Consider the following 1,153,433-nt stretch of genomic DNA (forward strand, 5'->3'; position numbering starts at 1 on the left):
TAATTTTCTATGCAGCCTGGTTGAAGAGAAGGGAGATTCATAACTTACCCCCAGAAGCTTAGGTGAGAAGCCTGGTTGAAGAGAACAGAGCTTTAAAACCAGTGGCTAAAAATTCTGGCTGAGGAGAGCTATAGTGATCTCTGCCTATGAGAGGTTTACTAAGAATAGCCCTTTCCCCCACTCCACCCTCCCCCACCCCCCAATGGAGGAGGACTGCAGGTAGCTTTGTAGATAGCATCTTAGCTGAGGCACAGAAGAAAGCTGTGAGGCAGACTGATAGAACCAACAGAGAATTGTGGTCTTTCCTCTTCCAGGGAAATGCTTACTAATTGAAGGATCTTCAACTAGGTGGTAGAGGTAGCTAAAACAGTTGTTAAAATAGCTATAATCATAACATCATTAGTGAATATTGTATAAGATATTAGGTGACTGAATAAAATTGGAGTTGACAAATGATCAGCTAAAGCTGAGAGCAGTGCCTAGCAAAGAGCAGCTAAGAGGAATGCCTGGCATGGAATAACGGACAGTAATGCTTGGCAGGGAGTAGGTCTGGCGGAGAAGAACTCAGTGACATCAGTAGAAGACTTTAGTAGCTTCACATTATTGAAGGCATGAGTTACTCTTAGGCTTACCTGACTGCTGACAGTTAGTGAATTTGTAGTCCCCTCAGACTAATAGCCCTAACTTCAAAGACTAATCTCATTGTATTTACTTCTGCACTGTTTAGAGACCTGAAATCTGAGGCCCCATTTCATGGCTTGTTGTCAAATGATCCTTGGGATAACCTGGCTTTGATTTGTGATACCATCTGCTCTTTACCCTCTAGTTTATTTGGTTGACATCTCTGTGTGATATTAGTACTCCTTGTTGACCTCAAAATAAAACTAAATTGAGAAAGGGGCAGCTAGGTGGCACAGTGGATAAAGCACCAGGCCTGGATTCAGGAGGACCTGAATTCAAATCTGGCCTCAGACACTTGACACATTAGCTGTGTGACCCTGGACAAGTCACTTAACCCTCATTGCCCCAAGGGGGCGGAGAAGAATGACTAGAATTTGTTTGTTGCACTTAAAACCAAAACCAAAACCAAACTGATTGATAACGACTCTTAGCTATCATCTCTAACAGATGTTTTTAGATAGGTCCTTGATAAAGACGTTGAAAAGAACAGAACTCAATCATGTTATACTAAAGCCACACATCAAATTTTATGTCAGTCCATCAGTATGGATTTTTTAGGTCCAATCAGTCAATTAGTTCCAAATCTACCACACTGTTCTCCTATTTTTGTTGTTCAGACATTTCATACAACTTTTCATGACCCCATTGGGGATTTTCCTTGAAAAGATACTGGAGTGATTTGCCATTTCCTTCTCCAGTTCATTTTACAGATGAGGAAACTGAGGCAAGCAGAGCTAAGTGACTTGCCCAGGGTCACAAAGCTAGTAAGTGTCTGAGGCCAGATTTGAACTCATGAAGATGAGACTTCTTAAGTTCAGGTTCAATGTTCTATCCACTGTGCCACCTAGCTGCCATATCATCTACATTAATCTGTTTTGTCTACAAAAATAACTTGGGAAATTTTATTAAATACCTTGCTGAAATCCATATATAACATACCTGTAGAATTAATTTGATCTACCAGTTTAGTCATTCCTATATCAGCTAAGTACAGTCAGACCACTCACCAGTTACAGAAAAGATCGAAATTAAAATAAAGTTAGGACAAATAATAATGAGAAAAGAGATGTTATGTAATAGAAACAGCTCCATCTTGAACTTTTTGAAGAAGTTTTTTTTTTTTTTTGCTGGCCATTGAGGGTTAAGTGAATTGTCCAGGGTCACACAACTAGTAAGTGTCAAGTGTCTGAGGCCAGATTTGAATTCAGGTCCTCCTGAATGCAGGGCTGGTGCTTTATCCACTGTGCTACCTAGCTGCCCTGAACAAGTTATTAATAATGAAAAATAGGTAATGGGTGGTAGGCTACTACCAGTGATTATAATAATTTCATAAGATGTACGTGTAGCATACAATTAATTGGGAAGTAGTTCTCCATTGCCAGACTTTTCATGAGGAGGAGGAGGGGGAGGCATGGTGCCCTTTCCCCTATGCTGGCAATATGGCAGCTGCAGACAGATGGCAATAATAGCAGGGGCTCAGCTAGGTGAGCTGATCCTGATCCTTGGCTGCCTTCTGTCTCTTATGTTTCTTACCTGAAAATAGCTGATTCAATGGTTAGCCTGATATGACCATTACCGGCCTTGGAAGCAATGTTGTGAGTTCAAGAGGTTGGAGTTTCTGGGATTTTTCTAGTCAGAGCTGACTGGCAGAAGGAGGTTTCAATATGAAAGAGGATGACCACCAACATGAGGAAGTACCCAAATCCTGTGCTGGCTCATCAGAAGCTATGAATGTGGAAAGAACTATCTGGATAATGAAGACTTGAGGTGAAATAAGGAATGCTAATTTAGCAGTGCTACAGATTGTATACTCAAATGGTGTGTAAATCTTTTGTGTCAATGTGTGGTTTTAAATTAGCATTTATGTTGTGCGTAGAGAAAATAAATAACTGTCCTATACCTGATTTTGATTTTACATTGACTACTTTCTACTTAGATTGGTGAAAGTGCATTTATTAAATGCTTACTATGTGCCAAGCACTATGCTAAGCACTGGGTTTACAAAGAAAGATAAAATCAGTCTCTGCCCTCAAGGAGGCTACATTCTAATGAGGAATAGAAACAGGGAAAGAACTAGGCACATAAAAGATATAAACAGAGTAAGATGAAAGGTAATCACATGTGAACACACTAACAGCTAGGGGTCCTAGGAAAAGTCTTCTTTAGAAGCTCAGATTTGAACTGAATCTGGAAGGAAGCCAGGAAAATTAAAAGGTAGAGGTGAGTAGGTAGAGCATTCTATGTATGGGGGAAAGTCAATATGAAAGCAGAAAGAAGGGAAGTGGAGTGACGTGTGAAGAACAGCAAGTAGGCTACTGTGGCTGGATTGTAGTGTTCTTTTTTGAGGGGAACCTAGATATGAGCCAAATCTACACTTTAAGTCATTCTTTCCAGGACTCTGGGGTGAGAGTAGAAAGAACAAGCAAGTGCAAGCAGGAGCATAACCTCTTATATTAGAGGCCAGGATGACCCCAGACCTGAACTTGGTCCACATGGACCTAGAACTGGGAAGGAAACCTTAGAGGAGAGATCCTTGGGCCCAGCAGCAGCAGCAGTTGTTTTTTGCTACACACAAGTATCATTCAAAGGAAAAAGGTAAGAGCCCAAATGCTTCATGGTATCTTTACAATATCAAGATAATATAAGGAAGACCTCAGACACATTAGGTCAATCCCCTTTGGAAAACTCATGGGAATATATGGATAAGAGGCATACAATACGGGCAGGCACAAATGGGCTGCAATCTGCATTGTTGTAGGGATTACACAAATTGATGAGATCACAGATCTGCTTGAGCACTTGAGAATATCATTCTAGTGAATATCTCAAAAAAAAGAAAATGTGGTTTGCCATGGCTTTTCTTAATGAACACATAGTCCATAAAAGTAGAGTTTAAAATGACAATTTCTAGTGATAACCACTTCCCTTTCCTCATAAACCATCTGTCCAATAACCCATTCTAGAGTTTTGCCTGGCATTGACATCAACCTAATGGTAGTGGTAGTGTGAAGATACTCTATCTCCCTCTTGTCTCTCTCCAACCTGCCCTTCCCCTGCCACAGCTGCTGTTGGGCTCAGAGGCAACTTATAACACACTTCAGACATGAGTCTCTAGACTGAAGTCAGTCTCATCTGTGACTGCCAACCCTGACAATTTGACTAACAGGGTATGCCTCTGGATCCATCTAAACCTCTCTCAATGTACACATAAAAACAAAGCCCTGAAGTGAAGTTCTGCTCTCATAGAATTACAGAATATCAGAGGTAAAGGGGACCTTAAAGACAGTGTAATTCCTTAATTTTGCAGATGAGGAAATTGAGGCCTCATGATATAAAATGACTTACCCAGGGTCACCCAGCTGAGCCAGAACTGGAATCCAAGTCTTCTGAGTTTTGTGCTTTATTCCTCTACCTCTTGGAATCAGACTTAGAGCTGAAGGGAATTTCATAAGTCATTTATACACATCACTAGAAATCATGAATACTGTCCAAAATCCTCAGCAAGTGTTACTCCACTAGGAGACCTCCAGCATTTGGAACTCAGTGATTCTTGGAACAACCTACTTTATTTTGGGGATAGCTCTAATTGGTTTTTCCTTATGTCAAGTCAACATCTGCCTCTTTGTAATTTCTACCCACCAGACCTAGTACTCTACTCTAGAACCAAGCAGAACAAAGCTAATTCTTCTTTCAAATGATGAAAAACTTACAAATGTTTGGAGAAAGATTTGGTATTTCCAGTAAGTCTCTTCTCCAAGTTCCTTCTATTGATATGTTGTAGGTTTTAGTCCTTTTATCTTCTTGGTCATAACCTCATGAATGTACTTTCTAATATGCAGCACCCCAAATTGTACATAGTACTAAAGATATGGTCTGACCATGGCAGAGCAGTGAGACTAATGATCTCTTTCATTTTGAACAACATATTTTTTTATCAATAATACTATATAAAATAACATCAGCTTTCTTGGCTGCCACATTGTATATTAAGCTTTCCATGCACTAGAACCCTTTGAAGACTTTTTTTAGCTACATGTCCCACTATACATGCTTATATAGTTGGTTTTTTTAACACCAAGAAAAAAACTTTATATTTCCTCTCTATTAAATTTTATTTTATCTTCTACTTATTCTAACAATTTTCAAGATGTTTTATTTATCTTAATATAAAAATATCTTCACTTTTGTGATATATACAAATTTAACAAACCATCTATGACTTTATAAAAATATTTTTATTGATAACTTTTGTTTTTACAGTGCCCAGATTTGCCTCTGCATCTCTTTCTTCTCTCTCCCAGATAGCCAAGCCCTATAACAAAGAATTTTTAATAGAAAAAAGAAAAAGGAGAAGAGAAAAAACCCAACAAAACAAACCAATACATCCAGAAAATCTGAAATTCTATGACATATTCCATACCTGTGAATACTCCCATCTCTGCAAAGGAGGGGCAAGAGAGGTGTCTTTCCAAAGCTCTTCTTTGGGGGAAAGCTTGTTCTTTAAATAATATATGCCTGCTGATAAATCATTGATGCTCATAAGAGAGAGTAGGACTGGGTATATAGATCTATGTAGAGATCATAATTGAGCCCATGGGAACTGATTAGATCACCCAGAAAGAGAATAGAGAAAAGAAAAGAGGGTCGAAGGCAGAGTCTGGCACTACACCAATGGTTGACAGCTCTAAGTCACTATCATATAGTTTGTAGACTTTATCTTTCCCTCATTTTTTGAAAACTTGGATACAATTTCCTGACCCCCACTCTTCAAGACAGTTTTAGACACTTTTTTATTCTAGCATCAAGTCCAGGCTCTGGACTTCACATACCTCCTATAGATCCAGAGCAGCTCTCTCATCAATTTCTCAAGTTCCTCCAATTCAGTTCATCATGGGAGTGGGCAGAGAGAGTGTGACTAGATTCTTTTCAACACCTTGTCCCCTTCTAAGAATATGCAACTCTTTTCAGGTTTATAGTTTTAAAAGGTTTGCACCTACATCAAATTCTCATGACATGAATGGTCCAAGGATATTTTGAAGAATTTCCTAACTTCTCTTAGCTCAAAGGCCCCAAATAGAAAACTTTATTCAAGAATCCCCTGAGTACTGGTAATCAAATGAGGTAAAGAAGAGAGAGAGAGAGAGAGAGAGAGAGAGAGAGAGAGAGAGAGAGAGAGAGAGAGAGAGAGAGAGAGAGAGAGAGAGAGAAAGACAGGGCAACATGCTCATGAGTGATTCACCAGAATCATGAAAGCTTTAAAAAAATGGAAAGAAGTTGAAACAAATTACAAATGACTTTAACTAAATCAAACCCTAGTACACTGGGGACAAACCTACTAAGTGAAATACATAGGGGAAAGAATACACTGGGGAAAAAGGTAGTTGGAAAATATAGATTATCCATATCATACAGCTGGATAGACAGCCCATCAGTTTACAACTGGGTTCCAATTTGTACAAATACTAAATCCTATAAAGTGGTCACATTTATTTGAATTTATACTATTCTAAGCAATAATTATATAAATAGAAATTGGTTTCAGCCCAATGGAAATATGCATTGTGAATTGGAATAATGAAACCACTTCATTAGATTCATTATTTGTATTAATCAAGACTTAATTTTTGCACAAACAAAACCAATGCAACCAAGATTAATAGGAAAGCAGAAGACTGGGAAACAAATTTTACAGTGTTTCTGATAAAGGCTTTATTTCTCAAATACATAGAGAATTTAATCAAATTTATAAGAATACAAGCCATTCCCCAATTGAGAAATGGTCAAAGGATATGAATAGGTACTTTCCAGATGAAGAAATGAAAGCTATCTTTAGTTGTATGAAAAAATATTCTAAATCACTATTGATTAGAGAAATGCAAATTAAACAACTCTGAGGTACCATCTCATACCTATAAGATTGGCTAATATGACAAAAAAGGAAAATGATAAATGTTGGAGAAGATGTGGGAAAATTGGAACGCTAATGATTGGAACAACTAATGTTGGTGGAGTTGTGAACAGATCCATTCTGAAGGTCAATTTGGAACTATGCTCTAAGGGCTAAAAAACTGCATACCTTTTGACCCAAAGGACCCACATGCACAAAAATATTTATAGCAGCTCTTTTTGTGGTGGCATAGAATTGGAAATTGAGGGGATGCCCATCAATTGAGGGATGGCTGAATAAGTTGTAGTATATGAATGTAATGGAATACTATTGAGCTATCTATAAGAAATGATGAGCAGGCAGATTTCAGAAAAACCTGGAAAGACTTAAATGAACTGATGCTGAGTGAAGTGTGCAGAACCAAAAGAATATTGTACACAGTAACAGCAGCATTGTGTGATGATCAACTGTTATAGACTTAGCTCTTCTCAGCAATACAATGATCCAAGACAATTCCAAAAGACTCATGATAGAAAATGCTTTCCACATCCAGAAAAAGAACAATGGAGACCCCCGCCCCCCCCCCAAAAGAACCATGGAGTCTGAATGCAGATCAAAGCATACTATTTTCATTTTATTTGTTTGTTGGGGTTTTTTGTTTCTTGTGTTTTCTTCCCTTTTGTTCTGATTCTTCTTTCACAACATTACTAATATGGAAATATATTTTAAAAAAATCAAGACTTGGGGCAGCTAGGTGGTGCAGTGGGACCTGAGTTCAAATCCGGCTTCAGACACTTAACACTTACTAGTTGTGTGACCCTAGGTAAGTCACTTAACCCCAACTGCCTCACCAAAAAAAAAAATCAAGACTTAAGTTGTAGTCTTGTGAGCAGCTGGATGGTGAAGTGGATAGAGTGCCAGGCCTGGAGTCAGGAAGACCCATCTTCTTGAGTTCAAATCTGGCATGAGATATTTACTAGCTCCTCAGGCAAGTCATTTAACCCTGTTAGCCTCAGTTCCTCATCTGTAAAATGAGCTGTAGGAGGAAATGGTAAACCACTCCAGTACCTTTGCCAAGAAAACCCCAAAAAGGGTCATGAAGAGTTGGACACTACTGAAACAACTAAGCAACAACAACAAGAAGTTGTACTTCATCAATAGGTAGATATGGAACACATGCTATAACTAATATAGAAAATAAGATAGACCCAACTCCAGACACCATTCCAAATTCCTTTAGCTAGAGAACAGAAAAAAAAAAAAAAAGGCTACCACTCATCATCACCTGACCAAAGCACACTTCCTTGGTCATCAGTCTCCTACATGTGACATATTCCCTTATCAGAATATAAATTCCTTGAGGGCAGGCAGGGACTGTTAAGCTTTTTGTTTTTGATCCCTAGCACTTAATGTACCTGACAGGTAAAATCTTACCATCCAGGTAAGAACTGGATGATGCCTCAGGGGGCATCTAATCCAACCCATTCATTTATATTTGAGGAAACTGAGGCCCATAAAGGTTGAATGACTTGTCCAAAATCATATAGGTGGTTAGTGGCAGATCCAAGATTTAAATTCAGGTCCTCTGACTCCAAATGAAGAGCCCTTTTTTTTTTTCTTTTGTGCTGTACTTTGCTGATTCCCCATGGTGCACATGCTTAATCCAAATATGAAATTAGATTATAAAACAAGGGAAAGACCTAGAGTAGGCACAACTAGGCTTCAGCATTTTACCTACTAGCATAATATACATTATTATGGCATAGTAGAAAGGATATTGGACTTGGAGTCAGACTATGTGGGTTCAAATGCCAGCTCAGCTACTTACTACTGGTGTGCCACTGGGCAAGGAAAGAGCACCTGGAGTCAGGAAGACCTGAGTTCAAATCCAGCCCCAGATACTAGTTGCCACTTATTTGCCTTAGTTTCTTCATCTATAAAATGGGGATAGTAATAGCATCTACCTGCCAGGGTTGTTGTGAAAAAATCAAATAAAATAACTATAAAGCACTTAGCATAGGTGCCTGGCTCTTAGTAAGTGTTATATAAACGTTATCTTTATTATTATTATTATTTCAACTCTCTGGACCTCAGTTTCTTCATCTCTAAAATGAGGGCTTATACTAGATAACTTCTACTATCCAGCTATAAATTTAAGTATAAGATGTGTCTGGAAGAAGTTGTGAGAGCAATATAATAAACTAGAGGGGCAATAGAGGAATAGGCCACCTATTACATGACTATATCCAAGAGATTTTAAAAAGCCAGAGGAAAGCCTCCAGCAGGTTGGGTATTCCTGAAAAAGAGAGAGACAAGAATTGCTTGGGATGAGAAGTCATGAAAGCTTTGGGATCTGTATAAGTGAGAGTGAAGACCCATACTGACAAAATCATGTATTTCCCGAAATACCAAAATGTTATGTATTACACAGGTATGGCAGGGGAAAATAAAACAGCTACTGCAACACTTAATCTCATCAGCATGATTATTCTTTCCAACAAAATAGAAGACAACCTGGCTATGCCTTCTCTTCCTCTGATGCTCTTGTTCATGTCCTTTTATAAAGCCTCCACAGGGATTCCGCAGAGTATCCTGGCCATCATCCTGTATATTTCTTGACATTTTGTGGATGCCATAAGTACCTGTGGGCTGTGCATGGGTTGTTATCTCTGCCTCTTACTACATGATCTGTTCATCTTCCTTTCCAGTCACACATCAGTGCTGTTTCTCTTGAACTTTTTCACTGGGTTTTCCTTGATAATGAGTTGTACCTATTCACCATGCACTTCTCTATTGTCCTTTGGGGAAGTCTCCACTTTAATTCCTTGGCAACTTTGAAATTCCATGAAATGCAGTCATAAAGCAACAGAGGAAGAACAGTACTGTTTTTAAAAGATGCATTTGCGGGGCAGCTAGATGGCGCAGTGGATAGAGCACCAGCCCTGGAGTCAGGAGTACCTGAGTTCAAATCCGGCCTCAGACATTTAACACTTACTAGCTGTGTGACCCTGGGCAAGTCACTTAACCCCAACTGCCTCACCAAAAAAACCCCACCAAAAAACAACAACAACAAAAGATGCATTTGTATTGAAGAGCTTGGGGGTGGAGTGGGGGGGTCATTAAAAGCAGTTTCCTAAATGTGATCAAGCATACTCACCTCTTTTCATTTAGTTCTGGGCCCAGTTCATCCTCCAGCCATATAATGTCTATCTAAGACATATGTACTGATAATATAGCTTTATGGTTACCCATACAACTGTATACCAGAGTCTGGATAATAAGCATTCCCCAGCCACTTGGTCTTTCCTGTGTAGAGAGTGAGGCTGAATTCTCTGGATTACAGACCTTACATATGAGGCTCAGCAAAGTGCTGGGGCTTGATGCTTATCAGTACAGTGTTGTTCTATATTGTTGTTTGTGCAAGGCCACCAACCTTGCTCTCTCCTCCAGAGTCATCTGAGTTCAGTGGCAAGACATGTATCAGGAGCCCTGGAGATGGCCTGGGATGTTTTAAGACAATTGGGGTTAAGTGACTTCCCCAGGGTCACACAGCTAGTAAGTATCTGAGGTGAGATTTGAACTCAGGTCCTCCCAACTTCAGGGCCAGTGCTCTATCCACTGGGCCACTTAGCTGCCTACAGTATCATTCACAAAAAAGAGAATATAAGGGGCTTAATCATCCATGAGGAATCCATCCACTATTTGGATTATACATTGGGTATATGCCATGAGAGGGGCAAACACATTTACTAAGTATATGTCTCCTTATTTTATGTCTTGCTGCATATTAATAATCAGAGGGTTTAGAAACAGGGTTATCTCTTTGGTTACATTTTTCAAGGAATCCTATGTGATTTTGACAGATATAGGGGATATAGACCCTATTGGAGGAAAGCCTTCAAGAGAACATTTTATTTCACCGAATCATGCTTTTTTTTTTTTTTTTAAACAGTCAAGAAACAATAAACCCAGTAGGATCTTGACTGAAAGTAGGACCTTTCGATTGATTGTGCAATTGTAAAAACATGGTCTGCCTGTTTACTTCTCATAACTTCTTCAAGGATACCCTTGAGGTGTGTGCAGATTATGTTCAGGAAGATTTTGTAGAGGTAGAAAAGTAGGCATCTAGGTCAGCAGTTATTAATGCTTTTCTTAGTTGCCTATTTTTGGTAATAATCTCTCCCCCTCCCTTCCCTCCCCCCCCCCAATTTGGTATTTTCCCCTCTGTCAGATATCTTGAGCATCAATCCCTCAGTTTTCTCAAAATTGTGTTACCTCCAATTTGAACCTCTTCCATTAATTCTTTTTTTTTTTTTTTTTGCAGGGCAATGGGGGTTATAAGTGACTTGCCCAGAGTCACACAGCTAGTAAGTGTCAAGTGTGTGAGGTCGGATTTGAATTCAGGTCCTCCTGAATCCAAGGTGGATGCTTTATCCACTGCACCACCTAGCTGCCCCCTCCATGAATTCTTGAACTACTGGGTGCCATGCTCTTCCTAACTTTGTTTTCCTTAGTACTGTTTCCACTTTTCATCTGGCTCTAGTAATTGATAGAAACAAAAGAAAACATGTTAAAGAAATCATAGAATCTCAGACTTGGCAGAGACCTCAGAAGTGATCTAGTCTAAAAGCATACATGAACAGGAATCCCCTGTGCAGCATACCTGACAAGTTATCCAGTTTTTGCTTCCAGGAGAGCCAGAAACAAGAATGATCAAACCATGAATTTAGAAGGAACTGATAGCACTTATACTCCCTTAGCTGCATCCTGCTGCTCTTCACTCCCACCCTCATCCCCAACCCTGCAGCCTCCAAGGTGGAGTTTTCAGTGTTCTAGGATGTCTACCATCACAGAGTCTTTTGTCCTGGAGTTTTTCTCCATCTCCTAACAGAATTTGTTTTAAAAAGCTAATTTGGATATCTTTAAAAAAATGAAATAAAGAGATGAGAGAGGAAAGCACTGGGAGAAAGGGAAAGGGAGAGGTGGAATCAGGTAAAGTATCTCACATAAAAGAAGCAAGAGGAAGCTTATGGAGGAGGGGAAGATAGGGGAGGTTTGGGGGAGTAAGTGAGCCTTACTCTCATCAAAATTAACTTAGGGAATAGCATATACACTCAATTGGGTAATCTATCTAGCCCTGCAGGAAAGTGGGAGGGGAGGGAGATAAGGGGGGGGAGGGGTGAAACAAGGGAGGATGGATTGGGGGAGGGGTTAGTCAGCAGGGCATTTTTGAGGAGGGATAGGGTGAAAGAGGATAGAAAATGGAGTAAATATCATGGGGAGGGAATGCGATGGAGGGAAACAAGTTGGCAATAGTAACTATGAAAATAATTTTGAAGTAGAGGCAAGAGCAATGTAAGATGGTGATGATTGATTGATTGATGACTGAATATGATTGGATGAAGATGAGGATTGATTGATGAGGATTGATGATGATGATAAAACATATGGTACTTACCTTGCTGGGCTACTGTGAAAAAAATTCTTTGTCAGGTATAAGGTACTACATAAATGTTATCTATTATTGTTGTTACAATAATCACCCTCATGGGTTTATCATAAGGAAATCTCTCTTTAAAGTACTATACAAATGTATTTTACTATTAAAAAAATGATGAGCAGGATGCTATCAGAAAAACCTGGAAAGACCTACATGAAATATACTGCATACAAAATAACAACAATATTGTAAGATGATCTGCTGTAAATGATTTGGTTATTTTCAGTAATGCAATGATCCAAGACAACTATGGACTCATGAAAAATACAATCCATTTACAGAGAAAGAACTGATGGTATCTGAAAACAGATTGAAGCATAATTTTTTTTGATAGTTCCTTAATCTGAAGTTTTGTTTTTGTCTGTTTTCTTTCACAACCTGGCTAATGTGGAAATGTTTTGCATGACTACTCATGTATAACTTGTATTGAATTGCTTGAGTTCTTCGGGGGGGAGAGTGGGGAGGGAGGGAGGAGGAGAATTTGGAACATGACGTTTTAAAAAATTGATGTCAAAATGTGTTTTTACATGTAATTTGGGAAACTAAAAATTCTAAATAAAGAATTCCTACACGCACACACAAATCCTTACCTAAGTAATTCCTGAAAAAAAGAATGAAGTGAGAATAAATATACACACAGATGTGTATATATACATATGTATGTATGCATATATAAGAATGCATACACATATTCCAGTATTAAGAACAACTGCCCTCGAAGACAAATTGAGATAACTTAAGAGTCATTGGATTTCCTGAAAACCAAGATCAAACAAACAAAAAACCTACATATCACATTTCAATAAATTATAAAGAAAACTTTTTTTTTAAAGCTAATTTGAGGGTACATTTTATGAAGCTTGCTTTGGTCCCCCAGATTGCTAGTATAAGGGGCTTGCCCTAGTCATACGCAGATCACCTAACATAGAAGCACCCTGCACCCTGTATTTTCCTACTATGTGAATGGATGTAGCCCCCTTTACTGGCCATGTAACCAGAAAAAATACATCTTTTAAACTGGCCAGACTTGGAACTGGATTGTGCTTTATAGGAACTGAGTGAGCCAAATTATGACTCTAATTCCCTTCCCCAGCCCAGAATATGAGGTGGTGAAAAGAGGGTTGGGGAATTATTTTTCACCTGTTGAAGGGTATGCTTATATATTTGCTATTATACTTTTGAAGTAAATATCCCCTTACAAAGGCAAATCTGACTGATATGTAGCTAAATGAGACTGGGATGTAGGGGACCATCCCCTACACTTTCAGAAATACCACTGGTTGGGGATGGAGCCATTAGCCAAGAGTCTAAATACCCTCCACCCTTTAAGGGTATTGTACAACTCTAGGGGAGGGATGAGATGTAACATACTTGACCTTCAGGTGAGGGTACTCAGTATCACACTAGTAATATACTTTCTAAAACATTTTAGAGTAAAAAGAGTGGGAGCAAACATTCAGTGTATATCTACCATGCTAGATAACATAGATAGGAACTATAATGTAGGAAGAATAGAAGTAGATATACCTGGTAATTCATTTGAGATAGAATTGAAGAAAAGAGAACAACCAGCATGGCTTCCTCAAGAGCAGGTCATGCCAGACTAACTTCATTTCCTTTTTAAACAGGATTACTAGACTGACAGATCAGGAAAATACTTATATAATTTAGATTTCTGTAAAGCATTTTACAGAGTCTCTCATACAATTCTTATGGATGAGCAACATGAAAGTGCTCTTTTCCACTTTATTTTGATGTTCTTCAGAGCAGAGAATAGTTCAAATCTGGGACCAATCTGATGGGACACATTGGGGTTATCATAGTCTTTCTTCTAAACTTTTGTTCAAAAACAATCTTGAGGAATAAAACTGGTTTACTGTCCTAAGTTTTCTCTTTTTTTCTTTTAAAGTTCATAATGGCTTTGTTTGTACTGTGCTTTTAAGTTTTAGGAATGATTTCTGATTTTACACCTTATTTCCTGATCCAAAGCTGCACTCCAACAACTCTGCCCCTTTAAAATGAGATTTACTTTTTACAAATTATCTTTTTTTACATCACCTTCATTTCTAAATATATCCCTCTCTCCTCTCCTACTCAGAGTCATCTTTTGTTATAAAGGTAAAAAGAGAGAGAGAGGAAAAAAAAAAACCAGTTCTCCAAAACTAACACATTAAATGTGTCTGATAGTATATGGAACGTATTTGGAATATAATCTTGTGTAATTTAAATTTCTAAATGTAGATTCTAATCTGTCCCCCCAGTTTTTGGGGAAACTGGACTAAAATCACTGATAAACGAGTTTAAGTTTTTTAAGGGTTTATCGAAAGATAGTAAAAGAAAGAGAAAGATTGAGAACAGAATTCCTACAACCTGGCAATCCTATCTTTCCTCAACTCCCTTGTGAAGTCCTCTGAAGTCTCATCTCCACTATGGCGAGGTCAGGAACCAAAAGAGAGCCAGCTTCCTTCACAGCCTCTGCTTCCTCCTTCTTGTCCCCTCCCAACAATGGGAGGTTCTTCAAGCTGATTGGCTGACTGGGCCAGAAGGTAGTCAAAATTCAAAATTGTTAGCTTCTGAGAACCATGCTTTCTTAAGTACTCTTAAGCACCAGCCAGATGTGCTTAGAATCTAGTTAACTAGAAGTCAGCCATTAATCCAGTCAAGTCAGTCGCTTTATCCAATTCAATCAGTTTAAATTAATTTCCAGGTGGGCTCCTGAGTATCGGCTAAATCTCATCTATCACATTCCATTATCTCGACACAATCTCCTTGAGATAAGGACTGTTTTTTTGGTTTTTCTTTGCATTCCTGGCACTGACCACAGTGCTTTGAACATATTAAGCACTTAACAAAGGCTTAATTGATCAAATAATTAATATTTGATACCTATGGTCTACCAATGAAGGGAAGTGCATTTTCTTATCTCCTCTTTGGGAGTCAAGCTTGGTCATTATACTTACATGGCATTCGTTTTCAATTTTTTTTCTATTGTTCTTTCCATTTATATTGCTACGATAATAATAAAAGCTATATACAAAATATAAATTCAAAGTTTTTGCAAAAAAATTACATTTGTTACCTCATTTGGTCCTCACAACTATGTGGGATGTTTATTGTTATTATCTCCATTTTATAGTTGAGAAAAGTTGGGCTGAGAGAGGTTAAGTGACTTGCCTAGGGTCACACAGCTAATAAGTATCAAGTATTTAGGTTTTCCTGATTCTCTGTCCTCTAGACCACCTAGCTATTTCAATTTGTGCATATTATTTTCTTGGTTCTGCATACTTCTTTCTCCATCAGTTTATTTAAAAGCTTCCAATGTTTCTGTATTCTTTTTTGTTTGTTTGTTTCTCTGTATTCTTCATATCAACTGTTTCTTACAGCCAAGCAAGATTCCACTGTATTCAGGAACCACCATTTATTTCCCAACCAGCAGACACCTACTTTGCTTCTAATTTTGTTTTCTGTAGTTATAAATGCAGACACAAACATTTTTTGCATATAGGGAGACCTTCTATCTTTGACCCCTTGGTAACATTTCTTAGCTATTAACCCTGGGATCTGTGGGTCAAAGCATTTGGACACTCTCAAAATTCCTCTCCAGAATGGTTGGCCCCATTCATAGGCTACCCACTATGTATTAGTATGCCCATTTTTCCACCATATCTTCAACATTAACTATTTCTACCTTTTGTCAACTTTAAACATTTTCTGGGTGTGAAGTTGACTCTCATTTATGAATAGCGATTGGAGCACTTGTAATCGCACTTTTTCCTTTTGGGAAGTTTGTTCATATCTTTTTTTTTTTTTCCGGTGAGGCAATTGGGGTTAAGTAACTTGTCCAGGGTCACACAGCTAGTAAATGTTGTGTTTGATGCTGGATTTGAACTCATGTCCTCCTGAATCCAGGGCCTGGGCTCTATTCACTTCACCACCTAGCTGCCCTTTGTTCATATCCTTTTACTAAAAATGGAAATGGGTTGCCCCTGGAGGTAATGAGCTCCCCCTCACTAGAAGTCTCATAGTGACCAGATGGCTGCTTTTTGTTTAGGGAGGAGCTGCTCCATTGCCCGTTACACAGACGGCCGCTAATAACTGCTTGTTATTGACTAGACGGCGTTCAAGGTCCTTTCCAAGTCGGAGGTTCCGTGATGGTTCAATCTCTAATGGGGGAAATTCAGGCACCGAGGGAAGGTCCTTTCCCCCGCCCCGGCTGGCAACAATGTGGCACGTGAGCCTGGGAAGGAGCCTCCACCTTTTTTGTGCCCGGTCAGCCCGATCCTTTCATTCATCCCAACTTTCCAGAACACGTGGGGCTCCCCCCCGCCCCACTTCTCCAAGATTTTCCTTCACAGAGGCAGAGGGGGTAGGTGACGCCGAGGTAATCTTCCCGGCAGTCTCCTCGCGTTACGTGCACCATCACGACAAGCCCGGAGGGCGGGCGATTTCTCGCCCCTCCCCCTCCTCGCTTCTTCCTAGCAAAAGGCGGGAGGGGTTGTACGGCGGGCTTATGGACGAATGAGCGAGAGAGAAACGGCGAGGAGCGGCGCGGCGCGCGCGCGCACCAAGGCACGCACGCACGCGACGGAGGCGCGCGCGCAGGCCCGGTCCTTGCCGCCGCCGCCATTTTACCTTCTGGTCCTGGCCGCACGGCGGAGGCTGTTGTAGGTGGGGGGGGGCCCCCCTAGCGAAGGATCGCCCTTGTCCCCCGTTGCCGCCGGCAGCCCCTCAGCTGGTTCACTCTCTCGCCTTTTTAAATTCTTTCCTCCATCGCCGCCGTGTCAGCGCGACCATGTCCAAGCGGCACCGGTTGGACCTAGGGGAGGATTATCCCTCCGGCAAGAAACGTGCGGGGACCGATGGGTAAGCGAGGCCGTCCCGAGGCGGGAGGGAGCGCGGGGCTTTGTTGATGTCGGGACGGGCGGAGGCGAGGCCTCGGCTGGGCCAGGCCGGGCCGGGGATCGCCGGTATTTTCTTTCGGATCTCTGGCCGGAGGCCCGGGGAAGGCTTTCCTCTCCATGGACCCTGTCGGGCGGCGGCGCTAACGCCAGGCCCAGCCCCAGCCTGGGAGGCCGGAGGGCCCGGCACGAGTTTCCTTCTTGCCCTCCTCCCCAGGCCTTTCGGAGCTGCTGTGGGGGCAAGGCCTGCCGGGCGGGGGGGGATCGAGGAACCTCGTGGCCGGATCCTTGCGGCCACCCCGGGCTGGAGCGATTCTCTCAAGCCCGGGAATCCCCCCTCCTAATCCCCCCTCAGCCGGGCACCTCTCCGGAGGACAGAGGGTTGGGCCTGCCCGGGCCAACCGAGGCCGAGTCCGGGAAAGGGAGAGCAGGGTGTGGGCCAGCGAGGGTGTGATCCTCGGCTGGGCCGGCGCGACGGGGAGAGGTCGTGGGGGAAGGGCGCGCGCGCGCGTGGTGCGAGTGTGAGCTTGTGTGTGTGTGTCCGTGTCCACACACGCTCACACTCGCCCAGGCCGACCTGAAGGCGCGGGGTTCGGGGAGCTTGCCTGTTGATCTCGCTGGCGGGAGCTGGGCTGGGCCGCATCCATTCAAAGTCTTGGAGAGTGGATGCTTAGAGAGGACAACTTCCGCTCCCCGAGACACGCGCCTGCAGCCTCCGGGGCCGGCCTGCGCTGGTTTGAAGCTTGGTTCTGGTCCTCCTCGGGTAGCGGTGGGAGCACCGCCCGCGGCATCCCCTCGCCTTGGGGCATAAGCTTAATTGCGTTTGAAGCTTGGCTGGGTTTTTTTTGTTTGTTTTTGGGGGTTTTTTTGGTCCCCTTTTTCTGGTAACTTTGGGTAAATTAAAGTCACCCATTTGGAAGGCAGATTTTTTTCTAGGTCACATTTCTATTGACTCGTTTGCTCAAATTGTTTTCTCTTCCGTGTCATCTTGGAGAAGAGATGATACGGATTTTCTTAAAACTCATTCAAGTGGTCTTGCACGTAATAGGTAAATAAAAATGCTCGTGGAATGAATTATATTCTGCATCCCATGTCTAAGGTTATTAAAGTCGTTTCTCAGTTGCTTTTTTTTCTGACCCCCCCCCCCCCCACACACACACACTCTCACTCTGCTACTCATCTATGATTTTGGACAAATCACTTGAGTAGATTAACTCAGCATTAAAATAAGGGTTTTATAAAAGGCCTCTTCCAGGTTTTAATTCAATGATCCTGTAAATGCCAACGCTAATTGCCTCCATTTAACCATTTCACTGAATTTATACCACAGTTTAAGGTAAATTATACCTCCCCCCCTTTGAACATTTCATTTTGAGCTTACTTCAGGCTGATACTAAGTGGATTGTGATTTCTCTGGGGAAGTGTAGAATAAAGCAGGAGGGGGATTTCCTGTTAAAAAGTTTTTGTTACCTAGCTTTTGAATATTAAGAACATTATGTCACATTTCAGAATTTTTCAAGAAGTTTCACAACTTTAGTCTAAATTGGCATGTATGGCTATTTTTTTCCATTTCTGAAAAGTTTTTTCTTGAAGGCCTATATTCTCTAGTTCTTAAAGTTATCTACACTAGCCTAGTGAAGGAAAAAACATTTGCCATCCTTAGGGGTGGAAGTGACTTTGTCTCCTATAGGGAGAAAGCCAAATATTTTGTAAAGTATTTAGAGAAACTGAAACTAAGATTTATTAAGGCTGGGTTTATGTTAGAGGAGATGTTAAATTCACTTTTTCTTTATCTTTTAAATTCTTTCCTTAAGTGTGGTGATTAGTGCATCTGTGCAGTAATGTCTGATGTCCACGAGGTTAAGATAGTCCCTGGAGACAGTGAATTTTCAGAATTCAGCCTTAAAATTACTAGACACTGTTAGTTTGACCTATTTGTTTTGAGTTAAGTTGTATATGTGTAAAAGTTTTCAGCTCTTGGCATCAACTATACAGTAAGTCTGTTGATCTTTGGAAGTTAGATAGCTATATGATAATACAACAGAAAGGCCTCTACAATCTTACATTCACTTTGAAGGGTCAGTGTAATTAGTCAGGGAACATTGGACTTCAAAGCAGAAGACCTGGGTTTGATTCCTGGATCTCCTAATTTAACTTGAGTAATGTTGGACAATCAGTAAGTGTGAAAGCACCTACTCTGGACTAGCCACAATAGATAAAATACAAAATCGAAATCACTCCTTCCCTCAAGGTGTTTATATCCTATCAAAGGAAATATCAAGCACACATAAGCAAATATGCAATATAGATATAGTAGACACATTAATTTTGGGAGTTAGGGTTGTCAGGAAACTTCTCTTATAGGAGCCAGCACTTGAGCTTTGAAGAGAGCTAGGGATTTTTCAGAGGTGGAACATAAAAGGAAGTGCATTCCAGGCATGGGGGAGGTGGTGGGAGGGGGGAACGACCTTTTTGAAGGCACTGAAATAGGAGATGGGGTGAAGGCTCAGACTGGAAAGAGTTCTGGCTCTGAAATCAGAAGCCCAGGGTTCAAATCTTCCCCCTCACAGTTACTGTGACCTTTAGCAAGACATTTAGCCTTCTGAGATCTCACATTTCTCACCTGTAAAATGAGGGGGTTGGACTAGGTAGCCTCTGCTCTATATCTCTAATCCCAACATTTATGTATGTGGAACATCGAGGAACCCAGTTTGACTGGAAGGTAAGAGAGCATGAACAGGAGTCATTTATAATATACTCATTAGACAGATAGAATGAAAGCAGATTTTGAAAGGTTACAAATAGGAGTTTGTGTTGTATCCTAGAAGCAATAGGGAAACCCCACTGGAACTTTATAAATAGGAATGTAGTATGATGAAACCAGTGCTTATCAAATAGCACTTGGACCAATATGTGAACAATGGAATAATGTGAACAATGGCAAGTGGAGACTGGAGGTGAGGAGACAAATGAGATTCTTGTAATAGTCCAGGTGATGTGAAGAGGGTTTAAACAAGAGTGGTGGCCAGGTTAATTGAGAAAGAGATGCTAGAGATGTTATAGAGGTAGAATTGACTGGCAACTAATTAGATGTGAGGAGTAAGGCAGAATGAAGAGTTGAAGATGACTCCAGGGTTGCCAACCTGGATGACAGGAACGATGGTGTCTTTGACAGAGAAGTTTGGAAGAACAATGTTTAGGGAGAAAAGACAGTTCTGTTTTGGACATGTTGCTTTTTGATGAGTTACATCTTATGGGAAATATCCAGTAGGCAGCAGATGATATGGGATTGAAACTGAGGAAAGATGTTATTAGGGCTGAGTATATAGATCTGCATCATCTGCATAGAGATCATAATTGAGCCCTAGAGAGTTGATGAGATCACTGGGAAAGAGGCTGCAGAAAAAAAAGAGGACCTTGGGCATTGCTGCTTTGGCCTGTTCCCAAATTTAGGAGGGTGGACATGGGAGCGGGTGTTATCCAGCAAAGGAGACTTAAAGAAGGAATCATCTACTAGGTATAATATGTTGTGTTTGGCACTAGAGAACATAAAAATTTAGTGCTCTTAGCCACCCCTCACTCCCTCAATGCATTTTTTATTCTTATCTCTCCCATGACAAGTAACTAAAGCAGTTGAATTATTTTTCTATTGTTGATCTAACTAGTTGTCCAAAACATTTGATCTGGATTTTGTAATTTAAGATATTATTTCTTAAGTATCATGTAGGAATTTTCTGAGGTATTTTGAGACTGTTTACATTCATATTTAAAATGTGGAGTTGGATTAGATGATTCCTAAGGTCCCTAAATTCCATCTGTTTTCTTGGATCTTTCTAAAGGAGTGGCAGCTTTTGTACATTGTCATCTCACAGCATTGTGATAGTACTCAGGAATTTTTTATACTTGCTAATTGACTTAAATGCAAGTCTTCAGGTTTGTTTTTAAAATCCTGGCTGTTGGAGAGTGTACTTTTCATTTCAATGGTTCACACTTGGCAGCCTTGTGAGTGCCACTTCCAGAAGTCTCTGTCTTAATAGAAACAGGTAATATATTTTTTTTCTTTCTGTGCCTCTATCATAAGAGTTATTAGTAGAGTAGTTAACACCTATTACATCCCCTTTCCCCCCTCCCCCTCTTTTTTTGCTCCCATCTGTTTAGAAGTCCTATGACTATAGATTTAGAATTAGGTAGAAAGATTAGACTTTTGGAACAATGTGCTGCTGCAAACCAAAAAAAATCATGCTTGAAACCAGGGCATGTTAAGGAAATGTTGTTTTGTCACTTAGTGCATTCAATACTAAAAGCTTAGGTTTAAGACATGAGCTGAGTTTTGTAGCATTTATCTTTAAATCAAACTTAAATTATTTTTTGAAGATTTTAAATATCGTCAATTCCATTTGTATAAACTCATAAGCCACATGAATTGTTCCTATTTTCAGTCCTATAGTTCTCATCATGATACATGGGGTGGAAAGTTTTTATAATTCTCAATATAAAAGATGGTAAGGTGATTTCAAAGGTTTCATCATATTTTATACTTGAAATATGCGGTTTGTAATTGCATAATAAGCGGGACAAAATCCAAACTGCACCATCAGTTTGGATTAACTGTCAGAACAGATGCCCTTCACATATACAATGTTATATATACAGTATTGGTCCTCTTTGACCAACTTGACTGAGACCTAAAATCTAAATTTATATGTTAGATAGTCATTGATATCCCCTGTATTTTAGCATAAACTAGGTTTCAGACAAGCCATTTCCTTACTCCAACCCTTGAAACTTTTCTAGACTAATTAATACCCTGAAAACTCTGCCCCTTCCAAATTTTTTTTTTAAAGGAAAGGGGAATTTTTATTGGACAGAAGGTTTAAGGCATTATCATTACTGGATATTCAGGGTCTCAAATGAAACTTTAATTTGGAAATTAAATTAGTGTGCTGCCATGAGCAAGTCACAACTTCTTTTAGCTGCCTTTCCCCGTCAGTAAGTTGAGTGTAGTAAGCTATGTAGTACCTACCTCACAGTATTGTGAGCTAGCATATGTAAATAATCTTGTAAACTTTAAAAACACTGTGGAAGTGTCAATTATGTTAACAGTTTAAAAATTTGGGCAATTAATGATTACCCTAAATTTTCTCCCTATCTTAAAAGATAATACAGATTTCATTAAATTCACATTTGTTAACTTAGCTAAAGTGCTCTCTAGATACTCTAATTTATTAACCAATTCTTTTGCACCCCAGAGCTAAGACTCTTTATTTGTAAAAAGTAAGCAGCCAAAATAGCCTAGTGCTGCAGCGGAATGGTAGTCTGAATCTTTCAAATTAGTTCTGTTTTTTTGTTTCTGTTTTTACACTTTTGCTATTGTATAACCTTAGACAAATTGCTTAGTCTTTCTGGGCCTCAGTTTTCTAATTTTTTTTTTTTAAGTGAGGCAATTGGGATTAAGTGACTTGCCTAGGGTCACACAGCTAGTGTTAAGTGTCTGAGGCCGGATTTGAACTCAGGTCCTTCTGAATCCAGGGCCGGTGCTCTATCCACTGCGCCACCTAGCTGCCCCCAGTTTTCTCATTTGTAAAATGAAGGGATTGGACTAAGGTCCTTCCAACTGCAAATTCTGTTACATCACATGTAGATGCCTATTTGTACTTTTATAGAGAAGTGATAGTGAAAGAGAAAGTGAAAAGAGCCTTCACTGGATTTGACGATAGAGGCCCCAGGTTTAAACCAACCTTGGTGTCTTACTTGTTTCCCCTGTGACCTAGGATGCAACTTTAAGTTTATTCATTTCTAAATTGAAAGGGTAGCTAAGAATTGGAAATTGAGGGTATGCTCCTCAATTGGGGAATGGCTGAACAAGTTGTGGCATATAATTCTTTTTTTATTTTATTTTTTTGTTTTTGTTTTGTGTTTTTTGGCGGGGCAGTACAGTTAAGTGACTTGCCCAGGGTCACACAAACTAGTAAGTGTCAAGTGTCTGAGGCCGGATTTGAACTCAGGTCCTCCTGAATCCTGGGCTGATGCTTTATCCATTGTGCCACCTAGCTGCTCCCATGGCATATAATTATGATGGAATATTATTGTGCCATAAGAAATGACAAGCAGGATGATTTCCAAAATCTGGAAAGACTTAGATGAACTGATTCAGAGTAAAATGAGCAGAACCAGGAGCTCCTTGTATACAGTAACAGCAATATTGTAGAGTGAAGAAGTGTGACTTTGCTATTCTCAGTAATACAATGATCCAAGATAGACCCAAAGGACTCATGATGAAGTATGCTGTCACCAGAGAAAGAACTGATATTGTCTGAATACAAACCGAAGCATCTTCTCCCTCTCCTCTCCTCTCCTCTCCCTTCCTTCTTCTTTCTTTCCATCCAGTCTTGTACAAAATAAACACTATGGAAATGGTTTACATGATTGCATGTGTATAACCTGTATTGGATTGCTTACCACAATATGGAGGGATAGAATTTGGATCTCAGAACTTTAAACAAAAGTTAAAAAAAAAATTTTAACGTAATCAGAGGGGAGGATAAAGCTTTGTTTAAAAATTATTGCTATTAAAATAAATATGAGAACATAGGACTATTTGATCTTGGTGGTTTCTTGCTACCGTAATTCCCATTCTCTTGTGAATTTGTTCCTTTTAGATTTGGTTTGAAAATGAACATCTTTATGCTTGAAGTTACTAATGAGTAGAGGTGTTCTTTGAAGAAAAGGAAGTGGGTTTTATCATCTGTCAGTGTTTTTAATTTTTCTAAACTTTTTCATTTGTATAAATTATTTTTATGTTTGAATAATGTCATACCTCATTTAACTCTTGAGAACAAAGGGCCTCTATAACAAAGTTAGTTGTTTTGTTTTGTTTGTAGTACAAAAATCTTTACTTTGGGGAGAGGTGTTGCAGCTTCTCTTTGTTACTGCTTCTCTTTGTCCTTGTCTTTTCAAAGGTAAATGGGTAGAATCTAGGTAAAATTGCTGGGAAATCTAAATTTGTCTTGGCCTTTACTACTTTCTGGACACTGTTTTGCTTCTATTCTTTTGTCTATCACAATAGGTAAGGATCCAATGTCATTTATACTGATTCATTATCCTTTGTCATAGTCCAAGTTGTGGGGATCATAATAGTTGGTAGCTGTTGTTTATTATTTGATCCACTTTCATTCAAACCCAGAAAGTTTTTACATGGCTGCAAAACTTAAGTTCAGAAATCTAGAATTGGAGGGCCCCTCAGAGCCCATTTAATCCAAACATCTCATTTTCCTGGTGAGAAAACTGGCACCCACAAAGATTAAGTTGCTTGCCTAATTTCACCCAGGTGGTAAGGGTCAGCCAGAATTTTATTCTACCCAAGTCCTCTAAAACCTTCAGAGCCATTGTTCTTTCCACAGTGGCATATTGCCTCTCCAGTTCTGTGTTTGATTGATGATTCTGCTACTTAATGTGAAATCAAACTTAAATCTCAACCTCTTTCTTTGAGCATCAGTTTCTTCACTTGGAAAATGAAACATCATGAACTGGATATCACTGGTTCCTAACCTAAGAGTGTGGAATTATTGTAAGAGGTCTTTCTCATTAAGTGACTCAGTATAATAAAAAAAGAAATCACATGTTCTGTGGAGAAAGTAATATCTTGTACCTCTTAATATAGCAAATAACTATAGGTGCTTTCTGGTTAGTTAAATATATTCATTTGAAAGTATTCTGAGCTCGTAATTTTTTGTCATTATGTAGTTTACTTAATCATTGTATAGTAATAGAACAACCATTAGTATCATGTTGAGGTCCTAACAAAAAGTTACTAGACTAAATGACCTTTAAGTCCCCATCAGCTCTATGAGCCATATTTTTTTAAGAAACAAAACAACAAAAAAACTTACTTGTCCTTATGCCCTGTCTTCTATTTTCCTTGATCCCTACTTTTAACTTCATCATTCAATTGAAACAGCCATTTCCAAGTTATGAAGTGAATTTTTTATTTTACATTTTTCCTGATAAAAGTATTTTATTATTTTCCATTTACATGTAGAGATAGTTTTCAACATTTGTTTATATAAGATTTCCAATTTCAAATTTTTTTCCCTCCCTCCCCTAGATGGCAGGTAATCTGATATAGGTTATATATATAAAATAACATTAAACATATTTCTGCATTAGTCATGTTATAGAAGAATCAGAGCAAAAAAGGAAAAACCTTAAAAAAGAAAAATAACAGCACCCAAAACAAAAGAAATAGTATGGTTCAATCAGCATCCGTATTGCACAGTTCTTTTTTTTTCCCCTCCTGGATTTGGAGAGCCTTTTCTATCATGAGTCCTTTGGAACTTTCTTGTACCCTTGGATTGGTGAGAAGAATCTAATCTATCACAGTTGATCAACACATAATGTTGATGATATTGTGTATAATGTTCTTCTGGTTCTTCTCATCTCATTCATCATCAGTTCATGCAAGTCCTTCCAGGTTTCTCTGAACTCTTCCTGCTCATCGTTTCTTACAGCACAATGGTATTCCATTCCATTCACATATCACAACTTGTTCAGCCATTCCCCAGTGGATGGGCAACTCCTCAATTTCCAATTCCTTGCCACCACAAAAAGAGTAGCTATAAATATATTTGTACATGTGGGTCCTTTTCTGTTTTTTATGATCTCTTTGGGGAAAAAAGACCCAAAAGTGGTATTGCTGGGTCAAAGGGTATGCACAGCTTATGAAGTGAGTTTTTACTTGCCAAATCTAATGATCTTTTTTCAATCTTCATCCTTCTTGACCTCTTTGTAATCTGATAGAGAGACTTTGACACTGTTAATCACCCTCTTCTCCATTTTGTTTTTGTTTTTGTTTTACTGGGCAGTGAGGGTTGAGTGACTTGCCCAGGGTCATACAGCTAGTGTCAAGTGTCTGAGGCTGGATTTGAACTCAGGTCCTCCTGAATCCAAGACCAGTGCTTTATCTACTGCGCCACCTTGCTGCCCCTTTTGTTGGATCTTTATGCAACCTTTATCTGCCTCTGTCCTGGGCCCTGTTTTCTTCTCTATACTATTTCATTTAGTGATCTCTTTGGTTTCCATGGTTTTAATGATCTCTGTGCAGATGACTCTCAAATCTACTTGTTTAGCCGTAACTTCTGTGCTGGCCTTCAGTCTCACATCTCCAGCTCCCTATTGGCTTTCCCTGTAGATATTTTAAATTCAACTTGTCCACAACTGAACTCATTGTCTTTCCCTCCAATCCTTCCCTACTTATTCACTCTTTCTGATATCCCTCCTCTAATTATCTCTTCTTTCCCACTTCCCTATTAGTGGCAAGGGTGCAGCTGTCTCAGTCACCCAGGCTCACAACCTAGGTGTTGTCATTCTCCATGCCTTGTTCCCTAATCCCCCATCCAATTAGTTGTCAAATCCTGTTGTATCTAAGTTCCATAACATTTCTTATATATGCCTTATCTCCTCTGACACTGTCACCTCCTTGTTTCAGGCCTTTATCACCTCACATGTGGACTGACAGCTTGTATATAGCCTTCTGGTTGGCCTCCTTGCGTCAGGTCTCTCTTCCCACTCCGGTCACTTCACTCAGCCTTCGGATTGGTCCTCCCAAAGCACCTCTCTGTCTGTCTGTCTTTCTCACTTCTAGGATCAAATATATCCCTGGTTCATCTTGTAAATCTCTTCATAGCTTACCCCTTCCAAACTTTCTGGTTTTCTTCCACTTTTCTTCCTTCCATGTATTCTGCAATCCAGTGTCACTGTCCTCACTATTCATCCCAGAACACTTCACCTCTGGTTGCTGGGTGTTTTCACTAACTCCCCATGCCCAGAATTTCTTGCCTTTTCATCTCTGCCTCCTAGTTTTACGTCTCAGCTAAAGTCCTATTTTGTTTGCATATTGTCTCCTCCATAAGCAGTTTGAGAGAAGGGACTTGTTTGCCTTTCTTTTTATCCGTAGCACTTAGTACAATTCTTAGGAGATAGTAGGCACTTAATAAATGCTCAGTGATTGATTTCTTAGTTCATTTTACCTAGACTCTCCTAAGGAAGACTCATCAAAGGTAGAGACTTAAATTATTTTGTCAGTCTTTACTGTAGTTGGAATTAGGAAACAATGTCCTAGGTTAAGTGATAACGCAAGAGTACATACATTTAAACTTACTTTTAGATTTTAAGCCTTTCTGCCTTTATTTGCAGAATGAAATATTTAATCTCTTAAAAAGGAATCATAAGCATAGACATGTCTGTTCAGAGAGACCAGATAGCATCCTGAGATCACACTTGTACTGTGTAGTAGCTAAATTTGATGGGGATGAAGGGAAGCGAGGAACAATATCTGAATATGACTTCTGAAGGTCTCTATCCCCTTATCCCATTGTTGGATGCTGCCATATCTGGCTGCTGTGGTTTATTTCCAGTAGTCTCACATTTATTCCTTAAGCTTCTTTCAGTACTCTGCCCTAGAACAGGTTGGACTTTTACCACTTTCCTCTAGCCCTGGTACATTTCATGTAGTTTCAATATTTAATTCAGTATTTTCTCTACTGAAACTTGCCTTGTTTTGAAATATAGTCCTGTGCCATCTATATGATTTCATTTTCACATAATGAGCTTTGATATTGTGGGGACCAATTTTTAATTGGGGAGTGCTAGCTAAACGGCTTGCCCCGCAATATTGGGGCAAGGAAGGAGACCTGCAGCCTCCCTCAAAACAGAACAAGATAGACTTACTAACTTACTTACTTACTTACTTATTTATTTTGTGGGGCAATGGGGGTTAAGTGACTTGCCCACAGTCATGCAGCTAGTAAGTGTCAAGTATCTGAGGCCAGATTTGAACTCAGGAACTCCTGAATCCAAGGCCGGTGCCTTATCCACTGGGCCACCTAGCTGCCCTGAACAAGATTTATTTTAACAAGAACGAACTTAAAAAAAAAAAACCCACAAACAGGATCAGTAGGATCAAGGGAAAGGAAATAAAATGGGGAAAGGGAAATTATAATACCTGAAAAAATACCACCGCCCAGGAATCAGTTGAAAATACGCAGCAGAACGCCTGTCGCTTTCCAGCTTCCACCTAGAATGCCCAATTCTCCTCCCCCCAACACCTAGAAACACCCCCACACCGCCCCAGCCAATGGGATGGCCACTCTGACAATCACATGACTGCCCTCACAAGGCTTCCAATCATAATTTTGCCTGGCCCATGTAGGCCTCGGAGAGTGGTGTTGATGTGAAGTACCAGAGTCCTGGCAATGGCTACAACCAGTGGGTGGAGCCCCAGGGCCGAGGCATAAAAACCTCAAATAACAATTAATTCTTTACATTATAAAAGCATGTTGCTAGAATTCTTCCAGAACTATGTATATATCTTATTCCCCCAAGCATATTGTAACCTCAGTGGAGAACAGGGACTTTATCATATAATTTCTACTTTGTGAATTAATGACCTTAGACTATATACATAGTAGGAACTTATTAGTAAATACTTTATGAATGTGGAATGAGCACTGGACTAGGAGTCCAGAGATCAGGACCCTGTTAATGGCTTTTCAGTAACTTGCTATGTGACCTTGGGGAGTCAGGCTCAAAGATGTTTATGGTCCCTTTCTGCTAGAATCTGATAGATTTGTAAACCTTAAAGTGCTATGTACATGTGGATTGTTATTATCTACTTTTGCAATCTGCTAGAACTCAAAAGTCTGCATTTGGCTATTTAGACTTTAGTAACAAATGCATCTTAGTTCTTAGGCTTGCTAGTAAAATTTAGTTTTAAAGTATTTCTAATTTGCATTTTAAAGGATCACAAAAACACTTTCCTCATGTTAATCTGCTTGATTCCGAGTTGGATATCAGGCTAGTCAGGCATAGTAAGGGAAGAGCAACTTGAAAATGGTAGGACATGAATGACATAGATGACCAGGGTCTTCCTTTTGGCAGTCTTGTGTAAATTATGGGATGTGATTTTATGTTCACCTTATATTACTACTCTGGTGTTATACCACTTTGTAGACTGAGTACTGGTATAGATAATTCATTTTGCTTTCAAAAATGACTGTCTTTTAGTGGTGTGTCGAGGGGGGTGGTATCTCCCCCATGTAGAATTTTTGAACACCTTAGTTATGGCAGAAGAAAAAAAAAACACTCTTACTTTCTGATAATATATACAACTAAACTCATTTCAGCCTCTGTACTAGGATTGTCTAGCTGGTTCAAAGCCAGGGACCCACAAAAAGTTATTTACTGCCAATTGACAAGAATGTAATCTCATCCTCAGCCCAGCTAGCAATGCATAAAGGCGAATTCTGTGTGCCTTTCCATTCATTCCAGCTGTGTACGGCTGCTTGTTCATTTGACCTTCCACATCTAACCCTCCTCCCTCAAACTGCCTGGTAGTTCAGCTAATTCAGGCCTGAGACCCCCATATCTTATTACAGGTTTGCCTACCATAGGGAAATAGAGCTGAGGCCTCATTTAGATGGGTTAGATTTTGATTTTCCTTGCGAGTAATTAACCTTCATTAATGTGGGTGAGAATTGAGTTTCCGGAAAGCTTATTAATTGGAGCCTATTTAATTTTATAGTTGACCACTATACATAGGTCTTTAAGTAGTTCAAATTTACCCTGTTAGAAAAGCAGTACAAATATTATCCCCATTTTACAGATGAAGAAACTAAGCTTGAGGGATGTTAAATGACTTCACTTAAATTCACATCTAGTAAATGGTAGGTGTAGGGCAAGCTTTAAACTGGGGCCTTCTTCTAATTGATCACTCTATCGTATGGCCTTTATCAGATTCTACTCGTGGCCCATTACAAAGACTTATTAAGACTAATATAAGTATATGATATGCTTCAAAGTTACTTGACCAGTATCATTTTGGAGTAATATAGTCTAAGTCTACCCAGTATCAATTTAACACATTGTTCCCTATAACATTGTTTGGCATAACATCCTTGCTTTCCAGGAGCTAATTAATGACAATGCTATCAAATAGTCAAGGAACATTTATAATTGGAAAAAGTGTTTATGGAAATGTGTGGACAGGAATTTCACAAGATTTGTAGTGAGGGGTTTTGATCTGTATCATTGGTCATACATATAGCCTACACTAAAATAGGGCCTGTGCCTATAAAATGAGGAGTGAAAAGGGAATAATAAGGCAATTTAGTAGAATAATGATGGGAAGGAGCAAAAGACTAGTGAGATGATGGTAAAATGATACTTTGTTTTAAAAGGGCTTCACTGGCAGAAGAGTTACCAAAATTAGCTGCTGGCTTCTCAGAAACAGACCATGAAGGCAGTGCTAACTCACTGTACTGGTCCAGAGGCTTTTATAAACATAATAGCATTAATGATACTTAATATTTCTGTCATACTTTAAAGTTTGCAAATACTTTCTCTGTCATCTCATTTGAGCCTCACAACAGTCTCATCAAGTAGGATAGCTATCCCTTTTTTTACAAATGAGAAAATGGAGCAGGTGCAGGATTTGATCCCAGGTCTACCTGATCACCAAGTTCAGTGCTCTACACCTTGGGTTTTGTAGCTTTTATTTTATGTTGTGGAATTAAAGGCTCTCACTCCCATTGAATGAATTTCACGAATTAGTAGCAGGGAGATCTGGGGGTGAACTGAAGCAGGAAACTGAATTATGATTCTAGTTCTTTTAGGTTGGTTGGTGTAAATGAAAATCCAAAGGGACAGTTTAAGGTTCCACAGGTCATCTCTGCCAGTGAGAACTTAACTTACTTTTGGAGAACTATTTCCAGTTCATAAAGAAGCATTTTGACTATAAGAAGCCATCTGAATGTGTTAATAATAATACCATGCTTATCTAAATATTGCTGTTTATTATACATAGAGATCACAACCACCTGGTGCAATACAGCTAGTATTCATTATCTCCATCCCCCCCCCCCCAAAATGTTCATGGATTTTAAGGTGCCCAAAGTTGCATATGGGTGGCTAGGTGGTGCAGTGGATAGAGCATGGGGGCCTGGAGTGCAGAATACCTGGTGCTCAAATCCAGCCTCAAACACTTCCTAGCTGTGGTAACCCAGGGCAAGTCACTTAACCTGTTTGCTTCAGTTCTTCATCTGTAAAATGAGCTGAAGAAGGCAATGGCAAATCACTCAAGTATCATTGACAAGAACAACCTAAATATGAGGTCAGGAAGAGTCAGACAAGACTGAAATGACTAAACAAAAACAGCAAAAGTTGCATATTGCTCAAGAGCTGGAATTCCAACGTAGACTTCACTGAAGTCTAATTCTTTTGCCTCCTTGTGTTTGGAAGTTATTTCAGGGTTTTTGAAGGCCATACTAGCTGACCATGAGTTTTGGGAACTTTTGCCAACCTATCTTTGTTGCTTAAGGACCACCATAACTCAGCTAGGAGAAGTTCTCAAAGACTTTCTGTGTCTACATTTTATGTGGCATGATCCTTAAACTTCAAGCTGTATTGGTTGAATTTTAGAATCTTCATATTTTGTCTAGTGTAGGACAGTTGTTAAACTGTATATATGCCTCCTCGTCCCGTTTTCCTGTTTATCAGTGAACATTTGTTGAGCACCTCCTATGTGCCAGGCACTATGCTGGTTGCTGAAGACAAAAGTCCTCTTTAAGCAAAGAGGTTACATTCAATTAAGAGACAGCATTTATTCCTGTAAGTGTATTTAGAATATATACAAAATAAATACTAGGTAATTGGGGGGAGGAAGAGGACCAGCAGCTGGAGAGATCAGGAAAACCCTCCTGTAAGAGGTGACATTTCAGCCAAGCTTTGAAGGAAAGCCAAGAGGCAGGAGTACATTCCAGGCATGGAAGACAACCTGTGACTAGACTTTAAACTATGTAAAGTAATGTATACAGGCTAGAAAGTAGATTGGAGGCAATTTGTTAAGGGCTTTCAGTGCCAAACAGAAGTTGTATTTTATCCTAGTATTATTAGGTGGAAGCTTGATATGCTCAGACCTATTCAACTTTTGTTTAAAAATTATATTTTTCACTTCATGATTTTTCCATATTTGTGTATTTGAAATGTCAGTCAGTCACTGGACGTGTATTTTTATGTGCCAGGCATTTGTGCTAATTGCTGGACATAAAAAGAAAGGCAACTGTTACAGTTAACTGTTTACAGTCTAATGATGGAAGATAACTCAAGCTTTGTGGAAGCTGAAAGAAGGGTAGAAGGAGGTTGAGCATAATGAAATTAGAGAAGAAAGTTCCCATTTTTGAGTAGAAAATGAAGAGGTGGTTGGCCTGGGCACTACCTCCTCAAATGGAGAATCTGGAAAGAGTTCTATGCCATATCCTTCCACTATAGCTTCCATAAGAGCAAGGACCATATCTTAAAAATCCAAGGTGTAGAGCACTGAACTTGGTGATCAGGTAGATCTGGGATCAAATCCTGCACCTGCTCCATTTTCTCATTTGTAAAAAAGGGATAGCTATCCTACTTGATGAGACTGTTGTGAGGCTCAAATGAGATGATAAAGTATTTTGCCTATCATATAATGCTCCATCTCTTTCCTTTTGTACCAGTAGCACCCCCGCCCCGTCCCCTGAATGTACCCACTTTTGCCTCATAGAATCTCTTCAAGACGTAGTTCAATGGCTGCCTTCTTCCTGAAACCTTTTCTGATCCCCTTAATCTCTAGTGCCTCCCTCTCAAATAACTTTGGGTTCAACTACTTTGTATTTATTTGTATTCTCTTTAATATTTATTCTGTATCTACCTATATATGTATGTCCTTATCTTGCTAATGTTTCATGTATTTGTATCTGCAGCATCTAGCATAGAATGTAAACTCTTCACAAACAGGGAATGTTTCATTTGTTGTTTTTGTAGCATAGTGCCTGGCATACAGTTGGCAACTTAATCCTGATTGATAGTCTAAGAAATAGTAGCCCATTCCATAGCACTGGGGAACATAGTTCCATTATTCTGGGTTTGAATCCTAGCTCTGCCACTTAATACACTGTGACCTTAAATATGTCACCTCTCATCTTAATTTTCTCATATGTACAATATCACTCACCAAATTGGAATAGACTTCTTGGTTATTGATTTTTTTGAGGGATTCTTAACTGAAATTTCTTAACCTGCTTTCAACAACTAGGCACTTTATATTCTTGGGGATCCATGGAACTCACTTTGAAGAAGTACTATATTGAAGGCTTCCTTCCCTTTTTTTTTTTTTTTTGCTGAATGGAAATGTTTAAATATATTACCTTAATTTAGCAAAATCTGATTTCTTAATTTTATTTTTAGGAAGGATCGAGATCGGGACCGGGATCGTGAAGATCGTTCCAAAGATCGTGACAGAGAACGTGACAGGGGAGATAGAGAGCGAGAAAGAGAAAAAGAGAAGGAAAAGGAATTGCGTGCCTCTACTAATGCTATGCTCATTAGTGCTGGATTACCACCTTTAAAAGCATCGCATTCAGCACACTCAACACACTCAACACACTCGACACATTCAACACATTCTGCTCATTCAACACACACAGGACATGCAGGGCACACATCACTACCACAGTGTATTAATCCATTCACTAATCTACCCCACACCCCTCGTTACTATGACATTCTAAAGAAGCGGCTTCAACTCCCTGTTTGGGAATATAAGGATAGGTTTACAGATATTCTGGTTAGGCATCAGTCCTTTGTACTAGTTGGTGAGACCGGTTCTGGTAAAACAACACAGGTGAGTTTTCACATTGTGATGATTCATTGTGTGTGTGTGTGTGTGTGTGTGTGTGAGAGAGAGAGAGAGAGAGAGAGAGAGAGAGAGAGAGAGAGAGAGAGAGAGAGAGATTAAATTTTAGATATCTCTTCAATCTTCCCTTGTAACAGTTAAACAAAACCAGCCAACACTGTGACTAAGTTGATAGTGTATGCAGCATAATGACCAATGGTCTCTTCCCATCTCTACCAAAAAGCACAGGAGGTACTTACTCATCTCTTTTCTAGGGCCAGGACTGGTCATCACTATCAACATTTGGCTTTTTTTAGTTGTTGGGGTGTTTCATACCTCCCACCCTGTTCATAATCATGTAGTGTTTTTTGTTTGTTTGTTTTTAGTGAGGCAATTGGGGTTAAGTGACTTGCCCAGGGTCACACAGCTAGTAAGTGTTAAGCATCTGAGGCCAGATTTGAACTCAGGTACTCCTCACTCCAGGGCCAGTGCTCTATCCACTGCGACACCTAGCTGCCCCAATCATGTAGTTTTAATAGCTATTTTTCTCCTGTTTCTGCTTACTTCAATTTGTAAGTCTTTTCATATTCTGAATTCTTTATTTGTTATTTTTGTGACACAGTAAAATTCCATTATGTTCACATACCATATTTTGTTTAACCATTCTCCCAGTTGATGTGTACTTACTTGTTTCCAGTTTTTTGATACCACTAAAGTCGTTATGCATGCTTTTATTTATACAGGACCTTTCTGTCTTTGTTCGTGGGGCATCCATTTCTGTTCATGATGTCCATGTTTTTTTGATTCATTAATGTTTAAAACACTTATATACCCTAATCCCTCCCTTTGTTCATTTGTTGTAGAATTCCTTGGGGAGTGCTTATAGAGCAGTTTGTGGAGACAGGTTGGTTATTACACTCTAGTGGCAGGAAAACTGCCCTCAGTTATATTTGCATGGAGTAAGGAGTGTCGTGGGGCACACTTAATGTCCATGAGCCTATAGGGGAAGAATACAACTTTGTTGGGAAGAACCTTAGTGAGAGACATTGTAATGAAATAGAAAAAGCATTGGTTTGGAGGCAAATGACCTGGGGTTTGAATCCTAGCTCTGCCACTTAATACACTGTGACCTTAAATATGTCACCTCTCGTCTTAATTTTCTCATATGTACAATATCACTCACCAAATTGGAATAGACTTCTTGGTTATTGATTTTTTTGAGGGATACATTTGCAAATAGTGATTGAAAGTTAGGGACTGCTTCAGGTTTACAGTGTTAATATGCTAGAATTTTCATCAGCTTTAATAAGTTTATTTGGGAGTGTGCATATTGTCTGGTCTACCTGCTCTTATCCCTCATATTAATTGATGCTCATTAAGAAATTTGTTTGAATAGTTATTAACTACTCGAGGAAAAGAAAGAAGAAAAAGTAAACTAGACATTGCATTTAGCTTTGTATTTTCTCTGTAAATTTGTAGTTTTAGTTAAGGATGTAAGAGAGGAGCTCAAATGAGAAGTTATGTAGTCAAAGGTTTAGGTCAAAAGTGACTCAGCCAATGGGTCTGTTTTGGCAGTCTTTCAAACTTGCTTTCTCTTTATGTATGTGCTCTGTCAGTCGGCCATCTTTACCATTTCATTTCAGACACTACCTACCATCTTCCTCCAGTACCCCAAAGTGAACTCCAGAGGGGCTAAGCTTGAGAAAAATCTTAGAATGGTTTTATAATCTAGATGTAAACTCATTTAGTCTCACCCCTATTTAGAATAGTAGTGGTTGTTCTGTGTGCCCAATATGGTATATAAGTGGGCATTATCTAGTTCATCTGTTTTTCTTTTGGTAGTGTTCTACATGATTATATTTTTGTATTGTTTTCTCCTAGGGAATCTCCACCATCCCCCACCCCACCCCTAAGCCCCTCACCTTTTTCTTAATAGGAGAGGCTACATACATTCACGGCACATTTGTTTCTTTCATTAGGTTTCTCTTGAGTCTTTTAAAATACATTGTTCTCCTGCATCCTACCTATCTCTTGAAAAGGAAGTTCTTGGCACTAAAACAGTCCCCATGGCTTACTGAGAAGAGAGAAGCTAGCGATGTCAGGATGGTTTTTGTTTTTGGCTGCCACCACCATCTCTAGTTTTCCTTCCACACTTTACCTTTCGCCAAAATGATGCACATTGGATAGACTCAAGGTATTTAGGGAAAGGGAGGTTTTTTTGTCTTTTTTTCAGATATGGGCAAGGAACTGCTACTGTTTATGCCATAACAGTAACAAAGCTTAGGTTTACTTAGTATTTAAAAGTAGTGTGGTGAGCAGAGAGGTAAGGTATTTTGGTGGAAAGATGATTGAACTAGAAGCTTAAGTTCTAGTTCTAGCTTGGTACGAAGTAGCCAGTAACTTTGAGGAATCATTTCCTCGGTTTCCTAATTGTCTTTCAGTTGAGGGAACTGAACTATGTGATTTCAAGGTCCCTTCCTGGAGTCAGACTGAAGGCAAGTCACAAGTGTGGCAGACGAGCTTGACATGGACCCAAAGGAGAGAGGATTTTGTTTGAAGAATGCTGAGATAGTGGTTCCCAACAGGTGGATGAACAAGACATTGAACTACAAGACAGAACCAAGATTTTTATTTTAGGAATTGCACACGAGGAAATTTAGCCTTATCTGCATTATCTTTTTCTTCTCTTCTACCCTTTCCCTTCCTCTCCTGCCTCACATAGAACTTTTCTGGTTTTGTTTCTAAATGGTTTTTTATTTTTGTAGAATGCATAGAAGAGTTGGAAAACCATCTAAAAGGAAGATTCAGTCTATAGTTTGGGGAGTCTTTTGAGGAAGTGACTATTAGCTGTGTTACCAAAGGATTGCTTTGAGAGCATAAAGATTTTTAAATAGTTTCTGCATGCGGCACTTAGTAATTCTGGATTGTCTACATTAATTTCTTACAGTGTTATGTATGGAATTCTGTAAAATTGGGGTGTTAGGAAGTGTAGATTCTTACAAGCTTTAATAGAGATTTAGCCATTAGTTCCTGTGGTTATCCATCATTATGTTACTTTTCTAATCAAGCCACTTAACTTTGTGGCTCCCTCTTATTGTTAGTAGAGTCTGCTCACTGTCATTCTCTTGTATTTTTATCACCTTAATTGTATTCTTCTGTAGCTCCAATTCTAGACCCTGTCTGAAGCAGGTATAACACTTAAAGTGCTCTTGACTAGATGTAGAGCACAAGTTGTGTTTCTTGAAGCAGTCCTCTTCCCTGCTGGCGGCAGCAGGGTTATTCTGGAGAAAAAGCAGGCTATGCTGGCTGGGTGGAAGGGTGTTCTGTTGCATAATTTTGGGTTTAAATCTTCAGGGACATAATTTCCATTATGTTGTAAGCTGAATGAGAATAACAAGAAGCTGTAGACCAGATGTACATTGGTAACTTTTGTGCCTTTCGCACATTAGACACAAAATAATGGTTCATTGAATTAAGTTATTAAATTGAAAGAGGATTGATACCCCCATGTTATCTTTCATCTTTATTTAAAACCATACTCTTGTGACATGATTAAGTGCTGTTTTAAAATGTTAAAGTAAAATACTTTTATTAAATTTCATTTACTGTTTGTGTGAAATGAACCAGTATTTTGATGCAAACCTGAAATGTTTTTGATAGATTCCTCAGTGGTGTGTTGAGTACATGCGCTCCTTACCAGGACCCAAGAGAGGAGTGGCCTGCACACAGCCCAGAAGAGTTGCTGCAATGAGTGTGGCTCAGAGAGTTGCTGATGAAATGGATGTGATGTTGGGCCAAGAAGTTGGGTACTCCATTCGATTTGAAGACTGCAGTAGTGCAAAAACTATTCTCAAGTAAGTGCTGTCACTCTTATTTTCAATGGTAAACTTCCATTACAGGGATCTTCTCCCACTTAGGAGCCTACCAAGAAAAAGTTATTTATTTCTAGAAATTAAAATGTAAAATAGATGACTAGTGGAGGCATCCGATTTCTTGAATGGAACTTTCTTTTATCTGCTAATAATGCTAATTGCCCTCCTTGACCAGGTAGATTTCATCAGCCCATAGGCATTTATGTACTGGGCTCTCTGCTCACTATGGAAACTTTCAATGTAATATATAGTTAGGAATTTGTCTACATTGAATTTCAGCTATTGTGCAAGATTATGTTTTTACTCTACATTCTAATCACTAATACACAGTGTGGTGAAAAGATATTGCAGTACCATCAAAGTCCCTTGTCATATTCCACTATTTCATTTAATCTACTGAGTGCTAGGATGAAAAACTAAAATGTACTTGGAAATTAGATGAATAGCATATTCTGCTTCAAATGTATAGTTTAATGGTATGTAACTTTGCTGTTATCCTAATGGACAGAATTATTTATTCTTAAATGATCTCTAGAAATCTAAATTTAATGAGCTACTTCTTAAAGCTTAATTTTTTCTATTAAAATAAGTTGGGTTTTCAGTATAAAAGTATTTGTCACATTTGCTTCAGCAATTTCGTTGCAAACTATCCAAAATGACTAATCTTAAAGTGTAAGTATTCATATCTCTTTGCTCTTTCCCATTCCCTACAATTTTTGACATATGATCTCTTCTGGTAAATATATTCTTTATTATAAAATTTCAATACCACTCTATTAAAACAGAAACCCAGAGGTGAGATTTTAGTGTCCCGTGGTTGTGTCTTATAGACAAAATATTGTTAAGGATGTGTCTATTATAGTATGAAACAGAAAGCAAATGTAAGGTAGCCTTTTAAACAAACTTGTTGAGGAGTTGCCAAGTGAGTAGTTGATGCTGACTTGATTTCTTTTATCTGTGAATCATGTTGAGGAAAGGAGAATTTTTTTTTAACTTTTGTCTCTTTCAGTACTATAAGGCTAGCTATTCACACAGACTATCTGACTGTGGACAAGCCACTTAAACTTTCTCTGCTAAATGGGATTGATAATAATGTTACTTATCTCACAGATGGTAATGATCCAATGAGATAAGATGTGTGAAGTGCTTTGCAAGCCTTGAAAGTGCCAGATAGATGTCATTTGTTAATAGTGATTTGTTGGGGGGGGAGCCTTTTTTCCCCCCTTTACTTATATGTACTTTCTCATAGTCCTTATTTCTCTTTACTACAGCAGGAAACACATTTGACTTATTTACAAATTTGGTCTAGTTTTTCTTCTTTAAAACTAAGTTTCTCTTATCTGCTCCATTCAGTATCTCTACCCTTGCTAATGTCACATGTAATGATCTTCAGAAAAGTCTACCAGTCTCTTTGTAGTTCCTACTTATTCTACACCTGTACCATTTCTTTCTGTTTGTCAGTTAGTAATCCCATCGTCACATGGAGATAAATGTCTTGCTTGAGATTTTCAAAGACAGTTTCATCACGTTGCCTCAGGATCGGTAATAATGCCTACTCTCAGATACTAGAGTAGAAATTGAATTTTCCATTGTTAAACATGTTGAAATGAGGAGCATTTACTTTTATTTCATTCATCATTTGTTTAATTTTAATATGTTATTTCAAAATAATAAACTTAGTGCCACATTAAGAAAAATTGGAATCACTGAATATTTTAATCTCACAGTGTCATAATTCTGTCTTAAATACAGCTTGAGTTAGGTAATTCAGTACAATTCTTTAGTTCTGTGATGTCACCTAAATTTATCACTTGTAATTATAATGTACTCCAGCAAATAATTCTGCTAACAAGGTTTGTTATTTTTAAACAATTATGTGTTTTTATATAGTGCAGTGGTATTTAGTGCCATAGAAAGATGCTATAAGCTTTTATATTAACAGTTAACTTCAGGGATTTTGAGACAACAGAATATTTAACCTGATCAGAACTCAGTTGATTTTGTAGAAATAGAACTATCCATTCATGTTGGCACTTCTAAACTATGTCCCCAACCTCTACACATTTTTCTTACTGTATTCATGATTTTGTGAAATGCAATTCTCAGAACATATTTTGGAGGTTGGGATGGTTTATGAATAATTTCTGAAAGGATAAACTCTTGATCAAGATTTTGGCTTTATGAAACATAAATGATTCACTTGATTTTGATTATCCAGGCTCATGCTTTTTGACAGCTTGTCTGGTTCTCCCCACCCCTCAAGGTGTCACTCTTGCTGCAGAATGCTTTCTTCACTGTGGAACCCTGGCAAATTATTGTTGTCCCAAGAGCAACTTTTGTGGATCTCCTTATAGTAATGGCTCAAACTTAGGAGAGAGTAGACTGTTTCTTCAAATATTATAAAGGAGGCTATTTGAGTTGCTAAACATTCATTAACATTAAACCTTCAATAGATTTAAAACAAAAGTTAAATTTTGGACCCTGGAGAACTATTTTTTTTGTTAACTATAAGATGAAGTCTCTGGGATTTAGTAGTCATCCAGTTGGGGCAGCAAAAAGGCACAAACTGGGCCTAGAGTCCGAAAGACTGGAGTTCAGATGTGATCCCAGACACTTACTAGTTGTGTTACATTGGGCAAGTCACTTAACCCCTGCCTGCATAAAAATGGAGAAGGAAATGGCAAGCCATTTCAGTATCTTTGCCAAGAAATCCTCATGGACAGGTGGTCCATAGGGTCATGAAGAGTTGGACTTAACTGAAGAACAGCAACCATCCAGTTACCTCTTTTAAGTATTTTATTGATATCTTGTATCACTAATATTCCTCCTGTTTTCCCCCTTCCAGTTAGTCATCCCATATAACCAGTGTTTTTAAAGAAGGAAAAAGGGGGAGGAGGAGTCAGTCAAACTGGTTGGTATATCAAAAAAGTCTGAAAATAGATGCAGTGTACCATGCCTGCAAATAGTAGAGCTGGTTGTTTTTCATATTCTTCTTTGGAGCCACGTTTCTTTGTATTTTTTGTAACATTTACTTCTGATCGTCTTTCTATTTTCTTATTGACTGTTTTGGGTCTTTCCATACATAACTCCCTACTTCTCTCTATTCATCTTTAGAGAACAGTAATATATATATATCTCAGATATCAAACCCTAATCTGAAAGGTTTGATTTAATAAAATTCTCCATTTTACTGCTTTCCTTATGTTAGATGAATGAATTTTGTTTCTGCAAAAGTTTTTCAGTTTTATATAATCAAAATTCATCATTTTATTTTTTGTTGTTTGCCTCTTTCCCTTTATTATCAGTGACCTCCTTGGGACAAAAACCATAAGCTCAATTCCCTCAGAGTCAAAAGATATAAACTTTTTAGTTTCTTATTTGAATAATACCAAATTGCTTTCCAGAATGGTTGTACTAATTCACAACTGCACCAACAATGTATAGTAGGCTTATTTTCCTGCATCCCCTCTAAAGGACTATTCCCATCTTTCATCATCTTTGGTATAAGGTGGAATCCCAGGCTTGTTTTGAATAGTGTATTATTCCCTTGAGAAATGTTTGTTTATATCCTTTAACCACTTACCTATTAGGAAATAGCTTTTGGTCTTTTTATTTCCATATGAATAAATAATATTCATTTTATACACATACCTGTTGTTTATATATGTTGGATACCAAACCCTAATATGAAGTTTTATTTAATTTTTTAAAAAATTCCCTGTTTTGCTGCTTTCCTTCTTTTGTTAGGTGCATGAATTTTGTTTGTGCAAAAGCTTTTCAGTTTCATATAATCAAAGTTCAGCATTTTATTTTTTGGTGTTTGCCTCTGTCCCTTGTTTGATTAAGAATATATCTCCTTGTTAGCAGAAAATTCAGGGGTTGATACCACCTGGATGGGATGGATGGAATCCTGGTTTAGGAAATGGAAAGATTTATCCCCTTCCTTCCAGGGCTAATTCAGAGGCAGAGGTTGTATTCAATAAATGGAAGGAGAGGAGCCCAATAGTCGAAAATAAAAGAGAAGGGATTGTGAGGAAATGGGGATTGGTCTCTTCTCAAGAAGTCACCATTCAAATTACAGTCCTCCAGACCTGTTTGAGGAAAAAGGTCTCCTCTCCCCCCACACCCCTCTTCTGCAAACAAAATCACATGATTCAGGGCAACCCTGGGCTGGTTTCAATTAGATCTGCTCCTGAGCTGTGCCCATATAAAGGAGGAATGGAAGAATTGGCCCTGTATCACCTCCCCCATTGGCTAAGAAATACTGAGTTCCCAATTAGCTAGTTTTGGGTGCATAGATTGTAACCCTTGAGTAATAGAAATAATGGTGAAAAGGGGGAGGGGCCATTTTGCATTAGGGATGAGAGGAGATAAAAACCATCCTGTGAGCCTCCATTTTTTTTGTCATCCACCAGATGGACAAGGAGTGGCCCATTCTCACCAGAATGACAATAAATGAGCCTTTGACACATATCCTACCCATAGTTAGGAAAGGTGTGATCTGCTTCTCTTCTAATTGTTTTAGTAGTATAGTTTTATTTTCAATTTTTTCCTACTTAAAATTTTTTTTTACATTAAAAAAAAATTGTGAGTTCCAAATTTTCTCCCCCCTTCCTCCCCTTACCTCACTCATTGAGAAGGAAAGCAATATGATATTGATTGTACATTTGAGTTCATGCAGTAAACATCCACACCAGCCATGCTCCCCCCAAAAAAGGGCAGAAGAAGTCTATATTTGGAGTGCATCAGTTCTCTCTGGAGGTAGATAGCATCTCTCATCATGGGTCCTTTGGAATTGTCTTGATCAGAGGAGCTGAGGCTTTCACAGTTGATCATCCTTAGAATAAATTGCCGTTACTGTGGACAATGTTCTTCTGGTTCTGTTCACTTCACTTTACATCAGTTAATGTGTTGGAATATCTTTGATCACCTTTAAAAAGGTTTAATTTGTGGAGGGACAAATTCACCAAGGTAACTTCTGGGGTGTCCTGGTGAGATTAATATGTTTGATCACTTTGGTTAGGAACAAAAAAATGGGAATTGAGGCATCATTAACAAAGTAGTATAATCAGTGAAAGCAGATTAACACATTGGACATGTCTGAAAAATGTGCCTCACTCTACAAATATAGAAGTATGCTTCAGTCTTAGTCCTCTAAAGTCATAAGTTGTAATTGCAGTGATCAAGCTCTATATTAGATATCAAGTTGTGTTATTAGATGCTAAATTGTGTTATTATTTACTTCACAAGATTGAATCTTGGGTATGTGAGGTTATTTAGTATGGGCAGCCACCATATCCAGAAATAAGCTAATTTTAATATAATATAATGATATTAATAATGAATAAATTAACAAAGCTTCCATTGCTATTTGTATATTTTATGTTTTTCCAAAGTGTGTCTCTAGAGAGTTACCAGAGCATGGGGCTCCTAGAGCTGAAATGATGGCGGTTATTTACATTCTGGGTTGTTGTCTTTTTTTTTTTTTAAATAGTGGGAGAGAGAGAATTGACAAAATGAATAGTTTATTAGGTCATCACTGTCTATATAGTTTTTAACTTAGGGAGGAAAGTAATAGGATATTAGAACCGTTTTCAAAGTTTTTCAAGAAGGATTGGTCACCTTTAGCACTTAGGGAGTCTAGTGCCTTTGTACTGTCTGCCTTCATTCCTCTTCGCCTCTAACCTAGTGTCCTGAGTTTCCTTCAAGACCAAAATTAAATTCTGCCTTCTTCAGCTGCTCTTGTAGGTTATGTGATTTCTCTTCCATTCCCTGGCTGCTTTTCCCACTCAGGTAGCTTTCTATCTTCTCTCTCATTCTTTCATTAGATAGACAGACACAATTCTTGTATATACCTGGTTATTTACATGTTGTCCCATTCCCATCCCTGCACTCCCATTAGAATATAAGCTCTCACCTTTTATGCTATAATTAGCACAATTCCTGGCACATAAAAGTGCTAAATAAATGCTTGCTTACTTGTTGCTCATGCTCCTTATTCAAATGCTCTCAACCTTGTTTATTTCCCTCAAATTGTTGGCCTTTCTCACATGCATAGATTCTAATAGGCAGTGCTGTTCTATACAGACCACCATCTTTGTTTATTTTTCTTTTGAATAAAAACATCTAGTCATGAGTGCTATTGCCTGAGTCTCTGTAATGCTTATATAGCCAAATTGACCTCTCTATTTTAAGACTGTTAGCCCAACCAGTTGCTGTATTGTACCTGCCACTCTTAACAGTACCAAGCCCAAGAGATCTAAGTGAACAAATCTGTCGTGATCAAATTCAGAAAACTAAGTATAGATTTTTTTTTTTTTACTGGCCCTTTTTATGTTTACTTTACTTCTTGACAAAAATTGAATCATTAAATGCTGCATAGGACGAATGAAATAAGATTACTTGGGTTTGTGATGATCTGAAAAGGCATTTTTGAGTTGATAGGATTGAGCTGGGCCTTGAAATGTGGGCAGACTTTAGACGGATGATCAGCAAGGGGAGGGGGGAAGCAAGAGCAAATGACAGAAAGTGTAAAGAGTAAGTTATTCATGGATTCTTATACTGGAGCTAGAGCCCTGAGTTTATGTGCTAAGGGATAGCTAGGGTAGCTGGAAAGGTAGACAGTTTTCAGATTGTGTGGAATACCACACACTAGACAGAAGCCTTTTTTAACTAATAATTTCTAGGAACAAGACTAAAGATGCCATGGAAGGAAGGCAATAGCTTTTATTCATTTATGACTTATAGTCATTTAAGTGGATTAAAATGTACATTCATTCTTCACTATAAGTAGAAGATCATTTGGCATGTCGAAAGAACAATTTGCTTAATATTTAATGTACTTCCTAAAATACCATATTAACCACCAAAAAATAGCTTGCTCACCTCATGGGACTAGCTTCTCTACAAAGTTGAATTTATAAGTGAATCCAAAGTTGAGATGTTTCTTGGCTTCCATTTTCTAAGATCTTATTTTTGAATGAAAAGATAAACTTCATTTATTAATCGTATATATACCAGGCACTGAGCACAAAAAGACAAAAACAAAATAGTTCCTGTGCTCAGAAAACTACAGCAACATGTGTATAGATTATTTTTGCTTTTTCGGGAGTATGCTTTACCTGTAGATGTTTTCTAGCCGGACAGTAGCATTTTTGAAGTTTATTTCTGTTGTCAAGAATGATAGGGAAAACTTTGCAATACTTTTTCCTCTTGAACAGTATAGTATTCATCTCCAGGGGAATTAACCTATTCAGTGAACAGTTGTCTCCTCTTTTGTCTAGTTTTATTAGGTGTCTCAGATAGTGTTTATTATTAAAGAGACTAGAATAAGGCAATGATTGTAATAAAGTACAGTATCTTTTTAATATGGCTTATTTCAGGGACCCTAATCTTTTATAAATTGTTCCAAAAGTCTTAGTGTCATTTAAAGCTGTTAAACCTTAAAATTGCATGAAGACTTTTGGAACACCCTGTATAATGAAGATGATTTTTTGAAAACGATGGAATTTTGTTGCTTCCATTTGTATTCACAAGCAGGGAATTCAGAGAACTTTTTTTTTGCTCTCTCTCCGTACATGCTCATGAATTCTTTTAGCTTTCAATTTAATTACTTTTCAGTCTGGTTTTGGTTTTCCTTCTACCCATTTCATACTAACATTTCTTTTCAGTAGGCATGTCAGACATGTTATATTAAGTTTAAGGAAATAGAGCTAAGATCTCATTTCAGTGAGTACTTTTCAAAGAGGTTAAATAAGTGGCTATGGTTTTTTTTGTGGTTTTTTTGTTTTTTGGTTTTTTTGGTGAAGCAGTTGGGGTTAAGTGACTTGCCCAGGGTCACACAGCTAGTAAGTGTCAAGTGTCTGAGGCCAGATTTGAATTCAGGTCCTCCTTACTCCAGGGCGGGTGCTTTATCCACTGCGCCACCTAGCTGTCCCTCGTGGCTATGTTTTGTTGGTTGACCCATAACTACTAGCACTTTGTTGATCTGGTAATCATTCCTCAAAGTGATTAGTCATTTATCACATTCTTCTCTGTTCTTTTATACTGGCTCTTCAAAGCCAAGAAGAACTGAGTTTAAAACTGCATTAAGACTTTTGGTACACATTGTCTGTAAAACAGTAAAACCATATACTATTAACCCATCTCTATACTTGGAATATTGGTGTTTCCTGTTGCTACAGTTTGTTTTAAGTTGCAGATAAGTAAGAGCTTCAAGAAAGGGTGATTAAAATAATTGGTAGCATTAAGGAGATACAGTATCAAGATTCTAGACTCATGTAGCATTTAACTGTTTACTTTTAGTCTGATTGTTGAAGCCATCACCGATAACTGCCTTCTTCCAGATAGCAGCCAATGAAACAAATACAAAATGGCTTCAGTGTTATGCCTCCTCCCTCATAATTGTGTGGTAATAGTGACAGAAAAGAACATTGAGGTTTAAACAGTTTTTAGAAAGTCTTTGGGTATGAATCTAGGTTTTGGTGTTCTTAAGTGAGAAATTTATAGCCAGTAACCAATAAGGTCATACACTGCTAGAGGAATCGAATCATATCAATGTTGACATTTGCTGTGAAACAAATGAAGCTAAATAGATGATTCAAAGATTCTCTTTGGGAGAAGTCGATAATGTTGGCAAAGTTGGTTTTATCATGGGTCCAAAGACAATATAATAAGCAGTGTAATTTCATTGGACATTAGGTTATCTTATGATAACTTAAACATTTGCAAGAGGACCAGCATGAAGATAGTTAAGAGTTTACATCAACTTCTGAGGATGAAGAGTTAGTTAATTCTCAGAATTAATCACTTTTGACTTTGCAAAAAATAAGTACATTTTAATATGTAGTTATTTCAATGCAGAGGTATGCATAAGTGAAAGTAGCAAAAAAGTATTGGAAAGCACAATTCAGGAATAAGTAATAAGATGCCCCCCAAATTGTATACTACAAATAGCGGTCTTATTCCTAGATAGTCTAAAAACTTTCAAGAATACAGTTAATGATGGAGTTATGAACTAGTCTATATCTTAAAGAAGAATAAAAAGGACCTATTTGTACAAAAATATTTGTAACAGTTCTTTTTGTGGTGGCAAAGCATTGAAAATTAAGGGAATGCCCATCAGTTGGGAAATGGCTAAACAAGTTGTGTGTGATTGTGATAGAATACGATTTTGCTATAAGAAATGATGAGCAGGATGGTTTAAGAAAAATTGGGGAAGACACATGAATTGATGCAAAGTGAAGTGAACAGAACCAGGAGGACATTGTCCACAGTAACAGCAGTATACTCTAAGGATAATCAGTTGTAAAGGCCTCAGCTGCTCTGATCACGACAATGAGACTGATCCAAGACAATTCCAAAGGACCCATGATGAGAGATACCATTAGAGAACTGATACACTCTAAGATCGAAGCATACTTTTAAAACTTTATTTTTCTCCCTTTTTTGGTCTATATTTTCTTTTGTAACATGGCTAACATGGAAAAATATTTTTCATTATTTCACATGTATAGCTGATACCAAGTTGCCTTGTTGAGGAGGGGGGAGAGAGAATTTAGAACTCAAAATTTTTAAATACGAATGTTAAATTTTTTTACGTTACAGAAAAATATTAAATGAAATAAAAATATACTTAAAATAATAGTCAATGTTAGACATGAGTACTGAAGCAGATAAAACCAAAATGTTATTTTGATACAAAATTCAGTTTACCAAATATGTACTAATTGTGTAGTTTCTACTGAGAGTGTGAGGAGTTATACCATGTATATATGCAAGATTAATTTGTGGAGAAGAGCACTAGCAACTGGGGAAATCAGAATAGGTTTTATATAGTATGTGGCTCCTAAACTGATGGCCCTAGGGATTTTAAAAGAGGTAAAAGTAAGGAGGAAGAGCATTCTAGACATGGGGGACAGACAGTTTGTGCAAAGACATGGTGGCAGTATATCACAAGAAAAATTTTTTTAAATGGGGAAAAACCTCTGGATGTACAGAAATATAGTAGCTCTTTTGGTTAAAGGAAAGAACTAAAAACTACTATGTAGTTTCTCCAAATAAATAAAGTGCCAGCCCTGGAGTCGGAAAGACTCCTCTTCTTGAGTTCAAATTTGGCCTCATACACTTAATAGCAGTGTGACTCTGGGCAAGTCTCTTAACCCTGTTTGCCTCAGTTTCCTCATCTGTAAAATGAGCTGGAGAAGGAAATGGCAAGCCATTCCAGTATCTTTGCCAAGAGCACTCCAAAGGAGGTCAAGAAGAGTTGGACTTAACTGAAAATAAAAGAACAACATTAATGGAATATTGTGCTGTAAGAAATATTGAAAGAGGTAGTTTTGAGGAAGCCTGGAAGGACTTGTATGAACTGATGCAAAGTGAATTGAATGGAACAATTGATACAATAACAACATTGTAAAGAGAAACAAGTTTTAAAGTCTTGAAGAATTCTGATCAACACCATGACCACCAACCACAATTCCAAGGACTTGTGACAGAACATGCTACCTACTTCCTTCTTGACAGAGGTGATTAAGATATGTAAGTAGCATTGAGACATAGCCATTGAAGGAATTTGTTTTTCCTGACTGTGTATTTGTTAGAAGGTTTTGTTTTATTTTCTAATTGGTAGGGAGATGTGAGGAAAAGGAGGGCTGGAATAGGGTAGCCAGGAAGAAAGGACGGTCATTGAAGTCTTTAAAAGAAAATGGACAAGAGAATGGCAGAAAGAAACCCAGACACACAGGACAGCTATGACTTAATTTACTCATTTATTTTATTTGTGCATGTGCCCACACTCTTTCAAGTACTGAGTTTGTGATAATTTCCAATTGGGATACCCAGGTAGAAATGATGGCAAATTGGCCCTCAGGAAAAAGATGAGGGCTATTTATTATATCTGGGTTTCGTCTGCATAGAGATGATTTTTTTTAATCCATGGGAATGGATGATATCACTTAGAAAGAACAGGCCTAGTTTGGGTATATAGTTAAGGGACAAGATCAGAAAGGTAAGCCAACAAAAGAGAATGAACAATTAAACAGGATGGACAATCAGAAGGTTTTGGAGAAATGAGTGGGAAGTGAGGAAATGGAGACAATGATTCTAGGAGTTTTTGCAATGAAGTGGTCATTATTCGATTGCTTGTTCCTCATCTGTTTCATAGAATCCCTCACTTTCAGTTGCAACTCCATCACTGACTTTCTTGATCCCCTTAATTTAGGAGTTCTTAACCTTTTTAAAATGTCATAGGTAGGGCAACTAGGTAACGCAGTGGATAAAGCACTGGTCCTGGATTCAGGAGTACTTGAGTTCAAATGTGGCCTCAGACACTTGACATTTACTAGCTGTGTGACCCTAGGCAAGGCACTTAACCCTCCTTGCTCTGCCCTGCCCCGCCCCCCCCCCCCCCCCAATGTCATGGGTAGTCTAGTGAAGCCTATGGGATACCTTTTCAGAATGTTTTTAAATGCTAAAATAAAACCAATTATATTAAAATACAGTTATCAAAATACCTTTTAAAAACAAGTTTATGGACCCCAGCTTAAGAAACTCTGCTTTAACTGCTAATGTACTTCCTTTCAAACTGCCTTGTATTCAACTAATTTTTTTTTTATTCTTTTTATGTTTATTAGTATATACAGGCGGTTCTTGTTTTATATAAGTAGACTATTCCTTAGACCCCTATGTAAAGCATAATGCAGATTTGCCTTAGGATGTGGGGAAGTGAGGTAGAAAGGCAGAAAGGGGACTTGTGGACCTGTGTAGAGAGGGACCTGGCACACAGTTCAAGGACATTTTGGGGCCAGGTACAAAGAAGCAAGAGCAGGAGGAGCAACAACACACATGGGCTGGGGACGGGGACAGACATGTAGTACCTGAGTGAGGACAAGGACATACAGGGACCAACCACTGGCTTGGTAGGTGGGTGGAACAGGGCAGATGTCTTATCTTCCGGTGCCAGAGGTCTCAAGCCAAGCCGCTGATCTAGTGGTAGCAGTCTTTCTTTGTGTCTCTTCTTTTGCTTTCCCTTGGAGGAAGATTTTTGGGAAGAGACAGTGCAAGAACAGTACTGTACAGTAAAATATTGGATTTTTTTTGTAATATGGATTTTAAAGTCAAATTAATCTGAATTTATAAGCTAGAACTATATTATTTATTGTCTTTTTATGCTAGAATGTAATCTACTTCCCAATAAAGATTTATAGAGTTGGTATCCCCCATATCTTCACACAGTGTTTGGTACATAGGTATCTGATGAAGAGGGTTCTTGTTTAGATATGGATTGGATTGCCTATGAGGTTCCTCACAACTCAGTTTCTTTTTCTGTTTAAAAAAAATTTTGTTATTGTTTTTAAATGTTTACATAATGTTACATACAGTGAAATTTAAATGCAAAATGACCAGATTAATTGGTGCTTATTTTCAAATTCAGGTATATGACAGATGGAATGTTACTTCGAGAAGCTATGAATGATCCCCTTCTAGAGCGTTATGGTGTTATAATCCTTGATGAAGCTCATGAAAGAACTTTGGCCACAGATATTCTCATGGGAGTTCTGAAGGAAGTTGTGAGGCAAAGATCAGATTTAAAGGTATAAAATGTTGACATCACACAGTTCCCTTTTGATACAGATTTGGGTTTTTTGTCTGTTTTTGAGGATAAAATCGGTCTCTGTGGCATAGTGGATAGACAGTTGACCTTAGAATCATTGAGAAACTGTCTATAAGTGTCTCTGCCATATTGGCTGGATGGTCCTGAACAAGTCACTGGTGAACTCTCGTAAGACTAAATTTCACAACAGTGGCTAATCTTCAGTGGGTTTGTTAGTGGAATTTGCCATCACCAGTGAAATCACAACTTGATTCTCCACCCCCTCTTCTCTACCTCATCCTACCCCAGGTGAATTTTTTTAACCTGGTGACACCAAGGAGAAAAATGAATGTATGTACTTCCCAACTTTAGGGAAATCCTTTAAAGATATATTAAAGATAGTATGGAACAATAGGAATATTTTTCTTGTACATCTTTGCCTACAGTATATTTAGCATTATTTTTAGGTGCTCTGGAGGATATAAAACAGGTAGTCAAGGAGCTCATAGAAATAATTGGGAGGAATCATCCCTTATTTATGAAATCGCTAAATAACAGAGAGGGAAAGACTTCGTGGAGAACTTGGGCCTTGAACTAGACTTTGAACAGTGGGTAGAAGTTGAATAAGCATTTTTTAAGTGTGACCATCACAAGCATCAGAGCCTTTTTGAGAAGGTTCCAACATAGAACTCAAGTGTGGTGGTAACAAATTTGTTCTAGACATTGAGGTTAGAATGATCAGAGTATTAGTTGATATTTCTGCAGAAAAAGTTAAAAACAGCATTCTAAATTAACAGTACATTGTCACAGTAACAATGTAGTATTTAGAAAAAGTTTAAGAAATAAAATGTTGAGAGATAACATTTTAACTCCTTAAATAATGAAATCCCGAAGCTGCAGAAAACCTTATCTAATTTTGGCAACTAGGACAAGAAGTAAGCTGAAGGGTACTTTATATGATAGAACTTTAAAATTCTTAACTGTTCCACAAGTGTTAGAAGTATTAGACATTGATATGCTTGTCTTGTTTTATATTCTCACCACCTTACTATGGTCCTAGTCCCAGATCTGGAGAGTGAGAAATCTTTTGTCATTCTGGCATCTCTAAAGTGGAAAGAGGCAAGGAATAGACAAAAGTCTAAATCTGCCAGGGGCAGAAATAGAGCCAAGGTAGCAGGAGCAAGAACTACAGCTGACGTCTAGACCACAAGTCCATCTCCCTCCCCCCAAATTTAGAAAATGCACTACACTAATCCTTATTGAGAAATTGGGGAAAGTGCACCAGGGCAAGAAGAGATCCCATTGGAGCATACAGGCCTAAACTTGTATGTTTTGTAGGAACAGGTGCCAACTGGCAACTCTGTAGCTCACTACCCAATTTTTAGGCACTGATACAGAATAGACTGAGGAAATGACCTGCATTTAGCGTTACAATTTTAGGGTGAGGAGCAGTTGTGGGTGTACTAAACAAGGCTCAGGTTTAGAAGCAAGAAGTAGCTTTGTAACTAACCTTTGGAGTAAAGCAGGGCCTCACTTTTTGGTTTCTAGCCTGTTTTGAAGCCATCAGCAGAATAACCGGAACAAAAATCCCAGGCAAAAGAGAACCCTTTGGTTACTATCACTGTGAACAAGCAGAGCTTTCTAGCTGGCTGTTAGTGGTGGAATCCAGCATCAGTCTACTGCATCTTTTAAACAGGGTTAGGCCTGAATCCAGGTCAGAAAGTTATGAGTTTAGCCAGGGAGGCAACAATAAGACTTTGCCCTATATCATACCATTTTGGGGAGCAGATTCTCAGTCAGTGGTCCCTGAGGTCCTGAAATAATAGTACTCAATACCCCAAGAAAGCAGTAAATAGGAAAAACCTAGATGTTCCCACCAGAAGTGTGGAGAGCCCAACCATAACACAACTTCTGAGGTCACTAAGGAAGCTGGAAGAAATAGCAAATAAGAGAATCCTACCATAAAAGGTTATTGTAGTGGCACAAGACACAAACTCGAAAGAAGAGGGTGTCTCCAAAACATCTGCAAGGAAAGCCTCAAAGGAAAACACATACTGGTTGCAAGACCTACTAGAATTCCAGGAAGAAATTGTTTTAAGAGTTGTAAGATAGGGGTAGCTAGGTGACACAGTGGATAGAGCACTGGCCTTGGATTCAGGAGGACCTGAGTTCAAATCCGGCCTCAGACACATAACACTAGAGTTGTAAAATGTTATGAATGAAACAAGAATGCTAAAGGAAAAATAATTAGAATAGTGCAAGAAAGGATTGGAAAGAGAATTTAAGAGATACAAAACCTTGACTAAAGAACAAAGTGACTATGAAACATAATGAAGTCAAAAGAAAAGGCAAAAATAACTGACCTGGAAAACAGTGGTAAAGATTGGGCTCCCTGTAAAACCCATGACCCCAAAAAAGGGCTGGACAAATAAGGAAGGGATTAGATCTAAACCAAATAAATTACAAGCATATAAAAAAAATTTCTAATGGTTCTTTTTGTAGTGTCAAAGAATTAGAAATACAGGGAGTACCCACCAATTAGAGAAAAGCTAAACAAGTTAGAGTATATAAATGTGATGGCATACTATTGTTCTGTAAAAAATGAGGTCAGCAAAAGTGGGAGAACAATTTATACAACGGAAACTGTTAATATTGAAGGGCTTGGGAATTCTCATTAGTACAATACCAACTCGATTTCCAGAGTACTCATAATAGAACATACTACTCACCTCTTCATAGAAAGGTAAAGCAGTTAGAGTGCAGAATGAATCATTTTATTGGACATTGCCAGTGCAATGTTTTATTTTACTTGGTTGTGTGTTTAGTTCTTTTTTCAGTAGAGATGAAAGGGAGTTGGAAAGGAGAGAGATGCTGAGGAGGGAAGGAAAGCAGATTTTTGCTGATTGAAAAAAATGAATCACTAAACATAGATGGGCTATTGAAAAAGAAGAAACCGGGATCAGTATCAAGATTATTCAGGTTTGTGGGAGATGGTAGGTAGGGTAGGTAGGACTGAGCCAAGCTTTATGAACGTTTGACTAAGATGAATATTACTACTGAAGTGCCTTGGAGAAAAAATAGGTACCCAGTATAAATTGATTTTTTTTGTTAAGTATATAAATATATTTTTTTTAACATTAAAGAGCACAGTTTAAGAAGGTTTTTAAATATGCAAGAACATTAATCCAAAATTTCCAACTTGAATTCATTGTTTTAAGTATCAACTAAATAGTTTATATTTGTTTAGTATTATTATGAACTTTCTCAACCAAAATAAAGGGTAGTATATAGAGTTATACTTTAAAAATATTAAAGTTACATTAATATATTACACATCAATAAATTTTAATATTTCTTTTTCCTTTCAGGTTATCGTTATGAGTGCTACTTTAGATGCGGGGAAATTTCAGATTTACTTTGATAATTGTCCCCTTTTAACTATCCCTGGCCGTACACACCCTGTTGAGATTTTTTATACTCCAGAACCAGAGAGAGATTACCTTGAAGCTGCAATTCGAACTGTGATACAAATTCACATGTGTGAGGAGGAGGAAGGAGATCTTCTTCTTTTCCTTACTGGACAAGAGGTATTTTTATTCTCTTCGTTTTATGAAACTGTAATTTGTTATTAGAATACATATATATATATATACACACACTTATCAGAACTTGTTTTTATCATTTTCCAGTTGTTGCTGTTCACAATGGTATATATAACCCCTTTTGTAGATGACCTTAGTAGATACTGAACAGAAATTTCCTTGCATAATAATAAATATATTCAGGTTAATATACATAGGCACTCTTCAGACTTTAACTTAGGACTCTGTCCTTTCATCATGTGATGCTAAGATCCTAGGATCAGAGACCTTGAACTTTAAAGAATCTCAGAGAGCTTCTAGTTTAAAGATTTTTTTTCCTTTAAGTTCCTGGAGCGCTTAAGTGACTTGCCCAAGGTTACATAGAAATGTGGGAAGTGTCAAGAACAGGAGGAGAATGCAAGCATTCTGACTGAGCCAGTGGGCTTTCCACTTTTGTCTTCTCATTCATGTTGCTTGGTCTTGTTCTTTTAAATTTGGAGGTAAAGAACTACAATAAGTAATGAACACTCAATTCATCTAGCTCTACTCGAATCTGAGTTAACAAACTATTCTCCTAAAATGAAAGCATTTTTTGGAGGGAAATTTCCAGTTTTCAGTGCCCTCTATGCTGAACAGCTATTTTCTTAACCATACCTCCTAATCTCTAAGTACACTATTTCTTTTAAAAAGATATAACTGTATTTGATTCATAAGTTTCATTCCACCAAGGCTCAGTGCTACCCCTTGTTGAACCTTGTTTCCTTTCAGTTATTGCTTAACTGTTGGACTTTGTATAAAAGACATTTTATGAGTTTTATCACTGGGTCTTTTTTATTCTCCTGAATTTCTGGACATCTTTACTGCTAATCTTTCTCCACAATAACTATCTTCTCTGTAGCTTGCTTGGTGGATATACAAAAGTATATGTGCTCTTCCTGCATGCATGATTTCTTCCTTCCTTCCTTCCTTCCTTCCTTCCTTCCTTCCTTCCTTCCTTCCTTCCTTCCTTCCGGGCAGTAAGGGTTAAGTGACTTGCCCAAGGTCACACAGCTGGTCAACTGTCTGAGGTCGGATTTGAACTCAGGTCCTACTGAATCCAGGGCTGGTGCTTTATCCATTGTGACACCTAGCTGCTCCCACATGCATCCTTTTAAAGTCCTTTTAATTCAAAGAAATACTTAAAAAATTTTTAATCATTAAAAGTGTATTATTATTTTCCAGTTACATGTAAAGATAGTTTTCAACATTTGTTTACATTAGATTTTTAGTTCCAAATTTTTCTTACTCCCTCTCTTCCCTCCCCCCTCTCCAAGACAGAAAGCAATCTGATACAGGTTATATATGAACAGTCACATTAAACATATTCCTGCATTAGTCATATTGTGAAAGAAGAATCAGACCACAAGGGAAAAACTTCAAAAAAGGGAAAAAAAAACAGCCAAAAAATAGAAACAGTATGGTTCAATCTGCATTCAGAATCTACGGTTCTTTTTTCTGGATTTGGAGAACGTTTTCTATCATGAGTTCTTTGGAATTGTCTTGGATCATTGAACTGCTGAGAAGAGCCAAGTCTATCACAGTTGATCTTCACACAATGTTGCTGTTACTGTATACAATATTCTCCTGGTTCTGCTCACTTCACTCAGCATCAGTCCACTTAAGTCTTTCCAAGTTTTTCTGAAGTCTACTTGCTCATCATTTCTTATAACACAATAGTATTCCATTACATTCATATACCAAAACATGTTCAGCCATTTTGGAGCATTCCCTCAATTTCCAATTCTTTGCCACCACAAAGAGAGTTGCTATAAATATCTTTGTAGATGTGGGTCCAAAGAAATACATTCTTAACATTTTTTTGTTAGGTGCCTTCTCTCCCTTCATAAGAATATGTTGTCCTTAACTTTGAGCTTATTTGCAAAAATATAAATCACATGGTAAGGCAGAATTTCTTTGCCTTCAATTGGTCGATAATTGACGTTTTTCTTCTACACCCCTTGCCAAAAGGCAGAATTTAGGGAAATTCATCCTGTGCCCCTGTGAATCTTCATTTTCCTTCTCAAGATTTTGTGATTTTTGCCAATACTTTCTGAATCATTGTTGCTCATGTGAATCATTAGAAATGGTTAGTAGTCATTTATTTTGACCTGTCTTGGGTCTTTGGTATTTCTTGAAATTGTGTCCAGGGAATATTTGGGAAAAAAATGATTAATAAAAACTTTGCTAGTCCCCTTAAACATTTTTCATCTTATAGTTTCTAGATTCACCATTGTTTTTAGATGTTTTTATTAATACATTTTAATTGGTTTCCTTTATAATCCTATTCATTTTATGCATTTAAGAACATTTGGAAAAGGGGTTTTGGTTTCCAAAGAGGGTTATGGCACAAATAAAGGTTAAGAACCCCTATCCTAGCTTTTAAAATCTAGAATTTAAAGCATAGAATTGGTTTAAAGCTTAAAGGGACTTTAGGGGATGATCTTGTTCCATGGATTCTTAACCTAGGGGCTGTGAATTTCGTTTTTAAAAACCTTTTCATGACTGCATATGTAATATAATTGGTTATCCATTGTAATACTCAATATTTAATCATATACATTTTAAAACATTCTGAAAAGGTATCCATAGACTTTACTGGACTACCAAAGGTATCTAAAATATAAAACAAAGTTAAGAACAACTGGTTTTGATTATCAGTCATGCTATTCTTTAAAAAATGGGATGCTTATGACTACGTATATAATCTATATTGAATTGCTTGCCTTCTCAAAGGTCGGGGAGAGGAAGAGACAATTTGGAACTCAAAATTTTTAAAATAAATGTTATTGGTTTTTGCAAGTAATTGGAAAAATAAAATAATGAAATAATGGTATGCTTACAACCTAACCATATTTCAGATATTCTGTGCTTAACATTTTCCACCTTCCCCCAGCATGGCTTGTTTGTCTAATGCTTTTTTTTAAAAAAATTTTATTTATTTATTGGCGAGGCAAATGGGGTTAAGTGACTTGCCAGGGTCACATAGCTAGTAAGTGTCAAGTGTCTAAGGGTGGATTTGAACTCAGGTCCTGGGCTGGTGCTTTATCCACTGTGCCACCTACCTGCCCCCTAATACCTTTTTTAAAAAAAAAAATTTATTTATTTATTTATTTATTTATTTATTTATTTATTTGCGGGGCAATGGGGGTTAAGTGACTTGCCCAGGGTCACACAGCTAGTAAGTGTCTGAGGCCGGATTTGAACTCAGGTCCTCCTGAATCCAGGGCCGGTGCTCTATCCACTGCGCCACCTAGCGCCCCCCCAATACATTTTTAATAACCATGTCACGTTATTGTCTTATATCGATAACTGTGATATTTCACTTGTCTTGCATGGTGGAAAAGCGCTTTACTTCACATTAGGTGCTTCTCCAGGCTGTACAAATAACTTGCATTCTGTAAACCATGGGAAACTAATTTATTCTCTCAGTTGCTTTCTATGTAAAATTTGTGATTTGGATTTGATATCTCAGTTTTTTAAAACCTAAAATTATGATTATAAGCAGGTTTATCTTTTTTTTGTACATACTATTTTATTTTTTCCAATTACATGTAAAGATAGTTTACAACATTCATTTTTCAAAAGATTTTGAATTCCAGATTTTTTTCTCCATTTTCTTTCCCCTGCCCAAGATGGCAAGCAATCTGATGTAGTCTCTCATAGTTGATCACTACATAATATTTCTCTTACTGTGTACAATGTTTTTGTTGTTCTCACTTCACTCAGCATCAGTTTATGTAAGTCTTTCTAGGTTTTTTCTGAAAACATCCTGCTCATCGTTGGAAATGATGGGGATTCCCATCAATTGAGGAACAGCTGAACAAGTTGTGGTATATGAATGTAATGGAATGCTGTTTTGCTATAAGAAATGATGAGCAGGCAGATTTTGGTAAAACCTGGAGAACATTGTACACAGTAACAGCAACATTGTGTGATGATCAGCTGTGAAATTTGCTCTTCTCAGCAATACAGTGACCAGGGCAATTCCCTAAGACTTATGATGGAAAACAGTCTCTACATCCAGAAAAAGAACTGTGGAGTCTGAGTGCAGATCAGAGTATACTGTTTTCACTTTATTTGTTCTTGTTATTTTTTCCTTGTTTTTTCCCTTTTGTTCTGATTCTTCTTTTACAACATGACTAATAGGGGAATATCTATAACATGATTGTGTATATATAAAACATATATGATTGCTTTGTTGTCTTGGGGATGGGGAGGGAGGGAAAAACTTTGGATCCTAAAATTTTTCCAAAAATAATGATTCTGTTACTAAAGTACTCATAGTGGAACTAGGCTGAAGTTTTACATGATGAAAACCCTGTGAAGAACTTTAGATAATAATTATAATTAACATAATGGTGTTAGTGCATTTTTAAAGTTCTTGGAGGTATTGGAACACTTTTAATCCACCTTGGATGGCATTCATTTTGGTTAGAAAATTATCTAATTTTTCATCTGGTGTTGTTCAATTGTTTTCAGTTGTACCTGACTTTTTGTGACCCCATTTTGGGTTTTCTTGGCAAAAATACTGGAGTGGTTTGCTATTTTCTTCTCCAGCTCATTTTCCAGGTGAAGAAACTGAGTCAAATAGGGTTAAGGGACTTTCCCAGGGTCACCCAGCTAGTAAGTGTCTGAGGCTATATTTGAAGTCAGGAAGATGAGTCTTCCTGATTCCAAGCCCAAGGCTCCGGCCACTGTGCCACTCCAACTACCTGAAGGACTATATCTACTAAGTCATAAATTGATTCTCATATTGATATTTGTGGCAGAAGTTATGGAATATTTGCATATTACTAAATCAGTGGGGTCAATCAACTTGAAGATGCCCTTTTTTAAAAGTAAGTTTACTGTTGAGAGTTGCCCATTTGTGTAGAGCATTTTAGCAGAAATAAATGAACTACTTAATTAATCTGTAGCTGTAATTAGTGTGCCATCAGAGACATTTCTTCAAATTTATTGATAAATTTTTGAGGGGTGAGCTGGCATTTCTAAATTCTCTCATCTATTTTAAAAAAAAAAAGCTGCAGCAGCAAAATCGACAAAATCACCTTCTATTTCGACAAAGACATGCAAGGAAGCAAAACAGATGGATGATATTAATGATGACTAATAATATGTGCTTCATTCTATACCCATAATCTCTTATATATCCTCTTTAATGTGAGGAGGGATGTATATATTATCTTGGAGTCAAGGTTGGTCGTTATATTTATATGAATTTTGGTGTCATTTAGTATTGTTTTCTTTTAGATTGTTGTGGTTTTTTCCTCGGTTCTGCTGAATTCATTCTTCCTCAATTCAAATGTTTTCATAACTTTCTTTGACTATTCATATTCTTCGTTTCCCACAATGCAGTAATCATAGTTTCAAAAATTGAAACCTCAATTCAGTTCAGTAAAAATTAAGTGCCTACAGATACAAATAAAAGAAAGTCCTTGCCCTCAAGGAGTTTAGAGTCTAATGGAGGATGTCTGTACAAAAAAGGACTGGATAGCTTTGGGTAGGAATGGTGGAGTATCGTTTGTTGAGCTTGCTAAGGTTCAGTTGTCCCTGTAGTTAAAACCAATCAGAGCAGCTGATGGAAAGGAAGTTAAATGTAAGTTTCTGCACCCTCTGTAAATGTAGGCTTTGGAGTTTATTGTTCCTCCATCCTTCCAGTCAGAGGAAAAAGTCAACTGAGATTGTTGAGGTGTTGGGTATCAGAGCTGAATCAGTGATGTTTTAGTTGATGAACTTATTGGGGGGGGGGCATTAAAACCAAGCAGAGCAACTGATGGAAAAGGAAGCTCAAAGAGTTTCTAAGAAACTTTCATTTTATAGATGAGGAAACTAAAGTGTGATCTGGCTACAGTCACATGAATATTAAACACCAGAAGCAGGATTTAAGCATAGATACTCTAGGTTTTGTTTTTGTTATACCATTTTCTCTTCTATTTTACTTCCTTTAAGGTATGTTCTAAGTTGTGGTGTTTGAGTCAGAGTATAAACAAATGGTGAAACATTAAAAGCTCCACCCCTTGTGTGGTAGTGCACCTTCCTATCTTCAGTAGCTCTTAGATTCGAACCTTGTGAAGGCCAAGATCCATGGCTATTCATGAGCATACATCTCCTGTTTTTAGGCCTTGATTGTTGCTGATAACTAGAGGGACCATTGACAAATTATCTTGAGTTGAAAAATTCTATTCAAGTTATTTCTGATTTTATTTAGCAGCTACTTTTACACAGTTTTAATAATTTGCATGAGAAATTCTTTTCTGGAGGGAAAGCGTTTAAGGCTATTATTTTGTTCCATTGAGTCAAATAGCTTTTTGCAATCAGTAAACACAGTAGGGTTTTTTATCCCGGAATCTTTTAGTCAGCTGATGGAATATGAGGTGTGTTGTAATTAATCATTTTCAGAAATCCTGCCCTATTTGCTCTAATTTTCATTAAAGATTTTCTTGATGTGTATATATCATTGTCATATAGATTCTTTAAATTTGAGAAAGGCACAAAAGTTAGTAATTATTGATGTTCTCTCAGTCACCATGTTTAGGTTATATAGCTGAATCTACCCCCTTCCCATTTTTACATTCAGAGATATCTTATAATCTGTCGAGGTTTTTAAGGTTATATTGCCTACAGCCTGCATTATTACCTCAGTGTTTTTGGCCTGGTTTACTTGTTCTTCCTATAATCTTATGTTATTGAATAAGAAGTGAAGTTGACTTCAGTTATTTTCTTAATCACTGGATTATGTATTATTTAATGTTTTAGTAAAATTTAAATGGACATTTCTTAAATTTTAAAGTACTTGATAAAAATATTCTAGGAAATTTTGTTACCAGCATTAATTTTAACAACAAATTTGATTATTTGTTGACCTACTTTGGTATTTGAATATTTCTTTCCACATTAAAAAAAATAGTATAAAGTATTCCCTAATTGAATCTGTACACATCAGTTGAATTATATCAGCTTATAATGGTGGGTTTTTTTCTTGGGTTTTTTGTGGGGGAGGGGTTGATAAAATTTTAGCAAAATTTTTTGTGATATTTTTAGACAGTGTGTTTAGCCTCATTCTTGACTATCCATGTTTATACTGTAAAGGTGTTTGTTCTCATTAGGTACAATAAAGCAAATCTTCCATATAATTGCATTAGTGATACGTGACATTAAAGCTTAATTGGTTTATTTAAAATATCTTGCCCATCAATTTCTTTTAGATTGTGAAAATTGAAAAGGTCATGAGTACAGTTTAATATTCCTGGGTGAGAGATTTCAATTTTAGCACAATTTGTTGAGAATTAATTAGGAAATCTGACTTGAAGAAAAAGGGGTGTTGAATGCAAATAAGGCCATTTATGTGTTCATTAGAATATAGAAACCTCAGCTTCTTGGGACTGTTGTGGGAAGCTATTGGTGTTCACTAGATTAGTTTAAGTTGCTAAATTGAAAATACAGTATCCATGAAGATAAAAATGTGCTGGCATACACAAAATAAACTTTGCATAGGACTTGATTATGATAAATACTTGAAAAATATTCAAATTCATGTTGGTTTTGTTTATTTTAAACTTTTTTTGGTAGGAAATTGATGAAGCCTGTAAGAGAATAAAGCGTGAAGTCGATGATTTAGGTCCAGAAGTTGGTGACATTAAAATCATTCCTCTGTATTCCACACTTCCACCTCAACAACAACAGAGAATTTTTGAGCCTCCTCCTCCAAAAAAGCAAAATGGAGCAATAGGACGAAAGGTAAGAATTTAAGATTTCTTGTATTTCATATTCTATAGCAGCGAGACTACTGTGACATAACAGTCATCGCAATTACATTTTTTACTGTTTCAAGGTTCACAAAATGTTTTCTTCACAATAACTTTGGAGAATAGGAAGTACAGATGTTATTATCTCCAGAATTGAGGTGCAGAGAAGTCCAAGGGCAGCTACTAAATGTCAGGGCTGGAATAGAGATACAGCTGGAGATGGATAGTTCAAGTACTTAGTCATTACTAGATAAGTCACATAAGAAATAATTCTAAGTACAATACTCAGTTTGTTGAATGAATTCCTAAATTCTTTGGGGGATAGTAAACCAAGTGATTTGGGAAGTGTAGTATTATGGATAATTATGAATTTGAGTTCATTTAAAAAGTTCTTATCATTTTCCATATACTACTTTTGGCTATAATTATGACTTGAATCTCTTTTAGCACAGTTAACACGAATGAGAACACTACTATAACTTTTTGCTTTTGTGATATACTGCCTTTCCTCCCCCACCCAAACTTTGTTTTATCTTATAACTGGCTTAGTCATCACTCATCCTGGGAGTTTGTTAATTGATTCAGCTAGAATTGCACACTGCTCAATAAGGAGGGGAAATGGGCCCTGTGGAAATGCTTCTGTAGTTTTAAAGAGAGTCTTAATGATCCAAGAACAATACAATAACTTAGTGCCTGCTTGGAAGTTGAGGAAACCAGCAAGTTTACATCCTTCCTGAATTGTTGGGCATAACATCTTGGCAACTAGTCCCATCACTTCCTGGCAAATAGAGGGAGAAAAAATGGAAGCAGTATCAGATTTTATATTCTTGGGCTCAAAGGTCACTGCAGATGACAAGTGTAGCCATGAAATTAAAAGCTGCTTGCTCCTTGGAAGAAAAGCAATGGCAAATCTGGGCAGCATATTAAAAAGCAGTGACATCACTGCCAACAAAGGTCCATCTAGTCAAACCGATGGTTTTTCCAGTAGCAGAGTAGGGCTGTGAGAGTTGGACTATGAGGAAAGCTGAGTGCCACGGAACCAGCACTTGAATTGTGGTGCTGAAGAAGACTTTTGAAAATGCCTTGGACAGCAAGGAGATAAAATCAGTCAATATTAAAGAAATTAATTCAGGCTATTTGTTGGAAGGTCAAATACTGAAGCTTAAATACTTTTGGCCATGTAATGAGAAGACAGCACTCATTGGAAAAGATTCAAGGAAAAGGGGAATGGCAGAGGAGGAGATAGATAGGATCATGGAAACAATGACCATGAGCTTGGAGAGACTTGAGGGGAGGTAGTGGACAATAGAAGGGCCTGATGTGCTATGGGTCATGGTTCATGGGGTGGTAAAGAGTCAGCCAGCATAGCTGAACAACAACACACAGCAGAACCTTGAGAACTGAGAAAGTAAACTAGTTTATGTTAAGTGCATTTTATTATTTTGAGACAGCACACAGAGGAACTAATTGAAATATGAATGAGCTAATTCTACTGCAAAGTGAATTACTAAACTATATCCCTAAATGGTTTATTCCCTGAACTCAGCATTCTATTTTCCCTCTTCCTTTGCATAGGATAGTCCCCATACCTTTTGAACATTTCCATCTTAACTTTTCCTCGAGGAATCTCAGAATCAGAACTGGAAGACACCTGACAGAGCATTTATCTCAGTACCTTCATTTGGCAGGTTTCCCAGGCTTGAGTTGGTATTTGTTGGTAAAGCCTCCAGATGTAGTCAAGATGGAGTCCCTTGACTCCATATCTAGCCCTTTTCACTGTCCCATTCTCTCATCCTTCACATATTTCATGATTCAGCTTAGGGAGGTGCTTTCTTAACCTCCTAGTAGTGTTTTTTCCCTACTCATTTATCCTTTTTTACATGCATATTCCTAGTAAGATGTCAATTTCTTGAGGGCAGGGACCATTTTTCATTTGATCTTTGTATTCTTCAGTACCTAGCAGTGTTTTTCTTGTACATAGTAGGTACCTAATAAGCACTTGCATCAAGCCATCTTTGTAATGTATATGTTAACTATTCCTTAAGTTATTTAATCTGAATTATGACTGCCTCTCTTATTCCCTACTTAATAACCATTTATCTCAGCCTTGGCTTTTGCCCCTTAAATCTTCCCTGATCCTGTCTTAAACTGTTCTGAAATAGGTTTTCAGAATTCATACCCCACCCACCTCTAAACTTGGAAACAACCGTGATTCATGAAGATACTAATTGAATAGAAAAGACCTGTTAGTTTTTCTCCACTGTTGGTCATCCTCACTTCCAAAAGTTGGTGCCACAATGAATTTTTTCTTGTTCACCTCTATGGGATGTTTCTAATCCCTGATTTCATGCACCTGTCGAGCTCTACTGCTCAGCAGTTCTGTAATTACTCAGACCACCTCCTCCTCATGACAATCAATAAATGAGATTCCTGTGGAGATGTAGCCTGGCACCTACTCTTGCAGGTGCTATAGGGAACCCAGAAAAAAACAGTCCTTGGCACTGTCAGATGTTTTCATGTCAGAAACAGATAATCATTTTATTGGTGGAAATGACATTCAGGAGGGATTAACATTGACTTTATCACTGCACCCTAAGAACCATGAGAATTTTCCACCTAGTTTGGAGCTCAGAACTTCTGTGTGTTGTTTCCATTATAATTTGCTCTACTTAAACAAGGACTGTCTTTATTTTTATCTCCAGTGTGCTTTGCACATAGTAAACACTCACTAAATGCTTTATTCCTGCAGTTGTATCACTGTGTCTCATCTTCCAAGACTTCTGGGAAAGAGGCACTAAACTAAACTACTCTTGAGTTCTTCATTTAATTCTTTTAAAAACTTACTTGTTTTATGGGATCTGATTGCCTGGACCTCTGTGATAACATCTCTCTCTCTCTCTCACACACACACACACACACACACACACACACACTCTCTCTCTCTCTCTCATATATATATCATTATTCTGGTTGTAGTGGTATCATGTCATTGGTGGCAATGGCAGCATACAAAAGGAATTTAAAATTACATTTCATCTTGCTCACACTCTTGCAATTCTGTTCTCCTTCCCATCCCCATCCCCCAAATCAGTAGACCTACTCAGTATAAAACCTGCCACCTGTACTACCACAAAGTATGTATTGTTTTCCCTTATTTGTGGAAATCAGGGATCAGCAAGTGGCTGAAACCCCCTTTGTATAAGTTCTCTTTTGGAAGTCTGTTATACTAATGACATCACAGTCCTGTTGAGTACCTTCTTCTTTAATCTGTTCTATGGGATGAGATCACATTCTTAGAGATAGATCATAGCCTACTTCACAGACATATTGTGAAGAAATCACTTTTTGTACACAGATATGCTACATAAATGTTATTTATCATTAAATTAGAAGTGATTTTTTTTCCCAGGTCCATGTCACAAAACTGGCAGAACAAAAACTAGAGCTTATACTTCCTGACCACCTAGGCCTGTATTTTTCTAGACCAGTTCCCATTGACCCTTAATTATACTACTACTCCAGCAACATGAGTGCTATTGTTTATATTACTCATTGGACACTTATGCTGTGACCCAAACAATGCAACGACCACCACCTGTAATTTGTTTCTGTTTACCAACCTCTTAAAATACCTGTAGTGAGGAAGGAAATTAAATTATTCTCTGTAATATTGGTGCTTCCATTAGGTTTCTTTCAACCTTTGACCTTATAATAAAGATTCATTATCATCAAATATCTGTAATGGTTTCCATAGCTGAAAACACGGAGTAGTTTAGTATCGTAGCCAAGTAGCCATGTGTGATCCACTTCCAAGAGAATAGTGATTGCACCAGTAGGTGCATTGAAAAATCAAATGATCCTTTTTTCCTTATTCCTCTTCTCAACGTGAATTGCACCTACATTCACAAATAAGATTGGAGCTAGTTTCCTAAACTAGCAATGAAAGCTTGTGTTTTTCTATTATTTACTAGATAAGGCAGCTCCATTTTGGGGAAGAGACTGATGGACCTTCTTCAGGGCTATTGGCCACAGCTGCTGCCTTCCTGCACCACTGTGATTCAACTAGACTGTTTTCCCTATTATTATAATGGGGACAGTTAAAATTTTTAAGGAATTCTGGCCCAATATAAGTTCATTCTATTATGGCCCATATAATTCAGCTCTTGTCTGTTAATTCTCCAGCTCTCCATCATGGTTCCAAGGTTGGGAATAACTTGAGAAGAATTCTGTAATTACTAAGAGCCAACAAAGTTCTGGGTAGCAGCTAAGAAGAAACAAATATGCAGCATCCATTATAGCTATTGTTCTCACTTCTGGACCTGATGTTTTCTGTGCCTCGTGTGGTTCACAGGCATCACTCTTTCTTTATATCTCCCCAAACAACACTCAAAGAGCCAAGATATCTGCCTAAGAGTTGTATGGAAGTCTCCTCTGTGTCATGGTCTTACTGTGCTTACATATTAAGTGCCTCATCACCATGAGATGATGGGTCCTTGTATTTTTTGGCCGGGTATTTTTAGAACTCTAGATACTTCAAGCTTCAAGAGTTAAATTCTAAAATGTTAGCTGCTGACCAGACTGTAGCGCCTCTCCCTTTCCTTACTGCTGGCTTATGACCATTCTCTGAAAGTTAATCCCTCTGTTACCTTTACATTATAGGAGAGGCAGTGTGGTATAGTGGATAATAAACTGTCTGTGGAATCTGGAAGATGCAGGTTCATATCCTGCCTCTGATCCATATTGGCTGGGTGACCCAGAGCAAGTTGCTTAACTTCTTTGTGCTCTAAGATTATCATTTGTAGCGAGTGTTCCCACCTGCATTGGTAGAGGAATTGCCTCACTAGGAACAAATGAGAAGTTATTCATTATAATATAATTTGGTTTTCATCATGGTGATCACATGTTATTAGTGAATCTTAAATGGTCCTCCCAAGTCCTCTGCTTTCTTAAAAAAAATAAAAAGAAAGAAAGAAAGGGGGATCCTGTTCTACCCACTGGAAATATTTTTATTCTTGCTGACTTCTTGCCATTCAAAATGACCTGATTCTTTAGAAGTGTTGTGTATAACTAAATATTGTATACTTAAAACATTTATTTTTTATTAAAAGCAAACTACCAGGGGGCAGCTAGGTGACGCAGTGGATAAAGCACCGGCCCTGGATTCAGGAGGACCTGAGTTCAAATCAAATCTGGCCTCAGACGCTTGACACTTACCAGCTGTGTGACCCTGGGCTGGGCAAGTCACTTAACCCCCATCGCCCTGCAAAAAAAAAAAAAAAAAGGCAAACTACCAGGGGGCAGCTAGGTGGCGCAGTGGATAAATACTAGCCCTGGATTCAGGAGGACCTGAGTTCAAATGCGGCTTCAGGCACTTGACACTTACTAGCTGTATGACCCTGGACAAGTCACTTAGCCCTCATTTCCCTGTGCCAGGAAAAAAAAAGAGCAAACTATTTATTTTATTATACCTATTGGCATATCATATTATTCTGCTGAGTCAAGCATCTTAAACTTTTGTCTTGCTGTAGTTTCATTTCTAATTGCTGAGCATTCTAACGGTTTTTCATTGATTAGTTAAATTGGAACACAATTCAGCCCATTTCATTAAGCATCAAGCTCTTGATACTTACTATATACAGAGCTCTGTGGTAGGTGTTAGGGAAGTTTCCCAGTTTAGAAAACACAGCTTTCTGGGCTCCTGCCCTTCCTTCCCCCCCCCCCCCCCCCTCCCAATAGCTTTTAAAATTTTTTTCAAAAAATACTTCCCAATTACATGTAAAAAAAATTATTGGCAACCATTTTTTAAAATTGAGTTCCAAATTCTTTCCACCCCCTCATGTCTTGAGAAGGCAAGCAATTTGATATTGATTATACCCAGCACAGTCCTTTTTTGTGGAAATTACTATGTATAATGAAACATCAAAAATTTCAATGTAATATTAAAATTTTAAAACTTTAACACAGTTGTTACAACAAGGACTACAACTAGTTATTTACCTCAGATTATTAACCCTTTGAATTATTGGTGCCACTGATGGTCTGGTGCCAGTGAGAATAATTTATCCTCAAAGTGTAAGTTGTTTAACTGTAAGAATCTTTGTTTAGTGAGCAAAGAACAGTAAAAGCCTCATTAGAATCATCTAATTTTTCATACTGCCCTGTAGATGCAATCTGGTTCAATGAAAAAAGTAATGATTTGTCCCAATTCCTTCCCATTTGTGTGACTTTGAACAAAGTCACTTATCTTCTTCAAGCTCTTCATTCCTCTCTAGTTCTTAGGAGGGCAGGGTTCCAAATATTTGTTAAATGAATTAACTGGCAACTGTTGATTTTGTGGAGTGGTTTGTGTTTTTTGGGGTTTTTTTTTAGGTTTTGTTGTTACTTATCCTCAACATAGACTCAGAACTTGATTATATTTTTAAGCATTTGAATTTTGTAGGAGAAACCTACAATTAAGATTTAAGTAGGCCAGGTTTTATTCAGTTTGATTAAGAAGACAGTTGGATTAGATAAGCAAAGAGAAGAAATTGTTTAACCTCTATAATTGTTAGAAAATATTTTATATTTATTGTAATTTATTGTGCTTTTTGACTTCATTTCCATCATACTGCATGGTCATTTAATTTTGTATTACATATGGTATTTATCTTATTCAATAGGTAGTTGTGTCTACCAATATTGCTGAGACATCACTAACAATAGATGGTGTTGTGTTTGTCATTGACCCTGGATTTGCAAAACAAAAGGTAACTAAACTTCACAACCTAATATAAGTGATAATAATATAAATAGTCTACAAATGGTCTTTTTGCATATTCGTTTAACATTCAAATTTAGTTCAGAAAATGGAATTATTTTTAGTACCATACTTGAATAATAAGAACAAAAATGGACAAAAGGAATTTTGTTACCCAAGTCAGTGAGCATCTGTAATCATTTTCTCAAATTGGGGAGACCTTTGCAACTAGTTTATATTTTCTTTTTTTTTTTTCTTTAAGGAGAGTTGGATAGTAGTAAACATTCAAAAGAGTACAGCTTTACTCCAAAGATTAACTCATTGAGTCTTTTCACTAAAATCTGTCCTTCTTCCCCTTCCCCTTGCCCCTCCCCCCAAACCCCCTCATAATTATTATTCTAACTAGATTATGTTGACTATGTAGAATGTTTTCCTGGCCAGAATGGCTGCTTCACTATATGGGTATTGAATGATCCCTGATATTTTAATAGCTCTTTTTCTAATGTTTTAATAAATCCTTAGAAGACCCTTTAGATCAGTGTCCATTTAGATTAACTTTAGGGATAGAATATAATACACACACTCTATAATCTTGAAGGAAGCCTTACTCCCTGGAGTGAGTATTAGCAGCATTCACTGGGCTATTTTTCATACTGGGGACCAGATTTTTTATTTGTAAACTCATTCTCTTTTTATTGAGTGATTCAAGAACCTTTCTAATAAATAAAGTGAGCTCCTATGGTAGTAGAATTCGAGTTTAAGTCCTTAGCTTCCATACAGTAAAGACTCCTGAAAGTGTTGAAGTTAGTGTTAGTCTTTAGAAATTTAGGGAGCTAGATTAAGCAGCCTCTGTAAACAAGTCAAGGCATGTGTGTGTGTATGCACCAACTCTCCTGCTGCTGCTTCCACCTCTTTTACACTGGGCAAGTGTTGGGAATATACTGGAATTTCAGTATTTACATTTTATGGGCTAGTGTGAGTCATCTGTACTCTTTATCAGGGAATACATATTTAAGTGGAAGAAATAACTGTTGTTTGACTTGATATTTCCATTAGGTATATAATCCTCGAATCAGGGTGGAGTCTCTTTTGGTGACAGCTATCAGCAAAGCTTCTGCTCAGCAAAGAGCTGGTCGAGCTGGTCGTACCAGGCCTGGAAAATGTTTCAGACTTTATACAGAGAAAGCCTATAAAACTGAAATGCAGGTAAGAGGTTCATTTCATTTAATGTATGACCTTTCTGGACACTGATGATTTGCGCAATTTTGTTTTTAAGCTGTCATAAGGCAACACTAACAATTTAAAGACTCCTTTCCTATAAGTAAAGATCTGTGATGTAGACAAAGTCAGATTCCTAATATATAGCACCCATTAGATGTTTTTCTTTTTTTTTTTCTTTTAATTTTTCTTTCTTTCTTTCTTTTTTTTTTGGTGGGGCAGTAAAGTCTAAGTGACTCGCCCAGGGTCACACAGCTAGTAAGTGTCAAGTGGCTGAGGCTGGATTTGAACTGAGGTCCTCCTGAATCCAGGGCCAGTGCTTTATCCACTGTACCACCTAGCTGCCCCCTCCATTAGATGTTTGGGTTTTTTTGTTTTTTGTTTTTTTTAGCGAGGCATTTGGGGTTAAGTGACTTACCCAGGGTCATACAGCTAGTACGTGTGTCTGAGGCCGGATTTGAACTCAGGTACTCCTGACTCTAGGGCCGGTGCGCTATCCACTGCGCCACCTAGATGCTGCCCCCATTAGATGTTAAAACTACAATTTTCGTATAAGAAGAAACAAGGTTTCCTTATTCTTTAGTCAGTATTCGGCTTAATTACTTTTGTGTTCTTCTGATGGGATAGGCAGAGGTAAGAATATGCTATTTCCTGGAGGAATGGGGTAAGAATAAATATAAAACAAGCAAAGCTAATATCTTAATACAGCACTGTGCTTTTCTTCTAGGACAATACTTACCCTGAAATTTTGAGGTCTAATTTGGGTTCAGTGGTGTTACAGTTGAAGAAACTTGGTATAGATGACTTGGTACACTTTGATTTTATGGATCCACCAGGTAAGAATGTTTAAAATAATACTGTTCTTTAATAATGTGTTGCCAATACTGCTTAAAACAATTTTTAGTTTTATCTTGGTGAAATTCTCCATGTTAATTTTCTCTTTTATGTGATGAAACTCAAAGATATTAATTCTGCTTCTCCCTAAATGAGTTTTATGAATGAGTTCAATATTTTTATGAATGACCTTCTGTATTTTTTATATATCCCATTTGGGGAATATAGAGCTTTTAAAATGTGGCTATTACACATGTATATTTGTAGTTTAGTAAATTAATTTAAGCATTTTTTTTTTCAAAAACATTTTACTTTGTTCATTTCAGTCAACAGAGACAACAACTTTGTAACCTAATTAGGCCACTTCAGGTGTTCCAGAATGTTTCCTACTAGTAAAGTTTATGATTAGGACTCCTTAGGAGTGATGTCGAGTTATTGTGACCAGAATACATATATAAAATTGTTATAGTGATTATTGACAACTCTTTGTTTTCTAACACAAGTGTCTCTAACTTGTTAGCTTGTGTCCCAGAAGTTTCTAAGCCAGTCGTGTAATTTTTCTAAAGGGAGGAAATATTGTAAATATTGGTAAGGTTCGAGATCATTTACTTGGCTGGACAGGTTACATGGGCTGAGTGTTAAGAGTTGGAGTATTAATAGCTTGATTTCTACATCCTAGGAGCAAGTGCCCAAGTCATATAGGAAAGAGAAGGAAGGTGAATAAGGATATTTCTTGAGCTTTACCTTTGTGCAACTTTGATCCTCTACAAAATTCTGAAATGGTTAAAGTTTGTATTTCATGTTAACACAGCTTTCAACTTCTGTTAGTCATTTATTTGGAGTTAAGCACATTTCTCATGAGTAAGGACAATATTTTTGTCTTTCTTTGTATCTCCATCCCTTAGCATAGTATAGAGCCTGGCACATAGTGAGCACTTAATAAATGCTTATTAATTTAAACAGGTAAACTAACCCCTTTTCCCCACAAACCTGATGGTTATTATAGTAGGATATATTTAGAGCTGGAGAGGACGTTAGAAACACCATCAAGCCCAAACCACTCATTTTGCAAATAAGAAAACTGAAGCCTAGAAAGGTTAAAAGGCCCAGGGTCCCAGCTTGTATCTGAGATAGGATCTCATGCCACTGAATCACCTTTATCTTCCTAAGTTTTCCCAGTCATAAGCCTTATCCATTCTTTCTATATCTAGGTAGAAAATGTCCTCTATTGCCCATTATTCCAGATGAAAACTTCTATTTCCTTGATAGATGATCTTAGTATTAGATAATTGGAATTAATCATATTAAGGATTAAGAATCCTAATCCTTTAAAAGAGGTTTTGCATTTTTTAAAGGATGATTATCACCTCCAAACAAATGACAGAAAACTTACAGGTACAACAATGAAATAAAAATAGTGAAGCTTTGTGTGGGAGTCTGTCTTGTCATTCCTTGTCATCCCCTTTTCCCATGTAAGGAATTAATTGTGATTTGGACTTTTTATAACTCCATCTTTGCTTTATCATGACTGAATTTGGCCTTTTCTGTAGTTTGAACTCACATAACTTGCATTTTCTCCCTGGTTCATATTAACAGACTTACCTTATGAAGATTTCCAGAGTCATTTGCCAACACACAAAAAGTTCCAACATTTCATATTCAAATCACATGTTCCTAGGAATGCATTTTCCCATACAAACAATGTTTGTTTCTTCGTAGAAATCACAACTCAAGAAATCAGCTTCTAGTCTGAGTTCTATCACAAAATAGCTGTGTGACCAAGGGACAGTCATTTTGCTTCTTTAGGCCCCAGTTTTCAGCACTATAAAAAAGGAAGTTGAGCTAGATGTTTTCTAAGGGTTAGGGATAGCAGTCTCTGAGCTAGGGGTGCGCATATATGTGTGTGTGTGTGTGTGTGTGTGTGTGTGTGTGTGTGTGTGTGTGTGTGTGTGTGTGTGTAAGTGTGTGTGTGTAAATGTGTTGTGGCCACATTTAGTCACTGCCATTGATATTTTTAGGAATTAAGCTGCTTATCTTTGGTGGGAAATAAATATTTAATGTAAAGTACATAACTTGATATGAATTGGTTAACAAATTATTTAACCCTTTTAGAAGAAAGACTGGCTTTTAAACTCTTCAGCAAACTTTGAGATTTTGGATGATTCATTGGTGGCTAGATTCCTATAATTGAATTTGATGACAGCTTGAATTCTGGATTTGGTCCACTGTAGAATGAAAAATGAGTTTGCTTATAATAGTTTGTACTTTGTCACATTTTTGCTTACTAAAGGCAGCTTGACTAATAGAGTATTTTTTCTTCCAGCTCCTGAAACTCTGATGAGAGCCCTAGAGCTTTTGAATTATCTAGCTGCTTTAAATGATGATGGAGACTTGACTGAATTGGGATCCATGATGGCAGAATTTCCACTGGATCCACAGCTCGCTAAAATGGTTATTGCAAGTTGTGACTACAACTGTTCTAATGAGGTCCTATCTATTACTGCTATGTTGTCAGGTAATGGAGGGAAAAAGCCATCCCCATCCTTTCCCCCTCTCCCTTGGACCCCGCCATTTCTTGCCTTCCCCCAAAAAAGCCCAGTTTGGGTGGACATCACTTAGTTTTTTCTAACATACGATAGTTTCATGTATATTCTTAAAAAAAAAATACCTTGTATATGAAAACATTTACTTAAATTGAAGAATAAAATCTTCACAAAATTTAATCTACTATGAAATACTGGTAAAACTTAGATTGCCAAACTGTAAAGAAAAGAATACTGGTGCCTCACTATAACAGTAACTGTTATAATCCCATAATTCAGAATTTTGAACAAGGTGGGTCATTTATAGATTTAACCTCCCTAGATTTGTCATTAGTACCAGAAGGACCTTGTTTTGAACACTGTTATAGTGATCCTCTTGATTGTGTACAAATACGCCAGTGAAAAGAACATCAATTAAAAACTGTCACGGTGAAAGAATAAAAATAGTAACGATAACAAAAGTCTCAGATCTAACTCACTCTGTTTAAATGCCTGTATTACATGATGGAAGAAACATTTATAAGGCATGTATGGTATATAAAAGTCTAAATTTGAAACCCAGACATTGATTCAAGAAAGAAACTTCCATTTGAGTAAAGCTCATTCTTTGAAATGATCCAACTTGGATATAAATATTCCAAAAGCAAGAAAGGAAATATCAGTAAAGAAGTTAATACTGAGCTTTACAACTCTAAATTACTGATGCGGTAGTTGAGTGAAATTTCCAGTAGAAAAATCACTCAATGGGATAAGATATTATTGTACAGAATATAACTGACCTATAACTAAGGTGCTTATGTATTTAGATTCAGATACTGGGGAGAATGGACTTTATGCCAAAAAACACCTGCTCACTGTGGTAATCAGGATATTTATGATGGTTTTAAATATTTAAAAGCCTTTTGCAGTGTAAACCCTCTCCTGATTACTTCTAAATTTGTTAAAAAGAGAAACTAAAAAATGTTTTATAAAGTTATGGCCTAGTTCAGTCTTTTGGCATATAATGGTATGAATTTTTTTTTAATTTATGAACTAGCTAAAATGTTTTTTTTTTGCAGAGTTATAATTGATCAGACTCAGAGCAGATGGGCAGGGCAGAATCTAATCATTTTAACTAAATTGTAGTCTTAATTGCGGAGGTGGTGGTAGGTTGTTGTCTGCCTTTCTTATATGTTGTTTTTATTAGTTTCTCCAGTCAGTTCCATCTTTACCCAGATTTAAGAGAATTTGTGGTTGCAAAAAGCAACAGGTTATTTTTATGCTTCACCTGCCTTCCCCCTGTCATTTCCAACCTTTACTGCTTGTTTTGTTTTCTGAGGTTTTCCCCTTTTTGAAAACTAGTTTCAAGAGTTGATAAGAAAGTTAGCTCTTTAAGGAAATTATTATTTGGATTCAGTTGAAATCTTCCAACTTGTTTTAAATTTCCTTCTTCTCATGATCCTGGTCAGTAATAGATGTTCTGTATGAAATGATGCTTTAGTGATGTTACATAGTTCACTGTAGAAATCACAAAGTTTGAGCTTACTTGCAGCAAATACATGGACAGGCCATTTGGGGGAGAAATTAGTGAACTGACACAGAGGGACCATTGAACATGAACAACTTGCCAAGCTTCTTGTGCTTTATTTTCCATCTTAAAGTTTCAGAAATTTTGAGGTCCTGACAAACTGTGCAAAAACAATGGCCTTCTCTTTATATAATGCTATTTCTTCCCATTATTCCTTAATTATGGTGACCCATTTTCCACACTAACTTTCTGATATATAGTCACAGCAATGTGATTTTTTTTTTTTTTTGGGTGCTTCAATGACTTGACTCGCTCCTATTATTTTAAGTCAGACCTCTGATATTTACCATGAATGTGTCTTTATTTTCTGTTGGCTATTTGACATCCTTTTAAGGGGAAAAGGTTATGGGAAAATTCATTTGACTCTGTATTTGGTCTACAAGCCTGCTAGTTCCATTTCCATCTGAATTGATGATCATTTATGATATTTCCATTGATAAGAGTTGAAAAGCTTTGCTTTTAAAATGTGTTGAAAAAGGTCCCAATTTGTTAATTTTTTATATTCTCATGAATATGGAATTGCTAATTGTTTAAGGAAAGTTGTATTTTTTTTTAATGCAGTGTACAAAACACCTTGTATTGACTATAGCCTTATTTGAATTAAGATTGGGGCTTCATACAACTACATACTGGGCTTACCTTTCTGGCAATCTTGATGACCCTTGAAATAATGAATATCATGGGCTCACAGTGTCCGCTTTTCTATTATTGAGTGTTGGTTTTATTTGGGGGTATTGATTCAAAATACCATTTTTTAAAATCTTCATTTAGTATTCTTTATTTATTGGTCCTTTAAGATATTGAAAGAGAATAAGCTGAATTCCCCCAGCCTTTTGGATGAATTTCCTTAATTTAAATAATAGTAAAGGGCGGTTTAACCTTCCACCACTACTGCTACCATAAAATCCCAAGTTTTCCTGATATTTTGTTGTTCATATATGCTTCTGCACACCGGTGCTTATAGTAATACCCACCAGTGGTGACGGCCACAACACTTTTTAGACCTTTTTCATTTAATTGTGGTAAATAGGGCTAGTTGTAAAAATTGTTTATAACCACAGCAGTCGTGAAGTATAGTTTCTTAATTACTTGTATTATTTAGTGAACTTCTTATTTGAAGAGATATACTTAGCTAAAAGGCCATTGTCACCGTAATTCTGGTTATTGGTAGAGCTATCAGCACTGGTTTTTGAAATAAGTTCTATTGAGCCCTCCTTTGTATACTTTTAGCAATCTTGATGGCCTTCAGAATAGCTGTTTTGATGCCTACTTTTTAGTTCTAGTCAAAATAATCAGGTACTCTGTAGCTTTGAAACCCTCTTGTCTTACAGATGTGGTTAGGTGTTGATGTACCAAATCAAGGTAGTAAACAGTCCAAGATGCAGTTGGAGGCCATCCTGCCCTGCCCTATGCTCTGTGAACTGACCTAGCTAGGCCTTGTTCCTCTGTCTGTGAATGCGTGACTCATCGATATGGGCGTTTGTGTTGGGCCCATACCAACCTTGTTTAGTCCCACAGTGTTTTGTTCGCCCCACGGAGGCCAAGAAAGCAGCAGATGAAGCCAAGATGAGGTTTGCCCACATAGATGGAGATCATCTGACACTGCTGAACGTTTACCACGCTTTTAAACAAAGTAAGTTTTAATTATATTCAATTTCCACTTTTACCTAAATGTCAGATGATAACATTGATTTCTATTTCTCATTTTACTTTCATTTCTGTGTTTGTATATTTATTGACATTAATGAGACCTTTTGATTAGAAACACATCCATAGTTATTTTAAATTCTTGCCTGGGATAAAAAAATGGAGATCTTATTCTGGCTACATTTATTTTAGTAGCTGCTATTCCAACAATAAAGGTACATCTTAAATATTTATTGAATAATAATAAATTTTGTTCTAATTATTTTTAAAATTACCATGTATTGCTAGTCCATGTGACTGATATTGTAAGAAATGGTTTTCTATTTTTGCCTTTACAAAGCACTTCATCCAAGGGATAATCATTATTTAGGTCCTGAGAATTCATATAATATTAGGATAGCAAATACGTCAAAGTAGTAAAATAATCCAAATCTAAAACGTGAGTTTGTTGGTACTTGTGTAATACTAGATTATGATGATCATGTTGGATATTGATCAGTGAACTGGAAACTTGATTTTCCCTAAGATGATACAAATTTGTTGCTTTATAGGTTTCTGATCGTATAAAAATAAAAGGTAGTTTTCATTCAGAGGCCCCTGAGATTTTTGCTTCTGGTTCTAATTGTTTTGGAAATGATAAAACATTAGCTTTCATGAACCATATTGTCCCAGTGATATTTATGTAATTTGTCCATTATTGCTCAGGAAAGGAGTCAGGTCAATAATTAACTTCTTCTTTGACTCCTTTTTATATTTCTTTTTCCTACATAGCTCTCCCTTCCCATTAACTCTGGGAATTACCTACCTATTCTGAATTGGGCGTGCAAATTTTCAATTTCTCACATCAATGAGGGACTGCAGTTAATTAGGCAGAAAAAGACACTCTGCTAGGTTCATCTTTCCCTCTCATCTTTAAAGTTATATGCTTAGGATTTATTTTTTATTTTATTTTATTTATGTCAAGGCCTTTATACATATTAGTTTAAGATTGTTCTATCTCTTGGCAGAGAAAGGGGGTCTGACCCTGTAATTCCAGGCATAGAAAACTCCCATAGCTATGGATCAGCAACTGCCCTGCAATTTATTCTCTTACAAAGTTGCTTGGGAGGTTAATTGACTTGCCCTTGGTCTCACAGCTGGTTGTGTCAGAAACAGGACTTGAACCCAGTTTGGCCTGACTCCAAGGCTAGACCTTTATCTTTTATACTCTGCCATTTCTCATAGCAAAGAATATTCCATTGGAAATAGTGTGAGAAACAGTGAAACTGGTAAGCTTTCTAGCTTTTTGTACTTTGAATTATCAAGCGCTTCCAGCCACTTAGATAAATCAATATGAGGACTTGTGAAGTTGTTAGTCACTTTCTTAGTTGCTGCTTGTTTTTCACAGGGATATAATCATCTATAAAGTGCTACCTTTGGCAGAGTTTCTTTGTTAAAGTTAGTCTGTGATCTGCTTTACCTCTTGACTGGGTCTTTGGAAGTTTAAAGGAAAATTTTGTTTTTAAAGGAAACTTTAGACTTATAATTCAGAGGGTTTTTTTCCTTTATGTTGTTCTTTTGTTTCATTTTTGGCTAATGTTAATGTGCGCAAATTAATGACCTAAACAAGATTGCCACAGATAAATTGTTAAGAGTAATAAAGAATCGATTCAGTTTGGATTTTCAAGCTCCATTCTCTCCATTTCAGCACAGCCAATTTTCTTAAATATAGTACAAGCAGATACCAGTGTAAAGGTGGGACGTCAGGCAAATAATTCAGACTTTCTTTTGTTTTTGAGAAATATGGTTGTAGCTCTGTATTCCTTATAATATGCCCAAGATAATTTTCTTGTATTACATTTTGTGAAGAATGATCTTTAAAGTAGAAGCTTAAATTAGCACAAATGGTATTTTAGAAACCGAGTTCTTAGAACTATAAAATAACACAAGAAGTTACTATTCAAGTTGCTTTGGAGTAGAGACTATTCTTGGAATGATGCTATGTAAAACGATGCTTGTAGCAAAAAGCTTAGATTTTTTGCCATCTTGATCCACATGGGACACTAGCGAAAATGTGGTGTCCCCCCCCAGGTAATAGCGGTATCTAAGTATAGGGGCAAGGGAGGACATCAAGACACAGTGCTAGTTTTTGTACTTGCACAAATATTGCCTAGGTAGGGGCTAAGGCAGTAAGGGTAGTAGAATGATTTTAGGACTAGGAATTCTTAGAAGTAATTCCTGAACATCAAGTCAGGAGAGACCTGGGGTTGAATCTCTCCTGACACTCAGTAGTTGCTTGACTGAGTCAGTCACTCAGCCTTCCTAGTCTTTAGTGTCCTTATTTCTAAAATGAGAGAAAACTAGATGGTTTCTGAATTCTCTTGCAGTGCTATTTCTGTGATCTTTTGATCCTATGACTGAAGTGAATTATTAGAAACTCTAATTTTAAATCTAAAGTTAGTATTTATATATGGCTTTAATTCCATTGGAGCTAATTAAATCCCAATTTAAAACTGAAAATAAATTTTCTGTCATTTAGGCTAAACCCCTCATTTTACAGATGAGGAAAGTGAGTCTTGCAAACATAAAGTTCTTGGCCTGAGGTCACATAGGGAGTAGCAGAGACAGAATTTGAACTCAGATCCTCCCTGCCCTTGGTCATTTTTATTAGTAATGAAAATGACTCCCTGAAAGGTCATGGAAGAAATAATCAAATCAGTTGGTTTTGGAATTGTTTTTTCAACTCTATTTTGACTAAGGATTTGGAAAGAGTTTCATTATCTTTAGAGACATGAGTCTACAGTGGCTTTTCACATATTCTAGAAAGGTACATAAAATACCATTTTTGTTTGGTTTGTTTGACCATTTAGTTACTTTTTTTCTTAATTAGGTAAATTGTTTGATATATATCCTCTCTTTTTTTTTCCCCCTTTTTTAAAAAATGTTGCAGATCATGAGTCGGTTCAGTGGTGTTATGACAACTTCATTAACTACAGGTCCCTGATGTCTGCAGACAATGTACGCCAGCAGCTGTCGCGAATCATGGACAGATTTAATTTACCTCGTAGAAGTACAGATTTCACAAGCAGAGACTATTACATTAATATAAGAAAAGCTTTGGTTACTGGGTATTTTATGCAGGTATGTGAAGAAAAGAGGGTAAAAAAACGTCCACTATTCACTTGGTAATTCTTTGCTTTCCTCTAATTGGCCTTTAATTCTTCAAATATAAAATGAATTTAAGAAAGCCAGCGAAAATTGCTCTTAAAAGGTTGTTTAGTCAGGATGTCTCAGAGGAGCTTTTATTAAGAAATTTTATGTGTCTAAGAATGTGTAACCAATTAACCCAGTAAATGGCAAAGTTGGCATTGCAAATCATGCATGCTTAAATTTTAGTTTTATTAATGTAATCTAAATTGTATCAAATGGCCAATCTGGTCATTATGAAGCTATATAACTGACATTTATTACTTAAAGTATGAAAAGAAGGCATTAATACTTGATGAATTATTTTTTCCAATTAAATTTTCTTAATCTGAACAACCAGAAAACTCAAATAAGCAGACTATTGACTCTAGTACTATGACATAATTATCAATATTCATGTAATCATGACCCTGAGATGCAGAAGTGGGCTTTGAATTCATTCTTTTTCAGCCTTAAGCTAGTTTAATTTTATAACTAAATGCAAAGTTTGAAGTTTTCAGCAACTGTTGAACACAGAAAGTCCAGGTTTAATGAGTGTGCCACTTCAAGATGCACATAATTCCTAGAACTGCCTCCCTGACCATTGTTTACAATTAGACTAGTGAAAAATTTCAAGCTGATCTTCATTCTGTTTTCCCTTTAGATAGGGATATTTGTACCCATGTGGAAAATGTCAGTATTCCACAAGGTCGAAAGGAAATTTCCTAATGTTAGCTTTTAAATGCTTTCTCCGTTCTTTAGGCAATTTCACCTACTCTTATAATCTCAGTTATCATTCTTACTCACAACCAGTTAGTTGTCAGGTCCCATTTATTCTACCTTCAAAGTATTTTTACATTGATGCTCTCTTCTTCAAAGTACTATAACATTTGTTGATTTAAATTTGCTGACTCCATACATAAATTGTTAACTCACAGTGGGCTAGCTGATAACTAGAAAGTATCAGGAAATAAACTTTCCTCTCATTCCTCAAGTGGCTCTAATTCCCAAATCCCTATAACTGGTTCTTCTCTTTCACTTTTCCATCCCACCCATCCTATGCCTTTCCCTTTCAGAGGTTATAATATTGTATGTTGCTTCTATGGACGTTGTTATTTACATGTTGTTTTCCCCCACTAGAATGTCCTTGACAGCAGGGACTGTGCTTGTCTTTGTTATCCCCTGCATTTAACTTAAAAAAGGGCACATAGTAAGGGCTAAATAAATGTTTACCCACTAGTCTCCTGACTTAAGGCTTTCCTTTCTTCAACCCATCCTTCAGAGAACTGACTTTTTAGAGATACCTCCCGTGCTTGAAGTTATTGTCTGGATAAATCAAAAATCTTAGCCTTGCATTAAGTTTGTCTCCATTAAATACCTCATTTACATATTCCATTTCAGCTAAACTTGGGCTAATAGCATTTCTCAATCTCATTATGCCCTCTCCTGGCCATCCCCCATGGCTAGAATGTACTTATTCCACATTTCTACCTATTAAAATATATTTCCTCAAGTCCCAACTACTTTTCTAGGTGCTTTAAATGATCTTCTGCTTTCCTAAGTATCCTTAAGAGCATTTTAGGTATCTCCCTATATCAAAGTATCCTCTGTGACATATATGCCTTATCCTTTCTGTCCCTGGCTTTCAGAATTAAAGAGGCTTTTCTGTATGTGTATCAATTGACACATATCTACAACTGTTTTTCTGTGTCTGTTCTTTATATAAGCTGTATTGTCAAAGAATCATTCCATGGGACAAATTATGTCCATTGATAATAGCGGAGATATTAAGAAAGACGAGCCTTTTGATTTTGTGAGGATGAACTGAATAGAGAAACCGGGGTGAGAACAATTTCTGTCATAGAGTAGAATTATAGAAAATAGTTGATTGCATAAGGTCCTTGCATTTTTGTTACTAGAGTTATCTGGAACTGTACCTATACTTTAGTTCTCACTGCTTTTTCTGTGATTTTACTCATTATACTAAATGTGAATAATAAAATCAGTTAAACATTGTGTGTTGAGCCATTGCATTGCAATACAAAGACAAGAACCACATTTAATCCTCTAGGACCTTGGAAGATAGTTGATTTTCCTTGTATTTTCAGGAAACAAATCCCATAAGTGCTCATTGTCCCATTCCTTTACTTCACCAGCCCTTAAGAAATTCTTTTAAATTTTAAGTATTTTCTGCTATAATTTCTTCTGGTATTATCTAGAAGAGGAAATTTTTTTGTTACCATTTTCTATATAATAGCTCTATAAGTGGATGGTGTTTTTGGTATGTCTTTACTTAGCTTTCCTTTCTCCAGGCTAAAAATAATCCTTTAAAAAAAATCCTTTAAAAATATTAAATAGACCCTATTAACCACAATAGAGGACTTGTACAGATGGCTATGGCTATTTTTTTAATCCATTGATGAGAAAAGAAATTACTGAGTATAGTCGGAGCTCATCCATTTGCTTTTATATCTAGTTGAGTCTCTGTTTAAACACAGCTTGTCCAAAGATGGAGTGCTGGCAGGGAAGGAATGGAGATAATCTACCTTCATCCTCACCTCGCTTAATTTTTAACTTTATCTTGATAACCTTTTGATATTTAACACACCACTGATCTTTTTTTCAAAGTAGCATTTTTAAGAAAATGAGAAGATAAAATAATTGTGAGAAAAACTTTATCATATTTTAAACCATCTCTTTTTCCTTAAAGATTTAAAATTCTCCAGTTTGCTTTTTTCCCTCAAGGTATTTTTAAATTATGTAATATTAACATAGCACTCACTAGGGTTATAAAACTGCATCTATATACTTTATCAAACAAGTAAGTAATCTGTTCATTTGGAATCTAATCATAGAATTCTAGGATTTCAGAGCTGGAAGAAATCTTAGAATTCATCTATTTCCCCCCTTTTAGAGCAAAGACCTAAGAGACTTCTGTCCTATGTGTTGTCATAATTTTCCCACTATTATGTGACCTGGGTCAACTCATTCAACTTATGTGATTTTTTTTTTTTTAGTGAAGCACTTGATTTGATAATAAAGTATTTTGTTTAGCCATTCCTTTATTTCAAACCCAGTCTGAAATTGGAAGTTAATTCTCCATCACTTTGATTTACTTAAGTTGTGTAGTAGCTGTTTTGCACCATCACTTTATCAGTGAGAACTAGAGCATTAACTTTGTAGGTGATAAAAGCTTTTGCGGTTCTTCATCAAAGATTATGGAATGGATTGAGAGGGCAGTATTAGATATAGTGGGAAAAGCCCTGGATTTGGAGTCCAGAGACTTGAGAAGAAAATTAGACATATATCATTTATTAGCTTTGTGGCAGTGAGCCTTGGTTATATTATCTGTGAAATGGGGTACTCATATTACCATCTCGCAGGATCAAGGCCTTGTGATTAATGTTACAGAGATTTATATGCTTGGTGAGAAGAGCACTATCAGCACTAGGGCAAAGTGTTGGTGCTGTTGAGTATGTCATGATATGTAATGAGCCACACTCAGATTTCCATTCCTCAGAGAAGCAGGAAGAGGGGTCCTTCTCATCCAAGAATGATCACTTTGCAGTACTTGGTTATAATTGTTTTGTTGGGGGTTTTTTCCCTATGTATATTTTTATAGTCATTTTATATTGTTTTTCTGTTTCTGTGCACTTGTTTTGCATCACTTCATCTAAGTCTTGTCAGTTTGTTTAGCCAGTCGATAGACATTTATTTATCTCCAGTATTTTGCCAATGTAAAAAGTGTTAATATAACCTGTATGCATGGGGTTTTGTTTAATTGATTTTATATCTAGGGTAATTAGATCTAATAGCCAGAACCTACCATAATGACACCTCATATATATAGTATTATATGTATATGTACGTATGTGTGTGTGTATGAATATACATACACATGTAATTGTTGGGAGAAGAGGTCTTAATTTTTGCATATTTTGCAAAGAGAGCTTTACCATTTTGATCACTAATTTTAAAAAATAACTATTTTGTTAGAAAGTGTTGATTAAATATATTTAATGCTTCCCTAAAAGTGAAGTCTTTCCTCCTTCCTCATCCTTCTTGGCCTATCTGTTGAACAGCCCTCTTTCTAGATACTTTTCCCTGAGTTGACATAAGATTGTTCTCTGCTCATTTTTCTTACTGCTCCTTAGTCTCCTTTGCTAGATCATTATCTGTGTCTCACCTCCATTTGAGGGATTTTCCATAGCTGTCCTGTGCCTTCCTCTGCCTACCCTCAAACACTTTTTTGGTAATCTATTTAATTCTCTAAAATTCAGTTATTTTCTGTGTCAGTGACTCCCAGATCTTCGTATCCAACTCTTAACTTTCTCTTGAACCCCCACGTCTTGTATCCCACTGCTTGGTGGATATTTCCTTCTGGTTATTCCATAGACATCTCACACTTTTGACTTATTTTAGGCATCATTGGGTTTTTTTGCTTTTTTTTTTTTGTTTGTTTCTGGTTTTTTTTGTTTGTTTGTTTGGTTGGTTTTTTTTGTTTTTTTGCGGGGCAATGGGGGTTAAGTGACTTGCCCAGGGTCATAGCTGGTAAGTGTCAAGTGTCTGAGGCCGGATTTGAATTCAGGTACTCCTGAATCCAGGGCCAATGCTTTTATCCACTGTGCCACCTAGCCGCCCCCAGGCATCATTGTTAATTGCTATGGTATATTCATGGTCCCATATGCTATCTTCAGTCTGCCATTAAGCCAGAAATCAAGTTTGTTAGGTGTGGATCTATTCAGTTCAATAATTTGAATAAGCATCCATAAAATACTGGCCCTATCTCCTCTTTGGTGAGAATTGCTTATACTGCTACTTTCTATAAACTTTATAATCAAAGATCATGGAGACCTAAGATTTACTGCAAGGAGGGACCTTAGAGAGATCACTTTGTCTCATAACTGAAGCTTAGAGGTGTGAGGTCTAAAGCCAACCTGAGGTAGTACTGGGTTTGAATATCTTCTGACTCCATATTCAGTGATCTGTGAGATGTATTTCAGGAAATTGCATGTAAAGGTGGATCACACAAAACCTGACTTTGCATGTGCAGTTATCTTCATCTGTTCTAACACTAGAAGTAGGCAAAAGAGAGGTCAAAAGAGAAAGAATAAAATATCCTTTTTTAGTTATTTTAATAAAATACCTTTATTAAGTAATTTACATGACAGGAGCAGTGAAATCTAAAGCAACAAAAATTGGAAGTGATATCTATATTTGATGAAATAAGTATCTCTTAACCTACTCACTTTTCAATTGGTCTGTTACAGCATTGTATTAATTTATTTTGGTTTTGATTTTAGGTGGCACATTTGGAACGAACAGGGCATTACTTAACTGTAAAGGACAACCAAGTAGTGCAGTTACATCCTTCAACTGTTCTGGACCACAAGCCAGAATGGGTGCTTTACAATGAGTTTGTTCTTACAACAAAGAATTATATCCGGACATGTACAGATATCAAACCAGAATGGTAAGCAGATGTTTTTATCTATGATGTTACATTTTTCCTTAGAATCATGTGGTAGAAAAAGTTTAAACTGTGATATGCCGAGTGAATGTGCTGATTGAAGATGTCTAGAACATGAATCAGTTCATGAATTAGCAAGTTCAAAGTGAATAAAGGAATTACGTTTGTAGCATTCTGTTGTGTAGGGTCTTCTCAATTGTTTTTGTTTTTTTCACAACAAAAGAAATTATTTGTGGTGACTGCAAATATGAACTCTTCACAGTCACTATGTGGTGAACATTTCACATACAGGGAGTAAGACAAACATAGTATGAGTCAATTTTCCAGGCATATCAAGTCAAATATCAAGTGTGCAAAAAGAAAAAAATAAACAAAAGCAATAAATTTGTGAGGTAGATAATAAAATATGGGTGTTATTATTCCCACTTTACAGTATAAGTAAGAGGCAGCTAGGTGCTACAATGGATATATCACTGGGCATCTGAGTTTAAATCAGGACTCAGACACTTACTAACTGTGTTACCCTGCACAAGTTAATTAATGTCTGTTTGCCTCAGTTCCTCACATTAGAGAAATAAATGGTAAACCATTCTAGTATCTTTGCTGAGAAAACCCCATGGACAAAACCACAGAGAGTCAGACACAACTGAAAAACAACAGTACGAAAAAATAAAAGAGAGGGTGAAGTGATTTTTTTTTTTCACAGGGTGGGCCAAGTAGCTTGTCAAACCTGGATTCATACTTAGGTCTTTTTATTTCCAGGGTACTTTCTTCAGTACCTTAGTTGCTCCATAACCTAGCAAGGGATGCCATGGAGCTTTCCACAGGACACAGTGGTGCTCTTTGAGCTAGACAGATAATTTGTCTTTTTAATTTTAATGGGGGAGGCGGGGGAGAGGCAATGAGGGTTAAGTGATTTGCCCAGGGTCACAAAGCTAGTCAGTGTTAAGTGTCTGAGACCTGATTTGAACTCAGGTCCTCCTGAATCCAGGGCTGGTGCTTTATCCATTGCACCACCTAGCTGCCCCCTTTTAAAGTTTTTAATGGACAAAATAGAAGATCTTTAGCAATATCTCTCCTAGTGCTTATATTCTACTCAAAACCTCTTGGGTTCATTAGGTCACTTACTTCCTCATGTCTAAAATCTTCAGTGTGAGTGGCTTGTTTTCACTCTTTCCACTCAAGTATCAGGAACTCCTGAGAAAAGCAGCCTGAAAAATCAGTTGAATAGTTCAGGGGAGAGTGGAAGCTGAAAGCCAAAAAGTGAAGAAAGCTTGTTCGAGCAGGGTATACCTTATATGTATTATATGGCTGAAGTAACACCAACAGGTTCATCGCTATGCTAATTGTGTTGCTACCAACTAAAACTCTGCATTGTTTCCTGTCTTGCTTGTGGCTGAAACTTCCAACTCCAGGGACAAGTAGATGTCTCTTTTTGTTTTTCACTTATATTTTCTTTCTTCCTTTCCCCATACCCTTTTCCTTTTGTTTTCATTGTTAGATTTATCTGAGAGGGGTAAATTGAAGTCCCCCACTAGTATAGTTTTACTGCTCACTTCCTCCTTTAACTCATTTAGTGTTTTCTGTAAAGAATTTGGATGCTGTGCCGTTTGGTGCATTCCTTTTACTTTAAACCATACCTATGATTTCATTGGTATAGGGAACTCCCAGTGCAAATTGGCATCTATATTAATGAGTAAAGACTTCTTCCTTAGTGGAATATAAATTTTGAGACAATTTATTATATCCCATATTTATTTTCTCCCTCCCATGTTGGTAACTAACCAGTTTAAGTTATTTTTGTGGAGGTGAGATTCAGTTGATGTCTGTGAAAATTCAAGCAGAAACCTGATTAACATAATTGGTAGTAGTGTTGATAAATGTTATTTCTGCTTTACAAATGCAACTGATACTGATTGTTTTTAGTGTAGAGTTAACTCACTGGTTATTTGTTACCAAAATCCAATCTTTGATGGGAGACACCAATTTTGCCCAACATGGTTGGTTTCAATACACAAAGAACCTTGTTAAGTAGTGTCACTTATTATTTCTTTGCTTCTTCTATTGTGGGATTTCTTTCTCTCCATGATAAAGGGGTTTTTTTTGTTTGTTTGTTTTGATACTTGAACACGTAGAACATTTCTGTCTTAATACAAGTAATTAATAAATTTTGCAGTAAATGATCCCTAATACTTAAAAGTAATTGGTTTCCTAGGACATAGTACAATATCTACAGTTATTTAAAAAAAGAAAGAATTGAAGTTGAGTGGAAGTAATAATCTGAAAAGAGCTGGTAGTGTATAAGTCTCCTTAAGATACTGAGGGATTGGGGCAGCTAGGTGGTGCAGTGGATAAAGCACTGGCCCTGGATTCAGGAGTACCTGAGTTCAAATCTGGCCTCAGACACTTGATACTTACTAGCTGTGTGACCTTGGGCAAGTCACTTAACTCTCATTGCCCTGGGGGGGGGGGAAAGATACTGAGGGATTCTCTATACCTAGAGCTTTTTTCATAATTTGAAAGTCATGTAGAAATGTCATTTAGGGCTGCAGATTTGAGAGGGAAAAAGTTAAACTTGTTAGACCTTCTAAAATTTATTTTGAGATTATTATTTAATATTGGAATACTTGGAATATTTTGCATGTGTTTTATTAATGAATTGGGGTTACAGGTTTTATTGTTTTCATCAGTATAATAATTAAACTATTTTTCAGGCCACAGCTTTTGCCTAAGTGTTTTAATCACATGTTAATATAATAACTTCTAAATTTTTATTGACAGGTTGGTGAAAATTGCCCCTCAATATTATGATATGAGCAATTTCCCACAGTGTGAAGCAAAGAGACAATTGGACCGCATCATTGCCAAACTTCAGTCCAAGGAATATTCGCAGTACTGAATTGAGTGCTTTGAACTGAAGTTATTCAGAGGACAGCTTTAAAAGATGAATGAACTTAAAGTTCAAGTTGTGCTCTTCACGTTGGTTCAATAATGGCCTTTATTTGAAAGCTTTTTAATTTTTCTTTACAGTAAATATTCCATTCTGATTTCATAAATTAAACATTTATGCCTCCCTTTTGTGTTGACACTGTAGCTCATACTGGAAAAGTCGATCAATGTTTTGCAGTTTATTGAAAGTAGTTCTATATATATAACAATGTTATAAGCATTTCTTTAGAAATGGTTGAAAATGCTTCTAAAATGTGATTATCGACCATGGTATGCATGATCGTTGTAATTGTTGACATTCCTTTTAGAAGTTGTGAAATGTTACAACTTGTGCTTATGTAGACACAATCTTTGGTCTCAGTACAGAGGCAATGACTTCAATAAAAGTCTATTTATACTAATTTTGGCCAGAGTACTTCAGTATCTTTGTTCTGGTCTCAGAATGGATAGATTCCTTTTCCCCTCTTCCTCCCTCCCCTCCCACCCCCCCAAATGCTAAAGTAATGATAAATGTAACATCTGTGAGATGAGCAAAAGGTTTACATGTTATATATCTCTCATATAAACTCAGGTCTATTCACTTTTCTCTACAATGACTTCTTCATAGAAATTAATCAAATTTATCATTCAAAGAGCCTATCCTGGAGTCTTGGTATGTTAAATAAGATGTGATATAATTGGACAAAATGAGAATGTTAGTACATGGTTTTCATCCAACATAAAAATTCCAGAAGGCAGTATAGTGATAATTACCACCACCCCCCCCAATATATATCTTTTGGGTGAGGGGTGGGGCAGGGGGAATGACTGATATTTAATGAGTTTCAGTCCTGTCTCTGACACATTCTAGCTATATAATCCGGGACCCTGGACAGGTCACTTACCCTCTGCCATGTCACAGGCAACTTAATTTAGTTAGACCATTAAGTTGTAGGAAAGTTGCTGACCTATATCAGTAGATGCAATTTTCACAGAGAATTTCCTATGCTGATGAAATCATAGACTTTGATTCCTATCTATCACCACACTACATTGACCCACCTCCAAAAAGTTGTATTACTCAGTATTTTTAGAGATCATTCTTTTCCTGGATAATTTAAAAGACAGTATCTTTATGTTCTTGGTTTGTGAAACTGATCAAGTGGGAAAGGGTCACGATAGATCCTGAATGTTGAATGTCCTGGGCCAGGGAGCATCATTCATTTTAAAGGTAAAGCATTTTCAGATCATGAATTTGAAGTTTTTACTTGGCAATTAGGCTAATAAAACTGTCATCACAAATCAAAAAAAAAAATCCATTTTTGTCTCCAGGAGAAGAGTTTGTATTTGTTTTCTGGATCTCACATAAAACAATTTTTCTCAGCTGTAAGTTTAAGCTATTAAAATGAATGTGCTATTAAATAATAATTCATTTTATCAATTTTTAAAGGTAAATTTGTAGGTATATATTGTGATTCAAAGGTATATTTAGTAGTTGGTTTTTAGAATATATAGGATTTGGTCCTACTTTGTAACTGACATTAACTCTTTAAAGCCACTAAGGCCTTACATAATGGTAGCTGTCATTTACTAAATAAATAGTGCCCTAGTGACCTTGATGGAACTAATGTACCTAATTTGTTTCCAAAGAATAATTTCTACTCTAGGAGAATATGTCATTATATTTGGAATGCATTTATAGATCAATTTAAAAACTCACTGCACTTGAGTCCTTTGGCTACGTTACCTGCTAGGGGCCAATGTGTTTCTTTTTCTTTCTTTTTTTCCTTTTTAAAGGCTAGGCTTAATAAAATTGACCTACTGGCACTAGGCTCAAAATGTGTTTTCATGTGAAAGTATTGTCAAAGGAATACACTTTATAAAAATGACCTGTTTAAAAATCTATGCTACAAATGTACAGTTTCTGGGTCATTGTGAATGTCAATTGGAGCCTTTTACAGTCTGTAAAAATCTATAGATTCCAATGTGGCTTACTTAAAATGGAATAATCTTGAACTTTAAATTTAATGCTTGAAAGCTATGCATTTCAGTTGGTGTTGAGCAAAGATTTTCGTTTTCAGAGCAGAGTTTAGCAAAGTTTCTAGGAAAAGTAGCACCAGCCTAATAGGTAGGCTGCTTGATACTGGGAATTACTATTAGCAGATAGTAGCTCACTAAGCAACTTCCCTGCCTTCATCATGTTTAATGGTCTATTAACCTGAGGGTGCCTGATCGAAGCTTAGGCTTTCTAATAATTGAAAAAATGTGTGTAAGTGATATTATGTGCCATGTTTGTTATAAAGATTGCCAATTCCTACTTTAGGATTAAATTTTGCTTAATATGTTCAGTTGTTTTGCATTTTATTTTCCCAACAAGGAATTTGGGGTTAATTTTTTAGTGAAAAAAGAAACTGTTAATTTAATGTTTGCTGTACCCTTTAAATTACTTAATTTCGAGATTAAGCAGTCATAGAATTTTAGATGAGAAGATTGAGTTCCAGAAAGGATAAGCCCATAATCACATGGCCAATTACTTATTGTTAATATTAAAAATAAACCAGGGGGCAGCTAGGTGGTGCAGTAGAAAGAGCACTGGCTCTGGAATCAGGAGGACCTGAGTTCAAATATGACCTCAAACACTTGACACTTACTAGCTGTGTGACCCTGGGCAAGTCACTTAAGCCTCATTGCCCCACAATAAATAAATAAAATAAAATAAACCAGACCTTTATATTAAAAGACGAGGTTGTTTATTTTTTATTTTCTTGAGCTAAGAAAATTTTAATCCTATAAGTCAACTGCTATGATAATAGCAGTAAGAGGATTTTAAGAGAGAAAAATGGCTAAGAAGTTGATACCTAGAATGCAGCCACAGAGTTATAGGACTTTAGTATTGGATGGTACCTTACACTAACAGCTTACCACTGAAAAATACTTCTGAAGCATCATTATAACCATTCAGCCCTTCCTTAAATGCATCTAATGAAAAGTAGTAGCTGGTCTCTTTTTAAAAAGTTTTTCCTTATGTGGATTTGAAACAGATTTTTTGGTAATATCCTTCTATTAGTTCTTGTCTGACCTTCAGCAGTGAGATAGAACACGTTTGTTCCTTTTTCTGCACGATATATGATATTTTACATGATTTTCAGACATTTGACTCTTCTGATTGTGTTTTCTTGTTTTGGTCCAATTTGTCAGAATCTTTCAAGGTTGCACATGCAACTGAATATCATGTTCTAGATGTGATCTGTAGGACCACTTGTCAGATATGTTGATAGATTCGACTAGATTGCAGCTGAAGTTCCTTCCAGCTCTCAGATTCTGTGCTTATTCAATTCATTTGTCAAAAGTATGGATTAGACTGGAAGACAAGTTTGATTCCAGCTCTAAAATTCTATGAATCTAACGTAGACTTAAGCTAAAAGAATTTGGGATTGTGGGTTTTTCTTTTTTCTTTTTGTGAGTTGTTTTGTTAACAATGTTACAAGGGATTTTATCATGTTTGACAAGGTCAGTTCCTTAAAACTTTTTCACATTGAGTGCTGCCAAGCCAGCCATTCTCAATACCGTAGTTGACTTTTTGAACATCTAACAGCACAGCTTAAGATGGTTAAAAAAAAAAAAATGTTTTCTGGAAACCTCAGTATAGTTAATTTTCTTAGCCCCTTCCTGGTGTTATAAGGATGCTTCTAAAGAATGATATCTTGGTTTGTAGGTTGTATAACAGTCTTTCTAGTGTACTGTTAATGCTTGCTGCTAGTAATAAGCTGAGAATTCAGTTAGTCATGTTAGTCTTGTTCCGTTGGAATCAGGAAAGGTCTATTTGAGTGTCTATTGTGTTCAAAATTATGTCCTAGAATTGAGGTAGTTAGAAAAATACGAGAGGCCTCCTGGGCCCCCTCCTTTCAGGAACTTATAGTCTAAATAAAAGAAATCTGATGGACATCACTTCAAACCTCTATATGATAAGTATAATAAGAAAAGATAGAAAGTATTTTGGAAGTTTGAAGGTGAGACAGCTGATATCCATAAGGAAAATCATTGAGGAAGAGATGGATTTCTATAGTATTTTAGCCCACCATGTGTTCCTAGGAGATAACAACATGCCAGACTTGTAGGAGAGTTCAGGGACAGGAAGTTTGTCCAGAGAGGTGAGAAGGAGTATGCAGTATCATAGGAGTCAAGAGAAACAAGTTTCAAGACTACAAAGAAATGGAAGAGGAACTCATCATAGGAATGTGGTGACTTATTTAAAACTAAGAGGAGTACTTTTAATGGCTTTAGGGGAGTTTAATTCTTATTAGCAGTAATGTAAACTTTTGTAGGTGGTTCAGTAGAATGGTTAGATTAAACTAATTTGCAAGGGATCAAATTAAATAAGGGTAAAGGAAATTAAAGCAGGATTTGTAATACCCTCTCCAAGAAATTTGGTGGAAGGAAATAGAAGAGAAGAGTCTTAAAAAAAGTTTAGTTTTTTTAACATTAGAGTTGAACATATTTTTAGGCAGAAGGAAAGGAACCACTAGAGAGGGAAAGCACCGAAGATCTATAAGGGAGATGGAATTAAACACAAGTGAAAAGGCTAGCTTTGGAGGAGGAGAAGGAATGAATTATATTAGATATTTTGGGAAATTTGAGAGAACTCATTTGCTTAAAATGGAATAGAGCTAGTTTGGGGACATTATGGAATATGAAAAAGACTTAAGGCAGCTGCTATGTGGAATAAAATAATATTGTATTATTTTAGGGCCAAAAGTTTGCTAAGTAGCTTGCTAGCCAAGGTTAAATACTGTCAGTTTAGCATTTGATGTGTAGAAAATGGTTGGTGGAGAATTGCCCAGTGTTGGGGATTTGAAAGGCCAGCCCTTTGGAATTTGGTGGTTGGGGGAAGCGATGTGGATTGGTGTGAGGTATTCAAGAACCCTTATGGTTTAATAAAAGAATCTTTTGGAAATTATAAAATGCTGTTTATTGTCTTTATAAATAGGGGTTACATTTTCCCCGTGTTTTAAGCATTTGTTTTGAAGTAATAGTGACAATTCTTTTACAGAGTTCAGTAGGGGATTTGATGTTTATACAGAGTGAACTGCCTTCATTTCAAACCATAAATTCTCTACACTATTCAAAAGGTGTTCACAAGTCATTTGAAATGGAATTTTAGCTCATTTTTATATGTTATACATGCCTAATACCTGAGGAATGATCAGAAGAAAATTAAGATGGCTGCTCTTACTGAGAGCAATTTGTTGCATGGAAGCTCTTTAAAACAATGATTTGGGGAGAAATATTTCTTAATGGTTATAAGAGCGTTTTGTTCATAGTGTTGTGAATTGTACAGTGGAAAAACAACACTAGACACTTTCTGGCACTAGTGCATACTTAATACCTCATCAAAGAGCCTAGATGGTACAGAGATAGATGCTTTACACAGGTAGAATCTACCAGTGCTTTTCTTGTTTTCAAGGAAGGAAAGACTTTAATTTTAAAAGATCAATGAAAGTAACTTGAGCTATTAGTAGACAGCATGAATAGGATTTCATCTATGTATTGTGATGATGGGTGTTCCAGGTTGCCTTTAGTATATTTGCTTTTTATGTGTGCAATCTTAGTTATCCTTATCGGCAGTAAAAGATAAAACAAGTTACTGGAAATATTATATATTGTAAAAATTACTGAAAAATTCTTAAAAGCTTTATTTTGGCAGTTTTGTCTGATATGTACTTCTTAAGATTAAATATGTTACCAAAATGTATTTGTTTCTTAGATTGAAATATGGTTTATATTACACCTGCATTACTGTATTTTACATTTTCTTGCTTTTTTTTTTTACCAAACCTTCCAATTTCGTGTATTCTGATGTACTAAATTTTCCTAAAGTATATTCATTTTTCCCTTGTAGATGCAAAATAAATGTATTGTTGATGATGAACTTTCAATAAAGTGCTGCTCTGGTGCCTCATGGAGGTAACCCTGAATTCTCAAAAGCTACGCCAATAAATCCTAAGCTCTTGACAGGTCCTGCAAAGTTAGAGAAAACTAGAGCAGTCCTAGAAGCAGTGGATAGGGTAAGCAAAGAGGCAGATTTCATATATAAAGAAAAAACTTAATAGTAATTTGAGCGATCCCAACGTTGAACATAGTGCAACTGTAATTTATGATAGAAGATTTTTATTTCAGGACAGTTTATAAGGAAAGGTTTCGGTTACTTAGATTCATAGAGGTTGATCACTGCAGCATGTTGGCCTCTAGGTGATGAGTCTTTTGGCCCACGACATCTTGAAAATTACCTTTAAGCTTTTGGAAGAATTGGAGTTTGTGTTAGTGTTAGGCATTCTCGCACTGAAATGGATCCTCAGTGCTGAAGTAAGTTGATACTGAAACTAATCCTGATAAGGGGAACCGGCTCTGCTAACTAATTTTTTGCACCTTTTTTGGAGGTAAGCATCATACTTCCTATTTAGAATGAATGTCTTCATTCTCTGGATATATAAAAATGCCTACACAAGGTTTTGAGTGTGTAATAAATATGATCTTAATCTCGTAGGCATTGAAAGAGTCTGAGAAAGTCTTGGGTGACCATTTTACATGTGACCAGCAATATCCCGGTTAATTTATTATTAATTTCCCCAACAGCCACTTTGTTTCTTATCTGCCAAAAATGTAGAAGGGCAGTCTTACTGTGGTGACTTTCCTATAAAGATTTCCAGGTTTATAGAAGGTTAGCATTAGAAAGAAATATAATGCAATGCTCTATACTGTCCAAAACATTTAAGTACTATTAACTGATCTGATTTTCATTTCCTTGTAGAGCAAGGAGGGCAAACCATATTCTGGCTTTTGTACAAGTAACAAAACTGGTCTAGAGACCGATTTGCAGAGCTAGGACTCAAATGCAGGTTTTCTGACTCCTGACTCAGAGCTACTTCCACTGCAAGATGCTATCTCCCCTTTTAAATTATGAGTGCTGCAAGGAATAAAGCAGAGAGAAGTAGTCAGGCCATATTTCTGGAGTCTCCCACCCAGCCATCCCATACTCTTTAAAACATTTATCCCCCTGCCATTCAGGAGACCTCAGGCTGATTGCAGCCTTTCCTGGGTTTATTTGCAGGAAAGCACTGAGATGATGAATTTTCAATGGAGAACCTTTCCTCAGAAAGACTCTACTAGGACTTCCTAAGAGGTATTGCTTACTTGGTGATTAGGGGATCCTGAGGCTGCTCTTTTCTGCTTTCAATCATATCATTCCATGAGAATTTCCTTTGTGTTCTGCTCTTGATCTATACTAATGGAGTGAAGCAATGATGTGGATAATGTGAAATAGATGATTATGTTTTAAAATTTATATTTGGTTTTATAATAGTAGCACCTCTTCCACAAAAGTGAATTTTCCAGATTATTGATGCTTACCCTTGTCAGTACTAGATTTTTTATTATTGTTTTTAACTGTTTTAGATGGAAATCTTTTTTAAAATGCATTACCCACAATTATCTTTTATTAAGCAGGGGATGTGGAATATACTTTAGCTTTTTCTTGATGACAGCTTCATTATGAACGCTAATTCTAGTACTCCATAATAATCCAGTGCTGGCCTCGTGAGCTGGTGCAGAATGGAAGTAGCACTGGGTGCTCATAATTGAATGGCCCCAGATGACTCTGTTTTTATAGTTCTTCTGTCTGCCTTGTGTTTTTATTTGCCTTCTTTTTTGCTTCAGCCAGTGTTGCCTACCTCCAATGCTCAACATATCTGATATGTTGTTTCAGTTGTAGTGGTTTAGAAATAGTTAACTAAATTTTCATGTAAATTGAGAGTAATTTGGATCAGAGGAGACTTGTGAACCAAGTACATGACTTTTTATCCTACACTTTTTTTGGCCTCAATTTTTGGCTGCTCAGGCTTCTTTTGTCCTTAGCTCTTGGTTCTCATCAATATTCCTTAAGGTCATCAGATATATGGCCTTTGACTTAGTGAGGAATATGTATGGATTGTACCCCTGACAGTTTCTTAGTTACTTTCCTTTGTTTAACATTAGGGCCAGGTAGCATAGAGGATAAAGAAATGACCTTGGAGTTCAGAAGACCTGGGTTGTTGACTTCTGCCTCTGCCAGATACTGACTGGGCAAACTACTTAATCTTTCCATGCAACTCAAGACTGTAAGTTCCAGAACAATTAAGGGTTGTATATATGGGTAAAGATAGTTTCTTCCCTGGGAATTCCCTAAACTGTAGTCACGGGGCAATACCAAAAGTAAATAGACAATATTTGGTACTAAACTAATAGCTGAACACTTCTTGGTTCACCAGAAATGTGTTGAATCCATTCAGCCTTCATTTTAAATTGACCATGGGTGATCCAATTGGTAATCCTTTTTTAACGATACGGATTGCAATCTAACATGTCTCTTAATTATGTTTTTTCATAAATAAAAACCACTTAAGAGATCATTCAGTGTGCTGGGAGCTTTCCTTGAGTTCTCATGACATCTTGATAGTAACAGCATGCAGGCTGACCATTAGTTATCTCTAACCATGTGACCCAACCCATCTTTTTCAATTTTAAGTTGCTTCGACATCCTTTTTATTTCTTTTCCTGCATAATTCCTTATTTGTAATATACTGTAGAATGCTCATATACACTCTTACCCTTCCGGTGATCCTTAATTTCATATCCCTTAGAGAATTTGGAAGCAATCTTTACACTTCATAAAAAATAATGTTAAGTTGATTACAAATTAATTTATGACCTTATTTTTGGGTAAAGTACCTAAGGCCCAGAGACCTTGTTTTGCCTTCCCAATCTCTGATTCATTCAGCCATGGAGGTCTGTAGCAAGAAGGAAGGCAAACCATGGACCTTGGTTGGATTACTAGGTGCCAAGGAACCATGACTGATTCCACCTTTCATGTGTCTATATGTGAATAAATATTTTGGCTTAATTTTATTCAATCAATTTCCATTACAGTTGACATTTTCTTCCATTTTGCCTATTTCTACCCTCCCACCCCCATATTATATATGTGTGAGGAGAGTGAGAGAGAAGTAATTATCTTCATAGTTCTCATATTAAAGAGTCATGCTTTTATTCTCATAGGAAATATTGGAAAAGATTATAGTGGAATAGGTTCACATTAGAGCCTTTCTCAAACATTTCCTTTTGGGGGAGTTTTAGCTTTGTTTCTCAAGTAATAAAAATTTGTCAACAATAATAAAGCTTGACAAGGTTTATCTTCACAGATTATTGCAGTGTCTACTTTGTGCCTATCTATGTAAATAGCAGATGCAAGTTCATCACAAGTAGAAACACTAGGGGTTAACTACTGCAGTTAGAAATTATGGTACTTAAATTCTATAAAGAAATTAAAATACTGGGAATCATTGGCCATTGTGTTTCATATCAGAATTTCCAGACCTGCCAGATTTATTTTCCTTCCATTTGTATAATATATAAAGTTTTATGGCGTGTTTTTTTAATCTTTTATTGAAAATTGGAAACTTTTAAGAACAGATATGTGGCAGTTCATCACTTTTCTTCCCTTTATTTCCAAATCATCTTTCCATTTCTGTATATGGCAGTAGCAGCCTAGATTTTTCTGTACTAATGCATTGGAGATAAGTCCATAGTGTTGAGGAAATCCTGACTCCTAGTGCCAGGGGGTTAAAAGAAATGCAGTGACAGGCAGAGAAATAGTGTTGTCATAACTTATCAGTGGCCTGTAAATAGGTAGTTTTATCCTGACACCATTCTGAGTGAAGGTGGTTTAATTGTGTTGCCTGCGTTTAGATAAGCTTCTGGGACCCACAGTAAGAGCAATTGAATGCTGTGGTTAAAGTGTTTCCATTCTATCAAATATGATTTTTGAAATGATTTTTTTAAATGGTCCACTTGACATCCAAAGTTATACAGAAAAGTGTTTCACTGCATATGTATAATATACAGACATCTGCTACCAAGGCACATATGTGTACAGTGAATACAACCAGAATTTGATGCCACATAATCGACTGTTGATCATTTTAAACCTATTAATTAAATACTCATGTGACTAATTTGTCATTTTTAGTTGTCATTTCTTTTTGAAAAGCATTTACCATTTGATTTTCTAGGCATAACACATCAAAACTCTTTAACTTTACTTTGCTACCAACCGCATAAACAACGAACAGCTAACACAGGCACCAGTTACATGGCTACACATAATGGAAGACTATAACTTTGCAAGCTATTCTTTGGCATGTTTTTGTCAATTCAAATTTTCTATTGAATTGAAAAATCCACCTTGGTTTGCAGTAGTGGTTCTTTCATCCTCCAATGAGTCAACCATTTTCTATTTTTGAAGGTATTGTTTTAACCTCTGAAGTCACGTACCATTTCAGAATGCAAAGTAAAAATTGGATTCCTTGGCTCTTGAAATGATAGTGTGTCTTGTGATTATGGAATGAATGAGTGGGGCCAATCTGAACCATCTGAAAGAACAGCCATGGACTGTTAAGAACTGAGGACCTTAGAGATCATCTGGTCTAAATAGAGTGCTGAACATAAAGTCAGAAATACCTGAGTTCACACCCACTCTGACCAGATATGTGACTTAGGCTCACCTAAGGATCAGTTCACCACCACCACCTTGTAAAATGGGAATGGTAGTAAGTCACAGGCTCAATTAAAGTGCGCAAAATGGGAATAATACACATAGTATCTCAGAGGGTTGTAAGTCCCAAATGAGACAATTTATGCAAAGCACTTTGCAGACTTTAAAACTTTTATAAATGTCATTTTTATTGTTGAAGAAACAGGTTTGGAGAAGTTTAATGAGTTGTTACTAGGACCCTGGGTCTCTCCTACTCTTTATTACAGTCCTCTTTCTAATTTAATAAGCTGCCTGTTGTTTGCAGGTTTAAAAAAGATAGTCCAAAAGTCGTTGTCATTTTTCTGAACTGATTTTTCTAACAATGATAGGAATTTATGACAAGAATTTTCAAAGCGGGTAATAATTGTCAATAGAACATTAACATTTAGGCTATTTAAGTGATCCATTAGGTCAGGGAGGAAACTAAATCATTGCCAATGATGACATCCTTTCAAATCTAAGGATAAAGATCAAACACGAGACTTTGGAAATGTGAAACTCCTTCATAGAAATAATAAATTTGCAGTTCTTTTCATTAAACATGGGTATGGTTTGTTCTTGTTAAAGTTAGTAAGAAAACTTCTTGAGCTATAACAGAGGGAAATAGAAAATGCTCATTTCTTTACATCTTAATCTCTAAAACCACAGCATTTTACACATAGGATAATAATTCTTTCATATCCCCTCTATGAGGTCAGCTGGGTAAGGGCTGAGTCTCAGATGTCTAAGCTCCAAGCCAGTTTACCGGCTCCATTGCCCTTACGCTCTCCACCAGGAGGCTCAGAGTTGTATCTTTTCCTTGTGATGCATTATCTGCATACATAGAGATATATACATTGGTGCAGTCAGAGGAATACAGTCTTTAGGTAGGCTAGCCTTGACATTACAGTCAGCTCTGATTCCAAGTTCCTTAGCAAACCTTGCTTTCAACACAATTAAGCAGAGTTGACACCATTAACTATGTCTTGTTTATTTTACTTCCCCATGGAGCCTGGCACCCAGCAGGAGGTCTTTTAAACCAAAGCACTCAATTACCTCCCCTAAGTAAGGGAAGGTGTGAAAAACACATTCAGACATCCAGGGCATATCCATTGCAGCCCAATCCTCTCTTGCTTGCCATAGCCTGAACTCTTCCTTTGTAGTGTCTCCCTCCTAAGTCACCGAAGCTGCTACCTTGGAGTCTCTTCTCTAAGAATTCCTCTCCTTTCGCCACCCCTAACAGTCCCTCCTGTCAGATGTTACAACTCTAAGGGGACTCCCTTTATTCCCTCTCTCCTCTCCCCAAAATTTGCTTCTCACTTTTCTGCTGAGCTGGCTGGCCATGGGGCTCCTGTACTGTTTCACCTTCTTCTGAACTGCTATCAAAAATCAATCATTTGTATGCTGTTTTGAACATTTGAAAGTTCCTTAGCGCTATTGCATTTGAGTCTCATAACCATAGGTACCCCCATTTTAACATGAGCAAACCATGTCTGAGAGGTGACTTTCCCAAGATTATATAGCTTATGTCTTGAGGTCTGCCTAAGGCCAAGCACAGCATTATATGTTTAAATCCACCTTGTAACCCTGCTGTCTCTTTACTTCCATGGGGTCTGAATATGAGACTTGTTTTTGATGCCGACATGGATGACTCTACGATCTCGTACTTAATCCCTCCAGCGGTGCAGATCTCGTCCACGCTCTCATAAGATCTTCCCACCTCTCGGATCCCAAGATACCCTCATTTGTTTCTTTTTACATCCACAGAGACTGGTACAGTTCTCAGGTTGTTCCCCTTCACTCATGCTACCTGACTGGTCTACTTCATTTTCTGAACGTGATTAAAACAACTGAACAAGAAGAATAACTGGAAGAATATTTTGTCTAAACTGGGATCATTGGCGTTTTGTTTTTCTTTTCAGAAAGCAGCTGATGACTACTGGATGAACTACACACTTCTCCCACGTACAATCCAACCTATTCTTTTAGACCCATTGGCCATTTACATATAAAACATTCAACTGCGTGACATCATCTTCCTGACCTCTCTAGGTTATTGACCATCTCCACCTGGCTATTCCTCTTTGGATTTTTATACTACTCACTCTTAGTTCTTCCTGTCTGCCTGATTCTTCTCAGTCTCCTTTTCTGAAAGGGAGGATGCTGTGGAATTAGAAATGACAGGATTTGGCAACCAATCTGATATATGGGACAAGATAATATTCACCTCCCTTCCTCACTGTCTTGTATGGATAAAATTGGTTGCCAAATCTCGTCTTTTCTAATTCCATAACATCCTCCCATTCTGTTCTCTCCATTCAGATGGCCAGAGGACCCTAAGTCCTCATCACTTCTAACCTATTGCAATACCCTCTGATTGGTCTCAGTCACTACATTTCTCCCTATTCTAAACCATTCTTGATAGCAACCAAAGTGATATTCTTAAAAGCATAGATATAGCCCTATCTTCCCTCCTCCCCAACCCCATTCAATTAGCTCCCTCTTCTAGGGTCAAATAGAAACTTCTGTTTGTCATGGATAGCTTTTCACAACTTGTATCACTTTTCCAGTCAACTTAAACAACATTCACCCACATAAGCTCTGTGGTCCAGCCGTACTGACCCTGCTCCTCACCTGTAACCTTTTGTCTCCTAACTCTGTGTTTGTAGTAGTCATCCCATTACAAGATTCCTCTCCCTCTTTTCCTCCACCTCATAGAATAACTGGTATCCTTCAAGACATGAGATCTTTCTGGGGTCCCCCTCATTGCTAATGCCTTCCCTATTGGCTGGTATGTTTTGCATCAATTTACATATGTAGGCATTTTCTCCCCCAACAAAACAGAAGCTGTTTGAGGTCAGATACTGTCCAGCTTTCATCTTTGTATCCAAGATGTCTAGCACAGAGCCTGGCACATTTTGAAAGTGCAGAATAAATTCTGGGTTTATCGACTGATGATGGTCTGAATATGGGCGCTTTTTTTTTTTTTCTCACATGGATTTTTGGTTCAAACTCCTTTGATAAGACATAGATGTCTTATAGTATTCTACAGTTTGATTCTATCAACACTAGCAGTCCCAACAAGAAGCATCTGGAGTTCTGAACACCTCCCTTTAAAATGATCCTTTGAAATAATAATAACTGAAGAATAATAGATCTGATGCTTATTATCTTTCTTAAACTGACACATTCAAAATCTCCATGCTACAATACAACCCTCAGAATATTCTCAAGAGCTCAACCAATAAACTACTGAAACCAAATCATTATTACTAACAAAAAGAACAAAATACCAAGACCTAGTTAAAAAAAAAAAATGTGAGTACTTGACAACAAACAGAAGTGGTACTGAAATACTCAAAATGCTAAATGCGGTTTTTGAATCTCTTGGTTTACCCTGGAGCAACTGTTTTGACATTTGTACTGATGGTCCAAAAGCAATGTAGGGTAAAACTGATGATGACTTAGCAGGAATCAAGGCAGTGGCACCAGACTGTACCAGTGATCATTGTATTCTTCACTGCCACACACACACTAAATAAAATATCAGTTTCACTTGAGAATATTCTTGATGAAGCAATAAAAGTTATTAATTTTATTAAATCTTGACCTTTGAGTACACATCTTTTTTTTTTTTTAATATCCCAATTGATTAAATGGAAAATGTGTATAAAGTTTGCCTGCTGCATACCAAAGCACCACAGTTGTCTTGAGGGAAGGCACTTGTGTGATTGTTTGGGTTATGAGCTGAACTAGCTGCTTGTCTCATGGAACACCAATGTTACTTGAAAGAACAACTGAGAGATAAACTATGCTTCAGATTTGGGCATTTGGCAGGCACTTTCTCGAAAATGAATGAAGTCAGCCTGTCACTTAAAGGAAAACAATTGACAGTGTTCATTGGCAATGATAAAATTTGAGCTTTCAGTGAAAATTAGAATTTTGGAAAACTTGTATCTGTCACCGTGAACTTGACAGCTTCCCAATACTTTATGGCTTTTCTGACGAGATGGGGTTGGAGAAAGGAGTTGATACTAACAAATGTGATTTTTGAATATTACATAATGACATGTCACCATTTGGAAGATCTGTATAACTCAGTGAAACTATATGTTCCAAATGAACAATGTATGATATCACAATATCATGAATGCATGTATATGCCATACATGTATGCGTGCATGTGTGTGGATATAATCCTTTCAGGGGCTTACTAATTTTTTGCCTTTGCATCCCTAGTTCCTTGCCCATAATACGTACTTTTTATGTTTGTTGAATTTAATTCAGTTATTTAGTCTCCTTATTGAATATATACTTGCAGGAAGCACATATGCCTTGCTGAAGATCAGCTTGTTCAACAGATTAAACAAACTTTTATGAAGCACTTATGTGTGGTACACACTATATTCACTGGTCAGTATAGGGAAAATGCACAAAATGATAAGAGTCAACCAAAATCCACAAAGGATACAGCTTTACCAGCAGCGTGGTTTTCCTTTTCTCGTCAGCAGCATCATTGCTTAAATGGTCTTCATTTTGTCAGGTACCTGTGGACTAATTCTTTGCAGTTAACAAACAACATGAAGTTTCTTTAAAAAACAACAAAACAAGAAAACTTATTTTTTTAATTTTATTTTAGTGAGGCAATTGGGATTAAGTGACTTGCCCAGGGTCACACAGCTAGTAAGTGTTAAGTGTATGAGGCCGGATTTGAACTCAGGTACTCCTGACTCCACGGCCGGTGCTCTATCCACTGCACCACCTAGCTGCCCCGATATCTTTTTTTAAAATAAATTTTTTATTGATGTCTTCTGTTTCTTTTTACATCATGATTATTGCCCCCCAGCCTTCTTTTCCCTCCCCCCTACAGAAAGCTATCCCACATAATAAGTACTTTTAAAGACAAAAAAAGGGGAAAGAAAATCAGCAAAAGAGTCTGAAAACATGTGCCACGCTTGTAGATATATCAGTTGTTGGTGTTGTGTAGTTGTTTCAGTTATGTCCAACTCTTCTTCATGACCCTATTTAGGGTTTCCTTGGCAAAGATAACCAGAATGGTTTGCCATTTTCTTCTCCAGCTCATTTTACAGGTGAGGAAACTGAGGCAAACAGGGTTAAGTGCCTTGCCCAGGGTCACACAGCTGGTAAGTGTCAGAGGCCAGATTTGAACTCATCTTCCTGATTCCACTCTATCCTCTGCGCCACCTAGCTACCCTCTCATAGATATCCCACCTCTGCAAAGGGAAGAATGTCATCTCATATCTCTTGTTTCATGTCATACTTGCTCTTTATAATTTTGCAATATTCACTTTTGATTGTTTTTCTGTGTGGGGTTGTCCTTTCCTTTTACATTGTTGTACTATATTGTTTTCTTGGCTCTGCTTACTTCACTCTGCATTGGTTCATGTAGATCTTTCCATGCCTCTCTATATTCATTATATTCATCATTTCATACAGTACAATAATATTCCATCATATTCATGTACAACAGTTTGTTTAACCATTCCCAATCAATGGTTTGCTTTGATTCCAATTCTTTGCTTTTACAAAAAGCACTGCTACAAATATTTTGGTGTATATGAAGACTTCTTATTTTTTTGTTTGTTTTTTGGCTTTGTGTGTGTGTGTGTGTTTTTGTGGGGCGATAGGGTTAAGTGACTTGCCCAAGGTCGCACAGCTAGTAAGTGTCAAGTGTCTGAGACCGGATTTGAACTCAGGTCCTCCTGAATCCAGGGCTGGTGCTTTATCCACTGTGCCACCTAGCTGCCCCAAGACTTCTTATTAATAACCTCCTTGGGGTAAAAGCCCAGGAATGGAACATCTGGGTCAAAGGATATGACCATTTTAATCACTTTATTTGCATAATACCAGATTACTTTTCAAAATATTTTTTCACAGCTCCATCAACAATGCACCAATGAGCCTATATTTCCACAACTTTTTCAACAATGACTGTTCCCATTTTTGGACATCTTTGTTGATTTGCAGGCGATGAGGTGAAACCTTAAGGTTATTTTGATTTGCATTCCTCTTATTATGGATTTGGAGCATTCTTTCATGGCATGTTAATAGTTTGCAATTCTCTGGAGAACTGATTATACTTGTTGACCACCTATCTATTGAGGAATATTTTTTTGATTATACACATACACATATACACATGTGTGTGTGTGTGTGTGTGTGTATATATATATATATATATATACATATATATATATATACATGATATGTTATTTTTTAATATATCAAGGATACCAAACCCTTTTTTCAGAAGTTTAGTTTGGTGTAATCAAAGTTATTTATTTTATCTTTTGTATTTGTCCCTATCCTTTGTTTAGTTAAGAGTAGGTCTCCTACCCATAGGTGTGAGAGGTATATGATCTGCTCCTCTTCTAACCTTTTCATAGTAAGATGTTTAATATTTAGGTCATGTATTCATTTACAATGCTTTGTGAAATATAGTCTCCGTCAATGGTGTCAAACTCAAATAGAAACGGGCCACTGAATGTTACATAAGGATCCCTGCAGGTCATATTGATTTTAAAATATAATCTATTTTATTAATATATAATTGTAATATATATAATCTACATTTTGCAGTTTTTTGTTTCATTAACTATTGCCCAAACACATTTTAATCTGGTTCAGGACACACTTAGGAATATTGTGGGCCATGTGCAGGCTGTATGTTTGATACCTCTGGTGCAGGGGATTGGTCTAAGCCTAATTTCTGCCAGACCACTCTCCAGTTTTCCCAGTAGTTCTTGTCAAATAGAGAGTTCTTTCCTAATTAATTCATGTTTTCTGGTTTATTAAACACTAACTTATGAAAGTTCTGTTGTTTCTGATTCATTTTTGTCTAGTCTGTTCCCTTGGCTTGCCTTTCTATTTTTTTTAAAACCAATACCAGGTGATTTTGATGACTACTGCTTTATAATATAGTTTGAGGCCTGCACATGCTATTCCCACTTCATTCTTACCTACTCCCCTCCCATCATTTCCCTTGATATTATAGATTTTTTGTTTTTCCAAGTGAATTGTTATTACTTTTAAAAGTTCTATAAAATCTCATTATTTGATTCACATGGTGTAAAAAGGTAAATAAATTTGGTAGTATCATTTTTATTATATTGGCATGGCCCAACCATGAGCATTGAATATTCCTCCAGCTATTTAAGTTGTTCTATATTTCCTTAACGAGCACTTTGTAATTAAGTCTATATAAGTCTTTTGTGTAAAAAAAGTAGACTGGGACACCAAATTAAAAGTGAAGCCACTATTTAGAAGGAATAGAAATGTTGAGAGTACCAACTATACATTAATTAAAACTCAGGTTTTAAAAAAGTGAAACATTCCAACTTATATTTTAAAATGAGTACTATCTATACTACATAGTCCATACTTTTAATGTTGAATCAGCAAAGGTATGGACTATGTAGTATAGATAGTATTCATTTTAAAATATAAATTAATAAAGGTAATGTTGAATCAGCTGTACTCAAAGCTGGTAATATTTAATTGTGTAAGAATGTTAATTTTTTACCTATAAAGTCTCCTTTTCTTCTTTCCTTTTTTTTTCTTTTCTTTCCTTTTTTTGGCTTACTAACATGCAGCATGGCATTGTAGTAAGTGCAATACATGAAGGCAAAGGACTCAGAACTGAATGCAGTGTCATTTACAGAGTCTGTGTCTCAGTATCCAAGAATGCAAGCTAGATTTCATCTCCTCTGACATATATTGGCTATGTGACTCTGGGCAAGTCCCTGAGCCTCTCAGGCAATACGCTAACAGTATAAGTTGTAACAATGGTGACACTTTCCTCATCCTATCCCAGTGAAATCACAGGTTCAATCTCTTTCTGTGACTTTATAGTCAGATCACTTTGGCCAAGTTATCTATCTCTTCTCTGGGCCTCAGTTTCTTTATCTGTAAAATGAGAACATTGAATTACTTGATGCTACAGTCTCTTTGCAGCTCTAAATTTTATGAACAGAGTGAATTCCTATGCATTGAACAGTTAGAGAAGGGGGAAAAATAAACTTTCTTTTATGTTGTCTTTATCTGGTTCATTTTGGGGATCCTGCATAGTTGAAAATGTTCACCTGTTATCTTAAATGTCAGTTTCTTCATGATATCCACGTCCAGAGAAAGAACTGATATTATCTGAATACAGACTGAAGCATGCTATTTTTACTTTTGTTTCTTTGTTTCTTTTTCTTTTCCTTCCTTTCTTTTTCGAGTCTTCTTGTACAAAATGACTAATATAGAAATGTTTTAAATGATTGCACATGTATAACCTATATATGATTATTTACTATCTCAGGGAAGGAGGAGGGGAGGGAGAGAGGGATGGATAGAATTTGGAACTCAAAACTTAAAAAAAATGTTTTAAGTTATTTTAACATGTAATTGGAGGGGGAAATAAAATACTATTAAAATAAATGTCAACTTCTTTTATTTGATAACATCTCCTTAAATTAGCAAACTGACTTCAGCTATCATCTTCAAAACCACAACAGATCACCATATCCACTGGTACCCCTGGGCTATTATCTTCAAAGCTCCAGCAGCAAAGTTTGCATTTAGGCAAACTATAAATAAAAAATACTCCTCAGGGAAAGGGCTTTAGGTTCTGTGATTGTCTAATTTAGGTGGTACATGTTCTAGTAGACTGGAATCTATGGGGATAACAGTGGAATGTGGTTCTCTAATAGTGATTGCAAAGATGGCTCAAGCATCTCTACCACAAACTGGTTGAAAATCTGCTTTTCAAGTTTCCCATTGATTTGGGGGGATGGGGTTGAGATCCCCCCAAACCTTGTTCCTCTTTAAAATATTTTCTTCTTGTGTTATAAAATGAACGATGAGTTGGGGATATGGTTCCTTAAACAGCTATTAAATACTCGCCTATTATATGTGCCCAAGGCACCACCATCTGCCCTCTTTGTCTGCCCTGACACTTTTCTTTCTTTCTTTTTTTTTTTTTTTGGTGAGGCAATTGGGGTTAAGTGACTTGCCCAGGGTCACATAGCTAGTAAGTGTCAAGTGTCTGCGGTCAGATTTGAACTCAGGTCCTCCTGAATCCAGGGCCAGTGCTTTATCCACTGCACCACCTAGCTGCCCCTGCCCTGATATTTTTCTGGGCAAGATGATCCTGTTTGTGAATTCTGGGGACACATTATTGGTCTTTTTGTCACCCTACCCTTTTGGCTCTTTCACAACTCATTAGCATCTCCACTAGAGGGTGAACAAGGGAAATAAAAAATTAAATTCAATCAGTTTGCCTTTCCCTAAACCTTTTTCCTAAAAAAATTGATCAATCAAAGGATCATCAGTGTCTATAAATTATTTGTGTTTCCCCTTCTCCACACCCATCTTAGTGAGGCTAGTTAAAGAACTAAAGACTCTATACAGGAAAATATCACTTTCAAACAATAAATGTCTTCATACCCATTGAATAATTGTATTTCATCAAGGGAATGTGCTATTTAAAGACATTCTGTTGTGACTCCCCTGCCCCCAAAAACCTCTTGTAAATCTCAGGATCTCAGAATTGGAAGGGTCCTTGGGGACCATCCAGTCCAACTCATGCCAGAGAAAAAATCCCCTCTACAACTTCTCCAGTCCAGCCTTTGCTTATTAGTAATGAGGACCCAGTTCTATCATTAGTAGCTCTGTTAAGAAATTTTTCCTTATCTAGTTCCTAGACTGGGGATTTCTCACTCTTTGCTCCCAACTTAGCAGTTTCAGGTCCTGTGTATTTTGGGGGTTGGAATCCTCTCCAAACCATTCCTAATGAGCATCTTTTATTATTCTTGTAATTGGTTTGTTTTATATCAAGGTTTTTGATTTCATGCATGCTTGCATGTATGTAATTTCCCTCCAGTTTCATGCTGACAATTTTTTAACATTTAATAAAAAGTTTTGAGTTCCAAATTCTACCCTCCCCACTCTCTGAGACGATATTTTACAAATTATCCCCATGAAACACTCAGTTCACAACAAAGGCATTTTAAATACCAATGTAAAGTAACACCAGAATGTTTCACTCATGAGCCTTAAACTTATTCTCCCATAAGTATGCATTTGAAAGACAGTTCCACACATGGGGAACACTTGTGGTCTGGGCACCTACATGAAAGTTACACATACAGCTTGTATAACCGGGGAGGGACAACTCCCATGTCCAATTCAAGATTCACGATTGCTACCACTGTCTTCTCCTGCAGTCACCAAGTCTCTGTGCCGGGCGCTGCTCTCCCAAATATCAACTCCAATTCATCATCACCTCTGGCTATTATCAGGATTACATCATTCCCTGAAAGTAACATCCACTGGGGGTGCTATGGTTACAGCTCCTTAACCAATTCTTTGGACCATATCCACCCTCTTCCTCTAGTTGGTACAAAGGCTAATAATCTCTTTTCGTTAAATTCTGTGAGCCTCCCGCTTGTTTTTTTTGTTTTGTTTTGTTTTGGTTTTTTGGTGGTGGTTGTTGTTTTTTCCCCTGTGCCTCCTCTGTTATCCGGGCTCGATGTTTAGAGCCACCTAAAGCTCACTAGTAGTACTGAGATTAGTAAGCATTTCACTTGTAGGGCCAGCTACAATTCGCAGCTCGCAGTTGAGCCAGTCTTCTCAGACGATTTATAAAAGAAGTTCAACCCCTTTTAGTGGAAGGTTATAGCTATCACCGATCAGCATTCTCAACCAATAGCCTTGCTTTAATCTTCTTGGCCCATTTCTCTCAGCCAATAATGGTGAAGATTTCTTTTCATCCCTTAAGCAGGGTTGTACCAGTAGGTAGAGAGACCTAGGTTAAAATCAATTGCCATTTTATCTCTTCTATTAACTGCTCCTTTTCTTCTGAACTCTCCTCTATTCTGCGTGACTCTACTTAGCTGGTCTTAATTCAGCTCCTTCCAGAAATTCAAGTTTATTGTAAGATCTAAATTGTTCCTTCCCCACTCCTTCCTCCAGAAAACAAGAAAAATGAAATTCTCTTAACATACATGTGTTGTTTCTTAATTCAGTTGTGTCCAACTCTTCGGGACCCCATTTGGGGTTTTCTTGGCAGAGATAACTGTAATGCTTTGCCATTTCCTTCTCCAGCTCACTTTAAAGATGACGGAAGAACTGAAATAAACATGGTTAAATTACTTGCCCAGGGTCACACAGCTAGTATGTGTCTGATGCTAGATTTGAACTCAGGAAGATGAGTCTTTCTGACTCCAGGCCATATATTCTGTGCGTGAGCCACCTAGCTGCCCAACAACCCCACCCCCCACCCCCCCCCACCCCCCCCCCCCCCCCCCCCCCCCCGCCAAATCCTGCATTGTCCACATCCAAAAAAATCTCAATGTCTACTGAGTCCATCACCTCTCTATCAGGAAATAGACAGCATATTTCATCTTGAGTCCCCTGAGATAGTGATTGGTAATTGTGTTGATTAGAGTTCCTAAGTCTAGCTTTGGGATGTTACTGTTATTGTCTGAATGGTTCTAGTTCTACTCATTTCAATCTGCTTCAGTTCATACAATTCTCCCTAGGCTTCTCTGAAACCCTCTCTTTTATCATTTCTTTTTCCTTTTTTTTTTCTTGAAAGTGAGACTTTTATTTAGTATGATTCATTTTACTTTTTTTTCTTACTTTTTATTTTTAGTTCCAAATTCTCTCCCCTTACCTCTCCTCCTCCCATTGGGAAATAAGAAATGTAATATTCTACACATGAAGTCATGCAAAACACACTTTCACAGTAGCCTTGTTGTGGGGGGGGGAAGAAAAGATAAGGAGAAAATAATGTTCAATCTGCAATGAGTCCATCAGTTCTCTATCTAGAGGTGGACCAAATTTTTCATTATGAGTCCTTTGGAATCATCATGGATTACTAGTCATGTGTACATCGTTCTCTTGGTCCTGCTAACTTCACTTAGCATCAGTTCATATAAGTCTTCCAAAGTTTTTCTGAAATCATCCCCTTCATCATTTTTTAGCATAATAGACTTTTGTCATTTCTTAAAAAACAATAGTATTCCATCGCATTCATATATTGTATTACAATCTGTCAACTCATTTCCCAATCCATAGCCTGCCCCACTCAGTTTCTTTGCCACAATAAAAAGAGTTGCTATAAATACTTTTACATATTTGGTGCTTTTCCTCTTTATTTGATCACATGCATGTATTAACCTAGTAGTCTTCCAAATAGCCTTAACTTAATCTGAATTTCTGCCCTTCCCCTTCTCTCTGTTTGACTGTTACTATTCATGTTCGAAACCTATTTTTTGGATTTATCCTACCCCCTGGATAAGGCAAATCTCCCAAGAACTTTGTTTCCCTGGACAAAAAATAAGGGGGGGGGGTTGAAACAAAGCATGACTTTTAAATTCCAGTAATCCCTCTGTTCTATGCAAAACAGCTAATTTAGCCATAGGATTCTAAAAAGCTCTTCTATGCAGATAGTGACTTCTGAGAGACCCTGTGACCCTTCTCCCACTTCCTCTGCATCACAGCCTGGTCTATCTCCTGACATTTATACACTTAAATTCAGCCTAAGATACACCTCTGCAACTTTCACCCATTGCTCCTAGTTCTGTTCTCAGGAAACAAGCAGGATGAGTTCAGTCCTTTTTCCACATGGCAGATCATCAAATTATTTGAAGACAGATAACACATTTCCCTTCCACTGAGTCTTCTCTTCTCCAGGATGAACTTCCCCAATTCTTTCAACTGGCTTTCATATGATGATAGGATCTTGAGGATTTTCACTATTTAGTTTGCCATGCTCAGACATTCTCCACCTTATTAATGTCCATCTCAAAATGTCATGCCCTATGGGGCAGCTAGGTGGCGCAGTGGATGGAGCACCGGCCCTGGAGTCAGGAGTGCCTGAGTTCGGATCCGGCCTCAGACACTTAACACTTACTAGCTATGTGACCCTGGGCAAGTCACTTGGCCCCAGTTGCCTCACTAAAAAAAAAAAAAAAAAATGTCATGCCCTGAAGTGATTGTGGTCTGACTAGGACAGAGTATAATGGGGCCTATCATCTCCCTAGTCCTAGATACCATGCTGCTCTTCCTGTAGCCTAAGCTTGCATCCTATGGCCTCTTTTATTTTTAATATTTTAATGTTTTACAATTACATTTAAAAACAATTTTTAACATTCACTTTTCAAAATTTCGAGTCCCAAATTTTCCCCCTCCCTCATGGAGTTATCAGCTTCCATTTGCCCAATTCTAATTTTTAATGATTTGTTTTCTTCAGTGAGCTTTTGTACCTCTTTTTCCATTTGGCCAATTTTGCTTTGTAAGATGTTCTCTTCAGTAGATTTTTGTGCCTCTTTTATCATTTGGTTTAGTCTGTTTTTTTAAAGGTGTTATTTTTTCAGTATTTTTTGTGTGCCTCCTTTACCAATCTAACTCTTTTTTTCATGATTTTCTTGCATCAATCTCATTCCCCCCCCCCAATTTTTCCTCTATCTCTCTTATTTGATGTTTAAAATCCTTTTTGAGTTTTTCCAGGAATTGTTTTTTGGGGCCTGAGAGCCTTTTTCACTTTTTTGGGCCTGAAGGCTTTGCATGTGGCTGTCTTGACATTATTTTCTTCTTCTGGGTTTGTGTTTTGGTCTTCCCTGTCACCATAGTAAGTTTCTGTGATCAGGTTCTTTTGTTGTTGTTGTTGTTGTTTGCTCATTTTTCAGCCTATTTCTTTGACTCTTAACCTTATGTTAGAGTTGGACTTTACCCCTGGGGCAGAAGGGGCACTGTCTCAGGTTTCAGGTTTTTCATGCTATTTTTTTCAGAGCTAGTTCTAGGGGTCTGTAAATTTTCAGTTCTTCCATGGTGGTAATAAGAGGTGTGGTCACTGTGCTCCTGACCTGTACTCTGGTCTCTGAGTGACCACAAGCACTCTTTTCTGCCCTGGAACTGTACTGGGTACCCTATAATATCCTTCTGACCACTCTTCAGACCCCCTTATGGTCTATGGCCTGAGAGCTCCAGAAGCCAGGAGGTGAAGCCTTCACAAATTCAATTGTTCCCAAGATCTGCTACTGGCTTGCTCTGGATGGCTTGTGCTGGACTGTACTCCATTCTTACCTCAGTGAGACAGACTTTTACTTATGACCTTCTAAATTGTTTTGGGCTGGGAAATTGTTTTACCTCATCCTTTTGTTGATTCTGTTACTCCAGAATTCATTTTGAGGAATTATTTTAATGTTGTTTAGAGGGGAATTTGGGAGAGCTCAGGCAAGCTGCTGCCTTTATTCTGCCATCTTGACTCTGCCTCCACCTTCCTCCACCCCCCAGTCCATGGCCTGTCTTACCGATGGCAGGATCATGCTTGTTGGATTTCAGATCAGCTTGTGCTTTGGTCTGCCTCTGTCCATGATTTCACTGATATCCCCTTCTCCAAGAGCATCAGTCGAGTTAGGGGACGAGGGCTAAATCAGAGTAAAAGCTCCTATTTCTAAAGTACTTTGTAGTTTCCAAATCTCCTTTTCTCTCAACAGCCCTGAGAGGTAGTTGGAAGCACAGAGCCCTTCAAATGTTTTCGTAGCTGACATAAATTCAGAACTTAATTCAACATTGCAAATGAGAAAAAAAAAAGTACCAAACTAGGAACATTTCAAAACAGTAATTATTGTGATTTGAACTGTTGTGCTATGCAGAGGGCAAATGTAAAAACGATTATCTTGATAAAACTGCTAATCTCGGCTACACATGGGGAATCCTAACAGACTACAAGGGGAGTCAGATTGTGTCTATGAGCATGGGTGTGAATGTGAGTATGTGTATGTATGTGTGTGTGTGTGTGTTTGTCTGTGTGCCCACCTCACTAAACTGGTTTTAGCATAAAGCTTAATCTGAATCTACAATCAAAGAATAATAGATGCAGAAGGAAGAGAACATCTGATCCAGCCACCTGCCTTTTACTTAGGCAGGTAAATACCTGAAGACACAGGTAAATACCTGAAGACTGCTTTTGCTATTTTTATCATGTCACTCCTCAGTTCAAAAATTGTGCTCCCCATTGCAATTAAAATTACATTTACATTGAGAGATAATGTCCAGACTCCTTAGTCCTGGACCTGGAGTCAGGAAGACCTGAATTTAAATCTGGCCTCAGATACTTACTGGCTGTGTGATCACAGGCAAGCTACTTACTCTTTTGTAAAATGGGACACATAGTAGGCACTTATTGTTTATGTCCTTAGCCAAAAGACCCCTCAGAATCTGGTTCTAATCTAGTTTTCCAACCTTGTTTTTTACAATTTCCCCACAGAGTAGTGAAAAGGCTGGGAGGCAGGAAAGATGATGGTTTATGTTAGGGCTTTTGCTTTCCTTGTTTGACCCAGGGTTAGCTGCATGATTTCTCCAAGGCTAATTCTTCCTCTGTAATAGTTACATTGTTCCAGTGCTTCCGAATCTTTTGGAGTCTGAAGAATCCTTTTAAACATCAAAAAAAAAATCAGATTGCTACATCATAATAATCCCATTATTAACATTCCTTGATAACATTTTAAAGTGAATTTATATTTTATTAATCACAAGGGCAGTCTGCATCTGTTTGAAACATTGTGTGTGTTTGCCAGTTTTTACATGCTTGTGAAACATTGAGTCCACAGGAAGGTATGTGCTGGCTAACTTGTTGATTGGCATATAACAATAATGATGATGATAACATTAAAATTATGGTAGTGACAATAACAACTCATATTTATGTAGTGCAAAGCACTTTTCTCACAGTAGTCCTGTGAATTAGGTAATGTTAAGTATTATTTTATCTATTTTACTGATAAACTAAGGCTGCAAGGGGTTGATGACTTACTCATGGTCTTGTGTGTGGTTTCTAAGTCAAGATTTGAACCCAGACCTCCTGCCTCCAAATCTGAGACTGCTTTCATTTTTGTTTATGGAAATGTGTCCTCCCTCTGCCCCAGTGATAATTGCATATACCCTCGCTTCACCCACCTACCCAGGGCTCTGGGGTCTACGTGTTGGGAATCACTGCACTCTACTCTTTCTAGCTCACCAGAGAATAGTTAACATGTCATAAACATGGTGACATATCCATCCAGTATATAGCTTACTAAAACTACACCAGAGCTTCTCTTGAATGCTATTTGTAGACTCCTTGCAATGGAATCACCTTATGGTGTCAACTTTGAGGTATGCCAGGAACTAAATCCCCATGGAGAGTTTTTAAAATGTTGAACAAATTGCACTGTTTGGGAAAACAGATTTTAGTTAGGTGTCAGTGTTAGTAAAGACTGATTTTGTAAAATAAACTGTCCAGTTCAGTTACTAGAATAACAAATGAAAACAGTGAAATGCATCTATTTTTCTACCAAGGTTAATGCAAACAATTTTCTCCTGGTAACACGGTGCATATTTGTGGGCTCCTTGGTAACCTGATATATGCATATACCTTATATAGTTAAAGTATATGTTTATTAGAAGGAGAGGGAAAAAATAAAAATTTGCTAAGCACCTGCTATGTGCTAGGCACTGTGCTAAGTGCTTTACAAGTATTATTTAATTTGATCTTCACAACCCTGGCAAGTAGGTGCTATCATTATCCTCATTTCATAGTTGATAAAACTGAGGCAGACAGTGGTTAGGTGAATAGCCCACGGTCACAAGACCCAAAAGTGTGTGAGACTAGATTTGAACCCAGGTCTTCCTGACTTCAGAGCAAGTGCTTTATGTGTACTAGGTGGTGCAATGGATAGAGCACTGGCCCTGAAGTTGGGAGGACCTAAGTTCAGATTGAACCTCAGACGCTCACTAGACAAGTCACTTAACCTTGATTGCCTCAAACAGCCAGGGCTATCTCCAGTTATCCTGATATATATCTTGCCCCTGGACCTGGATGACTCTGGAGGACTGAGGCTGGTGACCTTGCACAGCCCTCCCTCACTTAAATCCAATTCACTGCAAGTCAAGACATTACACCAATGTCATGGTCCTCTTCTAGAATAAAGGACAGGGGCAGCCAGGTGGCGCAGTGAATAAAGCACCGACCGTGGATTCAGGAGGACCTGAGCTCAAACTCGACCTCAGACACTTGACACTTACTAGCTGTGTGACCCTGGGCAAGTCACTTATCCCTCATCCTCCCTCCCCCCCCAAAAGTAGAATAAAGGACAAACAACAGCAACAATAACAACAACTATACTGCCTAGCTGCCTCTATCCTTTGCAGTAAAGCTTTGAAAATCTTTGGACCCATTTCTGCCTGAGTGACTTAGACAAGTCCCTTTTCTCTCTGGGTCTCAATTTTTTTATGTATAAATTGAAGTTACATGACATTTAATGTTCTTTCCAACACTAAACAATCTTTATTCTCTTTAATCCTTGCTGATTGTGATGGTGTAACTCAAAGCAGAGAACATGAAGAAAGATTCAATTTCCTCCAAAGGGTTAGTTTCATTCAAATTACTAATTGTCTACAATTTAGTTTCTTCCAGGAGTACATAGATTTGCAGATACTTGCATCATGACAATGCATTCATGCACAGAATTTGTCTTTTTTATTCTCCTTCCTTTCTACCCCTTTAACAATTCAGTTTCATAAGTGTTAAAAGTACCTATTATGTTCAAGACACTGTACTATACCTGGGTGGAAAGAAAGGTAATAGGAAAACAGTCCCTTGCCCTCAAGGTGTTGAAATTCTACTGAGACTAAGCAGTATAAAACATATAGACAGGTTGGTACGTGCATTATGATTAGAGAAGGGAACACATACTAACAAATAGGGAAATCTGGATGAGGTTTCTAATAGGAGAAGGTGGAAACTTAAAATTCCCCTCCCAGTTGCGCGGCTGACTCTGCACTTTGGACTTTGACATCATAACTCAGAGGCCTGTGTGCCCTGGCACCTCTCTCCAAGCCTGAGGCATTCTCACTTTGGAATATCCCATTACCAAACTAAGCTCTCTTCTCTGACTGTTGAGTTCCTCCCAGAAGCCTCCATTTTGGGACTGGCCCAGTGCAACTAGGATTCATTCCTCTCCCAGCTGTTTCTAGTTCTCAGAACTTCACTATGTCTCGCTGACTAACTTCTCTCCTCCACTTTCCCCTTTCAACTTCCTTTTTTTATGAGGCAATTGGGGTTAAGTGACTTGCCCAGGGTCACACAGCTAATAAGTGTAAAGTGTCTGAGGCTGGATTTGAATTCAGTTCCTCCTGAATCCAGAGCCAATGCTTTATCCACTGTGCAACCTAGCTGCCCTCAACTTCCTTTTAAGTGTTTTCTTTTCCCATTAAAATGTAAGCTCTTTGAGAGCTGGGACTATTTTTTTTTTGGCTTATATTTATATTCCCGGTACTCAACACATGGAAAGCACTTAATAAATGCTTGTCTTGAGAATGAATAAATTAATGAACAAACTAATGAATGAAAAAAATATGAAGTTCTTACTATGTGCTAAGCAATGAAGATACAACCTGAGACTGTCCCTGCTCTCAGGGGCCTCCCCTTCTAAAGGGGGAGATAACATATAGGTTTCAGCAGCAAATCAGATGGAGAAGCTTCCTGATCCTTAGAGCGCAGCTGCAAAGCAGACAGTACTGCATTTTATTCAATGTTTTTCCACTAATCAAATCATATCTGTTTCTGATGAGGAACCAACAGTGTCAAGGGCTTTAGTATTGAAGACTTTATTTTCTGGTCTTGAGTTACTCTGGTTGTGGAGGATGAAGTGGCTTTAGTCACCAAGTTGTATCTCCATAGGGGCTGTTTGTTGGAATCATGGCTGTGTGGGCTGGGCTGGAACCAGAGCCAGTGGTCATGGGGAAAATGACATTCCTTGGACTTACTTGCTACTCTGTGGCAACTGGTCAGCAGTTGCTGTAGGTTGTTGCAAGGAAGATGAGTCCTTTCTCCACAAGGATTGCTTTCCTCAATGACGATTGTGAAGACCAGGCTGGAAGCAGGGCTGGTAGTCTGGGGGACACAGTTATTCTCAGAGGTCTTGGGTTCAGGGTCCTGGCCTGCCTCCATTAAGGTCTAAAGGGAGTTAGTGGTTGAAGTGCTAGCAGGTCAATTGGAACATGTCACCTCCTGCCTCTTCCTTGGGGTACCTTGTCTGAGAAGAAGTCTTTCAGGAATTTAAGGATGACTTGGTTCATCAATTCCTATTTCCCTTGGTGGACAAGAGAAGTAATGCTAACAAGAAAGAAAATAAGCATAGGTCGAGAGCTGGAAGATATCTTAGAGGTCACCCTTATTTTTAAGGAACTTGATGAAATTCACAGGGGTGTCAGAAGTTAGATTAGGACAGCCAGCTGGTGAGCTGTGCCTACTATTGGTCCATTTGGGCTCATTCCTGCACTAGAGACAGCCATGTGTATGCCAGCTGGCTGCTTCACTGGCTTCTGCCAAATATGGTACTGATCTCATGAATCTGGCCTGTGGCGCCAGGCATTTCTCATAACACTCCAATTCATGACAACTGAGCAACATAAAGGCCTTCTTTGCTAATGCCAACAAACACTACAACTGTATTAATAAGTTTGTGTTCTCCTTGTTCGAGATAAAATGACATCGGGCATAGTCTGTAGAACTCTATGCATTTAAGCACTTGGTTTACCTGGAATTTTTAATTACATACCATATAGTTCATTCTTTGACTCTGAAATGTTTTGTTGTGGTTTTTTGGCCATGTACCAAAAGTGTTGGTATTCTTTAACTAATTGGCTTAACGGCTCTTTATTGTGTGCTTTCTATGGGCATCCATGCTTGTGCCCTATCCCTGACCTTCGGGCTCTGCCAGCAAAGTATTGACTTTTGCAGGTCCTGCCAAACCTAGAAAATTTTGACTTCAGGTCTGGTGCTAGGAGAGCGAGGGAATCCACATTTCCAAAAGGCTATATCAGAATGTGCACATTACCTGGGGGTGAAGGAGACCAGTGGAATGACCATGCATATCTGTTATCTGAGAACCATTCTAGCTAAGTAGAAGGGGCTCATCACCAGGTTGGCCATAGGGCAATGCATCTTTCAGTCACAACAACTCTTGATAACTTAAGTTGTAGCTAGGTGTCGAGATCTTATTTTTGGAGAAAACACCTAGATAGAAGAAATCGTGGATTCCTGAAGTATGGAAGTGGGAGGTTAAGTGCTATGTTCAGAGATACAGGGGAGTCCTATTAGCATGCTAATGTTGAACAGGATGGCCAGGTAGACAAATCATTCTCTGTGCTACATTGTGGGGATGCACACATAGGATGTAGAATGGCTAGGAACTCTACAGGACATCCATAAATCCAGCCCTTTCACTGAGGTGGAGTGGATTGCTCAGTTACACAGGAAGCGGCAGGGGCAGGATTTGAAGTCAGGCCATAAATTTAGAGAAGGAAAGAATCTTTTAGTTTAATGTTCTCCTTTTACACATGAGGAAACTGAGGATAATGGTGCTGAAGCATCTTACCCAAGTTCACAGAGTTTCCTCCAGCTTCAGGTCCTCTGACTTAAAATTCAATACCCTTTCTACTGTACCACATTGCCTCCAATTAGTTATACCATATATATCTAAAGTCTAAGTAGCAATAAATCATGTCACAGTGGAGCTCTATCACTGGGGTGAGTTCCTCACACATAGTAGGTACTTAAGAAATAGTTATTGAGCCAACCAATTATCTGTTGAATGGCTATTATATGTCTACCACTGAGGTTAAGCTCTGCAGGCTATATCAAAGAAATAAGCATCTGTTTGCTGACAATAGTTGTTGCATAATTAGGTTTGACTACTTAATAAAGGGTAAAATCCTTAGGGAATAACATAATGATGAAATTTAAAAGGGCAAAAAACTTAAAATATGAGAAAATCTGCTAATAGCATACTAAAGGGCAAAAACTTTTTTAAAAAAGCAAATCATAGAAAATCAACCTGAAAATATATAAGACCAAAAGCCATTCCCCAGTAGATGAGTGGTCAAAGAATGTATAACAACATTTCTCAAGAGGAATTGCAAATTATTAACAACAAAATGAAAGAATGATCCAGATCACTAAAAATAAGAGGAATGCAAATCAAAATAACCCTGAGGTTTTACTTCATACCCAGAAAAGATCATAAAAGCTGAAAATAATCCATGTTTGAGAGGCTATACAAAGAAGGCAAAATAACATTAGAACTCTGAATTGGTACAACAATTCTGGAAAGCAATTTGGAATTATGCAAAGAAAGTGATTAAAATGTTTATACTTTTTAACCCATAGATTTCACTGCTAGGTCTATACCCCAAAGAGCTCAATAACAAGAAGAAGGAAAAGGAGGAGGAAGAGGAGGAGAAGGAGGAGGAGGAAGAGAAGCCACATGTATTTAATGAAGATGAAAATATTTAGAATAACTTTTTTTTTGTGGTGGTAAAAAACTGAAAACAAATAAATGCCCATCAATTGGGGAATGGCTAAATAAATGGTGGCAGACCATTGTAATGGAATGTTTCTTAAGAAACATTGAACACAATGAATACAGAAAAGCATTAAAAGCCTTATATGAACTGATACAAAATGAAGTAGAACTAAGAAAACAATATACACAGTGAGTACACCAATGTAAATGGAGAGGACGGTTACAAAACAGTGAAAACTGAATGCTGTGATTTTATAATGACCAAGCTTGGCTCTAAAGAAGAGATATGAGATAATACCTCCACCTACTCCTTTGAAGAAATGGGGGACTGTGGATATGAGATACTGCATGCATGTAATCACAAACTATTTAAAATGTTTAGTTTTGTTGAACTTTTTTTTCATATTTGCTTTATTATATGGTATAGCTTTCTGGGAAGGGGTAAAAGTAGGGATGCAGTGGGAAATAGAGATGATAATTTTTTTTAGAAAAACCAAAAGATCAGAACAGAATTAATTTTTTTAAAAGATCAGCCTAAATTCTAAGAAAATTACATTAGTTAAATATATGATTTGTATGTCTGGGAGCAAGAAAATAAAAAAGGGGTAACAGAAGTCTTCAGTAAATGAAGCCTAGAAGTTCATTATGGATATAACAAAAAAGTGTTAAAAATAGAAACATTGCCTTAACAGCATCAATGAATGGTAACATAAAATATGTCAGGTAGGTGCAAATTGGACAGAAAAAATACAAAAGCATGTTCTGAAGGATAAATTTCTAAAAATACCAGATAAATAATTAATTATTAAATATGTTAAAAGCTAAAAGGATCTTTGTGTGGGTAAGGCTCTTAATTCAAGTAAAAAAAAATGTGCAGGATTGAGTTGGTGTAGGAGGGTAGGAGACAAAAAGAATCAGAGAGAGACAGAATCAGAGAGCAATGGAGACTGGCATGATCTTGGCAACATAGAGAGTGGGGTGGAGTATGGTAAATGTTTTCAGGAGGTTGCTATCAAAATGCAGGTTACCTCGAGATGAAGGAGTAAGTTCAAGGGTGATAGGATGCCTCCCTGACCCTTCCCATATTATCACATCATAATTTATCAGATTAGAGTAATAGCACTTTATATCTGGAAAGGAACCCTATAAATTATTTAGTTAGTATAATCCCTTAATTTTAGTCACAAGGAAATAGGTCTCACAATTTTATCCATGTAGTAATGATACTAAACCAAGAATGTGTAAAATATAATTTTATAAATATATTTTGAAAGTTTAATAAGTTTAATGCACATATATATGCATCTATAACTTTCCCAAAGTTTCATATTGATCAAAGTCCCAGGAATTACCTCACTCTAAAATAAAGAAACTAAAGAGAAGAAACGTGCATGTGTATATGGGGCGTAGACATATCTGGTGGGTATTTTTTTCCCTAGATGGTATGTCAGCAAACAACTAATGCTTGCCTACTTGTTGAATATCTCACATCTGACAATGCAATCTTTTATTCTTCCATGATTGACTATCATATTCTCTACAATTATCTCAAACCTTCTCAGACTTCCCCACCCCTCTCCCCAATCCCTCTCCACAGAGCAGGACCCTTCTTCATATTTTAGTGAAATTAAAACATTGAAGCATAAAAGATCATCAGCCCCATGTTCCCTGTGCTCTCCAGCTCCATACATTAAAATTCTTCTTCATCAGGGGATGGCTTCAAAGAAACCTAGAAAGACTTGTATGAACCAATACAGACCAAAGTGATCAGAACCAGAAGAACAGTTTATACTGTAACAACATTGTAAAGACAAAAAAAAAAAAATAAAACAAACAAAAAACCAAAGACTTAGGAACTCTGAACAACACAAAGGCCACCCACAATTCCAGAAGACTCATAATGAAATATCAACCTACCTACTGATTAGAAAGGGATTAGACTCAGAGTACAGATTGAGACTTTTTTTTTTGGTCATTGTCAATGAAGGGATTTGTTTGACTTGATTAAACAAATTTGCAACAGTGTTTTGTTTTTCTTTCTTTTTCATTCAGGTATGGGTGAGAAGTAGAAGGAAAAGAAGATAGATTTTTGCTGATAAAAAAAATAAGATTAAGAAAATTTCTCTACCACCCCTCCATTTTTTCCTCCATTGCCCTAGTTTCTGATGAAAAGGCAGTCCTTATCCATTCTTCTTGTACCTTTGAAGCCATCCTCCTTTGCCTCCTCTGAGAGCTTACCCAGTCCAACACCCCTTCTCTTTCTCTCACCAATATTTCCTTATCTATTTGCTCCTTTCTTATGACCCAAGTCTCATGTAGGAATTTCCTTTCCTTAAAAAAACTTTCACTTGATCCTGTCATTCCTCAAAGTTATCATTCTACAACTCTTCTTTTTATAGCCCAAATACTCCTTGCCTCCTCTTCTTTACCTCCCACTCACCCTACTCATCCAAAGAAATTATTCTCTCCAAGATGACCAAAATCTCCTAATTGGTAAATCCAAAGGCCTTTCTATTTCTTTATCTTTTCTGGTCCCTGTGTAGCTTTTTGACACTGTTGACTATCCTGTTCTCTTGGACATTTTCTCTTACCTTAGTTTCTGTGATGTTGCTCTCATTTTTCCTCTTTGTTGGATCACTCCTTTCATCTCTTTTGCTTGATCATCATCCACGTCATGCAGACTAACTGTGGATATATCCCAAGGTTCTATTCTGAGATCTATTATTTTTTTTTACCCTCTCTCCTTTGGTGAGGTCATCATTTCCTGGGAATTCAATTGCTATCTTTATGAAGATGGTTCCCAAACCAATATATCCAGTCCTAATCTCTATTCTGAACTCCGGTCTCATATTACCAAATGTTTGCCGAAGAACTCCCCCTGAATATCCCATAAACATTTCAAAATTGACACATCCAAAATGGAACTCCTATTTCCCTCCCCACCCCACTCCCAATCCCTTATTCAAACTTCCCCATTTTTGTTTAATGGCAACAACTTCCTTCTACTCACCCAGTTTTGACACTTCAGAATCTTTCTTGACACTTTCCCCCATCCAATTAGCTGCAAGTCTAGTCTTACCTGCAGGCACAAAGGTTCTAGCTCAGTTTAAGTACTTATTACTTTATCCCAGGATAATTGCAGTGACCTCCTAATTAGTCTTCCTGTAAGTCTCTCCCATTTCCAACCCATACTTCACAGAGCTGCCAAACTGACCATATCACCCACTTAGTACCTTTTATACACTTCTGCAATTTACATTGTATTATAGTTATTTATAGAAGCAGCAGGGGAGTCAGGCAGCATTGGAGTCAGGAAGACCTGTACTCAAGACCTGCCACTGACACATAGGACCACAGAATCAGAGCCTTAGGGCCAGAAAGGATCAGAGAGGTTATAGTACCAGAGTGATTGTGGGCAAATCACTTAACCTCTCAGTGGCCCCGGGCAAGTCTCTAAAACTGAAAGTTTAAAATCAGTTTCATTGATAGACACCTCTTACAGGAGGCCTTTCTTGGTTATCCCAGTTGTTACTTCACATTTTTTTTGTAATATTTTTCTGTTTACTTATCTATGTACAAGTTGTTACTCAATAAGCTACTTGAGGGCAGGACCTCCTTCATTTTTGTCTCTTTATCCCAAGAACCTAAGCAGAGTACATGCCACATAGTTAAAGATGCTCGAATTAAATTGAATTAGTAGAGATTTCCCCACAGGGAAGTCCTTAAACTGATAGAATCACAGGTCCAGATCACCACCACCATGAAAGAGAGCTCTAGAGAGAGAGCGAGAGTGAGAGAGAGACAGACAGAGACAGGGACAGAGAGACAGAGACAGAGAAAGACAGAGAGACAGACAGAGACAGAGAGAAACAGATAGACAGAGACAGAGAGATAGAGACAGAGACAGAGAGAAAGAGAGAGAAGGAACGGGAAAAAGTTATTTGTTTAAATAACACAATTTAATTTAATTTTTTAAATAACTTTAACTTCAAACAAATCACTTTTCCCCCTTCCTGTCCTTTTCTTCCTATTTTCTTTCTGAATGCTAGACTGTAAATTCTCTGGGGGCAGGAGCTGTGTCTTACTTATCTTTACGCCTCCCACGGTTCAGAGCATAGCACTCTCAATCAATTGAGCTTTTTATTAAGTACCCACAATGTGCCAGGTACTCTGCTAGGCACTGGGGAGAGAGAGGTGGGGGAGAGTCAAGAAAGGCAATGCTTGAGCTGAACTTGGAAGGAAATTAGAACTTCTAAGAAGCAATAGTGAGGAGGCAGTACATTCTAAGCACAGGGAACAGTCACTACAAAGGCATAGGGCAGTGCCATTCATGGGGAACAGTCCTAGGAGGCCAGCACTTAATGCAACACTTTTTAAATAGAATGGAATTGTTTCGATGGAAGAGAATGTTGGCACTATTGGATAGCGCTAGGAGGCTCGGGAGTACTTACCTGTGGATTTAAAATACCCATGGTATCTATGTCAAAAAAGTTCACTCTTCAACAGAATACTTTTGTGATGTAAAGAAAAATAATGTAGCCTGTGTCCTATTGATACGCTTTAATCTGTTCTGGGTCTCCTATTTTCAGGATCCTAATATGGAACAGCAAAGGGAAATTAACATGGTGGGCCGGTGTTTCTATGTGACAATGGAATTCAAACGTAAGGATTGTTTGGCTCAGAAAGGAGAGCCAGGGAGAACTTCACTGAGGTGTTTAATCATGCAGGGCGTAGTGGAAACCATCTTTCCTTTCCTCCCTGTCCCATAATAAGAGGCTCATAGGTCACTCTAAATCAAAGAGCATTAAAATTTATAAGAGGGAACTGGAACATAATATTTAGCAAGAAGTTTTCTGCATTTCTATTCTTGCTCCTTGCTGCTGAGGCTATTTGCATTGTGTAATTCACAGCTGCAAGAGCTTATGGAGTTGAATAACACGGCTAGCTTTTTTAAAAGACTGGCATATTGTATAGCCTTTTAAAGGGTGTATGTGAGAAAATAAAATGATCAAATATTATGCCTCAGAGTTTAGCTCTTTTGGTTAGAGGAGGCAGGGCCAGAAAATAACTTTTTCTCCTATGCCCATGCATTTCATAGCTGACGAAAATAGAGGCACTAAGCCATGGAATTTCCTTTTGCTAGTATTTTGTGAAATAACTAGGCTTTTTTTTTTTTTTTTTTGGCTAGGGCTAGAACCAAGGCAGAGAATGAGAGAGATACTGGACCGAACTCAAGAGGTTAAGTTCTTCTGACAACTAAAAATCAAATAAATCTATTGTGTCTAAAGACTATGTGTTAGATGCCAAAGGAGATCAGTAAGACAGTTCTTTACCTCAGGAAGCTTACAGTTCAGCTAATTTTAGGTTCAATCAATTAAGCAACAAGCTAGCTCTGGGCCTAAAGTCAGTAAGATTCGTCTTCCTGAGTTCAAATCTGGCTTCAGACACTTACTTAGCTGTGTGACCCTGGACAAGTCACTTAACCCTGTTTGCCTCATTTCCTCACCTGTAAAATGAGCTGGAGGAGGAAATGACGAACCGCTCAAGTCTCTCTGCCAAGAAAACCCCAAATGGGGTCACCAAGAGTTGGACACGACTGAAATGACTGAACAACAGTATACACCAGGCTGGTGTATACAAGTGCTAGGGATACAAAGAAAAAGCACAGACAAGTTCCCTTCCCCTAAGAAGCTTCCATTCTAAGGGGGAAGCCAACTGTAAATAAATAGGTATCTAAAAGATACCTATAGAATAGAAGGAAGGCAATTCAGAGGGAAAAGCACTAGCAGTTGGAAGTACTAAGAAAGGGCTACTGCAGAAGTGCTGAGTCTTAACGGAAGCCAGGAATCCTGAAGAGAAAGCATTCTAAGTATGGGAAGAAGCTGTGGTGAAAACATGATGATGGGAGATGGAAGTGTCATATGTGAGGAAAAAAAAAAAAACAGGTCAGTAGAATACATGGAGGGGAGGACTGTGTAAGAGGAATGAAGTTTACTACAGGTTCAGGCTCCTGCCCTGCCACTCTGCAATTTTGGACAAGTCACAACTTCTATATGAAAAAGGATCTACACATTTTTGGACATAGCTAATGTGGCAGTTTCTTTTGCATGACTTTTTTGTGTGTGTGTGGAGCAATGAGGGTTAAGTGACTTGCCCAGGGTCCCACAGCTAGTAAGTGTTAAGTGTCTGAGATCTGAGTGAACTCAGGTCCTCCTGAATCCAGGGCCGATGCTCTATCCACTGTGCAACTATATTTATTTGTAAGATTTTTTCTTTCTCAGTGGACATGGGGGAGAGGGGAGGGAAAGGTGCCTATTAATTGAAAATTAGATTTAATACTTAAAAAAGAAAAACAATAATTTGAGTATCATGGTAGTGAGAAAACAAGTCTCTTCTCTGTTGACTTACATTTTCAAAAAAATTGTTGTTGGTTGTTGTTGGTGGTGGTTGGTTTTTTTGTTTGTTTTTTTTTTCAGAGCAAGGAGGGATAAGTGACGCCCAGGGTCACACAGCTAATAAGTGTCAAATGTCTGAGGCCAGATTTGAACTTAAATCCTCTTGAATCCAGAGCTGGTGCTTTATCCACTATGCCACCAAGCTGTCCCCAAAAATGTATTTTTAAAGAAATGCCCCCCCTTTTTTTTTTGGTGGGGCAATGAGGGTTAAGTGACTTGCCCAGGGTCACAGAGCTAGTAAGTGTCAAGTGTCTGAGATCGGATTTGAACACAGGTCCTTCTGAATCCAAGGCCAGTGCTTTATCCACTGCACCACCTAGCTGCCTCCTTAAAAATGTATTTTTAAACAATTTTCTTTTCTATTTGTAATATTTTTTAGTTTACTTATCTATGTAAGTATTACATTCTCAGTGTTATGAGTTTAATAATTATCTGCAAACAAAAATTTCATTTTAAGGAAGACCAAAAAAAAAAGGATTGCATATGAATCTCTTCTGTTGTGTACAGTTTTTTAAAGTGGACTTTAAATTGAACGATGTAGTATATTTAAAAAATTGATGGCTGGTTTGTTATTTCCCAACCCAAAGCATACTATGAACCAGTAAAATATCTAAGTTCTTTATATGAGATTGCTACTATTACCTAGATATAAAATGTATCACATCATCATATATTATATTTATGATATATGATATATATTATGTAAAAATGTTCCATAAAAAGGGTAAACTGAGATCTGTGAAAGGCCTCAGCTTAAAAGGCCAATGTCTCCTACTGCATCCTGGGTCATCTCTAGTCATCCTGAGGTGTATCTTGCCACTGGACCCAGATAGCTCTGGAGGAGAGAGTGAGCCTGGTTACTTTGCATAGCCCTTCCTCACTTAAATCCAATTCACCACAAATCATGGCATCACCTTCCTGATGTCATTCATTGAAGGACAAAACAACAACAGCCTAAAAGGGAGCAGACAGATTCAGAAAATGTGGAGAGAGTTCTGAGCATCGTTGTTATGGACAGAGAGCAGTTTCCTGTGGATGGAAAAGCTGCTTATCCCCACAGCCCTGTCCAGGGAACCCCTCAGTCCCTTAGATTTTTCAGACACTGCCTGTGAAGAAAGGCAGAGGCAGAACCTCCCAGGTGTTCCCAGAGAAGGGAAAGCACTTGTCCCAAGTAGAGAAAGGAACCATATTGCTAAAGAGATGGCAGCAGCTAGGGTATTGGGAGAGTGGTGAGAGAGCCTTTAGTCCAACCTTCTGAGAAAGTGGTAAGAATTCCTGGTTGAACGTAGCCTACCTGCTTGGGAGGGAAGGAGCTCCTGGGGCAGGGTCTCCTGGAGAGAACAGCAACCAATGGCAGCTAAAGGAATAGCAAAGGACAGAGGGATGATATGAGGGTGCAAACCTATCTCTTGCCCTCTTTGTGAATTATTTGGATGATGCTGGCCAGATGGGAAAAGGGATGGCTCTTTGACAAATCCAACTGAATTTCTCTTCTTGATGAGTCTCAACAACACATCCCTAGCAGGAAGGTAGGAAATACCAAGGGAGGAAGAAGGAATATCTTGCATCTTTATGGGCTCTTTTTGTATTTTTGCATGCTTTCTTATAGGCTGTCTTATAGTGCTTACATGGGAGTTGGGCGGGCCTATTTTAATCCACACCTGTTGATACCTAGTCATAAACTATATTCTGATATTCTCAGGGGAGATCCCGGGTGGAGACATGAACGAAAAAGAATGATTTGTGAGAACCGTCCCCCCCCCCAACATGAGACTGTAAACCCAAAGTTTGGAGTTCTGGTTCATGGGTTAAATGTATTTAAAGACATACATAAATGTTACTGGAAATATGCATTATCACAACTGAAGATAATCTGTGATTATTGTTCTTTCTCACCCACTAATTTTTCTAGCCTTGAAGTTAAAGATCTAAACTATTTCTTTGCTTTGCTTTTATTATAGTCAAAATAGTTTCTTTCTGACAGTATTTTAAAAAAACCCCCCCACACACACAAGTAAATATGAAGCCTCTTCAAGGGGTTTCTCAACAAATAAACACTTTTAAAAGAAATCAATTATTTTATTTCAAGTGATTTTGTTTTAAAATGATTGATTGATTGATTGGATTGGATTGGTTTGTTTTCTAACTCTGATAGAGAAAGCTTTACTGGCTTCTAACTTTCAGGCAACAAATAATATCCTATGATTTTTGTGAATTCTCCTTTAATCTAGGCTGAGCAATGAATCCATTTTTTTTTTTTTAGTGAGGCAGTTGGGGTTAAGTGACTTGCCCAGGGTCACACAGCTAGTAAGTGTTAAGTGTCTGAGGCCGGATTTGAACTCAGGTACTCCTGACTCCATGGCCAGTGCTTTATCCACTGTGCCACCTAGCTGCCCCGTGAATCCAATTTTATATGCCTCTGAACAAAACTTAATCTTTTTTCTTTCTAAACATGTATAACTGAATTCTGCTATATTTTAATGGCCATGTGGAGGCAAATCTAAAAGATCTGATTCGTGGTTACTTTTTTGATAATATGAAGCAACATCCCCTTTATTGTTTCTTACACATTAAAAAGTTGATTGATATCTCTTGTTTTTACGTCACCTTCATTTCCAAATATATCCATCCCTCTCATATGTCCTACCTAATCAGTCATCCCTTTTAACAAAGAAGAAAGAGGGGAAAAAAATTTCAGGAAAAACAACCAACACATCAACCGTGTTTGACTGTGTCACCTACCCATAGTCTGTCACCTTTGCAAATAGGGCAGGAAGTGCATTTTCTCAACTTTGCTCTAGGTCCATGCTTGATCACTACAGTACTGCTTTTGGACTTCTTTGGATTTGTCCATCATGCCTTTCTTCCCCAGGAAGATCATCATTGGGAAATATCATTATCCTGAAAAATTGAATCTTCCTGGTCTTCACATCTCATCAGTACTCTCTGCCTCTCTGATTGGACCCTTTGGCTGGACGGCAGAACCATGATCTCCAGGGCCTTTGTTTAAGAAAGGGGCTCAGCATAGTATTCTTCCAATTTCCCACCAGTTACACTGCTTTTGGATGTCCCCATGCAAGGTATCTTGGCCCCCTACCCAGACCCATCCCCTTTTCAATTTACTTTTGTGTGTTGCCTTCCCCCATTAGATAGTAAGTTCCTCGAGGGCAGGGAAGTTTGTTTTTTTTTTTAATCTTATATTTGTATCCCTAGTGCTTAGCATAGTGATTGGTACATAGTAAGTGCTTTAAAAATGTCTATTGATTGACTGACAATTCTACACTATTCTTCCTTCCTTCCTTCCTTCCTTCCTTCCTTCCTTCCTTCCTTCATTCCTTCCTTCCTTCCTTCCTTCTTTCCATCCTTCCTTCCTTCCTTCCTCTCTTTCCATTTACTTTGTTAGTCATTGCATATACTATTTTCTTGGTTCAGTTTATTTCACTCTACATCAGTTCATGTTTTCCCATGATTCTCTGATCTTCACCATTTTTTTTATGGAGCAGTCTACTCAACTTAAAATCAGACTGATGCAACTTTGTGTGTGTGTGTGTGTGTGTGTGTGTGTGTGTGTGTGTGTGTGATACCATCTTCTGTCCTTGTGCTTTTGCAAGGACTGTCTCCTTTGTTTGCAGTTTACTTGCTCATCATTTCTGGCTCTTGGAATTCTTGGCTTACTAAAAGGACTTAGCTCCTGCTATTCTTTAGCTGTTAGTACTCTCCCTTTTCTCGTATTATTTGGTATTTACTTATCTACTTACTTTTTACATCCCTTTTTAAACCTTTCAAGGATGGGGATTGTTTTCCTTCCCCCCTTTTCCCCTTTTGTATCTCCAATATTTATTGCAGTGTTTTATACTTACCGGGTATTTAATAGTGTTGTTGTTCTTGTTGATTTTAGTGGAATAGTATTCATGTTGAGCAGTGAAGCAGCTTGGAAAAAGCAATGGATTTTGAGTCAAGAAGATATGATTACAAATCCTAATTCTGCCACCTACTGGTTGTGTGACCTTGGACAAGTCACTTCCCTAGGTTTCAATATCCTCACCTGTAAAACAAGGGGATTGAATTAGATGTTATCTACAATCCCTTTTCTCTCTAAATCTCATAACTTTTTACAAAGAGATTCTATGAGTAAATCTTTAAACATAAGGCTACAATAATTAAAACAACAAAATGACACCACTAAAAATGAACATGTCCTACTGCCTGCTGGTGGTCACTGATTGAAAACAGATGTAAGAGTCATGGTGCCTGGGCAGGCGTGATAAGTAACTAACCACTCCCACACAGATCGATGTGTGATTGGTCACCACAGCCTTCCTCCCAGGAAATTAATGGAGAGGGAGAGTCTGTTTAGAGGACAGCATTGAGTTAGGGTGTAGGTCACCTTTTAGCGTGAATGGATAGTTTATTAACATTTTGGAGTTTTAAGAAAATAAAAAATGTTACCTTTGGTAATAAAAGCTTTATCAAAAATTTTTCCTGGATCCTTTGACAGTCAATGGCTCAGACATTAGGAAATGCTGGTCTAGTGAGAGAGCATTAGACTAAGAATTAGGAAACTTGGTGTCAATCTGTACTGCTCCACTAAAAAGCTGTGAGTCCAGGTAAATCACTTAACTTTTCTGTACTTCAGTTTCCTCATTTATTTTTAGGATATGATAAAAATGTCCTTGCCTCCATAATCAGGCTGTTGTGGAGAATAAATGAGACTCAATGTGAAATCATTTTGCAAAATTAGAAAGCACTCTATACAAAGATATTAGACCTCTGATTTCATTAATATAGGGAATTCCTGGTCAAGGAAATTCCCTCTAGGAGTGTAGGTCAGCATCTCTGCAATCTATGGTCTTAGAGAGTTTTCTAGAGCAGCATTAAGTGACTTGCCCCAGGTGAATATGTGAGAGGCAGGGATTGAACCCACTTATTCTAGGCTTTACCAAGAGCTTCCTCTCCAGTAAACTACACTGTTATAATTACTTAATTTATTTATTTGTGGCAGGGCAATGAGGGTTAAGTGACTTGCCCAGGGTCACACAGCTAGTGTCACGTATCTGAGGCTGGATTTGAACTCAGGTCCTCCTGAATCCAGGGCTGGTGCTTTACCCACTGTGCCACATAGCTGCCCCCAATTGTTATAATTATTAAAGCAGGATCTACTACCTGATGTGGGCTGGAATTTAGGGTCAAATTCATCATCCCAAAAGAATTGCAAGACTCAGTGACTCAGTTTCCCAAGTTTTATTGCAATACTGTGGGTGACCACAGGGAGAAAACCAGAATAGTGGAAAGGTATCTCTCAAATAGTGAAAGGAAAGACAGTATGGATAAATTGATTATCAGCCTTCTACATCACTACCTATGTACAAATCATATTAAATTCTTCCCTTTCCTTCATCTACTAGATTTTGTCACTAAATCCCACCATTTTTTCTTCAAAGTACTGCTCATACTAATACCCTCTTCTCCATTCCCATTGTCCCCACCTTAATCCAGGCCTTTATAATTGTAGTAGATCACCTACTGGAGAAACCTATATACTCCAGAGTCCTGACGTCCTGATTGTTGATTCCCTCCTAGGGACTACCATTTTGCAAAGGAACTGCACCATAATTTATCTCACTCAAGTGAACTCAATTCCTCACCAGCTATCCCCTGCTTTCCACCTCCACTCTATGTGCTGTCTTCTCCCCTTAGAATTATATGAAAGCACGCTCAGGTCACCTAACACGGAGGCACCCTGAAGAGACTCCCTGGAGCATGTCTAGTTATGGAGGACTTCTTCCTCCCCTGCTGAGTAGGGGGTGGGGTAGCCTTTCTTGATTGGCTATGTAGCCAAAGAGACTTCATCTTTAAAACTGGCCAGACTGGGGGCAGCTAGGTGGCGCAGTGGATAAAGCACTGGCCCTGGAGTCAGGAGGACCTGAATTCAAATCTGACCTCAGACACTTGACACTTACTAGCTGTGTGACCCTGGGCAAGTCACTTAACCCCCAATGCCCCTAGAAAGAAAGAAAGAAAGAAAGAAAGAAAGAAAGAAAGAAAGAAAGAAAGAAAGAAAGAAAGAAAGAAAGAAAGAAAGAAGGAAAGAAAGAAAGAAAGAAAGAAAGTATTGGAGGTGAAATTAGCATAAGGATTTTCAGATCTGTTCCCCTCAAATGTCACAGCTAAAGTTTGTATATATTCACACCAGGTGACATCTGGCTTTTCCCACTATGAGGTTATCCCCTGCCAATAAAACTATTCCCCTTAGGCAATTTGTCATTCTCATCTCCGTAGCTGACTCAGGGGTCTTCCGGTGTCCCAGGCACATTTTCTCCATCCAACCCAAATGTGTTCTTCTGAGGAGCACGCTTCATGTCCAATGACATGTTTATACCTATGGTACTTGTCTATCACAGGGAGTGTGGCCTCAGCCTTACTCATCCCTGAAGCAGAATTCCTGGATTTAAGTGTGACATTCAATCTCTCTGTCAGAATGCTGCCTTTGATTAGAAGCGGTCTTACCTCTTTAAGCAATTCCTCATCCTCAAGAGGATGGACAAGTCTAAAATTCCCAATTATATTTCCATGGTCAAAATTCTCAGGCCTGACTACAAAAATTTCCTGAGGCATTGCATCTGCTTTAATATCAGTGGCCTTAATTATACATTCTTTCAATCCTTTCACTCTTCTGCCTAATATCCTGTCTTCATCTTAAAGGTCTGGTTCTACTCCTAAGTTAGGAGACCTCTATCCTTTTCAATTGCAAAAGCAAGATTATACTCTCTCTCCCCAAATTACCTTAGCTTCCACTTTTTCTAGAGATTTGTTCTACATGTGCCCTTGTTAATACATAAATATTAATGTAATTTACAAATGTTTGGTATTACAGCAAAGACAATCTATTGGGTTAATATACTATGCTTAAGTCATACGATGGTAGAACAAAAGACATGAATTCAAATCATGAAGACAGTACCCATAATTTTTTTCATATTTGGCCATTAATTATACACATAGTAGCATTTAGATTTTAAAAGAAATATACCAATATTTTCATGAATCCAAGGTAATTTGGATAAGCTTGTTTCACCGTCCCCCAAAAAACCCCATCCAATTAAACAAACAAAAAATTACATAATTAAGCAATTCTAGGATTCAAGTAGGGGTCACAAAGTGTCAGAATGGACTGAAATGACTAAACAACATCAAAAGGGATTCAAGTAGGAATAAACAAAATTATCTGTGACACTAAAGAAAATCTTCCTATGAAGAAAGATTTTTTTTTTTTAATTCAAGCAAAATGTGCTTTCCAGAATGGGAAGACAAAATCCCCTACCGAGACAGAATTGATGACAGCAACCAACCAACCAAACAAAAACAGACACAAAAACAAAACTTGAAACTTTTTGAGAAAAAGAAGTTTCCCAACCACTCAGCCTGCTTGCTTGAAGCAACACCCATTCAGGTGCAAAGGACTAGGTAACCACAGAAGGTGGCCTCAGAATTCCTCAGCTCACACACAGAGAAATACATCAGTCTAAGGGGAAAAAAAAATCCTGCCTTTAAAGCCATCCACAAAACTTCTAGTATACAAACTTTAAATCAAGCTGTTTGTAGAAAACAATTTCTATTTAAACTCATTTCAGTCAGAAAAGCATAAACAAATCTAAAACAATGGGCCTTATAGAAGTGAAGGCGGAAACTTTCAGTGGTCATTCAATAAAAGCCTGAGGCAATATGGTTTAAAAGGTTTATTTAAGTAATCTAATCCCTTTCCCCTATCCCAGAGTTGAAGGTGGTTTGGGGGCGGTGATTAGTCCTCCACCAGTTATCAGTTAAGGGAAAATGTTTCTATATATCTTTTGAAGTAAAAGTTCCTTTGTAAAAGCTAACTTGACTATTAGTGAAAAAATGTAACTGGGATTCAGGAGACTACCCCTATATTTGGGGGAACACCTTCAGTGGGGGCTGGAGCCATTTACAGAGAGCCTAGATCTCCTCCGTTCCCTTAAAAGTACTAGATAACCCTGGAGAAAGGTTAAAATGTAACATAGCTGGCTTCTGGGCAGTGAGAGCCAGGGTCCTCTGAAAGAGAATGCTCCTTGAGGGTAGGGACCATATTATTTTCTTGTATTTGTATCCCTAGTGTTTAACATAGTCATCAAAAATTTTGTTTTTATGCCTGTCTCCTACAGAAAAAAAACAGATCAGAGAGATTATTATTTTCATAACGTCGCTACAGGAAAAACCAGATCAGAGACAGACAGGAAAAAGATACTACCAATTTATTTGTCCCAAGAAGAAGGCAGGAATCATTCGGGGAGCCCTTCCAAAGAAGGAGCTCCAAAACACCTTTTTTTTTTTTTTTTTTGTGATGGCTAGGGTGTTATCCGTTTCATCATCATGATACAAATTAACTTAAAAACAAACATGGTGACAAGAATGCATGAAATAGAAATATATTTATATATATAAATTGACAGTGTTAAAGAAAACACTGATAAGATTGTATGATTCCAAAAAATGGGTTTGGCAGGGACAAGGATACCCAAATGTTTTTACAAGATAGGGACTTACTATTCTGGGGAAAGAAGTCAGCAGATAGGGAATTTATCTGCTAGCTATCTTGGGTTCAGTTGGAGGGCATTTTGCTCCCATTAATCCAGGGTTTCATAAAATCCTTTTGGATAATAAGACAGTTCCATCAAATCCAGGTGGTCCATACATTCATCATAACAGCACCATGCCTTCAATAAACATTAGTTGTTGTTCTGTCATTTTCAGTCACATCCAACTCTTGACCCAATTTGGGGTTTTCTCAGCAAAGACACAGGAGTGGTTTGCCATTTCCTTCTCCAGCTCATTTTCTAGATGAGGAAACTGAGGCAAACAGGGTTAAGTGACTTTCCCAGGGTCACATAGGTAGTGTCTGAGGCCACATTTGGACTCAGGAAAATGTCTTCCTGACTTTGGGATGATACTGTATCTACTGTGGCACCTAGCTGCCCTTGGGGTTAGGAATCCTCTAAGTTTTCTTTTGCATGGATTCAGTACAAGTGAGCAGATCTCAGCACTTAATAAATGTACTTCGATCATCCATCATCTATCTATCTATCTATCTATCTATCTATCTATCTATCTATCTATCTATCTATCTATCTATCTATCTATCTATCTATCTATCCATCCATCCATCCATCCATCCATCCATCCATCCATCCATCCATCCATCCATCCATCCATCCATCCATCCATCCATCCATCCATCCATCCATCTATCTATCTATCTATCTATCTATCTATCTATCTATCTATCTATCTATCTATCTATCTATCTATCTATCTATCTATCTATCTATCTATCTATCAACATATCAGGCTCTTCTTCTAGTGCCTGGTGCATAGTAGGTGTTAAATAAATGTTTATTGATCGATTGATTCCAATTTTCTCAACTACTGCTGCCCAACTGATCTTCCTTAAACACTTTTGTTATAGAATACTCCCACCCTAACTTTAAGTAACTCCCTATTTTTTATTGGTAACAAATATATACTCCTGTTCAACTATCTGGCCTCATTCTAATTCTCTAATCTCATATTCAGCTATTCCCCAACATACACCCTCTGTCCTAGGCAGGTCTGGTTGTCCCTCAAACACACCATGCTTATCCAAATCTAAATTCATGCTCTTCTTTTCTTGCCTCTATCTATCTAAATGCAAATTATCCTTCCATTTCAGCTCAAATTCTAGCTTTTCCATAAAGTCTTTCCTAACTAGAACATATGTTTTCAATTGTTCATACAATCCATTCCCTTCATTTTATAAATGAGGGACATGAGACTCGAGAAGTAAAATGACTTGTCTAATATAACACCAGCACTTAAATATTATGAAGCTGGGATTTGAACCATGGTGTTTACTCCCATCCAGTGTGCTTCCCACTGGGTCATGATACTTCTAGCAAGGTAGAATCCTGTTCTTGGAATAGACCTGGAAGGTTATCTAGTTCAATCTTGCATTAGTGGAAGGAATCCCATGGACAACATCTCCGCCCCCCCCCCTCCTCCCCAGGGCATTGAGGGTTAAGTGACTTGCCCAGGGTCACACAGCTAGTAAGTGTCAAGTGTCTGAGGCTGGATCCTCTTGCTTTATCCACTTTGCCACCTAGCTGCCCGCTACGGGCAACATCTTTGACTGGTATTCAACCAGTCTCTGCTTCAATACTTCCAGGGACTTACATGTTGCTGCTACTCACTAACAAAACAACCCATTCCATTATGGAGGCTGTGGGGTATGGGGAATGAGCTTGGCATAAGGAAATATGGATTAAAATCCTACTTCAGATAATTACTATGTGTGATTAAGAGCAAACTATTTAACCTTCTGGGCTAAGTTTCTTCATCCAAATTAGGGGTAATAATTGTTTTAACCACCTTGTGGGGTCATGAGGAAATAATTTTGTAAACTTTAAAGTGTTCTATAAGTGGGCTACAAATAAATTGTGGGCAAATCAGACTGTTATCTGCCTCCTTATAATTTTCATTCAGTGGTCCTATTTCTGACTTTGGAGAAAATACAGAACAAACTTGCTCTGCCTCCCAGGTAAGAACCCTTAAAATTGCAGATATAGGCCTTCTCTTCCCTTCTTTAGGCTAAATAGCTTCAGCTTTTTCAGCCATTTATCAAGTGACATAGTTTCTAATCCCCTTACTATCTGGTTGTTTTCCATTAGATATGTTTTATCCATTCTGTCGATTTCTTTCTTAAAATGTGAAACCACTAACTGAATATAGTACTTTAAATGTAGTCTCATCAATGAAGAGTATCCCAAGGCCATCACTATTACCTTTCCTATAATTCTATGAACCTCTTTGACTAGTTTATAGGTGAGACAAAGGACTGGAAAGATGTGGAAATGAATTTAAAACTTTCTCTGTCTTAGTTTTTCCGTCTATAAAATGGGACAGCTAGGTGGCACTGTGGATAGAGCCCTGGGCCTAGAGTCAAGAAGATTCATCTTCTGGAGTTAAAATCTGGCCTCAGACACTTACTAGCTCTGTGACCCTGGGCAAGTCATTTAACCCTGTTTGCCTCAGTTTCATCATCTGTAAAATGAGCTGGAAAAGGAAATGGCAAAACCACTCCAGTATCTTGGGGTCACGAAGCAGAGAACACAACAGCAACACAAAATGGAGACATGAATATCACCTACCTCAGAGGGTTGTTGCCAGGATCAAATAAGATAAATGTAAATCACTTTGTAAACCTCATAGCATTATAAATGTTAGCTATTATTATTTCTTCAGTCACTAATCTTCCTCTTTGAATTCCTAGAACATATTTTGACTGTACCACGCAATTCAGTACTGAAATGCATATGGTCTTGTACATTAGAATCCTTTTACTAACTGTATCCTGACAAGTCTTTGCTTGAATAATTTCAGGCACAGGAAGCTCAGTACTTGACAAAACAGCTCATTTTGTTAATGAGAGCAAGAAATATTGGAAGGAGTGCTGTATTGGGAGTCAAAAGATCTGAGGTCAGGTCCTGCTTCTGCCCTGTCTACTTGTGTGACATCTGACAGGTGTGTAAACCTCAGTTTCTTCACCTGCAAAATGGGAATAGGAGCATTTGCTTTCCCCACCTCGTGTTGTGAGGAATAGTGCTTTGTGAGATACAAAGTACTGAGTTTACATCACAATGGAGCTATCATAATTATAGAAACCTGTTTTCTTCAAGGCTGTAAATTCCTTGGGACTGGGAAGTCTCTTGCTTTTCTTGATGTTTTTATGATCATGCAAGAGAGCAGATCTCAGTAGTATCAAGGAGCAGATAGACTGGGCCCAATCAAGCATTAAAATTGCTTCTGATGGACAGGCCTAGCCAAAGTTGTAATTGTTAAACACAACTGTAACAACTGGACCATTTTGTCTGTACAGTGGAACAGCCATTCACTAAATGGTACCCTGGTGGCTTGACAGGGTTAATGTACCTCATTTATAAACAAGGAAAATGAAGTATCGTTATCTGGCTTATTAAGTGGTTTAGAATATTTGAAACTTGCAGAAGGACATTTCTTAGGGGAAGTATTTTTGAATAAGGATACATTTTCTTACTAATCCAAATAAACAATTTTAAATGAAACATTTTCATCCTCAAAAATCATCACATGTCCATAGGACACCTTAACCAGTCCAAAAGAAAGCTTGGCTGGCCTCAGAGAAGGTAGCCAAAAGCTGACCTATTTTTTTTTTTTAGAGTATTGAAAACAAAATTCTCAGTCCTTCCTTCTACCATTAAAAAAAATGAATGCCACATAGCCAGTGTTGGGGAACTGTCTGGAGATGATCTTTTCTCAATGAGCGTGCTCTGCTTCCTGGATCTCTCATGGGAGTTACTCCATCTGTGCTGGGCCCCAGAAGGAGGAGGTGGCTTGTTTTTGTGCAGCCAGAAAATGACAAACAAACCTCCATATTACTGTTCCCACAATTACTGAATAGTGACAGGTTAGTAAACTTTCCTTGGTTAGGGAGAGAGAATCCCTGGGCCTTGGGGGCTGACCTAGGAGTAGGGGAAGAGAATCAGGCAGAGAAGCATTCACAGAAGTCCAGTACTAAAGCTCCCCACCCCCACACTCTGCCTCAATTAAAAAAAAAAAAAGAACTAGGTGAACAAAATGTTGACTGGAGGCCAGACTTCTTTATAGGTACCCATAGTATGTGGTTTTGATTGATGAGCTAAAATTCATGAAACTTAGGAAGAACTTCCTCTTCTAGTGTTTATGATGTGAGATCTCGAAGGGAGCCTTAGAGATCATGGAATCTAACTGTCATAGGGTGATTGAATTCTCTGATTCCATTCTCAAGAACTGGTATAAGCACAGCCCTGTATATCTATTGTTTATGAGGCCACCCTTCGCCGTGAAAAGGGCCTGTGGCTGTGACCAAGCACAATTAGATCTGGTTACATCTTCATGGACCAGTGGCTCAGGAAAACCATCTGAGCTGCAGATTAAAAGGAACATACGGGCAAAGTGAAAAAGATTGTGTGGTGTAGTAGATAGTTATGTACTGGCTGTATGACCTTGGACAAATCATTTAACTTCTCAGTGCCATAGGCAACTCTCTAAGATGTGTTGGTGGAAGGGATTTTCATACTCAGAAGATCCCCACATGGATGAAGTCACAAGTCTGAGCAGAAAAAGGACAAATGTAAACAGTCAACAAATTTAGAGGTGCCTCATTTGAAAGAGAAAATCAATCAGGGTGCATCTAAATGGAAATAAAGTAGAGAATGTAATGAAATAAAAGTAAACATTGGGCCCCAAATATTTCAAGACACCTTCCCTTCCCTCTTCTTCCTTCCTTTTTATGGTTCCCAGGACATAGGTAAGTAAGGATGGGGAATGTTTGTGAATGGTCTTTCCATTCTCTTAGTTTGGTAATATGGGGGAAGAAAGAATGGGAAATGAGCTCAGGGCAGGTGGGGGTGGATGTGAATTGAATGCAATTTTGTGAGCATGATAATTTGGAAAACTATTTTATCTTCAAAGCTTCCCAAGCATTGTTCAGCTGTTCAGGGTGAGGGCATTAAAATGTGCCTCCCCCAGTTCTTCAAATGTCAGATCTGGACACCAATTTCAGGAAATTCTGTTTTCTTAATTGAAATCTACCCTAACCACTCCCATTAGGGACCAACAGTTCAAAACACTTTCCTTCACAATCATATATGAAAATGACGACCTATTTTCTTAAACATCACTTGACACATTTTTTTTGAAAAACATGTATTGACAATCTTAGAAAAAGAAAGACATTTAGCCCAATCTCTGCTGCCTTGTCTTCTGCATTTCTATTATTGCTGATGCTATTGGAAAGAAAATAGTGTCTTTCTTCCTTAAGGCATTTTTTTAGTCTTGTTTTATTTCCCATCTGAAATCACAACACTATATTTGTGACATCACTGGAGTTGCTGTGGAAATGTTTATGTCACAGAGGATTATGACCTCAAGTGGGGAATTTACAAGAGGAACAGCTGAACTCTTGGGAAAACAAATATGTTTGCATAAAAATGTACAGTATATGGAAAAAATCAGGAAAAGTATGTGTTCTAGTTATCTTCAAGATATCTCTCCAAGTTTCCTCCTAGAGGTGCAATTGTTTGTGAAAGCTTTTTGATAGGAACATAGGAGTTCCTTTTTTATTTGTTGTGAGTACCTTTATGGAAAGTGGAAGGTCAAGAGGTAAGGAAGTTGTCACTGCAGATGTTACTTTCAGCTATCCACTTATGGGGGGGGGAAGAGATAGATAGATAGATAGATAGATAGATAGATAGATAGATAGATAGATAGATAGATAGATAGATAGAGAGAGAGAGAGAGAGAGAGAGAGAGAGAGAGAGAGAGAGAGAGAGAGAGAGAGGCAGGGATGGTCCTAGAATTCTGCCTTAGGAAAATGGTCATTTATTTCTATCTTAAATTAAAAAAAAATCAGAGAGGGGGCATTATTTCACAAATCTCCTTACATAAACCTTACTGGATCTTAGTGGAGAAGCTTAAAACATTTTTGAAAAATTATTTTCATGTTATTTTTACTGTTAAACCAACAGAATGCCAAACTAGAGATGGAAAAGACCCATTAAAGCCAGCTAGCCTTTCTCCCTGCTGGGGCAGCATTGTTCCCTAAATCTACTTTCCAATTCTCTGCCTAGCCTAGTTTGATGGAGCATAGACTTAGCTTAACTACAGCATACATGGGAAAAGGAAGTGGGGTTTAATTTGGGATGGGAGGTATTGGGGTTCGGAGGGGGCCGTCAGCTGCTGCCTAAGTGTATTGGGAAGTGGGGTGGGGGAGATAGAAAACCCGACGTATTAACTGTGTAAAATCACGTCCCCGAGGGAGGGAGGCTCTGCCTTTTCCGTGAAAAGCGAACAACACAAGAAGGCATCGCCAGAATTAAAAGTCTTTAATGAGAGTCGAATGAAACTCGGGTTTGGAGGGAGAGGGAAGGGGGAAAGAGACTTGGATCCCAGGGGCGGCAAGAAAAGCACCTGTGCGTCCTCCCCCTCCCCCGGCTCCTTCCCTTCTCCGTCCCCCCCGCCCCCCCGGCCCCAGCTCGCCCCCGCCCCCCAAAGCCGGTGCAGCAGCGGGTCCAGCACGCGCCCCACTTGTTCCCTTGCGCAGCCTTGCCAGCCTTGGCCCGGAGGGAGGGCGCGAGGAGGTGGGGGGCGGCAGTGGGGGGGGGATGTAAAGGTCGTGCGGCTGTGGGTGATTTAGTAGCAGGGTCTGTAGTACAGGCTGTCCCCAGCAGCGGAGTCAGCGCGCCCCACGTGACGGCTCCGTCTTCAGGCTTTGGCTCTTCGGTGAGCTCCACAAACAGACGCACATACACACACGCACACACACATACACACACTCTCTGTGCTCTCCATCCAGTCTCTCATTTCTCTCCCTTCCTTATCTCTTCCCCTCCTCTCTCTCCCTCTGAATACACACACGCACGCACACACAGACACACACACACAGACACAGACACACACAGAGACACACACATACCCACCCGTACCGGCAGTGGCGGCGGCGGCGGCGGCAGCCCGGCAGCAGAAGTCAGGGCAAACCTCTATAGGTTCGTTCAGTCTTTAGTCACAGCAGCATCAGTAAAAATCCCAGGAAGGGTGAAGAGTTGAGAGGTTCCTCTGGCATTTCTTTTCTTTTCTTTTTTCTTTTTTTTTGGAGAGATTATTTTTTGTTGTGTTGTGTTTTTTTTTCTCTCTCTCTCTCCCCATTTTGTTTGCATCCAGAGGATGGCAGGCTGCGGGCTATCGGAAGATGCCTTCTTCTCCTCTTTCTTTTACAACTACAGCTCCTCCTGGGAAACCTCCTACAACCAGGTAAGAGCCCCGCGGCTCGATGCTGTTTCTTATCTCTCTCCCGCACCCCCCACCCCTCCACCCGGGTCCCCTCCTCTCCTCCCTGTCGCGAACCCACTTAGCACTCCACGGGGATGCAAAAGGCTGGAGAGGGAAGTGGGGGGTGGCGGCGGCGAAGTGGGTTGCTCAGTCTTGTGTATGTATTTCTGCAAAACGGAACGTCGTGGAAAGGGGGAATAGGAACGCTAGCTTTCCAATCGCGATGGGTCTCTTTCGCCCCTCCCTCCCCCGCCCTCCCCAATCTTCTATCAATCCCCCCCCCCCCAGTTGGCAGATCGCCCCCCTCCCCAAGCGAGATCCAGAGGATGGAGCTGGTGCGTTACCCCGAACAACTCCAGGCACAACAAGGCAACTCAAGCGAAACCTCTTAAGTCTCCTTCGGTGCTTTTTGCCCGTTCTTTCTTGCTGCCTGGTTGCCTGTTAGTTGGGTCCTGGAGGCGGGTGGGTGGGATCCAAGCCCCAGGCTACTTGCTGGCAGGGGAAGCTCTCCCCCTTTCCCTGTCCCATTCCCCCTTCCCAGCCCCCAACCCGTTTCTTCCCCTAAAATGGCTGCATATGCAAGTAAAGCCTCCCTGACCCCGTCTGGGTGGGAGTAGTTGAGGCTTCTTTCTACGCCCCCGCACCTATCCCCCTCCCACCCCCACTTAACTTTGATGACTGTGCAATGCAGTCTGTCTGCATCCCTTCCCCGGTAGCTGCTCTGTGCCTCTAGGTGTACATGTCAGTCTGCCTTGGGGGGGGGGTGCCGGGGGAGGGCAGAGTCGTCGGAGTGAGGGGATATCGTGAAAAAGGGGGGAAGTAGGCAGACGGGGTGTCCAAACCGGGTGGGTACCTGGAGGAGAGAGCAGGGAGGATTGTGTCTTCTGGTGTAAAAGCTATTCTGGGAGCCTAGGAGAGAGCCCGAGCGGGGGGTGGGAAAAAGCCTTTTAATTAAATAACTGTTGTAGTCTGCTGCCCCCACTGCTTGTTTGGTGAAAGTCTCCAGGCATCTGTCATCTGTAAACTACACGGTGAAGTAGAGAGGGAGGGGACGAGGTAGGGACCCGGAGGGAGGTGGAGGAATAGAGTGTGTGTGTGTGTGTGTGTGTGTGTGTGTGTGTGTGTGTGTGTGTGTGTGTGTGTGTTGGGGGAGGGGGGGTGGAGGGAAGAGGGCTGGGGAAAGGAAAAGTTAAAGCCTTAGGAAAAAAAAATTAGGAGAGATGCTGCGTCCAACTTGCTAGGCAGCAACGTGCCGCCTGCTGGAGCGGCCTCCAGCGCGTGGGATTCCCAGGTCAGGTGTCCGCGTGCCTGTCAGGCGGAGCGCGCACGGGCCGAGGGAGAGGGAGGGAGGGAGGGAGAGAGAGAGAGAGAGAGACAGACAGACAGACAGACAGACAGACACAGAGACAGAGAGAGACAGAGACAGAGACGGAGAGACAGAGAGAGACAGAGAGGGGTGTGTGTGTGTGTGTGTCTGTGTGTGTCGGTGTCGGTGTCGGTGTGCGCGCGTGCGTGTGTCCATGCGCGCGTGCGTGCGTGTGTATGTGTGGCCCACAGGGGCGGGGAGGGGGGGGCGCGACGACTGCGAGGAGGGGAGCTCGCCACTCTTGCCCAGTCGCCCGCGGGGCTGGCCTGCCCCCTCGCGCGCGCTCTCCCTCCCCTGTTGGTGGGCAGCGCGCTCTGCTGAGCTCATGGAAAAACGTGCAGTCCTCTTTCTCCCGACGCCCCCCCCCCCTCCGGCCCCCCACCTCTCCTTCCACCCCCAGCACACCAGTTTCCAGGAAACTGAAATCCCCAAACTAGCAGTTGCCAGTTTAAGGTTTCACCTCTATAGCTAGGGATCAAGAAACCACACACTGCCACGGGAGTTAACTAATACATAACAGCCGGCCCGGGGGAGCCCTTGGAGAATTCTTCTTGCAGTAGAAGCAACTAGCAGGCGGGAACGAGAGCCCCAGACAGGCAGCAATGCCAATGCCAATGCCGCCGCGGCTGCCGCCGCCCGCCGCCCGCCGCTGCCCGCCAGGGAGGAGGGAGTCTGAGCAGCGTCTTCTTTTTATTCCTCGGGGATGGGCTGGGGAAGTTTCGGATCTCGACCCATGTGTGCCCTTTAAACAGCCCAATAAATATCGAACTTTGGTTGTCTGGGGCTTGAAGCATACAAACAAGCGGGTGGAGAGGGTGCAGAGAGGCAAAGCTGTTAGTAGAAACTTGGAAGGCGCTTGATGTCTGGCAGAAGCCTCGATGTTGGCTTGGCCGACCCTGTAGTTGTGCGGGATGGAGAGGCGGGGAAAGAAAAAGATGCGTGTGCTTTGCTGGGTGGGGGTGGGTAATGGGAAAAGCTCCCCAGAGTACACAGGCTTGAAGGGGGCTTAGCGGAAAGGGAGGCTGTGGGGTTGTCACTTGGGTTTGCTTATTAGTAGCAGAACTGTCTCCGCCCCCCCCCTCCACCTCCTTTCATTCTCTTAACTTCCCCTATCCTGCTCCAAATAGAAACACAATTAAAAGATTTGCAAAGCCTGCGGTTCCGAGTGTGTGCAGTGTGTGTCGTCTGTGGGTCTTTCTTGGGCTGGTTTGCTATAGACCTAACATGAGTCAGAACTAGCCTTGCACGCCGTTAGGACGTTCTCCTACTGAAAACCACGGACTGTCAAAATCAGAAATCGTGATTCCTCAGCAGCGCCACGCGCCCAACTAGTCAAAGAACTAGATGCATTATGATAAGTTTACAGTGTGTTCGCCTGTGGCCTGCACCTGGTGGCCCTGGGTACTCCTACCTTAGAAAAGGCAGGGAGTGGAGAAAACATGTCAATGACACATGAGATGGCATAGAATTACAATTATATAATGTTCTATATACGTTTGAAAAAAAAGAGATGTAAAGAAACGAGCTATTTGAAAGATTTTAGGAAGGGCTATTGCCCGATTCTGCAAGTCTAGCAATCACGTGAAGCCTCCTTAGAAACCGAAGGAAATGGGTAGGAGGAAAAGGGGGAGGGGGGTTATAGAAGGGAAATGGTGGAGAAGGGGAAGGAGAAAGAGAAGACGAGGAAAGATTTAAAAAAGAAACAGTAAAAACAGGTTTAAACCAGTTGCATTTTTATAAAGTTAGTTTAACAAGATTTAGGGGAAAATCACCCCCTCCCTAAATTAAAATATTGTTTGGGGAAAATGTTCATATTGACAAGAAAAGCAGATAGAATTAGGGAAAGCCCTGCAGGTGCTGCTTTTTGGGTCTAGTTAGCTCACGGACTGATATTGGAAGGTATATGTTATTGCTACTGCAGTTTAATTGTATGTGGGAAAAGGAAGATTATTTGAAATATTGATTTTAAAAAAAAAATGGGATAGTGTGAACTTTTAAGATAAAATACAGAAACAAATGAGATACTTGCATCATTAGGGAAGAGACTGACTGACACATTGGAGAATTTCCATAGGGTACTGCAAAAAGGTAATCCTACTAAGCTTTTTTTTTTTTTGGTAGGAGCAGAATCAGAATGTTCAGAACTAAGAAATAGGTGCTTGTGTGTATGCATATGTATGTATGTGTGTGTATGTATGTGTGTGTATATATTTGTTGATCTCTAGTTTGCATTTTAGGTCTTTTCATCCTCTTTGGACAATGAGATACATAATTTTAGCTGCTTGGATGCAGCAAAAAACATAAAGTTATGGTATGAAATTCTCTTTTCAAGCTTTGTCAGAGCTATTAAAGGTAGACTTGTCCTAAATTTAAAAGAGCAAGACTTATTCATGATTTTACCTGAATTGCTGCCAAAAAAAGAGCTTACAAATCTTCGGTTCTTCACTAAAAAAGCAATGCTCTTCAAATATAATTTGTTTACTCTACTTCAATTAAAAAAACCCCTCCCACAACTTTGTAGTGTATTTAAGTGCTCATGAAGGGAAGGGTTGACTGTACAAAAAAAAAATCAGGCTTTTTATTTTCAGATCAATATGATGCATTCTCCAGATCTAATGCCATGCAAAAGAAGCCTTTTTACAATATCAATAGCATCTCCACTAGAGCTCACTAAGACTATCTTTTCCTGGCATCATAAGGCCTTTTGATTACTTTCATTCTCACACACACACAGAAAAAAAAGAAAAATATGATTATAACACCTCTCAGTATAAACAAATGAAGGAGAATAAAAAGACTTCTCTGTACAAAGATGACTTAATTTCTTGATCATTTGAAATAACCAAGACACTTTATTATTACTCCCAAATAAACTGCTTTTAATTCAGCTTTTTTAGTTTTTAATATGAAAATCTAATATTCAGAACTCAGAGTGTAGGTTTTGTCTTGTGGGAAGACTAGGATGTGATATAAATAAATTGCATCTATTATATATAGAAGAAAGGTTAAGCTTGGCATTTTTACTCTATGCCTGGATGGACCACCTGCCAAGTATTTTGAAACCATTTCTCAAAGTATCTGCACGCCATAGTTTTGCAGAATAAACAGTAAGCAAAGTAATGTAATAAGAAAAGGTTTGATGATGCTGATTTAGAATTGATTTCTTAAATTAGAATCACTACTCATCCCCATGCCCACCCAACTCCACATACATAAAGAGTCCTGGTAAAAGGTTCCTTCTTCTCAGCAGTGCCAGACAGAGAGAGAAAGACTCTCCTCTGAATTACAGTTTCAGACCTAGGGATGGCAGTACTGCAAGCTTCTTGTAAAGATGTTTTCCCCAGTCACCTTTTACATTGTGCTTTCTAACTATTCCTGCAAGTCTTTTGTGCTGTTACTGTCCAAATTGCAGCTTCTCTCAGTAAACTGACCTTCCAGCTGTCCGGAGTGCATCTTGAGTGCTGGTTGTTTCGTCCTTCGTAGTCAATAGATATTAGTAGTTACTGTAGCTTCCCTTGTACCAACCATCTACTGTCAGAATTAACTTTAGGCAATCAGGTTATGTGTAATATCAATCAATCAAATCAGGTTATGTGTGATATCAGTACAGCCAGTTACAAAGGGAAAAATAGAGCCCCTTCATTTTGAATTGTGCCAAGCAACTGGTTTGATTTTCACCTTCTTCTCCCTCCCTTTACCCATTCCTCCTCAAAGCCCCCTTTCCCCTTGCCCTACCCAGGGTCCAGAAGTTTTCTCGTCGAGTTTTGGATAGAACTTCCCCCACAGATTCAACTTGGGACCTTTCCCACTCCCTTCCATCAAATTTCCCAAAGTAGAGATACAAAATGGCATCCTTGTGGGATGCCCACTATCTAGTCAGAGTAGGCAGTGGCTGTTTTGAATTCGGCCCTGGACCTTTGTGAACGAGTTACCTGTGCCTCTTTGTACTCATTCTATCTTTTCAAGCAGGGTAGAAGTTTCAATGTAAAATCATTAATGGATGTGGGGAAGTTGTTGAAAGCTTGTGCTGACGGCCTGCTTTTTTGGCTTGGCACGACTTCCATGAATATGGAATAGCCAAGACAAAATCCAGCCCAGGGAGGAACATTCTTTTCCATCCAGTCCGAGTACTGTAAAGAATTCAATACGTATTTTTCCCCTCCTTTTTGGGCACATCACAATTCATAAAGCTGTGACAATGTTGTGATTCATAGAGATGAGCCAGAACTTGGACTGTCCTGTCTTCAAAGTCTCTCTTCTGTACAGGACTGTATTCAAATATGATGTCTCAAAAATTAGAAATATACATAGATAAACTATATATTCATGCTTTAAAAGCTTCTCTTTTTCTGTATATTTCTGTATATTTAGGCAACTATGTAGTTTTCTGCACATAGTAGGTGCTTAAGGAATACAATTTATGAACAGGCAGTTCATGTAGTTCATAAATTGGAGGAATGATCTGGACTGAGAAAGGGCTAGGTAAATTTGCATTCTATTGGGTGCAAACTCCAAATTACTAACACTGTTCTAATGTCGGTCCTGTAGAGCTAGAAATGTGACTAGAAAAAATCGATTTATAATATTTTGGTGCTTGTGGATACTTTCTCTGATGTAGTCAGTCTCCCACTGTACTAACTTAACAAATATTGTTTTCCCTTGTAAAGTGTAAGGTTTACCTAGATCTTGGAGCAAAATACATTGTAGTAATTAGCTATACTACATAAGTAGCTTGCTTAGATCAAATACACATTGCTAAAAACCAAATTTTGGTGGTGTAATTTATTTGTAGACATAAAATGGAGAAAATTCACCCCCCCTTTCATAATCATGTCTGCCTATTTTTAATTTTTAAAAAAACAACCAGGTGGGACTGAATTTTAAGTCAAAGGGCCTAGGTTTGTGCCCCAGCTATACTATTTACTATGTGTGTCACTGGGCCTTCACTTTTCTGGGCCTCAGTGTCCTCCTTTGTAAAAACAGAAGGTTGGATTAGATGCTTTCTGAGATATCTTTTAGTTCTCGATATATAAATCTGTGACTTTATTTTAGCTAAAGCATAGTTCAGCAATGCCACTCCATTGCCCAAGAAGCTCTCTCAGAGGGCTTTATTGTCTCTAATGCAAAATTTAGATTCTTGTTTTGCATTCAAAGCCTTTTCCCAATTTGGCTCTAGCCCTCAATTGTAGGGTTATTGCATGCTGTTCTCCTTCATGCCCTCTGTGTTCAAACTAAACTGGCTTACATGTGGTTCCCACCATATAACATGCCATTTCCTATCTCTATGCCCTTTGAATAGGCTACTTCCTCATTGCTACCTCATAGAATCCTTAGCTTCCTTCAATAGTCAGCACAGTGGGAGGGGTTAGCCAATCACCCACCTCTGCTTTGTACATTTAAAAAATATACTTAGCTATATACATTTTTTTTCCTCTTCCCAGCAACTGGTTTGATTTCTAGTCTCTCCCTATTCCTCGACCCATCCACCCACCCCTACTCCTTGAATATAGGAACAGATTCCTTTTAGGTGCTTAAGGAATGAGTGTTGAATGACCAAATGAGTACCTTCTCTTTAAGATCACTTCTTGTGTACACTGGTTGTATCTTGTATGTTTATGGTTGTTTGTATGTCATTTCCTTCATTAGAATATGAATTCCCTAAGGCAAGGGTTATATTTTTACCTTTCTCTGTATCCTCAGTATTTAGCACTTAGTAAGTAGTTAATAAATGCTTGTAGATTGATTATGAACAAGGCTATGTTTACTGAACTATTAATAAATCCTTTTTTTCATTTCACTTGCATTGGCTTGTTTGTTGACTAAACTAATCAGTTGTTTGAATTGACTGTTGAGGACAGTTAAAGGGAATAGGTTTGGTGGCCCCTTCAGAACTCAGCCTTAGAAAACATTCTTTAGTTCTAGGTTTATTCTGACAAATTGGTATGATTGAAGTGGAGGTGTTAATTCTTTATTTAGCCGAAATAACACAGATTATAGGGGAAATGTCATTGATAAATACTTGTACATTTTTTTTTTTTTTTTGCAGAATGAGTGACTTAACATTGTAGACTTACATCATTGGGATGCTTATGTAATTCTGGTATTGAAGAATATTATGGACTAACCATGCTATGTTAGGCATTTACTATAAGTAGTTATGTTTCAGGGGAGATAATTCGGGCTGCAGTTTATCTATGCAATAATGAGCCACATGGCAATAGTTTCCACCGTATTAAATCACCAGGTAACATTTGTGTCCATGATGAACTAATACCTTCTGGTAGTTCCAACATTATATTGTGATCTTCAGAAATATAGTTGTATGAAGGCAGAAAAAAAACATTAAATGTCAGTAGTTACAGCAAGGCTTTCTGGAAGAAGAGGGCAGAGAGTTCTTTGCTAGTTGCCGGTTCATGTGGCCCTAGCGGAAATGTAAAAGTGCAAGGTTTGCATTGGAATGAGAATGGGGTCACCCACCCTTTGTACTCATCATCAAGGAAGCAGGACTTTCTTCCAGAGAGACCATAGGAAATCAATGAGCACACTTTGCCAGTGTGGAGATAAATGTGTACTGCAGAGGGCATTAAATAAAAGGGCAGCAGTAAAATGATTTACTACATAAGGTAGTGTGACTTTTGGGTCACTTCAAAGAATTCCCATTTTTGAGATAATAACTGTATTTGAATATTTCTTTTCTATGCTATCAAGAAATAGGGCGAGGGAATGCTGTTGGGTGGTGTTATATGTCGTTAACTTCAGGAATGTTATTCCGATAAAGCAGACTGTTTCCAAAAGGGGCCAATAGCACATGTGATATTATTGAGGTTAGAATGGTTAATTGACCTAATTTACCCCAAGTTTCTGGATTTCTTTGACTTAACTTATTGGTTTTAAATTTTCCCGGAAGCAGGTTGGAAACTTGCTATTAGGATAAGCACACCATGACCAGAAGGTATCACTGAGGGATACCAGCACAGGGGAAACACATAGGAAAGAAGACCGCTGATGTAAAGGGAAAATGTAGAGGAAGAAGCCTAATGAAATGTGGAAACGCAGGTGTGGGGCTTTACTGTGCTCTCTTTTTCAGCTTACACTTCTGTTTGCTTTGTGAGCAAATATTCCTGTAGATTTGAAATATAGTGCTGCAGATAATAGCTTAGGGGCAAAGGAAAAGTCTGGTTTGTATCTGGAAGAAGGAGAGAGAGTCATTTAATCACCTGCCTGTAAGAGTGTTGGAAATTGTGCTGGTTGTCTAACAACAAAACAAAAACAAGCAGGGGGAGGAGGGGGGGAGACTCTAAACAAACCCACATTTTGCTGTAGTTTATTATTTCCAGTAGCAGTTTAGTCCCCAGTGTTAACAATGAGTGATTATGATTCTAGAGTTTCGTTTACAGCATAAATTAGCATTTTGTTTTCTGTTACAGCTTTTGAATGAGGAATTATAATGTATAATTTGCTGAAAATAGATGTTATCATCTCTTAGGATGAGGACAACCACATAAACTTGAGCAAATGATAAAAATGAAATCAATTACATTCCGAATGGAAGTAGTTTACAAACCTCCAAATACAAAGTGGCGGTAGTAGCTGGTTATTGTAACAAATAATTAGGTTTTTTTTTTTTAAACAACATTTATTGAATTCCATTGACAATTCTGTAATTGTTCGCAGTTGGCTGTAGCCCTCCTTCTTCCAAAATGAAATGTGGCGTAGAATGACTGCACTTTATAAATTGCTGTTTGCCTCATTATTCAGTGTAACTTGAACGCCTATTTGTTTGCATATGTAAGCTTCTCAGAGCAGTATGGAAACACTATACAACTCTGGTGTGCTGAATGGTGTCCCAATACCAATCTTGGATGACTGCTTGACTAAACAACTACTCAAGGACTGGTGATCTCTCTACTAGACTTTTTGGATTCCTACAAGACAACATAGCGAAGGGGTGCCAAGTGTTGTAGATGTTGAAAGAGGAAACATTTTCAGTAATACATCATATTATCAAACAGATAAAGAATAAATGGCAGTTACTCTTCTGAAAACAATAGTTTACACATGACATCATACCATGTTATTATTTTTGATTCCATCTCTTTTGATGATGAAGAAATTTGTGCTATGCCATTTTTAAAAATGGGAAATTAATGTGGAAAATGAATGAATTTCAGTTCCATTTTAAAGTCCCCAGGACATAATAAGACTGATTCCTGGCAGACTCACTAAACCTTTAAGATTTAAAAATAAAAACTTATAAAATATATGTTTAAGTTAAAAAAGTTTAGAAGGATAAAAAGAAGGGAAAATGGTAATTCCCTGGATATAGGTAGTTGGGGTTTTTTTGCAACTGCTACATGCCTAAGATTATGATACTCTTTTTTTTATTTTTAAAAGATATACTCTATTTCTCTAAAGTTAATCAGCAACACGCCCAATATGTACTGCAAGATATATTATTAGGCTACTGCGTTTTTAGATGAAAAACTCAGTGGTTGCACTTTAGAAACAACCACCACAGTGTGTACAGTGACAGGAAGGCCAAGTAGAACAGCCATGCCAAAACCCGAGTGAGAATGACTGCACGTCTACCGAAACCAGATTGAAGGGCATGGGAACAAGATCTCTAGAAGCACAATTGCTGATGGAGTTTACTGCCTAAATAGGATTCAGTTCTGACCAACCTCAACCCTTCTTATTGTACAGGATATGTGTTTGTATGACACACATCTTTGGGTAGATAGCACTTTATATTAGTTGTCATTAAAAGCTTGTCCCTTTTTTCTCCAATTTTGTCTCTTTACACAACCTGTGGACATTGAGATTTTGAATGAGTAAGATATTGATGGTAAAAGATCCCCCTTCCTTTTTTCCACACATTTTTGGCTCGGCTTGGATAACTGTCCCGGAACTAGTAGAGAATACTATTATTTATATTTCTGGGAGACGGCAGGAAAATTGTCAGAAGATGGTTTAGTGTTGAAGGGAGGATTTTTCAGTAATAATTGTCTATTACGCTCACCTGTGGCATCTCCTGGTAATCAGGAGACTCTGGGTTCTACTAAGAGCTGTGGCAAGCAATTTCGTTCCCTGGGACAAGTGATTCTAAAGCTGGGTCCAGCTACTCAAAATATCTCCTAAGCCCTTCAAATACCTTTGTAAATATGAAAATAATCACAAGAATGAGCTAAGACAAATTCACATAGATGAGATGGGAGAATTGGTTACCAGTTGATTTCTACCGATGAAGAAGTAACGTGTGTAATTCTCAAACTTCAGTACGCTGGGCTAAAATCCCAGGTGCACCCACCCTTGGTTATAGCTTTGGTTTTATTTATGGTTTTGCCATTTAACCACTGTGCACGGTGGAAACTGTCACTTACCCACTTAAGCACCTTTAGGCCCCAATTTCCTCATTATAAAATGAGAAGGTTTGATTCAATGATCTCTAAGGTTCTCTTCCAACTCTAAAAGCCTGTATGCTTTTTCATTTTTCAGCAGAGGTCAAGGCAGAAATGATGGTGTGCTTATGGGTAAGATAGTTACCATACATTCCACCCAGTCCTTGGTATAATGTGATTCTGTAGTCCCTTAAACACATGTTTAAAAAGAAAGGCTCTTTCAGTCTTTTAAAGTATTATCTGTTTTCATGTCAAAAGAATTCTCAATTGTCAGATACGAAATAAGGTTTCATTTAAAATTTTATTTTACTTCAAATAAATGGTTAGATTTTTTCCATGATTAAAATTAGGTATCAAGGCTAGAGAATGAAAGTAATACATGTAGTCAAGCAACAGGCTGAATATACATGTTGCAATGTTAATGAAATTGTTTACATTTTTCTTTATGTGATGTCAAGGCTGAAAAAGGTTACATAGCTTTGATGACAGAGTCCTAAAACTTGAAGAAAGAAAATGGAATAATCTTTACATATTTATCAAAGGACTTTTATGTTAGGAAGTAGGACATCATTGCTAATTGATTTTTTGACCCTGATACCAACAGTTACATTAGAAATAATTTGCAAGAGGAATATTTTTTCTTTCTAAATCTGAGCCCTAAATACTAAATTGCTAAAGGAAAAAATGGGAGATAATTGTGTTGAGTGTTTTCATGAATTTGTAAACATGTTGGTGAAGTTAATATTTGTTTATTTCTCAAAACCATTGTTGGTAACTAGTATTTAATTATAACAGCATGATGATAGGATGGTTGTGCTTGCTTAAAAAGAAATCACTTTTGAAAACTACTTAGAACTATTGGTACTGAGCTGAAATCAACTGTTCAGTAGTTATTGGTATTGAACTGATTTCTTCTATTGGGTATGTAACATTAGGGAAACTTGTCATATTTGATGTAAATTTGGTTGATAGACTGTGGAAAGGACAGAATCAGAATTGGAAAGAACCTCTGAGATCTTGTCAAACTCCTACCTCCCCAGGAATCTCTTCTACATTTTTCTTGACAAGTGGTCATCCAACCCCTATTGGGGAACTTCGCTCAGGGAGAGCTCATCTTGCTTTGGGACAGCTTAAATATTTTCCTTATGTCAAACAGAAATTTCCATTCCTGCAACTTCTACCCATTATTCCTAGTTCTGCTCTCTGTTGCCAAGCAGAATGATTTTAATCCCTTTTAAACATGAAGTTCAATAGGAACTACTTTCAGATTCTTGAAAAGATCTATTGTGTTCCCTCAGATATTTCTCTTTTTCAGGCTCAATAACTTGGTCCCTTCATCTGATCTTAGTATTACATGACCTTCACCATGTTGATTGCTCTCCTCTGGACACTCTCCAGATTCTTTATGTGGTTCACAAAATATAGTGCCCCAAGTTCAATGCAATAATTCAGATGGACTGACTGTGTCAGATAATTTGCAACAGGACGATCACCTCCATTATTCTGTAGTTGTTGCTGTTTAGTTGTTTCAGTTGTGTCTGACTCTTAGTGATTCCACTTGGTGTTTTCTTGGCAAAGATATTGGATTAGTTTGCTGTTTCTTTCTCTATCTCATTTTTACAGATGAGGAACCAAGGCAAACAGCAGTAAATGACTTACCCAGGGTCACACAGCTAATGTCCGAGACCAGATTTGAACTCACGTCCTTCTGACTCTAGGGCCTGTGATCTATCTACTTCACCACCTATCCATCCCCCATCATTCTGTAGAATATGTTTCTATTCTTAATACAACCTGATATTGCACTCATTTTGGTAGTTGTGTATCATTGTTGGTTTATACTAAGCTAAAAGTTCAGCAAGATGCCCATATGTTTTTCATAGAAATTGTTGCCTAGTCACATGTCTCCTATCTTCTTCTCATGCAGTATTTTTCTTTTACCTGTGGGGACCAATTTTGAATTGGGGTAAGGAAGGAGACCGGCAGCCTCCCTCAAAACAGAACAGGATTTATTTTAACAAGAACGAACTTAAAAAAAACAAACACAAACAGGATCAGTAGGATCAAGGAAAAGGAAATAAAATGGGGGAAAGGGAAATTATACAACCTGAAAAAACACCACTGCCCAGGAATCAGCTGAGAATACACAGCAGAGCTCCTGTCGCCTTCCAGCTTCCAGCTAGAATGGCAAATTCTCCTCCCCAATCCCAGAAAACCCCACACAGCCCCCAGCCAATTGTATGGCCACTCTGACAGTCACATGACTGCCCTCACTAGGCTTCCAATCATTATAATTTTGCCAGGCCCATGTAGGCATCAGCTGGTGGTGATGACGTGAGGTGCCAGTGCCATGGCAATGGCTACAACCAGTGGGTGGAGCACCGTGTGGTTTACGGAGCCTCAGGCCAGTGCTCGCCAAGGCATAAAAACCTCAAATAACAATTAATTCTTTACATATCCAAGTATAGAACTTGGGTTATATAGTAGCTCTTGGGGTTGTATATTAAATTTCATTTTATTAGATTCTTGCCATCATTTTCCCTGTTCAGAGCATTGCGACAAACTTTTGATAAGGGATGAAAGAAAGGCAAAAACGAGAGAGAAAGAAGAGAAAGTTAAAGAAGAACTGTTGTTCAAGCAACTGCTGTTTACCTTATGTTCAGTTCCGTGGGTCCTTTGTCCTCTTGCTGCTTTTAAACTTTTAATTTCACTCATCCCTCTTTCCAGTGGTATGAGCTAGGATTGTGTTATGATTTGGGGGCAGGCAACAAATATATAAAAAGTGGTTTTATTTATATTTTCACTCCTCTTCCTCTTCTAGCCTTCTATAGGTCATGTTTTAGTATTTTATGAAAAATGTATATTTCAACTTAATTTTCCAAAATACGACTAAGCTTTTGAATATCATATGCAGAAAAGGTAAGATGGTGGCTGCTTCATTCACTATCTCCTTTGTCACTTGAAAACTTGGAAATTAATCCATTCTTATTATGGTCATGTCCAGGAAGAGGTGATTTCTTGTAATAGTGATCTACTATCATCATTGTCGTTATTAAGTTGGGGATAGTCTGGATAAGTGAGGTAAGGAAATAAAATCCATGTTCAAAGTATTCCAGTGATTATTACTCATTGAAAACATGGTAACAACCTTGCAAATAATAATCACATAATCTGTGGGATAGATGGAGAGAAAATAATTCTAGTTTCATTCATTTTATTGCTCACTATAATGTAAACTATTGCTACCTATTTGCCAGTAGCTGTTTGCAAATCAGAAATAAATATGCATTTCTGAAAATAATCCAAGGCAAGAACAATGGCAACACAGGATTATCCTCTGTTATATATTAGGAGACTGTAAATCTTTCAAATAATCAAATTGTCATGTCTCAAAGGAGCCTAGCAAAACTTCCTCATCAGAAAAGAGGTCAACATTTCAATGACTCTGAGACCTCACTGATATTGGGACTTCTGCCATTGGTTGAAATTGCCTCATGGTCATGTAGGATTGTTATCCAGGTCTTCCTATCAATCCTTGATAGAAGGGCTATCCAACGTGAACATTGTCTTCTTTGTCTTTTCGTATTTGATTGCTGACAATCAGGCTATTAGTCTATTGCCTCAGTAAAATCAGTGAGTGTAAAAAATCTGCCATGAAAAACAAAGTCCAATTTGACAATTGGAAAGATTTGCTCCGAATTTAGTAACTTCGAGACTGTAAGATTTATGGTTTATATCTTTTATTTGTGGACACAGGTAGGGGCCCTTTGTCTGATCATCAACAATGTGGTAAGGATTTTCTTTCTGTCCTACCATGGCATAGTACTTCTAGGACATTGGGGAGTGTGGGTGGCCATTGAGGTACATGAATGAATTCAAGTGCAAGACTGAAATTCATACATTATTTTAGGACACTTAAAGACATTATCACTTAATGACAAATATTATTGACTTTAGTGAAAGGCGAAGAACTGAGTTAAACAAACAATCGACTTGACATTGGCCGTGGAAGCAGTTATTTTATCATTGATTCTTTCATAATCATTGCTAATAGGTCTTCCCTGCTGTGGATGTTAGCCAGCTTTGGTTTTTAGCTACAATGTGGATGTGAATAGAAAAGGAAAGAATTCATAGTTTTTAGAAACTAGGGCAATGAACTCTGCTCCCTCTCCCATTTGTGGAATTATCTTCCTTCTCATCTATGCTTCATAGAACCCCTGGATTCCTTCAAAGTATAGCTTAGGTGCTACCTCCTTCATTAAGGCATTTTATATTTCCTCTGGTTATTAACACATTTTCCCTCTTGAAACTGCTCTCTATTAATTTGGATATATTTTTGCATTTGCTTATTTGGGAATGTTGTATCCCCTCAGAAGAATGTAAAGTGCTTGAGGATTCCGACTTACTCCATTTCTATCTTTGTATCCCAGTAAATTGGATAGTGCCACTTACTTGGTAGGTGTTGAATGAATGCTTGTTGAACTGAATTTAATCAATTCCAGTTACTTGCTAGAAATAACACAGATATAGACCCAGTATACATTCTTATGTAGGCATTAGCTCAAAGTTTTAAAATGTAGGCCAGGAAGAGGTATTAAAATGTTTTAAAAGCCAACAAAAAATCAAAGAACTATCTGATTAGGAACCAAAGCTGAAGGGCTGATTATCTCAGCTTAGTTATCTTCCTTTAATAATACTCTTAGATCTATTTGTGATACTAATCAAACTCCCTGTAGTTTCTTCTCTTTGAGCAAGCTAGGAGAAGCATAAAAGAAATAATTGTTTTCAGAGACAGTCTTTGTTTTCTGAGACAGTCTTTCATAAAAGGAGTTACTTTAGTAGATGGTCATTTGAGAGATGCCAATATGCACGAAGCCAAATTTCCATTGAACCTTGAAAATACTTAAGGGTGAGGATTTGGGGAGTTGCTATTTCTTCTTCAAACTGTCAAATGTACAGTTAATGAAATAATATCTTCAAAGAAATCTGCAGGCATCCAGCCCAGATATAATGTGTGATGTCTGAAACTTAGGGAGAAGAAAGAGGTTACTTATAATAACAAATAAAACACAGTGTTTATTAATGCTCATAAAATTTTAATGAGAGGCAGCAAAAGATAGTAGAGAACAGGTCAGTCTGGCAGTCAAATCTGGCATTGGACACACATTAGCCCAACGACAAGTGAGCAAATCACCTAACTTCTCAGTGAACGAAGACTATGGGTTATGTATCACTTGCTGATAGGCATCTGTGGTGGGGAGCTTCAGTAATATCAGTTTCTTATGCTACTGAATTCATACTCCAGAAGTCTCTTCCACTGGTCCTCCCCTTCCAAAAAGAAAAGCCTCAAAACGCAGCACAACAGCTTTTAATAGTGAAGACAAAGTTTCAGTACCTTTTTTTTGGAAGTCAGTCAATAAACATTTATTCAGTCTATTGTGTCAGGCACTGTGCTAAGTTCTGGGTATGTAAACAGAGGCAAAAGGCAGTCCCTGACCATAAGGAGCTTGTAATCTTATAAAGCACCTTCAAGGAAGAAAATAATCAAGATAAGAGGCCATAAATTATTTAAGTTCTTTTCCTGGCAGAATTCTAATCATTATGTAAGGATTCCATATTATTTTATAGTTTTTGACTTTCAGACTTAAATTTTAGCTTTATAAAACTTGATGACCAAGATGAAGAGGAGAAAGACATGGGACATAGAAAAAGTTAAATCAATAGGCATTTATTAAGTACCTGCTGTGTACCGGGCATTGTGTTAAGTGCTCAGGATACTAAAGAAAAGGCAAGTGATAAGCTCTGCCCTCAAGGAGCTCACAGTCTAATGCAAGGTGCTGGTAGTGAGGCTGACTAGGTCTTTCTGTGGTTAGTGTTTTCTATCTACACAGCAGAATTTGGCCTTGATTTATCCCTCATTCTGTTTTTGTCTTCATGGAGGTTAAAAGGATATTAATGATAGGGCTGAATTGGAGTCTGACAAGATATGTGTCATCAATCACAATGAAGTCTTTGGGAAACCTTTCCTAAATATGCAGAACTTACTCTCCATTTGAAGCAAATATTTCAGAGGAAATTTTGTAGGATTCCACAAGTTTAATTCTGTGTTTAAAAGCTACATATCCTTCCCCACCAATTCATTCTTTCCCAGGATATTTGCCTTTTCATTTGGAATTAAATTTCATTTTTTTGACTTACAAAGAGCAATGGGGGGAGGGAATGTCCATTTATTTGTAAGGAATAAAAACATGTACGACAAGAGAAAATTAGAAGGCACACTTATAAATAATGTGATTCTTTAGAAAATGTAATCCATTAATGGAAGAAGGGTAATATCCAGGTTTTTTAAATGTTGAGTGACAATAAATGCAAGTTACTTAGATATTTAATATAGAGTAGTATTTCAAAGCCCCATGGTGACTTATCTCTTTGAGGGGAAGTTGTGTGCCAGTGAAGAGAATTAGTACCAATTCTGGATTTAGAAGACTTAACGCTGGGACTTATTAGCACTCTGAGCCAGAATAAGTTATATTGCATTTCTGAGCCTCATTTTTCTTGGCTGCAAAATGGGGATTTTTTTGGGCTTCATATCATCTTTATTTCTTTTTAAAAATCACTATGACTTTCACGAATATCAATAATCTTGAACATAGCATTTTGATTTCTGAATCCATCCTTTCCCTTCCCCATCTCCAGCAATCCATACTTTTTTAAAACATTTTTTTAGCAACAAACATTTATTTTATTTTCCATTTACATGTAAGGGTAGTTTTCAACATTCATTTTCATAAGATTTTTCCAAATTTTCTCCCTCCCTCCCTCCCTTTCCTGCCCCCTCCACAAGATCGCAATCAGGTTATATATGTACAATCCACAGGTGTTCTTTTTATCAGTTCTTTCCATAGGTGTACATAGTAAGCTTCCTCATTAGTTCCTTGGGATTGTCATGGATCATTGCACTGCTGAGAATAGTTAAGTCATTCACAATTGCTCATTGAACAATACTGTTGTCACTATGCACAATGCTCTGCTCACTTCATTATACATTGATGTTCATTAGTCTTTCAGGGTTTTTCGGGGATCATCCTGTTTGTCATTTCCTGTAACACAAGACCATTCCACTACAATCATATAACAGCTTTTTCCATCATTCCTCAATTGATGGACATTCCCTTGATTCTCAATTCTTAGCCTCCACCAAGAGTTGCTATAAATATTTTTTGTACAATTTTCCCCCTTTTCTCTTTTTCATGATTACTATTGTTAAATGTTTCTCTTCCATCCTAGTCCCTTACCCATAATATTTATTCTATTATCCATCTTCTTTCATCCTATCACTCTTCAAAAGGGATTTGTTCTGTCTGTCCCCTCCCCCACTCTGCCCTTCCTTCTTTTGCCTCTCTTTATCCCCTTCCCCTCCTATTTTCCTGCAGGGTTATAGAGATTTAAACATTTGTTTTTATAAGATTTCTAGTTTCAAATTTTTTTCCATACATCCCCTCCCCCTCCCAAGACAGCAAGTAATCTGATATAGGTTATATATGTAGTATAATTACATTAAACATATTTCTGCATTAGTCATGTAATGAGAGAAGAATCAGAGCAAAAAGGAAAAACCTCAAAAAAGAAAAACAACAACAACAACAAAAATAATAGAAATAGTACGGTTCCATCTGCATCCAGATTCAACAGTTCTTTTTTTTTCTGGATTTGGGGAGCATTTTCCATCATGAGTCCTTTGGAACTATCTTGGACTATTGTATTGCTGAGAAGAATCAAGTCTATCACAGTTGATCAACACACAATGTTGCTGATACTGTGTACAATGTTCTCCTGGTTCTGCTCATTTCACTCATCATCAATTCATGCAAGTCCTTCCAGGTTTCTCTGAAATCTGGCTGCTCATGAAATGGGGATATTTTTACCATCTACTTCAAAAGGATATGAGGAAAGTGCTTTACAAACTTTGAAGTGTGATATAAATGGGAACTATAGTATTATTTGTTGGTAAATATGAGAGTGGCAGCTAGATGGTGCAACAGATAGTGTCCTGGGCCTGAAGTCAGGAAGACTCAAATTCCTGAGCTCAAATCTGACTTCAGATACTTCCTAGTTGTGTGATCCTGGGCAAGTCACTTAAACCTGTTTGCCTGAGTTCTTCATCTGCAAAATGAACTGGAGAAGGAAATGGCAAATCAATTCCAGTATCTTTACTGAGAAAATCCCCAAAGATCTCCCGGTATCTACAATTTTCTTCTGGCACAAGGTGGATGGCCACTTTTGGTAGGCTGTAGAGAGGATTCTAGTTTCTACATGGGTTGGACAAGATGACCTCTGAGGTCCTTCTAGTTTTGAAATTCTGTGAGTATCTGATTCCAAGCTCTTTAGAGGTCCACTGTTTCATTTTATTAACCCAGAACAAAGTGTTTAGGATATACATGCTCACTAACATCAAAAAGAATTTCCCCTTCTATGGGTTTAAAAAAAATAACATAAAATGTAAGTAATTTGGGGACTAGATTATTGTCTATGTAAATCATTAGTCTTTGAATTAGAAGGGATATAGGGATTATTTAGCCCAACTTATTCTTTTTTTTTTCCAGGGCAATGAGGGTTAAGGGACTTGCCCAGGGTCACACAGGTAGTTAAGTGTCAAGTGTCTGAGGCTGGATTTGAACTCAGGTCCTCCTGAATCCAAGGCCAGTGCTTTATTCACTGCACCACCTAGCTGCCCAGTCCAACTTATTCTTACAGATAAGGACACCTAGGCCTTTTGCAAGGCAATCAGGGTTAAGTGACTTGTCCAGGGTCACACAGCTAGTGAAATGTCAAATGACTGAGGTCAGATTTGAAATTAGATCCTCCTGATTCCAGGGCTGGTACTCTATCCACTATACCATCTAGCTGCCCCACCATGAGGTTTTAAAAATGCAAACTTGGCTGAGATCAATTTTTCCTATTTAATACTGGTTCCAAGTAATTGTGTTATCTGAAGTGTCTGTCTAAAATAGACATATGTGTGTCTGCAAATATTCACATATATGACTGTTCACAATGTACAAAATCCCCAGAGTACACTCATGGCACAAATGCATGCTCATCACACATGTGTACATACATGTGCAATACATGTATATACACATGCATGCACATGCATCTAGGTATATACACACATACATACATACCAATGGACCATGTCAAGGCATTCTTTCTCTACTAGCTTGTTGTTGGCTAATTTTTTTCCCTCTGTAAATTGTTAGGCTGACCTCTTTTGAGTGGTTAGGAATCTCATTTAAAAGTTTTTTTTTTTTTTCTAGAGCATGATATAGTTAGTACATTATCATCGACACACAAAAGCATCTGGAGGACCGCATTGCACTTCTCTTATTTGGACCCTTCTCTAGGCACCCTCCATCATAATGTCAAGCATCTTTGGGGATTATGTCCCCTTTTAGGGGTATAGCCTATATTCAGCCCAATATGATCCAATATTTTTTGGACATACTTCCTAGTTCTCGGCTATGTTCTCAATAATTGAGCTTAGCAAATAAAGGGACCTCTGGAAAAGTGAGGTGCTACTGTACCTGTTCATTTTTAAACTTGGGGTATTTTGTTCTTTTCATTTGCCTGTAATCAATTTGCAAGAAGGTGTCCCCCCACTCTTCTTTGTCCCAGCAAATCTTCTTTAGGTGTTCCTTGTGAATCATGAGAAGCAACGTGATGCAATGAACAACAGTCTAAACTTGGAGTTGGGAGATTCCAAGTTCACATTCTGTCTCTCTTGCATAGTAGCTGTGTGTTGTATATTCCTTATCCTCTTAATGTTCTAGATACCTTCTAAGACTATAAGTGCTAAATATGTTGCTAGTTTCCATTGATTTTCTCACGCTGGTGAATTCCCATCACAGGTTCTGATTGCTTCCCCTTCTCTATCTACCCTGCCCCCTTTGAAATAGTGACTAGCACATCAAGAGAATCATACTTTAGTGGATAATAGAAGGGTTTCATTTAGGACTCAGCCAGTTGGGGACCCTCAATTCAAACTTTTGTCAAGGCCTCTCCCCACTCCAACCCCATCAGCACCAGAAATGCCTTGGCCAGTTTTCCAGGAGAGGCATTTCTCTAGCTTCTGGTGGCCTAGCTAATGCTCAAGGATTTGCTTTTGTGATAGCTACATATGTTGGCTTGGCTCGCCCTTCACACAATGCTTTAGAACTCATTGGATACCTAAGACTTCATTGAGATTTTTGGATGGGTTGAATTCTAAGGACAGAAAAACCATAATATCATCTTACAAGAATAAAATGTGTTGCAGAGAATTTGAATAGAGGCCATGAGAAATAAGCAGCACTTATCAATTTGGTTGTAGCATCAGGGAAGATACACGCAAGATTAGTTAAGAAACTTGCAACAACACTAGCCCACTGTCACACACTAATGAAACACATTAAAAAAATTATCAGTTTTGAGAAAGAGAATTGTAATAGGTGTGAAATATAAAGAGAAATCAATTTAGAACCTTACTTAATTTCCATACTTACCAAGTTATGGGGTCTGGATTATTTAGATCATTATTTCAATCCCTTTAACCTTTTTAAAAACAGTTACTTTGCTCTGAGAGGTTATTTTAAAGATATCACTTTATTAATTATAAGATATTTATTTTGCTTTTACCAGCTGATTATTTATTATTTTCAATCTAATTCAAACAAATTCAGACACATTTCCTGTTCTCACTTAAATGCATGAATACTCTTTCCTGAGGATTCTCAATCACAACCCCAGATAAATCTGTTAGTGCTGTCTAATAACCACAGGTAGGTATAAAAATACCTCAGAGGTATCTTTTCAGTTAAATTAAGTTGTCCTACTGCAGAAGCCTCTTCTTCCTGACCCCAAGGACTTACTGACTCATAGAATCTCAGTGTTGGAAGGAGCCTTGGACAGAATCCAGTCCAATCTCTACCTGAAGAGGAATCTGCTTTAGCCCAGAGCTGGTGAGTAGACACACAGCTTTTGCTGAAAACCCTCTATGATGGGGGAGCACCTTGCCTCCCGTGGCAGGCTGTTATACTTTTAGAGAGCCCTCCTTATTGAGAAATTTCCTCTGACATCAAGCCCATAGTTGCCTCTTTACAACTTCTGCCCACTGCTCCTAGCATTGCCCTTGGACCAGACAATGTCCTTTTTAAATCCTTTTCCCTCCAGGGTCCCCCAAACCCTATTCCCCACCTCCCCAGTTCCTTTGGACAATCTTCCTATGGCATGAACTTGAGGTTGCCTTCTTTTGGAATGCCTCTGGTTCGTTAGTGTCTTCTCTAAAATGTGATATCAAGAACTAAATGTAGCACTTCAGATGTAGTCTTACCTCAGCAAGTTCTTTTTCTTTTTTTTTTACATATAAGATAATTTATTTTTTCCGTTACATGTAAAGATAGTTCTCAACTTTTGTTTATACATGCTTTACAATTTCAGATTTTTCTCCCTCCCTCCCCTCCCTCCCCCCTCCCCTAGACAGCAGGTAATCTGATAGAGGTTATATCTATATATCTATATACATATAGATATAGATATACACACATAACATTAACCCTATTTTTGCATTAATCCTGTTACAAGAGAAAAAATCAGAGTAGTGATGCAAAACCTCAAAATAGAAAAAAAAAAACAACAGCACCCAAAACAAAAGAAATAGTATGGTTCAATCAGCATCTATACTCCACAGTTCTTTTTTTTTTTCTTGGATTTGGAGATCCTCTTCTATCATGAGTTCCCTGGAACTCTTCTGTACCATTGCATTGGTGAGAAGAATATAGTCCATCACAGTAGGTCAACACTCAATGTTGATGATACTGTGTACAATGTTCTTTTGGTTCTGCTCATCTCACTCATCATCAGCTCACGTAAGACCCTCCAGGTTTCTCTGAACTCCTCCTGCTCATCATTTCTTACAGCACAATAGTATTCCATTGTATTCATATACCACAACTTGTCCAGCCATTCCCCAATTGATGGGCACCCCCTCAACTTCCAATTCCTTGCCACCACATAAAGAGCAGCTATAAATATTTTTGTACATGTGGGTCCCTTTCCCCCTTCCATGATTTCTTTGGGAAAAAGACCTAAAAGTGGAATTGCTGGGTCAAAGGGTACTCAGCAAGTTCTTATGGAAGTGCTATGTAACCAGTCCCCAGTCAGAGACATTTGACTTCTCTTAATGCAATCTAAAATTGCCTTTTTTTTGCATTTGCCGTAGAACACCCTTGTTAGTGAGCTTGCAGTCCACTAATGCCCTCACATCTTTTTCAGATAAACTGCCCTCTAGTCATGGCTCTCCCCATATCATACTTTTGAAATTGATTTTCTGAAGCCAAGAATAAGCAAAAACAAAAGGTTGCTTAAATGCAAGGACTGTTTCTTTATTGTCCTTATATCCCTAGCATCAAACATAGTGCTTAAACACATAGTAGATGCTTAAAAACTATTTGATTGATTTATTCCAATTAGATTTTACCTTGTTAGATTTAGCCTAGTGTACTGACTTGTTAATATCTCTTTGAATCTCAACTCTTGTCATCCAGTATGTTGCTATCCCTCACAGGTTGTTGTCATTTGTAGGCAGTCATCTATACTTTTATCCTAGTTATTTATAAGTAGATCAGGGGCAGCTAGATGGCACAGTGGATAAAGCACTGACCCTGGATTCAGGAGGACCTGAGTTCAAATCCAGCCTTAGACATTTGACACTTACTAGCTGTGTGACCTTGGGAAAGTTACTTAACCCTCAGTGCCCCATAAACAAACAAACGAATAAAACACAGGTAAGAATATCACAATGCCAAGTACAGATCTCTGAGGAATTCCACTAGAGACTTCCCTTAACAAGTTGACATCAAATCATTGATGACTCTTCTTTGGGCTTCACCATTCAAATCTAGTTTAGGGTCAACCTAATTATATTATCAGCTAGTCCATATCTTTCCATCTTTTCTGCAATAATAGCATGAGGATTTTTTTCAAATGTTTTGTTGAACTCTAAGCATGTTATCACTACACCATTTTGTAGATCAACCAGTCTGGTAGTAATCCTTTGATAAAAGGAAATAAGGTTAGCCTTGGCTACTCAGTAGGTAGAATTTAAGTATATGAAGAGGAATAGTGTGAGATGTGGTTGGAGAGATTGAATAAGGACCAGTTTTGGTGTGTCTGAATGTCAAATGAAGAATTTTGAATATTAATAAAGGAGGTAAAGGAAAATTATTTTTCTCAAAGTTTTTTTTTTAATTAACAAGCATTTATTTTTTCTCCCTTCCAGTTCCACCCCCATGTACAAAAAAGAAAAACAGTACTATTATAAAAATGCATAGACAAGCAAAACAAATTCCCACATTGAACATGCCCAAAATATGTCTCTCAGTTAGGATATTGGTCTTTGCTTCTGTTAATAGGCTGGTAGTATTCTTCAACATAGGTTCTCTGGAATCATGATTGAACATTGTATTGAGCAATGTTCTTAAGTCATTCAAAATTCTTCATTTTTACAATGTTAATGGTATAGTATACATTTTTCTCATAGTTTTGCCCACTTCACTTTGTATCAGTTCATTAAAGTCTTCCCAGGTTTCTCTAAAACCATCTTTTCCATACCTTTTATACTATTCCATTACATTCATACAGTAAGAATTTGTTTATCCATTCTCTGATTCAAGTTCCCCAAAATTAGTTCCCTGAAAGGGGAACTAATGAAGATCTCGAAGAGGGGAATGCCATGATCTGAGTTGTGCATTAGGAAAATGAGTAAGACAGTGGCATATCATAGAGTTTGTAGACTTGCAAGACTAGATGAACACAGAGAGCTCTTAATAACTTCTGAATGAATTAAAGTAAGAAGCTAGTTAAGAAGCAATTTAAATAATTCAGGCAATAGGTAATGAGGTCTTGAACTAGAGTAGTGACTGAGAGAATGGATGTGAGATGTGAGAGATGCAGCAAAAGTAACATGATTAGGATTTGGTAACTGGTGGGATGTGGGGCTGAGAAGACCAAGGCAAAAGGTGACATTGAGGTTTTGAGCACATGTCATTGGGAGAAGAGTGGGGTCATGAACAGAAAAAGAAGGTTCAGCAAGAGCTCAAATGATAGATTTGGTTTCAAAAGGTGGAAGGAGAATTTTACACTGTCTCAATTCCCTAAAAGACTATAAAGTTTCTTAATAGAGTCTAAGATATTCCTTTAATCTGATTCAGTGAGCATTTATTACCAGCCTACTTACGTGCCAGGCACAGCGCTGGGTGCTAGGGATACCGAGTCAAAAATGGCAGCCCTCAAGGAGCTCCCATTCTTCAGGGGTAAGAAGTAGGAAACAGGAAGACAAAACCATGTATACAAAGAGAAGTAAATATAACATCCAAACAAAGTAAAGGCAAAGTAACTTTGGGACGGGGAATAGGGGAAAGTGCTTATCACCTGGGACATCAGCAAGGAGGAAGATGGATGGATGATAAAAAAATAATGGCTCAGGATATTGGGGGGGGGAACTTACCCTGTAGAACTAAAAGTGTGACATTAGACGTGAAAGTAATGAGTCGCCAGGTAGAGACGTCCTTTTTTTTTCAGGTTGCAAAAGTTCGTGAGGATAACCAATCTAGAACCCATTTAGGAAGTTGATCTTGGGCTATAAAATTATGCTTATCATGAAGGGCCATGGTGAGACTGAGAGACAGAATTTCTCCAGAGTGTATATGTTGTTTAAAAGTCATTCAGTTTGTCTTAGAATTTGCCCTTAGAATTGAATCAGGAAAATTAAAGCTCTTAGATCATAACACCAGAAGCAGAATGAAGTACTGGGCTCATCCATTGCTCAGAAAATGCTTCAACACCACAACTGGAAATATAGGCTTGGGGTGACTCTGTAGAGCAGGGCATTCTATCATGATCCAGCCAAAATGATGCTGGAGATGGAGCTTACCATAGCAGCACTAACATATTTTGTAACTTGCACAATTAATTCCACACCTGTACAACCCTGTATCCAGCTTTATAAAACATGCCTTCCCCATAAAAATAAATGTATGTGGCAAATAGCCCTTTTGTTTGCCAAGAAACAGATGACCATCAGGAAGGCCGAGTTATCACCTGCTGTCAACCAATGGATTGCCCAAGTTAGGGTCATTATATTTCCTGTCATTACCTTATATATTAAGGTCATTATCTAGGAAAGTGGGAATGAAATAGATGATTCTGAATTTTCCTAGATTCTATATTAGACCTTCTTGAACTTCATTGCATGCTTGTTAGAATATGAATTAAAACTATTCATGCACCTCTCCTTTTAGAGAAATTGCCTTCATTTAAACAAAGGCTTGCTTTCATTCCTAAAAGTATTGGATAAACCCATTGTCCCATGAACCTTTTAACATTGTCACCCATTGACATTTTCCTCTCTGGCTTTTTATAAGCATGCTACAAGATAAAAGCACTTAGAGTGAAACAGTAAAAGATATAGGTAGGTGAACAATCATTATGACTATTTATTTAGGTTACTTTTCTGTTTGAGGATTGTTTCCCCCCCCCCCAATCTTTAAGCCTAGTTTTAATTAACTTCAATTCCTATGCCTTTTATTTTTTTCATTAAACTTTTTGAAGTCTTAGCTGAACTTAAATAAAACATGACTTAGGATAGAGTGAATATAAACATCTTTGCATAACTGATATGTTGAAAAATGCATGACCACTTAAATGTCACAACTCTGAAAAGCATTTCTTATTCACTATAGCACTATTGAATTTTAAAGACAAGAAGTTATACCTTCCATTCCTTAGTTTTCCTGGGAGCAAGTAGCAGCATTCTTCTCCAGGCTCCAAAATTTTCCAATAAATATATTGTTTTGATCTTGAAGAGCTTCCTTTCTTGTTGTTGTTGTTGTTGGGTTTTTTTTTTTTTTTTGGTCTCTGGCAAATAGTCAAGAGTATGGGAATGGCAGATGCAAGGCCAGCCTTGGGGTTAGGCAGCTACCCAGGGCATCTGATTCAGGGCTGCTTTGTCCTCCTCCTACCTCCTGTCCCTTCCAGGCCCATTATTCTGAGAGACTGACCCTCCTGCCAGCTCTGCTAAAGCTTGCTGTGGATTGCTGAATCCATTTGGATCTAACATTGCTTTCACTCTGAGACCTTTATTCTCTAAGTGACTACTTATCTCCCTGCTATTCAGCAGTCAAGCCCAGGCACACTTGGCTCCAGGAATATGGTAAGATCTGATTCAAATGTATTGCCATAATCCCTTGGGAAGAAAATGAAGAAAAAAAAAGAAAAAGAAAATGAAGGAGAAAAAAAAAATCAAAAGGAAGAAAAAAAAAGAGAGGTACAAGTAATCTAAGAAGAGAAACGAGTAAACCAGACTTAAAAAGGAATGCATCAGAGGTATCTAATAAGAAGAGTGGAGAAGGAAATTGAATTGAATTAAAAAGATTTACTGCATGCCTACTATGTGTAAGGCGCTATAGGAGATGCTGTGGTAACATAAAATATAAACTATTGCCTTTTATCATCTCCCTGGGGATCCCCTGCATGAGATTTTGAAAAGTTAAATAACAGTAGAAATTTTAAGTGACAAGTAAAGATAAAATCAGAAGAGTTGTCAAAAGGCTGGGTAAAATGAATTAGCAATTGATGAATAGAACAGACAAAGATCCTTGAAAGAATTAGGAAGAAGAAGCCATTTCAGGTTGGGCCTAAGCAGTTAGAGTATTGGGCCTACAGTCAGAAAGACCTGAGTTTGAATTTAGCCTCAAACACTCATTAGCTTTGTGACATGGTGCAAGTCACTTAACCTTTTATCTATCCTAGTTTCCTCACCTGTAAATGGGAATAAGAATAGCACCTGTCTTCCAGAGTGGTTGTGAGAACAGAATGAGGCAATATTTGTAAATTGCTTAGTATGATGCATGGCAATAGTAGGTACTTAATAAATGCCTAGAAAGGATTTATGAAGAGGTGGATTTGACTCATCTTAAATATTGATGGGTTGCTTCAAAATGGTTAGGAAGAAGATAAAATGAAAGGATTCCCATTGGGCCAGAGCTGGGGGGAATGTTTCTGAACTGAATGTTTCTGACTATTCCCCTCTGGTGAATCTGGAGCCTTTTTCCCCCCACTGAATTTTCAAACATTTTATCCCCAAAGACAGGCTTTGTTCTGTAGTATAGAACTATATATAGGATAGTTAGTTCAGGACTAGGAGCAATGGTAGAAAAACCTCAGGAAAGTAGATTTTGGCTCCATCAGGAAAAAAACCCCAACCACCTTGCAAACAATTAGAGTTCTCTTAAAGGAGAACAGGCTGTTTCTGGATGTTCCCTATCACTCTGGTGTTCAAGTGGAGGCTGGATAACCCCTTGTTTCATTTTTTTTTTTTAGTGAGGCAATTGGGGTTAAGTGACTTGCCCAGGGTCACACAGCTAGTAAGTGTTAAGTGTTTGAGGCCGGATTTGAACTCAGGTACTCCTGACTCCAGGGCCGGTGCTCTATCCACTGTGCCATCTAGCTGCCCTCCTTGTTTCATTTTAAATTAATTTTTTAAAAAATGAGCAAGCATTGATTTTCCTCCTTTCCTCTTCTCCTACCCCCGCTCCTCCAGGGTGGAGAGGAGCATAAGTCTTTTAATATGCATAATCAAGCAAAAGAAATTCTCACCTTGGTCATGTCCAAAGCTACTATAATAATAGCTAACATTTATAGAGTACTTCCTATATCCCAGGCACTGTATTAAATGTTTTACAATTATTTTTTTCCTTACAATACCCCTGGGAGGTAAGTGCTATCATTACCCTTATTTTTCAGGAAACAGACCAACAGAGGTTAAGTGACTTGCTCACAGTCACACAGCTAATAAATATCTGAATCTGGATTCGAACTCAGATCTTTCTGAATCCGGGCCTGGAGTTCAATCCACTGGGCCACTTAAGCTGCCCCATTGAGAAGCCCTGTGCATAGAATAGCATCTCCTGTTTCTATTTGACACCACTGGCCTAGATTACCTCTGAGGCCCCCTCCATTTCTGAGATTGCCCAAGATCATTTGGCTAGTTTGTGGCATAGCCAGGACTGGATCTGCCTTCTCCTCATTCTTTGCTCTTTCCACCACAACAAGACAGCCAGTGGTTCTAGTAATCCTAGAACATTAGAACTGAGAAGGACCTTAGTGTATTAGCTCCCATATGATCCCATCACTTTATTGAGAAGGAAATTGAGGCTCAAAATTGAAGGGATTTGCTTACAATCATACAGCTAATGAACAGAGCCAGGATGAGAAGTCAGGTCTCCTGACCCCCAGTCCAGTGTTTTGTCCACTATACCACATCAACCATTTTACTTCATGGCTCCTTGGTATTAAAAAACTGAGGCATTTGTAAGAGGGTCATTACTAGTTCAAGAGTTCTTAATCTGGGATTTGTGAACTTAGTTTTCTTTTTGAATATTCTGATAACTATTTCAATGTATTTCATTTCCTTTATTATCCCATGTACTTTATGTCTTTAAAAACATTATCCTGAGAAGCAATCCATAGGTTTTGCTAGGCTAAGGGTCCCTGACCCACAAAAGGGTTAGGTACTCCTGCTCTAGATGGACTATAAATCCTCGTGGTGAGTTGGTCTAGCCTTGATATCAGATAAGCACAGAAATTCACTGAGTCCACCCTTTTAAGAAAGAGGAAACCAAGTCGTTCTTCAGTCTGAAGAATTATTACTAACAAGCCTCAAATCTATTAACTACTATCCAAAAAAGCTAATTCCTGCCACCAGGTACTGCTTTATACCCCCTTATATAGGGAAGGAGAATAATGGAATGGACTTTTTCCCTTTGGGTTGAATTCTTGGCATTTTTAAAGGCTCCTTTAATTCAGTGAAGTTCAACAAGTATTATATTTTTATAAACATGTTGAACTCCTTGACGATAGGGATTACTTCATTCTTTGTATTGGTAGCCCCAACACTTAGAACAGAGCCTGGCACATAGTGGTCTTTAAAAAAATTATTTCTTGTTGATTGATTAGCGCACCCATTGTGTACATGGCATTTGTGTTACATGCTATGGAAGTATGAAGTTTGGGTAAAACATTCTCCTCAGCCTTATGAAGCTCATAGCTCAGTAGGAGGCCATATCTCCAGTGCACAGTATAAGACAAGAAACAATAATTACAAAACCAAGCACTTGGTGAGGTTCAGGGAGCAAAAGATTGTTACTAAGTGATCTCTAATCACTAAAGGCTTCATGGGGAAGGTAGAAATTGGGTTGAACTTTAAAGGCTGGGAAGGATTCAGCAGATAAAAAGGGAGGGGTGAAGACATTCCAGGAATAGGGGATGTAGCATGAGCAAAGAAACACATAAAAGATGTTTGGGGAAACAGAAGTTTGTTCCTATGGTTGTAATTAATAGTTGAAAATTTCTAGATGAATGTGATTGTCAAGGGAGAAAAGAATGAAAGAGAACCAAGGACAAAGCCCATTGGAATACTCATCTTAAATAGTCAGAAAGGGAAGAAGGAACCAGAAAAGGGGTTTGCACAATGATTAGAGTAGGACAAAAATTTACTAGTGAACTCTGAAAGGAAGAAAGAATTTGTGTAGGATGGTCAACAGTGCCAGGTGAAAATGGGAACTCAAGGAGGAGAGAACAATGGAAAAAGTCATTAGGGTTCACAGATGACTTTTGGGATAGCAGCTCCATGAGAGTTATGCTAGAAGTTGAGGAGAACAGCTGGTCAGAAGTGAATGCACAATTTTGTCAAGCACTTCATTCATAAAGAGAAGAAGAGAGATGAAACAGCACCTGGCTGAGGTAGAAGAGCTGAAAGAAGGTTTTTTATTTCTTCCTTTTTTTTGGTAGGATGGGGGAGGCCTGAGGATATTAGTTGAGATAGGGCCAGTGGGGAGGGGAATATACATGGGGAGAGGTTATTGGAGAAGGCTTGATGAGTTGTTGGGGTCAAGAGTAGAACAATTAGTTATTTTTAATTAAATTTTAGTTTTTTTTTTTAATCAGCAAAAATCCGAACTCTCCCCACCCCTATTGAGGATGAAAGAAAAACAGAACTCCTGTTATACATATGTATGGTGAAGCCAAATTTTATTTTTTTGCATTTTATTGTTCTTGAATTGTTTCTGACTCTTTGCAACTCCATTTGAGGTCTTATTGGTAAAGACACTGGAATTTTTTGCCATTTCCTTCTCCAGCTCATTTTATCGATGAGGAAGCTAAGGCAAAGAGGGTTAAATGACTTGCCCAGGGTCACACAGCTAGTAAGTGTCTGAGATCAGGTTTGAACACAGGTCTTCCTGACTTCAGGCCCACTATCCACTGGGCCACCTACCTGAGACATACACGTATGTCTTATTCTGTACTCTGAGTCTTTCACTTCTCTATTAGGAGGTAGGTAGCATGTTTCATCATTGGACTTCTGGAACTGAAGGTTGGTCATTTTGCTGTTCAGAGTTCCCAAGTTGTTTACAATGTTATTTTCTTTGTATAAATTGTTTTCCTGGTTGTCTTTACATCAGTTCATACAAATCTTCCCAGTTTTCTCTGAAACTTTCCCCTTCATGATTTATTACACAACAATAGTATTCTATCACATTTATATACCATAATTTGTTAGCCATTTCCTAACTGATGGGCACCCCCTGAGATTCCAATTAGAGTTCTTTGTTTTAAGAAGGACTTGCAATATTCTTTCCTCTGTTCCTGAAGAGGAGGAGAACAGCATGATGATGCTGAGAAGTATTGAGGGGAGGAGTTGTAAGGAAGGTCATTAATCAATCAACAAGCATTTATGAAGCATCTCTTCTGTTGCAGGCACTCCACTAGACACTAGGATTAAAAAATGCACAAGTAAGGTAATCAATGGCCTCACAGAGTTTAAATTTAGCTGGGTTCTGTCAGATGAACTGAAGCTTTTCAGTGAGGCAGTAGACTCTATTAATTGCCTGTAAATGTGGGGCAGGGGTAAAACCAGAGACTAGAGAAGAGGGGAGAAAAGGTTTAGAGCAGTCTCTAAGTTTCTAAGATAAAACCAAAAGCTTCAGGGTTCAGCTCACTTTGTGGCTTCATCCAATGATGTTTAGCAGTCTGAATGTAGGAACAGATAAAAAGGGATGGTGAGCCATGATTGGGCTGCCTCAGTTGGTTGTGGTTTCTTTCCCTCTCAATGGAGGTCCTTGAACATGTTTGTTATAGGAATACATTAAGTGTGCTAGAAAAGGGATTCTGAGTTAGTTATGTGTTAGACTAGGTGGGCTCCGAGTGGGCTTCCAATTTGAAAATTCTGTAATTTAAGTATTCATAGAGAATGATATAGTCCTGGCCTGTCTTCTACAAGACATGACATCCATATGGAAAAATGTCAGCTTGACAAACAAGCATAGTATGTACAATACAGACTAGACAATTAAAGTGATTTAATAAAAAAAGCCCTTAATACAATAGTAAAACATAATGCAATTCTTTATTTCCATCACGAACCAGATCAGAGGCATCATGAAATTAAGATCAGAGTTATTTAAACACCTTCTGTGGCTGCACCTTTGGACACTTGAGGTTCTGATGAAGTTATGATAATTTGCAGTTTAACCCTGTTTGTCAAAGTCTCTGTCTACCTGCCTGTGGTGATGACCCAGTTAGCTTGGGGTGGAGCTTGGTAGCTTCAGTGGCCTAGTAGAGATGGTTGTGTAAGGAAGACCAGGCCCAGCTTAGAATGAGTCTAATGAAATACTACCTTAGTATTTTGGAGGTTGCATGAGATACTCAGAAGGAACAAAGGGAGAGCTGATAAGGGGAAAAAAACGACATTCAAACAAAATGAAACCCTGATGCTTAAAATGAACTTCGGAGAAAGATGGATGTTATATGTCATCTACCTTCCAGATTTCTTTGGAAATATTTTCCAAAATACCTTACGGATTGAGTAAGAAAAGGTACCAATTCTGTAAAGTTCTGTTAAGTTAGAGCTGAGCATTAGCAGCATACAGAAAATTCCCTTGTGTGTTAACATTTCTGAAGTAAAACCTCTGGTGCAGACAGGGCCCATTTTGCTGCTATGTGGTTGAGTTTTTGCATCTTACAACATTTCAACGGGTCCAATATCTTCAAGGGAATTTCATGAATGGGCAAAAAATTTGGTTACAGGAAAAGTGAGAACCACTGAGCTTTATAGGTAACTTGAAAAATTCTTTTAAGTTGAATTTTTTGTTAACTCAAGATTTGAGTCTGACAGCATGAGAGATTCATTTCCTCTGTGTGTGCATAGAACAGGTGGGTCAGCATGAGTGGCTCCTGTGAGCTTACCATGTGCTTCTCCAGGAAGGGTGTGAATTCAGATGGCCAGAATTTCCAGACCTGGTCTATCTGTGGACTTGCCTCTAGGACCAGCAATGGTGAGTTGTCCTTTCTTTTTTTCTTTTGAAGTGAATTCTTAGTGGCAGCTGGTGCTGAGTTGTGACGCTTATGCAAAGGCCACCAGAACGTAATGTCTTTTCCTGGCCTTTTGGATTTGAACTAGTGACCTGGAGGTGAGAAATTCTGTATTCCATTACCAGTCGTTTGAGTCCTCCAGGGCACCCTGATATAGCCACGACACTTGTCATGTGTGACGTGTCACATCCGTTCATGAGGAAAACCTACACCCAAAGGAAAGAGAATACTTTGTACAAATCCTGTGATAGCGGTTTGGTAATTAACAGCTCCAGCTTTGCTGATTGGGAGATGACTAATATTAACTCATTGCCAGACTATGTGAATAATCATAAATGGGGGGTGAGCCCATATCAACACCCCCTTCGTGAGCTCTTGTTTTTGTTTCTCATTAATTAAAGTGATTTTTCTTGTTAGAGGCAATAATTTTAATCATTATTATAGAGGAGACCAGGGGGACTCAAGTGAGGGCTCCATAATATTCCAAGGTGGTTGTAATGTTGTCATTTATGAGAATCAGCAGTCCACAGGTAACAACTGGCTGTCATCTCCACTGATGATCCTCTGAGGGCAAAAAAAAAAAGTCATTACAAAGACCGGTGAGGCTCTGTGTTGTTTTGTTAATAAAGGCTTTATAAAAACCAGTAGTAAGCCATCTGGACCTGGGACTTTGCCAGGCTGGAGAAACTTAATAGCTTCTTAAGTTTCAGCAGTAAAAATTGGGTTATCTAGGGTATCAGCCATGTGGTCAGGAATGGTGGGGAGTTACAGTTTATTTAAAAAGGTGAGAGGGCTTAACATAACTCTGGAAATTGGCAGAAAGGAAAGATGAACTCTTTGGATGAGCCCAGTTTCTGGTATCTCTGCAAAAAGAAATAATTTATGGCTTCACCTCAGCAACCTGGGGGTTACCAGGCTCATCTTCAGAGCTTCAAATAAACATGGGGAGGGAACCTGTTACATGAACAATTGTCAAATAATCTTTCATCCAGGCTACCTCATTCATAAACTGAATGCCTGTAGAAAGACAGATTTTTTGAAGTGAGTGTTAATGTGTCCTTTTGCACTTTTGAGACTTTTCAACCACTGGTTGGTGCTGGGCAAGGGAAATGTGCATTTTCTCAAATATTTGAAGGACAAACTGAGCTCTGGTAGCCTGTATTAAGAAGTAAACTGCCTGAGAGGTAACTGTCACCCCTGAGAGCCATCTTGTCTTCCTCAGAGCCAGGGGAAATTTTATTTATGCCCAGCATTAAAAAAAATGTAAATGCAGTCATCTAATAGCCACCTCCTGAGAAAGAAATGCAAATGTCCAGGGATGCTGGGTGGAAATGTGGCCACAGAATAAGAAGGTGGAGGGAATTAATATTGAGAAAGAAAGAGAAAAAGTCTCTCAACTGAACGAGATAGAAAGTTGAAATATTTATAAAAAGTTTTAGAGCTATCAGATATTACCCAAGTGGACACAGTTACAGACAATTATGGAGTCCCACTAATAAAAGCAGCTTTCTCTCTCTTCTGTTTCTCTAAGGCATCAGAATAGGCAAAACTCCATTTTAGGAAGAAATAATGGAAAAGGATTCTGGACTTGTTTTCATATAAAATATTCGGATTCAGTAGGTCAAGGGTGTAATTCTCATGTAGTAAGTACAGACAGGGTAATACAGTACTTGGCTTTGAATATCAGCTCTGCTATTTACTCCTGTCTTACTTTGGGTACATCTCTTACCATAACATCTTAACTTCTCAGGATTTCAGATCCTTCATTTGTAAAATTAGAGGGTTATATTAGATGACCTCCCAGATACGTTTAATGAACTACCTACTCACATCTTGGCTTGGGGTTATATGCTAGGACCTGGGGATGGGAAAACGAAACAGCCTCTGCCCTAGAGCAGTTGACATTTTACTGGGGCTGATAGAGCATGGGCACAGATAAGCAAATAATGGAGAGAGAGAGAGAGAGAGAGAGAGAGAGAGAGAGAGAGAGAGAGAGAGAACAAATCCATGAGGATCAGAATAGGCATCAAAAGATTCTGAAAGGTGAATATGATCAGAGACTGCATTTCAGGTATGGGTAACAGTTGAGGCAGGGGCTGTTATGGTGAGTATATGGGCAATAGCCAAGTAGTTCAGTTTAAGCAGAATCTCTTTCTCTCTCTCTCTCTCTCTTTTTTTTTTTTTGCACAGGGCAATGAGGGTTAAATGACTTGCCCAAGGTCACACAGCTAGTAAGTGTTAAGTCTTTGAGACTGGATTTGAACTCAGGTACTCCTGAATCCAGGGCTGGTGCTTTATCCACTGCTCCACCTAGCTTCCCCCCAGAACATCTCATTAAATGAAGTAAGTCTGAAGAGGTAGACCAGTACCTGGAGAGGAACTTAAAAGCCAATTTGAGAAATTTGTACTTTGTTTTAGAGTCAACACAGAATTACTGAAGGCTTATAAGGAGAAGAATGACAAAGGCCAAAGATTATTGTGGCAGTTGTGTAAGGTTGGACAGGAGAGGGGAGAGACTGAGGAAGTAGAGGACAATCAGGAGACTATTGTAATGGTCTAGGCCAGGGCTTCTTAAACTTTTCCCACTCACAACCCCTTTTTGCCCAAGAAATTTTTACATGACCCCTCGTATGTAGGTATATAAAATAGGTAACCTTTTACTGTTGCCAAATTTTTCATCGCCCTCACATTCTGTTACTCAGCCCCATATGGGTTGGAGACCTAGAGTTTAAGAAGCTAAGGTCTAGGCAATGGGTGATATGGAGTAGTGGAAAGAATTCTAGACCCGGTGTCAGAAGGCCTTCTAGCTCTATTGCTTAGCTGTGATTTGGGGCAAATCACCTAATTTCTCTATGTGTTGGTTTCCTTAACTCCAAAATAATATGATTTGATGAAAAATAATTTGATGATTTGGTCCAACATAATATGATTTGGATATGAGGAAGTAGTATGATTGTTATGATGCCTACCTCCTGGGGGAGTTTGTTGTGAGAGTCAGCTGAGAGGATGTATTGAAACTATTACCAAATGTTATGTAACTAAAGCATGGCATGAGTATAGGTTATTGTTATAGAATGAAAACCTACCTTAAAGGATCATCATATTGGTCTTAAAGAAAATAGGCCAGGGTGCTTAGCTGTTGGACCAGTGTAGCCCTTTGCTCAAAAGCTGTTAAATAAAGCTTTCCATGGTGCTAGTAAAGAGGAATTGAGAAAACTGAGAACAAAAGAAAGCCAAGGGAGCTGATGTTTGTGAATGAACTCTTTCTTGGAAGCAGGAGCAAAATTTGTGAATCTGGAAGCAGGGAAGAGGACAAAAGATTCTGGTTCTCACTGTGTCCCACAGAAAATAAGGCTCAAACTCATAAGACTGCCCATTTGCTCCTTTTCTTTTTCCTCTTCTATTTTTGTATTTTTAAAATGGCTTATTTTCTTTTCTTTGCTGCTAAATTGATTACTTTTCATGGCTCTGTGTCCTAGGAAGTGTCTGAAGTCTGGTTCTCTTTGCCCATCACTCTCTACCTAGAAGTCACCAGTACAATTTTCAGAGAGCTAGTACTTGCTGATAAAGCTGTAGAACCCATCTTCTGTGGTCAGGGGAAAGAATGACCTTGATGCCTTTAGATTGAATATAACCCACAAACTACATTTCCTTCCACCTTGGGGGGAGGGAGGCTATTTCAGGAATAGGAACATTCTTATTTTGAAAACTTTGTTCACCAAAGGGATTAGGAAGAAACGAGTCTAATATTCCGTACACATCTGAAAAAATTCTAAACGTGCAAAATGGTGACAGAAGTTAAAATCTAAATGAATTGCTAATGAGGGCAAGACAATTGGAGGATGTGTTCATGTTAGAGCTTAGAGCATAGACAGATCTGGGAAGCCAAACAAATGTAGTTCATTTCAATTGTAATTCTAATTATGTGTTCTGATCTATGGAACATCTGACTTGCCAGCTGAAGCTTTCCTGATATGTTGTCTCCTCCATTGGAATGTGAGATCCTCGAGTGCAACACTTGTGTCACTTTTCCTTTTGTGTCTCCAGTACTTAGCACTGTGCTTTGCACACAGCAGGTGTATAATGAAAACTTCATTCATTCATTCATTCATTCATTTGTTCGTTCATTCACTTTATTTTATTATTTTAAAAAATTATTATTAATTTTTTTTGTGGGGCAGTGAGGGTTAAGTGACTTGCCCAGGGTCACACAGCTAGTAAGTATCAAGTGTCTGAGGCCGGATTTGAAATCAGGTCCTCCTGAGTCCAGGGCCGGTGCTCTATCCACTGTGCCACCTAGCTGCCCCTGTTCATTCATTTTAGAATGAGGATAGTACATTTTCACAGAAGAAAACCCCCATCATTTGACAGAGAAGTTGATGGAATGAACCACAGTTCCTATAGCATTGCCGTCATCTAAGGATATAAAAATATAAAATATTTTCTCAGAGTACCAGTGCTATAAAAACCTTTACCTGAATTACCAGAACCTGCTCCTTCTGTATATTTCTGATTGCATTGGTCTGGGTATTTATCTCTTTTTCAGTGTGGCACTGTTACCTAAAGGTACATATTTTTCAGATCATTATAAGATTCCTAGTGTGATAACACTGGAGAAGGAAAAACCCACACATGCAGGCCAGCCTCAGAACAGCGTGAGCAATGATGGTGAGATTGCATGACTTCTTCTTGTACTGCACATCTGCAATGAGCACCAGGCCCTACTTAAGCTGTAATATATGGTTTTAAGGTCACTCCCAGTTATTATCTGACCGGTAATGACCACAGAACTATACATTATTGCTATTAGGAGCCATTTTTGTACTATTTTCAGTTTTCCTTTTTATTGAGAAGCTGCTGACACCCTCACAGTTTCCCAGAGCCAGATTACAGTGAAACTCAAAGCAATTTCCTTGGCTTGGATGTTTGGAGAAGCAGATTCTTCTGTGTTGTTTTTTGTTCACATGCTGTCTAAGAGGTGGAAGCTGGCCCTGAAATCTTACATTATTTTTTTGCCACCTGGGACTTCCAGCTCGTAGAAGCTAGGTTTCCCTGCCTCTTTCCTTCTTTAAAGCAGTTCACAGGGTTAAGAGAGGAATGAAGTTTGTTTGGTTTCTATGCTGATTCTTTCCCTTGAATAATGATTTCCTATTGCTTAGCTGTGATCACCTCTTAACATATTGATACCCACATTCCAGAAATTTTAAATAATGTAGATAAGAATGGAAGTATTAATAAAACATCAAGACCTTTAAAGCCAACTGTTCTGTTGAATATCCTTAGTAACATTTTGGAATTGGAAGGGGTGCAGAGAATTCACACCTGGGGTCAAATTGTCATAGAGCACCATTCTTGAGGTTTTTGCTTCTGAGGAATTACTTTGAATTTTCATAAATCTCATAATGTCAATTTTAAAGCCTCTGAATTAGGAATTTTGCAGAGCAAAATTAGTAGAGTTACTTAGGGGAGAAGTAAAAAAAAATATTCAAATGAAACTAACCTTGAATATTAGTTTGCATCTGGGTACAAAGTTAAGGTGTACATTAAGAAGTTAACAACTTTTAGTAAATGTAACATTGTTTTGATTTCTAATTATGGCTATGTTGTTATAGTCACTTCTCATATTGAGAAAATGGGAGTGGTTTGAATTAAGTAGCTCTTTAATTTTCAAATACTTAAGTATTGATTTTTGAAATATTCACTGTAATATTATAAAAGTCTAAGTGGAGCAGCATGATAGAATGGACAAAGGGCTGGCCTGGGAGTCAGGAAGACCCGGATCCGGGTCCTGATGCTGTCACATAGTAGCTGTGTGACCATGGAGAACCCATTGAAATCCCCAGTGCTCCCAACATCTCTAAAGTCTGTATGTTGCAGATGAATTGCCCATCTGCATCAGTGAAGGGTATTTCCACAATGGGGAGTTCCCCACAGAGATAAAGTTACAGGGCCAGACTATACCTTCTCCCCCAGAATCGTTATCATTGTTAGCTTTATTCAACTACTGTTTTCCATGGCGATTCAAAGTAATTGTTCAAAAGTAAATTAAGGAAAAGAATCAGGAACATTACCTCATGACAGTTTGATTCCAGAGGGGAACCTTGTTCTCTGACATTAGCTCACGTTTAGGGAACACTCCAAAACTTGCAAAGTGCTTTCCTCAGAAACTTGTGAGTTAGGTAGTGGAGTATTATTCTCATACCCTTTATATGGATGAAGACACTGAGGCCCAAGGCCGATAAGTGACTTGCTAAGAGTTGCCCGAGTTCAGCATTCTTTTCTCTATTTCATACTGCTTCTTTGAGGGCATCTTTTCAGTGGAACAGTTGGCTAGGAAGGCCTCCGTAATGAAACTACATTTTGATTCCTTTCCCGTTGGACAGTGAGTTCATTATATTTGCCATTGTAATTTATTATTTTAACTGCTTTTTTTCCCCACAAATGGACATAAATTTCATTGATGTCTATCTTTGTTTTCACCGCAGGGCTGCCTTACAAAGGAAGGCATTTACATTTTTAATGGATAATCTTATCTAGAAATAAGGAATGACAAACTTACATTAATTATTGCCCTTGTCCAAAGTGGAAAAGGATCTCTGTCATATATCTTTGTCCATTTATGTAACTGTCTAACGGAAGATAACTTATACTTTGGTAGCTGCAGTAAATTAACAGAGTAATAATAATAATCCGGGCCAGAGAAGCTGTTTTATAAATCTTTAGCTTTGTGGAAAGATTTTCAGGAGATGTCCACCTTTCTAAAAGGCACGTATATGTTGACAGAGCTGAACCTTCCTAACATGCATCATTGTCATTCAGCTATTTTGAACCATGATAATGCCAGCCTCCTGAATGTATTATTACTGGTAATCTGCTCTCATCATGTTTTCTTCAACGAGAGAAATCAGATGTGTATAACATCATGTGCCATGTGATTTTTTGCCATCTTCGAGAGATGTTGAGTATTTGAATGATTATATCTTTTATACCTAAGTACACAATTCCAAGAAGGTTTAAATCAATGCGTTAATTGGTAAGTGATACGGTAATTATATGTATAATCATGGAAATTTTGAATCCAGATTATTTACTTGCTCTCAGGAAATTAATCTACAGAGGTCATATATTAGATTGCTTGTTTATTAAGTGGGACCCCTGGAGTTAGCAGATCCTGATTGGCTATACCTGCAAAGAAACGTTCTTAGGGTTGGATCCAGCAGGTGTCAACAGTTCAAGGCTCTGAGTGCTTATTGATCCTGATTCAAACAGTTCATTAATCTAAGCACACATTATATAGATTTTTCAATGTAATTTTGAAAGGGTTGAAAAACTATATTGAATGATGAGAGATGATACTCAAATTAAGCTTTTTATAGCACATCTCCCATGGGATTGTGACATTCAAACTAGGAGGGGTGCTAGAACACAGAGTAATCAGGACTCTGTCTATTTTAGCTCTGTCTTATGTTTATGGTTAAGTAGCTGTATTCTTTACATTCCACTGTTTTGCTCTTAGGGGTGGAGGTTCAGAAATACTTTGACCAAGAGAGGATGTTCATAATGGTTTTAAAGACACAAGGTATACCTCGATGGTGGTATTTATTAAAGCAAAAAAGTTTGGACTCATCAAAGGATCATAGGAATCATGACATTTTAGAAATTAAAGGCATCTTAGACATCATTTATTTCACCTCCTCCCCCTCAATTTACAGATAAGGAAATTGAGTCTTGAAGAGTTGAAATGACTTAAGATCACATAGAAAGTAGCAAAATTAGGACTAGTTCCTGGATCTATTGACTTTTTGCCCAGTAATTTTTCTGGTTTGCCATATTATCTCTCAGTCAAAGACCAGAAAATAGGAAAGGTGGCCTGCGTGGGGAGGTGTGGGGGGAGAGGAACAAAGGGGATACTTTTGCCCTGAAAGTAGCTTATAGTTAGTTAAGGACTCTTTTCTTAACTCTCCCCTTTCCTTTTCTCCCCTCAAAGTTTTCCCTGCATTTTTACAGTTATTTTCCTTGAATTTGCTTACTTTGATAGAACCATGGTCTCATTATTTTGGGCACTCCCAACTCTGGTGTTCTTTGAGACTCAGATACACCTTTCATGTACCAAGGCCCTGATTCATACTTCAGCTGGTTCTCCTCCTATTAAATTCTGAGCATAGCTAGTTGTCCAGAAGTGTCCATCTGAGACATATGTACTAGCACACTAAATCAGTAGACTACCTGTACATGTCACAATACATTGGAGAAATCTCACCATTGGCAAGAAAATAGAGAAATCTCACCATCTGTAAGAAAAACTCTCTTGCACAAGACAGGGTAAAGGACCCTCGGTCTAAATATACCAAAGGTGATAATTTTAGGAGCAAATCAAATTGTACCTAATGCATTTTATGTTACTAAACCAACAAAGTGATTTTAGAGCTTTGAAGGCTATTAAAATTATTCCATGTAATTTAATTTTTTTTCTAAAAGTTCCATTTATTTTTTCCATTTCTGGAAACTTTGCCTCTCTAGTCAGGTCAAGCTATTATTCAAGTCAGGTCAGGCCTTATCCAAAGGCAGAATAAGTGGCTGCCAATATGATGTGATTAGAAGGGCATTCAAAAATCTCCTCCCAATTTTCTCACCCACTTGCTTACATATGAAATTCCTTTAATAGGGGATAAAGGCTTTCATTACCCAGTTAAAGATAGGTCTTAAAATAGCCTTGGGAAAAGTAACAACACATTGGCTTAAATTCACACCAAGCCAAGTGACTAATATCAGATCCATTCAAAGAGAACAGGTTTTGAGAATAGCTAGTAATAATAATAGCTAGCATTTATATAGAACCTTAAGGTTTGTAAAACATTTTACATATAAATGTAAAACGTTTTCACATTTGCTCTTCCCCCAAACCTGGTGAAGCTGATAGTGTTATCACCATTTTACAGGCGAGGAAACTGAGACAGGGTAAGTGATTTGCCTAGTGCCACATAACCAGTGAGTGTCTGAGGCAGGATTTGAACTCAGATTTTTCTGACTGTAGGTCCAACACTATAACCATTGCACAACTTAGTCATTTAGTAGAAGGGAAATCAATTAGGCTTCTGAAAAGTGGAACCATAGATATAAGATACCCAAGGGTACAGAAATGAAGTAGGGGGCATTGAAATTAAACTGGTCTATACCATAATTTTGTTGAGGACCGTCTATGACTCATGCAGTCTAGAAACTAATAAAATCTAAATATTTCATTTGATTATTGGAGAATTCATTGGTTTAAGTTTTATTTGATCAGTTTTTTCAGAAACCTCTGATAGCATTTTATGGGGTACTTGGAATTCACTTAGTGTTACTCTAGGCACTTCATTCAGTAAATTTCTCCATTGTTAATAATCAACCAATTAGCATTTTTTCCCAGCTAGTCAGACATACACAAAGAATGAAACAATCTCTACTCTTGAGGACCTTACATTCTATCAGGGGAGAGAGAAAGCACATACAATTACATAAAGAACAAAAATGTATATGCAATAAATACAAAGTAAATACAAGGCAGTTAAGGAAGAAGGGACTGGCAGTTGTGAAGGTGGAGGTGGGGAGTATCAGGAAAGGTCTTTTGTAGAAGGCTGTGCTTTAGCAGCACTGTGAAGGAAGACAAGGTTTCTGTGAGGTGGAGGAGAAAAGGGAGTGCATTTCAGGCAAGGGGTGGGGGTGGCCAGTGCAAAGACCCTGAGATGAGAGATTGTGAGGAGCACATTGTATATGAGGAAGAGAAAGATCTCCTGTTATTTCACATGATTACAGCCTTTCAGAATTGGAAGGAGCCTCAGTGGCCATCTAATGCACATAGTATAACCCATACTCAAAAGGGATCCCTACTTGGGGGCAGCTAGGTGGTGCAGTGGATAAAGCACTGGCCCTGGATTCTGGAGAACCTGAGTTCAAATCCAGCCTCAGAAACTTGACACTAGCTGTGTGACCTTGGGCAAGTCACTTAACCCTCATTGCCCCACAAAAACAAAACAAAACAAAAAAAAGGGATCCCTACTTTAGGATATCTGATTAGTGAGATCTTTCTTTAGGTGGGGAAATTTCCAAAGCCATTTAAATAGTAGAAGGAAACTGAGTAGAATGAGCCCTGCTGGAGGGAGCAATCAGGAGACCCGAGGTCTAGTGCAAGCTCTGCCACTCTCTGTGTGGGTTCTAGATTCCTCATTTGTAAAATGGGTTGGGATTTGGATGAGGTGATTTTTAAAGCTCTCTTGTACTAGTGTTAGACTAGAATCATGTTTTCTATGATCAGTGATAGCTAAACAAGACTGGTAATTATAGTTCCATTCAGCAAGGCTTTTTGCCTCTGTGCTCTACCAGATACTGGAGGATACAAAGACAAAACAAAACAAAAAAAAGATGTCTGAGTTCTCAAGAAGCTTACATTTCACTGAGGGACTATAAGATGGGATCATCGATCAAGAGATAGAAAGGAGCTTGGATGCCATTTCATCCAACCTTATTTTGCAGATGAGCAAATCGAGACCCAGAGAGTTAGGAGAATTTCCCAAGGTGACATGGGTTGTAGTAGGAGAGCTGGGATTCAGAAAAGGGACTTGGTTTTGCATTTCTTTGCTTTAGCAGCACTTTTCACTCTGCCTGGTACCTAGTAAGGTTTTTAATTTAATTTAATTTTTTACAAATCTCTGGGGATGGATTAATTTTAAGATAATTTGAGGAGGGAGGGCTAATTAATGACTAGGGGGATCAGGAAAGGCTTTTTTGAGAAAACAAAACTAACGATTCTAAGAAATTTCTATCTCTTAGAGAAGGAGCATTTTCTAGGCCTCTGGGGCAGCCTTTGTAAGGGCATGGAGGGTAGAGATGGACTGCCACATTTGTGAAATAACAAATAATATACAGTTTGACCTGAACGCAAAATACATAAAGTCTAGAAAGGAAGACTTGAGCCAGATTGTGAAGGGTTTTAAATGTCAAGCTGAGGCATATGTGTTTTACTTTGGGCACCATGAAGCCATCGAAAATGTATTCTGGGGGCAGCTAGGTGGCGCAGTGGATAAAGCACCAGCCCTGGATTCAGGAGGACCTGAGTTCAAATCCGACTTCAGACACTTGACACTTACTAGCTATGTGACCCGGGGCAAGTCACTTAACCCTCATTGCCCTGCAAAAAACAAACAAACAAAAAATATAATCTGATGATGATAATATTGGGTACTACTGGGTAGCACTGGGTATTTCTTTTTTCTCACTACATAGATTTGGCCATGGATAAACACTATCTCAATATTTCTGGGTTAGTGTGTTGCCAGTCAGTGGACTTGAGTTCAATTCTTGCTTCTGATGCTTATTACCTGTTTGACCTTGGACAGGTCACTTAACCTCCAGAGGTCTCAGTTTCTTCATTTATGAAATGAAGAGGTTTAGACAGAATAGACTTTGAAGTCCCTTCCAGCGCCAGATCTTTGATCCTATGATGAAAATTGATGTCCAGTACCCCCCTCATTATTTTAGGCGTTATTTGTACAACATTATGCATATTGCAGTTTTGCAAAGAGGTGGTAGAGAAAACATTGCCTTTGGAGTCAGAAGGCCTGGGGTTTGAATCTCAACATTACCATTTACTACCTGTGTGGTCTTGTAAATGAATTTTTAAATAAACTGATTTTTTGTAAATTAATTTAATTCACTTGAATGCATTGTTTCTTCATCTGCAGAATGAGCGGGTTGGCCAAGATCAAATGATCTCTAAGGTCTTTTCTAACTCTCAATCCTATGAGAATCCTATGATGTCTTTACTACAATCAAAATATCGAACTGGCGAGTTAGTGAAAGCTGTTGTGCATCATTTAACCGTGATTCTCTCCAAGAAGAGCTTATTATTTTTTAAGTGATAGCGGCATTGTTATTTTTCAAGCAAGACTATTTTTTTTTAAGTGAGGCAATTGGGGTTAAGTGACTTGCCCAGGGTCACACAGCTAGTAAGTGTTAAGTGTCTGAGGCTGGATTTGAACTCAGGTACTCCTGACTCCAGGGCCAGTGCTCTATCCACTGCGCCACCTAGCTACCCCTATTTTTTTTGTTATATAATGTGGGTTGGTAGGTAGTTCTCAGTTTCTCAGCAAAGATTTCCTAGAGTAAGGCTTCCGTGTTGATTATGAGAGCTCTAGGAGAAAGTATAATGTTGGAAGGGAGGCATCAAGAACTTCCTTGTATAGAAGGCAGCTGAAGGCTTTGAAAGCGAGGGTATGTGGGGATCAGGATGGTTCTTACATATGTATTAGCCAATTGGGTGGCTTCAATGAAGGTAAAAAACATGTTCCCTAGGTAACCTGAAAGTACCACATTATCTTGGGGTTGTCCAGAGAAGGCCCCTGTTAAATGCATGTCACATCCACCATTAATACTTTGGTGCAACATTATTTGTCCTCTTAGTGCATTGAGGGAAGGACTAGAGAGGCCAGGGGTGCTATGATAGGGAAAGGGACTCAGAGAAGGTTGGAAACATGGAACATCATTTAACATGAATCATCGTACTTGGCACCTTAAGAAGTGGGAGGGGAAAGATTGTGACTGACTCTGTATAGACAAAGAACTTTCACTTAACAATTTTGCTTTGGGAGTCAATAAATCAGCCAGATTGGGATAGAAGTTAGAGCCAGGGTAGAGAAGGAGATGAAGGTACTTGAGTAGAGTATATGTAAGGTCCACTAGTGAGCATCCTAAAGTCCCTGCCAGAAAATTGTACATGTTTCACTGGGCAAGAGGAGCAAATGGTATTAAGTAGGGGTGTGTGGTAGGACACAAAATTAATTTTAAAAGAATTTGACTTCGTTAGCCTACTTATGCAGCTTTTCAATGCCTTCAGTGCTCTGGAAAAAATAATCAAAGGAGAATTTAGAACTGTTCTCGGATTGTCAGTTTTTCATCTAAAAATGTTAATGTACATTAAACTTTTAATTAAAAAAAGCATATCCCATCACAAACTATTTTTAATATGGAATATTTAGCCATGGTGTACAAATTCTATTCCAAGGTATGCTAGGTTATTTAAGAAAAAGAGTTTGGTTTTGAAATGAACTGAATTGTTTCTCTCCCCCCCCCCAATTAACTGCCTGCCAGATAATTCTCTTCAAATTGTAGTCCTTGCCGTCTGTATACATCATTATGTTGTTCAATGTAAGACAAGGTTGTAATTCAATCATGAGTATCTGCTGACATCATAAATGTCAAGAGCAGATCAAGCAGTTTATGGATGGAATAAAATACCAAAATCTCATTACCATCCTTTATAGCTTGTTTTTCTTCTTTTGCTTTTAAAATCACTCTGTCTGATTTTGGAGACCAGAAGGGCTTGAAGTCAGCTTGATTCTGGCATTAGTGTGTGCACCTGATTATTTGAGAATGCATTTGACCAAGAAATGCTAACACTGGCAGGAATTATTTTTCCTTCTCCCTATTACACCTGCCCTTTTGAGTGTTTTGCAGTGGTTGAGACAGTGGAAAAGGGCAGAGGCTTAATAAGTTAGACCGGTGATTAGTATTCCTGCATATCGGCTGGCCACTATAGGCATCTAGTCATTTCAGCTGCCTCTTGGAGAGGAAGGAATGATTTGCAGGTGCAGTAAATAACCCTTCCAGGAGGTTGAAGGGAAGATGAGTGCTCTCTGTTAGCTTACCTGACCACTAGATGGCACTGTTGCCATAGGGAAAGATGGTCGTGGCTACATAGTTTGGCTGTGAACTATAAAGCCTTCTTGAAGGCAGCAGTTGAAATAGGGCTGCTTTTGTGTCCCAGGCTTCTGTAGACAGCATGGTTGTGTGATGGGTGACGTGTGGATATCCAAGAGCTGGATAGGCATTCTTCTGCACCATTTATGAATCAAGGACTCCACTGAGTGGGGAAGGCTTGTTTGGTTAGGAGCTGGCATTGCCTGTGTTTGAGGGGAGTGGGTGGAGGAGGGCAGAGGGATGATGAGAAGAATTGGAACTATCACATTTCCACAGTTTCTGAGCAGGACAATCTCCTCCAAATGAGCAACAGATGGTGTCTTGATCTGTGGCCTCCGAGGAAGAAGAGAGCTTTTATGTGGTGTTCAGCAGCTGGAGGGATCTGGAGGGAAGTGGTCCCACGGTCTAGGAGACCAAGATGCCTGAAGGTGGTACGTTGAATACAGACCTTTGTGTTCATATTCTTCAGGCTTGAAGTTGTTTCTCTGCCTCCGTAAAACACTACAGCATATGTAATATTGTGAAATACACAAGGCACTGTTTGAAAAATATAGTTTCCTTTTCTTTTTAAAACAGAAGCCCAGTTTGTAAAAACAGAAACCTCCCCTCTGCCCTCAAAAGGAAGAAGAACCACCAAACAAGAGGACAGTGGAGCCCATGAGGCTCCAACACAATCTTAGTATTGAAATGCAAGAATTATTACTTCTATGGGAAGTTAAAATAATTATAATTATTAACTGTTGAAAGCAATGTTACTGATTGAAAGTGAAGCATGATGGAACATTTAAAAAGTGCCAGCAATTGACCAAAAGGAAGATAGGAGATTTAATTTGTAATTAAAATAGCAGAAATAGTTGTGAGAAGCTGCATGGAATGGGAGAGAACTCAAAATACTCTGCAGTAGTTTAATTTGAATATGACAAGTTTCTCTGGATATTACAGAGGGAATATGTCCCCACAGAGTTCTCTATAAGATGAAATTTTACATATTGAACCATTTTTTTCTAATTGATTTTCCTAAAAGAAATACAAAATAGGCCAAAGTATCCACAGCTGGGTGGAAGGAGCAGTGGAAGGCAGAAGGCCAAGATTTTAGTCCTGGTTCTATCAGTAACTTGGTTTGTGAGGTTGGGCAATTTATCCTTTTGTTCTGGACCTCTGTTTCCTCTGTAAAATAATTGGATTGGACTAGGTGATCCTAAAGGTCCCTTCTAACACTAATCCCATACATTTTTTTTTCTTGGTGAGGCAATTGGGGTTAAGTGACTTGCCCAGGGTCACACAGCTAGTAAGTGTTAAGTGTCTGAGGCTGGATTTGAACTCAGGTACTCTTGACTCCAGGGCCGGTGCTCTATCCACTGCACCACCTAGCTGCCCCCCCCCCATGCCTCTTCTAAAGTCCTGCCTAGGACAGGAGTTCTAAACTTTTTCTGTCATGGACCCCTTTACCATTCTACAGTTGAAGCCTGTAGAACCCTTCTCAGAATCATATGTTTAACTGCACAAACTTTTAAATGCAAAAAAAAAAAAGAATTAAAAAGGAAGACAATTATATTGAAGTATAGCTATCAAAACATTAAAAGAAAAACAAGGTCATGGCCCCTACCTAGGTTAAGAAACCCTAATCTAGGGAAAAGCTCTTATCCTCATACAGGGTGGCTTATATAGGCTTACTCTCCTTTTCTGTCCCCTCCAATAAATGCTTTGAAAGGTGTTTAAGACCCCACCCCCTTACACCCCTTCCCCATAGCATAGTCCTGAATTACACATTTGGGTCCAAAGTTCTTATCTCTAATTCAAGAATCTTCAGATGCTGGAGGTTTCCTGTTGTCACTACTGCCGGTGTTTGTGCAGAGCCCTCTCTGAGGAGCACAAAACACTTTGCAAACATTCTCATTAATAAGATGATTAGTAACAAGCAGCTTGTTAATGCAGGTATCCTGGTGAAATTTCAACTTGGGTAATTACATCCTGCCACTTGTGAATTCCCCATGCAGTTTTCTTGGGGGAGGGGGAAGTATGGGGAGAGGAGCAGAGGAGCCTTTATTTTCTATCCTAAAATGCTGAACGCTTTTGGACTGTCAATGTTAGGGTGTCATAGAATAATAGAATTTCAGAGTAGGAAAGGGCTGATATAGATCATCTAGGCCAAACTCTGCTGAGAGAGTGAATTCTCATGAGGTTAAGTGATTTGTTCAAGGTCACACAGGTTGAAGACTTAAAGAGAGACAGGCCCATTAAGACACCCAGAATACCTGTGTTGGCTCTTCAGACAGCCTTCCTGGTATAGAGGTACCTGGGAAATGAAATTAATCACCAGGTAGTCTGGTAAGCCTAGAGGTGGAGAAAGGAAACTAATTAGTCTTAAGAGCTATGTTGATGGTCATCTTTTCCACAGTAGGAAGGTATCTGGACTGGAGCATTCATGTTAGTTGGGGCACCTCTCATGAACAAAGAACAGAGACAAAGTTTTCTTTTTTTTCCACTCTGCCAGACATCTTCTAATTCTTTATCTCCACTTAGACTTTTTCTTTGAGGTCCCAAGATGCTTTAGAAAAGAGAAGCAGGATATTGAGAAGGCAGCTTGCTCAGGTAGACATCAAGACACCTGAAAACATTAATTGGAGGTTGGAGTTGGCCATTTGATGGTAAATATCATATATATGGTTTTTTAAAAAAATGCATGGTAGGAGGGATGATAACTTTTCTAAATGTTTGTGTACTGTCCAGGATGCCCAAGATCTAATTTGACTCTTCTCAGGGAAGGTGACATTCTACCAATCCAAACCATCAACAATTCATTAAGCACCTACTATGTGCTAGTCACTGCACTTGGTGCTGGGAATACAGAGACAAAAAGAAAACAAGCTCCTTTCTTAAGGAATTTAAATTTTACTGGTTGCTACAGCTCACAGGAAGAGAAGTAAAGGTAAAGTCCTTTGAGAAGGGAGAATGTGGAACGAGGACATCTTGTACTGACTATCTCTCTCTGAGTCTGCTTCTTAGAATGAGTCTCGGGCACTGTCATAGGCCATGCTACGATGTTTTGGGAGCCCATAAAGAGAAGGAGCTTCTAGGACTCCTTGAGATATCAAGAAGCAATCTAACTTAGCAGATGAATTAATTTTTGTGACTTGACTTACAAGTACAGTGATTGCTTCATAAATATTTGCAACTGTCCCATTGCAACTGCAAACTGACTATTTTGTTAGAGTGATCTTCCCTCAAGTCATTTGTTTCCGGGAGGAAATCTTGTTGTGAACTGGGAAACATTCTTCCCTGGAGCTTTCTCCTTATATTTTGCTCATTTTGGGGGGTTCTGCAGCTTTTTTTTTTTACTCCTGGACTTCATTGCTTTTATCTTCTCACCTTTCCTCCTACTGAGGGTAAACAAAATTTAGGGCCAAAAAGTAATGAGGCAATAAGTTTCTCTGGGAGGGTAGTGGAAATGCAATGCTTTTTTGAGACTTCATCACACATTCAGTGATAATGACTACTGCTTATATAGCACTTTTAGGTTTACAAAGTTGCCTCCTAAATTCCACTTTTAGGTTTACAAAGTTGCCTCCTAAATTCTTCTTTTAGGTTTGCAAACTTACCTCCTATTTCCACTTTTAGGTTTACAAAGTTACTTCCTAATTCCACTTTTAGGCTTACAAAGTTGCCTCCTAAATTCTTCTTTTATGTTTGCAAACTTACCTCCTAATTCCACTTTTAGGTTTACAAAGTTGCCTCTTAAATACGTGTACCAGTCAGAGGGTTACTTTGTGCTCTTTTCCTCTAAGATATTCAGAGTTAGGAACAGGGAGTTAAAGCTGAAAGAGGCCTTAGGGAGATGATTTAACATCAGGGATTCTTCACCTGTAGTTTGTCAACTTGTTTTTTGTTTTTGTTTTTGTTTTTTTAGTGAGGCAATTGGGGTTAAGTGACTTGCCCAGGGTCACAGAGCTAGTGAGTGTTAAGTGTCCGAGGCCAGATTTGAACTCAGGTACTCCTGACTCCAGGGCCGGTGCTCTATTCACTGTGCCACCTAGCTGCCCCGGTCAGCTTGTTTTAAAAAGATATTTTAGCAACTCTATTTCAGTGTAGTTGGTTTCCTTGTGATCCTACATATTTTATGCATTTGAAAACATTATTTCAAGAAGAGGTCCATGAGACTTTGCATTAAAAGGCATTAAAACATTATTCTGAGAATGACACAAAAATGGTTACGAACCCCAGCTATAGTTTAACCTCATTTTATAGATGAGGCCCAAAGAACTTAAGTGACTTTTCCTAAGGGCACATAGCTGATGAGTAGTAGATCTGGAATTTTAAAATAGATTTTCTGATTTCACATCTTTCTACTGTAACATGCAATGTCACTCAGAGACATAGAAAAAAGGGACATTTAGTAGCTATCTTTGAATTTTTTAAAATGGCAATGCTCCAGAAATATCTGTAATTTCCACTCCATGGGGGCTGCTGCTACCACTACAAATTACAGCTCTTCCACCTTGAAAATGGCTTCAAGAATTTCTGTGGCCAAACCATTCCTTCCTTCCTGGTGGACCTTTTGGTGATAAGCTGTTCTGAAAGTTGCTAGTCTGGTATGTAAGGCCTTTCCAGCATGGTACACCTTGCTAGAACTTGAGTTTTTCTAACAGCTTTTGAGAAACCAGAGTCACCTCCACATTGTGATTGCACCATTAAGGAGAAATTTAGCGGGCCCCCTCAAATCTCTTCACTTTCTTTCCATCACCCCTTTTCTTTTCTCCCAAATGCTCTGAGTTTTCCTCTAAGCAGATGATACTTTCCCTTTTACCTACATTTTATAGCACCGCATTTTCTGTTTAAGTATGGCTTTAAACTTAATTATTGTTAATGTTTTATTAAGAAGCTACAGTTCTTTTTCATCAAATGTATGATTTTTAAAGGTTTGCTGCATTCTTAAGTAAGACCCAGGCATTCTGTCATGTCTCAGGGCCCAAATTATTTCATTTTTGAACACATCCTAGAGTTATAGAGCCACAAAATTCTAGAATTGGAAAGAAAGGTCTCTCATTTTACTGGTGAGCAGACAGAAGCTTAGAGAGGCCAGTGACTTGTCCCAGGTCACACAAATGAGTTGCTGACAAATGTGAGACTAGAAAAGGCATCTACTGGCCCCTCGTCCTTTCCTTGCTCTCTAAATTATAGAGCAAGTCAGTGGGAAAACAGGATTCAATTGATAGAAATTTGTCTCTCATATAACTATCATTTGTAAACGGAGGAGCATAACAATAGCTGACATTTATATTGTACTTTTAAGGTTTTCAAAGTACTTTACATACATTATCCCATAAAAACATAGTTCTGGCAAGAATCAACTCTACCATTTGGGAGTTTTATTTAATGCAGGTGATTTGAATCACCTTAACACCTTGTCAGGGTGTTAAGGGTAAATGAATTATATTCTATTCCACTGGATTAGAAGTTGATGATATTGTATCTGGTGGCACTTGGAATAATAGAATCATAGATTTAGCCCTGGAATGGACCTTAGAGGTCATCCAGGTCAATTCCCTCATTTTACAGGGGAGGAAACTGAGACCAAGAGAGATTTAAGAGACTTGCCAATGTTCACAGAGGTAGAAGGTGGTATAACTGGGATTTGAACTCTGGTACTTTGATGCTAAATCCAGCATCCTTTGAATTGCCTTTTTTCTTTTCTTTTCTTTCTTTTTCTTCTTCTTTTTTTTTTTGCGAGGCAATGAGGGTTAAGTGACTTACCCAGGGTCACACAGCTAGTAAGTGTCAAGTGTCTGAGGCCAGATTTGAACTTAGGTCCCCCTGAATCCAGGGCTGGCGCTTCGTCCACTGTGCCACTTAGCTGTCCCCCTGAATTGTCTTTCTGCCTCTTTCTCAAATGACTGGATATGCAAATGGGATTGAAAAAAATCAATCAAGGCAGAATTACTGAGGCAGACTTTCAGCATAGTGACAAGAAAACCACTTTTCATTCCTTCTTATTTAAAGAAAGGGTTCTGAGGGTTCTGGATGCTAGCTGATTTGGGTCTCTGCCATTGAGGAAAGATGAGAAAAAGACCCTGCTTTCTCTGGTTCCCAGCATAGCATTACATACAATGAGGTTTTCCCTTGTAGGCCTTGAATCACTACCATATCCGGATGAGTACAAATGATTGGGCATTAAATGATCATTATAATGAGCCTCTTATGACAGAGTCTTAGAGTGGAAGGAGCCTCAGAGGGCATCTAGTCTAATTAAAAATTTTTTTTTTTGGCAGGGTCACACAGCTAGTAAGTGTCAAGTGTCTGAGGTCGAATTTGAACTCAGGTCCTCTTGAATCCAGGGCCAGTGCTTTATCCACTGCGCTACCTAGCTGCCCCCTATCTAGTCAAATTTTAAGGAGGATTCCTCTGTTTCTCCTAAAGTAGCCCTTTCTACTTTTTCTCCTATTTATGACCATTATTTGTCAGGTCAGTTAGATGGCACAGTGGATAGAGTGCTGGGCCTAGAGTCAGCATGATCTGAGTTCAAATTTGCCCTCAGATATTTAGTATCTGTGTGACCCTGGGCAAGTCACAACATCTGCCTGCCTCAACTTTTTAATCTGAAAAAATGGGGATGATAATAACATATTTCCCAGGGTTGTTGTGAAGTTCAGATGAGATAATTATCAAGCACTATTTAAATATTAGCTGTTATTATTATGACGTCCCATTTAAAAAAATATATATCAACCATTTCCCAGTATTATTTCCCATAAATTGGGAACCATCATTGGTTCCAACCTTGTAACAAAGAAAAAAAAATTTTGAGCAAAACCCAACCAAGTGACCTGTTTCTCCAAGTGTATGCATCATTATACAGCCAGGTCCCCGGTCTCCTCACTTCCTTCTAGAGGAATCTGCTGTTTCCTTTTCCCTCCGATTAAATAGTAGAAAAGTGTTTCCATACAACAAACTAGATAAGCAAGAAACTTTCCACTTTGGAACGACATTCATTGTTAGTCGGACATTCATTCTTACACTGAGTTGAAGTTTGCTTCTCAATAGCTTCCACCCACTTTGGATGGTTCTGCCATCTGGGTCCAAGCAGAACAAGCTTAATCTCTTTCAAATCACCAGCACTGGACTGATAGTCCAAGTCCTTGCATCGGACCCCACAGGTCGATCACTTTCCTGCCAGGGTTACTTTGGGTAAATCATTTGCTATCTCTGGGTCTCAATTTCCTCCTGTGTAGAGAAAGTATGGCATAGTAGGTAGAGAGCTAGCTTGAGGAAGGAAGACCTGGGTTCAAGTTCTGACTCAGACACATGTAGACAGTAGGCAAGTCGCTTGGGTTCTCAGTGTTCCCAGGCGATCCTCGAGGGTCATACAGAGATGTATGACAGAGATGGGGCCGATCTGCTTTGGTAAATGGAGTTTCTTCTTAGGGATCCATACCATAAAATCACAGGTTCAGACACTCCCCACACACCCCCTCCCCCTTCCAGAAAACAAAAAACAAGGGAATTGGACTAGATGACTTCTGCAGTTTCCTTTTCATTTGAATTCTTTTATTCTGTGATCTAAGTAAGATAGTTATCATACACCCTCCAGTTTTCTCCAAGCTCTATATGCTCCCCCTCCAGTTTATTTCAGAAAGGACTTTCTTGATATAGAAAGATTTTATCTGAAATCTTTGAAGTTTTCCTCAAGATTCTTATTCCTGAACTGACATGGGGTGGGGCTGGGGTGGTGGCCTGCCATTTCTGTGGATGGATGCACCGGGCACCCATGTTCTAAAGAGTGATCCTTGTTCTAGTCAGACGCTTTAGTGGCTTTCTGAAGGAAGTTCCAAAATGACAGTTTGATTTTAAAGAAAATATTTTCATATGTAACTTGCAGTTTATACATAGAGAGTAATGAGCAAAATGGATGCAGCTGTCTTTTAAATTAACCCCTGATGCCTTCAGGTTTAGCCTTCCCACTGAAGTGATAATGCACTCAGCTTCCACTCTCTGCACTGGGATGTTTCTGATCTTCCCAGGATCAAAGGGAGCTGCAGTGGGGAGGAAGAAGATGTGCTCACTCTGTTGTCCTCTGATGCCTATAGCTGACATAGCTTAAAGAGAAAAAAAAATTCAAAATTAGGACACACAAGGAAAACATCACGACACTGTTCTTGTCACCAACCAAACAGAAAGAACCAACTGTTGGAAGCCTGAAATGTAACCAAAAAAGGTCCCCAATCCCTGGGGAACATTTTTAAAGGAACAACAGTATTTCCTTCAGCTCTAAATAGCACGACTAGGAGCTGGATTAATGTTCTCACTGGGGCTTAAACAGTTAGTGATACATTGTCATATTTGTGAGAGGCTGCTCTTGGTGCCTCTGAAACTGGTAGCCGATTATTCAGGCAGTTTTCTCCACGTCAGGTTCCCTTTACAGGGGCCAAATGGAACAAGCTGCAGAGAGAAATTCTTCTGAGGCTAGAGATCCTTGAATCAGTCCTGTGTTTACTTACACATGTACGTATGTTTTTATTCTTGACATAAAAATCGTTTTTGCTAAGTAATGAGGAAGGAGATGAAACCAATCCCAGATTAATAGATGGAATGTTTTGGTTTTCTACTGTGGATACATAGAGTTATTTTTAAATTATGCCAAATGATTTTTAAAACAGTAAGCCCCCTAGATTGTTTAATTTTGAAATCCATCACTCAAGAAAAGACAGTTTGCAAGTGTGTGTGACACTGGGGAAGAAGGATTACCACTCACGTGAAGCATGAGGTTGTAGATTACCAGGGAAATGGCACAGTGAGATTAACTAAGGAAGCAGTCACTTGGTATATAGATGTAATGGCTGGTATTTATTTACAGCCCAACATTCCTGGTATGACGACGGCATTGGGGAGATGGGGGTTGGCAGGCAGTGTGTACAAGTGCACGAGTTAACCAGAAGGTATCACCCGCTCAGTAGCAATGCATTTTTTCCTCCCCATGCAGCTGCATCATTAAAAACTTGATGACATTTTATGTGCAGAACTGCAGTGGTTGCTTCCTTCTTAAAATACTTTCCCAAAGCACGTGCCTCTCTAATGCACAAAGAGAGCTCATGTAACATTTCCTTGTCCTAGTGTCTTGTGACCTGGGAACCAAGCCTTTAGTGTATCCAAACAGCAGGAAAAAGAAGAAGAAAGCTCTTGGGAGGAGGTCTTGTAGCAAACTCAGAGTAGGCAGTTTGTTTTAAAGTTGAGTTTGAATAAACCATTGTGGAAAGAGAATTTTTTTCCTCCCCTAAAGGTTTGCCTTCACAAGTTAAGTCAGGAGAGTGGATGAGCCAATGCCACTGAACTGTGGAAAGCCTGCCTGAACCCCTGTTTGCACGTGTGTGTGTGTGTGTGTGTGTGTGTGTGTGTGTGTGTGTGTGTGACTGTGTTCAGGAGAAGCACAGTTAGTGATGTAATGGGAATTTCTACATCATGCTTGTATGTCATTCACACAAATAGAGCATCATGGGAGCCGGGTTAGATTGATGTCCTCTCTAAGAATAGCACTGATTATAGCACAGATTTTCCCCTATACAGAGCCATTTTTAATTCACTGCCTACTGCAGCTGCCAGCCTGTGGAGATAATTCCTTCTAGCAGAATAGCTCTAGATTATTATAGGGAAATCAAATTTGCATAAAAGCATTTTATCTCTTTTCCCCCCCTTGTCAAAGTTACCAAACAGATACTGTCAGTTACTTTTGGGGAAGAACTTTTTTTTTTTTTTTTGGCTGGGAGAGGGAAAGTAACTTTCTGACCAAATGGCTACTTTAAAAAACAAACAAACAAGCAAACCCAATTTCCAATGCACATCCTTGTTTACTTTTGAAATAAAAACTTGTCAAATCGTATTTGACAACAATACCTTATACTTAATATAGTGTTTTCAGAGCATGTTCTTCTACTTAGCTTGAATTCTTTTGATTTGATTATATGCTTAGAAATTCGGCAGATATTGAAACTGGGACTCAGACTTTGAGTGATATACCTGGGGTCTCATGGCTATTAAGTGGCAAATAAGACTGGGACAAAAACTGAGGTCTTTGCTTGCTTAGCCTGGATTTTTTCCAACTTCACTAGAGCTAATTCTCAGTATGGCTGTTGTTAGATCTCTTACAGAATATTTGTTCTTTTTTCTTTTACTCCCATTTTACTTAATTTTTCAATGAACAAGCATTTATTTTCTCTCCGACACACTATTTAAATAAAAAGAAAACCTCTTTGTAACAATGTGCATAGTCAAACAAATTTCTGCACTATCCATGCCCCAAAATGTATGCCTTATGCTGCATCTTGAATTTATCATCTCTCAGGAGGTGGGTGGCATAAGTCTTTACCAGTCTTAAGAGAATCAGGTTTTGTCATTGCATTGAGGAGAGAATTTAAGTTTTTCAAAGTTTTTTTTTTTTTCAGACAGAAGATTTATACTCCTGGGGTCTTGTATCGTGATAGCACACTGAGTATTTTTTTAGTCCCTTAATTTTTTTTCTCAGCTCACTTCTCTTCTTAAAAGGGGCCAGAAATTATCTTTCAGCTAGATTGGTTTAGTTGATGTTCCCTGGACTCAGAATTCCATCTCTCACCTGCATGCCCTTGCATATGTTGTTCTCTTATTCTTAGAATAGACACTCCCCTCCCCTCTATTTCTTAGAATCCTTTCCTTCCTATAAGACTCGTCCCAGGTGCCACCTCCTAAAGAAGTCTTTTTCTAGTTGTTAGGACTTTAGCCTTCCTCAAATTATACTGTTTGCATGTATTGATCATGTTTTAGTGGTAGAATGCAAATTCCTTGAGATCAGGAATTGTTTATTGTTTTCTTTCTTGTATTTGGTATCACCTGGCACCATTTAGAAATACTTAATAAATTCTTGTTGACTTAAATCAAATCCCATTTCCCCATTATGACAACAGGATGATTCAACTTTTACCTATCACTTCATCTTTTATTGAAGTTGTAGTGATTTTTCTTTGACTTCAGTGGTATCATTATTACATTAGCCATACAACGATGATGTCACACATCTAGATCATGCTTTAATTTCCTAAGGGCTTTCACTTCAGTTGTTCAGTTGCTGAGTACTTTTAAAAAGGGGATGAAGAAGGGAATGAAGGGCCACATGCTCTCTTGGTTTTGTTGGATTATTGATTTGTGTGTGATAGTGTACAAGGGGCACTGAGTTTGCAGTCAAGGATCTGGGTTGGAATACTGTCTCTGCTCTTTACTGCCGTTGCAACCTCAGGCAAGTCACTGGATTGGCTTGGATGAGATGATAGCCAGAGTCCCTTCCAGCTCAGAATCCTGACACCCTGTAGCCAACATTAGATGTTCTCTTTATAGTAGAAATGCGATATTGGTATGTGAGATTGACACAGTGTAATTGACAAATACCAATTGGATGCAGCAGCTTAATTCAATCATTTTGATTTAGCTGTGGAAATTGTTACACAGGCACCTAAAAATAAACCTGAAGGTCCAAGTGACCTGTTGGGATAGATGTTTGTGTTACGGGGTTGTTCTTTGGGCAGCCAGAAACTTAACCTTGGCTGCAATCCCTTAATTTTTGTTCCAGGGAAGGCTGGATGGACACCCTTGGGAACTATTGTAGAGGGGGTTCATGTTCCAGGTAGTGATTGGATTAGAAGATGACTAATGTGGTTCTCTTCAATTACTAGATAAGCATTTATTAAGTGCCTGTTATATGTCAGGAACTGTACTAAACACCGAGGATACCAAGAAAGGCAAAATAAGTCCCTATCTCCAAGGAGCTCACGTTCTACCGATGATATGTACAGAGTAGACAAAGATCATATGAAAGGAGAAGGCCTTGTTGTTTGCCCTTTGTTTCTGAAGAGATCAGTGACATCAGGAGGTGATGTCATGCCTTGCAATGAATCACATTTAAGTGAGGGACGGCTATGCAAAGTCAACAGCCTCACTCTCTCCTCCAGAGCCATATGAGTCCAGTGGCAAGTTATATGTCAGAACAACTGGAGATAGCTCCGAATGTATGAGATAACTGGAGTTAGGTGACTTGTCCAGCTAGTAAGTGTCAACTGTGTGAGGTCAGATTTGAACTCGGGTCCTTCTGACTTCAGGGCGAGTGCTCTATCCACTGTATCACCTAGCTGTCTGGAGAAGGCATTAGTAGTTGGAGGAAATAGGAAAAGTCTCCTTCAGGGGGTAGTAATTGATCTGAAACTCAGAAGAAACCAAGGAATTCAGGAAGTGGAGTTGAGGTGGAAGGAGAACATTTCAGGTATGGAGGACAGCCAGTCCATTGAGATGGGAGACAGTTCAAGTTGGGGTTTGTAACTAGTGTGTAGTATGTATGTATGGGGAATAAGGCAAAAGAAGATTGGAAAGAGGGAGAGGCCAGGCTGGGGGGATTTAAATGCCAAGTAGAGGCTTTCATATTTTATCTTGGAGATTCTAGGGAGCTCATTGAATAGAGGGATGACATGGTCATGCCTATGTTTTAGAAAAAATAGGTGAGGAGGAATTGGAGTGGGGAGAAATATGAGGCAGAAAGACCAGTTAGAAAACTGTTGACATGGTTTAGGTGTGAAGTGATGGGATCCCCACCAACACACACATCCTCATTTTATTCTTCCTCCTCGATTCCTTCCTCCCAACTTTACACAGCACTTTGTTTTGCAAGTCACCAATCATACACTTATCTCATAATATTATTATCATTATCATCTTTGGTGTCTTATCTCCCTAATAGACTTTAAGCTCTACTAGGACAGGTCAGGTTTTATTTAAACTTTCTGTCTTTCCTGGATCCTAGCAATAGTATTCTTTACATAAAAAGTGCTCGATAAATATTTGAATGGACTCCATGTGTCTGTGATTCTGTAAATTGCTTTTTGGTTTGTTCAGAGAATGACCACAGGAGGAAGCACTGCCTTGAATTTTTTTCTTTACATAGCTTGTTGATATCTGACCAGAACTTCTCCTCTCCTCTCCTCTCCTCTCCTCTCCTCTCCTCTCCTCTCCTCTCCTCTCCTCTCCTCTCCTCTCCTCTCCTCTCCTCTCCTCTCCTCTCCTCTCCTCTCCTCTCCTCTCCTCTCCTCTCCTCTCCTCTCCTCTCCTCTCCTCTCCTCTCCTCTCCTCTCCTCTCCTCTCCTCTCCTCTCCTCTCCTCTCCTCTCCTCTCCTCTCCTCTCCTCTCCTCTCCTCTCCTCTCCTCTCCTCTCCTCTCCTTCCCCTTTTCCCTTCCCCCCACTTTTTTGTTTTTGCTAAGGCTTGTCAGGAAAGGTTACACATTAACTCATCAGTTGTTTGTAACTTGGTGTGAAAGAGTGGGTTAGATTTTTCATTAGAGAGCAAGTTTACATAGACCACAAAGGGGGCCTGGATTGCCTGGGAGAGCTAAGGAAATAGTACACTTTCCCTTGACAGAGACCCCTACCTCTTTGGCTCTTAAAATGGAATTCAGCAGCAGATGCTTAGTCAGAAGGCTCTGAAGCACTGCCACTGCTGCCTCTCAGCTCTCTGTCTGGATCCTTGGGTCTCGAAACCAAGAAGTTCTTTTGGCTGGGCTGCAGCAGCTTATTCAGGGTCATTGAGTTTTAGAACTAGGAATCAACCTTTGAGATCATCTCATCCAATCCTCTTATTTTACAGGGGAGGAAACTGCAGGGGTTTAGTTGCCTTGCCTAAGTCCGTAGAGACAGTAAGTGCCAGAGCTAGGATTGAAACCCAAGCCCTCTGACTCTAGATATGGTACTCTTTGCCCAGTGAATCACACCTGCCTTGCCAGAGAGCTCTGGCAAACCAAGAAGGTGGCTGGGCCACCTTTTGGGGGCTCTCCAGAACCTAGCCTAAAAATAGTCAAAGCCTGCTGCACAGTGTAGTTCTGGCCTTGGTTATTGCGAAGTGGGAGGCAACACCCCCCATTTTTAGTACTTCCTTTTCACCCTCAGAAACTAACTGATTTCCATTTCTGGAGCTGGGGGTTGGGAAGACTTAGATAATTTGCTATGAACCAGTATAAGTTAGTTCAGTGTTTGCCCCTTTTTACAGATGTGGTGATAATGAGATTGGAGAGGAAAGACTCACAAGATAATGACTTCTGAAGACAGCATAGTTTCCACAGGGTGGCCACTAATTTTTTTTTGTTTGTGTGTGGCAATGAGGGTTAAGTGACTTGCCCAGGGTCACACAGCTAGTAAGTGTCAAGTGTCTGAGGCTGGATTTGAACTCAGGTCCTACCGAATCCAGGACTGGTACTCTATCCACTGCACAACCTAGCTGCCCCAGGTGGCCACTAATTAACAGTGTGTGACTTGGAGCAAAGCCACTTAAACTTTCTGGTCTTTAATTTCTTTGGGTGTAAAATGAGTCAGGTTGGACTAGCTAATCCTAATTCTGCATTTTTTCACATGCTCTATATGTATTTTTTCTGAGATTTTGATATTATTCCTGGATACTATTAACTCATGGTTTTATTGGAGCACATATTGATGTAATACTTTTTATAATGACTTTATAAATGTGTCAGATGCCTTTAATGAAGATGAAAATGGAATCAAGGTCAGTTACAGCATTGATGGTAAACTATTTAATTTGAAAAGGCTACAAGCCAAGAATAAAGTGGAGGGAGAGTTGGTACTTGACTTTTTGTCCACAGATGATTGTGCATTCCATGTAGCCTCTGAGGCTGAGATGAAACAGAATATGGACTGATTCACTGCCATTTGTGCTAATTTTGGCCTCACAATAAATACCAAGAAAATAGAGAAAGCTAAGCCTCAATTTCCTTGTCTGTAAAGGTACTTCAGAAATAAATGTTAATGTGCTATGGAAATCTGAACTGTGATTGTTATTTCCATTAAGTTCCACCAGCTAGTATCAAACCATCCATACGTGGAACCATAAGTAACAGTGAATGGAAAGTTTTTGATTGCTGTGGATAAGTTTACTTACTTTGGCAATGTACTTTCCAGGGATGTCCACATGGTTGATGAGGTTGATGCACATATAGCCAAGGCTAGCTAAGCATTTGGAAGGCTCTGAAAGTGTAGGAGAGAAGAGGTATTAGGCTGTCTACCAAACTGAAGGGCGACAGAGCCATTGTACTGACCTCATTATTATATGCCCCTGAAACCTGGACAGTCTAACCAGTGCCATGCCAGAAAACTGAACACTTCCACTTGAGTTGTCTTAGGAAGATTCTGAAGATCATCTGGGAAGATAAGGTACTGGACGTTGAGGTTCTCTCTCAAGTTGAATTGCCCAGCTCGAGATTGGCCATGTAGCCTGAATGCCAAATGCCTGTGACTATTTTATAGTCTTTTAGCACAAAGCAAGTGCTCACATGGTGGTCAGAAGTGGCGCAAGGACACTCTCTGGAGAACTTTAGCATCAATTGTGACACATGAAAGATGCTGGCATAGGACCACCCAGCATGGCATGCTTTATCAAAGAAGGTGCTGTACTCCATAAGCAAAGCAGAATTGAAGAAGCACAAAGGAAAGGTGAGCTGCACAAATTCAGATTCCAAATGTTCTGACAGACTTGTGCCCAACCTGTGGTAGAGCCTTCAGAATCCTTGTTCTCTCAAAGAAACAGCATATAAGCATAGAAGTCTAAGGACGGGGACTGGACTTGTAATTTCTTCAGTATGGAAAACTCTCAGGTAAAGGAACTCAATAGTTAAGGTCTTAACCTCCTCTGCAACTACAAGAGTTGCCTAGAATACTGAGAAATTAAGTGACTTGCTTGAGGTCACACAGCCACTATATGTCAGTGGCAGGACTGGAAGCTGGCTCTTTCCGGTTCTGAGACCCTTTCTTCACTCTGCCATGCTGGCATATGTAAAAGCATAGGAAAAGAGATGCAAGGTAATAGCAGTGGGGGGTAGGGGGCCAAGGAGAGAGAGCAAGGAACTGGCAGCTGGGCATCTCAAGAACAGGAGCAGATTAGGTGAAAAGTTTCCAAGTGGTGCAAGGGCTAGAGAACATAGTTTCCAGATGGTCAATTTTATAGACAGTTGAGCCTCTTGTTTAGTTTTTCTATCCCTGATACATAGCATCATGCCATAAACATGTTTGTTAAATTGAGGGCAGGGGATCATGTCATAGCCTCTTCTGTGGCTGCTAACTCATTTGTGCACAGCAGGTGCTTGATCAATGTTCATTGGATGTTTGAGCATATGAATGGATGCAGGTTGTTCTCCCCATGTGAGGGAGAGACTTTCTAGACATTTCCACAAATAGGGACATCTGAGTGTGCCTTTAATCAGGTGCCAAAGCAGAAGGTTAACAAAGGTGATCCATGCTCCTTATAGGCACAAGATTCACGAGCAAAGAGCCACAAGGAAATAGGAAAAGGTTTGTACCTGAAGATTTCTCTCTGGTGTAATTTGAAGAACTAAGTGAGAGCATTGTACCAGTGGGGAAAGAGGGCTGAATTTGGAATTAGTACCTGTGTTTCGATCTGATCTCTGATGCCTACCTGCAACCTATGTTACCTGGACAAATCATTTCCATCTCTCAGTCTCAGTTTCCTCATCTGTAAAATGAGGAGATGAACTAGGAAATCTCTGAGATTCCTTCAAGCTCTAAATCTGATAAACTTCTGATATGAAAAAGGAGAGTTATGGCAAGAAAAGTCAAGTTCCTTTAGGGAAGGGACTGTCAGATATCATTTTAGTGCCCCCCACCTTTGGAGTCAGTGCTCCCTCCTTCTTCCCTCCTCAAATTGACCAATTGTATTTTCCTGCACCACTTTTCAAATAGCTACCTGACTTCAGGGACCTACAGGAGAAATCTGCAGCTGGGAAGGTTGTACCACCTGCTCCTTCCTTGTCACCATCCTGCTCTGGGGCAGAGAAAAAGGCTAGGGAAGGACATAGCTTTGGTCTAATGGAAAGAACACAGGAATTGGGATCAGGATCCTTAGGTTTGTTCATATCCTGTCTCTGATTCTTATCAGGCATGTGATCATGGACTTAGAAAGCTAAGCCTCAATTTCCTTGTCTGTAAAGGTACTTCAGAAATAAATGTTAATGTGCTATGGAAATCTGAACTGTGATTGTTATTTCCATTAAGTTCCTAGAATATACCACCCCCTTTGGAAATGAGAATATTCTTAAGTATACCATTTCAATTTTGGATTTTGAAAGCAGGAAAATGAAAACAGGAGGTCTAATCACCAACTGAAAAGGAAGAATTTAGAACCCAGTAGATGCATAAAATAATGTTATTACCATTTTCCCAAAAAGTGCTGTCCTTAAATGACCATGATGCTTACTGGCCACTCCCGAGTTTTTTCTTCCGGTATTGAAGCCAGGTCATTCCTCTTCTGCCACCTGGTGTCCATCTGTTTTCTCCCTTTCTCCTCCCCCAGCTCCCCATCCATGTTGTTGTTTAGTCATTTCAGTCATGTCTGATTTTGTGATCCTATTTGGAGTTTTCTTGGCAAAGATACTGGAATGATTTGCCATTTCCTTCTCCAGCTTGATTTACAGATGAGGAAACTGCGGCAAACAGGGTTCAGTGACTTGCTCAGTATCATACAACTAGTGTCTGAGGCTGGATTTGAACTCATGAAGACTCATGTCTTTCTCATTCCAAACCAGTGCTCTCTCCATTGCTCCACCTCGCTGCCCTACCTCCCCAGCCATAGTACACATTTATAAGATGGTTGCTTTTAGCTGGACTCCTTCAAACAGAAGCCTTGGCAAAGAGCTAAGTGGTTTTATAGGCAGCTTGACTTTGTGATTTAGGCCTCAGGAGCACTAACCTGTGAAGGCCTGTGAATCACATGTTATCCCATCATTATCATGTGAAAGACAGCACTAGCCATAGGGCAACACCGAAGTAGCTATGACATCAGTACTGATAACTAGAATTTACAGAGTACTTAAAGGTTTGGGGAACATGTTTCAGTTACTTCATTTGATCCTCATTCACAACAACCTGATGACTTAGTCGATGCATGTGATCCCTACTTTCCAGTCTGACAAATCTGAGACTGAGAGAAGTGACTTGTCCAGGGACATACAGCTCATGAGTGACTGAGGCAGGATTTGAATTTGGGTCTTCCTGACTCCCAAGTCTAGTGTTTTATTAGTTATGCCCCTTATCTGCCTTAACTATGCTAGCTTGATAGATATCATACTTTATGGTATTTCTCAAAGGGTTGTGCAACCTCATCACTGTGAAGATTCCACACAGGGATATGGCATGCAACCTACCCATGCATATCCTGTGTTTATTCTCATCCTTATCATCTGAAAAGTTGGTCACAGGGGATTCTCCAAATGTAACAGGGATTTTCCTTGAGTTCTTTTAACACCTGAGAGATGTCAGTGGAATGAATGGTCTGTCCATTGGTTATCAATCCTTCCATCTTGCCATGTAGCTGGACCAGCTTTTCATTTATCCATTTCTTTGTATGATAACACAAGAACTTAGTAAAAAGGAAAAAAAAACCCAATACTGTCAACCTCATTTCTGTCTACAATTCTATAGATGGTTTTAGTTGTCTGATGACAATGAGTTTTAGCCAAAAAGTCTTTTTAAGATTCATCAAAACACATGAAAATGCAGGGTTTTTGTTTTCATTTTTGTGTTCATGTGTTGGTATAGAGAAATATGGGAAATATTTTAAAAGACAATCACCAACACAAGCTAGACTAAGGACAAGGCTAATCAAGTGAAGGTGAAACACATTAAGTAGCTGTAGGCTACTGATGTATGTTGAAGTTTTTCAAACTAAATAAGACTTGGTTGGTAATTTGCTTGGGTTATTTCTAGGAAGCTGAGAGGCACATTTGGAGATCTGTGCACTAGATTTGCTCTCACCTTGTTTTCATAAAACAAATTTATTTTAAAAGCATATGATGTTTGCTTGGGTACAACCATGATTAATAATAGCAAAGAGATTTGGTTCAGGTATAGGACAGGGGAGCCAATAGACTGGAACGGGAACTGTGGAGGGCAGACAGCATCGTCACTCTTCCCCATTAACGTTGGCAGTTAAATTAAATAGTCCTTCTCTACCATCCCCTGGTTGGGACCCTATGCTTGTTAAAGAGCTTGCCAGTTCCTTTCTTCTGGCTTACATTTCAGCCTGGTATTATTAGCAGTTGGCTGAAGAATCTAGAACCCCCATAGCACTCTCCTGGATAAGCATTTTGTGGGGAAAGTTATAGAAGGTCTAAAGCCATCGATGAGGCAGCTATCCTTAGGCTAAAGCTGAGGAAAGGACAGAAATGTGTGTGAATTTTATATGAATATAAATATGTACCATACATATCATATGACATATATATTTATAGTATTGTTGGTATAGTAATCCATTGGGTTTAGTGCTGTGCCTTCTGGTTGACTACCCTCTTCATTTGAAGCCCAAAAGACAAAACTCAGTGACCAAAGATAATGGTAATCTGAGCAGAGAGAAAGAGAGATAAATAAAATACTTGCTGTTTTTATACTTGAGCAGTCCTGTTATCCTTTCTCAAAGTCCTAGATAAGGAGCTTTGCACAGTCTGCACTAGCTGAGGCGTTGGGAAAGCGTGCAGAATTACAAAGATAGATGCTGTTTCTGGAAAGGAGTCAGCTTCTACTGCAGATGTTGTCATCTGGAAACTGAAGGCAGAACAAAGATGGTGCCACCGTGCCATCAATTGGGTTGGTTTAATAGTGCTCTGACTTGCTTCTAATAAAGCCAACATTTACTAGTCTTCTCTAAGAAGGATCCTGCCAGTGGTAAGAAAAGTGAAAGAAAGGCACATACGCCACCATACTAATGGGTGTACTTTTGGCATACTGTTGGCATACTGTTGTTTTCTTGCAGTACCTTCCTTGGATGTCTTGCTGCTGCTTACTTAAATACTCTGGGTCAGTGTGAGTTTATCCAGGAAAAAAAGGATGGGGACAAATGGGCATTGTCTCCTTGCCCTCTAGTTGTTCTCCCACCCCTCCCCCCCTGCTCCTAGCAAGACTTAACTGCTTTGAGGAGCAATCAACATGATAGTTTAATTGTACTCCAAGGAATACTTGGAGTACAATCAAGACTGACAAATGATGATCTTTGGAGTGAGAACCTTTATTTTTTTTAAATCTTTCCTTACATGTCAATCACTTTTAAAATCGAGATGAATTTTATTGATTGATGGTGATTCGATGGCTACATCTGTCCTTCCATAGTAGATCTCTGTTTATTAGACTTCCTGTTGTCCAGGATAAAGAATAGGTACAAAAAGACTCTTGAGTCACTGAGAGAATTTCCCTGCAGTTTTCATACTGTTCTGCCAAAATGAATTGAAATAATAATTAATTTGATCAATTCTGCATTAAAAAAACTAATTCCTGCATGTATCTCCCATGTCCTTTGTCTAGAAACAATCCTGTGGTCTGCTGATATTTTACAGAATATACTGCTTATCTGTTACAGAGCCCATTGAAAGTAATTTACTATTCACATGTTAAATATATGGGACAGTTGGTCTTTCTACAGCAATACAATTATTCTGTGAAGGAATTTTCAATGATGAAAATAAAAAAAGTTAAAATAGTCATAATATATTGCTTCAGAGTACAGGGCAGCTGTTTTCTGCCTCTATCTGTATTCTAATAAGTCTTTTAAATAAAGAGATTTATGAGATTATTTTAATTTTGATGTCTTTTTAATGCTTCATGCATTTTAAATACAACCTTTTAATAGTTTTCGAGATTGAAGAATTTAATTTTATTTTATACTGCAGAAATAAATGTATTCTCAGGAGACTGCACCATTATTATAGATTTTAAAAAATTCAGCATATCTGCTATATACAGCTCAAGTGCCAACCAGTACTGATAAAGTTAGATTCAAACAAAGCACCTCATTCAAGTTTGGGAGACAGTCAATTTACTAAGGGCATTAGTAGAATATATTTATTCTTCATTCAGTGTTACACTATAACTCATGCTAACAGACATCTTGTGAATTTATAGAAAATATTTACCATAGCTGAGGAAAGATTTTTCTTAATGACATAAAACTCATAGTTATAATGAAATAGGAATATTTGAAAAATTCAACAAACACTTATTAATTGCTTATTGTGTGCAAGACACTGAAACTGGTGTTTTAGGACTCCTGTTAACCCTCAGAGTTACTTGATAATCTTAATGGGCTCAGGGCATGCATACAGCACCCTGGAAAGCATTCTTTTCCTTTGTAATCTCCTGTTATAAGAGGTACAATAGGTTGGATTTTGGGAAGATTAACCATGATCATCATAATTCTGGTTATAAATAACATAGCTCTTTAAAGTTTGCGGGGCTCTATCAATGTTATCTCCTTTGAACCTCATGAAAACCTTATGAAGTAGATAGATGGTATGGGCATTAGCTCCCTTTTATTAGTAAGGAAACTGGGGGCAGCTAAGTGGCGCAATGGATAAAGCACTGGCTCTGGATTCAGGAGGACCTGAGTTCAAATCTGGCCTCAGACACTTGACACTTACTAGCTGTGTAACCCTGGGCAAGTCACTTAACCCTCATTGCCCTGCAAAAAAAAAAATAAGTTAAAAAATAAGTTATTAGTAAGGAAACTGGCTCAGAATTTTTGAGTGACTTGCCATGGACATCCTTGGTTAAGTTTCAGAGGTTGACTGTGAACCTCAGTTCTCTGATCCTAAATCATAAATTTAGAGCTCAAAGGGAACTTTGGATGCCATCTAGTTCAACCCTCCATTTCCAAGATAAGACAACTGAGTCCCCGAGTAATTGAATGTCCCAAAGAAGTAGACATAGAGGCAAAATTGGAATCAGGGTCCGTTGACTCCCAAGGTCAGTCTTTTTTTCATTTCCTTTCCATTTCCATTCTAGTTGCTTTAAGGAAGACTTTATGAAACAAGTGACACTAGAAGTTTTGGGCCATGAAGGAAAGGAAAACTTGAAAAATGGAACTTATAGATATTTTATGGTGAATATTGGCATCTTTATTAAACTGGGCTTGAAAAGAATTACAAGCAACAGTGTGAATATTGACTAATAATAGCACCACAGAAGCGGTTCTGTTATTCTTTTCTTTTTGGGACGTGGTCAGCTATTCATGGTGGTGGAAACTATAACAGTGGCACTATGGAGATACTTCCGTCTCATTGCTAGAGATTGAGGCTGGGTGTGTTTTTCAGACTGCCAGGAAAAGAGCCATAGCTCAATAGAGTTCAGCCAAAAAGAGATTTTTAAAAAAAAGAAAAATAACAACAGATGAGTGCAGTTAAGCTTCCATTAATTGGAACATTTAAGTAACTGTCATCTTTTCAAAGGCATAATAATGATAATCATACCTTACATTTTTATAGCATCTTCCAGGCAGGGAAGCCATTCAACCAAGAACTGACACAGCCATAAGATGTGAGGTTTGGCACTTAGAAGCTTCTGTCTGATGCCAAAAGAACAAAAGAAAAAGACTTCAGAAGTCACTCTGGAAAACTACAGATATTAAATATGGTCATGGAGGGTCAGACAACTTGGAATTCATTCAGAATTTATGAAGTACCCACTATGTACAGTGCACTGCGCACTACGCTGTACTCAATATGTGCAATGCACTATGAACTTCACTGGTAAAGATAGTCAAATAAAATGTAGTTTGTGTCCCTTAAAGAGTTTGGTCTTTTGTATCTTGTAAGATAGTTTTCAATTCTAAATTGAAAGTATCCATGAAACTAATTTCTATTCTTAAAAAAATGAGGCACAAAATTGTAGCAGCCAACAGAAACATGCCATTCTCCTTCACCTCTTGCCACTGTTTGTTCCCAAGGGAACTAAAAAAGGCAACATATGACATGCAATCAAGGGAAACACAACTGAATTGGGGACTATGCAAGATACTGAGGGAGACAAAGAAAAATAAGACATTTCCTTTTCTCAACAAGTTGTAATCTAGTAAGGGAAATAAAACACAATTATAGCATGAAAGAATATAATAAGAAGATAGGAAACATAACTGTTCATCCCTCATTTTCTTCTTGTGAAGTTCATTGTTTATAAAAGCTCCTTGGAGCATCCATCTACCTTACTGATCATGACTGTAAAAAATACAACTCTTTAGATAAAGTAATGGATAAACATTGCCACAAATGTTATATAAAGTAAGGAAAAATCTTAACTTGGAACTGCAAGCACAGGTGTTGGTGAAAATATGTTCTTTCTTCATTTTCAGCTGAGGAAAAAAATCTGCTCTGGAAAAGGAATCTCATTTTGAAACTGATATGGTCTAATTTCCCAGGGAAATATTAACTTGTAAACATTTTGGATACTGCTGCTAAAAGAGGATTTTGACCATATTGTATTTTTCCAATTCTAGGTTACCCCTCATTTTGCCCAAAAATGTAGTTACATAGGACATTCCATTTCCTTAGCATTCTGATTTGCTAAAGCTTTATCATATACCTATTGTTTAAAAGAAAATGAAGCAAAGGAGCCAGCAAAAAAAGGGAAAACTAAAATGGTTGAATCTCACCAGTTTTCTTAAACCATTGACTATATATATATATATATATATATATATATATATATATATATATATATATATATATATATATATATACACACATATATATATGTATATATATCATATGCTTTTTATTCTCCCCTGAAGACCATACTATAGGACTGTAAAATCTGCCTTAGCCTTAGACTAGGTGCCAGAAGTCATTAGTGAAAAAGTGCTTGATTTGGAGTTAGAAGTCCTGGGTTCAAATCCTTTATCTGTAATACCAGCAAATCACACCATCTTCTTGGACCTCAGTTTTCTCATTTGTAAAATGAGGGATATTGAATTAGATTGTCTTAAAGGGTCCATTTTGGCTTTAAATCTATGATCCTTAGACTTAGGTTCTAATTCATTAATGGGCTGTGTGATTTTGGGCTAGTTATTTTATTCCCTTTGCTCTCAGGTGTCCTCAAGTCTAAAATATGACTAATATATAACACCTGTCCTATCTGCTATGAAATCTGTAAAGAAATATATGAATATAATGTTTCTTATTCCTATATTTCAATGTAGAAACATCAATTGTCATGTAAAAAATCAGGTCTTGGGCTTCTATTTGGCTGTAATTCTGTTAATCCAAGTCACTTAAGAGTGAACCAAGTTTCCTTATCATTCCAGATTGCCTTAATATTCAACATTAGACAACAGTAAGACATACAGTATTCTCAGCACTCAAGGAATCGATGGTCTAACGTGGAAAATGAAACACAAACATGCATGATTATATTACAAAATAGGACATAGTGCTGTAGGAGAGACATGAACAAAGTGCTAGAATAGTTCAGAAGAAAAGCATTTCACTTCGATTTAGGGGTTTGTGCTAGAAGAAGTTCGATATGAGCTGAGTCTAGAAGGATGACTTGTATTTCAACTCTCAAAGATCCCACCCTCCCATCCATTCCTGCCAGCTGCATTCCAGCTAGATTCTTCCTTAATAGAGCCCTGAACCTGGAATTCTTTCCAAGCTCATGAACAGCTCACTTGATCTTTTTGCAGAACTCATTTGGTTAACCATTTTTTAAAATTAAAAAGTTTTAAGAAAATCACAGAATTGCAGAAAAGCTTAATGATTTTAGAGCCTCTTTGTCATCTTGCTTATACTCAAATCTGCTGCCTGGTTGTTGTTTTTTTAAAGCTTATTAGAGCCAACCTGTATCTGAATGAGAATCCTTTCTGTAACATGACAAGTGACCATCTAGCTGCTCTTCGCAAACCTCCAGGGAGATGGAATCCACCACTTGTTGGGACCATTTCACTTTTGCAGCACTTTTTAAGGGAGACTTTTCCTTGAATCAAGTCTAACTAGATCATTTCTCTTCAGCTCATTGTTCATATTTCTGTCCCTTGGGGTCAAATTGAACAAGTCTAATACTTCTTCCACATGACAGCTCTTCAAGGACTTGAAGACAGCTATCATGTCTTCCCCACTCCCACTCCCCCAGTCTTCTCCAGGCTAAGCATTTCCATTTCCTTTAGTGCAGCCTCATTTCTTTAGTCCCCTCACCATTCCATTCACCCTTCTCTGCACTGTAGCTCATCACTGTCTTTCCTAAGTGTCCCTTAAAGCATTCTAGATAGGGTGTCAATAAAAAGAATATAGCGACCTGACAACTTCTTTCTTCTGTATAGACTTCCTCTCATACAGAAACTCAGATTTGCATTCATTTTTTGGCTGCCATATTGCATGGTTGCCTCATGTTGAACTTTCACTATACTGTTCCTCTGAGATTCTTTTTAGATGACTGGTCATCTAGCCATACCTCTGCCATTCTTTACATGTGAGGTTGATTCTTGACATGTGTAATTGATTCTTTGAGTTCAAGGTTAGACATTGACATTTTTTTCCAATTACATTTCATCTTATTTTATATCCTTGTTCTCTTCTGTGTTCTATTTTCTATTAGCTCTCCATGCCAGATTTGGGTCATCTGTAAATTTGATTAGGTCATTAGCACCTTCTACTTGTTGCCTTGATCTCATCGTTTTCCCTCTTCTCTAGTAAATTCTTTCCATAGCCATCCCCTCTATTATTTTCAGAACTTCAATTTCTCCATATCTATTCATGCCTTCCCTTCTGCCAACCACTCATTGCCACCCCCCACCCCTCACCAAACTCTACCATTCTCTCAAGCTATTGTCATATATATTGAGATGCATATGTAACTTTCTGCACTTGTTGATTTCCCTCTCTCCTCTCATTTCACAACCAACTGCATAACCCACTAACTATATTTGTATATACAAACACATGTATACATACCTATGTATGTGTATATGTGTGTATGTGTATGTATTTCTCTCTCTCTCTTTCTCTCCCTCTCAGTTTCTGTCCATAGCTGTAACTATATCTCTGTGTAGTATCCCTTGATAGAATGCAACTCCTCGAGAGTGTAGACCAGTTCAGTTTTGTCTTTATATCTCTAGCACCTAAAATAGTATCTGGAATACAGTAAGTGCTTAATAAATGCTTGTTTATTCAAATTACTCATTAGGAAGTTTAAGGGTATAGGAACCAAGTCAATATCCTTGAGGCAGCCTACTGGAGGCATCCTTCCTTCCAACGTGATAGTAACCTATTAATGACTATTCTTTGGACATGGTCATTCATCTAGCTCTGACTTCACCTTAATCTACTCTGTCTTACTCACATCTTTCCATTTTGTCCACACGGAAGGCCTGATCGACTTTGTCAAATACTTTGTTGAAATCTAGGCTCATTTCATCCAAAGAATTCCTCTGTAGCACCTGTCTACTAAAACCAATGTAGTGACCCTATCACGAAATGAGGTGAGTTTGATAGTTTCTGTTCTTGATTAAGTCATGTTAATGACCAGAGTGACCATTGCTTTCCTTTCTAAATGCAGACCCTCCATTTTACATCTTCTAGAATTTGTCCAGGAAACAAAGGAAACAAAGTCTAATTTACCAGTTTCCTTTTTGCAGACTATTATCTTCCTTTTTTTGGGGGGGGGCAGGGCAATGGGGGTTAAGTGACTTGCCTATGGTCACACAGCTAGTAAGTGTCAAGTGTGTGTGGCCAGATTTGAACTCAGGTTCTCCTGAATCCAAAGCCAGTGCTTTATCCACTGTGCCACCTAGCTTCTCCCTATTGTCTTCCTTTTTTTAAAAAGAAAATGGGGACACTAGTTCTTCTCCAGTCCTGTGGTTCTTCTCCTGTTCTCCATTAACTTACAGTAGCTCAGTGGTCATACTCGGCAGTTCTGTTAGTGCTACAATGGAATTTGATAAAGTTCTAATGACTCCAATGCATTAAAATCTAACTCAAGGAATATAACCTTTTTATGTCATGGACCACTTTGACAATCTGATGAAGCCTATGGTTCACTTCTCAGAATCATGTTTTTTAATTGAAAAAAAAATACATTGAATGACGGAGCAGACCAGTTGAATATGTTGAAATACTTAAAAAAAATTTAAAACCCAGATTCACAGATCCAAGGTTAAGAACCCTTTATTCTAACTACTCTCTGATTTCCCTTCTTACCTTGGAATTAAACTTCCTGTTAAAATTTTTAATTCTTTCTTTTGTAGCCCAAAGTTTGTTCTCGTTGACATATAAAACAGAATTAAAATAAGAATTGAGTAATTTTGCCTTCTCTACTGTCCACTCTATCTCTGCTTTGATCTTTTTCTTGACCCACCATTTTCCTTTAAAAAGCCCTTTTAGTTGTCTTTAGCACTCATCTCCTTCCTTAGTTTATTCTTATCTTTTGCACTTTTGACACTATCCTTAAAGGATCATATGCCTCTTTTGTATTCCATTTCATGTCCTTATTTCCATTTTTTGTATGTGTCTTTTAAAAATATGAATTGGTCATTGATTTTCCTGTGCATCTGCATCAATCAGTCTTTTTAAAGACAGATTTCCTTTTCCATGGGAATAATTTCTCTTAATGTCATCAGAATTTCATTCTTGAGAGGATCGCAAAATACCAATCTATTGGTCCAGCTTCTTCTGCAGAATTTCAAGCCATTGGATTCTACCCATCTTTCCCCTAAACTCTTTGAAATAGATTCTCCCAAACTGTAGGGTGTGTATCAGATTATTCCTGGCTCACCTCTCTTCAATGTTCTTATCACTTCTTTTTAAGCAAGCAGTCCTCCTTGTTGCTCAAAATCAGGTTCAGTAGCAATTGTTTTTTTATTTTTCAGTTTCTTTCCAGTTTTGAAGAATGAAATGATTATTAAGGCGAGTCAAAAATGTGTCAGTTTTCAACACTAGACCTTTAGTAGATGGTCTGGATAAGTGAAGTTATTTCCACTATTATATTTTGCGTCTGTGCCAGGTTGGTGATCTGTTTACTAAACTTATTCATTTCCTCTTCCTGTCCTAATAGTTTGCAATGATATTACTTCTTTGTCTCTAACTTTTAACCCTTACTCATGATTTCTCTTGTTAATTCTGGATTATTTTTTTTTTTAGTGAGGCCATTGGGGTTAAGTGACTTGCCCAGGGTCACACAGCTAGTAAGTATGTTAAGTGTCTGAGGCCGGATTTGAACTCAGGTCCTCCTGACTCCAGGGCTGGTGCTCTATCCACTGTGCCATCTAGCTGCCCCTGGATTTTTTTACATGGATATATTTTCTTCAAATGTGCACTGTTGCTCCATTAACCCTTTAATCTTTTTGGTCCCATTTGAATAAGGTATACCCTTCCATGTTCATATTCCAGTTATGAATCCCTGCTTTGCTTCGGAATTCTTGTTTGTTATCCATGCATTGTACATTTTTGTATAGAAATAAACCTCATTGATTCCCTATCATCTCCAGGATCAAATATAAAATCCTCTGATGGTGTTCAAAGTTCTTTACAACCTGACCAACTTCTACCTTTCCAGACTTTTTTTTTTTTTTTTTTTTTTGCGTGGGACAATGAGGGTTAAGTGACTTGCCCAGGGTCACACAGCTAGTAAGTGTCAAGTGTCCGAGTCTGGATTTGAACTCAGGTACTCCTGACTCCAGGGCCGGTGCTCTACCCACTGCACCATCTAGCTGCCCCCCTTTCCAGACTTCTTATAACATACCCCTCTTTATGAATTCTGTGATCCAGTAACACTGGCCCCCTTGTTGCTCCTCACATAAAATGCTCCATATCCCGACTTGTGAGTATTGTCCTTGGCTATCCTCTAGGCCTAAATTCTTCCCTCCTCCTCTCCATCTGCTGTCTTCCTTCGGGTCCCAGATAAAACCCGATTTTCTCAAAGAAGTATTTCATGATCTTCCTAAAAGCTAGTGTCTTCCTTCTGTTTAATACACACACACAATACATTGTGTGTGTGTCCCCCATTAGATTGGGAACTCCTTAAGAGCAGATGCTATCTTTGCCTTTGTATTCCTGGTGCTTAAGATAACTCCTGCCACATAATGCAATAATGCTTATTGCCTGACTTTACTGAGTGATAAATGGATGGATGGGTGGTTCATATCCTTCATTAGGAGAGTCTTTCTCTCTCTGTCTCTCTGTCTCTGTCTCTCTCTCTTTCTCTCTCTCTCTCTCTTTCTCTGTCTCTGTCTCTGTCTCATCTCTTAGTGACCTCAACAATCATGAGTTCAGTTATCGTCTCTATGCAGATGGTTCTCACGTCTCTTAGTCAGTCAAGAAACATTCACTAACCATTGACTATGCATCAGTCACTGTGTTACATCAGGGAAACAGCATGTACATATATAAGTTTATTCAAAATTAAATGCAGGGTAATTTTTTGAGGAGAGCCCAATTTCTCTCTTTGAGCTCCATCATCAACTAACTGAACATTAAGCATTTCTACTTGGATACCCCATAGGCATGTTACATTCAATATTATCCTTTGCCCCTAATCTCATCCCTTATTCTAATTTCCCTACCACCATCCAAGTCCACAAATTCAGTCATCCCCAGCTTTTTGCTCTTCCTTAGCCTCAATATTCACTTAATTGCCAAGTATTTTCAGTTCTATCTCTATAACATCTCTCATATCTATCATTTTTTTCTCCACTCAAACGACCACTATTCTACCTCAAGTCTTTTCCTGGACAGTGCCATGGTTGTATGATTATCTCCCTGTCTCAAGTTTTTCCCCTCTCCAATCCATTCTCCACACATCTGCCAATGTGATATTCTTAAGTATAGATATGACTATTTTACCCTCCTCTCCCTAGCTCACTAAACTTCAGTGGCTCCGTATTTCATTTACAAGCAAATGCAAAGTTTTCTGTTTGGCATAAGAAACCCTTCACCAGGGGGCAGCTAGGTAGAACAGTGGATAGAGCACCAGTCCTGGATTCAGGAGGACCTGAGTTCAAATCCAGCCTGAGACACTTGACACTTACTAGCTGTGTGACCCTGGGCAAGTCACTTCACCCTCATTGCCCTACAAAAAAAAAAAAAAGAAGCCCTTTACAAATTGGCTTTAGTCTGTCCTTCTTGGTTTCCTATGTTACTTCCCTTCATGTATTCTTTCTAGCCAGACTGGCCTGCATACTGTTCCTTATGGACACTATTCCTTTTCTTATCTCCATTCCTTCTCCACATACCATCATTTGCCTGAAAGGTTTCCACCAGTGCCTTTTAGAATCCACTTCAAATGTCACCTCCTATAGCAGGCTTTTCCTGATTTCACTCAGTTGCTAGTATCCTCCCTACAAAAACTACTTCCCTTGTATTTATTCTGTAGCTACTTATTTATATGCATGTTGTCTCCCCCTAGTTGAACATATGCTCTTTGAGGACAAAGACTATTTTATCTTTGTCTTTCTTCTTCAGCACCTAGCCCTGTGCTTGGAACATAGAATGTGTTCATTAATGATTAATGATTGATTTACCAGATGATTGTGGACAAGAATTACACTAGATGACAAAATTTGATGGGTTTTGGTTTGGATTGTTAGAAAGATTATCAACATTGATGAGATCACCCAGGTAAATAGAAATATGCACATACACATATGTGTCTATACATATATACAAAAATAGCTCACCAACCTGATCCCATGGGTTTTGTTACTGTCTCTTTTCTTAGGTATCTTAATTAGCCAACAGACATTATTAGCTTCCAGCCACCGTTCTAGGCAATAGAGACACTGACACAAAGAATGGAACACTCCCCGGTCTCAAGGAATTTATTTTTAATGTTGGAGACAAAAACATATATTAGTTGATAAAGAATCTCAGGAGAATAAATAAAAATAAATACAAAATTCTCTCTTGTGGATTATTGGTCTTTCCTTTTTGCTAACCTTTTGATCTTGGACCTGCTACTCTTAATGCTATCTGACACTTCAGTTATATTTGTATAGCTTTTTCCCCTCTAAGATCTATTTTCATTTTGAAAACTTGTTGATCACATTCTAGGTAAATATATTTTTATTCACTTTCACTGGGTGCACACTGTCTTTGGCCAAGAACCTATCCTGTATTTTAAAGCTTTGACACATAAATCCAAATCCTGTTTTTATACAACTTCTCAGTCAGGCATTTGCTTTCTATAACCATCTATTTGTTTCTAATTCCTTCCCTTCAATGTGTAGCATGGTGAAAAAACCACCTATGTCCTTTAAGGCTTTCATTTTCTTGTCCAGGGTTTCATAGGTTCCTTGTGTTGCTATCCTTTATCTTTTTTTTTCTGAATTGGTAGCACTGGACAGTAATTTTAAGGTCTGACCCATCGTGGGTCACTCCAAGCATATTACTTTTTTTTTTCTTTGCAGGGCAATGAAGGTTAAGTGACTTGCCCAGGGTCACACAGCTAGTTAAGTGTCAAGTGTCTGAGGCTGGATTTGAACTCAGGTACTCCTGAATCCAGGGCCAGTGCTTTGTTCACCACGCCACCTAGCTGCTCCTCAGCATATTACTTTTGGAAGATAGAAGAACCCTATATTTATATATGTCAACAAATGTATCAGCTCAACAAATAGTCACCTCATACCCCTCTGTTAATAACCACTACTCTGTATTTATACATCCTGTTACTCTTTCTGGATAATCTCTCTCCCTGTGGATCCACATAATCATTCCTTGGATCACAAGCAACTGCTTTTTCTTGAAATGATCCATCTCATTGTTCCCTGCAAAGATCCTCATCTCATTGACTTAGCTCCAGATATTTGGTGGTCTTTCTTCTCTCCTTTTTCTGGGTAACATTATTTTACCCTATGAATTCCTCATCCAGGTTGGGGGTCCCCCTTTACCCTTTTCATTGTTTCTTCCTTGAAATGCTTCTTCCCTTCCATCAAGGGATACTTGATTCTTCCTAAGAACATGGAAAGAAGAGAGGCTTTCTTCCCACCCTTTCACTTTCTCTTTTAAGGGGGTGAACAGTCTTCATTCAATCTGTGCATCCTTAGCTGTTGTTTTTTTTTTACATATAAGGTATTTTATTTTTTTTTCTGTTACATGTAAAGATAGTTCTCAACTTTTGTTTATACAAGCTTTACAATTTCAGATTTTTCTCCCTCCCTCCCCTCCCTCCCCCCTCCCCTAGACAGCAGGTAATCTGATATAGGTTATATCTATATATCTATATACATATAGATATAGATATAGATATACACACATAACATTAATCCTATTTTTGCATTAATCCTGTTACAAGAGAAAAAATCAGAGTAGTGATGCAAAACCTCAAAATAGAAAAAAAAAACAACAGCACCCAAAACAAAAGAAATAGTATGGTTCAATCAGCATCTATACTCCACAGTTCTTTTTTTTTTCTTGGATTTGGAGATCCTCTTCTATCATGAGTTCCCTGGAACTCTTCTGTACCATTGCATTGGTGAGAAGAATATAGTCCATCACAGTAGGTCAACACTCAATGTTGATGATACTGTGTACAATGTTCTTTTGGTTCTGCTCATCTCACTCATCATCAGCTCATGTAAGACCCTCCAGGTTTCTCTGAACTCCTCCTGCTCATCATTTCTTACAGCACAATAGTATTCCATTGTATTCATATACCACAACTTGTCCAGCCATTCCCCAATTGATGGGCACCCCCTCAACTTCCAATTCCTTGCCACCACATAAAGAGCAGCTATAAATATTTTTGTACATGTGGGTCCCTTTTCCCCTTCCATGATTTCTTTGGGAAAAAGACCTAAAAGTGGAATTGCTGGGTCAAAGGGTATGCCCAGCTTTATTGCCCTTTGGGCATAATTCCAAATTGCTCTCCAGAATGGTCAGATCAGTTCACAACTCCACCAACAATGCATTAGTGTTCCAATTTTCCCACAGCTTCTCCAACATTTATTATCTTCCTTTTTTGTCATTTTAGTCAATCTGATAGGTGTCAGGTGGTACCTCAGAGTTGTTTTAATTTGCATCTCTCTAATCATTAGAGATTTAGAGCATTTTTTCATATGGGAATAGATAGCTTTGGTTTCTTCATCAGAAAACTGCCTGTTCATATCCTTTGACCATTTCTCAATTGGGGAATGACTTGGATTCTTATAAATTTGATTTAATTCCCTATATATTTTAGAGATGAGGCCTTTATCAGAAGTACTGGCCTCAAAAATTGTTTCCCAGCTTTCTGCCTCCCTTCTAATTTTGGATGCATTGCTTCTGTTTGTACAAAATTTTTTAAATTTAATATAATCAAAATCATCCATTTTGCATTTTATAATATACTCTATCTCTTGTTTGGTCAAAAACTGTTTTCCTTTCCAAAGATCTGATAGGTACACTATTCCTTTCTCTCCTAATTTACCTATGGTATCACCTCTTATGTCTAAATCATGTATCCATTTTGACCTTATTTTAGTATAAGGTGTAAGATGTTGGTCTATGCCTAATTTCTGCCATACTATCTTTCAGTTTTCCCAGCAGTTTTTGTCAAATACTGAGTTCCTATCCCTGAAGCTGGAGTCTTTGGGTTCTTAGCTGTTGTTTTATATTGGTTGAAGCACAAATATGACTTATTCTTTGAAAGTCACTGTCAAAACCCTCTTTCTATCTGTATGTATTTGAAGCAAATTCTTCAGTCCTTTTTCATTCTTACTGGATGCTTTTTTGGCTAACTCTGCAGCAAACTTCCAGTTGTCATGCTTATTTGCTGCTCCCTGGGCCCAGTTGTCTGGGGATCCTGAATATGGCTTTATCTAGGGCAATCATCTTGCCTTTTCTTATGCTCTAAGCTTCCATAGGTAGGCAATGAGCATCCAGACCAATACAAGCAGAGCAGAGTGGGAAGGGGAAGGAAGGAAGGTTAGATGGGTGAATTGATTGATGAATTAATATTATTCCACTTATAATTGCGAAGTTGGAAGAGAGGCCTTAAAGACCCAAAGATCATGAAATGTCAGAGCCAGTGCCTTTTTTTAAGGTCCTTGACCTTCCTGCAAGGTAAGATTGTGGCAAACTAGACACAAGGTGAGAGTGTTGGGAGGATTAGAACCTAGGTCTCCTATTGCCTAGAACAGTGTTGCTTTCACTATACATGATCCTTGCTTTGTGTAGTTATTAATTACATATAAAATAACTTTAGGGGCAGCTAGGTGGTGCAGTGGATAGAGCACCGGCCCTGGAGTCAGGAGTACCTGAGTTCAAATCCGGCCTCAGACACTTAACACTTACTAGCTGTGTGACCCTGGGCAAGTCACTTAACCCCCATTGCCTCACTAAAAAAACAAAACAAAAAAAAAACAACTTTGGTTTTTGTTATAATGAGAGACAACCAAGAATAAATTTTAGTTTGTGATTAGCTCTGCTCAGAATACACACCATATCTATAGACTTTCTGACTTCTGGAGGGTGAATGTATAGAGAACAATGCCAAATTAATGTAGTAGTAGCATATAGTTGATGTCATATAAGGATAGCCTAGGAATAATTTTCCCTATTTAATCCTCTTCGTAATTTTTAGATATGATTTCTCAATTTTTGATAGATTTGAAACCATCAGTTCTCAAAAAATGGTTCAGAGACCCCTAGAGATCCCCAAGATCCTTTTAAGGGATCCTGTGAGGTCAAAAGTATTTTTTACAATGATACTAAGATGTTTTAATTTCTAATACAAGAAATGTTGATGGATATAACCTCATAGACTAAGGCTTTTTTTGGGGGGGGTCCTTAATAATTTTTAAGACCTAAAAGTTTAAGAAGCCCTGCTCTAAACCATATGGCTTTATGAATATTTAGGTAGTGTTTGAAGTTTCTATCTAGTGCCTTCCTTCACTTCCCTTGCTTTCTCAATCACTCTGTCCCTTTCTTATTTCAAAATAGTTCATGCAATCGTTATTCAAAGGCATCAGATTCATTGGCAGCTAGTGGATTCTGATTTTGGATTGCTAGTTTTATTAATACTAACATAAATCATGAAATGGAACAGGCATTTTTTCCATAATTAAAAAAAAATCCCAAGTCTAATTTTTACACATTCAGTTAAGAGTTTTAGGAAAAATGACAACTGGGTAGTCAGTTTCTTACTCTTTGATACAAAGTTACCTATTGTGATTTTGTTAGCTACTGATAACTAAAAGAAAAGAAGCATCATGGCAGAGTGAAGAGGGCTAGCCACAATAGTCAAGAAGACATGGATTCAAATCCTGCCATTGATACATGCTAGCTATGTTACCTTGGGCAAGCCACTTGAGCTTCTCATTGCTTCTAGGCAATACTTTTAAGACTTAGAGATGAGTTTGCCTCCATCGATGGAGGGATTTCCCACTCCAGGAATTCTTCACTCTGATGAACTCAGGTCTGGTTCCAAAATGGGAACCACAGCAACCAACAGGTAACTAGACACATTTCCAAAAGCATAATTTTGGCTATGAATCTCATCTAATAATAATAATAGCTTATAATAGCTAGTATTATATAAAGCCTACTATGTGCTAGGTACTGTGTCAATCACTTTACAAATATTCATAATGAGTAATAAGAAACATTCATAATAAACTGACTCTGGTATATGGTGAGAGTAAGGCTCTCTGTGAAAGATGGGTGAATTCTTGTTTCTGGCTTTGCAGTCATGTAGCCTTTTATATAAGTAGCTCATATTTATAAAGTGCTTTGAGGATAAATGCCATTATATAAGGACAAAATCATTTTATAAAAATGTTGCACATAAAACACTGCAGCCCACTACCTGAATTTAAGATTCTCAAAGTAACAGCAACTCTTTCATGTGACTGCCCATTAATAACCACCCTCTTTAGAATAATAATCCAGGATCTATCTAGAGATGACTCATGGAAGTTTTTTCAGAGTAGCTTACGATGGTGGAATTATTATGAGAGTCAAAGGCAATGAGTAGGGAGGATGTTTTTCTTTTTTAACCATGATTATTGAAGTTGTTGGACAAGATAGACAGAGGGAAGGATAAGTAAAAATGAATCTAATATAGTGCATTTGTAAATATAAATCCTTGTTCATTATGTACAGCATTACAGTCACACAAATTATATCACATCATTTATTTTTTATTTTAAAGTTGCATCAGTGGCAGAATTCATAAATTTATTTGTAGCAGCTGCAAATAACTTTATATAAATTGAAATTATAAGCAAAATTATGTATATATATATATATAAATTACATTAAAATTACATAGACACATAGGACTAGGGAGCACACCTAGCTATCTAAGAGGATTATCTAGGAGCAACGATTGTTATTTCCCATCTCTGATTAATAATAATACAATAACAATAACAATGATGATAGCTAGCATTTATATAGTACTTTAAAGTTTGCAACACACTTTACAAATGTTATCTCATTTGATTCTCACCACAACTGTGGGAGGTAGTTGCTGTTATTATTCCCATTTTACAGACAAAGAAATTGAAGCAGTCAGAGGTTAAGATTTGCCAGACAGCAGGATTTGGATTTAGGTCTTCTTGGCCCCAAGCCCAGTGCTCCATGGCTGAGCATCTGGCTGCATTGTTGTCTGACAGTACCACCACATAGCACCATGACCAAATTTCAGTTGGCCAAGGCAAACTTTTAGCAGGAATTTCTCTTTCCTATCTTTCTTCATACATAGTGAAGATTTCTCTTTGAACATCTGTAAAGGTTCCTTATACAGGATTTTATGATTTATTTTTCAGAAAACACATAATAATAGACTAAATTTTACTGTCCTGCAGTAAGAATAAAGCCACAGACTTGTCAGTTCAGACTTGATCTCTCTGAATGAAAAGTAAGTGGAAATAACATTGCCCTCATAGTCTCTGTGCTCTACAGCCAAGGTCAAATGCCAGGAATGGCGCAGTCTTTCAGTCTCCCCTCCTCTCTAGCAATTTCTATAGCAGTAACTCCCTACCTCTCTTTTATAAGGCAACATAACCATTAGGAATTTGTTTACAACTGACCTGTGACAGCTGAGTGAAGTCATTTATAGTTTGCTGTTGTGTTTACTTATTTCAGCAATATTTGATAAGTTGCAAAAGCAATATGATTTTCATGTACAAATTGAAATGCTAATGAAATAATGCCTTTTGCAATTCTAATTCCTTTGGCCTCCATTTTAGACTCCCTCTTTTTTTGTGTCCAGGCCCTAGGTGGCCATCTTGTTTGCTTAAGCCTGACACTGTAAGTATGACGCATGAAGAAATTAATGTTGTTCTAAAAGCCTTCCTTTTTTGTTTTCTGACCTTTTGTGTACTTGAAATTGCATTTAATATTTCATTACTACAGGTTTTCCCCTTTAATTTCCTGGTTTTTCTACATTAAAAAATCTACAAATTTAGTTTTGCAGTGTGGAATTATGAAACCTAATAATTCTCTGGTCCATGGCAGATCTGTAACTGGTACCCTGCAGCATTTTCATTGCACATGCTTTTATTGCTGAAAGGTTAGGCAATTTGGCCATTTTATTTTAGACTTATCCATCAAATGTTCCTATCAGAGAACTAAAAACATATATCATTTAAATTTTAGCCATCTGTTAGGGATTTCTTTGTTAAGAAAGCAAAAAAGAGTCTCCTCTTATACTTACCTTGAGAAAATCTCCACATTCTTCTGGGCCCAAGCCAAGCACGGAAAGGTATTTGATGAGTAAATGAAAAACAAAATGTGTTTGAAAAGTGTCACTCACGGGGAGGCTATAACATAGATCTGTCCAGAATAGCTAATTATGGATAGCTAAGAAAATGAACAAACATTTCCATAATAGCCTCCTGTTTTTAGCCATTCATAATATTGACCTTTGCAAATATGACTGTAGCCAAAAGGTGAATTCTCCTTTCTGACATTATGAAGAAAAGACACCTAGTTCTTTTGGAAATCTCTCCTACAACTTTCCAAATTATTTTAAGTAGTTGAGGAAACTTTATGATGGTAGAACTTTATAATAAAGTTTACACCAGTTCTGATGATCAGAAAACAAGTCATTTGAATTACTAAGCTGGAGGAGGGCAGTTGATGATTCTTTGGTGACCATTTTCTACTAATGTCAGTATTAGACTTTTTTGCTACAGAACAAATTCCAATGATGCTGAACCAGTAGGTTGGACTTCCTGGGTCAATTATCTACCTCTTCTTCCTCTAGCCTTTATTTTTCTGGAAGTTCAACAAACTTTGGTTTATTCTACATACCACTAAGAAAAGTCACACTTGTAAGATTCTGCCGGTATCTTGATTCTAGTTACAATTTTGGTTAACACTTGATACTTTTTTTTTTTTTTTTTTTTTTTTAGTGAGGCAACTGGGGTTAAGTGACTTGCCCAGGGTCACACAGCTAGTAAGTGTTAAGTGTCTGAGGCCAGATTTGAACCCAGGTACTCCTGACTCCAGGGCTGGTGCTCTATCCACTGCGCCACCTAGCTGCCGCAACACTTGATACTTTCTGAGAAACCTAACCTCCAGCCTGACAGGACTTCAGAATGACAAATTTTTTTTTTTACTAAGGATTTCCTTGGAAAGCATTCCAAATAGGAAGTGCCCTGTTAGAAGAAACAGTATGGCAGTGTAGAATGATTCCTTTATTCTCCCTAAAGAATTCTGTCACCATGTCAGTCAAACAGTGAGCCCAACACAAAAAGTTAGAAATGACCTTAGAAGAAGATGACCCTAGGTAGGTCATTAGACACAGAAGTTTCCTTGAATAGGAAGTTTTCTTTCCAGATGTGCCAATAATCAGCATTTCTATTTTATCAGTAGGAAGAATCGTGGTCATTATGGTAACCATTTAAACAACGTATCTGGGGTTTTTCTTGGAAGTCTGTGACATTTCTGGATGAAATTTCATGTAGTCTTAGATTGGAAAAACAAAACAAAACTTAAGAACTGATTTTAGCTTCTGTATTGATTTCTGCATCAATCTCAATGAACCTATATTTGCAATCACAACGATCACATCCCAGGTATCAAAATCCTCCGTCAATGTCACTATCAATATTGCAGTTGGAAAAAGAGTTTTTGTTTTGGTCTGCACTCATAATTTCATCTATGTAGAGAATTTGTTCCATTGATGGAGATCAACAGTTGGACTGTAAATTGAGTCTGAGAGAGCTACATCCAGACACTGAAAAGTGAAATGATTTCTCCAATGTCATACAGCCAATGGCACTTGAATTAAAGTCTTCCTGACACCAAGATTAGCCCTTTATCCCTATGCCACAAGACTCTAAGAAGGCTAAAGATATTGATTATAAAATCACTTTTTATTATATTTATGCATATATTTATATATTTATATTTACCACTGGAAATTCTGATCCTATTCTCTACAAAAATAGTTTAATTCATGCTTCAAGCAAGTCAATATTTGATTAATTGTAAAGATTAAGAAGATCCTCTTGCATACTCTGATTTGCAGATTTTCTTTTTTACTTCTTGATTTGTCTTCCTCCCTTCAAATTTTCTCCCTCTAATTTTTTTAGTTGTCTGACTTCCTTTGCTTTTCCTGTTCTCTCTTCCTTTTTCTTTCCCAAATGCCCCTCAACCTTGATGTTTCTAGTCATTGCTGCTTTACTCCTTTTTCATTCTGTTTGTCTCTCTTCTTTTTCTTCTGCTAGCTATTAACAGGCCCCCTTGTCACATTGTCCACAGTTAAGTTAATTCAAACTAACTTCTTGTCTCAATTTTGCAGAAATGAGAAAGTAGAATTTCTGATTCTTTGACAAAGTGATTGGCAGCTGACACAAGGAAGATACTGCTGAGCACTGCAGCATAGCTCAGCCTTTGAAACACATTAGTGTCTCTGGTTCTTGGTATTGGTCTAGAAGTTTGCTTTGGGGGTGTTCTGGAAGCATGTAGCCTTTCCTCTTCAGTAAGCATGAAGAATTCCTGTTTTGAGAGTGACTGTTAATTATTCATTTTCACTCTAAACTCCTCTGGAGTGGGTTGGGGGCAAGGAGTCCCTCATTTCTCAGTTTGGCTTTGCCACATCTCTCAGCCAATTCCACTACATAGCTTACTGTCCACCTTTGGCATTCTGCAAATGGGGCAATGACTAAGACCCAGCCTCATTTAGATAAGTTAGGTCAGTGTTTTCCAAACATTTTGAGTGCAAGGGTGCATCTCTTTTTTAAAAAATTTATTTTTATTTTTTTAATGTTAATTTTTTATTTTTAAGGGTGCATTTCTAATGTAAAAAATTATAGAACCTCATGTGATAATAATCATACTATTAATATATATTGATTGAGAAAATATGTGATTTGCTATGAACTCCTTATAACAAATAACTGTATGGTCTCCCAGGCATCTGAAGTTCACATGTTTTACTTCTGGCCAGTGATGATGGGATTGTTTTTGGCTCTCTATAAAATTTTGATCATATCAGAAGCTTATGATAACCCCAGTAGTCTGGTGCCTTATTTAGAGCTTCTCTCTCTCTCTCTGTGTCTCTCTGTCTGTCTCTCTCTCTCTCCCTTTATTGTGCCTTTTCTTTCATTTTACAGCCATGCACTGATAAACCACCAGATACTCATGCCTTCCCTGTACTTGAGTACTGTTCCCCCCCTGCCACCTCCACCCCCTGCCTCCTCTGCTGAAAAGAAGGAAGCATATTTCAGAAGCTTTATTCTTTAATACCTTTCCCAAAAGCAGCATCAAGGAGTTTTGACCTAAGTAAAGATAAAGCCCTCAGGTTTTCCTTTGTTTTTGTTTTTGCTTTTGTATGTGTGTGGTTGTTTTTTTCAAGTAGCTTACCAGGCACGTCTTGAAACAGCTTGATCATTTTCAAGGAGTTGACTTATGCTAGAAAGCCCTGGTGATAGCTTTATAGGGGGAGGATGTTTCCAAGGGATTAAAAAGTTTTGTCCACAAAACCATGTGCCTGTGCAAGACACAGACCCAACAGAGACCCTAATGGGTGGGAGAAGGGGAATGTGGTTTTATTTTTCTTTCTCAGCTGCTCCAAGTGGGGAAGTAGAGCACACATTCCTTTTCTTCTGCTGGCACTGGATCAGCTTGTGGTCTAACTTCAATACAATCTTGAAAGAAAACATATTGATTGGGCTAAGAGCTAGGTTGTCCTGGCACAGAGGTACTGCTCTTGAGGAATCTGAGATGCTGTCTTAACTCTAGGACTGTCTGGATGGTCCCTTGTTTTTTAAAATCTTTGTCAACCTAAGGACAAGAGAAGAGGCTAGGGAATTCTAACGTAGCCACTATGAGTCTGATTATCAACAAGAGGATATTTCTTTTATGTTTCCCATCATTCACAAACACCATGGATCTTTTGTTTCCTTTAATGTGCTAGAAAGAAACAGTGTGGGTTAGTGGATAGAGGGCCATCTTGGGAAGTCAGGAAGACCTGGGTTCAATTTCTCTTTTTGACACATAACTGACTGTGTGACCATGGGCAAGTCACTTAACATTCTCTATCCCTGTCTCTTAGCATGCATAGGATTATGAATTTAGAGCAGTAAGGGATCTTAGAGGTCCTCAATCTAACTCTCTTAAATTTTACAGATGAAGCAACTGAAACTTAGAGAAGTCAAATGGCTTATTCAAATTCCCTCAAGTAGCAAGTGGTAGAACCAGGATTCATATCTAGTTCTTTGCCTCCCAATCCAGCAACTCCTTCCTTTATTCCATGCTTTCTCCAAAGCTACAGATGGGGTGGGGAGCTGCATAAAAGGAGGTGATTCAAAGTTCTATGCCAAGAATTCCCTGTGCTCATGGATCATTGGTCTGGACCACACACACACAAAATGCTAGAAGTGAGATAAGGAACCCATGACCAGCCAGCTGGGGATATTCTACTGCTCAGTCAGCAAGTTTGTATAATAACAAAGCCCTCTATGTGACACTAGAAATTTTAACTTTTAAAAATAGCATTTTTAGTGCAAGTAGTTGATGATTATTGTGAGCTACACAAATGGATTGACGGGAGAAATTTTAGAAACTTCCCAAGGTAAAAGCTTTCACCTGTCCCAGGTGCTAAAAATGATATTCTACCAGCTACCTCATTTCAATAAGTGTATTTTACAGTTATTTCTCTCAACCAGCCTTCATCATCATTATTATTAATAATATCCTCATCAATATTAATGTCCTAATTTACTTAACCATTTACATTTCACAATGTGCTTTTCACATACATTATTTTGTTTCCTTTACATAACAACCCTATGAGGTAGGGCAGGTTTTAAAATGAAAGGTTTTCTTAATTAGCAAAAAAATGATTTTTTATCTCTTCCACCTCCAATCCCTACTCTCACTCTTGGAAGGGAGAACTATAACAAATATGCATAGTCAAGCAAAATGAATTCCCACATTGGCCATGTCCACATATGTGTATATGTGTAATAAATAGAAATATATGCCTCTATATGTGTCATAAATATCATTCCTGCTTTATGGTTGAAGAACCAGAGAATCTGAGAGTCACTAAGGAGCAGAGGATTTTAGAAATCCTATAAAATCCTCTATTTAAAAATCCTTAAAAACTCTGTCTTCTAGAGATCCTTCACCTTTTTTTAATGTCACAGATCCTTTTGACTGTTTGGTAAAACCTGTGGTCTCTGTCTCATGATAAAGTTTTTAAGTGGATAAAGTAAAATATGTAGGATTACAGAGGAAACTAATTATATTGATATATGGTAATCAAAAAGTCTTTTAAAAACCATGTTCTTGGACTCTAGGTTAAGATCCTCTGATCCAGAATAGTTGAACCCTCTCCTTTTTCAGCTCAGCATACTGAAGCCCAGAGAAGTTAAATCACAAAACTCAAGGTCATCCAGCTAAGTAAATGGCAGAGGTAAAACCTGAACCTGGTCCTCTGACCTGTTGCTCAGTGTTCTTTTCACTACCTCAAATTGTCTCTCTTAAATAATAGGTAAGATTTATGTAGTGTTTAAGTTTGCAAATTACATGTTATCTTACTTTACACACCATCTCATTTGATATTCACAACCCTATGGAGGAAGTACTATTGTTATCACCATTTTACTGAGGCTGAAAGACATCAAGTGACTTGCCCAAGGTTACACAGCTAATAATTGTCTGAGGTAGGATTTGAACTCAGGTCTTCATTACTCCAAGTCCAACACTCTCTCCACTGTTCCACCTCCATTCCTTTACTTGTATAAAGCCAACAATTGATTGAGTCAATGCCCATGAAAATAAAAATGGTTCCCTATCTATATTTTACCACCATATCTAACCTACACATAAGGGAAGGAGAGAGAGTTCTGGTGCTGACTACTAATTTGACTACTACCACTATCTCAACTATCTGGAGAAAAAGTGCTGAAGCTGCCAGTCTTCATTTTCTCTCAGAAGTGTTGTTTGTCACCAAGTGTGGTCCTGGCAGAGGGCAGAATCCAGTCGAGGCACACAGATGTTTCTGCCTCAGCTTGTTTCCATTTCCAGGAGATTTTATAGTTAAGTCTTTTCAGAGCTATAACTAGGGAATTTTATACTTAGGTCAAATACAATGGAAACCCTGGAACATTTGAGTAAAGATGCTGTCCAGCCTGGGGCAAGGAAGGGGGAAGCAGAGGTTGTGGGGATGGTGAGGGGAAGGACATTTATAAGCTCATACCAATCTGTCATGTAATAACTTCCTGCTTTAATTATTCCTGCTAACCGAGTGCTGAGCTCCATTGCTTCTATGCTGCTGAAGGTGCTTTTAACACCCTGTGAATTCGTCTCTCAGGCACAAAGTCTGGCTTGCCCCCACCCTACTTATTACTCTTGAATCTTCTGCTTTTGCAAAGGAAAGAATGAATCTTTTACTAAGGGACTCTTTTTCTTGGGTAAGGCTCTTCCTAGTCCTAGGGCTTGGTCAAAGTTTTGTTTTTCATGTGTGTTAGGGTTTTTACTATAAAACTCCAATTTTTAATGAAGAAATTAATTAAAATGTTATTTATTTTACTGTAGGTCTATAAAGAGCCAAGCAGATTATGATTTTTCATATTCTTAGACAGATTCAGTATGCTACAAATGTTGTGGCACAAACATACAAAGTGCTCATAATATTTAAAATGTCTTGACTTAAAATGGTCAAGTTCTGCCGACAAAGAAGTTTAATCAGTGAATCTCACTGGCTTATGAGTTATGTATGGTGAGATGATATCCATTATGACTAAAAATGAGTACATTGGTGGTGGCATTGAGAGGAAAGGGGGCTTGTGAAGAGACAGTTAAGAATATTAGTCTTCTAATTTACAAAGCGGTTGTTATGGTTGTGAAGAATCTTTATTGCCTATCTAAAGTTTCACTTTTCCAGTTATTTACAGATTTCCCACACAATAGCTATATTTCAGAATTCCAAACCTAAAAACTATATATCATCTCAAAATTTCCTCCTTAGTAAGTTGTCAATTGCCAATTTCAGGGAGCTCAGTATCATGCAAAAGGAATTAACAATTAATTCTCTTTACTACTTTTTCTAACTCATATTTGATCCATCTACTTAAGACTATTCAGGTCTCATCTGTTAACATTCTGTAAAGCATTTATATTTCTGTGATTTGAAAGTGAATTAGAAATCTCTCAGTAATTTTGGTAAGGTGGAGAAAGAAGATTCACCCCATCATTACCATGAAAAAAAAGGGTGGAAATCATAGTTGGGCACATGAAAACAGAGGACTTTGCTGGTCTGTGATGTTAGCTTACTTAACCCTCTGAGATGGAATGTGTATATCTGAGCTTTGCGCCTATGATTCAAAGGTTATGCTGCTGATTGATTCCCTGAATCTTACTCTGTATTATAGAGATCACTGTTTCTGACTTAATGAAAGCTCTGTGAGGGCAGGGACCCTGTCTAATCTCATCTGTGTATCTTGCCCCTTATCTCGCACAGTTTGTCCACCAAACACTTGTCAGCCCCCCAACAAACATTTGTTAAACAACTATCATGTGCCAGGCACTGTGTTAAGCATTTAGGATATAAAGAAAGGCAAAAAAAAAATCCCAGCTTTTAAGAAGTTCTCGGTGTAATGGAATAATAATGGCTAGCACTTATATAACACTTTAAAGTTTGCGAAACACTTTACTTATGTTGGCTCATTGATCTTATTCGTCACTTAATAAATGTTTGTTGAATTGAATAGTCAAAACACACAAAATGGTAATACTGACTTGTCCAAGTCTCTTGAGCCATATGAATAATTCAACCATTAGAGAGAACCGTTCAAAGTAGGCAACTTTGTCTTTTGCAAACACAAGCCATTAGTGTCAGTGCACACATTAGTTCTCCACTAGCCCTCCCAGATGCCTTATCGTTCTATGGATTCTTGAAGGCCAGGCCAATGGAACGCACAGAATTTTCAAATAAAATTTATTTATACATTAATGTTGAAGGTTGGAACAGAGACTTAGTTTAAGAAGAAAAAGAAAAGAAAAACAGTCTATGATACATAGAGAGAAAAGGGAGAAGATAGGTCATGGGCAAAGGAAAAAGATACACACATACACACAAGTTATAGGGAAGGAAGACTGGGGAATCAGATTCAGGGCTCTTGGCTAATCCCCTCTTTCATGGAGGTATCCAGCAGGTACTTATTTAAAATTCTAGGGTTTGTTCAGAGCTCAGCAGCATGTGCTGTTAATATGTAGGGTTCTACCAATAGGCTCTGGGTAGATAGTAATAGCCCCGATGTCATATTGGGCTGACCGCTTATTCTTGAGGATGTCCAAACATATACTTCCTTGGGTGTCCACACTAGAATGATAACAAAGTGTGACAAACTTCACAATGGGTTCATTATATGGATATGCACTGGGGACATCCAGGAAGAGCTTGTATCTCAGGTCTTCACAGACTGCCCTAGCTGCTCCATGGATGGTCACAACTCTCTTGAAGAGATTGCTTGACTCTGGAAAGACAGGAATTCCTGTGTCTGCAGACATCAGTGAGATCATCAATTGTTTCTATAACCTCTTGCCCACGGACCTGTTGGTGGTCCTTTCTCAGGTTCCAGCCCTCTTATAGGAAGCAAGCCCTGGCAGCGGTGAGGTTGTGGTTCTAGGAGGTCATCAGGGAGAGGAGATGGAAGAACAACTCTTCCTGCCCACCCCTCCCCTTCACTAAGTGACTTCTGTGGTTCTCACTTTACAGGACAGGTTATGTACTTTGAGAGGAGATTATTTACCCACCACTATGCTTCTGGCTAGAGAGTACTAATAGCCTAACTGCCTTCTGCCACTAACAATTGCATTTTGAAGGGATCAAAACCTTTTTTTTTTTTTTACAATTTTACTCATCAGAACAAACTTTAAACTTATAAAGCAGAACATAGCAACACTTTTTAAATGGATCCAACAGTCCGGTTTTTCTTCATGTGTGCTTATAACATAGTGGCCTGTCACTGGGGAGTTTTTTCTGATCAATAGAGTGTACTGTGACCCAGCATGCTTGAAGGGAGGAACTCATCTAACTGCTACAAGCTATCGAGTCTCCTGTATCCCCTGCTCCTGTGTGGTGCTAGGACTTGTGGGATTTTTTAGAGGTTGGCCTTAGTGATTCTACCAAGATGAACCCCACAAAAAGCTCACAAGATTACAAATCTTATATGAGGCCAGTGTAGACAACCTTGAAGAAAGTTCATCTTTCTTGTGTCATATCTGGCCAGTTTAAGCTTGGCTTTTGGAACTGCCAAGGCACTAAATGCCCTTCGTTCAGTTGCTATGGGTATTACCGCAACAGAGATCTTACAGGAACAGGAAGGAAAACTGATGACCAAGGGTGGTAAGGTGGGTGGATAGGAAATATAAAAATAGAATCTAGGGCAAATAGGAAGACTCCCTTATCTCTTGCTGGTTCACTAGGAGTTGTCACATTTTCTGGTACGGGAAATCACTATCCAGTCCTTTCTTAAAAAGGAAGACTTAAGAAAAACAATAGCTCCCTTATGAAATGCAGTAGTAAATAAACATTGGTCTGTCGATCTAAGTAAACACCAAAAGATTTCTTTTCCTGGAGAAGATTTAAGTGGTTATAGCATAATCAATGTCCTTAGGTGTGTTGGGAGTGGATAAAATATGTGAAAAGGGCATTGGATTGGTTAAACAAGGTGTCAAAGACCTGTGTTTATAGAATGAAGTTGGAGTTTATATTCCAATGATTGTGCTTTACAACTCAAGTCTCTGTTGGGGTTGACAGTAGGATTGACAAAAGTCTGCTAGTTTCTCAGAGCTATAGGTCAGACAGTAAATAGATGTGTGGTTGTGCTCTCCCCTATATACCCACATCCCTTGACAATGATGGTTACTAGGGGAGCCACATTAGGAACAGTGCAGCAGGCTAAAGGATCCAGATGTTTATAGTTCTAAAATTTTCATTGACTGTTCCCTAATTCTGAATGTGTCAAATAGTATCTGTCAATCTCCTATATATTGCTTGTTAGTATTATGGGGTCCTGAATGTGCCTAGGAAGACTGATTAAATCCTCTTATTAGCAAAAAAAAATTACTTGGAAGAAAAAAAATGAGGAGGGGTTTATAGTTTGAAGGAAAAAAAGTCAATTACTAATAAAGGAAATGAGATATGTAAGACCTTGTCATTAGATGTTTACCTGGGGAAAGTGGAAAATAAATGATTGGGAAAATAGGTATTTGGACTTTTGCTGTACAACTGGAATTTATCTGATGTACATTTAATAATATTATAACAATGGTGCCTGAAATGCTAAAGAACAAAGAGGAATTATTAGATTTGTGCATGCAAGGTAAAATTACCGCATAGAATTGCTTTGGGGGATATACAAGTTACAGGAAATGAAATGAAATAAAATAAAATAAATACAGTGGCAGATGCCTAGTTTCTGTGTATTGCTGGGTAGATTTAATTAATTGCTAATATAATATTGAGCCATGAATTGCTCATTGCTATTGTTTTAATTTTCCCCTTAAATACAGATTCATTAGAAAGGAAACAAATTATTATCCCTACCATGTATTACTCTATATTATAGTTATCTATTTATGTGCTGTATATCCCTACTGACTGTAAATTCCATGAGAGGAAATGATCTAAACTTTCAGTGCTTATCACAGTGCTTTGTACACAGTAGGCACTTTAATTTTTTTTAATGACTTCAATCAGTGAAAGTTGAAGGGTGGAAAGAGGACCCTGGTAAGGCTTCACAGAAGAGTTAGCAACTGAGTTGGACCTTAAATGGGCAGGATTTCAGCAGGCAGAATTGGAGGAGGGAAGGAATTTTATCATCTGGAGATACTTGCCTAAAGTCTAGAGCAAAGGCACAGAACAGAGGCAGGAAGGGGCAAGGCAAGGTTGGGGCATTTATGATTCTTTTAGTTTGTTTGGAAAATAGGGTATGTGAAAGGGGTTAGTAAAAGGTAAGGCTGGGAAGGTAAGTTAGAGCTGGGTAGGTTAGCCTGCAATGCCACACAATAGAAAACCATTAAAGATTTGTGAAGCACAGAATGAGTGGTATGATCAGAATTGGGCAGTGGGGAGATTAGTCTGTCAGGTATGTGTAGCATCTGAACAGGGACAAGAGAGAGTCAGGCTAGGTAAGAGTCAGCCTACTGCAATAATTGAAATGAGAGGTAATGGGCTCCTGAACTAGGGTGGTGGCAGTGAGAATGAAAAAAATAGATGAATGTTGGGGATATTCAGGAAGTAGAATCTAAGAGATTTTTGGGAAAATGTATAAAGGGGTGGAATGGGAAACTCAGGTGGGTTATCTTGGGTGTGTTTTTTAAAAAAAGATAGGAGATACTTGAGTATATTTCTCCAATGGTCAGCATAGAGAGAGGGAAAGGTTTGTGATCCAAAAGGGAAAAAGAAAAAAGATTTGATTTGGGAGTCAGGGTCCAAGTGGAGTTATCCTTGGTGAGGAGGAAAACCACACTGTCCTCTGAGATAGAAAGGGAGGTAGAGATAGGTAGAAACAGGTTTTAAATTATAGAGAAGGGTTAAGGAATCTCAGGTCAGATGCCTTCATTTCAGTAGAGTTGGAAATGAATTTATTTGCTGAGAAATGAGGAGAGGTGGGGTACAGTAGAGGCTTGATAGAGTATTAAGGTTTGTAACAGCTGTTGCCAGGAATTTAATAGAGAATGAATAAGAGATGAATTTTAAAATGAATTTACAGTGGATAGTAAAGTTTCATAATTCTTTCTAGCACTGCTGAGAAAATTAGGATTGGGAATGGAGGGAGTAGGTTTAAAGGGATAGGGATTAGCAGAGCTAGAATTGGGAAGGAGTGGTTTGGTTGGGAGAGAGAGATGGCTGACTATGGCTTTGAGACTGGGTAGAGAGACAAGTGAAGCCAGAATAGGGTCCAAGAACTTGGTGAATATAGAGGGATCAAGGGCTCAATAAAGATGAAGATCAATTTCAGTAGAAGAGAAGGTGCGCAGGAAATGTAAAGGCAAGAGATGATCAGCATTGCAGATTTTGGGGTTCAAGGCCTTGGAGGTTGGGGCAGCTAGGTGGTACAGTGGAAAGAGCACTGGCCTTAGAGTCAGGAGTAGCTGAGTTCAAATCTGGCCTCAGACACTTAACACTTACTAGCTGTGTGACCCTGGGCAAGTCACTTAACCCCAATTGCCTCACTTTAAAAAAAAAAAAAAGGCCTTTGAGGTGGAATCTCTGCGTGATGGTGAAATCTAAGTGTTGACTACTATAGTTGGTATTGAAGGAGAATTAAGATGTTGATCATAGGGATTGAGAACTAAAGGACCTCTGAAGTCAGCGTGGCAGAGAGTTCATCAGTGTGTGCCTATTGATTTGTCTACAATTGGAAAAGACAGGAAAGAATTCCGCTAAAGTATTTTAAAACAATTGACACTTTTTTTTTGGTCTTTAATCAGTCAATACACATTTCCTATGTTCCTGTTATAGTTCCAGGCACTATAGTTGGCACTGGGGATATCAATGTAAAGAATGAAATAATTCCTTCTCATGAGCTTACATTCTAATGGAGGGGAAAACAAGGACATACATGATTATGTGCAGCATAAATATAAAGTGAATACATCTGGATATATTCTGAGTAGTTAAATACAATATGGATTGGTAGGGAGGCTGCTAGCAGTTGGCAGAGGAGGGATCTGAAAAGTCTTCAGTTAGGAGGTGGTTCTTGGGTTTTATCTCAAAGGAAGAGGACTCTATAAAATTAGGAGTGAGTGCTTTCCAGACATGGGGGATGTAGATTAGACTGTAGCTTAATATGAATGTTTCCTCTGCTTGTTGACACAGGGAACAATCGATTATGTAAGCACGACTGGTACACTGCCTCAATTGCTCCTCAGTTTGGGAAAATTTAGACATGTCTACAGAAAATTTTAAGGAATATATTTAATACAGAAGGATTTCAAAATTAATTCTCTTTACTCTTGTTTCTAACACACACTTGACCAGCCTACTTAATATTTATGTCATATTTTAATGTAAGCAAAGGACTTAGGTTTATTTGTTGTCTTTTGGATTTATGCTTTTTATTTATTTTTTTTTAGTCAGGCAATTGGGGTTAAGTGACTTGCCCAGGGTCACACAGCTAGTAAGTGTTAAGTGTCTGAGGCCGGATTTGAACTCAGGTACTCCTGACTCCAGGGCTGGTGCTCTATGCACTGTGCCACCTAGCTGCCCCTATGCTTATTTTTAAAATATAATTTGAAAGTATCAAAAATATCCCAATCATTCTGGCAAGTTGTAGCAAGAATATTTTTTAAATTTTGGAGGAGACTTTTAAAAATTTATAATTTGTAGCACAGGCCTTGAAAGTCACCATTTCAGTGGGCTTGGAGCTCTTTGGAACCTATCTGGAATAGGATCAAGTAGGTTTTAACACTGTATTCAATATGTACTTAGTCACATCTAGAACTCTTGTATAAGATGGGCTGGAATGGGCAGAGACTGGAAGGAGGTCTATCAGTTAGGAAGCTGTTGTTGTACAGACACAAAGTGATTTGCAGGAAGAATTAGGATGATAGTGGTAAGGCTGAAAAGAAGACTGAGGTGGGATTTCCTATTTTTCTCCTTTGTTTGTCCAGAAAAATCAATGATTGGCACTACATTAAAAAGTTAATGAATTTAATATCAGAGAGCTGCAAAGGACTTTCGTTTAATCCCCTTACTTTACAGATGAAGAAACTGAGGTCTTGGAATGTTAAGTTCATTGCCTGAGGTCATCCAGGTAGTAATTTGCAAAACCTGGATTTGAGCCCAGATTTTCTGACTTCAGATCTGGTGTACTGTTTTCATTAGAGTGCAGTGATGGGTCTAAAAAAGAAGTTGGTTATCCTTATTTGTAGTTAGTCTGGAAAACTGTCTGATTGACCATATCTTGTTGGTTCAAAAATTCTTCTGAATTTGTGAGGAAATCTGAGCCAAAGGCAAATGCTGAACTCTCCCTTAGGACAAACCAGATGCAATGTCAAGAATTTATTAATTTAAAATCTTTTATGGATCTGCGTTTTCCCCCTAAGAATTATTGTTGGAAGTAAGGGAGACTTGAAAAACTAGTAAACAGATAGAATACAAGCATAAGGCAATGGCATAAGGGAAAGTTAGCAACTTTGCCCATGTGAGTAACAACAGCGAACAACAAACGTTTATCAAGGGCCTTCTATGAACAGCCTTGTGTGCCAGGTTCTAGGAGAGATACAAAGGTTGGATAAGATGTATTTCTGATCTCAGAGAGCTTCTTTTTGCCTAACAGGGAGAATAAGATCCTCAGTACTTCAAGAATCCACGATTTCCTTGGTATTTGCACTCTTTCTGCTTTAGCAGAAGACAGCTCTCCATTGCTTTAGTTGCTAATCTTCATGAATTTTTCTTGGCTTCTCCCAAAATGTATCTCTTAGTGACTCTCCTAATGATGATGAGCATCTCCACACTTAGCCAGACTAGTTCTCATATAAGGGACACAACGACTTTCCAGGGCCTATATTCAAAACCTTTCTAGCTTGGCAGAGTGTACTTGGCTTTTACAAACCTGGTCATAGCCTTTGAGAACCCAGGGGCCTTTCCTCATCTCAGTGAAGAGTACTTTGGTGATGTCATTAATTGATAATTACTTATTAAGTGCCCTCTATGTACCAGATACTGTTCTGGATGTTGGGAATACAAGCACAAAGCATTAAACATTTGCCACTCTCAAGGAGCAAGGGGAGACAAGGATGAATGGATGGTTGGATGGATGGATAGATAAAAAGATATACCATAAACATAGTATAAAGGCAATAAATATAAATATATACAAAGCATTTAAATACAAGGTATTTGGGGAAGGAGGACACTGGCAGTTGGGAAAGGGGGTCAAGAAATGCTCTTTGGAGAGGATAGTGTCTGAGCTGTATCTTAAAGGGAAGAAATAAAGTCTATGAGGTAGAGGTAGAAGGAATGCATCCCAGGCATGGAGGATGGCTGGGACAAAAGCAGAGTATGAAGTTGGGTCTGAGCTCATTTCTTTAGCAATGATGTCTTAAGTATATATAGTCCCAAAGATTTATTTAAGCACCTGCATCATTTTTATGCAGTGCCTTTTATCTAAACATTGCCTTAAAAATAGATATTGCCCTTTGAAAAGCCATGCAAACAAAAATTTACCCTGTAGTCATTTACTGTGGAAAACATAGTGTGATTGCTCACAAGGAACCCCCTTCTTATCGTCTGTAGGCCTTTAGTATAAATAATAAGCAAGTCCTTTAGCTGGAAATCCATTCACATATGAATAGGCTTTTTTGCCTTTCTATCCTGAAAAGCTAGAATGATTGATCATCTCCTGTTTCTATCGCAGACCTTTTTGCTGCATTTTTTTGGTGGTTGTTGGAAGAGCTGGAGTTATTCAGAAGATCTTGGTATCTGAGGCTTAATCTTATAAGAAAATCTTTAGCCAAGTCAGTTTTTTAATCGTTGTGTTAGTCATCCTCCTGATTACATAAGGAACACGGTAGGAGCATTTCAAATACCATCAGCTCTTGGCACCAGAATAACAATGAGGACAAAGTATTAAAAACTATGTGTTCACAAAGGCAAACATGGGCAGGTTGTTACATAGAGAGATCATTCGATGATTTGCTACTGAATATATTTTTACATTAATTCAGCCCCTTTCTCAGACAACACACTGGAAGAAAGCATAATTTGAATTAATTATTTGCACATATGGTGTGTTCCTGATGTCAGCTAATGCTACATTAAGGACAGACATGCTGGGCACACATTAAATAATAGAGTAAATATTTGTATTGTTTATGATAAACTGATTCCTTCTGTGGGTATTTTCTCTGCCTTGGCAAACATTTCTTTTGCAGTCAGTCTCTGTTGAGGTTTCACACAAAGCTTACATCTTACAGAGGGCAGTTTCTATTCTACAGCCTACGGAGACCTCACACCCACTGTGCTTTTTGGAGCTAAGTGAATATTTAGGAACACTTTAATATAATAACCTGATGATTATGGTTTGTTACTGAACTCAGTGCTATCCTATGGACTTGCTTTGTCCTAGCCTGGCTGTCAGAAGTACTTCTGTATCACTTCTGCCCTAGCTCAATAGTAATTAGCTATGTTATACCCCCCGCAATTGTCACCAGATATTTATATTGAACAAATATGAATATTCGGTCCCAGCTTGTAGCATCTTATTGCATGAATATAGACTGTATACACAGCAGGAAATCTAATGAACAATGCACACCAACATGGTTTTTCTTTCTTGTAACTGGTCATGTGGTCCTTAATTTCTATGAGGTTAGAAACACTGTTCATGTATTTGATTTGCCTTTTTTTTTTTTTTTTTTTGCACAATCCATTTGGCTTTTATCAGGTTATACAGACATCATGGAATATATGTAGGAAGGAAGGTAGAAATTGTATGTGGACAGGCTGTGCTGAAAGGAATGCAGTGCTTTGGGGCACCAATAAAGAGGTCAGTGGAAAACACTGTAGGATTAAAAACCATTTACCCAATTAAAGGTTTATCATTTGTATTGATTGAGGGAGGACCCATAGCAGACAAATTAAAGATATCTAAAGTACTGAATGATAATGAATATGCCTACCATATTCATTATGTTTTAATATCATTCAGTACTTTAGATATCTTTAGAATAGGCCATATTTGAACTCAGGTCCTCCTGAATCCAGGGCTGGTGCTTTATCCACTGCACCACCTAGATGCTCCCCTTAATTTCTTTATCTATAAAATGAGGGGGGTTGTACTAAATGGACTGTATGGTTTCTTTCTGCTCTAAATCTCTGGTCATACAAAGATATTCTTCAAGACTGTCCCAGAACAATCGCCCTATCCCTAGTTCCTAATGACTGTTAGAATCATTTGGAATACATTCTCTCAATTTTTCTTTTCTACTGATCTTTAGAAATGCTTGATACTTTCTGAATGCTTGACATTTCAGATAGATTTCTTGAAAGAAAGATGCCCTGCAGGGCATACTCTTTTGAGGCATCAAAGGAAAACTTTGGACAAGTCACTTTCCTTCTGTGGGTCTCGGTTTCCTCATTTGCAAAATGAGAATTATACTTTATGATCTCTAGGAATTCTTCTAGTGCAAAATTGATTATGATGATCAATCAAGCATTTACTAAGCACCCACTATGTTCCAGACACTGTGCTAGATGCTGGAGATACAAGTATGAGAAATAGTGAAATTATTTTCAGGATAGTTTCCGTGTTAAACATATTTTATTGCATTTTAATATAGCTAAGAGATCTCTAATTCTGATGGTGTGAGTAGTGCCCCAAGTGATATCCTTTGTATCCTCTTTATAACTAAATAGATGATTTTTGAGAGTTAATGTGACCAAAAAATTGTTACTCGGGGCCAAACTGGTGCTTTCCAAACATAGTAATGGCTGGTAACAGATATATCTCCTTCATCCTATAATGAAACTTGGTGGGATCAGTCGGAATTCACACTCTGTGGGCCTGGCCTTCATGAGCCCAAGGTCACCTTCATTCCATGTAGAGGCATCCAGATAGGACTTACTTTTTGAATGCAATTAATTTATAACATGATCTGATTGGCTACATGGCACAATACATAGAGGGCTATCCTCAGAGTCAGGAAGACCCAGGTTCAGGTCTCACCTCTGGCTCAGACTAGAGAAAAGTCCCTAAAATTAAGTTCTGGAGAAGTTACTAATATGCACTGACTGATTCACACCAACCAATAAAGAAGCATTTATTAAGTACTTACTATGTGAAAAAGCACTGTGTGTGCTAAGTACCGGGGATTCAGAGAAAAGCTAAAAAACTTGTTCCTGACCTCGAAGAGCTTACACTCTAAATGAGAGACTCAGTACATAACTAGGTAGAGGTAAGAGAAACACACAGTCAGTAGAAGTTTACCTTGGCGGGGGTGGGGGTGTGGGGGGGTGGGGAGGGGTCTAGAAAGACCTCCTGCAGAAGGTATCATTTGAGCTGCCTCTTAAAGGAAGCCAGAGATTCCAAGAGGTGGAGTTGAGAATTTCAGGGATGGGTAACAGCCACTGCAAAGGACAGGGGATGAGAGATAGTGCACTGTGTGTGAGGAACACCAAATCCAGCTTGGCTGGATTATCAAGTGCATGGAAAGGAATGATGTGTGCTAAACCTGGAAGGGTAGGAAAGGAATAGGTTCTGAAGCATTTAAATGCAAAATACTGTTTTGTTTGGGTGTTTCCACCGGTGTTGAAAGAAAGATTCAGCCAAGATATGGGGTATAGAGAAGCTGTTGCACTTGAGCATTTACTTAACTTGAAGGGATCTCTTGTTCACTAGCTTAGATATCCAGGACTTGATATGGATTGGAGATGATCCCTTAACTTCAGCTCCTTTTTCCCACCTCCCATCTCTCCACACAGGTTCAGGGTCCAGTTTATGATACCGTACTCACTTTCTCCATTTTTCATTCCCTATTCTCCCTGCCATCCATTCTGGCCCACACCACTGCTCTTCCCCTGCAGTGGTCCAAGAATGGACTTCAGAGGCTCTGGGCCAACCAGGGGTTGCCTGGGAACTGGTCTGACTGGCCCCATATGCTGTCATGCCTCAGGTGCAGGCTGCCTGGTTACTGGCTGTACTGTCCAGGTATTAGTCTGTTCTTGTCTCTTGTGGTGGTTTTGGTTAGGTTGTGTGGGCATGGGCATGGGCATGAGCTCCTTACACACTATGCTTTCCACTTACTCGAGTTTATTTCTACTCAGAACTTCTGAAGGTTTCTGGAAGTCTTATTTAGTCCTGAACTGGTTGGAGGTGCTTATAGCCTTTATTCTTAGGTTTTCTTTATCAATATTCCTTCTAGTGAATTCTTAGAACTTAACTGGGGTGTGTGGGAGGGAATCTGGGTGTCTGAAGGTCTTATTATGCTTCTACTTTCTTCCCTTTCTCTTCTCATGATGATTTAACGTTCACTCATCTTTCAGACCTTCAATGACAGGTCTGAAACATTGAGTCTTGGGAATTATTCTTCTCCGGAGCTGGAATCGGGTCATGCCATGCCAAGAAACTTCCTTGAAGGACAAACAATGGTACTGTGTCGATTTTGAAGGTGGGCACAGAAGGGGAGAAGTAGGTAATTCTTTTTAGTAAGCTTTAGTCACCGTAAACTAGAATATTACATCAACCAGAATAATCCATTTCTTCACCATGCTGGCTATCAAAAAGTTTACTATAGTAATTTCGATGAGCTGATTTACCAACTATATGTGATCATTCTGTAGAATGAGCCATTAAGAAAAAATACACATGATCCTGGAGAAGCATGGAAAGGAGATAAATAAATGCTTTAATTTAGAATTAAATACAGTTTGCAAGCAACTACTTCTTGGCTGTAAAATCTAGGCTGTGGAAAAAGGTAAAGATGAATGATTCTGTCCTAAGGTTTCTAAGCATCTCTTTATCACCTGTACATTTGCTTTTTCCCAGCCCAGACTAACGACTGAAATGAAAAGTGCATCAGCTGAAAAAGAAGCTGAAAAAAACAAACTTGTCTTTGAGGTGTCTGATCTAGAACCTCTTATTCCTGACAGCAGTCCATCAGTAGAATAGGATGTGATGCATAGAGAACATTACCAGGAAGACAGTGTCCCCACTCTCCCAATCATGTAAGGGTGAGCAATGGCAGGAGTGGGAGTGGGGAAGGATGACAATATCTCTTGGCAATAAGACAATAAGGAATTTAGAGAAATACTGTGTAAGAGAAAAGCTGAATGAAGTGTGAGTTTTATGTTGGATTCTTTTTTTTTTTGCTATTAAAGTTTCATCATGACAGAGGAATAGTCTTCTGAGTAAGGAATAGGCTCTGGCCTAGTTTGCTTTTATTCCTTTTTTATTGATGGTGATGGGAGCCACTCACTTGTCTGGCTTATGGTCTTTAAGGGTTATCTCTTCTAAAGAAGAGGAAGAATGTTTTGTCCTTTTTCTTCAAGTCTGATGCCTATTTCCAGATCTCTTCAGTCTTCTAATCCCTTCTGGCTCTCCTAGCTCACTGAGAAATCGTTGCCTACTCAGTAAAAGTGAATAGATATCTTAATTTAGGATTAGAAACTCAATGTCTTTTTCCTGTGTTGGGATACTGGGTATGGAAGCCTTCATTTGGATAGTCTTTCGATGAGGTAATCAGGTTTAGTTCATTCAGAAACAATACAAGGCTTTAGGACTGAAGTTATTTGATTTAGAGATGTCTCAAAAGTTAACAAGAATGTAGTGATGGTTGACTTTTGCATATATGCACAAAGTAACTCATCACACTACTCTTGTGGACAAGATGAATAGCTATGGCCTAGATCATAGGACCTTTAGGTAAATTCAGATCTCGTTGTGAATAGGAGGACCCCAAAAGTGGTCTGTACTTCCATGTTAACTTGAAAGGAGACCACTGGTGAAGTATCATTGGAGTTGTATCTATTTGACATCTAATGTTGAACATTTCTACAGATAACTTGGATAAAGCATAGATGGCATCCTTGCCAACTTTGCAGATGACTTAGAACTGTCATGTTGAACAACAGATTTTGGAGCTGGAAACAGGTCAGACCATAGGCCAAATCTAATAAGGAGAAATTCAGTAGATATAAATGCCTCAAGTTTGGGTTTTAAACAATCAACTACATAAGGAAAAAGAGCTACAGTCACGCCCCCCCCCCCATATCAATATGAGTCAATGAAGAAGAATTTATTGTGTATTGTCCTAAGCCTTAGGGATACACATACAAAGAATAAAACAATCCTTCCTCACAAGGAAGACAACTTGATTTCACAGCTAAAAGAACTTATATATTCTATAGCTGCATCAAAAAAGATATCATTTTTAGGCTTAGAGAGGTGCTGGTTTTGCTATAATTTGTTGTGGTCAGAGTATATCTGGAATATTGTCTTTATTTTGCGTGGCAATAAGGGTTAAGTGACTTGCCCAGGGTCAGATAGGTAGTAAGTGTCAAGTGTCTGAGGTCAGATTTGAACTCAGGTCCTCCTGAATCCAGGAGTTGCTTTATTCATTGTGCCACCTAGCTGCCCTCTGGAATATTGTCTTTTGATCTACGGGCTATATTGATAATCTCTAGAGTGTCCAGGGGAGAGTGACCATTATGTTGAAAGGTTCTAAGATTATTCCATATGCATGAAGATTGTTGGAAGGCATTAGCCTAAAGAAGAAATGATGTGAGAGGAATGCATAATTGATATCATCAAGTACATGGAACTTTTAAGTTCTTTTAAAAGATGTTCATGTGGAGAAGAGATTCAACTTGTTTTTTCCTGAGGGCAGAATAAGGCACAATGAGTATCCATCGCAGAGGCAGATTAGGGCTGGTGTAAAGAAAAACTTTCCAATGATTAGAGCTTTCTAAGAATGGAGTGGGCTGCTCTGGTGAGAGCTGGTTACCCCTCATTTGAGATTTGAATATGAAGAATGGATGACCATTTATCAGCTAGGTTGTAGAGGGGATTCTGACTGAGCTTGTTGTGGGCTGTTGGTTGGATTAGTTGATTTTAAAAGTTTCTTCCTTTTGTGAAATTCTGGGATTCTCTGATATGCCCTTAGTTGGGGAGATAGTGATTCTGTGACTACATATGTAATCCCTTTACCCTTAGTCGTCTCTGAACGATGTTTTGTAGGCAGTATTTCTTGCTCAGTTGCGGTTGTGTATGGAAAAGAGCACAGCTCCCTTAAGTAGTGGCTATCTTGCTAAGAATTTAACAGCTCAATTATGTCAGATGAACATCATTTGGAAAGTTTTAGGTATCCATGGGATCTGCAAGGTTTTATGTGTCTCCTATAATGATCTTGTTTATATCTTTGAGATCCATAGAGGAAGAAAACAGATTTTTAAACTATGAAATGACTCTATACAATTTCTTTACCATCACTTTACTTAACCAAATTACAGGATAATACCTTCCCAAATGGGGCTCCTGTGTGTAGTCATCCTGATAGATTTGAAACCAGACTCGGTGCAGAGTTTCTCTTCTGGGGCTGGTGTGTGTAAAAGAGAATGTATTTATGGAGAACGTGTGTGGAGCCCAATTACAGTATCTTCTGTATGCTGAGTTGAAGCCAACAGAGCTGGTGTGTCTGCTAAAGCTAACACAGTCTTAGGCTTCATTGGTAGAAATATGACAGCCAGGCCATAGGAAGTCAGTAGATTTAGAACTTGAAAGATCACTTAATTTAATCCTCCCATTTTATAGAAGAAACTGAGACCCAGAGAGATTAATATTCGTGCATGAGGTCACAGAATAAGTAGTAGAACCAGCACAGTGGATAGGGCACTGGCCCTGAAGTTGGGAGGAGCTGAGTCAAATTGTACCTCAGACATTTACTAGTTGTGTGACCCTGGGCAAATCACCTAACCCCAATTGCCTTAGACATATCTAGTCATCCTGATGTATATCTTGCCTCTGGACCCAGATGGCTCTGGAGGAGAGAGTGAGGTTTGTGACTTTGTACAGCCTCCCTCAGTTAAATCCAATTCTCACTGCAAGTCATGACATCACCCCAATGTCATGGTCCTCTTTGAGACCAAAGCACAAACAACAACAAGAAGAACCAGCACAAAGCCTAGCTTTCCGTTGATTGCCTCTATATACTTTTCCTTGGTCAGACCACATCTAGAACAGTGTGTTCTGGATACCACATTTTAAAGAGGGATATTGACAAGCTGTGGGTGTGTGTCTAGAGAAGGGCAATGAAGAAGGCAAGGGAACTAGAGACCATGTCATAGGAGATATGGGAAAGTTGAAAGAGTTGGGAGTTCGGTAGATGGGATGTATTCATCCTGGAAAAGAGATGATAAAAGGCAAACATGATATCCTCAAGTTTTTTTGGACTGTCATTTAGAAGAAGGGAGAGATTATTCTATGTATTTTTTCCCCAAAGGTAAAACCAGGACCAAAAAGATTCTTTGAATCTTAGTTGGAGAAATACTTTTGGCTGTCTTGAGAGGAAAAAATTGTTAAATTTAAATAAAATAAATAAAATAGATACATTTTAAAAAAAATCTCACAATTGGGATCATCCATCACTGGTAAAATGTAGCCTTTCAAGATAATGAGATCCCTTTTGCTTAAAGGTATTAAAGCAACAGCTGAATGGTCACTTATGAGAAGGATTACTACAAGAGGAAGGCCTATATTTAGTGGGATATTGGGCCAGATGATATTTAAGGTTCCTTCCCACTCCAATCTGCCGTGGAGCAGGGAGGGATAAAAAAAATGAGCAGAAAAGAAACATGACAGTCCAGGAAATGGCCAGTCTAGAATGCAGCTTCGTATTGTGGGGTCATGTCATTCATTTCAACTGAAGAGGCCATGTAGCCTGCCTGGGAGCTAACAGAACCAGAGGAACAATTTGTGAAAGACCAAGCCATAGTAATCATATAATACAAACAGCTGTTAGAACTTCATCCAAGAGGACATAGTAATAACCAGAGCTTCCTGTTCTGTAGTACTTTGCAATTGATAGCAATCTGTTGGGGTAGATAGTCTTAATTCTCATTCCCATTTTACAGAATGGGAAACTGCGGCTCAGAGGTGAAATTACTTACCCAGGGTCACACAGCTAGCTGGAGCTTAGATTTGAAACCAGGTGCTCTGATTCCAAGTCCAAAATTCTTTTTATTAGATCATGTTGCCTCTCATACCACATGAATACCATGTATAGTATTAAGGAAGAATGAAAAGTTTTATTTGTTTCAAATAATGCCCATAGAGTCAGTGAGTTGGGGGTCAGAGGATCTGTGTTTAAACCCTGTCTTTCTTCCTTTAATTCTTCCCCTTTTGGCTTTGGGCAAGTCATTTAACCTCTCAGAAGTAAAATGAGAGGGATAGAATAGCTAGTCTCTGAGGTAATTTCTTTCTCTGGATTTGATGAGATGATGTGGAGGTAGAGACTTGGCAAAGGATTGTCTATAGGAGTTCAGAGCAGGAAGTCATGGATGACTGAGGTTGTGAACCTGGGTGACTATAACGATGGTGGTGTCCTTGCCAGAGGTAGGGAAATTAGGAACACACATACACATACACACACACACACACACATTATCTTTCCATCTCCTCTCCACTCAAAGGGTCTCTATCATAGTTGTGGACCTTGTCACTTCTCACAGATGCCATTGCATTATCTTCCTAACTGAGCTCCCTGACTTGAGTGTGTGTGTGTGTGTCTGTATGTATGTACTTGTGAAGTTAAAGGGAAAAAATAATGCTCCATTTTGGACATGTTGACTTTGAGAGGCAAAACTTTATCCTGTATGTGTTGTGAGACAGCTTGGAATATGTCCATGAAGAAGGAATAATAATAAATAATAATACCAAGCATATAATTGTGCTTATAATTGTGAAGCAATTTATTCACTTAAGTTCAACTCTCAGCTACTCCCAGAACTGACATTGTAAATATCAACAGGGGAGGGTGACCTTGTGACTTCACCTATACAGTTCATAACTACTTGTGCAATTCATTATTTCTCATTGGGAATTAGTAATGGCTATAAGAAACTAAAGAGACCAACATTTAAACAAAGCTGTTTTGAGTTAGCAGACTTGTAAACATGATCCAGATAACATTAATAATAAACAATCATATTGCCAACCCACTATGCTAATAGGAGGAGTTGATTATATCTACCTTCTCTACTCTAACCTTGCCTACCTTTTATGTCCCTATGGTCATCTACAAGTTTGGTTGGGAAGGTGTTCCACACATCCCTTGACTAATAGGGTAGAGGTTCCACCGTGCCTCATAAACTGTGGAAAGGATGATTGACAAGGCTTTTAAAACTTTGTTTGGCTCCCACTTCCCACTCCTTCAGTCAGAAATTGTAAGAGTGAACAGTTTCTGTTTGAAAAATAGCAGAAGAGACTAAGGTCATGACAAATGCAACTATTTGTGAGCCCCTTCAGCTGCCTTTGGGGAGTTGGTATTTTGAGTTGGTCTGTGGAAAAAACTGCACCCGCCACTTTTCACTTGGGGAGAATTGGCTAGAGAATTTAGTCTTATGTCTAAACAATTCTTTTCTATCTTAATTTAACCGTATATGATTTGTTTATGGAAATTTCTGATATAGAAAACCAGTAACAAGAAATATTATAGATATTAAAATCATTATAATACATTATTGTTATCTTTGCATATAAATATATTATCTTATAGATTTTATGTTACAGATATTAAATGATTGTCTTTGCATAAAATGTCAGTATATTTATTTCCCAGTACTACCCTAGTAATACTTACAACTAAATCTTATTTTTGGGACTACTTGCTCTTTCCTACTGTATAAGACATTCCATCTCTCCCCCTGCCTGGGATGTACTGGTTCTACCTCTTCCTCCTGGAATGCCTACCTTCTTTTAAGACTCAGCTAAAGTGCCACCTCCTAGAAAAGGCCTTTCTTGACCCCCTCAATTGTATGTACTCTCTTCCCATAATTTCTTTATATTATGTTAGATTTCTTGTTTACTTATCTGCATACATGTTGTATACTGTTAGCTCCATGAGGGCAGGGACATTTTGGCACTATTTACCTAGCATCATACCCTACACATAGCACATGGTTAATAAATACTTTGTTGAATAGAGCTGAACATTCCTCAGTCTTCCCACTCGAGGCTTTCCTCTTTGCCTCTTGACTACACTAAGGGTTTCCTGTTTTCCCTGCTTCTAGTCTTTCCACTATATCCTTTACACAGCTATTAATATAACTTTTCGATTGTATATGTAGGACCATGGCACTCTAAGTACCCCATCCCCTAAACCTTCAATGAATGAAGCTAGGTGCTCTAAGGCTCAGAATATGCTAACATTGAGGAGTGCTTGGGACAACCAACCTAGCAACCAAGAGAGCAACCAATCAATCAGTAAACATTTATTAAACTTCTGCTATGTCACAGGTATTATGCTAAACACTAGGGATAAAAAAAGAGGCAAAAGACAGCCCCTGCCTTCAATGGTTATGTGTGTGTGTGTGTGTGTGTGTGTGTGTGTGTGCACACATCCCATCCTTTAAGTAATATCCAGGGTGGGGGGAAGAATATCATATAAGGAGTACCACCACTCTTGGGGAACACAGGATGATGATAATAAGTGATGGAAAGTTGGCTAAAAGAACTGGTGAATTCTGTCTTTTATTTGCCAAAGAAGATAACCTCTGGACTAGAAAGGACAGGACTTAAATGCGAGTTGAAACCTAAGATAAGTAGGTAGATGATAAGAAAGCACCCCCCTTTGCCCTTGATAGTTCAAGTCATCAGCCCTATGTGAAGTACATTCTAGAGTAGAGAAAGGATCAGACTTTTGTTATCACAGAGGCATTGTCAGTGATTATTGAAAGCTTATAGAGAACATGGAAGGGACTGCAGAACTTGGGAATGTCCAGATTTTCAACATAGGGAAGAAAGCATAATCTGTAAACCAGGGGCCATTGATCTTTTGTTCCTGACACAATTTTAGAATGTATTATGAAAATGATAATTAGTTAACCTCTAGTTGATCACAAAGGGCCAAAGCTGAAGGTTTTAATGGACTTTGAGCTCAATACAGGGTCAATAGTGTGATACAACAGCCAAAAAAAGCTAATGTCAATTAGTATGTTAAGAGACACATCGTGTTCAACACATAAGGAAGGTTGGTCCTGCTATACTGTACCCTGGTCAGGGCACTCCCAGAACATTCTGGCTAGTTCTGGAGGCCAGCTTTTTAAAAATTAAATTCTACTTTTTTTTTAAATGAACAAAAATTAGTTTTCTCTCCTTCCCACTCTTCCCCAGTGGGCAGGAAAACCCTTGTAACAAATATACAGTCAAGCAAAACGAATTTCCACATTATCTATATCCTAAATATATGTTGTGTATTTTATACCCTGGGTCTTTCACTTCTCTATCAGAAGTTAGGTAGCATGCTTCATCATCCATCTTCTGGGATTGTGTTCGGCCATTGCATTGATCAGAAGTTAACTGATTTTTTCAAAGTTGTTGTTATTTCATAAATTGTACTTTTCTGCTCATTTCATTCAAAAACAGTTCCTACAACCCTTCCCAGATTTTATGGAAGCCACATTTTAAAGGACATTGTTAAAATGGAAATTGTACAGAGAAAAGTGGCCAGGCTGGTGAAAGATCTTTAGACCATAGCACATGATTATTGTTTGGAGGAAGTGGGAGTGTCTGGTTGGGAAAAGAGAAGACTTCTATGTGTTGAAAGGATGTGGGAGGTGACATGATACCTGTATTCAAGCATTTGAAGGACTGTGCTATGGGAAAGGACAGAGATTTTTGCTTTGCCTCAACAGATAGAAATAGAAAATGCATAGAAGTTGCAAAGAAACAGATATAAGTTTGATTAGACTTACCCATAAGTGGAATGGGTGCCCTTGGAGCAGCAATAGATGCTTTCCTTGTCAGTAAAGGTCTTGAGGGAAAGACTTGATGACCACCTGTTGAGTATATTGCTTAAAGGATTTTTATTCAGGTCAATTTTCCTTCAGACAGCCCCTGAGGTCTCCTCCCACTCTGAAGTTCTTTCATTTCTTTTGCCTCAATGATAAAATACAGACTTCTTTGCCTATCATTAAGGTCTTCCATAACCAGGATCTCCCTTTATAATCTTACTTTTCATTATTTCCCTTTATACAAGATGTTCCAGCCAAACTAGAATATTCTCTAATTTAGCTGTTCCCTAAATGTGACATACCATCTCTTGCCTCTATGTCCATTTAGACAGGCTATCTATCATGCCTGGCATGCACTCCCCTCTCAGCTTTACCCTTCAGAATTCATAATTTCTTTTAAGACCCAGGCCAAGTGTTATCTCTTCTTGAAGTCTGGTCAATTGTTACTGCTTTTCCCTCCTCAAATTCTCCTAAAGTACTCTGTCTAGCTCTTGTCTTTGTTCCTTCAGATACTACCCCGTATCATACTTATTTATATAATAAGTAATCCCCTTGAGGTCATTTCTATATCACCAGTGCTGCCCACTTGAACCCTGCATATAGCAGGCATTTAATAAATGCTTATTGAATTGAATAGTAAAACAGAATAATGAGAAATGTGGCAAATAACCACAGAAGCCACACACCCCATTGCTTAGGTTCTAGAGACCTTGCAATTTGTTTTGAAGTTGAATTTTCCTCAGTGAAAATCTCTGTGTCTTTAATGTCCAAAAAACTGCCCCTTGTTTCTTAGGTCAAGAGTCTTCTTAGTGGCTGTGAGTATCAGGAGCACCCAGCTGCTGTTTTCATTATCTACCTCTGAAACAGGTAAATAATGAAAGTGCTGAAACATTTCCTACCAAGTCCAAAGCTTTGGTCCTAGGGCATTTCAAAGGATTCCAAATCATGGGTCTGGGATAGTTGGAGTTTCAAAGTATTAAGAAAAAAACACACCTTCCCTCAAGCCCCAGGATTCAAAAACCTAGTGTCTGTGGCTTAGTTTTCAGCTACAGAAAACAAGGAAATAGACTCCTTCTCCCACTTTTGCTTATGCTGATTCAGTTGATAAAACATTGATGAAGATGGGAGCCCATTATTCCTGACTCTCCCCTAGCCCACACAGGAGTAAACAGATGGATAGGCTCTTCTCCGCATCACAACTTCCTTTCAGTCCCCCATGTCTGCTTGCTTCCCTAGATTGCTAATCAGCTATGCTTTGTGGCTTGCAGAATAAGCACCTAGTTTGTTAGTAAAGAAATCAGGTTGGTATTTAAGGGGAAATGGGATTTTTTTTTTAAATGATTGATTATTTTAAAGGGTCACTTGGGACTAGCTTATGGATCTTACTACATTAGACAGACATTAGTTCGATTGTTGGCAATACCCGTTGGATTAGGAGCATATAGTGGTATTCACCTGAAGTCTGAGGTTGTATGCCAGATGTTAAGTAGCCCTATGAATTTTACAGAAAGACCACAGTAATATGAGTTAATGAACACATATCTACTCTGTTATAGAAGAAAGGATTTTTAAAATTCATAGAATCATAGATTTGGAAGGACCTCAAGAGATCATTCAACAAGCATGAGGCGAGCCTCACACTCTAAGTATTTTTTTAAGTAATAAACATTTTTATTTATAGTTTTGGGTTCCAATTTTTATCCCTCATTCCCTCCCTCCCCTCCCCCTTTCCTGAGGTGGTAAACAATCAGATAGAGGTTATACATGTATGATTATGTAAAACATTACCATATTAGTAATTTTGTATAAGAAAACTTGAATAAAAGAAAAAACAAAAGAAAGTGAGAAATAGCATGCTGTGTTCCATCAATATCAGTTCTTTCTTTGGAGGTGGACAGTATGTTTCATCAATAGTCCTTTGGGATTGTCTTGGATCGTTGTATTGTTGAAAATTCACATCTAAGTACTGAGTACAATGGGAGGTACAAAGAGAGTCTAAGATATATTATTATCTTTGAAGTGCTTACAATCTAGCTGGGGAGACAAATACATAGATGTCAAACAGAGAACAACAAGAAGTCCATGAAGTCCTCACCTGTACCTCATAGCACCCCTCTCTTCCTTCAAAATGTATCCCAAGTACCATATTCTGTAGGAAGACTTTATGATTCCCCCTAACTGCTGGAGGCCCTCCCTCCCAAAGGACCTTGAGTTTAACTATTTTGTATTTATTCTCTTTATATATAATCTGTATGTAATTATAGAGATATTTGTTTTCTCTCTCTCTCTTCTCCCAATTAGAATGTTAGTTTCTTGTAAGCATTTGTATCCGTGTACCTGGTGCCTAACGAAGTGCCTTGCACAGAGTTGGGGGTTGATAAGTGCTTGTTGATTGATTGATAATGGAAGTAATAGACATACTTATTGAGTGAAGCTAAAAATCACAAAGCTAGAGATTTTTAGAGCAGAAAGCCCCAAGGGCTTATCTGCAGTGGCCCACTCCCATTTTATACACAAGGACCATGAGGCCCAGATAGACATCAGCAGAGGAAAATAAAAGTTGCCATGTCGTGTCAACCTCTGTTCCTTCAAGTTTAATATCCTGTCTCTAATAGTTGAACTGAAGGATATTTACAGGAAGGTGTGCTATTTGTGTACTGTGAAATCACCCTCAAAATGAGGGATTTACCCTGAACTGCTACCAAGATTGTTATTCCACAGCATCTCTGATTTTAGCTGTGTATGGCACTCCTCTGACTAATGCAAATGGCAAACTGCCTTTGACTTGGGAGATTGGTCCTAGTCAATCTCCTGAGGCATATAGAAGTTAAGGGTCATAGTCAGAGTCACACAGCTAGTAAGGTCAGAGGGGGTATTTGAATTCTGGTCTTTCCAGCTATTAGCCTATCACTCTGTTCAATCCTCTATATTGTCTATCTCTAAACATATATAAATGAATAAAAATTCCTTTTTAATAGCAGGTTATCATTTTACACAATGACTTCCTTCGCAGTAACACACACACACACACACTCACACATACACACACCTCTCAAAACTTGTCCCTGCTCAGATGAGGAAAATGCATCAAGTGAATCTCAAATTGGATATTTACTAAAGTGGAAAATGAATTTTGTGTTTCTCTAATTATGTATCACCCACTAGCCACTGGTAAGAGTGAAACCGATGAACTTTTCAGTTCTATGTCTTCCAGAGAAGGAACATGTAGGTGAATGAGAAATGACATGGGAGAGTGGAATTTGAAACATATTGGAATTATTAATGGGACTAAAAATGGAGAGAGAATTGGAAGAAGATCAAAGGTGGGGAGGGAGGGCAGTTTGGAAAGGGGAGTTTTTAAGGAAAATGGAAGGATCATTAGCATGTAGATTGGAAAAGACATGGCAAGGAAATTGAGATGATGGACCCATAAATGTTCTGGCCTACTTTTGTTCATTGTCTTTGCTAGTGCAGCGCTAGCTGGATACTCAAGGCTGTGGTATTCAGATAGAGACTCTCTCAGGACTTGGTCATCACTGTTTCCAGATGCTAGGATTACTCTGTGGGGAAGAACTTTGGGAACTAGTACACATTCCATCTTGTCAACTGGGAATATGTACTCCTGTGTGCTTCCTTTGATCTTCCACTAAATTCTTTTCTTGATTCACACTACCACTCCCTTCATCAACTCTAACCTGATAACAAAGGGTCAACTTTCTAAGTATTCCACAGATTAGCAATGCCAAAAGATCATTTGGACCACTCCCTTATATATAGCTCAAGGATCATTGGATCATAGATTTGAAGCTGGAAGGGTTCTTTGGGGCCATTTAGTTCAACTTTGTCATTTTATATGTTAAGAAACTGAGGCCTAGAGGCGAGGTTATCTGTTCAAGGTCACAAGGTAGTAAAAGAGGGTTTGAACCCAAATCCTCTGACTCAAGATTCAACAATATTTTCACCGTTTCTCTTGGTCATGGGTTCATACAAATTTAAAACTAAAGGCACCATTAGAGACGATTGAATTCTACTCTTATTTTATAGGTGAAGAAACTGAGGCCCAATAATGTGAACTGACACTAAGGTCAGGGTCATATAATTAATAAGAAGGAGACTTAGGATTTAAACCCAGTTCTTCTGATGCTAAACCCAAGTCTTTGCACTGTCGAGACCACACTGAGTAAATGAATAACTTTGTAAAGCTCTGTGCCTCTTAGACTTGGTGGTATGGCTTGTCTCATTCATCAGAGCCTATAGACTGTAGCATTTGGGATAAAAAGTTAGGAAGCATTTTGTGGGGTGAATGGTCAGAGAAGAGGTTGGGGACAGATAATTGTAACCATGAGATAAGTAGTATAGAGGAGGCAGGAGAGGAAGGAGAATGAGAGTGCCTGGGTTCAAACAAATTGGACCCTGAGGGTGTTCTCCCATCTGAGGGACTGATGCTGTTCTGACCACTTTTGTGCTGCAGAATGGATCATTTTATTGAGAGTTACAAGAGACCCAAGAGATCATTTATTCTAATAGTAAACAAGTAGAAAAAAATTATTGTCACCCCTCCATTATCTCCTCTGTTTGTCCTAGCAAAATCCAAGTTAGATGTAGACATAGGAAAAAAAATCTAAGAGTTGAGGTGGGGTGGGTGGGTGGGGGAGAACAAATCTTCCTCCATTTAAATTTTTGTCTTTGTACTTTGTCCATCTTCCACTTTCTTATCCTGGGCCATGAGGAGTGCTGGTATAGGAAGCACAGTCTGCTTGATTAAGAAGCGGAGCACTTGCATAAATGGAGAAGCTTTTGAAGTTCATCAGAGAGGATTTTGGAGGGGTGCTTACCTCCCTCCCCCTGCTGCTCCTGTCTCGCCTTTCCCCAGGCCTTCTTTCTTCATGTCTGCAATTGACCTTGTTCCTTTTCCTTATTTTCTCATCAGACTAAGACAGCCGCAGTGCAGAGGAAACAAAATAAGTAGCACCTTATAATATGCCTGAAGGGAAGTGAGGAAATGCTTCAAGTCTGCTCTGAGAACACATGCTTGGGGGGGAGGATGCTAACAGACTCGACTGGATGTCAGGAAGGGATGGAACTCCAACCTGCAATGTGTAGATCATAGTATAGACTATATGCTTTAGAACTTAATTTACTTTATTCTAATTGCATGAATAATACATATTGGGGGTAAACATGCACATAGTACATTCATGTTGGTCATCTTGCAAAAGAGACAAGCCACTTGTATTTGATTTGGCCAGTAGTTGTTTTCTTACTTTCTCATATTTTTCATTTTAAAAGTCATTGCTGTTGCATGATAGTTAATGTTCAGGCAGTAGGTGCTCTTGGAATATACCTATTCAAACTTTTTCCTTAACATTGCTAAGTCATGATCCTATAGTCTTTATATTTGAAAAACTTTCAAAGGGTTTAGGCTTCTTTTTCTTTTCTTTTCCTTTTTAAAAAAATTGCTATAGGACTGGCTCTTAGCATGAATTTTTTCTTGGAATTTTGTCATGTCCTTTAATCTTTTAAATAATGTTGGTCACCCAGTATGAAAATCCTTGGATCTTACAGAAGGTCATTACTCAGATTTTAAAGGTAAATCTGTGGTTCTAGCCCTCATGATTTGCTTGTACCTCTACTATGAATCCAGTTCTCCATATCCTGAATTTAAAAGGTGAATAGGAAAACCAAAGAAAGGCAATGGAGACTAAGCAACAAATGGTACCCAAGATTGGCATGGTGTGTGTGTGTGTGTGTGTGTGTGTGTGCGCGCGCGCGCGCATTATGTGCACGTAGGTTGGTACAAATGTATAATTGCCTAAAGTATTTAATGGACAGGAACTCTTCTGAATGAACCCAATCCCTTCTGTTCCAAATTTATTTTTTGTTGTATATTTAGTTCTTGCCATTCTTGCATCTGTGAAGAAATTCTGCTGTCATTGCATATGATACTGTTATAAGTGAAAGAAAATCACATAAAATTGTATGGATGATATTAATTTAGTCACCTAGGGCTTAATAGTGATTTTATGGTCATTTAAAAAAAAAGTTTTGTAGCCATAATGTTTTATCTATCTTTATGGTCTCTTATGCTGTGTTTAATCAGTGTAATTATGGCAGAGGATAATTAAATATAATACTACTCAGTTCTTAAGATTTTAATGCTGTTATTACTAGTTTAACCACAAAAATGTATAAAACAGAGGCCACTGCAAATCTCATGCCAAATGTAAGTGTCTTCAATAAGCAGCTTAAATAATGGGCATCAAGTTGATGGTGGTGGTCGGGTTTGGGGCCAATATATTTAAGTGTGAATTCATTTGTTTGCTCATCTGTAATTGAGGAGATCATGAGTAGATTAATTGGTAGGGCTTCCCCACTCATAAAAGACATGAACTCACCCCCTTCCCCCCCCCAATTGAGAAAATCTTAGATGATGTAAACCCACTTGCGTTCCTGTAAAGTCCGTGCATGTCTGCAATTTTCCCTTACGTGTCTAAGAATGTTGAAATATCTTCTACCAATTTAATTCATATTATGTATAGTTTTGAAAAGAATTGAATTATTCTCCTTACTTTAATGCTTTTAGAGATCTGCCTGGCTTTGGAGAAGCTGACATCAGGTCTCCATTTGTGATTGCCTCTTCACCAGAGAGTGGCAGCAATGGCGATTTTATTAGGTTGCCCTACGTTATTTTCCTCCAGTGAATCTGTGATCTCACCAATGCTTATATTCTTTCCAATGATACAGCTACACCCCACCCATGCTCTCCCACCATTCCATGCACCTCTAGTTCATGAATTCCCAAAAACTTACCACAGGGAATCCATTCAATTTGCCAGGGGCTTTCTTCACTTCCTCTTAGCATTACAGGGATACCACTGGGGTATGTGGACTCTCCTTCAGTTTTTCTCTCACTCTCTTTATGCTGGCCTGTCTTTATTTCTCAAAATACCTTTTTATGATGACATCTTTTGTATCACTTCTCCAGGGTCATTCTTCATCATAAAGTGTTGCACACTGCTCACACCTGACATGTGCCTCTTGTCCTTTGAGTGATCTTAAATTGAGTTCCTTGGAGACTCTAGGTTTCCAGGACTCCCAGCCATATACAAGGGCACTGGAAGAATATGAGTATGGAAGAGAAGCTTGGGGCTGTTCAAAGAGCCATTCGTAAAGCCAGTGCGGCCTACAATGCTCCCATTCAGTTCTGGGCCCAGCTTGTTCTCCATTTGTGGGCAGTATCAGGGTTATTGTGAAGATTAATGAGAATATTTGGAAAGCACTTTGTAAACCTTAAAGCACTATGTAAATTCTAGCTATTATCCAAAGAAATTCTAAATTCCAATCTGAGCAACTTGAAAGTGATTTATAAAGCAACAGATTGGTGATGGTTGGGACTTTCTTAAATGCTAACAAATATCTTACCTTTGGATACATTCTACATTACCATTTAGGCTACTCAATTCTCATGCTGGTTAATGAGTTGACTCAGGACAATAGAATCAAACAAATGATTTCAGGGCCTTAGAAATAACCTGGTGTCCTATTAAAAGTATACTATGGGGGCAGCTAGGTGGTGCAGTGGATAGAGCACTGGCCCTGGAGTCAGGAGGACCTGAGTTCAAATCCGGCCTCAGACACTTAACACTTACTAGCTGTGTGGCCCTGGGCAAGTCACTTAACCCCAATTGCCTCACTTAAAAAAAAAAGGTATACTATGGTAACATTTCACCCACCTTTTTCTGGGTCAATAAAAGCATTCTCAGCAATTATACATTCCTATTATCTTACTCATGATGGGCAACTGTGTTGAGGAATACATTTGACTTTATAGTAGTGTTTGATGTTCAGATCCTGTAATTCTTGAGGATAACCAAAAATGGGTGTATGAGGTTACAAAACACAACAAATAAGGGATTATGGAGAAGACCAAGAGTAAATGATGTCACAAAAGAAGTATATGAATGGAGAAAAAGATGGGCTTGTCATGTGGCAAGAGCTAGGCACAAACCACTGGCTACCATGTGTTCCATTGGTACCTTAAAATGTCGAGGGTGTGAGGAAGGCCCTCATTACTTTGGAATGTCTTCCTGTGGCAAAATTAGGGGAGGACATAGACAAAGATCACACATGCAAAGGTGGATATGGAAGAATTGCAATCTGTACCATTGGTGGGAACATCCACTTTGATGAAATCTCAGAGCCAAGTTATTACTTTGAGGACCATGACTATCCATGACTAGTGGATAGAGACCTTTAATAGAGAATTCATGGAGGAGAATGGTAGAATCAGGGCATCTAAAAATGGGTTGAGGTTGAAATTGAATTCCTGTATATTGAAAGGCTTCTTTGGTATCAGAATATAGATTCTGATTGATAATCGCATTTCCAGCAAGCTCAGCTTTAATGAAATTATATCGGGTGACATGAAAAGTTCCTTTTGGGGTGTTATTGAAGAAAAACAAATTGAGGGATGGATCCTCAGACTTCGAAAAGGTTCAGGGAACTGAGGTTAGACTGGGTCTCATTCTCTGTTTGATTCCGTGAGGGGGACCTAAATAAATTGGGAAAAAGTAAATGATAACAACAAACTGCTCAGAAAACTCTCACCACTAAATGTGGAGTCAGGGGGTATGGATTTTAATCTCATCTTTTCTGCTTCATAACAATGGCTCACATTTATGTAGAACTTTGAGATTCACATTGTACAATACATTCTTTCTTTTGAGCCCCACAGTAGTCCTGTGTGGCAGGTGCTATTTTTATTATCCCCCCCTTTTTTTTTTTTGTAGATAGAAAAACAGAGTCTGAGAAATGGTTAGTGACCTCCTTAGGGTATTTGACTTGTAGTGGTATGGAGATAACCCTCATAGTAAAAAGCAAAGATGGGATTCAAATCCAAGGCCTTGGGTTTCAAACCCACCAATCTTTCCACTGCGCCATATTGAATTGGGCCAAAGAGAATATACAGTGGAGAGACTTTTCTAGTATAGTTCCAAATTGTTTGCCAGAATGGTTGGGCCAATTGACAGTTCCCCTAACAGCTCATTAGGGTGCCTTTTTCTTCCTACTGCCTCTCCAACCCTTAACATTTTTGTCTTTTGTCATCCTTGCCAATTGCAGGGTATGAAGTGAAACCTTAAGAGTTGCTTAAATTTGCATTCCCCTTATTATTAGTGATTTGTAGCTTTCTCATAGAAAATGATAGTTTCATTTGTGAATTGCCTATTTATATTCTTTGACCACTTTTAGACTATTTAACTTTTTTTTTTTTTGTACCCTCAGTGACTCATCATTTCTGGCACATAGTAAGCCCTCACCAAATGATTGCTTATTGATTGAATTTATTGGGGTCTGGCTCCCATTCTTATAAAAATTGAATCAATTCCCTATATGTCTTGGATGTTAGGCCTTTATTAGAAAGAAATATTTTCTGTGAAGGCTATCCCCTCCAATCAACTGCTTCTCTTTTTATCTTAGCTGCATTTACATTGCTTATAAAAGAACTTTTAAATTTATGTGCCTTTAATGATTTTCAAAATAAGAGATGAAACGTTGAGAGAATGTTAACAACTCAGATACTGGAGTTCAGAATGAACTTTTAACCATCATCCTTTAATGGCTACAGGGACATAAGAAAAAAAATGTACACCTCATACTCCTCTAATCCAAAGAACAGAGAGGTGTGATTTTCTATTCATTTCTCAACCTTAGTGCAATCTACAGACTTTTCAGGTACTTAACCAAGCCTTGCCTGATAATTTCAACACCCAGAATCCATTTCATTATATGAATAGAATAAGTATATTTTGAGTAGCTCTCAGTAAGGTATTGCTTCCTTTGATGGGCTAGTAAGGTACAATATGGATTCTGACAATTCTTAGTCTTGAAACTAATTTTTAAATACAATTCTTTTTGACAAGGCCTTGCGGCTTGATTAGTGGCATATAAAAAAAACCCCAACCTAAAAAACTTCATGTCTAATCAGAGAAGTAAAATTAAATAAAGGCTGAATCAGAAAATCTTTTCACATTCAGGAAAGACTTACTTGCAGCAGGTCCCAATATCATAGTTGCATATTGAAGTAGAAGATATTTTATTTGTGTTGTTAATTAGCTTTCTTAGAAAGGAATGTTTCTTGGTGGTTTTTTTTTCTCGTTTTTTTGCTTTACAGCACAGAAGGGGACTTGAAAAAAAAACCAAGAAGGAAATGAGTGATCTCACAAAAATGCAAACTGTATATGGTGGGTTTTGGATAACTGCATTGTTTTTACTCTGCCAGGGTTGGTGGTTAAAAAAAAATCACAAAAACACAAACATGTGCTAAGCAGCATTTCTGGAATTCCAGCCTGGTCTCACACATCATGTGGAATGCCTTAGGGAAGCAGGGACGTTTTCATTGGGGGCCCCTGTTACTAATATCTTCCATGTGCAGTATGCTTAACCTTTCATGGAGCTTCCAGATATATTATTCTCACTTTTTAATCCTCCTAAAAATCCAGGCAAGGTCATCTTCACAGATGCGGGAATCGTCAAGTTCACCCAGGTCATGTAGATTGTCTAAGGTCCCAGATTCAGTTGATGGCAGATCTGGTATTCAAACCCAGGGCTTCTGCTGCTGCTTTGTTGCCCTGTAACAGCATGCTTTCGCACTTCTGTAGGATAAGCAAGAACCTGGAAATGCAGCAATTCTGACTTTATTTTTATATTATTTTTAATTTATGGGATAAAACAAGCATTTCCATAACATAGTGTAATAAAAAAGATGATTGCACATGAAACTGCAAATCTATTATGTACAACATGCTATTCCTTTTAAATATATAATAGTTATTATGAGAATTTCTTTTTTCTTTTCCCCCTTTTTTTTCTTCTTCTCCATCCTGCTCTAGAGATGGCTACCATTAGACACAAATAGGTATAGATACACAGAGATATGTAAAATATATAATAGACTTTCTTTTCAACCCCTCTAATTTGCCCCGTACCCTTCTTAGTCTACTAATCTCTCTGCCCCTCAGCTTCTTTAGCTGAAGGATGAAGACAAAATGTATCACACAAGATTAATAAAAGCATTAGGAAGGACTTTGTGGAAGGAATATTCTGCCCAGAGTTGTAATAATAATTTGTGAATGGAGCCAAAGTCATGGAAATAGAAAGAAATTCAGAAAATGACTTTATATTTCAAGTTTATTTTGTATACTTGAAACATCAGTACCATGGTGAAATAGGCAAATGTGAACCAGGAAAAAGGTTGGGTGTAGCTCCTCACACCATATGTTGATACCTCATTCAGCTTATTTCAGATTGTCCTTTGACCTCTTCATCTTTCAGCTTTCATCTCTACTAGTTCATTTTATGCTTATGTCAACCTGAGGAGGTAGGTCAAGGAGATATTTTATCTCAGAGAGTTATTTTTGAATCCTAAACTTTCATAGGATCATAAATGTATACCTGGGATGTGGCAGGTAGTTGGCACAGTGGATAAACCACCGGCCCTGCATTCAGGAGGACCTGAGTTCAAATCCGGCCTCAGATACTTGACACTTACCAGCTGTGTGGCCCTGGACAAGTCACTTAACCCTCATTGCCTCACAAAAAATAAATAAAAATAAATGAATAAAAAAATGAATGAATAAATGTATAGCTGGAAGGGACTAAAGGGGTCTGTCTGGTTCAACCCTCTTAGGGTTGGGGGTTGAATGGAGGCCTTGAATGATGAAGGACATTCTGTCTTTTTTTTTTTTTTTGGTAAGGCAATTGGGGTTAAGTGATTTGCCCAGGGTCACACAGCTAGTAAGTGTCAAGTGTCTGAGGCCAGATTTGAACTCAGGTCCTCCTGAATCCAGGGCTGGTGCTTTATCCACTGCACCACCTAGCTGCCCCAGGAGGACATTCTAAGCTGGAAAGAATAGCACATTTAAAGGCATGGAGGTAGAGTTGAGCAATGGTGTGTGAATCAGAATTCTAGAGTTGAAAGATTTTAGAAATCATCTCATCTCATTCTGTCTTCTCCCTATTCCCTCCTCCCCCACAATGGATCGGTTCTTTCTACAATATCCATAATAAGTATCATACAATCCCTGTTCACATAATCATTGGTGGAAAATCTAGTACCTTATGAGGCAGCCCATTCCATTTTAATGACTGCTAGGAAGCCCTAAGAAGCTCTAATTTCTGTCCTAATTCATTCCTTTCTAATCAAGCAGAATATGTTTTTGTGATCGTCATCAATTTTAGGTCACATTTGTCTAGCACTTGATACTTTTTAAATCCCTCTCCTCAAAAAACCTCTGGGTTTTAAAAATCAATATTCATCAAATATTATTATCAACATTTTACAGAATATGAACCTGAGTCCAAAAAGTCTAGTGAATTGTCCTTTGAGAAACTGCTCCCAAGTGTCTGAGCTAGGACTAAAACTCAGGTCTTCCATGTGATAGCCCTTTAGATATTTAGAGACAGGAGAGCTGCCCTCTGACTTTTTTCTTCAGGCTATGTATGCACCTACCATTCGTTCACCCAACCTATCTTTATACGACATGATTTCAAATTCCCTTACCACCCTCTATTTAGACTCACTCCAATTTGTCAAATGCCCCATATGATACTGATCTCTGCCTTGGTCTCTATATTTTGAAAGTGTTTCACTTGATGTACCTTGGAGACTGTGGGTATTATGTATGGCAACATCTATTAAAACATTGTTTCTTAAGTTTTTAAGGATCTCTGTTATATCTGTCCAGTGGGGGGCAACTGTTTGGTCTGTGATAATGATCTGATTCCAAGACAGTGTGTTGGTGGTCCTCCAGGATGTTTTCTTGTCTGTATTTGTATTCTGGGGGGTTTGTTTTCTGTTAATATGAAAGGCAGCAAATTGCTGATGCACAGGTAATATCTTGCTTGGTATTTGGAAGGTGCTAAATTTTGATAGCCTGCAGGGATGTGTCATACAGTTCTTCCTGTTTCCTTGCACAATCTACCTTTATTACTAAGTCTGGGCTCTTTAAGAATAACCCTTTTGTAATTTCTGATGACAGTGCCATGGTCCTGGATTAGCATCATAAACCCTGCTTTCACAAACAATTTTACATGACTCAGCCACTTCATCAGCTCTATCCAGTCTGGGATTTGAATTGAATTTGACAAATCCAATGGTATAGACTTGTTATCAGTCCTTTCTATTGATAATGAAATGATGTTGACCTGTTCCAAAAGTATCTCTGTGGGTTTTTGACCTGTTTATCATGTACTTTGAGACCATCTATCATCTTCCTCCTTTCTGGCAAGCAAGTGTTTTTTATAGCTGCCTTAGAGTGATAAGACCAGTGTTTTGCTGTTATTATAGGGGTTTTTGGTTAAGATACATTCCAAATTTGTTATGATGCATTATGTTAAGTGTACATTAAGAGGGATATTTATAGGGATGTTAATTGCTTTAATGTGTTCTTTCCATTCAGCTTTGATTTAAGGATTCCAGTAAGTTTCTTAATGTATTCAGCCGCTGCCTTCTCTTTGATATCTTTATACTCAATGTGTCTTGTCTAGAGACACCTAGTTTCTTGTAGGTATCACCTTTATCTATTGGTTTAATATACCCTGCAGATTCAGGCTTGAAATCTTTAGTCTTTCTTTTTTGGTGTTATCTTAAGAATCTGACACTTTTCAAGTTCTTTGGTTATAAGAACAAAAACCTTCTAATTTGCCTGTTTTCAAAAACCATATCTGAGGGTTTTTTGCACATAGTGTTTCTCTAAATCCGTTAACATTTAATGAGTGCTTGATGTCTGTAGGTCCCTGCTGAATATGTGCTATATATTTGAAGAATTGTGGAGTGAGAGGAAATGAGAGAAGAGATAAGGGAGTTGCTCCCATCACTTCCAACAAACTATGAGGGCTTCATTGTTTAAGATAGAGGGATTTCAAGATTTCCTGAAGTTTCAGGGAAAGAAAAAAGTTTTGAGGTTAGTTTTGGTCATGGTGTTGAGAGAGGGGGAGGGGGTTATTATTGAACTTGCCTGGTTTCACTTGAACAAATAAGTCACTGGCTGCCATTTATCCCCAATCAACACTAATCCCAGCATTCTAACCTTAGGTCACACCAGACAAAAGATTCCCACACTGCTCCTTTCCACATTTATCAGTGTGTAATAGCATCCTTATCTTAGGCAATCTTAAGATTGCTCCCCAACATAAACCATTGGCAGGGTTGGTAAGGTCAGCAGTGCCTGCTAAGCCTTGGAGCTGACCCCAGGCACCCTGTTTGAACTGCTTAAGGGTTCAATGGAATTGGTACCGTCCTACAGAGGCACTGTTGGTTGCTGATACAGGTTTGTGTTCAGGATCAGGAGAAACTATGTATAAATATCAAGCACCATGTGAATTCTCCATGTGAGGAATACAAGTGGAAAGATCATTTTTTTTCTATCATTAACCCTAAAGGAGATTGTGCATATAATCTACGTCGGTTTATACACACCTCTGATCACACAAATATTGTCACACACACACATATACTATCTTTTTTGAGTCACTTTAATATTTTATTTTTCCCCCAATTACATATTAAAACCATTTTTATAAAGTTTTGAGTTCCAAATCATATCTCTTCCTCTCTCCTCTTCTTCCCTTCCTGAGATGGTAAACAATCCATTATAGGTTATACATGTGTAATCATGTAAAACATTTCCATATATACCATCTTTTAAAATAAACTCCATCTATGGCTGTGTGGCTGTGAGAGAATGACTTCTTATAGGACTGGGATGTGTGAGGAGAAAAAACCATTGAGGTTTAAAGGATGAAATAACTGTGACCCCCCCCCCCCAGCCCCTTCATACCATCCAACTCTAAAAAAAGAAAAATAGATTTTACAGGGAAGATGTTTTGGTAAATAAACGTCTCCGTGCTCCTTGCTCTAGGTGGGCTCCCCTAACAGGCTTTCACCACCTCTGGGGAACTATTTGGCTTGATCAATCCTGACACTGACCAGAGTGGGGTTAAAAACATAGAACCCATCTTCTATCGCCTCTTTCTTTACTTAATAAGAACTGACAACCCCTACAATCAAATGAGAATGAAGTTAATCATATTCTTTGTGACAGAAGAAATTAAGGTCTGTGGATGAAGACATTATAATCTTGACAGACTTTTCAGGCTGTCCAAGAGCCCAAATTACTCTGTTTACAAAAATCACATGTTGGTGGATCTTTGTTTTAATGCTATGCTTTGGGATCACTTTGATGATCATCTTGTTTATAACCTTCAATGTCAGTAGCTTCTTGTCATTTATTCTTAGATATGCTTGGATACAGAGAGGGACCAAGTTCATCACCCCTACACTGGAAAATCTCTCCTCTTTTCTCCCCATTCCCCATATTTGACTGCTTTCCTTTTATGAATCAAGATGGTCATTTACTTCTCAAATCTTACCATCCTAATGTTAATAACTAAATGACTTTTAAGGAACCAAACCTTATTTAGCACCTCTACTTGAGATATTTTTTGGGGGGGGGAGGGGAAGGGGTCATTTCTGGACCTGTGATTTGTTCAATATGGTAACTTCCTCCACTAAGGCAGAATAGCAATGTATTCACAGACTATAGTTTTCAAAAAACCCCAAATTTACTATTGATATGCTTTGATTTTATATCACTTTCATTCTCAGCAATATCCTTCCCCCTCCTCTATCCAGAGAGCCATTATCTGTAACAAGAATTAAAAAAAGAACAAAAAAGGAAAGCAATCTAGCAAATACATCATCCCAAGTCAGAAAGTACATGCATGTGATTCCTAACCCATAGTCTCTGACTTCTGCAAAGAAGGGAGGTAGGTGCATTTTCTCATCTGTTATCTATACTCTTAGAAGATTGCCTGGGGGACTGAGAGGATAAGTGATTTGTCCATGGTCACATAGCTAGTTTGTGTAAAAGTCAGGATTCAAGTCCAAGTCTTTCTGAACCCAAGTCTAATCCTCCAGCCACTATCCCATAGCTCCTCTCATGAGCCACAATAAAAATGGATATTCAGAAAATCATAGAATCATAGATTTAATATTAAAAGGGATTTTAGAGACCCTATAGTCCAACTTGTATCTTTTTTACAGATGAGGATACCTACACCCAGAGAGGTTAAGCAACTTGCCCAAGGTTACATAGTGACAGAGCTGGGATCTGAACTCAGGTCCACAGAGTCTAAATACAGAACTCTTTCTACTAAATATTGGTTGATAATGATATGTGTTTCCACAATTTAATGTTTTTATATCTAAAGACAAAAGGTCATGTCTGTTTTTGCTGGTGACACAAAAACCTAGTGATATTTTCCCCCCTTCTTGAATACACAAAGCTAAGAATTACACAGACCAGAACATCTCAGGAAGAAATTGTCTGAAATGTTACTAAATCAGCCATCAGAATTGTCAAGAGGAAAGCAATGTTTTGATTATTCCTCATACCTTCTTATAGCAAAGCTATAGCTCAAGCTTCATTCTGAATGTGTCTCATTCTTTCTAAAGCTACCTTGAAAATTCCCAATTTCAAAACCATTTTCACATTTAATAGGTGGGTAAAATAAACAGAATATAATCAGCAAATTCCTTTCCTTAAAATTACCTAACACAATGGATGGGATTAATTCTATGATTTTTAACTCTATGTGAAAATTAATCCCGTTTCTTTGGAATAATTCAGTACAAGTCTGGGACAGCATCATTCCCCCAAATGGTTGACATTTCTATCAGTTCAGCATTCCCTCTTAATCTATCATCTATTGTAGAAGAAAAAAAAGAATCCAATCTGGTCAGATATTCGATTTGAGCACCTTGGACAGAGGATGGTGATTTTCTCTCACTGACACAAGTCCAGAGTTTCTCTTCTCCAGAGCAGTAGTTACAAAGAATTCTAATAGGCTTCCTGCTGGGTTGTTGTCTGTTTTCAAGTCTCTTTCCATTTGAATTGGAAAGAAATCACAGCCAGTTGAAATACTGGTCTCTTTGGCAGTGGCCTTTGTAGAAGTGAACAATTCAAACCAGTGTCCATCATCCTACATTACAACTAAATCATTTCAGTCAAGTTACATGTAGCAAGTAAATTGCGCTGTTCACATTCTCTGGCTTCAGACAAACATTTCCCGATCTGCCTGTAAACATCTCTATTGGCTTCTCCCTGACTTGTTCAGAAGGTTGTGCAATGGGGTCCTGTGGCAGAGAAATTAAGCTTAGGGATATGTTTGGATCACCCTCCTTTGCCACAGTTTCTTTTATCTACAGACATTAGTTTCAGACTCCCACTTAGGAGAAAATAATACAGTTGCTCATTGCAGAAAACCTGCCTTCAGTTATATTTAGTAAGGAAATGAGTCAAGTGGTTGAAGAATCGCCAGCTTCGTCATCGCAGGATTATGCGTTTTACTGGGGCACAAGGTCTCAAGCACCTTGGATCATCAGGCTTGTCACATGCATTTTTATTTTTCAAAGCCTTCCAAGGACCGAAATCACCTACTTTATAAAGCTCTGTAACCTTGGTTTTCTTTGCTTCTATTCGAGTCACTTCTTTGATCCTGGATGCATTGTCTTTTTGGGGCCAAGAGGAATTGACTCCAACAAATTTAGTTCTAAGCACTTCCCTGTTTGAAAGCATTACATGATGATTTACTAGAGGAATTTCTTTTTCTTCAGAGCTTGCTAAGCTATTGTGGAATCAACCTTTGTATCGTCTTGCTAGGAAATATCAGAGAGAGCGAGGAGGGGCAACCTGGTGATCTTGTAACATTGTTTTCTAGGCGGGATGGGGGGGAAGCCCTAGACTATCATCATAGCTTTAGATGAATATTTGGAAACCCCTCCTGGAGATCATTATGGTGACACTGACCTTGCTTGCCCTAGTTCAATATCTGTCAGAATAATAAATACTGGTATTCAAAAGTGTATTATTGGACTGTATATATTCTCCTTGAATTAAGTCAGAAAGTTTTGAGTTTCTTTGTGTGTGCGTGCGTGTGTGTGTGTGTGTGTGTGTGTGTGTGTGTGTGTGTGTGTGTTGGAATACAGAGGAGCTATCTTATGTTGTAGTTTTCTAAATATTTTAAGAAGTTTTTTTTTCTTGTCTAAAATCTCCTAGATGTTATTTTCAAAACAGACAAAAGTATCTTTATTTGAGAAACAAAATGAATCTCTCAGTTTTTGTTAAAGGCTGGGTGCCATTATGATCCACAAGCATGTAGAATAGTTTGGTGATGACTGCTAAAAATATTCAATAATTTCCACAGAAGGAAATCCAGGTTCCTAGCCTCAATTTATTTCTTTGAGAGGAAATGAGGAAAAAAGACAAAGTATGTTAGCATTATTGACACTGAATCCCATGTTCCCCCATTTTCCTTTCACTCAGTTTGCCCATATCTATTACATATTCAATTTGGTAAATTTAGAATATGGTTTTTAAGATGGTACAAATAGCATCCTATTTATTCTGTTTTTCAGAAATGATGTTTGATCTCAGAGAAGAGAGCTAAGTAGCAATGTTTAGTGATTAATAGGGAACAGGACATAAATAGAGAAGACATTTCTTTGCTGTGGGAGGGATGACACAGAAGACAACAGGAATTTGAGAGAAGATGCCCAAGCCTTCTGTCATTTGTCACCAAAGATTGAGTGTTCCATCGAGTTAGCAGATTTGTGGGACTTTTATGTAGTGAGTAACATTTCTCTAAGAGAACTCACTCCCATACTCCATTTTTTTAAAAAGAAATAAGTGAAGGGGTGATGATTGCTCTTACAAAAGGTTACACAGTATCATAGATTTTTAGATTTCTGCATTCAGACAGTGCCTTTAATTTCCATAGTCATCATCTCACTTGGTACTCATAAGGGTGGTATAGGGGAGCATGGCATAGTACTTCCAGTACTGGACTTAGAATCAGGAAGACAGCATGATGCAGTGAGTGGTACAGAGCACTGGTATAGAGAGAGGTATAGTCTTTGCTCTGTTAAGGGCTAAAATTCTAGCTAAACTGTCTAAAATATCTAGTGAGTGGTCACCGATAAATTATAAGCTTTAGCAAGAGTTAGACTTTTAAGCATTTATTAAGGAGAATAAGAATTTGATAAAGAGAGAAGAAAGGCCTAGATTCCTATCTATTAAAGGGAGAGCGCATTTGTAGCTGCCTTCTCCACCAGCATCCCCAGGAAGAAGAGTGAGACCGAGTGCCAGTCTCTTCCTTCCTCCTCCCACTAGCCCGTGTCACTTCCTGACGCCAAAGAAAAGACTCCTAGTCTTTCCCTCAAAGACCTTCCCTTCATGGGCGGAACTCTTCTACAGTAAGTCTCCAGCAGGTGGCGTCATTCCAATCATTACAGCTCTATGAGTTCAAATTCCACCTCTCCTCATCTGCAACATGTTTGACCTTAGATGAGTTGCTTATCTCCCTGGGCCTTAATTTTTTCATCTATAAAATGGGGTGGTGGGACTAGATGACCCCTAAAGTCCTTCCAAATCTAAATCTCTGTTCCCATCACCTAGGTTGGAATCTTGCCTGTCCATAAACATTCCTACTGCATGAAGTGAGGTGCACCCATGTTCATTTGCATCTCTGTAAGGGCCTTGTGATGCTCCAGGGCCTACCTAGGCAATTGGAATCTGCATTTTTGTACCAGCTACTCAAGAGGTGGGAAAAAGACATCGAAACTGCTGTGAAATCTGATAGCCTCAGGATGGCAAGGAGTACTTCAGAAATAGGAACCATCATTCTTACAGTCTGCCTGGCATGTTCTGCAACTGCATTTATGGGAAAAGAGAGAAGGGGAAAAAAAAGGTCCTTTTTTGACGTCAGTCATTTGTTCTGAGTTAGGAGTATTGATACCATTAGCCATAAGCAGGATGAGGATTGTTATTTGTATGAAGATAGAATTCTATTAAAAATAAAGCTTACTGAGTTCCTTGTGAAGATAGAGTATCCTGTTGCAGCAGGTCCAGGAAGCTAATTGTACAGTGTGAAAAGTGCTTCTTTAAACCCTTCTCAATTTGTCCTGCCCTTTAATTTCATGGACTGTTCCCTTTGTATTGCACCGTGGCACAAGGTAACAGTCCTTCCAGCATGTTCATGACTCCACATTGCTCAGTTACTTCATTCCTTCTGTACCTTCTGAATTTCAGATCTCAATTCCTTGTAGCTCCCACTGCCATTTTCCATTTCTGTCTGTGCCAACAAACTGCTTGTTTGCTCCTCCTATCTTCAGTACCACTATAAGCTTCTGTCACTGTGGACTTTATTATTATTATTTAAATTTTTTTTCCTACCTGGCTTAGAGTATCTCTCTAGCTTCTGGTTGGGCCTATAGAGACTATAACTGGGACCAATGGGTAGAAGTGACAGGGAGGTAAATTTCAGCTTAATATAAGGAAGAATTATCTGATAATGAGAGCAGATCCAAAACAATGTGCTGCCTTAGAAAGCTTTCCCTATCCCTGTAGCCTTCAATTAGAGGCTTCGTGATTGCTCATTGAGGCTGCTCTGGAGGAGATTCTTTGTTCAGGTATGGTTTGGACCAAGTGCACTCGGTCCCAAGTTCTATTATAATACTGATTCGAGCACATTTATGTTTTGTCTGTGTGTGTGTGTGTGTGTGTGTGTGTGTGTGTGGGTACACATACACACATATCTCCAAGGGATCTTATAATGCCAGGATTCTATCTTATTTTATTGGAAATATATGGACACTTCTCTGTTTTCCCAATTAAATAATAACCTTTATCTTAATACCAAGTCCTTTTTTTTTTGGTGAGGCAGTTGGGGTTAAGTGACTTGCCCAGGGTCACACAGCTAGTAAGTGTCAAGTGTCTGAGGCTGGATTTGAACTCAGGTCCTCCTGAATCCAGGGCTGGTGCTCTATCCACTGCACCACTTAGCTGCCCCCAAGTCTTTTATCAAAAGCTTTTCTCTGTCTTAATTTTCCTAATTTTCCATCTTAACTCATCCTTTTTTTCAGTTTAGAATGGATTCTTTCCTTCTTTCCATTGATTGCAATTCTGCCCATGCATACAACCACAAAAGAACCATAAAATGCCAGACTAGAAGGAGTCTTAAGATTCCAGATGAAGTACTGGAAGTGACCTTTAAGGTCATCTGATATTCTAAATCTATCATATTACAGAAAAGGAGATTGAGCCCCAGAGTGGTTAAGTGACTTGACGGAGGTTACACAGGTAAGTTAGCAGAGCCACAATTTGAATGTGGTTCAAAAGACCCCAAAGCTAGCTCTCTATCCTACCACACCGTCTTACAAACTGGACATAATCTGGTGTAACCACCTCCCTTTGCAAATGGAGAAATTGTGTCCCTTTCAATCTAATCCAATCCAGCAAGCATTTATTAAGTACTTACTGTGTGAAGGCAAATTTTTCCCCTGATCATCACTGTGTATTGAGTTCTCCTTCCTCTGAGCTACTCTAGCATTTATGGTCATTTTTGTTATTTGCCTTTCCAGTCCTCCTCCTCCTCCTCCTCCTCCTCCTCCTCCTCCTCCTCCTCCTCCTCCTCCTCCTCCTTCTCCTTCTCCTCCTCCTCCTCCTCCTCCTCCTCCTCCTCCTCCTCCTTCTCCTTCTCCTCCTCCTCCTCCTCCTCCTTCTCCTTCTCCTTCTCCTTCTCCTTCTCCTTCTCCTTCTCCTTCTCCTTCTCCGTCTCCTTCTCCTTCTCCTTCTCCGTCTCCTTCTCCTTCTCCTTCTCCTTCTCCTTCTCCTTCTCCTTCTCCTTCTCCTTCTCCTTCTCCTTCTCCTTCTCCTTCTCCTTCTCCTTCTCCTTCTCCTTCTCCTTCTCCTTCTCCTTCTCCTTCTCCTTCTCCTTCTCCTTCTCCTTCTCCTTCTTCTCCTCCTCCTCCTCCTCCTTTTTGTGGGGCAATGAGGGTTAAGTGACTTGCCCAGGGTCACACAGCTAGTAAGTGTCAAGTATCTGAGGCCGGATTTGAAGTCAGGTTCTCCTGAATCCAGGACTGGTGCTTTATCCACTGTGCCGCCTAGCTGCCCCTTCCAGTTTTCTTTTGTTAGTTATCTGATATATGTCTCATTTGTACACAGTTGCTCAAATTGTCTCTTCTATTAGATTGCAAGTTCCTTAAGGACAGGGACTGATTTTTGTCTTTCCTTGTATTGCTAGTGCTCAGTACAGTGCCTTGCTCAGAGTAAATTATTAATAAATGCTCGTTGTTTTGACTTGATGTATCTGCCAACATCTATGTCGACTTGGTGCATCTATAAATTACTCAATTAAACTGTCAGATGTTTGAGGGCAGGGATACCCCACACTAATTTCTTCTGGAGCACCTAGAGCAGCTCTTTGTAATAATAACAACTCACAATCCGGGAAGACTTTAGGGTTTACCAAGCTCCAACCATGGTACTCTTTTAAGGTAGGTGGTTCAGTTATCATCCTTATTTTTATATATGGGGAAACTGAGTCTCAGAGAGGTTACATGACTTTCCTGCAGTCACATAGTTAGTAAATAGTGGAGTTAGGAGTTGAGTCTTCTCAGGCTCTGGACCTAGTGCTTCTTTCACTATACTGCAAGGCCCTTGGCAGGGTACGTACTCAATTTGCTAGCCTTTCATTCGATTTCAGGACCTTAGGTCTACAGCATTCCTTTCTGAGGGAAGATAACTAGGTTGAGCTGGGTCATGGGATTTTAACACTTTGCCTGTTCTTTTTCAATCTCCTTTTAATACAGCCTAACATCTATTTGCTTTTTTGACAACTGCCACACATTGAATAGAAACCATCATCAAGTTGTCCACTGTGATTTCTCTCTCTTTCTCTGAAGAAGCTATAACTAATTCACAGTCCATCAGAAAGTACAAGTACAATGGTTGAAATTTATTTCTTCCAATCTGCTTTACCTTCCATCTCCCTCACCCCCCCACCCCTGCCCTCATTCCCTTTTAGTTGCAATTGCGTTACGTTATTAGTTCATCCAGAGTTTCTCCCAATTTCAGCTTCAGAACAAACTAAGCAATTTTGTGTCATAAGCCCATTCTGTTGCCGTCCTGTTTTCTAGACTTCAACGGACAAATCACTTAAAAATAGACAGGATAGGACAACAGTGACTAACTTAGTACTAATCTCTGAAACACCCTATTATTTTCCATTTTCCATGCTGAGAATTGGTTATTTATTCCCATATGGTGTCAGCTATCAGTTAAGCAGCCTTTAATCATGACAGAACTCTACCTTTCACCCTGCATTTACTGAGTTTCTTACTTTTCCTTAATAGCCTCCTGTGAGAGACCTTATCAAGAGCCTTTAGAAAGTCGAAATAAATTATAGCCATGGATTCCTTTTTTATCTGCTGTTTTTAACACACAATTTCCCCATGCAGAAACCAGGCTGGAGTGCTCCTCTATCTTGGCCATTTCTTTGAAATGCCTTCCTTTCTAATTAATTATTTTCTTATGTCCTGGTAAAGACTGATATTTGTCTGTAGCTGGGAGTACAAGAGGACAAAACAACCAACTCTGAAGTGAAAAAGCTAGTCAGCCAGCTAGTTGTCTATTTGAGATGCCAAACACTCAGTTCAAATGATTCTTTCTTCACACCCCCAGAACTGATGTTGCCTTGTGGGTATTTTTTTTAGTGGGGAGGGGAAGAGGGAAAGGATAGTGATCTAACATTGTGTTTTCATGATGTGGGAACTTCTGGCTTAGAAATCCCCTCCTGTAACTAATCATCTTAGGGGGCTGCCTAATATACTGTCAAGTTGAGTTTCTAACTCAGAGTTACCTAGATAGTATGTGTTATAGATTGAACTTGAATCCAGGTCTTCCTGGTTTCCAATTACACATCGTTTCTTGTTGCTTTGCAGTTGTGTAGATAAACCTGGGGGGTTCCCCAAAGCAGGAATGAAGCCATGTTCTGCTAGGGGATAGGGCTGAAGGATTGTTACATCCAACTACAGAGAGTTGGGTGGAAGTAGCTTCCTTGAATTAGTTCTGCATCATGGTGGCATAAAGGATAGCCCATGTGTCTCTTCGTAAGTGATGATGGTGGCGGTCCAATATCCAAGGGTACTTGATAATCAGCTCAGCCTAGTTTGAAGGACACTGTGACAAGAATCACTTGCTGGGTCTTTTCTAAATGTTCAGATGCCACAGCATGAGGGATAGAGCCATTTGTAGCCATGGCCCATCAACTGAGAAAGCTCTCCCCTTCATTTTTACCTTATTAAAACAAAGGGTCTATAAGTAACTGAATGACAGCCCATAAAATAAGAGATCGAAGAAAGTCATTGGCTCTCAGGCATCAGGAGCCTGAAAGATCAGATTGGAAACTCAGCTCAGACCTTGTGCTGAATCAGCAGTGATGACAATGAAGGCACCAAAGTCCTTATCATTGTGTTTGGCAGGTTTGAGCCCTTCCACACCAGTTTAGCTTTGTTGCAACTGTCTATGCCAACCCAGAGTATAGAGCTCTGTAGCACTCATGCATGGATTTGACAAATGTGGGCATCATCGAGGCTAGAGCCTTGCCTTAGGAAAAAAATGTTGTAATCTTCCAGCTAGCATGAGACTGACAAAAGCATTTTGGCCATGAAGGTCACTTTTGAGTCCAAGAGCAGAGATGAATTAAACGAGGTTCTCAGCCAGTGAATGCCAAAATGAAATGTGATGGACTTGAGAATTTGCTCCCCTTGGCCTCACATATGTGCCCATTGGGGGCATCCAGGGCTTTTGGCTACTCTTCTCTATCCAAATCCTTTGGAATATAAACTGGTCTCTCTGGAAGGACAGGTCCAGATTGGAGCCTTTTGGAGTTGCCTTGGGAAGACTGGTTTGGTGTGGACTTATGTCCCTGCAGTGGCTCTGAATACTCTGCAGTTGGCCTGTGTGACAGCCTCCTTGGCAGGACTGACCTGGTCTGTCCAGATTTGATAGCATATGGTATGTACCAAGGGCAGACTCGAATGTTCAGCAGTCAATCAGGAGACTATTCCTCCTTGATCAAACTCCAAGGAATTTTTTAGCACCTAATACTAATAATTCCCTCATAAATCTCATGTAGACAGTCTTCAATGTTTACAATTCTGTATATATTATTTTATTTGATTCTCACAACAATCTTGTGAAGTGGGCAGGAGATGATAAAAGTTAGGGAAGGTAAAGTACCCAGGGTCACTGAGCTTTTATGTGGCAAAGCAAGTACTCAGACCTTGGTTATCTGGATCCAACTGCAGTATTCTTTCTATTGGACCGTCCTTCACACCGACAGTGAAAGAACTCCTGACCTTTCTATAAGCATGCCATTTTTATATGTCAATGAATTACATTCTTCTTTTGTGGCCAGACTTGGAAAAAGTAATGCAGAGAACAGAATTTCAAGACCAGAGTCTCCATGAAAGAGGAGAAAGGTCTTGGTTTCCATTGAGTCCAAGAGATTTGGATGATCCATAAAGTTATTTGCAAATCTTAAAGTACAATATCAGTGTTAACTATTGTAATTATCTCAGTTGCTGTAGTTCCTCTCATTTTTCTTTGTAGGCTTATTTCTTTTACTATAAAATTGAGGTAACACTGCCCAAAACAAATGAAACTCAATACTTCCTGCCAGTGAAAGGAAATTCCCATATCATTTTCTTCACTTGCTTATTCTAGCATTCAAGGCCTTCTGTTTAAAACCTACCTCTCAGCCATATCTCCCTTTCAGGTGATCTATGATCTAGCCAAACTGAACTGCTCTACTCAATTTCACATTCCCCCCCACCCCATCCTAACACATCTCTGTATTTTCTCTATGTCCTCACCCTTTCCTCCCATTAAAAGCCAACTCAGGTGCCAGCTTTTTCCCAAAGTCCACGCATTCCCTCCTCCATGTCCCAGGGGAAAGTGATTTCTCCTTCCTCCACTTTCGTATAGCAGGTAACCCCTCTCTTCTGCACTTATCACAACCCCCATTGAATCTTTTTTCTTTCTTTCTTTCTTTCTTTCTTTCTTTCTTTCTTTCTTTCTTTCTTTCTTTCTTTCTTTCTTTCTTTCTTTCTTTTTTTTGTGAGGCAATTGGGGTTAAGTGACTTGCCCAGGGTCACACAGCTAGTAAGTGTCAAGTGTCTGAGGCTGGATTTGAACTCAGGTCCTCCTGAATCCAAGGCCAGTACTTTATCCACTGTGCCACCTAACTGCTCCTCACCCATTGAATCTTATGAGTGTTTGGAGGTGTCTCCTCCCTGCCCCTATCAGATTGCAAACTCCTTAAGAGGGAGAGGTCTGTGTCATATCTAGGTTGGTGTCCTTCATTCTTAGCACACAGTAGGAATTTAGAGACAGCACGAAACAATGGAAGTCATACTGGATTTGAAATTAGGAAGCCTGGGTTTGAGTCTTGACTCCACACCTGATAGTTATATGCTTATGGGAAAGTAACTTGCATTCCCCAAACCTTAGCTCCCTCATTTGTAGATGGAGATAATCATGCTGACTGAAATGACCTGCCCTCAGGTCTTGTTATAAGAGAATATTTTGTGTATTTGTAGGTGGTATCTAAATGAGAGACGTCGTCATTGTTTGTTGAGTTCAGTTTAATTCAATGTGTATTTATTAAACACTTATTATGTGCCAGGTACTGTGGGTAGATGCTTTGAGTATAGAAGATTTTTTGAAATGCCCCTGCCCTCAAGGAGTTTTCATTCTTCTAGGAGGAAATAAAATGTTCACAAATAATGTAAACATAAAACATATAACAATTAAATATGATTTATTTTTATGGTGTAGAGAGAACACTAAAAGCTTATGAAGATTATCAGGTATCAGAAAGGGTTTTGAGTATGAGGTGGCTGTGAAGTTGAACTCTGAAGGAATCTTGAATTGATGCTTTATTTCTTTTCAGATCAGCAAAGACCATTGCCTATATTGCCATGTAGGCAACACTAGAAATACACAGTTTAGAAACCTGGTGATGGGGGTGGAGCTGAGGTCAAAGAGAGGACTCCCATCAATACAGCATGTGGATAAGGTTGGCAAAAAAAAAAAAAGCAAGATGGCAGGTAATAGATTTTTGAAGCAGACTGTGCTCATTCGATAATGTAATTCTACATACATTTGTTAGCTCCGACTCTGCACAAGTTAGAGTATGAAAGTAACTCTTGTTATAGCATTAAAATGTCAACCTTTGCCCTTGGTGACAGGCAGGCCTTGAAAAGAATTGGAATTGCTTCTTGGCAACTCCAGTCACCCCCTTACTTCCAGTAGGAGAGGCCCCACGGGTTGCATAGTGGCTGTTTCTGCTTCTGGCTCAACTCTTGCTTTATATTCATCTAGGAAGACAAGCTGGGTTCTAGTCTCTGGACTTGAGGTTCTTGTTAACCTGGAGAAACTTTAGGCCATTTTCAAAGCATGAGTAGAATCTAATCTGCCCTCCAGTTGTCTACAATAATTAGTGTCTTTCCATGATAAATGATAAAGCTTTGCTGAATCAGAAATTTGAGGGCATTCATTTCTGCCCAAGTCTCTGGTAAATGCCTCTTCCTTTGGTGAGGAGGACACGGCAAATAAATTCTCCCTTTGTTCAATGGCCTCCTGGCTCCCTTTGATGTCTCAATCTGAGCCATGGCCTCACTTTCACTTAATAAAGTTTTCCCTTCCGCTTTTTTTTTTTTTTGCCTTATTCTCCAGTGTGGAAACTGATGCAAATACATTATTTCATTTCCCTGCAATCTCCTTATCCTTCTTGAATATCTCCTTTGTGCTGGGCTAGTCTGGCAGATTCACTGATCCCTTTGCAGCAGTCCTACTTCTGATGTACTTAAAGAATTTAATATTATTTGTTGTGTTATCATTGGTTGTTTGTTTTCAAACACCCTTTTTAATCCTTTCTAATCTACACTTTAAATCTCACCTGCTAAAGTTTATTCTTCTGTAAGCTTCATATCGAATGGATTTTGGGTTTTTTGAAAGATCCTTTTCTTTGGTCTTGAATAAGCTCCTGTACTTTGCTGTTTAACCAGATGGGTCCCACTCACTCACCCACCCCCTGCTTATTTTCTCACCATTAAATATTTTTGTTTGTTTTGGCAACTATAGTTAGTTATCAACTTTGTACTGTTGTATGGAGTCATATTTCTTCCCTTCCCTTTTGAGGGGACTTTTCATATCCTTATTTTTAAAAGCTCACCAGAGCCACAGAGGATGTTCTAAGAGTGATCCTGTTTGAAATTTCATGAGAATGTTAAACTTAATTTTATCATAGGCTGAGGTTGAAAACAACCTTGTGGTGAATTAAAATTGTTTTCAACATATTGATTTTTTATTTTAGGAACACACCACTGGGCTTGACACTTATTGCTAGGAATAGATAACCAGGTGGGGATAAAAGTGAAGTTGTAGGTTCATAGAGAACAACCTCATCTGTTGTTGGGAAAAGTTCCTTCACACTTGTGTGTAACAAGACCAAAAATTGCAGATAACCGAGGCTAGGGTTCCTCATGTAAGAGAAGCCTTCTTTTTTACAGTAGGCTACTGCAACTTCCTTAACCCTCAAAGGTCTTGATTTATAGACGGCTACACAAAATGGAGCCAACAAGTCTGACTAGAATGCCAGGAGATGGATCAATCCATCAGCAGTCATTTATTATGCAATGGGCCAAGTCCTGTGTTAAGTGCTAGGGATAGAATGAAAGGCCAAAACCTGATTCCTGCCCTCCAGGAGCATACATTCCAAAAAGGAGAGACTACTTATAAATATAGGTACGTACAAGATGATAGCTGTGGGTCCAGGAGAGGTCTCCTGTAGAGGTTGGTATTTAACACACGAGTCTTAAGAGGAAGTCAAGGATTTTATTAGGTGAAAGAGAGGGAGTATTTTAGGAGTGAAGAACAGCCAACCTAAAGAACCAGAGAATGGAGATGGAAGACTCAATAAGATTATGTTTACTGGCCCTGTTCCATTTACACACCTTTTTGTAACTCAATCAAAGGAGAATTGTAGCATGGGCCAATAAACTCTATAGTTTTCCATATGGTGAAGATAATTTAAGTCAACATTTACTATGAAAAGTATCGAAAGCTATTCTAGTTATTTCAAATGACAAAAATATCCCATATCAATCATAAAACCACAAGAGAGGGCTAAAAGTGAACACAACTGAGGTCCCACCAGATTTAAATCTAGCATTGATGAGTCAGGTTATCTAAACTGCTTTTTTGTCTCCCACGCCACCTCCATCCCCCTGTAAATTATTGGCCTTTTTTTTTTTTAAATAGTCAGTGAAGGCAGGGAAGCTGAGTATCACAACTTTAGAGCCAAAGGTCTGTGTCTCTACCTATTGTCTGAAGGATGAAACTGAGAGTATCCTTGCTACAGGAATACCTTGGGTATTCATTAAAACAGGCAGGTCAGGGCAGTAGAGTGAAAGCTGATTGGGCAGGAATCTGGGCCCAGGAGAGCTGGTAGTGACACAGGGTTACTTTTAATTAGTGGCTCAAACACACTTTATCTGCACAGCCAAACTCTGACCCTGAGACTGAATTGAGGCTCTCCTCTTCCCTTACACACACACCACACACCACACCACACACACACACACACACACACACACACACACACACACACACACACACACACACACACGATCCTCAGAGGACTTGCCTTTACAAACCCCAAACCCCATGAGAACTTTTCATCCTTTTTAAGTGTTCCACATAACTCAGCTTTCCTGATTCTTCAGTCTTTTTCCAAGTACGGGCACAGAACTGATCTTAGATGACTCACTGTTCCCATTCCTGTTTCTCCTTGGTTTTTTGGAAGCTCTTTGAAGGCAATTTCTATCTTGTAGAACATTCATAAATCCTAAATAGTACATAGGATAGTAAAGGTTCAATAATGATTTGTTCTTTGACTTGTGGAATACAGATGACCCAGGAGTAAAAGGGATGACTTTTAACCCCAATTTTGCCAATAACTAGAAGTAGGACTTTGGGCAAGTCATTTAACCTCAAAGGTTTCAATTTCCTTCAGCTGTAAAAAGATGAGGTTATCATAGGATGCAAGGGTTCTTAACCATTTTTGTGATATGTCATGTTGGGGCAGCCTGGTGAAGTCCATAGAGCTTTTTCAGAGTAAAACTTGTAAATGCATACAGTAAAATACAACATAGGGTTACAGAGGAAACCAATTATATCCAAATATAGTTATCATGATTTATTTATTTTCAATTTAATTTATTTTATTCTTAACTTAAGAGATAAAACAAGCTTTTCCCTGACACAGTAGAATAGGAAAAAAAGATGATTGCACTTGACTGAAAATCTATTGTGGATAATTTGCTATTCCTTTTAAATATATTTAATATATAAAATATATAATTTAATATATAAATATAGTTCTAATGTGACTTTCTTTTAAAAACATATAAATATATTTAAAATATATAATATATAAAATCTGTGTGTATATACATGTATATATGTATGTGTATATATGCACATATACACATACATATAGACATATATAGACATACACACACATATACATATAAAGCTTATGGATTCCAGGTTAAGAACCCCAGGACTAGGTGGTCTCTAAATTCTAATCCAGCTCTAAAATTTTATGAACATAATATAAAGCACTAGTGGCTCTATGAATTGATAAAGAAATAATTTAAAAATTTTAAAATTAGGGAACTTTTGTAATGCAGTCTGGAGAGAGATTTTTTGGAAGTGGTTATTGAAACTTTAGCTGTTAATGTAGGGGGAAGCTTGTTAAGAAAATGCCCAGAGGGGTAGCTAGGTGGCGCAGTAGATAAAACACCCGCCCTGGATTCAGGAGGACCCGAGTTCAAATCCGTCCTCAGACACTTGACACTTACTAGCTGTGTGACCTTGGGCAAGTCACTTAATCCTCATTGCCCCACAAAAAAAGAAGAAAAAAAAAAGAAAAAGAAAATGCCCAGCACTAGCCATCTTCTCCACAGGGTGAATGGACTTCATTCAATGCCCTGGCACCCATGTGACACACTCAACTGAACCACAGGCTACAGAAGACTCATACATAGAGGAAGTTAGTCACAGAACTGGGATTTGAACCCATGTCTTTCTCTGACTGCCACAGCCAAGTCACTGTTAACCTTTTATCCATTTCCTCTCCTCTTTTGTTCCTGTCCAGAAACCCTTTCAAAGGCTGAGCTGGTCAGAGTGATGTTCCCTAGCACTGATGACATTTGAAAGGTGACTTCTATATGTACTGTATCTGAGTGGCATCCTTGATGTTCATGTTCAGGGCACAGCTTCAGCTGAGCTCATCTACCCCTCTTGTGTATTAGTCATATTCGTATATTGCCCACAACTCTAGATCAAATCCTCTGCCCATGTTTACCATGATTGGCGTAATGTGTGGGTGAGGCATTGAATATGAGTGTCTTCCCTTTAGTAATAACTCACATTTATGTAGTGCTTTGTAGCTTATACTGTACTTTCTTTATACAATAGCAGGATATTGGTAGTACCAATATAATTACTCCCATTTAATAGATGAAGAAACCGAGACCTAGCTAGGTTAGGTAAATAGCTAGCAATCACATGACTGCAAGTGGTGGAGTAGGTACGTGAATCCAGGTATTCCTTTCCAAATCCTGGTCTTTTTTTATCACACTATGAAAAAAAGAGATCACAGTGACTAGGGTTCTAAGGAAGGAAAGAATGAAACAAAATATTTATTAGAAACCTACTTTTTTATTGGAATGTTTTTATTATATTGGGGTAGGATGTTGAGCAGTTTATTTTTTTGCGGTGCAATGAGGGTTAAGTGACTTGTCCAGGGTCACACAGCTAGTAAGTATCAAGTATCTGAGGCCAGATTTGAACTCAGGTCCTCCTAAATTCAGGGCTGATGCTTTATCCACTGTACCACCTAGCTGCCCTGGACACAGTTTAGATGATTTCAATTTTGGTGGAAACATCCAAAGCATCCTAGTCTGGAGGCAGTTGGACATAGGCCTTCTTCTCTCCATCAGGCCGGCTCAGTGTGTTGACCTTGGCCACATCGATGTCAAAAAGCTTCTTTACAGCTTCTTTGATCTGATGCTTGTTGGCTTTGACATCCACAATGAAGACTAGGGTGTTGTTGTCCGCTATCTTCTTCACAGCAGACTCAGTGATCAGGGGAAACTTAATGATGGCATAGTGGGCAATGTTGTTTCTCTGTGGGGCACTTTTCCGAGGGCATTTGGGCTGCCTTTGAAGTCTTAGAGTCTTGGGTCGCCGGAAGGTGGGAGATGTTTGGATCTTCTTCTTTTTGTGGCTGTGGACACCCTTCAATACTGCCTTCTTGGCCTCCAAGGTCTTGGACTTGGCTTCCATCTTGGAGGGAACAACCGCTTCCTTCTTCGCCTTCGGTGCCATTTGGGGGAAAGGATTAGGCACCTACTATATGCCAGGCATTGCGCTAAGCACTTCACAAATATTTTCTCATTTAATCTTCGCAACAGCCCTTGGAGTTAGGAGCTATAGTTATCCTCGCTTTACAGAAGAGGAAACTGAGGCAGATGGAGGTTAAGTGACTTGGCCAAGGTTACACAGATAGAAATAAGCGAATCTGGATTTAAACCCATGTCTTCCTGAATCCAGGCACAATACCCTATGCTTTGCCCTAACTAGCTGCCAAAGTTCTAAGGGAAAGATGAAATATCAGGGGAAAAAAATCCCATGTTTCTGGATGAAAAAGTTGCGTCATAATTGAGGGTAGAAATAGGGATCCCTGTAGAATAATATGGCAGTACCATACTCTTGAATGAAGGGTACCCCAAATTGGTAAGAAGAACAAGGAAGGAAGCGGTTTACTGCTCGAGGGAGATTTATTTCAATAAACATTTATTAGGGCAGATGGTGTAATGTTAGCAGATGATAGAGGGAAAGTAGAAACCATACAAATCCTGTTTTTCTTGCTTCTCTATCATTAAGAGTGATCTTTAAGTTGGAAAGCAACAAATGTGGGTAAGGAGGGATGGAAGCCCCAATAGGTGATTAATTAGGAAGAAGAGGGTACTTGGCTACTTCAAATCTCACAGTCTCAGAATGAGAAACCCTGTGGTTTGTAGTAGTACCATTAGATTGTAAGGTCCTTGAGGGCAGGGACTGTCTTTTGCCTCTTTTTTGTGTGTCCAGTGCTAAGCACAGTACCTGGCACACCATAATAAGTGATTAATAAATGTTTATTGATTGATTATGGAAATGACAGAAGATCAATGAACGTTTTGTCTTTTGAAAAGGATGGGTTCCAGAAACTGTAAAATGATGGGTTTGCAAAATTCTTGAAAGAATTCTTTAAGAACATAGATTTGGAACCAAAAGAATAGTGGACATCTAGTCCAATCCCTGAATTTTACAGATGAGAATGCTGAGGCCCAGAAAAGTTCAATTACTTGCCCAACGTCATACATCAAACAACAAGCATTTATTAGGCTCTGACTATTTTCCAGACACTTGTACAGGGAATGGTAAGAAGGTGAGTTTGACTGGCTGATAGGAATCAGGAAGGAGAGTAATAAGACTAGAAAATGAGGGGGACCAGATTTTAATGGACTTAAAATACCAAAGAGAATTTATATTTGATCCCATAGGCAATAAGAAACCATTGGAGTTCACTGAGTTGGGAAGTGATGTGATCAGACATATGCTTGAGGAAAATAATTTTGTGAATAGGATGAATTGGAAAGGGGAGAGACCCAATGCTGGGAGATTCATTAAAATTTGAGTATAATGTTGCAGTTGCAAACTTGTGACTGAAGGAATTGGTTGGAGAAGTCTAGAAGAAGGGATGAGTTTTTGGGGAAGATTAATTCTGTTTGGGGTATGATGTTTGAAATGCCCATGGAATATCTGATTGGAAATGTTCACTAGACATTTGTTTTTGTTTTTTGTTTGTTTGTTTTTCTTTGCAGGGCAATGAGGGTTAAGTGACTTGCCCAAGGTCACACAGCTAGTAAGTGTCACGTGTCTGAGGCTGGATTTCAACTCAGGTCCTCCTGAATCCAGGGCTGGTGCTCTATCCACTGCACCACCTAGCTGCCCTTCACTAGACATTTGAAAATGCACAAAGGAAGTTTAGGAGAGAGATAGAAATAGAGATCTGGGATTCATCTACATAGAGAGTCATCCTAGATGATGAGGAGAATCAACATGGGACCTCATGGGGTCCCCAAGAGAAGAAAGGAGACTAGGCCTCGGTCAGAACCTTGGGGGATACCTGCTGTTAGGAGTAAGTGGAAGAACTGGCCATTGAACTCCCACTCTCTGACTTCTGACCCAACCCTCCTAACACTTTGAAGAGAAGCAGCGATGGTTATGAGTCAGCATTATTTGACTTAAAGGATGTCCTTGGATTTGCCTCCTAACTCCCCACAACAGCCTCAGTTTCCTTATCTGTCAAATGAAGGGCTTGACCAACATGGCCTCTAAAGGCCCTTCCAACTCTAAATCTTCATTCCTATGGCCTTTTTGGGCCTCAATGTCCTTATCTTTAAGATGAGGAGTTTGGACTAGAATTCAAGGATTCTTAATGTGTGCGTGCGCGCGTGTGTGTTATGGCAGTGAACTGAAGCCTGTGGATCCTTTTTCAAGATAATGTTTTGTTGTTGTTGTTTTTTGGGGGGCAATGAGGGTTAAGTGACTTGCCCAGGGTCACACAGCTAGTAAGTGTCAAATGTCTGAGGCTGGACTTGAACTCAGGTCCTCCTGAATCCAGGGCTGGTGCTTTATCCACTGCACCACCTAGCTGCCCTCAAGATAATGTTTTAAAATGCATGAGATTATAATGGAAACTAATTTAAGTTATAAAAAAAATTTAAAAAAAGTTTCATAGACTCCAGGTTAAGAGACCCTGGACAGGATCACCTCCATGGTCCCCTTGAATGCTGAATCAACCCTATGCTTTGCCTCTGACGGCGTTTAAAAACCATGATGTTTGATATTACTCATGTAAAGTTGCCCTGATTTTTCTTTCATGTCAGTGTTACTGGAAAATCAGAAAACTCCTATGAGACACAGTATATTTTGATTTCAGCAAAGCAATGTATTTGACAAATTCCATCATGATGTCCCTGAGGACAAGATGGTGAAATGTTTGCTAGATAATAGATAAGGAGACAGAGCTTTGAAAAACCGACTACAAAGACTGTTGATGAATGGCTCCATTTCAGCCTGGAAGGAGGTCTGTAATGGTGTGCCACAGGGCTCTGGGTGACACTTACCTCTTGAATTCTATGCCTACTGCCAAGCACAAATTTGAAATATTTACCAGTCTCTCTTTCCACCCAAGCTTTCTATTTCTTTGGAATTGCCTTTGAGTGCAGAACCCTGCCTCCAGCTCTATACCCCCTATAAGATTCAGGTTGAAAGACCTAAGACTTATTATTCACCTATGACTTATAAGTACAGCTCAGAAACACTTAAGCAGCTTTGAACTGTTTGTATTAACGTGTGTGTGTGTGTGTGTGTGTGTGTGTGATACTAGACCCCTTGTTCAATTCAATTTAATTCAATTCAACTTAACAATCATTTATCAACTCTCTATTTTTGTGCCAGACACTGTGCTTGGATCTGGGAATGTCAAAACAAAAACAAAAAAGCCTTTTACCTTGAATGTTCTTATAATCTTCTCGGGAAAAACATTTAATGGCCATGGATAAATAAATAAAAAGTACAATATATAAAAATAAATGCAGAATGATATTGGAACAGGGAGTACTAACAACAGAGCAATTAGGAAAAAATCTCTATGGGTACTTTAGCTGAACTTTGAAGAGAGTTATGGGTTCCAAGAAACAGAGGCAAAGAGGGAGTAAGCTTGGGAGAGAACATGCCAACTAGGTGGTGAAGTATATAGGGCTTCTTTGGAAGACCAGAGTTCAAATCTAGCCTCAGATACTTATTATTATCTGTGTGACCCTGGGCAAATCACTTAACCTCTGCTAGCCTTGGTTTCTTCATCTGTAGAATGGTAAAATCTACTTTACCAGGTTGTTGTGAGGGTCAAGTGAGAAAATACATGTAAGATGCACTGTAAGCCTTAAAGTTCTAGTTAAATGCTTAATGATGGTGGTGGTGGTGGTGGTGGTGGTGGTGGTGGTGGTGGTGGTGGTGATGACAACGACGACACAGAAGCACAGAGATGGGAAGTACAATGCTACCCAATGGAGTTTGAGTATCAGTTTGGGGGAGGAAAACTTAATTAATATGTAATTTTAGAAAATAAGTGTGATAAAGAAGAAAATTGATAGGAGCAGTTAGGTGGTACATGGGTGTAACACTGGACCTGAAGTTAGGAAGACCTAGCTCACATCTGAATGACTAGTTATGTGACCTTGGACAAGTCACTTAACCTCCCTCAGATCATCTGTAATAAGGGAGTAATACTAACACTTACCTCCCAGGGTTATCTCGAGGATGAAACGAGATAATATTTGTCAAGCACTTTGAAAACATTAAAAGTACCATATAAATGTCAGCTTTTCGTTATACAAACTTGAAAAGTTTCATTTTATTCAAAATATGAGCTTCAAATGGGTCTTCAGTTCAGCAGCCCATATTTCCTCTAACTTTCGTATGAATGAGAATTAACTTCGGATGATGAGGTTCTTCTTGTGATTATTGATCTTCTCTAGTCAAACCTCAGAAATTTTTAGAATCCCGGAGATCTGCTGCTTCCACTTACTCAGCCTGTCCTTTGCTTAGATTCACGCTTCCTGTCTACGGATGTAGGTGCCTCTCATGTTTATTATTGAACAGTGAGGGGCTCCTTTCTTCTAGTGTTGTCAGCAGGGCCTGCAGAGCAACTTTGGAGAGCAGTGGGAACTTGGTGCCTGCAAGGAAGAGGAGAAATGACTCTTTATTTGGTGTCAAGTGTTCTTGAAATCTTTAATTAGTCATTCCTCCCAGTACCCTCACAACACCTCTTTGTGGTAAGTTGAGATGATCATTAAAAAAATTTTTTTTTGCAGATAAGTAAGCTGAGACACTGGAGGTTCAACATTGTCACTCAGGGCCTCAGAACAAACATGTGATGGAGCTAAGGGCAGGACTTAGGGTTGTGATCTTCTCCATACTTTTGTTCCTTGGGCCACATAACCCCCGGGGTCTTCCTCTCCTCTTCAGCACTAAATACTGTTGTCTCTAATACTCTTGTGTCTTTTGTAACTATTGACTTGCTATTTTTTTTTTTTGGTGGGGCAATGAGGGTTAAGTGACTTGCCCAGGGTCACGCAGCTAGTAAGTGTCAAGTGTTTGAGGCTGGATTTGAACTCAGGTCCTCCTGAATCCAGGGCTGGTACTTTATGCACTGCGCCACCTAGCTGCCCCCCGACTTGCTTTTTTATTGTGGCATTTAGAATATGGAATCTTCCCATAGAATGAGATTTGTTGTTGGTTTTTTTTTCCTAGTCCATCTTCAAATGTAACTGCTCTGAAAGTTCTGGTGTTAGAGCCAACTTTCAATAGTGTGTATATATGTATACACACATTTGTGTGAATGGAGATATGCATATATATGTATACACCTACACACTCACCTAAGTAGACTTCCAGCCTCCCTTGGAAGACCTCCTATGATTGGTCACACATACCCCCCCCCACCCCAGAAGTAGCCTGTTCTAGTTTTGTATAGCTCTTATTGTTAGGGAGTATTCCCCCTACTGAGCCTAAATCTACTTACTTCTCTGCAGCTTTCATTTAATTATTTTATTTCTGGGGATACATTTTTCCCAATCTAACCTGGCCCATCTAGGGCCATGGGGGAAAGAAAAAACGTTTTCTTTCTTCCATTTTACAATCCTTCAGATGCTTAAGGGCAATTATGATGTCTCCTTCCCTCAAGTTTTCCTTTGTCCAGAATATGCCTCCCTTCAGTCCCTTGTGTTTTGTAAGTTCTTTCACCATCCTAGTTGCCCTCTACTGAATGTGGTGCCCAAGATTTGAGCTGAGCAGGGCTACTTGGCAGAACTCCAGTCTCTGTATAATTATGTCTCTATTAATGCAATCTAACATTGAATTAGAGAATTGCCAAGGGCCAATGAAAGGTTAAATGACCTGCTCTGTGTCACAAAGTCAGTATGTGTCAGAGACTGGCCTTGAACCAGGTCCTAAAATAGAGGAATGATGGATCCCTTTCCTGAAATAGAGTACATCTAATGAAGGTTGATCAGAACCAGGTGTCTTACAAATCTAATTTTAAAAACCTTTAAATAAACAAGTCAGCCAGCTAGTAGGCATTCATTAACCACCTACTATGTGGCAACCTCTGTTCTAAGTTCTAGAAAAAAGGATAGGAGAAGGAAAATAATTTCTTATGTTTATCTTCCAAGTTAGAGATCATAGAGTAGTTACCAAAAAGGAAGAATAGCAGTTGAGAAACCAAAAGTTCACAGAGGACAAAATCTAAGAAAGGAGTTAATAATAAAACCCATGGTTTCAGATGTCTGTATATAAGTGCACAAAGTTTAGGCAACACACAAGAGGAATTAAGAGCCTGAGTTCAAGAAGGCAAATTTGACTTTATAAGGTATCTGCCAAGACTAGATTAAATGAGACCTATGACTGGATCATATGTCTGAATGGGTATTATTCAAAGGAAAGAGGAGAATCAAAAAAAGGGGAAGAAGAAGAAGAAGAGAGTCAGAAGGGTGTAGGGAATGGGATAGGATCCTATATTGATGTGAAGAAATTCAGACACCAAAGAGAGAAGCCTCATTCAACGAGCAAACTGTAAGTGCCTAATGTGTGCCAGATATACAGTGTTGAAGCTACAAATACAAAAAATGAAATAAATTCTTTTCATAAGTAGTTTATATTTATATGGGAGAATATAACAATACCTATTTAAGTATATGCAGAATAAATACAAATTAAAAACAAAATGATTAATTAGGGGAATTGGGGGTGTGATTTAGTTAAGGAAAATTAGTGAAATCAGGACAATCTTGTAAAGACAGGAGGCATCATGGGCCAGGCAAGTCAGACTACTACCACCACCTTCTTAATTGTTATCTCTTCTGATGTCTGATGGAAACAACCTAGCACCCCAACCCAAGAGCCTTGGGCTTAGCAGTATCCTCCAAACCACCAAGCCTGCTTCCAGCCCAGTTTTGCAGCTATCATTGAATGGAGAAATTATTATAGAAAATGGGTCCATTTTCCTCACTGCCTCTAGCAACAACTACTAACCGGCTGTCAGCAACAGATAAGCATAGAGCTCTGCAAATAGCAGAATCTCCCTCTCTCAAGACAACCATCCCTGCTTCTAGCCCAGCCTTCACAGACATCATCTGGGGAAGCAGTTCCTGTGGAGGAGGGTCCTCTTATCACCACCAACTGGCACTCGCAGGTCAGGATGACCAACCTTGTCGAAGCAGCAAGGCATCCTGATGGAGAGGCAGAAGGAAGCACCTGCCAAGGAAGTAAAGCATCATTATCATCTTGACAACCTTGACCTTCATGATCCTTAGAGACACAGTGAAGGATCTAGAATCCAAGAGCCTTGGGAACAGCAGTACCTCCAGCCCAGGGTCTGAAGCAATCACACTGGCAAGCAGCTGCTGTGGAGATGCAGCCCAGCAACTGCTCCTAAAGGTGCTTCAGCCACAGATCCTAAAGACCCAGAAAAGAAAGTTCTTGCCAGTAATGTCCTTGGCACGGTCAAATGGTTCGAGATCAGAAACTGATATGATTTTTTTTCAGCGCAGACATTAAAGAAAAGACATTACCATCTGCTTTGTCACTGTACCCTGAGGGCTACGGGACCTTTCCATCTGACTTACAGCTGAAACCTTCCATCTGTGTTGTCTCCTGAATTAAAATGTAAGCTCCTTGAGAATAGAGATTGTCTTACTTTTCAGTTTGGGTTTGCAGTGATTATTTTAGTGCTTTGTGCATAATAAACACTTCACAAATGCTTTTTCATTCATTCATTCATTCATTCATTCATTCATTCATTCATTCATTCATTCATTCATTCATTCATTCATTCATTCATGTAGAAGGTGTTTTGAAGAAAGAGAAGGATTCTTTGAGGCAGTTGAAGAGTGAGTGTATTCCAGGCATGGGAGACAGTCAGTGCAAAGTTATGGAAGCAGGGGACAGATTAACCTATGTGAGAAATGGAGAAAAGGCCAGTTTGTTTGAATTGTAGAGGATCAGAGAAGTCATGTCCAATGAGACTGAAATGATGCATCAAGCTCAGCTTGTCAAGGGCTTTAAAAGTTAAACATAGAAGCTCCTATTGGATATTAGAGGCAGTAAGGAGCCATCGCATTTTATTGAGTAAGGGAGTAACATGATCTGATCTGTGTTTAAGGAAAATCACTCAAGTGGGGCAAGGCTTGAGGTAAGGAGACTCATTATTAAGCTGTTGTAATAATCTAGGCAAGAGCTGATGGGAAGCTGAATTGAAGTGATGATCCTATGAATAGAGAGAAGTCGACAGATTCAAAAGATGTCCTGTAGCTAGGAAGGATGAAATGTGGTAACTGATGGGATAGGTAGGGTACCAGAGACTGAAGAATTAAGTATTATGCGGAAGTTGTGGACCTGAGAGACTGAAGAATGGTGGCACCTTCAACAGAAATAGGGAAGTTTGGAAGAGAGGTGGGTTGGTAGGGGCAAATAACAAGCATAATGGTGAATATTTGGTTGAAGAACAATGGAGAAATTCTATTCTGAATCTGCATCCCACTTACAGGGAGGAACTGGTTACTAAAGCAGAATTGATGTAAACTCCAAGAAGAGACCACTCAATCATACAATGTATGATAAGAAGAGAGGAGATTCAGGCATGATCTGACATGCACCCTAGATTTTGGGAAAGTGTACTTCAGAGGTTTCAGAGGGAAGATGAGTGGGATCCCATGAAATAAAATACTGAAGGAGAAGCTAGCCAGGAAGGATGGGAGTTAGTCAAGACTGAAATTCTGAGGACAAAGTGAAACAATTCCAGCAAGAAGAAAAACCTGAATTTATCTGAAGAAACTGATATGTATGTATAGGGAACTCAATGACCAACTTAGATTTTTAAAATAAATGTACAAAAGATGGAAGCAAGGCCAGGTAACAAGATGAATATGAGTGTGTCACAATATTGTAAAAGTAGTGTTAGGAATGCAAAATACACACTTCAGCAGGAGCCGAGGAAAATCAAAAGAATAAAAGAAATAATAGCACTTTGGCATTGGGTGGTAGATGGGATTATTGTAACTGACCACAGAGAAAAACAGAGGTGCATTTTTTCTCCACTAAGGAGGACCATTGCACTGGATATAATAAAACAAAAATATCTAACAGAAGTTGATACCCAAGATAAGGAAGGAGATAACGAAAGAGTACTCAGCTGCTGTAGATGAATTGAGGTTTCCTTGCCCAGATGAACTCCATCCTTTCTTAATGAAAGGACTGGTGAATGTGGCTACTAAGTCATCACCTGTGATGACTTAAAGATCATGGACGGTGAGAGATGTAACAGAAGAGTGGAGCAAGGTAGATATGGTACAGATTTACCAAAAAAAAAAAAGAAAGAAAAGAGAATTGGAAAACTATAAGCCAATGAGTTTGACTTTGATTCCTGAAAGGATTTTAGAACAGATCATTCAAGGGAGGCTTGGTGGATGTCTAGAAAGGGAAACAGTGATTAGAGAGAGCCAGTATGGCTTCATCAAGAGTATAGGGTGTCCCAAAAGTCTCAGTTCAGTCTTGAACTTTAATAGCTTAACTAGCTTTATTAGCTTAAAATGGCACCAAGACTTTTGGGGCTCCCTATATATCATTCCAGACTAGCGTCTTTTTTTTCTTGACAGGATTACTAAGTTAGTAAGATGACAGGAATGCTGTGAATATAGTTTATTTAGATTTTAGCAAACCTTTGAATAAAGTCTCTCTCTTACTTATCCTTGTGGAGAAGAAGTTGAGAGGTGGAACTAGATGACAGTATAATTAGATGGATATAGTACTGCTTGGATGGCCAGATGCAGAGTGTTACTGTCAGTGGTTCAGGGTCAATGCAGCAGGAAGACTCCAGTGGATTAGCCCAGAAATCTGTGCTAGGCTCTGTGTTGTTTAACATTTTCATCAGCCAGTTTATTAAAGGAATGCATGGCATGTTCGTCACATCTGGAGATGACACCCAGCTGGGAGGGAGAGCTAACACAGGATAACAGAATCTGGTTCCTAAAAGGATCTTGATGTACTGGAACATTGGGCTGAATCTAATCAGATGAAATTCAATAGGGATAAATGTAAAGTCTTACCCTTAGGTACAAAATATCAGCTTCACATTTACAAGATAACGGAGGCATGTCAAGATGGTGGTTCTGAAAATGATCCGGTTATTTTGGTAAACCAGAAGTTCAGTGTGATTCAGTCATGTGATGTGATGACCAAAAATGCCAGTGTGTACTGGGCCTGGGTGAAATGAGGCATACCTTCCAAGAACAGGAAGATGATGGTGCCATTATACTTGAACATCATCAGACCTCATTTGAAATTCTTTGCTTAGACCCGGGTGCCACAGTTTAGGAGGAACATCAGTAAGGTGGAAAGTGTCCAAAGGAGGTCAAGCAGGATGGTGACAGACCTGTCATAGTAGCATCAGTTGAAGGAACAGGGGCATGTATATACTGGAAAAGATCAGACTCAGGGTAAAGCATGATAGTTGTGTCCAAGCATGTGATGGACCATCAAGTGGAAAAGAGATTAGACTCACTGTGTTTGGCCTCAGGGGAAGGAAGCAAATTTAGGTTTGTTACCAGGAACAGCATCTAACAATGGAATGGGTGACCTCCAGAAGCAGAGGGTTCCCCCTCCTTGGAGGTCTTCAGGCAGAGACTGTATGGCATTTATAGAGTGTGGGTTAGAGAATCTGGCCACATCTCCAATTCTATGACTCTGTCTTACTGATTGATATACCAGCTCTCTTTCCACTATACCAAACTGCCAGACTCAGGAAAATCTCTAAAGCTGAGTTACAGGGCAGTTTCTGATCTGCATTGGTAGAGAAAGTTACTTTATTGTGATGAAATTACAGATTCTATTTGTATCAATAATGATAAGATCAAATTAGCATGTTTAGGCTGCCTTGTTATACTATTAGGTTATACAGAACTTATAGTCTACCCAGACACCCAGATCCTTTTCATATAAACTATTGCCTAGCTTTGCCCTCCCCATCCTATACTTACTGATGTAGGACTTGATATTAGTCCTAATATCATTATAGGCCATTGAGACCATTTTGAGTCTTGATTGTCCTTTCCAGTTTTCAGTTAAGTGAAGCTGAATGGAAAGGGAGTAAACCCTTCTCTTATAAAATTTTCCCCCAATTGCTTCCTTCTAAATTGCTTAGCACAAGAAGTTTAATTTGTATTAGTACTTAAAAAATTACATTTTAGGAGACTGTTATGGAAAATTTTTGCATCGACTAGAACAAACATTCTTCCCATCCTCTATCTATTCTCCCCTTTCCTAGCTATTCCTTCCCTTTACCAATCCTCTCCCACATCCAACAAGGCTATAACTAGCCCCCATGTATTCAGTGAGCAATTCCTTCATTTCTCTCGGTCATCCTGGATCCATCTACCTGTCCTCTGGATGACTGAGTCTCTTGGAACACTCCTGATTTTGTTTAACCTTTTCTTGAAGGGAACTTTCCCCTTCCTTGGATCTCTCATAGAAATCCATTTGTATTCTCTTGTTGCTTTTTTGATTAGGACTAATCCCACTTTATTGACTCCAGAAGAGGTGGGGGTTGAATTGTTCTTGGGCACCTTCCTCCCCCTTTCTAATACTTGCTTTTAAAGTAAAAACATCAGAGAGGACAGAGTTCAGGCAAGTCAGACATGAAGAGCCTTTAGTTTAAAAGGCGCCAGAAAGTAACAACATCCAATTTCAGATTTTTTTTCTTTTTCTTTTGTACAAGTGTTTATTAGGCCAGATGATGTACTCTGCTCCAAAACATTCATATGGAAAAAAATTGAAGAATTGTGATTAAAATTGATTTTTTCCCTTTGGGAAGTTGGAATCAAAAATGGTTACCTGCTCATTTATGAAACAGATTTATTCTGTTGACATGGAGGCTTGTTTGAAATGTAATTGAATTTCTGTTACCTAATGGAAAGTGACAGTTAACAGTATTTATTTTCCATTTGTGTCTCAGCAGATAACATAACACAATTTTGATTTGTAGTTAGCTTTGGAATCTGAGATTGCTCTATCTCTGTAATTGAAAAGATGGGAGTGTGATGGCCCAAATACAATCCTTTTTTTGTTTTTACAGAGCAGTAAAGGTAGCATTAATACAGTAAACAGCCTCTCTTCTGTTTTGTTAATGGCTATATTCAGATGTTCTCCTTGCCTCGCTGTCTTTGTTATTAGGTGCTAACACATCTCTTTCTGTGTTGATAATCTTTCCATTTAGAGTGGCATTTTTCTCCCATAACTAATTTCTCTAAATAACCTCTCCCCTCTCTGTTTCCTTCACTCCCCCACCCTTATGTTGAGAAATAACTTACTCCTTGGAGGTGAAATGAATATTCTTCAGGCAGACTTAAGCTGCTGCTTTTTGATTTGACATTTCCTTAATTCTTTGTTTTCAGGAAATGGGATTTTTGGGGAGAGAATGAAGTTTGGTTCTGTCTGGTGGTTCAGAAAGGGGCTTTGTTTTAATTTACCTCCAAACTCTTGTCTCTTTCCTTAACATGAAACTCTTCATGGCTCCATATAGACTCCATCTGCTAAACCATGAAAATCTCAATTCCAAAATACTCTTTTTTAAAAAAAACAAGTAGAAGAATTGATTTTCTTCTTGGAATGTCCCTCATGACATTTAGATTTTGGGGTTCCCTTCACCATGGTCCTTGGGTTCCCCACAAAGAGTTTCTGGAGGTGAACAATGGGGCATTTCCAGAAACCTTAGCTTACCCCATTGAACTAGTTATTTACATCCATGGTAGACTTTGAAGAGGAAGAGTTCATCTGTGTTGAATGAATAGTTCGCTTTGTCATTATTAAATACTGAAACTGTGCTCCATTGAGAAACCTTAATGAACTGGATATATGCCATATATTGGACATATATTGGATACTAGAAATGAAAATTTCATGGTGCAAGTCTGACCATGTCACTCCCTTACTTAACAAACTCTAAGGTCTCCCTATTACCTTCAGGATCAAATATAAAACTTTTTTGTCAAAAGCCCTTCACAACCAAGCCTTATTTAGCTCTTCATATTCCCTTCTATGATCAAAGAAAATGTAGCTACACTGGCCTTCTTACTGTTCCTTGCACATGGCATTCTGTATCAAGACTGTCCATTTTCACTGGCTCTCTCCAGTGCCCAGAAGGCAATTCCTTCTTGTGTTACCTCCTAGCTTCCTTCAAGTCCCAGCTCAAATCTTACCTTTTATAAGAGGCCATTCCCACATCTCCTAGTGCCTTCCCTCTGAGATTGCCTCCAATTTGACCTGTATATATTTTTGATTTACATAGTTGTTTGCCTGTTGTCTCCCCAATGAAAATGTGAGTTCCAAGATGGCAGCAAATGTCTTTGCTTTGTATCCCCAGTGCTTAGCACAGGGCCTGGCACAGAGTAATAAAAGCTTATTGACTGTTGTTGACTGACCAGTCACTTAAGGATTCTGCTGAGAGGCTGACAGCCAGTGACCATGGGAAATTTACCTCATTCACCTGTGGTGAAATGAAGAATCATGAGGCTAAATGCTGTATAAAGCACTTTGAGGTGTTCAGAGAAGAGGGCGTCCATGTAGGGAAAGCATTTTGATTCAGGTCCAGTCAGCTCCTTTGCCTTGTGGCTGTCTCCATTGATCAAGCACACTGTCATAGGACTCCCGTTTGAGACAGGTAGGCAAGATCACCAACTGGGCAGGGTCAAAGACGAGGTCTGGCTGATATTGGCCATTCATAATAATAACCTGCTAGGGGAGAGCAGACATCTCAGCTCCTACTAATTTAAAACTTGCCCATCAGTCTTTGTGTGTAGTGGCAGGCCTCTTCTTGAAATACAATATCGTAGAAAGGACATTACTCAGAACACATTTTTTTTTGTACTGTAAACAGTTATGCACTCTTGAAATAAAACCTTTTATATGACACCAGATATCATAACCATTAATTATTATTCTATCATCAGACTCTTTCCTTGTTCATGCTGAAAAAATGAACCAAGAAGGAAGATGGATTTTTATGGGTTGGCTTGAATCTAGAGTGGTGAGGGGGACATATGAGACCAGAGAGTGCCAGGACTGAGTGCAGTAACTTGAAAAGAGGAAAAGCCCCCCCCCCAACATAAAACAGGAGGTGCCGCTACCCAGTGCCAGGATGTCATTTTTACAAAGTGAATGTTCAGCTTGGTGAACAGCATGCCAGAAACACAGATTTTGGGAAATCTGTGTGAGTCAGTGGTTCAAACACTAGTTAGAAAAATGATTTTCTTGTCAAAAAAAGTTCCTCCAATCTGTTTATTGGATTCTGTGTAGATTTTGTGTTCTTCATTAAGTGTTGACTCTAAAAGAGCCCTCTTGGAAGGTTCTAGCAAGAAATGGCATTATTTCCAGCTCTGTCCCTGATTTGCTCTTTTTTGCTCACTATACTATGGACCACTAAGTCCTAGAGGTCTTAGTTTCTCTGTGAATTTTCAGCCATCTTGTTTGTAGTTTGCTAAGAATGAAATGTGCTAAATTAGTCTCTATCATCATCATCATTATAATATTACTATTAATTATTGTAATGTGGTTCCCAAACATGTGAAGCTCATGGACATTAGGACACCATGGTAAGAGTCTAGATAATAAATAATGAAATGTTTGCCTTAAAATGAAAAAAAGGAAGAAGAAATAATGGAATTATATTATGCCCATTGATTAGGACATGGCTAAATCATTTTTTGCATATGGATATGATTGAATATTATGCCATATTAAGAAATGATTATGAGGAAGTAAAAAAATATAGAAAGACTTTTATAAATTGAGGCAGAGCAGAATGAGCAGAATGAGGAAAATTACAGTGACTACAGTAATGTAAATGAAAATAACAAAAAAAAGTTGAACATGGCATAATTGTAATAATTAATTTTAGTCCCAAAGAAAAGATAAGGGAATGTATCTTCCTCTTTTCTTTGCAGAATGGATGATGGTTGATGATGTTAGCTAACATTTATATCGCACTTACTATGTGTCAGGCCCTATGCTAAAGCACTTTACCAATATCTCATTTGATCCTCACAACAACCTTGGGAGCTATTATGAACCTCAATTTTCATTTGTGGAAACTGAGGCAGACAGCGGTTAAGTGGTTTTCTCAGGGTCACATAGTCAGCAAGTGTCTGAAGACAGATTTGAACTTGAATTTTCCTGACTCCAGGACAAGCACTTTATCTGCCAAGACCCCAAGCTGCCTGAATAATAGGTGTTGAATGTTACATTTGCTGTTAGGTGTAGTCAGTGTGTTGGATGGTTTAGCTTAAACTTATTTTTTTCATCATTACAGTGAAAAATTTATTTGAGGAGAGGAGGGTATATCTGAGAATGATATGTGAAAACAAAAGATATCAATAAAACTTTAAAATAAACCATATTATGCAGAATGCCATGTATAGACATGCCTACAAGCATATGACACTTAAAGATCACTTGAAGGAACTGGAATTGTTTAGATGAGAAGAAAAAGATTAGGGACCACGTGATAATATTCTTTATGTATGTGAAAGTCTGTTATGTAGAAAATGATCATACTTGTTTTCCTTGGCTCCAGAAAATAGGAACAGGAGTAAGAGGTGAAGTTACCAAGAAGCATGTATGAAATTTATGTAAGGTAAAACATAATATGAATTAGAGCTATCCAAAAGTAGAATGGTTTGCTCTTCATTGGAGGCTTTCAAGGATAAACTAGGAAGGTGACCACATGTTTGGGTATGTTGTAGAGTGAATTCTTGTCAAAAACAGATTGCCTGTGAGGTTTTTTCTAATTCAAATTGTGTGAATGATATGTTTTTTTAAAAAAATTTTCACACATGCAGTTATTACAGTGATTTTTTTACTGAAAAGGATGTTTTGTATGACAGAACCTCGCTGTAACTTTATTCTCTTAAAGGTATAACATGGGCCTTTAATGAAAGAGCACTCAGTGTCATGAGGCCCCTTTAATTAGGAGGACCCTGAGCATTGCATTATTGTAAGGCTTGGGTTATTTTTGACAGAGTGATTTGTTCTTTATTTTATACTTCAGCCTAGAAGTTCTCCTTTAGACTGTGGCCATTCTGCAGACCATTGTATACTGGGTGGCTAGATGCTAACAGTACTGGGCTTGGAGTCATTTACTAGCTGTGTGATCCCAGGCATGTCTCTTAACCTCTCTGTGACTCAGGGAATAACAATAGTAACTCAGGGGTGCTGTAAGGAACAAATGAGATAATGTTTAAAGTGCTTTATTATTATAAACTTTAAAAACCTCTCAACTTCCAGGATTTCTGCCTTATGGGTTTTGGGAAAGAATCTAGAAACCTTTGGTAGTTCATTTAATTTCCTTTGGTAGAATAAAGCTAGCCCTCTTATGATTGGCCAAGGGTATTATTTTCTATAGTTTCCCAAGTACCTTAGTCAAAGATTCCCAGGTAGTCTAGTAAAAATCTGTTTTAGAGCATTCCAGTGGCCTTTAAAAAAAGTCTATCTTCAACTTGTTTTCTAATTGCCATACACTTAATTTCCTTTGTAGCATGACTTTTATTGTTGAGTCATTTTAGTTGTATCTGACCCCCCCCTTGACCCCATTTGGGGTTTTCTTGGCAAAGATAATGGAGTGGTTTGCCATTTCCTTCTCCAGCTCATCTTACAGATGAGGAAACTGATGCAAACAGGGTTAAGCCACTTGCCCAGGGCCACATAGCTAGTGAGTGTCTGAGCCTAGATTTGAACTTTTGTTCTCCTGACTCCAGGAGACTGCCACCTAGCTACTCCTGTAGTGTAGCTACTTCAGAATAATGAGTCAGCCTTGGAGCTCAGAAGACTCGATTTTCATTGCCACCTACAACTCATGCTATCTGTGTGATGCTGAGCAAGCCTCTTAACCTTCTACCATGCTTTATTCAACTCTCCAAGATTATAAATTGCAGCATGGTTATTGACCTACATTGGTAGACCAACTTTAATCATCTGGGAATTCCCCCTATCAATGAAATCACAGGCCCACTTCCCTGTCCCTACTTAAGAATACTGTTCATTTTCAAGCCTTTTAAGATGAAGATATTGCTGTATTTTAAAAATTACAATGGAAACAATGAATATATTTTTTTTAATATCAAGAAATTCTATTCGTCAATTGGAGTCTGTGGACTGCCTGCCATAGTACTCAGTTCTGTCAAATGAGGAAGTCATGGATCAAATTTTAAACCAGGCCCTTCTAGAGGTTGTATCATAAAGACTATATAATTTTCACCACAGCTGTTCTTTTTGTCCAATCTGTGTGTTTGGCTGTGACTTTTGGCAGAATTTACATGCCTGCTTCTGTATGGAATATTTTATCCCTTTCTTGGTTATAAAATCTCAAATATACTTGTGTATACATAGTACCCAGAACTATGTTAGTTCTAGAGCTATGAAGTAAAACCGATGGCTTGTTAGCTATTGGTCATATGTCTTTTCCTGTGGTGCTGTTCTTTTTGTTCATTTGTGAAACACCTTAAGAGAATCTGGCCTGGCACCCATATCATCTATATGCCTTTTCATTGAACAGAGTTTTTGTTCCTGCTCTCAAAGTCCTTACAAACTGAAAAGACTAAATATATTGTGACAGGCAGAAACCAAGTCAAACAGATGCACAGAAACAATGCCTGTTGGTTACCGTTGCCTGTCTTCACTGTGGAATTGGATCTGGGGGTGGGATAGAGGTGGGGGGTGAAATAGAGTGTGGTCAAGAATGAATGACGGCTTAGTCTGTTTTGGTTTTCATTTCTCTAGGTTATAGATTATTCCAGGCATTAGCTGTAGAGGAGCTAAGAGGCTGAACTTGAAGTTTATTTATTTATTTATTTATTTTACAAAAAAGGCATGGTCTTTAATATGAAAAATGAAGGCTTGTTATCCACTATATTTTCCTCAAACACAGAATCCCATCCACTTTCTGCATTGAGCTTCTGCTATGAGGTTGGGCGTTTGTTTTCTCTTTGGATTCTATGAAGCCAGGTTTTTGTTGTTGTGCATACTTCATTTTTGAAGAGGACCAGTGACATCATGGTGTGATGCCCTGATTTGTGCATGAATTAGATTTAAGTGAGGCACTTATGCAGTCATTAGCCTCACTGATCTGTTAGTAACTTGATCCATTGCTGGCATTTTTCCATATCTTCTAGACAAAAAGAATATATGTGGGTGAGTGTCATATACCTATGGGCATAAAGAACCATAAGGTCTGTAACATATTCACCTGATGTCTCTAGGACTTTGTTTTTCTTCCTAGGTGACGTAAAAGATGCCAGAATGGAAAGAGAAAAATCCAGACATATTGATAATTTATATTTGATATATATTAATTTTACTCTCGTGGAGTGATTTTCTGGCATGCTAGTTTCAGGTACAATGGTAAAAATAACTGGTAATTAGGACTTGTGCCTTAGCTTTGAGGTCACCTTACCTCCTCTGGCACTGACTGAATATAACACTCTATTTGAGCCCATACTACCAATTGTATTGTTGCCTATTTCATCTGTGCCCACCTGATATCTCGTTTCCCAACAGGACTGCAAGTTTTTGCGTGAGTTCTTATGATGTTGTGCTAGTCATAGTTAATGATGAATGAAAATCAACACCAAATTTGGATGCTGACATTCTTAGGTTTTTGCCTGTACTTATTTGAGGGATTAAGAAAAGGACTTAAATGCTTCTTCAATGAAAAATAATATAAAAGTATCGTAACCATTGCCCTCAAAGATATCATTGTTGACAGTTTTCTGGGTGAGATTTGAATTAAAAAAACCAAACTCTCCCCGCCCCCCACCCCCATAAACTGCAGACACTAACACGTCCATGATGCTGAGGTCTGGTCGTAGGCCAGGTGTACAACCATGGTGAAATGGAGGACAGGTCTCTAATTACTCAGTTAATTCAAGCAAATAACCATGCTTTATCTAATTAACTCAGGTACAAAGTGATTAGCCTCGTGAGGTAGCTGTAAGGGTGAAGTCAGCATCTCCCATCCTTAAGACCAATGCCCTGGCACAAGTATGGATCATTGATAATTACAGCTGTTCATAGGATGGCAGGATTTAGGTCTACTAAAAACCTAAGGGGCAGAGAGGTGGTATGGTGCCAGGCTTCAAGTCAGGACACTTACTAGCTGCATGACTGTGGGCAAGTCACTTAACCTCATTTACCTTAGTTCCTCATTGGTAAAATGAACTAGAGAAGTAAATGGTAAACCACTCCAGTATCTTTATCAAGAAAACCCCAAATGGGATCATGAAGACTCAGACACAACAGAATGAGGACCTAGTAGGGAAACTGATGCTAAGAGTAGGGGAAGTGACTTGCTGAAAATTGCCCAGGTAGGAAGTAAAAGTCCTGTGAGAGAAGGAAAAAGGTAAGAAAAGAACACATGCTATAAAGGAGCAAACATCTGTTCATTCCTCTTTTGATTTAGGCTTTAAGAAACAAAGCACAGTGTAGAGGAAAGGGCACTGGGATTTGAATTAGAGGACCTGTGTTTGAATGCTCACTATTATTTATTTATTTATCTATTCATCTATCTATCTATCTATCTATCTATCTATCTATCTATCTATCTATCTATCTATCTATCTATCTATCTATCATCTATCTATTTTTTGCAGGGAAATGTGGGTTAAGTAATTTGCCCAGGGTCACACAGCTAGTAAGTTTCAAGTGTCTGAGGCCGGATTTGAACTCGGGTCCTCTTGAATCCAGGGCCATTGCTCTATCCACTGCGCCACCTAGCTGCCTGAATACTCACTATTCTAATTGCTCCATTTGTAACCTTGCTCTAGTAGCCTAACCTTTCCAGGTCTCTTTTACTTATCTGTAAAATAGGGCTATTGGTCCAGAAGAGGCATTCTCAAAGTGTAATCCAGGCACCCCTGGTGATTCCTGATGCCCTTTCAGAGGGTCTGTAAGGTAAAAACTCTTTTTATATTATTCATAATATTTCTAATGTGGTAAATATAGATAAATACAATGTACATTAAAAAATATTGGGGGCAGTTAGTTGGCGCGGTGGATAAAGCACTAGCCCTGGATTCAGGAGTACCTGAGTTCAAATCTGGCCTCAGACACTTGACATTTACTAGCTGTGTGACCCTGGGCAAGTCACTTAACCCCAATTGCCTCACCAAAACCAAAACCAAAACCAAAACCAAAACCAAAACAAACCCCAAACAAATAAAAACAAAAACAAAACAAAAGAAAACAAAACCTGTTTAGGGTCCTCAGTAGTTTTTAAGAGTGGAAGGGGTCGGGGGCAGCTAGGTGGTGCAGTGGATAAAGCACTGGCCCTGGATTCAGAAGGACCTGAGTTCAAATTCGGACTCAAACACTTGACACTTACTAGCTGTCTGACCCTGGGCAAGTCACTTAACCCTCATTGCCTCACAAAACCCCCCAAAACAAAATAAACACACAACCCCCCCCAAACCCCCAAACCAACCAAGAAACAAACAAAAAAAGAGTGGAAGGGTTGCTGAGCTCAAAAACTTTGAGAGCCAGCTATTTATTGGTCTAGAAGATTACATCCAAGGTCCCTTCTTGCTCTTTGTAGAGCCTGTATTTGAACCCTAGGCTTTAATAAATAAACTGACTTTTAAGAGTAAGAAAGGGCACAGAGCTAGGTTTTCCTCTTTATTCTCTGTATAGAGAAGATTTTGAAATAGGATGTCAAGACCAGGGACAGTGACTTTGTTATTGGAGAGCCAGCATAGCAGGGTAAAACATGGACTAGCAGGATCGCAGACGAGAGAGGAGGCCTCAATCCAGCCCCACCACGAACTAGTAACATGACAAAAGTAAGTCATTTCCCCTCTTACAGCCTTAGTTTCCTCACTTTTTTTTTGCAGGGCTATAGGGGTTCAGTGACTTGCCCAGGGTCATACAGCTAGTAAGTGTCAAGTGTCTGAGGCTGGATTTGAACTCAGGTCCTCCTGAATCCAGGGCTGGTGCTTTATCCACTGCACCACCTAGCTGCCCCCAGTTTTGTCACTCTTAAAAGAAGGGTAATGGACCAGACCACCACCAGGTCACCTTTAAGCTCTAAATTGTATTAACCAGATGATTTTCAAGGTCTGTCTCTTCCAATTTTCAAACGGTAGATGAGCCCTAAAGGGTTTTCAGGCTTTATAGAGAAGGTGTGGCTTGGGGAGGCAGATTGTACGAGAGGGACATTGAGGTGAAACTGTGGAGTTCCCTGCTTTGATTATAAATTGATAATTAAAGCTCTTCATGAAAGTGCTTTCCTGATGAGAAGTTTAGACTGAGAAGGCTTCTGTGCAAACTTTTGCAAATGAGGACATTGCAGCTAAGTTCCAGGCCTGTTGTCACAGGGGGCATGGCACCTTGCTTGGACAGGGAAAGGACCAATAGATTAAGAACTCTTTTTCAAATTGGAAGGAGGAAGGGGCAAGGCGTGGTGTGGCCATCTTGAGGTGAAAGAACATGTGGCACTGTGGTATACATGCCATGCCCAGAATGTTGTCCTTCCTCATCTCCACCTCCTAGCTACCATGATTTCCTTCAAGTACCAGCTTAAATGCTACCTTCTGCAGGAAGCTGTTACCAATCCCACTTATTTCTAGCGCTTTCCCACTGCTAATTATGTCTTCTCTATCCTGTATATGGTTTGTTTGTACACATTACTTGGCTTGTTTTCTCCCCCAGTAGACAATGAGTTCCTTGAGGGTAAGAGAACTGTCATTTAGTTTCCTTTGTATCCTTAGAGCATAGCATAGTGCATAATAAATGCTTATTTGACTGACTTCAGCATGCAAACTATAGGGCTTATATGACCCATGAAAGTTAGGCATCTTTTCTTATAGTGGCCACTGCCTCTCACTCCTCAGAAACAGAGATGTCTGTAGTGCCCTGGAATGAATGAGCTGGCTGGCCTTTTTGTGGGCAGGAAAAGCTTCTGACAATTAAAGATGCTTTGTAAATTAGGTAATGTACAGTCTGAATTATATCATATATGCTATGAACTGGCTTCTGATTTGTAGGGGAGGAGGGATGCTTAGTATCTCCTCCGAAAAAAATAAAATAAAAGGATTAGTGACTCTAGGCAGTTTAACTGTCCTTCCTCCAATCTTCTTTGCATTATTTGCTCAGAAAATCATTATCTCTCTACCTCAGTTGCTCATCTGTAAAATGATAGGGTTGCACTAATTGCCCTCCATTGCCCCTCTCATCTCACAACTCGTGATCTTATGCTCTGCATACTGACTCCAGGACCCTGGCTAGTCACTTAGTTTCTCAGTACCAAGCAACTCCTTAAGTCTCTGAGTTGCTGATCTGCATTGGAAGAGTGTGTTTCTTCACTGGATGGTGTGGGATGGGGTTGGGAAATTGGAGAACTCCCTTGAGGGGAGAACCCTATACAGGTGAAATCACAGGTCTTCCAGATCAACAAATATGAAAGGTAGACTTTAGCCCTTCCTGAGTTATGATGAATAGTAAAAATGTTGTTCAGCTATTTCAGTCACTTCCAACTCTTCTTGAACCCATTTGGTGTTTTCTGGGCAAAGATATTAGAGTCCCTCAGTTTCCTCATCTGTAAAATGGGGATAATAATAGTGCCTACCATACGGAGCTGTTGTAAGGACCAAATGAGATAATTTATAAAGTGCTTGGCATAGTGCCTGGGACATGGTAAGTGCTACATAAATGTTAGTCTGTTGTGGTGGTTGTTATCTGAAATTCTAGATTCAGGTTTCACTTATCATAAATAGCACCCTGTTCATGCGTAAGCAGAAAGCAGAAAGTTTCTACACTGAAAATGTCTAGCAACAATGAAATCAAAGGTTCAGATGCCTTCCTTGCCACACCCCTTTTCCCCACTGCAAACATTATCAAATGGATATATGTGTGTTTGTGTATACATATTCATCTCTGTCTTCTTCTGTCTCTATGTCTTCATCTGTCTCTCTTTGTCTCTCTGTCTCTGCCTGTCTGTCTGTCCCCTCTCCTTTCCTAATGCAATGAACTGATGCCAAAATAATGACATATCGTAAATTATATGATAAACTTGTGATGAATATGTCCCAAGGCATAGAGATAGGATTAGAGGACAATTTATAGGCATTAACATTAATATGAGGTTTGCGAAGCACTTCCTTAATTATTTCTTTTAGAATGTGCAATAGGTGAATTGTACCTGCATACAGCTGTTGTTGCCCTATTTATTTGACAGTTTGCTGAATAGTTGGTGCCCAGGGGATGTGGCCCAAGACTGTCTCTGATGCTTTTCCCACATACTCTAATAACATTCTGTTTTACCTTAATTTTGTGTTCATCTATTTTAATCTTCCTCATCAGATGAGCAGCATCCACTCATCCTATTTATATATAATCTATTTATAAGCACTGAAAAGAAGAGGGTATATTTGGCAGGGAAAACAACTGTTTAGCGACTGGCCAACGTCAAGAGAGAGTATTGTCAGATAAACATCTAAATCTTGTGATGCAGGGATGGAGATGATTAACTAAGCTTTCTTACTATATCCTTCCTTCTCTCCCCCCCCCTTTTTGTAAATTAAGAAAAAAATATTGTTTTTAAGGAATGGAAAGAGGTTCCATTACATGCTTATAAACTCTTTCTTTAGGTTTCCTTAGTGCCTTTTATCTCCAAATCTCAAGGCACTGACTAAACAGCTTTGCATTAATTAGCAAGGCAGCTGGGTCTAAAGCAGAGATTGATGTCACTGATTGACCAGGTCACTGGCCCATGAAACTGCCTTCTCAGAAGTCTTCCCTGGGGCTTGTCAGCACTCTGGAGAGCTCAGCCTCTGGTTATGTGAATTCTTCTGCTTCCTGGACCAAACTGCCACCCTCAAAGTTAGAACTGCACTAGCCTGCAGTTGTGAGTTGGTTCAGAAGTCAATCATAATATCTGGTTCTCTTTCTGGTGATATGATTGAATCTTTGTGGGACCCTGTGAAAAGCATAGAATTAAAAATGCAAATTAAAATTCAGGACACATTTCTCTAGGACCTACTATGTAGAAATAATGTGTGTGTGTGTGTGTGTGTGTGTGTGATACAAAGATAAATAAGAAACCTCTTCTGCTCAAGCTGCTTGCAGCACAGGAGGTGAAGTAATATACAGAATGGAACATATGAAAATATAGTTTACACACTGTTTTCCTCCCATTCACCCTGAGAACATGGACCAGGGAAAAGAACCCTGCTTTTGGAGTCAGAGGACCTTGAGTTCAAATTCTACCTGTGTGTCTGGGCAAAATCATTTAATCTTTCTGGACCTGAGTTTCCTCAACTGAAAAATAAAAATTGGGATTATATGATGGTAATTTTGAACTCTGAATCTAGAGTTCTATGATCAGCTTATTAGTCTTTTTTAATACATCAAAAAACTGAGCCTCAGAGAGGCCAAGCCCCTTAATTAAGTTCACATGATTAGTAAATAGATGAGCTGGTCCCCAAATTCAGGTCTTCTGACTCTCAACTCCAGCGTTCTGTCTTCTGCAATAGGAACAAAGTATTCTGAGACTCTCTTGCTGCCTGATTTCTCTATTTTTAACAGGCTGACAAGATTTCGGCTAGATAATGTTTTATAGTGATTTGGGGTCCTTACCAGAAAAGAACTATTGAAATCTTCAAAGGATTTTGATTTATTTCTTAACAGTGAAACTCAGGCATAGGGGGTTAAAAGTCTCCTTCTGTTTGCTCCTCTGCAATAACAGAACTGGTTTATGTTTATTCCTACATATTCTCAAATTTGCAACCTCAACTATGCTTTTGAATTGCTTCCTATTTATTTTAGGAGGAGAATTTCTAACATTAGAAATAGGTTATATTTATTCACAGAGAGAAAGTTTTGAAGGAAGCACATAAATTCAGCCTCCCGGGGAAAAGCTGTGGGATGCATTTTATGGGGATAAACCTATTGATTACTTGTGTATTAGTAGGCATTAAGGGATCATGAAACAGTAGCCATTCATTCATTCAATCATTAAGGCAATAGGAATTTATGAAGTGCCTACTGTGTGCCAAGTGCTTCTCTAGGTGATAACAGGGTATATAAAATAGTAGAAAAATTGTTCCTTTCCTTGAGCTTGAGGAATTTACAAATAAGTTAGGAAGAGAAAATGTGTGTACACTCATTGAATCATTTAACACATTTGTTGAGCACCAGTTACATGTAACACTGTGCTATAGGCTGTAGGTTTTACAAAAATGAAGGACACCATCTCTCAAAGATGACTGGAGAGCTGACATGCACATACTTTTATGGAGCTGGGATCCCATTGGTGTAGGTACTTAGTATGCCAGTACCTGGCAAATAGAAAGCATTTAATAAATGCTTATTGACTTATTCATTGGTGGGGTTCTTAACCCAAATGCACCTTCTCATTCTTTGTAATTATTTCCCATGTCCTCCCATAAATCTTCCATAGAATGTCTACCCAACTCACTGCACTCCAATTCTTTTAATATTTCATTGGTATCAGAATAGCACTTGTGTTATACATCTCTTACCTCTCACTTATTCTTGCCACATGAGTAGCTATCCTACATGTCCTTAATGATTGATCTTCATAGGTTTGCAAGTTGTCATTGGTAGTAAACTTCAGTCTCCTCAATGTGGTTTTCCCTATTGCCCATTGCTTCCCATAGAGCCAGCTAGATGGTGCAATAGATAGAGCTTTGGGCCCAGGGTTAGGAAGACTTGAGTTCAAATCCAGCCCTACATACTTACTAGCTATGAAATCCTAAGCAAGTCATTTAACTGTTATCTGCCTCAGTTTCCTCAACTATAAAATGAAGATAATAATAGCACCTACCTCCCAAGGTGGTTGAGAAAATTCAAAGAAATATTTGTAAAGTACCTAGTAAAGTGTCTGACACTTAGGAAATGCTTAATAAAAGCTCATTTTCTTCTTTTCTTCTTCCCATTGTGCAAATGATATTCTCTGCTGAGATGGGTAATTGGATCAAAGAAAGAACACTGGGTTTTTATTCTGATCTAGCCTCTGCTATATTTATACCTCCTCCCCAGTTTGGGTGAATTACTTAATCTCTTGATGCCTCAAACCAATCAGTCAAGCAACAAGTACTTTTAAAGCATTTGCTTTCTAACCTGCACTGTGCTCAGTGCTAGGTTCTAGGGATACACAAAATCGTGATAGTATTTACTCTCAAGGAGCTTACATTCAAAAAGGGGAATACAATGTACACAGGAGAATGGTGACTAAGGAACAGAATTGTAATATCCATTCTTAAGGAGTATAGATGACCAAGGGGGTAGCTGAGTGGTGAAGTGGATCGGCCCTGAGGTTGGGAGGACCTGAGTTCAAATCTTACCTCAGACAATTACTAGCTGTGTGACACTGGACAATTCAGTTAACCCCAAATACCTTAAATATCCAGGGCCATTTAGTTGTCCTGAGATTATATCTGTGTGTGTGTGTGTGTGTGTGTGTGTGTATGTATCTGTATCTGTGTCTATGTCCATGCCCATATCTAATCTATATCTAATCCCTATCCCTATCCCTATCCCTGTCCCTGTCCATGTCCCTATCCCTGTCCCTATCCCTATCTCTCTCTCTCTCTCTCTCTGTATCTCTGTATGTATGTATCTATCTGTCTTTCTATCTAAATATATATCTTGCCACTGGACTCAGATGGCTCTGGAGGAGAGAGTGAGGTTGGTGACCTTGCACAGTCCTCTCTCACTTAAATCCAATTCTCATTACAAGTCATGACATCACCCTGATGTCATGGTCCTCTTCAAGAATGAAGGACAAACAGCAACAACAGGAACAGATGGCTTAAAGAGAGTAGATTATCACTCCCCTTTAAAAAATATTCATTTTTGTCCAATTGCATGTAAAAGTGATTTTTAACATTTAAAAAAATTGAGTTCCAAATTTTCTTCCTTCCTCCCTCTCTCCCCTTCCTCCTCCCTGAAATGCTAAGCAATTTGATGTAGGTTATACATGGGCAATCATGCAAAACATTTCCATATTAGTCATTTTGTGGAAAACATAGACCAAAAAAATGAAAAAAAAACCGTGAAAAATAGTATGCTTCAATCTGCACTCACATTCTATCAGTCCTTTATCTGGAGGTGGATAGCATTTTTCATCCTGAGTTCTTTGGAATTATCTTGGATCATTGTATTGTTGAGAATAGTTAAATCTTTCACAGGTGATCATCATACAAAATTGCTGTTACTCTGTACAATGTTCTCCTGCTTCTGTTAACTTCACTTTGTATCAGTTCCTGTTGTCTTTCCATGTTTTTCTAAAATCATCCTGCTTATCATTTCCTAAAGTGCAATATATTCTGTTATTATCATATACCATAATTTGTTCAACCATTCCCCTATTGATGGAAATCCTCTCAATTTCTAATCCTTTGCCACCACACAAAAAGCTCCTATAAATACTTTTGCACAAATAGGTCCTTTCCCTGTTTTTTGTCTCTTTTGGATACAGACCTGGTAGTGGCGTTGCTGGGTCAAAGGGTATGCATGGTTTTACAACCCTTTGAGCATACTTCCAAATTACTTTTGTTAAGGGCTAAAATTCTAGCTAAACTGTCTAAAATATCTAATGAGTGGTCGCCAATAAATTATAAGCTTTAGCAAGAGTTAGACTTTTAAGCATTTATTAAGGAGAATAAGAATTTGGTAAAGAGAGAGAAAAAGGCCTAGATTCCTATCTATTAAAGGGAGAGCACATTTCTAGCTCCCCTCTCCACCAACATCCTCAGGAAAGAGCGCGAGACCGAGCGCCAGTCTCTTCCTTCCTCCTCCCACTAGCCCGTGTCACTTCCTGACGCCAAAGAAAAGACTCCTGGTCTTGCTCTCAAAGACCTTCGCTTCATGGGCAGAACTCTTCTACAGTAAGTCTCCAGCAGGTGGCGTCATTCCAATCGTTACACTTTCCAGAATGGTTGGATCAGTTCATAACTCCACCAACAGTACTTTAGTGTCCCAATTTTCCCACATCCCCTCCAACATTTCTCATTTTTCTTTTCTGTCATATTAATCACATTAGATGTGAGGTGGTACCTCAGAATTGTTTTAAGTACATACATTTCTCTAATCAATAGTGATTGAGAGCATTTTTATATGACTATAGATAGCTTTGATTTTTTTCATCTGAGAATTGCCTATTCACATCCTTCGAGCATTTATCAATTGATGAATAACCTGTAGTCACTATTTTTTTTTTTACTAGTAACAGTGCTATAGGTTTGATTATTGTTCCCAGAGTAAGAGTCCACTTTCCTCATCTATAAAATGAGAGGGTTGAACTCCATGACCTCTAAGGTCCTTCCCAGCTCTAAATCTATAAGCCTATGATTCTCTGCCATTTAGTATCACTGAGAGAATATTGATGTTTTAAAAAGACTGGCTTTTGTGGCAATGAGCAGCTTGGGATCATTGAAGGCAATTAATAATTTCCCGATCAGGGAATGAGTGTAATCAGAGCTGTGCTTTTGGAAGATTAATCTGACTGCAATGGGTAGAATGGAATGGAGAGTAGAAACTGGTTATGAGACAATTTTGATAATGTACAAATATACTGAATACTGAGTAATTTTCTTTGAATAACTAGGGGAAAATAAAATATTTGTGCTATGGCTTGCACAATGTTAAATAGGAGAGACTGAAGAAGTGAGTGAAGAGAAAGGGTCCATAGAGGAGAGTGGTGTCACCAAGCAAGGAGACAGAAGATCTCTGGAGTGTTTTCCCTCTCATCTTGAATGAGGCAGATAGCATAGAAAGCTGAAATTTATCCTTTCCTTGTTTGAGAAACTGGTCACATGACTAGGATGGTTACAGAATAGAGAACACTGAGGAATGGTTGGAAGTGGGAGTGAGGAAATACAAATATCCCTTTCACCTGTTCCCCTCATTTCTTGCCCTTGAATGGAAGGGAGCAGAGGGCTAAGACAGGGTCTCATCAGAGGGGAGCCATATTGGGAGTATTAAATTTTGTCGGGCTTTATATACATCTCTGGTTCTACTGGTTGTGCATTCAGTGAATTCTGTTATTATTTCTCCTGAATAAAATTTTATCTTTCTGTGAACTGTGTGCTTGAAAATGGGGAGTCAGCTTCAGTATAATGATGGGGGCTGAGGAATATGTTTTCTCAGGTTTCAAGGGTGTAGGCTATAAGCTAAAAGAATGAGAAAAATTCCCCATAGTGAACCCAAGCCCTATGTGTCATGAGATTACTTTTAATGTGAGAGTTACATAATGGAAGTACAAAGGACCTAACCAGAATGGTGTTTCTGGGACCGAAGAGGGGATGGACGTGAGAAATATTTCAGGATTCATGAGCCTTGGTGACTAACTGGATATGGGAGAGAAGGAGTGGGAGGACTCAAAGATGACTCAGAATTTTCTAGTCATCTTGGATGAATAGGAGAGCCATAAAGAGAAGGAAGGGGAGTCAGGAGGAGGATCAGATTTGGGGGAAAGAGGACCAAAAGTTCTTTTAGAATAAAGGAGAGCTAAGTATGGGCTGTAGTCACTCTAGGCTGTCTTCGTGGAAGAGGTCGACATTAAAGAATATCTAAGTTTTGAAGTAGTGAAATGGAGAAAACCAGAGAAGTAAGGTAACCAACATGAATAGAGATAAAGATAAGAGAATGTTTGTGAGGCTGCCCTGGTGGGCTGGATCAGCGAAATGTAAGTTGCTGCCTTTCTTCAACAGAGTGACTTCTTGGGAATGTGGGGGACTTTTTCCCTTATCACATCATTTCTTATTTGCTCTCATTCTGCCAGACTGTTCTCCTCTAGTTACTGACTTATACCAACTCTTTCTCTACTTTTCAGTCCTTTGTCCCTCATCATCCCCTTCCCTCCAGCTACCCAACCTCAGCTTCCTCTTTTGACTCTTCTTCAGTTTTCCTCTCAGTCCTGGCCCTGCTTTCAGCATTGCAAGCCAACTATTTGCATAGCATACACCCACTTCCAGTCTCCAAGTAGGAAAGCACAGAGCTGGCAGGAACTTCCATACCATACTTTGTTAAGACCTACTTGAGAAAGGAGATAAATAACTAAAATAGATCCAGTTGGTGAAAGGAATTGTACACCAAGCTGAGGAGTTTGATCTACTAAACAAAAGGGAACCATTGGATGTTTTAAACCAGGGAAATGAGTTGCCCAATACCACACAGGTCATCCATGACAGATGGTGATTTTGAATCTAGGTCTTTCAACTCTCAATTCACAATTGCAATTCACTTAACATCCCCTCACCTCAGTTTCCTTATCTGGAAAATAGGTTATATGATACCTGTAGAACCTATTGCAGAAATCTGTTGTGAGGCTCAAAGAGGTAAAGTATATAAAGTGCTTTGCAAACTTTAAAGCCTTATGTGAATACTGGTTTTTATTATTTAAGGTTTAAAAATTCTGTCAAAAATGGAAGGGAAAATCTCAGAGTATTTGTTTATCGAGTATTTCTAAAATAGACTTTTCTTTTAGCTTGTTCATGCATGTCCCATTTCAGCATAAATATTGGTGAGATTATGAGGAAATGTTGGTTTTCACTTAGTGCTAGTCTCCCCCATATTCTTCTCTGACAGCGTTATTAGTGTGAAATGCTATTAATCATTACAATGTCATAAAACACATTTTGTTATTTCTCCCCAAGGTTTATTTCTATAATTCTAAAAGATATTTGTGTTTCAAATCATTCTCATTGTGAACCTTTCATCTTGAACTTGAGTTATTCCTGTAACTGCTGCCCCATAGTTGATAATTGGTTTTTGATGTGCCTATTAGAGACGTTATAATCTCCTGAAATGGCTGGGCAAGGTAAGGGTTAGGCCTGTAAAAATAACCTTTGTTTTGGAAGTAAAGAACAAAAACCCACCCCAGACCTTTCCCTGGGAGCTTCTGGGTGGTTTTAGGCCAAATATTGGCTACACCTCCAGTGCGATCAAGGGCAACCATTTTCTGAGATTTTGTGGCATCAAATAAAACCTTTTCAAATTCTCTTGGTATAATGTGATCACTCCTTCTTTGAAGTGAAAAGCTGTCCTGAGCACCATTCTGCTCTAGCTCCTAGTTGTTCTGACTGTTAGTGAAAATACTTGGTTACTTCCTTGTTGAAAATGTGTGTGTGTGTGTGTGTGTGTGTGTGTGTGTGTGTATGTTTATGTGCATGTCCATCTGTATCTCTATATCTTAGGAGAAATCCATGTCTGTCTGTCTATCTATCTATCTATCTATCTATCTATCTATCTATCTATCTATCTATCTATCTATCTATCATCTATCTACCTATCTACTTATCTATCTGTCAATCATCTATCTATATATGTATCTATCCATCAATATCTTGCTTCTATTCAGGGATTCAAGGCTCTTGGGGTGCTGGTTCTGGAGTAGTCTATGTTATTACTTTACAGCGTTCTTGTCATCAAGCTGTCTAAAAGCACAGGTGACCTGCCACCTCTAAGGCATATTCTGCCGACTCACAGAGTAGGCCCCTCCCCCCATACCACTTTGTCTCTAAGCTTCCCTGGTATCAGTGTATTGAATAAAAGGCTGTATCTTCTTTTATTATCTTTTTGGAACTGCCCTAGCAAGGAAAGAATGAATATGCTGTTATATCAGTACAAATCCTGCTTGAGGGCAGATATAGCTGGGTAATGATTTATTTTTATTTTTTTGATACAGGGATTGAGGTTGAAGGATCAGGGAGGTAAAAGAGCTGTCCCCAAGGTAGGGTGAAAAGGGCAATCATTCCAGGTCTGGTGCTTTGGTGGATTTCATGCTGTTGGCACCGGGCAGTGACCCAAGGAGGCAGCCAGCAGGAGAGAAGCTGACCCAAGGCTCATACCTGTACAGATGGACAGTCAGCTCATCTACTGTCATCAAGGCAAATTGCCTTTTCTTTTATAACCCTCCTCCCTCAACCAGCCTTGCCAAAACTGTACACTGCCCATTTGTGCCTTCTTTCCCCCTTACTTTGTTGTAAAGCTTTCCAACATTGAATGGATTAAGCTACATTGTAAAGTAGTAAGCTCCCCATCACTGGAAGTGTGCAAACATAGGTGGGATATTATAGAGGAGTTTTCTACATTGCTTGGATATTATAACTAGATGACCTTCTGAAGATTTCTTCCAACTTTACACTTCATTTTAACTTTAGTTAACCTATAATAAAATGTTTGAGTTGAAGTGGAAAAGTGAGATATTTTATGTTTAATTCTGGACCCCAACTTCACCCGTTTCCCTCTACTCTTCAGTCTCTGATATTAGTGTCTACATTTCCCCAGAAATAGTGGTAATTAATCTTTTCTTCATTCCTTTGATCTTTCCCTCCTCCCTCCATTCCTTCCTTTCTCCCTCCCTCCCTCCCTTCCTTCCCTCCTTCCCTTCTTCGCTCTTTCTTACTTTTCCTCCCTTTGTCCTTCCTTCTTTCCCTCCCTCTCTCCTCAGCCCCCTTTAATGTATTAGAAGTTAGAATTGAATCCAGGTCTTATATTTCTGAGGCCAGCTCTATTTACAATGTACTATGCTGCCTCTAATTCAAAGTAAAGTAGGATGAAGGCAAGAATGATATAAAATAAGGTACAATATTATAGATACTTAATAAATCATGGGATCACAGATTTAGAGCCATATAATAATAACAATAATAATAACAATAGCTAGCATTGATATAGTGCTTTAAGGTTTGCAAATCCTTTGATATGTTATTTCATTTGAGAAAGGAATCTTAGAGATCACCAAGCCTAACACTTTCATTTTACAGATGAAGAAATTGAGGGTTAGAGAAATTAAGGGCCTTCCGAAGGTCACCCAGGTAATAAGTATCAGAGGATGGATTTGAACCTAGTTACTCCTGACTTGAACTCTAGTCTATTATATTCCACTGCCTCTTAAATGTTTGTTGACTGTTTGATTCAGAGGAAGAAGAAATGACTCCTAGCTCACAAAATCAGAGAAAGCTTCATGAAGGAGGTAGTTTTTGTTGTTGTTATTTCAATTTGTCTTTGAAGAATGCATAAGACTTTAACACATAGCCTTTAGAGGGACATGGATGGATGGGTTGTCATAGACATATGGAACCATGTGGCCAACAATGTGGCCCCAGTGTTACATACGCAGAAAGAGAAAAGCGTATGTAAGAAGCCTGGGAGGGTAGGTCAGTGCCTAATTATGGTAGGTCTTGAATTCTGCGCTAAGGAACCAGAATTTTATTTCTCAGCAAGAAGGAGCCCTTGATGGTTTAGTGGAGGGCGTATGAACATGCATTTTATTCCCAGATTGACCTGGTGCACTAGGCAAGGTAAATATTATTATTAGTTTTTCCTACATGAGAAAAGCAAGGCCCAGAGAGGTTCAATGAATGGAGAGAATCATCCCATAAGTAACAGGCAGGACTCCTGCTGGTACCTATGTTTCTTGACTCCAAGCCACAGGCCCTTGCTGCCAGACCCCACTGGCATAGTTCACATTTATAACGGTTCCAACTTACGTGACCTATGCTAGTGTTGCTAAAACCATTTTTACAGAAACTGAGGCTCAGACAGAATTGACTTATCTCCAGTCACAAAGGAAGTAAATGGTAATGTCTAGACATAAACCCAAGTGTTCTGACTCCAAGTCCAGGACTCAGTCTTTTGCATCATCTAATGCAAATGTTCTGAACCTGAGATTCATGGATCTCATTGGAGGGTGATGAATACGAAGAGATTTCAAGGGGTCTGTGGACATGGATGGAAAAATATTTTAATAATTGTATTTGAATAGAACTGATTTTCTTTGTAATTATATGCATATATTTAATGAATTTAAAAACATTCTGAAGAAGGGTCTGTAAGCTTTGCTGGTTTTTCATGACACAGCACAGATGAAGAACTCCTCATCCAATGGATCTGCATTGCTGCAGAGAGTGCCCTCACCTTTGGGATCAGGGAGGCAGTGAATATTTGAGTATGTCTAAGATCTTAAAATATCTGAAAGGGAAAACTCAAGGCCAATTCCAGTGGTAGATTATAGGGAATATGGAAACTACCAGTAGTATTACTTTAGTTGATCTTATGCTTAATTCTGTCACTATTTCATCAATAACTTCCTGACTGAGCTCTCTGAAGGTCAGTCAAATGATTCCTTTCCTTCCCCTTCCTGCCTAGCCTCAGTTTCTTTTTTCAAAAGTAATAAGATTTTTAATCATTTAAAAAATTTAAAAATTCATGACAGGTATATATGGGAAAAAAATCCAAAACAGGATTAGTCATTTAGGAATGAGCCATTAGGGCAATTGCTAGGAAAAATGGAAGGTTTCCTGTGGCAGAGGATCTCACACCCACTCATTGAATCAGGGGCTTGGAAGAAAGAGAGGAAGGCAGGTTTTCTTAATAGAGTCAAGGTATGTCAACTTGGTTGGATTGCCATATTATTTGGCCTCAGGTTTTCCAGCTAATTGTCTCAGAAATGTCGAGAGCACTTGTGCAGAGACATATTTTATGGAATTTTCAACACAAACAGGTAAGGGCTTAGCTGCTGATGAGCAGTGATAGGCATGTTCCCATCAAATCTGAGAACCGACTGCCACATTTTTCACTCATCATCAAAAAGTCCCCAAAATCAGAATAATGTGGTCTGCTGGAGAAAACAAGATACAACAAAGCAAAAAGTGAAACCAAGAGGAAAGATATTTGTGTTATTGGCAAACAGACTTCTTTCTGTGGAGAAATATCTAATGAGTCATTTGCAACATACCACAGTGGCACCAACTGAGTAAAAATATGGGCCAGAGACAAGTATGGGACCTGAAGGGATGGCGAATTAATGACAATATCACTGAGTGACCTACATGAAGGCAGAACCAGGAAGTGGAAGGGGTATTGCATATGTCACCTCTATCCCGCTTCTTATTTTACATTTAGATTGATGTGCCCACAGGATTGGGCTTTAGAATACAGGATATGTGACAGTCCAATTATTTAAAATGATATAAAGGATATAAAGCCATTCTTGGACATAGGAAGTTGTCGTTTCAGTTGTGTCCAATTCTTTATAACCCTATTTGCTGTTTTCTTGGCAAAGATACTGGAATAATTGGCCATTTCCTTCTCCAGCTCATTTTACAGATGAGGAAGCTGAAGTAAACAGGGTTAAGTGACTTGCCCAAGGCCACACAGCTAGTAAGTGTCTGAGGCTGGATTTGAACCTCAGGTCTTCCTTACTCCAGGGCCAGTGCTCTATCTACTGTGCTACCTAGCTGCCCCCAGATTTAGGGAGACAGGTTCAAATCTCCTCTGTTTCTCTTACAAGCTGGCTTTGTGACCTTGAACAAATCACTTTAACCTCTTAGTGCCTCTAGGCAAGTTTCTTGAGAATATGTCACAAAACAGTTGCTGGTATTGATTTTTCAGAGGAAGTTGTTGGTTTTTTTTCTGGGTGTTTTTTACATGAGTAAAATTATAGGTACAGTGTATTTAAACTTGATGAGGGTCCATGAATTATCCTCAGCCTCAGGTTGTTGGTTCATGGTACCTTTTGTCTATCTGATATTGTCCTACATCATGTTTGTGTCACCAAGTCTAGGAAAGAGACATTATGGTGATGATGATCTTATAGATCTACGTTATCATTGGCATGGTGGTTCTCTCCAGCAGCACAGAATTCAGTTCATCTATGCCTGCCAGTATTGTGGGACTTGTTCCTATGTCCTCCCATAGGTTTATCTCACCGGATCCATCCAGTGAAATCTGGGTCTTTCCTTGCATTCTTTTCACACTTTGTGGATACTAATGATGCTTGCAGGCTGTCTGCGGTTTTCTCTCTTTCATGGTATAAAAACATTCCCACTCCATCACAAGATTGTTGTAGAAAAGGGCTTTATAGTTTACAGAATTCTTCTTCATGACAATCCTATGTTGTAAAGAGTGGGAATCTTTTTTTTTCCCAAAAATGGGGGAACTGAGGCTTATAGACACCACATGATTCCCTCATTATCACACAGTTAGTTTCTGAACCAAGATACTAATCCAAATCCTTTGTGCTTTGCTTAAGAAATTCATGACAGATGCATTCAATAGAAGCTGGCTATGAAGCCAAGATGGTTTATAAGGCAGCTAAGTGATTCAGTGGATAGAATGTTGGGCCTGAAGTCAGGTAGAGCTGACTTCGAATTCAGCCTCATCCACATACTAGCTGTGTGGCCGTGGGGTCAGTCACTTAATCTTTGCTTGCCTCAGTTTCCTCATCTGTAAAATGGGCATGATAAGTGCACCTATCTCACAGTAAGTTTGTGAGATCGGATGAGATAGTATTGTAAAGTAGCTTACCAAGCTTACAGCAGTATATAAATGTTAGAAATTATTATCTAGGTTGAATGCTATTTTTTCATTCATATATACATGTGTATGTATATATACACACAAACATACATAAATATACATGAATGAGAAAATAGCATATATATATACATACATATATACATATATACACACACACACATATACACATACACACACACACACACACACACACACATATATATGTATATAATTAGAGGTATACTTCAGTGGGGGAAAAACAAACATAGCCAAAGATGGTGAAATTTCCCAAAGGAAATACATAATATGATAAATCCTAGGTGACATTACCTGCATGTTCAATTATCTGGGGCACTGCAAATGGAGAATTTTTTTCTTCTCATTTTCAGTTGGGGTAAAAGAAAAGCAGAGGAGGTTCTGGAGAATAGAGGTAGAGATTGAGCAGGGAGGTGCAGCTTTTATCCATTGCATGGCATGACTTTCCATGCAAATACTGCAGTTTCTGTCCTTCATCTCCTTCTGGGGACTGGGCTTCTTTATTTAGCATTTATGTACAAAGCTTTGGAAGCAGCTGTGGGTTTAGCAAGTCGAATGGGAAGAGAGAGCAGGTTGCAGAATTCCATAAGTATAAATTTAATGTCATGTGTGTCAAATTAATTCCTGAAATTATGTTAGCATTGCTTTAGAAGGAGGGATACCTGCACATCAGTTTTGCAAACTGGTAGTCAGTGATAGAGATTGGAGATGCAGATCTGTTTTGGAGACAGTGAAAGGCAGCCCTGCCTTAAGGCAGGGGGTATGGACCAGATGACCTCCTTCCAGTTGAATTTGGCTGGGATTCTATAATAATAGTCCTTCCAGAGAAAGGCCAATTAGACCTCCTGCTGTTTTCAAGCACAATGAATTCTTGCTTATCTCTGCCCTAGATATATACCTTAAAAGTATGGAACAACTAGCATCTATCAGCAGCATACCTTGAATTCACTAGCATATTATTAATATCATGTCAGAGGGGAGGTAGGGGAAAGAGAAGAGGGAAAGAAGAGGGAGAGAAAACGAACACCTTCCCTCCCACCGGAGCAGTCAGCAGCTCTTGGAACAGGACATAGGGGGACACTCAGTGCCTCAGGGCAGGTGTGTCTGAACTACTTTGTCACCATCGGTTAAAAAAAAAAAAGGAGAGAGAGAGAGAGAGCAATGAAGGGAGACTAATGTGAGTGAACCAGGTGTATGAATCAGCCCAAAAGATTCTGGGTGATTTTACCTTGCCAGGCTCTTTGCATGTATGTGATCTGGGTGTTTTGGGTTTTGTTTATTTGTTTGTTTGATTTTTGCTCTGTTAAGAGTCAGAGACTGACAATACTGAGGGAGACCCTTTTCCCCCAACCGATTTTCCTGCTCTTCCAAACCAGTTTCTAAATGGTTGGTGCCTTTCATCTAACCCAGAAGCAGAGACCCACAAATCCTAATTCCAGCCAGTTGATAGAGGCGCATCCTTCCCTCCAAGGAGATCTACATAGTACTGTTTTGCTTTGTCTGCATGGCATTTTGACAGTCCGGTTCAATGCCTTTCACTCCTCTAGACTGAGTTTCTCTTTTATTATTATGGATAAACAAGAGGCTACGGCATTACTTACACTAATGACCATTTTATTGTTCAAGCACTTTAGAAGAGATTAGAGTGTGGTTTTTATCATGAGGCACTGGAACACCAATTTTCTTATATTACTAAAGAAGGCTATGGAAGCAAAAATCAACAAACCAACCAGAAGCAAATTCCACTGGGCAGTTGATGTGAGCGTGCTTTTGCACCATTATTCTCAGCAAAGCCAGTTTGCCTTCATGTCTGTACTATTCCTTGTGGAACCCTTCTGTAATCCTGACAGCATGGACCCCTTGTGGATGAGCAGAGCCTTCTTATGAGTGTGTGGGATGAAGGGGTGGGAGGAGGAATAATAGCATTGGGTGGAGGGGAGAATGGTCACAGTATGACTAAGCAAAGTTTGGCAGCTGGAAAGACACATCTTAGATTTTCATAGGCCAGGTTGTAGCAGAATTCTAGGTCACAGATGAAGAAGCTGTGTGAACCTGACACAGTAGCAATATCTAGAGAAGATGACAATGTTAAAAAAAGGATATTTGATTTGAAGTCAGCCTCAACTAGTTTCCTTTCCATCTCTATGACCTTGAGTCACTTTGTCTCTAGACTCCTCAGTTCTCTTCTGCAAAATGAGGAGTTTGAACAATCAGTACAGTGCCTAGCACATAGTAGGTACTTACTAAATACTTGTTGGCTTGACTAGGTAACCTTTAACTAAATCTACGATTTTATTAATATCTGAGGAGGGCTAATGAGTGGGAGTCTAAGGCTGAGGTTCAGGAATCAAGGGCTGAGTAATGGGTAAGTAACAGGCTAGACAGTTGGCCAATCCCTCCGTGTTGGAGCCATATAAAGGGAGGTCTTAAAGCCAGTTAGTCCCAAATTTTCTTAAGCTGGAGAGCTCTTGCTGCTGCTGTTGCCACCCTTGTTAACTTCCACAGCAATCCTGGAATCTCCCTATGGCTGACTACTCTTTCCAGCAGTTTAAGGGCAGGAAGCTTGTCATCTAGCTGTGTGACAGCTTGTTTCAGTGCTATCAACTTGGGCCTGGGTTGGGGTTTTTTTTTTGACAGCTAAGAGTAAGGTAGAGAAAGGATGTTGATGCTGTAAGTCATTTTTGCAAGGGAATAAAGGTTACATTCAACCCTTTGATAATAGATACTTTGGGGAATATAATAGGCATAGACATATGGTATATTTGAATAGGTTTCTTGGGTGCTTTCACTTCATTGTATTATTTGAACCCCACGACAGTGCAGCATGTTGGGTAGCATAAGTATAATTTTCTCCATCCTGTAGATGAGAAACTCACAGAATCTCATTTGGAAGGGAGCTCAAGGACCATCAAATTCAAACCCCAACTGAATATAATTCTTTCTCTCTCATATTTGCCAAGTCACCATCTAGACTATTCTTGTGAGGGGAAAACCTAGCACATCCTAAGGCAGCTCATTGAACTTTTGGTCACAGGTGTAATTTTTAGTTCCCTAATATCAAACCTAAATTTACCTCTTTGTACCTTTCCTAACTTTCCATATTTCTTTCTTCACAATCCCTTCTCTTTATTATTCTTCTCCTCTTCCCCTTCCTCCTGTTTCTTCTCTCAGCCAGCTTTCTCCCACAAAAGCTGGAAACAGCCAACCAGGTGATGTTTGACTTTTCAACCCAACCCTATGTGAGTGCACCTGTGTATGTGCATAGGCACACACATGTACACATGTACATAAAGAAATGTTTTTTGTCTCTCTGTTTTCTCTACCGTTGCATTATGTGAAATAGATGAATGAGTGTTTCTCTTTGTTTTCTGGTTTTTAGTTCAGAAGGAAAATTTGGTTTTGGTCTTAAGATAAGTCTAGCCGTGTACCTTTAACAAAATTTCCCAAGGACTTAGGTGTCTGGGGGAGGGAAGAATGTTATAAATTGGCTGGAATTAGCGACTATCCTTTTCTTGGGCATTTGATACTTGTATAAATGCACCATTGAGGTCTGCTAAATTTTCATAAAATGTTCCCTCTGCCAACCTGGATGGCTGAGATTGTCTGGTGCTAGCATTTAATTATCCCCTACGTGTTTTCATATTTATGCTTCCTGTAGCTTTGTGTCCTGAAATGTCTTAGGAACACAATATTTTGTTTCCTTTTCATAACTCCCTTAAGAAATGGAAAATAGTGGAAAATTTTATATTCACAGAAATAGGTCTGAATTTTTTTCATAGTTCCTCACATGTATGAAATAACAGGTGTAGACTAGGGTGGTGGTAGAAATATATGAATAATATGTGAGGCAGAGTGGGCTAATGGTTACAAGCTTGGTCTTGGTGCCAGCTAGATCTGTGTTCAGGACCTTCCTTGGACATGAAACCACAAGTCTGAGTCACCCCAAGAAGTGGTGTGTGTGTATATGTGTGTGTGTGTGCGTGCATGCATACATAAGTACCTGATCTCTGTTGCTAGCATGTACTTGTAAATACTGCTATGAAGCAGCATTCTTCATGCCAGCATGTGAACGGAACTGTTAAAGACAGTTGACGAGGAGGCATCTGTTTGGCCAACAGTTTATGCTGCAGTAGCTCAGAGCTGATAACATTAATAGGAATCACATTTTTAAGTTGTAAATTTGCTGTAAAGTACAGAAGTTGACTATAATTATGTTATAAAGCAAAGATTCCAATTATTAAAGGCTTTTTCTTTTATGTGAGGGGTACTGGCATTCTTCCTGCTTGTACCTGCCCCTAGCAATTATCATGCATCCCTTAAAATTCTGCTTTATTTTTTTTCATTTTCATAACAACTGCATTATGATGTGACATATCTTTTCCAGATATTTTGCTTGAATAAATAAATAGGATATTAAATTCAACTGGGGTATTAGATTATAAATTAGTTCTGTAATAGGCGTCATAATGTTATTTAGATTTTCAGTTTACACAGACCTTGTAGCAACTCCCCAGAGCTATGCTACAGAATTAGAAGTAGATATGAGTTGATGTAAGAAAATTGGTTTTTGTAATATGCTGATGTCAGTAGAGTTTTGCTGTGTGTAAAGATATTTAAATAAACATTTCTTCTTCTTTTATTGTATGGACTAACGATTGTTAATGACTTCAAATTACTGATTTGTTGGTGTTGGTTTTGGCCTTACATGACAATAAATGTCTTTTCTCAAATTAAAGAAATACTTTATAGATAAATACTAAAGATTCAGGTGGTAGAGACCACATCTTTTGTCAGTAGAATTGGGTATGCCTCTTTTGACAGATTGGTGGGTGTGCATAGTACAGAGTTTGGATGAATTTTGACCAATTTCATCATTTGTTATATTTTAGGAAGGCACAGGAATGAATTCTCACCTAAGAAACCAAGTATCTGCCAAAGTGAATGGCAAAACAGAATGGGGTTTCTCTGATTAACAGTTATGGGATAGAAAGGGGGAGAAAAGTGCATGTTTAATAAAAATCTTGCTTAACTGGATGAATGGAGTTATCAACTCATAAAATCCAGCAACTGTGAAGTTAATTTTTTTTCTTACATTGGATTTTTCATGATTCTAAGCCTTAAATAACATGTCTTTTTTTGGTGTGTGCATGTATATCCACCATCTTTTTCTTGAAACATTTTTATTGATATCTTTTGTTTATACATCATATTCATTTCCAAATATCTTCTTTTTGTTCCTCCTGAGAGAGCCATTTTTTGAAACTAAGGATAAAAAAAAGAAAGAAAGAAAGGGAGGGAGGGAAAAAGGGAGGGGGAGAGAGAGAGAGAGAGAGAGAGAGAGAGAGAGAGAGAGAGAGAGAGAGATCTCAAACTTAAACAACTTAGTCTTGACAGTCTATGCATTGTTCCACACTTATAATCCCTCACCTCTGCATAGAAAGGAGAGAGGTCAGGTGCATTTTTTCTTCTTTTCTTGAGGTCAAGCTTGATTATTATAATAAGCAATAAATTAGCATTTAGTGGGACAGCTTTTTGGGAAGGGGTATTGCCATTTTTAAAACCCTAAAATGCCCCCCCCCCCGAACTGAGACAAACCTTCCGGTGATGGTACCTTCTGCCCAGTAGGTGATATAAACCCAATAGTGCTTTTGTCAAAAGGAAGAAAGGGAAAAAGAAAGAATTGCATTAAGGAATGAGAAGGGCTCTACTCCGGTCTGTAGTAGAAATAACTGCTAAATATAAAGCAAAGTCAACTCACTTCTGTAGCATGGCTAAAAATATCCCACTGGGATAAACTGTATTCCAAGTTTTCCCAGACTTTCATCTGGGTATCAGAAGGTTTGTGCCTCAGGGGAATTTTTTTAGATGTCCAAAGAGAGGAGAAATGACTTCTATTTTTAAGGTTTGATCAGACTGTGGGATCAGAATAATAATAATGGAAGTGTAATGACGAAATAAACATTCCCTAGTTCATAGAATCAGGCCTTCCTCAGATCATAGATTTAGAACTAGAACATAATTTAAAGATCATCCCATCAAAATCTCTCTGTTTACAAACGATGAAACTGAGGCCCAAAGAGAGGAAGTGATTTACCTGTGCTCACATAAGGCCTGAGTTCCCTCATTTGTAAAATGAGAGGGGTGACCATACTGACTCCTGAGGTTCTATCTATTTTAAAATCTGGGCTTCTGAGTGGCCAAGCTAAACCCTGTGACCCCAGCTCCTGTGCTGTTCCTCCCACAACCCCTCTCTTCTCTGCCACCCTCTTTGCTGATTCTCCAAGCCTTTCTTAAGTACCGCATTTCATTAAGGGTTCACAAGTCTTGACATGTTTGTAAAGGAAGACACTGCCGAGAATTCATATTCCTTTGCCTTATAACAAACATGTTGTGAATAACCTATATTTGGAATACCATTTGTCAGAGGGATGCGGGCAGAGTTTTAAATGGAGCCTAGCTTCTTTCCCAACCTTAGCCTTTTGTTCTTTATAGCAGAGCCCTGGCCAGCACTTTCCACCTTGATGGAAGTTTTTATTGGGAGAAGCTGCTCTTCATTCCCCAAGAATGGGAACATTTGCATTAAATGATGCAGGAGATGCTATAGTAATTTCATGAGAATTACCCTTTCCAATGAATGTTAGATTAAACACCAAGTAAAATCCCTTCAAAGTGGCTCGAAGATAAATTAGAGCCTGGGCTGCACTTGGGTAGAACTAAATTTTATTCCTTTCCTTTAAAATGGTTTTTAATTGATTTGGCATACTTTTGAAAGTTAATAGTGAACACTGTACCTGAGCCCGCATGATCAGTCCCGTGCCTTAGATATATTACACTCAGAAGCAGCTTCCCTTCACTGAAGGACAATGGCGTTAATGAGCAGTCCCTGCTTATTGCACTGATGCTAATGGGGTTCATGGTTTCAGAGAGTTTTCTAATTAGCCATCCAGTCTGTTTGCCTGAATATTTTACCCGAAGCATTTTGGAAACACACACATACAGAACTCCAGGTGCTTATCACCATGCCAGGAGGCTCACATGCAAAGAGACCCTGTGACCGGAGCTTATGATCATAGGATGTGGACCTCAGAGATCATTTTGTCCCCCTTCTTATTTTGCTGATGAGGGAACTGAGTTGCCCGGGGTCACACAGCTCATATTCATCAGAGCAAAAATTTGAACCCAGACCTGATTCTGTGTGATTTTTCACTAGAGTAGGGGAGAAGCCAAAAGACCCAGGCATCTCAAAATGTAGAGGACATAGGAAGGAAGAATAAGAAAAAAAAAAAGAATTCTTCATAAACAAGTTGCCAACCCTCCACCAATTCAGATGTGAATTTGCAAGACAAGAGGTGGTAGTGGTGGTGAAAAAAACTTCAGATCCAAGAGTCTATTTGTCTGTGTTGTAAAACGACCTGATTCCAGATATATCTTTTCAGGGCAGCGAGAGAGAGAACTCAGTGTATCTTGCAGCTCATAGCCTGGGGACATTAAGGTTTCATCAGAGGTCACTAGGTTGGAGGGTGGGCAACCAGCAATGGGCAAATTTAGGGAATATGATTAGGGTCGTGAAGGAGACAGGTGTGATGAGAAAGAAAAGGAAGAGCAGTCTTGAAATTCACTGGGAAAGTGAAAATATAGAAAGCAATTTATTTTACAGTTAGAAAAAGAGTAAGAGGAAAGAAGAACTAGAAAAAAGAGGGGTATAAGACAGAAAAAAACATGTAGCATTGGTAGACATTTTAGGGGATATGATACCAAGATGGCTAGGAAGGAGCAGTCAAGGGATACTATGACTTTAAAGCTGAAGTAAAAAAACAACAACACCCAAAGTAGGTAGGTTGGTAGTTGGGTATCTCTCTCTCTCTCTCTCTCTCTCTCTCTCTCTCTCTCTCTCTCTCTCTCTTTCTTTCTCTCTCTGTCTACCTGAGTTGGAGGATTAGAGTTAAAACAATTTTTTTCCATCTGTGCTTAGGAATGGTCATTATTAAGTTTGAAGTGGGGGATTAGGATAACCATTGCAGAGTGGAGTAAGGGTAGTGGATTTCCTTACCTCAAACCATCATAGGTAGAGTTAGGACTAAGTCCTAAGGTTCCCAGAATGCATTGGATCACTAGAACACTCCACCCTCTTGCTGCTAGGCTGTAATTAAAATTATCATACAGTATAATGATTTTTAATACATCTCAGAACAAATCACCATCTTATATCTGACATGTTGCTAATGTTTACTACCATAATTACTAATTTGAAATATAATGCAGCAATTTTTATTAGTATTTGGTTATATATAATTATGTCAAATATGAGATTGCAATTTAAATTGAACTGTATTAGCAATGATCATACAAAATTATTATATTGTATCTTGGACACCCAGGCTATTTTTATGTTTTTATAGATTTTTTCTTCTGAACTTCAATAATTTTTTTTTTCAGGCAATGGGGGTTAAGTGACTTGCCCAGGGTCACACAGCTAATAAGTGTCAAGTGTCTGAGGCCAGATTTGAACTCAGGTACTCCTGAATTCAGGGCCGGTGCTTTAACCACTCTATGCCATCTAGCTGCCCCCAATAATTAAAAAAAAAACCAACCTACTTCATATATTGTTTGTTACTCTTTCCAGATAAATCAGTTTCTTAATCATTTTGTGTCAAGGACATTTTTAACAGACTTGAATGTTATGGATCCGCTCTCAGAGTAATGATTTTAAATGCATAGAATAAAATACACAGAATGACAAAGGAAACTGATTTTAGTGGAATTCTGTTTATCTGTCTATGTATGTATGTATGTATGTATCTATCTATCTATCTATCTATCTATCCAATCTATCCATCTATTTGTTCTTAAAACCAAGTTTAAAGATGTCAAGGTAAGAATTGTTTTCAGAATACCCAAGTTAAGGTGTTTTTGTTCTTTTTTTTTTTTTTTAAGTGAGGCAATTGGGGTTAAGTGACTTGCCCAGGGTCACACAGCTAGTAACTGTTAAGTGTCTGAGGCCGGATTTGAACTCAGGTACTCCTGACTCCAGGGCTGGTGCTCTATCCACTGCGCCATCTAGCTGCCCAGTTAAAGTGTTTTTGGAAGCCAGAAAACATAGATAAAGAACAAATTGCCCAGAATTCATTTCTTCGGCCCCTATGTTTAGGCTGACTAAAGGATTTCTCTGCATTTTTTTTCCTAGGTGGGCATAGGAATGTGGAGACCTAGGGATAAGTGCAGGGATAAGTGACTGTGGGGGGCTTTGTTCATTCAATCCTTTTAGCTTTGGGACCTTGGAAGTTGGTTTGGTGTAATCATAGAGATGGAGAGTAATCCAAAGGTTCATCTGGCGGCCTCTTCAGGGGTAGGAGAATATCTAAACTTTTAGGACAGATGTTGTCTATTCTCACTTGGAAGATCTCCAATAAGACTCCACAGCTTTCCTGGCAGCTTGTCCAAGTGCTTTATTCCTCTGATGGGCCAAAGGTTTTTCGTTATGTCCAACTAAAATATATCCTCTCTATTTAAAGGCAATGTCCTCTTGTTCAGTCCTCTGCACACAGAGAGAGGAGATTGATCAAGTATTATTTTCTGAAAATTTTCTTCACAAACTTAAAGATGGCAATAAAATTGCCCCCTGACCCTCTCTGCTCTGGCCAAAGAGCCCCATTTCCTTTAACCCTTCCATATAGACCTTACTTTCCAACCTTTGATCAACATTGTTTTTCTTTTTAAACTCTCTCTATTTTTTTTTTTGCCTTGAAAAGTTTGGTGCCTAAAATGGAATTCAAGTAAATAATAATAATAAATAATAACAATAATGACAATAACAACTAGTATTTATATAGTGCTTTAAGGTTTGCAAAGTGTTGTACATATGTTATCTCATTTGAACCTCACAACACTATGGGATAGATGCTATTCTTCTTTTTCATATTTTTACAAATTTGGAAACTGAGGCTGAGAGAAATTAAATGACTTGCCCAGGGTCTCATAGCTCATAAGTGTCTGAGACAATATTCAAAGCTAGGTCTTCTTAACCCCAAGTCCAGTATTTTCTCCATAGCACCACCTAGCTGACCTAATAAAGGTCTGATTTTATTAGATGCCAAATATGAGAGAAAGAATAAGTCCTGGCTCTTGTATTCCACTTCCTTTTTCATTTAAAAATACTTCTTTTATTTACTTTTTAAAAACATAACCTCCATTTTCCAACATATCTGTTTCTCAGTTCCCCCAGCCATCTCTTATAATGAAGAATTTAAAAAAGGGAAAAAAGTTCAGCAAAAGTAACCAACATATGATATAAATAACCAAGAAAAATCCTAAGTTTTATGTTCTGTTCCATACACAAAATGTAGAGAAAGCTTCACATACCCAGGACCCTACATATTAATAAATAAAAGTTTCCATATACTTAGTGCATTCAAAAGCTCTTTTAAGGACATCTAGCATTGAGATCTAAGAGTAAGGCTCTTAAGTGTCAATAATGCAGCATTCCATGATTTAGGGAGTCCTTTAACCTGATTCTAAAATTGATCCCCTTAGAAAAGTTAAATATCACCTATGTTTGAAGATTGCAAGATGACTACTGAGATAATTCTTATGTAAATACAGATGGTGCCCTTATGGAAATTACAGGAAAGTAAGTGGATGCCAATAGAAAGAATATAATACTTTGATTAGATGATAAAATGGAAGCATACTGTACTGTTTGTTTCTTGGATAGCTTTTTTAAAAAAAGAGTTTATTATGGTTTACTTAAACCTGATGAGAGGTCTTAGATGAGTTTTGAGTTATATTGCCAAAAGGAATATATACAACACTGAAATCACTGATCCACCAGATTGTCAAAATATTGAATGTTATACATCCCTATTATTTTGGTTTTGAATAAGCTTCCCTTTTGATCTTTAACATTTTTAATTGGTATGAATGTCTCTAATATAAAATTTTTACCATTGATTGGTATTATGAGTCTGAATCATTATGTCCCCTCAAATTTCTTCTACCCTTAATTGGTAAAGTGGAATGGTATGTCAACAGGCTAAAAACTACTCCTGAAACAGTAACACCCACATGTTATTTGATATGTAATTCAATTCAGCAAATGTCAGTATTAAGCTCATGCTATGTAGAAGGCAGTCTGTTAGGAACTGGGGATACTGAGACAGAGGTGAAATAGCACCTGCCCTCAAGGAACTTACATTCTATTCATAATTATGTAAAACATTTCTATAGCCCTTCCCTTGGCTTTCCTTCCTTTCTGTTACTTAGATAACATGGACTTTTTGAAAAGAAACCAGTAAAAAATGGTAGAATAATATATTTTCATGGCACCAGAACATGGGTAACATTTGAATATTAGCATTAAATTGCATTTTTTTACTTCTCTGTTTGTTGGTATGCATTTTGTTGGGAAATGTTGCCCAACCTTTTAAAAATGAGATTTGAATAATCTAGTAATCAGTGTAATATATTCTGTTATGGCAGTAATCAAGTCATCCAGCCTTGGGCTAAGATCCATTCTTTGACAAAAAAAAAGGGAGGGGGCTGATTAATGTCATTTCAGGTATTTGCAGTAGAATGATACACCTTGGCTAGTTGAACTTTTTGGATACTTGGAAAAGAGAACACTTGAAAAACTTCAAGTAGATCTTTCTAAAAATATATGGATTTTACTGTGTTATTTTTCCTAACAAGAACTAGCTGCATGTTAGAATGTCCTTGATTTAGATTCAGTCATGAAATGTTCATAATTTCTCCACCATTTGTTTGGTAAGTGAATAGTTATGGAGATCAGTGAGATAATTAAGTTTTATTCAGGGTTAGAGGTGAAGAGGTGAAGAGAGGAGAGGGGGGAGAAGAATGAAACATTTGGAAGGCACATTCCAAGTGAGAACAACATCACCCTGAGGCAAATTATTTGATTGATTCCACTGAGTCGCTCTGGGTCTCAGTTTCCTCATCTATGAAATGAAAGGGGTAGACTAGATGATCCCTGAGTCAGTTCTAAATCTGTGATCCAAGGTCCATGTCATGAGTCATCAACAACTGGAAAATCACTGCATTCTATTCCTCCCTTTTGTACTTGGTTAATTTCTTAGGTAGGAGAATTCTGCTACTTGGAAGGGTTCATTTCAGTACCAAGGCCAAGAGCTGACAGCCCCACAAAATGCTATGACCACCCCTTTTAGTTAAGCCTCATATTATTTAAGACATCCATTTCAAAAATAACTCCTGTATCTAGGGTTATGTGCTCTATTGAATTTGAGAGACTTTACCACTGTAAATCCCATTAATGCAGGTGCCCTTGCACAAAGCCTTTTGTCAATAGACTTGGGTCAACTTAATCTGTTGTCTTGTGGGTTCTTCTCTGCTACACTTTTGGTCTTTCAACAACTTTATTTCTTTTATCCTCTACTTTTTTCCTTTTAATTTAAAGATAATAGCGAGTGTTTCATTTGGATTTTTTTCTGTGAATGAGTTGGCATTTGAGTACCTGATTTTCTTGACTCTTCATTCAACTCAATCAATTAAAATGCATTGAGTGCCTATTCTGTGAATGGCATCATACCATGAGATGTTGGAGCTTCAGAAATCAATAAAAGTTTAGTATCTTGGGTGGGGGAATGAAGGGGTAATAATAAACACAAAAAATAGAATACAGAGTAAATATTTACATATTCTTAAGAAAATCAGAGGATGATCCACTTCACAGGATTACAGAGTCATAGATTCTGAATTGGAAGGCATCTTGTAGGTTGAGCCAACCATGCTGTTTTATGCCAGAAACAGAAACAGTACCAGAGAGATTCAGTAATTTGCCCAGGGTCACACAGCTAATAAATGTTTGAACCAAGTTTCAAACCCAGATTTTTTTGGCTCCCAAATTCAATACTTTATTCATTACATGAGGAAGCAGACTTTCAGCTGGGTCTCCAGGATAAGCATGATTTTAGTATAAGCCTCTAATAGTGAAGGAGTATGTGTCCCAAACTTAATATCATATTCTGCAAAAGTAATAAATAGTTATTAAATACACAAATAAATTAATGTATTATTCAAAGCCAACTTGGATTTATAAGCCATAGTTTAGAGACAATTATTCACTTTTTGAAAGGACTTACTGCCCTATGATTTTAAATGGCAAAATTTCCCTGGGGTGATGAAAATTAGAATTGGTTTTCAAAAGTCTGATTACCACCAATATTTTTAGGTACCCTTCTAGTGTATAAAATGTGCTTGACCCATACAGGTGAAGTGGTGTCAGGAATTTGACAATATTAAATTTTTTTTTTTTGAGGCTTCAGCAGATTAGCACAGACTGACAGACTTTTATAGCTGGGCCTTTATTAGCTAGGCAGAAATGTGAAAATATGATTGGTTCTATTACTTCAGTGAACGTCTCCATATCATATCTAAATTAAACTGAGTCCTTCCCAAATCACCCCCCCCCACCGACTCCCATAAGTAGAAAATATTTCCCTTGCCTTAATTGGACACAGTGGCACAGTGGCAAGAACCTTGGACCTAAAGTCAGGAAGACCTTGAGTTCAAATCTAGTCTCAGACAATAGCTAGCTAGATGACCCTGGGCATGACACGTAACCTCTTTGCCTCAGTTTACTCATCTGTAAAATGGTAATAATAACAGTGCTTATTTTGCAGGGTTGTTTTGAGGATCATATGAGAAAAAGTTTGTAAAAAGTGCTTAGCACAGTGCCTGTCACATAGTAGGTACTGTATAAATTCTTAGTTCTTTCCTCCTTCTTTGAGCACTCTGAAGTTGTTTTGTCTTTTCTCCAGGACAAGAAGACTAACAGTCTCCCTCCTCTCTGATGTAGCAGTATATCTTTGCAGGTCTCACTAGACTTTGTTAGTCATACCACACTCCCATGGAAACTGGTGGCAGTTGTGCAAACACAGACAGAAAATTATGCTTATGTGAAGTCTCTTCACTATTTTTTTGGTTGGCAAAAATCTTCACATGAGAATAGCTGAAAATTCAGTGTGTGCTACATATGTGTACATATGTCAGTTTGCCATATAAGTAATAACAATCCATATTTGTATAGTCTTGGCAGTTTATAACTTTTAAAGTTGGCAATCCCAAAGTATTGTTACTCTCCCATTTTACAGATGAGAAAGCTGTGACAGATACAGGTTTGTCATTGCTACTTGTGAAATCTTGGGTAAATCACAACATTTCTTTAGCCCTAGGTTTCTTCTTTGGTAAAATGAAGAGGTTGAACTAGATAATCTCTAAGGGCCTCTCTAACTCTTAATTTGTGTTTTTATGGCTTCCCCTCAGTTACATGCCTTGTAAATGGTGAAACAAAGTTCTTCTGACCATAAATTCTCAACACTCTTGTCAATATATGTAAATATCCTTTTAAGGATGTTTAAGGCCTATTTAGATGCCCTTCTGTTTGCCCCACCTCAATTTACTCCCCCTCTTCCTCTTTCTATTACTACAACTACTATTACTATTACAATTACACTACTTCTGTGACCTACTACTACTATTACCTACTACTACTATTACTACTACACTATTTCTACTGTGACCTATTATTTTTTATTTTTTGTGAGACATTGGGGTTAAGTGACTTGCCCAGGGTCAAGTGTTAAGTGTCTGAAGCTGAATTTGAACTCAGGTCCTCCTTATTCCAGGGCCGGTGCTCTATCCACGGCACCACCTAGCTGGCCCCTAATCTGCTTTTCTTTCTGGGGAGTAGTTCAATAGGGGAAGTCAACATTCTTTTTTTTCTTTTTCTTTTTCTTTTTTTTTTTAGTGAGGCAAATGGGGTTAAGTGACTTGCCCAGGGTCACACAGCTAGTGTCAAGTCTCTGAGGTCGGATTTGAACTCAGGTCCTTCTGAATCCAGGGCTGGTGCTTTATCCCCTGCACCATCTAGCTGCCCCTGGAAAAGTAATTTTTAAAAATTACATTTCCATTTTGTGTTGCTGTTTCATTCCATTCTTCATGACTCCAAGATACTGGAATGGTTTGCAGTTCCTTCTTTAGCTCATTTTACAGATGAAGAAACTGAGGCAAACAGGGTGAAGTGATTTGCCCAGGGTCACACAGCTAGGGAAGGGTCTGATTTGAAATGTTTGGATTTGAACTCAGGAACATTCGTCCTCCTGACTTCAGGCTTGGTACTCTATCCACTGAGCCACCTAGCTGCCCAATTCATTTACAGAATGTGCCAACTATGTAGCTAGTTGTGTAAAACATTTCCACTCATGTGAAGTGTGTGGGCAGGGGCTTTGTGATCTATACAAGCTAGAGCAAAAGTAATAAAAAAAAGACATCTTGAGCAGGTTGGATGGAGTGAGTGAGGTCACCTCTTCCTCCCTAGGTCCATTAGAAATGAGCACACAACCCAGCTGGAATGCAGAACAGTGTTGAAAGGCATTTTGCCAAAATGTTTTTAGACAGAATGGTAGAGATTAAAGCACTTCTAGCCCTGATTGGATTACCATAGCACCAGAAGCACTTTAATCTAGGCTGCTGCTACTGGGTGGGGGTGAGGGGGTGGAGGGGGGTAAGCCAGTGATTGAGCCGTGTGTGGAGAGCCCTTGCAGAAGGAGCAGGCAGACGACTGCACTTAGCTGCTTAATCTTCAAGCCTTGTGGTTGGCATAGAGAAATATTTAACCGCTGCAACAGAGATAAAGTAATAGATTCCTAAGTATTGGTCTGTTGATAACTTCTCCTTAATTTGAATTCTGTTGTATAAAACCTTTGTCAAAACAGGCTTTTAGCAAACCCAGCTCACTGGAAGCAGATTGTGCATCAGTGGCTGGGTGTAATTCAGTGGATAAACAGGGGGTTAAAAAAAGGATAAACTTTGATCATCCATAGACAGGCAAAGCAGAAAGGGAAGAGATGAAATATATTAAGCTAGAAAGAACCCTTTAATAACCTGAAAGGGCCATTACAAAGATGTTGGAGAGAGAAAAGGCATGGAGGAAACAAGAGAATCCCAGGAAGAATGGAATCCAGATAAATGGTGATTATCCAATTATATCATCTTCTACAGTTTACTGTCAGACTGATTTTTATTTTAAAGGCCCTGTCTCTGGAGGAATTTATCTTCTCAGGCTTTAGAGAACAAAGCCAATCATGATATTTCAGGACTAATCAAGTCCAGAATAAATGTGAAAATTCACAGGATTCTCTTCCAATTTGTAGGCAAAAAAAAAAAAAAAAACCTCTCAAGATAACAGGTGCTACCTTTAACTGCTCCATCCAGAGAGAAGAACCAGAAGAACTTTCTAGAAGAATGTCAAGGTGGAGGGACAGGAAAGTGGACTGTTGAGTACATACTAGGCATAGACAGGAAGGCTTTGAAGATGAACTTTAAACTGAGGAGGAAGAAACCCAGGGCAGTGGCTCAAGAATGTATGAGATGTGACAAGAGATGAGGCAGAGATAATCACAATTAGCCTTGGCCTTTTCAATGGACTAGAGATGCAAGAGAGTAGTAGGCGAGGTGTCAGAGGAGGGATTTTTGAACCTGGCTTCCCTGCCTCCCAAGTCTAGTACTCCCTCTCCAACTAGCTGCTATTCAGAAAGGAGTAGGAGTGTAAGCAATTGGCAAGGACTTGAGGGCTTGGTTATTTTGAGGAGGAATATTGGTGACTTTCAATGAGTAAATGGCCTGTTCATGTTAAAATGCATGCTCACAAATAAATGGAAAAAGTTATTGGGAGAATGCCAAGGTGGAATTTCATAGCTATTATTTTTGTGGCCTCTAGCTAAGCTAGCTAACAGATAAAGATAGTCTATAGACCTAAACTGGTGGGGAATGACATTTTAAAGATTTTTGTCAGGTAGGCAATTTAAAAATAAACTTGATTTCAATATGTACTATTATTTGCTAGGATTTGAATGATATATACCCATGCAAAGATACCCAATTTTGGATAGTTTAAGAAATATAGATTGTCGCTAGAGATGAGCCATCTATAGAAATCTGCATATGTTAATGTGACAGCAGCCCCTAACTAAGCTATTGAAAACATTCCACTGTTCTGCCCTCCAGAATTAACACCCTAACCTATGTCAGTGACTCACCATTATCCTAATATCTGTTTTTGGATTCTGTCCAGTCCCATTAGCTATCCCCATGTTGATTGCTCTGTTACTCGTGAATGTTAATTGCTTCCAAACCTCACTGGAAGTTCAAATGCTTGGGGGAAGGGGGGAGGATTCTGACTGGTAAAGCTATTGGTTTTATTAACATGCAGGTAAACAAGAAATCTGTTTAGAAATTTGACTAAAGTGCTTATGACCGGCCAGATAGGAGATAAGTGGCTGATCTTGCATCTTTCTTTGAGTATCTGTCATGTTAGTAATGGGAAAGTAGGAAAAGACATTGAGATATCCTGCCTTAAGTCACTATGTATGAAGGAGGAGGAGTTAGAGGCCATTATCTCACTCTTGGGTATTTTTGTCTGCTTGACAGGCAATAGAGACTTGGCTACCTGTAAGATGAGTTCCTGTGTACAAAAAACCATTAATAAAAATGACATCAAAATATGAGTACTGTTTGACAGATCATTGATAAGCTAATTATTCCTGAAGTTTTAGAACTGGAAGAGTTCTCATGATTTCATCTAGTTTATTCTACTCATTATGACCAGTGAGGAAATTGAGACGTAAGGAGGTCATGTTTGTCTGAGGTCACACAGGAAATTATTAATAGAAGACTTAGAACAAGAGTCTGCATCTCCTCAGTCATAGGGCAGTGGCCACTGTGACAGAGGAAGAAATGATAGGGTGGTCAATTTAGAGCGAAAAGAGGCATTTGAGGTTGTCAAATCAAATTGTCTCATTTTGCAGATAAGGGAACTGAGGCCTAGTTAAGTGACTTGCAGAGGACCACACAACTAAGTGTCTGAGGCAGGAGTTGGACTTAAATCTTTGATTCTTCAAGTCCAACATTCTTAATACTCCACCAACTCCCAAGATCTTTATCATATTTATAAAGAAATGATTGTAAACTGGTTATCATAAATATGTATCCTGTCTTGCTAGATAATTTCTGTAATAATAAGAACGACACCACATGTTTATGCTTAAAGGTTCATAAGCTTGGTGGTGCAGTAGAGAGAGCCCTGGACTTGGAGTCAGGAAGATCTGAGTCCAAATCCTGTCTCATACACTTACTAGTTGTGTGACCCTAGGCAAGTCAATTAACCTCTATTTGCCTCAGTTTCCTTATCTATAAAATGGGAATAATAATAGTACCTACCTCTGAGGACTGTTGTGAGGATCAAATGACAGATAATAATAGTAGATGACTTTGCAAACTTTCAAGCACTATCTAAATGCCAGTTGTTGTTATCCTCACAACTCTGTGGCATAGGTAACACAAAGTGTTGTCTTATAAATCTCACAAACATGAAAACTTGTCTCAGAAAGGGGAAGTGACATATACAGGGTTCCTCAGCCAGTAATAGTAGAGTTGGGACTCTTCCCCATATGCCCAATGTTCTCACACTGTTCTCTGGCTCCTTGGGATCAGATTTATTTTTGCTGGTGAGGCATTCCCCAGGACTCACCTGATCCCCCCAACATTTCTTCAAGGCCTTATTCTGTCTGTGGGAGACAAGGTACTAATGAATGAAACTAATAAACTAATCAGTGCTATTATGTGACCTAGTTCATACCTGACTCCCCTTCCCTCCTCCCCCTAATCCAATTAGAACACATATGCACTGTCTACCCCCAGGCCTCATTCCCCAACCCCTAATGAACTATTCTGTTAGGACTGAAGTAGGAATGTCTAGATCAACAGGGTCAGTTTGAGATCAAACATCATTTCAGGGCCAGGTTCAGATCAGCTTCTGTAACAAAACAGATCAGTAATATAAATCAGATCAGTAACCAGTACAATTAGGGCAGCTAGGTGGTACAGTGGATAGAGCGTAGGGCCTGGAGTCAAGAAGACCCAAGTTCAAATCTGGTCTCAGACACTTAGTAGCTGTGTGACCCTGGGAAAGTCACTTAACCTTATGTGCCTCAATTTCTTCATCTGTAAAATAAGCTGGAGAAGGAAATGGAAAATGACTCAGAATCTTTGCTAGGAAAACCCCAAATGGTGTTACAAAGAGTTGGATGTGATTGAACAGCAACAAAATCAGCATAATACATTATACATCTTTGTCACCTTTATAGCATCTTATGCAATAGTTTGAACTTCAGATAGAGTCACTAAACATTTTTTTTTAAACGTGGGCGAATGACTGAATTAAGTTCCTTTCTGGGGAAAGGAGAAATGAAGATGTGTTGGGATGAAAGCTGTGGATGTGGTATCCTGTCCTTATGAATGGATGAATTCTTTGAGATAGATTACTTTTTGTTTGTTTGTTTGTTTTGTTTTGTTTTTGGTGAGGCAATTGGGGTTAAGTGACTTGCCCAGGGTCACACAGCTAGTAAGTGTTAAGTGTCTGAGGCCTGATTTGAACTCAGGTACTCCTGACTCCACGGCCGGTGCTGTATCTACTGCGCCACCTAGCTGCCCCAAGATAGATTACTTTTAAAGCACTCTGACTTCCTAGAATTTTTTTTAAAAGTAAAGTAAAATCCTCAAAATATATTGATTATTATCATTATATGTTGAAATATGTAATCAAAGTACATGCTAAATGATAAGTAATAATATTTTCGGGCCAAATTTCATGTGAATGGTTACATTCTGCCTATTAAACATTCATCTGAGTTTTCAATTGAGTATAGAAGTTCTTCCCCAATTTTTCTCTCCTGTTTGATCAGTTATTGTTGCTTTTCTTTTTACAATCTTATTATTGCCTTCCCTCTCCCCCCTTAATGCCACAACAACTTCTCCTTGAAACTTTCTTTGTGAATTCCAACCATTATAGTTATTCCTTAGAGATGGGGAGGGTCATATGCATTCTAATTGGATCAAGGTATTATCTAGAAGAGAGGCAAGATTTGAACTAGGTCACTTAGTAGCACTGACTAGTTTATTAGAATCATTTGTTTGCAGCCATACTCACCGAGCTAGAATGATAGACACTCGGTTACACACCAGGTTAATCCCAAAGAGGGCCTGAATAGGAAAAATGTACCTGGTTCTTAAATATCCAGAAAAAACCTACACAACAAGAGCACATCTAATAGCATATATAGCCTGTTCCATATCAATAATCCCTTACCCCACTATTGAGAGGAATGAGGTGGGTTCATTGTTTGATAACTGTGGTTCTTTGCCTCTAGGAAACATCTGGGTCACATTCTCCTGATGATGATGTACAGTGAAACAGTGAAATAATCACTGAGCACTCTTTTTCTCTTTGAATTTATTTTCTAAATTATTATAGAATAAATCAGATTGTGAAGGAAGGATGGGGATGCCTGGCTGGTATTGTGTATGGGAAGACCCAAACTATAACTAGTAGCGATTCTCCCACTGATGAGTTTTTTGATCCTGTACCATTAATGTATTCCCCCATATTTCCCCAGTATCCCCCCTCTACAAAATGGGGGTAACAGAACTTACCATCTGCTTTTCAGGTGTGTTGCGAAAATCAATGAACTAATATTGGTAAAATTGGAGCCCCATGGATGAAAGGTACTTTGTAAGTATAAAGAATTATTGTCATAATATATTTTATTTCACCAAAGTACAAATGCTAAATGTCTGATCATAATTTGTTAGGAAATCTGGCAATACCCAATTTCGTATTCAAATACTGATAATCTAACTTTCTTTTTAGGAATTTGTTATTTCTAAATTCTATAATGTTTATCAATCTGTTGATGTAGAAAAAACCCCAACAATTCAGATCAAAAAAGACTGTTTGGAAAGTTCGATGGCTATTGGTTTATATGGATATGCGGAGCTGAACTTTGAATGTAAATTGAAATTAATTTTATGGTTTTGTTTCTGTCTCCTTTTTTCTGCTTTTGAGTCAAAAATCTTTTACTCTATGATCTGGCTCCTAAGTGTTCACAAAAATTGGTTTCATGAAGAACCAGACTAGTTTGATTGGAGTGGGCATTATTTTGTTCAGAAGGCCCTGGCAAGATTGTCATTTTTAGTCTTAGGGAGGTGCCATTGCCGAACAGAGTGACTCACATGTGTGAAATACCCCATCTTTGGCCAACTAGACAAGTGACAGCCTAGGTGCCTGAGAATTGTTGCCTGCCAATGTTATGTCATTGTGCTATATATAATTAGACCAAAGACAATCTAAAATGATTTCTCTGTTAAAACAGTTCCTTTGGCCATTTGCCCCCTGACTGAATTGCTTATTTTTTCCTCTAAATTCACTAGTTGACCAAGTTGGCTTTTGGGGTTTTTTTTTGTTTTTTTTTTTTGGTGCCTGTGTAGAGGTATTCACAACCTGACAATGGTTGATTACAAACATAATCCTTGACCTAAGGGATTTTAAATGGTCTTAGGTTGGAAGTCCCTTGGAAACCTTTAGGGTGGAAGAATTTTCAGGCAAGAACATTACTATGACAAGAAACTGTTTCATGAAGTCATAGAACAACCCTAAAGCACATTTAGTTCTACTTCCTAGCCCACGAGAATCTCTTCTAAGTCCTCCCTAATGGATCATAATCTAGCTTTGGCATGAATCTCCAGGTCAATGGAGAACTCACTACTTCACAGGAGCAGTCACTATTAAGCATCCTTGAGAAATTCTGTACGTGGTGCCAATTATATCTATGGGTAGTTTCTACCCATTGGTCCAGGTTTTGCCCCGTGGAGTAATAGAACAAGTCTGCCTTTTCAACATTTGAAATTCCTTAAGTCTTCCCTTTCCCCATTACAGATCCTTAATTGCTTCAACTATTCCTCATCTTATAAGGTTTCTCTCTCCTTTACCAGTCTGGTTGTTCACCTCCAACTGATATTGACATTGTCAGTTACCAATTGTCAGTTACCTACCAAAATGTCATTGTCAGAATTTCCAGTCACCATTTCCATATCCTGGCAGCAAGGAAGCTTCTTACCAGATTTAGAGGTTATGATATCTGAAAAAAGTCTTTTCATCAATTGGTCGATTGAGATAACTTCCAATATCTCTTTCAGGTCCCAGGTTTAGAAATTCTGAGTTTCAGCTATAGGATGGCTATGCTTTTTTTTTTTTTAATCATTCTGGGTTGTTCTGGTCATAGACAGGAAGTAGTCTTAGTTAAAGAAAACACTTGGCCTCATGTAGCTACTGCACCCATAGCCTGCTAATTCTGTAGAAGTGAATTAAAGTTGTTTACTGATGTTCTAAAGTAACTGTCAGACTGAAACAAGTTTACACTAAGTGAGCCAACTCACCTCCTTCAGAGTGGCTGTTTATTTTAAGCTGAGTGCATAAATAATAGAGTGAGAGATGAAGAATGCGTTCAAGCAGTAGAACATGAGGCTGCCTGTTTACTAAATGTTATTGGGCAGAAGAGAACTAGGGCAGCTCAGAACCTCTTTTTTTTCTTCTTCTTCTTCTGTGAATGCAAAGTGAGAAATTATCCTTCATTTTGTAGTTAGCAGAAATAATGATTCCACCTGGTTCATCTGCCCGAGTCCCCCCCCCCCTTCCATGTTTGATGAAGTTAAATTCCTTTGTTGCACAGACTAGCTCCCATAGCCCAATCTCTCTAGTGTCTATTTCATATGGTGAAATCTTAGAGAATGATTGCTGGGTATCACTGTGTCAAGTCTCTGCTGGGAGATGTTGTACTTGATATAAAGATAAGTATTGTGGAAAGATTACTGGACTAGGAATCAAGAGACCTGATTTTAGACCCAAGCTCTGTCGGTAACTGGCCCTGAAATCTTAGGCGAATGAACAATTTTCCCATCTGTAAAACGGAACACCTGACCAGGATTCTCCGAAGATCAGATGAGGTAATAGATGCAAAAGGGCTTTATGCCTTAATGAAAAATGGATGAACACATGAGAAAGGGGCCTGGACTTTCATATCCAGATTAAGCTCATCTTGAACTATCTGGATGAGTGAGGTCATAATGGAATTGACTTTGGATGCTTTTTAATGACAGATGCTCTAGTCATGAATGAAGTATCTTTCCCAAATATCAAGATAATCCATTAGCTAGGATAGCATAGGAATTGTTCCCCTGTTAGTAATAATTATCAAGTAAAATTCCTGTTGGTTGGAGGTATAGCAGCTTGTATGAATTAATAAGCACTTAGTCAACTTAATTTAATTCGATTAAGTAACTTCTAGGTGCCAGGCCCTGTGCTAGCACCTGACACTGGATATTCAGGGACAAAAATGAAACAGTCCCTGCCCATAAGAAGCTTACATACCATTAGAAATGTGTGCATAATGTTCACAGAAAGTTAACAGAAATATAATAAAAATAATTTCTATGAGGGTTACTGACAACTGGAGGGAATCATAAAAGATCTCTTGCTGGCAGTAGGAGATAGATTATTATATATGTAGAGCATTAAGCAGGGCAATTTGGCTGAAATGTGGTGTTGGACCTTGGAGGGATGGGAAATCCAAAAGATATGTGGGAATTAGATTATGAAGCTGTTTAAATGACATTTAGAAGGATTTTGTGTTTTATCCTAGAGAGAGTAGGGAGCCAGTGAAGGTTCTTGAAAACGGACCAAGATCTGTGCTATAGGAATATCAGTGTGGCAGTTGTGTGGAAGATGGATTAGGGAAGGGAGAGATGGATGCCAAGGAAGCCAGTTTGCTATAGGCTAAAGGTGAGAGGCAATAAGGTGGTGGTGAAGTGACAGAAAAGAGTGGTGCTGTAGAGGTAGAAATGATGTCTAAACTACACGGTGATTATAATATTGATTGCTGAAAGGACTCTTCACGATATTTCTGTCGTTTTACAAATGAGGAATCTGAGGCCTAGAGAGCTGAATTTACCTACATCCAAGGTTACACAGATATTATGTAGCAGAACAGGGATTTATACGCAGGCCTTCACCCCTAAGTCCATTATATTCCTTATTGGATACGTTTTTAGAAATGAGAAATTTGGTTCAATCTTTGTCACTGAGAGCTTGATGTGATAGGATGTGATAACCTATTTTGGAGGAAAAGCTACTAGAGAAATGGTACAGGATATTTACTTTTACATGATCATATTTTATATTATTTGCCAAGGTGCCTGACTGATGCAAGTAGAAGTACATGGTACTATGACAACATATGTATTTTAGATGGAGTAGTTCAGATTTTAAAGCGTAATACACAAGCCCTTTGGGATAGAACCTAACTGAATAAATGCACAAAAATGTATCTTTTCATACTATTGGTAGGATGCACATCACATATCTGTTTTTATGCTCCGTGTCTTTTTGAACATTTCCAAAGATGGGGAAAAATTAGAACTACAGAAAAAAAAAAGTTAACAAAAATGAAAGAAGAATGAGATTAGGCAGAAATCTTCCCTGGAATATTACCTGTTTATACTGGGGTCATATATTCCCTGGGCTAGAGTGGCAAGACGAGAAGACTTGATTGGCTTTGTATTTCTGAAAAGAGAAGGCCAAAAATAGGATCATTTCCATAATCCCAGAAAACGGATGGGACTGTGAGAAGTAATCAGCTGTGGGAAAGAAGAAATTCTGCATTTCCAATTTGAACACACATCTCCGCAATTGCTCCTGTGCCTAAGCACTTGTTAATACAATAAGATAATTACATTATTAAATACACTATGGAATTTTGATCATCGGAAACTTTGTTTTCTCATCACAGCATATGAGCTGCTGATGTTGAAACTCACCCTCAGTATTTTAAGTGAGAGGCTCTCATTCTTTCTCATCACGTACAATGCCGCATTCAGTTGCTGGGCTTGTGGCAGGGAGACGCTTTCCTTTGCAGGTTATTTTTAGTTGGGTATATTTAGACAAGGTGAAATTATGTAGGAAGCCCCCAAAGTGTGACTCGGCTCTGCTGTGGGAGTACAGTATCATTTCTCGGTGCCCTTTGGATGCTTCTATTGAAACGGCTAAACTGAAGCAGGAGATCAGTGGTCACTTGAATGGGAGGCTCAAGTACCTTCAGAATGAGATGGAACAATCATTTCTAAGGGGAGGCCTGTGTCCATCCCTGCAGGGGAGAACTATTGCCTGGAGCAGACTTAATGGTTTCTGGGCCTGCTATCTATTCCCTGAGAAAACAGGCTGTCCCACTCCAGCCTCCAAGCCTGGTGATTATTTCAACAAAACCACTGGACTTGAGTTGGAAGAATGTTTCCCAGTTGGGTAAATGGATGTCACTACTCTGAGTCTCAGTTCCTCACCGGTAAAATGGGGGGAATGCTTGGAATGTTTGTCTCCAGGTTGTCATGAGAACAGTGCTTTCTAAATCTTCAATGTGAGCTATTTTTGCTCCATGGTGAAAATTCCAGCTGAGAACACCTTTCTATGGGTTTGCCAACTTCATCCAAAGTATACCTGCCTTCACTCCCCTTTGCCCACAAAGGACTCACAATAACTTTTCACATTTGGAAAAGTCACCTCAGTGGCCTCTTACTCCCTGAAAATACTTTTTGGCTTGATCCAAACTCTACAAGTCTTGAATTATTATTCTCATTTTCCGACATTACCCTAGACTATGAGTTCTTAAGCATTTTTTTTAAAGAAGCATTTTATATCCCTTTGACAGTTTAGTGAAGCCTAATATTCTGTGGGTTGTTGCCTAGATTCATAAGTGAGGGAAATAGTTAAGTTTTGGTCAGCAGTCAGTGAAAAATCACAGTGTAACTCTTTTTCTATCAGAGTTCTTTCATCCCCTGAAATCTCTCAGTGGGGCCAAGTTAAGAACCCCTGTTCTAGATCTTTGTAATGTTCCCTTGAAGATGGTTTAAGGTTTATCTCTTTGGAAATAGTGGCAACTTCTGGCTTAAGGTTTTTCTGTTTGTGGGGTCATGACAGTTTGGCAAAGACATCTTTGATCTTTCTGACCATGCAAATCTTGTATATGTGTATATAAGGAAGGAAACCAACTTTTATTAAATACCTACTATATACCAGGCAATGTGCTAAGCACTTTATCAATATTACCTCATTTGATAAGGGTAAGAGGATGCCTCTTTTTTATTGTACTATTTGCTCTCAACTCTACTGATCTAAAGTCCTCTTTTCACTACAGCCATTTCACTTTAAGAGACCCTTGGTTTTTCCCTCCAGTGGCACCAACCACAGCCCTTCAGTGCCTTTGTCGGAGTCCATTTCCTGGTGGCCAGCTTTGTCCTGGTGATTCTTTTTTCACTCAACCATGTTGGATTTTTTTTTTTTTTTGCAGGGCAATGAGGGTTAAGTGACTTGCCCAGGGTCATACAGCTAGTAAGTGTCAAGTGTCTGAGGCCATATTTGAACTCAGGTCCTCCTGAATCCAGGGCCGGTACTCAATTCACTGTGCCACCTAGCTGTCTCCCTACCATGTTGGATTTTGAACAATAAACTCCAAGTCCATTCCCAGACCTATATTCAAAGCCTCTTCTGCTTGGGAAGGCCCTCCCCATGCATGGCCTATGTGGATGCCACAGTTTCTTATCATAAGATAGTAAGAGGAAGTAAGTGTAAGGATAGTAAGTGTCTGAGGTCGGATTTGAACTCAGGTCCTCCTGACTCCAGGACCGGTGCTCTATCCACTGCGCCACCTAGCTGCCCCAGTGATAAGTTTTTGAAGGAAAAAAGCAAAGATCCCAGAGGATCCTGTTTTGTTTTGTTTTGTTCTCTTACAATTTATTTCCAAGCTTTAAAAAACGGTGTTTTCAATATTTTATTTATTTAATGTTTTTTGTTTGGTTTTCAATATTTTAAAAAGCATATTAGTATATTTAGTACATTAATTTGAATTTATTTAGGAGACAGCTGCTGGTACAAACCCTCAAATTCTCAAAGTTTCAAAAAAATTCCCCAGATGCTGGATTTAAAGTCTTCTTTTCCTAGAAGAAACTTAAAATTCTCTTGAAAATGAATTTCTAGGAGTCTTTTTATGCCTAGAAGTAGTAGTAGTTGGGGTAATCTATCTACAAACATTTATTAAATGTAGACTCCGTGTGCTAGGCATCATTACTAGGTGCTAGGGTTACCAAACAAAAGATGAAACAATCCTTGATTTCAAGGAGCTTACATTTTATTAGAGCAGACAACACGTTCATATGTAAGTATGCACAGAATAAATATGTTGAGAAAAATGCAATATAGTTAAATGCAGTGTGGTTAGGGAGAGAGGGTGCTAGCATTTGGGGTGGTCAGGAGAAGCTTTCTATAGGTGGTACTTGTGGCAATATGTCATGGAGGGGAAAAGAGCAATGGATTTGGAAACAACAAATCTACTACCACCTCTGTTGCCTGAGGTAAGTTACTTAACCTTTTTGGACCTTGGTTTCCTAACCTGTAAAAAATGAGTGTGTTAGATATGACGGCCTTTGAAGCCCTTTATAACTCAGTTCCATGACTTTTAAAAGTATATGTGAGAATTCTGGAGAATTAAGAATCCTATTTTGAGACCTCTCTTATTGTTAGTCATTGACGACAGTTGGGGTCATTTAGTAAAAGGATAATACATTCTCTAAATATGTATGTGCTCTGAAGGTTTCTCCATCTCTCCATGTTACAGCACTGGGAAGGAATTGAAGTTCATATTATTGATGCTTATTCATCCAGAAAACATTTAATTATGTTGGATTTATTCTATTTTTAAAAAGACAATGAAATTTGATAAGATTTTTAGCCAAAATGGTTAAAAAACAAAAACAAAAACAAAAACACAAAGGGATAAAGCATTAAACCAACCTTTAGTTATTTGGAAAACTGCTATTGAGAATGTTTTATTATTTTGTTAGCTGTTTTGTTAACTCTACAACTGTTTGGTTCTAGAGAGCCAATGTTGGCTCTGTTGTTATGTGATTATTTAAGTTATTTTCAATTTTCAAAGATATTTTGGGAAAATTATCCATTAAGTACAACAGTTATAAAGAGAGAAAAACTAAAACTGTTAAAATGATATCCTTGGTCTTTGTGACAAAAGAAGACCTTGGCTGATGGCCCATCCTTTCAAGCAGCACTTGATTAACTACAGTTCTACTTGTTGTTAAGTCATGTCAGTTGTGTCTGACTCTTTATGACGGTAGAGTGGATTTGCCATTTCGTTCTCCACCTCATTTTACAGAGAAGCAAGTAGGGTTAAGTGACTTGCCCAGGGTCATACAGAAATATGAGTCTTCCTGACTCCAGGCCCAGTGCTCTATCCATTGTGTCACCTACCTGCCCCAGCAGCTCTAGTACAACATGAATGAGCAAAATTGGAGCAGTTTCCATGGAGTTATTGTAGGTGAAAGAATGCAATTTAATTCTACGAGCATTTATTAAGTTTCTACTATATTTAGGCTGTTAGGCTAAGATTACAAAGAACAGGTCCATCCTCACGTAGCTGACATTCTACTAGATGAATGAAGAATGGCCAAATTTAACTCATACAGATGATTTATAATATAGACTTCTTCTTTCTTCATCTTTCTTCTTCTTCTTCTTCTTCTTCTTCTTCTTCTTCTTCTTCTTCTTCTTGCAGGGCACTGAGGGTTAAGTGACTTGCCCAGGGTCACACAGCTAGTAAGTGTCAAGTGTCTGAGGCTGGATTTGAACTCAGTTTCTCCAGAATCCAGGGCTGGTGCTTTATCCACTGTGCCACCTAGCTGCCCTAATATAGACTTCTAATAAAAAAATCAGTGTTGCAACTAATAATTATATATGATTACATATAGAGTTAGAAACAATAATAAGTCACAATCTGATAGGAAAAAAGAGGGTGGGGCAGGATTAGTTTTAGTAAAGGTTTGGAGTTACTTATGTACATTTTTATGGTCCATTAAGGTTTATAAAGCAAATCTTTCACAGTAACCCATGGGGAGGGGTCTCACAAGTTTCATTATTCCCGTTTTTATAGAGAAAGAAACTAAGGGTCAGAGATGTAGAGTGACTTCCACATTGTTTGAAAACCAGTGTCCAAGCTAGGACACTTCGTATGACCTCAAAGTTGTTCTCTCAGAACTGCTAAAATCTACCATGTCACCTTGTGGTGCGGATATTGCATAGACCTCAGCTCTGTCCAGCATGGCAGGAAGTGTAGGAAAATAAGGTTCAGGGAATAATGTAGTATCCTGTGCCTACTCTTTCAGCCTTCTGAATTACACTCTGGACAAACAGTCCCCTCTATCTCTCCTTAGGGAGGCTCCCCGCCCCACAAAGAGCACAGTCAATTAGCATCCCTTCTGGGACATTTGTGCTTGTAGACCCAGGGTTTTTCAGGTGAAGATTCCTGAGTTCAAGTGCTTCATTTTATAGATACAGAAAATGAACCTCACAAAAGCTAAGTAATCCACCTGAAGTTGGTTCCTTGTTTTATCCTTTCTGTCCATCTGTTCTTTTGCAAGGATCACTTTGTCCTTCATGCCCTGGGACTTTGCCAAGCTATTTGAATATCTACATTGCAAGCAGACCCCAAGGGACCTCAGAACCCAGTGACATCTTCTGCTTTTCTGTGCAAGTCAGTTATCCTTCCTGTGCCTCTACTTCCCCATCTCTAAGGTGCAGATACTAACAAAATACCCCACTATCCATCATGCCCCTCTTTGAAGACAATCAATCTTATTGACATATAATACTTGAAGTCTCCTAGGGATCCAATTCCGAGAAGCCCACTCTACCTCTTTTTGCCTTTGTCTTTTGATATTGAGACTGTGTTGGAGAAGCCTTGCTGCACCTCCTTCCTATCTTCTCTCCATTTAAAAAAAATTTTTAAAAATGGGAGAATGCACTAAAGTTAACATACTCCAGGAAGAGGCAAGTAAAGAGTTAACTAGAAGGCTGGACTAGTTTGGTATGGGGCGGGTGGGGTGTGAAAACTCTCCCATATTCCTGCAGGGGCATTGCTATGAAAGGCAACCTGGCACTGAGTGTCTGCAGAGTAGCCAAGCTGTGACCTGAGCTGCTCTGCAAGGTTTGGTTTGGTTTTGTTTGGTTTTGTTTTTGCTGTATGAGGACAGCTTTCAAAGAGGCCATGCCCCAGGAATGCAAATTTTTTGATGTAAGTCAATAGGAAAATAAATTTTAATATTATATATGGGATTTGAATTTATAGCTAACTTTTCAGGAATCCGATTATTTTGTATATCGAGGGATACCTTTCCCTGCTGCCTGTCTGTCTCCTGTGGATATGGTGAAGATAATCGGAAAGAACAGATAGTCCAGGAAATAAATTTGATTTTTTTTATGCTGCAGCAACTGCAGCATATTTACCTTTTAATTTCATTTGTCAGCCTAAAATTAAAATGAGTTTATATGCCCTGAACACAGATCAACAAATGGTGGAAAGATGTGGTCCAGATAGTCTCTGAAAGCCAGGAAAAACCCAAGCACACATGAATAATGGAAAATAGGTTGTAGAGTGATGGGGGACAACACTGTGTCCAGTTAGCAACTCACTGCTCCCTAGCTGTGCTCTTTTTCCTATTGCAACAGGAGTCCTTTTCCAGGAGACATATTTTATCCCTTCCTCTCCTCCTTTTTTTCCTCATCTGCCTCTCCTCAAAACTCCTGGAAGTGCCTCTTGCTGGCCTGGTGTTTTGTTTTTTGTTTTGTTGTTGTTTTAATTAAACTTGGACTTCCTTACCCACAATTCCCGAGTGACTCAGCATTCAACTCACAACTCAAAGAGAACTATCTGTTCCCCTGCCTTCAAAATAAAAAAAAAGGGTCACCTTTTAATGGAATCAATCCATTGATGAAACTCAATTGTCATAGCTAGATGTAATGCCAAGAACTAAAAAGAGCTGTTTTCGTTTCTCTCTGGGGGCTCCTCTGTGAGAATCCAGGGATTAAACTAAATTTTAAAAACTCTGGTTTGGAGATGAGTATCCTTGTTCTAGGGACCAGAAAATTGGAATGGCTAAGCATTCTGTGTTTAGCTTTTTCTTAGTGGTAAATAAAATTTTTTTATTTCAATGGAGAGAGAGAGAGAGAGAGAGAGAGAGAGAGAGAGAGAGAGAGAGACAGAGAGAGAGAGAGAGAGAGAGAGAGAGAGAGAGAGAGAGAGAGAGAGAGAGATACTTTACAGCTGTTTCTCTCCTCTGTATGTTCATAGTGGTTATTTATATCTGGGAGGTTTCCATTGGGATTTAGTTCAGGATATAGACTTGGCAACCTGGCTTCCACACTCTGTTGTGACATTTGACAGGCTGAAGGCAAAGCAGGATGGATTTCTAATATATAGATGGATGGATTTGGGGAAGAATGTGTTTTGGATTGCACTGTATTATGAAATGGATTTATTGATCTGCCTCCAAAGGCAGCTGTTTGCCTGTCAATATGAGACCTATATCAGGGGTGTTTGATAAATGTGTGCATCTGACCCTTTTCTTTATTTGTTTTATAAACTCTACTTGGGAGTAACAATCAAATCCTCCAGGTGGTGCGTTTCTAATGGCTTGCTGCACTTGTCATGTGGTTTGGAACGCTTGACCTTAGGGCTGATGCTTTGTAATCCTACACATGCTGTATCCATCTAGAAGTATACTGCTGTGCCTGATTTTCTCAATAGAATCACACATTTTCCTGCTCCTTTGCATTTCAATATCAGTTTCATCCATTAACCTTGAAACACTGTACCCATATGCACCAGTTATTGCAAAAACCCCATGAAGTAGGTAGTATCTCCATTTTCCAGATGAAGAAATTAAGAGAAAGAAAGGTTAAATGAGCAGCCCTGGGCCACACAGTAAATCTGCAACAGACCTGGCATTAGCATTCAGAGTTCCTGCTTGTATGTTATGGGCATACCACTTTATTTCTCCAAAACAGCAATTTCAAAAGAATAGTATGTACAGATGTGACACCCGACTGTTTAAAGTAAGGAGTGAGTCAGGCAGAAAGGGATAGTCAGAGATCTCTTAGGATCATAGATTTTGAGCTGGGAAGGAAGTATGAAGCCATTTTTTTTTTACAGTGACTTGTCCAAGGTCACGTAGGTTTTAAGTAATAAAGACAATATTGAAAGACCAACAGATTCTAGTTCCAGGGCTCTTGACATTCACTGTACCATTCTGCTCCAGGAAGATGGACAGAAAACAAATTCAGTGATGACATGAATAGTAAAAATTCATCTTTCCCATCTGAAAAAGTCATAGTGAGAGGTCACAGTGAATAAATTAGCAGGAAATATGCTTAGCCTTGTAGTGCTTTTGAGGAAGAGGACTTTTCTTTATAGAGAGAAAAAAATAACTTGATTAATTAACTGAGACAACAAGAAGACTAAAATAACACCAATAATATCTATAGATCACCACATTTGAGCATTCAGTCATTCTTTTGATCGAGAGCTGTTGAGAGACAGCTAGGCATAGTGAAGGCAGGTGCAAGTCTTAGACTCAGGAAAATCTAAGTTCAAATCCTGCTTTCAGACACATCCTAGTTGTATGACAGTCATTTTCTTTTCAATGCCTCCACTCAGTTTTCTAATATTGTAAGCTCAATGGGCTTGTGGATCAATAAGTTCATTTCATATTACAGTGATCATTAAATCCATTTCATAATTCAGTGCAATCCAAATCATACTCTCCCTCAAATACATCCATCTATCTAATAGGTTGCTGGTCTGCATTAGGGAAAGGAGTTTTTTCATAGAGCATTTTCTACATAAATGAAATCATAGGTCTACACCTTACCCTCTAAACATATATACTATTAAAAAACATTTAAGTATTTTTGTCCACATTAAGAAATTATTCATTGATGAGTTCTATACTGCTAAAGAAAAATCTACTAAGAATAAATATGAGTTCTTAGGTTTGTAAGCGAATGTTTGAGAGAGAGTATAACTTGTGGGGAGTTATCAGCAAACAACTCATAAACTAATAATAAAACAGTAAATTAGCAGCAATTTAAATACAGTTGATGTTAAAGGATCTTGAATTAGAGATATATAATGACATGTAACACTTGAAGGAAAGAATAGATATTTTTCTCCCCTTAGGGCTCCTCCCCCAATTCAGTCTTGGGTTGTTCAGCAGCTGTTTTCCGGCCATCAAAGTCAACCCCTGCTCTGTCCAAAACCTGCACCAAGGGACTGGCTTGTATCAGTCAGCAGGCTGTCAAGATGTGTGTGGCCCTCATAATAATAAATTGTTAGATTAGAATTAGAATTTGCCAATATGCCTTATGTTAACCTTTACATAGTAGAGAATAAGCTTTGCATAATTTGAAATCCAACCCAGTTACATACTTTTCATGCAACAGCTGAGTCAAGGAGATGATAGAAACCTCAAAGATGGTGGCTCCAGAGACTGCCACTGGTTATGAACTCAGTGTGCTGTGTGCAAAATGTCACATTCCAAGAGGCCCTGGAATTATCAGTCTCAGTGTCACATCTCACTATGGTCTCTTGTCACATGGTGTAAGTCCTGTTTATCTGACCGGACTTAAAAGAAGATCCGATGCTTTATTTATGAGCCCTGTGCTACTCAGTCCCATGATGTAAGTAACCTTGGGGGTACAGAGCATCTGATCACTTCAGCTCCCATTAACTACCTGTTTCTAAATGGGGAAAAGCATTTACCCAGCACATTATGTTATTCATGAAGACACAAAAGCCGCCTGTTATACAGTCACTGGGGCTGCTTTCCGTGTAATGTGATCCAGCTGTTGAACTCTGCAGATTGTTTCTAATGTTAGCTTCTTTCTTTCTTTCCTTCTCTCTCTCTGTTCTTCCTTCCTTCCTTCCTTCCTTCCTTCCTTCCTTCCTTCCTTCCTTCCTTCCTTCCTTCCTTCCTTCCTTCCTTCCTTCCTTCCTTCCTTCCTTCCTTCCTTCCTTCCTTCCTTCCTTCCTTCCTTTCTTTCTTTCTTTCTTTCTTTCTTTCTTTCTTTCTTTCTTTCTTTCTTTCTTTCTTTCTTTCTTTCTTCCTTCCTTCCTTCCTTCCTTCCTTCCTCCTTTCTTTCCTCCTTTCTTTCCTCCTTTCTTTCTTTCTTTCTTTCTTTCTTTCTTTCTTTCTTTCTTTCTTTCTTTCTTTCTTTCTTTCTTTCTTTCTTTCTTTTCTTTCTTTCTTTCTTTCTTTCTTTCTTTCTTTCTTTCTTTCTTTTCTTTCTTTCTTTCTTTCTTTCTTTCTTTCTTTCTTTCTTTCTTTCTTTCTTTCTTTCTTCCTTCCTTCCTTCCTTCCTTCCTTCCTTCCTTCCTTCCTTCCTTTCTCTTTTCCTTCCTTCCTCTTTCTTTCTCTCTCTTTCTTTCTTTTTCTCTTTTCCTTCATTCCTTCCTTTTTTCTTCCTTCACTTCTTCCACCCTTCCCTCCTCTCTCTCTCTCTCTCTCTCTCTCTCTCTCTCTCTCTCTCTCTCTCCATTCTTAAACAGAACCATGGCCCTATCCAAGTGAGATTTAAGTGTGTAATTGTAGAAAGAAGTCCATCTACATGGAAAGTTACAAAAGTGGTGCTCACTGGCAGAGATGTGATCTTACATTTCAGGGGCCAGCTGCTTGCACCTTAATGGATGGAACCTCTCACTGGACCTTTTGTCTGGATGCCATTTGGTGTTCAAGACACGAAACAGGAAAGGCCATGTTTTACTCAGCCCTTGGATAGTAACACAGGCATCCAAAGGAATACAATATAACAAGATTCCAGAGTATCCAGGGAGCTGTCTTTTTCCAGGGCCCTGTTTGATCATCCATTTTGTCATTTCCCCTTCTCCTTCATAATCACATTTACCTGGAGATGTTGATTTTGAAAGAGAAAGTGAGCCTATGAAAGTAAGCTTTTAGGGGAGGGAGTAGGATTGGACAAGTAAATGAAAGAGAACATTTTCTTCTAGCTGAAAAGTAATACTAAAGGAGATGTTGTTGCCTAGTGAAAGAAAGAAAGAAAGAGAAAAAGAAAGAAAGGAAGAAACAAGCAAACAAACACTGGTCTCTTGAAGTAAGACGAGCTGGGTTCAGGTACTGGTTCTTTTACTTCACAGCAGAGTCATGACTCCAAACTTTTGTTTCCTCATCTATAAAATGTGTGGTACCTTGCCATCCTTAAATTTGGTATTCTAACATTGAGAGGAATATTGCTTTCCTGCTTGTCTCCCAGGGTTGTCGTGAAAATCAAGTTATGATTGTGCATAAGATGTTATTCTCTGAGGAGGGCCCTGAGGAAGCTCATTTGGGTTTCCGTTAGTTTCCCTTTTGCTTGTGAAACTTCATAAATAATTTAAAAAACCTCCTTTGGTATCCAGTAATAACTGACATCAGGATGGGTCTTTAAAGGTCCCAAAGCAACTTTTTACAAACATTTCACTCATTCACACCTCACAACAATCCCGTGAAGTGAATACTTCATCTAGGGACATCATTATCTCCATTTTATAGATGAGGAAATAGAAAGTCAGAGTGACTTGCCCAAAGACATTAAGTGTAACTTGGAACAGTGAATTTGAACTCAGCTCTTTCTGTCCCCCACAAACATACTACCACCCTTTTCCTGTTGCTGACATTCAACACACCCAAACTCTTGTATCAATGCAGTTAGTGCTTCTAGAAAAAGTGGAGTAAGTTTTATTTGTAAGAACTGAGTCAGCTCCTTGCCAAATTCATTTTTGTAGGAGATACATGAAGGAGAAATGAAAGAAAATATTAAAAAAATGACTAAATGTAAAAGTCACAGTCTTTTGTCTGGCTTTTCATAGCCCTTGCTTCCTACCCCAGTTCTCTTGCTTTGGAGTGTAATGCTAAGGGATAGGGGATGGGTGGGAATAAGTCACAAGCTGTAAGCTAGGACCATCAACTTGCAAGTCTTCTCCCTCTCTCCCTCACGTCATTGGCTTTTGACAGGGCATCTCGAATGAGTTATATTGCCAGCAACTCAAAGTAACCACAGTGAAAAATAGAGTGCTCCCATTTCTTCTGAAACCCTCCTCTCTGGGTGATGGCACTGTTTCACTCATTCCTCATCCTTTGCACCTCCAATCTAATCTGCTACTCACTCAACTTCCACAATATTTCTTGCATCTGGCCCTTCTTCTCTCCTCCTTTCCATTAGGACTATCAAATCTTAGAGCTGGAACAGGTCTGAGGGGTCATTTAGCCCAGTCTGTCCTCCAGTACAGAAATCCGCTTTCCAACATTTCTGATTGACAGATGGTCCTCCAACCTTGGCTGGAATACTGCCAGCAATAGGGAGATCACTGCCCCATGAGACACTTTTCCCAATTGGATTGCTATGATTGTTCATATCATTCTTTCCTTTTAGTGAGCAAAAAAAAAAAACCCTACCTTTTTAACTTCAACACATTGGTCCCATTTATTCTGTCAGAAGCCATATAGATTGAGGCTAATCTTTCTACGTTATAAACCTTCAAACATCTAAATACAGCTCTCTTTTTTGCTCCTTACACCTCTTCTCCAGACTAATCCCCCCACCCCGCACAGTTCTTTCACTGTTTCTCCACAGGCTATGCATCCCATCTTGGTCTCTCTCCTCTATCTTTTGTCCATCTTAATGTGTCAGTATTCCATTTGTAGATCCATTCACTAGTGTTTCTTTCTCTGTTTTTTTTTTCATGCACAAATACTTATAAATGTGGGTCAGTGTATTTTCTACAACAGACAAAGCAGAATTCATGCAATTTGCTTATGTCAACCTCTCATGGCCCAGGCCATCAGCAGTCATCAGTGTCATTAGAACAATTAAAGGACTCTGTCAAAATTGCTGTCAGAGAATTACCCTCTAGCTGCTACTGTTCATTTTTTCAGCCAGAGCTCCAGGGTTTAGTGCAAATCACCACATTATCCCTTATTGGAGAGGGGTGGAGTCAGAGAGTTCTAGGTACTGAAACCATGGGCATGTTAACCAGCTCTCTGATTCAGTTTCCTCATCTGGAAAATGGGAATATAACAGTCTCATCTCAAAGGGCCATCATGAGCAGAACACTTGGTTTGTAAAATGGGAAGTACCAGGTTAGAGGGACTTATTACTATTTTTACTTTGTGGGTTACTTTGATAGAAGAATAGAATGAAATCTTCTGGAGGGCATAGATACTGTTTAGCTTGTGTCTTTACATCACCCAGCTCCTAGCTCATAATAAATGAGGGCTCACCAGTAGGCCATTAAATAAATAAATAAATGTTTGTTGAATTAAATTGAATTCTGTTATCTCATCAATGCAGGTACTTTCTATAAGACTCACAAATGATGTGAGTCTATTTCCATCAGTTCTCTGAAGGACATCCCCCCAACACTGAACTGGGAGAGGATGGAGACCTTTATCAGTCATTCCATCACTGAATCCATCAACAGACTTTTTCTTTTCTTTTCTTTTCTTTCCTTCCTTCCTTTCCTTTTTCTTCCTTCCTTCCTTCCTTCCTTCCTTCCTTCCTTCCTTCCTTCCTTCCTTCCTTCCTTCCTTCCTTCCTTCCTTCCTTCCTTCCTTCCTTCCTTTCTTTCTCTTTCTATCTGTCTCTCTTTATTTCTTCCTCTCTCTCTCTCTCTCTCTCTCTCTCTCTCTCTCTCTCTCTCTCCCCTCTTTCTTTTTTTAAGGGCCAGCATTGTGTACGTACTGTGCCAAATAGACAAAAAAATGAAACAGACTCTGTTCTCAAGGAGCTTAAGTCTACCAGGAGAGACAACATGTGCATGATAATTATATAAATATAAAGAAAACATTTTTTGAGGTGGGTACCAGCAACTGGAGTGGAGGTAGGGCTTGAATTAAAAAAAAAAGACCATACAAAAGTTGTTTCCTGAGCACAGTTTTGAAGGAAATCAGAAATTCTGGGAGGTTGAGGTGAGGTGAGAGAGAATGCCTTGATTCTAGGAGTGGGAGACAGTGAATGCAAAGGCACCGACATTTAAAATGGAATGTCTTCCATTGCCTTTTTTAATGACTCATCACTTTCCTTTCTCGGAGTCTCCAGCATGCAGCATCACTGGAAGAATTTTGATGCTAAAAAGATGAGAATTTTAAATTGCAACATGGCTTTTCTTGGAGCAGAGGTGAGCTTCTCCTTCATCAGATAGATTTGTTCAAGAAATCGAAACTCATTTGAATAGCCAGCAAAAAAAACCCAGTAAGTGAGATGTTCAAGACAGAACAACAACAACAACAGCAAAAAACAAAACATCACCAAAGCTTTCTAAGGTATGTCACAGTCAAAGGTGTGAGGTTTTTCTAGGTCTTCTGCCTATGCTCACAGGGCTGGTACTTTGAAAGGATTGTGTAATAAAAGATTGGTCATCGTTTACAAACAAAATGTGTTTGTCAACATGACACATAGCATCCAAATAAAAATGGGGAAAAAAATTTAGATTTGAATCTGAAATGTTTGGATAGTTCAAGTCATTATGTGAAAATGGTGAGATTTGAAGCTAATTTTTTCAGTTTTTATCCAGAAGTTTGGTGTCATATGTGCAGAGTCAGTTTCTTAGAGGAAGACAACCACACATGTATGCTAAGTAGCAATACAATAAAACATATAATCTTGCCCAACAAGAATAGAACTTATATAATGGGATATATTGTTGGTGTTTAGTTGTTTTGGGTTCTTCATAACTCCATGGATAAAACCCCTATGGGGTTTTCTTGGCAAAGATACTGAAGTGGTTTGCCATTTTCTTCTCCAGTTCATTTTACAACTGAGGAAACTGAGGCAAATAGGGTTAATCCACTTTCCCAGGGTTACACAGTTAGTAAGTGTCTGAGGCTAGATTTGAACTCAGATGTTCCTGACTCCAGGCCCAGTGTTCTATCCAATGAGTCACCTAGCTGACTCCTAATGGGAAAGCTTTAATGGAATGAACACATTATTTTCATAAAATATCAAATGAATTAGTATAAAATCAAAAATGTTTTAGAAGGTATTTTAAAAACTGTATCCAGAATGCTGAGCTTTTTAGGAATGCATTGTCAGAAAAAAATGTTTGCTTTCAACAGCTGGGGGGGAGAGATAAAACTACTACAGAATGCTTATAGAGACCAGCTGAATTAAAGTCTATTGTTTAACTTGGCTCTTACAGACACAGAATGTGAACATAGAGTTCATTCTTTGCTAAATAGCATTCTTTATTTCAAAACTATTAGCCCTAGCTTTTATTAACCCTGTGAGACCTCCTCACAGACATCCCAAATAGTGCCGGGGCTGTTGAAAAATATAAATTCAAATTGCACCTTGGAAAGGCCAAGGCTAAATTTTAACAACTGTTATGAGATTAAAAATGCCAGGTGGACTATTATTTTTTATCCCAGTTTTTGCTGTTGCCAATTTTCAGGGACCAGGGATCAGACAAACACTCTTTCTTTGGCTTCACAAAAAGTTTTGCCAGCAACCTCAGATGTCTGAGCCACTGTCAACTGCTAGTCAATACAAAATGGCTTTGTTTTCCTATTTTGATGATATTAGCAAATACTTGTAATAGAAAATAAAATTAATCAGTTTGTGTTCACAAAATTGCATCCTGTTTACCTCAGCCTTGTAGCTATTTTCCCCCTCCTACAGGGGCTATTTTAATTAACAGCGTGAATTTTTGATAGTTTAATTTATTTTATGATTGTGTAAAAATACTCCTTTGTAAGGGTTTATATATAACTAGCCAGCTAATTAGCAGTAATATTTTAACAACAGCTGCAGAAGCAGGGTGTCCCATGAAACATGGCTTCTCCTTCAGACCGCCAAGTTATTTATTGGTGTCTTTCCTTATCTCTGTTCTAGCTGAAGGCAACAAAGGAGGCTTGTGTGAGCATCAGATAATTAAATGAGAAATAAGCATTTAAGCACTTCTTTTACCTGACATACAGAACTTCCCAAGGACTTCTTTGTCCCTAAATCTATGATTTAAGACTATGGCATTTTGATATCAGGTTTTGCCCAAATTTATTATTATTCTCCTGTTGGTCCTGAAGGTAACACTGGGGTTGCCTCTGTCGCTGCTGGTGTATCTAGAGCTCTTGAAGGTTTTCAAAGTCCTTTCTATACATTGTCCCATTTGGCTTTCACAGCCCCCCAACAAGGTGGTGAGGGAAACTCCTGGTGTGGAAAATCCCTCCACTGATAGAGATCAGTGATTCCTTTGTAATTGACTATCTTAGAGACTTCCCTGGGACTTTGTGAAATTGTGAGTTCCCTAGGGTCACAGAGCTATAGTGTAAGAAGTTAACTTGAATTTGGTTATTTTTTAAATTAATAATTATTTATTTAGAATTTTCCCCAAGTTACATGTAAAAAAACCCCACATTTTTTCACATTGATTTTTTAAAACTGTGTTCTAAGTTTTCTTCTCCTCTTCCTTCTCACCCCTCCCTAAGAAATCAATCAATTCAATATAAGTTATACATGTGCAGTCATGCAAAACATCTTCACATTAGTCAGGTTGTGAAAGAAAACAGACAAAATAACTTTAGAAAGAGGAACTAACAGAATTTGGTTCTTAATGATGCCAAAATGTACCTGTTATATAGTACAACACTATGCTTCTCATTTTCATTTTCTAGATGAAGAAACTGAGGCTTAGAGATTCTTCTTCTTCTTCTTCTTCTCCTTCTCTTCCTCCTCCTCCTCCTCCTCCTCCTCCTCCTCCTCCTCCTCCTCCTCCTCCTTCTTCTTTTAGGTGAGGCAATTGGGGTTAAGTCACTTGCCCAGGATCACACAGCTAGTGTCAAGTGTCTGAGGTCGAATTTGAACTCAGGTCCTCCTGAATCCAGGGCCAGTGTTCTATCCACTGCTTTACCTAGCTGCACCCCCCCCTCCATAGATACTTTTAAAAGTGCTTTCACATGCATGATTTTTTATCAGTCCTCATCATACTCCTTCCTGTGAGGTTTGGAGTGGGTCATTCATTCTTTTCCTCATTTGACAAATGGGGAACTCTAGAAAGGTTGAGTAACTTCCACAATGTTACAAGGATAGTTGGTAGTGTCAGGGTCTGGAAAGAAATGCAGATTTCCCAACTAGTCTAGTAGCATTCCTATTACATCATGTTATTGTTGGTGGCCAAGAGGAGTTGAAAAAGAGGCTGGAAGTTAGATCAGACCATCAGTCAATGAGCTAACAGGCATTTATAAATGCCCACTATGTACTAGGTATCCTGAGGGGTAAAAAGTATGCAAGAATAAAAGTGAAACAGTTCTTGACCTTGTGGAGCTTATAGTCTATCAGGGGAAGCATCACAGACACATAAGTGTAAGAATGGTATTCCACCCTGACACCTCCATCCAATTAATACAACTAACAAGATTTATACACCTATAAATTAAGGTAATGAATTAATAAATTAGTCAAACGTGTAAACTGTTTGTGAACAATTTCTTGACAACTTTGTTCAGTCACACAATTGGTGCCACAAGCTACTATGGAAATAGCATAGAAAATCAAGTAGAGCAACAGTATAGTGTTTCCAAGCTCTGGGGAAAAAAACATGTTGAGATTGGCTGAAAGAATTAGCCACCCCTGGTACACACTTCAGGGTGTACATAAATCACAGAAGGAGGTTTTAGAAGACATCTTCCCAAAACTGTTTTGAGAATCAAGGTTTGGAAGTACAATGAGAAGGCAGACTCCTTGAGGTGGTATTGGTGAGGAGTGAGTGGGAGGGAGGGAGGGAGGGAGAGAGAGAGAGAGAGAGAGAGAGAGAGAGAGAGAGAGAGAGAGAGAACCGAGTGAACTCAGAGGTAGTGTCATAGTCCTTCCTCCCTCTACCCATTGGCCATGGAGAGACTGGAAAAGTAGCAGTGTGTTACTGGAGCTAAGATTAGACATACTAAGGTCAGATATAGGGAACTTGACTTCTTTGGATAGAGAAAAGTGTATCTTCAGGACTCTTTCAAGGGTTCCAACTCTTGGGTTCTAGTAGAGAGTGTATAATTGTATGCACATGCATATAAACACACACACACACACACACACACACACACCTACACCTACACACCTTAGAGGAACTTCATGAGAAGTCCAGGAAAGAGAAAGGGACTTCTGTCCAATTAGGAGCCATGAGTTGTTTCTTTGCCAAATGTAGTCTTTAAGCTTGAACCCACTTTCCCTTGGATTCTGTTGGTATTTGTAAGAATGTGGGTCCCAGATCATAGTGGTTAATAATTTGTAGGAATTGTTCTTATTAGACTACCTTAATAAATGCCTCTAACTAAAAGCTAATTAACTCTAGTTGGCTAACCGAATAATAAATTGGGAGCACACTGATAGACACTCATAAGCCATAGTGATAGAGAAAAATAATAATGAATAACAATGATAATTAATTATCATATCTCACAATTATATTATATAATTAAATTATATAACCATGCCATGTAATTATATTACCATAATTATGAACAATTATTAATAATAATAAACAGCCCCTTGAGGTTGTCCATAACACCCATAGTCAGTGACCTTCTGGGCAGCTGGCACATTGAAGGGAGTGGGAGTTGAAAAGAGGCCCTCAAAGGGTTCTACCTAAATATATGCAAAATAGATGGAAAGTAAACTTAAGATAGTTTCAGGGCAGCTGGGTGGCACAGTGGATAGAGGACTGGTCCTGGAGTCAGGAGTACCTGAATTCAAATCCGGCCTTAGACACTTAACACTTACTAGCTGTGTGACCCTGGGCAAGTCACTTAACCCCAATTGCCTCACTTAAAAAAAAAAAGTTTCAGGAGTGGAAGTACTTCTAGCTGAAAGGATCAGGAAAGGTCTTGAGATCCTTTTTAAAGGATAGTAGGAATTCTAAGAGAAGAAAGTGAGGATAGAGTGTATTCCAACCATGGTGGACATGCTTGTGCAAAAGCATGGAGATGTGAGAAAGATTTTGAGTGTGAAGAATGGCAAATAGGCCAATTTAGCTAGGCCATCGATTGTGTTTTGGACAGAAATGTTCAGTATGTGTAGATCTGGTTAGTGAAAGGCTTTAAAATGCCCCAGAGAGGCATTTCTTTTTTATGCTGGAGGTCACTGGATCTTTTTAAAGAAGGGGAGTGACATGGAAATATTTAATTTCATTATGGAAATGATGTCATGATGCATAACATGTAATGTAACATACAACCAAATTATATTCCTGACTTAGGGTCTGGTTTCCATTCGAGCTACAGAAATTCATGAAAATTAAGATTTTTGATGAAGTGGCAAGAACATACCCAGGAGTTGGGAGACCTGGGCCCCCATCCTTGCATTAACTTTGTCATCTTGTGAAGTTGTTTTGTCTTTTCTTTTCTTTTTTTCTTTTAGTGAGGCAATTGGGGTTAAGTGACTTGCCCAGGGTCACACAGCTAGTAAGTGTTAAGTGTCTGAGGCCGGATTTGAACTCAGGTACTCCTGACTCCAGGGCTGGTGCTCTATCCACTGCACCATCTAGCTGCCCCTATTTTGTCTTTTCTGAGCTTCAGTTTTCATATATATAAAGTGAGGGTATAGGATCAGATGGGGTAGTTAGGTGGCACCATGGATATTAGGAAGACCCATCTTCCTGAGTTCAAATCCAGCCTCATATACTTACTAGCTAGGTGACCATAAACACTTAATCCCGTTTGCCTCAGTTTCCTCATCTATAAAATGAGCTAAAGAAGGAAATGGAAAACCACTGCAGTATCTTTGTCCATAAAACCCTAAAAATGGGGTCACAGAGTTGGTACGACCGAAAACAAGTGAATAACAACAAAGGCTCAGATGATGTTATGTCTTTTCCAGCTCTGACACACCATGATTCTTATCTATATTTGTAGTGTTTTAAAGTTAGCTCACTTATCTAATAGTTATTTCTAAAGTTCTTAAACTCCCAGTAAGAGACATAGCATTATCATGAAGTGGGCAGAACAGGGAGACAAAGGGTAAGAATGCTGGTGAGGGAGATGTAATAGTATGTATCATGTAACAAGTAACTAAATTGGCCATTACAGCTACTGAAATCCATTGATGTATAATAATAGCTGAGCACTTGACTGTATGAAGCTCAGATATACCCACTTTTTCCCCCAAACACCATCTCAATTAAAAAGTGTGAATGAATACAAAATGTCTAGGTGGGACATAGATAACCACAGAAAATAGCAGGGATGTAGGTAAGACTGCAAGTAGAAAAACACACACAGCCCCCTTTCTTTCTTTCTTTCTTTCTTTCTTTCTTTCTTTCTTTCTTTCTTTCTTTCTTTCTTTCTTTCTTTCTTTCTTTCTTTCTTTCTTTCTTTCTTTCTTTCTTTCTTTCTTTCTTTCTTTTTTTCTTTCTTTCTTTCTTTCTTTCTTTCTTTCTTTCTTTCTTTCTTTCTTTCTTTCTTTCTTTCTTTCTTTCTTTCTTTCCTTCCTTCCTTCCTTCCTTCCTTCCTTCCTTCCTTCCTTCCTTCCTTCCTTCCTTCCTTCCTTCCTTCCTTCCTCCTTTCTTTCCTCCTTTCCTCCTTTCTTTCTTTCTTTCTTTCTTTCTTTCTTTCTTTCTTTCTTTCTTTCTTTCTTTCTTTCTTTCTTTCTTTCTTTCCTTCCTTCCTTCCTTCCTTCCTTCCTTCCTTCCTTCCTTCCTTCCTTCCTTCCTTCCTTCCTTCCTTCCTTCTTTCTTTCTTTCTTTCTTTCTTTCTTTCTTTCTTTCTTTCTTTCTTTCTTTCTTTCTTTCTTTCTTTCTTTCCTTCTTTCTTTCTTTCTTTCCTTCTTTCTTTATCTTCCTCCTAAATAGTATAGAGCCAAACACTGTTATGGGAAGAAGATAAGAGGAAGCTGTGTTTCTTTCAAATCTGAAATGAAAAAAAAAAATCCAGACTTGGATTTCTTTTGATTAGGGAAACAATACACTGTAGATAATGCTGAAGTTCTCCCTGGAAGAAAACAGCAATTGTGTGTTGTATTTTATTATAATAGGCTTCCTAGCTAAATGCACAAATCTAATAATACTATAATACAGTGCTACAATGGGCTTCATGAATTGGAAATGGATAGAATTTAAATATTTTTGGCACCTGCCACACAGTGCCCCAATAATAAGATCTATAATTTCCTGAATAAAGCTTGTACAACTTTAGTGAATTTAGCTCCATAGAAGAGTGAAAGACTATTTGCAGTATTCATGCTAATTCAGTATTGGGCCTTCCAGTGCTACCGTTTCACATATTACATTCCTTTTTTCTTTTTCTTTTTCCATTTAAAAGCATTTAAAGCAGGGAGAAAGTGGTTTCGGTGTTGTTGTTGTTTTTGTTTTTTTGCTTTTGAAGGGAATTCTGAACATATAATCAGCCATACAGGACCTGAGAGTGGTCAGTCATCCTGGTCTTATTTAAGGATATATCGAAAGCTCTGTGTCACTTATATACATTTAAAGAACACTGGTGTTTTTAAATGCAACAGGAAATGTTAATATGTGCTTGCACGGCTCACCATGCATTGGAAAGAAAACAGTAGATTACAGAGGAACTTGGCAGTTTCTTTGACCTCAGTATCAGCCATGAAAGTTTAATGTCATCTTCTCTAGTTCAGTGCAGCCTACAGGTGTAAGTACAAGGCAGGCTTGACACAGTGACTGGTGTAGAAGAGGATGTGTTCTATTTTTCTTTTCAGGTATTTGGCTTCTCAGAAGTCACCCAGGCTAAAATTAGACACCTTAATAATTCTGTTTTTCCTGACCTCAGTCTGCAGCATTTCAGATCTAAAAAGTGACCCTGATAAACAGCTCTGAATCTGGCCTGGGAAGGCAGAGAAGGGCCCTTGGAAATCTTTTTTTTCCTTAGAAAAGAAAAAAAAAGGCTATGAATGTAGAGTGGGATGGTTGTGATGCCAGACTCTATTTCCTAACTATTATCACATCAAGGTTTAAAGGGAACTATTGGGAGTATCACAGGGAGGATTCAGGACACAGTTCGCTCACCCCTCCCCAGAATCTGGGCTCCTTAAAATGGGTTGCTTCTACTTAGGACACTAATGTAGCTGGCCAAGAGAAGATAATAGGTATCCAGCTGGCTGGTTGTAGCTATGATCTGATTAGTTGCTGTCCTCTGGTGACTATTGTGAAGGTGCCATCCTCTGGAGGTAGCTCACACAGTGTGTTCTCAGAACAAATCAGTGGTACAAAGGAGTCCAGTAGGTCTCTTTTCCCTGCCTCTTTTAGGTAAAGTGTACAAGAAACAGAGAGGGTTTTTTTTTTCTTTTCTTTTTGAACTCCCTTGAAATTACTGCTTCCAGTAATGAGACTATTTGACTCCTGGTGCCTGGAATTTTAAAGCATTATATCATGGTTATGAGTGAGGGGAAAACACTCTTCACTAAAGGATACTATTTTTCCTCTATGTCCCTGGTGACAACACCTTGTTCTCCATGCCTGCTTGACTCTGATGGAGCTGAGTCACCTGCTTCTGATCATTTTCTTATCAGCCTTAGATGGTTCTACCTTGCCTTTGCCCCTAGTCTCATTTAATTAGATATAAGCCTACCTGAAAGTCAATTCATTCTGTTTCTTAACATTGACTGCAGTTTCTCTTTTGGCGAACTCCCTGCTTCTCCCCGTGATTGAAGCAGGGGAGTCTGATAATTCATTTTGTTCCGCCATTATTGATTTGGTGGCAGTGTTCCAAAATTTGAAATTTTCTCTCCAGGTTGTTCTTGCCCTTGGTTTTACAAAGGCATTGCATAAAATGAAAGGTGTGGGTCAGAAATAGAAGAATCAGCGTTACTTTAGGGTCTGAGGGTCCATTTTCAATTGTGAAAGAGGCTTATTGTTAATTATAGATATTTCCAAGGGCATCACGATCTTCTCATGTGGTGTCTGGGAAAAATCCTCCTTACAAACTCATTCTGAATGGAGAATGGATTTGAAAGACCATTGTCTGCCCTAGCTCAGAAATTATTTCCTCATAAAGGACTTGTGTAAAGGTTTTCAAGATAACTTTATGTGTAAGATAAACTACATTAAGGACCCAAGAGCTCTTGCTTACCTCATTCTTACTGAAGGTTTCTTTTCTTGACTCTTGTAAATGTCGGTTTCACCAAAGAATTTTTTAAAAGTTATCACCTCACTTAGTTTATGACTTTTTATGTCCTTACTAGGCCACAGAATAGGTGCCCCTTTGTGTGGCTAGTAGCCAATTAGATTACTTTTTATTGAGTTGTTAATACAAGGAGCTTACTGGAGGACTCTTTATTGTCTGTGGGCTGTTTGGAAGAAAATGCTTTGTAAACCTTAAAGCACTATGCAAGTAACACTTTTTTTTTAGTATTACTATTAAAAAGGACAACCTCTGCAAATCTAGTTACTTAAGATGTTGTGTGTATGTGTGTGTGTGTGTGAGAGAGAGAGAGAGAGAGAGAGAGAGAGAGAAAGAGAGTATGTGTGACCCTCCTAAAGGTTTATATCTTACATTTCCCATATCTGCTGTCTTGCTTTCAGGTTGAAAATGGTTGTAGCCAAGGGTTCACCTTTATTTTTTTTTAAAGATATCCTTGTTTCATTTTTCCAAATTAGTATTGGAATCTGTAGACAGCAAACCTCCAGGGGACCCATTATTGGATTACATAAAAGAACAATGAAAATAGATGTAATGAATTATCTTCTTCAGGTTACTTTTCCTTCTATGCTTAGATGACCTCTTTGAATTGGTATACATAATCATAGTGGTGTACTGCCTTCCTGGCCTCCCTGCCTTTTTGAGGAAGTAGGGTGGAAGGTATAATGTTCATGACAATATGTTTTTTTTTAGTAAGTTTGTTGTTGATGCTATCTAGCAATATTTGTTCTTTAATGAACCTAAGTTTTCCTTTCTCCTGCAATGTCAAACCATGGGTGTCTATAAATAAAACAGAATGGAGATGTCAGTTATCATTGACTGAGAGAGGTTGAGGCAGTGTTGACCTTATCCTTGCAATAAATTCAGTTCCCCTATGATCTGGTAATGAAAAAAAAAAAAACAACACATGTACTCCAAAGGTATTTACAGAGGCTAAGTGATAACTCCAAGATGAAACTAACTTATAAGGCCCTTTAAAATATTTGCATGTGATTAGATAGAACTTGAATAAACTGGTACAGGCTACTGGTGCCATGTTTATGAGCTTCTCTCAATGGCAATCAGCTAACAAACCACCCAGATGCAAACATCATGGAAACTCTTCTTTACTGCATTAAGTACTCTAGCTCTATGTGGTTCATAACTTAACCAAATTCAAATCTGTCCATGGTGCTTTCCTTTCAATAGACCCTCTAGATTCTTAATTACTCCATGGGATAATTATGCAGCCAGGGTTCTAAATGACCCACATTGAATTTATGCAACTCTCATTCCCCTTTTCAGCATATTGGTTGTTATTGAATTCATTTTCACAGGGCTGCTGAGTTTTAAATCCTTATCCTGACATTCATTGGACTCTGTGTATCAACTCATTCTTGTCTTCTTAATAACAGGCCCAGTAATATTCCCATCTCTGTTTTGAGGGTCAGAATTTTATGAATTCTTAAGCCAGGGACTTTAAAATCCTTTGAGCGTAACTTTCTTTTTTTGATTTTTTGACCTATCAAGCTATTTACTTTTTCTTTTGGTCTTCAGGAGTAGACTTTTAACATTGTTAATTTTTAAAAACCTGTATGTCCATTGAAACAGATTTACAGGAAATGTCACCAATACTGTTAGGTCCCTATCTGGAAAGAGAAAGGGGAAGATTTGGAAGTTAGTCAAATGGGAATATTGGCCAAACTTTTTGGTGTCCTCATCTCGGGTCAGCAACTCTGTTGCTGTCAGTACTTACTTACACTGGCACATGGAACAGATGTCCCTTATTCAAAAAACTTTGCTTCACTTGCTTCTCTGGACATTTGTTCTCCACCGCACTTTAAAAAGATCTATAATCTCCTATGAGTCTATTTTAGGGTGTTGTACATGGGCATGTAGGAATGCCATAGAAACATCAAAACTTGGAGGAGGGTGTTTCAGAGACCACCTTTCAGTGGGATATCAGAATAGGAGTCTATAGCATCTCTTTTAGGTGAGAGAAAGGCAGTATCCACAATAGCTCTGGTGTCAGAGAATCTGGGTTCAAATTATATGATTTGATCCGATGTTTAGTATCTGTGTGACCTTCAGGAAGATATTTAACTTCTCTGAGCCTCAATTTTCTTATCTGTAAAATAGATGCATTCTGAGGTCTTTTTCTGCTCTCCAGCCATGATCTACTTGTAAAGGAAGGGAATATCATACGCTCATCTCAATTAATACAATCAGTGTAAGGGCAAAATAAAGCTTTAAATGTGTAAACAAAATGATTTACACCCCATAGATAGGATCGAGAAGAGAACAACAGCTCATTGCCTAGCCAAAGAAGCTAAACACTTCTCTGGGAGGTAGCTGCAGAAATTTGAGCTTTATCCAGTTTAGCAGTGGATTGGGCTGGTAGTGTAGGACTCTAATTTGGAAATTGTAGATCCCAGTTCAAGAGTTGAAACCAGTTCTCTTGGATCCCCAATTTCTGAATCTGGAATCTTCAACTCCTTTACTACTGGACTGACCCACTATTAGACTGTTTTTGCTGTTGTTTTTTTTTCAGTTGTGTCTGATTCTGTGACCTAATTTGGGGTTTTCTTGGCAAAGATACTAGAGTAGTTTGCTATTTCCTTCTCAAGCTTATTTTATAGATGAGGAAACTGAAGCAAACCAGATCAAGTGACTTGCCTAGGGTCACATAACCTAAGTGTGTGAGGCTAGATTTGAACTCTGGAAGATGAGTCTTCCTGACTCCAGGCCCTGTACTCTATCCACTGTGCCACCTAGCAGCCCTAGTTGGACTAGTTATTGTTAAAATTCACCACCTATTATTATTATTATTAAAATATAATCATCTAATGATTATAAAATTAATCCATATAATAATAATAATAATAATAATTCACCCATAGAAGCATTGTAATAGCTGTTCTTTTCTTGATTTAATCAAAAGAAAGGAGAAGTCGTAAAGAAATCACAACTTATTCATACATTTAACACTTTATTCTGCCCTTACATTGTCTACATTAATTGAAATGGGGTGGAGTGGGGAATGGAACCCCTTCCCTTATGATCCTGGAGTCAGTTAGCCTCTACTTGAAAACTTCCAGAGAATGTTAATTAACTGACTAGCTGACTGAACCAGTATTCTGTAAGAAAGCCTTTTCTTCTTTTGGCTAGTTTTAATTGTTATAAAATTCATCTTTTTAAAAGTGTGTGTGTGGGGGCAGCTAGATGGCACAGTGGATAAAGCACCAGCCCTGGATTCAGGAGAAACTGAGTTCAAATCCGGCCTCAGACACTTAACACTTACTAGCTGTGTGACCCTGGGCAAGTCACTTAACCCCAATTGCCTTACTTAAAAAAAAAAAAAAGTGTGTGTGTGTGTGTGTGTGTGTGTGTGTATGGGGGAATTCTACCTCTGCAGCTTCTACCTATTGTTTCTAGTTCTGCTTTCTATGGTAAAGTGGAACAGAATCAAATCCCTCCTAAAAAGGATGACCTTCAAATACTTCAAAATAGATATCATATTCTCCCTTAGACTTGTCTTCTCCAGGAGAAATATCCTCCAGGCCCTTTTCCTGATCCTTGTACAGTGTCTCCTCAATAATCTGATGACAGTTATGATATGGCTATATCAGATGGATATATTGATACGTGAAAATATATGAGGATATGGCCTGGTTTGTTTTTCTTTGTATCTATCCCCAGTTTCTGGGCCAGTGCCTGGCATTTGTTGATTAATTGGTCAATATGTTAGGGGGAAGAGCTCTTTTCTAGTTTGAATACCGTGGGATTTGAACTTTAGCTCGTCAATGTCAATTCTTTAGCAAATAATGTAGAGTGACTAATGTTTAGCATGCAGTGTGACCTCTGAGTGTTTTAACCAAAACATCATTCCTTTTTCATTTGGTCAGCAATTTGGTCAGTGGCAGTTCTTTTTCTTTTCTTTTCTTTTTCCCTTGACTATCCTAAGGAAGATGGTTGGGGATTTTCCTAGGGAAAATTGTGAAGGTAGCAAAGGTTGCCTTTGATTCTCTGGTATGACCTGTCTCAGGCATCTCCCATACTCAGCTCCTTTTTGGATTCTTTCCTCTCATCAAAATGTGCCCATCGTTTGTCCCATTTCCTTGTCACAAATCTTTCTGTTATAGTTTACCAATACAAAAAAAATGCATGATAATGTGTTAGCAGGGGCTAATAATCACACGAGATATCAAGTATTACTTCTTACCGTAATTACATTTTAATTGGCTTGTGGGATTAACCCAAAGAGATCAGTCTCATGGGAATGTCAAGTGGTCATTTCAGTGTCCCTTAAAAGCATACCTGATCAAGGCATCTGCTCTATCTGTGCATAATAATGGACTCTGCCAAAGAAGTCTCTCCTCCTGAATTCTTCAAAGCATATTTGCTGAGTGACCAGTTTATTGATCACCAGAGCTGTTGAATTTTTATATGCCATTTATGATTGTTCCCAAGATATAGTCAAATATTCAAGGCAAATTTGATCAATGTTTCTTAAAAAGGTCAAGTACTTCTATATAACATTAGCCTGAAGTCAGTTCAAGATGTTCCCTGTGGTCTTAGGGGAATTTGACAGGTATATAGCTAATGGAGTTCACAAATTGGAGGCATGCAAAGTGGCGACAGAGGACTTCAAGCAAAACTCTGTCCCACACCACTGGCTAAACTGGACCAAGAGAACTTTCAGACACCTAACAACATAATTCCAGGGCATAGTTTAACTTCTAGAAAGGCCTTTCTTGCCTTTGCACAGTCTGCCTTCTCCCTGTGCCGGGAATGAATACTCCCCTCGCCTTGCTGCCCCTTAGATTCCTTGTAACATTGTCAGGTGCCACTCTCTTTGATAGAAGCCCTTTCCCCATCTGTCCAGTTGATAGTATTGTACCCTTTTTTGAAATGACTTTATATTTACTTTGTCCTTAGTTATATGTGTATGTGTTGTATTCTCTCAATAATGTAAGTTCTCTGATGCTAGGGATGGTTTCACTTGGGTCTCAGTGCCATAAACATACTAGGCACTTAATGAGTGCTTGTTGAATTGAATTGAATCGAATTGTCAGGTGCTGTTCCTCTCCAGGATTTTTCAGTGATCTTCTTTCTAGAGCAATGAAAGCTTGCAGATCATAATGGTAGCCGCTGGTCAGCCACAGTCTGATTCAGTCCTGTCACATATGCTGAGCCCTCTGGTAATTTTATTGTCACATTGAAGGACAGATTGAGACATATTTCAGAAATCCATCATGGTGACCTGAAAGGGAATGTGTTTTGAGCAGTGTCATAGAAAAGCAGGTGGGGAAAGCAACTGGGTGTATGCTGTTTTGTGTGAATTTTAAAAAGTTTTTGTTTTAAATTGGGAGAAAAGGGAAAAGAAAAAAAAAACCCATGACCAAATACAGGGCTATTTTCTTTGCTAGAATAGCTGTTACTTTTCTCCCCTGGAAAATAAATAGGTTACTGTCTCGGTCTTTGTGCTTCTCTTCCTCAACTTTATTACACTTCTTGTCAGTTTCACTTTGGCAGTATTACATTTGATAAGAAATGGACTGGATTTGAGTTAGAAAAAAAAATGTCCCAAATACCCAAATAATGTTTAGTGCAGCTCTACTGTACTCCTCCAAATTTTTCATGGAAACCAGGTTCCTCTAGAGAGGAGACTTATTGGTCCTAGATAGCTGGCTGTCTCGGAAAGCTATCATCCATGCTGTTTGGTTCTAAGGCTCCATTTTGGAGAGACCTTTGTTTGAAGATTTCAGTCTTCTCAGCCCTATCCCCATTAAAGGCCAGTGGAGTCTTGGGGTAATCTGGGCTACCCCAAGAATCTCTAGCTCCCAACATTGGCTATTCAGCATGATTGTGGGAGATGCCTTCTGTCTGCCTGCTGAAATATTGGGGGGTCTTCTAATGGGGGCTCTCAGGAGGGGCAGCAGAATTTGGATTCTTCTACACATAGGCTGGCTAGAGGTAGCTAAATGACTGGAGAACCTACAGGAACATTTGGTAATGTTTAAGAAAAAGGTCTTATAAATTATGTATTGCCAACATGTCATGTAATATTCTCCCTGTAAAAATTACATCTTTAGATCCCATGATTTCTTGGGCCTTTTCTTATCACATTTACCATCAGACAAGCACAGAATTTCAGTGAGAAAGGAACTCCTAGGTTATCTGGTTTATTTTACCCCCTATCCCTATCCTTCTCGCCATTCCCCATTCCCAATCATAGGAATCCCCTCTACAACAATCTTGATGAGTTGTCATCTTTTCTCTGCTTGAAAATTACTAATGATCAGGAATTCATTAACTCCCAAGGATATCTGTTCTGCTTTAGATAGCTTTAATTGTTAGGAAGTTTTTCTTTACATGGAACTCCTGTCTCTCTGCAATTTCTCTTCAGTGGTTCTAGTGCTGTCCTTTCGGGTCATCCCATTTCCATATGACAGCCTTAAAAATCATAGGATTACAGAGGAAACAATTGTAATGACATGGTGTATGTATGTATGTATAACCCCCATATATATATATATACATACACATACATATGCATATGCATATATATGAGGAGGGAGGGAGAGAGAGACAGAGTAGGAGAAAAACAGAGAGAGAGAGAGAGAGAGAGATCTCAAATCCTAGATTAAGAACCGGGTCAAGTCATTCCTGAACAGGATTCTGTATGACCACTCTTTAAGGATATTGTAGAGGGAATACTCAGTCAGGTATGGGATGAACTAAACGGGCTCTAAAGTCCCTTGAAATGATATTCTCAGATTCTCAGATCTCTACAGTCTCTCTGATTAGTGGTCAAACAACCTTTTCTTGAAGACCCCTATTGAGGAAAATCACCCTTCTTTCAGAGGCAATCCATCCTATTTTTAGACACCTCTAATTATTAGAAAATGTTTTCTTTTTAGTTTTGAGGTGCTGGAACACACCCATTTCCTTTCCTGTATTCAACCATTGTGGCTTCTGAGCCACGTTCAGTCCTGGGGAGCCCACCTCTGGTCAGAAGAGACTCCCTTTTTAAAAACTCATTGGCTTGATAACAACCCCGACCATGGTATCCTGGGGTTAGTAAACATTATGGCTCGCATCGAGGGTGTCCAAAGGGAGGAGGATTAAAAGAGGTACTCAGTGTACAGTATAAATTGTGAATAGGGAAAGTCCTTTACTCCTTCTCACAAAAAGGAATGCTAGGCACAAGAAAATCATGGCATTCTTTAACAGGATTATTAGAATAGAATTCAGTAACTAATGACTATGGTTACAGTCATGTGGAAGGCTAACATTTAAACTCCATCAGAACATAAAGCAGTTTTTCAATACTACTAATCAGATAATTCATAATTCACCTTGACTGGGCACTGTCTAATAAAATAGTCAAGTGTGATCGCCTTTGTCTTGGTCACCTTTTCTGATGCAGGAGCTTCTTTCGCTGTCAGCCTCCTCTTTCCAATGTCCTCTGTGCCTAATGCACAGATCAACTGCTGCAGTGTATGCCGCCTTTTTACTTTCAGGTCTCTGGACCTTTTGAACTCACATGGTCACCTCTTCAAGGAGGGAAACAGGGAAGAGGCAGGGCTGCCTGGGACCCAAGTGTAAGCTTGCCTACTTGCAGCCCTGGGCACTAGCCATCACTTGGGTGAGACTACTGTGATACTGGGTTATATTGCTATGTGAAGAATTGTTTCCAAAAGGCCGAGTCAGTAAAAATTTCTTCCTTTAACATATGTTAAAGACTCTCCTGCTCTTGTCATAGTGTGGCAGGGAGGACAAAAGGACTACTCAGGGTTTTCTGTGTCATAGTAAAAGCTGATTCCTATGAGCAGTGAGTGGGTCACACTATGGGTCGATGCAAGTAGCCCATGGTAGTAATTCCTATATGGAAGCAAGCAGACAATATCTCTGTATATTCTACAACCCGCTTTACATATTACTTATATCGATCCCAAATATCCTTCTCTGTAACTGCTCCCATTATTCCTTGTTTTGGCATCTGGGAATATGCAGAAGATTCCTCTTTGGTGTAAGAACCCTTCATAGACTCAAAGAAGAGACCTATGATATTCATCCCCCCAAGGATTCTCTCTTCTGAGCTAACCATTCCCAGTTCCTTTAACCAGTCTACATCTGGTCTCCTGTCCTCTCATTATTCTAGTTGCTCTCTTCTGGACCCACTAATTTGTCAATATCCATCCTAAAACGTGGCACCCAGATTTGAAATTAGATGTGGGCTGATCAGAGCATGGTATAGCTTGAGTATGAATTACGCCATTATTCTGTGTGTTCTGCTCCTGGTAATGCAGCCTGAGGTTGTTTCGGCATTTATCGTTTCCATATCCCACTTTGGAAGTGAGCCGGCAGCCCAATAAAATCTCAAGATCTTTTAAAACACAATCTGTTGCCTTGGCCCAATGGCCAATATATTCTGTATTTGTGCAGTTGGTTTTTTGAATCTAAATTGTAACACTTTACATTTACCCTTATAGGAAAAAAAGGTCCAATGTATTTTGCTGTTTATTTTTAGCCTTCAACTCAATGTACTCTCTCCTGGTTTTCAATTTCCGCTATTTTGCTGCACAGAGACTCCAAATCTTTTCTCCACTCAAATCCATCTTCTCAATCTTCTGGGTGTTTGCTATATTTTACCCCCTACCTATTTCATTTTCTCTGACTTCACCCGTTATTTGCCTCCCTGCTCAGATCCGAACCCTTATTGCAAGAGACTTAGGCATTCATGGCATCACCTTCCAGACTCATTTCTTTCTGGCTCTTTTCCTTTCTCTCTTCCTCAGTTTCACAACTTAGGATCAGAGTCACAAAATGTTAGAGTTGGAATGCATCTGAGCCCATTGCCTCATTTTCAGATGAGCAAACCGAAGCCCAGAGAATTGAAGTAAACTGTCCAAGGTCACACAGCTTCTTCCTGTTCCCCCATCATTAAAACCTGACATGACTTTCTTTTGAATCTTTCCTTTCCCTTTGTTTTCCCATTCACTGTCTCTGCTATATCATTTATTGTACAGCAATTCTCTGCTCTCACAAGTTATTTCATAATTAATTTTCATTGGAGGGCATCACTCCTTTAACCCTCTTCAGTGCTTTCTTTTCCCCCTTTGACTCGGCATTCTCTGATTTCAGAGAGTGTTTTGGTCCCTACCCTAGAAATTTCCATTTTATATTATAAGGGAACTCTGAGATAACCCAGTTGAACATTTTCATTTTACAAATGAGGAAACCGAGTCTCATCAAATTAGATGATTTGACTGATGTCACACAACTAGCAAGGGACAGATCTAGAATGTGAAATTGAGATGTGTTGGAGTCTTAGGACTCCAAATCTCGTGTTATTTCTACCAAAATGCCCCCTTTCTCTTCTTCACTTCCATCCAACATATCAATCCTTTAAATTGAATAGATCCTTAACCATTCTCCTCTGCTCTTCTTCCATACCTGCTGAATGTCTGTGGAGTAATCCCAGGCATTGTGCCTGCTTTCCTCCACTACAAATTTCCAGCTTCATCATTCCTTGCCAAACGATGGCTTTCCTCATCTTGTAATCAGATTTCTTACTCTTAGACCCACCTTCACTCTTTCCTTATTTTCAATTATTTCCAAAGCTCTGTCTGTAGTTCCCTTCTCCCCTCATTGCCAAGAACCTGACTGCCTAAGCTCAGAACAAAGAATAAAAGTCTGACCCAGTGCCTCATCTTAGCCTTCCTGTGTGGTGCCCAACCTTCCTCCTTTTTCCCCGCCCTGTGCATAGAGTGCTAGTACAGAGGCCTGCTTTGGTCTCAGGTGCAGAGAAGACAACTAAAATTTAAAGTCTGGGGCAGAAGGTATAGTACTTGTACTTACCAGCTGGTATATGATGAAATAGACCTGGGACCTAGTTAACATTTTTTTATATATACCTCTCTACAGAGAAGCTGCACCATACTGTAGTGAAAAGAGAATTGGCTTTATAGCCAGGTGATTGGGGGTTACATACAGACCCTCACACCTGTAGCATCACAATGAGGAAGTCCTTTAGCCTCTGGGGACCAAGTTATTCGATCTCTCAGGCTCAGTTTTTTTTGTATCTGTAAAAGATGGAATGAATGAATGAATGAAAAATCACTTGTTATCCACATCTGTGTGTTGTACCATACACTGTGCTGGCCATACAAATAGAGAAAGTGGGACCTTAATGAGTGCACACTTAAATTGGGGGAGGCAACACTTAAAGAAAGGCTTATCTGCTGCACCAATGGAAAGGCCAAAAAATGCTACAGGTTTAGCATCAGGGTGAGCAGTAATGCCCAGGAGTTCTTAGGTTGCAAAACAAAGATGATAATACTTGGACAGCCTATGTCTAGGGGGTTTTCTTGAGGTAAGCACTATATAAATATAAGCTTATATGATATGCTAAGCATAGAGGATACAAAGTTGATAGGACATAGACACTGCTCTTAAGAAGTTTACAGTCCTATAGCAGAAAGAGATCTGCAACTAACTGATCCAGTGGAGGCTGAGACAAGGGCAAAAGAAAAGAGTGAAGACTGAATTTTGAAGAAGAGTAGCTTTTTGGGACTACCTGAAAGTTCTGTTCTTGTTACTATAGTGGTGATCCATTTTAGGGAAGGAATATCACATAAAATTGCCCTACACCACTGACCTTTCCTTGTAACCCTAGTGATTAACACAATGCCTTGGCATATAGTAAGTTCTCAATAACTGACCATGTCTAAATGATATCCAACCCCTCCTTACACCAGTGGTGAGTACAACCCCTAAGAACACATACAGTCATTTCTGCTATAATGACTGTTTCAAAAGTGTGGATTTGTTCCAGTGCGATGGATATATCAGGGAACATTTTGAGCATAACAGGAATTTTGAGTTTGCTTTTGAGCCATTTCTTCTTCAAGAAAAAGAGATAATGCAGAAAATTATACCACTTCCCAATAACTCACAAGTTGTAGCTTTCCCAACGCCTACTTCTTCAAGCAATCTTCAAGCCTTTGTCATGGTAAAAATTTAATATTTGTTGTATCTCTTCTGGTGTAGTAGCCTACCATCCCCAACCTACTACTATCACACATAGCCTCTGGAACTGGGCAGCTCAGGGTTCAGGATGAGTAGCAGCCTGAGGCCACTAGTCATTGTAGGATTTATGTATTTTTTATTTTAACGTGTATGAAGCTGTGCTACTACTTAAATAGTTTATTATCTTTTTGAGGGGGAAGTGGGTACAGCGAGGTGGCACAATGGATAGAATGCTGGGCCTGGAGTTCAAATTTGGCCTCAAGATATTTACTAGCTGTGTGACTCTGGGCAAGTCACTTCACCCTCATTGCCCTGCAAAAAAACCAACAACAAACAAACAAAAAACAAAACAAAGACAAACAAACAAAATGCATCACTGAACAAGTTTTGGAGCATTTTGTCCCCAACCCCATTTCCCCCTAAACTCTGTTATTGTTATTGGGTGATTTTGCATAGCTTAGTGCTTTTAGGGAATGCACGTGTCACATTATAGCAGAACTGACTATTCTTCCCTTCTTGCTAGGAATCCCCCTTTTGCCATTAATTTGTTTATCTAGGCCAGGAGTTCTTGACCTTTTTTTGTGTTATGGATACCTCAGACAGTCAGGTGAAGTCTTTGGGTCCCTCCTCAGAATACTGTTTTTAAATGCATTAAAATCAATTACACAGTATTACAAAGGAAATCAATTCTGCTGAAACAAAGATCTACATTTTTTTCTCCTGTTCAAGTTCATAGATGCTTTGTTCTGGGAACCTCTTCAGACAAAGGCCATGAAGAAAAAAGCCTGGTAGGGTAGGTGTTTATTGTCAGAAATTTTGCTTATACTGCTTAGGCTTTTGAATTTGAATGTGGAGCTTCTCATCTAGAGATACGTGCCAGTCTAAATATCAGAACTTGTTTATAAACATGTAGTCATGCAAGAATGACGAAGGATGATAAAATTGGAACAGCATTGCTAAGTGCGGCACTGCAATCAATAGAATTGCAATGGTAATAACACCAATATGTCGACTTAAAGAGATGCAAATTGCAATTCATCTGAAAGCAGGTTAGACCCACAATGGAGCGAAGAGGAAGTGTGGGAGCTGTTTGGTGAAAGCAATGTTCTCTGATGTCCAGGTGATGTAATTGGAAATCTGGTCTGCCCATCTCAAAGTATCTTCTGCATGTTATCAAGGAGACAGTGGCAAAATGGATTGGAAAGCAAGGGAAGAAAGATACTCAGCTAGAAAGAGATCATCCTTGCCTGTAAGGGAACTGTATTCAGAGAGGAATATTGAGTGAAAATGTGATGGTAAATCCACTGGAAACCAGTCAACAAACATTTATTATGGGCCTACCGTGTGCCAGACACTGGGCAGGGGACATAATGATAGGAAACAAAATAGCATCTGCCCTCAGGGTACTTACATTCCATCCAGGGGGATCCTATGTGCAGATATAAGTATATATAAAAGAAATATATGAAAAACAAGGTAGTTTTTTTGGGGGGGGGGCAGGGCAATGAGGGTTAAGTGACTTGCCCAGGGTCACACAGCTAGTAAGTGTCAAGTGCCTGAGGCTGGATTTGAACTCAGGTCCTCCTGAATCCAGGGCTGGTGCTCTATTTACTGAGCCACCTAGCTGCCCCAACAAGGTAGTTTTAATTAGAGAAGGCACCAGGAGCTGGGGAAATCAGGAAGGGATAGCTACCAGAACTGTGATTTCATTGGCTTAGAGAATTCCCAGTTGATTCTTTTACTGATGCCCCTAATTGTCTTAGAGAGTTGCCAAGGGCACTGAAGTGACTTGCCCAGGCTCACTCAGCCATATGTGTTATAGATGGGACTTGAACTCAAGTCTAACTGATTCCAAAGCCAGCTGTCTGTCTTATTATGTGAGCTTTGAGGGTAACTAGGGATTACAAGAAGCAGAGATAGCTCGGTCATGCATTCTAGGCATGAATGAAGGATAGCTTGTGGAAAAGCCCCAAGACAGGAGATGGAGGGTTGTTTTTATGGAAAAGGGAGGAGGATAGTATAGTTGGACTGTAGAATGTGTGTAGGGTAGCTAAGTAAAATAAAACTGCATAGGTAGTTTGGAGTTCCACTGTTAAGGGATTTAAATGCCAAACAAAGGAGTTTGTGTTTGACCCCAGAGTAGAAGGTCTTAATCTTTTTTGAGTCATGGATTTCAAGGGCAGCCTATGGATCCTTTGTCAGAATTAAATGCATAATGTAAAATATATGCAGTTACCAAGACTATTATGTTAAAATACACCTATTAAAATGTAAAAACACCAAAAATAGTTTATAGACTCCAGGTTAAGAACTCTTGCCTTAGTGGTAATAGAAAACCAAGGAGATGGATGAAAGCAAAATAGTAAGTTAGAGTTGGATGTAACTTATTACCTCAGAAATGGAGTAGGGTATACTTGGAGGCAAGAGAAACCTAGGATTTGAACCAGTGGTGTGTTGGTTAATGTTTAATAATACCTTCCTCCCACCATACTATATGAACCTGTATGAACAACACACTTCTATGTTGACTCTGCATCATTATTATTTTGGGTGGGTGGGGGAAACAAGGGTTAAGTGACTTGCCCAGGGTCACACAGCTAGTAAGCTTCAAGTGTCTGAGGCCGGATTTAAACTCAGGTCCTCCTGAATGCAGGGCTGGTGCTTTATCCACTGCGCCACCTAGCTGTCCCCAAATATTTTCTTTCATTAATATATAATATATACTCTTTTATTAATATGATTATCACTTTTAAAAGTCTAGACAGTCAAGAAAACAATAAATTTAATTCTTGATTTGTAGTGTTTGCCAATTTCCAAAGTGTAAACACTCACACTGAAAATTTAGCAATCAGCTGTCATAAAGTAGTTGGAGCTGGGTCTAGCACACTCTTGATTTGAACTCGACTTGAATAATGCCTTTTATTCATCTATTAAATGGGGGTAGATAATACAAGTACTACTTACTTTGTAGGATTGTTATGGTGCTATATAACTCTCCTAATAGACTCAGACACAGACTCAGACACCTCCCTCCCCTCCTTGTTCTTTTACAGATAAGACCCAGAGAGGTTATATGTCCTCTAAGGTTAAACTCCTAGTACATAATGGAGCTGGAACTTAAAACTACATCTCCTCCTTCTCTTTCCAATTCTTTTTCCTTTGCAAAATACACAGTACAAAACAATGGGGAATTATCAGAGTGTATCACTTTTAAGACATGGTGAATATTGACAATATTTGTAGTATGTATATACTGTTAGAATCTGAAAGTTCTACTGCTGAATGGCTGGCATGATTTATAGCTTGCTCAACTAGTGCCGATTTTTCTTTTTTTGTTCCTATTCTTGGGTTGTTTGTTTGGGAATAGTAAATATTACATACAGTCAATGTTCAGGCTTCAAACCCAAGGGGATGACCAGCCCTTGGCAAAACTGTGTTTCTCCCATAGTTTGACCTTGATGCTCCCAGCTTCTTGGGCAGCTACTCCTCCCTCCCCTCCCAGACTGATTCACAGTGATCCAGGACATAGTGGCTTTCAGGTTTTGCCCTTTCTAGCTTTCCTCCACTATCTATCTACTCTTAGATCCTCCATTCATACTAAGGTTGAATAGACTGATACCCCTCCCAGGATTTGCATTTTAATGGGGATCACAGCCTTCAACTAGACCAATGACAGTCTAATCATGGTAACTCTGTAGAAATCATTTGAAGAGTTAGAGAGGATTTTTTGAGATCCCTTGGATGTTCTGTCCCCATTCCTCTAAAATCAGACTGTATGGGCAGCATCTTTCTATGTCTATCATTCTCTGTCTCCCTTCCTGAGGGTGGGAAGTACTTAGGGACAACAATGTCTTGATGGATAACTACAGAAGGGAATGTGGGGGAGGGAAGTGAAGGGAACAAGTATTTATTAACCATCTACATTGTGCTAAGAACTGGACAAATATTTTATTCTCACAACAACCCTGGCAGGCAGGTGCTATTATCACCCCAATTTATAGTTGAGGAAACGGAGGTAGACAGAGGTTAAGTGACTGGTTCAGGGTCACACAGCTAGTAAATGTCTGAGGCTGGATTTGAACTTAGGTCTTGACTCCAGGCCTAGTGCTCAATCCACTGTGCTCCCTGGCTGCCTCATAAGGGTAATTACCTTTGTCGCTGGGATAACTCATACATAAGCTAAGGAGAATATCTCTGGCTTTCCAGCATATATATTTCCTCCTTCACCCAAGACCCCAGATCTCCCTTCTCAGCTCTTGGAAACTCCCCCATACTTCCCTGGTCCTCTCTGGGTCTTTGATAGCTTTCTTTTTTCATTGTCCCCTTTCCCTAGGGGTCACAGTGTGATATAGTGTGTGAAAAGAACACTAGATTGGAGGGAGAATGCTCTTTGAGTTCTAATTCTGATTCCTACTGCTAGATGTGAAACTCCTTATACAGCCAGCCCTATCATCACACAGACAGTTTTTAGATTTTCAGCCAGGTTGACCAAGGTTGAAGTGGCAGACGAAAGCTTATATAACACCATGTGTTCCTTACTGTACTTTCATCACTTTAAGGGAATGATCTTATAAAACTATTGAAAGGAAACTTGGAGCTGTGTAAGCCTGCCATTGAACCTTTCACTACAGCCTTGTGCATTGGTCAAGTACCTTTGCCTATATGATGTAGCATTCTTGTGAAGGAAAGGAGCTTGGCTTTAGTAAGTATCATGGTTCTTGGAAAATCAAGGTAAGGCGTTCAATGAAATAATTGTTTTAAATTTTGCATTTAATTAAAATCTTTTTGCTCAAGGTAGCATAGGATTATTTGTGGATACCTAGGATGTATGTGTACCCTTGTTGTTCTTCAGTTATCCCGTTTGGGGTTTTCTTGGCAAAGATACTGCAGTGGTTTGCTATTTCCTCCTCCAGCTCATTTTACAGATGAGGAATTGAGGCAGACAGAGTTAAGTGACTTGGCCAGGGTCACATAGCTAGTAAGGGTCTGAGACCAGATTTGAACTTAGGAAGATGGGTCTCTGTGACTCGAGGCCTGTGCTCCATCCACTGTGCCACCTAGCTGCCCCATATACACCATATATACCGTTACTCTTGTGAAAGATGCTGCCTTAGAAAAACATGAGATCATAGATCTTAGAGCTTAAAGGTCAACACATTTTTGAGTCTAACCCTCAGCCTTTTGGTAGATGAGTTATTCTGTCCTCCCTCTACTTCCCTCCTTTTCCACCCCTACCCCCAGCCTCATTTTGCAAATAGGACACTGGGGCTGGAAAGGTTAAATACTTTACCTAAAGTTATATAGTTAATAAGTGGCAAGCTGGTCTTGTGGACAGTGCTGAATCTTTCCATGCTTTTCTGTATTTAGGAAAGTAGGTAGACTTGGAGTCATGAAGACCCAAGTTCCAATCCAATCTGAGACACTTATCAGTTGTGTGACCCAGGGCAAATGACTTAACCTCCATTTGTCTCAGTTTCCTCATTTGCAAAATGGATATAATAATAGCACCCACTTCCCAGGATAGTTGTGAAATGAGATAATACTTGCAAAATCCTTCGCAAACCTTAAATCTCTACATCAATGCTAGCTACCATATTATTTATCATATTTTTCATGCTAACACTTCTCATGCTTCTCTGTATTCATCATATTTGTCATTTCACATTGTGTAGAAATATTCTATCACATTCACAACCCACAATTTGCTTAGCTATTCCCCAGTGGATGGGCATCTACTTTTTTTCCAATTCTTTCCTAACATGCAAAAGATGTGCTGCATTAAAATATTTTGGTTTACCTAAGGACTTTCTTTGATAACATCTCTTTCTAGTATACTGGCTTTTCCTTTGAACTCCTCCTGCAAGGGGCTGGGAAATTAACTGAGTAAACAACAAAAGGTATCTCTGGAGCACTTCCTCATTTACAAAGTGCTTTCCTGACAACAGCCTTATAAGGTAGGTGGTACAAGTATTATTAGCCTCATTTTAGAATCATGGATCACTCTAGTAACTTTGCCCAGAAAACCCCATGCATGGAAGGGCCTTTCATGCTATGGTCCATTAGGTCATACATGAAAAGTCACCCCTCCTGGATCACTGCCTTGTCATGGTAGAAGGGCTTGTGTAGCTCAAAGAAACTATGATCTATGCTGTGCAGGGTTACCCAGGACAGACATGTCATGGTGGAGAGTTCTGACAAAAGGTGAAGGAAATGGCACTCCAGGATCTTTGCCAAGAAAACCCCATGGAAGGGCCTAGAGTGCTGTGGTCCATTGGGTCCCAAAGGGTTGGTCACAAATGAATGACTGAACAACAACAAAGAATCATAGGACAGGTTCTTCTGAATCTGTGAAGTGCCTTGCCCATTGATCCCTACTAAGTCAGTGCCCTTGGAGAGACTCAAGCCCATGTCTCTTGAATCTCCCTATTTCTGCTTCTGAACCCAGGGATTCTCTTAAAGCTTTAAAATTTTTGCCTTCAGACTCCGGTGATTAGGAGTAGTTGGGTGGGACTGAGTAGGGATTGCAGGGCTGTGTAGAAGGGGGCTATTTACATGCATGAGCTTTTTCAAAACGGACTGTTTGCATATGATCTCTGAGCATTCCTGAAGAGGCTAGATCCTCTTTTGCCTTAGTTGGCTAGTCACAACCTTCTAATAAACTGCTCAAATGATCATCCTTTCAACTTCAAGCCATTTAAAACAGCATTATGGAATTGGTAAGCAGAGTGCATTAAGCCAATTCAACAACTTAAATAAACTGGTAAGAAGCAATTGATTTGGCTTCATTTTGCTATTAATTTCGGCAGTTGCAATTTGCCTTTGCAGCTCCCTGGCCTCCCTAACACCCTTTATTAATGATTCTAGCTAGGTGACCCATCTTCTCCCCACTGGAGAAATGAGTCAGAAGGGCAGAGGATAGATAGCTAACTGAGCTGCCTTGCTCTGTCACTGCCAACAGCTGTTAAATGGGACATGGACTAAACAGCCAGGGCCTGAAGGGGGAAATTGGACTCCTTGGACACTGTTAGCAGATTTTTAATTTCACATGATAATCCACACTGACTGCATTGACCACATTTTAGAAAAATCTGGAAGGAGGCATCTTGCAGTTGATATTTGTAAGCTTTTAAACTGTAACAATGCATATAAATGTGAGCTGCTGTTATTATTATTATTTAGGAAAGATTAGAACAAAGTCCCATTGTCAGAGCTGGAAAAGACACTCAGGATTTTCAACTCCCAGGGCCTCTCCCTGGGGCTGTATGCAGGAATTCTGTACTGATGTGATCCCAGAAATAGTTAGAATGTACAGACTCATGCAAATAACCCTTGGGTTATTTACCAGGGAGGGCCTGCTTGTCCCCAAATGGGTTAATGTTCCCATATATTTCCAATTTTGACAATCTGAAGCTTGTTTCTTGTGCCAGTTGTGGGCATTTTTTTTTTAGCGTCCTCTGCCCTTATTTTCCACCTTAACACAGAGACTTCATGAGGTCAGCCATTCCTAGTGATCTTGCCCTCCTGTCTTGTGCTCATTCACAAATTCACTTCAAACAGATGTTAGAAACCCAGTCTGAAGTAAAGGGCAAAGCCAATTAAATTCAGCAGACATTAATTAAGCACCTTCTCTGTCTGTGCAAGGTACTGTGTTAGGTGTTGGGGATGTATAGAAAAAAATAAACTCAAACAGCCCCCACCTTTAAGGAACTTACATTCATTTGTGGGTGGGGATGTAGATAATAGATAACAAAGAAGTCCAAAAAGTAAGCTTCCTTTCAAGAAGTAGAAAATGTCCACAAATTGGAATTGTGGGGATTGTATACTATGGGATGGGGCATCTGAGAGATGCTTGAAAAATAAGCCAGGGATTGCTCTAGTTAGAGTTGGGCAGGGAGTGCCTTCCTAACATGGGGAATCACTTGTGCAAGTCGGTAGGTGGAAAATTAAATGTTGGGCAATAGGATATGTCCAGCAGGTGAGATTGACTGGAGTGGAGATTGTATGAATTGTGGTAACCTGAAATAAGTTAGGGAAAATAAGTGGGAGCCAGATTGTGGAACACTTTAAACACTAAATTGTGCATTTATATTTTATCCTGGTGGCAATTATGATCTTGGAGGAGGAGGAGGAGGAAGAGGAGGAGGAGGAGGAGGAGGAGGAGGAGGAGGAGGATGTAGCTGGGCAGCTATGTGGCACAGTGGATAGAGTGTTAGGCCTAAAGACTCATCTTCCTGAGTTTAAGTCCAGCTTCAGACACTTACTAGTTATGTGACCCTGGGCAAGTCATTTCACCCTCTTTGCCTCAGTTTCTTCATCTGTAAAATGAGCTGGAGAAGGAAATGGCAAACCACTACAGTATCATTTTTTTGAGTGATATTGCAAGTGCTATATTATTTATTTTTATTATTATTAGTTTTTGGAGTGGGGCAATGAGGGTTAAGTATCTTGCCCGGGGTCATACAGCTAGTAAGTGTCAAGTGTCTGAGGCCAGATTTGAACTCAGGTCCTCCTGAATCCAGGGCTAGTGCTTTATCCACTATACCACCTAGCTGCACCTCCCTGCCCCCCTGCAGTATCTCTGCCAAGAAAACTCCAAATGGGGTCACAAAGAATTGGATGAGACTGAAAACAACTGAACAACAAACAACAACAATGCTATGCCCAGACCTGTATTTTAGTAATATCAACGTGGCAACTGTGGGGGAAAAAATTGGAGAAGAAAAATACAGGACACTGGGAAGGCAATTAAGCAACTCTATTGGAAGACAAAGTCAAAGTGTTGAGGACTGGAACTAGGGAAGAGATTAGATAAGTGGAGAGAAAAGGACAGATCTGAGAGTAGTTGTGGAGTAGTATTACCAAGATTTGGCAATTGGATAAGGAGAAGGAGGGAGCGGGAGGAATCAAAAATTTGAACTCTTGCAGCATCTGGGATGTCCCTACAATCCTTTAAGCTCTCTCCAGGCAAAAAAAAAAAGAAACAAAAACAAAAACATGCAAGCATAAGCTGAAAAGTTTGTTAGCACAGAGATAAATACAACGATTTCAGTTAGCTGAGTAATTCCTGAGATGACTGTGAAATGATATGCCGTGGTTTGAAGCCATAAACTAATTTTGGATTAAATATGGGGGTTCATCCTGGCACACTAGGATCTCAGAGGATTCAGAACTGGAAGGGAATTTAGCCTTCTCATTTTACACATGAGGAATTGGAAACCTGGAGAGAGCAAGTGATTTCCCCAAGGTCACACAGGGACTAAGTACAGTAACACAGCCAACATTCAAACCCAGATCCTCTAACTCCAAATACAGAGCTGTTTCTACTCTACTATAAAAGAATCATAGTTCTAGGTGATCCATGGGGCAATGGAAGGATTCATGGTAGGCTTAAATCGGTGACGGTAAATAGTCCATCATCACTTGCATTACAGAAAATGAAACAAAAAGACTGTCATGGAGGACATGGACAACTGCTGGGGGGAAAAAAAAGATGATCATGTTGCCAAAGTGAGGGATAACAGTCTGAAGTCACACTGATATCTACAAAATATTTTTTAAAGCCCAAAAGGAAGGCTAGGGGGATTTCCTGTGAGGAATTTCTGGAAAGAAATGGACAAATATTCACAGCATTATAGAGCATGGATGGCTTGGCCAGTATAGCAGTTGGTAGAGTATCTACATGGATGAGATAACTCAGGTATTGAGGTACTTGTGCCTTTGAGTCTTGGGTCTTATATGGATATTTGTTTATTTTTTTGCATTTTCATATTGACTTGATTACTGCATACATATGGTTGTAAGAGTTCATTTCTACTCCTCGTTTTGCTGTGAAGGACTTAACAGCACTTTGTAATTTCACAATATTTTTCTTCCCAGTACAAGGATTCAAAACGTTTTGCAAGACCTGTTTCTTCTTTTATCATCTTTTCCACTAATACAGGCATTTTGGAAGTTGTAGCAGCCTGCTACAACTTCCTTTTTTATTTTTACGCTCCCACCCCTTCTCTAAGTGTGGGAGGATGTCTGGGCTTTTAGTTGTTGTCTTAAAAATTAAACTGAAAATTTATTTTGTTTAGGGAATTTTTATGAATTTCACAATATTCCTTGAGATAATTGGAGACCTGCCAAGTTTAAATTCTCTTTTCTAATATTTAAAACTTTTTTTGTAGTGCTCACTATGTTTAGGGAATATATTCCATATGATCTGCCCACCTTTTTTTCAGGTAGAGGGATAATGGGGAAGCAGAATAGAAAATGTTTCCTTCTAGCAATTTCTGGAGTTTTATAAATGGAGAAAGAAGATTTATTTTAAAGGGCAGAAATTCACATTCTTCTTTTCCCCTCCCCCTTTCAATAGATACTCAACCCAAGGAAATAAATCACATTTTCTTGAAATTATTATTTTAGGTCTCTTAGGTCTTTTTGTTTGTTTGTTTTCCAATTGTGGGAGACCCTCTGTGACCCCAGTTGGGGTTTCCTCGACAAAGATGCATTTCCTTCTCCAGCTCAATTCATAGTAGAGAAACTGAGGCAAACAGGATTAAGTGACTTGACCAGGGTCAAATGGCTAGTAAGTAAATGAGGCCAGATTTGAACTCAGGTGCTCCTGATTCCAGGGCTGGTGCTCTATCCACTGTGCAACATTAGAAGAACAATACATTGCCTATCAAGCTTTGAAATCAGATGAAACTGTTATTTGCAGATAATGCAGAGATATAAAACAGAGAGATATGGGCACTGGTACAGAATCGGTAAATGGGGCTCTGTGTTCTTACAGTCACAAAAAACCTGGGCCCATCAATGTCATGCCATGCACACATGACTTCTTTTTTCCTTGCTTTCTTTGAGACATTCTGGTGACTCTCACAGGTGCTTGAGAACACCCAAAGAAACTGGAGATCTGGAGCTAGGCCAATGACTGCAAGTGCTTAGAGTAGATGAGTTAAGAGAACTATCAAGACAGATTCATCACTTATTTATTATTAACTAAGTAAGATGCTTCCTCAGAGGCATTTGTTAGCTCTCTTACTGTTTTATCATGAGGTGGCTGCAGTACTGCTGAGGTGACAGAAAACCGGCAAGAAGGACTAAGGTACTAAAACTTTAGTAGCCCGAGGCCCATATCCTTGTTTGTCTGTAGGCTTCATCGGGAAGTGTAGGGATAATAGCCACTTGCTGCTGATCCCCCAACCACCTTCTGGGATTTTATATGGCTTCAGTTAAAGTTATAGCCAGATTAAAAAACAAACAAACTCCAAGATGGATTGCTCTGGAAAACTTACATATCTTACCTATAGAACTGCAACGGCACTTATCACCTGGGTTTGATGGGTGCATCTTGAAGGGATTTTTTTTTGGGGGGGGGTAGGTGGACTGGTACTTCTATTCTTTCATTTGTTTATATGAGTGAAATAAAATTAAAATGTACATATTCCTGAAGGGGAAACAATGTCATAAGGGGCTACAGTTTGAGGGGAGAGACAGTCCTACGTTGGAAACAAGATGGGGGTAGAAACACTAGTTGAAATTCAGCTTTCCATTCACTTGACCTTGAGAATTCCCTCTCTCTTGAGCCCAATTTCCTTACATGTAAAATGTACAGATTGGACTAAGTAATCTGTAAGGTACCTTAAGCTTAGAGGCCTGAAATGGACCCTGAAAATTTTTATGTGGTGTTAGGGGGAGGAGAAGAGAAGAGGGAAAGGGAGGGTAGGGTAGGGTAGGAGAGGGTAAGGGAGAGGAGGGAAGAGGAGAGGAGAAAAGAACAGAGGAAAAAAGAACAGAGGAGGGGAGAGGAATATTAGGCCTCTCTGAAATTGGGGGTAGTTGTGACTTAATTTCCATCTTAGTTTGAGACCCAGAATCCCTTGCAGGCTTGCTTTGGAGATAGGCCATATATATTGGTTAGGTTTCTTATATTTCAAGAATTGCAAGTTAAATAACGTAAAGTATATCTAGTTGTGGAGCAGGACCACACTTGGGCTATTTATAGTATCTGCATGACTAAACTAATAGCAGTCTAGTGGCTTATGGAAGTGCTACAGAGTCATTACCCTAATTGCATATTGGACTCTTCTGTGTGGACAGTCCATCTTAGATGGTTTCTCATCATTCTTGCTATAACCAGGTTTCTAGTAATTACTGAAGCCCAGTTGGGATAGAAGGCCCAGTTGAGCTTAGTGACGTTTTACATAGGACCTGATATAATTTTTCTGTGGGGTTTCTTAGACACAGGTGTCCAACAGTATTTACCAAATGGAATTGTTCAGGTTGCTTAATGGAGTGCTGTGGAATGTAATTACTGTATGATATGAGGACAAAATAAATCAAAGTTTTATTAAATTCACAGATTTTACTCATTTGGGAAGTCTTGAGACAAGAATGCCGAGAGGGAGATTGGGTTGGATTTGACTTGCTTACCCTGAGTCTGTCATTGTTCCCCCTACATAGGCACCAGGATGTCTACAAATAATGTATAGACTTGTGATCCTGGCAGATCTTATAGGACCATGCCAAGGCTTCACACAACATGGTTCCAGAATAGATCTTTCTAGTCTTACATACTCCTTTTATTTTCATGTTTTATGGCCTAGTCAAATTGAATGAACTGTTTTACATCCTCCATTCTTGTCCTGCCTTCTCTTGTCCTCAGTGCTTTGTATATGTCATCATATACTGGAAATGGACTTGACCCCAACTTTATGTTTGGAATCCCATCCTTTCCTTCAAGGCCCAGTGTAGGTACCACTTTGTCCAGGAAGACATCCCTGACCCCTCCCAGTTAAAGTGATCTCTTTCTCCTCAGCTTCCTCACAGCACTTTGTCTGACCTCTTGTAAAGTTTTCTATATAATTTTTTGTATACTTGTCTTTCTCCCTTTCAGTTGTAAGCTTCTGGAGATTATGCCTTGTAGCATATCAATCATTGTCTTTCTTGCCTTGCACAATGGTTGTTATGTAGTAGGCTTTGAATACATTTTTGGAGGAGATGGAAATACTACTGATGACCTTATTCGTTGCTCAATCAATCAATCAACAGGTATTTGCTAAGCACCTACTGTGTGCCAAGCACTATGATAAATTATTTTTTTAGTAGTTAATATTTTATATATATATATATATATTTTTTTTTTCTGCTGGGCAATGAGGGTTAAGTGACCTGCCCAAGGTCACACAGCTAGTAAGTGCCAAGTGTCTGAGGCCAGATTTGAACTCAAGGCCTCCTGAATCCAGGACCAGTGCTCTATCCACTGTGCCACCTAGCTGTCCCCTTATCTTTTTTTAAAATTGACATTTTTATTTATTTAGAATTTTCCCCAAGTTACATGTAAAAACAAATTTTCCCATCGATTTTTAAAACTTTGTGTTCCAAATTCTCTTCCTCCGTCCCTCCCCAACCCTCCTTAAGAACTCAAGCAATTCAATATAAGTTATACATGTGCAGTCATGCAAAACATTTCCACATTAGAACTAACAAAAATTATACTTCAATTTGTATTCAGATACCATCAGTTCTTTCTCTGTAGATGGATTGCATTTCTCATAAGTCTTTCTGATAGCATCCTGCTCATCATTTCTTATTGCACAATGGTGTTCCATCCTAATCTCATCCCATAATTTGTTCAGACATTCCCCAATTGATGGGTATCACCCCAATTTTGAATTCAACTTTAAAAAAAATCTCTTTCAGGGTGCCGACCTGGTAGTGTGGCATTATAGTTCTTTGGCCATAGTTCCAAATTGCTTTACAGAATGTTTGAATCGGTTTACAACTTTTTTCTCCATATCTCCTACAACATTTGTCATTTTTCTCTGCTGTCCTATTATCCAATCCAATAGATATAAGGTAGTACCCAGAATTGTTTTGACTTGAATTTCTCCAATCAATAGTGAGGTAGAACATTTTTTCATATGACCATAGGTGGCTTTGATCATTTCATCAGAAAACTTGAAGTCTTTTGATCATCTATTAATTGGAGAATGGCTCTCTTTTTAACAAATTTGATTCAGTTCTCTACGTGTTTGAGAACTGAGGCCTATCAGACAAACTTGCTTTGAATCTGTTTTTTTTCACAATTACTATTGCTAACTATATTACCTTCCATCCTATTCCCTCCCCTTGACATTCACTCTATTTTCTATCTTCTTACACCTTATCCCTCCTCACTGTGCTAAATTCTAGGGATACAAGTAAAAAGAATGAATCTATTCCTACTTACAAAGAGCCTCCATTCTGAAGAGGGAAATAACAGATACATATGTATACATATATGTGTATGTATAATATAAATACAAAAATGATAAATACAAACAAATACAAAGTAGCTAAGTACCAGGTAGCGTGGAAACAAATGAGATTCATGCAGAAGATAGTAGTTGAGCTGCCTCTATGAGGCAGAGGTGAGATAATTGGGTGCATGGGGGATGGTAAAGCAGTGAGATCTGTTTTGGAAAATAGGGATCTCTGATGATGTCCAAGGTCCACAGTGTAACTACCAAACAATTTAACAAACCAAGGTTCCTGAAACATTACAAGGGGATGCCATGCCTAGCCCATTTTAGATGTCAGTGAAAAGACCTTTTTTTTTTTTTTTTGTAATTGGACAGAATAGCCAAGCAATCACTCATGGGAATGAGACAGATGAGAAGAGACTTCCGGCTGGAAGGCTCTGGGATAGTTTCTGATTTGTTGCATCTTTTCTTAGAATCTGAGGAATGCCTTTTATCAAAAGGGAGGTAACATGAGAAGGTAGCATTTGACCATTTGTCATGGAGTCAGAAGACCTGGGTTTAAGTCCCAATTCTCTTACCCCCTAATTATCATCTTGGGAAACTCATTTAACCTCTGATGTCCTTAACTATGCCCTCTGTAAAAGGAAGGCATTGGACTAGAAAATGATTATTAAGGTCCCTTCCAGCTCCAACATTGTGTGATTCAGAGAAAAAAATGATGCAGAAATATTGTCCAGAGAAGTGAAGGAAGTGAACCTGGAGTAAATCAAGAGACCATGGGGACTAGTTTTCAAGGATGGATGAGAAGAACTAAGCATGCATTAGAGGGCTAAGTGAAGACTAATGAGGGATGTGCTAATCATCGACCAACATCTTCAAGGTATAAATGGAATGCCCATTAAGGACAGTCTAAGGAGGGAGGTCCAAGAGTAATGGGATGAATTAAAAAAGGGACAATTCACTCATTCAACAAATATTTATGGAACACGCAGCTGCCCCCTGCCAGGTGCCATGTGGACCATACAAATGTATGAGACTAGGTGCCTCTCAGTCAGTCAATTAATCAACATGTAAGTGGCTACAGTGTGCCTGGCACTGTGGCAGGTGTTGGGGGTATGAAGAAAGGTAAAAGGCTGTATCCACTCTCAAGGAACTCAGTTATATCCCATGAAGGAGAATCTCACCATGTTTTAAATAGGAGTTCTAGCCCAATCACAGTAGACCAAGGGCTAGGAAGGAAAGGTGTTATGTTAGTTGGGTGAGGGATTAGCAAGCCAACCACGATTTTTTCTTGTCTTTTTTGATTTTTTTCTTTGAGTGAGGGAAAATGGTTGTCAATCATCTTTCCAGGCTCATTGTACATTATCCCTCCCCCTGCTCCCACACTCTTAATCTAGACATATTAGCCTTCTCTCTGCCCCTCAGATACAACCCTTCATCTCCTATCTCGGTGGCCTTTTCACCGACCACCTTCCATGCCTGAAATGCATTTCCTCCTAATTTCTACCTCACACTCCCTCTGTTCTGGCAAGAAGCAGCTTGAGCACTACGTTCTCCATGGAACCTTTTTTGATCCCCTCAACTTCCTTTGTTAGAAGCTAAAACTGTCACCCAAATTACTGTATATTTAATGACTGGACGACTTATATGACTGACTCTTTAATTTTTTATATAAAGTTTTTATTGATTTTTTTTTACTTCACTATGGTTTCCCCTGGCATTTATTCCTTCCCCTCCCTGAGAGCTATTTTATTTAACAAAGAGCATTTTTTCAAGGTAAATAAGAAAGAAAGGAAGAAATAGAAGGAAAATCCAGAATAATTCATCTGTCTATCAAAAAAGTCTGAAAATATGTGAAATATCCAACACTTGTAGACCTCCCCCATTTGCAAAGGAATGTAGTGGGAATGCCTTTTCATAACTCTTGAGCCATGCATGTTCTTTATAATTTTGCAACATTCACTTTTGACTTTTTGTGTTCTTCTTTCCATTTACATGGTTGTAATCATTGTGTGTATACATACATACATACATATATATACATATATATATATACACACACGTACATATTTAGCTCTGCTTCTCTGTATTCATCACATTTGTCATTTCTTATTCTGGAGCATTTATTCCATTACATTCATGTAGCACAGTTTGTTTAGCCATTACCCAAAAAATGGGCATCTACTTCATTTCTACTTTGTATAATAAAAAAAATGCTTCTACAAATATTTCGAGCAACTAAGGGGACTTTTTTTTTCTCAATGTACTTCTTGGTATCATATATATTATACATGTGTGTGCATACACACACACACACACACACACACACACTTGTCTCCACTGTTCAAATATAAACTTTCTGAAGGCAGATTCCTTCATTTCTTTTATCTTTGCTTAATATTTAGTGGGTGCTTGTTGACTGACTGATTGATTGATTGATTGATTGATGCTGAAGAAGTCAGGTGTTCCTATCCCAAGGTAGAAATGTTCCTTTTAAGCAGAACTGATACATGAGCACATGAAGCTGAGAGGAGACAAGTAAGGAAGGATTATGTTTATGAAATAGTAGGGAGAGGCACAAGTTTGTAATTTAGAAAGTAGAGACCTTTGGGGCCAGGAAAAGATGGGAGGAGAAATTTGGACTTTTGGTCAGGTTGAGGATGAGGTAATAAACAGTTTTCTTTAATTATGTCGAACCTAGATCAGTGCCTAGAGTGAGTATGGTGCACCTAGCTCATCACCACATTATTAGTGTAATTCTGTGTTCAAACGTGCCCCAGTCCACTTGCAGTTCATTTGGAATTTAATAGTCTTTCAAAAAAGAGGCAGATGTATTGTGATGGAATATTGTTGTGCTATGAGAAATGATGAGTGGAATGCTTTTAGAAAAACCTGGAAAGACTTACTTGAACTGATCCAAAGTGAAATGATCAGAGCCAAGAGAACATTGTACATAGTAACAGTAATATTATATAATGATCAGCTGTGAATGACTTAGTTATTCTCAGCAATACAATGATCCAAAAACAATTCTGAAGGCCTTATGATGAAATGATGCAGTCTGAATGTAGATTGAAGCATTCTTCTTCCTCTTATCCTTCTTCTTTTTCTTCCTGCATTTTTCTTTTGCAACATGACTAATATGGAAATATATCATATGACTGTGCATGCATAATATATATCAAGTTGCTTGTCTTCTAAAGGACAGAAGAGGGAAAGGAGGAAGAAAGAGAATTCAGAACTCAAAATTTTAAAAAATGTTAAAAATTTATTTACATGTAATTGGGAAAAAAATTAATTGGAACAAAAGAAGGCAGATAGACCATAATGCTGGAAGCAAAAAGCCTTTGTCTTAGGCCCATTTTAACTTATAGAAGGGAAAGCCTTAGACATAACTTCAGATCAGGGGCTAGTGTGTGGGAGTAGAGCTACAAAGGAAAAGGGAATCATTGCAAAGGACAGATTTGAGCTACTGGGAGCAGAAAGATATGTGAGTCTTCATTGCTGAATGGGTGTTAAGGGCATTGGATATGATGATCTTCAGGCCACAGTGGGAAAAGGAAGAGGTCAGTAGTGTTTCTACAAGAGACCCACTCTCAGGACTTGTCCCATTTGAATTACAGCCAGCTCTAATTATTCTTCCTAGCTCTATTTGGGGACACTTGGGTTCCATCCGCCACACTTGGCACTGTGGGTGAGGTTGTAACTTGGTCTCACTTTTCTAGTGGAGAGATGAGTTCTCACTCAGGTGCATCTGATAGATTATGCTAGACATTTCCAGCATAGAAAGTTCCAGGTCATGATGGTTCTATAAAGGGGCTGAGCAGGGATGCTGGGTAGGCATATCTAAATAAGAGGCATGCTGTCACTCATGAATATTATGGAATTCGCAGATCCCCTCCTTCAAGCCAGAGGACCATCACAGGCAGTTATTTTTACAACATGGAAAATTTCAGTCATTTGTTCTCTAGCTGCTTCCTTTCTGAAGGGGCTTAATTTTTGTTTGCTTTAAAAAAGGATTTATCAAGATCAACAATCCTTACTCTCATCAGTGAAATTAGTCTTGTTTTTTTATATTATTGCATTTTATTTATTTATTTATTTGTTTGTTTGTTTGTTTTAGTGAGGCAATTGGGGTTAAGTGACTTGCCCAGGGTCACACAGCTAGTAAGTGTCAAGTGTCTGAGGTCAGATTTGAACTCAGGTCCTCCTGACTCAAGGGCCTATCCACTGAACCACCTAGCTGCCCCTAGTCTTTTTTTTTTTAAGCTTAAATAATACACACTCAAAATTCAGTTTACCAGCTTGCCCATGTTGGGTAAGAAATAATAAACCAGTTAAATCACAGAAGATATTTGAAGCCATTTACTTGTTAATACTCAAGTGGATTTGTGGTTCCATTGAGGACAGCATTCCAAGGATGTAGATGATAACCATTTTATCTCTGCCTGTCTTTGACAGCTCTTGTTCTTCTTTACCACAGAGAGCAAGTAAGCTGGGGACTTTCATGACATCTTGTGGATACCAATGGAGCCATCTGCACTGTTCATTGGTTATCTTTCATCCTTGCCACATGACTGGCTCATCTTCTTTTTCAATCATACAAATGTATTAAATAAATATTTAATGACATCCTTTGTTTTTCTTCTTATTCATAGTTCCTTGTTTGTTATGTTATGCTTATTTATAGTATTGGCATTTCCTGGGAAAGCTGACCAGTTCCTCTCTGTGGACTTTCATTGTGCCTTGGAGGCTCTATTTCTCAGGGTGAGAATAAAGATAGGTCTCTCTGGTCTTTTTACATCTCAGTCTTGTTCCTAACAGAGCAGCCACTTACTGCAAAATATAATGCATATGAGGGAAATTTTACTGAAAATCCACTGTGCTGAAACTACTAGACTTAGTGTCCTGACACCACTAACCATGGCCATGCCTTCTTGTTACAGAGACAGACAACAATATTTTTGTTTTGTTGTACCATGACCTAAAACATAGAACTTTGACTCCCAGGTATAATTCTTTTTTTTTTTTTGCGGGGCAATGGGGGTTAAGTGACTTGCCCAGGGTCACACAGCTGCTAAGTGTCAAGTGTCTGAGGCTGGATTTGAACTCAGGTACTCCTGAATCCAGGGCCGGTGCTTTATCCACTGTGCCACCTAGCCGACCCCTCCCAGGTATAATTCTACTGTTCAGTCTAGTGGGGGTTTTGTTTGTTTGTTTGGTTTTTTGTTCCTAATAAGAGCTTCCCTTTTCAGATCTCAGATCTTGCTTTTCTTTGGAATGAAATATTTCAGTGTTGGGAAGAGAATTTGGAATTGAGCTCTGATCCTCATTCATTCGTTAATTCTCTCTCTCTCTCTCTCACTCACTCACTCACTCACTTTCTCTCTCTCTCTCTCTCCCCCCCTTCCACTCTGGTTCTTGGCTTTCTTGCTTTTAAATTCCAGGAGATCAACTAGATGTTCTCTAAGATCCCTTTCAGCTCTAAATCTGTGACCCTATGATGCTTAGACAAGAAGGTACCCATACTTTAGAGATACAGCATCGGAAGGTACTAAGAACACATAAAAGGCAATGCAATAGAGGTAAAAGAACACCAGCTTGGGAGTCAAGAAACCTGGAGTCTAATTATTATTTCACTGTGAAGCACTTGTGTGACCTTGGGCAAGTCACTTAACCTCCCTGAGCCTCCACTATTCATCCATCAACTGGAGATCTTAATACTTGTCTTGCTTGTCTTCCACAGTCATTGAGAAGCTCAAATGACATGACATATCATGGACATGCTAAATAAAAGTAAGGTATTGTTGTGTATTTATCTTTTTGACAACCTCTGGAAGGTAATGCAAGACAGGAAGGATAAGTCACTGTTAGAATTAACAAACAAGTATGGGAAAGAATGAAAAACACACAAGATAACCACCCTCATTTTAATACTCTCTGCCAAAACTCAAAACATTTAAAAACATACACACACACATCTCTTATTGTCATTTTTTCTACTAACTTTTTTATATGTGTGACATATTAAAAAAAATTTCAAATTCCATCTTCCATTCCAACCCTACTCCATACCGAACCACAGTCTTCCTCGATCCTTAGGAAAATAATTTGAAATAATGCTGTTGTTTTCAGGGAAGCATGTCATTTGTTTTACCGGTCTGTAGTTGATTAATTTGCAAATGATATTCCCAATAAAGTGCTTAGAAGTAGATAATTACAACTATATTAACAGTTACCGGGGAAGCAGATGGTATTCTGAGGAGATGCCATGTAGAGTTAGTGCTGATGCTCTACTGTAATGTACCATATACCCCAGCAACCCACAAACAATCAACTCCAATCCTGCTGATATTCCAGATTGTGAGTAAATTGTGCTTTTGCTTCACATTCCGTTCTTATCAGAATTTTTATGTGTGTTTTCTTGCGAGCTACAGTGCTCAGTGAGCTGGTACTTTTTATGTTGAGTCACATAACTCTCCAGCTCTATAATTCTGAATTACCCCTGTATTAAGCTTACAAGAAACACGTTTTTAAACTCTTCATCAGTGTTTCTCCTACCATGCCAGATATTTTGAAGCGTAGATTATCTCTGTACAAACATATAATTTCAATTTCCTAAATTACCTGAACCAGAATTTCATGCCAGATAATCAATTAAGCATTTTCTTCAGCAGAGCAGTCTTTTTCTCATCTCCTCTCTTCCCCTTTCCTCTGACAAACACACACTCATGCATGCACACACACATACACACACACACAAATGCATACACTGATACACATTCTTGTCTAGTTAGCATCTATATTTTATTGTGTTGTCTGACAGAAATGGGATCATTTTTTCTGCTGCTAGCTATCAAGAGAGAGGCCATAATGTCATGGCAAGCCTTTCTGTACATCTATCCATCAGTAGTTTTTCCTCTTAAGTAGACTGGAGTTATGTAAGCACTAACACATAGCAGGGCATGAGGTCAGAGTGAAATATTCATATATACTCTGGTCGGTTGAAGGCCTTGGGCATTCAAGGCTACCATGTAGTTCACTAGGTGCTGGACCGAAGTGTAAAACAAAGTTGTAGTTAGCTTCTGCTGATGTCTCTTTGCCCTAGAGGTCAGATCAACAAGGAAAGAATAGCACAGGCCCACATCATCATTTCAGGAGTCTGATATCACTGAACAGTTTCCAGCCAAGGGATGCAGGGATTTGGTCTCCCAGGACTTTTGGTAATTGCCCAGGAAATAAGCATTCGCTTACTCACCCAAGGCAGGTTACCATTTGGTCAAGGAAAATAGAAAAGGCAATCTATTTCATTCAACTACAGGTAATCTTGGCTAGGGCTGAGGATGGGTTTGAAAAATGTACGTGGACAGATAAATTTGGAATACTTATTTTAATGTAATATGCCCATAGCACTTTGCAGGAAAAGGCACAAGATTCTTGCTGAGGAATTTTTAATCTATGGGTCTTTGGTTGATGCTCAAGTTGGTAGAAAGATTAAAAAGGATTTATACAACAGGAATGGCCCTTGTATTCCCAACAAATCGACTCAATGTTTGTTTGTTTTTATGTTGAAATATACTTCTCATTTTACCTCAATCTTACCTTCATCAAGCCATTTCTATTTCTGGAACTTTCTAGTCTAGTAATGAGGAAGTAATGGTGATGTGCTATAGTCCTCCCATACATTTATAAGGCAACCTGGGTCAAGACCTTGAGTGTGTCACTCTGCCTTGCAACACTGATGTCACGATACCACCTCACTAGTAGGGGAGTGCATATACACATGTTGACACTTCTGGCTTTCTCAGGCCAGTAGCTTGGGGAATCAGGTGAGCATAGTAACAACAACAACAACAACAACAACAACAATACAAAGAATAATAATTATAGTTAGCATTTATAGTGCGTTAAGGTTTGCAAAGCACCTTACAGATATCCTTACACCAATCCTAGGAAGTAGGTGCTCTTATTATCTCCATTTTGTAGATAAGGAAACCCAAGCTGACTGTGATTCAGTGACTTGCTCATGGGAACATATCTAGTAAGCTGTCTGAGGTTAGAACTGGACTGAGATCTCCCTGACTCCAGGCCTACTGCTCTACCCACCATACCACCAAGCTGCCTCACAAAACTAGTGTATGAAGATTATGTGCCCCTATGCTTCATTCTTATATTTCATTTTCAGGAATGTGATTAGGGCAGCAGCTCTCTTCTTCCTTGATAACTAATAATTCAACAAATTTTTATGAAATACCTACTGTGGGAAGATTCTACCTCTATAACATCATTCACATTCATCTCTTTTTCTGCTTTCAAATGGTTAGCAGCCTAGTTCTGGTGCTCATTCCCTTTTGCCTGAACTGTCTAATAACCTACTAGATGGGCTGTGAGGTTCCAGTCTCTCTTGTCTTCAATCTGTCCCTTCAATAACCGCCAAAACAATCTTCCTAAGATAGAGCTCTGACTCCATCACTCCCAACTTTAGACACTTTCTATGACTTCCTTTTGCCACTAGAATAAAATTCAAACTTCTTATCCTGGTATTTAAGTGTCCACATTTTGGCTTCAACTTATCTCAATCAATAGCTCCCTTTGTATACAACACAATCTAGCCAACTGAACAATTAGGTGCTCCCCACTGTGTTTCTACCTATAGTGTATTTGTACAGACATGCCCCATGCTTGTAATACACTCCACCCTCATGTTCAATCTGTAGAATGTTTATATTTAAGGTTCAGTTCACTCGTCCTTGAAGCCTTCTTTGATTCTCTTAGCTGAAAGTCTTATTTTCTTCAAATTTTTTTTATAAAGCCCTCTGTTTAGATCTCTCCTATCGTCATCTCTCCATCGCTTCCTGCTTTCTATCATTCTTATTTGTGTACTTGTCTTATCTTTCCCTCTTGGTCCTTCCTCTTCTTCCTTACCCCTCCAATCTTACCCAGTAGAAAAGACCTCAGAAACTATCTAGTCTAATCCATACCTGAAAAAGAATTCCCTTGATATCCTATCCCACAAGTGGTCATGTAATCTTTGCTGGAATACCAGTGAAGAAGGGTAACTCCTACTTTTCAAGTGAACTTATTTCACTAGGATAGCATTAATTACTAGAATGTTTTTCCTTTCCTTATACCATGTTTAAATCTGCCTGGAGATCTTTCATCCATTGCTTGTGTTCTGTCCTTTGGGGTAAAACAGAATACATCAAATCCTTTTTTGGGGGGATGATAACTGTTTATGTATTCAAAGACAGCTGTTGTGTTCCAGTGTTATGTTCCTGTCTAGACCAAACATCCCCAATTCTTCAATCAGTTCTCATGTGACATCTATCTCAAGGACTTTCACCATCCTTGTTGTGTCTTTGAAGACATTTGCCAATGTCTTTCAAAAATGTGATTCACAGGGGCAGCTAGGTGGTGCAGTGGATAAAGCACCAGCCCTACATTCAGGAGTACCTGAGTTCAAATCTGGCCTCAGACACTTAACACTTACTAGCTGTGTGACCCTGGGCAAATCACTTAACCCCCATTGCCCTGCCAAAAAAAAAAAGTGATGTACAGAACTGAAGACAATTTTCTAGATTGGAGCTGAGCATGAAAACCTCTGCTAACCATCACACATTGTCCCTATTACATCACAAGTGTGGTGACATGGAATTGCCTTGCCCGATTGTCAGGGACAATTGTGAGTGAGAACCTCTGATTATTTTGTATATATGTCCATGCAACTTTTAAAATAGAAGTTATTATAAAGCCTTATAGTCATCGGGTTCTATGCCCTCAGGGAAGAGAGGACTGAGTTAGACTGTGATTTATGATTCTGATATGGGGATGGAAGAGCAATTGGACCTTCTAGGTGAGGCCCAAGAGCAGGTGTTCAGCCATTATTGGCTATGGCTTCTGTTTGTTTTCTTCATTCAGCCAACAGTGGGGAGGGAAAGGTGGGCCTCTTAGGGAGTAAGGCTCAGACCCTGAAGGCAGTACAGTCAGTCTTGGCCAAACATGGCCCAGGGCTGTTGTGTTATGTTCAGGTTGGGAGGCCTGGGATCTACCTGGTTGAGGGAAGAATAGGTGAAACCCAGCTGCAGGTTCTCCCTTTTGCAGCATCATCTTCTGGGGTTGGACCCCGACCTAGAGATGCAACAAAGACAGAAGCTGAGTGTCTGCTCCCCCTAGAACCAGAGAAGGAGAGCGGGGGCAGGGGAAGCCCCAGGGAGAAGTCACCTTATCTCTTTGCCTCAACTTTCTTATCTGCAAAATGAGAGGGTAAGACTACAAAAACTTGGAGGTCCCTTCTACTTCTGATCCAATCCTCCCCTTGAATCCTAAGACAGATGGGGAGCACTACTGGCAATTTCCTTGTCTTGTGGTGCTACCAAGCTGAGAAATAGAGTCGTAACCAAGCCATGGAACCAAAAACTCATTTCATGGCCGTGGAACTAAAACCAAGGTGGTGGTGGTGGTGGTGATGATGGTGATGATAAAGCAGGAGCAGCAAAAACAAACAAACAAAATGATTGGTGCCTTGGCCAGATAGCTAATTCCATGGCCACAGAACTGGAACTGAGTTGCTGGTGATGATAACAACAAAACCAGCAATAATGACAATAGTAAAAATGAATGGAGTCCCAGCCAGCTAGTTAATTCTATGACCATGGAATCGGAACTGAGATAACAGGAGTAGTAGTTACAATATGAATAGTAATAATAACAATATTATAATAGCTAACATTTACATGGAACTTCAAAGTCTGCAAAGTACTTTACAAATAATATCTCATTTTATCTTTTAGCCCTTAGTGTTGGGGTGATATTTACCCTCATTTTATGGATGAATAAAGGTTATTTTATAGATGAAGTTGAGGTTAAGGGACTTGCCCAGGTAGCAAGTGTCTGAGGCAGGATTTGAATCTAGACCTTCTTGATTCCATTTGCTGCTCCACTGAGCTGTCTTATCAATACACAGTTGGAGGGAGTTTTAGGTGAGAGAGACAGCCAGAGAAATTACTAGGCAAATGTTTAAGACCAGGATTAAAATTTAAGAACCTTTGTAAACTTTGAACTCCTAACATATTCATTTGTTACTATAGCTCCTCCCCACCTTTCATCATGTTTCTTTAGGACCCTGAAGTTCTACTAAATGGTCAGTGTGCATTTACTGGGAAGCATGGGTGGGGACTAAAAAAACCTCCTATGATCTTCCCTCTACAAGGGAATTCCATAAAACTAGGGAAAGGGATAACTTGGTATTTAAATGAAGTGCAGTAACATGAGCCATGTACCTGTTGGTCATAGAATCCTAGATTTAGAGCTTAGAAGTTATTTAATCCAACTCAACCATTTTATATATGAAAAGACTAAGGCCTGGAATTAAAAAAAAACTGACTACAAGATCCAGAGGTATTGAATGATGGTGCAAAGGATTCAAACCCATTCATCTACCTTTTTAAGATATTTTATACACTAGACAATGAATTGTACACTTATGAGAGTGTGAGGGAGCTTATCTCCCCTCCTCTGCACCGCCACAGTAGTTTGCTGGCTTGACTATGAAAGGTCTTGAATGTTAGATTAAGAATTTAGTAATAAGCTATCTAAAGCCTTATAGCAGAGGACAAACATGACCAAACTGATGCATAAGCAACATTAATCTGTTGGTGATGTCTTGAATAGACTGTTGAGGAGGAAGATTAGTTAGAAGTTTATAATGAGAGTTCAGATGAGAGCTATTAAGAATCTGGGTAAAGATGGTGGCATTGGGGATGAAAAAAAGGGGGCATGCTGAAGTGGTGTTCTTTATTGAAGAAATAAATTAATCTGCATTGGGGAAAATCAGTGTTGGGAAAGGAAGCTAGAATAATAATGGACACTCTCCAGGTTGAAGTTCATCTCTGTACTTCTTTTGATTGAATTCTGCCTACATTTGAATTTTACTGAGAGCACTTATATAAAACACACCTAATTTTTAAAAGTTTAAAAAATTTGTGATTGGATTTCAAGCGTGAATCCTAAGTGAGTCACAGAATTCTGCTAATGTGAGAGTGCTTGAAGACGTCAGCCCTCATGATTTTGTCAGCTAGGTCCAGAAGGAGATTGGCATCTGTGGTCATTTGGTGATGTGGTGTGTTCTCTCTTGCTGGAAGGACATTTTCATGGATGAGGAATCAATTTCCTTTGGAAAAAAATTGCGGTGTTGATTAACTGGATCTCCTACTGTTGAAATCCCTGATTTTACAATGTTGAAGAATTTCCTCAGCTAAAACTGTGAAAAATAGAGTAAGTAGAAAATAAAAGACGCTTTAGAAATTATAACCTGGTCCTTTCTGAATGTTAAACTGCAACATTTTATTCCCCACATAGACTGGTTATATCAAGAGTCAGTTTTTCAAAACACTTTCATATGTATCATACCATTTGGTTTCACACCAACCCTTTTTGGTTAGTATTATTATTCTTGCTTTTTCTTTTTTTTTTTTGAAGGTGAGGAAACTGAGGTTCATAGACATTGAAGTGACTGTCAGAAGGCCCCACAGCTCTTTACTGCCAAGGTCAGGATTAGGACCTCAAGCTCTTAACTCCCCATTCTTTCCTTCTATTAGACCATACTTCCTCAAGAAGTGATAATCCCTTACTGCAGAAATGTTCCTGGATATGTACCTGGAAAGAACCCTTTCTTTGCATATGTTCAACTTTCATGAGAAAATTATGATGCCACATTGCAGATATTTTCAGCTAATTAAGAATAATATTGCCACTCATTAATAAATTCAAGAAAGAATTGATCATTTTTCTTCTCTGTATTGTCCAGATCACCCAATTTGGTTTCATTTGTGTCCAGAAACCCTGATTGTAAATCACCCAGAAATTTGTTCTAGCTGCTCAGTCATAGTCTCAGACTAGTGATGACTCAGAGGAGTCAATTTTCAACCCATATAACTTGCTGCAGATGAACCAGACAAAATCCAGAAGTCCAGGGTGAGCTGGTTATGTACATTCCTACCCATTGAATGGTATTGTAAATACCATTGTTATAAAACCATTAGGAACACGGATCAGCCTTACTATTCCATACCTCATCTGGCTGGATAACTCAAGACAGGTTTGCATCCTTTTTACCCTATGCTCATCATTTTAACTTTTAGGGAAAATATTATAGGGAGTGGATTCCATTCTTGCAGGGATCCATTCTTATAATACATTCATCCATTCTATAGGGAACTTACAGCATCTTTAATGCAATTTATAATCTTAAATAGTTACCTAGATCATTTAGAAGTTAAGTGATTGTCACACAGCCAACATACCTCAGATTTGAACTCAAGTCGTCAGGACATCGGCACTATCTCTTTAGTTATTATACCAACTTTTCTTTAATAAGGATAATAATATAATATTATACTATGGAAGGACGAGTAAGTGGGAGAGGATGAAGCCTTTCTGTCTTTAAAGCATAAAGACAATTCTTTTAATTTTTGTCTTTTCTAGAGAAAGTTTAAATCATATATAAGTGTATGTATACATACACACACACACACACACACACACACACACATATATATACATATCTCCTTCATTTTGGCTTTATTGTAGATAGAATGTTGGGTCTGGAGTCAGGAAGACTCATCTTTTTGAGTTCAAATCTGGCCTCAGAAACTTAGTAGCTGTGTGACTCTTGGCAAGCCATTTAACCCTGTTTGCCTCACTTTCCTCATCTGTAAAATGAGCTGGAGAAGCAAGTGGCAAAACACTCTGGTATCTTTGCTTAGAAAAGACCAAACAGGGTCATGAAGAGTCAGACATGACTGAAATGAATGAATAGTAACAACTACACAATATATCCTTGTTAAATTTCACATTGTCAGAGAACTTAAGTTTCAGGTTTTTATTTCATCTTTTGTTTTCCTCTGAGTATTTTTAGAAAAACTCAGCACCCTTTTTAAAGAAAGAAAATAAATTTCACTGGGATTGAAGAATTTTTATTAGGATTACATAAAAATCATGTGTAAATCAGACTTAACAATGCTTGATAAATTTAGGAGAAAAATTGATTGCAGTGGCAAGATTTGATTTAAAGTAATGCCTGATTGTGTCATTACTCAAACAAATGCAGGAGCAACATCAGTTTTAATTTCTGTCTTGTTTAAGAACGAGTGATTTTCCTTTCAGCAAATGACTGTTGATGATCCCCATCTTTACATTAGAAAGGAAGAAAATTTACCACCGTTTTCTGACTCATTGATGTTGTGCACTCTTCAAATTTCCAGCACCTCAAACCTGTAATTTTGAGAATATGTGTTATCAAAGTGGAATTACCACTTTGGACTTATTTGTATTTGTGTATACATTTTTAGATGTATATGGGGGATATGTATGTGATGGGTGGCATTTTCAATTCAACCTAAATAGTTGGACACTAATTATAATGTTCTTTTTGTTCTAAAAGTATTCCTGCTAAAATGTGTTGTCTTTCAACTGCCCTAAGTGTATTTTGTTTTAGGATTAGTGGACTAAGGGTGAATAGGTAACTTTCACTTTTTCCCTTTTTGGTGTTGTTCATTGATTGATTTTGGGTTTCATTGGTCATTTTTCTTTCATCTGGTTCTCCAAAAATATTTTAAAATGATTAGATACAGAGATGGGGGTGGGGGGAGAGAGAGAGAGAAAGACACACACACACACACACACACACACACACACACACACACGGTTTTTATTTTTGGTTTGTTTTATTTTGCTTTGATTGCATTTGTTGTCTCAGTGCTTCATACAGGCTTGTATGTGATGTGAGTTTTAAAATTTTTATTTAAACTTGTTTTTATTATTTTGTTGCAGGGCAATGAGGGTTAAGTGACTTGCATAGGGTCACACAGCTAGTAATTGTCAAGTGTCTGAGGCCAGATTTGAGCTCAGGTCCTCCTGAATCCAGGGCCAGTGCTTTATTCACTGCACCACCTAGCTACCCTGTGATGTGAGTTTAACAAATACTTTTTGAATTGAAATGAATTTCTGTCAATGGAAATTGAGACACCAAAGAGTTACACAACTCATAAATGGAAGGTAAATGACAAGAGGTATAATCAAAGACAGAGAATCACAGAGTGGGAAAATGTTAGCCTTAGAAGGGACCTCAGTGATCATTCAACACAACTCCTTTATTATTTCACAGAAGAGGAAACAGAGGCTGAGGATAGTGAGATGACTTTCCTAGTGTCACATTAATTTTAAATGGCAGGACCAAATTTTGATCTTTTGTCTCAAAATCAAGGTCTTTGCTCTCTAGCCAAGGGTAACTAAATCTTTATTTACACATGTATTTAGTTTATATTAACCTCATTAATACCTCCTTTTACCTTTCCCCAAGTAGAATATTATAATCTCTTAGGTCCTTTTTTGTATGTGTTTTTTTTTTTTTAACATTTCTAATCTGTCCCTTAAGGGATGGCCTTAACTTGCTATGATTCTACTATTGGGAGAATGTCAGGGTGATATTACTGTTTTCAGTCAACAGAGGAGCCAAGACCTGACTTTGCTGGTCTTTGGAAGACTGTTTTTTAAACATTTAAGACTTGCCACAAAAGGCAAAAGCAGTCTAAGGTTTGCATTATTTAGCTTATGAAATTTTTTGTCAGTACTATGTATAGATTATTTTTAGAGTTCTTATACTCTCTGTAAATACAGAGTTATTTGTTCTTTTTTTTTTTTTTTTGATGTTTTCACATAGGCAACAGATGATTCTCAAACTATTTTAATCTCATCTTTTGTCCTTTCTAGGTGGTTGTGTGATTTGTCCTGTTACTACATTTAGGCATCAGTTTCCCATTTCAGAGTCAAGTTACTATTGGAATTGTTTAGGAATTACTCAGAAGTTAGTTTTATGTACATATAGTTGACCCTCACATTCTAAAGTTATGCTCTTGAAAATGTTATTATCTGGGGCAGCTAGGTGGCACAGTAGATAGAGCACCGGCCCTGGATTCAGGAGGACCTGAGTTCATATCTGGCCTCAGACACTTCACACACTTACTAGCTGTGTGACCCTGGGTAAGTCACTTAACCCCAATTGCCTCACCAAAAAAAAAAATGTTATTATCCATGACCATGCCAGTGGTATGGCTAAAAGGGACCATGGGTCATTGAGAGTCTTTTCCACACTATATATGTTTCAAGATAACTCTTAACTGGGGATAGTATTTACAGCTATAGGTAGAAATCACTCCACTTCTTTTATTCTATGGTAAGACCATCATCAGTCTTAATGATATGTCATATAAATCTACACTAAGCAGAACAGGAATAAAGTTTAAATTCAAAATGGTAGAATCATATCTTTCAGGTGTAAAGATGTTGGAAACATTACACCTGGTCTCTGATTTCTGCCTTATCTTACTTTTTTGTTTGTTCTTCTCGATTGTTAATTACTCTCAGATTTTCTTAAAGCATTTTGTTTTATTTCTTTGTTTTCCTCTTCACCCAATACCTTATTTCTCCTCCTTGAAGTTCTTCAACTCCTTGAAGTTGGGAGATTATAGTTGTCATTTTTTGGCCTGCCACAGTGTCTTGTACTGTGGACATTACTAAATTCAGTATATTAGTAAACATTTGTTGAATTAAAACATTAATTGAAAGTGAACTCCAAAAAAACCAACCAAATCATTTAGTTTCTCCCCCCCCCAAAGGGAAGTGAAATGCCTCATCATATAACTGTTTCATGCTTACCTAATAATTTTGAGTATGTCATTTGAATATTCATTGAATAGAGAGTATAAATATGTATGTATTGTTGGCTGTGCTTTTCTCAGAAAGGCATACATTAATGATGGAGTTGGAACAGTTATCACTTTAACTTGCTCTATAATAGTCTTAAGAGCATAATTTTCATCATAAACATTAGTGGACAGGCATTTTGGTTAGCCTTCCACACACAATGTCTATTTTTTGGTTGCTGGTTATTGTCTCTTTGGTTAATTAGGCTGTAGCTGGTGGTCTTGACCTTTGATTGCAAAAGCAGCATTGTACTGTGTACCCTGATGGTGCTGGGTGGGTATTTTTGATCTCTTACATACTACTTACAGGACTCAGGGTTTTCTTACATCTGCCCATCACCATATCACTCAAGTTTGCCACATAGCAGCTGCTTCAGTATTCTGATGTTGTATATTCTGTTCTTTGAGGCTGTGCTGCATGTGGCAGATATCCCTTTTATTTTGGTATCCTATGTATTCCTTATTGTTGGACACTTGAAGCTAAATATCACCTATAGATGATGCTGATGGGATATTGAGGCAGCTGGATATGACACTTTTTTTAAGTCTAAGGCTCTCAGGTGGAAAGATGACAAGATGCTGCCATCATTCTAAGGATCTGTAGTTTTTGAAATAGGAGTTTGCAACCTCATTAGTTCTTTTTTTCCCCCTTTTGTGGGCAATGAGGGTAAAGTGACTTGTCCAGGGTCACACAGCTAGTAAGTGTCAAGTGTCTGAGGCCAGATTTGAACTCAGGTCCTCCTGAATCCAGGGCCAGTGCTTTATTCACTGTGCCACCTAGCTATCCCCAGCAACCCACATTAGCTCTAAACACAAGTAGTGGGGCTAAGCAATATCATTTTTTGTAATAATTATATTAATTGTTAACATTTTACATAAATTATCTCCTTTGATCTGTATAAACAAGTCTTTAAGCAGGTAGTATAGTGTGCTACTTTTTTCTTATTGGACTTATGATTACATTATTATTGTTGTTGTTGTTTTTATTGTTATTATTATTATTATTATATTAGTATATAGAACCTCCCAAATTTCCTTTACCAATGAAGACACACCTTTGTTCTGTTACTTAACAGTCTTAGTTGCCCTGATGATCACACAGCCAGTAATATTTTTGAAGGCCAACTTGAACCCACGTCATACTGATACCAATTTTTTTTTCCACTACCTGACATGGTATTGTCACTTTCATTTATTTTACATAGAAGGAAACTGATGCACTAAGAGATTATATGCCGGGGCAGCTAGATGGCGCAGTGGATAGAGCACCAGCCCTGGATTCAGGAGTACCTGAGTTCAAATTCGGCCTCAGACACTTAACACTTACTAGCTGTGTGACCCTGGGCAAGTCACTTAACCCCAATTGCCCCGCAAAAAAAAAAAAAAAAAAGAGAGATTATATGCCTTCCCTTTGGTCACAAAGATCATAAATATGTGTAGAGTTTGAAGCCAGGTTTCTCTTGGCTTCCAAGACTAGGGTGTAAAAGCCACGGCTGCATGTGTGTGTGTGTGTGTGTGTGTGTGTGTGTGTGTGTGTGTGTGTGTGTGTGCGCGTGTGTGTGAAATTTAGGAGAAATTGGGGGAGATGAAAATGATTGGGAAAAAGAGAAAAGAATAAGTTTCAGTTAATGGAAGGCAGTAAAATTATTGTTAAAAATATCCTAAGCAACTTTAGCAACAGATTTCAATTGCGACTTCTTTACTAAATCCTCCCCACTGTTTAAGGACCAACTCCAACTCCTACTTCCTGTATGTCCTTGTCCAACTCTTCAAGACTCCAATTGTATTAATCTAATTAATTAATCAATCAATCAATCAATCAATTAATTAATTAATTAATGGGTTTATGCCTTGTTTCCCAATTGAGACTGAAAACTTTTTGAGGTCAGGTGCAGTATAAATACCGTCTCCCCCACAATCCCTGGCACAATCCTGAATTTGAGTAGGCATCCCTTTACTTTGTTGATTCAGTGGTTAATGCTGCAGATTTCCTGACAGATATTCTTGTTTTGTTGATTTACTTTTTAAATTCACCTCTTAGGTTATCTTTGGGTCCTATGTTGCCCAGGTAGAGATCTTGATGACAGCTTTCATTTCTGTCTCCGTAAGGAACTACCCTTTAATGCTTGTTTTTAGTTTTACTCTCTCCTATGAACTTGAATTTTCCCTTTAATTTATACTTGCAGTTATGACAGTTGAATAGTAATACTGTAAAGTACCACTGAATTAAAAGGGTCATCAAGAAGTCATAGATTCAGGTCCACTGTGGCCAAGTAATTCAGCCTCTAAGTCATGTCAAATAAATACATCCCTTTCTTCCAGAGAGCTTAGAACACCTCACATACTTTATCTCCTTAATCCTCATATTATCCATCAGATGTCCCCTGTAGGGGTTCATCACTGCATCACCCCCTATGATACCCTGGCTGCATGTGGATATATTTTATTTTCAGTTGTTTTCTTTGGCTTTAAAAAAAAACAAGTTTTAAAACTGAATTCTTTCTTTCCTCCTTCCTTTTCTCCATATTCTTCCTATTCTCTGCTTTCTCCCTGTAAATATTTCACTATTCCCATATTGGGAGAATAGATCTAAAAGAAAGTGGTTTTTGTTTGCTTGTTTCTTAATCCCATTTCCCAATCACCAATACTGTGCCTTTTCAGATTCAAGAACAGATGACCTAAGCTGAGTTTAGTATAATGGAAAGAACAGTGGATCTAGAGTCAAAAGACATGGGTTCAAATAGCAGCTCTGTGACTCACCCCACTGGGTGACCCCAGGCACACCACTTTACTTTTCAGTTGTCTAAGTTTCCTTCCACCTCTGTGTCCTGTGAAAGCGACCTGAACTTAAATAATCATGTAATGCATTTCTAGTTCAAAAGTGGCCTCTGGGCCAGCCAGTCTTTCCCAGTTACAGATATTTCTTGGAAAAGTTCCCTGTGGACACCCTCAGTAGTTTCCTTCTTGATGCTGAGTCTGTTCCCTGCTGATCTGATGGTTAACCTTCATGAAAGATGATGCACATTATAGATTCTGGAAAGCTCCTTTACTAATGAGAAGACTTTGAAGGGGAGGACAAAACCCAATAGTCAACTCTTCTTTTGTGAATTAGGGGCATGGAGATAAGGAAAGTTCAATTCTTGCCTGATAATAACCTCACCCTTGGCATACTTGAGAAAGAGATGACTGAGGGAACAACCCCAGTAGAAATCTAGTTTGGACGGAGTTGGCAGAATGATGAATGGTTCTGACTCCAAGGCCAAGGCTGAGGGGATATCCTTCTGTCCCTGAGAGGCAAAAGAAGAAAGCTGATTTGTATTCACACTGCAATTGCCCAGCATGAAATGTAGATAGTCCAAGTCATTATTATTTAATATTTCTTAAAGTCCCTGCCATGTGTTAGAAGCTGCCTTTCAGGTATTCAACTTGAACCCCTAACACACTTTAGCTGTCTGAATAATCTGAGAGCTCAATGCATTTAATTAAATTCAACAGCTGTTTATTGGGCATGTAGTGATGTGCATAGTGTTATGTAGAGTAGGATTAGTGTCTCTCCTGTGCTGTAGTACTGCAATACTAACTAACTGCATGCTGTACATTTTCAACTAGGATGTCCCATAGGCATCTCCTAATTAGTTCATCCAAAACAGAACTCATATTTTCTACTATTTCTTTCCCAAACTTCTCTCTTTCAGCTGAGGACACCACCATCCTTCCAAGTTTACAACTTCAGAGTCATAACTCGTTTCCCTTTTTTCCTTCTGCCCCCCTCCCCAAACAAATGAGTCACCACAACATTTTTATTCTTTTACAACAGCATGTCTCACATCTGTCCCCTTTTCTCTGCTCATTCAGCCAACCACCCTGGTGCAGGCTCTCATCAGTTGTCACCTGGACTATTGCATTAGCTTACTAATCAGTCTTCATGCTTCTAGCTCTTTCCCCTCTCCCATTCATCTCCCATTTACCTGCCAAATGGGTATTCCTTAAACTTAGATCTGACCATATCGCTTTCCAGTTGCAAAATGTTCAGTGAATTAGAGGTGTAAGGAAGCTCCAACCTCCTTTTTATTTTCATTTTTTTGAACAGATGTGGAACTAAGGCTCAGGTAGTATGAGGGAAGCCAGGATTCAATCTGAGGTCTCCATTAATCCAGTTCCATGGCTTTTTCCATTGTACTACACTACCTTTCAAGATTTTCACAGCCTTTAGGATGAAATACACAATGCCCACTTTGGCATCTACAATTATGCTCAGTCTGGCTCCCACCATTTTTTCCAATCTGATCTCATATTGCTTCCCTTCACGTACTTCCTGGGTCCCTCAAGTTGGCCTATTTGCTATTTCTGGTATATGATACTCCACGGCCTCCTTTAACTAGGCTGTCTTCCCCATGACTTGGTGGTGCTTTCCACCCTTTTATTTACTCTAAGACTCTTTCTAGCTTCTTTTCAAGGAAGCTCAAGTACTCCATCCTGTAAAAGGCTATCCAAGTTTTGTTCAGGTCTTATTGTTTGCTGTCTCTTTAAATTTTTGCATACATAGTTAGTGTTATCTATGTGCATATCTTTTCCCATAATTGGATAGAAGCTTGTTGAAGTTAAAAGATTTCATTTTTGTCTTTGGTCCCAGAACCTGTCTCAGTGCTTTTCACAGAGTAGGTATTAATAATGCCTCTTGAATTGAATTGATTAAGATACAAATCTAGATAGGACCCTGGACACAATCTAGTTCAGTACCTTCATTTGAAAATGAAGAAACCAAGATCTTGGAAAGGGGAAGTCATATAGGTAGGATAGTAAGCACCAGATATGGAATTTGAACCTGGTCTTTGAATTCCCCAGTTACTGTCTTTTCCACCAAAACACCTTGATCCCAAGGTGAGCATGTTGTTGTTGTTGTTGGTACTTTATTCTCAAAGAAGACCAATGACATCACAATGGCGATGTCTTGACTTGTGCACTAACTGGATTTGAGTGAGGCATCAATTGGATTTGAGTTAGGCAGAGCTACACAATCATCAGCCTCCATCTTTCCTCCAGTCATCAGAGTCCAGTGATGATTGGCAGTGGCCCAGAATATAGTGGGTTACCTTGGCTTTTCTCAGTTAATTCTGAATTAATTGTCTATCCCAGGTCTCAGTTTGTCTGAGGCTTTTCCCATTAAATGACTAGATAAGAATTGAGACAAAACATGGCCCAATTTACCATCCCAAAGATATCAGTCTGGGAGGAAAAGACCCTCAGAGTTTCTGGCTGGTATAGAAAATAATTACTATTATTATTATATTATTATTGTTATTATACTCATAATTTATTTATTTATTTATTTTGGTGAGGCAGTTGGGATTAAATGACTTGCCCAGGGTCACACAGCTAGTAAGTGTGTCAAGTGTCTGAGGCCGGATTTGAACTCTCAGGTCCTTCTGACTCCAGGGCCAGTGCTCTATCCACTGCTCCACCTAGCTGCCCTTTATACTCATTATTTATTGAGGATATTAAGGAAGTGCTTGATGGTATACTACAAACTGTATAAATGTTACAGGATTTTTGATACCTCATAGAAGAATTATGGATTGATACTGGCTTTGGAGTTTTAAAGGAGATAATGAATCTCTATGGCTAATAATTCTTTGCCGAAATAGATCCAGGGAGATTTTTGGATCACAGATTTTGAGGTGGAAGGCACCTGAGCAACCATCTAGATAAATCCCTTCATTTTACAGTTGAGTAAACTAAGACCCAAGGAGTTTAAGTTACTTGTGCAATGTCACTTAGGTAAGTGCCAGAGACATGATTTAAATTGCCAAGCCTCGTGCTCTTTCTATTGCATCAAAAGCTCACTAAAGTGCTTTGGAACTTCAAGGGTCACAAAGGATTTTCCTTCTAATGGCATGGTGACACACATAATATAAATATCGTTCCCATTTTACCATTGATTAAACTGGGGGTGAGGGAGGTACTACGGAGAGGGCTTGCCTACATTCACAGAGCTAGTCGGTTTCAGAGCCCTGGGTTCTATTTTGGATCTCCTGAATCTATTCATCTCTTTTTTACTACTTCAGATCTTCAGGTTGTCTTTCCTAGTGATAGACTTGACCCAGTCCACTTGAGGAGCATGGGATGCCACAGTATACTCTAAGATCAGGGCACTTTGTTTACGATGATCTGGGTTCAAAAACCAGCTCTACCTCTTCTTAAAATTTAATTATTTTGTAACGTGTAAACTCTTGGAGTTTCAGTTTTATTATTTGTGAAATGCAATGTTTTATTCGTCTTATGGGGTCAGCATGAGTTGTGAATGAGACAATATTTGTAATTTGCTTTATAGCTACATGTAAAATGCTGCATGAATATTATTGATATTAATATGATATTATTTCAGACTAAAGATTATTCACTTTGGTTTTGGACAGTGTCACCACCCTATTTGAATGAAAGATTATTAATTGAGAAAGAGTGTGACTCTTTTAGAAACCAGTGTAAAGAATTTCTTAATATAATCAGTGAAACTTGTAGGATGGGCTAACTGTGAATAGCCCTGGGTGGAAATATTTACCATTTGTCTTCATTTCCTTTTTCTTGTAGTATCTGTGTTAATGGGAATATTTCCAATGTAAAAATTGGTTTTCCTATCACCTGAAAAGGCATCACATTAATGGTTAGGGTTCTTTTGTGCAATTACCTTTAATACTCTACATATCCTCTCAATTTTCTACACCATTACCAGTTACTTACTAGTCAATATTTTAAGAACCTGGGATGTTATTGCTTCAGGCCCCTCCTCTACCAATAGAATTAACAAATTCTCCATTCCTTATTAAAAGTTCTTTATGAATTACAAAGAATGAAGGTTAATTATTATTTAGCAAAATTTCTGGTACTAAGACACTTTGCCCTCTTATTATAGATGTATGGGGGGGGTTATCTCATTTGTACTTGAAGCCTTTCTCTACAAGTTGGACATACCAAAACATGTACAATTATCCCTTCTACATTGGGACATTCCCTATCATGTTTTTGATATATCACATGTGGGTGGCATAAGAAACTAAATGGTAATTCTTTGGAAGTTTTGTGGAAGCCACAGACAACATGCAAGCAGATCACACAGAGACTATGACCAAATACTTAACTCAAATTTTACAATTAGGTATTGTAAACACCCCATAAAAGAAAAAGAAGAAATTCAGACGTGTTCTCTGGTACAAAGTTAGGACCAAAAAAATTTTATGTGGATTTTCCAGATTTTAGGGGTGCCAGTCCTCTAACCCCAGGGATGTGTAAGGGATAATTGTATTATAAGGACCTAGCCTTCAAGAATGTAGGCTTGTCTCCTAACCAGTATAAAGTATCAAAGTAGGGTTTTCTTTAGTTCAGTTACTTGAAATTTTGAAAAATAAATAGAATGAATAGTTCTCATTCAATAGAATCAATAGTTCTCATAGTTCTCATGAATAAATTTTAACTGAATTGAGCAGTTCCAATCTTAGAAAAACCAGAGCCATTTTTGTGGGCTTTCTCTGGGAGTTGCTTCTGTCAGCTTAGCCTTATAGCAAATGGGAAAAAAGAAGTAAAGGCAAAATTAGTGTGGAGGCCAGTGAGACTCCAGATCTCAAGTCCAGTACCATTGTTTTCTGACTGGGTAACCCGGTGGCAAGTCATTTCAACCTCAGTTTCTTCCATTGGGAAATAGGGAATTGGACTGGATTGCCTCTACAATTCCTTCCATCTCTAAATCTATGATCCTATTAGAATTTTGATGGGTCAGCAATACTTGAAAATACTTTTCAAGACTAAGAAAGGGTCACATTACTTTTTAATAAGATAATTTCGATGAGTACCCTCTTGTCTTTGTATCAGTTGTCCTTAGTGAATGCCAAAGCATTAAAAAAGAGAGGGTAGCCTTAAAATCATAGACTATTGGATCTGGATAATGCCTCAGAGGTCAACTAGTCATGATTTTCATTCTCACAAACCAGATCAATAAGAACAAACAGGATTTAGGCTAATTTAGCATGTTTATGTATGGGAAACCATTATAAATCAACTTTAAAACCAGTGTCTCTCTTGATGTTTATGGGGTGAAACTAATGTTGCTGAAATTTCTTAATAGTATATGATTGGCCCTTTATTCTTTATTCTTGGAAGGAATGGGGGTCAAATAGGCATTTTTTGTACTTATTTACTATTTTTAAAGAAAAAATATTCAAGCCAGAACATAGAATTAGATGAAGCAAAACAATATCCTTTGAGAAACTTCAGAGGTCCCCTCCATCTCTAAATCTATGGTTTTTATTATTTATTTATTTGTCTGCTTGCTTATTTATTCATTCATTCATTCATTTATTTTATGTGGGGCAATGAGGGTTAAGCTACTTGCCCAGGGTCACACAGCTAGTAAGTGTCAAGTGTCTGAGGCCAGATTTGAACTCAGGTCCTCCTGAATCCTGGGCCAGCGCTTTATCTGCTGTACCACCTGGCTGCCAGATCTAAATCTATGTTATCGTTCAGGCACGTCCAACTCTTTGTGACCCCACATGGGGTTTTCTTAGCAAAGATACTGGAACAGTTTGCCATTTCCTTTTCCAGTTCATTTAACAGATGAGGAAACTGAATCAAAGAGGATTAAGTGACTTGCCAAGGGTCACTTAGCTAGTAAGTGTCTGAGGCTGGATTTCAACTCAGGTCTTCTTGACTCCTAGTCAGGTGCTCTATCCTCTAGGCCACCTAGATGCCCCAAAATCTATGATCCTTTCCTTTTGAGTCTTGGCAAGTCAGGTAGCAAAGTTGTAGTGGAAAGTAGTAAAGTTAGTAAAAGCTATAAAAGCCCTGCATATGTATGTATTTATATGTACATATACATGCATGGGTATATATATATATGTCTATATATGTCTATATGTGTATACATATACACACACATATATATGAATTCTTGTATGCATGCTTGCAGTGCTTTAAGTTTTACAAAGAGTGACTTGATTCAGCTCTTCTTGGCAGATGGAAGTCCCTGTGCTAAATAAATGATAGAGCTCCAAGTTATGAGTCAGGAACCCTGGGTTCTAGTCACTTCTCTGTGCCTTTGGGCAGGTTACTTTGCTTCTGCTTCACCAGACCTCAGTTCCTCTTCTGCCTGATAAAGGGTTTGGTCTAGACAATCTCCAAGATCCCCTCTAAAACTAATGACCTTTAGTCAGAGAGTTGAGCGGTGGATAGCCTCAGATGTAGACCGTGAGCAGAATAATCTTTTACTGGTCAAAAACATGCAGACCACAGTTTAAAATGAAAGAAGGAGATAAAATGTGAATGTCCCTCCCCAAACTCTCCATGGGTAATCCTACATTAATCTGACTTTCTGCAAGAAGATACCCATTAATTTGCCCTGTCTACATTAAATTTATGATTACTGCCATGACTGGAAAATGGAGGTCAAATTTCGTTTTGAACTGAAATATGATAAAAATGACTTGCAAAAGTTAGATGACAGGTTGTTATTTTATACACTAGAAAACAGCAATGATCAGAAAATATTTCCTTGACGTCTTCTTTTTTTTTTTCCTGTGTGGTTTTCTCTTGTAATGTATCACATGCTCTGGTTCTGATTTGTTTGAAGGGTGGTGTAGATTGAAAAGCAGAATGATCTGTTTCTACCTGGCAGTCTTAATCAGTCCAGGTTGACTAGGCCCCTTGCCCTGTGTGAGTCCTTTCCTGACTCACTAACAAGTCATAAAAATATCGAATGCAAACGTGACATTCAAGGACTGTCTCTATTGCTTAGAGTTCATTTACTCCCAGAAGCCATCTATTTATAGTAATTAATGATTTCTAATCAATTAAATCCCCCATGTTTCAACAACTTTGGTGTTGGAGGAGGAATCCTTCCCTGTTCTAAGTGTGTGTGTGTGTGTGTGTGTGTGTGTGTGTGTGTGCCCAGCAATCTCTGAAAGCAGACTAGGGCATGAATGTTAGAATGCAAAATCTCAGAAGAGAAACCTTTTTTTTCCCCTCTAACACTGTGCAATTTTCCACCAAATAGAGACAGGAAAGGATTAATCTCTAGCATTAGGAACTCTTTAAACTTACGAAGTGCTTAACCTTCACTGCTCCTTGTTTCTGGGATGTTTGCAATATTATCTTGCCACTTGTGCTGGGGAAGTGGTCTTGCTGCTGCATTGCAGACTTCTCCCCACACTGGGGCTTTTAGGATTCACTTCTGCTTTGGGTTGGCTTGGTGAAGATCATTCCTGAGGATTTCTCTGGGCTCATTGTTATTACCTCCATCCGCATTATAGTACAATTACCTTTCAAAAATGTTAGATCTCTTTTTTTATTATTAAAAAAATTTTTTTTGTTAGATCTCTTTTGCTAAAGCTCAAAGACAAACAATAAGAAGCTAAATTGCAAAGTCTTTGTCCACAGAGGAAAGACTACAATAAACTGGGTTGTATTTACAGACCATATTTGTCTTGCCTTTTTCCACAGGTAGTATGTGATTGCTTTTCTTCTCAGCTTCTCCTCCCTTAAGACTAACAAACGTAACAACAAACCGATAACTGTCAACATTTTAGAATTTATCCTTATCAAAGTTCTATACCTGTTCTATAGACCAGACAATCAACCAAACTTAGTTGTGCTAATCAGCAATAATAGTGAGAAATTTCTTTGTTACATAAGCTTAATGGTGAGAAATTAAAGGGGTTATAATGTAAAGAAAACCTATGAACTCCTATCCGGCCATTTAGAATTTAGTTATGATTTGGTTCCTATTTTTTTTTTTGTTTCCACCTTGCTTGCACCCCTCAATGTTTATGTAAGCTGCTTTCCATAAACTTCTCACTTTATATTCCCTCAGATATCACAAGTTTCAAAACTGAATGTGATTATGTCTTAAACAAATTTGTGGGGCAGCTAGGTGGCACAGTAGATAAAGTACTGGCCCTGGATTCAGGAGGACCTGAGTTCAAATTCGGCCTCAGACATTTGACACTTACTAGCTGTGTGACCCTGGGCAAGTCACTTAACCCTCATTGCCCCACAAAAACAAAGCCCAAAAAACAAATTTGTTTTTTTAACCATATTCAAATGGCAAACACTGTTAGTCTCAGCCTATTTTGCAGATTCTAGCATGCATATATATATATGTATATTTGTGTGTATGCACACACACACATATATATATATATACATATGTATATACAGACACACTTTTTAGACTATACTATCATTCCTGTAGAACTTGGAAACTAAAAATATGGAGAAAGAGGTATTAAAAATTTCCATAGAATGGAGATGACTGGAAAAATGAGTGGGGAGAAGAATAAGGATTAAATGATAACAGGAGAATAAAGCATGACACAGAGCATGATGACTTGTATAAGTAATGAAAACTGAATTTATGACTTTTAAATTACTGTTTAAATTCTTGGTGGGGCTGATTTGCTTAAACAAAACTGTCTTCTGTCATTTTAGAAATTCTATAAATTTGTGAGTCAGACAGAAATACATTTATCCATGTGGACTGCCGGGCTGTGAGTGGTAGGTACCAAGCATGCTGTTCACCCACAGGAATTCTAACCCAAATGTTTTCTGTCAAATATTGTCAGAAAGGCCCCATCAGTCCCCACACACAGATTTACAATTAGGGCACATGGTAGGCATACTTTCTGTGTGGCCAAGACAACAATGTGCTCTGCTTTTTATTATTATTTTTAAACACAATTGCAATGATCCTGATGTATTCATTATTGACTGGTTCTAGGACAGGCAGTTAGGTGAGCAGCATATCATGTGAATGTCAGAAATCCAACATCCTGGGGGTAGAATTATGCTGGTAAAAATTGTGGGTAGGTTGATATTTCAAGGTTGTAGGGTACCTGTCATCCTATCTATAACAAGATTTCTTACCCTCTAATGAAGCAATTTCAACTTAACAAAATACCTCATTTTAGGAAGTTCCATTGCCTCTTGTCAGGGTCAGTAGGTGATTTCCTGCATTAGGTGATTTCCATTATTCCCTAAAGTATCAAATTTAATTGTTCACCTATACCTGTGATTCCTACTTGAAATTAGAGCTCCTTTCCTTTGGCTCGGTATTTTGTTGTTCTTTTAAAATACAGATACCACTGGGAGAATAACAGCCTTCTGAATCTTGAGCACCACAATTTGGCCAGATCTTTTCCTACGTTGTTTCCATGAGGTGAAACATGGGGTAGAAAGAGTGGTCCTGGGATCAGGAAAACCAGGGTTCAAGGCCTATATCCTGACACATTTAATTCAATGCAACAGACATTCATTAAACACTTTATATGTGTCCAGCATTGGGGATGCAGAGAGAAAAAAACATAGCTGATGCCCCCTAAGGAGCTTATTCTTTGGGCAAAATGTGTAGAGAAAATTAAACGCCCCATTTTTGGCTGCTTTGCCAATTCCCTCTCACATTGGCATGCTGGGTCTTTAGAGAGTGGCTGACCACTCTTTCAAGGTCTTAGGGTTTCTATTACAACTGCTCACAAACCGTTAATTTATGTCTCACACTTTCCATCAGCCTGTTCCATCAGATTTTAATAAAATGACACAGTAAGAGCAACTATTAAAAAAAAATTCCTTATAGGAGTCTGGTCAGGTACTCTTACAAATACATACAAAGCCCATGGGCGGAGTGAGTGCAAACTTAAGTACAAAGATTGTGAGGTTCCTGTGACAAGTGAGTAACCCACAGATTCTGGTTCCAGGATGTCTTTTTTCTTCCTTCAAAGAGCACTCTTGAAATTCCCCTTAGATGCAGCTCTTTGCATGGCTGTAAGGGCCTGTGCTTTTAGAGAGTCCATAGGTGGTACTTTATGCCCTAGGGTTCACACTCCCTGAAGTTCTTTCCTACTCAGGTGACTGTCCTTCTGTCTTCATTGGCATTCGTTTGAATTTGCCCTTGGTGTGCCCCTCAGCTCCTGGCTGGATGAATTTATTGTTTCTTACTTGTTCAGTCTCTCCAGTAACATGGTCAATTGAGAAAGTGATTGAGATTAAAATTCAGTTATTTAATCAAAGAGTTGTTTTTGCCTGATAAAAAGATATTGTGGCATAGACTATACTGTTAATTGGGGGAGTTTAATGAACTCCTTTTACATATACAATTTCCAGGGAGAAGTAGCAGCTGTATGACCATATATAGCACATCACTTCAACTCTCTAATGCTATAAATTACAGACAAGCTACTGGTCAGCATTAGATGAGTGAGTCTACACACTGGCAATTTATCCTACTGATAAAATCACAAAATGACCCTTCCTCCTTGTCTCAAAAGGGAAAAAAATCATAGTGGGGAGAGAAGTTGGATTCCTGAGATGGGATAGAGTGAATAAATACTTTGGGGTGGGGAGGAAAGGGTATAGAATTGGGATACTGGAGTCATTGAAGACCTGAAAATCACTTAATAGCTTTTCAAAGGATAGGCTTTATTAACTTGTAGGTGATAAGTTTTTTTCCCAAGCAAAGGATGGAAAATATGCAGTGAGCACTCACTCCTTCTTGGGAGGTCCTGGAATGGTCCCTAACTAAAGACATACATACGTTCTTCAGAGTGAATCTATCCAATAGGGAGGTGTGTGTTAAAGAGAGTGTAGGGCCAGGTCAAAATTTGCTGAAAATCTCAATTTCTCTCTTTCTCTCTCTCCTCTCCTCTCCTCTCCTCTCCTCTCCTCTCCTCTCCTCTCCTCTCCTCTCCTCTCCTCTCCTCTCCTCTCCTCTCCTCTCCTCTCCTCTCCTCTCCTCTCCTCTCCTCTCCTCTCCTCTCCTCTCCTCTCCTCTCCTCTCCTCTCCTCTCCTCTCCTCTCCTCTCCTCTCCTCTCCTCTCCTCTCCTCTCCTCTCTCCTCTCCTCTCCTCAAAAAGAACATTTTAGTTCAGAATGAATCCTAGAAAACCTTAGAAACGAATAATGGTAAAAGCAGATTCTGCCTCCTCTTTTCACTCTCCCAAGGGTACTGGGAACTCCTTTTACCTTCCTGCTTGAGAGATTTTAGCCATTTGCAGATCTGAGTTATGCTTTCTCTTATATGCATTCTCGTGGCATTTCTGGAGTGGATGCAAACCGAATTTCAAACAAAAGGTGCCTCTCCTGCTGGAATTGTGGTGAATGACCAAATCTTTGAAAAGTGATACAGCCTTACAAATTACCAGATGTTTCAGTTTTAGGGTTATTTTGAATTCCTCCAAGAAGAAGCCCACCTAAAACCAAATTGCTTACATTGTAGACAACGAAGAAAATAGTTATGTCCATTACAGAAATGGAAAACTTGGCTTGGCATTTTATTTTAACAAAGTAACAGAATACATCTGAATCTACATCACAACCTAAAGGCAAGAATAGTTTTACATTTAAGATTTTAGTAATCCATCACGAGTGCTGGACCTGGACTCTGAAGGCTAGAATTCAAATCTAGCCTTGTACACTTTGCTTTGTGACCTTCAACAAGTCATCTAACCTCTATCTGCCTCACTTTCCTTATCTGTTAAGTGAGGATAATAATAGCACCTAGCTCTTAGGGTTGCTTTGAAGACAAATTGAGATAATATTGAAAAGCACCTGCTATATAAATGTTAGCTATTATTTCTCTATTTTAATATACTAGGGCTTAGGAAAGCCATAATTCTAATTTACATGTCCAAATTAGTTTCAACTTACTTACATTGAATGGTAATAGATTTATTTTTCATATAATTAATGTTGTTTGAAAACGTAACATGGATTAAATTTGTCATTGTAAAGATCTTAAGATTTTAATATTTTTGCCGAGGCATAAATAAAATGTAGCTATAATTATTTCATTATGTATGTATAAAAATAGGATACGGCAAAAAGTACATGCTTTCCCTCACTGATTACTCTTAATGTCTCCCAAATTTCCTGATTTACAATATTCTCTAAGGATGTAGATTTTTCTAATTGAAGTACAGTAATTTGCATATTTTTAGACCTTGTTGACACAGTTAATTGATATGTCATTACTTATATCATACTGAATATAGTTTACAGTTTTATTCATAGCTGACTTACACAATGATCTCCTTTGGGGAAATAATTCACTAACTTGTTTTACTTTTTATGACTTCTTACCCAACTCTTTCTTAGGAAAAAAATGAATGATTGGACAATTGACATAGCTTCTGTTCAAACATAACTAGAGAGATTAAAATAATGATAGTATGTAAATAATAGAAATAGAGAAATAAGGATGAAGAAACAAAGATTGACAGAGTTAAGGACCTGAAAAAAGTAAGTGTGGGCACCAGAGGGAGAATCCTGAATGTCAATAGTTTTAGTTCAGTGAGGCTAAAATAAATAGGAATCTTCTTCATAAAGTATTATATGTACCATATAAGTCTGTTATCCCATTTTTCTTTGTCTCCAGATGCTTTCAGTGGGACTTCTATATATTCTGGAGATTTCAAACTCCCTGAGGACAGGGTTCCAGATATTTCTTTGAATTTTCCACAGTGCTCTTCTGCACATACGGTAGCTTTTTAGTAATTATTTCTTGAATAAGCAAATGAGTTATATTCCATAGAACAATAGCTTTGGCCTTTTTATTCAAATATGGACCATCATTAGATCTTCGACTGGTTCTTGTTACCCACAGTTCTCTTTAGCAAAATCATTGGTTTGCTTTTTGTCTTTTTCACTGATCAAACTATAGAATTCTTTTGTGAAAAAGATGGTTAGAGCTTTCATTACCAGGGCAGGGCATCTGAGGCTTTGTCACAGAATCTAGAGGGCATTGATAATGTTCTACCTCTCTCCCCAGTTTCTCCTTAGTCCTTCCTCCAACAGGAGCTTTTGTCACGGAGGTCTCTCCCCTCTCCCAAGATGCCAAACTGAATTCCTCTTGCTCCCTGTCCTGAGAGAAAGAACTACTGGCTATAACTTCTTGGTTCAGGTATGGTATATTTTCCCCAAAGATTTCAGAGGCAGTATGGTAAAATGGAAACATCTCATTTGGAATCAGGAGTCCTGAATTTGAATCTTGACTTTATTACTTATAGATGTAGTAGTTACACAGTAGAAAATCCTTTCCCTTCTCTGCTACAGTTTGTGTCAGTTGTAAAATTAGAGTTATACACTAGGTGATTTCCAAGGTCCTGTGCAATTCTCTCTTTTAAAAAAAATTTTTTTTTTGGTGGGGCAATGAGGGTTAAATGACTTGCCCACGATCACACAGCTAGTAAGTGTCAAGTGTCTGAGGCCAGATTTGAACTCATTTCATCCTGAATTCAGGGTCAGTGCTTTATCCACTGCGCCACCTAGCTGCCCCCTGTCCTTTGCAATTCTAAAGAGTCTATATGATTGCTTTTAAGTAGAGGGATGCTTAAGTGGGAGTGTGAAAAACAGAATGAATAAAAATGGCTTCAAGGTGATGTTGAGCAGACCTTCACTCTCTGTTGCCCTTTCCCAAGAATACTTTCCCTTAAGGAGTTTGATTTTTAAGCTTGCAACAGGAATGCATATAAAAGTTTATATTTCAGAAATGCCCAAGGAGCAAGGGAATGTTCACTTGTAGACTTTATCTCATGAGAAAGCAAAGTAGAATGAAAGGTTGGTTACAAACTGGTCCATTTTTTCCAGTGCAGAATGTCAAGATCCCTTTTCATGACAAAATAGAAATGCCATTTCACCCTCATGACGGTCTCTGAAAAGGACCACATATTTTCAATCTGGTGTGATCTCTTAAAGGTAATGGGCGGTAATGTAGCTTAATGTGAAGAACAACAGATTAAAAACTCAAGAGCAGTGGCTTCTAATCCTATTTCTCCACCAAGCTACCTAGTTGACCCATAGCATTCAATTAACCTTTTGACAACTCAGTTTCCTTTTTTTGTAAAAAGGATGGTGGCCTGCCACAAATCTTAGCTGGTTGGTAAACTTTATAGGAACTACCACAAGGGGCTCATAGAACATTTTCATGGTTATTTCCTTTAATCCATTTATTCCAAGAATTGCTTAGTATTATTTATTTGCAACTACTGGCTTAAAAGGATGGCCACTGCTTTTTATATAGGGGATTATATGGTCATGGAATGATTCTATGACAATTACGTTTGGTTCTATGATATTTCTCAGGAGGCTTATACTTGGAAACAAGATAAAGCTATTTTTACAGCATGAAAAAATGCAAACAACTTGAACTTGGAGTCAGAAACCTGTGTTCAAGTCACAGCTCTGCATTTGCTAGCTGTGGGATTTGGGTCGTGTTGCTTAATCCTTCAATTAGCCTTACTTTCTTCATCTGTAACATGGAGATAATACTATCTGCCTGTCCTACCTACATCCATGGGTTGTTGTGAGGAATAAATGATATAAAAACTGTGAACTTGCATGTGCAAATGCAAAGTGGTTTTATCCTCTAGTTTTACTCCTGTGTGGCTCTCTTTAGGTTGGTTGTAGCTGCTATGCTATTTTCCCTGCCAGCATGGGCATATATATGGGCATTTTCATTCATCCTTTCTATGCAGGAGGGCAGTTATGGAGACAGCCTTATCTCTTAGTAGATAAAGCAGCCAGTTACATAGTATAATTTGAAGACTCTTGAACATTATACCTGTGCCAGTTTACTTCCACGAACTTGAAATTCACACAATTAGAGTCTCACTTTTCACATAATTCCATGTCCTGGGGCATTTTCTATCTCACTTCGTGATCTCATCAGTTTCCAAAGTTTCCATAATCATTGCTATGCAGATGAATCCAAGATCTAGAAATCTATAAAATCTATAAAATGAAGAACTTTTGTTTTCAACCATTAGTAGTGGAATTGTGTGTATGTGTGTGTGTGTGTGTGTGTGTGTTGGTGAAAGGTGAGATGTTCCTGTAATGCACTGAAAAAAAGGGGTTATTCTTATAATGGCTGAAAACATGGCACCCCATGGACCTAAAGACTAATGATGCAAAAGGGGGCTTGTGGGAAATAGCAGCTGCATGGTCTTTTCCAAATAAAGGGCATGTTTGGTAATTAACAAAAATATCATATATATTTTAAGAAAAGTCATACTGCTCTCCCCCCCTCCCTAAAAATAGACAGTCATTCAGAAAAATGCCTCTGGCTGCACCTGCAGAAGCAGCTTCAGTCTCAACACGGAAAGTACAGGGCTTTGCTGTTAAATTTTTATCTATTTGGCTTTGAAGTGCAGCCCTTCACTTCCCTGACCTTCGGTGGTACCAGAAGAGTTCAAGAGTAACCCCAAGTAACTACCAACTTCCAGTTGCCCGTTCAGTTTTTGCCAAATGTTTTTATCAGGCGTCTTATGATATACCCATAAGGAGAAGACCATTACAAGACACAGATTGTATTCTGAGACCAAATAATAATTCTCGAGCACAGTGTAAAGAGTACTGGACTTCCCTCGTGCCTTAGGGAATCCTGTTCTGTCGTAAGCAAACGACATTCCTATTAGACCTTTTTGCTCTTCTGCTGTTTCCATCTTGCAATCGTGGTCTACCCCCCCCCTTCTTTATACTGTGCACTGGGGGATGCACGAACTGAGCCACAAGGAAGAGCGGGCATGCTTCCGGTTCTTCTCTGCCACTTCCAGACCCTCCAACCATCCCTGTCATTCGGCAACTGTACCTCTCTTGAAGTTCACTTCATTCCGATGTATCACTCTAATTTTCATGACTCTTCTCTTTTGACTTCTAAGTTTTTCCTTTTTTCCCTCTTTTCCGTTCCCTCTCAGTAAAAAAAAAAAATCATATTTTTTATTGAAAAATAAGATCAACAAACAAACTTCATCTTTTTAATAAAGATTGGTCATTTTTATTTACACCACTGTATATTCTTCTCTCTCCTCCCCAGAGAACCATCCCATATAACTAAGTATTTTTTAAGGCAAGAAAGAGGTGTACAATGTTCAATACTTCTGAGCCTCCCACTTCTCTAAAGGGATGGGGGGATTGTCTTTTCACATCTCTTCTTTTGAACCATGTTTGCTCATTATGATTTTGTAACTTTCCCCTTTAATTTTTTTTTGTGGCTCTCCTCCCCCCACCCCGCATTTACATTGTTGTAGTCATTGTGTAGGTTGTTTAATTGGTTCTGCTTACTTCACTCACTTTCCATGCTTCTTTGTATTTATCACATTCACCATTCTTAGAGCAGAGTAATATTGTTATATCCATGTATTGTCGTTTGTTTTCTCCAGTTAATTGGTTTCTACTCTGTTTCAAAAATCTTTGCTCTCTCAAGAAGTGCTGCTATAGATTTTGGCGTTTATATGAAAATTTCTTATTAATGGTCATTTTGGGGTATAAGTCTAGTAATAGAATCCCTGGGTTGAAAGGTATGGACATTTTAGTTACTTTATTTGCATAATTCCAAATTGCTTTCTAGAATGGTTATTATAATTCATAGTTCTACCAACTATGGCATTAGTGTTTCTCTCTTCCTACAATCCTTCCAACATTGACTTTTTCTATCTTTGTCATTTTACAGAACATTGGGTAAAATCAGAGAGTTGTTTTGATTTTCATTTTTCTCATTATTAGTGATTTTCAAATGCTTCCATTCTTTTATCAGGATGTTAATAGTATGCAGTTTTTCTTTGGAGAAGTGTTTTTTCTTATCCTTTGACCACTTATCTATTAGGAAATGGCTTTTGGTCATATAAATCTTTTGTTATAATTTTGGATGCCAAATATTAATTCAGATTAAAGATTAAAATATATATCATGGGCAATTTCACCCCCCTCAAGTTATTTATTAAACACTTACCAAAACATCCCTCAATTGAACATAGAAACATCGGTAGTGTTCAGTAAACCCAAAGATTCCAACCATACTGCACTAAGGCATCACTGTTTGACAAGAAGTGTTGGGAAAAAGGAAAAAGTCTATCAGAAATTAGGTTTAGACAAAGGTCTTGCACAGTATGCCCTGATAACCTCCAAATAAAATCACAAAAGACACTGATTCAGTGAAATTTAGGAGGACTTGTATGAACTGATGCAGATTACAGTGAGTAGAACTAGAAGAACAGTATATATTTTGACTATAATATGGTAAAGAAAACAAAATGTAAAAGATGTATTATTATTGTAATGATTAGTCACAACTGGTGAAGCCTAGTGATGAATCATGCTTTCCACCTCTTGGTAGGGGTACAGGATGAAGCATATATTTCAGATTCAGTCTCTATGTAGATTCGTTTTCCTTGACAATATTTATTTATTGGTGGGTAAGGGTAGGGGAAGTTTTAGAGCCAACTAGGAGGGAGTAGTGATTCCAAAAAAGGCAAAGTAGAACAATGTCTTTCTGACACTTATTGTCATTCCATTTCTCTCTCTCTCTCTCTCTCTCTCTCTCTCTCTCTCTCTCTCTCTCTCTCTCTCGTTTCCTCTTTCAGTACACAAAAAAACAGTAACCCAATACTATATCTGATCCGTATCAAATTCAGAAACAAAATAAAATATTTTAACAACTCATGAGCATTAATATTGAATTCTGCATTTCTTAGGAATATTTTTTCTTTTTTCTGTGAAGTTCTTTATTGGCTGATTTTTTTTTTTACAGATTGAGGTAAAAACATAAAATCCCAGTATAAAAGCAGTATTCTCTGCCAAAAAAAATTTGCCTTGTGCAACAATGATCATGCAATAAATCACAATATAAGGAGCCCGAACTTTCAGCTAACTGGCAAGGGGAGGGAGGTGCGATTCAGATATTGGTGCCCTTGAGGGAGAGTTTCACTGACATATTGATTCTGTATATTTGGGAAGGGTTGAGTGTATCTCTTGTAGCCTGCTAAGCAGCACATTGGAAGGATAATTATTTAATTTTAGGGTTTTTTTTGGAAAATTTTTGTGCTTTGCTTTGTAAATATGAATGCAAATTAAGCTTCTCTTTTAAGGTGAGGGAATTGTTCACATCTTATCTTTTTTCTAAGGCATTTGACATAAGTATATTGGACTTGGAGTGTGATATTCAGAATTTTGAAGTTAAGGTGGGGGGGAGTAAGAGAAGCATTACCACATTTTATGAAGATTATGGTATTTCATAAGGGAAGCTGTCAATATTTTTTATATTGAAGTCATTTTGTATGTGTGAAAAAGGCAAATATTTCTTTATTTGAGGGAGAAAAAGAATAGGCTGGAGATTCCATTCTTCTAATACAAACCACAAATACAGATTGACCTTTTCATATACATATTATCAGAATACCATCCCTCCTCTCATGAAGTTTACATTAGAGCCAAGAGAAGGACAGACATCTCTTTTGTGTCTTCTGTCCCTTAATGAAAGTAAGCTTACCTCACTTTTGTCTCTGTTTTCTGTGTAGCATGGAGAAAATCATCTGTTTTTGAGAGCATACTGCTTCAGATAGGACCAGGATGTTGAACTGACTCTGGGTATAATCCAACACTTCAATGGATCAGTGATCTCATTATTGTGGCTATTTCCTCCATCATTGCAGAAAGCACCTGATCCATGCCTTTTCATCCTTCATGATTCTTTTTCATATTGTCCCATGAATCCTTCAAAGAGGATTTCCCTATCATGCTGGAGACTATGCTTAGGGTCTTTTTATGTATTGTGGAGCTTAGTGCAGGACAGAGAGCATCCTCTTGTTATTTCTCAGTATGCTCACCTCCTTTTCTGATTGTATATGTATATCTTCAATTATATTTCTTGTTACTATTTGTATCTCAGTCATTATTGGAGGTAGGCTTCTCTTGTTGTCTTTTATTTTGATTCTCTGGAGGTTGGTCTAGGGGATGTACATGTCATAACCATATGGTGTCAGGGGATGAAATCTGAATTTGTTAATATTGCAAAGACTGTGCAATTAACCATCTGCTGTGTATTACCAGGTATATAAGCACTTAGGGACTTATTCAGTGGACTGACCATCCATTTGCATCCTGTAGCCTAAACCAGTTCTGTCAAACTCAAACAGCAATGGGGACCCACTCATCTATACCTAAGGATCCCCATGGGCTGCATATTAACCTAGTTTAAAATATATTATCTATCTTTTATGATATTTTTTATATTTTGGTAAATAGTTTTCCAATTACATTTTAATCTGGTTTGGGCTGCACTCAGGAGTACTGTGGGGCCACATGAGGCCCCATGGGGGTTATGTATTTGGCACCTCTGGCCTAGACAATGAGTACTTTATTTCATGTTCATGCTATTTCACTCTCTTTTGAGTATTTATAGATCTCATTGAGGAGCTTGGATAGTGATGGGAGGCTCAATGTGATCAGATTAGTATTATCTATAAACTGGAGCATCTTGAATGGCTCCAATTATAAGGAATCCTTCCAGTTGGCTTTCACAAGGTCATCTTCCATGAAAGCAATGAATACCTTTGGATAGCATATATCTTCTTGTTGCATGTCTTGCCACTAATAATCAGAGACATAAACAGAGTTCTCTGCAACTTAGACACTCCTTAAAAAGTCATTATAGAACTGTTGCACAGAACATATAAAGGATCAGGGTAAAGTTGTTCTTCATAACCTACAGGAATTCTTTAAAGTGGTATAGCAGTTACTGCTTGAAACTCAGTTTGGGTGATTAGTATAATTTACTTTCGATTTGATAATTTTTCATTTATTTCTTATATCTTCAACATATGCTTCTTGAACAGAAAGAGTATGTCATAATGTGCATTTTAGCTTTCTAGCAATTAAGATAGAGATAATACTCTCTCCCTACCTTACGAGGTTGTTGTGCAGAAGGTGCTTTGTAAACCTCGAAGGGGTTTATAAATATGTTACTATTATGATAGCTTTTGTCATTGATTTGTCTTTGAAGAACAACTTTTTGGTTCATTTGTGATTGCTTAGAATCTTGTTAAGGCATCAGCTTTCAGAATTTTGGAATTGTAGGGTCCATTTTGCACAACAAATCCCATTTCTATAGGACCTTAACCTTTGCATTGTACTTTGCTACAATAACCCTGTGATATGGGAAGCAAGCATTATCATCTCTATTTGACACATGACAAAAATGAGCATCACAGAATTGAAGTGACTTATCCTGAGCCATACGCAGTTGTAAGAATCAGAACCTGCCCTTCACCTAGACTTCTGGATTACCAACTTTAATGGTCTTTTTTGCTCTATCACATTCAAATAAACCTTGCTTGCTGGAATCCCAGGACTTCATGGAATTATTATTTTAAGAATTATAGATATTCTAGGAATAATTTTTAAATGCAGCAGTTTCACATAATAATGTGAGATGACATAGAGATGAAGTTGAAAAGTGAGTAGAAAAAGACTAGTAAAATCTTGTTAGGATGGAGCAGTTGACATGTCAAAACATATAGTTTTTAAACAATTCTTTTACACTCTGTCCTTGTTTGTTACCCCTTTGCGTTATTTCTTCCACTTGCAAACTGATCATTTCCCAGGAGCCAAAATCCTGAAACATTTCATTAAAAAAAGACCTATCAGACAGTGAGTTTGAGCTGCATCTTGCATTTTTTACTTTTATCACAAGCAGATCCTTTTCAAGATCAGATTTCACTGATATAAGCAGCAAGGTCATTGAGGGAAGAATAGGAAAGTAAGAAGAGAAAAAAAAACATTGCACAGAACCATCATTTTATATCTCAGGAATACTACAAACAGGAAATAAAGACATTCTAAATATAATGATGGGAGTAAGCAGCGTGGTATATTGGAAAGATTGTGAGCTGGGAATTAGGAGATCTCTGGGTTCAGACCCAGACTTTAATATTTACTGGCTCTAGTTCTGAGAGAATTATTATGTTGTGGAAATGCTTGTTTTGTTCTATAACCTAAAAATAAAATAAATAAATTAAAATATTTACTTGCTCTCTTAGTGGCCTTTGGCAAACCACTTTAATTCTCTCAGCTTCAGTTTCTATCTTAAATGGGTTGTGATAAAAAAGATTTTGTCAATCACAAAACCCACAGCAAGTTCTCAATAAAAACATTTGTTGGTTGATATTCACATTACTTCTAAAAGTAATATTTTATTCTCCTCAATTACATATTAAAACAATTTAAAGACATTTTTTAAAAAAAGTTTTGAGTTTCAAAATCTATCCCCCATTCTTCCCTCCTCTCTGTGATGGTAAGCAATCTACTGTAGTCTATATACCACTTTACTTTTTTTTTTTTTTTTTTTTTTAGTGAGGCAATTGGGGTTAAGTGACTTGCCCAGGGTCACACAGCTAGTAAGTGTTAAGTGTCTGAGGCCGGATTTGAACTCAGGTCCTCCTGACTCCAGGGCCAGTGCTCTATCCACTGCGCCACCTAGCTGCCCTAGGACTATCACTCTTTAATTTTTTTTTACCTACTACCTGAAATCATTATTCTGTCCTTATAATAGCTAACAAAGAAAACCTTGTTTCACATAAATTAGAATTTTATGAATGATAGCAAAATTAGTATTGCGCTAAAACATAATGGGCTTTTCAGGGTCAAATACTTATTCTGGTTCTGTTGGAGAAATATTGTATAAATTGATGTATCAGATTTGCCTGTGGCAAATTATGTCCTTATGCATTCCTATTTTAAATATCGAGATCTTGAATATAAAATGACAATTGCTTCACTAATCAAGGGATTTTTTAAATAGGTCTTTTACCCCCTCTTATTTGCAAGGCAATTTTTTTGTTGTTGTTTTGGTGAGGCAATTGGGGTTAAGTGACTTGCCTAGGGTCACACAGCTAGTAAGTGTTAAGTGTCTGAGGCTGAATTTGAACTCAGGTCCTTCTGACTCCAGGGCTGGTGCTCTATCCACTGCGCCACCTAGCTGCCCTGAGACAAATATTTTTAATTGGGAAATTTCACATTATTTAAAAAATGTACAAATTCAACTTATTTGAATCATAATATGAATTTGAAAAACTTACATTTATATAGAGTACTTACATTGAAGATATCCATTAAAATTAAAATTTCTAATTTTTGTTATAAAATAAACTTATTTTTGGTTTTGCAAATAACAATTTGTCCTTTTCTCTCAAAAACCATAAAAAATATTTTGATCCAAGAATGCTAGTGTGTTTTGCCATAATTTGGTACTGCTCTTCTCACACAATTTTACAATGAATCTTGTTTGTAATATACTTTTTTTTTTAAGTGAGGCAATTGGGGTTAAGTGACTTGCCCAGGGTCACACAGCTAGTAAGTGTTAAGTGTCTGAGGCCGGATTTGAACTCAGGTACTCCTGACTCCAGGGGCAGTGCTCTATCCACAGCACCACCTAGCTGCCCTGTAATATACTTTTAAATTGTTATTCTTCTAATCAATTGAAAAAAAAAATGTGTTTTCTTCCTCAAGTTTCTCAATCCAAATAATTGCTTGTGAAATACATAATTGTCCAAATTGCAAGAAAGACATTTTTCTTCCTCAATTTTTAAACTAGTACTTGTAGATCTTCATTTCATACTGACATTGACAGAGTTCCACCACCTAGAGGAAGCTAGGTGACACATTGGAGAGCGAGCTAGGCTTGGAATGAGGAAGAGCTGAGTTCAAATTTAGCTACAGACACTGACCAGCTATATCATCCTAAGCAAATCATTTACCTTCTATCTGCTTCATTTTCTTCAAGTGTAAAACGAGGGAAATAATAGCAATAACTCAGCAGGGTTGTTTTGAGAATCCAATGAGGCAATATGTATCAAGCCCTTAAGAAAATACCTGGCACATCATAGGTACTCAAAAAATTTTCCCTCCCTCCCTTCCTTCCTTCCTTCCTTCCTTCCTTCCTTCCTTCCTTCCTTCCTTCCTTCCTTCCTTCCTTCCTTCCTTCCTTCCTTCCTTCCTTCCTTCCTTCCTTCCTTCCTTCCTTCCTTCTTTCCTTCCTTCCTCTCTCTTCCTTTCTCCCTCCCTTCCTTCCTTCTTTCCTTCCCTTCTCTTCTTTCTTTCCCAACATCATATTTTACTTTTAAAAAATATTTGAAGCCTTCTCTTGATGTGACATTGCCATCGATAAGTTAGCAAAAAAGAAAAAAAATCCACCCTACACCAAATAAACCACAATCTTCCCTAATATCAGTTTTAATACCATATCATACCTATGTCAGCCAGTGAACATCTATTACTTAACCTACTTGCAGTGAAAAATAGAGGTATGCATTGGTCCTGTGATTTCATTGGTAAAGGGAAAACTTGGATGCCGAAACTCATTCTACCACTGAGAAGTTTCCTAGACCATTGACAAGTTAAAGCAACTTGTGCAGCATCACATAGCTCTTATGTTCCAGATTTGAGACTTAAACCCAAAATTCTGGATTCTGAGGCTGTTTGTATCTACTGTGCTGCTTCTGTCAGTGAAACATAGGAACATTGCAGTTTTTCAATTAATTGATTCTAAATGTTTTGGTTAATAATTATCTTTCCTACTGCATTATCTATAAGCAGAAACATTCAAGTGTGCCCAGCATCATTTCAACTATATTAAATAGCACTGATATTTCTTCTACCGAAGGAAGCATTTTGCACATAGTAATTCTATATGCAACCTTATATTATACAAGCAGTCCTTTTGATGTAAAAAATGTAGTTTTAAGAAGTTTTTTTAAAAAAGTAATAAACATTTTTATTTAAAGTTTTGAGTTCCAAATTTATCCCTCTTTCTCTCCCTCCTTGAGGCGGTAAGCAATCAGATAGGTTATACATGTGCAATTATGTAAAACATTACCACATTAGTCATTTTGTATAAGAAAACTTGAATACCTTTAATTGAATTTTGAAGAATGAAAGAAAGGGAAAAATAGCATGCTTCAGTCTGTGTTCATTCAATATCAGTTCTTTCTTTGGAGGTGGATAGTATGCTGTCTGTGATCATTGTATTGCTGAGAATAATTGTCATTCACAGTTCTTTAGTGAACAATATTGCTGTCACTGTGCTCAACATTCTGGTTCTGCTCACTTCACTATTCATCAGTTCATACAAATGTCTTAAGAAGTTTTTGTTTCAAAAAGTATCTACTTATTTGAGGGGAAACTCGACTTGCCCAAAATATTCTACACAAACACTTTCTTTTCTTTAATTATAGGAATTTATTATATTTTAGCATTTGTGGTATTTCCTCCCTTACTCCCCATTCTAGCACTGCAAAAATAATAGGTTGGAAGAATATCCTTAAAAAAGATATTGGGCAGCTAGGTGGCACAGTGGATACAGCACCAGCCCCGGATTCGGGAGGACCTGAGTTCAAACTCGGCCTCAGATACTTGACACTTAGCTGTGTGAGCCTGGGCAAGTCACTTAACCCCAATTGCTTCACCCCCAAAAAAGAAAGAAAGAAAGAAAAAATATATTTAAAGAATTAAGTATAATTAGAACACTATTTTGCCACTGATAAGGATAGTTGAGATCTAATATCTCTAGAATTTTCAGAAGCTATTGGTAGTATATTATGGTACTATAGATCTGAAGCTGGAAAGGATTTCAGATACCAAGTGGTAGAGAGGCTTAAATGTGAAGGCCTATCAGACAGGCTGACTTCCAAATGTTTAAGTAACAGGAATCCTGATATGCTTTAAAAATGAAAGTATTCTGCCCCACTTCTTGTCGCTCTCCCTCCTAGCCATATTTAATTGTGTGCTGAAATAGAACATCAAATAGAATTCCTTCAAGAAATTGTTATATTAAGGCACAGAGAAATGTACAATGGCTAGGAAGGCAAGCTATAAATATATTTATCACATTCTCAAAGAAGATGAATTGTTTCCATTTTATTTCTATGCCTATGCCTTGCATTATTATTATTATTATTTTCCAGTTACATATTACATATAAGGATAGTTTTCAACATTTGTTTCCACTGGATTTTTAGTTCTAAATTTTTTTTCTCCCCCCTCAGTTCCATCCCTCCTCCCCAAGACAGAAAGACATCTGATATAGGTTGTACATGTACAATCACATTAAAGATATTTCTATATTAGTCATCTTGTGAAAGAAGAATCAGAGCACAAAGGAAAAACCTCAAACAAGAAGGAAAAAATACCCAGTCCAAAAGTAGAAACATTATGGTTCAATCTGCATTCATAATTCACAGCTCTTTTTTCCGGATGTTGAGAACATTTTCTATCATGAGTTCTTTGAAACTGTTTTGAATCGTTGCACTGCTAAGAAGAGCTAAGTCTATCACCATTGTTCATCACACAATGTTGCTGTTACTATGTACAATGTTCTCCTGGTTCTGCTCCTCTCAGTCAGCATCAGTTCATGTAAGTCCTTCCAGGTTTCTCTGAACTCCTTCTGCTCATCATTTCTTATAACACAATAGTATTCCATTACATCCATATACCAAAACTTGTTTAGCCATTTCCCCTATTGATGGGCATTTCCTCGATTTCCAATTCTTTGCCACCAAAAAGAGAGCTGCTATAAATATTTTTGTACATGTGGGCCCTTTTCCCTTTTCTATGGTCTCTTTGGGATACAGACCTAGCAGTGGTACCATTGGTTCAAAGGGTATGAACAGTCCCATAGCCCTTTGGGCCTAGTTCCAAATTGCTCTCCAGAATGGTTGGATCAGTTCACAGCTCCACCAACAATACATTAGTTTTCCAATTTTTCCACAGCTTCTTCAACATTTATTATTTTCTTTTTTTTGTCATATTAGCTAATCTGATAGGATGAGGTGGTACCTCAAAGTTGTTTTAATTTGCATTTCTCTGATCAATAGTGATTTAGAGCATTTTTTCATATGGCTTTGACTTCATCAGAAAACTGCCTGTTCATATCCTTTGACCATTTCTCAATTGGGAATGACTTGGATTCTTATACATTTGATTTAGTTTCTGATATATTTTAGAAATGAAGCCTTTATCAGAAATACTGGCTGTAAAAATTGTTTCCCAATTTTCTGCCTCCCTTCTAATTTTGGCTGCATTGCTTCTGTTTATACAAAAGCTTTTTAATTTAATGTAATCAAAGTCTTCCATGTTGCATTTTATAATATTCTCTATCTCTTGTTTGGACATAAATTGTTTTCCTCTCCATAGATCTGAGAGGTAAGCTATTCCTTCCTCTCCTAATTTATCTATGGTATGACCCTTTATGTCTAAATCTTGAACCCATTTTAACCTGATTTTTGTATAAGGTGTTAGATTCTGGTCTATTCCTAGTTTCTGCCATATGATCTTCCGGTTTTCCCAGCAGTTTTTGTCAAATACTGAGTTCCTATCCCAGAAGCTGGAGTCTTTGGGTTTATCAAACAGAACTATAGTCATTGACAACTGTGTCTCCTGTGCCTAACCTATTCCATTGATCCACCACTCTAGTTCTTAGCCAGTACTACATAGTTTTGATGACTGCCACTTTATAGTATAGCTTCAAATTTGGCATGGTTAGCCCACCTTTCTGTGCATTTTTTTCATTAATTCCCTTGATATTCTTGACTTTGTTTTTCCAGATGAATTTTGTTATTATTTTTTCTAGCTCTATAAAATAATTTTTGGTAGTCTGATTGGTATGACACTGAATAGGTAAATTAATTTATGTAGAATTGTCATTTTTATTATATTAGCTTAGCCTATCCATGAGCAATTAATATTTTTCCAGTCACATAGATCTGATTTTATTTGTGTGAAAAGTGTTTTGTAATTGTGTTCATAGAGTCCCTGGGTAGACTCCCAAGTATTTTATATTGTATACCATTACTTTTTTTAATTTTAATTTTTTTTGGTGAGGCAATTGGGGTTAAGTGACTTGCCATAGGTCACACAGCTAGTAAGTGTCAAGTGTCTGAGGCTGGATTTGAACTCAGGTCCTCCTGAATCCAAGGCCAGTGCTCTATGCACTGCACCACATAGATGCCTCTTTATACCATACTTTAAATGAAATTTCTCTGTCTCTTGCTGCTGAGCTTTGTTGGTCATGTATAGAAATGCTGATGATTTATGTGCGTTTATTTTATATCCTGCAACTTTGCTGAAGTTGTTAATTGTTTCAAACAGTTTTTTAGTTGATTCTTTAGGATTCTCTAAATATACCACCATATCATCTGCAAAGAATGAAAGTTTTGTTTCCTCCTTGCCTATTCTAATTCCTTTAATTCCTTTTTCTTCTCTTATTGCTATATCTAACATTTCTAGTACAATATTAAATACTAGAGGTGATAATGGACATCCCTGTTTCACCCCTGGTCTTTTTGGGAATGCCTCTAACTTATCCCCATTACATATAATGTTTGCTTATGGTTTTAGGTAGATACTGCTTATTATTTTAAGGAAAGCTCCACCTATTCATATGCTCTCTAGTGTTTTTAATAGGAATGAGTGTTGTATTTTGTCAAAAGTTTTCTCTGTATCTATTGACATAATCGTATGATTTTGGTTAGTTTTGTTATTGATTACACATACACTTTCAAGGTGTTATTTTGGATGTGTTAGGTTTCATGCTATCTGTAATTTGAAAACAATTCCTATAAATAGTAGTCTTTCTTCTTTATGAGCAAGGAGTGCTCATGAGCCCAAGTGATAAATACAGTGAACAGTATATTCTGGATTTGTAGTTTTTACTTTGTATTTCTATATTTATGCTAATTAAAATATCACTCTTCTCTGCTTATACTAGTTTTGGCTGTCCCCGTGGATTTTATCTTTGAACTGTTTACATATCTTTATTCCACAAGAAGAATATATTGATTTTTAAAAAATGAGTAAAAAATTTTGTTGTTGTTCAGTGGTGTCTGACTCTTCATGACCCCATGGACCAACTGTGGTGTTTTCTTGGTAAAGGTAATGGAGTAGTTTGCCATTTCCCTCTCTACTGGATCCTCTTTTCAGACAATCAGAGGTTAAGGGACTTGCTCAGGGTCACATAACTAGGAAGTATCTGGGGCAGCATTGGGACTCAGTTCTTCAGGCTCAGTGCTCCATCCTCTGAGCCACCAGCTGCCTCAATTTAAATTTAATTGTTGAAAATTTCAAATAATTATGATTTTCAAGTCATTTCAATCTTTGAAAATTGCATTTTTTTGAAAATTCTTTATATACTTATTGAAATGAATTATACTGAGAAATACAATAGATATTATCGTATTTTTTGCTTCCATAGGGGGAAAATGTTCAATTTTAAGTTAATACACTTCAATTTCAAATTTCGCAAGCAACTCTGTGACACACACAGTTCATCTGCCAAAGGCCTGCGTTGACTGATAGTGACGGTAGCACATTGTGCTGTCTTGTTTGACTTCAGTTAAGCGTAAGGTATATGCTGTAATAAATAATCACTAGACTGCGTTCACTGTCAGTTTGAGCAGATTCACTGTGTTTAGCCTGGCTTTTGTTGAATTCAATGTGAACTTTGTTTCCACTGAAGAAATGTATGTATTTGTGCCAGAGTTGTACTTAAAAATACCTAGCAATTTTTGTAGTCGCTTTATACCCCTCACCTCCTTCCCTCCTGCCCGCACATGGTGTATATGTCATAGTTGGGAAAGCCCTGCTTTATCGAATCTCCTTGAAGAAAGCTAGAAGTTCTTTCCGGTTTTGTAGAAGAAGAAAGCAGAGAATGATTAAGCATATCACTAGTATAGCCTCTACCAGAATTTATTTCTTCTGACTCCCAGATTAGGTTTCAAGTATTTATCAATCACTTCTCATTGAGATTCTATTTAGAAAACTATATCCAGGGCAGCTAGGTGGCACAGTGGATAAGGCACCAGCCTTGGATTCAGGGGGACCTGAGTTCAAACCCAGTCTCAGACACTTACTAGCTGTGTGATCCTGGGCAAGTCACTTAACCCCCATAGCCCTGAAAAAAAAAAGAGAGAAAGAAAAGAAAAGAAAAGAAAAAGGAAAACACATTCTATAAAAACAAAACAAAACTATATCCTTCTGTCTAAATAACTTCTTTCATCTCTACCATACTATATCCTATATCTGTGACCTTAGAAAAATCAGATTACTTCAGGGGTCTTCACTTTCCTCATTGATAAAATTGAAGATCTGGAGTAGATGGTCTTTCAGTTCTCATCTTATTTCAATTGTACTTAGTAAATACTTGCTTATTGATTGATTAAAATCTACATCTCTATAATCCCCATGAGTTTCTCAGTTCTAGTTGTTCATATTCAAGTCACAACTCAACTGTTGGTGGATGTAGATAGGATTTCCATTTAGGATTGGCAGCTTTCTTTTTAGTGACTTTTTAGGGACTTAGTCATCTTGCTTTACCCATTGGAATTTCCAATCTGCCTCCAGCCCACCTTTCCATGCTTATTACCCTTTCCTTCCTCACAAAAACTTTATAGTCCAAGCCAGCCTCCTTGTAATTCCTGATATAGAATGTTCTATCTCCTTTCAATAGCCTGTCCCCTCATGCTTATTGTTGTGCTTGCTCACCTTTTCCTTATAGAATTCCTAGTTTCCTTCAAAGCACAGGTCAAGTGCCACCTTCTAGAGCAGAAAGAATAATGGGTTTGTTGTCAGAGGTCCATGCTCTGATTCTTATTGTCTTTATCATTTGAGGCAAATCACTTAATCTTCAAAAGCCTCAGTTTTCACATCTGTAAAATAAGATAGTTGGAATAGATTTCTTCTGAGGTTCCTTCTAACCCTAGATCTCATATTGTTCATGACCATCTGTGAATACCTAGCCACCCACTAAAATTATTGTGTATTTACTTTTTATATAGATGATATTTACTTATTTATATACTTGTTTCACCCCTAAAATGTAACCTTCTTAGGGCAGGGATTATTTTGTTTTTATCTTCCAAGTTACTAGCATAATTCTAGGTAGATAGTTGGTGTTTAATAAATGCTTATTCATGGGTTGACTGATTAATACTTTTGGGATATGCAGTTCAACCAATTATACTTATACCTAGTAGTACTACAATCTAGCCCACACTTTATTATCTCATTCACAAAAATATATTCACTAGGTTTTAGGAAGGGACCTTAGAGATTACCTAATCTGATCTCCACATGATACAGATGAAGAAAAGGTAATAAATAGCAGATCTGGACTTTGAACTGTGGTCCTCTGGAAATGTAAAAACCTTGTTAAATGTTTTGCTATACCTGTGTGCTATTTCTGCAGCATTTCTATGACCTAACAACATCTCTCTGTCATATTTTGTATGGAGGAATGGAGAATTATAGAAAGACTGAATGACTTAACTGCTCCTGAATATGTATCCTTCCTTTCTGGACATTGTCCCTAAGGACTCATGTTTCAAGTCTTACTTTTGTATCCCATACTGGAAAGATAAAGTTTAAAAGTTTATGATTAAGATAAAAAATGTTTAAATGTTGTAGAGCACTGGGAATTGCCCATTTGTCATTTGGTTCACATGGGACAATATAGACGGAAAGAAAATGTTTTATAGCCCGATGATATTGACCATGTGCAGTTCCAAATTGCTTATTCATAAAACAAGTGCTGGATAATCTCCAAAACCCAGTTGAGACCAATGAAATATATAGTATTTGTTAGGCACAGGGATAACAGTTGCTCATTCCTTCTCATATGTAATACATTCACATATGCAAATGACCAATGGCACTGTTTTCAATATCAAAGTTACAGTTAGTCATTGATAAAAATGATAATACTCCAACTTCTAATATAGCAAAAGATATAATTCATTCTTGGTGGAAGAAGAATGGTGCATTTGGAGGCAGAAGACTTGAGTTCGAATCTCAGCTCTCCAGCTTCTGAATTTGGTGACCTCTATAAAAGTCATTTTTTTTTAAACCTGTCGAGGTCTAATTTTTTAAATGAAGAATTTGAATGAGATGATCTTTTAAATTTGTTTCAATTTTAAACTCTGATCCTTAAGACTATAGATTCTTAACTAGGATCCCTATACTTGTTTTTAAAGTATTTTGATAACTATTGCAATAGAATTAGTTTCCTTTGTAATTATATATATATATATATATATATGTAAACACACATGTATTCATTTATATATTTTAAATAGTATTCTAAGAATAGGTTCTGTTTTGGGCTTTATCTGACTTCCAGAAGTATCCATGACACTCAAAGAGATTAAACATGCTTTATTTCACAAAAAATTAATGAAATACTAAATAAACATATTTTCTATGTATATGGGTCTCTTATATTAGGTAAAAGTTTTACTTTAGGTGTTCAAATTGGGTTAAATTTGGTGATGTATTGGGAAAACAGAGAGAAAGAAAATAACAGTTGCTTCATAGAATGAAGACAATGACCTTTTAATAATAGAGCATTAAATTTCTTATCTTTTCATTGAATTAATTCTCTTTTTCTCATTTCCATTTGTGGTTCATCTACCCAGATTTTCTAATCTTATTCTGGAAAAAAAAAACCACCCAACAGTAGCAATCACTATACTCAAACAAAAACTTGTATGTTGTTGGTTTTATAGTTGTATTATATAATTTGAAAACTGGGGAAAAAACAAAACTAAACACATATTCTACCTTAAATTTACATGGTTCGTCTACCCCTTAACAAAGATGTGGAAAATCTTGATTTTATTCATCGACAATTTTCAGATTTCATCTAGATCACAGAATGTTAAAGCTGGAAGGGAACTTAGAAGACTAATTGTAGCTTCATTTTACAGATGAGAAGACTGTTGTGTTTAGTTCTTCGTGCCACATGCAGGCAGCCTTGAGAGGTCATCCAGCAAAGGGAGATGAGTGAAAGACCTTCAATCATGCCGCATATGTATCAGTTGAGGGTACAGGGGAATTTTGCTCTGGAGAAGATAGGACTCAGAGACACAGTAGCTGTTGTTAAGTATTTGAAATGTTATCCCATGGCAAAAAGGAATAAATTTATTCTTCTCTTTGTCTTTAGAGGACAGGAATAGGAGTAGTGGATGAAAGTTGGAGAGAGGGAAATTTGTTTGGAAATAAGGAAAAACTTCTCAACATTAAGAGTACAGGACCTTACCTACTCTGGCACTAACCTCATGACAGGTACCAGCTATCAGCAACACTGGCCACCATTGAAGGGAGCCGCAGGCACCTTACCCAACCCAACACTCATTGTCCCTTGCCCAACTTCCTCCTGGTAAAGCAAACCTACCATCATGTAGTGGCCAACCCCCCACATCCTCATGCCTTTCAAGATTTTCCAGAGTCCTACCCTCCCTCGCCTTTGAGCCTTGGACCCTCTCTTCCCTTAGTTGGGGACCATTTGCCTCACCATTGTTCTTCAAGGAGCTTTGTCACCCAACTTTTTTTCTTTCCCTTCCATCTTCCATGAATTGAACATGAACACGAGTCCTTCTTTATGTGCTGTTTCCCCCATTAGAATATGAGCTCCTTGCGATTAGAGACCATCTCTGCTTTCTGTTTGTTATTTCAGCACTTAGCCCAGGTCTTGTTGAAGAGTAAGTACTTAATAAATGCTTTGGTTGGCATCAGTGGGTATTGAGCTCTCCCTCACTGGAGGGTCTAATAAAGGTCTCATAACTACTTGTTGAATATGTACAGGGAATATTCTCTTCTCTTTGTGTTGAACTAAGTAACTTCTGAGGTACCAGCTCTGATATTCTGTGATTTTTAAGTCTCTGAGAGGCATACCCAGGATTCAAACCCAAATCTTTTTACCTTCATGTCCAATACTGCTTCTGCTATGCCATGATATTTGGCACAATGCAAACCGAATCACTTAGATGTGTTTACTAATTGATCGAATTAGCTATTTTCAGATTGTTCACTGAACGGCTGATCAGATTTCATTTGGCTGCTGTGAGCCACGCATCCATGACAACCAGGAAACATGGAAAGTCTGTCAAGTAATGCTCCAAGTATTTGCTGTGTGTCATGATCGGATCTCTTTTTTGACACCAGCCGTTGATTAGGTGGTTTACAGTTTCATTTAGAGACATGAATTTATCCCTCTTTCTGTGTCCACCCCAGATTTCGAGCTTGGCTCTGCAGTGAGAAGCCAAGCACCAAACAGGACAGGATTGTCATCATGTTATCATGAAGCAGTGGAAAGGGCATCATACTAAGAGAGTCAGGACGTCTTGATACCAGGCTTGACTGTGCTTTATTGCTAGCTTTGTGACCTGGTTAGGTCAGACCCCTTCATCTGTCAAATGGGTCTAATAATAACGACTTTGCCTTTCCTCACATAGAAGTTGCAGATGCCACAGTCATCAAGCCATAAAGGATCTTAGTCCAGTTTCCCCCACCCTCCATTACAGACAATAAAGTTGACCCCAAGAGAGCTTAAAGACCTTGCTCAAGGTCACACATGTAGCAGAACTGGGTCTTGGAGGTCGGGTCCTTGCCTTCAGTGTACTGTTTAGCTGTTCTCCAAAATCTACTTGCTCTACTTAAATAAAATAAAAATGGATGTGTGTGTCCTGAGGAGTCTAAACCTTATTAAAATGGTAGAATAAATAATCATCTTCCCTAGTACATTAAGGTGTTTGTTTACAAATGATTAAATCCTTTACTGAGGACAGGCAGAGAAAAATAAACTCACCAGTGTGTTTGATCTTCAACTTCAATTCAGTTTCAGCTGAAGATTAATTCTAAAAGAAAAGAAAGCATATATGGCATTATATATTAGTGGGACAATGGTAATTGACAAACTGTAGAAACTGAAGAAGTTCACATTTTCATATTAAAAAATAACATGATGAATTTACCAAAAATTTTTGTATTTCTGTATACAGCTAGTTCTGCTGAAATGGTTGTTTTGAAAACAGGAACTTGTTGCAGTATAACTGATATTAATAGAAAAGTAGAGCATAACTTAGATTTTGAGTTTGCTTATGTGTGATTTCTTGCTCAAATACAGAAAACTTCACCATTTCACAATTCAAAAGTTGCTCCCCTTTCAGTGCCGTCTTTCACAGGCAAACTTTTAATTTTTTTTTAGTGCCATGTTTATTATAATGTATATTTTTCTTCTGTTGCAGTAGGAGCTATTGGTTGAGGAAGGCTTTTCTTCATCCCTTCCTTCAACTTCCACCATGCCCTTGCCTGAGGCCTTGGGATTGTGGTCTGCCCAATTAGCATGAAATTGCCAGGCCCATTCTGTACAAACAGGTATAGGGAGACTGGGCATACCAACAATATTTCTTGTAGCATTTTTGCATCTCCTAACCATTTAACAGGTATAAAACTGTGCTATCATTTTTATTAGGTTCTTTTTATTTAACACATCCCTGCTGAAGTTTTGAATGGTTTATTTCCCTAACCTCATATTCTCCATAATTTCTGTGGTTTTTCTTATTTATTTTGCAAAGAGTTTTTTTTTTTTTGCATAATGTGGTGGGTTTTGGAAATGCATATATCCAGTTATAGCAGAACTGACTGTATATAGGTCTATGAAAATAATGATTGTGTAAATTGAGTTGATTTTTTACTATAGTATACTCCTATGCCCATATTCATCTATTACATGAAGACCTCCTGTTTGTTTTCTGATGTATAACTTTTCATTCAGAGCTAGCACTGTGGCATTCTATTGTTCAATTACTTACTTGTAGAGTCAGTCATCAAACCTTTACTTAAAGCCTACTGTGTGTCTGGTACTGTTTGAGGTTTTGAGAACACAAAAGCAAAAATGAAACTGACCCTGGGAAGTTTATGTTCAGTTGGGGAAGGCAGGATGTCCACAAATTAGTTCACGTACACCAAATAAATACAAAGTATTTCTAAGGTGTGGGCTGCTAAAAAGATATGGAAAGGCTTGATTTAGGATGTGCCACTGGAGATGATCTTTGAAGGAAACTAGGCATTCTAAAAGGTGGATATATTCCAAGTATATGGATGGGAGATGGAATGTTGTGTGTGAAGAAGAGGCACAAGATCACTTTTATGGAGCATAGATTCTGTGGAGAGTCATTTATAATAAGAATGGAATGGTAGGTCAGAGCCAGATTATGAACAGCTTTAAATGTCAAACACATGATCTGAGAGAAAAGAGACATGGTCACACCTATGGTTTATTTTTATATCTTGGCAGCTGTGTGTTAATGCTTAATAAATGCTTGTTGACTGAGAGTAGAGGATGATTTAGAAAGGGAAGACTCTTGAGGCAAACCAATTATTATACAATTGAAATAATTCGGGTGAGAGGGGAAATCCTAATGGAGGGTGTTGGTTATCTATGTGGAGAGAGGTTACTGAGGTAGAAACTACAAGAATCAGCCACCAATTAGGTACAGAAGGTGATAGAGTGAGCACCCGAACTTTGCAAAAGTGAGGAGCACCTGGAAGAAGCGTGGTGAATTGGACAGAAGCTGGGGAAGGTTGGATGATGGAGATTGGTTTTGGGGCCAAGATGATGAATTTTGCTTTGGACATATTGAGTTTGACATATCTAAAATGCATTTAGCTTTAAAGGTTTATCAGACATTTGATGATATTCTGGAGAAGAGGAGAGAAATTAGGGCTGGAAACAGAAATAAGATAGTCATTTTCCTAGAAAAGATAATCAACTTTTGTAGCCACTTTAATATTTGTTATAGGCCATTAGAACTCGTTTTTTCAGCATAATTCTATTCAAATAATGTCATTCAACTAGTATTAATGAGTGAATGAATTCTGCCTTCTAATTTTCACTTCCTTTTCCTCACCAATGTCATTATTACCTTCTTTTCTTGACATTACCTAACTTCACTCCATGCAAGGGTGATATTTTGGTTCTCTCTGTCTCTCTCTAAGTTTCTGGTTGGATGGAATGATGGCGAGATGGAGTGAGAGGAGAGAACATAGATGAAGTGGGTAATTAAGGAGAGTTATAGAAAATGAGGTTTTAGAGTTAAACAATATTGGGAGCATCTAAACAAGAATATAGAATATAGAACTCTAAAATACAGAACCATTAAATCTGAAAAGCTGGAAGGGACCTTAGAGATCACAAGGGTCAGAGGTAAAATTAATTGTCTAGGTTCACCCAGATAGTGGCAGAGCCATGACTAAAATCTAAATTTTCTGACTCCTAGTTAAATGAATGAGAAGAAATGTAAATATTAAGCCCTTTTCATTCATCTGGTTTTAACTCTCTATCCTCAGAACTTAATACATTTTGGTGGTAAATCACATGCTAATCTATGTACATAACTTGTAACTTCACAGAAATTCTAAAATCAGAATTGGAAGAAACCCCTGGAAACTGAGTCTTATTAGCAACAATTAACATTTATTTACCACTATAAGGTTTGTTTTATGTATTATCTGATTTGATCTTTATAAATACCCCGTAAGATACATTTTATCATATCCATTTTACATATGAAGAAACCGAGGATGAGATGTTAAGTAATTGACCCAGGAACACACAGCTAGTAAGCATCTGAGGTATGATTAGACCTCAGATCTAACAAAGTCCAGCACTCTATCCACTATGCCACCTAGTCAATAGAGAACATGGTGAAGAATTGGCTGAGGTCATTCAGCTAAGAAAGGCATATGAAGGATTTGAATCCTGTTCCTTTGATTTCAAATCTAATATTTATTCCATTGTAACATGCTTTGGAGTAAAAGATACTGCATTCTATATTCTTTATATTTGAGAATTTTTTATTTAAGTAGAGATCAACAGAACGGCTGAGATTGTTTTCTTTCTTTTCACAGATAAAACTTTGGATTTGATAAGAATGAATTTTCAGAGATCTTATTTGAGGTTCGCTTGAACCTATTTGTGCTATTGATACTCTTTCCCCATCCCCATCTCTGTGAAAGTACAGTAGCTGTTATCACAGAAATGTGATAATCTTTTTATTATGAATAGCTGGGATGGACCACCATGGCTCCCAAGGAGGTATTCCATTTTCTCAGGTAAATAATACATGTTTTCCCCATAATTACCTGATAGACTAGAATAGCTCCTTGGGATCCATTCTAGTCTATTGGGTAAATGATATGTTTCTTAATAGCATTTTTACCCAACAGTGAAGCTTGTGAACTAATGATATATATAGTGAGGCCTCTGTGGGGGATTGGATTGAGGCAGTAGCTACTTTTATAAACTTGCAGACTAGGCCCTGAACTCTCACATTCAGTAGAGATAACATTTGTACTCAGTGTTATTGAGGAAAATGGATGCTGTGCAAAAGTATGTAATGATATTTTCACTGTATGCCTAAAGAAGACAACATAGTGAGTATTATTCCATTCCATGCCAGTAACATCCCACTTGTATTGCAACTCTTTGCTGTTATAAAACCCATTTTAATACTGGTCAGGAGACATCCCATTTCTGGATTGTATGCAATTTTTTTCTCATGTACAATGAATTAGATTGTTGAAGAGTGGACTAGTTTTTGTGGGTGGTAATCCATTGTGAATAGAGTACAGAATTTGGAGTCAGGATATGTTCCTGATTCTTACCATCAATGTGACAATGGTTAAATTGCTTAACCTTCCCAAACCTCAGTTTCCACATTTGCAAAACAGAGATGGTATCTATTATATTTACGTCATGACCCTGTGAGATTCAACAAAGCTATTCTATGCAAAATTAAAAGCTATATAAACATTAGTTATTGTCTTTATTATTATTGCCAAGATAGTACAACTGAAAATAGTAATTTCTTATTTATATGAACAGACTGGGCCAAACATGATATAAACTATTCCATTCCTTTGGCATTTCATTTCTATGACCTTCAAAAACAACTGAACTGAGTTGTTATGACTTGATTTTTTTTGGGAGGGTGCAGAATGGCCACACTGTATGCTACCATGTCAGAAATGTTTTGATTACACTTATATTGCCAAGAGGAATACTTTTAACATTAGTCCAAACTACAGGGCATTTAAAATCTATTCAAAACCTAAAGTGAATGTCAATCTAAGTAATATAATGATTCCTCAAAGTAATAAAAACCTCCGGTAAAGCCAATTGGATCCACTACTGCTACCTAGAAATTTCACTGATTTTTTTTCTAGTAGCTTTGTAGTACTGAAATATTTTTTGCATTACTATTCTTTGTAGGGGTTCCTTATGCCCAATTCAATCTGTTTGAGACAGCCTTCTTCAGAGACACTCAAGAATTACCATATTAGGTTTGATCCATTTTTTAAGCCAATATTCTGGTTTTGGTAGGAGAACAAAGAAAGAATGGTTTGTGAGAAGTATAGTAACACCCTTCTTTCCTATTGATTCAAGAGGGTAGGCTTACAGCCTAACCATTTCTCACTTCTTGGCTTATTACCCATAGTGAGTGGTACTATTTAAACTAGTATTTATCAAAAGGCATGACTTGGTGAGTGTGTTAGCTCCTAGATATTTCACTGAAAACATTACTGAGGGGGCTTGGGAAGAGGGCATTTGTGAGAACTTCTTCTCTTAGCTGATGTATTGGAGGTGATTTTCAACTATATCATGTTGCTGCTTACATTAAAAATTGCAAAAGAGGAAACTGATGGGAACATCCTGGGAGTAGTTTACAAGTTAGCAAAAAATGTTGTAAAAGGAAATACAGCAATGTTTTCAGAATTGAAGGGAGAGAATTTAAACTATCAAGGGTGAAGTGCCACGTTTGCATTTTATTGATTTCCTACCTATTGATTTCAACGGATGAGCTGCCTGTATAGCAGAAATAAGACTGACAGGCAAGCATGAGCTTGGGCATCTCTGACAGGCCACAGCCCTTCAATAGAAGGAGGAGAGAATTCCATATAAGATATCCTGGGTACTCACTAGTCTGACTTTGTATAGGTAATATGTTTTAGTAGTTTTCCTGTGCTTCATTCTAAAATTCTCTGGGAATCAGCGACCTACACATGGTTGCTCATGGGGGAAAGTCTGAGTGCATTTGATTTGGCTCTATCAACATATTTGGTAGAAGAATAGTTCCCGAGTTTGGCTCCTGAAAAATCTGTCAAAATGTAGGCTACTGTGTCAGTCAGATCAACTGCCACCACCAGGTAAATTGGGCTAGGGCCACCCAAAGAGTCACAACTGGAATGGGTCTGGAACAGCCACTCATCACACAGCCTTAGCTTTTCAATTCCAGAGAATACAATGGAGCCAGAAAGGACTCCCTGGAAAATCCTTGCCACATGTATGTGGAGAGGGCCAAGGGATTAGAGGGGGTATTCTTGGGCTCCTCTCTGACCCACTCCTGTTCTGTTCTTTTGGGGCTCTGCCCCTGGCAAGTGTTGATTCTGTGTGACAGAGGCCATTTATGATTTATGGGGAGCAAAGATTTTTTCTTTCCCAAAATAACCCTCTTCTGGACTACCACAGTGTCTGCACTTACAACCATTAGAGGCCCGCCTTTGGCCAGACATAGTCTCCAGAAGTCCCTTGTTTAAGGCTCCCTGGACTTTGGTGCCCTCTCCACCCTCTCTCCCCTCCCCATCAGAATTAAGCAGGATAAGCAGGCATAAATAGGTTGCTCTTTGAATGGTTGGAGCCCTTCCCCACTCCAATCCATCTTTCACCCAGCTGTTAGTGATATTCCTAAAGCTCAGGTCTAACCATGTCATTCCCAAGCTCAATTATGCTGCAGTGGCTCCCTGTTGCCTCTAGGATAAACTACAAGCTCCTTTATTTGGCATTAAATACTCTTCCCAGTCTGGCTCTTAGACGACATCATTTCCAGACTTACTGTACATTGCTACCCTTCAAACACTTTACAATCCAGCCAGAGCAGCCACATTGCTGTTACTGACATGCAATGTATTATCTCCTGTGTCTGGGCTTTTTAAGGCACTGTCCTTTATATCTAAGAATATTCAGTTTGCACATATTTTGTATGTATTCATATATTTACAAACAGAATATGCTGCATATCAATACATTTGTATAGGATATTGATATGTTGTCTTTAACACCCCAATTTCATTTTTATCTTATTACCCCCAGGGCTTACCCCAGTGCTTGGCATGTGGCATAAAAACCTATTGATTCACTGATTCTCTTTCCAGTAAACACTAATCATTTCTTTTGCATCTCCCATGTGCTGGACATCCTCCTGCCAAGCCCTGGAGATACATGGAGAATAATTGAACTATCCTTTCTCTCAAGTCACTCAAATTCTAGGAGGAGGGTAGGGACACTACCAATGCTCCCAAGGCGAGTGGAAAATTATCAAAGTAAAGGGCTGAAGCAGCGAGAATAAACAAGAAAGGAAATACTCCCCAATTTATAAAGTGGCAGATCAGCCTTTGGTATTGTTCTCATTCCAGGTGGGCACATTGAGAAAGCCAGCCCTAAGAAGAAAATAAAAGCTTCTCACTACACTGGATTTACTCAGCTGGCTCTCCCTCAGCCCCCCTCCCTCCCTGTGCATTTCAATTGAACTCAATTTAAAAATCAAGAAACCTTTTTCCCCCCTCTTCACCAGTAGATTATACCTTCTTGGTATATAGGTAGGAGGGAAAATAATTTCGTTTGTGTAGGTCCAACAGGTCTTTCATAGTACATTAATGTCCACTTAGCCAGCATTTGGATTGCTCTGTCAATACCCAAGGCATTTAAAGTTGCAATTTTAGGATCTCTTTCACAGGAGGCACAGACATGCTTAAGTTGAAGTTGCTGCCTCTCATTCCCCCAACTGTGAGTGACTAACTGATTTTCCACCCTTCACCACCACTAAGTAGTAGATTGTTTGGACTGGAATTAGACAGGCACAGGTGGTGCCACCTGCTGCAAATTTTTTTTTTCCCCTCCTGCCTTTCTTGGTTCTTCGGCAGCTGTTGGCTTGGGTCTTTTAACGGTTTGCTCAGTGGTGAAGGAGGGCGGTCCATTGGATTATTGATAGGTTCGTAATATTATATGCAAAGGAATGAGGTTAACATAGTATTGCGGTTGCTATTTTTTTTCTTCTTTTTCTAGTTGCTATTTTTAACATTCAGAAATAAGCCCAGAAGTTCTCAGAGTAAGGAAGGTCTACATTTATTCCTTGTTCATTCAATACAGCATTTTATATGTAGAAAAATTATCTATGTAGGCAAAGGTTAGCATATTTATTCTATTGATTTTAATCACATTTGTATATTTGTGTACTATCTGTGTTACAACTTTAGGCATATTGAATTTTATTATTTTTTATGCTCAAAGTCTTAAATGATTGCATTGTATGCATTTTCAGAATGAAAAGAGTTCTTTCTGGTGCCTCCTTTATGTCATATTGAATAATACACATTTAGAGAATTTTCCATTATGAAAAATCCTAACATTTTACTTCTTTGGATAGTTCCTTTTTTGTTTTCTTAAAAATCATTTTTTCCGTGTCTTGGTTTTATTTATTTGTTTGAAAATATATACCTTCCTAAATGCAATATTACAGAACTGTATTATATAGCACCATGTTGTTTATTTACATTCTGGCCAGTGTGCTGTGAATAAACAAATCAAAAGGCTTTAGCCTTTTTTTTTAGAAAATAAAAAGAGCATAGTTCTGAGAAACATTATAAGGTGTAGTTTTGAATGCAGTGTGTTAAAGTTCCAAATAATGTCTTTTTAAAAAGCCAGGTTTTGCACAGTTATGTGTTTCTGATTCTAAAATCACTATATAGAAATATGTATGCATGAGGTTTATGTTCACTTAAAATCAGTAATTTTATTGGATTTCTGATTTCTTGATGGATGCATTATTTCCACAAATACATCATGCCATTTCTACAGCACTTTAGTAGAAGGTCTTCATAAATGGCTATTGTCCCCCAAAAGTTTATCACCTTGTGACCAACTAGAAGAAGGTGACTAGCAGGAGAAGGACGGATGTTAAGCTATTGCATATGAACATTTTCTTTAGCAATTTAGGATGTTTAACCTAGAGAAGAGAAGAAGGAAAAAAAACACCCTAAAACCATCCTCTAGTATTAGAAGCAAAATTCTCCTGTGGAAAAGTGATGAGTTTGAAAATAGTTTAAAATTTGGTCCTGCTAGGCCATACTCCACATTTTTTTCATTGATTCTCTTGATAATCTTGACCTTTTCTTCTTCCAGATGCATTTTGTTATTACCTTTTGTAGCTCTATAAAATAATTCTTTGGTAGTTTGGTTGGTATGGCACCGAGTATAGGAATTAACATACATAGAATTGTCATTTTAATTATATTGACTCATGTGAGCAATTAGTATTCCTCTAATTTTTGCTTGATTCTGCTTGACCCCAGTGGGCAGAATTCTTCCAATAGATGGAGGTTAGAAAAAGGGCCATATTACTCTTTTTAAATTGTAAATGCTTAGTTTGATTACTTTTCATGTTTCATAATAATAACTGGTTCATTTTTGTGCCTGATCAATACGGATTTGACGAGTTCCCAATCAGGCATCAGGATTATTTTCACTCCCTGGTTGAACTGTGAATTCACTCAACTCTCAGAAAAGTATGATATAGTATGCATATGTATATAATAGTCCCCAGCTTTGTTTAGTGATCCACCACATTGATAGCTTCCTCTTGAGGAAGAAATTATTCTTTGGAATTTAATTGTATCTAAGAATAATGAATTTAAGATTTATTGATGGAGAGAAAAGCCCTAGTTTGTTCCTCTACATCAACTCTTAGCCGCTTGTGGTAATGATGGTGCTCTCAAAATTTCATTTTCACTTCAGTTGTTTTCTTAACAAACTTACAGGGCATTCACAAAAATATCTTTTTCTTTAATGATATACAGGTTTTTGTCCATTCTAAGGAGAAACTGTAACACTTAGTGCCTCCCCCTCCCAAAATAGCATCATCTTCCCCATGAAATAATGAGTTTCCTGTCACTGAAGCTCTTCAAGTGGAGATTGTTTAACCATTTATTAGTGAGAGATGTTGGAGAGTTTCCTGCTTCAGGCTGAGGTTGGAGTAGATGACCTCTGAGGTCTCTTCCAACTCTGAAATGATCTAGTGAGGGGTTTCTCCTAATTTAGTTAGACTGGCCCTCAGATGACTCATATCATTGGTCATTTGACTTCTAAGCCTTTTGAGCTTGGTAAGAACTTTTGGAACCTGTGTTTAACCAGAATAGCCTTTGAGAATCAAGATTCATGGCCACACCATAATGAATCACTGGAATGGACTTGAGTGGAAAATACGTATCTGTGTGCTTATAGGCCTGTGTCTTGGTCATCTGGTATTTTATCTTTGTGATGCAAAACAGCTAGTATGACTCTGTTTTGGACGGAATCCATTCCCAATCTCAAAATGCAAATCCATTTGCAATCCCAGTGCTATGGGTGCTGCATAGGTATTCTAGAAGATCCTACTGAGTAGTTCCCAGGTGGGAGTTGTAAATAATCAATGCGGTCTAATATCCTTATGTATTAGAAACAGACATAGTTTGTGGTCATCGCTATGTCGTGCTGTGCTGTAGGTTTGTTTAGATTTCAAAATTTGGACTTTTCAAAAAAAGTAACCCCTGCTCTAACCCAACAACAAATAACTAGCTTTGTTTCTGGAAGTGGGTAGCCAAATTTAATTGCTTCAACCATAAAAAACATTTGTTTAAGCCAGTATTAAGGAAATATCTCTGTCTCTGTCTCTGTCTCTTTCTCTCTGTCTCTGTTTCTATGTCTTTGTCTCTGTCTCTGTCTTTCTGTCTCTCTCTCTATATCTTTATCATCTATCTATAGCTATAGCTATATTTCTATATCTAGTCTACATGTTAAATTAAGATATAATGTCAGTTGGAGCAAAAAAAAAAAGCCAAAATGAAAGGCTGCCATTTTAATATAAAAATAATGCTTAAGTAAGACAGAAGTATTTGTTTTTAAGGTGAGAAATTTTTATCTTATCCCAGAAAGATTTTTCGATTGCCATATTAAAATGGCATAAAATGACTAAGGGAAGAGTCAGCTTGTCAGTGAAAAGCCAGACTGTTCTGAGGCTTGTTTGTGTCCATTTGTTTTATGTCAAGTAATGGTGCACAATTCTCTTTTGATAATACTGCTTTATAATGGAGCTGAAAAAGCCTTCCCTGTCTTAAGAACAGTTTAAGAGAGTACTCCTTAATGAGAACAATGTCGTTTTCCAATTTAATTTTGTTTCTAACTGGCTAGAGCATGTGTTTAACTTTGATGTGTAAATAAAGATCATCAACATGATTGGCTAATGTTGACTTACGCTTGGCCTAATGAGATTTTATGAATATTGCTATGGTATCATAATGTATTTGTTGGCCTTTTACAGGAGGGAAAAATATTGCTATTAGTTAAATAATTCAGTTCCATAATACCACAGTAATTATTCCATTTTTACTATAGTAATTGTAGGGCAACTGCTTACTAATTTTCAGAGAAGTAAGCATTTTTCTAAATTAATGCTTTGTTTGAATATATACAGTGTCAGTCAAATGTTAATAGGTACTATTATAATATATTAAAAAACCCAACGAACCTGTTATTTTAAATGTGGTTGATCAACCCCAGAAGGACTGCATACACAGGACCGTTCTACAAGGTTGTATTAGTCATTCTGCAGCAGTACTGAATTTATGTTGTTAAATTCATTCCAGCTATTGAAACTTGACAACTAATTTTGGATAAGAATGATTGGAATTGATAAACCCTCTTATTTTTGGAAGTGGCTGTTTTTCAAAACAAATCTTTTATCTGGTATTGTACATAATTTAGTGGAAACATACACAGAAATCTGCATTGCTCTGAGTACTAACGAGAGGGAAAGAATTCCAATCAGTATATCTTTTATTTTTCTAAAAGTACAAAATATAGTATGTGAGCCCTGATGCTTACCTATACAACACCTACATATTAATCTTTAAATATTATATATGTATATATACACATATACATATATACATACATATGAATATATACACACATATTCAAGGTGGTAGAAAAAAGAAATTCAAGAATTTCCTGCTCTCCTTTGTTTCTGTTTTCATCAAGGCTCTTTGTCATTAAATTTGGAAGCAAAATGTACTCATGAAGTGCCTAATTACCCCCTAAGTTTGTTTATCCTATGGGTCACATCATGACCATTTTGAAATGGAGTTATTTTCCCTTGTTATGACGTTCTCTACAACACAGATTTGTCCTTGTCCTCTGAAACTAGCATATAACAGTTCTATTGTAAATATAAAAATCAATTTTCAGATATGTGGTACTGAGACTCAGGACTTAAACCTACAGATAATTTCAGCATCTCATATTCATAGAATCAAAGCATCTTAAAGTTAGAATGCTACTTAGAGGTCATCTAGTCTAACCTCCCACCCAATATAAGATTTTTCCCCTGTATGACACCCATGACAGATGTTTAGCCTGACCTTTTACTAGAAATACTAATAAGTAGCCATTTGAACTGGCTTGAGATTTCCCACTTTAGAATCAAAATAAAATTTGTCTCCTTGCATTGTTTTTTATCATGACTCGATCTTGAAATTTGAAAGATAACACAGTACAACTTTCTCATGGATTGCCTAATTAATCTATGGGTTTGTTTATACTAGTGGTTAACTCATGTCCATTTGGATGTGCTGATATGGAGTTCTTTTCCCTTGTTAAAATGTTCCTTGCCACACAGATCTGTCCTTGTCTTCTGAAACTAGAATATAACAATTCTATTGTAAATATAAAAATCAATTTTTAGATATGTGGCACTGAGAGTCACAGTACTTAAACCCACAGATAATTTCAGTATCTCATAGTCATAGAATCATAGCATCTTCTGCATTGTCTTCTTGTCTTGCTCTAACCACTTGATTTCATAATACTGAACAAATATGAAGTCATTTCTCTTGGAAGTATATTTTTAGGATTTTGTTTTTCATAATGCCAAGCCCTGTGCTTAACTCCAGTTGTTAATAGCTTAATATTGTAAGGCAGTAGCTCACTTCTTATCCCACCCATTTTTGAGGAATATTCTTCAATTAGGTCATGAAAAATATCCTGAAAAATCAAGTTGAAGAAGGATTCTTTACTTATAGAGAAATACTACTATTTGCACATGAAATTGTGCCTATTGCAGTGAGTCCTCAGACCTCTGCAATGAGTTCCATATTAGTCCGCAGAGATTGTAGCCATTCCCACTGGGGAAAAAATTGCTGAAGAATGCATATTTCCTAGATTATGAGAAGCAGTTGAATGAACACCCCATCAGTATATATGTATCGTGGACAGCTGCTGCAAATGGGCAGCAATCTGGGCCCAGAATTGAATAGGAACAGAAGAGTAGGCTGTAGTGCATTTGGGTTTTCAGTAATCACAAGGTGTTTACTGCCCAGAAAGCAGCAATCTCTTTAACACCACTTTTCTCTCAGTGACCTGGTAGAGCTGTCACAGGGAATGCTAACCTCAGAAGAAATTAAATTACAGAGACCCCTATAATGTGAAAAGTTGCACTCACATGTAAGTAATCATTTTGGATTAGATTATTTTCCCCAAATTTGAGGACTTATCCCTTTATTTAACCCATCTTATCCCCTTCCCCATCACTTAGTGCAAAAGGTATAAGACACAGAGGGAGACTTGTACTATAAAACTAATGATCTTTCAGGGTTGGCTTGGCCCTTTCCTCAGATTCTTGGACTCAAACTTTTTTTTTTCATCCATGTGTAGATGAATTTCTGTTTTGATTGCTGTGCCTTACTCTCTGGACCAGCTGTGGGCATTTGTTCTAGGCCACAAAGCTCTCCTGCTTTGGCTCTGCCCTTAGCTTTAGTGATTGGTGTGCTGCTGATAAAAAGGCAGAGACCCAGAGTAGTCAACTGTATCAATCTGCTTGTCTGCGTCCTGGTTCTTGGCATGTTGTTTCTGAGGCCTGATGATGGATTACAATTTTGTGAACCTTAGAATCCCCAGTGCTTGCCAATGGCTTCTGTTGGTAATGAATTCTCTTTTGTCTCCATGAATTTCCCCAGAATGGGATTCTCTCTGTATGGCCATAGATGACTAGTCATACTCTGAGAGGAGACTATGACATAATGCAAACTTTGGATAATGGTATTTTTAACAGTCAAGGACAGACCCTAATTTTCTTACATCTAATCCGATAATGGGTTTTGTTGATTGTATAGCGTATCATACATACTTCCCCTTTTTCTCTATTCATACAGTTTCTACACTTTTATCTCTTCTTTAGAGTCAAGTCAAATGATCAGGTCGACAAGCATTTATTAATCATATATATTTGCCAGGCACTTTTCTATGGGCATAAAGTAACCCCTTTCCCTGTTCTCAAGAAACTCCCCATTCTAATGGAAAGTCAACATGAAAATATCCATATGCAAAAGGTGTATACACCACAAATTGTAGACAATCTTATAAGGAATACACTTTCAAGGCAAGGGTGAAAGGACACTTGGAAGACCTCCTGCAACTGGAAGGATTTTAGCTCATCCTTTAATGCAGAGGTAAGGAGATAGAACATTCTAGGAAGGTATCTTGTTGAATTGGAAGACTCCCTTATGTAAGGTCTGGTGAAGAATGCAAAACATGTAGAAAAAGGAGTTAACAAACACATATAACACTGCAAATCTTTTTCTTTCTTCCTGGAGGCTTCATGCAGTCTCCCTTGGTTGTGCTTACTGAGAGTGAAAGGGCAGAGCTGTGATTTGTGGTGTTAAAGGAATATCTATACCAATATTCCAGATCTATTGAAAAACAAAGACAAAACAAATAATTCAGACAAATATAGTAGTGTAAAATAAATGGTCTATTCCAGTGGACTTCAAACTTTTAAATTTCTCACTCCTATCAATAAAAATATTTTGAGGATGTACCTCTGAGAATATATATGTATTTATAAATTATATACCTATAATATTTCATTAATATTTTGTACATTATACATAAACAAAATTGAAATGAAAAGCACAAGGAAGATGAAATAAATATTTTAAAATTAATTTTATTATATTAATAATATTAATATATAAAACTCTCTTGATGTCAAATTTATTATTGTTAATGATATTTTAATGAAAAAGATGGTTTTGAAATGTTGATTTACCACTTTGTGATATGGAGATTTGAAAGTCTAGTTCTAAATTCATTTTATATTAGTACTTCGTTTTTTATATAGCATAGATGTTTATTTGTATTTCAGTGAAAATAATGACTCTAAGAAGATGAAATTTTGTAGTGACCTGCTAAATGAGAGGACTGACCTATACACATTTCATTAGTAGGACATTCATGAGATTCATTTATAATAGTACTTCTTAATGGTAGTCATAGTTGTAAGAGTTTATTTACAAAGGCTTATAGATCTGAATGGAAAAAGTACATCATTGATTGTGCTTTCTAACTCATAGTAAATTTTCAGTTCCATCAACCAATTATGCAAAGAATTTTATTGAAATTCAGCTACTGTTTTAATTTTCTTTCATGTCAGTCAGTTGTTCTTGGAAACTAATTGGAAGGTAGCATTATTATATTTTTAACAAATGGTTTCAAAACCCTCTGAAATTCTTCATTTGGAAAAATTTAAAAACAGGTTTGAAAAGCATATTTCCAATTTATTAAAGTGCACAGATGTGAGAGTTTTTACAGGTGATAGACCTACTTTTGGGGGCAACATAATCACACAATGGTGGAAATATTTCTGAATAGTTATTTTCAGAATGCTCTGTCCAAAACACGTTTCTTTGGAAAAGCATTTCCTTTCTCATTAATTGTTAAAATAGCCCTTTACCTTGAAGGGACAACTTGTTTTGTTTTTTCCTTTTTACCTACTAGAGGTAGCATACTAGTACCGGCAACCATTTGTCTTCACAACAAAGTTCAGCAAATCTGGTACACTTGTCACTTTGTAAAAGAAAAAAAAGGCATAACATCTTTAAGTTCAACAATTCTTTTCAGCCCTTTGCCATGAAATGATCAACAAGACCTTTGTAATAAAGTTTTCATGGCCATCTGTCAGATGACTTCATAGCTGATTGCATTTTAATTTTATCTCATAGCATAAGTGAGGAAGAGCTTAGACTAGGAAGGGGATAAGCACCATTTTTACCATGTTCTCATTCATTCATACTCATGTTATTAATGTTATGGTCAATCTTTGATTTCTCTATATGACTTGTTTAAAGCCACTTTTCTATTTAGGATGGTTAGTTGCCTTAAAATTGGACAGTATAACCCATAAGTCCATTTAAGGAGGAACAGTTTAACTACTATATTTGTTTGCTTTCAGTGAATTGTCGATCTTTCCTTGGTGTGGACCTTCCACTTTTAGGGTATCTTCTATAATATATATGACACAAGACTGTCTGATATAGGAACCTAATGAAGTTGCTGATCTTAATCCATATGTTCAATGTTAATAAAACTTAGTGTCTTTATTTTTATATAAAAATAAATATAAATAGAGGTTCTCATATTTTATTTCTGGATCTTAATGGATCATCTTGCATTCTTTGTCCATATATGAGTTCATATAACTCACTTTAGAAACCATTGTTCCTGTCAATAACTGCCATTGCTATTTTTCGAGTTACCATGAAGACAACTGGAGGGGAAGAAGTAGGACTTTGAAAATATTTAGTTGGATGGGTGGGTAGGGAGTTCATGATGAAGAAAGGAAGACAATATAGAGAACAATAAGCCCAGAATAAAACTTTATCACTTAACATTTGTGCATCCTCTGTTTGCAAGGACTAAAACAAATCATTAATTAGTTGCCTATTTTTCTGTCTTTCTTGGAATTAGTATGATTATCTTCTTTGAAGCACATCTTGATTGCTTATAGCTCTCATGACCATTTATAATACACTTTTATGAGGAGATTTAGTTGCTGTTTAATAATAACATCAACAAGAAAAACAACAATTGGCTCTCATGTACATATATATATATGTACATATATATATATATTTTTTTTAGTGAGGCAATTGGGGTTAAGTGACTTGCTCAGGGTCACACAGCTAGTAAGTGTTAAGTGTCTGAGGCCGGATTTGAGCTCAGGTACTCCTGACTCCAGGGCCAATGCTCTATCCACTGCACCACCTAGCTGCCCCTTCATGTATATTTTGCTAAAAGTGTGTAAAGTGTTTATTTCTGTACCTTGATCATGTGATGTAGATCACATGAGTATTAATATTCTGATTTTACAGATGGAGAAACTGAAGCCCAGAAAATACTTTGTGATGCAGCTTTTGGAGCCTAGGTTGAAAGTTGAGATTCAGGACTCCTGACATCAAGACTTTACTGTAGAGTTACTTGGAAGTCATTTCCCTATGTTATAAAAATTATGTCCTGGGGCAGCTAGGTGGTGCAGCCCTGGAGTCAGGAGTACCTGAGTTCAAATCTGGCCTCAGACACTTAACACTTACTAGCTGTGTGACCCTGGGAAAGTAACTTACCCCCAATTGCCTCACTAAAAAAAAAAAATTATGTTCCCCCCCCCTTTTTTTTTTCTTTGACCTCTACCTAGACCAGATGATCTGGCTCAAATTCAATTTAGAATTATAATTCTGCTGAGGGCATAACAATTGCGTCCCTATCTCCTACTCTGGTAGGAGACCTTGCACTTTTATTTCTCTAAGATAAACCTTTACAGCATCAATAGATAAAAATTTGGACAATAATCCAGGAATTCCCAAACCCCATAAACCCCATTATTAATAAAAATGCATGCTTTTTTCTTATACTCTTGTTTAAGCTTAAATTTCTTTTTAAACAAATATTTTATGGCATATTAACCCCTTGATATTAAGAATTTATGCTAAAGATGGCATAAGGTCAAGGCTACAAACTTATATTATATGTTGACTATACTGTATATATTGTGGTAAGTTCTGAGGATCTAAATACAAGCAAAAGAGCTCAAAGAGCTTACCTCATTATGGAAAGAGCCAACACATATAAGGGAATTGAAAAGCTGGAAGGGAGAAGAAAAGTACTCTTGTAGGGGAGCTTGGTAGCATTATCTGGAGAATGAAGGATGGCTTCTGGTTCTGGGAAGAATTTACCAATGGGAAAGGGAAGCTTATGTGGCAGAGGGAGAGGCATGGTGGTAAAATCTGAAAAATGAAATGTTGCTGGTCAGTCAGCCAATCAGCTAGTATTTATTAAGCACATCTTTAGCTTGTCTTGGTCCTTTTCTCTAAAGAGAGGTTCTAGTAAGAACTCATCAAGGGGTAAAACCTGAAATATATTGGCCAGAGACAGAATTCCTATCCTTTCCTTACCTCTTCTAATATTTCCTTAGACATTTTCAGTGCTCTTTTGCTAACTGCTTTTATCAAGGGTCCTGCCGACATACTTTGTTGTTCCCTATCAACCCCTTTCTCCCATGGGTAGTTATCTATGCTTGGGATTTTACCCTAATTATACATAGCATTTCAACTGTTTTTTTTTTTATGAAATTTCCTGTCTTTCCAACATCTGAGGAACTAATTCATATTAAAGTGATGGTTCTATATAGTACCTATTCCAAGGGAATTTCCCTTTTTAGGGAGAGTTTTCTTTGGGACAATGTCTCACTCTAAAGAGAGGGGATATATAATTGTAGAAATTTTAAGATGTGTGTTGGGCTAGTGAAGGAGGTGAGATAGGGTATTGTAATTTTGTTTGGGAGAATTCTTACCTGCCTTTCAGATTACTCCATATAGGTGACTTGCAGCCTCAATCCCTTTGTAAAGGTAGATCTGCATTCACCATTTGTCAGAGTCTAGGGTCTATGAGAAAATGTAGCAGTCCTTGACTCAGACACATGGGAACTGTGTTGAAAGTGTTTGGAAAACAAGAATTTAGACTCATACAAGAAAATTTAATCAACAAAGAATTGATTTCTATAGATGAAATTGATTTATTAGTGTTAGATGGATTCATGTTGGCTTGCAGGAAAACTTCTAGTTGCTTTCCATAGTTCTTTCTTTCGTTTGTTTTTGTTTGTTTGTTTGTTTGCAGGACAAGGAGGTTTAAGTAACTTGCCCAGGGTCACACACCTATTAAGGGTCAAGTGTCTGAGGCTAGATTTGAACTCAGGTCCTCTTGAATCCAGGGCCAGTGCTTTATCCACTGCGCCACCTATCTGTCCCACCCCCAATTCTTTCTTGATTCAGATTTTTGTCAATGGCTTGGATAAAGACAAAGTTGGCAGGCTTATCATATTTATGGTGGTCTATGGTTGGTTGACTTAACAGAATCAGATTCCACAACATCTTAAAGACATGGAAAAATGGCTGCAATATAACAACGTAAACATTAACTGTATCCTTGCCCACTTGTGCAATTAAAAGAGAGGGGAAGATATGCTATGATAGCTTTAGTTATCCCTTCCACATCATGACTTTCTCCATCATGGTTTTGATATATTGATGGTGGGCATAAGAAATTAAATAGAAATCTTTTTAGAGTTTTGTGGAAGCAACAGACAACACAGGCCAACAGACGACATAGAAAAAATTCTCTTTCAGACAGTATTTTTATTTAACATTGACCTACATGTAGTCTATGATCAAATATTTAACGCAACTTTTGCAGTAAGATACTATAAAAAAAGAAAAAAGAAAACAATCAGACCTTCTCTGGTAGGGTCAAAACATTTTAAGAGGATTGTCCAGATCATGCGGGTGCTAGGCCCCTAACCCCCATAATGTGGAAGGAAAACTATATATATCATTAGTAGACTGGTTGACCAAAAAATAAAGGGATTTCTCTATGGTCAAACAGCTAGTCAATTGTAGAAACAGGATTTAAACTAATGCCATCTGACTCCATATCTGGACCTGGTTCTCCTGTAATAGAGCTTTTTATGTAATACACAGAAATATATAATCCGTGATTTTATTCTCAGTATTCTCTGCACAGACTCAGAATATAACCCTTTCACTTTTTAGTAGATCATCTTTACGAGTCACTGAGCCTGAAAAAAATGTATCTTCTGGTAGCCAACTTTCTGATGATGAGCCTCATTGAATTTAGCTTGTCTGTTCCTTAGACTACAGACCTACAATTCATTGCCTGCTATACTGGACACCTTCCCCATTTGGTTTAGAACCTACCAGTACTTGTGCTTCACTAACTAGCCTTTCAGAATCCAAGGTCATCTCTATGTCATGATGAGGTATCAGAGTAGGCAACTAAAAACAAATATGCTCAATAAATTAGGCTTAAATTAAATTTTGTGAAAGTTGAATCATTGGAAATAAGCATTAAGCCAAAGAATATCAGCTAAAGTACTTCAATACTTATATATGTATTTTCCTGATTGGTTCCCAATGATGGTGTCTGCCTCTATATGATTGAAAACTGAGGGGGTGGGGCAGCTAGGTGGCACAGTGGATAAAGCACTGGCCCTGGATTCAGGAGGACCTGAGTTCAAATACCGGCCCCAGAAACTTGACATTTAGTAGCTGAATGACCCTGGGCAAGTCACTTAACCCTCATTGACCCACAACCCCCCCAAAACAAAAAAAACAACCCCCCCAAAAAACCTGAGGGTACAGGTTCTTGCCACCTTCCCCACTCTATGGAATATAAAGGTAAACTGAGATTCCAAAAGAGCCTTTCTGTATGTTTTCTCCCGTGGGACTTATAGATTGAAGGTATTTATCTTTTTCATCCTAGTCCCAGAAAATGGCCACTGGCAGTAAAAGCTTGTTATAAGCTGCCTATCCTTTTCCAAATGATCAGAGAAGGGAGGGTTTAGAGATGCCAAGTTCCTGTTGGATTTCTGTCTCCCTGATGGCTTATTTGAAAACAGACCAGAGATGAGAGTTCTTGAGAAGTTCACTAAGTTTGATCATTAGGGAAACAACCTCTAAGAGAGAGAATGGTTCGACATAGGGTAACCTACACCTATGGGACTAAAACCATGGGGTAGGATGTGGGAGATAAAGAGGGCTGGATCTTGCCAACTCTTCTACTGCTTTGAGTTTTCTTCTGAAGTGAATGTATGATGTGACAGGATTCTTCCAAAGTATATTTCTTTGGTGGGGACAACTAGGTGGCATACTGAATAGAGTGCTGACCCAGAGTCAAGAGGACCTCAGTTTAAATCTCACCTTAGATGCTTACTAAGTGACTCTGGGCAAGTCACTTAACCCCAATTGCCTTAAACATCCAGGGTCATCTCCAGTTGTCCTGATGTATATCTTGACACTGGACCAAGATAGCTCTGGAGGAGAGAGTGAGGTTAGTGACTTTGCACAGCCCTCCCTCACTTAAATTCTATTCATTGCAAGTCATGACATCACCCTGATGTCATGGTCCTCTTTGAGAATGAAGGACAAACAATTTCTTTGGTAGGGGCAGCCTAATGGACTATTCAGTGCTTTATATTTCTGTATTTATTTCTGGGTACCCATGAATTCTTTTGTTTTATTAATTTTCTAATGATAATATGGGAGTCAGGGACCTTTTCTCACTCTGGGAAACCTAGATATAAACTTTATTTTTGAGATTTTTTTTGAATAGGATTCTAGAATGGGAAACTCTGTGATTCCAGAGTGATTTAGAAAAAAGTTTCTTAAACTGTGGGTTGCAGCCTCATATGGGGTTGTGTAACTGAATGTGATGGTTGCAAAAATTTGGCAATAGTAAAAGGTTATGTATGCCTATTTTATATACCTGTATAGCTGCAGTGGCCTAAAAATTTCTTCAGCAAAAAGGGGTTACTAGTGGAAAAAGTTTAAGAAGCCCTGCTTTAGAGGGCTCCAGCCTAGCCATCCACGAAAGAATCAGGAGGTGCTGAACTTGGCAGATATCAAATAACATTAAAAATGATTATGTATTCTAGACAGGAAATAACCTGTTAACATATGTGGGAGTCAGTCTTGGATCAAAAATCTGATCATTGACTTGTTAAAGTAATTATTAAAATTAATTTAACACTAGAAGAAAAAATAAGCATGAGGAAAAGATATTCATTGCATGCATTTAAAACAACTCCAACATGAACTATTTAAACAAGGGACTGATGGGACAAAATAGGAAGGATATGGAGGAAAGAACATTGATGCGACTGATAGCGATCTTTTGCCATAATGAAGAAACCAGAAGATCCTAGAAACTTCTTCAGCAAAGGAAAAAAAATATGCCAAGTATGGAGATATTGTAGCTGAAGGCAATATTTATTTAGAATTGTTTGTAAAATATTAGGAAGAATGATAGAGAAATATGAGCATTCTTACCACAGAAAACAGTGAGAAGCAGTCAAGGATGGGGGGAAAACAATTTAAAGAGTCCTTGACAAGAGAGCCAACAAAGCAAAATCATCTAAAGGCATTTAAAGATGAAACTAGAAGGACAACAAATAGATGAAAAATGGAAAAGAGCTGTAAAGATTTATATAACAAGCTTTGTAAATTCAAGTAGAGTGAAGCCGTTAACGCTTTGACTCAATATCACAGTACTGGGTGTGCTGTATGAGGCAATAAAAATTACACTAAAAATCAAAATGAGAAAGCAGCTAGAGCGGATTATGTATACACAAAGGAGAACTGTGTAGTAGGCATCAGTTTTTGAGGGTATAGAGAGATTAATTCTCAAGATATCTGAAAGAGAAGATACTAAAGTTTTAAAAAATTTGAACGATATTAAAATAAAACTGGATTAAAAACATTTAACTATATCACAAAATGTTTATGAGGATCTACACAAACATGGGGGAGGGCCATCTCTGATGAAGGTATGAGGAGGGAACTGGTAGACTTTGGCAAATATTTTATAGTAGAACACATTTACTTACAGTCAATTAATAGAGTTATATTATAACAAGTCATAGAGAACACAGTAATGTACTATGCTTACTGTTTATTGGATTTTTACAAAAAACATCTTATTTGCTTATGCAAAAATATTGAAGGCTGTTTGTCAATAAAGTCTCTTTCTTGCAAGAGGGAAAATAATCAAAGATTCTTTTAAAGAACCTAATTGTCAGTATCAGGTGAGTCCTAGAACAGGAAGACAGATGTTCACCAAAACGTGTCTGCCGCTTTCATTTAAAATGACCAGCATAGACTTTAAATCAAAGAGGGATTCTCAATCATTAATCAAGTACCTTTTAAATTGTTAGGTCCTGGAGCTGTTCTTTTCATAGATGACATTAGGCTTATTGCAATAAGCCCCAGACATTGCAGTACTAATATTCATAATTATTAAAAAGAGTTATCGGAACATAGATTTCTTCCAGCTCTAAATATTAGAAATCTTCTAGTCTACCCTCATTTTACAAATGAAGAAACTGAGGTGTAGAAATATGAAATTAATACATTTGAGTTCACATGCAAAATTAGGATTTGAAACGATGCCTTCTTGCTTTGATCGACTTCGTACATAGGCATATACAATTTTGTACATGCTTTTGTCTCACATAGTTGTCCATCTAACTGGAAAGTAGTAAAATGGACAGTCTTTCTTTTGGGATATTCATCTTGGAGAGGCATTACAAACAGATAATGATCTGAAGCCTAAAGTGGGCAATAGATTGATCCTCATTTTTGTCTTTTGAAAATATATTAAAAAATTAAATATTAAGCTTTTGTTGCTATTTAAAAAAAATCACCTCTACCACCTTCCCCTTTTCTCCTTTCAGAGAGAGGTCCTTTATAACAAAGAATTTCTTTTAAAGGAGGAAGGAATAAAAACAAGCAAAATCAATCAGCACATGGAAAAAATATATAACCTGATGCACTATGAAATGTGTGTACTTTCTTGATACCCCTGAAATGTTAGGAGAATGAGATGAAAACTCTCAATATCTTGGGTGGGAAATTTATGGGAAACACCCACATAAGGCCTATACAGTATGGTCAGGCATCATTGGGTTGCAATCTGAATGCTTTAAAGAAGCAGCTGTACTGATGGGATTACACATTCATTGAAATAAGATATCTTTTAATGAATTCATTCCATTATTTTATCATGTTCTTTATAAAATAATGCAGCATATCCCCAATTATCCTGAAAGGGTAATGACAAGACTCAGTGATGTTAATTTGGTTATAATCTGAAAAAGTACATGTTACTCTCATGGACAATATGGTGCTGTGGACTTGGTGCCAATAGTCTTCCCACTCTAATATTTACTTGTCATGTGTCCTATTTATCTATACTGAAATTGTAAATAAGGCTAATCTTCCTGAGCTTTAGTTTCCTCATCTATAAAATGAAAGATGTTGGACCAGATGGCTTCTAGGGTTTCTTACTGCTTTTAATCTATAGTCCTATTATCCTGTGTTTCCTACTTCAAATGTTTATTTCGAGGAAAATGCTTTATAAATGCCTTAAACCATTATATAACTTTGATATATCTTTGTTTATTTATTTTAAAAATATATCAATACTTTGATGGATTTACTTTTTTCCCCTTTGGTTTGAAAGTCACTTTAGATTTTTTCTTAGATTCTTTATTATGAATATCCATTGAAACTGACCAGTGGGCTAAACATAGACACACACATCCTATATATTGATACTAACTTATATACTGGCCAATTATTTTGCCTTTTAAAGAGAGGGAAAATATAAAAAAAAACAAAAAGAAGAAAAGTCTTGAAATGGAAGCTTTTCTTCTTTTTATTTGTCTCCAGTGTACTTCTTTTGAGCTCCATGATGAATCCATGATTGCTATAGCAACTGGTTACATATTTGGCCAACAAATTTCTGATTTTATGTTAAGCTTCCTTCAGAATATTTTGCTTACTGTAAAGTGTTATACAGATGTAAAGTGTTCTTTAAAGTATTATTATTAGTCAAAACACTTGGGTAAATGTAGTTTTCTTATTAGGTACTGAATATCTTATTTGTTCAGCTTTACTTTCTTCATATTCATGATCTAGGACACTTGTGAATCTTCCAGTGAGGCAGGAAACAGATTAAAATGTAAGTGAGAAATATTTTTAAGGATATATTTTAACAAAATGAATTAAAATGCAATAGAACTTAGGTAATGCTAATATGTAAGTTAATATGCTGAGCAGGGATCCTAATATATGGTTAGCCCCATTTCTATTTGTGTTTGACAGCACTGGTCAAGGAGAAGGTCAAAGAGATGGATTTGGATTGGATTGGATTAGATTCTCATTAATGCTCCTTCTTACCTGTGTGATCCTAGACATATTATCTTAACTCTTTGAATCTATATCTCATCATGTGTAATATGAGAGTAGGTTGAATTAGGTGATTCCTAGAGTCTCTTTTGCTTATAAATACTATGAACCCTACCATTTTAAAAATTGTTTGTGGAACTGAACAATATTTAACATCTAAATAAAGATACAGTGAAAAGATTATTCTTTTTTCTTATTGTTGCATAAGTCTTCTGCACCTTTGTTATTGATTATTTCCACAGAATCTCTATCAAGATTTCTATGTTTGATTATCTTAAGATTCTTTTGAAAAGCTAGAGGTCATACTGGACAGTGAGACTTGTCCTTATGTGACACTTTCAACCAATCATAGAACCATAATTAGTGCATAAATAAACCATAATGATGTCAACAGGTCCAACTCTTCTTGTCAGGTATGGAACAATAGCCCATTAACACAAAGATAAAGTCTTCTTATTTTAGAATTTTCTCCAGGAATGGAGAGTAGGTAGCTTTCTTTGGCAACTTTTTGTAATACTTCATGATTGTTGTAATTTAAAAGCTTTTTCCAAGGTTAAATACAACTCTCTTGCTACAATTTTAGCCAATTTCCTCTTTAAAGGCCATTGTGGAAAGGGAGAACAAGTTCTCAACAACTGTTCATATTCTTGACAATTGTTAAATTCCCTGTTAGCCTTCCCTTCTCCTGATTAAGTACAGTATAAACATGTAGGCCCATTGAGGTTTCTGTAGAACTTGTGTGTTGGATAAAGTTTAGCAAAAGAATTATACTTAGATAGGCTCTTTTAAGAGAGAGTCACAGGATAGGATAGAATAAAGTTGGTATTGAAAGATCATTATACCAAATGGTGGTAGCAGAGGCTGAGGGAATTGTCAGACCATGAGAATGTGAGCAGGGAGTTGGGATGAAGTAGGATATGACATAGTAAATTTTCTGAGTAGCCAGTCCTTGAAGGAAAGATTGAATTAAATGGATAAAGAAGAGTGATAGATTTCCAAAGGTCAGATGATTGAGGCATTGAAATACTTAAATGAAATACACACACACACACACACACACACATATATATATACATACATTTAGCACTACTATTTAGATGGCAGTGCTATTTTGAAGGGTCTGGAAACAATCATAATGAAAATAAATGTTGTTTGGAATTCAGAGAACAGGCAGAGTTTATCTTTCCCCTTTTCCTTTCAGGTAGCTGAGGGCAATAAAGGCCACTCACTGCTGTTCATATCTTATTAGACAAAAAGAAAAAAAGACTGAACAAGCAAAGTGGCAAGTCTAATCTTTGGTATTTAGAGTGATAAAGAGAAGTAGTATGCGAAATCCATTTAAAATATGATTTCATGTTCTAATATACATTTTGAATTTATAGGGAAATGACTTGTGCCATTTATTCTGAATGCAAAAATGCATATGCTGTGCATTTGAACTTAGCATGCTATAATAGTATACCTAATATGTTTTTGCAAATGATTGATATTTTCTCCCCTTAACACTTCTTGCCTGTTAGAAAAATGGAATGTATTTATAGTTTCTGTTGATTCAAGTGAAGAAGTCACTATTATTTTCCAACTCTAGTAAGAACAAGGAAAAGAAAACAGCAGGTTACTTTCATTTTACATTGCTAAATGGAAAAAATTTAAAGCAGAAAAATAATGGGAAGTATATATTAGTCAGATATATTGAATAGACTATTCCCCACTAAAATGAGGCAGTACTGAAACACTGCTTAAAGCATGAATGACATATTGCATAATGCCCATTGGACTAGAAAAGAAAGAAACCAGATTAGTTTATGTGCTACTAATATGCTTGTGACTTTAAACAAATTGTTTAAACACTGTGGAGATCAGTTATCCATCTTCAGAATGAGAAAAGCAGTGTCATGACTGCCCAGAGTCTAGAATATTCAGTAGGATTTGGTAGTTAAGAGTTTCAGAAGCTACAGAGGTTGAGAAGGATGAGGATCAGATTTAGGGGCTAATAGATAAGTGCCGCTAATATCTGAATTGGGTGATAATTTTGTATAGCATGTTCCTCAAAGGAGTTGATATTACTAAGTGTTTGTGATAAAGAGAGAGCTTGGAAGTTGCAGTGGGTAGCAAAGAATATTTTTTAGCTCTCTTCTAATACCAATGTGTAGGGGACTGTGACTGAAGTACAGCCAGTGTTGGAGAGGGTATCCAGGTGCAGTGTCATCTAAGTCTTTATGACTTTTAGAAGATAAAAAACAAAGCAAAACAGGAAAAGGTCTAAAATGAAAGTTTGTTAATTAAGGAATAGTAATTACAGAGATCACAATGGAAAGAGTGAGAAGAATTGGAGTAAGACATGGGAGGGTTAGTTTTAAGGTGGATGGAGAGAACAGGCAGGGAGATTTAGAAGGGGAATTGAATATCACAGAGGTTGAGAATTTTCAATCTTTTCACCTTTCAAATGCTCATTTCCCATAACACTGGAGATTTTATACTTGGATGTCCTGTTATGACCTTTTTTTTTTTAAATCAAGTTGTGCAAAACTGACAACCTAAGTTTCTCCACAAAGTCTTTTCCTTCACCTGGCTTCCCTATTTGTGTACAATAATTTGTATCATCATTGTGCCAGTCACCAAAGTTTAAATTCACCCCCTCATTTCTGCCTCCATAATATCTTTTGTATTCATCTCCTTTTCATTCTTAGCTATAGGGAAAGGAACCATAGTTAGTTTTAATAACCTCTGACCTACATTATTGGAATAGTTTTTTAATTGTTATCTCTACTATGAGTCTTTCCCCTTCCAACATATCCTACAACTATTAACATTATAATTTACCTAATACATGTTTCTGCTCTAAAATATTCAATAACTTATCACCATTTAGCCTATGATATACAAAATTCTGTCCCTGTTCAGCTTGGTTCCAGTTTTCCTTTTTTAGCTTTTCTACTTTCTCCCATGTGTTCCATCTTAAAAGCTAAGATAGATTATTTCATAAAGAAATTCCTTGCTCCCCCCGTTTTGTATTTGTTTATTCTACATTTCTGCAATGTCTTCTCCTTTCTTTTTCTGTCCATTGAAATAATATTCACTTTCAAAGTTAAGCTATAAAAATCATTTTATTTTCAGTCAGTAAGAATCTGTATGGTTCCAAAACCTTTTAAAATAAAGTTCATTCATACATTCTCAATCCTTTTATCTCATTACACATTGTCTCTCTTGCCACCAATTAGTCTCAGCAATGAGCACTCACGAATCATTTTTCAGTTTGACTACAGTAATGTAATGATACATTATACATCTGAAATTCAGTCTTTCTTCTTAGTTTACTTCCTATGGCATCATGAGTTATAAATAAAAGCCATTTTACTTGTTTTCTTCAATTCTGAAGGTAATTTAAGGCAAATTATTTCAAAATATAAAATTATTTCCTGTTTTCATTTTTTCATTAGGAAAAAACATTAATGATGATCATTCAAATGATGCTTTAACACATCATTGGAGCCATGATCTCCTCAATGTGGGCATTCCTCTCAACATGACCTATCTATGTGTGTCTTCTTGTCTTGTGATTATCTATAGTTTTAGTAAATCTTCCCTATGGTATGTGTGGTAAAATAATGGAATTTGGCAGACTCCCAGGGGTCCAGCTTGATTGACTTAGTAGAGTTTGAATTGGGTGTGAATGAGTAACTACTAAGTACCCACTTAAGGTGATTAGATCTTAAGCCACACCTGGCCTGCCCTGTCAGACCTTAGTCTAAATTTAGCCAACCCTGAGAAGGAGTGTCCTCAGAGGCTGTGGACTGCATCATCAACAGAGAACCAGTCTCAGCCACAAATACTTGAAGGACCTCCCCTTTGGGGGAGGGAGAAAAGGTAGAAAAGAGGACACCAACAGGAGGTAAGGGAGACTTGCACACTTTCCCTCCCTCTGGCTTCTGAGCTGACTAGAGAAAAGAGGCTGCTAAACTCCTTTCTTATTGGCCTGGGAGAAATAACTAAAAAGGCAATTCAGGGGGCAGCTAGATGGCGCAGTGGATAGAGCACCGGCCCTGGAGTCAGGAGCACCTGAGTTCAAATCCGACCTCAGACACTTAACACTTACCAGCTGTGTGACCCTGGGCAAGTCACTTAACCCCAATTGCCTCACTAAAAAAAAAAAAAAAAGGCAATTGAGAGGGGAGGAAGTTTTGGACCTAGAGGTCCCTCATTATTTTCTGAACCCCAATATTACAGCGAGCCATCCAACTAACTCTCTACATATTAAATTTGGCCCCTACGTATGTGTACTAATTACATTGAAGGCTTTCCTCTAGGTCTTTTAATAATAGTGATAGTAATGATTATTAATAATTTCAATTTGTATTGAATCTGCCAAAGTCCTTGGCAGATATGGTATTTAATCTTTGTATCAACTCTCAGTGAGCTAGGTAATAAAAGGTGTTGAAGTTGAAGTTCAGCGAATTATAGTGATTTGCCCAACATTGTTCATCTGGTAAATGTCAGAGGTATTTACTAATCTTTATAAAGTCCTCTCTTAACTCCCCCCCCCCTGCCCCCCATGATCCCAACCAGAAGTGACCCCTTCCTTTGAGACTTTATACTAAGTACTTTCAAGATACTCTTTCCCTCTTTTATTTTGAATTATTTGTCTTGTTTTCCATATGTGATTGTCAACTTGAGGGAAGGAACTGTCTTATTTTTTCTATCTCCCTCAATTTGTAACATGGTACTTTGGATATAGTAGTACTAAATAAATATTTGTTGATTTGAATTTACTTTCATTGATGGGTTGATTTGGGGGAGGGTTGTGTAAGGAATGAACTTCATTGTATTTGATAAAAACTTAATTTATATGTATTTTGATACCTTTCTGTGAAGGTTCTATTCAGAATTAGTTGCACCCCTATTTTCTCCATTTTCTTTATATATATTTTTTTTCATTTTGGGTAATCCATAGAACCTCATTAGCACACTGGTTATTCCTCCATAGGCCCATTGTGCCAGCTGTGATTTAGTTTGGTCCTGTTCTGAGGTCTGTAGTGATGGAGACCCTACAGTCAAACACATAAAAATAAAATTCATATTACATCCCTTCAGTCACCAGTGAAGTAGTCACCTTCAGGGTGGAACATGGCAGCCATTTTAATGGCATCAGCAACAATGTCATTAAATTTTATGGCAGATGAAGTATGTGTAGGAAAAATTTACAGCATAGGTTATTTTTGTCTTTATGGACTAGGGAGTGATTGACATGTTAATAAACAATGGGAAAATATTTTGGTTTTCTTTCTAGTTATCCTCATTTCCCGTTGGAAACTTGTTGTCAACCAGCTTATGTCTCACATGCCCATTATACACATGCCTGTTGGATAATTACTATTTATACTTCATTTAAGAAATCCAGGGTGAATGTGTAGGAAGCAACGTACACTACCCACTTACACTTTTATTTAGATCTAATCAATCATCCTGTTTGCCACAAGAGAGGAAGGAAAAAAATTAATATTTCTCTATTCCTATTTTTTCTGTGTTTTCTTCCATAAGAGGCAGATTGACTTCTGCTAAAGTTATAGCAATGGCACTGTAACTGAAGTCAGAAGATCTGGACTTTGAAAGTTCAAAGGGTTTTAGTTTGAGGGTTTGTCATTAGCTTTGTAGGATCTTGGGCTTAACCTCATTGGGTCTGTTACATCATCTATAAAACGAAGGGGTTTGGGCTAAGAAAGTTTCCAAGCTTCCTTCCAGCTCTAACATTTTTAGAGTTCTGTGAAATTATTTGATTGCTGTTCTATTGAGTGTGACAGTCTTGTAAAAAGAATTGTGTGGCCTGTGTTTGGAGTAAACACAAATATTCCTTAAATGTGTTGCTTTGAGGTTTGCTAATAGTTCAGTGATAACATAGAAACATTTACATTTTAATCCAGTCCAGTGAGAGGTAATATCGGATAGTGGAGTTTTAGCTTTAAAGTCAGGATGAACTGACTTCTAGTTTCCTCTGATAAAGATTGACTGACCCTAGACAGGTCACTAACCCTTAGGCTCCCAGAAACTTTCTAATGTCATATAAGTATAGAGCAATTGCTGATTTCTGTAGGACCTCCCTATACCAATAAAATTAGAGGTATACACCTATCTATATCTATGAACAGATATAGAAAATATACACATTATATGCTTGTGTATATATACATATATGACTATATTCAATATATTCTATATATAATATAACATTCTCTTTCTGTCTGTTTCTTTCTCTCTGTCTCTGTCTGTTTCTCTGTCTCTCTTTGTCTCAGTCTCTCTGTCTCTGTCTCTCTCTGTCTCTCTCTTGGATCAGTTTAGTAAATGACCTTTCCAAGTTTTTTACTAGTCTTATTTGTTTTGTCTCAGGTACCTATTCCACTCTCTTTGATAAAATGATAGTACTGTTATTATTCTTGCTAACAATTGCTAATGTCCACAGCAGGGAAGAACAATTAGCAAATTACTGAATTGTGTTTGTTTGTCTATGTCTACCTAATTATTTAATGAAATTTTTTTTTTGTTCCTTGATTATATTAGTATGTGAAAAAACTGCTGAGCATAAATCCCTCTCATGATTTTGAAGATTTATGGAATTTAAACTTTTTTTTTTAATTTTGCAATGAACTGTAATGAAAGTAGAAATCTTTTACTTAAAGTGTTATCTTAGGGAATCAATGTTTAAAAGAAGTTCAGTTCATTAGTGTTTAAAATATATTTTCCGTTGCAATAGTCAAGAAATCTTCAGCAAGTGACAAGCAGTAATCATATCAAAAATATTATTAAATAACAAAGTGTTCAACTTTAGCCTGAAAAGAGTACTTAGTGATGTTTGTGGTATAATATGTATAATTCTTAGCTACTGAGTTAAGAATCTTTGGGATTCAGAGAAGTCTGCATGGATCTGCCCTTTCTATAAGGAATCTGTGCAGATATGAGGAAAATCTAAATCTTAAAGAGCTATATTAGTGTGCTATTAGTATAATAATTGAAGAATTTTTAAAAGACACCAGTGATCTAGGTAATATTAGGTGAATTAAAAAATCTGACTTGTTTAGATAATTTATTTAATTCTATGTAGTGGTAATATCTCATTTAATTTTCACATCCAATTCCTGACTCTCAATAAATAGTTAGGTGACAGGCTTTCTGGGCCTCAATTTCTTCATTTATAAATTGAGATGGTAAGGATATAGCTCTAACATTCTTACTACAATTAAGGTTTTAGGATTCTTCTGGTTATTCAGCTAACGTTTATCACCTGATCATGATAGTCAAGATACTATGTTAGATGCTATTGAAGATACAGAATCACTGAATAAAAAGCAAACTCAGAAGTTGTACAGTTTCAAGATGTCAAGCACATAGCCCTTATATATAACAAAATAAATAAAAATAGAACAAAAATAGGTAATCTTAAATTTTAAAACTAAGTCAATAGACTACATGAATGTATATTTAGAGATGGGGTAGTAACCCCCATTTCTAATTGTTTAATACCATTGGTCTTGTCTAACCCATAACTAAACAATAATCTTTTCTAAAGAATCTAGGATAACTAATAATCCATCCTCTGTTTTTGAAACCAGAATGTCAGGGAACTTCTTACCTCCCTAATTAGCCCATTTTACTTTTAGAAAACTCTTAATTTTTAAGAAGTTGATAAAGTTTGCCCTTGTTTTCCAATATTTTACTTATCCTTCCAAGTTTTATGCTGTCTTAAAATTTGATAAGCATTTCATTTCTGCTTTCATGCAAGTCAGTGATATAAATGTTGGACTGAACATTTTTACCCTCTTATTTCCTTTTTATGTTGATATGGATTCATTAATCACCATTCTTTGGACCCACTCATTTAACCAGTCCCTCAGTTTACCCAACTATACTATCATTTATACTACAACTTTCCATATGGTTAATGGGTGAGGTTTGGGGAAAGGTTTTACTGAAATTCTTTAATACTATCTTCTTGTCATCAACCTCATTTATGTGTCTAGCTTTTGTTGAAAAGGAAAATGAGGCACTGGTTTTTGTTTTTAAATCAGATATATTTTTATTGGTTAGGGAAAACCCCTCTCCCAATGCACCTCTTTGATCACTCTGCAACTTAGGCCTTGAAAAATTACCTGGGCTACTTAGGGGCCAAATGACATTAATTAGGTCAGAGATAGGTCTTTGGCCTGGGTCTTCTTAATTTCAAGGCTGGTTCTCATCCACTGGGACATGTGTCATGCTACTTAGAGTGCTTAGAATTGAAAGGGAATTTAGTAGTATTTAGCTCAACCTTCTCATTTTCCAAAGAGAAAGAGGTTTAAATTCCTTGATCAAGGTGATTAAGCTGTTAACTAGCAAAGTTAGGATTTGAACCCAAACCCTTTGAGATGGGTAGAAAGGAGATTGGTAGTCATTCTGGAAGTAGGGAATTAAATATGCAAATTTATTTAATATTCAGGGGACACTGAATAAACTGGTTTGGTTACAGAGTGGAGTTCATATAAGTAATATCATGACTGAAATGTCTATGAAAGTCTGAAACAGAGGAGAGATGTTTTTTTAATTCAGGGCTGGGGGAATTTGAATATGCTGCTACAGTACTTTATCCCTTCCAAAGTATCAAACCATTAGGTTTGGGGGCTATATATATTTTAGAGAAATATGAATGAAATTTTCAGGATGGACTGAAGGTGAATTTCCAACAAAGGAAAATTTATATGAACTAATGTGGAGTACAGTGAGCAGAACCAGGAGAACAATTTATACTATACTGTCACTATTGTAAAAATGATGAATGGAATGAGCAGAAGTAGGAGAACCATTTATACAATAAGAACAATACTGTAAAGGCAAACAATTTACAAATCTGTAGAAACTATGATCAATATAATGACCATACTTTATTCCAAAGAATCAAGGATGAAGAATAAGAACAGAGGATTCTGGTGCCAGACTGGATTAACTCTCAAGAGCTAATTGTAAATTTTTAGTGTCAGTATTTACCCCTCAGAAATAGGTAAAAAATTATAAATCAGGGCTTGATATATTGTTGTGTTGATTGTCTAGACTTAAGAAAGTGATGGAGAAAAATGTTAATAATACTATTGAAATTTGCACTGACCCTGGATTCAGGAGGACCTGAGTTCAAATCTGGTCTCAGGCACTTGACACTTGCTAGCTGTGTGACATTGAGCAAGTCACTTAACCCTCATTGCCCTGAAAAAAAAATTAACCATGTATTATATACATAATTTTTTTTCTGTAGAGAGGGTTGTTAAATATTTACCAACATACCACTGCATAACATCTACTTCTTGATATAGAGGTGATAGATTTCTTTTTTTTTTTTTTTTGTGCAGGGCAATGAGGGTTAAGTGACTTTCCCAGGGTCACACAGCTAGTAAGTGTCAAGTGTCTGAGGCTGGATTTGAACTCAGGTCTTCCTGAATCCAGGTCTGGTGCTTTATCCACTGTGCCACCTAGCTGCCCAGTGATAGATTTCTAATGCAGAATGATATATTGATCTATCACAAATATGTCCCACATGTCATGTATGTGTTATCTGACATATCATCTACATGACATATATAAGTACATTATATACAGTCAATGAACAAATTTGTTTTGCTTGACTAATGTATATTTGTTAAAAGGAATTTGATTTTTCTTTCTATTTTTTAGTGGGGTAGAGAATAGAAGGCAGAGAAAAATACCTTTAAATTGCATAAAAAATTAAAAATAGAGAGTTGGGGGAGGCAGTGCTATATATGTGGAATGGTGAATGCACTTTCAGCTAATGTTGTTGTTATTAGTTTTGCTTCATTGTTTAGTTCCTTACAAGTGACCTCTCAGAAGTGGGTATAATTTCTAAACATTTGTGATCTAAAAAAAACCTCTCATCAACAAAATTAAAAAAAAAAGTTTAGGATGAACTGAAGGTGGAAGGGACCATAGACAGACCATTTAGGAGGCTGTTGAAGGTGGTTTAGATGAAAAAGGGATAAAGGCTTGAATGAGGATGGTGGCTTTGGAAATAATGATTGTTGTTCAGCTGTTTGGTCATATCCTACTTTTCGTTATCCCATTTGGAGTTTTCTTGGCAATGACACTGGAATGGTTTGCCGTTTCCTTCTCCAGCTCATTTTACAGATGAGAAACTGAAGCAAATGGGGTTGAGTGACTTGTCCAGGGTCACACAGCTTGTAAATGTCTGAGGCAGGATTTGAACTCAGAAAGATGAGTTTTCTTGACTCCAGCCCTGGCATTCTTTCCACTGCACCATCTAGCAGCCAGTGGAAATAAACACAATAATAACAATAATGATAATGATAACAACAACAACAACAACCTAACCAATATTAAGGATAAATCCTATTGTCAAAATGATTTACAGTTTCATTGTGCTTTATTTTTCCCTATAACTTTATGAAATAGGCAAGAAGGAAGGAAGGAAGGAATGCTGGCCATTTTCATGAAAGAACAGCCAAAACTCCAGAGATGAGCTAGCTGTGGTAGTTTCTTTTAGCTATTTTGTGTCATGGACCCTTTTGTACTTTGGTGAAATCTATAGACCTCCAGGTGACTTCTCAGAGTAAAGCTCTTCAATTCATAAAATAAAATACATTAATATTATTTGTGAAAAATAATTATATAATATACATTTATCAAAACATTAAAAAAGTTCAAAGATACCAGATTCAGGACCCTTGGACTATGGAAATGAGGCTCAAATCAATGAAAGGAATATTATGTTAAAATTTAATATTATTAAATAATATTACCATAACAATTTCAATATATTTGTGTATAAAATCAGTTGCTTAGTCTACAGAAATAGAACTGTTTATGATCATACAGGAAGAAGAAAACATTAAATGCTACCAAGTGGATTATTAAAAGAAGTTTTTCTACAGAGAATAATGCATTAATTGGTATTTTTATTGTCTGTCTCCTTCCCATTTACCTTTTTTCCAGTCACATGTATAGCAGTAGTTACCCCAAGATGACCCAAATAGTTAGAAATTGTTAACAATTTTTAAATAAGAAATTAATTCACAGGTAGAACTCCTCAGTTTTTGGCCAAAGATGAAATAAAATTCTCTTCTTGCTTGTGCTGTTGATTTCCTAGCTATTGATTAAAGATCAAAATACATAATTTGTTTTTTATCTGTATCTGTTTATTTATTTGTAAGAATGTTCTGTAGCTCTTGTGCCTTCTCTGAGTTATTGATTTATTATGATCTCTAAAATGGCTTTGTACTAATAGTTGCAAGTATTCCACAATTCTGAAGGGTTTTAGAAGATATTCATTCATTCTGTTAGCAGCTGATGAATTGTAACAAAGCAATGGTATATTCCCACTATTTTGGGTTAAGTCAGAAAAGAATTGATTTAGCTATAAATAAAAAAGTCAAATTCACAAAAGCCAATTTTGGTTTTTGTCATTTTTCTAACTTGCTTAATAATAACAGGACACATTTTATATGGTGCTTTGTGGATACTAATTGCTTTCACATAATATGAAGTCATTTGATCAGCCCAACCACCTGGTGAGATCAGGTAGGATAAATATAATTATTATTGGATAAGGAAATTGATTCTTAGAGATATGAAGTTACTTGGTCAGGGTCAGTCAGCTAGCAGTAAATGACAGAGAGGACACAAGCCAGCATTCTGAGACTAAATACATGTTCAGTGTACCTTCCTCTCTTTGCTTCCGTAGAGGCTTACTTCTTGGTGACGGCAGGTCCTGAGCTTCGTACAATATGTCACACTTATTAAACATTTAATAAATACTTGTTGACTGAATACCTACATTTTGTAACCCTAAGTGACCTTAGAAGGTATCCAGTCCAAACCCTTCATTTGAGGAAGCTCAACCCCCAAAAGGTTAAGTGAGTTGCCCCAGATATTAAGAGTCAGAAACTAGATTCAAATCCATGCACTTTTGACAAAGCAACATACTTTCCATTAGACCATGCTGTCTTCTTTCATTATGCCTTGTCATCCCTTTAGCATCTCCTTAAATAGACAGAACTTCAACATGAAGTTCACAAATTACTAAAGGTTAAAGGTTTTTTTCCCGTGACTCTGGAATTTCATTGTGATTGTATTTCTATTCATCATTCAACTAAAACTAATCTCTCCTTCTTCCTTTCTACCACGCTTTGATTTTTTTTTTTTGGAGGCATTCGGGGTTAAGTGACTTGCCCAGGGTCACACAGCTACTAAGGGACTGAATCTGAATTTGAACTCAGGTCGTCCTGACTCTAGGACCAGTGCTCTATCCACTGTATCACCTAGCTGCCCCTCCACTACATACTTTTGATGCAATGACACTTGCCTCCTCACTGTCCCTTAAACAAGATGCTCTATCTCTTACCTCTAGGCATTTTCTTTGACTTTCTCCCATTCTTGGAATTCTCTCCCTCCTCACTTTTCCCTGTTGACTTCCTCAAGTGTGTGTTAAATCCCTTTCTTCTACAGGCAGCGTTTCTTAACCCCTCTCAATTCTATGCCTCCCCTCTTACAATTATTTCCAATTCATCCTGCATTTTTTTGTACATACTTAAATGTTTTCTCTGCATTAGATATGAGCTCCTTGAAGGTAGGTTTTGTCTTTTGCTTCTTTTTCTACTCCTATTACTTAGAATTTTTCATGGCATGCAGCAGATGCTTAATGTCTTTTGACTGACTGATTAACCAATGGGTAAAAATTTCAGAGAAGTATATTTTTGGTCAGCATAAAGAGATACTTCCTAACAATTATAACTGCCCCAACATGGAATGTTCTTTATTGGGAGGAAATTCCCTATCAGTGATTAAAGTAGAGTTTTGTTGATCATTTGCCAAGACTTTTCATAGATGGAATTCTTGCTCTGATGGTTGATTGGATACCTCAGAAGTATCCAAGAGAACCTCAACTTTGAGAACCTGTGACTTTCTGATTCAGAAAAATCTTTCCCACTGATCCTGTAGGGATGTCAGAATACCTCTCCCATTGCTCATTCCTTTGGATCAGAGCACTGCCAGCCTCTGTTCATTAGGCACATTTCATTTGGGAGGGAAGGATTTCTCAGCTAGTCATCGTTAATGTCTTTATACTATTTTCTGTAATTGACTGTTGTGATTTGTCAAATCTGTGCTACAGTGGGGGACCTGAAGCCAGAAAAGCTTGGTTCAAATTCAACTCTGCCACTTCCTAATTGTGAGTTTAAGCTGATAATTTAACTTTTTAAGGTGTAAATTTTCTCATGTCAAATGTTGATGTGGGATTAAAGGACATTTAGGTGACTGTCTTGTATAAAATTCTGTGAAGAACTTTCTTCATCTACATCTGTTTAATTTCAAAGCATATTGGTTTTTTTTTTTTTCAGACAATGAGGGTTAAGTGAGTTGCCGAGGGTCACACAGCTAGTAAGTGTCCAGTGTCTGAGGTCAGATTTGAACTTAGGTCCTCCTGAATCCAGGGCTGGTGATTTATCCACTGTGCTACCTAGCTGCCCCAATTTCAAAACATATTTTTTCTCTTTATAAAACTTATAGGGGATGGATTTCTGGGAGGAGAAGAGGAAGGAATATAGGGAGGCAGAGTTTTGGTAATGTGTAAACAGGATCTCAATAAACATCCCTTTTAAAATAATGGCATTTAAAAATACCTCAAAAAAAAAAAGCCCTGATATTTTAAATTACTTTCCATACAACAACTCTCTGAGGTGGATAGAACCTTCATTCAAATACACATTTATCAACAGGCTCAGAGAGGCATTTAGCCCCTTGCCCACAGTAGGACATTTCAGCAAATATCTTTGAATTTCGTGCTGCTAAGGAAGAGGAATTATGTTTCATGCATTTCACTAAATATGTCTTGTGCTTATCCACATGATGGCACTTCAAGAGGATATTTTCTAGGTCAAAATGTTTTCTTTTGTGTGAGTTTGTACAGTGAACAAACAAATGCTTTTCACGGGAGCCTTGAATACATATACTTTTCTCCTACCTTTGCCTTTATCTTAGGTGAATGTGAACCAAGGACTTTCCTTTGCCCTTAACTGCCCCTTATTCAGTCATGGTCCAGATACCACTGGGAGAGCCCCGAGAAGTTGGATGTAGCCGGAAACTTTTTTTACCCAAATCTTTGTGTCAGTACTCCCTTCTGTTTTCCCTTCAGGGCTGGATGATGATATCTCCATCCTTAGCCATGCAGTGGAGAAAGTACTGTCCCCATTCCTTCCTTCCCAATGGTGGTAGTCTAGGACCTACCAAGACTCCCCTCCTCCAAACCTCCTACCCCCCCACTATTGGGTCAACATGGCTACTTTTTCCACTTTAATGAATAAGGAGTCACCAAGTATAATCATTTTAGTAAGATGGGGTACTGCTAATCCTTCCATCTGTCCTGTTACTGGTTCCCCAAATCTACCTGTCCTTAACATATATCCTGACACTATGCCTTCCAGACTACAAGGGATTGCCATGTGTTTTTCTTCCTTTTTTTCCTTTCTTTCTTTCTTTCTTTTTGATGAGGCAATTGGGGTTATGTGACTTGTCCAGGGTCACACAGCTAGTAAGTGTTAAGTGTCTGAGGTCATATTTGAACTCAGGTCCTCCTGAATCCAGGGCCGGTGCTCTATCCACTGTGCCACCTAGCTGCCTCCCATCTGTTTTTATCAATGTACTACCTTTCCATCTATCCTGCAACTTAACCCTCGTATATGTTATCTCTCCAAATTGGAATATGATCTTTTTGAGAGAAGGGGGTATGTAGATAGTCTATTTTGTATCACTAGGATTTCACACGGTGCTTTGAATAATGGCAGACAATAAATGCTTATTCATTCATGCATGCTATTATTTCATTACTTTACCTGAAAGCATCATAGGAGTGGAATGTGGTAAGAGGTCCTTTTCCAGACCTCACGTTTCCTCATATCAAAAGTGAGGGGATTGCTTTACGTAATTTTCTGAAATCCCTTGCATTTTCAGATCCTTTAGCTTGCCTCTTTCCATCTTCTGAACATCTGAGTTTCACATCTTCATTTCTAAATTCTTCATCCAGACTCCATATGGTAAAAAATAGTATAAAGATCAAATGAGCTATCCATGTGACTCACCCAATGGAGAGGACGTAGATGCCCTTTTTGAATCAACTTTGAGGCTCACATTTTGACCAGTTGTTGGGCCATGTTTGTATGACCTACCCTTCACTGAGAACCTTGGAGGAAGCTTTCAGGTCATGGTGTGTTATGATCTTTGAATATATAGATTTTTGTCATTGACTTTCTGGGAGGTTGTCCTGGGAAGTGATAAATCTAAACTCTTATGGTCACATACTCCAGGCAGTTATTGTTTCTGCTACTGTCTCTCTTTTTGCTGTTTAGTTATCCAGTCTATTTATTTTACTATGGTAGGTGAGTTGTGGGGAGGGATTCTTTTTGTTAATTTAACATTTGCTTTCTCTCAATCAGTTTCTGCCCTGATATATATAAATCCCACTACTGGGCACATACCTTAAAGTAGTTTGAGACATGAACAGACATACAAGATATACCATTATATTCATAGCATCATCTTTTGTTTTACAAAAGGACTAGAAACAGAGTGGGTGATGGTTGATTTTGAAATGGCCAATCAAAATCTTCGATATGTATATGTAATGGAACATCACTGTGCATTACAAAATGGCAAATGAGGAGCTCAGGGACACTTGGAACTATTTGTAAGAAGAAATGCAGAACAAAGTAAAAAAAAAGCAAGGAAAAATGCACAATGTCTACAACAACGTTAATGAAAAGATTAGTAAAAGAGAATTGAAACTGATCTGATGGAAAAACCAGGCAGTTTCAGAGAACATATAATAAAACAACCTTCTTCCCCATGGTCCAAAGATAGGGACCTTCCAAAATAGACTATTGTTAGATTTGCTAACTGTTTTCCCAGGTTTTGCATCAATTTTGTGGCTGGCCGCAAGAAGGGGTTTACCCTGGCTTATGTGCGAATGGAATAACTGATATAAAAATAAAAGGTATTAATGAAATATATTTTTAAGATGGGCAGCTAGGTGGCACACTGCATAGAATGGAAGGTCTGGAGTCAGGAAGACCAGAGTTCAAATCCAGCTTCAAGCACTAACTAGCTGTGTGATCCTGGGCAAGTCACTTAACTCTATTTGCCTTAGTTTCCAGCAAAATGAGCTGGAAAAGGAAATAGCAAACCACTTCAGTATCTTTACCAAGCACACCCCAAATGTGATCACAAGAGTCAGACATGAACTAAACAACAACAACAAAATTTTTATAAAGACATGACAGCATAACTAGCAATATAAGGTGGTGCATGAATGAATGATTTATAGGCTCACCATTTGCCAAGCACTGCATTAAATGGTAGTTATGAAGTTAGTTGGTCTCTGTTCTCAATGAGTCCTCTTTATTGTGGCTCAACTCTGAACAGAACCTCATAGTAATGATTAGTCAGTTCATGTCACACATTCTTTTAAGTCAGTGCCCTTCCTTTAAGACTTAATGAAATTAGAATATACCTTGGAAGTGAAAGCACGTCATTGCTCTTCAGCACTAATGACGCCAATTAAGATAGGGGAACTTATTTCAAACACACTCCTCATTAAGTTCATAGACGTGTGAAAAAGATCCTAAGGAGTTAATTTGCTAATAGTTCTTTGTGTTTGTCGCTGTCAGCCTGGAGTCTTTGGCTTATCCACATGCACCAAACATTTTATATTTTAAAAATGTGAGATTTAGGGAGAAAAAGACTTCTAGAAATATAAACACATATTAGTGTGTGTGTGTGTGTGTGTGTGTGTGTGTTTCCTTAGAATTCTATGAGGGGAGCTAGAATTATTTTCTATATTGCAGATGAAGAGGACAAAGTATAGAGTGTTAGGACACATCTTTTCCAATTTATAATATTGCTGCATGGTCCCGTCTTGAGAAGAGACAAGGAATGCCCCAGAGCTACTTTTTTCTCTTTCGTTTTTTCTTTCTTTAAGAAATCACACTATTATTGATTTACAAAACCATTTGGAAGCGTTTTAACTAAATATCAAGTCTTCAATGTACTATGTATCCACTAGAAAACCCTTTTCAATGAAGTATTTGCGTGGTAGCAACTTCTCAGAAGTCAGAATTTAACATTGAAAAATACATGCAAAATATACTTCTCTGAAAACACTCCACTTTGAACAAAGCAACAAACTAGAAAATGTAAAATGAAAAAACATTTCAATTTCCCTACACAGTGTCTTCATAAAATGTGTAAAAGTCACCCATTCACTAGGTGCTGTTCACATTTTTTAAATGGGGGCAATAAAAATTGTGCACAAAACAAAATTCCTATGCTGGTTCACGTCAGAAATTCACTGTTTTTATACCTGAATAGCAACCAAGTGGATTGGGCTCTAGCTGGTGATCTGTATTTCTGCAGCTATAATAAGAGGATGGTGATTGTTTCCTATAAATCTGATCTCTGTCTTGGGCAACTTTGCACCCTTCTCTTCCTCTACCTTTTCTATAAAACCTGAGGTAATCATCATACTTACCATATTCTTTACAATATCCTCCAGCACAATAATCATGACATCAGGAACTACCCTAGATGGGTCTTCCCAAGCACATCAGTACAAACTCTCTGGAGCAGCTGAAGTGGTAGTCAAATATAATGGAAACATCAGCATTTGGACCATATGTGGAGGATGCTTCTCTTAGATTCCTTCCTGGGGCATACAGATTCAATTCAATCACACAGATAGTACAGTCACTTCTTGAGAAGACGACTTCCAGCCACTAGGATTTCCTTCTTTGCCATATTTACTCTATAATCAAACCCACTTTCCCCTTGTACTATCTATGTCTTGGAGTTTCCCTCAAATCAAGTTTTGTGTCATTTGTTCTTATAATGACACCTTAGTTAATAGCCCTCACTAAAAGTTAATTAGGGATATTTGGATGGCACAGTGGATAGAGTGCTGGGTCTGACATCAGGAAGATTCATTTTCCTGAGTTCAAATCTGGCCTCAGGATCTTACAAACTGTGTGACCCTGGACAAGTCACATAACCCTGCCTTCCTCAGTTTCCTCATCTGTAAAATGATCTGGAGAAGGAAATGGCAAACTACTCCAGTATCTTTGCGAAGAAAACCCTAAATGGGCTCATGAAGACTCAGACGTGACTGAACAACAACAAAAGTTAATGAAGCCTGACTGACTAATTGATAAACAACTAATAATATTGAGTTGAACACATTGGAATTGGGGCTTAAGTTAGCAACACTAGAAAGATATCCCAAACCCTCAATAATCGGCATTTTTACTAATTGGCTCTGTGCCCCTAAGCCAGCTACTTAACTTTTATTTACAGGGATAAAAATACCTTATGTATTTTAGATGGTTGTTGTAAGGAGCAAACGAGAGTCTTGCATTGAAAGTCTTTTGAAAATTAGAAGGCAGCATTCCATTGCCAAACTTCTAGAAACAGTGTTCAATATTCTTGGCCTCCACTTCTTCTGTATCCATTCACTTATCAACCTTTTGCATTTTGGATTCAAGAATTTCTTAGTACTACTCTCTTGGAGTCCACTCATGAGTTCTAATGGCTTTTTCCCCTCAGTGTTTACCCTTCTTGAGTTCTCTGACACATCTTTTTCCTCTCTCTCCCTCCATTCTTGTTTTTTCTCAGTTATTTTTGTTAATCTTAGACTAATGCCCAATGTTTTTAGTCCTCCCAGAGGGATCCTTTCCCTCTCTTATCTCTCTGCTCTTTTTTTTTTTTTGGTGAGGCAATTGGGGTTAAGTGACTTGCCCAGGGTCACACAGCTAGTAAGTGTTAAGTGTCTGAGGTCGGATTTGAACTCAGGTCCTCCTGAATCCAGGGCCAGTGCTCTATCCACTGTGCCACCTAGCTGCCCCTCTCTCTGCTCTTTGTGATCTCATCCACTCCTATAACTTCAGTTATCACTTTTTGGGGAATGATTCCCAAATCTGTATCTCCAGCCACCATCTGAACTCGATTCCCTCATTTTCAGCTTTCTGTAGGTTAGTCACAGTTCCAGTAGAATATAAGCATGTCTTCCAGGTGCAATAGAAAGAACACTGATTTAGATCCCTAAGATCTGAGTTTAAATCCTAACCCTGACAGTCAAGACCTTTGTGATTTTAGGTTAAGTTACCATATCTCTGGGTCTTAGTTTCTTCACTCAGGAAAGTCACCTCCATCTACAATATGGAAAATCATTTCAGCTTCTCTCCCAGAATTGTGAGGAATCATAAAATAATATAAGTTAATACTCCTGGAGTTCTTTTCTCCCCAACTCTCATGTTCATAAATCCAAAGTGTATTGTAGATGTGGCTGAGAAGGAGTTCTAGACCAGGCTGACAGCCAGAAACAGGGAGTCCCTTGAATGGGAGGGAGGGGTGACATGGTTAGACCTGCACTTTAGGAAGGTCACTTTGATAGCTGAGTAGATGTAATGGAGTAGGATATGACTGGGAGGCCATTCAGAATGTTGTTACAGTAGAACAGGCATGAGGGGATGGAGGCCTCTTCCAGTGTGGTGGCACTGTCATAGGGAAGAGGAAGATGTAAAAGATGTTGTAAAGGTAAAATCAGTAGGCAGGTCAAGGTAAGAGTTTGGATGTGCATGTGTGTGAGAGAGAGAAAAAGTGAATGAAGCGTAGAGGATATGAGATGAAGAAGAGAGTCGGAAGAGGAATTCTTCTCAATGATGCCCTCAGTTTTTCAGTGAAATCTGGGGAAAATTATCAGCTGAGAAGGTGATGGGGGGGTCTCTGGGAGGTTTGAAGGGGGCGTTGATATGGTTTAGAAAAGCTGTTAAAGTGAATGGGACACTGAATTAATTAGAAAGGTTAAAAAAGGATTGCCTCACTACATTGAGGACCCAGTTAAGATCAGATGGCACAGTGGATAGAGCATTGGACTTGAAATCAGAAAGACTTATCTTCATGAATTCAACTCTGGCCACAGACAATTAATAAATTACTAACTTACATGCTTAGTAATGTGACCCTGGGCAAGTCATTTAACCCTGTTTGCCTCAGTTCCTAATCTGTAAAATGAGCTGGAGAAGGAAATGGCAAATCATTCCAGTATTTTTGCCCCCACCCCCCAAAAGGGAGTCATGAAGAGTAAGACACACCCAAAACAATAGAATGAACAAAATACAAGTTGGTGTTGTACCCATTTAGTAGGGTTGAATGATTTTTTTTCTAGTTTTGTTCCAGAAGGAATGTGAATAGGAATTATGGCAGGATTTTGTGTGTGGGGGGGTAATCCAACACTAAGGCTTGGTAGGTCAAGATTAACAACAGTATACAGAGTCAAGTCATAGAAGAGGATTGATATGATTTACTAAGGATTTAAGATGGGGAAGGGAAAAGAATGTATGTAGTCAGTACAGGGTTGATAACCTAGGGAAAAACTGAGAGGGAGTGCAGACTATGGGGAGGATTCAGATTGAAAGGCAGAGGGAAATGTGAACTAATAACAGATCATATAAAGGAATTTCAGACTTCACGAATGTGCAGGATAGGACACCTGTGGGTGATGGGATGATCAAAGGTATGACCATTTTCTATGTGTACTTGAGGTAGGATGAAGGACTAGTCATGGGCAATGAGGCAGTTGAGGAAGTAAGAGGCTGGGGTATTTGCATGTCAGATGTATGTATCACTTGTAGGTCTGCTATGTATGTCTCCTCCTATGAGGGTTGGAGAAAAAGAGAAGTACTGAACTCTTTGTGGAAGAAGAGGAAGGATATTGGACTCCTCCCTGGAATTCCCATTTGGTTTGTTACTCCAGTGGGCCCCAGTGGCAGACAGGTTTTCCCCCAGTTTTGTTACCAGATTGTTAAGAGACTCTGGGCAAGTCACTTAACCTCTTTTTGTTTCTAAGTCTGTTGAGTGGTTTTAATAATGTCTTTTGGCGTCTGTCTTCTTATATAAAAATATTGCTTTGAAAATATTGCCATAAAGTTTATTGACTTCCAGGGAAGCTGGGTTGCACAGTGGATAAAGCACCAGCCCTGGATTCAGGAGGACCTGAGTTCAAATCCAGCCTCAGACGCTTAACACTTACTAGCTGTGTGACCCTGGGCAAGTCACTTAACCCTCATTGTGCCGCCCCCCAAACAAAAAAAAAGTTCATTGACCTCCATCAGAAAAATCAATAAATTTGTTTAAATTTTTTTTGTTTTTATAACTGAGACATTGTGGTTCAATGAATAGATTTACAATTGGAATCAGGAACACATCAATGTGAATTAATCAACAAACATTTATTTATCAAATATATGGTACCAGGCATTGTGCTAGGTGCTGAGTATACAGAGACCAAAATGAAAGACCCTTAGCCCAAAGAGCTTACAATTTATTTGAGAATATAGCATGTACCCACACCTATATAGAAAAATAATAAAATAATGAATTCTTCTTCTGTCTTTTTTTTTTTAACTTTTGGGTGAACTTAATCCAGTCAGACTTATTTTCCTCATCTACAAAATTGGGTTAAAACTAATTGGAGTGTTTCTATCCCATTGGGGCTGTTGTGAGACTTAAATGACATAATGGATGTAAGTGCGTTACATACTTAAAATCTATTTGTAAATGCCATTTATTATTTTCACCCCATTATTATTGACTTTTCAGATATTTAATTCCTAGTTAGCAACATGTTGCTGTTGGGTTGTTTTTCAATTGTGTTTGACTATTTGTGACTCCATTTCTAGTTTTCTTGGCAAAAATACTAGAACAGTTTGCTGTTTCCTTCTCCAGCTCATCTTACAGATGAGGAAATTGAGCCAAACAGGGTTAAGTGACTTGCCCAGGGTCACAGAGCTAGTAAGTGTCTGAGGCTAGATTTGAACTCAGGACTCCTTGCCTGGTGCTGTATCCACTGTGCCACCTATCTGACCTGGTTAGCAACATTCTCTCTCTCTATTAGCTGCTCTTAAGATCCTATCAACCCGTTGTAATTGATTTTTACTGAAGGAAACTCTGTGACTCTCTCTTTGCTTCAGATGGTCACATCTTTAGATCCTGAAGGGAGAGAAGCAGCACGTTCTCTCAGGAGTCCAAATGCAGCAACAGATTTTGCCTCCAAGCAAGTAAGATATGCCATAAAAAAACCCCACTTTCTTTCACTAGCCCTTTTCTCATTTGCATTGTTGATGCCACGTTGGTCATTTCAGCATGGTATATCCTGCAGTGAGAGAGTGTCGTTTGAAAAAGAAATCACTAGCGGATTGAACCTTGGTTAGCGGGTTTCAGCTCTTGCTCTAAAAAAAATATTTACCAGAAGTTCACTTCTTTCTCTTTCTCTCCTTAGTTGCTTCACCCATCTTTCTTTGTTCATTGGTCCAAGAAGTAGGTGACTGGACTGATTGTAGCAATAATGGCTCGTTTTAGGATTGCTGGATGATATCTGTTACCTCACGAAACAGTCCTGCTTACTAAGGACACTCGAGGACACTTGGAGACTTCACATGCTTTTAGCTATGTTGCTTATTCCTAGAAATTAAACTACTTCGGGGTTTACTCAGTGCATGGTGATGGAACTTCATTCTGGGGTTCTTAACATTTCTTGAGTATCAGCAAAATCTTCTGTTTAACTCATGGGAGTCCTCCTTACCTAATTTTACTTCTTTGAAGGACATTTTGTTAGAATTCCATTAGAAATCCTCAGGAACAAAGACTTTTGACTACCCCTGGTTGTCGTGGTGGTGGTGGTTTTTGTTTTATTTTGTTTTTTTTAATTCTCTCCGACTCCTATAAGCATCTTGGCTCAGCATCTTCTGGTGCCCATAATGGTTATTTGGAGCCTGTGCCTAGTGATTAGCTTTTTCCGGGAGCTCTCCTGACTCCTATTAGTTCCTGTGTTATTTGGAGAATTATTTAATATAGTTTGGGAAAAAAGGGGCCTCAGTTGCCTTAATTTTTTTAAAAGCCACATTAAGGAGAATTGGCTCCCAGTTTCCTAGGTGAGTCCCCTAGTTGATTATTGGGTCAACCTTCCCTAACGTGCTTCAAAGGTTAAATTTATCAGGTAATGAGCACATAGGAAAGACTCCTTGGGCATGTTGCACCCAGACAAAGATAGAGGTTCCACGTTTTTTGTCTCTTCCTTGTCAGATGATATTTTTAGGCCATTGGCATCTAATGCAACTCTTGTTTAGAACACATTCCTGGCACTCTTTTCAGGAATTTTAAGCTCCAGTCATGATCCCTGAAGGTATCTCACTAAGGTTAGGTTAGTATATATTCTCTTGTTTTCTTCCCCTCTCCCCCCCCCCCAGTCCTTAATTATTTTGATGATTGTATTACTTCTGGAAAGTTTCTTCTAAAGCAATGTCATCCAGTTTGCATGCCATTAAATTTCTCACTTGACCCTTGGACACCCTTGGGAACAAAAGAAATGCTTTGTTTTTTTCTCTGGTCTCTCCCATTATGGGTTCATGATCAGGTGACTGGTTACTGACCTTCTGATTGTAGTTCAGCTTCATACCTGTCTAGTCTTCCTGTGTCCTTGGCATTTGAAGATGACACAACCATAGGTTTCATTCTTTCTTGTTGTGTTGATGGTTTAGACACTGTTTCACCATGATTCTTGTAGTCTTCTGCCCTATAAAGTCACAAAGCTGGCTGATGACATGGGCAGTTTGGGACTTGTGACTCAGCTTTTGCCACAGAACCCTCTGTGTAGCGGGCAGATGCTTAATATGTATCCTCTTGGCACATCATGATCCTGAAGAATCCTCAGACCTTGAACAAACAAAGAAAAATTTTGTTTCTGTGAAGGGCCTCATCTTAGTTTTCAGAATTGTTAGTTTGAGAAGAGGTACTTCTTAGGTTTGATCCTTTGAATAATTGAGTTGTAATAGACCAGAATTTTACGCACTTTTTGGTGCACTCAGTTCCAGTATTTAGTCTCTCAAATAAGCACTTCCCTTGGGAGTCTTTGGGCATGCAATTTGCCTCATGTCAGTGCCCATATGTTTATTGATATGTGTAAAGGTAGTTCATTAACTCCCATATGGAGGAATGTATGAAATCTTCATGGGCATTTTTAGATGATATATATGTGATGTTTCCAAAACATGTTTTGTTTGTTTGTTTGTTTGTTTGCAGGGCAATGAGGTTTAAGTGACTTGCCCAGGGTCACACAGCTAGTAAGTGTCAAGTGCCTGAGGCCAGATTTGAACTCAGGCCCTTCTAAATCCAGGGCAGGTGCTTTATTCACTACACCATCTGGCTACCCCCTCCAAAACATGTTTGAATGGAAAATAGCAGGTTCTTAGGGTAAAGCTAAAAGAGGAATTTATTCATCCTCGGATCTCATGTACTTTGGATTCCATGCTCTTAAAGATTATTGCATCAAACAAAAGTGAAGTTATTTTCCTTTTCTCCCCCACTTATTCTATACTGTAATCTAACTTTTGGATTTTACTCTGACTAGCTCTGCATTGCACTCTTTTGATCTTTCTGTAACCCACACTTCAGTTTAAGAAATCATCAACTTAGAACATGTGGCTCATATACAAAATTTTCTTATTGTCAATAATCTCATAATCTGTATTTTTTTTTTAACACAAACTCACTGGGCTGTGAAATTTCTTTTGGTTCAAATAAAGAAAACTTCACTGGAAAGCTTTGCCTAATAGGTAGAGAGCTGGCCTTGGAGCCCCCAAACCCATGTTCAAGTCTGTCTTCTGACACATACTGGCTGTGTCACCAAGGACAAGTCATGTAAGCTCTTGAAGAGTTTCCTTATCTGTGTGTTTCCTATACCAAAGAAATCAGAGGTCTAGGACCAACCGATCCCTAGGCATTATTCAGCTAGCAAGAAAATTTGATGTGAGAAACCTTCTTTCCCTGAAGTATGCTGCCAAGAATATAAAAAGTTAAAAGAGGTGCTGGACAGAGGCCACAGAAGTACTGCAGATTAAAGGAACAATTCTCAAATCCAATAGTCTTGCTTAACAAGCAATCCATACAAGGGCTAGGAGAGGGTGAAATGTATTCTCACGCACACCCTAAGTAAGAACTTTCTCTCTACACGTGCTCTCCTGATTTATCCAGTTTTTTTAGGGGTCAAGTGGATAGGCAGCTTTAAATTCCTCAATCATAGGAGACTAAAAGCACGGTTAACCATTTCAATGGCAAATAGTAAGGACTAGGGAGGTTCTGCTTTCCAAAATGAATAAGCTGGGGTTTGAATCCTTTACAGATCTGGTGACCTGCAAAAAGGAATGTTTTTTTCAAGTGACTGTGCGGGTTAGTCTTGAGATGTATACCCTACCTACTTTATTATTGAATTAGAATTAGTAATAATCACAAGGCCCAAAACAAACTGGCCTAAGAGATTCATTGATCAGGAAGCTTTCTCTTCCTTGTTGACCTTAATTCATGTTTTGATTAAACAAATGCTTGTTCTATACATCCTGATATAGCTAAGATAGTCTCTGATTTAACTAAGATTGGAAAACTTCCCGTTGTTCTTTGCTTCTGGTTCTTAAAACTTCTAAGTTCCTGGAATTGAGAGCTGTCCAATTTGTGGTTTCTTTAAACAGGCATATTTGTGTCTGAGGTTTTAGGGAAAAAAATGAACAACTACCTACTTGGACATCAAATTGGGAGATATATATGTGTGTGTATATATATATATGTGAATGTATATATATACACATATATATATATACATATACACACACATATATATAGATGTATAGATGTATGTGGGTATATGTATATTACTTTCCATGTATCTATCTCTTCATCTAGACTTGTGAGCCCTGTCAGTTTAGAACTGTTAAAATGACAAAAGAGGTGCTATAACTTTTAGAAATCTGTTAGTAAAATCTAATTAGTTTACAGGCTTTGTTTCTATGTGCAGAGGATATGGGGACCTGTTTTAATGCTAGTGTGTCTTTTAATAAGTATTCTATCATCCCAACATCTGTACTTTTCTTTGGAAAAAAAAATCAGGCAGTGATGCAGTCTTCACAAAGCCCTGATCAAGTCCTTACATGAGTTTGAAGGGCTTTTACAGACATTAGAGAGATGGTTGTTTCTTTGGGTCAGTTTTTCCCCTTGGAATTGTCAGCTTTTGTTGAAGAAGAGAAAAAAATATTGTTTTATTGAGCATCATTGGAAACTGCCATACTCTTTGAAAGGCACTTCAGGGAAAGGATCTTGAAAAAGCTCTTTGCTTGTACACACTGATCTCTAGCTTAGCCTTTGTTTATGACTGAGAAACATTTAAGGTACCCAGAGATTTTTATCTACACATGGACAAAAGCCAGGAATATTTATCTGGTCCTTTTGTTTTACATAGTCTTTATGTCTACACATAAGTCACTCTTTTCCAAGGTTCATGAAGCAACGTAATCAAGTTGTACTAGCATAGAATTGGGGAAAAGGACTAAATTCAAAACAGTAGCTTTCCCTTTTCTCACTTGGGCAACTAATTTTAGTTGTCCTGGTCTTTATTTTTCTTTTTGAAACTGATGTAAAATTGGAAAATGGTAACATAGACCTGTTGATGTACACCACAAATATCTATTCAAAGTGTTTTATTTTGCTGAATTAAAATTTTTTGTTTATCTACTCCTATTCCTCTCTCACTATATATATCCACATTTATATCTATATCTATCTCTATACACATGCATACATACATACATATACACACATCTGGTTATCCCTTCCACATCTCGACTTTCCTTATTGCGATTTCAATATGTCACAGGTTAGCATAAGAAATTAAATGGGAATTTTGGGGGAGTTTTGTAGAAGCTACAGGTGACACATGAAGGTCAGCAGATGACACAGAAAAAGTTTAGAAACTCAGAAATGCATAAAATATGTGTATAGCATCCAATAACATCAACATATTTTATGTTTTAATCCCATAATTCAGACTTCTCTGATACAAAGGGAGGGCCAAAAAATGTTACATGGATTCTCCATATTGCAGGGGCACTGCACACCTTACCACTCCCCAAAAGGAAGGGATAACTGTATTACATATTTATTATATATTTTATCATATTTTTATTTATATTAAACTGCTTTTATTTTTTCCTGTGATTTTTCTTAGTTCTGACTTAAAGATTCTTAAAAACACAATTTTCTGATGCTGTAGATCTATTCATATTACATGTACAAGCAGACCTTAATGCCTATCTTACCATGTTTAAAAATAAGTTGTGAATCATAACTCTGTGGATAGCCATTACAAATCCAGTTAAAATATTTGACTATCACCTATAAGGCCACGGATTTTGTGATTTCAAGTTAATCTTTCTGGAGATTTGAAGGAATTTAGTGACATCCAGTTTTCTCCTTAGAGTCCCTCCCCCAAAATAATCTCTGATTTTGCCTTCTTCATTTGCAAGCTAACTACTTCAATTATGCTTCAGTATATCTGCTTTCTATGTTCCTGGGCAATGGGTGCCAACTTTCAGATGTTATTTTCTCATTTTAATGATCAAGTCATAAGGCTTGAGATTTCTGTGTGAAAATTACCTGGGACCCCTCCAAGTGACACACACTTGCCAACCAACTCTTAAATATTATAAAGGGACTCCCTTTGCTCTCGTTCCCTCTTGGATCAAATCATTAATGAACACTTTTTACTCTTGACAGGCCCGGATAAGTTGAAGGAGTTTGTCCCCTGTTGTGTTTAAACTATCTTGTGATAGTGATGCCTAAAGAATCAACATATCGACACCCTCCTCCAAGCTCATATTAAATTCTGAAGGATTATTCAAAACTGCACCATGTTGTGAGCAATTAAACCCTTGAAAGGCAAAATAAATTCACTCTCTGCACTAGCAGCTCACCCACGACTTGTAGCCCGAATCAGGCATTTTTCAGTTCTATTACAGATGAGTTTTAGCTCAGGCACACTTTCTAGAATGTGGGAGTGACTCAAGGAGCCTTCTGCAAAATATTGCATGGCAGAGAAGAGAGCAGAAGCAAACTATTTTAGCATTATGCAGCATAGTACTAGGAAAATGAATAGCAAGGTAGAGTGTGTCTGAAATGAGCACCAAGTTGTATCATATGGTTAGGGGAAAAACATCCTAAGAGCTTCCTGAGGCATAATGAGAGGCACATCATCTCAACTTTATGACTTGGCCCTTACTGCTCATGGGAGCTGTGCAGATACTAAGGAGAAGGGTTAGGCTGTGTATTTTAGCCATGGGCCTACATTAATTACATGAAAGCTTGCTGTTTACATTTCATATGCACATGAGCATATGTTTCCTAGAGAAAACCTCTGAGATGGACTTTTTTGTAAATCCTTGGAATGGTTTTTAAGAGAAACACCTTTGTAAATTCCATGATGGCTTCATAGCTTCTGTTGTACCTGGGATAGAATTTTTAAAATAGAATAATTTACAGCGTGTTCATTTCAGTCATGGGTGAAAGAGGAAAATGTTAACTTTGTATCACTCTACTGTGGCACACCATGGCTGATCAAAAGCTTTGTTAAAGGGAAATTTGTGTGGCCCAAGTTTCACGCTGTAGAATAGCAATTTGAAATGTATATGAAGAAGTTAATGGAAGTATTAATAAAGGCACATGTTGAACAACAGTTTCATTTTCTTTGTCCATTTTTCATAATAAATTTCATGGCCTGGTTGGGATGCAGAGCTCAGGGGGAAAAAAATCACAAGAATGCTGTGAGTAGCTTGCTGCTAAGGGTGTGTTTGCTTCCCTTTCTAGGTATTCTTCCATGTTCTTCACTTTTTGCCCTATCCTCCCCCCTCACAAGTCTCTCACCCCCCCAGAGCCCAGTGAAAATGCATTTAGCCTCTCTATCGATAATCCAATAATCCTATAGATAATCCAAAACTGTATTGATTAAAATTTTTTTTCATTGCACATGTATCCAAATGATGATGTATTTAACAAACAAAAAAACCCATATAAAATATAAAATCCCTTACAAGGAATACATTTTAAAAATACCTATCAGATGTAAGTGTAATGATTAGATTTATTTCTGTAGTGTAAATATGCAGGAGTTCATAATGATTAGAAAATAAAAAATAATTTGCTTAATTTGTGCTAAAGCAGATCTACTTTTTAAAAAATATTGGAAGGCAATAAAAATATCTTGTGACATCTGGAATGTGGAAATAAAATTGCTGATTCAGTAGCATTCTGAACATGCAAAAACATTTCCTTCGTGAAATGTCAAAAAAAAAGGTAGCAATTAAAGTACAGCTTTTAATCATCAAAATGAAGAAATGACAACTGGGTTAATTTGCCAACATTTATTTGTAAACTGACTTTATGGAAAAGAAGAAGGCATAGACCTAGAGGAATGTATATTTACAGGTATTGTGTCCCTAGTAATAGTAGCACAAAGAATACAGGTTCCAACCATATGTTCAAAGTTTGTGTTTGCTTAAATTAATATAATTTCTAATTTTTTAGCCTCTTTTAATATGGTTTGCTTTGCATATAGCCAGAATAATGGAATCTTGGTTACAAAGGAAATTTGGTAAAAAAAAAAAAGATATTTTTTATCTGGAACTTCATTATTGAATAACTGAGTATTCATTTTCTTTGAAATAATTGCTCTTTTTTTAGTCATGGGTGGTATGCTTGTTATTTGACATGGGTCAGAGAAATTATATACGTTGACTCCCCATAGTGAATAAATAGGTTTGGAGCCTCTGGTCTAGGTTCTATTGGACTTCCACTTGTCCCAGCAAACCTTTATAACTCTTAGCAATATGTTGGGAGAATAGTGAATTTTCCAATTTGATTGTATTCTGAAAAACACATTTTTTAACTCAAATGTAGTTTTGGCAGGCACATGTATCCAAATGATCTGGAGGACTGTATTTAACAAACAAAAAATTAAAAGAAAAAAAAAAACTTAGAAAGCCATACCTTAGAGCCAAGAGATATTAATCTTGTTACTGGAACGAATTTGTATTTGACTAACCTTTACAAATATTGAATATAAGGTGAAGTTCACCCCACTTGCTACCCCCATATCTGATAAAAGCAGAAAATTATGAATCAAGGTAATTCCATATTCCAGGGAGGGACACACAATTATCTCTGTTGCCAAATGAATAAACATTCAAAAGGAATATGTCTGCTGGGTCCCAAATTGTGCCAATGGTATACAATGAAACTCCTCTTAAAGGAATACCTGATAAAGAAATAAATCGACTAGAGTAGTGAATTTACTTTCCACCAAACCTATGCATTTGCAAGATCTCTGTATTGTGCTTGCAAATAACATTTATTTCTGTAGTGTAAATATGCAAGAGTTCATTTTAATAAAAAGTAAGTCCTAAAATAAGATAAAACCCATGACTAGACTTGCATTTGAAGATTTAGAGTGCATTCATCTGCTGGTTTTTGGTATAAATATTCATTGGTTTAGTGCTCTCAGGTGTTAGAACTTTTAATCTGCATTCAGATGGAGGTACTTTAATCAGAGAGTTCATAAAAGTCTGCAACTTTTTTTTTCCCCTTCATAAAAAATAGAGTAGTAGATAGAACAGAGGGTAAGGCTTCAAAACAACCCACCCAGCTAAACTGCATTGCTAGGGGGGAAAAGTAAACACCAAATGCCATTTTGTACCCTAATATCAATATTCTATTAAAAATAAATCTCTCACTGTTAGACTGAAAAGTCTCAAAAACCTGTCACTTTACTGCAGTCTTCAGAGATGACTGATAATGGGTAAAAAATCCCATAGCATCTGTTTACCATGCCCTCACACAAACTGTTAGGAATGTTTTAAAATGTCAGCAGTAATGTATGCATGTGTATTAGCTGTTATAAAGCAATAGTAGCAGCACAGCAGCAGGAACTACTATAAATTAGGCCAGTCAGGTAAACAAGGGACCAGAGGAACATATTTAAAATACGTATTTGACTGGCTTAAAAAAAAAAAGCCTGGAAATGAATGGCAGCGTTTAGTTTATGAGTACCTGGGAAAAAGCCAAACAGGATTCTGCAGAGAGTTTTCAATCATAGGAAGGTTAACCCTCAAAGAGTCTGAATTTCAGGTCAGGAAGGAAGGGGAAAAAAATGTTGGTTTAGGTGTATTTTGCATATGAAGAGGTATCCTGTTACTTTCAGGAAGCTAAGTGTATGTTAAGAAATCTTGGAGGTAAAATTGCTGACTAGATAATGTGATTGTGCAATATTGTGCTGCTTGACTTTTGGAGAATTCTGTACTATTTAACTACTTTGAAGGGAGACGCTACATGTTGCCTCAGCAAAGTCTTTGAAACACCCAGCACTCTTCAAAATGAACTTTTGCAGAAGTTAAAGGGTTCATCTACCACAAAGCTATAATAGGCTCATAATTGGCTTTGACAGGGCCACTTTCCTGTCATCGTTAACTCACTAATTTGCACTAATTAGGGAGGAAGGCCAATCTGAATTATGGAAAAGACTAAATGTTAGACTGTTTGAAAAGAAACACAATTTTATTATTTCCAAGCACATACATAATGAACTAGACTTTGTTGCTTTCTTGGAGGCCCTGCTTTAATGAGTAGATAAGAATTGATTTGTAATTAGCATCTCAAAACACCTGTCTTAATCATTACCATCTTGCTGTTTAGACTTTAAGTTGCATCTTACCAAGGTATGAAGGTAAGAATAGTTTGTTCTCTTCCCACTTTGTTTATACTATTAAGTAGTTCATATGGACTATTTGTACCTAACCTTTGTCGTACCTTCCAAGCTTCTGTTGGTCTGATCAGTCACAATCAGACATACTAATTTACCTTGACCCCAACATAGTGATATCATTTTGGTCTTCTTCAAGAAGGAAGGACAGGGGCAGCTAGGTGGCAGAGTGGATAGAGCACCGGCCCCGGATTCAGGAGAACCTGAGTTCAAATCTGACCTCAGACACTTCACACTTACTAGCTGTGTGACTCTGGGCAAGTCACTTGGCCCCAATGGCCTCACTTAAAAAAAAAAGAGAAAAGGAAGGACAACCACTATAACATGAATTGGCTTATCAACCCCCTTCTATTCACACAGAAATACCAAAATAATTTTAACCTGTCTCTGAATTACCACAAATTCTGTTAGCAGCTACTTTTCAAGATATTTGGATAGTATGAATTGTAGACATAAAGATCTGTAAAATAACAATAAAATTTTTTTCAAATTTTTCTCTCTAAATGTGAAAAATATGAAAAAAAAGTTTGACACCTTCCTTTTTCTTCTTTCTTTCTTTTTTTTTTTAAAGTGGAGGAGAGGTTAAGCACAGGACAATTTGTTAATTGGTAAGACCTTTTTTAGGCTTTGAGGAATTCAGGAAAAATAACAAAAGTTGTGTCCAAGATTTCACTGTCTGGGGTCTCGATTGTAGTCCTTAGTAGAGTAGATGATGTGTGCCCTGGTTGAGACATTTGGAAGGGATGGACTGCTTCATCCTGGGTGGGTTTGCTTCTCTACTAGTTTCTCTAGTTTCCATGGGAGTGGCAGTGATGCTTCATGTGGAGGGTGATTTCTTCACCTTTAGTGCTTCCTTCTCTTCAGGAACCTTATGATGTGATAGGGCCAAACCATAGGAGAGCCTCTTTCTCCCCCAACTCTCACCCATGCCATTTGACCTAAGTACAGATATTGTTAGTCACACTTCTGGCTCTCAGTGTGATAAACTAAAATACTCAGATTAAAAGAAATTTCATGAAGTATTTCATTTGGATATTATTTTTCTGCTTAGAATCAGAGTATGTGTTGAAAGGAACCTGAGATCATGTGGTCCTGCCCTTTCATTTAACAGATGAAAGTTCCCTTAGCAACCAGTAGAACTAAACCTCCTGGCTCCTCATCCAGCACTGCTTGTAAGAAAAAAAGCATGGTGGAAAGAAAGAGCGCTGATCTCGTCCAAAGATCTCTTTGGTATTTATTACCTTTATGATCTTGGGCACTTTTCATCTACAGCTTACTCATCTTTAAAATGGGTACAATGATACTTTTACTACTCACTTTGTTGGGGTTGTTGAGAAGAAGGCATTTTAAAATGCAAAATGCTCTATAAACATGAAATAGAATGATAATCAGTATTACATCACTTGGAGTAGCCACCTAGTGTCTGAGCTCTGACACTTTAACTTATTGAGTGACCTTGGGCAAATCACTTAGGTTTTTTTGAGCCCTACTTTTTTTATTTAATCTGTAAAGTGGGATGGCATAGGTATGGTCTCAGGATTTGGGGGGGGGAGGGCATTGCAAAATTCAGAGCATTATAGAAATGTGAATTGTTATGATGATGACCATGCTCTTAAAAAAAAAAATCCCCCTAGATAGCTATAGCTCTCTCAGTCATTAGTATTCTGAGCCTCCCTGCTAGATGACAATTAATAAAAAGCCTAATAAGGGATTTACTCTGCTTTGTTACCTGCTCTTTGCTGCACTCTTTGACGCTGCCCGTAATTTCTAACAATGCCTTACATGACACTAATTTAGGGCTCTTCTAAGATTATTGACATAGCAATAGGCACCCTTTTCTTAGAAATACTATAATATTCATAAAATATTGTGTAGAATGGAAATTGAGTACATTCAATCTCATTGATGTTCACTGCAATTTTGATATTCTTTGTCTTCATTGGTAATATCTCTTCATATGATAATGGGACCTTTGGTTTTAATGTTCTCTTCTGGCAGGGATTATTTTCCCCTCACAAAGTAGTTTGTATTTATAAACAAATACTTAAATACTGCAGGAAAGTGATTCAGGATTTTAAAGTCCTGGGGGTTGGGTCATGATTTTAAAATGACAAACACTTTTGTAATTCAAATAAACTATAATTTGTCTGCTTCTGTAATTTGGGTTTCCTAAAGCAGAACATATCCCTGAAATATCTCATTTTCTAGTAGTCTTATCTATGACAATAAACAATAGGACACACAGTTCAGATTTTTTCCTAAGTAAAAAAGAAAAAAAATAATGAAATATTAAGAAGGCCACGATGTAGTCACAACATGACAGAAATAAATCTCTGAGAAAGATTTTGTTGTTCATTTAATCATCTGGATTATTTGATCAGGTGTAAACTGATACTTCAGTCAGTCAACTATTCTGTCAAAAAGAAGGTGGAGCAGTAATTTGCTCTGGAGTTGTCTCTGCAGTGGAAAATAGCCTTTTAGGTTTCCCTTACAATTAAAGTATGTAGAGGAAGCAGGTTTTCATGTATGATGAGAGGTAAAGAGCAGACAGTTCTCCTGTTGCTCTAGTTTCTGTCTTATTTCATTTACTCTTATTCAAATTTCTTATATTGAAAATAACTGATGGATTCACTTTTGTTTGTTTTTTTACAGGGCAATGAGGATTAAGTGAGTTGCCCAGGGTCACACAGATAGTAAGTGTCAAGTGTCTGAAGTCAGATTTGAACTCAGGTCCTCCTGAATCCAGGGCCAGTGTTTTATCCACTGCACCACCTAGCTGCCCCTCGGATTCACTTGTGAAAGCTAAAAGAGTTTATTGGGCATTCGAAAAATTATTTTATGCACTTGGATATCTATTAATTCTACAAGTATACCACCCGTGACATGTTGGGGAAGCTATCAGTATTAGAAGGATGAGCTATGCCTTTGTGGCAGTGGAGTATTATTTAATTAAAACTCTCCATCTCTCTCTCACATGGTCCTCTGCTTAGCATTCCTATTTAACTGTCTCAAATTTAGTTTTCCAGTTTATTGAAATGTGGTTGGTTTTGAAGTGGTAGGGATTCAATGCCAATGATTCCTGGATGAATTCCTTTACTTGACTCGTGGAAGTTATTCAGAGGACCATGCTTTTGACCCATTTGTGGATACAATTCTAGTTGGTCTTATTAGCTTTTATGGAGGAATTTATATTCATCAATTTATAGACTTATGAGTTGTTTTGGGGGGCACTGAGAGATTTAGCTAGAAGATTTGTGACCTTAGGCAAACAGCCAGTATAATTCCAAGGATGGGGCTTAAATTTCCTGTAAGTAAGATGTTCTATAGTTTTTGGTTGTCAGGTTATTCTGTCAGCTCTTCATATTCTGTCCTAATGAAAGACAAAGGACCAAAAAGACACCTATAGGCCACTTCAAGGCTTCCCAGAGTACTTTACTTTCCTGCTCTCTTTCTTACCAAAGTTTTGCCAGTGTTCCCCTAATAACCAAAATAAGATTTCTTTTCTATGACAAATGAGATTTCTTTTCTATGACAGAGGAATTAAAAAAAAAAAAAGAGGTGTTTTTGTTTTTCTTCTACAAACCAATCAATCAACAAGTTGATTAGTACTCAGTATTTGTCTACTAATGTGCCAGACACTGGAATTACAAATAAATGAAGGAAACAATCCCTACTGTCAAGGAGCTTATCTTATAACAGGGAGATGACAAGAACATATATAAGTACATATAGAATGCCTATAAGAAGAATAAATACAATACAATAAACACACGTGAAATACAAAGCAGATTGAGAGGGAGAGCTATAGCAGTTAAGAAAAGCTTAAGGGGAGGGGGGGGGGCGGGAGAAAGCTGCATCTAAGGATTTGGAGTGATTTTTGTGTCCTGTTAGTAAGGAGGAAGTACAATCCAGGTTTGTAGGACTGCTGGTGCAAAGGTGTGGAGGTGGTAGATGTGTGAGGAATTAGGAGAATCTATCAGAGAAAAACTTGTTGATCTGATTCCTAGGACTGAATTCATCCCCTCTTCCCCCACATCTCTTGTTACTTGGTTCCTTGTCTTATTTTCCCCAGCCAGACAGTTTGGCTAGATTGCAATGAAGCTGCAGAAATAGGTTGGGGGCAAGTTTGAGAAGGGCTTTGAAAGTTAAATAGAGGAGATCATACTTTATCTTAGAAGTGATAAGTTTGATAAGTGATAAGTTTATCAAATAGGGAAGTGATATGGTTGGATTTGCCCCTAAGGAAAATCATTTCAACCACAGCCTGAGGGGAAGATTCAAGCAGGGAGACCAATTAGGAGACCTGGGTAATAATATAAACAAAGTAAGGTTACAAACATTTATTTAGCTCTTAGTGTGTGCTTTTCATTCTGCTAAATTATTGTGGGTTCAAACACTAGTAAAAAGAAAATCAGTACCTGCCCTAAAACTTACATTCTGATGAGGCAGATAACACAAAAAAAAGGAAGCTGTAAAAGGGAGGGGGAGGAAGGATACTAGAGCATGGTGGTGGAGTTCTGAGAGTAAGAAGTGGGAGCAGGGAAGGGAATGAAGCATAGTGAGCCTGTGCTCCTGTCTCCATCCAGAGTCCCTGGAAGGAATTCACCAATGGAAGGTGGGGAACATCAAAGAACGAACTAAAATTTTAACAGTGTAAATAGAGTAGAAAGAAGTTAGATGCATGAGATATTGTGGAAGGAGAAATGGCAAGATTTGGCAACCGATCGTTTGTTCCTAGAGAGCAGAAGATACTGCTGAAATGATGAACCAGGGAGACTGAAGGAATAGTGAAGGTCAAATACATGTACCTTCAAAAACACTAGCTACTCCTTTCTTTCTTCCTTTTTTCTTTTCCTTCCTTCCTTCCTTCCTTCCTTTCTTTCTTTCTTCTCTTTCTTCTCTTTCTCTGTCTCTCTGTCTCTCTCCCTCTCCCCCCTTTTTTTTAGGAAGGATTACCATCTCTAAGAAGGCTTTCTTAATTTTCCATCTTTTAAGTGTTCTCTCTCTTTATCATTTTTCACAGTCTTTGGTTTGTAACTCTCCTGGTGCACTTTACATTTGAATTTGGATGATAGGTTTTTTTGGTGCCCTTCTCTTATTTTCCCTAGTTAATTTTAAGTGCCTTGAGGACAGAAATTCAGTCTTACTTATCTTTTTATGGCCCTTAGTGATTAGTTTAGCAGCTAGTTAATAAGTATTTGTTGAATGGATTGTTTTTTTGTTAGATCATACTATTTTCCTGTTTGCTTTCCCAGAAAATTCTATTTGCCAATTCCTTTACTGAGATATTGGCCTACATAATTTTCCAACTCCTATCTTAGTCCCCTTCTGTTCTCTTGAAATGTAGTGTATTGCATTTCATTTGAAGTTCAGTGATTTATAAGTCATAAATGTATAACTTCATGGAGCCTATTTAGAAATTAGTACTTCATTAATAATGTTTTTTTTTTCTTCATGAAATCTTCTCTTGAGCCAAGAACTGACAGACTTTGGTGGTATTCTAGAATATGACTCAATTAAAAGTAATGTAGGAAATTAGTATCCTTGTTTACCTCAAATGAGTATATATGGCACATTCTAAAAATCTTAGTGATGATAAGGAAAATCCATCTGGACTTTTCAAAACAGGGCTTGAAAACTTATTTTCAAAGCTAACTAATTAAAAACAAAACAAAACAAAAACAAAAACAAAAAATGGGGCAGCTAGGTTGTTCACTGGATAGAGCACCAACCCTGAATTCAGGAGGACCTGAGTTCAAATCTGGCCTCAGACACTTGACACTTATTAGCTGTGTGACCCTGAGCAAGTCACTTAACCCTCATTGCCTTGCAAAAAGAACCAACCCCGCCCCCCCCCAAAAAACCACCAAAAAATCAAAAACAAAACCAAAAACAAAGCTAACTAATGACCAATGCAATGGAATCCTGAGGAGATTTATGACTTTCCCAGGATTACATACCTGTGATCTTTTGGAGTTCCCTTCTGATTTGTTCCAACTCCTGGCAATACAGTCTTTCATCCCCTCCCTCCTCCAACTCCCTTCCAGTTTCTATCCCAGTATCTTATCTATGAAATGAAGTTAGATTATATTATCTAATTCCAGGCCTCATTGTTTGATCTAGGTCTCAGGCCTCATTTCACTTCTATATTAAGGGATTCTGCAACAAAACATTACATTAATGGGTGTTCTGTTGTAATTTAAATACAATATTGTTATGATATTTGTTTTTTAGTAATTTTCCGTCATATCTGACTCTTTGTGACTCTATTTAGGGTTTCGTTGGCAAAGATTCTGATGTGGTTTGTAATTTACTTCTAGAGCTCATTTTACAGACGAAAGTGAAGCAAGCAGTGTTAAATGACTTGCCCAGAGTAACACAGCTAGGAAATGCATGAGGCCAGATTTGAACTCAGGAAGATGAGTTTTCCTGACTCCAGTCCCGACACTCTATCCATTGTGCCATCTAGCTGCCGCTTTTGTGATACACTTTAATGTTAAAAGATCTATTGTTTCATTAGTGAAGATACTTCTCCATCTGATACAAACTTTGCATCTTCTTCTAACTTGGTCTTTGAGAGTTGTGGTGGCTCAAATAATCCATGCCCTTGTAGCCAACCAATGAGCCTCTGGAGTTAACTTGTTGGTCTTCAGAAAAAAGACATGAAAGGTGGTGTTTAAAGCATGTGTCTCCCATAGAATTTATGCTATACTGGTACACAATCACCTCCATAGTCATAATGAAGTTTTGGAAGAGGGCTTAGTCTTGCACATAATAAACTAAAATGAAAATATGGATTATTCAAAGGTTATCTGTAGCAGCAGCCTTTATTTAGAATACTGTATTCAGTTCTGAGAGCTATATTTGGGGGAAAATAAAATGGAAAACTTTACAAAGATGAACAGTTGATATGGGACAGCAACTGGAGTATATGCTGTACGATATTTTGTTGAATGAACTTTGGATGTTTGGTATGGAAGAGATTAATGGAGAACACAACCCCTGTTTTCAGTTTTTCTGCAGGGCTCTTGGATGCCAGAGTTCTTAGACTGGTTCTGCTTAGACTCATCGGGCAGAACTAGGAACAATGAGTAAAACCTGAAGAGAGGCAGACTTAGGCTTCCTGTTAGAAAACAGTTCATTACAATTACTTATCCAAAAGTAAAAGAGGCTGATTCTGAAGACACTAGGCTTTCCTAGCACTGGGTGTATTGGGGAAGAGGTTGGGTGACCACTTGGTGAATGGTCCTGCTTCCACTACTTGCAGAGCTGATTAAATACCAACGTGGTGCTCTTAAACTTTTTTCTCTTAGCTACAAAAAGAAGCTGTTGCTGACTCATTAATTAGTTAATTAATATAACAAATAACCATAAATCTTGATTTGTGCTATGTGACCTCTGAGGTCACTTCCATCTTTGAGGCTATGATTTCAACTCTAGTGCTCGCAGGTACTCTAGCTTGCCTTCTCTTAAAAAAGATATGTAGAAATAAACATATACACTAATGCTATAACATTTGTAAAGCGTTTAAATCTCTATTAAGAGATTCGTGTCTCTTAACAACTCATGTAGCTTATGGATATTAAACTATCATATAATATTTTTAAGTGTTTTTTTTTAGCTTATATAATATTATAGAATGTAATGTCATGTGAGTTCCCAGGGGAAGATAAGATTTATTCACTTATTTTACTCACTAGGTATAGCATGTGTGTTTGAATGTGAATGATCCCTCCCTTCTAGGTGGTTATACTCCAGCTATAATATTGGAGTATAAAACTGAGTTTTAATAATTTAGTATATACTGGCTTTAAAAGTTAGCAATGTGAGAAATATTTCAATAGAGAGGTTGAACTAGATATTCTCTGAAGATCCTTCTGGCTAAGTTTTTGTGAGCCAATGATTACAAGGACTGAAGTGGTTTTATGAAAGTTATGATTCTTTTTTTGTTTGTTTACTCTAAATCTGAGATTATGATATTATTAGCCAGCAAATTTTAACATTATTTGAAATTACAAATAACATTTTAGCAACTTACTGGTCCTTTCAAATACTTTCCATCATAGGTTAAATATGACTCTTCTAGTCATAAGGAAACAGAACTAACCCACCATTGGATATTGATGAGCAATTAATTTGGGACCAAAGGAATTCTTGGAATCATACCATGTTGAATTTCCCTCCTATGTTTTCCTTTCCCCCACCTCACGTTAATCTCTCAATGTCATCTGAAGACCATACATATTTCATAACTTTCATTTGTTTCTTGCTTTATTGATGTCTAGTTACTAATCACAGAGAGTACTGTAATGCTGTCATAAATACATGTACATTGTAGATCAGGCATTGTAGGCTTAGCCTAAGATGAGTGTTGATGTAAATACAATGACTTTTCAGGAAGTGATAATTTAAGAAATGTACAATGAATAACATAAAATTAAGACAGATGTGTTGGTTTATGTTATTCCCAAAATAACAGGCAAGTAGGTGTTTATCTCGTTTTGCATCAAGACAAAAATTGGTTTTGGAGTGATTCATCTGTGATCCTGCCTAAGCAGTACTGTTAATTTTTTTTTTTTTACTTCGAAGTTTGTCTTGGTATTTATTGTAAAAGTGCAGCAGTGCTGCTTCAGCCCTCTGTATCTGCATGTAGATTATGGGGTTATGAGCTAGTTTTACAGAGTGGCATGGGTTTCATATCTTCTGTATTAGAACTTTGAAGAGGAATGCCACCAGAATGTAGTGGTCGTTCCTTCCTTCCTTTCTTTCTTTCAAGTTTCTTTTGAGTTTCTTTCTTTCTTTTTTGGGGGAGGGGTAATGAGGGTTAAGTTACTTGCCTAGGGTCACATAGCTAGTAAGTGTCAAGTGTCTGAGACCAGATTTGAACTCAGGTCCTCTTGAATATAGGGCTGGTGCTTTATCCACTGTGCCACCTAGCTGCCCCTTGTATTTGTTATTTCTTACCTTATATTTGGAAACATGATTGTGTTGATCCTAACAGGAGTGTTGATCCTAAAATCAGGAGAACTGGGTCTGAATCATGAGTTTTGAGCAAGTCATTGAAGTTTGAGTTTCAGTTCCATTATGTTTAAAATGGAGATAAGATACTTGCACTAAAATAGCAATAAAAATACTGAGTAAATGATAGAGAAATTCAATTCAAAATATCTGGGAATTAATAAATAACCAGACTTTTATTAAACATGTACTGTGTTCTTGTGTTCTACCAAGGCATAGTTAAGACATAGAAATGCAATTACAAAATCTTTTCACTTAGAAGTCCTGCTGCCAATCATATTTGTTTAAAGTAGAGACAAAAAAGAAAGGTTTTGAACATACCTGGATATTTATAGCAGCATTTTTTGTAGTAGAAAAAATGGAAATAGTGGGTTCTCATTGATTTGGGAATAACTAAAGAAAATTTGTTCCATGAATATAATGGAATATTATTGTGCTATAAGAAATTGTGAATGCAGAGAATTTAGAGAAGCATGGGAATATTTGTATGACCTTATATCGAGTGACATAACGAAAATCTGGAAAACTCCATTGTATGGTGATAGCAATGTAAATGAAAATAACAATAACTTTTTTTTGTTTTTGGTGAGGCAATTAGGGTTAAGTGACTTGCCCAGGGTCACACAGCTAGTAAGTGTCAAATATCTGAGGTCGGATTTGAACTCAGGTCTTCCTGAATCCAGGGCCGGTGCTCTATCCACTGCACCACTTAGCTCCTCCTCCTAAAAATAACAATAAATTGAAACCAGTTGCATTGATCAGTCCAATCCCTGGAAGAGAAATGAGCAAGCACACATTTTTTCTTTCATTGGAGAGTTGAGGAATTAGGAATAGGGTATACATTTTCAAGTGTAGTCAATATGTCAATTGGTTTTGCCCAACTTTTTATTTTCTTTGCAACAAGCGAAGGCTCATGGGGTGAGTGGGTATATTAAAAAAATGGCCTGAAAATAAAAGCAAAAGACATCAATAAAACTTAAAAATACTATCTACCTCAGAAGATCCATATGTGGGAAGTGCTTTGTAAATTCATAAATGCTATAGACATGTGAGTTATTATGTTACCATAACCTTGCTTTCACAGACACATTTGGTAGGATTTTTTGCCTTTATTTCAGTGCTGTGGACCTAAATTCAAAGTAAGCTTCTGGGATACAACACAAAATAGGAATGAATCAATTTGGAAGGCAAAGAAATTATTTTTATTTTGGAGATATTTTGTTAACAAAGCTTTTACTACATTAATTTAATAAATGTTTATCAAGGGCCCGATAATTCATTTTGAGAGAAGATACCTTCTTTCCCAGTTTTTTTTTTCTTGGTAGGGGACAGAGGGGCAATTTTAGATCTGTGCTCTCCTAGCTTACCTGGCCTAATTCTGTTCTAGCTCTCCCAGTAACCTGCCCATAGAAAGATACTTTTCCACTTAGTTTCAATAACCAGCAGATGACCAAAATCAATGCTGCCCTTTTCCCCAAAGAGGAACTTAGTTCTTCGGATCACACAGGCAGGATCTCTCTCTCTCTCTTTTTTTCTATTTAGAATTTTATTTTCCCAAATTACATGTGAATGCAAATTTTGACATCAATTAAAAAAAAAAACACTTTGTGTTCCAAATTCTCTTCCTCCCCCCTTCCAAGAAATCAAGCAATTCAATATATACATGAGCAGTCATGCAAAACATTTCCACATTAGCCAGGTTGTGAAAGAAAACAGACCAAAAACAAAACTTCAGATAAAGGAACTAACAAAAAAAAATATGCTTCAATCTGTATTCAGACACCATCAGTTCTTTCTCTGTAGACAGACTGCATTTTTCATAAGACCTTCAGAGTTGTCTTGGATCATTTCATTGCTGAAAATAACCAAGTCATTCATAGCAGATCATCTTGCCGCATTGCTGTTATTTTGTATACAGTACATTTTACATTGTATCTGCTCATGTAGGTCTTTCTGGGTTTTTCTTTTAGCATCCTGCTTATCATTTTTTAAAAAAAGTACTATATAAATGTAGTCTACTATTAAAAAAAAGGTGTATCTCTTTTTACTCAGTGTTTCAGTCTCTTACCCAGAGAGATACAGAAATTCATATATAAGGCCAGGTGACAAAGATACATTTCCTATGGTAGGATCCAATTTTAAATCATACGGAAGTCCCCTTGTGAGTCATAAAAGGGGCAAAAAAGAGACAAAAGCATCATCAGTTTTGGGACAGATTCCTGATCTTGTTAGATAGAGCCCAAGCTTAACTACTTTCCACCCCAGTGGTAGGTGGGGAGAAATGTGACTTCAGTTATCTTCAGCTTTGTTTCATTACCTCTGTAACCCTGGTTCTTTGAATTGATCTCCCTCTTTTGACTGTGGTTGATTAGTGAGCATGGCCCTAGTCATTGCACTTGCATAGATGCTTAAATATTAACTTGATGCTTCAGGTCTTTTTTTTTTTCTTTTAGTAGCTTCAAGAAAGGATTCTGCTAATCCATCATTCATTCAACCAATCAATCAATTAATTCAACAATTTATGTTGAATCTAACCAGAATGGTGCTAGGAAAGACCTTGAAATGAAAAAAAAAAACAACAAAAAAACCAAAACAGCAACAACAAGAAATGGATCCTGCTTAAACATTGAGCTTATACATTTATTAGGTCAGATAAGACATGTCTGCAAATAAGTATAATACAAACACAACATGCTAAGTTTGTAGGAAAGTATAAATAGGTGAAGAGAGAAGGGAAAGGATGGGGAGCTCCCTCCCTGGCTGGCAAGTGATCACACAAGTTTTTGTGAGCTGAGCTATCTAGAATATATTTTTTATGGATTCTGGCCCAGGTCAAATGCCATGTCATCTGACTATGTTACTTCCTATTTAGAAAACTTGGTGGTTCCCCATTGGCTCTTGGGTAAAACACAGACTCTTTGGTTTGGCATTGAAGTTCTTCACAATTCGACTCCATCCTCTTTTCTCTTGTTAATTTCACATTGCTCCAACAAACATACTCTATTCCAGCCAATCTGGACTGTTCAATATACCTCACACATTATGTTGTCATGTCTTCACAACTAACTTATAGTCCCAGCATCATTATACTTTTCTCCTTTCCCCGCACTCTATTGTATAGCCAGACTGACCTTCCCTTTGTTTCTTACAGATGACATCCCATTTCCTATCTCTCTTCCTTCCCATTGGCCTTCTCTTCATCAATTCTGCTTCAGAGCATTCCTTCTTCCTTTGTGATTTAACTCAACCGTTGTCTTGCACATGATCATTTTCCAGATTTCCTCAACCTCCCTATACTACCCTGTATTTATTCTATACTGTTTACCCAAGGGGACTGCACCTGTGATTTCTTTAGTGTGTGGAGTTCTCTGATGAAAAAATTATTTACCACTTAGATATATAGCCTTGGTTAGCCAGAATACTTGAGAAGTTATATGGCTTGCTTATATAGAGCCAAGTATGTGTCAGGGTTAGGATTTGAACCAAAGTATTCCTGGCTTCCAGCCATCTCTCTATCCTCTCTGTCTCTATATTTGTTTATATATGTACATGTTTGTGTCTCTTGAAAAATATGACATCCTTGAGAATGGGGATTACTTCATTTTTGTCTCTGTATCCTTAGCACAAAGCACAGTCCCTGGCCTATAGAAGATACTTATTCAATGTTTGTTGATTTATTGAATTGCATTAAATTGAACTGAATATTTATTGAAAAGTTATTAGCATAGTCCATGTATTTGAAGTGATTACTACCTTCAGAAAGCCCTGTCAGTATGCAAATTTTTATAAAACAGTCCCTATTAAGGTCATGCACTAAATCATCTAGTAAATACGATATTTCTAGGAGAGATAAAGAACTATATACAAGGTTGAGTATGGAACTGAAATGAGGGAGGGGCAGGTAGCACGATGTGGTAAATAGAATGCTGGGCTTAGAATCAGGAGAGACCTGGGTTTGAATCCTCCTTGTGACAGCAGCTATTTGTTAATGGGGCAAGTCTCTTAACTTCTGTCATCTGCAAATGCAGATAATAATATCTGTCATACTTATTCATAGGATTATGGTTAAAATCAAAAGAGCTTTGCAAGTCTCTCAAAGTATCATATAAATGTCCATTATCATTATTAATAATAATTAGTCCTGGATGATCTCCAAGGACCCTTCCAGCTCTTTATTTTGCAAACATCATTATCTTTGACAAAGTCCTCTCAGGAGGGTGAGAGTATCAGCAGGGAAGTTACTATGGAGATGGTAGGACCCTGAAGGATGGCTGATAGCTGACGGTAGAATACCTTTCACTCCACCTGATGTTTTCTGCTTTTATTTTCCTCTATACTTTCGCTTTGGAGTGTAGCCGGCCATTAGTGTGGCTTTCACTGCTGTTTCCTTGTTTGGCTGGAGGCCAGAGGCAAAAGAAAGAAACTTCACAAACAGTCCTGCTCTTGCCAGATTGCTGGCCAAATTGTGCCGACTTGACCAGCTCACTGAAACCCTTGGCTGGGCTCGCTGAAGAAGTGAACCTTTATCGTGCCCTTGGATACACACTGGCGCGCACACACACGCACACTCACTCACACACAATTCTCTTCCACGCCACACTGTTGCAAACATTCACATTTCTTAAAGATGAGTCCTTTTTCTTCTGGCATTTAGATTGTTCTTTATAGCCCCATCAGTAATCAATTGCTTTAGATTTCATCATTAAAATAGACAACTCAGGTTCAGGGGTAAGATGCTAAAATCAGATTATTCTCCTCTGGCAGTAAATTGATATGCCACTCTTACCACTGCCACAGATAAAATTAGCCATGCGTTGAAATCATTGCAATAGGCAGTGTCATCAAAGCTTATTTGTAATGAAAATATGATGTTTCAAACCTAAACTCAGGAGTATAATAAATGTAAGGCCATATGTTCCCCTCCCACATAGGACTGCAGAGAAAAGTCGCTATTTAAAATGCACAGTTTCTGACGGCATCCACAGTTTCCCTGCATTCTCCCTTTTACCACAGTTGGGTTTTCCAGACGGAACACAGTAGGCCCAAAGGAGCAGAGGTATTCTTTGATGAATATGTCAAGATGAAAGATACATTGGCAAAGTCGTGGATCCAAGACCGGGCCAAGTGAGCAAGCCTCCCTCCCTGTCTGCTCAGCTTCTTGCTTTATGGCACTCAAGGCAATTCTTTGCTATTTCCCCCCATGCTCTTTCCCCCCCTCCCCCTCATCATTTGTACCCACACAACTCCTGGAATTCCAACGTGAGGTTATTATAATGTTGCTTTACCCATGTATATCACTTTACATTTGGGGGGAAGGGAGTTGGGGTTAAGTGATTTGCCCAGGATCACACAACTAGTAAGTGTCTGAGGCTGGATTTGAATTCAGGTTGTGTCTTTTAAATTATTGGCTAGACTATACTTTCTAAATTATTATTACTTATATACTAATGGCTATTTCTATAATAAGGACTATTACATCTGTTTAAGCAGTATTTATTATTCATTAATATTGAATATCAGTAAAGCATTAACCACGTGGCATTTAACACAAACAGAAAAGCCCCTGCGTCATATTGTCTCTAAGAGAGAACATGAACTCAAGCAATTCAAAATAAGTTATACATGAGTAGCCATGGAAAAATTCCCATATTAGCTAGTTGTGAGAGAAAACAGTCAAAAAACCCCCAAACTTCAGATTAAGGAATTGTCAAAGAGTAAATGAAAAAAAATTTTTTTTAATGTGAGTTCTTGTGGGTGGGGTGTGGGAATGGAGGGGGGAAGAGAAGTTGAAACACAAAGTTTTTAAAAAATTGATGTTAAAATTTTGTTTTTACATATATTTTGGAAAATAAAATTCTATTCAAGGGGAAAAAAAAAGAGAGAGCACATAGCCTACCAACCTACCCTGTTCCAAGCAGAGGGTGCTCACCAGCTCACAGCAGGTCCAGAAAACCAAGAAAGAAGCCCCATGGCCCTTTCATGGTCTCAGCTTTTATCCTCTTGTGATAGAGGTGGGTCATTACACACTGATCAAAGCTAATTGGTTAGCATCATTCAATTCCATTGGTTGACATTGCTTGAGGGTGGTCCATATTAAAATCATGACATCAAGATGTAATGGCCTAATGGGAAGGGCCCTCTGAGAAAGGGTGAAGTCCAGTCTTTAGGTGTGGCATAATCCCATCAGTTCAATTTAGCTAGACAAAAGAATCAATCTGTTTTACCCCTGGGCTGGTCCCAAAGAGGTAAGCTAAAGTTTCTGAACTAAGCTTTCTGAAGTCGGGGGAAGAAAGGGCTAAAACGGATCTGGGTTTATTATTACTAATTACTAATTACTAAATATTAATAATTATTTTCTCGTAAGGTTCTCCTGACTCCAAGACCAGTGCTCTATCCACTGTGTCACCTGCTGCTCCTCACTTTACGTTTTTCAAAGTATTTTAAGCTTGATGATCTCATTTCATCCTTACACAGCCCCCATGGCTTTTGTTATCTAATTCTACTGCAACCCAACGGCCTCCCGGACTTGTGTGGTCAAGGCTGAGCTGGGACAATGACTGAAGAGAAAGCTCAGGTGTCCTTCTAGCCAGGAGAGAGGCCTGGATTTGGATGGAGAAGTTCAAATCCTGGCTCTCCCACTTACAAACTGGGTGACTCAACTTTTGCTTAAAGTCCTGTGACCTGGGTTTGATTAACTGATCTCTAAAGTCCTTTCCAGCTCTAAATATCTGACCTCTGTGTCTTCTGACACCAGTCCAGTATATATCAGGGATGGTCTTTTCCATATTGACTGTTCTCAAATACAAAACTGACTCTAAGGGGCTGGTGATAACTAGGTCAGAATATATATACAACATTGTAAATACTGCCTAAATAGATATAATAGCCTTATTATATAAATAACCATTAATATAGAAGTAATAATAATTTAGAAATTACAGTCTAGCTGCAAATAATTTAAAAAGATACAACATTATTGTACCACAATTCTGACTGAGGTGGCCAGTTTAGGAATAGGCATAAGGATTTCATTAGTTTAGGTAACTTCCAGGTGAGGAAACTCCCTCTATTAATGCACATTGGCACCATCTTACAATTTATTGCGTTAGAGAGTAGCCCAGAGTTATTGAGAAGGTAGGGAAGTGACTTGCCTGGGGTCACATGGACAGGATGCATTTTTTGTCCTGGGCTTCCTGGTTTTGCAGCCAGCTTTCTATCCACAAGGCCATGTTGCCTCTTCGAGTGTCTAGAGCCCTCATAAATACAGGATTATACTATTTTAAAATACGACATTTTCCTCTATTGACATAAATGCTTTCTCCCATTTCATTGTATTTTTTTTGGGGGGGGGTTATCAATTAATCAACAAGCATTTATTAAATACCTACAATGTATCAGGCACTGGAGATTCAAATACAGAATTAAGATAGCACCTGTCTTCAGAGAACTTGTATTCTGATGAGGAGTGAGGAGAGGGGATACAACTTATTAACAAATAGATATCGGATATATATATATATATGCACATACATATAAACACACACATATACATACATACATATATATATGTGTGTGTGTGTGTATATATGAAATTAATGCAAAGTGTTGAAGTGGGGGTGAGGGCATTGATAACTGGGGGAAGTAGGAAAAGTCTTTTGGAGAATGTGGCCTTGACAGCTATAGGCAGTGCCATGGGAAATAGTGGATAGTGGAATGTCTCACACTAGGAACAATTAGGCCAGATTCACTTGGATTTAGAGTATGTGACAGGGAATAATATATAGTCAGTACGGAAAAAAAATAGTTGGAGTCATATTGTGAAGGGCTTTAGATGCAAATGGAGGAGTATGGGAAGACAGTGGCAGGGGAATTTCTTGAGCAGGGGATTGACATGGTCAGATGTATGCTTTAGGAATATCAATTTGGCAGTTATTACTGTTGGTCTGATAGTTGACAGATGATACTGGATTCATAGAGGTCAATTAGGAGGCTCTTGTTATAGTCCAGGCTTTGCTAGTAAATAGTCATCTTGTAGAATGTGGGTCTTCATGGCTAGTCCTACATAAAATTGTGAAGTGGATAAAATTTTTCTTTGTTGTTTGCCACCCACTTTTTATAGCACATCTTTCCTATCTTTTGGTGTCTCCCCAGTACCTCCCTCCCACTCCATTTTCTCCTAGCTATTTTTCTTTTTCTTTGCTACCCATCAAGTAATTCTTTCTAAAGCATTTTCTCATAAAGGGCATTTTAATAGGTGATTCTTAGAGACCAAAAGGAAAAAAAAAATCAACCAAACAAAAAGCCCTGTGTCTCAAAGGAATGAATCTTCAGTGTTGTGATTTTAGGAAGCTTGACTAATGGAGTGATATTGGAGCAGGATAGCCTTGTCTTATGTCCCTAGGTCATACCCTATAGCTGGGGAAGTGCATTGCAAAGATCACTGGATTCTGAATAACAAAATCATGTTTAGTAGCTATGTGACTTGTCAAAATGGAAAATATATTTCCTCCCTCCCTCATGAGGTTGTCCTGGGGATCAAATCAGATGATATTTGTGAAAAAAAAATTTTGAAAACTACAAGGTACCATATAAACTATGACTGTAGGGTTTTGGATTGAGAAATCCTTCTACCCAAACACAGCTTTATAGGGGAATTAAATGATGCACTTGCATCAAGTCTTCTTGCTTTTGAACTAATGCCTTTCAGATAGGTTTTCTGATAAAGGAACCAACCTATTAAATGAAAGCTTGCTTTGTGCTGCAGTTTTATGTTAAGACAACGCACAATAAAACCTCTCACAAATGAATGTCTGATGAAGGAATAAATTGACTGTACAAGGTTATGTGTTGGATAGGTCATCCCTACCAGAGCACAAGAAACACCTTCTATTAAGAGCAAAACGAGGACATATTTGTTATGCACTTTGTTATTTTTAGACTGCATTGACTTTTTTTTTCAGGTTGGATCCTATTATTCTGAATTTCTTAATAAACAAAAGTGACTTAGAAAATGATACATAGTATTGACCTCTACTAAATTTTCCACATTAGTGGGGGAAAAAAAAAACTATTACTGCTTATCAGGTACCATTTTAAATATCCCATGTGTGTATGGTATGTTTATAAATAGCTGCTGATGTGGCCTTGGAGCATATTTTTTACCAACCTTGTGTGGGACTTCACACACACACACACACACACACACACACACACACACACACACCACATTTTCCTGACAGTGGGGGAAAATGGTTCATTTAAGGATCATTGTGGTTCTGTAGATCACATGACTACTCAAAGTTAAAACCCTGTAGTATTCTAAAAATAATAAAATTCCAGTGTGGTTTGCCTTTGGTGAGAGCTTTGAGTAAAGCAATTAGGCAAAAACAATATTCTCTTGTTTCTATCTGACTAAAACAGAACATAGTGACGCGGGCAAGACAAAGCAGGAGCACGCAGAGGGAACAGTGGAACCCACGCAGCATCAGGCAGTCACACCTATTTAACATTGGGCATTTTTCTTTTAATTGTCTTCAGACATTCAAACCGTAGGAATGTGGGCAACCTGCAGCTTTGCCTTGTATCCAGCACTTCAGGCAGCTGTCCAGGGAAACCAAAGAGCTTGCTGGAGTCTCTGGTTTTGTACAGAAATAGTAGCAAAGTATATGGTTTTTTGGAGATGCTTGTGTAGCTCATTGACTGTCTGTTTAAGCTAGGGCACTGATTTGTTCTACAGGTGACAGGAAGAAATCTGCAGGCAGGACTTGCTTGTCAATTCCGCCTGCATCCCTCACTCCTGAACAGCAGTGGCTTCCAAGTGATCGCAGGTTCTTTGAGTTACAGCCAGGAGAACTGAAATGAATGATGGGTTGCTTTAACACAGCTGTTTCCCCTGTCTTATAGAATTAAAGAAAATGCATAGAAAGAGATTGTGCGGTGGCAATTTTGGAATTAGAGATGAGCTCTGAATGGCTTGACAAAGTGTATGTGGCACTACACAGGAGAATGTTCCGAAGTTTAGGCACCTAATCTATGAGTGTGGTGGGCAGGTGAGATCTGCTAACTGAAGAACTGTAATGATAAGAACAGCGAATGAGAGGTTCTAGAGCTAGAAGGATCATCTGATCCAACCAAGTTATTTTAGACATAAGGAATCCTAGGTGCTGAGAAGTTAATAATTATGTTGTATCTGCTTAGACTTTTTTTTTTGTTTCCAAAGTCAGAACTACCTTGATGGATCATTTTTATCTTCCCGACATTTCTGTGACACATGTATAATAAGTTATTATGGCAATATCTTGTGACTGTCATCGGTACACTTGTTGAACATAATTTTGTAAGAAAGGATCTATACTTGTTTTGCAAGTTTAGTATAAAAAATCCTCTTCAAACCACCGGGAACCTGTGATCTAGCTATAGATAAAAATGACCAAATAAACAGATGAAACATTCATAACATTCATTCCCATGAAAAGTCCCTTCAATATGTCAAGAATGAGTTTGGTACATGTTACATTGTTTGTGTTTGTATACCTATGGAATAAAATGGAACAGGGCTTGTGAAAGTAAAGTAGAATATATATTATATACACACATACATATAAATACTTATATATGTGTACATATACTATATATGATGCTTTACATAATTATTCTTTATTACATATATATTATTACTATTAGTTTATAAAGCATTATTATTACTACTGGTTTGACTAATGGGCCAGAGCTTCCTCTCTCTATCTCCCCCACCCCCTCCACCAAAATTTTGTAGTGAAATAGACTCACTTTGATGCTGGGGGCTAATCCCCCAAGAGGGTCATTATCTCTTTGGCTCATTGCCTGGAGTTATTCTGGGAAAATCTGGTATATATTCTCTGGGCAGAGTTTGTGTCTAGGTAATCTAAATGTGGGAAATAACGCATCAAATATGAGCATTCAAGATACCAAATGTATATAAAGTACAGGGCAATCTTTATTTTACTTTATATAAAATGAATTGGATGCAAAGATCTTAAAGCAGCCCATAGAAAGATAAAGAAAAAACACAGAAAACACTCACCTTCCCTATCAGAAGGGACTTGAACTGGGGCTTGCCACTGAGGCATTCTTTTGGAATTATGATTTATGCTTCTTTTCCATTGAGCCCTAGACAGGCTTCTTACAATTTCACTAGAAGGTCACCATTCTTTGGGGTGAATAAGCAATACCCTTTCCATTGGACCTGTGCTGCCAGAATAGCTCCCTGGCATAGCTCTCCAGATAGGATGCTGAACCAGAACATTCTGGATGATATTTGTTTTTGTTCTAAGGCAAAATGCATCAAGTAATCCTCTTTTCTTTCTAGGATGCCCATACTTATGTTTGTCTATGAGGCACCTCCCAAAGCCAATGTTGCCTAGCAAATTTTTCTTCTTTCTCTAATAGACTAGATTCCAGGATTGTGCTTCCTGGGTGATTCAGAAACCTCCTTCCTCTTTATGGGAATTGAGTTTCATGAACACTGTCCATGTACTATTCTTTTAGGCCACATTAAAATGCCTATTTACTCTTGTGTACTAACACAAAAAAAAGGTTAAGAACTTTTACTCTAAACAAAGATCTGTACTTTGCATTCCCATCATTGAGAATTTCATCATAATGATGAGGGATTTCCTGATTGACCCTCTTACCTTTGTATTCAATCTCCCAAATTCTCAATATGAGAATTAATATTCTTTGGAAGTTATGGCATCATAGATTTAGAGTTGGAAATCACCTTAGAGTCCATGAAGCCCAATCCCCTCTTTTTACAGATGAGGAAACTGAGGCACAGAGATGATAAGTGACTTTCTCAGGGACACAGAGCTAGTGAGAAAGAGTTGAACTTAGGGATTTATGGCTCCAAGTACATTGCTCTGTCTACTACTTCATACTATAGCTAAATAAGTCACTTCAGACCAATGGTATTATATCTTTTAATTATAAAATTATTTTGTTATTTTCTAGTTACATGTAGAGATAGTTTGCAACATTTGTTTTTATAAGATTTATAGTTTCAAATTTTTTCTCCCTTCCTTCCCCCCTCCCCAAGACAGCAAGTAATCTAATATAGGTTATATATGTACAATAACATTAAACATATTTCTGCATTAGTCATGTTATAAAAGAAGAATCAGAGCAAAAAGAAAAAACCTCAAAAAAGAAAAGCAACAGCACCAAAAACAAAAGAAATAGTATGATCCAATCTGCATCCATGTTCCACAGTTCTTTTTTTTCCCCTGGATTTGGAGAGCATTTTCTGTCATGAGTCCTTTAGAACTATCTTGGACCATTGTATTGCTGAGAAGAATCAAGTCTATCACAGTTGATCAACACATAATGTTGATGATACTGTGTACAATGTTCTGGTTCTGCTCATCTCGCTCATCATCAGTTCATGTAAGTCCTTCCAGGTTTCTCTGAAATCTGCCTGCTCATCGGTTCTTACAGCACAATATAATTCCATTACATTCATATACCACAACTCATTCAGCCATTCCCCAATTGATGGGCAGCCCCTCAATCTCCATTTCCTTGCCAATAGTATTATATCTTAAAACTCACCTATTCAATTTCCATTTCCAGAGAGAGCAGAGCACAGAGCTCAATATTAAGTACATAGCTAGGTTATGAGAAAGAACTTCCCAAGGATAACTTCATTCAATTATGGAATTGGTTATCACAAAATTATGGGATTTTGAGTTGGAAGGGCCGTAAAGATGATTAATTCCAAACACTTCACATACCATGTAGAAGAAACTGAGGCACAGATAAACGAAGCGACTTATTGAAGGCTACATAGTACTAAGTTAATGGTGGCAGAGTCAACACACATTATAGAGAATTTTTGAATTATAAAGAAATTTGGAAGTCATTGAATTTAGCCCCACACCCATTATTTCAAACTCTCTTAACTTTGTAGACTATCTTATTCTATAGTGTTGGCCAAAAGTCACAATGTTTGATAACTTTTTGAAAAGTATTTTATCTTTATTTTTTGCCATTTATGAGATTTGATTCTTCACACTTAATGTAAATTCATATGATGATATGGTATTATAAATTAAAAAGAAATAATAAAGGAGTTATTAAATATTGAAAACACTTCATGACTTTTGGCTGACCCTGTGTATTCCAGTGTTATCACATCCTCATCATTATTACCCTCTTCTGCTTCCTTCTTCTCTTCCTCCTACTCTCTCCATATAATACTTTTATATGAAATTTGGCAAATATTCTAATTTGACCATTACAACAATATAGTGAGGTACCACTGCCATTATCATTAGGTTGTTGATCTAGTGAAGTACCCTGATTATCATTAGTTTGATTTAAAAAAATGAACACAACTAATTAGTTTTTGTTCTTTACTCTTTCTTATTTTAGACTTTAAAAGGGAAATGCTAGGTTACTCACAGAACACTAAATACTATTTAAATAAGGGAGAGGAATGAGAATTAGAAAAACATTTCAAATTCAGTACCATTTTGTTAAGTTTAGATACATATAATGTAAAGGTCAATTTGAACAGCTATATAGCATAGGCTTCATTTGTGTATTACCAGATCAGTAGCTTTATGGAGATCTACCATTTCTTTCTTAGATATCAGCATGCAGGTCTCCTACCTCCTTTTCTGATACTCTTCCTACTATATTATCAAAGGTGGCTATTAAATCTTTTCATCTAGAAAACCTTAGGAATAGTATATATCTGTCCAGAGTGTTTTAGATGCAGCCCTGTCCTATGTTAGGGAACTGGTTCAGATGACATTTAAGGTTTCTTTCTCCGTCCCTTCCTCCATTCCTTCCTTCCTTCCTTCCATTTTTCTTTTTCTTTCTTTTTTTGTGGGGCAATGAGGCTTAAGTGACTTGTCCAGAGTCACACAGCTAGTAAGTGTCAAGTGTCTGAGGCTGGATTTGAACTCAGGTCCTCCTGATTCCAGGGCCGGTGCTTTATCCACTCTGCCACCTAGCTGCCCCCATACATATATTTTTAGCTGTAATTGAATACAAATCAATATAAAGTGAAGCCTAAACCTTTTGGTTTGATCTCTCTTTTCAGTTATTTTCATGTCTCTGATTTTATCAGGGAGAATAATCGAACTGGGGATAGGCTAGGTCAGGCCTTATATGAGAGGCAGCCTACTTAATGAATTTTGAACACTTTGCCAAAGCTAAAGTACTACATCATTGCTACATAATAATGATAACTTTTCTGATGACAAAGTCCCTTTCTCAGGTATTTACCCCTAGAGGTAGCCAAATAGTCAGATCCCTTAGAATTTTTTTTTCCTGAAACCTTCATCAAACTAACATGAACGCTATTGCTCATATTCCAAAGCAGAAAACATTCTGAAAGCAAGAAAATAGAAGGAAGCTTGAGGACACAGAATTTAACTTTGTCAAAAGACTGAAATTAAGGCCTTTTTGCTCTACAGCATTCAGAGAAGTAGAGCAGTTTAACCCCAAGGAAGTCTGTTTCTTGCAGACCACAAGATTTCCTAAACATGTAAGGTGGTCTTTGTATCCTACCCCTTTCAAGAAAAATGTTTATTTAAATATTGCACCAACCCCGAAGCACTTTTATTATTTACCGATTAAAAAATGACATCATTACTTTTCTTTTGAATTTTTTAAAGCGACAATAGTGCAATTAAATTACTGAATTCATTTATATTTAATTGTGCTTTTGGTTTTAATGTGCTATTGGAAGACATTTCTTTCTAAGGCTGTTAGTTTTCCACGCAACATGAGAGAATCTAAAGCTGCATCAAGGAAATATATTACATGGGCAAGACAAAGTCTCATTAGTGTTATTTATAGCATGCTGAAACCTCATTAGTGGAAGGTATGCTGGATTCAAAAATGCATTACCGGGAACGCTTCATTTTTTGGACCAGAGAAATTGCTTTTATTGTGTTTTTTTGTCACAAGTATAGTGGCTACTGGACACTTTGGTTTCTTAAAGTATGAAATAAATTAAGTTGGAAGAAAAAGAGTAATTAATCCACTCCCAAGTATAACCTCATTATTGGAGGAGAATAGCCCACACATGGTTCTAAGGAATTTCTATTTACCATGTACCTTACTCTCAACCAACCATTAATTTATAACTTGTTTCACCTCAGGTAAAAAAAGCAATATTTTTCAGGGTGGTACTTTGCATCTTAAACAGTAATAATGTGCTTTCATTGCATTTCAAATCAGGGGTGAGTGAAACTTGAGGTAGAAAGTCACAAATAGCTCAATTTGGGAAGGGTTTTTTTGGTCCTAATAAGATCTATATATTCATCCCTGTCTAAATATTGTCCAGGAGGTAGGTAGGCTGACCCTGATTTGCAGGCAAACGATAACTAAATAATAAGGCTTCAAGTAAAGTAGTCAGACTTGGGAGCAAAATTATTTCACCGGCTCAGATGTTTCATATTTTGTGAATGTGACCCTGGCTTCTCAAAGGCTGTGTCAGATGAGTGACATACTCTACCTTTGTCTTCTCAACACCAGCCTGAGTTCAGAGAGGTTCATCACCTGGTTTTCCTCCGTGAGATGATTTTTTTTTTTTAGCCAAAACAACTCTGAAAAGCTATCTACTAAGCTTTACATAGGAGTTGGCCTCTGCATGAGTCGTGGGGTAATATGCAAGTGAAGTCATAAGTCTTTGAATGAGTGTACTCAGTAGGTGAGCCTGCATGGTGTAGGCGATGGTGAGCTGGTTTTGTGGTTATAACGATGTCGATGCTTTCTGGATAAGCCAGTTATCTTTTCTTCATCCCAGGCAACTTTGTGAGTTGAAGAGAATGGCTACTCTAGGCTCAAGGTTATCTGTCGTTTTGTACTCCTAAAATTATAGTTTATAAATTCCAGTTTATATGTTTATCTTTTAGTAGTCAGCCAGAAGATACAATTAGATTATAGAGAAAATGCATTTTATTGAAGAACTCCACGAGAATGTTCATAATAGAGTTTCCTTTTTCTTCCCCCCTCTGTCTTCCCTCCAGGACACACTCTTATAAATCAATCAGTCAATCAATCATAAATTGGGAGAATAAGTATAAAGTAAAGTGTATGGCCCCCGCCATATGGGACATGCATGGTGGGACAATTTATTACTCTAGTCCTCTAGGACCACTCATGTCTAGTCATAGAGTCTTTGAACTGCTCCTTACCTGGCATGGTGACTCTGTAGGACATGTCCTGCTCTCTGTTGAGCATGGCATTGAAACCGAGATGGGTGTGTACCTCTGTTGCTAAAGCAGTGCCACACTCTTCGGGGAGGTTCAGAACCCTTGCTTTAGGACAGATGGATGTCTCCCCAGTTCTATTCCCTCAGAGACTTGATTCAGGAGCTGAGTTCTCTTGTCTTCCAAACCCCTCTATAGAAAGTTGAGATGGAAGCCATGGAAGGTGTGGTATATCCTTGGATTGCCCTCGCAGGATACATTCTGAGTGTATATCTCCAAACAGCTTTATACTCCTGCTTGCAAAATGGTACTGCTGTTGGGAGGTGGAGATCAGGAAGAGAAAACTAAGTGAATCCTCAAGATCTGAGTTCTCCCTGAAAACCTGACTTTTTTCTGGACTTTTTCACCAAAGTGGTCCCTCCCAATTTAGAAACTCTTAGTCCCTCCAATATGTACACTGACCATATTGAAAAAGGGTTCCAAAGCTATCCATCCAGGAGTACAGTACATTGTTTCTGTGAATCTTCCGCTGATTTTGTGTCCCTTTCATATGTAAATGAATCACTTAAATTATAATGCTTACAGGCTGCAAATGGGCCAAAGTTTGACACTCTTAATTTCATCAAAGCATCTAAGGAATGCCTGTTAAATAAACTTTGTTATAAAGGCTTTTTTGCACATTTTAAGTGAATTCCTTCTTCTTCTTTTTCTTCTTCTTTTTTTTTTTTTTGCACTGGTTCCTGTTGTACTGAAGGGTTGTGAAGTAGCAGGTTGTGGTTGGTCATTATTAGCTCCATTACACAAATGAAATACATGGAAATCTGCATTTCATATATGCAGATATTTCACAAAATTGCCTTCTAACCATGATGCTGCCTCCTTACACACTTAGGGTTCTGACATATTACCAAATTCAAAAGTGATTTACAAATGTTCAGCTATTTTTATCAAATGTCTTCATTATAGTCTCCACTTAAAAGCTGACCTCTCCTTGGGCCTCCTCATCCTGAAACATCTGTGATTCTAGCAGCAGGCCTTGTAAAGCCTCTTTGTCAATCTTCTCACTTGGACTTTTCTGTCCTGGGCAAACGAAGGAGCTGAAGTCATAAATTCCTTTTTTTTTTTCTTCTGATGAATGGCCACCGAGTTATTTGTGTGTGTGTGTGGGGGGGTGGGTAATGGGGAACAAGAAGAGGAGAATTGGTAGAAGGGAATCTGTGTTATTTGACCTATGTAATGGAAATCTGAAAAGGACCCAAAGAGTTCTTTCCAAATACAGAAACCTCTTCAGGGCCATTTGTTCTGACTTCATCTGATCAGAATAAATATAGCCCTGTCCAAATAGGATTCCTGTCTTCCTGTGTCTGTCTTTAAAAAGTTGCAAAGCTTACAAGTACTTTTTAATGGGCTCATTGCTTTGTCTTTCATTTTATCTCAAGTCATAAGTAACTTGACATTTGCATTGCTCTAGTACTCTACTTAAATACTTTAAGGATACTTCAAGTGATTTAATTGGTGTGGTACTTCCTCCACTAATGAAATCCCAACCACTCCACACCTTATTATAGACAGCCTTCCCAGACTGGTAGGACCTGCCAGAGCTTCAGCTCATCAGGCACACATAGCCTTTGACAACCCATGGTCCCATCCACCCCACGGTGAGACAGCAGAATAGGACTTTGGTGAAAGTTAACACTCGTTTTAGGCATTGCTAATAGCCCTCTTTAAAGGTGTATTGACTGTTCAATTGGTTTTAAACAGTCCTAAATGATTTGTCACCAATGGAGTAGGGCTAATCTAACTGTGCAGATTAAGGGATATTTTTGCCTAACATATAATGCATACAAAGACTAATATTCATTTCATTTCTAAGGTACTTCACAATATTGAGACATTTTATGTCAGTGCCCACATTCCCTGAAAAATTCATAAACTATGCCCACATTCCCTGAAAAAAAAGTTAACAAACTTTTATCTACAAAATGAGCATCTATGAAACACTAACAAATTATAATCTGGTCAAATCTGACTGACTTATTGTTCTTATTGTTCCTGCTGCTGCTGCTAATAATAATAATAATAATTTATATAGTACCTCTACCACCAAAGAACTCAAAACAATTACATTCAAATATCAATTCAATTTAATGTGAAACCATGTTTTGTTTAATCATTATAGCTAATTGCTATCATTTGGAAGCAGTTTCCACAACATTTTTATTAATGGTCTGGTAACAGACATTTGGCAGTGCTGTGCATCAAGCATAATGCAATGTGAATTTGGGGGGAGGGACGTGGAGAAGCTCACTCCTCTAAATTTATTTAGGGATGGTTGCATTCATGAGATATGAACTGTTTAGTACCAGAGGCAACTAGGGTGTTCACATGCTTATTTTGAATCAAAAATGGCCAAGCAAGTACAAATTGCAAGGCTAAGAGAAAGTTGCCAAGATAAAATTTCCAAATAGTTAATATAGCAATACAGTAATAGTACTACTATGTTTAGTCACAACTGATTAATCCGATAGTCTGGCAACTGGTTATCTTTTAAAACTATTACTTAAGCATCTCAAATCAAGTAGCTTATTGAGGTGACTCCTGGCTTTCAAAAGTACTTTCTGAATCAATCTCATCCTCTGCCCCCCCCCATTAAATTAAGATAAGTAATCCCTTCCCACAGACCTCAAACAAAATGGAACTATCAACTTAACAGGATATTCCTTTCAATAGCACATAGAATCATACTAGTTAACTATTTTTTTGAAACTAAAAAATGCAGATTTTAGCCATTTATTAGTACTGAGCTTAATAAAATATTCTCTGGAAGTTATCAGAGGTAGATATATTGATGCCAATGAAACAATCTGCACCCTAAGAGTTTGGCTTATTGTGACTTGTGCTTGAAGAAAATAGAAGTTTCTTCACATGCTCTAATAGAACAGTGAGTTCATAAACATCATCCCCTTGCTTTTACTTATACTCCTTGTCCCATATAAAAAATGAATGGCTGCCTACCTGCTGGGGAATTCTATAAGGATGTTCAAGGTGCTATTTAACTTGCTATTGATCCTACTTCTTCTTTCAGGGCTGTGGGAGGAGAGCACTTAACTTGTATAGCTGCAGACCAGAAGACAGGAACATGGATTTTCTTAATCCAGGCAGTTACTTTATTATTATATGTTAAAATCATAGATATAGATCTGAAAGACAATGATAGAAGTCATCTAGTGTAGTTCCCTGATTTTACAGGTGAAGAGGGGCTCCCAAGGTCACAGAAGTAGTAGAAGAGCTGGGATTTGAACCCAGGTCCCGAACTCCAACTCCGGTGTTACAGTCATTATAATATGGTTCATTTTTCAGTTATACCATAGGCTATCTATAATATCAGCCTTCTTAAATGCTGGGTCACCCATTTTGTCAATTCTTCAGTAAGATCAATGGGAAATTGCATACCCCCTCAAGAATTTTTGGAGATATTGTGGATTAAATCAGGATGCTTTGTTGCTCTTTGATATAATATTCATGATACTTGCATCAGTCAATAAATAAGCATTTATTATTCCTACTATGTGCCAGGTGCTAGGGTTAGAATGGCAAAAATTACCCCATTTCTCCCCTCGAGGGCATTCTACATTCTGTTGGGACAGATAGTGTGGACTCATATTAGTAAAGGATGGGGGCACCTCTATATTCAATTATTGACTGAAGGCCCAGACATTTTGATCTAATCAGTGAATCAAAAGTAAACTAAGTAGGAAAAATTTCTTTATTTGAAAGGACCATAGGGTCTCTGGTCATTAGGTGAAGACAGATGACACCACACAGTGTTCTTTGTGATTGGGGTGGTGTGTGTGTGTGTGTGTGTGTGTGTGTGAATAGCAAGCTAGTTCAGAATCATTCCAGTGGGAAAAGACTCCAAATTCTAGAGTTAATGAGATTCCAGGTTCCTAAACAGAAGTTGGCTTTGGAGCTTTTCTCTCTCCCCACTTAGTCATGTTGGCAGAGTCACTAGGCTAGTAGAAGATGATGCATCAAGCTATCAATAGGGAGAGATGTACTCAGAGATAACTGAATATATCCTATACAGAGATGGAATTTCCAGTGAAGTTTGAAAGGTCACAAGCCCTGGAGGGCCCACTGGTGTACATTGGAACAAGGAGCAGCATCCCTGGAGCAGCAGTGACTGACTGATGAGGAATCTGGCTCAGATGCCAAGATACACTGAAGGCCAAATGCAAACACTAAGCAAAGGCAGTTTTGGTATTTAACGTGGACATTGACCCTCATTGTCCAGCAGATAGAACTCAGGGAAACTTTATAAAGACTTCAAAAAGAGAGAAAAGTATTTTTAGTAACTAGGAGCAATGGATTCCCTTTGGTACATGGGTTTCCTGTACTTGTGCTCACTATCATTTTACTACAAGCTGCAGTCTACTTTTTCCAGGAACCTTATGTGTACAAGTGGGGAGTGAGCCCCTAGCTCTAAGGGATTGTTTCTGTAATAACTGCCCTGCTCTGTCTGCTTAATAAATACTCGGCAAATGTTAAGTCTGGTTGGTAATCATTAGGAAGCATAGCAGTCAGGGTTTATGAGCAAAATCCCAGCAACTCCCAGGATTACCCTTGAATCAAGAGGGAAAATAGTAGTCATTGACTTCCAGGGATCTCAGAGTGTTAGTAAGAGTGCAAGTTGGGAGTGAGCTGAGGGGGAACTACTTGGATATATTCAAAATGTTTTTGTCTTTGGTCAGAGCAGTGGCTTTATTGGTGTATGGAATTCTCAGTGAGGAAATTTCTGTACTCTGTATAACTCAGTCTCTCCTTTGCAATGAATAATCTTAGGTAATTATTGGGGGTTTTAGAAGGTGAAATAACTGAGCACGTAAGTGGAACTTAAACCTAGGGCTAGCTTTCCATTCAGGATGTGGTATATCACACTGTATCTCATACAAAATACATAGAAAACAAACGAAATAACTCTATGTTGGGGTGGACCTTACTATCTAGCTAGATTAGGAAAGGCCTCCTATAGAAGGCATTGCTTGAACTGAGCTTTGAAGGAAACTTGGGATTCTAAGAGGCATTAAAAGACCATTTTTGTCCAATTCTGGTCTCTCCATGCAGTTACATAGCATTTTCTGGACAAAAGACTTTCTTCATTGAGTTGGTTTTTCCAGACTCTTTTGAGTTATTACAGATTTTATTTAGGAGATTCTGTGATGTTTCGAGGCTTTATAGGTTTAGTAGAGTGTTATCTACCAAACAACATTTGGATGGCCCCACCAATTATATAGGTAATTCTTCTTTCACTTACACCTAGTAGGTGTTCTCCATGTTAATGGCAAACATCTTGCTAAGTGTAAGTTTCCTAGGTTATGCATCACTTGATATTAATATTCAAAGGGCCCTCACAGTTAACAATTGTTATCTTCCACTAAGGAATTATGTTATATGAGCTTAATATGGGAGGCAACTTGTTGGAAGCAAGCTGCCAAGGAAAAGACTGATAAAGTGAATAGTTTAATTATTCAACAGGCATTTGATTTTGTAAGTTTCATATAAAGGAAAATACATGAACTCATCTTGTCCTTTTATTCAGGAGAGGCAAGAAACTGTCCATCACAAAAATAGTGTCAAGCAGATTTTGTTTCATCAGTTAGTGTTGCCCTTATATAATTCCTATTTAAGTACCTACTGTGTCATACAGTATTTGGGAGTCATGTGGATGGGTAGATCCCCTATTATCAATCAGTGGGTAAGTATACAGTCCATGCCATGTGACTAGCACTATGGGAGCTACAATGAAATAGAATCTTGGCCTGTGCTAGACCAACATTTTTGAGTCAATTTTATAGGATAATACAAGACTCTGTCACTAAGTGCTAAATTATCATAGAATTTTAGAGTTGGGAAGGACCTTGGTGCCTATCTAGTTCAACCCATCTCCAATAGGAATCCCTTCCTATAACTTCCTGACAAGTGATCCTCCAGCCTCTGCATAAAGTCTCTAGTAAGACCTATCACCTAACAAGGAAGCCCATTGTACTTTTGGACAGCTCTGATGGTTAGGAAGTTTTTCATTATATGGATCCAAAATTTGCCTCCTAGTCATTTTTCCTGTTGCTACTCTCTCAGACTAAATGGAATGAGTCTCATCTCTGTCCCACATGGGAACAATTCAAACAATTCAAATATTCAAAGATGACTAATTTGTTTCTCCTCAGTTATTTTATTTCATATGTTTTATTTATTTCTTCTTTAGGCTAATCATCCTTAGTAATTTAACTGCATCCTCATATAATATGGACAAAAAGACCTTAATCTTGGTTGGTTTACTTTGGGGGTTTTTCAGATGATCAATGTCAGATTATCAACTATATTACTCTAACTGAATACAATATTACAGATATGGTTTGACTAGGACCTCTTACTGCTGTATTTCCGACAGCTTTGTTTCTCTTCACGTGGGCCAAGATTGCATTAGCTTTTTTGGCCACTACATCACATTACTAAGTCATATTAGTTGGAAATCTACTAAGCACCCCAGAATTTTTTCAGACAAATTGCTAGCTATGGATTCCTATATTATCTTGTACTTTTGAAGTTGACATTTTTTTCACTCAAGATTAAGATTTTACATTTATCCCAACTGCATTTTTTTTTTTTTTAGTGAGACAATTGGGGTTAAGTGACTTGCCCAGGGTCACACAGCCAGTAAGTGTTACATGTCTGAGGCCGGATTTGAACTCAGGTACTCCTGACTCCAGGGCCGGTGCTCTATCCACTGCGCCACCTAGCTGCCCCAGCATTTTATCTTATTAAATTTAGCTCAACTCTCTACTCTATGAAGAGTCTATCTCTGTTGTCCATTTTGTAAGCTATCCTTCCAAGCTTGGTATTATATGTAAGTCTGATTAATATCCCTCAAAAATTTATAAATTATATATGTGATTATTTTTCAATTATATATTATACCACCACATTATATATTAATGATATACACAATAACATAAGTATAATTGTATACTAAATATATCATTTTATATCATTCTATATTCCTTATCAATTTATCCAGGTCAGTGGTTGAAATATTAAACCACACAGGACCAAGCACAGATATCACTCTAGAGGAAACCTTTTGCCCAGTTAATAATGAATAATGATTATTTGGATATGGCTATTCAACCTTATAGAAATCCATCTAACTTTATTATCAGCTATTCTCCATATCTCTGTTTCTTCCATGAAACTAGAATGTGATATTTTATCCAAAGGTTTGCTATAATGTATGTTGGTTATATCTCCTGAATTTTCCAGTTTAGTAAGCTTGTCACAAAAGGAAATAAGGTTAATATGGCTTGACCTATTCTTGTTAAAATCATGCTAGCTCTTTGTATTCAGTGTTAGCATTTATACAGTACTTAGAAGGTTTGCAAAAAATCCTTTACATATAATATCTCATCTGATCTTGATAACTATGAGGCAGGTACTATCCCTAACCCCATAATGAGGAAACTGAGGCAGGGGAAGTTTAATTGCCCTGCCCAGTCATATAGTTAGTGGTTATCTATCTCTATCTCTCTTTCTATCATCTCTCTCTCTACCTATATCTCTGTCTATATCTATATCATGTATATGTTATATCTGTATCTATCATCTTCATCATCTATTATCTACAGGCTATATATTGAGGCAGGGGATTAAATCATAGATCCGTATGGCTCTCTATCTGGTACTCTCCACCGTGCCACCTAGCTGCCCTGTAAGCACTGCTTTCTTTGCTAGAGGGTTACTCATCTTTTAATGTTCCATTCTAGAATTTTCCCAGGGGTTGAAGTTTAGCTAATGAGTTTACCGCTTGAAGACTGTTTTCTTCCTTGTTTGAAACTTAGGATACTTTCCCTTTTGTCCTACATTAGCTCTTCCATGTCCCATGATCCTTCAAATATCACTGAGAGTTGTCAGTAATCACATCTACCAGTACTTTCAGTATTAAAAAATGTAGTTCACTTAAAGTTTAAAAAAATTAATATAGATTTCTTGAGTGCCTACTATTTTTCAGGCTGTTGTTAAGTACCTGACAGAGTATTTTATCATCACAATGACCATGGGAGGTAGGTGCTATTATTATCCTTATTTTACACATGAAGAAACTGAGGCATATAGAAGTTAAGTAACTTGCATGGGGCACAGAACTAGAAAGTGTCCAAGGCTGAATCTTTGTCCCTCCATCCCATCCTGTTTAAATATCAGTCCTGTCCCTTCATTTCACCCTGCCCAAGAAGCACTCCTCTTCCTCCTTTGCTTATTCTCTTTCCCCCAATTCATCTTTTTTAAAACTACCTCTTTTGTTGCCTTGAGCTTCCCCTGCTAGCCTTACATCCCCATTCCCTTATCCCCATCCTCTTCAATCTTATTCCTCCCACAACCCACTCCAACTCTGCCCACACCTTTGACTGTGCCTTCTGTAACTGCCATTCCGTAATTGATATATTTTCCTTCACTTCAGACCTCTTCCTCACTTATAGTATTCCATCTCTGTCTCCCATTGTTGTATCTTTGCAGTGTCCATCCTCCATTACTAGAATAGACTTCCTCATCCCTGCCTCATTGAATCCATTTTTCAAGACTGCTAATGCCCACCTTCCTTAACTACTTTGCATTCATTTTTCACATACTTGTATATGTGCATAGTATCCCCTTAATGAATGTTAGCTCCTTGAAAGCAGAGACTATTTTTTTTTCCTTTTTAGCTCCAGTGCCTTAGCATATCTTCCATGTAGTAGTTGGTAGTTGCTTATTACAGCTTAAGACAGTGAAGCCCAGAGAGGTCAACCGACTTGTCTCAGACCACCCAGAGTGTAAATTGCAAAGCTTAGATGGGAACATAGGACCATTGGGTTTAGACCCCACTCTCTTTTCACTCTGGGACATACAAGGAGGGATTGATGAATGATCTTTCTGATTGGAGATTGGGGATAAATAGGAGAAGGAAGTGGCATGGAGCTGGAAAGAACATGCTCTGGGAAAATAGCTTTCCTGACTGAATTAAATGGTCCATACTGGAGAATGGTGGGAATTAAAAGGTTTGTTTATTTGTTTTTAACAGTAGCTATGCTGTGTGCTCAGCCCTTGAGCCTGGACACATTGCTGTCAGTTACTTTTATTTGCCCTCACTTACTCTTTTCCTGAGTTTAGCTAATCTTCCTCTTGAGTGGGACTGTCTTTTAGCTACTCCCTCAGGCTCTCCTCTCTGAAAAGTATCTTCTTTCAAACCAGGACTGAGAAAATGACTTATTCCCACTTCAGTGCCAGTTGCAGACCCATTTGCCTAGATAAGCCCCTATAAAAGTAACTTTCTTTGCCCAAAGAAGTTTTAAAAATGAATCAACATTTCTATTTTTAGCTCCAAAGCACCTGGCAAAACACTGTGTTTTTCCATCTTGCCTCCCAGGCACTCCCAATCGCCCCTCTGTGTGCTACCTTCAAATAAGTATACTTCGAGATTAGCAGTGTGGTGGTTGGTAGCTTTATCACTTTTAAAAGCCTAAGAGACAAAGTAAAACATTAAAAACAAAAAAACAAAAAAAAAGAACTTTCAAGAAGCAAGGGTAAGTGTCCCAGTTGTTGGTGGAGAGATATCAGTCTTACTCCTTGAAAAAGGGAAGTACCCCAACAAAAACGTTATTACTTTTCAGATGGGTAACTGGTTAAACTAATTCACACTTAGGTGTTGATGACATATCAGAACTGGTTTTAAGTTTTATTTTTTAAAATCAGATTGGAATGGACAGATGGCTCAGTGAAATCCCTGGGTGGCCTGTGGTATTATGAAAAAATACTTAGGGGTCTTGAGGATAAACTGCTTCCCTCCCAATTCTGCCTTGGCCTACTGACACTACTTTCTGTTGTACCCTAATTCTAAGGGACGGCCTTCCCTCATTTAAAAAACCCAGTTAACTGCAAGTCATGACATCATCCAATGTCATGGTCCTCTTTGAGAATGAAGGACAAACAACAACAATTCTAAGGGACATTGTCAGGAAATAATAATATAAGGTAGAGTGCTGCTTGAATCTATCATTCTTGGGAAGTTCTTTCCTAGGAAGAGTGTTCCATACAGAACTGTTTTCCCCATTAAAAAAAAAAAATCCAAGCAGTGTATCTGGGCCTAGAAGTAGCATACATTTAAATATTCCACTTGGAAAGCCCTACCATTTTTAATGATTTTACAGAACGTGTTCAGCTGATTTCGGGCTATTTTTAATACCTGTGAGACATGATGTTGTAAGGAGTGCTAAATATAGGGGCAAAATCCCTCTTTCTTTTATTCATTGGCCTTAATCTTCCAAGAGGAAAAAAAAAAAGATAATGAACTCTATTTTACAAAGACAGTGGTGAAGCTTGTTTGGATATGTGCTGCTTTTATTACTGAGCTAAGAAAATTCATAAATACTATGTCGGAAATGATAACTAATGAATTCTTTTCCAGAAAATGTTCAATGGGAATTTATTTATGTAAAACCTTACTTTCTGCTGAGCCTTCCAGAGAGATTTCCTCTTGTTTTTCTCAGGGTCCTTCGGGGACAGTAGTCAGACTCTGTTACTGGAGCAGACCTCAGCACCATAGAGTGAAAGACTAGCCAGTAGTACGGGGCTGAGCCGTTAGCCAGAAATAACACACAGCAGAGCTACTATCGTTTCGTTTATTTTATACTGACAAGGCTTCTTAAAAGAAGGCATTGATGGTGTCTTAAAAGCAAACGACTTTGTGAATGGCTGTGGGACTGCAAGCCTGTCTCTGATGAAGCTGGAAGGCTTCTCTTCCTCTGTGCGCTGTACTCCCGCTTCCTTTCTTTGTTGTCTCATTCTTTCATAGTGGAAAAAAAATGCTGGGCATGGAGTGAGGAGATTTGGGTTTGAATGTGACAGTGGTTCTGTGAGCTCAGGCAAGTCAAGTCAAGTCAAGTCACTTACATGCTCTGGCTCCTAGTTCTTGTATGTATAAAATGGGAATACTTGGAATCAATATCCTGCTTGCTTGGTGGTGCCATGGATAGAATGCTAGAGTTAGGAAGACTTGAGTTCAAACTTGGCCCCAGACAATTAATAGCTGTGTGACATATAACGGCTTCTTGCCTCAGTTTCCTCATCTGTAGAACGGGAATAATAATAAGCCCCTAACTTCAAGGTTTTTAGGAGGATCAAATGATAATAATGATGAAGGAACATTTTGTAAACCTTAAAGCACTATAAAAAAAAAAAGAAAAGAAAAGAAAAAGGGGGCAGCTGGGTGGTGCAGTGGATAAAGCACCAGTCCTGGATTCAGGAGGACCCGAATTCAAATCTGGCCTCAGACACTTGACACTTACTAGCTGTGTGACCCTGGGTAAGTCACTTAACCCTCATTGCCCCACCAAAAAAAAAAAAAAAGCATTATGCTAGCTCTTAGTACAGATTTGCTGTGAGGAAAATGATCTGTAAATGTGAAATCAGCTACAAAAATATGATTATCATTGTTTTCTTCCCTAATCCCCAACACCATACATTTTACTAAATATTTATAAAGCATCTATTTATTATGTGTAAGTTACAATCCCTTTTTTCATCTCTATTGAGATATTGATGCAATTTTAACATTACCTACTCCATTTTGTTCCTTTAGAGTTATACTGCTGTAGGCATTCAGATCTGTGTATAAGCTACTTTGATTTGTGTTCTTTTAGAAATTAAAACTAATGGTAGTTTTGTTGAAAAGGTGTGTGTGTGTGTGTGTGTGTGTGTGTGTGTGTGTGTGTGTGTGTATGTGGTGTCAGAATGAGTGAGACCAAGAACAACTGACCTAGTGACAGCTTTTCAAGAAATGTGAGTTTTTGTAACCATCTTTGAGGCTCCTGTGGGTATTCTAGATATTCCTGAGGCTGATGAAAAGGCACATTTGAACCTCACAACCAGGAGGAAAAAAATATGGTGATAGTTGATTCAAATTGGGTTTGAATTGGAATGACAGATTTAGATAGATGAATGCTATCTGAAGGGGCAATATGTATCCAGACAAATGATTATGCCCCCGTTTATGTACAGAGAACTCTGATGATGCTGAAGATCAAAATTTAGATAAGACACACTTCTGTTCTTAGAAAGCTTTTGCTTGATTCCTTCCTAGTAACTCTTTACTGTTTTTAGATGACTAAGAGCACTTCCACTCCTATCACCCCCCCCCCCTTCCTCCCCATGCTCTCTTTTACCTATGTAAGAGAGAAGAAGATAGGGGTAGAAAGGGGCTAAGAGTTCAGGAAGCATGAGGAGACTTCACCTGATCAGGTTGAAATCAAGCTTCCTAATTCCTCATTAAATATATGCAACAGAATCCCTGCTTACAAATCCAGTAAATGAAGCATCTTAGAGAATCATACAATCTTATATTGGGAGATACTTTTAAAGTGTACCTAGTTCAAACTTTCTACATCATTCCTGAAAGTTGGTGATCTGGTCTTTGCACATTTCTAGTGATGGGATATTCATTCACTTGTCAACAAGAAAGCCACTTTCATCTTTGGAAATTCTTCATTGTTACAAGTGCTTCCTTATTTTGATATGAAATGTTCTTCCATGTGATATCCATATTCTGCCCTTGGGAGTTATTTAGAAAAAAAGTCTAATCCCTTTTTCATATGACAGGAATTAGTCTTCTCTAGGCCTTATTTTCTCCATATATCAGTTGGGGATAATGAAATTTGTTCTTCATGGGCCTCTGATGAGAAGGAAATAATGGGTGAGAAAGCTCTTTAAAAGTTTAAGTACTACAGAAATGTCTGTGGTTATTTCTATTAGAAAAATTGTTTAATATAAATATTCAGCCTCTTCTGAATAAGTCTACCTTATATCCACAACCATCTTCATAGCTTTGAGCATTTCTTTCTTGAAGATCCCTTCTTTATCTTTTTCCTTAGGATACTTGGGTGTGGTGGTAAATGTTTAACAATCAGCTCCACCCTCCTACCTCCTCCCCCTCTTCCCAAATGTATCCAGACCACACTTGTAAATTTAATCTTCATTATTAACATCATCACTGTCAAAAGTCTAGATAATCAACAAAACAATAAATCAAACCCTCCAGTGTAGCATTTGCAGATTTCTGAGGTGTCAGTGATCACATTGAAAACCAAATAAATGGCTCTTATCAGCAGGTGTGAACTGACTCTAGCACAGCCTTACATGGATATCTTCTTTAGTAGAAGGCTCTTCAGGATGCCTCCTGTTTCTCATGCCTCAAAATATAAGCCTAAGAGCCTCCCCAGAATCATCTTAACTTGTGTCTCTCTGTTTAATCAGAGACCAGACAGACCTTTTTAGGTCTATCTGACCAAGTGTATGTCTGTACGTCTCCCTATAAGAAAGACAACTCCCTGGGTTTCAGGACTGTGACTTTATTAAAGGTCATCAAAAGTACTATGGGTGCTTCCTGTGATTGAATTATTATTCTGCCTAGTAATCTATTTCTAAAAGCCTTTGGATTAGATTTATGTTTTGAGCGTGGTTTAGGGGTTAGATAGTTCAGTGGACCAAACATCAATTCTAAGAACAGAGAACCTAGGTTCAAATCTTTCTTCTGTTGCTTACCATTTATGTGAATTTGGCCAATGGATCAACATTCATGTTAAGTGCCTGCTAAGTGCTAGGCACTGTGCTAGGCATCTAGGGACATACTACCCTTCTCATCGCTTCCCTCTCCCTGCCAGAAAAAAAAAAGGAAGCCCTGTTCTTAAGGAGATTATATTATATTGGGAGAAAAAGCATGTTAGTACAATCCTACTTCCATCTAAGCCCTGGGCAGTTTTCCTGACAGACCACATTGTGACAATGAGTGTGCTATTCTTTGTACTACAAGAAGATGTGACTATTGACTGAGAGAACTCTGAGCCAACTATATATAATAAGGATGGTGTCTATATGAAGGCGACATGACATCAAATTGTTGGAAGACTTTGAGACAGGCAGTATAAGGAGGCAAAAGTGGATCTCTCTGGAGTCATAAACATGTGGGGAATGTCCCTTAATTCCTTGTACCTAAAAGCCTAGGGATTGCTAAAAGCAGACTCCCCTGGGTGAAATTGTTCTCTTTCTTTGGTGGGTGAGATCATATTTCACTGTTAAGCTGAAGATCTCATTTACTCTTGTGGATTTTTTTTTTGGTGAGGCAATTGGGGTTAAGTGACTTGCCCAGGGTCACACAGCTAGTATGTGTCAAGTGTCTGAGGCCAGATTTGAACTCAGGTCCTCCTGAATCCAAGGCTGGTACTTTAACTCTTGTGGATTTTTTTAAAAAAATCTATTCTAATCTATGAAATTTCCCCAATTTCTGCTTTCTGTTTATTTTGTTAAAGAGGTTTACTAGGTATTCCTGATGGATTTGGGGGTAACCAGTGCTTGCTGGCATCTTAGCTAACATGGTAAAAGTAAACTATTACCCTCCCTTCTCCTTGAGAGTGATCAGGGAAAGGACATTTTATTGTGAATCTTTAAAAATGTTCCCCCCTTGACTTCCCAATATTTGATGTGTCATAGATATAGTTCTAACCAAATATCTTTTTTGGAGATAGGAGAGCAATAAAGAGACAGAATCTTTGACTCTGGGAGTTTCACTGGCTTTTCCTCAAGCCTGGAATTCTTTCTCTGACTTCCTTCAAGTCTCAACCAAAATCCTTTTTCTAATAGAAACTTTTCCTAAACCCCCTTAATTCTAGTGTTTTACCTCTATTTATGATTTCCAATTTATATTGTATGTAGCTTATTTGAACATGGTTGTCTGCATGTTGTTTTCCCCATTAGACTGTAAATGCCTAAAGAACAGGAACTGTTTTACTATCTTTGTATCTCCTGCTCTTAGCACAGAGTCTGGCACATAGTAGGCATTTAATAAATTTTTATTGGCTGTCCTACAGTCATATAATTTGTGGATCCTACCTGACTCTCTCCCATTGGGTTAGAGGCCCTTCTACTAACCACACAAAGAAAGAAATCGAAATCTCTCATGGAGATGAGTTGGATCAAATCTCAGATCAGATATCTATCCATGTTACAACTGTGCCAGCCATATTTCTATGTTATATGACCATCCACTAGATGTTAAGCCTCATAGAGTAGAGTAGTGACATGCTTAGACTTATGTTTAGGGAAATTCACTTTGGTAGTTCTGAGGAGGATAGACTACAGTGGGAAGTGACACATTGGTATGTAGACTAATGAGGAACCATTGCATTTGTCTAGGTGAGAGTAAATGAGGGTCTGAACTAAGGTGGTGGCTATGTGAGTAGAGATAAGGGGTTAAATGTGAGATATGTTATAGAAGTAGAAATGGTAGGATTTGGCTTTGGCTATTTGGGGTGAGAATTAGTGAGAAGTCAAGTATAACACTGAAGTTATTAAACTTGGTGACTGGAAGAATATTGGCAATGGCAAGTCACACAAATTCCCTGTGCCTCAGTTTCCTCATTTATAAAATTATGGGGTTGGACTAAAAAGCCTCTGAGGTCTATTCTCACTTTGGATCCCTGTTTCCATTATTCCAGTGTTAGGCTGGGAAAGAGTCATCTTTCCATGTTCTTTTCTGCTTGAGGTATTGATGGACCCTTAGGAGAACTTGGGCCTAGAAGAAATTGTGGCCAGGTAGAGGAAAGGTTCTTTTTAATGGGTGTTTGGATTTGAGAACTGAGTCAGCTTCTTAAAGGGTAAAACATGCTATAGTCCAGAGTTCTCTGAAGATTTGCAAGCTATACTGCATTTGGAAATGCTGAGTGAGCATTTCAGAAACAATTTCATGTTCAAAAAAATTCTATTGGGGAAAATTATGCATAATCAAATTTTGGTGCCAAATAAGAGTACTTTTATATATGTTTGCATGAGAGGAAAGAAATTAAAATAGTTTGATAGAGCTATTTCTTTTTCAGGACTATATTTATTAGTTATGAATAATAGTTTGTTACTTTGGGGTTACAAAGTATTTTTATATTATTGCATTTTAAATATTCAATAACCCCATGAAATAGTCAGGGCAAGTAATTATACCACCAAGTCAAGTTTGAGTGATTTGTCCTGGGTCAGACTATTTCCAAATAGCACAGTAAGGTTTTCCAACTCTGTTGTTCTTTGCACTCTGATAGATTATGTCCCCTACCATTTTGATTCATTGATTTTGTTCCAAATAGGTGCTGATTTTGAACAAGCAGTATCTCTATATAGTTTAAGGGAATATGTTAAATTTCAGGGATATAATTGGACTAAGAAATATTTCTCATACACACACACACATACATATATATATATATAATTTTTACTTTTACTTATTTTCCTGAAAAGTATTGCTATTCAGTCAGGAGATAGAAAGTTTTAGTTCATTTCTTTCTGTGTAACTCTTTCTCATGATGTTTTCTTCCTTAAAAAAATTTAGGGGGCAGCTAGGTGGCACAGTGGATAAAGCACTGGCCCTAGAGTCAGGAGGACCTCTAGAGTCAAATCTGGCCTCAGACACTTGACACGTACTAGCTGTGTGACCCTGGGCAAGTCACTTAACCTTCATTGCCCAGTGGCCCCCCCCCAAAAAAAAATTAGCAGCATTCTGTTTTCAGAGTGACCTCTGAGCCTCACCTGTGTATTAACTTAATTCTGTGGTTTTAAGTCAGAGCCCGGTTGTTACTTTGACAAAGTTTTCATAGTTTAATTTATCTTGGTTGGTAAAGATGATTCATCGCTCATTTAATTCTTAGGTTATCTATTGATTCTTTTCTTCTCATTTGGTATTTTCTGACATTTTATAGCACTCAGTATTGATTTATATGAAATCAGTGGTCTCAATGTCCAAGGAAGCACTTCATTCACTTGTCATTGGTTGTTTTTCTTAAATAATAAATGGGACCATTATGCTCATCTCAACTGTTAGATGATTTGGCAGCCATACTTCTTCCCATTTTCTTTGCCAGAATGTGTCCTAAAAAAGCCAAATGTTGCTTTGGAATTGAACAAAGAGAGAACAATGCATGCCATTTTTTTGTGGTATTTTTTTTTTCATTTCCATTGACCTCTCTGCATCTGACACCTTTGGGCACAATCTCCCAATAGCCACTTTTTCCTTTCTATTTGTTTTAATACTGGGTTTTCTGCCCACATCTTCTCAGTTCTCAGCTGATATAATAGATAGTAACCATGGGTTGTTCCCTAAGGTTCTATACTGAGTCAGTCCTCTCTAACATTCTCGCTCTTGGTGATCTCAAAATATATCTACAGATACCCCTCAATCATATCCATCCTTAGTCTCTTTCTTGTATTTCATTCCTTTATGATCAGCTATTAGATATTTCCTACTGGATGTTCCAGAGACATTTCAAACTCAACATGTCCAAAATGGAGTTTATTATCTTTTTTCATTAAACCCACCCCTCTACCAGATTTCTCTATTTCTGTTGAGGAAATCCTCAATGTTCCAGTCTCTCAAGTTCATAACTTTGTTGTTTTCCTTTATTCTTCATCATTTCCCTCACCCCACAACCACACAGTTGTCAAAATTTGCCACATTTTTACCTCCACAACATCTTTTGTGTCCACCTAGCTTGGTTATACATCACTCACTCGTCTTCAAACAGTCTGTGATTGGGGCAGCTAGGTGGCACAGTGGATAGAGCACTGGTCCTGGATTCAGGAGTACCTGAGTTCAAATCCGGCCTCAGACACTTAACACTTACTAGCTGTGTGACCCTGGGCAAATCACTTCACCCCAATTGCCTCACCAAAACAAACAAACAAAAAACCAACAACAACAACAAAAACAAATAGTCTATGATTCAGCTAAAGTACCATCCTCTTTGTTCCTCACATCCAGCATTCAATCTCCTCTCTAACAAGGGTTGTACTGTTTTAACAACTGGATATCTGTAAAAAAAACTGTATGCTCAACACACTTTTTAAGTCTGGTCTGAATAATTAGTATTTTCTTCACTTTTTAAAGTCTAGACAATCTGTAAAACAATAAATTAAGCCCTGATTTGGAGTTTGTTCATTTGAGAGGTATAAATGCTCACATCAGAAATTTAACAAGTTTTTATGAGCCTTTCACAGCTGGTTCCCACTCATCTCTGGGTCTAACCCTAGCCAAAGCTCAGAAGTTTGTTTACAGCACTTCCTATCTCTTATTGTGCCCTCTTTTCTTTCTACTCCACATTCTCTTCATCTTTTGGATGTCTACATAATTTCTCTTGCCATTTTCAAAAATTTTCCCTTTGTCAGCTAGTTGCCTGGCATTAACTACTCTAAAGCTAATGATCCTCAAGGTATTACCCCTCAGAAATAATTGTATTTTACATGACTCCTCTAGGGTGGAATTTCAGGCATTATGACTGAAATTGAAATGGAATGGAAAAGATGTTTATGGATAGAGCAGCCTTTTTTGAGAATACTTGTTTATTCTTCAGGTCATGCCACCTCAGAGGTCACCCACCCATGTGATTTCAAAATATGGTTATAGAGAAGTAAACTCTTTACAAGTGTTCTTAAACTTTCTTGTTTTACTTATTTGTGTATTTAACTCCATGGAAATTCTTTCTAAAATACTTCATTGTCCTTTTTGTTGTTGTTGTTATTTCTTAAGGCAGTATTAACTGATCTCCTTTTGACTCCATAAGTTTTTATCTCACCCATCAACAAACCTGGTACAGCATGAAATCACAACAGAAAATGAGATATCTCATAATATTGAGTTAAGAAGACCAGTGCATGGGATTCTTTCACTTGGTTGGGCTTAGATTTCATTTACTGAAAATCAGTGATAGATTCATGTGTACAGAAAAATTAATGCTATCTCATCCACATGCCATTTTTTATTAGATTATTTTGCTTCAGGCTTAAGTTTATCGAAGTATTTCCAAGGCTGTGGAAGAAATCATCTTATTTCCATCAGGAAGTGTCTTCCAGTTCCTCCCACTTATATGCACTATTATATACTTATAGAAAGATAGGTTAATGTTAAGTGGTAGTTATTTGGGGTCTAACCGTAGCATGGCCTAATGCCAATGTAAAGGTTCATTATTATAACCTGAGATTTTCTCATTGAAATGTATTGTTTCCAGATAGGATATTCTAGTATGGTTACATTGAGTCTGTGCTGGTTAAGTACAGGATAAGAACTAATCTTCCCTGTGGTTGCATCCTTCAGGGCTTATCCTTAGGTGATCCCACTTTCAAAGTCCTGCAAACTCAGGACCCCATGGTAGCTCTATAGGATTCTCTTGCTCCTAGAAATGGATAGCAATACATGTGTAAACCCTGCTAAATCTTTAGGACCTGTGTTCATACCTCACCTCTGACCATCGGGATGTGACCATTATCAAATCTGTTCTTCTGTGTAATGGGGATTATACCTGCAGTATCTGCCTCATAGAGTTTATGTGAGTTTTAAGTGATATATAAGGTGCTTTGCAAACCTAAAAATACTATAAGTCATTATTATTTCATTGCATCTTCTTGGGCGAAAAATTGCAATCATGTTTTGGCTCTCTTGACTTTCATTTTATTAATATTTTGACCATTTTGAAGATGAAATGTTGATTCATTCAGGAATTTTTGTGCTCTATCTACAGTTGGATGGGATATATATCACTACCATAGATGCAATTAGAGTTACTTCCTCTCCTCTCAAAGGAAAAGTAAAATTCATATAAAAATATTTATGTATTCCTATTATATATGAGGTTCTGCAGTAGGTGTTGTGGCTGATACAAAGATAAATAATATTGAGGGAATATGTGTCAAGTGCTATGGAAGCACAGAGGAAGGGAGGATGACTTCTCCCTTGGGATATTAGAAGACAGCCCCTCTTTTCAGGGAGTTCAATCTATAGGTAGATAGAAGACTGATAGAAATGCTTTTAATCACCTACTTTCTTTTCCTTGCCTAAATTTGGCCCTGGCAGAAATGTTGTAAAATGATACTTGATTTTGCCTAATTTGTTTAGTTTACCCTCAAGATTTAGGGTCCTATGGAATGAAGGGAAAACAAAAATAAACAAAAAAGAATCCACACATGGTTATTCCCTCCCTTTGATGCCTATGATAGTAGTACTACTTCTAGGGGATAAAAATGATTGTTTTTAGTGGGTCAGATATTCCACCCATCATGCTTTGTGTCTTGGGCCTGTGTTTGGGTTGGACTCTTGGACCAGTGCATGGATATTAAAGCATAACATGGATTTGATTCATGTTACCTTGGAAAGTAGTACTAACTTTCTTTGACAATTCTACTGTTCTGGCAGGAGGATTCCCTAATCAGAGGTTTTATTTTCTTTCCCATATGTAGCCTTATTTATGGGAGAACACAGGCCTGTTTGAATGTAAATAGAATTTCATCTCCTTGAAGGTTTTATCTTTGAATCCGAGGTCTCTTATACTGGTTGCTACCAAAGTGATACATGGTGAGTTGAATTGAAATGATATGAGGTATAAGGAGGTAAAAGAAAGGTTTCTGTATTTTCGTTTTTCCCTCATAGGCAGTGTTGCTGAAGCGATCATCTGTTGACCATAAACAATGACCTTTAACTCATAAGAATTAGGTGTTACTGGTGGTCAGCACATGGGACACATTTTAAAACCTAGGACTATTGCTTTTTCATTTCATTGGCAAGAAATCATAAAAGTGTGAGTTCAGTAGTAATAGTGACAATGACCCATACTGGAGGGAATGTGATTTGTCTTTGTTGAGCCTGCTTCCTCTAGAGAATATATCCAAATGAAGGTTTCAGATTGTGCTAAATCTATTGTTTAGGTAAGAGGCTAATTTCTGTGGTCAGTCAAAAGTGTCTGTCTCTTGCTTTGGGGGAGGGATCATGAAAATCAGGGGGCAAGTGAGCTCAGCAGCTACTATGGTAATGAGCCCATTTTCACCAAAATGAGCTTATTTTTATTCATGTTTATTGGTTGCTGGGTGATTCATAAAGCACTTTTCAGGGAGATTTGTAGAAATAAAATGCCTTTTCTTTATCTGGAGTAGCTTATCTTTCCCCTGGGAATGAATCCCTGTGATGCAACCATACCGAGTAATGGTTAGAAACTGCAAATACCATCTCAGAAAGTACTTGGTGTCTTGTAGGAATAGACAGAAGCATACATATAAATACATATTTAGATAGCATGTCTTTAGACTTTCCTCCTTTGACCTTTACATTGATAACATGAGAATGAACTGTTGTATGTTTGCACTGAGTCTCTTTCTTGTTACCTAACCCACTGGGAACTCAACCTTTATAGAGCAATAGGCACATGTCAGAATAGTCCCATTTTCTCTCAAATATTTTAATGTAGGGTCTCTTATGCCAAAACCCTCATCCTCTGGCATAACATTTTCTTCATGTAGTCTGTGCCTGAACTGCTCTTGTAGTCACTTTGGTGAAGGGAGGGAGGGAGGGACAGAGAGAGAGAGACAGACAGACAGACAGAAAGACCAACAGACATGAACAGTTAGTTTTAAATCCACTTTGTACAAACTACATCTGCTATGGAAAAAGCATCCCCAAAAGAGGATAAAAACTTAGAAGAATACTGGATAAAAGGATTTCAAGAGGAAACTAGCTAGCAGGATACTTGAAAGATGTTAGGTTCCAACATTAAAAATCTCAACTTTTTTAGACTAAGCATGGGTGGAATGTGTAAGTTGATTTTTCAACATAGCATTATCTCAAGGTACTTACATTTGGGACTGGCTACCTTTATGTTTTCACTTCCCTGCAAAGCATGCAGATAAGATTTCAAATTAATTTTCTGTAAATTACAAAACAACTAAATAGGGTTTTATAAATCTATAGACATTTCTAAATTTATACTTGCTGAATAAATGTCCTTGAATTAACAAGTTGCAGGTGTATACCGAATATCAAAGAAACGTGTAGATTTTGTTGCATGAATGCAAGTTCATTGCATTATAAACATTTAATATGACACCTGTCATCAGATTTATGGTACAGTGTCATAGCAGCATGGAATAGGTAGCTTGTTTTTCAACCTATTTTGATGAGGTGACCATTATTTTCATGCACAATGCCTACCTTTGCTGTTCCGTTGAACTCATAAGGGTTAGAAGCTCTGTGAAGCAAGTACAGTTCACATGAAAAGATTCTTAAAGGAGAGGCAGTTTTCATTAAAATATGCAAAGCAGTAATGTTTAGACATTACAATACCTACTTCAAATTAGCAAAATTATATGCTCCTGTCTCATAAGCTGCTAACTAAAATCCTTTCCTAAATCCTGTTGAATGGCTTTGATTACTCTTCTTTACATTATATATTACACACCTCTAATGCATATTTTCACACATCCACTTCATTGCCATTTAATTAGTCAACATAGCTGAAGAGTTATGCCAGAGACTTGTTTTTTTCCTGGCCTAATACTGAATTCTTACTTTGATGCATAAAGCATTTCTTATTGTTAGTGTCTAAATACATAACATTGAGGTTTCAGTCATATCTTTTCAATGATATCTGCATAAACATACTGGTTAAGGATCAGTTGTTCCTTTGCATTTATTTTAAAAATCCTTAAAAGGAATTTTTACATGATTTTTTTCCATTTAGTATCTTCATTTTTATGAGACTAAAGCAATCCTGTTGTCATTCTAAGAGAGTCTGATGGAAAGATGCCTCAGAAATTTGATTTTCTTGTCTTCCGTGGAGTTAGAACCCTTTACTCTGAGAGAGGCCATTTTTTGAGTAAACAATTAAACATATCATAGATTGAATCACTATGATTAACTTTAAAAAAAATTAATCAGAATACACAAGTTTTGTAGCACTTTCAAACTCTCCAATATTGGGCTCTATATCGATAAGCCATCTGAATTTATACTTCCTTAAATTTTTAAAAATTGTTGTATATATTGTAAATGTAGCCATTTAGATTTGAATAAGGCAGAGAAGGGCTTGACCTGTGTCTCTGAACAAAATTTAAAGCTAAAAGTTAGAATTTTATGTATTTATGGAGAGTTATGATTAATACCTTAGCCAGCATTTTTTCATCCACTCTTAAATGACTAAATAACTAAAGACAATCCCTGTTGGTGGGATCAGGATTTCATTTTCAGTTCAATTCCCATGGACATTTATTAAGTGTTGACCATGGATAAGGCATAATGCTAAGCGCTGGTACTACAGACTGATTTCAAGATTGGGAGGGTGCTTTGGGGCATGAAATGGATAGAAGTAATTATTGTACAAGGAGAAAGTGGAATAAGTTCAGTGAAGAGGGTCAGTAAAAGTGCTATCAGATACATAACTATGGGAAAATCACTTTGACCTCACCCTGCTGGGTGGTATTAGGATTGGAGCTACAATGGTATCTGAGTTAGGCCTTGAAGACTACAAAGATCAAGAGCCAGTATGGAAGGTAGAGTGTATGAGGGTGCATGGTGAACCTTATGAGCAAAGACACGAGGATCAGAGATGTCAGTGCATGGAAAGTTGTCAGAGTTGGATAACATGAGAACATCTAGCATTCCTAACTTGCTCAGCAAATTTATATGACTCTGCCTACAAAGGCTTGTGTCTCCTTCCTGATATTTTCATACTAAATAATCTTCAATCCTAAATAATGCTAAGTAACTATCTTTTGTTTAATGATGGCAGCCTATCACAGTTTTGGATTCTCCTTGACTTTGAGACTGCAGAGTATTTGAGTGGAGTTTCAGATGCACTTTTAGTTCTCCGTCTGCCAGTGGAAGTGCTTAGTGGGACATGTGTCTGTTGCTATCCCTTCTCAGGAGTCCAGGGCACACGCATACTACAGGGCATGATTCTTGGTGTACTGGTGATATTTCTTCAGTTCATCCTGCTTGGGGTCACCCTATTTCAGTTCATATTACAGCTGTCACTTAGGATGGAATGTAAACCTGACAGCAGCAGATGGGGGATCTTTGTTTAGAAAGTGATTTCCTTCAGTCTTTCCTCGCTGATTTATCATTCCATTATTCATGGTAATGGGGGATAAGGAGGGAATAGGATGGGAAAAAACTCAAACAACACTAAATGTTTAATGAGATCCAGCTTTGTGTAGAGCACTGTTTTAGATGCTTTGTTTGATATAGAATGTATGTAAGACACTGTCTGTGTCCTCATGAAGCTTTTGGTCTTGTACCAGTATATGGTGTATATACAAATAGCACGATTTCTAATTCATTGGATCTGTGAGCTCTTGGTATACTCTCTCCAATTGTGGAGAGCACAGCTCATCTATGACCTTTCTTCTTCCATGACCCTATGTTTATCCATAAATCCTACATAAAGAGTTCACTGGACATGCTGGGAGTCTTTCTGTATGTCTTCTGGCATTGTCTGTGGTGGTGTAACGACATGGGTCCTTCATTGTTCCTTGAACTTATCACAAGCCTGGTCTACCTCCTTTTCCAATTATATGGCTTCTTATTATCTTCCCTTATATTTCTTATGGTACAGGATGTAATGTTCAGCAGCCTTTTTACATACATCTCTCTGCATTGCTCCATTACTGTCAGGGAATCCTAACTATTTGACCACCAAAATAATCTAGAATTATTGACCATAAAACTAAAACATCACCAGAAGAAATTTATTGTTTGAAAAATGAGTATTTGTTTCAGGGAAAAGTTTGGAATTATTCAATATACTGGATAGTTCCAAATGTAACATATCTGTTTTCTTCCTCCTATTCAGTTTTGGGCTCAGTTCATAATTAAGCTGTTCTGTACATTGAAAACATGTACCGATAGACCAGTTTGGATATCATAGTTTGCATGATAGGAATTTCTTTTCTATTTTCTTTATGAGTGGGAAACATAGGCCAAAATCTTTGAAGTGTGGGATCCCATTTATGAGAATTTTTAGTGTCTTGATATTTGATGTAATTAGTACAATCTCATTAGTAAGTGGTGCACAACTTCACCATCTATAGGGAATCTCTTTTCTTGTCTTCCAGCATATCTCTCCTTATTTTATGCCTTACTTAATATTTATAATCCAAGTGCCATCGAGCAGACAGCTGTATTTCCAGAAGATGCTTGATAAATGCATAAATGATGCAAAATTGGAAGTCTATATAAAATCTACCTTGGAAAACATTGGTTCTGACTTGTAGAGATGCAAAGAGCTCATAGCAAACTCTGTGGTCACAAGGAGACCATATAGAAAGTGCTTAACACAGTGCCTGGCACACAGTAGTTGCTAACAACCTGTTTATTCCCTTCCTTTCCCTTGCAGAGGTGGCATTTGAGTGGGCTCCAAAGATAGACAGAAATTCATCATTGATGATAGGGCATTCTTATATGGGGAACTGATGGAGCAAAGTAATGGAAACAGGAAAGTAAAGGGAATGAACAACTGGGGGTGGTGAATAGTATTGTGTGGTATGTACAGGAAAAGTAGTGGTAGATATTTCCTAAACCCAGAAATGTGTTGATTGTTGTCAAAAAAGAATATTCTTATATATTAACTTTAGGGATTTCATTTTTGTTGGTAATAAGGAACCGCTGAAAGAGCTGGAGTAAAATGATAACATGACTCAGGTCTGTGAACGAGGAAGCTGGTGTGGGGACCAATTTTTAATTGAGGAGTGTTAACTAAGTGGCTTGCCGCAATATTGGGGCAAGGAAGGAGACCGGCAGCCTCTCTCAAAACAGAGTAGGATTTATTTAATAAGAATGAACTTTAAAAAAACAACACAAACAGGATCAGTAGGATCAAGGGAAAGGAAATAAAATGGGGAAAGGGAAATGATACAACCTGAATAACAACCACCGCCCAAGAATCAGCTGAGAATACACAGCAGCGTCCTGTCACCTTCTAGCTTCCAGCTAGAATGGTGAATCTCCTCCCTTCTTCACAGCAGACCCCAGACAGCCCCCAGCCAATTGGCTAGCCACTCTGACAGTCACATGACTGCCCTCACTAGGCTTCCAATCATTATAATTTTGCCAGGCCTAGGTAGGTGTCAGCGAGTGGTGATGACATGAGGTGCCAGTGCCACTGTGCTCTTTGCAGAGCCCCAGAGGCCAGTGCGCACGCTGAGGTGTTTTTTTTTTTAATTCTAGCCAAAAGATGGGGTCATAAAAACCTCAAATAACAATTAATTCTTTACACCTTAAAGAATAGTTGAAGACAACAAGCAGAGTGTAGGAAGGAAGAAAGGAACTCTAGATAATAATCAGTAAATATTTATGAAACACCTACTATGTGCTATACCTATGCTAAGTGTTCAGAGTGTAGTAGAGAAGTCCTGCAGCTGCCTGGGAAATGATTAGGGGACTGCCCCAGGCTCTCTTTAAATGGAGGGTCTGAGTGGAGCTCTCCAAGGTCTACCACTACTCTTTACAATGAAAGGGAGTGATGGTCTATTTAAGGAGGGGATACTGAAGATGTGTGAGTTTCAGAATTGATGCAATCTTGAAGAAAGGTGTATTTCTTTAGACACTGATGATGGTAAACCTACAATTTAGCCAATAGCCTTAATAAACTTTTGTGCCAAATTTCTCATCAGAGCAGTTTACAAGGAGTCAAATTCATTTGAGTTTTTAACTTTCTTTCCCTTCCCTCTCATTGATTTTCTTGTAGGTAGCTATTGCACATTATAATAATCTAGTAGATAGTAGAAGGAAAGAGGCAGAAAGAAAAAGACATGAAAATCCCTCCAATAGGTGTTCAACTTCTAATTCACTAAGTGTTTTAAATTGTACATTAAGTATGAGGCATTTTTAGTCATCATTTCCTAATTTTAATAGGGACAAGGTCTATGTCATAAATATGTTAATTGTGAACTTCCCACGAAATACAAATACATAGAATTAGGCAAATGCTATTCACTTCTTCAAAATGTATTTTAATTTTTTACTGTCAGACTTAAGTTAATGAACTCATTCATGGAGTTATAAATAAAATATATGCAGTTTCCAAGATTGATTCTAAATTTGAAAATCTATTATTTAGGGTTTAAAGTTAAAAACTCTATCTTAAAAACCTCACTTTCCCCTTCAATAACTTTGTACATAGCTCATGAAAAGAGATGTCAGTGATTATTCTTGGCTCATGACACTGACTCTTTGGAGAAATTTATTTAATTTAGGAGTACCAGTTCTGAACTTATCAGGAAAGGCAGCAGTCTTCTCTATAAAGTTAGAAATATATCTAGGTCTATATACCTTCGGCTCAAGTCCTTTCCTTGGAGCACACTGATTGTACTATATTTCTCAGTGCAACATAGAACTGTAACTACAACTTCCACATAAGTTTCTGAGGATCAGTTCTGTGAATGACCATATGAGGACTTCTTCATATTCATGTAATCAAAGATTCAAACTTAAAAAACAATAGCCACAAAACCCCACAAAAGAGAAATAGCTGAGAATATCTTGATAGAGAGTCTTAATCTAGGGTCTTTCAATTTAAAAATGATTGCTTTTTAAAAATAATAAATACATAATTTGAATGATAAATCATGAAATCAATAAACAACTGATTTCTTCTATATTTAAAAGCATTTTTTTTTCTGAGAAGGGATTCATAGACTTCACCAGACTTCCAAAAGCAATACATGACATAAAAAAGTTAAAAGCACATTCCTTATAAGCTGGTATAAAATAATAAATGGATGTTTCTGTGTTGATGGAAATTATCAACTGAAGACATGGAAGTTCAAAGAATTATTATTTTTGTATGGTCTGAGAGTAATTTCCTTAAAAACAGGTCATTTCATCTACACATTGATTTTTTCATCTGTAGAATTATAAAATAATAACAAATTATCATGGAAGCCTATAAAAAGAAATATTGAACAAAATGATTAGCTAAGAATTTATAGATACAAATTCTGTTAGCAGTGATAAATAACCAGTGCCATCAAACTGGAAGGGAAATGAACTAAAGGACAGCTCTTTGTAATGATTTTTTTTGATCAAATTGTGATAGCTAAGATATATTAGGACCTGATTTCAATACATAAGAATGAGAGCCATTCCCTAGTAGCTAATCATCATAGACTATAACTATTTTTCAAAAGCAGAAATCCAAACTTTCAACTCATATGAAGAAATGCTTTAAGCCATATGAAGAAATGCTCCAAATCACTAATAATTAGAGAAATGTCAGTTTAAAAAACCTTTGAGTCTCCACTTCACATCTATCAGATAAAGATGACAGAAAAGGAAAGTGACAAATGTTAACAGGGTTTTGGTAAGATAAACACAGCATTGTGATGTTGGCAGAACTGTAAAATAGTTGATCCTTTCTGGAAAGTTATTTGGTACTATCCTTTAAAAAAATCACTAATACCCCTTGACTCAATAATACCACTACTAATCCTATACCCTAACAAGAGCAACAAGATAGAAAAAAAGACTCCCATGCACAGAAATATTTATATAAATATACATATATATTTATAATGTAAACACTTATATGTTTTAATCAAAATGGCTGAGCAAATTATGACAGATGTATATCATGGAATATTATTGTACATTAAAAAATTATGAAAGGGTATGTTTTCATAGAAATCTGAAAAGACATGTCAACTGATTCAGAGTATACTGAGAAGCAAAAGAACATTTATGTAAGTAACATGATTGTAAAGGAAAACAGCTTGAAAAGTTTAAGGACTCTGATCTATGTAATGACCCACCATATCTGTAGGTGATTGATAAATAAGCATGTTTTCTATTTCCTGACAAAGGGATGGTGGATTAGAGGTTCAAAAGCAGACATGACAAATGTATGGATTTTTCTTAATTATGTTTACTTGTTACAAGAATTATGTTTCTCTTTTTCTTTTTTTATTTGGGGGTATGTAGTTTAGAAGAGAGAAAGGAGATAGTATTAGAGTTACCAAAATATACAAGAAAAAGAGGGTTATCGAACCATTTAAAATTCATAGAAAATTTCAGAAGGATATTCAAAAGAAAATATAGACAATTGGAACAACTTTGAATGTAACATGTTGAATTTTTTTACAAACTTTTTTCTTAAAGAAAGTAAGCTATACAAAATTGAGATTTATATTGTAAATACAAATATTTTTTCTATTCTACTTAAACTATCTTGCTCAAGTATATGCTAATAGACAATTTAAATAAAAATAGAAGTAATGAGTAATATACTATATTCTACAAGAGAATCATCCTGTATCATTGAACGATGATCCAAGCATACCTGTCAGAATTTGAACCTTCCCAAAATATGAAGTAACACTCAGATAGGTGAGTTTTAGTCAATTCTCCTGTACTACCTACTCAATGTTTCCAATTTTGACCTCTGCAGTCAAACAAAACCAACCAATCTATTTCTCATGTGACATATGTTCAGATACTTGAAGACCACAATCATTTTCTTACCAAATCTTCTCAAGGTCCAACCTGTGCAGTTCCTTAAGTCTTCAGTTTTCATCATTTTGAGATCCTCCGAATAGTGTCTGAATTGTTTTCCTAATTTCTCTTACTTTGTGGAATTTGTAACTTTTATAATAACAAAGAATCAAACCAGTTCTGGGTTAGGCCTCATGATTAATGGGAGCTGTGCTCTATTTTAAATTTTCTGTTATCTTCAGAATTGGACTTAATTCATGCAATCGATTAACAAGTACAGATGTTTTCGTGTCCTTTAGATATATTTTGTTTTCTTTTTGTGACATATAAATAGAACACATCTGCCCATTTGAGAATAAGCAAATGCAAATAAATTAATAGAGAATCTTCGGTGTACCACTGATATTTTAAAGGAATTTTTGGTTTGTAAATTTGAATTAAATCTTCAGTACTTCTTGGGAAGTTAATACTTTTGTGTGAAACCATAGCAAATGGTAATAAAAGCCATTCTTCCCCCATGGAGTTTTTGCCTTTTGCTTTCTGATCCATGTTGTTTTCTTGAGTGTACTGTCCATTGTGATTGACTTTGAATGGTGCCAGATGGATCTTCACAGCTGGTTTACAAACCTCAGGTTTTTTTTTTCCCTTTCCAAATTGTTCTTGAGCACCATTTTATAAAAATAGAAATCAATGCTGAAGGTAGCTAAGTCACATCTGGGATGTAGAAACTAAATTCAAAATGAGAAGGTGGGGAAAAGGCAGCTTGAGTATCTAGAGAGACGAATATGTTTTACATCAGATTCTCCTGTGAAAAATGTCATGAGAAGTGAGAATTGCTGAGGTTGTAGCAGCTGTTTGGGTGCAGCGATTCTCTCTACTGTCACGCTTAGAACTTAAAAGCCACAATTTTCTTTCTAATTCACTACTCAATCATTCTCTGGCCCCTATCTCAAGCTCAATTTAAGCTTTGTCCTTAGCATGTGGAGCTACTGTATAGTTTATAAAGAAATGCTTTGATTAAGGGAGAGAAAGGACAAGAACAGATTCAGTGACTGGAGCCTTATTTTAGGATCATTTAGAATCTTTGCCCAGTGCCTCTTGTAAGTCTGGTTAGAAACAAGGTAGTTTTTTCCTTTCACTTTCTAAAGTTTGATGATCACTTCTTCCCACAAGAACATGACCAGACATGGCCTGCCACTTGTGGTAAGTTCTGATCTCTTATGTATGGGAGGAAAAGGCATATTTAAGCTTGGGGGTCTTATGTGACTTAAAAAAGTACATTTATTCCAGGGATTTGAATACAAACAAGATACAATCCACCTTAAAAATATGTGTGTATGTATGTACACCCACATATATTTATATACATACACAGCATAATGGCATGTAATCTCAGAGTGAAGGTGCTAGCCAGGAAAGAATGCCTCCTGAAGAAGGGGAAATTTGAGTACATTTCAAAATGCAGCACTCAGAATTAAATTCAACAAACATTTATTAAATACCTATATAGAAGGGACACTTTTAGGTGCTAGTAGAAATGAAATGGTAGCAGCCTTTAATGAGCTTATAATGGAACACTGTGATGGTACCAATGGCAACCATTTATATACTGTTATAAAGTTTGCAAAGCATCCTACATGCCCTATGCATCAAAAGGTATATGTAGAATATATGCAAAAGAAATATGATGTAATTTAGGGAGGGTCCAGGAGTTGGAGATCTGCAAAAGCTTGTAGAACATAGTACCTGAGCTGAATCTTGTAGGGGACAAAGTACTTTATGTGGCAGAGTGGAGGAGAGGGTGCAGTCCAGAAAAAGGGGACAGCCAAAGCACGCTTATAGAAAAGGGAGATAGAATGTCAGGTTGACAAATAGCAAGAAGGACAGCTTGACTTAACTGTAGAATTCAGAAAGATGAGGGATGCATAATTTTAGAAATGTATGTTGAATACTTTAAATGCTAACCAGGAAATTTTATTTTGTTTTCTGGAGGTACTAGTGAGTCATTGGGGTTTGTTGAGTTAGGGTAATAAAGCACTCATACATAAACTTTAGGAAATCTCTTTAGTAAGCTATATTTAGGATGGATTGGAGAAGTGCAATCTTGAGGCAGAGAGGCTAGCTACTGTGATATCCCAGGAAAGTACTGATGAAGAGAGAGGGTGGCCACGTGAATAGAAGAGATCAGATGCAAGTCATAGAATAGAAGCAGAAACTACAAGTTAGGAAATGTATGGTTATATGGGTTGAAGGAATATGAGGAATCATTGATTTTGCTGAGGTTGTAGACCTATAGGGCTGGAAGGATGGTGGTCCCTTTGACAAAATTGTTAAGTTCAAAAGAAGGGAGTGTTTGTGCTAGAAAGTTGATGGGTTCAGTTTTGGACATGTTGGCTTTGTGATATCTGCTGCATCATCCAGTTTGACATTTCTAATAGTATATATTTGGTGATATGGGACTGGAGATCACACAAATGAGCTTAGGGATGGATAAATTTATCTGGCAATTGTCTTTATATAGATAATAATATGACTCATGGGAGCCAATGTGGTCACCATATAGAAAGCAGAGAAGAGGACCTAGGACAAGACTTTGAGAAATACATACAATTATAGGGCATGATATCATGATAAACTACCAAAGGAGAAGGAGATCCCATAGAGTGGTTCCAGTTTTCAGAAAGAGAATGTCATCAGCTGTCAAAAGCAGGGGGCGGGGGAGGAAGTTATTCATGGAAAGAGTCCCACATATAGAGCCCAAAGACCTCATTTGAAATCCTGGCTCTGCTACTTGTTACCTGTGTGATTTGGGGCAAGTAACAAACTGGATACCAATTGCCTTGGTTTGTAAAATTATAAAGATTGGACTTAGATTAGTAGAATCAAACTCAGGTACAAAAAGATCCCTCTGGGTTACATGTGGACTTAGAAAACCACAGATTAACATTATGTTATATATTTGTTTTGCAAAACATTTCCAAATTGCATTTTAACTTGGTTTGGGACTTGGGCAGGTGGCTTGCAGCAATGAATTTGACATCTCTGGACTAGATGGAACTTGAAGGTCCCTTCCAAATCCAAGTTCTATGGTCTTAGGACCTTTGCTTCTTTGGGAGAAGCTGTAATTTATCCAATATCAAGCATAATTGGTTGCATACTGTTGTTTGCATTGTTGGTCGCCTGAGATCAAGAGAGAATATAAATCTTCTGAATCTTATTGAGTACTCTTTGGAATAAACCACACACGCCCATCTTCTCTCGTTTGGAGTAATCTTTCTAAAAAACCTTATAAAGTTTCTGTTCTTCAATGGTCAACTACTTAGCCAAAGAAAATTTTCCACACAATGTATTAGGAATATGGTACTGTATTGCAAGAGCTATGCATTTATCCAGCCATTCTAACAAGCAATTTAGAATTCTGACCAAAAAGTCTGTCAGTAAATTCTATATATTTTTTTGACAAAGAAATACCACTAATGGCCCTCAATGCCAAAGAAATCAAAGAAAAAGGGAAAGAACAAAGGTGCATAAAATATTTACTTTTTGTTATAGTAAAGAACTGAAAAAAATAAGGTCATTCATTAATTTGGGAATAGTTGAACAAGTTATAGTGGATGAATTAATGGGATATTATTGTACCATAAGAAATGATGAGACAGTTTCACAGAAACCAGCAATATTTACATAAACTTATACAGAGTTGAGTGAGCAGAACCAGAACTATTCATACAATAATAATAACATGGTAAAAAAAAGCAAATTTGAAATATTAAGAACTGTGTAAAATGTAATGACCAAGATTCTAGTCATTTTTCTACCAGTGACACATGCTATATGAACTTTTCCAAGAAGTCACAACATTTGGGGGCAGCTAGGTGGTGCAGTGGATAAAGTACCAGCCCTGGAGTCAGGAGGACCTGAGTTCAAATCCAGCCTCAGACACTTGACACTTACTGGCTGTATGACCTTGGGCAAGTCACTTAATCCTCGTTGTCCTGCCCCCCCTAAAAGTCACAACCTTTATGAGCCTCAGTTTCTTCAATAATATAAAAAGATAAGCATACTATGCACCTCCTTACCAGGGAAGTAAGGGTCTCAGGGTACAGAATGAGCCATGCATTTTTAAACATGGCCAATATATAGATTTTTAATTGACTATGCCTATTTATATTGTAACGATTTTTTTTAATGGGAGAGAGAGAGAGAGAGAATAGGGATAGAGTAACCTTTGAAAAAAAAGAAAGATCTGGCAAAGCTGAGGAGAGATCATTATAATATTTTTGAAATTCACAGAAGTCCAGAAAAAATTATAGACAAGGAGGAAAGCTTTGAAAGTTACATATAGAATTTATTATATATTTTATTTTATTTTACTTATTTTATTATTATTTTTTTCTTCTATTATATATTTTAAAAGAAAATCATGGAATACATAATATTCACAATTTAATGGCCATTCCTATTTCTATTCTACTATGTGTATATAAATCCTCCTTTAATTGGGTGTTTATTACATTTAGAATTTTAAAAATCATCTAAAACAATGTAAAAAGAAAGTATTTGAAAATTAAAGCTACTAAAATTTTTTGTCTTAGGCAGCAGTAGTCTTCCAACTCCCAACATTCCACTTGCACTCCCCCTGAAACTGACTGGTGAAAAAAAACCCACACAAACCAAAACAAGGCTTTTGTATTTCTTTTTGATTATAAAGCTCTAGGCACTTGTTTCTAGCATTTGTGGGAGTCCAGCAGTGCCATTACATAGTCAGTAATCCATGTATGTGTTGCTGAAATATATAATTTTATCTAGCCCTCTAAAAGATTTTCTTTATTTTTAGCATTCTTGGGTTTTTTTCCCATTTGGGGGAAAAACAGAAACTACTCTCTCTTTCATATCATCCTAGTTTCTGAAGTCTGATTTCAGAGAATCTTTTCTGTGACTTGGAGATTCAAGCTAATGAAACATAAGTCATAGAGCATCATCAGATTTGGAATTCGACAGGACCTTAGAAGTCAGTTGAAGTCCTTCATTTTATAGATAACTGTGATTCAGAGCTGATGTGCAGATAAAGAAGAGGAGACTCATTTGAAAGATCTAGGTTCTAGTTAGTCACAGTTTTAAGGCAGCTAGGTGGCTCAGTGGATAGAATACAGGGTCTAGAGTCAGGAAGACTCATTTTCCTGAGTTCAAATCAGGCCTCAGACACTTACTAGCTGTGTGACCGTGGTCAAGTCATTTAACCTTGTGTGCCTAAGTTTCCTCATATGTAAAAAGAGGTGGAGAAGGAAATGGCAAACCAACTCCAGTATCTTTGCCAAGAAAACCCCAAATGAGATCATGAAGAGTCAGACATGACTGAAAATGACCATACGACTTGGTTTTACCAGTGATGTGACCTTTTCTAAGAAGTCACTTGACTTTTATAAGCCTCAGTTTCTTCAGTGATTAAAAACAAGAATAATAACCCCTTTCCTGTTTGTAATGTATCTAGAGTCACATACTGAAGCAGGATTCAAACTTCATCTGTCTACCACTGTCTACCACTCTATGTACTCTCTCACCTAGCCGCCTTCACGTTGTGAAAGCAACAGGATACAGCTCTGATTTTGTTTGAGGATGCTAGGTTTGAACTCTTAGATATCTTAGTTTTTTGATCTGTAAAACACTCTTTTATTTAGATTAAGTAGAATTATGCATACAGAAACTAGAGAATAATAATAATAATATAGTACCCATATAGCTCTTTATAATTTTCAGTGTTTTCATAGCTATTGTTTCACTTAATCCTCAAAACAAACCTGTAAGATAGATAATGGCTTATTATTTCTATTATTTGCTTTTAAAAATATTTATTTTATTTGTAATTTATGGAATATAACAAGCATTTTCATAAAATAGTATGATAACAAGATGATTGCACATAAAACTGCAAAACTATTATGTATAACTTGCTATTATTTTAAAATATATACTAAAGTTAACATAAATTTCCTTTTTTCTTTTTCTAATCTTCCCTTCCCTCTCCCTCCTCTCAATAGAGATGGCTACCATTAGACACAAATTATTTACTTTTGAAAAAACTGGGACTCCTAAAGGTTAAATGATTTAGTTCAAGTCCTGAACAGCATGTCATTGATAGAACCAGGACTAGAAACTAGTATTCTGACTCAGTCTATTGCTCTTTGTATTGCCTCATCTCATTATTTTCATGACACTGTTCTCTCTTATTTCTCTTCTTAACAGTCTGACCTACTCATTGCTGGATCATCATCCACGTCCCACCCCTTAACTGTGAGTGTGCCTCAAGTATCTGCCCTAGGCCCTCTTCTCTTCTTTCTCTCTACATCCTTTCACTTTTTTACCTCATCACCTCCCAGTGGATTAATTACCATCTCTAGGAAGATGACACCCACATCTACATATCCATTCCTAGCCCTTCTGAACTCTAGTCAAATATCTTCAACTGCTATTTTAAATTTGAGGTCCTATAGGCATCTCAAACCCAACAAATGTCCCCAATCCCCCAGACATATCCTTTTGATCTTTCTAATTTTTATCCATATCCATCCTTTTAATATGCCAGGTTAAAAAAATTGAAGTCATCCATGAGTCTTCAGTCTCCCACACCATGAGTCACCCTGGGTATCTAACCAGCTACCAGGTCTTATTGATTCTGTGTCCACAGTACTTTTCATAGTACCCTGACCATGGTACTCCCTGTTCAGTAAATTCCAGTGTCTTTCTAATATTACTAAGGTTAAATACAAACTTTCTGCTTGCCATTTCAAGTCGGTTACAACCAAAGTGTCAAATACAAGGCCACTGGCTAGCAGCCTCAATCAGATTAAAATGTAATTGGGAAATATTTAATAAAATAAATAAAAATCCAATAAAGCATATTACAATAAAAACAATAAAACATAAAAATATTACATGGTAAAATGAAATCAATACATGGCCCACAGGGATCATTAGGCACCAATTAATGGTCCTGGTTTCTATTTGAGTTGTATACCACTACTTTATAATTTGACTCCAACTAACCTTTCTTCTTTTAAGAATAATAGTATTTTTTCTAATTACATGGACAGACACATTTTAACATTAATTTTTAAGAAATGTTGAGTTTCAACATTGCTCCCTACCTCACCTTCCCCCTCCCTAAGATGGTAAGCAATTTTATATGAGTTATATATGTATAGTCATATAAAACACATTTCCATATTAGTCATCCAGTCAACCATTCTAGGAATTCTATACATTACTCTAAAGTCCAGCCAAACTTCTAGCCATTTACTAATATACCATTTCCAAGCTCCTTGGCTTCTTCTGTCTCTTAAAATGCCTACTTTACCTTGGTAAATTTGCTTTACTCAGTTCAAACTCAACAAGGTAAACCAGGTATTTTAAAATAAGGATCCCTGTGGGCTGCATGTTGATATCATTTTAACATGTAATATTATCTACATTTTATTTTATCTTTCATATGAAGCTTTTCTTTTCTCCTCCTCATAGCTTCCAGTAGCTTCTTCCAAAATTTCTTGTATTTATTGATTATATATTTATTTAAGTCTATATTTTCTCCTCTAATTGAATATAAGCTTCTTGAGGACAGGGATTGTGTGATTTCTGTCTTTTTACCTGAAATTCCTGGCACAAAGTATGCCTGTTGATTGATTTATTAATAAGAAAAATCTGTGTTAATTTATTTGCTGTTTTTTTATGTTGAATGAACCTGCTGAGCTTTATCCATTAGCAACAGTGTTCTTCTTGCCTTGAATGTAATAATAGCCTCTCAGGTGGCTTATCCTGCTTTCCTTTGAGAGGTGCAATGGATTACTCCTTCCTAGTTAGCAGTTCTCAGCTCCTTTTAGCAGATGGGCCACTGTAGCATGCTCAATCTCATTCAATAAACAGATAGATAATTTTGCTCTAAAGAGAAGGCAAGAAATATGTAATAATTATTTCTGAATCTAACTTTTGGATAAATCTGTAGCTCAGCAGAAGTATGAATATCTATCAAAAGAAATGCTATGAATTCAGAAAATATTTTCAACAATAATTTTAAAGATGTTATTATTTTATATATGTGTGTATATACATATATATATATATTTGGTGCTTCTAAATGATTATTGAATTTAAGTTCTTTTTCAAGCTACTTTAGGTTTCCAAGGTATATGCATAAATATATATATGTATATATATATATGTACATATACACACATATGCACCATAATGTACACATATATACATATATATAATTTATTTCATTGATATCTTTTATTTTTGTACCACTTTCATTTCTAAGTATAGCTTTTCACTCTATCCTATCCAGAGAACCATCCCTTATAATAACAAATAGAAAAACTAAGTCTAACAAACCAATCAATATTTCTCATCATATTCACTCATACCTGCAAAAAAGAGAGGGAATGAGGTTCATTTTCTCATCTCTTCTTCATATTGTCACTGCACAGAATTCACCCCCTCTAGACCTTTCCCCCATTAATTTCCACTTATATTGTTTTATTTTAGTATATTGTTTTCCTGATTCTTTTTATTTCTTTCATCAGTTCATTTAGTCTTCTCATGCTTCTCTGAATCCTTCATATTAATTATTTCTTATGGTGCAATGATATTTCATTGTATTCTTGTATGTAACAGTGTTTAGTCTTTCCCCAATTATGGGCATCTTCTTTCTTTTTTCTTTTTTTCTTTGTATCACTGAAAGTGCTATTATGAATATTTTGGTATTGTATATACACCGTCTATTCTCATTATTTTTGTATTCCATATTCGCAAATTTACCTACTTGCTAAAATTTTTCAAGAATCCCCAAAATCAATATGGTGCTTTTTGCTGTCATTCATAGCATGCAAACCATGAAAAATTCGAGTCACCTGCACATTCCTGTCTGAGGTGGAACATGGTGATTCTCTGCCTTCTTGTATCAGCTTTCATACTGTAAAAAAAGGATCCATTTTTGCGTCTATTTAGTGCTACATTTTCCCATAGTTTTTGATGTTGATTTCACTATTTAAAATGGCCCTCAAGCATAGTGTTGAAGTGCTGTCTAGTGTTCACAAAGCCAAGAAGGCTGTGATGTTCCTTACGCAGAAAATACACGTGTTAGATAAGCTTTGTTCAGGCATGACTTACAGTGCTGTTGGTCATAAGTTCAATGTTAATGAATCAACAATTTTGTATATTCAGAAAAAGTAAGTAGAAATTTACCAACCTGTAAGTGATATCTCTCTGGAAAGTGCTAAACGAAAAGTTATGACCAGAGGCTCACAGGAACCCAATCTTATAATTCTCCTAGGGGAAAGTGGTTCAGTATTCATTAACTTAATGTTTGTGGTGGCTTTATACGTCATAAGTACTGGGAATGATGAGAATTTACTGTGTGTATATATAGAACCTATTTATCTACTTTAGCCTCCTGGGTCAATGTGCAGAGTAGTTCAATCTCTGGGTCAAAAGATGTAGATATTGGAAGAAGAATACTTTAAAGAGATACTGAATAGCCTTTTAGCACCTCTGAAGCATATCAAGAACAAGTTAGTGATCACCTAAGATGTCAATTCATATTTAAGTTTCACTGAGAATTCCATATACTGGCACATAGTACACTGTAGTATGAAAAAGATGAGTTGTAAATGATTACAGTAAATTGGGAAAGTATGGGTTAAGTCATAACTATGTTTCATTTTGTATATTTACCTTTTAGGAAATACAGTAATATATTTTCTTGACTAAAATTGAGATTTGAATTCTATAATGCTAATGAAACATCTTGGAGAATATATGAAATGCAATTAAAAACTTTACAAATATAAAATATTACTTTCATTGTTTAAGCTTCAGTGATAAACACTTCATTTGATACTCATTTCCATTGCAATTCACTATCTCCCTTTGTTCTGAAGAAATGTTCCCCTTAGACTAAATGTTTAAATACCTGATTTAAATCCTAATATGAATGTCAAGGCAGTAATGCTTTTAGTAGTGCTGTTTTAATCATTTTTAGTTTTGCCAGAAATAAAATATATTTCTCTTTTAATAGTATTGACTTGTTAATCTTGGAGAACTCAAACAGGAATAGATTTGAAAGGTTGAAGCTTTCTACATGCCTAGTTTCCAATGAGAGAGAATTTCTCAAATATGTAGGGAAAAAATACTGAGAGACCATTTGTAAGACTCTAAAAAGATCATAGATTCATAGAATGTTTGAGTGAGAAGGGAACATAGAGGTCTCGTTCAACATCTCTTCAATATAACATCCTTGGCAGAAGGCAATTCTATGCAAAAATGATTAGCCTGGACTTCATGGATATAATAAGGATATATATTAAGGATATATCTGTGATGTCAACATAGGTGTTTGAGAAACCACAGTCTTTGGGTCTTCCTAACAGAGTTTTAAAATACATGGCGTGCAGTGCCTGAGTGCTGCTCAAACTAGATTAAAATTGTGAAATATTTAACAAAACAAAAATACAATAAAACATAGATGACAATTAATATGTGCTTTTCTAAGTCAGCATATGGTCTTCAGGGATCCTTATATACAGCTTGCTGGCTTCTTGTTTTTATTTGAGTTTGACACCATCAGTCTATGTGATGATAAATAATTAATTGTTCTATTTTCTAGACTGATAGAATTTTACAGGTGACAGTTCATACTCCCTCATTTTACAGATAAAGACTCGACTTTAGAAGAATGAAGTGATTTTTCCAAGATTAAAATTATAGTCAGGGTTATGACTAGACCTTTGGTCAGCTGACTTATAGTTCATTGCTCTTTCTACTCTACTACACTTATCTCATTGAATAGACTAGTTGCTTTGGCAGAGGGCAGGTACAAGTTTAATAATTTCTGGACAAATTGATTAAAATGAAAAAAAATATATTGATTTAAAAAAATCCTAGATGAAATAAATAAATTGCTTGTGATACCTTTTAGGGGAATATACATATATATTCAAATTGCAGGATCTTATATTATAGAAAATATACATTTCTTATAAATCTCTTCACATTATACGATTTTATAGTTAGAAGATGTTATGTAATTCATTCCTTCCCTGAAGCTTTAGGAAGTTTATATTTGCAAAAGTGGTCTGTGTTATTTGGAAAAACTAGAGAGCTATGAAATTCAGAATGGTAAAGAAAAAGAATGTAGGAATATATTAATAGCATGACTTATTTTTCTGGGGCCATATTCATCTAAGTATCTCTGTTAATAAACTTTGTTTGTCCTTAGTTTTCCAGAATGCAGTGTGGTACTGAATGACATGTGTTAATTGTTATAGCTTAATCAAAAACATATCTAAAGGTAAAATTATTTTTGAATGTGCATTCATCAAGAACAAGAATAATGAGGTCAATGTTAGTGTAATGGAAAGTGAACTAGCTTTGGAGGCAGAGGGCCCAGATTCAAATCCTACCTCTGACTGAATCTGTGTGATGTTGGGCAAATAACTTTCCTGGTCTTCAGTCTTCTCACCTGTATTATGGCGGCCAAAGCAAGGGGTGCTTTGTGTCATGAAGGTTTTGGAACTATACCATAGGGCAGCCATGCTTAGAATCTTGCTCTGAGGTCAAATACATTTTCATCATTTACAAGAAAGAACAGTGTCAGGTCACCCTCACAAACTTAAAGGAAGGATTATTGGGCAAGAATAACAAAAAAAACCCCAACAAACTGGAGCATGTCTTGTAAAGAAGGCATCCCCTCCTATGGTTTAATGACAATAATCAGTTACTCCTTCCTACTCTTGATTTCTCTAATTCAGGGATCTTGATACTCTGTGTTTTATCAAACCAGCTATATCGATAGACAAAAGCAGCGTCAATGTTTATGATCTTTTAGGGCTAATATCCATTTTCCTAGTGAATAAGAAAGAATAATGCTTACTAAGCATTTCTTGAAATGATGGAATATGTTCCAGGTAATTTTAAATCTTTTTATGTAGTTCCTAAACTGCTGTCTATGTTCTATAATATAGTCCTTTGCAGGGTCACTCTGCATGTGAAAAAGGTGCCTGTGGTATTTGTATATAACCTTCCTACTGCCTACCATTCTGTCCAGAGGTTTCCTTTAAGCCTATTTACTTTGTACATGTTCCTCAGTAGGGTGTCCAAACGAACCAATATATTTTGGCTCTGTGAGCCATAAAGCATTAGTAATTGATAAGCTATAGTTCAAACTTAGAGGCCCACACTTTAGATTTATTTCTGGTCTTTGTTGTCCAAGTATCTTTAGATACTGAATCTAAGGATTATTATCTGCAAACTTTGAGTGGATGAAGTCAATTCAGCATTTATTGGCAACAGAGTTCATTTATATGTTATTAATAAATTTATATGTTCCTAAACTGAAGACATTAGGATAAGCATAAGAAGAGCATTTAATTTTAGAACAACTTGAAAAATATAAAAGGAATACAAACCCTTAAATTTTTTCAGTGATGATAGATTATTATTTTTTTTTATTGATTGGGAAAAATTTCTTATTTTGTACCTCTGCCAATTAAGAGAGAAGTATCATTTGAAGTTATGTTAAAGCTTGCAATGTGACCTGAAAGTTAATGTCCTTAGATTCTACTCTCTGACCAGTGAAACACTGAACAAATTCTTCTAGTCAGCTCTTGCCTAGCCTTTTCTGAATTGGCATTTGTTTTTTCCTTCATTCTAGCCTGTATCCTTCCTTATTCTTATCCTCTACCCACCCAGCCTACCTGAGGAAGCCTCTTACAGTGTCTATCCATTTGTTCATTTATTCAGCAAACACAGAGAGACTGTTATGTCTCCAGCACTAAACCATTTACTGAAGAGGAGAAAAAAGAATCATATGGCTTAGTACCCTGCCCTTAAGGCCCACGTATTTTAGATGTGAAGATGATACAAACATGAAATACTTAAACAGTTTTGTAAGGCAATATAAAAGAACTCTCTAAAGAAATGGCAGAGATAATCTGTATTATTGGAATTCAGTGGAGGGAATGCTTATTATAGGCTTGAGTAGTTGGAAGAGACTCCATCGAGGCTTAAATTCATATGTGAAGCCTTTCCTGATCTTTCTAGTCATGTGATTTCTCTTCCTCAGCCTTCAAATAGAAAGCATTTAGCACCCCGTAGCACTTTATCATGTTTTATTTGTTGTCTATATATAACAACAGTAATAATAATTATAAACGTATTTAGTCATTTATAGTACAAATCCTTACAATCCCCACTAATTGACTGTAAGGACTGTTCTGGTGGGTATCGTGCCTTTTCATCATTCTGTCTCTCCCAATGCCTACTCTCATATTCTTCCCATAACAAATAATCAGTAAATGTTAAATTTAATGGACTCACACTGGTCAATAGAGCTGGGTTCAAATTTTTACTATTTCACTTACTTTGTCTATAACTTTGGACATGTCTCTTAACTCTTCTAGACCTCATTTTCCTTATTACTAAAAAAATTTTTAAAAAGAGGGTTGGACTGGAGATTTTCTAAGGTTTTTTCTAACTCTGAAAGTCTTCCATTCCTTTAACTACAGAATGGATAGGATGTCAATAAATCAAATGAGAGCAACAGCCATTTCAGGGAAGTCACAACAAACATTTTAAGCTACGAAAGAACCTATTTTTGAAGGCCACAGAGGAGACCAGTCTGTTGCAGAATTTGTTTTGGAAAGAAATGGGGGAAAAAAGATTCAATATGTAGGATGAGTCCAGAGATTTTCTCCCCTAGTCAGTGAAAATTGCATAAGGATTGTTCACTGAAGTAGTCAGGCTAAATTAGCGAGTTGGGAAATATTGCTGCATTATCCCTTTGGCTTTACCCAAACTCAGGTTATGTCACTTTTCTTTCTTTTCTCAGCTCAGATCTATTCTTCCCATACAGAATACCTCTTCTTCCTTCCCTTCCTATGTCTGCCTAAGCAACAACCAAAATCACAATAAACAAACAATCAAATAAATAAATAGATGGAGGACAGATAAGTTAAAAGAAAAGATCACTCTTCAACTTCACTTATTCACCATGTAGGAGCAATTAGAAAAAAAATCAGTCCTCCATCTTTAGTAGGGCAATGCAGGCTGGTAGCTCTGAGCTACGAGGAATGTAACAAGTGGCTTTGGAAAGTAGCAGATGTCTCCCTGCCTTTTTTTCAGGCGGTCAGAAATGTGTAACTTCGCCTCTGTGATTTCTCCACGGAATTCTTTTCTCCCTAGCAGTTGGAATTCAGAAAAATCAGCAATTGACAACAGAAGTTAAATGCCCAAGACTGGACCTCTCTAATAAGCCCTGAGACTTTTAATGAGTGTCCTCTAGAGCAGAGCCACTAACAAACCATCGTGGACTTCCTTGATCAGTTTAATTGGAGGACAGACGGTCTTAACCATTTAAAAAAGCTGACAGAAGGAATTAATTCCAAACCTTCCCCTCTAGCAAGACCTATGACTCAATACCTCACCCTTTTGGCCACATGAAACACTTGTACTTTTGACCTTTTATCACACTTCCAATTCACATTTTCAGGCTATTTTTCCCCCTTGCAGAATGAGTTTGATTTTTTTTCCCTTTTACACAACAAATATCAAGTGATACGAAGCTTAAAATAGGTTTAATATTTCATGGCTATAGATATTTTAGAGAGAAAGCCGTTTGGGACATTTTTAAATGACTGTCCTTCATAGATTTTATTTATCTATTTTTTTAAACCATATCACACACTCTGCCTTTTGATGTCCTTACAATTTAGAAATCACTAAAAATATGGTAAATGAGATGATCCTTTGCATTAAATGTGTTTTCTTTTTTCTTAACCAATTAAAATATTTGGAAAATTGGATTTTTATATTAAAACATTTATTATAGAAGCTGATAAATGTGAGATTAATGGCTAAAACAGTCATTTCAGATGGATGATTTAGATTTTTATCATTTATTAATCATGGAAAGTAAACCTGCTGTATAAGTAATTTTAGTTTTATCAAGAAGATAAATTGTTCTAGCTAATGAACGTATAGATATTCTATGCCAAAGGCATTTGGAGTAATCTGTTAATCATTTAACTGTGTCAGGGCATATGCTATGTCTTCATAAAGCAATTAAAACACATAACTTTCTCCAGTGAAATGTGTGTTGGCCTTCACTGCCTAAAGCAAATTAAAATAACATTTGTCTTAGGATATGTTTCAGTGTTACAGACACAAAATTCAGTGGGCACAGTATCTTAAGGCAATAACATGGGAGTTGGATGTCACTGTACAGAGGAGATGGCATTATTTCGAATACTGGGGGTGAGGTGGCAAATCACTTCTACAGTAATACTGCACTAATGAATAAGGACTTTCTGGCTCCAATGTACCTCTCAATGTGGATGGTTTCTTGGCAAAAATTCTCAGGGGGCTTTTTCTCTTACCAGTGCCTGGGGATTTACATCTGTATGTCCCATTAGCACTAATGGGAGTTCCTCGCATACAAACTGTCCACTTATGGATGGAAGAACAGACCCCTGACTAATATTCTTGCTCCATTTATCTGGCTTTTGGAGACAGACAAAGGGTTACATTAATAGGGCTTTAATAGTCTTATAGTGCCATTATGCTAATAGAGATTTTTGTCAGCTCTTTTTTGGAGATCCATAATTCAACTTTTGAAACTTTTTTTTGGGGACAGAAACATTTTGCTAAAAAAAAATTAAATAAGTCGGGAGAAGGCAAATGAACCACAACCAGGAGTGCATTTTACTATTAGAGAAATTATTATTGCTTTTTTTTTTTTTGCAATAGTGTAGGGAGCCTCAGGATTCTGTTATTTTTCAGATTCCACCTTGATCTGTCCTAAACTCAAGGCTGTTTTAAATATTCAAACAGTATTTCTCAGTCACTAGTTAGTTCTTGTGGTACTTAGATAAGAGCTGTGTTTTAAATATTCAAGTAATATTTCTCCATCACTAGTTCTTGTGATACCCAGGTGAAATTGCTTTATTGCATTAGCCTCATTTTGTGGCAGAGTGAATAAAGGCTGAATGGTGTGATGTGATTGGCTGGAGGTCACATGGAACTCTTGGATTAAATTTAGGATTAGAACTCTACTGTTTTGCTTCTGTTCCTCTCCTGACATAGTGGACATTCATCAGTGTTTGTTGAGTTGAATAGTTTGGTGAGGAGTTGAATGCAGATAGGACCTATGGCCTGCCTATTCCTGCCACGCTCTTGTAGCAGCTGGCAGGTAATGATCCTTAGTCAATGAGCCATATAGAAAAGTCTATTCTTGGGCCTTCATTTTATACACAGAAGCTCAGACAGATAAAATGACTTGTCCAAGGTCACATGTCTAGTTATGGAAAGAACTCAGAGTAAAACTAGAGTTTCTTGATTCCCAGGGTAGCCCCTTTCCCACTCTACCATGCTGCCTTTCATGTTTCTGGTTGTCAGTGAGACCTGTCCACACTCGCAGGGTGGTCTCTATTGATTTAGCTCCCTTGTTCAGAGTAGTTGGGAGGTGAGTGGAAATAAATATAAGGGAAAAATTAGAGCTGTTAGTCCTGTGGACACTGAGATACAGCAGGAGTAAGGGATTGATAGTAGAGGCAAAATTTATGAAGATATTTCCTTTCATTCTACTCCTTTTCAAACAATCCAGGGAAGTGTATGATTTAGGTAGGGTTACACTAGCTTCTCTACATCTCCATATTCTGTAAACATCTGTATACAGATGGAATGTGGTTAAAATGAACATGATGAGGAGCCTTGAAAGAAAAGTGATTTTCCAAAGAAGTTCCAAGCAGCATGATAGGGGTTGACTTTGAAAGTGAGGTCTTGGCTATGTGAGGTTTCAAGTCTTTTTTAGTCCCAGCTGTCCACTTCCCCTTTGCAGCTCTAGCTGCCTGATTCTTATAGCACATCAGGGCAATTATTCAATTACCAGTGCCTTGGGGATAGTTTTGACCCTTTGTCCAAGCCATATTCTTTTCCCGGTTGAACTGAGAAAAGAAAGCTGAATGTTGTTCCTCCTCCCTCCTCCTTTAGACTTTTTCCTCTTATGTCTCACTTCCCTGTGGAGGATGGAATTATTGCAATTAAAGCAAGTCTATTGAGACTCACATGGTAACAGGTTCCTGTTCCCCCAATGCTTCTGGGACCCTTTAAGACACATGGGATGTTATGTTATTGAGCTGATACTATATTTTTCTTATCTATTTCTTCATTTCCTCAATGTCAATGAATGATCTCCCAACCTCATTCTTTTTCATAGTTTCTCTTCTTCAAGTTCTTATACCGAAGTAACGCCAGTCTTTTTTTTTTTTCTAGTTATATAACCAGGGGAATCACTTTCTCTGGGCCATAGCATATGGAAAGCTATAAATTTAATAGTTTAATTCAACAAGGCAATTGTAGGTCATTATGGAGTCATTGAAAAGTCTCTGAACTGTTAGTCATTTACAAGTTCTGGACTCAAATTCCTTTTCTTTCATTTACTAAACATTTGGCTCCAGACAAGTTATTTAACCACTCAGCCTCAGTTCCTTCATTTGTCAAATAAGGCTCATAATACTTGGATTTTCTACCTTATAGAAGGATATTAATCAAGGCTATATCAATCAGTTCATCAACAGATATTTATTAAATACTTGCTTTGTCCTAGGGATATGATGTATTTATATACATGGAATGAAAAAAAAAGGGATCATTCAAATCTCCTTTATAAAAAGGTGTACATGATAGATTTGCAATTTCATGCGCAGTCACCTTTTTTTATTCTACTATGTCTTGGAAATGCTTGGTTTATTTCATAACTTAAAAATAAAATAATTTTTTTAAAAAAGGAACTTATATTCTAATGAGAAAGACAAGCACACATATACATAGGGAACAAATATAAAGACAATAAATACAAGTAAGCCCAAAGCATTTGCATACAAGATAATTTAGGAAGAAAGTGGTTAGTAGTTAGGGGTTCAGGAAGGGCTTCATATAGAAGTAGTTGTATTTTTAAGGAAAAGAAGGTGAGGTGGAATTGTGGAGGGAGTACATTTCAGGCAAGAGGGATGGCTAGTGCAAAGTCATGGAGACACAAGATGGAGTATCGTATGTGAGCAGCAGAGTAAATGCCATATTGCTTGCACAGTAGAATGTGATACTAGAAATGATATCCAGTAAAGCTGGAAAGATATGTTGGGACCAGGTTGTGAAGGAATTCAGAAACTAAAAAAAAAATCAATTTATATGTTATCCTAGAGGCAATAAGAAGCCACTAAGGTTGATTGATTTAGGGAAGACCTGTAAGGAAAATCAATTTGTGATGGATAGACAGAAATAGTGAGAGAATTGAGGCAAGGAGTACCAGTTAGGAGGCTGTTGGGAAGGTGATAAGGGTCTGAACTAAGGTGGTGATGGCAAGTCTCTTCACATAGAAGGGTCCAGATGTGTGGCATATTATAAGGGACAAAACTGCAAGATTTTACAACTGATTGAATATGCGTGGTTAGGGAGAATGAGGAATTAAGGATAATCCCCTGGTTATCAACCTGGGAATTGAAGATGGATGGCAGTGTCTTCAACAGAAATAGGGATGAGGAGTAGATTTGTGGGGGAAAATGATGAGTTCAGTTACAGTGTAGACACACATAAAATACACACACATATATGTGTATATATGTGTGTATATACATATATGATAGACATTTGAATTATCATTAAGGCATTTGTGCTAGAGAGTAGGAACACAAAACTGAAAATATAACATAGCCCTTCTCTTCAAGATGCTTAAAACCTAGTAAGATGGACAAGACATTTATAGAATTAACCGTAATAAAAGGCAGAATGTTTTAAGTCCAAAAGCTCTATCCCTGCAAAGTTCTATGAGTAATACTTGTTTGTTTGTTTTTGTCTTCTGAGAGAAAGGGTGCTGCTTCGGCAGTTCTGATGCTAGCCACTGGCCAGCTCAGGAAGAATGGACCATGTGAAAGTATCTAACACAGATTCCCTGCTGAGTAGCATGTTGATACCAGCAGACTGCCAGCCTGGCCCCCTGATGTTTTTAATACACAGATCCATATCAGCATTATGAAGTTCCATATTAATATGATGCTAAATAGGGATTCAGATGATAGAAGGGGGAAAATTTGAACCAGGTCACAAGTAAAAATGAAAGCCACAGGAATGGAATAGCAGACGTATTTCAGGTGAATATTGAGATGCATTAGCAGTGGGGGGAAGTTTGCACAGCATCTGCCTGCATTATGTTTGGTTCCAGCCCAGTGCTCTCTCTCCTTTTTCTCATTGAATTTGGTGCTTAGGCAATCTGCATAGTCATAAAAATAGCGCAGCTACTGCCCCTTCATGACATTCCTCACCCTAGGATCTCAAAGCCCTCTGTGGATATTAATATTTATTGCTGGAAGCCTGGAACATCAGATGAAAAAACATCACCCTAGTTTTATAGATAAGAAGACTGAGATCGGATGGCTAAATGACATGGCAGAGGTCATTCCCACCTCAGGAGTGGTAGGGTTTACCCAAGTACAACTCTTTGGGCAGTGTGATCCTTCACCAATGTCCCTCTAGAGTAGAATGCCCTTTGTTTACTAAAACAAAGCAAAATTCAAATTCACCCCAAGGAAGGGAGAAGAGGGAAAAACATTTTGCACCTCTTCTCTGAATCTTATTCCTCTACTGGTATATTCAAAGGACTTCATTTTCAGAGTTTGGATTGTTTCATCCTGGATATGCCAACTTTGCCAATTAAACAGGCCAGTGTCTGTACTTGGGTATCGTGTACAGTTTCTATCACCACACATACAGGAATAAACAAAGGATATTAAAAAGGAGGTGCTTTAGAAGAGAAGTTTTCTTAGGTGATTTTCTGAATCTCTCTATTGTTCTCACCATCCATTGTTTTGGGTAATATTTATTCTCTGCTTGCTATCTCTTTCCCTTCCATATAGACCTATAAATAGATTGTAATTTCCTCATGGCCAAAGACTATAGTTTTTCATATTTGTATTCACAGTACATGATACAGGGCCTTAACAATAATAAATACTATTTTTTTTAAACATTGAAAATATAGGATTAGTTGAGAGATTCAATTCTGGGAACTATGTTTTAGGAAGCATAAACAAGGTATGTAGTGGCCAAATAAAGATAACCAAGAAGACAGCCGCCAACTCTTGAGATCATCTCATGTGAGGATCCCTTGAAGATGCTAGGAGTGATTAACCTAGAACAGAGGTGATTTAGATATGACCTAACAACTGTCTGTGAAGATCCAAGGGCTGTCAAGTGAAAAGGGGACTAGCCTTTTCTGTTTTGTTTGTGAAAAACTAGGTTGAATGGGTGGGAAGTGTAAAGAATCAGATTTTGGCTTGTTGTAAGTAAGAAACAACTTCCTCAAAATTAGAACTACCAGTCCAAGATAGTCGCAAAGGACTCATGATAGAAAATGCTCTCCAAATCCAGAAAAAAAGAACTATGGAATCTAGATGCAGATTGAACCATACTATCTCTATTTCCATTTTGTTTTTGTTTTTTGAGGATTTTCCCTTTTGTTCTGATTCTTCTTTCACAGCATGACTAATGTAGAAATATGTTTAATGTGATTGTACATATATAACCTATATCAGATTGCTTGCTTTCTTGGGGAGGGGGGAGGGACGGGAGGGAGAGAGAAAAATTTAGAACTGGAAATCTGTTTTTTAATAAATAAAAGTATTTTATTATTTTCCAGTTATGTATAAGGATAGTTTTCAACATTTGTTTCAATAGGATTTTTAGTTCCAAATTTTTCTTCCACCCTCTTTTCCCTCACTCCTCCCCAAGATGGAAAGCAATCTGATATAGGTTATATGTGTACAATCACATTAAACATATTTCTGCATTAGTCATCTTGTGAAAGAAGAATCAGAGCACGAGGGAAAAACCTCAAAAAAGAAGGGAAAAAAAGCCCCAAAGTAGAAACAGTATGGTTCAATCTGCATTCATAATCTTCAGTTCTTTTTTTATGGATTTTGAGAACATTTTCTATCATGAGTTCTTTGAGATTGTTTTGGATCACTGCACTGCTGAGAAGAGCCAAGTCTACCACCATTGTTCATCATACAATGTTGCTGTTACTGTGTATAATATTGTCCTGGTTCTGCTCTTCTCAGTCAGCATCAGTTCATGTAAGTCCTTCCAGGTTACTCAGAACTCCTCCTGCTCATCATTTCTTATAGCACAATAGTATTCCATTATATTCATATGCCACAACTTGGGCAGCCATTCCCCAACTGATGGGCATTCCCTCGATTTCCAATCCTTGCCAGTGCAAAGAGAGCTGCTATAAATATTTTTTGTACATGTGGGTCTTTTCCCCTCTTCTATTATCTCTTTGGGATAAAGACCTAGCAGTGGTACCACTGGGTCAAAGAATATGAACAGTCCCATAGCCCTTTGGGCATAATTCCAAATTGCTCTTCAGAATGGTTGGATCAATTCACAGCTCCATCAGCAATGCATTAGTGTGGAACTCGAAATCTTATAAAACTAATGTTGAAAACTAAAAAAAAAATTAGAACTATCTGAACAGGTTGCTCTTGGTATTAATGGATTACCTCCTTCCTGGAAATCTTCAAGCAGATGCTGAATGATTACTTATTCATCATGTTGTAGAAGAGATTGTTGGTCAAGTATAATTTAGATTAGATAGCCACTGAGTCATAAGTTCTTTCTATCTTTTCATGTACAGAGAATCTGAGTTAGAAAGAATACCTTTCAGTCCCTCAGAAAGATAAAGGTTGGGGGCAGAAAGCATATGATCTCAAACTCTGAAATCATAAGGCAGATCTACACTAGGATATTTCAGGGCTTTTCAAAGCACTCTTCTTTTTGAGAATCCCTGTATTCTTATCTGAAAGATAAGAACCTGAAAAGCTTTCCATTTCCCTCTTTCACCATGGATACATCCTCCCTCCAAGTGACTTATGAAGTGGGAAGAGATCTGAAGATTTCATGTTGTACACAGCCACCCCTGTCTTTCATAGGTTCTAAGATTGCATCTGAGTGCTACATTAAGACTCGTCGATCCAAATATCATCTTTGTTTGGAGACAATACCCATGACTCTATCCCTAGCCCAAATGGCAACATTTTGGCTTCCATACTAGACATCCCTACCTAGATGGATGATCCACTGATACATATCTCATACTCACTGTGTCCAAAATCAAATTTAGTATCTTTTTCCCCAAGCACACTCCTCTTTTTTACTTCCCTATTTCCATACCTTTCTCTGTTGGTAAGCTTGGTATTATCTTTAAGTCTTTTTATTTTCTCTCATATTTCTCAAACATAATAAGGATCCATATGCTGCCAATTTTCTTCTACAATATTTCTCTTCTTCTGGAATATATTCCTTAAATTCCTTTTTAAAAATTTCTGCCATTCCAGGATAGCCATTTATTATTATCCACCTTGATTATTATAGAAGCTTCCCAATCAATCTTCCCACCTTCATTCTCCAATCTATTATCTATACTGCTGCTAGATTAGACTTTTTTATTTGTGTAGCAGACCATACAATTACATTAAATAATTCTTTAAAACTTAGCATTACCTATCAAATGTTCATACTTATTAGTCTGACCTTGTAAATCCTTCCATTATCAAGTACCGCTGCACCTTTCCAATCTCACATCTACCTCATACCCATCCCTCCAAACAAATGCTATAACTAAAGGATACATATTCCAGAATGCCAACATATTCTTACTTCTATGACCATATTCATGCTGCATCAAGATTTATGATAACATTCCCTTTCCTCCAATTTTAAAAATCATGTTCATCCTCTAAAATGCCTTTTTTTTTTCATGAAGACTTCCCCAACTCACCAATCAGTAAAGACTTTCCTCCCTTGGACTTCACACAGAACTTTGTTTGCATCTCTCCCTTGCCTGTGCATTTTATTTTATATCCTATTTATTTGGGAATTCACCATAGCTCTCTACTAAATTAGAAGCTATATGAGTGCATGTCTTATTTAATCTTTGTCTCCCTCATAAATGACCACAGTGATGTGAATGTAGTAGCTGTTTAATAATTGTTGAATGAATGAATGATCAGAGGGGAGCTGGAGGTGGACACATCCATTGCTCCTGGATTCCCAATCATTGGTTAGCTGCATTATCAATTAAAATCATGCCAGCTAGCTGAATATAACAACAAAATAAAACTACTGCTGGCTAGAAATAACATAACAAAAAAGGCAAACAAGGAAGTTATACCCGAGATAAGATAAAGAGATAATAAGAGAGCACTTAGTTGTTTTCAATAAATTCAAGTCAACTGGCTCAGATGGACAACATTCTCTGGTACTAAAAGAACTGTTGGATGTGATTGCTTAGCCACTGCTAGTGATAGTTGAAAGCTCTTCAAAAAGAGAGAGAGCACTACCATAAGAATAGATAAAGGAAAATGTTGAATTTTCAAAAAAAGGGGAATTATCTGTAAATTATAGGTCAGTATCTTTGAGTCAGATTCATTCAGTAAATCATTGTCAACAAGAATGTATTAAATATCTAGTATGTGACAGGAACTGTGCTACATTCAAAAGCTATAAAAAAGTCCAAATATAGCCCTTGTTCTCATGGAGCTCACAGTCTAATGGGTGAAACAACTATGTACAAGCAAGATAGAGTCAGGATAAATTGGAGGTCATCTCAGAGAGAAGGCATTAGCATTAAGGTGGATCAGGAAAGGTTTTTTTTGTTTGTTTGTTTGTTTTTTAATAAACCAAGGTTTTTGTTGTGACTTTGAAGCCAGGAGATAAGATTAGGAGGGAGAGAGATCTACCTATGGGTGCATAGAGGATAGCCAATAAAAAACACTTCATTCGGGAGATGTAATGTCTTATGTGGAGAACATCAAGGAAGCCAGAGTACATGGAGGGGTTAAGGATGATAGATAAGGAAGGGCTTTGAACTTCAAATGGGATTTCATGTTTGGTTTTCCAGCTGATCAGCAACCACTAGAGTTTATCATATGGAGATGGGAGAAGTCTGTTAACATGTTCAGACTCATGCTTTAGGTATATCAGTTTAGCACCTGGAGTAGGGAGAGACTTGAGGAAGGGAGACCAACCTTAAGTCTTTTATAGTAGTCCAGGCATGACATAATAAGGACTTGCACAAGGATGTTGGCAAAGTTACAGCACAGGAGGGGGCATATACAAGATATGTTAAGAAGGTAAAATTGAGAGGATTTGGGAATAGATTTAATGTGGGGGATGAGAGAATGAAAAGTCCAGGCTGACTCCTAGGTTGAGAACCTGTATAATAGTAATTTCTTCAAAAGTCATAGGAACCTGGCAAAGGGTTGGGCATAGAAGGTAATGAGTTCAGTTTTGGATATGGTGAATTTAAGATGTCTCTGGTATATGCATTTATTGATGTTCAGTAGGTAGCTGGAGATCAGACATGATAATTGAATCCATGGGAACTGATGAGATTGCCAATAAAAGTAGCATGAGGAGAAGAGCACCCAAAACAGAGTCTTTGGGCACATTCTTAGTGGGCATGATTTAGATGAAGCTCTATATCTGAGGAATATGAGAAGTTAGAAACGTAGGAGAACTATTAGAGAGTAGTGTTACAAAAATCTACAGAGAAGAGCGTTTCAAGGAAAAGAGAATGATCAGCAATATCAAGGATTGCAGAGTTGTCAGTAAGGATGAAGATAGAGAAAAACTGCCATTAAATTTGACAAGTAAGGGATCATTGATAACAACATTGGAGAGATCTGTTTCAGTTGAACGATAAGGTTAGAAGCCTGACCACAGAGTGTTAAGAAGAGAGTGAGAGGAAGGGGAGTGAAGGAATTGATTGTAGTTGAACTTTTCAAGTAATTTAGCCACAGAGGCAAACAGATATGGGAAGATAGGTAGTGGGGATGGATGAATGGATCAAGTGAGGGTTGTTGTTGTTGTTGTTGTTTGAGACATGAGCATATTTTAGGCAGTAAGAAAACCAGTAGAGAGGGATAGATTGAAGATTAATGAGAGACTAGTGAAGATAAAGGGGACCTTGTCTGCTGAAGGGATCTGCTGGAGTTACTTGTGAATGCATAGAGATTAATTTTGGCAAGAAGGGCTGCCTCTTCATGTGAGACAGAGGTGCGAGAGGAAATGGTGGCAGAAGACATCTAAGTGATTTGAGATGAGGAGGGAGAAATGGCCTCAACTTTTTCATTAAAATATGAAGCAAGGTTATCAATGAAGGGGGGTGGGAAGGAGAGACATGGAATAAGTGAATTCAGATGAAAATGTTTGGAAAACCTCTGTGTTTCTCCTTTATCACTGCCACTAACCTGGCATCATCCCTCATCATCTCCTTCCTAAACGAATGCAAAAACCTTCTGTTTGGTCTCTCTTCCTTAACTGTTTACCAATTCCAGAATATCCTACCCTCAGTTTTCAAAGTGGATCTTCCGAAAGACAGGCCAGACCATGTTACCTTCATATCCACCCATTCAATAGGCACTACTGGCTCCACATAATCTCCAAGGTCCAATAGAAAATCTTTTTGGATTTTGAAGCTTTTCATAATCTGGGCTCTCTCTTTCATTTTTTCTTACACCTTACTCCTCTCTCTGTGAGTCAGTAACATTGTCCTCCTTTCCATTCCTTGAACATACACTCCATCTTCTGACTGAGCATTTTCACTGGCTGTCCCACATTCCTTGAATCCTTTCCTTCCTCATGTCTGCCTCCTAGCTTTCTTCAAGACCAAGCTAAAATCCCACCTGCAAAAAGCTGTTCCTGGTCCCTTATTACTAGTCCCTTCCCTCTGAGATTTCATCCACATTATCTTATATGTGTATGTATATATGTGTGTATGTATGTATACACGTATACCACATATATGCTTTATTTGCATACATGCAAGTATATACAGATATGCACGAGTATAAACACTCGCACATACATGTATACACACGTGTATATAAGCATGTATGTATATGTATATGTGTGTGCAGATGCATTTGTTTTGCTTCTGGTCTGTTCCTCTATTAGATTATGAATTCTTTGTGTTTACGTTTCTTTGTATCCTCAGTGCTTGTCACAGTGCCTGAAATATAGTAAGAACACTATGAATGCTTTTTGACTTGACTTTAGTGAATTTAGATCCTAATTGTGGAAATAACAAGTACCTATGCAAATAGAGTTAATAAATACAACTCTATTAAATACTTTTTCTTAAAAATATTTTGATTGGGTAGACACTAGAAATTTTGGTTGAAGGGGATTAGGAAAGGCTTCACATAGAAGATGGTGCATGAGCTGCATCTTAAAAGGGGGGGGGTGAGGCATATGGGATTGTGAATGCAAGAGCACTGACATAGGAGATGTGATGACCTATGTGAAGTACAGAAAAGAGGTCCATTTGGCAGCATCACAGAGGGAGGGGAAAGAAGGAATTAATCTTTAGTGAAAATACAAAATGTTTCTGATAATGTGGAAATATTTTTGACATGATAGTAATATATAACCTATATCCAGGCTGGCCTTAGGAGCAGGTAGGGAATGAAGGGTGGGGTAAAAATTTGGAACTCAAACAATATCTTTACATGTAATTGATAAAAATAAAAAATAAAAATAAAAAACCCAGAAATTTGATTGGGGACAAGTTTTGTAGTTTTTTAAAGCTAAACAAAGGAGTATATATTTTATTTTTAGGTAATAGGAAGCCATTGAAATTTGTTGGGTGGGGGAGCAACATGGTCAGATGTATACTTAAGGAAAACTACCCTGGTAGCATTATACAGAATGGACTGGAGTAATAAGGAACTTTAGCTAGGTAGATCAATTAAGAGGCCATTGAAAAAATATAGTCTACAGGTCATGTGTTTTATTTTTTGTGTTTTAAAACGTTATTTGAGAAGGGATTCATAGACTTCACCAAATTGCCCAAAGTGCTCATGACAAGAAAATGGAGAAGAACTCATGGTTTAATGAGCAAGATAAGGAGTTGAGGGTTGTGTTTAGCTTTGGTCCATTTTAACAAGGCTATTGATAAAGTGAATGGCCTTCAAATGACTGCAAGCCAGAGTATAAAGACCTTTAGCTGATGTCATATGAAGATTAGTGGAAGTCACTGGGGTTGTTTAGATTGGGGAAGAGAAGGGTTATGTTAGCAGTGACATGATACATATACTCAAGTAGGTGAAGGGCACTTATGTGAAAGAGGATTAGTTGCGTTTTGTTTGGTCCCAGAGGGCAGAAACAGGAGTAATGGGTAAAAGTTACAAAGAGACAAATTAAGACTAAATGTCAGGAAAAACTTCCCGATAATTAGTGCTCTTCCCCAAAGTGGTTATAGGCTGCCTGAGGAAGTGATGGGTTTGTTCTTTGTAAGAAGTTTTCAGGCAAGGACTGGCTAGCCATTTGCCAAATATTTTATTATAGTGGTTTCAATTAGACACCAATGGAGGTCTTTTATTTTTCTTCTTTGCAGGGCAATGGGAGTTAAGTGATTTGCCCAAGGTCACATAGCTAGTAAGTGCCAAGTGTCTGAGGGCAGATTTGAACTCAGGTCCTCCTGAATCCAGGGCCAGTGATTTATCCACTGCACCACTTAGCTGCCCCTTGGAGGTCTTTTTGAAGTCTAAAATTTCATAACTGCTGCAGCTTTTCATTAATGTTTTAAAATCAAATGACAGGGTTTCCAAGCTCTAAGGAAGCTTCCAAAAAGTAATAAGGAACATTGCCTAAAGACTCTTTTCCTCATATCCAAGGTAAATAAGTAACAAAAATATCATGTCAAAACTGTACTTTTTTCCTTAAAAATTATTTTATCTTAACACTGCCCTCCCCAACTGAGAGCCTCTTCTTCCCTAGTAAGGCCACATCATAAAATGGGGCTATTTTGGCTTTTTTTCTTTATATAATAGCAAGAGAATAAACACATATGTATCTGTACATATTTACTTATGTGTATACAATATGTACATATAATTTCATTTTTAAAAATAAACACAATCATAGGATTTGATTCATTTTTGCATAGTAACAAGCATTTTTTTAACCCATTAAAGTACTTTTAAAAGCAGCATGGAATTATTCTATAAATGCAATTTTTCTATATAGAAACCACAATAAACAATAGTTGATAGAAATCACAAATATGAGTAAGAAACATGAAAATGAATGAAAATTATAGGTATTATTATAGTAAATGGCTTGCAATGCCTCTTCACAACATATTTTCTGAAAATTTACTCTTTGTGGTATTAAAAATGAAAGAAATAGTACCAAGATCTAGTTTTGCTGCAAATGTCATTGAGCCATCTCTCTCTCTCTCTCTTTCTCCATATTCCTCAAGCCTATTGATGTGTGATGTTAGCAAGGTCAAGAACCCATTAAAAATAGCTTTGTGAGGAATCCTTTGCAGTGAGTTAAGTGATACACATTCTTTAGTGCCTTAAGCAGAGTGATCCTGAAGATGTACCATGTTGTAGCAATGGTTGAACATATAGAAGCAAGCCTATATAAACAGAATCCAAAGCTTTTTCCATCCAAAGGATTGCTACAAGGGAGAGGCAGAGATGGCTGAGGGTTTCCAGGGACTTTGAGCAAAATGGTAATTTCCGGCTGAGTTGCCCTACATTCCATTGACTATTGGGAATAGGAGAGAAACTGGATCCTTGCAATGCCTTGGAAGAATGCTGGAGAGAGAGTGGAGGATGGGAAGAGAGCAGGTCCTTATGGGGCAGTGAATCTGCCTTAGAAATGCACCATGGAAACTCGAGACATTTGTGCTACTTCTCTAAATTTGGGATAGCTAGCTGTGCTGATGTTATTAGGCTTTTCAGGGAAACCACTGTGGCCAAAATGCATGGCTGCCATATCTGTGCTCAAAAAATGGTACAAAGAAAGGTTCAGCAGCCAGGTGAGAAGCATGAAAATTTCTAGGTTTTTCATTTCTTTTTTGAAAAAAAAACACACAAAGAAACCCCCTTTCTCCTCTGAAGTACCATCTCCTTAAAAACTCAAGGTGCTACTCAGTAAGATGAATTACTCAGTATGAAGTCTCAACTCTTCCCTTGCAGAGAATAACATTTTCCAATAGGTCACTGTGCTTGCCATCACCATAGGAATAGTGCAGTTTGCAGTAGCACTAGAGTGTGTAGTCAGCTTTCAGTACCCCATTTTTCACCAAAATAAATGATACTTACTGTGGGATTTATATTGATACTTTGGATACATTCTGAGAAAATTCCCAGAATCCAAGAATCTGGTGAGTTCAGCTGCTCCTCTGCATTTAAAGGTCAGGAAAGCATCACATTAAGTAGAACATTCTGTGCTTTTAGACATGTAATTTAGGATACAGTTTGTGCAAATTGCTGCCCAAACATCTTCAGGATTGATACGTTTACTTCAACTAAAGTGGTGATAGTGTTTTGGGAAGATTGTGGAGAAGCAATCGTTTATGATTAGTTTCATGGGTGAGCTGTGCAAAAGCATAGGGAAAATAACAATCCTTAGGGTCTGTTGACTCACATTTCTCTCTGGCTAGCCTTACTCTAGGCCTTTATGGCTTTTAGCGGACACTGTCATCCTTAACCATCCCTAGTCTTTGTTCTCTCCTTGCTGTTGTTCTCCACTGCTTCAGGTTGGTTAGGGCAATGCCATCTTTCCTTTCACTGATTCAGTATGTATTTTTATTTAAGCAATTGGAAGCAAAATCTACAAGTGATGGACTTTTCATGCTTAGAGCTGGTGTTAATCTTTTGCTTGAAATCTTTCCATGTTTCCTTATCACGTTACACGTAGCATTCAGACTGATTGCCATGGAATTCAAAACCTCCATAATCTATTGCTATGTTACCTTTCCAGTTGTTGATTCATGCTCTTCCCCCTTCCCCGCCCCCCTGTGTACTATTAGCTATGCTTCAACCAAACTGGAATACTTGCTACCTCCTGTCTATAAACCCTTTCTTTCCAATTTATCATCTTTTGCTCAGTCTGTTCTCTACACCTGGAATTTCTCTTCTTGTCTCTTCACCTGTTGAAATCTTCCCCATCCCTTAATGATCATGCTCAAATGCCACCTCCTTTTATTCCTCCAAATAAGTAATGACTCTCCTTTCCTCAGCATTCACATAACATTTATTTTTGGCTCTTGTATGCACTTCATTATGTATTACTTTGTCTTAAAATATTTGTATATTTGTTACATGTCCCTATTAGACTATAAATTCTTTGAGGTCAGGGATCAAGTCTTCTTTCTTTCTTTCTTTCTTTCTTTTCTTTCTTTCTTTCTTTCTTTCTTTCTTTCTTTCTTTCTTTCTTTTCTTTTCTTTTTTTTTTTGCAGGGCAATTGGGGTTAAGTGACTTTCCAAGGACCACACAGCTAGTAAGTGTCAAGTGTCCGAGGCTGGATTTGAACTCAGGTCCTCCTGAATCCAGGGCCAGTGCTTTATCCACTGCGCCACCCAGCTGTCCTGATCAAAGCTTATTTCAACTTCGTATACCATTTAGCACCTAGCATAGTGATCTACATACAGCTGGCACTTAATCAATGTTTGTTGAATTGGGTGGAATGGGTTTATGTGGGTCCCATATGGGAAATGTTGCCTTTAATACAAGCTTTCTCCTTGCTGTTTGTGAGTGTATAGTCAGCAGAAGTAAATTAGCTTGCAGATTTCTGTAGAGACTGTTATCAGTGTCCTCTGCCAGGTATCATGCAGAGTGCCAAATTACAATTGATTTCTCAATAAAATTGAGTTCAACCTTTCCCTACATAATCCAAGACAGAAATGACAGAGAATGCTTTCACTCACTGAAAATTTTAGAATTTTCAGTCCATTTTGTTCTCAGAGATATTGGGCTCTGTGTAATGTCATCACCTTGTTGGAGGAAATGCATACCTCACCTGATTTTTTGCATCATGGACCAAAAGGAAACAGCAAAGATGTTCCACCTTCTCCCATCCAACCACCCTAGGTTCTTCAATTTAACTTTTTTGGGGGTGGGGAAATGAGGGTTAAGTGACTTGCCCAGGGTCACACAGCTAGTAAGTGTCAAGTGTCTGAGACCATATTTGAACTCAGGTCCTCCTGAATCCATGGCCGGTGCTTTATCCACTGTGCCACCTAACTGTCCCCTTCAATTTAACTTTATATGAAAATGCCTTCTTTCTGTGTTGTGAATCACAAAGCTCAGAGCACAACCAGCTGTTTACAGCAAGTTTTTTTTTCCTTCCCACTCACAGCACGTTGCTTTGGGAACCACCAACCAACCAACCTAATTAAAACAAATTTTTTTCCAATTGCAGGAGCAATTCCCTCAGTGCTATACCTTGCCATATCCATGCTGTGTCTGCTCAGCTCACTACCTGTATCTAACTTCCCCAAAGACTCATCTTAACTTGAAAGGAAATGAATCTGCCTAACATTGCTTGAATTTTGAGACTTAATACATCCATCAGACTTCTAGGTAACCTCTTTTAAGAAGGGGACAAATACAACCTTCCTTCTTCAGAAAAAAAAAAGCCAAGTTATATAAATATAAATTTGCCATGTTAATAGCAAGTCACCAAGTGATTGGTTTTCAAAAATGATGAGTTGCCTTTCTATAAAACAGAGTTGTATTTATTCACTATAAGGGCAATGGGACCTAACAGTTAAAGAAGTGAATGAATTCTTCCTTTTTGATCATTATCCTTTCCAGAAAATTGAAGGCACGCAAAGGATAAACAAGCTCAATGAAAATTATCCATTCATTCTTTACCCCTCAAATTAGCTTCTTCAGTGGGGTCTGAGAGATGAGGAGTGAGTGGATGTTCCCAAAGTGGGATGGACAATAAATATTTGCTTGTCCACCAGTACCAAAGTAGCATTTAAAGAATGAGTAGCTGAGTGTGTATCATGCTAGAAATTATCAACAGAAGGGGATGGGTGGTCACAATTTTACAAGATGAATATTTCAGTCTTCTTTTGACCATTCTTTTGACAGGTGTTCAGTTGTTTACATTTATAGGATCAGAGGAATTCAAGCTGGGATGAAACTTCTAAATTATCCAGCTCAATCCTTTAATTTGACAAATGATGAAACCGAGGTACCTAATTTCCATTAAGTTTCAAATTCAGTACTTTTTAGACCAGAATTCTTTTTCTGTTTTCTGTACTAGTGCTATTAACTATGGATTTACTTTGGGGAGAGGGATAGAAGTGGAGGTGTATATATATATATATATATATTTTTTAGTGAGGCAATTTGGGTTAAGTGACTTGCCCAGGGTCGCACAGCTGGTAAGTGTTAAGTGTCTGTGGTCGAATTTGAACTCAGGTACTCCTGACTCCAGGGCCAGTGCTCTATCCATTGTGCCATCTAGCTGTCCCTGGAGGTGTATACTTAAGGAGAAGGCAGAAGGCGAGGGAACAAGCATTTATTAGATGCATACTGTGTGCCAAATACTGTGGTAAGTACTTTAAAATATTAACTCATTTTATTAGTTAAGAAGATTACTTAGTATATAACAATTGTTCTACATAGGAGAATGTGAATACCAATATCACAAAAGCAGGTATTCGATATGAACTGATAGATAATCACAATTAAGGGATGTTGGTAGTAGATAGGTTGTGAGGAAAGAAAGACCTATCGAGAAGAGGAAAATGTTTAAAAAGGCTGGAAAAGAAGAAGATGGGGAAACGGGATGACAAATGGATACCTCCCCTTCAAACCCTGCTATCCTAGGAAAGAGAGAAAATATCCTAAAGAGCTTAACCCTCCTGTCGTCATAGTTGCCGAAGTTGGAAGACTGTGGAATAAAATTCATGTCAATTTATGATCTTTAACAGTGAAACTCAGGGAAATGCAGAGCAATCATTTAAGTTGAAAATTTCAAAATATCTCGTTTTTTGGAACTATCAACCAAAGTGGTTATCAATCTCAAAAACTTCTGTAAATTCTTTTTACAATGAACGAATGAATGATCAAATGAAGGAATGGAAGAAAAAACATTTATTAGGCCCTTACTCTATGAAAATAACTCTGTTGAATGCTAAGGAATACAAACAGAAAAAAAAACACAAATAATTTTCTAGCTCTCAAGTAGCTCACATTCTAATTGAAGTAGACAAAATATACAGGTGATTTCAGTTGGAAGTCAGATGGAAAGATCTATATTTCTTAGGAAGCAGCAACAAAGGTAATACATCTTCTTTAATGTCCTTCCATCAATAAAACTATATTGGTTTCTGATGTTGAACTATTTAACAGGGTGAATTACTTTATTGGCTAAAATTCCTATCCCACTATGGAACTGAAGGAGCAGGGCCTGTGTGTGTGTCTGGTGTGTGTGTGTGTGTGTGTGTGTGTGTGTGTGTGTGTGTGTGTGCCTGTTGAGCTGCTATTCCCAGGGTTCTTGGACTTACCTGTGTGTCAAGGGCAGTTGGTTAGAGGTTGGTGTTGGTGGGCATAGATGTCTATCACTACTATAATTCTCACAACTGGGGAGTTTTTAAAAATCCTTTTGAAGTGCTTACCTACACTGACAAGTGGTTTGTGTGTCTTAGATTCTTTGACTGCCTATGTGACTTTGAAATGACCGACTTGTGGGGTAAAAAAGTCCAAGAATGAGCCAGATTGGGAGGACATATTTGATGACCAAGATGGGGAATGATGCTTGAGTATTCTGACCAGTATTATGTCAGAAGAATCCATTGGTTGACTTTTGTCATTAGGTTGAATCATGGGTCAGATTCCTGGTAAACATGATCTCACACAGCTTGGGTTGCAGATACCTACTCTGTTCTATTTCTGAGGAAATTCATATGTATATTTTAGGCTTCAACCTAAAGTCATTTTAAAAAATCATTAGCCTTTTGCATGGTTACTTAGGTGACCTTATGCCATTGGTTCTTGGTATTGTCACCTATAGTCATAGCTTTGGGGTGGAGTGCTATTTGGAAAATAACATCTTTGACACTTTATGATAAAATCATTTAGTGTAAATTCTTCCACCACTTGATACATCTTCTCCCAAGTGAGAGACTCACTATGTGCCACAAGTCCAACTCAACTCCATTGGTTACCAATGAAAATGTTCCATAACTCCAGCAAACATATTTAAAGTATCTCTTGGCCTACTCATCCATTTATTATCCATGATAAGGCATTTTCTCTTCTTCCTGATTAATTATCATTAATATATGTACCAGCTATGAATGTGACAATGTTGGGCAGGCTGGGAGGTTCTAACGTATCCACCCAGGACTCATTGTGTTGGCTGTCACTTAGCGTTTCCTCCCCCTTTCCCTTTTGGCTCCATATAGTTATTTCAGTCATGTCTGGCTCTTCGTGACCCCATTTGGGGTATTCTTGAGAAAGATACTAGAGTGGTTTGCCATTTCCTTCTCCAGCTCACTTTATAGATGAGGAAACTGAGGCCAGTGGTTCAGTAACTTGCCCAGGGTCCCACGGCTAGTAAGTGTGTGAGGCCAGATTTGAACTCAAGTCTTCCTGACTCCAGGCATGGCACTCTATCCACTGCACTACCTAGCTGTCCCTCCCATATGGTGTCTAGCCATGCCCAGTTTCTGTTACGTTTTTTTTTTTTTTTTTGCAAAAGTGGGTTTTTCTGGCCTTTTAGGGTACTTCAGTGGTTCCTACAGATAGGTTCTCAAATGCTCCTCTTTTGTAAACAGACACCAATACAAATTACCAATACTGTGTATTGTCTTTGTTTAATCTTCATATTAACAACCCCTATTCCCCTTCCATATCCATGAAGGGTTGTCATGTGATAGATCTAGAGCTGAAAGGGTCATTGAGTTCAATGCCCTTATTTTTACAGATGAGGATACTGAGGCCCTTAACCAATCCTAAGATGCATATTAAAAAAAATAAAATTCCTTTCTTAAGACAATAAATCCCTTTTTACTTATATTTTAGGAATAATAATAATAATAATTAATAATACTAGCATTTATATGGTGTTTTGAAGTTTGTAAATACACTTACATATGTCAACTCATTTGATCCTTTCAACAACACTATAAAGAAGATGCTATTTTTATCCCCAAATTACAGATGAGGCAACTGAGGCTGAGAGTGGTGAAGTTGCTGGTCAAGGGTCCCCCAGATAATAATTGTCAGAAATAGGATTTGAACTGAAACCTTTATATTTCCAAGCCCCAAACTCTTTCTTCTATTCTAAACCGTCTCTTAGGATCTATCATGTTGAATGGTATCTTTTGTAATATAACTAATATGCAATAAAAGCTTTTTATAAGAACTCATTGTCACATACATCCTAATAACATAAATATAGTAATGAATGAGAACTAGCTTTGAACTTAAAAGACTTTTACAGGGCTTCAAAATGGTAATGTTTAGTTCGGCCATTGGTATACTAGAAACTTGATATTGGGCCACTCAATTAATTTCTCCCAGCCTCAGTTTCCTCATTTTCAAATTGAGTAATCATTTGTTAAATGCCTGCTGTATCAAATGGGGATAATAATATGGCTACTTTGGGATATTGTTGTGAGAATCAAATGAAATAATGTGGGCAAAGTTCTTTCTTTTTCAAAGCACTGTAAGTTATTTTCAATATTAGCACAAAGGGTCATTTGTTAAAACAATCTACTTTACTTCATTATATCAGTGTTATTCCCCCTACCCTAAAAAAAAACCCCAAACCTCCCTACACACAATGATGATGATTTTTCCCACTTCCTAATCCCTTGGCCTTGCCATTCAGATTCTAAGTATTTCTTTTTACCAGGTCAGAGTCTACTACAGTTCTCATTGCTTATTCAAGAGCATTTTTCATTATAGGTACCTGGGAATTTTGGATCAGTCCTAAGTGTCTGTTCCCAAAATTCTCCTCATGATTTCCCTTGCTCTTCCATCTTGGAACAAAATCCTTATTAGATCCAGGGTAACATTTGAAGAAGGAATTAGATAATAGAAATCAGGTTAGAGAGGAAAGGAACTCTAGAAATCACAGTGTAAACCTCAAAACATTTTATAACTATGTCACCCTGGTGTAGGTTTTTATTTCCTCAGGATAATTAAAGACTCAGGTTCTTATCTTGATTATTTAAAAAAAACTACTTAGATGGCCCACTTGTCTGACCAGGTTAAAAAACAACTGAATACTATTGAAGTTAACTGGTCTAGATAATTAGATAGACACCATAATAATGGATCCAAGCAAGGAATAATATTAAAACATTAAACATTTTAATTGGGACAGAAATAGCAATTGAATAAAACTCAGCCACATTCTGAATTAGTACAGTTCCCTTTCCCTCAGTATAATAGTTTAGGAAACAAATTCTTCCCTTGTAACAAAAATCAGAGGCTTTTAAACTTTTAATAAAGAAAAGCCTTAGCATTATCCCAAGAAACCTGCTCTTGCTGGCATCTCTCCCCAGCCCCTTTGCCCCCTCCCCCAATTCCAACCCCCAGCTGTTGCTCTCTCTGGTGCACTTCTCAGCTTAGCTTGTCTCAGGCCCTTGTTTTGATGATTATCGTGATGATAACGTTTTTATGCTGCCCCAGGTGGTTACTCCCTCCTTATGGTCACAAACCTCAGCTAAGAACTTCATTTCCTTAATCTCACATTTTCCCCCCTCTTTATTCCATCAATGAAATCAATCTGTTGCTTGAGCACACATGATCCCATAGGAATAGTCATGTCCCTTTTCCCAATGAGCATTTTTTTTCCCTGAGCCCCAGGGATTCTCACCCCACTTAATATTTTTCCCCAATTACATGTAAAAACAATTTTTACATTTAAAAAAATGTTTAGTTTCAAATTCTCTCCTTCATTCCTTCATCCCCCCTCATTAAATAGGCAAGCAATTTGACATAGGTTATACAGGTAAAGTCAAGAAAAATATTTACATATTAGTCATGTTATAAAAGAAAACAGACAACTTCCCCCCCCAAAAAAAAAAAAACAAAAAAAACAAGTATGCTTCAATCTGCATTCAGATTCCATCAATTCTTTCTTTGGAGGTGGATAGCATTTTTTCATCATAAATTCTTTTGAAATGTCTTAGCTCTTTGTATTGCTGAGAATAGCTAAGTTGATTATCATGCATTATTGCTGGTACTATGTACAATGTTTTCCTGTTTCTGCTCACTTAACTTTGCATCAGTTTGAGTAAGTCTTTTCAGGCTTTTCTGAAAGGATACTGCTCATCATATCTTATAGCACAGTAGAATTCCATCATGATCATATGTCACAGCTTGTTCAGCCATTTCTAATTGATGGACATCTCCTCAATTTCCAATTCTTTGCTACCATAAAAAGAGCTGCTGGGGGGCAGCTAGGTGGCACAGTGGATAAAGCACCAGCCTTGGATTCAGGAGAACCTGAGTTCAAATCCAGCCTCGGACACTTGACACTTACTAGCTGTGTGACCCTGGACAAGTCACTTAACCCTCATTGCCCTACAAAAAAAATTAGTAAAGAGCAGCTATAAATATATTTTTGTACAGATAGGTTCTTTTCCATTTTTCTCTTTTAAAAAACTCTTTTTGATACAGACCTAGTAATGACATTTCTGGGTCAAAGGGTCTGTACATTTTTATAGCCCTTTGGTCATGGTTCCAAATTATTCTCAACAATTGTTGGATCAGTTCACAATTCCACCAACCTTAGTGTCCTTAGTGTCTCTCCCCCCCCACCTCTTAATATTTTCCCCAATAACATGTAAAAACAATTTTCACATTTAAAAAATTTTCCCCTCTGACATTTATTATTTTCCTTTTCTGTCATTAGGCAGTCTGATAGATTAGAGGTGGTACCTCAGATTTGTTTTAATTTGCATTTCTAAAATCAATAGTGATTTAGAGCATTTTATATGACTATAAATAGCTTTGATTTCTTCTGAAAACTGCCTGTTCATATCCTTTGACCATTTGTCAATTGTGGAATAACATATTCTTATAAATTTGACTTAGTTCTTTATATATTTGAAAAATGAAGCCTTTATCAGAGCAACTTTCTTGGATAAACACTATTTTTTCAGCCTGCAAATATCTTTTTTGATTCTCAGGCCGTTCAATTCAATGAACATTTATTAAATACTTACCACATTGAAGGCATTATATTAGTAACTGGCTTTGATCTGCCCCTTAAGTAGCTTTTGTTCTAATGAGGCATAAAATAGGAAAGAAAATGGAACCCTCAGAAGAAATAGCGAAGTTCAAAAGAGGGGTATGTTTAGGAGAAAGATAATGTAATAATATCTGTGAAAAACATTGCAAAAAATCCATGCGTCCTCATCTTGTATGACACATTGTTTCCTGCTGAAATAGCAAAATCAGTTCAGAGTTCTTACTCAAAGTTAATATTATTTTCCTTCATAAGCATATGTCCCAATCATTACCTAGCTAAACATTGTTCATTCTTCAATTGTGTCAAGTCTTGCCACCTTCATAAAGGCCTCCCTGGGTACTTTAGCCTATAATGATCCCCCTCTCCTATGTATTCTAGGGAAGCAAGGTGTGGTATCTACATAATCATCTTGGTGATCATCAGTATCCCTTTATATCCATAGAACATTGAATATAGTGGAATAGTATCAAGACAAATTATGTCAATGCTATTTTTATTGAAACCCCATAGACAAAGATGAGAAGAATAAAATCATGGTGATAATAAAAATGGAATCAAAAGGCTCTCCACAAGCGAGACAAAAAATCATAACAATATGTCAACAGATCCATCAAAGAAATGACTGAGTCACATGAATTTGTTTATAGAAATTGAAGGTTTATTAGGGCAGTTAAGGACCAGGTCAAAAGATACTGGAGTGGTTTGCCATTTCCTTCTCCAGCTCATTTCTTTCACAAATGAGAAAATTGAGGCAAACAGGATTAAGAGACTTGCCCAGGGTAACACAGATAATGAGTATTGGAAGCCAGATCTGAACTCAGGACTTTCTCACTCTAAGTCCTCCTCTGTATCCACTGTGTTGCCTAACCGTTCTTTATTGATACAACCATACTAAACACTCATAATCTCTAAACTACATTGAATGAATAGATTTCAAGTAGAAATCTAGTGGAGAATTTCAATATTTAGTGGGAATATGTTGAGATACATGTTATCCCTGTTGTCCTGTCTGTTTCTAGAATTATATGATGAATGCTTTCTTTGGACCTACAGAGGATGAGATTACATTCTAATAACACTTTTATCCACCTACAAGTTAATTTATATTACTTCCCTATGTAGTAATCTGTAAAGCATAAAAACAAAAGAATAATAGAATAGACCCTTGTTTCTAGATCATTTCTGTCTCAACCTCACAGAAAAATATCATATGTCTGGTTACTCAAAGCATTTTAGAGTTTGTGAAGTGATGTGTATGCTTTCTCTCATTTGAGTCTCCCTACAACCTATAAATACTACAGACACTATTATCTTCATTTTACAAATGAAGAAACATGGTGAAAGTCATAACATTTCTAGGGTAAAGCAGCAGAGTTACTTAGCGTTATAGGTGGAATTACTGTATATTTGGTGCTTGGCTCATAGAATATTCAGGTTGAAAGAAACTTTAGATATCATCTCCACCAAGCAAATGAGATAATATTTGCAAAGTGCTTAGGATGGTGCCCTGCACATAGTAGGCTCTCTATAAATGCTTATATTGCCTTTCCACCCTGTAATCCCCCTTGTTGTAGAGGCCAGGCATCTGGGACTTTGAAAGGTGAAGTAACTTTCTCAAGATAAACTTTAATCATAAAAGCCTTACATTGTTAGCTATCTGTTTGATGAGTGTATCATTCAGCTACTGAACTAGTTTTATTGTTTTGTTGCTTCATCTCCCCCTCCCTTGCCATGCTTCTTTCTCACTCCCCCCTCCCCCCTTGCCCCAAACTAGTAATTCTCCTTTATAAGCCCACGTTGCAGCTGGGAGCAGTTAGCTACACATAGGGCCATCTTACTCAGAAAGCAATTGTGTATTTCATCCCCATTTAAAGATCTTTCATTTTCAGTGAATCTACTTGACTGAGCCAGATTAAAAATGTGACACTAAAGGGCAGGATCTTTAATTAAAGCAGTACACTATTAGTAAAACGGGGAAAAAATCTTCCTCTTACCCTTAATAAGTACAAGCACATCTTCCCATGAAGTCCCATTCCATCATTGGGAGAAGGCACACTTACAGCCCAGACAGTGCATGCTCCCAGGATTGTTTCCCAACAGAAACACCTTTTGGCCACTAATGAAAACCTAGTCACTTACTTCCATGCTGCAGAGCTTGATGTCAGGTTCTGGGTACTTTCTCCGCTGAGTGGTCATCTTTTGTAACTCAGATGCTTCTGTCATTATATGCCCCTGTTGAGGTACAGCAGCTATGTAGCATCTTCCTCATAGATACGTGTGTATGTATGTGGGTATGTACATATCTTTTATGAATTAGACATAGCCCCACTCAGCTATCAAACCACAAATCCACAGGTCAACTTTGTCTTTTTAGCTGACTCTACTTCTCCCTTCCGGAGGGGGAATTTCTCTAGAATCACTTGATATTTGGCTTTCAGAAGGGCTTATTCCTTGGATATCCCTTCGTGTTCCATGCTGGAGCTTCATTTAGCAACAATTGAGCAGAAAGGATGAAGTCATCAGCTTTTGTCCCTCCCTTTGTAGAATTATGGAATATCAAGTGTTGCTAGGGACCTCAGAAGTCACCTAGTCCGATCCATAGCTGAATAAGAATTTTCTGCACACCATACCGAGCATTTCTGTGAACCAGCTTCTATATAATATAAGGGAACCTTTAGGCTTTCAGTGCACCCTATTCAACCTACCATCAATTCTCCAGGAATATTTATGAAATTTTCCTTGTAATTCAGTTTACTTTAGCCTCTTTGTAGCAGCCCTATATTGCTTCTAGTCCTGCCCAGTGGGACCAGGAAGAATGTCAAATGACTCTTTAACATGACAAGTTTTTTTTTTTGGGGGGGGGGGTCAGGGCAATAAGGGTTAAGTGACTTGCCCAAGGTCACACAGCTAGTAAGTGTCAAGTGTCTGAGGCCGGGTTTGAACTCAGGTCCTCCTGAATCCAGGGCCAGTGCTTTATCCACTGTGCCACCTAGCTGCCCCTAACATGACAGTTCTTAAGATACTTGAAGATAGATAATTTATTCCTCTTAAATTTTCTTCTCCAGGCTAGTTTAGTTTTTTCACTCCATCTTTGAGGAATGTAGCCATTCTGGTTGCCTTCTTTTGGAAGTTCTTCACTTTGTCAGTATCTTCCATATACATATGCATATATTCTGGAATTGCAGATAATACCCCAGGTATTGTTCATCTGGAAAGATTTACAGCCAGACACCCAACTCCTTAGTTTTAGATATTAGACCTTTCTTTGTGTAGCCCAGGAATGAACTCACTTTCCTGGTAGCTTAGTACATCTTTTGATTCCTTTGGTCCTTATCTCCTGCTAAGACCCCAAATACTATACTGATGTTGTTTAGGTATGCTCCCTCCATTTTGTACTTGTGAAACTTATTTTTGATCTCAAGGTAATACTTTAAATCTGCCCAGATTATATTTAATCTCATTTATTTGGGTCCAGTTCTCTAGTCTGTTGCATTATCTTTCAATCCTGACTCTAGTTCTCTTAACCATGGCCTTTCCACTCAAATTTGTGTTATGTTATTGTTCTTTGTCCTTTGTTCTCAAAGAGGACCATGGAATTAGGAGATGATGTCATGACTTACACTGGATTGGATTTAAGTGAGGAAGTGATATGCAAATTCACCAGCCTCACTCTCTCCTCCAGAGCCATTTGGGTCCAGTGGCAAGAGGTACATCAGGACTTCTGGAGATGGCCCCAGATGTTTGAGGCAATCAGGGTTAAGTGATTAACCCAGGGTTACACAGCTAGTAAGTATCAAGTGTCTGAAGCTGGATTTGAATTCAGGTCCTCCTGACTCTGGCCCAGTGCTTTATCCACTGTATCACCTAGTGCCCCATTGTGTTATGTAAATCATTGTTAAGCATGTCATTTATTAATTTCCCCAAGTGATTGACAAAAGAGTTAAAACAGCCTAAGACCAAGTATATTTCACCAAAGAATTCTACTGGAGACCTTCCATGTTGACACCAAAGTATTTTCCCTATTTTTTTTTCCTCAGGGTAGTGAGGGCTAAGTGACTTGCCCAGGGTCACACAGCTAGGAAATGTAAGTATCTGAGGTCGGATTTGAACCCAGGTCTTCCTGAATCCAGGGCCAATGCTTTATCCAATGCACCACCTAGCAGCCCCCTTGCCTATACTTTTAATGTAGCTATTTAGCCAGTTCTGAATTCAACTACTTGTATATCATCTAGTCTGTATCTCACTGTGATTTCCATAATAATTCTTTCATTAACTTAGTAAATTGCTCTACTAAAAATCTAGGTAAAGAATAGCAATAACATTACCCTGATCAAATATCTAATAAGTTTTACCTGAGGTTAGTGTGACATAATCTGTTATTGATGAAACCATCCTGACTCTTGTTGACCACTCCATTCTTAGCTGTTCAGTAATTATTCTGTTTTTTCCAAATCCCTTCCAAAAACCTGTTTTCATTTTTTTAACAAGTCTTTGCTGCATTGTTACCTGTGAGCTAAAATCTTACTTATTTTAATTGATATTTGTCTTATTTATTAGTGATATGGAATAACTTTTTCATATAGTTGTTGCTAATTTGGAATTATTATTTTGGAGGGGGTAGCTAGGTGGCACAGTGGATAAAGCAGTGGTCCTGGAATCAGGAGGATCTGAGTTCAAATCTCACCTCACATACTTACTAGCTGTGTGACCCTGGGCAAGTCACTTAACCCCAATTGCCTTAAACATCTGGGGCCATCTCCAGTTGTCCTAATTTATATCTTGGCACTGGACCCATATGGTTCTGGAGGAGAGAGTGAGGTTGGTGACCTTGCATGCGCAGCCCTGCCTCATTTAAATCCAATTCAGTACAAGTCATGATATCGCCTTGATGTTATGGTCCTCTTTGAGAACAAAGGACAACACAACAATTATTTTGGAACGTGTTTATATATTTTTATCATTTATCTTTTGGGGCTCAGTGATAGTTCAAAATTACTCACTGTGGCTCAGGAATCACATTTTTTCAGTACTCTAGAGTCCCCCCCTACCCCCACCTTGTCCAGGTGATTGGAACTCTTAAAGGGCAATTAGAAGCTTTCTTGTTTCCTTATTTAGCCTGGTCATCAACTTCTTATTGGCCATATTTGTTCTTTCCTATCAAGTAAATACTCATTGAATTTGGAAGAATAGTTGATGGGACCAACTTTGAGACAAGTCAAGCCTCAGACTTGCTCCTAAGAGAATCTACATTTTAAAAATGTCTAGACTATTGATTTCTTTGGTGCTGGCGATGGTAGTGAAGAAACTTCTCTACCATAGCAACTGTTTTTCCATTCATAGTCTAAGCATGCTGACCAGAGAAAGCCATAAGGATGGAAAGAATCTCAAATTAAAAAAAAAATAATAAAGGTTTTAGCTTTAGAAGCTATCTTAAAGTTTATCTAGTCTAACCCCCTTATTTTACAGATGCAGAAATTGAGGTCCAGAGAGGTTAAACGATTTGCCCACAGTCACTTAGGTAATAAATAAAAGAGCTGGTCTTTGAATCTCTGTTCATCTATACTAGGATGTTGTTGGGTAAGTTTGTCCCATGGAACAAACAAGTGATTGGGGTTGTGTCTGTGTTCTTATGAGCTCCTCATCATGTTTTAAAAATAAAATGAAAAGGCAAGTTTCCAAGAAAGGATGACTAAAATGATAAATGGATTACAGGGAATGACTTACTGTATGAAGAGAGATTGAAGTAATATAAGTAGATAGCCTAGAGAAGAAAAATAGCAAAGGAAAGGGGAAATTGCTAATACTTATAAGCACCAGAGAGGTTGTAACATGGGCAACATTGCACATCACAAGACATAGATGGCATTGGAGATATATTTTTCCCACCTGACCATTAAGTTTAATAGCAATAAGCCAGAAACTGAAAGTTATGATGCAAAATGTTAAGAGTTGAGAAAGGAAAACCTATTAAGCTTGTATCTTACCTTTAGGTAATTATATTATTAACTCTCAGGTCAGAAAGATTTTTTTTCTTTTTTTTCTTTTTAAAATTTTTTTGGTGAGGCAATTTAGGTTAAGTGACTTGCCCAGGGTCACACAGTTAGTAAGTGTTAAGTGTCTGAGGTCGGATTTGAACTCAGGTCTTCCTGAATCTAGGGCTGGTGCTCTATCCACTGCACCACCTAGCTGCCCCTGGTCAGAAAGATTAAGAGACATTTTAGCTATGGGACATTATGACTTTATAAAGTCTTCATGTTTGTGTGTTCTTGTGTATTCATGTAAGTATACACTCACACTTCCAGCCAAGCAAAGCTTTGGAAGTGGTTCTATAATTAGTTTCCTTCCTGGGAGGGCATTTTAAAAAATTATGGGCATAAACCCATTTTGCACCTCTTTACCCTTGTCTAGATTTCTGGACATTAAACCATTTTGAACCTCATTATCCTTGTCTAGAATTAAAGTAATAGATTGGGGATTTTGTGGGTTCCACTTTAGTATTGACTTAGAAGGATTCATTTAAAGTTATCTCACATTATCTCCTTTTTGCTTCTCAAATTTATTTTGACCATGCATACCTGAATTTCCCAGGATAGTCCCAACTTAAAATATTTTGTCTCATTCACACACAAAAATCCTTTATGAGCCAGCGTGTTCATTTTGGTATAGAGAATGGGGCCATTATGTTCACAGTGCATGGAATACAGGAAAAGACAAAAAAATAAACCCTTATTTTAAGTTTTTCAGTGTGCATCTTAGACAAACAAATTCTTTACACATTCCTGTGACTTTTGCATGATTAACAAAATCTCATAGGCTTTTTAGAAGATATTAGGTTAGAGTTAGAAGAGACTGCAGAAATGATCTACTTGAGGCTACTCATTTTATAGATAAGGAAAGAAGTTAACAATTTCCTTTCTACTTTTGTATTCTTGTGTGAGTATCAGAGTCAGCATTTTTGACTCAGTTCCTTGGATTACAAGTTATCTCATCATCATTTAGACTATAGGAAAGTCTCCTGTTTAGTACCCAAAAGTAGGAAACAAAGAGAGAAATAACATTGACCATTGAAGGCTCTTTGATGTTGTTTAACACCTAAAATGATGCTTTCTGCCCCCAGATATTCAGTTGTGGCCATGGTAATGATATCTTTAATGTAGGAAATAGCCATAGTCTCTTCCAGTGTTGGAAAATACCAGTTGGGCATCATTGGCCCCTGTGAGCTGTGCTAGTACTTTCAAGACCTAATATGTTGAGTGTTATTATTTCCAAAAGTGATAAAAAACTGTATTTTCCCCTCCTTGAACATTATTTTAAAAAGTACATAAATAATTATCTAGGAAAAATTTCCTCCGGGGGCAGCTAGGTGGTACAGTGGATAAAGCACCAGCTCTGGATTCAGGAGGACCTGAGTTCAAATCTGGGCTCAGACACTAGACACTTATTAGCTGTGTTACCTTGGGCAAGTCACTTAACCCTCATTGCCCCACCAAAAAAAACCAAAACAAAACAAACAAAACACACACACACACACACCCCAAAACCAAAAGAATTTCCTCTTGTCTAGCAAGTTACTTTTGATATGTGCGATGCAGACATTTTGCAACTTTATCCCTTTTCCTTTCCAAGCGCCTCTTTGGAACATTGCCCAAGTTGTCTGCCAGTAGATGGACAGAGACTAGTGTTCTTACCACCAATGTTACCAATTAGTAGGGTCCCTTGGGCTGGGGTTTGACTCTCTGTACTTATGTTTTGTATTTTGAGATGAACTCAAGGCTCGCTTGGCTCAGAGATGTGAGCCTAAAAGATGCCTGAAGCAACCTAAAACAGACATAAGTGTGTCTCAAAACTAAAAGTTGTGCTCATAGGGCTTAAGGAGGGATCTTAAACCTAGACATAGGCTGTAAAATTTTGAAAGGCATTTATGAGATATTTTTGTAGTAGAGCATACCCAAAATGACTGCTCTAATCATATATGGAAAAATCTGTAAGGCATCCATGCATTTGACTATTGGCAATATATTTATTTAAAACAAAACAAAACAAAACAAAACCTTTCTTTGTTGCTTGCAGGCATCACAGTGGCTCTTTTCAGAGGCTCATCACTGTACAACTGAGATTGGAATCTGGCCCTAAAGTATTTTTTTTTTTAAAGAATGGGGCTTTGTGACAAGCCACAGACCATTATGACAAAGTGGCATTTCATTTGCTTTCTATGTAAGTGAGCACTCAGAAAAGCTGAAAATAAGGAAAGAAACACACACTATTGAGTAACGACTGTTCACTTTGGTAGCTGTAAAAGGATTTGCTGTAATCACTTGCCATTTTCCTAGAAAGAACTTGATGGCCTAGGAGTTCTGGTTGACATCTCTTAGAATTCAGGAAGCAGGAACTAGCTGTTACAGATGAAGTTTTCTCATTCAGTGTAGAACAATATGTACATATGCTGTTTTTAAGCCACTCAGACTTGGGTGGAGGAATATCCACATCAGAATCTCTTAGGAGTGATTTTGCTACTGGATTCAGATCACTGCCTCACACTGTGCCAGCATTCCAGGCTTAATCAAATTGTGTGTATCTGATTTATAATTAAACTTTGGCTTGTGTGAGTAGTCTGATTCCAGATGAAAGGAGAGGTAGGAAAAGGACAAAGGAAATGATAATTTCAACAATTTACATTATATTTCTAGAGTACTTCATGGTTTTCAAAGAGCTTTTATATACATTATTTCACTTGAAAGCCACCCGAATTTTCCATTTTTTACAAAGCTACTTTTAAAGATCAGTAGCTTCTGATATTTGTTATTTAGTAAGATAACAGATCTAGTCATCTTGATGTCTGCTCCCTATAGAGCAAAAATGGCGTGGTAGTTAACAGTACTCAGTATACTCATAGAACCCATGGGCACCCAATACCTCTGGGCTGACCTGGGTCAGTTCAGTTCTGGGAGCCTGACTTCAAAGAGTACATTTCTTACATACACACATATATACATACACATACATATATACATATACATACACATACATACATATATACATATACATACACATACATACATACATATATATATGTTAGAGAGGATAGCCATTTGCTTTACTGAAGATGCCAAGGACTAACAGGAATCCTTAAACATATAGAGAAGACATAAAACGTTCAAGAGTATTTCTTCTTCTTCTTCTTCTTCTTCTTCTTCTTCTTCTTCTTCTTCTTCTTCTTCTTCTTCTTCTTCCGGGGCAATGGGGGTTAAGTGACTTGCCCAGGGTCACACAGCTAGTAAGTGTCAAGTGTCTGAGGCCGAATTTGAACTCAGGTCCTCCTGAATCCAGGGCCGGTGTTGTATCTACTGCGCCACCTAGCCGCCCCTCAACAGTACTTCTCATATTCTACTGAATCCTTCCATAACCCCAAAGAAACTCTTTGAGTGCTTCCCTACAAAGGAAACACACTTTTTGGGGTTGTGGAATGGTGACATCCCTTCTCCCCCAGACCTGCACCATCCAGATAACTCTTTTTTTTTTTTTTAAGTGAGGCAATTGGAGTTAAGTGACTTGACCAGGGTCACACAGCTAGTGAGTATTAAGTGTCTGAGGCCGGATTTGAACTCAGGTACTCCTGACTCCATGGCCAGTGCTCTATCCACTACGCCATCTAGCTGCCCCCAGATAACTCCTTTTAACAGAGTATAATGGAAAGATCTAGCTTTTTCTACTTCCATCTACTTCCCCTCCCCTCCTTATATACCTCTAATGTAGCTTTTTTTTTTTTCTCAAGCTCTAGGGACTATATGGACAATTATCTTTATCTAAGATGTGGGTATATTATAGGAAGTATGAGAAAGATTCTCTTCTTTATCTGGAGTAAGGGTTCTTTTTAAAAAAAAAAAACAAATTTTGCAGGGCAATGAGAGTTAAGTGATCTGCCCAGGGTCACACAGCTAGTGTCAAGTGTCTGAGGCTGGATTTGAACTCAGGTCCTCCTGAATCCAGGGCCAGTGCTTTATCCACTCTGCCACCTAGCTGCCCTGAGATTAAGGGCTCTTAATGTGGGCTTAAGTCTAAGAGAGGAGCCATATGGGAAATGATGAGATGGCCACCCTCAGCTCTCTACTTTAGCAGATCATCTGCATGCATATGATAATTGAGTCCATGAGAAATGATAATATGACCAAGCGAAATAATGTAGATGGAAGAGAGAATAGGGCCTAGGACAGAAACTCAGCCATGATTAGTAGATGTGACATGGATGAAGCTCCAGGAAAGGAGAGAAAAAGAGTGGTCAGATGGGTTATAGGAGAAACAGTATCAAGGAGATCTATATAGGAGAGAACTACAAAAACAGTAAAAAACACAAAAACAATCAGCATCCTTAAGAAACAGATACTGATAGGTGTGCCATTGTATAAGTAAATAAATACACACATGACACATACACAACTAAAGAAAGATAAACTTGAAGATGAAGGCTCAAGTCTCTGAGGGGGCTGGGAAGGCCTCATGGCAAAAATGGCGTTTGATCTTAGTCTTGAAATGAGTCTAGGAATTCAAAAGGCAGAAGTTATGAGACTTAGGGGGGAGACCTGGCACAGCCCTCCCTCATTTAAATCCAATTCATTACAAGTCATAACATCATCCCAATGTCGTGGTCCTCTTCAAGAATGAAGGACAAACAGCAACAAGGATGGTGAATGTTCTATACATGGAGGACAGCCAATGGTAGGGCAAGGAGAAGGGAGATGGATTATCATATGTGAAGAATAGCAAATAAGCTAATGTCATGTGATTTCCTGAAAGGGAGTAAAGTGTGAAAAGACTGGAAAGGCAGAAAAGACCCATATTTTGAAAGACCTCAAATACCAAACATAGGAGTTTATGATTGATCCAAGAGGTCATTGGGAGCCACTGGGGATTATTGAGCAGGCGAGTGACGTGGTCAGATCTATGCTTTAGAAAAATGATTTTGACAGCTACGTGGAAGATAGATGAGAGAGGAGAGAGGCTGGAGGCCAGGAGATGAATTTGAAAGCTACAGTTGTAATCCAGGAGAGAGGTATTGAGCTCCTGAACTAGGATGGTGACTGTGAAAGGAGGAGAGACAAATGTGAACATTTTTCGAGAGAGATGATAAGATTTGGCAATCAACTGCATATGTATGAGGGAGTATGTGGAGTTGAGATGGATACTGCAATTAGGAGCCTGCTAGAGAGAGTGGATGGCAGTGTCCTCCACAGTAAGAAAGAAGTTGGGAAAAGGGAAGGATGTGGGGTGAGTGACTATGACTTCTCTTTTACAGTCACTGAATTTGAGAGGTCTATTTAGTTTAAAAGCATTTTGAACTAGTGTTTATTGGACAGTTGGATGTGTAGGGTTAGATTTCAGAAGAAAGATCATATATACATGTATATGTATATGTATATGTATGTGTATGTGTATGTGTATAGATAGATATACATATGCATATATATATATACACATACATATACATGTGTGTGTGCATACATATCTTTGCGGATGCTTCCTAAATGATAATCTTAGATTCCCAATTATCATCTTTTTGTGGATGACTCCCAGATGGTGGTGTGTGTGTGTGTATACATACATAAACACAAACATACCCATTTATCATCTGGGAATCATCCACAGAGATGATAATTGAATTTATTTGAGTGGTGAATGAATACCTTGTACAGATGCTCATTCATTCATTCATTCATTCATCACCAAGAGAGAGCTGCATCTTCAACCTAGAGAGATTATATCCGTAGAATGCTATGCCATGTCAAATCCTGCAGTGAGGTCAAAAAGTTTGAGAAATGAATAAAAGGTCACTAGATTTGTCCATTAGGAGAGCTCTGCCAACTTTGGAGAGAGCAATTTCAGTTGAATTATGAGGTTGGAAGCCAAACTATAGTGGATTTTCAAGTGAGTTCATCTTCTTTAGTGTCTTTTCTATTGATAAAACTATAGCTATTTCTGATGTTGAATTGTTTCAACAAATAATTATTGATTTATTTGTATGTATATTCTATTTTATGCTATAGTTTTTGGCTCCTGTCATCTCTCTAATTAGTGTGTAAGCTCAAGAGGGCAGAGACCTTGTGTTATTTTCATCTTGGTATCTCTCTCCTTCCCATGTACCCCGTTTTCCAGGCCCCTGATGGCTAACACAGTGCCTTGCTTATCATAGCCATTCAGTATACAGTTGTTGAAGTGTTGACATGAAAATAGACCTTTAACAGCATTTTGCTTTAAAAAAAAGTGGCATTTCTTCTTAAATCTCTTTCACTGTAGCTTTTTTTTTTTAAGTTAGGCAGTTGGGATTAAGTGACTTGCCCAGGGTCACACAGCTAGTAAGTGTTAAGTGTCTGAGGCCAGATTTGAACTCAGGTACTTCTGACTCCAGGGCCGGTGCTCTATCCACTGCGCCACCTAGCTGTAGCTTTAAATCTGAGGTCCTCTTCTTCAAGGGTGCAGAGTACTATTTAATGACTCCTTCATTTAAGTATTTCAAGGATCAATAGTTTCATGCCTATCGGTGCTTCCTATGCTGATTCAGATTATAATCCCTCCTTTCTTTAGTAGACCACTTCACAAGTTGCTGAGGCCAAAAAAATCCATCACCAGGTGGCCAGCCTTCTGGTGATGAGTCTCTCCAAACTTAGCTCGGCTAAGTTCCTCTGACAGACGTACAGTTTGTTGCTAGGCCCATAATCAAAGCCTTTCCAGCTTGATAGCACCTGTCAGCTGGTTTTCTGCTGGCATTGCCTTCAAGAACTCAGGGTCACCTCCATACCATGAGGAAACATTAGAACAAGCTCTTACTGGAGGAATAATGCTCTTAACTATAAAAAAATATTCACAAGCTAGGGATACAGTGGCATTTTTGTTGTGTTAGACGTTGTGGTTGCGAGAAAGCAGTATTTAAATGAAATAGGTGAGGGACTAGAGATTCAGTAAAAGTATAACAACTTTTTTGGTGAAAGGCCTCCTGTGGATTATCTAAAAAGGATGCTGCGGAATTTAGAAAATAGATAAATACTGAAAGGGATCACAGAAAGGGAAAACAAAAGGAAAAGTGGGATTTGCTTAATCATAGGGAACAAAATCACTTGCCTCACGTACTATACACTTTTTTGTCTTCGGTTCTATTTTAAAGTAGAATTAGTGGACACAAATCTATGAGCGTAGCACCACATTAACTCATTTTGCTGAACTCATTATTGTAATTAGGCTGTATTTTAAGTTTATTAGTGGACTCGCTAATGTACTCTTAAAAAGCTTTATTTGGAAGAAAGTCAATATCAGAAGCTGATAGAGCTGCAGAGTTTGTGCCCCACACACTTCCACAGAAAATCATGTTATCAATTTTCATGTGACTGTTAATCAATTAGAGTGACAAAGAGATGATTTGAAGTCAATTTTCTGTTTATTGCTAAATTAGCATTTGATCACACATGGTTATTTTGGTTTTCAGTGTGATTATGTTTTCTTTGTAAAGGAGCATAACAGAATTAAAATAGAACAACCTCTTCTCTTAAAAAAAACCCAACAATTGATAGTATACAAATTTAGGCATGAAACATACATTTGGGTGCCATGGATATATGGACCAAGTACTGCTAACATCAAGGCAACTGTAAATATGGGCAGTGCACCTCCATAGAAAGTGATCTGGTTTATACCATATCTGATGGGCAGTTCCTATTTAGTTCACAACCCAGGATAAGAAGGAAATGGTGCAGATTTGGTAGGTGTAATGTTATTTTCATAGGTAATGGTGATTCAGTAGTCTACCTTTCAGGTAAGAGAGGCATGCCACAGACTATATAAATATATATTTTTTTCCTATTTTATACAATGTAAAAAGTATTCTGGCCAGCTTGGAACTGTAATAATATTATGTTTTTGACAAATTTTCAACAGATTTTGACAATGTCAGTAGGTTATTAAAGAGGACAAAAAGGAACCCAGGAGGAATGAACTCTAGAGATACTCAAAAGGACCCATGATTGTGAGACTGGAGAAGGAAATTCTCTTAAGAAATAAGTTTGTTGTCTAAAAGCATATGACAGATTGTCATATGGTTGTGAAATCAGACTTTCTTTTTTAATATCTTCAGAGATAAAAAAATGGTTAAAAGGTAAAAGTTATAGAGATAGAGATTTTTACCAAAAAGCAAAGGGCTTAATACTTAAAAGTATCTGAAAATTGAATGATTTTCCCCACAAACTAGTAAGCTGTCATCATTAGAACAGTGTAAAAGAAAACTTTATGACTTGCTGTTAGAATTTTAGAAAAAGGAATGAACTGGGAAGAGAGTTGGAATAAGTCACATCTGATTTGCCTCCTAAACTTGGTATTCCATGATTTCTAGGGAATGGCTCCAGCAAAACATAATTTTGCATGGGTTTTCTGATAATGAACTAATTATTTGGACATCTGTAATGCTGAAATAATCTTAACTCTTTAGAATTACATAGTTTCCTCTATTTTAGGGGCTATAAATCAATCATTAAAGTATATTTCCTTAATCTGTGTTACACAGCAGGTGGGAAAGCTTATTTACTATCAGAATTATGACATATTTTGACTCTTTTAAAATCTGCTGCTAATTTGAAAGCAGAATAAATTACTGTGAATTTCTAAATAGCTTATAGATATCTGGGCAATATTAAGGCCATTGGATTACATAATGTATTTTGTTCATGTAGTTGGACAAGTATTGTTGCTATTCAGTTATTTCAATCATGTCTGACTCTTCATGGCCCCATTTGGGGTTTTCTTGGCCTAGAGACTAGAGTGGTTTGCCATTTCCTTCTCCAGCTCATTTTACAGATGAGAAAACTGAGGCAAACAGAGTCACACAACTAGGAAGTGTCTGGGGCTGAATTTGAACTCAGGTCTTCCTGACTCCAGGCCTGGCACTCTATGTACTGTGCCATCTAGCTCCCTTTGGACAACTATAGTTGAGCTTAACTTAGTTATGATCATACTCACTGGTAGGCTTAGGAAGTATACTGTTGTCTCTTTGGTGAATGCAATTATATAAGAACTCATTGTGACTCTTGACTATTAAATCTTTGTGTCAACATGAAGTAAGACTTAAGTGTTCTGTAGGGGATGATTGATCTTGTGAAGGTTTTTGTATCTGTTGTTGAGTCATTTCAGTTGTGTCTGTGGGACACATCTGGAGATTTTTTGACAAACATACTACAGTCATCATATGTTGAGTTTTGGAACCCGAGTGTAGAACCAACCATTTACCATGATTAAATGCCATCTCACTATGCATTGATCTTGTTGTTTTATTTTATCAAGATCTTCAAGGCATGAGAGGAATTAAAGATGAAAGGAAACTTGGAAATCATTTCTTCATTTTATCTATGAGGAAATGGAGACCCAGAACAGTTGAGTCACGTTTTCAATTTTATATTATAAATAGAAGAACCAGGAGCAAATCCCAATCTTTGGCCTTCAAATATAGTGACTTTTTTTTTTCTATTAACCCCTCACATTTTGAAGCTTTAGTCTGTTATTCACCTTTTGAGTTATCCCTCTCAGTTTCATATCATCTCTAAATTTATAAGTAAACCATCATCATAAAAATCAAGCTCCTCATCTTGATTTTTAAGAACTTTCTTTTTATAAAATTGAGATACAATTTACCTCACCTGTACTATGCCAGTAGCTTTGTTCTCTCTTTATCATCAGTTATTATTCCTTTTGCTTTAAGCAGTAGTGGCATCCTTTCTTTGATCTTTTTTTTTTTTTTTTTACTTTGGACTCTGCATAGCTAAAAAAGCCCTTTTTCTTATCCATAGCATTGAACAGAAACCTCTGATCATTCTTTGCTTTAGTGTTTCTGACATTCTGACCATCTCACTTTTCTATATTCATCCGTATCCTTCCTTCATCTTCTGTACATATCTTCTTTTTTATTTTACTGTGTTATGGAAATGCTTCTATTGTTTCATAAATTGAAAATAAAAGAAAATTAAAAATAAAAAAAATTCTAAAGTTAGCTAACACAAAATAAAATGGGCATTTTCATAGATAAAAAAGAACAAAAAAAGAGGATCATGAATTGAATTTCAGATCTCTAGTATAATACAAATTTCATAGATTCTTTTATTGTAAATCAAAATTTTTAGCTTTCAAAGCTATCTTGCTTTTCTGTGCTTTTTTCTTCTTTTTTTGGTTTTCTGTTCTCTGCATTTAAAAATGCCTCAATGACACTCTCTCCCTCTCTCTCTGTCTCTCTCTCCCTCTCTCTCTCTCTCTCTCTCTCTCTCTCTCTCTCTCTCTCTCTCTCTCTCTCTCTCTCCCTCTCTCTCTGTGCCCTCATTACTCCTCTTTAAATAAAATTTCTTGTGCCAAATATGTATAATAGAGCACATCAAGTTTCTACATTGGCTATGACCAAAATGTATACCCATTTCATATCTAGGGTCCCCACCTCTCTGTTTAGAGGTAAGTAACATGCTTTTTCAGCGATGCACTGGAACATTTGTTGGTTATTGCATTGAGCAGAGCTTTTAAAATCTTTCAAAGGTGTTTTTCTTTGAATGTTTTTGTAATTTTCTAAATTGTTCTCTTGGTTCTTCTCACTTCATTTTTCATTAGTTATTGCACATCTTTCCAGGTTTCTCTGAAAAAGTCTGTTTTGTCTTCTCTTATAGTATATTGTTATACCATATATTCATACACCATAATGTTTTTAGCCTTCTCAAGTAGATGGGTAGTCTCTTTAATTTCCATATCTTTGTTATAGAAGGAGCTACTATAAATATTTTTCTTTGATAATTTTGGTATTTATGCATAATGAAAACTGTAATTTATATTGTCCTTTAAGATTTGAAAAGCACTGTCCAAATATCCCAGTTCATCTTCATTACAAACTTGGCAAATAGATGCTATTATTTTTAGTCTGCACATTAGGAAATTGAGACTGAAAAAATTCAACTGACTTGCTTGGATTTACTCACCTAGTTATTGTCTAAGGTTAGATTTGAACTTGTTCATCCTGACTTAACAATTCTGTTTTTGGAGCACAGATACCATTAATACAATAATTTGTTTTGTTTGATGATTTGTAATGGGTATTGTTTTCTTCGTTTCTTAATGGATTGGAGATAGGGAGGTACTATGGAGATTACTTGAAACTAGAAATAAAGATGAAAAAAAGAATATACTTCCTACTCATAGCTACAAAAGGTATACTTTGTTTCAAATTATTTTAATCACTGTTGTTATGTCACTTGATTTGTGATCTGGTTCTGCTATGCCCTTTTCCTTGTCACTTTTTCCCCCATTTCCCATTAGATTCTTGACTGGTTGTTTTAGATATCTATAGCTTTATATTCTATCTATCTATCTATCTATCTATCTATCTATCTATCTATCTATCTATCTATCATCTATCTATCCATCCATCCATCCATCCATCCATCCATCCATCCATCCATCCATCTATCTATCTATCTATCTATCTATCTATCTATCTATCTATCTATCTATCTATCTATCTATCTATCTTTCAAAAAATGTATAAAACTGTCCTTTGGTAAACTGAAAATTTTGAAAATGAATCTGGGGGCGGCTAGGTGTTGCAGTGGATAAAGCACCGGCCCTGGAGTCAGGAGTACCTGAGTTCAAATCCAGCCTCAGACACTTAACACTCACTAGCTGTGTGACCCTGGGCAAGTCACTTAACCCTAATTGCCTCACTAAAAAAAAATAAATAAAAAAAATAATCTGTAAGTTAATTTGGGCAACACTGCCATTCTTATTATGGTATAATACATATATACCTGTTATTCACTTTTTTGTATTCAACTCTGAATAGTTAATATCTATCTTTTTATATAGCTCTCTATATTTTTTTGCAGGGTGATGAGGGTTAAGTGACTTGCCTAGGGTCACACAGCTAGTAAGTGTCTGGTGTCTTGAGGTTGGATTTGAACTCAAGGTCCTCCTGAATCCAGGGCTGGTGCTTTATCCACTGTACCACCTAGCTGCCCTCTAGATTTTTTTTTGAAGGAGTACTTTGTAGTTGTATTTATCTAGTTCTTGTGTGAGTCTTGGTGGGTAGATTCCTAAGTATTTTATTGATTTTTCATTATTTTAAAGTTTCTATTTCTTTTCCCATTGGGTTTTGTTGGTAATATTTTGGTAATATAATATTTTTGTCTGTTTATATATCTATACAAATTTTCTTCTTAATTTAGGTGGGGTATATTTTTATAAATATTAATCTATTTCATTTAAATATTGATTTTGCAATTGGACCAGTAGTTTCCAATTATGTCACCCTTCATCTGTTGCAAATTCTCTTTTTAAATTTTTTTTTTGGCAAATTGGTTTTTCTTTTTGAAAATCAAACAAAATAATGGTTTGTCTGGTTTAGTAATTTCTCCACCAAACCTCTTTGTTTTATTTATCAATTCGGTGTGATTCTTATAACTTGTTTTATTTTCAGAATTTCATTTTGTATTTGAAATCTGCTGATTTGTTACTTTTCTAGTTCTTTTAGGTTCCTTATCCAATTATAGATCTGTTTTTGAATAGGTTGATTGGACCTTACGTGTTTGTTCCTATTCTCTGTATTTATATGTCATTACACATTGGTTAGGACTCTGCTCTAGTCTCTGTTTTCTTCCTTCATGTTATTGTAGTCAAAAATGGGTGCTGGCCTCAGCCTATCTTTGTCACTTTCTTTTTTCACACTCACTGGTTGGAATTTGGCTTCCTTCCTTGGTGTGTTAAGAAATAACTGTCGGAAATGACATGTCAGGACTGACTGGTCTCAGGGCAACGATATGGTTCCCTGTTCCCACCATAGGAGTGCACACTGAGTCATTGAGCTGACTCTTAATCCTTCATTGGTTTCATATGCAGGGTCTTCTTATATATCTCCATTCAGTGATCTAGGTTTTTTTTTTCTTCCTATTTATGTGAAAGTCCAAGACCACCCCACCATCACCCCCCCCAGATTCTGCCCCCCATTTATAGTTGTTAACACTAACTTTCATTCCTAGGGAAGTCCCCAATATGAGCACATACAGGATTCTTGCTACCTTCCTGTTTAGCCTTGGACTAAATGGTGAACTTACTGCTGTTTCTTTTTGATCTGTCTGAGGTTATTTTAGATGTTTGATAAGATATTTGTTGAAGACCTAGAGTCTTTTGGAAGCTTTCATGTCTTCATCTCAACATTTTAAAAATAAGTCCCTCTACACTGCTGAAATTACAAGTCTAGACACGCATGCACAAATGCACTTATCACTTTGTATTTAGAAATATACCTAGGATTATCCAGCATGAAAGATAGAATCTTAGAGACCATTGTCTCTTTAACTCTCACGACAGCCCTGTGAGGTTTTGTAGGGCAGATGGCACTCAGAATTATTAAATAACTTCCTCGTTTCTCTTAGCTCTTAAGTGGTAGAACTGAGACTCTTACAGATATCTTATTATTCCAAATTCTTTTAGCCCAAAATGTCATCTTCAAAACTAAAATTTAAAGGTTTCATCCTCTGGGGAATATAATTTCCTCTCTTCACCTCCCATAGTAATTATTGTCATTGAAACCTTGAAATCTAGAGCTTGAAGGAAGGAATTCTAGAGACTCTCTAGGTTTAGCCCAATATTTTACAAGTAAAGAAACTGAATGAAAGAAATAGGATCCAAGAACAGGTACTCTAACTCCAAAGTCTAGTGGGTTTTGGTTTTTTTTACAGTTGTTGGCTCAATTATATTCATCATCATCCCTTTTTCTAATTGTTTTACATGCATATAACTTATATCTCCGATGAGATTGAAAGGTGTTTCAGGCAGAGATTATGTAATATACTTTATATTTCTATGAATTAGCAGAAGTACTCAATAAATACTGAATGAAATAGGTTAACTAAACAAGTTTATACAGTCATTAAAAATGACATATGCAATTGTCATGTTTTTCACTATACTAACAAATCAAAGTAGTCTTTTTTGAGTGTGCAATTTTTGAGTTCTTTTTCTATGCATATATATATATATGTATATATATATATATATGCTCTTATTTGAGTATGGCTACTTTTTTATCTAAACTGACAAACTGGGATCTCTTTAGAATACATGCTGTTTAGATGGTCATGTCATAAATGAGATGGATTCCAGAAAGTCAAACTATCTACAAAAAAGCAAATAACCAATATTCTCTATTCTCTATTCTAACCCATATTCTCATTCAGCATGGCATAGACCATTATTATGTCATTTGGATCCTAATCAATCATAAGTATTTTTTAAAGTAGGTGCCTGACTTGTGCAAGGTATTCTGCTAGGTGAGGAGGATACATAGACCAAAAAAAAAAAAAAAGAAATAATCATTGAAATCAAGGAGGTTGCATTCTCTTAGAGGATACAACATGTGTATGTGTATACGTATATACATACATACAGAAATAGATGTTGTGTGTGTGTGTATACACACACACACACACACACACACACATATATATATATATATATATAAAGAGAGAGATTGCCACAAATATAAATACATATACTAAAATAAATGCTAAGGAGTTAAAAATATGGTAAAGAACAGAGGGTAGAGAGGGTAGTAGGGGAGAGTGAGGATATTCTTCATATAGAGTTTTATCTTGACCAGTTTGAGAGATAAAAGTGTTAGTATAGAATGCATTCTAGAGGTGGAAGACAGCCTGTTTAAAGGCAGAGAGACAGGAAATGGAGTATTGTGTCATGGTGAGTGAATAAGCATTTATTAAGTGCTTTTTAGGTATCGGGCACTGTGCTGGGCACAGGGAAATGTGAACACAAAGAGCTCTCAGTTGAATGGAGGAGATGACCTGTAAACACCTCCAGATAAAAATAAGATATATCTTGGGCAGGTGTGAGGTCATCTCAGAAGGAAGGTACTAGCTTTAAGGAGGACTTGGAAAGACTTCTTGTAGAAGATGGGATTGTATCTGAAATTTGAAGGAAGGCAGGAAAGGTAAGGAGGCAGAAGTGAGGAGGGAAATCACTCCAGGCATGGAGAGTAACCACTGACAATGTGTGGAGCCAGGACATAGAGGACTATCTGAGGAATAGTAAGGGGCCAGTCTCACTAGATTGTAGATTATTGTATGGGGGGGGTAAAGTTTTTTTTAAAAAAGACTGGAAAGGTAGGAAGATTATAGCTTATAAAAGGCTTAAAATTTTTTTTTTGGGGGGAAGGGTTTTTATTATATAATCCTGGAGGTAGCAGGGGGCCACCAGAGAAAGCATGCAGAAAATTTCTGTTGCAAATTTTTGTAGCCAAGCCGAGCAAATTTCTGCATTGGCCATGCCATATCATACCATTTACATATAGACGTGTCCAAACATATACTTGTATGTATCTCAGTATGAGCTCTCAATCTATCACTTCCTTATTTTGGAATAGATAGCATGTTTCTTCATGCGTCCTCTGGAATTGTGGTTGGTCATTGTGGTGTTCAGAGTTCCCAAGGCTTGCAAAGATGGATGTCTTTACTTATTATTACTGTATAAATCATTTTATTATACTCACTTTACTTTGTATCAATTCATACCAGTCTTCCCAGGTTTTCTGAAACCATTCCCTTCATTATTTTTTTTACAGTACAATAGTATTCTAATCACATTCATAGATGGTAACTTGTTCAGCATTCCCCAATTCATGGGTACCATCTGATTAGTTAGTAATGATAATAATAGAGATCCTTGCTTGATGCATGATCTTCTTGGTAAAACTCTAGTTTATTGCTATTATAGACAATACTGACTCTTGTTATTAGATAGATACTTATAAAGGAAGTATGCATGTGTTTTTTAAATGGTAATGAGTTTTGGATCTTTTCAAAAGCTTTTCTTATGCATCCCTATACATAATCATATGATTTTTGTTGTTTTTTGTCATCAATGTGGTTAATTATGTTTTAATTTCCCCAATATTGAGCTAGCCCTGCACAATATTTTGCCATAGTTTATTTGCTGATAATTTTTTCATAATTATCACATCTATATTCATTAGATATATTGTTATAAAATTTTATTCCTGTTTTGACTATCCCTTGTTTAGATATTAAGATAATATTTGTATCTCAAATAGAATTTATTAAGAACCTTTCTTTTCCTATTTATTAAAACAGATTTTTTAGCATTTGAATTAATTATTCTTTAAATGTTTTATGAAATTCCCTTATAAATTCATTGAGTTAATTCCCCTACCCCTTTAAAATTTCATTTATAACTTGTTGAGTTTCTTTTTTCTAAAATATGTCTAAGTCCTCTATTTCCTATTTGTTAGTCTGGCCATATACACGCATACATACATACACATGCATATTTAAAATCACATATTTCAATAAGAGTATCAATTTCCTTGCATATAATTATACCAAATGAGTCCCAATAATATCTTGTATTTCTTCCCTGGTTGTAAACTCATTTTTTTTTATATTTGAAATTTTAAAATATCAAATTAGCTAATTGTTGTTTTTATTTCATTTTTTTCCAAAAGAACCAACTCCTACTTTATTAATTCAGTTTTATTTGGTTTTAATTTTATTAATCTGTATTTTGTTTTTCAGGATTTCTCTTTTGGTGTTTGGTGTTTTTTGATTTATTGGTTTCTATTTGGGCTTTTTGGAAGCTGGGGGATGGATGACTAATTGATTGATCTGCTCTTTCTCCCTTTTATTAGTGACATTGTATAGAGACATACATTTTCCCCTAATTATTTCTTTGACCGATTCCCAAAATTTGTATGTTGTCTAATTGCTTTCATTTTTAATACAATCTTCATGAATTCTTTCTTGTTATACTTTGTTCTCTGGTTCTAAGAGATTGGGGCAGTTTTCTTTTAAGATTTCTTGAAATATAACATCCAGGCTCCTTTTTAATTTTGGCCATGCGTTTTCGGTTAGTCCAGTGATTTTTAATGTCTCTCCTTAATCCATTTTCTAAGTCAAAATTTTTTTCTATGAGATATGTCATATTTTCTTTATTTTTCCCAGTCTTTTTACTTTGCTTTAATATTTCTTCATGACTTGTGGTGTTATTACTTCCATTTGGTCACTTTTACTTTTCTTGTACTTTTTTCTTTAGTTTGAGTAAAGTTTTATATTTCTTGTCCCTAATTTAATTTTCTTTTCATATCTTTCTTGCATAGGTATCATTTCTTTTTCCTATTTATTTTCCTCTAGTTCTGTCATTTGATTTGAAAAATCATTTTGAAGCTCTTTTTCTAACTCTTGTTTTATCTCTTCCAAAATTTTTGGTTGCACTTGCACCCTAACTATGTTTTTCTTTGAGGCTTTGCTTGATAACATTTTGGAAGTTATTTCCTTCTGGGTTTGTATCTTGAGTTTCCCTATCATCATAGTAGCTTTTAATGGTAGGATTCTTTTTTTTTGTTTGCCCAATATTCCAAATTATTACTTTTATTTTTTATTTTATTTTATGGCTCATCTGTGCTCATTTCTTTGGAGCATGTTGAGCCAAGCTTTTGTACTTTTAGGACCTTCTTCTGCTTTCTTGGGGTATTGATTTTTGTGTTGCTCAAGGGTCTTATAGATAGGAAGCTCTGCAAGTTCAGAGCAACAGATGTACAAGCTCCTTTTAGGTTAGAGATTCCTTCCTTTCTTATCCACTTAAGACTTTAGACATATGGGGCAGTTAGAGTGGAGTCTCTGTTTTATTCCTACATTTAGAGCCACACAACTGCTGCTTTAAAAAAAACAAAACAAAACAAAACAAAACAACTTGTTTCCCTCCCCATCCTTAGTACACCTACTGTAGCTTTAGGCCCCTTCCTCTGTCAGCCCTGTCTTTGTCACTTGGAAGTGGTAAATAAGTGACAGAATTGCCAGATGGCATCTTCTCTGACACCAGGCACAAGTTTGAGGAGCCCTGGCAACTCTTACTGCTCTAGTACTTGGAACCTCTTTCAGTACCTGGACATTGAAATGCTCTCCTCAGTGCACTCCTGGCCAGCTGTCTACTGACCTTTCTGTCTTCATGTACTGACTAGAATTAGAAAACAGATTCATTGTGATTTTTTTACTTGTAGTTTTTCTATGTGGTGCATTTTTTTTTTAGATTTTTGTAGAGGTTTCCTTGTGTTATCCTTCTTCCTGCCACTCTACCGTCTTGCCTCTACCCTTTATGGTCTTTGAGGAGAGTGTATATCATAAACGGTTGGGTAGAAGTATGTATGTGATGGGAGAGGTTTGTTTGTTAAAATTTTTTGAGTAAATATTGAAAAACTCAGGTGGAAGAATTCATTAAATTATCAGATTTAACTTATTTACGCTGAATGTAAAGCTCTCTCTAACTCCTGTCTCCAGAAGTTATGAGTTAAATGGTGAATACATGAGTTTGTATGTTAGTGTGATGTTGTACCCAATGAGGGCTATATATTTTGATGGACTGCTTTATCTTAGGGATTTGAGGTAAGTGGGAGTGTTCAGATCTATTAGATAAATCTTCTTAGGTGATTTACATTTTGCTCTTTTATTTTCTCTTATAACTTATAATTCTCCTTAAATCCAGAGTTTCTGACCCATTATGGAGTAATTGGAAACAAATCAAATACTGAATTGTTAAACACCTATTTTGTAACACTTAATTTAGCTCTATGAAATAGATTCAATTTAGTAGTGGAAGTTTTGCTCATCAATAGGTTACTAGAGATACTTTAGAATATACTTTATCTTATTCAGTTATTTAACTTTAGCTGTGACATAATACATCATGCATATTCATACAATACATGTACAATACATGTACACACTTACAATATACACGTAATATCTGGAAAACTCTATCCTTTATTTTTTTTTCTTACACTTCTTTCCAGGCCACTGTATCTCCTTTATACAAAATATACATGGGGGCAGCTAGGTGGCGTAGTGGATAAAGCACTGGCCCTGGATTCAGGAGTACCTGAGTTCAAATCCGGCCTCAGACACTTGACACTTAACTAGCTGTGTGACCCTGGACAAGTCACTTAACCCTCATTGCCCTGCAAAAACAAAACAAAACAAAACAAATACACTTTTGAAATCTTCTTGGTTCTAACAATTTTTTTGATAGGGAACATTTTCTATCCTTCACTTAGCTACACTTGCCTACTGAGAATTTTCTGATATCAATAGAAATGTTGGCTATCTATCCATTTTCAGCTTTAAAAAATATATTTTCTTATGAGCACTTACAAATCTTTGTTATAAATTAGTAACAAATAGAATAATTGTGTCATTCTTTTTTTTCTTTTCATTCCTAAACCCTTTCTCCTTTCCTATTATGAGAGAGTATAGGATGGGCTAAAATTGAAATTTTAGAAGAGGAAGACGTTAGTGATAATGTAATCTACCTCCACCCCCTATGTTATAGACTGGTTTCCAGAGAGGAGAAATGATTTGTACACAGGCAATGATAGAACCTACTCTAACTTAAATCTCTCTGCTTTTGTCTTACTCAAGAATGAAACGAGATATGATGGGTAAAGAGAAGAAAGAAGGACAAATGAGGACAGGTTGAGTAGTAGAGAACTACTAGTTGGGGTGAAGAAGAGCAGACAGGTTGGTAAGCAGGGGGGAGTAATTTGTGATAATTTGTAGTGTTTTTACACCTTTCTTAGAAGGAAAAACATTGAGTTTTGAGTCAGAAGGTAAGATTCATCCTGATACTGTTGACGAATAGCTCTATGATCTTCATTAAATCTTTTGACATCTCTCTTCATTCTCTTAATTTGTAAAATGAGGCGTTCATATTAGTTAATCACTAGAATTGTTCCTAGCTATAACCTGTTGTCCCTTCCATTTGGTAGATTTTGTGATTCTTTCAGGTTAGTTGGGCTCTGTCCATTGAAGGGCTATAGTTAGAGACTGGATGATTACTTGTTAGTGAAATTTTAGAAGATATTCTTTGTTATTTATGGCTTGGACTAGAAAACTTGTGACATTCTTTCCAACTCCTCAATTCTACTCTCCTGTTATTTATTGAACTGTCATGCAAGGGCAAAGGGAATAATGTTCTTTAGGTAATCAGAACAGTAAGTCTTTAAAAGAGAGAGTATCAACAAGAAATGCAAACTGGTACTCCCATGAAACCATCTCCAAAAAGATCTACAAAACACAAGTGACAGAACATCAAAGAAAAAGTCATAGTGAGCCATTTTTTCTAGCCCAGGAAAGCTTAGGGGGATAGAGAAATATGTAGATATTGAGGACACAGTGCACAGGAGTGCATTGTATAGAACATTCTATTGCCCAGAGACTGAAATATGACCAAGACTGAGTCCTAGGATCAGAAGTGAACCCAGAGGATGCTCGTATACTACAAGGGGAAGAAACAGTTGTCATCTGGTAGCTCTGTCATTCACTGTACAGATCTGGTTTAGATTGAGGAGAGGTTAGATTTTGCACACAGGCATGACAGAGAGAAGTTGTTGCTAGTGGGTCCTAGAGGGGTAAAGCAAGGAGCAAATTAGGAAGGGAATAGTAGCTGTGTGCCTCTGATCCCAGGGCAGGAGAAAGGGCAGGAGTCAGAAATGAAAGAGGAACCTGTAGTTTAGTCACTTCAAATATAATGTAGAGCCTCCCAGTAGAAAAAAAGTGGCCGATTATAGACATTTCCAACCAGGAATGAGCAGAAAAAAACCAAAATTGTATCAGGAACTTGCACAACTCAGATTAGGAGGGGAAAGTATGACCTTTGCCCTGGGTCATATGAGTTTGGAAACACTGGATGCTTGCAGGTTTCCAGTATAAGGAAACAAGATGAAAGAAGCATGGGCTACAAATTCATGACAGAAGTGCATAGGGCCCAGCACTAACATAAAGTTCAAAGTCAAGAAGTAAGCTTTAAGAAGTAGCAAAGAAAAAAGGAATCCCATCATAAAGAGATATTGTTGAAATTCAATGAAAGAGCTATTGAATTGAAATTCAAGATATAAACCAAGAAAAAAATTTCAAAATATCATCAAGAAAAGCGTCAAAGAAAATAATAGTTTTGGATATATGTTCAAGTTCAACCAAAGTTCACAAATGAAATAAAGTAAGACTCAGAAAAAAGAGTTCCAAAATCATGTTCAAAACCAAATGATGGCACTAGAGAAAAGAATTGGAAAAAAGAAATGAGACCTATAAAAGAAAGATATTCACTATGAAAGAAAAAGAATTCAGTGCTTGGAATAAGGGAAAGAAAAAAAGGGAAAGTAAAATTGACCAAATGGAAGCCAATAACACCATAAGACATGAAGAGATATTTAAACAAAGTTAAAAGACCAAAAAATAAAGAAAATATATGCTATCTCATAAGAAAAACAACTGACTTGGAAAATAGATTGAGGAGAAACATTTAAGAATTATTGGACTACCTAAAAGGTCTGACTAAAAAACAAAGAGCATTGCTATCATATTTCAAGAATCTTAAAAGAAAACTGCCCAGATCTATTAGAACCAGAGGGAAAAATAGAAAAAGAAAGAATACACCAGTCATCTCCTTTAAGAAATCCCAAAATGAAAATTCCTAAGAACATAGTCAAAACCAGAGCTTCAAAGTAAAAAAGTCAGAAAGAATCAAAGGATTAAGAAGCCAAATTCAGGATCACACAAGATTTGGCAGCCATCATCTTAAAGAAGTAGAGAACTTGGAATGCAATATTGCAGAAATCAAAAGACCTAGGTTTACAGCCAAGAATAACTTATTTGGGGCAACTAGGTGCTGCAGTAGATAAAACACTGGCCCTGGATTCAGGAGGATCTGAGTTCAAATCCAGACACAAACACTTGACATTTACTAGCTGTGTGACCCTGGGCAAATCACTTAACCCTCACTGCCCCACAAAAACCAACCAAAGAATAACTGACTCAGGGAAACTGAGTATAATCCTAAAGGGGGAAACTGGATCCTTAATGTATAAAAGGACCAGAATTGAGTAGGAAACCTGTCACACAAACAGCGGAGTCAAGAGAAGTATAAAAAGGTAAATATGACTGAGCAGTCAAAAAGGATTAAACAAGGCTAAACTGTTAACATTCTAATAAGGGGAAATGATACATGTATTTCTTCATAACTTTACCACTGTTAAGGGTATAAGTGGACTCTAATTAGCCAGAGGACTGGGAGTCATTCTATTATGCCTTAATGATTTTTTTTGGGGGGGGGGTGAGGCAATTGGGGTTAAGTGACTTGCCCACGGTCACACAGCTAGTACATGTCAAGTGTCTGAGGCTGGATTTGAACTCAGCTCCTTCTGAATCCAGGGCCAGTGCTCTATCCACTGCGCCATCTAGCTGCCCCATGCCTTAATGATTTTAATAGAAGAATGGAAAGAAGGGCAAGCATAATCCAGTTATCCCTTGCACATTGTGATTTTCCCCATTGTGGTTTCACTATATTGTAGATTATCATAAGAAATTAAATGAGAATATTTGGAGAGTTTGTGGAAACCATAGATAACAAATGAAGGGTCAGCAGATGACACAGAAAAAATTTTAGAAATTCAGAAATGCATAAAATATATGTATAGTATTATATAATACCAACATATTTTATCTTTTAATACCATAATAATTCAGACTTCTCCTCTGGTACAAAGAGAGGGCTAAAAGTTTTTATGAGGATTTTTGGATCTTGGGGACACCATACCCCTAACTCCCACGATGTCAAAAGGATAACTGTACATGGAGGGGGAGAGGTAAATATAGGGGGAAATTATCTTATATAATTAGAGTCACAAATAGAAATCTATACAACTAGGGGTGAGCACTGAGCAACATTTGAATCTCATTCTCATATGAACCAAAGCAGGAAAGAATACAAACATATACATACATACACACACATACATACATGTGAAAAGTCAGATTTTTCTATAATGCTTGTTAGTTTTGAAAAGACAAAAATAAACCAAAGTGGCAAATTGAAAAAGGACTTTATTTAGGGAATTTGTTATATTATAGTTAATATTTAACATGTCAGTATGTCTTGCTTAGCATATTTGTAATATAAAGATATTGTGATTTCTAGTCCATAACAGAATTTAATTTTCATTTCAACACCTTGGTGTCTGAGCCCTTTATTTCTAAATTCATTGGAAGAAATGACCAAAAATAATGCTTGGGTATAATGGAGATTGGAAGTTCGGTTTGTTGGATTTTGTGAGTGGACTAGGTCAAGAGAAGGAAGTAGAAAACCATTACTCAATATACATCAGAAAAAAAATTCTTTTGAATCATTTCCAACCTGAGTGAAACAGAATATAAGTTTTATGGCTTTTCTCCCCACTCGCCTGCCCCACTGCCTCTTCAAGTTCTAAAATTTCTACTCTAGGAACAAATCCATTTCTATTTTCTACAATATTTGGGGGAAAAAAAACTTCTGAAAAATGTGTGTATACACATAATGAATATACACACAAATACATATGTGTATATATACATATATGTATGGATGTACATGTATATATTTTGAACATCATATGTGCAACTTAAAATGCGATTGCCATTTCTTTTCCTACACAGAGCCTGAATTGAAGAAAAAGAAATTTCACTGCTGGCATTTCCAATCCTGCTATTCTCCTAAAGGCCCTGTTCTTTAGAGAAATTGTAAATGATTGAAGGTTGTATAAAGAAGACCTTTAACCTTTCTGAGGACTTGGTGGGAGCTTGTCTTTAAAGACATTTTCAAATTTTCCCTGTAGAGTCTTTGAATATTTTTGTTTGTTTCTTAATCTGCTCCTTTGAAGAATCAAATTGTCTTCTCAGAACTCAGATCAGTTTAATCTTATAATTTTTATTTTTTCTTATAAAAAATTGTTCTTTGCCCCATCTGTTTGGAAAATATTTTTTAGATATTACTCATCTGAGCCTCGCCACAACCCTATGAGGTAGTTACTACTGGTATGACTATCGATATTTTATGGATGAGTTTTGCCCAAGGTCTCTCATCTATTAAGTATTAGTCAACTGATGTGAAATTCCTGATTGAAAGTCCAGCTGTCTTTCCACTATACCACACTGTTTTTCTAATAACATATGAAATCTCCATCTGCCCTCTGCTTACAGTAGTTCTCTTTCAGGAGGTTGGTAGCACACTTTAGAACAAGTCCTTTGGAATCATGGATCATCAGTTTATGGATAGTTCTCACAGTTTTCAAATTTGTCCTTATGGTGTTGTTATTTATTGTGCTCCTGGTTCTGCTCATTTCAATCTTCTTCAATATATAAAAATCCTATAAATTGATCATTATTTAATATTTATTTTATACTAAAAATTATTCTTATTTTTCTTGTTTTCTTCTGCATGCAAGTCATTTCATGTCTTTTCAAAGGTTGTCTATTTCTATCTCATTTCAATAGGATAGTACTCCTCATTTATATAACACAAATTCTTGAGCCAGGTGGGCATCCCCTTAATTTCTAGTGTTTATTTTGCCACCACAAAAACTATAATAAATATTTTGTATAGGTCAGAATTTTCTTTCTCTCTTTGATTTCTCTTGGATGTAGGCCTGGCAATTGAATAGATGTGTCCAGGGGCATGTACTGTTTAGTGGCTTTTTGTATATAAATTCAAATTGCTTTCAGGAATGGCCTCTATAACCTTTCAAAATTATAATAGTTACTCATCTGCATTTTGATAGAGGGCATTCTTCACACAAATAAAACAACAATGATGTATGAACATATTCTAAGCTCACCACCTTATGAGATAACAGAAATATTATACATGTATCTAAAATATTCAATAATTTTTAATTGGGGAAATTGATGACCAGAGCTATCTATGGCTTCATTTCATCTGTCCTTATATGAAGAAGCTTAAGATGTCCTAATTTTATATATATATATATATATATATATATATTTGTTTTGTGGAGCAATGAGACTTAAGTGACTTGCCCAGGGTAACACAGCTAGTAAGTGTCAAGTGTCTGAGACCAGATTTGAACTCAGGTCCTCCTGAATCCAGGGCTGGTGCTTTATCTACTGTGCCACCTAGCTGCCTCTAAGATATCCTAATATTCTTAATAGAAATATCAGAGAGCTCATTGTGGGTGAAGTTGCATTGGGGAATAGTAGCTGGAAACAGCTTCTGATATTTCCTAAAACTTAAATGTTTATGAATGGGAAATATTAAAGATTATCTATCCTAGCTTTTATTTTACATGTGAGACAACTGACACAAAGAGTTTAATTGATTTACTAAAGGTCACAAAGATAAGTAGTGGTAGACCTAGAAATTTTTTCTTTCTCACTTTTTTTCAGTTCTCTTTCCTCTTTTCAACATGACACTTTAACAAACATCAATTAAATCCTGAGTTTTATAAAGATTAGCTCTTGTAGGATATGGTGCATATTTATGATAATGCACTATTGTTCCTCCCTCTTCCCTGTTTTACAGTGGAAGGCCTGCTCATCCCTATGCCACCTGCATTCAATTTTCTTTGCTCTTTTGCCTCTAACACCATAAAGCAGCAAAAACCTATTTGGTAAAGGTAGAAATATTAGACAAAGGAAACAGTCAGTTCTAAATAAGCATTAGAGACATTTCAAACTTAATTAGATAGGAGGGATTAAGCAAAAAAAGAAAAATATCCAGCTAGAATTTGAAATGATCCTTCAAGAAAGATTGTAAGATTAATGTGAAGTAAAAGGTATTTCAGAGATATATAAAAGCACCCCTCTCTCTTCAATCCCTTTATTTTTTCACACATGGCTTTTTTTCCTTCATGCCTCTTTTTTTTCCTTTAAAATTTATCTCACTCCAAACTCTAAGATGAGTATTTTTCGAAAAGTCTTTTCATGACTCATTGAAATAGATTTGTAGGGTCCAAGAATGAACAGCTGTAAATGCCATGAGCTCATTTTCATCATCATGCAAGGAAGACCTTAGTTTAGATTTAACAGAAAAGTTTATCTCAAATCCTCGTAGACTCACATTTTTAATCTCGGTTGTTAGAAGGAATTTATCATTATTAAAAGTACTAAATAACATATCTTACTTATATAACCATGTAATATAATTATGTCATTCATACTTTTGACAATCTGACCAGGCTCAACCATTATTTACATATAACCTGTACAGATCAGGTTCAAGAAGACTATTTAAACTATCATTCTGTGTTAGAGTAGCAATTAGATAAATATTACAGAAATGTTTAGAACAAGTGTTTAGTGGAGCTTTCTTGTCTCTACTAGAATATCACAGTAGTCACTTACTATTGGAAAGCTCAACACATCCCCACATAGGAAGAGTTTGACCAATTGATTGCTTTCATAAATTTCTATCACACTCAATACCAATCAATCAATATTTATTAAGTATTTACTAAGTGCACTAGGAATACAACATAAAGAGGAATAGTCGGTATGCTCAGTGACTTTAAATTTTACTGGAACAACACATATACATATGTAACTACAAAATAATTTCAGGGTGGGGGCACTAGTAACTAAAGGAATCAGGATAAGCCTTTTGTAGGAAGTGGTACTTAAGCTGAATTTTGAAGAAATTAGGACTACTAAGGGGAAAAACATAAGAGAAAGTACCTTTAACGTATAACTTTCCTTTTGCCATACATATCCACAGTCATCAGTGACTATAGATTTGGGAGAGGGGACTGACCTGCAGAATGGGAAATTGATTTAGTACTCAAATATTTGCTATTCTTCCTGACCTTCATTTTGAAGGTTTCTTCTGCAAGGGGTCGGGGTGGGGGGGGGAGAATGAAGTTGGCACAAATAGCTACTAGGAAGAGCCAGCATAAGTATAATGATCTAGGGCTGGGGAGGTGAGGGCAATGAAGATATGCTAAGAATGAACATGAGCTAGATTTTAAATCTGTGCCATCAACCCAAACTGATGTGGGTTGAAGAGTGAGTGATTCTCTTTCCTCTCCCTCTTTTTGCTCCCTGTTCGTTATTTACTCATTTCCATTTCCTAACTCCATCTGTTCATGCCACGCTTTTTTGACAGGGGTTCGGAATTGGTGATTTTTGGAAGAGGGTTGATTGATTGATTGATTAGAAGTGTTCCTCTTTGATATTTATCTTAACTTCTAATCTTTTTAATGTGTGATAAAACATGCAAGCCCTTCAAATATGATCAAACTTGCTGGCCCACATAACCACAAGCAGTCTGTTGTATTTGCTTAATTTGCAGATGTAAAGAGGGCTAGAGTAGGGATTTCCCCTTTCAGAATAAAACATGTTTTGTCTAGGAATTCAGGGATGAGAGCTAATGCTACAGAAAAGCAGACTGAAGGTCAATGCTATATTCCTTAACTCATGCAAAAACAGCTGGGGCCAAATGGAGAAAGATAACCCTAGACTTTTTACTTGTCATTCATTTTGTGAAAGAAAGCAAGAGCTCAGTAAATCAGCATCCTGGAGAAGGAAAAACAAATCCAGTGTCCCTTCATTGAAAAATGTATACATTAGGGGTAGCTAGGTGGCACAGTGGATAGAGCACTGGCCTTGGATTCAGGAGGACCTGAGTTCAAATCCAGCCTCAGACACTTGACACTTACTAGCTGTGTGACCTTGGGCAAGTCGCTTAACCCTCATTGCCCCGAAAAAAAAAACAACACGAAAAATGTATACATTGAGGTGCATTTCAATAAGTTAACCTCAGGTGTGGGATGAAGTCAGAATATCATGCTGGTAAGTAATCTGCTACATAGAAGCCTTCAGCTCAACAGAAGAAGTGGCCACCACAGCCTAAGTTGGCTTACTGATCATCAAAAATGCCTCCTTTGGCATGGTGGGGATTGTAGCACAGATCTTCTGGCAAGGCTTTGGAGATGTGGATGGAATGTTTGCAAAGAGTAGCAAGTGTACTAATTTAACTTGAACATAGATTGCTTGCAGAAGGAGAATAGAGTGTGATATGCCTGGAAAGATAGGTCAGGTAAGACTTTTAAAGACTTAAAAGGACAGAACAGTTTGTATTTCATTCTAGAGGTCATAAGGAACCAATAGAAAATGGGGTTACAGGTCATTCCTAATAGTAATCCACAGTTAACTAATATTCTAACATATATAAGGTGCTTTCTTTACAATGAACCCATGAGAGAGAGATAGTATAAATGTTCTCATTTTACTGTTAAGGAAACAAATTCAGGGAGAGTTAACATGCTTTGTCTATTATTTCTTAGTTAATAGATGCCAAATTTGAAGTCCAAACTTAGGTATCTTAATTTAAAGATAAGCTCCCTTTTCCTTTAATTAATAAATTTTATTTTTTCAATTATCAAGCATTTTCCCTCTTCTCTCACTCTAATCCAATACTGAAAAAAATACAAAACTGTGTAATGAATAAACATAGTCAAAAAAACCAAAATTCTGCATAATATTAAAAAATGTGTGTGTCATTCTGTATTTCAGTCTACCACTCCTATGTCAGGAGATGGGTATAATTTTTAATTCTCCAGTTGATGTGCATACCCTTAGTTTCTAGTTCTTTGCCAACACACACAGTGACTATAAATATTTTTATGCATGAAGGACCTTTTCTTCTTTCTTTGATCTCCTTGGAATATAGATCTAGTAGTGGTATTGCTAGATCGAAAAGTATGCAGTTTAGTAACTTTTGGGACATGGTTCCAAATTGCTTTCCATAATGGCTGGTCTAATTCATAACTACACCAACAATATTTGGTGTTCTGTTTTCCCCACACACCTCCATTTTTCATTTAATTTTTAGTCATCTTTCACAATCTGATGGTTAGAAGATATAATATCAGAGGAGCTTTAATTTGCATTTCTCTAATTATTAGTCATTTGGAGAATTTTTTTTTCATATGGCTTAGATTTCTTCCCTTCAGAAATGTATGTTTATATCCTTTGACCATTCATCAATTGTAGAAATCTTTTCATCATTCCCTGGTATTGTTCCAAAGAAAGAGGACACATTGAGACTAAATTGGGATCTGTTAGTCATATTCTAGTTAAGACAACCTTCCTTGACCTTTTTTTACAGTAACTCCTTTTGCTAATGTATTTTTTTACCAAGCCATCTTTTCTGACTCAGACACATTCTGTATGTTCCTAGCTGTTGTTGTTGTTTGTCCTCTGTTCTCTAGGAGGATCATGATATTGGGGTCATGGCATGACTTGCAGTGAATTGTTTTAAGTGAAGGAGTACTGTGCAAGGTCATCAACTTCACTCTCTCCTCCAGAGTCATCTGGCTCCAGTGGCAAGATATATATATCAGCACGATTGGAGATGGCTCTGGATGTTTAAGGTAATTGGAGTTAAGTGACTTGCTCAGGGTCACACAGCTAGGAAGTGTCTGAGGTGAGATTTGAACTCAGGTCCTCTTGTCTCCAGGGCCAGTGCTGTATCCACTGTACCTAACTGCTCTTATGTTCCTAACTAATATAGACTTGTAACCCATGTTATTTAAAATATCTTTGCTGACTTATTAGATAAGAAAGAAAACTCTACCCATTCAGGCAGAATATCAGACAGATAATTTAATTTATTGTTATTTAGTACATATGGTTGAGTTATGTCTCTCAGAAATTGAAACATACGCAGCCACTGAAAAATACCTGCCTGTTTCTCAGACTTTCAAGACTTAATTAACTACTATTATTACTTCTTTCCAGTTAATTGGGCAAGTCTAGAAGAAAATGCAATATGTATCTCAACTGTGACTTTCTGGAGACATTGACAGTACTTTGGTTGTTTGATCTGTTAGTAAGATTTTAATAGTGAAGATATTCAAAGTAGGAGAGAGGTTTTATGGACAGGGAAACTTAACAAGGCAAGGCAACAAAACGACAAACATTTAAGTATTCACTATGTATGAGAAACTGTAGTAAGCACTAAGGATACTAAGGCTTGCAAAAAGAAAGCTGTTCACTGACATCAAGGATCTTACAGTTTAAATAAAAGGGAACCTAACACACAAGAGCAGGGGTGGGGAGAAAAGGGGTAATAATGTTGTAGTTAGGAAAGCAAAAACATGGTTGATAGTGAGATGAAAGTTGGCTTGGGGGTGGGGGACAGCCAGGTTCTACAGTGGATAAAGCACCAGCCCTGGGGATTCAGGAGGACCTGAGTTCAAATCTGGCATCAGACACTTGACACTTACTAGTTGTTTGACCCTGAGCAAGTCACTTAACCCTCATTGCCCCGCAAAAACAAAAAAAACAAAACAAAACAAAAACAAAAAGGTCTCAGGGAGATGCTGTAGCTGAGGCGTGATGTCCAGAATGTTAGGAGTTCCACAGTGCCCAGAAACATCTAATCTCTAAGAGCAGCTCATGGGAGAGAAGGAGGGGTGAGAGTTGAGCCCTGCCTAATAGTCTGTTTACTATTCAACTAAACAGCAAAGTGTATCAAATAGAGCTCTGCCTCTTTTTTTCAGACAGAATGAATCTCATTCCTGATTCATTCTTTCAATGTGACTTTGAGCTAGTTACTATCCTTCTGACCCATGGTATAAAGCAGGGAGAGTTGACTAGGGTCTTTTTATCCTGTTTCTGGGAGTCTCAGATCAGTTAGACTGTCAACCAGTATAGCTGTTCTGAAGGTAGTAATAACAGTGACATATGTCATTAATACCCATAGAAGAGAATAGACAGCTCTTTTGTAGATGTCAACATTTTTGTTGATATTTTCCTAGACATTCTGAAATGCTTATAGTGCTGTGTTTTACCAAATAAAATTATATCAAGCGAATTGACATTCACTGGGGAGTGAAATACACGTTCAACTCATATGTACTCAGCTAATGCTTCAAAGGAAATAGAACAAGAAACAGGAAAATTTTGTCACTTATGAAATGGAAGAGGAAGGTAAACTGAATCAGCTTTGCTCTGGAAGACCATGTTAGCAGTTACAAGAAGGTACATTTCTCATTTAGAATAAGGAAGAATTCACTGAAAACTGAAACTATCCATAGAAGGAATGACCTACCTGTTAAGTGTTCCCAGTCACCAGAGGTTTTCCAGTAGAGTTCTAATAACATTGTTGGGCTTGTTGTTCGAATGAATGTGGGCTTCAAGTAAGGATTGACTTGGATGACCTCTAAGGGCCTGGTTAATCTTGAGACACTAAGATTTTGTAAATATTCTTGGTTATATAAATTCAGCAAAAGCCCTTCCTCTTTTCATTACCCTTCCCTATTTTTAAGAGTCTTTTGTGATAGTACAGACTTTTTAATTTTTAATTGTTTTTTGCCAGAAGGACTCAGATTCATAGACCATTAGCAATAGAAAAGATCTTAGAAATATCTAGTTCAGGGGCAGCTAGGTGACACTGTGGATAAAGCACCAGCCCTGGATGCAGGAGGACATGAGTTCAAATCCAACCTCAGACACTTGATACTTACTAACTGTGTGACCCTGGGCAAGTCACTTAACCCTCATTGACACCCCCCCACACACACACACAAAATAATAATAAAATCTAGTCCAGCTACCCAGTTTATATTGTTGTTCAGTTGTTTCAGTCATGTCCAACTCTTTGTGACCCCATTTGGGATTTTCTTAGCAAAGATACTGGACTGCTTTTCCATTTTCTTCTCTGGTTCATTTTATAGATGAAGAAACTGAGGAAAATAGCATTAGGTGACTTGCCCAGGGTCACACAGCTAGTAAGTGTCTGAAGCAAGATTTGAACTCAGGAAGACTTAAAAAATTCTCATATTATATAAAAATCCTAACAATTCCTGCTTATGATAGAAAATAAATGATTTCAATATTAGTCAGTATTTGTTGTTCCTCCATGGAGCAGCTAGGTGGGATAGTGGATAAAGCACCGGCCCTGGATTCTGGAGGACCTGAGTTCAAATCTAGCCTCAAGATACTTGACACTTACTAGCTGTGTGACCCAGGGCAAGTCACTTAACCCTCATTGCCCCACAATAAATAAACAAACAAACAAACAAACAAATAAATAAATAAATTTTAAAAAAGTAATTGCTCCTCCAAAAAAAGTAGTGAAGAAAAGCTTCAAAAATTAGGATAAATAAAATCCCTTCTCTCAGAACAATATTGAATTTTTCCTCCAAAATATAATTTTAAAATGAAAGAATTATTTAGAAAAAATTCAATTACTCCTACCAATGGATACATATGTTGCACAGTTGGTTTTTAGAATCATCATCTTTTCAACCCTTTGCTAAATTTTCTAGTTAATACAATAATTTTTCTCTAATAAAGGAAGTAGTACTTGGAAAGGTGGAAGAAATATGACACCTAGTCTACCTTACAGAATGTGTTTTGCATTTCTGATGAATTGTTAAATGCAAATTCAGTAATGCAATGGTAGGAAAAAACAGAATTCTTTTCCTTTGCGTTTGCTGATTAGTCAATTCTTTAATTCAGGGAGGATGCCATTTATGTCAGGTTTCTGTATCGTTTCATAGAAGTGGAGCATGATACTTACCATATCTCAAGTGAATGATTTTTCAATTAGCTTCCAGTTTCTTGGCGGTATTCCCTTTGCAGTCCTCAGTGGGTGATGTAGAGCAAAGGTTTAAGAGGTTTTGGACAATTTATGAGGTTTAGAGAAGCTGTTTGTCATGAGACAGTATCTGCAACCATTTTTATGTTCAATTTGAGTTCTGGGTCTTTTGTTTATTTTTATAGCACTGTTTTCTGAGGTGTTAAAGCTAACTTTAAGGTATTGTTTAAAAAACAGAAAAACTTACCCCACTGTTGTAAAAAAAATCAAGATATCAATAGAACAACATAAGACATTTCATAATACAGACAGAGAACTCTGTGTTTGTTTTGGATTGTACTCTACCAGAAAATCCCAAGCAGGAGGAGAGATCAGGAAAAATTAGAAATGAGGTCATAAGTCATGTGAACTTTTATCAAGTCTTACCCTTTGTTCTTTCTGTTATTTCTACTAATAATGCTCCTACTACTAATAACAATAAAGTCTCGCTGACATTTGAGAAGTAGAGAGCTGTGCCCAAATCTTTAGGTTGGCTGGCATTTAAGGAGATGGTTGAAGTATGATTTAGTGTGTCCCTCACCCGAAACAAGCACAGAAAAACGGTATCTCCAACTCTACAAAACTAAATTGGATAAACTGTAAATCCTTCTCAAATTGCTACATGCAGAAAGACAGGTTGTAGTTTTCAAAATGTGACTATCTAGATGGAAATATGAAAAAAATATAACCGATGACATTTTAAACATTTACTGACTCTTGTTTTGAGAAAAGAGAGAGACAGAGAAAGAATTGTACCTGTTCAGAAAGAACAGAGAAAAGCCATGAGACTAGTTTCATTTGAAGTTTCTATTATAAGTAGCTTGGTCTAAATCCCTATGGATTTTGTAAAAATTGAAATAATGTTTCATTGGAGCACATGATTGCTATAAATATCTATTTGTATTCTTACCTCAGGACTGGGCCAGGTCCCTTAATTTTCTTTATAAAGGAAAAATAATTTTCTCAAAAAGAGGTTTATCATTTTCACAATGTTACAACTTGACCCTTAGAATTTTGGCATTTTTTTGAGGCTTCTAGTGGAATGAATATTTCAGAAGGAATATTTTTCAGTGTGTGTTTTCATGTCCAAATCTGCACTTGCCTGCTAATGAATTAACTTGTTATTTCATCAGACAGTTAAGGGACATTCATGAATATATTTTACACTTAAATCCAAGCTTCTACAAGAAAATAAAAGTGTCATTTTTTCTAAGACCTACCAGACCCAGAAATGTGTGTGTCCTCATTTCTTTCCACCATCTCAGTTTTTCATCATAGAAAAAGAATTTTTCTTTTTGAATCTGTCATAGGAACACAAAAGTTTTTCATGAAAAGTATGTTGAATGATATAGATAATCACTACATTACTGTTGGAATGAGGTAGGTTTTTTTTTTTAAAGATCAAAATGAGCTTTGTAAAATTGAGAAGTGAATTAATTTTCCCCTTAGTTTCTCTTATTTCCTGTTATTATGCTCTACCCTTCTTCAGTGTCCCTGTCCTGTTTTCCTCAGGTAGTTTGTGGCTTCCTGTTCTTTTTGTGGCTCCCTTTTCTTCTGTTTACAATCCCCAACTGGAAGCTTTCCTGGATAACATCCTATATATTGGGATTAGGTCCCAGAGAAAAATATCTGGCACATGACCATAACCCTAACATCTCCTGGCCCTTTTGAGTAACAAGAACGAGGTTGGGTAACTAATTTGAGCTAAAGTGTTAATGGCTGATAATGGTTTCATGTGGCAGCCTATTCTAATCAAAGTATTGGCATTTTTATGGAGGCTTCATTGTTTTAAGATAAAAAAAGTCAGTGAGGTAAGAGTTTTAGGCATGGTGACATTCTAGTATGGAAGATATTTTGGGTGGTAGGAGAGGATTTTTGGCACTTTCCATGTAAAGCTGACTCTGGTTCAGAGGATAGTCAGGTGATAAAAGCACTTTAAAACATTCCCTTCTTTAAAAGCAATAATGTTTATCAAGGTTAGCAATATCTTGATCTGTCAACTCTTTAGATATCTATATGCTCAATATTACATTTCAGAAGTATTTACATTTTGAAAAGTAGGGGGACCAAAGTGAAGTTTACATTCTTGTAGGCCAATTTGAACAGCACAAGGAGTCAGATGAATGTCAGAAAAGGGAATATATATTCTAAATACAGTTTCTCTAAATTTTAACAAAATATCTGACAAACCTCTGCTGCTCCTTGTGAAAGAGATGAAGGATTGTGTTCTAAATGCTAGTCTTTTAGTGAGGTGGATTCGGGGCTGGCTGAATGGCCAGGCAGACAGCAAGGTCATTAATGGTTTGAGATTCATGGTATAGCTTTCAGGAAATATGTTCTTGGCCCTCTGCTGTTTGATATTGGATAAAGGCACAGATGGCATCCTCATCAAATTTGGAGCTGACACAAAATTGGGAAAGACAGCTAATCTGTTGGATTACATAATTGTTATCCAAAAAAGATTTCAATAGGTTAGAGCATTATGCTAAATCTACTAAGATGAAATTTAATGAGAATAAGTGTGAAGTCCTCTTCACAAATACGAAGTGGGAGAAATTTGGCTAGTCATTCCTCTGAAAAGGATTTCAAGGTTTTGGTTGATTGTAACTCAGTATTTTTTGCTTGACCCCCAGAATAGAGAAATAGGGCCAATAATTGGAAGTTTCCCTAAAATAAATTGAGCTTTGGTTTAAGGAAATAATTCATAATAATCAAGATGCGAAATGGATTGCCTACACAGATCACCAATTCCCCTTCTTTCTAGTAGGAATTCTTACACTGTTATGGATTAAGTTAGATGGCCTTGTAGATTCTTGACAACTTATAATCAGTAAAGAATTTGGATAGAACTGAGAGACAGTGACTATCTGTGATACAGGTAGGCTCCATTGAACTTGGAACAAACAGAAACTGGCTTATTATAATTCTTTTGCATCTACTCTTATTAACCTCACTGTTTCTGCCAATGATATCCCTATTTACCCATCCTTCCATATTGAACACTACTATTAGGTTTCCCCCTTCTTTACTGTTTATTCTCAATAAGTTATCCAATCACTGTTGATTCATCCTTTTCAGTAACCCTTCCATCTGTCTTCTCATTTTTATTTTTTTTTTGGGGGGGGTAGGGTGAGGCAATTGGTGTTAAGTGACTTGCCCAGGATCACACAGCTAGTGTCAAGTGTCTGAGGCTGGATTTGAACTCAGCTCCTCCTGACTCCAGGGCTGATGCTCTATCCACTGTGCCACCTACCCGCCCCTGTCTTCTCATTTTACAGCTGAGGAAACTGAAGTCCAAAGATGCTAACATAAGTCTCCTCACTCTTGGTTTATTACCCTTTCCAGGTTAATATGCCTATTCCTCTTCTAGATCTTAGGAGTTGATCTGTGCAGTTGCAAATCAGTTGCTATTGTTTTCATAGATGTGTGATGATTTTATAGTAGTTCTCTAATTTGTGGATGTGGTGATACTCGATTCAGTTGATTTTAAGCTAACAAATTTTATCATTTTTGAGAAGAGAGTATTAAGACAAAACAGAGTCATGGTAGTAGGCCTCCTCCTGTCACGGACAACCATGGATCAGTGCCTTGAAGAGCCACAGGCCACAATGTGGCTGTGCAGTCTGATATGGGAGCCGCAGCTCCAGCCGCACCGAGGACATCAGAAAACTGCGCTCTCTGTTGCCTGTCGCTTCCTGTGTCTCATTCGTTTTTCTTCCTCCAGAGCTTGAAGGCCCATCTCAGCGGCACGCAAGCTGCTCCTGAGTACTGAACTCCATTGCGTGCAGTCCTTGGCCATCTCCTCCCAGCTGCAGATGTCTATTCCCAGAGCCCTCAAGTCTCGCTTGCATACATCTCTGTAGCGAAGCTGGGGGCATCCAGCAGGTCTTTGGCCTGAAGCTAACTCGCCATAGAGTAGGTCTTTAGGAATGCACCTGTCTTGCATGTGGTGCACATGACCTAGCCAGAGCAGCCGTCTTTGTTTTAGTAGCATGTAGATGCTCGGAAGGTGCACACGTTGGAGCACTTCTGTGTTGGTGATCCTATCTGACCAAGATATGCCAAGGATGAGCCGAAGGCAGCACATGTGGAAGCTGTTAAGCTTCTTATCTTGTCTGGTATATGTAGTCCATGTTTCGCTGCCATACAGTAAGGTACTCAGGACACATGCTCTATAGACAGCAAATTTGGTTCGTCTTGTCAGGTAAATAATTTGTCTCCAATCACTGAAATAATAGTAACCTAAATTAAATTTGTGCTTTGGACTCTGAGTCATAAAGTATAATATATAAATTATAATATAGCCTTCTCTTCCTAGTCTGCCTTTTTCCTTACTTTTCCCTTCCTTCCTCCCACCATAGATCCACATGCATACAAGACAAATCCATCACAATAACAAATATATTTTTAGTAGCTGACACATGTAAAAGTATGCTATTGGATATTAATATAGCTTCCTATAACCTGGTAACTAAAGGAAGATTTAATCTATTAGATTAGGGGCTCCTTGAAGGTAGAGACAGTGTTTTGCTTCTTTTTGAATCCTCAGCAATTAGTACAGTACCTGACACATAGTGGGCACTTAATATTGATTTGACTTACTAACTAATGAGGAAAATCTTCACTGATTATTGGCACAGTATAGTGTATCTCCCAAATCTTAATACAGTTTTAATTATTGAAATTAAACCTGCACTAAAACTTTTGGGACACCCTGAATAGACTCAAAAGCAATTATATATGTTTCTAAACTTTATGTCATCCATAATTTTTGGACAGTGGATATTCAGATGTTTTATGCATCAAGTGTATCACATCATCTTGAAATGATTCAGTTTCAAAACCATGTCTCCAACATCTTACACCTTCATGGTATATTCTGTTTTCTACTTCCAAACCATAGCCATGATTCCACTATTTTGAATTTCTACTACATCCTCGTCATTTCAAATAGAAACGTTTTATAACACAGGTTTATAGATTTATGCCTAGAAAGAACCTCGGAGATCATCTAGCCATAACATCCTCATGTTATAGATCAGGGGCTCACCAAACTACACCCCTGGGCCAAATCCAGCCTGATAATTTATCCTGTGGGTCAAATCCAGCCTGTCCCATTTTGTGTGTGTGTGTATGCCTGGGAGCTAAGATTGGTTTTTACATTTCAAAACAAGATTCTATTATATTTGAAAATGTAAAAACCATTTTTAGCTCTACAGCCCAAGGCTTATAGTTCCAGACTCCTGTTATAGATGAAGAACTTGACTTTCACATGACTTGTCCAAGGTCATAGGGGCAGTTAAGTATTAGAACCAGAATTCAGACCCAGGTCTTCTGACTCCAAATCTTCTTACAATACTGCTTTCTATCCTTCCCAGCCATACAATAATATAAATTATCCCATTTTTATACTTGTCAATGTATTACCAATTTTCAAACTATGTATAGTCTTTTGAAAAATGCTTTCTTTGCATCTGGTTTTTATTGTGCTTGCCGTGCAGCTGTCTTCCTCCTCTGAGTCTCAGTGAGCATGGCTGCCAACATGTACAGTAACATTCATATTGAAATATAGCGTCTTCTCGAAGTTATTCTTACAAAATGATCATTAAGTTTTTCTTTGAGCATGGTTTTCTGTGTGCAGTGCTTATGTGAGTCATTTATATTGGCTGTTAACACTAGTTTAGTTCAACTGTCAAAGATGCCAAGGCTTTTATGGAAAAAAGAAGGTTTTATCACTTCTTTCTTTCCAGAACCCCACCCCCGTCCCTCCTAGCTCTCCTCTGTGTTCTTTTTCCTCTCTCCACAGTGCTGAAGGCAGGATAGTATTACTGATGCCAAAGATGCAAAGACAGGCTTACTTGGAACTCAGAGTTAAATCAAGGATGATAATTTCAGTATTTCATTTTCTATGGGAAAACTCTGTTCTAGAAAAAAATGTAGAAAGAGGAAGGTATACAAATGGGAGTACTGGAAACCAAACAGAAGGTGGTGTTTCCTTTCACTCATATTCAAATAGCAAAAGCTTTGTCATTTTGTTGTTTTAATTCAATTTATTTAATGCCTATTTTTTCCAGGTAGTATGGTAAAAATACAAAGACAAAATGGTAGCTCCTGTTCTCCAGCACCTTCCATTCTACTGGTGGTATAATTGAATACAATACTTAGTTCACAGGGTTGTTGTTTGTGGTGGTGAAATCAGTATCTGTCTATCTATCTATCTATCTATCTATCTATCTATCTATCTATCTATCTGTCTATTATCTATCTATCATCCATCCATCCATCCATCCATCCATCCATCCATCCATCCATCCATCCATCCATCCATCCATCTGTCTTTCTCTATTGAAAATTGAATAGAAAATGTTAAAGTACTGTATAATTCCAGCTGTTTTTCACTAACTGATCTGAACAGGCAACCTGAAATGTTTCTAATATATTGGAGAACTCTGGGTATGTGAACTCCCTCCTCTGAGGCCCATCAAAAGCCATCTATGATATTGTGGATAAGTTCTGGGGAGTTTCTTGAGGCACAGAGTTAAGTGACTTGCCTAGGGTCAAGATAGCAAGGGTCAGAGTCAGTGTTTGATTCTTTCATTTCAATTCCAAGCTCAGTATTTTATCTGCCATACCAGGCTGCATCTATTTTTAGCAGTAAAAGCATTCTACTGCATATGACTTGCTTCTCAGGGACTTGTTGCCACCAGAGCTGTATATGAGGTTCTTAGGGTATCTGAGATTTTTCCACTGAAAAGGTCTTCTCTGGTAACTCTTATTTTTCTATTGTCATAGACTCTGGCTTAAGTGTCAGATGTACCTAAAACCACAGAAAACTGAGGTCTAGTTTTTTCCCCTCCTTAATCTCTTGTTTCTTCTTATGTTGTAAAATTGATCAGAAACTGGTAAGGTGAAATAAAAATTTTAAAATGAAAAGACCTGTGTGTGTATGCATCCAGTATGATAGCACTTGTGTCTCCTGCCACTCTGTTCTCAGCTTTTGGCCAAAACAACCCCATCCTAGATGTGAAACGAGGGAAAAGAATTAAATGAGAGGATATTGGAATTTGGGGTCAGGTCAGGTGCTCCAGACCTCCTGGCTTCATTCAGTATGCAGCATTTGAACCAGTGCCTGTAAATTCAGCCTTTTATTCACTCGACTTTTTCTACAACTGGGAGTAATTATCTTTCCATTCTACCAAAAAAATATCATTCTACTCTTTGACTCTTTGTTCATGAGGAAATATCAGCCAGGAAAATACACACACACACACACACACATATATATACACACAACATGTATATGTGTGTATATGTGTATATATGTATATTGTGTAAGTGTGTGTATATATATACATACAGAGAGAGAGAGAGAGAGGTTTAACTCAGACTTGAGCCACCTGCATCCCTGTTATGTCTAGATTACTTGCCTAAAGTAGCTGATTGCTTAAGATTGGGAGGATACTTCTACATGAAAGAAGTTATTGTATTTCTTTTTGTTTCTTTCTGTTGTCCTTTTTTGGGTTTCTGGGTTTTTCCCCTGTTTTGTGTTGTGGAATTGCTTTGAATGTTGATGAGGGAACACTTGGTTCCTCACCAAGAACTTATTTTGGGGTAATTAATACTTGGCACCAGAGCAGTGTTTAACAACTGTGACTTTCCAGAGTATGAGATGACTGACTAAATGTCTGGGCATGAGGTATGTGCACTTACTGCATTTCTTGTTGCCAGAGACTTAATCATTTATTGAGGTTATTCTACTGAGAATGAGAGTGATGATCAAGCCTCCTGGCAGGGAAGGAAATCATTGAAATGACGAAAAGAAGGATCCCCTGAGTGCAGGGATCATGACTTTGTTAGTCTTAGGCATCTTTGTTCTCCCAGGTATGGTCACTAGAAGGAGTTTTGGAATTTTTAAATAACATTTTTCGTATCTGTTAACATAGCTACAGGGAGACATCAAGATATGAAGATCATAGATCATAACAATTGGATCTGTAAAAGATTGTTAGAGATTATGTAGTCCAATCCCTTTATTTTCCAGCTATGCCAACTACAGCTCACAGAGATTGGAGTTTTCCTTCTATGACATAAATAGTGAGACACTATTTGAATTTAATGAGTTCCACCTCTCAAATCACTGGTTTTATTAAACCACATTACCTCCACTTGTGAGGTTTACAAAGCACTGATTAAGGCAGTACAATTTTGTTGTTGTTCAGTCATTTTCAGTTGTGTCTGACTCTTTGTGACCCAATTTGAGGCTTTCTTTTTTTTTAATAAAGTATTTTTTTCCAGTTACATGTAAAGATAGTTCTCAACTTTTGTTTATACAGGCTTTCCAATATCAGATTTTTCTCCCTCCCTCCCCTCCCTCCCCTCTCCTCTAGACAACAGGTAATCTGATATAGGTTACACACACACACACACACACACACACACACATATAATATTAAACATATTTCTGCATTAGTCATGTTATAAGAGAAAAATCAGAGCAATGAGGAAAAAAACAATTTGAGGCTTTCTTGGCAAAGATACTGATGTAGGTTGCCATTTCCTCCTCCAGCTCATTTTACTGATGAGGAAACTGAAGCAAACAAGGTGAAGTGACTTACCCAGAGGCACACAGCTAAGTAAGTGTTGGTGGCTGGATTTGAACTCACAAAGATGAATCTTCCTAGTTACAGGGCTGGTATTCTATCTACCGCACCACCTAGCTGCCCAGGTAGTACAATATCATGTCTATTTTCTAAATAAAGAAACTAATCCTCAGAAAGGAAGAGTGTCCAGCCTAGCATCATAAAGGTATTGTCAGAGACAGATTTGGAAACCAGGTCTTCTGATGGTGTCTAATTCTTACTTCATTCTTCAATTCAACTTCTCAGTTGCATTATTCCAGAAGACTACTTTCTGCTGAGGATCCATGGCAATCATTATATGCTGCTTTATTTTCTTGATTGTAATGTGGCCTTCTTTCTCATCTCTCCACCAGATCTATGCTCTGCATTGTTACCAACTATCTCTCCAGTGTCAGATCTGAGAGTGCTTGTTTCAAACCTCATTTTTCTGTACTTTTAAATTTCATTTATACTTTTGATCACCCTCTTTTATATATTCTCATATTGTGATGCTAATTTCCCCAAGCTCTCTTCCTCCCTGTTTCACAACCCATCTGTTTCCTTTGCAAACTCACCATTCATATCTTGTATCATATCATACCGTATCATATCATATCATCATATCATATCTCCCTATTACTAGGTGGGTGTTCCCCAAGATTCTGAATTGGATTCTTTTTTGGTGACTTTATCAGCTCCTATGGGTTCCATTATCATCTCTAGGATGACTCCCAAATCTTTATACACAAACTCAGTGTTTTTCTTGATTTCTAGTTTCAAATTGAGTATCACACAGACATATTTAAACAGAACTCTTTTTTCCTCTGCTCTAAATCCATTCCTACTGAACCTCCCTCTTTTTGTCAGGGGCAATACCATTCTTCTTGTCTCCCACACTTGCAATCTCAGTGTCATCTATGACTCCTTATTCTTCCTCCATCCACCTATAAAAACAGCACCAACACTTGCTTTCCCTGCTGTCTCCCCAGTGTCTCTCTCCAATCCTTATTCTTTGATCACACGACCACCATCTTGGTAGAGAACTTTATCGCCTCTTTCCTAGATTATTGGTCTTGCTGCCTCAGGTCTCTCCACACAGCGGCTCACTTGATATTCCTCTGGTGCAGATATTACCACACTATTTGTATATTCAATAAACTCTGGTGACACTCTGTTGCTCTTAGGATACTGTTTGGCTTTTAAAGCCCTTCACAACTAACATTTCTATTCTAATCATATCCTATCCTCTAAGGCTTTCTAAAATCAGCCTTCTCTCCGATTTTCATAAATGACACCTCATCTCTTGTCTGTGTACCTTTGCACTGGCCACACCCCATGCATGGAATGTAATCCCTCCTCACACCAGCTTCCTAGAGTTACTTACTTCAATATCTAACCTTATACTACCTTCTAAATCAAGCCTTTCCTCATCTTTTCCCCCAGTCACTAATGCCTTTACTCCCTATACCTTGGATTTAATTACCTCATACTTCATTTGTATATATATATATATATATTCACATACATATGTACATATACATATATATTCATATGTGTATATCTTCCCTTCCCTGATCGAATGTTAGCTTGTTGAGAGTAATAATTTGTTCCCCAGGACCCAGCATAGGGCCCAGCACATTTTAAGTGCTTAAAAATAATAAGTTAATATAATATATAATAATATGATATAATTATTATTGACTGAGTGCAAAGTCTTCAGCTTTCCAAAGAAATTTATCATTAAGCTTCCATTGTATTGGAGATCTCTTCTCTTCTCTTCTACCTTGAAGCCAACACTTAGCCTAAAAAGAAAAACCTGTGGTTCTCAATTTGAGCTCCTCACTTTGTAATCCTGCTTCTTGTTAACTTTCAAAGTAAATTCCATCCAACAAATATTTATTAAACATATACTACTTGCAGTTTCCCATGAAATAACATAGCCACAGGTGTAGTTATATCAGCAACAGCTCTAATTCCATTGCACAATCGTGTTTACAAAGCACTTGCTCCCTGTGAAGTTGTCAATGCAAGTACTATCGCCTCCTTTTAGAGATGAGGAGCCTGAGCTTCTGAGAGTTTATCTGACACTGTAATCAAGAAGTTTACAGTTTAGTAAGGGGTTAAGAAGACATATTCTTAAGTGTTAACACCATAGTGTAGTGGAAAGAACACTGAGTTTGGAAGCAGAGAATCTAGTTTTGAATTCTGGTTGTGGCATTTATTTATCCCTGTGTTATTGGACAAATTGCTCTGGGCCCCAGTTCCCTTAACTGTGACATAAATAGATTGGACCTAATCCTTAAAGTCTTTTCTAGATCCAAATCAATGATTTTCTGAATAAAAATCAGAGTTAGAATAATATGTAATAATATAATATTTTAGTTAAGTAAGAGGCAAATTAAAGTGTCAGTGTGATTTTGTATTCACTCCTTTGTCCCTTTGATTCTTCACCCTACTGATTCTTTAGCTGGGGACTGTCGATCTCCTTGTATCCAATCTATGACCTCTCTAATCCAACTTCCATGCAATTGGCAAGTGGATCTTCTTAAAGCATGTCTCCCCATGTTTTCCCCCTGCTCAAGGAGGTATATTCTTCTTCTTTTGTTGCCTCTTAACATAAAATACAAGTTCATATTTTTGGCTTGGATAACCCTTTCCATTTTTCTTTCAGTCTTCAGTATTTATTATGCACTTACTGTGTGCCATGAACTGTGCTAAGTCCTGAGAACAAAAATAAAGGAACACCCCCAGGCTCTGCTCTCAAGGAATTCATATTTTAGTATGGGACATAACATTGAAATGACTATGTGTACATAAGATACAGTGTAAATGTAAGGTGGTCTCAGAAAGAAGGCACCTACAATGATAGGGATAGGAAAGTCCCAAATGGAATGAGTTCAGCTCCTTTAGAACCCAAACTGAGGAATCTCAGCATTAACTTGAATTATGCAAAAAGCTGCATGGCAAAATGGGAATACTTAGTGCTAATAGGATGTGTTTGCCTTTTGAGTTATTTGCTCTTAGAGTAGTAGAGTATTTTCCCCTCTATATATGCACTGAAAACCTGCTTGACCAATTGTTGCTTCTAATTTTTTCCCATGTCACATAAATTACCAAATTATTGACTTCTTTCCCCCACTGTTAAAATTTTTATTTTGCAGAAGTGTAGCCTTTTACAGTATACACAGGAGAAAAAAAAAGTGTAAAATATATCCAATGTCTTGGATCAATCCATTTGTATTAGAAACTACAGATCTATGTGAAACAGACATCTCTTAGGATAAACATTTTACACATTGAATCAACAAGGCTATTTCCAAAGTGATTTTCATCATATGAAGATAAAATATCTGTTTACACTCTCAACATGAGGTGTTCTTATACCACAGAATATCTAAAACTGTATAGTTTCAATTATGTATATAGTAAAAACAAACTATGCCAATGTCTGTTTTAAATGCAAAAAGAAAAAATGGGATTTGAAGATAGGATTTGAGATGAATCTTGAAGGGAGCCCCAGGGAATCAAGGATGCAGAGGTGAGAGGAAGAGCATTCTAGATTTTGGAGGACTGTCAATGAAAAGATTCAGAGTTGAAGGATGCGGTGTCTTATGTGAGCAACAGCAAACAAAGCAGGGTACCCAGATTGAAGAGTACATAGAAAGGAGTAAAAGACTGGAAAGATTTTTTAAAAAAAGGATTGGTTTGTGATGGCTTAATTTTTTAAAAATCACTTTTGATTTTTTTTTGTTTTTGTTTTTTGGGTTTTTTTGTTTTTGTTTTTGGTGAGGCAATTGTGGTTAAGTGACTTGCCCAGGGTCACACAGCTAGTGTCAAGTGTCTGAGGTCGGATTTGAACTCAGGTCCTCCTGAATCCAGGGTTAGTGCTCTATCCACTGTGCCATCTAGCTGCCCCATCACTTTTGATTTTTAAAGCAAAAATAAGCGCTCTCTCCCACTCATTCCAACCCTCACCAGCTCCCTTGCAATTGAAAATGAAAGAAAAACAAAACCCCTATTACAAACATGTATAGTCAAGTAAAACAAATTTCCACATTAGTGATATCTAAAGTGAATGAATACATGAATCAACAAATAAATGCATGTGTGTACACGTATTCATGCAGGTGTGTATCATTCTGCTCTCAGTTCTCTCTCTGGAAGTGGGTAGAATGTTTGGTCACTGGTCCTCTTGAATGAAAATTGGTCATTATACTATTCAGAGTCCTTAAATGTCATTCTGACTGTGACTCCTTGGTATTTTCATTCTTTTTATTCTGCCTACTTATAGTATTATTCTATTTTTTCCCTCAGAGCTCTCGATTTGAAATACAGTATTTCTGAGACTTTTCATTTCAGGATTTCTTTCAGGAGGCAACTGGCAAATTCTTTCTATTTATACTTGGCCCTTTACTTTGAAGAGATCAGTATAGTTTTCTTTAAAAAATTTTTGAAATATGATGTCTAGGCTCTTTTTTTGGGTTGTTGCTGTTTGTTATTTTTTCTGAAAGAGGACCATTACATTGGGAGGTGATGTCATAACTTTCAGTGAATTGTATTTAAGTGAGGGAGGGTTGTGCAAGGTCACCAACCTCACTCTTTCCTCCAGAGGCTTCTGGGTCCAGTGTCAGGATATATATTAGGATGACTGGAGATAGTCCTGGATGTTTGAGGCAATAGGTGTTAAGGGACTTGCCCAGGGTCACACAGCTAGTGTCAAGTGTCTGAGGTCGGATTTGAACTCAGGTCCTCCTGACTCAAGGGCCAGTGCACTGTTTACTTTGCTACCTAGCTGCCCTTCCCCCCTTTTTGGTTATGACTTTCAGGTACTCCAATGAGTCTTATTTTTTTCTTCTTAATCCATTTTACAGGTCAGTTTATTTTTTCCCTATATTTTCAGCTTTTTGATTGTATTTTAATATTTCTTGCCCCAGGGATCATTGACTTCTATTTTCTTCATTCTTATTTTTTGGTGAGCTTGTTTCTTGGGCAAGGTTTTGTAAATCTTGTTCCAGGCTGTTAATTCCCTTTCCAATTCTTTCCTCTGTAGTTCTCATTTCTTTTCCATTTTTTCCTCTAGTGTTTTCATTTCATTTATAAAAAACATTTTTAATGCTTTGTAAATTCTTGTGTTTTTTTTCTTCCAGGAATTTTAGTTGAATTCATACCCAGACTATGTTTTCTTTTTGAATCTTTGCTTGTAGATACTTTGAAATGATTCTTTTTATTCTGTTTGTGTCATGAACATCCCTTTCACCATAATTATTTTTTATGATGGGATTCTTTTTTCCCCTCTCATTTTTCTAGCCTACTTTTTGACTTTGATGTTAGAGCTGAGCTCTGCACCCTTTTGATGGAAAAGTCTGGGCTGGTTCTGCTGCTGATTTCTTGTGGGCACTGAGTGTTATGTGATTCCAGGTTCTCAGGGACATATCAGGCCTGGGGACTTAAGCAAGCTTTCAGTACTCCCAACATGGAATGAGCTAGGGCAAATATAATTCCTTCCTACCTAGTATGAACTTAGCAAGTTCCTGGGCTGAGTTTGGGTATGAGCAACAGCTGCAATCCTTTGCTATTTCAGAGTGTAAGAACTGCAAGCTTCCTTTGGCCTGAGATTGTTCCCCCCTTATATCTCTTCAGTCTTTAGATTGGGCTGCAATCTGGAACTGAAACACAGCTCAAGCCTAGATTTCTAAGCCACACAGGTGCTTCTTGTAGAAACAGGTACACGGTCTATGACCACCACCCTTCCTCCACCCTGGAATGCCACTGCTGGGCCAGGTTCCTTCCTCAGTCTGCCCAAGATCTGTAGTCCAGAACTAGGTAGTGGGTGACAAACTTTCCAGTTTGCATCTGTTTCCCACACCCTGTTTGGGTCTAGGATCTCCTTTTTCCCTGGGGGCAGCCTTTCCTTGTATTGGAGAGCTCTACACACTATGCTCCTGGCCAGACCTCATTCCCAGTGTCCACAGATTTCTGTCTCCTTCTCTTAACATGAGCTGGAAAAGTGACTCACTGACTTTCTATTGGATTTCTCCAACAGATTTCAGTCTGGTGTATTTTCTAGGTCTGTTTGGAGGAGTTTTTCAGGCAGTTCATTTTACTTCTTCCTGTTATTCAACCATCTAAACTCCTTCCTGTGAAAGACTAAATGACAGAACATTTTAGATTTGATACTGGAGTTAATAGGGATCCAGTGGATTAGTTAGGTAATCAACCTGGGGCTGTTCCCAGTTCACAACATAGTGTCTCTGTGACTCTGCATGGGCTGACCTCTTTTTCTAGAATAAACACCCTCTTCACCTCTATGGCATAGAATTCTCAGCTTTCTGCAGTTCCCATCTCAAGTGTTCACCTCTTACAAGAAGTTTGTCCTGATACCAGCACCCCAGCTGTTACTATGTTTTAAAAATCCTTCTTGTATTCACACACACAAATACCTAGAGTATTATAGTATGTATATATGCATATACATGTTTATGTATGTGTATATCTATATATCTATATATAGATATATATATAGAGAGTGAGTGTCACACAGGTATATTTGTACCAAGATGTCTAAATCAAGCCTACTTTTTACTGCACATGTCTTTGTGCATATTGTTTGCCCAGATAGAAAAAGGAAGCTCATTTAGGGAGGTGTTTTGTGTTTTTTGTTAGTTTGTTGTTTTTTTTCGTCTGTGCATAGGAAGTGTTTAATCGAATTGAATAAAAGTTATCTACAACACAAATTAGGTTGAGATCTGATACTAGTGAGTTTGACCCAGGGTTGATTTGGCAGCACCAAATGCCTCCCATGGTAAAGCATCATTACTTCCAACTCCCCTAATTCAGAACTTAATGAAACTTTGGAAAGAGCTTAGGCTGAAGTTAGTTTTGCCTATGCTATGAAGAAGGGTTTGCTAACTAAATTAATAGGGCACATAAGATTACAAAGAGAAAGAAACTTTTGAAAAATGCCTATTTGCTAAAAATTGATTCACTAATTACAAAACATTTCCTGCTTGTTAAAGCAGATCTACAAATGATTTCTTTATCATGGCACCTAATTAGTTAGCCTAATCTGTTACTATTTGCATTTGAAAGTAATATGAATTAATTTCTTTTTACATTACTTTACTACTCAGACTGATCTTCCCCGCTCTGAATTAGTTAGGTTTTGCTGATATTTGGGTAGGGTATTTTTCTGCTGTCACAGTGGTCTTGAGACAGTTGTGGAGATGGGTAATAAACTGCAACCAGGTAAGCTAAAGTAGTTGCCAAGATAACATTTTAGTTTTAAGAAGCAAATAGAAATTGATGTTGAGATAGAGCAGTGAGTCAAATCCAAACAAGCAATTAGGCACCACAGATTATAGAAAAAACAAGGTAAGGAGTAGTCAGTAGCAAAAGCAGATACAAAATGCCAGAAATAAAGGACTCTGGACCAATGCAAGACTAGCTTTAGCTAGGAAGTTTTTTATGACTTTCTCCTTAGAAGGCAATTCTATGACATGACTAGCTGAGGGCCTGTCATGCAACATCTCTCTACACTGGCCCTTCTTGATATTATGAAAATTGACACTATTATCTGAATTTCAGATAATCCAAGCAGTATTCTCCATGTATGGAGAGAATTCCAGAATTCTCAGGTCACTTAGTTTGACCCAGAGCATGCATCCCTCCATAAGGAGGGGTTATCTCACCTCTGGTATGTGTCAATATTGGCCAAGAATGTATTTTTAATTATTTGAATAAGTGTAATTGTGAGGAAGTTTTTCATTACACAGATCAGAAATCAGCCTACTTATATTTTCTCTTGTTGTCTCTAGTTCTTTCCTTGGAAAGCAAGGACAATAATCTAAATCTTTTTCTTTTTGGTGAGGCTGTTGGGGTTAAGTGACTTGCCCAGGGTCACACAGATAGTAAGTGTCAAGTGTCTGAGGCCAGATTCGAACTCAGGTCCTCCTGAATCCAGGGCCAGTGCTTTATCCACTGTGCCACCTAGCTGCCCCAAACTAAATCTTTAAAAAAGGAGGTAAGAATGGTACAATTTTAATATCATCAAATTGATCAAGGTTACCTTTTTCCATTGAACATTTTCAGTTCAGAAAATACATATTTGCCTGAGCCTACAATGGCAGTTCCATTTGGTCAGAGTTATTGCACTTCTAGTTAATAGGATTATTATTATACTATTCTGTGAGGATGTCTATATTATAAACCATGATATAAAATCAAATTGTATTTTAAGTAGCAAGAAACAAAAGGCACAGAAGCCTTTATTTTGGATGTCTCATTTATGCAAAACATCAAATAAATATATAAATTATAGCTCTTTTATCAATCATAGTTTAATGATAGATACCATACCTAATAAATAGTTGTCCTTTAAAAATGGCCATAATTTGTCTAAAAAGTACAGTTTGTACTGTTTCACAGGAAGCATATGTCAAGCCTTTCCATCCAGTGTCTGTTCCCTTATCAAACATTTGTTCTTTATTATGTTGATTTAGATCCTAAGCTTGGCCTTAGATCACCAGCAGTTTTGCTTTTTGTTTCATATTGTGGGTCAGTGAATGACATATGGGAGAAAAGTATAAGACACTAGGGACAGGTCTCTTTTTGTATTTCCCTTGGCATGTTCGTTGCTTCCTCTTCTTAGCCCCGTAGTAGAGGTCTGGATTTGTTAACCCTGAAATGTCTTGGACGCATTTGGTGGATTCACCAAGGGATTCATCTACCCTAGAAAAAGCATGCCTTGGCCATGCTCAAACTTCTCTGATAACCTGCTTCCTCTACCAGTCAACGTCCTGTCCTTGTTCTTACAATAGTTATTCTCTGAATATGTTCTCCTGCTAATCAAAGCTTCCATGGGGTGTTTGAAAGTACTGAAAGCTGTGTGCTAATAGTGCTGCCAAATGCATGTTTTAGAGTTCATCATATTAATGGACTGAATGACTGTTCAAAACTGCTAAACTGCTTAGTAGTTTTCATGAATTCTGTATGTTATTATCACTCAGATTTGCTATGATAACAGAATATTCAAGGGAGGATACCTCTCGGAAGATGGCTCAAAGAAAATCTGAACTGATTTATGTTTGAAATTTGCACAGAATCTTTTCCATATTTATTTTCTGCTTTATTTCTTGTTACATTTTCAGTGTTACTAATATATAATATAATATAATAGCTTATTAATATAAGGCTAGGGAAGTGAGGTGGTGCAGTGGATAGCTCACTGGACCTAGAGTGAGGAAGACCTGAGTTCAAATTCAGCTTTAGACACTTACTAGCTGTGTCCATGACCCTGGGCAAATCACTTAACCCAATTTGCCTCAGTTTCCTCATCTGTAAAATGAACTAGAGAAGGAAATGGCAAACCACTTCAATATCTTTGCCAAGAAAACCCCAAATGGAGTCATAAAGAGTCATAAACAAGGCTGTGCTTCATAATCAGTCTTAATTTTATTTCCTCATTAGTATTCTTGTAAAATAAACTCTAAAAATATATAATTCTATTAGGACTTTGTCTTCTGGGGTTTTTTTACCTCATATTTGAGGAGTGGTGAGGAGGAATGGGTTGTAGTTCACACTGTAACCAACATTTCACAGCAAAGTTAGTTTTGCCATAATAATTAATACCAGAAAGCTATGTGAAGACCTTACTGTATTAAATAAACTAGTTCTTTTTGAAAAAAGATAAATGATGGGAGAATGGAGTAGAAAACTCCTATAAAAATGACCTAAGATTTAAGATATATAACCTATGGGAAAAGAATCTCACATATTTTTATCATTGCTGAGGCAGTTTGCTATTTTTCTATGACAGGAACAGAATAATAACATCTCCAGTTAGCAAATAATTGCACAACAGTGGAATCAGATGCCTATAGATGTTGCAAGGAAAAAAAAAAACACCTTTATAAGGAATTGTGCTTTGCCCAGCTTTTATTTGTTGCCATTCTATCAATGATATCTGTCAGTCAAAGACTGTATTCATAAAAAAGCCGTTAGGAAGAGGATCTTCAGCATTTCTCCAGCATAACCAAATTTGAATGAAGTCCTAGATAGGAGTTTCTCTGTGATCCTATGGTGTTATGGTTTGAATTATTTGTAATGTTGATGTGCTTTATAAAATTAATACTTCACTGAGTAGCTTGATAGACTAAGGATTATTAATAATATTTTCTGTTTTACTAAGGGCACAATTTTTTGTCCAAATATATTAGTGATTCATTCCTACATTATCAAATGGTATTTTAAAGAGTGAATAGTTTGAGAGCAGGATGATATGACCAAAAAAACAAGGGGCAGAACAAGAGCTGGACTCTGGTCCTCGTTCTTCCACTTAACTGGTTGTATGACCTGAGGTGACATACTTCTCTCTGGGTTTCTGTTACCTCATCTATAAAATGAGAGGTTTGAACTTAAGCAATATTTACCAAACTGTGTTCTGCCTAACCTTGTGTTCTATGCTTCCCTGGTGTTTTGTGAGATGTGACAGGGCATTCTATGAGAAAATTTTAATGCTAGCAATATCCTCCCTCTCAAAAATGAAATTATTTATACATAAAAATACTTGGTCTTGCTATTTTTTAGGATGAAAATGGTTTTAAGCCTCTTTATTGCTACAAAATGTTTTCTGCCTTCCCCTTACCGCAAGAATATTCTCTAACCTATGAACTAACATTTATGGGTTTAGTCAGTATATTTCAAGCCCAGAGGTATTTTCTGGCCAAGTTATTTTGGGAAATACTAGATTAGATGATCTCTATGGTTCCTTTCATCATTAAACCTTACAATTCTAAGTATGAGAAATAGACAAAACTGGTCCAGAGGAATAAGAGGAACCCAGTCCCAAAGGAGTTTTCCAAGAATTTTCTATGTTCATATTAAATAATCTCTTTACAACCACCACCCTTCTCTCCCACCTCAGGCTTCACTTTTTCTTTCATCTTTCTTGTGACATGACAATCTGTTTTGTCTAAGGTCCAAACCAGAACTCTGAAAAGTTGGCTTCAATTTGTAATGTTCAACATAGAGACCTGAGGTAACCATCTTACTGCCCAGCTGGGCAAGGTATGTCAATTTATGTAAAGCACATCCTCTCTTTATTGACGTATTATCAAACCTCTTTTGTTTTAACATTTTATCAAGAGTTTTTTTCCAATTTTCAGGTTGAACCTTTACTGAATTTTCATTGTTGTTGTTCAGTTGTTCCGTTGTGTCTGACTCTTTGAGATCATGTCTACCATATAACACCAGGCCTTTCTATCCTCCATTGTCTCTCAAATATTCTAATCTAATTCTCTGTGTGTAGAGCTTCCATGCATGTTTCAGGACTTTGGAATAAGTGCTTGAGAAAGAGTTATTATTAGAGAACTGAGAGATACTGAATGGATCTGGGAGGAGATTTGTCTTTCATTTTTATTTGCCATATTGGCTGTATCACTTTCTGGTGGCTATGGTTCACATGGATGGGTAATCTATAGAGTACAATAATTTGGGCTAGGTACAAAAATGGAAGATATGATTGTTGACGGTATTAGCTTCTCCTTTCTATATCACATGGGTACTGTCAATAGGGGAATGCGTTTGGAGTTGTTTTTCTACTAGTGCGGAGTGCTTCATTTGCATTTTTTCTCTGTCCTCCTTGTGACCATTGACATGCATTAGTAAAAAGGCTCTTTAAGATTATGAAACATAACAGAGGGAATAAACCAATAAACTTGACTGTACTATAATCACCTGAATTAACTAACCATGTAGTCTTTGGAATAGTTCCTCATGGAATGGCCTTCCCTAAATATCTGGAAAAACATAGTTGGGCATCTTTCTAAGGTGGTTTGAGAATAGACCTGCCATGTTACAAAGTAATGAAATGATCAGGGCTTCCTAAACATGATATTACATTGTCAAATGGAGCTGAATGTTTTTTGGGGGTTTTTTTGGTGGGGCAATGTGGGTTAAGTGACTTGCCCAGGGTCACACAGCTAGTAGGTGTCAAGTGTCTGAGGCCGGATTTGAACTCAGGTCCTCCTAACTCCACAGTCTGTGCTCTATCCACTGCGCCACCTAGCTACCCCCCCCCCCCCCCCCCGAGCTGAATGTTTTCTGACAGAAAACTGCATTCCTATCTATGGGACACCTGCATGCATTTTTTTTTCTATTTGTCTCTTCATTCCCCTTAATAATTTGTACTCATTTGTTCATTCTTTTATCAGGGATTCATTAAACATACAATATGTCAGATTTAGTGCTAGACCCTGGAGATACAAAGATTAAAAAAAAAATGTCCCTTCCTTCAAGGAGCTTATGTTTGTTCATGGAGGAAACAACAGGCATACAGATAAAGGAATACAAATCTATAAAAAGTAAAGACAAAGTAATTTCTTTTAAGGGAGAACAGAATAGGAAGTATGCCAATTTAACTAGACTGTAGAATCCATAATGCATAAGAAGAGTAATGTACAGTCAGCCTAGAAAGGTACACAAAGCCAAATTGTGAAGGACTTTACATTTTTACAGGATTTTGCATTTTGTCCCAAAGGCAATTAGGGGCCAATGGAGCTCTTGAGTGTGACATGGTCAGATCTATCTTTTAGGAATATCACTATGGAAGTGTTCTGGTGTATAAATTAGTGAGGTGAAATGCTGGAGGGAGGGAGAGAGATTAGGAGGCTATTATAAGACTCCAGGTGAAAAGTTATGAGGGCTTGATTGAGCATGTGAGCAAGGAGGACTTTTTTGAGAGGTGTTGTGTATGTAGAATTGGTCAGTGTTTGCAATTGATTACCTGGTTGGGATAATTGAGGTGGAACATGATAAAGACTGAGGCAGTAAATGAGTGAAAGAATGGGGGTTCCTGCCTTTATAATTTCAGATCAGACCCCAGCCTAACACTTGCCTTCATTACTATGACACCTTATTTTAGTCAGTAGGTAGCATAGTGCCTGACATATACTGTGTAGTATATGTTTAATAATTGTTTCTTTATTAATTCATTGATTCTCTTTATTAATTTTTTTCTAGTTTCTTTGTTCAGGGGTCTTTTATTTTTATGAAATCTACTTTTCCATATATGACCTTTATTAGCTAATATCATAAGATGTCATATGATAATAAAAAAAATACAACCCAGCAACAATAATAGTAGCTAGCATTTCTAAAGCAATTTAAGGTTTGCAAAAGGCTTCATAAATATTATCTCATTTCCTCCTCATGGCAATCCTGGTAGATAAGTGCTCTAATTATCCCCATTTTACAGATGAAGAATTTGAGGCAGACAGGACTTAGGTGACTTGCCTAGGGTCACACAGCTAAGTGAGGTTCAAGTTTTATTCAAGTCTTCTTATCTCTAGGTTTTGTCTCCAGGTCTCCAGGACTATTCACTAAGCCACCTAGCTGCCTCCAGAAAATACATACACTTCCAGAAGCCCAGAAGCCTTTTATGACAAAGAATGAAAAAAGAGGGGGAAAAGGGTTTAAAACCTCCCACCAGAAATTAAACATATCCACAATTATATATAATATTCTATACCCATACTCCCCCAAGCTTGCAGAGAAGGTAGAAAGATACATTATCATATCTCTGTTTTGGGGTCAAATTTGCTTCTTATAATTTGACAGTAGTTTCATTTGTTTTGTTGTTAGGTTCCCTCCCCCACACTTTATCCATTGTTTCAGTGTATGTGTACATACATACACACATGCATACATACATGCATGTATGTAAGCACATACATACATACATACATAGAAAATGTTTGTGTAAATTTACCCATTGATTCTATCTACTTCCCTTAGCATCAGTCTTTCCAAATTAACTCTCTACCTCATATTGGCATACATTTACCACAACTTGTTCAGCCATGCCATAATTATTTTCTTGGTCTTCAGTTCTTTACTATTGCAAAAAGTACACAACTTCCTTGAGGTATATACTTACCAATAGCATGCCGCAAATGATATTGTCAAGTACTTGTTAAATTAGAAAATATCCAAATTAGCAGAATAAGAAGTAGCTAATTTATGCAATCTGATTTCAGGCAGTGAATTCCCAAACAAAAAGAACCCAAAACCCAGAAAGATTTATGAGTAAATTGTGACAAACATTTAGAAAACAAATAATCCCAATGCTATATATGTTGTTTTTCCAAAGTAGAGAAATTCTATTAGAAGTATATCCCTGGGGGCAGCTAGGTGCCACAGTGGATAAAGCATCTGCCCTGGATTCAGGAGTACATGAGTTCAAATCTGATCTCAGACACTTGATACTTACTAACTCTGTAACCCCCATTGCCCCGCAAAAAAAAGAAAAGAAAAGAAAAGAAAGAAATACATCCCTAATATATAAACCAGGTAGAAATAAAATGAAGAAAACTATAGGCCTATATTTCTAATGAACGTTGATATAAAATAGTGAAAGAATACTTTAAAAGCTACAGAAACATATTCAAAAGATTATATTTTATAACCAGGTTGAACTATAAAAATAGAATTAAATGATACTATCATGATTAATCTATCTTTTAAAATATCATACCAATTATAATATCAAAGCATTATGCTATAGAACTAGAAAAAAATTCATCTGGAGAAATAAAGAAGCAATAATCTCAGGATGTCTATAAATGCTGGATTCCAAACTATAATGTGAAACTCATTACCAAGCTATTTGGCTCCACTTAAACTGTGGAAAGGTTGGTTGATGAAGGATATTAGGTTTACAAACCCTATGGATAATCAAGCAGTTTAATTCAATATGATGTTACTAACTACTTGGGTGGGAACTCCTTTTCTGGCAAAACTTTTGTCAAAACTAGAAAGTAATTGAAAAAAATGTATTAGACCAGCAACTTACAGTTATACTATAATAAATTTCAAATGTTTAGCCTATCTAAATATAATAATCATCTATATCTTTATTTCTGTCTATCTATCATCTATCTATCTATCAATTCATCCATCCATCCACCCACCCACCCACCCACCTATCTATCTAATGTTTGAAGAGGGAAAAAGATATTCACAACTATAGGTGGTGTTGTAGTTCTAAATTTTTTTTAAGTTATGATTACATAACTTTGAAATGTTTTTGCACAAACAAAACAAATGCAATTTACAATTAGGAGAGAAAACATTAAAACAAATCTTGGCATTTTTTTTAACAAAGCATACTATACAAGATGTAAGGCATTGATTCAAATATACAAGCAGATCCATTGCCCAACAAATAAGTAATCATCAGGTCTCAGATGATTAAGTACAAAATATTAACAACCATATGAAAAAGTCCTCCACATCTACTTCTTTTTATACCTCAAATACCAACTAGCATAAGTTATTAAAATTTATCTCAGTGGACTAATGTTGCCCATTAAAAAATCTTTATATCCCTTATTTAAAAGTGCATGGGACAATGGATTTCTGTGCTTAATTCTAACCAAACACATGTTCTATATTATTGTTATTATTATTATTATTAAAACTATTTTGATTAAAAATATTCATTTTCTTCAAAGAATTTATTCATTTAATATGAAAAACCCACACTGGTGTTGTATTTATCATCAATACATGAGTACATTTTAAAAATTATTAACCTTAGTGCCTGATACATGGTAGGCACTTAATGAATATTTACTGCTCTCATTTAGCTTTTAAAATAATTACACTGATCTTCTTTCATATTTTATTAGATCATATTATATACCAAGTACTGTGATAGGTGCTGGGGAATGTAAAGACATAAATGCAATAACCCTTGCCTTCAAAAAGCTCCCATTTTGTAAGGGAGGATTAGAAAGTATGAATTAAAGCCCATGTAAAGTATAATTTTTAAAAATATATACCGTTTCTAAATTGCAAAAAGGATATTGAGAAAATACTTTTAGGGAACTTTAATGTTCTGTCTGAGCTAGAAATCCAAAAAATATATAGACTCAAATATGATATTGGAAATTTAGAACTGAAAGCCTCATGGAACATTCTGAATGGGAATCATAAGAAAAATCTCTCTCTCCCCATACACACACACACACACACACACACACACACACACACACACGCTAGATGCATGTATATGTATGTGCATCTTTTAGAACTATGTGACATTTATAAAATAGATCATTATCCTATCAGAGTAGAAGGAAATTAACAAATTCATATAAAACAAATATTAAGCACACCCCTTTCTGATCCTCATACAATAAAATAGTAATTAATGCAATAATAGTAATCATTGATATTTATGTAGGGCTATTAGGTTTGTGAAAACTTTACATATGTTAATTCAATTGACTTTTTTTTTTTTGGTGAGGCAATTGAGGTTAAGTGACTTGCCCAGGGTCACACAGTTAGTAAGTGTCAAGTGTCTGAGTCTGGATTTGAACTCAGGTCCTCCTGACTCCAGGGCTGGTGGTCTATCTACTGTGCCACCTAGCTACCCCAATTCAATGGACTCTTATGGCAATCCTATGAGAAAGTTGCTATATTAGAGTTCAGGAGCCTGGTGAACAGAGATGTCGCATGACTTGCTCAGGTAATACAATTAATATATATTTAAGGCAGACAGGATCCAAGCTTAGTTCTTCCTAAATCCTTGTACTCCCAAATATTCTATTCACTGTACCACTTAGCTGCCCTCATCCTGCAAGGAAGACACACCAGAAGATGCAAACATAAAAGGATTCTCAATAGTGAATAAAGAGATCAAACAAATTAGAGTAACAATAACTAGATGAAAGAGAATGATAATGATCAGCATACCAAAAAATGGTACTATCAGGGAACATATATTTTAAAAAATGGAAGAAAGAAAGAACTGACTTGAATATTTAATTCAAAATTAGAAAATAAACCCAAAATAGTCACAAAAGAGGAAAACCTTAAAATTAAAGGAGAAATAAATGACTCAGTAACTATACAATGTATAAACAAAACTAAAAATCGTCTTTATGAAGACTTACAAAATCTATAAATCTTTAGATATTCTGTTAAAAAAAGTAGAAAAGACAGTAATCACAAAAAATGAACAAGGTTAAATCACAATACAGTAAGTAGAAATAAAAAGAATGATTTCAACCTGCTGACAGCAAAACTGAAAATTTTAAATAAATGGGGGATTTTTTAAAATTCAAGAATAATTCATGAAATAGATATTTAAATAATTTATTTCAATAAATGAAATTAAACTAGTAGTAATGGAATTACCAAAGGAGAAAGCCCTTGTATAGATTTACTTGTAGATCCTATATAATATTGAAAGAACAATCAATTACTATAATATTCAAATATACACAAAGTATATTTCTTTCAGTCTCTTTTTGTGAGACAAATATGGTCTCACCAAAAACTGGGAAAGACAAAGAAAAATAGCTATAGATCAATGAACTAATGATTAAGAATTGAAATTTTAAAATAAAATCCTATCACAAAGACCACAGTATCATATCTAAAAAAAATGCAGTCTAAGCAAGTTGGATATTTACTTGGCATGGATATTAAGAAAGCAACATCAATATGAATACAATGGAATACTATTGTGCTGTAAGAAATGATGAGCAGGAGGAGTTCAGAGAAACCTGGAGGGTCTTACGTGAGCTGATGATGAGTGAGATGAGCAGAACCAGAAGAACATTGTACACAGTATCATCAACATTGAGTGTTGACCTACTGTGATGGACTATATTCTTCTCACCAATGCAATGGTACAGAAGAGTTCCAGGGAACTCATGATAGAAGAGGATCTCCAAATCCAAGAAAAAAAAAAAAAGAACTGTGGAGTATAGATGCTGATTGAACCATACTATTTCTTTGGTTTTGGGTGCTGATGTTTTGGGTTTTTTTTGAGGTTTTGCATCACTGCTCTGATTTTTTCTCTTATAACAGGATTAATGCAGAAATAGGATTAATGTTATTATATATATATATATATATATGTGTGTGTATATATATCTATATGTATATGTATATAGATATATAGATATAACCTATATCAGATTGCCTGCTGTCTAGGGGAGGGGGGGAGGGAGGGGAAAAATCTGAAATTGTAAAGCTTGTATAAACGAAAGTTGAGAACTATCTTTACATGTAACGGAAAAATAAAATACCTTATATGAAAAAAAAAAAAGAAAAAAAGCAACATCATATTAGAAAACATCCCAAATCATAAGTTTATATCAATACATAAAATTCTTAATATATCATTCATCTATGCTTAAAACCTATCATCATTTATGATTATAATAAAACATATATCTAAAACAAAGATTAATTGTTTTTAATGGTAATACACTATACTTCCCAATAAGTAAAAGAATCAAGAAAGAATTCCCCTTTTATCTTATTGTATTTGACAGTTCTAAAAAGGCTAACAGTACCAAAGCAAGAAAGAAATTCAAGTCAAAATATAAGCAGAGACAAAACAATCACAATTTGCTGCTGACAAGACTTTACGTCAAAAAATTCAGAGAATTAACAAATAAAATAAGTCAATTAAATATATTGATTTTAGTGCTTTAAGATATTTAAACTGCTTTATGTGTATTATATTTAAAGAGCTTTATGTATATCATTTCATATTGTCATTAAAGCAATAAAATACAAAATGAACATAAAAAATAATAGCATTGTTATATATAGGTAACAAAACAAGTTTTAAATAAAGGGGAATTCCATTTAAAATAACTAAAAACTTCATAAAATAATGAGGAAACCTTGAGTCTTGAATGTGCCTTGGAAAATAAGGCCCATTCAATTCATAAACACAGTTACTCATTCATGTCATATAGACACAATTATAAGCACACATACATACATATTTCAAAATATTCTAAAGAAATAAACAATGACAAATAATTGGGAATGTTTATTGTTCATGTTTTGGCACTATTCATATTAGAAAATGATAATAATACCTGAATTAATTTATAAATTTAATTTTATACCAATCAAACATTGAAAGAGGAGGGGGGAAAAAACAAACCTCAGCATGCAAACTACTCATTTCTGGTTCAAAAACAGAAAAGCAAATCTATAAAAAAAGACTAATACAAATCAGAAAAATTTAATTCAATTACCCAATATTCAGTAGTAACCAGGAGAAGGCAAGTTACTTGGGAAGGGATTCTATTTGATAAGAACTTCTGGGAGCATTGTAAAACAGTTTGGCAGAAATGAAGTTTTGTATATCTTATACCCTATACCACAGTAGACTCAAAATGTATACACAATCAGATTACTAAAGGTCATCCCATAAAAATGTGTTGTCTTCTTCATTACAATGTGAGCTCCTTGAGAGCTAGGACTGTCCTACTTTTCTATTTGTATCTTCAGTGCATTGCAAAATTCTTGACAATAAATTCTTTCTCATTCATTCCTGATATTGTATAAATAATATAATATATAATTATCATTATTATTTATATCCCATTAGCTAAAAAACAATGTTGTTTTTCTTAACAGTAAGCCTAAAGAGATTTATAAATTGCTTATTCCTTTTTGTTTTCATCAGTATATGGAACTTCTTGAATTTCTCTTTGGAAGGTAGTACCTTTAGAAGTAAAGTATAGCATGCTTTAATAAAACATAGTAATACTATCCAGAATGAATTAAAAATTGCTAGAAAGAAATTAATAAGATAGAATTTGCTTGTAGAATAAAACTTCCTGCTCCTTGCTTTCAAGAGATCATTGGCTGTATTTTAATTTTCCCAATTGGCCTGGATCTTAATGTGTAGAGTAGTCCCTAATGCTGTGATAGTGGGTTAGTTCTACCTCAATCATAAATGTGAATTTGCAAATAGGAAGTCACTTGTGTCATTTTTTTAGAGAGTGGGAGGGTTTTTTGGGGGTTTTTTTTGTTTTGGTTTGTTTCTGTATTTTAATGCACCAACTAGGAAAACTCATTTCTGCTTAGGTAGCATTATTTCAAATGGCTACATCTTTAACCCTATGTAGTCTCTTCCTGAAGAATGTAGGCTTTTGCAGGCTGCCACAGAAACCACAGATGGCTTGAATTCCAAATGACAATTCAGCCTGAGGACATGCAGTGTCATTTTAATCCTGCCTATTTTTTAAGCAGATCTATCATATAGTTTTTCAGAAAATTGACAGCCATATGCCTTTGATTACTGCTGACTTTTAAGAGTTTGTTCCCCATGTCACTATATTATTGTTCTTTGAAATGATAATAATTAAACTTTCAAATATGATCACCAGTAGTATAATAGGCTCTCACAATAGGCTCTCCCTTATGTGATTGAAGACCAAAGCAAATGAGACTTCAACAGGAAAATTGAGTCCTTAGGCCCAGAGGTCAAGAACGAGCAATATTTTTTTATATGTTCAACTTGTCAACAGGGATACTAATATAATTTAAGAAAATCTTTGTGGAAGCTGTGAATCTGCAGTATTTCCACAGGTGGTCAGGCCAGCTGCCAGAATTATTTTTCCCATTTGTTCATCTTTGGATGAGCAGGATGTGAGGATGGAAATCCTTGTCCATTGGGTGGTATACCACAGGAGTGTCAAAGATGTGGCCCTTCAGGTTGCATGGTTCCCACAGCACTCCCAAGTGCTGCTAAACCAGATTAAAATGTGATTGGGGAATATCTAATAAAAATAAAGGTATAATGAAATACACATAATATTAATATGTCATTTTTCCAAGTCAACATGTAATTGCAAAGATCCTTCTCTATGGTTTAGTGCCCCTATTTGAGTTGGAAATATGCATATTCCATTGTGCTCTTGGGTACTCTGACTTCTTGGGATTTCATTGGTTACTCTAATGATGCCAATAGTTACTGAGATCCTATTCTGTTGTTCAGAAACCCCTTCAGCCAATAGTGTGGCATTTGATAGTATGGGTTTTGAAGATAAAAACTGAGTCCTTTACAGAGTCTTGAAGCATTTGAATAATTACTGTCCAATCCAACTGCAATTCCCTTTGACACTCTTACTTTACTATTTCTCTAAATCTTGAATTTCATTGTGGAGTTGATTCTTGCAACTGACACTAATCCTAGTTCTTCGACATTTTTGTAGGTGGTTCTATGAACTCCTTTGGCCAGAATAATTTATCTGTTGGTTGGTGGCCAGCCTTCTGGAGTTGAGCCTCTCAACAGTTATCTTGACTGGATTGTTGACATCATATATGTTATCTACGGTTGAGTGTCCAGATTAGTTGCAATTATCAGTGGTTGTACTCTACTGGCATAGTTTTTTGTTTGTTTTAATTTATATTAAGATTATGTTTTTATATCACCTTCATTTCTAAATATATCCTTCTTTTCCCTATCTGGCAAGCCATTCCTTATAACAAAAAATAAAAATGAAAGAGGAAAAATAGCTAAGCAAAATTAACCAATTGTCTGACAGTATATGCTGTGTCCTACACCTGTAGTCCCATCACTTCTGCAAAGAAAGGAATGAAGTAGCCTCTTATGCCTATTATTTAGGGCTTACCTTCCATTTTAATTACACGATGTTCAGCTTCAGGTTTTTGTGTTCTTTCTCTTTATATTATGGTAGTCATTGTGTATAATATCTTCCTTTTTCTGCTTACTTAACTCTGCATCAGTTAATTTAAGTCTCTGAATTCTTCATGTTCATCATTTCTTATAGCACAGTAATGCATTATAACATTGATGCATTATGATTTGTTTGGCCTTTTCCCAATCAATGGACATCTATTTTGTTTCCAGTTTTTGGTACCACAAAATGTGGTATTCTGATTAATTTGGTGTATATGGGACCTTTATTTGACCTCCTAGAGACATATGCCTAGTAGTGGGATCTGTAAGTCAAAAGGTGTGGGTATTGGACTAATTTTAAAAATTACATTAGTCATGTTATGAAAGAAGACACAGATGGTGCAATGTTTAAGAACCCCTGATTGTCATCTCTATGTGATGAAGGTTTAGTGTGGGCCTCTGTGCCACTACACTAATCGTATAAAATGGAACTTTCTTTTGAAAAATATAACTTCTTGCCAAAGGTCTCTGTATTCCTTCTTTCCAAATTATCAACAGGTACCTTGATTTTTAAATTCCCTTCTTATATAAATTTCTATTTTTTCTTCTTCTTTCCCTTTCCCCCACAGCTTATTTTATCAGTCTTCATGTGTCTTGAGTTTATCCATTCCTTTCTGTCCCCACAGCCACTTCTTAGCTTCTCTATTCTCCATTCTCTATTCTTTATCTCTTATCTAAAACCCAAAGAATTGCTCCCTATGAAGAACTACATCAAATCTAAATTCTTTATCCCAACATTTGAGGTCTCTTAAGAACTGACCTGACCTTTCAGTCCACTCACCTCATTTCTTCATCTTTCTTTATCTTTACAGATATTCCACTTTGGCCATGGAAATCAGCTTGATTATTTTGAACCTTCTTCCCTGTCTGCTTCATCCCTTCCTTTATGGTTTTATATATTCTGTTCTTTCTCTTTGGAATACTTTACCTCTACCATTACACAGTATCTCACAATTTGGGGTTTTTTTGGTCTTTGCCATCAGCAAAGCAACTTGTAAACCCTAAAATGAAAGATAAATGTGAAATATACTGTTGTGTATTCTTGTACTATAGAATTCAAGAAAATGTTTTAAACATTTCAAAGTATTCTATGACTGTGAACTACAATATTATTATTAATTAATATTATTATAATTAAAGCCTTGGGACAGCTAGGTGGTGCAGTGGCCCTGGAGTGAGGAGTTTAAATCTGGCCTAAAGACACTTGATACTTATTAGCTATGTGACCCTGGGTAAGTCACTTAATCTTGATTGCCTTAAACATATAGGGCCATCTTTAGTCATCCTGATACACACACACACACACACACACACACACACACACACACACACACACACACTCACACAGTCTTGTGGTTCTGGGGCTACAGTGCCAAAGCAGATGGTGGTGCCTCTTCTTTAATGTCATTTCAACTGATAAAATCATACCATTTTCTGATGCTGAACTTTATTACAGTGCCAAGGACTTTGGTGATGGGACATTTCTTTTGAGTTTTCAATAGGTGTGGCTGTTGCATCTGGAAGAGTAGTTGCAAGGCTTCATCTGAAAGGGATTGATGTACAGGATAAAGGCTGCAGGCACTAGTCTAGAAGCCTTAATATTCCAAAGGCTCAGGGTCCTGTTCTGCCTCCATTAGGGTCTGAGAGAACATAGTATGCAAGATGGTTATGGTGATAGCGGTTCTCTGCCTTGCTTACTACTTCAGCTAGACTAGTCTGTTAGACACCACTGGTTCAACTGGTCCAGCCTCCTTGCCCTGTGAACGAGAGTTGGGAGTTGATGGAGTTGGCTGACTCCTTACCACACGATTCTCATCTCCAATACTCACTGTGAAGGCTAGGCTGGAAACATGACTGGTGATCTGGGGATTGCTGCTCCTCCCAAGACTTCTTGGTCTTATCTGCCTGGTGGTGGTGGTGATGGATCAGTTGCTGTTGCTAGTGGTGTTGATCAATTATTGTTACTAGTGGTGATGAGGAAGGTGGTCTCCTTGTCTAAAATGATTTCTCTCTTCATTGAAGAAGAGGGGCAGGAGAGATGTGTATGGGCTGTACTGAAAAGAAATCTCATGCTTTGCTCTTCCTGATGCACATGGCTTCAGGATCCTAGTCTGTGCCCTCAGTTTCCAAGGGAAGATGATCACTGTGAGGGAAAAATCCATCCTCTTCTCAATAATTCTCAGGAACTCAGCATAGAGGGGACAAAGGCTTTATTTTCTTCTCATGGGAAGGAGGCACCCTAGTGTGCAGCTAGTGGGTGCCCAGAAAGGGGGCTCACAGGCCCTGTTTTATACCCTAGTCCCTAATTCGAATGGACCCTCCCCTTTTTCACCACTGGTGGGGTTACAATCTAAGGGGAAAAACTAGCTAATCAGAACACAGTCTTTCCACCCCTCTTCCTTGTATGGGCATAACTCAGGAGTGGACCTTATTCTTCCTTATATGGACACAACTCTGGAGCGGACCTTATTGAGACCAGGGCTCCTTGAACCATGTGACCTTGCTAACCTGAGGGGTAGGAGGGGATCTGAGACCTTTGTCCTACAAACAGGTCAGGGGGAGTATTACTGACTGTTATATCCATATTGAGAGGAGACAACTACCTATTTCTCACAATCATGATGGTGGTGTTGTTTTGACTTTGCTGGCACATCCCTTTGTTCATCTTGTGGGGACCAATTTTTAACTGGGGAGTGCTAGCTAAGCGGCTCGCTGCAATATTGGGGCAAGGAAGGAGACCGGAAGCCTCCCTCAAAACAGAACAAGATTTATTTTAACAAGAATGAACTTAAAACACACACACACACACACACACACACACACACACAGGATCAGTAGGATCAAGGGAAAGGAAATAAAATGGGGAAAGGGAAATTATAATACCTGAAAAAATACCACCGCCCAGGAATCAGCTGAAAATATGCAACAGAGCGCCTGTCGCTTTCCAGCTTCCACCTAGAATGCCGAATTCTCCTCCCCAAAACCTAGAAACACCCCATACAGTCCCAGCCAATGGGATGGCCGCTCTGACAGTCACATGACTGCCCTCACTAGGCTTCCAATCATTATAATTTTGCCAGGCCCATGTAGGTGTTGGTGAGTGGTAATGATGTGAGGTGCCAGAGCCCTGGCAATGGCTACAACCAGTGGGTGGAGCATGGTGCAGTTTGCGGAGCCCCAGGCATAAAAATCTCAAATAACAATTATTTCTTTACAATCTTAAGGCTTCTATGGAGAACTTGCCAAGTCTAGTTGCTTTCTAGTTGTTGTTTTTGGTTCATAGGAAACAAAGTTAGCAAAATATTGTCACAGTTCTTTAAAAAACAGCATTTTTGAAGCTTTAATTAACAGTAGGAATATGCAAAATTTGTTGTTTGGCTTTTCAAACGTTTTCAGCTTCTTCTGTGGCAAGTTGGGAGGCCGATCAATGTTTGACATAAATTAGCATTCATATTACAAAACTTTGAGATGGATGTCTCCTTTCTGGGAATGGAAGAAGAGGGAGTATAGCCAAAATGAGTTTGCCTTGGGCATATAGAAGTACTTCCATATTACTAGGTAAATGGGTTTCACTCCTCCAAAGTTGTTTCTATAAGTGCTAGTTATCTTGACTTTTCAGCCAGCTTCTAGGAAGGGAAATAAAATAACTACAGAGAAAACACTATGGAATAGAATGACTGAATTAAGCAAACTTCCTCTCCCTACTCCAAAGAGTGAAACTGACTACTTTGCTAGTTAAAAAAATTATTGGAGAAGGGGAGGGATACCCGCTTCTAGGTATACTTTGTGATAACTATACAGCTAAGATGATTATATCTCTTCTTTGACTAATAGATTTATTACATCTCTTCAGTTTCTTGAAGGGCCCTGTGTTTGTATGCGACACTCTAATTAAAGGCTGATAACCAGCTGTAGGAGTTTACATTTCTTTAACAGCTTTTATTGTGTTGTCACATGGAGTTAGACAGCGAGAGTTTGCAGCAGTTAAGCTTTGGAGGGAGATTACCATAATTACCAGGGATCAGCATTCACTGCATCTTTCTCCACTTCTTTCCTCTGCCCTCACCCCCATTCCCACTACTTCTTTGAGAAGTTCATCACAAGAGAGGCTATATGAGGAAAAAACAACAACCAAAACCAAAACCAAACAACAACAAAAAACCCAGCCATAGTGGCTTTGTAGTAAGCTTGATTTACTTTACAAGGAAGACATTTCTGGACTGGCTTATGAAATACACGCTGTTTTAGAAATATAACATCCCTGAGCTATTGCTGGCATTCCAGTTTCTAGATTTTTTTGTTAACACAATGGATTAGGTTCTTTTTGAATGGGTACCAGGGTGTCCTTTAAAAAATTTACTGGTAAATAATATCATTTGATTTCTCTCTTTGTCTCTTACAAGGGCAATCTATAACTTTTTACCAGCATCTTCTGTATGGTGCAAATAATATAGAAGCTCTCTTGAGGTCCTAAGCTTTAAAGCCAAGAAAATGAAGGTAAATTTTGGACAGATGAATCATTTTCTCTGCTAATTAATAGCATACTTCTAACAATGGAAAGTCATTAAAATGTGAAGCTATGTTTTCCAACTCACATTTATCAGGGATCCTGCATTCCCTAGTTCTATTAGTTATTGTGTATTTTAACATGATATATGGATTTTCTTTTCTATTGTTCAAATGTGATTTGTTTTTGAAAAAGAAAACATGTTTTTATCTCCATTTAAAAAAAATAGAAGCAAAAGGGAAAGTAATGAGTGGTACATCTTTATGTCAAGAGTAACTTTTTATACTGCTCTATAGATAAACCTGAATATTGGAAAGAAAAGGAGAGATAAGTAGATCCTTTATTAATCTTAGTCCAAAATCTATTTTACCCACTACTAGTTGTTGGCATTGTTTGATGGTATGACATTATAACAGAGTATCAGATTAACTGTAAAAGAGATTCCCAGTTTAATAGTTATTCCTAGAAATCAAAACATTTTCCTTATCCCAACGTCATAAAAATAAGTAGTAGTTAAATTTAAAATCATGTAGCTTCCTGATTTATCATTGTATCTTGGATGCACTTGGTTGTCTAGCATCTGGGAATCCAATAATTCTTGTGACATAAGAAGAAAAGAGAAAATCCTTTTGGATAATGGTTTACATTCTCCCCTATAGTTATTTATTTCCATCATAAGACTTAATTTTATCACAAGGCAGATGCTCTCTCTTTAGATCAATGCATTCATTTCTTCATTTTATTTCATTACAAAAGTACCTATGATATTTTCAGGTGAATGTTGGCATATTTTATATATGAAATGATCATTTACTATTAACTTGCATATATAATTTTCCCCCTTCCCCCATGATTTAAGAGTTTTCCAGCTTAATAAATGGAGTCCTATGTGAAAAGATGCAATATTGAATGAAATAGCACAGGTTCCCAGCTAAAGATGCATCTGGTGTTAATATCCTCGATTTTCAGCACCATGTCAGTGGCAGTGCATGTCAGAGGGAATAAGTAAGAGCTTACCCAGGTTATCAAGTGATTCGTAGGATGAAGCTGTGACAGGCTCTGTTATGAATTCATTCTGTTGGCCTCTTCGTGAAAGATATTGCTTTTTACAAAATCTGCCATGTACTTAAAAAAAAAAAAACTACATCCCTCTTGCAGCAGACCTCCCCTTCCCCCTAAGATGAAACTCCACAATTTATATTTGGCTTGAATCACTGTCACATCACCACAAACATTTTAATGAGTGCTCCTGTCCTATTAACCCTCCCCTCCTTCCAATCTGCCACTTAGTGTAGACTACACTGCTCTGAAGAGTCATCTTTATTCTAGGAATATCTGAAGTCTACAGTTTGGAAGCCTTCACCCACTGTCGTGATACAAGAAAAACAGACTATATCTTTCCCTCCACATTGCTCCCTCATAGCTTCTCAAAAGTGAAGCTGTTTTCCTCAAACTCAAAGAGGTCCCAAGGGAAAGATTGTCAGATTCCAGCACTTTTCAAGGAATTTATGATTTCCACATTTCATTTCCCATTTTTACATTCAGCTTGAAGGACCTACACTTTGTCAACAACTCTTGACAAGTAACACAAAGTGCTGTAACTTACAAGAAGTTTTCCAATCCTTATTGTCTGCCTTTTAATTTTTTCATCTAGCCTTCTTTTTATCTTATTTCTCTCTTCAAAAATTAATGTTATCTACCTAGGCCTTTTCTCTTGGCATCGAGGGTGGGGAGGTTAATCTAGGTTCCAATGCTGTTTCCCAAATTTGCATTTTAGTGGTATCACTGTAAGAAAGCTAATAGACAGGAAAGGAGACCAAGTTAATGACAATTCTCAAAACAGCTGTTGTCTAATTCAGCTTCACTACTTCAGTTAATTAATCAGCACCTTGCTGGCAACTCTAGGGGAGATCCTCGTTAGATACTGGTAGCAAACAGACAATGCTTTCATATCAAATATGTTCAACAACATCTAATACAGTGATAACTTTCACAAAAGAGGGTAGGGAATACCAGGACTCATAACGGCACTCTACAGAATCACTTAGTATCCTTGTGTGTCTACACATACTAGATGTGTTACATATGCTGTTGTTCTTTGGTTTCTATTTCTAGCTCACATAAAACGTGGATAAAAAATACTCTCCAGAGCATCTTTCTGTTATCAAAGATGCATTCTTGTATTAGAATAAATAAACACACATTTGTAGGTTGATGGGCAAGCATACATGATGCATAATAAATTAAACATCTTAATTTGTTAGTTCATTTAATGAACCAAATTGCTTATTTGAATCATTCTGATAGTTTTCAAAGCCAACAATGACTGAAGTGAGATCACTGTGGACTGGTGACCACAGCATTTAGTATGACAGTTATTGACTCAAAGCTCTCCTCTAGCTTAATCTATCCTACAAGAAGCTACTTCTTATCCTACCTTGCCAGTCAATAAAAGGATAAATATTTTATGAATGATAATGCATAGAAACCTTAAACCTACAAAATTATATCCATATATGGTCATCATGATCTGTATTTTCTTGTTTTTTCCATAGTTGTCATTAGTAAAATCAGTTTCAAATTCAGTGTCAAAGTAACATTCTTTCAAGATTCCTGGTATGACAGAGCCTTCCCATTTATTTACAGAGGACATATGTTTTTACATAATTCTCATCATTATATATTTTACTGTCTTTTATGAATTCTACGGATAAATCTTATAAATGTACACTTAACAAATTACATTGAAAATGACAGAACTTTAAATCGCTATACTTTTTCTGTTAAGTGGTCTGTACTTGTTCAGTTTACTTTCTTTGTATTTATCTATGGATCCATTCATTCATTCCTTCATTCCTTTGTTTGTTTGGGTGGGGTAATGAGGATTAAGTGACTTGCCCAGGGCCACAGAGCTAGTGTCAAGTGTCTGAGGCCAAATTTGAACTCAGGTCCTCCTGAATCCAGAGCAGGTGCTCTATCCACTGCATCACCTAGCTGCCCCCATTTGTATTTGTTTATTAAGAATGATAGTAGTGACTCTACCACTTTACATAATTGTCATATAAATATTTTGAAATGTAGCAAGGTAACATTTTATCCAATTTGATATTTTTGTTTCTTAATTCATAACTGCTTAATAAGCACAAATAATGTCTGATTTGTACTTTAAACACTCTATGCATTGTGAATTCCTTTTGAATTCCCTTCTCAGTTTTTCTTGTCATTATTCTTATAATGAAAACCCAGTTTTAGATCCACTGCCAACATCCCTGGGGTCAGGTGGCTGTACTTTGTCACAAAGACATGAAGTTGTATTAACCAATTTATGTGGACAATATATCCATTTGGCCTCTATGTACTGATGTAGACAATTATAGCTTTGGCTCTTTAATGAATCCTGCATTATGGTAGGAAGAATATCATAGTGTCTATAATACTCCAGGGAACTATAAAGAGAAATGTCCCTTTTAAATTAGCTTTATGGCATTCCAGCTCAATGTATTTACTAACAAGTTCAATATTAACTCAACCTGCTCATCTTCAGCCATCACTTTTGTCAACTACAGCACAGATTGATGAAAGAGCATTCCTTCCCAGCTCTTTTTACAGTGTTGAGTGGGGACCAATTTTTAATTGGGGAGTGCTAGCTAAGCGGCTCGCTGCAATATTGGGGCAAGGAAGGAGACTGGCAGCTTCCCTCAAAGCAGAACAGGATTTATTTTAACAAGAATGAACTTTAAAAAAAACAAAACACAAACAGGATCAGTAGGATCAAGGGAAAGGAAATAAAATGGGGAAAGGGAAATTATAATACCTGAAAAAATACCACCGCCCAAGAATCAGCTGAAAATACACAGCAGAATGCTTTCCAGCTTCCACCTAGAATGCCCAATTCTCCTCCCCGAAACCTAGAAACACCCCACATAGCCCCAGCCAATGGGATGGCCGCTCTGACAGTCACATGACTGCCCTCACTAGGCTTCCAATCATTATAATTTTGCCAGGCCCATGTAGGTGTTGGCAAGTGGTGATGACACAAGGTGCCAGCGCCAAGGAAACGGCTACAAGCAGTGGGTGGAGCACTGCGTGGTTTGCGGAGCCCCAGGCCAGTGCACACTGAGGCATAAAAACCTCAAATAACAATTAATTCTTTACAGTTGTCCTAACTAAATAATCTTCTTGGTTCTCCCCTCCTCCACCCTTTGAATTCCCCAATTACCTCTTTTTCTTCCTTCCTTCCTTCCTTCCTTCCTTCCTTCCTTCCTTCCTTCCTTCCTTCCTTCCTTCCTTCCTTCCTTCCTTCCTTCCTTCCTTCCTTCCTTCCTTCCTTCCTTCCTTTCTTTCTTTCTTTCTTTCTTTCTTTCTTTCTTTCTTTCTTTCTTTCTTTCTTTCTTTCTTTTTTCTTTCTTTTTCTCTCTCTCTCTCTCTTTCTTTCTTTCTTTCTTTCTTCCTTTCTTCCTTTCTTCCTTTCTCTTTCTTTCTTCCTTCAGAAGAGTAAAAAGGATACTTTCTTAATCTCCTCTAATCTGTAATACAAACCTCAGATCAAAAAGGACTTTTGCCTAATCCCACTTCTCAAAGTGTGATTTGCTTTTCAATTTAGGCTATACATAGGCCCTTGCAAAACTTCTAACTTAGGGATGTCCAATTTATGTCTCCATTTCTAAAAGAAAGCATGAAAAGCAAGGGGGAGAGAGGGAGAAAGGTAATATAGTTTTCACAGGTTCTCTGTATGATTATAAATCATATTTTTTTCCTCTTGTGAGATCATTTTTTCCCTCTAGTAGCATAGGACTATGCCAAAATGATCATGGTTAATAATTGAGTCATTTTGCAAGAACATTCCATATTAGGAAGTGTCTTTGAAAGAAGGTGATTTCAAGTCCAGATTATTCAACATGAGGTTGTGGGATTCCTGCTCAAGTCAGATTTTCACATATTCCTCTGACAAGAGGAAATGAATAGCTTTTCTTTCTTCTTCTAGTTCTGACTTGGGGATGCAATCCATGTTCAAAATGGATTAACTGACACTTCTCGAATTTTTTGAGGTTATCACGATTTCCATATTTTGTTGAGAGGGGAACTGTATAACCGAGTGAATGGGCTTCTAATTCTGGTTTGGTTTTTGTTTTTTTTCAGGGCAATGAGGGTTAAGTGACTTGCCCAGGGTCACAAAGCTAGTAAGTGTCAAGTGTCTGAGGTCATATTTGAACTCAGGTCCTCCTGATTCCAGGGCCAGTGCTTTATCCATCTTCACCACCTAGCTGTCCCCATCTAATTCTGTTTTGAAGCATTGGGAGAAGAGCTTTTTTGTGATTTTGTTACTATTATTCCACAGTCAGTTCTGCAAAGTCAATCAATAAGTCAGTTGGCATTTTTAAGTGTTCACTGTGCTACTCACTGTATATAGAAAGAAAAAGCAAAACCTGTCCCAGTCTTTAAGGAATTTCTCCTGGAATAGGGGACATAATGTACACCAATGGTTATATTTCTAGCACATACAGAATAGATGGAAGGTAACCTTAGAGGGAATCACTAGCAATTCAGTGGACTGGAGTGTGTCTCCTCCATAAGTTAGTGTTTGAGCTGAGTCTTGAAGGAAACAAAGGATTTTTAGAGGCAGAGTAACTTTCCAATGTAGCTATAACAAAAGCATTTGGTTTGGAAATGGAACTGAATAGGCAATGAACAACAAGTAAGGCAAACTATGACTGGATTATAGAATATTTGGAGGGCAGACTGGAAAGGGAGAAAAGGACCAGGTTGGGAAGAGCTTTTAGCATCAAACATAAGAGTTTATCATTGATCCTGAGAAGCTTCTCTTGTTCATTAGATGACAAGATCAGATTTAATCTTTAGAAAGATCCCTTTGGCAGCTGTTGGGAGCATAGATATAAGTAGAGAGGTATTTGAAGTAGGGAGACCCATTAGAAGGATATTGCAGGGGCAGCTAGGGGCACAGTTGATAGAGCACCAGCCCAGGATTCAGGAGGACCTGAGTTCAAATCCTGCTTCAGACACTTAACACTTACTAGCTGTGTGACCCTGGGCAAGTCACTTAACCCTAATTGTCCTGCCAAAAAAAAAAAAAGCTATTGCAATAGTCCAAGTGAGAGGTGATAAAAATCTAGATAACTTTGTGTGAGTGGAGAGAATCTGATGGGTTCACAAGATGTTGTAGAGACAGAAATGATAAAATATGGCATATAACTGGATATATGGAATGAGTGACTAATTATGATTATTCCCTACATTCACTATTTTTTTTTGCTTCTGTTCTCATGCCGCTAAACTAAAAAGCTAGAGAAATACATGAAATTGTGCTGATTGAGTCCACTACAAATCTATTACATATTCTCAATTAGTACCTCACTGTGCCAAGGCAGTCTTTTGGCACCTGTCTTGCTTGGTGATTTCATCATTTTCCACGGGTTCAACAATCATATCTATCCAAATGATTACTATATTTCTATCTAGTTTTACTCTTTTTTCCCCTTTGAGTTTGATTGTCATTACTAAATGACTTTATAGGTCTTAAATTGGATGTTCTATAGACATCTTGAACTCAACATATACCAAATGGAACTCATTATCTTATTGTCATAACTTGCCCAGATCTTCAACTTTCCTATTTTTATGGAAGGTATCATCAATAGTATCACAGTCATCCCATGCTTACAACCTTGGTGTCATTCTCCACTCCTCACTTACACTCACTTTACATCTACTCTGCTGTCAGATTTTGTTGTTTAAATCTGACAACATCTCCTTGTATACATCCCCTTCTCTCTACTTACATTGCTGCCACCCTTGGACAGGTTCTTATCACCTGTCTCCTTAATTATTAAAATAACCTTTTAATAAATTCCCCCCTCCCTTAAGTTTTTCCCCACTGCAATCCATCCTCCACTCAGGTAAGGCTTGGATTATGGTGGGAAAAATTTGCAACCAATGGTTTTCCTTTAAAACATAAGTTCTACCCTCTTACACCCACTATCAAATATAAAATCTTCCTTTTACTTTTATATCTCCTTACAACTTGGTCTCTTTTTAACTTTTCAAGTATTCTTATTTTTCCTCTCCTTTATGTGTTTTACCATCCAACTAAACCAACCTACCTGTCTTTTATCACAAATGACTCTCTCTCTCTCTCTCTCTCTCTCTCTCTCTCTCTCTCTCTCTCTCTCTCTCTCTCTCTCTATATATATATATATATATATATATATATATATATATATATCCCAACTCCACGCACTTGAACTGGCTTTCCCCATGTCTGGAATGTTTTCCTTCTCCTCTTTTTTTCTACCTTTGGTTTCCTTCAAACTCAAATCTCACCTTCTGCAGGAAGTCCTTTCCCAATCCTCTCCTCTGCTAATCCCTTTCCTGTGAGATTACCCTTCATTTGCATTTTTCTATCTTGTATGGGCATAATTGTTTGCATCTTGTCTCTCCCATTAAAATGTGAGCTATTTCAGAGAAGCCCTGGCCATGTTTTGGGCTTTCTTTGTATCTTCAGCGTTTAACATAGTGTCTAGTACATTGTAAATGCTTAAATACGTATTGACCAATTGAGTGAGTATGAGAATCCAGCTGCGAATAATAGAATGGTTAGAAATCAGGGTGACTTGGGGGTAAGTGATGCCTTCAATAGTTACAGGAAGTTTAGAAGATGGATGTGTTTGGGTAGAAAGATACTATGCTCTGCTTTGGCATAGGGACTTGGATATACACATACACACATGTACATACATACATACACATGCATATATATGTGTGTACACACACACACACACACACATACACACATATATATATTTCTTCTCTGGATTTCTCATTAGCATCTTAATTTCACACATCTTTCTTATACCTAGTTTATACATTAAATTTGTCATCAAGTTTCTGTTGAAATTCTGGTTTATTGTTGAAAACTGAATGTTTGATGACATTAAAAAAAAACCCCACAACAACACACAACATCAAAGAGGAACCACATCCTTTCTATTAGACTTAGAAAACTTACCAAGTCTCCCAATACCCAATTCTCTTATCATTTTGTCAGATATGTTGATGAAGGGGGAGGGGGTGATTCAAGTGATAACAATAAGGAAAAATGAACCAAAACTATAATAAAATTTATTATAATTTTAACTCTTATGGGAGTGGGCTGTGACTAATCTTAATTGGGTTTCAAGGTTTATACAGGGTGGAAAAAAACTTATGAAGTCATAAAAGTTTCAATATTTAATAACTCCTTTATTTTTAATTTATAATACCATAGCATCATATACAGTATATATAGGAAGTATATATATAATATTATATTATATATTATATATGTATATGTGTATATAAAGAGAAAATAAAAGAAAAAATATCATTCAAAAAGTTATTAAGCTATCGGACCCATTTATGACTTTTGGCCCACCCTATAGGATCAAGCTAATTTACATGACTAGTTCATTTTGTTTTCTAAAGTAATTCCTTTACTCCCAGTCAGTGATTCATATTTTTGCAAGATCTGGTGAATAAGTCTGACATACTTTGAGCTTCTGATAACCAAAGGGTTGTATATAGTTTAAAAACTCTTACTTTTTAATTAAAACAAATGGACATATTATTTATTTAAAGAAAAAAACACTGGGTGAAGAAATTGCTAGATTTTAAAAAGTTCACCATGGACAAGATTTGGGACAAGAATGGTAGAGATTTGAAAAAGAAGTAGAAAAGATCCCAGAGGAAATGAAATGATTTTGACATAGATATTCTAAAATGAATGGAGTATAACATACTTTTAAATTACTCTGCTTTTCATCTTTTATTATACATATATGTATATATATATATACACACAAATATATATGTATACATATAATATGAACATGTGATTTGACAAAAGGTATAAGATTATCAGACGTCAATCTCCTTTTTCTCTATTCATAAAATGAACAAAATTCCTGGGTCATTGTCATTTCCCCATATCACTCTGTTCACTGTGTCAACACAGTGACTTGAAACAAAAAGCCAAGAAATGCCCAGTATCTTTTAGAACTTATAGAGGAAAGCTCCATTAATTACAATTTTGACAGGTTGGAAAATGTGTAAGTGTGCAGCATTATATAAAAGAATATTAAATTGGGTCATTAAATGCAACCTTCTTTATGGGTAGAAAAGAATGCCCTGGGTAGTTCCTTTTGATTCCTAATTATGATAAAGTAAATGTTAAAAATGTGTCATTCTTTCTACCAGAAATTGAGTTATCATTATCAGTTTATGTTAGTAAAATATAAGTTTCTTGTGGTCAGTAACTTTTATTCTATGTATCTCAGTTCCCAGCACACTGTCTGGCATTGAATAAATTCTTGTTGAAATGAATCTAATGCTATATATAGAACCAGGTCATTGTTGGCTTAATTTCCCTTCCACTAGTGTTGGTTTGGTGAAAAGTCAGTAAAAGATTATTCTATTTGTTCAATGAGATCTCATTTGCACCCAGCAAAGGAGGACTTATTGCAACTTACCAGAACATCACAAATTTGAATAATAAAGAGGAAAATAATTCCTTATCTTTGCCTAGAACTTTTGACATTTCAAAATGCCTTCATAATACCCATATCGTTGTATCCTCACAAAATTAGTTGGGAGATATTCCCCCTTCTCCCCCTTTTTTAATGGGGTCTTAAGGTTGAGACTGCTTAAATCTTGTAACAGGTCACAGAGTAAGCTAGTTCTAGATATCATGAAAATGAAATAATGTTAGAGAACATATAATCCAATGCCTTTATTTTTATGAGTGAGTCTGCTATATTCTAGCTCTCTTAAGCCTATATCCTTTTCCCTGATGACCCTGATGACCTTCTAGAACATAAGCAGTTAAGTAGTTTGGGTATGTCAATCATCTATCAAATTGAACGTGTTTATGGTTACTCTGTTTTCTACCTACAAAATACATATATCCTAGCATGGTACCAAGTGACAATTCAATTTTTGCTATGATTTTTCTCCCATGCTGCCCCTTCATAGGCTTAGTTTATCTAAAGTCACAGCTGAATAGTCTCAGGGATACCAGGGTGACTGCAACATTCATGGGTTTTGTCTGAACTATAATTTGTCAGTGAAATGGCTAATAGCTCTTCAGAACAATAGCAATGTCTCCCCATACTCCATTAAAAAAAATCTCTTCTTCACAGTGCTATATATTGAGCTAGCTTTGGGAGAAACAATATTACCACCAACAACAGTACCAGCAATGGCACCAATATATTCTAAACTTGAGGAGGGCAAGTCACCAATAGCGATAACATTTTCCTAGATTAGAAAAACAACGGCACAAAACACCAAACTTCTTTGTTATACATCTTAGGTGGCTATATTGAATCCAATTCAATGCAAATTGCCTTAACGAAAATATCCTTTGAAACTGCCAACCTCCTGCAAAATGTTTTCCTCCTTTTCTTTCCTCTGTTCCTCTAAGGATCAGAAATGAATCTAGTAACAGACAAAAAGTTGTATATCATATGGAGAAGCTTCTCGTGTTCTCTTTCATTTAAAATATTTTTTTTTCCCAGCAAAAAGAAAACTATTGTAAATAGGGCCTAGACGTACTGGGTTTTTAATGCATATGTGAAATCCTTTCTATATTGATCAGCCTCTGGGCCGACAATCTCAGTAGCAGCTCCTCACATCTGTACTGTTTGCATCTGCAAAAGTGGTGAGAGACCAAAGAGCTGTAACTCAAATCTCCAGTGTTCAGGAAAGTATAGCATTGCTCAGCAGGAATTTAGTCTTCAGAGAGGCCAGCTGTGTTCTTACTGTGATGAAATAGTAGATAGATGGTGTTACTTATGTTTCTTGAAGGCGGATGGCAGTTTTCTTATGGATAATGTAGTATCCTGGTAATTACTGTAAGAAAATGATCTATACTAATGTGTGTTAGTTCTGCTTACTATAATCCAGTATGCATTATTGCTGGAGTAAGGCTAGCTTTTTAATTGCTGCACTAATACATATGTTGTGCATAATATGGCAAATGTAGTATTTAGGTAACATAATTTACTACTGTTTGTATTATTGTGTTTTTAGATCCAGACTACCTGGTAAATTATCAGTGAAGTGGTTTATTTAGAAAATTTAACTATATAATTCATTTCGGGAGTTAACATGTCTTAGTATAGAAGTCACATTAGTATAGTATAAAACTTAGTATAAAAGTGACATCCAGACTATGTTAAAAAAGCTAATTTTTTAAAAGTGCAAAATGGTTGCCGAGGAATAAAAATAGACAATAATGTTGTCTATTCATGATTTAAAAAAATATTTGTGTTTGAGTTTAGGGTGGGGTGGGGGACAAACCCTGAGCTCCCATAGCACAGAGTGAACTAGTCCCTGAGGTCCCTTCTATCTCTTATCTTCTGAACAAAAAGGCCTAATTTGAGGGTTGATAGTCAAGATAAGGGTGAGTTGATAGAACTGAAAATATTTAACTTGGAAAAGAGAAGACTTTAGGGTACATAACAGTTGCTTTTAAATAATCAAAGGGGTGTCATATGGGAAAAAAAAAGATGGACCCCAAGGAATAGAATTAGGAACAGTGGGTTGTAAGTTGCAAAGAAGCAAATTTAGGCCTGATGTGAGGGCGAAAATCTTTCTAACATTTAGAGTTGTTCAAAGATGAATTACCCTATCTTCTTACTGGAAGTCTTTAGGCAAAATCTAGGTGACCCTTTGCTAGAGATGTTTTAGGGGGAATACTTATTTAGGTGTGAGTGGATTGTACTAGATGACCCCTACCTCAAAATACATTTTTTCAAAACTCCCATTTACTATCTATGTTTTATATGGTTTTTAATATGGAAAATACAGAGGCTAGGTGGTGCTGGATCTGGAGTCAGGAAAACTCATCTTCCTGAGTTCAAATCTGGCCTCTGACACTTACTAGCTGTGTGACCCTGGGGAAGACAGTGAACTCTGTTTGCCTCAGTTCCCTCATCTGTAAAATGAGCTGGAGAAGGAAATGGCAAAGCCCTCCAGTATCTTTGCCAAGAAAACTCCAGATGGGCTCAGTAGGAGTTGGATACAACTGAAACAATTAAACAACAAAAGCAATAAAGAAGATATTTGTTGTTGTGAATAGCGCCCCTAACTAGATGTCAAAAGATCTGGGTTCAAGTTACAACTCTGGAGGAAATGTGGTGCAATGGAAAACATGCCAGATTTGGAGTTAGGGTATTTGGATCTAATTCTGACTCTTTCTGGTTTTGAGCAAGTTATTTAAACTCTCTGAGCAGTAGCTATCTGCAAAATAAAGAGTTTGCATTAGATGTTTCCTAAGGTTTCATCTATCTCTAAACCTCTGATCCTGTGAACTTCCTTACTGAGTGACCTAACCGAGTTACTTAAATCCATTGGGCTTTAGTCTTCTTATCTATAAAATGGTGATAAAAGAATGCATCTCCACCTGCCTAACAGAATTAGAAGTAAAATTATATGTAAGCATGCTTTGGAAACTTCAAAGAAATATGGAAATACAAAGTATTGTTTTAGTGTCATGCATCTGTTTCTTTTTTTTTTCCACTTCTGCTAGATTATTGAGACAAAGCATACATTTTAAAAACTGTCAGAAAGATGATGCAGTGTTGAACTACTACAGAAACCATCAATTATTGACATGACCTCATGTTAACTGAGGATTGAAATGTGCATTATTAAAAGAAAACTCCACCCAAATTGCTAAAGCTATTAATCTAAAAGTTTGGAATGTATTAGATCTTCTGGTGACAGGGGCATTAGAAATACTTTGATAAATATATACTTGCCATCAACCTCTCCTCCCTTCCAGTTCTAAATACCATTTCTGCATCAGGGATATTCACATTTAATGCTTATTTCTCAGAGGCTTCAGACTACTCAAGACAGCATTTCTCAGAAACAAATGCATGTCTTCAAACTATACAATATTTGCATTGTTAAGCCATTCATCTAATCGTCATATATGCTTAAATACCTCAGTATAGATGAAGAGTACCCATACTCCACAAAATCCTGCTTCAGTGCCACATGATAGCATGGAGGTGACCTTGGGTGCTTGGAGGATATGTCAGCAGAACACAAGTTCTGTCAGATTTTGCCATGCCAGAAAGGCTTTGCTTATGGTCTCAGCAACAATCTACACCAGTTTCCCAAGGACCAAGCCAGTTAAAGATGAAGTAGTTCATCGAAAGAGAACTGGCGAGAGAGAGAGAGAGAGAGAGAGAGAGAGAGAGAGAGAGAGAGAGTGAGAGAGAGAGAGAGAGAGGGAGGGAGAGAGAGAGAGGGAGAGAGAGAGAGGGAGAGAGAGAGAGGGAGAGAGAGAGAGAGAGTACAAGCTGGCCATTTGGTGAAGAATTTTTACCTATTCAAACCCATGCAACAGCAAAAATAGCAAAATATTAAATAAACCCTCCATGCTGTGCGACTCCTTTCCTGTTTTTATTTCACAGAGGGTTGCACAGGGGTCTTGGATTGAAAAACTGCTGCTACTTTTGTGATTAATCTGGACCTGTGATTTCACCAGTGTAAAGAGCTCTCAGTGTGGAAATTCCCTCCACTATTGCAGATGGATCAATCACCTGTAGCAGAAATGGGGTAAAAAGTGCTAAGAAGAAGGTTTTGTATTATTTAAAAATTTTGTTCCTAAAGAAAGTATTCAAGACAAATAGTAGACTTTGAGACAGGAATCTCAAATTTATAGTATCAGTGAGTTAAAGTTTATCAGTGGTATAGAAATCAGATGATCTCTTCACTCTGCACTCCTGAATTTATATGGGACCCTTCACTCTTTGTTTGTGAATCCATAGAGTTAGACCTCGATAGAAACTTGGACATCCTTCCATTTTATAGATATGGAAACCAAGGCCCATGACAGATAAGGGACTCACCCTGTGCCACGCAGATATAGTAAATGACAGTGAGGCTCTAAATACAGGACAGTCCTCTGATTCTAAAGCCGGCACCTTTGATACCCACTGCACCAGGCTTCCTTGTTGTGCCTTGAGAATTCTCCACTAGAGGACTATTGATGAACTTCTCTTCACTTACATGTGCCGGTTCTCCAGCACCATAATCCTTCTCAGAGACTTTCTAGTATGATATACTTGATGATCCACTTTATGCTTCACTAGCAGAATATTTGAGAACCCGTGGTCATTTCCACCCCACAATAAGACACTAGAGGAAGACTCTTGCAGAGCTTATGATAGTACTATTATTTTAAATGCTGAGCAACAATGACAAAAAAAAAGAATTTAACATAGTTGCTTCCAGTTGGTTACCTCATTTCATAGATGATAAATTCTCTCATCCAATGGGCGGGGTCATGACCACCAGAAGTGAATCCTTTGTCCAGTTCAGTCCAGCTCAAGCGTACCATCTCTATTGCTTAAGAGAAAGTCATAGGAATCAGGAAGGCTTTTCCTATTATTTACTTATATCTGGAAGGGTGTTTGTGTGAAAACATTCTAACCAGCTACACTCAGCAAAGAGCTAATCAGATAAGCCATGTAGAATATTAGGGATGGGAAAGGGAGGGAACGTTCTCTCCTGCTAACCTTCTGTCCCCTGAGAAGTTCACATGAATGTTGTTCTAAAGCATTCTTGTCTGACACAACTCAGTAGGAATTAAACTGTAGCAACTGGACACTAAAGAGCATCAGATTGCAAGACAGAGCGTCTAATTCTGAATTCCAGCTGTATTACTTGCTGACATTGTACAAGTCACTTCATTTTTATAGGCCTCAGTTTCCTCATTTGCAGATGACAAGGGGTTGGTTCAGAGTTCCTTCTAGCTCAGTCCTCTGATACACACACACACACACACACACACAAATGTACTTTTATTCTCTCTCCACTACTCCCTGTGCCTTTATATTGTCTAGTTTTTTACAGCTATACAGTGGGACACTTCCCATTCTTCATTTTCCAACCTAATCAGAATACTCATCCTTCAATTTTTGTTTATCACAACTGGGAATTGTAAGAAATGCAATCAAATAACTAGATTAGCACAATGGATGGACTACCAAGCTAGAGTCAGGAAAGCACTTACTAAATGTGTGTCCTTGGGCAAGTTTCTTATTCCTTTTTGACTCAGTTTACTCTTCTGTGAAAAATGAGCTGGAGAAGGAAATGTCAAACCACTTCAATATATTTTACAAGAAAACTTAGAGTCACAAAGAGTCTAGCACAACTGAAAAACAACAACTAGATTAAAAGAGTTTTCTGAGAAACAACTCTCTTATTGAGTGTTTACATTTTCTTAAAAGGAGCCTATTAACCTAATGTTTTAGTGAACTGAATGTGAGGGGCACAGGGGTCTTCTCAGAGACTTTTTCCTTTTTATTGTCTTTTTATCCCCAAGATTGGATTATAAACTTCACATTGTTCCTCTTATTGTCAACATTCAAAACCAAGTTTATTGTTGGTCTTTAAAAAAAAAATAAATCTCCTTTGTGAGTCTCTAAAAAGGAAAAAAAATCTCCTTTGTCAAGAGAGTTTTAAGTTAACAACTACTTTTAGGCATGGGAATAGATTATTTTTTTCTCTCAAAATTTTCTCCTGCCCTGTTTCAAAATGATAACAATAACAATTTTAATCCTGTACACTACAATATTGAAGAGCGCTGTTCTTGGTGCATAAGTTTCTACTGGGAAAGACCTAGCCATATATCCACAAATAGTTTAAATCCTTTTACTTGTTAATAGTAGCAATATCCAACATTTCTTGAGGTCCCATGTTATTCATGTACAGTATATGAAGCCCTATAATATATGAAACTGAAGGTCAACATGTAACCCAGAGGTTTTGATTTTACTTCTAGGTTGAACAATGTTTTATAATTTAGTAATAGTTTTTGTTGTTGAGTCCTTTCAGTCATATGCAATTCTTTATGACCCAATTTGAGGTTTTCTTGGCTAAGATACTGGAGTGGTTTGATATTTCCTTCTCCCACTCATTTTATAGATGAGGAACTAAAGCAAATGGGGTTAAGTGACATGCTCAGGGTCACCAAGCTAGTAAATGTCTGAGTCCAGATTTGAAGTCAGGTCTTCCTGACTTCAGGTCCAGTGCTCTATCCATTGTTTTACTTAGCTGCCAATTGAATTACACTGTTGTATAATATCACCCTCAATTGGCTATAAGTACAGTTAAATTTTTCAACTGATCTTCAGAGTGTCAATTGACAAGTATAGCAAACTAGTTTCTCTCAAGGAAACATCAACCCTTAAAGTTTGTTGGAAAGCAGTGATAGTTAGGGTATATTTGGTCAATCCTTTGGTATTATGAAGGAAAGTATGGTCCTATTGGTTAATATATTTAGCTGAAAGCAGCAGTCTCAGAGTCAAATAGAAATGGGGAAATTAATTTCTACCTAAGAATCTTTGTTAGCTACATATTGACTTGGTTTCAAAATGTAATAGTATCTATGTTTTATTGTTTTATCTGTTTATTTTATTAAATATTTCTTTATTACACTGGTACGGGTTTATAACATACTGAGGAGTGTTGTGGGCCATATATGGCCTGCATTTCTTTTTTTTTTTTATGAGATATTTTATTTTTCCGTTACATGTAATGATAGTTCTCAACTTTTGTTTATACATGCTTTACAATTTCAGATTTTTCTCCCTCCTCCCTCCCCTAGACAGCAGGTAATCTGATATAGGTTATATCTATATATCTCTATACATATACATATAGATAGATAGATATATACACACATATATATACACATAATAACATTAATCCTATTTCTGCATTAATCCTGTTACAAGAGAAAGAATCAGAGCAGTGATGCAAAACCTCAAAATAGAAAAAAAAAAAAACAACAGCACCCAAAACAAAAGAAATAATATGGTTCAATCAGCATCTATAGTCCACAGTTCTTTCTTTCTTTTTTTTTCTTGGATTTGGAGATCCTCTTCTATCATGAGTTCCCTGGAACTCTTCTGTACCATTGCATTGGTGAGAAGAATATAGTCCATCACAGTAGGTCAACACTCAATGTTGATGATACTGTGTACAATGTTCTTCTGGTTCTGCTCATCTCACTCATCATCAGCTCACGTAAGACCCTCCAGGTTTCTCTGAACTCTTCCTGCTCATCATTTCTTACAGCACAATAGTATTCCATTGTATTCATATACCACAACTTGTCCAGCCATTCCCCAATTGATGGGCACCCCCTCAACTTCCAATTCCTTGCTACCACGTAAAGAGCAGCTATAAATATTTTTGTACATGTGGGTCCCTTTCCCCCTTCCATGATTTCTTTGGGCAAAAGACCTAAAAGTGGGATTGCTGGGTCAAAGGGTATGCACAGCTTTATCGCCCTTTGGGCATAATTCCAAATTGCTCTCCAGAATGGTTGGATCAGCTCACAGCTCCACCAACAATGCATTAGTGTTCCAATTTTCCCACAGCCTCTCCAACATTTATTATCTTCCTTTTTTGTCATTTTAGCCAATCTGATAGGTGTCAGGTGGTACCTCAGAGTTGTTTTAATTTGCATCTCTCTAATCATTAGAGATTTAGAGCATTTTTTCATATGGGAATAGATAGCTTTGGTTTCTTCATCAGAAAACTGCCTGTTCATATCCTTTGACCATTTCTCAATTGGGGAATGACTTGGATTCTTATAAATTTGATTTAATTCCCTATATATTTTAGAGATGAGGCCTTTATCAGAAGCACTGGCCTCAAAAATTGTTTCCCAGCTTTCTGCCTCCCTTCCAATTTTGGATGCATTGCTTCTGTTTGTACAAAAATTTTTTAATTTAATATAATCAAAATCATCCACTTTGCATTTTATAATATACTCTATCTCATGTTTGGTCAAAAACTGTTCTCCTTTCCAAAGATCTGATAGGTACACTATTCCTTTCTCTCCTAATTTACCTATGGTATCACCTCTTATGTCTAAATCATGTATCCATTTTGACCTTATTTTAGTATAAGGTGTAAGATGTTGGTCTAAGCCTAATTTCTGCCATACTATCTTCCAGTTTTCCCAGCAGTTTTTGTCAAATACTGAGTTCCTATCCCAGAAGCTGGAGTCTTTGGGTTTATCAAACACTACATTACTAGTGTCATTTACTACTGCATTTCCTGAGCCTAGCCTATTCCATTGATCTACCACTCTATTTTTTAGCCAGTACCAGATAGTTTTGATGACTGCCGCTTTATAGTAAAGCTCCAGGTTTGGTACCGCTAACCCACCTTCCTGTGAATTTTTTTTCATTATTTCCCTGGATATTCTTGATTTTTTGTTTTTCCAGATGAATTTTGTTATTATTTTTTCTAGCTGTATAAAATAATTTTTAGGTAGCCTGATTGGTATGGCACTGAATAAGTAAATTAATTTAGGCAGTATTGTCATTTTTACTATATTAGCTCTGCCTATCCATGAGCAATTGATATCTTTCCAATTATTTAGATCTGATTTGATTTGTGTGAAGAGTGTTTGGTAGTTGTGTTCATAGAGTTCCTGGGTTTGTCTTGGCAAGTAGACTCCCAAGTATTTTATATTACCTACCATTACTTTAAATGGAATTTCTCTTTCTATCTCTTGCTGCTGGACTTTGTTGGTCATGTATAGAAATGCTGATGATTTATGTGGATTTATTTTATATCCTGCTACTTTGCTAAAGTTGTTAATTGTTTCAAGTAATTTTTGACTTGATTCTCGAGGATTCCTTAAGTATACCATCATATCATCTGCAAAGAGTGATAGTTTTGTTTCCTCCTTGCCTATTCTAATTCCTTTAATTCCTTTCTCTTCTCTGATTGCTAAAGCTAACATTTCTAGAACAATATTAAATAATAGGGGTGATAATGGACATCCCTGTTTCACCCCTGATCTTATTGGGAAGGCCTCTAATTTATCTCCATTGCATATAATACTTGCTGATGGCTTTAGGTAGATACTGTTTATTATTCTAAGGAAAGCTCCCCCTATTCCTAAACTCTCTAGTGTTTTTATTAGGAATGGGTGCTGTACTTTGTCAAAAGCTTTCTCTGCATCTATTGAGATAATCATATGATTTTGGTTGGTTTTCTTATTGATGTGGTTGATTATGTTAATAGTTTTCCTAATGTTGAACCAGCCCTGCATTCCTGGTATAAATCCCACCTGGCCATAGTGTATTATCCTGGTGATCACTTGCTGTAATCTCCTTGCTAATATCTTATTTAAGATTTTAGCATCAATATTCATTAGGGAAATTGGTCTATAATTTTCTTTCTCTGTTTTTGCTTTGCCTGGTTTTGGTATCACCACCATATTTGTGTCATAAAACGAATTTGGTAGAACTCCTTCTTCACCTATTTTTCCAAATAATTTGTATAATATTGGAATTAATTGTTCTTTAAATGTTTGGTAAAATTCACCCGTAAACCCATCTGGATATGGCCTGCATTTCTGACACCTATGGATAGAATCCACATGACTGGGAGCTTGGAAATGGGTAAGGAATTCCTCTATGATGAATAGGAGCAAAATAGACATTTGTAGATTTAAAACTGGAAGGGGACCCTAGACATTAAACTCCTCATTTGAAGATGAGGGAAGTTTAAGTTACAGAGAGGTTAAACAGCTTGCCCAATATAGAGAAGCTGCTGATTGTCTGAATTGGACATAAATCCAACTCTTCTGGACTCCTGGTTTAGCACTCTGTCCAGATTTCTATTTTTTCAGCCTATAACTGTATCCCTGCAACATCTCTGATTTTTGTATTAAAGATCATTAAGGAACATAAGAAAATTTTGAGATATATATATATATATATATATATATATATAAAATTGCTGACATCAACACTTTCTTATGGAAGTCCTCTTCCAATCAATCAAGGAATATTGTTTTGGAAGTGCTTTGCTGGAATTATGTACAGATCCTTTTAATTTGAGAATTTTAGGTCCAAAAGTCATTGGGTAAGATTTAATTGATGGGGACATTTGGATGGCTCAGTTGATAGAGACTCTAGTTCACTGGAATCAGAATTTAATAATGGGTTAACCCTGGGCAAGCAATTCAGTTTCCTCATCTATAATATGGGAATAATAACTGAATATACTTCTCCAAAGAGCTGTGATAATGAAACAATATTTGTGAAGTGCTTTGCAAAACTTAAAGTGTTCTATAAGTGCTATCACCATCATCACTATCAATATGAAGAAAGATATATGAAGCACGGGTTGTAAATTCTCTTTTTCCCCTGAAGCTAATCTCTATTAAGCTCATGTAAATATTTGAGATACTTTTTTCTTTGCCTTAAGGTCTTTCAGGTAATACTGAGACATCCAAATGAAAGTTTTATTTTCTCAGTGTTTACTAGATATTCTCTCACTTTCTGGTTTCTAAGCAAGACTCAGGGTAACCAGCTTAATATAATAGTAATTTAGCTGTGTGTTGATTTTTCCTCCTCTTGAGAGACTTCACACTGTCTGTACTTTTTTTTTTCTTTACCTAATGTTTTAAGGAATATTCTTTCCAGGAAACATAGTCACACTTAGGTTAAATCTCTTTAATGAGTGACTGGTAGGTATTATTATCACAGTTATTCAATAGGTATGCTTTGGTCAGTTATTTCCTAACCACATATTTTTTTTTTTTTTAGTGAGGCAATTGGGGTTAAGTGACTTGCCTAGGGTCACACAGCTAGTAAGTATTAAGTGTCTGAGGCCGGATTTGAACTCAGGTACTCCTGACTCCAGGGCCGGTGCTCTATCCACTGCGCCATCTAGCTGCCCCCTAACCACATATTTTTAAAAATAATGTTACAGTTGAGGGAAAGACAATGATGATAAAATTAATCTTGAAACTCTTACTTCTTCCCAAAATATTTCTACTGGTTCAATCACACATAAAGGTTTTCATTTAAAAAGTACTCCAGAACTTAGCTTAGAGGAGTTAGAATATTGGTATTATTAAAATGCTTTGAGAGTTAAGATGAAAGGCACTACTGAAATACAAAGTATCTTTCTTGACTTCATTGAGAATGGATTCTTGAGTATCCTTTAGTGACCAATATTTCTATCATACCCCACTTCCTCTCAGGGGATTTACCTTCCCTTCACCAGAATTTTGTTGTCTTTTACAGTGGGAATGAAATGACCTTTTCATGCAGTGGCTAAACTTTAGTTCCACTATGGACAGATACTGTTTAGCCAGAAGCATCTATCAGATAGATCTAGAGTGAGCCTAGCCATCTCAGAGATGAAGTAATGACAATAATATTGCCTCGTATTTTTAGGTATCTCTACCAAAGAAAATTGTACATTGTGTGTATGTGTTAAATAGTTCCATTTTTTTAAGACTTAAACATTCTTATTTCCATGTCCATTTTTGGATTTGAACAAATTCCAAAACTCAGAGGATAATTCAACTGAATTCACCATTGTTTTAATATAAATATCTCCTACTTCTTTTGGTGGAAAAGCCCTAGAACTGATTGTCCTATATTCTAAGGCATTTTGCTACTGTCTCAGCTAGATGTGGCAGCTCAATGCATAGAGTGCTGGGCCCAGAGTCAAGAAGACTTGAGTTCAAATTTGGATTCAAACACTTGCTAGCCTGTCCGGTGTGACTTTGGACAAGCCCCTTAACCAGGTTTGCTTTAAACTACCAGAGAAAGAAATGGCAAACCACTGCAGTATCTTTGCCAAGAAAACCCCATGGAAATAATGGTCCATAGGGATGCATAAAGATTTAGCCACAACTGTGGATAAATTTAGTCAGAGACAGTAGTTTAAAGGAAATGACTCAAAAAATCATTAAGATGATTTAGTAAATGTCAATGTATGCTTATGGAATTGAAAAGCATTTGTTATACTTTTACTATGTGCCAAGCACTGTGCCATGTTCCAGGAATACAAATAGAAAAGCCAGACAGATCCTGTTTTAAAGAAGGTCATATTTTAATTTGAGAAGATAACACATAGGATAGTTCATTTGTTGAATGAATGAAAATGCTATGACATTTTCTTCAGATGGTTCCTTTGGTACAATAGCAAGGTAGAACGTGTATGAGTAACCATCATGACCCTCTAGCCAGTGACTGATCTTACAACCATTGGGAAGAAGAGATACTGGTGTGAATCTGAGTTGGTCTTGGGGAAGTGGTGAGTTCAGCTGGTGCCATTATGGGAAGATAGCTTCATGATAATCACCCTTCATTGAGTAGTATAGAGACCAATAAGTTCCCCTATGGAAATACAGACATCTTTAAATTTGTCACTGTTTCTGCTTTTCCATACTTAACCCTATGAACACTGTTTTGAATAATGACACTCAAATCTTAGAGGAAGAAAATACCATAGTATGACATAATTAAAGTGATGGTCTCTTTCATGTTTCAAGGGAATGTGAGTTTTGATCTAGAAACATATCCAAACTAAAACTATGATGTGGTTCCATGTTGACAAGAGTCTTCTGAGTCTGGCAGAAATTACTGATATACTCAGTGCCTTTCACATAAAATATAAACTGGTCAGATCACAAGGGTAAACAGTTATTTCCAGACTTGAACACAAAAATCGAGTTAGAGTTTGACTAGGGCAGAGGTCTAGTTGTTACTTTCTTAAGGTCTGCAGTATGAGGGAACCTTTGACTTCAAATTATGTTTTAAGAATTCTCTTAGAAGCCCTTTTTATTTCAGATTTATGGTTGACCCTTTATAGGGCTCAGTTGTGTCTAGAATAAGTATATCTTTTTTACCTATTTGATTCTTTTTCATGGATTCATGGGCTCTATGGATTCTGTGGTATTTGCTATTACTTTTCAGATAATAATTATGTATGGAGCAGGTAGGTGGTGCAGCAGATAGAGCACTGCCGCTGGAGTCAGAAGGACCTGAGTTCAAATCTGGCCTCAGACACCTGACACTTACTAGTTCTGTGGCCCTGGGCAAGTCACTTAACCCCAATTGCCTCAATCCCCCCCTCCAAAAGATTATAATTATGTATAAATCAATTTTTCTACTTAATAGATTGTAGAGGAGACCTGAGAGGTTAGTTAAACTAAATTTAATCCCATATTAGCATGTGTGTAATTTTAGTAGGCTTTGGTATTTGGATTATATCTTTGTGATCTGATCAGATAGACTTTCCACAAGAGTAGTTAATTGAATCACTAGCTATAAGTCATGGTTCTTCTCAACCATATTTAAAAAAAAATAATAGTACTTTCTGTTAGACATATCTATCTATATAGATATATCACTTCAGGACTTTAGTGGGATACTGTACCATGACTAAAGTGAAATTATTATATTTAAATAGGAGATATATAAATTTAGAATTAGCCTAGCAGAACTTATGAAAAATAGATATAGTTTTACTGTCTTTCTCACTAAACCTTAATTGACAATGATCACTTCAAAATATGATACTACTTCTATCTTTGAACATGAAGAAAACATGAATTAATTTATTTTCCAGGCATCTAAATGATAGGCTACTCAATGCATAGAACTGTGATATCTGATGAAGGGACAGAAATGGCAAATGTGTTTCCTGCCTTCTAGACTTCATAATGTGTTTGGAGAGATCAAATCAAAATCCTCAGAATTGTTTAGCTACACTACAAGGTGGTAGAGAATTAGGTGCAGAAATGAATTATGGAAACACTGTGTGTTATAGTCATTCAAGGAGAGGGAAGATCAACATGGGTCAGAGTGATCAGGGGAAATCATAAACAAAGAGGTACAATTTGAGTTGGACCTTAAAAAAGATGGTAAAACTATAGGAAGCAGAATGGTATTCCTAGCATAGGGAATAGCATGAAAAGAAAGATTAGGCTGCCATGAAAACATTGTATTTTAGGGACAGTCAGGAAGCCAATCTTGGGAACTTTGAAAGAGGTTTAATATAGATGAGGCAGTGTTGTGTCAAAGAAAAGAATTCACCTCAGTATGCTAAGCCAGGAGTCATGGGACCTAAATTAAAATTTTGATTGTCACCTTCCTTGGGTGAGTCCCTTAAACTCTCTAGGGTTTAGTCTCCTCATCTGTAAAATGAAGACATTGGCATAGATGCCATCCAAGGTCTCTTTCTTGATCTATGGTCATATGAATAGTGGGTGGGGAGTGATCAGATTATGAAGAACTTTGAAAACTGGGCAGAAAAATTTGGACTTTATCTTATAGAATACTTTTATAGATTGGGAGTGACATGATGAAATAAGTGTTTTAGGAAGATTAATTTGACAGTGGCACGTAGAATGGATTGAAGGGGTGGGAGGAGATGAAAGGGAGAACAATCTATAATGAATCTTTCTTAGCTCTTTTGAGGCATCTGCATGGCTCCAATATACCTAGCTGTCTTCATTAGGTATACATACTGCTGAACATTTGTTTTTTATATATATATATATATGTGTGTGTGTGTGTGTGTGTGTGTGTGTGTGTGTGTGTGTGTGTATGTATGTATGTATATGTGTATGTATGTATATATATGTATGTATATATATTCAGATTTAATTGAAGTTATTTTTATTATAGTGTGTTTTTCTTTTATTTGTTTTGTTCAAGTTATCCTTGATATCTACATGCTTGTTCCTTTTTCTTTGCATAATGTATAAACTGGCTTTTTTTCCACCTATCTAGTTTGACAGAAGCAGGGCAAGTGAAAGGTTAGGGGGACAGGATATCATGTGTCATATCAATTTGTTGATTCCTCTGTTGGTCCTTTTCCAGTCAGAAGGCAATTTCCCCTCTAAAAGAAACTTTCCTCTCCAGTCAAATATTTGCTAAATTTTAGAAATCACTAATTATGTTTATTCACAATTATTATTTTTACTAAAAATTATAGAAGTTTTCCATCTATTTTCCAGGCCTGATTCATTTTTTTTAATAGTCATACCCCTTAACAAAAATATATATTTAAAATATGGAGGAATAGAACATAATATTTCTTCAAAATGGAGAAAGAATGTGATTTCTTTACAGATACTTCCTTATCTGTGGTTCCTCATTTCTAAAGGCCAGTCTTAAGTGAAATCTATTGAGAATAATTCTTCAGTCCTTCAGTTTAAGACAGTTTTAAGAGATGCCTTCCTAAATCATTCTTTCCTTGGTTTTCCACTTCAATTGAGCTTTTGCCTACATCAATCTCTTACTGCTTCTTACCTTGACTTTGGTAGTGACCTCCTAAATGATCTTTTCCCCTTCAGTATCCAGTATAGAATATCATAGAGTATCACCTCTTGTAGTTGCCATAGTATGACTTCTAAAATTCTAGCACTTAACATGTCACAACCTCTTCTCTCTCTCTCTCTCTCTTATTTATTCATGCAATCACTTACACACACACACACACACACACACACCAGTATATAAACTATTGTCTACAAGGCAGAGTTCAAACTCCTCACATCTCTTATGTCCTTGACAATATCAATCAACTATGTCTTTGAAGTTTTATTTTCCATTGTATATAAATATATACATTATATTTTGGACCCATTGGTTCTTTCATTGATTTTTTTTTCTTTTTAGCAAATTCTGCTTTTCCACATCTGCCCCTTCCTATTCTTCTTCCTTTACTTGGAATACTCCCTCTCAATATCTTCACTCTTCTCACTCCTAGTCAGTCATCAAGACCCAACTCACATGTTTGTTTGTTTTTTTCTTTAAAGCCTATCTACACTATCATGAGGGTTCTTGCTATGTCACTTTATTCTTCTTATGACAACTTAGGACTTCTTAGCTCCCTATATGTTATTTTTGAATTTATCATCTCCCCTACTACATTGTAAATTCCTTCAGGGATGTGACTGTACCTTCCATAACATTTTGTACAGAGTAGATGCTCAATAAATGATCATTAAGTTGTTATAGCTGACTAGAAATAATGATAGATATAATTTTTGTGGTACTTTACAATTTGAAAAATGATGTACAGATTTATCTTTTTTAATTTTATTTTAAAATCTGTGGAACTAGATATCACAGGGATTATTAGCCCCATCTTATAGATGAAAAACAAAGGCTGAAAAACCGTTTAGTGACAGCCACTAGTGATAGGAGCAGTATTTGAATCCAGGTCTCTTTTGACTCTTAAGTCCCGGCTTGTTCTACTATATTATGTTATTACACCAATGAAATTAATTTAGTGTTTTAGAAAATCTATCAGTTGGCATACCAGACATATTTCTTACTGCTTTCTTACTGCAAGTGAACCTAAAAATTGATGTGTGGGATAACTTATTCAGTGAACAAATTTTGGAAGGGGAGAGGCGTCACTTTTCTCTAATAACTGTGCTTGGGATCTTTTGCTATTCCAACTTCAATATGATCTTGTTATCTAGTCGGGGAACTGAGATAGGTACACAAGTAATTATCAGTAGGAGACAGTATAAATAGGAATCACTATTATATAATGCGGCCATTTCTAAAAGCCACATGTACTTTTAATCTCAATACTTTATAATCACATTGAGGATGATAACTATCAATTGAGACAAATTTTAAAGAATTCTGAGGAGGGAGAGATCACATGTAGCAGTAATGATCAGGGAAGTATCATGAAATAGGTGGGATTTTAGATACGCCCTTAAAATGAGTAAAATTTCAATAGATATAGTTTTGAAGAAAGGGAACAATGAAAAAAAAAACATATGACTAAGAAATCACAGGGTATGTGCTTGGCAGACTCCTTTGCATTGAGTGGAAGGGGCAGGGAATGGAATGGTTAGATAAATGATTGGAAAGGGTTTTGGAGACTACATGTTGAGGAATCTAGAATACTAAGCTCAGAAATTTAGACATTAATGGTGAGCCAATGAAAATTTTAGTATAGTTATAGTGATATGATGAAAATGGGTTTGTAGGATAAGGAAATCCAGACCTAGGTTGAGGTATATTAGAATAACACTAGCTGTAGCTGCTTTTTGAGTTCTGACCCTCATCTCCCCTTTCCTGCCCTCAGCTATACCCCCACCCATTGGGTGAACCACATGCTGAGAATAAGTGCATCAAATCAGCATATATGTGTGTGGGTAGACATTTCCCCCACCATGACCACTTAAACCCATGTAGGGCACCCCTCAATAGGTTTATAACAGTCTGTTTTCCCCCCTACAGTGTAGTGAATTGGGCTCATTAAGTTTTAAGTTGTTTCTGCTGCCTCAGTGTAAGTGCCCGTGTAGATATTGGAATGCTCTACGAGGTAAATGAAGTGATAGTATGATTCTCAGTATCCTAGATTATTGCTTATTAACTTACATTCACTAGAACTTTAAAAATAGCCTCATATTGAAAACAGAGCATGTTTTATGAATACTGTGTTAGAAAAAGCAAAGCTAATAATTATAACCATGTTGATGCAGAAACCATTACTGTTCCTCATGCCCTGTGGTAGGAAGAAATATATTAAAAATTGATTTTTGGTTTCTGCCTTTGTCTTTGTAACATTTATAATAATGGCTACCAGAGAAAGTATACTTTCAGATTGGAGTTTCAAAGCATTTTGGGTGTGATTGTATCAAAATAAATTCTTATTAATGGTTCCATGTGACACACAAAAAAAGGTCAGCATCTGAATAGGCTAATTTTATTTTTTAAAAGAAAGGACGTTGGCATTCTTTAATAATTATATATAAGCTAAAATACTTGCCACATCAACATGGCAGATGTTATTGAGGAAATCATTTTTTATCATAAAATAACTTCTGAACTTAGTGGGAAGCATCCTGCAGTAAGATCTGTACCTTTTCCCTCTCAACTCTCTTTCTTTTCCTTTTTCTCTTCTTTTTATTCCCCAATTTCCTCTATTTCTCCTAAGTAAGAAGGTGTGTAAGGTGATACTTTGTTATATGTGCTGTAAGTGTTGAGACATGCATTTATATTACTTTCTGTTGCTGGAATTCTATCATCAGTTTACACTTATATAATTGAAGAGGCTTCTGTTCATTCAAGAAACAACAAATTTTGCAACATTTTGTGGTTGCCTCTCCTTTCTTCACAGATACATTCTAGTAAGATGAACAAAGGCTCCTGTGATAGCAACCCCTCCCTCCCCACCCCCTTCATCCAGATTAAAATATATTTCTAAAAAGACCACCCGATTTATTCTGAATGCCATAGTTGTCATTCCATAGAAATTCTGCAGTATGGTACACTTTCTGGTTTTTCCCCATTAATTTAATGCTAGTTTTACTGCATATTTGAATTTACCAAATAAAATTCCAACCTGATAGAAATTCTGTCAAATGCCTGGATTTATCATATGTTTTGTAATTCAGTAGACATCTTGGCAATGCAGATCCATCTCTGAAAACAGAAAATAATTCAAAAGAGCAGCAAAGGTTTAAAGTGTTAATTGTCAAAGCACCTAAAGCATATAAAGAATGACACTTTACAAGCCCTCATTCATCATCTGTTTAGAGAAAATGGGTGATAGATTAATAAAATGTAGCAAATCTTCTATGAAAACCAAATGTTTATAATAAATGGAGCATCATTGAAGGGTTCTGCTATAAAATAACTTGAAGTTAAGACTAGCCTGCAAACTCCTACAGAATACAGGAGCAAAATGATGTGATTGCAGCAGGATTTTTTTTAATAGTGACTGAGTTTATTTCCATCTACATGGCTTTCTTTTGGGATCTTGAGGTGGGCTCAGAATAACTTTATTCTTTAAGATGTTGTTGTCCTTCTTGTTGTCATTGTTTTGGCAAGTTGTCAAACTCTTTAGATATGAGGCCTGGGGAAAGTTTTATAGCTATCACTAAGCTCGTTTGAGAGACATGTTTCAGCAAATATTTGCTGAAAAAGTTGTGATTTGAATGCAGTTTGTTGACCTAATGCATATTCTCTATCCCAATAACTGATGTAAAACTGCCTACCTTAACATCTGAATGTCTAGAAAAAAGAATGAGAAGTAATGTAGGCAGAAATGGTCACTTAAAAAGAGATTTCAAATATAACATTATCCCTTGGTGGGGACAATGTGCTTGCCTTGTTGCCTTGTAGAAACAGATGCAGCCCTGTATTTTGGAATATGAAGGGCCATGCTGGTCTTGGTATAAAGTGAATATGCAAAAAAGCATTTCTTTGTCCTTATTTACTTAAGTTCTTTTTTTAAAAAAATAGTCTTCCTGGGGCAGCTAGGTGGCACAGTGGACAAAGCACTGACCCTGGATTCAGGAGGACCTAAGTTCAAAGCCAGCCTCAGAAACTTGACACTTACTAGCTGTGTGACCCTGGGCAAGTCACTTAACCCTCATTGCCCCACAAAAACAAACAAACAAACAAACAATAAAATTGTTGTTTATGTGCAAGCCACAGTTTCCACACCTGATATTTATTTGGAATTTTGCTTTTGCCTTTTTAGGTTGAGTAAAAGGTTCAGTTTATATGTAAACTTCCATTAGATTTTCCTTGTCTTTACCAGAAAGAAGTTTTTATTTAAAACACTCCTTTGCTTTGTTTTCAATTCAGTTATTTCATTGTCTAGTAAAGTTGTAAGAAAGGATACTGGGGGCAGCTAGGTGGCGCAGTGGATAGAGCACTGGCCCTGGATTCAGGAGTACCTGAGTTCAAATCCGACCTCAGACACTTAACACTTACTAGCTGTGTGACCCTGGGCAAGTCACTTGGCCCCAATTGCCTCACTAAAAAAAAAAAAGAAAAAAAAAGAAAGAATACTGACAGTCTTACAGCATGGATAGAAGGAAAGACTTCATCCCTTGGATGACACAGAATGCTATGTAAATACTAACTCAGTCCCCATTCTAAAGGTAAACTTTAAAATATTTTCAGATGTGGAAATTTTAAAATTCAGTCTCAGATATGGAATATAGAATATTTCCTTCCCCCCACCAAGGACAGTGAGGATTAAATGACTTGCCCAGAGTCACACAGCTAGTAGTAAGTGTCAAGTGTCTGAAGACAGATTTGAACTCAGGTCCTCCTGGATGCAGGGCTGGTGCTTTATCCACTGTGCCACCTAGCTGCCTCCATATTTCCATTATTTTAAAGCTCTCCAAAATAAATAAAGTTAAATAAAATTTTAAAAATTGAAATTAAGCTCCAACAGGGCCTCTAAGCTCATTGTTTCCTCAGGGGAAGCGCTGACAAAGGCCACTCCATTTAAAACCATTGTGAGGAAGTTGAACAAATGCAGCCCCGGCTGGCCTTCAACCAAATTGTGAAGTAGGCAGAATTTTATTTTACTCTTTTATCTTACCTCTTTCTATGTTTTCTTTCTCCCTGGCCTTCCTTACCAGGTGCAGTCAAAGATGAGAACCTGAGTTCGAGTCTTGTTTCTACAATTTACCAATTGTATGCAAATCATTAAAGCCTTACTTTCTTTCTAATCTGTAAACTGAGAGGATTGGACTAGATTAGACTAAAATCTAATCTGTGATAGGGATCCATTGCCAATTCCCTCCACTCCATTTTAAGGAAGTCTGACATCCTAATTCATGCTCTTTGGCTTCCTGGAGGGGAGAGAACTTTCTACTTTTTTTTTTCTGTATCCTTAGAGCTTATCAGTGTCTGTCACATGCTTCATAATTACTTGTTGATTGATCAATTTCTATGTCACAATCAAAACTTAATTGGACTATGTTTCTTACTTCATAATCTTGCTTGTTGTTTTGCAATGTAATCAATACCTGGTTGGTAAACTGATCCTTTAAAAATATTGTACCAGGTCCGGCCTCAGACACTTCACACTTACTAGTGTGAGGGCCAAAATTTGATATACTGAGTGTTATTTGCATGACTCGCTTTAATATTGGGGTCCCGGAAATATGAGGGACCTTTTAGATTCACCCTCCCCTCTGAACTGCCTTTTTTAGATATTTCTCCCAGGCCAATAAAAAGGGAGTCTTTAAGCTTTAGTTCATAAAAGGATCAAATTTTATTACATGGGAATTAATTAAACAACAAAGGTGAAACTAATAAAAATCAAAGATAAGGAAATAGGAAAATAGAACTACAGATATATATTCTTAACTCTAAGCTTAACCTATTCGATACCCAGACCACTTCCAATTAAGCTAGTTCAAAGGAATTTATGGTTTTCCATCATTAACTCACTGGACCTGAAAGTCTACAGTTGCTCGTGCCACCAGAACAGTAGCCACCAGAGACAGCTAACACGCACCACCACAGCAAGGGCCAAGAATGAAAAAGGCCAAATTCCAGAAGCAGCCTAGCATTCTGGAAGCAGCCTAGCATTCCAGAAGCACCCTCTGCCTCCCTTCAGGGAGTATTTAATCTTTCCTTCCTCAAAAGGGGAGGTCCTTCAAAAGCTGCCTATGGAGAGTTCTCGAATTTTTACCATACTAGTTGTGTGACCCTGGGTGAGTCACTTAACCCTTATTTGCCCCACCAAAAAAAAATATTGTGTATGAGGTTTTATTTTCACAGGAAGCTCTTGGATGGCAGAATGAAGACTTGCTGCTATTTTAAAGGAGGCAATGTGTCAAATAAATAAAAACCAAACAAACAAGCTAATAGGATTGAGAGTCAGAAGACCTGAGTTCACATCCTGGCAAAAGAACTTATTTAACAGTGGGACTTTGAGCAAATATTCCCTCTCTCCACTTCAGTTTCTTCATGTGTAAGATAAAGGCCTTGGATTATAGCTAAGGTCATGTCCAGCTCCAATTCTGCGGCTTGATAACCGCCCCTCCCCCTATAAAAATACAACTAATGGGCTCTCCACTATGCCACCCTGCCTTCTTATTTTCTAAAAATCCCAAACATGAATTAAACATAATATATTTTTTTTTGCTCTGTAACCAAGTCTTTGAATGCCCAGAAATATAACTACTTCTTATCTCTGGGATTGGTCTATATTGATGAATTTTCATTCCTGAATCATCTGTCTGTATAAAATAAGACTATTGTCTTTTTATTGAGCAAAGATAAAAATTTGAAAAAAAACCTAGAAGAAAGAATAAAAATAATAGAATGATATGAGTTGAAAAGAAAAAAATATTAAATACCTACTATGTACCATTCACTGTGGTAAGTGCAGGGAGTTAACAGTTTAATAAGCAGATGACATTCTAACAATGCTGTATAAATAAGCTATATACAAAATAAATTGGAAATTATCAAAAGTGAGAAAGTACCAGAATCTTTTAAAAAGGGGAGGATCAGGAAAGTCTTCTGGAGAAAGTGTATGGTATGGAGGACAGCCAGTGAAAAGTGCTTTGAGGGGTGAGATGAAGTGTTTTGTTCAAGGAACACTTGTGCATATAGAGGAGTTTGCCTTGACAAAAAGTGCCACCTCACTAACTGAGCAGAAGTGTTAAGTGAGATGAGGAAGAGGGAAGGGAATGTAGCTCTTAGTAAATAGCCTACATTTTGTCAATAAAATATAAAACAAGGTTCTCATTGAGTTGGGGTGGGGCACAGGAGGTGTGAGGAGGGATGAAAATGTTTTAATGAGCTACTGTGATGAGTGGGCTAGTGAGTTAATTAGGGAAGTATAAAAGGATTAATTGGCTTACAGAAATGAAGACCCATTTGAGTGACACCAAAAGTGAGAAATGGATAGATGAAATGACATCAACACTGATTATCACAATTTCATACAGAAGTATTCAATTCATGTAAAATTATTGCCCAAATGAATAGATAAAAAAAGACTAGAAACCACTGCAGCCAGCAAACACTCATCTTCTTGTCAAGGGCAGCAGTAGCTTAAATATAAACTCATTTGTAAAATCTTACAGAGATTAATGGTAGGAGATTCTGGGTAATATTTCCTCATAAAAACAAAAAAAAACCCCAAGTTTGAAGAAAGGTTGATGAAAAACTCAAAGAAGAAAAGCTTTTCTGAGTTGTGTTTAAGGATGAAAGTAGAAGGACAGCAAACAGATGAAAAATGGGGAAAAAAAGATATTTCGAGTTTTTTTTTATAACAAACTTTTCAAGCTGAAAGGCAGTAGAGTCTCCACATTTGGACTCTTAGCATTATAATTCCAGTTGTGCTGTCAGAGGTAGTGGAAATGGCACAAAAGAAAACAGATGAGAAAAATAGCTGGTCTGGAGGAAGTACATAGAGAGAGGATTTATGCTAGATGCTACACAATTTTCTGAGCAATAAGGGATCAATTCTCAAGGTATATGAAGGAGAGGAGGATACAAATTTCATGGAATAAATCACAGGCCCTATTACTCCAAAATGTTACTGAGAGATTATCAATAAATATCAACCCATACTCATACTTTCCTCATTATACGACATTTTTACAAATGAGGAATTGGGTAGTAGAAGATGTTAGCAGAGCAATGTGTGATTGGGAGAACAAATAGATAGCCCATGTCTGCCATAAATTGTGAAGAGAATTTTAGGAAACTCCTCTCTTCCCTAATACCTCAAACATTAGGCAGATCACTTGCATCAAATATATAGAAGGATATGGTCTTTGGTTGCATAACATAGAATGGGTAGGCAACAATATGTTTCTGTATTGTTGGAAGTCAGAAGCATAACAGTAAGAACACATCTCTGATGGAAAACTGAAATTTCAGTGGCTTTTTCAATTATTTTCTCTTCATATTACCAAACCAAAGGAATTATTTTCCTGGGTCCTACAAAAGTTTCTAAGACCCTTTAAAAGTTTATTTTTATGAATTCTGTCAGTTTAAAAAAATTCTTAACATCCCCGCTGCCTGATGGTAATACTTATGTCTTCAGCCATATTATTTCTCAAGTGACTTCCAACTAAAGTAATTAAAAAAAAAAATTACATGGCAAGAAGGTGGCATCTTACCAACCTTTTTCTGTGCTTTCCCTGAGTTTTTATTTATTTATTTATATTTTTGTTGTTGTTGTTGTTATTTCGGATGTTAGGTCTATATATTCAATTAGAAATACTTAAAACCCCAAGTTTAATGGTATGTAGTTCCATCTGGAGTGAGTTTTTCTGTAGAATAAATTGAGTGTGAAATTTTGCTATGCAATGAGATTTTACTTGCTTTTAAGCAAAGAAAGGAGATGCATAAAATTCAAATCATGCATAGAATGAATGCTTTATCTTTAAGAAACATATAAATAGACTTCAAGCACAAAAGAACCATAGTGGAGTCCCTTTTTTTTTTTTAAAGAAAAAACCCCATAAATTTGCATTCAATTTCATAGCTAAAACTTTGGAAGAAAAGATTATGTGTGTCCAATACTGATAAGACTACCCAAATATGAATTTTATGATTCATTTTCCTTAGAATTCCATCTTTCCACTAATATAAAGGATGGAAAATTTGAAATCCCTTTCAATATGGAAGTAGAAATATATGGGTACCTGAAAAAATCAGGAAAACATTAGGGACTTGATAGCATGGAAAATTTGTAATATTCCCTGCTAAGAGTGTTCTCCCTAAAACAAAGTACTTTAAAATTAATTTTACCCATTATATATAAAAGAGGGATTCTATGTAATAATCTCTTGTTTTATATAATATTTATGTATAATTTAGATAATTACATATAATTTTATATTCATATTTGTATTTTATATGATATAATACAAATATATTACAAAATATGTGTATATTATTTATTTCATTTATACTGATGCTTTTTTGGTTTTGTTTTTGGGTTTTTGTTGTTGCTGTTGTTTGTTTTCTTGTGGGGCAATGAGGGTTAAGTGACTTCCCCAAGATTACACAGCTAGTAAGTGTCAAGTATCTGATGCCAGATTTGAACTCAGATCCTCCTGAATCCAGAGCCAGTACTTTATCCACTGCACCACCTAGCTGCCCCTGCTTTTTTTCTTTTTAAATCACATTTATTTCTAAATGTATCCCTCTACCTATTCCTAGTCAGCTATACCTTACTGCAAATAGTAAAATAGGAAGAAGGTGAGAAAGCAGCAATTTCTAATAAAAACCATGTTCATTAATGAAATTTGTGGGTAAAATAAGTAATTGAGAGAAGATAGTAGCCAAGCAATACCCTTCAGGATGAGAATATACCAATATATCAAATAATTTCTTTGCATGAGGAATATGATTCATTTATCTTTACAGACATGGTTATAGTTTTGCTCTGTTTTCCCCATCCCTTAAAAAAAAACCTTTGATTTATCTTATCATCTCTTTAAGCTATCATCCAATAGCTCTATTTCCTTGTACAGACAAATGTATGGAAAAATCTATCTGCTTTCATTGTCTCTACTTCTTTCCTCTTATACTTACATTTCAATTGTTTCTACTCAGGCTTATTCTGAATGAATCATTCAGTTGAAACTATTCTCCCCAGAAAGACTGATGATCTTTTTAAAAAATTCTTTCTTTTACATCACCAAAATTCCTCCCAATTCCCATCTCTCCTCCCATAGCGTTGTCCCATAAAATAATATTTTTAAATCAAATCAATAGTCTTTTCTAAGTCATCATCATTCTTGGCCTATTTATGGCATTTGATACTGTTGACAATGACCACTCCTCTAAGATGTTTTTTTCCTCTCTTGCCTGTTTAGCCATTTCTCAGACTCCTTTGATGCATTATTATCCATGCCCTACCAACTAACTTTGGGGATACTTCAGAGCCCTGTCATGAACCCTCCTATTTTCCCACATATTCTCTTTGTCCATAATATCATCACTTCCCACAGGTTCAAGTACAATCTCTATGCATCTGACTCCAAGATTTACCCATTCGGCTCTTACCTCTAGGCCCACATCTGATTTGTATTTCCCATTGGATAACCCCTAAGTATCTCAAACTCAACACGTACAAAACATAACTCATTACCTTGCCCTAAAACTCTCTTCCTCACTTCCCTCTTTCTTTTTAGGATGCTACTATCCTTCCATTTATCCAAGCTCACAAGTTCAGTGTTCCTTGGCTCTTCACTATCCTTCACTCATTTACCTTATATTTAGTCAATGGTGAAATCATTCATTTTACTTTTACAAGATCTCTCATATCTACCACATAGGTATCCTCTTGATTCAAACCTCATGATATCTCATGTAAGCTTTTGCAGTGGCCTGCTAATTGCTTTCCCTGATTCAAGTCTATTCTTTGGCTTCATTCAAAGAACTACTCTCATGAGGCCTTTTTCACCCTTCCTCTTCAGATTTTAGTACCCTCTTAAACTTGTGGGTTGAATACCTGGGATATAATCAGAGTAGTATGATCTCTGGGTCAAAAAGTATGAAAAAGATAGTAATTCTTCATATAAAATTTCCATGAGGAACATTAACTCTATTTAAAAATCCTAACCAAATTCAGGCATATACAGAGAAAAAGTGATAAAAGTCAATTATACCTTCCTTTAATTCCCAATGGATTTTTTGATGCCTGGCCAGAGAGACATTTGAGTGATGCATGACTTGAAGTGAATTGGATTTAAGTGAGGGAAAGCTGTACAAAGTCACCAACATAACTATCTCCTCCAGAGCTATCTGGGTCCAGTGGCAAGACGATGAGATGGCCCTGAATGTTTAAGGCAATTGGGGTGGACTGACTTGCTCAGGGTCACATAGCCAGTAAGTGTCTGAAGTGAGATTTGAAGTCAGGTCTTCCCAACTTCAGGACCAGTGCTCTATCCAATGGGCCACCTAGCTTCCCTACAACTACTAAACAGAAACTAGGAAAGAATGCTCAGATGGGAACTACTTTCAAGAGAAAGCTTATCAGCTCTAAGTATTATTGCCTAAGAAAGAAGCCCTGATTTATTGTTTTATCCCTTTACCCAATATCTACCTTTGCATGAACTATAATCTTTCATGGAACAGTGGAAAAATTCCTCTGCTGGCTTGTTAGCTGTGTGATCATAAGCAACTTAAATCACTTCTCTGGGTATTATTTTCTTTATATGATAAGTGAAAGTGTTCAACTGGGTGACCTCACTGAATTTATGGCAGCTTTTTGTTATCATGTAGTTTTTCAACCAGCAAATACTAAGAGTTCAACTACTATAATGTGAGAGTAATTACATTCTTTGATGTTAAAAGGGGGCTCTCAAAAAAGTTGGGAACCATTGGTCTATAAAACTATGTGTTTGATGATGAGCTTTCTTCTTGGTTATATAATAGCAAACAAATTTGGTGGGGGGGGTGAGGTGAGGGCAGGGTTGTGCAAAATTGCGACTAGAACCTTCGACCTTTTGAGTCCTTACATCAAAATCCTAAGAATCAGTATTCAGAATGTTTCTTTCTGAATATTTCAGACAGAAGAGAACATTTAAAAAATAGCATTGGGAAAAGCATGCTTATATTACCTAGAGTTATTCAAAACTCTAAGGGAGGTGAGCCAGTGGACAGCATACTGGTCCTGAAGTTAGGATGACTTCAGATCCAGTCTCAGATACTTATTAGTTATGTGACCATGGACAAACAAATCCTTTAACTTTTATCTACCTCAGTTTCCTCATCTATAAAATGGGGATAATAACAGCATCTGCCTCCAGAGGTTGTTGTGATCACATGACATATTTTTTTTAAGTCTTTAGCACAGGCTGTGTGACCCTGGGCAAGTCACTTAACCCCAATTGCCTCACAAAGAAAAAAACAAAAAAGAAAAAGAAAAAAAAGTGTTTAGCACAGTGCCTAGCACATAGGAAGCACTAAATAAATGTTGGTTATCATTATTATGGAAATCTGTAGCCAGCAAATTAGGTGCAATCATTGCTAACAAAGAGAGTACAGGATTAGGTTAATTAAAAGCTATCTTTAACTCATTTTTTGTCATTTCACAATAACTTCTAAAAAATTCTTACCTTCTATTTAGCTGTGATTTTGACCTGTAGATAAGGTAGGTTTTCTGTTTTTTTGTTTTTTTGTTTTTTGTTTTTTTTTTTTTTGTAATCTGGGGCAAGGGGCAGAAAATGTTTAGATTGTAGTACAGGTTCATTTTGCTAGATAATAGGCAGAGAAACAAAATGCAATTTACATTCTATTCCTTTTCTAAAAAATATTTTGATTTTAACTTTTTTTGTTTCAAACTGTTATTGAGCATCAAGCTCTTGCTTCTTGCATTTCAAATTAATCTTTATTTTTGAAATGACTGTCACTTCTCCAGAACTTCAGAAGCTTTCTGCTTCCTACCTTTGAGAAGTTGTGAGGAAAAAAAAACTTTATTTTTCTCCAAACTCAACTAATTAATGAGAAATCCAGTTTCATGTTTGCTACCTCTTCCTTTAAGTTTTTTTCTTCTTGTTATTAAGGCAAGTTCAGAAAAATGTGAAATGTGGCAACCTTTTTAGATGCATTTTTATCCAAGTTAGTCAGTTATATCCTCAGGTGTGGTTACATGTAAGGATCACTAGGTGATATAGTGGCTTCTAGTGTGGGTTCTGAATACTCTGAGGTCCTACTTGTCTTGGAAGATAGTAGTTTGCAAGAGGTCTTCAAGTAGATACTGGATAGTCACTTGTTTAGGTGAGGGGGAAGGTTTCCTGGTCAGCTACATGTATAGTTAGGTGTTATAGAGCAGAGGGTTCCTCATTGGTTGCAGTAGACCCCTATGGGGAAAGACAGTTATTGTCAGGGGGCTAGGAGACAAGTATTGTCATTTTTATATTTATTTATGTCCAAAAATTAGGCATTGAGTCAGTATAAGAAGTAAACATTCTTTCATAGACTTGATGGATCATTTATATCTTACAAGTTTATTACTGTTTTCATATATATATATATATAGAGAGAGAGAGAGAGAGAGAGTTACTGATTTGATGAATACAGTAAAATTCACTCAAATAATTACTTACTGAATTTATAGTAGTTTTTTGTTATCATACAGTTTTTCAATAAGCAAATACTAACAGTTCAACTGCTATGATATGAGAGTGATTACATCTTTGATGTTAAAAGAGAACTCTCAAAAAAGTTGGGAACCATTGGTCTACAGAACTATGTACTTGAGGTGATGAGATTTCTTCATGGTTATATAATAACAAATGGATTTGGGCGTCGGGGTGAGTGGTGCCTTCTTTTAAGTATGGGAAAGAGCAATTTGTCTGAAAAAGATCTAGGCATTTTAGTACACTGCACCTCACTCTGAGTCAGCACATTTAATATGATTTGGGACTATGTTATTCAAAGCATAGCTTTCAAGAATGGGAAAGTGATAATCCTCCTATACTTGGCCCTTTTCAGAACTCATTGGAAATCTTGTGTTCAGTTCTGGATTTCAAGAGCTCAGTAAAAGAGTTGATAAGTAACAGGACGGTAAGCAAGGACGATGAAGGAAGAGCCTTTAATCATATTTTATAAGGATCAGTTGAAGGAAATGGAGACAACCTGGAAAAGACTTAGGGGTGGCAGGGAAGTGACATGACAGCTATGTTCATCAACATGAAAGACTGTTTAAAGACTAGATTTGTTCCGTTTTATGCAAATGGACAGAATTGACAGCCTGAGTTGGAACCTTCAAGTAGGTAGATTTTATGTAAGGGGAAAAAAAAACTTTTTAATAATTGTACCTGCCTCCAAATGAAATGGACTTCCTCAAGAGATGGAGAGTTTCACCTTTCCAATCAGAGACTAGGGTGAACACTTAGATGTGTTGTAATAGTGACTAAATCCCAAATTATGTGATTTTTTAAATCATTCCTTTCTGCAGGGTAGGCCAGTAAGTCAAGTAGCATTTGGAAGAACAATCAATAGGGGAATTATGTTCCTAGTGCCTGGGCTCAGGCAGTAAGGAATCCATTGACTAAGAGTTAGGGTACTATTTCACACTGTCCCTTTGAACATGAGCGTTCTATGGTTTTTTGTTTGTTTGTTTGTTTGTTTTTAAGTGAGGCAATTGGGATTAAGTGACTTGCCCAGGGTCACACAGCTAGTAAGTGTTAAGTGTCTGAGGCCAGATTCGAACCCAGGTACTCCTGACTCCAGGGCCGGTGCTCTATCCACTGCACCACCTAGCTGCCCCGAGCGTTCTATGTTTTATTTCCTGTTAGAATGGAGAGGATAGGTTTGTACTCTTCCTTGCAGGAAAGAGGACTCAGAAAGGTCCTTCCTTACTCCTGGAGAAAAGGCTTTGAGTAGAAATGAACTATTATTAGCATTTGCTTTGGTATCTACAGCATGATGTATGTGTGTCTGCATGTGTGTGTGTGGTGTGTTCGCTATGGATTCTGCTGAATAACTATGAGAAAGTAAGGTTCCATCACATGGGTTAGTGAGATGGATGGCCCATGAGCAACATGAAACAAATTGACTTAATGTATATACCAGACAGGGGAAATGAATGAAAGAAAGCAGATACGCTAAAGAAACTTTCTAAGGAGATCTGCATTATTTTTAAAATATATATTTTTAAATTTATGGAATAAAACAAACATTTCCATAACATGGTACAATAAAAAAGGCAACTGTACATGAGGCTGCAGATGTGCTATGCACAACTTGCTATTCCTTTCAAATGTATTACAAAATTATCATGTAAAATTTTTCTTCCCTACCCCACCCCCAGAGATGTTACTATTAGACAAAATAGGTGTATATATATATGTATATACACATATATGTATATATGTAAAATTATTCTATAGATATTTATATTTATCAAATTTTTCATCTGGATGCAGATAGTATATTTTTTCATCTGTCCTTCATAGTTAATTTGGGTGTTTTGTTAAAATTTCCTTTTTTGGGGGGGGGGGTGAGGCAATTGGGCTTAAGTGACTTGCTCAGGGTCTCACAGTTAGTGTCAAGAGTCTGAGGCCAGATTTGAACCTAGGTTCTCCTGACTCCAGGGCTGGTATTCTATCCAATGTGCCACCTAACTGTTCCTATTTGGGTATTTGTGAGTTCCCCAATAGGTTAGTGAAAGAACCAGAAGTCTTTGGCCTCTAATCAAGTACTTGTTCTACTATGAACACAGTACTTGCTCTTTTTGACTGCACTAGACTTCCTCCTAATCAGAAGAATTTCAAAGGATAAAATAAAATTACTTTTTCAGGTCCTCCTTCTTTCTTTGTTTATTATAAGTAGTAACAAAAAGGATTTCTAAAATACTACTCTATGAAAGCACCTTTGCCAAAGTCCTACTTTAAGGCCTCATGATATTGGGCTATACTGGGTTTTTGAAAGTAATGCCACTTGTTTGGCAGGTCCTATAAGATTGGAAATGGTTCAAGTATGGCCCCAGAAGCAAAGATGTTATTGTTGTCTGACAATTAGCTTATATAAGTATTCAGAGGCTAATCACCAGGATGGTATTGGGGTGATTAAGTTTATATGTGTAGCAACTCTTGAAAATGATCTATCAAGTCATAGAGGGTTTACAAGATGTATCAAAATTGGAGGGGGGGAGGCAGCTAGGTGGCACAGTGGATAAAGCACTGGGTCTAGATTCAAGAGGACCTGAGTTCAAATCTGGATTCAGACACTTGAGACTTAGTAGCTGTGTGACCCTGAACAAGTCACTTAACCCTAATTGCCCCACACCCACACCCCAAAAAAGAAGAAGATGGTGGAGGAAAGGCAGTCAGCTCTCGGAACTCATGACACAATTGCTCCCAAAATTGGAGGGAGGGCTTTCCTACACTAATGAAATCATGGGTCCTTGAACTATTGAAATAAAATTTTAACCAGACACTGTGCTGAATGCTATGAATTGTAAAACACTATCCCTGTTCTCAAGGGCCTTAAAAACTAGAGAGAAAAATCTAAAAGGCCAAATATGTATCGGGTGAGTGATATAGACAGTACATTCTGCAGTAGTTGAAGAGGGAAAGATTATTTTGGACTGGCATGGTTAGAGAAGGCTTCATAGAGGAAGTGTAACTGAACAGGGGTTTAAAGAATGAATGATATTAAATAGGCAAAGAAAGGTAGAGAGGGATTCTAAGTAGGAGGAAAGTTCAGCAAAATGAAAGATGAATAATAAAATTTAGTGCTAGAAGGGACTTAGGGCTTACCCAGTCCCCACTTTTTTATGTATGAGGAAAAAGAGAGACTGGACCAAAATCACACAGGTAGAAAGCAGAACTGAGTTTGAACCTGTGTCCTTTGTCTTTGTGTGATCTTGAGTAAACCAATCTAGTCAGAGTATAGAATTGTATTGGATATTAGTGGGAAGTAAGACAGATACTAGATGGATAGGAATGCCATTTGTGGAAGAGGCAGTTTATTTCAGACTTCTATGGGAATATTCATTTAATTCAACAAACATTTGATTGACCATCTATGTTGTGTTGGGTATAATGAAATGTCATGAAATTTTCTAGGGTTTGCTTGATACAGGGCAATTGTGTTTCCTATGGGGATTAGTTTTTCTGTTTGCTTTTCCCACATCATGGCTCTTCCTTCCTGACAGACATGATTGCCCATTTCTCAGTTTGTATCACAGTCAGTCAATGATTCACATATTAGAAATTCAATAAGTTGATCTTAGAACAATTTTTAAAGTGAGCAAATGGAAATAAACATGTTAATACCTCATAGTAGGATAGATTTCTGATGCTCGATTTCATCTGTTTTATTTTGCGTTTCAGATAGGACAAGGATTCCATGCTATTAATTTTTCTACATGGCATATATACCATTGTAGGTTCTGTGTAAATGTTTCAATAATGCTCTTATTATATAAAGACATTTTGATACCTATGTAATAAAATAACAGAGTCTACTCAAATTCATCTAGGACTTCTTTTCATAATCATGCTTTGAAACAGTCAGTGCCATTCATGGCAAACTCACAAAAACTTAGACTCCCTGTGACCTCTAGGAAAAAATAATGAACTCTTCTATTTGAAAATTTGAATTCAAGACCCAACTCTGACACTGGTCCTAAGGCTATGATTGAGGCATTCCAACTGTCTGCACCTTAGATTCCTTAGCTTTACACTGAAGAGAGCAATGAATGCATGAGCTACTTCACACGGTTGCTGCCAGAAAAGGGCTTTGTAAATCCTGAAACACTATATCAATGTGAGCTGTGTGACTGTTATTGTAGTGCTTGAAATTGTTTAAAGCACTTCCACTTCAAAGATCTCATTTTACCCTCACAACAACCCAGCCAGGTTGATAGCCAACGACTCCCAGATATATCCAGCACTAATCTCTTTCTTCAACTGCAATCCCACTTTAACACTTGCCTATTGGACATTTCAAATGGTGTGTCTGAGAAACATTTCAATCAACGTGTCCAAAAATGAACTCATTACCTTTCATCCCAGACCCAACCCTCTCAGATGTCCCTATTTCTATTAAAGTTGCCATCATTCTTCTAGTCATCCAGCTTCATAAATTTGGAGCTATTGGGGTTAAGTGACTCGCCCAGGGTCACACAGCTAGTAAGTGTTAAGTGTCTGAGGCTGGATTTGAACTCAGGTACTCCTGACTCCAGGGCCAGTGCTCTATCCACTCCGCCACCTAGCTGCCCCATTTGGAGCTATTCTTGACTCCTCACTTGCCCTCACCCCATATATCTAACTGCTTGCTGCATCTTGCCATTTCTACTTCCATCACCTCTCTTTCATCCAGTCCTTTCTCTACTCACACATCTACTGTCTAATCTTAGACCCTTATTGCTTCTAATCTAGATTATTACAAAAGCCGTTTAGTTGATTTTTGGGCTTCAAGTCTCTCCCTACTCCGATTCTCCCTCCACACAGCTGCCATTCTATTTTGCCTTCAGCACAGAAATAGGCATGCTACAACCCTACTTAATGAACTCCAGGGATTTCCTTTTGCCTCCGGGATAATATATATATCAACTCCTGTTTGCCTTTTGAAGACTTTCACAGTTTGGATCCAACCACTATTTCCAGTCTCATTAAACAGGGTGTCCCCAAAGTTTTCGTGCAATTGTAAACTTCTAAAGGCTTATACTTTTAAGGTTTTAGAAACTTACAACTGCACAATGACTTTTGGGACATCCTGTTTAATATTTACCTTCCTCCATTTAGGGCAAATTGAACTTCTCTTCAGTTCTCACACATGCTACTTTTTCTTCTATCTCCCTTACCTTTGGATTGGCTGCCTCCCATACCTAGGATAGACTCCTCCTTCCCCCAACCCCAACCTCCACCTCAGAGAATTCCTCTTTTCCTTTATGACATTGCTCAAGCATTACCTTCTTTTTTAAAAAAATACTGCTTTACATTTTATTTTACTTTAATTTTTTCCAATCACATGTAAAATATTTTTTGGATTCCAAATTTTTCTCCCCACTCCCTCTCCTCCCTACTCCTACAGCCAGCAAGCAATTTGATTCAGGTGATACATTGCAATAATGTTAAACACATTTCCACATTAGTCATCAATCATCTTCTTTGATCCCCTGTGCTGTTAGTACTTTCCAACTCAAACTACCTTGTATTTATCACATTTATATTTTTATCTATACTTATACATGTCCTTGTTGTCTGCCCCATTTGAATCCTTGAGAGTGGGACTTATTTAATTTCTTTGCTTTTTATCCTCATTGCCTGGCACATAGTAGGTGCTTAATAGCTACTTGATTGATGGAAGCAGTAAAGCCCAGACCTTAGTTCCCTATTTTTACAGATGAGGAAAGTGTAGCTTTAGACAAGTGACTCACCTAAGATCCCACAGCTATCTTGTGACACAGTCAGTTATGGAATACAAGGTCCTTTCCTGCTCTAAGCTTCTATGATTGCTAGTCTCCTATTCTTTGCCCTGTGTTATAGGACCAAAAATTACATTCCTAAGCTAGAATTGGGTAAAAAGGACCAGTAGGTTACTTAAAACAGTTTTGGAGAAATGATTTTATTGCATCAGAAAAAAAAATGAACAATGGGATATAGCATAGCACCGGAAAGAGATTTTTTTGGGGGGGTTACTTCTTTTTTATTTTTAACAGTATTATTTGTGTATGAGGCATACAAATTATACTTGAGGAATATAATACCATGCATTTAATAGGTCTACTCAACAACATCCTGCTGATAATTGTCTGGAACACTGTAAATGCTTGGCAATTTCCTCTTAGGTGCCCATTCTCTATGCTTGTTTGGTATGCCTGATTGGTAGGTGGATTTAAACTCTGCGTTTGCCATAAAAACTATTTCCCAAAGAAACAAGAATGGTGACAAGATAAAGAGAAATGACAAGAAATACTGTAGTTCCAAAATTACTTGTCATAGACTTGCTTTAAATTTAGCAGTACAGGAGTGAAGTAGAGTAGGAATTGGGGCTCCTGGGTTCATCAGAGACTCACTTGGAAAAACATATTTTGCAGAAGCTTTGATAATAATTACACATTCCTATGGGTGGAGTGCCTTTATAGGCTGGATGAATAATATTCACATTCATTCAGTGTACAGATGATGCTGTCAAACCATTTCCAAGGTTTGTTTTTAAGTTGTTTAGTCAATGAGTGGGGATGGGTTTACATAAATGCATCCACACACTTTGTCGAATTTTCCAAAGAAGACTCTGAATCAGAATCAGAGTTTTTGATTTGCAAGGTATAATCAATCATCTAGTCTCATACTCTTAATTTTACCAAAGAGGAAACTGTAGCCATGAGATTTGTGAACTGGTAGCATAGGTAAAATTGGAACATTTCTAACACTCTTAGGGCAGTACTCTTTTCATTTAGCACATGTAAAACTGAACTAGAAGTATTAGTTGGCAATAGGCTTAGTATGAACCAACCACATGATGTGTTTCAAAAAAGGCTTACATAGACTTAGGCTTCATTCATAGATGTTCATTGTTTAGATTGAGGAGAGAGACAGTGTACTGTAATATGGGCAGTCCATGCTGTAGGGTAGCTAGGTGGTGCAGTGGATAGTGTGTTGTGCCTAGAGTCAGGAAGACTCCTCTTCCCGAGTTCAAATTTGGCCTTAGATACTTACTTTCTGTGTGACCCTAAACAAGGCACTTAACCCTGCTTGCCTCAGTTTCCTAATCTGTAAAATGAGCTGGAGAAGGAAATGGCAAACCTCTCTGGCATCTTTGCCAAGATAACCCCAAATGGGTTCATGAAGAGTTGGACATGATTGAAAAATGACTGAAAAACCACAACAAAAGTCTGCTTTAAGTACATTTTGGAAGGTATATTGATCAATCAGAGCTCATCATGAGGCAGCCAACAAGGATCATAAAGACTTATTATGGATCTAGAGACCTCGTAAGATTTTCTTCAAGAAGTTTTCATTTGAAGTTCTCTTAATAGTTCAAGTAGGTATTTAAAATACAGAAGCTGACTGGGAAATATTGTCAACCTAGTTTTTTTTTATTGTGATATTCAAGCAAGTTTTTCCTTTAAGGAGCCTAACAATATATGATCCTTTTCAGTGTCACACTTAAGATACTGAATGTCTCTCCTTAAATGTCTCATAGACATCTCAAATGTTTTATTCATATTTTCCCTTAACTCTATTATTTTCTGCTGATAAAACCACCACTATCCATCCATTTACCTTGGTTTATAACTTTGGAGCGATCCTTGACTCTTCCCCCTTCCTTGACTCACTCTCCACTGTCTCTCATAGAGTTGCCTAGTTTTACCGTGGTTATCTCTACAATGTCAGTTGCTTTTTTTCCCCACTCATAACTGTTATCTTCCTCATCACCTTTTTTCCTGGGTTATTGTGAAAGCTCCTATTTTAGCTTCCCACTTCCAGTCTCTTCCCCCTCTAAGCCATTCTTCATATTGCTTCCAAATTTATGTTCTTTCACCACATTTCTGACCATGTGCCCTTCCCCAATACCCTTTGAAAATCTCCAATGGCTCCAGATTCCCTCTAGAATAAAATACAAATTACTCAGTTTGACATTTAAAGCCCTTTACAATTTGACTCCCACCTGCCTTTCCAATCATTTCAGAATACTCCCCTTCATGCATTCTCCAGCCCAGTAAAATTGACTTGCTAGCTGTTTCCTATACTATGCAGTTTATCACCTTCCTTCTTGCTTTCACACAAAGGAAGAGTATACTATCTGGAGTATACTCCCTCCTCATCTTCACCTCTTAGTTTCTTTGAAAGCACAGTTTAGGTGTCATCTCCTTTATGACTTTCATTAGAGCCTTCTCCATCTGGAACTTGTTTTGTATTAGTTTTAATATGCTGTCTAATTACTCATTTATATATGTGTTCCAAGCTTCTTGAGGATAAGAACTGTTGGTTTTGTGGGGTTTTATATCTCCATTGTCTTGTATGTTTTTTTGTTCATAGTAGATGCCTAATAAATGTATGTAGAATTGAATTAAACTTAATTTTATTTCTGGCCTTGTAATCTTAAAACCAATGACATATTTCACCCACACCTCTTCCTCACCGGTTTCTTTTGGTTCAGAAGCATATGTGATAGAAATGTTTACGTGGAAAGGGAATTGGAATAAAGCATTTATCATGGAGCTAGGCATGTGAACTTCATTCCATGGGAATAGGGAAAAACATGTACTCTTGCTCCTTGGTAAAATGTATGACTAGAGGGAACACCATTAGAAGGACCATGGGACCAATCAGGAACTTCTGCTTGTGTATGCCCTTTAGGGGAGAACATATGTGTTGGTCCCCATGGAAGCAAAGCACGCATGCCCAGCTCCATGGAAAATCCTCCAATCTAACTTCCTGTTTCTTCAATTAAAACTGTTAGCAGGGCAGCTGCGTGGCACAGTAGATAAAGCACTGGCCCTGGATTCAGGAGGACCTGAGTTCAAATCTGGCCTCAGACACTTGACACTTACTAGCTGTGTGACCCTGGGCAAGTCACTTAACTCTCATTGCCCTGCAAAAAAACCCACACAACCCCAAAACAAAAACAAAACTGTTAGGAATGGCTTAAGTGTTACGAAACACATTTATTTGATTTTAAAAATTGCAGGTAATTAAATTACTCAAAAGGGTTAAAATATTTTGGAATCTAATAGTGTAGATGTGGGACCCAAATCATTGAGCCAACTTGGGCCTAAGCATTTATTGAGAGTCTTAACTAGTTATCATGAAACTTTTACTGATGGTAAAAGATAAAGGCATTATTTAATACTTAGTGCTATAAATTATATGTGGATAAAAAAGACAACTAAATTAGATCAGCCAAAGGTCACTCATTCACTTAGCTAGGCAATCTGAAAGTTCATCCAGAATTATTTCTTGCCAAGAGTGAATAGTAAAATAGATCAGAAAATAAAGATTTCCAATGACATTTTGCCCTCCTAAGGTCCCCCTGTTCTTGAGTTAAGAATTGCACAGCTCATGGTCATCACATAATGGGACATGTGAGTGAGAATCATTTTTTAAAATGAATAATCCTTAGGATTTTACACTTGTAGAAAATACCATTAAAAACGAACATTAGGTCATTTTATCTATGACTGTATAGGGGCTGAGATTGTCACTGTGTCTACTAAGTCAAAATCATAAGTGTTAATTTGTTGTTAGATAGTCACAACCAGTAAGGCTCTGAGAGAGAGAGATACAGATTAAAATGCCAATTTTTGAAAATACCTTATAGCTTATTTCTGGCAATAGACACTTACCACCACACTTTGTGCATATGATTACTGGTTTTCTGAGTTAAAAAGAAAATTTGCCTCTTGAAACTGAAGACTTACAGCCTCTAGTAATCATTTTTCTTGGTGCTTCTTATTATAAAATATTCCTGTAGGGCATAAATAAATATAGGAGCTAGTAGAAATGGAATAGGTAGAAAGGCCATCATTAGTTGGATTTATTATCTAAACTTTGGCTTCAGTAAAATATAAAGTCATATACACATATGCCTATTTTTATTGCTATTCTGTTGTTTCAGTCATGTCATCCTTATGACCACACTTGGGGTGTTATTAGAAAAGATACTGGAGTGGTTGGTCATTTCCTTCTCCAACTCATTTTCCACATGAGAAACCTAAGACAAACAGGGTTAAGTGACTTGTCCAGGGTCACACAGCTAGTAAGTGTCTGAGGCTAGATTTTTAACTCAGAAAAAGGAGTCTTCCTGACTCCAAGCCTGGAAGTCTATCCACTGTGCTATCTAGCTGCTTTATGTGTCTGTGGATATAGGACATGACTACCACTAGTGTGGCAAACTCTTGCCAGACTATAATTCTGGGTTTTGATCTTGAAAAATCAACTCAGACAGAGCTCTTCTTAGTTAGGTGAAGAAAGCATTTATAGATGCTGTGACCTAATTCTTTGGATCTGAAGAATGAGAGGCATAATTTTGTAGGTATCTCAAACTCAGCAAGTTGAAAATGGAGCTCATTATCTTCTCTGATAAACCTGCCAGTCATACAAAACTTCCCTATTTTCTATTGAATATACATGCTATTTCTGGTGGCATCCTTCCAGTTACTAAGATTCATTGTCATCATTGACTCTTCCCTTCCCCTCATCATCCTTATCTAATCATTCTTCAAATCATGCTTATTCTGTGTTCACTGTATCTCTCTTATTGGCTCTCTCATCTTCAATCACTCTGCCACCACCACTATTAGATCATCTCTCACCTAGAGTTTTGGAGTAGACTTCTAATTATTCTCCCTTCTTTCAGGTTCTCCTCTCTATTCTCAACAGACCTGCCCAAATCAGCTTCCTATGGAACATGTCTTAACTATGGAATTTACCTTTTCAAAAACCTTCCACGACTCCTCTCAGGATACAATAAAAAACAAACAAACAAAAAACCTCTTAGCTCAGGGTCTAAGATCCTACATAGTCTGGCTGTCAACTTTCTTTCCAGACTTATTTCAAAGTCCTTTTCTTCACAAACTGACCAAGTATGGCTCTTAGCTATTCCTTGTACTCTGTGTTCCACTTCCTGCTCCTATGCATTGATATAAGCCATTCTTTAATTTCACAGGGCATTTCTTAATATCTATGTGACCCCCAGGTTTCTTGGCTCGAGGCATTTTCTCTGACTATTCACCATACCTAGCAGCCTCTCCCTCCTCATCTCTACCTCCTGGCTTCTATGGCTATACTATACTCAACAGAGGAAATTTACAGTAATTAAGAGGGATGAGGAAATGCTTCTGGTAGAAGGTGGGATTTTAGCTGGGCGTCAAAGGAAGCCATAGAAGCCAGGAATATTCTCCATCTCAACCTAGAATCTCTAGTATCTAGCTCCACACTTTTCACCTGTTAGATGCTTCATAATTATTTGTTTAATTGAGTAATTGTAAGTAATCAAAAGTAGTATCTTCTGTTTAACTCCATGGTCATCAGGCATATTTCACAGGAAGAGGTAAAAGAAGTTTCTTTCATTTGTCTCCCAAGGCATTTAGTCAGAAATAAAGGACTGCCTTCCATTTAGGCTCTGACATTCTTTAAATGTTGATGTTAGCTGCCTCCACCAAAGCTTGGTGCAATTTGATTGAGGATTTATTTGTGTATTTATTTATTCAACAAACATAACTGAATCATCTACATACTATGCTTAGTGCTATGGAAATGGGTGAAAATTAATAGACCGTCCCTATTCTCCATGAGATTAGATTGTATTGGGAAATCTTAATTATATTAGGTAACATAGGGATAGAAAGCTCCCCCTATAAATGCAGATGGATGTCTCCTCTTCAATTTATAGTTTTACAGAGATGCTTAGAGCACTGAGAGAGTGTGACTTGCCCAGGGTCAAATAGCTAATATGTGTCAGAGGTGAACCTTGAACCCTGATATTCTTGGGTTCAAGGCTAATTCTCTATCCATTACAACCAACCTACCTCTCTGTGAAAGGTGACTGATACTTAGATTGTCTGGATCTTCTTCTCTTCATCAATAATAAACCTCATAACCCAAGAAAAGTTATTTTGGATAGTCCTGAAAGACAATACTAGTCAGACTTTGGGACCGCCACCATAACTTCATTCCACTGTATCTCAGTTTCTTCATCTGTAAAATGAGGGGGATGTCTTAGGTAATATAGAAGCTTACTCCCAGACTCTCTGACTCTGCAGTTTGTTGTTTGATTTTTTCTTTCCCTTACCTCAGTGGTCACAGAAGTTTGATTTAGTTAGTAATGGCATGTAGTGGGTTCAAATGCTCATTATCTTTATTGGCCATGATACGCTCAACCATTTTTGAATCCAGTGCTTTCAAAACATCTTATTAGTTGAAGTATTCACTGTAAGCCTTAAGGGCCAGATTGTTACTCTATGGAAAACAGATCATTTCTCAAAGAAGTTTATATGATAAGAATTTCATCATCTTTGAAAAAAATGTATTAAGTGCTTGGGTTCCCATGGCATTATGATGGGTAGTTGAATCTGACCCATTATTAGGCATTACAATTAATGCAATAGAAAGACGAGCCCCTGAAACTTAAACTTTTATTACACAGTAACAGGTATCATACAATTGAGTGGTAAAATGATATTGACATCAATCAACCTGCTTTTGGATATTTCCCCAAGTGAATTCTATTCACACTCTAATTGCCCATATCTGGGATCACCTGAAAGGATAGGGTGGAAAACTGCCTATAAACCTCCATAGAGTCCTGGAAAACATTTGAATTAAGATAGGTAATACATTTTGGGAAAGTTAATATTGTGTCAACATTTAAAATATGTGGATTTTCTAGGCCACAAAACAAATGTCTGTGTTACAAGTTTTAGAGATACTGACTTGTTTCTTTCAAGTTTGTTGAAATTCTTCTCACAGTGAAATTAAATCTAAATTACTATTGTCATGGCATATCTATTGCTGTTGTGGCAGATCTTTTATGGGTACATAGTATTGTTATAACTTGAACATAGTAAAAAGGTGTAATTGCACCTTTCTTGATGTTATTTTTATCTTCCTGGGTGTGTGATATTAAAAATAATAAGTTGATAAAAATGTTCTTCCAAACATCCTTCTTTTGCTTCTCACATAATATGAGATTAGTCATTAATTTAGCTAGAAAAATAATGAATGTAACTGTGTACTTGTATTTTATGAATTTGAATGCTTCTATTATAGAACAGATAAAAACTAAATAACATAACATTCTGCTGTTTATTTCTAAGGAACGTAATCCATCCACTACTCAAGGAAAAATACATATAGGTGATGCTTAATTTAACTACAGATTTAAACAGATAAAAGAAAAAATGACTCCTTGGGCATTTTTATTATGAAGTGGTATTTACTATAAGTAGAGGAAATAGTTAATTGATCATGTACATTAAAACTACCTATTTGCAGGACATATCACAAAATACAAACTGAAAAGAGGAACTTTTGAAAAAAAAGGCTATTTTTTTTTTTGCTTTTGATCATTGAATTACAGTTTGTTTATCATCTACAAATAGATGTTTACTGAATAAGGTTCTTCCTTCAGTGCACCAAATAAAATACTAGTTAGCCTGTTTAAACTGTTAAACTGTTGAGTTTGCCTTCCTCAAATTGTACAATGCTGAAAAATCATTCTTCTTTGTAATTATTCAGATTTCTAACCCTATAATAATTGACATAACTTCATTAATTTTTCCAAAGACCATTTTAAAGCACCTACTATGTGCAAATACTTTGCTATGTGACTGGGAGCATATTAACCCATGGATTATTTGTATGTTGTGCTGTGTGTGTGTGTGTGTGTGTGTGTGTGTGTGTTTAGCAGGACTATTTCAGGTGGAAGAGGATAACAAATTGTAGCTTGGTTTTCCAATGTTGTGCCTAGTTTTTCTGGATGTTGTTTTACATTTTCAAAGTGATCTGCAAAGGTTAGTCCAGATTTGCTCTTCATCACATTGAATAGAATAAGTCTCAGAGTTGCATATGAAATGCCAGTGATTTATTAGCTCATTAACAAAGTCTTGCATTTAGTCAGTTTGACCTTATGCCCAGAACAAGCTCTTAGGATGAGTAGTTTTATAAAGGCTCTAGGTTTTCCCTAGTGCCATTTTACCATTACAGAGGTGAAATGAACTCTCTGTGCTTAGCCTCTCCAACAATTATCGGTGCATTCCTTTTCTAGTTTTGTCTGTTTGTTTGTCTTTGTGGGGCAATGGGGGTTAAGTGACTTGCCCAGGGTCACACAGCTAGTAAGTGTCAAGTGTCTGAGGCCAGATTTGAACTCAGGTACTCCTGAATCCAGGGCTGGTGCTTTATCCACTGTGCCACCTAGCCGCCCCCATTCCTTTTCATTCATAACTCTTTCCTACCTCCTTCTACCCACCTCCTCTTTCTGCAAAGCTTTTACTTTATAAGAGAACTGTGGAACAGAAAAAATAATAAACACTTTGTTTTGGGGTACTTAGAGAGGGGCACCAGGGATTGTGCACATTTTTCAGATGAGCTACCTGAGTGAGATTTTCCAAAAGGAATATAGTTTAAGAGATACAGAACATCTCTGGAAAAAGTTACTGAATTTGGAGTCAGGGGATATGGATATAAACCCCAACTCTGCTACTTAGCTGTCTGACCTTGGGTAAGTAACATTGTGTGGCCTCAGTTTCCTCATCTGTAAAATAAATGGTCTAGATTATCTCTAAAGTCCCTTAAGGCTTTAATTTATGATCTTAATTCACTGATGAAAATCTCAAGATAACCCAGGTTTCTTAATATCTATTCCCTTTCTCTGTTGTCTACATAAGGTTGTATACTGTTTTCTACAATTAAAAATCACTCTAGTCAGTTGAGACAGTTTTGACATTCAGATGTATGTAGCCTACATCCTATTTTCACAGTAATTGCTACAATTTCATGTGAATGGAGGGAGGGAAGGCTAACATTTTACTCTTAGGATATGATATCTGAAAGTAATTTGGAGACTGAACAGCCAATTAAAATTCTTCTGGATTTTTATCTGACCAGGTGTCTTCTAACTTTTCTGCTTGGTCCTCCAGCAAAGTGTTCCTTCTTATCTTAAGTTCACTGAGAAGCATCATATGGTATATAATATCACCCCTTCAATCAATGTAGCATCATTTTCATTCATTCTCTGATTAGAAGTTAAAGGGAGGAATCTACTATTTTAAAAAGAATCTCTCACCTTCTGACTACATGAAAATTTAAGCCTTTTCCATGTGGTTGTCACTTCCCCCCCTTTAAATCAATGTCACCTAATAGCTAAGGATAAACATTTTTGCCTAAAGTTCTAGGAGTTGGTTTCAAATTCTAATATAAATGTGAATCCTTATTGGATTCATTGAATTGGAAAATATATATGATGAAATTAGAAATTTTCAATTTATGCAATTGGAAAATATATAATGAAATATGTCATTTCAGATATCTGGTACCTGATGTAAGGATGCATCCCCACTACTATTTCCAAGAAAGTAGAAAGGACACCTGCCTGTGTACATTATCAAACACAAGTATATATTTTCTTCCTTGGAAACCATGTGGAATTATACTTGCATCTATATATTTCAGTAAATAAAAATAATTTAGTTGAAAATATTTTTACCTTCAATGTACATACAGCAAAAGTTGACACATCCAAACAAAATGGATTAATGGTATGGAGAGTAATTGTAACATCTTGCTTTTTCTTATTATTACATGTTTGTTAGGTTTTATGAATTCATTCTGAATTAGAGTCTAGAAGTCAGGTTCCCTGAATACTGTTTTTTGATCATGTTTGAATCTCAAGATGTCCAGCTTTCAGTTGGACATAATTCACTTAATGTTTCATTAGGCTTTCAAAATGATTCAGTTGTATTTCAAAGATGAAAATAGAATATAGATGGTTAGATAGATATGCATCTTTCATGATTATTTCACTCATGTATTAAATAAAAATAACCAATAGGATAAAGTTCAGTAAATATAACTTTTAACAAAAGCAATGTTGACATGGTTAATACATGCCCAGACCTAAACTATTGGCAACTGCTTCCAACAACTGAAAAAGTTTTAGTTAGATATCAAGAAACCTAAACTCAATAAATCATAGAAACTAGAGCTAGAAGGGTTTTAGATATCATCTCTACTTTTCATGAATGAGGAAACTGAGCCTCGAAGAGGCAAAGAGATTTATTTGTCCAATGTCACATTACCAGCTAGCTAACAATCTACTGACTCCTGTATTCTTTTCATTATAGCATGTAGATCTTCTGATCTATCCACCAAAGTAGTTGCCATTTCTATTATTTGTGTGTATTTTATTTGGAACAATACAATTTTAATATTCTAGGTACACATATAAAGAGTGATGAATACACTTGAAAATCTACTTTTGAACATGTATATGTTAATAACAATCTATATTTTATGTTACTTGTTATATAAATAGAAAGTGGTATATAATTCTTATGAACTTTAGTTCTTATAATATTGTAAATCCTGTCAAAACCCACTTGGAATAACTACATTTGAATCATCTGTTTCTCCCTCAAGGCTCTAAATGGATATTGTAGATCCCACTCTGCAATATTCATTCTACAAATAAATCTGCAAAAGTTTGCCACAAGGAATCATACTGAACTGGTTTAGTTGTTGAGGAAGACATGCTCTCCATATTTCGTAATTTCCTTAAAATATTACCTTATTGCTTCTATTTATGCCCTCCATGTTGTCAGATTGAACTATTTGGCATTAATTATAGCCTAAAGTAATTGAAGTTTTCCACATTTTAAAAAGAAACCTACATAAGCTGTCATTTTTTAGAAAAGTTTATATTTGATTCACTCTCTTATACATATCCAATCACATTTGACCCAGTAACTAATTTTCTATCACTATGAAATACTTTGCATTTGCTTTTGCCAAAATGTGGTCCTTATACATTTTTACCTCCTGTGTTGGCTGATAGAGGGTGGTGGGGCCTTATTTTCATCAGGTACACAGAAGATTCCAAAGACCCCATGTTCATATATACATACATATACACATATTACATATGTTTTATATATACATATATACGTATATGTGTGTGTGTGTGTGTGTATAACTTCTATTTGGAAGAAATCCATTTTTATATTCCCTTTATTGAGTTCCATGACTTGACTGTTTTCCCCATCAAAGTTATATCCATAGCTTATTTAGAGCTTTTGTGTTTAAGCCACATTAGTATATTGTTTATAAGAGAGATGAAGAACATGGCATTTATTTTTGCAAATGCTTTTCAGAATGACCAGATAGAAAATTGGCCTATATGTGGATTGTAAAATTTAGATAAGAAGAAAAGATATAGCTAATCCATTTTCACCCTAGGCTGTCTACACAGCTACACAAACAGCAGAATATCTGAATGTACCAGGCCCTGCTGCTAGTGAAGTCAACAGCATCCAAGGTGAATCGGAATAACAGGATCATAGATTCACAGAAAGGTTGCTTTAAGAGAATGTAAATAGTCTAATCTAATCATCTTAATTTGAGAATGAAGAAAATGAAGTCCTACTAGGTAAAGCTCCTTGTTCACAGTCATATAATCCAATTAGTGACGGAGCTAAGACAGCAATATATCTTCTCGCATTCAGTCTGGAGCTTCTTTCACTGGTCTAAGATGTTGCATTCAATTCTTCTACATACATGTCAAATAAATACATCCTAAACTACCTGCTTTCTCCTCTTGTTCCAGCTTGTTTTATACACAGAAATAGAAATATACAATATAGAAGATTGTTTCTTTATATCAGTAGTTAGTCCTGTCATGAATAATGATCTTAATAACTAATAACCTGCACTGGGTTTTGTATACTAGGGAGTAATTTATTTTGATTTTTATGCCATCATAATGAATTTGTTTGTTATTCATTGTAAGGCTACTTTCATGGCATCAATCAGTGATGTTTTCTGCTCATGCAGATACTGTATGTATTTCTAGAGTTCTTTTTTCATAGTAAAGAATAAGAATTTATTCATAATAATATAAAGAATGGGTGTGTAGAGCACATTGAAAACATATTAGTAAAAACGATTAGAGAAATGAACATTTTTCTCTGTCTGAGAATATACTGCTTGTAACTACTATGGTGTTTTATATTTGGAATTTGATTTTAACTTACATTGGATATGAATAGATATTTTTGTTAACTTTACAATGGAAGTAAATGCAGCTTTTTTTTTCCAAAATAGAAAGATGGTATGTTTCTAAAGAAATGAAATATTACATACTCACCTTCTTTCCCCTAACTATCCTTTTCTTGTTCTCATTCATACTTATGTTGGATCCAATATTGACTGACATTTAATGATACAGTGAAAGTAGTATTACTGCAGCTAAAGCCATGAGTTTATATAGTTTCTATTTCCTTGTTGAGAATAAAATGTTTGGATTTCTGATATTAGTTAAAAATAAGGAAGAGTTCATATGAACCATTGATTATTGTTAAGTATCTGCTATTAGCACAACTTTATTATTACATAAAGGTAAATAGCCTAATTTCAATTAGGTGGAAATTAGCTGAAAAAGAATCCAGGATGGATAGATGGATCTTAGATCATAGATCATAGATTTAGTTTTAGACATGTGAGAGACCTTAGAACCCAAGTTCAATCCCTTCCTTTTATAGATGAGGAATTTGAGGCACAGAGAAATTAAGTGAGTTGCCCTTGGTCACACTGGTAGTAAATGTATTGCTACTTCCAAGTCCAATGGACTTGCCAGTGGAAGTCCCTTACATTATGCTGCCTCTTTACAGGAAGGAAGGAAAAATACTTTTCTAGTCTTTCCTTTCTTTCAGCCCTCCATCAACATGTATGCCTCTCTAAGTCCTAAAATGATAGAACATTTGACCTGGAAGGAAATTTAGAAATCATGGAGGTGTAGACAAAGACTTGCAAAGGATCTTAGATGCTACTTAGTCCAACTTCTTCATTTTATCCATAAAGGTACTAAAGCCAGAAAGGTTTAAGTGAATTCCCAAAGTCACACAAGTAGTGTGTTAGAGGAAAGATTCATACCTACATCCCCTCACTCTAGAGTTATATTAACTTTTCCCTTTGCCATACTGCCTCTTTCTTTAAAAGGAAACTGAGTCCCAGGGAGCTTAAATGTTACCTCATGTCACACAATTAGCTAATGACAGACATTTCAGTGGAAGTTAAAAAGCAGCTTTTTTATTCTTGTTAACCACTGTGTAGAGCTGTCTCATTTCTTCCTGTCCCTGAATGAACCTGGGGAGATAGACCTTTCAGGTGAGGATAGAGGATAGCAAAAAAAAAAAAAAAAAAAAAGTTTCCCAAGGCTACAGTGCATGAGGACCTGGTTGAAAATGTGTTGGGCTGTACTGTGATCAAGAGAGCCCTTTGTGGTTGCTGTGGCCTAGATGAATGACGATGAGGCTACTTCAGAAGGGGACAAATTTCCACAGGACTAGTTCTTCTCCTTTCAAACCTGTTAAGGGCTTGCATTTTAGGCTAGACAGGATAGGAGAGATAGCCAGCCCTTCACCCATGGAGAATCTTCTCTTACCTTTTAACATTGCCTTGCCCTTACTCTTCAAGCTTTCCAGCTTGCTGGAGGAAGATGAAGGGAGGGCATGGTGACCATGAAGTCAGTGTGTATGGGGATGGGCTGAATGATGGAGGGGCTACAGGAAGGGCTGATGCTGCCAATAATGTTAGAGTGGTCAAATTTCATTAGCTATACTTAAGGAGCTAGCCTGGGAGGAGAGAAACTTGGATGATTCTAGTCCCTGCATTGATTCTAACTCAGGACTTTTGTTTCCTGCTTTATAAAAGGAGGGAATTGGATAAGGTAATCTCATGGGGCATTTACAGTTCTAATAATCAGAGATATGTGCTCCAGTGAGCTCCATTTGTCTCAGTGTCAACTCATTTTGAAGTTAAATAATCATTCCTCTATGATCTGGGACAAGTCACCCACTCTCTATAGAATGAAGGAGTTGGACTCAGGGTAGTTTCCTTCCACTTCTAACATTATGTTTTGAGGATGTGAGAGGGCTTGCCCTCTTTGAGCTTCACTTTTCTCCACTTCCCAAGCATTTATTTCTTGACTGTAAAGGTCACTAAATACTCCTCCATTCCCCATACCTGCCCTAGCCCTAGTAATTAGGCTTCTTGGATACCAAGTATGATTAAACAATTGTATTTAGCACCTCATTATGAAGGATAATTAGTTAAAATCGCATGCAACTCAAATGGTCCTCTTCCTGGGGGATTATGGGATGGGATAAGATTTAAATTCCTTAACAGCCTTCTGCTATCCCAGGCTTTCTCCTATCCCTCTTGAGGTGGTATCCTCCCTCCTCTCCCCACCTGAGGTTACTTTCTGTGCTGCTAGCAAACTGTGTGCTCTCTAAAGTTCTTTCTGACATCTACTAGAGTTAGATTTAAAAAATTAAATTAGAAGTAATAGTTCAAACTTTAATTTGTTATATAACATCTCAATTTTAAATCATTCCAGGGTCTCCAAGTTACAATGCTCTGAAGTAATTCTCATGGTTTTTTTAATCTATTAAATTAGAATTGCAAATATGACACAATTACCCCAAAAAAGTCATTTAAAAATTACCTTTTTTTTGGTAATTGTGTCATATTTGCAATTACTAAAAACAAGTGTGTATTGTGCAACAAACATATGCTAGGAACCAGTCTATTAACAAATGTGCAATAGATGGGAACTGGAAATCCCCATACGTTATTAAATTGCTAGAGTGGAAAAACTAAACATGCTAATTTTCTGTACCATATACAGCATAGTAAGTTTGCTATAATGATCAGCATTTTCCCTCTCTCATATGTCTTTTCTTTTCATCATATAAATTACAGAAATTTTGGCAACTTGGGAAAGCAAATGTTTTTGTTTTTCAGTCTTTGTGACCCTATTTGGCCCTTTCTTAGCAAAGTTGCTGGAATGGTTTGCTACTTCCTTCTCCAGCTCATTTTACAGATGAGGAACTGAGGCAAACAGGGTTAAATGACTTGTCCAGTGTCACCCAGCTAGTAAGTGTTTAAGGCCAGATTTGAACCTAGGAAGAGGAATCTGATTGATTTCAAACCCAGTGTTTTATCCACTGTACCACCTAGCTGCCCTAAGCAGAGATTAGGCCAGTAGTCATGAAATGACTAGCATTCCTCAGCAGATGATGTAAAGTCACCAAATCTGAGAGGTGGAAGAGGCCAGCTTAGGTAAGAATACCTCTCTCCCAGGAATGGTCAGTCATCCTTCTCTTGAAAATGCCTACTGAGGGGAAATCCATTACTTCTTCATTTCAACTTTTGATAGCTTCTTTTTAAAATATTTTAAGAATTTTTTTTTTTTTGGTGAGGCAGTTGGGGTTAAGTGACTTGCCCGGGGTCACACAGCTAATAAATGTCAAGGGTCTGAGGATGGATTTGAACTCAGGTCCTCCTAAAATCCAGGGCCAGTGCTCTATCCACTGGGCCACCTAGCCACCCCCTTTTGATAGCTTTAATTGGAGAAAGGAAGGTTTTCCTTTTGAGGAATTGAAATCTACCCTTCTGTAACTTCTGCTCACTGCTCCTCAGTCAGATATTTCTTATGCTTAAAAGTACTTCAAATACTGAAATGCAATATTGAGTTCTGGCATTTTCTTCTCTTCTCTAGGCTTAATCTATCTAGCTCTTTCAGTCAGTTTTCATATGATACTATGTTGAGGCTCCTTACCACTCTGATTACCTTCCTCTAGCTACCTTGTCAATGTCTTTGCTAAGGTATAAAACCCCAAACTGAACTCAGTACTCCAGACAATGTCTAAAAAAAGACATAGAGCACAAGGGATTAATGCACCCTGTATTTGGAACACTTTGCCTTTATGAGTTAAAAGCTGTTAGGATTGAATACTTAATTTTATTTTTTGGAATAAATTCCAACATGGAAAGAAATTTAGGGAAACAAGACTAACAAATTTTAGACAAAAGCTTAGGTAAAGGTGTGATTGAAAATACTTGGTATCCTTATGTTGGATTTTATATTCCTTGAGAACAAGGGCTAAAATATACCCTATAAACTTGAGTATCTCAGAATTTAACACAGGGATTTACTAGGTACATGACAAATGTTTAATTCTCCTGTGAAGTATCTTTGATACCATAATAATGTATGTGTTGTGACAAGACAGTGGGCATTGCTATATTTTATTCTTGCAGGTTATCATTTATGCTTTCTAATTAAAAAAAATGTAATTGTTTGATAACTTGAGTTATTTACAGTTTGTTTTCTTTAATTGCTAATAGTCAGAGGGTAAAAATCATTCTTTAATTCTAAAGATTGAAAGGAATCTAAAATCCATTTATATTGTGTACATCATTCTATGCTTTATCTTACTGAGCTTAAAATATTCAGGGATGTTGGACTTTGGCTACTTCTCTAAATCTATCATACTCTAATCTAATAATCTCATAATCTTAAATCCTTGCTCTGCATGCTATGGCCTTTGTAGGAATTATTGGGGGTTGACAGGAATAATGACTCATCAAAATATTTGCATCATAATTGCTTGCTGTGTGGTTATACATTGTGTGGTTAAAGCTAGGACATGATTACATAATGTGCTTATTCCTCCAGTTCAGTATCACAATCATTCATTATTCTAGGAAGCTATTGAGATTTTCTTTAAAAGGGAAGGCAAAAGTGATTTAGAAGTACCAGTGATAATACTATTAAATTACAACTGCAAAAATCCTAGTTGACAAAACAAATCTTTCAGAAAGGTATCTACATATTTACTTAGCACATTTAATTAAGGATATATCCCACAACTTAACCTTGTGACTCAATTAACAGCAAAATGCATGAGTGTAAAGTATTACAGCCTTCCAGTTCCTTTGGTTTTGTATTATGTTATAATGGCTGCTTTTGAAACTAGAGCTCTGGGGGCAGCTAGGTAGCACAGTGAATAGAGCACAGGCCTTGGAGTCAGGAAGAGCTGAGTTCAAATCTGGCCTCAAATGTTTAACACTTACTAGCTCTATGACCCTGGGCAAGTCACTTAACCTCAATTGGCTCACCAAAATAAAAATAAAAACAAAATAGAGCTCTGATTTTAAAGTGTTACTGGGTTTCTTGATAGTATGATTTATTACTTCTTGCATATGTGGTTATAATAGTAATATGGTATTGACCATCCTCTCTAAACCAGATTTTTCTTGTCTCAAATTACTCTTTCTTTCTCTGTTGTAGAGAAACCCTATAATCTAGAGGGATTCCTCTAGTAACTTTAATAGTGTATTCTTATAAAACTTTAAACTGAGTGCAGTGTTCAAATTTCTTCTCAGCATTGTTTCCATCAAAGATAGATATCTATGTTTTAGCACACATAGCAGAAAAATCTAGTATGAGAGAGACAAGGATTCAGAGCAGTAAAAGCAATAAATTATGATGGGGAAATGGAAGGAAATAACAACTAAGTATAAAGAGGGCATTGTGACCTACTGACTAATACTACAGTGAGGGCAAACTGGCCGCCCAAGTGTTTGTTAATAATTGCTCAAATATTTATGCAGACCATTGATGAATTGTTATGTATCTTAGACTTGAGAAACTTTGAATCAGATATATAGATAATGTTTTGATTCTGGTTTTCTTGGAGGGAGGAGTTGAGGGGAGTGACTAGAAGGAAGGAAGGGATTTGTTTTTTCTTGATTGCTGATAAGAGAAAGTACCAAGGACTAGATTGATGTGGTCTTCCAGGAACTCAGAAATGGGTAATTAGGCTACTGTTTTGTTTTTAGCCCTCTAATTATTTTGTGTCACATTAGGTGGGTCTAGTCACTCTATCAGGATGACTGTTTCTATTTGAAAGAGTATCCCTAATAATATTTTATATAGTTTTACTTCAGTTCATATAATATTGGTATTTGTGGAAACCTATTTCTAGTGTCAGTTTGCACACTGAGGCATTTTGGGCCTTAATTTTTATTATAAAGAAATCTAAAGTAAATCTTTTTTATAATTTAATGAAACCTACAGTAATTCTTCCTTCCTGGTAAATTGTTATCTCGATTGCTTATTTTATTACTTCTCAATTCTGTACAGTCTAACTTCTGACCTCATCATTCAACTAAAACTACTTTCTGAAAAATTACTAATGATCTCTTAATTTCACCAAATCTAATGGCCTTTTCTCATTCTCATCCTTCTTGATCTCTTAGAAACTTGTCAGTCACCTTTTTGTTGATAATCTCTTCCCTCTAGGTTTTTGTGACACTATTCTGTAATGATTCTCTTCCTACATGTGAAAATATTCTTCATTCTTCTTTTCTATACCTTTATCCAGGTCACACTTGCTACCTGTGGGTGTCTTAGAGGGCTCCATCTTGGTCCCTTTTCTCCCTATATACTATTACATTTGGTGATCTTAAGATCATAAATGTACTTATCCAGCCCTTGTTGTTGACCTGAAGTCTTATATCTCCAAATGCCTATTGAACATCTAAAATAAAACCATCCTGTAGACAGCTCAAAAATCAATGTGTGTGGGGCAGCTAGGTGGCGCAGTGGATAGAGTCAAGGAGCCCTGGAGTCAAGAGTACCTGAGTTCAAATCTAGCCTCAGACACTTAACACTTACTAGCTGTGTGACCCTGGGCAAGTCACTGAACCCCAATGTCTTCACCAAAAAAAAAAATCAATGTGTGCAAAACTGAACTAGAGATCTTTACCCCCAAACTCTTCTGTCTCCCTAAGTTCCCTATTATTGTTGAGGACCCCACCATTCTCCCAATCACCCACGTTCACTATCTAGAAATCATCTTTGACTCATCACTCTCATGCTCCATATCGAACCTTCTGCTGTGTCCTGATACTTCTTTCTTAAAAATTTTAAATAAACTCCCTTCACTCCTCTAGCATTTTTATCAACCTCCTCACCTCGCACCTGATCCATTGCAATAGCTTATGGGTTAGCCTGCCTAGCCCATGTGTCTCTCCACTCCAGTCCCTCCATTCATCTGTCAATGTGATCTTTGTAAGGCACATATTTGACCATGTCACCACCCCCTTCAATAAACTCCAGTAACTCCCTAGCCATTTGGGCTAGTTATTAGCGGCTTTGTATAATGAAAGGGTGTGTGTGTGTGTGTGTATATATATATATATATATATATATATATATATATATATATATATATGCACATATATATATATATATATATATATACACACACACATATATATATACATATATATATACACACACACATATATACACATACATATATATACATATATGTATATATATGTGTGTGTATGCATCTTCTTTATATATATATAATATACTTTTACATACATATATGCATACAAAGATGATAGATAGATAGACACACACATAGTTGTTGTTCAGTCATTTTTCAGTCATATCTGACCCTCCATGACTCCATTTGGATTTTTTTTTTGAGCAAATATACTGGAGTTCCAACAGAGTGGAGCCTTCTCCAGCTTATTTTATGGATGAGGAACTGAGGCAAACAAGCTTAAGTGACTTGCTCAGGGTCACACAGCTAGTAAGCATCTGAGGCCATATTTGAACTCACAAAGATGAGTCTTCCTGGCTCCAGGACCAATACTCTATCCACTGTACCACCTACATACATACATGCATGCATGCATGCATACATATACACATACATAGAAAGAGAGAGACAGAGACAAAGAAAAACAGAGACAGAGAGACAGAAGACAGATTTTTTTTTTACTACGGTTTGGCCTAAAGAAGAATGACAAAATAAAATAGGTATATATGAAGTGGGAATGAAACTGGAAATATGAGTTAATAACATCCTTAGAAAAAGAAAAGGAAATTTGTGAAGGCTAGGGGATGGGATAGAATTCTTTTGGCACACTTACATTATTATTACATTATTATTTTTTTAATGAATAGATTTTTTTTTTGCAATTCTACATTTTTCCTTTTGTTTTGCTTGGTTAGGCTTGTCCAAAACTGAAAGCAGGATAATGAACAAAATCCTGGAAAAACTAGAGCTGAAAACTCATGGCATCTTCTAAATGAAGAAAGTATAGTTTCTTAGTATCATATGGAACTGTTTATCCACCCTCACCCCAGTGGCCATGTGTTAGGTGCAGAGTTATTATAAATAAATGGAAAAAGACAGAAGGGACAAATACATCTTTCATAGACCATAATAGTATTCAGTTCAGAGAACACAAACAAAAGATAGAGAGATACCCAATTGGAGACTTAATAATGAAATACCAAATTATGACTAGGTCAAAAAACAAATCATAGAAATAATTAATAACTATGTGAAACCAAATGATAATGATGAAACAACATACCAAAGTTACTAGGATGCTGCTAAAATAGTCCTTTGTGGGGAAAAATCATATCACTATAGATCTAGATTAACAAAATAATAAGAGAGGATTAATTATGTAATATACGTGTAAAATTTATAGAGCTAGTGAACAAATCTGAGTTAAAATAAAAAAGAGGAGATATTTTAAAATAAAAGTAGAATAAACTGTAAACTAAAAATTTATGGAAGTGATAAATAAAACTAAAAACTGCTTTTTGAAAAAGCTAATAAAACAAGGTGAAATCACAACAAAATTAGATGTAATAAAATTACAAGAACCTACTATATACAATTATATACAAACAAAACTGAGAACATAAAAAACTCTAAATACCTAAACAGAAGATCAAAAAGAGATCTCAAATAATCCAATCTCATAAAAGTACATAGAACTCTCCAAATGCAACTACTAAAGGAAAATTTTCCTGCTCCTACTGGATCCACAAGAGAATTCTATTAAACTTTTAAAGGACAATTGGTACCAAGGCTACAATAATTATTCTCAAATTTGAGAAAGAAAGCATCCTACTAGTTCCTTTTATGAGGCAAATAGAGTCCTAAAACCTAAAGTGGAGAATGATAAAGTACAGAAATAAATGGTAGACCAATATAATTAATGAATATCAATGCAAAGTTTTAAATAAAACCACATGTAACAGACTATAGCAATTCTTCCCAGAAATCATTCATCATGATCAAGTTGGATTTATACAAGTGATAATTCAACATTAGAAAACAATCAGTATAATTAATCATATTAAAAAGCAAAGCATGCCAAACCACATGATTGTCTCAATAGATGTGGAAAAAGCCTTTGGCAAAGTGCAATGCTCATTTATGCTAAAAACACCAAAAGTATGGACAGAGAGGGACTTTAAAAAAATACATCATTATATCTATCTAAAACCTAAAGCAAGCATCATATACAATGGGTATGTTCTAGAAACTTTCCCAATAAATATAGTTATTCCTATGAGTAAAGGTTCCAGCTGTTGCTACTTGGTTTTATATATTTCCAAAGATTTCAATAGTATATTTCAAATAGACTCTTATTTTTATTGTTTTGAGAATGCTAGCAGTATCAATAAGACAAAGAAAGAAATTAAGGACATAAAAATAGGTATAAAACTATCCTGCCTTTTTGAATGATGTATTGGTTTACTTAGAAAATCCTAGGGAAACAGCAAAGATATTAATTGAGATATGTAACAGATTTAGGCAACTTTTAAGTTGAAAAAACAACAACAACCCTCAAAAATCAATGACATTTATATATAATAAAACCCAAGATAAAATAATTGAATGTCAAGTCCTATTTCAAATAAATGCACAAAAAAGCATAAACTATCTGGGTATTTCTTTACCCAAGTACAGGCGTATCAGGTACAAAAGGTTGGAGTTTTTTTGTTTGTTTGTTTGTTTTTTGAGGGGCACTGAGGGTTAAGTGACTTGCCCAGGGTCACAAAGCTAGTATGTGTCTAGTGTCTGAGGCCAGATTTGAACTCAGTTCCTCCTAAATCCAGGGCCAGTGCTTTATCCACTGTGCCACCTAGCTGCTCCCCAAAAGGCTTTTTAAAGAAATAAAGACCTTAAATATTAAATAAATGTATGAATATACAGGGCTCATGACTGGGCTGGACCAATAAAATAAAAATGACTATACTATTAAAGTTAATTTATACTTTCAGTGCTCTAATGGAATAGTGCCAATACTTAATCAATTTGCCAAAGCAGTACTTTAATATAATGCTTTTTAATGTCTGTCTAGTTAAACTAGTTCCTTCTTTACCAAACATTATTTATTTCAATGAGGAAAGATTTTAAAAATTATTTTATTCTAAAATCAAATTTCTTTCATGTAGCAAATTTAATTTGAATAGTGGGCTTTATTTTCTATGTTTTTAGCAGTGATGTGTTCAGAGAAAAAACAAAATTTATCTGTCACAAAGATGCAAAGTGAAAATACGTATTTGGGTAACTAAAGGCATATTTTTTTTCTGTTTGTTTTGGACACAGTATGGATGTTTAATGTGAGTTGGCTTGCCCTTGACATAATATGTGGTCTGTTATTTAATCTTGCAATACAACTTTAAGTCATGGATCTCAGACAGAACCACAAGGTTTTTGAAGAATAACATCACGGGACAAAAATCAATCAATTTCTACTAGGTGGTGGAGAGTTCGTTGGATTGATATGAAGTTTGTCGATAAAAGATGGAGTGAAAGATCACATTCCACATTTTAATAGTCTAAGGATAACCTCAATACCCTCCTCCATGTTCCTTCCCTCTATTAATGTCACTATCAGTTAACTGGCACAAGTATTTCAAGCCATAATGAGGATATTGCTAGAAGCCTACTGGCTGTCTATACCTATTCCGTCACTACCTGTTGATAATTTTCAGCTTTGCTTAGTGTTTTCCTTAGCGTTTTACAAACTAGGTCCATACATTGTAAGTGTATACATTGTTCCAATCCTTTCTCAAAATTTGACACTCGATTTTTCAGAATGAAAATGTGTCCTTCATGTCTGTCTCCTTTTTTGTCCACCATAACTCCACAAAGTGAGCTTGACTTTGATTTTCTGATACCGGTAGCTGATCCAGAGCAATATTTGTATCTTGTGATTTGAGATAAAACTTGAAGTGAAAGAATGTTGCAAGTCCACATAGTATAATGTTACCTCGGAGTGGGACTACAAAACTGCAGCTGGTCGTTTGTAGCTTTTGAAGTAGGAATGAGCAACAAGTTCCATATGAAAAGATTTCAAGTAAAAAAGTTGGCCACAATTTCCCTCCCATAAAAGAAGTCAGGGCTAACAGTATTTTGGCAATGCAGAGCTTTTATTCTTAGATGACATCATAAACTAGGGGAGATATTTCAAAGAACCGAATGTCCTTATCTTGGTTTTTTTAGATCCTGCTACATATCTTTGATACAAAGGTAGACAATGTGAGGCATGAGTCTGCAAGGGTTTAAAAAGACACACACACACGTACACACACACACACACACACACACACACGCAATTTCCTTCTTTTTCCTCCTTGCCTCCCATATCAGCCTTTATGAACCTTTCTATCACATGGTCATTGTAGCCAACCATAGTATCTTAAATGAACAATGATTCCTAATTTATTTACTCGGAGTACTGGTGATTGAAAGAAAAACATTGTGAAGGCTTGTGCAGTGACCCTGGGTAAAACTTGTCCTGTTATATAGTTACTGTAAAGTCAACATGACCACATTGAGATAGATAGATGGATGGATGGATGGGTAGGTAGATAGGTAGATAGATAGATAGATAGATAGATAGACAGACAGACAGACAGACAGACAGACAGACAGACAGACAGACAGACAGACAGATAGATAGATAGATAGATAGATAGATAGATAGGTACACATATATTAGAGTTTTTATATGTGTGTACATACATATACATATATGTATACATATACGTTATACATCTACGTATACATATACATGAGAGAGTATATTACTTACTTTCTAAATAATAGGGGCTCTATGCAACTAACAGCACTTGGAACATGTAGTATGGATTCACTAGGATTGCATGTACGGGATCTGTTAAGTACAGTCTTCCTGAGCTATGAAATCTTTCTAATGGGGTGTTTGTTGGGAGTTGGTTGATACCAGTAGACCTGGGGAGGGGGCAGGAGAAGGGGAGAAATGGAGATTGTAAGGCAGGGAATTGTCATATCAAGTATATTACATGCTTCAATAGCCAGGGGCTGATTAGTACAAATCAGAATTTCGTACTAACCTGCCTGAGGCAGATAGTGCACAGTTCAACCCTAGAGATTTAGTTTGATTTTTGTAAGGAGATATTCACACTAGTTGTGCAGTATGAATATTCAAAAATACCATCCATGCAGCCACTGCAAAAAAAAAAAAAAATCTTACTTCTCTTCACCAAAGACTCACTTTCCCTTGAAACCTGCTTCAGTTCCTGGAGATCAGGGATGTGCATCAAAATGCTGGAGCCAGAGGAAAAATAGCAGAAGACCAAGCAATAACTGATAGCCTGAGGTTTTTGACTGTGCTTTATTTGAGTCCTATTTTATTTCCTGAAAGTGTATATTGCAGCACACCTTTGCTGCTCCCCTCACTAATATTATTCTACTGTCAGGTTCCTGGCACTGCAAAGTAGGAAAGAATTTGTCTGTGCTTTGAGCTAGAGCACTGGGAACTAGGAAATCCTCCTGGTCTGGATTTGTAGCAGCGCAAGGCCATTCTTCAAGCTGAAGTTACTATACACTGCTACCCATTATTTTGGCAATTGCTACAGCCAGCACAGCATTAGCTGGTGAGGGGCTCAGCTTGATGTGGACAAAAGTGAATCTCTCCTTTGTGCCGACATTCTTAGCTCCCTCGTGATGAAAATAGAACCTACTTTAATCTTACTGGAGCTGACGGAAAGATATCTCCTAGACTGCAAGTCAGCATTTGCCCTCACAATTGTTTGGTGAAATCTATTTTTAAAAGTCCGTAAATTTCACTACTAGACAAACTAGGCTTAAAAAAATGTTCTCGATAATGTTTTGTCTTTTTTCAGAAGTAAAATCTTTTACCCCTTTCTATCTACTGACTTTAAAAAGAAAAAGCAGGATCCAAAAATATGTCGATGCAAAGTGATCTTGTAAAGGAATTCATTCCATTTTCCATACCTAAATGGGAGATACCTATCTACTTAGACATCATTCTTTGACTCTTGTCAGCTGTTTTATGCTACTAAGTTCTGTCAGTTCTCCAACAGTTTGTGAGTCACATCTGTAGATCACTTGAGAATGATCATCTTGGTAAATGCACCATAAAATTTGGAAATCCAAACTAAGGTTATCAGTTTTGACTTCCTCCAGGGCTTTGTTCCTTTCCTTATTCAGTGGGAGAAGCATTTAGGGTGGTTTTGCTGAATGTGTAGCTAATTGGAGTTTTTAAAATACTGAGCTTAGAGATTTGAGAACAGTTAATGATCGTATCTATATATTTTATAGAAACTGATTTGAAGATACAAAAAGCAGCATTGTACTGAAATGTAGCCATCATACATTACATGTGTCTCTAGACTTTTGTTCATACTTTCCCCCCCTCTCTTTGGGGATAACCTCTCCACTAATCTCTGCCTAGCCAAACCCTTGCAATTTCTTCAAGGCCTAAGTTGCATCTCATTTCTTTCATGAAACTTTCTTTGACCACATCAGCCATACACTATTTTTGCAGACACCTATAACACTTATTTATTTTAGCCATGGGAACATGCGGTATATTAAGAGACACTGAGCTAGGTGCTGGCAATACAAAGACAAAAATGACACAATCCCTGTCCTCAAAGAATTTATATTCTATTGGGAAAAGTAGCATGTGTACGTATAAGCATATATCAAATATGGATACAGTGATTTTGGTGGGGAATCACTACCAACTGGAAGAATCAGCAAAGGCTTCCTTAGAAGGTGGCATCTAAACTAAGCTTTGAAGGAAGCAATAGATTCTAAGAATGAGAATTAAGGATGGAGTACATGTTAAACATGGGACCAACCTCTGCAAAAGCCTTATGTAAAGGCAAATGGAATGTTTCGTGTGATAACTATCAAGTCATCACATTTGGTAATTGATTATATTTCACTTGTTCTAATGAACTTTTATTTGTCCTTTATATTGTGATACATTTTAAAAAGCATAATTATATACCATTTCTCTAGTTAGTGTAATCTAGCACATTATATCCTCTATATTCCTATCCTCAAATATGCAACTTCCTCTTTTAACTTCCTCTATTAACTGGCTCCTTCCCTACTGACTTCAAATATGTCTCCCCCTGGCTAAAAAAACAAAAACAAAAACAAAACCCTTTACTAAATCCTACCACCCCATTATACTATCATTCTATAGTATTTTTTTAGCAAAACTCTTTGGAAAAAATAGTTTGCAATCATTGCCTCAACTTCATCTCCTCACAGTCACTACTCAACTCTTTCTAATCTGGCTTCTGACTTCATCATTTGCCTAAATTACTCCCTTCAAAATTTAAAGTGATTTCATCATTGCTAGATTAACTTGTACTGACCTATTTTGCATATATGTGTATTTGTTAACTTTATATTTATGTGTATGCATACATCTGTAATATATTTAGTACTTTTACTCATTAGAATATAAGCTTCTGAGGTCAGCTAGGTGGTGCAGTGGAAAGAGCACTGGCCCAGGATTCAGGAGAACCTGAGTTCAAATCTGGCCTCAGATACTTGACACTTACTAGCTGTGTGACCCTGGGCAAGTCACTTAACACCCCCATTGCCCCCCCACACACAAAAGAATATAAGCTTTTCATATGTAGGAATTTGTTCATTCTTTGTTGTTGTATCTTTAGCTCTTAGCACAGTTCCTGGTACAGAATAAGAGCTTAATAAATTACTTATGGATTGATTGGCAGTGGTTCCTCATTTCTTATACTTTTTCAGGCAATTATCTAGCAGAGTACCCTGCTTCTAGCTATGTACAACACTACATGTTAGTTGATTGATGACAAAATTTACCTATAGGTTTAATTATTCAATAAAATAATATATTAAATATTTAGACATACATACTATTAAAATTCATAAACGCTTCCTCTTAGGAATGATTTCTAGTAGTTCACTATAATACTATAGATAATTCATTATGATGCTATGTTTATCATATTTAAAATGATAAAACCATTTTCTACTAGGAAATGATATTTTATCTAGAAAATGGTGAAGATTATCTAAAATATGCCTACAGTACCAAAGTTTATTTAACATCATGTTTGGAGGATTCCAAAATGGAAAGGTTTTCAGTGCATGAATGAACTTGTACTACAAACAGAAATTGTTTATATAAATATTGAGTCACACAATCAACTTTCACTGAGGAAAGCTACCTTTTTGAGGCCATAAAAACCAAATGGGAGGTGATTATGAAAGAATTATGAATTTCAACTTGTAGTGTTATGTGTACCTAAGTTTAGATTCCCAAAGGGACCAATTTACTAATATTAAGTGTTCTGGCACTAAATGGGATACAGTGAAAAGAACCATAGAGATTCAAAATAAATGTAAAATTGAATTTCAAATGGTTACTAGTAATGCTGTAGTTTTAAAAGAATAGAACCTTTTTCTAAGCATGTGACTTAGGGATGGTCAAAAGGTAAAATGTTTATATTATTTAAACCAGAGTGAAAAATTAAAGACAATGTGAATATTTTAGTAACTATATATTTTTTCTGATAAACCTGTGATAGGCATGTGCACTTATATACACACATACACAGAGATATACATATATGAACAAAGAAAAAGAATTTGGGAATAATTGAGGTGAAATACAAAAGAAACACAACACTAATCCGTTGTCCAAAAAGACTAATCTTCAGTTGTTTTCACCTAGTCAATGACACACCCCTCTGGTCCTTTTTCACTCCGCCATACATATCTTAGTTCTGCAGAGTACTGTAATCGTCACTAACATTTTACAACATGCTTGGATCAACATGGCAAGAAGAGAAATTGGAAAATGATCACATCAAGGTAAAGAAGAAGAATGGGCTACATATTTTTTCTTCTGCTCTTTGGGCAGGCACTGTTTTCTACAATGGAAAGTTTGTAGCTACAGGCATAATGTGTTCTTGAACACTTGACAATTGATTTTATAAGTAAGCATGCTTTTCTCAGTTTTGTTTTTTTGTTAGGGCTCAAAAATTCAACTTTCTGTGAAAAACAACAGTGTTTTATACAACAAATTTTACTTAAAGCATTACAGTTACTAATGGTAAGAAGGAAATCAAATATATGTCAAAAATGTCTTATAAATGCAATTGAAGGGTTGTCCACACAAATGGCTTTAGTTCATGTTATAAGTATACTTATAATACTACTCTCTCTCTCTCTCTGTATATACACACACACACACACACACACACACACGCACACACACATATATATATATATGTGTGTATATATATATATATATATATATATATATATATATATATATATATATATATATGGACATAACTTGTATAAAGCCCTCAGGATATAAGAACTACTTTATGGTGTTCCTATGCCCTGGGAAAGTAAGTGGCATTCATAATGCTGAAATGGTCTTGGATAAGGATTCTTTCTGAAAATAACAACACTAGGTGCCCTCTGACATGGCAATTGGCTACCAGAATCATTATCCTTTATAAAATGAGTGTATGTTATGTGGAATTTATACCATATATATGAATTTTACAAGCACATTCAATGATGAAGGTTAAAGGTTGGTTATTGTTTCCATCAGAAAAGGTACTCCTCCGTTTCCATAGATTTAAATTGGGACATTTAAACATATTTCAAATTTAAATCTACCAGTTAATTTTTTTTAACTTTTTTAGTCCATTTCAGTCATAAGACATTAAGCAAAACCTATTTTCAGTAATTCAGGATGTTTGTTTTTGCCAAGGTCTATGCTTAACAAGCCTTAACTTTATGAGGCTTTCTAGTTGCAGCTAATATTTAGTCTTAGGTCTGTGAACAATTCTTTTGGCCATCTGAGTATCAAGAGTTTAACCATGGTATTTGGTTTTGTGGTATTAAGTGGACTATTTTTTTTGTGTGTGTTGGTTCTTTTAAGTGTCAAGAACTTATAAAGAGGATCAAAAACAGAGATGGACTCTATTACCTTTGTTAGGCACTAGTTTAAGCACTCTTTTTTTGGATTGTCAATGTAGCATATAGGCAACCAGCTTATTCAGTTTCAAAATATTCAAAAATCCCCTTCAATTCTATGAACTAACATATCTATCTAGTTGTCTTGTGCCATGTTACAAAAATAGCTATCAAAGACACCCTTTCTGACAAAATGAAACATAACCAGAAGAAGCTAGCCAGGATGGCGAGGAGTCTTGAAACTACTAATTTATGATGTGCAGGAAGAACTAAAGATGCTTAAGCTAGAGAAGAGAAGACTTACAAGGAACATGGTAGCTAACTTTTATGTGTTTTAGGATCTGCCACATTGACAAAGACCCAAAGCACAGAACTGAAAACAAAGTTTGCAAATGACCAAGGGTCACACTTTGTCTTGAGAATTTTAATAGGTAAACTGTTGTGGGAACTATCAGCTGGGGTTATTTAAATGGGTGCTGGGTGGATTTGCTATAGAAGAAAATCCAGTGATTCCTGCTCCTGCTTAAATATGAATTCTACTACTAACTGCCTATGTGGCTTTATGGCAACGACTTTTCCTCTCTGCATGACTGGATCTGACTTTTCAGAAACCTTCTAGCTCTAAATGAATGATTCTGAGAATTTAGGAGGTCATTATTGGAATATTCTAGTGCTTTTTAAAAATACTTGTGTTCTTGAACATTATTATTGATGAATTGGATAAAAGGCTTGCATGATGCACATAACAAATATGACAAAAGGCTGGAAAAGATGGCTAGTATATTCATTGACAAGAGTTGGAATCCCCAAAAAGTCTGAACAGGCTCAAATGTCGGGCCATAATCTACTGAAATGAAGTTTAGTAAGGATTTAGTATGTATCTAGGCACTGTAGCAGGATGTAGGCTTCACTCTGTATCAGTGATATTATATGGCAGCCAAAAAGCCAATTCTGGCAGCTTTAAGAGACATAGTGTTCACAATGAGGAATCGGTAATGTTACTCAACTCTGCCCTTATCTGAGCACATTTAGAGTCTTGTTCATTCCTGGGTGCCATAGTGAATGAAGGACTTTCATAAAAGGGAAGGTATTCCTAGGATGTAAACCAAGATGGTGAAGGGTCGTAAGATCATGACATATCAGAATTGGTTAGAACTAATGATGTTTAGCTTTGGGACATAAGGAACATGTGATAGCTGCCTAAAGTGTTTGAAGGACTTTTGTGTAGAAAGGGTGGGCAAGGGTTAGTTTTGTTCTGCTTAAGTATAGAGGGCAGAACTAGGAAAAATAGGAGCAGGCATTGAGTCAGATTTAAGCTTAATATTGGGGAAAAACCTTCCTAACAATGATTATTATCTAAAAGTGGACCAGGCTACCTTGAGAGGCAGTAGGTTTCCCCTCATTGGATGATTTCAAGCCAAAGATGTATGACCAGCAGCCAGATTGGTTATGGAAGGGATTTTTCTCCAGGTATGGGTTGGACTACCTGACCTCAAATTCCCTTCCCACTTTTCTTGTTTTTTAATTCAATTTTATTTTGTTTCATATTTACTTTCTTTCCTATCTCTTCCCCCATCCATTCAGAAGACAAGAAATACAAAACCCATTGCAAATGTGGCTATACAAAACAAATCTCTATCTTAGCCATGTCCCTTCTCTCCCCACCCCCACCCTTAGCCAAAAAAAAGGAAAAATAATATGCTTTAATGTGCACTCCAGATCAGAGTTTGTCATTCTGAGCTCATTTGACATTTTTTATCAGCCATTAGATTTGTTCATTTCATTTAGTCATAGCCATAGTTTCTTAGTGTCATTTAGTTGCCATGCCTATGTAAAGTGATGTTGATAACATTAATTATGCAAAACTCAATAGATTTTATAAGAACCAGTCATGTGCAATGACAATAAATTAGATATAACTTCTCAAGCAAACTGTATTCCAATTCATTTCTCTCTCTCTCTCTCTCTCTCTCTCTCTCTCTCTCTCTCTCCAATATTTTGATCACATATAGTTTTAAAGTTTGTTTTGTGGTGGTGTTCATGCCTTGACCATTTGCACTAGTCATTTACTCTCAAAGTAGAAACAAGTAATAAATTTATGAAGGTGAAATTTTCATTAGAAATAAGGAGAAAATTAACTCCCTGACTAGAAGATTTGTGAATAATTTGAAGATACTCCCTAAAACCTTCTCCTCCTCCCCTTTCCCCTTCCCTTCTAGGATATCTTTGACCAGGCCAGAAATTGGCCTATAAGGGTTCAAACAAAGGACAGAGACAGAATGACCTCTTCAAGTTCTTTCCAGCTTATAGTTCTATGACTGTAATAATCACTGAAGTGTGCTTTGAGTTCTTCCAAAGTAAAATGTGCCAAAAATACAAAATATTATTATAGCACTAGTATTGCTGGCACTTTTGGTCTTCATATGACCCACAGGGCTGTAAAGGTACATGTTTCTAGGGATTTATCATTCATGTATTCATTATTTTTGCCCATCTGTCAATGAATTAGTCTTTAATTTGGGCTGAGACATTTTGGTATTTCAAAACAAACAAACAAACATATTTTGAAATAGCACAGAAAAAGTGTCATTATGTATGTTAATATGTTTACTACATTTTGTTTTGGGGATTTTGATGTGCAAGGCCCTATTGAAATGCAAGAGAGGTTTCCATCATTGATTTTAGTACTAAAAATAAGATGCAGTCATGCTCCCTCCTCCTCCCCTTTTGAGTAATTGTATGATGCAGAGCTAAATGGTAAGGAAAACAGAATGCTAAAAAGCTACCCTGGGTAGATGGCCCAGGCAGTCATGACCATGGAATTTATCCAGCCTAAAGGGGAGAAAGAGAGAGGGAGGGGGGAAGGAGGGAGAAAGAGAGACACAGACACAGACACAGACACAGACACAGACAGAAAGAGACAGAGACAGAGAGACAGACAGAAGAGACAGAGACAGAGAGACAGAGATAGAGAGACACACAGAGAGACAGAGACAGAAAGAGAAACAGATAGAGACAGAGAGAGAGAGAGAGACAAAAAGAGAGAGCGGGGAGGGGAATGGTGGGGGGAAGAGAGAGATGGATTGGCTGTGGAAAATTCTCCATGATTCCAAAGGGATATCTGCCTTTCATGGCCACCCCAAAAAGTTTCACAGGAGCCTGAGACTAAATTTTTTTTTTTTGTGGGAAAGACACACTGACTTTCCATAGACCCTTCCCTCTCATGGAATTAAAGTGATGGCCAAGATGGGCAGCTAGGAACATTGACTTTGTCTTCATTCCATTTCACCCTGCTATTTTTGTTTCTCCCTTTACTGCTTAGCCCATCCTCTAATATGCTCCATCTCTATTGATTTATCTGGGCATTTAAAGGGGCTACTATCTTAAGCAGGGAAAGAGAATCAGTGAACTAAAGAAAGTTGAGATATACATCTTCGGGGGGGGGAGAACAAAACAACATCCCCTTTAACTTTTATTGAGAAAGCACATAGAGTACCTTGGTATTTCATAGCATCTACTATTCTTCAGCAGACTCAAGGAAGAGGAACTCATTTCACCTCAGAGCTAAGTTCTCCTGTGCATTATAGGAGTAATAAATAGTAATTATAACAGACACTGAAAATTGGGGAATATCTTCATCGCTTTTTGTCTGTCTTTGTGCAGCTACAACATTATGATGCAAAAGGAAGTTTTCAAAGCCTTTCTCCCGCCTTGGTTTTACATCTCTTTGCACTGATCTTTGACTTCCCAAGTCCCTCAATGACCCACACTGCCATAGATAGTTTTTCTTGGACCTGGTCCCATGCCTGTTATGCTTCCTGTGTATGATTCTGCTTTTTCAAAGTCCTGTTGAAATGAATGGAGTACTTGTAACATCATGGACCCTTGAGACATTATGAAAATGGACTGATCTTAAACAATAAAACGTTGTATAATAGTATGGACTGTGTGATGATGCAGCAAATATTACTGCGCTGTGGTCATGCTTTCCTGATAATAGAGAATAGATGATTCCTTTCCCTTCAGCCTCTGTATTGTGAAAACACTTTTTGTTATGGACTAGTACATTAGTAAAAGTAACAATTCTTCCTCTCTCATTTGCTCCTACCACTCCCTGCCAAAGAGTGAAAGTCCTGGCTATTGGGAGATAGGCACTCTAAAACTCTAAATGGTGGAATTGTAAATTTATCTAAGAAGTCTGGAAAATGATTTGCAATTCTATAAGAAAAGTCACTAAATCATTGATATCTTTTAACCTGGAGACCACATGGCTGCTTATATAGACACCAAGGAGGTCAGAGACAAACAGGTTCCATAGATACCAAAATATTTATAGCATTACTTTTTGTGCTAATTTTAAAAAGGATAGGTATTTTTTTTACCCTTTAGTTGGGGAATGGCAAAGCAAAATGTGCTATATAAAGAAATAAAATGGGGCAGCTAGGTGGCACAGTGGATAAAGCACCGGCCCTGGATTCAGGAGGACCTGAGTTCAAATCTGGCCTCAGGCACTTGACACTTACTAGCTGTGTGACCCTGGGCAAGTCACTTAACCCCCATTGCCCAGCAAAAACCAAAAAAAAAAAGAAAGAAATAGAATAATATTGTCTTTAAAAAAAACCTACAAAGAGGAATTCATGAAAAATATTGGTAGATTTCTATGAACTGATACAGAGCAAAGTAAGTAAAACTAAGAAAAGAATATACATAAAATAACTATGATAACATAAATGAAAAGAGTCCTGAAACAAAGTATAATGTGATGTGATTGATGGTAATGACCAACCATGTTCCACAGAAGAGATGAGAAAATGTACTCTTTGCTGTTCTGGGAATAGGTTAGCCTCTGGCAATGCAAGTCTAATAAATTATATAAAAAGGTATCATTACAGCTAAATAAATGCATAAGAACAAGAACAGCAATTTCTAAATGAATTCCAAGGCACTGTTGAATTTTTAGAAAATAAACAGGTAAAAAAAAGGCAGTGTAGAATAATGGAAAGAATTTTGTATTTTGAGGCAGATGTCTTGTGTTCAAATCCTACCTCTGTTACTTAGAATTTGTGATCTTGGGCAAGTCATTTCCCATCAGCCCAACTCAGATTATTCACATGAGAAATGATCTTTAAAACCCCTTCCAGGTCTAAATCCTGTGCTCCCTTCTCCCTGGAAGGAACAGGTCCAATAAGGAGCATACACAGCAATGTTTCATTTGCATTTGAGGATAGAGAAGAAAAAATGGCTTTGTGAAGGTGCTCAGTAGAGTTGATGCCCTCTGTTAAGTGAACATTTCTTTCAATAAAAAGGAAAGGGGCATCTTGGGCTGGGAATCAGGACTCTGGGTATGCTGTACTGTTCTCCCTTTGACCTGCTGCCAAGTGTGACTTGGGCTGAGGCACTGAAATCCTCTGCTCCAATTTCCTGGTTCATAGAATGGGGCCAGCAGCAAATTTAGAGGCATTTACCTCAATTTCACTTGAGTGTATTGGGAAGATTAATGAGATTCATATTTGCAGCATGCTTTGATGTTCAGTAAGGATATTATTAATGAAAAGTGAATTTAAGCTCTAAAAGCATTACCGTGGAAACAATAGTGGTGGGAATAGGCAATACTTATTTTTGCACTTTGATTGCATGTATTTTTAACTTACAATCTTTTTTTTTTTCAACAAGGAGCATATTACACTATTTGAAGATGCTGCTGCTAAAAGTACTACTATTTCTGATTGTGTTGTTGAGGACAGATAGAACCAGTAACCTTCTCTGCACTGGATGTATACCCATGAAGGACACTTTATCTTGCAATTTGTGTCTTCTGCCTTTTTTGTTTGGTGCTCTACATCATGATTTTCTTTTGAGTCTTTTTATCTTCAATTTTTGCCTTGTGGGCTGTTCTATTGCATGCCAATGCTTTCTAGAACTGTATTTTATTAGCTGTGCCATATTCCTGCAGTTTGTGATTCCGTTAAGTTGGGCAGTGATGCCCAAACTGTGTTTTACAGACTCTAGGTATTCCAGAAAGTGTGAATAGGGTATCTTTGAGAACATTTAAATGTTACTAATATTTACCCTGTGAGGTATTTTCCTTTATCTCAGAGGCAGTCCATCTCACCAGACTTTTTGGACCAGCATTTATGGATTCTGTCCATATCCTTCAAGCTCAAATGTGTTCTGTGACCGTTTATTTGGGGAAATATCTTTATTTCTTATGTTTCTTCCACTTTCTAACCTGCTTTGGTTTTTCTTGTGGTGACAACAGTGTTACAGTGTCACTTATGTTCTAACTATATATACTTGTATAAGAGTTGTACCTATAGCTTCCAATAAGTAGAGATTTTGTAATAGGTCTAAGAAAGACTTTTTAAATTTTCTCTCTCTGGTCGTAATGCCTTTATTATACACAACACCATTTACACATATGTTTATAGGTAGAACAAAGCAACAGGCAAAAATGGTAACTCATATGTTGGATATTTTCAGGTATCGCATCTTTTGATTTCTACAGAAGCAGAAAGGATCTTAGTCATCATTTATTGTAAACTTGTCATTTTGTATATAATGCAACTGAGGGCCCAGAGCAGGGCCTGGACCAGAAAACAGAATGTTTGGCTTCAAATTCTGGTTCTGTATCTCACCATCTATGTAACCTTAGACAAATTTCATCTCTCCAGATTAGTTTCCTGCATCTGTAAACTGAAGGAATTATGTTTTGTTCTGTAATTTTCCTTCCTATTCTAGATACTTGTAATCCTAAAACCCCAGGAATGAAGTCACTCCTAGTAAAATATAGATACAGGTATCTTTGCAGTTCCTAGGGGAAGAGTGGGCCTCAGGCCTTGTCTAATTAATACTGAAATTTCCAAAGTTAAATATGTCCTTTTTGCAGAAGGAAATTATGATCAATTCTTTCAGTAATGATAATAATGACTCATTTAAATAGTGATAATTTATAAAGAACTTTCTTCATGACAACCCATCATCCTTCCAATTACCCAAGTCAGAGTCACCCTCAGCTCTTCCCTCTTCCTTACCCCTCATATCCAATTACTTGCCAAATCTGGTCAATTCTACCTCTACAATGTCTCTGAAATCCATCCTCTTCTCTCTGCTCACATGGCCACCACCCTAAATTAGATCTTCCTCTCAATTTCAAAATTAAAATAAAAGATTAGTATTATTTGTATTAAAGTTTATGTGGTTCTCACATTGTCTTTACATGTGTTCATGACTGATGTGCAATGGGTGCCAAAAGTAGTCTGAAAATCAGCCAAGATCTACAAGTAGAAAGGACTCTGTAAGTTAAGTACTTCCTGTAAGTAGGGAAGAAGATATGGGACAGTCTGTCCAGAGTCAAGTTGACCTTGGTCAACCAAGTTGACCCAAAAGTAATCTTTATACCAGAGATGGCTGCCACATCTGTGCCCACCATGCCCAATTATTTGACCCTTTTTTTTCCTTTCCTGATTTGAATACTTTGGCAATGGCTTTTTCATAAAAGAATAATTTGGTCACTTTTACTTCCCCAACCAGAGGTAAAATGGGGATCACAAAGTAGCCCTTTTACCTCTTGTCAGACTGCCTACTCTGATCTCAGCAATATGACATTCTGTCTTCTACTTCCATGCCTTAGCACAAGCTGTGCCTGTGGGTAGAACGCATACTCTTCTCCCCTTCTCTCAGAATCCCTAACTTTCCTCAAAGCTTAATTCAAGTGTCACCTCTTACACAAAGCCCATTCTAATTCTATAGCATTTTTCCTCTGAAATTATTTTAGAATTTGCATCTTTATCTGTGTACATGTTGTGTTCCTTTTAAATTTCTCGATAGCAGGGACTTTCTTTCTCTTTTTCTTTCTTTCTTTCTTTCTTTCTTTCTTTCTTTCTTTCTTTCTTTCTTTCTTTCTTTCTTTCTTTCTTTCTTTCATTTTTTATATCCTTAGCACCTCACTGGTTGCCAGGCTTGTAGGTGTTTAATAAGTGTTTGTTAATTGATTGATTTAATCAGGCTTCTTATTTTCCCCATTCATTCTGACCCTTTATTTTCTTTGAGGTTAGTCATTCTGTTTTACCTCCATTAGCATCTAGGCAGATGTGCTATGCTGTATGACAGAAAAGATTCATTATACAAGCCAATGTTATTTGCCAACAGAGTATATAGATAACTCCATTGTCTTATTTCAAGAGGAAATCTTTTTTTTTTTACTCTATCATGCCTCTCCTGCAACCTTTTGTTTGTTTGTTTGTTTACAATTCTACAATTGGGAGTTCATCATTCAGCTTTACAACTTTGTGAAAATAAATTTGTCTTTTGGAAAAGGTGACACCAGTCACTCATTTATACTTTATTGTGAATGGGTTTATTACAGCCTTTCTTCAGAGTAAGCTTCACTGAGAGAAGGTGATGGAAAAAGCACCAAGGCTTTTCTTGGGATGAGAGTGGGAAGCAAAAAGGAGGCATCATCAAGGGGAAAAATTATGCAAAGAAAAGCCAAAGGGAGACAATGATTTTTTTTTTGTTTGACTGGCCCTATTAATTGGCTTTTGTTTCTTGAAGATTTGTCTTTTGTGCAGTGGCAGACTATGGTTCTTCCTCTTTTGAAAGGTTTCTCATAATATCTATTTCCTTACTGATTTAAGCACACATCTCAGTACATGTCAACAGCTTTTACTCCTCTGTCAGTTCTTTCTGAAGTCTTCAGAGACCTTTTCTGTTGGCCCAAGCCAGGACTTGCAATGCAAATGCTCATTATTACCTTTTGAGACACATGGTACTGGGCAGAAAATATCTGCCCAACTCTTAACAGCCCCAAAGCAGCAAGGCTCCATTCCCTGTGCAGCATCAGCTAGTTGCAAGCATCCCCCAGAGCAAAGGAGCTGTGAGCATCTGCCAGGGAAACACTAGAAAATGTAGGAACATCAGCTTAATAGATTGCAATTCAATATTAGCAGGATTCTGTGTAATTCTTCTCATCTTGATGTTTCTACCTCTGGCTCTTCCCTTTTCTACTGTTTTATTTTTTAATTTTAATTTTGTTTTTATTTTGTTTACCTTTCCTCTTTACCAATATGGTAGGAACAGAGGGGTCTATACATTATACCATATGATTACTAGTGGACAGAACTTTGGATGGATAAGTCTTGGCTGCATATGGTAAGTGTTTTCCATTATTTGGTGGGCTACCAAATGAAAGAGGGATTAAGCTTAATTCTTTAAAATTCAAGAGAACAGAATTCAAGAATAGCACTAGATAGCACATAGCCAATTGCTAAGTTGGATGTAATTAAACACTGACATATTGGCACAGACATCAAGAGCTAGAGACCCTCAAGAATGGGTAACAGGTTCACCTCTATCTAAACACAGGTTATCCAGTATATTTTTCAAGGCCTTTCTCATGATTTCGCATTCTATTTCATTTGTCCTGCTGTTATTTCTCTGTACTGCCCACCTCTCAAATGACTAGGTATCAATTCTCCACCAACGCAGTGTTGTTTTTTTTTTACTTTTCTTCTAGAAAATTGCTTCAACAGGAGGGAAGAGGCCTATGTTCTAGGCATCCCTCTATCACTAATTAGTTGAATGACCTTGATGTAATTAATTACTTAACCTCTCTCAGCTTCACTTAAATGAGAAAATAAACAATACTTCCGTTCTGTGAAATATATAGCTTAAATTTCCTTCCAGTTTGTGAGATCCATGAGTCTAGAAAACTAGATTCATAAAACCTTTCATCTTGGTAGTACTTGGGTACGTTTATTTCAGTTTTTTTTTTTTAACTGAATTCATTCTGTCTCCTTTCATCATTGTGTGATAGTAGGTTATCTCTGCTCAAGCTTTTCTTTCTCTGAAATCATTTCTTAATACTTAATTGACAAAATAATAAGTTCTCAGCATTCATGTATCTGTTCCCCATAACTGGTCCAGACCTTTATCCTTCATCATATTTCTTCTTTCTTGGCTTTAGTCTCCCTTCTTGTGATTTCTTCTGCCCGCCCCCTCCCCTTTTTTTCTTCCATCATTCTGTCTCCTCGTAACTATTTCTTCTCCACTTTAGCATTAACTTCCCTCAGGGTCCCTGTTTCCCTGTGGATGCACTTTGTGTAGCATGTGACACATATATTTGCAAAACTAACCAAGTGTAGTAGGGACATGGGGTTCTGGCACCTGAGCCGGTTCAGAAGGGGGCCTCCCCTGTTGAAACAGCAGAAGCCACACCAGACTTCTTTCCACCAGCCTGTGGGTTGGGGGCAGGAGGGAAGGGTTAGGAAATTCCTTGTAACCCAGCCCCATCTGCCCCTCACTGGACTGTGAACCAACAGAGGCCATGGCAACGGAAATACCACAGGATACTCTGGATAGGCACATTCTGGGCCGTAGCGAGAGTGTGTTTCACTATCTAAGTCAGAGTTCAGCTGAAGGGCAGCAAGAGAACCAGAAAGTCATGTGGCTCTCATGTTGGTTAGTATGTCACTTTGAACAGCTCTTATCTGATATTATTATGACTAACCCAGTGCTGACAGCATGGAACAGATTATAAGAGCCATGTGATGATTATTTAAGGCATCACTGAGTACAACATGCAGCTAATATTAACCCATTCTTTCCAGGATCTCTTTCTGCATAATTTAACTTAATGAGGGCTTGAAACTAGGAAGGAGGATAGAGAGGGTGGTAGATAGGAAATGAGAAAGGCTATTGAACCCTTATGGTCTCTAATGTTTCCCATTAAGAAATGATTTATTTTTGATAGTGTTGCTTGCAGTATATATTGTTCCACGTTTTAAAAAAAAATAAAATCAATTTTGGTAGTTGTTTGTATTTCAGAACCCTTTTTCCTTCCCCTTGTACTGATAAAATCCTGATGTCTTTATTTTTTTTTTCTGGTTGATCTTTAAGATATGAGAGAATTTCACTGAAGGCATAGCTAGAGAAATAGACTTTCAGTGTTGTACCTAAATGTCAGCAGTGAGAAGGCAATACTCTTGGAGACTGACACACTGAATGGGGCAAGAAAAACACAAGTAATGCTATTATTCATTATTTATATGCTGCTGTAAGTATACATGGAATGGTACAATGGGTTTACAGCAGCATGAGAGCTATAATAAATACCAAAAATAAAATGAAGAGCAACTTTTTCAGGAGACAAGTGATTTGTTCTGACATTAGTAGCTTGCTCAGTCAAGCTCCCTCCCCCCCACACACTTGTTTTTTTGGTTGGTGTCATTACTTTTTATTGAAGATGAATTAAAATCCAACATGGAGTCTTAAAAAATTAAACAGAGACAGACATCCTAATGCAAAGACTGAAGCACATCATATTCCCAGTCTCAAATGATTTGATATATGAGTAATTCTGGATGTCAAGCAAAAAAAATCTTCAAGCTAGTGGAGTATTAGTCAAAAATAAATATAATGCATGTTTCTAAGTGTTTGTTTTGTAAACATGTGTCAGTGTGCATATACACTAGAGCAGAAAAAAATAGACTAAACATAAGGCCCCAAACTGCAGACATCTCCAGGCTTGCCTGCTTAACTATTGTGAAGCTCCACAGTGGCCAGTGATTGGAAGCCATTATTCACCACCGAGAAATTTGAGGTGCTCTCTCCCAAGAGACTGAGTCAAGAGCTTCTTTCTTCCTAAGGCCACCTGAGGACCTGAACTGTTGTTTTTCCATTTCCCATTCAGGAATTGTCCACATAGTGTCGCTGCTGCAAGAGAACCTGAAAATACCGGATCATTTTCTGCCCTCCTCCCTTCATTTCCTTCTTCTCTTAAAGAAGAATGTGATAATTGTTAGTATAGTGGAGGAGCCTTGCCATTTCTGACATATAGTAGGATGAGCAAATACCAAGAAGCCCCAAACATTTTACATAGTATCTATTTACTAATTAATCCCCTTCAGTTGTAGTTGTACTCTCATGTTAAAATATTATGGATATTAGCAGATAAGGGAGTTGTTCTTTAATGTAAAAGACTGTTATGAGCTTAGTTTGGGTTGGAAAGTTTCACAAAATTGGGATAAAAAATTGCCTCTATTTGAGAGAAGGGTGTCCTTTTTCCAGCTTCCTCTTTTCTAAAAGCCCCAAGCCTATTCTTGATGGACGTAAAATGGAAGAAAAATAAAACTTCAATAATTTACACTTACTGACATAATGGGAATCACATGCATTTTAAAATATATGTTATGTGTGTTTATATGCACATGCATATAGAGAAGTTCCTTTCGAACATGTATATGTGTGTTTCTGTGGTAGCCACATTTCTGGTGTAAATGAGAACTTACATAATTTATGCTGCTTTTGAAACAACTTATTTTTGTTAGGAAACTAGACTCTAAACTCTTGGCAATAACCTTTTACTTCTGTTGATGATGTTTTAATAGAGCTAAGTGATGATTTGTGCCACCAAGGTGTTTTGCCCTTGCTTCAAAGTCATACTCTAGTCTTAGGTAAAAAATAATATGTCCCCTCACTTATAGCTCCCCATTTCTATACCCCAGAGAAAACCAAACTCAAAAACCCTTTCATCTGAGTACTTGACTAAGTTGGTTGGTCAGGCATTTTTTCAGTCATGTCCTCTTTGCAATACCATTTGGGATTTTCTTGGCAAAGATCCTGGAGTGTTTTGATATTTCCTTCTCCAGCTCATTTTATAGATGAGGAACTGAGGCAAACAGGGTTAAGTGACTTGCCCATGGCCACACAGCTACTAAGTATCTGAGGATGGATTTGAACTGGAGGCTTCCTGACTCCTAGCCCAACACTGTGCCACCTTTGCTGCCCCTGACTGTGTTTAGGTCAGTTCTTTTTACAATGAATCCATTCTCCCTCCTCTCATCATTCTCAAAATACTTTCCATTCACTGCTTCATCCTTTCAAGAAATGTTTGTCCTAAATCTGTTTTATTTTGAGTGGCACTTATAAACTACAGTCTAGCATGCAGCAGATGTATTCATTTAATAGTTTAATTTGATGACTCCTTTAAGAGGTTTTATAATCTTTATATTTTACCATTGGGTTTGGAATTTTATGCTCCTTTAACAGGTGTATTACCTTCATCAGATGTTTTCATTTTAAGCTGTTGACTTATAAACACATGGCCTGCAGGGATTGGTGTGCAGAAAATTTATTTGCTTACAGATTTATTCTTCAGTTCATTTTTTATTTAGTATACAAGTGTACTAAGAAACAGAGGTGATTGACAATGAATGTTTATTAGTAAAAATGAAACTTTTCAGTGAATAAAATAATTTTTTTCTCTTCTAGCTTTAAATCTCTCTGTAACAGATCACTACTTTTGAGAGAACACTTTGGAAAATTAATTAAAAATTAAATGTTCTGAGACCCATATTCAGCCATGTGGGTTAGTATTTTGGAGAAAAACAAACAAACACGAGTGTATATTTTTCTAGGGATACTGGTCAGCCTATTCTCTAAGCGCCCAGTCATTCAGGTAGTTTATCCTGCTGAAAAGATAATGTGTTTTAGTGGCTGCTGACCCACTATTAACATACACCTGATGAATTTGTACTATGTAGATCCATTGTCCCTCTAAAAGGAACATTAAGGAAGAAGTGACCACCCTCAACCTCTTAAACACAGAAGCAGGAATGCAACAGGAGGGCTCTGCAATGAAAATAGCTTGTGTAATCAGTGGAATATAAATGGAAACACTATCGTGTGCTCCTTTTATGATGGTGGAAAGGGGGAGAATTCTGTAGACAGCCACATGACCAGGTCCTATCTGACAAAGATGCTTACATTTTTTTTTGCACTCCACTGAATGAATGCAGCATGGAAATTTGGGCATGCCCGAGGGAAACTGTTCCAGTGCCTTATGACTGAATTCTTGTCCGAGAAAAGAAACTAAATAAAGGGCTATTCTTTTAGCATGTGCATTAGAAATATGCACAATGATTGGAAGCATTAAGAAAATACCTTCTCATAATATCTCTGATAGTCTTTGAAAATAGAGTGAGACCCTCTCTTCTTTTTAGGTCGGAGAGAGGGAGATTAAAGGAGAAGCCACAGTTCAAGTAAGGAGAGGTGCCTTAGAGGTTCAAGTACTGGCCTTGTTTAGAGACTGTTTGGAGTCCAGCCTGTTTTGCGGCATGAAATGAGTTTGATGGTGTCAGGTCAATCTCCTGTGACTGATAATCCTCATCATAAAACTACTGTAAATGATTCAGCATGCTTTGGTATTATTTCTAGCCTGTGCCCAGGAGAGGCCAGAACTGAGCTAGTATTGCAATTGAATTGCCCTTGCTTCCTAGACTCAGAAAAGGTAACTCTCCTAGTAAAGGCCAAAATTCCTAGCCAACCCAATAAGGACATTTCCTGACCTCCCTTTACACCCTAGGTTGCCTTTACCCCACAAGAAAAAAAAAGTGTTTTCCTCTGTCAAGACAGAGTTAATGAGAATGTATGAATGGGGATGTTCAAGGGAATGATATGTGCTGCAGGTGGGGGAGGGAGGAGAGAAGTAGTAGCAAATTATTTTGAAAGTGCAACTTTAGTCCATTTTATTAACTGTAAAAGCTCCTAAATATTTTGCAAGAAGAATTGTATTTTTTTTTTTGAGAAATGTGTTGTTTGGGGAAAAGGAAAAGTATTACAGTTCTCTTTCTACTTCCACGTGTTATCTTAATCAACCTTTCTCTCACATGGCTTCAGGAGTGTTTCTCTACGTCGAAGAAATGATTAATTGATAGGGGAAGTACTCTGGGATTTTTTATCAGAATGTTATAGTTTTATTATTTTAAAAGCTTAGTAAGCATGGGGCATAGAAGACCAGAGGAATTTAAGGAAACCAACAACTTAAAAACAAAAACAAAAACAGAACCTCTCGGGGAAAAGTCAAGAATGAGAAAAGACAACATTTGGCTCATAAAATATTCTGTCTTCCTCCCCAGTTTCCTTGGTCCTTGTATTCTTGTGCTGACTTGAAAGGGCAGAGAGGTGTCAGTGATAGCTCATCCTGTCATGGAATAGTACAAACTTAAGTAAATTATAAGAAGAAGCCAGAGTAGGTACAGAAAGAATAGTGAGGGCCAGTAGGAAGTCTCCAGTAGAATTTGGATACTTCCTCTTTTTTAGTCACAGGATTCCATTCATGTTCATTCACAGATGAAAAATGAATTGGGCATTTTTCCTTGATGCATTCTGTTGTGTCTGTCAGAACAAAACAAAATGCTGACAAGGGCTACTACTGGTGATACTACCATGAGTATGTCAAGGTTATCATGATCTTTTCTTTGCAGCCTTTAAAGGGATTATTCTCCTCCTCCTCCTCCTCCTCCTCCTCTTCTTTTTTCTCCTCCTCCTCCTCCTCCTTTTCCTTCTCCTTCTCCTCCTTTTCATTCTCCTTCTCCTTTTCCTTCTCCTTCTCCTCCTTCTCCTCCTCCTCCTCCACCTCCTCTTCTTTCTTCTTGCTACACAATAGCAACCTCAAATGAAAATGAAGTAACCAAATTAATCTTCTTAAAATGTGACATAGTTTAAATGATCTAGCAATTGTAGAAATGCATATACCTGCTCAATTGAATTTACAGGGGTAGAGACATGGCAAAGAGGATCTTCCATAAGTCAGTAATTCACCATAGAAGTATGGACTCCAGATATCTCTGTGAGGGTGTCAAAGTTTTGGCAAGAAAGTTGAGTTGTCTGAGATATATTTTTGCATCACTAGTGTGATATGATATTGATAGGGCTCTGTTACCACTGATTACCAAAACCAGTCATTATATACATTCCCAATCAGTGGGCAGGCCAGAACTAGTCCTAATGTGTCGTCTTTTTTTTTTTTGTGAAGCAATGAGGGTTAAGTGACTTACCCAGGGTCACACAGCTAGTAAGTGTCAAAGTCTGAAGCCAAATTTGAACTCATGTCCTCCTGAATCCAAGGCTGGTGCTTTATCCACTGTGCCACCTAGCTGCCCCCCTAATGTATCATTTGACATTTCTAATATCACCCTGTAGGGCATAAATGAATACCACTTTTTGGCTACCTAGTAGAATTCTCTTTTCCTTCCAAGAGTAGTAAAAAAATTAAAATATTTTTTAAAAAATTAAAATAGTTTTTTTTTAATAGAAATTCTTTCTGAAGATAAAACCCCATTTGCTTTCAGTAGGTTCTGAACTACTTACAAGCAAATTTCAAAGAAGCCCCATACAAACTATGCTTATCTCCTTAACTTCTCTCCTCCCACCACCCTCTGCTTGATAAGGGCTAAGCATTTTCTGATACTTCTATTTTAGCTGGGGAAATGCTAAATACAGGGTACAGAGTGTACCCAGTGCTTCATAAGTGCCCGAGTCTATGGATCCTGTTGTATGTTTTGTAATGTTTTTGTTGACAGGCATCAGATTAATGAATGAGGTAAAGAATAAGATTAAAAAAAAAATACAGACTCTTTCCCCCTACAATTATTTGCCCCAAAGGGGTTTTCTCTAAAGTATGATTGCCATGCTTCTTGGTTATCTGAGGACAGGACCACGGTTGTTTACCATTTTACAAGAATACAAAGTCTTTAAGAGTTTAATTGTTAATGCACTCTGAATGATAAAAGCTAGCCATTTTCCTCAGAAGCACAGGGCAAGAGTAGGAAAGTGCAACTTGTTATTTGTAACTGTGCATGTTTCCATTGCTCTATCTGGTATTATCCTGCGGATTTCCTTTTGACTTTAGTGGTAGGAGGGGGAAAAACCCTCAACGTTTTGGGGTTGAAGAAGATTGCTTAGTGCTCTGTGGTATGCACATACACATACACACACACCCTGTACTGTTTACTTGATGGACTCACCCAGGTTGTATCCCATGACCTATGCTTCTCTCCAGAGACTGAAATCTGGCTAGGACAAGCTTCCTATTGCTGGTTCTGGTTTGATCCATGGGAGGATCCCCCTTGTTTTACCTGGACTAGAGCTAGTTCCAGTTCTTGATTATTTAGATAAAATGAAAACCAGCAACCTGTCTCCCACAAGATAGGGTATTTATTACAGCCTCTGGATTCCTTTTCTGCATTCATATAAGTCCACAACCAGGCAGCCAATAGCATCAAAAAGTAATATTCCTTTGGAATTCTATGAAAGGTTTCCACTACTATAGTGGTAGGATTTGGAATAGGTTTAGTTCAACACTCATTTTCAGGCTGAAGGAACTGAGGCTCAGAGAAGATAAGTGACTTGTCCATCATCATGTAGGTGGCTGAATGAAGATTTAAACTCAGTGTACCTTTGTGGATTTTAGTAACATAGCCAGACAATGGTAAAAGGAGACATAGTGTATATGAGTAAGTCCAAGGCAAACCTTCTGGCTTCAGAGGACAAACAAACCATAACTGAGAGTTAGTGATGTTTAATATTGATCCTGTTATTGATCTTTTTTTTTTTAGTGAGGCAATTGGGGTTAAGTGACTTGCCTAGGGTCACACAGCTAGTAAGTGTTAAGTGTCTGAGGCCAGATTTGAGCTCAGGTCCTCCTGAATACAGGGCCAGTGCTCTATCCACTGTGCCACCTAGCTGCCCCCTGTTATTGATTTTTAATAACTGTTGAGTGTAGATCGTAGGAGTTGGAAACTTAAATAAAAGCTACCAGAACATTTATTTCAATACCCGTCAAATGAAAGTACAAGGTAGAAGTCCAATGGCATTTGATCCCAGACAAAACGATTATATTTATGATGCTTCTTCAAATTTTAGATTTCATTTCAAACGTTTGATTTTTATTTTTTAAAATAAACTCACTATTTCTTTACTTGGAGACAGCTAGGTGAAGTAATAGAGTACTAGGCATAGAGTCAGAAAGAGCTGAGTTCAAATCTCACCCCAGACACTTACTAGTTAAGTAAATTTATAAACTCTTCAAGTTAACACCTTGTCTTTGTCTGTGAGTTTCTGCAGGTTGTTCTCCTTGGTCACTGACAGAATAATCCTCCTATTATTAGGTGCTTGGAATAGAGAGTAAGTGAAAGTTTTTAGAAGATGAGAAAATATTTCCAACTTTACAAGCTATGCTGGAGCATGGCTTCTAAAAGTCAAATTAGTGAGCACTGTTCAGCTAACTCGTGCATGTTCAATTATGTTCAATGCCATGTGAAGTCTAAAAGCACATGAGTTACTGTTGTATCTTAATACCCACCCTCAGGAAACTTACATTCTTGTTGAAAAGATCATAGGAACACAGGTAACAATGTATAATCGAGGGCTACATCATGTGGTGAATACAGCAAGCATCATAAGAGTTGAGAGGAAAAAATAAATTATCGTGGCCTAGGATAGTGGGGGGGAAGGATGAGTTGGCCTTGCAGGATGCATATGATACAGGCAGGGAGAAGAACTCAGATATTTTATATGGGGGGGGATAATGTGAACAAAGTCCTAGAAGCAAGAATTAATATGGCACTATGAGAGAGAGCTTATCTCTATGTGTGTATTTTGGTATATATCTATATATCTATGTATCTATTTGTCTGTCTGTCTAATAACAAGGAGACCAGCCTGTCTGGAATTAAGAGTTTCTTTTGAAGTAGTGGGAGATCTGGGTGCTTAAGCCTTATCCTCAGAGGGCTTTGAAAATCACTAGCAATGCCAGCCCACTTTAATTGGATGTGGAATGTTTGTTTATGTTTCTATTTGGGGCTTTATATGCAACTTATTAAAACTTTAGTAGTATGAGTCTCCTGAGTAGATTTCATGGAAGAGTTACAGTAATGGCAGACTCAGAGAGGTTAAAGGCCAGGACTTTATACACTGGAATCATCCAGTCTATACTGGGACCCGTGCCAAGTAGTACATCTGCTATATATGTCAAAGAACAAACCACCATAGTCTATAAAATCGGCATCAGCAGGGCCCCCTGTTTCTAGCAATGAACATTTGCTCTGAGTCATGAAATTAATTGAGAAAATTTATTATAAAAGAAAGGAGCATCAGCTTTAATTTACTTGGCTTTCATGCATTTGAATATCCTTGCTACATCTCACCCCCTAGAACTAAAATGGCAGGTTTTATTTTCAGTAAATGAGCTGGTACTTCTGTTTTCATTGCAATTTACATTTAGCTAAATTGAGGACTCCTTGAGGTCAGGGGGTTATATCTTAGCATTCTTTGTCTTCCTTGGTCCACAGCTTCTAGCATAGTGCCTTGCACGTGGTAAGTGCTTAATAACAATTTCTTATTTTATTAAGTCAACAAATTTTACATTCACCAAATATTTATTTTAAAAGAACTATCCAGGAAGGTGGACGATATTATCTTAGTCATGTAGGTAGCATTACAATTAATGTGTTAGCTGTCATCTGGGCCTGGAGATCATGCCATATAAGGTTTGATGGAAGGAACCAGGCAGATTTAGCCAGTAGAAGAGAAGACAAGGAACATAACAGCTACTTTCAGGTGTTTGAAGGGCTGTCATGTGCAAGAAAGGATTAGACTTGTTTTGTGCAGTTCCAGAGGGCAGAATTAGGAACAATGGGTAGAATTTCTAAAGAGATAATTTAGACTTCCTATGAGGAAAAACATACTCTTAATTAGAGCTATCTAAAAAGGTAGTGAACTATCTCAGCAAGTAGTTGTTCTAGCATAGTGCAAGGCTATGTACTAAAAAATACTTACCGATTAATTATCCATTTGTCTATGCTAGATTCGGGTTGTGACCTCTTGCTTTCTAATATGGTTGCCAGACTTTAATTATAATACCATAGAAAATAAAGCAGGTTCTTGTGGCTTTGAATATTATTAAGGGGGTATGTAGCAGCCTTTAGCTAAACATTTCCCTCCATTAAAATGCCCACCATCTTTGCTTTTGCCTTTTCGATTGGACTCCTTGCCTTTTGGTATCTCCCTTTTCAAATCTGTCCTAGACATGCTGTCAAAAATAATCTTCCAGAGACGCAGGTCTGACCATGTCACTTCCTTCCCTCAAAATCTTCAGTAGCTCCTTACTGCCTGTAGGTTAGGCATTTCAATCGCTTTTCAGCATAGCTTCAACCAACATCATTGCATGCTACTCCTCTTCATGAAATAAAAATCATTTTATCCAAGTATTATTTTGTTTGCATTTCGCTTTTCTTTAGAAGCTGAGCAATAACCTCTCAAATAAAATTTTAAATCTTGATCATAGTCTCTAGGGCTTATTACTAATTGCTTTTCCTTTCCTTGAATGTCCTTATGTGGTATAGCAGAAAACAATGGACTTACAGCTAGAAGACCTGAGTTGAAGTTTTGCCTCCATTGCATACAAAGGCCCTTGTCCATAGGAAGCATGCCACAAATATTATACTTCACTGCATTTCATGTCACTGAATCTCTAGTCAAATCCACAGACATTTATCAAGTACTGCCACATTCAAGGCTTGGTGCTAATTCTCTGAGAATACTAACAGAAAAAAAAGAAACTATACTTGCCCTCAAATAATTTATGTTATACTGAGGGATATCAAGGAACTTATTCTATACAGAGAGATATAACACACAAGTAATTATAATGGAAAGCAAGTTAAAATGAGCAAAGAAATCATCTATTAATTGTGGAAGATAACACTTTGTACTATTTTGTTGTGAGTATTAAATGGGAAATTCATATAAAGGCTTTTACAAATGTTAAAATGCTATATAATATCATCACTCAGTGATGAACATTCTCACATCTGATCACATCCTTCAAATCCCAAGGATTCTGAATTCCTGGAGATCATAAAAAAAAAAAACCCATTCCCTATCCCCTAGCATCTGATCCCTCATTCCCATTGACCTTAGTACTTCTCTCCCAAAGTTTCATCCCAACTCCATCCAGCCTTTCCCTTTCGCCAATGGAATGCCTATAGGCAACAAATGTCATTTAAACTTAAATCTTTTCCTTTCCCAATCAATAAGGCTCTCACTTTTGCTAGGCAATCTTTTCTTCCTCTCATTAAATAACTATCCCATTCTCCACAGTGGTTCTTTCAAACCTTTTTATCCCTCTTCAAACCTTCCATGACTTCCCCTGTCCCCCACTATCTTAGTTGAAAACTTTGCCTCATATTTTACAGAAGAAAAATGAGGCCATTGGACGTGAGCTCCCTCTTCTCCCCTCTTCTTTGTCTCCTATCTTCCATATGCCTTCTGCCACTCTTTCCTCTCTCACTCCTCTCTCACCTGAAGTGTCCCTATTCCTTACCAAGGTCAACCCTCTCTACTTGTCCAAGTGATCCTATTCTATCCTGCTCTTCTAACAGATTGCCCTCTCCAACATCCCCAGTCTTTCATTGATTTTCAGTCTTTCCATGTTTACTGACATTCCCTGCTACCTATAAACTTGCTTATCCCCTATCTCTCCACACCCTCCCCAAAATTGATCCTTCTATTCCTGCTAACTATGGCCCTTTATTTCTTCTGCCCTTTTAAATCTGACTTTAAAAAGGCCTGCTATAATAGATGTCAACACTAGCCTGATATAGGCCCTCATCTTCTCATGACTCGTCTATTGTCATAGCCTGCTGATGGTTCAGGTTTTTTGTTTGTTTGTTTTTTTGAGGCAATTGAGGTTAAGTGATTTGCCTAGGGTCACACAGCTAGTAAATGTCAAGTGTCTGAGGACAGATTTGAACTCAGGTCCTCCTGACTCCAGGGATGGTGCTCTATCCACTGCTCCACCTAGCTGCCCCTGTTTAAATTTGTTTTTGTTTTTGTTTTTGTTTTTTTGTTTTTTGGTGAGGCAATTGGGGATAAGTGACTTGCCCAGGGTCACACAGCTAGTAAGTGTCAAGTGTCTGAGGACAGATTTGAACTCAGGTCCTCCTGACTCCAGGGCCAGTGCTCTATCCACTTCACCACCTAGCTGCCCCCTACCTGCTGATGGTTCTGCCTGCCTCAGGTCTCTTCCCATGCCAGTCTATGCTCAATTCAGGCACTAAAGTGATTTTCCTAAGGCACAGGTTGGATCATGTCACACCCCCTCTCCCCAACAAACTCTATTGTCTCTCTATTGCCTGCAGCATCACATACAAACATTCTCTGCCATTTAAAACCTTTCATAACATAGCCATCTCCTACTTTGCGAGTTCTCTTATGCTTTACACCCCAACACATACTCTTTGATCCAGTGACACTTGGTCTCCTGGCCATTTCAGGAATAAGACACTCCATCCATCCCTCAACTCCTGCCATGTTCTCTGACTAGATTCCCCATGTCTGGAATGCTCTCCCACATTGGCTTGGCCTGCTGACTTTCTTGGTTTCTTTTAAGTTCCAGCTAAAAGCACAGTTTTTACTGGAAGCCTTCCCCAACCTTTCTTAATTCTCATGTCTTCTCTCTGTTAATTATTTTCTATTGTTTCCTGTACATAGCTTGCCTTCCATATATTTCTTAACATGTTTTCTCCCCCTTTAGTTGGTATGCTTATGTGTGTATAACAGGGGTCAACCTGACTTCCACTATCTTGAATACAATTTTATTATACTTTATGCCCTCCACCCACCAAGTTTCTCCCATATCCAGAAGAGGAAAGTGAGGTTGTGTGGGATCTCTGCAATTATCTTTAGTCCTCTTAGTGTACTGTGGGTAGAGTGATACATATATAGTATATGTATGTGATATGTTTATGCATTAAGGAATGGTTAATAAAATTGTGGTATATTCATTCATGTAATGATATGCTATAGTACCATAAGAAATGGCTAATATGTGGAATTTAAACATGGTAATAGTTACATGAACTGCTATAGGCTAAAAGTAAATAATATTTCCTTACTACATATATCCTTTGCTACATAATAGAATCTAAGTAACACATCAAATCTATTTGGTCCATTTTCCTGATTTTTTTTCCCAATATCACTGTTCTTACCTTCACTATGCAAGGCAGAAATAAGACATTATATTGGTATTTTCTAGACAGAGTTCATACTGAGTCAACACTAGAGGGAAAATATGCTTTTTCTCTTTGGCTCATTAAAGGCTACTGACTGACCATGTATACTGTGACCATAGAAATGCAGCTTAAATGTGGATAACTGTCCAATCAGCATAGTAGTCTTTGTTCCATTGACCTTTTAGTTAAGAGTGGCTACTGTTAATGACCTGAACAAAAACTTTATAAAGAATAAGAATACCTTTACTTTCAACCTTTACTCAAGTATAATTCCTGTTACTTGAAAGAGTATTCATCTCCTTTGTGAAAGTAGGCAGGTATAGTAGAAAGAAGAAGCAGTTCAAAACTCCTCTAACTTTTACTAAATGTGTGATGTTGGGCAATCCAATGAACTACTCTGAGTTGTAATGTAGTATGTCACAAAGTGGTTGCAAGAATCAAATGAATGCATATAAATGTAATTTGTAAACTTTTAGGTATCTTATATCAGCTCTTATTATTTTTAACAATATTGCAAAATAACTATAAAATGATATCATTAAAGGAGAATTTTATTCTGTGTGATATATTGGAAAGAAAACTGGACTAGGAATCAGTCAATCTATCTGTAAGATTTGGGGTAAACATTGGCTCCTGAGCCTATTCTCATATCTTTAAAAATGAGGTTGAACTAGATGATTGCTGAAGTTCTTCCCAGTTCCATTTCAATTTGGGGAATATTTATTAACTGTCTACTGTGTATGAGGCACTGAACTATGTCTAGATAGAGTTCTGGGCCAGGAATCAGTTAAGGCATGATTTCAGGTCTGGACTCAGACACTTATTAACTGTGTAACCCTGGGCAAGTCACTTAATCTCTATCTGCCTCAGTTTCCTCACCTGTAAAATAGGGATGATAATAGCACCTACCTCACAGAGTTGTTGTAAGAATCAAAAAGGGGCAGCTAGGTGATGCAGTGGGTAGAGCACTGGCCCTGGAGTCAGGAGGACGTGAGTTCAAATCTGGCCCTAGACACTTGACACTTACTAGCTGTGTGACTCTGGGCAAGTCACTTAACCCCAATTGCCTCGCCAAAAAAAAAAAAAGTGAATGTAAAAGTAACGAGTATGAGGTGAAAGAAAATTATAAAAAAAGAATCAAAAGAGATAATATTTTTTAAGTACTCAGCACAGTGTGTTCTACATAGTAGGTCCTTATTAAATGCTTGTTTATTCACAGAAGATACAGAGAAAGAAAGAAAGAGAAAGAGAGAAAGATAGGAAGAAAGAAAGGAAGGAAATAATGGTGAGAAAAAGAAAGAAAGAAAAAGAAAGAAAGAAAGAAAGAAAGAAAGAAAGAAAGAAAGAAAGAAAGAAAGAAAGAAAGAAAGAAAGAAAGAAAGAAAGAAAGAAAGAGAGATAGGAAAGAAGGAAGGAAAAAAGGAAGGAAGGAAGGAAGGAAGGAAGGAAGGAAGGAAGGAAGGAAGGAAGGAAGGAAGGAAGGAAGGAAGGAAGGAAGGAAGGGCATGATCCTGCCTTCAAGGGAGTATTCTGCTAGAGGTTTATAACATATAACCAGATAAATCAATTCAAAATAATTCCATGATGGATGTAGCACTAAAAATCTTTCTGAGTGATGGAGGAATTATATCTTTTCATTTGTAACTTTTATTAAATATTGCTCTTATGCCTTCTTCATGTCCCAATCCCTCCTCTCTCCCATACCCAGAGAGCAGCAAGCAATAAAAAGGAAATAGAGAAAGAAAATGGACAATTAAAAAACCCATACATCTCACAGTATATACAATGTTCCACATGCTTCTTGCCCCACCTCTTCCCAGAGGTAAAGGGAATGCTTTTTTCCTCATCTTTTCTTTAAGACCAAGCTTATATTTATACAACATTAAATTCCCTTTTGGTTTTTTTTATTTTTTCCCATTTATATTGTAGTAAACATTGTATATAGTCTTTTATTTAACTTTGAGCCAGTTTCTCTTCCCATTTTTTCTGTATTTTTCATATTCATTGTTCCTTACAGTGCTGAAATAGTCCATGATGTTTACGTAACACAGTTTGATCTACAAAGGATAGATGAGATCCTCATTTGTTTCCATTTCTTTGCTACCATAAACATTTTGATCTTGACAGTAACCTGCAAAGTAGTTACTGTTATTATTCCCATTTCACAGAGGAAAAAACTGAAGCAAACCAGGACTAAGGGACTTGCCCAAGGTCCCACAGTTAATAACTGTCTGAATCTGGATTTGAACTTGTTTTACTGACCCCAGATCTTCATCCAACACTTTAATCTACTGTTTCACCTAGTGGTCTCTTAGTAAATAAAAGAACCAGGACTCACAATGCAGTGCTATTTCTAAGCATCATGCTTCCCTGCCCTTGCATCCCTGCTTTCTGAGATGATATATTTATAAATAACCTTGTTTCAATGAAAAGTGTATTTGAGATTAGATTAGATTGACTTTATATGTAAGGATGATCCTAAAGAGTCATTCAAATCCACAAAATGCCATTTAAAATGTTATCTTGGCGGGGTGTGTGTGGGGGAGAAGTAGTGGCCACTTTTAGATAACTCTCCAAAAAAACCTCTAAATCAATTTCCAATTGTAAATTTAGAAGTAGCTAGGTAAATAAATTGCACTTTCTTTCAAGTGAGATGTAAGATCCAGTTTATAATGCATATTTCAAGGATTTGTGAGTTTATCCGAGTGTTTGTGCTATCTATGGAGCAGCTAGATGGTGCAGTGGATAGAGCACTGGGCCTGAAGTCAGGAAGACATCTTCTTGAGTACAAATCAAGCCTCAGACTCTTTTATTTTTGGTTTGTTTTGCAGGGCAGTGAGGGTTAAGTGACTTGCCCAAGGTCACACAGCTAGTAAGTGTCAAGTGTCTGAGGCTGGATTTGAACTCAGGTACTCCTGAATCCAGAGCCGGTGCTTTATCCACTGCACCACCTAGCTGCCCCTTGGCCTCAGACTCTTACTAGCTGTATGACCCTGGGCAAGTCACTTAATATGGTTTGCCTCAATTTCCTCATCTGTAAAATCAGCTGGAGAAGGAAATGGCAAACCTCTCCAGTATCTTTGCCAAGAAAATCCCAAATAGGACTGTGGAGAATCAGACATGACTGAAAAATGAGTGAACAAGTGCTACCTCCACTGGCTCAGACAAAGCCCTTTTTATTTCTCAGAACAAACTCTTAATAAGTGACTGTTGCCAAAAACCAAAAACCAAGAACCAAAAACAAAACCAAAAACCAAAACAAAACAAAACAAAAAAACAACCCACAAACAAACCAAATTCACCACCCAGTTGCCACCCTTATGGTGATAACCCAGCCTTTCCAAATTTATCTAGACTGGTCCTTAGATAGTAAAAAAAAAAAAAAAAAAGCTACCCTTTTGCCAGTCTTTATTCAAAGCCTCTCCAGCTTGGCAAGACCTGGAAGTTTACACTTCCATGGCATAATGTCTGAGAACCATTAATGCCAGTTTGGGTTTATTTTTTTAAAAAAAGTAAATCCTGTAGCTGGTGTGTGTGTGTTGGGGGGGGAGGCAGAGGAATGGATGGGGGGGGTGTGAAATGGTATGTTGTGGGAAACAGGAAGGAATATATTCTGGGTAAGTTTCAATTTGAATCATTGCTTTATTTAATTCTTCTTGTAACTAGATATGATGTTACTTCTTTCCCTTCTAAATGGATAAACAATGCTTAGTAGTCATACACTGTGACATACAGTCCTCACTCAGAGAAGCAATTAACATGGTTCTAACTTGGAGGAGATCTTTTAGCTATATAGGTTCTATTAATAGTGGTCAAACAGAACATTTTGTCTTTAAATATAATTTGTTGCTGGTGCTGTTCTTGTTGTTGCTCCTTTTTTATGGTGTCTGAGGCCACGATTCAAAAAATGAAGTAATAGTTCAATCTCTTTGTGCCTCAGTTGTTTCCTCCGTAAATTTGCCATAATAATATCATATCTGTTTGAAGGCAAGAGGCTAAACCAGATGGCATCTTGAGATTTTTTTTTCTAACTTATTATCTAAGAACTATCAACTTCAAGGGAGTAGTAAAGCTCATCTACTTTGAAAATTGAGGAAGCCAGGAAGGTTAGTACAGACCTTACTTTGCTTCCCACACTTTATACTTGTTTATTATTCTGGGAGATCACTAAGAAACCTGGGATTTGAGGTTCAATATAAATGTAAGAAGACATTATTAAGTTAAGTATGCAATGTATACCTGAGGAAAAAAAAGCTATAAAGTATATGAATGCTTTGAGTAGCTTTCCAGAGACATGTTTCTTTGGGGGAGAAACTATTGATTTCCATGGTTCCTAGATTCTGAATTCTCCAGGTGAATTATGGTTAAGGTTTGAAACTCTGATTATTCCCCTGTGTTAGATATTTTGTAATCCATACCATAAGGATGTCAATACTAATAGTCAGAAACTCAAAATATAAAGAGCAAGCCTCTATGAGAGAACATGTCTTTCAAAAATAGATACCGAAGCAGCAAATAGCTCAGAGTGGTTTTCGAGAAGTGTTGACCTCCTTTCATGCTACTTACTGTGAATTAAAGCTGCGAGGGAGAACTAGTTTGGGCATGTGGTACAGCACTTAGAGCAACTGCTGCCAGGGAACAAGATTTGTGTTTCTAAGGAGATCCAACAAAAAGGAGAATGCTTTAAGAGCCAGTCGCTGTCACTGAGTAAAAGTATCTGTGAAGAGAAAGGAACAGGAGCTGAATTAAGTAATTTTATACAGAAGTTACAGGGCTAATATTCTAGTAACCTTACATTCAAAAGCAAATAACTTTGACCACAAAAGTCTTAATACATCACATACTATTTTGGCATCTAGAATCAAACCAGCTACGCTTAGTTATGACCTGCTCTGTGTATATATATGATTGTACCATGGTCTGGTTTTTCTGTGGCATTCCTCTGCATATTACTAGTGATAGGGAACTAAGAGAGTACAATGATATTTTAAAAGCAAATGTACAGCACTTGTTTCTGGGTAATTCTTAGGCTTCTATTTCTCCTCTATGCAAAGATTAAATATGCTAGCACTCCCACCTGGGGCAGCAAAACAGAGTCCTTTCCCATGACTGTTGATATTATCTATGTCTGGGCACATGCAACTGGTTTACAAATGCTTAGTGAGTTACTTTTAGGATATCCTATAAAGAATTATTCTTTCATTAAGGTATCATAGGATGGACATCACGGGGAGATTACCAAGGAAAAATTACAGTACTGCTATATTTATACAGTGCTGCTGCCTTTTTTTTCTTCCCTGGTTGGAAAGGGAACCACCTGTCTCTGCTGCTGATGTCAGAGTGCTTCCTCGAGACCTGGTGCTGTTGGAAAGCACATGTACATATTTGCTCTTACGTCCATATCTGATTGAGATTGGATTTCAGATTTGCATCATGATGTGGATTTCATTTAGCAATAACTATTAGGTGCCCTGCCATGTCATTCCACCCTTGGAATTAAAAAGTAACACGTTGAAGCCCTATTTTGTAAAGTTAGGCTAAAAATGTTTACATAGAAGTTGGATGCATGACATGTGTCTTGCAGTAGTCATCTGTGGATGTAGTTATAAAATGAGTAATAAGAGGCATGTCTATAAAGCCCTTAGGTTGGATTTTTGTTAATGGTCAATTTTTTTATGCATATAGTTCAGTTGCCTGTGCCTTTTTATTTTATATTCTGAAAATGACAGTATATTTAATGGACATATGTAACAATATATTTTTTCTAAGCCAGGGAAATATTTCAGTCTGTTCATGGGAAAAGTGTGTATAGAAGATTCAATTGGAAAATAACCATTATCTTAGTAGTGTGTTTTTGAAAGACTATTCTTCCCCACAAAAAAATTAAAAATTAAAAAAAGACTATCCTTCCCAAAATATGCTGGTTTTCAGTGATTAGAAAGAAATTTAAGCTTCCTCATTGAGTTGCCCTTTGTAGTATTTATGGCTGAGACTTCTATAAGTGAATCTATTCATATATAAATGTATACACTCACATATTAGTGCACACATTCAGTGGGATGAGTTTACCCTAGCAATTTTGATGTTTCAGAATATTCAGTCATTGCCCTAAAAAAAGCAGGACTAATAGAAACATTGATAGTTATTGTATATACTGACAGTTGGCTTGATAATGTTGGTGATAGTGATAAAGTTAACGTCAGTAAAAATAGGGCATTCATCTGATCTTGTACTTCATTGCTAATTTGTACATTGTATAGTTCAAATTGAAAATAGGATGGAAAATTAAGACTCCAAAAATATTATTAATTTCAGCTATAACAACTCAATACTAGATTTTGGATTAAAATTAGGATCCCCAAATCCCATTCTAAACTTTATAACAGATATTCCGTTAAATAGGGGTCTGGTTAATATTCAGACTGCTTCTGTATAGCTTTTTCATGTCCTACCAAGATAGTAAATAAGATGGTCTTAGGCTACTTGGTTCATCTAATCTATCACTCTATAGTGTGGGATTTTTCTCTGTATTATTAAAAGCGTTATATGATTGCAATTAATTGGTTTTCTATAAAGTACTACACTCCTTACCATGAACTGAACTGGAAATAAATATATTACCATGTTAGATTTTATTAGTAGAGAAGAATCAGATGAAGGCACCAATGCTTTCAAATGTAAAGATTAAATTAAATTACCCAGTTATGCCTTGAGGTTAATTTGAATACCAAATTAGAAATAATTTTCCATAATATAGCTTTACCAAATAATGTTTGGCATTAAAAACTAAAATTGTATAATGCAACAGATTTTTTCTTCCTCAGAAAAAAGGAATTGGGTACATTTATGATCAAAGTTGAATGGTTGGGGGCAGCTAGGTGGACCTGAGTTCAAATCCAGCCTTAGACATTTGACACTTACTAGCTGTGTGACCCTGGGCAAGTCACTTAACCCTCATTGCCCTGCAAAAACCAAACAAACAAAAGTTGAATGTTTACCACCTGTAAAATGCCCATTTTCTCTAAGGAAAATAATTATATTCTTAAAATTACATATATATATACATATATAATCAGAGTTTGATCCTTGTCAAAAACTCCTCTACTTTTTTTAATATGATGACATGCATCTCTTTTATAGACATTTTGATGTAATTGACAGATGTCCTTTTCTAATATCTCATTAGTTTGTATGAGTACATGACAGTCTTGTGTCTTAGGGTGATGAATGTAGGTCACCTTCCAGATGTTAAATTCCTGTTTTGGGAAAAAAGAATAGAAAATTTCTTTTTTGGTCTCTTTCATCACTGAGAGCCTCTGACTCATTAAAATGAGTGACCCTTCTGTAATTAATTACTACAAAGACTGAGTTTTGTTATATTTTGCTAAAACATGAAGTATCTCAAACATATATTCACTGTCAAAAGTCAGTTAAATAGGGGTATAGCAACTGCTACCTGGAAGTAAACAAGTTTTAATAACTTCATAAAAAGACTGTATCATATATTATCTGAGTTTTTTTCTTCAGCACCCCCAAACAGTAGCTTTAATTAAAATCTGGTTGTGCAATTTATTTAAAAGTTGAATTAAGCATATGGATTTCAAAAACAACTTTGACTTAAGGACTAATATTAACATTTTTTTTTAATGGCTTTTGTTAGTTACTCTGCCTTTGTTTTCTATTCTTCCATCTATCAGGACTTAAGATAAAATCTTTTTTAAAAGATCATCTTATACTTTATGATCACTCTTTCATTCCCTGGCTCAAAGTAACATCCATTTTTGTGAACCTTAGAAATTTTTGGCTTACAAAAATTTGGAAAGGTAGGATAGAAAAAACACCTGTTTTCTGCACTTATTTCCCTTAGAGCTATAGTGAAGTCATGACTACTGTGAGACTGGTTTTCACTCTTTTTTAGTTTGTTTGTTTATTTGTTTATTTATTTATTTGTTTGTTTGTTTGTTTGTTTGTTTATTTATTTATTTTTGGTGAGGCAACTGGGGTTAAGTGACTTGCCCAGGGTCACACAGCTATTAATTATTAAGGGTCTGAGGCCAGATTTGAACTCAGGTCCTCCTGAATCCAGGGCCAGTGCTCTATCCACTGCACTACCTAGCTGCCCCTCAGTCTTTTTTAAAGTAAACCAAATTCACAGAGAAGCCAAACAACCACTTTGCATCCCTGCAACCTGTGATATGACTTTATTGCCTTAGAAAGTAATGGTATGGACAGCTTAATGTCAAACATTAAAAAAAATAAAAGAGAAATGGAGAAAAAAAAGAAATTGGCATTCCTCTGAATTTCTATTTATCTGATTAAACAAAAAAGCACAAAGTGAAACTGGGCATCTATTCTGATACCACTTAAAAGTTAAGCAAAGTTCCATGGACTGGTACTTAAAGGAACCCAGGTTGTTAAACAAAGCCATTACATTAAATATCCATCAGGCAATTTTTCAATATTGGATTTTGAGCCAATGAAGCAAACTTAGATTCATAGCTTATTAGAGCCAAGAAGGACTCTTAGAGAGGATTTAGTTTATCAAGCATATGCCCCTGCCCATCCTTTTAGAGCTGTAGGCCTAAAGATTTGATGACATTTCCTTCCTCGGGTCCCATAGCTTCTCACTGTCAGTACTAGGGATATAATCCAGTTGTCTTCATTCCAGCATTCATTTCACCACATGTAGAAAAAGAGTCAACTAAGTGAAGCAGTACGGAAAATGCTGGGTCTGGAGTCAAGAAGATCTAAGTTCAAATGTAGGCTTTGATACTTCCTACCTATATGACCTTGGACAAGTCACTTACCCCCTGTCTGTCTTAGTTTCCTCAACTGTTCAATGGGGGTAATAATAGCACCTGGTTCCCAGGGATGTTAGCACAATAACTGGCTCTTAATCAATCCTTATTCTAAACCTGTGTACCATCTGAGAAAGTATGTTACTGAACATTCAAAAATTGTTTTCTTCATTAAGAAATTGAAGTATAAAAAATTGACTTACAAGAATCTATTCTCTTCTTTTACTATTTTTTTTCTAAAAAAAAAAAATAATTGTTTCAGGGCAGCTAGGTGGTGCAGTGGATAAAGCACTGGCCCCGGGTTCAGGAAGATCTGAGTTCAAGTCTGACCTCGGACATTTGACGCTTACTAGCTGTGTGACCCTGGGCAAGTCACTTAACCCTCATTGCCCTGCCCCCCCCAAAAAATTGTTTCATTAAATATTTCCCAATTACATGTAAAAAACTTCAAGAATCTTCATTTTTACAATTTCTAGCTTTATGTTCTCTTCCTCCTTCCTGCTACTCTCCCCTTCTTGAGAAGGCAAGTAATTTGATACTTATTATACATGTGAAGTCATACAAAACATGTTTCCATATAAGCCATATTATATAAGAAAATATAACAAAATAAAGCAATTAAAAATAGATTTTAAAAGTATGTTCCAATCTGTATTCAGAGTTTATCAGTTCTCTCTCTAGAAAGTCCCTCTCCGGGGCAGCTAGGTGGCGCAGTGGATAGAACACTAGCCCTGGATTCAGGAGTACTTGAGTTCAAATCCGGCCTCAGACACTTAACCCTTACTAGCTGTGTGACCCTGGGCAAGTCACTTAACCCCAATTGCCTCACCAAAAAAAAAAAAAAAGTAAAAAAAAAAAAAAAAAAGAAAGTCCCTCTCTAGAGGATCCTTTGCAATTGTCTTGGATCATTGTCTTGATCAGAGGAGCTAAGTCTTTAAGAGTTGATCATCCTTACAATATTGCTATTACTGTGTACAATGTTCTGGTTTTGCTCACTTTACCTTGTATGAGTTCATGTAAGTCTTCCTAGGTCTTTCTGAAGACATTTTGATCATCATTTCTTATAGCACAATAGTATTCCATCACAATCATATACCATAACTTGTTCAGCCATTCCCCAGTTGATGAGCATGCCCTTAATTTCCTATTCTTTGCTCCCACATTTTTGTATGAATAGTTTTATTTTTCTTTGATGTCTTTGGGATGCAGACTTGATAGTTGTATTGCTAGGTCAAAGTGTTTGCACAGGTTTATAGCTTTTTGGGTGTAGCTCCAAATTGCTCTCCAGAATGGTTGGACAAGTGCACAACTTGACCAACAGTGCATTAGTGTCTCCAATTTTTCCACATCTCCTCCAGCATTTGGAATTTTCCTTTTTGATCATGATAGCCAATCTGATAGGTGTGATGTTGTATTTCAGAGTTGGTTTAATTTAAATTTCTCTAATCAGTAGTGATTCAGAGTGTTTTTATGTGAACTAGAACTTTGATTTCTTCTTTTGAAAACTTCCTGTTCATATCCTTTGAATATTTATCAACTGTGAAATGACTTTTATTTTTATAAATTTGGCTCAATTCCCTATATATTGGAGAAATGAGGCCTTTTTCAGAGAAACTTGCTGTAAATTTTTTCCCCAGTTTTCTGTTTTCCTTCTAATTTTGGCTGCATTTATTTTATTTGTGCTAACCCTTTTAAATTTTGTGTATTCATATACTTTGTATCCTGTGCTGCTCTCTATCTCTTGTTTGGTCACTAACTTTTTATCCATAGATCTGAAAGGTACATTTTTCAATGTTCCCCTAATTTACTTTTTTTTTTTTTTGCGGGGCAATGGGGGTTAAGTGACTTGCCCAGGGTCACACAGCTAGTAAGTGTCAAGTGTCTGAGGCCGGATTTGAACTCAGGTACTCCTGAATACAGGGCCGGTGCTTTATCCACTGCGCCACCTAGCTGCCCCTCCCTAATTTACTTATGATGTCACTCTTTACATCCAAATCATTTATCCATTTTGACTTTATCTTGGTATACAGTGTGAGATGTTAGTCTCTGTTTAGTTTCTGTCATACTGCTTTACAGTTTTCCCAGCAATTTTTGTCAAATACTGAATTCTTACTCCCAAAGCTTAGATCTTTGTGTTGATCAAACACTAGATTACTTTGGTCATTTATTACTGTGTATTGTGTGACTAATATATTCCACTGATACACCACTCTATTTTTTAGCCAGTACCAGATCATTGTAATGATTATTACTTTGTAATATAGTTTAAAATCTGAAACTGCTAGACTGGCTTCCTTAATATTTTTTTCATTGATTCCCTTGATATTCTTGACCTTTTGTTCTTCCAGAAGAAACTAGTTACTATTATTTTCCTAGCTCTGTAAAACAACTCTTTCATAGTTTGACTGGTGTGGCCCTGAATAAGTAAATTAACTTAGGTAGAATTTTTACTTTTATATTATTGGCATGGCCTACCCATTAGCAATTAACCTTTCTCCAGTTGTTTGATCTGTCTTTATTTTGTGAAAAGTGTTTTGTAATTGTGTTCTTATAGCTCCCGGGTTTGTCTTGGCAGGTAAACCCCTAAGTATTTTATATCATCTGTCATTATGTTAAATGGAATTTATGTATCTCTTGCTGCTGGGTTTTGTTGGTAGTATAGAGAAAGACTGATGATTTGAATGGGTTTATTTTTGATCCAGTAATTTTACTAAAGTTGTTAATCATTTCAGCTAGTTTTTAGATGATTCTCTAGGCTTCTATAAGTATAATATCATATCATCTGCCAAGAGTGATAGTTTTGTTTCCTCCCTGATTATTTTTATTCCTTTAATTTCTTTTTTTTTTTTTGGTCTTATTGCTAATCTAGTATTTCTAGTACAATGTTGCTTCAGTCCGGATTTTATTGGTAAGGCTTCAAGTTTATCCCCATTACAGATAATACTTGCTCTTGGTTTTAGAAAGACAGCTACTTATTTTAAGAAAGGTTCCTTTGATCCTTATGATTTCTAATGTTTTTAATAGGAATTAGTGTTGTATTTTTGTCAATTTTTTTTCTACATCTATTGATATAATAAAATTATTTTCTTGTTTTTGTTATTGACATGGTCAAATATACTGTTAAGTTTCTTGATATTGAATCAGCCCTGAATTACTAGTATAAATTCTATCTGGTCATAGTGTATGATCTTTCTGATACATTGCTTTAATCTCTTTGCTTGTGTTTTATTTAAACTTTTTGCACTGATTTTCATTAAGGAAATTGGGCTATACTTTTCTTTATATTTTTTTGCTTTCCCTGGTTTAGGTATGAAAACCATATTTGTGTTATAAAGGAATTTGGTAGGACTCTATCTATTTTTTCAAATAGTTTATATAAGATTGGGATTAATTTTTCCTTAATTGTTTGGTAGATTTCACTTATAAGTCCATCTGGTCCTGAGGATTTTTTCTTAGACAGCTCATTGATCACTTGTTCAATATCTTTTTTTGTAAGATAGGGCAATTTAATTATTCTATTTCCTCTTCTAATCTAGGCAGTTTATAGTTTTGTAAATATTCAACCATTTCACTTAAATTGTCAGTTTTACTGGCATATAATTGGATGAAATAACTCCTAATAATTTCTTTAATTTCATACTTACTGGTACTGCATTTATCCCTTTCATTTTTGATATATTAATTTGGGTTTCTTTTTTAAAATCAATTTAATCATTAATTTATCTAATTTATTGATTTCTCCATAAGCCATATCCTAGTTTTATTTATTAGTGCAATGCCTCTTTTACTTTCAATTTTCTTATTCTCTCCTTTGATTTTCAGGATTTCCAATTTAGTATTGAACTGGGAATTTTTATTTTGTTCTTTTTCTTGTTTATTTAGTTGCATGCTCAATTCATTGATCTGCTCTTTCTCTCTTGTATTGACATATGCACTCAGAGATATAAATTTTTCCCTAAGCACTGCTTTGGCTGCATCCCATGCGTTTTGGAATGTTGTCTCATTGTCAGTCTTTAATGAAATTATTGATTGTTTCTATGACTTGTTCTTTGACCCATTCATTCTTTAGACTTAGATTGTTTAGTTTCCAATTAACTTTTAATCTATGCTTCCATGGCCCTTTATTAAATGTAATTCTTATTTCACCGTGTTCTGGAAAGGGTAAATTTAATATTTCTGCTTTTCTGGTTGTGAGGTTTTTATGCCCTAATACATGGTCAGTTTTTGTGAAGGTGACATGTGCAGCTGAAACAAAGACATGCCCCTTCCTATTCCAATTCAGTTTCCTCCAAAGTGCTATCATTTCTTACTTTTCTAAGATTCTATTCATCTCCTCGACTTCTTTCATATTTATTTTGTGGTTAGATTTATCTAGTTCTGAGTGAGGAAATTTGAAATCACCCACAGGTAGTTTAGTGGTCTTTTTCCTCCTGCAATTTATTTAATATTTCCTTTAATAATTTGGATGCTGTGCCATTTGGTGCATATATGTTTAGAATTGATATTTCTTCATGGATCATGGCTCCTTTTAGCAAGATATACTTTCCTTGTTTATCCCTTTTAATTATATCTATTTTTGCCTTTTCTTTCTCTGAGCTTGTGATTGCTAGACCTGCCTTTTTTTACTTCAGCTGATGCATAATTGATTATGCTCCAGTCCTTCATTTTAACTCAACATGTGTCTCTCCCTTTCAAGGGTTTCTTATAAACAATATATTGTTGGATTCTCATTTCTAATCCATTCTATCTTTTTTCCTTTTTTGAGAGAATTCATCCCATTGACATTCATAGTTATGATTATTATGTGCATTTCCCTCTGACCTGTTTTCTTGTGTTCATCCTCCTCTCTCTCTTTTTGCCCTGTCCCTCCTCTAAAGTATGTTTTGCTTTGGATCAGTGCCTTCTTTTATCTTCCCTCTTTTACCACCTCCCCCCCAACTTTTTTCCTTCCCCTCCTACCTCCTTGCTGGTTAAGAGTGATTTCTATTACCAATTAAGTATGTACATACATATATACATACATACATATGTGTTTCCCTCATTGAATCTAATTTAGATGTGAGGTTCTAGCAATGCTTGTCCTTCCACCATTTCCCTCTCCACTGTAAAATTTCTTCCTTGCACAGCTCTTTTATGTTTGATATTTTTCCCATTTTTCTACTTCCTTCCTACATTTTCCATGACATCCCTCTTTCTCACCTGTCTGTTATTTTTTTCTTTGCTATACCTTTGAAACATAAAATACTACCTACCAAAAACTCGCTGCTATAAGTAGAATAAATAAATTAATTAAGCCTGTTAATCATTTAAATGATAGTCTTTGAGGAATAATTTACCATCGTTTTCTCTAGGCTTCATTTCTTGTAGAAGAGTAAAGAGGAAATACAGCTTTAAAGTGTTTAGCTGCTTGTACTTCCTATCAGCTGAGCGTACCTCCCACAACCCACAGCTCCTATCCTGGGTTTTTACACAGTATGCAATGCTGGCTAATGTAATAGAGGAGACAAAGAGCACACAAGCTGAAAATACCCACAGGAAGGCTCTGAAAGCCTCCATTCCCTTGATGCAGCCTTGTGTCAATGTGTAAAAGGTTAGCTTCTTTCTATTTTAGGCACTTTTTCATTGGAATGGATCTACTAAAGCAGATTATAAAAAGTTGTCTCTAATGGTCAACAGATTTCATTTTTTAAAAATGGAATTTTAAAAATCTAGCTGGAATAAGACAAGTTGAAGAAAGTCAGAGTCTCATTACTTCAAGATTATTATAGCTCCTTTGCTTAAAACTTTGTTCTCTTCACCTTCATGTTTCTGATCATTTTAGATTTGGGAAATCTAAGGAAATTTGGGAAATCTTTTCTTACATTTTCATCTTTCACAGGAATAAAGGATCAAAAAAATCACTGTCCATTTATACACCTCCATTTCAAAGAAAAACTGTAACTACAGTTTTCTTGTTCTCAGTAAGTGGTATCCATCCAAGCTGTGAAGTCAGGTAAAAACAAGCATTCATTTAACACTTGGAATGTACCTAGCACTATGTGAAGAGCTGGAAAAGCAAAGAAAGACAAAACGAGTTCCTGTCTTCAAGGAACATGCATTCTAATATGGAGGCAACATGTAAACAATAAGTACCCAACAAATATATTCAGAGCAAATGTGGGTAATATGAGAGGGAAGGCACAAACACAATTAGGAGCTCCTGGAAAGCCCTCCTGAATATATGTATACTTAAGCAGTGTCTTGAAAGTAGATGGAGCTATGAAGTAGAGGGGAGAGGGCAGACTATGCCAGGCCTGGAGGACAGCCAGAAGTGTCATGGTCAAGGAAGTGCAAGTAAGCCAATGAGGCAGGATCCTAGTGTAAGAAAACTTAGAAAAGTAGGAAGAGACCAGGTCATAAAGCACATTAAATACTAAACAAAGAAGCTTTTATTTGGTATTACCTAGTAGTGTCTCCTGAGGGCAGACATGTTTCCTCTTAACTCATGTACTATATTACTACTAGTGCTTTCATCTCCAGAGTTTTTTCATGGTGGTATGCTGTGCATGCGCCAATCGTGATTCAGCTTCTCAGGGAAGCTTGTAAAGAGTACCATACTTGATTTAGCCAAAGCACATGTATCTTGATAAACAGGAGTATATAACAAAATGAAACAAGTACAGATGAGCTCCCACAATTCCTGGCCCCTAGACTCCCATTCGGAGTAATCTCTCCTATGGATACAGTCAATTTAAAGTACTTACTACTCATAATAATAAAATGAAACATTCATGGCTTAGTACTGCCCATCATTCCTCAGTCTCTATACAGACAACTCATTTGTATTCTTCCCTGAAATCAAAAAAGGGAGTAAGATCCCTCTTAAATAAGCTTGACAGAAGTTAATCTATTATTATATTATTTTTAGTACCTGGCATATAGGAGACAATTAATAAATGCTTTTTGACCATTATTTATAATTTCTGTTTTAAAGCAGCCATCTTACTACAATGGGCAGAACTGGACATTGTTTACATTCATCTTTATTCGGAAACCTGAATTCAAGACTCTCCTTATTTTCTTTCACCCTTTCTTCTTCCTAAACAAGAACAAGTATTTTGTGAAGCTTATCAGATTTTAATCATATCTTACATACAAACAGTTACACCAGACATAACAACTTTTACATTACAAACTACATGGGCAGGGACTGTTAACAGGGAAACTTTTCATTCTATAGTTTATTTTAATGAGAATAGTTGATATTTAGATAATGCTGAACAGACTTTTAAATAGATTATCTCATTTTACCCTCAAAACCTAGTACCAACTGCTTGGGGAATGGGTAAACAAATTGTGGCAAATTAATATTATGGTATATTATTTTTCTGTGGGAAGTGACAAATGTGATGAATACAGAGAGCTTAGAAAGATCTACATGAATTGATACAGAGTAAAGTAAGCAGAGTGAATAAAAACAGTAGACAGAATGACTTGAACAATTTAAAGACAAAGAACAACCACCAAAAAATTAAAAAAGTATGTTGCAAAATGACAAAGAACAAGCGTGACTTAAAATAAAGAAATATGAGAAGATGGATTCTGTCGACAATTGTATCTTAGACATATTTTCTTACTTTTTTTGATGTATCGATCTATTATGTGGGGGTGGGTTTCCTTCTTTTTTGTCTTTAAAAATACTATTTGTTATATGGGAGAGCTCTCTGCAAGGACTAAGGGAGGGATGCTGGAGAGAACTGTGGTGATGCTTAAAAACAAAATACATCAATAAAAACTTATTTAAAGAAAAGAAATTGACCTCACTTGAGACAGATGGATCATTGACTTTTAAAGCTGGAAAGAATCATTGAGGGCTTCTAGTCCAAACTTTGATTTGACAGATAAAGAAGCCAAAATATAGAGAGCTTGGGCAATTTTTCAATTCAACAAGTACGTATTGAGCACCTCCTATGTGTGATGATTATTTCAGGGTAACTGAGTGCTAGATGAACAAGAAATAGACCATATTATCAATTTTCTTTTTAAACCAAGGAAACACTTTCCAAGAGTCACACAGCTAATGAGTAGGGACCAGAATCTAGGCTGCCTATTTCCCAGTTCTTCAGTGTCCTTTTCATTATTATTATTGTTCAGTTGTGTCCAAATCTTTATGACCCTATGCGGGATTTTCTTGGCAAAGATACTGAAGTGGTATGCCATTTCTTCAGTTCATTTACGGAAGAGGAACTGAGGCAAACAAGGCTAAGGGACTTGCCCAGGGTCACACAGCTAGAAAGTATCTGGGGCCAGATTTGAACTCAGGGAGATGAGTCTTCCTGACTTCAGGCCCTGCACTCTATGCACTATGGAGCCACGTAATTGCCTTCTTTTCATTAGACCATCTAGGGAACTTTATTTGAGATGGGACTGAGACACATACTTACTTGTTTGCCTAAGAATTATTTAAAACACTTCATCTGTACAATAAATCAAAGAAACTTAATTGCTGTGAATTAGCCAACATTTCAGAATGAGGATAGTAGACAGCCTGTACTGGAAAGCTGGCTAGGTGTGAGGTGGTTGTTCTGTTCCAGTAGTCTTACAGTCTGAAGGTGTATAGAGGCACCTGGATTCACTAGATCTTGCAACACATTTTCTCATACCAAAACATATGTTTCTCATGATAGTTAGGCTTCCAGGATATTACTTTGAGTTGTCTATTCCAGGAAGCAGAGAACCAGATGCTACAAGCATGAAGAAAAGGGACTTCTCCCAGGATAGAGAACTGTCCCCAGGCAAAATTTAGAAATGGGCTACCATTTTTCCTTATCATCCTTTCCTCTCCATTATCTGTCCCTTTTTCTTACCTCTCGGTGTCCATAATTAGTATGCTCATGCTGCCCTAAGTATCCACTGTGGTCTCCTGTCCAGGATTGCCTTACTTCCAAACTGCTACCTTCTCTTACCCATTTTTCATACTTTCAATCCAATAAACACTCTCATTCTTTTAGTAGAGGCCCCTTAGGAAGAAAGCAATTTGATACTTCTCACTAGCCTGTAAAATACTGATATTCCTACAAACCTCCAAGTACTATATGCAGTTTTAAAATGTAGTTTGGTGATTGACCCAGAGTGATCTTTAATTAGTAAAATTCCAGGTGGCAGTAGCTGTCCAAAAGACAGTTTTGGGCAGGGAGGCTGTAACTCTGCCACGGAGTCAGCCTTAGGATCAGCTATTTCAAGGTGTTTCTCTTTTCTTAATTTCTTCTCTTCTGTTTTTGAATTGCAAATATTCATATCTGTGATCATGACAGTGATGGGAGAGGGATGAAATCTCTAATATAGGGACTGTTTGTTTATAGGTCTGTTTAAAGCCTGGCTTTTAAGGGGCAGATTACTTTTACGTTCCAAGAATATAAAAAGGAGTAGAAATTGAGCTAGAATCAAATGAGATACATAGGCACATTTAATTTTTTTTTTTGATGGGGCAATTGGGGTTAAGTGACTTGCGCCCAGGGTTACACAGTTAGTAAGTGTAAAGTGTCTGAGGTCGGATTTGAACTCAGTTCCTCCTGAATCCAGGGCCGGTGCCCTATCCACTGTGCCACCTAGCTGTCCCAGCACATTTTTCTTAATGAAGCTTCTTAATTTTTTCATTGCTGGATTTAACCAGTGATACTATTAATGGTCACCTTGTATCAGAACTACCTCCCAAATCCTAAGGTTCAGTTAGGCCCCCAAAGTCAATCTGATGTAAATCTTTATGCAAATTGAAGTTTACTTCCATTTAACTATTTATCAAGGCAATAATGAATTTGTGTGGGTTATTTTTCTACTTTGGGACAAAATTTTAGTCCTGTTGAGAATAAAATGCAAATGCTAATTGCACTGGGAAAAGCTAAGAAGCATACAAAGGGTTGGTCTACTTAAATAAATTTAGCTTTTGGAGAGAATTTTCAGCCATGTTTTGTTATTTGGGGAATAGTGTGAAAATAACATTTTTCCTTTTCAAATAAAGAAGTAGTTATAAGATTGGATCCAGGCTCAGGAATTAGCAGATTCAGGTACTGTTTGATGAAATCACTATCTGAATATGTCTCCTTACCTCATTTAATAATTGTTCCTTAGTTTTTCCAGTTGAAAAATTGGGCATAAATGCTTTATAGATATCACAAAGAAAAAAAACTTGGAAAAAATATTGTTTACTAGCTTCTTGAAACTATTTTGGAAAGATAACATTTCATGCCAAAAATTTTAATGTATGTGATTTTAATAAATCCTACTCTTATTTCAGTTATAGATTGGGTCTTGAATTGAAAATAAAAGGAAGTGCTTTTTGGAAGTACCTTTTAAAGTGTAGGTTCATAGAATGTTAGAGTTCTAAGGGTTTTGGAAATCATCTATTTCAAACACATCCTTTTACAGATGAGGAAACTGAGCTATAAAATGCCTATGACTTCAGAAATTAAGAGTTAAATTTTTTTAAAATTGATGTTAAAATTTGTTTTTACATATATTTTGGAAAATAAAATTCTATTCAATAAAAAAAGACAAAAAAAACCCCCAGAAATTAAGAGTTAGGCCTGGAATCCAGGCCTCATTTCTCCCAAACCAGTGCTATTTCTTACCACTGCACCAGGGCCTCGTCATGCCCCCTTAGTAGATAGATGCTAGGTAAAAATCCAGATTTTAACACCTCTTTTTATGTTATATTTATGTAAGCACAACACTTACCTTATATTGTTATTATTGGGCTAGGTGACTGCAACTCAAGGATATCTATATTAATCTTTGTTTTAATATGAAAAAAGTACAGATCTTGAGTCCCAAAGGAGGGTCGGGGGCATGGAAAGCTGACTCAGTTTCATAGAGCTGTGTTGGAAGAAAGTTTTATTTGAAGATGAGAAATGTGTTGGTAAGGCTGTCTATCATCTCTGGTCTATTTTTTTTTAATTTTTTTTTTTTTAGTGAGGCAATTGGGGTTAAGTGACTTGCCCAGGGTCACACAGCTAGTAAGTGTTAAGTGTCTGAGGCCGGATTTGAACTCAGGTATTCCTGACTCCAGGGCCACTGCTCTATCCACTGCGCCATCTAGCTGCCCCCCTCTCGCCTATTTTTTAAAAATTGCTAGAAGGTACTAAAGCTGTCCACTGACACCTCTGTTCCATTCCTCAAAGACACTTCATTCACATTGACGTTACCATAGCAGTTTTTTGTAAAACAATTTTTAATTTTAGAGTATTTAAAGTGTCCTGTACACTGTCACTGTTCACTTGGTTATCTGTTTTGAAAAATTCTTAAGCAGAACTAGTGGATTCTGAAGTACTGAAATAACAGAGATTCATCAATTAAGTATGACACTAGTTTTTATTGATAATTATATATATAATTTTATATATATTTATATATATATTTATTTATTATGTATATTATATATATGTATGTATTTGTATTTTTAAGCCAGTTCTAGTTTTCTTGATAGATAAACTACTCTTGAAAGGTGGACTTCTCAGGAAAATAGGTTAGTTAGTTTGACCTTTGGTCGGGATGTCATTGGCCAGGAGGTAATTTCTTTTTGTTACTGGAAAATCATTATTCTTACAAGTTTGAATACTTCAAAATTTTTCTCTATTAAATTTTACTTATTTCCATATACCGCAACAGAAGCCAACAGAAAATTGCATTCTATATTAAGAGGCACTTCTTCTATTGGATTCTCTCTCATATACATACCATAATGATATAAAACTGAATTGTATTTTTTCAACCAGTAAGATAGATATAGGTTTGCTTTTAGCATCATACAGTGGGCAGTTACTTTTCTTTAAGAATCTTAGGGTTTAATAGACTTGAAGCTCAGTTAGTCAACAATTTGATATCAAGGTCAACCCCCTGCTCCCATCAATTTTGGTCATATTAGGTAAAGCCTGGTGTCCAACACTCTTTAGTTTCACACTACTGCTGTAGTATGTCCCAGTAAGACCCCATTTCAGTATATGGTTCAGTTCTGGGTTTCACATCTTGTGTAGAATGGACTATTTTTGGTGCTAAGGGCATGATCATTATGTTTAGTGCGTACATAGTCATGACGAAAAGAGAATAAATTTATTTAGTCTGTTCCCAGATGGAAGCAATAGAATCGACGAGCAGAAGTTGCAGAGGCAAATTTGCAGTTGATGTAAATAAAAATTTCCTAATGATCAGAGCTATTACAAAGAGGAATAGACTGGTAAAATGGAAAGCACGTTGGCTTTTTGATGAGAGTATCTCTGATTTGGCAAGTCCCTCTGGGCCCGGGGTTTCCTCATGTACAATATTAGTATGTTGGATTATATGGCCTCAGAGGTCTCTTCCAAATTTAGTCTATGATATTATGATCTTCCTGAGATAGCTATTGCTACAAGAAGTAGTAGATTCTCTCATTCCAGAGACATTTAAGCAAATTGTAGATGATCATTTGTCAGGCATGCATGTGAAGGACATGCTGGTAAATCTTTAAGAATTGTACCACCACCACCCCAACACTGTAAGCACAACACACTTAAAAACTTAGTCTTCATTGTCAACATTTTCTCCATCACTTTTTTTGGGGGGGAGGGGGGGGCCAATGAGGGTTAAGTGACTTGCCCAAGGTCACACAGCTAGTAGGGGTCAAGTGTCTGAGGTTGGATTTGAACTCAGGTCCTCCTGAATCCAAGGCAGGAACTTTATCCATTGTACAACCTAGCTGCCCCCTCTCCATTGCTTTCTTAAGTTTATACAATCAACAAAATATTAAACCACATTCCAATTTATAGTGTTTGCCAGTTCCTGGGATGTAAATGCTCATCCTGAAGATTTAACAATCAGCTCTCTTGAGCCTCTAGGCTTAAGATTCCATAAAATATGAAAGGTGCAGAAAGTCCTTATTTGGGGGAAGGAAAAATATCTAAAAAATTATTCTATTTGGTTTAATTTGTTTGCTATAGATGCTAATGAGATGCTTTCTAATGGACTATTTATTATATTAATTTAGATACTCAGAGCATTATAGGCATGAATAATCAGTTTTCTCAGTGGTCTTATTTTCAGTACCAAGTCCAGTGTATGTGCCACAATGTACCATTCAGTTATAGTTTATCATTTCTGTTAAGAACTTTGGGAAAAAATAGTAATTTTGGCAACAATGAAACCAAACCCCACAACATTTGTAGATATGGAGAAGAAAGTTAGGTGACAGGGAAATGAAATTAAGATTTGTATCTAGGTATATGTTCTATGTGACTAAAATCAGACGGCAACAAATACCCACTTTCATTATTAAGATAAAGCCAGATGAAATTGAGAGTAAATAGTCATAAGTGCAAGGACCTTGCACTAAAAAAAGGTGTGTTTTAAGTAACAGAAAAGCAAACTGGATATTGATTTGAGTAATATTGAGTAATATTTCATGTCTAATTGTTTTATGTATCTTTTCTCAAATACTAAAAGCACCCTGGAGAGCAGGTATTCTGTCACGCCCCCTATTACCTAGCACAGTCCTAGGCACAAATCAGACTCCTAATAAACCTTTATTGAATGTAATGTGAACACTTGAGAAATTTAATGAAGAGACATAGAAAGGTAGTAGAGAGGAATCCTGGGGTAGTGGAGATGAAAATATTAACAGTGCAAAGAAAGCACAAATTAAAACATAATGTAATAGGAATCAGGAAAAATCAAAGAGGAAAAAGCATCAAATAAAAATTGACTTGAGAATACAATAAACTATTCAATCTGAAGAGTTAAACAAATCCTAAAGATCAATAAGTGATTCTTCTTCACTGGAGTAGTTTTTGAGAATTTTTTTTTAATGCTAGAAGCTAATTTAAATATCTTGAGGAAATTACTTGTAATAAATTTTTATTTATAAAACACCTTTGAGGAGAAAAATATATGATGGTGCGATTTAAGAATTCTGTATTTCTTCAGCTCTCCAAACTTCTGTGAAACTACTTTTGATTAAGATCATGTGTATTCTTTAAGTTGCACAACTTGAAAAAAACTACCAGCATTCAGATGACAAAATTCCTCCACTCCCCACCCCAAAACAAAAACTGTACATTGTGATCACATCTGAAACATTGATATGGAATATTGAAAATTAAGTCCATTTCTATAAAAGATGTGAATGGATCTTTATAAGTGATATTATAGAAACTGTATTGTTGAGAAACAGTTAAAAAAGAAGTATTGGAGGAGACAGTGCTGCCAAGTATCAACTGATAATAATTAATAAACATCGACTTTTTTTCTATAGGTCAGATGACTAACATTTTTTCACAGTTGACTGAGTTGAAGGTAGAATTAGTGATCTTTGCCCCAAATCTTAATAATTTACTGCAGTTTTATCATTAAGTCTGAATATAATTGGAAGAAAATTAGAGTTTCTTTGGGAGTAAAGTCAAAGTAATATCATTAACTTCTTGTAAAAAATGCTTTTTCAGAAATCACAGTATTTCTGTCATTTTTTATTTTTTAAAAAGTAAAAACAAAATCTCATTTCCACATCTGTGCCTGAAAATATGCCAATGAAATGAACTACTTGGTTAATTTTTTTTTAAGTAACTGAAAGAATGGAATCATTTTTGAGCCTGGTAATGATAAGCTGTCAAAATGGTTATGCTATCCAAGGATTTACTTGTTCCTTATTGCAGTTATTATAAAAGTGTGTGTGTGTGTGTGTGTGCATATGTGCGTTTAGCAGAAAAAACCCAAACTATTCTAAGAGCTATTTATTTTCTTTCTTTCCCATCTCATTGTATTATTTATTATATTTAGCATTTTAAAGTTTACAGTACATATGAGTAAAACACCACAGATAATTGTTTCTTGGAAAGAAGATGATTAATACCAGGGTTAGCAAAGTCAACCACAGTTACAGCACAGAATTCGAAATTAATTTTATTTTTTTCACTTGACAAAGTTTCAATTATATCATGTCAAGTAAAGTAGTTGCATGACCTCAAAAAGTATAGCATTTTAAGAAAAGTAACATACCTGCCTCTCAGTTTTTCTATATTTTGGAGAAGAGGGAGGTGACATATGCATAGTAAAATAGTCAGAAGGGGTTAAGGTAGAGAATTTTTCTGTTATGGGAAATATTTTTCGGTGATGCTTGGTACCTTGAGTTTGTTATGTATTCAGTATGTAATGTCATCAGAAAACAGGTGCACCTGCAGCAGCCCTCATTGTCTCAGGGACAGGAGTTATAGAAAGCTGAAGTAAAAAAAAAAAAAAAAAAGATTTCTGTTCATAATGTGTTGGTACTTTCACCTTACAACATGGACATTCCCATTTTCAAATTCAAACTGGGGTACCACCCAGGTCAGTGACTTTGTAATGAAGTGTTAAAATGCACCCTGAGGCAGTTTTTTTGGGGGTAGGAGGGGGCTACTTATTATGAAGAAACAAAAACAAAATCTGAACAGTCCTAGGCAGAACAGCATCAGTTGTATTTAATAACACTTGTTTTCAAAGAGATTAGAAAAGAAGTGGAAATAATTAGGAGTGACCTGAACGGGGAGATGCTGTTGGTTTTTGTTGGGTCCTGTGCCTGATCTCCTTATATGGAGCAGACCGAACAGCGGACTGCTTTGAAGCTGACATGTCATTAGTGCCCAGAAGACAAGCATTTTTTTACTAGACATTTTTGTGTATTCTTAATACATACTGATAATCTTTTTGATTCCCAAACCACCCCCCCAACCAGAAATGACCAGTGTTGTGATTCAAATAAGGAAGAAAGTTAAACACGGTTTAAAAAATCATCACGTACTAACTTTTTATGCAATAATATAACAACAGTCCAGATTAAAAGCCAGAACTTAACCCAGTTCCTAGACCACCTAGAAATATCAGAATAAAAGTCGAGAGAAGACACAATTCAGCTAAGTCAGTTACTTCTTCATTTGCAATAAAGCAGGGCTTTTTCACTTATTTTCTTTGGAAAAGCAAAATAAATCTTTAAAAGATTGTAGGGAATTTTCATTATTGTATGACAAGGGCTCCTTTTAGGAGGTGTGGCATTTAAGGCTGGTTTTAATCACAGCGTGGTGCTACGAAGCCTCAAAAAGTCCGAGCGGTTTTTTTTTTTTTTTAAAAAAAACCTTTACTTCACTGAGACTGAGGTCTGCCTTTGAGTGACGTCACGAGTTTTAGCAGCAGGCTGCACAAGAGGAGGAAGGCTGGGTGAGTGACAGCCCAGCCTACTTTTTAATAGCTTTGTCATGTGACTGGCAACAGTAGTAAGACAGGTGCCTTCAGTTCACTCTCAGTAAGGGGCTAGTTGCCTGCATGAGTGTATGCTCTGTGGATTGTAGTTTAAAAAGCTTTACTGCCGTCATTCAGAAGCTGGATGGCGTGGGACATGTGCAACCAGGACTCTGTATGGAGTGACATAGAGGTGAGCTGAGCTGAGCTGAGCCGAGCCGAGCTGTGCACTGCAGACAATGTAGAGCCTTAACTTGGACGCAAGTATTCTGTCTGTAGAAGGGGAGGTTTTTATAAGGATAATAAGCATAAAAGTAAACCGGGCAGGAGATTTTGGAAGCAAGTCTAAATCTTATCTTAACTCCAATAAGTTGGCTATTTTAAGGTTACTCTCAGATGCCTTGAGCAAATCAAAGCTTAGCTGCTGTCATCAGTATCTCTTGCAGTTGGAAACTATTTTCATGTGCCTCTGGCTCTCTTTCCAGTCATATGCAATATTTATGCTCTAAGATATTGATATGAATCAGTCTGAAGTCTTTCCAGTGGCATTTAGTGGCCTGGTTGGAAAAATGCCATTTCTATTTATAATACGATTAAGATAAAAATTTAAATGAATATTTTAAAATTGAGGTTTCTTTTCACCCTGTTCAGGATTCCCTCTCACCCCCATTTACCAGCTGAACTACTCACAAAAACCTGAACCGTGTCCCGCTGTGCTTTTTCAGAATGTTTTCCATCAGAATCTGAACTAGAGATGCTACTTTCTTCTTATTTGTACATGGTGTGGAAAGATTTTGGCAAACAAACAAACAAACAAAACATCTCTCAAAGCACAAGGTTCTGTTAATCGTGATAGTACAACAAATGGTTAAACCTCACTGTACAACCGAGACAACAGACCGAAGCAAAAGAGTTTATGCAGGGATTGTGTGTGGAAACTGCTGCCGCCGCTGCCGCTGCTAATGCTGCTGCTGCCGCCGCCACCGCTGCTGCTGCTGCTGCCGTTGCCATTGCTGCTGCTCCTGCTGCTCCTGCTGCTAATGCTGCTGCTGCTGCTAATGCTGCTGCCTTTCCCCGTGCTGCCGCTGCTGCTGCCTCCCATTGTGTAAAAATAAATAATAATGTTAGAAATCAACAGCTTCAGCTAGGTGCAACTCGTGTGGTTTTGGAGGCGGGGGAGGAAGCAGGTCCCTAAAGTGTGGAATGACTAGCATGTGGATTGAGATTGGAGTATTTTCTTCATGTCTGCATTCTGGAGGACAGTGGAATGTTATCTCAAAGTTTTGACAACTTGTGAAACGGGAAACTTTCTGTGGATTCTGGTGGAAGGAACCCCAAATAGACTTAATTACAAGGAGGAAGTAAACCTGTAACAATGAATTAGAAAGGAGAGCTCCAAGTACTTCCTATGGGCAACTGGGGGCACATGGGGTAAAAAGGAGAGGAGAAAATGTTGCACGTGATACAGTGAAATAAGATGTCCATGTGGTGCCGAAATACACATCTAGAAGGAAAATCATTTTGCCCGCACGATCCGTGAAAGAATTTTTCCTATCTAGCGAGGCATGGACTGGTTTCTTAACTCTTTTTGTCATGTTCTCCAGTGCTGGTAGCTAGCTGTGGCTTTGGTAGACTTAGTTAGTGGAGCAGAATTGTTCTTATCTTGTTTGGTTTTCTTGGTAAATGGGAATAGATATGGATAATTGATATGTCCTGTAGCTATTATGAGTCAAGGCTGTAAGTGGCTCCAAAGTCCTAATTGTCTCTGAGTAGTTGGAGTATCCTGTGGGCTGTTGTCTGGCTTACAGTGTGGGTCTCAGCTGCTGTAGCTTCATTTTTCCATCATGTATTATTCCTGATACTGCTAGGAGCTGATTGAGGAACCAGATTATATGGAAATATTGAAGATTTATTTTAATCACTGGAGTTCCTGCAGTCATTTTAAGTAAGCATCAGAACCGATTAATTTACAGCAGTGGATTCTCTTAGAGGGGAAAAAAAGGAAAAGAAAAAAAAAAGGTTAGATCTCACCACTAATTGTAAACGTAAATGGATGAGTCCATGGTTGAAACTGACCAACTGGTATTTCTGTTGTTTTCCATGGGGCAATATATGGGAGTCCTGGATGAGATGAGTTAACTCTGGGGATCACCAATACCAATCTTAAATAGCATGAATAGCAGCTAGTGTAGGCAGCTTTCATTTTTTTGAATCATTAATGTTTGCTGTCATCTTAAAACGTATTATGCCCTTTTGCACATGATGACGGCCTATATCACTGGAGCTTCTTGAGTCCCTCGAGTTTCACAGTTTAATGAAGGTGATGAACAATAAGGTTACACAGATTGATAGGGATAATTCACACAACACACATTCCACCAAGCTGTCAGTCTTTACTGGGCTGACTCCCCTAGACCATTCGAAAATGTTATAAAATCATTTTTCATTACCATAATTGAAATGCATAAGTCCAGTATTTATGCCTAAAAAAAACACCCTACCATCTCTGGCATCAAAAACCCCTCCAAAAGATTAATTGAAAATTATGCTCTATTATATTGATTCATTATCATCCATACAGTTAAGCTAATTTATTGTCTGCTCTTTAAGGGGAAAAAGCCTTTTGTGTTTGGTTTCTTACTTTACTCTCTTCAATTTTATTATGAAATGGAGACTGTATTTGTGAAGTAACTGTCATGGTGTTAGAGGAAGTAGAATGCATCTCTGTAATTATAATAAAGTACACCTGTTACAGATGTATAAGGATACAGTAAATATCAGTATGTCAGATAAGGACACTTACAGGATTTGGACTGTTAAATGTGGTATCATTCAAAGGCCAAATATAAATTAATAATGGGAACACTTGCTACTAATGTGTCTCAGATTAGCAGTATAATGCTACATTCAGTAGAATTGATTTTATTATCATGTCAACATTGGCAAAAGGATATGCACTTCAATTCTAACATATTTTAAAAAGCCACTAATCTTTATAGGTTCTGCTACAGTTGTGTTTTTCTTTTCCCTCTAAAGATCTGCCTTTCCTTTGACTATCATTACTTAAAAATGTATATTTCCAAGGACTGTAAGTTTTTCCCAATTGATATATTCAGTGTAGTTAAGTTTATTTTGAAGTTGCATTGGTCACAAATGAGAATGACACTTGAGGATTCTAAAGGCACCAGATCTGGATTACATAGCTCCATAACAGAAACTTGTGCTAGATTCAGAGAGAGTTTATGTGTGTGTGTGTCTACAGGGTAGTGTGAAGAATTTCTCTTGAATAAGATAATAGAGTTCATTTGTACCATTGAAAAGGCTCCAGATTATAACACTGATGTTACAGAGTCACCTGCATTAGAACTGGCTTATTTCTTTTTGGAAGTTAGGAGCGGGTAGTAGGCAGGAATTGAAGAAAGAATTGCCCACAGGGAGGTATAAAGCAGAGGTGATGAAAATTCCAGGAACAAATGTGAATGTTTTACTAGAATTAAATGCTTGCTTCAACCACAACTTAGCTTGGTAATAATTTGGTCAATAATATTAATTTAGTGATTTAGAACTAACAGATATTAAGAACAGAGGAAATACCAAAAATCAAGGAACTAATTGAATTCTGAGAATTGCCCCTTTTTTTTGGTCCTAACTTTTAGCCTGCTGTTTGGATATCTCACCGTAGCCTGGTGGTCTTATGGAAGAAAGGCAGTCAATTACAGCCCACCCCCAACCCCTTACCAACTGCTGACTCTATTACCAAGTACCTAGTTCCCAGCATGCTGCTCATGATCAAACTGCTGCATATGACCCATGTAATGCAGCCTTCCAGGGATGGCAGGGGTGCTCTGGGGGAAAATGTGCATAAAAATTATTTTATTCAAAGCCTAAATATCGAGAAGGATATTTTGCTTCATGGCAAATGAATGATTGGTATGGCATTAATTTTGACATTATAAGTCACTGCCAGGAGGACAGAACCTAGTAACTTGGGTGGTTAGATACTAGCATCCCTGGGTCCCTGAAGTCTGAGTTTTCTCTGTAGCTTCTTTCTTATGAACTAAAACTGTTATAAAATGAGGAACGCTAAGTTAAAACAGTTGATGAATTTTTCAATGACTTCCCTTTTCTATAACAAATTATTGTTGTTGGGTCATTTCTGTCATGTCTGACTCTGTGACATTATTTGTAGTTTTCTTGGCAAAGATGCTGGAGTGTTTTGCCATTTCCTTCTCCAGTTCATTTTAAAAATAAAGAAACTGAGGCAAACAGAATTAAGTGACTTGCCCAGGGTCACACAAGTCAGTAAGTGTCTCAAACCATTTGAACTCAGGTCTTTTTGAGTGCAGGCTTGGTGCTCCATCCACCATGCCACTATTACTCCTGGATTAGTGATGGTGAACTTGTGTGATATAGTTGAGGAAATGCTTACTTACCAGGAGAAGACTTATAGGGATGACAATACATGATAGCCAGTATCGTAAGCAGTACAGGTGAGGATGTTATATTTTTAATTCCTTTATTTTTTTTTCTAGTTCTTTTTGGTTTTGTAATGGTTTAGACCCATTTCAGGGAAGCAAGCAACTCTCTCTTTAAAAGGATCATGGTATAGTGTGGAGTGAAGAAGGTCAGGGTTAAAATCCTGCTTCTGATACATACTGACTTCATGATCACAGATGGACAAGACACTGAACTTCTCAATGGCCCAGACAACTCTCCAATAGCCTTACTTGTTCTTAAAAGCCTCAGTCCAGTTGGGAAGAAAACAAAACTCAAAGCATGACAAGTTAAATGACAATGACAAATATTAATAGCAAACATTTTGGCCTTGGGACCCTTTTACACTCTTAAAAATTATTGAAGACCCCTCCCTCCAAAAGAGTTTTTGTTACGTGAGGAATATCTATTCTTATTTACTCTATTTGAAATTAAAATGCTTAAGATCTATTATGAAAATAGATCCCCCAAAAAAATATCTTTTAGGACTCCCCCCATAGATTCCCAGATCACTCTTTGAGAACAACTTGCTTAAGGTCACAATAGAAGAATTTTTATGATGCTATATATGAAAAACCAAAGAGATTCCATGGAAAATAATTGTCAAAGACATTAGTACCAAAGATATTTTCAGAATCTTAAGCCAGGCCTCTCCTTTGCTTTGGGATGCAGCTGATGGGTTATGCAGAATACCCTTAGACAATAAGGAAAGTGGAAAGTATATGATATTTTTCTAATCATTAAAGAGTAAGGCAACCAACTTCTGTGGAGTCATTTGAAATGACCCAGGCTTAATTCCTATCACATGCTCCTGCAGTTTAATAAATTCCTGTAGTTAATGAAAGTTTTTTTTTCTTTCCCACCCCTACAGTGTGCTGCTCTTGTTGGTGAAGACCAGCCCCTTTGCCCAGATCTCCCAGAACTTGACCTCTCTGAACTAGACGTGAATGACTTGGATGCAGACGGCTTCCTAGGAGGACTCAAATGGTGTAGTGACCAATCAGAAATCATTTCCAATCAGTACAGCAATGAATCTTCAAATATATTTGAGGTAAAGAAGTCCCTCTTGGGAATTCCATGTTTAATTGTTCTTCTCCTAACTAACCTTTTGAAAAATGTTAGTAAGCACTAAAGCATGAGTATTTCTCCCACTGATATCTTTAAATTACTTTTTATCACCATAAGACAATTCACTTTTTTGTGGTAAAACAAAACAAACAGTACTTGGAAACAAATGAATGTGTTTATGTATTTTTAATTTTTTTATTTTTTGAGACTACAAAGACCACATGATGAAATGCTCTGGTATTATGAAATAATTGGGGACAGAGAATTAGTGACAAAGGAGAACAAAATCTAAACCTGTTTGTCCTCTTCTTCACACAGAAAGAGACAAAGTTGGGCATGACATTAACTGATGCCCAATATAAATTAATATGGAATAATGCACTCCTTTATACCCAAGGCCTTAAATGCCAACTTTATAAAGTGGGGGAGCTGTTTTGATTATTTTATTGTCCACATGCCTGGCTCTACTAGATTGCCATATTTACATTGACTTGATAAAAAGGATTACCTGTTTTGGAAATACCTCCAAAACAGTTCAAATTGCTTTCTTATAAGGTGTCTATACAGTGTCCCACTCCTAATTTATAAATCCACCGACCCTGTATTCCAAATTCATTAATAGGAATGGCTATCCATATTTCTTTTCATAGCCCATTTTAGCGTGAGAATTTTCCTTCCAGAATAAATGATCCTATATGAGCTAGGATTTGGTGGTAAGAAATTTTAGCAGTTTCTGTATTCCAGAAAGAGGCATGTGTAGCAAAAGAAAAACTTTGAGCTAGGCATTAGGAGAAGCAGGTGTTCGTCCAGGCTCTGCCATGAGCTAGTTATATAACTGTAGGCAGGAGATCGTCACTTCTGGAGTCTAAATGCCTTCATCTATAAAGTGAAAGGGTAGGAATAGATTATTCTAAGATTTCTTTCAGTTAAAATATTTTATACATATAATAACTGAGTTCAACCTCTGGCTTTGTTACTTACTCCCTATGTAACTATGGACAAGTTACTTAATCATTATGGGCCTCATTTTCCCTCTCAGTAAAATGAGAGAATTGAGACTGGGTGACTTCTGCAGTCTCAGCCAACTGCCAACTTATCATCCTTTGAATTTTATAAAATATACTCTTTCTTTGGAGTACATTTCATTTACTTGGGATAATCTCATTCACAGGTTCCAAATTTTAGTAATCTAGGAAGTACCTTGCATGAAGACTAATAAATTGACCAAAATGAAATGCAGATTACTTCAAATTAATTACTATCAAATTATTCAATTAACTGCTAATTAATTATTATTAAAATCACTATTAAATTATTAAAATATTAAATTACTATTTGTTGATTAAGATTAGAGAGAGCTTCTGGAAGGTAGCCATCATTTACAAAGCTATATCAAGCATCTTCTAAATACTAAAAATAGGATTGAATCTTCTCTCTCCAAGTTGATTAACTTGTGGTTGTGCCCAAATGTAGTATATGGGCTATAAGATTTCCTTTTAAAGCAAGAATTCTTAACATAGGGTCCACAAACCTCCAGAAGATCTGTGGATAGATTTCGGGAGTTACTTGAATTTGGATGGGAAAAAAATCACATCTTTATTTTCAGTTACCTTTTAATTTTAAAAAAATCTTTTTTTATTTTATAATATGAATTTACAAATGTGATTCTGAGAAAGGCATCCATAAACTTGACCACTCTGCCAGAGGGTCAGTGACAAAAACCAGCTAAGAACACTTGTTCTAAAGGCACTTTTTTTCTATGGAAATTTCTTTTTATTTCAGCAGGCATGAGAAGTATTCAGTTAAACATGCCTTAGGTACATACCATATGCAAGGCATTATGTTATGTGTTCAGTATACAAACACAAAAATGGAAAATGATTCTTGTCTCTAGGAAATACAACATATAAATGTATAAATAAATACAAGATAATTTGAGGTGGGAGCGAGCTCTAACAATTGGGGTTTGAATCAAGAATAGCTCTTTGAGTTGAATAATAAAGAAAACCAGGGATTCTACTAGGTGGAAATGAGGAGGCAGACATCAGAAACCTCTTGTATAATGATTCTGGGGCAGTGAATGAGATGTGGAAGGAGAACATCTAGCAGACAGATCTGACATGCCTTCACATAGCAGCCTATGCACTCCCTTGTGCATCACCATCTTCCCTCATCTCTGTCCCCTAGCTTCTTGCATGAGACCTCTCCTGATTCTCCCTCTGCTGTTACTGACCTTTCCCTCTTGAAACTACTTCACATGATTTTTAATATACTTTGTAATTACTAAGCTGAGTATATGATGTATCCCCTCCCGGTCCCCAGTAAAATGCAAGTTTATTGAGGTCAAGGACTATCTCATGTTTTTCTTAGAATCTCTAGTGCTTACCACGATGCCATGAGCAGAATCTGTGCTTACTAAAGATGGGAATTGAATTGAATATAGAGTCTCTGGAAGGGATTGACATACAACAAATCTAGAAAGATCAGTGGGAGTCAATTTGCTGAGGCCTTTAAATGCCAAACTTGTGGAGTTTACATTTTATCCTAAGGGAATAGGGAGAGACTAAATATATTTGAATAGTGACATTGTCAGATCTGTGCTTTAAGAAAATGATTTTTGCAGCTATATGGAGGATGACTTGGAGAAAAGGGTGACTAGAAAAAGAGAGACCAATTTAGATGATTAGTAAAATTGCAATATTCCAGTTGAAAGGTGAAGAGACCCTGAACAGGTTTCCCATCCCTCTGAGTAGAGAAAAGGGGACAGGTGGGAAAGATATTGTGGAGGTATAATCAAGACTTGGCACCTGGTTGGGTATTTGGGGTGAGGTAGAGGGAAAAGTCAAGGATAACAACTATATTGGCAATCTGAGTGACTGGAAATATGGTTGTACATTCAACAAAAATAGAAATTTTTGGAGAAAGGGCATGTTTGGGGTCTAATAATTCATGATGATTTGGATATGTTGAGTTTTGGGAGCAAGTGGAAATATCTAAGAGAGGTGGTTGGTGGGACTAGCAGACTAGCACTTAAAGTGAGAGAGAATAGAGCTGGATATAAAAATTTGGGAGTCACTTCCATAGAAATGATACTTGAACTATGAGATGTGATGAAGAGCGAGAACATATAGAAAAAAATGAGAAGAAGAACCAGGCTTTGGAAAACACCCATTGGAGATGGGGCATGAACAATGATTACTAAAGGAGACTAAGAAGGAGTGATCACTTTACTCAGAAGATAACCAGGAGGGGACTGTAGGGGAAGGGGTGGTCAGCATAGTCAAAAGCAGCAGATACTGAGAACTAAGGAGAAGCAATCTAATTTGGCACTTGAGCCCATCAGTAACCTTTCACTGAAGTGGTATAGAAGCCAGTCTGCAAGGGCTTGGGAAGTAAGCATATGATAAATAAATAAGACAGCTTTTGTACCTGAGAAGTTTGACTATGAAACAGTGAAGAAAAAATGAAAGGAGGGGAGGAGGAAAGGGGTGTGGGGGGGGCATGGCAAAGTCTAGTGAAGGATTTTTTTGCTGGGCAATGAGGGTTAAGTGACTTGTCCAAGATTACACAAGTAGTAAGTGTCAAGTGTCTGAGGTCAGATTTGAACTCAGGTCCTCCTGAATCCAGGGCTGGTGCTTTATCCACTGCACCACCTAGATGCCCCCAGTGAAGGATTTTTAAGGATTGAAGAACCCTAGGCACATTGGTAGGCAGTAGTGAAGGAGGTAGTAGGTAAGCAAAGCAAAAGCAAAGATTGAACACGAGAGATTGTGAGATCAATAAGGGAAACTCCTAGAGGAAATGGAAGGAAAGGCGATCAAAGACACAAGTAAAGTTCTTCTCAAGGAGAAGGAAGGGCCACCTTTTTGTCAGAAACTGGAACAAAAGAGGAGAAAATGAGGGATACCACGGACTTTGTGAGGTGTCAAATAGAACTCACATGGTTATCATTGAAATGTGGGTAAGGGAAAAAAGTGAAGAAAACCCTGGAGATTTGTGGTTAGTCATTTTTCCCAGGCTTCTCAATTGGGTCTTAGAAAGTTCATGTGAGGATTTGGCTGGTTAAAACTGGTAAACTGAACATTCTTCATTCAGTACACTTGTCAGGTTACAGGGCAATTTTAAGTCACGCTGCATTAAATAAACAGATTGTGTGTGTGTGTGTGTGTGTGTGTGTGTGTGAGAGAGAGAGAGAGAGAGAGAGAGAGAGAGAGAGAGAGAGAGAGAGAGAGAGAGGGGAGAGAGAAGAAAGAAAACTCACCTCTATAGAATTTGAATTCTTCAGTGATTGGGTGAGGCCTCAATAAGCTCTAACTTAAAAGATATCTGTTCAGCAGTGGGTGAGCATATTTTTAGATACTATTTGGATAAAAAACCAGAGAGCAAATCATGTATATAAGCAGAAATATTTCTCATTAAATTGCTATCCAAGGATATAGAGCCTACTTATATTTTGGTGAAATTTTATCTTGATACTATTGGGACCTTAGGTTTTCCAGTTAAATATTCCTAGGTTGATGCTTAGTCTGTACAGAGGAAACTCCCTTGCTCCTATAGTTCCTATTTAAGATTCAACTGCCAAGAATTTGTTTTTTCAGGATACTGGGGAGGGGAAAAAGTCTATTTTTCTGTATTTCATTCATTTTAAATAAGGCACTAAACATTACTTCTTATAAAAGGTCAACCAGAGTAATGTCAGACCCTAATCAGATTTCTGAAAGTCAAAATTTAAAAAAGAAAGAAAAAAACAGAGTAAACTATTAACAGTCCTGATACCCAGTATAATATATAACAATTTGAGATCCCTAGAGCATTAAATTACATTTTGAGTTGGTAAATGATAGCTCTCCTCAAGGGAGAAACAACCCCCTCTCTTATGTACTTAGAGACAGAAATATAGATAGATATATGCACACACATAGAGAGGGTATATATGTATGGTATATACTATAGATATGTATTGTGTGGTGTATAAATACACACATATTGTGTATATGTGCAAAGTACGGTTAAACATTGTTTTATACTTCTTGACTTGATAATATTTACATATATACCTACATAAATTTACATATACATACATATGTATATATTTGTACACACACATTTATTTACTTTTTTAGAGAGAGAGAGTTCTGATGACCTACTCTGAAGATATTTTATTAAACACTGACACTATCTCTTCCATTGTCTAGATGACAAACGTACAGGGTTATCTTCATGTGATTATTTGTAGTAATGGTGTAGCAATCTTCAGTAGAAGGATTATTTGAATATGGTTAATAGGCTTTTATTCCATGTATTCCTAGAGAGTTGTATTCTAGCAATTGACAGAGTACATGCTTTGGTGATAAGTGAGGTCAAGTCTCCTTATAAAAACAACTTTCTGAAAGAACAGCTAACTTTGCTTTATGATGCTTAACACTAACCCAAAAATTGCACTCAAGTCATTTCAAGGAACATATGTCTCATATCTATTATAACAGAACTTGTGTTTTTCTTCCAAGGATCTCAAAGTCTTAAGTCATCAAATACAAAAATGTATTTGACAAACTACCTGTGCCTGGCATTGTGCAAAGGAAGCTAAATAGGCCTGTTCTCTATAATTCACCTATAACAAGTCTAATCAGTCTCCCTTTCTGGAAAGAATAAAGGACAGATAAATTAAATGCTTTGGATACTGAAAAGGGGACACAAGTTTTCTGTGTCCATGTCATGATGTTGCTTGTTTAAAAAATTCAGGTAGCAAGATTTAAAAATTGTAATAAAAGTTTCTGATAATAGCATACTTTAAAAATTGTAATAAAAATTTCCAGTAATAGAATCTTTTGCCACCTTCTAAGTTGCCATTCAATTCCAGATACTTACAGAGAAACAACTAAACCAGTGAAGAGTCCAAATGTAGAAAAATAAAGGATTTCCTGGACAAACACAAAGCTGTTTCAATGCACATTTTTACATTCAGGTTGAGTAACTAGACACATAAACAAGTGTTCCTTCTTGCACTACCAGTGTTTGAATATGTAAATGCAGGTGTCCAGGTGTAATTTCATCACTCCTCTGGAAAATTTTAGCAAAAGGCTAAAGGTATAGCCTCAAGTGCCTATGATACCTGTAAAAGGAAAACAGGATGCTGCCTCTGGAACAGTTAGCAACATGATTTATGTTTCAAAATATTGCAACATAACTTCCTTCCCTCACTTGCCTTTGTGTATTGTTCAAAGGTAGAGAATAAAGGACTACTTTTTAGAGGGAAGCCCTGTGTAAATATGTGTAGCATGGGGTCCGTTTTAATAATTCACTGCTTCTTCTGGGTCAATATGGGCTACCTTGGCCCTGTTTTATTTTGATACTTGCTTTAATATCTCTGTCCAACTGAATAGGGGGCATTCATTCATGCCTCTGTTATTTCTGAATGCAGCTGCTTGGGATGCTTTAGGAGACTGGAAATGAGTGGGTTGTTGTTGCGACAATATGACTTGTTAGGTGTTCTAAGGCTAGTTGTTAGTGATGGCAAGTGGAAGTCTGCCAGTGTTACCAGTTTTGTTGTTTGATAACTAGTAGAATGTGCATCTGTTTGCTTAATATGTGTGTTCACGTATAAACTTTCAAAGAATAGATTATTCCCATTTTTTCTTAAATAACTTGATAGATACATCTATGAAAATATACACATTATAGCCATTTCATGTAACATCTGGTATGTATCATATATATACACACACACACACATATATACACATACATATGTAGTATTAAGCATATATATGTGTATGTACATGTATATGTATGTATACATATATATGTAAGCATATATGAAGATACCTTACCACTCTAATTCCCACTTCAGCTGAAAAATGATTGGTTGTTGTCCTTCAGTCTCAAAAAAGACCAAAATGACATCACTCCCTTGGAGTCAAGGTACAGTGTCTCCAACTGAGGCTGATCAGACCAATATGAGCTCAGAAGGTTCTATCCCATATCAGGCACAAATAATCCACATAAATATTTGGAGTGGAGATGTCTTTAAATTTTCTCATCTCACATTTATTTTGAGCTAAAATGGGAATACTTTAAGAATTGTGGACCATACAACTCTCCAAGGAGTATCTGCTGAACATCTACTTTATGCTTAGGACTATGGTAGCCGATACAGCATATAGAGAAGAAGCTAAAGACAATGATCTCAGTCTTCAAAGAGTTCAAAATCTAATTGTGGAGAGACCAAATATAAACTTTCATGGAAATGATTAGCATATGGGAAAGACTGTATTAATTAAGGCCAAATTATATAGTACAGACTACATGCCATAGGAGTTAAGGGATCCTTCTGTAAAGGATCTTGGATGTGAGCTGAGCCTTGAAGAATGGGTGCAATTTGAATAGGTGGGAGGGTAAAGGCTTAGATGAACAAACACATTCATTTGCAGAGGTAGCTCTTTACAGCTTAAAAAATCTATCCCATCCAAACTTGTAAAGTCCATAGGAGGCTGAATGGTAGTAAGCATTGTGAAAGGAACACTGGTCTTAGTAATTCTTCTGATGCTAGCTGGACAAGTTATCACCCTCTCTGAATCTGTTTCTTTGTTTGTAAAGTGGACATGATAATACCTAAAAAATACAGGGAACATGACATAGAAAAGAAAGGGCTGGCTTGGTAATCAAGCTGCCCCTAATCCAAATTGTGAGACTGTGGATAGGTCCCTTAACCTTCCCATATTCCACACAGCTCTGTAAACTATAGACAAGTCCCCAGGGTACATAAAGGAAGGAAATTTCTGCACTAGGAATTTCCTGCACCAATGATATCATGGGTCTATGCTCATTAAAAAATAATTTATAGGGTTATTGAGAATTAAAATAGATAATTATGTGATTTGTAAACCTTAAAGCACTATGTAAGTGCCAATTATTATTACAATGACTATTTAGTGAAAGTATTATTATCTCTATTTTACAGATGAAGAAAATGAGCTGGGAGTCCAAGGGACTTGGCAATAGTCATATAGATGAAAACAAGAAGAGCCGGGTCTCAGATATTTAAGTTTAGTGCCCTTTCTGTGTCATTCTAGTCTACCCACCAGGAAGCTAGAAAGAGTTGATCAAGTTGACTATGTCTGGTGGAACCTGATTACAAAGTGTCTTAAAACCCTAGGCAAAGTTGTTGGGATGTGACGATCTAGGAAAATAGGGTTCTATTGAGGATCATTTATGAAAAGGAAAATCATTGTTTAAGAAAGGACAACTGGTAGTGATATGTAGAAGAGTCCTGCTCAGCAAGTCACTGTAACCTTCAAGTCCTTTTGCGCAACAAAGGCTTGCACCATGTTACACATGGTGGGAATGGTGAAGAAGAGACATCAAAGATATCAAAGAAATTCCAGACCTAAGCTATTGAAGGAGAGGTTTGACTTCCAGATCTTCTAAGAGAGAAATTGAAATGAAATGATATCTTAGCCCTAGAAATGAATCGATAGTTTCAAACCAACGTTAGATGTTGAAGTTATCTTGATGGGATTAATAATGATCTTGAAAGGTCATCTTATCAAAATTCTATTTAAACTAAGATAGGCGCATAGTTGTCTGCTGGGTCTTTGAAAATCTCCATGGAAGGAAATTCCTTGCTCTCTAGCTTCTGACAAATGTTTGACAAACATTTACTCAACACTTACTCTGTGCTAGACACTTTACTACTTGACATAAAATGACACTGGCCCTTCAAGGAACTTTAATTCTTTAATTGTATGAGGGCACAATTTATACAGATATAAATTTAATCCAATGCAGAAAATAATGAAGATCTGGAAATCCTTGGGCAAGTCACTGCCTATCTAGACCTCAATTTCTTCAACTGTAAAATAAGGGTTAGACTTGATAACATCCTAGGATCATTCCAACTCTAAGTATATATATGACTTAATGAAGAGTTCCAGAAAAAGTGCTTTAGGTAAGTTTTAAAATGTTGAAAGATAAATAATATGTGGCATTAAAACCTCCAAACCCAACTCAATTCAATTTACAAATTTGTGGAGAGAATTTATGTATGTGTCTGTGACTTATTTTCCAGTTTGCACTAATAAATACTAGTTCATTGGTTTAATTAAACGTGTTTCAAGACACCAGATTTTTGTTACATTCAGTAATGATATTTATATGAAACATTTCATAAATCATGAAAAAATAACGATTTGAACAAGAAGATAACTACTCTGACTGGAACATAGGCAAATTACACAATATTGACATTCCTGGAGATTTGTGCAGCTTTTTCTGATTATTACGGTGTCCTTATCATGCAGTTATAGGCCTTTTCAAAGTTGTAGCCCAGTAGTGTTGTCATTCATACTTTCATCTTTGACAGCCCCATGTCAGAGAGTGGCAATCTGACTCAACTGGTATTTGTTTTCTAGTTCTGTTGGCTTAGCATGAAATGTGATAAAAGTGTGTGTATGTGTGTGTGTATGCATGCATGCACCCCTGTGTGTGTAGTCATCTGCAAAGTGCAGTTAAACATTGTTTTATACTTCTTGACTTGATAACATCTGGCTTATCTTGGGGACATCTGGTTTATCACCCTATTTCCCCCTTCCATTATGCTGACCATTGGAAATATATGATTTAGGAGTCCTTACCCACAGGGCTGTGTCTGTTGGCATAAGCTCCTACAGATAGTAAGTCATAGGGAGCTAATTGCATAGTCAACTTTCGCTATCACTAACTTTCTTAGCAGTGGCTTTTATAAAGGGACGTAAACCTCAGAAATCTCTGGTCACCAAAAGCTGGATTGGCTGTTTTAATGGAAGTTGACTAGTTCTTAAAGGCCGGGCAGTACAAAATGTAAAGGTCTCTAGGACCGGGCTTCATGAATTGAAAAACAGGATTTTTTTTTTTTTTTTTTGCTTCTAGAGAGACAAAAAAAATCGCATTAGATTCTTTGCTTGCTCTTCTTTCTTCCTGTTAAATAGTCACAACTTAGAAACTGTGGAAGTGCTTTAGTTGAGGTCTTGGATTCTGCTGAGGCAATTGATCCCTTTTAGCCAGAAAGAGTTAATTTGGTGCAGATTCTATGGATGCTCAAATTGTAGCAAGGAATGTTTTCAGCAGGAATTTGAAGAAACTGGAACATTGTACATTGCCTCTTAAAGTATATTATAACTAACTGGTTTTAAAGTTATTAATGTTTTTAGCACCAGGATACAGGAGAGACTGCTTATTTGTACAGTAGAATCATGTGCACTTATGTTAACCATATAGACATGATATGTGTATGCATGTATATGCACAAGCATCTAAGTAGTGTCACATAAGCACAAATAAACACATGCTATCTTGGATAAGGACAGTAGACAAAAAATAATAAAAATGATGAGCCATAAAGTCTCCAGTATAAAAGAACTGATCATTGCAAAAAATAAAAAAAAAATCAAGTAATCACTGAATCTATTCACATAATAAATGCTGGGTTTTGTTGTTGTTTCTGTAAAACAAATTGATTTTAATATAAAGATGCTGAAGAACTTTGCTGCTGCTTATTTAACCTCTTAGGTTACTCTCAGGAAAGTGGTCTATGAAGTATATTTTGAAAGCTAAATAGGCTACTGTGTTTTACAGTCGGCTGTCAAAGAAACTGAATTACAAATAGCAAGAATGAGAACAGAAGGGAAAACAAGAGAGATCCACAACAAAATGAACACTTTTTCTTGGCTAAAGAAAATTTTTTACATAGATAAATGACTTCTTATCCATTTGAAGCAGTTTGTTCCAGTATGGTTGTAGGATTTTTTTTTTTTGTAAAAATCATTAGCTAATTTGCATAGTTTCAGATTATAAATGCCAATATTTTGTGGGCCTACTCTTCTCCATTACAACTGCAAGTTATTCATTCAGGGTTTGCAGCCAGATTGATTAATGAATTACCAGATCTTGCGTAAAATGACTTGGCCTGACTTTTAAACAACTAGCAATGTTTTCTTTGCCAGTCTTGTGACTGGTGTTAATGGGTTTCTAGAGAACTGAACCTCCTATGGATTTTTCTCAACTGGCTTCTTCTAGCATCCCTCTCCCTCCAACTTAATTTTTTTTTCTTCCAAATTAGTAGCCAGAGGCAGGCATTCTAAGAATGCGTACAATTTTAGAGGTGGAGAGGTGGATAAAAGGCAATAAAGTAGGGGGGGTATGTTGGGAAGAGGGCACAAGCAGTGTAGTCAAATTCTTGATGTTTGATGCCCTTCTGTGCTAAATCAGCATGATTTATCTTAGCCATCTATTCAGCACAACAGAGTTTGGAGGTGAGCTGCATGGTGTACTTCCCACAATATGCATAACTAGAGCCCTGAACTTTGAAGGAAAGCCTCAGAGCTATTTGCAAAGTGCTGGTGCTTAGTGAATACTAAATTACATTTAGGAAATAGTCTACTGCTACCAGTTATACTTCATTTTTATTCTTGACACAGACACCTAAATCAGAGAACAGTAACATTTCAGAGATTATGGAAGCAGTTTGGGTAAGTTCCAACACCATAATAGGATCAGAATTTTAAGGCCTTTTTTATTATTACCAATAGTCACTTAGTTTCTACTGCAGTGTACTTTGTAGGGAATTACAGCTTTTACTAAAAAGATTAAAATGCTATTATGCAAATGATTGCAGTATGTTATTATGTTTACAAATTAACATCCATGGCTCAACACACAAATTAACTAACTATTCCATCTATATTATTAAGGATTTAATAAAGTAACTGTTGATAAAAATGGGTAGCTTGGAACAGCTTAATAGGAAGTGATTGTGATTTAACATAGAACTTAAACATTGTGTTTAATGTTCTAGTTGGTATAATGGTAAAAATAAAGCTAGGGAAAGCGCCTTGAAGAAGTAGGATGATGTGAACAAGATAGCAGCATGTTGGAAACATAAACTAAATTGCTTTAGGCAAAAATATACAGTGGGCATCCTGTCAGTAAAGATCTAAGGAAGGCACCCAAATTATCAGAGACCAATAAGTTGATTATTGAAATGATAATTACTCTACATTAGATGTTTGATGTGTTCTAGATGCATCAAGAAGACTTACATTATTCTCAAACATGACTCACAGCAAGTTTTATTGTGGCAAATGAGACTTCACTGCAGAATATTGCTCTGTGACAAAAGAGGGGAAGGTTAGGCTCAGACCAAGATGGTCTTATGGACAAGGCTACAAAATCACCATTGTTATCCCTAGCAGTTTATACATAAAGAGATTAAAAAACAAGCCACTGAGAGCCAATAAGGTTCCTGATATATACTCGATTACGTTATCTTAGGATGGGACAGGCATCATACGTGGGCACACAACGTTTTCTCTTTAATCGAATAGCAAACATGAAAGGAAACTGATGCAGGTTTTGGATAGCAAATTTTTTGAGAAGAATAAAGCCCAAGGAGACTGAAAAAAAAATTAAATGAGAATCATCATTCCAAAGGATCAAAAGAATGCATAAGTCACAAAACAAGATGAGGGAGGCTTATTAAGTGAATAAAGAATACAGAAGCATCCAGAGGTACCCAGAGCAATTTTCATTTTGCTTTAAAATGACTTTGGGTTGAATTTTGCCACATACAAATTAGAAATTTAAGTTTTGCAGATTTTAAAAAGTGAGAACTCCAAAGGCTACCAAATAATACTACCATAATGAGGACTAAGAGTTTTTACAAAACCAAAGAGATAGACAGAGATCTAGAGATCTATGTAGATCAATCTCTCTCTCTCTACACACACACACACACACACACACACACACACACACACACACACACACACACACATACACACACATATATATATATATATATATATATATATATATATATATATATATATGTAGATCTATAGATCTCTATCTAGATCGAGATCTGTAGATCTATAGCTATATATAAGCCACCACAAAGTAGCCGGGCCTGATTTATAATTCTCAAACAATATGGACAGTTTTCACAGTTCCAGACATCCTCTTCAATTGTTATGGAGAAATACTTTTGCAATTTTCTTGAAATTGAGTTTCAGCAGGTTATCCGCTTTCTCTTGGTGCTCTTCTTGACAAGTTCCTATGTGCCCCATTGAAGTACGTGGCCTTCTCTGTTGGTTGAAATCTGCTTTCAAAAGGAGGAAAGAAGAGGGGAATCCCTCCCCCCAAATTGTAGCTCATTGTTGGATGACTCTTGTGGCTTTGTATCATTTCCCAGGCACCTGATCAAGAAAGTACAAATGATCTCTGCACAGTCCTCTTAGGCAGGCATTCTCAAAGGCATGACAGCATTTCCCCTGGAAGGGCCAGGGTTTAAAGTCCTTATTGTATCTTTACTCAAACTCATGAAAACATGTGCATTTTTTTAAGAGAGAAAGAGAAAAAAAAATAATACTTGCCTGGAACAGTGGTAAAATAATTAGTCCACTAGACAAATGTCTTGGCCTGTGTTTAAACAGGCCTTTAAGGACACGGTGTTCCCACCAGTCACATATCTAAATACAAACTAGTGTCAGCTGCCATGCAGACCAAAATGTAATAGCCTCCTTTCACATAGGTCATCGTAAATCCATTTTGGTCACAGTCACACTGCACATCTGTTTTTGTGAGCTGCAGCTTCTTAAGGTGGCATTTGGACTTCATAAGTACACAAACAAGCAGGCTATAAATTGCTACTGGTGGAGTTATTTTGAATAAGTGTATACTGTTTCATATTTATAATGGTGAGGCTTCATAATATTCACAGTGAATATATAACACCGATCAGTTCAACAAGCATGAAATTGTATGTTGTCAACTTGTCACATAAATAGAGTCATATTCTTGCTTACGATAATGTTGAACTAAACATTTTCCCCCAGGAATTGTTGAGAGGGTCCCCAAAAGTGGGAAAGTGGTACTTCCTTTTGGTGAATAAAGAGTCAGTATTATTGTGAAGGTGGCATTTTGGGTAGGGTTTCCATCCCTTTCCACCCCCCCCCCCACTTTGGAATGCCTTCTTTTCCAGAGGGAAAGCTAATTGGCTTCTCTGGTATGTTTTTCTCTTGCCCAGTGGAATTTTCAGGCTATGCTTGATGACTTTGGGGGTGGGGTGGGGCATGTATGGCATTTTTCAATGTGAATTTTACTATTCTTGTGGTGCATACTAGTGCACTAGCAGTCACTATTGAATTGTCTAACTTAGCTCTGGCAGGCTTTCTTATCACCTTCTCATCCCACTTAACATTCATTCAATACTACACCATTATATACTGGTCAACAATCAGTTGTTTTATTCTCACTACCCTTTTTTCATAACAGTAAGCAATATTAAGGAGAAATATTGATCCAAATTAGCAGCTAGGGAGGGAGGGGGGGAGGGAGGAAGGAAAGAAGGAAGGAAGGAAGGAAGGAAGGAAGGAAGGAAGGAAGGAAGGAAGGAAGGAAGGAAGGAAGGAAGGAAGGAAAATTTGTAGTTTGAAATGAATGGAGAGAAGTAGCCAGGGAGGGTGAGAGGAAGGAAAAGAGAAAGGAAGGTGGTTGATTGAGCCCTGAAAGAATAATAGAGATCTTCAGTTCGATCTAATTTCTGCTGGGTCTCTAGGCATTGCTATTGCCATATGTCTAAGAGCCAAGCATAGGTAGGAAATAGTAAAAAAATTCTTCTATATTTTGGAGCTATTGAAATAAATTTCCCCCAAATTGTCTGATAACAGAAGTCACGTATCTTTAGGTGTATAAATAATAATAATAATAATAATAATAATAATAATAATAATAATAATAATAATAATAATAATAAACAATAACAACAGCAGCAACATCTATAGCACTTCATGGTAAGGTAAGTGCTATCATCTCCATTTTAAAGATGAGGAAACTGAAGCAGAGATAGGTTACACACCAATAAGTGGGTGAGGCAGGATTTTAACTTGGGTCTTCCTGATTCTGAATCTGGTGTTCTGAATATTCTATCATCTAGTAAGGAAGACCTGGGTTCCAGTCCTGCTTCTGACACTTAATAGTTATGTGACTCTGAACAAGTCATTTAACTTGTATCAGTCTCAGGTTCTTCACCTATAAAAGAGCATAATAATATCATGCATCTCAGGGTTTCTCTGAGGATCAAATGAGGTAACATGGGCAGCCATGGCATACTTTAAATTGACATAAATGCTAGTTTATCATCATCATCATCTTTACAATTTCACCTTTCCCTCTTTTCCCCTCTTAAGTTTATTACTTTAAAATCCTGGAAGGGCAGTTATTGAAACTCTTCTCCTTTCACACCTCAAGTGCATAGTCGCAATTTCCTATTAGAGAAATGACTAGTTGCTTCATAGTCAGAGTCCAAACTGAAACATAGCTTAGATTCTGGTTTCTAACTTTGTGATGATATTTGTATAACTCTTTAATTCTCCCCAATGAAGTATGACAAATAGCATTGACAAGCCTGTGGCATGCCCAGACTGTCAATGAGAGAGAAATCTTCCTACCTCTGGCAACTATTAATTATGTTGTATTGATAAGACAAAAATCAAATATATGCCTCCATCATGAGCACCTTCTTTCTAGAATGGACATTTGCTATGGGCAATGCACACAGTATACCGAAGAAATCAATAGTTTTACTCATTGAGCTTTCTAGGTGAAGAGGGGTGGCAAGGAATAAGCTTGGGAAAGGAAGACAGTGGACAGTTCACAGGGCTGACCATTCATTATGTGAGCTTGGGATGCTAGGAATTCTGCATTGCTGGCTTGCTGTATTAGTTTCATTTTGATGTGAAGAGTCTTGTACAGGTTTAGCCCTATCGACATTGTGTTCTGCGGATAGTATTCCAGTCGAGCTGGAAGGAATGAGAAACTTGTGGTTATATGTGACACAATGGATATTTTACCTCATAGTTTCCTTTTCTTCAAAATAAAATTTCAATATCTCACTGGAATCTTTTCATTAAGGGGGAAACTTCCTAGGCCTGGGATACCAGCAAAAAGATTAGCATCACCTATCACTACTAGTACTTCTCACTTCAGTATTGACACACAATGTGCATAAAAAGTCCCAGGAATGGGGCAGCTAGGTGGCCCAGTGGATAGAGCACTGGCCCTGGATTTAGGAGAACCTGAGTTCAAGTCCGACCTCAGACACTTGACACTTACTAGTTGTGTGACCCTGGGCAAGTCACTTAACTCCCATTGCCCTTCAAAAATAAAAAAAAAGTCCCAGGAAGATTCCCCACCCCCTCCCAAATCAGAGGTCATTAGAAAGAGTACTTGACTTTGGATAAATCTTTAGCTCTACTGTTTAGTAATGAATGGTCATGGAGAAATCACTTAGCTTTTCTCTAAATGTGTTTTCTTATTCACAAAATATGGTGATGATAACTGTCTTATAGGATGGCTTGGAAAAATAAAATGAAATAATTTATTCAAACTACATGTGTGAAATAAATAATAGTCACAGGACCTGGAATAGTGGGTGTTTTTTTTAAATAAACTTAAGGAATTAATTCTCAGATAAAGAAACTCCATTGACTAATTCAGGTTGTCACCTTCTCTGCAACTTATATAGTCTTAGACAGTTGACTAGAGTAGTGAGAGATTATATGACTTGAACAGGGTCACACAGCTAGTATGTGTCGGAGTCAGCACTGCAACCCAGGCCTCTTTGGCTCTAAGGCCAACTCTCTCTCCACTAAATTGCATAGCTTCTATTGTAAATACTTATAATTATAATAATGAAAATGATAATGAAGAAAATAATAACAATAATAATAAATGACATAAAGAATTTTATAATTTGTGAAGGGCCACATTCTATCATTTAACTTCACAAAAAACGCTATGAGGAAATTGCTACAATTATTATGAGCCTGGTACACACAATGTACTAAATAAATGCTTTTTTGTTGATTGATTATTATACACATTTTTAAAAATCAGAAGTGCTGCACTTGAAGTCTGAGAACCTGGCTTCTAATCTCAGCTCTTCTATTGATCATTTGTGTGGTCTTGGGTATATTTCACTTGATATAATTTAGGTGTCAGTTTTCCTATCTGTAAAATTAGGTGCAGTAGACTAGGTGACCTCTAAGGTCCCACCTACCTTTCAATCCTGTGGAGCTGAGGCCTACAGTGATTGAATGACTTGTCCATGATCAATCACCAAGCTACTGAGTATGAGTGGCTGCATTTGAACATATGGAAGTCTTCCTCGGTGTAGTTAGGTGGTGCAGTGGATAGAGAGCCAGATCTGGGTTCAGTAAGACCCAGTTCAAACCAGCCTTAGACACTAGCTGTGTGACCTGAGAAAGTTACTTAACCCTGTTTGCCTCAGTTTCCTCCATCTGTAAAATGAGCTAATTGAGGAAATGGCAAACCACTCCGGTATTTCTGCTAAGAAAACCCCAGATGGGGTCACAAAGAGTAGGACACAACAGAATAACAAAAGTCTTCCTGACTCCAAGTTCATTCCACTTTCTACTATGTCGTCATGCTATCCCTACTTCCTTATTTTAAGATCCTTCAGGAGTTCCCTATTTCCTCTAAGCCAAGAGTTTTTAACTTTACTGGTATCATGGACCCCTTTGGCAATCTGTTGAAGCCAGAAGAGAGGTTTGATATGCACCAAACAAAATACATAGGATCACAAAAGAAAACAAATTGTTATCGAAATACAGTTATCCAAATATTAATAAAAACAAGTTCATAGACCCCATATTAAGAAACCTTGCTCTCCTCTGGAATACGAAACTCCTTCATCAAGCATTTAAAGCCTCTCAGATTTGAGCCTCAACCTATATTCCCAACCTCCATGTACTTAATGTTCCAGCCAAACTGGGCTACTATCCCTGACCTGAGCTTCCATGTGTCATAATAAACCATACAGCATCTTTGGAATGTTCTCCTTCTTCATTTCCACTTTGGAGAGTTCCTTTATATCTTAGGTTAGGTGTCACCTTCCCCATGAAGCTGTTGTGACTCCTGCAGAAGGCAGCCCCTCTCCCCCCCCCAATATTTTCCAGATGCAGTTTGTATCTGCATCTCTCTCCTTTGACCCTATCACACTTACATGCATGTTTGCCGTTACCCCTCCCCCATCTGATTACATAAGTTCCTCAAATGCATGGCATGTACCACGTCTGGCTTTGCCTCTCTTTCATTATATAGCACAATGCTTTTCATATCATAGGTGCTTCATAGACTTGGGTGGGTTTGATTTATGTGATAGTATTTTGTAAACTATATAGTGTTATACAAGAATATGATAAGAAGTACTGAGGTTATTCTTGGTTTCTACACCATTCCAAGATAGGGAAAATGTATCTGTTCTCTCTCTTGCAGGCATATCCTTTCTAATGGTTTTAGTTTTAGATGGATTCTTTTCCTAAGGATGCTCTCTACCCCATGGGCCACTTCATTTGCGATATGATATTGAAATGTGATATTGAAACATACGTATTCCAGACATAGTTTTCCCAGTGTCAAGGGATCCTAGCCAATTCAGATTCTCTCCAGAAATATTTTCATGTCAGGATCCTCTTGTGTATTGCCAGCACATAGTTAGGCAGGGACACCCTGCCTTGCTCCGTGCTGCACTCCAGGGTGCTTTGCAGTGGCTCTCGTCTCATTCCATAAATCAGTGCAAGCCTGCTGGCAAGGTTAGCTTCACAAATTTAGCTGGGTGCCGTCACACCCAAGCCACACACCCACACTTGGACTGAGTCTATAGGAGCATCTGCCTTTTTAAGCATGGAGATACTGTACTGTGTTAGAGACTTTTGCTAATAGTCACGAATTTTAACATTCTGTGTCCAGCAGATTTAAGAGCTACCTTGGGTCAGAATGCTACTTTCCAGTACCCATAATCCTATCACCTGGCCATCCTAGTTCTACAGCTGAGGTGGCAATTCCTGTCTGAAAGGAATTTGTGTCAATTTCTCTTGGGACAAATCCTGTCTGCGCTAAACTGCTCTGTGATATTTGTTCAAACCAAAATTTTGACAAAGAAATTCTGTCCACATAGAACCGAAGAGATTTCTCTTTTTAGATGCTTTTGGGAGGTAACTGGATGCTGTCTGTACCTGGCAGATAAGTAAGTCCTAGGATCTAGGTAGTATGATACATACCCCTTTCCACTTGGCTTTAAATGACAAATGTTTTCCCTCTCTGAGTCAGTGAGAGATTATAACCTCCACCAGCAATTTTTAGTCTGCTCTTACAGAGCCACCAAAACAATGATCCCAGGACTTATCAAACATTAGACAGAGACTAATTGATCTCCAGTCATAGCTATACCATTTTCAGTGCTGCCAGAGGACCACTGAAGTTTCCTCTGCATGGTATATTTTATTTAATGTTTGCCTAATCTATTCTAGTGGAGTAACAACTTATTTATCCAGAGGTCACTTTTGTGGCAATTACAGTTAATAAGCTAGAGAAGTCCCTGAGCAGCTAAAATAGTTTCTTATAAACTACATGTTCTTTCCTCAAATTAGAGTCCCTCAAGTTTCATTCAGAATCTATATCATCTCATTTTATACATTATCCTAACAAGTTTTCTTAGCTTAGAATAATTTAGAAAGAAGAGAAGGGCTGCTAGAAGCAACACAGTTTCTTTTTTTTTTTTTGCCTTTTGAATAGAATTTTATTTTCCAAAATGTATGTAAAAACAAAATTTTAACATCAATTTTTAAAAAGCTTTGTGTTCCAACTTCTCTTACCCCTCCCTCCATTCGCACCCCCACACCCACAAGAACTCAAGCAATTCAAAATAAGTTATACTTGAGTAGTCATGGAAAAATTCCCATATTAGCTAGTTGTGAGAGAAAACAGTCAAAAATCAAAACTTCAGATTAAAGCAACACAGTTTCATTAGCTGTAAGTACAACTGAATGCTAGGGAAAACAAACAAACAAAACCTATAAAAAGTAGCCAAGGGAATTGAAGAAATGAGTGGTCTAGGATCATTATTATAGAGAAAGATATTCCTACATACCCCAACAACTCTGAAGTGTATCTTGATATACTACTATAAGGCAATATACAACTGAAGTTCATCATCTTAAAAATATAGAAAGTGTATACTGCATATTAGAAAATATCTATTAAAAGCCACCACCACCACCACCACCATCATCATCACTATATCCAAGCTTTGAAGTCATACTTGTTAAAAAATTGTATTTGGGTCCCAATTCTACCATTTACTAGTTGTGTGACCTTTGCCAAATTGTTCCTTCTACTGGGGCTTCACTTTTCTCATTTGTAAAATGAGAGGGTAAGATTAGAGGGCTCCTGTAGCTCTAATATTATGAGATCATCTAATATAAAGAGGTAAGTTTCATATGTCTGGAAAAATAAGTTATTTGGGATGGACTAGGTAGCTGCTAAGGTACCTTTTAATACTGAAGTTTTAAGATTCAGTGGTATTTGACCATGACCTTATTCTTTGGACCATCACACTTAGAGCTGAGAAACAATCTTAGAGATAATCTACTTCAACACCTTCATTTTACAAATAAGGAAACTGAGCCTCCAAGAAAGGGAAATAACTTGCTTAGGGATACACAGATGGAGAAAAATGTAGTCAGCATTCAGTCATGTCCTCCAACGCCAAATCCATTTTTCTACTACAGCACCTTCTTTTTCGAGTTTTCCTGAAGAATAAAAGATGTTGAATAAAAATAAGAAAAGAATAAAAGATAAGAAAAGAATTAAAAACCAGTTTAACCAGAGCATTAAACTCTGTGAATCTTAGGAGTGTTTCATGGAGGAGTCCATTGCTTTTACTTTCAAAGAGTAATTGATAATTGCGTGTTTTCCCCATCCCTTCTTTTACCTCCATTTCTTGCAAAGTTTTGAAGATGGGTTATGGGTTGTGAACCTTTGTCTTCTACTTTTTGGAATATCATAATCAAATCTATCCCCCATCTTCATACTTGAAACTGCCTGGTCTTATGTTGTTTCATGATAATTCAGTTATTTTTTGGAGTGTTAGCAATATTTATCTTTTTTTGACATGGAAGTCCTGGATTTTAACTATGATGTCCCTGGGAGATTTCATTTTGTTTTTTTATAGGAGTTGACTTTTTCCCCTCCACTTCACTCCCTGGTTTTGATGTATCAGGGTAATTTTCATTTATGGTTTTTTTTTTTAAATTATGGTATCAGGTTTAATTTTTGGTCCTAATTTTCAGGTAATAATTTTTAGATTCTCTCTCCTTGATCAGTTTTCCAGGTAAGTTTGTTTGTTTTTTTGTTTTTGTTTTAGATAACATATGCCTTTTTTTGGAGTTTTTTCATCTTTTGATTTTTAAAAAATATTTTTTGTTATCTCATTGAGTTATTGCTTTGTCCCATTTTAGTTTTCAGAGAATCTACGTCAAGAGTAGGTTTACCACCTTCTCTGTTCTTAGCTATGAATTCACCTTGCATTTTTTATTCTCCCTGATTGTCACTTCCTTTAATGTTACATTTTGTACTTCATTTAATTTCTTTTAGATACTCTTGGAGTTCTTGTGGCCAGTACGTTCTCTTCTCTGAAACTCTACTTAAACTTGTTATAGAATTCCTCTCTTCTTCTGGGTTTACTTCTTGGTCTTCTCTCAATCAAGAGTATTTCATTGTATTTGGTATTTTCTTCTCTTCAATCACATCTATTCTGTTTTTGCTTTAGGACTTTGTGCTTGGGTCTTACTCTTTTTTCTCCAGTATTTTTTAGTGTTGTGAGCAAGGTCTGCTTGGTGTTTAATATGGTAACTGACTAGTCTCAAACTTCTGCAGGAATTCCTGGGTTTTGATTCAGTCTCCTGCTTGTTCAGCTTAGGTTTTGGCCTCAGCTTCTTCTTTATCTCCTTCTCCTTGTACATTCCAACTAGCAGATGGTTCTGTTTTTTTAGGTGCCAACCAGATGTTGTTGGTTGCACTGATGCCATGCTTTTTGTGAGATCCCGTACACATGTGCTTTGCTTCACAAGTACTGATGTGGCCTTTCCTGTTGTGACTTGGGCAGGAATTGCCTGAGCCCTCTGCTGGACATTAATCTGACCCTGTCTTCTTCTTGTGGATCTGGGTTGCATGTGAAAGTTTTGCCTTCTACCTTCTTAGGATTGTCTCCATTCACAGCCTCAATAGGATGCTGGTGGTTGTCTCTTTGTACAGTCCTGGAGTGGGAAGATGGCATTGTAGACATTTCTCTTTGGTTCTCTTTATCAGGGTTTCTTCTGGTCCATTTTTAGAACTTTGTTGTAGTGCTTGTTGTTGATCAAGGTTTTTTCTAGGTCTTAATACACTGCCATTTTTCTACTATTCCATTATACCACTTTTGTAATATCAACTCGATGTTGCCAATTAATGAAGTGTTATTGTATTTTGTTAAATTTAGAAGACAGTCTCATGTAGTCTTGATATGCTCCCCAAAGACTACATAACTAAGAAATTAAAAAGAACTGATATGTCAAACTATAAAGTATATATATAGTTCGACATAGCAGTTCTTTTTATAGTTCTCTATAAGGAAATAAATCTGACAAAATGCCCTCTCATGACAAAGCAACAGATCCTGTTGATGATGAATTCTTTTACTAAACAGCCCACTTCTTTAAAAAGTTTGGTAACACAATAATCTACCCAAAGACATATTTGTGTAGCATTTCACTTGAGCTCAAGTACAATCCCCTCCATACCATTTTACATGAAGTATCACAACTAACATGGTTCATGGGATTGAAAGCTGGAAGAAATTTTAGAGATCACCTAGTACAGCCTTCTTGTCTTATAGAAGAGGACACTGAAGCCAAGGGAGATTAGGTGCCTTGATATCCTTGGGACTAGAGCTGTTGACTCAAATCCATTTTAGTTAACCTTAAATCTAAACCTCTTTTCTGCAAATTCTTTCCTCAAGCGTAGTTCTTTCTTCAACATATGGTCAGCATCTATGTGTCCAGTACTGTTCTAGAAAAAGATCCCTCCAAAATGATAAATTATTTCTGTCATATGTAGCATACAACCTAGTATGAAGATGAGACAAACATCTAGAAATATATTCTAAAATATCGCATGCACATTACAGAGTTACACAGTGAAGTGATATAAGGTCCGAGGGAATGTCCTTCACTGGTACCAAGAAAATCTGGGAAAGATTCGTAGAGGAGATTGAATTCAACTTTAAATGATGGCTAGCAATTCAACAAGCTAAAGGGAACAATAGAATAGAGGCAAGAAGAATGTAACATATGTTCAGAAGTTTCATAGTAGTCCAGTTCACAGAAATATAGTAGGACAGATTAGAGGAATTTGAGATAGGGCTAGGAGACAGTTTGGTGCTACCTTGTGAGGGCAAAGGAGTTTGTACTTGGATCAATCCAGCATAACTATGTAAATATGAGGTAAAATTCTCTTCCCAGAGCAAAAAAGTGGTGGTATAGGAGCATTAAGTGAAGAGAATATTTGGAATAGTCACTGAAGGGAATATTATAGAAAGTCAATCAGTGAATAAAGAAAGTTGTTTAAGTTGTGGAAGGGTACCTGAAATTTACATTTGTATTAGGTTGTGTTACTTTATCAAGATAAGGGAAGGTTGTGGTCAGCCACTGTTGGTGTTTGGCAAGGAATGAGTAGTGAAAAGACAAGGGTACAAGGAATTTATTAGTAGAAGTCAGAGGTAAACTGATTAACTATGGAGTAAATGCTGGGAAGGAACAAAAGTGTTAACAGATAACTTTTTGGTTTATCAATTCAGGAGATGTAACCATGTTTATAGACATATGAGAAGTAGCCAGTGTAGGTGGAGAGATTGAAGACGCTTGAGAAAGAAGAGATGACTGGTAGGAGAAAAAATCAAGAAGCAATCAGTAGGGAATGGGGATCAGTGGGAAGAGAAAAAGATTGCATGATTATGCTAAAAAAATCAATTGATAAACATTTATTAAGTGTCTAATATGTACCAGACAACGTGTAAACAAATATATTCAAAGCAAGCTATATACTGGATAAATTGGAAGTTATTAATAAAGGGAGGACACTATAATTAAGAAGGGTTGGGAAAGTTTCCAGTAAAAGATGGGATTTTAGTTGGGACTTAAGGGAAACTGAGGAAGTCAAGAGGTAGAATGGAGGAAGAACTTTTGAGGAATGGGAAACAGCTGGAGAAAATGCCCAGAGGAGGGACTAAGGCCCTTGATTCAGGCTTCATCTTCTCAATTTGTTCTAAGTATGGGCTATGAGGAAGAAGTAAGGAGATAAGGTTAGAAGAAAAAAGTTTGAAACAACTGTTGCTGGGAAACAGCTACAGAATCAGTATGGGTAAATGAGAAGAATTATCTTACAGTATTAAGGACTATGTAATATGTATTCAGTAAAGTCAACTTAATACAATTTTTCCCAATGATGCTCAGTAGCCCATGATCTTCTCAGTCCTGGAGAAATTAGATGAGAAGATTACCCAGGGTTAGAGATTCATGGGTCATTCATTAATGGCAGAAGGTAATACGGACCCACGATTCTGGGTTCATGGCCTGTGTCTCATTGGGCCCTCCTAAACATCTGGGCCATCTAAAGCCACCTTTGGAGTACAGAATCCATGAGGAAAAGTCCTTTTACCTCCACTCCTTTCTGAAAGTCTTGTGAAGGAAACCTGTGCCTTTTTCTACCCTAACCAAAGATGTCCAATGGACAACTTTTTTCATTTTTTTCTGAGATGGATCCTCAGCATTGATGAAGCCATAAGCTCTTATTAACATTCACAATCTGACAGGATCAACAAATGCCAGCCACTTCAGCCATGGCTAGCAGTGTAGATTCCCTGGTATAACCTCACATTTTGTCTGGTAAGAAGGGGTTTGTGAGTCTCTTCATGTGCTTTTCAGGAGTGACTCTTCCTCTTGTTCAGATTTTTTCTTTTTTTCTTTATGGTTGTCATCATAGCCTCTGCTACCTGGTGTGGCAACGACCCTATCCATTGTTCCGCCTTCAAGCTATTCTTCCGCCATTGGATTGTCCTGAAGTGGCTAGATTAATTGTACAAATACTAGGCCTCTCCAGCTGACCTTTTGCCTGGAGGCATAAAAGCTGATTCCAACTTGTGGACAGGGTTGACTTCACAGCCTCTGGAGTAGCCTCTGAAGTCCAAAACAGGCAACAGAGTAAATACAAATGAAATAAATGGACAAAGATGAAACAGGGCACACAGTTTAAATTTGCAGGAATTAAATCCACTGGCAGATTTTCTGCTTGTCTTCTAAGGCTCATGGAAACCGATGTTCTTGTAAAATGAAATTCAGAGGGGGATAAAAATGACCATGAATGCTTTCCCACCCCCCAAAATCCTCATTTTGGTGATATGTGGCTCCTACAACTAATTGTTTTTGTCTAAATGATGAAATGACTGAAAATCTTTTTATCTGTACTCCTATTAGGTAAGGAGCTGATTTAGAATGGTAGATAGCCCTGGGACATGGGCGAAATGAGACTTTGTTATTAAAAGTATAAAAGGAAATGATTGCATTGTATAAAGCAGTCTTTAGACTATTAAAGTTCCTTTTAGTCCATGTCCCCTTCCCTTTTACCCACCCCTCCCCAATTAGTTATTAGCTTGGGTCTTCTACTGCTTTTCTATTCATTGAGGTGCCAATATAGTAAATGTATAAGAAGTGCCTAAAATATGCCCGTTTGTTAATTGTCTCAGTGTATTTATTCCTGGCTGAAAACAAGGGAATAGACTCAATCTCCCTGCCTGACAATGCTAAAAATAAAATGAATCAAATAACTGAGCACATGTTCTCCAGGAGATGGCTTGTTAACACACCCAATAGTGATAACCAGTGCTGTGTATTTGCCAGAAATGCCTGTGAACTTATCTCCTAACTCACTGAGAAAACTTGCTTCTAAGATGAAGATATATGGATGATTTTAATGGCAGCTTGAAGATATGTGGCTATGTTAAGCCACTGTACTTTGGCATATAAAGGCAATGGCTATATGTCTTCTGAGAATATTGAGAATTCTTTCTTCCCCCCTACATAAGAGCAGCTATTTCTCACCCTTAAGAAAGCGCTAAAGAGGAGACACCTTTAAGCAGGACTCCTGGGCGGCAGCAGCAGACTCACTGCCTTCCCCAGGAACTAGCAGATGCTTCTGAGTCATGTACAGCTACTGAAAATACATTCTATAGACTTTCTAAAACATCGTCCTGTTTTTACCTTGCCCAGGCTGACCTGTTCCTCATTTGCAGGATCTTACATGATGTAAACTGTTTTTTCTCTGGAAACTGTAATGAACAGTAGTTTTAAGGGTGAATAGCTAAAAAAGTGTGTTTGAGTGAGGTTTAATATTGTGCTATGATTTGGGCAGCTAATCTGCTACTATCAGTTCTTGAAAATATTGAATAAGGGATTATGAAACAAGTGATATGGAGAGACATCAAGGGTCACAGGAGGAGGAAAGAGATCAGACTATACAACAAGGAATTTGGGTCTTTCTGACAGCAAAATTTCAGACTCTTCTCATTAACTATGTGGCATATAGTAGGCACTTAATAAATGTTTATTGACTGAGTCACTGTGAACGCCAATAGCTAAGCCTTGAGACACAAAGAGGTAAAATAACAGGGAGACCTGGGTTTCTCAGCACCTCCATAGTTACATTAGAAAATTGCATTGGTGGTCATTTTTGCTAATTTTTGCTAAGTTGTTGGTTGGAATATATGTGTTTTTTCTTAAATGAACAGTTTTAGATGGGTTAGCCCATCACAGGGGTTTTAATCATATTTTCCCCCCCTCCATTTTCTCTTTGAAGAAACACATTTATTTGTGAGGCTCCTTCTTTTCTATGATGTGAAAAATGGAAAGTTGTAGCTGTTCTCTAATTCATTAATAAAAGGCAGTAAGCTAAATTTCTCCTTTCAGCCTCACCCTATGTTTAGCAGGAAGAGTTAGGAAATAGAAGGAAGACAAATGGGAAATGGATGCTTTTGCTCTATGCCCGTACTAGCTGTTCAATAAATGTTTGGTGAATTGAGCTTATAACTTGCAAGGTATGTCTGTCTTTTCCAAGTGTTTGATAGTAGAACAGCTCATTAGACTTAAACAGAAGCACTACCACTAAATAAAAAAGGATTCCTGGGTGAAGCACCCCCCCAGGCTACATCTCTAAGAGCAAATGTGACAAAATAGAATCAGAAACCAATTAAATGCTCAGCTAAAGCAAGCCAAATTTTTTAAAAGCCTGAAATAACCAAAAATGGAAACATATTACAGTTATCTGCATTCACAATGCAGAACAAGTTTGGTCGTATTTAAGATAATTCTCTAGTGCCTGCTATTTTTAGTCCAAGGGTAAGCTTCTGTAAGAGTCTTTCAGCATTGCCTCTCTTTAACCTGGCCTAACAAGCTAAGCCAATAAGCTGTCTGATTTTCCTTGTACATGAGGAAGAGAGATAGCTAAAACAAACCATTTGTGGAGAAAATGTTCAGCCTATCTTGTATTAAGAGCTTTCTTCATATAGATTTTTGAAACATCCCAATATTAAGTGTTGCCTTGTCAGGGAGCAAAATGTCAATCTTTGCTGTTTTGAAATTGTAGGAGCACGGATATAAAAAGAGGATTTTATAGGACTGGCCTAATGGAAATAAACATTACTCCATTACCTTCAGTGATATGAAATCTTTACAGTTGAAGCTGCCATTATTAATGTCTGTGAGAGGAAACGTTCCCAAAGACTAGCATTTATTTATTTGTTTGGTTGGTTTTTGGAAAAGAGTCTTTAAAAAGCTTTCGTTTGCCCTGGAATGGTTGTCCTCACTGAAACTGTACCCTATAATTTCAAAGCAGAAAATCAGGATGTTTTAAAACATAAAAAAGTGGTTACTTCATTTAGCATTTTTGTGTTTTAGGTATTAAACATTAATTTTACATGGTGTTTTGGACATGCTAAAACCTGTATGTTTTCCATTCAATGCACAAAGACTAGCAGCAAAAGCAAAAACTGTTGCCACTTGGGATTTTTTTTTGTTGTTAAATTTGTTTTGTGCATAAAGAGACAAAAGAGAAACTTTTGGTGTATGAGGGGAAGGAGTGTGTGTTTAAAGCTTAATGAAATTTTTGAATGCCATTCTTACCATAATTTGGCCTTTCACTTAGTTTATTAGATAAGATACTGATTCTCCAAGATATTTATTTACCTGTTTTATTTTTTTTTAAAAAACTTTAACTTGGTTCAAGAATAGATCTATTGTCAGTGTAGAGTAACCTCATTTTTTAGAGAGGTAATCCCATGTATTGAGCACTGTGTGCAAGGCCCCATGGGCAATAAGAAGAAAGCATAAGACACTCCCCTTGTCCTCCAGGAATATTTGGTTGAGGAATATAAGAAATTTGCAAAAAAAAGAAAAAAAAAGAAAAAGAAAAAAGAAAGCTGACAATACAAAATAATAAAACCTCAATAGCTACTCACTCGGAAGACCTTTACAATTTGGCCTGGGTCACCTAGATCAGAGGTGTCAAACTTGCTGCCTAAAGCAGATTAAAATGTAACTGAGAAGTGTTTAATTGTTTTAAAATGTAATATAACATAGCTAATGCTTATTTGTGGGTTTTGTAAGTCAATATGTAGCCTGCAGAGATGTTTCTATTTGAGTTTGACACCATTGACCTAGATGATACAATGGATAAAGCACTGGACATGGAGTTAGGAACTTCTGAATTCAAATTTGACCTCAGACACTGTGTATTTCTGAACAAGTTGTAGCCTCTGTCTGCCTGTTTCCTTTTCTGTATGATGGCATTCATAATCATACCCACCTTTCAAGTTGTGAGGATCAAATGAGGTCATATTTGTAAAGCACTTAGCACAATGCCTAGAATATGGTAATCACTTAATACATCCTTCCTTCCCTCCTTCCTTCTCTCCTTCTCTCCTTCCTTGCTTCCTTCCTTCCTTCTTTCCTTCCTTCCTTCCTTCCTCCCTCCCTCCTTCCTTCCCTTCCTCCCTCTTTTCCTTCCTCCCTCCCTTCCTTCCTTCCTCACCAAATTGAGTAAACTTTCTAAAGTCCTCATTTTACTCAACCTTCTTCTACATTTATCATTCTTGACCCACTCTTTTCTTCTGGATGTTTTTTTCTTCCTTGGATATTTTGATACTAGTTTCTTCTGGCTCTTCTTCTATCTTTCCAATTGTTCCTATTTTGTATATTTACACAGTCCCTATCCCTATTCCTGCCCTTTAAATGGGGGTCACCAAGGCTCTTGAGTTTGCTCTTTTTTTTTTCTCTTTCCCTTCTTATTTGGTGACCAATCCCATGATTGAATTAGCACTGCTATGCATTTGAGTCTAAAACTGGATCTCCACCCTTAGTTTTGCTCTGAACCTTTTGGATATCTCCATGTGAAACCACTGATGGAAGTGGTCTTATTGAGTCACACAAACCAGAGAGGTAATGCCTGAAAATGTCTTTTTTAAGAAGGGCCCCAAATCATCAGTTCACTGTAGAGCTAGAAGTCAATTACTAGAAATATAGAGTACTCAGATTGTGATACACCCCACCCCCAACCCATTCGTTCCTCATGGCTCAAAGATTTCCATCTCTTGCTCCTCCTGCCATTCTTATGTTCAAAGATCAAATTCCTTTTCTTCTATCTTGCCCTAAACTCTAATCCCTTTGTATCATGGCCCTATCCCTACAGTCCATGTTCCTTGAGGCCTTCCCAGTCCATTGTGCCCCCAGGAACATCTACTCTATCTCTGAATACCTCATTCATTCTAGATATCTTCATATCACTTTCTTTCCATCTGGTGACACATAATTATAGAATCCTGCCCCCCTGCCCCCCAAGCCCCCAGATTAAAATGAATCTCTTGCTACCTTCTCCATTGTAAATTGTTCATTGCCTTAACCAGGAGAAAGCATCAGTTAATTCCTGAGAATATTAGTGCTCTCCATCTCATGGTTCCTTCCCCCAGCCCCTCCATATCCAAAGGAAAACTGGTTCATTTCCTTTTCAAGGCTAATTCCAACTTCTGTACCTTATCCTATCCTCTCCTGTCCAAGATATTCTGAAAGCTTGCTCCATATGTTAGTTCCACCTTCTTGTTTATCTTAATTCTCTCCCTATTTACTGGTTCTTTCCTTGTTTCCTTCCAGGTCACAACATCAAAAAAAAAAAAAAAAGTTTCACTTGACCTGACTATTAACCTCAAGCTATCATCTAATATCCAGTTTCTGTTTCATTTAAACTCCTAGAAAGAGGTGTCTGCTTTTGCTTCCTCTGCTTCCCTTCAACCCATTCGCTTCTTACCCCTTACAATCAAATTTCCATTCTAGCCACTCTGCTCAAATTTCTCTCCCAAAAGTCATCGGTGAACTCTTAAATACTAATTCAAATGGATTTTTCACAGTCCTCATCCCAATTGACATCCTTTGATAAACAATGATCACCATATTCTTCTAGATATTCTTTCTTCCCTTGCCTTCCATGACACTACTTTCTCTCGGTCTTAGCCTACCTGTCTATAACTCTTCACTTATCCCTTGTTGGTTCAATATCTAACTTCTTTAAAATATTAAAAGATCTATTTGCTTAAATGCCATTACCATGTAGAGTTCCCAATGAAGCTGAAAGTAGCCTTAAAATGTATATCTTATTATAATTATTGTGTGATACATTTGAAAGGAAGACAGTATTAGTTTATGTGTAACTTCTGAGGGAATAATAACTTGTATTAGAAGGAAAGGTGTAGGGGCAGCTGCCCTGGATTCAGGAGGACCTGCAGCTGTGTGACTGTGAGCAAGTCACTTAACCCTCACTGCCCTGCAAAAAAACCAAAAACAACAACAACAAAAAAAGGAAGGAAAGGTGTAGAGAGAGGATCAGTGAATAATAACAAAGAAGAAATAGGTTGTGGCCTGTATACTGTACTATATTTATGTTACTGTACGGTCTATATCTACTTTACTTAACAATTTTACCTAGATCAAACCTTGTCCTTCTCCTCCCTCCCCTCCGTTTTCGATTATATTATAAACTTAGAAGTTTAGAAGGGATTTAGCATTAGTTCAATAACCTCATTTTGCAAATAAGAAGCTGAGGCCTACAGGTCAAATATATCATTAGTTACAAAGCCAAGAAAAGTTCTTTCCAGTATACTACTACTTGTCTCTTCTGTAAATCTAATTTGGGTTTTAATGGAAAACTTGTAGTGATTTTAAGTAATCAAAATGACAGTAGTTTATGGAGGACTGTCCTTGGAATCAGGAAGACCTGGGTTCAAATCCTGCCTCTGACACACAGATCAATCATTGGCACATCCATGGGCAAGTCACCACTTCTCAGCACCTCAGACTTTATTGAAGAGTTTCTATTTTGCTGTTGTGCAATGATGGAGAGAGATCAAGCATTTGAAGTTGTCTACACTGATGAAATCACAAGGCCAGAGGGGAAATACTTTTGTTTTTGTTACTGTTGTTATTACGCTATTCTCAGAGGCCAGAATCTTTGATATGGAGTGTATTGTGCAGTTTAATGAAACTTATCTCCAAGTTTATGTGACCTTCATAACAGGTTTTGTTCTTATAGGAGAAGAGCATTCTAGGCAGAATCTTTTCTATACTCTGTGGCCTAGAAATTCTTGTGAATTGTTTGTGCTGGAGCTTTAGAAAAATAAGACACTTGTTTTCTTAATATGGCCTACATAAAATGCTTATCAAATAGTGGTAGCTCATTTAGAAAAATACTATTAAAAGGTAAATATTCATTGTTCTCAGGATAATGAAGAATTTTGGTGCTGTAGGATAGTTCTTGGACCTTAGTCCTTTTCTGAATAGCTCTTAATAGTTAGCATAAGTCTGACAAGGCAAAGCTGCTTCCAGATGATTGCCTAACTTGTTTGTGTGCTTCCTGGTATTAGGCATGGGTAGAAAGTAATTTCCCTAAACACCAAGCCTTGGGGCAGTCTTCCACACCTCTGTTCTTTAATCCCCTTGTGGAGTCAACTGCTAAATCTAGCTGCTTCCTTCTTTGCTGTATAATGAACATTCATTCATTCATTCATTCATTCATTCATTCATTCATCCATTCATTCATCCATTCATTCACGCATTCATTCATAACTTCTCAGACTTTTCCCCTAAATCTCCTGTACATGGATTTTATGGCCTTCTCTTTGCTGTCCTTACAGGCACTGGACTACCCCCAAAGCATTTTGCGGATTGTTGGCAGTATATCTCCAGTTTCTTCTCTTTCAGTATCCAGTCAACACTGATTACTATATATGCTCAGTTCTGTGCTAGACACTATGGAGAATAAGAAAGGCACTATTATATAACAGTGTCTGGCCTCAAAGATGTAAAAGCCCCTTTACAGGAGAAGAAATATGGAATCAGAGGTTCTGAGCTTGAGTTCATATCTCTTGCTTTTTGCTTTGGGGCCACAGTTGTCCTCATCTGTAAAATGAGGAGACTGGAAGAGATAATTGCTAAGATTTCTTCAATTTCTAGATCTGTGAAATCATAGGAAATTTTAAATCCAGGAAGCTTTGATGAATCTCATTTGTTTCCCTGACTGTGTGACTGAGAATCTTACATAACCTCTCTGTGCTCCAGGCCGCTCCCTAAAACAGCAAGCTACCAACCAGTCTCCAACTCCAGACCATTACAGAGATTAAATAACTTTACCATTCACCACATAAGTAAATATAGAAGTAATTAATAAGTATAGCAGATATACCATGTTTCTACTAACTGCAAGTCACTGCTTTCCACTATCCCTTCTGTACCAATGAATCTCCTCTGAGACCATGCCCATTCTACTCCGGAACTATGGGGCTTTGCTGTTTTAACTGGTGAGTCTGCCATTCCCGGCACAAAAGTAAATGACCTACTACCATCTAGTCAGCCCTCCTCACTATCCCTGTACTACTGAATCTCAAACACCCTTTGCTGGCCTTCTGGCCCTTAGATAAATTGTCTCCTCCTACTAGAATGGAAGTACCTTGAGGGCAGGAACTGCCTGGCTGCTCCACTTGTTATCTCCAGAATTTAGCAGTGTTTTGTCTACTAAATGCACTATCATTCTTATAATTGATTCATACAACATTCTGCTTTTCATTACTAGTGGTAATAGCATATCCTTATCTGATTCAAAACATTCATTCCAAGAAGTCTTATTTTATCTTCTATTCTTTTCTGAATAATCTATTTGACTCTGATCATTCCTTTACCTTTCATTCCTTAACATTCATAGGGGCAGCTAAGTGGCATAGTGGATCGAGAGCACTAGCCCTGGAGTCAGGAGGAGGGGAGTTCAAATCAGACCTCAGACACCGATTAGCTGTGTGCCCCTGGGCAAGACACTTAACCCCTATTGCCTCTAACCTCCCCTGCTATCCCCCATTCATGAACTCAGTTCTATAGACGAGGAAAGAACATCAAACCTAATGTCAGAAGATCTGGGTTCAAACCCTGGTTTCCTTAACTGGATTCCCATATACGACTTGCTTCACTTTTCTTGGTCTCTGTTTCCTACTTTGCAAAATGAGAGAGTTGGATTAGATAGTCCTTCTCACATCCTGTGATTATGTTGTTCTTGTGGATATGTTGCTCTGGGTTGTAGTTTCTGTCTTTTTCTCATTATATTTCATTTTCATATGTTGTCTCCCAAGACTAATTAATTGTAGGCTACCTAAGGGCAGGAACTATCTTTCACCCACACCCTACCCCCCTGGTGTGGAGTATTCTATATACAGTATTTGCAGGGTGGGTTTTTAACTATACAGTGAATGGCATCAAAATTAGTGCACCTATCTTGGAAATCCTATTATCATTTGGAGAAAATGTTTTGGGTGACTAGCCCATAGTGATAAAAGCACTGATCTCTGGAAGCACTGAAGAAATTCAAACTGTTATACTGCTGCCAAGTTGTAGTCTGGTGACTGTAACAAGAGCTTTGGATAGGTCAGTTATTCTATTTCAAGTGGTTCATTCTTTCATTCAAATAATACATGTTTTGTGCATTGATGTTTAAGATAAAGTGGTGCCCATTTTGAATTTCTTGTTATGTTTTCAAAACACTGCTTTATTGCTGTCTAAACAAGGCTCTGGAGCAACCAGTCCCAGTACAGCAGACTGAGAATGTGTTGTTAGACATTCCTCACCCCTAGTTAGAAATAGTTAGCATTAGAGGTCATCATCCGGGGACAGGACTGAGGAGGCCTGGATTCTGTGCTGGCTCTGCCTCTCAATGAGCTGTGTAATTTGGGGCAACTTATGCTACCTCTCTGCCCTCCAGACTCCTTACAGGTAGAACGAGGGAGTTGAACTAGATGGCTTCAGCTGCTCTTTGCAAATCTAAGGTGAATTCATATAGGTCTGACCTGTATGTAACTGAGGCCTTGCTGGGTCAGCTGTGGTCAAGCACCTCTTAAATTAGGATAAATGCCCCAGGATTCAGCTGTATTTGTTCGATCCTTCCAGATTTCCTTGAACCCAAACATAATATTCCTCAAACTCTTCCTCCCCCTTAATTTTGTTACCCTCTATCTCATTCTTCTTGAACAGAGTGATGAAAAGAAGGCAGTCAGAAGACTGCTGTCTGTTTGGGGCTCTGCCACTAACTAGCTGTGTATAACTTGACCCAATCATTTCTCTCTGTACTTCAGTTTAATTTTCCATACTTCGGTGATTTTGTGGTCTCCTTGGTTTCCAGGTTCTCTCACCATTGGTGCATGTTACAAACCATTCACATTTTTTTGCCTATGCAGTTTTCATCCATGTCTTTCCATAAATCTTGCATAGAATATATACTCAACACACTGAAGGCTTTCCTCTGAGTCTTTTTTGTGAACATCAGTATAATTTCCTGAAAAATCGAGATCAACCTTCACAAAAGTTTTATTCTGATATATAATCAGAAGGTTGCTCTGGCAGTTCTTGACAAGTTAAATAGACTTCACTTACAGTCCTGGGCACAGATTGGATCTGTTTTTCAAGAACCAGCCTAGCTAAATATAGAGAAACATTATCACCAGTAAATTGACAATAGGGTATGATAAGGATTGTACTTCCACATTGGTTTAGAGAACTCCCAAATGAAGACATTTCCACTACCAGTGCTTGTAGTTACTTTTTATTGGAATTTAAAATCTTACATAGTTGTCCAGAGCACTGAGAGGTTAGGTGATTTTCCCAGAATCACACAGCCAGCTTTATCTACTCTAATCCATGACTCCATGCTACCTCTCAGTTGACCATTAGCTAATAACTTCATTGACCATGGCAGACAGTGAAACCTTGACAATTATAAAATGGCCCTCCCTCTTGCAGTGATAGTAGCAAAGTGGTAGGAAAAAAATGGTGGATACTAAGAATCAGCTTTTAAATAGTCTTTAAATGTTAGTTTAACCATTCATATGTTAAATGTGAATTCCTTTTCCAATATTCAGTGAGTCAATATTCTATTGGAGGAACTGAAACATGTAACTATTAACAGTCTTGCTATAGATGAAATCAAAAGATTTAAGGAAGTAACTAAATAGAAAGTTGATTCATAGTTAGTATTTTAGAGGCAAATGAAAGAGTTGATAGAGTTGACTTCATTGTGTGAGGGTAGTAAGAAATCATTTCATGGACATCTCATTCAGAAGTGCTTGTGATTAACATAAGCAAAAAGACCATCATGAAGATAATTACAACTTATGCTGTAAAATCTGTTGCAGGGCATAAAAAGTTAGAGAAATTCTATGAAGAAAACTGATATGAATTCCCAAATTACACCAATATATCTTAATACTTAGTGATTTCATTGCAAACAAAACTAGAAATGGTAGTCTCCAAAATTTTGTTGGAAAATGGTTTAGGATTCAGAAACAAAAATGAAAAATTTCTAGCCTACTCAAACTCTTCATACTTAGATGTTTTCTTCAAGAGAGTTAAAAGATGTTAGACTTGCTGAGAACTAGACAACACCACAAAAAATAAAATCTATTATATCTTAGCAAACAATTACTGACTGGCTCTTGATGTAAGAGTCATTCATTCCTCCATCAACTGTGGGGAGTCAAACCATTAACACTAAGCCAGAAGAATAAAAATGTGATTGTACACAAATAGGCATATACCCCAAGGAGATGAAGTAAAGAAGGACAGAGGATTCATATGTTAGAAAAATATTTATAGTAGCACTTTTTGTTGTAGCAAAGAACTGAAAACTAAGATGATCTCCGTCAACTGGAGAATGGCTAAATAAATGATGGTATATGAATGTAATGGAATGATGTTGCAGTGTAAGAAATGATCAAAGGCATGGGAACATTTGAATGAACAAATACAAGATGAAGTGATGAGCAGATCCAGGAAAATAATTTTACAAAGGACAACTTTGGATAGACTGATGAATACTGATGAATTAATGAGTAAATGAATAAATTAATGAAAACTCATGTATCAAGTGCTAAATGCATACAAAACATGGTGCTAAACTCTGGGGATACAAATAGAATGGTCAATGAAGTTTCCAACTTCAATTCCAAAAGGGTTGTTATGTCTTAAAACATAAAAATCTGTTGTCTGTAATAAAGATTTATGGTTTCATATACAATCCTATTTTCTGCTTTTTTGTATGTGGATGTATTAATGATCATTGATTTTTGTCACATTCATAATAATAAAAAGAACATCTTAAAAAACATAGGAAGTTATGAAAGTCCCAACTTCTGTTCAGATAAATTGTTGAAACTGAAAAATGGGACATAGATAAACAAAAAGTCACAGTATCTTTGCTATTACCATCAGCATTGCCTTATAGAAATTTAACTAACATAAAGCAGCTACCACAATGAAAAAATCAAAAGAGCCTAGAAACTGCCTGAGCCAGCAAACATATTACAACCTGGCCAAGTAGAGATAAATGGTATCCTAAAGAAACATTTGTTTTAGAATAGAGACTCATTTGCAAAATCTTATGGAGGACAGTAGGAGATGATGACCAGTATTGCCTCATAATATAGCAAATTTTCTACAGAGAGCTTAGAATGTGACCTAGTTAAACCAAATCACACAGACAACAATGATTCCTCCATGGTCACTCTGCCTTGAGTCTCTGTTTTCTCCATTTCCTCATATCCACTGCTCTTAACATGGTTCTTCCCAAAGGACAGTTCTCCCTTACAGAGAAACAGAGTGGCTGTCCATTGACTCTCAGATAGGTTTAAAAACTCCTTAGCATGAATGTCAGGCCTTTCATCATCATTTCCCCCAAATACTCTTTTTTTTTTTTTTTGGTGAGGCAACTAGGGTTAAGTGACTTTCCCAGGGTCACACAGCCAGTAAGTGTTAAGTGTCTGAGGCTGGATTTGAACTCAGGTCCTCTTGACTTCAGGGCTGGTGCTCTGTTCACTGTGCCACCTAGCTGCCTCCCAAATACTCTTCAAACCTTTCTTTCCACAACTTGTTCCCCCAAAGATATTTTCCCTTTACTATTTGTGTACCATAACTCATACTCTTCTCTCAAAATGCCTCTCTATTCCAATTCCCTTTTGTTGAAGCTCTACACTTCCTTTAAGAAGCTTGGTTCAATGGGTACCCCCACACAAAATCTTCTAGATCATCTGAGTGATATCTCTTTCCTCAGAACTTTTATAGTGCCTCATTTGGAACTTTCTTATGTCACTCAGAGCATCTTAACCACACTGCAACTTGGTAGGGATAGGAAGAGGAACAACTTACTTATGATGCCCAGGCTCCAGCTGGAAGAATTTGCCCTTCTGTACCTCACTCCCAGTTATTTTTATGCCTATAGCTATTTATGGGGATTTGTTTCAGAAATGCTCAGATTGAAATTACTGTCCTAGAGCTGTGATCCAAATCAGGCCAGACAAATTTCCCAATTCATAGACTATGTCAACATGCTTAGTGGCAGGTATTCATCATATACTTGCTTTTTTAAAACAGTTATTTGTGTTCAGGCCATCACCCCTAGCACATGGTAAGTTAGCAGAAATCAAGGGTTATGTAAATCTTTGTATTCCATAAGACTTTTAACACAATGCTTTGCATACATTAGGTCTAAGTAAGTACTTCTTGAATGAATGTGAGTCACTGATAAAAACTGGCACTGTGGCAGGGGTTTATTATAGGTGCTAGAGGAAAGAATATTGGCCTTTAAAAAGAATAGAAGGTGATGATGAAGAAAAAAAAAGAACAAGGAGGGGCCCAAAGGAAGAGGGAAATGGGTTTAACAACTCCTGAAAGGTAGATGCCAAGCTGGAGCTGTAGGCATTACCTGGTTTACAATACCTCAACAGACTGGTATAGCCTGATGTTTTGGTCACATTCAGAACAGTAAGAAGAACATTTTAAACATATAAGCAGTTATAAAAGCTCCAAATTGATCTAGTCAGATCAAGTATTGAGGCATAAAAAAATGGAAATTGATAAAGAAAATCCACAGCACCTTTGTCATTAACATCATGCCATTAACATTAACTAATGTAAAGCAATTATCACAGTGAAGAGATCAGAAGAGACAAGAGAACTTTATTAGATGGGTTATGTCTACTTGCTTGGTGGCAAAATTTTGAGATCTTTGGTCATTCTGCTTAACTCTAGTCCACCTTCTTCAAAACACACACACACACACACACACACACACACACACACATCCAATCGTCCCCAACCTTCTTTGGCTTCTTTTAGCACTTAACATAGTACCTGGCACATAGGTATTTAATAAATGTTTACCGATTGGTTGATTGACTGATTGATAAAAGTAACAGCTAATGTCCCACCTTCTTTAAGAAGCCTTTCTCAATCTCCCTTGGTGCCCATTGCTTTCCCTGTCTTGATTATCTCTCATTTATCCTCTTTATATCTTTTTTAAACATAGTACTCAGGCCTCTAGAGATTATCTCCCAAGTAAGTAGCTTGGTTCACATTACCATGAGGTCCTCCCTATATTTTCATTTTTATTAGTCTTACAGGGTAAGAATGAATGATAGCTAGTTGTCAGATTGTTTTTACCAGGGACTTTGATGCACATCTGTTATATAGGCCTTTCGTAATGCTTATTATATGTCCCATTTGAGCACTTCTGTGCATCAGCCAATGTTTATTAAGCCCTTTCCCCCCATGTTAATCACTTTGCCAAGATCTTGGTGAGGGGAGTGGGGAGAGCATAGAGGGATTAAATTGGAGCTATAAAACACAGTTGCCGTCCTTAAGGTGCTTGTAATTTAGATGGGGAGACATCCACACACAACTGAAATTAATCACCCCATTTGGAATACGTTGTGGCCCAACTGTAATGTGAATGAAGCCATTTACTTCAGACATGACTCAAATTCCTGTACTTCATGATCCTCTTATCCCACCATGTCATGGCTTGTTGTCTATGACATAATGTTTATGAAGAGGCGTGTTTTGTGTGTTAAGTAGCGTATACTTAATGCCTAATGAGTAACACAGACAAGGGCTCACAACTTCAGTGGAAAGACACACATCATTAAGACATTTGGAGGATTAGAAAGCAGTTCACCAATGAATGCTTTCAGTTTATTCTGCACATTGTGCACGCATCCAAAAATCTACTGTTCGGATATTATCGACCCATTTGTGCCTTTGAATTTTAAATGTAGACCAGAGTTCTGACTTAACCTCGCTAGGGGATCTTGATGCAGAGATTAATTTCAGCAGGCTCAACAAGCTAGATACCATTTGATTGAGATCAGGAAGGGATATTGGCAGCTATAGAGCAAACGTAGCTGCTCATTGGAGTTAATGTTCACTGTTCTTGTAGAAGTGTTCCCCTTTGTCACAGGAGCTCTTCTCAAGCCATCCCAGTTACTGTGGAAATATTTTGGGAACCTGCATGCAATTGTGGCCATTGGAGTGATCTGCAATAAAAGTTTCTGAGATGTGCAGACATGCTGACAATGTGTTGATGCTGTCATACTCCAGGTCTGAGGGAAACCTCGGTTCTCTCAGCAAATGCTTAGGAGAGGTCAATTTTGAAACAAAGATGTTACTTTGTTTCAAAACAAAACAATACAAAATAAAATAACATCCTGATCTGTGCTAGCAGGTTAAGAACACTGTAACTCTGATGAGCTGTCTTTCCTCTGAACTCATTTAACATTTATTGTTTACACCACTCATTTGCTATACATTATATCCGGCACTTTATAATAAAATAATAATCTTCACACATGTGAGTTTATCTTCATTAACTAGATTACAGGCTGCTTGGGGTCAGGAATTATGTCTTATATTTATACTGCACCGAGAAAAGAATCTTTTATTTGGTCAATGCTCATTCATTAAAGTTGTATTTGTATCTTGTGTTCTTATATTAGCTTCATTTCTCAATATACTCTTTTTTCATCCCTCCACTAGAGGGTCGTGATTTTATATTAAAGAATAAAAATGCAAGAAAAATAGAAGTTAAATAAAACAGATCAAGAAATCAATTAAGGGGACAGCTAGGTGGTGCAGTGGATAGAGCACCGGCCCTGGATTCAGGAAGACCTGAGTTCAAATCCTGCCTCAGACACTTAACATTTACTAGCTGTGTGACCCTAGGCAAGTCACTTAACCCCAATTGCCTCACTCCTCCCCCCAAAAAAAAATTAATTAAGCCTTACAGTATATGCTGTTTGATCTCCAGAGTCACCCACCTCTTCAGAGAAGGGGAAGAAATAAATTCTCGCAGGTCTTGGCTGCCATGCATGGTCATTATAATTAACATTCAGTTTTGATGTTCCTTGTCCTAGTTATTGTTCATTTCATTTACATTGTTGTAGTCATTATGTACATTGTTTTCTGGTTCTACTTAATTCACTTTGAATTAATTCATATAAATCTTTCCATGCTTCCTAATAATCTTTATTTTCATCATTTCTGACAGTGCAGTACTATTCCATTATATGCATGTACCACAATTTGTGAAACTATTCTCTAATTGATGGGCATCTACTTAATTTCCAGTGTTTTTCTGTAATTGCTGGTATTGATGTTTTGGTGTTTATTAGACCTTTCTTTGTATCTTCGACTTGGGAAAAATGTCCATCAGTGGCATTTCTAGATCAGCATAATTTCATATGTCTTTTTGACTAGATCAGTTCATGGTTCTGCCAACATCACATGATTATATCTGTCTTTCCATAATCCCTCCATTATTCCCATATTTCATCATCTTTGCTGATTTGTTGAGCATGGGGTGGCAACTCAGAGTTATCTTGCATTTCTTGAATTATTAGTGAGTTTGAACAATATTTCGAAAGGTTGATAAGAGTTTGCAATTCTTTTAAGAATGATTTATTCATATCCTTTATCCACTCACTTATCCATGGAAGAGGTTGATTCATTAAAAAAAAAAGTTTACAAAATTAAGCTTTACTTGGATCATGTTTTTGAATGCCATAGTATGGGCAGTAAATGCAAAAGAGTTAATTTGGTCCTAAATTCTCTTTAAAAATGTGTGATTTTTAAAAAGTGATCACCAACTCTCATCAATCATTAGTTACAGCAAAAAAAAAAGTTTATATTCAAATCTTTGTTTTATATTCATCATCACCATCATGACTGCTTAGTGATTGATTGAATACTCACTAAGTATAACCCAGCATTGCTTTTTAAAATACACACCTGAACTGCATTCAGCATGGTCTACTTGTCTCATGAAGTTTTCTCCAAATCATGAAATTCATCGATCAATTTGGTATTTCTTTTTGCCAATGAAATGAATGTTAATTTTTTAGCTAAGAAACCCAGAGCTATGTGAATATATTTTAAACCTTTTTTTTGTTTTACATTTATTTTTGTTATTCCTGTCTTCAGTAGAAGAGAAAAAATTATAAAATAATCTAAAATGAAAACTATACGTGCATTTTTAACATACTTGCTTTTCATTTAATTAAGAGAACTTTAATTTTTTATGATTTTTTTGTCTGTTTCCTTTTTTTAATCTTTTCCAATGTGTAAAATTTTTATCTTGGATATAATCTGAGATTTTTTTGTTTAAAATATATTTGCAGGGGTAGCTAGGTGTCACAATAGATAAAGCACCGGCCCTGGATTCTGGAGGACCTGAGTTCAAATCCAACCTCAGACACTTGACACTTCCTAGCTCTGTGATCCTGGGCGAGTCACTTAACCCTCATTGCCCTGCAAACAAAACAAAACAAAACAAAAAAACCCAAATTTTTAAAAATATATTTACAAATACCTGGTGGAAATAGTGGTTTGTGAGAAAAAAATCTAGTATAAATTAAAAGTTACATTTCCAAACATTTATTGAGGACATATTACATACAAAATTGTGTCTAAGTGTTGGGCAAGGAACACAAACAAAACTGCGTGAGAAATGTGTTCTGTTCCCAAGAAGCTCAAAATCTATTTGGAGAGAAGTTATCTTAGTCTTTGTATTTGCACATATGACAACTAAAACACAGAGTAATATAATAAGTGAGAAATTAGTAGAAAAGAAAATATCTCAAATGCTTTACAAATTCAAGAGAAGAGATCCCTTGAGGCAGAGGCATTAAGTGGCATGTGAACTAGACCTTGAAGGATGGCTAGGATTTAGATGCTTGAATAGCTGGGACAGGTATTTTGGGTAGGGGAAGATTGGTAAGGCAATGTGCAAAACTTCCACAATGCAAAATATGTCTAGGAAGTAGTGACAGGTTGAAATCTAATGAATACCAGAAATACAATGTGGCAATATAGAATTAATTGAAAGTATGTAAATAGATTTCAGAGACCTTTTTGAGAAGTCTTTGCTATAGCTATGCTGGTGAACTTCCCTATATTGACATGTAGACAGAGAATAAATGGCAAATCTGAGATAAAATAGAGTGAAACTTCAGTGTCATTTATATTGACACCTCTTAAAGCTAAGATGTAAACAAATAATAAAACTATTCATTGTTGAGTCCCTTTGATAGCCCTGGGATAGCAAGACATGCACCCAAAGTCATTCACTTCTTAGGTCCCTAATGTTACAACAATGCATTTACTATATAAATGTCAAGATGTTTGGTATTGCTTTTGCAGTGTCAAATTCTTTACGAAGTTAAGTATATCTCTGTTGGTCCCAGTCCAGTGAAAAAAACCATATAATGCATTTAAATAAATTACCTTATGTAGCCAGTAAATATTACTGATAAGATCATTTACTTTCAGGTGTTTTCTCAATATCGGGGAGAGCATCAAGTATAAATTGAATAAAGTGACCTTTTGATGCTGAATCAAATTGACTGCATTTCCAAAGATTCGACAGTTTCAATTACCATAAATTTTTGATATTGGGTCCACCACCACTACACTGGCTTCAGTCTCACAATATCTTATTGTTGGTCCTGTTAACACAGTCAGAGGTGTGATAGCTTGTTTGAGATCTGAAGGTAGGGTGTGTGTGTGTGTGTGTGTGTGTGTGTGTGTACACGCTTGAACTCTGAATCAAAGCTGTCTTTTAAGGGCAGGAAAGATATGCAATTTACACAAATTAAATCAAATCATTAAGTGGCTTGCAAAATGTGAATGATTTTTGGTCAAATAATGTGAAATGTTTTCTAGGTTACTAGCAGGAACTGGAGTTCATGAGATGGATAAGTCAATTAGTAGTTCCTCAGTTTATTAGCAACTTAATTGTCAGAATGTAATGGAAACTTCTGAACTGCAACAACTCATTAGAAGCAATGAAACATGTGACTTTTTTTTCTAAAAGAATATTCAGTGATCTCTTTCTTTCTGTCTCTCTTTTTAAGGTCTACTTCCTGTTCCCTCCATCCTCCAAAAAAAAAAAAGTTGTTTTTTTTTTTTTTACCTTTAGATGAGTAAAAGCTTTAAAAAATGGCAATTAAAAAAGCCACCTTGGTGAAGTTTCACAAACAAGTTATTTCTCAGAGATTTTAGTTCAGCTTGCCATAAGTTTGGTTTCTGTGGCATGACTTTTTCTCCAAGTTTAAACACCTCAGTCATTATATTTGCTCTGTAGAAGACATATCGTTGTTCATTTGTTTCAGTTGTGTCTGAATCTTTGTGATGTTTTTGGGGGCTTTCTTGACAAAGATAATGCAGCAGTTGGACATTTCCTTCTCCAGCTCATTTTACAGTTAAGGAAACTGAGGCAAAGTGGATTAAGTTACTTGCCTAGGGTCTAATAAGTGTCTGAGTCCAAACTTAGAATCAGGTATTTCTTAGTTGCTAAATTCGGCACTTGGATTGACTTAATTGATCATTTAGGCAGTATTTGCCTAGTCCTTATTGTAAAGTTCAGATAACATTTTGGATACTCAGTTCAATACAAACCAACAAGCCCTTAACTACAACTACTATGTGTAAGCACTGTGTACCAGTAGCTACAGATACAAACACAAGATAAAATCATCCCTGCCTTCAAAGAAGCTAATCCCAAAGCCTCTGATGGTTTGAAGAAAAAAGAGCAGTTGAAAAAATTAACCAGATTTCCAAGGAAAGTGATATACCATAAAAACCCTATTCGCAAATGAAGAACAAGGTATAACAAAAATAGGTTACCGCCAACTAATCTAAAAACCTACATTATCATTTCTCTTTTTAGTTATTTTTTCCTTTCTCCTCTTTGCTTTTCCTTTCCATATTTCCTCTTTCCTTTCCTTGTAACCATCTCCTAAATGGAGGAATAAAGTAAATTTTAAACTATTTCCCTATTTATTAGAAAAAAATTATGTTTCCATTTTTAAATTAGGAAACAAGGTACTTTTGGCCTGTTCCCTCTCTCCCTAAAAACTAAGCAACATTTTTTCACAACTAAAGTTTTGGTTTCTTTTTAATCCATTTCCCCCCTAAATCAGTAGTCCTTGACAGCAAAAAAAAAAAAAAAAATTAAAATCTCCATTTCTAATCTAAGTTGTGACAAATTAGAGAGATCCCTCTAAGGATTTTAATTGTCTCAATATTGCTAGAAAATTCCATATTACTATGTTAGGAATGGGCACTGTGTACTCAACTTCACTTTATAGGTCAAATACATGTGGCAGATGTCTCCCTTTTATTTTCTGCTCAGTTCTAACCAGAGAACATGTAATGAAATGTTACCATTAGATAATCAATTTTTAAAATATCCTTGTCAATTCCTTAATGATGGTACTTCACTGAGATGATAATATTTCTGGAGAATTTGGATATAGCTCTAATGAAGAAAATGGCATTGCTTGTTCCTCCCATCAGGATAGGCCTTAGTCTAAGTATGTCTGAATTTCAGCAAATTGTGATACAGTGGAAAGAGAAAGCCATGGAGTCAGAGGTGCTGGGTTCAAATATACAGTTCCCTGGGCCACAATTTCCCTCATCTGCAAAGGGAAGGAATTGGACCAATTAGTCCCCTGAGGCTCTTTCCAACTCTAGATTCATAAGTCTGTGGTCTTGGAAATTTTTAACAAACTATTTCATTAAAACCTCCTGTACAAAGCAGAGAGATGTGAACTGAGTTATATTCAAGTCTGAATTAGACAAAACTTAATTCAACAAGTGTTGCTTAATATGTCTGATGTCATTCTGGAGAGAAATCTGTGGCATCTGACCAGACTCTCTTCTTCACCCATTTTGTTTAACCTTTATTTGTCTGTTTTTTGTTTGTTTATTCATTCATTCATTCATTCATTCATTTATTTATTTTTGGGCAAGGCAATGGGGGTTAAGTGACTTGCCCAGGGTCATACAGCTAGTGTCAAGTGTCTGAGGCTGGATTTGAACTCAGGTCCTCCTGACTCCAGGGCTGGTGCTCTATCCACTGTGCTACCTAGCTGCCCCCCCCACACACACACATTTTTTTAAAATCAGTAATGTGGATAAAGGTATACAAGGTACTTAACCCCAAATCCCAGGTTTGAAACTTAACTTGCAGTGTTACCATGGGCAAAGCAAGTCACTTAACCATTCTAGTTTCAGTGTCCTCATCTGTGAAATGGGAACAAAAATCTTAAATGATATCCTCTTTCTGTTTTTCCCCTAACTTGTACTCTCAGTTGTGTCCCAGCCAGCAGGAATAATTAACTCTTAGCAAAGGCATTTACTTAAATGATGTATGAAGAGCAGTAGTTCAAAAAATTCCTTTATAAATCTGGGGGGGGGGTGGCGGCAATCTCCCACAAATACAGACTTCTAGGTAAAATTGGGCTTGGAATGCAATGATTGTGAAGGAAATATGTAGCATGAATGTGTGATAGCTCCTGATAAAGGGGTCAGGTTGTGTCTCTACAAGTATTTTTATACCTTACAATTCTATTCTGGATCTTCTGTGGCTATCAATTTAGGGGGAGAGAGAAACCCCCTCCATATCATATTCTGGAACTATCTGACCTCACAGGGTAAGGGAAGTATGCTGTTCCATTTTTTGTTTCTCCTAGACAGCCCCCTGTCCCTAGCCCCAAAACATAAGGCATCACATAAATGTGAGATTTTGTTGTTATCACATTTGTGGATGAAAGAATAGCAAGCATTTATATAGCATCTAGGTCGATTGAGTGCTGGACCTAGAGTCAGGAAGACCTGAGTTCAAATCCATCCTCAGACAATAGCTGTGTGACCCTGGGCAAATCACTTAATTTGTGTGATCTAAACTTTCCCAAAAAAGGTATGTAAAATCCAGAATTATGAAGTATATATATTCTGCCCTGTTCTATCCATAGCTAGAGTTTTATGTTAAGTTCTGGATGCCATATATCAAGAGTAATATTGATAAGCAGGGTTGTGGATAAAGATGATAGGATCAGAGATTTAGTACCGTAAGGCAACTCTGTCTGTCTCAGGTTCTTCAACTCCAAAATGGGTATAATCACCTCCCTTGCAGGATTGCTGTGATGATCAAATGATTAAATGCAATTTGTACAATACCTGGCTCATAATAGGCACTACTTAATATGGGTATTCCCTTTATTAAAAAAAAAAAGTCTCGTCTAACTCCCTAATATCCCACATAACGAATTCACCTAACCTAGTGAGGTTAAATAATGTGTCCAAGGTCACACCAGAGCAAGTAGTTGAAACTAGGTTGACCCTAAATAATACTTTCCACTGCACCATTTTCCCCCAGAAGCTACCATATAAAACAGTTGAAAGATTGGGAGATTTTAAGGCTAAAAAAGAAAACTTTTGAGAAGTCATTAAAATAACTTTCATGTAACTGAAGAATTGTTACATGAAAAAAGGATCGGACCTGTTCTGCTTGACCCCAGAGGCATAGAAGTAGGACCAATGATGGACGTGTAGATTTGGGCTTCACGTTGGGGGGAAATGTCCTAATAATTAGATCTGTCCAAGAATGGAATAAGTTTCAAATGAAGGCAGTAATTTTCCAGTCACAATGCAGACAAGGGGAGGGGGAAGAGAAATTAGATGACTCCTTATTAAGACTATTGTAGACAGGATTCCTAATTATCCAGGTAAGGGATGGGAGACAGCAAAATAGTGTGACAGAAAGATTACTGGACATGGAGCCAGGAGATAGAGGTTGGACACTAGTGGTGTGGTCATGGCAAAATCAATTAACTGCTTTGAGCTTCAGTTTTTTTTTTAATTCAAAAATGAGTCTAATAATATTTTCCCTACCTCCCTTACAGGGCTATTGTGAGAAAAGTGCTTTTCAAGTGTCATGTAAATTAAGTTATTCATTATTACTGATGATTTCTGTAGTCTTTCCAACTCTAATCATCTATAATTTTATGAGTGGAGTCGAAAGAAGTGGGGGGATAGAAACAATATAGGCTCCTGGATAGAGAATTCCTATCATGGGCTAGACCAAGCATGTTTTTTCGCTTTTTTTTTTTAACATTTCTACACAAATATCAATCTTTATTAAAAACCAACATGTTTCAATCAAATTATCTTGGTGATCTTGTTTTGTCATAGCAACCTTAGATCACTAATGATATGATAAAAACATAGCAACTTACATTTCCATAGCACTGTGAGGTTTGCAAAGCCCCATCCTCCAAACACCGTTTTGAGGTAGGGAATGTAAATATCATCCTCATTTTCACTTGAAGGCGCTGACAGTCATAGATGGCATTTATTTGTCCTTGATTATACCAATGGGAAGTATCTTGGACAGGATTCAAACCTTGGTCTCTAGAAATCCAAGTCTAACTTTTCTTTGTAATTTATCCTCCTGATTCCCAAGATGGGAGGAGCATTGATAAACTAATCATCTGTGAGGGATAAGTTTAGGGGTAATCCTGGACTCAAAATAGCATCCTAGGTTATAACCTCAAGAACAGAGGTCAGCCGATGAAGAAACTATTAAAATATCTTCATTTAAAATGTATTTTCTGCCTTAAAACATGGTATAACATCCAACCTATGATTCTTTCTGCCCAGGTAACCCTAACTAATTTATCTTTGCTCAGCTTAGTCCTCTATAAAACAAGGGGGCTCGAATGCATTGGTCTCTGAGGTTCTTTGCGGATTGTTAGATAACAATAACATGTAAGCCTCTGTGACAAAGGTTGCAGGCTTGTTCATCAAGCAATTTATAGCAAAAGGAGTTTATAAAAATGGCATATTGCTAGGGGGAATCATACTTTAATTCAGGTAACATTTACCCAGGAGCTTTTGCAATAGAATCCCTTTTCCAGTCTTTCAGTACCATTCTAGTAGGTAAAGTTTTGAGTGAAGTGTTTCTGTACTCCAATTCAATTTAATTAAATTCACCAATCATTTATTGAAGATCTAATGTGCTGGACACTTAGAAGGGTGCAGAGTTGAATAAGACAAATTTTTTGCCTTAAGGCAGATTAGAGTCAAGTACTAGGGTCAAGAATCTCCGGTTTTAATCCTCCCTAAAACAGTTAGTTATTAGCTGTGTGAAAATGGCAAGTCTCAGTTTTCACAACTGTAAAATGGTTCCAATAACAAACTATCATAAAGAACGAGAAATGTTAAGGATTAGTCAGTAAGGTAACTATTTTCTCTGACTCCCAATTAATGTTTCCATTCAGCTATTTCAATTTACCTTCCCTGAAATGCTTTGTTTTTGAATAGAAGTGACTGGGACTTCTCAAAGCAGCAAAGACAAACTTTGGTAAGCCCTACCAGCCTGGAAAAGCTTGGAATGTGAGCCTGGTGGTGACTCTGTATCTGTCGTTCAAGGATCCTTATCACTAAGTTGTATCCCCATGGCATAGATTTAGAACCAGAAGGGATGTTAGAATTTATCTCACCCAAATACCTCACTTTAAAGATGATAAACCGAGGCTCAGAGAGAGAAATCCAACACTGTCTGCTAAGACATAGAGGAGTTACACTGGCAGCCTCAGTGAAGAGAGCTCTGATTCCAATCAATTTATAGATTTTTAAAGTGTTTTTAATACAAAGAATAGTTTGCCTAAGCACATCCATAAATACTATTATATTTGAATCTCTAAATAAGGGTTTGATATAAGTGAATCTCCGTCGAGATATATTTGTTCTTTACACTATGCATTTTTTCCCCATATATCTGCTGATAGAGATTGGTAATGTTTGATTGGGGCCACGTTTCTACTTTGGTTAAACTTACTCTAGGTGTAGATAAGGGAGAACAATAGGCATATGCTATTCACAACTCTAAGCTATCCCCAGCCTTCCCCCCACTCCTGAAAGTCACCTTCTACTTATCCTTCATAAAACCCTTCATCTCTCTTCTCCATGCTTGAGAATCTCACTAAACTTTCCACCCATGATCTCTTTCTTTGATCTAGTCTCCCAAGAAGAGGTGACCTTTCTCCTTGCCAGGGCTATTCTTTCTACCGGGAGCCTTGAGCCCATCCTCGCAGTCATTTTTGACCTTTCATTTGTTTTTTTAATCCCCGCCCCCAACACACACACTTTCTAACTCTTCTTGGCTTTGATAATATTATGCTCTTGTGATTCTCCTTCCATCTGAACTCTGCCTTCAGTCTCCTTTGTAGTTTTTTCTCATGTCTCCTGCATCTTGTAAGTAGTTAGGTGGAACAGGTTGAACTTGGAGTTTGGAAGACCTGCTTTCAAATCCACAGTCAGATAGCTGTGGGATCCTGAATAAGTCACCTAACCTCTGTATGTCTCAGCTTCTTCATCTGTAAAATGGGGATAATACTAATTTTTTGTCTCATGAATCTGTTCTCCTGAAAGCTAACAAAAGAATCTTTCAAAGCCATGGTTCCAGCAACATTACTTTGTTGTTCAGTTGTTCAGTCACGTCCAACTTTGTGACCCCATGGACCATAGCATGCCATGCCTTTCTATCCTTTACTGTCTTTGGAAGTCTGGGTTTTTTTTTTGCCCCTTTTCCTATCGCCATTGTTTAACATAGTACCTTCCACATAGTAGAACTCTAGGGGGCAGCTAGGTGGTGCAGTGGATAAAGCACTGGCCCTGGATTCAGGAGGACCTGAGTTCAAATCCAGCCTCAGACACTTGACACTAGCTGTATGACCCTAGGCAAGTCACTTAGCCCCCATTGCCCCTCAAAAAAACCCTACATAGTAGAACTTTATAAATGCTAGTTGACTATTCCCTTGAGAATACAATATTCTCAAGGACAGGGGACTGACTATTTGGTTCATATTTTTGTGTCCTCATCTTCTATCTAGTGCCTAGCACTTAGTAGAGACTTAAACGTCAGGTGAATTGAATTAAATCAAACAATGCTTTAAAATGCTTATTTCGAGAACATCATTTAGAGCTGGAAGCAGTCTTAAAAATCACCTAGTCGGGGAAGCTAGGTGGCACAGTGTATAGAGCATCAGCCCTGGAGTCAGAAGGAACTGAGTTCAAATGCAGCCTCAGACACTTGACACTTGCTAGCTGTGTGACCCTGGGTGAGTCACTTAACCCAATTGCCTCACCAAAAAGAGAGAGAGAGAGAGAGAGAGAGAGAGAGAGAGAGAGAGAGAGAGAGAGAGAGAGAGAGAGAGAGAGAGGGAGGAAGAGAGGATAGAAAAATCACCTAGTCCCCAGCCCTTATTTTATACATGAAGAAAATAAAGCTCAGAGAGGTTAAGGGATTTGTATGTGGTCATACAGGAAGCAAGTGTCTCAGCTGAATTACAGGCAAAGAAGCAGACCAAGTAAGGAGTCAGGTTTAATTGAATAGCAATGTCAGGAAGAGTCCATATAGAAAACTGTAAATCTGTACTCAATTTGAGTCCCTCTTTGTGTCCTATATATTATGCTGCCTCACTTAAACTCCATTCATAAATCATGAAATATTTCAGTTAGAGAAAGCACCCAAAGTTACTTCATTTTACATAGGATTTTCAAAAGTTGTTTTAATCTCTATATCTTGAACTATGTATGTATTCTTTTGCCACAAAGTACTTGAGAACTTTTATTTGCTTCTGGAGTCATTGGTTTCCAGTTTGTACTTGATCATTATTTAGAATCCATGCATTATATAATTGGCATATTTCTATCAGTCTCCCTGAACACTAACCCCCCCCCCGAAGCTTTTAGATTCTCCTCCTTTAAAGAATTATTTTTGCCATTGTCTCCCCCTTTTTCTTCTTATCTCATTCCTGGTTCCTTGACTTGTGGCTCTGAATTAAAATATAAAGGTGGTCTAGGTGTCCTATTAGTCAAATCTTAAAAGACTAGTGAATACTTTAAATAGTTATTTATCAGTGACATTTTGGGGACTCAAAACTAAATTATCTTGAAGAAAAATGATCATATCTATAGAATGATTGTAAAATAAAATGAAAATAGCTAACACACCTCTACGATGTCAATCTAATGAGAATAAACATGAGAATATGGTATGAAAGCATGTTTAGGAGTTGTAAATGTGATACAGATTCAAAGTGGTATTTTTAATTTTCATCTTCATAAAGAGAGAGAGAGAGAGAGAGAGAGAGAGAGAGAGAGAGAGAGCAGAATCATACAGTGTTAGACCTGGAAAATGTCTAAGCCTCTTATTTTAATAATAATAATTATTATTATGGCTAACATTTATGTAGTGCTAATAGTTTACAAAGTACTTTAGCATCATAAGTTCTAGGATGAGACCTTTGACACTTTGTAATACAGCCCCTTATTTTTATATATAAGGAAACTGAATTCTAGAGAGCTGAAGTGATTTGTTCAGTGTCCAAAAAGTTGTAAGTAGAAAAGAATGATGTTGAAGCTCATTCTCAGAGCCTTACAGCATCCATCATCAGTCCTCCCTAGTAGCTAGCTTAGATTCACAAAGAGTTAAGTAACTCCACCTCCCTTTTGTGTTTTTTTTTCTTTTTCTTTTTTCTTTCTTTTTTTCTTTCGTTTTTGCAGGGCAATGACTTGCCCAGGGTCACACAGCTAGTAAGTGTCAAGTGTCTGAGGCTGGATTTTAAATCAGTTCCTCCTGAATATAGGGCTGGTGCTTTATCCACTGCACCACCTAGCTGCCCTCTCAACCTCCCTTTTCAATAAGTGAACCCTCCCAAACACCCTGTGAAGTTGATAGTATGCATATTATCATTCCCTCTTCAGGCTTGGAGAGGGTTAAGGCACTTGTCCAGGGGGTCTCACAGGATGTAGCCAACCCAGGATCTGAAGGAAGAATCTCTGCCTCTGAGACCTGTGCTCTTTCTCCTACCCCACGTTTCTCTGACCCTAAGTCCATTGTTTTTTCCACTGAACCCAGCAGTCTTTCCAGATGAAGCAATTTAGAGTGACATCACTATGAATCTTTGGAATCAGAACCAAAAGAGAGAAGTACTCAGGTCATTGAACTGCTGACTCCTCCTACACATGACCACATAGAGTTGTGCTGGGGGATTCCACTTGATACAGAGAGATTTGGCTTTCAGGTGCTCAAACCTACTTTTATTGTATGTAGAGAGTAGGCTACCACTAACACTTTGCACCTAGTGTTTCCAACTCTGGACACAGTAAGATTGACATCATCCTAGCAAACAGAAGGAGAACATTTGGACACTGAGATTTGCGTCAGCTGCTGGGATCTGGGTGACAGATTAGAGGTTAGAGCAGGGTCATGGGAATAGCGTTTTTTGACTCTGCCCCTGCTTGCTATATTATCTTGGACTAGAACATTTTATTGGCTTATTGGTTTATAGATTCTTACAACCTATTTTGCTTTTGGAAGTTATTCTAAGCTGAGAATTAGTTTGAGTGATTCCTGTGACTCACAAATACATCAGGTTCATGTGATGTATATTTAATCTAGGAGAAAAAAGTTCATTTCCTTATTTGCTTATTTGTTAACGTCTTTTAGCTGCTTGTTAGAGATGTAGAAGTGATTCCTGTTTCAGTTAGTGATTTGGACTGATGACCTACAAGATCCTTGTAAACTCTTAATATTCTGTGATTTTACGAATCCTAACAGTTTTAGGAACAATTAGATTTGAGAGGCAATGAGTTGTGGAAAGAGAACCATATTGGGTATTAGGAGTCTCAGTATATTGGGTCCTGTCTCTCCCACTCATGAGCTGTGTTCCCTGGGAAATGCGACTTCATGCATCTCAGAGAAACTGATGTCCTCATCTGAAGAGTAAGGGAGTGGAATTACATCTTCCTTTCTGACTCAAATATAGAATTCTACGATAAGTATCACTAGTGCTTTTTATTTTACTTTGTAATGCCTATACAAGTCATGTTTTGCCCTCACAACAACGGAAAATAGTGCTGGAAGTTAAAGTTACTCCTAATTTACCAGTCAAATGACTAAAGCTCAGAGAGAATAATACTTGACAAATTTCACATAGCTGGTGACAGAACAGGGACTGCAGCCTAGGTCTCTTGACTTCTAGCCCCTTGCTTATTATTTTTATGCACTTATTGTTCAAATCTCCTCATATGTGATTCATTCTATAACCTTTCCTAGTGTCTGCCCCAGGCTCCCTTCAGCTTTTAGAGACAACAAATTTGTCCTTAATTTTAATTATGCTCTCTGATTCAGAATACTGTAGTTAGTGATAGAGAAAAATGGATCATCCTTTCCCTAAATAATTCCCAATATCAATAAAATTTGTTATTAAGCCCATTTATGCCATTCTCTTCCATAGTATAAGCAGTTCTATTTCATTTTCCCTTTCTTCAAAAGTTCTAATTTTTATTCTTTTGCAGGAATGAAAATCATATACCCTATGTTTTGCATTTGGTAGCTCCCTAAAAAGTACAATATAAAGAAAATTTGCGTCAATAAAATAATATTTCTGATATACCAGAGGAGCTTACTATATAAGAGAATCCATTTGTGAATTCTGCCGTAAGGGAACTTATACCATGTTCTCTACCTTTATTTATAAATCTGGACTTTTATATATTACATTTACTTACAAAATGGAACTTCTTTAATTGGCTTGGGTTTTTTGGATGCTCCAATTTTCCCACGTGATGTTAAACAATGCAGAAACCTAAATGAGTTAGTGTAAGAGAGACTATTTGGTGTTCTTATCTGTTGTGTTCTTGTTTTTTGTACTAAAGTTATCGGTTTGCTGTTTTCTGTGATTTCATTTACTATGATCCTCATATCTTTTGATTCTATATTTAACCTCACTTGTCTTTCCCTATAAGACTTAGGATCAATGGCACCTCTGAAGCTTACTATAGATGATTTTGGGTAATTGAACAACAAGCATTTTGTAAGTGACTACTGGGGTGGCTAGGTGGCGCAGTGGATAAAGCACCGGCCCTGGATTCAGGAGTTCCTGAGTTCAAATCTGGCCTCAGACACTTGACACTTACTAGCTGTATGACCCTGGGCAAGTCACTTAACCCCATTGACCCGTTTAAAAAAAAAATTATACACTAGTAAGTGACTACTGTGTTCCAGGCACAGTGGTAGATGCAGAGGATACAGATAGAAAATTGAAACCTTTCCCCAACTCTCTTCTCAGCTCACTTGATTGCATTGTCTCCCTTGGTTAGAATTTAAGCTCCCTAATGGCAGAAGTTTTCTTTTTTCCTGTATTTTTATCCTCAATGCCTGGCACAATATAAGCATTTATGGATTCTTGTTTTCTTCCTTCAAATAGGACTAGAAATTTGAAACTGTGCCCAAAGAGCTATAGAACTGTGCATACCCTTTGCTCCAATAATACCACTACTAGGTTTATATCGCAAAGACATACCCCCAAAATAAAAAGACCTATTTGTACAAAAAATATTTATAGCAGCTCTTTTTGTGGTGGCTAAGAATTGTAAAGCAAAGGAATGTCCATTAATTGAGGAAAGGCTGAATAAACTGTGGTATATGATGGTAATGGAATATTATTGTGCTATAAGAAATGACAAGCAAAGTGATTTCAGAAAGGGCTGGAAAGACTTGTATGAACTGATGTATAGTGGAATGAGCAGAACCAAGAGAACATTGTGCACAGAGAAAGTAATATTGTTTGATGAAGAACTGTGAATGGCTTAACTATTTTCAAATAGTAAATTGATAATGTTGCTAACATCTCTTCTAGCCCTAAACTGATCCAGTCTCTGTTCTAATGCCAGGTGTGGTGTTTTGGGTTGTAGCTCAATATACCACTTTGCACTGACATCAAATGTACTCCAATAATCAGTAAACATTTATTAAGGACCTCCTATGTGCAAAGCATTGTGCTAAGCACTGGAGATAAAAAGGCATGAGGCAGTCCCTGTCCTCAAGGAATTCATGGTTGAATGGGGGAGACAATCCATTAAAAAAGAAACGTACACAGCTGATTTTATTTTTCAGAATGATGAGTTTCTGGAGATAGTGAACTCCAGAAAGTTGGTGGGGTGGGAAATGATGAGATGAATGTCTTGAATGTCCTCTTTAAATGGTGGAAGATCAGGAAGGAGTTCTCCCATGTCCAACCCCTACCTTCTTCAATCAGAGGGACAGATGGGATCTAATATATCGAGGTCACTTTTTCTCCTGAGGTATTCACAACGCTTTCTGACTTATTATCAGGTGAAAACTTAATGAGTGTTGAAGATGATGACACAGTAATTCTGAACTCTTCATCAACAGCTTAAAGTGTCCCACAGAGTCTGTGCATGACACTAGGCTAGATGCTGTCCAGACTCAGTTATGCCGATGAACTTTTTGTCAGTCTCGTCAGAAACCACAAATGATTACAGAGTACAAGGACACTGATGTCTATATCCAATACATGGAAACACAAAAAGAATCAGTAAAATGCATAAAGAAGACTACTTAAAGTTTAGTCATTCATAGAATCACAAAATTGTAGAAACAGAAGGTCCATGTAAGGACTCCAGTCAAACACCTATTCAAAATTCAAAAACTCTTTTCCATCTTAGAGGAGACCCCAGCATGCATGTCTAGTTTCCCTTCTCCTATGGGATAAAGAAGGTCTTTTGCCTATAGCTTCTGCGAACTCTTGGGCTTTATTTTATTTTTCAGAATTAACAGTTGGTATATAACCTCTGTGAGCTCTTTGGTATTTTCAGAATTAACAGTTGATTCAACTCTTACTTGAAATATCTATCATTTTGGAACACAACATTTTAATACATGAATATTAAAATTGTCTTTGCATGTAATTGGGAATAAAAATAAAATATTATAAAAAAAGAAACCTATGATGATGGAGAACTTACTACTTCCCAAGATGGCCTATTAGACATTAGAAATCTCTAATTGATAGAAAATTTTTCCATCAAACCAAATTCTACTGTCATTTAATTGTCACTCCCCTTTTCCTTGTCTTTCTAGGGCCAAACAGAATAATCATTCCATTTAATAAGGTTACTTCCAAACCACCTCCCCCTCCTTCCAACCCTCATGCCTTTCTTCTCTGTGCTAAACATACCAGATTGCTTTAACCATATTTTACATGGCAGGTTTCAAGACTCCTTGCCATCCTGGTTTTCTTTCATTGGGTATATTTAAATTTATCAGTGTGCTTTCTAAAAGGTGTCAGTCAATACTAGGGTAAAGTACTAACTAATGATTTTTACACCCAGACAAAATATATACTCAGGTTCATTGGAAGAATGGAAATTGCAGGATACTGTTAGGCTGCTTTGGGAATGGGAAGGAGTTTAGTGGGACTGGAAGAGGAAGGGGCTCACTGGAGGAAGGGGTAGAAGAAGCTGGCATTTGTTAACTTCATATTTTAACTAATTATTCTTGCTAACACAATGAAAGTACCAGTAGTACTGCTATAAATTTTAGTGCACTGGTACAAAACTCTGCCCACACCCTAGTTATGACTCTAGACCAACCTGTAGTACAATGGAATTGCAATCTGCCTTATTCTGGGTACTAACTTCTGCTAATGCAACATAAGATCACTGGTCCTTTTTGCCTAACATATCATGTGGCTGATTTATTGTGAGCTTGCTTTGCCATCATGCACTCTGGACTTCTCAGCTAAGCTATCTTTCTGCTATAATACCTTCTAGAAATTTGGACATTGCTATATGCTCTTCTGTGTCCTTGGAATCAGAAAGTTTTTATCTGCCTCTGCATTCTAAGAAAACCAAAGTCTTGCCATACACTGGACATCAAAGCCTAATAATTTTTAGGCTTCTCCATTTGACTTGTAGCTGCACCCTTGTATACGCATGATCTCTCTCATTAGAATGTGTACTCCTACAATTCTGGAAAACAATTTCAAATTATGCAAATAAAATGTCAAAAATGTCCATACCCTTTGAGATATTTTACTGTTAGGCACACACCCCAAGAATGTCACTGACAAAAAAGACTCCATATAGACCACAATGCCTATAGCAGCACGTTTTTATGGTAGTGAAGAACTGAAAACAAAATAGATGTACACTGATTAGGGAATGGCTAAACAAATTATGGCACATGAATGCAATGGAATATTACTGTGTTTTAAGAAACAACAAGCATGATTAATACCAAGGAACAGGCCTTTTACCATTCCATGGCTACCACTCTAGTTCTCAAGTTAAATATATACCTATTATCCCTCATCTTCATTACATTAGCAGTCCATTTTCTTTCCTCATCACACATTTCCTGGGTGATACATATCCATCTACTTGTTGGGGGTCAGGTTATGATTGCTAACATGCCACAGCCTACTATTCTATTAGTATGGGAACATCAGCTGTCAATGTAGATCTCTTATGTCCTTGGTAGATGCCTTCATGAGTTTTCGATGTAGCTGAAGTTACTTTCACCTTGTGACCAACCTTCTTAAGGTGAACCTCTCCAGATTTAGAAAGGGCATTCCATTTGGAGTCAGGAGAACTAAGCCAAGAACTTGAGAGGCAACATAGTTCCTCAGTAGGATGATACATGTAGTACATTGCTTGAATTGAGCAATAGCCATGGTCCAGTGCTTTCCAGGTGGTGTATCCTTTGTACAACAATCTGATGTCCTTTTTGACCACTCCAGGTTCAGCTCTTCTTGAGATCTTCGGTTGTTTTTTGTCTATGTCTAGCATGGCCGTGTCCCTAGGTCGCTTATTGCAGAAACCAAGTAGATGGAACCCAATGGTTTTCAAAAAAACCACCTGAGACTCAAAAGCATATAATCAGCTTTTCAACAAGGTCCTTGAACTTACTCAGTGACAAGGCTTTGGCCCCATTTTACACTATAAATCTTGTAAGGGCAATGAATGATGTTATATTACTTTAATTTTTTATCCCTATTATAAATAAATGCACATTATTATTATTATTATTATTGGGGGTAGGGCAATTGGGGTTAAGTGACTTGCCCAGGGTCACACAGCTAAGCTATCTTTCTGCTATAAGTGTCAAGTGTCTGAGGCCAGATTTGAACTAAGGTCCTTCTGAATACAGGGCCAGTGCTCTATCCACTGCACCACCTAGCTGCCCTGCACTTATTATTTATATATCTCCCAGAACTAGCCTGGTCCTCTGCATATAATAAATTGTTAGAGAGTCTTACACAGAGTAGATGATCAGTTTCCATTTGTTGAATGAATGCCCAATGTCCTTTTGTGACTCTTCTCCCTTCAAGGCTGAATGAATAAAGGAGGGAAAGAATGAAAAAGAATATATTAACCATATTCTAAGAACTCTGCTAAATTTTGGCAATACCAATACAAAAGTGGGACAGTTCTTGGTATCAAGAAGCTTATATCCTACTGATCATATAACACATATGTGTTAAAGGGGAATGATACCCAGGGAAAGGAATTTTGGTTTGGGAAGTCACAGGAATAGTGAGCTAATCCATAGAGCACTCAACCAACTAACCCTTTCTAGAAACAATGGTAGTATTGACTTGATTTTTGTTTTTTATACTGGAATTGGATTTCCTTTAGTATAGGGTGGTCCTGGTAAGAAACTCTTTCCACTGTAGCAAATCAGCACCTGCTTTGAAATGTATGGTCCTAGGAAGTTGTGTGGATCACTGAGAGAAGGGACTTAGCCACAGTGACACAGCCAGCATGTGTCAAAGGTGGGACTTGAAGCTAGTACTTCCTGATTCCAATGCTCACTCCCAAGCCATGATGCCATACTGCTTCTCAATTTGTCACTCTGTCTGGATCAAGAAGTAGAAAGTAGGTTGAGGGAACAAGGTTGATAGCAAGAGGACTAGGGTGGATGGCCAAATAAAATGTAAAGTCTAATCCCAGATTGGTTGCCTTTGATGTTTGTTGCGTTGTTTTGTTTCATTCCATTTCCTATGGATAAAAATGTTATATGGGGGAATAGTGAGAGACCTAGTGTTAGTTGCTGTTGGTTAGTTGTTACTCTGGGTCATCATACTTCCCTGACCAAATTGATTAGTAAGCATAAGGATGTCATGAGGATTTTAAAAAATTATATAATAGAAGTAAAGCACCTTTTAAACCTGGACTGTTACAATGACCTTCCTTCCCCAAGCCTCTCTCCATTCTAATCTGTTCTCCACAAGTCATTTTCTTTAAGCACAGATCTGACCAGGGCATTCTTCTTCTAAATAATCTCTATTAGTTCTCAATTACCTTCAGTGTAGAATATAAATTCCTCTGTCTGGTTTTTTAAACTCTTCACAATTTAGCACCAACTTACCTATTTAGTTTCAGTACATTTTACTTCCCATATAGCACCCTGTAGTCCAACTCATTTGTCCTCTCTCCTCCCCACACCTGACACTCCATCTCTCATGACATCATTGAAAGGCCTCCATGACCAGAATGTATTCATTCTCTCCTCACCTCTACTTCATAGAATTCTTCCCTTCCTTCCAAAAGCAGTTCAAGCACCTCCTACACAAAACCTTAACTAATTTCCACCACAGATAGTGTTCTTCATCTATAAGTGGGAAGTAATAAACATTAATATAGTACCTGATATGTGCCAGGCACTGTGCAAGAGTTAAACAAATATTATCCCATTTGATTTGATCCTCACAACAACCCTGGAAGGCAGGTGCCATCATTATCTCCATTTTATATTTGAGGAAACTGAGGCAGGTTAAATGACTTGCCTGGGATCCTATAGAACTCATAACTATCTGAGGCTGGATTGAACTCAGATCTTCCAAACTCCAGGCCCAGCACTCTATCCCCTACACTGCCTAACTTCCTTGCACTTAGATTCCTTGTAGTTATTTTGTATATTTCTATTTTTCTATCACTTGGTGATGTCATTAGCTACCATGAGTTCAATTGTCATTTCTATACACATGGTTCCCAGATCTGTATTCAGTGCTAATCTCTACTGAGGTATAGACAATTTCCAACTGCCTTTTGGATATCTCAAACTAGACATCTCCAAATTCAACATAGTCAGAACAGAACTTGTTATATCCCCCCATAACCCCTCTCATTTTGCACTAGCTTCCTTGTTACTATTGAGGGCACAACCATTCTCCCAGCTACCCAGGACTACAGCTGGGATGTCATTTTTAACTCCTCCTTCTCACTCACCCTACATAGCCAATCCATTGCCAAATCTGGTTTCCACGCTTCACATAGCTCATGTATGTCACTTTCTCCACACTCATGTAGTTACAATACTAGTTCATGACCCTATCCTCTCTTTTTTTTGTTGTTATTTTTAGTTTTTGTGGGTTTTTTTTTTGGCTGGGAAATGAGGGTTAAGTGACTTGCCCAGGGTCACACAGCTAGTGTCAAGCATCTGAGGCCGGATTTGAACTCAGGTCCTCCTGAATCCAGGGCCAGTGCTTTATCCACTGTGCCACCTAGGTGCCCCACCCCATCCTCACTTACATGAATTCCTGCAAAGCCTTTTAGCCATTCTCCCTACCTCTAGTCTCTGCCCACTCTACTCCATCTTCCATTCAGCTGCCAAGAAGATTTTTTCAAGCCTAGTTCAAACAATGTCACCTCCGTGCACAATGAGCTCCAGTGGTTCCATGTCCTCTTCAGAAACAGATATAAAATCCTCTGTTGGGTATTTAAACCTATTGAGAATCTAGCCCCATTTCTATCTTTCCGTCCTTCTTATACTTTTTCCCCCTCACATTCTCTACTGACAAGCTATCCCTGCCAAGTTGATGGTCAATGTACATCTCATTCTACCTCCCCATCTCCATCAGATCTGATGATGGCTGTCTGCCATGCTTGCTGTCCTTCTCATCTGTTCTTCTTGGTTTTCCATAGTCCTTGAAGATTGACCTCAAATCCCACATTCTCCCAAAGACTTTTCCTGTGCTTCTCTCGTCTCAGCAGCTAATGCTTTCTCTTCTTAGGTTGTCCTCCATCTGCTCCATATTTATGTTCTGTGCACCTAGTTATTGAAATTTATCTTCCCATTAGAAGGTTTACTTCTTAAGGAATATTGTCCTTAAGGGCAAGCCTTGTGTTTTCTCTTTTTTGCATCTCTAGTGCTTAAAACAATGTCTGTCCCATAGTAAGTCCTTAATAAATGCATACTGACTGCCTCTGTGCCTCTAATGTGTATATTTTGCCTCCCCTGATAGAATATAAGCTCTTTGAGAATAAGGATTCTTTAATTTTTGCTTTTACATCCCCAGCATCTAGCACAATGTCTGCCAAACAGTAGGTGCTTAATAAATGCTGTTCATTACTCAACATACACTGTAATCATGTGCACACATAAGAGAGGAAATATGAAGTTTTTGTTTTCTTCTCAATCCTCAGGGCTCCCTAAATAGGTACAGCAAAAGGCAGGTTTGAGTTCCTAATTATGCTTTGCTTAAGCCAGAAGTTCATTTGTTTCTTAGCTTTAGAAACTTTAGAAAATACTATGATTCTAAACCATTATAGGACACGTGTGCCATAGCTTGTCATTGCCTGAGATAGGGGTAAGAGGGCAAAGAAAGATTGAAATGGCCTTTTTGTCCCAATTTGTTTGTAGAGGTCAAGGCAAGAATGATTGAGTTCAGGTCCATCTAATTAGAGATGAGCAGGACTGTTGGATTCAACCAGGGGGGGGGGGAATTCTTCTATGTCTTTTCCTTACAGAAAATAGTTTGTTTGTTTTGCACTAAAGTTTAAAAAAACAACTTTTGACTAAATCAGATTTTTAATTTTTCCATGCAGATACAAAGAAATGCTTTTACAAAGATAATTCTGTATAAAAACTTTTATTAAATGCATTCACCTTTTCTATATATGTTGTCACAGCATGAGCAGATTTTTTTCCTAATTATGCCTTACTTAAGTTAAAAAGTTAAATAGTTTGCAATTTCTGAGCACGAACCAGTTTGCTAAGTATATATGTTATATAAAGACATAGGTAGTTGATGATGATTGGGATAGCTGGCCCAGCACTAAATATTTTCAGTAGATAAGCTAGTATATGTGTGTGTGTTTATGTAGAGAGTGTGCATAATCAAGAAGATGAATGATAATTTATTTTTATTTTAAGAATACATTTCTTATGAGGTACTCACTCAGTCCTTTATTAACTCTGCCTACCCGCCTCTGTTCTATAACACAGTAAACAGTCTAAGCCTATATCAAAATTTTGAAATATTACATATGGGGAAATGGAGTCTCAGAAAGATGTTAAATGATTTTCTAAATTGATCTTTTAGTAAATAGTATTTCAGATATTGAACCTGATTAATGAATGATGAAAAGACCATACCATTTCTCCTTCTTATTGATGATTTGAATAATGAGAAAGCCAGTGTTTTCCTGCCCTAATTCGAATTAAGAGAGCTAAGATAATGAAGCTGTGATTAAATGGCTATTAAACTATTTTTATCAAACAGAGATCAAGTAGGTGTGAGCATCTTGGGAAACAGTGTAATTTAAATTCTATACAATGCAAAAAAATTACTATAATAAGCAGGGCATGGTCTTTTCATATAACCTACATTTAAATATCATTGGTACATTGTGTACAGTTTTGTACTCCATGGTTGTCTCTTTAAGTAACTATTGAATATTGAACCCTTTTTCTTCCTTATTAGTTTAGTTGATAAGTTCCTCTCTTCATGTCTCACTGCAACTTGTGGTAAAGGATTTATTACTATTACTATCACTAAACACACACACATATACACACACACACACACACACACACACACACACACATATTCTTCTAGTAGAAGATCTCTGGTTGCAGCTTCTCCAGTGTGCAATGGCCCTAGGCTTAAATTCTAAGGTAGCATTTAAGAATTCCTTAAAAGAAAGAATCCACCCTCATATAGCTACATCCCTATAGAGCTTTGAGGGATTCACTAAGCTCCTGTGGGTAATTAATTCAATCATCATTCAGCATCCATTAATTACCTACTATGTGCAAAGCAGTGTGCTAGATCAGTAAGTGGAAACTCAACAGATATGAATATTGTTAGTGTAAGGGTAGGGATTTTTATTCCCACTGCAATTAACATAATCACGGGAAAACTAATTGCTAACAAATTCTTAATCAATTTGAGAGGAATAAAGTACTTTGATCATTGAATAATAATACACAGGAAATATCTTGTCATTGGATGAAAGATTCAGACACACACATGGTCCTATGTATAACAGCAAGTCCACTCAGAATCCTGCATGTCAGGAGAGTAATACTTTTATCTAGTGATTAAGGACTCGGGGAGGGAAATGGTTTGTGGTAATAGTTTTTTCTCCTCCTATCACCCATTGACCAAGAGACAGTCTTGTGAACTTTGAATGATTAGAAGTCCCCCCAGGAGTCAGAAGTCAGGATTTGCAACAGAAGCTAAGAGATGTAGCAACTAAATATACCAGTTCTCAAAAACCTATCAGCGAGCTAAACCTAAGAAGATGTTAAGAACTCCATGAAAGAACAAAATATTTTCAGTAACCAGGAACTGTGAGTATATTCTTTGGCCACATGTGATCTCTAAGATGGAAGGTATTCTATTCGGGGACATATTGTTACAAGAGGAGAGACTACCCCTGATTTGGGGTGGGGCAGGGAGGAATTCTGTAACAACTTTCCTTGCTATATCCCTGATTAGTAAATACCTTTTCTAAAAGATAATTGCTTAACTGATATATAATGAACACAGTGATAGGGGCTCATTAGTGCCAGCACTAGAAAATCCAGGCCTTTAAGAGTTACGCTTAGAACTCAAAGTGAGTAGTAGCCACCTATCTCTGGAGACCTGGCATACTAATTCAAGAATAACTGCAGAGATGGTGCTATGGATTTATCATTATTAGTTACAAGGAATTTTTAGTAACATTATAATATGTGATTCAGTGATTTTATATTTCTAGACACTACTCAGTGCTAAATCTTTTTTTTATTATTGCTGAATTCTTTGTATAAACATAGCCTATTTATTATTTGTCAATACAAATACTGCAAACATTTGCAAAAATAAAACTTGTATCTCAATAATATTTTGTGTGCATTTCCTGAGAACCCTGAAGGGCATCATCTTATTTTTAGGCAGACCTTTACTTAGGAAGAAAGTAGAATTTCATAGTACAAAGGAAAGTGGGACATTGTACCCATCATGGGAAACTTTCCCTAAAAATTGCAATGCTACAATGGAAAAAAAAGGTATGTCATGCTATTCTATACTTTCACTTTGTCCTTCTTGCTATCAATGTGAGGATTCCTATTCAGATACTGAATTAGAATACTATAGCTCTGGATATTATTACCCATTGTAGTTTCCATCTCTCCTTCCTCTTCTCTTATCTCTGATGGAGCTAATAAGCATATTTCAGTTAAAGCAATAATTTGGGGCAATTAGAAGCAATAGCACAGTCAAGCTTTGGAAAGGTTATCTTGCAATGTCATTTTACTGACTAATGTGCTCCTACTGCCATGTCGCTTGTGAACAGACATGTGTTCACAGGCCAGTGTGTTTCATCTGTGGTGACTTTGATTTATTTGCTCTGTAAATTGGGACTGAAGCAATAATAGAAAGTGACATTAATTGTTTAACAGAGTCCTCTTTGTCACATCCATTGCTTTCTCTGGGGTGTTTGATTGTTGAAACTTGTACAAAACTAATTGAAATTGCCATGATGAGGGCTAGTGTCCACTCAGCTTCTCACTTGGGAATGTCAGTACACTTGAATGTCTGTTTAAACCTCCAACTTAAAAGATCTACTAGCAGATATTGGGCTTTCTTATAGCATTATACAAAGAAAGCATTTAAGGTCTGAAATAAGATCATATAATTTTTTTCCTGTTAATTACATTTTTTTTTGCTTTTCTGTCTGTTTAACATTTTTTGAAGTATTTATTTTTTAACTCCAACCTTCCTACCTCCCATTAAATAAAAGGAAAAATCCCTGCTTTAACCAAATTACACATAGTCTAGCAAAACTGGTTCCCTTATTGTCCATGTCCAAAAACTTGTCTCTCATTCTGCACATAAGCCCATCAACTCTCTTTTATGAGGTGAGCAGCATTCTTCAATATTAATTCTCTTGAATCATATTTTTAAATATTGTGTTGGTCTTTCAGAATTGTTTATTTTTATTATTGATGCTATAGTATAAAATCTTCATTTGATGCTTATTGATGCTATGGTATAAAACATTTCTTTGATGCTTATTGATGCTACAGTATTAAATTTTTATCTGGTTCTGCTCACTTCACTCCATATCAGTACATCCAGATTTCTCTGAAACATTTCTTTCTTCACTTATTAAAACATATAATTACATTCATATACTATGATTTGCACTTCCATTCCTCTTTTGATGGGCACCCCCTGAGTTTTCAATTCTTTCCCACTGCACAAGGAACTGCTACAAATATTTTTGTACATAAAAAACCTTTTATTCTTTCTTGAATCTCTTTAGGGTATAGGGTATAGTTGTATTGCTGGGTCAAAAGGTATGCACAGTTTAGTAATTTGGAGACATTGTTCTAAATTGCTTTACAGAATAGCTACAGCAATTCCCAGGTCCACCAACAGTACATCAAAGGGCCTTTTCCCCTCTAGTCCCTCCCACATTTGTCATTTTCCTTTTTTGTCAACTTTTCTAATCTCAGGGATGGGACTCAGAAACTCAAGAGTTGCTTTAGTTTGTATTTCTCTAATTATAAATGATTTGGAGCATTTTTAAGGATATAGTAGCTTAGATTTCTTCCCTTGAGAACTATCTGTTCGTATCCTTAGACCATTTATCACACGGGGCATGGTTCTCAACATTACAAATTTGAGTCAGTCTTGGAAATGAGACTTTCATTAGAGAAATTGGCTGTTACCCCCCCCTCCAGTTAATGATTTCCTTTTAAATTTTAGCTATCAATCAATAAACATTTATTAAGTGCCTACTACTCTTCAGGCAGTGTGCTAAGCACTGGGGATACAAAATAAGGCAAACCATAGTCCCTGCCCTCAAGGAGTTTACAATCTAATAAAATAAAAAAAGAGAGGGGGCAGCTAGGTGGCGCAGTGGATAGAGCACGGGCCCTGGATTCGGGAGAACCTGAGTTCAAATCTGGCCTCTTAACATTAACATGGCACTTAACATTTACTAGCTGTGTGACCCTGGGCAAGTCACTTAACCCCAATTGCCTCAACCAAAAAAAAAAAAAAGAAAGAAAAAAAAAGAGAAGGAATACAAAGCTAACTATGTGCAGGACTAATAGGAAGTAATTAATAAAAGAAAGGCCACTGGATAGAAGAGTAAGGTGTAAAGTAAGGTGTAAAAAGACTAGAGAGAGAGGAGGGTGCTAAATTATGAAGGACTTTGAAGTCAAACACAACATCTTGTATATGATCCTGGAGGCAATAGGAGTCACTGGAGTTCATTGAGGAAGAGACAAGATGTATCCCATGAATAAATCTGAAAATCACTTTAGGAAAATCTCTCTAGGGACAGAATGCAGGGTGGATTATAGTGGGGAGAGATTTGAGGCACGCAGACCCAGCAGCAGGCTATTGAAATAATCCAAGTGTGAGGTGATGAGGGACTGCACCAGAGCGGTAGCAATGTCAGAGGAGAGAAGAGCACATAATCAGGAGAAATTACAAAAGTGAAGTCGACAGACGTTGGCAAAAACTTGTATGAGGGGGTGGGGGGTGGGATTGAAAGAGTGAAAAGTCTGGGATGACATCTAGGTTGAGACTGGGAGGATGGTGTTGTAACAAGGTAACAAGTAACAAGGTAAGGGGTGGAGGGGGAAGGGGGGGATAGGAAGGGTTTAGCTGCATTGGATTTGTTCATGAAAGAGCTTTTTTAATTGTATGCAAATGAAAGTATCCATTTTAATCACCCTTGATCTGTGAACTCTTCCTCTACCCATTTATCTGAAAAGTAATTTCTTCTTCGTTCCCCTAATTTGCTTCTTATATCATTTTTGTGTCTGTATTGTGTCTGTTTAGAATTCCTCATGCTATATAATGTGAGATGTGGTTCCATACCTAGTTTCTGTCAGATTGCTTTCCGATTTCCTCAGCAGCTTTTTATCAAAAAGCAAACCCAGGAACTCAGTTGTTTGAATTTATCAAAAACTAAACAAAAAGGCCCATTTGCTTCTATATGTTGTGTATGGTGATCTGTTTCCACTTATCAACCTCTCTATTTTTTAACCAATGCCAAATTGTTTTGATGATTTCTTTCTTTCTTTCTTTGGAATCTAGTACTGTTAGCCCCCTCCATTCCCACTTTTTCATTATTTTCTTTGAGATTTTTGACTTTTAGTTCTTCTAGATGAACTTTGTTATGATCTTTTCTAGTTCTATAAAGTAATTATTTGGTAATTTGATTGGTATAACACCGAATAAGTAAATTAATTTGGTTAGTATTATCACTTTTCTTATATCAGTCTAATTGTGAGCAATTGATATTTTTCCATTATTTAAATCTATATTTCTCTAAACAGTATTTTCTAGTTATAGACATACAGCTTTTGTTATTAATTTCAAGAATAATTTTGCAAACTCTACTCAAGGACTTCACGCAATCATTTCTCTACTATCATACATATCACCACTATTTCAGTAAAAATAGAAATAATTATGTTTAATCAGGTCTTATAAATGAATTATGACATGATTACACTCCATGGTATCTACCATTGTAATGAATATGTAGTTTTTCAAGACTCGTTGAAAGGAACCCATAAAACACAGTTAATTTAAAACTAGTTTCCCATATATACTTGCTTAGAATTATACTATATTCATGGAACACCATTTTACAATGTGACTGAAAACAAATAGCATATATCATACCTGGAAAACCAAACCTAAATGTTAAATTATGTTAATCAAAATAGTTTCTCTATTAATAAATATTACAACTACTATTAATTAATTAATAATTATTAATATTAACTAATATTATTACCTTGAACTACTTAAACTACAAGGGAATGAACCATATTTTGAAAATATTGAATATGTAGAGAAGCTGCTTGATTTAAGAAAATAGCAAACTATATTTTATCAAATATAATATAAAGACAGATTAGTCTAGAGAAGATAACATTTACCTTAGATTAAATTAACATTTGGTTTCATTGTAGTTATGTTAAGAAAAATTTTATAGCTGACTTTATGACTAGACTTTGTTTTAAAAAAAAATAATAAAATAATTCCAGGTATTTGAAAGGCAAGTCATATTCATGATCAGATTTTTTTTCTTTTAATCTTAAATAGATTATAGCATTTTAAACTGGAAGAAGGTTTATTTAGAGGTTATTGAATCTGATTCTTGTGTTACAGAAGAGGAAACAGAGCCAGAGAAAATTAATTTACTAATGTCACATAGGGAGTAGATAACTTGAATTTAGGGCTTTCAACTCCAAATCTCATACTCTGACTGCTAAACCATGAACTTGGTAGCCAAATTCCGTTGATCTTAAAAGTAATTTATATTTTATAGGACCAAGTATTTTACAGCATTAGTTTATTTCTATCTAACACATAGTTTTGTAAGTAAATTAACCCATCCAAATGAAAAAAATCAACATAACCACCACTGATTAGATATTAATATACCAAGTTACAGTATATGAAAACATGATCAAACTTAAATAACAGTGATACTGTGTCCCCTAAATACATCATTGACAAGGTCAACTTCAAAGAAGTCAAAGCTGATACATTCTAAAGTCCAAAAACAAATGCCTCAAGATCAGTCGTTAATATAATGGTGGGTAGAAATGCTGCAAAATGGCCTCTAAGACACATAAGAATATGAACTCAAGATTTTTGCTTTTGGACAAAGACTCATCAGTAACGAGGGGAAACAATTTTCATATGAAAATAGAATGTATATGTGATAAAGACCTGCCTAATTTCTCTAGTAATACAATTTGATTTTCTGATTAGCTGTCTTATTCTCTCATTCTTGTAATTTTGTCAGGTCAATTAACTGGAGTTCAGTGCCAGAGAGAAAGGAAGTCTGGGCATCGCTGGCTTCATTAGATGTCAGCAACTTAGGTGCATTTCATAATACAATCTGTGCAGGATAATTTAGCCTATAGTTGTTAATGGTATAGCATTGACTTTAAGGGGTATATGTGTGTGTTTGTGTGTATGTTTTGACATTCTTTTGAAGTAATTCAAATGGGTCAAATAAAATGAGAAAGAACGCATAAGTAGAAATATGTATAGAAAGATTATATATACATATGTATGTGTGCATATATATATTTATTTAGTTGTGTTTGTCATATATATACTTATGTGCATTGTGTATATATGTATTATGCATATGTGTTTGTGTGTGTGTCTTTTGTTAACTATCTCTAAGGCAGGGGAGGGGGGAGAGAAGAAAAGAAAGGAAAAAAGGAAGCTACATGATAATTTTATTATATTATTATATCATATATATCATTTTATTTTAATTTTATTTGCAAGTTGTACTGATAGATTTACAGGGTTTTTTTTTTCTATTCCACTATTTTATGGAAATGCTTGTCTTATTTCTTTAGTCCAAAATAAAATAAAGAAAAAATATTTTAAATGAATTGCAGGGTCAAGAAGAAGACAGTTGCCCTCCTGAATTCTACTGCAAGTAAAGGAGTTCAAAGTTCTGGGTTTGAGTTCCAGATCTGACCCTGTGCTCTGTAACCATAGCAAGCAGTTAACTTATTTGAGCCTCAGTTTCCTTATCTGAAAAATTGGGATAATATTTGTAAAACCTACTCTGCCTGCCTGTTAGAAGGAAAATGCTCTGTAAATTTAAAATTCTTTTGAAATTTTATTGAATGTTCACTTTGTACCTAGTTCTGTGACAATGTCTCTAGGCTTCAAAAAGAAGCTGACTATGTGGACTCTGCTCAGAAAAAGCCTACATTTCAGAAAGGAAGAGAAGACATATCCACATCAAACTCTTTGTGACCAAGATCGTATTATATAACAACATTCAAATTTAATAACACTAATTCAAAATAAAGCTTCAAAACAAAAGTTAGTCAGTGTGGTGCCATAGAGCCAGCGTCAGTGTCAGGAAAAACAGGCTCAACTTTTGCCTTTTACACGGGAAAAGGTTCTTAATTTGAGGTCTATGGATCAATTTCATGAGGTCCACAAACTTGAATGAGAAAAAAATGCATCTTTATTTCAGTTAAATTGGTTTCCTTTGTAGAACTCTGTATTTTATTTTATGCATTTATGAAAACATTATTTTGAGAAGTGGGTCTGTGGACTTTGCAAAACTGCTCAAGCTGTCTATAACAAAAGGTTAATGTGTGTGTGTGTGTGTGAGTGTGTGTGTGTGTGTATTCAGTCATTTTTCAGTAGTGTCCTATTATTCATGATCCTATTTAGATTTTTCTTGGCAAAGATACTGGAAAGGTTTTCCATTTCCTTCTCCATCTCATTTTACAGATGAGGAAAACTGAGGTAAACAGGATTAAGGGATTTACCTAGGGTCACACAACCAGTAAGTGTCTGAGGCTAGATTTGAACTTATGAAAATGAGTCTTCCTGACACCAGACCAGGTGTTCTATCCACTCCTAATGCATACTGGCTATATGACTCTGTGCAAGCCATTTAATCTCTTAGTGCCACAGGTATCCTTTCTAAAATGGTAAATTACAGAACAGTTGCTGACTTGCATTGCCAGATTCCCTCACCCTCCCTATTCCCCCCATGGTCAAAGTGGTCTGCTAGTTATTTGAAATTTAATTTTGAATTGAACACTATTTTAAAGGAACTCATATTCTAATTATACACTGACATGATAAAAATGCTAAATGGCATGATTCCAACCATTAGGGTAAGTAGGATACAATAAGGTTCAAACTGTGTGGCCCTGATCATGAGAGGAAATGGGATTGGTGAAGGGAGAGATTAGCATGGGCTAGTGGTGTCAGGAATGACTTCATCTGCATTGGCACATTTGGTTAAACACATGTTCATTCCATGCTGATTAAGCACATTCTCTTGCCCTCCCCTCTCTCTTTTTCTGTTTCTGCAGAAGATAGATGAAGAGAATGAGGCAAACTTGCTAGCAGTCCTCACAGAAACATTGGACAGTCTCCCTGTGGATGAGGATGGATTACCCTCATTTGATGCACTGACAGATGGAGATGTGACCAATGACAACGATGCTAGCTCTTCGCCTATGCCCGACGGCACCCCTCCAACTCAGGAGGCAGAAGAGCCGTCTCTAGTAAGAACCCTTCCTACTGTTTAACAGGAATTGGAGTTGCCTCTGGCTACCCGCTGCATGGGTATGATGTAGCAACAATAAGGTTTGGATTCTTAATTTAGACTGAAACAACAACAAAGACAAAAAACCTCAGAGCATACTGAGTGTGAAATATTAAGAATTTCTCTCAAATGTTGAAAATGTAATCCTCCTTAAGTTCTTGTAGTGGTTTTAAAATGTGTAAACTGAAAAAAAAATAAAATAACCAGTGCGATAGGAGCAATCCATAATATTTTGGATAATAGGTGGTGAATTTTATTTGCACAGCTGATATAATTTGGTTCATTCATTAAGCTGTTCAAAAATGAATTATTATATTCCTGTTCCTAGGCTAGAGCTTTACAAATAACATTAACTCAGTACAGTTACTGCTATCTATAAAGCTCTATGGTAGGAATTGACTATGATACAAAGGCAAATAACATGTGGTTTCAGGCCCCAAGGGGTCTCCAGTCTAGCAGAGGAGATGTTATGTGCAGAAATAACTATGATAAAAATAAATAAAACAATGACTACCTAAGAGAAATATTGGCAAGGTGAGAATTCACCAAGATGTACTCTCTGGAAAGTGCTATGTAAGGTATTGTGGCTACAAATACAAAAAAGAGAGTTCCTGCCCTCAAGAAACTTACATTCTATTGAGGAGATAGGGAAATGAATGTAAAAACAAAGAAGTATTCTGTAAGAAAAATAAGAGAGAAAACACTAATACCTGGGATTAGCAAAGAAAGTTTCCCAGAGTCAGTGACATGGAAGTTGAGCCTTGAAGGAAGAAAAGGATTCTGAAAGGGAAAGATGAGTATGGCGTGCTTTCCAGAAGAAATAGAAAAGATTTCAAGAAGTGGCTAGTATTCCAATTTGGGTAAAATATACAGTTTATGAGGACGATTTGTATGAAATATGGCTGGCACAATTGTTTGGAACCAAATCGTGGAGTATTTTAAATGCCGAGGTAAGGAGTTTTATATTTTATCCTATAAGCAAAGGAAAGATTTTTTGAGCAAGAAAGGGACACGATCAGGTTTGTGCCTTAGAAAGATTATTTTGCTAGTTGTGTAGAGGATTGATTAGAAAGGGAAAAGGCTGGAAGCAAGGAGTTCAATTAAAAGGCTGTTACAGTAGCCCAGGCCAGAGGCAATAAGGACCTGAATTAAAGTGGTGACTGTGAGTGGAAGAAGGGAGCAGATGCAGGACATTCTGAGGAAAGTTAAATCAAAACTTGCCAACTGAATGATCATAGTGGGTGTGAGAAACAGATGAAGATGACCCTAAGACACAGGGAGGACCATGAACAGAAATCACTAGTTTTGGAGAGAAGATAATGAATTCTGTTTTGGACATGTTGAGTCCAAGATATCTTTTTATTGAGAGATCTGAGTGCTGCTTGCATCTGATTCAGGGATGACAAATGTTTTCCTGTCTTAAAATAGAATTAATTGTATTTTTACAATGTTATCTAGTGCTTAACTCATGAGTTTAAAGAATCTCAAAATTAGAGCTGGCAGGCACCTTCAAAGTCATCTGGCCCAGTTGTTCATTTTACAGATTAGAAAATCAAGGCCTATAGATTTGAAGGACCTAGAGAAAGCCTCATAGGTAGCTAATGGCAAGTCCATGATTTAAACACATGTTCTTATCATGAATCCAGCACTGCACTATTATACTGCTCTCCAAAAAATATGTCCTTGATGCTTCTGTTTTATTTCTGATCACTCTCATTCCTTGTTCCTACCCCATACTTTCCAGCATATTTTTCAGTATCCTCACCCATTCCATCTTTATATTGAAGTCAGAGTAGCGACTTAGATTTGAATTTATTTGGAGATTCTTATCAAATTCTTCATAGAATTTTAATACTTCATCCCCTACAACCAGTGCTGGTGTATTTGCTGCAATTATTTTCACAGTGGTCATTTTTCAAATACTTATCATGAGTGTTGCAGTATGAGATGACTAAGTATCTCACAAAATAATAACTCTTGTTACCAGCGGATGCACAATAAAACTATCTCTACCAACTCCTTTTCTTCCTCTTCAAAGAGTATCTTTCAACCCAGCCAGTCCTGCTTCCCATTCTAATTTTTAAAGAGCTTAGCAATAGATTCAGCTAAGAAAGATTATCCTGCAGCCATTTAAGGGGGGAAGTGTAAGGAGGCAAAGAGAAGAAAACTGGGAGAAGATCTGCAAAGATTTTGGTAACTGATTTCAACATCAAGAACAGAAGAGTTGCTACACTTGTATTCTAGTATCAGAGTATTGGATTTATTTATAGATTAGATATAAATGACACTAGAGGGAACAAAGATGGAGAAAATAGCCAAATGGTAACAAATATCTGTCGTAGAGATAGATGCTTAAGATGATACAATTGTGAGATCATTAAGGGAGCAATCACAAGGTATCAAAGGAAAGGGACAATTCCAAAGGCAAGAGGAAAAAAAAACTATGAATATTTACTTGCAAAGAAGTGCTTGTTTAAAAAAAGTTTACAAGTGATTATAATCCATAACTATTTATTAATACTGAGAAAGTCAGCTGAGAAAACCTCAACAGTCCACCTATATTGCTACTTTCTAATTTTTAAAAAATCTTTATTGGACTTATCTATTAATCAACTAACAAGAATTTATTGATAACCTACTGTGCTCAATACTACTCAATACCTACTGAGCCAGACACTGGGCTAGGTTCTGGGAGTACAAAGACAAAAATTATATAATCCCTGGTACAGAAAGTACAAATGACTCAGAGTTAAATAATAGGAGGAAGAATGGTTGAATTGTCTTCAGAAAATTATCAGTCTCTTTTAACATCCCTGACATAAAGGCCAACTTTCTTATTGCCAGAATTTGGTCAGTGGTGTTATGTGGCTGTGAGACCTAAAACATAACAATCTCTGAAGAATTTAAAATAATATCAGAGAGGATAGTGAAGACACATGGGAGCTGCATGCAGCTGCAACATGTAACCGATGAGGAACTTTAAGAATAAAGGATGTAATCAGAGAAATGTAAGACAGGAAGAAAAAAATGAGCTAGTCACAAGGACAGGGAATGATAGATGGACAGTCAGGGTGCTCTGCTTGTCTTTTCTCATTGTCATGAGAAAGCAAGGACAGCCTCCAGCACACTGGGTGGACTTGGACAAGAGACCCACAGAATTGGCAGTTATATATAGGTTAAAATCTGCATTGTTGAGGAGAATATCCAAACTGATTAAATTAGAGATCCATTTGGGCTTTTTAGTCAGAATTTGAGATGCCTGCAAGATACCCAGAAGGTGTTATCTAGCAGGTATTTGATAGTTTGACTGGATTATAGGAGAGAGTGTAGTACTGGATATTTAGATTTCAGAGTTGTCTATATGGAAATAGTACCTGAAATCATACTGATAAGTTCTCCAACAATAAGAGTGCAAAGGATAAGGGGACTAGAGATTTATAATGACCCAGCAAAGAAGAATAAAGATTGGTCAGATAAGTAGGAAAATGAGAAAAGGGGAATGTCATGAAATCTGAGGAAAGAATGAGTATCCATGAGAAAGAAAAGGGTGTTCATCACTGTCAAAAACTGCCCACAGAAAAAGAAAGAGGAAAACTGAGAAAAGGCTAAAGGTGCTCACCATGAAGATCTCTTTAATAAATATTTAAAAAGAATTTTTGTTGAGTTACAGGGTTAGAAGAAACCATATGACAAGGATTTTGAGGTGTGGGCAGTGAGGAAATGGAGCCAGCATAGATGCTGCAGAAAAAAAGAAGAAAGAAGAAAGAAGAAGAAGAAAGAAGGAGAAGAAGAAGAAGAAGAAGAAGAAGAAGAAGAAGAAGAAGAAGAAGAAGAAGAAGAGGAGGAGGAGGAGGAGGAAGAGGAAGAGGAAGAGGAGGAGGAAGAGGAGGAGGAAGAGGAGGAGTGATTTAATAGAGGAATTGGCATTTTCCTTGTCCTTGAGGCAGGATAAAATTTCTGCAGATTTAGGAAGAGTGTAGAAAGATGCACTAAATGATGCTTGGTAATTCTGTGATGTTTTATTGGTATACATGACTTCCTTTTTCATCACCCTTAACCATGTTTCATTTCTTCATCTCAGGTTTCACATTTGTTTCATTTATGACATAAGGGCATACCATGTACAGTTATCTAGTGTCACTGCCCTACATGTTGTTCATATCCTGCTTATACATTTTTAAAAGCCCCAGAACTTTATGAAGCAGACTTTGTATTTGGAGATTTCTGATCTAGAGATGGAGATGATGATATAGGATGTGCTTCAATGCTGAGAACTTCCATAGGTACATAGGTGTACCTTCACCACAGCACATGTTAGATGTTCTACTCTGTTCCTTTCATGACTTGTATGCTTAGTATTAGTTGAGTAATAGGAAGATAGCTGACTATTGTCTTTGGAGGGAGGCACTGTGGCTTGGAGGAAAGAGCCCTGAGTTTGGAGTTATAGGAGCTAGGTCGAAATGCTGCCCCTGTTACTTACTACCTGTGTAACCATAGACAATTCACCTAATCTCTCTTTTCCTCAGTTTTCTAATATGTAAAATGCAGAGGTTGGTCTAGATGGTCCTTGTCATACCTTTACTTAACTTTTCTTCTTTCTGTTATAAGCAGAGATTCCTAACCCACTCCCTCTTCCAAAATATCTTATGGCACTCTAAGTTTTAATAGTACTGGTAGATACAATTCAAAATAATATATTCTTCCATCCAGCAACAAGTGCCTCAATTGGATAATTTATTTTTTTCCTATTTCTGAAATCCTCACAAGTATCATGAAAGCTTTTCTTATTCAAATGACCTATAACCTAGTGGTAGTGGTTGGGGAATTTCCTTGGTGTGTGTGGGGTGGGGTGGGGTGGAGAAGGTCGATTTTGTGATGCCTTACAGGAAAAACAAAACATATGAAAACAAAGAGATGCACCAGTCACCCACTCCCTTGCACCACCTAGAAGGACAGAAAAGGAAGCTCCTTCATTAATTTTTAATATAGTTTCAAATCCTTTTACTTAAAGGTTGCTTTTTAATGAAAAAATCCTTTTGAGCTATTTGTGCTCCACTTGTTCAGATTGATGTAGCCAATTTTAAGTAAATATGTAAAAAATTCTAATAAAGTATTCTAATCCTTAAAGATGCATAACTTTTCTTTCTTTTCCCCTTCCCTGATATGTTTATAGCTTAAGAAGCTCTTACTGGCTCCAGCCAACACTCAGCTAAGTTATAATGAATGCAGTGGTCTCAGTACTCAGAACCATGCAAATATTAATCATAGGATCAGAACAAACCCTGCGGTTGTCAAGGTACAAACTTAATCTTTGTAATAAGGGGGAAAAAGTAACAAAGAGTTTTCTGCTTTCAGTGTAGAGCAAGCAACAGATCTATATGTATTAATCTGGCTAACATCCTGCAAAGATTTCAAAAATGTCAAACATGAAATGGAATGGGTTCCAGAAAAAATACTTAAGCTACTTTAAACTGTGAATAGTTTAATTTTGCTTCAATGTGGGGTGGTGGGGTGGGGGAATGGGGAAGTCTCATTGGCTGTTACTCTTTCTATGTTTCTATTATTACTACATGGACTTGTACAGTATACAGTAATATTTTTCTGATTACTTGGTCTTGTTTATGAGCAACTCTAGGATATAGGATTATCATTTGACCAGCTGTCTAACTTAGAAAGATAATTCTAGCATCTCAGCAAAAGATCTCTATCAGCTATTAATTGGATGGAAAGCTGTCAATGACATAATTCTGTTAGCTGACTGTATTAAACAATGTTTGTCTTGCCATTCACTGTAACTGAAAACGGAGCTTTTAGGGGTACTTAAGAGAGTTGTGAATACTGGGCCCAAGCAATCAGCAGCAAATTAAGGTTTAAACCAGCCTCTTTCTTTTGGGTTCACAGTAAAGGCGCTGTAGGGTCTTGTTAGTTACATGTTGCTGAGTAGGAACATTGAAATGTAGGAGAAATGAAATAAAACGCCGCATAAATGTCATTTAGGAATTTTAAATGTAATTTTCTTTCCTTGTTCTGCAAACAATTATTCACAGCTCATAGATCTAGTACACTTAGACTGAACACTTCATTGAAAATCTCATCTCTTCAGAAAACCTATATCCATTCTGATAAGGTTCAGTTCACTAATTTTACTTTTTTATGCCTTGTTTTTAAGACCGAGAATTCATGGAGCAATAAAGCGAAGAGCATTTGTCAACAGCAAAAGCCACAAAGGCGTCCCTGCTCGGAGCTTCTCAAGTATCTGACTACAAATGATGACCCTCCTCAGACCAAACCAACAGAGAGCAGGAACGGCAACAAAGACAAATGCCCTTCCAAAAAGAAGCCCCATCTCCAGTCTCAGCCGCATCATTTGCAAGGTAGGCTTGGGACCTGAAGACAGAATATTGGCTGAGATGTCAGTGGTGAGGCACTGGAACTCAGTGGCTCTGAAAAAAAAGACTTGGTGATTCTGTTGCTTGTGTTACTCTCTGTGTGCAGGAAAGTCAGAAACTCTTCACTACAGAAGGAAGGACCAGGGAAAAGAGACAAGCCTTCCTTGGAAATTATTTTCACATATTTTTTTAAGCTAATATGCAGGTTAAATCACAACTCACAAAAGGAACCTGAAATGTACACTGCAGTTCTGGTATTGGGGGTGAAAGGAGAAGAAGTGACTAAGAATTACAATATCAGATGATATTTATATGAACATTACTAAGATAACTGAAGTTCTAAAAAGCTTATCCACCCAGTTCATTAATGAGTTGCTTTTCATTGTTGTTGCTTGGAGGTTTTTTTAAGGGGTAGGAGGTTGTTTCCCCTACCAGTGAAAAAATGGAGGAAGGCATGGTTAATTTGTCATATATTTCTTAAGAGACAAGAAACAGTATCTTGATAGTTCCTCTCCTGAACATAAATGCTTAATTTCCATTGCCTATTGCATTGTATATGTTTTCACCCTTGATAAAATATAAATTCTTGAGTTTAAGGACTATTTCATTTCTTTCTTTCTATTCTTCACTCTTAGCACCCTTAGCTGACACATAGTAGGTGTTTAGTAAAAGCTTGTTCCTTGCTTGCTTGATTGCTAGTTGGTATTGTAACCTTAGGAATAAAGTTTTCAAGTCTTCATTTCCACCACCCCCCATCTTTCTTTCTAAAATATTGATCGTCCAGACTAAACTGAACATCTGATATCAGTTGACTTTTCTCATCTAGCCCTTGGTTAGAAGAGTTAGTAGTTCAAGTCAGACCAGGAAGATTTTTTTTTTTTAATCTCTGCTAATAGATTTGACTTGGATCCAAGGGATGTAGGTTTCACTTCTGACTCTGACACTTACTAGCTACTCTGGCCACCAGCAAATCATTTAACTTGTCTGAATCTTAGTTTCCTAATCAGTAAGATGGGGATTAAATACTGAATATTACCTACCTCACAGGGTTGTTGTGAGGAAAACATTTTATAAAACTTAGAGTACTATAGAAATGCAAGTTATTGTTATCCTGAGTATTCTCCAATTTTTCCCTTTACTCCCCCAGACACATTATAGTTTTATAATCCCAAGAGAGCTTATTTGAAGTTACTGTTTACTTTAAAATATGCCTGTTTCCACTTTGGCTCTACCTGTAAAACTTGTTACAGTCCAGTGGAAATAGGTGTATTTTGAAGTGGCAGGTGTAAAGATACCCTGTTTTTCTTTTGTTTCCTATAACTTCCCCTTCCAGCTACAGGTTCCCAACCCCTGATCCCTGTTTTGAACCATGATAATTACATACAGGTATGTTAATTGTTTGGGGCTGGTGGTGGTGGTGGTTGTTTTGTTTTGTTTTGTTTTTTCTTTTTAAGTAAACATCTTCATTCTCAGGATATGAAATTGCTATCTCTTTTCTTTCCCTCCCTTATATAAGCATAGTATCTTGTGAGAGTATCTTTTACTACTCAAAGTAACATCTCTCTTTGGCTTTCCATAATACCTAGCTCTTTAGTCACCCTCAATACAACCCTTCCTATCCAGACACTGAAACATAGTTAACATTCCAGACTTCTCTGTTTCCCACTGAACCAACCTTCTTTCAAAGTTGAAGCTTCTCCTGCCTTCGAGCAGACAAAGCAAGTTGAGCAATGCAGAAGTCATCAGGTGAAGTCTGGAATGGGCAAAGTGAAGGTTCAAGGGGCATGATTTCTCACGAGCCATACCCAGGTTTTTGTTCCAGTGTTTGATTTTGTGTTCCACCCAAGTCATTCCATGCATTCAGGAAAGCAAATATGGCCATAGATTTATTTTTTGGGGGTGGGGGGATGCTTTCTTGGCTGTTAATCAGAATCTAAATAGTTGATTTCCCCTCCTCTTTAGAGCATAGTGGTAATTTTAGAAAGTGCTAAGTTCATTGAATATAATATAAATAGCTATTGTAGATGAGCAAAACATTTCCTGCCATCGATGCCATTAGCTTTTGCATGATTGTTTCTCTCCATGTGTTACTGTGAATATTCAAATAAGGCTAATCCCAAAGCAGGAGTGAGTGGTGTGTGATGTGGTGGGAAGAGTTCTGGGCTTGGATTCAGAGCACATGAGTGTGTCAGCTCTATGGCTTACAGGTCTGACCTGGGGCTAGTTACCAAACCTCTCTGATCCTTAGTTTCCTTATCTAAATTGTACAACACAAGGTCTGGACTAAACAACCTTTGAAACACCTTCCAACTCTAAATCTTAGCCTCTACTGAAAAGGCTTTCCTTTCCAAGTACTATATTGTTGATGCCTATTAACCAGTGAGGAATTGCCCAACCCTTAGGATTGTTTGTTGTTGTTTTTGTCATTGTCATTGTTGTTTTCTAATCAAACATGATATCAAGCACAAAGTTTCAAGCACAAAAGAATAGGGAAACTTACTAGCTGTGTGACCCTGGGCAAGTCCCCAGTTGCCTCACCAAAACAAAAAACAAAACAAAACAACAACAAAAAAAGAATAGGGAAAATACAGAATAAGAACTATAGCCATTACCTTTTTAAAGGCTACAATATTTTATGTATGGTTCTCATACTTACTGTTTTATTAAAACCCTGAGATTCAGATTGCCTTTGAGTTGCATGTGACTCTTGGTTTTTACCTTAGCCTTTAGCTCCATGCAGCTAAGACTGGTTCTTAGTCCAATTGCCGTCCAAATAGTTACTTCTGTGAGGACTAAGATTATTTATAGATGTGGTATTAGATAGAGGAGTGGGCTTAATGTAGGTAGCAGTCTAACTTTTTGCCATTTCCTGTTAGAATTTTATCTTGGTAGGGGCTGCTAGGTGGCACAGTGGATAAAGCACCGGCCCTGGATTCAGGAGGACCTGAGTTCAAATCCGGCCTCAAGACACTTGACATTTACTAGCTGTGTGACCCTGGACAAGTCACTTAACCCCAATTGCCTCACACACACAAAAAAAAAGCATTTGATTTGATCTTGGTAAATGTGATTGCCCTTTCCCTTCTTGCATTTGGAATTATTGACCAATATAGAACTTCTCGAGAAACATAGTGAATACTGGACTAATGTTGGAGACAGGAAAATTTGGGTTCAGATTTTGCCTCTGCCACTATCTATGTGAACATAAGCAAGTAATCTAACCTTTTGGCATACCAATCAGATCTAGCAGACTATAAATTACAAAAAAAAAAAAAATGCCAGGCTGCATCTGTCGAAGAAATATTTGGAACAAAACCAAAATGTAAATTAAATAAAATAAGGTACCTACCTTTTATGTTAGCATTTCAGCCATCATAAGGTAGTACATACGTTATTTTGCTATATAGCAAATGGAAGTGTATACTCAATTTTGTTTTAGAAAAAGCCGTTTTCTTCTTCATGATGTTTTTGGAGTTTACTACCCCCAAAAAAGCCCATTTATAAATATGTTAAATGATTTTAAGGGATTTGTTATATTGAACATACTCAAACTAAAAATAAAGTCACCTCATTAATCTAGATCTGAAAAACCCAATCAATCTAAGTAACTAATACATAGAAGAAATTGTGAGGAATGGTACTTCTTTCTGCACACTCAATAGATAATGATATAACATTTACTAATTTTAAGGCGTAAATCTAATCTCATGACTTGCAATGTGTAAATAAAATTTATCTTTGTAAAATACTTTTTTTCAGATTTTAATTTGGAAACAATAAAACAGTTTCTATCTTAGCAACTACAACTGATGGATTGAATTATTTGAATATCTGTTGAATATTGTCCATGCACTTAGGCAAATAAAGGGGGCTAAATTATAGCTTTCCTCTAATACAAATAGACCCATACATACTTTTTTGCTCAATCTGGTTGTTTGTTTGTTTGTTTGTTTTTTTCCCTTCCCCTCTGTTCATTGTACATGGCTGCCAAAGTTAAAGCAATTGTCAGTTATGTTTGGGTGAGAAGAGTTATATTTTATCTTTCTAATTTAGGAAGGATTCCTGTAGGAGATAGAATTGGAGATGAACACTGAAAGAGGGGAAGAGACTTTGCATTGCAACTCTTATGGGTATCACCAGTTAGAAATGCAATATTTTGGTTTAGTTTTTCCTCATATTACAGTATTGGAGTAGTTGAAGGCCCCTCTATAAGCCACCTTTGCAGATACTCATCATTTTCCAATATCCATAATCCATCAAACAATTTCCTGTAATTTGGATCATTCTGAACTAAGTTTTGGCCTCACAGAAGCAAACTATTCTCAGAGCTCGATATAAAATTGTACATTGTTGAAGTAACATCAGCTGAATATTCATAACGTTCTGTTGCCTTGTAGTTACTCTGCTGTTCTCATTTCTAGACAAACCAAATCCTATATTCTCAATTAAATGAGAAAAAAATGCAATTTCCTGTGGTATTGTGTAAAATCTCCCTCCTTTTACAGGGATCACATGTCTTGGGGAAAGTTTTAGTTTTCTGTGTTTTCAAATGACTATAAACATAGTGCCCTCCCATATGTAGTTGTTCTTGGACTTTGACCATCTGGTCTAAGATTCCTTCATGAACAACTTCACTCAGTCCTTGGCTTCCCCGGCATATTTCAAATTCTGCTATTGGAAGACACCTGGTAGAAAAAAAACCATCTTCATAATTTTCAGTATTTCATCATCAGTTTCTCTTTTTTCCCCCTTTAGCCAAACCAACAAGTTTGTCGCTTCCTTTGACACCCGAGTCACCAAAGTAAGTATTAAAAAGGGGAAACAATATAAAAGGGGGGAGGGAGCATTGATACATTTGGCTACAGCAACTCCATTTCAGCTTGTTTTTATAAATGTCCCCTATCTTCCAGTGATCCCAAGGGTTCCCCATTTGAGAACAAGACTATTGAAAGAACCTTAAGTGTGGAACTCTCTGGAACTGCAGGTAAGACAGGTGTTTTAAGGGTTTTTGTTTGTTTTTTTTTTTTAGTGTGGTTGTTTTTTGTGAATTACATAGTAAAATGTTGCAATGTTCTCCATATGACTAAGAGAGCTGAGTGTAGGTAGTAAAAAGATGAAGCCAAAAAGAAAACCGAACATTTGAGTCTACAGGGTGTCTCAAAAGTCTTAGTGCAGTCATAAGGTATTAATTTATTAAAGCTTAAAACTGCACTGACATTTTTGGGGGGACACCTTGTATTCTTATATGTATGTTTTAAAGAAACAAAATGTCCATTTGTAGTAGTTATCCACCCAGGGAATACAGTCACATTACAGAATATGAACAAGCTAGGAATAACATCTAACAGGTTTTCATGCACTGAGAAAATTTTTTAAAGTATCTTTGGATGTTGGAAGAACAAGTACCTCCAATGCTTTGGATTTTTGGCCTCACCTGGTCAGATTTAATCCATTATTCTAAACATCATAATGTCCCCCATACCAAATATGGCACCTGCCAACCTCGAAGTTGCTCACAAGGATTGATCTTACAACAATGTCTTTCGGGGCTTGGTGTTTGAGCTCCACCTGAAAGTGACTCCCAGCTTGTCTGAACAAAAACAACTCTGACTCTGGGTGTTGCTGATAAGAGTAGAAGAAAAGCAAAGTGATGAAGGGACTTTCAACCAGCACCGTGGTGCCTGCATGCACTGTGGTCATTGTTCCTAGGTCTAATTTCACAGTTCAAGTTTGCTAAATTACCTTCTACGGAAAGGACCATTGCATGCCTTGGTCAAGAAGCAGAGAAATTAATCTCATATGGCATCTCCATTGAGATTTATATAGGTATAAATGCATTGTATCCATATATAAACTCCTGAAATATGTGCATAATATATGTATATGTGTATATACTAACACACATATTAATTATATACACATTAGTATTGTATATATCTATACAATTTATATATATATATATATATATATATATATATTACACACCTATTTGTCAGTTCCAGCCATTTTATTGGGAGAAGAACACCTGGTATCCTAAAATAGCTTTGTAGTTTTAATTATACTCTATTGGAAGACTGAGCATTTCTCTGTAACTTATTGTCCAGCAAATGTTGTTTTATATTGTTTAGTTATAAGTTTACTGTCATATACTCTATGGGAAAAGAATTAGCAATTCTGAAAAGCAATTTCATAGTTATCTAGACACATTTAAAGCATCTTTAACAATATTTATTTATGTCAGCAATCCAGTATTCATATTATTACTGAGGTATGTTTTCTTTTGGGCATTGCTGAACATGTTTTAGTCAAAATAGCAACCAATCACAAAACATTCACTGATTCACAAATATTCATCTTTGTGAAGCAAATGTGCCTAAGTGCTATGAGGATACAGAGTAGCACAAAATATTTATCTCTTTTCGCATGGAACACACAGTCTAATTTGAAAGGTACACACAAACATATGAAAAAATAAATAACAATTAAATAAATGGCTATAGTTCAGATTCCATTGCCCCAAAAGAATAAACTTTTCTTCTAAATCACATCCACTCCTCTCTAAGCATCTGTGTTTCTATTGAGGGCACTGTTGTCCTTTCAGTAATTTGGATCATTCTGAACTGAGTTTTGGCCTCACAGAAGCAACCTATTCTCAGAGCTCGATATAAATGGTAGCCTTCACTCTTTTCTCTCTTTTACCCTTCCACATTTCTTTTAACCATCTCTTCTCCATCTTGCATGATCACTATCCTAGTTCAGATCGTCATTGCTTCTCAATTAAACTGTTGCAAAAGCCTCCTAATTGAACTCCTAGCTTCCATTCTCTTCTTTCCATGCACCATCCTCCACACAGCTGCCAAAATACTTTCCCTAACATGCTAACATGACTGTGTGAGACCTCCTCTGCTTAAGAATCTTCATTCGATTCTCTATTGACTTTAGGCCAGGAGTCTTTAACCTTTTCATGTAATAGACCCCTTTGCTAGTCTTCTTAAATCCTGTAGACTCCTTCTCAAAATGCTTTTAAATGTGCAAAATAACCTGTCTAAGATTGTAAAGGAAATCTATCATATTGAAATACATTTATATATACATACACACATACATACATACATATACATATACATATACATATACATATATACATACACACACACATATATTCACAGACCCAGTTTAAAAACTCCTGCTCTACAATGAAGCATAAACTCTTCAGCTGGGTATTTAAAGTCCTCACAACTTAGCTAAAGCCTGTCTTCCCAGCCTTATTTCATCTTTACATGCTCTATATTCCAGCCAAATGGGTCTATGTGCTGTTCCCTAGACTCAGCACTTCCATCCCTTGCCCCTTTGCCTTTGCATAGTTTGGCCCCATATCTGAAATGCAATCTAAGAAATATTACAGAGTGCAGTTAATTACCAAGGGGGTGGTATAGACAATGAATTCTATAGGGGTTCATTGGAAGGGAATTACTGAGTGCTAAAATGGTATCAGAAGGCTTCATGGAGGACAAGCGAACTGAACTGTATCTTAAAAAAAAAAAAGACGAATAATATTTATATAGGTGAAGAAAAGAGGAGAGCCCTTTTAACTTGATGGAGAAACCAAGCAAGGACATGCTGAGAGGAAAATGTAAGAAATAGTTTAGGAAATAGTAGACATGTACCAATTTGAAAGGAATATAGATGTCATAAAATATACCAAATGATGGAACACATACCTTCTTATTTGGGGGGGTTTCCAAGGCTCTTTTCTACCACCTTCCCCACCTCTTCCCCCTCTAATATTAAGATAATTTAAATTATCTAGATCTCTTCAAACTGTTCTGAACCTCTATGTTATTTTCTCTTAATGATTTTGTTATTGTTGTCATGAATAATTTTTACTCATCTCTTTTTTGATGGAGTTCATATTTAATTAGTCAGGATAAGTTGCTATTCTGCTATTTCTTTTTTATATGGACTCTGGCCAAATGGATAAAATAACTTTTTGTAGTTGAATATATATATATATATATATATATATATATATATATATATATATATATATATATATATATAAAATATTATAATGTTATCTCATCCTCTGTGGATTCTCTGAAGGCGTCATTGATAGAATTCCAGTAGCAGACAGAAAAAACAGTAATAATATACACTTTATGCTATTTCTATATGACCTTGATTTCTGATCTCTTTTGCTAGGTCTCTGAATTTTGAAAATTTTCTGCCCCATATAGCCTAAAAATGATACATACTTATCATGGTAACATCTACTAAAATGTTCATAAGTTTTTTGGATAAGTGCTATTTCTGGGATATGGAGAACAACAGTTTGGTCTGTGATAATAATTCAGTCCCACTGTAGTTTAGTGATAGGGGTGTGGAGGGGTCACATGGATTGCATTCTTATCCTTCAATCAATTTCAAATAGAAACAGTTCTAGGGGGTGGCTAGATGGCGCAGTGGATAAAGCACCGGCCCTGGATTCAAGAGTACCTGAGTTCAAATCTGGCCTCAGACACTTGACACTTACTAGCTGTGTGACCCTGGGCAAGTCACTTAACCCCCATTGCCCCGCAAAAAAAAGAAAAAGAAAGAAAAAAAGAAACAGTTCTGGGACAAACTGTTATCGTTATTCTTTTCTATTCCCGTTCTTTGGATTATAATTGCTGAACTAGATGGCTGTTGAGGTCTTTTCCAACTCTGAGATTCTGCACTTGTTTAAACTTTGTTAGATACATTATATTTATTATTATTATGGTTATTATTATTATTACTATCATTATCATTGTTGTCATCATCATCATCATTCCTGCTTTTTCAAATGATGAAACTAAGGCACAAAGATGAAGGTTGCAAAGCTAGTAAATGTCAAAGTCAGGATTGGAAACTAGGCCTTAAGAATTCAAGTATGGTACTCAGTCTTCCACTCTGAAATCCCTCCTTCTTTCCTCTGAAGGGTAAAAGACATCCTACATAGAATCACAGTATGGTCTCTGGGAAAGAAATTCAAGGTGATATAATCCAATCTCTACCTAAAGGAGGAATTTCCTCTTTAGCATCACTGACAACTGGTCATCCAGGCTCTGCTTGAAGGATTAGGGAGATGTGAGCCTCTCTACCTTTCTAGGCAGCTCACTCCACCTTGGGATAGCTCTAATGATTAGGAAGTTCTTGGTCTCTATAACTTTTCACCCTCAGATCCTAGTTCTGCCCTTTTGAGTCAAGTAAAACAAATCTAATCCTACCCCCCCTCCCTGGCCTCCTTTTTCCACATGACAGCCCTTTACATATTTTAAGATCACAATCATGTCCCCAATAAGCCTTTTCATTTTCCAGCCTAAACATTTCTGATATTTTTAAGTGGACCTTTTTATAGCATGTTTTTGAGTCTTCTCACAAGTGCAAACTCATCAATATTCTTTCTACTCCCCCGGATGTCTTCTCAACAGCATCACCAACAGCCTTCCATATATACCCTCTTCCTTCACCCTTCCTTCACCTTCCCATTTTAAAAAAGCATGATTAAATCAACTCTGTTATTGTTTCTAGAAGTGTGTCAATCCATCTCTTTAAAGCTCCACTATAACATTTTGGACCAAAGCGCCCTTTCCTGACCCCCACTCTTTAGGTATCTTCCGCTATTATGAGCTTCTTGACTTGCTTTTCTATTTATTCTTCTGCCCCCCACCTTAGGGCAATGCTTGGAATATAGTAAGTACTTAATAAGTGCTTTTTCAATTTTTTCTCTCACCCAGTCACCTTGAAATTTGGTGCCCAGAAATATTCTAGATATAACCTGATCAAGGCAGATTAGAAATCTGACTATCACGTTAAGTCAACAAACATGTATTTATTCTGGAAACTATGCTTCTGTTAACAGAGGCCACTGTTATATACGTTGTTTTTTTCTAGATACCTTATCACAATGTCAAAATCATATTGAGATTGTAACTGTTTACAAATCTAGGCCCTTTTCACATAAGGTGCTACCTAGTTATAATCTCTACTATCCTATAGTTGTGCAGTAGATATTTTAAAACCCAAGTGCAGGACTTTGTATATATGCCTATTAAATTCCATTTTATTAGATTTAGCTTTTTAGATACTGATTCTGTCATCCAAGGTGTAAGCTATCACTGCCAACTCATGTTGTTGACAAACATGCCATATATGGTTTTTTTTTGTTTGTTTGTTTGTTTTTAGTGAGGCAATTGGGGTCAAGTGACTTGCCCAGGGTCACACAGCTAGTAAGTGTGTGTTAAGTGTCTGAGGCCGGACCCGAACTCAGGTACTCCTGACTCCGGGGCCGATGCTCTATCCACTGCGCCACCTAGCTGCCCCGCCATATATGTTTTAATCCAAGTCATTAATAAGGGAAAATCTACAATAGCACAGAGATGAGTATAGAACCCTGCAACACTTCACTAGATACCTTCTTCCAGATTTATATTATGTTTATTTTATTTCAAATGTAAAAGTACTAGTTAACATGAATATGAATAACATGAATATGAAAATGACTAATTTCTGCACATGAAAAATAAGGTTTATTATATTTCAGAAACTTCTTATGGAAATGGAAATTATAGAATCATAGATGTAGGGACCTTAGAAGAGGTCATCCAGTGTAATCTCTTCAATTTATGGAACTTAAAAATACAACCAAAAATGAATTTAATTTAATTAGAAACTAAAGATAATTATTTAGAAGTAAGCAGCAGAATAGGGCTTTGAACCCAGGTCCTCTGACTTCAAATCCAGTACTCTTTTCACTCTACCTTAGTGATGGGATAGTCAACAAGATTCAGATACTTTTGGAACAAATAAATGTTTCCTGCCCCATCTGTAATGTTTTTTGGAAGAGCAGGAGGAATGAAAAAGGAAGTTTGCTTTATTGGCTGATACCATCTGGTCTGTTGTCTTTGAGATCGTCCTAAACTAGCTCTTTCTAGCTAAGAAAAAAAAAACACTCCACTTCACTTTACAGGTGTAAAACTGATTTGATTTCAAAATGGCTTGAATAAAGCAAGAAGAGAGTAAAAAGAAAGCTCGTGTGGCAGAAAACATTTAAAACTCTTCCATCCTCAGAGCTCTACACTTTGCAACTTGAAGTGCTAATAGGAAGAAAATGCCAATTCAACAAGTGTGTCCATTTCTTGCTATTTGACATGAATAAACATAGCTAGGAACTAGAATCATAAATCCCCAGGTGACATAGATGAGTGGTTTCAGTCAGTATCTTTAACAGAAGCTGACTTCAGTGGTTCCATTCTTCATAAAAATCCTGGTCCGCATACCACGAAACCAATCTGCAAATTTAATTATTTCCTTTTGTGGCCTATTACATAATGTTACTCTTGATAGTCTTGTTTTTGGAGGCTTTTGTGATGGAGAAAAATTCTTAAGGACTTAGTATGAATTTCATTCCATATTAAGTTTAGTCATTTTCTCCTTAATAAGTGATCTACATCACTGTACAGTCCACTGAGCAGTCACGTACTTGTATTGGGAGCACAGGGTTTTACCAGGATTTCTGGATTTTGTAAACTGAATCAGTGTCCTTTAAAGAAACTTCATAGAGGTCACTTAATTCACTCTTGTGCCAGCAGAACCCTAGAGAAAGAGATTCAACAGGTTTACTTATTTGACAACACTTGCTGTCAAGCATTTTTTTCCATATGTCAAACCATATGTTGTAGTTTCAATGAGATTTCTCCTTTTTTCTGCCCTCAGTGGAGATGAAAATTTTCATATACAAAATTTGGAAGTCACAGTTAAATTATCCCAGTCTTCTTTTAAGTAGACTAAATCAACCATAGTCCCTTTAAAATTGTTCTCATAGGACTTACTTTCCCATCCTATATTCACTTTTGTGGTTCACTTCTCAACTTTCTTCAAGCTCTCCACATTTATAAAAATCTGGGCATTGCAATTCACTTGCTTCCTTATTTGTGTGAGGAAAACTACTGTGTCTTGGATTCCCTTGGGACAACATGGGGATATTCCTCATGTTTGTTAGAGTAGGCATCATGTTTGTAGGAAAAAGCTTAAAACTGGCATCTCATCTCATCATTTTTTTTCCTTCAGATACATTTGACACATAAATTCAAAACACTTAGAAAGTTATTGATGATTTAGTAGTTAATTTTGAGAAATGATATAGAATACTTTAAAGCAAACAAAAAAGCCCAAATCAGTGGATTGATAGTATGTACCTCAAATAAAAGACAGAATTTATCATTTTCCAGAGTCGCCCAATTAAAAAAAAAGAACCGTACAAAGAAAATGGGTTTACAACATGTCATGAAAAAATACTTTGTCTTTTACTTTAAAAAAGACTTTAAAAGGATGATTGTGGAGTGTGTACCACTTCTTCCAGATTTGCTGTGCAGAAGTACGTAAGTGTGAGTTATATAGAGGTACTTGTTTATTATAGAGCACATTTCAATGCAGTAATCATAAATATTGCTAAGGTTGTGCTCTGTTGAAATATGACCTACATACTCTTGATTGTTTGTGTTACGTGATTTGTCTGACACCCATTACATTCTGGGTAATGGCAGCCATTTGTTGCTGTGCACAGCAGGCTCTTTTGACAAAAGAAAATAGGCAGCAATAAAAAAGCTATAGTCTGAATTACATTCTGCACAGTGCTGCACTGCTGAGAGTTTGTGCGAGTGTGTTAACAATGCTCTGAACTGCCTCTTGTCAGCCTTCAGCCTGTAATGGCCATCTGTCCTCACATAAATCTGTCAAAATCTGCTAAGTTCAAGAGAGAGCAGGGTATATACCTTGTACTGTCAACACCAAAATGTACACATTCACCAAGAAATCAGGGTGCAGGAAAAAAAAAATCCAGAGGTTATGGAAGGCATTAGCACTATTGATTTGGGCTCATGGCATGAAATCAAGATTACCACGATTAGGATGAAGATGACAAAAGGTGTTGGTGATCAGACATTAAGTGGTGAGTTCCTTTCTCCCTCCTCGCCTCCTTTTTACCTTATGCAAAAAGACTTCTGTGCTCTGTCAGATGGGTTCCTACCCAATGCTTAAAAGACAGGAGGGATTCCCTGTTCATTAGGAATTTTTAAAAGTTTGGCTCTCCTGAGAGAGAGAGAGAGAGAGAGAGAGAGAGAGAGAGAGAGAGAGAGAGAGAGAGAGACAGAGAGAGACAGAGAGACAGAGAGACAGAGAGAGAAGAAAAGCTGCTTTGACCTTCTGATCTTAAATGAACCTGAGAACTAGACTTCAAATAGGTAGCACACAAGCAAGAAATTCTGTCCTAGGATATTTTCTTGTAGCTCTGTCAGACTGAAAAGGTATCAATCAATGACAAAAAGTTTGGACAGTGGTCTGAGTTGTACTTTTGTTGTTGCTTAACATCATCAATTCTAAAATATACCAAATTACTTTAATTATTTACTTGTCTGTTTCAATAAGTACCCTTACATTTATTGCAGACCATGATTCACAATCCTGCTTGCATGACACACCTTGCTATCTCCAGTTATCTAGTTTGTCTATCATGAACAAGTTTTCACTTTAGATAATTATTTATATTATGTTGCTTATTGTACAATATGCAATATTATATTTATATATATACACATAGATCACTTTAAGTGAAGTGGTAGTTGTTTCTAAAAATAAAAGCACAATAAGACCTCACAAACTACCTCTTTCCTCCCCCCAAAATTTTTTAGAGTTTTGATGTGACTTTAGTCTCAATAGGAATCTACAGTATGACATGGTAGCCAAACCCACTAATGTTATTTTAGGCTACATAAGCAGAATATAATATTGAGAGCAAAGAAAGTAATAGTCCCTCTGTACTCTGTGTATTTGGGGGTGCCATATTTTAAGAAGGACATTAACAAGCTGGAGGGCAGCCACCATAGTGAGGGGCCTCTAAACATGTCATATGAGGAACTGTTGAAAGAATTAGGTATGGTTAGTCTGAAAAAAAAGAAGACTCAGGAGGGATATAATAAGAGTCTTCAAATAGTAGGAAGGCTATTATGTGCAAAAGGGATTAGACTTAGTCTCTGTGGCTCCAGTGGATGTGACCAAAGGGTAGAAATTATTTCAGTTCAAAATAAAGAACTTCCTAACAGGTAGGGCCATCTGAAAAGAAAATAAGTTACCTCATGTGGTATCCTATGCGATTCCCAACTACTATAGAGATAGTGTACTCAAACAGAGACTGGTTCTCTGCCTTCTGGGGATTTTGTTGAGTGGATTTATGTTTAAGGATTAATGTTGGACTAGATGATCTTTAAGGACATTTTAGGCAATAAGATTTTTATCATTTTGGAGAATTAGGAATTAATTAAGAAGTAATGGACAAAGAATTTTAAGTTTTCAAGACTGGAAAGAATTTTTAGGTCTTTAAGTATTCATTTCCTTGGATTTTTGTTGTTGTTTTGGACTTAATTTTCTTGAAGGTAGGAAATCATTGGTGTAAAAAATTCCCTCCACTAATTGACAATATATCCATAACTTATAGTTAGGCTAAGGGACTTGCCCATAGTCACAAAACTAATATTTATAGACAGGACTTCAACCCAGGTCTTTCTGACTGCAGGGTTAGCCAACCCTCTTTTCATTATAGCCACACCACTAGGGAACAGTTTTGTCATCTGTAAAATGAGAGGATTTACCTAAATGGCCTTCAAGGACCCTTCTAGACCCAAATATCTGATCCTAAAAGCCGCTGAAAAGCAATACTATTTCCATTTTAAATCACTGATCCTTTGTATTATATGAGACTAATTTCTTTGTAATAGTAACCTAATTTCAGTTTTATAAAATTCAGGGTTCTGTAAAGAATTAATTGTTATTCGAGGTTTTTATGCTTCGGTGCGCACTGGCCTGGGGCTCTGCAAACCGCACGGTGCTCCACCCACTGGTTGTAGCCATTGCCAGGGCTCTGGCACCTCATGTCATCACCACTCACCAATGCCTACACAGACCTGGCAAAATTATGATTGGAAGCCTAGTGAGGGCAGTCATGTGACTGTCAGAGCGGTCATCCCATTGGCTGGAACTGTGTGGGGTGTTTCTAGGTTTGGGGGAGGAGAATTGGGCATTCTAGGTGGAAGCTGGAAAGTGACAGGCGTTCTGCTGCGTCTTTTCAGCTGATTCCTGGGCGGTGGTATTTTTCAGGTATTATAATTTCACTTTCCTCATTTTATTTCGTTTCCCTTGATCCTACTAATCCTGTTTGTTTTTTTTTTAAGTTCGTTCTTGTTAAAATAAATCTTGTTCTGTTTTGAGGGAGGCTGCTGGTTTCCTTCCTTGTCCCAATATTGCGGTGAGCCGCTTAGCTAGCACTCCCCAATTAAAAATTGGTGCCCACAGTTCCTTTCTTTGACATATAATTCAACCAATAGATTTTTAAAAATTTTAACACAAAACACTATAGCTTATCAAGAGATATAAAAGATCTCTGCCCTCAATGAATTTACAGCATGTAGAGTTAGAAAAATATGTGTATGCCCACAAAATAACTAACAATGCTACTATGTTCTGCATAAGTGCAAATGACTCATAAACAGTCAGTGATATAGATGTTCTAAGGAACAAGAGGTAACCCATGACCTGAGATGATCAAGGAGAACAATATAAAGGAAAAAGATGTTTCCATGATTTTGGTCCAGGATTTGTTTAGTTATTTTCTATGACACATTAAATGGCCAAATGGTCGTTGTGTTGCTTACCTAATGCTCTCTTGAGAGACATGTCATCTTGTACCAATTGGATAGATAGATGGTGAGGCTTCATCTTTATTTCTCTGTCATGGCCTCAACTGTTTCTTCCTATTCATACCCCTGAGTTAACCACTAAATATATATTCACCTCTAATCTAACAGCCCTTTTCCCACTAACTGGATCATCAAGGACCAGTTCAAACAACCTCTGTATGATTTAAGTTGTCTCCACACCAAGAATAACATCCAAGGAAAATCTCCTGCCAGAAGTTACCTGTGCCTTCTTCCATTTCCATCCCCCTTTGGCTTCATTCTCTTGATTCTAAATCAAGAAGATTATTAAATACAATTTCCTCATTTCTTTAAAGATTCTCTTATGAGGAACATCATCAAAATTCTTCCAATTTCTTTTGGAAATTTTACTTTTACATCTGAATGGTTTTTCTTATGTACTCTGTATTCAAGAAAAAAAAAATAAGTAGGAGCCTGTGCATTGGTGCTGGAGAAAATGTGGATTGCACTGGGAAATGGCTGATTTCAAGGAAGAAACTCAAGGAAATTTCAAATTTGATTTATTTGCAGATGAGAGGTTGAAGGATAATATGTGTTTCTGACAGGTGTTCTATTCCGAAAAATAAAAACCTACCAACTCTTGCTTATCCACAAATGGATCTGCTGCATTGTATTTTAGTCCCCAGTAACATGGAAAGCCCAAACTTCCCTACTGGAGAGAGAGACTGACAGAGGTGGAGGGATATAAGTATATAATTCCTGAATTTGGATGCGTGCAGTGCCTCATTGAGTATATTCCTTTGGCTAAGTTCCAAAGCCAAATGTAAAAGTATTTGAGAGTAATAATTAACATGGCTTTTCTGTACCTTCTGCCCCCTCAATTGGACAGATTGTACTTAAATGCCAAAATTGTGCAAATGGTGAAATTAAATTGAAAAAAAAAATTCCCTATCCCTATCCCCTTTTATAAATGACTAAAGGGAAACAGGCTCACCACAAAATTCCATGTGTTTTTCTGTGACCTACATGGTTTCTTTATGCCATCTTTGAAAGAAAGGGGAGACACTGCTTTTTCTTGAAACGAGCAGTTGCCTTAAGTCTATCCTCAGGCATGTTAGTGTACTTGAAGTTCTTTTTGCTGAATAGCTGTTACACATCCTCCTATGTCGAGCGAGTATATTGTAAAACAACATGTTCCTACATAAGCATGAATTCTGTTGCACTGTAGTCTATCTTTTTCCTTTGTTATTTGGTTATTTTTTTTTAAACTTTGTTATTTTGTTCTGTTTCATTGTGGTTTACAATAAGGTGTGTTGATATGGGATGAACTATGCCACTTTGGCATAAAGAATCCCCTTCAGCAACTGGTGATGTAGCTTCCCATCATTCTATGAGAAAGTTAACATTCTGAAACATTTTTCCCACCTTTCCTAATTCATTTTTTTATTTACTTAATTAGTCATCGAAGCTCAGATAAGTTTCTGTCCCTCAGTCTTACAACAATCACCAATGTTCAGTTCTAAATAAAATGGCTCAGTGCTGCTGCAATATTTAGTGTTACTATTCACTTAGTTTTCTGTTGCAGAACCATCTTTTAGACAGAATGTATTAGTTATGCTTACAAGAATGTATTATACCTACATTAGCTATGGTTTACTAAGTTAATGAACTGTGGAGACAAAGAATCATTGCCTTCAAGTTGTGGAGTTGCTTTGGTTCCCTGTATTAGTATGCCATGTATTATAGAACTTATTTTGAAGGTGTCTGTTTCATTTTTTCCCATACTAATTTGCTTTCATACTGCTTTTTTCTATCTTTCTTTCTTTCCTTCTTTTTAAAAAATGTACTCATTTTTTTGGGAGGGAGAGGGGCTGCAAGGGTAGATTTTCTTGTTTTGAAAAGAACCCTGAGCTTGGAGTATATAATGCAATATCTTTATCATGCCAATTCCAGCAAGGCTATTCTGTGATTCTCTCCCACCCCCACACCCAATCCTACCACATTTATTTTCTATGTCACAGCTTGCAGAATATGTCAAGGACATCCTTGACCAAATAGCACAAGTCATGCTGTTGAAGATGCCAATGGTAATACACTAATATGTTCTAGGGACTGGCACTGTTAGCATTGTTGTTCAAAGTATAAAATGCCATGACTCTTCCTGCTCCCTGGCAAATTTTAGATCTGTGAGTTTTTGGTAAAAGTTAATTGGAGTAAGTGGATTAGAGCAATAGAGTTGTTTTGTTTTGTTTTTTTCTTAGATTCTGTCAGAGATTTGGTTACTTCCTCTTTATAAGTTTTAGATTCTTGTTTGAATCTTGAAAAAAAGTTACAAAAAAAAATTCTGCACATCAAAAACAGCACATCTTTCTCTGTGTCTCACTTTTTTTTTCCCCTCCCCTAGGCCTAACTCCACCTACAACTCCTCCTCATAAAGCTAATCAAGATAATCCTTTTAGGACTTCTCCAAAGCAGAGGTCGTCATGTAAAACCAGTGTGCCACCTTCAAAGAAACCCCGCTATAGTGAATCTTCTGGTACCCAAGTAAATAACCCCATTAAGAAAGGTCCAGAACAATCAGAGCTGTATGCTCAGCTCAGCAAGACTTCAGTACTATCCAGCGGACACGAGGAGAGAAAGGCAAAACGGCCTAGTTTACGGCTATTTGGCGACCATGACTACTGTCAGTCAATTAATGCAAAGACTGAAATACGCATTAATTTATCACAGGAGCTCCAGGACTCTAGACAACTAGAATATAAAGATGCCTCCCCTGGACGTCAGGGGCAGACTCGTTCTTCCACAGATTCAGACCAGTGCTACACAAGAGAGACTTTTCAGGCGAGCAAGCAAGGTTCCCCATGCGGCCACAGAAAACAGCTCCAAGACCAAGAAATCCGGGCTGAGCTGAACAAGCACTTTGGTCATCCCAGTCAAGCTGTTTTTGATGACGAAGCAGACAAGACCAGTGAACTGAGGAACAGTGATTTTAGTAACGAACAATTCTCCAAACTACCTATGTTTATAAATTCAGGACTAGCTATGGATGGTCTATTTGATGACAGTGAAGATGAAAGTGATAAACTGAGCTACCCTTGGGATGGGACACAATCCTATTCATTGTTTGATGTGTCACCTTCTTGTTCTTCTTTTAATTCTCCATGTAGAGATTCAGTGTCTCCACCCAAATCCTTATTTTCTCAAAGATCCCAAAGGATATACTCTAGATCAAGGTCCTTTTCTCGACACAGGTCATGTTCCCGATCTCCATATTCCAGGTCAAGATCAAGGTCACCAGGCAGCAGATCTTCTTCAAGGTAAACCAAGTTAGAAACAGAAACAAAATCCTGACAAATTGACTCAGGCTGAAGTGAAAAGCATACTAAATCCATAGCTATACCAGTTCTTGCCACTGAATTACAGAGAGATGCCAGAGCTAACAAGATTGTTGTTGCACTTACAATTCTCCTCATCTTCTCTTAAATCTTCCAGCCTTGAACATGCCACGTAGAGCTAGTCAGATCAGAGAGAGCAATTTGTAAGAAACTTGCTCATCTAACTTTTTCCATTACCTGGAGAGCTGCCCTATGCCAGTATAGTTGAGATCCATGCAGGATAAAGCTGACAATGTACCAGACCTGGTGCTCAGTGTTAACATCAATAAGAGACGCTGAGAGAGAACACATCACTCCAGACCTTTAAGCTGACTAGATGATCACAAACTGTCACTGGGAAATCTCCCTGGTAGGGAGGAGGAAAATGCCCGTTTATGTAAGATGTAGCTCCAAAGTCTTCCAGAGCGCAGCCAATAAACTCAGGCTCAGTGGCAGGTGCAAATGGTTTTTGTTTTGTTTTGTTTTGTTTTGTTTTATTTTTCTCCTTTCCTACAGATCTTGTTACTACTATGAGTCCAGCCACTGCAGACACCGAGGACACCACAGTTCTCCCTTATATGCAAGGTCACGCTCCAGATCGCCCTACAGCCGTAGGCCCAGGTAATGATACTGTTAGGCTAAAATACTAGCTAGTCTGTCTAAAATATCTAATGAGTGGTCGCCAATAAATTGTAAGCTTTAGTAAGAGTTAGGCTTTTAAGCATTTATTAAAGAGAATAAGAATTTGGTAAAGAGAGAGAGAAAGGCCTACATTCATCTATCTATTAAAGGGAGAGAGCATTCCCAGGCTCCCCCTTCTTCCTCCCACAAGCAACCATCACTTCCTGATGCCAAAGAAAAGACGCATGGTCTTGCCTTCAGAGACCTTCACCTCATGGCGGAGTTTTTCTACAGTAAGTCTCCAGCAGATGGCGTCATTCCAATCATTACAATACCTTTGGTTTTCCTTTGTTTCCCTTTACAATCTTGTTAACAAGTTGCCCAGAAATGCATTCTTCATTTTGCACTGGCAAATTTATTGATTATTGATTTAATAATTAAGTTGTGTTTCCCAGGTATGACAGCTATGAAGAATATCAGCATGAAAAGCTGAAGAGAGAAGAATACCGCAAAGAGTATGAGAAACGGGAGTCTGAAAGGGCCAAGCAAAGAGAGAGGCAAAGGCAGAAGGCAATTGTAAGCAGCATGGAGATCATTTTCATTCTAAAGGAATTTGTTGTATTTTATTTTTCATTTTGTAGATTAGAAGAACTAAAACCAAGGTGGCTCCTCTGATAAAATAACTAACAATATATTTTAGCTTCAAAAATCATATGAATCTATCTTCAACTTTATAATATTGCTTACCCCCAGGAAAATGCCAAGTTGGTATTTCTTCTTCACCTAAACTTTTACTTCATGTTTTATGCTACAGATTAAAACATTTAATCATCATTGAGGAGAGTAAAGATATTGAGCGAGAGAAATTAGGTCTGTCCGGTCCCAGGATGACTCCCCAATTATTCCCCTGTTACGTTTGTACCCACTCTAAGATTCAAACAGAAGAGGCCCAGATGACATCATTTTTTTTCCTCATGAATCTTATTGATGGAGACCCCAGAGATTGAGTAGTCATTGAAGACATGGGCTCAAGTCAGGTTTGGGAAGGTTGAAATTTGGAAGACTAAGAGAATTTTTAGGGACAATTGTCATTCTTTGATATTTCTATGAATATACAATCAGATTATTTATGCACATTTATCCACATCTTCCAGCTGTTCTCTTTGCAGAGCCCATTATATACTATAATACCATATTTTCACAGACTCTCCATGGACCAGGTCTAGAGGTAGTAATAAATTTTCTTTATAAAAATTCAGTATCCTCACAGTTTAGGTCAACTCTCATCCATCCTTTACCATCTGTAGCCAGTTGGCCACAGAGTTTCCCCCACCAACAGCTGCTGAAGCCATTGCTAATATGCACCTTCACCCCATCAAACCACTGTAGTTCCCTGGCTCATTAGTCTAGCCATTGCTTGAACAATCACCAGCAGCTACTTAAGTAAGCCTGAGGGAAGTTCTGTTGCATTTGGTTATAGGTACAAAGAGCCAAGGGGAAAAAGTTCATTTGGTATTCTTAGTAATGATTTATGTCAATCACAAGTTATGGGAAGACTGCAATATTTGATATATAATGATAAAGAGAGGTTGCTGGCCATGTGACCAAGGAGAAACATGTGAAGTGAGAAAGCTGGAAAAAGATAATCAAAATCAGACTATAGCCTATGCATTTATAGGCTGGAGAGAAGATGACCAAAGATAAGCAGTGGATCAGGTAATAATAGGCATAAAAAAGAATGGCATTGAAACTTGAGAGAGTTAGTAGGGTTAGGATAGTTGAGGCTCAGGCATAGACTTTGGGACTTGCAGACATTTGTCACAGCCCTCATCCTTATTATCCTAGCTATGAAATGCACTGTGTTTTGTTTGTTTGTTTGTTTTTATAGAGGGCAATGAGGGTTAAGTGACTTGCCCAGGGTCACACAGCTAGCAATTGTCAAGTGTCTGAAGCCGTATTTGAACTCAGGTTCTCCTGAATCCAGGGTTGGTGCTTTATCCACTGGGCCACCTAGCCTGCCCTCTTCTGTGGTTTTAACAGAGCTTAATTCATTAACATTTGTGAAGACTAATGAAAATTCAAAGTCCCACTTGGGAAGTATATTGGAAGTATATTTAATTAGTGACCCAATACAAGACCTTTTTAATAGATAGGAAACATATTGGTGACCTGTGTGGGAAAAAGGCACATTTTTAATCTTTTCAGATTTGTTTTTTATTAGATATTTTTAAACCCTTCATTATGTTAACTCATGGACATAGCATACCTCTGCTGAACAGATCATGTTTTAACTAATAACTTTTTATGACTGACTAGTAAGCAAGTCAATCAAAAAAGGTTTGTCATGTAGACAACTGAAAAACTAATGTTAAAATATGTAAAAAATAATGGCCCATTTATGGAAACCTTTCCATTTTCAGGAAGATACACCTATTCATCAATGACTGGGTGGGCCATATTTTTTGCAGAGAACCATTTAGGGCCATTAAGACCTTTCAAATAATTTTAAAGAAAAATTAGGGAGCCTTGGTTTGAAATTTTATAGCTCTTTCAAAATAAGCAATAGGCTAACTTAAATGATTACTAATTGACATTTACCATATCAGAGACGTATATAATTAAATTGTTTATTGCTGTTGCATTTGCTTTGTCAGTCCCAAACACTATCCTAAGAGTCACAAGGGTGTTTCTGCAAATCATTCTAGGCTCTGTCTTTTAGGTTTAAAAAGTTTATTAAAGTCACAAGATATTTTCATGGAACCTTGGGAGCCAAAGCTTAGTATTTCACATCTAATCTACAACTGTTTTAACTTCCTTTGGAGTTTTCAGTCCAGTCTATTTGCAATCTGCACAATTTGTTGCCAAAAAAACCTTGATAATGAGATGTTAATTTAAAATATGAAAAAAAGAAATCATGATGTAGCCTGGCATTTAAAACCAAATCCACAGTGCTTGGGCAATGACGATGGCATTATAATTTTGCCAGGTCAATGGCCCAAGTTGACCGAGCAAAACAAAACTCAAACCACAGGCCAGCAACATCATAGTCTTTGATATTAAGGTAATTATGCCATATTTCTGATTATAATTTTTTTAGGGAGGTCATGATTTTTTAATGTTTAGTGGTGTTGCACACTGTGGCTAAGAGCATCATTAACCCAAACGTACTCCCAAACTATTCTTTTAGGCCTAAACAGTCATCATGAATGCCTGTACACATGCTGCTCTCTTAAGCAGTCATCCATTTTTCCTCAAGGGTATATTTGTTTCTATCTTAACTCAAACATATACTATAGTCCTGAGCATGTCTAATCTTGATTGATCTCCAAAGATAAGCAAGGCCAGTTCTTTTTAGTACCTAGTTTGGAGACCACCCCTTGTGAAAATTAGGACTTAGTAAACACCAGCTGAAGGAACTTAATGCCCTCCAGGCTCAGCTCTCTAAATTTATCATCACCATTACCATCATCATCATCATTCTCTTATTGAGAAGAATAGTAGGGGCTGCTAGATGGCACAGTGGATAGAGCACCGGCCCTGGACTCAGGAGCACCCGAGTTTAAATCTGACCTCAGACACTTGACACTTACTAGCTGTGTGACCCTGGGCAAATCACTTAACCCCCATTGCCCCCGCAAAAAAAAAAAAAAAAAAAAAAAAAAAGAAGAAGAAGAAGAAGAAGAAGAAGAAGTATAGTAGAAGAATAGGTTTTAGATATTTCATTGGAGGTATCGGGACTTTTTTTTTCTCTCCACTTCTTTCCATTCATTACTACTCTCTTCTCTGACTTTTGTCCATGGCATCAGTTTCTACTATGGAATTCCTTTATTCCCTTCATTGGTAACATTCCATATATTGATTGGAACTCTTACTGGGTATCAAATCACCTTCAGCTTGGAGAATGAGCCGAGGAGTCTTTAATTGTTTGGATTGGAAAGAAAAAATATTTTCATGTATATTTCTTAAAAAACAAACAAACAAGTCTAGAAGGGAAAATCAGGGTTTAAATTTGTCTTGTCTTTTCGATTTTGTTTCCCAGCACTGCAAAAATAATGTTTAATAATTTAGTCTTTAGCCAAATCCAACTTACTCTGGGTAGTTCATAATTTGAAACAACAGCTTTTCCCCCAGTTTACTAATTGCCCCACACTGTTTTTGATATTAGATAATGCAAAGTCAGTTAATATCAGTCTGTTTCTTTCTGTATTTTTCCCCTGTGTTCTGACTTAATGAGGATTTACTATTCTTGTTAATGCAACATAAACCTTAAGTTTTATTATATAACCCAGGAGCAAACCATTCTTTATAAATGTGAGAGAATTTAAGAATGGAAGATATTTGTCAAATGTTGTATGCATCCTTATAAATTATGAAAATTGAATACTATTTTGAAAAAGTTTTTCCCAAGGTTTTTAGTACTTCAGTTCTGTAAGGACATTTTTTCAAAGTTGCTAATAATAATAATAATAATAACTCACATGTATCTAGTGAAAGTTAAGTTTTATAAAGCAATTTCCTCATGTCAGTGAAGACTGATATCTTTTTATCTTCAAAGAGATAAAATGGATTGCCCCTAGTCACATCGCTACTAAGTATGAAGGTCTCTTGATACTCCTAAGGCCAGAGTTCTTTCTCTTCTACCACGGTATCATGTAGTTCCTGTGAAGCAGCCATTTTTAACATTTGCAAACACAACCTATAAAATTTGCCTACAATTTTTTTTTGAATTTTCAGACACATTTCTTTATCTGCCTAAGATAGAAATTGTTAAGAAAATTAAAACATGCTAGAAATAAAGGGGTTTGGTGGTTAGCAGTTCACTAGCATTCTGTATTTGTGCTTTTATGTATGACAGGTGACTTAAAGGTTTCATTACATAGCCTACTGCTTTTTGTCATGTAGTACTCCACAACAAAGATTTAAGCATGGGTCTAACTGATCATTTTTCTCCCCTGGAGATGGCAGAGATCTTGTCTCCTTCTTGCTTTTTTGTAGGTGGAGAAAATTAAGGACAGATAATTGGAAGCATTATGGTTTCCCCTAGTGTCAGGGAGGGACTGTGGCAGAGCCAGAAGGGATGAGTGGTGAGCTTTAGATTGGGAGGAGGTCTAGATTCAGGTCTCAGCTCTTTCCCTTACCTGTGTGATGTTGAGCAAGCTACTTGACTTGCATAAGCCTCGGTTCCCTCATATTATAAATGAATGTGTGTGTGTGTGTGTGTGTGAAATGATTTCTAAGGCTTCCTCCCACTCAGGAGTCTGTGGTTCTTTCTATTTCCAGCTAAGTGTTTAGGTCCATCCTGTCTTTTGCCCACTGCCTGGGGAGTGGGGTGTGGTGTGGTGTTAACTTCAGTCCTGAATCAATCATTGGCTCCTCCTTGTACTCAGCAAGCATTGCCTGTAGTGCAATCAAGAGAGGTTCTGAGCCTGACCAATTCTGTCTGAACAGGGATATGCTTATGCGAGGTCATAGTTCCGAGGACTGGAAGGGATGACCTTAGAAATGATCTTGCTCATCTTCCTTACATTTGCAGGTGAGGAAATCTCTCAGAGAGGTGACAAAGTGACTTAACTGGGGTAGTACAGGAATTTAAGTAGCAGAGTTAGAATTTGAGTGGGAATCTCCAAATTCAGTGCTCCTTCTCCCCCCTACTCTGGTGCCATGAATTTCAGTTTTAGTTTCAGAATTCTCTTAAGTTTATTAAATCCCTTAGTGACAATTCATAGGATCAAAACATCATAGATTTGAAGTCGGAATGAACTGTAAAAAAAAAATCACATAGCCTCCTTATTTTAAAGGTAAGGAAACGGAGACCCGGAAAAGACAAATGACTTCCTAAAAGCACAGCATCAAAATATGAACTAAAGTGTTCTGGCTCCAATCTTCTTTCTGCTACAGTAAAGCTCTCTGCTTTGAGTGGTTCCTTTGCAATTCAGTTTCTTATATCTATTTCCCCCCCCCCTTTTTTTCCCTTTTTATATTAGTAAACCTCCTAACATACATCTTTTTTTTTCCCTCTTTAAAGCACACTCCACATATACCCATACACACCTGCTGAAGAATTTAAATGAGAGTCAGTCTGTGCTCTCTGCTGCTTTTGTCATTCTCTTTAAGTGAATAAAATGGAATGTGGTATTATGATCTCATTGCTAGAGGGTGTGCAACACCCTTCTGTGGTTATTATCACTAGCCACTTATATTTATTGACCTATTCAATGTGTTACATACTGTATAGTAGCTCAGTTACATTTTTGGAGGGGGATTGAGATATACGGCATACATGAAAATGAGTCTGGCACAGCCTGCTCTACTTCATCCAGTCAGCTCTTGCTGTTTAGTAACTAATATAAGTGGAACTGTACTTTATCAACTGTGTTGGCTCAGTAAAACTTTGATTTGCTGAGGCACTTTTTAAGAGTGATTTCCTGTATAGAGTTAACCTAAATTTTAAAATTGTAGAAATTTCAAGACAACTCTGTTAATTTACCCAATCCTATTAACCCATATAGGATTCTTACTATGAAAATCTACATTAACCTGACTTTTATTCTGAAAATATAAATTTGTAGAATCCCAGGGAGTTAAGACAGGAAACATGCTTTTCTTTGGTGTATTCTACAGAAACTAAGAACTAGATTGCTTGATAGTCAGGTGAGGCATAACATTTGTTTCCCCACTTGGAACTTGAATTACTTGTTTTTATATTTTTATTTTTCATTGGGAGTTTAACAATAATCAAGGAACATTTTAACATAGAAAAAAGACTATGGGGGCAGCTAGGTGGCGCGGTGGATAGATCACTGGCCCTGCAGTCAGGAGGACTTGAGTTTAAATCCGGTCTCAGACATTTAACACTTACTAGCTGTGTGACCCTGGGCAAGTCACTTAACCCCAATTACCTCACCAAAAGAAAAAAGAATATGAAAGAGGCTTGTATAAAAAAATGAATTTCAATTGAGTCCAGTTTGTTTTTTTAAGGACGCACACATATATATGTATATATGTATATATGTAAATTTAACAAAATAAAACCAAAATTGCTCTAAACCCCTTTTTGTACTTTTTTTTGGTTTTCTATGCATTTTTGAAATGTTGTATGGATACTCTTTTGGGGGATAAGGGGACATCTATCACTACCCCCTAATTACTTTCCCTTTTGTTGTCCTCCCTTATACCAAATATGTATAGTCCAGTAAAGCAAATCAACCCATTGGTCTTTTCTGCAAATAAATATCTCTTTCTGCATCTCTGTCTACCTCATTACCTTTCTGTCAAAGGGTGGGAAAAGTTTCATTCTTTTTAACAAAGAAGAGAGCTTTTTTTATATTTAAAATCATTTAAGACAGATCACTCTTTATGTAAAAGGAGAAAAATACAGTTCTATGACCAACATCCAGATTTTGACAAGTAGTTAACCAACCCTCTTTGAGTCTAACCCAAATCTCAGTAATTTAAGTGCATTTCTTTTTGTTCTACCCTCAGTGGAGACAGAAGAGTTAGCTCCTTTTAAGGTACCCTTGGAGTATTCTTGGAGACAGTTCTAAGCCCTCCATCTCTTCTGATGGCCAAATCACACCATTACCTTTAGCTCTTGTCTAATCTGTTCGAGTTTCACACATGTGATTGCTTCTTTCCAGAAATCAAAGATTCGCTTGTTATTTTTAAAATTAGCTTTGGGCTATAAAAGTGACCTTCCTATTTTTGTAAAGTTCTAAATTGCTAATTATATTAGAATTTAATAATATTAACTATTATTGGGTACAAAAGACCAGGTTTTTATAAGCAGACTAGTTTGTGACCAGACATGGGGAAGCAAGGAGAGATTTACTCCCACTGGCTTTTAAGTCATATTCCCCAGAATTCTACTCTGACAGGAGATGTCAGTACCCATGCGCCATGTTTTCTCACTCAGTATGCTAAATTGATGATGAACTTTACAACTTTTAAATTTTCCTTATCTATTTCCTGATGAAAAACAAACACAGGAACCAAATTATTTTTCTACAGAGAGACCGTTAAGATGGAAGAATTGTCAGTCAGCCTAGGGTTTTTGAGATCTGACCTTGTTCTTTATTTGACCTGGACTTTTGATTTCATTGGCATTGAGAATTCCTGCTTCCAGTAGTCACTGCAACATATAATCCTAAAGCATTTCCTAGGGGCATCTAGGGTTTAAGTGACTTGCCCACGTTGGTCATAAAGGTTTGTGTCAGAGGCCAGGCCTAAAGCCTGGTTTTCCTAGCGCTGAGACTCAGTCTTTGTACTTAGCTACCTCTCTGGTCTTTATCCAACATGAAATATTCCTATTCAGTGTAAAAAGTTGATGCCTAAGGGAAAGAAAGAAGACAGCAGAGAAGGAGAAAGAAGCACACTGGGGAAATTAGAATGAGAACAATATAAACATAGTTAAACCATGGAATGTCATACCTGCCTGACTTGAACTGGCCTGGCCTATGAGCTCATGTTAAGCAAACTTGTATGTTTGTCTCTAGATACACATGTAGATACAACTTCTCTACCTCTTCCTCCTTTGGTACTAGCAAGAATCCTTTTCTTGTTTTCCCTATAGGAAGAGCGTCGTGTGATTTATGTTGGGAAAATCAGACCTGACACTACCCGGACAGAACTGAGGGACCGTTTTGAAGTTTTTGGTGAAATTGAGGAGTGCACAGTAAATCTGCAGCATGATGGGTGAGAAGCTTCAAGATTATTTCTTGTTTAGAAGCTGACGTTATGTAAAAAATTATGGCCATAAGATTCCTGGTTTGGGAGTTGCCAGCGTAAGTGCTTTGAAAGATGACATGTTGAGTTCAAAACCTTATTTATTTTCTTTCATCCCTATTTATTAATCTTTCTAGTTGAGATTTCCTGTCCCAGAAATAAGTATTTAGCTGCCTGACAGGACAATCACCCTGATAAATGGTGGCAGAGGTTTAGGTGTTGCATGAGGAAGGGGCCTCTTGAGGTAGAAAGGGTTACTTTTATATATGTTAATGCTTCTGAGTAGTCACTGAACTTTCCCCCCTTTTTGTCCATTACAGAGACAGCTACGGTTTCATCACCTACCGCTATACCTGTGATGCTTTTGCTGCTCTTGAAAATGGATACACTTTACGCAGGTCAAATGAACCTGACTTGGAGCTGTACTTTTGTGGACGCAAGCAATATTTCAAGTCTAACTATGCAGACCTAGGTATGGATTTTTATTGTATGTGGGTTGAGAACTATGGAATGTAAAGATCAGAATGGAAACAAACATAATCCATGGGCACCTGAGGTTGGACTTTAGCTTTGTCTTAGTGGAGAGAGTATTTGAATCCAGATTTTATGTACAGGGCAGTCTGAGAGGTGAGGGGCTTAGGAAAGAAGTCCACACCTCTTAGCTCTAGGTTCAGGTTCTCATTTTCTATGGGATATGCATATATGTTGTTTTTTTTTAAATTAGTAACTAAAGCTGAATCCTTCTGTGCAAATGTAATACTATAATCATTATTTTGTTGAAACAACTATCTAAAAATTCTTGTTTTCTTATCTCCCCTATTCAATACCATTTGCTATGAATTTTGGCTAGTGAGGGAAATTATCTAGCTTTTGATATACATATTCTGTTCACTTTATAAAGTTTAGTTTTTTCCCACAGAATGTAAATCCCTACATAAAGGGGATTTGATGAGACTTATTCATCTCTGAGATTATTTTTTTAAAAAAGGATGCTACTACCAAAGCATCTCACATAAAAATAGTTTTTTAATGAATTAACGGCCGTCATCATTACAATTATTACATAGTCCTGCACCAGGACATTAACAACTTCTTGTTTATATAAAGCCCTTGGCTTTATATAAATGAACAAACGAATACAAAATGTTGTGTTTTCTTTTCCCAAACCAAGTGTTGTCTTCTTAGAGTAATTGACATAGGTAATGTGCATTGTTCAGAGTGAATATGCCATAATTCATTTCACTGGCTAAATAGATGGTTTAAAGCAGGGAAAGGCAGCTGACTGTTGGGGAGAGAGAGAGAAGGCTGGTGATGAAAATATAAAAAGTGGCAAGTCATTTGTTCATATGTTGACTGATAAAAACAGCCAAGACAGATTGAAGTCTTGAGTTGATTTGACTTATTTTCTTCAGTGATGAAGGCCAAGGTGCTTCTAGTCTATCTAAACTTGTAGGATTTCAAGTAAGCTATAGAAAGGGACTCTTTCTAACATGATTCATCATTAGAAGAAAGAAGTTTGGATGGTATTCCTAAATTGAATTTGATTGCCCTTGAAATATTTCAAGAGTAGAATTTTTCCTAGTCATCATCCCTTTGCTTTCCATATAACAATAGAAATTAAGCCCTGGCTAAGCTAGATCTTTGTTTTTGGAAAAGTCTATTTGAGACACATCCTCTAACCTATAACTGCTTGAGGAATGTTTTTATTAAATATAAATGTTAGAGATATTTTAAACATGAAAGAAACACATTGGATATCATATTTTGAACTGAATAAAACATACTTGTGTTGGGGGTTTCAAAGATAAATATGCTTGCACCAGCTCTATTGCCTATGAAAAAAATCATATCAATGGTAATGGAGACAAAAGATTTTCAAGTGTGTCAGAGGAAAATAAAAATGCAGTCAATCAATAAACATTTTTAAGTATCAGTGCTACATACAGGAACTGCTCTAGGTTTTGAATATACACATACAGAAGTGAGACAGTCCCTGCTCTACCAAAAAGATACATTTTCACAGATAAGTAAATAAAGGATCTATGCAAAATAAAACATTGATTAAACAGAAATCAATTAATAGGAACCTTCAAATAAGTTAAGGTTTTTACTTTACTGTACACAGAGGCACAAGGTGCATGTAAGAAAATAAGCTTATTGTTGATGTTTAAAGGAAGATCCAATGAATATCTTGAGGTCTGTAATCATTGAGCCTGATCTTATATATAATTCAGCTCTTTAGTCTTGTCCAATGAAAATTTATATTCAGAATGGTGATGTTGAAATACCACCAGATCCTAAATTATCAACTCATTTTAATTCATAAAACATTCATTAAACACTTATGACTATATTAAATGCTGAGATTAATAGAATCAAAACAGTTCTTGCCTTCAAAGAACTTATAGCCTACTGAAGGTTTATTTAATTTACATGTCTTAATTTATATATGTATATGTATATATGTGTATATATACACGCATATATGTGTGTATGCACAAATATAGACATACATATAGACATGTTAAATTCAAAGTATTTTGGGGTGGAGGCAGGAACAGGGCACTAACAAGTGAGGGTAATAGGAGAGGCCTCTGTGGGAGGTAGTATCTGATCTTACTCAGCTTTGAAGGAAGCTAGAAAATCTTAGATATTTAGATGAGGAGGGAGAATATTCCAGGCTGGGAACAGACTTCAATAGGCCCATAGGCAAGAAGAAGATGGAAAGTCATGTAAAAGAGAAGTAGGCAAACCAGTTTGCTTAAAACTTATTGTGCATTAATAATAAGAAATAAAACTGGAAATCTCAATGGGGTTGACATTAGAAATGTCAGCTTGAAACGCCAAATGGAGGAGTTACTTATTGATTTTAGAGTCAATAGTGAACCACTGAAACTCCTTGAGCAGGGTAATGATGGTCATACCTGTGCTTTAGGAAGAGCTATTTTAGCTGTTGTGTGGAGATGGATTGGAAAGGAAATTGGAGACAGGGGGTCAATCGGGAAGCTGTTAGAGTAGAACAGGTAAGATATGATGGGGACCTAAACTACAGTGGTGATTAGGTAAAGTGGAAAGATCGGGACAGATACCAGAAATTTTGTAAAGGTACAGTGAAACAAGACTTGGCAATTGATTGGATACAGGGAGTAAAGGAGGGTGAAATGAGAATAGTGACTTGAGGTTGCAAAGCTGGTTAGAAAGTTAATTATTCTTCAAAAAGAAATAGGAAAGTTAGGAAGAAGGGTGACTTAATTGGAAAGAAAATGAGTCCCATTCTGGACATGTAAAGATAGAAATGGCTATGGGACATCTAGGTAGAACTGTCCAATAAGTAATTGATAAGAGACTGTAGGACAGGAGAGATGATGCGTAGATATAGGCTTGGGAGTTATCTGGATATAAATAACTGAGCCTATGTAGAAGTTGATAGGATTACCAGAAGACATTGTATAGTGAAAGGAAGAGGGCCAAGGACAGAGGCTTAGAGTGTAAGGTATGGAACGTGGATTGAACCAAAAAAGAGAGAGAGGAAGAGCTGTAAAATAGAATGTCAAATGAATAAAGTAAAATGAGAAAAAGAGAATCAAGAAGTAGCATTTTCCTAAAGGCAAAGGTGGAGAGGATATCCAGAAATGTGGTGGGGGATGGGAGTTGGGGAGAAGTGTCAGTCCTGTTAGATGTTGTCCAAAGGTCAAGAAGGATAAACATTATGAAAAGGCTATTGGAATAAGCAGTTAAGAGACAAATTAATGTAGGGCAGAGTAGTTTAAATCAAGTGACTGAAGTGGGCAAGTATATTCCCCAACAGAGATTGGGACAAACTTCCACTGCTAAGTGAGAACTGGTTTTTCCTGCCTTAGCTTCAGATGTGAGTATCTGTATAAAGATATTGTAATGGTACAATCATTATACATCAAATATGAAGGACTTGAAAGAGGGAAATAAGTTCGTGATAGAAAAAGTGTAGAAATAATGAGAAAAATTATATTGCATTTAAATTTTGTGTTAAAATTATTTGAACAAAAAAATTCAAAAAAGAAACAAATGGGCCAATTTTATTATCACTGTGTTAAATCTAATATTAAAATCAGAAATGATTTCAAAAGCTTGAGAACTACTTGAGGAAGTAAAGGGACAAAGAGTAGATGACTCTTTTCTAGGAATTGGTGAGAGGGAGAAGGTGTAGGATAATAGCTTGAGGGGATGACTAGGGGAAATGAATTTATTTTAAGAATGAGGAAGGAAAATGTTCATTATATTGTACTTCCTGGGGAAGAAAGGGCGATTAATGCATTTTAAAGAGATTTCCATGAAGAGATTTCTGGCAACCACATTAACCAGAACTTTTAAATAGCTATAATGGCCTATTACTTGAACTTACTGGTTAATTGAGGCTTTGCTATGGTGAAGCAAAGAGTTACCTATGGCTTTCTGATGATACTTTTTAATTCTAGTTCATAATATTATGTAATATGGCTTACTTTATCAGCAATTCATAGTAATAATAATGACTATCAGTATGTAGATGGGGTAATAATGCTTTACTCTTCACCATGTAGCAAACATCAGGCAGATTTACCTCTCTCTATTGTGAGAAAAAATGTGGCCTTTAATGTTGACTTCAAAATGTAGGAAGTGGCATATTGTATTAGAAATCCGTGAAAGTTAACGCATCAGGGATGCAAAGAACTAAAGCAAAATAGGTACCCGTCAATTGGAAAATGGCTAAACAATTTATGGTATATGAATATAATGGAATATTATTGTACCATAAGAAATGATGAGTATGATGGATATGCAGAAACTTGGGAAGACCTGTGTAAATGAAGCAAGAGTGAAACAACCAGGAAACTTATTCATATGAGGATCACACAAATGTAGAATGAAACAACTTTGAAAGACTTTAGAAATTTATAATCCTTTGTCCCTACCAAGGAACTTAGACTCTGCCCTTGGAACCATCCTGGGCTCTGATAGGTGGGCTTTTACTTGATCTTGCCTGAAGTCAAACCTTCATTTGTCTCACTTCTCAGCCATCTCCAGATGCCTACCCACTATGTGAATAATATCCTATCTGCTACCTTTCCAGCATGCCTTTATGAGTTTTCTTCCCCAATTGGAATATAAACTTCTTGAGGGCTAGAATCATCTTACTTGGGGATTTTTATCACTAGCCTGTAGTTTTAATACATAGTAAATATTTAATATATTATCTGTCTGTCTATCCATCCATCCATTCATGTATGTATAGATGTATGTATGTATGATATCTATCTTTCTGCTTGTCTATCATCAAAGCAGTGACCAATATACCTTCAAAAGACTGATGATGAATTATTCTCTTGGTAGAATGGTGATAGACTAGAGAATATGAGACAAATTTTCGAAAATGGTCGATGTATTGATTTGTTGTACTTAACTATACATGGAAGTATTATAAGTGAGAGCTTATATTTTGTGGGGAGGTGTTTGTCAGGGGGTGAGTTAGTGGATAGTGTTAGAAATGAAGGAAGAAATAAAGGAAGGAAGGTAGGAGCATCAAGACATTTTTAATACACAGAAAAAAACAAAAATGAAACAGCAGTTTTATCACCATATTAAATTTAATATCTACTTTAAATGACCTATATTTATAGAAGTTCAATTTCTTATATAATTTTCTTGTTTGTTCTTCTATGTCTATCAAAATATTCACAGTTGATGATTTAGTTAATAAAACAGACAATTAAGAACATAATTCAATATCAGGCATACCTCAATGGACAGAACTTCACACTTAAAAGTTTCAACTTACCTGATTCATGAATTATCACAGATTCACTCCAAGGAAATTCATGGCCTGGATCTACAGTACTTCAAACACTGTTCTGCTATTTGTTCTACATAATGGCACAAGTTGGAGGTCTTGGCTCTTCTAGTCTTTATTACAGCTAAATTCTGATAAGTGGATAACATTTCACAATAACTGGTATTGACACTACAGCTGCCATTTTGATTTGATAACAGCTCCATGAATATTAGCTCTCAACTAAATAAGGAAATAATTTGTTTGGGAATAAAATCGTCAATTCCATTTTTCTTCCCTAATTGCATGCCTGTTGGGCTAGGCAATGATATGCCTCAGCAGTCATTGGGACAAACTTCCATTGCTAAGTGAGAACTGTTTTTTTTTTCTGGTGCTTAGCTTCAGATATGAATAATTGTATAAAGATAGTGCAATGGTATAATTATTATGTCACAAATAAGAATGACTCAAAAGAGGCCAGAAAGTTCAAGTGATAGAAAAAAGTACAAAAATATTGAGAAAAAATGACATTGCATTTAAATTTTGTGTTAAAATGTATTGAGGCTGATTGCTGAAGAATTTTAAAGATTGCTTCCCACCACAGTGAACAGCATGTGAGTCAGTCAATTATAGCACCAGAATTTCTTATATTATATTTTATGACTTATGAATAAAACATAACAGTGTTTATTAGTATGGTTGGTTGAAAAAAGTATTATGGTCAATGTTTTATCAGAAATGTTTTGTTTTTCTTTAAACATAAGACACAAAAATGAAGTAGGAGGCCTAGTGGGAGGTATTACATTCCTTTTTCTGTGTCAGGTCTTCTGATAAGGCATATTACGCCTCACTGTCAGGAGAGAAAATGTGGTTTTAAAAGCTTCAAAAGGCTGGTGCATGTATATAAAAGGCAGATACACACACATATGTACATCTGTGTAAGTGTATATACATATGATCATATCATATGTCCTAACCTATCCTATCTTATCTTATCCTATCTTGCCCCATCCCAACCCATTCGATCCTATTATATCCCTAGGGAAAGAAGTGGATCAGAATAGGAATCAGAACTGAGTTCTAGATACAATAATAATGATAATGTTTGTTCATATGATGTTAAAATATAGGGGCAGCTAGGTGGTTCAGTGGGAAAGCACTGGCCCTGGATTCAGGAGATCCTGAGTTCAAATCCGGCCTCAGACACTTGACATTTACTAGGTGTGTGATCCTGAACAAGTCACTTAACCCTAATTGCCCTGCAAAAAAAACAAAACCAAAATAAACAAACAAACAAAACAGAAAATAAATTTAAAATTAGATAAATGAATCAATGAATCAATAAATGGATGAATAGAAAAATAAGGAGAGAGAGAGAGAGAGAGAGAGAGAGAGAGAGAGAGAGAGAGAGAGAGAGAGAGAGAGTAGACCTGGAAGTCTCTCCTTTCCTGGCTTCAAGTCCCTGATAAATCCTTACCTTCTACAAGAAACCTTTCTCAATCCCCCATAATGCTAGTGTCTTCCCTCTGGTGATTATCTTCAATTTACCCCGTATAAATCTTATTTTGTACCTACTTATTTTCACAATTCCTCTATTAGATTGTAAACTCCTTGAGAAAAGGGATTGTCTTTTACCTTTCTTTTTATCCCCAGGGTTTAGGACAGTGACTGGTACATAGTCAGTGGGTGCTTAATAAATGCTTGTTGACTATGTAGCCCTTTAAGGTTCATCAAATGAGTTTTTTTTGCCCAAATCTGTTGTGGTATAAATATTATTTTTATTTTACAAATGAGGTGTTAGAAAGAGGCTAAATGTTATCTCTAAGGTGGGGGAGAGGGAAAAAAGAAATGACCATGATCGATTTATCATATATTTAAAAGAAATAGCAAGTTGTACATAATAGATTTTCATTTTTATGTGCAATCATCATTTTTATTATATCACTTCATGGGAATGCTTGTTTTATTCCATAATACAAATACATTTTAAAAAATTTTTAAAAGAGGTTAAATGATTTAGTCAAACAGCTAATATCAAAGCTGTGACTTCACATCCAGCCTTCTCCTTTTTATACCATACTCCTTAGCCTTTTAGAAAGTAGGAATTGTTTCATCCTCTGTATCTGTTTCTTCAACAGCTAACACAGCTCCTGGCATATGGCAGGTGCTTGATAAATTCTTGGCAATTGATTACTTCATTTCAATTGCCTCATTTGAAATCCAGGGAGGAAAAAAATACTTGCTTATCTTGCAGAAATGTTATAATCATAAAAGGAAATGAGTTAACATGCTATACCTGTGTCAGATAACCTTATTGTGCTTTGTGCCTAATGGCTAATAGATGTTTGTTGAGTTGAATTAATATTATGATGATTGTCAATTTCCGATGAAGCAAGTCATCTTGTACTTGTGTTCAGTGAGGTTTTGACAGTTGTTTAGGAAAGCTGTTTTCTGACTTGGCACTCATTTTGTTTCAGATTCACACTCAGATGATTTTGACCCTGCTTCTACCAAGAGCAAATATGACTCTCTGGATTTTGATAGTTTACTGAAAGAGGCCCAGAGAAGCCTGCGCAGGTAACAAGCCCACAGGCTGAGGATAATGGAGGGATGGTGAATACCTCACAGGACATCACGTCCTTCAATATGGACTCTTGAAAGTCATACTTAGGAATTTATCCTACTTTACACTCTCTGTACAAAATTAAAAAAAAAAAAAAGGTTTACATGAACACGGCTGCTGACGAGGGAAGAGGCCTAAGGGACATCCAGTAAGCACATGTTTATCCATGGGGGTCAGCTTTGCTTTTCTGGGATGACAGTGGTGGTGGTTGTGGCATTTTGTGTGTGTATGTGTATGTATGTAAAAGCACGCATACATGTGTGCGTGTGCCTGTGTGTGTCTTTGTGTTGGGGGGGGGGGATGTGAGGGTACAAGCAATGGCTGGCGAGAGTGCAAATGGAAACCACTTGAAGTGACAGCAGTTCCATAGAGAGACACTTAAAACCTAGAACTTCAAAATGTCCGTGCTGTATCTAAAAAGAGAAAAATAAATAAATCAAAGGAAAAAGCAATCAAACCGCAGATCACCCTATACTGACCACGGGTGATTCCTGGGCTTCAGCTGCTGAGCTCTTGTTTTTTAGAAAGAGAAAACACAAGCAAACACAACCTTCTCTGGTATTGTAATGATGATGTGACAATCCTGAGGAAACAATGGGTCCCGCAGACCTAATATCCTCTCTCTCTCTCTCTCTCTCTTTTTTTTTCTTTTTCTTTTTCTTATTCCTTGTTGACCTTGGAGCCTGGATGGAAGCATAAACAGCGGGCATCGGAATACTAAACCTCTTAACATTTTGAAGTTTCTGTAGTTCATCCTTTATCCTGATACCCATGTAAATGTCCCAAATGTGGATCTTCCACAGCAGATTTTAAAAAGCCTTGTCAATGGTCACACGTGCAACTTGTTCAGCAGTCCTTTCTGATGAGTGGACACGATGTTACTTTAATAACGAGAGTTGGGTAGAACTATCTGGGATATGTTCAGATAGTGAGTGTATTTGCTACATTCTCCAATGTAGTTAAGTATTTACAGATGTTCAATGGAGTATTTTTATTTTGTGTACATACTCTATGACGATGTTCTTTTTTGTTACAGCTATGCACTGTAAATGCAGCCTTCTTTTCAAAACTGCTCAATTTTTCTTAATCAAGAATATTCAAATGTAATTAGGAGGTGAAACAATTATTGTACACTAACATATTTAGAAAGCTGAACTTATGCTTATATATATTTGATTGTAAAAAAAAAGACAGTGTGTGTGTTTGTTGAGTGCAAAACAAAAAAGAAAAAAAAAAACACAAACCGTTGCTTTATGCACATTCATCCCTTCTTCGGTGAGCTTTGATCTAAGCTTCTTGTCAAGGAAAATCCTAGCCCCCAAAAGGTATTCACCACTTCTGCGATATTTTTCCACATTTTCTTGTTGCTTGTTTTTCTTTGAAGTTTTATACACTGGATTTGTTAGGGGGATGAAATTTTCTCATCTAAAAATTTTTCTAGAAGAGATCATGATTTTATGTAAAGTCTCTCAATGGATAATCATTAAGAAATGTTTTTATTTTCTGTATCAACAGTAGTTTTGAAACTAGAGGTCAAGGATCTTTTTAAAATGCTGTTTTGTTTTATTTTTCGTGATTTTAATTTGATACAAAATGCTGAGGTAATAATTATAGTATGATTTTTACAATAATTAATATGTGTGTATGAAATCTTTCTTCAAAGCCAGTATCTCTCTTCATTGGCAGAGTTCAAGAATGGTATTTATATTTTTTACAGTTATGCATCCTGTATAAATACTGATATTTCATTCCTTTGTTTACTAAAGAGACATATTTATCAGTTGCAAGATAGCATATTTATTATAAATTATGAGGTGGCAAAAATAAGAAAGCCAGTGGAAATGTTATACCCAGGATGCATGACACTTGTCAGGTTGGAATTTTAAGCACTTCATTTGGGAAATTCAGCTTTTGCAGAAGCAATGTTTCTACTTGCACTAGCATGGCCTCCCAATGTGACCATGACATTGTTCTTGATAACATTGCTTCTTCTAAATTAAATGGAAACTTCCGAAAACCTCCATCTTGAGCATCCGGATTTCATCTTGAGTGTGGAGTCCCTGGAGCTGAATCAGTAAAGTCTGGAGAATGTATTCAAGTTTATAAATTGATATTCGATTACTGTTTGGCATTCATGACTTCGTTTTAAAGATACGGTATACCTCCCTACTTAATCTTTCTGTTCTCTCCCCCTCCCCCAATGCAATCTTATAAAACTGATTTCACCCCCAGGCTAATGCAGCAGATTTTGATAGCTGCATTCATTTATCACCAGCAGATTGTGTTCTGAGAGATTCCACTGTCTGTCCTGTCGGATGCTTGCTTGACTTTTTGGCTTCTTATTTCTAAGTAGATAGAAAGCAATAAAAAAAATTAAAAAATAAATAAAAAAATAAAAACTTGTTCACTGGTTCTGCGTTACAACAGTAACACCTTTAATCCGCCTAATTCTTATTGTTCTGTAGGTTAAAATGCAGGTATTTTAACTCTGTGTGAACGCCAAACTAAAGTTTACAGTTTTTCTTTTTGAATTTTGAGTATCTTCTGTTGTAGAATAATGATAAAAAAGACTATTAAAAGCAATAAATTATTTTTAAGAAATCAATATTTAGTATATCATATTATGTGTTCAAGGACCACCAGATGCATTACCTATTTTGCCTTTAAATTTTTGTGATCCAGTTTTAAATACATTTTCTCTTTTGCCCTCAATTGCTGACATAAATATTTTTTTTAAATTTATTAAAAGATAGCAACACAGACCTTATGTCATGGTTTAATTTTTCCCCCCACTGGCCTGATGACTATTCTTTCCATGAAGACAGCTCTCCTCCATGGATTTCAAATTGCCTATAAAATCAGTGTAAAGAAAGGATCACTAAACCATCTGAATAGTGCTTTTTATATCTTAAGCAGACACTGTGGGTAGCCCATCAAAAATGTAAAACTGTGTTCCCTTTATTTTTAAGAGAACATTTCAAACAAACACATGCACCGCATCATTATTGGAAGCCCATTTCAGCATAGATCTGTATGTCTTATAGATGAACTGTGTGCTGTTTGCTTTCATGCTGTGGTAAGCTTCATATCTGCAATATTGGTAACTAAACTGGTGCTTTATACATGTGGGCCTTTTAAAGAGTCATAGCAGAGGAATTCCTACCTAACACAAACTGATCGGGCCTCCAAAATAAGGCATCTTCAAATTGAGGGGTTGGGGCTGAGAATCAATTCTATGCTAAATGACTTAGAACTACAGTTGGGCTATCAATAACCAAAACAGCATGGTGAACAGGGTCTGTTCTACTAGGACATGATGGTTGGGTCAGTTGAAAAAAAAAAAAAAAAAGGAAACCTTGCAATGCCTTTAGGTGTAAGCTTACAGTAGGTAATGATTATGTGTCCTTTGTGATGGCTGTAATGAGAACTTCAATCACTGTAGTCTAAGACCTGATCTATAAATGACCTAGAATAGCCATGTAATATAATGTGATGATTCTAAATTTGTACCTCTGTGACAGACATTTTCAATAATGTGAACCGCTGATTGGATGGAGCTACTTAAAGATTTGTAGGTGAAAGTGTTATACTGTTGGTTGAACTATGCTGAACGGGGAAAGTGAACTATTAGTTTAGCCCTCAATGGGCTATTTTCCACCTGCCAATTCTACATGTACTGTTGTGGTTTTATTCATTGTATGAAAATTCCTGTGATTTTTTTTAATGTGCAGTACACATCAGCCTCACTGAGTTAATAAAGGGAAACGAATGTTTCAAATCCACCTTTGTTTTCTTATTTATCATAACCAAACCCCTGACGTGTTTCTTAGATTGGGGCACATTTACTCTCTCATTACTATTCTATTTCTCCCTCCTCTCTCTATTTGCCTCTTTTCCATATTCCTAGTAGGACTACACCTTTAATATAACATAAACCTTACACAGTTTGCCTTTTTTTTTAAGCCAGAGCAAAGGTAGACACAGAAATTTCTAAAATGAAATTTAATAGGTAAAAACCTGACATGTGATATTTTTTCCCAGGAGTTAGCCTTCTTTTATTATTGTAATCTGGGAAAAACTCATTTTTAGGCAACAATCATTACCCCAAGGGAGAACATAGCTTAACATTCCGTTTAGGAAACAATTCTACTTAAAACACACAGAACTTCTCTGGGGCACTTGTAATGTACCTTAGTCTTTCATTCTTCTGTCATCAGGTTGAATCTGGGACAAGTTAATAGTTACTGAAAAGCCATGGTTATGATGATTCGACCTACATGTACAGGAGGTAGCTGTTGATACTGGGGAAAATAAGTAATGTTCTCATCCTTCTCTTCTGTATCCTAGAGTTAGGCCCTTGGAAATAGGGCTGGGGCTGACTTTAATCAGTGTGGCCAACCACATTTTCTCTAAACAAAAAGAAGGCCTTAGAGAACACTTTAAAATTGACTTGATTCTGTTGCTGACCTGGTAACACTGATTTCTAAATCACACATAGTATCTCATCCTTTTTGTTGTCATCATAGTGGGACTTTCTTAAGGTTTCATTTTTCTGTCTACCTTAATTCCCTTGAGGGAATAGAGAAGAGAGGAAATGAAGGCTCTGAGGAAGACTTAGTCATCTGGGGAGGTCTTGAGATGACTTGCCTAGAAATAGAGATAATATTAAGTTTCCTGAAAAATATTGTTTCTGACTTTCATGTGTCTAATGGCAAAGTTATCACTAAAATCAATGTTAGGCAGGTAAAATAAATAGGAGTCTTTGATACAGAAATAGTCCTTGACTTAATTTTGAAAACCCTCAAACTAAAATAGGTGGCAAAACCAATTATGTTATGGAGTCCAAATTCTATTTGGGGGCATAAAAAGTGTTATCTTTTTTGAGAGCTTATTAGCTTATATTTCATATTATTTATGGTATTTTATTTTATTTAATGTTGGTGTTAACAGCTGTCTAGGTGTAACTCAATATTAATTATAAATACATTTTAGCCAAACTGTACTTAGTTGCTATATTATTCTACATTTGAAATTTAAATAACCCACATTGATATCTCTTATTTTCAAGCAAACTACATACCATTATAAATCAATCTTCTCTACTTTATCAAACAGTAGAAAGCAATAAAGAAGGTCACAAATAGTACAGTAGTTCCTGGGAGGTTTGTAACATTATGATTTAAACCTTAGAAAGATTTAATCAAAAGCTGAATTAATCCCTAGAGGGAAAGATTCTATATAGATTCTATTGATAGACTAGCTGCAGCCCATTTTCATTTTGCTAGAATGTGTTTGTTAATATATTGAGACAAAAGAAAGCTTCTCCAAGAGGGACATGAATAATATTTCTTTGTGGGGAAGGAGTGATCACTTCCTATATACATTATTCTCTTCCATTTGAAAGATCCTGGTATTAAACTTGATTGTGGTTCCTTCTTTTTAACCTGTGTGAAACATTTATATGCTTTTTCCTCATATGTCTTTCTATACATCTGCCCTCTTCCAGAGGTTACATTTTAGTCAAACTCTTGGAATGTGTCACTCTTACATTTTGATTTTTAACTTGCAATGTTGGATTCAGATGGTCTCCGTAAATTTCTCAGAAAGGATAGATATTAGAAAATTGAGGATAGAGCTGACTATGAGTATTTGAATTGAGAGAGAGTGATTCCCCAAAGCTGGGGTGCATGTTACAAACTAGGTCTGGAGTTGACATTACTTCTCTGTTACTTTTCCAAACCTATTGAATTGACTATTCATCTAATCACTGTTGCATTTGAAGGAGGAACAAATTTTAATTAAGGGGAAAGTGTGAGAAGTTTCATTGAAGACCAAAAGAACCTATATTCCTTTTCACAATTAAATAAAATTAGAATGATTATATATGCACTCCAAGTCTTTATTACAGGAAAAAAAAACCCTTAAAGATTGTTTTGTCTTTAATTTATGCATATAGCACTTACAGAATCTGGAATCTGAGTATTTAGTGTGATGTTTAAATCTGCATATTGACCATTTTCATATATTTTCATATATTATCTTCTATTAGGGAAGAAAGTAAATTATTAGGAAAATCCTGGTATAACTTCCAGGAAGACACTGTACTTCAACTAGGTTTTGAACATCAGGGGCATTTTGTGGATTATTATTTTTCCTACATAGTTATTTTCTGAAGGATTTTCAATGAGATGACATGCAAGTGAAATCCAAACTTAAATGTGAAAGAAAAATATGTTAAGTGGTAAAATCCGCCAAAAGCTTATTAAAGTTTTTAATTAGAGGCCATTTATTTTTGCCGATATTAAACATAAAATACTCCAACTTTTCTCTCTCAGTTTGGTAAAAACAATAAAAATTATATTAGTCCAAAAGTTTCTGCACTATACCCGAAAACAAGACACTTAAGAAAATTCCAGGGTATTCCTATGTGATTGACTTTGACATTGGGGAAAACAGGTACTTGCCTCATTTATACTAATGCTTTCTCCTTTTTCTTTCTTATTTCTTCTTACCATTACCTGGCAGTGAACTGAAAAGGCTCCCTCAGTCCTAAAACATGATGTTTTACTTGTTCTTGGTTTGACCATTTAGCATTATTAAAGCTTGGCAACTGTACCTTTTAATCATCTGCTTGAGTAATGTATCATATTACCTAGAGGCATTGCCCTCTGCTACCACTTCCCTACTTGCTAACCGGAGTGTGAGTGTGTGTATGCTATTATGGGATAATGATTAATTACTCACCTTCCTGAGATAGTCTAGGTTAGCAAACTGGTCACACAATCTATGATGTGGACTTTCAAATCAAGTAATTTTACAATCAGATGATAACACCCAATTAATCCAACTATATTGGCATCGAAGACTAACAACCACTCTTTGATGGTCTTCTTTTCCAAGGAGTCTTCACATAGAAAAGAACTTGCTTGTAAATTTAATTTCAGTGTTGTCTGCTCAGCACCAGTGCATCTAGAGGGAAAGAGAAATTCAGTCAACTCTCTAAAAATTATATCTGTTTGATAGCCAGCACCAGAATTTGGGTCAATCACCTGAATAATTGAATTTTTCACTTTTTAACTATAGGTGTAGTAATATGTTAATGGAACCCTAGCATGAACCTGCTAGACAAAACAATTATTAAATAAATGTAAGATATCATCTTTGTCCCATGACACCACTGGTTCACTGACTTCCTCTTTAACATAATGCATTCTGCTAGTGGTGAAGACAAGAATGGTCAGTAAGACAAAGGAGAATATGGTTAATTACTCATCAGATAAAATATCAGTTTGGAACACAGTTTTTTAAATTTAATATGCCAAGTCATTCCATAGGGCTTTGCTAACTCCAAGTAATTGCAGTAGCCAAGGCAATAAAACTCTCAGAAAAAGGATGAGGTCCTTACAGCCCCAGGTCCCATGACTACAGATGCATTAGAAGCCATTCAGCAGCAGTTCCTGGCATAGAATTTGCAAATGGGGATTGGTCAGATTAAAGTGTTTAGTGCCCAAACCCTTGGCAGTCTCTCATGGACACCAGTAGCCCCCTGGACTAACAAAGGGAGCGTTATTTATATATGCTAGAATTGCTGAGCTCTAGATTAATTATCTTCCTTGGAGTCAAGTATTTGAAACTTCAGTGATAAAAGTGTAGTTTCCTGGCTCTCTCTGGATACCTTCCCCAAGACTGACCTTAGTTTGTGATTCCTCAAGCCCCATCCTTAATGAGAAAATTCTCCACCTTCCTAAAATCCAACAGATTCCAGACAGTGGCATTTAGATCCTCGCAGGATCCTGCAACCTGCATTTAATATCCTCCCAAAAAAGTCCATGAAATTGATTAGCACTCTATAGATGGATCACATGGTCTGTTGTGGTCAGCTATTTGAAAAGGTTTGGCTGTACTCTACTGATTGGAGTTGGACTCATTTTTGTATCACTCCCAGCCTATGGTCTTTGAACAAAGGGGAACCTTAACTCCATTGGCAGCAGTGTACATGTGGTTCTTTGTGTAATGTTCTTAATGCTACATAACTGCTATTTAAATAACAGCTGTGACCAGTGTGTTTATAGAGGGCCAGAGATTCTGACAGATTGGTGATCTAAGTGTCCCAATCTTCTATAATCTGTTTGAGTGGCAAATGGATACAATACTCACTTCTAAAGGATTGTAGAAGTGTTTGGCAGATTGCAACACAGCCTTGGAAATAAACACTGGCACATGTGTTATCTTCTATCTTTCATCATTGGTTTGATTTCTGTGCATTTGGGAGGAAGCATTTTGTCTAAGATGGTTGGCCTAGGTGCCAAGCTCTTTGCTAAGCACTGGAAATACAATGATAAAAATGAAACTATCTACTTGACCTCCAACTCAGGCCTCCTCTCTCTGGCCTATAGTCATACTTCACTGTGCCATCATTTCGAAATCAGAATGCATGTGGAGTGTGGATGGTTTAGTACAAATCTGTCCACCATTACTGGAGAAACAACTAAGAACATACATCCTCCCAATGGTGATTGGGTCATGCAAAATAAATAAATAAAGTTTTCATTTGGCAGTTTAACCAGTTGGTAAGAGTAAAGACTCTAAACACTTTTTAGTCTATGAGATAAGAATGACCTATACAGAACTGAGGAACACTGAAAAGATATAGACAAAGTCAATGCCATTCACTGCATTAGAATCTCATGTATTTGGTAAGTTTTCAAGACCACACACAAGACTGGCTCTTGGACTATTGGATAGTTGCTGACAACCTTGCCCCAAATTTGAAAGACAAGGAACAATACATAACCTTGGTAGAAAGAGAACAGTGCAGTGGAGTAACATTGCCATGCCTCCCTCCTTTCAGTCTGAACTTATATTTCATGTCATCTCACAGTGTTAGTTTGACTTCTGTCTATTGAGGGTGGAAGTCTTCAGTAATTTCACCTAGTAAATTTGTCTGGTTTTCTCTCCATGGTGCTGTTCCCTTCATATCATTACTGCCAACACCATCCTCCCTGCCCCTCCTCATCCTCTTCCTCTTCCCACCTTGCTGAAAAGACCTTAGCTTTTCCTTTCTAATATATCACCTAAACCCTGTCTTTCCCTTTCTAGTTGGGTTGGCTTACTTGACAGTTCCCTTGATGCTACTTAACCAGAAAGAGATATTAATCACTTGTCAACTTTACAATGAACATCAGAATATACAGGACATGGAATCAGTTATTTCTCTGCAACAACTTTGTAAAATGTGGAAAGTTGTTCTTAAATGCCCCTGTCTTCTCCTTGCCACTTCTATGCCAAGCCCCAGGGGGTTAACACTCCCTAGCCCCTCCCCAAGCTATTCTAATCCCTAACTCCAAGAATTTTTTTCAGCCTCAGCCTCAGGGAACTACTCCCAATTCCAAACCTTACCTGACTCCATAGTACTCTAGGCCTCAAAGTCCCCACCCCTTGATGTATGGAATGGAAGATCAAGTAAACTAATCAGTTGCTACTATAGCAACTTGCCATCACAATTAGCTAACACATTTGCATTTTAATGGGTGTTTTTCAATGCTACCAATAATCAGGAAATCTATGAGATCTAACTGGTATTTTCTTCTGGCCTTTAAGGGGAGAAAGGACTGAGTGGCCCCCAGTGCTGATCTAATTTAATGTCATCTTCTTTTTTTGAATGCTAGGAAAGATGGCACTTTTACAAGGCATCTAAGGAGCTGAAGCCAGAGAGGTAAAGGTACTTGGCCTAGTGGTGGCTCTCAATCGTTAAAGAGCTAAGGACAGAGAGGAAGCCTTTTAATAACAATAATCAAAAAAATAGAAATCAACTTAGTAAAAAACATTCTTAGTATATGACAGAACCCCAGCGACCCCCCCCCAAACCCAACAACCCTAAAACACAAGCCCACTAATTAGAAATCTCTCTCCAGTCAGTCTTTGAACCCCTAAGAAGGCAAAGTCAAGAGTCCTAGATAATCACCCCTTTTCGGGGCTCCCAATAGTCACTTTAGTTTCATATTTATCACTCAAGCTTGAGAAGTACATTTCTGTAATAACTTTTAAAGTCTTCGACCCTTGATCCACTCCCTCATCTTGCTTATTGAGTGGTTATAAAAATTGTTCCAGGGAAATGGGAGGTTGTAAAAATCACAATGTCAGATATAAACTCAGGTTAGGTGGTTTGGTGGTTCTGGGTTTTTGTGAGGGGTGGGGGGGGGGGTGTTAATTTAGTAGAAGGGGAATTTTCCTCCTTTTCTTGGGAAGCCAGGGGTCATACCCCCTAATTTCTTTGACCTTAGGGCTGTTTGCCTTTCTTTCCTTGCACATGCCTATGCAAGAACATGTCCTCTCTAAAGAAAGTTTTTGCTAGCCCCTAGCACTTCATGCATTCTTGTCTTGTAATAGTAACCGATTAAACTAGTTACCAAGAATGGAGCATGTTCCAGCACTTAAGTTAATTGAACTGTTACAAACTAAATATGATTCTAAATTGTTTCAGTATTCCAAAGCACTTCATGCATGTAGATAAAAATGAAAAAATTACCAAATCGGTTTGAAATGTGCAAATCAGGCATACAAGTCTGACATTTAGATCTATGACCTGATAACAATGCAGTAAGTACCTTGAAAAACTTTGCAGCTCCTTTTTTTTTTTTTTTTTCCCTCTGACTCTTCTCTGAAACCCTTGAACCACTACTTGATGTGATATTCAATAAGTGGAAGCCAGGCTGCAATCAGACCAGGAACTGTCTGCATTGGGGTTTTAGCACCAATTTGCCCAGAATAATCTTTCCTTGATTCATTTCACGGGCCAAGTAAGAAAGGAATTGTTGAAAAGAGGATAGGCTTAGTGGAAGAAAACAGTGTGCTTCATTGTGGAAGACCCTAGCTGAAGTTTAGTTTGGGAGTCTGTCTTGAGTGAAGTCCCACAACTCCACGGTCTCAGTATCCCAGTGCCAGGAATCTGATGGGCAGCCTCAGACTGACAGCCTGTAGGCTGTAGGGTTTTTTTTTTTCCCTTTAAATTAAATTTCTCTCTTTTTTCATTTAGCAAGTATCCTCTCTCCCTCCCTCCTTCCTCCCATCCCAGGGGATGGGGAGTGTGTGGGGGAAGTAAAAACAAAACCCTGGTAACAAATATACCTGGTCAAGCAAAACATTCCAATATTGGCCATGTCCAAAAATGTGTCTTATTCTTATACCCTATGTCCATTACCTCTCTTTCAAGAGGTGGGATATATTCTTCATGACTGATACTCTAGAATCATGGTTAATCTTTGTATTAATCTGAGTTATTAAGTTTTTTCAAAATTGTTCATTTTGATATTATTGTCACAAATTAGCTTTGTTCTACTCACTCTACTCCACTCTACATTTAGTCCATTCCATTCTTCCCAGGTTTCTCTGAACTCATCATCTTCCTCTTTTCTTACAACACAATAGAATTCCATAACATTCATATATTATAAGTTATTCAGTCATTCCTTAATTGATGGACATTCCTTAGTTTCTAATTCCTTGCCACCATTAAAAACAAAGCAAAACAAGACCTATTATGAATTATTTTTGTTCTGACAGTATCTTTTCTTCTTTTTTGGAATCTTTTGGTATATAGACTTAGTAGTAGCATTTGCTAGGTCAATGAGTACACGCAATTTAGTAACTTTGAGCCTTGATTCCAAATTGCTTTCTAGAATGGTTGTGCCAACTCACAGCTCTACCAACAGTCCATTAAAGGACCTGTTCTCCCCTAGCCCCTCTGATATTTGTCATTTTCCTATTTTGCCAACTTTTGCCAACTTTGAGTGTGAGATGGAACTTCAGAGTTCTTTAAATTTTCATCTCTAATTATTTCGTGATTTGGAGCATTAAATATATATATATATATAAACTAGGAGCATTAAATATATAATATATATAAACTTGGAGCATTATATAAATATATATATATATATATATAAACTAGGGATGAAATCCAAGCTACCTGTAGCTTGTATATATGGCTATAGGTAGCTTGGATTTCATCCCTAGTTTATATCCTTTGACCATTTATCCATTGGAAAAATGGCTGTTATTCTTATAAATTTGAATCATAAGGTATACTTTCAGGACAGCATTTCTCAGGAAGGGGAGAAAGCAAGGATAGAAGACAGCTGAGTTTATCACAATAATTGGCAGCTTGTTCTTTTACTTTGCAGGTCTTTCTCTTTATTGTGAACACAACAGGATTTCTCTCCTCCATTCCACTCCTCACCCCCACATTCTAGGAAGGGGGTTGATGACTGTTTATGTCTCAGGGGTTTCCCCTCACACTTCCTTTCTGAAATCCAAGTAATCACCTCTTAATTGATCTGTTGTGTAAATGCAAAGTTTTCCTTTTTCGCCAAGCTCCTTGTTTTCATGTTGTTGGTTTTTTTGGGTTGTTTGTTTTTGGGTTTTTTGGGTAGGAAATGATCTAAAAGCCTATGGAATGAAATAAATGTCCAGCTCCCAAAGAAAAATCTGGACTAAAACTAATTTTTTCAAGATTCTCATTTTGCCTCTGCCTTTAACTTGCTCTGTTACCTTGGAAAAGTCTCATATCCCACTGATTGTTCCTTCCCCCTCTCCCCCCAATGTAAATAAGAGTTGGGATGTAGATGATATCTGACTCTCCTGCCCCATGCTAAAAAATCAATATTCTAAAGTTTCCTTCAGCTTTAGTGATCTATATTCTTACCCATGTCTTCTGCATAAGGCTCCTAACACCATAATTTTTTAAAATCTGATCTAGATTGTGAGGTTTAAAATAGACATACAAATGAGACAGTGTACTGTAAGACTATTAACCCATCAATATGAGCAAACCTATGAATATGTGCAAAATGCAAGCTATTTCAGCAAACACACTATTTAGTCTGCACCCCATACCCTAAATGTACTGTCTCAGAAATCTTGTCCTCCTATAAGGCTCCACTGAGGTATCTGTTGTCTCCGCCTTGAAGCATTCCCTGATCCCCCATTTTGGTCTTTGTATTCTGGCTAACACTGTCCCTTGCATGTAGTAGGCACTTAATAAATGCTTGTTGAATTGAACTGCTAAGATGTACTTTACTTTTTTCCAGTTTTACTTAACATTTACCATAATGGAGTGGCTCTGTAAAGTATTAATAATGAATGACTCCTATTTTTGTGGAGCTTGAGAATTCACAGAGTGCTTTCCTCACAACAATCTTATAAGACAGGAAGTGCAAACACTACTCTTCTCATATTATGGTCAGACTCTATGGTTGCCTTATTTTCAGGTTCCTCTGCTGATGGCCTCCCACCTGTCCTGAACATACCTGAAACAGAGCTGCTAGACAGGGGTGGCTGCTTCGGTAATAACTCCCAGGCTATTGACTACCATGGGGTCTGGTCTTTTGAAGATTCTCCTCTGGTCCTTCAGAAATTTTTATTCTTTTAGTTTGTATTTCCAATGCCTCGCACAAAGTAACTTCATAAATGTTTGCTGATTGATTAGCCAAATAATTTTAATTTCAGATTCTTTGGATTGTACATCATACAGGTCAAGTCATAGCTTTCTATTTCTCCACTCAAAATATTCCTGCAAACAGGAATGGAATTTCACTCGAATTTGGGGTGAATTCACTGAGCCAAGGTACTTCTTTCAGTTCAAGGCTCTGAGAATGTAGTGATTTTTGCTTGGTTTGTAATTCAAAGCAAAAATCAAAGCCAAGCTACCATGGACAGAACCTAGAGAGATTTGCTTGTCCCTTTCATATACCCTGACTGTGAAATGTGTAATTTCTCTTACTTCCACAGCTGCCTGAATTGTCACATCCACATGCATCCCCATCATCAGTAATCTGTTTATCAAGAAATAAGAGCTCATTGCCTCCCAATTTTGCCTTTCCAGGTGACTGATATTAATTAGGTTTTCAGTAGGCCTGGTTTATCTCAGACTGAAACCAAAGCCGATGAAAATGCTGCTTTGCAGTAAGATTTCTTTTCTCAAAACGATGAATGGGATGAAGATACTTATCTAAGAGAACAGGTTTCAGGTGGAGCTTCCATCAGCAGAGTTCTGAAATGCATTGTTAGGCTATGGTTGATCTGAAGAAGGAATAAAAATAGCATGTTATCCAGTGACTACATTAACTCATTTCACGCACACCAAGTTGGAGTCCCTGAGTAGCAGTAGACTTTCTACACAAGTAGAAATTACATAGATTCATTAATAACCAAATCCTATTCCAAAATTTTTTTAAGGATACAAGGACAAAGAAACCTTCAGTGTTGGAGGATGAAACTATGTACCATACAAATAGATACAAAATAAGTTGAAATAGGATCATTGATCTAGACCTGGCATCAAGATCTAGACTTCTAAAGCAACTTCATTTTGTAGTTAAACAAACTGAGGCACACACATGGTGATTGTGACTTAATCAAGGTCATGCAGGCACTGTGTCAGGTAAGATTTGAACCTAGGTCCTTAGACTCCAGAGACAGTGCCCTTTCAACTGAGTATAGGAAAGAACAAATTGAGTAGCTAAAAAATTCAAAGGACTATTTCTATGTAGAGGAATTCTGAGAAGGGGGGTCATAAAGGAGGGCAACTTGAACTAAGCTTGAAAGGAAGAGGCTGTTAGCAGGTGAAGAGCAGAGGGTAGTTTGCTGAGCAGGCAGAATGAGATCAGGGAAAAGGAAGATGGTATAGTCTGGCCTGAAAGTAAAGTGGAGTCTTCTATAAGAAGAACACTGGGCATGGAGCCAGGATAATGGTGTTTATCAGGAGCTTCATCTTGGAGGTTGGGTGACTGGATTTGAGCCCAACTTCCAATGCTTACTAGTTAGGTGACCCTGAGGAAGACTCCATCTCTGAGCCTCAGTTTCTTCATCTGTGAAACAGAGGTGATTACACTTGCACTTCTTACCTCACAGGGTTATTGGAAGGAGAACTCTTTTCAATCCTTGAAGATCTATGGAATTGTGAAGGGAAAAATACTATGAAATAAAGCTGAAAAGGTAGGTTGGAGCCAGACACTGGGCTACGTGGATAGCTAACATTAATATAGTGCTTTACATAAAAAAGGAGGGGCAGCTAGGTGACACAGTGGATGAAGCACCAGCCCTGGAATCAGGAAGACCTTAGTTCAAATCAGGCCTCAGACACTTAATACTTATTAGCTGTGTGACCCTGGGCAAGTCACTTAACCCTCATTGCCCCACCAAAAACAAAAAGCTAAACAGAGGAGGATATATATATATATATATATATATACACATAGATATACATAGATACATACATTGAGAGATAGAGAGATAGAGAGAGAGAGTCAGAAATGAATTTGAGATTTTGAACATGGGTAACTTTCAAGGGAGTGGTACTGAAGCCTACACTTGTCCATCTTCAACTATCTGAGGATGTTCCTTCCAAGAGGAGGCCAGACATAGTTTTAAAATTTTTCCTTATGGCATAATGGAAAACGTTTCATGTTTTTAATACTTCAGAGCTGAAAGGACCTTTAGAGATCATGTTCCAGTGGCTTCATCTTACAGATGAGACAAATGAGACTCAGAAAGTTGAAACAACCTGCCCACATTGCTAATGTTAATTCTAGCATCAGCTAGGGAGAGGAATTCGACCTATGATTTCACTGGTCTAGGGAAACACCAGGTGAGGAAATAAAGACCAATGCAGGATATCAGCTCCTTCTCTGTAATTCATAGTCTCAGAGTTGCCTAGTGCATTGAGAGCACACACTATCCCTCGTGCAAATGCCATGAAGTTGGAGGGGCTACCATTGGACAATATAAGAGAAGGAAAGAGAAATGTGTAATGGTGGAGGAATAGTAAATGACAGTCACAAATACACTTTGAATTAGAACCTGGTAATATTGGCTTCAGCAGCCAGGTGGTGCAGTGGATAGGGTGCCAGGCCTGGAGTCAGGAAAAGTCATCTTCCTGAGTTCAAATCTGACCTCAGACACTTGCTAGCTATGTGACTCTGGGGAAATAAATTACTCCTGTCTGCCTCAGTTTCCTCATCTGTAAATGGAGCTGGAGAAGGAAATGACAAACCATGTCATTATCTTTGCCAAGAAAACCCTTGAAAATGACACAAAATTACTGAACAAAATATTTCAAGAGAAACAATTAAGCCAAGAAAAGGTCCAGCTCTGCCAGTGAGGTGGGGAAATGATGAATTCTGTTTTCAACATGTGGAGTTTGAAGTGTCAGCAGGGCAACCAATGGAGATGCTTACTAGGCAGTTGAAATTTCGAAGCAGGAAAAGGAGGGAGAAGAAAGACAAGAAGGAAGGAAGGAGGAGGGGAGAGACAGATATAGAGAGAGACAGAGAGAGAAAGGAGGAGAGGAAAGGATAGAAGAAGAGAGGGGAGGGGAAGGAAAGGTGGGGAGGGAAGTGGAGGGAAGAGGAGAGGGCCAAGGATAGACCTTGGTGAATATACTTAGAGAGTGAGAGGAAGTGGAATAAGATCCAGCAGACAGGAAAGAAGAGAACTTTCATGGTAGCCATCAAGGAAATGAACTCTCATGATTGAGAGGCCTACCTCTGATCTTAAAAAAATGTGTGGTTATGATGTCAGTATTCAAGTTGTTCATTCAAACTCATTCACAAAGAGTTGTACCATCTCTTTTTCTGATTTTATGATGTCATATATGTTGCTTCTTACATGAAAGTCTCATAGACCCACTGTGTTGTTTTTTTGTGGGGAGGGGGGTTCACCACCTTTTGGGTCATTTGCAATTTTCATTCTTCTGAGATTTCGGTAGTGTCCCATGATTCAATTATGGAAGGTCATTGGGGAAAAAAAAACAAAACAAACTAGTCCTGGTGGGAGAGGTCAAAACTGTCACTAAAATGATGTGCTTTGATGGAAAATGTGCACTCAGTAACATTATTATGTTGAGGCCCTCTTTCAATCTGGCTTCAGCTATTATCCATCTGGGGGCCTGCCTAGGGTGGGGATATTAAATATATATATATATATATATATGTGTGTGTGTGTATGTGTGTGTGTGTATGTATATGTATATATACAGACATGTATACATATATATGTACACATATATACATACATACAGAGATAGAGAAAAAGAGAGAGCCATGCAAAAATTTGAACCTTCTAATTGGCAGCTAGGTAGTATGGTGGATAGAACTCTGGGTTTGAAGTCAGGAAGACATGAATTCAAATCCTGTCACAGTTACTTCTTCATTATGTGATCCTAGGCAAGTCATTTAACCCTCATTTGTAAAATGGGATCATCATATCCCCTACTTTACAGGGTTTCATGAGGATCAAATAAGATAACTTATTCAAAATGTTTTACACACCTTAAAGGATGATGAAAATGGTAACTATGTTATTGTTTTCATTATCATCATCATCATTGTGATTACTTTCAGTAGAGTTCCTGTGATCACTTGATAGAACTCATTCCCCATGGTAATCCTACTCCTACTCCCTTTACTCTGCAGATTCCAGTCATACTGAGCCATTAAATGCTAAAGAACAAGCACCCTATACCACCTTCTGCCCTAGCAGTCTTCTTTACTTCCTGTGCTCCAGATCTGCCCTGCCTCTTCCACTGGGTCCTCTGGATCTCCCACTCAAGAATGAACATATTTCTCTTGATTTTAGACCTCACCCTTGATAATTTCTTCCATCTTCTGGCACATGTAGAGACCAGGCTCCCATGTTATTGGACAATGTAGTATCCCTAACAATCTTTCCAGGTTTGGTTTTATCTTAATAACAATAATACCAATAGCTAACATTTATATAGCACTTGCTTTGTGCCAGGCACTGTGCTAAGCACTTTACAAATATTATCTCACCACAACCCTGCGAAGTCATTGTTATTAATATCCCCATTTTACAGATGAGGAAACTTAGATACTGCTCATGGTGGGAGTGGTCAAATTACTGCTAACTCTCCATTGACACAGACTCTCCTTCTAATGCCATCACACAGCAACCTCTCCTTCTTTGAGATCCACTCTATCTAATTTATAACCCAATCCATATCCTGGCAGTTATTACCTGTTGACCCCTCAAACATTCTCCCTCTTTCCTCTATGAATTGACTATTCTAGCTCACAGTCTCTCTACCCCAAATTTTTGCACTCATTTTAAAGACTTCAACATTCATCTTCATGTTCCCATAAACATCCAAATTTCCCACTTCCTCAACTGACTCAGTGCCCATGAATTATTTCCCTGTTCTCTCTCAGATATACACACATAATATCACACTCTTGATCTTGCCATCATCACTGTCAAGTGTTCCAACTTCCATGTCAAAGAGTTCCAATATGTCGTTAGTCTATCATAATCTTCTGTCATACCACTTCTCCCTTTACTAGCACTCCCTATCACTCCCTATCCTGGTGGTGGTTGGGAAGCAGGGTAGGGGTTACATGGTTTAAAGGCTTTTAGAAAGGAGGTAGGATCTACATTGAGAGTAGGAGAGAGAGGGGTGTATTCAAAGCAAGAAATGCCAAAAGTCAAAGAAGGGGCTGAAAGACAATGAAAGATGATGAGGGGTCCAGTTTGGCTGGACTATACCAGGGGAAATTATGAGGTAAGGCTGGACAGGTAAGGTTGGAACAAGAATATGGAGTGATGACTACTTGGTTCATTCTGCCCCTTATTCAGTAGAAAATAGCACTAAAAGTTTCTAAGTAGAGGAATTTTGTGGGATTAATATAGTGTTATCAGGGCAGTGTCTTCTATATGATGGTTACTTAAATGTTTAATGAATTGAATTGAATCATTTTTAGTGGGTAGGGTCTTTCAGTGAAGCAACTAGGTGGGGCAGTGGATAGTGCCCTGGACCTGGAGTCAGGAAAAACTGAATTCAAATCCAGTCTCCAATTATTAGTAGCTTAGTTACCCTGGGTAATCACTTAACCTCAGTCTTCCTCAATTTCCTCCTGTAAGAGGTGGATTAGAATAGCACCTACTTTACAGGATTGTTGTGAGGATCAAATGAGATAATATTTGTAAAGCACCTAGAATAGTGCCTAGTACATGGTAGGTGCTATATAAATGCTTATTCAGTCCCTTTTTTTTTTTTTTTTTGCAGGGCAATGGGGGTTAAGTGACTTGCCCAGGGTCACACAGCTAGTAAGAAGTGTCAAGTGTCTGAGGCCGGATTTGAACTCAGGTACTCCTGAATCCAAGGCCAGTGCTTTATCCACTGTGCCACAATTCAGTCCCTTCTCACAAATCATACTTTGCAGGCAGCTACCTGAATGGAGGGCCAGCCTGGTCATTATTATTCCACAGCCCCCCAAAAAGTGAGCCCTGGGTCTTTACTCTTAACCTAGGCTTCTCCCCTTCCTTTTCTTCCTCCCTCCTTCCCTCTCTTTCTCCCTTTCTCTCTTCCTCTTCATATTCTCACTCTTTTCTCATCCTCTCTATTTCTCCTTTCTCCACTTTCTTCTCTTTGGTCCCTCATTGGATATCGCCACCACCATTTAAGAGAACTCTCCAGAAAATACCAAGTACAAGGCAAAAGAGACAGATTTAAAAAAAAATAGGGAAAATTAGTTTTTAATTGCTCATTTAGAATTACTAGTTTCAATCAATGACAATTTTAAGACATTAAATGCATTCCGGGGTAACTTGTCAAAAAAAAAAAAAAAACCAACCTCCTGCCATTGCTGACATTCTCTGAGGTTTTCTAATAAGATCAGGGTCAGTGACGGGAAAATAAGCAGGGAGATGAATAGGATGTCAGAATGAAATTGAGTTCCAGAAGAGTTATCTCAAGTTCCTCAGTAAACTGAGCTTGCGAAACTTGGTCTCTAGTGAGTGGAGCACTGCGGGTTTGGCCACTGCGGGTGTGGAAAAAGGTTGCTGCTGCTTTTCTCTGCTCCCAAAATTGTGCATGGCATTTACCTTTGACAGGGAAAGGAAAAGTGGAAGCTGGTTGTCCCCTGAATGTTGGGAGGAACTGGAAAGAGGGCTACAGTTGGAGTCAGGGCAGCTGCACTGGAATCTTGACCTTCTTACTTACTCTGTGGGTGATCTCAGACAAATCCCTTAAGCATCCTGGGCCTCAGTTTTCTCACCGGTAAATTGCTCTTGTGATGGTTGTACTGGATAACCTGAAAGGTCCCCTTTGGCTCTAAATCTGTGATCAGTTGATTGGCACTCCATCCAACTAAGACAAATTCTAGATAAATTCTCTCTATCATCTCAGAAGATATTATTATCATAGAATGCTATTAAAGGTTTAGAAACCAATCAAGAAAAGGTAGTTTTCAACTGCCCCAAAGTCCTTGGTTTTTTTGGTTTTTTTTGGTGAGGTATTTCTAACTCCTCTTGCTATTATCATCACCTGTGTTCATCAGATTTCCTCAACAGTTCTCTTAAATTCGCACTTTTATACCTACTGGTTAAGGGTTAATTTAGTCTGTTAGTCTTGCCATGGTCATTTAGAGGAAAATATTAGGCTAGGAGGTTAGGACTAAGGCCCAGCACAGTGTTGTACTTAGTCATGTCTACAGGTTTAATTTTAGTGTTGGCTGGAAAAATATCACTGGGAAGAGGGTGGCAGAAGGCATGAGAGCAATGCCATGTGAGGTAGGAGGACTCCAGGTTCTTTCTTCCTAATGCTTCACCTGATCCCTTCTTATACAGTCCTGGACATTCCCTCTAAAGTGGCCTTGCTTGGGGGCCTCTCCAACTTGTCTAGCCTTTGACAGTGTCAGAAATCCAAAACATGATCCCTGGAAACTTGGCTCATTTTCTTCCAAATAATGGAAAAGGACTTGGGGACTGTATGTGTAGAAAGAATGTTTACCAGTATTTCAGAGGGGAAATGATTCTCTATGAAATTTTCTTGATGGTTACCAAGCTCCTCCCCACTTTTTTCCCGAAATTCCCCAAATTTCAGGCAGCTAGAACACTGCTGACTCATCTCTGGTTTCCCAAGGATCTGTGTTGATTTGTCATGTCTTATTGTATAATGCTCTACCTTTATGAGTTTCTCCCTGTATGACAAAAGATCAAGGAATGTATCAGGAGAACCCCTTCAGTGTCAACAAAGGCCATGTTTAAAGAAGGGCCCTGTAATTCTGGTTTTGTCAGAGAAAAGAAAGCTAACAATAACCTTTAATATTTTTTAATAGAGAATTGTTCCTTTGTTTCCTTAAGGTGGAATGAGGAAAGTTAGAAGCCAGATTTATTACTTGTTTAGCAAGTTCCATCTCTAAATATGATTGATTATCCTGAAATTTTGGAGGGCTTCCACAAGGTTTCACAGGGCCACTTGAGCCCATACAGGGCAGAAGTATGTCATGGCTTTGAAGAGGGCCATATTTTCCATCTCTAAGGTTACAGGGTGACTGTCTGTCATCCAGGCCTCCAACCAGGCCAGGACCTAACTGTCTTATGTAACTGCCAGATTTTCCTGATTTGGTATAAGATCCGGACTGGATCTACCTTCTTGATCTATATTCATCCACATCTAATGGTATCCAAAAATCACAAATCTTCTCCCTTGATTGACATTGTCAACCTCTTTACCTACTTTCCCTAGCATGGTGACATTCCTAGTAGGAATTTAATAAATGTTTGTTGAATTTAATTAAAATCTAGATCCAAACCATTATGACTTTGGATACCTTTCCTTTCTGTCAGGAGTTTATGAACTGCTTCAAGAAATATCCCAAGGAGCAATGTGGGGGTCAGCTACAACAATAACTCATTCCTCTGTGCAAACCTCCATTTTCCAAGATGACAGGGCTGGTTTTGGTCATGGGAAAAACATTTCACAGCTTCTCTGGAATGATCTGGGAGGCATTAAGAAAGGATTGTGGTCCCCAAATTCCTGTTTTAGTCGCTCATCTCTTTGGGTTTTGTCTATAGGAATTAACAGGAACTTTACCTGCAACTATTTTTATAGAACTTCCAGCTGAGGAAATTCCCTTTATTAATCCAGGTTGTCACCTTCAGTGCAATTTATAATCTTAAAGTAGTATTTTGGGACACTGAGAGACCAAATTTTTTGCTCAGGGTAATTCAGACAGTATGAGTCAGAAGCCAGACTTGAACTCAAATTTTCCTGCCTTCCAGGACATCTCTCCAGCCACTAGGCCAAGTTGGGCCTCACGTATTCAGGAACTATAGATACAGTTAATTTGTTCAGCTCAGTAAAAGGATCCTTTGTATTCTCATTCTTTATGTTTTTGTGGAGATATTTATGCTGTGAAACCCCTTCTGATCCTAGTCCTAGCAATTACCAGAGCCTTAAAAGCACTGACCCTGGATTCAGGAGGACCTGATTTCAAATCAGACCTCAAATACTTACTAGCTGTGTGACCCTGGGCAAGTCACTTAACCCTCATTGCTCTGAAAAAAAAAAGATCCTTAAAAAAAGCATTTGCAGTCCTTCAAAAACATAGAAACAACAGAGACTAATACTTAGTTTGCAGGGACACCCAGTTAAAATAGGAATTTGGCAGATGATCCATTTCTTTACCCCCTATAGACACATTCCACATGGTAAGCTCCATCTTGTTCTCTCTCTCTCTCTCTCTCTCTCTCTCTCTCTCTCTCTCTCTCTCTCTCTCTCTCTCTCTCTCTCTCTCTCTCTCTCCCTCTCTCTCTCTCTCTGTCTCACATACACTCCCACACATACACACATATGCTGTATCCCAGCTTCAAAAGTTGATTGAGGGTATATGTAGCTTCTGTTGCCCCTGGTACAAAATCTGTTAGTTACATTGCTGCCTCTTAGTCTTTATGAGTGTGTGTGTGTGTGTGTGTGTGTGTGTGTGTTCACTAATCTCCTAAAATCTCCTAAATGCAATATAGTTAAATCTGCCTACCTTCAATTAATAGATAGATCTGGCTGCTTAACATGAAAACATATTCTGTTTTACCAGCCTTGTACTCTCTCCCACTATAAATGTGGAGAACAGGCATGCAAGTTTCACTCCAACTTTCTAACCTTATCTAAGCTGGTGGTAGGGAGAGATACTTAGTGCTCAAAGTTCACATCAGGATCTATATCCTTTAGCTCCAGATTGAACAGGAAATTATCAACCAAAATTAAGATGATTTGTCTTTCTCTTCCTCCCTCCCTCCCCTCCTTCCTTTCTCCCTCCTTCCCTCCTCTCTCTCATTCCTTCTTTTTCCCTACCCTCCCATCTATATCTATGTCAATCTATACACAAATAGATATAGATTATAACTGAGGTAGGGTATGCATTGGTAACATATCATAATTATACCATAGTTTACAAAGTACTTTTCATCACAATGTCCCACAAGATAAAGAACTCTGGGGCCACCATTTTAAAGATAAAGAAACTGAGTTTCAGAGAGATGAAATCAATCACCCAAATAATGCAATGTATGGCATTGTCAGGATTTAAGCATGTCCTTTCTGACCCCCAGGCCAGGACTTTTCTGACTAAATTTGACTGCCTGCTTAGCCTATCACAATCAGCTGAAGAAGTTGTGGATGTTGATCCCAGAGAAGTGAGAATGAAGGGAAGGAACCATAAGAGAGCTGTTGTCTTCATTTATTTGAAAGGCTGTGATGATGAAAGATTAGGTCTTTTTGACTTGGCCCTGGAGGGAAGGATCTTGAATGATTGGTAGAAGTTGGAAGGAGACAAATATAAGCTTGCTATCAAGAAAGACTCCCTAGTTGTTAGAGCCATGCCAAGGCGCAGCCCAGTAGAGTTGGAAGAGCCAATCTAACAAGCATTTGGTGAGCCTTGGTGTATGTGCCGGGCATTATGCCGGGTGCTGGACATACAAAGACAAAAATGAAGGCAACATTCTCTGCCATCGAGGAATTTGTATTCTCCCTACAGGAGGCAGATCAGCATGGGTGCAGATGTAAAAAATATTTTTAAAAATATATGAAATGAATACAAAGTAATTTCAGGACAGAGTATTAGTGTGTGTGTGTGTGTGTGTGTGTGTGTGTGTGTGTGTGTGTGTGTGTGTAAGAGCCTTATGAAAGCAGAAGCGCTTGTACTGAGATACCACAGATATACACAGAACAAGAACTATTGGTCACTTGAGCATGAGAGAACTTCAGAGATATTTTTCTCTAGCACCTGGGAAACGGAATCCACTTTGCCCACAGGTAGACAGATGTGACATTATGTGGTAGAACAAGCATTAGACTCAGCCAAAAGACTTGAGTTCAAGACCCAAGCTTGTCATTTTTTTTAAGCTGTGGGAATAGTCACTGAGATCTTTGTAAGCCTCAGTTTCTCTATCTGTAAAATAGAGATAATATTATAGTCTACCTCCCAGGATTGCTGGTATCACATAAGATGCTATAAAATGCATTGTAAATCATTTGAGAACTGGATGGAAAACAGAAGTGAGGAACAAGTCCTCAGTTCCCTTACATAAGTCTAGTCCATGGATGAGTTGCTCAGTGAGTCAGCCAGCTAGCATTAATTAAGCTCCCATTATGTGCATGCTGAATGAATCGCTAGGAACTAAATCAGGCGGTACAGTCAGCAGAAATGGCACTGGTAGACAGATTAAACTCTGGTCCTGGGATAGAAGCCATGCTGTCCTTTTAATCATGTTACTGGCTGCATTTGTCTTGCCATGGACCCATCAAAGGTCATCATAATCTGAAAGAGGTCAGTCGGGAACCCAAAGGTAAAACCTGACCTTGGCTGGCCATGGAGCAGAAATGTTAGCGTCATCTAAAGATGGAGTTTGGTGTTTTCTCTGCCTAGAGAGTGGAGTCAGGCCTTCACAACAGGCTGCTTGTTCTTTAAGCAAAGAGGACAGAGCTGGAGTCAAAAAGAAACATCTCTAAGGAAAACAAGATGACAAGAGGCATAGGGAGAAAATTCTGAATCTTCGTGTTGGATCTGTTGTTTTCTTCTTAAGGAAAGACTTGTTTTCCATCTATTTCCCATCCAGAATGTAGATGGATAGAAATCCTTCCCTGGTCTTGTGTTGCTTCCCTGTTGAATTAAATCTTTGCCCAATTGAAAAGCCCATTCATCTCAGCAGCTAGCTATTCAACAGCCGAGCATTTCCGCTCAAGGACCATTTCTTTGTCCACAAGACACTTCATGGCATGGACTCATTACCTCAGTGCCCCTAGCCCAGCTCTAATCACAGATCTGTCAACATTTCTGCCTCTGAGACTTCTCATCTTTTGTCTTTTTTAAAGCTTCCCATTGCAAGTCTTTCTACTGAAACACAAACACAGGGAATAGGACCAGCCTTGCCCATAGATAGAATGAGTTCATAGCAGAATGAGCAAACTCTGATTCCAAATCAGAGACCCAGATTCAAGGACACTTAGCTGTGAGATCGTGAACAAGTCCCTAAACTCTGATAGTTTCTTTATCTGTAAAATCAAGATAATAATACACCTTTGCCTACCTCATTAAGTTCTCTAGTGAGATAGACAAAGTATAAAAGAAGAAAATATGTTGTGTGAATAATTTGAACAATAAAGTAATAGAAGCTAATATATCAATGTGCATATAATGTGATGAAACTTAAGGAGATTTGGGAAACAGATTCTCTTTTGTCCTACCATAAATAGCCTGAAATCTTCCTACCTGGCCTTGTGGTTGAGATGACTTTAACTGCACTGAACCCAATTCTTTGGGGTCAAAACATTATTTCCCCGGGAAACATCAATACTCTTGGGAAATTAATGTCTGAAGTTATGAGTAAGTAACAACTCAATGTGCATTCATTCATTAACAAACATATATTTGGCACAGAAATAAGAGAAGTCTACCATGAAGTGGCTTGTGACATAATATAGAAGATAAGTCAGCTGTATAGATTTATATAGTGCATGTCAGGATAGAAGTACAGAAGATGCACAGTATGAGCTAAGAGTTCAGATAAAGGAGACGTCAGGCCTATTTGGGAGGAAGGGAAGGAGATGACATTTGTGTTGAATGGGTATTTTCCTAAGGGTCAGGTCTGAATATATAACTTCCCAACTCAACTGCAATGGCTCCTTATGTCTGGGGTTAAATCCAAATTCCTCTTTTTGGCATTTAAGGGCCTTATAATCTGGCTCCAATCTATCTTTCTAATCTTCTTTATTCTTTCCTTCATGCATCCTCAGTCTAGCCTAATTGGCTTTTCCTCATTGATGATACCACCTCCTGTCTCTGTTCCTTTCCACGAATTGTCCCCATGTCTGGCAGGCACTCTCTTGACCTCTACCTCTTAGGAACTCTTGTTTTCCTCAAAGCTCAGCCAAAGTGCTGCCTTCAGAGCCTTTCACAAATACTAATAATGCTTTCCTCCCCAAAATAACTTTGTCTTTTTATATTGACTTATAGATGTACATATGGCATCTCCACATATAATTCAATCTCCTTGAGGGTGAGCATAGTTTCATTTTTTCCCCTCTTCATAGCCCCACTGATTATTGAAGTAACTGATTTATAGGAGGTGCATAATAAATGTTGGAGATTAATTAAATGGTTAGGATATCAATAAGCAGTTGGGTGTGGAGGCCACATTCTTCTATATCTCTAAAAATTTTTATTTCTCATGGTGGAGAAGCTCTAGAAGCTGATTTTTTGATAACCAGGAAGTTGTGCAGTCCTACCCCTTGGTGACTGTTTATCTTTTATTATGTTCACTCAAAGATAGGTATAGGGACTAGACCTGTGAATGTCCATTATAGAACTATTATATAGGTATGACTGTTTCTCTCTCTCTCTCTCTCTCTCTCTCTCTCTCTCTCTCTCTCTCTCTCTCTCTCTCTCTTTCACTTTCCTTCCTCCTCTCCCTTTCCCTTTTTCTCTCTGCCTCTTTCACTCTCCCTCTCCCCTTCTTTTCTCCCTCTCCTTCCTCTCCCTTTCCTTTCTTCCTCTCTCTCTCCCTCCCTTCTCTCTCCCTCCCTCCCTCCTGCTCTCTCTCTTTCTCTCCCTCTCTCTCTCTCTCTCTCTCTCTCTCTCTCTCTCTCTCTCTCTCTCTCTCTCCCTTTCCCTCCCCCTCTCCCTTTCCCTTTCTCCTTCTGCCTCTTCCTCTCTCCCTCTCTCCCTTCCTCTCTCCCTCTCCTTCCTCTCCCTTTCCTTTCTTCCTCTCCCTCTCCCTCCCTTCTTCCTCTCTCCCTCTCTCTCTCATTCCCTGTCTCCTTTTTTTCTCAGTAGGCAGTTTATAACATGGCATGATTTGAGGAAGAGAAGTCCCTGTGTGCCCCAAATTCTCCCTCCCACTGAAGTCTTTTAAGGACAAATGAGAGAACTGTATTGAATTACTCAGATTAAAAATGATAAAAAAATTCAAGGTGATGATGTTATTATAAGATTTGTTTCAAAATAGTCATCCTGCCTTCTCATTCAGAGTGTGTAATTATCAAATATGCAAAGACAATGAGATAGTTAAATGCATGCATTTACTGATCAAATCGTAAAGGCAATAGTGGCAGGATCACTGTATTTGCGGTTAGAGGTGCTGGGTGGCAAACCCAGCTCTGCTTCTTACTACATCTGTGAATCTGGACAAACCATGTCTCTTCTTTGGGACTCAGCTGTAAAATGAAGCACTTTGCTGGATGGTCAGTAAGGTCTCTTCCAGGATTAAATCAATGACTCTGCAATTTCACTTCAGTTCCTATGGCTAAAATCCCTCCTTTTAGCTGAAGCTTAAGAGGAGCGTTTTAGGGATATGTAGGGAGGATGATATAGTGAAAAAGTTCTGGGCAAAATGAAGAATACCGAGCCCTGGGGAGGAGGGGGAACAAAAGCCATTGAAGAGGTTCCTATATATGTTTGTTTGTTTTTGTTTTTGTTTTTGGTGAGGCAATTGGGGTTAAGTGACTTGCCCAGGGTCACACAGCTAGTAAGTGTTAAGTGTCTGAGGCTGAATTTGAACTCAGGTCCTTCTGAATCCTGGGCTGATGCTCTATCCACTGTGCCACCTAGCTTCCCCGGTTCCTATATATGTGACAGAATCCATATGTCTGTATGTGCATGGGAATGTATCTACTCTGTATGGTATGTATCTATACACACATATGCACATTTGTGCATATCAGACAGACTTGGAGTCAGAAGACCTGAGTTCAACTTCTGGCTTCTTCCCTTATGCTAGCCTAGCAGGTGACTTTGGACAGGTTACAACTTCTCTGGGAATATGGACATGTATTTTCTTGTTTTGTTTCTTTCTTTTTTTGGAGGCAGTTGGGGTTAAGTGACTTGCCCAGGGTCACATAGCTGGTGAGTGTCTGAAGGCAGATTTGAACTCAGATCCTCCCAACTCCAGGGCTGGTGCTCTATCTACTGCACCACTCAGCTGCCCAACAGTCATGGTTTTTGTTTTTGTTTTTGTTTTGTGTGTTTGTGTGTGTGTGTGTGTGTGGGGCAATGAGGGTTAAGTGACTTGCCCAGGGTCACATAGCTACTAAGTGTCAAGTGGCTGAGGCTAGATTTGGACTCAGGTCGTCCTGAATCCAGGGCAGGTGCTTTATCCACTGCACCACCTCGCTGCCCTCCAGACATGTATTTTCAATGATATAGGTCATTCCCAGGTGAGGAGACTCTTTCTATCAATGACGGCTGACCCCTTTTCAGATTTAAAAAAGTGGTCTAGAGCCCTAAGAACATGAATGATGTGTTTGGGGTCACAGAGCCAATATGTGTTGGAGGCAGTAGTGAAGCCAAGCTTTTCTGGTTCTGAAGCCAGCTTTCTATCCAGTACACACTGCCATCTTCTCAGTTTCTCAGGGTCAGAATTTAGGTATCATCCTAGCTCTCCTCTTACCCCATCTCACCCCATCTCACCCCATAGCCAGTCAGTTTCAAAATCTTGTCATTTCTACCTTTATACCATCTGTGGCATATATCCCTTTCTCTCCTCTGACACGGCTAACACCCTCATGCGGGTCCTTGTCACCTCACACAATCTATTAAAATCTCTTGCTGACTGGTCTCCAGCCCTTAAGAATGTCCCCACTCTGGGCAGCTAGGTGGTGCAGGGGATACAGCACTGGCTCTGGATTCAGGAGTACCTGAGTTCAAATCTGGCCTCAGACGCTTAACACTTACTAGCTGTGTGACCCTGGGCAAGTCACTTAAACCCAATTGCCTCACTAAAAAAAAAAGAAAAAAAGAGTGTCCAGACTCCAGTCCACCCTCCTCTCAGCTACTCAGCTGATCTTCCTAAGGTCCCAGTATGATCATATTATCTTCCATTCACTGGAAGTGGTTCCCTATTACCTCCAGGATCAACTATAAAATCCTCTATTTGGCTTTTAAAGCCCTTCACAACCTGGCCCCCTCTCACCTTCCCAATCTTACACCTTACTCTCCTTCACACATTCTTATACATACACACTCTTCATGTCCACTATTCTCTATATCCTGAGTCCATGCCTTTTCATTGGATGTCCCTCATGCCTGAAATTCTCTCTCCTCATCTCTGTCTTTTGGCATCCCTCAAGTCAAAGCCTTTCTTAATCTTCCTTTATTCCCGTGCCTTCTCTCTGAGATCATCTCCATATCAACCTGTCTATGTCTTGTTTGTACCTAGTTGTTTGTATGTTATTTTCTCTAACAGACTGTGAGCTCCTTGAGAATAAGGAATGGTTGGGTTTTTTTAACCTTTCTTTGTATCCCTATAGCTTAGCATAGTGCCTAGCACATAGTTGGTATTTAATAAATGATTTCCAGTTGACTTGGCTTGATACCGTCCTGCCTCTCATTCATCTGCAATAGGGGTATGATTCCACTTCATTATCCTATCTCATATACAATGTATATGAGGTGCACTTTCACTGCACAACACTAAACAAGTTATTGCTCACAAAATAGTTATTAAGTAGTTACCATGTGCCAGGCACTGTGCTAAGGCAGGGGCTTACAAAGAAAGGTTAAAAAAAAAAAACGACAGCCCTTGTCTTCAAGGAGCTTACATTCTAATGGGGGAAGACAATAAATGAAATGATGAAAAGTGGGGGTTTGGGGGAAGAAAGTGCAGAAGGTGTTGGGGCCATGGTGGAGAAAGAAGTCTAGAGGGTGAGGAACAGCACCTGGAGAGAAAAGAATAAGTGAACAGGGCTGTCCTGGACACTTTCCTTAACATGAAGGTTTGGGGAGGAACTGAACAATCAGAGAGGAAGGGATTATGGAAACAGCAGAGTCATCTTTTAAGATTAGAAGGCTGAGTATGGGAAGTGAACTCTCAAGTTAAGAAGGCCACTTTATAGCTATGTGTATGCACATAAGCAGACATGTGTGGGGATCATTTTGTACCCCCAAAAAAGGTTTTCTTGGTGAGGGGAATGAAGGAAGTTGAGGACTTGGTGTTGATAGGTTCTTTCTGAAGCAGAGCTAGAACTAAAATGGAGCAAATGGGACTTTGTCCTAGGATGAGTGATTTAGAAAGCCCTCACATCACTCTTCTGGGATTACTCCCTCCTCTGTCCATGCTACCCCTGATGTGGCAACAGAAGCACCAGTTTCATGGGCTTGGAGGCACCTTCTTTCACCTCGTAAGCTTAGAAGCCTGCCCAGTGTCCCAAGATACAATTCTCCCCCTCTCCTCCCCAAGAAGCTACACTATGGGTGAGCTTATCTTCCTCCCCACCCCTCACCCCCCAATCCACTTCCCACTCATGCCAGGTATGGAAATTATTAGTCATGCTTATGCTCTGAAGGAAGGATTAGCTATGAGCTAGTGTGAGGAGCTGGATTTCTCTAGAGTTGAGGGGTCATCCCTTGGGTCCTGGAGAAATGACAAAATAACAAGAGGGAAGAGGGCCAAAGGTGTACCCCAGAGCTCAGCACTGGCCTGGGAGGATTTGTGGATCTCTGACAATTCTGTTCTCATGGACAGAGACTGTCAGCCCTGCACTTTGTGCCTTCCTGAAGCAGTAAACCTGGCTCTCCCCGCTAATAGCAGGGATAATTGCTGTGGGCAGCCTAGATTGGACTGGTTAAGGTTTAACTCCTGTCTTGCTGGAGTTCACCCTGAAGGCTCCCCCCAGCCCCTGGCTCCAAAGGCCTGAAGTATTTCTGGTGTGAAGTAGAGGATTATAGTGATGGCTCCTGGAGTGAAGGCAGGGAACCTAGGCTATTTATAGCAGGAAGCAACAAAGGTTCCTTTCACTGCCTTAAGCACGAGTTGTATCTCTCTGAAATTCTGCCTGTGTTGTGCAGAACTCCAAAGGGCAAGAGAACATGTTCCTCAGAGCCAGTATAAAGTTCCCGGGCTGTTTTTAGCCCAGAGATGCCAGCTTTCAACCACCTAACGAGTTTAAATCAGCTTGATGGCAGTACTGCGAATGGATGCAAATGAGGGTCAAAGCTATTTCCATAATGAAGAGCACTAACTATTCCAGCTCTTCTCTGCTTGGCCTCAAAGTTTCTAGAGAACTGAGGGAGGGAGAAAAAGGAGGAAGGAAGGGAGGGAGGGAGGGAGGGACTGAGGAAAAGAAGAAAGATGGAAAGAAGGAAAGAAGGAAGGAAGGGAGGGAGGAAGGGAAGGAGGGAGAGAGGGAGGGAGGGAGGGCCTAAGGAAAAGAAGAGAGAAAGAAGGAAGGAAGGAGGGAGGGAATGAAGGGAGGGAGGGTCTGAGGAAAAGAAGAGAGATGGAAGGAAGGAAGGAAGGAAGGAAAAGGAAGGAAGGATGGATGGAAGAGGAGGGAGGGAGGGAGAGCCTGAGGAAAACAAGAAAGAAGGAAGGAAGGAAGGAGGGATGGAGGGAATGAAGGGAGGGAGGGACTGAGGAAAAGAATAGAGAGGGAAGGAAGGAAGAATGAAAGGAAGGAAGGAAGGAAGGAAAGAAGGAAGGAAGGAAGGAAGGAAGGAAGGAAGGAAGGAAGGAAGGAAGGAAGGAAGGAAAGAAGGAAGGAAGGAAGGAAAGGGCAAGCTTAAAGAAGGAAGGAGGGAGGAGGGGAGGAGGGGAGAAGGGAAGAAAAGGGGAAGGGTTAAAGGAGTTAAAAAAAGGAAAAAAGAAGAGGAGAAGAAAAGAAGGATTGAGGAGGAAGAAGAGGATGAAGAAAAGAAAGAAGGGAGATGAGGAATGAAGTGGAGAAGGGGAAAGAGGGAGAAAAGAGGAAGGAAGGAGGAGGAAGAAAGAAAGGAAGGAGAGAAGGGAAGAAGGGAAGAGGGCTAGAGGAGGAAAGCAGAAAGACGAATGAAGAAGGGAAAGGAATGTGGGAGAAAGGATGAAGAGGAGGGGAGGAAGCAAGAAGAAAAGTAAGGGAAGAGGGAAGGAGAAAGGGGAAGGAAGGGGAAGGAGAATGTGAGCTCCCAGAGGGCAGGTATCATGCTTTTGTCCTTCTTTGTATCCCCAACTCTTAGCACAATGCCTGGCACATAATAGGAGCTTACTAAATGTTTGTTGACTGACTGAGGGCAAGGAGGAGGTGAGAAGGAAAAGGAGAAAGGGAAGGAATAGTCAGTGAAAGAAGCTCAGACAGACCAGTAACACCCAGCCTCAGCCAGTTTCCAGGTACTTAATGTATAGGGCAGATCCTGATATAGGGCTGGGTGTTACCTACTGAAATCAGCCACACAAAGGGTGATCTAAGGATGGGCTTCAGATTTTCCAACATTCTGTCCCCTGAGCCAGTCCCTTCCCTTCCCTTTGCCACGTGGGTTGCCTTGGCCCACCCCCTTTCTTCCCACTAAATAACCCGTATGATTTGGCCTTTTCAAGCTACACCAACATGTGGACCATGAGCATCTTCTTTCCCAGAGGATTTCCATGTGCTTGGCTTGTTCCTTGAAAATTACATGAATATGTAGATAATAGTAACATGGCCTAACCTTATTACTCTTCTATTAGGTCTTTGCTCACTGTGTTCAGCTCCTGATATTCCTGCATTTCAGAAATTAGCTTCATGTCATTCCACTGACACTCTCCTCAGCCGACTTACATTTTAATTAATCAGTATTTTTATGAGGCACAATACAGAGGCAGGTTATTTTGGCTCTTTTGGCACAGTCAATGAAATTGCATATGGTTTACCCTCCCATCTTCCAGAGAAGGGAGGTAATAGATGCTTTAATACATATGGAATACATATTCCTCCATCTGAGAAATTCTTAATTGGAACAAAAGCAGAATTCAATAATTGATATGGATTCATTATTTTGAAGTAGTTTAGTCCTCAAGAGAGACTGAATCAGATAGTTATCTTCTGAACTCCCAAAGTGCCTTGAGATCCTCTGACCTACTACCCTCCAGTACTTCCTGATGGAATACTAGTTAGTCATTAACCCTTAAGAGGGAGGGACTGAATGCCTACTATAATTTACTTGAATGCTCGACTCTGATTTTTTTTTCCATTATAGTAAGGAGATATTGTAAATTCCCCATCCTCCAATCAACCAGGGAGGAGATGCTGTAATCCTTTTCCCTGACTCCTACCCAGGAAGCTCAAGGTCTAAAATTATGCAAGATAAATCACCGAGAGCAAACTCTCTATTGTCCAGTATTCTCATTCCTGGCACTCTGTTGTCTTGCCTTGTGTACACTGTCAATGCAGAGGTAGCTCATATTTCCCTGATAATTATCCTAAGTCACTAGTAGGAAGAACCCTGAAATGCTTCCTGAATCTTCAAAGGAAGATTCCATTTTGGTCATCATCATTTTGATATTAAATGTATTTTAAAATATTTTACTTTACAATTGGATATTCCATGTATGGTATTAAAGAAAACTCTCTATTCCCAAGGATGTTTTATTCATTGTAGTGTTACTTTCTTTAGTAACTTTAGTGGAGAGAGAATTTAGTTCATGGGCACTCAAGTACTGGTTAGCAGATTGACTTTGGGCAACTTGCTTAACTTGGGCAGAGTTTCATTCCCTATACTCTAGGGAATTTTCAAGTAGAGTGGGGCTGAAGTAAGTGATTTCTAAGATCCTTTTGCTTTTGTGTGTGTGTGTGTGTGTGTGTGTGTGTGTGTGTGTGTAAGATCACAACTCACAATGCCTGCCATATAGTAAGTGCTTAATAAATGTTTAGGATGGACTTAAATGTGGCCTACCTGATGTTGTGCAGGACTCAGAATCAAGAAGGCCTGGATTTGAATTCTGTCTCCAACACTTACTATTGATGTCACTAAGAGCAAGTTACTCAGTCTCTCACAGTTTTCATTTTCTCATCTATAATATAGGGATTAAAAAAACCATCTACTGTCCCTACCTGGTTATATCATAGAAATGTTGTGAGGCTCCACTGTGATAATATATGCCAATTGCTTTGCAAACTTCAAGGCACTATATAAATGTCAGCTATTATTAGCCCTAAAATTATATACTAGAATTCTATGATACATATTTATATATGCATATATGTACATATATAACATATATGACTAATATACACATTTTTTTTTTGTTCTGGGCCAGTGATTTTATCAGACTGGGAAACTCAAGATATTGAAACATCCTCAGTGATACAAATTAGTTCTACTTCTGTTATTTAGTAGCCCTAACCCTTACTCTAATCTGAAGGCACTGAAATGACTTATCTAGGATCACACTACTAGTACAGTCTGAGGAAGGATCCGAAGCCAAGCCTTTCCACTTCCAGGGTTGGTCCTCTTTCCACTAATTCCTGCTGCTTTATGAAATTCACATGATTACATAAACACCTACACATAAAAACAGAGACAGAGGAAAGTATTGAAGGTGGTTCCTTATTAAGTGGCATTTATTAAGTACCTACTGCATGCACATTGTGGTATGGAGGAGGCTTTTGTGACACTTGTTCTGAGAGGCTTTTGAGTGGGAAGGCCAACCCCACTACACTTAGACATTTGCTGACCATTAATTAACCATTGACCGTGTGTCTAGGATCAAGTAGAGCTAAGAAGGCTGTTCTGGAAATGTGGATGATAGTTTTAGCAAGAATGGATTTCAGTACAGGGTGGTAGACCTGAACAGCTTTGGGAAGGGGGTTCATTTCATCTTCCCTACAACAGTTAGGTAGCCCAGGGGCTTATGTTCCATTTGAAGCTCTCTTTCTACCTTGTTCTGTTTGTTTGGCCAAGCCAGCCGACCTTAGATCAGCTCGACCTCCGTAAAGACTCAGATATGCCTCCCCAGCCTGAGAAGCTGAAAGTGTTAATAAGAGAAAGTTGGCAAAGTATATGAAGTGCTGTTTATCAGAAAGTCTACAGTCTACTGTGATAGGCAATCTACAAGTATGTTTGATAGATAGCAGAGGGCTATATAAGTACTAAGATAGATTACCTAGCACAATTATCTCTTTTCCTTGAAAGCCCTCCACTCTCAGGTCAATGAGCACCTATTTACTGCTAGGAGCCCAAGGTCAGAAGACACAAAAGCTCTCCTCCAGTATTATATCAAATCAATTAATTATATAGCAGTCTCTCAGTAGCAGTCCTTACAGGCACTTACTTGTCCTTGTAGCAGCTAGGAGCTCCCATTCACACTGGTGTCCTCAACTCTTTCATACACAAATTTCCTTTGTAAAGTGAAAAACCCATACTCTGCCTACCAAGTGGACAGTTCAGATAACTAAAATAACTAGACTGAGTAGACTGAGTTTCAGCAAGCTCCATCCATTCCCTCCTCACTTTCTCTTTCTAAGTGACCACAAACTGCCTATTTAATAATCCATTGCAGAATTTTATCAGAAATCAATGTCAAAATCACTCACCTTCTTACCTTTTTTAAAAATCAGGAGAACAATTTACCTATCTTAAGTCCTTTTGAATCCAGTGGCACAGTGCCTGGCACTTAGTGTTAAAAATGCTCCATCCATCCATCTATCCATCCATCCATCCTCTCTCTGTTTCTCTGTCTCTATCTATCTATCTATCTATCTATCTATCTATCTATCTATCTATCTATCTATCTATCTATCTATCTATCTATCTACCTATTGAATAGATGATTAAAGAAAAGGCCTGTGAATCACAAAGGAACTGGTGATCCCTCTGAACCAGCATGAGTTCATTAAGAAAGACCTTCCATTCTACAGGATCATAGACGTAGAGCTAGAAGGAATCTTAAAGGTTATCTGGTTAATCCTTTCATATAACAGGTAAGTAAATGAAGATACAAAGAGGAAAAATGACCTGCTTAAGATCACATGAGCAGCAAACTCTAGGGGTTGAATCTCAGTCCTCTGACTCCAAATCCAGTGTTCTTACCTTAGTAGGAACTTAAATATTTTCAGAATTTAGTTTAATTCAATTCAATGTGACAGGGTTCCTAGAGGGATAAGGCAGGTGAATTCCATAGACAAAGTATATCTTTTTTTTTCAGCAAGACAATTGACTAGTTCCTCAAAAATCCTGGCTTAGCAATCACATCCAGAAGTTCATTCAGTGAGTGCCCTGATATGGACTTGAACTCATGAGAGGAAGCAGCTGTTCTCTTACCATTTTTGTTTACCTTGGGTTCTAATTCTCTTTTAATCATTTTGGTTCTATACTTTCCATTCTTAAAATAACTTTCCTTGATTAAAAAAAAAGTAGAATAATAATTGAGGAATTTGTCTTTCTTCCCACCTTATGTCATCTCCTTCCCATGCATTCCAAGCAGAGGTTCTATACCTTCCCTGAAATTCCTATTGCCTCCCCTCCCCTCCACATAGCTTCAAAAATACATTTTTATTGTCTTTACCATTTGTCATGAGCCACAGCTTACACTGGACTTTAGCTTTCCTGGTAATATTTTTATAGAACTTTGCCACCCTCTCATATTGGTCTTATTTCTATCTCTTGTACTTGTCCTTTGAAGTCAGAGTTCTTTGATGAGCTTCCTGTTTAGCCACATTACTATCTTTTCTTCCTTGTAGAAATCAATTGTAACTGAGTCACCAGAATTTTGTTCTTGAGAGCCTTGTCCCTCTCATTTAGTACCTGAAGCTATGGAATTGTACTGATTCTATTTCTAGACACTTTGAAATCTGTATTCCTAATATCCAGGGGTACACATCAGACTATGACTGGTGTTCACTTCTTTATCTAGCATAAATTTTAATATGGCATGATTCCCAACTTCAAAGGTCACCCCGATTCCCTTTTCTCTACTCTCAAGGCCACCACTCTCATTCCCAAACACATCACCTTATGCCTGGGCTATTACCAAAACTTCTTAGCTTTTGTCACTGCTTGTGGTCTCTTCTGTCTCTAACCCAGCCTCCACACAGCTGCCAAATTGATATTCCTAAAACACAGATCCGATTGTAGCATAGCTCTAGGGCTCACTTTCCTAGCTACTACTTCTTCTAGCAGGCAGGTTCCCCAGAGCACAGATGTTCCCTTCAGTGTCTGGGGGGGTATCTTTCTAGTGCTAAATCTCATGAACCCCCACTGGTATGCTTCCCCTATAGGCTATGAGTTAATAGCAATTAGTCAACTAGACTTAATTAGATTTTAGTAAGGGGTATTTACTAAGGTTGTATTGTAAGAATAGTTGGTACAAAACAACCCACCTATCCCACAAATCTTTGCCACACTTCTCCCACCAGTATATTCAGTGGAGTGGAGGGAGGAGGGAAAATCAGCTAAAGCTTAGAAAACACATGTTTTGGTTTTTTCAGGGCAATGAGAGTTAAGTGACTTGCCCAGGGTCACACAGCTAGTAAGTGTCAAGTGTCTGAGGCTGGATTTGAACTCAGGTCCTCCTGAATCCAGAGCTGGTGCTTTATCCACTGTGCCACCTAGCTGCTCCCAGAAAACACATGTTGAAAAGGGGGTGCTACAATCATTTTCATCTCCTTTATGGGGGCACTCATGAAATCCCCCTTAGGTATGAATGAGCTTTTCTTCTGTTGTAGCCCTGCTTCAGGGTTTTTGTAGAGCCCTGAAACTGTCTTTCCTCATCAAATCTAATCTTTTCTTGCCTCCAAATGCAGACTGCTTTTCTGAGGCCACTGCTAAGATGATGATAAAGAAAAGTCCAAATTTTCTGATGCTCCAAATTTCTGATCTTCATTTGGTCAAAAGGTTTGGGGAGGTCACTAATATGTAAGATGATGGGTTTTTTTCTTCATCCTCATCCACCCCATCCCAAGCGATTCTCAGGGCCTTAGCTAGAGAGGCTTAAATCACCAAGCTTCTTGATGCTGGAATCTCTGGGTCCCAGGCTGGTCTGCTATTTTATGTCAGTAACAGGACATTACCAAGTTTTCTCAACAAATATAAACACATTTCCTGTGCGATACCACTCCAATTCACCCAGTGGTTTTCAAGGGTATCCTTGAATTTAGGTATCTAAATTGATACAAGGCCTTTTTTTTTTTTTTTGCATAGTCTTAAACCTATGGTTGATTAATTCGATCAAGGAGTATTTTTTTCTGGTTAAGCTATCAGAGAACAACATTTGGTGCTTTTTATTTTTATTTATTTATTTCTTTTTGGTGAGGCAATTGGGGTTAAGTGACTTGCCCAGGGTCACACAGCTAGTAAGTGTCAAGTGTTTGAGGCCGGAATTGAACTCAGGTACTCCTGACTGCAGGGTCAATGCTCTATCCACTGGGCCACCTAGCTGCCCCCAACATTTGGTACTTTAAGTAGGGTTGGGTAATTTATTGGTCCACTTAACAGACCCCACCTTTAAGGAACTATCTCACCTCCTTTAATGTCCTTTAAAGAGTCCTTTAATGACTCATGCTTCTATGGTAAAATATAGACTGGCATTTAGAACCTTCCACCCTGGTTCTTGTCCTTTCTCTGTCTCTACCTAGCACAACTCAGGTGTCTTCTCTTAGATCAGGTCTTTCCCAATCAATTCCCTACCTTCTAGCATTTTCTCCGTCTTGAAATTATTTTATACACACACACATATACATATATAATCTATCTAATACATACACACACACTTTATTTACTTACTTGTCTACATGTCATATCCTCTCTCCCATTCCTGCCTACATGGAATATGAACTTTTTAAAGGCAAAGTGTTTTATTTTTGTCTTTGCATCTCCAATACCTAGCAGAGTACTTTGCACATAGTGGGTTCTTAATTAATGCTAGCCAAATTGATTTTGCTGTCTCATTCATTTGGCACTTAGAAGATGCTGCCTTCTATGACTAGATATCCCTTTCATGTATGTCTTTGCAATTACAAGGAATTATTACTTTTTTCAAATTTATACTTTATTTTCCCCAATGACATGCAAAAACAATTTTCAACATTCTTTTCTCAATATTTTTGAGTTCCAAATTCTCTACTTCCCTCTTCCCCCACTCCCATTGAAAAGGCAAGCAATCTGATATAGACCATACATGTGCAGTCATGCAAAACATATTTCTACGTTAGTTATGTTGTTAAAGAAAACACACAAAAAAAAAGGAAAAAAAAAAAGAAAAAGTATGTATTCAAACTCCTTCAGTTCTTTCTCTGGAGATGGATACTATTTTTCATCATAAGTCCTCCAGAATTGTCTTAGATCATTGTATTGCTCAGAAGAGCCAAACCATTCACAGTTGATAATCATACAATATAACTGTCACTGTATACAATCTTTTCCTGGTTCTGCTCATTTCAGTGTTATTCTCATTACTTGTAAGACAGTATAACAATTGGAATGATGCCACCTGCTGGAGACTTACTGTAGCAAAGCTCTGCCATGAGGAGAAGGCATCTGAGGGCAAGACATGCAGCTCTTTGGTATCAGGAACTGATGTTTTCCTGTGGGATGAAGAGGGGGAGAGGCTGGTGCTCTCACTCTCTTTCATCAGGACACTGGTGGAGAGTGGAGCTAGAAATACACTTTCCCTTTAATAGATGGATGAATCTAGGCCTTTCTCTCTCTCTCTCTCTCTCTCTCTCTCTCTCTCTCTCTCTCTCTCTCTCTCTCTCTCTTTACCGAATCCTTATTCTCCTTAATAAATGATTAAATGTCTAACTCTTGCTAAAGCCTATAATTTATTGGCGACCACTCATTAGATATTTTAGACAGACTAGCTAGAATTTTAGTCCCTTACAACAGGCAAAATGTAAATATTAAACCTTTTTGTATTCATAGCACCTAATTCAGTGCTCTGTACATGGTAGGTATTTAGTAAATGTGTGTTTTTGATGATAAAATGTCTTAATTTAATAATTTCAGGCAGTTACCTAATCCATCATCTTTTATTCTAAATCCCAGTTTAAGGATTTGGTGAGATGGAGTAGGAGTAGGCATTAAGGAAAGAGGGGAAACCAAAGTAGCTGCCTGCATGATGGTGCCATTTCTACAAATGAGACTTGGACATCTTTTGGTATCTGTTGCTATGCTAATTTCATATCTTGGTTATTTGGCACTTAATTCAGTGGCTTACTCTCAGTAGCTTTGGGAGGTGAACAAATCACTAAATCTCTCTGAGTTTCAGCTAACTCTTTCAGACTACATAAAATTAGCCATTGGTTGCTCTATGTTTGGGTGGAGAATGTTCAAGACAATCATCAGTTTTCATTATATTGACACATTGACAAGATCTTTCCATACTTTTATAAGTTCTTTTGTCCCACTGCATTCCATCCCCCTCTCTTGCTCTTGGATCCCAGACTTCTGAAGATAGATCACCATCTCTATTAAGATACCAAGAGTCTGACAAACATGCTGTCAGAAATCTATAGGGTGTGAACAATTAATAAGTCCAGAGTCCTCAAAGTCTTGTTTGTTGTTGTTGTTCAGTCATGTCAGTTATGCCTGACTCTTCCTGACCCCATTTGGAGTATTCTTAGCAAAGACACTAGGGCAGTTTGCCATTTTTTTCCTCCAGCTCATTTTACAGATGAAGAAACTGAGACAGAGAAGATTAAGTTACTTGCCCAGGGTCACACAGGTAGTAAGTGTCTGAGGAAGAGTCTTCCTGATGCCAAGCTCAGTGTGCTACCCATTAGTGAGGCTTTGAGCTTTAATACTTTAAATTACACTAAGACTTTTGGGACTCCATGTATATCAGACTCTAAGGAGAATATAGGAGAGTGTGATATGTTCCATGCCCTAAAATAGTTTATAATCTCACTGGCAAGACAAATAACATACATGAGACAATGAGAGGAAAAATATAGTGCCATTAAGTTCTGGATTGTATTGTACATACTACAAGCTAATCACAAAATCTTGAAAGCTAAAACTGTCCTCCCTTCTTCACTTCCAAACTTTCTGCATTTCCCCCCCACACACATACTTGGAGATCAGTCTGACAAACTGCTAAGATTTTACCTCTATAAGATGTTTTTTTCACTCTCAGGACCATCCTCATTAAAGCTTTCCACCTCTCCTGCCCTAACTATTGCAGCATCCTGGGCTCCCAGCTTCCCAACTCTTCCCCCTTTAAGGCATAATGCCATGTGTGGGCCTGACAAGATCCTGTTCCCATAGCCCAAGGCTGACTGGGTTACTCCCTCTCCATAAAACAATAGCTTCTTATTGTCTTTAGTAGAAAAGAAAAACTCCTCAGATTACCATTTAAAATCTTTCACAATCTGAGTCCAGCCTACTTATTACTCCCTTCATGAACTTTATGTTCTAGTCAAACTGGTCTGCTGGCTATTCCCAATACTCAGCACTGTATGGCTCATCTCCATACCTTTCTACAAAGTGTTTGCCATCCTGAGAATGCCCTTATTTCTTGTTTCCCTCTTAGACTTCTTCATTTCCCTTAGTGCTCAGTTCATTGACCATCCTCTTGAGAAAATCTTTCCTGAAAAGCTGAGCTGTCTGTTCTATTCCTCTTCAAGTTATCTCATCTACACCTCATTATTTTCATTTGTATCCTGCAATTAGAATGAAAGCTTCCTGAGGGCTGGGGCCTCCTTTTATTTTACCTTTTTAATTTGTTTTTGTTGTTGTTGTTGTATCTTTTCTCAGTTGCATCCCACTCTTCATGACCCCATTTGGTATTTCCTTGGCAAAGATTCTGGAGTAGTTTTCCAATTCCTTCTCCAGTTCATTTTATAGATGAGGAAACTGGGGCAAACAGGGTTAAATTACTTGACCAGGGTCACATAGCTAGTAAGTGTCGGAGGCTGGATTTGAATTTATGAAGATGAGTCTTCCTGATTCCAATCCCAGTGCGCCATTCATTGCACCACCTAGATGTCTTGTAAAGGATATAGATGTAAGAAGAAAGGACTTGGACTTTTCTCCAAATCCTTCCTCGCTCCCTACCCAACCCCCAGGGATATATGTCATATCTAGGTTCTTATATGTATATTTATTTGTCTCCCTCATTAGAATATTAGAAGTTTGATAGAATCAATCAGTAAACATTTATTAAGCACCTACTATGTGCCAGGCACTGTGAAGAGCATTGGTAGTGCTTAATAGCTTTGTTCTTAATTAATGTATTGATTTTTGAGATTTTTTTTCTCCCTTTTAAAAAACCATCTTTTCCTTTGAGATCTCCTTATTTTTTCCTTCATACTCTCAATCTTTTTTCTCTGGTTTAGCTTTCCCCACCCCTGGAAGGATGCTTGAGAGGAAGGAAAGAGTTGTGAGTCCTCCTCTCTCTTTTTCATACGTAATCCTTAACACTTGCTTTATGCTAAGCATACTCTGTGTGTTTCCAGGGTTTGCATGGTGGTCCCTTTGGAAGCCCAGTGAAGGACTGTGGTGGACATGGGGCATGATTTCTCTAGTTCAGAATCAATTATGCAAAGAGCCCAAGCATGCTAAAGAAGCAGCCCTGACTGTAACACCATGCCAATTCCACACCCAGCTTCCATTGACTCCTGGAAAGGACCTCAGTATTATGCTGATACAGAAAGAAGGCTTGTGTTTGCAGTCAGCACCATAGGCAGGGTCTTACTGGACATTCAAGGAGGTCAGATTCTTTTTCATTCTAATAGCTTGTGTCTGAATCTTTCTTGTGGGGATGGGGGGTGGGAGTGGGAGTTGGAAGAGAATGTGCTTAGATTCCTAAATCTGGTCTCAGCCCTTGTGTGGTGAGATCCTAGCACTTTCTGTAACAACATTAATGTATTCTATTAAATGGAATGAGCCAGAATCCGTCTGTATCTATAGAGCTTCCTTGTGTCAGCTCTACAAAGAGGGAAAGGTGAGTATGTTTAATAATTAAATTTCAGAAATATGTATTGATCCAGACCTGCCATTTCACAAGAATGGGGAACTGCTGAGTTAGCAACCTTGCACATGTGCTTATGGACAACTCATCTGCAGATTATAGTCTTAGGAAGTTGACTGTGGCCCTGAGATGTTAAGTGACTTGCCAATCATAGTCAGCATGTGCTCAAGGCAGGACTTGAATGTAGGTTTTGTTGGCTCTAAGAGCATTGTTTTGCTCACTAAGCTTCTCTGCTGGGCAAATACTTGACACATGGTAAGGGTTTGCTGAATGGAGCTGAATGGAATACCTTGTTCATTTCCACTTGCATTCATCACCCACCCATGAATTCACCACCCACCCATCCATCCACCCATGCCTTGTAGCCTGCCATTATTGTCACATGCCATCTTATTTGGAAAAGCTATGTCTTGGTATTTGTTATGTTCCCAACAAAGTGCTGATGTAATGTGGGAGGATACACAAACAAAACAAAACAAAACCCCCAACAACATAAGACAGGAATCCCACCCAAAGGATCTGGCAGTTTTCACTAGAGAGCCTAGACATACACATAAAACAATTAGCACACTGCCAAAGACACTAAATAATTAAGAGCCAAAAAAATGTGTGATAGAGATAAGAACTGTAGAAGGCCAGAGGAAAGAAAGATCAATGTGGTGATCAGACAGTTCAATATAAATGTCTTAGTCTGAAGACCAAATCTTGATACCTTGCCATCTGTTTGTTTGTTGGTTTCAGAATTTGCTTCCATTATGTAAAAAAACATATCATGAGGTGTTGCTTGTATTAATGACTATTTCTGATTTGGGGGGCAGCATCTTACACTTAATCCATCTCTGGCTGATCCTCCAGAGTCCAACTGTGTTAGGTCTTCATGCTGTTTGCCACTTGGCAATCCTAATCCGCCAGTAGTTGTTGGGATAGGGCACCTTTGTGCTGGGAGCCCTTGGAGGAAGTCGGATCGGAGGAAACTCATCAGCTCCTTCAGAGAGACAAATCAAAGGCACATACCTCCTAGTCCCATATTAATGGCTCACAAGGAGCCCTGCTGGGCTATTCTAGGCTCTTATTTTTGCCTGGGGGGAAAAAATCTGCAAACCCTGAATCTTCAAAATGTACACATTTTTCCCCAAATGAGATGTAATTCCAGAGGAGTTAATTATCATACAATTACTGTAATGGAAAAGAAAATCCTAATCAAACATGAATAGCTTATCTAAACATTAACCAGGCTATGGTGAACCATTACTTAGCTCTGGCTTTGGTGATCCATCATTGGCTTCTTGGTTCTCAGTTAAGAAATGTCTAAAGTTATTTCTAGCTAAGAGGATTTGGCAAAGCTCATCTCACAATTGTTTAGTCATTAAATTTTATTAAAACTTCTCTCAAACCTTTCTAAGGCAGTGCTCACCCTAGACAACTACGGTAAAGGCAGCAATTCCCAGGACTTTGCTTTGTTAAAATACGGTGTAGTAAATAGAGCTTTGGACTTGAGGTCAGAAAGACCTGGGTTCAAAACCGGCCTCAGATATTTACTAACTGCATGAATTTGAGCCTCAGTTTCCTTGTCTGTAAAATGAAGGGGTCCAGACTTGACCTCAAAGATTCTTTCCAGCTATAATTAAGTAATCCTATGCCTTCAACATATTTTCTCCTTAAATTACTAAAGATAATCTTGGGAGATTCCCTGTTCATGAATTTTTTACAATGTTCAATCTGAGAATTTTGCTGGTAGAATGAATGTGAATCCAATGCCAAATTATAGGTGGCAGCAGGTAAAATCAGTCCATAGGGACTGTGTACTAGATATTCAGTTACTTTACTTTTAAGGAATAGGGTAATTAAATAAAGAAGCAGTTGGATTTTATATGCACTGAAGAAGCCACAGAGATGAGTTTACCTTTGCCAAGGAGACATGTCACTTTATCTATGTCTTAGGTTACTGCCCCTTGTATGGTATATATTCCAGCTAAACCGATCTACTTCCTATTGCCTGTACATGTCATTCCATATCCTACCTCAGCCTTTGTATAAACTTTTCACCATGCATAAAGTCTTATTCCTCCTCATCTCTTCCCTTGCTAATTCCCTAATTTCCTTTAATGCCCATGTCAGGTATTGCTATCTCCTGGAGAAGGGCTTCTTAAACTTTTTCCACTCATGACCCCTTTTTGGCAGAGAAATTTTTACGCAATCCTGGGTTTATAGATATATAAAACAGGTATATATAACTTTTTACTGTTGCCAAATTTTTTACTACCCCCACAGTTATGTGACCCCATATGGGTCATGACCTACATTTTAAGAAGTTTTGTCTTAGCGGAGGCCTGTCTATTCTGATCTACCCATTTGTTAGGGTTTTCCTCTTACTGAAATTACTTTGCACTCATTTGTATATGTTGAATATACTTATAGCTGTTGTTTCCTTCAGTTTAATATGAGCTCCTTCAAGAAATGGATTGTGACTTTTTGTCTTTGTACCCCTGTCTCTAGGAGACTCAATAAATGCTTAATTAATTCAATTCAATTGAATTTCTCACCATGCTCACCAGTGAGCTCCAGTGGCAGTACTGATGAGGAGGTGCTTGATGTTTATCTTGTAGTGGGTAGGGGGAGGCAGGGAAGTATGGTGTAGGGGATGAATTGGTTCTGATAGAGCCACTGGTGCCATGGGAAGTACCTCTGATAGGCTCCCCAGAGGCTTTTTTCCCTCTGAAAAAATTGGACCATTTGCCTGCAAGCCTCCCCTCCTAGAACAAGATCAGGATGCATATATTGTGCCTTCCCTTCCATGACTTTGGTGCTTATGCTAACGAGAAGCAAATTCTAGGAGAGCCAGACATAGACTTCAGGGTTGGGAGGAGGGAAGAAAACCAGGCTGGGTGTTCCAAAAGGCTTTGAATGTTAACGCTTGCTTCCCAATCCTGTCTTTCTCCCCCTCAAGAATTTTGAAACTGAAAATTAGCTTTGGAATAGAGCCTGAGTACGAGTTAGTGCAGGGAAAAGACTCCAGTGGCAGGCAGACTGCAGCATATGAAAGAAGGCCCAAGGCAGAAGCTGGGAAAGAGTCAAGTGAGGAAAGAGATGCTAGAATTGAAATCATATTGATAGCTTGTGGTAAAGTCTGGAATACACAAGAAGGATGGGGGAGACAGAGGGAGTAGGGGGTGGGAATGGGACTATGTGAGACAGCAAAGTCAAGTGGAAATGTTTCCGTTAGTATAAGTAAACATTTTTGGACATGGACAAGGTGAAAATTTGTCTTGTTTGACTATGCATCTTGTAACAATGATTTTGTTTTTCCTTTTTCCTTCTACATGGGGAAATGGGAGGGAGAGAGCAGAAAAGAAATCCTTGCTAAATGAAACACTTTTTAAAAATCTAGAGGAGTGTATGAATCCTCACCTGATGTGCCCATGTCAATCTTTCTGTATCATCACTGGCATAAAGAGGTCTGTCAGCATGGGTAAATCTATTCCTTGCTATTGGTGAGGCTTATATAATGTGATGGATAGGCTTCTGTTTGGGCCCCACTGAAATATTTTTAGTGCCAGTTGATATGGAGTGGCCTCTCCCCGAGGAGGTTGGGGCAGCATGGATGGGGACTTGAGATTTCATCCTTGACTGATTACTTGGGTGGTGGCCCACAGAGATACTTCCTGCTGTGGCTCTGGATGATGAAGCTTTCTGGAAAGAGACTAGGAGAGCATCCTAATGTGTTGGATGTATGAGGTAAGCAGGAATTCATGGAAGTCACTGTTCCTTGGTGATTGCAGGGGCTGAAAGAAATAACACTCAGCTCTTCATGTCTAGCTTGTCCCTGACTTTCCTCATCTCAGAGCCAAAGAATGCTAATTGTCACCCATTTGGAGTTTCTGTGTCAATGGGTAAATTGGTAAATTCAATCTTTTAATGAGCTCTAAGAGGCAAGCAAGGTGTCATGGATAGAGGGTTCAGCTTTAATTCAACAAGCAGGGAACTTAGAGATACAGGAATCCATAGAAGTAATCAAGTCCACCTCCTCATTTTATTTATCCTTACAAAATATTTATTTTTTAGAAACATTTATTATCTTTTCTTCCTCACTGAAAAATAAAATAAAAAAAGAAAACTACCATAATAAATGTACATAGTCCAACAAAACAAATTCTATCATCCTCTTCCTTATTCTCTTTTTCCTCCTCCTCCCTCCCCATCACTGGTATTTATACAGTGCTTTAAGTAAATTACAAATATTATCTCATTTTATCCTCACAATAGCCTAGGGAGAGAAATACTATTATTATCTTCTTAGATATGAGGAAACTGAGGCAAAGTGACTTGTCCAAATTCACATAGCTAGTACGCGTCTGAGGTAAGAATTTGAGTTTTCCTAACTCCAGGTTTAGCACTCTAATCATTGTTATCACCAAGCTTCCCTCTTCAAAAATGGACTGGCCGTGTCATAAAACGTATATCTCATTCTGCATTTTAAGTTCTTCACCACTCTGGCAGGATTTGGAAAGCATGTTTCATCTTCAGTCTTTTGGATTCATGGCTTAGCATTGCATTGGTTAGAGTTCCAAAGTCTTGCAAAATTGTTTTTCTCTGTAATGTTACCATTGTATAAATTATTTTTCCTAGTTCTCACTTGGCTCTGGATTTATTCATTGAGGTCTTCTCAGTTTCTTCTGAAACTATTCATTTCATCTTCTCTTATGGCCCAGTGATATTCTATTAACCTTCATATGCCATAATTTGTTTGACAATTCCTCAATAGGTAGACACTGACTTTGTTTCCAGTTTCTTGGTTCTCTTGAGGTACCTCCATCTAGTATCTAGCCACCTAGGTAATTAGTTTATCCCCTGGCTACTTCTATTTCATCCTCTCCTCCCCAGACTCTTCTATCTCCCCCTCTCCTCCCCCCCAACCCATGCAGGCTCCCTCATGTCCTCATTTCTACCCATTAAAAACCCTCTCCAAGATGCAGCTCAAATTCCCCCTTCTTCCTGATTTCTCTTCATGATCTCACTAGCTAGAAATGTCCCTTCATCCTTGAATATTTTGTGCCACTTGTTATTCTCCTAACCCTCCAACTCTAGAGCTCAGTACTCTTTCTACTACACCACACTGACTCCCAACGTATGAAGGATTGAAAGATTAAGTTGATGCCACATTGTGAAGTTCCTTATATGACAAACTGATGAGTTTATGTTTTATCCTAGAATCCATAGAAGAAGTTCTAAAAGTTTTTGATCAAGGCAGTGATCAAGGGGTCAGGCTTGGGACTTACGAAGATTATTTTTGCAGCTGCATGGAGGAATCTGAAAGGAGAAAGATGAGAACAAAGGAGGTCAGTTAGGAGGCCACTGTAATAGTCCATATGAAAGATAATGAGGGTGATAGACTTGTGAGAGGTGGATGCTTATTAATGCTTACTGAAGGTAGTTAATGGCAGAACTCTCCTTTTTCTTTCCTCACTATGATAACTTTCCTCAGATTTAATGGATTAGTTTTGGGGGGTCCATATCATCTACAATGAAATGGTATTTCTTTTTGTTCTCCTGACTACTTCCTTCTTCTTTTCCAACATGAAAAATTTCTTTGAGAAGTCTGTCAGATTTGCTCATCTTTTTGTCCCTCTAGGATCAAGGGATCATGTGGTCTCTTTGCAATAGCTGACTTTTCATATGCAGCCCTTCATAATTCTCTGAAATGCAGGTCACTGGTTTAGATGCTGCTGAGACTGTGTATTGTCCTGGTTAGAAGTGTGGAGTACATAAACTGAGCTGGTCAACAATTGCAGGCCAGAGCATATGGCCGTAAATATCTCTCATCTTCAGAGAAGTGGAGTTTTGCTGTAGCACTAACACTGTACATTGATTCCTCATACACACTTTTCTATCAATGACGATTTTTGGTAGTGATCAGAGTTGGGAGAGCCAATTGTGGGGCCATTACCAATGAATTTGGATTTCAATGAAATCTGTAAAGCAGCCACTAATGGGATATATCACCGTCCCGGAGATAGCTTAAGTGCTGCTGTGGCTTACTTAATTCAAAGGGACATTTCATAATTCTGACGGAATTAGAATCATGGCTCAGATGAAATTTAGGAGCAAATTACAGTGATCTTGCCCTCTAGAGGCTTTGAAAGAATATGTCATTGCGACAGCTGGGAATGGCTTTTGATGAGGCTTCTCTAGTTGGAAAGAGAAAGCTACTATTTCAGGGAGTTGAAAGTTTCTTGGGTCAAATGCCAGAAATGATCAATTCTTCGTAAAGTGAGAATTATGATTAAAGAGGGTGAGAAACATTAGTATTTCATGGAGCCAGATGAAATTCAAGTATTTTTTAGGAGGAAAGTGAGAGTCTGGCAAAATATCCAGAGATCCAGGGCCCTCTCTGCCCTTCCTGCAGGTGGGGAAAAGACCTGGTTATGCCCCCTTTCCTAACTGAGGTAAACTGGTAGAGGGAGGAGTAGAGAGTGTTGTCTTCTTATCTTGCCTATCAATGCTCCCTTTTCCCTTTCAGCTCTCCATCTTTCCCATAGTCCATCCAACAATTCAATTCAATGGGCATCTATTTATTAAGCACCTCCTGGGAAGCCAGGCATTGTGTTAAATAGCTGGGGCTATGGCAACCAAACCAAACCAAAATAAGTCTCTCACCTCAAAGAACTTGTATTCTATGGGGAAATGGGACACCTTTTTGTTCACTGGATGATCAGGGCTCCTCCTTCTGCATGGTCCTGTCTGGCTGTTCTATCTTCTGGCCTTTTCCTTATGTCAGCCCATTCTTCATCCTTCCTGTTATAAACCTGTTATAAACTCTACATAATAGGGCTCATCTCAATAATAGCTAATATGTCTATAACAGCTCTAAGGTTTATGGAACATCTTACATACATTATCCTATTCGATCCTCACCAAAGAAACAAAGAAACAAACAAAAAAACAAAATAAAAAGACAACTCTATGAAATAGTTGCTTTCATGGGGATAATAGGGATAAATAAATGGGGATAACCATTAGATGAGGAAAGTGTGACTTCTTTAGATAGGTCAAATGGCTTATGCAGCTAGGTAAGAATCTGGGGTGAGATTTGATTCTAAGTCTTTCTGATTCTACTGTGCCTCACTGCCTTTCTTTCTTTCTTTCTTTTTTTTTTTTTGTGGGTTTTGTTGTTGTTGTTGTCGTTTTGCCCAGGGTCACACACAGCTAGTAAATGTCAAATGTCTGAGGTCAAATTTGAACTCAGGTCTTCCTGAATCCAGGGTTGATGCTTCATCCACTGAGCCACCTAGCTACCTCCTCAATGCCTTTCTTAAAGGCCTTACTATACAAGAACTTAACCTCATAATTAATTCTATATAAGGCATTAATGGATACTTATGGCTATTTGTAGTTAACAGAGACCTTCATTACCTTAACTTGTAGCAGTGAATAATTGTAGATTCAAACACTGGAATAGACATGGGGAGGGTTTTTTTGGGGAGGTAAGGGTAAAATTAGTATATCATATTAGGGTGGCAGACCTCCTGGTTGCATAGAACCTCTGTGAAAAACAATATTTGAATAGAATGCAAAATCAATATGAGTCAACAAACAAGGGGAAAAATGTGAATATGGTTTTAGGTTGTATAATAATTATATCTAACAACAGCTGGCATTTCTATAGATCTTTAAGGTTTGTACTGTGCTTTACAAATATGATTTTATTTCATCCTCACAACTGCCCTAGGATGGAGAAGCTATTGTTATCCCCAGCAGATAAGCTGCACAATGGATTGAGTGCCGAGTCCGTAGTCAGAAAGACCTGAGTTCAAATCCAGAATCAGACACTAACTGTATGACCCTGAGCAAGTCACTTCACCTGTTTGCCTCAGTTTCCTCATCTTATAAAATGGGGATGATAATAGTATCTGCCTCAAAGGGTTGTTGTAAGGATCAATGATATGATAATTGTAAAATGTTTCACACAGTGCCTGGCACAAGTTAAGTGCTATATAAATACTAATTACTTGTTTATTTATTTATCTATCTAATTATCTATCCATTTATTTATTTATTCATTCATGAATTCATTCATTTATTTTTATTGTCATCATTGTTATTATTATTGTTATTGTTTTTATTATTATTATTATTTTACAGATGAGGAAATTGAGGCTGAGTAAAGTTAAGTGACTTACCCTGGGCCACATAAATAGTGAGTGTCTCCAGCTAGATTTGAACTCAGGCTGCATCAAGAAAAGCTTAATGTTTAGGACTAGAATAATGTCCTTTGGTACCCTGACCTAGTTAAGAGTCAGTCTAAGGGGGAGGCAGCTAGGTGGCGCAGTGGATAAAGTACTGGCCGTGGATTCAGGAGGACCTGTGTTCAAATCCAGCCTCAGACACTTGACACTTACCAGCTGTGTGACCCTGGGCAAGTCACTTCATCCTCATTGCCCTGAAGAAAAAAAAGTCATTGAGAGGTCTCCAAGATTTAACTCAATCTCAAGAGTCAGTCTAAGGTATAGTGTTCAGCTCTGGGCACCAAATCTTAGGAAAGCCAATGACAAACTCTGCCCATCCAGAAGAGAACAATCATGTTGGTGAAAGCACTTGAAATTGCATTGTAGGAAGATGAGTTGAAAGAACTGTGGGGAGGAGGTCTTTAATAGCTGTTATTTTCAAGGTTACGGTATAGAAGATGGCTTAGATTTACTCTAGGGCCAAACTAGAATGGAAGAAGATAAGTTATAGGAAGGCAGTTTGGGGGTGAACAGAAAAACTTTTCACCAATAAGGGTTGCTCCCCCCACCCCCGCCCCAGGAATGGGCTGGTTCTAGAACAGTCAGTTCTTTGTCCCTGGAGGTCTCTTCTATCTGTAACTTTGGTGCTTTCTTTGTACCGCCAGATCAGGGATTGACCATTTGGGTGTGTTGTAAATGGGACTCATGCTTATGCCCCATTTTTCTTGGACAGAGTGACATCAAAGATCCTTTCCCTTTCATGACTTGGATTCAGTGATTCTCTAATTCTCCTAGGATCAAAATGCAAGGTACCTGAGGGCAAGGATTTCATTTTTTCTCTCTCTTTTGTATGTATAATTACCATAGCAGCTGGTTGGAAGAGAGTCAGCTCTGGAGTCCACAAGCACTTGTATTTCAGTCTTGTATCTGGCACCTAATGGCTTAATGACTCCAGGCGAGTCACAAAATATCTCTATCCCCCCAGGCAACTCCCTAAGACTATATGTTACAGATCTGTTGGCAATCTGCAACAGTACTAGGAGATTCCACACCTGGTTGAAATTGCAGGTCTGGACCAAAGAAGAACTCCAATGCAAGTATCAGATTGTTACTGTCTCTGAGGGTAGGGCCCCAGTCCCCAGAACTTCCATTACCCATCATCATAAGACACAGTTAGGTATTGTTTAAAGGCCTATAAAGTGTCTTCCTCCTCATAACAAACAACTCTTCAAGGTAATTAGCACAAGCATGATTATTCCCATTCTACAGATTCTATACATGTTTCTAACCCAAGAAACCCATGTACCTGTTTTTTTTTTTAAAGAAAAAACACCAATATTTTGATATCTGAATTTCAATAGAATTTGTTTCCTTGGTAATCCTACATATTTTCTGTTATGCATTTAAAAACATGATTCTGAGAAGGGGCACATCGACTTCACCAGACTGCCAAAGGGTATCATGACCAAAAAAAAAAAAAAAAAGAGGGGTGAAGAACTTCTGTTCTCTAGGAAAGTGGGGCTTACAGCAAAGAAATGACTTCCCATCATCTCACAGCTAGTGAGTGACAGAGCCAAAAAATAAAGCCAGATCTCCTGGCACTCTCAGTGCCATCACACTACCTCTCAGTCCCCCATGGCATACAAGAGGCAGTACACAAAGACTTTTTGATTGATTGATTGTCTGCCTCTTACATTTCCTTTCCTTCATTTGGGGATGGATCCTGAGCTCATCACAGACACCGAGCCACTAACACTGGTTGTTTTTAGGATTTCAGACTTTGTAATTCCCTTGTAATTCCATTAATACATGGAACTGAGAATTGCTGTGGGGAAAAAGCCAAATGGGCATGAAGGGAAGCCTGCTCTATTTCAGGAGCAGCAGACAGTACCCTGAGAGCTCACGGGTCTTTTCCATCTGTAATTTTGGGGCTTTTCTCTCACAGCCAGCTTTTTCTTTCCTGCTGTCCAAGCCAGGCCATGAAAATAACAGGCAAGAAGATGGTTGATATTGTAAATAAGAAAGCCTCCTAGAACCAAGGTATTTATGGGCTGTCGATCTCTGCACCTGCAAGTCACCCTCTGTGACATACAAGTTAACCCTTTGCTACTGTTGCACCCCGCCCCCCCAAACCAGAGGTCATCCTTACAATAGTGTTAGGATTTCAGGTATGATAGTAAGTGAGTGCCTGGAGAGATCACCAATCCCCTCCCAGCCTAAGATTTTCAGAACAGACTCATAGAGAGAATCTACATTTCTCCAAAGGTGATATTTTCTGTAGCTTAACTGATGGGAGTTCTATAGGATTCCAATTCAACCAGAAGAAAAGTACAAAGTGCAGGTTAAAAGCTTTTTCCAGGAGCTGCAGAGGTTGGGGGATAAGAGGACACCCATGAGTGAAAATCCTGACTCCAATGCTCACTATACTACATGTGCATATTTTCTTTCCCCTTTAGAGTGGATGCTCCCTGAGTGCAGGCACTGTTTTGCTTTTCATTTGTATCCCTGACTCTTAACAAGTGCCTAGATCATAGTAAGTGCTTATGAAGTGCTTATTGATGAATTGATCGATGACTTCTATTTCACAGAAAAAGAAACAAAGCCTCATAAGGTTGGCTTGTTCAAGGTCACATAGTTAGTGAGTAACAAAGCTCAGGTGGGATCTTTTGATTCCAAATCCAATTAAAACAACAACAACAACAACCCTGTAATGATCTCCCTATATCTTCAGCTACCGAATACACTGTAAAATATACATCGAGCCATAATTAGGCAGGCATATGTTTTGAACTTCTTGGCCCATGTGTTCTTGTATATCTTTCATGAACATTTGGCTTCTTTCTCCACTTGGGGGAATCTGAAAGGGCTCACTCTGCTGAGATAGCTTTGGTTACACAGGATCTAACAGTCAGGTGCCTGATAAGTGCTTTATAATGATGGTGTTTGCTCTTTCTTATCTGTCTCCTCCATTGTGCCTAGCACTGTGCTATTCACACAGAGGGCATTACAGTCAGTGTTATTGACAGACTGATTACCTAGCTGACAGAGCCTGCATTCCTACATATCTGCTGCTCTTGGAAAATCATATTTTTACAAATGCACCTTTAAGGTTCCCCACCAGGAAAATCCATACTGTGAAACATCTGCTTTGCTCTGCATTCTGTCTGTCTGTATCATCCCTCCCACTACTGCCCACTCCTGTCCCCTTCCTCAAACACTGTACTCTGTGGTTCCTTAATTTATATTTTCTAAGGAAGAGAGAAAGACAGGAAGAAAGAAAGAAACAAAGGAAGGAAGGAAGGAAGGAAGGAAGGAAGGAAGGAAGGAAGGAAGGAAGGAAGGAAGGAAGGAAGGAAGGAAGGAAGGAAGGAAGGAAGGAAGGAAGGATGGAAGGAAGGAAGGAAAGGATGGAGGGAGGAAGGGAGGGAGGGAGGGAAGGAGGAAGAAATGAAAAAAGAAAGAAAAAGGAAGGAAGAAGGAAGGAGAGAGGGAAGGAAAAAGAAGGAAGGAAGGAAAGGAGGGAAGGAGGGAAGAAGGAGGGGAGAAAGGAAAGAGGAAGGAAGGAGAAAACCAGAAATGGATAGAAATTTCAAGGAGGCCAATGTAGACTTGCTATAAAGGGGGAGGGGGTGGAGGTGTGTTTTGTTTGTTTGTTTGTTTTCTTTTTAGCGAGGCAAATGGGATTAAGTGACTTGCCCAGGGTCACACAGCTAGTAAGTGTTAAACTTCTGAGGCCAGATTTGAACTCAGGTACTCCTGACTCCAGGGCCGGTGCTCTATCCACTGGGCTACCTAGCTGCCCCTGGAGGTGTTTTTAACAATAAGATGTTTCCACAAGTGAAATAGGCTAACTCCAAACATAAGAGGATTTGCTCTTACTAGAGATCTACAAATAGGCTGGATGACTGATCAGTGATGTCCTAGTTGGAATGAATTGATCAGGCATGAATTGAGCGAAATGACTTTTTTGAATTGGGCTAGAGATTCTTTTATTTTGGGGGGGGGGGGGTGGGCTGGGGGGAAAGTAATCCAAACTATTGTAGGAAACTTTCTATAGTTCAACAACTCTGATTACAGGAATTCCTCACCTTCCCATCAGGGACATTTGCCATATATGGTCAGATGTAGGAAATTTCTCCTTTGGTTCTTATTGAAGATATATCCATGTTTAATTATTTTGTCATGATTTCAGAAAGGGGATTAGATAGCTGGGCACTTCTACAGGGAAAAACACAATGATTTCGTTTAAATGCACTTACTGGCAAGTCGTATAGATTTATTTATTACCTTCTCCTCTCTTCCCCCCAGCACCAAAAAGAAAGCAGTGATAATAAACTAAAACCAAAGGTCTCCATCAGCACCAAAATCTCTAGAGTTTCTACAGATGTCACAAGCCTGTATTGTACTATTCTTTGACCATATAACCATTCCCCCCTCACTTTATATATGATAGAATCATAGAATGTTAGAACTAGAAGTGACCTTAGGGATGATCTCATCTATTCCCTCTTTTTCCAAAGGAAGATATGGAGACCTAGGGAGGAGATGTGACTTGATCAAGGTTGTGTGTGTATGTCTGCATAAACATTCAATCTAATGTATAATGCAAACTCCTAGGGTATCCTTTTGGGTATGGAAACATCATGCCTATGTTTACTGGCTTTGCTGTGTACTCCTTCCCCCAGACAAAGGGGTGCTAGGTGGCATTTTTATTTTTAAATTTAAAGTGAATTAAAGCTAATTTTATTTTGACTTCTTGAGATCACTAGCTCATGATTAAATGATGATTTGATTTTAATTGGCCCAATCCTTGATGATAATAAGAGAATTCATATCTACCCATCTCCAGATTGATTTACTAACCAGGCCTTCTTCATGAAGGATGGTCTATCTTTTCCTTTTTCTTTGTCTCTGTCTCATTCTCTTCCCACTATCCCCATTCCCCCCACCCCTTCTGTGTCCTTTTCTCTCTTTTTCCTCTCATACCATACTGGGACCCTCCTGTCAGGGTGAAAGACATCTGTTAGGGAAGTCTCTCACAACTTACTATGACAATCTGTAGCTGGCCTATATTTTAAAAGAGTACCATTGCTAAGAGAAAATGCTTAGCCCAAAGAAATTTATTTCCAAGGCTAAAATGTCATATTTTCTGACACTTGGGGGACTTGAGGGAAGGAAAGATATTTAGAGGCAGAGGAATCTTTCCGGTGCCTCTATGCTGCTGCTGCCGCTGCTATTACTACTACTACTGATAATAATAACAATAACTCACATTTATGTAGCCATTAAGGTTCCCAAAAAGCTTACATATATTATCTCACTTTATCCTCACAATAGCTCTTTGCAGTAGGTGCTATTATTATCTCCAATTTACAGATAAGAAGAGGTTGTCTGTGGCAAGGCTATGAGCTGTTCAGTAGTGGAGCAGGCTAACTCCAGACACAAGTGGATTCAGAAACTAAGCCTCAGAAACTGAAACTGAAGGCGGTCCTGAGTCTTTCTCAGGGTCAGCTGGCTAGTAGCTGAGGCTCATTGTGACTCCAGACCTTCTTGACTTTGGGTGTAACACTCTACCTGCTGTGCCACCTAGCTGCCAAATCACAGTGGGCAGGGGCACGTACTTGGGTAACTTTCTGATACTTCCCTAGATTTACTGTGTGGCCCCTTGTATGGAAGACTACTTCATATTACCAAGTCCTGTTTGGGCATGGAGGGATCCTATGATTATTTAGAGGACAGAGGCCCACTTATCCCTCTAGGAAATAAATGACATAGGAACCCTGCGTCAGAGTATAGGCCTACGGACCTTAGGTCAAGGCATTGATTAGGAAATTATTCTGTGGGTAAGAAGGACTTTGGGTGAAAATGGTACTGTATTTTTCCAGGCTACTGATGCCTGTATTTTTCCAGGCTGCAATGCCCTAGATGGAAGGATCTTTGGGATATGGACAAATGTGAGAAGGAGCCCTGAGATTTTGGTGAGCTGGTGACTCTTTTGAAGGCTGTTACGGTTTTTGCAGCCCATCTCCAGGGCTGCACACCCTGAGAAAACTCTGGAGTCTGTGATTTTCTTATTCTGCAAGGAATTCTTCTCTCACAGGAAAAAGCAGATGCTCCATGCAGCTGGCTTCACCTATTAGCTCTTTAATCCATCCTAGAAGCTAGCTCTGCTTCGGTAATAACAATGTGCTCAATCTGGGTAGATGTACAAGATGCTAGCTTGACAGCGTTAAATTGCAGAGGAAATCCCAGATACCAATTCTCTTTCTTAGCCTCAATGCTTTCTCTCCCACTTCCCCTCCCTCCTCTTAGACCCCTCCCCAGCTGCACTGTATTTTAAGGCCTGGGACAGTGTTTCCAGCTACTTAATTTCAATCAATCTCTCAGCTTTCTCCAGATATTGAAAGACTCTTTTCATGTTGTTTACTTTACCACCATTTGCTTTTATTCTACTCACTGTTCCAATAATTGGGAAATGGGATCTATGCTGGCAAGGTATAAGTGAATACAGTCTAATAGCTCCGGTTCAGCAAACACTACGGCAAGCGTATGAGGGTTACAACCCTTGTCAGAGGGAGATGCGGGCTTTTATGAAGAGCATATATTTGAACAATTGCAACTAAATGCAGCCGTCCTAACCCCTGATCCCAGGCACACCGATTGTAATGGTGCCCTTTAAAAAGAAGAAAAAGGACCAGCTTTTCATGGGGCTGCCTGTATGATTGAATGATTGCATTTCCTGCATTACCTTTGTAGACATATTTGGGTCTTTTTGTCTTGAGGGTGTGTGTGTGCGTTTGTGGGGGTTGCATTTTTTCTTTTTTTCTTTAAAATATTCCCTTAAAATTCCCTCTTGAATTTCTCTTCTCCTCCCCCTGCACTTGCCTTTGCTCCTCCTTGCCCTCTCCTTAACTCACTCATTCTGACTTCTCGATCCCCCTCTTGCCTAGGTTAAGAAAACACACACACACACACACATAATTGCCTATGTCCACAAATACAAATACAAAAAAAAAAAAACCTGACCAAAAGTCATCTGAAGGAGAAACAGACCATACTGAAATTCCTTCTGGCCCTTCTCCTGATTTCTTCCAAACCCCGGGCATGTGAGCATGTGCTAATTTGCATGGTTGACTAAATGGCATGATTAACCCCCAACTCAGGATCCCTTCTTGGGCTTCAGATGATTACCTGAGTTTGATCCCTTGGTGCCTCAGCATTTACCCTTGAGTGAGTTGGGTCTCTGAGGGAGCAAAGCTCACCAGGGGGCTGCTTAGCCCACTGAAGCATGAATTTGATGGGTCTATGCCTTTGATGAGATAGAAGAGCCTGGTACCCAAGCACACTGGTGTAAAGGGGGAGAAGGGAAGGGAAAGGATAAGAGGCAAATAGCCTCTATAAATATATATGGTCAATCCTTTCTAGCTCTGAGGCCATGAGTCCATGAGTCATACTTTTCTTATCTGGACGGGGAGGGTGAATGCACCCCCACTGTCAAGCACCCACAAAAACACACCACAGTGGCACTTTAGAAATGGAAGAAAAATTGGATATCACCCATTCTAACACTACTGGTCTATAGTTGTGGGCATGGTAGCCCTGAGAAGGGGATTGGTTTGTCCACAAGCACTAATAAGATAACACCTATGAAAAGTGGTTTTTCAAATCCATACAAATGCTCAGAAGAATCTTGAAGCTTTTTTTCCTTCCTTTCCCCATGTGGGAGAGGATTGAGGCCAGGAAAGGGGTCCTGGCTTAGTGGTCACATATTCATGAAGCTGCAACAGTAATTCACAATTTTGGGAAGACTATGCAACATCTTTCATTCACTCAGGAGTTTTGTGACCTTGAGGGAACCATTCCCTTTTAAATTTTCCAATTAGAAAATAGAAATAAAAATATAGAGGCATAAACCTAACTTGGACCAAAGGGATAGTATAAAAATAATTGAGATGACAATAAGCTTTTCAGAAGGTCCTGTGTACATTTTAGGTATTGTAGGGATTAGAAATTCAAGGTAACCTAATTGCATAGAAACCATTTTGGAGGTTTCTAAGAATGGTGCTTTGTAAATCAGTGTGCCATCATTATGTTCCTTGGGAAAAGGATATTTTCAAAAGAAAATAAACATCTCAGAAATTAATTGTATTTTTCTTATGCTAAATACCTTTTTGCCTACAGATATGGCTTAATGCAAATTAAGGAAATGTTTTCCCCTTCCTAATGACATTCAAGTTTGAGCTGTAACAGAGATTTCACTAAAGTGCTTCTTTGGGATCTCATCTTGCCTTGGGTTTCCAAAACCAATGCCAGAATGCAAACCCTGGGAGGTCGAATCTACTTTGGATAAGGGCCCAGCTGTGGACTAGGTTCATGCAGCAAATCCAAGAACCAAGACTAGATAAACTTGGGTGGTCTGTCACCCAAAATGTTAGCCACTTTTCATGAATTTCAAAATAACTAAGAAGCAGCATAGCATAGTGAAGAGTGTTGGCTTTGGAGACAGAGAACCTGGGTTCTGATCTCACCTGAGTGGCATTGGGTAAGTCACTTGAACTTTTGGGGTCTCAGTTTCTTGATTTTTAAAATGAGGTAGTTGGACTAGATGTGGATTAAATGGACTAAAGGCCCTTCTAGCTCTAAGCTGTATGATGACTGTTAGCAATAGAAGAGAGAAAATAGCATAGTAGAAAGAATACCAGCTCTGAGCTCAGAGGACGGGGATTTAAATTTCACCTCTGATACTCACTACCTGTGGGATGCTGTGTAAGTCACAATCTTCCTCAGTTTTCTCATCTGCAACATGAGGGGAAGACTGGATTTGACTATATAAATTTCAAGGTCCTTTCTAGCACTTTTCAATATTCCCATGACCTTGGGAAAGCCACTTAAGTTTCCTAGACCTGTTTCTTCACAATGAGGAAGTTAGAAGCTATGGTTTCCTCTGTGAAATAGGTCTTCACAGAGTCTAGATCTATGCTCTTTATGAGAATTAGGGGTCCAATGATATACTACTGCAACAACTTTAGGATGTGATCTCTCCCTCATGTCCTGCAAAAACTCTACCTATTTGACTTTCAAATGATAATATAGAATAGAAAGAGTGCTGGATTTGGAACCAAAAGTCCTGGGTTCAAAACCCAGCCTTGGCACTTACTGTATGACCTTGATTTGCTTAGCAAAGTGGACCTCAGTTTCCTCTCAGATAAAGAGAAGGGGATGGGTTAGACATTCTTCCCTAGATGCATGATGCTATGGATTGATGAAGTGTACCTATGAAAGAAGGCATGAAAGGAAGGAAGGAAATATTTGTTAAGTGCCCACTATATGACAAGCACTGCACTAAATGCCTTATGAATATCTCATCTGATTCTCAGAACAGCCCTGGAAAGTTCGTGCTATCCCCTTTTTATAGCTGAGGAAACTGAAGCAAAAGTTGCTTTAAAAACTTGCCCAGGGGCACTTAGCTAGTGTCTGAATCTGAACTCAGGTCTTCTGGACCTAGAGTTCTATCCATTTTTGGAGGGAAGAGGTGGGGCAATGAGGGTTAAGTGACTTGCCCAAGGTCACATAGCTAGTAAGTGTCAAGTGTCTGAGGTCAAATTTGAACTCCGGTCCTCCTGAATCCAGGGCTAGTGCTTTATCCACTGTGTCACCTAGATGCCCCCGAGTTCTATCCATTTTGCCAGCCAACTGGGGCATTGTATTTGATGGCTTCTAAGTCACCCAACTATTCCCATTTTGTCCTAAAACTCTTAGACTGATTATTAAAGTTGGGCGTAAAAAATTCTCTCTCAGGTTTCAATATTTATTAATGTGCCAACAGCCACTTTAAGAATGTATCTATCAATATCAAATGGGGTTTTTAGCAGGACCCTTGGAAAAAAATTGCAGAAATATCCCTTAAAATATCGCTGCTATTATTTTTTAAAATTGCAAGAAAATGTTCTGCCATTTCAGATCATTTATCTCTGTTAATAGGACATTTTTTTAGTTGGAAAGATAATATACACCCATCTGGTCTGCAGTTTCTTCATTTACTCTGGTAATAATAACTAAAGGCATTTCGCCATAGCTTTAGCATTGTCCCGTCCAATCTTCAGTGGTTTTGCTTCTCCTGCTGTTGACGCAGAATATCGAGCAGAAGAGAAATGGGGGTCTGGTTACAATACATAGGAATATCATTTAGAATGTCCTGTCAGGCAAGAGGGGAAAAATAGACTGAGTGCTAATAAAGCCAAGACCTGTTTAGAATGTTCCCAAGTAATGCCCTAAGGATGTTGGGGTTGTTACCAAAAACCCCTCTCAACCACTCATTCACACTCATTCTCCCTCCCCCCCATCTTCTCCCTTTTACCTGTGATATTTCCTAGGTTTGCCAGGATTTTTAGATCATAAAGGGACCTTAAAGGTCATTTAGTCCAATCTCCCACTCATTTTACAAGAAACTGAGGCCCAAGTGGGAGAATTGATCAGTTCAAGGTCACATAGGAAGTAACATTTGAGATTCTCCAAGGTTAAAAAAAAAGACTCCTATCTGGGATAATAAACCTCAGTCAGTTTTCTTGAATTATCCATAGACTTGATGGTGAAGATAGGTTGGAGGAAAAAAAAAATGAGTATGGGCGTAAATTAACATTCAGTTAATTTTAACTGGGTCTACAAATTCAAAGGCGTGTATGGATTATAGTTTTCACTGCTGGAGTGTAGAGGGCCCAGGCTGTGCAAGTGAACTAGTAATTTGCTGCAGAACACTAAAGATAGTTGATGTGGGTGGGGGTGGGGGTGGGGGAACAGTTTATCCCTAAGCAGGACCCTCACCCATTGTCCCTGTGCCTCTCACTCATCTCTCTGTAAGCCCTAGACCATTACCTGCTTTGGGTAATATGGTTCCTGGGGGAACCACTTTCCCTCATTTGTGTGGGTATAGGTGGCTCCCTCTTCTGGCATGACTTTATCCTGCTGACTGACTCCCCCCAACTGGACCTACTCCAGGTACAAAGAAATAATCAAGTCAGTCACCTGGACCATTCTAGGCAAAGAAAAGGAAAACACACATTTGGCTCAACTGTGTGGATATTTAGGCAAAAGAAGTTATTGGGGAGGTATTGTGGACAAGTGGGATGTATTGCCTGCATTGTCTGGATAACCACTTCTGTTCTATAATTCACTTTCTCTATGTTGGCACAGAATGAATGATGGGGAGACCTTTCCTAAGAATTCTAAAGTAGGATTTTATAAAGCTTAAGAAATAACACAAAAGTATTTTGGCTTTCTGAAACAGCTAACTAAAAACATTTCACTCTGTTTCTCTTCTGTCTCTTATCTTTTCTCTCTTCTCTCTTCCTTTCCCCATCCACCTTTTCTCTGTTCTCCTCTTTCCTTCTCCTTCCATTCTTCATTCTCCATTATTTCCAAAATTGTGTCTAAAAAGGACAAAAAATTCATTAACTTAAAAAAAGAAATACCATTTATTTCAATCATTCTCCCTCCCTGCCCCCATATTATCTCTGTCTTGCCAAACAACCAGTTCAACTCAAATGTTCACTTCTCAATGTGTTGTGTTGGGGTTTGTCTATGTACCTCCTGAGCCCAACTCAGTTTTTTCCAGGTAGGCAAGCATACATTTCTTAGTCTATTCATTAGCTAGAAGCAGAGGCTTGCTGTATGTTAAAATTCAAACAAAAAAAGAGAAAGAGCAGAGGGAAGGGAGTGGAATTTAGCCACACAGTTGTTGTTCAATTATTTCAGCTGTGTCCGACTCTTTGTGATTCTCTATGGAGTTTTCTTGGCAAAGATACTAAAGTGGTTTTCTGTCCCACTCTCCAGCTCATTTTATAGATGAGGAAACTGAGGCAAACAGGGTTAAGTGACTTGTCTGGGATTATACAGCTAGTAATTATCTGAGGCCAAATTTGAACTCAGGTCTTCCTGACTCCAGTCCCACTGCATCACCCCATTGCTTATTTTAAAAAAGGTCAGGGATGGTTAATAACTAGTTATATAATTGAATTCCAGCTACTAAAAAAAATAACCCAAATCTTTGAATTGGACCACAAAATCCAGTAGTATTTCATCAGGACCAGCAATATGCTATTGGATTACTATGGTCATTACTACCTTGCATTTTTATCTGCTTTGGAAGAATTGGTTATGAAAAGAAGAAGAAGAAGAAGAAGAAGAAGAAGAAGAAGAAGAAGAAGAAGAAGAAGAAGAAGAAGAAGAAGAAGAAGATGTAGGTGAAGAATGATGCAGTCTCTTTTTCCAGAAAGCAAGAAGGAGCTGATTTAAGCCTTGTCAGGCTATGAGTTACCAAGTGGCTTCTGCATCCTACACCTCCTTTTGTCATATGGATATAGATGATATTTATTACCTTCCAAGATGAGATCTGGACTCTTCTAGGGTCATTCAGTCTAAAGTATAAGTGGATTCCCATTCTTTTTTTTTTTTTTTTAACAGGGCAATGAGGGTTAAGTGACTTGCCCAGGGTCACACAACTAGTAAGTGTCAAGTGTCTGAGGCTGGATTTGAACTCAGGTCATTCTGAACCTGGGGCCAGTACTTTATCTACTGCACCACCGAATTTCCCCATGGATTCCCATTCTTAAGAAAAAATGAAACTTTAGAATTTGGGAATTTATGCAACAGCTTTGAGATCATCTGGGCCAGCTTCCTCATTTTTCTGACGAGGGTTCTGAGATCCAGAGGTTTAAATGACTTAGCCAAAGATCAACCCAGCCAGTAAGCACTCCTGGAACTAGTGCCCAGGTATCCATGATTCTAGTCAAATATGATACCACTATACCTTTACATTCCAAGGAGGGAGAAAATATGTAAATTACTAGGTAAATAGAAGACACATACACAGTTTTTTGAAGGTAATCTGAGAGGGGAAGGCACTAACACAAAAGGCCTCCTGAAGAAAGTGGTACTTGATTTAAGTGTTGAAGAAAGGTAGGGAAAACAAAAGGTGGTGGTGAGAAGGTAGAGTACTCTAGGGATGTAGGCATGGAGAGGAGAAATGGAAAGTTGTATTCAAGGAACTAAAAGTTCCTTGGCCTGTTAGTAGGACTGATGAATGCATGGAGGGGGTAGGGAATATATATAAAAAAACCCTGGAAAGATAAGAAGGAGCCAAGATGTGGAGAGTTTTGAATGCCAAACAGAGACGTTTATATTTTGTCTTGGAGCACTCAGCCTCAGTTTCCCCATCTGCAAAATGAGAAAAGTAATAAATTATAGAACCAACCTCATAAGGTTGTTTTGGGGCTAAAATGCAATGATACAAAGTGTTCTGCAAACTTCACAGTGTTATGCAAATGTGAACTATTATTATTATTGTTAGCACCATATAATATTTTAGATTGAGTTTTAATAGCAGTATTTAATTGTAAATTCTACTAGTAGGGTTATGAGGAAGTAAACAAGAGAGAGGCTTTTAGATTCTCCTTCATTTCATGTATTTTCTTTAGAAGGAAATGTTCCAAGAAACAAGGTCATGAGACACCCACACAGATATTGGCAGAAGCATAAAGAAAGATTTATCAGGTAGGACTCGAAGATTTTTTTTTTTTTTGCTATTGGATAGGCCTGTCCTGACCGAGTTAAAAATACAGAATCTTCAAAGAAGCAAACACCATCTAAACCACAGCATACAGATCCATTCCCTCCCACCTCCCTCCCCTTACCACACCCCATCCCCTCCTGTCCTCTTCTCCTTCTCAAATTCCTTGGCTATCATTGTCAATTGGGGCAGCTGACACCTCTCTGTGGCAGCACAGGGCTTGGGCCTGGGAAGGCCACTCCAAACTTGTTCTGTCAAACCTTGGGACTGGTTGTGGGTCAAGTGGAAAATCACCCCTCTGAAAACCCTGAGAAAAAAGGCAGAAGGGGAGAAGTGTACATAGTCATACCTGCCCACCTTCTCTGGCTATCAGGTGGATCTGGGAATTGTCTTATGAGGAAGGAGTAATAGGAAGGAATGAAAAGTATCATCATGTGCTTCCTTGCCCTCTGTTGTACATCTCACATACCAGACCAGTATGGCCTGTGGGCACAAGATCATTGAGCCACATTTTAAAAAATTAATTGCATTTTATTTTTGATTATTAGAACTCTATTTTCTTTCCCTTTAACTCCATATTTCATTGGAAAAAGAAAAAAACAAAAACAAAATCCTTGCAATAAATATGTACTGATAAAGCAAAACAAATTTCCTCGATGGCTATATGCAGAAAATGCCTGAGTCGGGAGGGAACTAGCGTGCTTGATCATTGGTCCTTTGGAATCAAAGATAGTCATTAGATTGATTAGAGTTCTTGCAGTTTTCAAAATTGTTCACTTTTATAATATTGAAGCTACAGTATAAATTGTTCTAATTTTTGCTCATTTCACTCAGTGTCAGACTACATGTGTCCCTTTGAAATAATCTTATTTCCTCACTTGTTATAGAATAATAGTGTTCCATCACCTTCTTGGGCCACAGTTTGTTCAACCATTCCCTAGTTGATAGGTAGCCTCTTAGATTCTAGTTGTTGGGATTTTTAAAAAATGTATATTTTTGTCACTACAAAAAAAAAAAGAGTTTCCATAAATATTTTTTGTCATATCGTGTTCTGCAATATGACTGGTTCTTTAGTTGTCTTACTTTCATGTTTAGTTTTTATGTCCCAAACACTTATTAGCCTACCCTGTTGGACTATCAAAGTCCTACCAATAGCTCAGGCCTGGAAAAAAAGGAGACTTCTGGACTTCGAGTAGAATATAAATCAATTGAGGACGGCATCTGTCTTTTTTGTTTTCTTATCACCAAGATAAGATGCCAGGGTCTTAGAATACAAGAGCTACTTACTGAATGCTTTTTGAGTTAAATTAGAGCTGGGATGTCCCTTGGAGGTCTCTAAGGCCAAATAGCTCATTTTTGTGTGTGACCAAGTTGAGGCCCAGAGAGGATAAATTATTTGCACAAAGTCATACCGGATCAGGATTATAGTGCCAGTCATCTAACTCCAAATAATGGTAGCTAGTATTGATATTGTGCCTTAAAGCTTACGAACTGTATTTTTAAACATCTTATTAGATCTTCAGAACACTTGGAAGGTAGGTGCTATTATTAGTATATCCATATTACAGACAAGGAAACTGAAGCTAAGAGAGGTTAAAGGACTTACTTGCAAATGAATGAGGCAGGATTTGAATTTAGGCCTTCTTGACTCCAAATCCAGTGTTTTTCCACTATGCCTCATGGTGCTAGCTGTATGAACCTGGTTAAGTCATTTATTTACCTTATGTCAGTTTCAGTGTTCTCATCTGTAAAATGGGCCCAGTGATAGTACCCACCTCACATGGCCAAATGATATATAATACACGTACATAATAATGCTTTACAAACCAAAACACTATTTAAATGTTTATTATTATTATTATTATTATTATTATTGTTATCAATTTCAAAGATCCTTTCAGTGCTTGTGAGAGGCTTCTTGTCCTAGTTCCATTGTACCATGAAATAACTCAGGTGGTAAAGAGTTGTTTTTATTCGTTACCACAAAGCGGTTTGGGGAGGTGCTTCTATGCAGGAAAATATTCAGCAAGCCTTTTGCAGAGAGGCCTCGCTGGAAGGAGGAAATATTTCATTTGTGATCTTCTTTTTTGCAAATCCTGATATGTTGGTATTGCTTTCGTCTTTCTTGGGCACTCATGCCTCATGACTCAGGGCTTTCAAAGTCTAAACCTGCCAGGTATGAGTTTTGGCAGCTCCTATAAAACTAGAAAGAATGATTTAAATGATCAGGATTATAGTGCGGGCCATCTGACTCCCAGTAATGATAGCTAGCATTTATATTGTACTAAAAAGCACTGTTTTATGTATATTATCTCATTGGATCCTCAGATCACCTGGAAGGCAGATGTTATTGTCTCCATTTTATAGATGAGGAAACTGAGGATGAAAGGTTATAAATGACCTATGGAGTCTGGCATCTTAAGACCAGTCTAATTCTGTTTAGAAAGATTCATCACCAGAGAGGTGGCCACTGGGTAAGGAAACTATTTTTGTCCATAGCAACTCCTGAAAAGATAAAACTACAAAATGGCCTTTTGTCCTGGGTACCCTCTCTCCCCTTCTGCAATGGTGGCAGAAGATGCTTCTCAGACCATTCTCTAAAATTAATTTAACAGTTGGTGCTCTCAACGTGGGATCTCTTTCCACCCAACAATGAGCTGGCACACTTCTAGAGTAACTGACATTATCCATACTGACATTCCCTTGGTCTCATTGAGTCTGAGCCAATTCACTGTCATCTGTAGACGAGAACTAACCAGATTCCTTGGCATCTGGGGAACCATAGTTCCCTGGTTTGAATAAGGACATTCTCAGCACAGGATGGTCAGTGCTCCCACCAATGGTCCAGGTAACCTCTGAGAGATCAATACGTTTGGGAGGTTCTTCCATTTTTTAAAAGTATATGAAACTTTTATGTGAGTATTGAACAACACTTCTTTCAGCTGAATCATAAGGCTCAGGAGACCAAAAAAAGGGTGGACTATTAATGAAGCTATAATCAGGAGTATATAACTACATTTCAAACTCTATTCCACAAAGGGTAAATCAATAAACTTTTATTTAAGTACCTATTATGTGCTGGCCAATTGAGAGACAAAGGTGAAAATGAAACAGTCTCTACCCTCAAGGAGTTTATATTCTATCCAGAGGAGGGGGGCAAGGGAACAGCTAAGAATGATATTTGACTAAGAATTAGAGGACATCAGTGTGGAGGCTGCCCTGTGACATGGTAGGAACAGGAGTCAGAATGATGTGTTCAAATCCTTCCTTCAGTCACTTACTGGTTATGTGACCATGGGTAAGTCACTCAATATCCTTAAGCCTCTATTTCCTCATATGTAAAATGTTATAATAGCACTTACTTGAGAAGTTTGTCATGAAGATCATGTAAGATAATTTGGGTAAAGTACTTTGCAAACCTTAAAGTGTTTTGTACCTGGTAACTGAAAGCAAATTAAATCATAAGAATGCTCCTGGGGCAGCTAGGTGGTGCACTGAATAAAGTGTCAGCACTGGATTCAGGAGGACATGAGTTCAAATCTAGCCTCAGATACTTGACACTTACTAGCTGTTTGATCCTGGGCAACTCACTTAATCCTCATTGCCCTGCCCCCCCCCGCCCCAAAAGAAAGGATGCTCCTTAAAAATTGGGCATAGACTAGTACAAAATATTAAGCTCAAAATAACATAGATTTAGACTTTTAAGGTTCCCTGAAATGGACCTTAGAGGCCATCTAGTTCACTGTTTTTCATTTTACAGATAAAGAAATTGAGGCACAGAGACATTAAAGTCTTTCTTAGGATCACATAGCTAAGTGAATGGCTGAGGCAGGATTTGAATCCAGAGTCTTCCTAACTCCAAGTACAGTATTATATTCACCATTCAATGTGCAGGCCATGGAACCAGAAAGTATCTTGCATCACTTTTCATCAAATTCAGTGCTATGATCACAAAAACATATTGTGCTAAAAACTCCACAAAGCCTTCAGGTTAGTCTGGAGAAAAAGATAGTGCTTATTATCACACTGAATCTGACACATTTTAGGCACTTAGTAAATGCTGGTTTCCCTCATTAGTGAATAATCAATAATTCCTAGATATCAAATTTTTAATTTGATTGCAATTGATTACCATACTTGTCAGCACATGCCCTTGTGTTTGAATAGAGTCCAAGAATTTTTAGAGAAACATGTTCCTTGGGTTTTCCCAATCTTATGGCTTAAAAAGATTTATATTCCTTTAGTGAAGAACTTAATAAATACATATATCCTCTACTGAAGTCCTGATATAATGTCTTATATCATGAAAGGGATTCTCGGTCTTTTGATGTAGCTCTCTAGGCTAATCAACTTTCTTCCAAGAATGGGGTTCACATAACCTCTGCATGCTTCTGCCTTTAGCCTTGCAAAGCAAAAACAACAACAACAACAACAAGTATTTAACTCTACCCCTTCTTGCCCTTTGCCCATTCTCAGCATAGTTTATAGATGTTGCTCCTAGTGGTTTGCCATGGATGGGAAAGGTTTAAGGATTAAGGAGGCAGAGTTCCTTCAAAATAGAAGCCTTCTCTCATTAACTCATTGGGTCAGCAAACACGATGTCTAGGGGGGGACCCTTGTCTTCTTACAGGGTTCCAGGCTCTGTCTTTTATTTTCTTCTTCCAAACCCTGAATGAGTGTGCTATTGGGGTAATAACTGTATTCATGACAGATAACTTCTTTATTGGGGAAAGATGAGTAACAATGACTGCAGCACTGATATCATACTTAAAACCTGAAAGAGGGGAATAGAAAAAAAAAAGGTGATGGTGGCTATTACATAACACTTGTCCATAAAGCTGATGATTCATCATTCCCTGAGAGTTCTGCAGAGATAATACATTCATTGTGTCATGGCCACCAAATCTTCCCCCGGTTTAATAGCTGCTGCAGACCCGTGGTACAGTAGAAGCCTCTGAATTAAGATGATTCAGTGGGTTCCAATTCATCCTAAATAAGTGGCTGTCTAGATAAATGAAGTCCATCAAATTGCAATGAATACCATCTAACAACCTTGCTGGGATTGGATGCCCCTGGGACATGGACCATGGCTTACTGCGCTATTGCAGCAATTCCCATACTGGGGCTTTGCAGCCAGCATTAAATAATAACAATATGACAGGGTATTTGCCCGGAGTAATTTTTTTTTTTAAAGCAGCAAAGTTAATGCTTTAACTGCATCAATTAAGTCACTTAAATTCAAGGAAGTAATGAAAAAGCACCCTTGTGGAATGCAGTCTTCAATTTTAAAAAAAAAGATATAAACAAAAGAAAAAAAAAGCCTTCATTTCTAATTATATTTATCTCATTTTATTCTTTCTGTTAACAAGTAAGCAAACAAACAAACAAACAAAACAGCAACCAGAAACTCTTATTTGGCCCTGATTTCCAAAAAAATACTCCTAAAACATGGGTCTGACTATGTCCTTCCCTTGCTCAAGATGTACCCTATTGCTTCTAGGATTAATAAAACAACTCCTGTGTTTGGATTTTAAAGCCCTTCACAATCAATTTACCTTTCCACACTTGTTACTGGTCATTCCTCTTCTGCTCTACATTCCATTCTGATTGGTCTATTTGCTGTTCTCAATACACAGTTTCCTATACACTATCTCCCTGACTTTAGACAGGCTGTTGCCAATGCTTGTTGTGCCCTCTCTTTCCCCCCATGTCTTTTAGAATCCCTAATTTTCTTCAGATCTCAGCTCAGGTGTTGCCTCCTACCTGAGACCTTTCATGATCTTCCCAGTTGCTAGTGCCCTCTGCACCCTGGTATTTCACCAAATTTACTTTATATTTGCTTTGGAGAGATTTTGAATTTCCTTATCTGTGTAAATGTTATTTTCTCCCAATAGCATGTCAGGGAAAGGATTATTTCATTTTTGTCTTTGTATTTGTTGTTATTTGGTTGCTCAGTCACGTCTACCTCTTTGTGACCTCATTGGACAACATGTTGGACAACTGCCTACCTGAGGGACTCATCTTCTAATTTCATATCTTTTAGCATCTTCATACTGTCTATGAGGAACTGTCCATCTAGGTTTTCTTGGCAAAGATACTGGAGTGGTTTGCTATTTGCTTCTCCAGTGAACCACCTTTTGTCAGAACTCTCCATTAGGACCTGTTCACCTTGGGTAACCCTTTACAGTATAGCTCATAGTTTCATTGAGCTATGCAAGCCCATCCACCTTGACAAGGCAGTGATCCAGGAGGGGATGGCTTTGGATACCTAGGGCCTTTTATCCTGTAGCAACTTAATAAATGTTTGTTGATTAAATGAATGAAATGATCATTATAATGGACATTTATTATCAGTGAGATTTCCTCTGCTATCAGAGGATATCAATAGATTATCCCAGTACCTTTTCCTCCAAGCATATGGAAAGGACATTAGCATACAGAACCACAGCAAGCAAAGGATCTGCACTTCAAAAGTAGCAGATGCCTTTGGGGTTGGGGTAGAGGGCATCAGGGGAACTGCCTAGCTGCCACCTAGTCCCATGCTTGCCTAACCACTATAGGCTGGAGATTAAGTGTACCCCCACTGCACAGCACCTTTCACTCTGGGCAATAAACATCATTGGTGCCTCACTCTCCTGTGGAACAGCAGGTTTCCAATTCAACGTTATGTTTTGACATTATTAGGATTCTTGTGGACCATTAGGACAGTGCTACTGAAACTTTTCATGTCCTGGCTTCTCTTCCAGCAAGTAAGAGAATTACCCTTGCTGGTATTTATTTGTGGGGTGAGGGCCAATCTCACTTGGTTTGCTTTGCTTTGGTGGTGGTGATTATGGGCACATATGTGCCCCTCCCTTTCTGAGCTGTTGTCTCACTGCCATTTATTTGGTAGCACGGGGGTCCTAGGCATAGCTCTTTGAAGGATACTTAATAGCCCAATGATTCTGTGGTTTCTATTGAAGACTAAAGCAGGAAGTAGAAATCCTATTATTTGGTAGCATGCTTTCATTGTTTCCTGGTCATGTAGTACCTGCTTTCTAAGATTTTAAAGCTTAGTTTGACCAAGATTTGATTGGTATCTGTTTACTCCTTTGACTGGGAAAATCACAGGCTTTAGTTCTTCAACTTTGAGACTTCAAAATGTCTCATCCTTTGCGAAAAAAGGTCCCACATAGACTAAGATTGTTATAATAGCACTTTTTATGGTAGTCAGAAACTGGGGAAAAAAGTAGATGACCATGAATTTGGACAAATTGAGCTATATGAATGTAACAGAAACAATAAATATAAGGAATTCAGGAAAGAAAGATGGAAAGACGTGTGAATTGATGCTGAATGAAGTAAGCTGAACCAGGAAAATACATCGTATTATGAAAAGGACACTGAAATCGAGGCATTGGTAAAACATTTTAAATAAAGAGATTGCTATAATTTCATCAGTCTAGGTATTCCCTTCACCAACAAAATAATAACTCTTCCACATCTTAGTGGATAGTTTCATGAGTTAATAATCTATATAAAATATTTATTGCCTGGTAGCCAACTTTCTGGCATGGAGCCTCTATGGATTTATCCAGGATGTTTCTCAGATGGTATCCCATTGCCAGGAGTATCATTGAAGCCAGGTTGGTCAGAACTGCCAAAGCTCATCTCTATTGCCATGGCCTTTGAAAACCCTGGGTCACCCCCAAGGCCTAATGAGTCTGTGGAGCAGGACTTGAGTAGTCTCTACACTGACTTCAAAGGTAGGGGAGTGGTCAACTTGGCCTTTTTTGTTGTTGTTTTAAAGATTTCACAAGTGGTTATGGTTAGTGGCTTTAGTATCTAAGATTTAGAACCACAAGTCTTTTTGAGAAGAACCCCTAACAGAAATAGGATGAGTATGAGGGAGAATACAGTGTGATTCATTGAGAAAAACATGGGGTTTGGAATTCAGGGAGTCAGAAGACCTCAGTTCAAATCCTGACTTGCTAATATGGGGAAGTCGCTTATCCATCCTGGGCCTCAGTGTCCTCAGAGTGGAAAATAAAAGGTGAGGATTCATTGTTCCCTAAGACTCTTTCCAGTGCTGAATCTATAAGACTATGACCTTGTTCATCTACAGCCAAAAAGGAAGGGCACCATTTCTTCCTGGATTGACCAAGTGCTGAGAAGTTATAACTATGAAAAAGCACATGCAAGAACTTAGAGATAAACTTCAGTGTGTGCATTATAGCCAAGCTGTGACTCCCAGCAAATTGGCAACAACTTTTCTCAGGGACTTCATGGAGTGGATTTTAGATAGATTCTTTGGTTACTAAGTAGAGGAAGATTAGATTGAGTACTGAGCTAGAATCAGGAAGATCTAGGTGATAATCAAAACTGAGATTTACTAGTTGTGGAACCTTGGGAAATCATTTCACTGCTGTGTGTAAAAGAGTTCTTTCGGTCTTATTTGCTGGGTAATAGAGGGGTTGTGATCGGTGTTGGTGGAGGGAATTCCCACCTGGGAATTCCTTATGCTGATAAAAGCATAGATCCTCCAAGTATTTATCTTGCAGAATAGCTCATAGACTCTTAAAACTGCAACAGCCCTTATCTAACCCAAACCTTGATCTCATAGGTGATGAGACCCATGCCTAAAGAGGTCATATCTCACTCTTATTCATGCTGCTAGTTACTGACAGATCTTTAACTCAAGTCTCTCATTATTTAGGTTTTGATGGATTAGAATGATTGTTTCTTAGAACAATTGTTTTCTTTTCTGGCAAGAAACTTTGAGGGGCTTGCCCTCTCAGATTGATATTTTTGTGATAGTCAGGGTATCTTTTGTCCCAGTTCTTGCCTAGTACTTAGGCATTGAATGGGTATTGCCTTAGACAAACTGGGAACTGGGAAATGACCTTGATTTAGGTAGGCTAAGGTCATCTACCGCATCCTGGGCCATCGCCAGCCATCTTGACTTTTCTCTTGCCACTAGACTTGGATCACTCTGAAAGAAAGAGTGACACTGACAACTTTGTTTAGCTCTGTCTCACTTAAATCCAATTCACTTGCAAGTCAAGATTTTCCTGACTTGTGGGTGGATGTACTTTCCAATATGCTAGACTGCCCAGGTCTGTAACTTGGGAAGGCAAGAGTCTGGGGTGCTGTAAAAATTAGAGGATTTCAGTAGCAGAAGAAATAATTGAACATTGCAACTAGTTAACAAGAATAGTTAATACGGGAACCTAAAATATTGCATGCTCCTCTCTACCCTGCGTGTACTCCAGTGAGCTCTTCTTTAGCCAGGTATCACCTTGGTCCCTCCCTTGATCTCCCCATCTAGAGCCTTTAGGTATCACAGGTCAAAAGTTGATTTGAGGGCCCTTTGCTTGTTTATTTGTTTTTGCAGACATTTTGTAGTGTTTTCCAGGCACCAGAACTGCCAAATACAGCTCTAACATTGCCAGATTATCATCTAGATTGTGATGCCTGACCTCTTCTATGACCAGTGTGTCCAAAAGAATTCCTATTCAGTCCCCGGGTCTTTCATTTTAGCAACATACCTCAAGTACCACACCACCCTGTGTGTCTGTGTCAGGGTGGTATAGGCTAAGTTATTCTTGCATAACCCTATTTCAGAGCTTCAAAGAATCCATTAACCCTTCAGAGTGAGAACTTTCTGAACAAAAATAGATTGTGACCTTCCCTGGTGGCCCACGTTCTGGTGATGAGCCCTGGGACCACGGTCCATCCCTGGGCTCATACCTGAAGCCTTTCCAGCTTCCTGCCAGAGCTTATGTCCCATCATCAAAGCCATTAAGACCCTAGTGTTACCTCAATATCATTACTGGCCATTAGTGGAGGGCCCAATCACGTGCTTTAATATTACTTAGAGCCAAAAGGCTGGATGAAGCACACAGGTAGCATGCTAATCCACAGACATGGAACATCTTTTTTCCCCTTCCCCAATATTTCCTTCACCTTACTTTGCAAGGAGACCCCTGAGTTTAGGGTCCCCTTGCCTCCATGCAGAGCACTGTCAAGCACACAACTCCCTGCCTACCTGACAGAGCAGAAATAGAACACTTTGAAAGTCACCATGACTGTCAATATCAGAGAGACATCAAATGCTGTCACTCGGCCAGAAGGCTGGTTTGGAGGAATCATGCAAATGCATTATGACAGACAATCATCTGCAGTGGTGACATTAAAGATGAAAGACAAGGGCTTGTGCAAACCCCAGAGCCATTAGCTAGAATCCCGGGACCAGGTGGCTGAAGAATTTACCACCAAGTCCAATATGGTTTCAGCATTGCATGGCAGAGGGCCCTCCGCATGGATGGGCTCTTTTCATTCAGGGAAGAGCGTGTGCTTACTTAGAGCTTGGCATTCCGAAGCTCACTGGCCATGTTGTCTTCTCAGTGTGGATTGGATGAGAGAAGTGAGAAAGCAAACAGCAGATTCTTGGCAGCTGAAGATAGGCAGGCAGCTGAGATGAGTAGATGAGAAGACCCGTCAGGGGACTGTGGGGAAAGTCATGCATCTCTTTTGAGATCTTTGCTGCTTCTCTCAAGCATCAGCCTGCTCTTTGCCAATGTTGCATCAAAGAGACAGGGGCAGGATGCAACTCCAAGGATGGAAGAGAGATCAAGAGGTTGTCTTATCTGTCTCACTGTGTGTTGGTGGAGGGAATTAATTCAATTCAATAAATATATTCCTTAAGCAAAGAGAGGCAATGGGGCTTAGTGGAGGGAGGGTCAGATATGAAGCCAAGAATGCCTGGGTTCAATTTCTACTTCTAACACTAGCTATGGACAGGTCCTTTAATCTCTTAGCATCCTTACCCAAGGCTCTAAGACTGTAAAATACAAATGAGGTACCTATGTGCATTGGGGGAGGGAACTTTTTCATTAGGAATTCCCTAAACTGATCAAACCACAGGTCCAGACAAGAAATCCAAATTCCAAAGAGTTTTGATGTACTATAATAGAAGAAGGACAATTATGAAACCTAGCTTCTGGTCCTGGATGTACCACTTGTCAACTGTGTGACCCTCCAACAAGTCACTTGACCTTCTCTAGGTTTTCTTTTGTAAAATGAAGTGGTTTTTACTATCAGGTGTTCTTAACTTAGGGTCTATGAACTTGACTTTTTAGAAATATTTTGATAACGAAATTTAATGAAATTGGTTTTATTTCTAATACTATGTTATTTTATATTGTGGATTTACAAACATTATTCTGAGGATTCCATAGGAACCAACACATTGCCAAAGGGTTTTGTGACACCAAAAATATGTTTTTGATTTGTTTTTGAGGTGGGTGGGGTTAAGTGACTTACCCATCATCATCCAGCTAGTAAGTGTTGGAGAGTGGATCTTCCTGTCTTCAGAGCTGGTGTTTTATCCACTCTACCACCAAGCTACCTAGACACACACGCACCCTGTCACCTCTCCCACTCCCCACCCCCACCCAAATGTTAAGAATCTCTGGAGGAGATTGTCTTTTATCACTAATTATGATTATTCTAATGATTAAAAATAAAAGTTTAAAAGTGACATTGGATCTTTATTTCATGCCACCATATCCTTCCCCCGACCAGTAAAAGAAAATAGAGTAGGTGATGTCCTTCTGAGTTTACCTTTGCCTTCAAGTTATCAAACATTTATTAAGCACTTACTAATGATGGTAACAATAGCTAGCATTTAGCTCTCAAGTACAAAGCACTTTGAAAATATTATCTCATTTTATCCTCATAGCAGCCCTGGGAGGTAAATGATATTATTATCCACCTTTTACAGATGGGTAAACTGAGGCAGAAATAATTTAACTGACTTGCCTAGGGTTCAGACACTAATAAGTGTCTGAAGCCATATCTGAACTCAGGTCTTCTTGACAATTAAGTCAATTGTTTTACCCACTATGCCACCTAGCTTCCAGGTACAGTGCTAAGTTCCAGAAACATGAAAAAGAGCAAAAACCCCATAAACAAACAAATAAAAACTCAACTTAGCCCCTGCTCTCACAGAACTTATGTTCTAATGGTTGCTGCAATAAATTAATGACTTTGTACAAATAAGATGGATCGACGGAGACAGATATATAGATCTATAGATAGATGTAAATATAAATATGATAAATAGGAGATAATCACAAATAGTAGACTCTAGCATGGAAGGGCATCAGGAAAGGCTTCTTGTAGAAGACAGGCATTTAGCTGGCAAGTAAAGAAAGCCAAGGAAGTGGGGAGGTGGAGATAAAAAGGGAGAGCTTTTCAGCCACAGAGTGTCTTATGCAAAGGATAGCAAAGAGCCAGCATTACTGGATCACAGAGTATAAAATGGAGAAGGGGGGAGGGAAAATAAGCTATAAGAATACTGGAAAGGTAAGAAGGGGCCAGAATATAGAAGGGTTTTCAAAGCCAAATGGAGGATTCTATATCACCAACATCTTCCCATGGGAATACTTTTAGGAACATTTTCCCTTGGGATTTCTAATAGCCTTCTAATGGCCACTGGCCCAAGCATGCTAACCACTGGGCAAGAGACATTAGTCATTTTTCTTGCTTGACAGGGTACAAGTCAAGCTAAAGCTTGGGTCTAAAGCATCAGAAGCAAAATGAGGAATATTGAAGTAAGTGGAAATTGATTGAACTTTGTACAGAACTAAACCTTACCTTGCCAGTGTGCCAATCCTCGAATTCTCACCCATTGCCAAGTGATCCTACATTTACTCTAAACCAATATTCAGCAGCAGAGATCTATGGGGAGATCCTTGAGTATCTGCACATAATGATGCATTAGCCCAATTAATTAAAAACTGACTTATAATTAAGAAAACAAATGAACAAAGAAAATTTCATGATGCAGTAGCCTTGATTTATTGTCATTTTTTTTTCTTTTCTTTTTCTGTTTTTTTTTTCTTGTTCACTCGCTAATTCTCAAAATTCAATAATCTGCATTGGGTCCCCAAGTCATTAGTATGAATTAGCAAGGCTCCACTGTAATTCACTAGAGACTGAATTTTGATAAATGGAGAAAGGATTTTAAAGGCGATCATTGCAGTAAAACCAAATTGCTGGAAGAGCTACGCTCCCCAAGTTGTTCAGTATTCCTTTTCTGGGCATTCTCTTCCCATCTCTCTCCACCTCAGAAATTGAAAAGAGAAGAAAATAATCAAGAGAGTCTTTACAAAAGTTAAACCCAGACTTAATTAATACCTGAGTTATGCAGATTAGCATAAGGACTTGAGATATGATCGTGGTAATAATTGCATTGGCTGTTTATTTTCTTTTTATTTGCTTATACAGAATGAAATGGAAGATGAAGTCTGAAGACTCACACAAATATAAATTAAAATAATGGCTTTCATGGATAATTGTACATAAAACAATCAAACACCTGAAGCGAATAACATTTAGTCACCAATACCATTAATGAGTCACCCATACTATAAAGGAACAAGCATGGTGAAAGGATCTGAAGATCTTGCTTCTGACCTTTACCAGCTGGTGGCCTTAGGTAATTCACTTAACCCCTCTGTGCCTCATACAATATCCTAGGATTTATCTATGAGTTAGAGATGGGTTTCAGTCTTCAAAAGCGGAGGGTAGTCTCACACCAAGAATTTCCCTTGCTGATGAGATTACAAGTCCTTTACTACTTGTTTAGATACTAAAAATGATTATAAACAGTAGGTTTCCACAAAATTGGAAAGCATTTATGTACTCATTAGGAATATTCTTAACAAGAGATTCTTATACTAAGTTTCATGGGATCATAGATTTACAACTCAAAGGGACCTTATTGGTCATTAGTCCAACTCTTTACTTTTAAAATAAGTGTTTTGACCCCCTCCCCAAAGCAATCCATCATCACATGTAGTTCTAGTGAGTGAGATGGAGAAACTCTGCTTTGGAATAATGTGTTCCCCATATAATTACCTGAAACAAAGATGTCTCCCATTTGGCACCCTGAGTGAAGTAATTTGTCTTACATATTTCCTGAAAGCAGTGTTGGAACTAGACATTTTGGTCCACAGGAAAATTTTTTAGAAAGGGTCCCACGATGTTAAAACACACTCTTCTCCAGATGCTGTAACAGTGCAACAGCCATTTGATATGTACAACAGGAAGTTGGAAGAAGCAGACTCTATACCTCTAACTACATTGTTTTCTGTATGGTTTGCCACTTTCCCTATAAAGACCGGAACTACCACAATAAGCTAAGTAACTGACCTTTCGCAAGCAGGCACTTCCTATAAGTTTAGAGGGTTTAGCTTAAAAGGTTCTTATACTTATAATGTTTATGAAGCCCCAAACCCTGTTGAATAAACAGAAATTTTTAGTAAGTGACCAAACTAGTATGACTTCTAGCTTCTGGACTACCAGCCAATACTCATGAGGCTGTTTTGTTTTTCCTACCTAATAAGATATTTTGAAATATCCTTTCACTCAAATTTTCCCCCACTCATGTTTTCAGAAAAGGTCTACATGAAGGCATGTCATGCCTAATGTCACTAGTGGCTTTCATGAAAATGCTATATTACGGGAAATATTGTTAAGAGGGTGGGAGGTATGTAGGAGTTAATTTTATAGGAAAAAACTTTAAGCATACCCAGAATATAATATGGTATATAATATAATAAAACAATATAACATAATGCAACACAATACAACATAACCTAACGTAACATAATGTAGCATGGTAAATCTGTAAGCTGACTGATATGGCAAGAAATAAACTCCATCCATGGTCAAAGGCCAGCACAGATCACTGGTACGTATTTGATAAGTATCTTGCACAATTAACCAAATGATATTACAATGGAATTTTGTGATTTTGCTGTAGGGTTTAGGCATGATGGTTTAACTTCAAAACCGCATTGTTAAGGAAAAGTCATATAGGGTAGGGTCCTACAATTAATTTCTTGGTGAGGGTCATTGTACCACACAACTTGGCCATGTAATCTTATGAAAAATGTAAGTGTTGTGAGAATTAGTGAAATAATTTATTGACATATAATAAACCTTATAACTTTTTACATTTTAATAAGCTTTTAATATGTAAAATATATTTTTTCTGAAGCCACTTATTTTACATTTTTGGCCTTGATTTTACATGATTTTTGACATATTCTTTAGTTCTTTATCTTGAAACCACACTTTTATCACATTGGGTATTAAGCATGACTTTGACAAACAGATTATTTTTCTAAGTAAAGCATTAATTCTGCTCCATAGATTTTCAGTAGAGTTTAAGTCAAGAGAATTTTTAGGCCATTCAGGCTTGTTTACCTCCATTCCTTGGATAAATTTCTTAATCTTTCATGATTACAAGATTGTACAAGGCTGTGTTACAGTATTTCCCCTCCACTTGAAATTTCTATAATTCTAGAATAATTATGCTTTTTGATATATATGCATATATATACATATACGCACATGCATACTTACAGACATATATGTGTATATACATACACATATAAATACATAGACACATATATATGTATATATGTGTGTGTGCATGTATGTGTGTGTGTAAAACAATCCATCATTCTTTTGGGAACAAGATAACCAGGACCAGTAGGAGAGAGTAATATCATTGACTTTTTCTTTTCCAGTAAATATTTTAGTCCAATAAAGATGACCACATATTATAAGCTCATCTGAATTTTTTTCTGACAATGATTTTGAGATAATCTAGTAAGACAGAATGAGTTTCTTTAAAATTATCTTTTTCCAGTCTTCGTTACTCTACTCTTTATATTGTCTTGCTTATAACAAGCATTTTTATTCACAGCTCCTGGTTTTTTTTAACTGATCTCCTTTCTTTTCTTTCAACTTCAAGAAGTTGATTCCATACTGCATAAAAATTAATAACAACCTATTTAACTGTCTCTTCCCTCTGAAGTTCTGTGCTTCCTTTCTGAGGATTGATCAGGCTGTTTTGCGGCAATAGTTGTCAGTCCTTGTTCTTTCCCACACTTTGCTTTGCACTTTGGTGTGGCTGATCCTGCTGAGTGCTCCTTGATATGCCACCAACAGCCACTACAATATCTCTAATTGTCACTGAAGTGTACTCTTTAAGTGCTACAACTTTTGCATATTTTCTTGGAGAACTATTCATTCTTTAAAAACCACAGAGTTGAAAATAAAACAAAAGAGAACAATAAAACATGTGTACTCAGGAAATCCATTGCTAAACTGACAGAGAGCTAAAGTTGGGGAAACCATCTCCATATGGTTTTATGTGGTTAAGGTCAGAGCCTTAAGCCAGCCTAGTGTTAATAAAAGAAGCACTCCTGAATGACCATTGCTGTCACAAAATAAAACAATATCTAGATTATTGCTTGCTCCAAAGTAATTCACACACCATTATAGTGCTGGGACTGTTTGATAAGAGTTACTAGGGAGCTTTGATCCAAATTATATGTAGTGGTCATTACCTCATAATATACTGTCAGTATTTTGTTTGGTTCCCCTGTTGCCTCGACACTATCTCTGCACACTGCTTACTTTTTCTGCTTTGTGCTATAAAAGATTACCCTCAGAACAAAGCTATTCAGCTGCCTAACTGAGTCCCATTACTGTTGAATCATCGATGACATGTTACAAGGCATATTCCTATTGGGTTTGCCCAGTACTAGTTGATGCCTTTGTGAGCAAAGTCAAGCTCACTCTTTAAGCAACACTGCTGGGGAATCTAATCAAAACTTTGCCAGGCTCGTCCCCAGTTCAGCCGGGCGACAGCGTTTGAATGGCAGATAAAGCCCCAGCCTGTTATCTGCATAGCAGCACTTAAATAGCATGCGTGGACGTGCATTCCAATCTGAAAACTCTTGGTTGTTCGTGACATTAAAAATGCATTTTCTGACATGTTTTGACCCTTAACTAAAAGAGGTCCAACTTTCTGAAACTACTTCCTGAAAGATCAACTTTAACTTTGGGGGTTTAAGGGGGAAAAAAAACCCCAACACCTGTGTGGAAAAGCTGGTACGTGTATAACATTCAAGGTTGAAGCCATCATAAACTGCAGGGCTGTTAAATTCGGAAAATCAGGACTTGTAAGGGAATGCCTACTCTGCTGATTGCCCTGTAACCATTGCGGCAGTAATGGGCTCCAGACACCACTAGAATAGCAGATATCTGTGTGTGACTACAGAGGAATATATAAGAAAGAAAGAGACAGATGGTATACTTAGGTGCACTTAAGTCTGATTGCATGAGTTGATAATGAATGTTTAAATATGGTACTCCCATAAAATCAGATACCTGTAGATAATGCTGGAACAAGTCCAGACTTACTAGGAGGGGAAAAAAAAGGGAGAGGAGACTAGAATCTAGTCTTGGCCAACATTGTGATTATGTATTTATTTACATGTGAATGTCCATAACCTTTTTACAGTTTATGAAAATACAATCAGTGATATTAGACTTTTGGAGTTAAAAGAGACCTCAGAGATTATCTAGTTGAAACATTTATTTTACAGAATGGGAAACTGAGGACTTGAGAGGGGAGGTCACTTGTTCAAAGTCCCTGGCAAAACTAGGAAAAGAATCAAATTCTTCTGATTGTCAGGTCATAGTCTATCATACCATATTGCCTCTCTACCATGATACTAAAAAAATGATTCCTCAAATCAGAATTTTTATACTGGGGAAAAGACCACAGACTGTGACTCAGGAAAGAAGTATAAATTGTTCCCCCACCTCAGCTCAAGGTACGAGGTTCATGTTGCCTTGTTAGGAAGCACAGAGACCCCAAGATACTGCTGGCATCAGGCTACTGCTGTGGGGCTTGGTGGAGGGAGGATTGAAAAATAGAGGGAGAGCAGGGCAAGGGGAGAGAGGAACTAAACCCAACCTGCTATCTGGTAACTTCCTATTTTATCTAATTCATTTTTTTATAACTACAATAAGTGTTAAGTTCAATTATTTCTATGCTCCTAAGAACTGTAAGTGCTATCAACAACCCCTCAACTTGGCACCCTAGTGAAAAGTTCTGATTACCCTGCCCTAGTTATGGCTTTGCCAAGAATTGCAATTTAGATCAGGAATTTTTTAACCTGGGCAGTGTGAACTTTAAAAAAAAATGATAACCATATTTCAATATAATTGGTTTCCCTTGAAATCCTATTTATTATATTTTATTTATTTAAAGATTTTTTTCCCTGGGAAAGGATCCATAGGCTTCACCAGACTGTCAGAGGGGTCCTATTACACAGAAAAGGTTAAGGACTTCTGACTTAGAAAAATTCCACCACTGGTACAGAAGATGATAATGAGATTTTTTTTTCATTCTTCCATAACGTAGAAAGAGGTCTGTTCATACTAGCCAAGTGAAAAGATGGCTAAAAAAAGGGTAAATTTTAATTTATATGGTGCTTGACAATGAGCATACATTGATGATAGATTTGCTTCAGTATGAGGATAAAATGACATTCCTTTGCCTTTATAGCTTGTCCTTTGTTCTTGAAGAGGACCATGACAGATGTCATGACTTGCAATGAATTGGATTTAAGTGAGAAAGAACTGTGCAAACTCAGTAGCCTCACTCTTTCCTCTGGAGACATCTGGGTCTAGTGGCAAGATATATTATCAGGATGTGTGGACATGGCCCTGGATGTTATTTTGGGTTTTTGTTTTTGTTTTTGTTTTTGTTTTTGTTAGGCAGGGTCACACAGATAGTAAGTACCTAAGGTCACATTTGAACTCTGATTCCCTCAACTTCAGGGCCAGTGTTTTAACCAATATGCAACTCTCACTCAATTTTACCAGATGAACCCAATTTTCAGACCTTCCTGGCATATATTGGAACTCCCTTAGTCCTTAACTACCAACTACCTTAGTTGGCTTTTCAGCTTTCCTTTTGAGACTTCTAGGAGTAAAGGGCTTACAATTGTCCCCAGATCTGCCGCCAAAGGGATGGTCTTGGGACTGACATACTCACACTTCAGATGGCTATTGGGATGATGAAGAAACAGCAAAGGAGGTAATCTAAATCTGAAGTACATACTCCATGTAGAAAGGAGACATTGATCAGAAGCTGTAAATAAATTGGACCTGGCACTTTAAGTGCCTTAAATGTTTGAAGTTAAACCTCAAATTGCATCCTTCTTCTTAAAGGGAGCATGTGAGCCTCCCATTGAAGAGAGTGGTGGCATAATCAAAATGAGTGATATTGCTGGATGCTGAAGAGCCTTCTCCACCTTAGTCAGAGTCACAGCCCCCACTCTAGGGAGCATTCAAAGCCCACAAGCTTACTTATCACGAGCAAAAAACTGGGTGGAGAAAGATGCTCTTTATTTGGAAAGCAACAAATACTGACAAGTACGGGGGTAATCCTGGGAATATTGGCTGAACTACTGGCCAATCATCATCTGAAACTGTAGTCTAGTTACTGCTATTGCTTCTGTTACCAGGGAATATAGAACTTTGAAAACTTGACATGCTGAAACTAAACTAAAAGGAGAAGGAAATGGATATGTTTTTCTGAATGTAAAGGAAGGAAAAAAAGAAAGAGAAAGGAATGAAGGAGGAAAGAAAATGAAAGAAAGAAAGGAGAGAATAAAAGAAAAGAAACTGAGAATCAGCAAATAGCTTCCCTGGTCACCAGAAGCTTGTAAGATAAGACAATTCTCATGAAATTAAATCATTTACATTTAATTTACCCTCATTGAGGTTGGGGAAAGCATAACTAAAAGATAGCAAAAACTCACATGAGACAATGAGGACCAGGAAGATTCTGCCATTGAAATGACTTCTCCATTGTCAAACATAGTTTTCTTGAAGTTGTATTAAACCCTACACAGAATTATGTGAAAAAGAATACTGGACAATCCTGGGAAGGATGATATATTTTGTTACTTGGAAAAATAAGAGAATGAGTAAGAGAACCAATGGAAGATCATTCCAATGAAATGGTCTGGACAAATTAAAATAAATAATAACAGCAAGCATTTATATGGGGCTTTAAGTTTTGAAAAATGGTTTATGTTTGGTACTCACAATGACCCTGTGAATTAGGTGCTATTATCCCCATTTGACTGATAATGAAACTGAAGTTAGATGAGGTTAAGTGACTTGGTTAGTGTCACACAGCTAGTTAAATGTCTGAAACAAGATTGGATTTTAGATCTTTCCAACTCCAAGTTTAGTGTTCTATCCCTTGCTCCACTTAGTGGATTAAGGATGTTGGGGTGGAGAACAGGGTGAGGGAGGAGGAAGTGTGACATTTCTTAGTACATAATGCTGCACTTAAAATATCACCTTCTATTTAGGTTATTTATGGACACATATCCTCTGTTCTATTAGATTGTAAACTCCTAGAGGGTAGAAACCATAGCTGGCTGTATTACATCAGGACTGAGAACATACACAGTATGTTTTTAAGAAATGTTTGAGGAAAGAGGGAAAGAAAGAAGGAAAGAAGAAAGGAAGGGAGGGAGGGAGAAATGAAGGAATTGAGGGATCAAGGAAGAAAAAGGAAAGGAAAGGAAAGGAAGAGAAGGAAAAAAAGTAAGCAAAGAAGGATAAGAGAGAAGGAAGCAGATAAAGGAAAGTAGTAGAGGAAAGATAGATACGTAGATAGATAGATAGATAGATAGATAGATAGATAGATAGATAGATAGATAGATAGATAGATAGATTAGTAGGTAGATATATAGGTAGATATAGATAGATAGAAAAGTAGGTAGGTAGATAGAAGATAGATGATAGACGATAGATATCTTTTTGACATGGTCTTCTAGAATCTCGTGTGTGTGTGTGTGTGTGTGTGTGTGTGTGTGTGTGTGTGTGTGTGTGTGTGTGTGTGTGTAGGGGACTCTTTCTAATGCCAGCAAATGCTTTGTGCATAGTAAAAAAAAAAAAAAACACTGTCTGAATATAGGGAGTAAAATGTTTTTGAAAAGGGCCTTGACAACGGAAGAGATGCTTCGTAGGAATGCCAGTGTTCAGTAGACACCCTCCCCCCGCAGTGATAGGGGGTGTTCTGAAATCAAACGTCAAGCCAAGGTAAAAGCCACAACTAAAGTCTAGGGGCTTTGAGGCAGAGTCTGGTGCTTAAAATATTTGGGAATACCGTAGCTCAACATGACTTCCATCACCACTAAATGATAATAGTTGGGTACCAGAGAATCAAGTTCAGTAATCAGTTTCTGACAAATTCAGTTAGTTGTTTACCTCTGGCTTTGGTAGCCCTTTCTGAAAATAAGCCATCAAATGATTCTTACTTTCCATCCACCCTTTAGTGGAAGTGTTCCTTTGATGGTCCATCTCCCTGTACCATTACTGTCATGTTTGACTTTCCCTTGTTTAGACACCACTGTCAGCTTGGATAAGGCTGAAAACCCTATGATGTTTCCACTGGGCAATATGGCTACAGGGAACCATGCAACTTCAAGCCATGTGGTATTTAGGGAGGACAGAAAGAAGCTTTCCCTTGGAAATGCATCAGCTGGCTCGGCTATCTTTCCTATTTAAATTGTGTTCCTAAATAGAGTACCTCCAGACAGCTCTTCCCTAGGCTGTACAATCTTAACTAGGTGGATTGTATAATAGCAAAAAGTAACCCTGATGTTCTGAGAAACTGTATATCCCTTGACCCAAAGTGTCTCCCTTGCCCTTGTCTCTCTGATGGAATAGAGCCAAAAGGCAACCTTTTGGCTATTGGAACAGCCATTCTCTTTGTGGAGAAATACTATTTTCCTAGGGTCTGTTTGGCTGCCATGGTTGTTCTTTCTTATTTTATCCTATCTAATAATCCTTCTTCCACCTGCTGGGTGGCCTTGTGGACAGTGTCCTGGATGTTCAGATTAATTAGCCATGTTGGCACTGTACATTATGAGCCACTAGTTGCTGGTGATCTGTACTCCATCATGTCTGCCTTAGTCTGCTGTTTCCTTTCATATGACCTACCAGTGATCTGCTCTGCCCAACTTCTATTCAAACTACTCAGTGTTGTTTTCTTTTTTCTTAAGAATTTGAATAAGGCATTTGAGTTATTTATCATGGAGTCACAGGATTGTTTTGCATAAACAATCCCCTGACCTCCTCAGACTCCTTCCCCAGTTAGCCCCTCCATCAATGCATAGAGCTGTCTATGGCATATGGTTCCATCCACGATATTACAATTCACTGCCTACAGAGATTCTCCAGGTCAACTTGGAGAGACAGTAATTACTCCTTGCATTGAAGGAGCTATTTTTGGCAGAGGGGGCTTATATAATTTATGGCTCTCATTCTGATGTTTTTTAAAAATGATGCTGTAGAAAACTGCGGTCTCATTTGTTTAAGTATTGCTTGCATAGTTTTATAAGCCCCTGATATCTAATGATAAATTTTGTGCATTTTAAGGATGGCTCTGGATTCAATAATGACAGCTATCTGCTGGCCAAAGGGAGTTTCAGGCAACTTTGAGAAAGAAATCACATTTAAATTATTTACAATTTTGAAATCACATCCAGAAATCGTAAAGTAGCTTCAGCATTTGGATATTATCACAGAGTCCACATTTCAAGGAAAAGCATTTTCTTTCTTAGGCTTTGAAGATTGGTCCTTTCATTTTGAGGCAAAGCACCATCTCATTTCAAGATATTAACACTCAGAAATGCCAGTCATTCCCACATCTTTATAATAGGTCCTTGCACATTCTACAGACTTTAGACTCCTAATAACTGTTCACATTGAAATTATAGGGGAAGAAGCTTAGTTGGGCTAATATGAGCGTGGTGAGAGAAGTTTTAAACATGTGCTCATCTGATAGAAGACCTTATTTGAAGAACATTATAGCTAAATTGGAGAGAGCATAGGGCAACAGAAATGATAAATGGAAAGGAAGGGATTATAGAGCATATAAGAAGAGATTAAGAAAAATGGGGTTGTTTAGTTTTGAAAGAAGATGAGTCCAAGGTGAATTGATGGAGGTATTTGAGCTAGCTAAGGGCCACAATGCAATTAAGTTTGATCCCTTTGAAGGAACACCTTTAAGCAGAAATGTGTGAAAGGAGAATTAAAGATTGTTATTTTACAGAAAAGAGTGGTGATAAGCACAGAAAGGCTTTGTAAGCAGAGAGGCAAAATAATATAGTGTCAGCATGCTTGCAAGTATTTTTATTGGCTAATTGAAGACTGCCAGACATGGGATTAAGCAATAACTAACCTGGGCTAGTCTTGGTACAAACCCAAACTTGAATTCACAGGCAGTTCCTTCCATTTACTAGTTACTACTTGAGACAACACAATGCCACTCTGTTTGGGAGAGAGGGCTGTGGAGAAGGAATCAGGAGATCTGTATTTGAATCTGTCAATAACCAGTTATATGACTTTGGGCAGTCATTTAACTTCTTAGCCTTAGGTTCCCCATCTTAAAATGGTGATACTGGGGCAGCTAGGTGGTGCCATGGATAGAGCACTGGCCCTGGAGTCAGGACGACCTGAGTTCAAATCCGGCCTCAGACACTTGACACTTATTAGCTGTGTGACCCTGGGAAAGTCACAACCCCAATTGCCTCACCAAAAAAAAAAAAAAAAATGGTGATACCAATTGGTAGGTAGCATGGTGAAATGGGAAGGGTAGTAGCTTTGGGGGGCAACTTGTGTGACCTGGCAAACTTCTCTGGGCCTCAGTCTTCTCATATGTAAAATAGAAAGATAAAATCAGCTGACCTCTGAAATCCCTTTCCTACTCTTTATCTGATCTTGTGGTCCTGCGATTTGCCATAGGTACTTCATGGTTTGTGTGTGTGTGTGTGTGTGTGTGTGTGTGTGTGTTGGGGTAGGGTAGGGCATGGAGATCAAATAAGAGTTTGGAAAAATTATGAATTAGATAAGTATTATATATTAGTGTTATTTTATATTTGTTATTAAAGTATCATTTCTTATTTATAAATATAAGATATTAGAGACAGCATGGCTGATGGATAGCAAGCTGACCTCAGGACCAGGAAAACATGGATTTGAGGCCCATTTCCAAAACAACCTGGCTGTGTGACCCTAGGTGAGTCATTTCACCTTTAAGTGTTCTGTCTAGACAATTTTCAAGCTATAATTCTGCAGGAAGATACTACAGTCCCTATCCATATCCTATTATTTATTAAACTCCATTTCCCACCTCCTACCCCCCACCCTCCACCCCCAGTGTGATTAAACATTTTTGCAATTATAGAAACTTAGCATCTCAGAGCCTGTAGTGACCCCACAGGCCACATAGTCTAAACTTTAACTGAATAAGAATCCCTTCTACATTATACCCAGCAAATGGTTATCCAGCTTTTCTTGAAGACTACTCATGAGGAGAGATCTGGCTACTTCCAGAGAAAAGTCATGGCAGGTCATATGGAGGCATGGGGCTAAGCACAGAAAGGCAAAAGACAGCCCCTGCTCTCAAGAAGCTCAGTCTAATGGGGGAGACAACATGTTATAGGTAGGATAAACTGGAGATAATCTTAGCGGGAAGGCACTAGCATGCAAGGGAGACTAGGAAAGCTCTTTGTACGAGGTAGGATTTTAGCTGGGATGTGAACACACAACCCAGAAAAACTATCAAACCCTGACTAGTGGACAAGCATTTGTTAAGTACTTCAAGTTAAGCACTAGAAATACAAATACAAGTAGAAAGATAGTCCCTGCCCACAAGGAGGTGGAACGCGATACACAAAAGGCAAAATGGAAAGGGTGAGAATGGTGATAGTACTAGGTTGGGAGTAGGAGAGAGTGGAGGGGTGTGGGGAGGGGGATGGAGGAGGGGATTGGTAGAGAAAGTCCTGTGAAGATGAGTCAGCAGTGAATCCTGAAGATGAATGAAGACATGGAGGGGCAGCTAGGTGGTGCAGTGGATAAAGCACTACCCCTGCATTCAGGAAGACCTGAGTTCAAATCCAGCCTCAGACACTTGACACTTACTAGCCGTGTGACCCTGGGCAAGTCACTTGACTCTCATTGCCAGGAAAGAAAGAAAGAAAGAAAGAAAGGAAGAAAGAAAGAAAGAAAGAAAGAAAGGAAGGAAGGAAGGAAGGAAGGAAGGAAGGAAGGAAGGAAGGAAGGAAGGAAGGAAGGAAGGAAGGAAGGAAGGAAGGAAGGAAGGAAGGAAGGAAGGAAGGAAGGAAGGAAAATGAAGACATGGCTGGCCTGGGCCTCTTGCTTAAATTGGAGTTTCTGGCAAGAACCAGTGAATCAGAGGGAGAGGGTACCTCTAATGTAAAAAGCTTCCAAGGTTAAGAGATTCCTATAGCGTGGTAGAGAAAGTTCTGGGGAGATGAGTCAGCAGTTCAACTTGGAGAGGAACCCATGTATGACACCATTAACTCATATTGAGTTTGCAGGCCACTGAGATTCTCAGATCTTCAGAGAGACTGCCACCTACCCACATTTCTCTATTCTGTTTTTTGAAAACCTGATTAAAACATAATTTTGCTATTTAAAGAAATGTTTTTGTTTGTTTTTAAGAAGAATCAATATTGCTATGGAATCAAATAGTCTTGACTAGGGCTTAAAGCTAACTTAGAAGTGATCTAATCTAACCCCTACTCTATATACAGATTCTTTCTATAAGTAGACATCAATTATTAATTAACTGGCAATAAATTGATAACTAATTAAGTGTTTTATACAAGGGCCCTACAAAGAGCAGGCATTCAGTCTTCCAGTCTGGGGTTTGGCACAGTCTCATATCTTTTTCCTTCTGTTGGAACTGAGGGAATGTTTATTGATAGTCTGTTTGCCTGCCATGTTCCACAAAGGCCAAATGGACAGAGTTACTATTTCCCCTTCCCAGGGACACAATGTCTAAGGCCTATTTCTGGACTACTCTCTGGCTTGCATTTTTTATATATGATTCAGTGCCCAGCACTAGGTCCCATACAGAGTAAGTGATGAATGAATATTTATTGAATGAATTAATGAATGAAAGACCCTACCTGAGCTCTCTAGTTTCTCTGCCCTTCACATCCTCTTCTTTTCAACATGATAATATGAATTATTCCCTTCATGGAAATGACACCCTGAACTATTCTGCCCTTGTAGGTAGCTTGCCAAGGCAGAGTCTATTATGTCATGTCCAAAATGCACATGCCAAGATACAAATGTGATGGCCCTGCATGATGCTTAAATGTTAATGTTAATAAAACAGAAAGACTGAGAATTGACTCCACTAATTGATCAGAATTGGCTCTTGACTCCCTAGAGAGTTTATTGGTATTCAGCAGACATCACTTTGTAATCCCACCGAATTTTAGGGAGTTATTTGATTCAGGGTTCTTTTTTTAAAAATTTGTTAACAATGCTATTTTCTTATCTTAGTTTCCAACTGAGAAATATCTCTTGGCCAAGGAACATTTGAAATGCCAGGATCAGAAATAGAGCCACACAATTTAATGTCTTTGGAAATAACTTGCTGTATAATCCCCCTTCCCTTTTCCCCTCACTTCTCAGAATAGAGCTACCTAATGTGCTTCTATGGAAATCTTGAGTATTTTCAAATGTTGGAGCTACATTTCTGGCCCACTGGCCCGCATTGTTATCTCCTGGTTTTTTTTTCCCCAAAATAAGGCAGTTATCTAAGTGTTACACTCCTAGGGTTTATAAACCACACAACTGAAAATGATCTGAATTTGCAAATAGCAAAGTAAGAAGGAGAATAAATTTGGATGACCACAATAATGCAAAGTTGAATCAATAAGCATATATTAAGTGCTTATTATATGCCAGGTACTGTGGTAAGTGCTGATAATACAAATACAAGCAAGAAGAAAGACAGTTCATATCCTCAAAAAGCTTATATATATGTCATAGCTAGGTAACATAAAAGAGGAGCTAAGAGAGAAGTGGCATGGAAAAGAAGTTACCTAGCTATGACATGGTGGGAAAAAAGTCTAGGAAGTCATGAGCAAAGCCTGGAAAGGAAAGAAAGAATAAATATAACTGACCTAGGCATTTTCTTAAATGGAAATTCTGGAAGGAACTTAGCAATCATAGGAAGGGGCCAGAGAGTCAAAGGGATCTTCCAGGGTAACAATGATGCTGGCATATGGTGGAGAAATGTACCTGTGAAACATGGAAATGGATAAAAGAAGAGGGAAAAGAAAAACATTACTGAAAGGCTTTAGAACTTATTAATGCAGGATGTTTGGAAAAATATGTTTGGTTTATTGGGCTAGAATCTGGAGTGATGAAGGAGAATAATATGAAATAAAGCAGAAAAAGTGGGTAGGAATCACATCATGGAGAGACTTAAATTCCAGACTATGAGTTAGTATTTTATCATAAAAATCAGTAGGTAGCCACTGAAGATTTTTGAGCAGGTCAGGGGAGCAATGGCATGGTTTATTCCTACTCTTGATACATTGAAGTCAGTAGGAAGGGATGAAGGAAGTAAAAGAATGGGATTTCTAGTGATGGGTGAAGACTCTGGACTAATTACCCTACATATCTCACCTCCTAAATGATACTATTTTTTGTATGTGCTTGAGATGAGGTAGTAGGTGATGATAATTCAAAGACCCATAGAATTATAGAATTGCAAAGTTAGAAGGGACCTTAGTGAACACCTTATTACAAAGCAGAATCCTACCTAGAGGGGTCCTGACGAGTAGTTATCCACCCTCCTTTTGAAACCTGCCAGTGATGGAGAATATTATCTCCACAGGTGACCCATTCTATTTTTGAGCAGTTCTCATTCATATGAAGTGTCTTCTCATATCAAACCAAAATGCACCGCCCTGTAGCTCTGCTGTGCTTTCTGGGGTTGAGCAGAACTAGTCTAATCCTCATTTAACATGATGTACCTTCAAATATTTGGATACAACTATTATCTCTCGCCCCCCCCCCTCCAATTTTTCTTCTCTCCAAGGTAAAGTTTCTTAGTTCCTCCAATGGCATGGTTCTGAGTCCCCTTGACAATCTTGTTTGTCTTCTTTTGTATAAGTTCCAGCTTATCAATGACTATTCTAAAAAGTGGTGCCCAGAACTAATTTAACAATGCTCCACCTGTGGCAAGAAGAGAACAGTGTCCTGGGCACTGTCCTTCTATTAATGTAACTTTGAATCACACTTTGCTAGAATATACCTCTGATGCCTCATCATAGTTTGAAAGTGGCATTGGTTGTTCAAGGCTATATTAGTAGAACTGGAACTGAATTTGATGGGTTCAACCAAGATGTAATAGTTTAAGTAGGGGTCTATAAATGGATTAATGTACAAACATTTAATATTTCTAGGTACTATATATAACAAGAACATTTTAAAGAAAAACAACTTAGAAATTGAAGAACTCTAATCATTGCAATGACCAATCATAATTCAAGGAAACTCATGATAAAGCATGCGTTCTTCCTCCTGACAGAGAGATGATAGACTCAAGGTGGAGAATGAGACCTGCATTTCTAGCCATGGCCATTGTTGAAATTTGTTTTGTTTGATTCTGTATGTTTGTTAGTTTCTTTTTTTCATTTCTGGGGAGTTAATCAATCAGCATTTATTAAATGCCTATTATGTACCAGGTTACTGTTCTAAGTTCTGGGGATACAAAAAAAGACAAAAGACTGTTCTTGTCCTCAAGGAGCTTACAATCTAATGGGATTTAATTTGAAAAGATAGAGGTAAATCTAATGATAAAAAACTAAGAAAAGAGAGTCATTGAAGAAATTTTAAAAAAGAAATATACAGAAGAGAACAGAAGGAAGTCTTGAGGAAAACACAAATAAGCAGTATAGATTTGAAAGTCTGTGTTAATAGAAATTCAGTTTCACATGCAACCATTTTTTTCTGTTATTTGAATATGGAAATCTTCTTTTTGGTGTTTGTTAAATTCATAAGGTTGTGTGTGTGTGTGTGTGTGTGTGTGTGTGTGTGTGTGTGTGTGTGTGTGTGTGTGAGGCAATTGGGGTTAAGTGACTTGCCCAGGTTCAGACAGCTAGTAAGTGTTAAGTGTCTAAGGCCAGATTTGAACTCAGGTCCTCCTGACTCTAGGGCTGGTGCTCTATCCACTGTACCACCTAGTTGCCCCCCATAAGTTTTTTAAGTTAAGAATAAAAGATGTATACTAAGGTGTCGAACTGTTATGATTCGTATTGTTGGCTTTAAAATTATCTTTCCACTTAGTACAAACCTTCTAGTCCCAAATGTCTCTGAACTCAAATAACTGGGGTTGACTTAGGCCTTTTATTGGCTTCAATTTATATATCCATCCAGTGCTTCCTGTTTGTTAGGCATCTAATGGACAGAGTTTGGTCTTCTTGGTCATGAGCCATCATGTCATGGGAATTGCCAATTGGGGCATGGGCAGTCAAAGTCCCCCCTCTCTCTCCCTAGCCTCATTCCTTCCACAATCCACTTCTGTAATTTTCTTTTTCCCCCCCAATATTAAAGCCAGTAAGGTGTGGCTATGAGGGGAGGCACTGAATGTGACCTGGTTGCAATGATGTCTCAAATGAAGGTGGATAGTTGTCCCTATTGTGTCAGGCATGAGTAAACAGGAAAGGAACAAGGAGAACATCCTATGACAGTCCATTTATTGCTACAAACAGAGACTAGATACAAGCCCCATCCTGGAAACCACTCTAGCATACAATATAAAACTCGAATTGTGCAAAATGCCATGGGAACAAAGTCCAAAATGTTGCACCACAGTCACCCCTTTTATGTGGGGATAACAGAAGATACCTCAATGGAATCATATTGGATATTTCTGTGTTGGAGCATTTGGTGCTTGATGGTGATGGGAGTAAGAGTAAAAGATCACTGGTCTTTGCCTGAAGTTTTGCTTGGTTTTGTTTGCTTGTTTTGTTTTTGGAACTTGAAAGCCATTTTCCCCTTTACTGGTTCTGAGTACTTAAGACCAAACACTTAGATTCAAAGGATACTAGTAAGAGCCATAACAGCAGTGGAGCCAGGGAGGAAATGACAAAGAGATTAACCTATTATTCATGTGACAGAAACTGCTTACTCAAGCCAAGCATATCAATTAGATTTATTGAGTTCCAACTCTTGGTATAGCACTAAGCCCTCTACTTGATACTGGAGTACTTGGGGTGAGGAAGTAGAATATACAGGGAATAAAGGACAAAGAAAGAGGAAAGCACTGAATCTGGACTTAGCCGTCCTGGATATATGCTCTGGATCTTTGTGACCATGGTGAAGAAAGAAATCATACATCTCTGAGCCTCAGTTTCCTAATCTATAAAATGGTGATAATAATACTTTCACTACCTACTTCACAGGGTTATCATAAAAATATGTTTTATAAACCATAAGCCACTATATAAATGTGTAAAAATAATAGTCTTCTTCCTGTTACTTATTTTTTCCAATTTCTCTTTCATCACCACCATTAATTAGCATAAGAATCTTACTGAAATAATTATGAAATTTAAGAAAGTTGCAGGATATAAAATAGATCCACATAAATCATTAACCTTCCTAGTATATTACCAAGGAAAGCCATCAGAAAGACCTAGAAAGATTAATTCTATTAAAATAACTACAGAAATTGTTAAATATTTTAGAATTTGTTTATTAAGATACATACAGGAAGTATATTAATCCAACTATAAAACATTTTGTAGAATTAAAGACAGAACCAAATAATTGGGAAATATTAACTGTTCATGGGTAGGTTTAGCCAATATAATAAAAATGACAATACTATCTAAAGTAATTTACTTATTTAGTCCCATATCTATCAAATTGCAAAAAAAATCTATATTATAGACCGAAGAAAGTAATGAAATTTATATAGATGAACAAAAGGTCAAGAATCTCAAAAGTAATAATGGAAAAAATGTAGAAAGGAATACCACCTAATTGTACCAATCTCAAATTATACTACTAAGGAGTAATCATTGAGACTATTTTATACTGGTTAAAGTGTAGAAGTAGAGCAGATAAGTTACATAACATGCAGAAGCATACAAACCTCATCATTATTGCTTAATAAACCAAAAGATTCCAATACCCCAAATAGTAAGAACTTACTATTAGACAAAAATTTCTGGGAAAACTGGAAAATAGAAGGGCAGAAAGATCTATTTCCCTTCTGATTTTTGTTTTAAGTGAGGCAATTGGGGTTAAGTGACTTGCCCAGGGTCACACAGCTAGTAAGTGGCCGGATTTGAACTCAGGTACTCCTGACTCCAGGACCGGTGCTCTATCCACTGTGCCACCTAGCTGCCCCTTCCCTTCTGATTTTAACTACATAAAATGTATAAAAATTTTAATGTAGTCAAAATTGTCTGTTTTACCTTCTATTATCCTTTCACTTGTTTAATCATGAATTAACTCATGTCCTCTCAACCGGTCTGAAAGTTCATGTCTAAGTCATGTTTCCATCCAGAGGTTATCTATATATACAGTGTGAGATGTTGGTCTATCCCCAATTTCTGCTGGACTTCTTTACAGATTTCCTGAGATCATTGCCTTATTGACTTCAGAGCTGAAAAGGGAATCCCTGCAAACAGGATATGTTTTTTCCCTGACCACTTCTTGCCATATACATGCATATGTATACACACACACACACACACACACACATATATATATATATATGTGTGTGTGTGTGTGTGCATACATGTGTGTGCCTGTGTGTAGTCAAGATTATATTTTCCCAGATATATTTAAAGTTAGCTTCCCATTGACTATAATGTATTTTGGATAAAATGAAAGACTGAAATATATCCTTTTTCTTTCAGGGACACCCATTATTGTAAATCATTGATTTTTTCCCCATGAATATTTCGGGCTCAACAAATATACCCCAAACAGACATTAACAATAGCATTCAAAACCCTTGTTAGTAGCATCTCTCTAAGGAGACAGATGTTTGATGTTGACCTCTGTACCTCACTGGGTTTAATAGTAGTTAACATGCAAGTGGCACTTTTTCCTTTCCAACTGCATTTTCATTAATTAGTTATTGCTCACAGTGATTCCTGGGAGGCGGGTCCCATTTTATAGATGGAGGAGCTGAGGCCCACAGAAGTTAAGCTGCATCCCCAAGGCACCACCTGCCTTAAATCTTTGTCCTCAGGCAGTAACTGGGATACAGAGTTCCTGATCTCTTTAGCCCAACAGACCCTGCTGTTTCCCTACTGGCTCAGTTTGCTTCCAAACACAGGAAAGGATGCTGATGCATTCATATTAGGATCTTCCCAAAGTACAGTTTGAAACAAGAACACAGACACTGCCTATAGACATGGAATAATCATTTGTCAGAATTCACATCAGCCAGAACAAAAATGATGAAGAGCAAACATAAACATATTTGAAATAATAGCAGGTGAATAGACGGAGTATTGCCTGGATAGTCACAAAATAGGGAAAGAACCAAAGTATGTTGGGTACCCAACATGTTGAATTCCCACATATCCAAATTCCCAAATATCCAAAGGGATACTTACTAAAAAGACATAGAACCCCCCCCCCAAAAAAACCCCCCTAAATCAAACACATACATACTAACACAAATACATCTCTCTAATCAAGGGGTAGACTCTCTCCTTTACCACCTTGCTTCCTGAAGAGATTCTTAAAATGGCTCTGATAAAGCATTCACCCCATCACATTCACTTTTAAATATGGCATAGCTGATGGACCAAATTGCTTCCCTGCTCTCAGATAACAGCATTTTGGTGTCACTTCCCCAAGAAGGTGTATACACATTAGGATTTAGCTTGGTAAAAATTTTCTTTGGAGTTAGTACTACTCCCTTGGCCGGTCTCTCTGACAGTGCCCTCTATGTCTCTTCCCTTCTTGTTCAGGAGTAATGTGATGGAGCCATAACTAAATCTCAGACTATGTAGTTCATTGTTCTTTTCACAACACTGAGCCACTGTATTTTACAGATTCCAGGATCCCTCCATGAGACTGTTTTGATGGTATTGTTTCATTTAATTTTTAAGCACCTACTTTACTTTGTAAAAAAAAAAATCTTTTCCATTCCTGTATGTCAGCATTGGATAGGATGTAGGGTGATGTTCCTTTTTAAAAAGCTTATAAATAAAATCTTTATAAACTGATGCAGACTGAAGACAGGAGAGTCAATAAATCAATCAACAATTGTTAAATGTCTCCTATATGCCAAGCATTGTGTTGGGTGCTGAAGGATCAGGAAACAATCTACATGGTGACAAACCCCGATGTAAATGAAAGGAACACTAAAACATGCTAAATGTTATGCAATTGCAATCACCAATATGGGCTCCAGAAAGGAGATGAGAAAATGTACTTTCCTCTTTTCCTTAGAGCAGTGGGGGGCAACAGATAAAGAACATTGTATAAGATGTCAGATGTGGTTGTTATAACCAATTACATTTACTTCGTTTTTTTTTTCTTTGTTATAAGGGGAAGTACTCTGGGTAGGTTGACAGAAATGGAAATGACTAATGTAAAGATAGAAGATACCTATAAAACATTCACTTTTTTTTTTAAATAGATTTCTAGCATCAGTCATTGTCCTATTATTTCCACTGGTAAAACTGGACATCTAATATGTATTTAAATGTGGTTTTTTTGTTTGTAGCAAGATCCAGTGTACCATACTAATAATAATTTCAACAAAAGTCATACACACATTCCTGGAGATTTTCCCATGTGCTGGGGGACTGTGTTCCATATGAACTTTCTCTTCCATTCCAAGGCTACTCTTTCATTAATGGGGAAATCAGGGATACTTCTTTTCTTGGCAAGAATGATATAATTTAAAATCCCACCACAATTGACCTAAGACTAAGTGTTCTAATTGAGCTTTCTTTATGCATAGTCAGTACATAGGGACATCCCAGTTAGGGTGCACTTATATTAAATTTTCATAGCACATTTTAAAACAATATCTTTCCTATTGATGTAATTATCATCAGATTCACTTCTACCATTTGCCATAGCCAAGAAAATTCCCTCTGGTTGAATCCAAGATAGTTTCCCTATGAAGAAAATAAAGATTGTTTTATTTGATGTATAAAATCCCAGATAGAGACAGCAACTTTTGTAATTATTTTGCTTTTGCTTTCCAAACAGATTGTCAAGGTCACATCAATGAAAATCATGAGAGCCTAATTTCTACCTTATGACTCTATGATTACTGTCACAAATGTCAAGCTAAAAGCCACCTTTATCATTCTTTATCTTCCTTTTCTTTAGATACCATCTAGTCCAACATTCTTGTCTTACAGATGAGTAACTGAGGCCAAGAGTTGCTAAGTGACTTACCCAGGGTCACTCAATTAACAAATGGGCAGAGCTGGGATTTGAACTCAGGTCTTCTGAAGCCTATTCTAGCACAGTGGTTATATCAATTTTTATAAATAAAATAGTAAAGACCAAGAGGAATGTTAGATCCTCTTTGGACTTGGGTAAGAATCATCCAGAATGAAAAAGTATGCATTAATCATGATATGAATGACTGGAGGGAATACCCCCATCAAAGATATAATAATAATAAAATTAATGATAGTTATTATTATTATGGCATCTATAGGGCTTTGTGAGCTTTGCAAAGCACCTTATGAATACTGTGTTGTTGTTGTTTTCTCACAAGAACCCTGGGAGGTAGGTTCTATTATTTATCCCCCAAATCAGAGAGCTATCAATAGAATACAAGGTTAAACCTTCTTTTGCTCTTGTCTCTATAATTTTCTTAAGTCATTTGTCATTTCTATCTAACACAAAGGAAATGTGGTTTCTGGAAAAAGCTGTGTGTTGGATGTCAGAAAACCTGGGTTCTAGTACCAATTATTCTGCTAATTTGATGTGTAATCTTGAGTATGCCATTTAATTTTTAGGGCCTCAATTTCCCCATCTATAAAATCAAAGGATTGGACTAGATGAAGCTTAAGCTTGTTTTAAAATGTCACATTCAATTATGATTTCTGTGGTGAATGCCATGAAACTGTGGTTTGGAAACTTGTCCCATTTATGACCATCAGTACCAATGCTTCATATCTGCATGTGGCTGACTTTGCTTGAGATATTTTATATATGTGTGTGTATGTATGTATGTATATACATGCATATATCTAAAATATTTATTTCTTATAATATTTCTTATATATGTCTATATATAATATTTCTTATATATAAAATTTTACATACACACAGATATGTGTGTGTTTTTAATCATAACCAATGTTCTGATATGCAATCCCATCTCTGAGCTTGAGTCTCTGATTTGTTTTACATTTAAATGTCATGATGCTAGTTTAGTCATAAGGTAAATGCACTTTCACCATGCAAAAATGAACAACCCAGCTTTATAATTGCTTCAGGAGAGACAATTGCCTATTTTGTGTCTGTTCAAGCTACCCAAAGGAAATCTTCCAGGGGCCATTGAAAATATTAGAGACCACAGATGGAGAACATAACTATAAGGTAGTGGCTGTATATTTAATATACAACTGATGGAAACTGATTCAAAGGAGAGAGCCAGGATTAAAATTGAATGCTTGATTACAATGGTTGATATTAACAAAGGGGCCAATCTGTAGGAGGCTATTTTAGGCAGGCAATGACAGGCATAGGAAAACGTATTTGTGCTCTAAAAAGAGACAGCACCATATAGTGGTTAGAGCAACTGGTCTCGGCCTATGGGGAAGTCCTGGACAAGGAAAATCCCTCTACCGATGTAAGATGGCACTGACCCTTATAGACTTGGAGAACTTCCTAGAAAACACTGAGTGTTTGAATCACTTGCCTAGGATGTATAAGATTCAGGATGCCAAACTCAGGTTTTCCCAGCTCTGATATCAGCTCCCTGTTTAATATGCTACCCCTTCTAAAAAGTTTCTAAGGAGGCTTTATAGTAATACTACCCAAGTCATAGAATTCAACAAGCATTTATTAAGTGCTTCTTATATCTCTTCTATCAGATATACCGTCTAGGTGAACCTGGGCAAGTTTTTTTTCTCTCAGTCTTCCAGGCAGCCCTGTAAGATGCTGAAGTGGCAGAACAGTTGATCTACCTTGATAGAGAGGATGTCCTTTATGTGCTTAAAGTATACAGCCAATCAGCAGCCTTCTGTAGCTTTAGCTGTAGTCTGACAAGATTGGAAAGCTGGTCTGGTTAGTTCATACTTGGGTTGGGTGCAATATTTGTAGGGTCTTGAGAAGTTAAAGATAGCTTTGTACATTAGGGTTTTATGTATTCAGGCTAAGCAGGATGGAGCTAATTGATTCAGGTTTTGTTACAGCAGAAGGGGGCAATTCAAATAGAACATTATAATAACAAGACATTTCACCCCTCCACATCCTCAAGGAGCTTCTAGTCTTCTGATGTATAGTTTCAGTGTCACTGGAAACCATTAAAATTATTTGGCATTCTATGCCCCAGTGCACCATGCCCTCCTCTTGTCTAATAACTTGTTGATCTATAAGTCTGAGAAATGAAGAGGGGCTTTATGCTTTTGTTTGAGCACAGTATTATGAGGACTTGACTCTAACAACTTTTATATAAATGCCCCCATGTTTCCTCTTGCAATTAGAACAGTACTGGAATTTGAGATTCTACCTGTCACAAGGAATGACCATCAGGTAACTGGATAATATCATGGTTCAGTTATTGGAATAGGTGAGGAAGTCCTGAGAAATTCTTACCTTTTTGATTGAGTTGTCAAACTTTGAGGATCTAGTCTACCTGGCTCTGCCTCTTATGACCTTCATGACTTGGGCAAGCCACTCACTCTCTCTTGACCTCAGTTTCTTTCCTTTGTTTGTCTTTTTCAAATAAAGAACTCAGCTATTATCTCCTCATTTCTCACCTGGCTGGACTGCTTTGGAGCTTTTCCGATTTTTCCACCAAGCCCTAGAACCTCATTATTGGGGAAAGCTCATCATTCTACAAGATCCCATCAGCCTTGGGATTCCACCTCATCACCAACTTCTCTCCCTCTGACTGGAGGGTGGAGCCATGAACTCCAAAACCTCCATTTATGAAGAAAACTCTGCTCACAACATTTTCTTTCTCACCTGGCTACACTACCTTCCACTTTCTAAGTTCCATCCCTTTCCCCCTCCTTTTGTGTGTCATTCTTCTCCCATTAGATTGTAAGCTCCTTGAGGGCAGGAATTGTCTTTCTTTTTTAATATCTGTATACCTAAAGCTTATCACAGTGCCTGTTACTTAGTAGATGCTTAATAAATGTTTACTGACTAATTAACATCTCTCTGAGAACTGTATAAATTTTAACAGTTATATATATATATATGTACATTTATTTATTTGTCTATTCATTTATTTGTTTATTTATATGATATGAATTATCAGGCATTTTTATCCTTATTTTTGTCTCCCTGATATTACCTCCCTACTCCCCACTGTGGAAAAAAACATAAAATTGTTGTAACAAATCAGCAGTAAGGCAAAACAAATTCCCAGTGGTCATATTAAAAAAATGTGCTCATACTGTATATTAGTGCATCACCTCTCTGTGATGAGGTGGGAAGCTTTCTTCATCATTAATCCTTTGTCATAATGAAATGAAGAAGTCAGATTAGAAGATCTCCAAGGTCCATTCAGGCTTTGAAACTGTTTCTTGGAGTTCCTTTGTGAAAATATTTCTTTCTGCAGGTCCTCACAATATATCATAATGTCTATCTAGTAGAAAATGTAATATCTACTTTATAGTTGGAGGAGAGGGATTACTTATAAGTTTCCCAAAGTCCAGAACTGCCGTTTTTCTTTGATCATGATCCTTCCCCTATATGCCACTTTAGCCACATCTGGGGATGGAACTAACTAGGACCTCACCATTACCTGCAAGTGTTCTGCTTTAATAAAACACTGTGACATTCCTCAATCTGAACACAACCTCCTATCATTTCATATCTATGTCTCATCCCTCCTTAAAGCTATTCTTTGCCCTTATCAAGACATCTAATTCCTCTCATCCTCAGTACTTCATCAGGCCATTAACTCTGCTCTGACTTCATTTCAGTTTTTCTCCAGTCTTGATCCTAGAGTTGGATAACTCAATTCTACAATATCTTTTTCTTTCAAATACCTCACCCCTTTGTCCTAAAGCTTCCCATCTCTTGACAAACCTCCATCCTAGATTATTCACATTATTTCCCTCCCTTCCTACTTGTACTTTGCTGAAAAGATGTATTTTAAATTTACTTTATGGGTTCTTACCGCTCCAAGGCAATCCCTTTTTCCATCTCTAATTGATTATCTATTTCATTCACCACAGATGATCTTCTATACCTTTTTTTTCCCCCTCTTAAGCCTTCCTTCTCAACTCCCAACTTTTCCCAGCTTAGGACCTTACTTCATACTTTATTGAGAAAACTGAGGCCATTCAATGTGAGTTCCCTTATCTTCTCTTCATCACAAAATCCTCTGACAAAACCCGTGACCCCACATACACTCCTCTCCTTTCTTTCTGTCTCTAACAACAAGATGATCCTTCTCCTTGCCAATGCTAACTATTTACATGTCTCCATAATCTCTAGCAGGTTGCAACATCAATTATTCTCTCTCTGTCTATCTCTGTATCTGTCTTTCTCTTTTGCACACACATATCTTCAACCTCTACTCTTCAACCTATCTACTGGTTCCTTCCCTACTGCCTTCAAATATGGCCAAGTCTTCCCCAACCTTAAAAAAATAAGCTTTACTCAACCTTATCATGCTCTAAAGCTATCATCTGATATCTCTCCTTTTCACATCTAAAGTCGTAGGGAAAAAAATGACACTGCTGATATTTATTGTCTACATTTGGCTGTCTCTATTTCCTCTTCTGTCTGATTCCTCCATTTTTGCGAAATGACTCCCAACCTCATCACTAAACTGAAACTGTTCTCTCGAATGTTACCAATGATATTTTAATTGCCAAATTCCATGGTCTTTGTCCTTCTTGATTTATCTGCTGCATTTGATTGTCCTTTCCTCTTGGATAATCAATGCCTAGACACAGTTTTCTGGATACTCCTCTCTTCTAGTTCTCTTTCTATAGCCTAATCACTCCTGATCAGTTTTCTTTGTTGACTTATCATTCATATATACTGTAAGTGCTCCCTAAAACTCTGTCTTGAATTCATTCTCTCTCTCTCTCTCTCCTTCCTACCTTCCTTCCCTCATTCCCTCCTTCTCTCTCTTTTTCTCATCTCTACACTCTCTATTTCATGGTAACCTCATCAGCACCCACAATTATTTTGAAATAATAATTAAGCCTTAGAGGTCATTGAGACCAACCCCCTTATTATTACAAGTAAGGAAACTTATTTGTTAATAGAGAAATTAAGTGATTTGATAAAGATCACAAAGTCAGGCAGTGTGTCTGAGGTAGGCTTTGAACCAAGGTCTTCTCAACTCCTAACACTACACCATGGAATGCTTCCCAGTCTACAAAATATATCACCCACTTTTTCACTGATGCCTGAAATTCCTTTAACCTGAAAAAAAACACATACCTTTAGTTAAATGGTAAGAGACAAGGCTTAAAATCTAAATACTACCCTAGAGACAGACATTTATTTAAATTCATGCTGCAGTTTAATTTACTGATGTCAGAAGTCTTCAAGATAGGTGATTTTGATGGTCTGCAGTGTGGAAAGGCAATAAGAAGACACTGAATGCCTTAAGGAGTAGTTAGAGAAGACTCTGCAGATGGGGTCCAGGAAAAAGTACAAAAGATTTATTTAGCTGACTTCTTGTAAAATCCAATAAAAAAGGGGCAGCTAGGTGGCGCAGTGGATAGGGCACCAGCCCTGGAGTCAGGAGTACCTGAGTTCAAATCTGGCCTCAGAAACTTAACACTTACTAGCTGTGTGACCCTGGGCAAGTCACTTAACCCCAATTGCCTCACTAAAAAAAAAAAAATCCAATAATAAAGAGTAGCCAATAGTGCCAAGAAGGTATTGATGGGCAAGTGGAGTTGGCAAAGTAGTTAGAGCTGGAGAAACTCCTTGTAGAGAATTATAGAAATGCCTCAAATTCCCAGAACAGCACAATCCAGTAAAATAATTCTGGACTTGGTGTCAGAAAACTTGAATTGGAATCCTTCTTCCAACATTACTAAGTATATTGACTTAGGTTTTCTCCACCAGACCAAGTTTTCAGTTCATGTGAGGTAAAGGAATTGATTACATCTAGAGGATAATTTGTTTAATGAATGGGTTTAATGGAATTTGGGGATTTTATTGAGATAGTCCTATGCTTTGGGGACTATACTGTGAAAGGTCAGGCATCACAATCGTTCATACAGAAGATATTTTTAGTGATAAGAAAGTGTTGGAAAGTAGAAAACTTGGTTTCTAGTCCTGGCTCTGCAGCCACGTAGTGATGAAGAGTTCACTTAAGGTCACTGGACCTCAGTCTACTCATCTATGAATGGAGGGGGTTGGATTAGGTGGAGTCTATGATTCTTTCCAAATCCAATTTATACATTATTAGATCCATGATCTCATCAACATGAGCACTTCTTATCAGCATGAGAATTTTTCCACCAATGGAGATTATAGCTAACCTACTACCTCTCTCCCAATTATATTCCTGTCTTTTAATAAACTGTCTACAATATATCCAATGTGCTAAAAGGCCTTCTTCTTCCAATATTTTTGTGAATGCTAGTTCAGCGCTCAAGCTATCCATCTATTGTCCCTCATGTATACCACATGGCCATTTTACCTCCTTCTTTACTGGTCACACATGAGGATATCTTTTGCCATGTTTTGAACATAAGTTATTGGTAATATGACAAAGCTACTTTTAACTGCAATGAACCATTTCATTATCTTGAGTAACCAGAAATTTTGCTTCTTCTTGGGATTATGGTGTTTTCTAATGCATAAGCATATACTCATCAGCAAAGAAGGTGTTACAAAGAAGGGTCTATGTAATAGTGAGAGTTTTGGTATCAGTGCACACATTGTTTAGTTTCTCAAGCAAACTCTAGCCCAGTTTCCCTCTCCTTTAATCCTGGCCTATTTCATTGTTTATCTGCAGCATATATGTATTCAGAGCATCTGTCCAACTGAATGTCATACAAGCAGTATATGGGTTTTATTTACTTTTTTTTCCAGCTGTGGGTATATAGGTTAATCTTTTGAGAAATAGTTGATTTCATTGAGGGTTCTCTGTGATATTCTCAGGCCTCTGTATAACCATCTTTGTCATCTGCAAATAGGAACATCTAAATAACCTTTTAAATATTGCTTCCTTTTTCTTTGTGAACTTTGCTCATTAGATTCTTTATTGTACTAGTAATGGATCAAATTGGATAACAATTTCTTCCTCTGTTTTAGACCTACCTTAATGTTGATACACAGATTATTACTGAATGAAATTATCTCGGTGGTTCATATGTCATGGAATTTTAAATAATCTTAGCATTCATAGGTGACATCTTTTTAAGGTCAGCCTTTCAGGCTGAATTTTGTTTCCTTAAGTCAAATCCTTTTTATGAAATCAGAGCCAATACACATACTGGTATTTTTATTCGTGATACTTCTCAGCCAATTTGTGAATGTAAATATGTGCTATAGTAAATTTTTTGTGAAATCTGCCAGCCTATTACCTTTTCCTATGTTCATCAAGGATACCCTCTGTATAAACAAAGACCATTCCTCACAGATTTCATAGATGAGAAATATAGCTCATGACTGAGCAATTTGTTGTCTTCTTGGATTTTTTTTTTTTTTTAGTGAGGCAATTAGGGTTAAGTGACTTGCCCAGGGTCACACAGCTAGTAAGCGTTAAGTGTCTGAGGCCGGATTTGAACCCAGGTACTCCTGACTCCAGGGCCGGTGCTCTATCCACTGCACCACCTAGCTGCCCCTGGATTTTTTTGGTAATGGTATTGCCCATGATCTCTCATATTTGAAGCAAACTTTTGTGAAAGTTATCAAAATGAAATTGATGTCTTTTCATCAGCTATGTTCACCTCTATCATGGAGAGCAGTTTATTTCCAAAGAGTTTTACCTACATCATCTCATTTGATACCTATAACAACCTTGTCAATTAAATACTAGAAATACTAGCTCCATTTTATAAATCAGGAAACCAAAACTTAGAGAGTTTAGTATCTTGCCCATGGTCATATACCTAGTAGGTAAAAGAGATGGAATTCCAATCCATATCAAGAGTGCTTTATATCCAAATGCCTTCTTGAGGTAAGGGGGTGTGTTTTGCCTTTCTCTTAGGTGACTATTGACTAGCAGACACCTATTAAATGCATGTTTGATTGATTATTACCATTGAGTCATAGGACCATAGATTTAAAGAAGTCATCTAGTAATGGATTAATAGAGTTAGAGCTGGATGGGACCTTGGAGATCAATTACTCCAACCCCCTTATTTTACAGATGGGAGAACTGAGATCCAGAGAGGTTAAATAACTTGCTGAAAGTTTTAAAGGTGGGAAATGGTAAAGTCATAATTTGAATCCAGACCCTTTGACTCCAAAGACAGTACTCTTTATGCTTTACAAACATCCTCTGACTATAGAAAGGTCCTGGCATAGTAAGTACAGAAATGGACCTCAAAGTTAGGAAGACCTGAGTTCATGGTAAGTGATTTGAGCCTGATTTTCCTCATCTGTAAAATGTGGTGTTTGGACTGAATGGTCTCAAAGTTTTCTTCCAGTTCCAAATTTATGATTCTATAATTAAAAATTCCACATATAGACTAGATTGCTTCATTTATAGGCAAACTGTGTTCTAGCAGAGTTTCTCTGTATAGCAACATAATATTTGAGTTGGGACAGATGTTGATTTGCAGTCTATCTAAATGATGGTGATAGTCATTTTATAACAGTCATTTTATAATAGGGAGCTTTTTTATAACAGGTAAGATTTTACAAACCATTCACTTTGTTTTAGTTCCATCATAATTAATCCTTATGTAACAAGGATTATGTCATGGCTAGGACTCTGACACCCCATTTTACTTTATTTATTTGCCTTTTGAAAATTAAATATTTATTCCTTTTGTAACAAAATTTCCATGGACCCTAGCCACCCTTTAAAAAAAAAAGAAAGAAAAAACAAGTGTTAAGGGCTAAAATTCTAGCTAAACTATCTAAAATATCTAATGAGTGGTCACCAATAAATTATAAGCTTTAGCAAGAGTTAGACTTTTAAGCATTTATTAAGGAGAATAAGAATTTGATAAAGAGAGAGAAAGGCCTAGATTCCTATCTATTAAAGGGAGAGCACATTTCTAGCGCCACTCTCCACCAGAGTCCAAAGGAAAGACAGTGAGACCAAGCACCAGTCTCTTCCTTCCTCCTCCCACTAGCTGGCGTCACTTCCTGATGCCAAAGAAAAGACTCCTGGTCTTGCCCTCAAAGACCTTCACTTCATGGGCAGAACTCTTCTACAGTAAGTCTCCAGCAGGTGGCGTCATTCCAATCGTTACAGTTCCCCGCTTTGCTTCCTCAAGAAACGATACGTTTCCTTGATGAAACAGTCAAAAATAACAGAATATAATAACCTATGCTAACTAACAATATGTTAATAACAATATAGAAAAGGGAGAGAGGAAAGTTTTGTCCAGAGGGGCGATTTTTTTGTCCTCATGAACCAACACTTTGACATTGGTCTTCCAAAGGGTGGGCCTCTGCAGAGAATACATGTTACAGATAGTGTATATTATAACAGAAAGAGAAAAGAGAAAAAAAAGTAACAAAAACAAAACAAAACTGTTCATTTAAAGTCTCTAAAAGTCTTTTCTCAGATGTCCTCTAGGTGTAGTCATGGAATGGAAGTCTTTTCAGGGGTTGATGTGTGGATGCTGGTAATCAGCCAGGAAAATTTCCTACAAAATTGAGCTTAATACAACTTTAAAATAGCTTTGTCAATAATCAAATCAAACAATGAAAGTTCTCAAAAACATGTCTAAGGGAATTCAGAATCTTGGTTGTTACACATGAAACATATAATAAAACAAAAATTGAAACATTCTTTAAAATTATAATATTACTATAGTCCCCCTTTATGGAGAGTAATTGAGAAGACAATTGCTGCAATATTAATTTTAAAAAATAATTTTTATCTTTGTTTCATCACTTTTTACACCATCTGCCTAATTATCCTCATGCCATTATGAGAAATTTTAAAATCTAATATAATTGGTAACAGGTGTCAAGGCCAAATTCAACACTGTTATTTATCATGACACCTGAGATAATTATGGGGGTTACCATAAAAGAACAGAGAAATGATGGGATATGAGCATTCCCACACTTGAGCAATATATACTGCCCATGCAGTATGCCAGGCTTAAAATAGGTGGATGGAATATATGTCCATGCCACCGAATATATTGGAGGAAACTGAGTCAGACTTAATCAGATGCATGGGATTCAGATGTCCATGGCATCAAGCATATAGGAGGGAGCATAGAAGCCAGGTGTAGAAGTGAGATGGGTGGGATCAATACTTCCAGCTATCTGTACAATATTGTGGGGAAAAATAAAATAAAATATTAAACCAAGAGAATCCAACCTCAACATTTGTCAAAAGCCGTTCCCTCGGCCATACCTTGACTTCATGCATGTCTCCCCTCATGTGACAGTTCAGTGTCTGCTTTTGCATGTATTCCTCTTGTGATTGGATGGCACCTTGGCCAGCTGGCATCTGATAACTCAGAATAAAGGCAATTAATGTCTTAAATGATAAATTCCCATAATCCAAGTCTCATATGGATTTAAAAATTGAGGATAATAAATGATTGCAAAAAATGTGAATATATCTTGACTCAGAACACAATATATAATTATGCAACAATTTCAAATAATACCCCTTTTTTTACTTAGTATACAATTACTTTTGTGAAAAATCAGAACATATTTAAATACAAGTTAAAGCACAACAGAATCTCAAAGAAAACTTTTTTTTTGAAAAAAGAAAACTTTTACAAATGTTCCCCTCTTTTTTTTTTTTTGGAATATGCTTATCAAAAATAATACTTCTTTACACTTGCCATGGCAACCAATTCGCCAGGGAAATGCTTTAAAGAGTTTGATCAAATAATCAGTTGAGAAAAAAAAAAATAACAAAAACAAACTCAGAATATGGGAGCACAATACTCCTAGAATTAACATTGTATTATGAAATCAAAACCATCTTGCAATTTTTTCAAAATTAGATAGACAAATGAATAGAAGAAAATACACATGGAACAATAAAAGACAATGAAATTCAAACTAGGGAAATCTAAATGAATATGAACTTAATATTAATAAGAGTATTACAAAATATAAACTTGATCGCATGACTATAAAAAGCTTTTACAAATATTCTCCTTGTTTTAGAAACTAAGTATAAGACACAATCTCAAAAGCATGAAAATCTCTATGAAAATAAACCTATACCATGAATTCCAAAATGTATATGTAATAGCATAGAAATCCTATGTAACCTCTGAACTGACATTAATACTCTGAGTAAATTCAGAACACTTTTGATTCCGATATCTAAAATCCCCAATACTCATATCAATACCTTGCTGCTTACTTCTACATTTCTGTAAAATATATACCCTTCCATGGCAAGAGAAGAGTCTTGAACTATGTTGATGATTGTCATTCTTATTCAGCTTAAGTTTTTCTTCTTTAACCCCTCTATATTGTCTGTCAGTCTTTTCACCATACAAATGCTTTATAAGATTACTAATTAAAGACAAAACCAGGTTAGCAAAATTATGAACAAAACGAATTTAAAGGGTTTTCTAAGGAATTTAAAGGGTTTTCTAAGGTTGTCTCAGAAGCACAGCCAGGCTGGGGAAGGGCTAAGCCTGAAGCTGCAAATGTAGTTAGAGAAAGTTGCGCATGAGCATTAGATCTCTGGACTTCCCAGGCCAGGGAAGCAATGGGCTTGGCCATGGGAGGAGTAGAGGGTGGGGTCTGGAGAGGAGGAGAGGGGAGGGACCAGCGCAATTTGAATCAGACTAGATTTTGAACTCAGGCCTGGATTCCTCTTCCCCCACTTTGCCTCCAGGTGCTAGGGGATTAAAAGCTTCTAGAGGGTGGGTCATTGCCTCCAGGCATGCAAAATTAAAGCAACAATTAGTGTTAGAACTGGGAAAAACTGCAGGAATCTCTTCAGGTTTCTCCGAAAAAGCATGGTTGGGAGAGGGGGAGATATTTCCTTGTGTGAGTAAGTTGCTGGCTCTTTTAACAAAAATAAAAAGAAAAATAGAAAATCCACAAAAACAAAGCATTAACATGATCTTATCTCCCATTTGTCTGGTTAAACAGACTAAAATCAAAAATAGGGTAATTAGGGAGTTTAAAAGGTCCATTTGAAAAAATTTAAAGGGAAAAACACAGCCAGTGCACCAGTACTTAGCAGTTTAAAGGGTAGGGGAAATTTCTTACCCAACCAGAAGATCAGAAGTAAGGTTCAGCTTTCCTCTTTGTGGTCAGCCATCTGTTAAGGGCTAAAATTCTAGCTAAACTGTCTAAAATATCTAATGAGTGGTCGCCAATAAATTATAAGCTTTAGCAAGAGTTAGACTTTTAAGCATTTATTAAGGAGAATAAGAATTTGGTAAAGAGAGAGAAAGGCCTAGATTCCTATCTATTAAAGGGAGAGCACATTTCTAGCTCTGCTGTCCACTAGAGTCCAAAGGAAAGACAGTGAGACCGAGCGCCAGTCTCTTCCTTCCTCCTCCCACTAGCCTGCGTCACTTCCTGATGCCAAAGAAAAGACTCCTGGTCTTGCCCTCAAAGACCTTCACTTCATGGGCAGAACTCTTCTACAGTAAGTCTCCAGCAGGTGGCGTCATTCCAATCGTTACACAAGAAAAGACTAGACCTTTCCAACCCCTTCTGATCAAAGGCCAGGTTAAAGAGTGAAACTTGATTCCTCCTGAGACAATCAGGGAGAACTTGGCTTAGATAGAACAAAAAGTCTTCCTTTGATACTTCTTCATCCTATATTTAAGACCCAGGGTCAATTGGTAATAACCATCTCCCCAACTCAATTGCCATATAGAGAATGATCTTGGAGGTAAACAGTGACAGCTTTGTGGTTCTTAGATTAGTTCCTTTATTATGTTTTTAGTTGTATGGTACTGATGCTGTTGCTATAATGTATCTAGCATCTATCTTAGTGGAGACCAATGGGAGGAATTGCTGGAGAGAGAGTTCCTGAAGAAAGAGATAGTGGTGATTGCCCTGCGGTAGTGCTATGTGCTCAGGAAAATAAAAGGGAGACAAATTATCCTACCCTCTTGCCAGCTACCCCAACTGCACCCTCAAGGCTGGCCAGGGAAAGAGATCTAGTTTTGAACTTGAGGCCAGGAAGACTTGATTTACAATTCCACTTCCAGATGCTGAGTAAAGGCTTGAGCACCTTTGGCAAGTCACTTAAAGTCTTTGAGTCTGTTTCCTTGTTTGTAAAATGAAACTAATAATAGCACTTACTGTAGAGGGCTGGTGGGAGGCTCAAATCTGATAGCATCTGTGAAGTGCTTTGCCAGTCTTCAAGAGATAAGGGCTGCGTTTATGATTTCATTGTTATTGGGAACACGTCAGGGAGGAAACTCCCTTCACCAATGCAGGAGCATGTCTTCTCTGCAAAACATAGGCTTAGAGAATTTCTCGAGGACGCCATGGCCCGGTCTGCTGGGAAGAAGCTGGGGCTGCAGGGCGTTAAGCTAGTGTCGGTTCGTTTCTGTCCCTTTGAGAGCAACGTGAAGCCGACGGGAAGGTCCGCGCCTCCAAACTCACCTGCACGTTGAAGGCGGACGTGTGGCTCCGAGCCCTGCGTGGACATGCTTTTCGGAGATGGGGACCGCGCCCACCTCACGGAGCAGGATGCTCTCAGACTTTGGATCCCGAGTCCAGGCCAGGAGCCGTGCCTCCTCCGGGGAGAAGGGCTGAAGGCCCAGACCTCGGGGGCGTGGGGTTGGGGGGGCGGGGCGGGGGCATGGCACAATGGAGGGAATACTGGACCGGGAGTTGAAAGAGAGAAATTCAAACTTTCCTTGCTACTGTATCACCCTGGACAAGTCACAGGATTTAAATGGGAGGGACCTCAGGGGTCATCTGGTCTAAACCACACCTGAAAAACATCCCTACTATACCAGCCTCTCCTTAAAGATTGCCAGTGAGGGAGAGCTTCCCATCTCTCCAGAAAATCCATTCCAAGGTAGGATAGTTCTAAATATGAGGACGTTTTTCCTGACATCAAGCCTCAAATTCAAAGGAATGTAAGATCAGGAGCCGGAAGGGATATCTGAAGCCATCTAGTGCAACCCTTAAAAATTGCCTTCTGGTGCCAGAATCTAACCCCTCTTCAAAATAATAGCTCTTCTTATTCTTGAAAGACAACTGCCATGTCCCTAGAATCTGCCTTTCTCTTGGCTAAACATCCCCAATGTTTTTTAGCCAAACCTCATAAGGCATGAGCCCAAGGTGGATGGCCTTCCACCATCCTTCTTGTCTTTTTCTTGATTCTTTCTCGTTTTTATTCTTCCTCCTCTTAATCAGAAGCAGTAGAACTGATCACAATATTCTAAGTGTCTGGGGAGGGCAAAGCACAGATGGATTATCACCTCATTTCTGGAAGCTACATGCCATAGGCCAGATACCTTAGCTTAGAACATTTTAGCTTCTTTTTTGGTTGACTCCTCACACTTGACTCTTACTGAGATATTGTCTTATTAAACCCCCTAAAATTTTTTTCAGACAAACTGCTGTCTAACCCTGCCTCCTCTATCCTGTAGCTGAGAAGATGAATTTTTTTTAACTCAACTGGGAATTCCCATTACAGAAAACATAGGTCACTCTGTGTGTGTGTGTGTGTGTGTGTGTGTGTGTGTGTGTGTGTTGGGTTTAGGGAGCTATAATACCCTATCCCATTAGGACCCCAATTCTGGGCTCACATGAGCTAGATTCAGTCCTGGGGGAGCCTACACTATAAAGAGAGGGATCAAGCTCTTTGTTTTGTAGTTTCTGACTCTTTATACCCTTATTATGAAGTCCTGGGGAAGACTTTTTAAAGTTCAGATATGACATGCCTAAGGTGTCCCCAAAAGGCATCAATAGTACCCCTTCTAGAAAGATATTTGATATGCAAAGTAGGTCAGGTATAAGACAACTATTTATTTTCTCCACATAAAAGACATGCTTAAAACACATAGGACACATAAATGTACACAACAAAAACTTAACCATGTGGCATAGCAACTCATAATTCCTGAGAGGTTAATACTTAAAACGTGAAATATTTTGTGAAACTGCTGAACAGCCATTTCATCTTCACCTCAGCTCTAAAATGTTCAAACAACTCCCTTACAGTCTGTCCAGATCTCTTGGTGAGCCAGAATTTTGTTTGAGCTCATCCTCCTGCTGATGGTCATCTTCTCTGAGACTCTATATAGTAGCCACAAGATACAGGTCCCATTGGGCTGATGGAGGAACTCCTGAGGCAGCCACTTAGGAAAAGTTCATCTCTCATTATCACTCTTTAGTCACCTGTGCTCAGAATAAAAAAACACAAAGCAGATAAGGCACTCAGGTACTGGGGGCTCAAGCTTAGACTCACTTTGCTCCCTGTTATGTGTAAGCAGCTTTCACAGCTGCCAGCATTGTAGGAGATCCACTCTCATCCTAAAAGATCCAAGGGAGAACTCTCAGCATCATGAGTCACATGTTAAGAGAGGAAGAGGAGAGTGAAAGGAGGAGTTGATCTTCCTTTAAGACCTAATGAGCTGGGGCCCCTAGGTGGCGCAGTGGATAAAGCACTGGCTCTGGATTCAGGAGGACCTGAGTTCAAATCCAGCCTCAGAAACTTGACACATACTAGCTATGTGACCCTGGGCAAGTCACTTAACCCTCATTGCCCTGCAAAAAAACAAAAAAGAAAAAGAAAAAGAAAACAAAACCTAATGAGGTGGAAGCACTTGCTGTTTAGTGCCAATTCTCTTTGACAGGCTGACTTCCTTGCCACCATCATGGGGACCAAGGGACCTATGGGTCCCTTGGAATTATTTTATTATCCCTAAATTCAAGTCTTTTAACACTGAACTAAATACTAATTACATTTCATATTTTGTGTTTACATGTTATACTTCATTATATTTATTATTACTTAAATTGGAATTACTTTCTTATCCCATAGTAAGTCTTTTAGCATTGAGCCACATGTCACGGAAAATGGACCAGGGAGCTCAGCTCTGTTCTACCTATATTCTATAAAATGTGTTCCAATTCAATCTCTGCTACATATCTATGACTTACTAGGTATGGGGAGCTCCCATTGAAGAATCTCTTCTATACGAGCAGATTGGTACTTCTTCTGAAATTTAATAGTTTTGGAGAGTTACCTTGGGCAATTGAGAGGTTCTATGGCTTGCCTAGAGGCAAAACTTCAACTTGTTATTGTTCAGTTATTTCAGTCATATCCAACTCTTTGAGACTCCATTTGGGGTTTTCTTGGCAAAAACACTGGAGTGTTGTGATTTTTTTTTAATAAAAAAGATTTTTAATATGCAAATTGCTACCAGCTTAAAATTCAGCCATCAATCAATTCTATTTAATAATGAGATTTAAAAGTCCAGGTTGAGTCAGTCATTTATTTGACACAAAGGGCCCAGTGTGATTATGAAAAAGGAGGTGGTTGCTGGCTCTTTGTTGTTCTAGCTCTGTAATGTCCATAGAAAACGAGAGAGTCTGAAATGTGAAAAGATGTTAAGTGTATATGATAGAAGGTTCACTGGGCTGGTAAACATCATGAGCATATAAATCTTCTGGTAGTTCCTCTCTATTATCAGGAAAATGGGTAGGGAATGGTAGATTTTTAGCAAAGTCTTTCTAGGGAGGAAGGGCAGAATTCTGGACCTTTACTAAGCAATTTCTATGTCCAAGCACAGAACCATTCACATTGATTGTTTTATGTTTATCTTCCACACATTTAATCCAAATTCTGTGCAATATATGTTGCCCATTTTATCAGGCATTTTCTTTCCAGGCCCAAATCTGGCAGTATCACCAGTTACTATTGCTCTTCAGTGGTCTTCAGTGGGTTTTGGGATGACCATGTGTAGCAAGTTATCCTTTAAACACCTACCTTTTCATGACTCCTTGAAAACCTTTGCCAATTGTTTTGGCGGTGACATCCATGTACTGCCCAGGGTGAATGTGAGCTGCATATAGAGGCATGCCTGGTTTACCTATGAGGAATCTCAGGCAAATAGGATAAAGTGATTTGCCCAAGGTAACATCACTAGTTAAGTGCCTGAGCCCAGATTTGAACTAAAGTCCTCCTGTCTCTCTAGGCCTGGTACATTATACACTATGGTGCCATCTAGCTGCTCGGATTTAAACTTAGAGAGTGTAAAAGCTGGCCTGAAGCATAACATTAAAAAAAAAAAACAGGAAGCAGCTAAGTGGCACAGTGGATAAAGCACTGGCCCTGGATTCAGGAAGACCTGAGTTCAAACCCAGCCTCAGACACTTAACAATTCCTAGCTCTGTGACCTTGGGCAAGTCACTTAACCCTCATTACCCCACCAAAAAAAAAATAAATAAACAACTAAGATCTTGGCAACTGGTTCCTTCATTTTCTGGTAAATTAAGGGAAGAAAAATGGAAGCAGTGTCACAGTTTATATTCTTGTGTTCAAAGATCACTGCAAGTTGTAACTTCAGCCATGAAATTAAAAGAAATTTGCTCCTTGGAAGGAAAACTATGGCAAATCTGGACAGCATACAGACTAAAAAACAGAGGCAACACCTTGCCGACAAAGGTCTACATAGTTAAAGCTATGGTTTTTCCAGTAGTGAGATATGGCTGTGGAAGTTGGGTTATAAAGAAAGCAGAGCGCCAAAGAATTGATGCTTTCAAATTGTGGTGCTAGAGAAGACTTATGAGAGACCCTTGGACAGCAGGGAGATCAAATCAGTCAATACTTAAATAAATTAATTCAGACAATTCACTGGAAGGTCAAATACTAAAACTGAAGCTTAAATACTTTGGCCACATAATGAGAAGACAGGACTTATTAGAAAAGACCTTCATGTTGAGCTGGATTGAAAGCAAAAGGAAAAGGGGAAAGCAGAGGATGAGATGGATAGATTGTGTCATGAAGGCAATAAACATGAAGTTGGACAGACCTTGGGAGACAGTGGAGGAGAGAAGGGGCTGGAGCACTATGATCCATGGGATTATAAAGAGTCCCAGGCCAACTGAATGTCTGAACAAACAACAGCAACTGCAACAAGAATGACAACCACAACATGTCCCTGAATTCGTGGCTGGTTCTTTGTCTTTTGTACCAGAATGCTTCTCTGTTCCAACTCTACATTTACAACATTGATGTCATCTACACTTAAACTACATCTATATCTATACCCACATCCTTCTTAAAGCCAAAGGAATGTCATCAGACTTGTGAATTCAATCCAATTTAATTTATTATTTATTTTATCAAATATCTTTAGGATAGAAGAGAGGCAGTTGCCCAAGGAGAGGAAAGAGGAAGGGAACAATCATTTATTAAGTACCTAATATATTCCAGAGACTGTGTTAAGTGCTCTCTCTATATTGTCTCATTTGATCTTCACAACAACCCTGTGAGGTAGTTGCTATTATTGTTTCCCTTTCAAAACTGAGGAGAATGAGGCAAGCAGTCACATAGCTAGTAAGTGTCTGAGGGAGAATTTGAACTTAGGTCTTCCTGTCTCAAGACCCAGTTCTCCATTAGCTGTGCTACCTAGCCACTCAGACACACTGAGAAAGTAATTAAAAGGGTAATAAGGCACAGAAAGTGAAGGTAGTGTGTATCTTTGTTGTCTTCAAACCCAAGACCATCTTTGAATAAATATTCTTTTAATTATCTAGTTACAGAAAATTAAATTCCTAAAATGAAATTTAAGGGTTACCTATTATTAACCACTGATGAAGAAATTTGATCAAAAAATATTCAAGGAAATAACATGGTAGCATAGGAAAGGCCCTTTGGAACTGAGATTCAAGAGGCTTGGGCCTTAGGCCCAACTCTGCTGCTAAACAGCTGTCGGGCCTCCGGCAATCTGCTACAAAATGGGAGGGTAGAAATAGGTGATGATTGCCAAACCACCCTGAGACATTTGGGGATGCCTTGACTCAGATGGAGGATTCCCCTTCTCTGTCACTGAATTACTGCCATGTATATGTGTCCTGCAAGTATTTCTAGGGCCCCACTGGTACACAATTTTTGCTTATGTCACTACTTCCAGGGTCCCATTCATCTCTACCAGTTTATGCCAGCAACCTTACCTTTACCCCTCCTTTAGGCGTACTGAGGGACATTATTTGAATGACAATGGGGACTGTGGTTTCTGGAGGTTTCTTAGTGATACTCAAAGTTACCCCCCCCCCAAAAAAAATTTCAATGCATTTCAAAACAGGAGGTCAAAGGAACTAATTGGCTTTGAATAGAGAGCAGAGACACTCCAGGAGCATTTATATCAGCCTTGTCTTCCTAAACCTTCAGGCTGGCCTAACCCTAGACAAGTTGTCTGACTGGTAAACCAATTTCTCCCAATAAAAGATCAGTGGGGGAGAGAGGTTAGACAAAGGCACCAACCCATCACTTTCAGGGAAGAGAAGGGTAGGTGCTTAATTCTAAGACAGAGAACATCTGCCACCAATGCAAACATGAGAACCTGCTGGCTCACCCAGATTCTGCCTAAGGGTGTGTTAGTAAGGCAGACAATATCTCCCCTCTCCAATTCACCCCATACCCATCAGGGAGAAGCCTCTTTGCATTATCAACAGCATGTTAGACCACCAAGCCATTGCCTTTCTCACAACCTTTTGTAATCATCTCCTTGTATTGCTCATTAAATAAAGACCCATGAACATTAGGTGAATTAGGTTAATATTAGGTTAATTTGTCCTTATCTAATTTTCCCTAGCACTGGCTATGACACACTTAATCTCCTTTAGGTTCCCAGCTCCACCCAATACCCATGCCAGTCTATCCTTTATACTACTAGCATGATGATCCTTCTTAGCCATTTTGTTGTTGTTGTTTTTCAGTTGTGTCCAACTATCCATGACTCCATTTGTGGTTTTCTTGGCAAAGATACTACAGTGGTTTGCCATTTCCTCCTGTAGCTCATTTTACAGATGAGGAAACTGAGGCAAACAGGAATAAGTGACTTGCTCAGGGTCACACAGCTATTGAGTGTCAGAGGCCAGATTTGAGCTCAGGAAGATGAGTTTGACTCCAGGCCCTACCTTTTATGAACTATGGTGCCCCCTATCTATAGATCTAGTCATGTTACTCCTTTGCTCCCAAAGCTTTGGTTATTCTCTCTTGCCTACCAAGGAAAAGAACTTAATGAGGTTCTAGAGTGTTTGACACCATTCAATTATTTACTTTTATCTCATATTAGTTTCTTAAATGTCCTCTATACATCTTGCCTCTAATTATGCCCCATATTCTCCTGCCTACTTGTTTTTGCTCAGGCCGTTCCCTATACCTAAAAGGAGCTCACTCCCTCTTGTACCATTAAATGACTACCTATCCTTTAAAGTCTAGTGCTACTTTCTCCAGGAAAGCTTTCTTGATGCCCCTGGATTAGCAATGACTTCCTACCTCTGATTTAATAGAACATTCTGTTTTGTGACTCTCTAATACACTTCTCATGCTCCTCAATAGTGGGTAGTCACATTTTTGTATTTGTATTCTTAGTGCCTATCACACAGTAGGGGCTTAATCAATGCTTGCTGTTATTGATTAATTAACATTGTGAATTATAATAATCTGTGTTTGTGTCATTCTTTTCTAAATTATAAGTTCCACAAGGACCATACCTATCTAAATATGTCTTTCCCAATGCTTATCTGTGAAAGGTACTTCATAAATGTCCATTAAATACAGAGGCCTGATCAGTATATTTCAGTATGGCATAGACACAGGGAATTAAAAAAAAAGATGAATAGTTATTGAATAAGGTTATTGCTTTTATTCATTAACAAAATTAAAACAACTAAAATTAATATTTTTAAAATAAAAGTAAACTTCACTTAAAATAAAAATAACAAACGAGACACAAAATATCTCCTAAATTCTTCTGAGACATTAGTTTGTGTCTGGACCTACAAAGCATACTATTTGTTTTTGTTTTTGTTTTGTTTTGTTTTTGTGGGGCAATAAGGGTTAAGTGACTTGCCAGGGGTCACACAGCTAGTAAGTGTGAAGTGTCTGAGACCAGATTTGAACTCAGGTCCTCCTGAATCCAGGGACGGTACTTCATCCTCTGCGCCACCTAGCTGCCCAGCATACTGTTTATATATATATATATATATAATTGAATAAATGAATGGTAGCTTTTTTGGCCCAAATAAAAACAGGGATACAATCGAGCCTGAAGCACTATGTGTTGTCTAGAATGTAAAGTCCTTGAGGTCAGGGACTATATTGCTTATGTTTGTATCCACAGGTATTAGCACAGGGTTTGGCATATGGTAAGTGCTTGACAAATGGTTTTCTATTCCTTCAATCATTCTTGGTGGAATTCAGTGCATACACTGGAAATGTCACCTGTTGACACCTTCTGGTATGGTTCTAGGTTTCTTGGTTCCTGCCAAAATGAGCATTTCCTTCAGTAGCATGCTCTTAAAGCCTTGGTCTTGATAGCTTGGGGTCTTAGCAAGGAATCCTACAAACACTTTCTCATGTTCCTGGCTAGGTAGACCTGTGTATATCTAGTGATACAGTGTGTCTTAATTAGAATGTTACAAACGTTCTCCTTATCTGCTCCCAGAGATAAGAAACCTATCCCCATCCATTCCAAGGGCATGCTGGTGTAGATGCTCTCTCACTAAGAAGGACATCTTTTCTAAGTTTTCCTTTTAAAAACACAAGGATGGGTCTCTCACTTACATGTATTTCCATGTATTTCTATTCCAGAGTCCTACCTTGACCCAACTTTTAAAAATTATTATGAAGTGCTTTCACAGCCATGGATGATAGGCCTCAGGCAGTAGCAGCTTCTTGTACCTCGAGTTGAATTAAAATCTGGTAACCATATGCTATCACATAGTTCTAATTTCTATCTGTCTTTTAAAAATTTTTTAAATTTTATTTTATTTTTAGTGAGTCAATTGGGGTTAAGTGACTTGCCCAGGGTCACACAGCTAGTAAGTGTTAAGTGTCTGAGGCCGGATTTGAACTCAGGTCCTCCTGACTCCAGGGCTGGTGCTCTATCCACCTAGCTGCCCCTCTATCCATCTTCTCAGTCACACCCACAATTTCACTAGGACACTCCAAACTTAAGATGACATTATCCAAATAGGGTGGGTCTCTCTCATTAGACTGTGAGCTTCTTGAGAGCAGAGACTGTCTTTTAGCTTTCTTTGTGTCCCTGGCCCTTAGCAGAAGGATTAGCACACAGTAGGATTTTACTGAATACTTCTTGACTGACAAGCCCTTCTCATCCTGAGGTCTGTAAAAACATATGCTGAAAATATCTGTCATAAAATGCTTGGAATACAATTGTACTTGGGCTCCGCTGTCCAGTGTACCAGGACTCTTGATGTCCTCAATCTGCAGCATCATTGCTACCCAGGTATGATCCCAGGTGGATAGAACCCAGAAAAGTTTTTTGTTTTTTTTTAAGGATGGGGTTCTTAAGGGATGGGGCATATATCCCCACCCCTGTTTCTGTTTCCTAATATCAGGCTTGTGGACTTCACTGTGGTACAGTAGAGAGGATACTAGATGAAGCATGCTCAATTGGTTTTGAAGAATGTCTCTGCTTTTTCCTAAGTGTGTGACCGCAGGCAAATCACTTAACCATTTTGGGCCTTCCTCTAAAAAAAGAGGAGGTTGGATTAGATGGTCTCTCAAGTCCCTTCGAGCTCTAAATCCGAACTTCTAGATTCTTCTCTGGAGTACACCAAGCCTTCACTTGGCCATTTTAGCCACAGTTGGAGCAGAGTACAATGGGCTGAGCAGTGTTATTCTTTTGGAAACAATGCATTTTATCAGCAATTATCAAGCATTTATGATGTGCCAAGCAGTTTGCAAACACAAGGACTACAAATGCAAGCAAAAAAGAAACAGTACCCCTGTCCTTAAGGAGCTTATATTCTAATAAAGGGAAGATAAGATATGAAAAGAGGAGGGGAGGAGGAATGGAAATACCTGTTTGGAGGTGTAGGAAATCAGGACCAAAATTGGGAGAGGAGTGAAGAAAGGAGCTTGTGTCCTCTTCACACTTTCTCAAAATTGTGAGAAGCTCCTCCAGTGGGAGGAGGGGCCATAGGGACATCAAGGTTAACTTCTGGTACCAGAATGGGTGGCTCAGCTAATTATTTCATCTTCCAGGCTTTTTTGGCGGGGCCTGCTTGAATCCAAGTGGCCTTTCTTTTGGATTCAGTGGCACATACCTGAGGAAATACCCAAAGTCCACAGCTTGCTGGCATTTAAAAAAAACAAAAACAAAAAGCACATCCATGATCCACTTCTTCCATTCCCCTTCCCATGTACAAAGTAAATGCAATACCTCTTCTCTTTATTTGGGTTGTAGCCAGTCACTTCATTTCATTTCCTGTTATGCCTTTAGCAGCTAGTATAGAGGTCTTGCAAATTAACTTTAAGCTTCTGTAAGTCCCAAGGAGACTTGTTAACCCTGGAGGGGGAGGGTCAAGGCTGTAACTTTTGCTGTGAATCTTCAGCACTATGGCAAACGTTCTTTTCCCCACTACGTATATGTTCATAAGAGTTTTGCATATGTACTTGCCCTTTTTCCATTTAGGCTGGAAATTTCTTAAGGAGACATTCTATCTCTTCTTTTCTCAACTTCCCCTTTTCTACACCCACATCTCTGCACCAATTACAGTATTCTGTACCTGGTAGGGGCTCAAAAAATGTCACTGGACTAAGGAAAGAGAAAAACAGAAGCTTCTGGGAGGTTAAGAGCTTTCTTTCAACTCACAATAACATGACTTGTTCTAGTGCGGAACTGGGCATCAGGTGACTCCATCTTGAACCATATCCAAGGCTGCTGTTGGTTTTTAATGGAGAACTTCCTTGTAATACTACCTAATTGACAGTATTTACTCACATAATTACCTCTCCCACTACCATTATAAGGGATGTTTTAACCTCTAAGATGGAGGGGTGAAGTGTATTATATAGCCAAATTGTTCTCAGGTATTTCTGCTACTGAAAAGAAAACTAGAAGTCATGTAGCTATACCATGTAGCAGACTAGCATCTCCCTTACTCCTGGAAGGGCCTCTGAGGGCTTGCTCAGAAAACTTAATTGCTAGTAATGTGTTCTAAAATGTTCTTTCTATAATTTTCACACATTATCAATCAGGCCCTTTCAGCTACTCTGGGCTTCGCATGGGCTCTGATGCTTATGATCAGAGCTAAGGGTGTGTGTGGGGAGTGGGGGAAGGGATTTTGAATCATGGTTCTTCCTCAGAGCTGTGAATCACTGGAGATATTTGGGAGAGAAGAAATAATGAAGGCTACATTGCTCTAAAATCCCATGCTATGTCTTACAAGCAAATTACAGTTAGGACCCAGGGTTCTTCCATTTCCTTCCCCAAGTTATGGGGCTTCTTGAACTTTGAAAGAGGGTAAATGTACTTGGGTGTGTTTTAGGGTTAGGGTAAGCATTTCAAAATGTCTTGGAAATAGTTGTTTTCTAGAGAAGGCAAAGGACACCTTTGTTTTATCTCTTTATCTTCAAAGCCATGTGAATTTAAAGGGAAGCCTGGTTGTTTTTCCTTTTATGTTTTTTCTTTTCTTTTTTTTTTCTTTTGGTACATGGGAGTCTGTGTTGAGCAAACAAAGAAGTCCAGGAGTGATAACATTCTCTGCTTGCTATTTTTTCAATCCACAATGTTAACTGAGGTCTGTGCTTGAACTGAAATTGGGGCTAAATCTGCAGTTTACCCTGGACCAACATGTGTGGTTCCTAATGAACTAAGGGCAGAGATAAGTAAGGATTTCAGGGTAATATAAGCATGAAGCTCTCCCCCACCCTAATAAGATAAAACAAAATAAAACAACTTAGCATTGGCTGGTAGGCTAAGAATCTTGAAGAGGAAGAAAAGGGAAAAAATAAGCAACAGGATTAATGAAAATCAGACAGTGGACATAATGAAAATCTGATATGGTATTACTAAAAAGAAATTCTCTATAATTCTGCCTCTCCTGTATGAGTCTTCTTTCATTAGGTTTTCATGGCCATCTACCTTTGGGAATGCTCCCTGCATTTATTTGATACAAGCAAATGTATTTGACATAGACAGGTGTATTGGAAATAGGCAGATGCATTTACTATAGGCAGAAGCTTAAGTTCCCTTAATTTACTGATTTGGAGAACTGGAAAAAGTAAGTGAGAAAGAATGGCAGGGGTAGAATAGGCGAACTGGTAAATATAGGTTGAGCTAACGTGAAATCTGTGGGCCAACTAGAATTTTTATGGGCCTAATGATTTTAGGCAACCATTTGAAAGGTTTAACTGGATGAGACATTCTTAATCTTGAGTCCCATGACCTCTTAAAAAATTTTTTTGAGAACCATAGTCCAATAAGATTGGGTTCTTTTGGAATGCTATGCATTTTATTTTATGCATAATAATGATAACTAGCACTTATATACTGTTTTATGGTTTGCAAAGCTCTTTATGAATATTACCTCATTCAATTCTCACAACAATTGGGGGAAACAGGTGTGATTGATTTCCCCCATTTCACAAATAAGGAAACTGAGGCAGAAGTTAAATGACTTGCCTAAGGTCACACAGCTAGTGAGTATCTGAGACTGGATTTGTACTTAAGGCTCTCTGATTTCAAGTCCAAGACTGTATCCACTGTACTAACTTGATGCATTGTACAACATTCTGAGAAGGGGTCCATAGGCTTCAGCATACTGCCAAAGGGCTCCATGACACAACAAGGTTAAGACTTTTATCAACTGCTAACTCTTTTAAAAATGTCTCCATGACACTAGGCACCATTTTCTTAGGTTCAGTGGCCATGGCCCAGTGAAAAAATATAAAGACTATACTTTCAAGCAGGTGTTTTGATTTATGATGGTAATTATTTTTGTGGTGATAGGGTTTGCTTTCCTATGAAATATTCACAAATAAAATGATAGGTATTAGAGGGGCAAAAAGCCCTTAGTAATTCACATTCTGTGAGTTTGGAATTTGCAAAAGGATCCAGGGAGCATAGATTTAAAGCAGAAAGTGACCTTAGAAGTAATTTACTCCAATATCCTTATTTTACACATGAGGAAATTAACTGAGGCCCAGAGAGGTTAAATGACTTCACTCATTCACAAAATGATGCCTCATCAAGATGCAGAAGGGACCCTGAGTTGACTGAGCATAAGTTCTGACAGGTTCTGCCAAGCTAAATAAAGGATTTGAATGGAGTCCCAGTTACAGCTAAAGAGCAGCCTAGCTAAATATAAAGAAGGTCATCACCAAAAGGCTGGTCAAAAGTTAGTGACTACTTTGGCCACACTGACCTGTGGAACAATGGAAAATATGAAATATAACATATTTAATTCAACGGGCATTTACCAAACTCCTTTCACCTCTAAAGCACTGTCCCAGGTGTTATTTACTCAGTCTTCTGCTTGAGCAGTGAAATTGGTGGACTGACAGAAAATGCAGCAGGGATTTACCTCTTGACAAACGGGATGAATTTAGTATACAGAAGGGGATCTAAATTTTCTAGTCTAATGTAGGGTTTTGCTTTGCAGTAGGAATTTTAAAAGAAGTTTCTCAATGAGGGTAGTGGGAGGGACAGATTAATTAAAAATGCTTAAAAGAAATAAATTGAAAATGGTACAAAAGATGCTAAGAATATCATTTTAGGCCATTTATAACCATTAACTTTACTGTAGGTACTCTAGACATAAGATTTTCCCCACAAGCAACACACTGAGTAAGCAAACTGCATCAAAATTATCACTCTGTATGAATCAAAACAAATCATAAAGTAGACAGCTCACAGATTTTTTTTTTCCCTTGGAGAGAGGAACAACAATAACAAATAGTAGAGTTTTCTTCTGCAAAGACAACAAGAAATTTTCACTGGAAACTTGGTTATTTCAGAGGCAGCTTAGAGTAGTTGATTGAGAGCTGTCCTTGAATCCTGGAAGACCCAGGTTCATGTTCTACCATTGACTGGCTATTTGAGCCCAGGTACTTCACTTCAACTCAGTGGCCTAAGCAACTCTACAACACTATTGTTACAGTTCATTTGCTCTTGAAGAGGGCAGTAACATCAGGGTGATGTCATGACTTGCAATGAATTAGATTCAAGTGAGGGAGGGCTGTGCAAGGTCACCGACCTCACTCTCCTCCAGATCCATCTGGGTGTAGTGGCAAGATACATTATCAGGATGACTGGAGATGGCCCCAGATGTTCAAGGCAATTGAGGTTAAGTAACTTGCCCAGGGTCACACAGCTAGTGAGTGTCTGAGGTGAGATTTGAACTCAGGTCCTCGACTCCAGCACCACCTAGCTGCCTCCCCCCCCTCCCCCATAACACTGTAAGTTTCAGAGACTTTGATAACTTGCATTGATGCAGTTCCTTTGCTGGGACTTCCCCCAAACCAAATAAATCATGGGTCTCTTCCCCCCAAAAGAAACTTGTTCACCTCACCCTGCAAACCAAAAAGGTGACCCTAAAAGTAATTGCAGCTTGTGTATCAGCATCAGTCACAGAAGACAAAGCAGAGCAAATGGTAAAAATTGGTAAGATGCTCCAAAGCAAGTCAACAAATGCCTTAATATCCACTTATTGACTTCAATGAAAAGTTGGGTGAAGGGGAAAACAGTGAAAAATGTATTGGGAATTGTAAGCTGTGATGAAAGACAATTTTAGTCCAAAGGCTTAAAGCTTGTTTTTTTCCCCTAAGAAATGAAAAAACACCAAATTTTGTCTTCAGAAGTAGAATGCCTGTAAGGCACAAATACCTTCTTCAAGAGGGGAGGTAGACATGGTAAGCAATGGACATAATTGAAAATGTAAGATTGACCTCTCTGACAGAGATGAAATATCTGGTTACCAAGCAGTCATATTTGTGTGTGTGTGTGTGTGTGTGTGTATACACACACACACACACACACACACACACACATGTATACGCACAAATATGTATTTTATATGTGTATATTGTAAAAATTAGTAACTATAATCTGGTCTGAAAATTATATAATGTTACTTATAAAAATTATAAGTATATGAAAATTATAACTTTTAGAAAAATTATAATTGGGCTGTAAGTCCTGCTGCTGTCCCCATTTGAATGTAACAATATTTTAACTGACTAGGCCTAATTTGGGGGGCCTAATCTGACTGGAGGACTAATCTGGGGACTTTTGACTGGCTGGCTATCTGACTGCTATTAAATTAATATGGGCCGTTTATAAAATTTCTCCACACTGCTCCACTTCCAGAATTGATAAGCAAACAATTAAGAAGCCTCTTAACTAAATAATCACAGCAGAATTTATTTATAAAAATCAATGTAAAAGATAAGGGTTAAGAAATGCAAATTATACAACCCGGGGCTGCTTTTCATATAATAAAGGCCTCTTGCCTTAGGGTATGCTCCAGCTTTCTTCAACTTTCACTCTTTTTCTCCTTCACTCCAGCTTCCCTGTGCTTTCACTGCTCAGCTGCTGAATAGCTCCCTGCTTCACTCTTTAACTTCCCCGCTCACTACCGGAGTGATGAACCCCTGAAAAGCCCCTTACTCCTTACCACTCCTTCCTCTGTCTGTCTACTCTCTTACTGTCTTCTCCAACCTCCCTGTACTGTCCCCCCCTTGTTCTCTTGATCTTCTGACCTCCCCCAACCCCCGTATGTCTGCCCCCCTTGGAGTCTCTAGTGTCTCCAACCTCCGGAGTGCCTCCTGTTCTCTTAATCTTCCAGTCTCTTCCTCCAGAGTCCCCCCTTCACTGTCTCACTCCCTGTATATATGTTCCTTCTCTCCCCTCAAACCTCCAGCTCTCTGTGCCCCGCCACACACCAAGCTAATCCACTGGCCGCACTAGGGCTGTGCCCAGCGGGGCTTGAGGGGTTCAGCTGAAGTGGAGGGGGAGGCCCAACAGCCCCTCGCACAGAAAAAATCCCTGAGAGCCTAAGGCTTTTTAATCTCAACCCAAAGGTAGGGTCCCCAAATCAAAATGAATTTCCACAATACATATATGTGTATATGTATGTATATATACATACTACATTTTGTTATTATGGAAGCACTCATTCATGTCTAAAAGTGGAGCATTGTGAATGGTTAAAGAAAAGATGCTGACAATAGAATAAGGAAATGGGATATTCGCTGCTGCTTCTACTTCCTGTTTCTATGGTGTGTACCAGAGAATTAAAATTCCTCAAAAAAGATTTTGTAAAAGGAAGCAATAATCAAAGAGCCTTCGCCTTGAATTTCCATCCTTTGTGGCCTGGTTCAAATCCTCTTTCCTTTGTGCATCCTTCATTACTTACTCCAACTTGGTGATCTCATAGTGTCTGTACCACTCATTTGGCACTTGGTCCGAGGCTTCTTGGTATTTTATGTAGAACCTTTATCTCTCCATGTCTTTTTTCTTGATAAGATGGGAGGCTTTTTAAGGACAGGGATTTTGTGTTTTGTTTCTTTCAAAGTTGCCATGGCACCTTATACAGTAGTACACTGAGCTCGGTAAGCATCTTTGGGTTGCATTTTCTAAAGTATGTCGTTCACTCATTTTTCAGTCATGTCTCCTTCTCCATGACCATATTTGGGATTTTCTTGGCAAAGATACTGGAGTGGTTTGCGGTTTCCTTCTCCAGCTCATATTACAGATGTGAAAACTGAGGCAAGCAGGGTCAAATAACTCACCCAGGGTCACATAGTTATCAAGTGTCTGAGGCCAGATTTGAACTCAAGGAGATGAGTCTTCCTGATTCCGGGCCTGGCACTCTATCCACTGAGCCACCTGGCTGCCCCCTAAAGTGTATATACTTGAAAATCAAGTTTTAAAAACTCTATAATTTGAACTTCTTATGCATTCAGGAGTAAAAACTTCCTCATTACAAATTAGTGAAATTTTACTATAAAACCATCGAAACCACCCTCTCACCATTCTTTTTTCCCCTGTGCCTGACATCTGTTTAAACATGGCTTGTAAGATTTGACTATGACTGCTCTAATGAGTGTGTTTTATTGTGTATTTTTCTTCCTAACCAGGTCATAATGCATTTCTCTTGAGAAACAGCCTCAACATTATTGCATTCCTCTTGTAGTACATTATTTATTAGCTGTGGTATCTTCCTTGTGTTTGGGGCCATGTTTACATGTCTACTGAAATTTTGGATGGTCACTTTCCAAGATTCTAGCCTCTCCGCATTTTTTCCCCTTAGAGATCAGAATCTCAAGTCTATAACACTATCTCTGGGTGTGTTCATCATTTTGCCCGAGTGGACTTAATGATGCCCTAACGAAAATGGAAGATGTTCAGACCAGTTTGACTTTTCCATTCTTCAAACAGAAAGGCCCCAGTATCACTGATTTTCTTCAAGGTCTTGTGAGATAATAGCCTGAGATTGAGAGAGCGGATTGCTTGTTCTGTTGAAGGTCTGGAAGAATGTACAATTTGCGGAAAGTTTCTGACAAAGCTTAATGTTTCTCCAAACTGTCAGGGTGTCTGAATCCAGCAGCCCCTGCCCACACCTCAGAGGAAAACTGCACAAAGGAGGAAAGGGGAGACCAGATGTAGTAGTTTGGAATGTTTTGAGGGATAGCAGTGAAAAGGGGGTGTCGTGGTGGTGACTGCCTATTAAAATGTAGCTTTGCCAGATAACACAGGCAAACAGAATACCTGGACAGAGATACCCAGAAGCTGGCCAAGCAGGATTTGCTGTTCATTTAGGTCTGAGATGTAACACTACAGAGATCAGAAAGAGTTGTCAAGTCCTTGTTGGGGCAGCTAGTGTTGTCAGCCTTTCTGGGCTGCTAATTCTATCCACAGAGCTTCTTTTACCCTTTTGCCCTAATTACAGATTTCACCCTTAGAATCCTTGTCCTTGATCACTGGAGCCAGGGTTTAGTGGGCAAAGCAGAGAACTTGGAGTCAGGTGACATGGATTTGAATCCTGCCACATACTACTCATGGGACCTTGACTAAGTTACTTATCTTTTCCTCAGCTTCCTTACCTGTTAAATAAGGGAAATGGCTAGAGCAAGGATTTTAAGCTGATGCCTATGAACTTAAATTTGTTTTAAATAACTATTCTAAAATAATTAGTTTCTTTTGTAATCCTGTACATTTTGTTTTATGAATTTAGGAAGAGAATTCCAAGAAGGGTTCCATAGGCTTCTTCTGTATGCTAAACAGGTCCATGACTCCTGTGGTCTAGAGGATCATCTCTAAGGTCATTTCCAGTCTTAAATCCTATCATCTTTGAATTATGGGTTATTACTCTCCACTTTTGCCCATCTTCTTTATGATCCTGATTGACCCAGACCACCTGATCTCGAGACTGCATGTACTGCTTTGTATCTGCCCTTTAGTTACTTGGCCTGGCCTCAGTTAGCTCTGCTAATAGATCAATCTGGACGTGGCAGGTACTTCAGTTCTGCCACTGGTTACCTTTTGCTGTTACACAAGGACACTGATTGGTACTTGAGAGATAAAGCAGGATGTAAGATTGGATGGAACCTTAGTGATGATCCTTAAGTTCCTATATTCTTAAAGTTTTTGTGTCATGGGCCCCCTTAGAAATATGGTGGTCTATGGCTCCCTTTCCAGAATTCTATTACTAAGTGTATAAAATAAAATATATGGGATTGCAAAAGAAACTGATTATATTGAAATAGAGTTAGGAAATTATTTTAAAGTTCATAAATATCAGGTTAAGAACCCTGCTGCTACTTCAGACATGCCCACCTGGTTTTGGTTTACCTCTTGTCAGCCATCAAGATGGCATTTCCCAGGTTATCCTGCATTTCTATGTAGATTTTTCCAGTAACATGCATAGGCTAGAAAGAAAAAATAAACAAACAAAAAGTCCATGGTGGGAAAGGATCCATTGGGACTGCAAAGAAACAACATGCAGAGTTGATCGTTCTATTTAAATGGACACAAACTCAATCATTTTGTGAACCAAATTGCTGCCAAATATATGTGTATGTGATTCAGGTTGCACTTAAGTTATCTAAATGCTATTTTCTAAGAGCCATTTAATGTTCAAGGAGCCTTATAAATAGGATCAGGTGACTCAAGGTGACTGAGTCAGAAGATTTATTTCTTGTTTCAGTCTTAAATGCCCTGGAATGATACCCCATACTTAATGGTACTATCAATATACACTGCAACTATTTAATCAAGGGTTCTCTCTATGTAGAATGTAAGCCTTGGTCAGTGTCTTCAATAAAAAAACTCAGAAAATAATTTAAGGGGTCATTGGTCCTCAGAGCCTTGTGATTCCCTTAGGCAGAAATATTGACCCTACTTGGGCATATTGACTCTGTTGGGCAAAGTATGAGAGTTTTTGTCCATATATTTGAGAAAAAACATATGGGAACTAGCTTCTGAGTGAGTTTCCCTTCCCCTCTATTGGGCAGAAGAGAGTGTGACCTACACATTGTCTTATACACATTGAGTCTGTGTTAAAGGGAAGTTATGCTAGAGTATGCACTCAGAGGGATGAACTTAATGGATAGCTCTAAGCCTTCATCTTGATCCTGTTTCTATGTCATTTCTAATTCTGGCTCATCTCAATGTTACTGTTCATCATAGCTATCACTTCTGTTAATTTACTCCTGGGTTTTGACCCAGCCTGCACTATAAGACTTTTACTTCTGTTTAATCTATTGGTGTGATGACCCCTCTCTCTATCTTTCTCATGTGAACCATTGTCTCATATGTGGATACTTGATTTCCTTATCTCAACACTTACTTTCAAAGTCCAGCTCTCTGATGCCCCCTTTCCCAACAATTTGATGAGTAGTTGCTTCTGACTACCTTGCTGTTAACCCTTGCTTGGCTGACTCTTGTTAATGGGAGATGATAGATGCTGTGTCAAACTTTGAAGCTTTGACAAATCTATTACCTCTTTAATGTGAGCACTGCCTCTTGTGAGGCAAGTCACAATCTATCTATACCTGATCATTATCCTGTGTGACTCTTGTCTATGGTCTTTGGTTTATGGCTTGGTAGACCTGTTCCAGGTAATCTATCCAAAGTACTGAGTTTTTTTCTCACAAAGTTCTACTCTGATTCTTCATCTTGGAATAAAGATAACCACAAGTCTTTAAAGTTTATTCCAGGAAGGTTAGATCTCTGGCAGGTCCTTGAAGGGCTTCAGTTATGTTCCTATAACAGTTTGAGTCTGATTTCCAAGGGCCAGGTTAGGTGAGTATAGAAAAGCTCATTTATAGTAAAATGGTGTCCTGGGAATGAATTATTTGGCCATGGCAACTCATGAAAAAAAAAAGAAAGAAAGAAAAATATACAATGTATTCTTGCCTAAGTCAATGCATCAACCTGCTTCTGAATGAAAGTTGATAAAGTGGTAAAAACAAAAACAAAAAAAAACGGGACAGTGGATGCCAAGTTTTGGACAGTCTGCAAAGTACCTAAAACTCAACTACTGCCTCAAATGGATCTGTGATCTTATTGATTCAAGAGTTCCCTCCAACAATGAATACTGCAACCCATCCATGCCTTCCAGAGAATTGATCCTACACAATGGAAGTTATCTTCACTTTCTCCTACCATTGGAACACTTGCCATGTGACTGACCCATATTTACTTCTCAGCATGCAATTCTTTGAAGATATGCTTTCCTCCTGTTCTTCAGAATTCCTTGTTGGTGATGCATTGCAGCCTGCTCACACCTACCACATACCCTTCCCTTACCCTCTGTGTGATGCACATCTGTAGCTCTTACGACTCAGTTGTATTCCATGTCTCTCATTCATATAGTGACACTGGTAAAATGTTTGTATTGAAAACATGAGGCCTTTGCTGTTATGGGAAACTTGGAGTTAGTAACAGTATTTTGCAATTTCCCCAAAGCAGTTCAACCTGTTCTTTTACTTTCAGTTCTGGGACCAGCTCACAATAATCTTTCAGCTTTATTTCTCTTTCTTCCCTTATACAAACCCTAATTTCAGCATATCACCAACTTGACCCCATGGTAATTTTTCAGGCACAGCAAATCTGGTGCAGTGGAAAGAATGTTGACATTGGGTCAGAAGACTTAGATTCAAATCTTGGCCTCTTTGGGCCTAATTTCCTTTACTATAAAGTGAGGAGTTTGGATTATATGACCTCTAAGATGCTTTTTAGCTATAAATTTATTACATTATGACCTTTTGATCATCTACTTAAGAAAAAAAGTTGTCATCTGCCAACTCCGAGGAAATTACAGGCCCTTAAAATACTTAATTCATATTAGTTATCTTTTAATTCAACACTAACCATTGGGGATACGAAAAGAGGCAAAAAACAATCCCTTCCCTCAAGGAGCTTACATTGTAATGAGGGGGGGCTGAGGAAATGACAACATGCAAATAAATATATCCAAAGCAAGCTAACATCTTGTCAGAGTTTAGAGCCTTCCCCTCTCAGTGAAGCGTTGGAGCCAGCTTAAGCCAGCTAGTAGAAAGAGACAGATTGATAAATTTTCAGTGGGAGTCTTTACAACTCATAAGTTATCAATTAGTACAAATCAGGGCTAGATTTATTATTTTGTTGATGATCCCAATTCAAGTGATGGAGAAAATGTTAATAAAGCAGATTGAACTTAAAAGCGTGACATAGGTTATTTTTTATTTTTAGGAAAGACAGTTATTAAACATTTACCAGCATACCCCCACCCCTAAGACGATCTTCCCTCTACTACATATGTATTTTCTGCTTTTATTCTGTGTCCCCCATTAGAACATAAGATCTTTAAAGGGTAGAGACCATTTTTTTTTTGCCTTTCTTTGTATTCCCAGTGACTGGTACATAATAAATCTTGAATAAGTGACTGTTGATAGATTGATTTTATGTCAACTAGATTGCAAGCCCCTTAAAGGCAGGAGCCATTCTTCATATTTCATTGTTTTCTTCACAGTTCCTGTCACCCACAAAAAATTCTTTATTTCATTGAAAATGCAGGACTAGGGGACAGCTAGGTGTTACAGTAGATAAAGCACCAGCCCTTGATTCAGGAGGATCTCAGTTCAAATCTGACCTCAGACACTTGACACTTACTAGCTGTGTGACCCTGGGCAAGTCACTTAACCTTCATTGCTCTGCAAAAAAGAGAAAGAAAGAAAGAAAGAAAGAAAGAAAGAGAGAGAGAGAGAGAGAGAGAGAGAAAAGAAAATGCAGGACTAGTCATTTTTCTTGTTCCCCATATGCCCCACATGCTACCTTCATCTTCTAAATTCTTGTAAACTTGGTAGCTGTTTTTTGTTTTTATTGTATTTTTTTGTTTTTCTTTTTGCATGAGTGCCTTAAGAAGGTGCCTGAAGCATAGATTGTGAAGCTCCCTTCTTTGTTCATGATTCATACAACTACAAACTTGCCTGCATTGTTAGTTACTTCATATTACTGAAAAGAGTCTCTCTCTCTCTCTCTTTTTTTTTTTTTCTAGACAACTCTACTAAGTACCATCAGGAGTAGGGATAGTCTCATGAAAAATTTATATTTGTCAGCTAATCTCCTCCACTTTTTCCTTGGTATCAGGTGCTCACATGCTGCCCCAATGGCCTTGGGGGCCCCCTTTGCTGGGCTCCATCTGGGTTTTCCCTCTCTAGGCAGAGCTGCATGCTAGGGACCTTTCTAATCCCTCTTGCCAATCAAAGCCTATCTGTTTGGTGCCCTGTCAGCATCAGAGACACCGACGTGTTAGAAATGGTGCCCCAGGATGTGTGCCTCCCTTGCCAGGGCCATGCCTGGCCTCAGAGCCCAGCTGATCCTCAGTGCTGATTGAAAGTGGAGCTGCCACCCATGTGGCAGCAGGCTATAAATAACCGGCAAGAAGTCTCCTTACTGTTGACTTGTTTTTTTTCTTTCCTTTTTCTTTTGTAAGGTGTACTCTCCCAACCTCTCTCTTTTTACTGCCCAGCTTGTTAGATTATTGCCAGTGAGCAGTCAAATCATAGATTCCTCTGGGCACTATCTTCTTTGCAAGACTCTTGGACCTGCCTTATTCTTTGCTTCTAATTGATTAGCAGTCTACCCTAAAGCACCCCAAGTAAGGGAGATCATATGGTCTGGTTTAGCCCAGGAGTTCCAGCCTGGGTTGCATTTTTCTTGTCTGCATTGCTAGAACAGGGCTACCAGAGTGTCTGCTCTTGGCATCAACAAGTTGACAAGCATTTATGATGTGCCAGGCACCATTTTAAGCACTGGGAATACAAGCAAATGCACGCAGGGAATACAAAACAGTCTCTGCCCTCAAGGAGCTTGATTTCTAATAGGGAAGATGACAAAAGGAAAATGGATGGGGAAAGAAGGGGGAGAAGAAGGTACCCCATTGGAGGAGTATTTATTGTAGAGAAAATCTGAGAAAATCCAGGAGGGTCAAAAGTCCAGTCTAGAGAAAAAAGATGTGGTTATCCTGGGACTCCTTTGTAAATGTTCCTCTGAGAGGAACAAATGACCAACCTGCTTCATTATCTCAACAAGAAAAGACCCAAGAAAGTGGCTGATGACCAGCTGATGACTAAGCTGTCACTCATTTCTGAGATTCTACCTATTTGTAAATGTGGATTCTTAGAGTTCTGACATTGCCTGTCCTTTTAGGTACCTATTCTTTTCCAGGGAGCTGATCAAACCAGCATTACCCATGTATAAGTGGCTTCTAAAGCACCAATGCATTGTTCTGGTAGGGTAACCTAGCAAAATGAGGGGGAGGGAGCACATGAGGCTGTTTTGAAAACACTTCCATTTCCAATGTACAGAAGTAGCATTTAGTTAAGGTACTTCAGGAAGTGGCAAGGGAGCGTCCTATGGGCACTGTTGTATGTAAACTAGCCACAGAGTCCTGTTGCTTTGAGTCATGGTTGGAAGGGGGAGGGAGCAAACCCCAGAGGAATGCAGGATTGGGTGACTTGGAGCCTTTCCTTCCATTTGGTGAACCGTGTTTCACTGGTAAGCTCACTGCTGGGAATAAAACATCTGGGAACTGGTGGGGTGAGGGTGGGGTGGAGGTTGTGGCTAATGGTGTATCCTCCTTCCTTATCCCAGTCATTAGAGACCCCCATAGAAAAGTGAACATGCTTGGTACTGTGGTACCCAGAGCTGGGATTTATCTCAGAGAAAGGGTGAATTTGGGATTGTACAATAATTCAGATTCAACTATAGAATGCCTACCTGAATAAGATGAAGGTTTAAAAGAGCTCCAGACATTGCACCTGTAAACTAATTAAGATGTCAGCATTTAACAATGGTCTCCCAATGTATGATTCTAGTGGATAGAGTTTTAGATACCATAGCAAAACACAGGACAGATAACTGATAAAAGTGTCTTTCCCTGCATTCTCAGACCATACAATAAGGAGAGTGCCTCTTCTGTCTGAGAACAGAGATAGCTTTGTTTTGTTTAAGATTCTAATTAATAAATTAAAAAGAAAAAATAAACAATAAGCTAATGATAATTTATTAATACAAAGAAAAAAATGTGATTCATTTTCTCAATGAGTGCCCATCCATTTGAATAGATAGAGAAAAAGACTTGGAAAATTCTTGGTGGTGTAACGATTGGAATAACGCCACCTGCTGGATACTTACTGTAGAGGAGTTCTGCCCATGAAGGGAAGGTCTTTGAGGGCAAGACCAGGAGTCAGGAAGTGACGCCAGCTAGTGGGAGGAGGAAGGAAGAGACTGGCGCTCAGGCTCGCTCTCTTTCCTCTGGACTCTGGTGGAGAGCGGAGCTAGAAATGTGCTCTCCCTTTAATAGATAGGAATCTAGGCCTTTCTCTCTCTTTACCAAATTCTTATTCTCCTTAATAAATGCTTAAAAGTCTAACTCTTGCTAAAGTTTATAATTTATTGGCGACCACTCATTAAATAGTTTAGACAGTTACAGATGGCTGACCACGAAGAGGAAAGCTGAACCTTACTTCTGATCTTCTGGTTGGGTAAGAAATTTCCCCTCCCTCTCCCTTTAACTGCTAAGTACTGGTGTACTGGCTGTGTTTTCCTTTAAATTTTTTCGAATGGACCTTTTAAACTCCCTAATTATCCTATTTTTGATTTTAGTCTGTTTAACCAGACAAATAGGAGATAAGATCATGTTAATGCTTTGTTTTTGTGGATTTTCTATTTTTCTTTTTATTTTTGTTAGAAGAGCCAGCAACTTACTCACACAAGGAAATATCTCCCCCTCTCCCAACCATGCTTTTTCAGAGAAACCTGAAGAGATTCCTACAGCTTTTCCCAGTTCTAACACTAATTGTTGCTTTAATTTTGCATGCCTGGAGGCAATGACCCACCCTCTAGAAGCTTTTAATTCCCTAGTGCCTGGAGGCCAAGTGGGGGGAAGAGGAATCCAGGCCTGAGTTCAAAATCAAGTCTGATTCAAATTGCTCTGGTCCCTCCCCTCCTCTCCAGACCCCACCCTCTACTCCTCCTATGGCCAAGCCCATAGCTTCCCCTGCCTGGGAAGTCCAGAGATCTGATGCGGCATGCTCAACTTTTTCTACCTGGCATTTGCAGCTTCAGGCTCAGCCCTTCCCCGCCCTGGCTGTGCTTTTGAGACAATCTTAGAAACTCTTTAAATTCCAGATATGCTTGTTTTGTTCATAATTTTGCTAACCTGCTTTTTGTCTTTCATTAGTAATCTTATAAAGGCATTTGTATGGTGAAAAGGACTGACAGACAATATAGAGGGGTTAAAGAAGAAAAACTTAAGCTGAATAAGAATGACAATCATCACATAGTTCAAGACTCTGCTTTTGCCATGGAAGGGTATATATTTTACAGAAATGTAGAAGTAAGCAGCAAGGTATTGATATGAGTATTGGGGATTTTAGATATCGGAATCAAGAGTGTTCTGAATTCACTCAGATTATTAACAGTATCAGTTCGAGAGGTTACATAGGATTTCTATGCTATTACATATACATTTTGAAATTAATGGTATGGGTTTATTTTCATAGAGATTTTCATGCTTTTGAGGTTGTGTTTTATACTTTGTTTTTTAAACAAGGAGAATATTTGTAAAAGTTTTTTATAGTCATGTGATCAAGTTTATATTTTATAATACTCTTATTAAGTTCATATTCATTTATATTTCCTTAGTTTGAATTTCATTGTCTTTTATTGTTCCATGTGTATTTTCTTCTATTCATTTATCTATCTAATTTTGAAACATTGCAAGATGGTTTTGTTTTTATTATACAATTGTTAATTCTAGGAGTATTGTGCTCCCATATTCTGAGTTGTTTGTTTTTGTTATTTTTTTCTCAACTGATTATTTGATCAAACTCTTTGAAGCATTTCCCTGGCAAATTGGTTGCCATGGCAAGTGTAAAGAAGTATTATTTTTGATAAGCATATTCAAAAAAAAAAAAGAGGGAACATTTGTAAAAGTTTTCTTTTTTCAAAAAAAAAGTTTTCTTTGAGATTCTGTTGTGCTTTAACTTGTATTTAAATATGTTCAGATTTTTCACAAAAGTAATTGTATACTAAGTAAAAAAAATGGGTATTATTTGAAATTGTTGCGTAATTATATATTGTGTTCTGAGTCAAGATGTATTCACATTTTTTTGCAATCATTTATTATCCTCAATTTTAATCCATATGGAGACTTGGATTATGGGAACTTATCATTTAAGACATTAATTGCCTTTATTCTGAGTTATCAGATGCCAGTTGGCCAAGATGCCATCCAATCACAAGAGGAATACATGCAAAAGCAGACACTGAACTGTCACATGAGGGGAGACCATGCATGAAGTCAAGGTATGGCCGAGGGAACGGCTTTTGACTAATGTTGAGGTTGGATTCTCTTGGTTTAATATTTTATTTTATTTTTTCCCCACAATATTGTACAGATGGCTGGAAGTATTCATCCCACCCATCTCACTCCTACACCTGGCTTCCTATGCTCCCTCCTATATGCCTGATGCCATGGACATCTCAATCCCATGCATCTGATTAAGTCTGACTCAGTTTCCTCCAATATGTTCGGTGGCATGGACATATATTCCATCCACCTATTTTAGGACCTGGCATACTGCATGGGCAGTATATATTGCTCAAGTGTGGGAATGCTCATATCCCATCATTTCTCTGTTCTTTTATGGTAACCCCCATATTATCTCAGATGTCATGATAAATAACGTGTTGAATTTGGCCTTGACACCTGTTACAATTATATTAGATTTTCTAATTTCTCATAATGGCGATGAGGATAATTAGGCAGATGATGCAAAAAGTGATGAAACAAAGATAAAAAATTATTTTAATAATTAATATCGCAGCAATTGTCTTCTCAATTACCTCCATAAGGGGGGGACTATAGTAATATTATAATTTTAAAGAATGGTCAATTTGTTTATTATATGTTTCATGTGTAACAACCAAGATTCTGAATTCCCTTAGACATGTTTTTGAGAACTTTCATTGTTGGATTTGATTATTGACAAAGCTATTTAAAGTTGTGTTTAAGCTCATATTTTGTAGGAAATTTCCTGGCTGATTACCAGTATCCACACATCAACCCTGAAAAGACTTCCATTCCATGACTACACCTAGAGGACATCTGAGAAAAGACTTTCAGAGACTTTAAATGAACAGTTTTGATTTGTTGTTTTTGTTGTGTTTTTTCTCTTTCTGTTATAATATACACCATCTGTAACATGTATTCTCTGCAGAGGCCCTCCTTTGCAAGACTAATGTCAAAGCGTTGGTTCATGAGGACAAAAAAAAAATCGCCCCTCTGGACAAAACTTTCCTCTCTTCCTTTTCTATATTGTTGTTCACATATTATTAGTTAGCAATAGTTATTATATTCTTTTTACTGTTCCGTCAAGGAAACATTTTGTTTCTTGAGGAACAACAGGGGGGACTGTAACGATTGGAATAACGCCACCTGCTGGATACTTACTGTAGAGGAGTTCTGCCCATGAAGGGAAGGTCTTTGAGGGCAAGACCAGGAGTCAGGAAGGTGACGCCAGCTAGTGGGAGGAGGAAGGAAGAGGACTGGCGCTCAGGCTCGCTCTCTTTCCTCTGGACTCTGGTGGAGAGCGGAGCTAGAAATGTGCTCTCCCTTTAATAGATAGGAATCTAGGCCTTTTTCTCTCTCTTTACCAAATTCTTATTCTCCTTAATAAATGCTTAAAAGTCTAACTCTTGCTAAAGTTTATAATTTATTGGCGACCACTCATTAAATAGTTTAGACAGTTACAGTGGCAAAATAAGTGTACTGGCAAATCATAGTGTAAATGAAAGCAAACTAATCTGTTGATGGATATGTACTTTGTTATGTTACTGATCATGAGCTCATCAATATGGCTCTTTCCTTCATTGATGGAAAGCATAACCCTACTATACCCTCTCACTCTTTGTGACTCTGGTATGTTATCTTCCTAGAAATCTTCCACATGGTATCCGTCACCATACTGTAGGCTTTCCCGTAGTTTTCTTCATCATGTGGAGACCACAAGAGCATGAGGACTCCATCACCATGCGATTGACCCACCTTTTGTTTTGTTTTCTTCGTCTACATGTATAACTATCTGATAAACCCTTATCCAATTTCTCTTGATTAATACCTAGCTTGTAATGTGTTGTCTACTCATTGATACCATGTAGCTCTCCACTGGCCCTCCTACTGAGGAGGTCACCATATTATTCCAGACATAATGTGAAGCCCTGATTAGCTTAGCTCAGAACTCAAGAGATCTGCTAGCTTTTGATATCCTAGTACTAGAATCTTAGATTACTGGTGTGTACCACCAAAGCAGAGGGGGTAAAAAGCACATTTATTTTAAAATAAATTGTATTGATGCCTTTTGTTTTTCCCAGATTTGGGGAGGGGGCAATGAGGGGTTAAGTGACTTGCCCAGGGTCACACAGCTAGTGTCAGGTGTCTGAGGCCAGATTTGAACTCAGGTCCTCCTGAATCCAGGGCCCGCGCTTTATCCACTGCACTGTCTATGTGCCCATGATGCCTTTTGTTTTTATATCACCTAATTTTCTTCTTGTATACTTCCCTTTGCCTTTCCCAGAGAGCCATCCTTTAAAAAATGAATTTAATAAAGAAAAGGAAAAAAAGTCAGTAAAACTGATTAATATATTGAAAAATCTGACAACACACATTGCACACCCATGGGATACCCACCCCATCAGTTCTTCAAAAGAACTGGGAGAAGTGTCCTCTTCTTCTCTTCTTTGAGGCCAAGCTTGCTCTTTGTGATTTTGGAACATTTGACCAGCAATTTTAATTAGTTAGAGATTCCATTCTTCCATGACTGGCATTCATTTAGTATCATTGGAAGAATAGTGGTATTTAAAAGATAAGCTTTTGTTTAGGGATAATATTGAGATCATTAAAAGCACACAGTAGTTTCCTAACAATAATCCAGTCTACTTTCCTGCTTCTATTCAATTATAGGCCCAGCTTATTGTCCTTCTTAGAGGGTCTGGTCCATAGAAATATACCGATGATGAACCAGTACTATGGGCTATCTATTCAATGACAAAACCCAGTTTGTACGATAGACATTCTACATCTATTTGTTGGATCCACTTGTGTAGATAACTCAGCTGAACTCTGAAAAATTCTGGATCTCATTTAGGAAGGAGCATCTATAGTTCATTTTTTTAACAGGCATTTTTCACATGAACCTCTAATGACCCTTTTTTATATAAATATTTCATTATTTCCAGTTACATTTAGAGATAATTTTCAACATTTGTTTTTATAAGATTTCTAGTTTCAAATTTTTCTCCATTCCTCCCCTCCCTCCCCTCTCCCCAAGACAGCAAGCAATCTGATATTCATTATATTATGTATGACCACATTAAACTATTGTCTGCATGCGTCATATAATGAGAGAAGAATCAGAGCAAAAAGGAAAAACCTCAAAAAAGAAAAACAACAACAACAACAAAAAGAATAGAATAGTATGGTTTGATCTGCATCCAAATTCAACAGTTCTTTTTTCTGGATTTGGAGAGCATTTTCCATCATTAGTACTTTGGAACTATCTTGTACCATTGTATTGCTGCCAAGAATCAAGTCTATCACCGTTGATCAACACACAATGTTGATACTGTGTACAATGTTCTCTTGGTTCTGCTCATTTCACTCATCAGTTCATGCAAGTCCTTCCAGTTTTCTCTGAAATCCACCTGCTCATCATTTCTTACAACACAATAGTATCCCATTACATTCATATACCACAACTTGTTCAGAGCCATTCCCCAATTGATGGGCAACCCCTCAATTTCCAATTCCATGCCACCACAAAAGAGCAGCTATAAATATTTTTGTATATGTGGGGTCCTTTCCCTTTTTATGATCTCTTTGGGAAAAAGACCCAATAGTGGTATTGCTGGGTCAAAGGGTATGCAAAGTTTTATGGCCCTTTGGGCATAGTTCCAAACTGCTCTCCAGAATGGTTGGATCAGTTCACAGCTCCACCAACAATGCATTAGTGTTCCAATTTTCCCACAACTTCTCGAACATTTATTATTTTCCTTTTTCGTCATGTTAGGCAATCTGATAGGTATCAGGTGGTAACTCAGAGTTGTTTTAATTTGCATCTCTCTAATCAATAGTGATTTAGAGCATTTTTTCATATGGCAATAGATAGCTTTGATTTCTTCATCAGAAAACTGCCTGTTCATATCCTTTGACCATTTTTCAATTGGGGAATGACTTGGATTCTTATAAATTTGATTTAGTTTTCTATATATTTTAGAAATGAGGCCTTTATCAGAAGTACTGGCTACAAAAATTTTTCCCAGTTTTCTGTCTCCCTTCTAATTTTGGATACATTGCTTTTGTTTGTACAAAAAAATTTTAATTTAACGTAATTGAAATCATCCATTTTGCATTTCATAATATTCTCTATCTCTTGTTTGGTCATAAACTGTTCTCCTTTCCAAAGATCTGAGAGGTAAAGTATTCCTTCCTCTCCTAGTTTACCTAAGGTATCACCTTTTATGTCTAAATCATGTACCCATTTTGACCTTATTTTAGTATAAGGTATAAGATGTTGGTCTATGCCTAGTTTCTGCCATACTCTCCTCCAGTTTTCCCAGCAGTTTTTGTCAAATACTGAGTTCCTATCCCAGAAGCTGGAGTCTTTGTGTTTATCAAACAGTACATTATTAAAGTCATTTACTACTGTGTCTCCTGTGCTTAACATATTCCATTGATCCTCCACTCTATTTATTAGCCAGTACCAGATAGTTTTGATGACTGCTGCTTTATAGAAAAGCTTCATATTTCGTACAGCTAGCCCACCTTCCTGTGCATTTTTTTCATCATTTCCCTTGATATTATTGACCTTTTGTTTTCCAGATTAACTTTGTTATTATTTTTTCTAGCTCTATAAAATAATTTTTAGGTAGTCTGATTGGTATGGCACTGAATAAGTAAATTAATTTAGGTAGAATTGTCATTTTTATTATATTAGCTCAGCATATCCATGAGCAATTGATATTTTTTCAATTATTTAGATCTGATTTGATTTGTGTGAAAAGTGTTTTGTTATTGTGTTCATAGAGTTCCTGAGTTTGTCTTGGCAAGTAGACTCCCAAGTATTTTATAATGTCTACTGTTACTTTAAATGGAATTTCTCTTTCTATCTCTTGCTTCTGGACTTTGTTGGTCATGTATAGAAATGTCGATGATTTATGTGGGTTTATTTATTTATTTATTTATTGTGAGGCAATTGGGGTTAAGTGACTTGCCCAAGGTCACACAGCTAGTAAATGTTAAGTGTCTGAGGCCGGATTTGAACTCAGATACTCCTGACTCCAGGGCTAGTGCTATGTGGGTTTATTTTATATCCTGAAACTTTGCTAAAGTTGTTAATTGTTTCAAGCAGTTTTTAAGTTGATTCTTTAGGATTCTCTAAGTATACCATCATATCATCTGCAAAGAGTGATAGTTTTGTTTCCTCCTTGCCTGTTCTAATTCCTTTGATTCCTTTTTCTTCTCTTATTGCTTTAGCTATAAGCTAAACATTTCTAATACTATAGGTAATAATGTACATACATCCCTGGTTCACCCCTGATCTTATTGGGAATGCCTCTAACTTATCTCCATTACATATAATGCTTGCTGATGGTTTTAGGTAGATACTGCTTATTATTTTAAGGAAAGGTCCACCTATTCCTAAGCTCTCTAGTGTTTTTATTAGGAATGGGTGCTGTATTTTGTCAAAAGCTTTCTCTGCATCTATTGAAATAATCGTATGATTTTGGTTAGTTTTCTTATTGATGTAGTTGATTATGTTAATAGTTTTCCTAATAAGGACCCTTTTAATTTGAAAATTCTCCACACTTCTCTATAGATTACCAGGCTTTGAGGTGCTATGTTCCACATGTAGTGGTTTCACTGTCAATTGTATTGAGAATAGATAGCCACAGGAATACTGACCAATTAGTTCTGTTTTCTTCTTGCTGGTTTTATCTATGAATATTTTAGGATGATGTCTGGTTCTGAAAGTATTGAAATGTATCTATAGCTCTATCTCTAGATGGTGATGGAGATGATGATGATAGTTAGCATTTATATAGTATCTACTTTGTTCCAGGCACTGTGCTAAGCACTTTGCAAAAATTTTTGCATTTGATTCTCACAACAACTAGTGAGTTAGTTGCTATCATTGTTCCCATTTCAAAGTTGAGAAACAGAGGCAAAATGAGGTTAAATGACTTGCCCAGTTTAACAGACCTATTAAAGTTTTTAAGGTTGGATTTGAACTCAGGACTTCCTGAGTCCAGGTCTAGCCCTTTATCTGCTATACCACCTAGCTGCCTAGATAGATTTAAATATGTATATTTATGCACATCCACTTGTGTATACATAGAAATATGTACTCTACACCTATATATGTTGATATAAGGGCATCATGATAAAGTTCAAATTCTGCTTCTGATACCTCCTGGTGATGTGACCTTGAACAAACCAGTTCATCCTGAGTTGGCCTGGGCTACTCCCTAATAATAACATTTGTAGAGCAGCTGGGGAATTTCTTTGGTAGAAGGAATTTCTATGCCATGATCTATCTTCATAAATGAAATCAACTAGGCAAAAAAAAAAGTGTGTCTGTGTTTGTATAAATATATAAATATGTGTGTATACATACATATATATTCATATCACTTATAATTCTAAAATAGATAGTTTAAACATGTATTTTTCCTTCTATTTGTTTTCTTCTTACTATGCTAATATTTCTTTATTTTACTCTATCTATCTCTATTTCATCTCTTTAATTCTTGAAAACCTGGATGGTATAGTGCAAAGAGGACTAGATTTGAAGTTGAAATGGATTGTAAACCTGCTTCTGGCACTTACTGTCATTTACAAAATAACTTTTCTGAAACTCAGTTTCCTCATTTTTCTTTCTTTCTTTTTTCTTTCTTTCTTTCTTCCTTCCTCTCTCTGTCTCTCTCTGTCTCCTTGCCTCTCTCTGTCTCTCTCTTTGCCTCTCTCTCTCTGTCTCTCTTTCTCTTTCAAGTTTTAAGTTCTAAATTCTATCCCTCTCTCATTCCCTCCCTCCCCTCCCTCCTCTCTTAGGTGGTGACCAATCAGATATAGGTTATACATATGCAATTATGTAAAACATTACCATATTAGTCAAGTTTCCTCATTTTTCATGGGATTATTGTAGCAAATGTAATAATATTTGTATGGTTGTTTTTTTTTTTTTTTCAAACCTTAAAACTGTTTAAGTCTTTTTTATTATATATATAATAATTATATGAAATATATGTACATGTTTTATTAAACTATGTGTTTAGTAGTACTTAACGCATTAAACTTCATGTATAAATAGTTTAATAGTATAATATTAAACTATATGTACATATGGTTTAATAAAAGAGCCTAGCACACGCTAAGTACCTAATAACTGCTTAATCTAGCTATCTACATAGAATCATTTAGTCATATAAAAATGATCTTATCAGGAGGTGAATCAAAATTCTGGCTGCTTCTCATAAGCCATTTCTACCCAGGTGCACAGGGATTGTCAGCTCATTTTCTACCAGGAGTGATATATTGAAGCTCTTCACATTTAAGGAATATCTGGAAACCGGTAGTTTCTATCTTTGGAAAAAATGGGAAAATCTATAACTGTAATTTTAGGCTTGTTTGGGGAGAGAAGAGGAAGCTCAGGGTTGATTTTTACGGCAGCAGCTTTTTCTTTCAATGCCCAACCGAGTTGAATTTTGTCTTGTTTTTGGACCCTGGTTTGAAAGTGGATGTTGTTGGTAGAATTATCAAAGAAAAGGGGAGCTACCACTGATCTAGATATTTTGTTAATGACAACATTGCTTATATAGAAAATGCAGTCATTCACTCTATCATGACAAAGTTAGGAACATTTTGGTCAGTGTGGGATCTAGGTTTTGTGGCCTGTGGACAATAGAATGTTGATTCCTTTCCGATATGGGAGTTGAGTCAATTTGATTCCATTCCACAAATATTTAAATGCCTACTATGGATAACATTATGCATTCAATAAGGATCCCAAAAAATGGAATAAAGACTCAGTGCCTGACCTGAAAGAGTCAACAATCTAACAAAGAAGACCTGGACACAAACCATTATAATGCTAATTAGAGTTTAAGCACAAATTACACATATGCATATATGTATGGATACATATATTCATGTATGTGTATGTATAAATACATGTACATATGTATACATACATATATGTGCACACACACAGAAAGAGAGAGAGACAGAGAAGATGCTCTGAGAAAGTAAAAAGTCAAGGATGGAAAGGTCACTTGAGTCAAAATGAGGAAGTGTGGGAACCAGGGAAGGCTTCCTTAAGGAGGTTGCACCCATGTTGAACCTTAAAGGAAGGGCTCACTATCAATAGATCCTCTTTGACTGACTCCATTCCTGCTTTAACACTTTACTCTGGTTTTATGGATGGCACTTCAAGGCTCAGTTTACCCGAGGAACAAAGAGCATGCAGGTTTCTGCTTCCTTGTGGAGCCTGTGATTGGAAGACTATCAGATCTGGACAGGTTTTAGCCGGTATCACATGTATGGGTTTTCTGTGAGCTGTGGTGACTCACGCAGGAGGTTATAGTTGTTTTGCTATCTTTCCTACGCTGAGTTCTTGGGCTTTTTGGTCAGCAGTTGAATGTCTACCTAATCTGATAACATTCCCTAACACCCCCAGAGAAGACCTGCTACTAGAGTTGGTTGGCTACTGGAAGGTTCCCTCTCTCTTATTTTACTTTTGAACCTATCATGGTTTAGACCAAATTTTTAGTCTTGCACTTCTTGACTATCCATGTGAGGACCATAAGGCTTTGGTCATCAGCTCTCTCTATCTTTACTCTCTCTCTCTCAACGTCACCAGAGCACTTTCTTGGAGGATATTTCCCTGGTATTTATATAATCTCACAAACTGATTCTAGCTGGTTGAGTGATAAGACATTGCCCCAGTCTCCTCTAATCTGGCAGTCTGGGGTTACTGTGACTTCTCTCATCTCCATGACTTCTTTGCCACAGCTTCCTTTTTCTTCTCTTTGTCCCTTCTTTGAAGCTTCCCATAGCCTCATTGCTTTTTTTTTTTTTTTTTTTTTTTTTTTTGCTGTCTTCTCTTTTTGGTGTTCTCCCCACTCTGATAATCCTTTCTTCTGCCTGTAGCTTCCTTTTAAAATCTCTGTCCTTGAAATATCTCTCTTCTAGTGTGAGGGTGGGAATGAGGAAAACCCATTATAAGCTTCCCCCCGCCCAGGGTCTATAAAGGTTTTTCCATGAGAAAATGAAACAAGCCAGTATCCAAGTTCTGGCTGCTACACTGAAGGTACAGAGCTTAAGATGTTAGAAGTAGAAAGGAGTTCAGAAACCACCTAACTGAAGGCTATCATTTCACAGATGAGAAACCAAAGTCTGAGAGAGGTGAAGTGACTTCCTCAAAGTCCCATAGCAACTTAGTGGAGAAGCCAAGACCAGATTCCAGGTCTCCAGGCTTCCAGCTCAGGGTCCTTTCCATTAAACTATATAGCCTGTCTTCCACTTTTCTTAAAAATGCTTGTGAAAGAGTGGGTGTGGTTAGAACACTCATCTTCCTGAGTTCAAATCTGGTCTATGTGACCCTGGGCAAATCCCTTACCTCTGTTTTCCTCAGTTTCTTCATCAGTAAAATGAGCTGGAAAAGGAACTGGCAAACTACTCCTGGTATCTTTGCCAAGAAAATCCCAAATGGGGTCATGTCGAGTCGGACATGACTGAAATGACTGAACAACAACACTTTTGGGAGGCAGGGTTGCATTGTGGATCGAGAGGTAGCCTAAGATCTTGGAAAATCTGTTTTCAAGTCTTCCCTTTGACAAAAACTGGCTTTATGACCCTGGGCAAGTTGCTTAACCTCAGTGATATAGACCTATAAATTGGGTGGGAATCTTTGAATATTCATTGGTAAAGGGTGTGGCCTCAACTGGGAGTTCCCAGTATCAATCAAATCCCAGGCTCATCAGTACTTTTATTAGCTCACAAATGCCTCTGTAGTAAGGAAAATCTAGCATGGAGAAATAATGGCATTAAAATCATCTTTGAAAGCAAAGGTCAACAATAACCTTCGTATTGATATGGAGATGAATATACTATTGCTATTATTAATAATAGTAATTAGACTCTACCACCTTTACTGATCTTCTGATTCTGTCTCCAGGAGCAGCCTTAATGTTCTCATAATCATGACTTGGCATATTTTACAGTTTCATTGCAGGTCTGAGAACAGTGCCAGAAGCTTCGTATCTTACTATTATTTTTTTGGCATTAGGCTTTTGCATTTGGATTGTCCTTTTTTGCTCCTGGGGCAGTGGACAAGACTTTCATATTAGAATCAGCAGCCCTTTCTTAATAGAAGTCTCTATTAGGAAGAGGCAGTGTGAGACGTTTCTGTATTTTGTATTATTAACTCTGTCTGTGCTACAAATTGGGAACTAGGCATCCTTGCCAGGATAATTAGTATATGCAAAAGAAACCCTTCTTAGCCCTCAAGAAAGAGAGATTAAATTGGGGGTAATTATATGAGAGGCCTTTGCAGTGCAAGGCTGAAGAGAGAAATAGACCCTTGGCTGACATGGGGAAGAGAAGCTTCCGGTAGAGAGGCAGCTGGCTTGGTGGAAAGAATACCGGACTTGGGATCAGAGGACCTGAGTTCCACTCCTTGGCTTATTATCTGTTTGACCTTGGACAATTCACTTGACATCTGTGAGGCTCAGTTTTATTATTTGTGAAAGGAAATGGCTGTCCTATATGGCCTCTAAGGCCTCTTCCCCTTTCTGATCCTGTTATCCTTTCTGTTCAAACTGTGGGGACCAATTTTTAATTGGGGAGTGCTAGCTAAGCAGCTTGCTGCAATATTGGGGGAAAGAAGGAGACTGGTAGCCTCCCTCAAAACAGAACAAGATTTATTTTAACAAGAATGAACTTAAAAAACAAACAAACAAACAAACACAAACAGGATCAGTAGGATCAAGGGAAACGAAATAAAATGGGGAAAGGGAAATTATAATACCTGAAAAAATACCACTGCCCAAGAATCAGCTGAAAATACGCAGCAGAATGCCTATTGCTTTCTAGCTTCCACCTAGAATGCCCAATTCTCCTCCCCCAAACCTAGAAACACCCCATACAGCCCCAGCCAATAGGATGGCCGCTCCGACAAACACATGACTGCCCTCACTAGGCTTCCAATCATTATAATTTTGCCAGGCCCATGTAGGCGTCGGGGAGTGGTGATGACATGAGATGCCAGAGCCCTGGCAATGGTTACATCCAGTGGGTGGAGCGCCGTGTGGTTTGCGGAGCCCCAGGCCAGTGCGTGCCAAGGCATAAAAACCTCAAATAACAATTCTTTACATCACCCAGAAGGCCAGCTTGAACAGTTGTGTTAGAAGTAGAGGGCGGCTCTTCAGGCCAGCCTTACCTGCTGATAGAGAAGAGTGTTGCTTGTGCGTTATGATTGGAAAGACACTCAAATGTTCCCTGTCCAAAATGATCTCTCCCATTGGCCTGGCCCAGTGTTCAAAATTCCCACCATCAGGTCTCCATCTTTGGCTAAAGCATGAAGGGCTTTTTTAAAGATGTGATTGTGTTTCCTGGCAAGCATCCTTTATCTATCTGGCAAACATTAAGTGCATATTCTGTGCAGTGAGGCATAGCACCATCATGTTGTGGAGGACTAGCCTCAGAGTCAGAAAGTCCTGCCTCTGAGGCATGGGCTAGTCACTTCACTCTCAGTGGCTCAGGAAACTCTCTTAAAGTGTAAATTACAGGCAGAGTAAGTGATCTACAGGGATCAGAGCGTTTTAAACACACATGCTCGTGCGTGCGCGCATGCACACACATACACACACACACAATGTTCTGTATACTGATGAAATCACCAATTAGGAATGAAATAATCAATTAAAACATCCCATACCTCCCCCAACACTCCCCCCCCCCCTCCAAATCTCTATTCCGTACAAAATGCTGAGGTAGAAACAAAGATGGACAAAATCTGGTACAACAAGCTTATCTGATAGGGCAAATCAGACAGGGATGCAGATCAATGTAAGGCAAATGTGAATGGGCTAAATGCATGAGAGAGGGAACTACAAAGCACTCTGGGAGTTGCAAGGATGCCTTATTATAAATTCATTGACTAGGTTTGTTTCTGTTACCTAACCAGATCCTTAGGGAGTGAGACAAAGGATAAATGCATTCTGATGGGGATGGTGGAAAATGATAGGTAGAAGGACCATGGAGAGCACTTATCCTAGTTTGTATTCTGAAAGTAGGATCCTAGGATTCTCTGGGCTTAAAGCTAGAAAGGACCATAAAGATCATCTAGTCTGACCCTCTTCCTTTTACAGATGAGGAAACTGAGGCCAGGATGGGTTAGGTGACTTGCATTGGGGTAGTAAGTAGAAATGCCAGGATTCAAACCTGTGACCTCTAACTCTAAATTCAGTGCTCTATCCACTATACTTCCTTGCCTCTTTCACAAGGGTACCCTATATCTGGTGTAGGACTGATGAAAGAGGAGAGAAAGCAGCACCATTGGTAGGGGAGGAGGGAGAAATTTACCTTCCTTCACTTAATCCCAGGGTAACACAACTTTGGAGGCCAGTCTAACATTTTACCCTAACCTTGGGTTCTCTAGTACTCTGAGTATGTTAGGGAATCTCTCTTCTCTGCCGTCAGCTCAAGCTCCTACCTATTTTATTATATAGGTGCTATGACTAGCACCCCAGTTTTATCTAAGTGCTTAACATCAAATTACCTTTTACCAAGGGATATCCATTTCAAAGATATAGCAAGAACAAATATATAACATCCCCCATTCCCAACACTTGCCGGGCATAACCACTTCCCCTCACATCAGCTTAGCTCATGCATCTCACCAGGTTCAAGGCTGAAGCCCAGTTAACTGACTTTTCAGACCTTTGCTCCTAAAGACTTAGCTGCTGGGTTGGCTGCAATACCAAGCCTAGATTCCTGGATTCCCAGATTCCCATGGCTCCTGGGCTCTCTCCACATAGGAAAATGGGAATGGAAAGAATGAAGGAAAAGGCCACAGATCCATTCTCTTGGCCATACAGCTCAAGGAGGAAAGAGAGGAGGACCTCAGTCCCCCACCCTCCTACACACACTCCTTGTGTCATGATAGAGTTCTTCTTCCTCAGATAAGAATTCAGGAAAAGCCCTGCTAGTGCTCGATAGGGAGTTTTAAAAACCACAGACAGTTCCAACTATAAATCCAATGAAAAAGTATGCTTTCATCTACATGGTAGGCCAACACAGAATACCCATACGTGCATGAGTTTTCTAGTCTCCACGAAGGAAGTCCCTAGCATATTCCATGTGGGTAACACCATTTTAAGTGACCAATTCATGTGCCAGACTTTCATTACAATAGGACCAGTTTTGTTGGTGAATAGCATCTCACCTTTCCAGTTTGTTTATTGTTTATAAAACTGGGAGGAACTTCACCAAATCTTGCCTGAAAAATATTTTAATTGTTTCTCTCTGTATGGGATTGTTTTCCACACTCTGGTTGGTCATTTTTTTTTTCAGTATTGCTGAAGAATCAGTAAAAGGGAACTTAAGTTTCTTTATTTGAAAGGCAGTTTCATATATGGGAAAGACACCAAGACCTTGCATCAGAACATTTGGGTTTGAAGTTTAGCTCTGACATTTGCTAGCTAAGTGAATATAAACAAGTCATTTATATGTTACTGAATTTTACTTTCCTTATTTGTCGAATTAGAATAATTGTGTTTTTACTTTATGGGGTTCTTCTGAGTAAAATACTCTATGAATCTTTTGGTGTTATATAGGATTTTTCTTGGGGATGGTGGTGATGAGGTTTGTAGATCAAGACTTATAATTTCATTGTATAGGGAACTTCCCCAGTGAAACTCCCTCTATTATAGCAGATCCACATTTTGGAGAGTGTGGCCTGTGGGATCTGAGTTCTTGGCCCCATCATCACATAGCAGAAAGCATCAGAGATGGGAATTTAATTCAGTTTGTCCTGACTCTGAGGCCAATTATCTATCAACAACTGTAAGTCACATTTCATAATTGTTCAGTCATTTCAGTCATGTCCAATGCTGTGTTACCCCATTTGGGATTATCTTGGCAGAGATACTGAAATGGTTTGCCATTTCCTTCTCCAGCTAATTTTGAAACTGAGGCCAACAGGGTGAAGTGACTTGCCCAGGGTCACACAGCTACTAAGAGTCTGAATTCTATTTGAACTCAGGAAGATGAGTCTTAGTATCTCCAAATCCAGCACTCTCCACTGCTCTACCTAGCTGTTCTTTCATAGAGCTGGAATTTAAATAGAGCTTTAATATTTGCAGAGCATTTTACATGTGTTATCACATGTATTCCTGACATCAACCCTATGAGCTGGGTGCTATTATTGTGTCCATTTTAGAGATGAAACTGACCTGAGAGGCTAATCAACTTGTCTTTCTGCACAATGCTAAGAAGTACTGTATTTAAAGGAGAAATTGAACTTCAGTCTTCTTGACTCCAAGTCTAGCACTCTATTTTTTATGCTTCTGCAAGTTCATAGAGCTTAAAAATCATCTAGTTCATCATAAAGGCACCTTAAAGGTCTTTTAGTCTTCATTTTACATATTTAGGAAACTGACATGGCTTTGCTCGAGCAACTGGCAAAGCTAGGATTTGAACCCAGATCCTCCAGTACTCTATAAATGTGAGTTTTCAGACAACAACAAAACAAACAAAACCAATCTCAGCCACTTTCATTGGTTTGTGATGTTAAATACTTTTAATTTTTATGATCAAGCATATTGTTTTCTTCATGAAAACTTCAGCCATCTTGGTTGAATGTTGTTTTTCCTCCTTCAGATGTTATCTTCACTCCTCACCCCACCCCAAATTACCATTAGAGTAAAGCTAACTTTGGAAAGTTTCTGCCCAGAAGCTTGGTTCCTGTCCCCCTTTCCCAACCACTCCCCAAAAAGCCATTAGGAACAGAGGATCATAATGGATGTCAAGCCTGGTAAGCTTTGCTTCAGTGTTTGCTACCACAAATGTTATAAACCGGAATCCCTTCACCCTTGATTGAAAGGTGGCCACCTCTTGGGTGAAATGTGGCAGCTGTTTAACAGCGTACATTAATAAAACATGACCATTTGGGAAGGCAGCAATGAGGAGCTGTTGGATTTCACTGCCAAGGCAGACACAAGGTGGGGGCACATAGAAATATCTGTTTTGTCCCCAAAAGAGAATTGGGAGACCTTGGGGGAAGTTTTTGTAATTTCTTCATCTCTCAGTCTCCTCATCTGTAAAATGGGGGTAATAACATTTTCCCCAGGGCACAGAGGTATTGTCAGAATTAATTAACTCAGGCAAGGTCCTTTGTGATCCCTAGAGGGATAGTGCCAGGTGATTGAGAATGATTAGTATCCCTATTATTCTGACACTGACTCATGAGGCCCATCCATCAAATGTTGTGTTGGCTGAACCAGGCAGAGACGGTGGAGGGGGTGGGAACTGCATTCAGTGGCCGTTTGCCCTGAAGAAAAAGCCTGTCACAGGCAATGTCTCCCTAGAGTAAGCTTTTACTGGTAGCATTATTGATAACAGGTGAGCTCCCTGCCAGGGTGCACAGAGGCAGTTTTAACTGGCGCTAATTACTGCCAGCCATAATACTTGCCTGAGCCAGAGAAACTCATCTCTCTTTAAGAAGGGATGTTCAAGGCATAGAGCTGAACCTCAGATTGAAAAAAAAATGTTGATATGTAACATCAGTAAAAGAGTGACTAAGTTTTTAGTTTATTCCAGGGATGAACTCGGCAATATCCTATTACAACACAAGCCAGCTGCTGTCGTTGTTTAGGCATGACTATATTTAGGGTTTTCTTGGCAAAGATAATGGAGCAGTTTGCCATTTTCTTCTCCAGTTCATTTTTACAGATGAGGAAACTGAGGCAAGAAGGGTGAAATGACTTGCACAGGGTCACACAGCTAGTAAGTGTTTGAGGCTAGATTTGAACTCTTGTCCTCCTGACTCCATGACAGGTGCTTCATCCACTTTGCCACCTAGCTGCCTTAATACAAAGAGTTGAGGCTCTTTGCTTAGCACTGAAGATACAGAGAATCCCTGAATTCAGCTATCATCTAATCAGGGAGATGAAATATAAATAACAATGTTCATTAAAGATATAAGAAAGTAATTTCCGAGGGAAGGCACTGGGGACAAGTTGATCAGTAGCTGTATCTGGGCCTGGGAGAGGCCTCTTGCCAAAACTGGGATTTCATCAGAGGCTTGAGGGAAGCCAGAAAAGCTAAGATGTAGAGGGGACATGGTGAAGCTTTCCAGGAATGAGGGACACCCAGTACAAAAACAAAATCAGGTGTTAGAATGCCAGGGGTGAGAGAAAGCAGATAGGCCAATATGTCTGGGTTTGGGAGTGTGTGAAGGAGAAAGTCCAAGAAGACTGGGGAAGTAAGCATGGGCCACGTTGGGAGAGTCTTCGGATGCCAGAGGACTTTCTCTTGGACTCTGGAGGTAATAGGAAGCCACTAGAGTTTGCTGGGCAGAGGGTGTAAAATGGTCAGATCTGTGCTTTGGGAAAATCACTTTGGCAGCAGAGTGGAGGATGTGCTGCAGTAAGGAGGGACCTGAGGCAGGAAAACCAATTGGAAGGCCATTGCAGTAATCCCCATGAGAGATGAGGAGAATCTGTCTTGGGGCAATATCTGTGCCAGTGGAAAGAAGAAATGTATGGGGGATGCTGGGAAAGTATAAATAATATTTGGCAACAGGTTGGATATGCACAGTGAGTGGCAGTGAGGAGTTAAGGATGACCCAAGATTGCGAATCGGAATGGTTCATGGTACCTTTAAGAATAATGGGGAAATTTGGAAGAAGAGAGGGCTTCAGAGAACAGACCATGTCTTCTATTTTGGACATGTTGAACTTGAGAAGCCATTGGAACTCCCAGTTCAAGATGTCCCCAAAAGCCGGTTTTATGTGGAGAAATACTTGAGCTGTGTATATACAAATATACATATACATATATATGTTTGTGTGTGTGTATAGATACACATATATACATATATTCCAAATATAATATATGTAGACATATATAATGTATCATATATTTTTTCAATATATTATATATAATGATGTTTCTAAATACATAATATATAAATATATAAAATATAATATCTGGGAATTAGCTGCAGAGAGATGTTACCTGAGTTCATGGGAACCAATGACCTTGTCAAATGAGATAGTATAAAGGGAGTAAAAAGAGAGCTTAGGGTAGAGCTTTGGGAAATGCCCACAGTTAGTGGGAATACTCTGGATGAAGATTCAGGAAATATTACTGAGAAGGTAGGTGGAGAACCAGAATGATAGGTTTCTATCAATCAACAAGTACTTAATAAATTAAGTACTTACTATCTGTCAGACACTAGAAAGTTCACTTGGCTTCTCTAGACCTCAGATTCCCCATGTGCAAAATGTAGGATTTAGACTAGTTCATGTCCAAGGTTTCTTCTAGCTCTACATCTATGACTCTATGAACCAACTTTTGTTAGGGAGGAGCTTTATACAGGACTTGTTTTTTTGTTTTGTTTTGTTTTTGGCAAGGCAATGAGGGTTAAGTGACTTGCCTAGGGTCACACAGCTAGTAAGTGTGTCAAGTGTCTGAGGCTGGATTTGAACTCAGGTCCTCCTGAATCCAGGGCCAGTGCTTTATCCACCGCGCCACCTAGCTGCCCCCTTTTATACAGGACTTGAAGTAAGAAAGGCTTTTATTCAAATCCTGTCCCTCAGAAGATCAGCTGTGTAACCTTGGACATGTCTGGACCTTTCTGAACTTCCTTCTCTTCATCTGTCAAATGGGAATGATCATATTTATAGTACTTACTACTTCACAGGGTTATGGTGGAGTTCAAATGAAATAATGTACATAAAGTACTTTACAAGCCTTAAAGTTAGTCAGTCAACAAGTATTTTTCAAAGCATCTACTATGTGCTAGGAACTGTGCTTAGTGCTTGGGTATATAAAAAATGGCAACTCCCCTCCCCCCCCCCCCACAATGAAACCAAAAACAAACCAGCCCCTACTCTCAGGGAGCTCACAGTCTAATGGAGGAGACAAGAGGCAAACGATTATGCACAAAGAAGATATATGCGGGAAAAGTTAGAAATCATGTCAGAGTCAAGGCACTGGCTTTAAGGGGGAATTGAAAAAGGCTTCTTATAGAAAGTGAGATGTTAGCTGAGATTGAAGAAAGCAGGGGAATCAAGGAGGAAAAGGCAGGAAGAGAGTGCATTACAAGCCCGAGAGACAGCCAGGGCCAATGCAGAGTCAGGAGGTGAGGAGGTACAGTAAGGGGACTAGTGTCTTTGGATTACAGAATGTAGAAGGCAGGGAGTGAGGAGCAAGACAGTGCTGTTAGGTGTGCTAGCTGTGATCAGCACTCAACAATCATAACACACATTGCCTGCAAATATGTGCATACCTGTATGTTTGGTTTGTTCTGTTTTGTTGCTTTTTTCCCCTGTCCCTCATAGAGAATGATCCCATTTATTTTTATGACACCTGCTTGTTTGGGGGCATTCTGATCTTTGGAGTTTGAGCTGATGATTCCCTCTGGACTGGAAAGCTGGGAGGGAACAGTTAGGGAGTGTGGAAAGACTGCAAACTCAGATGTTTGCTTTGCTCAAAGCCTGGCAGTTGACGTTTGGCATTTAATGTTTGTGGGCTAAAGAACCCTTAGTTTCTTTAATATAAACAAGCCAGAGTACCTTCTAACATTGGGTAAACATGCAACCAACAGTTAGGCCCCATCTATGTCAAAATGAAAATGCAAGTTTATGGGTGAATTGCTTCAGGTCCCAGAGTCTGATATCAATAGATATGAACCCCAATAATTCTTTATGGGCAGATTCTGAGGACCAACTGACCAGGGACAAGTCATTGAATCTCTTAGAGCTTCAGTTTCCTTATCTGTAAAATTACATGAAATACCATTCCAACCTCTGAGGTTTTTTGTGAGGCTTAAATAAAAGCTTATTTTTACAAAATTCCCACCATGTAAAGGTTAGGTTTTTAAAATAAATTCTGTACTTGTGGTTTGATTAATATAAGGAAATGTGATGCTGAAACTCTCTCCAGCAATGCAGAAAGATAGACAACTCCTCTGTAACATAGACCTCTAGAGGCACTTGGAGACATTGAAAAGTTAAGTAACTGTGATTTACCCATATGCACACCTGTCAGAGGGAGGACTTAAACCCAGCCCTGCTCAATTCCAAGGTCAGCCTGTGATTCACTTCACTGTTACCAAAGATCATTTTTGTTGTGTTTTTTTCAGGCATTTCAGTTGTGTCTGACTCTTCATGTCCCTATTTGGGGTTTTCTTGGCCAAGATATTTGAGTAATTGGCCATTTCTTTCTCCAGCTCATTTTACAGAAGAGGAAACTGAGGCAAATAGGCTTAAATGACTTGCCCAGGGTCACATAGCCAGTATGTGCCTGAGGTCAGATTTGAAGTCAGGTCTTCCTAACAATAGACCTAAAGCTCTATCCACTGTGCCAGCTAGCTGCCCCACCACAGATAGTAGGATTAACATTTATTTTTTATTGTTCTTGTTCTCCTCTTAGATGGTATTCAGAGAGAAATAGTCCCGCAACAAGGTGATAACCTACTATTGTCCTTTGATGTTTTTTTTTGTGTTTTTTTTTTTTTTTTTTGCGGGGCAATGGGGGTTAAGTGACTTGCCCAGGGTCACATTGGAACTCAGGTCCTCCTGAATCCAGGACCAGTACTTTATCCACTGCACCACGTAGCCGCCCCCAATTTTTTTTTCCTGAGGCAGTTGGGGTTAAGTGACTTGCCCAAAGTCACACAGCTAGTAAGTGTCAAGTGTCTGAGGTCAGATTGAAACTCAGGTCCTCCTGAATCCAGGGCCAGTGCTTTATCCACTGTGCCACCTAGCTGCCCCTGTCCTTTGATGTTTAATGTTTGTCAGACTATAGCATGGGAGGATAAAATGATGGCTTCTCATAATTGAATAAAAATTTTGGAATGGAAGTTCACCTGTAGGATTGATGTAGGATAACTATGCTAGAAGACAGGACAATGAGGATGACATGTACCTTATCTTGTTTGTACATGGCTTTAATTTTTTTTTTCTTCTGGGTTTCTCTATTTCAAGAGCTTTTCACTTGGCAAAAATTGATGGGTATGAATATTGGGAATGACCACATCTGTTAAAAATGTAGCTCTCAAATTTTTATGGATCATTTTCATGTCTGGGTGGTTATGGGACAGAATCATTGCCTGTAATGGTGCTAAGACTCTAGTTTGGTTTATTTGTTGAATTAAAAAACACATTTTAGGTTTTGAATGTGTAGTAGGGAGATTTGGCATCTGTTAAATTGTGAGAGATAGCAGTCTTCTAGTGCACAATTCTGTCCACTTGATTATGTCTTTTTAGATATTTAGTAGGTAGCTAATGCTTGCAACCTTTAGATTATTATTATGCTACATGGCAAAAATAGAAATGCAACCAAATTAAAACACATTTATTTATGCTAGCAAAGTGACCTCAAGTAAATTAGACCATCAGGATTAGGATACATTGAAATGTGACTTCAAGAAAATGGGGTATGCCTCTTAACACTCTGGGAAATTATAAGTCCCAGCAGAACCACTTAGTAGAACAATGAATCTGAGTTGGCTCCTTCTGAATGATGCATTTCATGCAGGTTGCAAGATGAAGGGATAGAACTACAAAGAGTGGCCAACATTATGGAAAGAGAGGCTCTTTTATCAGCCCAGTTTCTATGTGGATACTTTGGAGAACAAGACTTCAGGCCATGCATTCAGCTTTTTGCAGCCACATTAGACTACACTGATAGTGGTAGCAGTAGCACAATCTTCCAATACAAAGGAGGAAGACATGTTCACTGTGGAAATGGGCAGAGGTGCGTAGGCAGGGTTTTTTTGAGTTCTGGGGTATTTTGCTGACTTTACAATAAGATGGTCTTCCTCAGATTTTAATGTGCTGTGTCAGGAGAAATTGCATAATAGATGCATGGGATTTTCTGTCTTCTGAACTGATTCTGTAACACATTTCACCCTTCTCTTCCTCAGAGAGAAGGTAATTAATGGGGTGTACAACAATTTCCATATGAAATAATCTTTAGAGGGGTGTGTGTGTATATGTGTGTGTGTGTGTGCGCATGCATGTGTGTGTGTGTTTTAGTGCATCACGGGCAGCACATGAAATGTTCTGTGCTTATTATTAAGTTTCCCAGCAGGACGAGAGAAGAAAAACGTCTAGCGAGAAAGGCAGAAACCACTCTTCATTTTAATAGAACATTTTCCCTAATGATTTTGGATTATATTTCATAATGAAACTATTGCCTCCCAGGTCATGGGCTGGCTGAGGATGAACTCACTGTCTGAAATGGTGGCAACGTCATTCGGGGGGAATGCTAGCAACTGCTCCTTTGACTACTCTCTTCTTATCCAACCATCTCAAGGTTTTCTATCTTTTTTTATTTAATGTTCCTCTCCGAAGTGAAAATTAGGCTTCTTAAGTCAAGAAAGAGGGGAAAGGTGCCAAAAAATGAACAAAAGGAACATATAATTTCATCATTCTTGTGTGCTGTTGTAAAAATGTTGTAGGGAGTATTGTACACCATAAAACAATCATTTGTCAAAAAGGTAAACTTACTGAACACCAATACTCTGCTTTTAAAAGATCCCTAGTGGGTCATGAACCATACAATGTCCATAAAAAGTTGTACTCTGGGTTTAGACAGGCTTCCTTCCTCAATTACTGAAGTTTTCTGATGTCTCTCAAGATGGGGCATTAAATGCTTATTGTTGCACTTTGTCCTCATGTGTTCATTAGCCTAGATTCTAAATTTTCAATTACTGTATCTATAAGGCAGGACAGAAGCCAGTGAGAGGGAAGGAGCACTGGGTAAAGGGAGAAACCATCCAGAGAATATGCACTGCAGTTTCAATGTGACAGCTCTGAATCCTTTTGGTTCATTCTGGAGATTGTGTGTAATTAATGATATATTTTGAATGTCCTAGTCATAAATCATTTAAGTCCATCATTTCCTTCTCAATCTCATAGGCATCTAAATATCCCCTGATTCCCCAACAGGTAGTACGATGAATAGAACACTGAGCTTAGAATCAAGAGGAGTTCAAATCAAACATAAGCTATGTGACCCTTGGGAAAGCCACTTAGCTTCTGTTTGCCTCAGTTTTATCAACTGTAAAAAGAGAATAAGCACCCACCTCCCAGAATTATTGTGAGGATTAAATGAGATAATATTTGTAATGTACTTAGCAAAATACCTGGCACATAATAGGTATTATATAAATGCTAGTTATTGCAGTTGTTACTTTCCATTTTTGATGTCTAGGTGATTTTAGATAAAAACAATTCAATCCAACAAACATTTGTGAACTACCTACTATGTACCACATAGTGTATCATAGTTGACAGAGAATTGACCTAAGAGTCAGGAAGACCTGGGTTCAGATTCTACCTCTTATATATAGAGGCTAGGTGAACCTGGACAAGTACTTTAACTTCTCTGTGCCCCAGGAAACAATCTAAGGTGACAAAGAGTAGTTTCCCACATCAATGAAATCACAGTTCTAGACATCCCTCCCCGCCACATACACCCACATATCCCTAATGTGCCAAGCACCAAGCACTGTGCTGAATGCTTGGGATACCAAGATGAAAGTGAAATAATTCCTGGGTGGGACAGCATTGGAGAGGACACAAAACACAGATAAATACATATATACTAAATAATTACTTTTTTGTCCCCATATTCCATATACTAGTAAATATGATTGTAGAGAGGAGGAAATTAATAAGTGAACTGTGGAACAGGAGAGTTAGGAAAGGTAAGAGGGGATGAAGGAGTAACATTTCTTTTTCACTCCTGGATAATTGCATACGGAGGTGCTTATCTGAGAAGGAAAGATGCTAAGGAAGAAGAATGGATGTTGGGAAACTTCCATGATATGAACCTTCAAAAGTTTCCATTCTGAAAGACTTGCATGAAGGATGTATCATCATAATTAGAATGGATTTTAAAAACTCTATCCCTAAAACACATTTTTTTTTCAGTAGATAACAAAGATACTATAGAGACTTCTCAGTAGTTTCCAACTTTATAGATAATTTTTTTTGCAGGAAAACCGATTTAACATAGGAATTTTTGGAAAAAAACAGAGTCTCTTGATGTGGGTAAAAGACCAGAATCTTTAGGAAATGCAAGAGTTTTGATTATGTTTCTGGGCAAACTTGTACTGACTTGTAAAAGACAGATTTGAAATAATTGTGTGGCTTATGTAGTAGATTTCAGATATGAAGATTAATAAAAGCATTTGAAGGCCCTTTGTTAAGATGCATGCAGTATATACCTATCAGTACACTCCCCATGCTTTCTCTTGATGGAAAATCCATCTTTTACCATAAAGGGATTGATTTTTTTTTCAGGGTCCTTTTCATACATTTCTGATTTGTATTCTGCAAACCCACCATTAATGGCAGCTTCTGTTGAAGTATAAACCACTCTGCTTTGCCTTGGGCTGTACGGTTTGTTCGAGTTACCCAGGAACAGAAATAGCTGTGGCTTTGGCAGTATCAGTCCTCTGTTCCTATAGGGAATACTCACTATTTAGAAATGAACATTTTCAAATGTAAATGACCCTCCAAATTAGGGCAGTCCTCTTTCTTAGAGCCACTACTAAGCCACCACCTGCGTGGGTTCATATTCAAAGCTGGTCTACTTAGCCCATATGCATCTCCTCCACTGTTTTATTTGACAATCTGTTTTAGCTTCGCAAGGGAGCTAGCAAATTATGTATTGCTCATTTTGTCAAAGTCATCATTGATGACAATTCCGGCATCAAGAGGCTCATTTTATTCTGCAGATGTTTTTTTCCCCCCCAAAAGGATGATAAATCATGGTTTTCCATCTTGTTTGGTAGTATGCTTCTGGGAATAACAGAGGGTGCAAATAAAAGTTTCATTAAAAGATAGATAGATAGATAGACAGACAGACAGACAGACAGATAGATAGATAGATAGATAGATAGATGAGAGAGAGAGAGAGAGAGAGAGAGAGAGAGAGAGAGAGAGAGAGAGAGAGAGAGAGATGATAGGTTGTATCACCACTACAGGTTTTTTCCTTAATTTCTGGAGCTTTTATCATTGGGGTTATAATTAGTTCCAATGGGGGAAGGGATATTAATTTGTTTATTTGAAGAGGATAGACTCATCTCATTCCCAACTGGGTAACAAGCCAAATTACACTTACCATTTTGGTCTAACACTGTGAATTTTTAGCACAGTGTCTTTCAGATCTGGATAGCATAGCATGTTCCTGAGGAAGGTAATCATGAATTTCATTGGTAGGTGGTTTGGAACAATTCCTGTGGTGTCTAGTAGGAGGGCAGGACTAGCTGGAATAAATAAATACCTAGAACCCATTTTGGAGATTTTCAGCTCTTGGTCTCTGCTGGTAGAACTCTGTAGCCATATTTCAAAAACAAACAAACAAAAACAAAAACAAAAAACAACCTACCTAACCATAGATAAATGTTGGAGTAAACAACAGTAACAGCAATTCAACATGTCCCAAGTTGGAGTCATCTATGATTCTGACTTCTCCCTGACCACTTCCACCCAAATAACTGCCAATTCCTACCGATTCTACAACCATGATATCCCTTATATCTGTTTCTTTCACTTCACTCCCCCTCCTGACACTGTATTTCAGACCCTCATAACTCCTTACCTGGACTATTGCAAAAACCCTCTCAATGATCTTCCTGCTGGTCTCCAATCAAGCCTTCATAGTTCCTAAAATCATCTTTACAGTACACAATTCTGATCACATTGTTCCCCTGCTCCAAAAAGTTTGATGGTAACTCCTCATTGACTATAGGATCAGTTATTTCTGTAGCCTGGCATTTAAGGCCCTCAACAATCATCCTTCAACCTACCTTTCTGACTTTATTTCATACTATTCCCCATCATGACTTCTATTTTTTTTTACAGCCAGACTCTACTATTATCTATTCCTAAATGTATTTCTGCGCGCTCTCTCTCTCGCTCTCTCTCTCTCTCTCTCTCTCTCTCTCTCTCTCTCTCTCTCTCTCTCTCTTTCTCTCTCTCTCTCCTTTATGTACTTGATCTAACCAATCTTAATTGCCTCATTTGGGGTGATTTAAAGAGAATATTAATAACTACAAAAGTCTGGAAAGGCTTCTTGTAGAATGTGACTCTCAAGTAAATCCTTTAACTTCCAAAAGCTGAAGGGGATCAGTGAGCATAATGCAAGCCTGGGGAAAATAAACCTATGCAAAGTCACAGAGAAAAGAGATGGATTGTCTGGTAGGTGGAATACCAAGCAGACTAGCTTGCCTGGACCAGGGAAGAGGGTGGAGGCAGGAGATATGTAATCAACCTGGAAAAAAAAACAACAGATTGGACCATGATTGTGAAAGGCTTTACCTCAAACATCTTGATATAAATTTCATCACAAGGTGATCAATTTTTTGTCCATTTGTAAAACTGGTCATTTTGCATCAGGATTGAAAAAAGAGAGAGAATGATGTTTTTGGTTGAAAGATTGTCTGGAGAGTGTCAGTTGCTTCACAAGTGACAACAGCTGTGTCTGCCCAGATCCTCCCTCCTTTGCTAGCAACAAAGATGGCAAGGGTCCCCCTTCTTCCTCTCCCAGTATTTTTGGGAGGTCAAGCTATTTTTTATCCTATCAGGTAGTGCTCTTTCCAAACTATAACCATTTTTTCCTATAAATCCTTGGAATTTATGCATGAGCACTGCAATTTACCATTTAGGGGTGAGATTCTTTCTTATTTCCCAATTGTTCTCTCATCAAGTCTGAATAAACCACAAGGTAATCAATACCTACAGTATCTGTGAAACTGGGCCATTGCAGTGGCTTTTTTTTTTTTTTGAGGACGTTTTCCCCCCATTTACCTTACTTCCATGTAATTTAGCATTAAAGGTGGAAGCAAAAAAAATTTAAAGAACAAGAAAAAGCAAATAAGATTTTAACAAGCTTTCATCAGAATGACAAAAAGATGGGGAATGAGAAACACGAAAATAATAAGCTGTGGGTCTAGCAAGAAATACAACATCCAAATGGATTCTGAATGAGAAATTTCCTTATTTATTTGCATCTTTCAGTTCAGTTCTATGTTAACTATTTCTCTCTTCCCCCACTCCCCCTTTTGAAAACCATTTGGATTTACTGCATTTCCCCAGGCTGCTTTGCATTTCTCTTTTAGTTCCTCTACATTCCATCTCCTTGCTTTAACATCTCTTTTATGCACTGATTTTTCAGGCACGGTTTACTGTTTTCTACAAATAGTAGAAATCATGGAATGAACAGTTAGAGTTATTGTTCAAGCACAAATAGGCTAAGACAGCTCGTAAAGTCCCTGGTGATCAAGGAACTATATAATGCTGACTGGCGCCAGCAATGACAGCAAAATTTTCATAAGCCAGATGTTTAGATTTCAGTAGGCTCAACCCCTCAACTCATCTTTTCCATCCTCAAACTCTTACCTCTGTTACTTCTCCACTAGGCAATGGTGTCTTCCTGACCCTAAGAGAAGTTCCGGGTATTGTTGAGTCCTCCTTCAGCCTCATTCTTCAGAAAATAAAATCATCACAGGATGGGGGTTTGGTGGGAGAGACAAGGGAGAAGGACCATATTAGCTTTCTGTTAACTCTAAACAACTACAGATTTTAAGAAAAACAAAAAATAGAGGCTGCCCAAGAGTTCTCAAAGACTGCCAGTGACTCATGTCAAAGGACCCCAGAGAGTCTGAGAAAATAAAAAACAAAAACAAAAGCAGGACTTTTGAAGAACAAGATTAGATACTTGACTGTGAAAGATACATCTTCTAATCAAATGATGATTCTTCCTGGTAATAGAAACAGGCAGTAAAGGGAATCTTCCAATTACGATTTAGTTATAATAGGATTCTTTAACAACTCACCAAACTTTTGTCTCCATAAGTCTTTCTCTGATGTTAAATTGGTTATAGTTGTAAATAATTAATTGTTATTTGAGGTTTTTATGCCTCGGCTCGCACTGGCCTGGGGCTCCACAAACCGCAGGGTGCTCCACCCACTGGTTGTAGCCATAGCCAGGGCTCTGGCACCTCACACCATCACCACGCGCTGACGCCTACATGGGCCTGGCAAAATTATAATGATTGGAAGCCTAGTAAGGGCAGTCATGTGACTGTCAGAGCGGCCATCCCATTGGCTGGGGCTGTGTGGGGTGTTTCTAGGTTTGGGGGAGGAGAATTGGGCATTCTAGGTGGAAGCTGGAAAGCGACAGGCATTCTGCTGTGTATTTTCAGGTGATTCCTGGCGGTGGTATTTTTTCAGGTATTATAATTTCCCTTTCCCCATTTTATTTCCTTTTCCTTGATCCTACTGATCCTGTTTGTGTGTGTGTTTTTTTTAAGTTCGTTCTTGTTAAAATAAATCTTGTTCTGTTTTGAGGGAAGCTGCTGGTCTCCTTCCTTGCCCCAATATTGTGGTGAGCCGTTTAGCTAGCACTCCCCAATTAAAAATTGGTCCCTGCATAGTAAAGGAAATTTTGACAAGAGACAAGGTGTTGAAATGGAGAGAGCCACCCTACTTGGAGTCCAAAGTCTTGGGATTGAATCTGGGCTCTGCCTCATATTAGTTGTGAGTCTTTGAACAAGCCATTTAACTAAACTTCTACTTACTCCTTCAATAAAACAAGTAAAAGGAGGAAATTATTCTTGTTCCACCTACCTCACAGAGTTTTTAGGAAAGGCATAAGAGCTCATGTTTGTAAAAGCACTTTGAAAATATACATGACTTTGTAAGTATAAACTACTATCACTACCTCTTTGCCCTCCTTGAAATCTGAACCTACTCTGGACTGTCTGTCTCCTTAACAACTCATCAATCATCCATTATCCCTTCCTTCCTCCTTCTTCCCTGCCACACAAACCAGACAGAGATCAGTGGTTGGATTGGTGGCTTCCTCACAATGGAAACTGGTTCCATGTGTAGATGAGGGTGAGGAGGAAAATGAAGAAAAGGAGGAAGGTAGTGACAAAGGGCCCGTATGAAAGAAAGTTGCTGAGGATAAAAATGAAATCAATCATGAGAGAGAGAGAAAGAGAGAGAATAGGACATTGGAGTAGACACCATGGGGACCTGACAGTGGGATAGGGAGGAGTAAGTGCAGCAGCCCTTAGATGGTTCTATGTTCTGGAGTTTTCTCCAGAACTGTCTCCTTCCTATTATTCTCAGCTTTCTAATATTTATAATGAGTATTGGATTTAGAATTGTTTTTGGCCTTGTTTCTCTCATTCCATTTCTCCTCAGCTTTACCCTTCTAGAGTTTAAGAGCCTGTTCTATCCTCCCTTTCCATTGTACCCCCTAGAATCCCTGTTCTATTATTAACAAACTTCATCATGCCCTTCATCATGGATCTCTTCCTTTCATATTTTTTCTATCTTCTTGTACTCATGAAAATTTGGCTCTCTACTCTGACCCCTGACGATGCTGTATTCCTCCCTAGCCACTCATTCCAATATAATGTGTAAGTTTTCTTACCCTCAACTGACACTCTGGGACAAGAGAAGATGCAAACATACATTTGCTTTTCATATATATTTCTAGATTCTTCTTTCTGCCATAATTCAGGAGCCTCCTTGTCTTTGTTCTTCACTCTATCTGTCAATATTCCTTGGTTCAGATCCTTGTGGTAGTCAGCTATCAGCTCTCACATGAATCTCTCTCCTTTGTTACCCTTCTAAATGATCTCCCTGATTCTAGTATCTCTCCTCCAGAATCCATTCTCCACAGAACCACCAAAAGGATATTCTGAAATGCAAGTCGTTTTATGTCACTTCTCCAGTTCAAAAACTTCAGTGAGTCCATTTTATCCTTTTGATAAATTATAAACTCCTCAATCTAGAATTTAACGCCCTTCATAAAATGACTACATTTTGCCTTTCCAGACTTACTTCCCATTTCTCCTCTACATACACTTTCTATTCTTGCCAAACTGGCTTACCTGAGGTTTTCTACGCTTGAAATTGTATTTCACACTTTTGTACCTTTCTACACATTGTCACTCACACTTGGAATGTATTCTCTTCTATAAGGATTCTTAGCTTAGAATTCTTAGCTAAGGTGTTAACCTCCTTCCCAAAGTCTTAAAGATCTGAGCTACTGCTTTGTTTTCTTCTCAAAGTATTTTGCCTTTGCTTATTGGTACACCCTTGAGTGGAAGTAGAATACAAATTATTTGACATATAGAAAACAAGCTCTTTTGGGGACAGAACTATTTTTTTCTTTGTATCCCCTATGCCAAGCAGAATTGTTTATATGTGGTAGGTAAATAATGTCTAACAAATAAAAGTGACTTGAAGAATTATTTAGCATTTAATAATCAAAGAACATAATTTCTTTTTTTTTTCAGGGCAATGGGGGTTAAGTGACTTGCCCAGGGTCACACAGCTAGTAAGTGTCAAGTGTCTGAGGCTGGATTTGAACTCAGGTACTCCTGAATCCAGGGCCAGTGCTTTATCTACTGCACCACACAGCTGCCCCTAAAGTGTCTTTTTTTTTTTTTTGGTGAGTCAATTGGGGTTAAGTGACTTGGCCAGGGTCACACAGCTAGTAAGTATTAAGTGTCTGAGCCCAGATTTGAACTCAGGTCCTCCTGAATCCAGGGCCGGTGTTCTATCCACTAAGCCACCTAGCTGCCCCAGAACATAATTTCTTAGGAGGAAGAACTCCCTATTTGACAAGAACATATGGGGAAATTGAAGGACAATTTGTCAGAAATTAGGTTTAGATCAATATTTTACATCTTATACCACAATAAGCCCCAAATGGATGTCACCTGAATATTATGGGTTACATCAAAAATAAAAATTTGGAAGAAAACTGGATCAGACACCTTTTCCAAATATGATTAGGGAAGAGTCCTTAACAAAATAGGGGATAGAGGTATAAAACTGATCTTTTTAATATTATTGACTTGAAAAACTCTTGAAAAAACAAAATCAATGCTACTTGGATGAGAAGAAAAGCTCTCAATTTTTTTTTTTTTTTTGCAGAGCAATGGGGGTTAAGTGACTTGCCCAGGGTCACACAGCTAGTAAGTGTCAAGTGTGTGAGGCCAGATTTGAACTCAGGTCCTCCTGAATCCAGGGCCAGTGCTTTATCCACTGCACCACCTAGCTGCCCAAAGCTCTCAATTTTAAAAAAATGTTTGCATAAAATATTTTTATAATGTCATATAACCAAAGTATATATGGAACTAACACAACTACATAAGAGCAAGAACGAAGGATATCAACAGTTTTCAACAGAATTGTGAACTATTAATAACTATATGAAAGGTTACTCTAGATCATTGAGAAATACAAACCAAAATCGTAAAAATCATTCCATAACCAACAAATTGACTAAGATGACAGGTGAGACTATTCAAATCTAAGACTGATTGTTGAATGTCAGATAAAATAATATTACTATTGGTGAAGTTATAAATTGGTTCAAACATTCTGGAAGGTAATATGGGATTATGCATAGAAAGTTACTGAAATGTGGCATGGCTCTTTCCTTTTTTAAAAATTTCTTTCTTTCTTTTTTTTTTTTTTTGTGAGGCAACTGGGGTTATGTGACTTGCCTAGGGTCACACAGCTAGTAAATGTAAAGTTCCTGAGGCCGGATTTAAACTCAATTCCTCCTGAATCCAGGGCCCTTGCTCTATCCACTGTGCCACCTAGCTGCCTCCAGAATGGATCTTTTCACTAAGAGATCTCAGTATTATTCCAAGGAGGTTCAATTTAGAAATAAACATCCCGGGGCAGCTAGATGGCGCAGTGGTTATAGCACCGGCCCTGAAGTCAGGAGTACCTGAGTTCAAATCCAGCCTCAGACACTTGACACTTACTAGCTATGTGACCCTGGGCAAGTCACTTAACCCCCATTGCCTGCAAAAATAAAATAAAATAAACATCCCATATATATATAAATAAGCTCATATAAACACTTTTTTTATTAGCAGAGAATTGGCACCAAAATAAATAGCCATCCATTGGAAAATGGCTAAACAAATTATGGTAAATTGCAATCATATAAGTAATATTGCAACCCGATCAAAATTATGAATATATTAATACAAACAAATGTGGAAACACTTAAATGTATTGGCAGAGTCAAAAAAGCAGAGCCAAGAAAACTCTCCATCCATCCAGCTATCCATCTATATATGTGTGTATGTGTATATATGCATGAACATGCACATATATAATGACCACAACACTGTAAATGGAAAGAGCAGGCACTACAAAACAAGTGAAAATTAATATTGACAAATTATATAGAACAATTAAAGCTACAGAGAAGAAATATCAGAATATACTGCCCCATGACTATTGCCTTTACAGAACTGAGAGATCCACAGTTGGAATATTGCCTATGTTTTCAGATGTTTTTTCCATGTATTTCTATGTATTGATTTTATATGTATATTTATGTATTGACTGCTTTTCATAATTTTTTTCATCCGTTTATTTTTTCTTAAAAAAGCTTTTTTTATACGGGAAGGTTCTCTGGAAAGGAGTGTGGGGCATTTAAGTGATGTAAAAACAAAATATATCAATAATATTTATTTTAAGAAAGAAATGATGAATATGAAAAATATTGAAAAACATGAAAATTTTTGTCAGGTGGGAAATTATGGATATGACACTCAATATACTAATGCTCTGGTTGTAATAGAAAGGAACTGGAAACAAAGTAGATGCCAATAGATTTGGGAAGTGATAAACAACTTGGTTTGCTGAACTGTTTAGTTTTTTTCCCTTTTTCATTCTTTCTTACAAGTGAAGACTCTCTAAGTAGGATAGGAAGAAAAATTGAGAAAATTAAAGAAAGACATCAAGAAAAATGTAAAATAATCTTAAAACAAATTAAAGAGACTTACTTTTCTCACTTTTATATCTTATCATTTTCGTGTTTTCCACAGATGCCTAAAATTGTACTGCTACCATTTTAAGGAATTATTTGGTCAGTGATTACTCTTAGTCTTTGCTCTTCTTTTCAAGTGCAGATACTCCTGGAGTTGGGAAAAAGGGATTCACATGGCTTAGATTCACATAGCAGTTTAAAGATTATGAAAATTTCTCTCAAAACAACTGTGGGAGATAGGGACTGCAAACATTATCACAACCATTTTATAGATGAACAAACTAGGGATTCAAAGAGCTAAGTCCCTTATGTCATTTTCCATCTCTGCATACCTAGCACTCCTACAGAGTGTTAGATGTGGAGTTAGGAAAATCTCTGTTCAAATATTACTTCTGACACTAGCTATGTGACCATGGGCAAGTCACAAGACCCAAAATGTGGATGGGTTCCAATTGGCTTTTCTTGGAAGAAGTTCCCACACTTACTGAATCACAACTCCTTGGTGTATTGGTATGTTCCCAGTGAAATACTCCTTGAACTTTTATATATATAATGTCTACACACATATATACTAAATAAATATATATAATATATGTGTGTGTATATATATATATATATATACATTATACATGAAATATAGGTAAGATCCATATAATAATAGCAAAAGCATTTTAAGGTCGTCTTATTTGATCATTATAACAGCTCTGTGAGGTAGGTGCTATTACTATCTTCATTTTATAGATGAGGAAATAGGTTGAGAGAAGTTAATTGAATTCCCCAGGGTCACACTGTTGAGCAAGTGTCTGCTGCAGTATTTGAACTCAGATCTTCTTGACTCCAACTTTAGGATTTCATTCACCTATCTGTATCTATAGTAATAATTAAAACATTGCTTAACTTTATATTTTCCCTCTGTCAAAGATAGGAGAGACAGACAGAGACAGAGAAACAGAGAGGGAGGAAAGAGAGAGACAGAGAGACAGAGAGAGAAACTGACTAAGTGTGAGGGATTTGTGAGGAATGGGTCTATTGGAACATTCAAAATATAATGGTTTTTAATCCTGAAGGGCTCAAGACTTGATGACTCTGAAGGCAATTTGGTGTGTGAAGTCTCTTGGAAATTAGGCCCTTGTTCCCTGGTACTTTTCATAACAAGGCAGTCAAATGAGAACATGGAACTGAATACTTGGATTTCAGGCCAAGTGCTGTTTCTAACTAGCTATGTAACTTTGGGCAAATCATTTAATTTCTCAAGGCCTCAGAAGTCTCTTCTGTGAAATGAGGGAATTGAACTAGATGACTTGTAAGTATCCTTCCAGCTGTAAATGCTATGATTTCTTCCTGTTGGTTAATGTTAATGAAGACTACAAAAGTTTAGATTGTTTTTTTCTTATCTGGCTCAGGACTGGTAGATCCTAGGTGAAATATTTGTTGATCAATTAATTGATTAAAGGCAAAACATTAGTGTTGCCAAAAGGAAGAACAACTACCTTCTAAAATAATTGATCTTTCTCCAAAATGGGAGAATCATATAAAGTGTATTATATCCAAATAATTTATTTCAAACAATAGCCAGTATCCTGCATGCTAGCAAAAATATTTGAAGTGAGGCAATTATCAGATCATTATCCAGATAACTTAAGCAAAAAATTCTCAGCATTACCGAACATCTCCAATGAAATGGTTGTGGGTTTATATGTCCCACTTCACATTGTGAGAAGAGATTTGGCCTTTAGCTACTTATCACTATGGAAGAACAAGGTGTGAGAATTCAGCCCTCTATTTATAAAGATCAATTCATCCACCCACTTCTTGAATAGGAGATGACAGTCTTTAAATAGTACTGGGCAACATGCCGGAACATTTTATGGTAGGCAGTGAAAGAGAAGAGTGTATGTATTCAGTGGTAATGGTGGAGGACATTAAAAAATATCATAATTGCTAGACTGGAAATCCTGATAGCACTTGAAAAGTGAGTCAGCCCCCAACCCACCCTGCTCATGAAAGTTAAAAAGTTTTTAAAAGAGTTCTGTCCCCTGAAACCACATTTTCTATTCTCAGTTTTCAGAGGGTTGGATGGTTGCTATATTGGCCAAATGTTTATTAAGATGAATTCTCTTGAACTTTTGAGAGTTGTCCAACACAAATTAACAACCCATTGACTTTGTACATATCCATGTTATATAACCTGGCAATATTTTATCTCTGCGCCATTAATTAAGTTTGCTCATCTACATTACATACTCCTTGACACATTTTTATTAAGTGCCCACTATCTCATGTACAGCTATGTCACAAGCATCTTAGCAATAGTTTTATTACACCATTAACTGCATATCCGCCTGCATTACACACTTCTTGGCACTCTTACCAGCCATTTTCTATTGATTGCATATTCATTCAACTTTCAACCACTGGGGTAAAAGATTTTGTTGATGTTGTGTATTCCATATCATGCATAAACAGTATTCTGAATCATGTCTCCCTTAGGCAATTACAGTTGACTTGCAACCCTTTGCCCTAATGCTGCCTAATTTGTAATGCACAAGGTCCCCTTCAAAAGAGTAACATATTCCATTTCTATTTACAAAACTAATGTCTGATATAAAACCCAATAGAAAACAGAACTGGTCTTTTATTAGTGATAATTACACCAACAGAACTGAGCAAGATATGGAATAGTTTGAGAAAAGCAAATGAACTAGCTTTAAAATTGAGCGCAGTAGATGTAATCATATAACTAAGTATAAATCTTTTAGCCTTTTCATTAAAACAACCTTATTTTCCTTGGTAAATCCTAGGACCCATTTTCATATTACTTTGCATAAATGTGCAGGCCAATTTACATGAATTTGCATGTGGTGTTCAAAAAGTCTTAATGCCAATTATGCAAAAATAAAATATAATTAGGCATTGCCAGTGTATCCCAAGCCCAATATTTGGGGCCACCAAAAGAGGTAGAGTCAGAAATGGTCTGTGGAATAATAGATTGGCATCCCCGAACCATCTGTCTCAATCTGGATATTATTGTTCTTGGGTGATAAAATTGAGTTAACTCAGTGTGGACTTTCCCCAAAATTTAGACTTTCATTAAAGTGGAAAGGAATTTCAAAATAAATAAAGATCATGCAGCCACCAATGCCAAGGTTGTTATCTGCATATAATAAATGAATTATTTTGGGTTTTGGTCCACTAGCTTGGTTAATCTTCAGTGAACTCTGTCTTTTTCTCACCCACTCTAATTTCTGTAGGAGAGGGGCAGGGAGAACATTAGATATTTCTTGAATCACCTGACACCTTTTAGTACAAGGTCAGACAAACAATCTGATCACAAGGAAGGCAAAAAATGTGTTTTCCTTTTGGAAATGCCTCTTCCTGCATGCGCCAACAATTTCCCATGCTGGACATTTTTGACTATTCTGTACTCCAGTGATGGGCAGACACCTGTTACTTTACTGTTCTCTTAAAGTGACGTGCTAATGAGAGACAGAAAAAAGCATTTAATGAGAGCATTAGTTCCTCATTTTAAAGGCTGTTTGCAGCTCATAAGATCACAAGTGTCCCATTTCCTTTTGCCAGTTGCCAGGAGTTCCTAAGATAGAACAATATTCTATGCAGCAAATGCCTATTTGGGGTTACAGTTCTGTGTCAGTGTTATCCAGAATATATCATACCTCCCTACTTTGTAGGAAGTGCTGGGAGGGCAGGGACCTTGTTTCGTATATACCTATAAACTTTGTATATACCTAACTTCATTCACAGTTCAAAGTAGGTGCTAAATAAATATTCAATGTGAATTCCATCTTACTAGAGTGTGTGGAATGCACTGAGAATTTCTTAGGAATATCACTGCCTTTCTCATTGAGCTCTAAGAATGCAATGTGGCACACAGACACTCACTGTTTTCATTTCTTCTGTATATTGCATCTCCTCCAAATGCATGCTCAGTGCCTGAGGTGAATTGAAGCAGCTGGCTTTCTAATGTCCTCCTTTTTTTGAAGTTTAGGAGGGCAAGTATATCTTTTCCATTATGACCCAATTGGACCCCAGGTTGGCTGACCTTCAAACTGCCATATGGGGTGATAAGAGCACTAGATTTGGAGTTGGAAGACCTGGGCTGAGACCCTGACTCTGCTATTTATTACATGTTAAGCCTTGAGTAAATCACTTAAGTTCCCTGGCCCTCAGTTTCCTTACCTGTAAGTTGAAAAGGTTGAACTAGGTGGCCTCTAAAATCCCTTTCATCTCTAAATCTATGAGTCAAGGCCATAAAAGTGTAAAGTATGATCTTTATATTCCCCATTCTTCTTATGGTTAATGTTTCTTGAGCACTGGTAAGATCTCCCCGGAGTGGTAGATTAACACAGCATGGGGAGAAAATGGGATCTATCCTAACATCACTTACTGATAACTTTTTTCTGATGGTTAATTGATTACCATGCACCTGGAGTCACCAGAACCAGATATTTACAGCCTAATGTCTCTGTGGTAAAATAATGGGATTTGGCAGATACTCAAAGCTAAGGACTTTGAACTCAACTCGAGACCACCTTCAAGTCCAGTGAACCAATGGATTTGGATGACACTAACCAATCAACTTGAAGCAGTGTGTAAGGACTGTCTCTGCTCCAGACCTATAAAAAGCTTCCACACTCAGTTTGAGGGAGATCGTGGTTGAAGCAGGCCCATGGCAGAGGACTTGAGGAAGAACCCGATCTGTCTGGAACTCTAGGCTAGATAGGCCTTTTCTTAACTTTCTGAATTTCACGTGAATACCTGGTAAGCTTTAATAAATGCTTAATGCCCAAAGACTCTTGCTAAAGCTTCTAATTTAAGGTGGCCACATATTAGATTTTTTAGACATCACAGTTAGATTTTAAACATCACATCCCCATACATATTATGCTTACAAATTATATGGGGGCAAGGTGAGCCAGTCAAGTTGGGTCAGGAGACTAAGAAAAACACAAAAACAAAAAACATCTGGACCTAGTTAGGCCATCCCTTTTGTGGGCTTTGCCTAGGAACAGCACTTGTTTCACCACTTAAGTGTAGCCAGAGATATAGATGTTGTTCAATTACATAAATAAAATGACTACCTTTTTATACCATTTTAAAACTTTAAATGTTACTCTGGGTCAGATCCCTACTCTATTCATTTCCCCATTGTGTGCCAGATTTAAGGGGCATGATAAGTATTTTCAGTACAATGATTTACATTAATACTCTATCAAAACCCATTTCAGGTTAAATTGATTGCTTCGAGGTGATAGCTAATACTTGTACCTTGTGACAAGCCAATGTAATGAACTGTGACAGAATACCAGTTGTCAGGTAGCTGTGTGTGTTCAGTGGTGCCTTCAGAAGTCATATCATTTTCACTACCCCACCTCTACCCCCCACCACACATTTGATTTTGAATGTTTTAAGTGTTAATGTCAGTGGTCAGAGAAAATAGGGAAGAGACAAAGGAAGGCTCAAAACCAAAATGATTCCCAGTGAAAGGTTCTTCACAGAGGAAAGATTCCCTACACTTCTAGGAAGAGAAGGTCTTACTCCCTCTCTTCCTTCCTTCCCATCCTTCCTTTGTCATTTTATAAGTTCTTCCTGTGTGCAAAACAGAAAAAAACCAAAGTATGAAAATTTTAGATTTGATTTTCTTGGATATGTTATCTCTTTTGTGTTTGAATTTGTTTCTTCCACCCTCCTTCAAGTCTAACTTGCTTTCATTTGCTAAGGACATTATTGATTCAACCAAATAGCCTTAGCCTCACTCTTTTTCCTATAGCTGCTTATCTTAATAAGGATATAGTTATACTTAGGAATATTTAGAACATAGGTTCTTAACCTGAGGTTAATTTATTAACTTGAAAAAAAAATAACCTTATTTTAATATATTGTTTTCCTTTCTGATCCTAACCATTTCATTTTATGCATTTTAAAACATTATTCTGAGTAAAGGTCCATAGGTTTCTGCAGACTGACTCAAATCCCCTGTCCTAGAAGAAATTTCAATCTTGATCTTAAACTACCAAGGGAGAATCAGCACTGGGCAGAGGTGAAGAGAGGCTGAGGAAGAGAGTCAATCATGCCTATTGGTCACTGACAAGTCATTGGTCAGGCCTTGTCTTTGAGCCCCAGAGAAAGGGAAGGTACAGTTAGTGGTGTATTTCTAGACAATGGATTCTTTCCTGGGCCATGAGATGAGAAGATGACCTTGCTGATTTTAACATAATGAATGCCAGCAATCCCATGGACCAGATCCCTGTCCACCAATCTCAAGAATGCAGAAGTGCTGAAAACTTTGCTGACTCAGTGCTCTATGGTAGCAAGAAGAGCTTTGTTAATCCTGCTGTGTGCATAGCACTTAAAAGATTACTAAGAAAGACCGTGGTTGTTATTCACTTAGAGGACAGAGGGTGTAGAAAATGAAGGGAAGAGATTTCGTAAACCTCGAAGGGGGGAAATGGAAGCAATGTGTCCAAATATCACACAAATCCAAAGCAAAGGGCATTTGTTTGTGAAGTTTTTCTTTTTCTTTTTCTTTTTCTTTTTTCTGCGTGGCATAGTAGAAAAAACAGAGGACTTGGAGTCAGGAGAGGTGGATTTGAGCACTGACTGTGTGTTTAAAGGCAAACCTCTAGACCTGTTTCCTCAGTTGTTTGTCCTTCATTCTTGAAGTGAACCATGACATCGGCTTGCAGTGAAATGGATTTAAGTGAGAGAGGGCTGTGCAAAACCACCAACCTCTCTCTCTCCTCCAGAGCCCTCTGGGTCTAGGAGCAAGATATAAATCAGGACCACTGGAGGTGGCCCCAGATGTTTAAGACTTGCCCAAGTTCACACAACTAGTAAGTGTCTGAGGTCAAATTTGAACTCAGGTCCTCCCAACTTCAGGACCAATGCTCTATTCACTGTGCCACCTAGCTGCCCAGTTTCATCAATAGTAAGCCAGGTGAGGCAGTGCCAGTTTAACCCATTGGAGAGAAAACCTTAGAATCTGTTCAAGACTTGTCTCTCACATATCCTGGCCATGTGACCCTGGCCAAGTTATTTAACCTTTCAGTGCCCCTCCCTCCACTTCTATCTTGCAGTCCTCTGAGACTAAGAATTGGTGGTGGGGCAGAGTGCTGAGCTGCCTTGGCAGAAGTTTCCACACTGAGGTCTGGTCCAAAACAAACACACAAGCAAAAAGGAAACAAAACAAAATAGAAAGACAACAACAAAACAATCAAGGATAATAGTACAACTCAGTGTTATGTAGAAAGTACTTTGTGAACCTGAAGGTTGAATATAATGGTAAACTATAAATCTTAGGCCTCAAACTGAAAGGGAAGTCAGGAATTTATCCTAATCCAATACTCTCATTAGAAGATGAGAAAACTAAGGTCTGCTGAGGCTAAGTTGCCTGAGATCACCAGGAAGCAAGTCTTCTTGCTGTTTTGAAGAAAGCTTAGTAAACTATACAGTACTATATGATCCTGGGCTCTTCTTATTGTTATTCAAAACCCAACCTTCTCCTGTTATATTATCTCACATGAATTGCTTGTAAACAGTCTTTAGAAGTTATAGAGCTTTTAACAAATCACTGAAAACCTCACTACCTGAGGACGAGTCAGCTGAGGTGTGGCCTATTTAGCCATATCTTGTGCCTGAGCCTACATTAATGGGTTTTGCTAGTGATTATCCTAACAGCACATCAATGGCCTTTGATTCAGCTCTACTTTAAAAAATGCTCCTATGGCATTTTCTAAAAACCCAGATGCAAATCTGCATTGTTCAGGGCACACTTCACCCCAGAAATGTGCATTTTTGCCTGTGGACTAGCCTTTGGCTATATGAAGCATGCATCTGAAATGAGGAAGAAACAATTTGCAGGTATTCCGGGTATTTGGAAAGATGTCTTAGGGACTATCAACTACTCTCCCCTCTAATCCCCATCAGTTCTGCCATTTTGAAATAATAATAATAATAATAATAGATTAGCAGAATCCATTAGGAAAAGGAAATGCAATGTGCTTCTAATGAACAAAATGATCAGGGACAACTCCCAGAAAGGTGACCTTGTACCTCACCCATGGCATTGCAATCAGTGCTGATTTAAAAAAAAAAAAATCCTCTTTGGCAAATTACCACTCTTTTGGATATCACATATCTCCATTCCCCTCCATCTCAATGCCGTTTTACCACATCAGTCATATTTCAAGATCAGGTGGACAGATAAACTTGTTCTCCATCACTAATATTGATTCCTTCTCCCGAAAATACAGCTTTGTGTTGACTTGGCACAGAAGGTGCTGTCCATATGCAAAATTAAAGACTGGGGGTGGGGGTGAGGTGAGAATTAACAGGTGCTCCAATCAAAGCTCTTCAGAATGTATTCAGTAACTCCACCACAATCTGTTTCCCCTCCATATGTCACAAAAGTGACCTCTGTCTAGGTGCAAATTTCCCTTCTGGGTTAAAAGAATTTATTTTCAGTCTGCCTTCTTGATGCATCAAGAATTTTATTAAATTCTCTGTGTCTTCAAAATCTTTATTTCTGCCAAGTTACTTTTTGCATTTGTGCTGACCTGAAGGGGAAAACTTTTATTTGGGGGATCCTGTTAGTTTTCCGTGCTATTTTGTTCCCAGACTGGTCTGCGAGTGTAATGTTTAAAATAGATGACCTAGAATAGCACATGTCGTAGTGTTCCATGTTAAACTCCATTAATATCTGCTCCTATCACTGAATAAGACACATTAGAGAAGCTTGCATATTAATTTTACAAATTAGCATCATATTGGCTAGGCATACGTTGTCGGAAAAGAAGCACATATTAGAATGCCAGCTTCTTTGAATAAACTTATACTTTTAGAGAATGAGTGGTGCTAAAGGGAGCAGTTTTGATAAGCCATTTAATATTAGAATAGAATACCAATATAGACTGTGGAATTTCCTTTGCAGTCCTTTAAATATAAGCAATGCTGTTATCTGTATAGGGCCATTTAAGTGTGGGCTTGGTTGAGGGACTGTGAAGGGAAGGGAGAAGAGGCAGGCTGAGAAGAGATGGAGCTGATGACCTCTCAAGGTTCCTTTCACTCTGGTGACTTTTAATAAATTAATAAAACATGCATTTAACCCACATGTAAACTCTTACAGCAGCAGGGGGATTAGTGGGAAAGTGCTCTGTAAATGTAGAGGAGAATTATTTTGATAATGTTAATCTATTGAAAGCTGTGATTATCTGGAAAAAAATCACATGTTTTTTCAATATTCTACATATGGGATGGTGCCCTTCACACTCAATAGAGAATCTCCACACAGTATTCCTATCCATGGGCTTATGGACCTTTCTACTCTGGCCACTTATGTTATAGCAGGTTATGCTTTAGAGAGATATTCTTTGCCGCTTTTCCTTTTTTGCTCCATCAAAAGTGAGAATCCCCCTACATACAATGGGTAGAAAATCTGCTTCTAGTCTCTCATTATTCACACAGTTGCCATATTCATATTTCTAAGACAGAAATCTGATCTGTCACTTCCCTACTAAAAAATCTTCCTATTGCCTCTAGGAAAAAAGAAATACAAAATCCTCATCCTGGTATTTAAAGCTCTCCACAACATGGCTCCCACCTAGCCTTCTAGTCTTATTCATATGACTCTGCTTCATACAGTAGGCATTACAGTGAAACTTATCTGCTAGTATTCCTCATAAAAATAGGTTTCATTTCGCATCTCTGTCCTTTTGCACAGGTGGTCCCTATTTTTTAAAATCTTAATAGTATTGGGAGGGGCAGCTAGGTGGCACAGTGGATAGAGCACTGGCCCTGGAGTCAGGAGTACCTGAGTTCAAATCCAGCCTCAGACACTTAACACTTACTAGCTGTGTGACCCTGGGCAAGTCACTTAACCCCAATTGCCTCACTAAAAAAAATAGTATTGGGAGCAGCTAGGTGGTACAGTGGATAAAGCACTGGCCCTGGATTCAGGAGGACCTGAGTTCAAATCTGGCCTCAGATACTTTACACTTACTTGACCCTGGGAAAGTCACTTAACCCTCATTGCCCCACAAAAAAAATCTTAATAGTATTTTTTTCCAGTTACACATAAAGATAATTTTCAACATTTGTTTTTATAAGATTTTGACTTCCAAATTTTTCTCCTTCCCTCCCTCCCTTCCCTTCCCCTTCCCCAAGATGGCAAGTGATCTGATATAGGTTATATATGTATAATCACATTAAACATATTTCCACATTAGTCATGTTGTGAAAGAAGAATCAGAACAAAAGGGGGGAAACCTCAAGAAATAAAAAAAAAAGTAAAAACAGTATGGTTTAATGTGCATTCAAATTCCACAGTTCTTTTTTCTAGATATGGAGAGCATTTGATTCTTTTGGAATTGTCTTGGATCATTGTATTTCTGAAAGGAGCTAAGTCTATCATAGCTACTGTGTACAATGTTCTCCTGGTTCTGCTCACTTCACTCAGCATCAGTTCATGTAAGTCTTTTTAGGTTTATCTCGTCTGCCTGCTCATCATTTCTTACAGCACAGTAGTATTCCATTACATTCATGTAACACAACTTGTTCAGCCATTCCCCAACTGATGTACATCCCCTCAACTTCCAGTTCTTTGGGTGGTCCCTATTTTGAATGCACTCTTTTCTTACTTCTACCTCATAGAATGGTATGGAAAGTACAGATCAGGTGTCACGAAGGCCTTTTCTGATCTCATTTGTAAGTGCTTTGTCTTTGAAATTATTTTGTATCTGTAAGTTTCCTCATAGGATAGAAAGTATGTTGCTATCTGCTTATGTGTAATAAAAGCAGGGAATGTACCTCAACAGATGAAGGATGATGATGTTGTCTCCATTGTTTTGCTTATGATTTATCTCCAATTTATTTGCCTGCAAGGCCAAAGAGGATGTTGGGAGTTTAGAAAACTAGAATGAGGAGGACAGACTGAGGCAACCCTTGTGTTTTCTTGAAAGAGCAAACTCTGAAAATCTGACATGTTGCAGAGTGGTAGTCAGACTTTAAACAGGAGTTAGAACAATTTTGTAATTCTAAATCAGTCTTGGGACATAAACCTGGCTCCCTTAACAGGAAAACTTCTTTCTTCTTCTTCTTCTTCTTCTTCTTCTTCTTCTTCTTCTTCTTCTTCTTCTTCTTCTTCTTCTTCTTCTTCTTCTTCTTCTTCTTCTTCTTCTTCTAGATTCCAGCATAGGTCTTGAAAGCAAAGACTCAACTTCTGTAAAAGAAAAAAAAAACACATAACAGTGACCATAGCAAAGCTTCTGTGAATTTCTCCTTATCAAGAGAAAAGTAAGTTAAAGTTGTTTTGTTTTGTTTTGTTTTCTCAAAAGATACTTCACATGTTGGGAGGGCCTGCCTAGTTAAAAGAAACAAAGCTTAAGCAAAGGCCCAGTATCTCTATGGAACCCTCCAACTGAATACAAAAAGCTGGAATCAGAAAGAAGCTCTGCAGCTATGTGCCCAGCACAACTCTACCCAGTAGAGAATGTATTCAAACTACTTGGAGAAAGCCCAGGAGGAGCAGCACAATAGCATTACCAAAAGACATCAGTAGCAGTGTTGGAGGCAAGAGTTGTTCTTCCATGTGTGAGCTCTGTCAGTGCATATATAATATATGTGTTTTTCTATATGTTTCCTTAATATTGTACCATTCCATACATCTTCCCTGTGTGCATCCAAACTTTCCATTGGTGATATATGTATTAATGGGAGAGTGTGTCCAAGATTTATGGCAAAAATGTCTTAAAACTATCTTTTTTTTTCTTTTTAAAAAGTTTTTTTGTCATTTTATTTTTTTATATAAGTATTTTATTATTTTCCAGTTACATTTAGAGATAGTTTTCAACATTTGCTTTTATAAGATTTCTAGTTTCAAATTTTTCTCCTTCCTTTCCCTCCCTCCCCCCTTCCCAAGACAGCAAGTAATCTGATATAGGTTATATATGCATAATCACATTAAACATATTTCTTCATTAGCTATATTTATGAGAGAAGAATTAGAGCAAAAAGGAAAAGCCTCAAAAAAGAAAAACAACAATAACAACAAAAACAATAGAAACAGTATGGTTCGATCTGCATCCAGATTCAACAGTTGTTTTTTTTTTTTTTTTTCTGTATTTGGACAGCATTTTCCATCATGAGTCCTTTAGAACTATCTTGGACCATTGTATTGCTGAGAAGAATCAAGTCTATCACCAAGTCTCACACCGTTGATCAACACACAATGTTGTTGATACTGTATACAACGTTCTCCTGGTTCTGCTCATCACACTCATCATCAGTTCATGCAAGTCCTTCCAGGTTTCTCTGAAATCTGCCTGTTCATCATTCCTCATAGCACAATAATATTCTATTATATTCATATACCATAACTTGTTCAGACATTCTCCAATTGATGGGCAACCCCTCAATTTCCAATTCCTTACCACCACAAAAAGAGCAGCTATAAATATTTTTGTACATGTGGGTCCTTTTCCCTTTTTATGATCTCTTTGGGGAAAAGACCTAATAGTCGTATAAACTATCTTTCTTATTATGCTGTTTCAGCAAATTGTATCTTCTGGCTAACGATCTTACTCGTTAAAAACATTAGTGGGGGTTCATGACCTATAATATGTGTGTATTACCTAAAATTCATTTATTTTGGGGAAGGGTTGTAACTTCTAAACTTTGTTTATGTACCCTTCTTGGTGGCACACATCTATTGGGGATTTATCTGTTTTACCCATCACTGCTTGAATGAACTGCTCACCACTTCCACTGAATTAGTTGTTGGTGTTTTGCTTGTAATAATAACTCACATACCTATACTATTCTAGCATTTATAAAGTGCATTCTTCATGACTATCTCATAAGGTACTGTAGATATATCATCATTTTCCAGTCAAGTAAACCAAGGCTTAGAGAATCATAAATTATTTTCTCAATATCTTACCCAGTTTTGAACACAAGTATTATGGTTCCAATTCTTATGCTTTTCCCAATGTATCAGGCTTCCTTTATATCTACAAAGATGTATCAATAATAATGCCATACGGGGGCAGCTTAGTGGTGCAGTGGATAAAGCACTGGCCCTGCATTCAGGAGGACCTGAGTTCAAATCTGGCTTCAGACACTTGACACTTAACTAGCTGTGTGACCTTGGGCAAGTCACTTAACCTCAATTGCCTCACCAAACAACAACAACAACAACAACAATAATGCCATACTGTGCTTTGTAGAGTTAACATAAAAACAAGACATGCATATGAGAAGAATTATGTCCTTACCCTAGCAGTCAAAAGGTTTCCTCTCTCCTGTTACTCCATTAATGAGGAACAGTGAAAAAGGAAAAAAAAAATTGGGGGTGGGCAATAGAAGAGGAAAGAAGTTTAGGTTTTATTGACTTTGGCCTGCAGATTCCACAAAGATTGATGCTTATATTCTTCCAACATTTATTTCATAAAATAGCAAATTCCATGTCCTATTAAAAAAAAAACACTGCCAATTATAGCCAGAAGTGGTTTTCTCCTCCTGTGAAATCTCATATCACTTTTGCTTTATCTACTTTATAATCTATTTTATAACATTTGTTTTTGTATGTTTTCTTCCCCCTATTCCCAGACTGTAAGATCCTTGAGCAGGGACATGTTTTATTTATCTTTGAACCTCCTCCAGTGTCTTGCATAATGCCTTGCCCATAAATAAGAAGTTAATACATATTATTTTAAAAAATAAATTAATTGCAGTAGCTGGACATCCTCCACTTAATTTTTACTCTGATTGCCCTGCCTGGAATGGCAGTCTCTGCCTTTTCAAAGTAGAACACAAACTTCAGTAGCTGCTACCAAACTGGAAAATCAGAAGATCATAGAATTTAGACCTTGGCAGGAACAAAAATCATCAGTCCAACCCCCTAATTTCATGAATTGGGAAATCAAAGCTCTAAAGAACGAAGACAACAGCTCAAGATCACACAGCAGAATCAGGACTCAAACGAAGGCCTTCAGATCCAGGATCTAGCACTCTTTCCACCACATACTATATGGCTAGTAGGTCCAGCAAGAGAGACCACATGTCATTTATGTATTAACTAAGCTTGGAAGGGGTCATCACCACAAGGTGATTTTTTTTTCTTTTTGCTACAAAACTCAATGAGGGCATTGTCAAGAGAATGGAGGAATTGTTTCACCACTTGCCTTGCTACTTATTGCCTCTGTGATCTTGGGCAAGTCACTTAACATCTTGGATGGTTGTGGGGTTTTTTTTCTACTATATACTGAGAATATTGTACTAAAGCAGGGCTTTGTGGATAGACCTCAGGAATTTGTTTTTAATTGTTTTGATAACTCTATTTTGATAAAAATCAGTTTGCTTTGTAATCCTGTATGTATTATTGTATTCATTCAAAATAATTATTCTAAGAAGGATTCCGTAATCTTCACACCAGAATGTAAAGAACTGGGGCAAGGGGGATTGGAGGGATGTTCATGATAAAAAGCCAAGATCCTTGGTCTAGAAGATTTTTAAGGTCCTTCTGAACTGAATTCATTTTACATAGGTTCCAATTAATGCAGCAATGTTCTGCTATGCCCTAGTGCTCATTCTAATGAGATATTTTATTTTTTCCGTTACATGTAAAGATAGTTCTCAACTTTTGTTTATACATGTTTTACAATTTCAGATTTTTCTCCCTCCCTCCCCTCCCTCCCCTCTCCCCTAGACAGCAGGTAATCTGATATAGGTTATATCTATATATCTCTATACATATACATATAGATATATATATATACACACACATATATATACACATAATAACATTAATCCTATTTCTGCATTAATCCTGTTACAAGAGAAAGAATCAGAGCAGTGATGCAAAACTTCAAAATAGAAAAAAAAAAAGCACCCAAAACAAAAGAAATAATATGGTTCAATCAGCATCTATACTCCACAGTTCTTTCTTTCTTTTTTTTTTTTCTTGGATTTGGAGATCCTCTTCTATCATGAGTTCCCTGGAACTCTTCTGTACCATTGCATTGGTGAGAAGAATATAGTCCATCACAGTAGGTCAACACTCAATGTTCATGATACTGTGTACAATGTTCTTCTGGTTCTGCTCATCTCACTCATCATCAGCTCACGTAAGACCCTCCAGGTTTCTCTGAACTCTTCCTGCTCATCATTTCTTACAGCACAATAGTATTCCATTGTATTCATATACCACAACTTGTCCAGCCATTCCCCAATTGATGGGCACCCCCTCAACTTCCAATTCCTTGCTACCACGTAAAGAGCAGCTATAAATATTTTTGTACATGTGGGTCCCTTTTCCCCTTCCATGATTTCTTTGGGCAAAAGACCTAAAAGTGGGATTGCTGGGTCAAAGGGTATGCACAGCTTTATCGCCCTTTGGGCATAATTCCAAATTGCTCTCCAGAATGGTTGGATCAGCTCACAGCTCCACCAACAATCCTAGTGCTCATTCTAAAGAAAGTTTAAGGTGTCTGGTGGCAGGGCAGCAACTTTGATTATCTTGGAATTGACTATATGTTGTCTAAAGAGGAGATTGGCTGTACATCTTATGGGACCTCAAGACTAGACTTGTCAACATCAACAAGTATTTATTAAGCACCTACTCTGTGACAGGCAGGTCAACTAGGTAGTTTAGTGGATAGAGTACAAGACTTGGAGCAAAGATGATCTGAATTAAAATCTAACCTCAGACATATACTAGCTTTGTGACCCTGGGCAAGTCACTTAACCCCTATTTGCTTCAGTTCCTTATATGTAAAACAGGGATGTATTAGAGTAGGAAATGGCAAACCACTCCAGTATTTTTGCCAAGAAAACAGAGTCAAACACAACTGAATGACTAAACAACAACAATAAATGTTCCAGGCACTGTGCTAAGTGCTGTGGATATAAAGAAAGGCAAAAATATGGTCCATGATCTCCAGGGTCTCACATTCTAATGGGGAAGATGACATGTAAACAACTGGTTACATAGAAAACACCAGAATGGTTTAAATTTATTCCTGTGCAGAGATAAAAATGAAAGGATCATATGTATATTTGAAAGAGACCTCAGAGATTATCTGTTGAATCTTTTCATTTTATAAATGAACACACTAAAGGCCTAGGGAAGTTAAGTCACTTGACCAAGGTCATGGAGGTGCTGAGCAGCAGTTAGGATTGGAGTTCAGATTCTGTATATCTATAATCAGCCCCTTTTCCATTGTAGCTCAAGGTGAGCTTTCATGACTGATGGCTTTTATTGTCCATGAGGCTTTAAAAAAACCCAAAACAACAAATTGTTTCTGTTCTAATGTTTCATTCAATTCTTTAGAGATCTGTGATTCCTTTATCATTTAATGGATAGTCTTCAGAAGCTGCTGTGGTTGAAAGGTTCCATAGCCAGGAATCATCCTGGTGATGAGCCTCCCGGGGCTTAGCTAGGCTAGTCACCAAGACAAATGAACACATAGTCCATCTTGGAGGAAAACTCAAAACCTTGCTCTTTAGTAGGACCTGTCAGAATTTGTGTTCTATTTCAAGAACTCAAAGACCAAACCAAAATTAAATGAGTAAAACTATACATTTTAAGTATGATCCAGGACATATTATATATATATATATATATATATATATATATATATATATACACACACACACATACATATATATGTATATATATGTGTATGTATATATATGTATATATATATATAACATTATATATAATAGCTTTGCCAAAGACAAATTTTTGTGAGACATTTTTGATGCTTCTCCTTTGATATTTACAGTATTTCAGTTCTTCAGCGACTCTTGAGGCAGCTCAATGATATAGTGGATAAAACATTGGATATAGATTCAGGAAGACCTGAGCTCAAATCCAGCCTTTGATATTTATAGGCTGTGTGATACTGAGTAAGTCATTTAACCTTTCTGTGCCCCAGTTTCCTTCTCTGTAAAATGGGGATAACAATAATACCTACCCCTCAAAGTTTTTGTAAGGATCAAATGAGATATTTGTAAAGTTCTTTACAAACCTTAAAGTGTCATATAAATTTTAGATGACAATAATAATCTCATCAATGTAGATTATTCTTCTACAAATTATGACCCATTCACACCTTTTCATTTTATGTGATCTTTGTCCATGTGTTTTCATAAATTCTCTTTAGTATAACCAGGCTTTCCTCTGGTACTTTTAATTTTTTATGGACACCCCCAGAGAGATAAAAGGAAGTAGAAAATGTCCTTTATGTACAAAAACAATATCTATAGTAGCTCTTTTTGTGGTGGCAGCTGGAAACTAAGGAGGTGTCCATACATTAGGGAGTGGGTGAACAACTTGTAGAATGTGATGGAATACTATTGTGTTGTAAGAAATAAGAAAATAGGGGGCAGCTAGGTAGCGAAGTGGATTAAGCACTGGCCCTGGATTCAGGAGGACCTGAGTTCAAATCCCGCCTCAGATACTTGACACTTACTAGCTGTTTGACCCTGGGCAAGTCACTTAACCCTCATTGCCCTGCCAAAAACAAAAGAAAAAAAAAGGAAATAAGAAAATAAAAGGTTTCAAAGAAACATGGAAAGATCATGCAGAGTGAAGCTGAACCAGTAAAACAATTTATATTAAAGCATTTATATTGTAAAAATAAAATAATTTTGAAAATTTTTTTAAAAATCTGATATCTAATTGATTCATGATTCTAGAGAACTTATAAAGAAGGAAGTTACCACATCTTGACAGAGAGATAATGGACTAACATGTATAATAATAATTCATTTTTTGATGTTAACATTGTGATAGTATATTTTGCTTGACTGTGCTTATGTGACATAGGATTTCTTCTTCCATCCCTGCCTCCCTCCCTTCCTTCCTTCCTTCTTGTCTTCTTTCTTTCTCTATTCTTACTCTCTTTTTTCTTTCTCCCTTTCTTTCATGAGAGGTGCAGAGAAAGAGAAAAACGGTAAATGCTTTTTAATTTTAAATAAAAACTTTAAATATGTACATATGTATACATATACACATACATATACACATGCACATACATGCATGCACACACATTGATATCTATATCTACATCTCTCTATCTCTATCTCTCATCTCCATCTAATCTATCTTGATCTTTATCTATCTACATCTATAGTGGCATCCATGTAGCCCTCAGGCTGTTCACCTGTTCTCCCTTGCTCTTGCTACATGACTCATCCCCACTTTTTTCTGGCATTTTTGGGAAGAAAGAAGGGATTCTTAACTTGTAAATTTATTGTTATTAACAATTATTAGGAGGCAGATTGGCAAGTCTGCCACAATTTGCAATTTTAGAGAATTGTCTTGGGAACTGAGAGATTTCCTGCTCTGCCCAGGGTTACACAACTAGTATGTGTCAGAGGCAAGACCTGACCTCAGATAACCCTGGCTCTAAGACTAATCCTCTGCCCAGTTTTGCATATTGCCTTTCCTTATGGTCAATGCATCTTGGATGACATCCCTTATACTGTTTTTTTATATAAATCATTTTTATAATTTTCCATAGCTACTTATACCCCATGTGTCTTTCCATTGCCCTTTGGGTCACCTGCAAGTACTCACAAATGATCTAATATAATACAATTCAGTACTATGACACATCCATGTAATTTGTTGGTGTTGACTATCTAACCTTCAGACAACTTTAGAGAAAAAATAATTCATCCATAACAGAGACCTTATTTTTCCATCTACAGCATTTCATTAAATGTGAGAACTACATGAAAAGGATAGAAATGTAAGGAGAAAAAAAAAACAAAATCAGAAAGACTTGCTTTTATTTAGCTAAGAGAATGCTTATGACTGTTTATACTAACCACAAGTTTCAGGGTCATTTTCTCCACTGAATGTACAGAGTGGAATGATCTTATCTAGCCATATGAGAAAAATTGAAAATCAATTGATAAAACTAAGGATTTATTGAATACCTGCCATGTGTTCAGCCCAGTTCTAGGCACTGTAGCAAGTGTGGAACAAGTATAAAATGTGGTTTCTGCCCTCACATAATTGAAAACTTAATTAGAGAGATTAAATGAACATATTTGAAATAATTAATGAACAATAACACTTCAATAGAAGTCATAGTTGTTATATTTCAAAATAATGGGAGCTCATTGATGTGAGTACTCCCTCAAATAGTGCAGATTTCAGACTATCCAGGATTTTGCATCCGGTGAAATGTTTGTCTATCTCATGCCATGAATTCTCTCAATATTACAAGGTAGTCCTTCCAGGTTATTTAATATCTCATAGGTACCAGTGAAATAAACAGGTTATCTGGTATTTCTTATTCTAAATATATGACCAACACATCTTCTTTTCTGATTATGTATTTTATGGATGATATTCCTTCTGCCACTTTTTGGGCGTGAGATCTCATTAGTGAAATGTTGCTTTCTGTCTACCCCAAACTTGCAGGGATCTACTGACTGCCTTTTTGATCCCGTACAATTTTGAATCTCCAGAGATTATAGTGTTCATAGTTAGTATATATACAGCATCACTGGGAGAATATTCATTTTATAATAATGGGTTTTGCTCCAGGCAGTAGTTTGGGATTGAAGAAAGTACTTTATGATTTGCTAAATATGATCCTCTTTTCCTTTTGGACAAGAGGTCTTGGTTTATAGTACCAGGCTGCCCCAGCTTACTAAAATTATGTTGCTTACAGCACAGATTTTTTTCTGTATATATTTGGTCTGGAACAGCTTACCACCTTCATCTTTTTGAGTGCCATGATTACTTCTTCATATGACATAGTGAGCATTGACTTAGGTGGTTAGAGTCAAAATGTGGTAGTTCTATGATCATTGATGGTGAGAATAGATTATTACAGATATGCTGAAAATTTTTTTCTACCTTTTTATTGTTCTAGATTCATCTGTAAATGTTCTTAGTATGATCTTCATTAGTTGAGTCTCATACCAACCTTGCTGAGAACTAATTTCCTTTCACTATATTTTTTTCTTTTTTTCATTTTATTATTATTATTAATTATACTTTCTTGTTTTTTAGTCATCATCATTTCTGGCTATAATCTTTACCTTATGATAAAGGAAAATAGCTAAATAAATCCAAATGACAAAGTATGCAATATTGAATAGTACATATAATATTGCATACCATAGTCACTCACCTCCCTAACAAATGGTGGATAAATATTTGTCTACCTCTTCTCCAGAGCTGAAAGAAAAAATAGTGATTATAATTACATATAATTTGCCTTTTGTATTGTTCTTCATCTTTCTTATTCCATTTGGCAAATGTTTGCTCCTTGAGTCAATGTCTAAGTTATTTGGCCTTATTGTAGTGACAACTTTATACTGGCACAATTTCAGTTGGAAATGGTGACAAAATCCAGAAGCAAAACACTTTTGAGGACAGACAGGGTGAAAGGAGACAGAGAGAAGGATAAATAGGGGGAAAATAGAATGGTGAGAAATACACAGTAATTAAAACTGTAAAAAAATACAGTTTCTCTGATAAAGAGATCATAAAAATTTGACAGTGTTTCTCTGATATATTTCATAAATATATAAAGAACTGAGTCAAATTATAAGAATAAAAGTAATTCCAAAATTGATAAATGGTCAAAGGATATGAACAGTTTTCATATCAAGAAATTAAATCTATCTATATTCATATGAAAAAAAAAACACTACATCACTATTGAATAGAGAAATGCAAATTGAAACAATTCTGAGGAACTACTTTGTATGTATCAGATTGGCTAATATAACAGAAAAGTAAAACAACAAATGTTGAAGGGGATGTGGGGAAATTGGGATACTAATGCACTGTTAGTGCAGTTGTATACTGATCCACTCATTCTGGAAAGCAATTTGGAACTATGCCCAAAAGGCTATAAAGTTGTGTATATTCTTTGACCCAACAATACCACTACTAGGACTATATTCCAAAGAGATTTTTTAAAAGGAATAGGACTTATGTGTACAAAAAAAATATTTATAGCAGATCTTTTTTCATGGTAAAGAATTGGAAATAACGAAGATGCCTATCAATTGGGGAATGGCTGAACACAATAGTGGTATATGATTGTGATGAAATACTATTGTATTATATGCACTGATAAGCAGGATGCTTTCAGAAAAACCTAGAAAGACTTACAGGAACTGATGCAAAGTGAAATGAACAAAACTAGGAGAACATTGTACTTGTACACAGTAACAACTATTTTATAATGAACAGCTGTGAACAACTTTGACATTCTTAGAGATACAATGATCTAAGACAATTCCAAAGGACTTATGATGGAAATTTGATCCATTATCAGAAAATGAATTGATGGAGTCTAAATTCAGATTGAAGCAAACTATTTTTAAACTTTGTTTTTCTTGTTTTTTTGGTGGGAGGGTTGTTTTCTTTTATTACATGACTAATACTGAAATGTGTTTTGCATGACTGCAAAAGTATAACATCAAATTGCTTGCCTTTTCAATGAGGAGGGATGGAAGAAGGGAGAGAATATGGAACTCAATTTTTTTAAATGCTAAATTATTTTCACATGTGATCAGGAAAAATATAAAAAAGAAATGGTGATGAAATCATTATGCTTTATTGTTATCCATTTCTTATTTTCAGCCTTATTTGTCTATTTCAAGTTATAATTATTATAATTGAAAGTCTTCTCATCTTTAGCACATTTTCTGTGTTATTTCCTTTGATTTTCTACCTAAATATTAAATATATATTATATATGCATACACATCTTATATGAACAGTTATTAACATATTATCTTCTCCATTAGAATGTGAGCTCCTTGAGGGCAGGTAATGTTCATGCCCATTTTTTATACCAGTGCTTAGTACAGTACCTGAAACATTTTAAGTGCTTAAATAATTTTTATTGGCTGACTAGTAAGTAGACTAACTGCACATAAACAACTCTCAACCTGTCAACTAGTCATTTCCTATCACTTAAGTTAATGTCATTTTCTGGTTTTGGTTATGCTGTTCAGTGTTCCCTAAGTCTAGCACCCTTATGTGCTCTTCTTGAAGAAATGATTCATGATATGGAAACATGAGACCCTTGAGCAATTTGTTAGTCATTAATCTTTTCATTTCTTAATCTGTAAACAGTTAACAATTTATTTCAGTGCCTTTCCCTGTGTCCATCTTCACAATGAAATCAGTAAGAATGAAAGTAAATATTGACTTGAATTGGATTTTTTTTTTGGTGAGGCAATTGGGGTTAAGTGACTTGACCAGGGTCACACAGCTAGTAAGTGTCAATCGTCTGAGGCTGGATTTGAACTCAGGTACTCCTGACTCCAGGGATGGTGCTCTATCCACTGTACCACGTAGCTGCCCCTTGAATTGGATCTTATTGAAATTTTTGTAGAATTTTTCTACTTCCTCCTCTCCAATGATATTGGCACATAAGGTTTAAGTTTCTTCCAGGTGGTTATTTTACTAGTGCTTATAAGCTCCATAAGTCAGGATGACCAAGTGTCTCATACAATCACATTCTTGTTGCTTTGGGGAACACTATGAAATTGGGTCTGCCATTCCTTTTATAGGTCTTTCAGAGGAGAACCCAAGATTAATCCTTGCATTTAGCTATAACTTCTTTATGTTTTATTTATAATGAGAATGTCAATATTGATGTGTTCAGTTATTCTAGTAGTATATCAATTAATTGGTCATTGGGAAAGAACCTCAAAGTTAAGAGAATGTCTATAATCCCCAAACTCTATGATTCTCATTATCTTTACCCACTTTTGCAGCATGGTGTCACTTTTGTAAAGAGATCTGAAGAACCATAACTGAATATCATTTTCTAATCTTCTATGTTTCATGAGTTCCCAAAGTCAAAGAGTCTGTCACTGAATGGAGGGTCACTTGGTGAAGAGCCTCTCCATTCTTAGTAAACTAGTCTTGGTCTGCAGGCCAGTATCTGTCACTGAGATGAAACTTTTCCAGAATCTTCTGGAGCTTTCATTCTTCTTCATAACCTAGAAAATAGGTGTGAGGAAATGCCTCTATTGGAGTTTTGTGCTGGAGAATGAAAAATAGAAGACTGCAAATGATTAAGTTTGGACCTAGGAGAACAATACATGTTAGTGTAGTCAGGGAAGGATTCACTTGAGCTGGATCTTGGAGAATGGGCAAGATTTTGATAGGCAAAGAGGAGAATGGAGGACATTTCAGGTAAAAGGAGAATGATTTCAGGTATGGAAGTAGGAATGACTGGATTGGTTTTCCCATGATTAAAAAGGAAAACACTGAGATTCTATTGTAATATCACATTTTCTGGTTAAACAATAGATGGAAATTCAACATGGAAGCATCTTAGAATTACTTTGGTAAAATGATGGATCTGTAACCACCTATCAGTGTAAGTGATCCCTCCAATTTCATCATGCATAATCTCCCCACACTTTCTCATCCTATGTTGCTCTTTTCCAAATTATCCCTTGAATTCTCCATAGAAAATCTATTTCCTATACAAGAGGCCTTCTTTTTGTGTTTTTCTTCTTTGTCTTTTAGTATATTGGGAATAACAATGTGCCTGACAATCTACGTTCTAGTTTCTCATTTTTGCCAAATGACCAGTCTTATGCCTTTTCCCAGTTCCAGGTAACCTCAATAATTCTTACCTCTCTGCTATTGCTTTCCTGTAAGTTGCCATTGATAATGTTTCATAGCCTATTTGGATAAGGAAGACAAATTAAAATTCATTCTCAGACTCTTACTAGCTATATGACCCTGGGCAAGTCACTTAACCTCCATTTGTCTCAGTTTTTCCAGCTGATGAGAATAATGGTAAAATGAGGAGAATAACAACACTTACCTCCTCGTATGTTAGAGGGTAAAATGAAATAATATTTATTCAGTGCTTATTATGGCACCTGGAACATAGTAGGTGTTATATAAATGTTTATTTCCTTCCTGTCTGCTACTTAACACTGACCATATGGCTTGCCACAGAGCTTTAATTACTTAGGATAGTTTTTATTGCTTTTGCGGGGTAACTTAAATATTTTCAGGTTCTATACATAAGGGATACAGTTAAGCTGATGTACTGAATTTGTGGCCTCAATCATTTTGATAAAGGAAAAAAAAAATCTTATAGAAATAATTCCAGGAATGAATGGGCAGGATGCTGACCTGACATGATAGACTATATTCTCTAGTTTTATAATAAGCTGGGTTTAATTAAAACTGGGTGCTTGAACTGACTGGAAAATAAGATCTTTCTAATGCTATTTGGTATTAGACTTCAGTGGGATTACTAATGGTGAGCTCAGCTCCATAATGAGCTCTGATGCAGGAAAAAAAAAAATCACAGATCTTGCAGTTGCTTATAAGGCACACTTTGGCTTTTGGGGCATAAGAGCTTGTATCAGGCAGAATTCCAAGCCCTTTTCATCAGCTAAAGACATAGGCCCTACTCACGTGGCTCCTGACTTCCCAACTGCCTATGATCTGATGAGCTGACACAGAAATAACTTTCATTGCTAAGCACATGGGTAATTCCTCACAAGGGCAGAATGGGTCCTGTTTCCAAAATACCAACCCTAGTGCCTTTGGAGATCTCCTGCTGAGGAGAAGATGAAGTCTGCAAGCAATAAGGGGAGTGCCTATTAGACCTCTGCCTCAAGTGTTTCCAAGCAGGCATGGGAAGGTCTGCCTTTTTTTCTGCCCCAGATCCTCCTCAGCTGTTTATCTCTCTAATCAATTTCTGATTATTATTCACAAGTGAAGTATCTGTGTGGCCAGGAAATTCAGCTAGTCTGGCCTTCTTCCCAAGGCCCTGCTTATACAGGCCACTCTCCTCTCCACGTCTGGCTGTCATATGCGCACACCTCACATCCAGGAAAGGGTGAGATGTGTCTAGCGAGGCTTGCATGACTTACTGCTGGGGTTCTTGTTTCATGGCTGCCTTGAGCAGTCTGGCAAAGACTGGGTACTTTCCCAGTAATGTTTTTAAATGCATAAAATAAAACTCATAGGATTATGAATAAAGCCAATTATATTCAAATTGTGATCAAAGTTTTTTGTTTGTTTGTTTTTTTAACGCAAAAAGTTCATGGACCCTCAGGTTAAGAGTCTCAGATTTAATATATGCTAACTAAACTATATATGCCACTTCTCCAGGGTAGTGTGTGGGAGGGGTAGGGAACTTGGTACCAAGGCCTTTCTTGTCAATGTGAAAAAAAAATATGTTTAAAAATATAGCTTTGAAAAAAATAGCTTAGCACCATCACAGAGGACTGAGAATAATAACATGCGTATGCTATTTCTCATCTTATTACTATTCTATGTTATTCTTTAGACATATTATTTTCTATTCTCTTAATTTTTTTGGTTTGATCTTGTAATATTGCTGGTATAAGGACTCAGGGTTTAAGGGACATGTCTTTGTTGGTGATACAGTACAGATACAAAGCATCAGAGGTGTGATTTGAATAAAGGAGGGTCAGTGCAGATAAATGCTTAATAACCAGTTTAGGAAAACATGCAGGATATACCTTTAAGTTTAATCTGCACCTTTAACATTTTCTTCATCAATTTCTTAAATCTAGACAATTCAAAAATGATCATTTAATCTCTGATTTGTAGTGTTTTCCCATTTCCAAGGGGTAAATGCTCACACTGGAAATTTAACAATTAACACCTGAGAGTCTGTTGGAGCTTACTCTAACACACACCTGAGTGCAGGTCCTTCTGACTCTAGGTGCAACATTCAATCCATTCTACCATAATGCCTCTGTTTATTATTATTCTATAATTATTTTATTCAAAATTTCAGTGAATTTGGGACTTTGCTGGTGTGGAAAGTCCATCTATTGATGTAGAATGTAAACCCTTTAGGCCTTCTCATATTCTATGATTCTTGTCTTTGTTGTCCCATTGATACTCTCTAACCAGCTAACATGCTAAAGGTCTTCATCTAGGAATGCTGACATATCATGGGTCCCAGTGTCACATTTGGCCTGTCTGCCTATTATTCCTGTTATTGCTACATGACTAGCCCACTTCTGTTTCTGATTACATATTTTCTAGATGAAACCTCTTATACCCGTTCTAGTGTGTGGGTAGGTAATCATTGAAAATATGCTATACATTTCAGACCTATTTTCCCAAAGTCACTGAACTGTCCATACCTTTTGACCCAGCTATTCCACTATTATGTTTATATCCTAAAGAGACGAAAGAAAGAAGAAAATGACCCACATGCACAATATATCTATGACAGCTCTTTTCACAATAGCCCTAGAACTAGAAATTAAGGGGGGTACCTGCCTATAGGTGAACGACCAAACAAATTGTTGTATAGAAGTGTAATAGAATATTGTTATACCATACAGTATATAAATATAATGCAATATTATTGCACCATATAAGGCATGAGAATACAGACAGTTTGATGAAACTGAGAAGTTCTCTATGAATTAACTGATGGAGAGTAAAGGGAGAACTAGGAGAACAATTTATATAATGACAACAAGATCATAAATTTAATGCTCCAACATGAATTTCCTCAGAGTGTAATCTGATCTAGCAATCTTTCTGATTTTGATTTCTTAAGTGTCTATTAAGCAAACAAAATGATAAATCTACTTTCTATATTAGAATGGAGATACATGAACTTCCTATCGGGACTCTGCAAGTAAATGCAATTTCAGTTCCTTATCTATTGCAAAGGACAGTCTGTAACATATCAACAAATTTATTTCAATTACATTAAAACATTAAATACTTTCTGAGTGCAAAAATACAATGATACAAAAGTCATAATTGTTGTCTGTGTATAAGCATGCTAACAAACCTTGGAATATTTCTGCCATTATTTTCCATGAATATTATATAAAAAGAAATATAGTATAGACATAATGATTTCATATTTTTTGTGTTTTATTTTGAGGAAACATACTATTGTTGATAATGTTGGTATTCCTATTGTTGAATATGGCAGGAAATGTTTATACATGACATATGATCAAGTAAAATCAAGTCAACAAGCATTTATCAAGTGTCTACTATATGTCAAGCACTGTGCTATGTGCTGGAAAAGGAAAAAAAAATAGCCCTTCATCTTAAGGATCTCACATTCTAATGGGAGAAACAACATGAACAATTATGTAAAAAAATTATAAAATATACATGCATACATTCATACATGCATGCATGCATGCATATACAGGTAGGCAGACAGGCAGATGGATAGCTAGGTGGGTGGGTGGGTAGGTGGGTAAGTGGATGGATAGATGGATAGGTAGGGAGGGAGAGAGAGAGAGAGAGAGAGAGAGAGAGAGAGAGAGAGAGAGAGAGAGAGAGAGAGGAAGAGGAAGGAACTAAGATTAAGTAGGACTGCGAAAGGCTTCTTGCAGAAGATGAGATGTAAACTGACACTTGAAGGAAGTCAGGAAGAAGAGATGAGAAAAAAGAGTGTTCTGGACAAAGAGCATAGCCATTGAAAATGCCCAAAGCCAGGAGGTAGAATATCTTGTTCAAAAAGCAGCAAGGAGGACAGTGTCACTGGATTTGAAGAATATATGGAAGAGAAAAATGTACAAGACTGGAAAGGTAGGAAGGGACCAGGTTATAAAGGCTTTAAAGGTCAAATGGGATATTCTATTTGACTGTGGATGTGATCAGAAACACTGGAGTTTATTGAATAAGGAGGATGTTGTTGTCATATCTGCACTTTAGGAAGATCTGTTTGACAGCTGAGTGAAGTGTAGACTGGAGTAGAGGTATACTTGAGGCAAGGAGACCAATGTTCTATTGCAACAGTTCAGACATGAGGGGTTAAGTGCCTGTACCAAGTTGGTGACATTGCTAGAGAAGAGATGGGGGCACTTGTGAGAGATGTTGTAAAAGCAGCATGAATTGATAACCAGTTGGATTTGGGGTGGGGGTGAGAGACAGTGAGGAATAGAGGAGAATATCTAGGTAGTGAGCTTGGGAATGGGAGAATGGTGGTACCCTTAGCCATTACATGTAAGTTAGGAAGAAGGGAGTATTTGCAGGCATGATAATGAGTTATTAAAAAAAAAACAACCTTTATTCAGTTATACCTAAATGCTAGTTGGAGGGCTTATTTGCTTTAAACAAATCTGGACCTAGATTTTTTTTTTACCTTGGGCAAAAAAACATTGATCTAGGATTTTTGGGAGAGTGGCTATGCGCCCCAGTGATATGGAGTATATAGTCTATTCACAGGTGCTGAGAGTGAGTGGTAAGCTGTTCTCCAACCCTTTTGGGGGTTGGAAGGTAAGGCAGTTATTGAGAGAAAACTGCCGTGATGACAAGGCCTTGGTGATAGCATGCTGGGTCTGAAAGAGGTGTTATAAGTTGGCAGAGAATGAGACTGGAAGGTGGTAGAAGCATACCCACTGAGGAGAAAAACATATCCCAGGAGGATGTGCACCCACTCATATTGTCATCCTAGGGCAAAACTCTGGTTGCCTTCCCCTAATTTTCTTTCTGTTGATCAGGCCTGAGTCACTCATACTTCTGTTTCTCTACTCTTAATCTATTTATCACTCCCACTCCCAGTGATATTCCCAGTGCTGCATGCTACTTCTGTTTTCCTCTAGGCGAGGGCTATCGCATATTTGCTGGTCTTTCATAAGAACATTCTTAAAGGCCTTCCAAATTATCCTAGGACATTTACCACCCCATTCAACTTTTTACCAGCCAGCCAGTCCTCTATTCATTCAAACCATAACTGGAAGATTGAACTCAGTTCCACCATCAAAAATTTGGGAAAGACATCAACATCGGGAAGTGTCTTCAGTATGACAAGACCTTTCTAGGCTTTCAGTTTCCTTATGTGTAAAATAAGGGAGTTGGACTAGATAACCTCTAAGTTTTCTTCCACCTCTGAATCTCTTGAGCCTTGAAATGATGGCCTGTAAGGAGCTATTAAAGGAACCATGGACATTTAACCTGAAGAAATGAAGCCTTAAGAACTGAGTCATGACAGTAATCTGCAAGACCTTGAAGGGCTGCCATGTTGATGAGAGATTGGACATCTTCTGCTTGGCCCCAGACAAGAACACTAGAAGTAAGAGGCCTATTTTAACTCAGTGTAAGGAAAACAGTGAGAGCTATCCAAAAGTGGAATGAGCAAAATCTGGAAGTACTGAGTTCCTCATCACTGATAATCTTCAAGTGAAGGCTACGTGACCACTTGGGGAATATCTCAAGTACCAGCCACTTCCTACACCAAGCCTTTCCAAATTTCCCCAATATTTAATGCTCCCTTCCTTAAATTACTTTGTTTTGACTTGGCCAAATACATGCTATATGCCTTGTGTCCCTCCCTTTTGTAATGATTGGAATGATGCCACCTGCTGGAGACTTACTGTAGAAGAGTTCCGCCCATGAAGCGAAGGTCTTTGAGGGCAAGACCAGGAGTCTTTTCTTTGGGCATCAGGAAGTGACGTTGGCTAGTGGGAGGAAGAAGGAAGAGACTGGCACTCGGTCTCATGCTCTTTCCTTTGGACTCTGGTGGAGAGCGGAGCTAGAAATGTGCTCTCCCTTTAATAGATAGGAATCTAGGCCTTTCTCTCTCTTTACCAAATTCTTATTCTCCTTAATAAATGCTTAAAAGTCTAACTGTTGCTAAAGCTTATGATTTATTGGTGACCACTCATTAGATATTTTAGACAGACTAGCTAGAATTTTAGCCCTTAACACAGTAGAATATAAGATCCTTGAAGGCAGAGTCTTTGTGTCTAGCTCAGTGCATTACACTGGGCAGGAAATGAATGAGTATTTGTTCAATTGACTTGGATGTTGAAGAGGAAATTCATGTTCAGGTATGGGTTGAGCAGGAAGGCTTTTGAGGATGCCTTCCAACTCTGAGATTTTATGAGTCTATAGTTCCTGTAAAAAAATAAATGAACTGAGGCCTCTCTGCTATTTATAGAGTACTACTTGGATGTTGTACACTGCATACAATAATGTCAATGGAAGTTTGGCCTTGTCTGCCCTCTTAATTACACTACCCTACTTGCTTTTATGATTCAAACAACTTGCATTCATAGTTATATGACAACAATCATCCTGGAGATAATAGCTAGCTGTAGATATTATTTCCCTAGGTTCTTAGAGTGCTGTCTAATTGCAGGAATCCTAAGTCCTTGTACTGCCCACTGGCTATTGGGCTATATAGAGTTAGATACTTCTGGTCACTGTCTATTCTCCCCTCCCTCATCCTCTCATTAAAGCTCATCCATATTGTGTTCCTATTTCCCAAGGGTCTAGCTTGGAATAGAGGAAAGCATTGTTCTTGGAGTCAAAAGACCTGAATGTGATTCAATTTTGATGTTAGCTAGCTGTGTGACCATGAACCAGGAACTAGCCTCTCTGAACCTGTTTTTTCATTTGCAAAATGGAGAAGATAATATATCTAGCTGGTGTCTGGAATCAAGAAGACCTGGGTTCAAAACTGTTCTCAAACACTTCCTAATTGTGTATATCTGGCTAAGTCACTTTAATGTACATCTGCTTCAATATTCTTAACTATAAAATGAAGATGATAATAACAGGACCTATATCCCAGGGTTGTTTTGAGGATCAAGTTAAATAATATTTGTAAAAGTGCTTAGCACTATCTCTGGCACATAGTAGGTTCTTAAGAAATGATTCCTGGGAAGTTATATCTCAGGTTCTTGTGAGGAGAGTACTTTATAAACCATAAAGTTCTATAGAAATGTCAGTTATTATTTTCTGCTAGCTAATCAAATGCATTAATCTGTGCTAAAAGGTTAATGCTTCTAACAGCTTAATATTTTACAACCACCCCCTCCCTACTCTTCCATTCCCCCCTTCTCCCTCCCTCATTCCTATCTCGCTCTACTCCTCCTCACCCTAACATTTTCATTTTAACAGTGACCTTTCAGAAACAATACCTTAATAGAAAGGAATGAGTCTAATGGAGAGATTTTTTAGGTACAATGAGAGGCTGGTGGGGGAGCTATTTTTGTGCAGAGAAGTCTTTTGAAAAGCTTTGAATCCTTCTACATACACCATGCAGACTATTCAGTTCACCCAAAGGGTTGGTCCTGCTTCAGCATCCTGATATGTTCACCCCAGGATCCTGAATCAGGAGTCTAGTGGACAGGTCCTCAGAGTAGATGACTGGCCTTTTCCTCCCCTCTTACACAAATCCTACTGTTTCTTGAAAGCCCAACTTCCTCCATGAAGACTTTACTCACTCCAGTTGTACAACTATTCAAATAATGCCAAAGGTAACCTATAGAACACTATCTAAATTCCAGGCTCACAGGACTGGGCTCAATCTTGAAGACTTCTTGTTAGTAATAACCCTTGGCTCATGCTTTTTACCAAACATGTTTCCTGGGAACATCTTAATTTGAATTGTTTCTAGCTTTTCCCTAGGGGTGAGGATATTTATTTCCCATGCAAACATCAAGCTGTCGAGGTGTGGGACATAAAGTCGATTTAATAAGTGTATATAAAGAACAGAGAAAAGACTAGTATTTTGGTTCCTTTTAAAAAAGAGATAGATTCCACCCCACTTTGTAGTAAATTGTTTTTTCTCCTTCCCTCACACCCCTAAGGTCATTTACAATTCTTGAGGCGGTAGGGGAAATAACATTTCACAAAACTGATAGGTGAAGTCAAAATAGCCTGGGTGGAATAGAGCATCATGCCAAAGATCAGTTAGCATCTCTCTGTTTGCCTTCCTTCCATGGGTTCTTACTGAGGAATCCACATTTAGTCTGTTTCCTACCTCATTGGTCTTATACCTATTGGTACCTGTAGCACTTTCTGACCACTATTGCATTTCTACAATTCTTGGTATCACTAAGGAACTCCAATTCACTTTACATTCTTCTTTTTTTTTTTTTTTGGTGAGGCAATTGGGGTTAAGTGACTTGCCCAGGGTCACACAGCTAGTAAGTTGCCAAGTGTCCAAGGCTGGATTTGAACTCAGGTCCTCCTGACTCCAGGGCCAGTGCTCTATCCATTGCTCCACCTAGCTGCCCCTCCAATTCACTTTAGCAGAAGCATGCTGACATTGTTCAACCTGCAACATGTTCCTAGAACTTACCATAACTCCAAATCCCTATCTGCTCTCATGGCTGCTTTTTTACTCAGAAAGTCCTGTTTAAAACATTTTTGTAATAGACATTTGTTCTGGAACTTCCATTATACAACAGCTTGGCTCTTCTTGGTCTTGTGTCTATAGAATCATGGGTATTGATTATATGAACCCCTTCAGACCATCAATCAATTATTCAGTGAATCAACTGATTGCTATTCCTCACATAGGACCCTGCCCACCTAACCATTACTGAGATTCATGACTTTTGATTGGCTATCTTCATGCCTATAGTGTTTTCCTACCTCCCCTCTGCCAGTAAATCTCTCTAGATTCCTTCAAGTCTCAGCTAAGATCTTATGCTATTAATGAGGCCTTTCTCTGTCCTCTCTTCCCCCAGCTGCTAGTGCCTTTCCCTCTGAAATAATTTCCCACCTATACTGTATATATCTTACATGTACCTAGTTATTTATATCTTGTCTTCCCCATTAAAATGTGAGTTGCTTGAAGGGAGATACTTTTAAAAACATTTCTCTGTGGCTAAATTTATTATGGTACTGAAGATACAAATACAAAGAACAAAATAATATCTACCTGCAAGGAGCTTATATTCCAGTGGGGGAGACAGTAGATACATCTATACAACATAAATATAATGTGTGTATGTGTGTGTGTGTATGTATACACACACACACACACACATATTGGTATAGCAACTTACAGCTTACAAAGTACTTTGGTATTTATTATATCTCATTTGATCCTCATAACAGCTCAGTGGAAAAAAAAATAGGATTGATATTATTATCTTCCTTTTCAAGAAAAAAAAGCAAAGGCCTTGAGAGGCTAAATGCCTTACCCAAAGTCACCCATTTAGTGAAATGCAGAGAGTAGGCTTCAGCTGGGTCCTCTAAGTCCTTTTCCAGGACTCTCTCTACTCTATTTCACTTTCTTTCTTTTCCACCCTGTACTTTTATTAGAAATTATTCCATTCTCTTACCATTTTTTTTTTTAGTGAGGCAATTGGGGTTAAGTGACTTGCCCAGGGTCACACAGCTAGTAAGTGTTAAGTGTCTGAGGCCGGATTTGAACTCAGGTACTCCTGAATCCAGGGCCGGTGCTCTATCCACTGCACCACCTAGCTGCCCCCTCTTACCATTTTTATAGCACAATTTAGCACATCTTATTTCTGTACATAATACTGTTACCTACAATAACACTATTTCATACATCTCTTTTCTTACCAACTAAATTGTAAGTTTCCTGTGGGTAAGGGTAATATTTCATAATTCTCTTGTACCTGATAGCCTTTAAGCACAAAGTAAGCCTTTACTAAATCCCTGTAACTAATCCAGGATCTCATCATTGTAGAGTTTTAATCTTCCCATTTGCTTTTTGGTAAGCTTTATATATTCCTCTGATGAAAGTGCTCAAAAAGCAAGTGGGGTCAGTGTCAAATTGGGGGATTATAGTCCTCTAATGTCCTAGCTGAGAGCTTACTTCTCTAAAAACCTTCAGACTCATTTGAAATTTGAGGCTTCATGGGTACAATACTCAGCACTAGTTGCCAGTTGAAAAATGTGCCTGCTTTCTCTGTTCATTCATTTTAATGGCCTGACAGCACATACTCTCATTTTAATTCTTAGTATCTCCGGGCAAATCACTTCATTTCTTTGAACTTTGGGTTTGTCCTCTGTAGAATCCATAAGAATCCCAATTATGAAGACTACAGTAAGTAGTGAGTAGGAACACCTATGCTTGAAACAGATTTGTCAAAAAGTGTTTTGTATTTTGTTTGTTTGTTTCTCTTTGTTTTGTTTTGTGGGGGTAATGAGGGTTAAGTGACTTGCCCAGGGTCACACAGCTAGTAAATGTCAAGTGTCTGAGGCCTGATTTGAACTCACGTCCTCCTGAATCCAGGGCCAGTGCTCTATCCACTGCGCCACCTAGCTACCCCCAAAAAAGAAGTTTTAAAATATAAAAATTCAAAGTCCTTTATCACCTTAGACACTGGGTTTAAAAAGTGATTTAAAATGGGATTTTATGGATTTTGACCATTTAATCAACCCTGGTTTGGGGTAGAGGAAGAGGAGAAATACAAATCATACCGAAGTGTTATGTAGCATTTTATAACCCATTTTAGTAGATACATCTCAAATTTGATCCTCACAATTCTGTGAGGAAAACAGGGCATAGATTATGATCCTTATTGTAGAGATTTTTAAAAAAAACCACAACAACATTAGCAGATGGTTAGTAATTTACTCGAAGCCACATAGCTAATAAAAGAAGCAGTAGAGAAGTTGCATGGCTTTCTGCAAAGAATGCTGCTCTTGGAATGAGGAATACCTGGATGCAAATCTCTGCCTCTCAACTTTATTAGCTGTTTGCCCAAGGTCAAGTCAATTTAACCTCTTTACCTCAGTTTCCTTATTCATAAAACAGTGATAAATAATATTTGTGGTACCTGCCTTACAGGATTATTGTGAGGTTCAAATGAGTACATCCAAGGTCGTAAACTGCTTTGCAAATGTTAGATGTATAACTGTATAAATGTTAGTTATTACAAAATGGCAGTGTTGGCATTTAAGGAATACAAATTTACCTGCTTCTCTGCCAGAACTATTTTCTATCCACCAAGCTGGCTGATTTTCCTGGCTAGTAACAAATTGACAACATTCTTCCATAGGGTAGTTTGATGGATTTCATTTTATTTGATGCTTTATATCAGTACCTATGTCTACCTACTTTACATCAGTATCTATGTCTAGCTGCCCACTCATCCTAATTAACCAGTTGCCATAGCTGATAATTCTGTTGCCGTTTCTCATTTTGAACCAATACATAGCCTTGATATCTGAAGCACTGGCCCCCATAAATTAGGTCCCTTCCCCTTCTACGATCACATAAAAATGATGTAGAAATCAATAACTTAGATCTGGAAGGAACCACAAGACCCTTCTAGTCAATTTCTTCACTTTATAAATATGGATGTCCGGGGCAGCTAGGTGGCGCAGTCGATAGAGCACCGGCCCTGGAGTCAGGAGTACCTGAGTTCAAATCCGGCCTCAGACACTTAACACACACTTACTAGCTGTGTGACCCTGGGCAAGTCACTTAACCCCAATTGCCTCACTAAAAAAAACAAATATGGATGTCCATATGGAAACTGAGGTCCAGAAAAGTTAGGTAACTTTTCCAGTAAGAGGCAATGAAAGAATTTAAATGTTGATGTTTGGTTCTATATGCAGGGCCCTTTCCATTATACCATACTGCTGGGTAGAACACATGGTATCTTGCTTTTGAAGGTCTCATTTGGAAAAAGAGGGAGGGTTGTCTTACCTTTGGAGAAAGGAGAAGGATGCCTTCCCACTCTTTTTTTAAAATTTTTTTGGTAGAACATTTTGTGCAGGTTTCATTTCTTTTGTCTCCTTTAAAAAAATTCAGATATGTAAAAAAGCCTTTTTAATACAAACTCCCAGGTGTCGGGTGGCTGCCTCAAGTCCCTTTTCTTTCCTCTATTGTTCTCTTAATTGTTACTTCAAAACAATTAGTTGGGCATTCATATGCAAATGAATGCAAATGCATAGGGGATTGGATGTAAGAGAATATCACCACTAGTTAATTTCTACTTCAGGGTCTGCTGATAAGATCTGCAAAATTGCTTAATTTTTTTTTCTCCCTTGGGACACAAAGGGTGGAATCAAAGAGATCTAACTATCCTACAAGCTCTTCCATTGTTAATACCCTTCTCTTCGACTTGGAAGCAGAGTTTTTTCTTCTGTTTTAAATTGTCCATCTTTTTCTTTTCTTTGTCTTTTTCTGTCTCTTTCTATCTCTGTGTTTATGGGCAGCCTTGGATCTTTCATTTAGCCCTTACTGATGCTATTATTTGTCCCCAATCCAGGACAGTATTTGCTATACAATTATCAATGCATGATTAAAATGGAATGTACTTCAGGCAATAAATAGCCTTTATTTTTTTCCCTTTGGTATTGTTAGGATAGAAGCCATTGTTTGAATCCACCAAAGAAAAATTCACTAGTTATCCTTAGTGGAGACCTTATGAATGAATTAAACAAACCTTTTGAACAATTTCTGAGAGAAATCATGCATTTGGGGCAGCAGTTAAAGTTTATCACTTTAGGATCATTCAGGTTCTCCTGAGTAAAAGAAAAAAAAAGATAAAGATAAAAAAGGATTACTTTGCACACATTAAATCCTTTGAAGAGATAAATACTGATCTATCCATGGTTTGTTAAGACACAGGAAGCCCTTAAATACAGTACACAAATGCCCCCAAAGTACCTTTCATTGGTGCATTTTCTTTTCTCTACACTTCCAGCCTGGCTATTTTGGTCTTCTCAAGGATCTGTGCACCTGTAGAAACCCTGCCCATCTAGGCCACTCTTCCCTGAGAGAATAAATGTGCCAGCCAGCACAGTGTACAGCCATGTCCTTTATACAACCTACAGATGCCTCAGTGACTAATCTTCATCTGCAGATAATTCAGAAACAGGACAGATTCCTAGAATTTGAAAATGGGAACTAAACACATCCATCTTCCCTACTTGTTAAACAGGCTATTATTAGCAGGTCAGATGATTTAATAGGCAAGGGACCAAGGATAGAAAGACACATTTTGATAATTAAACCCTTAAAAGTTCAGTTTGAGAGAAGTGTCCTTTTTAAAAATATGGCTAAACTATGGATTTGATTTCAAATTCCGCCCTTCCCCCCCGCAATTCCATGAAGTTGGTTAATGTTTAAATGTCAAAGGAAAAATTTTCCTGTGTAGGAATTATTTTTGCGGAACCTACTAGAATATGTATGTATGTGTGTGTGTATATGTATATATACACACATATGTATATATGTATGTATGATGGATTGCCTATATACACAGATATATGTGTATATATATATATATTTTCATATCGTATCATTTTTTTATTTTCAATATAAGTTAATAGATGTGTCCATTCTATATGTCAAAGGATACTGACACAGTCTTTCTCTTTTCTTTACCATAGAGAATTACCTTCAGACTTGAAAGTGTGGAACAAAAATGATAACCTGAATATAGAAACCTAAGGTAAGGGAGGGGATGATAAGACACCACTGAGCTTCTGTCAATTAATCAACAAGATTTTATTAAGTGCCTGTTATGTACCAAATACTTTTACTAAGAATTAAGGATTCAAAGACAAAACAGGGCAGTCCTTCTCAAGGATCTTCTGGTTTTTAGAGGGGACATTCAAGTCACTCAATGAGTTCAAGTCATGGCTACAGTGACCAACATCTGAAGAAAATGAAATGCAACTAACTAGAACAGAGAAGAAAGATATCACTTCCTCCCCACTAAGATGTCCAAAGACAATGTTGCTACTGGCATCAGTTGTATAAAAGGAGCCAGGCCATGAAACATGAAAGTTATTGGCCAGATTCCTGAGCCATTAGCAAAATGTATGAGGGACTATCTCCTGCTTGGCCAAACTTTTGCTCTAAATACTCTTTTGTGTGTGTGTGTGGGGAGCGGGGGGGCAATGAGGGTTAAATGACTTGCCCAGGGTCACACAGCTAATAAGTGTCACGCGTCTGAGGCTGGATTTGAATTCGGGTTCTCCTGAATCCAAGGCCAGTGCTTTATCCACTGCACCACCTAGCTACCCCCTCTAAATACTCTTAAACCTGTTTTCTCTACTAGCACATTTTAAAAAGCTTTCTTCTCAAGGGCAGCTAGATGGCTCAGTGGATAGAGCACCAGCCCTGGAGTCAGGAGTACCTGAGTTCAAATCCGGCTTCAGACACTTAATACTTACTAGCTGTGTGTGACCCAGGCAAGTCACTTAACCCCAACTGCCCTCACTAAAAAAAAAAAAAAAAAAAAAGCTTTCTTCTCTTTTACAAACCAAACATATAATATAGTTACAGAGACTCAGCAAAAGAAGCTGCAATTGCAATTCATCTCTATATACCAGCATATCAGGGAACTCTACTCATGGAGTTTACAATTTACAGATACTTGCAACAGTTTACCTTAACAGATAACCTAGGGAGAACAATCAAAGCTGCAGAAATCATTATAGTATTAAAATTCTCTCTCTCTCTGTATGTATGTGTATATATGTACATGTATGTATGTATGTATGTATGAGTACAAAGGATTCTGGACCATAGTTTCCCAGCAAGCTGGAGGCAAGCTTCAGGATTCTACTTTTAAAAACTATTGCTAAAAAAAACCACACCAAAACTATTGCTTCCAGACACTCAACTCCCGAAATCCAAGGCCTGCAAAAGGGAAACTTCAGAATAGCTTCAACAATTTCAATAGCCTAGATCTGTCCAAGACTTTTTGCAGGAGGCATTCTTAGCTGGAGGCTCCTCTGCAGCTCAAAGGAGATTGGGTCAAAGAAATCTAGGGGTGCCTAGAGTAAGCTGAGACAACTGAGGACTTGGGCTACCTACCAAAGAACCACACACAACTAGTGCGGAAAGAGTGGTGAATTTTGGAGTGAGGAAGACCTGAATTCAGCCCTTTAGTTCATCTACTTATTAGTTCTATTGATCTGGCAAGTCATTTAGTGTCTCTCAGCCTCAGTTTCCTCCTTTGTAAAATAAGCACCTATTAAAAATAGCACCTACCTCACAGGATTGTTGTGAGAACCAAATGTTAATGTGCAAAGTCCTTTATAAACCTTAAAGAGCCTAAATATATGTCAGCTACTATTATCCTCCCTGCCTGCCTCCAGTCCAGCCCCCATCCATGTACAACTGACCATGCATCTGCAAGTGATTGTCTCCTTCTTTGCCAATACTAAGCAACTACTCCCCAGTCCTCACTCCTACCCCAAACCTGGCCCTCTCCCAGGGCCAGGACTGCTGCTGCCTGCCCTGTTGACTGCATCTTTTCCCTGCATATCAGGGTCAAGGAAGGTGACTGCTACACTTCCTCTCTCTATTCCCACTTTGGTGTTTTTTGAGGGGAGAAGTAAAGTTAAAAGCAGGAAATTTTCAGTGTGATCGTTTACACCTCACAAATGAGCAAACATGATAAATCAGGGGCATTATTTATTTGTTTTGTTGATTGTTTAGACTTAAGAAAGAAATGAAGAAAATTTTAATAATATAGATTAAATTTAAAAGGGTGTAATATGTACACCCCCATCCCAAGCTGGTTTTTAAATATTCCCAGCACACCCTAGAAAGGTCATTGGCTATATTTAGGGGGACACTGACAGACTTGCTGAGGGACTGGCCACCCCTCCCCAATATGATAAACTCCCTTGAGTGGCCCAATGGAAAGGCACACAGATCAATGGAGATAAAGATCGGTCATTCCCTGGAGATGGGATTCTTAGATATTTTTGCACTCTGACTTCCTCCTCAGTCCAGAGGCATACCTTCAGGATGTCCAAATCTCCAAATCCCTCCTTTCTCCCACTCCAAAGTTGCCAGAATTCCCAGTTACCCAGCTCAAAATGGTCAAGGAACTTTTAAATTTCATCCATGACCAATAAAAGATGTGCCTTAGGAGTTGAGATGGGCAAAAATTTAAAAAAAAGAAAATTGATTCTTCAACCTATAGACCATTGGGCTTGTCTTTATTTTTTTGACAAAATTCTAGAATACATTATTAAAAAGGGTTTGTTTATAACCCCTTTGAAAGCGTAGTAGTGATCTCTAGAACCAACATGAGTTTATCAGTCATGCCAGACTAATCTCATTTTCCTTTTTAAAAGGTTTACTATTAGGCTGAGAAACCTGAGGAATGATAGATTTAGCATATTGACATTTCAGCAAATCATTTCCCAGAGACTCACATTATATCCTATTGGATAAAAGTACAGTGGAAAGACTGCTGACTTTGAAGTCATAGGAGCTGATTTGGAATTCCATCTCTGATGTTTACTACCTTTGTGATCTTGGGCAAATCACTTCATCTCCCTAAGCATCAGTTTCATCATCTGTAAAATGAAGGGGTTCAACCAGATGACTTCTGAGGTCTCTTTAAATTCTATATCGAGGATCCCATGGTATGAGAAGTATGAGGCGAATGATATTAAAATCATGTAGATTCAGAACAGATGTAATGATGAGGCTTTATCATTGATGGTTAGTGAATCCATAGCCTGATTGGAGATCACAGAACTCTGTCCTTGGTCCTGATCTTCTCAATATTGTGTCCATAATTTGGATGAAAGTTAGACTGATGACATATCTATCAAATTTGACAGCATCATGATGCTATAAGAAGTAGGTTAGCACATTGGAAGCCAATATTGCACAGTCTAAGAAAAATCTTGACACACATTAGGGAAACAATTGGATTGAATGAACTCTCAGAATCCCTTCCAACTCTGAGATTCCAAGGTTTAAATATACAATCAGGCTTTACAAGAACAGCATTGAGACTTTCTAGGTATTTAATGTATGATCATACGATATTCTTCCATGATTATTGGCTGGATTGTTATGGGACCTTGTAGTCCTGTGTAACCATTGGAATGATGCCACGTGCTGGAGACTTACTGTCGAAAAGCTCCGCCATGAGGTGAAGGCTTCTGAAGGCAAGCCGTGTGGTCAAGGTCTTTAGTGTCAGGAAGTGGTGTTTGCTTGTGGATACTGTCTATCAAGGCTACCAGCCAATCAACTTGAGGAGCCTCCCATTTCTAGGAGGGGGACATGAAGTAGGAAGCGGATGCTGGTGGAGGGGTGCTGGCTCTTTTGGTTCCTGACCTCGCCATGGTGGGTCGGATGATAGGGTCTCTTAGAAATAGTTAGATTTTTACTTTTCTCTCTGATCCTAATGCTCTTTAATAAATACTTAAACATTTAAATGCTCTTGCTGAGGCTTATAATTTATTGGCAACCACCCATTAGATTTTAGATAGTTTAGCTAAAATTTTAGCCCATTACACCTGGCTACATTTAACTTTAGCAATATGGTTGAATTGTTTGGGGTTTTTTGAGCTGCTAATATTGGTAACAGTTCTACAAATATAATCACTTGCTCAGCTTAAGTCAGTCCTCTGTTGACATCACTATATTTGTTTCCTTTTACTCACCTCATCAGCCTAGAGAAGTATTTAAAATAACACCACCAATTATCTACCCACCTCTAAAAGAAAAATGGGGAAAATGTAAGCTAACTAGACTGCAAGCTTAGATGAAGTTCTGCTTAGTAGGGATCTTGCATCAGTCTGAGAGGTAATGTCTGTCTACAACTTGAAGAAGATTACTCAGAAGAGTTAAATAGGGGTGGAGTCAAGGCTCTTTCAAAGTCATAAGATTACAGAAAATGTTCTGGTGTATGCTGAAACCAATACAGTTATTCAAATTTAAAATTATATGTACATTTATGTAGTTGTTTCAGTCATGTCTGACTCTTTGTGACCCAATTTGGGATTTTTTTGGCAAATATATGGGATGGCTTACCAGTTCCTTCTCCAGGTCAATTTATATATAGAAAACTGAGGCAAAGGAGGATATGTGACTTGTCCATGGTTTTGTGGCTAGTTGGTGTCTGAAGTCAAGATTTGGACTCAGGGAGAAGAGTCTTCCTGACTCCAGGCCCAGCACTCTATCCATTGTGTCACCTACATGCTCATATAACCATTCTATAATGATACAAATAAATTATTTTAAAACAATCTTCCACATGTAGTTGATTGTTATGATTTTAAAAAATAAATGTTATTAACTCATGACTCTGGAGTGTTTAAGAACATTGTTAATCCCTAATCACAGCAAGAGATTCGTGTAATTTTTTTAAGACAATGGGGATTCATGTGAGCATTTGTACAAACCATCACACCCAGTGGGAATAGCTTACTTACTCTGTTGTGCCAAACCATATCTCTTCTTTCTTTTAAAAACACAACTCAAAACTCACTGCTTTTTTTCTCCTGGCTAAGCAGAGATTTGTTCCAATATATCACTAGCCTTTATTCATTCATCATATTTTCCATGCAAAACATGGGCTATATTTTAAAAATATTTGCCTGTGCTGTCAAGTCTTGTCCTATTGATCCAGTAGGACCAACACAACCTAGCTCCTTCATTTCATATAAATTCTCAGGAAGCCAAGTGAGTTACCCTGTAGCCAGTAGGTGCTTCATTAAGAATGATGAAGAATTAGACACCTATCAAGCCCAATCCCTAAAATGTAATCACCCTGCATGTTTATATGGTAGCCACCCATTACTGCCTCTTCATGGCATGGGATAATAAGCTCATGGATGTGGAGCTGGAAGGGACTTTAGAAGTCAAGTCCAATTTCCTAATTTTTCATCGAGGAAACCAAATTCTAGAGAGATTAAGTGACTTGCCCAAGGTAGTTCCTCAGTCAATTTTCAATCAATATTCCTCAATCTATACTCTGTCTGAAATTCCTCAATCTGCAAATCTAAATCTGTTATGAGAGTCATGTTTTAAGTGCCCTAGGAAGAGTATTGTGTCTGTCGGCTTCAATTTGTATGGAGTTTCACGGTGTCATACAATTAAGCAAGGGATTAGCAATCCTATCAGAGATTTTATTGTTGTTCATGATGATAATGGCGGTGGTGATGATGGTCTGGATGATAGTTGGATATATGAGTGTAGTTGTATAAGTGAATTTCTTCTAATAATATTTGAAGCAGGCCAAAATGAACTCTTATTTCATACTTGAAACTTTATCTGGCTATTTTAATCCCTGGAAATCTATCCCTTCTCTGAACTCCTATAGGATAAAGTAGAAAAAGCACTGGATTTCAAATCAAAGAACCTAAGAATATTTGAGTCATGCTATTGAACACTTGTGTGGCCTTGGACAAGTCATTTTTTGTTTCTTTGGGTCTCTATTTCCTTTTTTGTACCAGCTTGATGGTACCCATTATCCTGGTCCTGATCAATAGGAAGGATTAAGGGCCAAGTGGTCTCATGTTTGCCCTGGTGGTGATGGTAATTCATCTCCCCCTTCCCACACTTTCCAAAGGAAGTTCTGGATAAGTGCCTAACTCTTTAACATCCTTAGACATTGCATCATCTTGTATCTCTCAGTTCTGCTTCCCCCTGTGTGTCCACATCAACTAGGTAGCTGAAGAGATTTTTTTAGTGTGTATTTACCCAATCAGAATCATTACCTTACTTTATGAACTTGCTATATTTCACTGAGCTCTAGTCATGTGACATTAGTGTAATAGAATTCTTCCCCCACTCCCCCAATAGATGAAAGGCATGCTTGGCTATGTACAATGCATTACTCTTGGCAAAGGATCAATAATAGCAATAAACAATACATAATAAAACATCAGCTGCTTGGTTGCACACCCCCCACTCCACTGTTTCTTTAAGAACTTGACCATTTTCAGCCAATATAGAGACAGCTCAAATCTCAGAACTTCTGGAAAATGAAGTTTGGCTTGCTTAGCCCCTATGGCCACCCTTCCTTCAACAGGCAAAGGAGAATAAACAACATAACAAAACACAACAGTTGTTAAACACATTCAAAAATACTTATATAAAAACTCAGACACCCCCCCCCCCAAAAAAAAAAAAAAGAAAAGAAAAAGAAAACTCAGAAATGGTTTGGGTGTCGTAGTCTTCTTCAGCATCATGGAATGTGGGTTTTTCTATACCTTGTCCTGTCACTGTCAGGGACTTCTGACTATTTCTCACTGCAACTAACTTATTACCTATGACTCTAGAGAAATAGCTTGTAAGTCCTATAAAGGAAAAGCCTGCCACCCGCATGCTGCCCTAGTGTCCCTTCTGCCCTTGGCAGAACAATTCCCTTAACTCCCCTGAACCTCAGTTTCCTTAGCTGTAAATGGGGGATAATAAAATGAAATAAATTAGACTAAGAAGCCCTATAGTCAGGTCTCCTCACTTCCTGATGTATACCTCCTTTCTCAATCCCCAAGATAGCCAATGCCCTTCCGATCTGGGCAACAGGGATGAGGCAAACAGAGTGAGAAGGATGCTGAAGATATTTAACTGGAAGATCTCTGAGGGTCCCCTTTAGCTGTAAATTTATTGGGACCCAAAGTCTGTACCACACCATTTTCTTGGATTGATTCATTTTCAAGAGTAGATAATTTTCAACTGTATCTCATTTTCAAATGTGATAATGTAAGTATAGTGTTTTGCAAATATTTAAGAGCTATGTAAATAACTCTTGTGCTCCTATTATGCCCCCATGTAAGTTTCAGGAACTTCAATTGTATTGTAAGCACACAGAGGGCAAAAAACATTGACTTCTCTTGAATTCCCTACTGTGCCCAAAGCAGTTCTGAGTAGATAACTGATACTCATAAATACTTGTTGACTTGTTGAATGGAATCTAGGATACTAGCCTTCAACCATTACATTCTTTTAGAGCAATAAAAACTGCATCCTAGATGAATACAAATTTAAACTTTGTTTCTGTTTAACAACTTTGTAAACAAAACCTCTTATAGGAATCATGTACTAATAAGGTGGCATAAATCAATAGGAGGCACAAAAAAAAATGTAAGAAGCTCATGGAAGTGATGATGGAGTGGAGTCGGGTTGGAATGGGGAAAGTACCTGTTAACTTGAAATCAGGCGGGCAGCTAGATGGCGCAGTGGTTAAAGCACTGGCCCTGAATTCAGGAGTACCTGAGTTCAAATGCGGCCTCAGACACTTGACACTTACTAGCTGTGTGACCCTGGGCAAGTTACTTAACCCCCATTGCCTGCAAAAAAACCCCAAAAAACAAAAAACAAAACTTGAAATCAGGCAACACCAACTATACCCCTCCAGTTATGACCCCTGAGAGATCATGTGGTATAGTGGATAGCCTTCTGGACTTGGAAAAAAGAAGACCAAGGATCCAAGCCTGTTTCTGAAATTTACTAGCTGTGTGACCTGAACAAGTCCCTTAACTTCCCTGAATCTCAGTTTCCTTAGCTGTAAATGGAGGACAATAAAATGAAATAAATTGGAGTGAAAGCTCTATGAGGACAGGACTTGGGCATCATCTAAAATAAGTTTCTCCAACAGAGTTTATGCAGCATTCTACACACATAGAAGACCCTTCATGATTATTTGATGAATTGGTATTTCAGTGTAATTATGCTCTGGGTTGGGTAAAATCAATTTTTTGTGTGTGCTTCTCTTGGTGAATTAAGAATTTGGCATGAGGTGGAAAATAATTTCCTACAAATCCAAAGTGCATCTTGAACAATCTTATGCTGTGAGGCAGAAGTCATGTGATTCCCTCATGACTACCACCTAATGGAATGTTTTAAAAGGTAGGTATTATTGGTCCTGGGGAGTGGTAGGAGTTGGGATCCTAATTAAAATCAGAACCCCAAAGCATAGAGACCACAGCTGTGGCCTGGAGAATTAATGAGTTTCTTCTCGGTCCTGCACTTCTTTTGGGCTCTCTCTATTCAACCCAGCAGGCCCCCAATTTGTTTAGATAGATAAATTCCATCTCCAGCACTTTCCCTTACTAACCCTTTCACACTTTCCCCTTATCTTTTGCTTTGCCTCTATTGTTTGATTGGGCCACTTTCACAGGCCTTTGCACAAGGTTATTCAAATTAAACATTAGCTAGCTCAATAGGTAGATACAGATAACTACTGACGGTATCTGCTAAGATAAACATCCACACATTGAACTTTAGAGATTTCTTCATTTCTGCCCTGATCATTCAGAACTAATGTTCCTTTAGCATTGTTGGGATTAATTTCCTGGCATGTTTTCAGTTATAAAACCTCCCGGTGTGTTGTGGAAAACTATGTAAGGCTGGGGATATCTAAGATTAGCTCATTATTTCAATAGGAAGAAGGCTGCTTTACTGTTCGAGTGATCAGTCCTCAGAGACATGGGGGGGGGGTTGGTGTGTGGGGAGGAGAGTCCTGTCTCTGCTGCCAGATTCAGTGGGAGAGGTGTCAACATGACAAGCCCTAAGCATAGCTGAAGTAGTCCTGCACACAGTAGAGTCATAGGTTTAGAACCTAGAAGCAGCCCCTGACAGGTCATTTAGAACAACTCTTTCATTTTACCCATGACGTACTGAGGGCCAGAAAAGTTAAATGGCTTGCCGCCCAAGGTCTGTGAAATTCATTTGAGAGTCACCCAGAAACCTCTCTCCCTGCCTCATCCTAAGCCAAAAAAGTATGATTCTCACTCTACAGCAATTCTTACTATTTAGAGATTCATTTCTTTGTGTTAAACATTGTCCTTTCCCTGTGATTCCTTTCAAACTTCTGACATCCCTGGAAGGGTAAAAATATTTAGCCATTAGCACTAGTATGAACTTTGTCTTAGTTTGTCAGATTGGTTCCTCTGTGAAAGGAAACAGTCTTGAGCTGCATGAAAATATTAAATACTGAAGGTTCGGCAGGGGGTATTGGAAGTAAGGAGGTAGGGTAAATGATGCATAGGCAAACTTTGAATACTTCCCGCCCAACTTTGCTTTACATCAGATGAGAGGCAAAAATGAGTAAGTGGATTTCATTTTCTCTGCCAAAAATCAGGACACCTGGTTTTGACAGCTAGTTTTTAAGTCATCATCATCACCACCACCACCATCATCATTATTTCTGAGATGATTAAAAGAAACTTTCATATCAGTAGAACATGAGCCTTTTGAGAATAGCAACATTTGTTCATCTTTGTCATTCTTTCCCCTGTGCCTAGTACAGTGTCTTGTACATAATCAATATTGGTTGAATGGACTGAATGCTTGTTGAATTGGATTTTCTTGAAATTGAAACTGCCCTGGGAAATCTGGGAAGTTCCTTGATTGGAATTTGAGCCTCTCCTTCAATGGAAATATTTCCGCATTAACCTGTCCCAGCCTCTCTTGAAGTCCCGGTCTTTCACTCTTGTAGTCACTGAATCCTAACCTGTTCCATTTCCTGTCCTGTGGCATTTGGGAGAGAGAAAAGGAATGGGGCCTGTAACCTGATGGAGATTGAAGGGGATCCCAGATCCCAAGCTGTAGTCCACTGTTCAATCTCTCCCTGCCAAGACAAGCTGCAGTTACTTACTGTAACCCTCATAGAAGTTGAGGTGGGAGTAGATAGAATAGGGTATTGTATATTGACAGCAATCTTTTGTTCTTTCTCCTCGCACCTGCTTGTACATTTTTAGAGCTACAAGTGTACAAATAATCTAGTCGTCATCCTTTTCTCTACAGATGAGGAAATAGCGAGCCAGAGAGGTGAAATAGTTTAGCTCCAGTCATACACAGGAACAGAGCTTAGAATGTGAACCTAAGTCTTTGAGTGCCCCAATGGGAGCATCCTTTGTGCTGTTCTTATGAAGACATTAGATTGTATGATCTCTGAGATCCCTTCTACTAGAGTCTATATTCTATGGAATTTTAAGATCTACATAAACCTCCTCCTCACCCCACCCCCAGTCATTCAACACACACACACACACACACACACACACAACTAAGCAAGTTTCTAATAGCCATCATAGAATAGTTTGCTATCATTCAAATGTGCTCTAACTTTCAAAGCCAGATATTATCAGTCATGTAGGATTATACCACAATTTTTCTTATTAAAAAAGGGAGAGAGAGAAAATCTCCTATCAAGGCATCATCAGTAATCAAAACATAAAACTATCAGTAGAGTGCTTTGGAGTACATAGGCTCAGGATTAAGTATGGGATGTCCCAAAAGTCTCAATGCAGCTTTAAACTATTATGGCATTAAAACTTACAACCCCAGGGGCAGCTAGGTGGCACAGTGGATAAAGCACCGGCCCTGGATTCAGGAGGACCTGAGTTCAAATCCAACCTCAGAAACTTGACACTTACTAGCTGTGTGACCCTGGGCAAGTCACTTAACCCTCATTGCTCCGCAAAAAACCAAAAAACAACAAAAAACAACAACAACAAAAAACTTACAACCACAGTAATACTTTTGGTACACCCCTTATAAGATGTTGTTATTGATGATGATGCTAAGTATCAAATGCCAAAATACAAAATTTTCTTGGAAACAATGGCAAAAGTTTGGAAAAAATGCCATTGTCACAAAATTGTATTATTCTATGAGCAACAAACAGAATTGTAAATGGATGAAAAGACTGTAGGTGTAAATAGCCTGTAGCATAAGGTCAATGAAGACCCATGATCAAGGAGTGGTATAAGAGACATTGAGTGCAAGTATGATTAGGAAAAGATGGTGGGCTGGTCATAAAGAGAAGGTAAAAGATAATGCTGGACAACCTTATATTTTAGCATTATTATAATATATTATTATTCTTGTGCTATCAAAATATCAAAAGGAAAGTTTCTAGTATGCTGAGTTGATTTTCTTTGGAGAATTTATGGAAAGATGTATAATCACATAGGATAAGGCATGCAAGGGCTGTGACAGGCACCAGTGAAAAGAGGGCTACTACTGAATGAGATTATAAATCTGTCTAAATAAGTGACAATCACAGAACCTTAGAGTTGAGGGGGGAATCAGATGATTAGTCCAACTTCCAATTTAATTCTAGAATCTACTCTAGGACATCCCTGGCAAGTGGTCCTTCTGTTTCATTGCTTCCAGGAACAGGTAACACACTACTTACTGAGGTGACATTCTACTTTTTGACAATTCTAATTTTCAAAAAGTTATTCTTTACAGAGAAATCAAATATTCATTTCTTTAACTTTTCCCCATTGGTCTGTTTTCTGGAATTAGATAGAATGAATCTGACTTCTCATCTACGTAAAAGTCTCCAAATATTGGAAGACATTGATCATGTCTCACTATACCTTTCCTTTCCCAGACTAAATATTCCCATTTTTTTCAGTCTGGCATAATGTGATTTTCAGCCTCTGCACCATTTCAGTTGCCCTCTTCTGGACATCCCACAATTTGTTGATATTCCTTTTAAAATATGGTACTCAGATTTGAGCAAGATCATCTAAATATGGTTTGACCAGCAAGCAATACAGTGATTATGTTCATTGTTCATCAGAGTCTTTTATCACTTTAAATCATGGTTTGTCTTTTCCGGAATCATTTTTGGATATTGGATATTGCATCGATGTAATACCTTCAGAAAGTTTGCTGTTTATTCTCCACAGTGACTCTCCAAGGTAGCCCTGACTTGTTATACAAAACTACAGTGGCAACTAAGAGCAATAGTAAAAGGATAGTAGATAGAATAAGCCTAATGCCTCTAACCATCCTGGCTGTTTCAGTGATACTTTTCCATAGAAATTCTCATTCTGTCTACACTGGGCTTTTCTGGCAGGTTTCAGATATCTGGATTTTTGAAGCAAAAACAGTTATACCAAGAAAGATCAAGATCCAAACAATACCTCTGGGACTTGTGGTAAGGACACTAGAACTAGAGCCTCTAAGAGAAGTTAAGAATTTTACCAACCACATTACCATCTCCTCTTGTCCTGGAACTTTTTTCAATGACACAGTAAAATGCCAAAAAGGCTTATTACTTTAATAGTTGCGTTACACTGGCCTGACTGCACAAGCCATGTGGTATAACTTTGGGTCACTGCCAACAGGGTGAAATTCAAACTGGTCACTCAGAAGGGAAAGGTTCTCTCTTCCATTACAAATTCACTGAGCCAGGAGCGTAATTTTACCTTTCTAATCAATTCCAGTAAATGACCTTTCACAGAATCATGGAATCACAAGGCTGGAAGAGACCTTGAGAGGTCATCTAATCTATCCACCTGCATCCAACTAGGACTGCCCTGAAAATACCTGAAAAAAAGAAACTATATATTCTTTGTCTTAAAAATCTCTAGAGGTGTACACTCTCACAGCTCCCTGTTTCCAACTGCCGATCTCTCATACCATATACCATCAGGAAGTTCTTCAAGAGGTTAACCTAAGACTCTTCCAGTGTAATTTTAGCCCTTTCCCACCTCCCACCCCCATCTGTTCTCATAAGGGAAATCTGCTTCCTGTCACTCACATGCTCCTTCATGTACTCTAAGAGTGTTATTAATTTCTTGTTCAGCCTTCTCTTCTCTCAGCTAAATAAACTCAGCTCCTTTAGCCTTCTCTCATTGGGAATATTAGCCAAACCTTTAATCATTTTAGTTGCTGTCCTCTGGACTGCCTCCAAATTCTCAATAGCACATTTTCGCTAGAGGCGCTCAAACAGAACACAGTACAGTAAAACCTCATTAATCCAGACTTCACTAATTTGAAATTTATGATAATTCAGACGGGGGTTTGCTTAGCAAACCCTTTCTTTATAGATAGTGCATAGTGAGTATAAACAAGATTGGAGAGTGGCATCTGAAATACTTAGGGGTACTTATTTTTTAGAGCCTTTTGGAAGCTCTCTTTCACCAGAGCGATAGTTAGAGTAGGTTGGTTAAACCAGGAACTCATGGTACCCTTGTAGTAGTAACACTTCATGTTATTATAGCATCATAGGTTTCAAGCTGGATGGGACCCCGGATGTCATCTAATTGAGCTTTCTCATATTACAGATGAAGAAACTGAGACCCAAAGGGAAGGAGTGAAGTAACTTGCCTAAGGAAAAATAGCTTTGGCAAAGACAAGTCTTCAGATTCACCTTCTGGCGGCTTCCCAATGTCATTATCTAGCATCCTCTACTAATGCCCACCTGACTTACCTCAAATCAAATGAAATTATGTACATAAGAAGGTTCTATATCCACATAGCTAGTGTTTAATATGTAACCATAAACTAGAATTCAGTACCTTACTCTTATCATGAACTTAACATTTTTAAAAGATTGTATTTAAAAACAAACAAAAAACAAACAAAAAAACCCCTTCAATGGAGTAAATTAATTATTTACATTGGAGTTAACCTTGAATCAGATGCCAGACTAAATTAGTTGGGTCATTAGCAGAGCTGCCCTTTTTGACAAGGGAAGGTAAGTAAATAAATCAGTTGCTTTAGCCCTTCATGATTGGGGAGTATCCAGATACCAGAATCCTCTTCTCACTTTACTACTTAGATTGGATTGAGGACACAGACTTTTCTCCCTCCCCATATCCTATCCAGGGGAGAAAAAAATCAAATTGACATCTTAGTTGAGCCAGTGCCTAGGGCATAGCTAAAGTGACTGTTGGGAAAGGTGTGACAGTTTATCATCCCATGGTTTATAACCTCTTCCCTTCCTCTCAGTAATTTAGAGTTGAAGGTTGCCTAGGGGAAAATTTCTTTGTTCTGGTTTCAACTCCTTCTCCTAAATCTCTAGCCATTTCTGAATCCCTAGCATGCTGTGGCCTCCCTTTCCATTGTGCCCTCTTCAATTGTTAAGAATCCACACTTTAAAGACGTCTTCATCTCAAATTCTTTCTTTCCTTGATTAAATTCTATAAAAGCTCATCCTCTCCCCACACACACCCCAATCCTAGTACTACAGTGCACTTTCTCTCACACTCATGAAAGCATTGGGCCAAGAGAAAGCATTGACTTCTCCCTTTTCCTTGTTATTCCTATTACTTCCAGACCCTCCTTCTCCCATCACTCAGCAGTGTCTCCTTCTTTGAGGCTTGTCCATCCAGATATATTGCCCCATCCAGGCCCCTAATGGTAGTTATGTACTGATCCTCACATCACACCCCTTCTTTTTAGTGCATGCCTTACAATCTTTTCCATCCTAACTCCTTCTCTTTATATTTGGGACTATGAATATATAAATTATTTTCCCCTTAAGCACTCTGGTTTCTCATTCTTCAACCTCTTCAACTCCCATAGCCTATACTTTCACTCCATCTCAGCCTTACCATAGGCATGACCATACCCTTGATGTCATCATCACCCATCAGTGAGTGTTCCACCTCCAGACTCCATAACTTTGAAATGGTTCTATCTGACCACAACTTTCTATTCTCTCCTTCCTGAGAAACCATGTCTTCTCTCGAACTTCCCAAATCCTTTTCAGGTACAATCACCATCCTTTTAATCTACTTTATAATCTTTGTTGTCCTCAATTATTCCCTATCCCTCATTCTTTATTCTTGTCTTTTTTGGGGGGGAGGGGGCGGGGCAATTAGGGTTAAGTGACTTGCCGGGGGTCACACAGCTAGTAAGTGTCAAGTGTCTGAGCCAGATTTGAACTCAGGTCCTCCTGAATCCAGGGCCAGTGCTTTATCCACTGTGCCACCTAGCTGCCCCTCCTCATTCTTTATATTTAAACAATTGCCAAATCCTTTTGATACTACCACCATGATACCGTTCTTCTTTATAGAAACTTTCTCTCTTTTCATATTTCAACCTCCCTAATTGCCTTATTCATCACCTCTTGATTCAAATATTGTAATAACCTCCTAATTGGTATTCTAGCTTTCAGTCTTTCCCCTCTCCATTCCATTTTCATAGTGGCCAAATTGCAAATCTTAAAGCACAGGAATGACCACATCACACTTTTGATCAAGAAGCTTCAATAACTCCCTATTCCTTTTTTTTTTCTTTTTAGCATTTTAAACCTTTTGCAGTTCTTGCTCCAACTGATCTTTCTGGATTGCCTCCCCTCTATGTACTTATTTTATCATCCATCCAACTCCCAGCTTCATACCTTGTACAGATTTTTTTTTTTCCCTCAAGCCTGGAATATTCTTTCCTCCTCACTCCAGGATCCCTTGTTCTCTTCAAGGCTCGGCCCATGTGCTTCCAACATGTGACCCAGTTGTTCTCTCTCCATCCCACACTCATTCCTGAAATTAGTTTGTATTTATTTTAAATTTACTTATCTGTGTGTGTGTGTGTGTGTGTGTGTGCTGGCCCCTCAGTAGAATGTGTGCTCCTTGAAGGCAGGGATTATTTCATTTTTGTCTCTCATTCTAGTGGTTGACAGTATCTAGAACATGGTAGGCATTTCATAAACATTTATTACATTTGCTTGCCCATGTTTGTTGTTCATTGTAGTGCTGTGGTAGGAGCTAAAATAAAGAGGGCTGTTGCCCTGCTAACAGCAATCACTTATTAAATCAGGATGGAGCTGTGCCGACTGGATTCCAGGGCGCATTGCAATGCTGCTTCCCAGTGAAGGCTGCTGTCTTGGGTTATTGCCATGTGCCCCCTCATTTTGTCTAAGTATGCGCTCAATTACCCACGAAAGTTGTGTAAGACATTAGTGCCCCACTGTTAAAAGTAGCAACTTTAGACCTACCATTGCTTAGCTCTTAATTCTTACTCTCACTCCTTAATTAAGATAGAGCCAGAGAACACCCTTTGATCAATTCTCAGCCCTGACAAGATTCTGTGCTTTGGGATAGCTCAAATCGATAGAGATTTCTACCAGAAGTAAGGCCTTTGCTGCCTCTAAGGGCAGGATGGGTGATGGGCTGAGCAGGCCACTCATCGTTGGAGCTTCTTTCTTGCCAGCACCATTCTGCTAGCTTTGCTCCAGCAGGGCAATCAGGTAAACAAATATTTTTCTTCCACCGTCCAAAAGTGCCCCACATGTTGGATGGTCAGGAAGGCTGCTCTGTCAGGAAAGCTAATCTTGACCGAGACCAGTCCAGTGCTGAGACATCCTCTACTTTATTGTTTTTGGCTTCTTACTGGGATGAACTCCTTAATTGGTTTCTTTAACCTTTCCTAACTATTTCTCAGGGCTAATTAACATCAGCTTCAAAATCAGGGCAAGCTTCCTTGCCTTTGTTCAAGTGGCTGCTGGCACACTGAATACCCTCCCCCTCCATTTTACTGACTGCTGAAATCCTACCTGTCTTTTAAGATCCAACTCCAGTGGACTTTCTATAATGAAACCCTTAATGATCCTCTAACCTTCCTCCTCCCCCCAACCTGTAAATGATCTCTCTCTATTCTAAATTCCTATGGTATTTTATTCTTACATTTCTTAAGGCATTTGATCACATTCCAAATTTTGTATGAAATTTATTTGTATAAGTGTTTTATCTCCCCTGCTAAATTATAAACTCTTTGTGACCAGGGACCATTTCTTATTCTTCTCTGTATCCCACATATAGGAGGTTCCTCTGTGTTTGTTGAACGAATAAATTAAAATGCCATCCACTTGACAGTTTAGTCAGACTGGTTTTCTTTTTCTTTACATAGGACATTTCATCTCCCTGCTACATCCAGATTCTCCCAGGTTCTAGAGCCTCCCTAAAATAAAATAAAATTCCTTGTAATTATTTGACATATGTAACCCTTGTCCCAGAGCCCATTGGTATGGAACTCTATCCTTATTGGTAGAGATGAAAGCCCTGCCCTTCCAAAGTCCCCAACTCCCTCCCCCCACAGTAATACACATACAAGTCAGAGCCTTCGCCTTGAGATAGTCCTATATCAAAGGGCTTTGGGACAGGAATTACATGCACATTTTGTGCAAACACATAAGTATATACATGCTAGTAAGGCAATTTGGTAGAAAAAGAGATAGAGCACTGTACCTGGTGTTAGGAAGACTTGAGTTCAAATTCTATGTCAGCTACTTATGAGCTATGTGACCCTGGGCAAGTAATTTACAATATCATTTACAAAGTGAAGATAATATATAGCTCCAACAGGTTTGTTTTTAAGAATCAAATGAGATAACATGGGTATCCAAAAGTATTAATGAAGTTTTAAGTTCTAACAGATTAAAACATTAACTGCTATTAAAGCTTAAAACTCACTGAGACTTTTGGAAACCCTGTATGTGTAAAAAGCTTTTGTAAATCTTAAAGGGCTATATCCATATAAACTATTACAGTGATGATAAATGCTATTGGGGGTCATTTGGCCTGCTGGGGGCTCAAAGGTAGCACATAGTTAGGTATCTATTGTTCTGATTAGAGGGGAGTCTGGAAGGTACCCTTTAAAAAAGTTCTCTCTCCCCAAGGTGCCAGAGTTCCTGAGACTCCGTGGTCTTCTAATTCAAATCCCATTCTCTTCCCATTATGTAATGCCAGAATTTTTAACCAGAATTACAGCTCCCTTGTGAATATTCCTACTCCTATCCCGCGCAAGTATTCTTTATCCAATGACTTGTCTAATAGATGGATGTCCTCTATGATTAGTCCCAATAAGTGACTATTTAGTTTGTTTTTGAACACTTCCACCCCCAAAGAACTTACTACATAATAGGCCTTCTGTTCCATTTTCAGGCACCTTTAATTGTTACAAAGTTCTTCCTTGTATTGAATTAGAATCTGTCTCACTGTGCTGTGATAATGATTGATTCTGAGTTAGAGATGGAGTGACCCTAACTAAGGGTAGTAAAAGTAAATTTCCCCCAGAAATTGCAAAAAAGATATGGGAAGGAAGAAATTTCTAATGCATATCTACCATATTAGGCACCATAGAGAGTAGCTACAGCTTCTAAAGAACTGGAGGAGAAAGTTCTCCCTTGGCTCTCTCAAATGGTTCAACACCAGAAAGGCATATGGTTTTTTGTTTGTTTGTTTGTTTTTGCTGGGCAATGGGGGTTATGTGATTTGCCCAGGGTCACACAGCTAGTAAGTGTCAAGTGTCCGAGGCCGGATTTGAACTCAGGTCCTCCTGAATCCAGGGCCAGTGCTTCATCCACTGTGCCACCTAGCTGTCCCCAAGGGATATGTTTTTATCAGTTGAAATGGCCTTAGATGAGATACATTATTATGTACTTTACTGCTTTACCCAGTGGATGGTAGGATCTTCTTTCCTTCTGACTTGTGGCTGTAGGTGTTGACTTCCCGTTAGGACTGCAGCTCCTTGGGAGTCAGGGATTATTTCTGCTTTTCTATATATACTCAGAATACTTAGCACATTACTTTGCCCATAGTAAGCTTAATAATGTTTTTCATTCATTTCTTCATTCAATATATTCAAACAGAAACTCATCATTCTCCCTAAACCCAACCTCTTCTGAAATCCCCTTATTTCTCTCCTTTTAAAAGTTTTATTTATTTTATTTTTTAAGTCATGGAATACAACAAGAATTTCCATAACAGTATAATTTTTAGAAATCTTATTTCTCTCAATGGCACTGCCATCCTTCCAGTTGCCCAGGTTTATAGGTTAGATGCCATCTCAACTTTTCAACCTTCCATTGCCCCACATATCCCATTGGTTTGCCAAATCTTGATGACATCTCTTGCAACCATCCCTGAATAACTATTACCCTAAGTCAAGCCCCTCATCTAGTATTACCTAAGCTTATTACAAGAGTTGCCTGATTCTTTCTCCTTTGCCTCATCTCTCCCCACTCCAATCCATTCTACCACAAAACTGCTGAACTGACTTCCTAAAGCACGAATCTGTCAATCCCCTACTCAAGAAACTCAGATGACTCCTTTATACTTTTTAGGAACAATTATACTCTCCTCTTTTGACATTTAAAACCCTTCTAACCTAGCCCTAAATTACATTCAGCTTCAGAAAATATTGCTACCCTCTCCCCAATCTACAGTGTAGCCTAATTGTCAATTCTTACTTTTCCTCACCTGTTCTATCCTGGGATGCCCTTCCTTCCTCACCTCCACCTCCTATGAACTCCAGTTTCCCTAAGGCTCAGCTGAAGTTGCACCTTCTTTGTAAAAGCCTTTTCCTGATTCCCTCAGCTTTTAAATGCTAATATTTTCTACCTGTTTCTCCCCTGGGTGGATTGTAAATTCCTTAAGGGACATGTCACTTTCATCTCATGGTAGAAACTTAATTAATTTGTGTTGATTGAAATCTCCCCATTTTACCTGAAGTATCTGAGGCTTACAGAGTTTTAAATGACATATCTAGTAAGTGGCAGGGCCAAGATTTTCCGTGATAGATTTAAGGATTGAAGGGATTTTTAAATGCCATTTAGTTGAATCCCCTCATTTTGCAGATAAGTAAACTGAGGCCCAAGGAAGTAAAATAACTTGCCCAAGGACAGAAAAGTATTACTGCTAGAGCCAAGATTCAAACCCAGATTCTCTTACTCCAAAACCTTCACTCTTTCCACCTCACTATGTAATTTTCCATTGTACCTCAACTGCCTCCCACTTTGATTAGAGGATGCTAATATTTTTACTTTTCTCAATAGCATTTGGAAGATTGTGCCACAACTCAAAAGAGCAAAATCTAATGTTCCCACATGCAGTTGGTGGGACTGGCACATTGGTGGCCTCCCAGTGTGTTCCTGAAATGAAACCGCCACTTATGGAACAAGGAGTTGCAGAATTCCCACATAAGGTAATTTTACTCTGCTCCCTTTTCTGAAATGTAACACGTGTTTTAAATAACAATTTATAGGACAACAGAAGGAAGATCAACTCCCATTCTATGAAACATGCATTAGTTCAATCTGGGCTAAGGGTCAACGACCAAACTGACTGTCACAGAAAAGACTACATGGAAAATGACTGTGGAGTGTTTTCAGCCTCACTTTGGAAAGAGCAAACTGGACTGTGCGTCAATAAACACTGAATGTTAGTCCTCAGAAGGCACCATCAGTGAGAAGCAGTGAAATCCTTTCTCTATTGCCAATGTTCAGATTCTAGACAGGCCATAGGGCAGGTAGGCCCACTGAAGGATTTTAACAAAGGCTTTGAAGCAATGGAATGCAAACAGAGCTCAGATAATCTCCCACCCCCTTCAATTGACCCTCTTGACACTTAAGAGATAGATATTAATTTTTGGATGTGTCACTAATGGAAAAGTATCTCATAAACTACGACCCAAGAAGGCTGTTTCTGAATTCAGAGCCCCTCACTGGCACAACGAGTAGACCAGATCAAAACTAGGAGATGGGGAATAATCGCTCAAAGAGAGATAGCAGACACCCCGCAGAGAAAAAGAGTAGATCTATAGTGATTTAAAGCTGTAATTTAGAATTAAAGCCACTTTCAAGCCCAGAATCCTTTGGAAAGTGCATGATACAGAGTGCCCTGTAGTGTTGAGATAGATGCAGAAAATTTAAAAGTTGCTAAGTAAGAGGTTACTGCCAGTTTGCCGTGATGGCTAAGCTCTAAAAACCTGAAGGGAAGCTGGTATGATTGGATTTTTGGGGAAGGGCAAGCATTGCAAAGGCAACAAAGTACACTCTCTTAAATGAGAAATCAGGGTGGTCCTCACCAGAGGCTTGCCTTTTGATATATGAATGTTATATCCCAGCAACCAGTCCCTTGCAGACGCCAATAATTAGGTGATTTTTATAATGCACCTTGCTGTAGCATGCAAATTACATAGTCTCCCCAGCCCCGGTAACACAACAAAACCAAACCCAGCATGGAAATGGATTCCCAAGCATTCAAGCTTTATTTAATCACTCCTTTTGCTCTGATTTACTCAAGCCATGTCTTTCTAGTTCTGTTAAGGAATTACTAACAGGAAGTGATTCAGCCCCAATGACACAATACATCCAAACAATTTTAAGGGACCCTGTAGATCACTGGATTTTCATCAAATGGAACCATTAGATTTGCATATTGAAAAGTCTATTTTTCATGTGTCAAGTGTATAAGTGGCTTGCTATCTTGTAAAAGGCCACCTCAAGGAAGGATGGCAAAGGGAAGGAAAGAAATATGTCCCTCTGTGAGGAGATTATATTGCACAATGAGTAACTTTGGCTGTGAGGTTGCATTTTCTTTATAGGCTCACTTAAAGATGGCTTATCACCCCTTGTCTTTGCTGGTCAAGCCATGGGCAAGGTGGCTGCACAATGATACTTGTTGATATAGTGTAAAAAAGAGAGAGGCTGCCTGCCCTTAAGCCCCTGCCCAAACATGCTTTGGAGAAAAATATTTTCAATGTATGTATAAACTTTTTCTATGTCATTGGAGAACTGTTTTTGCTTGTTGTAGATGCTGGTTTGGTCAAGGAATGAGGCTGTACTTAAGCCTCCCATTTTCTTACTACCAAATATATTTAAAATGCTTCCTGAAGACTTCAAGACCCTGGCCTCTTCCCAGACATGGGTTTGAGCTCCTTCACAAAGATACACAGCATAGATCTTGTTCCCCTCCAATCCCTAGCTTCCTGTGAAAATTGATAACTTTTGGGAGACACTGTGCTCTTCAGTTGTATTTTGTCCCCTTGGATTTCCCCCCCCACCATCTAACTTTTTGAGATTTCAAAATAACATGAAGTGATGACAAAGAGTTTTTTATTTTATTTTACTTTTTTTTTTTTTTTGGGAGGCAATTGGGTTTAAGGGCCTTGCCCAGGGTCACACAGCTAGTAAATGTCAAGTATCTGAGGCTGGATTTGAACCCAGGTCCTCCTGAATCCAAGGCCAGTGCTTTATCTACTGCGCCCACCTAGCTTCCCCAAAGAGTTTTTTAATGAAATAAAAATAATGCTTCCTAGATTAGCTTATTTCCAAAGAGTAGTTCATGAGAAAAGGCATCATTATGATATCAGTATTGCTGCTGGTTTTATGTTCTGAGGGTTTTATGTTTTCCCTAAGAGATCATAGAATCATGGATTTAGAGCCAGCAGGGAGTTATCTAGGAAGGATATCTAGGTTAAACTCCCCTCATTTTACAGATGAGTAAAGTGAGGTCAAGATAGATTAAGTTGAAATCCCAAAATCCCAAGTAACAAATGAAAGATTCAAAATTTGAACCTTCGTCTTCTGATTCTAAGGGGGCTCTTTAGTGATGGGGCATATCAAATGTAAATAACTTGGAGTGGGGGTAGGAATGGGCACTTCCGGGATTTCAGGCCTGCCAAGAATCTATAAAATTCTTTTATACTCTTGGTACTTCATGGCTATATTAAGAAGCATAATATGACAAGGTCAAGCCATTGCTTCCTGTATATTTTGGACTCTTTAATAAGTTTGTCAGCGTTCCATTTCTGTTCAGTGGCTCATACAGCCCTGTATATTCTGGAAATGATTTGCTAGATATGTTGTAATAAAATTATAAAAAAAAAAAAAGGTTTTATAATACTTGCAGTAGGGCCTGAGCCCTCACCAGGAATCCTGTGAATTGTAGATTCTCAATTCCTCTTTCATTTGGTAGATGGGCTTTAAGAGCTAATATGGTTCAAAAAGATACCACACCATGAACAACCCAAAGATGAGAAAACCCCTCTAAACTGAGCTAGGCTGGTCCTTAGAAAAAGGCTAGAAGAGCCATCCCTAGGACCTTATGGATTGAATTCCTAGCACCATAGAAGCTGCTAGAGCTAATGTAGAACCTGAATAGAACTTTTGAGAATCTAGAATATACACCCCAATGAGGTACATTGAAGAAAACTTTAGTGAAACTTGTAATCATGGCATGTATAGGCTCGTTAAAATATCATTCATGGGGCGCTAGGTGGCGCAGTGGATAGAGCACTGGCCCTGGATTCAGGAGGACCTGAGTTCAAATCTGGCTCCAGACACTTAACACTTACTAGCTGTGTGACCCTGGGCAAGGTCACTTAACCCCAAATTGCCTCACCAAAAAAGAATACTCATTCTTTAAGACTTTATATGGAATGCCCAAACAAGTTGTGAAATATGATTGTGATGGAATACTACTATGCTGTAAGATGCTCAATGATTTTAGAAAAACATGGACTTGTAGGAAATAATGAAGAATAAAATGAGCAGAACCAAGAGAATGTTGTATACAAGCACAACAATATCATTTTGTGAACAACTTTGAGCAAATTAGTTATTTTGAGTACTTGTAAATACCCAAATTAACTATAAAAGACATATAAAGAAAATTACTATTTATATCCAGAGAGAGAACTGATAAAAAGAAGTATGTATAGATTAATTTTACATATATAGATGTGTCTTATTATGTGTGTATAGCTGTCTCTATTCATCCATCCTTCCATCCATCATCTATCTTTCTATCTATCTATCTATCTATCTATCTATCTATCTATCTATGTCTAATGGTAGTTATCTCTAGAGCAGGGGAGGAAGGGAAGGGAGAAAAAAATGAAATTTACATGACAATATATTTGAAAGGAATAGCAAGTTGTGCATAATAGTTTTGCAATTTCATGTGCAATCATCTTTTTTCATTGTACTGTTATGGAAAATGTTTTGTTTATTCCATAAATCACAAATAAATGGAATAACTTTATCTGTAGTAGCTCCCTTTATCAATCAGTCAATCAACAAGCACTAACTATGGCCCTAACATGTGTCAGGCACTGTATTAGTCATTGAGAATATAAACATGAAAAAATGATAGAATCCTTGTTCTCACCCATTTTACCATTCATGGAGGTTAACATGTGTATTTAATTATATATCTATGAATTAGATGCATATATAAGTATGTGTATACATATGTATTCATAGATACATATATTTATCTATAATAATTATTACATACATATATGTGTAGGTATGTAATATATGCATATATTTACATATAAGTATGTATATACAGAATAAATACAGTAGTTAATACAGTAGTTAAAAACAAGGTAGTTAGGGAGGGAAGACACTAACAGTTGTGGGTGGGATTAGGAAAAACTCCATGGCGAAGGTAGTAAAGTATTTTTCTGGTGTGACATTTTAAGAAGGAAATTGACAGATTTCTAGAAGTGAGTAACCAGGATGGTAAGGGATAGGGAACTGGAGTCTAAGGCCATAATGATGCTCTGGTTTTAAGTAACTGGGAAGATGGTATTTAGTCTGGAGAAGAGGAGATTTAGGAGGAAACATGATCGTTGTATTCAAGTATATGAAGAGCTGTTATATGGAAAAGGGATGAGATTTATCCTGCCCAGGCTTAGAAAGCAGAGTTAGGAAAAAATGAGTATAATTTGCAGAGTGCCATATTAAACCTCTACCTAAAGGCGGAAAAACAATGAAAGCTATTCCAAAGTGAAATAGGCTGCCTCTGAAAGAGGTGGAGGTAGTTTTCCTAGAATTAGAAGTGGAAAGGACCTTAAAAAGTCATTGAAATCATTCCCCACTCCCAACACATAACTCTATTTGCAAATAAAGAAACTTGAAGCCCCAAAGAGGAAAGTGGATTATCTAAGGTCATATGGGGAATAATCAATCAATTAATAGACATTTATTAAGCACCTAGTATGTTGCAGGCACTTTGTTAAATGCTGGGAACACAAAAAGACAAAAGATGTCCTCAAAGAACTTTTGGGGAGATAACATACAAACAACATATACAAAGCAAGTTAGAAAGAGGAAATAATTAACAGAACAAAAGCAGTAGAATTAGGAAGAGCAGTAAAAGATGATGTTTCAATTGAGACTTAAAGGAAGCCAGGGAGGTGAGTAGGCAGAACTGAGGAGGGAAAATATTCTAGACATGGGGTACAGCCAGAGAAAATCCCTAGAGCAGAGAGTTGGAGTATCCTTGTTCTTTGAACAGCCCAAGTGGCCGGTGTCACTGGACCAGAGAATGTGTCAGGGAGTAAGGTACAGGAAGAATAGAAAGGTGGGAGGAGGCTAGGTCAAAAAAAAAGGCCAAATGCCAAACAGCACTTTGCATTTGAACTAAGAAGCAATAGGGAGCCAGTGGAGTTTATTGAATAGAGGGATGACATAATTGGACCTGTGCTTTAGGAAAACTGCTTTAGTGGTGTAATGAAAGATAGATTTGGTGTGGGAGAGACTCAAGGGACAGACGACCCCATCATCAGGCTATTGTAATAGGCCAGGCAATGGGTGATGAAGGTCTGTTGTAAGTGGCAGCAGAGGAGAGAAGGGGGTATTTAAGAGATGATGTAAAGGTGAAATTGATGGACATTGGCCACAGCTTGGATATGGGGAGGGGAAGGCAGGATGAGAGATTGTGAGGAGTCCAGGATGACTCCTATGTTGTAAGCCTGAGGGACTGGGAGGATGGAGTTGCCCTCCATAGTAATCGGGAAGGTGGTGGGGTGGAGAAGACTTGGGGGGAAAGATTGAGTTAGAATTTGGACATGGTTCCACAATTCTAAGTAGCAGAGTCACAATTTGGATTCAAGTCTTCCAACTCCAAATGCAAATCTTTCCCCTAGATCAGGCTGATGGCATGATCCCTGAAGTATAGTGGCAAGTATTGTTTGTTGTTGTTTTTGTGGGGCAGAGAGGGTTAAGTGACTTGCCCAGGGTCACATAGCTAGTAAGTGTCAAGTGTCTGAGGCCAGATTTGAACTCGGGTCCTCCTGACTCCAGGGCTGGTGCTCTATCCATTGTGCCACCTAGGTGTCCCTTCTGCCTACTTTTGATGGGATAGTTTCAGAGAAACATGGCACTTGTACCTGACTGGTAACTTAAGCTCTCTGTCCCTGGGTTCTTCTCTCTCCCTGTTCTCCACCTTGACACATTTCCAAAACCACAGAATCGTTAAGCTTTATAAGGGCAGGTAGCCCATTTTTTTTTTTTACTTCACCAGAACTGAAAGGACAATTTTAGAATAGGAAGGCACATTAAAAAACCACTTGGCCAAAGATAAAGCCAAAAGCAGGCCAACAAACTGGATTCAGGATATGAGTCCCAGGCTTCAAACCCCATCTCTTGCTGTATAACCTATATAAGTCACAACTAATTCTGAATTAATCTAATTTTTTTAAAACCCTCTCTCTCTTTGCATATAATGAGTGCTTAATAAATGTTCAGTCATTCTCATTCTACTATCCATGGGAATAAGATAAGAGACTGCTAAATGCCTTGTTAAACTCTAAGTAAACTATATCTACATCTTCCTGAAGCAATGCACTACTCAAACTGTCAGAAAAGAGCGGAAAAGGTCCAACTAGCATGCCCTGTTTATGATGAAGCCATGCTGTCTCTTTATGATTATCACTTCCTTTTCTAGATGTTTCCCAACCATCCCTTTAATAATTCATATTGGGGGCAGCTAGGGAGCACATTGGATAGAGCACCAGCCCTGGATTCGGGAGGACCTGAGTTCAAATTTGGCCTCAGACACTTGATGCTAGTGGTGTGGCCTTGGGTAAGTTACTTAACCCTCATTGCCCCACCCCAAAAATTTCTCAGGTGAAAAGGGGTTACTAATGGGGAAAAGTTTAAACCCTGCTCTAGGCAACTCTCTCAGATTCTAAGTTGCAGAGAAAATACCAACCTACATTGGTATGGTGTTCTCATCTGGGAGTTTTCTGGATGAGTAAAATCACATCACCAGTCCTTATTCTTATTTCTGTCAGAATCATCTGTGATCTGGGAATAGCAAGATGTTTGTAACTGATTAAGAATACGTCCTTTTGTTGCATTTTGGAACATAGTTGAAATAATACTACTTAATTAGAACCATTAGCAACAGAAGCTAAGATTTTTTTAAAGTTGTTTTAAAAAATCCACACAAACCAATACATATTTTCTGATCCCTTTATTTCAATTGATGTTTCCATTAATCTCTGTCATGTGCTATTACCATCCTGTCTATCTTGAGTAGATGTCCTATCCCTTTGTTGATCTTTCCCTTTTCTCAAATATAGTTAAATAATAACAATAACAATAACAATGGTAACTGCAAATGTTTTTATTGTCCTTAGATTTCCTTACTAGCCATATCTCATTCTGATAATTAGCACTCCTGGAATTATTCTTTTAAAAATGTTCATAAAATATTTTTTTTCCTCCTTCCTCCTCCCATCCACCTAAAAGAAAGACAGAAAGACAAAAAGACAGAAAGACAGGAAGGGAAAAAAACAGAAGGAACAAAAGAAAAAAAAGAAAGACAGGAAGAAAGGAAGGAAGGTAGGAAGCAAGGAAAGGAGGGAAGGAGGGAGGGAGGAAAGATGAAAAGGGAGAGAGGAAAGAAGAAAGAGAGAGAGAAGGAAAGAATGAAAGAAAGCATCTTTTCCACATAGGCATAGTTGAACAAAACAAATTCCTACATTGATCCAGTCCCAAACTGAGATTTTATTCTGCTGTCATGGTTTAATTATAATACAACTTTTAAGGTATAATTTTTCTTCTATTTTCTCTTTATTTTACATTGCATTTGTTCATATAAGTCTTCCCAGGTCTCTCTGAAACCTCTTTCCTCATTTCTGACAGTACAATAATATTCCATTTCATTGATATATCATAATTAGTTTAGCCAATTGAAAGGTATCTACTTTGTTTCCAGTTCTTTGTCACCACAATAAAGAGCTACTATAAATATTCTGTACATATTGGATCTTTTACTCTTTGTTTTAGGCATATAGGCCTAGTAGTGATATTACTGGGTCAAAGTACTATTCACTGACTTTTGGGGCTTAATTACAAGTTGCTTTCAAGAAAAGTTAGTTCAATTCACAACTCTACCAATCATCAATGTGCCTGTTTTCCTGCAGCCCCTTCAACAGTTGACATTCATTTTATGGCAGTTTTGACAACTTTGAAAGACTGTCATATTTTGTATTCCTCATTCATTATCTGCCCTTGCTCCTATTATCTGTATGTTTAAGGGAAAAAACTGAAAGCAAAACCAAAACTAATGACATTTTAAGATCAGCTTAAGCTGGTTGATGAGTTCCACATACAACTACATCAGTCTCTTCTAACAACTTCTTTTCTTCATCATCAGATTTGTTTTTCTTTATGTCTTCAGAACTTCATTCTTGAGAACTTTTCATCCATCCTAGGCTGAATTGCTCTGAAAAATTTGCCTCTTTGAAACTTTTACCCATTATTCCTGGTTTTTTGCCTTCTGGGGTCAAGTGAACAAGTTTAATGTCTTTTCCATGTTCAAATGCTTGAAGATAGCTTGTATCTGTGTTCTAAGGGTTTTCGTCTCCCTCCAGCCTTCTCTTCTCTGAGCTAAACAGTTCTAGTTCCTTTAACCTGTTCTTCTATGTCTGAGAATTAAGCCACTTTGCCATCTTAGCTGACCTTTTCCTGGATACTCTTCAGTTGAACAATGTTTTTTTTTTTTTCTTAAGTTATGACACTTAGAACTGAACACGATAATCTAGATATAATTTGAGCAAGACAGATTACATAGGGAGTACCACCTCTTTATATCTGGAAGCTATGCCTCTCTTAATGTAGTTAGTTCAACATCACCTTAGTTTTTGTAAATGCCGTATTACACTGCTGACTCAAAATTAAGGTTGTAGTTCACTTAAACCCTCTGATCATTTGCAGATAAATTGTCCTTTAGCCATACCTCTCCCATCCTTTTGTTGGCAATGTTGATCTTTGAACTCCAGTTTTGTTTTTTTTTATTTGAATTTCATCTTAATGGAGTCAGCCCAATGCTGAATCATAGACATTTTTGGATCTTGTCAGGAAATTTTTGCATGCTAACTCGGTTCTCCTGGTGTATCAGCTATCCCAACCAGATTTGGGACATCTGCAAATTTGATGAGGATTTCATCAATGCCTTCCTCTAAGTCACTGATAAAAATATTCAGTGCTACAGGGCCAAGCACAAGATCATTAGAGTGCTACCCTGGAGACCTTTTGACAAGGTGACACTGAACCCACTAATCTTTGAGTCTGACCTATGATTCACCTTTACATCCATCTCATTGTCTTACTGTCTTCTCTACATCCTCTATCTTTTCCACCAGAATAGTTTGAGATGATTTCTCAGAAGCTTTGATAAAAGCTAGACATACTAAAGGTACAGAATCTCCTTGATCTAACCACTTATTAACACTTTCAGAAAGCAAATAATGAGATTGAAGATGATTTCTCAAAATTGGTGCATGTAAAGTGAACAAAATAAAAGCATAGAGAAAATACCTCTTTGAGAGAGGTATTTATTCAACTAGTGCATCATACTGGTCCTTAGCCAGAGTTTGTGATGGTCAATATCACTAGTTTGCATACAACTTTAAAGTCTGGGTATGGGAAGTCAGGGATATGGCTATTAATTCCTCTGCCTTACATTCCTCCCCCTTTCTTTATGGTTAAACATACTAAATACATGTAGTACCATTCTAGTCATAATAATAAGATTGTTTCCTCAAGGGAGTGTCATGAGACCTAATTAGTACCTGCAGAGAACTCTGATCTTATAATGAAAGAGTGCAAAGCGCTCTTTTACCTGAGAGTCAAAAATGCATAAAAAGAGAACTTGATGTAGTTACAACCCCATCATTGAGTAGAGTGGAAAGAAACTTAATTCTCTCCATGGGGAAGTTTCATCCAGCTGGAATTCAATGAACACTTCAATTTCCCATTTGAACAATAGCCTTTCATGTATGCATTGGTATTTTCCATTTTCATATATTTATACTTTTTATCAAGTGGATGGCACCCTAGACCACAGTCCCTTCCACCATACAAATGATTTATTCCTTATCTTTATCATCAAGGACTATGACTAGTTCCCATTGGAAGTGCTGTGAATTGCAGAAAGATTCTCTCTTTGACTGGACAGACAAACCCTTGGTGCAGCAGCAGCAGCAGCAGCAGCACACACACACACACACACACACACACACACACACACACACACAAACATGGGCGCTCGTGCGCAATGCAGGACCTGGCTTACTTTCTTTATTTCTAGCTATATAAAAGCAAACAAGCATGTGTAACTTCTGGGACCTGCATTGAGGAGAGAATAACCACTGAACTGGAAAGTAGAATGATGGGGGAATTATCCAAAATGATTCTAAGGATGGTCTCTTGGTACATTTCTATAGAAAAAAGAGTACAAATAATCAGGGACCTCAGTTGTCATCCAAGCCTCTCTAAAATTATCTCTGTTATCAGAAACAATTAATGTATAGCATAGCGGTGTCATATGAATAGAAATAAAAGAATGGACCTGTGAGTCATTTCCCTCTATATGACATTGCATATTCTACCTCCATACCTTTTCTTTTTTCCTTTTCTTTCTTTCTTTTTTTTTTTTTGGCAGGGCAATGAGGGTTAAATGACTTGCCCAGGGTCACACAGCTAGTGAGTGTCAAGTGTCTGAGGTCCGATTTGAACTCACGTCCTCCTGACTCTAGGGCTGGCGCTTTATCCACTATACCACTGAGCTGCCCCATACATTTTTATAAGTAGTATCCCATGTGTGGAAGGTCCTTACTTTTCACCTCCTAGTCAATGAACTTCCTTCAAAATCCTCTTAAAAATAGGTCTTTCTGGGTCAGCTAGGTGGCTCAGTGGATAAAGCACTGATCCTGGATTCAGGAGGACCTGAGTTCAAATCCCACCTCAGACACTTGACACTTACTAGTTGTGTGACCCTGGGCAAGTCACTTAACCCTCATAGCCCCACAAAATTAAATAAATAAATAGATAAATGAATGAATGAATGAATGAATGAACAAATAAATGAACTAAAAATAGTTCTTCCTGATTTTCCCATTTATGAGCACTGTTCCCCCCTTGAAACTCCTTGTACTGTTTTTGCACTGGGGCTCTGGCAGAGAAGTAGATGCCATCAGCTTGCTTGCTGCTTATGTGGGGATATGCCATCAGCTTGCTGCTTCTGGGAGAATTATGATGACATCTAGACTGGAAAATGAATCAGGTATTTTTGTGACAAGTTCTGGTGGGCTAATTGTGATAAAGGGCAAGGCTCTCTGATTGGGCTCATAGTCATTCAAAGGCATATTCAGCATAATCTACTTTTTCCTGGCCTCTCTCAGCCTTTTTTGGCCTCATTGTCTCCATCTGTGCTCTGGTTTTGTGATGGCATTTGGTGAAAATACTGTGTTGTAAAGGAAAAGAACATGAGGCCTACGTCTTTCCTCCCCCTCTACCACTAAAGCCATATGCTGCACCTTCCCCAGACCTCAGGAAACAATGTGTGTATGTGTGTGTGTGTGTGTGCTTGTGTGTGTGTGTGTTGTGCATGTGTGAAGGAAGTGGAATTTCTTACCTTTGTTGGCGAGTAGACTCATAGGAATCTGAACATTGGAATCCAGGTAGGGTTTAGGAGGCAGCATCTTTTCTCTGTCCTGTGGAACAAGGAGCAAGGAGAAATCTTGAAGAGTGACCTTTGGGACTTTCAGCATAGAGTTGTGCCACATCTAATGTGGACAGGGCAGAACTAATACTAGTAAGAAATTAGCTAAATTTTGAGTCTACTCTTTCTGACACGAAGGGAATGTAGAGGAGAATATGCCTTGGAGGTGTTTGCAGAATTTTTTTATGTTTATTCCTGCTATATCTATGAAGTAAATAGCCCTTTGTAAAAGCCAATTAACGTGAAGTCATTAAATGGAACAAGAATGTTAGTCACTGGCCCCTAAAATGTGGAGAAAACAGAAGGGGCTCAAGTCAATGGTAGTAGAGAGTGATTCCTCCCTCAGTCTTCCCCTCAGGCTACTGTGGTCCAGGCATGGTCTATAAAAGGGAATTAATAGGAGGGTACATGTTACACTGCATGTATGTTCTGTATTCCTGCCCTTCTCCCATAGTAGACTGTAAGCCACTCAAGAGCAGTGGCTATTTGCAATTAATAAACATTATTTAATTTCAATTTGCAGTGTGTTAATGTAGTGGCTAGAGTTCACTGTTGGCTCTGGTTTATAACTTCCATGAATAGGTAGTGAGAAGGGTGCAAGTGAATCCTTGGAATATATGAGAAGCTTCTTGTACCCTCATATTAGCCCTGAAAAAAAAATGTGAATTTGTCAGATGTTAAAAATCTTTGAAGCTGATCAAAATCAGCCTGCCATAAGTGCAACCTGGGCCAAAGAAAGCATTGGATTTTCATGTTTTCTTTCTGCACAGCTTTCCTTCCATGGGTGCTGAACAAATGCCAAGTCATCACCCTCATACAACCTTTCCTGGGGCAAATAAATGAAACCTCAGAAACATTTCCTCCCACTCCTTTGCTCATCTCCATTCCAAGTTCAGTCACATGACATTTTGCTACTTTTTTTTTTTTTTTACTGAATCCAAGTTCCTCCTCACAGATGAAGGGCTAATGTGCGTGTGCTTGGGGGGGGGAGGGGCAGTGGGAAGTCGGTGGAGGTGGCAGAGCAGAAGGTGTGCAGGAGACCCTGAGCTCTGAGCTTGTTAATAAATGCCCTTGTCATCTAATGACTCCTCATTGGTCTAGCTTTTCTAGGGCTGGTAGAAGTGGAGCAGTCTTCATCTACCTTTCCTCATATTTTCAGGGAAGTATCATCCCAGATTCTTCCACTGAGTTCAAGCTTCATTATATAATGTGACTGCAAACAGCAACATATTTATCAAGTATGGTTTAAAGCCAGAGAGAGAGAGAGAGAGAGAGAGAGGAGAGAGAGAGAGAGAGAGAGAGAGAGAGAGAACTTTTTCCTGTTATGGAAAAGTACCAGATACATTTTCTTTTTAGAATGGAAAAGATAGAAGAGGTGAATTTCAGAAGAAAAGTCTAATTCATTAACAAATCCATTCCCTAGATCCTGGCTGACATTTTAGATACATAAAAGAAAAGAATACTGGAGCTTCTTTTAGCTATAGTTTGAAGGAGCTACATTATAATACATTATATATTGATACATTATAGTTATATACATTATCATATTTATGCCTATAAGATTTGAAGCCCCTTCAGGGCAGGCATTCTATCAACTTTGAGGTTTGGAACAACCCTGTGCCCACTAGAAGACTCCATTTAGTGATATAGTTGGCATGTCCAATGGGCTTTAAGGTTTGCAAAGTTATTTACATATAAAATTGCATTTGATCATTACAACAATCCTGGGAGACAAGAACTACTGACATTATTATCCTCATTTGATAGTTTAGGGAGCTGGGGCTCAGAGAGATTAAGTGATTTAAATAGTCAGAGATAGAATTTTGACCCATGCCTTTCCTGACTTTATATCTAGCCCTTTTCCTGAACTACACTGCTTCTAAGGAAGAAGAAAAATTACCTAGATATAGAACAATATTTTCCAGGAAGAATAGAGATTTTAAATGGTGCTACCAAAAAATAATAATAAAAAACAAACAAAAATAAAACACAAAAAATCCATGCCTGGATAGTAACTGAAGCTTATCAAGCTGAAATTTTAGGGAGGCCAGGATATAAATATAGAGTTCATATTTATCTGGGACACTAGGATTAATACCAACACTCTTGTTTTTGAGAAAACACCTCTGCAGTGGAATCCCTAATGGTCAAAAGAGGTCGGAACATGTCATATATCTTCAATGAAAGACAGTATGATCCTAGGTATTGACATCAAGATTTGTTTAGAGGAAAGAGTGCCACCTACTGAATTACCACCTCTTACATGTTTCTGTCATCACTTTGCTTCTCCTTGGAGGTCTCCCAACCATGGAGCGTGACCTTGCTTAGCTATGAAATCTGACCTAATTATAATGCAAGGTTGGTTTTCTGCAGGCAAGTTGCAAAACTGGGCATATCCCCTCATCTTCAGATTTCTTTCCCCAAGCTAGTTTGAAGCTCAGTGAAAACA

The 1,153,433-nt window shown here is 37.7% G+C and overlaps 3 protein-coding genes and 1 pseudogene across 8 annotated transcripts; 2 read left to right on the plus strand and 2 right to left on the minus strand.

Annotated features, from left to right (window-relative positions):
- The first annotated feature begins 16,657 nt into the window (after positions 1–16,657).
- Positions 16,658–88,021, plus strand: DHX15 (DEAH-box helicase 15). Its single transcript, XM_043970085.1, has 14 exons — positions 16,658–16,931; positions 33,236–33,671; positions 37,323–37,516; positions 49,968–50,127; positions 53,495–53,713; positions 61,316–61,483; positions 68,151–68,237; positions 69,284–69,433; positions 70,173–70,281; positions 72,603–72,794; positions 75,900–76,022; positions 78,966–79,156; positions 84,505–84,674; positions 87,453–88,021. Exons 1-14 carry the CDS (start codon positions 16,861–16,863, stop codon positions 87,568–87,570), a joined length of 2,388 nt encoding a protein of 795 aa, XP_043826020.1. The 5' UTR covers positions 16,658–16,860; the 3' UTR covers positions 87,571–88,021.
- Positions 88,022–141,273: 53,252 nt separating this feature from the next.
- PPARGC1A (PPARG coactivator 1 alpha) lies at positions 141,274–915,203 on the plus strand. 6 transcript variants are annotated; one of them, XM_043970970.1, is made up of 15 exons: positions 141,274–141,892; positions 342,667–342,731; positions 564,493–564,540; positions 796,484–796,663; positions 868,342–868,536; positions 873,751–873,873; positions 874,747–874,951; positions 879,722–879,767; positions 879,877–879,950; positions 893,099–894,011; positions 894,585–894,689; positions 895,145–895,265; positions 903,259–903,380; positions 903,731–903,882; positions 911,673–915,203. In XM_043970970.1, exons 2-15 carry the CDS (start codon positions 342,714–342,716, stop codon positions 911,774–911,776), a joined length of 2,406 nt encoding a protein of 801 aa, XP_043826905.1. In that variant the 5' UTR covers positions 141,274–141,892; positions 342,667–342,713; the 3' UTR covers positions 911,777–915,203. The 6 variants fall into 6 exon arrangements, with proteins under 6 accessions (XP_043826905.1, XP_043826901.1, XP_043826907.1 ...); XM_043970966.1 differs by lacking the exons at positions 342,667–342,731; positions 564,493–564,540 and adding an exon at positions 494,015–494,101 and having other exon boundaries at positions 141,274–141,627; positions 141,803–141,892; XM_043970972.1 differs by lacking the exon at positions 564,493–564,540.
- LOC122731106 (60S ribosomal protein L23a-like) lies at positions 285,524–285,955 on the minus strand. Its single transcript, XM_043970973.1, has one exon. It carries the CDS (start codon positions 285,953–285,955, stop codon positions 285,524–285,526), a length of 432 nt encoding a protein of 143 aa, XP_043826908.1.
- A 111,974-nt stretch (positions 915,204–1,027,177) lies between the features above and the next one.
- LOC122732008 lies at positions 1,027,178–1,071,642 on the minus strand (annotated as a pseudogene).
- Positions 1,071,643–1,153,433: the final 81,791 nt, after the last annotated feature.

The sequence above is a fragment of the Dromiciops gliroides genome, chromosome 6 (assembly GCF_019393635.1).
Source record: "Dromiciops gliroides isolate mDroGli1 chromosome 6, mDroGli1.pri, whole genome shotgun sequence".
NCBI lineage: Eukaryota > Metazoa > Chordata > Mammalia > Microbiotheria > Microbiotheriidae > Dromiciops > Dromiciops gliroides.

What these genes read in the sequence shown, in the direction of transcription:
- PPARGC1A (XM_043970966.1), top strand. Translation starts at nt 141,806, where the DNA reads ATGGCAGGCTGCGGGCTATCGGAAGATGCCTTCTTCTCCTCTTTCTTT. An exon ending in TTGACACCCGAGTCACCAAA is followed by an intron (nt 879,768 to 879,876) that starts GTAAGTATTAAA and finishes CCTATCTTCCAG; the next exon opens with TGATCCCAAGGGTTCCCCAT. An exon ending in GGCAAAGGCAGAAGGCAATT is followed by an intron (nt 895,266 to 903,258) that starts GTAAGCAGCATG and finishes TTTTCCCTATAG; the next exon opens with GAAGAGCGTCGTGTGATTTA.
- DHX15 (XM_043970085.1), top strand. Translation starts at nt 16,861, where the DNA reads ATGTCCAAGCGGCACCGGTTGGACCTAGGGGAGGATTATCCCTCCGGC. An exon ending in GGCAAAGATCAGATTTAAAG is followed by an intron (nt 50,128 to 53,494) that starts GTATAAAATGTT and finishes TTTTCCTTTCAG; the next exon opens with GTTATCGTTATGAGTGCTAC. An exon ending in TTACCACGCTTTTAAACAAA is followed by an intron (nt 76,023 to 78,965) that starts GTAAGTTTTAAT and finishes AAAATGTTGCAG; the next exon opens with ATCATGAGTCGGTTCAGTGG.
- LOC122731106 (XM_043970973.1), bottom strand. Translation starts at nt 285,955, where the DNA reads ATGGCACCGAAGGCGAAGAAGGAAGCGGTTGTTCCCTCCAAGATGGAA.